Source organism: Dasypus novemcinctus, chromosome 4 (genome assembly GCF_030445035.2).
Source record: "Dasypus novemcinctus isolate mDasNov1 chromosome 4, mDasNov1.1.hap2, whole genome shotgun sequence".
NCBI classification, from domain to species: Eukaryota; Metazoa; Chordata; class Mammalia; order Cingulata; family Dasypodidae; genus Dasypus; species Dasypus novemcinctus.
In genome coordinates, this window is record NC_080676.1 from 76,372,933 (window position 1) to 77,381,767 (window position 1,008,835).

A 1,008,835-nucleotide genomic window follows, 5' to 3' on the forward strand; every position below is an offset into this window, starting at 1 on the left:
ATAGAAAAGGCAATTACCAAATTTATTTGGAAGGGAAAGGGCACCTGAAGAGCCAAAACCATCCTAAAAAAGATGAGTGATATGGGAGGATTCTCTGCCTGACCTTGAAACATATTACAAAGCTACAGTGGTCAAAACAGCATGGTATTGTCATAAAGATCAGACAATGATTGGTGGAATAGAATTGAGAGTCCAGAAATAGACTCTCACCACTATAACCAATTGGTTTTTGACAAACCTACTAAGTTCACAACACTGGAACAAAACAGTCTCTTCAACAAATGGTGCCCTAGGAACTGGATATCCATAACCAAAAGAAAAGAGGACCCCTATCTCACTCCCTTTGAAAGAATCAGCTCAAAATGGATTGAAGACCTAAACACAAAAGCCAAGACCATAAAACTACTAAAAGGAAAGTAGGGAATCATCTTCAGGATCTTGTGGTTGGAGGTGACTTCTTGGACCTTACACCCAAAGCATGAGCAACAAACTTAAAAATAGATAAATGGGACCTCCTCCAAAATTAAACACTTTTGCACCTCAAAGGACTTTGTCAAAAGGGTGATAAGGCAGCTGACTCAAAATATTTGGAAATTGCATATCTGATAAGGGTTTAAAACTCATGATATATGAAGAGATGCTACAACTCAACAATAAAAAGAAAAACAACCTGATTGAAAAATGGGCAAAAGACTTGAATTGACATTTGGCCAAAGAAGAAACACAAATGGCAAAAACAAACAAACAAACAAACAAAAAACAACATGATAAAATGTTCAGCATCTCTAGTGATTAGGGAAATGCAAATCAAAGCTACAATGGGATATCATTTCAAACCTATTAAATTGGCCACTGTTAGAAAGATGGAAAACTACAAGTGTTGGAGAGGATGTTGAGAGATAGAAATACTTATTCACTGCAGGTGGGAATGTAGAATTGCATCGCTACTGTGGGGGACTGTTTGGCAATTCCTAAGGAAGTTGAATATAGATTTGCCATGTGACCAGGTATACACCCAGAAGAACTGAAAGCAGTGACACAGACATCTGAACACCGATGTTCATAGAAGCATTATTCACAACTGTCAGAAGATGGAAACAACCCAGGTGTCCATCAGCTGATGAATAGATAAACAAACTGGTATATACATATGATGGAATATTATGCAGCTGTAAGAAGAAATGAAGTCATGAAACATAAGAAAACGTGGATGAACCTGGAGGAAAATATAAGACAGAAACAGGCGGCGGACTTGGCCCAGTGGTTAGGGTGTCCGTCTACCACATGGGAGGTCTGCAGTTCAAACCCCGGGCCTCCTTGACTCGTGTGGAGCTGGCCCATGCGCAGTGCTGATGCGCGCAAGGAGTGCCGTGCCATGCAGGGTGTCCCCGCGTAGGGGACCCCCACACGCAAGGAGTGCACCCTGTAAGGAGAGCTGCCCAGCGCGAAAGAAAAGTGCAGCCTGCCCAGGAATGGTGCCACACACACGGAGAATTGACACAAGATGATGCAACAAAAAGATACACAGATTCCCGTGCCGCTGACAACAACAGAAGCAGACAAAGAAGACGCAGCAAAACAGACACAGAGAACAGTCAACTGGGGGTGGTGGTGGGGAGAGAAATAAATAAAATAAATCTTTAATAAATAAATAAATAAATAAATCTTAAAAAAAAAAAGACAGAAACAAAAGGACAAATATTTTGTGACTTTGCTATTATGAACTAAGTATATTATGTAATCATGGAGTTAATAACTAGAATATAGGTCACCAGAAAATAGAATGAGGTTAGAGAATTGGAAGTCGAGGGTTAATCTGTACAGAAATAGTAAAAAGGTTGTTCCTAAATTATTCATTTACTATAGTAAATAAATAGAAATGGTGAAAACACATCAAAGTGTTTGTAACTATCAGTTCTAATATATGGATATGACAGTGGTTGAAAGGGAAAGTCTAAGTTCCTGTATATTACTAGAAGAAAAGCTAAAAAGATGTAACCATGGGACTATATAACAGAGTGAAACCTTATGTGAGATGTAAGTAGAGGGTAATATTGTATATCAGACCGTTTTTCTTTGAAACTGAACAAATATAGGTTAATGTTACAAGATGTTAATATTAGGCAAAAATACAACCAAAGCAAAATATGGACAGTAGCACATAGTAATCTATTAATAATCTTCCATTAATGGTAAAAAAAGAAATATATTAAGTGGAAGAAACTAGACAAAAGGAAGTACATATTGTTTGACTCATTTATAGAAAATATAAATACAAATAAACTAGAAAAACAGAAACAGAAGAACAGCTATGTATGGCAGGGGAAACAGACAAATTAATAGGTGATTATATTAAGGGGTAGAGATTTTTGTTTTTTTATTATTATTATTGGTATAATGAAAATGTGCTAATAATGATTGAAGTGATGAATGCACAACTATGTGATTATACTAAATACCACTGATTGTACACTTTGGATGGATTGTATGCTTTATTAATATGTATCAATAAAATTTATTTTTTTTTAAATGCTGAATGAAGGACTGATAGAAAAAATCAGTTGGCATATAGGGGTGGGTTTATTTCTGGATTCAATTCTATTCCATTGGTTTTTGTGTCTGCCTTTATAACAGTACCACATTGTTTTGATTACTGTAGCTTTGTAGTAAATTTTGAGATCATCGAGTGTGGGACGTCTAAAATTCTTCTATTGCAGTCTTGATTTGGCACCTGTGATTCCATAAGAATTTGAGGATCAGTTTTTCCATTTATACAAAAAAAGGCAACTGGGATTTTGATAGGTATTGTGTTCAAACTGTAGATAGCTATTGTTAATATTGAAATCTTAATAATAAATATTCTTATCCATGAACATGGAATGTTTTGACATTTATTTAGATTTTCTTTTGCTTCTTTCAACAAAATGTTTTATAGTTTTCAGTGTACAACTTCTCTTTCATTAAGTATTTCTAGAAATTTTATTCTTTTTTGAGCTATTGTGAATGGGATATTTTAAATGTCCATTTCAGAATATTTTTGATTTTTAAAATAACACTACTGATTTTTGCATGTTAATCTTGTAACCTGCAAATTTGCTGAATTCATTTATTAGTTCTAATAATGAATTGTGAATTCTTTGGGATTTTCTATATAAAGATTACAGTATCTGTAAATAGAGATAGGTTAATTTCCTCCTTTTCTATTTGAATGCCTTTTATTTCTTTTTCTTGCCTGATTGTTCTGCCAGTGATTTCCAGTACAATATTGTATAACAGTGGTGAAAATGTGCATCCTTGTCTTGTTCCTGATCTCAGGGGAAGTCTGTGGATTTTTCATATATGCCCTTTATCATGTTGAGGGATGTACCTTCTATTCCTATTTTCCTGAGTATTTTTATCATTAAAAAAAGTGTTGGATTATATTTGTGACTACCACAGAATTTACATTTAACATCCTAATCTGTAACAATCTCATTTGGCTTGATGCCAATTTAACAGCAATAGCATAAACAAACTATGTTCTTATACCATTCCATCCCCCTGTCTTCATGTAGTTCTTGCCATGTATTACACATTTTGGACAAGATTGTGGGAAGATGTGGGAGGAGGGAGCTCCAGGACTCAGTCCTTCTACCAGAACAACTATTCAACAGGCAGGAACTGTCTGAAACAACTGTACTGAATCCTGAGGCCAGAAGAACACTTTACAGCATCCAGGGAAGAGCAGGAGGAAGAGGCTGATAAATTATGGTAAGGAACAGTAAATTGCTTTCTCCTCATGGGACTGTGGGCACTCATACTCCCCCCTCATGGCAGGCTGCCATGGATTTGAGCTGCTGGCTATCTTGCTGGTGACAGAAAGGGACAAAAAAAAATCCTGTTCCCCATGGCCAGGGGTGGGCATGGACAATCACTGATCACGGCTTTTGATTAATGAATTTGGATTATTTGGGACCCAGCTCTGAAAGTGGCCATTGTTTCAGACTGCCCTGGACAAAGGCAGCAGTGGCCATTGTTTCAATCCATGCCAGACAAAGGTCATGCTGGAGGAGATTTAAAGATGTTATGGCTGTAGGGGACCCTTTGTTGAAGGGCTGCATTTTCTGGGCAAACCAAGAAAGCTCAGCTTTGGGAAGCCATGGAAGAACCTCTTAGTCTCCTTCCTGATCCCCTCCCCAGGGCACTTTGGGGCTGGTCTGTGCCACTTTTTTGAGTCCTTGGCTCTATTTTGGAAGGACTGACTTGGGAAAGTCTTCTCTGGTAATGCCCCTTCTCCCAGAATTTGGCCTCCAGGCAAAGGCAACTTGAGAAAATGAAAGGAATTTAAGAAACTATAGAGGCACAGAGTCTGGGGCAAAGATTTGCCAGTATCAGCACCCAGGAGAGGGAAGTCTGTCTCTTGGCAAACAGAGGGGGCAACCAAATTCCTATAAATAGGGGCACTTCAAAGCAACTAACCAACAAAAGCACAGGACAAGACACAGGTCCAGAAAGACAGGGAAAACCCTGCACACAGCATTTGCCTTGGGTAGACTTTTCTGATAGAAGAGCTGAAGCTCAGGAAATTCTGTCTTATCACCAGCTGGCTACAAAATCAAGAAACATATCTCAGCGAGTAAATGCCAGAAATAACATTTTAAAATATTCAAATGTACAGTGTACAAGAAAAGAGTACAAGACAAACAAAGATACAGGAAATGAAGGCCTGTTCGAAGTAAAAGATAAAAATACAGGAAACATCAATGAAGAAGACCAGAATGTGGACATGCAGAACAAAACCTTTACAAAATTGATGATAAAAATACTCAAGGAGATGAAAGAAAATACAGAGAAAGAGCTCAAGGATATCAGGAAAACAATGAATGAGCAATCTGGGAATCTTAGTTATGAGATAGAAATTTTAAAAAGGAACCAAATTGAACTATTGGAGTTGAACACCACAATAAATGAAAACTGTCCATGAGCGTTTCAAGATCAGTCTGGAGCTGGCAGAAGCAAGCAGTGAACACAAAGAGAAGACACTTGAAAAGAATCAAGCTGAGAAGCAGAAAGAAGAAAGAAGCATAAAAAGTAAAAATAACCCAAAATACCTCTGAACCACCCTCAAGCACACAAATACAGTATATGCTTTAAGGGAGTTCCAGAAGGAGAAGAAAGAGAGAAAGGAGTGGAAAGTATATTCAGATAAGTAATGGAAATCAGAAGGAAGATTAGGGAAATACCTTGAGGCAAATGAAAATGAAAACACAACCTATCAAAATTTATGGGATGCAGTAAAGGTAGTGCTAGAGGGAAATATATAGCTCTAAATGTTTACATTAAAAAAAAAAAGACGACTTCACATGAAAGACCTAACCTCAAAACTAAAATAACTAGAAAAAGAAGGGCAAACTAAACCCAAAATGAGCAGAAGAAAGGAAACAACAAATATTAGAGCCGAGGCAAATTAAATGGAAAATAAAATAAAACAAACAATAATAGAATCATTAAAATCAAAGTTGTTTCTTTAAAAAGATCAATAAAATTGACAAACCTTTAGGTAGACTCACAAAGGAAAAAAGAGAGAAGATTCAAATAACAAAACTCAGAAATGAAAAGGGGGACATTACTACCAACCTCGCTGAAATAAAAAGGACTATAAGAGGATACTATGAACAACTGTATGCCACTAAATTAGATAACCTAGATGAAATGGACAATAAGAAGAAACACACAAACCATCTACAATGCCTCAAGAAGAAACAGAAGATCTCAACAAACCAATGACTAAGAAAGGGATTGAATCAGTAATCAAAAACCTCCCAATAAAGAGAATTTCAGAATCAGATGGTTTCACAAGGGAATTCTACCAAACATTCCAAGAAGACCTAACTCCAATTCTGGTCAAACTCTTCCAAAAAACTGAAGAGACGGGAATGTTCCTTAACTCATTCAATGACGCCAACATTCACTCTCATACCAAAGCCACAAAATTTACCACAAGAAAAGAAAACTACAAACCAATAACTCTTATTAATATAGATGCAACAATCCTCTGTAAAATACTAGCATACCAAATCCAACAGCACATTAAAAGAATTATACATCATGATCCAGTGGGGTTTATACCTGTATGCAAGGTTGGTTCAACTTTAGAAAAATAATCAATGTAATGCACAAAGTTAACATGAAAGAAAAAAATCATATGGTCATCACGATTGATGCAGAATGGGCATTTGACAAAATCCAGCACCACTTCTTTTATATACATATAATAAACTTGAATTATAGAGAAGTTTTAGATCGCATAAAAGTTACATTGCAATTATAGGGGATGCCCATATCCCCCTCCCACATTTTCCCTATTAGTAACACTTACATCATTGTGGTACATTTGTTACACTTGATAAACAAATATTGAAGCATTGTTACTAACCAATATCTATAGTTTGCATTATGGTTTACAGTTTTATAGGGTTTGACAAAATGTATAATGACCCATATCCATCGTTGCAATATGCAGGACAATTCCATTGCCCTGAAAATGCTTTATGTTCCACCTATTCTTTCCTCCCACTCCTCACAGAACTTCTGGTAACCGCTATCTTTATATCAATGTTACAATTTCTCCCATTACAACAATAATAATGTTTACTTTAGTCCATGGTTGCATTCCCCCCTTATATTTGTTCATTCCCCAATCATGAGGATTTTGGGATGGTAATGTCTGCTCTGCTTCAGACTGAGCCAGCACCACTTCTTGACAAAAACACCTAGAACACTAGGAATAGAAAGAAATGTACTCAACATGATAAAGGGGAATTATAAAATTCCCACAACTAACATCCTACTTAATGGTGAAAGGCTGAAAGCTTTCCCTCTAAGATGATTAGCAAGACAAATATGCCCAGTGTCACCACTGTTATTTGGTATTTTACTTGAAGTTCTTGCCACAGCATTAGGCAAAAAAAAGAAATAAAAGACATCTAAATTGACCAGGAAGTTATAAAACTTTCACTATTTGCAGATGACATGATCCTATATAAAGTCCTGAAAAACTACAACAAAATTCCTAGAGCTATTAATAATAAATGAATTCAGCAAAGTGGTGGGTTATATGATCAACACCCAAACATCAGTAGAGTTTATATACACAAGTAATGAATAATTGGAAGAAGTCAAGAAAAAAATTCCATTCACAATAGCAACTGAAAGAATGAAATATCTAGGGATAAATCTAATCAAGGATGTAAAGGATTTGTACACAGAAAACTATAAAACATTGCTACAAGAAATCAAAGCAGACCCAAACAAGTAGAAGGACATTCAGTATTTATGAAGTGGAAGACTGAATATTGTTAAGATACCAATTTATAGGTATAGTGAAATTGCAATCAAAATTCCAACAACCTTCGCTGCAGAAATTGAAAAGCCATTATCAAATTTTTAAGGGAAGGGAAGGTGCCTTGAGTAGCTAAAGCCATCTTGGAAAAGAAGACTGAAGTTGGAGGACTCATATTTCCTGAGCTTAAAACTTATTACAAAGCTGCAGTAATCAAAACACCACACCAAGGAACCAAGAGAGTCTACAACTGCAAGCAGGAGAATCCCATCCATCGGTCATGTAGAATCTAAGCCCCCTCTCAAATTAGAGGTGTAGTGGGCATTGCCATCCCAGGGTCCTCAGGATAGAGGAATAAAATATGGATTAAAGTGGATTTACTGGTATTCTACTATAGAATTATTGTGACTCTAGCAATGGAAGAAATTATATCATTGATGTGGAGACAGTGGCCATGGGAATTGCTGAAGGCAGGGAGAAGGAAAAAGAGGTGTGATATGGGGGCATTTTCAGGACTTGAAGTTGTCTTGAATGATACTGTAGGGACAGATGTAGGACATTCTATATCCTGCCATAACCCACTGAATGGACTGGGAGAGAGTATAAACTACAATGTAAACTATAATCCATGCTGTGTAGAAGTGCTCCAAAATGTATTCATCAAATGCAATGAATGTACCACACTAATGAAAGAAGTTGTTGATGTGGGAGGAGTGGGGGGTGTGGGGAATGGGGAATATGGGAACCTCATATTTTTTAATGCAACATTTTGTGTGATCCATGTATCTTTTAAAAATAAATAAATAATATATTAAAAAAACAAAAACAAAAACAAAATGGTGTTGATGCAAGAACAGGCATATAGACCAATGGAATCAAATTGAGAGCTCAGAAATCAATCCTCACATTTATGACCAACTGACTTTAAAAGGAGACAAAGACCACTTAATTGGGAAAGAACAGTCTCTTCAACATTTGGTGCTGGGAAAACTGGATCTCTTTTTGAAAAGAAAATGAAGGAGTATGCCTACCTCACACTTCATACAAAAATCAACTCAAAATGAGTCAGAGTTCTAAATTTAAATGCCAGAACTATCAAACTCCTAGAAGAAAATATAGAGAAGTGGTTTGGTTTGCTAGAGTGCTTAAAGCAGATACCATGAAATGTTTTGGCTTTAAACCATGGAAACTTACTTGCTTACAGTTGAGGCTCTGAGAATGTCCAAATCAAGGTATCATCAAGACAATGCTTTCTCCTTGAACCCTGGCTGCCAGTGATCCCTGCTCCTCAGTCATATGACAAGACACACTGTGGCATCTACAGCTATCTACCTTCTCTTCTGGGTTTCAGTGATTTCAGCTTCTTGCTTCCATGGCTTTCTCTCTCTCTGTCCAAATTCCATTCTCTTATTAAGGACTCAGGTAAGAGGATTAAGACCCGTCCTGGGCCATGCCTTAACTAACATAACGTCATCAAAAGTTCCTACTTACAATAGGTTTGCACCCACAAGAATGGATTAGCTTTAAGAACATGATTTTCTGGGGTACATACAGTTTTAAACCAGCACAGGAAGCACCTTCACAGACCCTGTGTTAGGCAATGGTTTCTTAGAATTTACAGCCAAAGTACAAACAACAAAAGAAAAAACATATAATAAATAAGACCCCATCAAAATTTAAAAGTTTTGTGCCTGAAAGGACTTTATCATGAAAGTAAAACAACAACCTACACAATGGGAAAAAATATTTGAAAACAGAGCTCCGATGAAGGATTAATATCCAGACTATATCAAGAAATCCTTCAACTTAACAACAAAAAAGACAAACAACCCCACTTAAAAATGGGCAAAAGACTTGAGTTGACCTCTTCCCAAAGAAAATGCTCAAATGGCCAGAAAGTTCATGAAAAGATGCTCAACATCATTAGTCATCAGGGAAATGCAAATCAAAATCACAATGAGATACCATTTCAAACCACTGGAATGGCTGCTATGAAAGAAATGGAAAATTACATGTGTTGGAGAGGATGCAAAGAAATAGGAACACTCAGTCATTGCTGGTGTCAATGTAAAATGGTGCAACTGCTGTGGAAGACAGTCTGACGTTTCCTCAGAAAGCTAAGTTTAGACCTACCATGTGACTTGGCAATCTTGCTACTACTAGGTGTATATCCAAAAGAAATGAAAGCAGGGACTTAAATAAATATTTGCACATCAATCTTCGTAGCGATATTATTCATAATAACCAAAAAATGGAAGAAGCCCAAGGGTCCATCAGCCAACAAAATGATAAACAAAATTTGGTATACAGGCAATGGAATATTTTTCAGCCATGAGTAGGAATGAAGTCCTGATAATGCAAAAATATGGATGAGCCTTGAAGACATCAGATTGAATGAAATCAGCCAGGCGCAAAATGACAAATATGGTATGATCTCACTGATTTGAACTAAATATAATAAGCAAACTCATAGAGTCAGAATCTAGAATATAGGTTACCAAGGGAAGGATGGGGTTTGGAATGGGAAGTTAAGGCTTTAAATGTATAAGCTTCCTATTTGGAATGATGGAAATGTTTTGGTAATGGAGGGTGGTGATGGTAGCACAATATTGTGAACATAATTATGCCACTGAAATATATATCTGAATATTATTAAAAGGGGACATGTTAGATTATATATATAGTAACAATAAATTTTTTAAAAAATCCATGGAATTGCTTTACACAAACAGTGTACCCTAAGTTAAAATATGGGCTATGGTTAATAGCACAATTATAAAATTGTGCTATCATCAGTTGTAACAAATATTCTACACCAATGTAAAGTATTGGTAGTGGGGTGGTGTATGGGAATCCTGTTATTTATGCAAGATTGTTCCATAAACCCATAACTTCCCTAATGAAAAAAAGGAAAAAAGTTGCATGTAACTAATATCAAAGAGGAAAATGGTGACATCACTAATGACTTTGAAAAATAAGGAGATTATAAGCATATACTGTGAACAATTGTAACAAACCACTATTCTGATTTCTTTTTTAAAAAAAAAGATTTATTTATTTCTCTCCCCTTCGCCCACTGTCTGCTCTCTTGTGTCCATTTGCTGCATGTTGTTCTGTGTCTGCTTGCATTCTCGGGGGCACTGGGAATATGTGTCTCTTTTTGTTGTGTCATCTTGCGTCAGCTCTCCATGTGTGTGGCGCCACTTCTGGGTGGGCTGCCCTTTTTGCACATTGCAGCTCTCTTTGTGGGGTGCACTCCTTGTGTGTGGGGCTCCCCTACGTAGGGGATACCCCTGCATGGTATGGCACTCCTTGCGTGTGGCAGCGCTGCGCATAGGCCAGCTCACCACAGGGGCCAGGAGGCCCTGAGTTTGAACCCTGTTGCTCCTATATGGTAGGTGGATGCTTTATCAGTTGAGCCACATCCACTTCCCATATTCTGCTTTCTGTCTCTATGAATTTGCTTATTCTAAGTATTTCATATAAGAGAAATCATACACTATTTCTCCTTTTGTGTTTGGCTTATTTCATGTGACATGATATTTTCAAGGTTCATCCATGTTGTAGTATGTACCAGCACTTCAATTATTTTTACAGCTGAATAATATTCCATTATGTGAATAAACCACATTTTGTTTATCCTTTCATCTGTTGACGGGCATTTGGTTTGCCTCTAACTTTTGCTTGGTCCCTTTTAAAAATTTTGATTATCTTTTTGTTGTTAAGTTGTGTGAGTTTTTTATATATTCTGGATATTAAACCCTTATCAGATATGTGGTATCTGGATATTTTCTCCTTATAGGGCTATCTGTTTACTTTTTTTAAATGGTGTCCTTGGATGCATAATAGTTTTTTAATATTTTGATGAAGTCCATTTCATTTAATTTTCTTTTGTTGCTTGTGGTTTTGGTGTAAAATCTAAAAATCCATTGCCTTCTGATGATATTTCCTTATATTTTCTTGTATGAGTTTTATAATCAGAGCTCTTAATATTTAGGTCATTGATCTATTTTGAATGAATGGATTTCCAGTTGTCCTGGGACCATTTGTTGAAGATCCTATTCATTCCTCATTGAATGGACTTGGCTCCCTTTAGGTATGTGGATTTATCTCTGGACTCTCAAGTCCATTCAGTTCATCTACCTTTTTCCTTATGCCAATACCACACTTTCAATTACTTTACTTTCTAGGAAGTTGTTTTTTTACCATTTTATAAGTTTTTTTTTTTTTATTCTGCACATTTATAAAAGTAACACCTCTGCCTACCAAAAAGATTTCACCCAGTCACCACATATTTCAAAGTATTAACACTGAGGTATAAACTTAAAGTAAGGCCAGGTAGGATCAGTCATACTGAGGCCTGTAATGGAGGAGCCAAGGTGTCTCCTTTCTGGAGGTACTGATCCAGAAAGTGTGTGTTCTCTGTTTTAACTTGGAGAAAGAATGTAGCCAGAGGTCAGCCAGCAGGATTTTATTCTTGCTTTAGCTACGTTTTTCAGTGCCTTGTTGAAAATGTAAACTATCCATTTTAAGGCCTGTTCATCATTAAAGTGAGAACCATGAATAGTTTCCCACTATGTACATCCTGGTTTCCTCAGGAGAGGACATTTCTATAGGCAACCTAGGAAAATTATAAAAACCACGATTTTATCTATTACACAGTTTTTTTTGCAATACCTTTTAGCTAGAACATTTTCTTTGAAACAATGCAAATTTATCGGTAAAAACTGACTTTAAAAAATTGCCTACAAGAAACCAATTTGACTAAATAATAGATTCAAACAGATATGGAAGCCAGTGGGCATTTTCACAAAGTGCCAAAAAAGCTAGTCCTTTGAGATGATACCAGTTTTGTTCTGTTTTGTTTCCTGAGAGGGGACTGCTTCACTGCTGGCCTGGAAAAGAAAAGTGAGTGCTTTTGGGATGGGTGTGCTCTTCCCTGCCCCTTCTAGATGGTGGCTGGAGTATCCTTCCTCATTGTGCAGAAGGCTGAGGAACTTGTATCCCAATCTTCAAAACAAGACTGGTAGCGTGAGGACATGGGCACTCTAAAGCAATAAGTGACTTGGTCATAGCAAAAACTTGAATTTGTAGTTAACTGGTGTTTGGGCACATTTCTCATGGGGGACTTTAGATGGATCTCAAGTGCTGCTACTCTGCAAGTGGTCCTTTAAAGTGTGTCAGTGTAGGACAGCTACAGAAAAACTGAAGGAAGGGAGGGGTGAAATAGTGGAGGTTATAGTAGAAAAGAAGTAATGAATTTATTTTAAGATGGAAGCCCTTCCTGAAAGAATTCAGGTGCTTTAGTTCTGCCTAACCCTGTCTGTATTTTGCTTGAAATTTAACTTAAGTACCAAATGCAAACAATTACCATATCTCTGGGGAGTGGGGTCGGGAGGGGGGTGTGGGGAGACCTTAACAGCCATTCCCTTCCCTCAGTGATGTGATGAAAACAGTGAATTACTGAACTGGAGGTTCAGGAGCGATCTTAAATGGGCTAAAACACTCAGTGATAATGCACTACCTCTTGCTCTCAGCATGTAGTAAAATTTGAAATCAGATAGTAGGAATCCTCCAACTTTGTTCTTCTTTTTCAAGATTATTTTGGCTATTCGCGACTCCTTGCAATTCCATGTGAATTTGAGGATCAGCTTCTCCATTTCTACAAGGTAGGCGGCTGGCATTTTGATAGGGATTCACTGTTTTGATAGACACATCAAAGAGAAACCCAGTTAATTTTAATGTCTATACTGTGTTTTTCCAGTGCGTGTTCCCCTTTTGTCCTGTATCCAGCCGTCTTTCGGAGAAAAACAAAAACGAGCAAAAAAAAAACACCCTGAGCGTTGCCCGGCCCGGCGTGCGAGGCGGAGTTGGGGGCGGTGCAGCGAAAGGGGAGGCGGTGGGCTTTTGACAATCAGATCCGCGGGGAGCCGCGGCTCCGACTCCCTGGGGAAGAGCGCGCGGGTGGGCGTGGCGCGGCGGGGCCGCGGGCCCATTCCGCGAGCGCTATGCAAACGACATGCAAATCAGCGCGTGCTGGTTTGGAGGCGGCGGATTCGGGAGCGCCGCGCTCACTCGCTCGCACGCTCCTAAGTTTGTTCTTCGTTCTCTCACTTGTTCGTTCTCTCGCCGGGTGGCTCATCCCCACCCCGCCCCGGACGCGTCTCGCAGGCGCTTAGCGTCGCGGGGCCCGCCGCGGCCGAGCCCGCGCGAATCCCGCGCTGCGCGCCTGGGCCGGTGCGCCCCAGCCGAGCGCCGGTGCCGCGGCTCCCGGGCCGCCTTCGCTGCGCGGGTGAGTGAGGCCGCCCCACGCTTTTGTCCTGGCGCGGCCCCTCCGAGGGGTGGGGGTAGGGGCCCGGATCCTCGGAACTGGGCGACCCCAAGTCCAGTCCCCCAGGTCCCCTGCTGGAGAGGTGCAGCGAAGAGTTGGGGGCCGTAAAAGGATGACCCCACTGACGCCAGACAGCCCGGGTTCTCTTTTGGGGAAAGTGAGGCGCTTTGGGACAGTGATGCAGTTGTTTCTATAGGTCATGCAAAGAGGGTGCCTTTGATTTGAGAGGTGCGAATCGCCGCTAACCACCGAAGAAGAGCAGCGGGCTCTTCTAACCCCCAACCCCTTGCTTTAAAACTCAGTAATGGCCCTTCTCTCCTGCCAGCCTCGGCGGCGGGGTGGAGGAGCCGCTGAGAAAGCCCTTTCAGCCCAGATGTAAGTCCCATAAGGTAGGGCAGTGAGGTGGCCGCGGGGTGCCGGGGCTTGGCCGTCCAGGCAAAATCGAGTTGTCGCGCTTTGCAGCCTTTCTTTTCTCTTTGCTCCTCACTTAAGCCTCTCCCTTCGCTCTGCCTACTCCGCTTCAACTGAAGTTCCATTGCTCAGGGACCCTGTTCCCAGATCGTTGGTCCTGGAAAGTTTGCGATAAACTACTTTCCAGGAGATGTTGTTAGCTGCCAATAGTTGAGGTGGAACCACTAAAATCCTTCGAGACTGAAAGAGCTGAATTTTTAGGAGTGATATTGCAGACTCTAAGAAGAACTGAAAGGGAGAGGTTTTCTAGGAGCTTTGAGGAGAAAGAGAAAGATCTAGCATCCTTGGGGCCTCCAAGGGGAGGGTAAAATTAGCTGTTGTGATTTGGGGTGCTGGGGTGGGGTGAGGGGAAATCTGGGCGGTAAACACGGTGCTAGGCCTCAGGTCACTGCTTTTCACCATCCTTCTTCTTCCCCAGTGCAAAGAGCAGAGTACGGGCTTCTGGAGCCTGCCTAAAGCTGCATCCCCCTTCCAACTGGGATGTCCTTAGAAATCTTTCTTGCCCAAATGCACACTTTATCAAAAAATTCTTTCCAATGGGAGACTTGGGAGAACCATCTGGGGAAGTCCCTCTACTCCCCAAAGCAGCCGGTATCCACCATGAAAACATCTGGGGACATGTAGATAGATGACTTTGGTAACCTTATTGGGTTCCTAAAAGGCATTTAGGGTTAGAGTAGAATTTTTTCCCCCCCTCATGTTCCCTCTTCCCCTCTACTATTCCTTTTCTTTTCTTAAATTCTTGAACACCTTCCCTTTTGTGATCTCTTTCTTAGTCTCTTTCTCTGTCCTGCACTCTGGGACCACTGTACCCTGCGCCAGTGTGGAAAGTTCCCTCCTGGTGCCCAGAATGAGATTGTACTTTTGTCTCCCACCCTTCATTTGCTGATGATATGAAAAGAATGCTGGTCCTCACATACCACTAGACTTGATCTTGGAGAACCAACCCCACAGTGGTGCAAGATTTGTGCTGGTTCATCTTGCCTCTTTTGATTTCTTTTGTGCAACAGCTGGCTAGCTGAGGAGGGGGTAGCTGGGACCTTGGAGTCATTTTTCCTTGTCAGAGGCTTGCTGACCCCCTCAGCAGGAGGCTGTTTCCCCAGTTCCCCAGGAGTCAAGCTTTTTTGGGGAGCACTGCACAGAGCAGAAGAGGCCCTTGGGAGCCTTGGTCTAATTGATGAGGTCAGATGGACCCACCTACCTCCTGGGACTTTGTAGATAGATGGGTGCAGAGCAGGGGGCTGGGAGTCTGTTGGGAAGTCTTCTTGTGGCCCCGGTGGTGCGGAGGGAGAACGGCCCTGTGCAGTGCCAAAGGTGAGAGAGGCGTAGGGGAGGACACCTAGGGCCTAGACTCTAGCTGGGGAGGTCTTAGCCAGCATTGGAGAAATAGACTGTGAATGTTCTGGGGTCACCTTGTATTTAATTTCTATAAGAATGATCCCTTGCTTCCTCCTCCTCCCCACTCCCCCGCCCCCAAATAAGATGAGTCTAGAGCTAGTGGCTTATTGGCTCTTTGCCTTTTATGAGGTTCAGGAGGTAGGGATTTGAGAATACAGCTTCATTTTGGTAGGAGTTCAGAGAGCTGTGTACATGTGGAGTCTTATTTAATATCTTTCTGAGGACAGCACTTCTTGGAATTCTGGAAATATACACCAATGCCACTTGGAAGTGCAACTGCCCCTCCCCCATTTCAAAACAAGACATACAGGTTGGGGAATTGTTAATTCTTAAAAGGTTTCCTGTTATCCTGTCCTATCCTTTCTTTAAAATGTAGGGAAATTTAGAGAGCAACCTCTAAAAAGCAATCTTTCTTAACAGAGAACATTGTTCTTGCCCACCTTGAGCACTGATCAACAGAGGGTATACCTAGAGGATATGAACTTGGACCATTTGCATGGAAGAAGTAGAAATGGACACTGGTTCAACTGGGGGTCTGTTGGGTGGCATCCAACAGTAATCCAGCATGCAGACATAGCAGCTCTCACTGTGATGGGCTCCCATGCCATGTGACTTCTGCTCCCTTCCTTTCACTCCCCCGGCTTCTTGCCCCAAAGAACAGAGAGGTGAGTGTGTGAAGCAGGGGTCTGGTGTGTGAGTCACTCACCTCTCCCACCTGGGACATTTACAGATGAATTTGTCTATTGAATTTTGGCTTCAGATGTTTCTCTTTGTTTGAAGCCAACAGGTTGAACAAATTCATTTCTCCTTACAAACTCAAGGTGGGTGGATCTTCCTGTTTGTCACTACAGGCCAGCAGGTATGTCCTCTCTGCCTTGTTGCATATGCACCTGGTGCGACAGAGCTGCAGCCCTTGGAAACTGGCCATACAGCCAGCCCAATGCATCTGGGGCAGGAGGAAGTCCACAAGAATTGCTCCCTGTTTTAGCTTATCGAGGTGGCAGTAAGGCTGGATTTCTGGACGTTCACACCACTGTCTTTTCATGGCCTTCCTGTTCCCCCTGGTGCGGGAGGGTGATTGCTGACAATGGCATCCCACTTGAGAGCTGTGGGGATTTTTGTGACCATCTAGCTTCTCACACTTCCCATCCCCCTAGTCAGTACTTCTGTGCCCCGTTCTTCCCTCCTCCCTCCCCTGGGTTCTGAGTGCAGAGCTACTGGAGGCAAAAGAAAAGGGATGAGGAGAGGATTTCTTTTTCATTCAGATCTGCTTCATGATTTTTTTTTTCCTGGCTCTGGGCCCCCAGATCTGGGTCTAATTTGTTAATCCAGGACCTAATGTGTTATTTTTCATAAGCTTTGGAACCAAATACCTATAATTTGGGGCTTTCATAGTTGATGATGTTACCTTTCTTGTTTTCAATAATTGAGGATTTCTAGGAGTAGCTCTCCTTCAAATTTATGTCGAGGAAGCACAAGGATAGAATGTGGTCTTTGCTATCAAACTTAGGTTTATTTCATCCTGTTTACTATTTGGCTGGGTATTCTGGACATGGTATTTAACTTCTGTGAGCTGGCCTCAGTTTCCTCATCTGAAATGAGGGAAGTTGTGATATTAAATGAATATATGAATATAAATAGTAGAAACAAACACAGAGTAAATTTTAATATACATATCTTTTGGTGTTCTTTATGTCTCTATGTAATCATCTGTAAATCAGCCAACAGTCATTAATTATGTCACCTACTCATCTTCTGTTTCTGTGGAGGATTATAAAACAAAGGTAATATACTCAAGAGTCTTTTGGTCTATATAGGGGAACAACTAATGCCTATGAAGTAACTAGAAAACAGTGACAACACATAATTTCCAAGTTCCGTGGTACAGACTCAGTTAAGGGAATTAAGGGTGGCAAGAAGTTCAGGGCTGAACTGATCAGGGAAAACCCAAAGAGGAGGAGGAGAAGGGAGAGTGGGTGTGAGCAGGCCCCGGAAGGGTGGGTCGGTATTTACTGGAGACGGGGAGGCTGGGAACACTCGGCTGTAGCGTCTGAAGATTCTTTGGTCTCTGTTGTTAGAACCTGGTGCAATCCCTTTGACCTTGCAGTGAGCATTCAACCATGCAGGTCTGCTTATCCTCTGTGGTTTATTTTGGGGGCAGTTTTCATTATGGGATTGTTTTCCGTCATCTACCCAGCATATTAATGAAATAAATTTGTTTTACCTTTATACTGGATAAAAAATAAAGAGCTAAACATTTTTGTGGTGATGAATGCACAACTTTGTGATTATACTAAAAGCCATTGATAATATACTTTGGGTAGATTGTATGGCATGTGAATATATCTCAATGACAGTGCTTTCAAAAGTAATGAGAAGCAAATCTATGGCCAGAGTGAAAGTCCATTCCCATAGAAGGCTTTTGGGTTTTCCAGGGCTTTGTGTTTTTCCTCGTGTCTCAATTATTGTAGCTTATTTCCAAGACGTTGACTTGCAGGGTGTTCGGGCTGGAGGAGACCAAGACCACTTGCCCCTGCATTGTACTGAGGAGGAAGCCTTGACCAAGGAATCAGGTGATTTGGTGGTGGAGCCAGAAATCAGCTAGAGTTCTTATTACCCTGTCCTAGGGGAGGATGGTGATGGGAGTGGGAAGGCAAACTGCCTGCCCTATGCCAGAGGCATGGATGCAAATTTATTATATCATTTGCTCTGCCTTTTTTTCAGGGTCCTTGAAGGCTGTCCTCTTTAGTCTGAGGGTATCCTGGGGAGTGGGGATGAGTTTTCCTGACTTTACCTAGCTGGATTTAGTGATCACTGCCATCTGTCTGCTTGCAGGATCCATGGGTTCCCAGTATCTGCCTGCACAGACCTTACCATCTTAACATCCCAGCCCTCTCCCCCTTACCCAAACTCAACACCTATGGCTGACTCTGCATTCTGGGTCTGCCTTGGCTCTGGAATGCACTATCTTTCCCAGGAATTTTCATACTTTCGAACAGTTCCAGACTTAGCCCTTCTCCACTGACCCTGGCAGGAATGGTGTTTTCCTTCACTAGGACTGGAAGAGATGGAGTGTCTTCCTAGAATGTGTGAAAAACCTGGAAGAGACCCAAAGTTTGGAGTCAAGCTCCAGCACAGTCCCCTACTATGTGCTTTCACCTCTCCAGGTCATTGCCTGCTCATCTGTAAATGAGATGGATCCCTTCTCTGCTCACCTGACGAGGCTGTGGGCAGATGACCAAGTACTCTTTAATCTCTACTCACCAAACAGTTGTAACGGGTTGTGCCCCACTGGGTTGTGAGCTGCTTGAGGTCAAAGTTCTGGTTCATCTTGATGTCCTGACAGCATCTGACATACCATCAGTGCTGAGTATATCTGGGTTGAAGGACTGGCTCAGTGAGTGAATCTCAACCAAAGATTCTTAGGTATTTGCCACTTGTGTCCCATGAACCTCAAGTAGCTGAATGCTCTGGGTCTCCCTGTGTGCATCTGCAGATACCATTTTCTCTTTAAAGAACAAGCCCTTCCCGGCTAACTTCTGTTTAATCTTTGAATCATCAACTCCAGGGTCTCTTTGGAAATCCTTCCCCCTCTTTTTTTTAGATTTATTTATTTTAAAAATTTATTTCTCTCTCCTTCCCCACCCCCAGTTATCTGCTCTCTGTGTCCATTCGTTGTGCGATCTTCTGTGACCCCTTCCATCCTTATCAGCGGCACTGGGAATCTGTGTCTCTTTTCGTTGCATCATCTTGCTGCATCAGCTCTCCCTCTGTGCGGCGCCATTCTTGGACAGGCTGCACTTTCTTTCACGCTGGGCGGCTCTTCTTATGGGGTGCACTCATTGTGTGTGTGGCTCCCCTACGTGGGGACACCCCTGCGTGGCCTGGCACTCCTTGCGTGCATCAGCACTGCACATGGGCCAGCTCCACGCGGGTCAAGGAGGATGGGGTTTGAACCGCGGACCTCCCATGTTGTAGATGGATGCCTTATCCATTGGGCCAAGTCTGCTTCCCTCCCTTCCCTTTTTTTTGAGGGCTTAATGACCCTCTTCCCCCACTTCCACCTAGCCCCATAGTGTTCTTCGCTGCCTGTGCCCCATAAGGCAAATAGTCGTTGTATTGAAATCGTCGCACCAAACCACCAGAGACATTGCCCTCCCCTCAGTATCCCCTGAGATTGTATAATATACAATGTCTTGTTTATTATAGATGTGCAGCTATTGTTCTGAGTGAATATGCAGTTGAATGGATGAATGCTGTCAGCGACCAGCAGGACTAGGGGTGAGGCCTTTTCCTGCACAAGGTCTAGGTGAGGGGAGAGCTCATGAGCTGGGAGTAAAGGAGGTCTACAAAGGACATCTCTATATAAGAGGACTCGGTGAGAAAATAGCAGACTGGAATGGTACATGAGGTGGAATAAGTGAAGAGGGATGAGAAAGAGGGAGACCTGAGCTGCGCTATACCTGAACTGGGTCAGAATTGACAATGAAGTATAGAAATGTAGAAAAAAGGGTTTACCTACATGTGCCTCAGACACAGTAGCTGAATTCCTGCAAAATTGAGTGCAAACTGAATTATTAAGAAGTGTGGTACTGTCAGCTAATATTTTGGATATTGTGTTTAATTTTGATCTTTAGTCAACTACAGCCCCAAATAAAACAACTTTCTTCTTCATAGCCATAATGATATTTCTGCTTTTCTATGCTAATTAAACCAAGGCTTAAGTGCATTGGGATTCAAGACCTTTAGAGAAACTCTGATGAATCTTTTCGTGGCATAAATAATCACATCCCAATTTATCTGTTTTTTAGAAATTGAACTGCCATTTTTTTTTAAAGGGCAGTGTTCCTGGAGATAAAATTGCTAAGTACTGAAAGCAAGCTGTCCTGAAAGTCTGGAACCTCAGATCAGGGACTTCTGCTCACTTTAGGGTCTTGTTCTTAAAGTGTCACAGATGGAAGAGCCAGACGATGGTCGGATCATTCAGCTATATGGTAAGAATGTGCACTGGGGATCCTGAGAGGATTAAGTTGGAGTTACTGTCCTCAGGGGGGTTCATGGGCCAGTGAAGGGTGAACCCACGGACAGTTCTGATACAGGGTGGTGGATGCTATGGTAGAAGCTTGCACAGGGTGCCTGATAAAATGACTCATGGTTTGGGAAATTGCATTATGAGAAGGCCAAGCGTATAAATTCTTCCATTTGGGGTGGGATGAGAAGAAGAATGGTGTGGCTGAAGGATTGTCTTTCTCAGGGCAGCCTAGACATTGACACAGCCCATCTCAGGTGCCAGGATATGGGAAGGGGTATGTAGGAAGCATGCTCTCCCTTCTCTAGATAGTTGTGAACAGAGCGGGCAAAGTACCCTTTGCCTTCTGGGAATTATCTGGTCTCTATCAACTCTTCTGGGGTCTGGCTATAGATGATGTTGTTAGTTAGAAACTATTAACTGGCAATGATCATTGTCTCCTTGATAGATGTGTGCACACACCCGAGACTTGAAAGATGCTGGCCTGACTGAGTTGCATCAGGGTGGAGTATCTGGCTCCAGTTTCATGCCCTGCTGGGTTATCATAACCCAGACAAGATATCAGACTTTCATGGGCTGTAGTATTTCTTCCCTGGGAGTCAGCAACAGTTGAAGAGACTAAGGGATACTCAGAGTACAGCACTATTTACCCCTTCTGAGTCCCTTGAGCAGCTTATAGAGGAAGGCTGGGTGGGACTCAGACCCCTTTGACCAAGCATGGTTCAAATGCCTGTCTGTGTGGCTCATTTGTTCCTGTGAATTCAGATCACCCCATCCATTCAGGAGAGGCCCCTCTCTCACCTACATGGTTTCTCATACAGGGCTCTGCACGCAGGGCCACCTTGCTCTCTCCTTCCCTAGGTGTCAGGAGGGCACAGAGTGGCCCATATTCCCTGGCCTTCAAGGTCAAAGCAAGGTAGACACTTGAAAAAGTATTCAGGGCAGTAATTGTATCATTAAGCTTGAGTGATAGTTTTTGAAGAGCCAGACTTGATGGTAGGGGTTTTGCACAGTGTCTGGAGGCCTGTATTCCAAGGAGCACTTGGTCCAACCCCTGCCATGCCCCCACCTCTTTCTCACAGAAGGAGAACCTGAGGCCCTCAGTCACTGACATGGTTTACTCTGTGAGTGTGCATTTTATGTATTTGTTTCTAGGGTAGTACTGCCAGTGGCACCCTAAAGGATAAGTATATAAAATGTATCATCACTGAATTTTACATTTGAATGAATCCTTAAAAATTATCAGATGAAAACTTCCTAAATCCTCCACTTTTTATTAAAATCTATTTAAGAAAGCATGTTCAACAATAAGCTTAATAAACACACACAAGGGAAAAACAGAAACAGTCCATATTCTTGTTCTTTCTTTTCTCTCTCTGGTTTTTGTTTGTTCATGTTTTTATCATGAAAAGTATCTTGGACAGCCTGTGTTTCCCTCCCAGCATAGTGAACATACCATGGATTCAAATATTGGGTCATATCCCATTCTTTGAGTGTACCAGGGTTTAATAAGCTCCTTACTGTCAATTGGATACATTTAGAATAGCCAAGCTGTGATTATTTATAAATAAGTAAATAAGTAAATAAATGTCTTTATATACAACTCAGATAAATGATTACAAATGGAATTTCTGGATCAGAGTATATGATCATTTTTATGACTTGATGTAGGGCCATAGTGCCAAATTGCCCTCTAGGAAGGTTTTGCCAATGTTTCCTTTCACTAGTAGGATATGAGATTGCTATTACATATTAAATGTTTTAAAGACAACAAAACTGAAGCTTTGCGAGGTCTTGTGACTCATCTAATAACATATAGTTCAGTGGTCCTCACCTGGGGGCCCCACTGCCTATGCCACTCAGGGCCGTGTGGTAGTGTCTGAGATGCAGGAGGGGAATTATTGCTGGCATCCAGTAGGTAGAGCCAGGGATGCCACCAAACATCCTGCAATGCACAGACCAGCCCCAACAACAAAGAACTGCCTGACCCAAAATATCAGTAGGGCAATAGTTGAGCAATTCTGCTCAAATGTGTATCAAACCCATGTCTGTCTGACTCTGAAGTTCATGCTCTTATTCTCAATGTTATTCTACTACATGAAAGAACTTGGGTCCGTATATCATTACCAAATGGAATATCATAACTTTTAAAAGCTTTGCCAGTTTGATAGGTGAAAAGTGAATCTTATTATTTTTTAAATTTACGTTTAATTGTTTATGGTAAGGTTAAACATTTTTTGAATATTCACTGAACAGTTACATTTCTTTTATGAATTGCCTATAACTTTATCAGAGGTCTCTAACCTCAACCTCAGCTTCTCTTCCTCCTTCGAACTTTTGTAGCAATTAGTCCCTACAGAATTATTTTGATAGTGACAAGTTACATATTATGTAATGTTTTTAACTTGTGTTTAATTTTTTTCATTCAAAAATTTTGTTTCTGTGATCAAATTGAAAACTTCAAGAGAGGGACATGCATGCCTCTATTTCCTCATTGCAGAGGTTTCAGGACCTGCTGATAACAAAATTCCTTTGTGACCAGTTTGAAAAATAATCTATGCCTCTCCAGTGCCTGTTCCATACTACCTGGAATTTCCATTTACACAAAGTTCCCCAAGTGATTTTTAAAAAAAATTGTTTTCTTAGAGAAGCTGTGGATTTACAGAACAATCATGCATAAAATACAGGATTCCAATATACTACCCTACCACCAGCATCTTGCACTGGTGTGGAATATTTGTTACAATTGATGATAGTGCTTTTAAAAATAATTGTACTATTTTTAACAGAAATTACCTTTGTTACAATTGATGAAAGATTATTGAAATAGCACTACTAATTATCATCTGTAGTTTATATTAGGTGTATTTTCCCACTTACCTCCCTATTTTTAATACCTTGTATTTTTGTTGTACATTTGTTATATTTCATGAAAGAATATTCTAATACTTGAACTATTAACTACATTCAGTTATCTACAGTAGGGTTCATTGTGTTGTACAGTCCTATGCTTTATCTTTTAATTTTTATTATAGTAACATATATAATGTAAAGTTTCTGCTTTTAACCACATTCACCGATATAATTCAGGGCTGTTAATTACACTAACAATAATGTGCTACCACCATCACCATCCATTTCCAAACCTTCAAAATCAACCTAAATAGAAGTTCTGTTCAAATTAAACACCAACTCCCATTCTCTAACCCCACAGGTATCCTCTGGTAACCTATATTCTAGACTCTATGAGTTTGCTTATTATAATTAACACATCAGTGAGAGCATACAATATTTGTCTTATTGTGTCTGGCTTATTTGGCTCAACATAATGTCCATGTTGTTGCATGCATCAGGACATCATTCCTTTTTACAGGTGAATAATATTCCATTGTATGTATATAACATATTATTTATCCATTCATCAGTTGATGGACACTTGGATTGCTTTCATCTTTTGGCACTTGTGAATAATGCCACTATTAACAGCAGTATGCAAATATCTATTTGAGTGCCTGTTTTCAATTCTTCTGGGTATAAACTTAATAATGGGCTTGCCAGATCAAATGATAATTCTATACTTTGCTTCTGGAGGAACTGCCAAACTGTCTCCCACAACAGCTGCACCATTTTACGTTCCTATCACTAATGAATGACTGTTCCTATTTCTCCACACCTCTTCAAACACTTGTAGCTTTTTTTTTAATAGTAGCCATTCTAGTGGGTGTGAAATGACATCTCATTGTGGGTTTGATTTGCATTTCCCTAATAGCTTGTGATGTCAAACATCTTTTCATATATTTTTTAGCCATTAGTATATCCTCTTTGAAGAAATGCCTATACAAGTCTTTTGCTTATTTTTTAATTGGGTTTTTATTTTTGCGTTGTATGATTCCTTCTTTTTTTAAAAAAAGATTTATTTATTTATTTCTCTCCCCTTCCCCCCCAGTTGTCTGCTCTCTCTGTCCATTCGCTGTGCATTCCTCTGTGACTGCTTCCACCCTTATCAGTGGCTCGGGAATCTGTGTTTCTTTTTGTTGCATCATCTTGTTGTGTCAGCTATCCATGTGTGCGGCGCCATTCTTGGGCAGGTTGCACTTTCTTTCGCGTTGGGCAGCTCTCCTTACGGGGTGCACTCCTTGCGCGTGGGGCTCCCCTACGTGAGGGGGACACCCCTGCATGGCAGGGCGCTCCTTGCACGCATCAGCACTGCGCATGGGTCAGCTCCACATGGGTCAAGGAGGCCCGGGATTTGAACTGCAGACCTCCCATGTGGTAGACGGACGCCCTAACCACTGGGCCAAGTCCACTGCCTTGATTCGGTTTTGGTAATTTGTGTGGTTCTGGGATTTTATCTGTTTCATCTAGGTTATTGTATTAGTAAGCATTCTCCAAAAAAACAACCAACAAGGTATATTAAGAGATTTATTATAGGAATGGTTCATGTCACCATGGGGATTGGCAAATCTGAATTCCCTAGAGCACGCTGCAAGCTGGAAACTCCGATGAAGGTGAAGTTGTAGTCCCCAGGAGAAGCTGGCCGACTGAAGAAGAGGCAGAAATTCTTATTAGTTTCTGAAACCATAAGTTCTGCTTTAGATGTCCAACTTATTGGATGAGGAGACTCCCCTAATTGCTAATGGCTATTGCCTTTGTTGATTGTAGAAGCAATCAATTGACAGTATAACCTAGCCAAGTTGACACATGAAATTAACTATCACAGTTATCTGATTTTTTGGTGTACATTTTTCAGCGTATTCTCTGGTAATCCTTTTCATTTCTGTGGGATCAGTATTCTTTGGTAATGCTTTGCATTTCTGTGGGATCCTTAATAATGTCCCCCCTTTCATTTCTGATTTAGTTATTTGTGTCCTCCACCCTTTTTTTCTTTGTCAGTCTACCTAGTTTCTAGTTCCTTCATCTGTGAGGTTAGGTTACTACTTTGAGATCTTTTTTTTCATATGCATATTTAGAGCTATAAATTTCCCTCTGAACACTGACCTTTGCTACATCTTGTAAGTTTTGGTATGTTGTCCTTTCATTTTCATTTGCCTCAAGATAGTTCTTAATTTCCCTTGTGATTTCTTTGGCCTATTTGTTAAGAATGTACTTTTTAATTTCCACATATTTGTAAATTCTCCAGCTCCCCCTCTGCTATCCATTTCTAGTTTCATTCCGTTGTGGATGGAGAAAATATTTTGTGTGATCTCATCCTTTTTAAATGTATTGAGACTTGTTTTTTTGTGACATAACTTATGGTCTTTCTAGTGAGTGAGCTGTGTGCACTTGAGAAGGATGTTGTTATTCAGTGAAGTGTTCTATATATGTCTGTTATGGCTTGTTATATTATTGTTCAATTTCTCTATTTCCTTATTGTTTTTCAGTCTAGATGTTCTACCCATTATTGAAAGTGGTGTGTTGAAATCTCCTACAATTACTGTAGAACCATTTATTTTCCCCTTCAGATCTGTCAGTGTTTGCGTCATACATTTCGGGGCTTCATTGTTAGGTACATATATGTTCATAATTGTTAAAAATACTACTGATGACCTTTTTTAAAAAATCAGTATATGGTGTCTTTCTTTGTCCCTTGTAACAGTTTTTTACTTAAAGTCTATTTTATTTGATATTAGAATAACCACTCCCTAGAGCAGGAAGAGGAAGGGGAGGAGAAAAGAGAGGAGAAAGAGAAGAAGGGGAAAAGGAGGAAGAGGAAGAAGAAAAATGAAAGAAAGCACTTTTGTCAGTCTTTGCAGATTGTCTCTGTGTAAGTGCTCTCTTTTGGAGCTTAGCCAGACTTCAAATGAAGCTGTTCAAATGAAGAACAGCTCAAGGTAAAAGCATAAGGTCCTCTCTTGTCATTTCTGAGAATGCTTCTTGTCCTGAGCATGAGCCTATGATCTTATGAATTATTTCGTTTTCAGGAATACTCTAAATGCCCTTATAACCTAAGGAAATATGCAGTCTTTGTCCTCTGTCTGGACGTGCTATTGTATATTTTGAAACCAGTAATCCTTTGCACAGTGTTTTAGTTGCCCCATGAGCTACTTTGGAGTCCTGAGCAAGTTCTGGGATTGGTCAGAGAAACATGAGCATCCTGGTTCAGTCTTTTCAGGCTGCCACCAGATGTATTGGTACAGACATCCATTCACCCCAATATTTTAATTGTTACTTTGCTTCCTCCAGAGCCAGGACCAGGGACTCATTACTACAAGTGTGGGCTGTCTCTGCACGGAGCTGGAGAGGATATGGGGGAAGGGCCAACAAAGGTGCCATGGGATTTTCCTACTGTTTTTTAGTTGCCTTTTTCTTGACTCAAATCTTGCCCAGTTTCTGTAACCTTTTAACTATTTTCCAGAGCTCTGAGAAAGATGGTTCTGCCAGTTTTGTTTGTTCAAAAATTTGGTTGGAGATGGACCCCTGGGACATGTCATTTTGCCATCTTGGTGACCTCACTCCTCCCCTAGTGATTTTTGTATTGTCAAATTTGGGAATCAATCTTTGTTTTTTCTCTTTAAATTTTTATTGTGGGTTACATATATGTAACACAATTTTTCATTTTAACCATTTCTAAGTGTACAATTCAGTGGTATTAATTCCATTTACCTGGTTGTTTTTTGACTATGCAATTTTTTCTTTGATTTGTGTATTTGGAAATATTCTTCAAAATGAACAGAAAACAACTAAGTCCAGAAGTAGAGGAAAAAATAAAATGGTAAAAAATGAAATTACCATATGTACTTTGTTCCAAGATTTTAGGTTGTAAGGTTTAAACTACTTTATAGCTTTTCAGGCAAAAAAAATTTCCTACACTATATACAATTTAAGAAAATTTTCCAAATTTGAATATGCCTTTATTCCTAAAACTCCATATCACTTTCTTCATTATTACCACAATCAAAATATAAAGATTCTATTGAACTTTGTGTGTCTCAGTGTTAAACATGGTTTCAAGACAAAATACTATTTTCATAATCTGCGCTCATGAATTTTTTTTAAAGGGAAAGATTTCTTCATTATATGTTTCAGTGTTATTTGTTTGTTTGTTTGTTTGTTTGTTTGTTTGTTTGTGGAGGTACTGGGGCCTGGGATTGAAATTGGGACCTTGTATGTGGGAAACTTATGCTCAACCACTGAGCTACACTGGCTCCCCTGTGCTTGAATTTTGACTGTTGTCCCATCTTTGCATTCCTGCTATAAATTCTTGGATAAATACTGGTTCATGATGTATAGTTTTAAAAAATACCTGTCTGGTTTTGATTTTATAATATTTTATTTGGACTTTTGCATCTGTGGTCATAAGTGAGATTGAACTGCTTATTGTCTTCGCTTTCCTTGGGCAATTTTATATGTGTCCCAAATTTTGACACCTTTTGTACCTTTAGGATTGACAGAATAGTTTTGAGGAATATTAAAGTAAAGTATTGACACACAAACTTATACTTTTAGATCTTCTATAAGGTAATAATTTTGCTAAAATTTAAATATCTTCGGGAAGTTAGCTGGAAGCTTTGAAAAATGTTTAGTGCCCAATTCAAAAATTGGGTTATAATTTACATATCAGATAAAGTTCACCCAATTCAGTGTACAGTTCTGAATTTTGATAAATACATGTAGTCTCCTGTAAGCACCACCACAATTAATATTTAGATCAGTTCCATCACCCCAAAAATTGCCTTGTGCACTTTTATAGTCAACTCTTTCACTCCCTTCAGATCTTGCCAACCACTGATCTGTGTTTCTGTCCCTGTGGTTTTGCTTTTTCCAAAATGTCATAGAAAGGGAATCATATGGTATATAGTGTTTCTAGTCTGCATTTGTGATTCACCTCGTTACTGGGTAGATTGTAGGTCATTTCTTTTTGTTGTTGAATAGTATTTTATTGTATGGAAGGACCACAATGTGTTTATCTCTGTATTTACCTGTTGAAGGATATTTAGATTCTTTCTGATTTGAGGTGATAATGATTAAATTGACTATAAATATTTGTGTACAGATTTTTCTATGAACGTAGATTTTCATTTCACTTTAGGTAAATACCAGTATCTAGGAGTGGGATTGCTGGGTTGTATGGTTGTTTTCCAAAATGACTGTGTCATTTTGCATCCCCACAGCAATTTATGAGGCTTATAGTTTTTACATCCTTGCTAGTACTTCATATTGTGAGTTATTTTTTTATTTAGACATTCTAAAAGTGTAGTTCTTTCATATTGTGACTAATTTGCCTGTCCCTAATGATGTTGACATCTCTGTGTTTATTTGGCATCAGTATATCTTCTTTGCTGAAGGATCTGTTTTAATCACTTTCCAGTTTGTTTTATTGGATTGTTGGCTTTTCTTTCTTGTGACTGAGTTTTTTTTTTAAGGATTTATTTTTAAAAATTTATTTCTCCCTACCCCCTCATTTTTTTCACTTGCTACGTCTGCTCATCTTCCTTGTTTCTTTAGGAGGCATCAGGACCTGAACCTAGGACCTCTGATGTGGGAGGGAGGCACCTAATCGCTTGAGCAACCTCTGTTCCCTGCTTCGTTCTGTCTCTCATTTATGTTTTTCTTCTTGTGTTTTTTTTTTTAAGATTTATTTTATTTCTGTCCCCTTCCCCCCTGTTGTCTGCTCTCTGTCCATTCGATGTGTGTCCTTCTGCTTCTGCTTGCATTATCAGGTGGTACTGGGAAACTGTCTCTTTTTTGTTGCATCATCTTGTTGCGTCAGCTGTCTGTGTGTGTGGCGCTCCTCCTGGGTGGGCTGCACTTTTTTCATGCAGGGCGGCTCTCCTTGTGGTGCGCACTCCTTGCACATGGGGCTCCCCTATGCAGCAGCTCCCCTGTGTGGCACAGCACTCCTTGCGCGTGGCAGCACTGCGCATGGGCCAGCTTACCACACAGGTCAGGAGGCCCTGGGTTTGAACCCTGGACCCTCCATATGGTGAGTGTATGCTCTTATCAGTTGAGCCATGTCTGCTTCCCTCTTCTTGTGTTTCTTGTTGCATCCTCTTATTTTGTCAGCTTGCCATGCCTGCCTATCACTCCAGCTCTCTGTCTTCTTTACAAGACACCAGTAACTGAACCACAGACCTCCCATGTGGTAGGCGGGAGCACTATTGCTTGGGCCACATCTGCATCCCTGTAACTGAGGTTTTTTTTTTTTTCATTTAAATTTTTAAAAATTGTATTATCTTTTTAAAAAAGATACATGGATCACATAAAATGTTACATTAAAAAATGTAAGAGGTTCCCATATACCCCACTCTCCACACCCCTCACTCCTCCCACATCAAGGACTTCCTTCATTAGTATGGTACATTTGTTGCACTTGAGTACATTTTGGAGCATTGCTACACAGCATGGATTACAGTTTATGTTGTAGTTTATACTCTCTCCCAGTCCATTCAGTGGGTTATGGCAGGATATATAGTGTCCTGCATTTGTCCCTGCAATATCATTCAGGACAACTCCAAGTCCTGAAAATGCCCCAATTATCATGACTCTTTTTCCCTTTCCCTGCCTTCAGCAACTCCTGTGGCCACTTTCTCCACATTAATGATATAATATCTTCCATTGCTAGAGTCACAATATTTCTATAGTAAAATACCAGTAAGTCCAGTCAATTCCATATTTTATTCCTCCATCCTGAAGACCCTGGGGTGGTGATGTGTGACTGACTTTGGAAAGTTCTTTTTATATTCTAGATGTAAGTCCTTTATCAGATACATGTTCAGCAAAAATTTTCTTGCTCTCTGTGGCTTTTGTTTTCATTCTCCTAACAGGGTCTATTTTTGCAGAACACAACTATTTTTTTAAATCAATTTTATTGAAACCTATTCATAAAATATATACTCCTAAACAGTGGCAGTTGGTATAATCAGAACTGTGCATTCATCACTTCCATCAATATTAGAGCATTTTCATTACTCTGAAAAAAAAAACAAGAAGAAAAACCAACAACAAGAACAAAAGAAACAAAAAGCCTAACCCCTAGGAGTCACCTCTCAATCACTGTATCCTCCTACTGATCTATTTCTGTCTTATAATTTATTTATTTGTATTTACATTTTGTATAGATGGAGTCTAACAATATGCAGTGCTTTTGTCTAGTTTCTTTCACTTCGAATACTTCCTTTTTTTTTTTTTTACCATTTGTGAAAGTTATTAATATATTACTATACACTACTGTCCATAGTTTGCTTTGGTTGTGTTTTTGCCTAAATATCACCCTGATATTAACATCTTGTAACATTAACATGCATTCGTTCTGTTTCAGAGAAAAACATTCTTATATATCACTATTAACCATACTCATTTTTCACAAGAGGATTTGCTATGCTGTACCATCCCATGTTTCATTTTTAGCTTTCCTTCTAGGGATATATGCAACTTTATATTTTCCCTTTCAACCACTATCATACCTATATATTAGTGCTGCTAATTATAAACACTATGATCTGCTTTCACCATTTCTATTCATTTACAAACAACCTTTTTACCCATTCTGAACATTCTCTAACCTCATTCTGTTTTCTGGCGATTTATATTCTAGCTATTAACTCCATGAGTTTACTTATTATATTCAGTTCATAATAGTGAAATCATACAATGTTTGTTTGTTTGTGTCTGGCTTGCTTCATTCAAAATCATGGCCTCCAGGTTCATCCTATTGTCGTATATTTCATGACTAGATTTCTTACAACTGAATAATATTCTGTCATGTCTATATATCACAATTTGTTTATCCATTCATTAGTTGATGGACAGCTGGGTTGTTTCCGTCTTTTGGCAGTTGTGAATAATGCCTCTTTGAACATCGGTGTGCAAATGTCTGTTCGTGTCCCTGCTCTCAGTTCTTCTGGGTATATACTTAGTGGTGATACTGCCAGGTCACATGGCAGATCTATATCTAACTTCTTTAGGAACTGCCAAACAGACTTTCACAGCAGTGCAGAGCAGAAATTTAAAAAATTTTTGAATGGCATACTTTAAATGGCGTAGTTTATTGTACATAAATGATTAAATTGCAAACATAGCAATGTTTGAGCATGAGTAACATTTTGTTTCCCTACATCCTTATCAATATTTGGTATGATTAGACATATTAGTTTTTGCTAACTTGGTTGTGTAATGGTGCCTTGTTCTTATCAGAATTTTCCTTTTCAGTCATGTTACTGGGTATCTTTTCTGAAATTGTTGGCCATTCAGTTTTCCTTTCTGGGCACTGCCAGTGAACTCCTTTGTCTGATTTGATCTGTTCCCTTGACTGCAGTCCGGGTGTCTGTCCTAGACAGTGCTGGTGCAGTGTTAGTTAGCAACGTACAGTGTTAGAGCATTCTGAACATCAGTTCTTCTAGAAGCAGCAACACGAGCCTCACAAATATCTTCTCTCCATCTGAGGCTCATCTTTACATTTTGTTGGTGGTTTTCTTTGTTTTGTTTACAGAATTTTTAAAAATAAATTAATGTTATTGATACTTATTAATAAAGCATTCAATCCATCCAAAGTGTACAATCAGTGGTATTTGGTGTAATCATATAGTTGTGCATTCATCACTTGGATCATTTTAAGAGCATTTTCATTATTTCAGTAATAATACTAGTAAACAAAAAATAGAAAAATAAACAAAAAGATTCATCACTTCTCTATCTCTAAGAAATTTTAAATTTTGATAAAGCCTAGTTTATCAATTTTAAAAAATATATTATGTCTTTTAAGGCAACATTATGAAGATTTTCTCCAATGCTTTTTTTTTTTTTTTTTGACACATTTTATAGTTGTAGGTTTTACATGTAGATCTCCATTTTGGATTGATTTTTTTACTTGGTGCAAGGTTTAGATAGAGGTTCTGTCTTCCATATGAATGTCTAAATGTTCTATCACCATAAAAGAATATTCTTCTCCTATTGAATTGCTTTTGTAGCTGTCTCAGAAATTGAGTTTGTATATGTGGTTCTTTTTCTGACTATCCATTCTGTTCCATTGATTTATGTGTTTATCCTTTAACCAATATACACTGCCTTGATTACTGTAGCTTTATAGTAAGTTTTGAAATCAGGTAATGTAAGTCCTTCAACTTAGTTCTTCTTTTTCAAAATTGTTTTGGCTATTTTAGGTCTTTTGCATAGCCATATACAATTTAAATTCAATTTGATTTCTACGTAAAATCCTGTAAGGAGTCTGGTGTTGTGTTATATCTATATTCTCACCAAATTGATCTGTTTGGTAAGAATTGACATCTTCATAATTGTGGGGCTTCCAATACATGAATAAGTAATATCTTTCCATTTTTTTAGATCTTCTTTGATTACTTCATCAAAATTTGGAGTTTAGCATATAAATATTGACATATCTTGTTAGATTTATAACTGTGTTTCATGTTTTGCCTACAGTTTTAAATGGTACTTTTGTTAATTCTGTTTCCTAATTGTTCATTGCTAGTGTATATAAATACAATTGATTGTTGTTATTTTAATGGATTTTTAAAAAGTAAATCAGAAATAAAGTGTGGCAAAATATGTACCTACAGAATTTGGAAATCTAATGTAATTAATATGTAATTGTTTGTAGTTAACCAACAAATAAAATATGTAATTTAAACAAATTAGGAGGTTGGGATAAAGAGCCAATTTTCAGCCCTCATCTGCCTCTTAATTATTATTATTATTATTATTTTTAAAGATTTATTTATTTATTTAATTTCCCCCCCTCCCATGGTTATCTGTTCTTGGTGTCTATTTGCTGCGTCTTGTTTCTTTGTCCGCTTCTGTTGTCGTCAGCGGCACGGGAAATGTGGGCGGCGCCATTCCTGGGCAGGCTGCTCCCTCTTTTCACGCTGGGCGGCTTTCCTCACGGGCGCACTCCTTGCGCGTGGGGCTCCCCCACGCGGGGGACACCCTTGCGTGGCACGGCACTCCTTGCGCGCATCAGCACTGCGCATGGGCCAGCTCCACACGGGTCAAGGAGGCCCGGGGTTTGAACCGCGGACCTCCCATGTGGTAGACAAACGCCCTAACCACTGGGCCAAAGTCCGTTTCCCTCTTAATTATTTCCCTGAAGTTTTCGTAAGTTGATTTTTATATATTGAGCCTATATCTTGTGACCTTTCTAAACTTACTCGTTAATTCTAGTAGCTTTTTTATTTTTGCAGATTCTTTGTGATTTTCTCTATACGTAATCATCTTCTGTGAATAAAAGAAATTTTATTTCTTCCTATCTAATTTGCTTGACTTTTATTTATTCTGTGCTGGTTAGGATCTTCATTATGATTTAAACAGGAGTGGTGAAAATGATGTCTTTGCCTTATTTCCATTATTGGTGGGGGTGGGGGGAAAGCATTCAGTCTGATACCATTATGTGTGATGTTAGCCATACGTTTTTTTGTAGATGCCCTTTATCAGGTTCTTTTCTAATAATCTCCAGGGTTCATCTTTTCTGGTAATTGGGTTGGGAGAGGGAACATGGAAGAATAATATCGGTTATCCTACATATAGGCATTTATTATGAGAACTTTAATAAAAGCCTGTGGCACATTCTTCTGGAGAGCCCTGAGAGTTCTAACTTGGACTCGGATGGGTAAACTGAGGCACAGAAGTCATTCTGGGGACAGTTTTCTGCACAGGAGGCAGTGCCTTGGTCTCCTAACCCTGGTTCATGATGGCCAGGGACTCTAACGCTCATCTGCCTACCAACCAGATCTATAGATCAGAGCGGAGGGAGAGTTGGACTTGCTGCAGTTTTATGGGTGAAAGGGTTCTCTCCCAATAGTTTAGAGCAAAATTATTTTGTAAAGAGCCAGGTAATAAATATTTTCAACTTTTCATGCCATATGTGTATCTATCACAAAACTCAATTCTGCCATTATAGTGTGAAAGCAGCTATAGATAATATGCAAATGAATGGTTGACAATGGTGTTTCAATAAAACTTTATTTACAAAAACAGACAGCAGACTGGACTTAGCCCATTGGCCATAGTTTGCCAAACACTAATATAGTCTCCTAATATAATGAATTATATTGATTGAGTTTTGAGTGTTGAACTGGCCTGGGATAAACCATTCCTGGGATAAACTCTCCAGAGCATCTGGTCTGTGTCTGACCCTACCTTTGATTTTTAGCTGTGTTATCACAGAACTGTATGAATGTCTCAGTTGTAGGGCCAAAATGACACCACTGCTTACTCTCATCCAGCATATAGTAGATGGGTAGTAAGCATTTGTGACAGGGTGGAAACACCTGTGCATGTCAGTGGTGCATTTTCTGAAGTTCCCTTTATGGGTCTTCTGAGGAACTCAGAGAAAATGGGTATTTGTGTGGAGGAATTTGTCTCAAGTGCTGCAGGCCTAGGCTGATCTTTCATTTCAGAGTCTATTTTAGAAAAATGACTCAAGTTTGGTCTGTGGGGCACTGCTTTCTAATTAGTCTCTCTTTTTCCTGAGGGTTGTGGTTGGGACCGTGGCTTCAGGGCTCAGGAACTTGGGCATCCAGTTGCCAGCCCCAGAGCTGTTGTTCTAAAAGGGCTTGAGTGACCCCTTTCCAAGTCCATGGTCCTCTTTTACAGAACAGTGTGCCCGTTTGTGGGAGGGCACATTGCTGGAGAGGCATACCTGTCTGGCTCCTGAATGCATGTCTGCGGTGTTGACCAGATAGTGCCATGGTGATACGGTGCATTAAATTGGTTTTGTAAAGATAGATTGCAGAATCCACCTCAGCCATGTCTCCTCCTTGATTGGGAGAACAGGATGTGTGGATGATAAGAAGAGAACTGGGTTTGAGTCTAGCTCAAATGTTTTTAGATGGGTAAAATTGGGTAATCTGTTTAATTCTGCTGACCTTTAATTCACTCATTTATAAAATGGAAATGCTCACAACCTCCCAACATTTTTGTGAGGGTTACATTAAACCCCCACTCTCTCTCCTGGGCTGAGGGAGGTGAGGGGAGGCTTGGAAGTATACAAAGGAGGAAATAGTGGGAAAGAATCTATACAAAAATGCAAAAAAAAAAAAAAAAAAAAAATTGGAACCATGATGGGAAAATCCGTTAGATGACTAGGATGTGGGGAAAGGGTACTGGTCACTCCCCCTCTCGTCAGATATTTCTGGACTACACGGAAGGTCCGGGTGATTCGGAAGCTGAGTCTCTGATTTTACTCTCGTGTAATGAGGGCTCTCTGTCAGGTCTGGGTGATGCTTTGGATTGTTTGGTCCTCTTGGCTTTCATCATTCAGCCCAGTTCACTGGGATGGGAAGGGGGTTATGGGGTTGTACCAGACACTGCTTATTGGAACCAATTGCATAGTTGCCTGGGATTTGATGGTGCTATATCCCTAGGACCTGGTCACAGTAATAACCTTCCTTTGTATGTATTGACAGAACACGTTTTTACTGTCCTTACAACCACCCAGTGAGAGAGGGTGAGGAGAAGACATCTCTGACTGCTTTCAGGATGCCTCCAAGTCGTTGCACATTCTTGCCAAGGTTCCAGACCCCTGAGTACAGTTGTTGGGGGACAATGCCCCTCCCTTTTCAGCGAGTTCAGGCCACTGCTGCTTCCAGGCCTTCCCAGCCCAAGATCTCACTGCCCTTTGGAGGCATCTTAACCAGGTTTTTTTCTAGAGAGCTCATAAAACTTATTGAGGATCGTAAGTGGATAAAGTTCCAATTATGTCACTCTGAGATAACCTTATGTTATTGTACTTTAAAACAACATTAGGGCACAGATCTGCTTGTAATGCTCCTGGTTAAAACCAATGTTAATCCCTACCGCATGAGAGATAAAATGCTAAATATTCAACTTGCCATGCAAAGTAGGCTACAGTTAGACTCCTGCTATATATATACTCACAGTTATCATTTGAGTGGCTGTAAATACTTTTCATTTGGATAATGTTTATAGTTTACTAAATGTTTTCACACATTTTGCATTGTAATCTTGTCAACCCAATGATCTTGTTTTTGTTCCTATTTGATAGTTCCATACCTTAAAAAGAACTTTGCTCAAGGTCAATGGTAACAATAAAGCCAAGACTCAGATTAAGCAGAAGGCATATAACAGAGACCACTTGGTACTTCTTAGCCATGTGACCTTGAGCATGTTTCTTTATCATCAAAACATGGCTAATGCAGCTATATCATGAGGTTTTCATGAGGGTTAAACAAAATAATCCAGGCAGAGTCCTGATACATAGTAAATTCTCAGAAAACATTTACTATTATTATGATACTATATATTTTAGTTAGGCCAGTAAAAAGAATTTATTGGTAAATGGGGGAAAGAATAGAGCTTGCTGAGAAATGGGAAAGAAAGAGAGCCATGACACTATATTTTAACTGTTCTGCAATTAATGCTTCTACTTTTTATTCCACCTTTATGAGTAACATCGCTATAATTGTCTTGGACCAATGGTTTATTTTTTTCTCTTGTGTCATTTCCTTGGATTATCTTCCAAGAACAGCATTACCAAGTTGAATCGTATGCTCCTTTTAGTTTTATTTATTGCCAAACAGCTCTTTAGTGGGATGATTCCCATCTAACAGGCCACAATCAGACTCAGGAGAGTGATCCATCCCTCTTGGGTGGTATTTCCCTGTGGCCCCTCAGCACATCAGAAGGCCCATCTGTCATTTTTAATGAGCGTAATAACCATCCTCAGAAAAGACCAACAGAGCCTAGGCCAGTTGGAACCAAACCTTATAAAATAGACTGTGCCTTCATCAAGACAGGAACCAGTCTGGTCAGTAAACTGTGCTAATACCACTAAAAATGGCTGGCCTCTCCCCTCACTTTCCACAGGGCTCTGGGGAAGGTCTTTGCTTGTGCAGGTTAGGTAGATATGAGGGAATGGTGTGGGGGGGACACAAGTTATTTTTGAGATCTGGAGCTGCGATTGCAGAGAAGATTATGTGGGGCATAGTGACATCGCACCGTCCCCATAGGAGGGACTTGAAAGAAAAAAAAAGGAAAATATCCATTTTCTGTATGACAGACTACGTTGTGGAGGGAAAGCTAATGGAGATGTTATGGATAGTGGCAGACCACTGGTGGAAATGCCGGACAATTGCCTGGGGCCAGTGCCGCTTCTATTCTTAGATTCCCTGTCCTACCCAGCGGTGAGGAGAGGTCACAGAACTGTGTCTGGTGGTAGATGGAGGATCAGGTGCATATGGATCCTCAGAATTTCTGGCTGGGCTAGTACAGCCAGGGAGAAAAAGCTTAGTTTCAGAGAGAAAGTGTTTTAGGAGCCAGTGGAGTGTGGTAGAAAGAGCCCAGGACTGGGCAAACATGCAGATCTCAGGTATAGCTTGAAGACGCTGGCCTCAGTTGCCCAGTGAAAAATGAGAGGATGGAACTACATTCTTCTGAAGTGCCTTCCTGCTTTGGCATTACATAATTCTTACTGGAGAGTTGATGATGAACAGAAGCACCAAGCTCCTTGACTCTATGAGTAGTGGTGAGGTCTGTCTGGGTTTAGGGATATAAGCCGCTGACCAGGGGAGAGTGCTGCGGAAGGGAGAGCCAGAACAGGGCCTGGCATCTTCCATGTAGGCCTTTCCAACAGGAATTTATTAGAATCTTCTCTGTGAGGCCTTTCCTCGCCACCCTTTCTAAAATTTCAACCCTGCCTAATATTTCATGTCCCTGTTCCCAGCTTTATTTTTTCTTGTTATTCTTAATTCTTACCCAAGATAGTTTGTATTTTACTTATTTGTCTCACTTATTGTCCCTTTTCCCCTTAGACAGTAATCCTTCAAGGACAGGGATTTTTGTCTAGTTTGTTTGACATACCATATCTCCCAATATTAAGACAGTGTCTGGCTAGGCACTCAATACATATTTTGTTGAATGTTGAATAAATGAAAGTGTTGTAAACTTGATAAATGGGGTAATGATTTTTTTTTTTAAAGATTTTTTTATTTATTTACTTAATCCCCCCCTCCGTTGTCTCTTCTCTGTGTCTATTTTGCTGCGTCTTGTTGTCTTGTTTCTTTGTCCGCTTCTGTTGTCGTCAGCGGCAAGGGAAGTGTGGGCGGCGCCATTCCTGGGCAGGCTGCACTTTTCTTTTCGCGCTGGGCGGCTCTCCTTACGGGCGCACTCCTTGTGCGTGGGGCTCCCCTACGCCGGGGACACCGCTGCGTAGCACGGCACTCCTTGCGCTCATCAGCACTGCGCATGGGTCAGCTCCACATGGGTCAAGGAAGCCCAGGGTTTGAACCACGGACCTCCCATGTGGTAGACGGATGCCCTAACCACTGGGCCAAGTCCGTTTCCCGGGGTAATGATTTTTAAGGGATGTGCCAGTTATAATCTTTGAGCAGTCTCACTCTTCTGTCGGCTCCAGTCATCCCAGCCTATGCTGCCCAGAGTCTCACCAGAAGTAGCACTGTTTCTGTAGGGATTGTTCCATTTGTCTGTTGCTGGTAAAAAAAAACACTCCCAAACTTAGTGGCATAAAACAGCAATCACTTTATTATGTTCAGGAGTTCTGAAGATGAGGAATTTGAATAAGACATGGTTGGTATAGCTTGTCAAGACCAAATGGCTGTGGCAACTAATGACTGGGAGTTGGAATCATTTGGAGGCTTCTTCACTTAACAATTTGGCACCTCAACTGAGATGACTGAAAGACTGGGCTCAGCTGGGACTCTCAGCCTGAGTGCCTGCATGTGGCCTTTCCATATGGCTTGGGCTTCCTTCCAGCACGGTGGCCGTGTTTTGAGAGAAAGTTGTCCCAAGATGGAGCATGTGGAGAGCTAGTGTTATATGACAGCGAGGTGGAAGCTGTAAGGCCTCAGAAATCAGTGTCACTTTTGCCATATTTTATTGGTCAAAGCAGTCAAGAGCCTCTCCAGATTCCAGATTCAAGGGGGAGGGGACATAAGGAATCCACTCCCCTCTCCCCCAACAACACTGCCACTTCCATGTAAGGACTGTCAAAGATTTGGGGGCTATGTTTTAAAAGTGCCACAGGGATCCTACCAGTTCTTACGAGCCTCAATCTGGAGTGAACCTTGAGTCAAATCCCTGGTGTTGTCACCTTCATTCAGATCAGGATTTACTGTCTGTTATGACAGTTCTTTTACCTCACTCTTTCACTAAATATCAGGGTAAGGTCCTGCTGTTTACATCTCTTGTAGCACCTAACAGATCATCTGGCACAAAATGAATACTTAGCAAGTGAGGAAGTGAGTGAATGAAGGACTTAACATGAACTGTGAAAAGAAATAAAATAGAGTTGCTATGGCTAAGGGATTTAAAATGGAGTTAGGAGGTCATTCTGGAGGTTACTCTTATGCAACTCTCAGCCAGAAAGTTCACAAACTGCCGAAGTATGCATTGCCTCAAGCAACAGTGTTCCTCAAACCCTAAAGTCGAGCAACTACATAAACAAGCCACAAGATAAGGAACTCTGTAAAGTGTCTGACCTGAAAGACTTTTGGAATGCAGAATATCCACCAATCACAATTTATGTAATCTTTTTCTTTTTCTTTATAAACTCTTGCCTTGAAGAACGGAGAAGATACATGATTTGCCTTGGAACTTGAATCTTTGCTCCTCAATTTGCAAACTAAGACCGCAAATAAACACTGTTGTTGTCTTGTAGCTGTTATTTCTCTCTTGACAGAACAAGGGGAATAAGTGCTTTCTGTGGTTAGCATAGCACTGCTGAGGATCTGTAGTAGGCCTTGAAATGCCTGTCTTTCAAAGCAAAAGTTTTCTGACCAGCTCCTGTTCATATGCTGAACTGCTAAAACCTGTGGATTGGCCTCTGACCACCCAGGAATAGATTCCTGTGGAGGAGACATGGGTCTGATGATAGAAAGGTGTGTGGTGTATTAGAGAATAAACAGTACTTTAGTTTGACTGCAGCAAAGAATTTCTGTACTTCTGTAGGTTGTACAGTGGTACAATAAAAATGCAAAGGCTTTTGAATGTTAATAGTTAATGGAGTCATCAAATATTGTTGAGCAACAGGGTGAACATAATAAGAGCTATGAACTAGGAAGTGTAATTCAGGATGCATTGGAGTGGGGGACATATTAGCAGTTGGGAGGCCAGTGGATCTGAAGTCCAAATGGAGATCAGACCCTCAGTTAGGCCTAGATTAGGATGGAGATGGCAGGAGAGCCAGTAAAAGGAGGGATGTGAGTGATTGTAAAGTTAGCAAGTCCTGAAGACAATGTAACTCGTGACAAAAAGAGAAAGTGAAAGATGACACAACAGTCCTATATTGTCTGTACTATTTTTCCATTAAAAAAAATAGGTACTATTTTTTCCATAAATTTATTATGAAAAGTTTCAGATATGCATAAAAATTGAAACAAATATATAGTGAATATCTATACGCCTACCATCAGATTCTAAAATTAACATTCTTCTTTATTTGTTTTATTACATACCTATCCCCCATCATAAATCATCCTATCCTGTATGTGTGATGCATTTCAAAGTAAGTTGCAGGGAAGCGGACTTGGCCCAATGGATAGGGTGTCCGCCTACCACATGGGAAGTCTGCGGTTCAAACCCTGGGCCTCCTTTACCCATGTGTAGCTGACCCATGCGCAGTGCTGATGCACACTAGAGTTCTGTGCCATGCAGGGGTGTCCCCTGCGTAGGGGAGCCCCACATGCAAGGAGTGTGCCCTGTAAGGACAGCTGCCCAGCGTGAAAGAAAGTTCAGCCTGCCCAAGAATGGCGCTGCATGCATGGAGAGCTGACACAACAAGATGACGCAACAACAAAAAAAGAAACACAGATTCCCAGTGCCGCTGATAAGGATAGAGGCGGTCACAGAAGAACACACAGCGAATGGACACAGAGAGCAGACAACTGGGGGGGAAGGGGAGAGAAATAAATAAAAAATAAATTTTTAAAGAAACAACGAAAACAAAGTAAGTTGTAGGCATTAGTGCATTTCCCCCTAAATACTTAAGCATGTGTATCATTAACTAGAGTCCAATATTAGTTTATATTATTTTTCTTTTGAGGTAAAAATGTATATACAGTGAAATGCACAAATCTTAAATTTACTATTGGATGACTTTTAAAAGTAAACCCCTGTGCAAGCTAAGTTCCTTTCGAAATTTGGATATTACCAGCATCCCAGAAAGTTCCTTCAAATTACTTCCCAGACAATCTCTGTCCCCACTCTCTAGAAGCAATCATTATTCTGATTTATTAAATCATAGATTCATTTTGCCCTTTTTAAAAACTTCATGTAAATGGAATTATGCATTATGTACTCTTCTGTTCTTAAAGTTTCTTTGGTTTTTGGGATTCATCCATGCTGTTGCATTTATCAGCAGTTCCTTTTTATTGCTGAATAGTATTCCATTGAATATATACACCTCAGTTTATTTACTCATTCATCTCTTGATGGGCCCTGAGCCGTTTTCAGTTTTAGGCTATTATGAATAAATCTACTACAAACATTCTTGTACAGGTCTTTTTCTGTGAACATATGTTTTCATTTTTCCAGGAGTTGAAATTGTTGGGTCAAAGGATAGGTAAATGTTTAGTTTAATAAGAAACTGCCAAAGTGTTTATACCTTTTAACACTTTCGCAAACAATGTATGAGAGTTCTAATTGTTCTGCATCCTTGTCTTAATTTGATATTGTCAGTCTTTTAAATTTTAGCCATTCTGATGGATATGTAGTAGTATCTCATTATGATTGTAATTTGCATTTCCCCGACTCACTTTTCAGTGTGTTTTTGGTCATTTGAGAAGTCTGTGGTATATCTGAGTGGGCATATAGGGGAGAAGGTAGAAAAAGACAAGAAGAACTTGGAAGAATTTGTAAGGAGGGGGAGAGCTAAGAGTAGGGAAAGGGAGGTTGATGGGGGTCCTCAAGGGGATGTTATCAAGCCCAGCCTTTACTCTACCTTTTGAGTTTAGTCAGGGAATTGGTACTCTGTCAAATGCACCTTGGTCCAGAAGAGCCCATGACAGGGGCAAGATCCAGTTAGTCTAGGACTTTTGAGTCTAGATGGCAAGGGTGACAGGAGCAGGAGTCACAGCCCCAGAGAAGGTAAACAGATTAATAGGATCAGGGAGACAGCAAGCATCGTTCACAAAGTGCCTACTCTGTATCCAGCAAGCCCGGTTTCACGTCTTAATCTGGCCCTGCAGTTTACTAACTGCGTAATCTCAAACAAGTTACTTCATTTCTGTGCCTCATTTTTCTCATCTGGAAAATGGTGATAACAACAAACTCATTGATTTAAATTCAGTGGATTTAAGGGACTTCATATCTGACACATACTAAGCTTGCCGTAAATGGCATGTTCATGATTTTTTATTAAGATTCGGCATTAAAGACTGGTTAGGGCCTAGAATTGAGTATGCCCTCAAGGAAACTTGCTGAATGGACACATAAATTCCAGAGACAAAATTTTTCAGCTTAGATTGTACAACTTGGCATTTATGTAATAGATAGCCAGAAAGTTAGAGTAAAAAACCTAGGATCATGAAAGAGCTTGTCTCTAAACACGCAGGGTGCACAAGAGACAGCCCAGTTATCTAGCAGTGAACCAACAGGGCCTTAAATACCTTGTTGGCAAGGACACTGACTATAGGCCCAGATTCTGGATGGGTTCTGGAGTTGTAGAATGAGTAGGGAGGATGGTAATTTGTTCAAGAAGAGTAGAGAGCTCCCCAATAGTGAGTAAGAGAATGCCTCTGCCTATGGAAGGGATGGCATCTTGTAGTGTGTTGTTGCCCAGATGAATCACAGAACCCCTTATCTATCTCCAGTTTTGTTGACTCCAGTTTTGGTGACTATGTCCTAAAAGATCTGGCTGCATTTTAAGGAAAAAGCAATAGCAGTTTAAATGGAGTTTGTATGATTAATTTTTTTTTCATTTTTAAACTTATTTTCATTTTTAAACTTATCTTTCAAACTTATAAAAACAATACATAACCCCATAAAGAGAACTTCAACAGACCTCTACCCTCTAGATACCCAAATTCACCAATTTTAACGTTTTGCCACTTTTGCTGTATCAGTCTCTCTCTCTCTCTCCCCTTTTCTGTCTCTCAATCCTATTTTTTGAACAACTGAGTGTAGGTTATATATACTATGCTCCATGAACACTTAATACTGTCATGTATATTTCCTAAGAGCAGGGATATTCACTTATGTAACCAACTTTAGGGCAGTTATCAAATTCAAGTAGTATAACTTTGGTATAAAACTTACACTTTAAATCCCATTTTTTTCTTTTGTCCCAATAATGTCCTTTTGAGCTTTTCTCCTCTCTTGATAGATTCCATCCAGGATCATGAATTGTATTTAATTGTCATTGTCTCTTTAGTTGTTCTTTCTTTTTCCTTTTTTTTTAAATTATGGGAGCATGAATACAACATAAACTTTCCCATCTCAACTACTCCCAAGTATACCATTCAGTGGGATTAATTACATTCACAGAATTGTGGTAATTTCATCTCCATCCATTACCAGAACTTTCCCATCACTCTGAACAGAAACCATTTGCACATTATGCATCAAGTCTACGTTCCCCCTCCCCCATGCCCCTGGTAACCAGTACTCTTCTTTCTGTCTATAAATTTGCACAATCTAGCTATTTCATGTAAGTGGAATCATACAATATCACCCAATATCAGTTGGGTGTCTAATTTATTTCACCCAACTTGATGACTTCAAGGTTCATCTGTATTTTCACTGTATCAGAACTTCATTCCTCTTTATGATGGAATAATATTCTGTTGTACGTATGTACCACATTTTGTTTTTCCATTGATCTGCTAATGAGGACCTGGGTTGGTTCCACTAAATTACTCAACCTTTCCCATCTCCCCAAACGGCAACCCTATGCATTTTTTTTAAACAAATCAGTTTTATTGATGCAATTCTTCCAAAATGTATGATCAGTGGTATTTGGCATAATCACAGTTGTGCATTCATCACCTCAGTCATCATTAGAGCATTTTCATCATTTCAATAATAATAATAAACAGCAAACAAAGAAACAAGAAAATTCATCACCTCTCCGTCTCTCTATGCCTCCCCTGCTCTACATAGCTGCTATTTTTGGCTATTCTTGCACAATTATTCATTAAGCAGTTTTATTGAGATATATTCATATACCATATGATCTACCCGAAGTGTATTATCAGTGGCTTTTAGTATAATCACAATGTTGTGCATTCATCACCATGAAAAATTCTAGAATAATTTCATTATTCCAAAAGAAAAAACTCCACACCCCTTAGCAGTCCTTCCCCATCCCTACATGACCAGTAATCTAACTTAATCTTTATAAATTGATTTATATTTATATTTTATATAAATGGAATCATATAATATGTAGTACTTTGTGTCAGGTTTCTTTCACTTAGCATAATGAGGGTTTTTTTTTGTCTGATATTAACATCTTCTAGTATTAACATACATTTGTTCAATTTCAAAGAAAAACAATCTTATACATACAATTTTAACCATATTCAAATTATTTCACATGTGGTTTTGTTATGCTATACAGTTCCACATTAGTGTTTTTTAACTTTCCTTTTAATGATAATACATGACCTTAGACTTGCCCTTTATACCCCTTTCATAACCCACATAATACTGCTAGTTACAAACATTTTCTATTCATTTCCAAAGATTAACAAATCCTTTTTACCAATTCTGTACAAGTTAACCCTCAACTTTCCGTTCTCTAACTTTGTTCTGTTTTCTGATAACCCATATTCAAGTTATTAACTCGATGTATTTACACAATATATTTAGTTCATAGTAGGACAGTCTTATAGTATTATTTTGTGTCTGGTCTGCTTCACTCAAAATAACGTCCTCCAGGTTCATCCATGTTGTCATATGTTTTATGACTTCATTTCTTCTTACAGCTGCATAATATTCCATCATGTGACTGCACCACAGTTTGTTTATCCATTCATCGGTTGATGGAAACCTGGCAGTCTTGTATAACACCGCTATGAACATCGGTGTGCAGATGTCTGTTCGTGTCACTGCTTTCAGTTTTTCTGGGTATATACCCAGTAGTGGAAATGCCGGGTTATGTGACAAGTCTATGTTTGGCTTCTTTAGGAACTGCCAAACAGTCCTTCACACTGGCTGTACCATTCTACCGTCCTACCAACAGTGAATATGTGTTCCTATCTCTCCACATCCTCTCCAACACTTGTAGTTCTCTGTCTTTTTAGTAGTGGCCATTTTAATAGGTGTGAAATGGTATCTATTGCAATTTTGATTTGCATTTCCCTAATTGCTAGTGATGTTGAACATTTTTTCATGTGTTTTATTGCCATTTCTATTTCTTTTTCAGACTAATGTTTACTCAAGTCTTTTGCCCATTTTTTAAACAGGTCATTGCTCTTTTTATTGTCGAGTTGTAGTATCTCTTTATATATAATGGGTATAAAACTCTTATCAAATATGTGATTTCCAAATATTTTCTCCCATTGAGTTGGCTGCCTTTTCGCCCTTTTGACAAAGTCCTTTGACGTACAAATGTGTTTAATTTTGGTGAGGTCCCATTTATCTATTTTTTTCTTTTATTGCTCATGCTTTGGGTATAAGGTCCAAGAAACCATTACGTACCACAGGGCATTTAAGATATTGCCCTATATTTTCTTCTAGTAGTTTTATGGTCCTGGCTTTTTTATTTAGGTCTTTGATCCATTTTGAGTTGATTCTTGATAGAGAGTGAGATAGGGGGTCCTCTTTCATTCTTTTGGTTACCAATATCCAATTCTCCTAGCACCGTTTATTGAAGAGACTGTTCTGTCCCATTAACATGGCTTTGGTATTTTTTTTGAAAACCAGTTGGTCATAGAAGTGAGGATTTATTTCTGGACTCTCAATTCTATTCTACCGACTGATGCATCTATCTTTATGCCAATATCATCCTATTTTGACCACTGTAGCTTTGTAATATGTTTCAGGGTCATGCAGTTAAATTCCTCCCATGTCACTCTTTAGAATGCTTTTGGCTATTCTGGTGCATTTTCCTTCCAAATGAATTTGGTAATTGCCTTTTCTATTTCTGTAAAATAGGCTGCTGGAATTTTTTTTTTTTTTTGAGGTACCTGTGCTGGAGATTGAACCCAGGACCTTGTATGTGGGAAGCTGGCACTCAATGAGTTGAGCCACATCCACTCCCCACCTGCTGAATTTCCTCTCCTTTGAGATGTCTCCTTTCTGTTTGCTCATTGTTTTTGCTTGTTGTCTCCTTGTTTCTTCTTTAGGAGGCACCAGAATCCAAACTTGGGACCTCCCATGTGGGAGGCAGGCACCCAATAGCTTGAGCCATATCCACTTCCTACTCATTTTTGTTTTTGCTTGCTGTCTACTTGTTGTTTGCTCATTGTCTGCTTATTGTTTTGTTCATTGTCTGCTTGTTTTTAAAAATTTCCTCATTGTCTGCTCATTGTTTTTGCTAGATGTCTGCTCATTGTTTGTTTGTCTTCTTTAGGAGGCAGCAGGAGCCAAACCGGGATCTCCCATGTGGGAGGCAGACACCCAAAACCTGAGCCACATCAGCTCCTCAGCTGCTGGAATTTTGATTGGTATTACATTGACTCTATAAAATAGTTTGAGTAGAGTTGATATCTTCACAATATTTTGTCTTTCAGTACATGAACATGGAATGTCCCTCCATATGTGTAAAGTCTTTCTTGATTTCTTTTAGCATTGTTTTGTAGTTTTCTGCATATAGGTCCTGTACGTCTTTGGTTAAATTGATTCCTAGGTATTTGAGTCTTTTTGTTGCTATTATAAGTGAAATTTTCCCCCTGATTTCCAACTCAAATTTTCTAATACTAGTGTAGAGGAACCTTACTGATTTTTGCGTGTTGATCTTGTATCCTGCCATTTTGCTGAACTCATTTATTAGCTCAGGTAGCTTTCTGGTGGACATTTAAGGATGTTCTAAATATAGGATCATGTCATCTGCAAATAGTGAGAGTTTTACTTCCTCTTTTCCTATTTGGATGCCTGCAATTTTTTTTTCTTGTCTAATTGCCCTAGCTAGAACTTCTAGTACAATGTTGAATAACAATGGTGACAGTGGACATCCTTGTCTTGTACCCGATCTTAGAGGGAACGCTTTCAACCTTTCCCCATTGAGTACAATGTTGGCTGTGGGTTTTTCATATGTCTTTTAACATTTTGAGGAATATTCCTTCTGTTCCTATCTTTTGAAGTTATTTTTTGTTTTTTTTTTTTACATTAAAAAATTACTGAAGTATATCACTCATACATAAACATACATAAACAATAAGTATGTAGTAATAGTTGTGAACTTATAAAACAAACATATATAACATCATACAGGACTTTCAAACCTCACCCTACCACCAATACCTTGCATTGTTGTTAAACATTTTTAACTAATGATTAAAGAGCATTGTCAAAATATTACTACTAACCAAAGTATTTTCCCCCAACCCACCCTATTATTATCTGTATATCATTTATATATGAACGTACATAAACAATAAGTGTATAGTAAAAGTTGTGAATTTAAAAAACAAACATACATAACATCATATAGAGTCCCATACATTAGCCCTCCACCAACACCTTGCATTGTCATGGGATGTTTGTTACAAATTATGAAAGAATATTGTCAAAATCTTACTACTAATTATAGTCCTTATCTTACATTTGGTGTATTTTTCTCCCAAACCACCCTATTATTATTTTTTAAGTATATTTTTATGACAGAAGCTGTAAACTTATAAAATAATCATGCACATGTGCAGAATTCCCAAACAACACCCCTCTATCAACACAACACATTGTGGTGGAACATTTGTTACAGATAAGATAATATCATCTGATTGTTACCACATCCATAGTGTACATTTGGCACACATTTTCCATACTGCCCCATTATCAACACAGTACATCTTTGGCATAGATGCAAGAATATTGTATTATTACTGCTAACCACAGTCCATAGGTCACTCTAATTGTATTTTTTTCATGCTTCTCCATATTTCCACCACCCTGCAATAGTGATATACATTTGCTGTAGCTCACAAAGGACACTCTTGCATCTGTATCATCAACCAAAATTTTCATCCACCTCTTGGTTTACCATGCTATTCAGTTTCCTAGATTATTCTCTAGCATTCTGTCAGTTTGCATTTACATACCTAGACTACCATTTTCAGCCACATTCTCATTTATGAACTAGCTGTTGCTCATTATCTGTTGCCATCCATCCTATACATTTCCACACTTTTACAGTAAAGGTCATTAAAACTTCTGTATACATTAAACATTGGTAGTACGTCTCAGTCCTCCTCTTATCTTTAAGAATCCACCACCTACCACCAGGTCTTGAAGATATTTTCCTACAATTTCGTGTAGAAGTTTTATGGTTCTTGGTTTTATTTTTAGGTTTTTGATCCATTTTGAGTTCATTTTTGGATAAGGTATGAGATAGGAGTCCTCTTTCCTTCTTTTGGGTATGGATATCTAGTTCTTTCAGCACCATTTTTGAATGGACTGTTCTGCCTGAGCTGGGCAGGTTTGACAGGAGGCTAGTCAAAAATCACTTGACCATACATGTGAGGGTCTGTTTCTGAACCATCAGTTGGGTTCCTTTGGTCTATGTGTCTGTCTTTATGCCAGTACCGTGCTGTTTTTACCACTATAGCTAGGTAATATGATTTAAAGTCTGGAGATGAGAGTTCCCCCTCCCTTTCTAAATATTTCTGGCTATTCAGGACCCTGACCCTAACAAATAAATTTGATAATTGTGTTTTCAATAAAAAAAATGCTGGCGGAATTTTTATCAGGATTGCATTGAATCTGTATATCAATTTGAAAGAACTGACATCGTAATGATATTTAATCTTCTAATCTGTGAGCATGGAATGTTCTTCCAGTTATTTAGGCCTTTTTTTTTTTTTAAGATTTATTTTTTATTTTACTTCTCTCCCCTTCCCCCACCCCAACCCCAGTTGTCTGTTCTCTGTGTCTACTTGCTGCGTGTTCTTTTTTTTGTCTGCTTCTTTGTTGTCAGCAGCACAGGAATCTGTGTTTCTTTTTGTTGTGTCATTTTGCTGCGTCAGCTCTCCATGCGTGCGGCACCATTCCTGGGCAGGCTGCACTTTCTTTCACGCTGGGCAGCTCTCCTTCTGGGGTGCACTCTTTGCACGTGGGCTCCCCTATGTGGGGGGCAGCCCTGCTTGGCATGGCACTCCTTGTGCGCATCAGCACTGCACGTGGGCCAACTCTACACGGGTCAAGGAGGCCCAGGGTTTGAACTGGGGGCCTCCCATGTAGTAGGTGGATGCCCTATCCACTGGGCCAAGTCCGCTTCCCTATTTAGGCCTTTTTTGATTTCTTTTAACATTGAGTTGCAGCTTTCTGAATACAAGTGTTTTACATTGTTGGTTAAGTTTATTCCTGACTATTTGAATTTTATCAGTCATATTCTAATTTCACCACTCTTTCTAATACACCCTTTAGTATTTCTTGAAAATCCAGCCTCTTGGTTAGAAATTCTCTCAGTTTCTGTTTATCTGTGAATATTCTGAGCTTGCCCCCATTTTTGAAAGACAATCTTGTCAGATGTAAGATTCTTGGTTGGAAGTTTTTCGCTTGTAGTATCTTAAATATATCATACCACTGTCTTCTTGCCTCCATGGTTTCTGATGAGAAAACAGCACTTAATCTTATTGGATATCCCTTATATGTTATGCTTTGCTTTTCTCTTGCTGTTCTCAGAATTCTCTCTTTGTCTTTGGCATTTGACTTTCTGATTAGTAAGTGTCTCAGAGTTGTTCTATTTGGATTTATTCAGATGGGAGTATGTTGTGCTTCTTTGACATGGATATCTATGTCCTACAATAGGGTTGGGAAATTTTCTACCATTATTTCTTCAGATATTCCTTCTGTCCCTTTTCCCTTCTCTTCTCCTTCTGGGACACCCGTGACATGTATGTTTGCATGTCTTTTGCTGTCATTTAGTTCCCTAAGACCTTGTTCACTTTTTTCCATTCTTTTCTTCATCTGTTCTTTTGTATGTTCACTTTCAGAGGCCATTTCTTCAAGCTCACCAATCCTTTCTTCTGCCTCCTCAAATCTGCTATTATATGATTCCAATGTTTTTAAAATTTCATTTATTGGACCTTTCATTCCCATAAGATCTGCTGTTTTTCTGTGTATGCTTTCAAATTCTTCTTTGTTCTTATCCAGTGTCTTCTTAATATCCTTAATCTCTTTAGCCATCTCATTGAATTTATTAAGGAGATTTGTTTGGACATCTATAATTAGTTGTCTCAACTCCTTTATGTCATTTTTGAAAGATAGTCCTGCTTTGTATAAGATTCTTGGTTGGAAGTTTTTCTCTTGTAGTATCTTAACTATATCATACCACTGTCTTCTTGGGTTCATAGTTTCTGGTGAGAAATTGGCATTTAATCTTATTGGGTATCCCTTATATGTTATGCATTGCTTCCTCTTGCTATTCTCAGAATTCTTTGTCTTTGGCATTTGACATTCTGACGAGTGTGTGTCTCAGATTTGGTCTATTTGGATTTTTTTCTGATAGGAATACATTGTGCTTCTTGGACATGGCTTATTATGTCCTTCAATAGGGTTGGGAAATTTTCTACCATTATTTCTTCAAATATTCCTTCTGTCCCTTTTCCCTTCTCTTCTCCTTCTGGGACACCCATGACACATATTTAGTTCCCTGAGATCTTGTTCAATTTTTTCCATTCTTTTCTTCACCTGTTCTTTTGTATGTTCACTTTCAGAGGCCATTTCTTCAAACTCACCAATCCTTTCTTCTGCCTTCTCAAATATGCTATTATATGATTCCAATGTTTTTTTTAATTTCATTTATTTTGTCTTCCATTCCCATAAAATCTGCTATTTTTGTATGTGTACTTTCAACTTGTTTGTGCTCATCCAATGTCTTTTTAATCATCTCATTGAATTTATTAAGGAGATTTGTTTGAACATCTATTATTAGTTGTCTCAACTCCTTTATGTCATCTGGAGTCTTATCTTGTTCCTTTAACTGGACCATAGTTTCCTTTTCTTGGTGTGGATTGTCATTTTTTTTGGTGTCTTGGCATCTGGCTTACTAGAGTATTTATTCTGGGTGCAGGTTTTCTCTTTATTTTAGGGCTTCGTGCCCTTTCTCCCTTCCTGGTTGTGCAGTAGGAGCCAAGAATATATTTGGTGGTATAAGCTGTGGAGGCTCATGTAGGTAGAGCGGCAGAGACATTCAGCCTGGCTGTGTTGCGTGTGACTAGATGAGCACACTCTCTAGTCCACACGCTTTTGGGCACACCCAAAAGATGGTGCACCGGCACTGAGCCAAATGTCTCCAGCCCCACCTCAGCCTCCTCCTGTAAGCCCTCCACCTACCAGCTATGCCCCATAAGCCAAACCACTATATAAATGCTGTAACTTCCTGAATAAAGCAGACGTGCGTCATGAACCCGTCTCCAGAGTGAGTGTATCTCCATCGTCCTTACCCCAGCGAGCCTCCTTCATTCAACAGGCTCAAGCTGCCTTCATTGCCCCAGGGACCGATGAAGCTCCTCCCAACTTTTTCCTTTGCCAGGGGTAGTACAGAGTCACAGCTCTGTGGAATAATCCAAGTCATACAGGTCTAGACTGTAGTTGTCCAGAGAGACTGATGAAGCTTCATGCCTCTTTCTTCCCTGCTGGAGTGGGGATGGAGGTGCAGGTGTGGGCAGCAGTCTATGCAGTATGGGTCCAAGATGACCACAGTTGCCCCGTAGACTTCTGGTTATTCAGTCTGTGCCACTCAAATGTACCTGCTGTTACCTGGATAGGCTGGTCCAGGGCCCACCAGCCTCTTCCCTGTCAGAGGTGGGACTGAGGGCTGCAGGCTGATCTGGGTGAAAGAAACCAGTTTCTCCCCTTACTGTGATTTTGGTCAGCCAGGCTTCCTCTCATGCTGGGGGCAGAGTAAAAATGGTGGCTACCAGCCTCTTTCTGACTTGGGCAGGTTCAAACTTTAGCTGTTCTTAGGGTTGTAGTAATCATTAGCTGAAATCGGTGGCCAACCATCTCTTCCTTCTCTGCTTATGGAAAATGGAGCATCAAATTCCAGCCACAGAATAGCTCCTGGGGTGCTTACATTGCCAAAGTAGGATAATCACCAGCTAGTAATTTCCTGGAGAGGCTGCCACAGGTATCCCCAGCTTCCTTCCTGCCAGAAGTGGACTGGGGCTTATGGTAGAGCTGCAATCTGATCTGTATGGAAAGAAGCTGGCCCCACCAGCATTGGGATTTTCAGTCCGCTTCGCTTCCCCTTGTGCCAGGCACAGGCACATGGCAGCTACTGGCCTCTTTCTGACTTGGACAGGTTCAAACTTTAGCTGTTCTTAGGATTATACTTTCGCCCACTGAATTTACTCAGTTACTGAAGTTGGTGCCTAACTGCCTCTTCCTCCCCCATTTTGAGGAAGTGGAGCTTTCAATTCCAGCCACAGAACAGCTCCTGAGGTGGCTTGTGTCCCCAGTGGAGGATGGGCACTGGTCTCTGTGGTGTGGAGTGCTCTACTTATGAATTTTCTCTGCAGATGGGCAGATGTTTCTTCCTTCCATTCCTTCAAGGATGTTGCAGGATGCTCTTCTGGTCTCCTGGAGCCCTCAAAAGGTGCTTCAACTAGCTCCAGATAGCTCTGGGTGTTTACTTACTGCCCTGTAGCAGGAGCTGACTCTAGGAGCTCCTTACTACACCGCCATCTTGCTCATTGTCCTTTTGAAATGTTTTTATCAGGAAAGGATGCTGGGTTTTATTGAATGCCTTTTCTGCATTGATTGAGATGATCATGTACTTTTTTTCCTTCAATTTGTTAATGTGGTGTATTACATTTATTGATTTTCTTATGCTGAACCAGCCTTCCATACCAGGAATAAATCCCACTTGTTCATGATGTATAAGTCTTTTGATATGCTGTTGGATTCTATTTGCAAATATTTTCTTGAGAATTTTTGTGTCTGTGTTCATTAGAGAGATTGGTCTGTAATTTTCTTTCCTTGTAGTGTCTTTCACTGGCTTTGGTATTAGGGTGATGTTGGCTTCATAAAATGTGTTGGGTAACTTTCCTTCTTCTTTAATTTTTTAGAAGTGTTTAAACAGGATTGGTGTTAATTATTTTTTAAATGTTTGATAGAATTCACCTGGGAAGCCATCCAGTCCTGGACTTTTCTTTGTTGGGAGGTTTTTGATGACTGATTCATCCTCTTTGCTTGTGATTGGTTTGTTAAGTTGTTGTATTTCCAGTAGCATAACCCTATGCTCTTGATGCATTAACTTCCCATTTTCCCTACTCATCTCTCCTGGCAACTTGACCTCTAATTTCTGTCTCTATGATCTTGCATATTCTCTGGCATTTTCCTTGTATTACCACGGGGCTTAAATTTAACATTTTAAATCTATAACAATCTCATTTGCTTTGATAGAAACTTCACTTTAATACTACACACAAACTATGTTCCTATACACATTTGTCCTGCCACCTTTATGTAGTTCTTATCATAAATTGCATGTTAAACCATTTTGAGTCCCAAACCACTGATTTATCATTCCATTTATGACTTTGTCTGTTTAGATCCTATAGGAAGTAAAAAGTGAAATTACAAACTGAAAATACAATAGTACTGGTATTTATATTTACCCATGTCATTACCCTCACCAGAGAGCTTTATTTCTTTATGAAACTTCAAACTATCATCTATTGTCCCTTCCCCTCAATCTGCAGAACTCATTTTAGTATCTCTTATAGGACCAGTGACTAACTCCCTCAGTTTTGGCTTATCTGGGAATGTTTTAATTGCTCCCTCATTTTTTAAGGACAGTTTTGCTAGAAATAGAATTCTTGGTTGGTAGTTTTTTCTCTCAGTGCTTTAAATGTCTCACCTTACTGCTTTCTTGCCTCCTGGTTTCTGATGAGAAATTAGCACTTTATCTTATTATGTGGCATATTGTATGTGGCATATTACTCCTGTCTTCCCACTTTCAGAAATCTTCTCTTTTGGCATTAAACAATTTGATTATAATATGCTGTGATGTGGGTCTCTTTGAGTTTATACTGCTTGGGGTTTGTTGAGCATCTTTGATGTGTATATTCATGACTTTCACTAAATTTGGGAAGTTTTCACCCATTATTTCTTTGAATATTCTCTCTGACCCTTTCTCTCTTTCTTCTCCTTCTGGAACTCCCACAATGTGTGTGTTGTTATGCTTGATAGTGTCCCATAGCCTCTTCAGGCTCTCTTCACTTTTCTTCATTCTTTATTTTTTCTGCTCCACAGACTGATTTCCGTGGTCGTATCTTTCAATCTTTGATTCTTTCTTCTGCCCACTCCTACCACTGTGAACACCTGTAGGAAATTTTTTATTTCTCTTGCTGTGATCTTCAGTTCTGTATGGTTGAATAATATTTTGAGCCCAGGCCACTCCACATATGAACAGTAAGTAAAATCAATTAAGTATTTGCTAAGTGCCAGCTGAGTATTAGACTGCTTGGTTAAGGCACTGCTTCTGCCCTCTAGGAACTTACAGTGTAGTTAGGAAAATGACACTCACACACACAAGGAGATATATGGTAAATGCCACATATTAATGGCCAAGAGCATGAAATAAGACAGCATGGACAGACATATGAATAAATGCTTTCTGCACAGGTTGTCAAACCATTGTCTAAACCTTCTGGCTCTTCAGCATTTCCTCCAACTCCACCACCTTTTCCCATCCAGTAATAACAACAACTAGCAATTGAGTGTTTACTGTGAGCATGGCATTATTATAAGCACTTTAAATGGATTAATTCATTTGCTTTTTTCTTTTTTTCCCCCATGTTACTGGGACTGAGGATGGAACACGGGAATATGTGGGAAGCTAGCACTCAACCACATAGCCACCTTGGCTCCCACTCATTTGCTTTAATGATGAACCTGTGAGATGAGCTCTGTTAGTATCCCTGTATTTCAGATGAGAAAATAGAGGAACAGAGACACTAGGAGACTTAACATATGGTCACATAGATGGTAAGTGATGGTGTCAGGGTGTGAGCCCTGCAGTCTTGCTCTAGAGTCTACCTTATTATAATGCCTCTCTTGAAAATGAATTGCTGGCTAGTATTTTATAGAGCTCCTCTTTCAAATACAGAGCAAGAAGGAAAACTACTGACATTTCTTTTATAACATTAACATGCAATCATACAGAGTCCAACCAGTTTTTAACTAAATATGGCCTCCTGCACATTTTGGCCTGGCACTAGTTCAGCTAAAGTATCCTTAATTTAAGAAGAGGAGGCAGCAAGATTGAACTCCTGTGTTTATTGACCAGTTTAGACTGTTTTGGGGCATAGCTCTGAGGATTGCAGTATACTGAGAGAATATTTTAACAATTCATGGCAAGATGACAGCATATTGGGCTCAGATACAAGAATTAGTCTTAGACAGGACTTTTTTCAGTGCCATGAATTTGTCCAGCTGAAATTCTTTTCCATCCTCTTCAAGCTTCTGAAGTCAAGAGTTTTGCATTTTATTGGGAAATCTGCATTTCATTGTATAGCTCGAACACTATGTCCTTGGCTCAGTGATTCTCCAGAGAAGCTGGGTATTTTTTATTGCATGCTCCGGGTATTGTAAGGGTTTGAATACCAGCAAGTGTGTCATGCGTGAGAGGCTAGAGACATAACGATGCCCTGATCAAAGAGTGTGAGTGGCTAATTGTCCACTCCGGTATAACCAAGGCCTTGTCCATGAGAGTGTGAGAAAGAACTATAAGTCAAAATAAGGGAGCTGTGCCAGCTGCTTGGCAGTGGAGCTTCTGTCATGCCTCTGGTCTGAAGCCCTGTGCTGGACCTGCAGGGGATGAGAGCTAGTATGCCATCTAAGGTGGGATGCAGTGTTGGAGGAGGATATTTTAATCCACATACTGGTCATCACCCAAATGAGTGATGTCCTTCAAAATAGACCTTTTTGGAGAGTATGTATTTATTCTGGCAATGATACTATTGTTCAAAATGTTTTTGGAATTGGGTTTTATAGTTGTGTTTAAGGCTAAGTACAGTTCTTCTTCCTTCTTTCTGAGAGTTTTGCTTTTTATTAAATGCATCTGAAAATATTGAAAACCTCATTACTTACAAATGTATACATGTATATACATTTATTGTTTCAACTACCTAGGGAAAATTACTGGTAATGTGGTGCCCATAGCTTACTAAAATCAGATATCAGACATTTAAACTTTTTGTCAGTTCAATGAGTAATATTATCTTGTTGTTAATTTAATTTATACTTACCTGTAATGAGGTTGGATATGTTTCATTATTTTTTGGCTGTTTGTGAATTGTCTGTTCCTTTTCTTGGCTCATTTTTATATTAAATTATTGTCTTTTTTCCCTTGATTTATAGAAGTTTTTGTGTGATAGTGATATTTGGACAGTCTTTTTAATATTTTGTGTTCTGACATAGCTTCATCTTTTGAACATGGATTAGACTTTTATAAATGGATGACATAATATAGCAGAGTCAGGTTCAATTTACTTTAATGTAATTTTAGTAACCACATGTTTGGAAGAGTTTATGTCTGTCATGAACTTGGAATCTGATATAATCAGGAATAAACTGTGTTGAGAGGGATGTGGCTCCTGACCTCAGAGAGCACATGAATTCTCTTTTATCTAATGTGATTAGGACAAATAATTCGTTGACTCATTGAAAATGTTGATGAAAACTTGATGCAGACATTCTTTAACATTTTAACTTAAAACATATAGCATTAAACATTTAGTTACCAAACTTTCATTTGTAGGACCAAGGCCTATTCTTTGCCTGTGGACTCTCTGATGAGAATCTACAATGTCTTTTTTGGATGTACGTGTCCATACAGCATTTTCTACAATTTCCAGTTTGAATCTCTTCAGTGTGGAATGGAACAGACATTTTCAGAGCAATCAGAATGCAGAACCTGTGGTGGTTTGAAACTGCATGTACCCCAGAAAAGTATGCCCTTAAAGCTAATCCATTCCTGAGGGTGTACAGTTCTTGTAAGTAGGACCTTTTGATTAGGTTGCTTCAGTTAAGGCACAGCGCAAGGTGGGTCTTAATACTCTTATTGGAGTCCTTTATAAAGGGGTGAATATGGAGAGAGAGAAAGCCACAGAAGCAAGAAGCTGAAAGCAACAAAATCTGGAAGAGAAAGGAGAGACCAAAGGATGCTGCCATGTGCCTTGCTTGCCATGTAACAGAAGAGTCCAGGATTGTCGGCAGCTGGTCTTCAGGAAGAAACTATCGTCTTGGTGATGCCTTGATTTGGACATTTTCATGACTTCAAAACTGTAAGCTTGTAAGCTAATAAATTCCTATAGTTTAAGCCAATACATTTTATGGTATCTGCTTCTGGCAGCTTAGCAAGCTAAAATAGAACTTTTCAAGATTTTTATGATTTCTCTTCAAGTTTTTACATTGTCTTACCCATACCTAATTCAACAGAAATATTTTTAGCAATTTATCTTTATCATTTAACTTTTCATAGAAATAACTCTTTTATATAATGTAATCACTTTATATAATATTTAAATTATATGCAAATTTAGTATGTAATTTCAGTCGTAAATACAATTGACATAAATAGTTTGGGGAACAAGCCAGCTGACTCTTGGTGAGCATGCAGTTTACCTGGTGGGGGCAGAAGCGTGAAGGCAAACTAGAGGACTAGAGAATAACCTACTAGCCTTAAGCATTCAGGAAAATGAGAGATAGCGATGATTCAGTGTTTTGTACAGAGGCAATGGAGTGTTGGTTAAAAGGGTGATTCTCATAAGTGGAGGTTAGTTAAAAGGACTTCTACTCTAGCTGACATTTATTGAGTGCTATGTGCCAAGTGTGCTAAATGCTTTACGTGAACTGTTTCCATTTAATACTAGAACATCCTGTTATTTGTAGGTACTATTATCTCTACTTTATAGATGTGAAAACAAAGAGAGAGAGGTTTTATAATTTATCCAAAATCACGTAGCTACTAAATGACAGAGCCAAGATTTAAAACCAAGCATGTTAATATAAGGCTGTACTCTAAATCACTGCATAAATAACATCATAGTGAAAACCTGAAAGGTGCATATAAAATCTGTGTGTGTGAAGGAAGCTGACTTGGCCCAATGGATGGGGCATCCTCCTACCACATAGGAGGTCTGTGGTTCAAGCCCAGGGCCTCCTTGACCCGTGTGGAGTTGGCCCATGCGCAGTGCTGGTGCGCGCAGGGAGTGCCATGCCACGTGGGGGTGTCCCCACACCCCGTTGGGAGAGCCGCCCAGCACGAAAGAGGGTGTGGCCTGCCCAGGAATGGTGCTGCCTACGTGGGGGGGCTGACGCAGCAAGACGACGCAGCAGGGGGAGACACGGATTCCTGGTGCCGCTCATAAGGATAGGAACGGTCACAGAGGAAAGCACAGCGGGTGGACGCAGAGAGCGGACAACTGGGTGGTGGGGAAGGGGAAAGAAATAAAAAAATAAATCTTGAAAAAAAAATCTGTGTGTGTAAATAGATGATTAGTTATAGGGATTTGGGGAGTTCGTTTATAGCAGGTCAGCATCACATTTTGAGTTTTGTTAAGAGAGACATATTCTTTTCCTTTTCTATACATTGTTGTCCAAGGGATGTTTTTTTCAGTTTGAGGAGATAGAAGGGTTCTTGGTACATAGTAGGTGGTCATTATATATTAATTTAATCTGAGTCTGGATTCCCCAAGAAGAATTTCCAATAATTATGTTAGTGTGCCTATCAGAAGGGGATGGAATTAGAGATTGCATTGGTTTCGTGTGAAGGCTTGCATCAAATATCAGTAGGTTTTGGGGGAGGCAGACCTGAGCTTCCATGTAAAGAAAGGTCATACAAATTAGACAAGGCAGGAACCTAAGCCTCAGCTAAATATCACTTATTAATCCACTACTGTCAGGTCTGGAATCTATTTTGCTTTCTGGGGACCCAGATGGGCAATATTCAGCTCTCAAGGAAATTGAAGAAGTGAATGAGATATACAAGAAAGCTTCTGTGAGTTTCATGAATAAATTAGGGCACTCTGGGAGAACCTAACTTAAGGCAAGTTACACAAACAGAAGGTAAGGATGTTTCCTGAGGTCCAGTAGGAAATGCTGTTCCAGGTAGGTGCAGATGAGGACAATGAGTTTAGGGAAAGGCTACATCACATCATTCTAGAGGATTTATACCTTATCCTGAAGACTATTGTGAACCCTGGAAAGACTTTTCACAGAGAAGTGACATGACCAGACTAACCATTTTAGAAAGATCCCTTATTTAAGACAGAGAAATGACCTGTGGGGCACAGATTGCCAATGGGCAAAATTAAAGGGAAGGAGGATAATTAAGTTGTTGGAGTAATTCAGGTGAAAAAATGAGGCCTTGATAAAAAAAAAAAGAGTTGTGCAGGTAAAAGTTATAGAGGTAAGGAGGTAAGATGATAAGTAAAGCTATCCTGGGTTTGAGCAACAAGAGAACTGGATTTAGGTGAGGAGGTCAGAGTTCCATTTCTGCTGCTAATTTGCCATTGTCTCAACCTCTCTGGCCCTTATTAGAAAAGTGGGAATAATACCCCCTGTCCAGCCTACCTTCTAGGATCAAATGAGGTCATGTATATATAAGCATTAAAGGAATGCTGTTTGAAACCAGCTTGGCTGGAAGAAAGGATTCAGTATGGGGTGGCAAGAAACATTTTGGTGGTATGAGGCCCATGGCCATCTCAGACTGTTCAGGGAATTACCTAAGAGACAAAAGGAGTGGGTGAAAGGTTAGAGTCCACATTTCTGGGGAGCCAGCTCCAATTCTCCTTTCGTTTAGTACTTTGAGGCCTCTCCCACTCTGGAGATCGCTCAGTTCTCCAAGTTCCACTCTATACACTTTTCTGCCTATTATACCATCTTTAGGGCCAAAGCCAATACCACAGGAGCTGGGCACCAATGCAAGTGACAAAAATAAGCCTGACCAGCAGATAGATCCCCAGAGTCTCAGAACAGTAAGAAGAAAACTGCCTTGAACAGTGAAAAAGTTTTGGAATCAAATACCAGTGGGAACCAAAAGGTTCTTGGTCCCTCTCTATGTCTTATGCCTGAAGGTGAGCATCATTGGTTCATAGATCCCAGAAGCACGAATGGCAGATTTGAAGTGGAGGGGAGGAATGAACATATACAGGCTGGGGTGACAGGCCCAGCTTAGGCAGTTTTAGGCTGGCCTTGCCCTGGGGTTTCTTTATACCCAAGAACAGGCATTCTCAGATTGAAAAAAATGAAAACTATGTATTTTGGATTCATATCTGAATTCAAGGTCCAGTCTTTGTGGCTTAACTTCTGAGCCTATTTCCTCTATTTACTAAATGTAACATTGCCTATGTTGTATGACTGGCTGCGGTAAAGATAAAATGGGTGTGATGATGAATACACAACACTGTGATTATAGTAAAAGCCATTGATTGTACATTTTGGATAGATTGTATGGTATGTGAATAAATCTCAATAAAACTGCTCTAAAAAATAAAGTGGATATGTTAAATGTATAGTCATGCACATAGAAGGCCCCCATTCAATAGGCGCTGTTATTATCATTATTGCATTATTATTACTATTATTATTATTGTAGGTGTTCAATAAATATTTGAATGGGTAGTACAGCTAACTGAAAAACTCACTGTTAGGGTAGATGGGCAGAAGGCAAAAACAAATAAGCACCCATATAAAATACCCCCCTGATGTCTGGCTCTGATATTGGTACGCCTCATCTGAGATGAATTCTCAGAAGATCCCAGTGGATACACAAATGAGAGAGTAATAGTTGTATGTTACAGAGGAAAATGCCCCAATTCAAAACCAGCTTTCTCCCTCTGTGATTGTAGGCAAGGAAGAGTTCCTTTCCAAGTCAGAGAGAAAGAGCTATTTCAAGGTTGTAGGGTCACCATTTATTGGTTCAAAATTAATTATGTTCCTTATTTGTATGGTAACTGAGTAAGGACTATATTACAAACACTTGAGACTCAGATGCCCAAGCCTTAAATGTACCAAGTTCTGTTCTGTATAGAATGTACTTGCAATTTTGAATATAACACATCATTTTCCATTTAGCTACACTGCCCATTCATATTCTTATTGAGCAACTACTTGTTATCACCAGATTTTATCCCTGCTTTTGTCCCTCAGTTCAGATGGACTACAGAATGAAGAAACATGACCTCAATGAGGCAACCAGACGTTTATTTAATTACGGCTCAGTGTTACAGCTTGAGTGTTAGCCTGGCTGGGGCGAGGATGGAAACGCCCTCAGTGTTACAACTCAAGCCTGGCCGCTGGGACCCTAGAAGTGCACCACAGCTCAGTGTCACAGCTCGGTTGACTGCAGCAAAGATGGAAGTGCACCCAGGGCTCTGGGGCTGCGCTAGCTTTAGGTTCACTGTGCAGCCACCCTGGGGGTGGAGCTTTAAGTTGCAATGCTCTAATTGGTTTGTCATCAGATTCCTCAGGGGAGCATTGGCTAGGGTTTGGAAGCTAGATTAGCACTTAATGTTAATAGGGTGTGCTGACTGGGAGGTGTCAGATTGGCTGATTATTAATTAGGGCAAGGGCTTGGACATCTTTATCCTATTGGTTGGCTCTTCCTCTGCTTGGGGTTGCAGTTTGGTCGACAGCCCGCTCCCTCACTGTTGGTAACAGTATGTCCTGGTGGCCTTCTTATGCATGTTTTCGCTCTTTTTTTTTTTAAAGATTTATTTATTTATTTCTCTCTCCCCCACCTCCCACCTCAGTCTGTTCTCTGTGTCTATTTGCTGCGTCTTGTTTCTTTGTCCGCTTCTGTTGTCAGCAGCACGGGAATCTGTGTCTCTTTTCTTGTTGCGTCATCTTGTTATGTCAGCTCTCTGTGTGAGCGGCGCCATTCTTGGGCAGGCTGCACTTTCTTTAGCGCTGGGTGGCTCTCCTTACGGGGCGCACTCCTTGTGCGTGGGCTCCCCTATGTGGGGGACACCCCTGCGTGGCAGGGCACTCCTTGCGCGCATCAGCACTGCTCATGGGCCAGGTGCACATGGGTCAAGGAGGCCTGGGGTTTGAACCGCGGACCTCCCATGTGGTAGGTGGACGCCCTAACCATTGGGCCAAGTCCGCCGCCCTGTTTTCTCTTTTCATCCACTCTTTCTGTCTGAAACTTTACTCTTAAATGAATTTCAAGGATTATATTTTACATTTGTGCTAAAATCCTAGATTGTTTGATCAGTAAATAGCTTTGTAAAAAGAGAGGGATCCAAATCTCCAGGATGGATGGTAGTGGCAGAGGAGAGGATTAGGGTTGATTTGCCCTGATTGCCATGCTTATGTTTTGGAGGAAGAGGCTTTAGTGAAGTGAGGATGCTTCTCTGGCTCCAGAGAGAAATGGTTGAGAGAATCATTGAAAGCTTACATTCACTTTTGAAACACTTGTCCTTTTTTCCCTTTAAACTTTTAATTTCAAACTTGGAAAATAACACAAACCCCATACAAAGAACTCCAACATTACCCCTCCCTCAAATACCCAGATCCACCAATTTTTAAATTTTGCCATTTCATTCTATCTGTCCATCCTTCTGTGCATCCATCCATTCATCCATCCATCTGTTCATCCATCCTCATCTGCCTATTTATCTGATGAACATTTTGAAAGTAGGCTATTTGCATCATGCTCCTTGAACACTTAATACTTCCATGTACATTTCCGAAGACAAAAGGTATCCACCCCAAACAGAAACCCTGCGCCCATTATGCATTAACTCTCCTTTCTTCCTCCTCCCCTGCCCTGGTAACCTATACTCTCTTTTTCTATGAGTTTCCATACAGGTATACCTCAGAGATTTTTCAGGTTTGTTTCCAGGCCATCACAATAAATGAATATTGCAATAAGGCGAGGCTCATGAATTTTTTGGTGTCCCAGTGCATATCAAAGTTATGTTTATACTACACTATACTCTATTAAGTGTGAAATACCACTATGTCTACAAAAACAATGTACATACCATAATTTAAACATATTTTTTAGTAAAAAATGCTAGCCATCATCTGAGCCTTAAGCAAGTGATAATCTTTTGGTTGGTGGAAGGCCTTGCCTTGATATTAATGACTGCTGACTGATCATAATGGTGATTGCTGAAAGTTGGGTGGCTATAGCAGTTTCTTAAAATAAGACAATATTGCCTCTACTGATTGATTTTTCCTTTCACTAAACATTTCTCTGTAGCATGCAATGTGTTTGAGAGCGTTTTCCCCACATTAGAACTTTCATAATTGAAGTCTATCTTCTCAAACCCTTGCCAACTAAGTTTATCAGCTAAGTTTATGTAATGTTCCAAATCCTTTGTTGTCATTTCAACAATGTTCACAGCATCCTCACCAGGTGTACATTCTCTCTCAAGAGAGTACTTTCTTTGCTCATCCATCAGAAGCAATTCCTCATCCATTCATGTTTTATCATGAGATTGCAGCAATTCAGTCACATCTTCAGTGTCCATTTCTAATTCTAGTTCTCTTGGTATTTCCACCACATCTGCAGTTATTTCCTCCATCTTGAATCCCTTGAAGTCATCCACGAGGGCTAGAATCAGCTTCTTCCAAACTCCTGTTAATGTTGATATTTTGACCTCCTCCCATGAATCAAAAATATTCTTAAGGGCATCCAGAATGGTGAATCCTTTCCAGAAGGTTTTCAGTTTACTTGCCCAGATCTGTCAGAGAAATCACTAGCTATGGCAGCTATAATCTTGCAAAATGTATTTCTTAGATAATAAGACTTGAAAGTCAAAATGACTCCTCTTCTATGGGTTACAGAATGGATGTTGTGTTAGCAGGCACAAAAACAACGTTCCTCTTGTTGTACATCTCCATTAGAGCTCTTGGGTGACCAGATGCATTGGCAATGAGTAGTCATATTTTGAAAGGAATCTTTTTTTCTTAGCAGTAGCTCTCAACATTGGGCTTAAAATATTCAGTAAGACACATTGTAAACAGATGTGTTGTCATTTGTAAATGTTCCATTTTTAAAGCACCGGCTGAACTGATTTAGCATAATTCTTAATGGCCTTAGGATTTTCAGAATAGTAAATGAGCCTTGACTTCAACTTAAAGTCGCCAGCTGCATTAGCCCTTAACAAGAAAGCCGTCCTGTCCTTTGAAGCTTTAAAGCCAGGCATTGACTTTTCCTCTCTAACTATGAAAATCCTAGATGGCATCTTCTTTCAATAGAAGGCTATTTCATCTACATTGAACACCTGTTGTTATAGCCTCCTTCATCAATGATCTTAGCTAGATCATCTGTATTACATACTGAAGCTTCTACATCAGCATATGTGCTTTATCTTGCACTTTTATATTATATTAAGGAAAGATGGCTTCTTTCCTTAAACCTCATAAATGAACCTCTCCTCTCTTCAAACTTTTCTGCTGCAGCTTCCTCACCTCTTTCAGCCTTCATTGAAGAGATTTAGGGCCTTGCTCTGGATTATATTTTGGCTTAAAGGAAGGGAATGTTGTGACTGGTTCGATCTTCTAAACAGACCAGGGAAACTTTCTCCATGTAAACAATAAGGCTGTTTCACTTTTCTATAATGTATATGTTTAATGGAGTAGCACTTTAAATTTCCTTCAAGAACTGCTCCTTTGCGTTCACAGCTTGGCTGTTTGGTGCAAAAGGCCTAGCTTTAAGCTTTTCTCAACTTTCCAAACACTTTCCTCACTAAATTTAATCACGTTTAGATTTTGATTTAAAATGTGAAACATACAGTTCTTCCTTTTATTGAACACTTAAAGGCCATTGTAAGGTTTAATTGGCCTAAGTTCAATATTGTTGTGTCTCAGGAAATAGGGAGGCCTGAGGGCAGGGAGAGAGAAGGTGGGTTGTTGGATATCAGTTAGAACGGGCAACTTTTATCAATGAAGTTTGCCATTTTATATGGGCATGGTTTGTGGTGCTCCCAATCAAATAGTAACAGCAAAGATCACTAATCACAGATTACTATAACAGATGTAATAATAATCAAAAAGTTTACAATACTACCAAAATATTACCAAAATGTGACCCAGACATGAAGTGAGCACATGCTGTTTAAAAAATGGCCCTGATAGACTTGTGTGATGCAGGATTGCCACAAACTTTCATTTGTAAAAAATGCAGTATCTGTGACACACATTAAAGTGAAATGCAATAATATGAAATATGCCTGTATTCTATTTTCATATAATTGGAATCAAACACCATCTGTCCCTCTGTGTCTGAATGATTTAGTTCAACATGCCTTCAAGTTTCATGCATGTAGTGACATGTACCACAGCTCCATACGCTTTTAGTGCTGAATAATATTCCATTGTATGTATAAGCTACATTTTCTTTATCCTTTCATCTGCTGATGGGCCTTTGGACTCCTTTCACCTTTTGGATACTGTGAATAATGTTACTATGAACATTGGTATACAAATGTCTGTTTGTATTCCTTGTTTTCTATTCTTTTACATGTGTATCTAGAAGTAGGATTGCCAGGTCATATGGTAGTTGTATAAGTTTAACATTTTGAGGAACCACCAAAATGTTTTCCACAGTGACTTCACCATTTTATGTTACCACCAAAAATGTAGGAGAATTCTTATGTCTCCACATCCTTACCAGCACTTGCTATTTTCTGTTTTTATTATAACAGCCTTTTGAGTGGATGTGATGTGGTATCTCATTGTGGTAGGGATTTGTATTTCCCTAATGGCTAATGTTATTGAGTATCATTCATGTGCTTATTGGCCATTTGTGTATTTTCTTTGGAGAAATGTCTATTCAGGTCCTTTGCCCATTTTTGTAATGAACCATTTAGAATCCCTTCTCATTTTTTTTCTGTGCATATTTTTCCATTATTTTCTTTGCGGTTATCATGGGGCTTACATTTAACATCCTAAATCTGTAACCATCTCCTTTGATATTATATCAACTTAACTTCAATAGCATACACACACTATGTTACTTAACCTCTACACTTATATGGAGTTCTTGTCACAAATTATGTATCTATACATTATGAATTCCAAGCCATTGATTTATCATTACTTTTTATGCAATTGCATTTTTTATCCTGTAGGAAGTAAAAAGTAGAGTTACAAACCAAAAATGCAAGATAATACTAACATTTATATTTACCCATTTCATTACTTTTACTTTAGATCTTTATTTCTTCATGCTACTTTTGTCTGTTTTCCACTGTCCTTTCCTTTCAACCTAAAGAAATCACTTTAGTATTTCTTATAGGCTGGTTTAGTTGAGATGGACTCCCTCATCTTTTGTTTTTCTTGGAATGTCTTAATCACTCCCTTATTTTTTCAAAGGCAGTTTTGTCAGGTATAGAATGCTTGGTTGACAATTTTTTGCTTTCATCACATTAAGTATGCCATCCCACTGCCTTTTTGCCACTATAATTTCCTGTGAGATATTGGCATTTAGTCTTGTTGAGGCTCTCTTGTCTTGACACAGTGCTTCTCTTTTGCAGCTTTCAGCATTCTCTTTATCTTCGACAGTTGATGGTTGATTAAAATATGCCGTGATGCTGGTCTGTTTGGATTTCTTCTGTCTGGAGTTCATTGAGCATCTCAGGTGTTTATCTTCATGTCTTTGGTTAAATTTGGGGAGTTTTCAGCCATTATTTCTTTAACTATGCTTTCTTCCCCTTTCTCTCTTTTCCTTCTGGAATGCCCACAATGCATATATTGGTACACTTGATGGTGTCCCACAGGTCTCTCAGACTCCGTTCACTTTTCTTCATTCTTTCCTCTTTCTGCTCCTCAGACTGAATAATTTCAATTGCCTTATTTTCAAGTTCACTGATTCTCTCTTCTGTTAGCACCAGTCTACTGTTGATCCCCTGCAGGGGATTTCTTATTTCTGTTACTGTGGTCTTGAGCTCTGTCTCATTCCTTTCATGATTTCTATCTCTTTAATGACATTCAATTTGTGCTCATCTATAATTTTTCTGATTTCCTTTTGTTCTTTGTCCAAGTTTCCTTTAGCTCTTTGGTATATTTAGGCAATTTTTAAAAAGTCTTTGTCTCATATTTTCAAGTTCTGTCTTTTCTTGTTGATGATTTTTAATTCTTTATTCTGTTTCTTTGCATGAGCCATCATTTCCTATTACTTTGTATGTTTTGTAAATTTTTGTTGAAACCTAGGTATTTTGGTATTTTACTGCATTCGCTCTGAAATTTAGACACTGAAGCATCTGTTCTTTATGCTTATATTGAGCTACTTTTATGGCACAGCTTTCCTTGAATGCAAGGAGTTAACAAAACAAGAAAAACAGAGAAATAGAAAAAGCTATATCTTTGTCAGTTTGGGCAGATTGGCCTATGTGAGTGCTCTCTTTTAGAGTTTAATGGTGATAACAGTAAGTTAGAAAATAGCCCAAGGCAAAAGCATAGGGTTCTCCCCTGTCTTTTCTGCACATGCATCTTGTCCTGGGGATGCACATGTGGCCCTGGGAATTCCCCTGCTTACTCAGATTTGAATTTCCCCTTTTACCCAGGGAACAATGTTTTTTCATAGTCCTGGGCACTGCACTGTTTGTCTCATATCCAGCAAACCTTTGCTCCAGGTATCAGTGATTTGAATGTTCTTCCACAGCATTCTATAAAAGAGCTTTGTGAGCTGTCTCTTCCTGCAAGATAACTTCTGGGATGATGAGAGTTCTGGTTCAGTCCTTCAGGCTGCCACTGCACAGATTGCCAGAGATATACATGCTCCCAGGATGTACATAAGTGTTACTCTATTCTTTTCAGAACTGGGACCAGGGATCCCCACTGGGAGTGCAAGCTACTGCATACAGAGCCAGTGAAGGGTCGGGGAGGTGCCAGCCAGGGTGCAACAAGATTTTCCTACCTTTTTAATGTTGCCTTTTTCTTGACTGAGCACATTACCTGTTACTGCAACCCTGTAGCTGTTTTCCTGAGCTTTGAGAATGATGGTTTGTAGCAGTTTGATATAATTGATGAATCCCAAAAAGAAATATTGGATTGTGCTTGTAATCTGATCTGTACCTGGGCATGATTGAGTTATGATTAGGGCGTTTAGTCCCCACCCCTTGGTGGGTGGGGACTCACAGATAAAAAGCATGGCAAAGAACAGAGTTGAGGGCTTTTAATGTTGAAGTTTTGATATTGGAGTTTGATGCTGAAGACTTAAACTGGAACCCCAAGAAGTCAGCCCACAGAGGAAAGAGAAGCCAACCCCAGGAAGGAGGGAACCTTGAAGTCAGAGTAAAGCAAGCCCCAGGAACGTAGGAACCCAGGAAGCCTGAACCCTTGCAGATGTCAGCAGCCATCTTGCTCCAAATAGACTTTGGTGAGGAAAGTAACTTATGCTTCTGGTCTGGTATCTATCTGTAAGCTCCTACCTCAAATAAATACCCTTTATAAAAACCAACCGATTTCTGGTACTTTGTATCAGCACCCCTTTGGCTGACTAATACATGGCTCCACAAGCTTTTATTTGTTACTTAAATTTTCTCTGGGGATCAGAGCCCTGGACTGACTCATTTTGCCAGGCTGATGATATATGGTATGACTTTTGAGGCTAGTTCAGACAGAGCCTCAGTTTTTTTTTTAACTTTTTATTTTGAAATATCCTCAAACTTACAGAACAGTTGCAAAAATAATACAAAATCAATATGTAGAACTCCAATATACCCCCTACCTAGATACCCAGGTTTACCAATTTTTAACATTTTGCCACATTAGTTATATCATTTCATCTTCTATATCTACCTACCTACCTACCTATCTACCTATTCTCTATCACTATCATATATCACTGTCATCTATCTAATTTCTAAACATTTAGAAAAGATTATGTACATCATGTTCCTTGAATACTTAATACTTCCATAGATATTTATGGAGTAATCTCATTAAGTACAGTTATAAAGTTGAAGAAATTTAACATTGATATAAAGCATATAGTCTATAATTCCATTTTATAAATTGTCCTAGTAATGTCTTCTTGGGAATTTCGGCCTCCATTCTTAGATCCAGTCCAAGATTATTTATTACATTTTGCACTTAATTTTCAGTATTTCCTTAGTCTCTAGCTCTCTTTTCAATTGTGGAAATATATATACAACGTAAAATTTTCTATTTCCATCACTCCCAAACATACAGTTCAGTGGGATTAATCACATTCACAATGTTATGCTACCTTCACCACCATCCATTAATAAAACATTGCTGTCATCTCAAACAGAAACCCTGCACCTATTATGCCTTAGCTCTCATTTTTCCCCTCGCTTTCCCCACCCCACTTCTGGTAATCTGTGCTCTGCTTTCTGTTTTTATGAATTTACATATTCTTGTTATTTCATGTAAGTGGAATCATGCAATATCTGTTCTTTGTGTTCGGCTTACTTCACTCAATATTATGTCTTCATAGTATTGCTTATTTCAGCAAGTATCAGAACTTTATTCTTTTTTATGGCTGAATAATATTCCATTCATGGACATTTGGGTCACTTCCATCTTTTGACTGTTGTGAATAACACTGCTTTGAATATTGGTGTGCAAATACCTGTTTGAATTCTTCCTTTCAATTCTTTTGGGTAAATACCTAGAAGTGGGATTGCTGGGTCGTATGATGGTTTTATATTTAACTTTTTGGGAAACTATGCAGACTTCAGTTTTCGTAATGATTCTGTTTCTACATAACAGTAAATTTTTTCAGCGTATGGTAGCTTTCTCTCCGTTTTTCCTCCCTCTTTAAGCTGTTTCCTTGATATTTTCCTAGCTAACACCTGCTGTCTATTCCAAAGCCAATGTCATGTTTTTCAGGGTTTGTTGTGGCAGCACAGCACTTTTGGAACTAATTTCTGTATTAGTTAGCTTTTGCTGCATAAAAAGCATCCCAGGGGGAATTGTGGGAACATGGTGATACATTAGGCAGAAAAGGTGCAGCTCTCACAAAACAACAGAGAAACAGCGAAAGGCTGCCTTGGGACCTGCTTTCGAGGTCAAGAGACCAGGAATTTGAGGGACAGAGAGACAAACCTGAAGCCAAAACAACAAACTGTGAGTTACTTCCCTACCCTCAAGGTATTCATTGGGGGTAAAACCCCCTGCCCATTACAGCTGACTGAAAGAGGAGTAAAAGTCTTCCTCCCTGCCAACTGTTAAAAGAGAAAAGAGAGGGAGGTTGGGGGGAATTCAGTGAATTCAGCCAGCAGAGCCCGCTCTGAATTTCAGCTTTGGCCAGACAAAAACAAAAGAAAACAGAGGGATACATCTTCACAGACAGGTGCACCAACGAGTGCCATCTGCTGACCAGTCTGGAAAACACATGTACAGAAACTGCTTTTAGAGCTCTCTGGGAGAAAGTCTGTGACCCATTCATGAGTCCCTGGCACGATTCTGGTAACTTAAGCTGGATAATTTTAAATACTTAGCATAGGTGGAACTAAATATCAAAGAGCTGTGAAAAACTAATAACAATAGTAAGAGAGAGAAATTGGCCATCACAGTAAATTCACCAATATATCAGATGCCTAGACATCAGCAAAAATTACAAGCTATAGGAGAAAACAGGATGAGATAGCCCAGCCAAAGAAGAAACCAAATATCCTGAAGAGAGTCAAGATTTGAGGCAATTAATCATTGATAATCACACAGCTCTCTTAAATCATTTTAAAGAATGGAAAGAAAATATAACTAAAGAGGTAAAGGATATCAAGAAAACATTGGGGGACACAGATATGGCTCAACCAACTGGGCTCCTTTTTACCATATAGGAGGTCCAGGGTTCAATGCCCAGGGCCTCCTGCGTGGGGGCGAGCTGGCCCATGTGGTGAGCTGGCCTATATGGAGTGCTGGCCCATGATGGAATGCCACCCCATGCAGGAGTGCTCCTCTGCGTGGGAATGCCACCCATTGTGAAAAAGCCACCCTGTACAGGAGTGCTGGCTGACACAGAGAGGTGGCACAGCAAGATGATGCAACAAGAGACACAGACGAGAGAAAATTAGAAGACGTAGCAGAACAGTGAGTTGAGGTGGTGCAAGAGAGTAATCGCCTCTCTCCCACTCTGGAAAGTCTTGGGCTCGATTCCTGGAGCTGCCTAATGAGAATACAAGCAGACACAGAAGAATACACAGTGAGTGGACACAGAGAGCAGAATGCGGGGGGAATAGGGGTGGAGGGAGAAATAAATAAAATAAATCTTTTTTAAAAATTAAAAAAAATTAAACAAAAAAAGAAAACATTGGGTGAGCATAAAGAACAATTTGAAAGTCTGCAAGGAAAAGTAACTGACCTTTTGGGAGTGAAGGACATGAGGAATGAGATGAAAAATACATTAGAGACCCATAAGAGCAGATTTGAAAGTGCTTGAAGACAGACTTAGTGATTTTGAAGACAGAATATCTGAACTAGAAAAAACAGGAGAACAGAAAGAGAAGAGAATGGAAAAAAAGGAACAGAGTCTCAAGGAATTGAATGACAATGCAAAACGCAAAAATAAATGCATTATTGGTATCCCAGAAGAAGAGGAGACTGGAAAAGGGTCAGAAAGAATATTTGAGGAAATAATAACTGAAAACTTCCTGACTTTTATGAAAGACATAAATACCAATATCCAAGAAGGACAACGCACCCCAAACAGAATAAACACAAACAGACCTACCCTGAGACACTATTCAGAATGACAAATATCAGAGATGAAGACAAGATTTTGAAAGTGGCAAGAGAAAAGCAGGGAAGCGGACTTGGCCCAATGGTTAGGGCATCCGCCTACCACATGGGAGGTCTGTGATTCAAACCCCCCAGGCCTCCATGTGGAGCTGGCCCATGCACAGTGCTGATATGCTCAAGGAGTGCCGTGCCACTAAGGGGTGTCCCCCACGTAGGGGAACCCCACGCGCAAGGAGTGAGCCCCGTAAGGAGAGCCGCCCAGCGCGAAAGAAAGTGCAGCCTGCCCAGGAATGGTACCGCACACACAGAAAGCTGACACAACAAGATGATGAAACAAAAAGAAACACAGATTCCCATGCTGCTGACAACAACAGAAGTGGACAAAGAACACACAGCAAATAGACACAGGGATCAGACAACTGGGGCGGTGGGGAGAAGGGGAGAGAAATAAATAAATAAATCTTTAAAAAAAAAGGTATTCTAAAGGGAGTGCTGCAGCATGAAAGTAAAAACAAGGGCAAGAGACTTGGAGAAGAGTATAGAAATGAAGAATATTAGAAAGGGTAAAAAGATAAACCATAGTATGATATGACAACAAAAACCCAAAGGTCAAAATGGATGAAGAAAGTAATGCTGTTATAGTCATAACATTGAATGTTAATGGCTTGAACTCCCCAATCAAAAGACACAGACTGATAAGGTAGGTTAAAAAATATGAGCCATCTGTATGTTGTCTACAAGAGCCTCACCTCAGATGTAAGGACACAGCCAGGTTAAAAGTAAAGGCTTGGAAAAAAGATATTCCATGCAAATAGTGACCAAATAAGAGCTGGAGTAGTGATACTAATATCAGACAAAATAGATTTTAAATGCAAAACTGTTATAAGGGATGAAAAAGGTAATTATATATTAATAAAAGGGGCAATTCACTGAGAAGAAATAACTGTCCTAAACATTTATGCATGTAACCTGAATGCCCCCAGATACATGAGGCACACACTGGCAAAGCTGAAGGGAGAAATAGATGTCTCTACAATAATATTTGGAGACTTTAATGTACCATTCTCAGTATTGGATAGAACATCTAGACAGAGAATAAAGAAAGAAACAGATAAATGATAAATGAACTAGACGGCTATAGAGCATTACAACCCAAAACAGCAGGATATATGTTCTTTTCAAGTGCTCGTGGATCTTTCTCCAAGATAGACCATATGTTGGGTCACAAGACAAGTCTCAATAAATTTATTTTATTTTTTTTAAAGATTTATTTTTATTTATTTAATTCCCCTCCCCTCCCCCGGTTGTCTGTTTTCTGTGTCTTTTTGCTGCGTCTTGTTTCTTGTTTCTTTGTCCGCTTCTGTTGTCGTCAGCAGCACGGAAAGTGTGGGCGGCGCCATTCCTGGGCAGGCTGCTCCCTCCTTCGCGCTGGGCGGCTCTCTTTATGGGTGCACTCCTTGCGCGTGGGGCTCCCCTATGCGGGGGACACCCTGCGTGGCGCGGCACTCCTTGCGTGCATCAGCACTGCGCATGGGCCAGCTCCACACGGGTCAAGGAGGCCCGGGGCTTGAACCGCGGACCTCCCATGTGGTAGACGGACGCCCTAACCACTGGGCCAAAGTCCGTTTCCCTCAATAAATTTAAAACAATTGAAATTATACAAAATACTTTCTCTGATCATAATGGAATGAAGCTGAAAATCAATAATGGAAAGAAAAAGAGAAAAGTCATAAAAACGGAGATTATACAACACACTCTTAATCAGTGGGTTAAAGAATGAATTGCAAGAGAATTCAGCAAATATTTTGAGACAAATGAAAATGAGTACACTGCATATCAAAACCTATGGGACATGGCAAAGACAGTGCTGACAGGGAAATTTATAACCCTCAATGCTTACATTAAAAAAGAAGAAAGAGCCAGAATTGATGATCTGACTGCATTCCTGGAAGAACTTCTAGAAAAAGAACAGCAAACTAATCCCAAGCCAAGCTGAAGGAAAGAAATAGTAAAGATCAGAGCAGAAATAAATGAAATACAGAACAAAAAAACCAAGAGAGAATCAACAAAACCAAAGTTGTTTCTTTGAGAAGATCAACAAACTCAACAAATCCTTAACTAGACTGATAAAGAAAAAAAGAGAGAAGACACAGATAAATAAAATCAGAAATGAGAGGACGGGGACATTACCACTGACCCCATAGAAATAAGAAAGATTATAAGAGGATACTATGAACAACTGTATGCCAAAACCTAGAAAAGTAGACAAGATGGGCAAATTCCTGGAAACATATGAACAACCTACATTGATTGTAGAAGAGATAGAAGACCTCAACAAACCAATCACAAATGAAGAGTTTGGAACGGTCATCAAAAACATCCCAAAGATGAAAAGCCTGGGACCAGATGGCTTCTCAGGTGAATTCTACCAATCGTTCAAAGATGAACCAATACCAATCTTGCTTAAGCTCTTTTAAAAAATTGAACAAGAAAGAATGTTACCAAACTCATTCTATGAAGCCAAAATCACCCTTATACCAAAACTAGATAAAGATCCTATGAAAAAAGAAAATTACCGACCAATATCTCTTAATGAATATAGATGTAAAATTCTCAACAAAATGCTTGCAACAGAATCCAAAAGCACATTTAAAGAATTATACACCATGATCAAGTGGGCTTTATCCCAGATATGCAAGGATGGTTCAACACAAGAAAATCAATTAGTATAATAAACCACATTGATAAATTGAAGAAGAAAAATCACATCATCCTCTCAATTGATGCAGAAAAGGCATTTGACAAATGCACACTTCCTTGTTAAAAACACTCCAAAGATAGGAATAGAAGGAAGCTTTCTCAATATGGTGAAGTGCATATATGAAAAACGTACAGCTAGCATTGTACTCAATGGTGAAAGATTGAAAGCTTTCCCACTAAGATCAGGAACATGACAAGGATGCCTACTGTTACCATTATTATTCAATATTGTGCTAGAAATTCTAGGTAGAGCAATTAGACTAATCAAAGAAATAAAAGGCACCCAAATAGGAAAGAAAGAAGTAAAACTTTCACTATTTGCAGATGACATGATCCTATATCTAGAAAATTCTGAAAAACCCACAACAAAACTACTTGAATTAATAGATGAGTTCAGCAAAGTGGTGGGATACAAGATTAATAAACAAAAATCAATAGCATTTCTATACACCACTGATGTGCAATCTGGGGAGAAAATCAGAAAAAAAATTCCATTTATAATAGTGACTGAAACAATCAAATATTTAGGAATAAACTTATCAAAGGATATAAATATATATAAACTGCGAAACATTGTTAAAAGAAATTGAAGAAGACTCAAATAAATGGAAGGACATTCCATGTGCATGGATTGGAAGACTAAATATAGTTAAGATGTCAATTCTACCCAAACTGATTTACAGATTCAATGCAATCACAATAAAAATCCCAACAGCCTTTTTTGCAGAAATCAAAAAGCCAATAGTCAATTTATTTGGAAGGGTAAGTGTCCCTGAATGGCAAAAAAAAAAAACACAAAAAACTTAAAATAGAAGAAAGAAGTGGGAGGGCTCTCACTTCCTGACTTTAAAACATATTACTTAGCTACAGTGATAAAAACAGCATGGTACTGGCCCAAGGACAGACTGATTGACCAATGGAACCAAATTGAGAACTCAGAAATTGACCCTCACATATAAAGTCAAGTGATTTTTGACAAGGCAGTCAAGCCCTCCCAGCTGGGCAAAAACAGTCTATTCAACAAATAGTGCTGGGAGAACTGGATAACCATATCCAAAAGAAAGAAAGAAGACCCCTATCTCATACATTATACAAAAAAATAACTCAAAATGGATCAAGGACTTAAATATAAAAACAACAACCATAGAAAATGTAGGAAAACATCTTCAAGATTTTGTGATTTCTTAAACCTTACACCCAAAGCATGAGCAACAAAAGAAGAAATAGAAGGGACCTCCTCAAAATTGAACACTTTTGCACCTCAAAGTGCTTTGTCAAAAGGGTGAAAAGACATCTGACTCAATAGGAGAAATTATTTGGCAATCACATATCTGATAAGGGTTTAATATCCATGATATATAAGGAGTTCATACAACTCAACAATAAAAAGACAAAGTATCTGGTTAAAAGATAGGCAAAAGACTTGAAAAGAAAACACATGGAAAAATGTTCAACATCACTAGTGATTAGGGAAATGCAAATTAAAACTACAATGCTATACCATTTCACACTATTAGACTGGCCACTATTAAAAAGTCAGAAAACTGTAAATGTTGGAGAGGATGTGGAGAGGTAGGAACGCTTATTCACTGTTAGTGGGAATGTAGAATGTTACAGCCACTGTGGAGGACTGTTTGGCAGTTCCTAGTTAGTTGAAAGTGGACTTGCCGTGGACCCAGCAATACCATTGCTAGGCATATACCCAGAGGAACTGAGAGCAGGGAAGTGAACAGATACCTACACACTGGTGTTCATAGCAGCATTATTCATGGTAGCCAAAAGTTGGAAACAACTCAGATGTCCATCAACTTATGAATGGGTAAACAAATTGTGGAGTAAACACACAATGGAATATTATGCGGCGGTAAGAAGAAAGGAAGCTGTGAAACATATGACAACGTGGAAGAACCTGGAGGACGTTATGTTGAGTGAAGTTAGCCAGACACAAAAGAACAAATGCTGTATGATTGCCCTATTATGAACTAAATATATTTATATATTATGTGAAATATAAATATATGAAATATGAATATGGGTAGAATTACATATGTAAGACCTTTTTTCTTTGAATCTCAACAAATGTAAGTCAATAGTACAAAACATTAATATCAGACAAAAACACACATTATAATACGTGAAGGAGACCAGACCAGAGTACTACATATTGTATAACTCCATTTATATAAAATGTAGCTATAAATCAATTTATAAAGATGAAAGGAAATTAGTGGTTATGTAGGTCTGAGGAAGGAATGCTAAGTCTTTCTCTTGGAGTAGTAAAATTGTTCTAAAATTTTTGAGATGAAGAATATACAACATGGTGATTATATTCAAAGTGTTTGATTAAACACTTTGAATATAATAGCCAGAAACAGCAGCTGTGTACAGTGGGGGAAGCATAGAGGGATTAAAAGGTGAGGAATTGGGGGTGGCAGACTTGGCTTAGTGGTTAGGGCCTCTGCCTACCACATGGGAGGTCCGTGGTCCAAACCCTGGGCCTCCTTGATCCCTGTGGAGCTGGCCCACGCACAGTGCTGATGTGCGCAAGGAGTGCTCTGCCACTCAGGGGTGTCCCCTGCGTAGGGGAACCCCATGCGCAAGGAGTGCACTCCGTAAGGAGAGCCACCCAGCGCGAAAGAAAGTGCAGCCTGCCCAGGAATGGCGCCGCCCACACGGAGAACTGACACCACAAGATGACGCAACAGAAAGAGACACAGATTCCTGTGCCGCTGACAATAACAGAAGCGGACAAAGAAGATGCAGCAAATAGACACAGAGAACAGACAAACGGGGTGGGGGGAGAAATAAATAAATAAATCTTTAAAAAAAAAAAGGTGAGGGATTTTCTTGTTTGTTTGTTTTATATTTATTATTATTATTGTAATAATGAAAATGCTCTAATAATGATTGAAGTGATGAACACAGAACTATGTAGTTATGGCAAATACCATTAATTGTACACTCTGGATGAATTGTATGTTTTTAAATTTGCATTAATAAAATTGATTTGTTATTAAAAAAAAAAGCATCCCAAAATTTAGTGGCTTAAAGCACAGCCTTGTTTATATCACACTTCTGTGGTTTGGCTAGGTGTTTTTTCCAGTCTGGGCCAACACAGCTTTTATCTTAATAGATACAAAGTAGATACTATTCTCTGAGGGAAATTTATGGGCTAAAATACATTTACTGAAAAGTTTAAAATATGGAAAATAAGTTGCATATTGTATTATTTAAAATTGTAATTGGTTTGTGTGTATTATAAAAGGTAATCTAAATGATCGTGGCTTAAATGAACTGGAGTTTGAACATTTGTCATGTAACAAGAAACTTAGAGGTTGGAAGCCCAGAGCAGATGCGGGGGCTCTTCTGACTTTCCATTCATCTAATCTTAGCTTTGTTAAGTATGCTTACTGCCTTATGGTTGCAAGATGGCTGCTTCATCTCCACCCTTGAATCCATATTTGAAGCATGATGGAGAAAAAGGACATGTTATGAAAGAAGTATGTACCAGCTGAGTCGGCTCCCTTTAAAGAGTTTTACTGGAAGTCCTACCCACTAACTACCACTTACATGTCATTGGTAAGAAATGTGTTATATGGTAGTACCTAGTTGCAAGGGAGCCTGAGAAATACAGCTGTTGGTTTTTTTAGCTTGGCACATTGTCTTCCCACATCAAATAGGGATTTTGTTAGTAAAGATCAAAGAATAAATATTACATAGGCAACTAGTACTGTTTTCTTCAAATGGCTGTGTCAAGAAGTTAGAAAAAGAGCAAAGAAACATTTAAGTAGAAAGAAGGAAAAAAAAAGATAGGAACACAAATTTAATGAAATAGAAAATTATTTGGAGGATCAAAAAAAAAAAAAAGTAATAAAATAGACTAATCCCTAGTAAGATTTTTTTCAAAATAAAAGGTACAAATAGTATTTTGAATAAAAAGGGGAAAGCAATTATAAACGTGAAGAGATAAGAATTATAAAACTATACTCTGAAAATGTTTATGCTAAAATTTGGATTGAGAAAAGACATGGATAATTTTCTAGGCAAATAAAATTTTCATAACTACTTTAAAAGAAACTCCAATGAAACAACAGCCATTAAAGACCTTGAACTGATAATTGAAAGCCTTCCTCCCCCCAAACACCAGGCTTAGACAGTTTACATGAGATTTTATTCAGCTTCCAAAAAGTAGATAATGCTAAATTGTACAAACTGTTTAAGAGAATAGGAAATGAGGAAAAGCCATCTAACTTACAATGATAGTATAACCTTAGTCCCAAAGTCAGATAATGAGAATACAAGAAAAGAATATTATAGAGCAATCTCATTTATAACATAGATGCTTGGTGACCATGTAGGGTTTATGAAAGAAATGTAAGGATTACGCCACATCAGAAAACATATTAATATAATAAACCATATTATCAGGATTAATAATCCATGTAATCTGTTAGATACAGAAAAAAACTATTTATCAGAATTCAGTACTCCATGATTGAAGCAAACTAAGAATAGAAGAAAACTTCCATAACTTGAAAAAGAGCATCTATCACAATAAGACAGCAAAAAGTATCCTTAATGATGAGACTCTCAGCTCCCTTTCCATAGTCATGAAGGGAAGTATTCCCTTCTCACCATTTATATTAAAATTTTTATAGGAGTTCCTGTAATAAGACAAGAAAAAGATAATGGAAAGAAAAAAAAGTCTTTATTTGCATGCAATATGCTTTTTTTGAGGTTTTTAAAATGGAAAATATACAGTAAGAACTTGTCAAGGTCACTAGACACAAAATCAATATATCAAAATTATATTTACCAGTAATAACCCATTAAAAAAATAAATAGATAAAGGAACCATTTTCAATAGTAGCAGAAACCTAAAGATTTTCCTAACCGAAAAATGTGCAAAAACACCTTTAGATAAAATTACAAATAATTATTGAAGGGAGAAAAAAGGGAGCCTTAGTAAATGGAGAAGTAGACTGTGTTCATGAACTGGGAGACCTAATATCAGATTCCAGTTCTCCCCAAATTAATTTATAAATTAAATCCACTTCCAAGTATTGATGAGTATGCTGGAAGGAATGTAAGTTAGTACAACAGCTTTTGGAGACAATTTGGTTACACCTTTTTTCCCTGGAAATTCTAGTCTTTGATGAAGAATCTTGTGTGCATAATAAGGAGAAAATTTAATGGTCCATCAGTAGGAAAATGAGTAATTGTGTTACTGGATTTTATTTAGGTTCTTGGCTATGCTGTAGAAATGAATTTCAAGAGCATGCTGCGGGCGGCAGACTTGGCCCAGTGGATAGGACATACCACATGGAAGGTCCGTGGTTCAAACCCCGGGCCTCCTTGACCCGTGTGGAGCTGGCCCATGCGCAGTGCTGATGCGCACAAGGAGTGCCCTGCCAAGCAGGGGTGTCCCCTGTGTAGGGGAGCCCCACGTGCAAGGAGTGCGCCCTGTAAGGAGAGCGAAAGAAAGTGCAGCCTTCCCAGGAATGGTGCTGCACACACAGAATGCTGACACAACAAGATGACGCAACAAAAAGAAACACAGATTCCTGTGCCGCTGACAACAACAGAAGTGGACAAAGAAGACGCAGCAAATAGACACAGAGAACAGAAACCGGGGTGGGGGAGGAAGGGGAGAGAAAAAAAAAATCTTTTTTTTTTTAAAAAAAAGAACACGCTGGGTGAGTTAGGCCAGTAATTTATTCAGGTAGGGAGGGAAGAGAAATGGGAGAAAATAACAGGGTAGGGGGCCCAGGTAGAGAGGAAGGGGCTGAAAAGGGATAAAGAGGGCTGATTTACAGACTGTAGTTCCCCATTATAGATTATAAATGCCTAGGTTTCACTTGTGTGGCCACGTGGCAGAGGAATAATAGTGAGATTGGCACGCAGAGGGCAGGAAAGGGTCCAGAGGCAAGAGAGCAGGGCATGCACAGGCCTCATGGTCTGCTTTATAAACTATTACTTATTCCACCCCTTTGCTAATGGCAGGGGAGGGGTTCCAGCTGTTTGCTATTTTGATTGATCACCCCACCTATCAATCCCCCAATGAGGACCCAATGATAAAGTCCTCGGGGAACATCTGGGTCTTTTTCTTGCTACAGAAGAAGTCTTTGTTCTGGATAGCAGGATCTTGGGGGTGAGGGCCTTCCAGCAGCCATCTTGGGGGTTATTGATGTGCAGGTTCCAGATCCATCTTACTTATCTTACTAGCCTGTGTCAATAGTGGTGTACTAATAGAGTGGCTATTCTACATACTGCAGAATAGTAAAAGGAACTATAGCTATATTTCTTAACCGGGATCAGTCTCAAAAAGTGTTGCATGAAAAAAGCAAGATTCAGAAGGACGTAAAAGGAATAGTGTTTACATAAGTTTGAAAACTTGGGAAACAGTACTATACAGTGTTTATGCTTATATGTTTTTTTATGTAGCCATTCCGGATGATGAATAATTAGTTTATGATGTTGGTTATCTCTAGGGAGGAAGGAATGGGCATGGAATGGAAGAGAAGGTTCACAAAGAGCCTCAGGTGTTTCTGTTGTTCTTTATATTACATTTCTGTTTTGTCTGTTTAGTAGAAATCTTTCACCATTAAAAGGTCTTTTATACTAAATGCATTTAGGTATCCTGGATTGGATCCTGGAACAGAAAAAGGACATTAGAAATTGATAAAATGGTGAAATCCAAATAAGGTTTGGAGTTTAGTTAATAGTTATACATCAATGTTGGTTTCTTAGCTTTGATCGACATACTATGGTAATTTGAAATGTTAACATTAGGGAAAACTGGATGAGGAATATACAGGAATTTTATGTATCATCTTTGCAACTTTTTCATAAATCTAAAATTATTCCAAAATAAGACATTTGTTTTTAAAAATGGGGGAGAGTGTGTGTTATTTTTTACAATGGGTCTTGAGGTATTTGCCTGACCTCTGTCCCTGTGGTTGATTCACTCCTGGTAAGTCATGACTAAGGAAAACCCCTATGAAGACACGGAGAATAATTCCCCAGAGCTGACTGCCACTTTTCGAAGATCTGGCATTAGGAATGATGTGATACGTGGAACAAGGCAGAATCACTAGTTTGGAAGAGGCTGACAGCCTCTTCAGGGGTGGGTATCAGGCCTGCCAGAGTTACAAGCACCTCAGATTCTTCCTCTCCAGAAAAGAAAATGGCTCCCTACTCTCACCCTTTACCTTCATTCTGCTGTCTCATCCCAGCTGTGGGACTCACTCATGTCCACTAGCCTTCCTGCGAGGCCTCTCTAAAAATAGTTCCTTGTTTGTCTGTCTTTAGTAGGTGTGATAGAGTCTCTTGTGACTGAAGGTGACTCCTCAGGGCTTGATTGATATGATGTGGATTAAAGCCAACTGCAAATCACTATATGAATGTGATTATTGGTTGAGCACAGAGTATAAACTTAAGTGGTTTGTGGGGGCAAGATTGGAGGGTGCCTTTTGAGAGAGTTCTCCGAAGAGAATATGAGATTAGTTGCGGTTCAGTGACTTCCTTTGTTGCTAACTCAAAAAGCATATTTGAAGGGATAAACCTCCTCACTTAGAGCAGAGCATCCCAGCCTTGTTGTCATAGTGACCGCTCAAACAGAGGCTTAAAAACCCAAACACCAGGTCAGAGGGATTCCTTTGCAGCCCAGCTATTGTGTGCAAAGGAGGGGAGGGGCAGGGAGTTTGAATAACTCTTCTTGTCTCTTGCTGTGGGGCTTTTGCTTTGGTTTTCTCCTTGGACTGATGTGACTTTTGGAAAGGGATACCTCCCTCCCTGGTCTTCTTAAAACCTGTGTTGGATTCTGGAGACTTCGCTCTCCTTCAAACTCTTTTCTTCCGTGGGTATACTTGCTATTCTGATACATAATAAAGTTCTCTGTAAAACCATTCATATTGACCCTGTCTGTGGAATCTGAATCCATTTGCAGTAAGAGACATACTCTCCACCTTGTCCTGCTCCCTATCTCAGATCGCCCCAGGCCTAGCTGTTCCTTCCTGCCCGTTAGGGAAAGTAGAAAAGTGCCTTACAATCGCGATAAGCTATGTGATGTGGTTACTTGGTGACTTGACTTGTCTGCCTGGTCACTTGGCTTGTCTGACCTTTCAAAACTGAACTCAATTTGCCAGGACATATTGAGACCTCCTTGTTCCTTCTTATATGACTGACGTCATGGCTTCTAGTACTTTTGGCATCTATCTGTCCTTCTGCATCTTTTTTTGATTAGCTGATTTCTAGGCTTTGCCTGGCTTTGACTCTTGGCCTATTGAGACTTCAGCCCCTGAATTGCTGGTGGGAGAGGGGCCAGGAGATGTCTAGATTCTGTTACTCCTCCTGGTCTCAGGTCCCTGACTCTTATTCCACTTCCACAAGAGTATCTCAATTCCACATCCTAAGTCCTATCAGATCTTCTTTCTTCAGCGTAAGAGTCCGTATGTCCTACCTTGCTAGTGCCAACATGGTGTCTGGTTCAGAAGTGCCCTTACCTTAGGAGCTGCCAAATCTGAATTAAATATGGTCCTACCTTAAAGTGCTTGCAGTCTAGTGATAGGGGTGAATTAGAATGTAAGTTCCTCATTCTGTTTTGTTTTATTCATTAATGTAGCTCCTACACTTAGAACAGTGACTGGTAATGAGGTGTTTAATAAAAATGTATTGAATAAACAAATGAATGAACACAATGTCCAAAGAGAGTAGTAACAATGAATAGGGAGTTTTAGAGGGATGAGATATTGGCAGAAGACACCAATAGACAAAGTTGATCTTTTCTGTTGATATTGACTATATAATGTGGATTCTTTGGAATTTGTTGAAACTTGCATTTTGTCCCCTTGCAGGCCAATTTTTGAAAATATTTCATATGTGCTTGGAAAGAATATGTGTATTCTCTAATTATTGTGTGGAAGGTTCTGTATGTGTGTGTCAGATCAAGATTTGTTCATCTTGGGAACTTTCTTACAAATAATTGTGTAATTGAATTAAATTGTTTAAAACTGACCTTCTGAGCTGTTATATTGGGGATGCTGAAACTGGACCTTCTGTTCCTTAAACCAATGCTGGAGATAGTGATGTGGGCTATGGGTGGAGAGCTCTTTGTCTCTTCAGAAATAACTAAGTTGTTTGACTTGTGGGTGTAGAACGGTGGGGGGCTGCAGTCCTGCCCTTGGGGACTGGCAGCGGCTCCAGTCCCAAGAAATGTTTAACAATGCAGGGGCTATAAACTTTAAGTATTTAAAGGAAATGCAAAAACCAAATGTGCTAAAGGCTTATCTAAAATGTCTAGAGTCCATGCTAAAAGCTTACCTAAGATGTAGAAGATATATGCTAATTGAAGCCTATTAAAAACTGAAACAAAGAAACCATTTAGCCTTTCCTTTCTGTATAAAAGACGTTTGAAAATCTTGTTCAGGGCTCGGGATTCAAACTGAAAGCTCCCAAGTCCAGCCGGCCGTCAATAAACCATTTTTCCTTCTCAAAATCATTGCTGAGTCCTGGCCTCTCTATACTCAAATAATTGAACTTCTCTTAAATTCCACAACAATAGCTTTCAATTCTTTATCTTACTCCTCTTATCATTATATAGTGATTCTCTTTCCTGAATAATTCCTTTAAAGCCTACTTTGTCTGATATTAGTCTAGCTAGTCCAGCTCTCTTATGGTTAGTTTTTACCTAGCAGTGTATTTTCCCATTCATTTCCTTCAACCCATTTACATCTATGTGTTTCAGTGTCATTTTGTAAAAAAGATCATATACATAGATATACACACAAATATGTAGATGATAGATTATATATATATATTTCATATTGTGTATGTGCCAGATTATTCACACACACACATATACACATATATATTCACACCGCCTTTTAACTGGTGAATTTGGTTCATTTATATTTATTGTAACTTTTTTCTCATATAGTTGGACTTGGAGTCACATCATTGTGTAGGGATGGAGAAATTGTTGGTGGCCATCATGGGAGACAATGATAAATGTCAGTTCTTCTTTCCAGTCCCTTTCTGATGTCTCTACATAGTGGATATTTGAATGATTTATGTGGATTTTGTCTGATTAGCTACTTCAGTGCAAATGCTGTGTTCTCCAAATGACATTCTCAGTCCTCTTAACCTCTAGGAGGTTAAGTGAGTGGTGCATAAAAGAACTGGACTGATTGCAGGGAGTTGAAGAGGGAGTAGGTGGAAAGGAAATTGTGGCAAGAGGTGTTGATGACTCATTGAAACCTTTGAGTGGGAAGGAAGGCTAGAAATAGGGTGGTAACTGGAAAGAGCAGTAGGTCTAAATATGGGTCTTTTTCAAGAGAGGATGTTCTGGAAGCAGAGAGAAATAAACTGGTAGAAAGTGGGTGGTTGAAGGTACTAATGGGGCAAAGACTATCACTTATTGATCCCTTTAGGGTGGGTAGCAGGGAGTGAAACAGAGATACAGGAAAATGTTTTACATGAGGTACTATAGAAATAAACATCTCTTCTAAAGTATCAGTGTAAACTGCAGAAAGATAAATCATATGAGTTTTAGAATGCAGATGAGTCTCATATCCCTTACTGAACCCTGGCTCTTAGTAAATACTAGTCAAGTCAATTGATTTTCTTTTCCTACTCTCTCAGTATTGGAAAGAATTTTCAATGCCATCCAATCCATATTCCCATGTAAGGTGGGAGACACCCTACAATAATCCTTGAAAGATAGTTGTCTACGTTTTTTGAATACTTGCAATTTTAAGAATCTCACCACCTCAAATGGAAAGCGGCTCTTTTTGCCCTGAAATCTGGTGAAGCTGTTCTTTTCCTTCCTTCATCCTTTTCCTCCTCCTCTGGAAAAAAAAAGATATATTTCATTTCTTTATCTCCCCTCCTCATTGTTTGCACTTCCTGTCTTCTCTCTGTGTGCGTTTGATGTGTGCTCTCTGTATCTGCTTGTCTTCTCTTTAGGAGGCAGTGGGAACTGAACCTAGGACCTCCCGTGTGGAAGAGAGGTGTTCAATGACATGAGCCACCTCAGCTCCCTGCTTTGTTGTGTCTCACGTTGTCTTTCCTCTTTGTGTCTCTTTTGTTGCGTCATCTTGTTGTGTCAGCTTGCCACACCTGTCCGCCACACCAGCTCACCTTCTCCAGGAGGCACTGGGAACCCAACCTGGGAGCTCCCATGTGCTAGGCAGAAGCCTGATTGCTTGGATTGATTTTTTTTTTTTTTTTTTGATTGAACCCAGGACCTCATATATGGGAAGCAGGCACTCAATCACTGAGCTACGTCCACTCCCCAGTGAGAGTTTGTTTTTTCATTTGTTTGTTTTCAGGGGAATCAAACCCAGGACCTTGTACATAGGAAACAGGTGCTCAACCACTTGAGCTACATCTCCTCCCTTACATGGATTGATTTTTCACGTGTTGAATCAGCCTTGCATTTCCAGGATAAATCCAGGATAATTTTCTTTTTTTTATTGATGAATTTGATTTGTTCATATTTTGTTAAGGATTTTCATGTTTATGTTCAGGAGGAATTTTGGTTGATAATTTTCTTTCCTTTTAATGTCTTTATCTATTTTTCATTTCAAGTAATGTTAGCCTCATAAAATTTCTGTAATAGATAAAGGACTAGTCAGGTAACCTCTTTCTTCTTGAGAGAGTTTTGGAAGTGTTTAGTTACCATCAGGGCTGCTGATGAAAGTACCAGAAATGTGTTGGCTTTTACAAAGGTTATTTATTTGGGCTAAGAGCTTACAGTTCCAAGGCTATGAAAAGTCCAACTCAAGGTGCCATAAGAGGTGCTTTCTAACCCAAGTTAGCTACTGTTGATCCCAGTGTTTTGCCACATGATAAAGCAATATGGTCACTGATCTCTGCTGAGGTTTCAGTCTTCCTTTCTGAGATCACCATTTCATCTTGAGCTGCTTTGTGGGCCCAGCCTCTTGGAGCTTTGTGCTTAAGCAATCCTTTAGTCCTCTCTCTTACATAATAGGATCAAACATGGTGGCTTCCTTTTTCTATGTCTATCTGAGTGAATGAGTTTCTGCTTATATCAGACCCAGCAAGGGAGCAGGGACTCAACCTGAGTCATGCCTCACTGATGTAGTACAATCAAAAGCCATAAAGCAACCTTATTAAGTAATCTAATCAAAGTCCCCTCAGCTGAACTTAATGCAATCAAAGGGTATCACACCCAGAGGAATAGATTACTTTACAAACATAATATTTCTCTTTTTGGGATTCATAAAATAATTTCAAACCGCCACAGGTAGTTTGTGTCTTTCAAGGAAGTTGGCCATTTCATCTTATTTGTCAAATTTATGGGCATAAAATTGTTCATAATGTTTACCTATTATCTTTTTAAAATTTTATTTTATTTTAATTTATTTCTCTCTCCTTCCCTGCGGCCCCCCCCCCAGTTGTCTGCTCTCTGCGTCCATTTGCTGTGTGTTCTTCTGTGTCCGCCTGTATTCTTGTCAGGCACCCGGAATCCTTGTCTCTTTTTGTTGCGTCATCTTGCTGCGTCAGCTCTCTGTGTGTGCGGTGCCATTCCTGGGCAGGCTGCACTTTTTTTGCCCTGGGCGGCTCTCCTTACAGGCACACTCCTTGCCCATGGGGCTCCCCTACGTGGGGGACACCCCTGTGTGGCATAGCACTCCTTGTGTGCATCAGCACTGCATGTGGGCCAGCTCCACACCGGTCAGGAGGCCCTTGGTTTGAACCTTGAACCCCCCGTGTAGTAGGCGAGCGCCCTATCGGGCCAAATTCTCTTCCCTACTTGTTATCTTTTTAATGTCTATAGGATCTCTAGCAATGTCCCCTGTTCCATTTCTGATATTTATAATTTGTGTCTTCTCTCTTTTTTTCCTGATTATTTTGGCTGGAAGCTTATCAATTTTATTGCTCTTTTCTTTTTTTTATTTTTTAATTTATTTCTTTCCCCTTCCCACTCCCCTCCCCCCAGTTGTCTGCTCTCTGTGTCCATTCACTGTGTGTTCTTCTGTGACTGCTTCTATCCTTATCAGCGGCACCAGGATTCTGTGTTTCTTTTATTTTTTTAAAGATTTATTTATTTATTTATTTCTCTCCCCTTCCTCCCCACCCCCCCGCCCCAGTTGTCTGTTCTCTGTGTCTATTTTGCTGCATCTTGTTTCTTTGTCTGCTTCAGTTGTTGTCAGTGGCATGGGAGTCTGTGTCTCTTTTTGTTGCGTCATTTCGCTGTGTTAGCTCTCCGTGTGCATGGCGCCATTCTTGGGCAGGCTGCACTTTCTTTCATGCTGGGTGCTGCGGCTCTCCTTACGGGGCGCACTCCTTGTGCATGGGGCTCCCCTACACGAGGGACACCCCTGCGTGGCACGGCACTCCTTGCGCGCATCAGCACTACGTATGGGCCAGCTCCACACGGGTCAAGGAGGCCTGGGGTTTGAACTGCGGACCCCCATGTGGTAGATGGATGCCCTAACCACTAGGCCAAGTCCGTTTCCCCTGTGTTTCTTTTTGTTGTGTCATCTTGTTATGTCAGCTCTCTGTGTGTGTGGCACCATTCTTGGACAGGCTGCACTTTCTTTCATGCTGGGCGGCTCTCCTTATGGGATGCACTCCTTGTGCGTGGGCTTCCCTATGTGGGGGACACCCCTGCGTGGCAGGGCGCTCCTTGCGCACATCAGCACTGCACATGGGCCAGCTCCACATGGGTCAAGGAGCCCAGGGTTTGAGCCATGGACCTCCCAGGTGGTAGGTGGATGCCCTATCCATTGGACCAAGTCCACTTCCTTTATTGCTTTTTTCATTGAACAAAGTTTTTGGGTTCACTCATTTCTTTCTTTTCTTCCTTCTCCTTTTGCTTTTGTTGACTTCTGCTCTTTATTATTTTCTTCCTTTTGAGTGAATTGGATTTAATTGGCTCTTTCTTCTAGTTTCCTAAAGTGGAAGCTTAGATAATTGATTTGAGACTTTTCTTCTTTTATAATATAAAGATTTAATACTATAAATTTTCTTCTAAGCACTGCTATACCTGAATATCTCCCAAATTTGATACATGCTATCTTAGTTTCATGGCTGCTATGATAAATACCAAACAATGGGTTGGCTTAATAACAGGAATTTACTGGCTCATGGTTTCAGAGGCTAGAAGGCTTGCTTCCTCCTGCGGTCAGTAGCATTCTAATTGGCCAGCAATTTTGGGTTCCTTGGCTTTCTCATCACTTGGTGATGTCCTCTCATTTTTCATCTGAGTTCTGTTGACTTCTGGTTTCCTTTGACTTCTAGCTTCTGACTCGTCCCTGTGGTTTCTCTCCCATATCCAATTTTCTTTGTTTATAAGGACTTCAGCAGTATTGGATTAAGGTTTACCTTTACTGATATTGGGCACTCCTTTACTAATGATGATGTCTTCAACATTCCTATTTACAAATAAGTTCATACCCACAAGGACCCAGGGTTAGGACCTGAGCATGCCTTTTGTGGAAGATGTGCTTCAATCCCCCAAACGTAGTATTTTCATATTCACTCAATTTGAAATATTTTCTAATATCCCTTGTGACTTACTCTTGTGATTTGAGGGTTAATTCAAAGTATGTCATTCAGTTTTCAAATATGAGAGAGATTTTTTTCCTGTATCTGTTACTCACTTCTAGCTTAATCTTATTATAATCAGAAAACATCTCTGTATGATTTCACTAATTTTAGTTGATTCAGGTTTTCTTAGTGGTTCAGAATATGGTCTGTCTTGTTGAATGTTTCATGAGCACTTGAATATATATTCTGCCCTTGGATGGCGTGTCAATTCAGTCAAGTTGGTTATTATTTTCTGTATACTTGTTCTATCAGTTACTTGTTTTATCAATTCTATCAATTACTGATAGGGAAGAATATTGAAGTCTCCAACTCTAATTGTGGATTTATCTGTTTTTCCTTTAAGTTTTAAGAATTTTAGAATAATGTGTTTTGAGCTCTGTTGTTAGATGCATAAATATTAAGGAGTATTATGCTTTTTTGGTTATTTGAACCTTTCATCATTATTAATTTATTCTCTTTATCCCTGCTAATATTTGCTTTTCTGAAGTATGCTTTGCCTGATATTAATATAGAAACTTTGGCTTTCTTTTGATTAATATTTGCATGTTATCTCTTTTCCCATCCTTTTATTGTTAACCTATCTTTCTTTTTTTTTTAAGATTTATTTATGTTTATTTCTCTCCCCTTTTCCCCCCGCCCCAGTTGTCTGTTCTCTGTGTCTATTTGCTGTGTGTTCTTTGTCCGCTTCTGTTGTTCTCAGTGGCATGGGAATCTGTGTTTCTTTTTGTTGTGTCATCTTGTTGTGTCAGCTCTCCGTGTGTGTGGCGCCATTCCTGGGCAGGCTGCACTTTCTTTCACACTGGGCAGCTCTCCTTATGGGGTGCACTCCTTGTGCGTGGGGCTCCCTAGCGTGGGGATACCACTGCGTGGCACCGCACTCCTTGTGCGCGTCAGCACCGCGCATGGGCCAGCTCAACCTATCTTTCTTTATGTTTAAGGTAGACCTTTTGTAAACAACATATAATTGGATCTTATTTTATCCAACCTGATAACCTCTGTCTTTTAATTGGTATGTTTAGACCATTTAAATTTAATGTAATTAATTAAATTATTGGATTAAAATCTACCATGTAGATTTTATTTTTTTTTTTGCTTAGGTCTTCTTTAATTTTTTTAAAAAAATAGATTTTATTTATTTATTTTTAAAAGATACATAAATCATACAAAATGTTACATTGAAAAATATAAGAGGATCCCATATACTGCCGCCTCCCACCGCCCCACCCTCCTCCCACATCACCAAACTCTTCGGTGTGGCACATTCATTGCATTGGATGAATACATTTTTGAGCACTGCTACATGGCATGAATTATAGTTTACATTGTAGGTTACACTCTCTCCCAGTCCATTCATTGGCTTATGGCAGGATATATAATGTCCTGCATCTGTCCCTGCAATATCATTCAGGACAACTCCACGTCCTGAAAATACCCCCATATCATACCTCTTCTTCCCTCTCCCTGCCCTCAGTAACTCCTGTGACTACTGTCTCCACATCAGTGAAACAGTTTCTTCCATTGCTAGAGTCACAATAATTCTATAGTAGAATTTCAGTAAGTCCACTCTAAACCATATTTTATCCCTCTATCCTGAGGACCCTAGGATAGCAATGTCCACTCTGCCTCTTAACTCGAGAGGGGGCTTAGATCCCACATGACCAATGGATGGAATTCTCCTGCTTGCAGTTGTTCACTCTCTCAGTTCCCTGGTGTGGTGATTGACCATCCCCCCCTCCCTGTTAGCTGACCTGGGTAAGGCCAATGAATCAGAGAGATGTTCTTTGGGTATTTGACAAAGTGGGTAGCGTTTCACAGGACAACTGAGGGTGCTGAGTTCCCCTTCTGGGGAACTCTGTCACATTCCCCAATGGAGTAGCAACAATCCCCCAAGTACAAGGGCAAAGACCAGTGAAGAAAGATGGTCCAATGATGGGCCCTTGATACTGATGATGCTTATGAGCCTGTGTGCTTGAAATTTCAACTAGGCCTAGAGCTGAAGGGTGCCTAAGAGTTACCTCCTGAGAGCCTCCTCCATGCTCAAATGTGGCCCCTCTCTAAGCCAAACTCAGCATGTAAATGCATTACCTTCTCCCCAGTGTGGGACATGACTACTGGGGATGAGCCTCCCTGGTGCCAAGGGATTACTACCAAGCACCAGCTGGTAATGCAACTAGAAAAAGACCTTGAATAAAAGGGGGAAATGGTAAAGACAAATGAGTTTATATGGCTAAGAGACTTCCAAATGACCTGGGAGGTCATCAGAGGGGTCGCGCTTTTACACTTCTCAGCAGAATATCAGAGACAGTGAAAGTAGATACAACTCCAAGTAGTGGTGCTCCTGAGGGCTATGGGGACACCCAGGTGTTATGGTCATGACAGATGGCTCTGGAGTTCAGTGCCTTGCCAGTGGGCCTTACTTTGGAATTTGTGGTCCTGAGTGTGTTGGAGTTTAAGTCAGATGCGACCTCTCTACACATGCCTCTTCTGTCACTTTTACTGAACCTGTGGTTGGCACTGGGGTTGGTGTATGCTCAGGAGACTTGAATCTCTGGACTGACTAGTGCCAGCTGGGCCCTGAGCCTCAGCAGAGATATATATAGATTGTTGTTTCATCTTTTCTTTCTTCCTTTTATTCTCTTTCTCTGCCTGATATTTAAAAAAAATATTTATTTATTTATTCCCCCCCCCCCGCAACCCATCGTCTGTTCTCTGTGTCCATTCACTGTGCATTCTTCTGTGTCTGCTTGTCCTCTCTTTAGGTAGCACCAGGAACTGATCCTGGGACCTTCTGGAATGGGAGAGAGGTGCTCAATCTCCTGCACCACCTTAGCTCCCTGGTCTGTGGAATCTCCTGTTCTCTCTCCTCTGTGTCTCTCCCTGTTGTGTTATCCTGCTATGCCAGCTCTCTGCTTACGCCAGCCTACCACATGGACCAGCACTTCTGCATGGCTATCACTCCACTCAGGTCAGCTTACTGCTTGGGCCAGCACTCAGTGTGGGCCAGCTTGCCGCTTGAGACAGCTCACTGCACTAGCCGGCCTGCCCTCACCAAAAGGCCCCAGGAATCAAACCCTGGAGCTCCCATATATCATATACAGGAGCCCCGTGGCTTAAGCCACATTCGCTTCCCTCTGCCTGATTTTCATTGAGAATTTTTATTCTTTTTATCTCCACTCTTGGTTTATTATTTTCAGTTCTTTAAAAAAAATGTTTAATGTTTTCCCTGGTGTTTCCAACATACATCTTTAATTACAGTCGACCGTCAAATCATATTATACCAATTCGTGTACAGTATAAAAACCGTAGAAAATTTACTCCAAGTTCTTACTTCCCATTCTTTGTACTGTTATTGTCGTACATTTTTTCTCTTATGTATCCTATAAATGTATAGCACATTACAACTCTTTTTGCTTTAACAGTCAACTATCTCTGAGAGCAATTAAAAATAAGAAGATAAGTCTTTTGTATTTACCTTTGTTTTAACCATTTCTGGACATCTTCCTTTCTTTGTTTTAGATCTAATTTTCTATCCGGTATATCCCTTCTGCTTGAAGAACTTCCTTCCTTCCTTCCTTCCTTCCTTCCTTCCTTCCTTCCTTCCTTCCTTCCTTCCTTCCTTCCTTCCTTCCTTCCTTCCTTCCTTCCTTCCTCCCTCCCTCCCTCCCTCCCTCCCTCCCTCCCTCCCTCCCTTCCTTCCTTCCTCCCTCCCTCCCTCCCTCCCTTCCTCCCTTCCTCCCTCCCTCCCTCCCTTCCTTCCTCCCTTTCTCCCTCCCTCTCCACATCTATATCAAGGGTAGGGGGCTTAGATTCCACATGGATGCTGGATGCAATTCTCCTGCTTTCATTTGTAGGCACTCTTGGCTCCCTGGTGTGGTGGTTGACCTTCTTCACCCCCATGTTAGCTGGCTGTGGTAAGTCCAATAAACTAGAGGGTATGAGTTGCAAGTCTGTTGAGGCCCAGGGCCTGGCTATCACATGGTCAGTCCAGAGATTCAGGTCCCCTAAGTATACATTAAACCCCAGCACCAACTACAGTTCTGGTAAAAGTAACAGGAGAGGCTTGTGGACAAAGATCACATCTGAGTCCAGCTCTATCACAAAGAAACACAAACTCCAAAGTAGGGCCAACTGACATGGCACTGAACTCCATCTGCCATGACCATAGAACCTGTGGGTCTCTGTAGCCCTCAGAAGAACCAATACCTGGGGTTGCATCTACTTTTATCTGTCTCTGGGACTGTGCTCAGGTGTGCATAAGGGCAACCCCTCTGATAACCTCCTAGTGAAGAACTTCTTTTAACAACTCTTGTAATGTAAATCTCTTAGCTTTTTGTTTATTTTTAAATGTCTTTGTTACTCCTTATTTTTGAGAAATATTTTCATGGGTGTAAGATTTGAGGTAGACTATTTTTTCTTTAAATACTTTTGAGATGTCATTCTTTTGTCTTCAGATTTGTGTTATTTTATGAATTAGAGAAGTGTACTTTAATTTATTCTTTTGTTCCTTGCATATAATGTGTTTCCCCTTTCCCTCTCACTGCCTTCAAGATGTTCTCTATTTTTGGCTTTCAGCAGATTGAATATGATGTATCTAGATGTGCTTGATTGTTTTTGTTTGCTTTGTATTCCTTTTTTTTTTTAAGATTTATTTTTATTTATTTAAATAAATGAATAACTTTGTTTTGCACTTGCTGTCTGCTTTGTGTCCATTTGTAGTGTGCTCTCTGTATCTGCTCGTATTCTCTTTAGGAAGCGTCAGGAACCAAACCTGGGACCACCCATGTGGGAGAGAAACATTCAATCACTTGAACTCTGCTTTGTTGTGTCTCTCAGTGTCTTTCCTCTTTGTTTTTCCTCATTGTGTCATCTTGTTGTGTCAGCTCACCTCACCTGCCTGATGCACCAGCTCGCTGTCTTGGTGGTCTTCTCCAAGAGGTACCAGGAATTGAACCTGGGACCTTCCATGTGGTAGGTGGGAGCTCAATCACTTGAGCCACATCCACTTCCCTGTTTTGTATTTCTCCTACTTGGGATTCCCTGAGATTCTTGGATCTAAGATTTGAGGTTACTCAATATTTTTGGAAATTTCTTATCCATTATTTTTTTTAGATTTTCCTTCTGACCCATTCTCTCTTTCTTCTCTTCCTGGGATTCCCTTAACTCTTATATGCTTTATTCTTTTTTACTTTTTTCACTTTTTTTTTGGGGTGTCTCAGTTTGGTTAATTTCTGTTAACCTGCCTTCAAGATCACTGATTTTATCCTCAGTTGTGTTGAATCTACTGATAAGCCTGATTGAGGTGATGACTGCACAATTCTGTTAATATGCTGAAAACTGTTGAATTATATAGTATGTGAATTACGTCTTAATAAAAACCTTCATGCTTTAGGTTCAAGGACTATGTGTATAAAATCTGTCAGGAGTCAGGGAGGGAAAAGATATCTTACCGATGATGCTGAAGAACATAATGAAAAGTAATTCTGAAAAAAATATTAGTAAAATGAAAGCTGTTGGGGGGGTAGAGATTATATATATTATTTTATTCTATCTTATATATTTTATCCTAAGTGGCAGAAACTGACTTGAGTGTTCTTAGCCAGTTCATGTCTTTATTCTTTTATGTGTTTTATCTTATAGGTAAAATATATTTTATGATTGTTAGTTTTACAGGTATAAAGTTCCATGTCAGCTCATTGATTTGAATTCTCTCCAATGTTCAAGCCCTTTCTACTGAGTGTCCTAGGATGACTTGGCTCACTGGCTGCTTGTGTTATCTGGTAATGTTCCTATTGGATTTTAATGATCTGGCTGAAAGTTTCCATAGTACCTCTTTCTGTTATAAAAGGACAAGCAAATGAGGTCTGTGGAGATTTCTCCAGAGTGAGAATTTTAGGACTGCTTCCCTGCAGGGAGTTACTAACAAATCCATAAGAATCACAGGATGACTTAGCAGATCCTCCTTCTCTGCTGCTGGGGAATTGTATGTTTCTAAATACTCAGATGGCTTCTAGATATTTCTTGATGTTTCTAATATGGAGTAATCTCTAGCATATATTAAGTGAAAGAAGCAAGGTATAGAACAATATATATAATGAGCTATCATTTGTATTTAAAAGGTAGGGATGAAAATATATAGGTATTACAGCATATTAATAGAAGACACTGAAGACATGGCTAAATCTGAGGAAAGGAGGTTGGAGTTAGGTACCTGGGGGACAGGGGTGGTGAAAGATCTTTCACTACATACCCTTTTGTATCTTTTGAATTTTGAGCCATACATTGGCTCTGTATGTTTGTAGAACCATGTATTGCCTATTCAAAGAGAAATACAAGTTTAATTTAAAACAAAATATTTCTAGGATGGTGTTTTAGTTTCCTGGCTGCTAAAACAAATACCATGCAATGAGTTGGCTTAACAACAGTGATTTACTGGCTCGCAGTTTCAGAGGCTTAGAAGGCTTGCTTCCTTCCTGGATTGGTATCTTCTAGCTGGCCAGCTATCATTGAGGTTCTTTGCCTTTTCCATCACATGGCAATGAACATGGCAGGGCCTTCTCCTTTCTCTTTGGGATTCCAAGGACTTTTAGCTGCTCCTGGTGGCTTCTCTTTCTATGTCCAATTTCCTTTGCTTATAAGGCCTTTAGCCACATTGAATTAGACTCACCCTCATTCAGTTTGGGCACACTTTAGCTAATAATATCAAAGTAAAGGAAACCCTGCTAGGGTCTCTGGGTTTTTGCCCAGAACAGAGGAATTGGAGTCCTCATGGGAGATGGTCATGAGAGAAAGCAGGTTTATTAACATCAGTGGAAGGACAGGAGACTGGGGTGTCTAAAATCTTCTTTGCCTGAACTAGGGGAGCAGGAGTTTTTGTGGATTCAAACAGGGGTAAGTAGAATGGTAACCATCGTAATGGCTATACACAAGGGGGGGCCTAGTTCTGAAATAACCATAAACAAAGGTAAGTTCAGTCTGAATTACCATCACAATAGTAAGCATACACAAGGGAGAGGCTAAGTCTAGTATACCCATAAACAGGGATGAGACCTGTGTAGAATGACCAGCACAATAGCAGGTCTAGGATAAAATCTGTCAGTTTCAGCAATTTCAGATATTAACCTTTGCTATTTTATAATATAAAGGCATATGTATAATGATTTTGTAATCATAATTATTTGTTAGTGTTTAACTCTTGGTTACAGTTTCAGACTTCATTTTCACTTCAAAACAAACTGGACACTTTCATTTAGCAACTACAACTATTTTAATGTTTGGTTAAGGACGACAGGACTGCCTCAGTCAAGACCCTAGTGTTTGCAGAAACCAAAGTGGGGCTGGATTTAAATTGCTGTTTTTCAAAAGGTCCTATTTAGAAATCAGTCCATGCCCACAGACTAGGGGTTGGGACCTAACATGTCTTTTGTGGGAACATAATTTAATCCCCAGTGGATGGTTAATCAAACTTGAGACTTAGATTGTCTCCTGATAATTTACTTACTCATTGTCTCCACTTCTCATCATTTAGGTCTTCCCTCTTCAGACCTTCTATACCTGATCATTTACCTTGGAAAGACATGTTGAAACAACCCCTTCCCTCTGAGTCTAATAGAAACTCTACACAAGGATAAGGCAGCATTTCTACACTATCCCTTGTGACTGATTGCCATATTGGACCCCGAAAGTTTTAGATCAGTGGTTCTCAAATTTGAGCAAGCATCAGAGTCACCTGGAAGACTCGTTAATACATAATCTGTACCCTACCCCCAGAATTTCCGATTCTCCAGGTCTGGGGTAGAGGTTTTGTTCTGGCAAGTTCCTAGGTGATGCTAGTTGGGGACCACACTCTGCAAATGACTTCTCTAGACTAAAATTGTTTCTCCTGGGATGTGTTGGTGTGCACTGTGGCATTCCAGCTGTGTCCTCGTTTAGGCAGACATGTTAAGATGAAAACCAGGAAAGGTATGTCCTTTTCCATGGGTGTACCTATAGCCTACCATTGTCTAGCTCTCTGTCTGGCTAAAAAATACCAGGGAGGCTCCCTCTTCCTCTTAAGACAATATGCACTTTACCACCAGCAGGGCTGATAGATCAGAAGCCTGGTATCTCCCTGCAGACATTCTTTTTTTTTTTTTTATTAGTTTTTTTTTTTTAATTATTTATTTTTTTTTAAAGTTACATTCAAAAAATATGAGGTCCCATTCAACCCCCCCCGCCCCCACCCCCCACCCCCCCCACAGCAACACTCTCTCTCATCATCGTGACACATCCATTGCACCTGGTAAGTACATCTCTGAGCATCACTGCACCCCTAGTCAATGGTCCACATCATAGCCCACACTCTCCCATGTTCCATCCAGTGGGCCCTGGGGGAATCTACAATGTCCCGTAATTGTCCGTAAAGCACCACCCAGGACATCTCCTCGTCCCGAAAACGCCTCCACATCTCATCTCTTCCTCCCATTCCCCAAACCCAGCTGCCACCATGGCTACCCTTCCCACACCCATTCCACATTTTCTCTGTGGACATTGGATTGGTTGTGTCCATTGCACATGTATGTCAAGAGGGGGCTTAGATTCCACATGGATACTGGATGCACTCCTCCTGCTTTCAGTTGTAGACACTCTAGGCTCCATGGTGTGGTGGTTGACCTTCTTCAACTCGATGTTAGCTGAGTGGGGTAAGTCCAATAAATCAAAGTGTAGGAGCTGAAGTCTGTTGAGGTTCTGGGCCTGGGTGTCATATTATCAGTCCAGAGATTCAGAACCCCTAAATATATCTAAAACCCCAGCACCAACTACAATTCCATTAAAGTAGCATGCAAGTCTTGTGAAAAGAGATCCCCTCTGAGTCCAATTCCATCACTCAGAAACACCAGCTCCAAAGAAGGGCCATCTGCCATGGCAGTGAACCCCATCTGCCATGACCATAGGACCCGTGGGTCTCTTTATTGAGGTCACTGCTGTCAGCTCCCTGTGAATACTTAACATAAGAGCAGGCATTGAAAAGCCATGCTAATTACTGATTCCCTTCCAGGGTTTCTCAGCAGAGGCACTATTAGCATTTTGGGTGAGAAATTGTGCTTAATGTAAGATGTGCATTATCTTTGCTGTCTTCCCCATTCCTCAGCCACTAGGACAATGCATAATGTCTCCAGCCACACATCTCTAGTCCACCTTCTCCCCCAGTCAGGACGGGTATGATGAGGGCAGCACAGCTTTCTATGGAGAACCGCTATTACTTGTATCAAGCTATTAGACCCCTACCCAAACCACATTACCTTAGCTCACTGCAAAAATCCCAAGTCATGTTTTAATAGCACCCGGGCTTTTATCAAAAATTAATATTTAAAGAGAAACAAATGGTGAATATTTCCCTCTGAAACACTATGGATTGGAATTGTCCATCATGATGTTTGGTCCCCGCTCTGTAAAGAGGCCTTTTGGAGATCAGTGCTAATGGGTCCATTTCCTGACAAGCATTTGCTTCCTCATCCAACAAGAAGAATTATGTGACCCATTTTGTTTCCTTTTACTGCCATAATGTCAGGGAGTTCAGAGGCAGATGTAATGCATGATAGGGCTCCAAAATTGGCTTTGAAAACCATTTTGAATGTATTAACCAGCTTTTTATGTAGTTTTATTTATTTTTTAAATCAGTAGCTTTATTTTTTTGTTTTCTTTTGGGTGACTTCAGGTCCTTTCGGAAGTAGGTGGAATATAAAGCATCCATGGTGCAGGTTGACTTACGAAATTATAGCCAGGAGTGGACTAATCAGCTGGGCAGAGTACCCAGAGACCTAGTGTGGGCACAGGACAGGGGCTGGGCCTGTGAGTGTAGGAGGAGTGGGCTGTGAAAAGGCTCGTCTTGCTGGCATAAAGGGGAGGGGTGGCTGGTGAGGATGTGGTGCCAGGTGTGTACAAGCTGGAACTGGAGTCACAGTCAAGAAACTAAGACAGGTGGATACCTGTCGCCATGAGCCCTCACAAGGGTGGAGAACCCCTGAGGAGAGTGGCAGCAGGTGGTGCTGATCTTGCTTGGTAGAGGGACATCTTGCTGGGACCTGGACTGGCTTAGCCTGCAGGAGATGCCGAAACCACTACTAACAGAAACGTCTGTCCTGCTTTGCGTGGTCCTGCGGGCAAGGGGATTCCCAGTCATGGAGCGGTGGGGTGCAGATGGGGCTGGCCTTCTGGAATCAGCTTTTTGCTGAAGTCTTCTGTCCAGGTGGAAGGATGATAAGGGGTGGGGAATTCCATCTCAACCCACCCATTTCTGAGGGCCTTGTCCCTCTCATTTCCTCTTCAAGGTGTGCCTCAGCTTCTGATGTGAAGCTGGAGGGAAGCACATCCTGAACTTGGGGTTTCTACCCTCTAGGTCTCCTGTGTGATTTAGTCAGGGATCCTAAAGGAACTTTCTGTCTCAGGCACTTGCTAACATTCCATTGTAGGACCTTGATGTCCTTTGGGTTTATAAACTATCCTTTACAAATTATAGCTCTTCTGGAAGGGTAGCATATAAAGAATTCAGAGATCAGTCATTTGTACCTTGAGAAAATGGGTTTATTACTTCAAACAGATACTCATTTCCCTCTGAAGAAGTGAGTGGGATTTGCCACCCAAAGGGAGCAAAAGTTTTTGAAGGGAGGAGAAGGGGTAACTTCTGGAGCCTGGGCAGGCTAAATGAGTAGACCCCGTGGGCTGCCTTGGTGCCATTCTGGGGAAGGAAGGAATGCAAGCTTGGCTCCAGGGACAGTGAGGGTGCAACGTGGGTGTTTTCTCCCTGTCCAGTCAGTCCCTCTTTCCCCTGGCTGTCACTGAAGCCAGGCCCAATTGTTCAGCTCCCTCCAGAGGGGCCCATAGCCCCCTGCCTGCACCACTCTTACCTGCCGAGAGGTGGCTCTCCTGGCCTTCTGTCACCCCCTCCAGACCCTGTAATGTATGTAACCTTAGCACCACCTCAGTATCTCCATGGTTCTCTGGTGTCTGTCCTCTGTGGAGGAGGAAGGCACCTCGTTCTTGTTCTTCTTGTAACTATTGTTCCTAAACTCTAAACCTCTAACTTCTCCCCCCCTTACCCCGCCCCCCACCTCAGTAATAAAAACAACCTATCGTCTTCTTTGGGATGTTTTCACACAGACTGTCCTATGAGTGACATAGTCTTCCCAGCTGCTCCCACATCCCTTTTGCTTATCTGTCTCTTATTTGGCTTTCCTGTTCTCTTTTCCACCCAGGTGCCATCTAGGTGACTCCTGAATCAGCTGCCTCTGCTGCAGTTCAGAACAACTTCAGGAATTTCTCAGTTGAAGGCTCCTGACCCCCAGCAAAGCAGATCTCAGGACGTCTTTTATTGTCCTCCCAGCCCAGTTGCCACAACAAACAGTGAAGGAGTCATTGGTGAGTGGGCAGAGTTTAAATTATTGCTGTTGACTGTTCCTCTTCAGCCCACCCTGAAGAGGTGCCAGAGAGGGGAACTGTTTTCCTGGGCAACTGGGAGAGACTGGTGCCCCCAAGGTGAGATGACACCTGGCCAGGTGCCCAGGCAGGTGGGGGTGAAGGCAACATGCTTTGGCATTATCTCTTGACCTTGGCTTAGCTGGTCAATTCTAAAACTGGCTAAGTTGGTGGGAACAGTCACTGGAGCCAGCCAGGAAACAAGATTGGTGAAGTACCTGCTAGGTGCCCTGGCCTCTACTAGAAGCTGTTCCTGCCTCTAAACCGTGGTACTCCAGCCTTCCAAACTGGCTGAAAACTTCCTCCTCTTGCTGCCCCAGGAGGCTCTTCTGATGAATTCCATTTGGTTTTGAGCTCTCTTTTTACTCCATTGTTCCTTAGCAAGCAAGCATCATTGGTGCTGGAGCACAGGTAGAATTCTGTGTTATTGGTCCTGTAACAGTAGCTAGTTCCATGGTCCAAGCTCTCCCAGGTCCTAACTAAGCCTTTTATTGGCACTGCTTCACAGAGATGCTCATCTTCATTTCTTCAGTGAGAAGTCTGTGTAATAATATATAGCGAGTCTATTTAAAAAGATGGTGCCTTCTTTGGACGGCTATACAATGGTAAATATTCTCAATAATATTTCAAAAAATGGGGATAACCTTTTGATCTTCTGGAATTTCATATGTGTAATTGGGAGTGGATGGATAGCATTCCATTGCTTTTTGTGGCTTTAGCTAGTGAGGATGATGGTTTCCCTCCTCCATCCCTGCCCTTCCCCTTAGCGTCTCACAGTATAGTACTGCAAGGGTCCTTGGTCAGTGTCAGCCACTCTGACTGCAAAGGAGCCGAATAGGGCCAGGCCCAATTCTAATGAAGCAAAGAAAATGGGAAGGAGGGAGAAAAAAGGGGGAATTAGTAAAAGGAGGCATGGCCCGTGATTGTTTTAAAATAATACTGGGGGAGTGGATGTAACTCAAGTGGTTGAGCTCCTGCTTCCCTCATATGAGGTCCTGGGTTCGATCTCTGGTACCTCCTAAAAAAAAAAAAAGAAAAAGATACTGATTTCCCCCACCCCCCGTGTTTGCAAACCTGCTTTGAACTATGGTGCCATTATTGAAGTGAGAGAAAAGCTTCTTAGACTTCTTTGAAAGACAAAATTAAGTGTGTAGGTTCTGCTGTCTTGTTAGGACAATAAATCCTGTAACTTGAAAGGAATTTTTAAAAAGTGTCTATGAGGTTGGATTCTAAAGTGAATAATGAGGGAAAAAAGCAGTGTCCTAATGTCTGCTTGTTGCTTATTATTGCCTGAAAGAAAATTCAGAACCTGAAGCTTTGTAGAATTTGAGGACGGCTGGATCAAAGTAAATGCTACGTATATAAGAATATGGCTCCCTTTAAAGGCAAAGCCTTAAGGCTTTTTGACAGTGTGAAGCAGCAGTGGTAGAAGATGAAAGGATGGAAAAATTAACACATGTCCCTTTATTTTAAAGGCAACTTTGCCTTAGCTGAATTCTGGATGGAGGTGAAGCCTCTACTGATGAGTGAACTATGCAAGAAGCCCTTTCTGTTTCATCACCAACTTTATGCTTGGATAGGGAAATTTGCAGTGAGGAGAAGAGGAGAGTAAAACTTCTGCTCTAAAACCTAGAGCTGGATGGGGCTGCAGAAATCATCTAGTACTCCTTTCCCTGCATTGACGAGGAAACAGGGCTGAATGAACAAAGTGACTCATTCATAGATACACAGCTAGTCAGTGCAAAGGCAGTCTGGAATTCAGTGTCCTCTTTGAATCCCTTGAAGTTTATGCTAATGGGCAACTCACACATGATGCGGAAACTGTTATCAACACACAGACATTCCTTAATTGCCTTCTCAGAAGAGCAAGTAATCTTTACTCCTCTCAATAAATTTTTTCAGAGATGCCTATGGAAAAAGTCTTACTGGAATTTCATGACCTTTGTGAAGATGTTCATTCTGCTTTTGTTAAAATAACTTTGAGCAATATATTGTGATATTATATCACATCACAGAATCTTTACCTGTGCCTGATTATTATGCTTCTCTTTCTAATGAAAACATATGTATTTTAGAGAGCTTTATGTTGCTCTCTGCTTTGTAATTAAATACAGGGTGTGATCATATTTCTTTAAAAGTTGGGCATTAGGACCTTGGTCAATATTGTTACCATCCCTTATACCATTGTTTTTATGAGAAATTTGGTTGGCTTCCAAGAAAATAATGTAACCCATGTCAGTGTGGTTAACATTAATCTGTCTAATCCATCACATATGTCATTCATTCATTAGAATTTTCATTCTAATAAGAGGAAGAGAATAATATCTGGCAGTAATTTTAAAGTGCAATGAAGAAAAGTAGAGCAGGGTAAGGGGATGGAGAGGTTAGAGTGGAGGGTAATTTTATGTAGCACTGTCAGGGTAGTCAAGGAAGGCCTCTCTGTGGAGGTGGTATGTGAGTAGAGAACAGAAAAATAAAGTGAGGGAGTGAGTCTTGAGATGATCTGGAGGAAGAACTCTTATTCGAGGCAGAGGGACTGGCAATTGCAAAGGTCCTGAGGCAGGAGTGAACTTGATGTGGTTGGAGAAAGAGCAAGCAGGGTAGGAAGGGCTAGAGTGGATGGATGAGGCAGAGTGTGAAAGGAGGTGAGTTTGGAGATATGATCAGATAGAGGGTTTAACTAATGGGAATCCCGGTGGATTGGAAGTGGAGTGTGAGAGGGTGGAGTGACTCTGAGGCTTGAAATTTGAAGAGGATGGTGGAGCTGTTGGTCTGAATGGGAACTGCTTCAGGAGGAGGATGCTTGGTGGGAGAAAATCCAGAGTTCTTGTTGAGGTGGAGATGTTCACTAGATAGTAGGATTTAAGATTCTGCAGGTCAGTAGAGAAGTTGGGACCCGCAGTATGTTTGGGAATCATCAGTCTCTAGGTGGTATGTAAAATGTCAGGACTGGGTTTGATAAACCTCAGAAGTCACTACTCTAATCATTTAGAATCCAGGAATTGGAAGTAGGAGAAATAAGCAGCGTGCAGCTCCCCAGAAACCAGGAGAAGAAAGTCTTTCAAGAAGATGGAAGGTGATCAAATGTGTCATTGCTGCTGAGAGGTATTTATTAAGCTGATAAAAATGGCCTCTTGGTGATTTCCTGGTTTCTTATGTGCTCATGGACTCTGACTTCCCCCATTAGAATGAAAACTCCTTAAGGCCAGGGGTGATTTCACTGTTATTCTGCATGCACTTGGGACTGCAAGCTGTGACTCCTCTCATTGAAAGAGCTGTGCTGTGTGGAGGTGTGGTGTGGAGGCTCAGCCTGAGGTGACCATTCTGTGTAGGAGGTATTTTGGAGTTGTCTGTCACTGGGGCTGTGGGCGGCCAGGGGACAGTGCTGATGAGGAAAAGGCAGGACTAGTTCCATTCTCAGCAGACAAGGTTGGTGATGTCAGCTCTGAGTCTAAGGAGTTTGGTGGCAAAGGAACAGACAGATGGAAAAGCAGGATGGAAACACAGAAGTGTCAGCCCCTTAAGTGTGGTCGTGTGGCTCCAACCTGAGGAAGAGGGGCCCCTGAGAGGTTATGCTGAGCTATATAAATGTCCACTGATGCAGCAGTGGGATTCTCCACCTTCCTTCTCTGAAAAATGTATTGTTACCCCTGATGGAGCTGAGGAAGGATAGAGGAGTCCCTTCAGCTTCCCTTGGCGGTACCATACTCGGAACCACCATTTTAGGTCCCTACAAAGAACAGAGAGTTGCAATGGGACCTGTATCTGGAGAGGAATTCTAGGGGCAGTACTCTAGGGTCAGTTATGGGCTCTTCCTTTGAACAGGTTTCACTGGTCTATATCTGTGTGAGGGTAACCCAAGACAGAGAGGCTAGCTATGTCCGACTGGGGCAGTGTCTAGCAGAACCCTTACAGGGTGGTACAAATTGGGAGTTAATCGGTGTAGGAAGAGAGAGAGGTTTTCTGGCAATTGGGAGACTGGGATAAGATCTGGCTCCTCTCCTGTCTCTTACGTGGACATAGAGAAACCAGGGGGTCCATTGTATCAAAGTATAGGACTCCTGCTTGGGGGCACTTGGGAGAGCTTTGAAGAGAAGTGGAGTCCTCTCGGGGAAGGCAGGGCCAGAAGCTGAGAGCCCTTTACAAGCACAGAAGAGACCCTGCGTGTGGGGACAGGACACATTTCTGGTCCTACAGAGTTTGAGGCCAACAATCCACCCTGGAATTATCCTCGGAACCTAATTTATTAAACTTGTCCAGATGATTACTGATCACGGGACCTGATAAGGTCCAAGCTTACTGCTAAAATTATATTAAGATAAAAGCTGCTTTTATCCATTTGATATCCATTAAAAGCATTACAGATTAATTATTTTTCAAAAGAAAGAAAACTGTGCCGCAGGTCTGCTAGTAACTTATGACCAGATGTTGAGTGGGATTCCCTGTCATGCACGAAAATATTGTAAAAATTCTTTAGACACCAAAATCTAAAAATCAAACCCACAATATTGAAAAGGTAAATAAGACCAAAGATTTGTAATTGAAGAGATTTTTTCGGCTTATTTATTTTATTTATTTATTGAAAGAATCATAAGTTGTTACTTAACACCAGATGCTGAGTTCTAAATATATTAAATTTTATAGCGGTAGAGGAAGTAATTGTAAAATGCAAGAAAGTGCCCAGGGGAGAAAACGATGAAAATCACTGGTAGCATAGCTGAATAGTTGATAAGTTTGTCAAGCTCATGAATCTTTGATCTAAAGATGGTAGCGGTGGCAGGAACAGATGCAGAGGCAGAGGTGAAGACCATGTCCCAGCTAGTTCCATGGTGTCTGAGGAAGATTTAGAGGCACTGACAACTTCCACATCCACCAGCCTCCCATGAGGCTGTTGGGGGTCCGTTGAAATTGTTTTGGGTATTTCATAACATTGTCCCTGTGTTCTCTTCTCCTTGAAGAAAAAGAGAAAGTTTATGATTCTGGAGCACGTGCAAGGCAGTATTTGCACACACCACCTGCCCCATTCATACAGCTTCATTCTCATTACAATCTGCATTGCCCTAGGTTCCAGCTTTGGTGGTTCTAGGCCAGGTTCCCCAGAAGGAAGGACCCTTCTGCCTAACTGTACTCTCTGGTGTTTTGCTGACCCCTAAGGCCTTCAGCTGTGTCATATCCTCATGTGATGCATCCCCACCTCTGGAGGTGGGGATCAGTATGAGAGGTCTGCTCAGTGCTGTTGGTGAGGGGTGAGGAGGGAGCAGAAGAGCCCTCATTTAATTCAGTTCAGTTCTTATATCTTAGGATATGGTAGAAACTGCACTTCTCTTGCCCACAGATTGAATGTAGGTATAAACTTGCCACAAGTTTTGTACTACGGAAACCTGGTTTCTAATATTATGGATTGGAATATAGATTTAGAAGAAGTACTTGTACCTGGTCTGATTGGAGTGGTGTGTTGGCGGGGAGGTGAGACAATGGCATGTGTATCTAAGAGAAGGGAACTTGAAAGAGGACCTTCAAATTAAAATGATGCCCCCACCCCCAGTGCAAAAAAGTAAGCTTTAGAAAGACCTCAGATGACTGGAACTTTGGATTAAAATCAAGATTATAAAAAACAACATGAATAAATATAAAACCCTTCACTTACCCTTTATTTAGCATTTTTTAAAACTCAGGTAAACATGGCAGGATGCAATGGAGTTGATAGTTTGAGATAAAGACTGGAGGTTGGTTGTTTCCTACAGGTTATTGTTAATAACTATAAAGGGCCTGAGATTTTACCTACTTGCCAGTTAAATTAGACTACCACAATTGCATGGATGCTGGGACAATACACAAGGCTCCTGGGTTGAGACAAAGGACTTTATGGTTCATAACAATAGCAGTAGCCAGAGTCTCTTGCACTGGTTTTCTGAGCCAGGATGATGCAAAGAGGTCTGGATGACAGCTGCACATGCAGCAGACAGCGTTACAGGAGAGAAACCCTGAGCTTTTATATGGCTGTCCTTTGCACTGTAGGGAGCACTGTCTCTCTCTTCCAAGGCCATTTGCTATTCAAGTTTTAATTGAATAGCTGATTACTCTTCAAAATAGGCTGGAACAAAGGCAATCAGTGTCTCTGTTCGCAAGACAGACAGAAATGGAAGCAAGTCATGAAAAATTGCCTTCCAACAATTGCTTTACTAGAAAGAAAACGGGAGCTAATGTTCATTACAGCCTTGTTATGCACCAAGCACTGACCTAGACGCTTCTCATTCCTTACCTCATCAAAGCTTCAAAACAACCTTGATCAGAAGTGGTATTATTGTTGTTTTCTTAGTATTAGTAAGGAAACTAAACATTAAGTGACTTGCCTGAGGTCAGCTGGTGAATAGTGGAATTGGTATATCCAGCTGGACGATTTGTGTATGAATTTTGTACCTTTTATATGCCAAGCACTGTGCTAAGAAATATGGATGTTTATCATGTGCTAGGCACAGTTCTAAGAATTCTCCGTGAATTGACTTATTTTATTCTCACACCTAAGGTTATCTCCATTTTGCTGCTAAGGAAACTGAAGCACAGTGAGTGATAGAACTGGGACTCAGACCTGTGCATATAACCACTGAGCTCCTATGTTCTCTCTTCAGTCCTCAGGGCCACACCAAGAAGGTCATGGTCAAACTAAGAAGTGCCCAGAGGATGTGGAAGAGTTTTTGAAACCAGACCAAGTAGTATTAGTTGAAGGAGCTGGGTGTGTCTAGTCTGCAGAAGAATAAAGGATAAATGATGACTGTCTTCAAACACTTGTAGAGGAGAAGCATTTACTCTATGTGACTCCAGGAGGCAGAATTAAGTCCAGCTAGGGGGAAGCATAGCTGGCTCATCAAAAAGAATTTCCTGAGTAATACAATGTCCCATGGTAGAATGGGCTGCTTGTGGGGCTAAGAAGTTTCCTTGCAGGATTTTCTAGGTGATTACCTTACAAAGATACCCTGGTTGAGATTTGTCAAGGGCCCCACTCTATGGTCCTCTGTTTATGCTCTCTGAAGGAACTGGGAAATAGAAGAGGATGGCTCTAGACCTTTCCTAAGATAGCAGACCCTGTTTAATGCAGGGACTTGAACTCCTTCCCCATGCCATCCCTTCCTCTCCTCTTTCTGAGCTTCGGACCCTTTGAGAATTCTGTACTCTCAGACATACACAAAGAAGTTTCCTGCATGTGTGAGGAGGATGGCTGAAATCTGGAGAAACTGGGCCTGCCCTAAGGGGTCTAAAGGAGTTAGTCCAACTGTGTTACTGCCAGCTCCAGGCATTCCCAGGCCTGTCTGTCTCACAGAGAGACACAGCCGGATCTTGGTTAAGTCTGGCCTCTAAAAACAGGCTGTGATTCTGTCCTTGCTGCCAAGTCCGTATTCACCAGCCTTACCGTTCGGCCATGCCCTGTGGATCCTCCACACACATGTCAGGCTCACTGTCACCCACTTTGGGACAGAACAGGAATCCTCTGCTGGGTGGGAGGTTGGATTGGAAGATCCCTATAGTTTCTCTCTTTCTTTTTTACTAGTGACTTTGTGGGTTTACAAAACAATCATGCACAAAATACAGGATTCCAATATACCACTCTATTATTAACACCTTAAGTTAATGTGGTACATTTGTTACAATTGATGACTGCAGAATTTTTAAAATAGTAGCAGGAGAATTTAGTGTAAAGTGAAAGTACACACTCAGGACAGGAGTGTGTGCATACTTGAACGAGGTGCACAAGTTGTGCCTGCTGGGCTGGGGGTGCTGTTTTATGAAGGCTTCCCCCTCCATATAAATTAGGACTTGTAAATCTCAGCTTTCTCATTAATCTGCCTTATGGAAAAGAGGGATTGGAAACAACTTTTCACTGGCTTCGTATTCCTCAGAGTGGGAACTGTCAGGAAAGGGGTCCACGAAGCTTGTGGTGGTCAGGTGATGGGTGGGCCTTTTGTCATCTGGTGTCTTCCTGCATTGGGTCTTGGGCCCTAGCCTTGGACAGGTGATTTCCCCTGCAGTTAGGTATTATCTGATGGTAATTTTCCATTGGTTGTCGTCCTTTGCTCCTTTCCCTACCTCATTCTCCCCTCATAGGAGTCCATCCCTCTTTCGTAAGGGGGACAACACATTTTTATAATTGTACTATTAACTATTGTCCATAGTTTAACTTAGGGTTCACTGTGTTAAACAGTTCCATAAATTTTTTTTTAAATTATCCTAATCACATATATACAACCTAAGATTTCCTTTTAACCACATTAATTATGTTCACAATCTTATGCTACCATTACCACCACCCATTATTAGAACTTCCATCTTCCCAAATAGAAACTCTGTACACTTTAAGCCTTAACTCTGTATTCCTTATCCCTATGCTGTTCTCTGGTAACCTGTATTCTAGATTCTGACTCTATGAGTTTGCTTATTATAATTAGTTCATATTAGTGAGATTGTGCAATATTTTTCTTTTTGTGTCTGGCTTATTTCACTCAACATAATATCTTCAGCATTCCTCCTTGTTGTCGAATATATCAGGACTTCATTCCTTTTTCAGTCTGAATAATATTCCATTGTGTGTCTATACTACATTTTGTTTATCCATTCATCAGTTGATGGACACTTGGGTTGCTTCCATCTTTGGGCAACTGTGAATAATACCACTATAAACAGCAGTGTGCAAGTATCTGTTTGAGTCTCTGCTTTCATTTGTTTTGGGTATATGCCCAGAAGTGGAATTGACAGGGCATAGATAGGGTAATTAGCAATGAATAAATGTCCCCATTTTTCTGCATCCTCACCAGCACTTATGGTTTTCCATTTTTTTATTAGTCACCATTATAGTGGGTATGAAATGTGGTATCTTGTAGTTTCATTTGCATTTCCCTAATGATTAATGTTGGCGAGTGTCTTTTCATGTGCTTTTGGTCATTTGTATATGCTTTTTGGGGAAATATCTATTCAAGTGTTTTGCTCATTTTTAAATTGGGTTGTTTGTCTTTTGTCGTTAAGTTGAAGGATTTTTTAATATATTCTGGATATTAAACCCTTATTGTATATGTAGTTTCCAAATATTTTCTCCCATTGTGTAAGTTGTCAATTTACTTTTATGATAAAATCTTCCAAGGGGGTCACATTTACCTGTTTTTATTTTGTTCCACGTGCTTTGGGTGAAAATTCTAAGAAACCATTGCTTGACACAAGGTCCTGAAGATGTTTCCCTACATTTTCTTCTAGGAGTTTTATAATTTTGACTCTTCTATTTATATCTTTGAGCCATTTTGAGTTAAATTTTATATGGTGTGAGGTAGGGAGTCCACCTTCATTCTTTTGCAAATGGAGATCCAGTTTTCCCAGCATCATTTTGTTAAAAAGACTTTTCATTCCCAATTGAGAGGTCTTTCCCCCTTGTCAAAAATCAGTTAGCTATAAATGTGAAGTTGATTTCCAAACTCTTAATTCAATTCCATTGGTCTATACGTACGTCCTTGTGCCAGTACCACACTGTTTTGATTATTGTGGCTTTGTGAAAAGTTTTAAGATTGGGAACTATGAGTCCTCAACCTTCTTTCTTCTTTTTCAAAATGGCTTTGGTTATTTGGGGGCCCTAGCCCTTCCATATAAATTTGATGATTGGCTTTTCCATTTCTGCAAAGAAGGTTATTGAAATTTTTATTGAAATTGGGTTGAATCTGTAAATCATTTTTGGTAGAATTGACAGCTTAACAATATTTAGTCTTCTAATCCATGAACATAGAATGTCCTTCCATTTTTTTAGGTTTTCATTGATTTATTTTAGCAACGTTTCATCGTTTTCTATAAAATAAGTCTTTTGCATCTTTGTTAGATTTTTTTCTAGATATTTAATTCTTTTAGTTGCTTTGTGAAGGGAATTTTTTTTCTTGATTTCTTCTTCTGATTGTTTATTGCTAGTATAGAGAAACACTACTGATTTTGGGGTATTGATCTTGTACTCCACCACTATGCTTAATTCATTTATTAGCCGTAGGAGCTTTGGTGTGGATTTTTCAGGATTTTCTGTATATAGCATCATGTCATCTGCAAATGGGGAAAGTTTTACTTTTTCATTTCCAATTTGGATGCTTTCTTCTCCCTCCCTTCCTCCCTCCCTTCCTCCTTTCCTTCCTCCCTCTTTTCCTCCCTACCTCCCTTTCTTCCTTCCTTTCTTTCTCCTCTCTCTCCCTCTCTCTCTGTCTTTCCCTCTCCCTCTCTTTCCCCCTCCCTTCCCCACTTCCACCTTTCCCTGCTCTCACCTTTCCTTCCTCCCTCCCTCCCTTCCCTGGCTAGAACTTCTGGTACAACGTTGTATAACGGTGATGACCATGGACATCCTTGTCTTGTTGCTGCTGATCTTTCAGACTTTCACCATTTATTATGATATTAACAGTGGGTTTTTCATATATGCCCTTTATCATGTTAAGGAAATTTCCTCCTATTCTTAGTTTCTAAGTGTTTTCTATCAAGAAGGGGTACTGGATTTTGTCAAATGCCTTTTTTGGCATTAATTGAGATGATCATGTGGTTTTCCCCCCTTCATTCTGTTATTGTGGTGTATTATAGTGATTGATTTTCGTATGTTGAACCACCCTTGAATACCTGGGATAAACCAATCCATTAACTCTTAACTGTATCTTTGGTTCTGTGATTCACTTTTACCTTGTCAAGTATCCCAAGTTTTAAAAAGCAAATGGGTATTAATACTTAAGGATGGCTAAAACAGGAAATTTTAAATTATATGTATGTTACCACAATAAAATCTTTTTAAAACGTCAGAATAGGTAGTTGAGTCCCTGCTGCTCTGCAGTGACCTGGCTGTTGGCCCCCTGGTAACTCCCTGGTCTTAGATAGTTCCGCCTCTGAGCTGAGCAGGTGTGGTCCAGAGGCAGAGGCCCAGGAGGGAAGCTAAGCAGGCAGGGAAAACAATGTGGGAGAAACGGTCAGGAATAGCAGTGATGGTAACTGGTTTAATGGCATCTCTTCCACTCAACCAGAAACTTCCTCTGTTGTAAACTAAAGACTCCCCAAATATGGTCTCAATTAGCCTGTGTGTATCTTTAAAAGAATTACATTTTCATCAAAGGGATTTAGAATTGATGTTTAGCCCAGTGTAAAAGACATGGTCAGGATCTGATCCTGAAGTAATGTGTTTGCTATCTCAGATGTCAAGAGTAACTAAAAATATCTTTATAACTCTGAAAATTCTTTGCTTTATTGGACCCATCTCCTTTTTCTCTTATCCTTCCCCCAGAAAGTGAGAGAGCAAAGAAGTGAGCCAAAAATCTTTAATTATCCAGTCTGCTGACATTATTTTATCTGCACCACTGATATTAAATCTCTGCAGCATTCCATTTAAATCACAGTGCTAAGAGCAACCTCCATAAACTTGGGCCTCTGTCCTCCTCTTAACTGAGGCCAATGTTTTGTTTTCCACCCTACCCCTACCCACAAAAACTTCTTAAATTCCAAAACTCTTTATGACACTAGAAATTATCTGCCTGTGGAACACCAATACTTTAGGAAGGTCCCTGAACAGTATGTGTTTTATCCCTTAATTCTGTTCCCTCCAACTCATCTTGTCCATTTGCAGTTGAGCTTGCACCTGTACCCATCATTTGAGAAACTTGGATTCTGCAGGAGCATTTTCCCATATTTCCATCACGGGCATCAGCAGAGAAGAAAGAGAAAGTCTGGCTTTTTTTTTTTTTCCCCTTTATGTGCAAAAGAAGTTTTTTTTCCTGTTATTTCCAGACTCTTCTGGCTGGTCAAACATTTCTTCAGTATCAGTTTAGTTCTCTGGGCCGTGGACCTTTTCACCTAGTTTAATGTTGTTACAGTCATCTAACAGCTGGTTTATTTAGCACCCAGTTGATATTATTATCACTGCTACAAACAGGTCATATCTACTGAGAGATCCCTGTGTGCCAAGCACTGTGCAGAGGGTTTCAAGCCTCAACCTCTTGAGGCAAGTATTATACTCTTACCATCCTCCCCATTTTCCAAGTGACTAAGAGAGATTAAAGAACTTGCTGACCACCCCACAACAGAGCTAGGATTGAAAACTGGGCCGTGTGGCGCCAGAGCTGGCTGCTTTCAACCAACTCTCCATATTGCTTGTAGTTTCCTCTGCTGTGCACACAACAAATGTCCCCGCTAATCCTCGTAACAGGACCTCCCAGGCGGTGTTGATGCTTATAAAGCTGTGCTCGCAATAAATGTCTACTGAGAACTGACTGTGTGTGGGACACTCTGCAATGGGAGATACAAAGATGTACAAACCTGACTCCTTCCCATAAGGCACTATAGCTGGGGAGACAAATCCTTAACAGTCAGAACATAACTTGGCTGTGCAGGGGCTGTCTTGTATTGTTTGTTCACTGTCATGTCTCCAGGGACTAGAAGAGCATCTGGCAAGTGGTTACTCTCAGTAAATATGTGATGAATGAACAACCAATTAAACACAGTTTTCAACGTTTTTTAAAATGAAGGAACACATTAAAAAAAAAGTGTGCAGAACATAATCTGAGATTAAAGGGCAGTCTTTTAAATTATGTATAGGTAGCTGTAGCAAGATGTCCCACATTGCCTTCATTTTTCTTATTTTATCATGGGTTAGTGGGAACGTTGTCATGGAACAGTGCTTGTGAATCTGTGTCATTGGCAGGGCTCTAACTGCCTATACTTCATGCTAGAAAAGGCTTAGAAAACAAGGGGACTTTTTCTGAGTAGGATTCAGCTGGGTTGAAAAGACTGAGGGGGCACTCCTGAGCTGCTCCCACTGGCAGGATTATATTGAAGAGGGTAGAAGGCCTCATGTGTTTGATTGATAGTAATAGCTGTTTTGAACTTCATGACTCCTTGAACTCTAGATCCTTTCCAGTCTTGCTCAATACTTGTCTCACTCACCAGGACTTGCCTACCTTGGTTGTATGTCTAAGAGCATATCCCTTCAAATTTCTGGACCTGGTTCTTGCCTGAGCCCCACCAGATCAAGGTGATCAAACTCAACTGGGGCTGAGGAAGGAGGGCAAAATATTTGGGGAGCCATTAGTTAGAACTAATAGGTTGACAGAAATCAAAAGGTACCAGAGTCAAGAGACATAAAAAATTTAAATATGTTGACTCAGTAATCAGAATTCTAGAAGTATACTTTGGAGGAAAAATCTAGAATAAAGGAAAAGTTACAGACATGAAACTTTGACTTGCAATGCTGCTTGATTTGGTGAAATTGGAAGCTACCTAAATGGTAAATATCAGGGGCATGTTACAAGAAAATTATGGTTCATTCCCTGATGGAACATTATACAGTCATTAAAAATGAGAATTAGAGTTCTGTAACCAGGAAATTGTGGAGAAAAGCATGAAGCACAAAGGCAATGAGAACATGTGTGTGTGCATGTATGTGTATATGAAACTGTGTTTTTAAAAAGTGCATTTATAGAAAAAAGAAAACACATGCAAAAATGATAGTATCTATATTAGGAAAAAAAGTCATTCATGATTCCACTCACAACCACATTTTCAGAAAATATTATTGTATTTGTTTATGAACAATAACAGAGGAGGACATTCATATCAGAGGATGGAACAAAGGGAATGGGGGATGGAGTTCAATGTTCATGCAAATAGCCAGCAGGCAAGATATTGTCTAGAAAAGGAATGACAAATACAATATGCCCAAATATAACCTAGTGTGTGCAATAGTGTAAACAGTTTCCAGGACTGAGAGCATGTGAAATGTGACCAGAATAGGGTAAAGTTGGTCAGAGAAAACATCTTTGAACTGTCATTTTGTATAGACTTATGGAGACTGGGGAAGTAGGTTGGGGTCTACATCCACCAATCCCTTTTCCTTCTCAAAAGAATCCTGGGTTGGACAATCTGTTATATGATCATTGTAATCATTGAAAAGGAGGGTGGAGGATGTTCTAGGTTGGTGACACTTGCTTCGCTGGCTGTCTCTAGTACCTGAGAGTTGGAGAATTAAGACTGCTGATGCTGAGGTGGGCCCCGCTTGATAGAGAATTGGCCCAGGTGTAGCATAAGAATGTGGCCCTGCTTCCTGATTAATTGTAGGGTAGAAAGGTGGTTATTCCTAGGCTGCTGCAGCCTGTGGGTAAAATTGGGCTCTAAAATGGTGGTTAAAAACCTAAAGTTTGTAGGAGATATATTTAACTCTGACCCAGGAGGTCTTTTTCCCTTTGCAACCTTCCTCGCCTTTCCCACACATCTAGTACATGGCCCATTAGAATTTCCAAAAAGAAATAAGGCTGAATAAGAGCAAAAAGTAAATAATTTGTCAGCAGAGATTTACCCTATTTGCATACCTTGAAGCAGTTCTCCCTGGAGAAGATCTTGATTTTTAATTGAAAATCCCAGGTTGTGGCTGGTACAGAAATTACCTCAAATGGTTGAAGATAACTGTAAGCAGATAGGAGCTTGGCCTGGGTAAGCTCTGTTTACTTCTTGTCTACCCTCTGTTCTGTTTTCTCTACTGGCTGGTTTGTTGGGAACCCAGCGCTACTGAGTGCCAAGTTGACAGTCAATAATTCTGTCTGGGAGCGAAGCTTGCAAATCAAACAGGATTGGGCTGAAGAAGGCCCCTCCCCTGTGCCGACAGGCAGAAAGGTGTGACCCTGAGCGCCTCAGTTGCATCGCGGAAGGCCTCAGAGAGGTGGCAAAGCACCTTTCTTTGTGTGGTTTCTCTGAGTTTCAGCTCAGGGGTGCTAACATCCATGTTAAAGTCAAACAGATGCAACTCCTGACCTAAGTTAGAAGCTCACTGTTCTCATGAACAGATAGATAAATACTGCAGGGATTGCTGAAATAAGGAGTTATCTAGATTTTTTATAGGTATTTTGTTCTGTTGTTTGAGAGGCTCAGTAGCAAGTAGTGAGACAATCTTTCTTAGACTTTTCTGGACTTAACCAAGAAGTTACTTTTTTTTTTTTAGTGTACAAGTTTTCTGGGGACATACGTTTTCTTTTTCTTTTTTTTTTCATTAAATCACTTTTATTTTATTTTTATTTTTTTAAAGTAATTAATTTTTAATGTTACATTAAAAAAAAGATGAGGTCCCCATATACCCCCCACCCCCCTCACCCCACTCCTCCCATAACCACAACCTCCTCCATCATCATGGGACATTCATTGCACTTGGTGAATACATCTCTGAGCACTGCTGCACCTCATGGTCAGTGGTCCACATTACAGTTTACACTCTCCCCCAGTCCACCCAGTGGGCCATGGAAGGACATAAAATGTCCAGTAACTGTCCCTGCAGTACTACCCAGGACACCTCCAAGTCCTGAAAATGCCCCACATCACATCTCTTCTTCCCATTCCCACCTTCAGCAGCTACCATGGCCACTTTCTCCATCTCAGTGCTACATTTACTTTCATTACTAATCACAGTAGTTCTAGAATAGACTATCAGTAAGTCCGCTCTAATCTATACTCTATTCCTCCATTCTGTGGACCCTGGGATGGTTATGTCCACTCCACCTCTGTATTGAGAGGGTGCTTTGATTTCACTTGGATGATGGATGCAATCCTCCTGCTTGCAGTTGCAGGCACTCTTAGCTCCCTCGTGTGGTGGTTGACCTTCTTCACCTCCCTGTTAGCTGGCTGGGGTAAGTCCAATAAACCAGAGGGTAGGAGTTGCAAGTGTGTTGAGGCTCAGGGCCTGGCTATCACATGGAGAGTCCAGAGATTCAGGTCCCCTGAGTATACACTAAACCCCAGCGCTAACCACAGGTCCGGTAAAAGTGACAGGAGAGGCTTGTGAACAGAGATCACATCTGAATCCAACTCCATCATACTCAGGACCACAAACTCCAAAGTAGGGCCAACTGACATGGCACTGAAGTCCATCTGCCATGACCATAGAACCCATGGGTCTCTGTAGCCCTCAGAAGAACCAATACCTGGGGTTGTATCTACTTTATCTGTCTCTGGGCCTCTGCTGAGGTGTGCATAAGGGCAACCCCTCTGATAACCTCCTGGTTCTTTTTTGGAGACTCATGGCCATATAAATTCATTTGTCCTTTCCATTTCCCCCTTTTATTCAGGGTCAAAAAGCATTTTTAATTCCTGATAGTACATGTAGGCTGAGATATTCTGCTGGTCTGAAGAAGTTACTTTCTGTCACCTGGATACTATTTTAAATTCCTAGCTAAGAGAGAAGAGGGAAAACACTGCATAAATTGAGAGAGCTCTGCTTTGGAGGCCAGATTATAGAGGTGACAGAAACCTACAAAGATCAATTGAGAAAGGAAAACCTGATGCCATACCACAGCTTCTTCAATTGTCTGGCTGGGAAACCTGATGCGTTTTTTGGGTTTTTTTTCCCATTTAAAAACAATTTATTGAAGTATGTCATCCATACACGAACATACATAAACCATAAGTGTATAGCAAAAGTGAATTTACAAAACAAACATGCATAACGTCATATAGAGCACCCCACCACAAATACCTTGCATTGTTGTGAAACCTTTGTTTCACAAACTATGAAATAGCATCATCAAAATATAACTACTTAACATATTTACATTTGGTTTGTTTTTCCCCCAGTCCACCCTATTATTTATTTTTTGTCATAACCATATAATTAAACTGTATAATGAATGGCATTTGGTATAATCACTGAGTTGTGCATTCATCACTTCATTCAATATTAGAGCATTTTCATTACTCAAAAAAAAAAATGAAATACCATTGTCATACCCATATATTAGTGCAACTAATTATAAATCCTAGGTGTGCTTTCACCATTTTTATTCATTTCCAAACATTTATAAACAACTTTTTACCAATTCTGCACAGATAAAACCTCAACCATTCTCTAGCCTCATTTTATTCTCTGGTGACTTATATTCTTGCTTTTAACTCCATGACTTTGCTCATTATATTTAGTTCATAATAGTGAAGTCATACAATATTTTCCCCTCTGTATATGGGTTGCTTCACTCAACATAATATCCTCCAGGTTCATCCATATTGTTAGATGCTTCACGACTTCATTTCTTCTACAGCTGAATAATACTCCATCTTGTGTATATACCACAGTTTCTTTATCCATTCATCAGTTGATGGATACCTGGGTTGTTTCCATCTTTTGGCAGTTGTGAATAATGCTGGTCTGATCATCAGTGTGCAGATGTCTCTTCATGTCACTACTCTCAGTTTTTCTTTTGGGTATATACCTAGCAGCCATATTACCAGGTCATATGGTAGAGCTATATCTAACTTACATAGGAACCACCAAACAGACTTCCACAGTAGCTGTATTTATTCTACATTCCCACCAGAAGTGAATACGCATTCCTATCTCTCCACATTCTCTCCAGTACCTGTCGTTTTCTGTTTGTTATTAGTGGCCATTCTAGTAGGTGTGAAATGGTATCTCATTGTAGTTTTGATTTGCATTTCCCTAATAGCCAGTGATGTTGAACATGTTTTCATGTGTTTTTTCACCATTTGTATTTCTTCTTTAGAAAAATAGATATTAAAATAGGGCTTTTGACCAGTTTTTAATTGGATCATTTGTCTTATTGTTGCGTTGTAAGATCTTTTTATATATCATGGATATTAGAGCCTTGTTGGATGTGTGATTTCCAAATATTTTCTCCCATTGAGTAGGCTGCCTTTTACCTTCTTTGCAAAGTCCTTTAAGGTATAGAAGAGCTTAATTTTGAAGAAGTTAATTATTTTTTCTCTTGTTGCTCATGCTTTGGGTGTTAGCTTTAAGAGATCCCACCTACCACAAGTCTTGTAGATGTTTCCCTACTTTATCTTCTAGGAGTTTTATGGTCCTGGCTTTTATGTTTAATGTTTTGATCCATTTTGTGTCCATTCTTGTATAGGGAGTGAGATAGGGGTCCTCTTTCATTCTTTGGTTATGGATATCCAGTTCTCCCAGCACCATTTGTTGAAGGGACTGTTTTGTCCCAGAAAAGTGGACTTGGTAGGCTTATATAAAATCAGTTAACCATAGAGATGATTAGACAAATTGACCATTTGTCTAATTTAGACAAATTGACCAGTAATCAGTTTGTCTATCTTTATGCCAATTCCATGCTGTTTTAACTGCTATAACTTTATAATACACTTCAAGGTCAGGAAGTGTGAGTTCTCTGACTTCACTCTTTTTTCTTTTAAAGGAGGTTTTTGGCTTTTCTGGACCCCTTTCCTCTCAAATAAATTTGGTAATAGACTTTTCTATGTCTATAAAGTAGGCTGTTGGGATTTTGATTGGTATTGCATTAAATCTATAAATCAATTTGAGTAGAATTGACATCTTCATGAGATTAGTCTTCCAATCTATGAACACAGAATGTCCTTCCATTTATTTAGGTCTTCTTTGATTTCTTTTAGCAGTGTTTTGCAGTTTTCTGAATACAGAGCCTTTATATTCCTGGTTAAATTAATTCCTAGATATTTAGTCTTTTTGTTGTTATTGTAAATGGAATTTTTTCCTTGATTTCCTCCTCAGCTTGCTTATTACTAGTGTATAGAAAAACAATATTGATTTTTGTGTGTTGATCTTCTATCTTGCCACTTTGTTGAACTATTTTATTAGCTCTAATAGCTTTGTTGTAGATATTTTGGGGTTTTCTAAATATAGAATCATGTCAGCTGTGAATAGTGGTAGTTTTACTTACTCTTTTCCAATTTAGATGCCTTTTATATATATGTATATTTTTCTTGCCTAATTGCTCTAGCTAGAATTTCTAGCACAATGTTGAATAACAGCAGTGACAGTGGGCATCCTTTTCTTGTTCATTTTCTTAGGGGAAAGCTTTCAAACTCTTCCCATTGAATCCAATACTGTCTGTAAGATTTTCATATGTGCTCTTTATTATGTTGAGGAACTTTCCTTCTATAATTATCTTTTGAAGTGTTTTTGTCAGATGCCTTTTCTGCATCAGTCAAGATGATCATGTGTTTTTTTCCTTTCAGTTTGTTAATGTGGTGTATTATGTTACTTGATTTTCTTATGTTGAACCAACCTTGCATACCAGGAATAAAACCCACTTAATTGAGATAGTTTTTTTATATGCTGTTGGATTCAATTTACAAATATTTTGTTGAGAATCTTCAAATCTATGTTCATTAGAGAGATTAGTCTGAAATTTTCTTTTCTTGTAGTATCTTTATCTGGCTTTGCTATAGGGTGATGTTGGCTTCATAAAATGTAGTGGTTAATTTTCCCTCCTCTTCAATTTTTTGGAAGAGTTTGAACAGGACTGGTATTAATTCTTCTCAAAATGTTTGGTAGAATTCAGCTGTGAAGGCACTTGGTCCTGGACTTTTCTTTGATGGGAGATTTTGATGACTGATTCAACCTCTTTACTTGTGATTCACTCATTGAGTTTCTGTATTTCTTATAGAGTCAGTGTAAGTTTTTTGTGCATTTCCAGAAATTTGTCCATTTCATCAGGTTTTCTCATTTGTGGCATGCTCTTTCTCATAATATCCTCTTATGATCCTTTGTATTTCTCTGGGGCCAGTCATAATATCCCCTTTTTCATTCCTGATTTTATTTATTTGCATCTTCTTTTTTTCTTTGTTGGTTTTGCTTAGGGTTTGTCAATTTTAATGATTTTCTCAAAGAGCTGACTTTTGGTTTTGTTGATTTTCTCTATTTTGTTGTTATTGTACTCAATTTCACTTATTTCTACTCTAATCTTTGTTATTTCTTTCTTTCTGCTTGCTTTGGAGTTGGTTTGCTGTTCTTTTTTTAGTTACTCCAGGTGTTCACTTGGGTCTTTGATTTTAACTCTTTTTTCTTTTTAAAAATAAGCATTTAGAGCTATAAATGACTGCCTTCCCTGTATCTCATAAGTATTGATAAGTTGTGTTCTCATTTTCATTTGTCTTTATATATATACTAATTTCTCTTGCAATTTCTTCTTTGACCCACTGATTGTTTAGGAGTGTGTTGTTTAGCCTCCATATATTTGCAAAATTTTCCCTTTCCTGCCTGTTACTGATTTCCAGCTTCATTCCATTATGATCAGAGAACATGCATTGTATAATTTCCATCTTCTTAAATTTATTGAGAGCTGTGTTGTGGCCAACATGTGGTCTATCCTGGGGAAAGATCCGCAAGCACTTGAGAAGAATCTATAACCTATTGATTTGTGGTGCAATGTTCTGTGTATGTCTGTATTAGTCAGCCAAAGGGGTGCTGATGCAAAATACCAGAAATCTGCTGAGCATTATAAAGAGTATTTATTTGGGGTAGGAACTTACAATTACCAAGCTATAAAGCATAAATTACTTCCCTCACCGAAGTCTATTTCCACATATTGGAACAAGATGGCTGCTGATGTCTGTGAGGGTTCAGGCTTCCTGGGTTCCTCTGGGCTCGGATCCTCTGTTTCCTCCACAAGGTAAGTTGTAGACTATGAGCCTCTCTAGCTTTGCCTCTCACCACAAGGTCAGCTATAGACTATCAGGCAAATGGCTCTGTCTCTTTCCTGAGGCTCCAGCTTAAGACTTCAGCATCAAACTCATCAAAACTTCAACAACAGAAACCCTCATCTCTGTTCTTTGCCATGCCTTTTATCTGTGAGTCCCCCTCACCAAGGGGTGGGAACTCAATGCCCTAATCATAATTCAATCATGCCCAGGTACAGATCAGATTACAAACATAATCCAATATCTATTTTTGGAATTCATAATCATATCAAATTGCTACAATGTCTTTGAGATCCAGCTCATTTATCATATTGTTCAAGTTCTGTTTCCTTGTTGATTTTCTGTGTAGTTGTTTTATCTACTGATGTAAGTGGCATGTTGAAATCTCCAACTATTATTATAGGGATGTCTATTTCTCCTTTCAATTTGTCAGAATTTGCCTCATGAAATTGAGTTTGGTGCACAGATATCTATGACTTACTCATTCCTGGTGGATTGTTCTTTTTAAAAAATGTATTATATAATGGCCTTCTGTATCTCTTATTGCTTTTTTTGCATTTACAGTCTGTTTTTTCTGACACCAGTATAGCTACCCTTGCTCACTTTTGGTTACTGTATGCATGAAATATCTTTTTCCAAATTTTCACCTTCAGTCTTTTTGCATCCTAGGGTCTAAGGTGAGTCTCCTGCAGACAGTATATAGATGGTTCATGTTTTCTTATCCATTCTATCAGCCTGTGTCTTTTGACTGGGGAGTTTAGTCCATTAACATTCATGTTATTACTATATCCTAAAAAATAAAAATAAAAAATTACTGTAAAGGCATTACTTATTTCAGCCATTTTATTGTTTGGCTTTCATATGTCATACCTTATTTTGTCCATCTTTTTAACCTTTTTGGTCAGCCTTGCTGATAGTCTACACATCTACATTCTGCTCCATGCCTCTCTTTTCTTTTCTGGCTGCAGAACTCCCTTTAGTATTTCCTGCAGAGCTGGATTCTTGTTTATGAATTCTCTTAGTTTCTCTTTATCTGTGAATATTTTAAACTCACCATCATATTTGAAGGTAAGTTTTGCTGCATAAAGAATGTTTGGTTGGCAATTTTTCTCTTTCGGTATCTTAATTATATCATAATAATATAATGCCTTATTAAGGCCTTATTGCCTCCATGGTTTCTGAAGAGAAGTCTGCGCTAAGTCTTATTGGACATCCCTTGTATGTGATATTTGGCTTTTCCTTTGCTGTTTTCAGAATTTTCACTTTATCTTTGGTATTTGACAGAATATTTTGTGTCTTGGTATAAGGCTATTTGGATTTATTCTAACTGGAGTACATTGTGCTTCCTGAACATGTCTCATGTCTTTAATGAGAGTTGGGAAATTTTCGAACATTATTTCCTTAAATGCTCTTTCTGCCCCTTTTCTGTTCTTGTCTCCTTCTGGAACTCCCATAACATGTATGTTGGTGTGCTTCATGTTATCATTTAACTCTCTGAGCCCCTGTCAATTTTTTCCATTTTTTTATCTCTCTGTACTTCTCTGTTTTCAATTTCAATTGTCCTTCCCTCTACATCACTGATTCTTTCTTCCATGATTTCAAAACTGCTATTGTGTGCCTCTATTGTATTTTTTTAATAAATACAAAGTCTTTTTATTTTTAAAAGATTTATTTATTTATTTCTCTCCCCTTCCCCCCCACCCCGGTTGTCTGTTTTCTGTGTCTATTTGCTGTGTCTTCTTTGTCCGCTTCTGTTTTGTCAGCAGCATGGGAATCTGTGTTTCTTTTTGTTGGGTCATCTTGTTGTGGCAGCTCTCCGTGTGTGCAGCACCATTCCTGGGCAGGCTGCACTTTCTTTCGTGCTGGGCGGCTCTCCTTACGGTGCGCACTCCTTGCGTGTGGGGCTCCCCTACATGGGGGACACCCCTGCATGGCAGGGCACTCCTTGCGCGCATCAGCACTGCGCATGGGCCAGCTCCACACGGGTCACGGAGTCCTGGCGTTTGAACCGCGGATCTCCCAAGTGGTAGATGGACGCCCTAATCACTGGGCCAAGTCCGCTGCCTCTATTGTATTTTTAATCTCACTTACTGTGTCTTTTATTCCCATATACTCTGCTATTTTTCTATCCAAGAGTTCCAGTTTTTCTGTGTGCTCACCTCATGTCTTCTTGATGGCGTTCATTTCTTTACCTTGTTTTCCTTCAGCTCCGTGATTTGATTTAGGAGATTTGTATGAACCTCATTGATTACCTGTTTGAAGTCCTGTGTCTTGTCTTGAGCTTTGATTTGTTTCTTCGCCTGAGTCATATTTTCCTTTTTCTTTGTAAGCCTTGTAATTTTTTGCTGATGGCTAGGCATCTGAGTCTTTACATATATATATAAAATACTTTTTTTTTTTCAAAGATACTTAGATTACACAAATGTTACATAAAAAATATGGGGAATTCCCATATGCCCTGCTCCCTACCCCTCCCATATTTTTCCATATTAACAACATTCTTCATTAGTGTGGTACATTTGTTACAATTGGTGAACACATTTTGGAGTATTGCCACTAAGCATGGATTATAGTTTATATTGTAGTTTACTCTCTCTCCTACACAATTTTGTAAGTTATAACAAGATATATAATGGCCTGTATCTGTCATTGCAGTGTCATTCAGGACAATACCCAAGTCCCAAAAATACCCCCATATTACACCTATTTTTCCCTCTCCCTGCCCTCAGAACCTCCAGTGGCCACTGCCTCCACATTAATGACAACAGTTCTTCCATTGCTAGAATAAGTCTATACTTATTATAGACACAATTAGTCTATAGTAGAATACCAGTAAGTCTAGTCCATTGTTCATCCCCCCAATCCTCAAGATTCTGGGATGGTGATGCCCACTCCGCCTCTAATTGAGAGCAGGCTTTAGATCCCATGGGGCAGATGGATGGGACTATCTTGCTTGCAGTTACAGACTCTCTCTGTTCCTTGGGATGGTCATTGTCTATCATCATCTCCTTATTAGTTGTCCTGGGTGAGGCCAATGAACTGGAGAGTAGGTGTTGCAACTCTGTTGAGATTCAGGGCCCAACTGACACATGGACAGCCCAAAGATTTAAATCTCTTGGACATATACCCATCAAATCTGGTGCTAACTGTAGTTTCAAATAGAAGTGGCAGAAGAACCATGTGTAGGGAAACCACAACTGAGTCCAAGTCTGTCACACTGGGGAGCATAAATTCCAAAGTAGGGCCCACTGGCAAGGCACCAAACTCCTGTAGGCATCTAATTCTGATGTTGAGTTTACTCTGAAATTCAGTTTCTCTCTCTTGCCTAGGGATTTACTGTTAAGCTGCTGTGTGTTACCACTGTTCCTTGACTCTTGGTTCAAACTGTTCTAGATATTTAGGATTGCCCCTGTTTAACTGCTAAATCAGGCTAAGGGCCCAGTAATGGGGTGCAGGCCAGTTTCCAAGGGCTTTGGAGAGGTTGAAAGTAAAGACACCTGCTTGCCTATTTTTTTCCCTTTTCATGCACTTTTCTGCTCTGGCCAGCAGATGGCACTCATTGACAGACCTCTCTCCTCAGACCCCAAGTGCTAGGGGAGAATGCATTCAGTATAACTCCTAGGGTGGGTGGGCAGTGCAGAAGCAGTGTCCTCAGAGCTGGCCAAGCCTCATAAACAAGCTTTTTCAAAAGCTTTTCTCCACCCATGGCCTGCCCTCCCTCCCTCTGCCTCATTAGCAAACATCCTGGAGCAGTAGGGAGGGTGTTTGAGAAGGAAAATTATCTTTTAGCTTTCAGTGCAAACAATGTCACTGCCCCACCCAGCCTAGAAGTGTGAGACCTCTCCAATGCAGCAGACCATGTTCACTGACCCAAATATGAATTTTCTGTAGGCTGTATCCCTCCTGCTCCCCTTTCTTGATGAAGAAGACCCCTGCAACCCCTTTGTCTGCAGTCACTGCCACCCATAGCTGCTGTAGTCCACAGACTGCTGTTTGCTCTGTAGGTGGGGGTTGGACACCCACTGCTACTTTCGCAGCTCTCCTCACAAGATTTTTCAGCCAGCTGAGACTCCTTTCCTTTACCTCTCTCTCTTCCAGGTGGTGTCTTGCCTTACCCTGGTGTCCTGAGCCCCAGAGTAGCCCTCCAAATAGTCTCTGCCTATTCTCTGGCTATTTTTTCTGGGAAAGAAGTGATCCCTCTGCCTCTCCAATCTTCCATCTTCCAAAACCTCCAAAACCTGACCTTTTAATAGGGGAGAAAATACTACCATGAAGGCTTAAAGTGTAGCTGGTATAAACAATATGTTTCCTTTTTATTTCTTCAAGATTTATCTCTACACTCCCCCTGCCCCCTTTGTCTGCTCGCTGTGTCCACTCGCTGTGTCTTCTTCTGGTCCGCTTGCATTCTTGTCATGCAGCACCAGGAAACTATGTTGCTTTTTTGTTGTTGCTGTCATTGTGTCATCTTGCAGTGTCAGCTTTCTGTGTGTACAGCGCCGGGCTGCGCTTTTTTCGTGTGGGGCGGCTCTCCTTGCGGGGCGGCTCTCCTTGCGGGGCTCACTCCTTGTGAGTAGGGCACCCCTACACGGGGGACACCCCTGTGTGGCACAGCACTCCTTGTGAGCGGCAGCACTGTGCATGGGCCAGCTCACCACACAGGTCAGGAGGCCCTGGGGATTGGACCCTGGATACTCTATATAGTAGTCGGATGCTCTATCAGTTGAGTCACAACTGCTTCCCAGAAATGTTTCTGATGACCTTTCCCTCATTTAGTTTTAGCCATACGACAGAGATCAGGTGCTAATGTTAGCAAAGTAGTTTTTCTCTTGGACCCAGAAACAGAGAGTGACAAGTTCATTAAGAAGAAAAAAACAAATCCTGACTAAGAGATGTTAGGGGGAGCAGGGGTGGCCATGAGATCCCTTCAGTCTCGTGTTCTGAATCCCCCATCCCATCAGAGTGTGGAGTCTGCAAAGTCCCAGGAGACTACTTTCTCTAAGAAAAGTCCTGTATTGGGTAATGATGAAAACCAAAATGAGATTAAAAACTGATTGTTCACATTGAAGATAACATTGTTACATTCTATGTAACGATTAGAAATAGAAGTTAGTCATTAGTGCATTGCCAATTATATATATATTCTTTATTTGAGAGGTTTTGGGTTTACTGAACAATTAGACATGAAATACAGGATTCCCTTACACCACGCTACCCCCAACATCTTGCACTGATATGGAAAATTTGTTAAAATTGATGATAGCACATTTTTATAGTTGTATTATTAAAGTCCATAGTTTAACTTAAGGTTCACTGTGTAGTGTCGTTCCATGGATTTTTTAAAAAACTTTTATTCTGTTAACATATATACAATCTGACATTTCCCTTTTTAAATCATATTCAGATATATATTTCAATGCTATTAATAACATCACAATGTTATCATTACCAACACATTTCTATCATTCCAAATAGGAACCCTGTACATTTTATAATCTTTACTTCCCATTTCCTTTCCTCACCACGTTGGCTGGTAAACTATATTCTAGGTGCTGACTTTGCTTATTGTAATTGTTTCAAATCATTGAGATCATACTAATAAAATAATTTTTCTTTTGTGTCTGGCTTATTTCACTCATCATAATGTCTTCAAGTTGTCTCCATGTTGTCACATGTATCAGGGCTTCACTCTTTTCATGGCTGAGTAATAGTCCATTGTAGGTATATACCAAATTTTGTTTATCCATTTGTTGGTTCATGGACACTTGGTTACTTTCATCTTTTTGTTATTGTAAATTATGCCATTATGAACACTGGTATGCAAATATCTATTTAAGTCCTTGCTTTTAATTCTTTTGAGTATTTTGGTAATTGGATTGCCAAGTCATATGGTAGTTCTAAACATAGCTTTCTGAGGAGCCACCAAACTGTCTTCCACAGTAAATTGCACCATTTGCCCTTGCCACCAGCAGTGAATGAGTGTTCCTATTTCTCCAACACTTGTAATTTTCCTTTTCTTTAATAGAAGCCATTCTAATGGGTGTGAAATGGTATCTCATTGTGGGTTGTTTTTTTAACAAATCATTTTTACTGATACATATTAATAAAGCATACAGTGTTGTTGCATGCATCAGTATGTCAATATGTCATTCCTTTTTACAGATGAATAATATTCCGTTGTATGTATATACTACACATTATTTATCTATTCATTGGTTGATAGACACTTGGCTTGCTTCCATTTGGCAATTGTGATTTAATACCGCTATGAACATCGATGTGCAAATATCTTTTCAAGTCCTTGCTTTCAATTCTTCTGGATATATACCTAGTAGTTGGATTGCCCAGTCAAATGGTGGTTCTATATGCTTTGATTCCTGAGAAGATGCCAAACTGTCTTCCACAGCGGCTGCGCCATTTTATATTCCCAGCAACAAGGAATGAGTGTTCCTATTTTCCATATCCTCTCCAGCACTTATTGTTTTCGACTCTTTTTTAATAGTAGCCATTCTAGTGGTTGTGAAATGATATCTTATTGTGGTTTTGATTTGCATTTCCATGATGGCTAATGACGCTGAGCATCTTTTCATGTGCTTTCTGGCCACTTGTATACCTTCTTTGGGAGAGGTCAATTCAAGGCTTTTGCCCATTTTAAAATTGGATTGTTTGTCTTTTTGTTGTTATATTGAAGAATTTCTTTACATATTCTAGATGTTAATCCTTTGTCAGTTATGTGGTTTCAAATATTTTCTCCCATCGTGTATGTTATTGTTTTTACTTTCATGATAAAGCCTTTTTTAGGAAGTGCTGGGGATTAAAATCAGGACTTTATACTTGGGAAGCAGGTGCTCAACCACTGAGCTACATCTGCTCCCCAATGACAGGTGGTTTTTCATTTGTTTTTTAAGATTTATTTTTATTTATTTCTCCCCCTCTGCCCTTGTTCCCCGCATTGTCCACTGTCTCTGTCCGTTTGCTGTGTGTTCTTCTGTGTCTGCTTGTATTCTCATTAGGCGGCTTCAGGAACCAATCCTGGTACCTTCTGCATTTTTAGGAGGTATCAGAAATCTAACCTGGGATCTTATACATGGAAAGCAGGCACTCAATCACTTGAGTTATATCAATTTCCTGATAAAGTCCTTTGAGGCACAAAAGTGTTTAATTTTGATGTTGCTTTAGGTTTGGGTGTAAAGTCTGAGAAACCATTGCCTAACACAGGGTCCCTAAGGTGCTTCCAGTGTGGTTTGGAACTGTAATTACCCCAGAAAACCATGTTCTTAAAGCTAATTCATTCCTGAGGTTGCAAACCTATTTTTGATGATGTTACTTCAGTTAAGACATGGTCCAGAGTGGGTCTTAATTCTCTTACTGGAGTCCTCTGTAAGAGAAAGCAATTCAGGCAGAGAGAGAAACTCATGGAAACAAGAAGCTGAAATCACTGAAACCCAGAAGAGAAGGGAGACAACAGCAGGTGCCGCCGTGTGTCTTGTTGCATAACTGAGGAGCAGGGATCACTGGCAGCCAGGCTTCAAGGAGAAAGCATTGTCCTGATGGTGCCTAGATTGATATTCTCAGAACTTCAGCTGTAAGCTAATAAATTGCTGTTATTTAAAGCCAACTCATTTCATAGTATCTGCTTCAAGCACTCTAGCAAACTTAAACACTTCCTTAAGTTTTCTTCCAGGAGTTGTATGGTTCTGGCTCTTATATTTAGGTCTTTGACCCATTTTGGGTTGAGTTTAATATAATGTATGAAGTAGGGGTCCTCAGTTTTTTTTTGCAATGAAGATCCCATTTTGCCAGCACAATTTGTTGAAGACACTGTTCTTTTTCCAATTGAGTGGTCTTTGTCCCCTTTCAAAATCCATTGTCTGTAAATGTGAAGGTTGATTTCTGAGCTCTTAATTCTACTCCATTGGTCTGTATGTCTGTCCTTGTACTAGTATCATTCTGTTTTGATTGCTGTAACTTTGTAATAAGTTTTAAGATCAGGTAGTGTAAGTCCTCCAACTTTATTATTATTTTTTCAGGATAGCTTTAGCTATTCGGGCCCCCTTTCCCCTCCATTTAAATTTGATGATTGGCTTTTCCATTTCTCCAAAGAAGGTTGTTGGAATTCTGATTGGGATTGCATTGAATCTATAAATTGCTTTGGGTAGTGTTGACATCTTGATGATATTTAGTCTTCCAATTCATGAGCATGTTTGTCCTCCCATGTGTTTGGGTCTTTAATTTCTTTTACCAATATTTTGTAGTTTTCTGTGTACAAGTCCTTTGCCTCCTTGGTTAGATCTTTTCCATAGATATTTGATTCTTTTAGTTGCTATTGTGGATGAAAAATTTTTCTCGATTTATTCTTCTGACTGTTCATTGCTAGTGTGTAGAAACTCTACAAATTTTTGGGTGTTGATCTTGTATCGCACCACTTTGAAGAATTCATTTTTTAGCTCTAGAACTTTATTGTGGAATTTTCAGGATTTTCTGTACATAGGATCATGTCATCTGCAAATAGCAAAAGTTTTACTTTTTCCTTTCCAATCTGAATGCCTTTTCTTCCTTTTTTTTTTACCTAATTGCTCTTGTAAGAATTTCTGGTACAATGTTGAATAACAGTGGTGACAGCGGGCATCCTTGCCTTGTTCCCGATGTTAGAAAGAAAGCTTTCAGTCTTTCACCATTGATTTTGGTATGGGTTTTTCATATATGCCCTTTATTATGTTGAACAAGTTTCCTTCTATTCTTAGTGTTCTCATTGTTTTTTATCAAGACAGGATGCTAGGTTTTGTCAAATGCCTTTTCTGTATCAATTGAGATCATCCTATGTTGTTTTTTTCCCCTCATTCTGTTAATGTGATTTATTACATTATTTGATATTCTTATGTTGAACACCCTTTCATTCTAGGGACAAATCTCACTTGATCATGGTATATAATTCTTTAAATGTTCTGTTGGATTTGGCTTCCAGTATTTAGTTGAGGATTTTTGCATGTATATCCATAAGAAATAATGGTATGTAGTTTTCTCTGTCTTTGGTATGAGGGGGATGTTGGTCTCAGAAAATGAGTTAGGGAGTCTTCCCCCCTCTTCAATTTTTTGGAAGAGTTTGTGCAGAATTGGAGTTAAGTCTTCTTGGAATGTTTTGTAGAATTCCTCTGTGAAGCCATGTGGTCCTGGGCTTTTCTTAGTTGGGTTTTTAAAAAAATCATTACTGATTCAACTCGTTATTACTAATTGGTTTGTTGAGGTCTTCTATTTCTTTTTGAGTCAAAATAGTCATTATGTTATCTAGTTTATTGGCATACGGTTTTTCCTAGTATCCTCTTATAGAACTTTTTATTTCAGCATGGTCAATAGTAATGTCCTGACTTCCAGGAAGATGTTGGACTAGAAAGACACGGGACCCTCTACTCTCCCAGAAAAGTAGTTAGAGGATAGGCAGAAATGGCCTGGAAAAAAAATCTTCTAGGTTTAGTACACCAGGGGAAGACAGGACACCGCCTAGAAGAGAGAGGGACAAAGGAAAATAACCGTGAGTGACGGCAAAACCCTGAGTTAAAACGGCAGCTGCTACTGTCAGCAACTTCCCCCACAGTATAGACACTTTTGAATTCTCAGGTGTAGGACCACTGGCTACAGACAAGGGGGGCTCCAGGGATCCACTTCCTCAGGAAAGGAAAGAGACAGGGACACAGACTAAGACTGACTCAGCTTTTGACCCACTTATTTGGTCTGCTGTATTTGGTCTGCTGTGTCCCACACCGGGTAGGGCTGTGCCATTGTTTGTCCTGGGAGCCAACTCAAGACTAAAGAGACCCAGGACTAAAGGGATCCAATCCTCTCAGCACCCTCTCCCCCGCTTTCCTTCCCCGGATGAGGGAGGGGGTTTCCTTTCCAGGATGAGGGAGGGGGTTGTCAGCAAAGGTTGGAGAACGGTCTCTGAGAAAGTTTCAATTACACCGCAACCTCCAGGCAGGAAGCTCTATCACATTGATCCTGTCCGTGTTGAAACACACACTCTGCCCAGGCATTGACTTGAGGGCTGCCAAGGAGCACCATCTGCTGGCAGACCAAGGAAGTGCACATGAGGAAATTAAAAGTAAATAAGTAAGAGGCTTTTTCTGGTCTTTACAGTCTCCCTCCTGAAGCCCTAGGAAGTGGATCTGCTACCCATTATTGGGTCCAGAGCCCAGTTTTGAGCAACTAACAGGAACAATCCTAGAAACCCAGAACAGGTTGAACCTAGAATCAAAGAGCAACAGTAACACACAGCTTCCCACCACTAAATCCTTACAAAAGAGAGAGGAATCGAGGATCTGAATAAACTCACCATCCTAATCACATTCTAGACATCAGCAAAAAATTATGAGCCATACTAAGAAAATGGAGGACATGAACCGAGAAAAGGAATATATCGAAGCCCCAGAAGAGATGCAGGATTTGAGATAACTAATCAAAGAGATGCATACAAATTTCCAAAATCAAATAAATGAGTTGAAAGACAATATGGTTAAAGAGATGAACAACATTAAGAAAATATTGAGTGATCACAAAGAAGAATTTGAAATCCTAATAAAAAAGTAACAGAGCTCATGAGAATGTGAAATGTCAAAGAGAAAATTCTGACAGCAGCAAGGGAGAAGCAAACTATCACATACAAGGGATGCCCAGTAAGACTTAGCATGGATTTCTCATCAGAAACCATGGAGGCAAGAAGACCGTGGTATGATACAATTAGGATACTAAAAGAGAAAATCTGCCACCTGAGAATTCTTATCCAGCAAAATCATCCTTCAAATATGAAGGCAAGTATAAAATATTCACAAACAGAAACTGAGAGTTTGTATAAAAGAATCCACCTTTGCAGGAAATAGTAAAAAACAGCCTTAGAGCCTGAAAGAAAAGAAAGGAGAGAGAGACTTGGAGGAGAGTATAGAAGAAAAAAATAGTAGAAAGGATAGCCAAAAGAGTAAAAAGACAGATGAAAATAAGACATGACATATGAAAACCAAAGAATAAAACGGTAGAAGTAAATAATGCATTTGCAGTAATGCCATTGAATGTGAATGGATTAAACTCCCCAATCAAAAGATACAGGCTGACAGAATGGATAAGAAAACATGAGCCATTCATATGCTGCTTAAAAGAGATTCATCTTAGAACCAGGGATGCAAACTTGCTGAAAGTGAAAGGTTGGAAAAAGATACTCCATGCAAATAGTAATCAAAAAAGAGCAGGGGTATGGGAAACAGACTTGGCCCAGTAGTTAGGGCGTCTGTCTACCACATGGGAGGTCCGTGGTTCAAACCCCGGGCCTCCTTGACCCGTGTGGAGCTGGCCCATGCGTAGTGCTGATGCGCGCAAGGAGTGCCCTGCCACGCAGGGGTGTCCCCCGCGTAGGGGAGCCCCACACGCAAGGAGTGCGCTCCGTAAGGAGAGCCGCCCAGCGTGAAAGAAAGTGCAGCCTGCCCAGGAATGGCGCCACCCACACTTCCCCTGCCGCTGACGACAACAGAAGCGGACAAAGAAACAAGACACAGCAAATAGACACCGAGAACAGACTACAGGGGGAGGGAGATTAAATAAATAAATAAATCTTAAAAAAAAAAAAAAAGAGCAAGGGTAGTTGTACTAATATCAGACAAAATAGACATTATTTTTATTTTTATTTTTTTAAGATTTATTTTTTATTTATTTCTCTCCCCTTTCCCTCCCCCACATTGCCTGCTCTCTGTGTCCATTTGCTGTGTGTTCTTTGTCTGCTCGCATTCTTATCAGCCTCACCAGGAATCTGTGTCTCTTTTTGTTGCATCATCTTCCTGCGTCAGCTCTCCATGTGTGCGGTGCCACTCCCCAGCAGGCTTTGTTTTTTTCGTGCAGGGCGGCTCTCCTTATGGGGCACACTCCTTGCGTGTGGGGCTCCCCTATGTGGGAGACACCCCTGCATGGCAGGGCATTCCTTGTGTGCATCAGCACTGCGCATGGGCCAGCTCACCACACGGGTCAGGAGGCCCTGGGTTTGAACCCTGGACCTCCCATGTGGTAGGCGGATGCTCTATCAGTTGAGCCAAATCTGCTTCCCAAAACAGACTTTAAATGCAAAATGTTATAAGACGGAAGTCCATTATATATTAATAAAAGGGAAAATCCACCAGGAAGATATAAATATCTATGTACCTAACCAGGGTGTCCCAAAATAAATGAGACAAACTCTGGCAAAACTGAAGAGAGAAACAGAAATCTCTACAATAATCGTTGGAGACTTCAACATACCACTCACATCATTAGATAGAAGACCTGTTTTCAACAAGGAAACAGAGAACTTGAATACGACCAACTAATTAGAACTAAGAGACATGTACAGAATTTGCATCAAAACTCAGCAGGTTACACATTCTTCTCAAGTGCCCATGCATCTTTCTCCAGGCTCGATCACATGTTAGGGCACAATGTAACTCTCAATAAATATAAAAAGGTTGAAATTATAGAAAGTACCTTTTTAGAACCTGATGGAATGAAACTGGAAATCAGTATTAGATGAGAAAGGGGAAAATTTGCAAATGTGTGGAGGCTAAATAACATACTTCTAAATAATCAGTGGGTCAAAAAAGAAATTGCAAGTGAAATCAGTAAATATATTTAGGCAAATGAAAATGAGAACACAAGTTATCAATATTTACAGCGAAGACAGTTTTGAGAGGGAAATTTACAGCCCTAAATGCCTATATTAGAAAAGAAGAAAAGCTAAATTCAAAGATTTAACTGAACAACTAGAGAAACTAGAAAAAGAACAGCAAACCAATCCCAAAGCAGGCAGAAGGAAAGAAATAATAAAGATTAGAGTAGAAATAAATGAAATTAAGAACAAAAGAACAATAGAGAGAATAAACAATATCCAAAGCTGGTTCTTTGAGAAGATCAATAAAATTGACAAACCCCTAGCTAGACTAACAAAGGAAAAAAAGAGAGAGAAGATGTAAATAAATACAACCAGAAATAAAAGGGTGACACCACAGAAATAAAAAGTGTCATAAGAGGTTATTATGAGAAACTGTATGCCAGCAAACTAGGCAACATATTAATAGATGAAATGGACAAATTCGTAGAAATGCACAAACAACCTACACTGATGTGACAAGAAATACAAGAACTTAACAAACAAATCATATTTAAAGAGACTGAATCAGTCATAAAAAATATCCCAAAGAAGTAAAATCCAGGACTGAATGGCTTCACAGGTGAATTCTACCAAGCATTTTGAAAAGAATTAACACCAGTCCTGTTCAAACTCTTCCAAAAAATTGAAGAGGAGGGAAAATTAACCAATATATTTTATGAAGCCAACATCACCCTAAAACCAAAGCCAGATAAAGACACTACAAGAAATAAAAAATTACAGGCCAATCTCTCTAATGCGCATAGATGCAAAAATTCTTAAGAAAATACTTGGGAATAGAATCCAACAGCATATCAAAAGACTTATACATCATGACGAAGTAGGATTTATTTATTCCTGGTATGGTAGGCTGCAACCTAAGAAAATCAATTAACATAATATACTACATTAATAAATTGAAGGAAAAAACCACATGATCATCTCAATTGATGCAGAAAAGGCATTTGACAAAATCCAGCATTGTTTCTTGATAAAAACATTTTGAAAGATAGGAATAAAAGGAAAATTCTCAATATGGTAAAAGGGATATATGAAAAGCCCACAGCCAACATTATACTCAATGGGGAAAGCATGAAAGCTTTCCCTCTAATTTCAGGAACAAGACAAGGATGCCCACTGTCACCATTGTTATTCAACATTGTGCCAGAAGTTCTAGCTAGAGCAATTAGACAAGGAAAAAAGACATCCAAATTGGAAAAGAAGTAGTAAAACTCTCAGTATTGGCAGATGACATGATCCTATATTTAGAAAATTCTTAAATGTCTAGGCAATATGTGAGGTGCCTGGTAATCTACCTACATTTGTACATGTGCATCATTTTGAGGCACTTGTGCTTTTCTTTCCTGTTGAATTTATGACACAGCACGGCTATTTCCCTATGCAAAGAACAGCCTTACAACAGATTTCTTGCATTGATTTGTATGAAACAAAGAACTTTTGTCTTTCTCAAATGCTTGAAATTACCTTTGCAACTTGTCATGTAGATTTAATTATAAACACAAATAGTGGTTTGGGATATGTAAGGTCTTCCTTCCTTAATGATCATAAAGTAGGTCATTGCTTTGTGTTTGCTGAATACAGGGTTAGCCTAGGACTTACTTCTGGTTCATTTTGTTTTTATTCTGCATTTCCTATTTTTGTCTCTAGAATTTTTACCACAGACAATGGTTTCCTTTGTGTAGTAGAAACTACTATTTGTAGGAACTATCAGGTCAAAATGCTTTTTTTCTCCTTATTTGTATTTTTTGGGGGTTTTCCTCTTTAAAATATGTACCTCTCTTTTATTTTAGATTAAAAAAATTTTTTATTATTAAATATTTATTTATTTATCTCTCCCCTCCCCCACCCTGCCCCGGTTGTCTATTCTCTGTGTCTATTTGCTGCGTTGTCTTCTTTGTCTGCTTCTGTTGTTGTCAGCGGCACTGGAATCTGTGTTTCTTTTTTCGTTGCATCATCTTGTGTCAGCTCTCCGTGGGGGCGGAGCCATTCTTGGGCAGGCTGCACTCTCTTTTGCACTGGGTGGCTCTCCTTATGGGGCGCACTCCTTTTGTGTGGGGCTCCCCTACGCAGGGGACACCCCTGCATGGCACGACAATCCTTGCATGCATCAGCACTGTGCATGGGCCAGCTCCACATGGGTCAAGGAGGCCCGGGGTTTGAACCGCGGACCTCCCATATGGTAGACGGATGCCCTAACCACTGGGCCAAGTCTACTTCCCAAGATTTATTTTTATGTATTTCTCTCCTCTTCCACCCCTCCCCCCCAGTTGTCTGCTCCCTGTGTCTATTTGCTATGTGTTCTGTGTCCGCTTGTTTTCTTGTCAACGGCACTGGAAATCTGTGTCTCTTTTTGTTGCGTCATCTTGCTGCATCAGCTCTGTGTGTGTGTGGTGCCACTCCTGGGCAGGCTGCACTTTTTTTTGCATTGGGCAGCTCTCCTTACGGGGTTCACTCCTTGCACGTGGGGCATCCCCCACATGGCATGGCACTCATTGCATGCATCAGCACTGTGCATGGGCCAGCTTACCACATAGGTTAGGAGGCCCTGGGTTTGCACCCTGGACCTCCCATGTGGTAGACAGATGCTCTCTCAGTTGAGCCAGATCTGCTTCCCACTTCTGACTTCTTTAACCCATTGGTTGCTTAAGAGTATGTGGTTTAGTGTCTACATATTTGTGAATTTTCTATTTCTTTCTCTTTTATTTATTTCCAGCTCATTCCATTGTGGTCAAAGAATATACATTGTATGATTTCATTATTTTTTAATTTTTGAGACTTGTTCTGTGACCCAATGTATGGTTTATCCTTGGAATGATCCATGTGCAGTTGGAAAGATTGTGTATTCTGTTTTCATTGTGTGAAGGGTTCTATATATGTCTGTTAGTTCTAGTTGATTTAGAGTATCACTCAAGCCCCGTACTTCCTTACTGACCTTCTGACTAGATGTTCTATCCATTGTTGAAAGTGGTATATTAAATTCTCCTACTATGAATATAGAACTATCAGTTTCTCCCTTTAAATCCGTCAGTATTTGTTTCCTATATTTTCGGGCTTAGCTATTAGGCACATTATATATAAATAATTTTTGGAGTTACCGGGGATGGGGATTGAACTTGGAACTTTGTATGGGAGAAGCCAGTGCTCAACCACTGAGCTACATGAGCTCCCTAGGCACACATATTTTTATAATTGTTATATCTTCCTGTTGAATTATCCTCTTTATCAGTGTATAATGACTCTATCCCTTGTAACTGTTTTTAACTTAAAGTCTATTTTAGCTGATATTTATATAGCCACCCCAGCTCTCTTTTGGTTATTACTTGCATGGTATTTATATATTTCCATCCTTTTACCCTCAGCCTACTTGTATCTTTGAGTTCAAGGTGAGTCTCTTGCAGATAGCATGTAGTTGGGTCATGCATTTTATCCATTATGCCAATGTCTTCCTTTTGATTGGAGAGTTAATCCTGTTACCATGGGGTTAACATTAATATTCTATTATATATAACAATCATGTTTGGTTTGATCCCAACTGAACTTCCATAGCATGCATATATGCTTTTCCTATATCCCTCTGTCCCCCACCACTTTTTGTCCTTATCTTTGTACATTTTATGTTCAAAAACATATATTTTCATTACTTTTTATGCATTTGCATTTTAGCACTTGTAGGAAGTAAGAAGTAGAGTTACATACCAAATAATACAATACAATAATACTGGCATTTATAATTACCCAAATGGTTACCTTTAGTGCAGGTCTTTCTTTATGCGACTTTGAATTGCTGTCTTTTGTCTTTTCCTTTCAGTCTGAAGAACTCCCTTTAGCATTGCTTATAGGGCAGGTCTAGTGGTGATGAACTCACTTAGCTCCTATTTATCTGAGAATGTTGTAATTTCTTCCTCATTTTTGAAAGACAGTCTTCCCATATATAAAATTCTTGGGTGACAGTGGTCTTCTTTCAGCACTTTATGTACTCTAACCCACTTCCTTCTTGCCTCCAGGGTTGCTGATGAGAAATCAGCACTCAGTCTATTTGGGGACTCCTTTTTATATAACATGTTGCTTTTCTCTTGCAGCTTTCAGAACTCTTTCCTTGTCCTTTGCATTTGATAGTCTGATTGATATATGATGAAGTGTATTTTTCTTCATATTTACCCTGTTTGGTGTTTTCTGAGTTTCATGGATGTTTATGTTCACATCTTTTGCTAAGTTTGGGAAGTTCTCTGTCATTATTTATTTGAATATTCTTTTCTCTCCTTCTGGGACTCCCATAAAGCATATATTGGAGTGCTTGATGGTGTCCCAGAATGGTCTTAGGTTATTTTCACTTTTTATGCTTCTTTCTTCTTTCTACTTCTCAGCCTGACTCATTTCATGTGTCTTCTCTTTGTGTTCACTGATTCTTGTTTCTGCCAGCTCCAGTCTGCAGGCATTTTTCATTTCAGCTTTTGTGGTCTTCAACTCCAGTAGTTCTATTTGGTTCTTTTTTTAAAATTTCTTTCCCTTAGTCGCTCATATTCCTCATTCATTGTTTTCCAGCTATCCTTTAGTTCTTTCTTTGTATTTTCCTTCATCTCTTTGAGCATTTTTAACATCATTTTTAAAAGGCTTTATTTAGTATGTCCACATTCTTGCCTTCTTCATTGTTGTTTTTCTGTATTTTTATCCTCTTCCTTTGGACAAGCCCTCATATTCTATATTTTTGTTTGTCTTGTCCTTTTTTGTTGCACATGTACATTTTAATATTTAAAAATATTAATCTGGGATTTATTCCCTGAGATATGTTTCTTGGTTTTATAACCAGGTGGTATAAGACAGAGATTTACTTGAACTTCAGTCCTCCTATCAGGAACATCGACCCAAGTCAAATGCAGTGTGCAGGGTTTTGCCTGTCTTTCTGTGTCTTTTGCTTGTCAGTTGTTTTGGAGTTCCTCTGTTTATAGAAGTTGGTTGTCCTCTCTGTTTTTCAGGAGACAGACCTGCCTCTCTTGGGTGTTTGAAGCTGGCAGGACTTCTATAATTTTTTATACTCCTTTCATTGTCTCAAACTATTTTTGCCTGAGGGCAAATCCTGGGAAGAGGGGCACCCCAGAGAGAACTTTCCCAAGTCAGTTTATCCCAGTCAAAACAGGCCAGGGACCCATGAAGGGGTGCAGACCAGCCCCACAGTGCCTTGTGGAGGGGATCAGGAAGGGTGCCAGGAGCTTCTCCAGTGGCTCCCAAAGACCTTTCCTGGCCTGCTGAGACAATGCAGCTCCTTGCAGCCCGGTAGAAGTGCTGCATCTTTAAATCTCCACTGCCTTTGCCCCTGTCCAGGACATGACAACACAATGACTGCTGCTGCCTTTGTCCAGGGAGGGTTGAAACGATAGCTGCTCTCAGAACCAGGCCCCCCAGGATCCAAATTCATTATTCCAAAGCCAAGGTCAGAGATTGGCTGTGCCCACCCCTGGTCTTAGGGAAGATGGTTTTTATGTCCCTTTCTGTCACCACTGACTGGACCCCACCACAGCCTGACACAATAGGAGTAGGGAGCGGGCATCAGTAGCTGCTGCATGGAGAGAGCAAGGTCCTGATCTTCACCATAGTTCATCAGCCTCTTCTGCCTGCTCTTCCCTGGATGTTATACAGTGTTCTTCTGGCCTCCACAGTTTCAAAATAATTGTTTCAAACAGTTCCTCTTTGTTTAATATTTGTTTTGGTGGAAAGACTGAGTCCTGTAGCTCCCTATTCCACCAACTTCCCCAGAACTCAAATAAGACAGATTTTTATAGGTCTATGGTATGGATAAGTGCAGAGTACTCCTGTTGTGGCCTAATCATTTACATTGCGAGAGGCCTAGCTTTTTGGCTGTTGTGGCCACCAAAATTGCCTATAAGATGCAGTGTGGTAAACTATGTACTTCTCTTCAGAGTCCTATACCAATCTTGTTACCTTGGGGGAGAGAGTGAATTTAACACCAAGTAAATGTTGAGGCCACATTCTTGCTCTAGGCTAAAGGTAAGAAACTACACTTTTTTGTTGACTAATGTCCAGGGCAGGAGTTGAGGAGTGGTGGCATTCAGGGGTGGTAGAACGTAAAGAGTTAAGCTTTTTAATTTCCCGTCCCACTTTCCTGGCCCCCAGGGCTCTATTTTTCTGGGCTTTTCTCTCTCTTGTTAATCCGGCCTCCCCAACAGTATTCTAAGCTCCCTGAAATCCAGCCCCAAGCCCATGTCCTCAATATCTGTCCCCTGATTGGGTGCGAGCCCAGCCCAGTTAGTGCTTGCTGGTAGCTAATTGGCTTCCCTATCCTCCCAGCAGCAGCCTGTGCTCTCCTCTTCAGCTTTTCCTTCATGTGGAAGTGACACGCTGTTTCTGAGAGAGGGTTGGGAGGGAACATGTGCTTTTGTCTCCCCACTGAGAACACTTCTGAGCAGAGGCTCCTCTGGTTCCTGTCCATGCTTTGTGCTCTCAGTTGGTCATTCTCTTTTCTCCATGCCTTCCCCAGTTTCCCAGGGATCACTGTTTTCTTCCTCAACAACCCCACTTAAGAATATGTTGTGGCGGGGAGAAGAGAAGCTTCAGTGCAGTCTGAGGAGGAAAAGGTAGATATGGTTGGTGGAAAACGAGACTGTTAAATAAGTATGTGTCAATCTCTGTTATTTACCATGTTGCAGATGGTAATAATTGTATGTTCTCAGCAACATAACTGATTCCCCTGAGGCACTGAGATGCTGAAACCAGAGAGAGGCAGACAGGTGCCCAAGGGCCTCAACCTGCAGCCAAGTGTGTGGGTTTTCAGAGCAGTGAGTCAAAAACAGCCAAGGAACTGTCTGGGTGCACAGCCAGCCTTGCCACAGGCATCATCATTCTGGTGCTCAAGGAGTTTCATCTGCTTACTCAAAGGAGCAGGAAAGGGAAGACAAGAGGTGGCAACCTGCCAGCCTCCAGCTAGTGCCCTGGGTTCCTGCCCTGGGTGTGTGTCTAGAAGAGATACACGTAGCATCCGTAGTCAGCAGCTCTGCTGTGACCCGAGGTCAGGATTAGAGCACCAGACAAAGGCAGTGTGAACTTCGAGCAGTCAGAACCTTATCTGGAGAAGAGACTCCGTTACATGCAGACCAGCTCAGGGGTTGCTGTCACAGTTTGGATGGGAATGGAAGGGCTGAGCCAAGGAGGGAGTCAGGCAGCAAGGCAAGCATGAGCCCCCTTCTCCGTCCTGAAGTCTGCCTCTTCCCTGGTGGGCTGAGAATGCCTGAGGTCCAGGGGCATCCCCAAAGGCAAAGTGAGGAGGGCTGGCCCTTCCAAGACTGCTCCCTGAGTCTCAGCCTTCTCTGACTTCTCCAAGTCCCGCCTCTTCACTTCTAACACTGTGATTCCTCTCTCCCAACATGTAAATCCCCATGGGAGCCAGCACTGAATAGGGCGACTGCTTGCTGTAAACCACCATCTAGCCTGGCTTGATAGGTGTTTTGAGTATTTGAAGAGTGATTGAAGGCAATAGTCATTTCCTTGTTTTGTATTTAATCTGTCCTCTCACAGCTCCACAGTTGTTCCACTTGGGTTGTAGAGGTGGTAGTTATTCCACTGAACTGTTAGAAATGAAGCAGATGGCTGAGGTCCTGGGCCAGTCCAAGCCTAAGACTGGGGCCCAGAGAATCCCCAGAGTCAGCAGACACCAGCTCCAGCCTTAAGGACACCCCATCCATCCGTAATGCCAAAGGGGTCTGCAGGCCACAGATTGAACTTTACATCCAGAGTGGCTGCTTCAACTGGGAAGGAAAAACAGGCCAGGAGGTGAGGACAAACGGGAGCAAATGGAGAGCATCTGTGGAGTGAGGTCTAGAAGTGAAGCGTGTGTCCTCACCCTCCCTGCTGCATGAGTCTCATCATGTGGTGATGATTCAGTGTCCACCACTCTGTATTAACCTCTCCCCTTATTTATCTTATGGTCGGCATTGTCAGTGCTCAGAAGACAGACAGTGGTGGGTGTGTGGACAGACTATGTGCTCAGATCCTTAGGTCAGGATTCTTCCTATGCTGGGAACACAAACCTGGTAAACAAATGGCTTGATTGGCCCAGGTGATCAGTGAGGGAGCCACTCATCATGCAAACCATTCAAGATGGTCAGGAGGAAGTTGCATCTTCTCTGCATGTTTTTGTCCAGTTGTGGAGTGGGTATTTTAGACAACATTGGGGATCTGCAAGAAGACTTCTATAGATGCGAACTGAGGGATTAACAAACTTCTGGAATTTCCTTGCAGAGGGTGTGTGCATGTTTGTGGCTTTTGGCTACTGTGTGTATGTTCTGCTTCCTGGTATACCATGCTTAGCTAATCACTAGCAGACTGACAGGCTGCTCTCCGAACCAGAAGCAAATGGTCATTGTCACGTTTGCTTAGCATGCTCCCCCACTCACTGGTGAGAGCTTAGTAAAGCTAGTCTGGGCTGCCATCTGGGGAACAAAGAGTAAGTGCTCCTGTGGGTGCTCAAACTCACAGAGAGGCTGAAAGGACGTGTACAGAAGATTATTAATATTATGTCTGGATATTAGAGATCTTCTAACTCCAGAGAGGTTAGGACACTTCCCTAGGGCCCCACTGTTGTCAGATGCTGTCCCTGAAAAGCAGTGACCCTGGCCTTAAGCCAGTGTCTTCTCTTTGGCCTTGGTTTTCTCATCTATACAAGAAGAAGGTTAGTGAAGGTCCCTTTAACTTCTGTGGCCATGTGTAACCTAGTGGCAGGGGCAGAAAAGACACCAGGACCCTGAACTCTGTCCCACTCTAAGCTCTTGTGGCATTTCTAAGTGTGACATTGTCATTAAGACTTTAAAAGTAGGAGTCGGAGACTTGGGTTTAGATCCAGCTGATAATAAGTAGCTGCTACTTATTAGCTTTGATACCTTGAGAATATTCCTTAACTTCTGAGTCTTTTATTTATATTTATTTTTTTCTTTTATTATTTTTTTTCTTCTTTATTTTCTTTTAAATGTTATATTAAAAAAATATGAGGTTCCCATATACTCCCACCCCCCTCACTCCACTGCTCCCGCATCAGCAACCTCTTCCATCATCATGGCACATTCACCGCACCTGGTGAATACATTCTGGAGCACTGCTGCACCACATGGGCAGTGGTCTACATCGTAGTCTACACTCTCCCCCAGTCCACCCAGTGGGCCATGGCAGGACACACAATGTCCAGCATCCGTCCCTGCAGCACCACCCAAAATAATACCTATCTTATTGAAAATTAAAAAGAACTTAATGTAAAACTTTCAAGACAGCATCTATACACCCCCCCATAAGCATTCAATAATTGGGTTATTATTGTAAGTAACAATAAATATTGTAGTGTACAGTTAGTCCACTTGTCTGGCCTTGAGTTTCCTGCATGTAAAATGGAAGGCTGGTTTGGACTAGTGCTACTCAGACTGTGCCACCTCAGAGGGCAGTAGGAAAAGAGCATCTATGTGGGGAGTAAGGGCTTAGAGTATAGCTGAAAGCAGTTTGCAGAAAGCAGAAGCATTTCTTTGAAGTCCTTTGTTTATTTTTAAAATCTGCTTTAAATGTCCATCCAATAATATGACTATATTGGTATATACAAATACCACCCCCACCCCCCCAATCTTTGAGTAAAGTTGATATTTCAGGTTTGGGTGGCCTCCCAGGTTTGGGTATCTCCAAAGGGCACACAGCTGCACCTCTCTGGGGACTGGATAGTTTCTAAGGTCCCCCAGCTCTGACATTCTGAATTCCTAGGGTAAAGGCTCCTTCACCAAGGACCTGAAGCGGGCTTGGTTCCCAAGAATGCTGAAGGGTCCTGAGAGAGGCAGGCTACCCTTTGCTCCTGCCCTTAGTGGGACTGGGCAGCACTGGGTGGGGGGTGGAGAGAGCAGAAGAGGGAAAGGATGTAGCCCCTGCATGGGAAGAAGGCTCCGGGAGGAGCAGGGCTGTGTTTCAACCTGACTTTTTGGACCTTGGGCTGATCAGCCTGGTGGGTTTGGGTTGGCAACCCTCCACTGTCCCTAGGTAAATTCCAGGAGACAATAAGCCATTGTTTCTCATCCTCAGCTGGAGGCTGTCCTGGGGAGGAGCCCTCCCGTCATGGGAGGGTGGGTGAGGGCAAGGGGTGAACTGTGTGTGGCAATAACGCTTGTCACACTTTGCCAAGAAATCCTCCTGGGAGTTCTAATGCAATACCCATGGCTGAAGTTCTGGGCTTGGCCCAGCCAGTGGTAGGAGAGTTGAGGGGATCTGTGAGAAGAGCAGTAAGCTTTTGGGGAAAAGCACAGAGATTTTTGGCCTGTTAAAGGGAAGAGAGAGTAAACTCTCTTGTGCCAGCATCTCTGTGCATGGGGAGAGGCATATCTACAGATGCCACCCCTGTAGTCTTCAGGCAGAGATTAGCCAAGTCTCTCCCTCGAGCCTGAGGAACTGAAATGAGCTCATCCATTGGTTCAAGACAGATATATATAAGGGGCTATGCCTCGGAAAGTTATTGACTTATATTTGTCAAATTTATACCTCCAGAAATCATTGCATTAAAGTCTAAGGGAATATCACCAAATTGTACTGGAAATTCCCATTGAAAATGGTATTTGTTATAATAAGATTTAAAATACCTTGAAAAATCCTTTCTGAGCATGTTATCAAACCGTGCCTAGGATTTGGAGTTCAGAAGTACTGGATTCTAGGTTCTGCTTTCTTAGCTATGTGACCTTGTCTTTGAACCTTTGCTTTTCCATCAAGAAAATGGGGCTAATAATATATCTCAGAGGGATGTTGTGGAGTTGAAGTGCGATCTTGTTAAGTAAAGTGTTTGGTAAGTTAAGTCAGTAGCTAGGTGTTAAATTTTAAGGGAACCCCCTTTTTGGTAGTATTAGCTAAAATAACAGAGTTTAAACTCCATTGTTTTATCTAGGTCCTTGTTTTAGTTTTCCTGGGCTGCTTAAAGCAAATGACAATGAAATGGTTCAGTTTAAACAAAGGGAATTTATTCACTTATGGTTAGTCTGGGAAAATGTCCAAATTAAGCCATCGTTGAGATGATACATTTTTTCTAAAGACCCACTGCTGGCAAGCCTTGGCTCCTCTGCTACATGGCAGCAAGGCACATGGCGGCCTCTTTTGGTCTCTCCCTTCTCTTCTGGGTTTCATTACTTTCAGCTTCTTGCTCCTGGGGCTTCTCATCTCTATATATTCGTGACTTTCTCTTTCTTTCTTTCTCTCTGTATTCATTCCATTTATAAAGGACTCCAGTTAGAGGATTAAAACCTATCCTGAATGAGGGGGTCACCCTTGACTGAAGTAGTTACATCAAAAAATCCTATTTACAATGGGTTTAGACTCATAGCAATGGATTAATTTTTTTTAATTTTTAATTTTGAGGTACTGGGGACTGGGGATTGACCCTGGGACCTCGTATGTAGGAAATTGGCACTCGACTACTGAGCCACATTGGTTTTTCTGTCTGTTTTGCTTGTTACTCATTTTTGTTTTTTCAGGAAACACTGGTAACTAAACCTGGGACCTCCCATGTGGGAGGTCGGAGCTCAACTGCTTGAGCCACATCTGCTCCTGGATTAAATTTAGGAATGTTTTTTCTGGGGTGCATAGAGCTTCAAACACACTACAGCCCTCCACAATCTAGTCTAATCAATTTAATGACTGCATTTCGCAAGACTTCTCTTGACCCATCCCTTTACCAGGTGAATTTTCTTGCTCTTATGAACATGTACTACCATCCCTCCATCCCTACCCCAAGCTCAGCTTGGAGCTTGGAGGTGTGTATGGTATTGCTGCTTAGATTGTCATAGTTCATTCTCTGTGCCTTACAAACTTCAGAGATTTTTGCATCCATCTTTAAGGATACACTGGGTCCCAATTTCCTTATCTGTAAAATAGGATTGTTGGACTAGATAATTTAAGTTCCCTTTTGGCTTATTCTTCATTATAATTGACTATTATCAAATAGTTACCATTTGTTGAGTGCTTGCTATGGGCTAGATATTGTTAGAAATTACTCTACATGTTATGTTTAAATGTATTGAGTATTTTGAGTACCTACTTTATGTTAGATACTTGAAGTTGGCTCTAATCTCCCTGCAAACCTATAGATCAAGAATTTAAATTCCCATTTACAGATGGGGAAATTGAGGCTTAGAAAGATTAAGTGAACCACCCAAACTCTTTCACCTACTAAGTGGCAGAGGCAGGATTTAAGTCCAGGTGTGATAAAGCCCGTAATTTGATCACAACACTGAAGTTCACTGCCTTCTTGTCACCTCCCAGTGTACCCTTGGGTTGTAAGTTTTTTGTTACTAGCCTGGGACTTTTGGTTACCCCAACTGTTTATGACACAGTTCTGGGCTTAACCACAGAGTAAGAATTGGTCATCCTCTAGCTGCAAACTTGGAAATTGGATGGGCAAATCCCACCTGGATCTAGTTCTTCCCCTCCTCTGGTGTTGGACACAGTCATACTTGGCTCCCTTTTCACTCCCTTCTGTGTGTACCTGCCCTCTTCTCTCAGTGCTAACCAGGGGAGGAAAGAAAATTAGAAATTAGTAACACTGTTTGCCAGCCCTTTGGCTTCCTGCCAAAAGAGGCAGATTGTGTGGATGGGACTAATTAGGAAACAACTGTAAACTCACATCTCACATCTCTTGGAGCCTGTTGGAGTTGATGATGGCTTGTGCCTGCTTTTCCTTTGCTCTTTCTCATTGGGGAGCATTTGGAAAAGAGGTATCCAGACCTCTGAGTAAGAGAAGCTCAAGTTAACCACAGCCATGCTAGACAGAGCGAGATGGGCGATGGCAACTGCCTTGAGCCCCAGCAGTTCCAGCAAGAGCTTGGGATGGCTTGTTGCTGGTGAGACTTCAAACACAGCCTTCATTCTTAGTGTTCCATTCTCTGCAGCCCTCCTGTCAGCAGCGCTGCTTCTCCCTTCCCTTCACCTTGGAAGAAACTGTTCCAGATCAATGCCTGAGGCTCTCACATGGAGAGACAGGGACTCCCACAGAAATGCCCTTGGGTTCTCTCCTCGATCAGCCAAGCGTTAGTCCAGCCACAGAGCTGGTGTTTTCCCAGGAGTAACAGGTCACAGGACACTAGCATCTCCCCTAAACCATGTGGAGAAGAGCAGCCAGACCTGGGTGAGTTCTGCGCACAGTTCATTTGGATCTGTGCACTCAGAATCCAAGGGCCCTCCCATTGCATTGTTCTCCAGGTCTCGGCCTGCAGATCATCCCCACAGAGCCAACTCCCTGCAGGAAGCAGAGGGGCTGTGTGTGTTTCAGGCAGACTAAGAAAGAAGGAATGGGTCAGGGGAGCTGGGCTAGAGAAGTGGTGCAGAGCCTCCTCCCGAAAGGGGTATGATCACAATCATGAGACACACTTCCTTCTTGGGGCTTCTTCCCATTGGAGAGGAGGGAAGGGTCAGGATAAACTCGCAGCACACATGGATGATGCTTTTGACTCCCTCTCCTTCCCCTCTCTTGGTCTCCCTCCGTCCTCTGACACTGCATACCAACAGTATGCCCATATTGCTGTTGAGTGTCCAAACCCACCCACTGTCTCTTCCATCCCCACCCAACTTCCTGACCATGATTCCAGTTTCAGAATAACTCACATTACTAAATGTTGGCTGACCCGGAAGGATGATGGTGACAGTAGATGAAGTGGTAGGAAGAAAAGAAATATATTCCTTTTACTTTAGGTGCTAATTACATTCCCCAATCTCCTGTCCCATTAATTCTTCTGGTAATATTTGCCACTCTGCTAAGGGATTAAGTGAGTCAACTTAAGTATAGTATATTCTCATTATTTATAGTAGTTGTGTTCTATAAAGTCGCTATGAACACTGAATTAGTGAACTCCTATGTGAAATACAAGCGTACGTTCCTGCAGGCCTCTGGCCACAACATTTTTGTCAACCAGTCAATACATAACCTTGTTTTATGTATTCTATTTTAAGGCATCTTTTTAAAATCTATTGTTAATTCATCAATTCTGAGCTCATGGCCAACAGCACTTTAACTCATGCCTCAACAAAGCCTCTGTAAGGCACATCACAGCCTTCTTATTTATTTATTTATTTATTTTTATCACAGCCTTCTTGAGCTTAGGAACATTACTCAGCACTTTAGCATATGTTTGGGGCCATTAAAAATAGTGAAATCACCAACAAAAAGCCAAAAATGTGGAAAATGTGGCACTAAACATAATGCAAAAAGGACATTTGTTTACAGTGTGAGAACTGAAGCAAGAAGTCAGAGCACTGCCTTGTTCAACCTCAGCTGGGAATGTGCATGCTGGGCAATGCAAATTTTTTAACTGCTCTGCATCTGTCCATGAATGACCACGAAAGAGCCACAAGTATTGATTTGAGGGTTACAAATAAATTTTAGCGAGTAGGCACATTTTTAAATATGGAACCCACAAATAATGAGGATGGAATGTACTTAGTCCAATGCCTGACACACAGTAAATACTCTGGAGACGGTAGCTATTATAGTTCTCTTTCTTCTCTTTCATTCCCCTTGGGATTTTCTGCAGTGCTTCTAATGCCAACCCCTCTCTTGACAGGCCTCACCTAATCAGAGAGCTTAACCTGGGAGCTGACCACAGGGCTGATGGCTGGGCCACCTGCATAGGCAAGCACGTCCTGCACTGGCCCAGCCTTCATGGCCTGTGCTGGTGTCTCACAGGTGTGCCTTGAGCATCATGTGCACCTGCCTGACTCGCCTGCCAGGCACTGTGGGCCTAGAACAGAAGTCTTTTTTTCTTGTAGGGAGGATTTGCCTTCTCTCCCATGTCCTGCAGAATCTTGGCCCTGTTCTGGGCTGGCCCCCCCTGCTGGAACCTGTCCCATCTGCTCACATGCCCTGTGGGGAACTGGTGGTAATTCTAGAGAAACAGGTGCCCTAGGGTAAAAAGGGTCCAGACAGCCATTAGGCCGTGTAGACAGAGGACCAGAGAAGGGAAGTGACTTTCTCAAGGCCACACAGCTGGCTAGAAGTGAAGCCATAGTGAGCTCCAGATTCATGGTTCTATTCCATTTCATCTTCTGGAGCTGCCTGCCTCCCTCCCTGGTCAAGGCTGCTTTTATCTTCTGTGCTTCTGACAAAAAACTTAAAATAACATCAACAGTAAGAGCAGCAGCAGCACCCGCCATGCACTGAGCACCTGCTCTGAGCCCTGGCCTGGGACGGGCTGCTTGTCTTGCGTGTTGCTGACCCACCTGACAACCCTGCATAGTAGGTTGGGATTGGTACTGCTCCGTTTTACAGATGAGTAAACTAAGATGTTCAGAGAGTGTCTCCTAACAGTCCAGCCATAGAGAGCGCTGTGTGGGACGTGGAGCCATCGTTCGGGAGATGGGGGGCTTGAGCCCTGCTCCTGATCCAGGGTTGATTCCTGAACTCTGGCTGACTAGGGGTGGTGGGGCCGCCCCCACCTGAGTGCTCTCAATGCTCATCTCATGGGGTTTAAAAAAAATCAGATATAATGTCTCACTTTAGCAGAATGGAAGGAGGGGGCATGGCATATGAGAAAGGAATGGAAGTGATGGCAGTTGGGTAAACACACTTGAGACCTCAAAACTCACTTCTGTAAGGGTGATACCTGATTTTGAAATGAGTGAACTTTAGGATTGTTGCTAGATTGTTCACTTTGTTAATTTAGTTATAATCAGAGTTTCTGGTTCTGGCTTTGATTTCTTTTTGCATATGATTTTTGTTGCTGAAGACTTCTCTCAGCCTGTTCTCATTAAATCCCAAATTAAGCAAGAATCCCAGCAGGAAGAGAGCAGCTCCAGGAGACCAGGCCTCTCTGGTTTACACCGTGTGTGCGGTTGGGTGTGCTTATTTGATTGGATCTGTGTGTGTGTGTTGTGTCCCCTTTTAAGAGAATTTAAAAATAGCTTTCTGCCAAAGTTGTGGGCACTCAGGGTGGTGTGCTGCTGAGCAGACATCCTCTTCCCGTCCGTGGTCTGCTGCTCTGCTGATGTGGCCTGGCTGACGTGGGCAGCTCTTCTCCCTGCAGAATCCCAGCTTCTCCTTTAATGTGTTTTCTAAGAGGAAAGGCCTAGGAAGCCATGGGGATGGAGAGGCTGACTGGTAGCTCAGGAATAAGAGCAGGCTGGCTTTGTGGGAAACCAGGGACTGGAATCCTAACTGCGCAGGGATGCTGGAAGGAAACCCGTTAAGTGTACCAAGGGCAGGATATGATTATACCCAATTCACAGACAGGGAAGACCGAGAAGCAAAGAGTAGAAAGGATGCGCTTGAGTTACATGCCATGTGTCTGGCATCTGTGTGTCTGGAGCTAAATACCTATAGACCTAGAGGGGTAGGTTTTTCATCATTGTGACCTATTCATCTGCTCTTTTCCTGTGTCCTCTCATGACATTTACAAGATTCTCCATACAACAAAACAAAATGACTTTATAGTTTGGAAATGACATTTTATCTTTTTTTAAACCAAAAACAGAAAGTCCTATTCATTCATCCATTCATCTGTTCCATAAGTATTTATGGAGAACTTATTATGTGCTTACCAATATTCTAGACATTGGGGATACAGCAGTGAGCAACACACACGGGACCTTGGACCTGGTGGGGCTTACCTTCCGTCAGAGTAACCAGTGTTAGCAAATAACCACACAAGTACCTGGCTGCCAAATATGATATGTACTATAAGGGATTTGATGAGGACTCCTAACATGGGATCTGGCCTTGGTTCAGTGGACCAGGCATCTTTGTTCATTGTTTCCAATCAGCCATATTGTACTTGGGCAATTGATTTGTTTTTATTTTTAAATCTAAGTATGGGAATTCATTTTTTCTTTTTCCTTTTTAACTTCCTGTCAAGCTCTGGTCCATTTTACTGATCTTTCAAGCGTGTATTTATTCCCCACTCACCTACCTACCACACAGGTGTCATCCAGCTGCTCTGTTTGCTTAGTGTCTCCCACAGACTTGATAGGTGCACATTCCATGTTTTTACCCAAATCATTATCCTTGGTTCTGTCCAATTCAAAATGACCTTCCAGTCCTTTTACCCTGACCTTTTACCCACCAGAGGTCCCTGCCTAAGAAAACTTAGATCTGGGTTCACCGCCATTCCTCAGTAGTGAGCAGCATGTTTTCTTGGATTCATTTATTCCTGTATCCAGCCAAAAAAGTACTTGAATATCTACCATGTGCAAGATCTTCCAGAGTTGGGGGTATAGAGTCAGTGTTGGTCAAGGAATTAACTGATTTAAAGGTGTTCTCTTCATTAATTATCTGTCTTGGGCTTCAAATCTCCCTGATCCACATTTGTTGTTCAACTATTCTCTCTAGGAAGAAGGATGGGCTCAAATTAGGGGTTTGGTTCACCCCCTTCCCCACCTATCCTTTAAAGCCACATGCCCAACACTCCGATAGAACCGTTTTTTCCCAGCTCCTTTCAGGGGACCCATGAAGTTCAAAGTTTTTTTATAAGATGTTTGCCATTTTTGCTCATTCTCAGGTATACAGTGGAGTTTTCCAGCAGCCACAAATACTGTGGTAGAATGCAGAAGCAGATAGGAAAATGCAGGATCTATTAAGTCAGGCATTAAAGAAATTTGCACAAAATGTAAAACAAGTCTTACTAAACTTGTTCTGTTTTGGAAAATATAGTTGTTTTTCTTTTAAAAATGTTATTTGTATTAATATGTAGTATTAGTATTTCTCAGTTTTAATTTCTAACACAGTAAGTATCAATAGCTATAAGCCAGAAACAAAGTATCTGTGGGATTTCAGTAATTTTTAGGAGAATAAAGGGGTCCTGAGACCAAAAATTTGAGAACTGCTGAGCTAGAGGGAAAGAAGCGTCACCTAGGTGTTGTGACAATACCAGTTACTAGAGAATCAGACAGGACCCAGTGAAAATACTTAAATTCATGTCATTCCTAGTTCAGATGTTCAGTTTGTCCCAGGGTGTGAGTTGCATAGGATGAGAGATTCCCTTGGCACTATGGAAGTGCCTCTGTCCTCTCAAGGAGAGAGCCTGGGCTGGGCACCAGCTTGCCACCACATTTTAGAGGTGCTCCCCAAGCAGAGTTCCTGAAGCCCTCCATGGGTTAGGACCAGCGCTGCAAGCTCTTGGGCATGGCACTAGCACAGCCTGTCGACCCTGATTCAATGTCAGTCCAACACCTTAAGAGAATTGCAGCCTGGGAGTTCTTCATCTGTCTGCTGTGTGGGATTGCCTCCTGTTATAGAGATCTATAAACAGAGTTTCAGCTTCAGGAGGAAGGAACTGGGTCTCAGGAGGCAAATTTCCTATGAGCCTTGGGTGGTAACCCCACGCCAGATGTGCCAAGGGCTTGGAATGATGTCCCAGAACAGATGTGGAGTTTGGGATGTGCCCAGTCCCTCCAAAGACTCAGCTCCTTTTGCTCCACACTCAGATTAGAATCTGCTGCTGCAAACAAGTAAAAACCTGTGTGCTTCCACCCCTGGTTCCTCCGGAACTCCATTGAGAGCCTTTGCAGCCAGCAGCCAGAGGTTTCAAAGGTCACCCCAGCTGGGCGGATTAGAACAACAGATCTTCTGGACCGGGTGAAGTTGGCGGCTCACAGTGGAAGGCAAGTTGCAACATCTGTGAGCAGAGTCAGAACAAAAGCCCTTAATTTTTTCAGTCTGGCCCCAGGCTCTGTGGCGTTCCCTGCTCTCCCTCCCCAGCTCCCGTTCACTCTTAATTCTCCAGACGGACCTGGGGCAGAAATCTCTTCGGTCCAGTGGTGAAGGTGGCTGCCTGCGACGTCCTGACTCATGGGAGAGCTGACGGGGGAGAGGCCACGGTAAGGCGGCTCTGGTCACTGGTCTGCGGCCCTGGCCCACTGGGACCTGCCCCACTGGTTTGCTCAGGTGGGTCACGGCAGATCAGCGGGGCAGACCAAGGGGCACGACCAAGGAGCCGCTCACTCTGGGATTAGGAGCGATTGGGGAATTTGTCAGGATTTGAGTGCACTGCAGAGAGGATTAAGGTGGGGAGGGCGGGAGCTGTCAGTGCCTGAGGGATTTGCACCTGGTGACTTGCTGTGCTCTGATATGTGCCGTGGGGTGAGCTGAAGGCAGGCTGCCAGGCTGGCAGTGCAGAGCTGCTGGCAAGCCCTTCCCCATAGGAGGCTTAGGAACGGCATTTCCAGGATGCCCTGCAGACGGATAAACTGCTTAAAGAAAACTGATACTCTAAAACGTGTACACTTTGGGTAGAAAAAGGGACTGCTGGTTTAAAATGCTTTGGATCAAATGAAAGTTAAATTGCCTCAGTGCTGCTCTGAATGACTAAAAATGTTACTTGTGAAAACTTCACTTCGAGGTGAGCTTTGGCCCAAGCATTTTTTCGTGGGGACTTCCAGCTGTCAGACTCTTGGTCTTTTTAACTCCCTCCCTTTTTTCCTCCTTTTCTCTATCCTTTGAGCTGCATTTAACTGGTATTGAATGAAACTCCCTAGCTGGCTGTGTTCTATTCCAGTCACTGAACACTGCTCTGCTGATAGAGAAATTATTGCAGAAATCACCCAGCCTCTCTGGTTTTCTAGAACGGAATGTGGTCACCAGATTTTGGGAGCAATTATCAGGGAATTAGGATGGTTCCACTTGATTTATTTTATTAGTGTTATTATTTTTGATAGAGCATTCAAAATATTTCAGTAACCATTAGTGGCGGTGTGGAAGGAATCTGTTTATGCTGATGATGGCAGTGGGCGGGATGATGGGCTGAGGGTGAGTGGAGCTGTTTGGTGTGACTGGCCAGCTTGGGGCTGGACTCTGGTCCTGCCCACGTGATGGGGGAGTAACTCTCCCTCCCAGACCACATCGCAGGACCTAGGTGTTTCCTCGCTGTGTTGACTTGATTGTTTCTTTTCTAACCTGCAGCCAGACTCTTCTTAGGGATGGATGACTCCTGCCTTCTATGTTCTTGGGGGAGAGCATATTTCTTTTGATGATAAGCATACAGGGCCCTTAGGAGATTTACATGAACCTCAGAAGATCTTGGGTCAAGGGCATTTATAGAAAAGGCTCTAAGCCTGATGCCACCACTCATTGTTTCCAACTCCCCTGAAAGCAGATGTGGAAAAGTGTCTGGTGTCTTCCAAAGGTGGGACCTGAGAGGACAAGGGGGAGGCACAACCCCTACCAGCCTTCATCAGTGCAATCCCCCAGGCCTCTGCCTAGTGTATATCCCTTTACTGGAGATGGCAAGAAATTCTTAGTCTGGGCTGTGGGGGCCTCCAGGAAGCTGGCAGAGCATGACCTTGGAATCAGACCTTGGTTTGTTTTCTACCTCTTAGCTATGTGTCTTGGACAAGTGTAGTTGGCTTTCTGAGTCTCGGTTTCTTCATTTGTCATTGGGGCATAATCAGACCCACCTTGGAACTGAATGATATTGAATGAGTGCAATGTCGGGCATCATCTTGCATACTAAATGGCTCTGCTAGAACAGGTGTGGCACTGTTGAGGGAAGCTGCCAGGGGCCTCAGGACCTCCTTTCCCCACCTTCTCACAAAAGTCAGCTGTCTGCCTCCTACTGCTGTAATCTGACAACCCCATGCAGATATTTGCTCTGAAGAGCTGGCTTGGGCTAATTACTGTCCTTGGTGGAAAGGGTATGTGCCCTGCTGGGTGGGGAAACCGGGTTCCCTTTGGGGCCTGGATGATGTTGACAGCTACCATATATTGAATGCCTTTTTGTGTCAGGTGCTCTGTATGTGCTTTACATACATCCTGATATAAATCCTCCCCTTGACCCTGTGAGGTTGATATTATCATTCCCATTTTACAGAAAAGGAAATGGAGGCCAAGAGTTATAATAACTTACATAAGGTCATAGAGCTGGAAAATGGCAGTGCCCCTGGATTTGTGGCAGGATCACAAAGGTCTGGTTCTCATAATACCTGTCCCACTGCCACCCCAGCCCAGGACCTGGCTGCACAGAGTTTATCAGTCATCTCCATGGCAGTGGAGGAAGGCAGAGGGAACAGTGTTCCCTGGGGTGTAGCTCTGCACGATGTAAGAACCCATTCCTTCCCCACTGCCATGCTACTGTACTCAACACACACATGCACATGCGTCCAATTGTTTGTTGTGATATCTCTGCTATTACATGGTAGATATCCAATAAACATTTTAATTGAGTGAGTGAATATATACTGATGCTTTCTGTTAAAATTCTATCATGAAAGTTGTAAGTCATTAAATTCATATCATTATTTCCTTTGTAAACATAAACTGATAAAGCAACCTGATATTCAACTGTATTTAACTAGTTTTCACTGTTGGATATTTAACTGGATTTTTTTGTTTAATGTTTTCAGCTTTTGATGCAATAAACAGTGTGATTAGCATTCTTATTTTGGGCTGCATCTTGATAGGAAAGCCCTATAATAATTTGTAAGTGTAGAATTAACGGGGAAAAGAGATGGCATTTTTTAAGATTATTTTACCAAATCGCTTCTGGAAGATTGCACCAGTTTATGTCCCCACCAGGAGGGGATGCGCATGCCTGTTTCACTGTAGTCACCAGCATTGTATATTACCTTTTTTTTTTAAAAAAAGTCAATTTAATTAGCTAAAAAGAATAGGATCTTGTTTTTAATTTGCACTTTTGGATTGTTATTGAGGCTAAGAAATTTTCATTTCTTTATTGGTCATTTGTCTTCCTCTGTGACCTGTCCAAGGCATATCTTCTGCCCATTTATCTGATGTCCACTTTTCCCTTAAATGTAAAATATCCTAGTCCTTTCATTTATCCCAGATTATCAGTCATCTTTTAATATTGTTTATGGCATGTTTTGACATACAAGAAATCTTAATGTACGTGTGTGTGGTAGCACCTCTTGACTTCTTCCGTTGTTACCCCAACCTCAAACCCCATTCCCATTAACTGACAACTAAAAGAGGCGAGAGGGCGTGATGGTTAGGACTAGGGGCTGTGACTCAGACTGCCTGGGTCCAAGGGCCACTTATGTCCTTTACCAAATGCATGACCTTGGGCAACTTTATTAATCTCCCTGGGCCTCAGGTTTCTAATCCATAAAATGAGGATAATGAGATTATCTGTCTGATAATGTCCTTGTGAAGAGGAAATGAGCTGTGTGTACTGTGCTTACAACAATTCCTGGCAGATAGTTTGTGCTACATAGTGTTTGTTTGTTTTTTGTTACATTACTGCCCTGAGCCTGGGAGTGCTGACCTTTGAGAAGGAGTCTCTTTCAAAAATCAGCACCTTATCAGTGAAAGAGAAATCTGGGCTTTCCAAGCAGCAGGTGTGCCCTGTAGCAAACAACCTAGGTCTTTGCTGCTTTGTCATTCTTCTTAAGATGTATCCCTATTTTATATTTGTTAGACTTTATTAAATTTAAACAAACTAATTATGTGTCCTGAACGCCACTCTTCGTTTGTGCCAGCTTCCCTGACTCACAAGCATGGGACTTCAGAGTATAGACAGATACCCAAAGAAAGGAAACAGAAAAACAAAGACTAGGGATACAGCTGTTTTTCAATTCAGTAGATGTTTGTCGCAGGTGCCAGGCAATACCTGGATGACCAGGATTTCATGGTAAGACATTATCACGACCTGGAGCAGTCTCAGCCTGATAGGGCTCCCACCTGGACTTGGAACCTGGAGCAAGTATACTTGGAATGTATTCCAGGCAGTGGCAGCTGGTGTCCAGCGGGACTGGAGCAGGGTCCTGTCCTGTGCCCTGGCTGGGGTCTCATCACCCAGCTTCCCTTGTCCAGCCTGCTGGCTCTCCAGCGCTTTCCTATGGATTTTGTGAGACCCTTTCTCTCCCACTACTCCTCCCCTATCTTTCCAACAGATCCTTTCTTCACTTAAGAGAATGAGAGTCAGTTTCTTTTGTTTGCAACCAAAGAACCCTGACTGGTACCTGTAATAACTCCACTTCTTGAATCAATCCTAAGGAAATAACCAGGAATGCAGATATAGATTTAAGCAGATATGTTCATCACAGAGATTATTACCATAAAAGGGATTTAGAAACCATTCAAATGACCAGAAGAGGGAGATAGTTATATAAGCTGTAATACATCCATATAATGGAATGTTTAAAAACCAAATATCTTAAAGGTAACCCCCTCCTTATTTTAAGAAAAATCCTGGGAAAAAATGGAAAACATCTGTTTATAAAGTATGCTTGCAGGAAGTGGATTTGGCTCAACTGATAGAGCATCCACCTACCACATGGGAGGTCCAGGGTTCAAACCCAGGGTCTCCTGGCCCATGTGGTTAGCTGGCCCACGTGCAGTGCTGATGTGTGCAAGGAGTGCCCTGCCACGCAGGGATGTCTCCTGTGTAGGGGAGCCCCACGTGCAATGAGTGCGCCCCATAAGGAGAGCTGCCCTGCACAAGGAAAGCAGAACCTGCCCAGGAGTGGCGCCGCACACGCGGAGAGCTGACGCAGCAAGATGACGCAATAAAAAGAGAGTTTCTCATTGCCGCTGACAAGAATCCAAGTGGACACAGAAGAACACACAGCGAATGGACACAGAGAGCAGACAATGGGGTGGGGGGAGAGAAATAAATAAAAATCTTTAAAAAATTAAAATTAAAAAAATAAAGTATGCTTGCAACCATGTAAAATACTGTATCTTTCTTTATTCATAGAAAAAAATGGGAGGGAGATGCACTAACTTGAAAATATCCATAATTCTGGTGTCGCAGAATTATGAATATTTTCACATTTTCCTTCAGACTCTTTCGCAGACCAAAAGTTCTGGAACCTGATAAATCTGGTTCCATCCCCACTTCTGCTATTCACTAGCTGTGTGTTAGGCAAATTATCCTACTTCTGAACTTAGCTTCCTCATTTGCAAATATGATTATACTTACTTGATGGAGTTATTCTGAGGATTAGAACAAATGGGATACTCAAGTGAGTGAAACAGAGAAGGTACTCTAAATGATAATTTATTATATTTTCCGGGTTTTACAATGAAATATTTAAAGTTGCAAAAAAATTAAACTTTTTAAAAGAATATCATTGACATGGGTAATCATCTAATACTTCTCATGCCAGGTCCTTTGTTCCAGCTAGCCTTGGCAGCCCCTTCGACATCTTGTCTAGTTCCAACTTGGCCTCAGACCAGGAGCCCAAGGAGTTCCTGCCAGTGATGCACCATTCTTTGAACCTCAGTTATAAATGGAGGTGTTAGCTTAGACAATCTTAAAACACCTCCCCTTTCTGACATTCTGTGACCTTTGAGTCTTTTTCACAATCTAGTTTCCAGAGGTAGGATGCCTTCCCTAATCTTGCTTCCTTCCCTTCATCAAATCACAAATTTTTTCATCTTCACCACACTCGGGGTCCTGATCATCTTAATCCCAAACTAGTTTCCTTTCTTGGAGTATGTCCTGTTGTTTTTAGTTTGTGACCTCTCACAGTTTAGAGAAAATCTGCTTTTACTTTCTACACAAATGTCTCATTCAGGATATCACTTCTGCTGGGTCAGTGAATATTCAGTACTGATTATAGACCAATTGTAAAAGCTCTAAAAGCCATCCATTTTCTCTGTTCTTATCTCCACCTGCCTTTTCTTAGAGGGAAAGATGGGAAATTCTCCTTGGGGTTTGAGGAGTTGAGGGTTTGGCTCTTGTCTATGGAAGGCACAGAGCCTCTCATTCCTGGAGAGAAACTCCAGGGGGACCCTGACCTAATTGGGGACCCACTCCATGGGAACAACACTGAGGCTCCAACCAGCAGTGCCAAAAATGGTAGATGCCTGAAAGGACAGTGTTGTACTTTGCCTGAACTGACCTGGTCCTCTTTCTTCCTGTTTTGCAGGCCATGGGGGATGTGAAGCTGGTTGCTTCAACACATGTCTCCAAAACCTCCCTCACTGTGGATCACTCGAGAATTGGCTCCATGCCCCTGATGGAGGCCCCTGCTTTTATTTTGCCGCCTCGGAATCTGTGCATCAAAGAAGGAGACACTGCCAAGTTTGAAGGAAGGGTAAGAAGTGTGGTTGGATGTGAGGGGAGGGAGGAGCAGGAGTCATGGTTCCTTCTGGAGCCTTTTTCTCAGCAGGCTGGGTTGCTAGGAGGCCTGGTTTTCTTTTACATCCACATATAAAGTGAATGTATGCCAATTTGTCCTGTCTCTTGTTTCTGGTGGGCACTGGCCCTGTTGGGAAACTCAAGGGTGGGGAAGAACATTGGAAGTTGACCTTCTAAAATCCTTTGCTGTTAAGTAGATTGTGTTCTGGGTATGTGCTGCCTGATTATGAGGAAGTCGGAGTCCTGGTAGAAGGAAGAGAGCAGCTTGGGTTTAATATGTGCTCTTGAATTTGGACAATTGAGAAATGACTGTAATTTTTCTCTTTCTTTTTCCCTAGAAGGAGTGTTTATCCTTTATGTATATAATCAGTGCATCCAGAGTAATGGAATGGGAGATAGGACCCTTTATTTCAGTTCCGTCACTTTTTCCTAAAGAATATTGGCTTCTTGTCCTTACTGGGCCTCCATTTCTTTTTCTGAAAAATGGACATGATTAATTCCTTGTCCATCTTGTACTAGAAAAGAGAAGAATGGGGTATTAAAGAATAGCTATAAGGATATCTAATATTATGCCCAATTAGAGAGACTTTCATTAAACTGCTGGTTTAGGCCAGAAAGTCAAACCACAACTTGACATGGAAGTCTGTAAGGTTTGCAAGTAATATTTGTCCTGGGACTAATCATGGGTATCTACCTGAGGAAATCCATTAGAAGCTAAAGGGGTTTGATCTGAGCATTGGCAAAAGACAACTGAAGTGATAAAGGATTCCTAATGACACTATGAATCTATAGTTTTAAGAGTGGGTCACTAGAAGCTTGTAGGTCAAGGGATCAGTCTTCCTAGATGACACATGGCCTTACCATATGGGTTTGCCAATGACTGACTTGAAAATGGCCCAGGACTGCTCTGGATTGTGTACTATGCTGTGGCTGATAGACCAGACATAATAGTCTTTGTCATATCTTTCACTTGAAGAAAGTTGTAAGAGAACGTTGGTGATATTCCTGAGGGATATATTTCTTCTCTCTGGGCACCACCAGGATGAGGGTTCTATTCTTTTGCCCCAACTGTGGTCCTCTATCCTCTCATGCCACAGCTGGCATGAAAGAATAGAGAGTAAGAATCCCTTGGGAGTCAGAAATGGCTGAGATGGCTACAAAAAGAAATGAAGTTCTGATATATGCTACAGCATGCATGAACCTTGAAACCATTATGCTAAATGAAGGAAGCCAAACACAAGAAGCCACATATTGTATGAGTCTATTAATGTGAAATGTCCAGAATAGGCGAATCTACAGAGACAGAAAGTAGACTTGTGGTTACCAAGGGCTGAGGGGAAGGAGGATAGGGAATGGCTGCTGATAAGTGTGGACTTTCCTTTAGGGATGATGGAAATGCTCTGGAAGTAGATAGTGGTAGTGGTTATACAACTTTGTATGTATACTTTGTTTGTTTGTTTGCTTGTTTATTTATTTATTTTCTCTCCCCTTCCCCTGCCCCATTGTCTGCTCTCTGTGTCCGTTCGCTGTGTGCTTTTCTGTGTCTGCTTGCAATCTTGTCAGTAGCACAGGGAATCTATGTCTCCTTTTGTTGCATCATCTTGCTGTGTCAGCTCTCCATGTATGCAGTGCCACTCCTGGGCAGGCTGCACTTTTATCATGCAGGGCCGCTCTCCTTGCAGGGCACACTCCTTGCGTGTGGGGCTCCCCTATGTGGGGAACACCCCTCCATGGCATGGTACTCCTTGTGCACATCAGCATTGCGTGTGGGCCAGTTCACCACACAGGTCAGGAGGCCCTGGGTTTGAACCTTGGACCTCCCATGTGGTAGGCAGATGCCAAATCTGCTTCCCAATGAATATACTTTAATAAAACACTGAAGTATATATTTTAAAATAATAAATAAAAAAATAAACAAAAGAAATGGCTTAGACAGCAAAACTAATCTTATCTCTATATCCACTCCCCAACCCTAATCCTCCTGAAAGATGAACTCCTTCCTCAAATTCAGATAGACTTGGAGAGGAAAAGATGGCTTAACTTCCTTATAGCATGATGATGCCTTTGCTTCCTGAGCTGCTCAAGCAAATACCATGCAGTGGGTTGGTCTAAACAATGGAAATTTATTAGCTCACAGTTTTGAGTCTGGGAAAAAGTCCAAATCATAGTGACATCCGGCAAGACTTTCTTCCCAAAGACTGGTGTTCTGGGGCTGGCTGTTGGTGATCTTTGGTCCTGGGCAACTCTGTAACATGGTGTATTAGTCAGGGTTCTCTCGGGAAACAGAATCAAGCAGGGATATCCGTCAATAGTAAGAGATTTATCAGAGTCTCTCATGCAGCCATGGGGATGCGCAAGTCCAGGTTCTGTAGGCAGGCCACAACCAGGGGCTGCAATGAAAGTCTAATAAGATTCTTGACGAATTCTGAAAGATGCTGGCTGTCCAAAGATGAGCTGGGAAATTCTCTCTCAATGCTGGAATCAATTCCCTTTTTAAGGGATTCAACTGATTGGGTTAAGATGATGGTAATCTCCCTGATTGATGTAATTATAACGAGCTATCTATGTTTTACCACTGCAATAAAGTCAACCGTGACTAAAGTTCATAAATGCCCTTGCATTACAGTTAGCCCAGTGCTTGCTTGACCAAACAACTGGGCACAATTACCTGGCCAAGCTGATACAATAACCTTACCATCACACATAGCAGTGCATATGGTGGCCTCTTCTGGCCTCTCCCTTCTTTTCCGAATTCCATTGAATTTCAGCTTCTTGCTTCCTATGGCTTTTGTTCTCTGTGTCTGAATTTCATTCTGCTTATAAGGGACTCCAGTAATAGGATTAACACGCATCCTGATTGAGGTTGGCCATACCTTAACTGAAGTAGCCTCTTGGAAAGGTCCTGCTTACAAGGGTTCACACTCACAGGAATGGATTAAGTTTAAGAACATGTTTTTCTGGGGTGCATACAGCTCCAAACCACCATACTTCTTTTCTTGACTTTGGAGGTCATGAAGGAAACATGCCTTTGAGTTATTTGATTTGTACCCTCATGACACAGGGATGGGTAGAAAGAGCACTGACCCAGGAGTCAGCTCATTGCAGTTCTCTTTCTTGATCAGTTATTCCCTGGTTGGCAATTCATATCCTCAGCAAAGGTAAGAAGTCCTTATCTGGAAAAAAGCAATTAACTTTTTCTCTATTTCTGGCCTACAAAGATGTAAGAAGAAAATGAGTTAGTAGGTGGTACTTCATAAAGTAAAAAAAAGTATTGCAATGTGGTATTCTGTTTTGTGTTGTTTTAATGGTGCCAGGACTGGAGAATGAGCCTGGAACCTCATATGTGGGAAGCCAGCACTCAACCACTGAGCCACACTAGCTCTTCTGAGTTGTTTTTTTGTTTGTTTGTTTGCTTGTTCTTTGTTTTTTTTTAAGATTTATTTAGTTAGTTAGTTTTACCCTTCCCCTCCTCCCGCCCTGCTGTTTTTGCTGTCTGTGTTGTCTTCTCTTCTCATTTTCTCTCTGCAAGGATTCATCAGGATTCAATCCTGGAGACCTGTGACGGGGAGAGAGGTTTACTGTCTATTGCGCCACCTCAGTTCCTGGTTTCTGCTGCGCTTTACCTTGACTCTCCCCTTGTCTCTCTTTTGTTGTATCATCATCTTGCTGTATGACTCACTTGTACAGGCCCTGGCTCACCACGCAGGCACTCATGCAGGCCCTGGCTCACCACGTGGGCACTTGTGCTCACCGCTTCAGCATTCATGCGGACACAGGCTCGCCATGCAGGCATGCTTTCTCTTCTTCTTTTTCACCAGGAGGCCCCAGGAATCGAACCCAGGTCCTCCCATATGGTAGGTGGAAGCTCTATCACTTGAGCCACATCTGCTTCCCATGCTTGTTTTAGTTTTTAGGATGTACCGGGAACCAAACCCAGGACCTCCCATGTGAGAAGTAGTTGCTCAATGTCTTGAGCCACATCTGCTTCCTGCAGTATTCTTATAGTATAGCATTCTCTGTGAAAATTTTATTTTGCTTATATTGATGAAATAGTTGAATTTGTATATTTCATGTGGAATATATATCAAAATGAATGAAATCTTTGAAAATTAGCCTGCAGTGTTACTTTACCACTTACTGCATGACTGAAATTAACCCAGAACGGTGTCTTGACAGCATTCTGGCATATAGTGAATACAGAAGGAAGAATTATTCCAAGGATGTTGAGAGGGAGTGTCTAGCTCCATCTTGAGAACTTGCAGAGAGACACTTGGAGGCAAGGCTGTAAAAAAAAAAAAAGTGCTCTGAAAAGTAGTATGCTGCAAATTGTGTATTATTACTTCAGCAAAGAACTTAAGAGAGAAGTTTTGCATCAGGGAAGGACCACCCCAAATGATTCCAGAATGAGGAAGCTGGTTGTTTTGGGATCACAAAATGAAGCTGAACAGGGCGTCATCACAACCTGGTGTCCCTCCAAGAGGTGAGAAGAAAGTGGTGCTGACCTGGAGTGACATGGCCTTTGAGCATCAGTTGCCAGTAGTCATAAAACACTGAGCTCCCCATGGGGTCACCCACTGAGAACAGTCAGTGGTGCTCTGCCTCTAACACATCTTAATTGTCACTGCAGCAGCCACTTGACCCTGCCTGCAGCTGATGCCTCCCTCCAGGCCTTGGAACAAATCCTGTTCCTAGATGTCCCTTCTGTCCCAAATCAGTCCTGCTGTCGGTTTCAGTCCTGACCTCAGGACCTCAGCTCTCCAGTAACCAGGCTCCTGCAGAATTTCTTTATGAGCGAGTAACTTTAAAATTAAGCCTTCAGGCTACTTCTCAGGCCCAGGCTGGCCCCCATCTTGGGAAGGGTCCTTTTCTTCCTTGCTGCAGCCCTGGGAGCTCTGCCTGCTTTCCTCCCTGCCTCTCTTTAAAGCTGCTTCCCCCGTTGGAGCCCAAGCCTGGGTGTGGAGGGTACAAACGCTTTCCACCTCTTTTGAAGAGGGGCACAGAGCCCCCCCTTCACTGTAGGGAAACACAGCGGAGAAGGCAGAGACGAGGAAGTTATAAAGGTAACACCTACCTTCTGAGCTGGTGTGTGAATGGGCCACACTTGTGCTTTCTGTTTCTATTCCTGAAGAAAAAGGTGAAACTATCTTCCACCCCCCATTTCCTTTTTTTTTTTTTTTTTTAAGTATTGGGGTCTGGGAATTGAACCCCAGACCTTGAATGTGGGAAGCCAGCACTCAACCACTGAGCCACATCAGCTCTCCCGAGTTGGTTTTTATGTTTGCTTGTTTTTTTGTTTTTAGGAGGCACCAGGGACCGAACCTGGGACCTCCCATGTGGGAAGCAGGCACTCAACCACATGAGCCGCATCTGCTCCCCCATTTCCTTAAATATGCTTATTTTAGGCAAAGAACAATGAACACCTTCCTCCAGTAAAGCCCATATTTCTGTCAAGGAGACCGGGTGACATTAAGGTGGGACTGTAGGTGCCCCCTTGTGGTTCATTTGTTTTTCTGAGAAGCTACAAACTATGAAACATTCATTTCTGTGGGTCTTGGTCCCTCATATCCATCTGAGCTTTTCCATTTTGTGGCAGATACTTGGGACAGCCACCACATTATCATTACCAATCCCCTTTGTCTTTGCACTTTTCTGCTCCAGGGGCTGCTGTCAAGTCTTCCTTCGCAGCTAAGTGTAGCCCAGTGACACGGCCCAGCTGAAGTCTGCTGCGGAGCTTCTGAGAAAACCCTTGCTATTCTGATTAAAAAATTAAAGCATTACTGGTACTCTCATATCCCACCCTCACCACCTTCCTGCTTTGAATGCAGATGTGATGCCTTGTGCTTGGGCAGCCATATTAAAAGCATGAGGTAACAGCTCGGCACACTTAAGAATTGGTGGGGCATGATCCTGCAGTGGAAGAACTTAAAGGCCAACAACTGAAATAAAATTTTAAGGTTTAAAGAATTTCTCAGACAGGATTTTTGGATGTGGTTATTCTCCCAGGAAATTTTACACAAAGTATCCCTACCTGATAAATGCTTAATGAGATACATATGGAGATGTTGTCTCCTTGAAAGATGGGAATAAATAGGGGAGGCCACATAATACAAAGAAGACCTAATAAATCCTTTCAGACCCCTAGCAAATCCACCGAGTGATGGGGGTACCTTATTCTGAGTTGAATGTGTCCCTGCAGTTAAAGTGTTTTGAAAGTTTCTCTCCTTCCTGACTATGGATATTTGACTTGAACCCATAAGGCCTAGGGTTTATGAGAGGACATCAACCGTATGGGGTTGAATCCTGAGTTCATTTCATTATTTATTTGATCGTTGTCTACTGATTAGGCGAAAGCTACCCCCACCCCTTAGTTTGGTTCTGCCAGCCCAAACCTTGAGGAGATTATATTTTCAGAAATTAGTAAAACCTTGGCTCTCGATCTCATTGAGACCACCTTTAGACCCAGGCAACCCGAGAGCTCCTGCCCTGAGCCCACACTCTGGAAACCCCTGTTCCTTTTTCCATCTGTCCCTTGCCACAGAACACAACGTCTGTCTGCCCAAGGGATATTCGTATGGAACCAGGCTCCCCCAGTATTCTGGGTATGTAGGACCCTGGAATTCTCTACCTAATTTCCTGAGCCCACTTGCGAGGCCTGTGCAGGCCTCCTCCCGTGAGAGATGCTGCTAGGCCTGAAGGGGTCGCCAAGGGGCAGCTGTTGGCTCGTTGGGATGGGGAGGTGGTGGCACTTGGGTCTGGGGCTCTGTTTTCCATCCATATTCACAAGAGGATCCCTACAGTGCAGCATGAAACTAGGTAGGAAGAGAAGCCAGCAAGACGGCGCTACCTGAGGGGCAGCTCATGACCCCCATTTAGCTTGACTCCCCAGATGTTAGGGTTCTCTCGAAACTCCTCTATCTGCTCTGTTGGCCACGCGGCCACTGAGGCGCCAAGGGGCTGCATCACTCACCACGGAGTCATGTGTGAATGGAGAGAAATGGTGGGAAAAATACTGAAATTACTGGAGATTTTATTCCCTCTGTCCTGGAATTCATTCTTATCAGAAAAGGCAAATATGGTGATAGGCCCTGACCCTGCTGCAAATCAGATGAGCTGATATTTTAGTACCTGTGCAGTTTTGGGTCTTTTGTGGACCTCAGAAAATTATATTCTTAAGCTAACCCATTCCTGTGCAGATAAACCTATTTTTTTTTTTTTAAAGATTTATTTATTTATTTAATTCCCCCCCCTCCCCTGGTTGTCTGTTCTTGGTGTCTATTTGCTGCGTCTTGTTTCTTTGTCTGCTTTTGTTTCTTTGTCCGCTTCTGTTGTCGTCAGCGGCACGGGAAGTGTGGGCGATGCCATTCCTGGGCAGGCTGCTCTTTCTTTTCACGCTGGGCGGCTCTCCTCACGGGCGCACTCCTTGCGTGTGGGGCTCCCCCACGCGGGGGACACCCTTGCGTGGCACGGCACTCCTTGCGCGCATCAGCACTGCGCATGGCCAGCTCCACACGGGTCAAGGAGGCCCAGGGTTTGAACCGCGGACCTCCCATATGGTAGACGGACGCCCTAACCACTGGGCCAAAGTCCGTTTCCCAGATAAACCTATTTTTGGTGAGACCTTTTGATTAGATCACCTCCGTCAAGGCCCTTTGATTAGATTGCAGGGCTCAGGGTGGGTCCTGATCCTTTTATTGGAGTCTTATATAGATGGAGGAAAAAGGAGAGGAGAAGCTGCGGTTTTTACCCTGCCATGTGAGAGAGAACTCCAGGATCACCTACAGCTGTAGAAAGGTAGAGAAACCCTGAGAAGCTGAGAGAAAGGCCAGAAACTGGGATCAGTGGAGCAGCCTGAAGAGGAAGAGATGAGGCCCAGGGAGAGACCAGCCATATGCTTGATTGCCCACCTCTGAGCTCAGGGAGAAAGTAAGCCTAGAGGGGAAGGCAGAGTCTGGCCACCATTTGCCTTGCCACATGGTAGGGGTCCAGGATCTGCCAGTAGCTGACTTTTGGTTAGACAGCATCTTTGATGATGCTTTCATCTGGACATTTCCACAGGCTTGGAACTGTAAGCTTTTACCCTAATAAATTCCCATTGTAAGAGCCAGCCCATTTCTGATATTTTTGCATTGGCAGCCTTTAGCAAACTAAAACAGTGCCTCTTAAGAAGTAGAAGCTCAACGAGGTTTCAGAGCAGACTGTGGGTCTCTGTTTATTGAAGTGTGCTCCACACTAAAGGGCTAACCCTGGCCTTATTAAGGTATTCAAAATTTAGGCTGTGGAGGGTGGAGGAAGGGAACATGAGAAGACATGGCACATGACAGCATGAATAATCCAATTTTCACTGAAATTTATCCTCCCATTAACTTCTTCCCATTCCACTTCTAATTCAGAAGTGGTCAACCATTGCGTTTAGCATTTTGAGAAATTTGAAGGAAGTGTCTGGCCTGCTTTCTGTCCTCAGGAGTCCTAATGGTGCAGTTCTGGAGAAAAGCATGTGCATATAAAGCAGCAGATTATGACAGTGTATAGTTAGATGCTTGAATTATTTCAATAAATAATGTGTACAAAAGGAATGTAGAGATTGAGTTTCGCAGTGGCTTGAAAACTGGTTTCTTGCTTCCTGACTTCTGTCCCTCCAGTTCGTCCTTCCATTTGTCATAGAGGAAGAACCTGGGGTTCAGAGTGGTTGCAGAACTTGCCCTGGTTACTCCAGTGTAAGTGATGGAGCCCGTGCTTTGGCCTCCAAATCTTGTGTTCCTTGCTTTGTGTGATGCCACCCCTTTTACATGTCTCCTCTGATTCCTTGAACTCACTGATAGTTTCTTATTCCTCTTTGTGCCCAGCCAGCCCCATTATACGTGTTCAATAAATGTTTGGTTCTCCTGAGGAGAAGCCAGATGGCAGGGTCTGAGACCCTGGAATTCTTGCCAGTCAGGTCTGTCATGATTTGGTCCCATGCTTCTGGTCTAGCCTTTTCTCCCTTCTCCCATCTATACTCCCTGCCTGGCCTCTCAGAGTCTTCACTGTTTCAGCCACCTCCCCTTCATTCCTGCTTCCTGCTGCCTTCTTTTCCGCAGGCTCTGCATTTGTCCAGAAAGGACTTGCTTCTTCTCTCCAAGTTAAATCTTATCTAGACTCAAGGCCATATTTAAATTCTCTCTCCTTCAAGCTACCTTCCTTAAATCATTTTATAGGTTGTAGAATATTAGCAATAATCACATGAAATCATTCATGAATAGTAGCACAGGAAAGAGTCGTAGGCTTTGGTCTTTTTAAAATATATTATTCATTAAACATTTCTGCATATAACTTTATTATGAAAAATTATTTAAATGTTAAGCTATTTTTAAAACAAAAATTCAAACCAAGTGGAAAGTTCCTTGCCTTGACCCACACTTCTACTCTCCAGAAGTAACCACTTCTGGAGAATTTTCTCTGCAAATATAAGCACATATCTCCATATGCTTTTTTAAATACACAAATGGACCCAAGTATATAAGATGATTTGCAACTCTCTTTTCTTCCTTAACATCTTTTGGCACTTTTTGGTCACATTTGCTCATAGATCTATGGCTTACATACAATCTTGAACTTTCTAACCTTCAATTGTTCCCTACTGGGAACTCTAATAATACTTACATATATGACTCATTTCTGCTTTTTATCAATTTACAATTTTAATTGTGTATTGTTTTCTGATTCCTCAATGAGAGTAAGTTGTTCAGGATCTAGAACTGTATGTCCACAACTATAGCCAGTTGCCACATAATGGCTATTTAAATTAATTAAAATAATTAAATTAAACTTACAGTTCCTCAGTTGCACCAGTCACATTTTAAGTGGTTGGTAGCCACAAATAGCTAGTAGCTACTGTGTTAGTGCAAATTATAGAACATTTCCATCATCTCAGAAAGTTCTGTTTGCCAGTCTAGAACACACTTGTACTTAATTCACTTCCTGTATACCAATGACGCACAGCAAGAAGATGTATCAAAAATAGTTGTTCCATTTACAATTGAGGTAAGGCATTAAATTCTTGAGAGTTTAAGACATAGTATTTGTTCAAAGAGAAATGTAATTGCTTAATGTAACAATTATATCCTCCCATTTTTGTCAGAGAATAGGAGTCTTGGTATCCCAGCAAGCTTGAATGTGTTCTCTAAATTTCCTCAGCTGTTTGTTCTAGGTGGCTCAGAAATTCTCATGGCAGAGGGGCTGGTGCTGGGATGCCTTTGTATCCCAGAGTTGCTGAAGTATTCAAAGGAAAAGCAGCAGAATGGGAAATAACAGGACAAGTATTACTGAGACTTTACATTTGTCAGCAATTATTGGTCACTTCTGGCTCAAAATGGCAGACTGAACAGATTTATTAACCTCCCTTCCCTCTAAATATTCCATTGAAATTGAATATTCCATTGAATATAAAGAGATTTGAAAGAGAACGAATTCAGAGCTGCACTGAAAACAGGCAAGAGGACATTAATGGACCAGAGATTTTCTTGGGATTGCATTGAAGGTTATATCAGCTCTACCCACCAGAACAGATAAGGAGTATGGCTTCAGCAGAAGTGAAAGCCACATGTTTGAGGCTGACATATTTCTAGAGTAGTGGATATTGGTTGGTATCACAGAAGAAAGTCTTTTTTACTTTGCCGTGGGTGGAAATGTGTCAGGGACACACTGACTACCTGCTCCAAGCCCAAACCCTAAGTGAAGTCTGCCAGGAGATGTGCCCAAGGGGTGGAATCCCACTTCAGCTACCTGCATTTGGAAATTAGTGCTTCAGTCATAGATTACAAACAGTTAATTCATGGCCACCAGAATTTTGAAGGAAAGAAAAAAAAAGTATATATATTACTATATATTATATTGTACATCCTATATTAAATTATGTTATGTATTATATTATTATATATGTAATATTGCTATCATGGAAACTTTTTTGTTTTTCAAATCAACCCATAGACAAAGCTCTAAAGTGTTCATTACAGTTCCAAAACAGAAAGTAAATTCTGTAAGCTTTGGCAAACCAAAAATAATGGAATGGTGAATGGTAAGATAGAAGTAAGAAAAAAGAGGAGGAGAAAGATACATTGGACACTAATGTCTCATCTCACAAACTGGGAAGGGAAGAGATACCATCTAAAAGGAATGGGTGAAATAACAGAGGTTTAAGTGTATTACTTAAAACCCTATGACAGAGGTAAAAAATTGTCACCTCATGGGCCACATTTGGTACACAGTACTTTAGTTTTTGGCCAGCAGTATCTTTTTTTTTAAATGAGCTAAGATTTACAGATTGAACACTCATACATACTATTCATTTTTTTCCTTAGTGTTTTTTTTTTTAATTTTTATTGTCTATTTTTTTTAAAGGTAAATAGATCACAGAAAACGTTGTGTTAAAAAACATAAGAGGGAAGTGAGCATGGCTCAACTGATAGAGTGCCTGCCTACCATATGGAGGGTCCAGGGTTCGATATCCAGGGCCTCCTGGCCCGTATGATGAGCTGACCCATGCACAGTGCTGTTGCACCCAATGAGTGCCATGTCATGCAGGGGCGCCCCCGCCTAGGGGTGCCCCATGTGCAAGGAGTGTGCCCCACAAGGAGAACCACCCCGCATGATAAAAGCACAGCCTGCCCAGGAGTGGTACCTCACACATGGAGAGCTGACACAGCAAGATGACACAACAAAAAAGAGGCAGTTTCGCAGTGCCACCTGACAATGCAAGCGGACGCAGAAGAACACACAGCAAATAGACACAAAGAGCAGACAGTGTTGGGGCAGGGGAGAGAAATAAATAAAAATAAATCTTTTAAAAAAAAACATAAGAGGTTCCCATATACCCCACTGCCCACCCTACCCCCGCTGGTCCCACACCAACATCCCCTCTCATCAGTGAGGCACATTCATTGCATTCAGTGAATATACCCTGGAGCACTGCCACACAGCATGGACCATAATTTAGATTGTAGTTCACACTCTCCCCCAGTCCATCCAGTGAGTTATGGCAGGATAAACAATGTCCTGTACTGCCCCTGCAATATTGTTCAGGATAACTCCAAATCCCAAAAGTGCCCCATATCACACCTCATCCTCCCTCTCCCTGTCCTCAGCTGCTCCCATTGCCACCGTCTCCACATTAATGATACAATTTCTTCCATTGCTAAAGTCACAATAATTCTATAGTAGAATACCAGCAAGTCCACTCCAATCCATATTATATTCCTCCATGGGATGGCAATGTCTACTCCACCTCTAAATCTAGAGGGGGCTTAGATCCCACATGGCTGATGAATTACAATTCATTTTAAAGGTAAAAATATCTGGCCACACTTCCACATGGCAGCTCTTGGTCAGTGGATGCTACCTTTGTCATCTGAGCATGTCTTTTCTGGGTGACCGTAGTCCCCACCATTCCCGGTCATTTTCCCAACACTGACAAGTGCCTTTTGCCAGTTACATCACTGGTTTTTCCCTAGTCATGTCTGTATTAATAGTGGGAAAGCAGAAGATAGGCTGGGAGGGCCTCGTGACATTTCTGCCCTGGCTTGCTTTCTGTATTGGTGTTTTCTGCTCAGTCTCTGAAGCATTTGAGTTTGTGTTCTTGCCATAAAGGTGTCCAATAGAAGATTTAAAAATCAAAATAGGATTGGAGAGGGGGAGGCCATGTAAATTAATTAAATTCCTTGTCATTCATAGTAAGAATCCAGTAATTGCCGTCTAAATTCTTAAATTAAGGAATAGACACCGACGTTATTATCTAGAATTATGGAGTTAATGACTGGAAGAAAAGAAAAATGATTTCAAGGATTGTACCTGGAAAAGTGATAATATTGAAGGGAAGGTAGGAAGGGTAGAAAGAAAATAAAACTTTTGCCACTTTCTATACTCTCAACTTTAACCTTGTACTTTATGCACATTCTTATTGTCTGAATGATTTTTTTTAACAGTCGATAGAAATTACTAATGTAATTTTTAAAATTACAATGAAGATGGCTGTTAAAAAAGGCTTGGTATTGCTCTCTGAGTTCAAAGTTCAGATTCTATTTGGTAAATGGTCAAAGATGACTATGCAGTTTATATTTAAAGAAACATAGACAAGTCTGGCCACGGAAATTATATAGCACGTCACCAAAATAAATTATGCAGTATTTCAAGCAATTAAACAAATGGGAGTTAAAATACTTTCATGTACCAGAAAAGCTAGCAAAATAAAAGAGCAAGAACCCACTGTTGGGGCTGTAAAATAGGTGAGGTTTTCCTTTCCTGGGAGCACTGATTGTTGGTTCAACCTTCCTGGCAGAGTGTTACAGGGGCAATAAAACTGAATATGCTTTGTCCAGAATTTTGCTTTGACACTATAACTTAACCCTTAAGGGAGAAGAGAAAAAGTAGTTAGTACAAAATATTCAGAGCACTGTTTATAACAAAAAAGGAACTAGTTTGTGCTCAAAGAGAGATAATTAAACAAACACATCAATATGGCAGATATTACATAATCACATATTTGTCATTTTTGTAGCTATATCCATAAATGGAAATGTGTGTGAATAATATGAACTGGAAAGAAAAGTAGAACAAAGGCACTGTGTAATCTGATCAGAGCCACATAAAAGCATGTACATGTTCACTACCTAAAATTAGAACAGGATTTTAAATAATGTAAATAAAAATTTTTTTGTTGTTATAAATTCTTTAAGTGGCTATATTTTTAAAATCTTGCTGTGTTAGTTGACCTTTCAGGAAGAGAAGGCTGGAGCTATCTAGGAACATTCCTCTCTCCACTAATAAGGCCTGTAGGCACCTCTGTTTTAATATCGTTCCAATTATCTTGACTGTCTGCCTGGGAATGGAAACAAAGTTGTATGACAAAATGAACACTAGAGATGGAGAGAACAGATCAGGATTATTTTATTCTGATTGTATACTCAAGGTGGCCAGAGGAACAAAGGTATGAAACACTGTGTTCTGTGTTAATCAGAAGGGTCTACGTAGGCTTGAGAGATTTTGCTGAGGCGTGGTTCATTTTTTCTCATGGAAAACAATTTCTGCAATATCAAGTTTTCATGGAATGTGACCATATTTGTATGTACTGAAGAATGGCTAAGGATAAAATTAAAGCTGATATTTGAAGGAGGGGAGAATTAGAAAATGTTTCAGTTGTGCTAATCTTTACATGTCTATTTGTAAGGCCATTTGTCTAAACAAGGGGTTTTACCTGTATTTTTTTTTCCTTTTGGAGGTACCAGGGATTGAACCTGGGACCTCATACATGGGAATCAGGCACTCAACCACTGAGCTACATCCGCTCCCCTGTATGAGTTGGTTTTTTCATTTGTTTGTTTTTAGGAGGTATTAGGAATTGAACCCAGTACCTTATACATGGGAGGCAGGTGCTCAACCTCTTGAGCTACATCCACTCCCTGTTTACCTGGTTTTGTTTTTGGTCAGAGAATACTTTTAACTTAAGCATGACCTCATGAAGTGCAGAACCCAAGACATTATGCAACTTCCTTCACATTTTAAATCACACTGCTTTCTTAAAAATTGGCCAACATCAGTCACGTTTCCTCATGCTCTGGACAATGGAGATACAAAGAAAAAGAAAACAGGATTCTCTTCCTCAGTCTTCTTGCAACTAATGAATTATCAACTTTGGTAATGGAAAATTAAACTTTTCCTCCTCTATAAAGTCTTTCGCAGCCATTCCACCACATTGTGTTCTTTTCCATTGCCACATTCTAGAGTTATATTCTGCACTCTACAATTTAGCACTTAATTAGATGATTAACAATGTGTTGTGGAAAGAACACTGGACTGGGGTTCTAGTTCCTACCAAACTAGCCTTAAAACTTTCAACAAACCACTAACCTCCCTGAGTCTCAGATTCCTTCTTATGAAATAAAGATTTAGATGATCTTTAAGGCCCCTTTGAGATCTGAAATTATTATTTATATATTGTAACATGTGTTCTTTATTTCACATGTCTTCTTTTAAAAAAAATGCACCTTGGTGCCAATTCATGGTAGCTGCTCAGTAAATAGGACTATTTGTTCTGACTGTGAATTTTTTCAATATTAATCTCTTACATCATTAACGTAATGTTCTGCTTTTATTAAGGTAGATTTTGAGTGTTTGGGATTGATTCATTCAACTAATGTTTATTGAGCACTTTACCATGAGCCATGTACTGTGTTAGTTGCTTAGAACTGAAAGTCTTTAAGGAGATCTGGACTAACATTTTTGAGGGCTTTTGTCTTTGGAATCTATAAATCAGGTTGGGAGTTAGACCAATAATCCTGACAGTCATTCCCATCTTTAACTTTTTACAATTTTTTTCAGTGCTGGTTATGTCTTGGTTTAAGGGTTTCCTTTGTATTTTTCTCTGATCATGTCTTATTTTTAATAATATATCATACATTTGTGTGGTATTTTATAGTGTGCAAAGCCTTTTTTGTTTGTTAGGGGATAAAAAGTGCTTGCTAACCATTCTTCCATCTCTAAGCATTTGGGGAAAGACATATAGTATTAAATGACAATTAAATGTATGAGTAGAGTCTTGGGGATTCGTAGCACAATACTCCCAGTAAAGCTAGATTGAAGAATGAGACAAGGCTTCTAGCCACCTTGTCTGAATTAAATTTCCCATCCAGTTTTGGGTAGAGGAGCTGGGCTGGCCTTTGAGTGTTCTCAGCCACTCCTCCCTGACCCCTTCCAGGCGTCATGTACTTTGAGGTTCTCCCCAGCATGGGGCTTGGAGTACATTTCTGCCCAGAAGTCTTCTTGGTTCTGAGTCCAATCTCCTTGCCCGGCATGCGGTGTTCTCCACAGTGCAGGGTCGGTGCACTGCTTCCCAGGTCCATGCTGACTTCAAAATGAAGTTCTGGTGGTTCTATCAGCAGGTCGTGGGCTTCTCTGCCTCTTACTGGCACTCAGATCTCCTCTGAGTGCTACCCTGGCTCATCCAAAGGCCACCTCTACCCCTGAGCCCTTCCTGCTTCTCCTTGCCATTTGTGGTCTCTTCTGAATCACCTTGAGGCTTCTTGTACTGTCTTTGACTTTAAGTTCTGGTTATTTATGTGCTTGTCACTAGAATGAGAGCCTCTTAAAGCCTGTTTCTAACTCATCTTTGTGTTCTCCCTAGCATATAGGATGGTGCCCTGCTCATGATTAGGTATTCAGTCAGACTCGTTTAGATTGTAGTTGAACAAGGATGGATTTATACACCGGAGCACAGCAGTCAGCCTTGTGATGCTAAATGCTGCCCCTTGCAAACTCCTTTGCTTGGCAGTTTATTGGCTCTTGTAAGGAGCTGGCTTCTCTTAGGCTAGATCTCCTGACGCTGGAAGGAGGGCTAGGCTTGTGGTCCGGTGCCTGGGTCTTTGCCTCTCACAAGCTCTGACCCCTGGCTTCAGTTTCCTCATCTATAAAATGAGAATGTAGGACCAGATGACTCTAAGGTCCCTTCCAGCTCCATTCCATTATTCCACAAAAACAAAATTTAAACAAGATTTTGGAATAGGAATTTAGTTGTTTTATTACATATAGTTTGTTTACCAGTTAACATTCCCTGCTACAGAAAAGTTGTGACACTGAAGAAGGCTGACTTGAATGAGTAGTTTATAGGTTGCTTCAGTTCAGCAAGCATTAGCTATATGCTGGATGTTTTACTACTCCAGAGATAAAGATGCAGAGGTGACCAAGACACTGTCCCCATGTTCAAGAGTCACATCCTCAATTGCTGAGTCTATAAATCCGTGCCTCCCCATACCCATTACACACACACACACCCTGAGCTCTCAGATACTGTTAGGGCAGGTAGGAAGTAAGCTCTGTTGCCTGCCGCTTACAAGTTCTGATGCCTGTAAGTTTAAGCGCTGCCCTCCACCTCTGATCAGGAAAGCTCTGGAATGGGGCGGGGTGGGGGGGTGGCGTGATGATGACTAGACCCCTGTGTTCTGACAGAGCCAGCTCAGTGATGCTGCTGATGAGAGGTAGTCCCAAAGAAATTTTTCTCATTTAGTGACACCCTGAGACTCTGAGCAACTCCTCTAAGAGATGCAGGTGCCCCCAACTCAGAAAAATGCAGTGGGGTTTAGGGCAGGCTAGGCAGTGGGCTCAGGGGTTGGGGAAGCTGTTGAGTGCTGCAGCTGAGGGAGCAGACGCAGACTCCCAGGCCAGGGAGGGAAGGGTTGTCTATGAAGGACGAAGGACTTGGCTCAACCCTGCCCCCAAACTCTGGGGAGCCTGACAGGGGAGTGAAAAATGAGCCTGGAAGAGTTGGAGCCAGGAAGGCAAGGAAAATAAAATCAACTCTGGATTCTGATTTAAAAGGCCTTAGTCTGAGAGGAGCCAGGCACCTGAGCATATTTTCCACAGCCTGTCATCCTGGGCTTGCATCATCTGTGAGCAGTGAGGGCAAGTTGAGAGCATGGGGACGGGTTCCCTGGGCTAGCGTTCCACCCAGCCCCACCCAAAATCCCAAGCAGGTAGCTTAGGACACCCCGCACTCTGTTGGACTGGAGGAGGGCAGACCTGCTACATCTAAGTCCATATAGAAGAGGGGAGAGACAGGCTTTTGGAAGTGACAAACTTAATGACCTTGTACCAGTCAATTCTACTGGGGTGGAGGGTGAGCAATCAGCAAAGGGCAAAGGAAAAATATGGGTAGTAGATTCTAAACCTGGGGTAAAAATAGCATACAGAAATGAGTACTGCACAGTCTTGTATAGTTGCTGGGAATGGGCCACAAATTTGACTCTGAGCTTCCTAGAAATCATGATTATTTTGTCATTATGAAATAAACCCATTTGCTCAGGAGGTGCAATCGCAGGACATACTAGTAGGAACTCTACAAAATTGTACATTGTGGATATGTACACATTTACTTGTGTAAAAATAAGGGAACCTGTTTGCTTTTTGAAGTCAGTAAGAGATGCTATTTGGGCAGAAGGGTGAAGGACCCTGGCTCTGGACTCGCTCTGAGCTCTGCAGTCCTCTCTTCCCTGGGCTTGGTTCACTACCACTACCATGGCTTGCCCGTCCTTATTCCTAAACCGGCTCTGCCCCTCCTGGCAGCTCTTCGCGTCATCTCCCGTGTGGCCTTGGAGAACTCTTGGTTCTACTTTGGTCCATGTTCCCTGAACCTCTCCCTGCCCTGTTCCAGAGGCGTGGCCTCTCTAAAGTTTCAGGAGTGGAATGGTGGGGCGTGGGGGTGGAATCTAGCTGTGGCAGAATGAGGGCAAATGCCTCTGGGAGGCCTGGCTCACCTTGACCTCTTCAGGGAGCCTGTGCTTGTAAACATGTACTTGCTAGCACTTGAATGATCATAAACGGCAGTGCAGGGAACCAACAGCTTCTGTGCTGTGGGGCTCTTGGAAGAGTAGAAAGGTCACAGGTTTTGCAGTCAGGAGATCTGGGTTTGAATTTCTTCTGCTATGTTCTTTAGGCTCCATAGGTGAGAAGGGAATAATAATTTCTACTTCCCAGGGTTATTGGGAAGGTTGATAGAATAGCAGATGTATACCAGCACAAAGTAGTTGCCTAAAAAATGTAGGCATTATAACAGCAGTATGATCAAGATCACTGACCTTTCTCTAGCACCACTGGCAAAATTTTACTTTAAGAATGTTTTAAAATAAAAATACCATTTTCTATTTAAGAAAACTTAAACAAAAGTAGAAAGAAAGTATAAAACACCCATGGTTCTACCTCTGCTACACAGTCATTATTATAATTTTTCCTGTATTTCTTTTCTAAGCTGACTTTTCTTTTGTTTTAAGCATAGGGATAACTGTAGTATTTATTGGGGCAGGGTGGCTTGGTGGAGAATCACAGGCTTGGAGTCAGACTTGATATTGAATTCAGTCTCACCCTTTTCTAGCTGTGACCTTGGATAATTTCTCAAGTTACTTTTTATAGTCGTTTCCCTATATATAAAATGGGGTAACACTACCCATATTATGGCATTATTGAAGTGAAATGTCTTTGTTAAATACATAATGTAACAAGTGCTCAGTAATTTTTAGCCATAATTAAAATTGTACATGTTGTTTTTTATCCTGCTTTTTTCACTTAACATATTAGTCACTTTTCAAATCATTCTGTTAACATAATTTTTTTTTTTTAAAGATTTATTTATTTAATCCCGCCCCCCCCCCCCCGGTTGTCTGTTCTCTGTGTCCACCTGCTGCGTCTTGTTTCTTTGTCCGCTTCTGTTGTCGTCAGCGGCACGGGAAGGTTGGGTGGCGCCATTCCTGGGCAGGCTGCACTTTCTTTCACGCTTGGCAGCTCTCCTTACGGGGTACACTCCTTGCGTGTGGGGCTCCCCTACGTGGGGGACACCCCTGCGTGGCAGGGCACTCCTTGCGCGCATCAGCACTGTGCATAGGCCAGCTCCACACGGGTCAAGGAGGCCCGGGGTTTGAACTGTGGACCTCCCATGTGGTAGACGGACGCCCTAACCACTGGGCCAAGTCCGTTTCCCTAACATAATTTTAATGTTCCATTAAACTTGTTATGCTACCGTTTGCTGAACCATTCCTCTGTTGGTGGTTATTTAGGGGGTTTCCAATATTTCCTTTTATGAATTAAATTATGGTGAACATCTTTATAGATAAAACTTTTTTATTCTATATTTTAGTGTTATTTTCTTGAGATTCATTAATTTGTAGTTAAAGGACTAATGGGCCAAAGGATTTGGGCATTTTTAGGTTTACGTGCTTTCCAGAAGGCTAATCTCACCTTGCACTGCCGTCGGTGAGGGATGAAACATAGCACCAATTTTCATGGCTCATCTGCTCCCTGATCTGTGAGATTCAAACCTCATTCATCCATTAGAAGCCCCACTCACCACCAGCCTCTTCCTGCTCATGGCTGGATACCAGAACCTGGTCCTGTGTTTTATGCCTCATAGGACCTACCCCAATATTCATTGAACACTTATTTTGGAGTCAGGCAGGGCCACTCCCGTAGGAAACCCCCTCTACTGAGGAGACATTATCCCCTTTAAAGGCTTCTAGTTCATGCCCCAGTGAGGACAAACTGACAAATAAGGATGTGATTCAAAAAGAAAGCTTGAAATTAATGAATAAGTGGGCCAGGGCCCAATGTGTGGAGGAGAAAAGATAAATAGATGAACAAAGATTTTCCTGAGCAGTTCATACTTGGCCCTGTGTGGCTGGAGGAATCTCCAAGCTTGAAAATGTGAGCTCCATCCTGTTCCTAATGGTCAGTTCAAAGTCAGTGTACCTCTAGGAAGAATACGATTCTCCCTGGACCCAAAGCTCTCCTTGCTCTGTGCTTTTCCCTTTGGTTTTCATTTATTAATCACCTGCTCTATCAGGCTTTGTTAAGCACGTGGGGCTACCTGTGCTTTCTGCCTAGGGGGTGAAGAGATCTGACCCTAAGACTGCTGGCTCCTTGTCTTCCCTGCCATGATGGCATACCTAACTACATGTCTCAGGCTCCAGCTGGACCTGCTGTCTTCTTGCCTCTTCCCTCGTACCTGCCTGGCACCCCCAGGTCCTGCTGCTCCGTTTCTAGTGCCGGGACGAGGAAGCCAGTACTGGGAGTCAGCAGGCTGGAGGGCTGATGCACACTGAGGTCTAGTGAAGGGTCCCAGCCTGGAGAGCAGTTTGGTGGGTACAAGGAAGAGCTCAGTGAATGGTAGCATATCAAGTTTAATGGAACATTAAAATTATGTTGACAGTGATTTGAAAAATGACTAATATGTTAGGTGACAAAAGCAGGATAAAGAACAACAAGCACAATTTTAATTACAGCTCAAAATTACTGAGCACTTGTTATATTACATGTGTAACAAAGACATTCCACTTCAGCAATTTTACAGATAAGAAAACAATTTAGAGAATAACTAGGGAAAGTATCCAAGGTAACAGCTAGTAAAGGATGAAACTGACTTCAGTATCAGGTCTGACTCCAAGCCTGTGATTCTCCACCAAGCTACTCTGCCCCAATAAATACTACAGTTATCCCTGTGCTGAAAACAAAAGTAAAGCCAGCTTAGAAAAGAAATACAGGAAAGCGCTAATGCCACCTGATTCAGGTGACAAAATACCTGTGTACGTGTACATTTTCACTGAATTTGTATTTGTTTTATAAGATTTACCATATTGAATCTGTCTCTGTATCTCTCTTAGTAGAGTGGGCACTCTGCTAGTCCTCACTTGTCTCTATCTCAATGTTTTGCATAGTAGCTGGAAAGGAATGAACAAACACAGTAGTCAGTGAACAACATCCTGAGCTTTATGGTCAATGTATAAAACCCTATAAAATGTGCAAATACAGATTTAGGCAAGAAGTATTCAGAAGACCTCATGGAGAGGGCAGGATTCATTCCTGGCTTTTCTAGAGTCCCTAATTTATTCATTTACAAAATAAGGCCTGGTACTAATGGTGCTGTCAAAGAATACCCCCTGAGGATACTGGTGAAATATTTTCCAAAAGATTAGGTGGACTTTGGATGGCTTTTTAAAAAAATTTCTCCCCACATCTCTGTTGTTTGCACTTGCTGTGTCTGTTCGTCTTCCTCGTTTCTTTAGGAGGCACCAGGAACTCAACCTGGGACTGCTGATGTGGGAAGGAGGTGCCTAATCACTTGAACCACCCCCACTCCCTGCTCTTGTGTGTCTCTCATTATGTTTTTCCTCCCCTTGTCTCTTGTTGTATCATCGAGTTGTGTCAGCTCACCACACCTGCCTGTCATGCCAGCTTGCTGCCTTCTATTAGGAGGCACCAGGAACCTCTGCTCCCTGCTTTGCTGTATCTCTCATTATGTTTTTTCCTCCTCGTGTCTCTTGTTGCATCATCTTGTTGTGTCAACTTGCCACACCTGTCCCCCATGCCAGCTGACTGTTTTCTTTTGGAGGCACTGGGAATGGAACCAGGGACCTCCCTTGTGGTAGGCAGGAGCTCAATCACTTGAGCCACATCTGCTTCCCTGGGTGGCTTTTTGATAACTGGAGCTTTCTTGCCCATGATCCTATTTCATTCCCCAAAAGGTGGTGGGCATAATGGAAAGAGCATGAATCTGGGGACCTTGTACAAATTACTTAATGTCTTTGAACTTCATTTTTCTTACCTATAAAATTAGCATAGTAATGTGGACCTTACAGGCAATGGGGAGGATTCAGTGAAATATGTACACAATGTGGCTTGTACATAGGGAAGGGTAATTCGGCCTCTTCACCTTCTATTGTGGGAGGTGGAGTGGTAATTGCCTTGGGAGGCCTGTATTGTGGTCTCTAGTGACCCTGAAAAAGTGTGGCAACCCCCGCCTGACCTGCTGATAGGTTGCTTAGGAGGGGAGCTGAGAAGTGACAGGAGAAAGGTTTCATGTACAGTTCATGAGTTAAGAGAATATTACTTAATTGTGGGTTTGATGGAAAACATTATGTGAGGTTGGTTCAGATCTTTCCAGAGTTCTGCCAGCAACCGCAGAAGTGGAGCCTTATTGAAAACAGCTGGGGAGAAGGTTGGCACCCAGCCTCTTTTTGCTTTTCCATGCCCTGGAGCTGTCTTGCTCTGTGGACAGAGCTCAGCCTCCAGACTCTTCCAAGGCCCTTGCCAGCCTTAACTGGGGATGAGCTGTGGCTCTGCCCAGCTTCAGACTTCAAGGTTGAAACCAGTTAAACCTGAGAGAGAATTTGGCCAGGCCTACCACTTGGCATTTCTTTCAGAGTTTGGAGTTAACCGCTGCCTTGAGTCCTTGCAGGATGAACTAATGTGAGGTTCTCAGGGTAGGGAGTATGTGGGCCGCCCGCTGGTACAGGATAGATGGTCTACACTGTCCTTTGAAGTCCTCTCAGCCATCTTGCTGGACACCAGTTAGGGGCTGAGGACACCATCTGTGTTCAAAGCTCTGAAACTCTCCAGGATAGCATAGAGCACAGCACTCAGATGTACCCATTCCGAAGCCTCACACCCCTCTGCTACAAACGACTGTCATTGAGAATGTTGGCCTCTCTTGCTACAGCTGAAGCCCATTTGGCCATCCTCCAGTTGGTCAGCAGCCGTGCTGATTTCAGCCCAATTTCCTTAAAGATAGGTATGGAATGCCAATGTCTCAGTCTTCATTTCTGAGGAAACTTGTAGTCGCAGGCATTTTCTTTTCTTGTTTACTCTCATAAACATGTGCTGCTGCTAAGTTTGCATACTTTAAATTTCAGTAAGTTAAATCAAGTTTAAAAAATTTTTTTAAACTGTTGCTGAAAGTAAAATATATTCCTTATTAAAAAAAAATTGGAAATAATCCTACCACCTAGACACCCAGAGATAACAGCTATTTTCACTTTGGTAGAGTTTCTTTTAATTCCCTTTTTTCTATTATAACAGGAGGAAACTACAAATATATGGTTATTAAATATGTTATCATAATATATTAATATAGCTATATTTTGTAAGTTAGCTTTTTATTTAATGTTTAATGAACATTTTCTCATATCCTTTAAAATTTTTCCAGATTATCCTTTTTAATGTTATATAGTTTTTTATCTTATTGGTGTACCACAATTATTTTAAATGGATGATGTTTCCGAGATTTATGTTGTTTCTGATATTTTGATCTTTTAAATAACCAAAAACAGGCTTACATCCATCATCATGGACATCTTTGATCATTCCTAGGACAAATATTTTAAAAATTAGAATTATTGAAACTTTTCAAGATTTTGACAGCTTTTTCCAAATTGTAAACATATCAATTTACCCTCACATCAGCAAAGCTTAAAAATGTAGTTTTCCCACACTCTCATAAACGCTAGTATCCCTTTACTTATTGACAGATTTTTATGAAAGATAGCACATTTTAATTTACATTTGCTTGGTCACTTATTAATTTTTTTAGGAGGTACCAGGCATTAAATCCAGGACCTCGCACATGTGAAGCAGGTGCTCAACAACTGAGCTACATCTGCTCCCTGATCACTTTTTAAATTAAACAAATTTTTATATCTTTGGCTGCTGTCATATTTGGAATCTCTAAGAGTATATCTGCATTTTTTTTTTTTTACTTTTAGCATTTTAGACAAAATGGACATTTCTTTGTATAGTGTGAGGTAGGAACCCTAAATATTATTTTTTTGAAATTATTGCATCACTAATTTAATAATCCACTCTTTTCCCATTGATTTGAGGTCCACCTTTATCATGTACTAATGTGTTATGTATTATGGGTTCATTTTAGGATTTTCTGGACTTTTTCATTGATCAATATGTATATCCTTATATCAGAACCCAAGTGGTTTTAATTGTTGTCATTTTAAAAAACGTTTTTATACCTAACAGTAAAATCTCATTGGTAACTTCTAATTCACAAAGTATTTCCCTTTATTCAAGACTTCTCAGATGTTGTTTACAAAGTTTTGAAACTCATTTTATAGTGTCTTTTCTTAAATTTATTCCTAGGTGGAGTGTGTGTGTGTGTGTGCGTGTGTGTGTAGCCCTTTGCTAGTCAGTAATAGTTGCTAGATGGAAAAAAAAAACATTTAATTTCTGAGTAGTTATTTTATAACTGGCTAAAGCCATTATCAGATATATATGCATAGCTTTAATGCTTTTGTTATTGAAGAAAAAAATACTTTAACAAACCAAACATTCAACTCACAATATCAAAAGAACAGAACAAACCTAAGGAAAGCAGAAACAAGAAATTTATATTAAAGTAGAAGCCAAATGCAGAAAAACAATTCAAATAAATCAGTTTATGGGTTGGTCTTAGAAATAGGAAATAGGCAAACCTAACTAGACCAAGCAAAGAAAAATAGACCCAAAGAAAATTTTAAAATGGGACTCTACCACTCTGATCTGGAGTTGACAAAAATGAGATTGTTGTGTTCAACTCCAATAATACATTTCAAGATATTGAAAAAAAGTAGGTGTTTTTCTAAGAGAAGAGGAACTGCCAAAATTGACTAAAAAAGAAATTGAAAACCTGAAAAGTCTAATAGAAGAAACTGGAAAACTTGAAGAAATACTTCACGTAAACATGCTGGATCCAAATAGTTTTGTGGGTGAGTTCTTTAAACCCTAATGGAACAGGGGATTCCAAGCTATGTATTTGTAACACAAAGGTTATTTATATTATAAATAGAATGTTTCTTTCATGTTCTTTCTCACCTATATGTATTCAGTTCTATCAAATTCTTAGAAAACCAGAATTAGCATTGGAAGGCATCTTAGAAAGTGTGAAGGCCTCCTTTAATATCATCCCCACCAAAAGGCCCTCCAGCCTCCTTACCAACACTTTTAGGGATGGGGATTTTGCCATGTTACACTTGGTCTGCTTGATAGTTAGGGCATTGGCATTCTTCTTTATATGAGCCTAAACCTGCCTCCCTAGATTTTTTTACCCACTCATCTCTGTTCTGTATTCTGGAGGTACATAGCATGTAGACTTTTTAATATAAGAGCTCTTTATATATTTGGAAACAGATATGTCCACCTTTTGGTGTGTTTCATTCCAGACTAAATTTGCCTACTTCCATCAACTAATCTGCCTGTTCCTTCACTAAATGTCTGCTGAGCACCTGCAGGGTGCAGATCATGAGTCCCTTTGTCAATGTCTTGATAACATGGACACCTACCTGGAAGCATTCTGTCCTTGATGGTCACATGGAATGGACCACCCTCTCCTTGTGTGAACATTGTGCTTCTGTTAATACAGCCTGAGATTGAGTGATTTGTAGAGGACTCATACCCAGCTCCTTTTTCATGTGAGCTGCCCTCATCTCCTTTTGGCCAGTTGATTTAGAACCTTCATGTAAAACTTGTTCCCTCCCAATTTCTTTTTATATGGACCCATATTCTTTTGGAATATTGGTTATGTCATCCCGTTATGATGCCAACTCTAATGCAGTCTTCACTCAAGGGACTTACCAGTGAGAACCTGTCTTTCATTTGAAGATACTAATTGATCACCTACCATGTGCCAGGCATTGTGCTAGGAGTTGGTGATTCATTGGTTCTTTCCACAGCTGTTATCATCTAGTGCTACAAGACAGACAAGAGTTACTTTTCTGCAGTGACACCTGAACTGGAATCCAAAGATTGGACAGGAGAGACACCAGCCAGCCAGCCATTCCACTCCACCTGGGTATTTAACGGTCCTGCTGGGCATCGAGGATACTTAAAAATAGCCGTAATGTCTGGTCCCCCTCCTGAGTAACGCACAGTCTTGTGGGAGGTTGTGCCAGATGTGCCTGGACAGTACAGGTACTGTCATCTCAGATTACTGATTTTAAAATATCTGATTTAAAATACTCTCATTTTTCCAGTAAAGCTATCCAAATACCCTTGGAGTTTCAATATTTTGATGTTGAGACTTTTATAACACCAACTCCTTCTTGCACCTGGAAGCAGCCCATAAATCTCTCGTCAGATAATGTGTCCTGATTTTTTATGGAAAATATAGTTGCTGTGCTTGCTGTAGGGCAGTAAGAAATATGGAAGCTGATGTAATGGTGATTAGTTGCCCCAGATTTTCTGGGACGGGCCTAATTTTAAGCAGTCTGCATTGTGTTGAGATTAATGGGGGCTGATTTTAAAATGTGGTCACTTTAGATAATAGTGTGAATGCTGGAAGTTGGAGGAGGGAAAGATCAGATGGGACTGGGATAAGTGGGAAGATTCCGTAGAGGGGGAGCGGTCATGAGGAGTGGGCAGAGATGAGGATGGTAAGCTTGGGCAGGACCTTACTTCCCATAGACTTGCACATTTCTAGGGCATCTATCCTGTCCCCTAACTAGATGTATGATAAATGTTTTAAAAAAGGACAGAAGTAGGAGGATAAATGGCACATCCTATAGAAAGATAGAAATATATCTAAAATTATCCTCTTTTGCCAGCAGAGAGAGAACTGAGAATTGATTTTACTGGCATTTAGTCCTGACTTTAGAACAGGGGTTCTTAACCTTTTTTGTTCCATGGACCCCTTTGCCAGTCAGGTGAAAACTACGGACCCCTTATTAAGCCCACACTATACTGTGTATTATTTAATATATATATCATACCCACACCAACACATCCCCACAAGAATAATGTTTTTTTAAATTTCAGTTCAAGCTCACAGACCCCTTGTTAAGAACCCCTGCTTTAGAATATATTTTTTTGGCCTTATAAATAAATACTACCTACTTGGAGATAGAGTTCTGTGCCTGGTACACAATCGCCAGATATGTTTGGACAAGTAGGCAGCGATGAGCTGAACTCTGGATGGTTTAGGGGTCTCCGCCTTCGAGAAGGGCTGGGTGAGTCGGAATTGCCCTTGTTCCATGGGTCTTCTCCTCAGGTGACCCAGCTTAGAGTTCTGATTCTACCGTCACCTGTATTCATGGCTTGCAAGTCTACTCTGGTGGTAGACCCTGCCAGGAGCAGCAAAGTCAGTTCAGAAGAAGTGAAGGGCCAAGCTAGCATTGTGTTTTTTCCACTTCTCCCTGTCCAGTTAAAGAGAGGGGAAAATACCAGCGTTGGAATGGGACCTGGCCCTGGACCTAGCTATAAAGCTCTTAAAGCAGAAAACCGCTTTGAAATGGCCCTGCACTGACACTTGCCAGCTGATGCGGATGAAGGGCTCCTGGGCCCTAAGCATGCCCCGTCCTTTTGGGCTGCAGACTGGCTGGCTCCCCTTGGCTTCTGGGGCGAGATCCCCTCGACCTGCTCAGGCTGCCCTGGGTACCACAGTCAGAAAAATGGCTATGTGAAGAGTTACTGCAGAGTGGGGCATTTTTACCAGAATCCCCATAGTCTAGTGGCTCCTTGAGAAGGTGAGCCTTGTGGTTAGAAGAAATCTACACTTTTCCATGCTTAAGTGGACTCTGTAGGGACATAAGTTTACAGATCCTCTTAGCACCAACCTGAAGCTGACCCTTATTTAATGACCACTTTCTCAGGAATCACTAGGGCCCTGGACAGCCTACTTCCCAGAAGGTATCCCATGGTCACCATTCTGCCTTATAAGCTGCTTCTGGCTGCCACTTTCTGGAATCTTCCTTGGGACTGACATCCACCCGTTCTCACCTCTTCCCCACCTCCTCAGACCTGGAGATGGCTGAATAGCAGCAGAAACGCTTAGTTCGTCAAAGGCCTTAGCGTCACCTGGTCCCTGCCTGCACATCCACTCAAGTTTTAGCATTTGGTCTGGCAGCACCTCAGCTTCTCTGAGCTGGGTGGTCCGAGCAGTTAATATCCAGAGGCAGAGTACTGCCTACAGGCTCCTTAATAGCCATTAGTAATGAGGGATTTTTTTTTTGCAGTGACATTGTTTAATTTCTTGCAGTTCTCTGTCACTAGAAAAGGAGCACAGATGTGGGTAGATGTCCAGATATTTTAGGAGATGAGGAGAAGGTCTCTTTGGGCCCTGAAGCTCCCAAAACAGCAAACCCTCAATCTTCCTTCTAGCAGTCTGGGAAATGGGCTGGTTTGTAATCCCCCCTACCATTCAGAGGTTGGTCAGGCCAACACAGACTCCACCGACCCTGCAGCTCTGGGATGAGGAGGTGTCCTAGCCGTCTTAGCCAGGGACCCTGCCCACTGTTTGTGGAGCTCTGATTCTCTGGATGAAGATACTCAGTGCCAGCTCAGCCAGCCCCCAGCCCCCACAGGTCTGAAGATCACATAGTTGAAAAGGACGTTGGCAGGACGGGGGAAAGGAAAATTTCAGTTTTGTTTTGTACTAAATAACTGGGCAGCTTTTCCCTCTGTTTTTCCAGATGCTCCTTCAGAAAAGAGGTTTTCAGTGGCTTGCACTGGAAAGTCTAAATCTGTTTTAAATGTGCTTTTTGAACTAGCAATCAAATCCCCTTGGTGTTCTCTGCCCCCAGCACGCCACCAGCAAGCACTGAGAACGTCCTCGTCCTCGTGTACAAGCTTGCTTACAATGTGACCTAATCTGAGGGTCTTGGCATTTGTTTCTTCTCTCTTTTCTGTGTTGCCCCAGGCACTGCCCTAAAAATTCCTGAACAATGGCTTGTGAGAGGAATGCGTGGAACTAAATTGGCAAGAGCAATAAATCTGGCAGAAGTGGCTGAGAAGTATTGCTCGGGTTAAACTGGAACTTTGTGTGGCAAGAGATTTGGAGAAATAGAGGGAACTTCAGTGCTCTCCCAGCTTGCTCTTGCCCGGCCCTAACCTGGACTCTTCCTTGGTGCATGGAGCATCCTCACCATGTGCGCATTCCAACTTGGGGTCCCTGAAGGGCCTCCCTAAAGTCAGCAGAGCTTTTGAGAGCCATCGCTAACCTTGTACAGATTTGAGTGGCTGGTGCTTACAAACCCCAGCTTCCAGCCCAGCCCTCTCAGTGACCCCTGCCCCAAATCTTTTGGGGGCACAGATGCTGTCCTGAGAGGTGAAGGGAGGATTCCTGCTCAACTCAAGCAACACCTCTGTGAAGAGCCCTCCCCACCACTACTGTACCTCCTCTGTACTCCTGCAGTACTCGACATACGCCTCTTACAGCACTACCTGAACGTGCTACTGTGATTGTGTGCCTCTGTCATCTCCACTAGTCTGTGAGCCACTCCCAGGTGGAGAGCATGCTGCCTTCATCTTTGCATCCTTATTTCTTGCCCTGGAAAGAAGGCTATGTGGCAGGAGTATGTTGCACAATGATGACAGAAGAGGTGAAGTTAGAGAGAAATAGGCAAGCGTCACGTCACAGAGGACCTTGTGAGGTACCATAATTGGATTTTATTCCCAGTGCAATGAGAAGCCATTGGAAACGTTTCAAATTGGGAAGTAACTCTGGTCTGGTTTACATTTTTAAACTAAACTTTTTATTTGGGGTCACACAGAAGTTGCATGATTGGATTTTTTATGTCTGTAATTTTATTAAAGTTAGAGGCTTTGTGGGTTTGAAGCAAGCTAGTAAGATAGGGAATTAATGGACAGATCTGGAACCTGGCAGAGTCCACATGGACATCAGTAACCCCCAAGACGGCTGCCGGGAGACCCCCACCCCAGGATTCTGCCATCCAGAACGAAGACTTCTGGAAGCAAGGAAAAGCCCCGGGCTTTATCGTTGGGTCCTCCCTGGGGGATTGATGAGTGGGGTAGTCAATTAAAATAGCAAACAGCCGAAACCCCTCCCTGCCATTAGCAAAGGGGTAGAATAAGTAATAGTTTATAAAGCAGACTGCGAGGCCTGAGCGCGTTCCCGCCCCGGTCTCTTGCCTTGGGACCCATTCCTGCCCTCTCTGCGCTGCTCTCACCATTTTTCCTTTGCCACGTGACCACGCAAGTAAAACCTGGGCATTTATATCCTATAATGGGGAATTGTAGTCTGTAAATCAGCCCTCTTTATCCCTGTTCATCCCCTTCCTCTCTACCTGGGACCCCTGATCTATTAGTTTCTCCCATTTCTCTTCCCTCCCTACCTGAATAAATTACTGACCTAACTCTCCCAGTGTGCTCTTGAAATTCATTTCTGCAGCGTAGCCAAGAACCTAAACAAAATCCGGGTAACATACTTACAGAAAAATCATGCATAAACTACAGAGTTCCCATATACCACTCTATTATTAACACTTTGCATTAGTATGGTAATTTTCTTGCAGTTCATGAGAAAACATTAATTATAGTCCATCATTTAAATTAGAGTTCACTACTTAGGTTATAGAGTTCTATAATTTTGTTGATATTTAAGTTTTCTATTCTGATAACATATATACAACCTAAAATTTCTCCTTTTTACCACTTTCAAATATATAATTCCATGTGTTAATGTTGTGCTACAGTCATTACCTTCCATTACCAAAGCTTTTACATTGACCCAAATGGAAACTCTTTACAATTTAAGCATTAACTCCCCATTCTCTACTACTACCCAGGCCTCTGTTAACCTAGATTCTAGTTTCTGACTCCATGAATTTGCTTATTCTAATTATTTCATATCAGCAAGGTCATACAATATTTGTCCTTTTGTGACTGGCTTATTTCACTCAATATGATGCCTTCCACGTTAATCCATGTTGTCACAAGTATCAGGATTTCATTCCTTTTTAGGGCTGAATAATATTCCATGGTATGTATTTGCCACATTTTATTTATCCATTCAGCAGATGATGAACAATCGGGTTGTTTACATCCTTTGCCAATTGTGAATAATGTCACTATGAGCATTAGTATGCAAATATCTCTACAAGTCCCAGCTTTCAATTCTTTTGGATAATTACCTAGTAGAAGGATTTCTGGGTCAGATAGTAATTCTATACTTAACTTTCTGAGGAACTACCAAACTGTCTTCCATAGTGGCTGCACCATTTTATATTTACACCAAAAATGAATGAATGTCTATTTCTTTATATCCTCCCTGTTTTTTTAGTATTAACTGTAGCAGTTCGGTATTATTTATGAATTCCAAAAATAGATACTGTATTACATTTGTAAACTGGTCTGTTCCTCTGGGCATGCTCCCCTTTGATTGTATTTAGTTCAGAGGTTTTACTTTTACTTGATTAAATTATGATTAGGGCTTTGATTGGGCCACATCAGTAGGATGTTGAGTCCCCGCCCCCTTGGTGGGCAGGGACTCACAGAGAAAACGACATGGCAGAGCAGTTAGTTGAGGTTTTTGGATGCTGGAACCCCAAGAAGTAAACACACAGAACACAGAGGGATAGAGATGACTCCATAGACATGGCAGAAGCCCCAGGAAGAGAGAGAGCCTGAGAGTCTACAGCTGACCTTGTGGAAAGAACAGAGGAGCTGAGCCCAAGAGGAACAAGCCCCAGGAGAGAGACAGACTTACCCAGCCTACAACTGATATGGGAAGAAGCTGGGACATCAGAGAATTAAGAGGAAGAGGAAGGCTAGACCCTTGTAGACATCAGCAGCCATCTTGCTCCAACATGTGGCAAAAGATTTTGGTGAGGGAAGTAACTTATGCTTTATGGCCTGGTACCTGTAAGCTTCTACTCCAAATAAATACCCTTTATAACAGCCAACAGATTTCTGATACTTTGCATTAGCACCCCTTTGGCTGACTAATAACAGTAACCGTTCTAGTGGGTGTGAAATGTTATCTCATTATGGTTTTGATTTTCATTTCCTTAATAGCTAATGATATTGAGCATCTTTTCATGTGTTTTGGGCCATTTTGTATATCTTCTTTGGAGAAATATCTTTTCAAGTCTTTTGCTCATATTTTAATTGAAGTGCTAGTCATTTTATTGTTGAATTGTAGAATTTCTTTATATATTCTGGATATTAAATCCTTATCAGATATGTTGTTTTCAAATATTTCCTCCCATTGCATATACCACCAAGGGGTGGTGACTCAGTGTCCCATTGACTTGGCTAGTCAAAGCCCTTGTCATTATTTAATCAGGTAAAAGTCAAACCTCTGAATTCAATACAATCTAAGGGTGTCATTAGCCCAGAAGAACAGACCAGTTTGCAAACATAGTCAGTATTGTATTTTTGTGTGTGTGAATTCTCTATTTTGTTCCATTGACCCATGTGTATATCCCTCCACAAATACCACACAGTTTTAATTGGTGTAGCTATATAATAAGTCTTGAATTTGGATAGACTGATTCTTTCATTTTATTTTTATTTTTCAAAATTGTTTTTGTAGCTCTAGTTCCTTTAACTTTTCATATAAATTTAGATTAATCTTGTATATCTCTACAATATCTGGCTAGGCTTTTGATAGTGGTTGTGTTAAACCTGTATATCAATTTGTAGATAGTTGATATCTTTAGTATGCTGAGTCCTTCAATCCATGAACACAGTATGTCTCTTCATCTATGTAGATCTTCTTTGATTTCTTTCACCAGTATTTTGTAGTTTTCAGGATACAAGTCCTGTACAGGATTTTTTAGATTGAAACCTATGCATTTCATTTTTTTTTAATCGTTATAAATGGAATTTTAATTTTGATGTCCACATATTCAGTACTTGTATATAGAAATACAATTAATTTTTATGTTTATCTTATTACTGCAAACTTGCTGAACTCACTTATTCTTTCTAGGAGTTTGGGGTAGGTTCCTTAGGATTTTTTACATAGACAAACATGTCATCTGCAAATAGGGAGTTTTATTTACTTTACTTGCCTTACTATACTGACTATAACTTCTAACACAGTGTTGAATAAGAGGGGTAAAAGTGAATATCCTTGCTTTATTCCCAATCTTAGGGGAAAAGAATTCAATTTTCATCAAGTATAATGTTAGCTATAGATTTTTTTATGGTTGCTATTTATCATGTTGAGAGGTTCCCCTCTATTTCTATATTTGTGAGGGTTTTTATCATGAATGTATGTTGAATTTTGCTTAATGCTGTTTTTGCATCACTTACTACAACCATGTGATTTTTCTTCTTTAATTTCTTAATATGGTAGATTACACTGATTGATTTTCAAATATTGATTCTGCTTTGCATCTCTGGAATAAACCCCACTTAGTCATAATGTATAATTCTTTTTATATATTGCCTAATTCTATTTGCTAATATTCTGTTAATATTTTTATGTCTTTATTCATTAGGAAGTTGGTCAGTAGTTCTATTTTTTTATACTATCTGTGGTTTGGTATTAGGGTATTACCAAGTTCATAAAATGAATTGGAAGATATTCCCTCCTATTTTCTGGAAGATATTTATAGAATTGATATTAATTCTTCCTTAAACCTTTGGTACAATTCACCAGTGTAACCCATCTGAGTCTGAGGATTTCTTTTATAGGAGTTTTTATTCTCCCTGCCCCCCCCCCAAGATGTCTCCCCTATCTGTCTGCTCACTGCTACATTGTGTCTGCTCATTGTCTGGTTGGCTTCTTTAGGAGGCACCAGGAACTGAACCTGGGACATCCCATGTGGGAGGCAGGTGCCCAAATGCTTGAGCCACATCTACTTCCTGCTCATTATGTCTGCTTGTTGCATCAACTTGTTGTGCCAGCTCATTGAGTTAGCTCATTTCATCTGCTCGTCTTCTTCAGGAGACACCAGGAACTGAAATGGAACCTCTCATATGGGAGGCAGACACCCAACTGCTTAAGCCACATCCGTTCCCCTATAGGACTTTTAAATTATTTGTTCAATTCATTTAATAGTTGTAAGGCTATTAAAATTATTTGTTTTATATTGGTTAAGTTGTGGTGGTTTGTGGTTTTTTTCAAGGATTTGGCCCATTTCAACTCTTAACAAATTTATATGTGGAGTAATATACCCTTTTAATACTTTTGATGTCTGCAGAGTCTGTAGTGATATCTTGTTTCATTCCTGATTTTGATAATTTGTGTTTCTCTCTTATTTCTTTGTCAGTCTTGCTAGAGATTTCTCAATTTTATTGATCGTTTTAAAGAACCAACTCTTTATTCATTTATTTTCTCTATCACTTTTCTGTTTTCAGTTTTATTGATTTCTGTTCTGATCTTTATTATTCCCTTCCTTTTATTTGCTTTGGGTTTACTTGTTCTTTTTTTTTTCCCTAAGTTTTTAAAATAGCAACTTAGATGATTAATTTTAGGAATTTATTTTTTTCTAATGTGTTCATTTAGTGCTATAAGTTTCCCTCTGAGCACTGCATTAGCCGTGTCCCAAAAATTTTGATTTGTTATATTTTTGTTTTCCCATTGTCCCATGAATTATTTACAAGTGTGTTATTATTTTTTTCCAAGAGTTTAGAGATATCCCTGTTATCTTTCTATTATTGATTTCTAGTTTTATTCCATTGTAGTTGGAAAATACACTCTGTATGATTTCAATTATTTTAAATTTCTGGAGGTTTGTTTTAGGCCTTAGGATATGGATCTCTATCTGTTTCATGGGCACTTGAAAAGAACGTGTAGTCTTGTGTTTGCCATTTTATTTCTTTTTTTTTCTTTTTTTTTTTATGGTATTTGTTTATTTTCTTTTTCTTGTCTTTCTGTGGGTTTCTTGAAAAAATTTTAGAATGCCATTTTTATTTATCTATCTTGTTTCTTAGTGTATCTTTTTGTATAGTTTTTTTAGTGTGTGCTCTAGATATTATATATATAATGTAGCACAGTCCACTGATGTGATCATTTTACCAGTTTGAGTGAAGTGTAGAAAATTTACCTCCCTTTATTCTCCCTCATTTTACAATATAATTATCTTAAGTATTTCCTCTACATCCATTTAAAACTACATCAGACAGTGTATAAAATTCTGGGTTCACAGATCTTTTCTTTCAGCACATGAAACATGTGCCACTTCCTTCCATCCTTCATGGTTTCTGATGAAAAATGTGCTGTCATTTGAACTATTCTTTCCCCTCCAGGTAAGGTGTCATTTCTCTTGCTGCTTTCAAAAATTTTTTCTTTGTTTTTAGTGTCCAGAAGTTTGACTATGCTATGTCTTGGTATAGATTTCTTTGTATTTATTCTGTTGTGGGATTCACTCAGCGTTTTAAATCTGTAAGTTTATGTCTTTTAACAATTTGAGAAGTTTTTAACAGTTACATCTATAAGGTTTTTTTGTTTTGATGTACCAAGGTGGGGCCAGGGATTGAACCTGGGACTTGTATGTGTGAAGCCAGTGCTCAACCACTGAGCCACATCAGCTCCCATGAGTTGGCTTTTTCATTTTTGTTTGCTTGTTGTTGTGTTTGTTTTTGTTTTTAGGAGACACCATGGACTGAACTCAGGACCTCCCACGTAGGAAACAGGCACTCAACAGCTTGAGCCAGATCTGCTTCCCTAACAATTATAATTTTGAATATTTTTTCATCCCTGCCTTCTTTCTCCTATCCTTCCAGGATTCTGATGACATGAATACTAGATATTTTGTTATAGTCCCACAACCCCTTAGGCAGGTAATTAATTAATTAGATTATTTTTCTCTCTATTTTTCAGATTGGGTAAATTCTTCCAGCTCACTGATTTTTCTCCTCTATTCTATTGTTGAGCTCACCCACTGAGTTTTTTATTCTGATTATTGTATTTTTCCACTCTAAAATTTCCATTTGGTATTCTATTTCTTTGCCCAGATTTTCTATTTTTTTATTAGTTTCAAGTGTGTCCATAATGCTTGCTGAAGCATTTTTATGATGACTGCTTTAAATGCTTTAAAATCTTTGTCAGATAATTCTAACATCTCTATCATCTTGGTGTTGGTATCTATTTGATTGTCCTATTTCATTCAGTTTGAGATCTTCCTGATTCTCAGTATGATGAATGATTTTCAGTTGAAATACGGACATTTGGGATATTAGGTTGTGAGACTCTGAATCTTATTTAAACCATCTGATTTAGTTGGCTGTCTCTGACACTGCTCCAGCAGGGAAAAAGGAGTCACTACCTCTTACTAGCAGGTAGGGATAGAAGTCCAGTTTCGCTTCTCAGCCTCTGCTTACACCTGAGGAGGAGGATGCTCTGTTAGTTACTGCTGCATGTGGGTTGGGATTTTGACTCCCCACCAGGCCTCTACTGATAATTTCCTGGCTGGGAACTGTAAGAATACCTAATTATTACTCCTTATGTTGTCTCCAGTGACATCATGTGGGCTTAATACTGCTGGGCAGTGGTGAAAGTCTTGACTCTCTGCTAGGCCTCCTTTGATACCACCACAGTACAGAAGAAAGGATTCCTCATTACTGCCCAGGGGTGTTGAAAGTCTGACTCTCCATGTGGTCTCCATTGACAACATGGGGTGGGGGACCCTTGTCACAACCCAGTGGAGATGAAAGCCCCCGCTCAGCCAGTGTGGGTGAGAGGAATAAGGAGCTAGGACATCTCTATAGTCTGACAAAGGTGGAAGACTAGGCTCCCCACTGAGCTTTTGCTGGCACAATTGGAGTAGGGACACAGATTTTCCCATGGTGTTTAACTGGAGTAGAGCAGTCATTGTCTAAAAGTTTTCTGTTTTGCTAGACTTACTCCTTTTCTGGTCTTTTGGCTAGAGAGAGTAGATTTTTGTTGCAGTTTTTTTTGTCTGTTTGATTTTTGTCTGCACCCATTGGCATTTCTGGATTGCTGGCTTCTTCAGCAACAGCCTGCGCGATATGAGTCAAAAAGAAAACCCAGCGCCCCTAGCCAAACTGCTTTTTTCTCTCTACCTTTCAGAGTCTTCATACATTTGTTTTATATATAACATCCAGGGTTTTTAACTGTGCTTAGTGGGAGGAATAGGGAAAAGTACATCTATTCTATCTTCCCAGAAGCAAAAGTCTTATTTACATTTGAAAGATATCATGCTGCCTGCAGATGATAGTAGGTTAATAGGCTGTTTCAGTGCATGAGGTGTGGAAGGTAGGGCTTGGACTAAAGTGGTAGGAGTGAAGGAGATTCACAGTGTGTTTTGGAGGTAAGGTTACATTACTTATTGGTGGAGTAAATGTGGGGGGTGCAGGGAGAAAGGAAATAAGAAAGGAAAGCACTTGGATTATTCTTGCACATTCTGGTTCTTTGTCTGAGAAATCCCAGAGGAATTTGTTGCTCCTTTGAAGTCTTTCTTAACTCTCCCATGCATAGACAGATGTGCATTCTAAGAGGGAAGGTTGAAGGTGGCATTATGAGGAAGAGCCTCTAGTAGGCTGGATGACTTAATTTCTTAGAGGCTTCACTCACAGTGCCTAGAATACAATAGGAGTTTGAAAAATGTTAGTATATATTAGGATAGAGTGGAAAGAAATAGGCTTAGAAGTTTCAATTTCATTTTACAATTACTCTCAGTTTTGTAACTGGGAGCAGGTTACTTTATAGCTCTTTGAACTTCAGCCTGCTCCATTGTAAGACATACCTTATGGGGCTGTTATAAAAATGAAAGCCAGATAGAGTAGTAAAGAATCTGGTCCATAATTAGCAGACATAGTAATTGAATGAGTATGACAAAGAGAGATCCTAAGGAAAATTTTTAGGATCTGGAGAAAGCTGGGAGGCTGGAAATCCTACTATCTGGCCTCTTCTGCTCTGAGCATATGTATAAAGTAACTCTTCTTGGGAAGCCTTGTGTCCTTTGCCTTTTTTCTTTTTTTTAAAGATTTATTTATTTTTTTATTTTATTTATTTCTCTCCCCTTCCCTGTCCCCGCCCCCAGTTGTCTGCTCTCTGTGTCCATTCGCTGTGTGATCTTCTGTGTCTGCTTGTGTCAGTGGCACCCGGAATCTGTGTCTTGTTTTTGTTGCATCATCTTGCTGCGTCAGCTCTCCATGTGTGGGATGCCATTCCTGGGCAGGCTGCACTTTTTTTCACTCTGGGCGGCTCTCCTTACAGGGCACACTCCTTGTGCAGGGGCTCCCCTACGCCGGGGACACCCCTGTGTGGCAGGGCACTCCTTGCACGCATCAGCACTGTGCGTGGGCCAGCTCCACACAGGTCAGGAGGCCCAGGGTTTGAACCTTGGACCTCCTATGTGGTAGGCGGACACCCTATCTGTTGGCCAAATCCACTTTCCTCCTTTGCCTTTAGGGTGACAGAGCATGTTTTCTTTGGGCAATTATAGGAACTTCTGAGCTGAAAATCTTCATGGTCATCACACAGGGTATCACCATATTCTCCTGGATATGTTTATATGTTTGAAGGTTTACAATGAAGTTTTCAAGATGATATTTATAATTAATTTTTATGTGATTATATGCAATAAGGAACCTTAGGGAGGTTCATAGGGGATATTTATAAATAAATAGATGTATGGATGGCTGGTAAGATAGATAGATAGATAGATAGATAGATAGATAGATAGATAGATAGATGGATAGATACCTGCTTCTAAAAGATTGGGAGTCATTTCTTTAACTTAAAGAAGCAAAGCTACCATTCAGGGTAGCCCAAGTTAGAGTCCTCTGTAGACTGGGGACCAATGACTTTTATGTCCTATTTTTATCAACCTGTTTTTTATCACATTCTTGCTTGAGTTACCTTTGACTCTCCTTTGCCCAGGGAATGCAACTAAAACTCCTAAGTCAGGGAGACAAGCCCTGTACAGTAAGACCCCTGCCTAATAAGACCCCTGCCTGCTGTTCCAGCCTCATGTGTGGCCACACTCACCCCCGTGACACTCTGAGCTCCAGCCTCATTAAACTGCTCTCTAGCCTCTATGTGTTTGTATATACTGGTCCCACTGTCCAGGAAACACAGAAGAAGCATATCCTCTCCTTTGATATCATTTCTAACTTTCTCAGGCAGATCTTCCCTTCCTTCCAAAGAATCAGTGTCATTTCTCTCCTTTGGTTGGTATTGCTTATCGTTTGTGACCTTCTTCTCCGCTGAGGTCTCTGTTGAACATCTAGGTATGGGGTCTCGGCACCTCAGGGAATGACCCTCCCTGGACTATGTTAATGGATGCTCTCACTTCTCTGCCCAGACCGTGGGCCCCAGGACAGAGGCTTTGTCAGATTCCTCTTAGTATCTCACACAGCTTCAGCCCAGAAGTGCTGTTAGTGAAAAGAGCAAAGGCTGGGAGGTTTCTGCATGTTAACAATAAGCAAAAAATGCTTAGTTTATAGATTATACAAGGGAGGGAATGAAAGAGTTTTCCAAACATTTATTAATCCAAAATAATTTCTGTTTATATTTGGAATTTATTCAAAGGCCGATCATTTTGTCTTATGATGTGCCATAGACCCCACATCATATTCAAGTGTGACAATTTTCCCCAAACATACAACTTGTAAAAATGAAGTTTTCTGTTCCATGCAGCTTCATCAGTTTCTTAAAGTTCTAGAGCAATGTACTGAAAAGCCCAAGATGTTAATGTGCATGCTCCTTCATTTACTCTATCACTTAAAAAATTGTTATGTTGATTTTTTCCACACCCACAGTCCAATACCATTCTGTTTCATTCTCCCTCTGCCCCACCATGCTCTCCTGTTAAATAGGATCCTCATCTTTATGGCCATGGCTCTGGCTGTCCCTGTACATTTCTGTACAGCTCTAGGCATTGCTGGAACTTAAAGAATTTACTTTTCCAATGAGCTGCAAATTTTCCAGTTGTGTAGCAGTGTTTATTTCTAAAAAGTATATATAAATAACTTCCAATTAAGTATGCAGTTACCACACACATTTAACCACCCTCCCTAAATACCTTAAATTGAGTTTGTTTAAAAAGAAAAGAAAACTTTTAAACATGTAAGAACAGAAAGAACAGAGAGAATAGCAGATGAGAGATGGATGGGGGACCAGATGACCTAGGTTTTGGCCTTCTTTGTTTGCTATGCCCGGAGTTAGGGGAGTGAGCAGTAAGAAGTAAGCCTGTTTGTGCCAGAAATTCCTGAAAAGGCCAAGGAATTGGAAGCATCAAGTACTTTGAAAGCCTGTGCTGTGGAGTGAAGCAGAAAACTGGAGGATTAATTAAAAGTACGATAAAGAGCAACTACGCCCCCAGATCTCCTTTCATTGTCCATGTGACTAGGCCACTACTTCTCGCTCAAATCCACAGAACACTGAAAATCACTCTGTGGAGAGACTGAGCCTGACACACTCTCAACTCCTGGGCTCCAGGCACAACTGAAAACTGAAGCAAAGCATTGCACTCTAAAGGGAGAGTGGGTTAAGTGAAGATCAGCAAGTTGAAATACCGCCTTCCCTCACTCTACTTCCTAATGCTGGTAGCCAGACTTAATTACTGTGCCCCTCCCCCACCCCATTACAACCACCACAAAGCAGGAAATTGGAAGATTCTTCTTTGTGGAAAATGATTACCTCAAGAGAAAAAAATCTACAGATATTGATGGTTTGGGTCCTTACCCAACCGTTCTACTATGAGGACCAAGTTGACAGGCCCCACATGTGTGCACAGAGCTTTTTTTTTTTTTTTGGTAACACTGTTGTTGTATTTAGTATTACAGAATTATACACTTTGAATGGTTCAAATGATTTTTATGTTATGTATGTTTTACCATAATAATAGAAAAAAATAAATTTTAACAAAAGAATTTAAGTATTTTGGTTCCCAGGGTGCTTTACTATCCTTGCTGGTTCCCTTCACCTTTTTTTTTCTCCTTTTCTTTTTTTAAAAGATACTTAGATTACATAATTGTTACAGGGAATATATAGGGGATTCTCATATGCCCCACCCCTCACACATCCCACATTTTCTCACATTAGCAACATCTTTCACTAGTGTGATATATTCATTTCACTTGATAAACACATTTTGGAGCATGGCCACTAAGCTTGGATTATAGTTTACATTGTAGTTTTCACTCTCTCCCACTCAATTCTATAGGTTATGGAAAGATATATAATGGCCTGTATCTGTCATTGTAATGTCATTCAGGATGATTCCCAAGTCCTAAAAATGCCCCATATTACACCTGTTTCTCCCTCTCCCTATGTTCAGAACCTCCAGTGGCCACTGCCTCCATATCAATGATACAATTTCTTCCATTGCTAGAACCACAATAAGTCTATAGTAGAATACAAGTAAATCTATTTTAGTCCATAGTTCATTACCCAATCCTGATGATTCTGGGATGGTGATGCCCACTCCACCTTAATTGAGGGGATTCTTCAATCCCATATGGCCTATAGATGGGACTTTCTTACTCTCAGTTCCTTGCTTTGTTGGTTATCCGTCATCTCCTCCTTGTGAGTGAGTCCAATTAACTGGAGAGTAGGTGTTGGAACTCCACTGAGATTCAGGACCCAGCTAGAACATGGACAGATTTAAGTCTTTTGGACGTAGACCTACCAACTTTAGTAATAATTATAAGTTCAAATAGAAGGACAGAAGAGCCATTTGTAGGGAAACCACAACTGAGTCCAATTCTGTCACACTAGGGAGCATAAATTCCAAAGTAGGGCCTATTTGCAGAGTACCAGACTCCTAAACTATCTGCCCTGACTGTAGTATCTGGATATCTCTGGAGCCCCACTATTTGGGTAGTATCTACTTTCACTATCAATGAGATCCGGCTGAGATATGCATAAGTGTTACCAATGGAATGACCTCCTGACTCACTTTGAAGTCTCTTAGCCATATAAACTCACTTGCCTTTACCTTGTCTGCCTTTTGGTCAAGACCTTTTTTTTTTTCCGCAGTTGCATTGTTTGTTGGTACTTGGTACCAGAGAGGCTCATCCCAGGAGTCATGCCCCCTGCTGCAGGGGTGGAAAATTATTGCATTTATATGCTGAGTTTGGTTTAGAGGGAGGCCACATTTGAGCAACAAGGAGGCTCCCAGGAGGTAACTCTTAGGCACCCTACAATGCTAGGCTAAATTTCTATTTCAAGAGCAAAGTCTCATAATCATAGTCATCAATATCAAGGGCCCATCAGTGGATCATCCTCCTTCACTAGTCATTGCCCCTGTACTTGGGCATTGCTGTTCCATTAGAGAATGTAGCAGAGCTCCCCAGGATGGGGAATCTGGTCATCTTTTGGTTATTGTGTGAATCTCCACCCACACAGAGCTTTTTATTTCCTAAATCATATTCATGAAAAATCAGGCAAGAGGATGTGGCTTAAGCAAATGGACTCTCCTGTCTTCCATATGGGGGGTCCTGAGTTCAGTTCCCAGGGCCTCCCGGTGAAGGTGAGCTGGCTTGCGAGCTGATGCAATAAGATGATGCAACAAAAAAGAGACACAGAGGAAAGACTATGAGAGACACAACAAACCAGGGAACTGAGGTGGCTTAAGCAATTGAGTGCCTGTCTCCCATGTCAGAAGGTCCCAAAATTGGTTCTTGGTGCCTCCTAAAGAGAAGATGAGAAGAGAAGACAAGCAGGCATAGAAGAACGCACAGCAAATGGACACAGAGGTACACAGCAAGCGCAAGTGGCAAGGGAGGGGGCGAATAAATAAATAAATAAATATTAAGCCTCTACTATGAAAAAGACATAAAGAACCAGAAGTAGAAGCAGAGACTGCAGAGAACAGAAAACTTTGAAGAAAATTTCTCTCTACTCAGAGATGTTACAACCATTAAACAAGAAGAGGAGGCTATTCAAAACAATTTTGAAAAACTGTAAAAGAAAGTTTTTTCTTAAGTTAAAGCTAGCCAAAATAGTAAATTCAATAGACTAGTTGGAAGATGAAGTCAAGGAAATCCCCCAGAAAGAACAAAAAGCCAGAAGGGGAGAAATAAATGAGAAAAGAAAAGAAATGCAGAGGGTCAGTCTAGAAGGTCTAATATCTATCATATAGGACTTCTGTGAAGAGAAGAATGCAGAGAAAACAGTGCAGAGAGAATTATCAAAGTGCAAAATTTCCTCAAAACTGAAGGACATGCATTTCCAGTATTGAAAAGACCCACCAAGCGTTCAACACAATGAACAAAGACCCACATCAAGCCCAATCATTATGAAACTTTAGGCTATCAAAGATAAAGAGAAGATTTTAATGCTTGAAAGAAAAACACACACAAAATGGATCACCAGATAGAAGACCAAGAGTCAGTATGGCACTGGACTTCTCAACAGTTTTGGCTGCCAGAAGCATTACATTCAAATGCCATAAAGCAATACCCCCAAAATTCTGAGAAAAATTATATCTACCTAGAGTTCTGTTCCCTGCCATACTATCAGTTCAGCATAAAATTTCAGGGTAAAATATTGATAGTCTTGGAAATGACAGGTCTCAAAAATTTAACCTTTTATGCATTCATTCTTAGGAAATCACTGGAGGTCATGTTCTAACAAAACGATGGCATACACCAAGAAGCTTTCAAGAGTATGCTGAAGGGCTATCCCAGACCACTGTGTGTCAAGCCAAGAAAGCAGCCAGTTTAGATTGGAGGAGGAGGACAGACTGTTCCTGGAAGGACATCTCCTAAGAAGAAAAAATCAACTGATATATTAATTATCTGATGCATTTAATCATAGCTGAGAAGAATTTATAGTTCTCTTGAGAAGTTGGGATCCATAAAACACTCAGCAAGCCAAAAGTAAGGCAGTTTTTAACTCCAGGAGAAATAAAAAGATGGTGAAAAAATGTAATTCTAATATACCATGTGGCTTGGCAGTGAGCATAGTTAAAATGCAGTTAACGTTGTACATTGACATAACCAAAAATTGTGAGGTAATTATTGGGGAACAGGGGAAAGGTTTATTTGAGGGGAGATTTGAGACCTAAATACTTATATTCCAGAGAGAGGATAAGAGATAATGTCTAAAATTGAAAAGAATAAAATAGCAGTTGTGTAAGATTGTTGTTTAGAAATATGAAAGAAAATGCCAGAAGAAACGTTTAAAAGAGTTGAAGATGATTTTCTTGAATAAAGTGGTGATTGGGCATGGAGACGGATGGAGCAGAAGCCAGATCTTTTTTGTTATGACATAATATCAATTGACATTTTAACCACATTCATTTATTTTTTTTGTTGAGAATAAAAGCATTTTAAGAAAGCATGTTTGGTCATTTTTTAAGCCTGGTGGACAGTCGTCCACTAACATTGCATGAGGAACAACTTTGGATTCCTTCTCTGATATGATTCTCTATGCAGTTCAGGATGCCTTTGGGTGGCTGGGGACACAGGGTGGATATTCTGCCCTAAAATGACATCTTCATATGACTTCTTTCTGCTATTTATGCCAAGTGTTTGCAGACAGGTTCACGGAGATGCTCTCTTGGCAGTATTGATGCAGGTGGTATGAAAGCTCTGCTTGCAAAGCCCCACCTGGTCAACCCCTTCCCTTCCCGTCGACCACCTGGGAGCATCCAAGCAGAATGCAGTCTTTGTTCCCCAGAATTCACAGAAGTCTTGATTGACGTGCTTGTGGAGCAGGTGTTGGAGCAGAGAGGCCACCTGGAGAGACGAAAAATTCTAAATTTAAGCCAAGAAGACCAAAGCAAGATGTTCTTGTGTTGTTGGGACCCTCCAGGTCACTTTTGCCCTCTTGTATTCTCGGAGAGTCCTTATACGACAAACCCTTCCTCCTACCTTCTCTAGCTAGTTCTGCTACTTGAGGGATAAGGACAAGTTGCTGAATGGTCTTTGTGTTGTTTGGGGAGCAGCCTTCAGTTTCAGCCCTGCTGCCAGTGATTTATGTCTCTGCAGGTCTAACCATAACAGGCCAGAAACTCCAGATTTATTACCCTAAATTTATTTCCTTCCCAACACTCACCCATACCCCTTGAAATTCCAGGACTGCATTAGTCAATGAAGCAGAAATCATGGGGATGTTCTCTCTCTCAATGTTGTACGTGGTATTACAGGAGTTGAAAAATGGTGCAGACAAAACTGCAGACCTTTTTTTTTAATGTATTGCGTAATATTATATAAAAACAGTAATCATTTTCCAAATGGGATTTTTAGCTCTTTAAATAAAAATAATAAGCCAATTCAGTCAGAGCAGAAGGTGTTCTCAAAGTGCTAGGTTTTTACCTGATTAATAATGCTGTGCCCTTTGCAGTTGTCCATAAGAATGTGAGTTGTGTAAGATGAGGCACACCAAGCCCATAAGTTCCTAGGTGTTGCTATTTCAAAGGGCAAAATATAGTTCGACACTGTTAAAAAAGCTGGGAGCTAAATGACTTCTAGGGCACCTAATTATAAAGAATTATTGACTTTGAAGAAAATAAGAGAGGGAGTTTCCAATTCTCACATCTATTAATGTGGTACAGTACATGCATTATTTCATTAGATTGTAAACTCATCCATGGAAGCAGATGCTAGAATCATTCCCTTTGGAATGAAATTCAAATGAGATTCCATTCAGTGTGCAAACTGAGAGCCATATAGGCCAAGTAACTTGCCCAAGCTCAGGCAGCTGGTGATTGGTGCAGTCAGTCTCCATGATTAAATCAGTCTGACTTCAGAGGCCAAACACCTTCCTGAATTAATCAGGACTCTTGTTAGCAAGTATGAGAAACCAACTCCAGGTAGGTTAAGTAAAGGAGATGTATTATCTCATATAACTGAGTGGATCAAGCGTACTCCACAACTCAGTCAGGCCATGTCTCTTTGTCTTCTCTCCTTCACTGTGTGTGAGATCTTACTTTCCTTCAGATGGTTTCCTCCTCTTGGGTGAAGGGAAGAAAATAGGGAGTGGGGATGGTAGAGGATAACTGAAGACAGCTTCAGACTTCCATCCTCCCAGCTCTGGATCCCTATGAAAAGAAATGGCCTCTGTCTCCTAATATTCAAAGATAAAATTGCAGGGAAAAGCTCTTGGCTGGCTTGGATCTTATGCCCATTTTGTAGAACAAGCACTTTGGCCTGTAGGCAGCTCACTGATGGGCCCCACCAGGAGCATATGTAATGGGTGGAGGGGGAGTGAGCAGTTCCCCCAAAGGATTATAGGCTGATTATCCCAGAAACTCAGGAGATCCTGAGTAAATCAAAACAAAAAACTATTTGTTAAACCTCTACACATTAATATTTATTAGTATTTTATTAATATTACTCATTTTAATATATATATGAGAGTATATCTCAACTTGTTAGCAGTAACTGGAGAACCACCATAGGAGAGTGATCAGCCTCACCAGCTAAGGACAGTGTCCTTGGAAACTCATCATGTGTGAGCATGAAACTAGAACCCCAAAGCTCTGTGTTAAGTTGGTTCCAGGAAGACTGGAAACAAGAAATTTGGAGGAACAAGGAAAGCATCAGTGTGTGAGAGTTCTAAATTTCACTTAGAATTCTATATCTTGGACTATTTCAAAGAGTTTTAGGTGTTTGTATCTTTAAAAGGGAATTAGTAAGTTGTTTGTGTTAATAAGCTTGGTTTAGATAAAAGGAACAAGATCTTTTTGGGGGTGGGTGGGTGGGGAGGCTGTTTTCAAAAGGGCTTGAGATGCAACCCAGTGCTGCCAGGATATAACCTCCATAGTGCTCTCTGGTGGGAGAAACGAAAAATCCTCAGACTTGCAGATATGAGGAGAGGTGGGGGGTCTCTAAGCCTTGGACCAAAAGAAAAGAAAACATGCCATGAGAAATGAGAGAGATTTATTTATTATAGATAAAGACTTCAAGTAACTGTCACTGCAGACCCATGTGGCATTTGCTCTGGGCAATCAGAGGAGTAGGTGGCTGCATTTTCTACTTTCTGATTTTATTTTTCACCTAAGTGCTTCTGTCATCACTGTTTCACAGGCTGGATTGGGCAGGGGAGAGGGGGCATCCAGCAGCTTAAGCCTCTCATTAATTGCTGTTTTAGTTGGTATGCTCTCTTCCTGATGCTTTCTGTAGTTCAGTTAAGGCTTTTAACTGTTGGCAACAGAATTATTCAGTGCCTTAATGAAGTGCCTGCCTGTCTGTGAGGCTGTGTGCCAGTTGCTGACACAGACAGATGCAGGCTCCTAATCTTGGTCATGCCACAGGGCTCGCCCTTCACTCTTCACCCTCATTATCTACCCATGACATAAGTTTTATATAAATATTTTGCGGTCTAATTTGGTTTGGGTGTTAATGTTTTAATTCTCTTTTCTTTACATCCATGTCCATTAACTCTCTGTGTAAGCCTGTTATACTTGGAGGATTCTTTTTTTCAAATGAATTCCTTAATGCTATTGGTTTTATTTCCTATTATTGTACAGTTTTTAATCACTGGCTCTGTTATTGCCATTTATAATAGGAGAATTTTGTTTATAGTAAAAGAAACTGCCTGTTAACAGGTTAATTACATTTCAGAGTAGTGTGTTACAGATTGGCAGGCAATTATGAGTATGAAGACGATGGCGTTGGAGAGTGGAGGAGGTGTCCATCTGAGAGGTTTTCTTACTGTCCCATCTTCCAGGTTCAGCCTCTCCGGCATTGATTCAGTTACTCAACAAGATTCAAATAAATACTAATTGGCAACCCCTTGAGGCTTTTCTCCCCACCCTAAAGATTTCTCTGCCCACTGCTCACATCTTCCTCCTGTAACTTTCCAACTCTCTTGTTGGTCTCTCTCCATGCCGACTTGGCAAAGCCTCAGTTCCATCTCTGCTCAGACCTGGCTCCTGCTCAGGCCACTGGGCGGACTTGCAGTGCTCACACAGGGATAGCACCCTGGGACAAAAGACATGCAAGAGATGGTCAAAAATTACAAAATCCCCCCTTTCTTCTACTCACCAAGCTAGCAGGAGGAAATGTGTCCCATGGGGCAGAGAACTGCCACTCCTCTGGGCTCACCCTGCAGTAACCTGCTCTGGGAGATTCAGAATCAATTGAAAGCCCTTCATCACAAGTTAGAGAAAAATCAAGAGATTTAGGGCCCTTAAGAATTGCCACTTTTTTTGTCATGAAGTAAATCTCAAGATGGCACCAGTTTCTGAAAAAAGCCCCTCAGGTGAGACAAGGCCTCCCTGCAGTCCAGCTTTTTCCTCATCCATCCAAGAAATACAATATGAGCCCTCAGTCCCTTTAAAGGGCTTTTGAGGCTATAAAGGTTTTAAGGACATTTTGTGGGACTGGAATACAGTTTTACTCTTTTAAATTATTATGAGGGTTATGGTTACTATATCTTTATTTTTATGAAAAGTTATTGGTTATGCCCTTGATTTATTTGATACTGGGCTTTTGTTCAAGAACACAGTCTCCAATTAAGTGTGGTTACTGTGGCAAAAATATGATCCTCCTTAGAGTGACTTTCTTTGGACCCATTTCCAAAAACTTGGGACTGCCTGTTTCATGTTCATGAGCATTTCTTCTTGTGGTCACTTGGTTTTTACATTTGGAGGATTAGAGGGTACTAAGGCTGTGGGTTGGACCCAGAGGAGAAAGAAGGGGAGAGAGAGGAAAGAATTTTCCCTAAGTGGGTCACCATTAGAACCAAACTGTTTCAGAGATGGAAGGAACCTTAGATATCAAGAGCCATTTTCTCAAGAAAGGAATTAAAACCTAGAGAGGTTTGGAAGCCCCCTGCTCTCAGCCGTCTTCTCTGTATCATTGTTCTCCTGGGAGTGTCTTGGGCACATGCATGGCACCAGTCCTGACCCATTGTGAATCTGAGGGAACAGCCAAGACTTGCATACAGAATGGTCATATCTTTTGTGAATCTTTTGACCTTTTCTAAAAGTGTGGAGCAGATGTTGCTTTAACCCAGAGGAGAGTTAGTGTATATCAGAGATAGCCATTTATTGATGCTTTGATTGCGACGGCATTTGTCTCCTTGAAAATATGAACTTACAATGAAACAATCACTAAATTTGGAGGCCAAAATTGTAGTCCTAGATCTGCCACATGAGATCACCGGCAAATCATCCACTTCTCTAGGCCACTTTTCCCATCTTAGAATGCGCTTCATAATGCAATTGGCTTTGTGGGCTGTCACAGATTCCCCACCCAGATCCCCTTCACCAGGCCCGTACGCCCACTCCCGAGCTGCTCTGAGTGTTGGCTGCTAAGGGTTTACAAAATCCCTGTCTCATTGTGTTGGGAGAAGCAAGTAAGATTCGACATATGAAGCCCCTTTGAAAACTAAAATGACAGTAGATTGTACTGGGGTCTTGATGAATATCCTCCTTGCCAAAATCCGAAGTGTGTCTTCTTGGCTGAAGGTCATTGAGGCACCCAGGGAGGGCAGGGCTGTTGCATTGCATCCTAAGGATGTCTTCCTTCCTCACCCAGAAGCCCAGTATAATGGGCACACGGTTAAAAATGGATTTATCTGAAGTTGAGTAATTTTTAGGCAATTTTAGGTAGTGGCTAATCAAGTTTTTCCCATAGTGGGAGGACAAGAATTGAAGTTGCAATCATTCAGACCTTGGAACTGAGCAAGGTCACTGAAATTCCTGCTTTGCCTCAGATGGAAGGTGTTATAAATATATATACCATTTGCAAACTGCAGCTTTCTAAGTGATGCCAATTTCATTATATTTTTTAATCCCTGGATATTTTAACAGTGCGCTTCCCAGGGTCTTCAGAGGTGAATATAGGGAGTGAGTATGTGTGCATATAGAAAATGAGGGGAAAGACAGAGAGGGCTCCCTGTCCCTGAGATCTGGAACATTTGCAATGTCCCCAGTTAATCATTGATGCCTCAGGGCCTGTAGGGCCACCAGGTTCCGCCTGCTGCAGGGGGCCAGAATGCCTGCTGATGGAATGCTAAGGACGCCTTTGGTGCAGTTAATGATTTATCTCCTCCTGATTGCAGTACTCTGCTCTCCCTTTCTCTGAGCTGACAGAGGGGCCTGTGCTCTTCTTCTGAAGGTTAGGCTGGTGCTGTCGAATGGGATGAAGGAGAAGATAATGATGGTTTGCAAATTCACTTTATGGCCAGACTCCCAAGGGATTTTTTTCTGTAGGAAAAGATTTCCTTAGTTGTTTTGTGAAAATGAAAAAAATAATGCTTTATCAGGGTGACTACTGACAAATATTCCTTTGCATGCACCTTCGTGCCAAGATAGGGCCACAAGATGACGTGATTTTATGTGGGTACATGGCGTTTGTCACATTTGAACTTGCATTATATTTATTTAGATAGCTCTTTTATTTCCACTGCAAGATTTAAGTGCCTTGTGAGCCTCAACAAATTACAGGCATACAGGCGTTTTTGCTGCGCTTTGCTTTATTGCACTTCACACATGTTGCCTTTTTAACAAACTGAAGCTTTGTGGCCACTCTGCCGGCTCCGTTTTTCCAGTAGTATGTGCTCACTTCGTTCTTTGTGTCGTGTTTTAGTAATTCTCACAGTATTTTAAAATGTTCATTATTATTATTTGTGATCTGTGCTCTTTGATGTTGCTGTTGTTTGGGGGTGCCACAAACCACGAACGTCATCGATAAATGTCTGTGCTCTGACTGCTCCAATGACTGGCCTGCCCCCTGTCTCTCTCCCTGGCCTCAGGTCTCCCTATTAGCTGAAACAACAATATTGAAAAAATTAATAACCCTGCAATGGTCTCTAAGTGTTCAAGTGAAAGGAAGGTACTGGGAATTGAACATGGAACCTCAAGTGAAAGGAAGGGTCCTACATCTCTTACTTTAAATCAAAAGCTAGAAATGATTAAGCTTTGTGGGGAAAGCATGTTGAAAGCTGAAATAGGCCAAAAGCTAGATTCTTGAAGGAAATTGAAAGTGCTATTCCAGTCAACACATGAATGATTAGAAAGTAAAACAGCCTTATTGCTGATATGAAGAAAGTTTTAGTGGAAGATCAAACCAGCCAAAGCCTAATCCAGAGCAAGGTCCTAATTCTCTTCACTTCTATGAAGGCTGGGAGAGATAAGGAAGCTACAGATTGAAAGTTTGAAGTTAGCAGAGGTTGGTTCATGAAATTTAAGGAAAAAAGCAATTTCTATAACTAAAGTACAAGGTGAAACAGCAAGTGCTGATGTAGAAGCTGCAGCAAATTATCAGAAGATCAAACTAAGGCGGCGGACTTGGCACAGTGATTAGGGCGTCTGTCTACCACATGGGAGGTCCCCGGTTCAAACCCCGGGCCTCCTTGACCAGTGTGGAGCTGGTCCATGCGCAGTGCTGATGCGTGCAAGGAGTGCCCTGCCAGGCACGGGTGTCCCCTATGTAGGGGAGCCCCACGCGCAAGGAGTGCATCCATAAGGAGATCCGCCCAGCGCAAATGAAAGTGCAGCCTGCCCAGGAATGGTGTCGCACACACAGAGAGCTGACACAACAAGATGATGCAACAAAAAGAAACACAGATTCCTGTGCCACTGACAACAACAGAAGCAGACAAAGAAGACGCAGCAAATAGATGCAGAGAACAGACAACCGGGGTGGGGGGTGGGGGAGAGAAATCAGTCAATCTTAAAAAAAAAAAAAGAAGATCTAGCTAAGATCATTGATGAAAGTGGCTACATTAAACAACACAATTTCAAAGTAGATGAAACAGCCTTCAGTTGGAAGAAGAGGCCATCTAAGTCCTTCAAAGCTAGAGAGAAATCAATGCCTGGTCTCAAAGCTTCAAAGGACAGCCTGACTTTCTTCTTAGGGGCTAAAGTAGCTGGTGACTTTAAGTTGAAACTAATGCTCATTTACCATCCTGAAAATCCTAGGGCCCTTAACATTATGCTATTCTATCTGTGCTTTATAAGTGGAACAAAACCTGGGTGCCAGAACATGTTTTCAACATGGTTTGCTAAATATTGTAAGCCCATTGTTGAGACCTACTGCTCAGAGAAAAGGATTCCTTTCAGAATATTACTACTCACCTAGTCACCTAAGAGCTCTGATGGAGATGTATGAGATTAATTTTATTTTTGTGCCTGGTAACACAGCATCCATTCTGCAACCCATGGAACAAGGAGTCATTTAAGAAATACATTTTGCAAGACTATAGCTACCATAGATAGTGATTCTTCTGATGGATCTGGTCAAAGTAAGCTGAAAATCTGGAAAGGACTCACCATTCTGGATACCCTTAAAATATTTGTGATTCATGGGAGGAGTTCAAAATTCAAGGAGTTTAGAAGTTGATTCCAACCTTCATGGATGACTTTGAGGGGTTCAAGACTTCAGTGGAGAAAGTAACTGCAGATGTGGGGGAAACAGCAAGAGAACTAGAATCAGAAATTGAACCTGAGGTGTGACTGAATTGCTCTAATCTCATGATAAAATTTGAACTGATGAGGAATTACTTTTTATGGATGAGCAAAGGAAGTGGTTTCTTGAGATGGAATATACCCTGGTAAAGAGGCTGTGAACATTGTTGAAATAACAACAAAGGATTTAGAATTATAAGCTTCGTTGAAGGGGAGCTGATGTGGCTCAGTGGTTCAACACCAGGCTTCTCACTTATGAAGTCCTGGGTTCAATCCCTGGCCCCAGTACTTAAAAAAAAAAAAAAAACTGTAAGCATAAACTTGGTTGATAAAGCAGTGGCAGGGTTTGAGAGGAATGACTCCAATTTTGAAAGAAGTTCTACTATGGGTAAAATGCTGTCAAACAGCATTGCATGCTACAGAGAAGTCTTTTGTGAAAGGAAGAGTCAACTTCATTGTTGTCCTATTTTTTAAAATTTCCACAGCCACCCCAGCTTTCAGCAACCACCACCCTGATGAGTAAGCAGTCATCAACATGTCGGCAAGACCCTCCACCAGCAAAAAGAGTATGACTCAGTGAAAGCTCAGATGATAGTTAGCATTTTTTAGCACACCAGGGTGAGCTTAGTTTTAGAATAACCTTAAACAAGGGTAAGGCCAGTCTAGAATTACCAACACAATAGTAAGCATATACGCAGGTGCGGCGGCTTGCTCGGTCGGTAGAGGTGGGGTCTGGCTGCGGACGAGGGGTCGGTCCAGCTCTGGACGAGGGGTCGGTCCCGCTTGGGACGAGGGGTCGGTCCCACTTGGGACGAGGGGTCGGTCCGGCAGCAGACGAGGGATCGGTCTCACAAGCGGTTGCGCGGTTCGGCTGACGGGGGTCGCCCGGTGAAGCCGGCGACGAAGGGGTCGCCCGGAGAAGCAGGCGACGAAGGGGTCGCCCGGAGAAGCAGGCGACGAACTGGGGACAAGGGAGGCCAGGCCCTTGTCGGGGGCTCTCAGGACTGGAGGGCGCACGGCAGAAGAACTACCGCGGAGACAAGGTAAACACGCAAGTCCACTTTACTGAGGGAGAGGCAACAGTTTTATAGGGGCTGGGGAAGGCTGATTGGTCGAAGCCACGCCCTGTTCTGATTGGTTGCCGGCGAAAGGTCAGTGGGCGGTACTGGACGGGGGAGGGGTGGTGGTTAGGGATTGGCTGTCGCTGTTGCTGGGGGAAGGGGCAGGGTTTAGGGATTGGTGGCTGCTGTTGCTGGGGTGGAGGGCAGACTTGAGTTTCCCGCCCACGCCTGGCTATTGCTGCTGTCGGGGGAAGGGAAAAGGGCGGGCTGGATTTTTCCGCCCAGGCCTGGCTGTTGCTGCTGTCGGGGGAGGGGAAAAGGGCGGGCTGGATTTTTCTGCCCACACCTGGCTATTGCTGCTGTCGGGGGAGGGGAAAAGGGCAGACTGAAATTTTCTGCCCTGCGCCTGCGCAGGGAGAAGAAGAAGAAGGGTGCTGCCCCACAGGCATCGGGTGGCGCCATCCGGGAGGAGGGGCGGCCGCGGAAGCATGGCTGCCGAGAAGGGGAGACCCGAGGGCACTCTGCGCCCATGCCGAGCTCCCTTCAGGGGTGGCGGTGAGTCCGACCAGCCACCCTATTATGGGGGCAGCGGCTTGGCCTGCCGCGGCTGCTCCCCCGCCAGGCCAGCAAACCACACTTCAGCCCGAGGGGTGACCGCACGCAGGTGAGGCTAAGTCTAGGGTAACCATAAACAAGGATGAGACCAGGTTAGAATGACCATCACGGCAACAGGTCTACACAAGGGTGAGGTTAAGTCTAGAGTAACCATGAACTGGGATGAGACCACTCTAGCTAGCTTCAGTAATTTCAAGTATTAATTTTGGCTATTGGTAGTAGAAAAAGTATGTGTATAATGACTTAGTAATAATAATTATTTGTTAATTCTTTGTTATTTAAAGATTTCTTTTTTTTCCCCCTTTCCCCTCCTCCCACCCTGCGATTTTTGCTGTCCGTCTCATCTTCTCTTCTCATTTTCTCTCCTCTAAGATTCACCAGGATTCGATTCCTCTGATGGGGAGAGAGCTTCCCTGTCAATTGTGCCACCTCAGTTCCTGGTTTCTGCTGCACTTCACCTTGACTCTCCCCTTGTCTCTCTTTTGATGCATCATCATCTTGCTGCGTGACTCACTTACACAGGGCACTGGTTCACCACATTGGCACGTGCGTGGGTAGTCGTGTAGGCACTGGCTTATCACACGGTCACTCGTGGGCACTGGCTTGCCGCCCCGGCACACTTTCTCTTCTTCTGTTTTCACCGGGAGGCCCCAGGGATCGAACCCAGGTCCTCCCATATGGTAGGCGGAAGCTCTATCACTTGAGCCACATCCACTTCCCTATTTGTTAATTCTTAACCCCCAGTTACACAGATGTGTCATTTACAGAAGGAAAAGAGGAGAGATCCACCATCATACCACTACATGGGTTTTATGTTATAATAGTTGTGGGACTTTCTATTCTGGTCTGTGCATTGATGAGTGAGATTGAGTCCTGCTCCTTAGAGGATGAGTATTTTCTGTGGGGCCTGCTGAGTTTCAGTTGTTTGAGAGCCCATCCTCTGAAAAGAGGGAACTTTCTCTGAAATTCAAAGTGAACTCTTTTGTTTTACTTTATCTCTGCATTTTCCCCTTTTAGACAATAACTTTTCTCTTAAAGAGTTGCTGTCAGGCTCAATGACTCAAGTACTTAGAAAAGTGCTTAACATTTTGTATCATCAAATGTTAACCACCCTTATTAGAGAAAAGCAGAGTAGTCTAGAGCAGTGCTGCCCAACAGAAATACCATGAGAGCCAAGTATGTCATTTTAAATTTTCTAGTAAGCACATTATAAAAGTAAAACAACAACAGCAAAACACAAACAGGTGAAACTGATTTTAATAATATATTGCATTTAATCCTAAATATCAAAATATTCTTTTCAATGTGTAATCACTATTTTTAAATTATTGAGGTATTTCACATTCCTGTTTTCATGCTGAGTCTTTGAAACTCACGGTGTAAATTACACGGTGTAAATTAGAGCCCAACTCAGTACAACTAGTCACATATCAAGTGCTCAGTTCCCACATGTGGGCAGTGGCTACCATATTGAACAGCACAGATCTGGAACCCTGCCATGCAGTGTGAGTTCCAGGGACCAGCAGTATCAGCATCATCGGCAAGCTTGTCTGAACTGCAGAATCTCAGGCCTCACTTCTTGTGGGTCACAATCTGCATTTTAACGAGATCCCCACGTGATTTGTTTGTGTGAGAAGCACTGGTCTAGAACATGCTCGGTCTCCACCCCCTGAGATTCTGATTTTATTTGACCTGGGCACTAGTGTTTTGTTTTTGTTTTTTGTTATTATTTAAGCTCCCCTGGTGATTCTAATGTGCAACCAGGCCTGTCACTTGTATAATGGGCCCTGGATCCAGGATGCCTGCTCTGCCACTTTGTTCCTGAGAGACCTTGAGGAATTTACTAAAATGCTCTGTGCTTCAATCTCTTCATCTGTAAATGGAGACAAAAGTACTATCTGCTTCGATGGTTGTTACGAGGATTAAATGAGTTAACACATGTAAAGCACCTAGAACAATACTTGGTACACAGTATGTAATTATAAAATATTAACTCGTACCCTTTCTTCTTTCTCTTTAAGGTCCGAGGTTACCCTGAGTCCCAAGTTACGTGGCACAGAAATGGGCAACCCATCACCAGCGGGAGCCGCTTCCTGCTGGACTGCAGTATCCGGGGGAATTTCAGCCTTGTGATTCATGCTGTCCGTGAGGAGGACAAAGGAAAGTATACCTGTGAAGCTGCCAATGGTAGTGGTACCTGCCAGGTGACAGTGGAGTTAACAGTAGAAGGTGAGTACCCAGAGGCTAGAACCCCGATGAGAGATAAGCTGGCCATTTCCCTAAGTCCTCCTATCCCTTTTGGTCTTCTTTTGGGAGATGGAAGAACCTACAAGAAGAAGCATCCTCATCCCTAAACTCAGGACCTTCCAGTCTAATGGGAGAGATGTGGTCCCTGCAAACCAGAAAGATACCCAGGAGGAAGTGCTTGTCCTGTTCAAACATCCTGTGGCTTCCCCTCACACTTAGCTGACACCAGTCTTCTTGTCATGGTCTCACAAAGCCTGCTGCTTGGCTCTCCAGACCTGTCTCCTGACAGACTGTCTGCTCTCCCTCCTCACTGCACTGTAGGCACTGGAGCCTTCCACTCTTCCTTGAGCAAGGCCCCCACCCTTCTCGTTGCCTCTAACAGAAGGGCTCTTCTGCCAGCTCTTCACCTGACTCAGCCCCCACTTCCTTCAGGTCTCTGCCTCTTTAGAGAAGCCTTTTCTGACCATCACCCCTGATTTTTTCATCACTCTGATTTTTTCTTCCTAAGACTTATCACCATTTTACATTATATTTTCTCCACCACCCCCTGCCTCACCACTAAATGAGGCTCTTGGAGAAGAGAAACCTTGTTTGTCTTTTGGCATTGTTGAATTGCCAGCATCTAGGAAAATCCCTGTCAGGTGGTATATACTGAAATATTTGGGAAATGAATGAGCAATATTTATCATCATCATCACCACCATAATCATTATCATCATTATAAAGTAACACATGCCTATTATAAAATAAAATCCAAAAACTCAAGAAGATATACAGGAAGTAAACACACTTATGTGTTAACACCTGTTACTTGTCATTTTTGTGTTTTTCCCCCTCTCTATTTAAAAACTCCTGTTTGCTTTAAAACATTTGGCCATAAGTAAAACTATTTCTTTTCCTGCTAGTTTGTCCCCTGGCCTGCAGAAGCCTCCCCACCGGTTCAGACCACTGGCTTGTGCTTAAAGATTTTGATTTCTGAAAGGACATGGAGGGTTGTCTGTCCCTCAGAAGTGGGGCAAGGTTCTTTCAAACCTTCCAGGCCTTTCTGAAACAGGGTGTCAGGTTCACTTTCTCCTCTCTTCAAGAGTGTCCTCCTAGCCTGGTTTTCCAGGGGGACACTGTATGGGTGGGGGATTGAGGTAGCCAGAGAAAGATTGAGATGGGCATAACATGTACCTGGGTCAACGGCCACTCCTAGCCCCAAGTTTCCCTCCATCTGTGGAAGGGCAGACAGGCTGTGTCCCAGAGCAGAGTATGCATAGTTTGGATACTTTCTCCAAATTCTTTAGCCCAGTGGCTCACTCGTTTTAATGACCTTCAAGTGCCTGTGGGCTAGAGCATTCCATGTGGAAAGTGGTTGCTGGTCAGCCTCAGGACAGAACTCATACCTGCCATTCTGGTGCCATACTTTCCCCTACATTAGCCCTTTGTTAGTACCCAAACTTTTATTGAGTCCCACAAATAAAAATCTCTCCATTCCCTTCTCTGATTTTCTGTTTGGTGCAGGGGAAGCGGAATGAACACTGAATTAATGAGTCAGGGGCCCAGGGTTCGGGTTCCAACTTTTGTCAACAAGATGTTGTAACTTTAAATCCCTGGATTTCAATTTCTGCAGAATAAAGGGTTTGAAGTCACTGGCCTCCACAGCCTGGGATGGAGGGGGTGAGAGAGTACAGGGGAGGAATGTAAAACCCAGATCATCTGAAAGCCTTTATTTCAGTTCCCATTTTTCTGGAAGTTAGTTCTGATGTCTACCAAGCAGAAAAAACTTTAGTAGGTCATGATACATGGGCAGGGGAAAGAAAGAAGACAAGAGAGCTATAGAGGAATGAGACCCATCATTTCAGTTGCAGGAGACTAAGGCCCAGACCCTTTAATATGTTTTCCCTTCCAAACTAGGAGCTAAAGGTTGGCTTGAAGGCTGCGGTCTGTTTAAATGTAGGTGGGCCCTGAATACATTCTTCTTCTGCATCGCAGGCCAGTTTCAGCCAGTCTGTGATTTGGGAACACCTCATAGACCATAGACTTGGAAGGATCCCTCTGCTCCCATCCTTTCTATCATGGATAAGTTAGTGACTGTGCCAGGCTAGCCCAAACTTTTAGACAAAGGGAATCTAGCAGCCTACCTGGCTTCTTCCCAACTCTGTGTTCTATGTTTTTTCAAGAGCAGAAGTCCTAGAATTAAGAGTATAATAGTATCTGTGGAGTCTTTTAACTCCCTAGTGGTCAAGTTTAAGAGGCAGTATTGTACAATGGAAAGAAAGCCAAATGGTCTTGGACTGAAGTTTGGTTCTACTAATTTCTAAATGTAGAAATTAACCTTTCTGGGCCTTGTTTCCATTTCTGAAACTGGACCTAATGGCTACCCCACAGGGTGGTGTAAAGATAAGCACAGCACTGGCGAATAATAGACACCCAATAAATGGTAGCCTTGTAAGTATTTGAACCTTAGAACTACCCACAGAGGGAAAGGGGTGATAATAATCCTATGTGGAGAGGAGAGGAGAAAGCTTCCTCATCTGACTTCCAAATATGCAGTTTCCCATGACAACAAGCATCTTAACAACAGAGTCATGCAGCTATTCAGAGCAGAAAGGGATCTTAGGCAATGGGAAGCAACCCTGGTCTGAGCCCCTGGAAAGACAGCTCTGAAGTCAGCTCTGATACCCACTTCCAGAGAGCTGGTCACTGAGGCTTGGTACAGAGCAAGGAAGAAAGATTGTATCTGCTCCCAGGGAGCTTTCTCTTAATGAAGGAGCCACAGGCTTGTTTTCTAGCACAGCAGTGCTGAGTAAAGATATAATGCATGCCACATATGTAATCTCCAATGTTCAGGGAGCCACATAATAACACAGATGAAATCAATTTTAATACAATATTTTCTTTAACCCAGTATGTCCAAAATTGTCATTTCAGCATCTCATCAAGATAAAAATTATTAGTGAGCTATTTTATCTTCTTCAACATCTGGGGTATATTTTACACCTACCACACATCTCAATTCAGCCTAGTCATATACATCTGCTCAGTCACCACCTGTACTTAATGGCTACCGTATTGGACAGCACAGCTCTAGCAGCTACCATCTGAATGAGGAAAAACAAGGCTTACCCAGAATCAGAAGAGAACCCCCCATGTATGAACAAGGTAGTGAGGAGTACTGGACAGTTATATCCACCTTGGGGTGAGGTGGAGTGAAGGGTGGTGCTCACACCAAGCAGGATGGTGTGAATTGGAGAAGGCCTTTTATGTTTCAGGGACCAGGGAATCACTTAAGTTACTTCAAGAAATAGAGTGTTAATTTTTTTTTGTTTTAAGATTTATTTTATTTATTCCTCCCCACCCCCTCATTGTTTGCACTTCACTGTGTCTTTAGGAGACACCAGGAACTGAACCCAGGACCTCCGATGTGGGAGGGAGGCACCTAATCGCTTGAGCCACCTCCGTTCCTTGCTTAGTTGTGTCTCTCATTGTTTTTCTTCTTGTGTCTCTTGTTGCATCATCTTGTTGCACCTGCCTGTCATGTCAGCTCACTCTCTTGTTTGTTTTCTTTAGGAGGCACCTGAACCTCTGCTCCCTGCTTTGTCATATCTCTCATTTTGTTTTTCTTCTTGTGTCTCTTGTTGCATCGTCTTGTTTTGTCAGCTTGACATGCCTGCCCATCATGCCAGCTCACTGTCTTCTTTAGGAGACATCAGGAACTGAACCGCGGACCTCCCATGTAGTAGGCAGGAGCTCAGTCGCTTCAGCCACATCCGCTTCCCTAGAGCGTTAATTTTGAGAACATTAGCTCAGGAGCCCAGGGAAAGCCAAACTGGCAGGACTTACTATGGATTTTGCTCACCTTATGGGGTTGCTTAGTGCAAATGCATGTATACACAGATCACCTAGGGAATCTTGTTAAAATGCAGCGGCTCTGGAGGGGGGTCTATAGTTCTAACTAGCTCCCAGGTGATGCCCATGCCATTAGTCCACAGACCACACTTTGAGTTGATTAAATTACACACCTGAGGTATTTAGCCTAGCACAGTGATTCTCACCTTGAGTGTGCATCAGAATCACCTGGAGGACTTGTGAAACCTCAAGTTGCTAGGCCTTTGGCCCCAGAGTTTTCTGTTGCAGAGTTCCAGGGTAGTACCCAAGAATTTTCATTTCTAACAAGTTTCCTGGTGATGCTAATACTGCTGGTCAGGGAACCAATTTTCTTCATGAACCAATGGTCTAGTCCTTGTACCTAAGTGCTCAATGAAAGTTAGCCTTGATTGTAATATTCTACTTCCTTTTCAACTGTCTATTGGGAATATCAGCATAGTAACACTGAGTTGCTATAAAGTTAGCAGTGGGTACCTGGCAAAGACTGGAAAGGTAAAATAGGACCATGCAAGCACAAGTTGTGAGATAGTAGCAACAAAGCCAAGAAAAGATGTATGGAAAGCCAGGTATTACATGATCATAGATAACTGACATTTAGCCCTTAGTCCATGTCACCAGCAAGACTTGTATTGGTCATCTTCAGTACAGATGCCACCACTAGTCCAGTCTGCAGTGGGACCAGGTGGGGTAATAAACATAACATGGCCACCAAATGGCTACCTGTTTTGCAGGCCCATGGTCACAGCAGATGCTGTTAGGGTGACCATTTGTTCCAGGTAAGGCCTGTTATGTCAGTGTAATTATAAATAGAGCCTCCTTTTGTTTTCAAGAGTCTGAGTTTGAATAGTAAATTACATGGGTAACTTAGCCGTGATTGACATGTCTAGTGCACTGGGCAGTGGGTAAACCTTTAGAGGTGATATGGAAATTAAAGGGTTATTCTAGGGGGGACAGGAGTAGAAAGAACAATGGTTTCAGAGTAAGTGGGTAAAGTTTATTTTTATCTCTGAAAAATAAATTCCAAGCTATTAATCACTCAGCATAAGAATGCAATGAACAATTTCTTAATAACAGCTCATTTGCTGGGAAATAGATTTGGTCAGGGACTACCACCCCTTGTGGAGTTTCCTTTGAAATAAATGACTAGGCAAGACAAAAACCTGGTTCCCACTCCTCTCCTCTCCTTTCTGATTCTAGCCTAGGCCATCCACTTGCCTCTCTATTAGGCACAAATTTCTTCTCCTCTGTCTCCATTCTTGTGGGGTTCTTTTCCCAACTTCCTCCCTTGTAGGTGATAGGTTCTGAGGCTACCCACTTTTGTATTTCCCTGTTAAATAGCAAAAACTGGTCCCCTCAGCCTAGACTGTCTTCCTGAGTGAGCAGCGGATCCCTCCATCCATCATTCATTTCTCTACTCCATTTCTATTCTGCCAGGCACTGTTTGAGGGTCTGGAGGTAGAGCAAAAATGAGCCAGACAAGATCCTACCCTCGTGGAGTTTACTTTCTACTGGAAGGGAGAGACTATAAATAAGTAACAAACATAACCTTTCTTGTAGAATTAAGTGCTAGGAAGAAAAACAAAGCAATGTAAGGAAACTGAGTGATTCTGTATTCATCCAGGTTCTCCAGAGAAACAATCTCTTAATAAATATTAAGAGATTTTTGTAATAGGAATTGTCTCATGCTACTATGGAAACCGGCAAGTCCAAATTCTGTAGTACAGGTCACAAGTTGGAAACTCGACAAAGATAATGATGAATTCCCCAGCAGAAGCTGGCAGTCCGAAGTAGAAAAGGAAATTCTTCTCTCTGGCTGCTGAACTCCTCAGTTATCTTTTAAGGCCTCCAGTTGACTGGATGAGGAGATTCCTCTCCTAGCTGAAGGCAGTCTCCTTTGTTGATTGTCGATGTAATCAGCCACAGAGGCAGTCAACCGACTCATGATTTAGACCCGTCTAGGATATAACCTCACAGTAACAATCAGGCCTGTGCTTGCTTGACCAATCAACTGGACACCATAATGTAGCTAAGGTGGCACATGAAATTAACCATCACAGACTCTTGAGATCAGGGAAAGCCTGAGGATAATATTTATGCATCCATCTGAAGAACTGTCCAGAATTGTGAGATAGAAATGAGCAACAAGCCATGTGAGCATCTGAATGAAAAACATCCTAGTAGAGGTAACAGTAAGTATAGAGACCTTGCATGATTATCTATTGCTATGTTAAATATTACTCCAAAGCTTAGTGGCTTAAAACAAGAAACATTTATAATGTTCATAGTTCCTATGGGTTAGGAATTTGGGAGCAGCGTAGTTGGGCAAGTAAGGGCTGCAGTCATCTTGACTACTTGTTTGGGGCTGGGAGATTAGCTTCCAGGATGGCTCAGTCATATAGCTGGCAGGAGCTGCTGTTCTTGATGGGAAGTCTCCGTTTCTCTACACATGGCCTCTCCACAGGCTGCTTACGTGTCCTCACCACATGGTGGCTAGCTTCCCCTGGAGCAGGCATTCTCAGGGGCAAAAAAATCTTAAATAGTACAATGGTTTGTGCCCCACATTCAATGGGAGGGGCATTAGGTTATACTTTTTGAAGGGTGATTTATGGACATTTTGTTTCCCCAGTGCATATAGTTTATTTGGAAGGGATTCTAGGAAACTCTGGGGTAAGGAAGTGAGAAAGAGAAGGGCCAAAGCCAATAAAGGAGATGTTACCAAGCACGCTACTGCTGTGGGCAACTGGAGCCAGTCCAGCTGGGGAACCCTGGGAGACAGCATAGAAAATGCACCGCAGAGTTATCGCAGCTGAGGAGCGAGGGAGCTGGGTGCTTTCCTACCGTTTCCCCATCTGTCATTCGCTGAAGTCTTTTTCCTGAAGCATTAACCTCCATTGCTCCACACGTGGTCTGAGGCTGCTCCTGGGACCAGAAATAAAGCCCCCAAAGAGTTTCAGGTTTCTTGTGGTCATACTTTGAAACCACCACAGGCCTTAAGGTAGAAATAAGGAACAGCAAGAAAGTTGGTGGGGCTGGAAAAGAGTGAGGGCAAGGGGGAGTTGAGATACGTTTGGAGAGGTAGGCAGAGGCAGGATCACAGATGGCTTTTAGACTGTGGCAATAGGAAGTCATTGGAAGATATTAAGGAGGACAGTGACATCATTTGATTTATGCAAATAACCTGACTGAATGGAGAGGCTAGGCATCGGTCTCCAGTCCTTAAACATCCATTTCCTGAAAACTGAGAAACAGTTGTTTCCATGTAGAAAACATTTCCCAGATCCACAGGAGAGGGAGCAATGTGCTGGGTCTTTTAAAGGCACATTTATCTATAATATGATAGAAAGTAGTTCGCCTCTGCCTTCAACTCCGCCTCAGTTTTATGGCATTGGTTTCATTGCCCCAGAAAGATCTGAATTTTCCTCTGCCTTCCCTCTGCTGCACCCCTGGCCCAGCAGAGTGCCAAGAGGTCTTTGCTTTGCCTTTTAGTCTCCCCTATTCAAAACCAGACCTGGGCTCGAGCAGCCCTGCACAGCTCTCCACTTCCAAATGGTCAGCATCTAGCCCATCTTCTCTGTAAGCACACCACCCCCTACCCCCAGCCACCCACTCAGTATTGTTGCTTCTGCTCTGTACACCCCCATGAAACCAGCAGCTGTAAAAACCATGGCTCCTGGACTATGTTAGAGAGAGAGGGCTCAGCCAGCATGAGGTCTAGAACATGACAACAGAGGGGGGCGTGGCTCTGTGTCAGTGGATTAGGAAGAGCTGCCCTGGGAAGCGGACTTGGCCCAGTGGTTAGGATGTCCGTCTACCACAGGGGAGGTCCACGGTTCAAACCCTGGGCCTCCTTGACCCACGTGGAGCTGTCCCATGCACAGTGCTGATGCGTGCAAGGAGTGCAGTGCCACGCAGGGGTGTCCCCTGTGTAGGGGAGCCCCACGCACAAGGAGTGTGCCCCGTAAGGAGAGCTGCCCAGCATGAAAGAAAGTTCAGCCTGCCCAGGAATGGCGCTGCACACATGGAGAGCTGATGCAACAAGATGATGCAACAAAAAGAAACACAAATTCCCCTGCTGCTGACAACAACAGAAGCGGACAAAGAAGAACACACAGCAAATAGACACAGAGAGCAGACAACTGGGGCAGTGGGGTGGGGAGGAGAAATAAATAAATTAATTAATTAATTTTTAAAAAGAAAAGAAGAGCTGCCCTAGTAACTGTCCAGTCCAGCTCTGCAGGTACCACCAACGCCAACATCCTGGGGTGATGTGAGTTCAGAGGAAATGCTCCTTTGCCATCTTCTCTGCCACTACCCTTTCTCAGGGGCAGAGTTCTCCAATTCCTTTTACCTTTACATTAGAATGAATTGATATGTGCATTTTAAGTCCATGTCTGTTTGTAGTGGCCGAATTTTTTAATGATTCCATTCCTCCAGAATGTCTGTCATGGTTCTCCATTTGTGTTTTACTTCATTTATTTCTTTTTTACTATCTCCCTTTATCTAACTTTCCTATCGTTCTTAAAGGCTTTAGTGGTTGCTGTTGGGTCAGAGGGGAGGAGGAGGGAGGAATGGGTGGAACACAGGGCTTTGGGGGCATTGGAATTGTTCTGCATGATCTTACAGTGACGGATACAGGCCATTATACGTTTTGTCAGAACCTATGAAAGTAGATGGTGCAAAATGTAAGCCCTAATGTAAACAGTTTACCATGATTAGTAGCAATGCTTTGATATTTGTTCATCAATTGTAACTAATGTACTACACTCGTGTAGAATGTTATTGGTAGGGGAGGTATGGTGTGGTGGTATATGGGAATCCCTATATGACTTCTCTGTAACCTAAAGCTTCTTAGAAAATAAAGTAAAAAAAAAAAAAAAGACCTACAATTATATTTCCCATGTATGCCCTTTGTAAAATCTTTTCAGTCTATAAAATTCCCTTATGATCCTTCTTTTTTAAATGGTGGCACATGCCCTATTTTTTTTGCCGGAAAGAAACTTAAAATGTTCAGAATTTTTGTCCTTTTCTGTTTCATCAAAGTTAATGATATAAATGTTGTAGAGATGAAAGTTTTTATTTTTGCTCCACTAGTCTCTGATGTGAAATACTTGTGTATCAAGACTACTTTGGCAGACACCTCACGTGTTTGTGTATACGGAAGGGTTAGATGACAAATTACTCGGTCTATTCTATTCTTAAAGGATGACTTCAAAATTTCCTTTACCTTGACTCCCTTCCTCTCTTTTTATTTTCACTTTCCACTTTGCCTTTGCATCTCTTTTTGCTCCCAAATACACAGCAATACTCCTTGCTGACTCATCTTTGGTTCTTACCTTTGATGCTGCCTTTAACTCCATCTTGTATTACCCCACCTCCTTTTTCCATCTCCACCCCTGGCCCTTTATGGATTTGTGCTTTGCCCAGTTGTTCATAGTTCTAGCCTCTTCTTCATTCAACAAATTTTCTTGATTGTGCTAACATTGTACAGGGGTTATAAAGAGCAAGAAGATTTAGTCATTGCCCTCAAGAGACTAACTTTCTCAACCTCATTATTCATTATTATTTTGCAAATAAGATTCAACATCAGGGAATTTTTATTATATTATGTTCTGACTCTGTATGGTATTGTGTGTGAGACAAAATGCTTTGTCAGATCCTTTTTGCAAGAAGCTGATTAGTCAGATAAGACATAGGCATATTGAAAACTAAGTAAATGCACAACTCCAGTCATAAGGCAGCATGTGTTTACTCACCAAATAATGGGTACATAGGCTCTCTAAGGTCAGGGGAGAGTGTGACCTCTGGAGGCTGGAAAGGAAGGTCTCCTCTTAGGGAAAAGGGACTTGGGCTCACCCTGGAAAAATAATTATGATTTAGACAGATTGTGATTCAGGCGATGGAGGTGTGAGAGAGGTAGAAAGAGTTACGGCCTCGGGTGTGGTGGGAGTGAGGGTTGAGCTCAGGGCCAGGGAGTAAACTGTAGAAGCAGAGGGTGGTGGGAAATAAAGCCGAAAGGACAGATTGGGAGGAGACTGCAGAAGGGCTGGAACATGAGCTGGGCAGTTTTTAGAGTCGTACCCATTTCCCGTGCATGAGTGGACTGGATTCGACTCACTAATCATTCTTTTCCATTTAGCTCTCATAATTGAACTGCTCCCCTTAGCCACAGCTAAAGGTACATGTGTTGTGGGTACCTTTGCCTCACAGATTTTTTTTATTTTATGTTTATTTTTCTGAACATATAGGTTTATTGCAGGTATTCTGATTAGTTTTTTCATAAGTTTCACTAGTTTATGATAAACCATAATTTTCATGGTCCCCAACAAAAACGTTTTACTTATTAGTGCAATTAATTTCTCCAGATCCATGCTTAAAAGAGCCTTCCCATGTACTATGCTTGCTCATTGATTGGCTTCTGATCTGGCACCTCTACTGATGACCGCAGCCAAATAACTGACAATACATCAGACCAGGTGGGGGAAGGGGGCGTTTCAAACTGATTACAGTTTTCTTTATTTTCTTTCTGATAAATCAATGTAAAATCCATCTTCATGACTTTAGTACTAAAGGGGAATACCTGCTCCTTGGCTTAGTTTTTGGAATCACAATGAAAAGTAGCTCTCGAGAAGGGCGTTAGGATGCCTGGCCTCTAAAAGAAGACTGTAAAGGAAGTAGACTAATTTTTTTCTCTTCAGACTAACTACATTTCTCTTTAGAGCACTTGTTTAAGACAGTTGAGAGGTCATACTCAGCAATTTATTAAACTACACCCTCCTCCAAAAAATAACTTTATGTTACTACCTTATCCATGGATTTACCAGAAAATGGCTTGTTTTCTCAGAAGTATATATTTTATTTCAAACCTCGGAGGAAAAACTGATTCTTTAGTGTTTTAATTTCCTAGACCCCCCAAGAGAACTCCTGAAATGTCTACTTGGCACCCTGGGATTACTTCCTTAGCCTCTGTAGATGGATGTACTTGCCATTGCGTATCACAGCATAAGAATAATATACATGAGTATGTGAGCACACCAGCAAGTGTGGACTAAAGCAGTGAACTCCAAAGCTCTGTGCATAGGTAAAGTCTATAGAATGAACAGCTTGTGTAAGACGAGCCCACCGTGTACAGAGTGACAGGAAGCTCACGACAAAGAGGCCCATTAACATTTATGGTTAAGACTTTGGTTGCCCTCCCATGAAGGCACAGCTGACAACCCATGTCTCCTTGAGAAGGAGGGCTGCCAGGCTACCCTAGTCATCCTCAACCACAACCAGATGCAGATATGCCATCTACTAGGTAATTCTCCTTTGTCCACATCAGTCTGTCCCCACTGCCATCCTGGTCCTGGCTGCCATCATCTCTCACCTGTTGCACAAGTTCCTAACTGGTCTCCCTGCTTCCACTCTTACCCTACTCTAATCCCCACATTGCTGTTTTAGATACTTTTAAAAAATCCAAGCTGAATTTTATTACCCCCTGATTAAAATCCTCCAGTGGTTTACTGTTTCCTTTAAATGAAAACTCAAAAGCCTCAACAAGGCCCTGCCTGTGTGAACTGGCTTTTTTAAAATACACCAATTTACTTTTATTACACCAATATAAATGCTATATAGCTTGTTACACTGTGATGTAATTTTAGGAGTTAACAGTGTGCAACAAACTAGAATTTTTAGGAATACAAATAATTTATTATAAAATTGGGAACTTTATATATAAATATGCATAAAAATAGATGAAAAACTAATAAGGTAGAAATATTAGCATCATTAAACTTTATCCTATGATTGTATGTAGTTACTATTATATAATTTTCCTGTTAATTTTCTGTTTTAAATCAAAGGAAAAAATAATTTATATAAAGAATACATCATAATAAGTTTAATCTTTCTTTTTGATTGATACTGAGGTAGGTTCCAGTTCCCAATTCCAACCTTCACACAATGAAAAAAAACACACTTTTTATGAATGTACATTGTGACTCTGTGAATCCAGAAGAGAAAAATACTATGTTCTTAAAATAATCTATTCCTGTGGGTGTGGGGCCCTTTTGATTGGGCTATGTCAGTGAGCCATGACTCAAATTGGGTCTCCGCCCTTTTACTGGAGCTTTATAAAAAGGCGACACAACAAGAGACCCACAGGGAAAGGAAGTTGCTATATTGATCCTGCCATTTGAGAAAGAACGCTACAGGAAAGCAGAGAAGCCCCATAGGCTGATAGAGCTCCCATAAACTGGAATCAGCAGAGCACAGAGGCATGGAAAGAGGGCTGGGCCCATAGAGCAGCTCAAGGCTGAGGAGACTGGCAGAGCCTTATGCCTGATAGCCCAAAGCTGAACTTGGGAAGAGAGTGGAGCAGCTGAGACTGAGAGAGGAGGCCCAGAGACAAGTCCTCTGCCTGTTGACCCATAGCTGGGCTTTGGGGGATGGTGAGCCCAGAGGGGAAGATAGGGACTTTGGTAGATATCAGCCACCATTGCTTCACCACATGGCAGGACCCCAGGATCACCAGTAAGTGACTCTGCTGAGAAAGCATCTCTGCTAATTTCTTTTTGTTGTTGTTGTTATGTATTTTTTAAATTCATTTTTAAAAAAATATTACATTCAAAAAATATGAGGTCCCCATGCACCCCCCACCACCACCACTTCTGCTAATTTCTTGATTTGAACATTTCATGGCCTCAGAACTAAGATTTTACCCTACATAAAATTCCAATTTTAAAAGCCAGCCCATTTCTGGTATTTCAACTCAGCATCCCTTTGGCAAACTAGACACACACCATCAGGAAATATTGTATGTCCTCCTTTTCCACACATCAACCTCATTTCAAGTTTGACTTTCTTCCTAGCCAGAAGGAAAAGACATGCAGGTAGACCTTTTCTCCTACCATGAATTCATTTTCAATTCATAGGTAGTCCAGATTGCTGAGGAGGTGTTTATTATGGAGGAGAGGTTATATTTGTCTTGAAAATGCTTTTGTTTATGAAGGACTCAGCACATGCATCCACTGCCTGGTGCCTATAGTGCCTCCAAAGGCAGTGTGCTGTTCAAACAATCATGTACTCAAGGGAGTGAATAGAGAAGGTAAGCACTGACTACAGGCAGAATAAAAATCTGCATTTGAGTTTCCCAGTGGTTCATCCTTCTTTGTGTGTTAGTCTTCCCTCAGAATGAGGTATCTTCCATGTTCATCATCCTTTAAATTCCACTCATTCTGCGTCAAAGGAAAGGAGGCCTGGGCTAGGGTGATGAGAGTGACATCTTACTCCTCTTGAAGCTGAGGCCCAGTGGAACTTCTCAGTATATGGAGCAGGCACTGAAAATCTTCCTTGCTGAAGCATGCTTGAGAAAAGAGTATGCCTTTTACTGTAAATCTGTGGGTGGAAGATACTGATTCTAGATGACGCTGATGCCATTGGGCAAATAAAAGAGATTGCGCTTCAGCTCCCTGTGCCAGATGCTACTGCAGTCTCTATCTGTGGGTACTGGATGTCCCAATGTCTCCTCAGGATGTTCCCATTCTGCAATCAGAGCTTGGCATCATTCATCCCACCATTGCATAAAGTTTCATTTTGTTGACCTAGATCTTTCCATTGATTTTTTTTTTTTGCTTTTTTTTTAAATTATTTATTTATTTTTAAAAATTACATTAAAAAAATATGAGGTCCCATTCAACCCCACCGCCCCCACCCCCCACTCCCCCCACAGCAACACTCTCTCCCATCAGCATTGATTTTTTTTTGAAGATTTATTTTATTTATTTCTCTCCCCTTCCCCCGCCCCACAGCCCAGTTGTCTGTTCTCTGTGTCTATTTGCTGTGTCTTCTTTGTCCGCGGCATGGGAATCTGTGTTTCTTTTTGCTGCGTCATCTTGTTGTGTCATTTCTCCGTGTGTACAGCGCCATTCCTGGGCAGCTGCACTTTCTTTCACGCTAGGTGGCTCTCCTTACGGAGCGCACTCCTTATGTGTGGGGCTCCCCTACGCGGGGGAAACGCCTGCGTGGCAGGGCACTCCTTGCACGCATCAGCACTGTGCATGGGCCAGCTCCACACGGGTCAAGGAGGCCTGGGGTTTGAACCGCGGACCTCCCATGTGGTAGACGGACGCCCTAACCACTGGGCCAAGTCCACCGCCTCCATTGATTTTTATTACTAAGTTTACACAACATGTAATTCTATGACTGTAGTACCCCAGGGAAATATGTTCATTGGGATCCTGATATTTTTCTTGGTATTGGGGCCAGAAAGGAGACTGAGTATCTAAGAACCCCTTCCTGGAGGCAGTACTGCTGGCAAGTGATTTATTAGTGTCAGTGGTGAGGGACAGTTCTCTCTTGCCTGCACAGTCTGCATGGTCTGGACCATCATGACCCTTGGTGCCTGTCTCACACAATCCCAAAGGAATTCCAAGGAGTATAAGAGGTGTAGAATAGAAGGTGAGAATTTGGGTTGATGCTGAAAGAACTTGAGGGAGAAAAATTATGTGACTTGCTTGGGACAGTAGAATGGTCATTTAGATCAGTTCTTTTGTCAGATTTGAGGCATCTACCAAGGAATTCACAGGTTCCTGCTGCTTTGCCTTTGGTTCTGAGCTCTTGGATTGTGAAACCATGTCTGAATTCTTGAGTCCAGAATGCCTGTTTCTTTAACCAGTTCTTTCCTAGTAGCAATACCAGGGAATGGGTTCTTCTTGAGACTAGAACTAAACCACTGATATGAGATCTTGTCATATGCATCCAATTTCTTCTGTGTTCTGCTCCTAAGTATTCTGAATTCTAGACTTGGAATGCCAATTTCTTCGGCTAGCTGTTCTCTGGAAGATATAACAGGGTAAGGTCTCCACTTAAACCATGCTTTGAGGGTATCCTTTTGACACTGGTTCAAAATAGTCCTCCTTCGTGGGGCTTCTCTTTGTAGGGTGTATGGGGCTCTTGGCTGCTGTTTTAATTTTCAACTTCAAGTATGGCCTTTCCTGGCTCTTTTTTTAGTCCTCCAGGCTCTCCCTTGCCTGCTGAATTCCAGTCACACAGACCTTTCAACTCTTCCAAGAAGCCAAACTCTTTCTCACCCAGAGCCTTGGCATATGCCACTTCTCTTCCTGGAATGCTCACATCCCTTTTGTCCATAAATCCTGCTTGTCTTTTGGCCTCAACTTTTCTTCCCTTAGGCAGCCCTCCCTCACCATCCTTAGGTTAGGAAAGTTCCCAAAGCACTCAGTTCTTCACAGTTTTTTATATACTTGTGTTTAAATTATTAGTATTTTTTAGTGTTTTCCTCCCGCTAGACTGTAAGCTCTATGAAGGCACAGATGTGTCTCTTTTACCAGCAAGTGAGTCTCCAGTACCTAGGAGCCTTTTGCAGGGCCTGCCCATCAGGGTCACTTGGTCTGGCCCATGGTGGGAGCTCAGGAAATACTTGTTGACTGCCCGACCAGCCCCTGTGTGACTCTTTTTCGGACCCCATCTTTACTAAAATACTTATTCAGGAATTAGTCTGAGCTTTAGATTGATGTGTACAATTAAAGCTAGAATAAAATCTGCATCTTAGAAGAAAGGCAAAGTGCTTTAAAGAAGAGAGAAGAGAGTGCTAATTGAAGAATTTCTGCAAAAACATTTTTATTGACCAATTTCAGTGACCTTTGGTTTCTACTTTTTTTTTAACTCTCCCTTTCTTAAATATCAAGTTTAATATTTAACCAGAAGCCATGATACTGGGAATTTTCCCCAAAGTTTCCTTAAGCCAGTGGCTCTAAATGGAGATAGTACTGCCCTCGGGGGGTGGGGGGGGGCCTTGGGAAATTTGTGGAAGTTCTTTTCGTTGCTGGCCGTTAGTGGGCAAGGACTAGAGGTGCTGGATGTCCTGCACTGCTCAAGACAGTACTGCATTCATAATGAGAATTTTTCCCCATTCCTTACAACTGCTGAATGTCCTGCTGAAAGAGATACACCACAAATTTAAATTGGTGACTCATTAGTCTTCAATAATATGAAGAGAGATTTTCAAGAAGTTATGAGAAAAGCCCAATAATTCAAGAAATGACCAGTATGCAGAAGGAAGCTTAACAGGAAAGAAGTTATAGCTTCAAAATTATTGAAACATTTACTCTGAGCATTTTTTCCCCTACTAAATGAAACAGCGTTTCTAACAGAAATGAAGTTGAAAATATGGTAACTGCAGTACTGCCCTGAAACTATGGATCAGAGAAGACTTGAGACTTAACAGATTTAGAACCAAATACTGTTAAATTAGCAGAGGTACAGGAAATGTAGGCATCTCACTGAATTTTATTGCCATCTTCTGTACCTTTTAAAACTTTGGACTATAGGGATGAGAAATTTAAATTGTAAAAAAATTACACATTGAAGTTATTTGTTTTGGGGTTGCTGCTGTGTTTTCATTCTAACACACAGCTTATCTGTTGCCTCTTCTTTCTCTACTTCAGTGGTCTGTAACTTGTCTTACTATGTTCTTTTCTTTTAATGTTATTTTCTTCTTTCTCTCACATATAATATGCCTGCTCCATTATTTATTCTAGCACTAATTTCTATCCTGGTATCTTATCTGTGTGCTTTAATTTTCCTATACCACTTGTACAGTATGGTTTTTGATCATTCACTTACAAATCCAATCATATAAGTCAATGTCAGCACCTATTTCGTATGTCATCTAACATGCCTTAGCATTTACATATTGAAATAGCCATGCCTGAACATTTATATATTGAAATAAACATTATAATAATTAGCTTTCTTTTTGTTTCTCCTTATATTATAGGGAGGGTTTTATATTTAATTTCCTTTTGAAATTTTACATCTGAGTTATTAGCAGTGGATTTTGATTCAGGATGGCAAAGGAAGCAGTGCTAAATATCTGTAATAAAAAGTAGGCATTTGTTCTGATGCAGTGGAGAAACGCTATCCTAAGCCATCCTTAAAATCCACTTTGAAATTGGCTACAAGTAGGGTGACTGCTCCCCAGTTTGCCTAAATTAGTCCTGGCGTAATTTTTGATTGGGTCTCTTTCAAGAGTCCCTGTCTAGATGATAAATTACATCACCACATAACTCCAGAAGCATTTCACCTCCTTAAACCTTGATCACATTATTCACTTTCTGAGAAGTCTTCTCTGTCTCCATTCAGTCTTTCTGTGTCCTTTAAGGAAAGGTGCTAAGTCTCTTTTTTAGCCCCTCCACCATTGAACTTTTCACTCCTAAAATCTGCTAGCACTCTCTTCCACTCGTCCTTGATTAGTTTAACATGACTGTTTAAAATGCTTTCAGTATCTTGGCGTTTTCTTTTCCTCACCAACTTGATCCTGCCTTCACCAGTTCTCCTAACTTACTCTTCCATTTTTGGCATTTCTTCCTTAATCCCCTTTCCATTTTGCCTTACTGTTTTGCCAGATTTTCATACTTTCACAAAATTAGTTTTGCCTTATCTGACAATTTGCAACCTTAGATTTTTTCCAAAAATAGATCCTGTTAGTCATTTTAGCCCAAATTCCTTTTATGTTTTGATGTAAATTCTCTGGTGTTAACTCCCATTAAAATAAGCATTCCTCAATCCCATTTTAGCTGACTGCTTTATGTGTCACCTTTGATTCATACCATAAACTGATCTTGCCCTGACATGGAAGTACATCCAAACAGCATTCTTTTGCTGTTCTTTGGGGGAAAGGCAATATTTTTGCTTTTATTTTATTTTTAAGGAATAAAGGAATTTCAGCCTTTGGGTTATGAAGTTTAGCTCCCAAGAGTTTTGAAGATGTTCAGTCTTATTTTTATCAAATCTTTACTCCAAGGTGAATTAGTGTGAGCGATACAGCAGCACTGATAAGCACATTGGATAGTACATAGATATTTTTAGGCAAGAGTGTTAGTGATTAGATATGTGGATAATGCTGTCACTCAGAGCATGTGGTCATCATTCAGAGGCCCAATTCACCCATTTGGTGGTCAGAATCTTTCTTCTCTTCTTTCTCCCTTTCATTCCCCCCCCCTCATTTTTTATTTTTGCTTCCAGAAGTAGATGTGTTTTGTTTTGTCTTGACCATTGCACAAGTAATCTTTTATATTTACAGATTTTAGAAAATACAGCTAAATAAAATTACAGTCCCACCACTCAAAAACAATCACTATTAAACCTTTTGATATATTTTCTTTGCCTTTTCCTTATGTTTGGGTATTTTATTTTTACCTAATTGTGATCCCACTGAGTAAAGAATTTTGTGTGCTCCTCTTTTTTTCCCTATAAAGTTCATTTATTTAACATTTTAGTACTTGGGTGCTGCTCTGGCTTCCTCTGGTGAGTGAATAAGGAGACATAGTGGTGATTTGAGTTTGGGGGTCATTAGCATATAGGTGGAATTTAAAGCTGTGGAACTGCTAAGACCACCTTGGGGAGAGTAGATTGAGCTGCGGAGAGGGTCTGGGATTCAGCCGTAGGGCACTCCAGCCTGCAAAGGTGAGCCTAGGAGGAGGTGGAGAAAGCCTGGCAGTCTGGTAGGAAGAAAAGCAGTCAAGCCTATAGGAGAAGGTGCTGGGCGGTGGAGGAAGGGAGCCCCTTTTGTCAATGCTACTGAGCATGAGTGAGGTGAGGACCGAGGATTTACCATTGGATTTGACAAGGTGGAGGTCAAATGGAGTTTAGTGGAGTGGTGAGGCTCTTAGCCCAGTATTTCTGCATGTTTCAGGTATTCTTAAACATCATTTCATGGCAGCATAAGATGTTTAATTGTACATTTTACTTAATCATTTATTGACTTCCTACTGTGTGAAATTTACCCAGTTTTTGCTATTACAAATAGACCAAAGTGAACAGCTTTGTAAACTTTCTTTTCTATTTTTAGCATCATTTCCTTTGCATGGAGTCACAGAAAGGGAAGCATCTTAAGAGCTTCTGATTCTTACTTGCTCACATACTTTCCAAAAGGACTGAAGGGTTGGCACTTCCTCCAGCAGCGTCTACGAGGCGCCAGCATCTTGCCCATAAATGTCAGTTGGGTCCTTCCAGAACAGGTCTTTCTTTCTCTCAGTTTATAAGTGCTTTTAACCATGGACAAAGAATTGGATGACAAGAACGGAGCCCACATCATGGAATGAAAATATGCACAGCTTACTAAATACTTATGTTAGACAGAAATGCATGTACAATTATTGCCAGTCAGACAGAGCCGCAGCTTAAATTTAATGCTGGTGTTATTACTAATCCCTTTTCACTAGGTTCTAGTGAAACCTTAAACAACCAGAGATAGAGGAGGAAAACAGCTCAGCTGTGACCCTCCTCCTCCTCTGTTCCTGTGTTCCTATGCATTTGTGTAGATGTGATCTTTGCTTGGAATTGAAGGAAGTTTGCCTTTTTTCAGTAAACACCCTGCAAATCCCCCCGTAACAGCTGCCTGCTAAAAGCAGGAAACGAATTCTACCCTTCTCTTTGCATGTCTTAGGAGGGATTTCATTAACATTTCCAGCTTGTGACCAAAAGTGAAGGACTTCCAAGCCTCCTCCCCTTCGCCATTCCTCAGAAAAACTACTACTTCATAGTTATTTCCCGGTCACATTATGAATTGCCCCTTCCCAGCTGCAGCAGCTGGATGAAAGGAGCTGACCCCAGCTGCCTTGCTGGGTTTGCTGCTTAACTGCTTCCTGCCCAGAGGGAAACACCTCACCCAGGACTGGGAGCACCCAGTGTGGCAGCACTGCCCATTCCAGGTGAGGGGATACCACCACTGTGGCTCATCTCCAGTCTTCATGTCCGGCTCCATCTCAACCTATTGCTCTTTGCTGGAAGAATTGGAAGGATGGAGTCATGATTGTGTCAAATGTGCATAGACATGGTAAGATGAGCACATACCTCTCCCTCTCGCCCTTCTGGAAAAGTCCTGAATTGCCACATATAATCCCCAAAGTGGGATTGAATGACTGTGATATATACCAGCTTTACAGAGTGATTGAATATTCTAGAACCAGGCAGACCTGGGTACATTCCTGATTCCCACATTGTTACTAGCTCTGTGACCGTGCATACGTAGCTTAATATCTCAGAATCTCGTTTTTCTCATCTGTTTAAAAATAAAAGGATAATGTAGTATCAGCCTTGTCAAATTATTGCAATAAATTAATGTAAAGTATTTACTGTAGTGCCTGACCTCGTACATGTTCAGTGTATTAGTCAGCTAATGGGGTGCTGATGCAAAGTACCAGAAATCTGTTGGCTTTTACAAAGGGTATTTATTTGGAGTAAAAGCTTAGAGTTATGAGGCCCAAAGGAGTCCAACTCAAAGTTGATTTTTCTCACCAAAGTCTGTTGCCACGTGTTGAAGCAAGATGGTGGGTAATGTCTGCGATGGTTCAGCCTTCCTCTTTCCTCGTAAGGCTCTGTGGGCTCAGTTTCTTCTAATCTCAGCTGTAGGCTGGCATAGGGCTCAGCTGCTCTGTTCTTTTAAGCTGCACATTATCAGGCCAATGGCTCATCTCTCTTACCAGACCTCTGCCATGTGTATGGAGCTGTCTCTCTTCCTCTTCTGTGTCTTTTTCTTTGTCTTTTTCTGTTTCTCCTTGATTGAGTGTTCATTTATATAGCTCACAAAGGGGGCAGGGACCCAAACTCAGATACACTCTACCTACATGGTCAAATCAGAGCCCTAATCTTAACATAATCAAAGACATGTCAGCCAAATCTAATACAGTCAAAGGTATCACACCCAGAGGAACAGACCAGTTTACAAACATAATCTCTCTTTTTGGAATTCATAAAGAATCTCAAACTGCCACACGCAGTGAGGGTTAGTTTTTACCAACATTATCCCACCCCGCGCCTGTTGTTGAATCTTCCTAACTTTTATTGTTTCAAGTTGGTGGCTCAGACCTGATTCCTTAGCCTCTTTCTGTTTGTTTTATACTTTCAGGGGGATCTATGAAGAAACATGGTCATTCTGTTTTTTCAAAAACCTTGGGGTAAGTGCTGGGTGTTCAAGCCAGGTTAAGGGCTGAACTTTTCCTGATGACTACTTGACCAGGATAGATCGGGAGTAAGTCTTCATGGGCATCCCAGGATATGGTTACCAAAGGGTAGGAGCCTATTGGGGTATGATATGTTGCTCACACAGACCCTGTTGACCTAGACAGCCTCTGGGGGTAGCCCCTTTGACTGGCCCAGCTTCTAAATGCTGAGAAGGTGGAAGATATGGCCATAGTCACCAGGAAACTCTAACAATCAAGGCAATAGTCAGACTTGAAAGAGACAATCAATATGTGACACTTCTTGAAGAGTAAACTTATATTAGTAATGGTAAGTAACATAGATGCTGTAATAAGCAAGCCTCCACATCTCAATGGCAAAACACAGTGACAGTTTCTTTCTTTCTTAGATAAGTTTCAATTCATATATTCCAGGTGGGGAATCTTCTACAATATCTTTCCATGACTCATGCTCCTTCCACATTGTGGCTCTATCATCCCTTAGGGCCTTAGAGTCTCTACTGGATCTTCTACATATAGACAACAGAATGGGCCAGAGAGACAGTCAGGAGAATATCAGAGGAGGTTTTTATGGACCAGGACTGGAAGTGGCATACATCATTTCTGCTCACAGTCTTTTGGGCCAGAACTCAGGCTTGGCCAAAGTGCAGTAGAATTCAGACATACCTAACTACAAGGAAGGGTGGTAAATAAAGTCTAGTTGCATACACAGGAGGTAGCAGAAGCAGATTTTGGTGCCATATATTTTTTTCCAGAGAGGGGCATTAAAAATGTGTTGGGGGCATAGGGGTGGGAATGCTACCCTTTGTGGATTTCTGACCCCAACTTAGATGACTTGGGTGGGGTCAGGGAGAAGGATTTGAATTGGTGCCTTGTTTGGGGCTGGATTCTCTATGTGGTGATTTCTTTCCAGTGACAGGTTTACAGCACCCACGGTGGAGACCCGTCCTAGTATCTGGGGAGAGTGCCCACCAAAGTTTGCTACCAAGCTCGGCCGAGTGGTGGTCAAAGAAGGACAGATGGGACGATTCTCCTGCAAGATCACTGGCCGGCCCCAACCACAAGTCACTTGGCTCAAGGTGAGGTCACTGTTGGCCCTGACTCTGGCCCAGGCCTGGGGACCCTGAAAATTCAGGGTTAGGCCCTTGGACTAGTGGGAGTCTGTCTTTCTAATTAGTTTCTTCTGTTTCAACCATAGGTGGTTCTTGAGGGTTCTCTGTATGTTTGGTGACAGTGCTTGTTCTTGTCCCTGTTTGCACACTCTCCTTCTGTAACTAACTGCAGCATGTTCATAATCCTCACACTCACAAAATAGCAGAAAACTTCCGAGTCAAGACAGACCTGGCAATCTCAAGAATGGAATTTGAAGTCATGGGATTTGGTTTTAAGCCACAGCTCCCTAGTTCACTAAGCATGTAATATTGACCAAGTATATGATCTTTTAGGACTCTGGTTTCCTTATCTGTGAGGATAATACAACCTGCCTCAAAATATTGTTGCAAGACTCCAGGTGGATGTTCAGTGATGAGCAATGTGAAGGCAGACAGGGGAAGGTGGTGGTGAAAGGGAAAGTAGAGGCGGCAGGGATGGAGTAGAAGTTAAACATGGCAGTGAGGAGCCTTACAGAACTACCAAAGTCAAGGCAGGGAGATAAGGTTTTTCAAAGATGGACCTCCCAGATTAAAAAAAAAAAATCATGACAGGACACCTTTTACCTACTTTCTTATTCTCCTAAACTGATCCTGGGAAAAGAATAAAAGAAAGAAGAAGGCAAAAGAAAACTAAAGTAAGGGATATAGGATTTCTTACCTCAAAGTAGTTTAAGATCAGTATCCATGCATCTGCTCTAAGCTGAACTGAATACCACACCACATATGTAGACCTCAAAGCAGGGTCCTTGCATTGTCCAAAGACTGCTCTCTGATCATGTTGACAGTGCCCCAGAGTAGAGGACTCTGCTCTCCATGCCCTGTGGCTCTCCTACTCAGGGTTGGTGGGTGGTAGGAAAGAACAGTGCCAAAAGGTGAGCAGATTTCTGTGACCAAATTACCCTACTATCATCCACAGGGAAATGTTCCACTGCAGCCAAGTGCCCGTGTGTCTATGTCTGAGAAGAACGGGATGCAAATTCTAGAAATTCATGAAGTCAACCAAGATGATGTGGGAGTATACACATGCTTGGCAGCAAATGGGTCAGGGAAGGTCTCCATGTCTGCTGAGCTTTCCATCCAAGGTATCACCTGGTGGGAGGGGGAGTGCAGAATGCATCCTTCCCTGATGTCTTCCTCCTAGAATAAGCTGCTTGTTCATTATGTATCTGAGTGTGTACATGTAGGCACACTTACACACCCTCTTGTTCCCCAGAAGCAGAGTCTTTCACCAGAAAAAAGGGTAATGGGCAGGCAGCACAGATGTGGCTGCAGAGGAAGATGCAGTGAGTCACCTCCCCTGTGTCCCCACACTCTACCCCTTCAGTTCTTCTTGCTTGGACTCCTTTTTTCATATATCTAGTTGCTAATGGAAAAATGAACATTGCTAATGTCTTGCCATCACCCCAAATTTTATCTATCTAAAACTTAATTCATCATCCACTCTCTCTTTCAAATCAGATGTTCTCTCAACCTAACCCCTTCTATGCCAGGATCCCTATTTTCCTGCATGGAACGTTTCCCAGGCTGGACATTGCAGCATCACTTTTGACCTTGCCTCTTCCTTGCTTTAGTCATCAATCCCTTCAGGTCTTCCTCTGAAATCTCTCTGAATTTGTCTCCTCCTTTCCATCCTCTGGGTACTTCCAACTCCAGCCTGGGGAAGTTGAAGGAAATGATAAGGAAGGGGCTTTTTTTTTTTTTTTAAAGATTTATTTATTTATTTATCCCACCCTCCACCCCCCGCAGTTGTCTGCTCTCTGTGTCCATTCACTGTGTGTTCTTCTGTGACCGCTTCTACCCTTATCAGTGGCACTGGGAATCTGTGTTTGTTTTTTGTTGCGTCATCTTGTGTCAGCTCTCTGCGTGCAGCACCATTCTTGCGTAGGCTGCACTTTCTTTCGCGCTGGACGGCTCTCCTTACAGGGTGCACTCCTTGCGTGTGGGGCTCCCCTATTCGGGGGACACCCCTGCGTGACACAGCACTCCTTGCGCGCATCAGCACTGCACGTGGGCCAGCTCCACACGGGTCAAGGAGGCCCAGGATTTGAACCACGGACCTCCCATGTGGTAGGCGGAGGCCCTATCCATTGAGCCAAGTCCACTTCCCAGGGAAGGGGCTTGACGACACTTCACTGGAGGAGGAACCTTGAGTCAAGTGGGATTTGGGGGATCAGGAAAATAAGGTGACCTCTCTTTCCTCCTCCTTTGTTACCCTCTGTCCTTCCATGATCTTTCTTTTCCCTGTCTACTTCCTTTCTGAGAAACTATTCCTCCTTGCTCTCTTTACTCTTTCTTTATCAGCCTGAGTGTTTTCTACAACCCATAGAAAAAAATTTATTATATATTCCAGCCCAGCACATGCATATGTATATAGGTATATTTGACTGAAGCAAGTTTCGTGAAATGATACTTACTCTGACTATACACTTGTATTTTCTGTTCCATTCTAAACCATTTTTTTAAAAATCCTGGTCCTGACTGAAGAGTTTGACTTTATTACCAACAGCTGGATTAGGACATCCTGTTAGGTATCTAGAGCAGGTATAATTGCTCTAACATTATTCCATTCTGAAGTACTTAATGACAAAATGATACATTGTCTTAGGTTTACTTTAAATACTCCAGGGGGGCAGAAAACCCAAAGGAATAGATAAGACTGGCAGATTGTTGGTATTGCCTTAATCTATTTCCAAGATAAATCTTTTTAACATAATGTGGTAAGAGAAAATATATTGTATGTTTTTTTCTTTGAAGACCTGAATAAAATTATGCTTTCCTTGTTTAAGGCCAAGTATATGTCAAAAATAACCACTCTGGGGTGGGGACGGTTATTCGAAACCAAGTGTAAATTAAAGGTGTTTGGGTTTTGAAATATTCAATAAATGTTTATTTTTGTGTCCTTTGATTGGTGTGTGTTTCCTCTTGTGAGTTAATAACCAGGAAAGGTCCCATGGCCTCAGGATATCATAGCAAAGGCCACTGTTGAAGGGCACACATCGGCCAGGAAGGGCGGCCCCTGAAGTGTTGGCAGGGCCCCCCAGAGCCAGGATGAGTTTCTCAGATTAACCTAAGAAGTTCGGGATCAGGGAAGCAGAAATCAGTGAGGCAGGGTGGGACCTTATATGATGGGGAAATGCTCGGGAAGGGAAACTAATAAATTGAAGGGGCTGTTGTTTCATCATTTTCTTCTCTTGGTGTATAAAATGTTCCACTAACAGTCTTTGTCTTCCTTCCTCTTTCTCCAGGTTTGGACAATGCCAATAGGTATGTCTAGGCTTTGCTATTATTATGTTTTCCATCTTGAAATACTCTCAAGGAAAGAGAGATTGTTTCCCAGAAAAACCCTGAATTTCAAAGTCCTGATATAGGAACTGACTCTTCTGGGAACTTGGTTTTATTCTCCTATTGTAATATTCCATACAGGTTCCCTAGCATGGTTGCTATCAGTACTGAGACTCTTGGACACATTTCAGTGTCGTCGTCTTTCTTAGTATCCGCTCGGTATCTTCACCGGCGAGCTGCCCTTAGGAAGGCCCTCTGCTCTATAAAGGGCGCCTTCCACATTCCAGGCCATAATTCATTAAATCATTCAAGAGCTGTTCATGAGGAGCTTCCTTTTCTGTGTGGGGGCTCGGTGCTAGATGTGGGGTAATGAGGAGTGAGCAGTCTAGTATAGAGAAGGGCTTTAAATGGAGTCATGTGGATACATAATTACAAATTGTGATATATGTTATGGGGGAAAAATAACAGAGAGGTGCTAATTTAGAGTAATGTGTCAGGGAAGCCCTTTTGGAAAACTTGGTATTTGAACTCAAACTATAAAAAGTAATGTTAACTAGGTGAAGAAAAGCTCAGGGAGAAAGTGTTCCCGAGGGAATCGTATGTACCAAAGCACCGAGACAAGATGTAGCACTATACCTATGTGGCTGCAGCCTGGCTTGTGTCGGAGACAGTGTCTTGTGAGATTTGAGGGACAGGCCAAATCATTAGGAAAATGCAAATCAAACACAATGATACACTGCTTCACCCCCACCAGGAAGGCTATTATTAAAAAAAAAAAGTTTTGCTGAGGATGTGGAGAAACTGGAACTCTCATGCAGTGCTGGTAGGAATGTAAAATAGTACACATGCTACAGAAAACCGTTCGGTAGTTCCTCAAAAAGTTAAATACAGAATTGCGATGTCACGCAACAGTTGTGCTTCTAAGTATATATCCAAAAGACTTGAAAACAGTGACTCAAACAGATGCTTGTATGCCAATATTGTATCATCATTCACAATTGTCAAAAGTTGATAACAACCCAAGCATCCATCGACTGATGAATGGATAAACAAATGCTATCTACATGCAATGGAATATTCTTCAGCCTTAAAAAAAGAACAGAGCTCTGACACATGCTACCACATGGATGAACCTTGAAAACATTATGCTGGTTGAAATAAACCAGACCCAAAAGGACAATTACATGATTCCATTTATATGAAATATCTAGAATAAGCAATTTATGGAGATAGGAAGTAGATTAGAGATTGTCAGAAGCTGAGGGCTGAGGGAAGGAGGAATGGGAAATCATTGCTTAGTGGGTGCAGTTTCTCTTTGGGATGAAAAAGTTTTGGTAGTAGATGGTGGTGTTGGTAGCACAACATAATGTATATATGTTACTGCAAAATAAAAATCAAAACAGAATAGGTAGATAGATGGATAGATAGATCAAAAGAAACAATTTACCACATATGAATTAAAGCACTAATAGGGTTTATTGAAACAGAAACTGCTCGAGCAGGGAGATCTCAAACCAGGGGAAATTGGAGGGAGATTCTCAATAGCCATTTGTTCATAGCCATTTGTAAAGGCACTTAGAGGACTTCCAAGCAGGAAATCACAATGATTGATTGACGTTATTACACATTATTACACAGTGGGGAATAATGTGTGTTGGTTAGTACGATATACTTAGCCATTTTGTGATAGGCTATCTTTTCTAGATTAGAAACTGGTTTTATTACTAAGTATCTAAGTGGAGCTCAAATTGCAGTTTTATTAGGTCTTGGAAGGGCTCATCTCTGTGATCAATTGTTTTGTCTTTTGGAAAGTCCCTGTCATTTCTCAGAAAGGGAATGACACCCAGGAATGCTCTGTGCAGGCTGCCATTTTATTTTATTTAACATAGATGGATGGAAGGGAAGGAGCGGGGAGGAGATAGGCCAGCTCATATGAGGCCATCCTGCCACCCTCGTAGGCTTGTCTTGAGAAACTCAATTGTATTTTCAATGTATTGGAAAAGCTGCTGGAGGATCTTTAAGCTTGAAAAGACATAATTCAATCAATTTATGTTTTTAAAAGATTGGCTTTGGTTGCTGTGTGGAAAACAGAGTAGAGAGGGGCAGAGTGGACAAGGAACAACAAATTAGGTGGTTTGAACAAGGATGGCACTCAACGGAGATGAGGAAAAAGGCAATTTAAGAAATGTAGATAAAACAGGGCTCTCGATTAGGGGTGGGGATGTTGTCAAGGATGGCTGGCTTGGGAAACTGAGAAAACTGCAAAAGAAAGACTCCTGCTCTTACTTTCTCTTTATTTGTGGACTTGAGAATCCCTGGACTCTGCCTTGTAGTGAGAGGTGTTTGTGAGTAATCAGACAATCATTCTGTTCCCCTCTCTCCTTACCTGCTGCCCTCCCTTGTCTCCCCACCACCACCACACAGGCCATTTGTGAGAGGAACAAAGGCTGCCAATTCAGACATCAGGAGGGAGGTGACCAATGGAATCGTGAAGGGGCTGAAGCTGGACAGCCGGGAGACAGCAGCTGAAAGTAAGAGAAATGACCCCCCAGCTTGGGCCACAAACAGCCAGCCGCAATCGCTGAGGGAACCCAAGCTGGAGCCATTCGGGGACGCCCCCAGAAAGGCCCTGAGGACACCAGCGCTTCAGAAGACGTCCAGCACTGTCACCCTGCAGGCCGCAAAAGCCCAGCCAGAACCAAGAACACCAGTCTCGGGGGCCCTCTCTCCCCCTGGAGAGGAGAGGAAGAGGCCACCTGCTCCCCATACAGCCACTTTCCCCTCAAGGCAGCCTGGCCTCCAAAGCCAAGAAGTGGTGAGCAAGGTTGCTGCCAGGAAAAGCCCTGTGGAGAGCTGGAGGGATTCAACATTCCCCAAATTTGAAAGCAAGCCCCAAAGCCAGGAAGTCAGTGAGGATCAAGCGATCAAGTTCAGATGTGAGGGTGAGTAAACCTACTAGCTAAGGTCACTGGGCCCCAAAATTTAGCCCGTTGGTGATCACTTCCTTCCATTCAGCATACAGCTTGTTCCAAGTCTCCTATATTCACCCATCTTCTTAGACTAGGCCCCAGAGGAAGCTACCAAACAAGAGTCTTCCCCTGGAAGGACTAGTAATCTCCCTTATTCTGGAAAACACTAGACAGTGGCCCATTGTCCTTTGCTGAAAAACACATGGGCCCTGTGCCCTAATTGTTAATTACCCTAAAGGGAAAAAACCATCATCATCATCATCATTATCATCATCAAACAAGCAGTAGGGACTCTTCTTCTCTTTCCTCCCCTCTCCGTGTTTTGGCTGACCAAGAGACCTTCTCACCAAAGACCCTGCCTATTTCATGATGGTCACTCTTGTGAAGAGGAGAGTCAGGCAGACTCAGAGTGGGAGGGCAGCTTCATACCACACTGGGTTCCTCCTTCTTGTCAGGTGCTCTCTGCCTCACAAACACACTGTGCTCTTGGGGGGATCTCACATCCTTTACCTGGCCCTGTAGTTTCAGGGGTCCCAAAGCCTGAAGTGGCCTGGTTCCTGGATGGTGTCCCTGTGAGGAGACGAGAAGGCGCCATTGAGGTTTATGAAGATGCCACATCCCATTACCTCTGCCTGCTTAGCGCCCGCACGAAGGATAGTGGCAACTACAGCTGCACAGCTTCCAATATCCGAGGCCAGGCATCTTGCAACTGGACCCTCCTAGTGAAAAGTAAGTACACGCTCCAGGGCACCCTGATTCTCTGAGGGAGGACCATTCTAGGGGGTTGGCACACTACAGATGTACAGCCCTATAAAAACATCCCCACCTGCACACCAAGGCCAAGTCCACTGCTCTAGGCTAGTGATTCTGAATGAGAAGTTTACCTCAGAATCACCTCAAAATAAGCCCCATACCCCACCCAGCTGAGAGCTACCTTTTTGAGGTTACCCAGCTGTCGTAGTGCTGTGACTCACTTTTTGGAATCACAGAGAACCAAGTATTCACTAAATATACAGTGCTAAGAGTAATTTGAGATGATGTGGGATCCCACAACTTTATGTTTATTGTACTATCTGTTTATAAAAATAATGCATGTTCATTGTAGGAAATTTAGGCAATATAAAATGACTCAAATATTTTTTTTGCTTTTTATTGTTTTTTTACCCCGAATCATCATTTGCTTATGTAACATAAGCATCACAATTTGCTCATGTAATATAAGCATCTTTATTATTTAATATTCTTTGAAAGTATGACTTTTAATGCCCATATACTTGTATATGGGCACAATGTACCTAATACAGGCATGCTTCTATTGTTGAACATCTAGATTGTTTCCATTTTTCACTATTATAACAAAACTATGATAAATATCCTTGTATCCATCTATCTTTCTATAAAATTTCCTTCTCATTTTAAATTCTATTTATGGACCCTAGGCCCTAGTCATACTGTTGAGGAATATATTAAACAGTACCATGCAGACCATTGGAAACTCTATGGGATAGAGGATCTTTACCTATTTTTTTTTTTCAACAAATAAATTGCAAGCAAAAGGGGAAGAGGGGCAACCTATAGGAAGCTTAGATTAAAAGGTATATGAGAGATATCAGCAATCTTAATATATGGATCTAGTTTTGATCCTGATTGAAACTTGGAAAATTTTATGAGACCATCAGGAAAATTTGAACATTGTCAAGGTATTTGATGTAAAATGTGATGGTTGTCTTGTGGTTATGTTTTTCAGAGATAGAGACTGAAAATTATAGGCATTCTTATATTTTCTCCAGAATAATTCAAGTGAGGATATAAATGAAATGAGATTAATTGTTACAGGGGAGAGATAGGTACATGGGTGTTTATAATGCTGCTTTCTCTACTTTTGTATATGTTTGAAATTTTCCAAAATACACATTCCTGAAAAAAAAAAAGAAATCACTTAGTGGTTCTTCCATCCAGTAGAATGCCATACAGTCAAGAAAACAAATGTGGCAGATTTATAGAATCTAATGCTGACCCATGTCCAAAATAATTAGTAAAGGAAAATTAAGTGAAGATCTGTGTATATCACATGCTAACTATTTATGTAAAAGGAAAAAAGAAATCTACGTGTATTCAAACACGTAGGAAACTGGTGTGTGCATAAAGCATTTGCCTCTTGGAAAGGAAACTGGTGGTCCATAGGAGGGAGTGGGAAGAATACTTTTCATTTTGTTCAGTGATTCTCTCCTTTATTGAGATTTTTACTATATTCATGAATTCCTTTGTAAGGAATAGTAACCAATCCCTTTGGAGGTGAGAGTGACAGTAGGCAGGGTTCACAGGTATAGGTGTTTGAGTCTCATCATCCAAGGCCAGGGTCTGGGCAGGGGGCAGACTGATGGCATCATAGCCACTGAAGATTAGTGACATACCCAGAGAGCCTATACTTCCCTCATCTGTGACTTTATCTTAAGTCTTGTAGAAAACTACTTTAAGCCTGTTTGCATCTTGGGTTAATTCATCCCAGGTTGACTGTCTTGTTTTGTTTTTTTATTGCAGCTTTATTGAGATAAAATTCATATAACATAAAATTCACCCTTTTAAAGTGTACAGTTGACTTTTAGTGTATTCACAGACTTGTGCAACACAATATTATCTAATTTTAGAACATTTTCATCACCCTAATTCCCATACCCATTAGTAATCATTCCCTATCTCTCCATCCCCTCAGCTCCTGGCAACTACTAATTTCCTTTCTGTCTTTAAGGATTTGCCCATTTGGACATTTCATATAAATGGGATCATACAATATGTGACTTCCTTCAGTAGATCTATTTTTCCATTGAGCTGTATATGTATTCTCCCATTAATCTATATGTCTATTTGTATGCCAGTACACACTGATTTGATTATGGTAGCATTGTAGTAAGTTTTGAAATCAGGAAGGGTAAATTCTCCAACTTTTATCTTTTTTCTTTTTTTAAGATGGTTGTGGCTATTCTGAATCATTTGAATTGCCTTGTTTATTTTTTGTCTAGTTGTTCTATCCATTATTGAAAGTGGGGTGTTGAAATCTCCAAATATTATTATTATTATTATTTTAAATATGGAACGCTTCATGAATTTGTGTATCATCCTTGCTCAGGGGCCATGCTAATCTTCTCTGTATCATTCATTCCAATTTTAGTATATGTGCTGCCGAAGCGAGCACTCTCCAACTATTATTGTTGAACTATTTCTCCCTTCAAATCTGTCAGTTTTTACTTCTCTTATTAGGTGCATATTGTCTATAATTTTTTATATCTTCTTGATGACAATTCAGAAAGGCAGTCCCTTTTTTCATTACGTAATACCCTTCCTTGTCTTTCATAACAATATTTGTCTTAAAGCCTATTTTGTCTGGTATTAATATAGCCACTCCTGTTCTCTTCTGGCTACTGTTTGCATGTATTATCTTTTTCCATCCTTTGGCTTTCAGCCTTTGTGTGCATGTGTGTGTTTAGGTCTTAAAGTCTCTTATCAACAGCATATGGTTGAATTGTGATTTGTTATTGTTGTTTTAAATCCCTTCTGCCAATCTCAGCCTTTTAATTGGAAAGTTTAATCTTTCTACATTAATATAATTGTTGATTAAAAGGGATTTTTTCTGCCATTTTGCTATTTGTTTTCAATATGTCTTATGTTTTTTATTCCTCAGTTCCTCTATTTCTCTCTCAATTTGTGTTAGATGGATATTTTGTAGTGTACCAGTTTGATACCCTTCTTGTTTTTTTAACTCTGTATTTTAAAATTTATTTTCTTAATTGCTGCCCTGGGGATTACAAATAACAACTTAAAACAATCTAATTCAAATTAATACCAATTTAACTTCCATAGTATGTAAAATTTTTGTTCCAATATAGCTCTGTTCTTTTTGCTTCTTTTTGCTATTACTGGCATACAAATGGCATCTTTTTTTTTAACACTATTTTTTTTTTAATTTCTCCACCCCCACCCCCACCCCCGCTCTGTGTTCTTCTGTGACTGCTTCTATCCTTATCAGTGGCACAGGAATCTGTGTTTCTTTTTGTTGCATCATCTTGTTATGTCAGCTCTCTGTGTGTGCGGTGCCATTCTTAGGCAGGCTGCACTTCCTTTCGTGCTGGGCAGCTCTCCTTAGGGCGCACTCCTTGCACGTGGGGCTCCCCTATGCGGAGGACACCCCTGCATGGCAGGGCACTTCTTGCACATGTCAGCACTGCACATGGGCCAGCTCCACACGGGTCAAGGAGGTCCGGGGTTTGAATCGCAGACCTCCCATATAGTAGGCGGAGGCCCTATCCATTAGGCAAGTCCGCTTCCCCAAATGGCATCTTTTTTTTTTTTTTTAAAGATTTATTTTTATTTATTTAATTCCCCTCCCCTCCCCTGGTTGTCTGTTTTCTGTCTTTTTGCTGCGTCTTGTTTCTTTGTCCGCTTCTGTTGTCGTCAGCGGCACGGGAAGTGTGGGCGGCGCCATTCCTGGGCAGGCTGCTCCCTCCTTCGCGCTGGGCGGCTCTCCTTATGGGTGCACTCCTTGTGCGTGGGGCTCCCCTACACGGGGGACACCCCCACATGGCACGGCACTCCTTGCGCGCATCAGCACTGCGCACTGGCCAGCTCCACACGGGTCAAGGAGGCCCGGGGCTTGAACCGGGGACCTCCCATGTGGTAGACGGACGCCCTAACCACTGGGCCAAAGTCCGTTTCCCCCAAATGGCATCTTTATACATTATAAATTCATTGACAAGTTTTATAATTGTTGCTTTATGCAGTTGTCTTAATTTAAGATAATATAATTTAACTTACATTAATTTTAATTAACTTAGATTAATTTATATGAACTTAAAACAATCTAGTATAGATTAATACCAGTTTAATATCAATAAGATACACAAACTTTCCTCCAATATACTGGGTTGCCTCCTTGCTTCTTTTTGTCATTATTGGCATAAAAATAAAATTTTTATACATATAAGCCCATCAGCATGGTTTTATAATTATTGCTTCATGCAGTTGTCTTTGAAATCAGATAGAAGACAAAAGTTACAATCAAAAATACATTTATACTGTCTTTTATATTTACCTATGTGGTTACCTTTACCTGGTACTCTTTATTTCTTCCTGTAGATTTAGACTACTGTCTCGAGTGCTGGCCTTTCAGCCTGAAGGACTCTCTTTAGTATTTCTTGTAGGGCAGGTCTACTGGCAACGTGTTCTCTGTTCTTGTTTATCTGGGAATGTCTTAATTTCTCCTTAGTTTTTGAAAGGTAGATTGGCTGGTTATAGAATTCTTCACTGACAGTTTTTTTTTTCTTTCTTTCAGCACTTTGAATATGTCATTCCACTGCCTTCCATCCCCCATGGTTTCTGATGAGAAGTGACCTGTTAATTTTACTGAGGATTGTTCATGATGAGTCACTTCACTCTTGTTTTCAAGATTCTCTCTTTGTTTCTGCTTGCAAAAGTTTGATTATGCTGTATCTAGGTGTGGATCTCTTTGATTTTATTCTACTTGGAGTTCAGTGAGCTTCTTGAATGTACAGATTAATGATTTTCATCAAACTTGGGAAGTTTTGAGACATTATTTCTTCAAATATTCTTTATACCACTTTTTCCTTCTCTTCTCCTTCTGGGACTCACTATGCATATGCTAGTACATTAATTGTGTCCCATGTCTCTGAGGCTCTGTACATTTTTCTTTATTCCTTATTCTTTTTCTTCCTCAGATGGGATCATCTCAACTGACCTATCTTCAAATTTGTTATTCTTTTAACTGTTAAAATTTGCTCTTGCACTCCTCTAATGAATATTTCATTTCAGTTATTGTACTTTTCAACTCTAGAAATTCTATTTTGTTCATTCTTACAATTTCTGGCTCTTTATTGCTATTCTGTATTTGATTAGATATTGTTCTCATTCGTTCCTTTCATTCTTAAGGCATTTTTATAATAGCTGTTTAAAGCTTTGTCTAGTAAGTCCAATCTCTAGGTCTCCAGGTTCCTTAGAAACAACTTCTAGTGGTTGCATTTTTGCTTATGCATGGACCATACTTTGCCGTTTCTTTGCATATCCCAATTTTTTGTTGAAAACTGGACATTTTAAATATAATGTGGCAGCCCTGGAGATCAAATTTCCTTCTTCCCCAGGGCTTGTTGTTGCTATTTGCTCTTGGTGGTGATCATTGATGTTTGTTTGTTTATTTAGTGACTTCCCTGGACTAATTCTATAAGTCTGTATTATTTGTCATGTTTAGCTATTGAAGTCTCTGCTCAACTAGCATGGTGATTAGCTAATGAGTGGATAGTGATTTCCTTAAATGTCTTAAACTAAGTCTTGTAGCCTTTACCAAGAAGTTCTGTGTGTGTGTTAGTGTACATCTTCAATGTTGTAGCAGGCAGTTTACAGCTCTGCCTTAGCCTTCCCTTCTTCCTTGCACAGAACCTCAGTGTCAGCCAGAGGTGAGAAATTAGAGCTTTCTTGGGTCTTTCTGGGCATGTACATAACCCTATCCTGGCCTTCTAAATTCCCAGGAATATGTCAGACCTTTTCAAAGCCCCTATAGACATTTCATTGCCGTTTTTTCTTTTAAGTTTTTTGTCAGCCTCTTGTAAGCCCCAACTGGTATTGTTGCCTCAGGAAGCTTTGATGCTAAACTATGGCCACTGGTTGTCTTTGACAAACACTCTAGGAATGAGTTGTTCACACAGAACAAGCTCTGAGTCAGATCAAATAAAGACATCCCTGAGAATGTAGCTATTCAGGGAATTGCCAGATAGGTCAAATAGTGACAGTTCTCTGAAGAGGGAACTTTTGAGACACTCCAAATCTTTTCTACCTCTCTAGTAGTTACTAAGCTGTTGGTTTTCCTAACGACCATAGTTGTGAGCTTTTTGGTATTCAAGGCTGCCACAGAGCTGAGGAGACAGAGATGGGATTGAGTCAAAATACCACAAAGCTTGCCACTGTTACCAAGATTCAGCAGCTTTTCTTGGAGGAGTGCTCCTGGGGATATTACAAGCCTTTGGTTAATTTTCTGAATTCTGAAAAAGTTGATTTTGACAGGTTTTTCTTTTTCAGTGTTATTGTTGCTTTTATGGAGGAATGGATTTTCTTAAGTCTTTATGCCACCATTCCAGAAATACTTCTCAGCCCCCTGTCTCCTTGAAGCTAGCTATTCGAAACCTTCTCCAGCCTCCATAAAACCCCACTTCACTTGTGGAAGTTGACTTCACCAAGACACAAGTCACCTGATGAGAGTTTTGTTTTGTTTTTTTAACTTGTTATTTTGAAATAATTTCAAATACAGGATAGTTTCAAAAATAATACAAAACCCATATAGAGAACACCAACATACCCCAACCACATACCAACATTTTACCATGTTTGGTGTACCATTCTGTCTAGCTAGCTATCTAACTAGCATCTACCATTCATCTATCTATCTGGTGAGGGTTCTTTTGACTTCTTCTGCAACTACCTCTTTCTCCTTTTTCTTCTGTTACTGAAAAAAACCTGCCTGTCTTCCTTACTAAGACTTCTCTTTCCATTCCTTCCAGTTTCCTCTAGGATCTTATCTAATAATAATTTGTTCTCCCACCATTTTTTCAATCTCTCCTCCTCTGCTTAATCTTGAAACTCCTTTCTTCCCCCTACAAGCACATTCTGGTCTTCCCTATGTTTAAAAAGGAAAGAAAATCTTCCTTTCTGCTTGACTGCTCCTCTAGTGACCACTTTATCACTCTACTCTCTTTCACCACCAAACTTGCTAATGTAGTCACAGCTTCATTTAATAATAATAGCTAACACTCATGAGGATATTCTGTGTACCAGGCTTTGCACAAAGTGCCTCACTTGCATTATTTCATTTAGTTATCCCAACAACCTTATGAGATAATACAGTTACACTGATTTTCCAAATGAGAATATTGACCTGTAGTGAGGTTAAGTGACTTGCCCAAGGTCACAGGCTTGGTAAAAGGTAGCACTGTATTTCTTTCCTAAGTTAGTCTGGCACAAAATCCCATATGCTTTTCAATGACTCCAAAGGTATTTCTCTAATGAAGGATTTAGATGCTGGCTGATGGCAAGGGTGGAGATGTGCCTCTCAGAGGCTCTCTGCATACTTTGTCCATCCCTTCCTCCATGCCAGACCTGTTCAGATGCACCATCATGCTGACTTGTAGCTGCTCCTGCTGCCTACACTCTTCCATTTAGGAGCTCTGGTCTAGAGGAGAAAGCATAGATACAGAGTCAAAGAGAGCTGTGTATAACGCCTGGCTTCACCACGGGACTTGACTGTGGGAGATTATTAACTTCATCTGTGAAATGAGATAAAGCTAGCAACCTCATAGCATTGTCACAATCACATCTATAAAAGCACCTGGCACATAGTAGGACCTCCAATACTGTTGGTTTCCTTGTTCCTAAGTCATTGCACTATAAAATGGCTTTTCTCCTCATCAGTATATTGAATAGCTTCTCTTGAAAAGCACCAGTGATGTATCTTCTGATCACCAAACCCAATTATCTTTTCTCAGATATCAGCCACCTTGACATTTCTGCAGCATGTTTTGTTGGTTATAGACGTGATTATTCCTGTTGATCTTAATTAGGGTCACCAAACTACAAACTGTTTCCCAATTCAGCAATGTAGAATTCTTTTTGAAAATTCAGCTCTGTGGTTTGCATCTTGAGTGTGCATTAGAATCACAAAGGGAACATGTTAAATGCATATTCCTAGGCCTCCTGAGGTTCTGAACCGTTGGTTTAGGATGGGTCTCAAACTACATATTAGTCTTTCTCATTTAATTCAACCCCGGGACTGGAAAAAGAAATTATAATAATTTAAAAATTGAAATGCCCTCGCCATTGGGCATGTGGTCTCTACAAGTAAAAATATATTCACCAAGACTGGGTAATCTCTGATGCAACACATTAAAGAAGATGAGATGGTAAAAAAGTAGAGTAGGAACAACAAAGGTAGGAAGAAGCAGCTCTCAGGATGCTCTAGGATAGCAAAATTTAAGACAAGAGGTTCTTGAATCACGGAGGAGGGAATGTAGACCCAGGTTCTGATTTCCCCAAGGCCTAGGGGTAGTTTGTGACGATGGAAAAGCTCTTGCCAATTCCTATGGCTCTGGCTCCTGGTCTATACACTGGTAGTGCTACCTGCTTCTCTGAATAGGAAAATAGGACAGGACAAGGACAGGCCACCAGGCACCCAGGACAGGAGGAGCCTGTCTGGGAGTCTGGGAGCAGCTGAGGCCAGTCACCGGAGGAGATAAGCTGTGATGCTGAGATGGCCTGTCTGCTCTTTGCCCTCTCAGAGTTGGCCAGGATGGAGGTGGCCCCCTCATTCTCCCGGGGCCTGAAGGACTGTACCATCATCGAGGGCCAGGACTTTGTGCTGCAGTGCTCGGTGCAGGGCACCCCGATGCCCCGAATCACTTGGCTGCTCAACCGTGAGTTTCCCCTGCTCCCGTCCCCTAGGCCTTTTGGTCCTTTCTGCATTCTCCTGTGGCTTCCCCACTTACCACTGTGCATATTTATGCCTCCATCATCCCAGTGGCTTAAGAAAGAAGCGCAGGGCACAGAGCACAAGGACTGGGAGTCTGCTATGGAACACTGGACAGCTTATGACTGTTAAGTCTTGAGTTCCTCATCTGTAAAACAGAAGTAATACCAGCCACCTGGCAGGGTGGTGGCTGTGAAAATTAAATTAGATCATTTATTTTTAAAAAACAGTTAATGAGGTACCTGGCTTATAGGTGCACAATCAATTTAATTCCTTTTCCAGTGATCAGATTCTTGGTAGGACCTTAATAAATATTTGTTGAGTCAACAAATGAATAAATAAACTAATTAATGAAACACACCAGAAGTTGCTCAAGAGACCTCACTTTTATTTAGTGGCAGGTGGTTTGGGGGTTTATAGACCAGTAATTTTTTTTCACTTTTCTCATTTATCCTGTTAATATGGTGAATTACACTGATTGATTTTTAAATTAAGGTTTAATATTCATGAAAAATTCACACTTTTTAGTATATGTTCTGAATTTTAACAAATGCTTACAGTAAAAAAAAAAAACACTACTACGTTCAAGATTTAAAAAAAAAAAATTGCTAATTCCAAAATTTCCCTTGTTTCCCAATACCCTTGCCTGGTTTTTATCAGAGTTATGCTGTCTCATAAAATAAGTTGAGGAGTCCATTAATTCTTTTTAATTCTATAGCCCTGTAAAGGCATGCCAACATCTTTTTGTCAAGAAAGTCCTTTAAAGAAATGAATGACTATTTATTATCAGCCTTCCCCTTTTAAAAGGCCTTTTTAATGCCAAGAATGTAGGAGAACTCTAATTTAAGAATTGAGAACAGTCCATTAAATTGATGAAACTGAGCAGGGACTGCTTTAGGAAACCACAGGGAAGATGAAAGAGCCAAGAGTCAGGAGACAGGGGACACGGCCCTGTGTGGTCAGGTGATCTTGACACCCACTGGGCGTCGGCGTCCTTATAGGTGCAGAGGTGGGCTGGGACCAAAGGTTCAGGGGCTCAGACAGCTCTCGGGTCTCTGATAGAACAGGCTCCTTGGGGGCCAGCAGCGCCCTTCACCTCTCCAGCCAATATTCCCCAGTCTTTTTTGTGTCATTGACCGTTGTCTCTGACCCTTCTTGTTGGTTAGGGTTTGCCCAGGCTTGGCAGAAATTCTCTGTAGCCCATGAGAGGACATGCCAGCCAGGCTTCCCACATGTAGTCTTCTTGAGTGCGTAAGTGAGAACGGAGGTCTCTCTTCACTCGCACTCCACACCTAAAGACAGGCCCCCTGGCAGCCCTGGGGACTGACTGCAAGGAGGCAGCTGCCTTGTGGCCCTAACAGAATACAGACAGTAGGGGTGAATAAGATTCGTTTCTGCCTGACTCAGAGTCTAGGCCAGGAGTCAGCAAACATTTTCTAAAAAAGACCAGATAGTAAATGCTTTTGGCTTCTTGGGCCATACTGTCTCTGTAGCTACTACTCTACTCTGCTGTTCTAGTGCACAGCAGTCGTAGACAATACATAATGGGTCAGCCTGTCTTTGTTCCAATAAATCGTTAAAAAAAACAATAAACTGTCCTTAGCTTGCAGGCTGTTCAAAAACAGGCAGCCGTTCAGCTATGACCCTTGAACTGTGGTTTGCTGACCCCTGGGTTACTACTCAGGATGTGGAAATCAACCTCACCTCCCTCTTCTTGGTGAATCTTGGCATTTTCACACTCTTCCCACTAGAGGGCACTCAAGTTCAAGTTGGGCATCCTGGGCTGCCAACTCTGGTATGACCCAACCTTACAGTTGGGAGGGTTTGATTTTTCCCAATTCTGAAGTACCCTCAGCCAACGACTTCTTTCTGGGCTATTATTCTCCCCCATGTTTGTGGAGCTGAAACAAATTTTGCGGCAGTCAGAGGAGAGCTCTCAAACAGGTCTTGGGTGCATGTTTTAATAGCAGAGGCAGGTGGAGTGGTCATGGAAAATACTGGTATGCTCAGTGAAGAGAAGTTTGGCGGATGCCATTGTCATAAAAAATAAAAACAAAGAGCAGCCTTCAGCCCTCTCAGTGGCAGGATCCTGGCCCCACGGCGTGCTTGATGGTCTCTTGCCCAAACTATCACGAAGACATTAAGTGTTGCTATGTACAGAAGAAAATATTGCGTTATAGGGAGAGGATTTCTTCCTGTTCTCTTTCTCACCCTGCTACCCCCACTCCTACTTTTATGAAGTGCAAATGGAGGCCCTAGGACCAGGCAAGGGAAGAAACTGACAGTTGCTTCCTATGTGGTGAATGGACACATTCCTGCTTTAAGGCCAGAATCTTCAGTACTGAGGGGTTTTTCCCCTGGAAATGAAAGCTAACGTCCTAGAATGACAAAGTCCCAGGAACAAACAGCCTGAAGGAAGCCACCGTAGTTCATGGTGTGCACTCCTGTCTAAGCGCAGGACTTTCTGTGACCTGAAAGTTGGAAGGACTCTGGGAAGAAGGGGTCAGCGTCATTTCTAGTTGTCTATATTTATCTTGTCTCTGAATCTTAAAGGGCACCTAATTGCACAAAAGAAATGCACCTAAAGCAGCATTTAGGCTAGAGATGCAGGCTGCTTTCTAATAAATATCTGTGATGGTTAGTGGAATCTGTTTCTAGAGACATCTGAAGGGAGCAGGAGCCTCATTTCAGCCTGGGCAAGGTCTGTTCTGCTTGAAGGCTGGGCTGTCTTTCCAGGCCCAGAATTCTGTGAGATTGAAGATGTGGATTTGGTGACTATTTGCTAAACACAGAATGCCCAGAACTGTGCCCCCTTTCCTCTGGACTCTCTCCCCAGTCCTTCCAGCCCCAGTCGTGCTCCTTCACCCCTCACAATTTCTCCCTGCCCCTCATATCGCTAGCACCTGCCTCTTCCTCCCACCCACAAGCCTGAAAGTGCTAAGATGGGGCCTGACACATCACCGGTGCTCTCAGTAGATGGGCGAGGGCGTGGCGATCATCAGCGTCAGGGCAGCAGCAGCCCTGCTGAGGACAGCGCTCACATCCCTGCCTCTGGGTGCTCCTTGGGCTGAGCTCTCCTGTGTTTCCATCCACAGAGCAACCCATCCAGTACGCTCACTCCACCTGCCAGGGCGGCGTGGCCGAGCTCCACATCCAGGATGCCCTGCCGGAGGATGAGGGCACCTACACCTGCCTGGCCGTGAATGCCTTGGGGCAGGCGTCCTGCAGTGCCCGGGTCACTGTCCACGGTAGGAGTCTTGGGGAGCCTTCTTAAAGCACCTTTCCTGTAGACATGTCTGCTTTGGAGGGGGGGCAGGTAGAGGAGATGGTCCCCAGGAGTTCACAGTGACAAGGGTCTGCCTTGGGAGGTGGACCTGCAAAGACCACCCCGCTCGCACACTCCCTTACCCCACCTTGACTGGGGGAAGACGCAGAGGGAGGCGAGAACGTCCTTGGCTCAGGAAGTTCTGAGTCTGGTATGAAGAAGAACTCACCAAAGGACGAGTTCGGAGGAGTACCCACGTGTCCCCATAGGGCTTAGGAGTACTAACAAGTAGCCCTGTGAGTGCAGAGCACCCTCAGTAACAGAACGTGGGGATCGGGCCTTCCGGAGGGTCACAGGCTATGTCCCCCTTCCTCAGCCCCCCTGCAACACACACGTCCTCTGGACTTGTTGTTATACCTCCCCAGCCCAGTGTCCCAGTAACCCGATGACCATGGTCATCCATTCCTCAGGTCCAAGCACTTAATCCTAGGCCATCTCAGAGGAGCCACAGGGCCCATGACTGATGTCTGGGCTGTGGTGTTGACAGGCTTGGTGACAGGTCCCATGAAGGGCTTCTGGGGCCTGCTTTCAGGCAAGCCTAACTTTCCACCTCACCCTGGGCCCGGGCCACTGGCTGTTTCTCCAGCCTGGCTCTGTCCCCCCAGCTCCTTGCGTGACGGGATCCTGGTCTGCTTGGACCGGGTGGGGTGTGTTCTGTTTCCCCCAGCAGACTAGCAGGAGCCCTCGTCTTCTCTTTCTTTGTTTCCCAGTGCTCAGGGGTCCAGGAGAGAGTCCCCCCCTGCAATGTGAGCAGCTCCCTTCCTTGGGAGGCTGCAGGAGATAGTGTCATTGAAAAGGGAAGGAAACAAACACTTGCTGGTTACTGTGTTAAACACTTTCTCCTGACCTGTATTATTTCATTTGAACCTCATCAGCCCTGGGGGTAGTGCTGTCCTCAGTTTTTCACGGGAGTTGTCTAGCGGTCTCAAGAGGCTAATGTAACATGCCTCCATGCTCTAAACAAGGACGTGAAGCTGGCCTTTCCCACCTAGATTCTTGTGACTTTGAAGCGGGTGAACATTCCAGTGCCCCGCATTTATTTCAGAGTGTGCACGAATCCCTGGCCCAAAGAGGGAGGCTGGTCACTGTGGGCTGAGTAGTGTCAATCCCTTAGGGATAAAGGAACTGGCGCAGATTAAGACGTGGCTCTGCAAAGCTCTCCTCTGGGAGTGGCCATGCTCCCTCAACCCCCCCCCCCCCAGTTTCTCTGAAGTGCCTGGGTGTGGAGTGTCATCCACGAGTCGGTCCACCCCTTCCTTCCAGGAAGCCCTCCACTCAGGCTGGAGCCTCTCTGTGGCCTCTGGGAGTCTGCCAGCCGGCATTCCAGGTCACACACTTACCATAGAGCTCACCTCATAGTTCTAATTACATGGCTTTTTGAGGGACCTCAGGAAATTGTGATAATGAGATTTATGAGGAAAAGAGAACAGATCTGAACCGTGTCTCCTGGGGGCAGGGGAGCGGCCTTCACCTTCCCCCACCACATCCCTCCCGGGAAGTTCTTGGTGGTCAGCTTGACCTTCTCCAAAGTCCAGTAGTGAGCAGAGGGCTTCAGAATGGTCGATGGGCCCTGTGCCTCAGCTTTCTGTTTGCTGAACTTCTCCCTTGTTAGTTTCAGCTAACAGCCCGGCTGAGCCACTATCTATCCCCAGCTGCCTGTGTTTAGATGGGATTAGAGCAGGCATTCCTAACCCTTTTTGCTCCATGGACCCTTTGTAGTCAGGTGAAAACCGTGGACCTCTAAGTCCAAACTATACTGTGTATTATTTAATAAGTATATCACACCCGCACCAACACATCCCCACAAGAATAATGTTTTTTTGAATTTAAATTCAAGCTCACGGACCCCTTGTTAAGAGCCCCTGGATTAGAGAAACCCAGCTGAGCTTATAGTCCTGCTGGAGGTGGGGGTCTCCGGGGCCCTTCTGCTTGCCCTTGGGGCTGTGGAAGGGGTGGGGCTGGCACGATCCCCTGCACAAGCATGCTTTTAAGCAGAAACAGAGAGGCCCTAGACAAGCACTCTGCCAGGGTGTTTGGATTTGTTTTAAGAACAGCACAGCATGAGTGAGAACCCGCTCCCGGTATGGGGGATTTACTGGCCTGTGAAGCCAGACAGAGGCTCAGATACCATAAATGGTGAACGAGGCAGAGAGATGCAGCTACTTGCTCAGGCCCAGCAGCCTTGGACTGTTTTCTCCAGAGGATTGGGGGCAGGGTGAGCCTGGCACAGCAACACCTCCGGTGTAGCATCCCAGGCACCTGGGAGGCTTGAGTCTGTTTCCGCACCATCCTCAGTGGTGGAGTTTTTCTTACTTTACTGGCAGTTCCTCTGGCTCCTGGTCCCCTGGGGGGTAGGGAGATGATTGCAGCCACAAAAGCAGAAGCATTTGTTCCCTACTGTGCCAACCTTCTGTTCCCACCTCTCCCCGAGCTGCCCAGGCCCAGCCTTTCACTTCCCTTAAGTATGGCTTCGGGCCATATTGGGGGCATGGGCTGTAGCGCCAGTCTGCCAGGGAAAATATCCTAGTTCCACTGCCCGACAGCACTGCAACCTGGGCCCGTTTCTAGACCTCACCTCTTCTGTACAATGGGTACTGATCACTATTTGCCACCCAGGACATGAGGGTGTAATGAGTTAATATACATAATATGCCTAGAACGTAGGAAGTGCTCAGCAAGTGTGCACTATTGTTATAATGATGTCCAACAGAGCCAGGACCTTTACATGAGATAAAATAGTGAAAATACCAAGACTGATGAGTGGTTTTTACTAAAAGATCGCGTTTATGACAGTGGAGATGTTTTTGTTTTGTTTTGTTTTGTTTTGGTCAGGGGAAAAGAGAACCAGAGATGGGAGGTGCTGGGCAGATACCTAAAGACATAGTCTCTTGCATGGCATTCCATGGTCTCTGGCCACAAGAGGGCGCTATATTGCAATGCATCTCCCAGTTATCTGACTTCCCCAGAGGAGCCGTTTTGGGGGGCCACTCTGCTCTAGGCAAGCTTAATCTGAGAGTCACTAGATAGTTTACTGAGGCCAGATGTGAGGACTCTTTCTCACCTCTAGCTTTTTGCCAAGGTTTTGCAATCATCCAGAAATTGCTGGCCTGGCCCTAAGGCATGTCTGCAGCCACTCTTTCCTGCTTTCTCTGCCTCCCCTCCTCCATAACTCTCTCCCTGCAAAAAACCCTGGCTAATGCCCACAGATGGCACTTCCTCTGGGAAGGCTTCCCTAAGCACCCCAGAATGAATTCTCTTAACACCCTTATGACTGCACTTATTTAGCAACAAATCTTCATTGACCCATTGAGCTTTGTGCTAGGAGTTGTTGTAGAGCAACTAGGATGGACAAGGGCGCTGCCCTCATAGTGCTTCCCTTCTGATGGGGAGACAGACAGTAATCAACACCTGGCTTCATTTCAAATAATGATCAGTGCTATTAAAAGAAAAAATATGAAGAAAAAAAAAAAGGAAAGCAGGGTATGAGAATAGCGAATGATGAAAGGGATAGTTTTTCAGTTGAGTGGTGAAGGAAGGCCTCTCTGAGGAGGTGATCTTTGAGCAGAGTCTTAAATGAACTGGAGAAAAGAATGTCCCAGGCAGACAGAACAGAAAGTGCAAAGGCCCTGAGTCAGAAACAAGGTTGGCCTCGTCAAGATGGCCTGTGCAGCTAGAGTAAGTGGGCAGATGGCAGGAGTGGTAGACTATGAGTTCAGAGAGGGAGGCAGGGGTAGATAGTGTGGCACCTCCAGGAGTATGGAGGAAGCACTTTATTCTATCTGAAATTTTTCTCTAATTGCTGGTTTAATTGTCTTCCCCTGCTAGAATGTAAGCTCCCTGCAGGCAGGGGCCATGTTCACTTTTGCTTTTGGACAGGACCTTCCAAATAAGCATGTATTCAGGTGAGTGAATGAAAGAACAAACTGGAGTATTCCCAGAAATGCAGGAGGAGGCATTTTCTTGACTGTGTAATTGCCTGGGGCCTCAGTGGTCATTGGAGTGTGCAAGAGATTTGCAAATTAACTCAGTAGTCCTTCAGCAAACATTCCTTCTCTTCCTCTCCCAAACTGGAAATGGGGATGAGGTGGATCCCAACTATAAATAGTTAACCAGGCAATGAAAGTCTTCCCTTCTGACCCAGGATAGAGCCTAAAGGATGATTAATCCAAATTCCTGTAGAGCCTAGGAATATCTGAAATAGAGTAAATATTTCACTAAATCTGGAGCGAGTCTTTGATGGGGGGGGCTTCTTTGGGCTAGACTATTTTGAATTTGTCCCCCACCTCCCCCACACACAGTGTCTTGGTCAAGGCTAAAATTCTATTAATAACCTGCTGATTGTGCCCATTTTGACATAGTTTCTCAGCCTAATAGTTTGTTTACTTTACTGAAGGCCTGCTGGGCTTATTAGAGGCAATGAAATTCATAAAATGTGGGTAAGTTGAAAAAAGACTTAACCTCTAGAATAAAAAATTAAATCTAATAAGCATATTTATCAGAGTATTTGTTTTGATGAGGAGCCCTAATGAAGATAGCAGACATTGGTAAAGTCAGCCATTTGGTTAATAATTAAAGCATCATTAGAGGTACATTTTCAAATGACTAACCTCTGTTAGGCAGCTTTGAGCAGTGACAGCCTCCCACCTCTGGAGAAGATCATTTTAATTGGAAGATACTGGCTGTTTCCTCCTCTCTTCCCAAGTTATGCTCAGATACTTGGATATTACATAATTTATCCAGATGGTTTAAAGCATGAATCCTGCCCTCCATGAGCTTAAAAGCAGTGAGAAAAATTTCAGTACTTATGTTGGCTAAAGAGAAATTTATTGAAGGAATGAATAAACATCAGTTTTAATTTGTCTTTATTTTATTTTATTTTTAAGGGACTTTAGTCTACCCAAAACATCTGTCCAAAAGTCTTTTAACTTCCAAGAAGGCAGGCAATTAATTAAACGTTAAATTCACTTATAACCAACATTTTCATTTTATGTAGGTTGAATACACAGAACTGGATTTGTGTACCATGTTTTTCCTTTGTTGTTGCAGAGGGACCTCTGATTATATATGTTTGCATTTGTGTCTGTAACATAGAGTTTTAACCTCATTTTACTAATTGAACAATTATTGCATTTTATAACTGTCTACTTCTATAACCCATTGTAGGTCATATCTTCCATTTACTTGCTTTAGAGTCCTTGGTCAAGAATGCCATCCAGAATTATAGCTTTGTGTTCCTGGCAAAAATGTGATCCATGTTAGGACAGTGTGGTGGAGAGAGTGGTTTCCAGGCACTCATCGGGAGGGAACATTGGGGTGGTTTGGATGCTATACCTTTCAGTTTGGAGTTTGATTATAACTTCTAAGACAGCAAGAAGGCCAAGGTTACAATGATCCCTGCTCTACCAACCCTATCATTATTGGTCATAGATCTTTTTTGGGGATGTCATGCATCACTGTTTCCTTTTTTTTTCTGGCACCCTTCTCTTCCCATTTGCTTCTTAGGTTCTAGACAAGTTACTCGGGGAAAGGAGGGCCAAAAGAGAGCAAGGCCATGGGAGGAAGAGACTTTTTTTATGCCACAAGAAGCAGCAGTTTTGCTGACTCTCCAAGGAGGCTCTATCTGGTTAGGAGACAGACTTGGAAGGAAATTCAAATGCCTCCCTGAGAATTTACGGCTTGTATAAATGACCTGTGTTTCACTTCAGCTGGGTGGAAGTAACCCTCCTTTGTCCTCTTGAGTTTAAAATCCTGGAATTTAGGAAAAGGAGGAAGGTGCTCCATGATCTCTGGACCATGATGGATTTTGAGCATCAAATAAAGGAAGAGGGGAGGATTGTGTTTCCATAACTCCCATTCAGTTGATGATTTATTGAATTTCCATAGTATAACAGGGTTTGGAGTGAATAGTAGTTTGCAAAGTAATAACTAAGGAAAATAGTTCATGTTCAAAGCTTTAAAAAGAATCTTCAGCAGATCCAAGATAAAGGAAAGCATTTTCCCTCCCCACTAGCTATTCATTTTCAAAGAATATGTGTGTAGAAGAGATGCCAGGAGACTGGGGGCAGTGAGGAAGTAGGAGAGGGCTATTCCACATCCATTTTCATTCGGTGACACTTGTCATCTCATAAGCCACTGACAGAGAGAGACTGAGTCTTTGAGAGTGGGACTTAATAAACGGCCGTGACAGCAATAGGCAATATCTTCTCTGGAGGGCAGCGCCCCTGGGAGCCCCTCAATTGTCCGTGCGGTGGCTGCCAATGTTCTGTTCCTGTCTTACGTTTCTGTCTCATCTGTCTAAATACATTAAATAACATTGCACAGATTTTCATTTTAATCTGAACAAGTTTCCTATGAGCTAGAAGCCTGCAGAAAGCCATTTTCAAGGAAAACATTTGTCCTCATAGTCAATGTGTAAAAAGATGCATATAATGCCTATTAGAATCCATAAACTCACGGTGTCAGAAAGCAGCAAGTTGGCTAGTAAAAGTTGGCAAGTGAAGAAAACACTTCTAAGAAAAAATTCAGAACTGAGGTTGTTTTCCCTGCTCAACTCATAGCAAAAGTAGGGCTTTAAAGAAAAGAACAAACTTTTGGGAGAATTATTGTAGTGTGGAGGGAGACACTTAAATCATAGCCATTATTGTATAAGGATTAGTGAGAAAGGTAACAAATTGCACCTATTGGGTAGGTATTTAAATCTTTCTCTAAATAAGAGTTTTTCCAAATATAACACTGGATTAGTATCATTTAGCACTAGTGTTTTTAAACTAAAAGTACTTGCAGTTGTGTTTTAAATAAGGAACATTTTTTGATAGAAAAAATCTAATTGGTTAGAAAAGCTAGTTTATTTTATTTACTTCTCGTAACAACTCTGTTTCACACTTTCCAATTGATTCCACTTTACAGATGAGGAAAACTGATGCTCCAAGAGGTTAAGGTTAATTTAGTTAAGTTAGTTGCCCATGTATCCCCACTAATAAGCATGAGGACTGCTCCTCCAACTGCTTTAGCCCCTGTGCTTTCTACTCTGTTACCTGGGACCCCGATAATCTGTTGGCGCTTTTGCTTCACCAGAGCAAGGATGTCACGTTTAGGTTTATGACTAGGAACGGTCTTCAAAAAAAGCTTCTGAAGAGGTAAAAGGATAGCAGAAATGTCCAGGCAGGAAAAGCTGAGGGTCAACAGGGTGGAAAGAGATCTCTTGTTCTCTCTCTCTCTCTCTACCCCCTCCCTCCCTTTCTGCCTCTCTCCTTCCCTTTCTCTTCTCTCTTCTCTCCATTCTTCCTTTTCTCCTTCCTTCCCTTTCTCGTGTCCTACTAACAGCTTTAGTCTGTATGGCATCATTTTTACTTGTCAGTAAGTTGCTTTAATCTTAGTGTCTTGTCTTCCTCATTGGAGGGCAGACCTGATCCTTTCCCTTTCTCTCAAATGGAACAGTGCCCCCAGTAGACAGTCAGTCGGCGTGAACACCTGAGTGAGTGAATGGAGAGTCCATTGGCCAATACCAGGTACCAGAGCGACAGATCCTGTGGCTGAAACAGCCACTTTAACTCTTTAATCCTAGGCCAGTAAATCAGTCCTTTCTGGATTCCAGAAGGTGGACCCTTCCTGGGCCTGGGCTCAACAGAGCAGCAGGAAATCCAGCTGTGGGGAAAACTCGGGGTCTCTGTAGTCTGGCTGCACTTCAGCTGGGTAGCAGATCTGTCACTGGATCCCAGTGAGCCCTCCCTTGCAGTTTGTGTGCCATGGCCTGTCTGTTCTCGAGACAGGGAGGCTTGGGCTCCCTGAGGCAGCATTGCCAAAGGGGCCTCACCCCTCGGGTCCTCCTGCCCCAGCCTTAAGCCAGGCCTGTGCCAGATGAGAGCTAAGGGACCACCCAAAGCAAATTTCTAGGGTAAATGGTGACCCTGGCATGAACACAAACAATAACAGAAAGCCCCCGACAGATTTTGGGTGGCCAGTCTTTCTTCTCCAATTCAGCCCAGTGTAGGGAAAATGCAAAGACAGGCGCCAGCAGGCGGCAGCCTCATCTTTGGTGGCCTTTTCAGCCCCAGGATCTCAGGTCAGGCCAGCTTCCTTCTCGAGCCTCAACTTCCTCAGCTGTAAAATGGGACAGAATCTTTCCACTACTTTAGAGGATAGCAAGGAGAGCACTCAGTGAGCTGTGAAAATGCTTTCTAATCGAAGTGCTGAGTGTTGTAAGATTTGTTATAATTTTATCTCAATGGCACCTGTTAATTCCCTTTCAGATCTCTGCTTGAATAGATTTGAGTCTCGTGGTTTGGGGAATTTCCTCACTGAATTTGTCCAACCAAGAAAGTCACTTGGAATAGGGCAAAAATAATAATAATAATAATAAAGTATTTTTTTATGCTTACTCTGTGCCAGATATTTTGGGGGCTATTTTACATGTTAGTTCTTTTAATCATGTAAGAACTCTGCAGAGGGTAAGTATTACCACCAGTTTAGAGGAGAGAACACAGTCAGAGGCTTAGGTTAAGGAACTCACTTCAGATCCACTCAGCTCGTGACAGATCACAGCGAGAGCCATGAGCTAAGAAAGCCAGTTTCTATCTTTCTCTTCTTATTTTACCGCGGACCATACAACAGTGAGCATAAACTGATACGTAGTCTATAGGCCACAGATGACCCAGACTGATTGGTATGGCTTTGCAGTGTAGTGATATGCAAACACACACACACTGCCCTTTTTACCTGGCTCAACTCCACTCTGCTTCAGTTTTCCTCTGTTGTCAAAAGTCCAGGATGTGGGTCAGCAGATCACACACTTGTCCTCATGGAGAGTTCACTGTGGGCACCATTGGAGAAGGCTGGGTCCCTGTGAAGCAAATGCTCCATGGTAAATGAAGATAATATTAATAGCATATGGGCAAACTGGGTCAGGGTATATGGGAATTCTTTGTATTATTTTTGTACTTTTTCTATAAATCTAACATTATTTCTATATAAAAATATATTAAGAGACTGGTCTATGTAATTCATCCTGGACGCATCATGAAAAGGCCTGGGTCCAAGCCCAGGTATGACTGTAATTGGCTCTGTCGCCTTGGACAAGGCACTCTGCCTTTTTGAGGCCTGGTCTCTCTATCAGTAAAGCAGAGGAGTGGGATTGGGGCAGGGGTTGCAGGATTCTAGTAGGGCTGCCTTAAAGGAAGCCAATTGCCCAGAAACTTGAGATCCTTGCTGGCTCCTTGATCCCAGTGTGAGTGTGTTTGTAGGGAGGGTTGTTGGCTTTCTCACCCAGTGAAGACCAGGGCTGGGTTTAACTGGGGGTGACTCAGTTATTCACCGTCATTCAAGTCCCACGTGATTCACCCTGCACCCTCTGGGGAGAGCTGATACAACCAGGACCTCTGGCCCCAGCTGGTCTGAGAATGCGTTCATTCTGGACATTTACTCCCTGTCATTTCCTTCTCCCCTCCATTCTTGCTGCAAGGTTTGGGGGAAGAAAGGACAGGGTCGGAGGTAATGGATAACAACTGGAACTAAATCCCTACCACCACAGGGGCCAGGTCCCTAAATGCCGTTATTCTCTCTCGCCTCTCTCCTAGAGGGGGTGCAATGAAAATTTGTTTTGCAATCTATTTTGAGATGTATCCCATGATATTTTTAAGCAACACATTTGTATTCCTAGCAGTTTTTGCCTCAAATCATATAAAAATGAGTCTGCCGTTCTTCGGTGAGAGAACAGTCTCTATTTGTTGCTGATAAACTTACTAAGTAATTAAGCCCGAGTTGGCGGTTGTGGCCACCTCATGCAAATGTCATTGACAATGAATACTTTCACCTAGTATTTTCACATATTATTTCCTTAAGACTCCCCCAAATCTTGTGATGATACTATTATTACCCACATTTGACAGCTGAGGCAGTTGAGCTTCAGAGAGAGGCCATGGCTTGCAAGGCCGGGCTCCTGCCTCCGGGGGTAGATTTCCAATCTGTTTCTCGACTCCACAGCCACAGGCAGACACACAGACTTGCAGGGAATCAGGGAGCTGTGCTGTGGGGGTTCCCAGGCCACCCTCTCAGAAATGCTTCTGAGCTGCAGGCAGAGGGAGGTGCGTGTATGATTTTAGGTCCCAAAGCCCCAGGCAAGGAAACAGGAGCAGTGGGAATAACTGAGAGAGGGTTGGGGACAAAGAAAAGGAGGCCGCTGGCTTGAGAGAGGACTGAGAGCTTTTCATGTTCCTGCAGCTCCTAGGAATAAGAGCCACATTTGCACCGAGCTCTGTAAAGCTTGGGGCTCAGCTGAGGTAGCAGAGAGGCAAGAACAGGGAGTTCTCTAGAGACGCAAAAACATTTTGTCCTCAGTCTTCTCAGTCTGTGCAAGACAGGAAATTCCTCAACTCTCTCGAGGCCGCCAGCTTTCCTGATGGCTGCGGCCCCGTCGGGGAAACGAGAGCTGGCCTACCCTACTGTCCCCCAAGCCCACCCTGGGCCCTTCTGGCAAGGCCTCCTGGCTGCCCTCCTCCAAAGGCTGTGAGGCCTGAGCGGGAGAGGGGGTTCTGTGGCGGGCAGGGAGCAGCAGAGTCCTGGGGTTTCAGGCTCCTGGTCAGGCACCAAGGGAGTTTCCCTTCCTTGACTGCTCACATGCTCCTGCTCCATGCCCCTCAGACTGCACCTGCTTCCAGGGAAATCTCCCTCCAGATTCCTGGACCCTCCCAACCTCTCCCCATCCACATTTCCAGAGGCTCGGCTCAGAGAACTTTGCAGTGGGCCATAGTTTGTTTCCAGTGACAGCAAATAAAAGCTCAGTGGCAAATTTGGAGTTAGGCCTTCTCAGGTATATAGAAGCACCCTGGAAATAGCCTCCAGGGGTTCAGACTGACTAGTTTTGTCCCAAACTTAGAGTTTCAGTCTCCGTTTATTCTTTTGCATTCCCCAACCCTCACCCCCGCCAAAACCAACATCAACGACAAACAAAACACAAAAAAATGGAAAGGGAATCATTGGAAGTAACGAAGGTGAACAGTCAGAGAGTGGGCATCTGTGTCTACTCATCCTGCCCCAGGGCTGAGCAGGTTGTCTGATTTCCTGTGTGTGCAATATGACAACCCACTCAACTACTTTGCTCCTGTGAAAGGTTCAGTGTCCAGCTGGAGGGGGGTTCCAAGCATACTGGAAAGCCTGTTTGTTAATCCAGCCCCATCCTGGACTGAACCAGAGTGAATGGGCCAGCCCTGTGTTCAGAGAGTTGTTGTAGTTTTTGTCCTTGATTAGCTAACTGCTTTCTCTCTCTCTCTAAAAGAGAATTTTTTTCCAGTTTTTATTGTTGTAGTACTAGTAAACAATAAACTGTACATATTTAAAGTATTTAATTTGATAAGTTTTTATATATATATACACCCAGAAAACTTTCAGATATCTCCATCACCCCAAATATTTCCTCATGCCTCTTTGCAATCCAACCCCCAAACCATGTCTCCAGACAACCACCAATCTGCTTTCTGTCACTATACTTTGCAGTTTCTAAAGTTTTGCATAAGTGGAATCATCCAGTATGTACGCTTTCTTTGTCTGGCTTCTTTATTCAGCATAACTAGTGTGAGATTTATCCACGTTGTAGCATGTGGCAATAGTTTATTCTTTTTTTGTTGTTGCTGGGTAGTATTCCATTGTGTGACAATTTGTATCACAATTTGTTTATCCATTCACCTGTTGGTGGACATTTCGGTTGTTTCCTGTTTGGAGCTAGTATGAATAAGCTGCTGTGAGTCTTTATGTATATGTGGTTTCATTTCTCAAGAAACTGCCAAGTCCTTTTCAAAGGCACCATGTTACTTTCCCACCAGTAGTGCATGTGAATTCCGGTTGCCCCACATCCTCATCAACACTGACACTTGGGATTGTCAGCTTTTTGAATTTTAGCCTCTCTAGTGTATGTAGTGTCTGGCTTTCTTGAGGTGCTTAAAATCTTATAAGAGAGCAATGGAGCTCGAAGCTGTCATAGGAAAGAATGAGGAGGTGCTTCAGTTCTGTTTTATGAAAGGCACAGAGGTAGAATATTAGACAGAAAAGCAAGATGCCAATCATTGTTTTTTTCATTTTTATCATTTATTTAATTACTGTTTCACTTCCTTCAAAGAATAAAAGAATATATATATTTGTTTGTATATGTCATATACATAGACCATCTCTGGCAAGGTGAATAAGAAACTGAAAATTGGCTGCCCCTGGGAAGAGCCGCTGATAGATGGGCTACATGGATGGAAGGGAGACTCTTCGGCACTTTGAGATTTTGTGCCATGTGCTGTGTTTCTTATTCAAAAAAGTAAATAAATTTTAAGGGGAAAAAATCTCATAAGATGCCAAGTATCAGCTTCTCCTCAAAGTTCTCCTGAGGAAACAGAGCCTGAACTGGGCCTAGCTCTACAGAGGTCTTGTTGCACATTTCCTGCTATTAGGCACAGCCAGGCCAAGCACCTCTTGTTCCTGATGATTTCCCAGGCCTCCAAAACTCTTTATGTCTTAGCAGTCAGCTTTCCAGGGGAAGCTGAACCTCAACACTGGCTGGCACCAAGTAGTCATTTAGTCTATGTTTGTTGAATGAGTGAATAAATACTCAACCCACATCCTGTCGTCTACCACACAGAAAAGAAGAGTGACCAGAAGAGTGCATACCTTCTGCCTGTGGCTGCCAGCAAGCCTGTTGCACCCACCTTCCTGCAAGGCCTCTCTGATCACAAAGTCATGGATGGAAGCCAGGTCACCATGACAGTCCAGGTGTCAGGTGTGTCTCTGCATCTCTCTCCTCAGATTCTAGGTGGAATGGTCATGTTTGTATTATGGCCATTGCTCCCCCAGGACCACAGGTCATTAACCCACCAGAAAATTGACATGAGACTATTGCAATGGACCCAAAGAAGTGGAGGCCTCTTGACTTCTCTTTTTTACCTCCTCTGGGTAGGATCCTCTGGATTCAAGACTAAGGGATCCAGAAAGAGAAGGTGGCCATTTCTAGAGGAGAGAGGGATTAATTTTAAAATGGTATGACCAATGTAGCTGGTTGGTGTTTGAAGACTGGTACAAAGTCATGTTATATGAGAACTTCCTGACTCTCAGAAGACATTCTCAGAATATTTAGATAGATATTCTCTACCTAAATTTTAAGGTGAAAAAATAAAGCAGAGGTCCTTCTAGAACAGAGGCAGGGGTCACAAGAACCTGTGGTTAGCATCACAGTCTGAGATATCACAGGCCTTGCAAGAAGTGAGGAAGAGAAGCCCAGGGAAGCTCCTGGCATGGAGATCTCGTGGCTGGGAGCATCTGTAGTTTACCATTAATTGAATACATTTTCCTTAGCCACTGATCAATTCCTCTGACAGCCTGAAGGTCACCTGCCTGGTTTTTGGTTCCTCTCGAGCTGTAGAAGCAATAAAGAGGAGCCACAAGGAACCCACAGGCTGTCCCGTTTAGCAATCGATCCTTGGATGAACCCCCTGCTCCTGCAGGCAGGAGGCAGCCCCATGCAGTCCCAGACAGTGGGCTGGCCTCCCCATCCTCCTCCACAGCCTGTGAAGGAAACAATGCAGCTACCATGCTGCTCGCAGAGCCCTGGAGTGGAAAGATGTTGGAGATGCTCCAGCCTCCAGCATGTTCTGTCTAAAGCATCCAAGACCGAGGGCCCAAACCTGGTGCCTCGTGGGCTCCCTCGGAGCCCATTGCAGGGGCCTGTTGCCTTGTCCTGACTTCTCTCCATGTGGCTCCTCTGCAAGCAGAGCAGAATGCTCAGCTCTGACCACAGAGGGACTCCTCACAGGTGGCCATTGTTTTATACCCCAGCAAATTCCTAAAAACTGCCTAAGAGAGAGAATGGTAAAAACTGAAAATGCTATCCTCCCTGAGCAGCATTTAGAAATCCTGGGTAGCTGATGCCCATCTTTACCTGGGATGACATTTCTGTGGAAACGAAATAGTAACTCACCTTTCTTTTTAGTGAAAATTGGCACAGGAATGGCTGAGGTTAACATTGCATGGGCGTGAGTGTACTCTGTGAGGCAGTGCAGAGCAGAGCAGAAGATACTTTGTTTGAGTCCAGTCCTCCAGTTACTGCTTAGTATCACCAAGCATCAGGAATTCTAATTTTAAAAACCATTCTTCACGGGTCTTCTTTTTCACCTCTGAAACCATATTTTTCACTTCTGGATTCTTTCTCGTTTCTCCAAGTCTGTTGTAAAATAATAATTATAACTAACATTTATTGAAAGTTTTCTTTGTGCCAGGTGCTATCTACTTTAAGATGCTAGTCTAGTGGGTTGCTAAGGGAGGTTGTATTAACTCATTTCATCTCTAACAAACCCATGGCATGGATACTGTTAGAATCCCTATCTTACAGATGGGGAAACTGAAATGCAGAGAGCTGAGTAAAGTATTGGTCCAGTATTACAGTATGATTAAGTGCAGAGTTGCCACATGGCCCAGGGAAATACCTCCCTACCAGTCCCCCTGTCCTTTTACACCCACCCTCCTCCGGCCCAGGGAATCCGCCTCCGGAGGTCATCTGGCTTCACAACGGCAATGAGATCCAGGAGTCCGAGGACTTCCACTTTGAACAGAGAGGCACTCGGCACAGCCTTTGTATCCAGGAGGTGTTTCCGGAGGACATGGGCACGTACACCTGCGAGGCCTGGAACAGTGCGGGGGAGGCCCGCACGCAAGCTGTGCTCACTGTGCAAGGTGAGGCTGACAGCGATGGGGCAGGACAGGACGGGGGAGCGTGGGGAGGGGAGAGCGTGGGGAGGGGAGGGAGAGGGAGGAGGTTGGGGGAGGGAGGCGGGGGAGGGGGCTGTCAGGCCTGTCTGAGGTGAGGAAACCACTGGAGCCTGCTTCATTCCCACTGCGGTCCCTCTGCCCGTAGGTCCCATTCCAGCCCCAGAGGCCAGCCTCCCACCCTCCATCCCAAACTCTGGCTGAGTGAGGCTGCCCTTCCCTGCCTGTCTCTGCTGCCTCTAGGTTACTGATGACAAGCAGCGTGGAGTGCTGAGAGAAATCTTGTAATACTTGCAAGACCTTGGCAATAATAGCATTCTGCATTGAATTATGGGCTTGTTAGGCTCCTTGCCTTCAGAGAATTTATATTTAAAAGGAAAGACAAGTTAAATACATATAAAACCGGCAACAATTCTTTTTTTATGTATATATTTTTATTTATTTTTAAAAGATACTTAGATTACATAAAATGTTACATTAAAAAAATATAAGGAATCCCATATGCCCCACTCCCTACATCTCCCACCCTTCCCCGCATTAACAACTTCTTTCATTAGTGTGGTACATTTACTGCAATCAGTGAACACATTTTGGAACATTGCCACTAAGCACGGATTATAGTTTACATTGTAGTTTACACTCTCTCCCACTCAATTCTGTAGGTTATGGCAGGATATATAATGACCCGTATCTGTCATTGCAGTGTCACTCAGGACAATTCCAAGTCCTGATAATGCCCCCATATTATACCTCTTTGTCCCTCTCCCTGACTTCAGCACCTCCCAGGGCCAATGTCTCCATGTCAGTGATATAATTTCTTCCATTGCTAGAATCACAGTAAGTATATTGTAGAATACCAGTAAGTCTACTCTAGTCCATATTTTATTCCCCAGTCCTGAGGATTCTGGGATGGTGATACCCACTCCACCTCTAATTAATAGGGGGATTCGATCCCATATGGCTGAGGGATGGGACTCCCTTGTTTGCAGTTGTAGACTCTCTCGGTTTCTTGGTATGGTGGTTGTCCATCCTCACCTCCTTGTTAGTTGTCCTAGGAGAGTCCAGTGGACTGGAGAGTAGGTATTGCAACTCTGTTGTGGCTCAGGTCCCAGCTGGCGCATGGACAGCTCAGAGATTCAAGCCTCTTGGACATACACCTACCAACTCCAGCACCAACTATAGGTTCAAATAAAAGGGACAGGAGAGGCATGTGTAGAGAGGTCATATCTGAGTCCAACTCTGTCATACTTGGGAGCACAAACTCCAAAGTAGGGCCCACTGACAAAGCACCAACCTCTGGAACTCTGCCATGATTGTAGGACCTGGGTGTCTCCAGAGCCTTCAGGAGCCCCACTATTTGGAGTAGTATCTACCTTGATAGTCTATGAGATCCTGCGAAGATGTGCATAAGCAACAACTCTTAATCATACACATCTGATGCAGATCTTTAGAGCCAAGCCCAGTGCCCCTTGTACCATCGGGGCTACCTCTCCTTTCCTTAGATATAGAAATCCACATTAATATTACCCTCACATTAATATTACCCAAGACAGACTTGAATGAGAAGGATGTGCTGTATTTGTGTGCCCAACAGAAGTGATTTCTGGACAAGCTGTTATTTGGGCAGCCTACTCTTCCACCCTTCACCACCATGGAGTGTTGAGAGGATGCTGTCTACTGAATGGCCTCCCTCTCTAATGCTACCCTTTGCCAATTTCCAGAGCCTCAGGATGGCACCCAGCCCTGGTTCATCAGCAAGCCTCGCTCAGTGACAGCCACTCTGGGCCAGAGCGTCCTCATCTCTTGTGCCATTGCTGGAGACCCCTTTCCCACTGTGCACTGGCTCCGGAATGGCAGAGCCCTCTCCAAAGACACGGACCACTTTGAGGTGCTGCAGAACGAGGACGTGTTCACCCTGGTTCTAAAGAATGTGCAGCCCCGGCATGCTGGCCAGTATGAGATCCTGCTCAAGTGAGTCTGCATGCCCTGCCAACCTCCTGTAAGCCCTGCCTCCCAGCTCTCTGCTCCCCGAACCTGGGAAGCCAGAAGCAACACAGACTAATGCACGGCTTGGGCCTCAGAGCAAAGGAATTCAATTCTGTTGCTGCTAGCGAATTTTAGGGTTTTTTTTTCCTACTTTAATTCAGCATACATTCATTGACAACCTTTCCTTCTGAGCTCAGTTCCCCCAGAGTCCTCTGTCTTATTTCATTTTAGGTTTTGTTCCCTCGTTATTTGGTGTATGGAGAATATGGAGGAGGGAGAAATAAATTAAAACTGGAAAAGCAGGAGGCTAGAGGGCATGTATTAGTTATCTGCTGCTACATAAAAAATTAACTCTAAAACATAGCTTAAAACAACAAACATTGATTGTCTCATAGTTTCTGTAGGTCAGGAATTTGGAAGAAAGGCCCTGGTGATTTTGGCTGAGAGACTTACCTGAGGTTGCAGTCAAGATTTCAGCAGGGATTGCAGTCCCCTTAGGGCTTGGCTGGGGCTGGTGGATCCACTTCCGAGATGACTCAATCACATGGCTGTTGGTAGGAGGTCTCAGATCCTTGCCACATGGACCTTAAGTGTTCTCATGCATGACAGCTGGCTTTCCCCAGAAAGAGTGGTCCAAAGGAGAGAACAACTTAGAACCTTCAATGTCTTTTATGAGCAACCCTTGGAAATCACATACCGTCATTTCTGCCATTCTTTAGAAGTGAGTCACTAAGTATAGCTCAAATTCAGGGGAGGGCAGTTAAGCTCTGCTTCTTGAAGAGAAGGGTATGGAAGAATGTGTAAACACTTTAAAACCACCTCAGGGTAATTAACTATCCCCATTCCTTTTTCTCTCACCTTTTTAAGGTCTTGCTAGATTACATGAGAAGAAGGTAAGCTCCATGAAGGTACACTGCTATATTCCCAGTGCCTAGAACAGTGCCTGGTCCACAGTAAGCATTTGGTAGACTTTTTAAAATGACCATGATCCAGAAATGTTCTTCCATCCTTTAAAAAATGCTCTAACTCTTCAAATTCTCTGCTGACCTGGGTAGATGAAGACATGACGCCTGCCCTGGGTCCCAGGCATTCAAGAAGAGCACTTGTCTGTAGGCTGACCCTGCAGATGGCAGGTTGTGACACATCCTGAGGCTGGTTAGACCTGCCCTTGCTCAGTTGCCTGATCATTTTGCAGAGGCTAGTTCTCCTGAACTTTATCCCTCCCCTGTCTTCCCAAGACTCTGAGATACAGAAGGGCTCTGTAGCCTTGTGCCATGATGGAGCTTTGTTCCTGCAATAATTGCAAATGCCAGTAGGCACCCTACCCACTTGGGTCCTTACTGGGCATGTACTTTATTCTTGTATCAGTTAGCTTTTTCTACATAACAAACCACTCCAACATTTAGTGGCTTTAAAAAAATAGCCATTTATTATTTCTTGGGGTCTACAGGTTCTGCTAGACAGTTCTGCTGATCTGGGCAGGGCTCAACAGATCTTGGCTGAGCTCAAAAATACATCTGTGGTCAGCTGATGGGATGGCTGTGGGTTGGCTAGCCATCATGTTACCATCAGTGGTATGCTCAGAATGTATCAACTACTTTGCCTTATGCCTGAACCAGTTATTATCAGGAAGACAAATCCCCTCCAAAATAAGGCAGAAAATATATACTCACCTTCATAGCCTTGTACAAATAATGGAGGTTATTGTCTGTGAAAATACTTGCTTGTCTGTATAGACAGAGTAGTACTTTGAGACCATACTCACGCTAATCAAGACAGACATCCTAGAGGAGCTTTTAGTGGAGTTTTGAGGAAAAAAGAAAGGCTGTGGCTTGACAAATGAGAAAAGGTGTGCCAGTTGAGGCACTGGAGGATAGGCTGCGTCGAAAGGGGGTAGGGTGGGGCAAAAACAGAACAAAGGGCTGTGGGCAGTGTGCCAGAGTGGAGGCTTGCACTGGAGGTCAGCAGGCAGTCTCTGTGGCCAGCTTGGCTACTCATAAAACATACTCTGTCCCAGCTGGAATGGGCTTCAGAAGTTCTGTGGTCTCCTCCTCATTTAATAATGGGGAAAACAAGGTCTCAGGGTCAGGGACTTGCGACCAACCACCCAAAAGCTAGTAGCAAAGCCCAGGTTAAAACCCTCGTCTTTTTACTTAAATCAGATGCCCTTCCATTCCTTGCGGCGAATCTCAGGTACCCTGGGAACTTGGGGAACCTGGGAAGCCACACTGGATTCTTCAGTCAAGCAGCCAGCGCTGGCCTCTTTTTCCTCCAAAAAGTCCAGCCTGTTCATTCCTTTGGGAGGCTCTTGCCCTGTCCTTTCTTTTGTCCCCAGCTGAGAAGGAGCAATTCAGTGGAGGTTCTTCTGGGAAAGCTATGCCAGGCCTACCAAGGACCTTGTTTCCCTCTAGCTTTTCTCGTCCTAATAGAAATCAGACCGAGGCCCAAGGAGGATGATTGGATGGTGGGGAAATAGCCATGGTTAGGAAAAGGGAAGTAGGTCCTGTCTGTTTCTGCTAAATTTGTGGGGTAGGTATGGGTGGGTAGTTTTTCCTCCCTCCATTAGCTCTTGTCTCCTGTATCCAAAGGAGGGATGTCAAAAAGTCAGCTTCAAATTCCAGCTAAAATATTTGAAAAATAGATACTGGTTAGGAAATTTGTTCTCTAAACTAATTTTGCATATAAAATTCTTTCCAGAATTGGCTGATTCAATATGGAATGGGGTCCAAGGATTTGTAATGGAAGAGTGGGCTTCTTATTCAGGTCTTGGGAAGCTGGGACAAAGAGAGCTCTGTTAGGTGGTAAAAGGTATACGCTTATAGTGTGACAGCCCCGTATCCTCTGTGGCACTCTGGGGGATTTAAGGGGACTCAGCTTCAGCCTCAGGCTTGATTTTGTATTAATAACTGGGTGAATGCAGATGCCAAAGTCGTCCCCAGGTTAGGTTATCCTGGCAGTAGGTCGCAGGTGGGAGGCCTTTCTGACCTTTGTAGGCTCCAGAGGAACCTATAATAAACCTTTAAGGCCTGTGGGAGAGTTCATTTAATGGCTGTAGAAATGGTTGCCTCCTGGTAACCCCCCCCAAAAATGATCCACTTAATGAGCCTATGTACCCCAAGTTCTCTATCTTTCTTCTGCCCTCTCATATTCTTCAGGGATTCATCGGGTGAGGTTTGTGGGTAGGTTGAACAGGGCGTCTTGAGGGGATTTTCTGAGTTTGTGCTTCTTTCCTTGAGGGCAGGTAATGAAAAACAGAAGCCCTTACCTGCTTCCACCAAGAGGAGATAGAGCATCTTCCAGCTCAGGGGACATGGCTCCCACATTTAAAGCCTCCGAGGGGTTGCCTGGGTAACGCAGTGCCACCTGGGCAGTTTCTGCTCCTGATTTTTGCATCTGGGCTGTGCTCTACTTGTGACTGGAGGAAACTCAGCTGAGGAGATGTCGAAAAGGGCTACTGGGAAAACACAGCCCTTGGGCCTCCTGTCCTCCTGCCCCACACCATCCCCAGGCACCACACGATACGGTGTTTGAGAAGAAAAGTGGGTAAAGAATGGCCTGGCAGAAGTGGGGTGCCGGGGTCTGAGCCTCAGCCCTGTGGATATTCGACAAATTGACCTAAGCCCCATAAACCTTTGTGAGTTCTCACAGTGCTCTGAGAATCTCTCCAGCCTTTCCAGGGCCTGACCCTTAGGAAGGTCTTAACTGATGTCTGCTGAGCAAAGGAACACCCTGGGCCCAAAAGTCCCCAGGCATAGGTTCCCTGAACCTTGAACCTGTGCCCTCGGAAAGCCTGAGCCTTGAGTAGGAAGAGAGCTCAGGCCAGGAAGGCATCTGCTTGGCATCACCTGGGGCAGTCAGAGGGCACTGGGGAGAGGGACAAAGGAGGGGGACCCCGTCATGTGAAAGGAGGGCTGGAGCACAGCAGAGATCAACCTCTCCTTGCTTCAAGTGGGCCCCAGGGCCCAGGGGTGAGCAGCAACCCCCAAACCCCTGAGACTTATTTGCCACACCATGAGCAGCTGCCTCTATCTGCCCCGGAGTTGGCCCAACACTGGGAGCGAGGCCGGGCAAAATGAAGTAGGTACCCACATGGGTTCAACATCTGTGAACACATGCTCAGATGCCTGTCCATGTGGGTATGATTTATACATGTGAAAATGTTCTGACACGTGGATGTGCAGGCCCAGGGGCCTGCCCCACGCGTGTGTATGCATGCATGTCTGGTACATATATATATACATAGCACACAGAAACTCACATCGTATCCCAGAATAGATTTGTACTGATGAGCACAGGATAATGCGGTAGAAAAAGCGCAGGACTTGGATTCTCCTGGACCCAGGTCCCAACCCGTTTCCCTACTCCTTATAGCTGGATGAGCTTAGGCAAATAACCCTTATGAGCCTCATTTTTCTTACACATAAAAATGATGCTGATCCCTACTTCACAGAGTTGTTAGATGATTAAAAGGCATGCGTCAGGTAAAGAACCTGCCACGGAACTTGGCGCTTCTGAGGTTGGATCTGAGTTATGTGTTGACCCCTGCAGTGCTAGCAAGAGGGCCACACCCAGGAACCTGGAGAGTCCCAGGGCTGAGTCACAGAAACTCCTGAGCCTCTTTTCCTTGTCTTTAAAATGGACTTCGTAATCGCTATAAGCCCCTGGGAATAAGAAAGTCATTAGGAACGAAAGTCATGAAAACTGGGGGATGCTGTTAAAAAGCAGAGCCGGTGGCTCTCAGAGGCTCCCCCACCCGCACCCCCGCTGGCTGGAGCTCAGAAACGCCACGAGAGGGCGGCATCCAGCCTCCTCCCCCGCTCTGGCCTCGCACCCCAGGGAGATGGAACAGTTTTAACAAGGGGGTGCACGGGCGTGGAGAATCTGGGGCCTTCCTTGCCCGAAGGAAGAAGAAAAAAGTTCACCCATGTAGGAAGACACTTATTAGGTTTTTGTAATACAAAAAGTTCTGATCTGAGCCCATCAGCAGATGGATGGGGCTGGCGGGGCAGGGGGCATCATTCCATGAGCAGAAGAGGAATCGGAGTTGGGGGAACATCGTGAGGAGGAGGAAGTCACCTCTTCTGTGTTAAGGGAGCGGGAAGGCCGACTCAAGGTAATCGGACAGGTGCACAGGAGCCTCGCTTTCCAGCCTGAGCCGCTCCATTACCGACCCCACAAGTTTAGGCTTTCTTCTTCTTTTCTATGTATTTGTTTGTGTGTTTATTTGTTTCTTGCATAATATGCTGTATAATACAATATAAATATAATACTATATGATAAAGTGATTAAAATTATAAAATACAATATTATACAATATTTAAAAAGGATAAAACAGTCTTATTTTTAGGTTCCTCTCTGAACTATTGTCCAGAACAGTCTGGGTTTTTTAATAAACAAGAGCTAGGAGAACAGAGTGACTAAAGGAGAAAAGAGGGTCGTGCCCTAACTGAGTCTGGGAAGGCATTCCAGGGACCTCCAGCTCCCCTGGCAGCCCGCCGGCCGGGGCCAGGCGCATGTTTGCCTTGCCCTCCACGCAGCCCTGGGCTGAGCAAGGGGGACCTCTTGACCGGTACTCATCACTTGAATTCTTCAGGAACCGGGTTGGTGAATGCAGCTGCCAGGTGTCACTGATGCTGCAGAACAGCCCTGTCAGAGCCCCTCCGCGGTGAGTGTCCCCAGGGGTTGCCCCGTAGGCCCCAGCCCCACTCCCCCGCCTCCACCCTGTGCCAGCCACACTTCTTCCTCCAGGCCCAGCAAACCCAGCTCAGCAGCCCAGATTGTTTGTATCCTCCAGCTGAGGCTGCCAGAGCCAAGAGGGAGAGATTGGAAGGGGAACGAGGGAGGGAGAGTGGGGGCGGGGGGGGGGGGGGTGCATTTTTTTTTTTTTTTTTGCACACACCCTTATAAGGCTACTGAAGTCATTACCGATGTAATAAACCAACTAAACAAGTGAGCTCCTCTCACCAATGTTCCCTTCTATAAACACAGCCTGGCCGGCCCCCACCTCCTCTTCCCCCTCCTCTCTACCCTCCCACCCTCAGGGATTTGCTCTCCCCTGACTTTTCTTTCTTAACCGGCCCCTTTTCCTCCTGCTACTTTCCTTTTTCCCTTTCACTGGTTGCAGGGGGAGGGAGCCTGCCAGCTGCGGGGGCCTCTCTGGCAGAGGAGTTGGCGTGGATGGTGGCGGTGGTGACCACTATGGGACCCTGAGGCCCAGCTGGCCAGCGAGAGGGCAAGGCTGGCCCGAGGAGGAAGACGGTGAGGACGTGCGTGGGGTGCTGAAGAGGCGCGTGGAGACGCGGCAGCACACTGAGGAGGCGATTCGCCAGCAAGAGGTGGGGCAGTTGGACTTCCGTGATCTCCTGGGGAAGAAGGTGAGTACCAAGACCCTGTCAGAAGACGACCTGAAGGAGATCCCGGCTGAGCAGATGGATTTCCGCGCCAACCTACAACGGCAAGTGAAGCCAAAGACTGTGTCCGAGGAAGAGAGGAAGGTGCACAGCCCCCAGCAGGTTGACTTCCGTTCTGTGCTGGCTAAGAAGGGGACTCCCAAGACCCCGGTGCCTGAGAAAGTGTCACCTCCAAAACCTGCTACCCCAGATTTTCGTTCAGTGCTGGGCAGCAAGAAGAAATTCCCAGCAGAGAATGATAGCAACAGTGCTGAAGCCTTGAATGCCAAGGCAGTGGAAAGCCCCAAGCCCTTGGGCAATGCCAAGCCTGCCGAGACTTTGAAGCCCATGGGCAACGCCAACCCTGCCGAGACCCTGAAACCTGTGGGCAATGCCAAGCCTGCCGAGACCCTGAAACCTGTGGGCAATGCCAAGCCTGCCGAGACTTTGAAGCCCATGGGCAACGCCAAGCCTGCTGAGACCCTGAAACCTGTGGGCACTGCCAAGCCTGCCGAGACCCTGAAACCTGTGGGCACTGCCAAGCCTGCCGAGACCCTCAAACCTGTGGGCAGTGCCAAGCCTGCCGAGACCCTGAAACCTGTGGGCAGTGCCAAGCCTGCCGAGACCCTCAAACCTGTGGGCAGTGCCAAGCCTGCCGAGACCCTGAAACCTGTGGGCAACGCCAAGCCTGCCGAGACCCTGAAACCTGTGGGCAGTGCCAAGCCTGCCGAGACCCTGAAACCTGTGGGCAACGCCAAGCCTGCCGAGACCCTGAAACCTGTGGGCAACGCCAAGCCTGCCGAGACCCTGAAACCTGTGGGCAACGCCAAGCCTGCCGAGACCCTGAAACCTGTGGGCAACGCCAAGCCTGCCGAGACCCTGAAACCTGTGGGCAACGCCAAGCCTGCCGAGACCCTGAAACCTGTGGGCAACGCCAAGCCTGCCGAGACCCTGAAACCTGTGGGCAACGCCAAGCCTGCCGAGACCCTGAAACCTGTGGGCAGTGCCAAGCCTGCCGAGACCCTGAAACCTGTGGGCAGTGCCAAGCCTGCCGAGACCCTGAAACCTGTGGGCAACGCCAAGCCTGCTGAGACCTTGAAGCCCATGGGCAACACCAGGCCTGCTGAGACCCTGACACCCCTAGGAAATGCCAAGCCTGCCGAGACCCTGAAACCAGCTGGGAAAGAAGAAATGAAGGAGGTTAAAAATGACGTGAACTGCAAGAAGGTTCATGCAGGGGCCACAGATAATGAAAAAAGATCAGAGAGCCAAGGGACAGCCCCAACCTTCAAGGAGAAGCTACAAGATGTCCATGTGGCAGAGGGTGAGAAGCTGCTGCTCCAGTGCCAGGTGTCCTCTGATCCCCCAGCCACCATCAGCTGGACGCTGAATGGAAAGACGCTCAAGACCACCAAGTTCATCATCCTCCATCAAGAAGGTAAATGAGGGTGGGGGTCGGGGAAGAAGGGACCTCTCTACTAGGGCCACTGTCAGCTCATGGAGCCTTGGTCTTGTTGATGGCTGCTTGTAGTCCATAGGAGGAATGCCTGGCCTCTGTTTCTGCCTCCCCCGCCCCCACTCACAGGAGAGGTGCCCCTCTCAGGGGCCTTGGGCACAGGCCCCATTACTGTTGGGTGGAGGAAGGAATCTGGTCCTTGTGGCACATGTCCATGTGTCGGCATCTGTCTAGCAGAGCCCCCTGATGACACTACCACCTGTCGCTGCTCAGAGTAGACCTGGGCCTGCTCTTGCCTTATAGCTCTGGCATGGGAAGTGCACTGTTTGCAAGCTTGGAAATTAGTTGACCTTGAAGCTGGAGCCAACTAGGGACTCTGTGCAAAGAGCTGCTTATTTTAGGTTTGGGGAAGGGTGGGCAGTGATGGGATGGCCTGGGGCTGTGATTTGGAGTCAACTGCAAATTAAATCTTGGTAACATGTGGGGTTTAAAGGGACCTATGGGGGAAGTAAAAAACTCAAAACAGCCCCTACCGCACACCATCATAGGCAGACAGAGCTGCTCGTTTCCTAATTTGGATGAGACTTTGTTTGCTGGTATTTCACATTCTTGGGTGGTGGGAAGGGGGGAGGGCTCTAGATCCTGCCACCTGTGGCCTTTTGTAGGGCCTGGAGTTCTCACATAGGCCAGTTTATACGTGGGGAAGAGATGAGAGTGAGAAGGGTATTTTTCCTGGACCCTCAATTTGGTCTGAAGTGTTTTTGGAAGTCCCCAGCCTGGGTGAGAGCTCCAAGTCTGGCAGACACTCAACATCCCACTCTGGTGGCCAGCAGAGGGATAGATAGCCAGGCTCAAGCAGGGTCCTGCCTGAACTTGGGCTGATACTGGTGGCTCTGGACAAGGAATGACATTTCACTCTTGGGGTAGAGGCCAGCCACAGCACAGGCCAGAGTGGACAGGTCCTGGTCAAATCCAAATCAGCTGAAATGGCAGAAACTCTTCACCCCTGTACATGCTTTCTTCCCATCCTGTGATTGCACCCCTGTCCACTCTCTCCCTCACCCCTTATGCTTCCTTCCTTCCTCCTAAAAATGGGAACGAAGCACTTGGAGACAACACTTCCCTTTCAGCTCAAATGAAGTTGCTCTCTTCACTCCACATCTCAGACAGCAGATCTTGGAACAGCTGAACATTTTGAATCTAAATGCTGAAGGAATGAAGGGGAAGTTGGCCAGGAGCGAGAAAAATGCTTTCTTTTTTGCTCATGTGTTGGCACAGTAACTTTTTCATGTGGTTGTCCCCAGATTAGCCGGTCCTGCAGAAGTCCTCTCATCCATCCCCTCAGCTTCCCTGAGGCCCACACAGATGGGCACAGGGAATTACCCTGTGGGATGAGACATCTGGGAGAGTAAATACAACAGCCTCCTCGGGCAGCCCTTGTGGGCCTCCCCCAGTTGGAAAGCCCTTGGTAAAACAGATCCAAAGCCTTATGTGAAATTACCTGTGGTGATCTCTCTGGGCTCGACGATGGGTGGGCAGACCCTGTCCTTGGGACATGTGCATTCATGCAGTCCTGTATGATGTGAGGTCAGGGAAACTGAGGTTCAGACAGCAGGAGGGCAATGCCCAAGGCCTGCAGCTGCTTTGGAACCATGGGGGCTCAAACCCAGAGCCGCCAGCAGCCACAATCCACACAACCAAGCAGTGTGAGCCAGAGCCCAGCCCTGGTCAGAAGAATGTACCCGGGATGGAGATGCTGGCTGCTGATGCCCAGGGGCCGTGGCTCACTGGGTGTTACAGGGCCCAGCCATTCCAGCATCACCTCCCACAAAAGCCATTCCAAAGGGCCAAAGCAGGGGAAGAGGAAATAGTTACAAGAAAGGCCATCATAAGGAAAGGATAAAGAGAGATTGGGGTTTAGGGGTAGGAGATTACAGAGACAGCACCAAATCCTACCTTAAAAAATATTCTAAGTACTTTTCATCTCATTTAAAAGGTAAAAAATAACTGGTATTTGATGAGAACTATATGGCAGACACTGTCCTAGGCATCTTACATTTTTCACTCATTTAATCTTCACAACTACTACAATGATCCTTCACAGAGAAGTTAATTGCCTTGCCCAAGCTTGCACTGCTAGTGAGTAACAGACCTGGAATTTGAAGGCAGGTGGTGAGGCTGGACCACTTTGCTGTATTTGCTCTATTACCTTAATTCTCCTTAGGATGTCAGACTACTGTGCCAGCTGAAAACCTTTAATATGCTCACAGAAAGCATTGTCTATCAGAGAAAAATGCTGATGACTATTTATTCATCATCACTGTTAACAGCTGTCAAAAGGTTGGAGGCCTGGTGATACCAGCTGGGCTCTAAGTTTCTGGTATTTTCATTGCATTGGAGGAGGCAGACCTTGAAATAGGCTTATCCATTCTTGCTACACTTAAGGAAGAGTGCCTTGTCTCAAAATATCAGCCACGCTTTCTGTCCATCATCCCTTCTCTATAGCTCTACTGTCCAAACCTTCAAGAGCACTGTGTTCAAACTGAGCCCCATCTTAAGGACCTCTTGATACTTCAGCAAGTCCCACTACAGGGTATAAGGTAGAGCATTCTGCGACACAAGAGTGTATCTTCTGTCAATAGATTTGGAAAGAGAGGACACATGCTCACAGTGATAAAACTCTATAAGCCAAGTATCAAGACTGCTGCTGGGAGGAGAGGAAGAAGGAGCTGCATACTGGGACCATAAGAAGAGGTGGTGGTGAAAGAGCTCATCCCTGACCTGAGCCTTGTAGGCAGGAAGGAAGAGGTAGAGTATGGGCTTTCTACGAAGGCCTGCTCATACCATTTCTGGGACATGGGAAGAGGCCAGCTGAGTTTGAGAGGAAGGCCTAGCCCCAATTTCATCCTGTACCAGGCTAAGAAGCTCAATTCTCAAAGCAATAAGGAGCCAGGTTAGAGTGAGCTGTTTTGGAATGAGAAGTAAAGTACACAAAGCTAGATATTAGTGTTTTCATTGACTCCAGAGAAAGGTGGTGAGGCCTGGACTAACGAGACAGCTTTGAATATAGAAAGGAAATGACCAGTTCAAGAAGCAAGGATAGAATTAATAGACCCTGATCCCTGGCTTGGAACAAGGATGAGGAAGTAGGTAATGAAGAGGAGGGAGTGAAGACCAGTGAGTATCAGTGTCTGGGTGACTGGGGCCTGAGTCACACCAACAAGGTGGTTTGAGGTGGTTTATAGACGATAAAGGGATTGCCTCCACGAGCCTTCCCATCCCTAGCCCTCCACTGGGCATCTTCCCCAGCCTCTGGGTGAACTAGCTCCCTGACTTGGAACCCTTTTTGCTCCACTGCTGACATCTAAGATCAAGATGCACTTCCACCAGGATGCCTTCCTAGGCCATTTTCACCAGCTTTGACCCTGAGAAACTCTTATGCTTGTCTCCCTGCACATCAACATGTATATCTCTCTGTGTACCTACCCTGCTGCCACTGGAGTCTCTGTTTATAGGTTTTGGGGGAGAGGGCACTTATCTGATGTATGTAGGTTGAGTAGGGCCCATAATAAGCAGGTTTCCCCCAAAACAGGACTCTATCCACCCCCAGTTAGTGCTAAGGAGCGGTTACGGTTGGATTGCAGTCATTGGCATTGACTGTAATTCTTGGAGGGACAGACACACATGTGGAGACACCGCTCCTCTTTCTGCATCCCCCAGAGCTGCAGAGGGATGGCGTTCAGCAGAGGCAGGCACCTGGCCCTCACAGGCCTGTAGCGTGGGCCTCGCAGGCCCTTTCTGGACCCAACAGAGCTCTTCAAACCTTGCAGAGAGCGGGGAGGGGCGCTCTGTAGTGCTAGGCTTCTGTCATCCTGAGAAGTGCTTTTATCTTTATGCTATGTTTCCTGTCTCCAAGTCAGGCTCCTTCCCCTGGCAAAACATTTCTCACAGCCTAATTATGTTGTGGTCAACTGATGATTCATTTTTAATTCCCTTCAGTGTGGAATCTTATGAAAGCTTTTTCAATACCTGCATCAGTTCATCCTACAAAGCAGGAGGATTTATGCAGCACCCCCTATATGTGAGGGCATTATTCTAGCCCTTCCCTTTATTCGTTTGCTTAATTTCCTTGAAGAACTCTGGCAAAATAGGGATGCTTTTTTCCCTTTTAGAAAAGTTTTGTTTTCTTTTTTTTTTTTTTAAAGATTATTTATTTCTCTCCCCTCCCCCACACCCCCTACCCCGGTTGTCTGTTCTCTGTGTCTATTTGCTGAATGTGGGAGACACCGTTCTTAGGCAGGCTGCACTTTCTTTCATGCTGGGCGGCTCTCCTTACGGAGAGCACTCCTTGCGTGCGTGGGGTTCGCCTACGCAGGGGACACCTCTGCGTGGCAGGGCACTCCTTGCGCGCATCAGCACTGCGCATGGGCCAGCTCGCCAGCTCCACATGAGTAAAGGAGGCCCAGGGTTTGAACCGCGGACCTCCCATGTGGTAGGTGGACGCCCTAACCACTGGGCCAAGTCCGTTTCCCAGAAAAGTTTTCTTTTTCACCATTAGGTTACAATTGATTAAGTGTTCAAGATTTTTACTTGCATGGATTCTCCCAGCTCACCTGCCACAGATAGGGGCCTTTGTCATTCTCAGAATGGCAAATGTTGTTTTCCTGTGACTGCATTCTAGGCTTAAGAAAAACATTGACAATAGAAACAGTCACTGCCCTCAGACAGCTAGTGTGGGGCTTGGATTTCCGAAACGGCCTTATGAGAGGGATTTCGAGGAAGGTAAGCTGAGACCACCTCGGTACGTAGAAGAGGACCAACTAAGGCTGAGGCAGGGGGCAGATTTAGGGGCCACATGGAGAGAAATTGCCCCGTGGCTCTGGCCCTGCCAGGAGGGCCGGCTCAAGAAGGCTCTGCTGAGGAGGGCAGCCCCAAGGCGGAACCTGCCGGGCCTAAGACCGCTTCTACCTCCCACCACCATTCACGTCATCCACATCCCCTCCTCCCTGCTCCCCATGCTCAGGAAAGAAGAAAGGGAGACCTCGGAGCCTTTCCTCCATGACTGGGGGGGGCAGGAGGGGGGAGCCTCGCAGCAAGAGTTCCAGCTGAGCCACCGGATCCCTGGTTCTGTTGTGACCTTCCCATCCCCCATCACCTCCCTCTCAACATTCCCTACCAGGCTGAGGCTTCTCAAAAAAAGTCTGGGAAACAGTTTTTCTTCTGGAGGTCAGGACTGAACTGTCCCACAGGAAATGCCAGATTCTTCATCTGGGGTAGCTGGGCCTCCGCCTGCCTGGCGGCCCCTCCCCCAGCCTATGCTTGTGGCCGGGGTCCAGGCTTTGGGAACCCTGGAAAAGCTGCCTGCTTGGATGCTTTCCCTTTGATGGGGGCGTGGAGACGTGGGCGGGGCAAGGGGATGGTGGGATGGGGTGGTAGGTGGAAGGGAGGGGCTGGAGCAGAGGGTTGGGGTGGGAGGGGTGGGAGAGCAAGGGAATGTGAGGAGAGCTTTGGTCTAAACGCTCTCTTCCCTAGGAACCTTGTTACTGTCTTTGCAGTTTTTGTCACTCTGGTGTAAGGCAGAAGGCAGCTGGGGGATTGAAACTGAAAAGAAATAAAGGATTTGGACAGGATGTTTGTTGGGAGTGGGATATTTTCTCCCAAAGCCTTAGCTCCACACTGAGCAAGATCTGGAAAATGGGGTTTTTTCCCCAAAGCTTTGAGTTTCGGTGTCAGAGATCACCTCATCATCTTCCTACCCTCCCAGATGAATGGAAATTTCTTTCTCTGGAAGACAGTTATTCTCATTCCCCTATTTCTGGGCCTCACAGTTCTCTGTCATGACGGGCTTCCTAAAAAGCCAACCTAAATCCTTTCAGTGACAGTTTCTCTCTCCTCACCACAGTGGGAAGAGATCCTGACCATTGCCCTCTCCCATGGGAGAACACAGGGAGGCTTTTCCTGAGGCGCGGGGTCTGTGTAAGGGGCTCTGAAGAAGTAGAAGGGGCTGGGGTCCAGATCAGCCCTCCTGCCCCCATGTGGCTTGTAGGACTAAGGTCTCCCTCTTTAAAATAGTACTGAGAAGTAAAGAGAAATATTACACATTTGCTCTCTCTTCCAGCCTTAAAGAGGTTCTCTGGGCAGAAGTGATGTCATCCTCCCTCTTTCTTAATATCCCTTACTTGTTGGTTAGTCTGTGCATCCGTCTAGGGGGAGGGCATGGCAGTGTGTGTGTGTGCTTTCAGGATCAGAAGGCCTTTCGGGAAGTGGTGCCTGTCGGCTCCTTTTCTGGTCATCCTGCCACCTGCATGCACCATGGTGGACAAGCTCTGCCCTCCCAGTACCAAGGGCTTGTGAGGGTGGGGTAGGGGTGACCAAAGCCAGTGGCTCCCGGCAGCAGTCGTACATGGCTCTGGCTCTGTCTAGATGCTCTCCTCCTTGTGTTGTGGCTGCTGCCCTGACAATGGGTCAGCTTTGGGCAGGATGCCATGGTGTTGCCTTGTTTGTATATCTGAAGGCAGGAACTAGGAGAATCCTGAACTCCTGCCTGGCCTAGCAGACACAATCCTCAGCGGCCCTCTCCCCACACCCTCCAAGGAGGGCCTCCAGAGGAAAAGTAGCCAGCCCCGGGATTAGAGAGCTGGGTGGGCAAGGACCAGGCTCCATATTCCTGTGTGTGCCCAGCCTGACCCTCCTCCCAACCAGGCCAGAAAAGGTGTGTTGGCAGCAAGGGTAGGCCCAGATGATCTTCCCTCCCGAGGTGACCAGGAGACCCCGCACTGAAGGGAGGCAGCCCCAAAGTGCTTGTTGCCAGCCCAGTGCCCTTGATTGACCATAATTCTTTAGCTTAGACACCATTCCTGAAAAACCACCTCTGTGTCCCAGGCTACATATCACTTTCCTCCTGACCAGTCTTCCCAAAGTCCGGGTCTCCCCACTACACTAGGGTTCTTGCCCTCCCCTGCCCAACTCTAGGCTCAGAACTCCCTTTTCCAAGACACACTCCCAGAATCATGGCTGTAGGCTGGCAGAGCCCCTCACCTGCCATGGCTCCTTCCACAGGTCTGTAAACCTGTGCCTCACTCTCCTTTGGTGGCATCCCTGCATTTAGGTCCTGCATCCATTTGCTCCTTTCATGGTATTGGATTCTCTTAAAGGCAGAAGTTATTTCTCTCCCTTCTTTGCCTTTCCAGTGTGTCCCCGTAAGAGGAATTGGAAGGGGGGGGCAGAGTATCAGGAGGGAGTATATTTACTAGTCAATTATTTGGGGTGCAGGTTATCAGCAGAAAGTGCTCTGAGTTTGGAAAGGGAAGGAAAGGGGCCAATACCCTCGGAGCTCTGACTTCTGGATCACCAGAGGCTGCCCGTGTGAAAAACACTCGCCTGCCGTGCTCCAGATGCCCAGGCTGGCATTGGGTGCCCACACCTGGCCCACTCAACAATTCTTGTTTTTCCTCCCCAGGCTCACTCTGCTCTGTCTCTATCGAGAAGGCACTGCCCGAGGACAGAGGCATATACAAGTGTGTGGCCAAGAATGGCGCCGGCCAGGCTGAGTGCTCCTGCCAGGTCACCGTGGACGGTAGGTTGTGCCCGACACTTGCCACCGCACAAACTCAGGGCCCCATGTCACAGCCTTGCCCTGCCCACCATACCTGAGAAGAACTGCCTCCAAGACTGCCACCCTACCACAGCATTCCTTTTGTGGGTAGCAAGCTATCTTATACAAAAGCAAGATGGGAAGGAAGCTGGTAGCTGGACTTGGCCGCTTCTCCGTGGCCCTTCCTGCCTCCCTCTCCCCACTGGAAGGAGGAACTGGTCACCTTATCGTGCTCCCTGCCCCAGTCCTGATCCCCACATGCAGAACCTTGTTGAGCATGAAACCAGGGAAACCAGGCCATGGGCAGGAGAAGAAAAGACACACCCACAGGAAAATGACTAAAAAGTGTTTTACAAGCTGCAACAAACAAGTGTCAGTGCTGGCAGGACCAATCCAGCTGGGGTGCTGGGAGGACCGGTGAGGAGCAGGGAGCACAGCGGGGTCCAGGTGGGAGACTTCCTCAGGGAGGTAAGTTGGGGCTGTGTCTGGGTAGAGGGGCAGAGCCTATACCAAAAGAAAAAATGTTGTATATAACAACATAGCCGAGGGAGGAGAGTCACGTGGGACATGGGGCAGGCCTGCCAGGACTGAGTGGGGGTTTCCTATTAGGAAGTGGCCAAGAGCAACCCGGAGGAATTTGGATTTGTCCTAGAGAAACGCAGGTATATCTGCAACTTCTTTCTCTCCACTGGGCAGAGTTTAGAGTTATAGAAACCAGAGGTCAAGTGAGCCTTGAGTTGATTTAGACTAATACCCGCATTTTACAGATGAGAGGGCCAAGCCATCCAGAGAGGAAAGGTCCATCCTACCTTAGGTTCTTAGGCCCATTTAGGGCAGAGCCAGGCCAGAACCCTGTCCCTGGATTTTCTTTTTATTTCCGCACTTGCCTGGAACTGTCAAAAAATGTTGTTTTGGGAAAACAGTTTCTTGCCCTTGAAATGCCTGGTTAACAGCCATGAGTGATGTGCTTGAAAAACCAGCATCCAAATAAGGCAGCACTAAGACCAGCCTTGTTGTCCTCTGACTACTGAATTAGGATCTGTGTTCTAATATCCTCACCTGTTTCACTGCCTTTCTAAGAGATGTAGACCCTTTGTCTCTCTTCTGAATTTTATAATCTGGTTTCCCAATCGATCACAAAACAAAGATTGTAATACATCATGAATGAGAGAAAAGAAATTCTTAAAAAAAAAAATGCAACGGCAATGCATACTAAATTCTTAATTGCTAACTGTAAGACTGAAATAGCATTATGTTGTGTACATCTCCCTGGAGTTCTGTGAATGTATTTGTCACCGAGGCTCTGAGTCTAAGAAAGTAGATTTGATGGGTCAAAGTTTATGGTCAGTTCGGACGCTTGAGACACATTGGGCTGCTGCTGTGTTGAGTGTCCACTCACCTGGGCTGTCACCACCACCACTGTCAGAGTGCTTCTGCTTCTTACTATACAGGTACTGTGGTTTAAAAAAAAAAGCGTGTTCCCAGGAACTTGACCCCCTAAGCCTGTTTCTAACAGCCCCAGTGCTTGTTTGGCCCCCCTGCTCATTTGGGACCCAAGCTGACTCCAACCACCAGCTATAAGGAGCCCAGACTGCTAATGAGGTTATCTGCTTTTGGAACCCTAGGCAGGAGAGCAATCCGTTCTCCTTATCTGCAAATTTTCAGCACCTTTTCTAGAAAGAGCAAATGGTTTATTTTTAAAGCCAAACTTTTGTTTTCAAAATGAAATTTTCTTTTCCTCCGCAGAATACATGTGGGGATTTTTTTTTTTTAAGGTTTGGGGAATTCTTTCTGCAACTTAAAAGGCTTTGTTTGCCCAGATGGTCTCCTTCTAGAAGATTCCCTTGCTCTCCGCGCTAATCTTAATGACCATCATTATTTATCTCTACTGCTTTGAGAGGGGTCTAGGCAGGGTTTAAGCCTCAAGCTGCAAATTAGGAGCTTGGTCTTGGGAGAAGAGATGGAAAAATGGGAAACCAGCTGAGATCACAGAACTGACTTGGTCAACTACTTTTTGGTTTTGTGTGGTTTTTTTCCCCAAAGGAAAAAAGGGTAGTGCACCCCACCACCCCCATTCTTTCCCCAGTTGCTGCCTGTGGAGCTATGTTAGTATCCTGCATAGTGGGTGGCTTCTTGTCCCATTAGCTTTATTTTTCCATCCAGGCAAATAGAAAAGAACTCATAGTCTTAACTGTTCTCCAGTCACCTTTCAGCACTTTTACTTCCTGTGTGCCACCCCAGCTGAATACATTCCCTGCCTTTATTCTTTTAGTGCTCTCTTAACTCTCTCAGCTCTCCCCACTCTCCAAGGTAATAATATTTCACTTAGAGATCCCAAGGGGTCTGGACACCCTTTGAAATTATAGGCAAAATTGTGTATGTGGAGTAGAGCATTTAATTTGATTAAATTTGGTTTTTAATCAAATTCTCAGAAGGACTCATGAATCAAATATTTTGAAGAAATATTTGCCCTAAGGGGTACCGGTAACAGAATTTCCAAGTCCAGTTGTGTGGGGTCTCTCCATCCCTGACCTCTGGGAGGACCAGTCCTGCATCTCTCCCAGGGAGCAGTCCCACCCCTGATAGTCGTTCACTATTTGCCTGCACCAAACACTATTAAGACCATTGTTGTGCACTGAATTATATACTTGAAAGTGATTAAAATGGGGAATATTATGTTATATATATGTTACCACAATAAAAAATTTTTTTTAAAAGAAGAAAGAAACTTGCACCTTGTAGAAAAAAAAAAAGACAATACATCTATGGCCAGCAAAATGATATATTTCAAGACCTCATAAATATGACTTTGGTTCATTGGCAGTTCTGTATCCTTTTAGTAGGCTACTGTTCCCTTCTAGTAGTAAAGGTAAAGGGAGGTAGCCTTTATTCTGCAGCAAATCTGCCTGTTTTAATCATGCTGTTGGGTCTCTTTCCTGAGAAAAAGGGTGCTTTTGCATACTTTTTTTTGTACTGCTTTCCAAGCTTGACAGAAGGCAGCCGTCAATTTGCACCACATGGAAGGGAACCAAAGCCTTGAATGGGTAAGAGCTTGCTAGAAAATCACACAGGAGGAGAAAGAACTGACCTTCAGTGCCTGCCATGGCCAGAGACTTAGGCATTTTGCATTTTTAGTTTCTACAACAATTGGGCAGGGTCTCTTTCTCAATGAGAAAATAAGAGTTCAGCGAGAGCCACTAGCCTTCCCAGACCACACAGGCAGTAGGTGGTAGATCCAGTGTTTGAGCCCAAATACCTCTGATTCCAAAGCCCATGACCTTCTGCTACTCTGCACAGTGCATTACAATGTGAATCACCATGTCAGGATTTGAACCCAGGCGGGCCTGGTCCAGAAGCCTGCATCCATCCCATGACCCACACTGCCTTCCTGCATAGTGAATTACCAAGGTTCTCCTAGAGATCCGAATTTCCCTTGTTAATAGCTTTCCCTGCTGGGAAGTCCTTCTGTGCATCTGCCCTTAGTGACCCATTTCCTTTCAGACCTAAGTGAGGGATGAGAAAGCAAGGGCCCTCTTAGAAACAAATTCCTAAAAGAGGAGTCAGAAGAGACCTTAGCCTCCTCCCTAGCTCGCCCAGCCCTTCCCAGTGCAGGTCTCCCTTCCCCAACCTCCCTGGCCAAGAGTGCCTGGCCTCAGCTTGAGCACTGCCAGCTACCAGTGAGATCAAGGGCTTCGTGACCATGCAGGGTCATGTGTGTTTATGGTAAGAGGACGCTCCAGTGGGCATCCATTCCACTCAACAAATATTTGAGTTCCTGTTCTGTGCCAGGCACTGTTCTAGGGGCTGGAGTTAGAAGCAGTCAACAAAACAGAAAGTTCCTTCCTGTTCTCAAGGGTCCTATGTACTAGTGGGGTAGAGACAATAATACAGATGAAAAGATCTGTCACAGAATCTCAAGTAATGCTACGTGCTGTGAAGAAAGTACAGCAGGGCAAAGGGGGAGAGGATGCTGTGTATAGAGAGGTTGTTGTAGGTCTCTGTAAGGAAGAGATCTTTGAAGAAACTTGAAGGAGGTAAGGTTAGGGCACCCCAAAAGTAAGAGGGAAGCAGTAACAGCAAGAACAAGGTGCTGAGATGAGACCATGACTGAGGTATTCCAGGAGGAGTTAGGGGGCCAGGGGCAGAGCAGTAGGAGAGGAGATTGAAGAGGACCAAGGACCAGGTCTGTGAGGCCATCCAAGTAGAAGCCAGACTTCATTCTAAGTGGGATGGGAGAGCACTGCAGTTGGGAGCCAATTACATGTTTAAAGGGTGGTGACTAGATAGAGGATGGGTAAGAGGGAGAGCAGAGGGAGGGACCAGTCCGATGTGGCTACGATGACAGCTTAGGTAAGAGAAAATGCTGGTTTAGACTCTGGAGTGATACAAGAGATGGGGCATGATCAAATACATGACATATTTTGATGATAGAGGTGATAGGACTTTCTGATTAATTGAGAGAAGGGTAAGTCACAGGTGACTCAGTTTTCACGGGGAGCATAGACCATAGACTGGAATCAGAATGAAGGGCCGGGCAACAATCAAGACTTTTGTGCCTCTGATGTTTAAGATGCCCATTAGACACTGACCCTGGCATGTCACATAGGTGTTTGGATGAATCTGGAGTCGACCAGGGAGGTCAGGGCTGGAGGTAGGGCATGGGGGGTCATCTGCGTATCGAGGCCATCTAATGCCCCGGGACTGGATGAGATCCCTAGGCATGGATGTGGATGAAGATGGGAAGGTGGAGGGGGGTGGAAGAAGACTGAGAAGGATTGGATTGGCCAGTGAGATGAGAAGAAATCCAAGAGAGGGGGTGTCCCAGAATCCAAATGATGAGAATTTCAAGAAGAAAGAAATTATCTGATCAATGCATCCTCTGCTGCTGCTGGATAGAGTAAGATGGACTTGAGCATTGGCCACTGGATTTGGCAATACAGAGGTCATTGCTGGCCTTGAGGAGACAGTTTTATGGGAGCAATAGTCCCAAAAGCCTGCTTTGAGACATACAGAGTCTGAGTTGCTTGCTCAGGGTCATCCAGCTGATAACTAGCTGGTGGGGGCTCAGACCCAAACCTGGGCTCCGGTCCATGGTCATGATGGCCACCAGGCAGTTCTGGTTGTCGCTGAGCTGATTTTGACCTGCCCTCCCTCTGCTGGCCTCAGTTGTGGCCTCAGGAACTCATAAGCCTGTTACTGCTTTCACATTTATTCTTTTTTTTTTAAATTATTTTTTACAAGTGGTTTTATTCACACCACATTTGTTCTTTGCATTGTTACAGGCAGTTAACGTGCATGAGGTTGAACTAAATAAAATTGCCATTTTTGTATGTCACAAATACTTGCATATGGGCAAATGTCTATGGTTCAACCTGATACAAGCGTATGAGCATAGTGCAAGGCACATGATACGTACCCAGTAAATGTCAGCTATTAGTTTCCATCTCATTCACTCCTTCTTAATGCTTCTACTGAGGTGGTGTTATTCCCATTTTCCTAGTGGGGAAAGTCAGGCTCAGAAAAATTCAGAAACTTGCCCAAGGATTCATAGTCACTAAATAGATCCAGAAAGTAGCTTGAGGTTCCTGACTTGAAATCTCTATATTATGCTAGCATGTTGAGAAAGTGACAAGCAAAGAGGAATGGGTCATCCCAGGAGAGGCTGAAGTGCAGCCTCCCTGCCCTCACATGGGGCTCCTGGAAACTGGGGCCCCATCCCAGCAGTCTCCAAAGACCTCATTCCCTCCGCCTAGGGTAAGAACCCAGGGAACCAAACAACCTCTTGGGGGAGACAAAAAAAAAAAAAACACAACTCTGCCCTGGAGGAATTGAGTGCAGAAAGCCCAGGAGTGGAAGGGGAGATGCACTGCCCATATAAGGATAAGTTTTCCTCCCGGTGTGGAGGCCCCCCACTTCCCCACACCTCCGTCTTCCTCCCCCACAACCAGGCCAGCAAAGGACTCGAGCCCTGGGGCCCAGATCTAGAAATGGAGCTCAATTTCATTGCAAAATGATTAAAATAGACAGAAAATAAAAGCTGCTCTTGAATTTTTTTGCTGCTATTATTTTTATCCCCTGGGCAGCCGTGTGAGCACAAAGCTGGTTTTGATTAAACGGGTGATCATCCCAGCCCACTCTTGCCGTGGTTCTCACGGAGGTCTCGCGCAGTCTTCCTGGCTGGACCACGTGGCACTGGCACTTGAGGGGGGCAGGCTCTAGGGGGAGGAGGGGCTCAGGCCCTCCCCTGTGGGGCTCCCAGTCTGGGGGTGTACCTCCTTTGAAAGGGAAACCTGAGCCCCTTTCTCAGGGTCAGATGGAGAGATAAGATGCATGGAACATCTCAAAACCAGGCTCCAGAGCATCACGGCAGTAGACTTGCAGATGCAGTGAAAACCAGCACCCAAGCGCCGGGAACATTCGGATAGGAGCTGGTCACAGAGGTGGAGAATTTTAAACCAGGTTCAGAAAGGGGCAAGGGCATGTGGTTAACAGGGGGGATGAACTAAGAGATGTCTCCTTTCTCTCCCTTGAGCCTCAAAATGTTGTGAGCTAGAAAAAAATGTGTCAGTCCCTTTGTGCAGATGTGGAAACAGAGACACAGGGCAGTTTAAATCATTTGCCCAAGTTTCAAAGATTGCTGATGACAAAGCCAAAATTAGAACCCTTGTCTCTGGTGGTGCTTAGCCCAGTACAATCCCATGAGGAAAGAAGAAATCTCTGTCCCTGCCTCCCTTCTCTCAGGAGCCCAGAGAAACTGGGCCTCTCATCCTTTTCTTGCTTGTGCCTCAGTGTACACATCAGCACAACAACCTTGATCCTCCTTTTTCAACTCTTTCCTCTTATACTCCAGAACTCCCCAGGAGAAAGGTGGTAAAGAGAATGCTAAAGCCAAGAAACTCAGAATGGTGTGTAATGCTTACCTTCCACTTCCCCTTCCTTAAAAATGGAGAAAATAACTCTTTTTTTAAAATTTCCTGTTTTTCTTTTAATTAGAAAAGTTATAGGTTCTCAGAAAATTCATGCATAAAATACAGAGTTGCCATATACCACCCTATTATTACCGCCCTGCACCGGTGTAGTACATTGCTACCATTCATGAAAGGACACTTTTATCCCTGCACCAGTAACCATAGTCCGTCAGTTACAATAGGGCCCACTGTTTGTGCTGCACAGTCCTACGGGTTTTTTGGGTTTGTTTGGTTTTTTTTTCAGTTTTTATTTTTTTATTTTTATTCTAGGAACATATATACAACCTAAAATTCCCTCTTTTAATCATATTCAAATACATAATTCAGCACTGTTAATTCTGTTCACAATGTTGATGGCACACTTTTTTAAAACTGTCATTGGTGACTGTCAGAACTGCTGGTCTTGAAGAAAGGGAAGAGGGGGCAGGACCAGTTGGGTTCTAGACTCACCGCAGTTTATAAACTAGGTTTATAGCATGCAAATGTACCCAGATATCAAGGGGGAGCACTGACAGGTTTTTCTGTTTCATGGAATAGTCCCTAATGGTCCCTGAGACCCTCCCTGTGCCACCCACCCATATACACAGAGCTTGAGGAGAGAGAGTAGGAATTTTCAACCCTGCCCTGACTGTACAATACAGTCATCTGTGGAGCTTCTAGAACCTATTGACACCCAGGCACCAGCCCAGACCAATTAAATCCGGATCTGTATGGTGAGGTTCCTAGGCACGGGTGCTTCTAGTGTGCAGCCAAGGTTGAGAACCACAGAGCTTGGCAAATAAATACACACTGAGGATTTTCCGCAGTAAGAATGGCCATTATCCCTGGAGAAAATGCCCATTGTGAGAGAGCAGAGTCGTCTGCCTCTCATAGTCTGTGCTCCTCCCTGGGAGCCTAGTGCTCTGGGGGCGCGGCCCTCTGAGAGCCAGGACCCGGGCTCAGCATTGTCAGCTGTAGATGGTGGGATCGCTGACTCGCCATCTGGGGCTCCTTTGCTCTTGAGGAAGGTGGCTGGAAAAGGATTACAGGTACTGGAGGAGTGGGCAAGGGGCTGGGTTGTCAAGTGCAGCTTAAAAGTCTTCTGCAGCTTGGTTCCTTCGCTCCCTCCCCTGTCATATACTGCTGGGAAGTTCTGCTTAAATACACACTTAATCGTTCATGCAGTTACAAGGGTATGGCTTTTGGAGGTCTTCATGGTGGGGCGGGGGGCACTCATAGCACAGCCCTGGATGCTCTTAACAGGACCCCTGTCTGCTTCTGACTTGCCCTGAGTGGTGCCTGCCCGGGGTCTCTGGCCCTGGATTACCTGGGTGAGGAAGAGTGGGCAGGCATCAGGCTAGGGAGGAAGCCTGACTGACATTTAGGCCTCAGAAGCAGTGGTGTGTGGAGGAATTTATAGGGGCAGATGCACATCCTGTAGCAGGGCTTGGGAGGACGGACACCTCACATGAAAGGAGAAATACATCCGCAAGGGTGCTCTGCGGGTCCATGTGCTGGGGAGGTGTGTGTCCCCAGTGCCCCCATTCTGTGCTGCCCATGCCCACCCCAGAGCCCCAGGCATCTGTCTTGGCTGCCAGCACATCCCTTCTGGGAGGCGGGGACAGTGAGATGCCCTTCCTCCCCAGCTAAGCCACAGGAATGTGGCTGAAGCCTCAGCTGGAAAGTCCCCCCCTTCCTCCCTCTGAGCTTCCTCTCTTCAGGAGCAGGAAAAGGATGGACAGGAAGGGGGGGTCCAAGGGGGAGGCTCCCTCCTAGTACTATCCCCAAAGAATGTTCCTAGGGGGAGGAAAGCCAGTGAAAACTTTGGAGCCCAGTGATAGCAGTTCAGCCAGCTCCTTATCCAAGTGCCCAGGCCATTTCCCCACAACTTCCTAAAGTCTGTCTCCTCAGGCAGGGCCCAGTGAGGCCTTTTCCACCATTCCACCCAGAATGAGGCAGGGACATTTCCTACTGCCCTGATAAGGGAGGGTTTCCTTTGGCCTCACACGCATATCTTTCCATTAACCTGAAAGAGGAAAGTGGGTTGGGGCCCGAGGGCTTGTGCACTCACACCAGGTCTGCTTTGGGGAAGGAGAACAGAAGCCCCCCGAGGTGGGGCCAAGGCTCAGTCTCATGAGGGTGCCGTGTTCTGATCGGGATGGAGGTCGGCCTGGTGGTGCCCATCTCAGGACATCTGAGAGGTCAGAGGCCGCAAGCCCCCTCCAGATGGGGACCCCAAGTGCAGGAACCCTGTTTGCTCCTTCTCTGGACACAAGGCCTCTCACTACACAGCTGGCTTTTGGAAATCCAGAATGTTTATCCTGAACTGTCAAGGCCAATGAGGAAAAAAGATATGGGAGGGGGGAGCAGAGGGGACGATTCTGCCCCAGCTCTGCCATCTATCCTAAGTGATGCTGTTTCTGGGACAAGTACCTGCTGCAGAGGGAAAGCTCTAACTAACTCCCAGGATAGCCTGTCCCTCCCTCTTGCCAGGGTGACTGTGCCCTCACCCTGATTTACAAGACCCAGTGAGCAGACTGTCCTTCTTTGGTGCACTTGTGGATGCCGGTGCCATGGCCACAGGCTCCATTCTGCTCAGTGGTCACTGAGGGGCAGGAGGATGGAGACAGACTTAAACCTTTATTGAGATGGGATTTGACTGAGGCGCCCCCTCTGTTTCTTTCGTCGGACAGCTGCTGATGATACTTGTTGCTACCTGTTTTGTTCCAGATGCTCCCGCCAATGAGAATGCCAAGGCCCCGGAGATGAAATCCCGTCGGCCCAAGACCACTCTTACCCCTGTGCTAGGAACTGAGAGTAAGTTATCTTTCTGTTTTACCATGCAAAGGCAGGGTAAGGAACCCGAGGACTGAGGGAGGGGTGGCATCAGAGGTCCCACTTCCTGGTCACTCGTCTTGACTTAGTTCCCTTGCTCGCTCTGCTGCTCCAAAGTATTCCGTGAGCTCCTGGTGACTGAGTCAGTGGTCTTTGCCTGCATCTCCCCTCCTTCTCTTCTCTCTTCAACGTCAACGTAGCCTGGGTAGGGCTGCACGCTTCTCCTGTCTGTCTCCGACCCGTTTCCACCTTTAGCCTCACTCAGCCTTTTCACGTCTCACTAAGACTCCTGTGAGAGCTTCTCCTCATTTCTCCATTCCCCAGGTAGACCTTTCTGAATTGTAGCTCTGATCCCATCACTCCTGGATGAAAATACCCAGTGGTCCCCAGGCCTACCAAATCCCACACAGACTCCTCCCCTGCACCTGAGTGAACGGCTCACACCTTACTGCCCTGGACACACCTCCCATGCAGGTGCACATGTCCAGTGCGTGGCCTGCCCTTGGCCTCTCTTACTGAGCTCTACCCCCAACACCTTTCTTCCTCCTTTATACTCCAGCCCAGCAGAGCTCCTCACACACACTGCACCGTCCCCTGTGCGCCTTTCTTCAGGCCTTGGCTGCAGTGCCTCTTCCGTGGAATACCTCCCCATCACCTTCTACCTGGCAAAAGCCCACCTCATCCCTGAGGTCATCTCTGACTCACTGAAGTCTCTCTCTCCCCCTGTGAACTCCCATGACACTAGGCACCCCCTTCTGCCATTGGCGGTCTTCCTTCCAAGTGTCATGATTGCGTGCCTGCAGCTTATCCTCCCTCGGCCATCGGAAGGTGCCTGTGGGCCTAGACTAGGCTTTCAGAATGGGTGGCAGAGCCTGGCTCATAGATGCCCTTCTTAGTCTCTTGGAATCACATTGCGATTGTGGTATAAATAGCCAGGACAGAAAGGGGCTTCTCTTGTGACTTAGACAGCTTTTGGATCCCTGTTTCCCCCTTGGGCTGACTTACCCATTTAGCACAGGGCCTACTGTCCATAATACTTTTTAGGGGTTCACAAAAATGTTTGAATTTCTCTTAAAATGAAAAGAAAAAAGTGAAATTTGAGGTCAAAAGAATTTTTTAAAATTAACTTATATTAATAGTAATATATTCATCTTTATATCAATGCAATCATAAAATACCATTTTTGATATTTTTTTATGGAGGAAGAGGCCCATGAAGGCAAAAGTACCTAGAGCCCACAGAAGGCTCAGTGCAGCCCTGGCTTCCCCTACTGACTGGTCTTACTTTTGTTAGCAGACCTTTGCTTTGAAAGCCCCCATTTTAACAGGGGGTGTAGAGGTGCTTAAATATCCCCAATACTTTCTATGTTTTAAAAAATGACAGTCTCTTAATAGAGAAAAGTAATTGATCCAGCTAACTGATTAATTCAAAGGCAACTTCTCTTTTCCATTGCAAAGCATTGCTTTGCCACATCCTTTTTTTTTCTTTCTTTCTTCTTCTTTTCTTTTCTTTCAGTCACTTATTTACCTTCCTAGTGATGAATTTGGGTTCCTTGAACATATACCAGCCAGGCTGTTGGGGAGACTCACCCTTCAGCATTTCAGGGCAGCCAAATTAGAATCGAAGTTTCTCATGGATGATTAACCAAAGTAGAGAGCCTCAGATCATCAGGAGTGGATGTTTAATAAGTTAGTGGCAACACATAAACCATTCTTTAAAAAACCTAGTAAGAACAGGTTAACCCTTTATTTTTCAAAAGGATGATTTGGGTCCATGCTGTATGAGCTGTGGGAGAATATGAGTAGAAAGGATGGAGGGATCACAGAAGAGCGCAGGGATTGTGACTCAGGGTCTGACATGGTGGTTCATCTCTCCTGGGGGCAGAAGCAGGAGGCACGGTGGTTGAAATGAGAGGGGTTAGCAGCCTCCTGTCCTGGGCTCTGGCATATCCTGAGGGAAATGAGATGGGGTCAGCTCCTATGAAGGAGAAAGCAAGCTGGAGAAAATGAGCAGGCATGAGGCTGCACCTCAGAGCAATTAAATCAGAATATCTGGGGTTAGGGTATAAGCTTCAGCATTTGTTTAAGCTCCCCAGGCCATTCCAGTGTGCAGTCCAGGTGGAAGGCAGCTGTTGGAGAGGGAAGCCGGGTGCTTCCTGCAGGCCTGGTTTGAAAAGTGGAAGGGGTCTCTACTGCTTCTGTCAGTGTGGAACTGCTTTCAAGGTCCCTCTTATGCCAGGGTCCTCAGAGTCTCTCAGCCACCCTTCACCACTCTCTAGGGAGGGAGCAATATACTAAAAATGTGGAGGCTAGAAGCCTCCCTGAAGAGGGAACGGGGATGGGGGCTCAGTGCACATCACTGCTTAGATGGGGAGAGGCAGGACTAGCAGAAAGTGCTTCATCTCATTAGAAAACAAATTCACAACTGGATTAAGTCCCAGTAGTTCTGCCGATGGGGAATTTCACTCTGCTTTTATCTGCACAGAGAGCGCCATGTTGGCTTTGCAGATATCTTAACCCCAAAAGAATGGGAATGTGTTCTTTCCATTACAGTAACATCCACTGTGTAGCCCTTTGCTTGCCCATCCACCAAACCCCGCACCACCCCCAATCTGTTACCCTCTGGGCTGCTGAAAGCATTAGCAGGGTGATTGTGGTGGCCCTTCCACCTGCTTGTACATGTGTGCGCATGTCCTTCAGAAACCTGCAGAGCTCCCTGGGTGCCTAGAAGTCTCCATAGAGCTTCCTTCTTGATAGGTTCCTGAGAGGATGGTTGCCCAGATATAAGAAACGAATGGGACATTTTAGGTCTACACCCCCAGTTCTTTTCTCACTTTGGAGGATAGTTTTTTAATATTTTATTAATTGCACAAGTTATACATGAGTGCATTTTTGTTTAAACAATTTAAACAGTATAGAAATACACCAAGTACAAAGTGGAAGTCCTCCTTCATCTACCCCTAGTTCACTCACCTCCCCAAATAGATTGACAATTACTTTTTGCTGTGTATTTACATATATATATGCATATGCAGACACGTTGGTTAGATTTCTTTTTTTTGCCTAGAAATGGAATCAGGCCATCTATGTATCTGTGCAACTTGCCTTTTCTCTTAGTAAGGCCGCCCAGTCCCTGAGTGCTCTGGCTGTGTCTGTGTGTTCATTTATGTCAAGGGCTGACAAGGACCTAATCTAACCAGGAAATCTATCTTCCCTGCCAGTGACCAAGGGAAGGCCAAGTGATTTTCTTGTCGGATCAGATCATGGCTAGATCCCTCTCTGTGCACCCTCCTCTCCCTGGCTAGGACACCCAGTCGTGTCAGAGGGGTGTCGGGTGCACATGCACAGTGCTGTGAGAAAGCCCTGACCAGGGAGTAGGAAAAGCCAGATCGCCCCACCCCACCACGTGAAGTAGGATGAGAAGAAACAGACAAATATGCAAGTGCTGGAGGGGGGATGGGCAGTTTGGGATGATTTCGGCATGAGAGAAACTCTGGACCAGGTTAGGAAGGAGGTGGGGAACGTGGTGTGGTGGGAGAAAAATGCTACCATTGAGGGCAGGGGTTGGGAGGACCAACTGCATAAGTGCTCGGATGAATGCGGTGACGGCTTCTGGCTCCCGGGGCAGCTGCTAGGCACGTGAAACAAGACGCAACAGGCATCACGTGAGGTGCTCAGGCTCTGTCACTTCAGGCAAGTCTCACACAGCCTTGCTTCAAGGAGTTGTTCCTCCCATGTTACAGATGAGCACAACTGAGCCTTAGAGAACTAAATTTTCCTGCCCGGGGTCTCACAGCTAGTAAAGTGTGGAGCTGTGCGTCCAACCCTGATTTATTCCTGCCGCCGTAACACCGCTGCTTCATCTTACAAAGCACAGCTTAGGTGGCTTCCCACCTCCCCCGATGCCACTGTAGGGACAGCAGGAGGAGGTAAGGACTGGCTGACCACACCCGCAGGGCTCTGACTGCCATTAGAGCTGGGGGGAGAAGAGGCAGGCAGCCGGCGTCTTCCCCAGACCTTGAGACTGTCAGGGCCATTGCCACATGCCTCTCCATGGGAACTTTTTTCGATAATTTGATTTTTATATCATTTCACATTTACAGAAAAGTTGTAAGAAGAGGACAAGGAACTCTTGTATACCCTTTATATGTGTGTATATATGCCACTTAAGAATAAATTGGAGATGTTATGCCCTTTACCTCTGATATCTCATTCTGTATCTCCTAAGAACATAACTATAGTGTAATTATTAAAATCAGGACATTTAACATTGAGCCAATAATATTATCTAATCTACAGTCCATATTCGATGTTTGTCAGTTGTCCCAATAATGCCCTTTATTGTACCTCTAGATACCGATTTACTATGACCAGTTCTGGGCAATGCTCAGGTACGAGGCATGGCAAGGAAGCCCTGGACCAGAAACTAGGAGTCCAAAGCCTTGCTTCTGCCACTAACTAAATATGTGGCTTCGGTCAAAGCCCTTTGTCACTGTAGACCTTAGCTTCCTCATCTTTCAAGTGGCCTCTTTCAGCCCTAACATCATATCATTCAATGGGAGGCTTTTGAGTGATCCAGTTCAGGTGAGGCTGCCTGACTCTCCTTCACCTCATCTGTTGTGTGAAGGGGTCTGAAGCAGCGGCAGGCGTGCTTTAGTTTACATAGAAGGGTTCTTAAGACCAAGGACTGGGGTTGGGGTGTTTCACCTGGAAGGGATCCCAATGGTGGGAAGTTCTTGAGGACTCGGTGTGAGGGAAGCCTCAGTGGGGCTTAAGAAATGTTTTTGGAAAACAGAGATGAGGCAGCACCAGTTGGAGACCAGCCTCAGGGATTCCTTCTCTGCATCTGTATTGCTGATGGTCTTCTAGAAGAGAGCTATAGGAGCATCCGTCTGGGGGCTTTTACAGCTTGAGGGCAGGAACCAGGTCCCCTCCATCTCTGAAACTTCAGAGCCCAGCCAAGAGCCTGGCCTCTAAGTAGATATATAATAAATATTTGATTTTTCAAATCAATTTAAGAGTTCCATGCTTTAACGGTCCCTGTCTCCACCACGGTTCTGTGATTTGGGGATGATGCTGGTGAAACATCCCTTTGTATTCCATGCCTGGCCTTGGCTTGAGCTTCGTCTCTGATGTTGGTAGCTTTGGCTTCAGTTGCCACAATGGACCATCCATTGTAGATTACAGTGCTTCTAGATATCTTTCCCTTGGCTTTCCTACATGTCTTTTTCTGAAACCAAAAGTCATGTCCATTTGAAAGCATCCTTGCGTATCAAGAGCGGTGTCCAGTTTTCATGAAGGGTTTCACCAGTGTCACATTTTTCTTTTAAACATCTTCTCCAGGTCATAGATAATGTTAAATACTGATAGGGTTCAAGGGACTGGAGGAAAATGCTGAAGGGCTCAGGATGTGGCAGTGAAAGACGTGGGGCCCTGGGAGAGAGGCTGGGCTATTTCCATGAATGTCTCTGAAAGTTAGCACCAACTCCCAAGTACTCCCAACCAAAGTGTCTGTCGATGGGGAGTGATAGTGCCACCCCTCTCCACTACATCTGAGACCCCATGACCTCACCCACTGGGCTGCCAGTTCCAGCTCCTTCCCCAGCCCTCCCTGTGTCTCACATACCCAGTTAAATGGCAGGATGACACCAATCCAGAAGTGCCAGAACTGCTGACCTGGCCATGCTGGGCTGCCTCTTTCAACAACCATCCGACATTCTGGGTGCTGCAGGTTTAGGGATGGGTGTTTGCAATAACAAGAGGAGCAGTGTTCACCTGGTATCTTTTTATGTGACAGCCTTTGCTATGAGGAGGTTGTAGAACTTTGTCCAGAGATGTTAATTCTGGAAGAATGACCAATATTGCTCCACAAGTCTGTAGATCACATTAGAAAGGGCTGGACCAAAACGTGTATGCCCGGAGGAGGGGGCCAAATCCCCCAGGGCCTAGAACCTGTCCCAGTGAGGAGCAGTCAGATTCACTCTTCCATCTTCAGGACTCCTGCTGCCCTCCCTCTGCTCTGTTACAGCTTATGGGGTAGGTGCTCGCTGCACACCTAACCGAGCCTGAGCCCCCACCAGGAGCCTTTGGTAGAGGCTGATTTTAGAAACTGGGAAGGGTTTGATGTCTATTTTAAGTTATCTACCTAAAAAGGGAAATGTCCCCAGACAGTCCAAGACCCAGGGACCTCCATATACCAGAGCCCGTTAACACTAGTTCTCCAGTTCTCCCTTTGCTTTCCATGATCTCAGGCCCCTTTGACTCTGTGAGACCCGCCTTCAGGCTCTGTAAACATCTTCCTAATGTTTTCTCCATTCTCTTTGCCCTGCTGATTTACAGGTGTCGGGGGAAAGAGGCACTCATGTGCCTTCAGATGGAGAAGTCTGGAAACCTCTGCAGAGTACTGACTTCCTCCCTCCAAGGGCAGAAAGAACGTTTTCCAGGCCATTACTGAGGCTAAGGCTCAGACAGGCAGAGGGAGAAGCAAAAATGGGCCCCCCAGGCAATTAGGGGACTGGCCTCCTCAGTGTCCCAGGACTCTTCCAGACGTGACTTTTAGATTCTTGATGTTGTAATGGGCTGCTTCACTTCTTCCTGCATCAGTCTCCTATCTTAGAGAAGAAGGCTTGGCTTGGCTTTGGGAGGTGACAGAACAAGGAGGAGTCTCCTTTTATCTGGAAACTTGCACAAGGATTCAAGTCCCAGGGCTATATCTCTCAGCATCAGAACCTGGACATGGCGTGGAGTGTTCCTTGAGAATTCCCATGGTAACAGAGATCCTTAGGGGTTCCACTAGTTTCTTTAATGGCCATTTATCAGGCATCTGCTGGTACTGTGCTTGGCACTAGGGATATAGAAGATAAATGAGGTGAACCCTATTCCTGTCCTCTGGGAACTTACCATGGTGTGTGTGTCAGGGATAGAGGTTTTAATATTGCAGTGCTTCGTGATGAATGCTGTGATAGAACCAATGAGCAGGGGCAGGAAACCCAGGCTGGCAGTAGTGATGCAGGTGCTGAGACCTGCCTGAAGAATGTGCAAGAGTCAATCATGGAAAGAGGGACCAGCATATGCAAAGAGCTGAAGCAAGAGTCTGTAGAGCAGGAACAGAAAAACATTCAATGTGTAGTATAGAGCAGAGCTACCCTAAATGTAGTCCCTGGACCCATAGCATCAGAATTACCTAGAAGTGCAAGAAGTAGTATTTTTAGCAAGTTTTCCAGATGATGTGAAAATTTGAGAACAACTGATACTGATTATTAGGAGCATTGATGGGGATGTTCCCTAAAAGCATCAAGAAAGAGGGCTGGAGGTGAAAGCTGGGGACAAGTCAGTGAGGCTTTGGACTTGATCCTGAGTGGCAGTGGCAGCTGTTAGAGAGGTTTAAGCAGTGGAGTGACATCAGATTTGCATTTGAGGAAATGGATGGATGTATTAGAGGTGAGGATGGCAGAGGCTTGGAGGTGGTACAATTTGGACCAGAATGGTGATGGTGAGGATGTGGAAAAGTAGGAGACTCGGGAAATAAATAAACAAATCTTTTAAAAAAATGAAAAGAAAAGTAGCAGACTGAGGAGGTGTTTAGTAGATGGAATTAAGAGATGTTAGTGACTGCTCGTGGGCAGGATGGTGGCTTAGGAGAAACAAGGGTGAGGAACAGGTTTGGGGAAAGATCCAGGGTTTGGTTTTGCACACAGTGGGCTTTGCAGTACCTGTTTGCTGTCTCCAAGGGAGATGAATCAAGATGTTGATTATACAGGTGCGAGCTCAGGAAAGAGGTTTGGGCTTGAGGGTAATTTGAGGGGGAGCAAAGAGAGGGATAAACAGAGGGACTGTAAGAGCAGCAGTAAACAAATTTCCATAGGGGTGCAAGAGGGCTTGGAGCAGTGCTTTGCCAGGAGGGGTGTAACCCCGTGGCTGACTGCCTGGGGTTGGTGACTGAGTTCCTCCTCAGAGGAGCAAGTAGAGGCAGGATGTTCCGCCCCCTTTGCCTGACCCTGTCACAGGATTTGCAAAGCTAGTTGGATTTTTTTTTTTTTCTTTTTAATTTCTAGACTATTCTTTTCTGACAGTGGCTGATGCTGAAAGTCTGGGGTATTGGATAAAGGGATGAGAGAGAAAAGGCTGGCAGGAATAAACATAATAAGAAGGGTAAACCCATAGGAGAGGAAATTAGTGACCCAGGAAGAGTTTGGGCGTTGGGATCAGAATTAAGGTGCAGTATGAGAGACCTCATGCAGGTATAGAGCTGACCTGATGAACAGTGTGCCATACAAAATAGTTGAAGGAAATTACAAGTAAGTCCTCTGGGGATCTGTTAGTTTGGGAAAGAGGTATGAATGGGGAGGAGGGTGATATTAGAGCAGGCATGATACGCTGCTATACTTCCTTTACAACTTTGCTGAATTCTTTACAACAGATTTATTTATTCCTCTCACATATTTAATTGACGAGATTGAAACTCCAAGAGATTAAATAACATGCTTTATGTCACATAGCTTAGTGAGTGACAGGGCAGTATATTTGACCCCTAGTCCAGTTCTAGAGCCTTTGCAGTTATGCAAAAGGACAGAGAAAGATTTCAAAGACTGGATTTGGGATAGAGCAGAAAGCATCAGCTGGAGTCAAGCAGAAACGGAAAAAGCAGCCTTGTTCTGAGAGTCAGGAGCCGTAGGTCCTATTTCTAGCTCAACCACATCTGGCTTTTTGAACCCTATGAGTCGCCTGCCTGTTATGTGAACCCATCTCCTTTTTCATAGAATGGAAACAATGCAAGGCACCCTGCTTGTGTTTGGTTGGTGTAAGAGCCAAATGAGAAAAAGGATGACACCAGGTTTCAGAATCAAATGAACCTGCTTTACCAGGAAAACAATTACGGAAAGCCCAGAGCACAATTAATGGATTTCAGCAGATGGTCATATAAAATATGTATGGAATAGGATATGGAATCTTGTTAACATTTAAAATTGTTTCCACTGATAGAAGCTAAACCAATTTCAAATTCTAACCAGTTCAAACAGCAGAAGTTCCACCGACAGAACAAACTCACAAAAAATGTGGCCTTCAATCCTATTTAACTGTAGCACAGAAAGATAGATGTTCGTTCGGGCGCTCTTCTCTAACCACGTCGGTTCACCCAGAGCTGCCAAGTATGGCTCCTGCTCCCTACCCCAGCCACTGGCAGGCCCACTCCCGGCCCCCGGGTGCCCGTCCACAGCCCTCCACACAGCACAGCTGGCTTTGCCTCTCCAGAGGCATCAGATCCTGGTACTGGCAGAAGCCCTTTCTTCTTCCCTGTGGACCTCTCTCCTCCAGTGGCGCCCTCCCCCTTCAGTCAGAGTCCGTACAGTCTGGGCTCTGTGGACCTGCCAGCCATCAGCTCAGGCCTCTCTCCTCCCAGGGGATTCACCTTGCTGTGCCCACCTTTCCCTCTGCATCCCCAGGCTCTCCCTCTCCTCTAAGTCCCAACCTTCTGCTTTCAAACCTGCACTCTTCTCTCTTACCTTGGAATAATCCTTAGCTTGACAGGTGCTCTTCTGTCACCATGTTTCTCTTTGTCTTTTAACCTCTAGAATCTTAATTGAGTTGATTCCCCACCTGCTTCCTTGAGAATTTCCTCTGCAGTGACTTCAGACCCGCCGTTCCATTGAGCCTGCCCTCTCAAACCTCTTCCACACCTGCAGTCCATTCCCCAGTGCTCATCTTCCTCCCCGCAGAGTGGCAGGTGCAGTCCTTCTTCTCCCTCTCTGGGTCCTTCCCTCCTTCCCTTCCTCTCCCCCCTCCCAGCTCTTCACAGTGGGCATTGCCTGGGATCAGACCTTGTCCCCTTCTCATCTTTCATCGCATTCCTTTCCCCAAAGAACTGACCCATCCTCATAGTTCGCACGATAATTCCATGTTTGATTCTGATATCCTGTACTCACAGCCCCCTCCCTACCCCCAGCCTCTCTCTCTGAAATTTTCAATCTGGGCTTCTAGGCTACATACAGATTAAATTCCTTCATCTACCAAATCCACATGACCAAACCAGGATCCCATCTTTTACTCCCTGATTCCATATTCATATGAGTGTTCAGTATTCAGTACGATTTGCCCCACTTTCCTAAGCAAGCAATCTCAAAGTAATCTTTGCTACCTCCCTTTTGTTCAGCCCCCTAAATCCTTTTAACTGTTCTTCTGATGTGTACCTTCCTTTCTGCTGCCTTTATCAAGGCTAGGCCTTGATCAGTGCCTTCCAAGATGATTGCCTCCTAGATGAATGTTCTTGCCCACTAAGAGTTGGGAGGCCCCATAGAGGTCCTCTAGCCCAGTCTGACTGCTGTTTGTGGGGACTCCCTGCTCCCTCAGGACAAAGGCCTAACTCTCAAACTTGGCACCATAGACCAGTGCTGTCCTGTACAGCTTTCTGTGATGATAGCAGTGTTGTATATGTGCACTGTCCAGTATGCTAGCCACTAACTTTGTGCAATTTTCGAGCACTTGAAACGTGACTAGTGCAACTGAGGACCTGAATTTCTAATTTTATTCCATTTTAAGTAGTCACACTTTCTTTACTCCACTGCTCTCTGATACCAGGCCTATGCTTTGGCCAGCCTCATCTCTACCAACCATCTGATTCTCAACTCTCAGCCACTGTCTGTTCTGACCTAAGGGCTTTTCTCCCTCCTCCCGTCCATTCCAGGTCTTCTCTAGTCTTAAGGTCCATCCCATGTATTTTAGTTTCTAAACTGCTAAAACAAATACCATACCATGAGTTTGCTTAAACAATGGGAATTTATTGGCTCATGGTTTTGAGCCTAAAAAGAAGGCCAAAATCAAGGCCTCAGCAAGATGATGCTTTCTTCCTGAGATTGTGGCTGTGGATGATTTTTGGTCCTTGGCTTTTCTGCCGCATGGCAATACATGTGGTGGCCTCTCTTGGCTTCTCTCTCCACCTGAATTTCACTCTATCTATAAAGGATTCCAGTCATCCAGTTTAAAGTTTAACCTGATTCAATTGGGCCACACCTTAACTGAAGCAGCAACTTGAAGAGCTATATTTTCAATGGATCCAAACCCACTGAAATGTGGACTAAGACCAAGAGCACATCCAAACTGGGGTGCACAATTCAATCTACCACTCTACGCTTTGTCTCTTAGCCTTTACTGACCATCTCCTCAACCCATAGGGTTCTCTCTGTCTCCTTCATTTGAACAACCACATCGTGTTGGGTGGATAGCACATCTTTCTCTGTTTTAAAAAAACTTTTTAACTTTAAGTTTGAAATAATTCAGATTTATAGAAAAGTTGCAAAATAGTACAAATAAATTATTATATACCCTTCACCCAGATGCACCAAGTATTAATATTTTACATTTGCTTTATTGTATATTCTCTCCCCTCTTCCTTTCTCCCTCTCTGTATGTAATACATATGCATTATTTTTGTGTTTGTGAGCAGTTTGAAAAAAAGTTGCAAACATGATGCCACTCTACCCCTAAATATGTCAGTGGTATTTCTTAAAAACAAGGACTATCTCTCATAAACCTTAGTTTGGTGATCAAAATTGGGAAAGTAACACTGATACTATACTACTATTTAATGTGTAGATCTCATGCAAGTTTTGCTGGTTATCCCATAAATGTCCTTTATGGAAAAAAACAAAAAGTTTTTTCTGAAAACTACACATGTTGACATTTAAGCCCTCAAGAACAAGCCCTGAGTACTGTGTTTCTTTAATTTCCCCCTCAGTACCCAGTTTAGTTTTGTGTACTGATTCACATTTGGCTGGCCCATAAGAGGCCCTCAGTAAATGTTTGTGGGATGGATGGATGGATCAAAGGGGCTTGCAGCCAGGGTGAACTTGGTAGAAGCAGGACTGCCCCTGAGCTCAAACATGTAACTTGTGATATCTCTGTGATCTCGGGGTGCTTCTGGAAGGGGAGTTCCTCTTCACAACAGTCCTCTTGAGGCATTTTTGTGGGAAGCAGTACACTTCCCATTCTACACATTGATAACTGATGATCCAAAACCTTAGCTAACTTGCCTGTGCAAGGCACAGTGCTGCTTCTCTGTAATCTGCAGGCATGAAACTGTGTGGACAAATAATTGAGTTAATTATTCATTCATTCCTTCAGTAGACAGTTACTAAGTACCAGGCATATTGGGGCATACAGCAGTGAATACCAAAAAAGTCCTTATTCTCAAAAAGCTTACATTTTAAGGGGAGGATCAAGCAGTAAATAAACAGGTAAATATGAAGTTTGTCAGAGGGTGAAAAGTGCCATAGAAAAAAATGAAGAGGGATAAGGGTGGTAGGGAGTGTTGGGGTGGCGATTTGCTATTTGGTATAGGTGGTTAGGGAAGATCTGATTGGTTAGGTGACTTTTTCCCCCACCTTTTTTCATTAAGGCATAATTTATATATAAATTATATGCAGAACATTCACCCTTTTTAGTACACTGTTCTATGAGTCTTAACAAATGTATGCAGGCATGTAACTACCAGCACAATGAATATATGCATCCATTGCCTCAAAACAATTCAATACCTGTTTTTAGTCAACCCCTCTACCTTCCTTACTTCTGGCAACCATTCATCTGTTCTCTGTCCCTATAGTTTTACCTTTTCCAGAAATGTCATATAAATGGAATGATATGGTATATAACCACTTGAGCCTGACTTCTCTTGGCATACTGCATTCAGAATTCATCCATGTTGTCGTTTCTTTTTATTTTTGAGTAGTATTCCACTGTGTGGATGTACTACAGTTTGCTCATCCATTTGCCATTTGAGGGGCATTTGGGGAACTTGCAGTTTGGGGCAGTTATAAATAAAACCTCTACGAACTTTCTCATACAGGTGTCTGTATGATCATAGATTTTTATTTCATTTGGGTAAATAGGTTGGGTGACTTCTGAGCAAAGACCTGAAAGAAATAAGAAAAGAAGCCAAAAAGATGGCTGAGGATATTTTTACATATTCACCATATTATAATTTTCCAAATGAATAGATTTGTGCTGCAAAACTTCCCTATTTGGGTTACTTTTCTCCTTTGACTTTTTTTGGAGAATGTGGGGAGTGGATGGAATGAAACCACAGGATCATTCATTCATTTATTCATTCATTCAATAAGCATTAAAAAATGAAAGCAACCAGTCCACAGTCTGTGACTAAAGGAAGCCTGAGACCCTTAGATCCACACCAAAGGTTAATTTTAGTTGATTTATCTGACATGATTTCCTTTCTGAGTTATCCAAAAGTTAGGGTAAGAGAATAATGAGTTTAGCCTTATCATCTTTGAATGAGGCTGTGGGGGGTTAAGCATTTTTGAGTTTTCATCTCATTGGAGGCTCCAGGGACACCTCTAGAGAAGTCCTTTTAACTGATAGCTGGTCATGAAGTTGTCTGTAGGAGATTTCCAGAAGGACATATTGGAATAGAGCCTCTCCCCAGATGAGGGGGCACAGTGGGCAAGACATGCCCAAAGCATTTGGATTCAGGAGCTTTGTGAAAAAACAGAACTGACAGCAAATATCTTACAACTTTTTTATTTCAGGTGACGCAACTGTAAAAAAGAAACCTGCCCCCAAGACACCTCCGAAGGCAGGTAATTGGTCACAGCAACATTTGGGGACGGCGAGTTACTTGCCATGAGGCTTTTTTCTTTGCCCTGCTAGACTGACCACCTGGGTATGTGTCTCGAGGAGACCACCACCCCCTCTCCCTGATTCAAGCTCTGGATTATTCAGGCCAAATGTGCCCACCGTCCCCTATGTGCATCCATACAGCTTGGCCCCTCCACCCCCACCCTCTTCCACGACTTCTCTTTTCCTCTGCCTTTCCCCACGTAAAGAGCAGCATACAGTACCAGCTGCTTTTCCGTTCCTTCTCCAGAAGTCTGCTGAACCCTGCATCCTTCTGTCTGCCCCTTATTTATATGATCCACCTTGTACTCTTCTTGTTATGTCCTTGTATGGGACCGTTTTCCGTTGAAAGACATTTAAAGATGCGAACTGTATTCAGTTCCAGGCCTATTAGCCAGGATTACTTGGAGGTTAGATGGCAAGACCCTGGCTGCTTAATTAATATCGAAATTATGACATAAATTTAAAAAATAGGGGTGAGGTGCAAATGCCAGAACAACCAATAAATGAAAAGGATGCCATGTAAACTGTACAGTCACTTCTGAGGGAATCTGAATAAAGCAGCGCCCAAACCTAGTAAGCCCATCAGCTCATATGTTTTGGGAGTGGTGATTTCCGCCCTTGATCTTACCTGGAAAGTCCCGGAAGTCCAGAGAGGAGCCAACAGATGAACTCTGACACTGGTGTCTAATGAGATCAGAATGTCGAGGCTCTGTCTTCCTCTCTTGCTTTCCTGTTTGTTCTCTGTCAGCTATGCCCCCTCAGATCATCCAGTTCCCAGAGGACCAAAAGGTGCGTGCTGGAGAGTCTGTGGAGCTTTTTGGTAAAGTGGCAGGCACCCAGCCCATCACCTGTACCTGGATGAAGTTCCGAAAGCAGGTTAGTAACAGAAGAGGATGACTGAGAACAACCCACATGACCGAGAGGGATGAGAAATGCTGTAATGGAGACAGCTAAGTCTAGAGACCTTCTTCTTTGCAGGGGCCTTAGAAATGGGAGAGTCCCTCACCCATCCCTCACTCACTCACCACATATGAGCTCTTACTAACCTTTTCTTCTGATCTACAAATAATACCTGCTTTTAGACAATTATATAACAGAAAGAAGTGTGACAGAGAATATAGAAACCACCCATGGTCCCCATCTGATTTTGATTTTTCAGTCGAGAAACTTAGTCAGGAAAAGCAAGCCAAGGAACCTAAGATGACCTCTCAGACTCTGTGAAGTCTCTGTGATTCTGTGCCAGTCCCCTGAATGCCATCTGTGATATCAACTTAAACTTACCATGTATTGAGGGAACAAATGTGAATCTATCTGTTTAGATTTTTAAATTTTTAAATTACATGCAAAATAGAATTTCAGCATACTGACCCAGAAGTCTCCCCTTTATAATAATGTTCTGTGAGGAAATGTTTGAATTTCCAAACAACCAGCTTTTAAAGGAACTTGGGGGCCCAGCCATTCTAGGCCTGTGTTGGTCATACGTGCCCATTTGCATCATCAGTAGAGGCTCCAGCGTAGTAGGGCTCTACAGAAGGTGTAAAGATTTCTTCCCAGGCCTCTGTAGTTCGAGTTCCAGATCATTCACATTGTCACCATGGCTAGCCATGGGACGCTAGTTCCAGGAAGGAAGAGAGTCTTGTTTTTAGAAGGTGGAGAAGAGAAGCTGACCTTTGGCATCACAAAACCTGTTTTGCCCTGAGCAATGTCTGGGCTACTGTGGTCTGAAGTAAGGTGGAATCTCCTTCCTTTTCAGAGGCATTGGGTCTGTCCAGCAGAGCTTTCTGTAGTGATGGATTGTTCCATATCTGCTGCCCAATATGGTCAGCAAGTCATATGTGATTATAGAGCCCTTGAAAAATGGCTAGTGCAGCTGATGAACTGAATGTTTCATTTTAATTAGTTGAAATTTTTATCGCAGCTTTATTGAGATATAATTCATATACCATAAAATTCACTCTTTTAAAATGTACAAGTCAGTGGATTTTAGTAGATTCTCAAAGTTGTGCCACCATCACCACTATCTAATTCCAGAACATTTTCATCACCCCTAAAAGAGCCATATACCCTTTAGCAGTCACTCCCATTCCTTGCTCCCCCCAGCCCCTGGCAACCACTAATCTACTTTCTGTCTCTATGGATTTGCCTATTCTGGACAATCATACAAATAGAATTATCCAATATGTAGCCTTTTGTGTCTAGCTTTTTTTTACTTAACATCATGATTTTAACCTTATTGCCCAGATTTTATCTATGTTGTAGCATGTGCTTCATTCCTTTTAATCCCAAATCATATACCATTGTATATTGCATTTTGTTTATCCATTCATCAGTTTATGGGCATTTAAGTTGTTTCTACTTAATTAATTGAAATTTAAATAGTTAGTGGCTGCCCTGTTGGACAACACAAAAGAAATTAGAATCTGCTGGGGCAGACTTTGTAAGTGATTTTGCTTAGATGCGTTCTCCTGCAGTCCCATTCCAGAGCGATGATGGCAGGCAGGGATGCTCCTGGACTGTGTGAGTGCGCGCTGAGGAGCAGCAGTGCTGAGATGGTTCAACTGCCCGGACCTGGACAGGGAGACTAGCTCTGGATGCAGGAGAGGAGGGGCCTTCGTGGGGGAGCTCAAGGCCAAGCCACACAGCTTGTCCAGCCGCCTCCCTGAGGGAGTAGGGAATGGGGGTAGGCCATCCCCTTCCTGGAGCCTCCAGTGCCTGTCCCACCCTCTGTCCCCAGATCCAGGAGAGCGAGCACATCAAGGTGGAGAACAGCGAGAATGGCAGCAAGCTCACCATCCTTGCTGCGCGCCAGGAACACTGCGGCTGCTACACACTGCTGGTGGAGAACAAGCTGGGCAGCAGGCAGGCCCAGGTCAACCTCACTGTCGTCGGTGAGTCTGGGCACCAGGTGCCATGGAGGCTGGGGTTGACCATCAGGCAGGAAGCAAAAACCTCAGGACCTTATCACCAGGGGTCTTTCCCCTTTTTGGAATACCTCTTCTCTCTGCTCAAGCCTCCTGTTCTCCCAGTTTCCCCCTCCCTCTCTCTGTTCTGGTCCTTCATTCTCATCTAGAATTCCAGACCCTGGACACCCCACCCTCACCCAAGCATTTCTCTCTTCCAATGAATCCCCTTCTGGTTTTGCTCTCTAGCCATTGGAGATCCTGAGATCTACTCAGTCCCTCTCCTGCCAGCACCTCCAACCTCCTCTCCCTCTTATACATCACCTTCTCCAACAGACTCACTCTCATTTCATGTCCTCACCTTGAATCTATACTACCTTCTGACTTCACTGCTCTTGTTCTGATGTTTCAGGCATTACAGGAAGAAGATCATATCAATCTGTAGACTCATTGCTAGACCAGTGACCTCCAGGCTCAGCTAAGGCATCAGTCCTGGTCAGAGATCCTTTTCCTTGAGGTTACTGTCTTCTCCCATTCTCAGCAGTGGCTACTCCCTGGGGTCCCTCCCCTTGTGTGCTTTGGCATCTGGTTTCTCTAAGAAATGTGAGGCATCAGGCAGGAACTTGCTCAACTTCTTGGCCACACACCTACAAGTGTCCCTGTATCTGTCCCCACCCTGACTTCTCCCCTTAAGTATGGCCCACCTTTCTCCAGCCTGAGGCTGTTCCCTTCTGAGCTTGGAATCCCAGGCTCTTAGAGGCTTCCCCACCCCTTCCTTCTCACCAGCTCCTTCCTAAAATATCCAGTTAGGTTCCTAACTGTTCTCCTGCTGTTGGTCGGGCTCAGCTCTGGTTAATCTCCCACACAGCAGGTGCTCAGGGCAGCAAAGGAACAAGGAGACAAAGGAACCGAGAAGGGGATAGTCGCCCTTGTCCATGTATATTTACAGGCCTTCACATGTGTGAGCCCATGGAAACCTCTGTCCTTGTGTTTATTGACACATGCATGAGACCTGAGTGGGTTTTCCATTTGTCCTTGGCTTTACTTTTGTGACAATTCAAAAAAGAGGCCCATCCGGACAGAGGGATTAGAAAGGGTGTACCCCCAGTGTCACACCAGGCTTCCTGACTTAGCCTTGGGCAAGAGGGAGGGGCCGAACAGCTCCGCTGTGCCCCTTCACGAAGCACGCGAAGCACAGCCTCTGTGTGGCTGTCCTAACCTCCACTTCCTGCCTTGCTAGACAGTCCCATGTTGTTCCTGATAACGCACACGTGAGTAAACAAAGCAATAGGATCTGAAAGTAACAGGGACTCATGGCTACAGTGGTTAGAAGTCTCCCCGAGATGTCGCTTGTGGGGTATCTGCCATGAAACTGAAAGTCGGAATAGGTGACTTTAAGGTCCCTTGGAGCCCTGGCATTCTATGAATACCTAACTTTGTTCCCAAGGAAATTTCCTTCTCCATCTTCATCTCTTATCTTCACCTGAGAGCTAAGAGGAACAGGACTGATTCTTCCAGCCTTACAAAGGGGAAACCAAGGCCCAATATAGGCAAAGGAGCACAGTGCATCAGGGCCAGGTGGGAACTAGCTCTCACACTCCCACATGCCTGCCTTCTAGATGCCACTAATGGGAGCAAGGGGGGCATAAAGTAGGTGCAGAATGTCCCAGAAGGTGAAGGAATTCTCTGGCTGGAAAATTCATCTTGAGAGTGACATCCAGGCCTTTTAGGGAGCCACCCACATGCCCGGGAGTTGGCATCCCCTCTTCCTCACATAGAGCCTTGGGGAACCCTGCAGCATCTTCCTCCAGCCCCTTAGCAGTTGGGAAGAGGAGTCCTTGTCTAACCCAGATGAGGAACTGGGAAGATAGGACAATAAAGGCCGAAGCGAAGCAGAGGTGGGAAGACAAGCGAGGAGGCCAGTGAGAGGTGCCAAAGCCAGCTTCCAAAAGAGACCGCCGGTGCTGGCCACAGCCTAACTCCTTGGACAGTGCGCTGCACGCACACACCATGCAAGGACTGTCCACGAGGCACAGGGGAACCGGGAGAGGGACTTGGAAGCAGAGCCATGCTTCAGCGTCCCCTTTCCCCCTCCTCCCCACGTCCTTGTGGCTCTCCTGTCCGCTAGCCTGCTCTCTCACTCTGCCCCTCTCCACGGCCTTTGCTTTTTATCCTGTGTTCTGTTTCATCTGTTTCTCGGTGTCTGTCATTCTGTCCCATTTCCCTTCTCTCTCTCTGGCCCCTTTTTTTCAGTTTACTGAGGTCAGGAGTTTTAGACCTGGGAAGGCCTAAAGGGGTGGTGGAGTAGGATTCTTATCTATAAAAGAGAAGAGAGAATCTTCTGTCCCTGTCTTTCTCTTTGGTAACTCCCAGTGTGTGTTTCAATAATTTCTCCGAGGACTCAGGGACATTTGTGGGGCTCAGGGGGAAGATGCTCATGAGCCCATTTGCCTGTGCATTGGAACCCACACTTGGAGTATTTGGCCCCACACCCCATCCTATCAGCAAACCCCAGTTGCCAGTTTCCCTGGGTGTTCACCGCAGCTGCCCTGCGTGGGTCGCATGGCGGTCAGCTCCTCTGAACTGCTCTTCTGCAGCCGGTTCCCCTGCTCCCACTCGGGCGGACTCCCGCGTGGGGCCACACATCCCCTCCCCCTCCACCCCGCTCAGGCTGCAGTTCTGGCCTTTTATGGTTTAGTTTCTTATTCTCCACAGCCAGTGCTGACAGGGCCATTGGCGTGGCTGCCCGCCAGCTGGCAGGAGCAGCATGTTAAATGCCGTCCCGGGAGGGGAATGGAATGGAGGGGGGCGGGACTTTCTGTCTGCCTCCCTCTCCCTCTCGTAGAGCTAAGAATAGAATTGCTCAATAAAATGAAGACTCACATTGATGGACGCCCACAGCGGCATTCATTCAGAGCCCATGAATTTAGAATCAGTCCAAAGTAAACCTGAATTAAGCTCCGTTTTACCTGTGCATCTCCTGAGACATCTGTGTATTATCTGATCAAGGTTTATTAAGTAGATGTAAAATATAACTGAGATTAAACAGGAATTGTTTCGAGAACTTTAGAAGCATCCATCTGCACACCAGCCGGGTGAATAGAGCTTCTACTTGTTAGCAGTCGGTGTCTCTTACTGTAGGCGCCTTAAAGTAACACCTCTTTCTTTTCAGATAGTCTGTGACTCCTGTTCTTCAATATTTTAAAAATGGTAATTAAAACTACCCTCTTCCGCAGTTTAAAATGGTGAGGTTTAACTCTTTTGGAGTCTTTTTTTCTATTTTAAAAGGCGCGCAGCTTCTTTCTGCTCTGTGTCCCTGGTCTGTTGCCTGGGGGCAGGGGTGGGAGGAGTGGTCCGGGCCCCAGGGCAGCCCAGCCCCACAGATGAATTCTTTGATGTAATTCACACAGGGTGAGAAAAACAAGTCTCTTTCCCTGTCTTTAAAGGAGAAAACAAAGTAGAAAAAACCCCAAATTCCCAATACTGAGTATGGAACTTGCTTGATTTTTAAGGACAGAAGATTTCCCCTCACCTAATGCTCAGCTCAGGCTTAATTAAGATGCATTGCGTTCCTTTTTTGTTTTTTTAGGAGGCACCGGGAATGATTGAACCCGGGACCTCAAATGTGGGAAGCAGGTGCTAAACCACTGAGCTACGCCAGCTCCCCAAGATGCATTCTTGATCCTATTCTGCTTGATAGGCTGGAAAATAAAACAACCTGGAGCTGGGACCTAGAGAGTTTTGGGAATCTCTTTTTGGCTTTGCCACTGACTAGCTGCTTTTTCTTGGTAAGCAAAATGCCTTGGCCTCACTGCCTTTATTTCCTTCTCAGGCCAGGATGGGCCTGATCAAGGTAAGTGACCGCTGGGGGCCCTGCCAGCCCCCTGCCGTTCTTTGGGAATGCGCGCCTCCGAGGTGCAAGTAAAGGGACATCCAGGTGGGGACAGTTGTGGCCACAGATCACCTTCAAACACGCAGGCACAATAGACCGCTGGAGGATGGTTCTTTTGTCCAGAGCAGTAGAGGCAAGAAACTCTTATTTTCCCAGCAGTGAAAACATTTGCTGAACAGAAAATCCTGGAGCTGATGCCATCAGAGACCCTTTTCTTAGACTTGGTGTTTCCCATTCTGTTGGTCAAGCCCCCAGGGAGCCATGGGAGAATTCCAAGGAAGCGTGGCGCTCTGGGCAGAGCCAGCCTCTCCTTTGCCAGGCTCTGTCTGGTGTCTCCCTCCCAGGCTGAGATGTCTGTGTATTTAGCAAGGAGGGCAGGCTCATGGGAGCTTCTGTTGTGACAGGTCCCTTTAGTGGGTTGTCCTCCCTGGCTAGTTCTGCTTCTGTGTGAGTCTCCCTAGGTTAGAAAGACTAGAAAGCATCTGGGGAGTGAGGCGTCGGGGGCAGAGGGGAGGGGGGCGGGGAAGAGGCTGCCAGTCATGATATCAGAGAGAGGGAGAGACCCTTGGGTCTTTTCTGAACTCTTTTTAATTTAATATCAAGTTCCTTGAAAACATTGAAGTTGCTCTTGAAATTGAAGTCCCCCTCCTCAAATCAGGCAGCTTCTCTTATACTGTAGGCTAGCCCTTAGGTTAAACGCCAGTTCCTTTCTCTCATTCAGCCAAGAGACATCTATAAAAAGGGTCGGGCACAAAGAGTACCTCTTCTGCAATACCCATTTCTCAGAGTTTTTCTTCTTCTTCAGAAAGGAAAAATCAGTCAGTGGCATACAGTTGTATTAGTTGTTATAAACTTAAATGACTCTAAACTTGTCCAATCAGATGTTTTCCAGGCAGTTTTCTTTCAGAGAAGCAGTGATCTGTCTTCTATCCCTGTTCAGCCTTTTTTATTTCCTTAGCTGGGTCTTGAGAGGACTTGAACCACTTGCTTCTAAGAGTAATAAACTTCTTGGCCAACACCAGAAATGTTTCTAAAAAGACCAATATATCTTTCAGAACAAACAGTTTTTCTAAGAGAACATATTAAACAACCAGTGAAAGTGGCTCCACCGCAGGAGGTCTCCAGAGTGACTGCTGAGGCTGGAAGTGGCTCTGTCACAATCCCCAGAATCATTTCCAGGGCCAGGGCCAGGCTGGAGTTGGGAGGGATAGACAGTTTCCAGGCAGTGCCTTCTTGGCTGGAAACTAGGAGTTGGCGGGGGAGGGGGGTAAGAATGAACATACGTATTGATATCTATCATTCCTTCATATTTATATGTATTCATAATATCACTCATTCCGATTTGTATATTCATATACCATTTATTCGTATTTTTATATATTCATATACACAGAAGGGTTTTTTTCTTCCCTATTTACACAGGATCATTTGCAGGAATTCTCTTTGGCCTTCCAGCCTTGCTGTGGGGTGAGCGAGTGGGTGGCCAAATAATTTACCTGTGTTTGCTTACTTGCCTTGCAAAAACCCTAGGAAGTAGGTACATATTAGCACTATTTTCCAAATGAGAAAGACACACAAACTGGCTTTGGAAGTCAAGGACTTCACTACCCGGCTTTCAAGTGGTTTTTACTGCTAGTTTGTGGGGCTCCATAACCTCAAACTGCCTTGGGGGGATGAAGGCTTACCACATATAGATGTCTGTAACCAACCACCACCTGTGGAAACTAGGTCTGAAAAGTAAAAGAATTTTGTTCAGATAAACAACTAACAAAATCAGCAAAACTCGAGACTCATTAAAGTTTTGGCTAGTGTGCTCGGATGTGATATTGATGGTGTCACTGCTTCTTGGCCCTGGCCGTGTGAATGGGAGCGTGTCTGCAGCACATTGGCAGCCCCTGCTCTAGGGATGGCTGTGATTTGCTATTGTGGCTAGCTTTTGAAATTCTTTATCTCATTTTATACCAGTCCTATGAGGGTAAAGAGGTAGGAATTTTTTTTTTTTTTTACATTTTAGAAAGGTAGACATGAAGTCCTACAATAATGTCAGTAATGGGTAATCAAGCCAACCACTGTTTGAAAAATTCTTACAACAATGCTGTGATCCAAGTGCTGTTATTATCCACGTTTTACAGATGAGGAAACTGAGGCACAGAGCGTTAATAGCTACAAAGCCATCATCAAACCTGCATCTGTCTGACTTCAGAACCCAAATGCGGGGCTGTGCTACCTCTCAGAGGGCAGGTGTTCCCCACATCCCAGAGAAAGTGGGAGCAGAGCCCAGGTTAGGTCCCAGGTCACTGGCCTGAGGCCTACAGAACACACACACACACATACACACATACACACTGAACTTCCTCTTGAAACATGTTTGTGATGGGAACCAGGCAAGCTTCCTAAATCTGTTTACTCTGAGAAATATCCTTAAGTCTGGAAAACTAGCCAAAAAAGAGCTTTTTGAGCAAGCAGGTATGTATGAAGGTTTTCTGCATAGGGTGGGTTTGTGCATAGGTGTGATTGTGTTGTGTGGATAAGGGAAAGAGAACCAGGGCAGAGGACATCGACTTGGGTTATCTAGACTTCCTCTCCTCTACCCCACAATGAGCTAATTAAAAAAAAACAAAACCTTCCCCTGCACTTCTGAAGAGTTTAGATGATGATATGCTTCTGTATCCCTAGATAAGCCAGATCCCCCAGCTGGCACACCTTGCGCCTCTGATATTCGAAGCTCCTCACTGATCCTGTCCTGGTACGGCTCTTCTTACGACGGGGGCAGCGCCGTACAGTCCTACAGCGTCGAGATCTGGGACTCAGTGGACAAGATGTGGAAGGAACTCGCCACGTGCCGCAGCACCTCTTACAATGTCCAGGACCTGCTGTCGGACCGCGAGTATAAATTCCGTGTGCGTGCCATCAACGTGTATGGAACCAGTGAGCCAAGCCAGGAGTCCGAACTCACAACAGTGGGAGAGAAACCCGAGGGTAGGCTGCCTTCATTTCATCGCTGGCTTGCAATGTGCATGATTTACCTTTTGTATGCAGAAACCAGTACTGGGAAGGATACAGAGGAACTGAGAAGACAGTTTAATGATGACTGTCTGGCAGGGTATTTTAGGGTCTGGCTTTCTAAGATAGTGATGCTGATTCATAGTTTAAAAGATGAAAAAGTGACCTTTCAAAAAAACATTGAACCAGCACTTTTGGTACCTGCCTGGTAACGGTGATCTCTCATCCTTCCCTCCCACCTCCTCCCGCCTCTTACACTCATATTTCCGTGACTACTCGAGGTGTCAGCTTCTTGGGACACAAAGCTGGGTAAAGACAAGGTGCTTAACATCCAACTAGGAGTGACTAATGTTGCCACTGAGGTTAAGATAGGCTTCCTAGAGGAAGTGCCTAGAGGCACTTAAGCCGAGGCTTGGAAGGAAGGCATAGGATTTCACGAGACAGGGACCATAAGGAAAGGGTTCCACACAGAAGGAGGCCCATGAGCCAATATACAGCGTTATGGACATGCAGGGCAAATGCAGACAAAAAAGATGAGGACTCGGACAGGAGCTTTGGATTCAGCCTTTGGTTAGCTGTCATCTTCCCTGTGGTTTCCACGGTTAAGGAACATGTGGGAGAAGGGGGGGGCAAGTAGATAGACATATATTTCAGGAAACTTCATATGAAGACAAGAAAAAGGGTTCTGTGAAATTAAGATGATGGGAAGGCTGGGGGCAAGGAGGAAGATGGAGGGCTAGGGAGGGAAAGTTGCTTGGGGAGGGGGGAGATCGCTTTCCGTGTAAGGTAGAGAGACTAAAGTATAAAGTGGCCAGAGGAAGCACCCTCCCGGAAATCACCACATAGCCAGAGGCGCCAAGCGTATGGAAACTGTCATGACAACCTTATAAACCTCTTCATTGTTGTTGTTTTATTACTTACATTTTTATTTTGATAACATATACATGACACAAAATTTCCCATTTTAACCATTTTCAAGTGCACATTTCAAAGGTATTAATTATATTCACAGTGCTCTGCTGCCATCACCACTGTGCATTACCAATGCTTTCTCATCCTTCCAAATAGAAACTCTGTCCCCACTAAGCAGCAGCTCCTCGCTCTCCCTTCCCCTAAGCCCCCTGGTAATTTCTAATCTACTTTCAGTCGCACTGATAATCCTCTTTAATTTTATAAAATAGACTTTAAAACTTCACTTTCAAGTTAAAAGAGGGCTGCAAAAAGAAAGTTAGTTGACTGCCAATGGTAAACAGACCGAGTTTGTAATTTTGCCCAAGCGACCCTGTCCGGAGCACCCTTTCCCCAGGGAGCCCTAGAAATACCTGTGGAGCAGTCTTCCTCGAGGTCCTGGAGGTGTGGGTCGGCGCCTCTGCAGCTTTCACAGGGTGCCCACCAACCAGCTGCTCAGAAATGTCTGATGGTGGAAACTGAGCAACAAAACCACTATCCCCTGTCCTTTGAGCCCCTTCATTCCCCACCGCCACCCCATCCAACGTCCCTCTGACACAGACACAGGAGGGAGCAGGCAGGTTAGAGCAGGGTGCCGCAAGGGGCAACCAATTTTCTGTCCGTGTTTGTGTTGGCTATTGTTCTGTTAAGGAAGAGGACTCCCCACCTCTTGGAAAACTGACAGGAAAAAGGATAACATTGCCGTGAGAAGATATTCATTAGCTGGACAGGAAAGCTTCCAAACCTGGGGTATGGTGTGACCCGGGAGAAACTGATTTAATCCCTGATTAGCTCCACACAGCAGCACCCAGAGGCCACGGTTGCTGCTGGTCAAAGCTCCCAGGAGGACCAGGCCAGCAGCTCCCACCCAGGGCTGTAGGGAGAGTCTGGATGGAGGAGGAGTCATTCGGGCCCGCTGGGCTCTGGCCGGGGTCCTCTCCCTTCTTCCCTGTGGCCACCTGAACCCCTTCTGTGGTCCTCAGACTTCCTGCCTCTCTGGATGCCCCTCCCCAGCAGGGAGTAGCCAAAGGAAATGTTGAAATTGCCCAGAATCCAGAGGAGGGGTCCAGCCACCCAGGGTTTGCAGACAGGAAGCTGCTCCCGACCCCCAGTCCAGCTGGACTATCCAAGTGGGGAGGGGCTGAACCGTTGGCAAGGACTGGGGGACAGACCTGCACTCAGACCTCGCTCTGCCTTCGTTTCGCTCACCCTGGTGTCCTGACCCCCCTCCACCTTCTCAGGCAGGGCAGTAGGCTCTGGGGAGACAGTGGAGGACAAGGCACAGGGTTCCCCATCCAGCCCCGAGGCCTGCTTATGCCAGAGCCACCCCTAAGACTCCGTTCCCTAACCTGACAGCTCCCCTCCCTATCTTCCAAAAATGAAATCAACATAAGCCGCCCCCTGATACCACCAGCTCTCCTCCCATCCCAGCCAGGCCTTGAACATTAATCTGAAATCTTGACTCCCACCCTAATACTGCTCTCTTAAATTACTCCATGATTGCTCCTAATCCTGATTTAATCTATTGTTTGTAGATAAGAGCTGTGATTGAGCTTCTTGCAGATTTGAGGCTTCTTTGCAGAACCTGAAGGTCTAGATCAGAGACCTCACCCTGGGCCAGGCCACAGCAGCACACCCCCTCCCGGCCTCAAGGGGCTGTCTCCGGGGCTGGGGCGCCCTCTAGTGACCATTGGGAGTGCAGCAGTCTTCTGCCACTGAGGGACAGTTCTCTGTGCAAAGGGTCCCGAGCGCTCAGCTGGTCCTCTAGGAGAATGAATTTCTTACCAGTTTGCAAAACTGTTTCAGAAGAATCTTCCAAGTGGTTCTTCCACTCAACTCTTGGATCTTATAGTTCTTTCTGAAGAGAAGTTTTCTTTTTAAAAAAAATGTTTAGTTGAACAGTCTCTCATTCTGCAATTTTTGGCACCTTTCTCAGTGGAAAGATGAGGACGAGGTGGTCACCTTTCTCCTTATTACAACCCTTTTTGTTCCAGGAGCTTGGCTGATTGAACTGTGGTCCTTCCCCCATTTCTGTCTTTCTCCTCCCCTAGTGGTCTTTATCCCCTTCAAATAGAATGGCAGGCAGAATAGACAAGAAGGAAATGGAAGATGGGAAATATTTCAGCCCTGAGTCTTGAACAGAATTTCACACAGGAAATGTGGTGGAACAGCAAGCTGGAGGGAGGGCTTTGAATCCCCCAAGAACGATCTCGGTCCCCACAGTCAGGGAATCAGGAATACGTTCTGCCTCTTAATTGCCAAGGAGGGAGATAGGAAGGTAAGGGATGCGTGTGTTGTTCGTAAGAGGCAAGAAAGCCAGCCCCACACTTGTCTGACATGTCGGAGCGTTGGAGAGGCCAGTTCTAGAACTGGACACCCTCTTCAAGGCTCGCTGGAAAACGCCCCCCAGTGCCAGGGCATTGGCAAGCACTTCCTGGGCTCACAGTACTGCTGCTGCTCAGACCACTTCAGTGCTCATTCCATACCAGGAAAATATGACATGAGAACAAAAAAAGAAGGGATGCTTCTACAGGCCAGGCCCACAGTTTCAGAAAGGGGCACCCCAGATCAGGACAACAGGGCCTCCCTGGCAGTAAATGTGGTCATTATTTTGTCTCTAAGACCTAGTCCAGTGACACGTTCACCAGGTGTTCAATTAACGAGTTCTTGCTTCCCTTAAACCCTGTTTGGAATATCATTTTTTAACTAACCCATTTATTGAGCCTATTTATTGTGATTATGGTACCTTTACATATGAGTTCTCCCTACTTACAGCCTCTTATGTGAGGTATAACAATCCCTTTCAAGCACTATATGATTCCCTCAAGTTAGTGTTCATGAGCTAATGAAAAGCCTGTAACCCTCATCTTACCCTTGGCAATTGTGTGCCTTTTTTCCCATCGTGTCTGCTTTAGACTTCTTTCCCAACTGAAGAGGCCTAATCCTTTCTGATTGTCTTAGCATGGCAGCCCTTCCTTTGGTGGCCCTCCATGCCTCCCCAGCCCCATTCCAGCTGTCCAACTGTGAACAGCCAGAGATCCCATAGCAGATGAACCCGTGCTCTGTCAAGGATAGAGTGATAGCACCGTGTGTGGCCAACGCACATTGTCCTTGATGAGATTCCATTGGCCAGAGCTGTAAGTTGAGGAACTGCCTACATGTCTCCAGGGTCCCCTCTTGGGTCTTAACTAGATACCTTTGGGCTTATCACCCTGAAGGGGCATTATGACTGAATTCTCTCTGACCACACGACTCCATTCCTGTATCCCAACCTTAAGTGAGCTCTCCCTCAAGTACATCCTTGTCATCTATAAATTTGACAATGTCACTCTTCACTCTCAAATACGTGCCTTAGAAAAAGTCGATCAGTTAGACTCCATAGCAGCTGTGTCTGTGAAACCCCACCACTGTACTTCATCTGAACTCAAACCCAGAGTTCCTATCTCATCCTCTTTTATTTTTACATGAAAGTTTCCTTTCTGTGATGAACTATTATTCCTAATCCCATTCATGTTTGGTTTTTTAAAATATGTATTATAGAACTCCTACCAATAGAGTTTTGAGAAGTCTAAACAAATCATAGCATAGCCTGTCTTTGCTCCTGGTCACAAATTCATTTATCCTGCAAAACTCTTGTTCAGCAAGGGATACTATAAAGGAACCGTGTTACTTTTTCTCTGATTGTTTGCTTTGGTGTTTGGTAATTTTTCTTCCTTCAGCCTACTAGACAGGCTCCTGTCTACAGTTCCAAGCTGTACTTTTCCCCCAACGCATGCCTCCATTACAAACCTTCAGCCTGCAAACCTCGCCAAAGCACTGCAAAGCTCAGCTCATCCACACAGCCCCTCCCTGCTGGACAGTGAGAGAACAGCCTCACTGCCCCATCCACTCTGACCTTCCCCCACAGGAGACTCATCCACAAGCGGTTCCCTTATTGTCCTCAAGTCTTGCTCTGCTGGGAGCTTCAGCAAATCGCACTCTTTCCCCAGGTCTTACACACACATACACACACACACACACACACACACTCACTCATACTTTTAAATCTTTTTCTTCCCTCTATGATTTCTTTCACGTCTTTGTTCTCTTTCCTTAGGAAATCTTCCTTCATTCCTTCTGTGAGCCAGAACACAGCCCAGATCATGGCTGAGGAAAACAAAGCACATTACAAATTACTGCATGTAGAGCTAGTCAGGGACCCTAGAAATCATACGGTACAACTCCTTCCTTTTACAGAAGAGGAAACCAAGGCTCGGGAATGGGAAAGGCACTTACTTAGCCAAGGTCAAGACACTATAGTGGCCCTTTTGTCTGGGGACAAACCTACATGGAAGCACAGGCAAGCCTGGCATCTGCGGCGGCTGCACTCCACTTCCACCCTATTCATTCCGTCACAGCCACGTGAGCAGTCATGTGGAGGGGTACATGCTCACACCCCGTTTCTTGCTCTGCCTTATAAACCTCCATTGGTTTCATTTGTGTAACTTCTTCCACCTCCTCATTGTGTTCCATCATTTCCTTTAAGACCTAACTCAAGGGCTACTTCTTCTAACAGTAATCCTTCTTGTCCCTCCCTGCCATCCCATGCCACCTTCCCCATTGTGGGTTCAGTTTGTACTATGGTATCATGTGCTTGATGATATAACCCTTTGTAAATGATAGTCTACAAGTATATATGTACATATTTTGCCTCTCCAACTGAATTATAAGCTATAGAAAGGAAGGAAAGATCATGCCTTCTACATATTTTATATAGCTGGAAGATACTTGGTATAGAATTACATAAAAATTGTTCAGTAAATACATAAATAGATTTGACACTAGAAGCAATTGTAAGTTGCTAACTTTTAATCAAGAACAGATAGGATGGTCACAATTGTATTTAAGTTCTTCTGAAAGGCAGAGGGACAAGTGGAGATGTGACGAAGGCTCTTTCTAGAGGACCACGAGATTAGAGAGGAAGGCACGGAGGTGACACCCAGTAGCGGGGTGGAGGTGGGTGGGTCGGGAAGGCCAGTCCTGGGCAGTGTGGGCTCACCACCCCTGGGAAGGCCTCAGCCTGGCAAGCCTCCACCATGTTTGCTGTCAGCCGGCCTTCAGCACTAATCATCTGTGTCCCCTCTGCCCCTCTTTGTCTCTCCCAGAGCCAAAGGACGAAGTGGAGGTGTCAGATGATGGTGAGTGCTAGCGCGTGTTCTGGGGTCAGGCTGTTGGGTTGGAGCGGGGTGGGTGAGGGGATCGGAAGGCTTATGCGCACCCCACCCCTTACCTCCCAGATGAGAAGGAGCCCGAGGTGGATTACCGGACAGTGGCAGTCAACACGGAACAGAAAGTGTCTGACTTCTACGACATCGAGGAGAGATTAGGATCGTAAGTGGAGAGGGAAGCCGCCCTCAGGCCTCTGGGGCGAAGGCGGTGCATGTCCCACAGATAAAAGCAATGCCTTGTCCTCTCTGTTACTGGGCTCTGCTCCTCCCAGACTGAGATTCCTGCAGAATCAGAAGGGACCGACCCCTGTCAGCACCCATGGGGTCTTCAGGGGTTGCTCACCAGGGGGTCTCTCAGGGGTTGCTCCCACAGTTCTGGCACTGCCTTAACTCTCTGGACGCCTTGGGCAAGTCCTTCTCTTTTCAGGGGCTCTGTTCTGCACACAGAACTGAAATGAGATGCCTGGATGGAATTATTTTTAGGAACCACCCCCCCACTTTTTTCTTTTTTCAAGATTTATTTATTTCTCTCCCCTTCCCTCCCAACCCCGCCCCACCCCCCCAGCCCCGGTTGTCTGTTCTCTGTGTCTATTTGCTACGTCTTCTTTGTCCGCTTCTGTTGTTGTCAGCGGCACGGGAATCTGTGTTTCTTCTTGTTGCGTCATCTTGTTGTGTCAGCTCTCCGTGTGTGCAGCGCCATTGCCGGGCAGGCTGCACTTTCTTTCGTGCTGGGCAGCTCTCCTTATGGGGCGCACTCCTTGTGCGTGGGGCTCCCCTACGCGGGGGACACCCCTGCGTGGCAGGGCACTCCTTGCACACATCAGCACTGTGCATGGGCCAGCTCCACACGGGTCAAGGAGGTTTGAAGCGTGGACCTCCCATGTGGTAGACGGACGCCCTATCCACTGGGCCAAGTCCACTCCCCACACCCTCATTTGACCCACTGAAACAGTGCTTCCTTCCCCTAGCCTTGTGCGTAGCCCAGTCATCACAGTCCATGTAGGCGCGTGGCCGGGTCTCTTCACCTTGAGTCATCTCTGGGTCACGGAGGACCCCAATGAGCTCAGCCCCTAACACTGAGCCCACGGCACAGCCAAGCCGCTCCCTTCAGCAGTACCCAGCTCTGCCCTTGTCCCACAAACTCTGCCCCAAGAGGAGGAGTGTGGGAGGTAGAAGTCAAAGGAATGGGGCTCAGCTTTTCTTTTCAGTTTCTGTGAGATAAAGAGTGCTGTAAACTCCATGGCAATGCTGTAAATCCCTCTCCAGAGTCACAGGGCGGCGTCACCACTCCCTCTCCCAGCAGTGGGGAGCAGGGTCCTTCCTACAGCTGAATTCAGGGGTCAGTGCCAGAGAGCAGAGAGGAGCGAAGGCGGCTGCCCAGCCCTGGATTTGGGGAGGATTACATTACCTCAGTCTGACTTTACAGGTCTCCCTGTAGGGAAAGGAAAAGAAGTCTGTCAGCCGGGAGTGAGGCCTCAGCCCAGGGAGAAGATGACAGTCCCTGAAAGAGCAGCAAGACAGACTGTCTGGGGGGAGATGCTGGCAGGCACAGGCTAGGTGACAGTGATAGAGCAGGCTTCTCGAGGTTAGAAATGGGTTTTGTGTATCCAGAGTAGAAGGCTGCTAACTTTTCCTTAAAGGGCCAGATGGAAAATATTTTATTTAGGCTTTTGTGGACCTTGTGGTCTGTGTTGCAAGGTCTGTGTCGACTCTGCCATTGTAGCACAAAAGCAATATATAAACAAAAGGGCATGGCTGCGTTCTGAGAACGCTTTATTTATCAGCAGGGGGTGTGCGAATTTGGCCCACAGGCCATAGTATGCGGGTCCCAATCTAGTAGAAAGCTGGCCTAAATCTGGCTTTTCTCTCCTCCCCCTTTTGTTTGCAGTGGGAAATTCGGACAGGTGTTTCGACTTGTAGAAAAGAAAACTGGAAAAATCTGGGCAGGGAAATTCTTCAAGGCATATTCAGCAAAAGAGAAAGAGAACATTCGGCAGGAGATCAGCATCATGAACTGCCTCCACCACCCCAAGCTGGTCCAGTGTGTGGACGCCTTTGAAGAAAAGGCCAACATTGTCATGGTCCTGGAGATGTGAGTGGCCCCGCTGCTGAGCAGCCCAGGCACTGGGGGCCTGGGAGCCCCACAGGCATGTTGCCCCCCACCACCATCCCTGCCCCAGAGATGAAGAGCACTGCGGCAGGGGTGTGAGATTCAAGACACTTACCAGCCCGTGGGACCCAGCCCTGGCCAATTTGTACAGAAGGTCTGTGTGTGGCACTGGTGCTGATCCACCAAACACACCCCCTCTGTGCAGTCCTGTGCTTGTCTCCAAGCGAACTGCTCTGAGGACCCCTGCGCCTCCCCCATTCACCCTCCCCATGAAAGGGCAAAAATACAGGCTCCCTGGTTTCATTCAGAGGCATTCTGACCTGTAGATGGCTTTAGAGTAGAAGGAGAGGGACCTGCAGCTGCCTGACTTCCCTGTGACAAAAAAGGGGAGCCTGCGACCTAGGTTGGAAACCCTTGCTTCCAGCCTGTTGCTGAGCTTCTGCATGCCCAGTTCCACCCTTTCTGGTCACCTTCAAACTTCTCACTCACCAAAGAGTAACACCTTCTCTGCCAGTACAAAAGCAAGAGAGTGGAGCAGAGAACCTCTAGCCAGAAGCTTTCCTGGAATCCACTGCTTTCCAGTCTTCCACCTCCTCTCACACTAGCTCACTTTTAGGGTCTATAAACCCAGCTCCCTCTCCAGAGTCTGTTTCCTTTCCTCTTTTAATAATATTAATTTTTTAAAAATAGATAATTCACGTTAAATATATCTATGTGAAAACACACAGTGAAAAGTCTCCTTCCCACTCCTGTCTCCCATCTACCACCACTACCAATAACCATTTTTATTGGTTTGTCTGTATCCTTTCAAAGTTTCTTTAGGAAAATACAAGAGAGGTACTATATGTATTCTTATCTCCCCACATTTTAACACTAAAGGTCACTTATTGCACTCACACTATCCTATTCTTTGCTTTTTCCATTCAACAATTTATCTTGGAGATAGTCCCATGTCAGTAAGTAGTGAGCTTCCTGGTTCTTATAGCTCCATAGTATTTCAATGTATGGATATTCACAATTTATTTAATTCAAACTTTTAGAAAGTTTGGTGGTTTCCAGTCTTTTGGTTTTCCAAACAAGCATTGTTTGTAACCTTGCACATATCATTTCACTTACGCCTGTGATATCTGTAGGATAAATTCCCAGAAGTGTGGGAATGCTGGATCATAGGGTATGTGTGTTTGAAATTTCTAAAGATACTGTAAAATTGCCTTCAGTATCTCTAAATTGCTCTTCCTGAGCTTTGGATATTTCAGTCCTTTGGAGAGGTCTCTATCAACGTGTTGGGGTGCTTTCCCATGAAAGGTGAGCCACCAGTGAGACATTCCCAAGCTTTGGGTATGAATGGAATTTTAGCCTTTCTCTCTCCTTATTCCATCAACATTTTGGTATATTTCCTTCCAGTAAATATTCCTTAGGAGAGACAATAGTGTTTAAGAGTGCATACTTCAGTCAGATGAATCTCACTTCAAACCCCAGTTCTGCCTCTTCCTTGTTATGTGACCTTGAATAAGTTACCTGACTGCTCCAATCCTTAGTTTTATTATCCATAAAAAGAGTCTATTAAAACTATCTCATGAATGCTGTAGGGATTGAATGGAATGATGCATTTAAGGCACAGTGCCCTATGCTGGGTAGCTGTTTATTGCATGATGCATTGAGTTTTTCTCTATAATATTCTTTTTCCTACTTAAAATTACTCTGTGATCCTTTTCTGGCTGGAAGTATTTTAACATCTGACTTGGTATTGTGGAAGAAATCCTAGCTGGTATTCAGGAAACCAGAATCAAGTTCTGCTTTCAAGCTACAGTTTCTTATTTGTTAAATCCTACTAGTGAGAAGAGATATTTGGATTAAAAGAATCAATCTTAAGGCTCCTTTTGGCTCTAAAATTCTACAAAGAAATCCAACCAAAGAAAATGGACATGCAAATAAAATCTTCATTTGTCTCTTAGAATCTGTTTTCAGCTCTGAATTCAAACTTTCCTCTCCACATCCAGGAAATATTTAGCCCAGGTACATGGCCTCACTCATTACACCCTCACAATAGCCCCGGGGACTATATCTTTCCAGGTTTATTCTAGAATGGGCTTCTGAGTCCAGGCAGTGTGGGCATGTGAGGACATGTGCAGAAATGTCTTATCTTTAGAATTCAAACCTGGAGCAATTTCCTGAGAGGATGCAGAGAGGGGCCAGGAGGCCACCAAGCCTGGGTGAGGCTGGGCAGCAGCAGTGTGGGCAGAATACCATACTTAGCTTGGAATCAGGAGCTGGCAAGCCTGATGGAAAATGTAGGGAGAAAACGTAAGAAGGCTCCGCTGGCCTGGCTTTCATCCCTCCACGCAGGCCTCCTCCGAGGACAGGAGGAAATCTTACATGCACAGATGCCAGAGGAGAGGATTCAGCTGTTTGCTGGGGTAAGAAGCTGCCCCTTGATAGGAACTCAACCAAAGAAGGGGGCAACTTCATTCTTGATCTATAGATCTCTCCCCACTGAAACATCCTAAGATTTGGCCAGAGAGGGGAAAGAGATTTTCAGCAAAACCATTTGCTCTTCTTCTTGTTAGATGGGGAAAGGGAAGAGAAGTTCAATTCCTGGTGATGTAAAAACTGAAAGTGTATTCCAGGGTCCCAGCCTTCAGTTCAGCTGCCCCTCATACAGTGAGAAATGGGAATTAATGCATGTCCTTTCTGGCCTCTGATTACTGGACAAGTCCCCATCATCATAGCAGCATTGCTCTGGGATAGGGGTTCCTTCAGGCCGTTGGCCTGGAACCTGGCCTTGTCCTTTTAGGGGTGCTTGGAGCAATTGGTGACAGGATCCTGAGCACAGAAGTGGATGCATAGTTCAGGCTGGGTTATCCAGGGCCGGTCTCACCTCTATGGTGCTGTTGGTAAAATTTATCGCAGCAAGTTCAGCTGGATGCCGTGAGGCAAGGAGTTAGAGGGTCTGGGTATAGCGCCATTCCTTCTGGCTCCAAATGAGGGCTAGCCCATGTCTAGAACTTTGGGGATAAATTGATCCCTTGGAATTTGGTCACCTTGATGGTGGTAGGAATTCACTCCCTCATTCAGTATTATCAGCCCTGTCTTGGCCCATGGCATGATCCCATCTCTGTGGGTGATGACTTCTTTTCATCAAATCAAAACTTGCCACCCATAGCCTTGAACATTTTGAAAAGAAACCTACAGAACTATTAATCCTGTTTGAGTAACCCTTTCCATCTTAGCAAATGGGCCTTAGAAACAGTTTTAAAAATATATTTAATAGGCATAGTAAACATAATTAAATAGGTTTGAATCTATTTGGTATATGTTACCTCTAGAAATGAAGCAGTTATCACCACCATGGCTCAGATTTCTATCATTCTTCACCTCAGGCGTTCCCAAGGGCACTGCAAATGACAGTTGATTGCTTTTTCTGAATATTTTAAATTTAAAAGCAAACATTTTGGGACACCTGGTCTATGCCAGATATTGCCAGATGCTAGGAAGTGCCTAGGGATGAGCAAGACCTTGTCTAGACATCATCACGAACAACTTTAAGAGAGGCAGACCAGATACAAAACATACAGAGATGAGGCCGTGCAAGCCCAGGCAGGGAGGGACCATTTCCTGTGGAGAAGTCAGGAGGGATTTCTCAGAGGCTGTGAATTCCAGCTGGCATCCCAGGAGTGTCCTTTGAATAAGCCAGTATTTCCCAAATTTGTCTGATTATACGAATGACTTGAGGAACTTATGAAAAATATGGATCCCCAGATCCCTCCAAACACTTTTTTTTAATCTTCGGTATCTATTTTTCCAACCGAGGTTGCAAGTGGTTCTTTTTAAAAATTCATGATGAGCATGATTAGCACTGCTGAGCACTTCTTGTGGGCCAGGCGCTCTTCTAAGTGCCTCTGTCTTCACAGCAACCCTATGAGGTACTGCTGTTTTTTATTCACATCTTACAGATGAGGAAATTGAGGCTCAAAGATGTTAAGCATTGGCTGAGACTTAAAAATGTAGTTTATAACAGAGTTTGACTTGGAGCCTTGGTGGATAAAAATAGAAATAGAAATGGAGGGTTTGAGGCCAGTAGCACCACCTGCTGGTCATCCGGGGACATCCTTCTTGGGTTGATTCTAAAGCGTTCATTCCAGCCTTCCTCAGCAGCCACTGGCACAGGCTGACCTTTCACAGTTCAGCCCTCCCTGAAGCAAAGTGTTTGTGGTGCTCATGGAGGCAGAGGAGGCTGCCGTATGCTGGGCCCCGTGGCGCTTCCCAGTCCGCATCTTCCTCGGGTCAGTGAGAAGACCCACCTGGCCCACCCAAGGTTGTCAAACAATAATTAATATGTATTGAACACCTACTGTGCACCAGGCGTAAGGCTTAACATAAGTTCCTTCATTCCTAACAACTCTATGAGGTATGGACAAAGAAACTTGGGCTCAAGAGGGTTAAGTAACTTGCCCAGTGAGGCAGAGGCAGATTCAAACTCAGTTCTTTTCCCTCTTGGTGACTCACCTAAGGAGAGGGAAGGTCCTTATAAGAGGACAAACCCAGAATAAAGGCACCCAGCCTTGTTCAGCTGGAGGGCCCACCTGCCTTTGCCGTAAAGAGAGCCTACTGTCTAGATGCTGCAAAAGTGACCAAGATGCTGCAAACTTTCTGAGCAGTGAACAAGGAAAGGTGGGTGGAGAGCTGGGGCAGGCAAGCAGAGAGGGCCCATGTGCCATGTGCTCAGGCAGCTGGGCTGGACATTTGCACTGAAGGTCCATACGATGGCCGCCTGAGACCCCAGGGCAGTCCTTAGCAGATGATGCCAAGCCGTGCCCCAGAGGCACAGGGCTGATTGGACATAGCCCGGACCCAAAGTCTATCCAGGTAGAAGGGATCGACCCCACACTCCCAGGGTGACAAGGAAAGGGTTGAGGTAAGACATGCTAGTGATGACTGCAAGAAGTAAAGCTGTTTACTGTCTAGCCAAGAAGCAAACAAATCTCCTAACTGTAGGTGTAAGAGTTTACAGACATCTAATTTTAGAAAATTTGCTGAGACTCCTTTTTATTAAAAATATTTTTCTGTTCCTAGATATGCAAAACAAATGCTTATGGGTGCGGGATCTTAAACTTCAGTTTCCTGTAGCTAAAAGACATGGCTAGAGTACAAGAATGTTCTCTTATGCCTCTCCAGCCGTTTGAGGGAAGGAATTACCCTTTTGACTGAGGAGATGGTGTCTGGATCTTTCAGTTCATGCTCACCTCTGAAAATGCCCCAGCCTAGACAGTATTTCTGCAAATCCCCCAGCAGCTTAGTAGGTGCAGGGTAGGGTCCCCCAAGCAGGAAACCAGGAGGCCCTGGCCCTTCTCCTGATGGAGGACTGGGACCAGCCTAACCGGGCAGTGACCTGGGACTCAGGAAGCACAGAGTGCCGGTCACCCCCCGCCCTGGACTTCCCTGCCAGTGCCCCTCTAGCCCCGCCTGCCCCTGGCCAGAGCCCCTGTCAGACCCATCCAGTGGTCTGACCTCCCCTGTGCTCTTCCCACTTCCTTGTGTTTCCCAGGGTGTCAGGGGGTGAGCTGTTCGAGCGCATCATTGACGAGGACTTTGAGCTGACGGAGCGTGAGTGCATCCAGTACATGAAGCAGATCTCAGAGGGCGTGGAGTACATCCACAAGCAGGGCATCGTCCACCTGGACCTCAAGCCCGAGAACATCATGTGTGTCAACAAGACAGGCACCAGGATCAAGCTCATTGACTTTGGTCTGGCCAGAAGGCTGGGTAAGGCTGGCCTCCCTCTCCTGCCGTCACCAGCACGTGAATCCACACGCTGGGTGTTACAGGGAACGTAGCTTATTGGGGGTAAAATCAGAAGCCACGGAGACGGCTCTGATTCCGATTCCGCATCTACCGCTTGCTGGCTGTGTGACTGGGGGCTAATTACTAACCCCTCAGCCTCAAACTCCTTAGCTGCAAAAGGAGGATTATCGTAGCACCCACCTCATCGAGTTGTTAGGGCGACGGGGGGTGTCAATCACATCACAGCCCTGGGCCCCCTCTCCCCTGGGATGGGCATCCTGCCTGCCTCTTCATGTGCTGAGGATACTGAGTAGGAAAATCCCTGTATTGTAGGCAGCCTGATCCACGGAACTTAGTAACCAGTCCATGAATGTTAGAAGCTATTAAGAGTGAGTCACAGCCCGCACCACAGAGAACTCATGGGAGACACACACACACACACACACAATTGTCCTTTAGGGGGCAGATGCTTGAACGGCCTCTTCCTCCCTGCCCCACTCAGGAGGAGAGTCCGGCTCGCCCATGTCACTGGTACATTTACCTACACACTTATTTCATGAGGAGGCCAAACGTCTCTGTGTCATTATCCAAACGGAGAGCTCGTGCAGACTGAGCCCCGGTCTGTCCTCCCTGGGTGGGGGCCCGCTTTCTGTGAGCTGGCTCCATGGTGTACAATTCAGTGTGCTGGCAATTGATCCCTCTCCATCCTGATTACAGAGAATGCAGGATCTCTGAAGGTTCTCTTTGGCACCCCTGAGTTTGTGGCTCCTGAAGTGATCAACTATGAGCCCATTGGCTATGCCACGGACATGTGGAGCATCGGGGTCATCTGCTATATTCTGTGAGTCCAGGGCTGCATGAGGGTGGGGAAGAGGGTCTCAGTGAGTCCCGCAGGAGGTGCCTGAGAATGGGCCACCCCTTGACATTGTGAGAGGGTGACTCCAGCCCACTCGAGCCTGCTTTACACATCTGTAGAGGCATTTAGCTCCATGCACCAAAATCTCCATTCTGGGTCCCACATTGTCCAGTGCTTTACAGCCTGGGACCTTTGGTCATGAGAGTGGGAAATGTGGCTGCAGCATGTAAATTACCACCACCACTACCCCAGATGAGTGCTTATATGTATGACTCCTAGGCATCTCCTTAAATTGCAGATTCTGACTTGGAAGGTCTGAGGACCTGAGAGTCCACATTTCTAACAAGTTCCAGGTTGCCCAGGGTACATTTAGGTGCTTGGACCAAGGAAACTCACTTGGCTGCCTGAGCAGAGTGACAGGTTTCTCAGGTTATAGGGCTTTCAGTGCTGTAATAGAGATAGCCCCAGGCAAACCAGGATCCTTGGTCTCCTTGCTGGTCACGGCAGTGACAAGAACACTCAATAAATTTTTACAGTGTACACAGCCCTGTATCCTACACCCCAGATAGAGAAACCAGTTCCTACCAGGGTTCCAGAAGCCCTCACGGTGCCCCTCCCTGTCACAAACCTCCAGGGAGCCCCAGCCTTGTGTCTGATGCCATGGGTTCTTTTGCTTGTTCTTGAATTTCATATCAAAAAGTGTCTGACTTCTGTACATTGTCTATGAGTTTGAGCATATAATGTTTAGTTATAGATTGCTCATTCTCAGTACTAGATTGTATTTCATTGTATGGATATAACCCAGGGTATTTAGCCATTCTATGGTGATGGGCTTTCAAATAGTTTCCAGTTTGAGGTATTACAAATATGCTGGTACATGTCTTTTGGTGAACGTATTTATCATCTCTGTTGAATATATAATATAGAATTAGAATTACTAGGTCATAAGAGCATTCTATATATATATATATATATTTTGCTAATAAGTAGAAAAATGTTTATTAATTGGACAAAACTGGAAACCTGATAGATAAAAAATAAAATTTCAAATTTTGTTAACGGTTTTTATTTCCCAAAAAAATCTGGGATTAGATTATTTAAATTTTTTGTTTATCACATAACATTTACATAGCATAAATTTGCCATTTTAACCAATTTTTAAGTGTACAATTCAGTGGTGTCAATTATATTTACAATGCTATGATTCTATCACCATCATCCATTTCCAAAATGTTTTCTTCACCCCAAACAGAAACTCTGTACCCATTAAGCAATAACTCTCCATTTCTCTACCCCCAGGCCCTGGTAACCTCTTCTGCTTTGTCTCTGTGAAATTGTTTATTCTGGATATTTCATATAAGAAGAGCACTTTATTTTAAAATGAAAATTCTTTTAGGTGGAAAAACATAGTAATATATTGCATTACTTACAAGATTACTTTGAAAACTAAAACCAAGAAATAGCGAATACTATTTAAATGGAGAAAAAGCAATTCTAACAAATGGGGCACCAGCCTGAAGGTGTATGATGGGGAGTGCCAAGATGGAGGAGAGGTAATGTGTGAGAGGAGACAGGCCAGGGCCGTGCGGCCACACAGGGTGGCCCGTCAGCAGCCTGAGGGCTCCCCAGCGGCCTGGCTCCTGGACCCACACTGGGGCACTTGGCCCTCGGGGACTTTCTCGGACCAGCTCTGCCAGTGGGGGCTGAGATCTGGGAATTCCCCTCCCCAGCTGGGGCTCTTGGCAGAGCATGTGGTGCTAAAACCAAAAGTTAGCCAACAGATTACTTCCTCTAGTCCCTGCTCCACAAACTTCAGGAGCCGCCGCTGGAAGCAACCCAGAGGGGCTCTCTCTTGGGAGCTTGGTTGTCGTCTGACATCCCTGTCAGGACCACCTTCCTCCTCGTATCACACAGCTTCCTTTCTGAGGCCCATGAGGGATGGAGGGCCCGGGGAGTGGGGGAGGGAGGGATGGTAACACATGCACTGCCTGAACAACGAGCTCTGTCACCATGGAGGGTCTGAAACTCCTTCGCCCCAACCCAGTGGGAGAGATCTGGGCAGTTCCGGTCCTGGCTCCAGAGACACTGGTTTTCCCAGCAGGGTGATGGAGTAGGTGGGGTTGTGGGGCCCCCTACCCTCTTGTCCCTTATTCTGAAGGGAGTATTCGATTCTGTGACGCTCCTGGAGACTCGTCTGAGCTTAGCATACCACTGGGGTTTTTACTGACCCGGTTTCTGTCAGGAGGAGAGAAGACAGGACAGGGAACTCCAGGCCATACCTCAGTGTGGAACAAATGATGACCCACATCTCATTTTCCAAGACTTTCTGCCTCTCCTGTCTCCCTCTTACCCATTTTCTAAGGACTTGGTGTTCCCTTACTCCCTGTGGGGGGCCACACTTCATCCCTCCTCCAAAATTCCTCTCCCACCCTTCCCCCAAACCAAAGTACAGAAGCAGTTACTGTTCCACATTCTCTTCTTCCCTTCTGTCTTCCTGGCTGGGCTCAGGGACACAGGCTTCCCATTTAAATTTATGTGTTGAGCCCCTGCCATGCTGCAGCAATCTGGGGCCACCCCTACCCCAGATCTGACTGCTGGGGCCAGCAGCCCGGCCAGCTGGAGGGGCAGTCCCGGAGCGCCAGAGCACCGGGGCGCCAGGAGCCTCTTCCTTCCCCAGTCAGTATTGTCCCTGTCCTCTCTGCTGCTCTCCAATTCCAGCTCCTGCCACCTCCAGGGTCCCTGTTCCGCACCAGCCAGCCACCAACTGCATATTTTGCTCCCGAGGGAGTAGGGCTGAGGTTACGTGACTAAACTCTAGGCCTCTTCTCCAGCCACTGCACAAAACGACAGACCTGTGGGTCTCCCCGCTGGCCTTCCTAGGCTGTTGAAGTTATGCTTGCAGCTATGTAGCCCCCTCAGCTGGCCACTCATGCAGCACATTACGTGACAGTGCAGAATGTGGTCCAAGAGCCATTTCTGCACCCTTCTCTCACCTCACAGTTCTGGCCTGAGAGAGGTCTTGCAGCAGGGTAGGATTAAGAAATTAGGATGCTCTGTACTCATGACATTTCTGGTTTCAACAGCAGGCTGCTATTTGACTGCTCAAAATGAACATGAAGTCTGGGTGTACTTGTCAACTCTATATAAGACAATGTTGAATGAAGGAAAAGTAGAGCCTCCAAGAATATCGCACACCAACTACAATTTTGACACACCAGATAAATCCATTGATAAAAATAGGTAGGACTAGGAGAAGAGGAAATAGTTGTGTTTGTAATACTGTGGTTACTGTGTTTATTGATTGGTTAATTATTTAAAAATAATGACTTTCTTTTGTAAAAGCGATTAAAAAAATCCTTATGCAAATGCTAATTTTTAGAAAGTACTAAGAAGACAGTAAAAAAAAAAAATCATGTGAGATCCCACCACCCAGAAACAGCATCACTGAACTGTGAACGCTCTCCTCACCATCACATGTGGCACATCTTCCGTGTTTCATTTTAGAGTCGTGCTCTTTAATAAGGCGAATGCTGAGAGGGCTTGCACAGGCGACCAGCCAGCCAGAAGGCAGAGAGGATTTCAGACACGGGGCTGCCACAAAGGCAGCACGCCAGGGGCCAAAGGCGAGGAGGCAATCCCTGAGTGTGAGACCTATCTTTGCAGGATTACAGCTCCTAATTAGGAAAGGAGGTTTGCAAAAGGCGACCTTTCAGCATTCCAGAGCAGGATTGTTTGCCATTCCTGCCATCTTTTGCAGTGCTGCAGGACTTTCCTCCTCTGTGTTAAATGGAAAATGTAAAGACAAAAGGAAGCAGGAGTCCAGCTGCTTCTCGGTGGGGCTTGCAAAAGAGACCACACAGGAGTGCAGAGTCCCCAAAAGCTGGGAGGCCCCTAAGAACTCTAGCCCAGGACACTTGGTGTATAACAAGGGAAACTGAGACCCAGAGAGGGGAAGCAGTATATAACAACTCAGACTTGGGAACTGGTGGGCTTCTCCCTTCCTTCATTGTGACATGACTGAGAATGAGTATCTCCATGCCTTCTTAAAACATAAATCAGTGGGGAAGGTATACCTCAGTGGTTGAGCATCTGTTTGTACAAGGTCCCGGGTTCAAGTCTCAGTATCTCTTAAACAATAATAATAATAAATAAATAAACTTAATGCCCAGTTAAAAAAAAAAACAAAACATAAATCAGTGTCAGTGTCTTGCTTTAAGAAAATGCCACACACAAAAAAAATCTATTATTCGAAACCTCAAATAGGCTGATTAGTGTAAAATAATTCACTTTGCAAAAGTTTTCTTCTCTTTATGAATGGTTTCACCAAAGGGTACCTTCCAATGGCAAGCTTTGCCCATGATATCTAAAGCGGGTTTTGCTTTACAAACTCGGTGCTAAGCACAGATGTATTTCATAAACGGAGGCCCCTTGAATGCCAAAACAGCTGCAGAAGGGTTTGCGTTACTGTTTATGATGATGGAGTCATACGGACTCTGGGGGAAGAGATGTTAGTAAAGCCTTAACTTGGGAGGTTGACAGCACGAGGGCCCTGGATCCGTCTTGTGGGGTTCAGAGGTGGGGGTCAGGGCAGAAACACAGTTTGGGGGGCCCAATGCAAAATAAAACGGCAGAGCAGCTTGTTCAAAACTCATCAAGAATTTCTGCCGAAGCAGGGGAAGCAGAGCGTGGAACCTTGCGCGGGCCCTTCCGAGGGAGGGGTCCCGCGTGAAGCTCAGGGCCCCCGGGCGCTCAGAGGGCTGGTCTGAAGGTGAGGCGCAGAGAGGGGAGACGCGAGGCCAGCAAGCGCCAAATCTGCCCTATTGGCTTTGAGATGCAAAAGAACAGTACCTTCTGAATTTTGTTCGGCTTAATTAAGAGGCTGGCGAAATGAGTCATTCCTGAGCTCACAGAGTGAAAAGGCAGGAGAGGTGATGCAGAAAAGCCACGTCACTCTGGCCGGGGTGGGGGGTGGGGGGGCCAGCTGCTCACCGTGCGCCAGGCCTTGTGCTGGGGCTCTTCACTACAACGGGCTGATCTTCACAGAAATGTTAGTCTAAACCGTGGTTAGGGGGCAGCTGTAGAGACACACACGTGGGTTCAGATCTCACTTGCTGTGAATCCTTAGGCCATTTACCCCTACTCTGTGCCTCAGTTTCCTCATCTGCAAAAGGAAGTTATGAGAGTTACCTGTGTTATAGGGTAATGCTGAGAGTAAATGAGTTAACCTATTTTAGCTCTTTACTCAGTGCCTGGCACATAGTAAACGTTTGATAAACATTTGCTGCCATGTAGATAATTATGATGATGATGATGGTGATGATGACCACCCTGTAGCTAAGCAGTAGGTTCCCCATTTTACTGAGGAGGAAACTGACACAGCGATGAGGTGAATTGCCCAAGGTCACCAGGGAATGAAAAGACGTGGTTCTGCTCCTTCCTCTAAGGGAAGCTTTTTAGTTTGGCCTAAATACCTCAGGTGCACTGAACTCATGATAGATAGCTAAACACACATTGCTGAATCAAAATCCTCCATTTGGCACCCACTGGCTGAGCATCACCTACGGCCCTTTTTTTTGGTGCCAAAGATGTTTGAGGATAAGAGCTGGAAGGGAGAGGGGACAGAAGGGTGCAGCGGCAATTCCTATAGCAAGTGATCAGTCCACGGTAAGGGGCAGGAGCCCAGGAGGAAGGCCTCACTCCACTTGGGGACTTGGAGAAGACTCTCGGGGTGGGGGCAGCATTCTAGCCTGGGCTTTAGTGGCAGAACAGAAGACCAGGATGGATGCGGCTTATCAGCCCTGTTGTGCAAAAGTCCCAAAATTCCATCCACTTCAACCTCAGGCAGGTGTCAAGAGGCAGGTAATACCCCAAAGAACAGTGAGTGACTGTGAAGAGCCTCTGGGGAGCCACGCCCTTTTGCCTTTCCAAGGATAGGAGAAAGGTGGGTGTGAGGGCCCCATGGCTGAGTTTGGGGCTGCGGAAGCTCACGGCCTCCCTTTGGCCTCAGTACTCCCCGGTGGGGATGGAGAGGCAGCCCCTCCCCTTAGTGCCAACCCTCCCTCATTCACTGCTGCTCTCCTCCTCTTATCTCCCCAGGGTCAGTGGACTCTCGCCTTTCATGGGTGACAACGATAACGAAACCTTAGCCAACGTTACCTCAGCCACCTGGGACTTCGACGATGAGGCATTCGATGAGATCTCTGATGATGCCAAGGATTTTATCAGCAATTTGCTGAAGAAGGATATGAAGTAATGAGTTGAGATTTCAGTCTTTTTGACTTCCCTGCTCCTGGATTGGTGTGGGGAGGCAGGAAGGTCCTTTGCCTGTTGGAGCTTCCCTCTCAGCCACCACCTTGGCTCCAGGCCAGTGCTGGTGTTCCTGAGAGGGGAGAATGGGTATCTTGAGGGACCCAGTCCAAGTGTGTGTGGAGGGGCTGGGGTGGGGTTCTCCTAGGCCTCTGCTCCCTGGTGCTAGACCTTGTACCAGTCTATAGAAGAGCCAACCCCTGACTTGAAAAGCCACATTTGACCGAGCTGCGTGGAGAGGCAGCTGGTTGAAATCATGACCACCCCTTTTATTTTATGCGTACGATTTGGCCTGTAGGAAGCCCTACCGAAACCCCGGCCCCTCTTCAGGAACCTGGGGGGGCTGCAGGGGGAGTACACTTTCAACAACCAAGAGCAGATGACAGAGGCTGCCTTAGAAACTACTCGAGGGTCATGACCATTCCCCAGGTTATGGGGATGCTTGTTCCACATCTAAATTACTTAACAACTACCTGCCTGAATATATCCACCTGCCTTCTAGCACTGACCAGGGTTACGGTGTGATCCCAGCTCCCTCTGGCCCCAGCACAAGCCCAGCCCCCCATGACAGTGCAGGCTGCAGGGCTGCCTACCTCTGCCGGTGGGGCTGCCTGGAGCACAGAGTGCGGATGAATAAAGAAACCTGTGGTGAGCAGGGGGAGGCGGGTGCCTGCCAGGTGTATCGGGGCCTGAAGGTCTGTGAAAGGACATGTATACAAGGCCTTGGCAAGACTTCCAGTGAAAGAATGGGACTGAGAGGAGAGCAGAGAATGTGAGATTTGAGGTGGGCTTTGGGTGTGACTAAACAGAATTAATTGGCAAGGATTCTCTGGGTGAGGAAAGCCAGCTAAACTAAAACAAGAAGGTGAGAGGGGCTATGGGGGGCACAGGGAGAGCTGACCTGACCCCCAGGCAGGGCAGTGGCCGGTCAGACAGCTGGCCTGTTGGGCCCTTCACCCACTCTGTAATTACATGACCAGATTAGGCAGATCGTGGGCCCCGAGGCCCCGGGAGCTAGGAGTCAAGTGGGAGAAGTTGGAAAGTTTGTCAGAGAAGGGTGGTATTGAAATAGGTGGTCCCCAGAGGAAGAGGAGGAGGAGGGGTAGCTCAGACTCCAGGGCTGGGCAGGAGGCGCCGCGTTCAGCCACGTGACTCTGCAGCCATGTCTGCTGGGCCCAAAGACCCCACTGAGGCTGCTGGCCAGCTCGCTTGCCCCTCTTGAGAATGGTGTTTGGGACTGGAGAACACAGCTGCTAAAGTAACGGTGTTGGAGGGTCTCTAAGATGGTTCTCTGTGGTTTTCCAGTTACGCATCCAACCTCTCAGTCTTTTTAACCATCTCAGAGCCAGACTCCCCACAGGCTGCATTCCATACTCCTTAACAGTGAAGTCTTTCGGTGTTTTCTCTGTCAGGTTTTTTTTAAGAGAAGTTGTGGGTTTACAGAAAAATAATGCATAAAATACATGGTTCCCATATATGACTGTATTATTAACACTTTGCATTAGTGTGGTACATTTGTTACAATTGGTGAGAGCACATTTTTATCATTGTACTATTAACTAGTTTACATTAGGGTTTACTGTTTGTGTTATACAGTCGCATGGATTTTTAAAAAATTTTTCTTCTAGTAACATATATACAACCTACAATTTCCCCTTTTAACTACATTCAAATATATAATTCAGTGCTGTTCATTTCATTCAGTGTTGTGCTACCATCACCACCATCCATTACCAAAACTTTTCCATCATCTCAAATAGAAATTTAATCTGTCATCATCTTGATATCAGAAGTAGGAATAACAAAAAGGAGAGAAATGTCTTAGGATATCTAGATTGCTTTCCAATGTGAGGGATCCCCCAAAGTGCCTCAGAGAAATGGAATCTTCCCTCCTAATTACTCTGGCCCAAGGATGGCTTTTGTTCACTGGGGATTTGGTAATCAAGGTATTGTATATCTGACCCTGAGGTAATTCAATAATAGACTGTGTTAGTCCCTAAAATAGGCTCATCAAAGAACTGATCTTATTCAAATAGCTAAAACACTAGATTTTCATAAACCCTTATACATAGCCTTTCTTCAATCAGAAATCTTCATCTATCAATACTTTTTGAAATGTTTTTCTATTACTAAATTAACACATCTAAATGTAAATTTGAAGAACATAAGAGAATTAAAATCATCCATTATTCCTTTCTCTTAAGTATCACTACATTTTGTTATACTTACTTCTTCCCAGCCATTTTTCTATGTATCTGATTCAGAAATAATTCTGGATTCCCAGAGTTCTCAGAAAGATGAAATGAATTTCAGTGTAGCTCTAGGGTATAATACTTCATAGATTATATGTAAGATATACCTCTTTAAGTCATAACAGGAAAACCTGTACTCACACACTAAGACATAAAGGTTCAGTGATTTGCTGATGTTTTGGCCCAGTGCATCACTCTCCCCTCTTCCAATCCCCACCCCTCTGTGACCCGCTGAATGAACCCACTCTGAATGCGGCGCCAGCGGTTCCCAGACATGTCTTTCCCCCAGCACTTGCCCTTCCGAGACCCCAAGGGCAGGTCATGGGATTCTGGTTACTTCCTTAGAGGTTAGGCCTCCTTAACACTGGCCTGTGCTGTGTCTAGTCAGTACAACCCAGACCGAAAGGGGGAAAAGGCCAGGGACCCTGGCCATGGTGGACGAACTGGGAACAGGAAGCCCTGGGGTCTGCCCTGTGGACCTCGAGCAGGTCCCCTCCCATTTCTGATCTGACCAGTAGTCTCTCAGATCCCCTCCTGCTCAGAAATCCTCTGATCTGTACCTCCATCAGGAACCGCCTGGACTGCACCCAGTGCCTGCAGCATCCATGGCTGATGAAAGATACCAAGAACATGGAAGCCAAGAAGCTCTCCAAGGACCGAATGAAGAAGTACATGGCAAGAAGGAAATGGCAGGTAATTTGGAGGTCATTCCCAACTAGGATGTTGTCCCTCATATGTGCTTTGCTCATTCCCAACTTGGTCTGGACTCACTCCAGAAAAATTTGTTCCTGAAATAATCTGGGACCGCCTTAGACAGCTGATTCAGGTACAGTGTTCTACTCAGTCCACTTACCGGCCCAAGCATTGCTCAGAGGAAATCGGTCTTGTGGCTATAACTGTCTCTCCGATGCTGTCCAGTTCTATTCTAGAGGGACCAGTTAGTGCCGTTCATGCAGCTTGGCCCTCACCCAAGTTAGGCCACTGATATTTCGTGTCATGGCTAAGAATGAGCAACATCACCTTTAGGTCTGTTTGGCAACCCTGGAGCATGTGTCTCCTTAAAGGTAGTGTCAGGGTCATACATTTCATTGAAATGAATGAGGAGGGCACATGATCTAAAGAGAGAGACATGGTCCCAACCCTCTAAGGAAGTTGTTTGCTACCAGCTGCACATCCTTGAACTTAACTTTGCCATGGCTTGATTTTCTCATCTGTAAAGTAGAGATAATAGTGCTACTAACGTCACAGCATTGTTGTGAGAATTAAATGAGATCAAATTTATATGGCCCTTATCACAATGCCTGGTACTTAGTATTCAAAAAATGATAATTGTAGCTAATATGTATTGAGAGCTGACCATGTGTCAGGGATGATTCAAAGCACTTTCCATGCATTAAATCTTGTAATTCTATGAGGCAGGTACTATTATGATCCCCACTTTACAGACAAAACTGTAAGAGAAAGTTTAAGAAGCTCCCCTAGGATCTCATAGCTAATAAATAGGAAAGACAGGGTTCAACCCCAGAGCCTGGCGCCGAAGCACACAGTCTTAAAAATGCAGAAATGCCTCTGATAACAAGAAGGATAAAGTTATCATCCAGAATTACAGAGTGATTATCATAATCATCATCATCATGTATTTTATTATTTTTGTTATCATTATTACTATTATAAAATGCCTGGGCTACTGGGGGGTACATGGTTCCAATACACAAAGAATGTATAGTGTAATGGGGCAGTGAAGCAAAGAGACATAAAAGGACATAGCACACACCAAGAATTATAAACTATCGGTATAGCTCTCCATACCATATATGTGAGTGCAGAGAGGAGAATGGAGCCTTTCGCAATGAGACTTGGATGTGGTTATGAGGAAATGCTCCTGGGGTGGGATTTTTTACATCGAGCATGGAACACGGGCTAGAGAAGAGGGGATAGTGGCACCAATGCAGAAGGCCCAGAAGTGGGAAGTGCACCTGTCTGCTGGGCGCCAGAGGAGCAGCATTTTTTAGCTGGAGAGTCAGGGGACCTGGGGGCATTTAGACCTGCCTCTTTGGAAGAAAGAAAGGAGGTTGCTGTTTTAGGGACAACTGGGACACTGGTTATTTGCCACACACAGAGTGACTATACTGATATGCCCTCCAAAGGAAGAGCTTCACCGAAGGGTTGAGTTAGGCAGTAAAGGCAAATGAGGGATCACAGGTGTGTGTGCTCCAGGAACTACCTGCCCAGCTGAAGGAACTCTTCTACAGTGGGAGGCAGCTTTGGTTCCCACCCTGAAGGTTAGGTGAGCCCCAGCCTCCCTCGGTGCAAGGTGAGATTTGGAGTACCTGTGCTGCTTACCCTCTAGTGCTATTTAGGGTCCAGTGAAATCGGAGTAGCCAATACCCTTTAAAAAAAGACAAAAGGGACCCACAAAATCAACAGCTGGCTTTATTAATGATCCTGTGGCCAGTTCTCAAAGAAATGCTATTTCTGGAGAGGACAGAGTGGCTGGTGGCAGGATGGGGCAGTCCACAGAACAGAGTCCAGTTGGATTTTGCTTGGATGAGGCTCTGGGATAAGCGGCAGCCTTATTACCTCAGACTTCACAGGAGCATCGGAACATCACAGCTGGACCGAAGCCAGGATGACACCTAAACCCAAGGATAGGCTCAGAGAAGAATAAGGGAACAGAGAGGGAAACAAAAGGAATTTCTCAGCCAGACTCATCAGGAAACCATAATTTGTGCTATTTAACCACTTAAAGTATTTTATTATTTACAGTGTTATTAGCTATTGGGTTTTCTGGAAGTGGGAAGAAAATGAAATAGGTGGAACCTTAATTTCACTTTTTAATCTAGAAGGCAGCATTTGGAAATAATTTTTCCATGAAAACAGTAGTCAAGTTTCATAAGATGGCTTACAATAGTAGCCCACAAAATCCCATTTAATGCAGAATGTAGCTGGAGCATAATTTCACAGGTAATAGTTGAGTTGCATCTAACCATCTTGTGTTATATTGTTCTCTCAGGAAAATATTTTTCACATTTGAGCTCCAGGCTCCAGGACCTTCGCTCCCTGTCCTCAGTAGCCACAGCTCCTCTGGAATAGGGAGCTCCCGCTTGGGCAGTTGAGGTTCTGTGTGGTAGGACCTGGTGGAGGGGAAGCAGAATAGACTGGGGTGGGATGCGGGGGAGGGAGAAGGGCAGGGCAGGCACAGCTGGCCCAGTAACTCCCTGCAGGTGCATGAGAGAAGGGACCTCCCTCGTGTTCTGGTGTGGTTTCTACAAAAGGCCCGAGGACGAAAGCAGTGACATGGGAACAGAACCCTACATACAAGGCTGTGTTTGATGATTAATCATATTCCTGATTGTAGAATGAAGTTATTCTGAAAGAGGACATGGTTTTCATTTATATTAAAATAATTTTTTAAAAGATAATGGTGGTGAGGCGTGGAGGTGGGGAAGCCGAGCAGGGTGACAGGGCTTCTGTGGGCAAAGAGGGAAGCAAAGGCCTGGGAGTCAGAGTCCTGTTGGCAGCTGTTTTCTGCGATCCACAAAGACTCCAGCAGTGTGGACCAAAGGCCCACAGGGAAGAAAGCATTTGATTCAGTAGAGCGCAAAGTATTCTTGGCATCACACATGGATATCATGCACTTCTCAGGGAAGATTGTAGTCTCAGGACTGCCAGGGACTATCCCGATTTTAGCACCAGAATACCAATGTCCTGGGAAGCGCCTCAGTCCCAGACAAAGTGGGATGGTTGGTCGTTGTCCACACTGGCCCTCAGACAGGAGGGCTACTGCGGAGCTACCGCCCACCTGGAACTCAGGAAGCAAGCCCACAAACAAGAAAGAGGCGTTCTCAAAATAAGGACAGAAATGAAAGAATCGAAACATTGCCTGCTTTGGTGTCCACAATTTCCCCAGGTCTTGGTCAGTAAAGCAGCAACCCATTTTTGACTCAAAAGGCAATGAAACTGGAAGATTAGGACACACAGATATGTTTCTTTATCCAGTTCTGAAAAATAGATTCCTTGCGAAAGTTTTGTTTTTTATAACTGAGTTTCCAAATATTATTTTAGAGATTTTTCTTATTAAACACTTCTGATACTTGTCCCTATTTTGGAGATTTTTTTTTAAAGGAGGTACCAGGGATTGCATGCAGGACCTCACACATGTGAAGCAGACACCCAGCCACTGAGCTATACCCGCCCTGCTATTTTGAAGATTATGTGCTGAATACCTCCATTTGATGGAAAATTCCTTCCTTAAGTGTGGCCTATTTGTTGATATGTATTTGCTGCCTCTTTCACTTGTCTCATTCTAGTAAATTCATATTAGTAATTTGGGGAAGAAATAAAATTAAGAAGGGAAAAAACATCATCTCTCTGTACCATGTAAGTGAAGACACAGTCCTGGTGAGTTACAATCCCGTTGTCTGGAATTAGGGAGCCCATGGGCTCAAAAGAGATTTGTGTGTGTGAATCATAGGACTGTGGAAGACCAGAAGTGCAGGGAGATTTCATAGTCCAGTTATCTCATCATAGAGCCAAAGACAGAAGCTCCAAGATGGAACTGACTTGCACAAGGTCACACAGCAGTTGGTGGTTAGAGAGCTAACCTGTCCTCTTTGGAAATAAACCCTCTGACTTTAGAGACTCTGGAACCAGGGCAAGCCAATCTACATGATAAAGAAAATAAAGAGCTGAGAAGGACAGATCCTGAGAGTCTGACTGATTAGGAAGTGGTCTAATCTGCCATTGACTCCCACAGGGAAGAGCTGAGTCTCTCCGCCCTCCAGCTAGCACAGGGATCAGCGCTGTCACAGGAACAGCCTTTCCCAGAAGAGCAGGGAGCATTGCCAAGTGGGCTGCAGGCTGCAGGGCCGTTTTTTACAGGGCCACAGTGCCTCTGCCCCGTGATTAAGTTGGTAGGCCGTCATCTCTCACCTTCCTCCCCTCCTGGTCTCCTTCACAGTTGGGCTTCCTGGGTTCTGTTCAGAGTGACCCCATTTTCCCAGGGACCCAAATTCCCCACGCAGCAGAAGGCTAAAAGCATACCCATTCCATGCAGTGATGTGTGCAAGAAGGCAGAGCAAGATGGAATGTCTATGCAAAGTACATGAAAATGATCTGTAACAAGGAGGGCAGGTGACATAACAGAAAAGTGGTTATGGTAGCAGCAGGTCTCCTCTTAAACAATGCATGTGTGCGCACATAAATTTATGCATGCACATATGCAAACATGCTCACAATTTGGGGCTAGGAGCCTTTTCCGTGTGATTCCTTAGCACCCTGAAGTTCTTTACTCTAGAAATAGTTTTTGTACCAAAGCATACCAGCTTTCCAAATAGTCCAAAATTGTGAGACTTTATGGAGTATGTGAAGTTAATGCAGGAGGAAAGTAGCTTTGCCAGTACAGTTTGAGGGCCAATGAGTGAAGCCATTTACTTACGAAGAGACTGTTTCCTTCTCTCTCAGAAGGGAGCAAGCAGCCAGACTGTGGTGACATTTGCTTTCTGTATGCACAGCATCTGGATACCTATAAAAGCTGTTTCTGGGTGCCAGGGGTGGGAAGGCTCGGTTATGCCTTTTTTTCGTATCTTAATCATTCTCAGGGACCTTAAAAAAAGAGATAGGAAACAGACACAGCTGTGCATTATTGGGAATTTCTTGACCCAAATCCTATGCCTTTCACAATGCAAAGAAATTACATCTCAAGCTCTGGCATCCTTTTCAGCAGAAATTCTGTCCTGTCCCACGGTACCTAGTCTCAAAAAAAACAAAGTGCCATTGCTTTTTATTTTCCTCAGGTGCTACTAATGTCTGAGGGTACACCAGGGAAGAACACCCTTCCAGAACTTCACTGCACAGTCAGAGGCTTGTGCTGGGGCCAACCAGAAAGTTTCCCAAAATCTCTTAAGTATCTAAATCATAAACAGAATTAAATGGGATCTTGGAAATCATCTTGTCCAACTCCCTCCTTAAACAGAGAAGGAAACCGAATCCTCAAGAGGTGAAGTGACTTGCCCAAGGTCAATAGACTTTTTGCACTGGGACCTGTGGGACGGTAGTAACTGTTCTTTTGAACAGTTAAAATCACATCACTAGCATTGTTTTATGAGAAACAGCTCCACTGGGTCCAGTCAGCAATAAGTCTTTGGAGCTGTCTCAGCCTGCAGTTGCTTTATATAAACTATCCCTTTTATGGGAGTTGAAGCACAGTATGAAAAGAGTTTTTGTCTCATGTTGACCTTGTTTAGTCACATTAACGCACACATCAGTTCCAGGGCCCCATTCCATTCTCTGAACATCTTCGGACACGCTGATAGTGCGGAGCAGAGCAAGGCTGGGCTCACTCTGTACCACCTCGGGGCTCGGAAGGCCCTCGTTTCAAGGAGCAGGGCTGGTTCTCCTGAGCTGGGCATTCTCCCTTCTGAAACCAGGGATACCTCCCGAGTCCAGCCCAGTGTCTCTTTTCCAGAAAACAGGCAATGCTGTGAGAGCCATTGGAAGACTATCCTCTATGGCAATGATCTCAGGGCTCAGTGGCAGGAAATCGTCATCAGGGTCACCAACCAGCCCGCTCAATGCAGAAAAGCTAGAATCTGAAGGTAAGGAGCTCCAGGAGGTGGGAAAGAAAGGGTTGGGGGATGGGGTAGGGCTTTTTGCTTTTTTTAATATAATCTACAATGATAAATCCAGAGGTACATTTAGGCTGCTCTGACACTAGATCTAAAAAATATTTTTTTAGTTAACCTAGGCTTCACTATTCTCAGAGGGAAAGTTATTTGTCTCGTTGAACTAGAAGACCTAAATTTTCCTTTTCCCTGATTTTATATAAGATTAACAAAGGCTTAAAGTTTCCTTTTTTCTTTACAAAAGTAATACTTGTATATTGATAAGCCAAACTATAATTAAAAAACACATAGTTGGGTAGTTTTACTTTAATATCCTTCCTTTTTTCTGGTCTTTTTTTTTTTTTTATCAACTCATATAATCCATATTCTCTGACATTTGTCATGCTCTGGGTAGATGATGAGCGCAACACTCTCCTGGAGACCAGTAGGCTTAGTTACTTGCCCAGTGTTTGAGATCCTGCCCCATCCACCTGACCAGGGAAGGCCTCGGCCTCTTCTGCTTCAGGTACACTCAGAGCCTGGCACTTATCTTCTCTGAGGTGCCTCACATGGGTGGAGAGTCCCCTTTTTGCCTAGTACTTTCCATAACCACAGGTGAGAAGTCTTTTGTGCACAGAAGCCGGGAGATTGGCGGGGCTGACTGGCAGGCTGCGCTGGAGCTTCCTTAGGGCTGGGGACAAAATCCACAGCCCCCAGGCCTGGTCTCTTCGGATCCACACCTGCCATGCCCCAGATGACCCAGAAATAACCCAAAGGCAAGGGAGAGGGTACTGAAACCCTGCAGGGTTACAGCTTCCCCCGGGACCAATCCCATCCTGGTGTGCAGTAATCCATCATGAAGGCGGTAGAAGCGGCGGAGAATAAAATTCTGGGCAAGTTGAAAATGACTGTAGGACCTGCTCCTCCCATTTAAGGAGCAGACTGAAGTGCCTGCTGCAGAACGAGGGCAAAAGGATACAGAAATCAGGAAAGCTGGCATGGCTCTGCCCCCTCAACTGAATCCTGCAGCAGCATGAAGTGCAGCCAAAAAAACTTTTTAAAGATTATTTCCTTTTTTAATGTGTCAGCATAAGGGAAGGGGGGAGGCTAAACACTTCCCCAGTTTGGGCACAGTTTTCTCTTCTGCCAGAAAGCATTTGGCAGCAGGCCAAAAATGGGGGACAGGCTTGCTTCTGACATAGTTCTCTAATTTGCTAAATTACAGCAACTTTTTAAAAGATCAGCTGTTTCAAATTAGGGGTGAAGAAAGAATGAGGAATGAGAAATGACCTGTTGTCCTCTTCCCTGTCTTCTAGAAGATGTCTCCCAAGCTTTCCTTGAGGCTGTTGCTGAGGAGAAGCCCCATGTAAAACCCTTTTTCTCTAAGACCATTCGTGATTTAGAAGTTGTGGAGGGAAGTGCTGCTAGATTTGACTGCAAGATTGAAGGTGAGTTGTAGCTCTTCTCCCCTTTACCACAAATGGGCAATGGCTAGAGGGTAAGTCAACTACCGTGTGCGCCCTGCGCAAAATGTCAGTTCTGTACAGCCTGGAAGCAGTTAGAAACAGGCAGGCAGTGAGGAAAGCTGGGTCAGGAGGAGTTGGTGCTAACGTGCACTCCCTCACCCCAATCCCGCCTCCTGAAGGCTCCGTGGCTTACACAGGGACACACTGGATATTTCACCCACTTACACTAGACCTAACTGGCCATGGGATATGTTTAATGAAGTGAGCTTTGAAAGCCTCTGGCAAGCTTGGGAATGGCCCACAAGAGGCTCTCAGAGGAAGGCTGGCACCAAGGGCAGCGGGTGTGAAGTCTGCTAGCTCAGCTCCTCTCCAGCGGGCTGAGGGACCTTGAGTAGTGGGCTGCCCATTCTGAACCTCACATATAAAAAGATGTCCAAAGCACGGAGTTGCTGTGAATTCTGTGAGGTAACAGTTTGTGGAAAGGAGACACCTTTGCTGTGTATTAAAGATGTTAAAAGAATAAAGGGGAAAGCTCTGAGATGGGTGAGCAGGAAGAGAGAGCATGCAATGTGATTTCAAACAGTGAATAGACTGAAATCTAAGCTCTGGGGCAAAGCACTCAGTTGGCAGCCTCCTCCCCTCACCTCTCTTCTGTGCCAGGAATAATATAGCCTTAGAATCACAGAATCACGGGGGGCCTTAAGGGCTCTTAATGTGGCACCTGAGAAACTAGCAGTGTTGGTGACACACAGCGTCTTTGTTTCCAGAGACGGCAAATTCTAAAGTGTAGATAGGCCTCTGTTTTAAGTCTGTGACTATCTTGTACCAACTGGAGTAAAGGATTCGCTCCCATTTTGTCTGACCAAATAAAGCACAGAAGTTTAAGCAACTTTCCCAAGGCAACCTAGCACAGCACAGCAACGTAGGACATAGCATGTCTCCCACTTCTTAGGAATCTCCAGCAATGTGACTATATAATGCCTCTTGGGGGAAAATAATCCAAAGTTAGGGATGTAAAAACATTTGTCTTTATATTATCAAAATACCTTGAAAAGGCTTTACCTACCATAATCACTCTCTTTTTTCATTCAAGAACAACAAAAAAATGGGCATGCTATCTTTGATGATGTGGAACTTCTCATATTTGGGATTCTGCTAACTGCTTTGAGCCACTGCTTCTAACGCTCACTATCACCATTTTCTTGGGGTTCTGAAGTTGTTTCCTTTCTCTTTTTTATTATAACATAGTGATTATCATCTTTGTTCTTTTCTCTTTGGTATTAGTTCCTTGCTTAGACTTTTGACTAGAGTTCTGATAGGAAATTAAGACATATGGATGCTATTTTGATAAAAATTCTACTTGGAAAAAAATGTTAAAATTCTTAAGTACTAATTTCTAATGTATTATTTTTATTCTGAGAGGGGCTACAATTCTTTTCCGTAAAAATATTTTCCTGAAATGTAAGAGCAAGTCAATTGGAATGTATTACATATTTTAAAATGTATATTGTATTTATGTATGTATTTCATAAATTTTTAATGCTGATCATTGCAGAAACATGACTAGTGCATAAAGTGAGGCTAATCAACATGGTCAATTTGCAGTAATCTACAGGGAGATTATTTGCTTTGGAGCAGCCTAAGACAAATACTGCTTTCTTTTTCTTAGCAGTATTATCAGCTCTTCTGACTTATGCTTTGTGTAAGGCTTTATTGAGGTATAATTTACATAACATGAAATTCACCCATTTTAAGTGTACAATTAAATTATTTTTAGTAAATCTACAGTGTTGAGCAACCATCACTACAATCCAATTTTAGAACATTGTCATCAACCCATAAAGATCCTTTGTGCCCATTTGCTCTGACTCTTATTTTTAGCTTAAATTTATTGTTAAATTAAACCTTTATATGAGATTTTTAAAGACTGTATTTTCATCTAACAAGACATTTAGCCCTGGGTGTATAGTTGGAGTTGGGGCAGTATTTCAGATAGTACTCTTTCTCTGTCAAAAGGTGGGATGAAGGGTATGTCTTCCAAGGGTGGGAAATGGGAAAACTATGAAATATTCTTATTTCAGGATTTAAATTTTAGTACTTACAATTCATGCCCATATTTGAATGTAGTTATAAAAATGGATACTAAAAGCAAACATCATATTTTTTTTCCTTTTCCTCCTTAATCAATAGAGGTAGCTTAGGAGTTGCTTGCATGAATTGATAAATTTTGAATAACAATTTCCATGTTATTTATTTATTTGAATAAAAATCTCTCCCTGTGATGCAGGATACCCAGACCCCGAGGTGGTCTGGTTCAAAGATGACCAGTCCATCAGGGAGTCCCGCCACTTCCAGATAGACTACGACGAGGATGGGAACTGCTCTTTAATTATTAGCGATGTTTGCGGCGATGACGACGCCAAGTATACCTGCAAGGCTGTCAACAGTCTTGGAGAAGCCACCTGCACAGCAGAGCTCATTGTGGAGACCATGGAGGAAGGAGAAGGGGAAGGGGAAGAGGAAGAAGAGGAAGAATGAAACAAAGCCAGAGAGAAGTGATTTCTAAGTCATATTGAGAAGACTATTTCTCTAAAGCAAAAAAAAAAAAACAAAAAACAAAAAAACCCAAGATATTAAAAGCACCTAGTATGATAGATTATCTAGTTAGGCCATTTGTGGATTGGTAATTCAGCAAGTTGATACCTAGCAGCAGCGTTATCCATGGGCATTAATCTGAGTTAGCTGGCACCTTAAGATACACTTAATGCAGCTAGAGTTCCTTTAGGGAAATCATCTAGTAACTTGTCTGACCAATTGGTTTTGTAGAGAAAATAACCAAAAGAAATAGGTATCCGGGCAAAGTCCTAAATTCTCCAATAGAAAGCAACTCATGAAATATAAGGCCGTAATGAGGGCCTTGGGCCCTGCAACCCCAGCCCAGCCCACAGGGTCCCTGGAGATGCAAGCCTGTGACTCCAGAGAACTGGTTCTTCTCCAGTCCCTCATAACTTCATTCTGAAAGCAGTTGAGCCATTTTAACTTAAGGCACATTTTATTCCAAAGTACACTGCAGAAGTTTGAATGTTTCACTCCTCTCCCCCATTCCACCTGCCAGTTTTCCTAGATCTCAACTTGCCATTTAAGCACTAAGGACATGACACTTTTCAGATTCTGAAGACAGGTTTCTACTTATGGCTGGCTCTGGCTTCTTTAGGAAAACAGATTCTCCTTTCTTCCAAAATCAGTAAAAAAAAAAAAATCTAAGTTTATTCCCTCTTTAAACATGTCTAGCAACTTCAGACATTTATGTAAGAATGCGTGAAAAAAAAAAAAAGTCCTTCCTAATGTGCTTTTCTTCTTAAACTCTAGGACTCATGTTTGTGCTGTTAAAAGATCAGCTCTGGGGGGTAAATATTTTTGTTTGAATGTATGAAAAAAACCAGTTTGCTGAAAAGTTAGTCTTATTTATTGGCCACTATAAAACAGATTTCAACTGATGAAGAGCTGTAGACCTCCACATACTATGGAATCTTCTTCAAGATTCTAAACACTCTCCAAAGAACTCTACTTACCTTATGGGTTCCACAATATTTTTCTTTTTGAATGTGCATCAATCAAGCCTTGCCCCAACCTTGAAGTATATTCTTAGACCTGATAAATGCACTCAGACTTGCAGCTTTAGGATTTTTTTTACTTTCTTTCACTGCATTAGCACTTAAACTTTTTCTTTATAAAACTTTTTGAAGGTCATAAGCAAAGGCCATAAACTGGTATGCCTAATATATTTCTTTTGTGCGTGCGTGTGTGTGTGTGGGTGTAACATTCCAAATACTCATTTTCTGTTCCACTGTTTGTAAAGTACAGCAATTTAATATTTCAAGGGACTTTTTAATAGTTCCTTAAGAACCAATTTTGAATTACTTCAGTGCAATCCTACACAGTATCAATATTAGAACTTTGATATTACTTAGTCTTATGTTATTTTCTAACCTATTTTTAATCTGCTTTTTGCTGCTAGTTTCAAATTGCCAGTATTTTTCCTTTTTGTTGGTTTTTTTTTTTTTTGCTTTTTAAAGTTACAATATTTTCCATAATAGCCACAGTATTGCCACAGTTTATTATAAGAAAGGGTTTTTAATTTGATTTAGAGCATTCAAAGCTTTTTTCATCACTCTATTGTGTTTAGGTCATAATCTTTGTGTGCGTGTATGTTGTGTGTGTGTGTGCATGTGTGGTGTATATGTGTGTTTACAAGTTTTGAATACTTTCTTGAAATTGTCTTAATATTCTCCCAGTTTATTATGCCATCAGAATGGTAAATGAGAACACTACAACTGTAGTTAACTCACAATTTTTAAATAAAGGATACCACAGTGCATGCTGTTTGTTTAATCTTTGCAGGTTTCTCTTTCTTTCCATACCACCAGTTGTAGAGTACCCAGATAAGATCTTGGAAGCTAAAAACAAACATTGTACTGCATAAAAGTAAAGAATTGACTTATGTGGTTTTGGTTTACAAACAAATAGAATGATTTCTGTAGTTCTGTTTAAACTAGGTAGCCTAATTTATACATTTAGTTCAAATTTCTATCACACATCAATTTAGTACAATTCCTTTTTAGAAGGATATCTATAGTATCAGGTTCTCACATTGCTAAAATCTGTATGACACGCTTTTAGCATGTGACAGAATCATCATCTTCATTATGAAAATTATTTACCAGGGATTTGTTTGAATTGGTGACTTTGGTGCAATCAGTTACTAACAACCAAGAGCCATCTTTCCACGTTTTGATATCTAAGGATTTGTTATCAAGAAACCATCACCCCTGCATTATGGGAAGTCTGTTATCAAATATAAGATGGTAAGCCCCCCATTTCTCAAGATGTTAAAATATTATTGTAGATATTCCAGAAAGAATTCAAGACATATAAAATGTTGGATTAGATGATTCTGTGATTCCAAAGTGAAGTCCAGAAAAATCTGCCCAGTCAATAAATATTTCAGGTTTTTTTTCCTTTTTTTTTAGCAACTACAATCCACAAATGTTCCTAATGAGGAATTATTTTTAAAGAAAATAACCATTTTTATTCTTTGCTAATAATGTACCATATATATTCTGCACCAGGAAAATAACAAAAAACCATTTTCTTCTATTCCATTTTCATTCCAAACATATAAAAAAAATCCATTGATTGCTCCTTTGTATTAAAATATATTTCTATGTGTAAAAAAGACATGCTAACTGGTTGTCAGTAATAACTATATCAAAACTGTCTTATTTTAATCAAAATGTTTTTTGAGTTTTACTCTGCTTCACATCTCACTTGCTTTTAATAAATCTATGCTAATGAGTATCAAGAAGTGATGGATAATTGAATTCTAAAGAAGCTCAGTTCTCCACTTTTCAAAGATAATATAGTCATTCTACTTTATCTCTTGAAAAGTCTTTCTCTGTATTTTTAAAGGGTGGCTCATGTCTGTGGCCCATCATTACTGAGGCACTCTGCCTTCTGGTGCAGGTTTAGTTGCATTCCTGGCTCCCAGGTTAGATGGGGCCATTTAACTGGTTCTGGCCTGTGAGTTGTAAACACAAATAATGTGCATCTCCTCGGGCCATAGCACTTAAGTACTGGTACAAGATTCTCCATAATGACTGGCAACAACTGATCCACCTGAATCTCCAGCCAACCCAAAATGGGTACAAAGAAAAGCAAGAAATAATCCTTTGTTTTTATACAACTCCAAGGTTTTCGGTTTGGGGTTTTTAGGGTTTGTTTTATTTGTTTGTTTTTTGTGACTGTAACATAACCTACCCTGATAAAGGGTGTCACCATATTCTACATCTTTGTTATCCAATATGGTGGCCACTAGCCACAAGTAGTTATTTAAACTTAAATTAATTCTAATATAAAACCTCAGTTGCAGTAGCCACATTTCAAATGCTCAGTAGTCACATATGACTGACAATGGCTATTGTATTGGACAGCACAAATGTAGAATACCTCCAGAAAATTGCAGAAAGTCCTATTGAACAACACTCTTCTAGATGGACTAGGAGGAAAAAGAAGCCCAAACTGTTACCTTAACTATGCACATCACTTTCCAATGTTGTGAAATTAAAAACCAAAAGCTAGTATGGAATTACTTTAGAGAGTATGGTCTATAGTTTAAGTAATTGTGCTGGGTAGTATAGATGCAATATTCAGGTTATTGTTCTTTATTCATTATTTATATTCACATATATTTTGCACTTTTTACTTTTTTTAAATTTTTCACTTTTTAAAGCAAAAGGACCAGTTGTGCTTCTCACAACAAAATCTAAATAAATGTGCAATTCACAAGCAACCACCAGATTAGTCATGGTACGTGACAACCAGTTATTCCAAATTCTCCATTGTTCTTGGAATTTGGAGCTACCCTAGGAAGAGAACCTCCAATGGGGACATATAAGATGGAATGCAGAGGAGACAGATGGCTGCCAGGGACCCATGAGGAAGAGGGAAAGGCCACCCTGAAAGCTACCACTGTTTCAATTTCAGTGACTTTTATCTTAACTCCCTTCCTATTGGAATTGGAAAAGCCCAGGGGATCTGTGGCGCTTGGAGACACATTAAATTTCTAATTGATTGATTGAAATTTTAGCCTATGGCCCTTGCCCATGTCCCAAATGCCCTTTCAAGAAGAGCTGCTTACCAGAATCCACAGCCCCAACGTTGACCCCATTGAGGCCTCGAATAAATTTTCACAAGATATCGTTTGACGCTCTTGGATTAGATTTCTTCTAGTTGGAGATAATTAAATAAGACGGATGTTACAAATTAATCTAAACCAATTTGGTCATCCTCATTTATTAGCTCTTGGGCGGCAGACATCAGTAGCCTCCAATAGTTCAGAGAAAGGTTGATCTATAGGGCTTCTCCACACCTTTCTTCAGATGGTATGTTTCAGTGAAAGTCTCAGACCAGTTCTGCCCCTTCAGGCATTTATTAGCAAGCAGTCATCTACCCTATCCTGTAAGCTCTATGAAGTGGCACATTTGTTCCTCCCACAAGCACCTTACACGTTCACTCAAGGCAGATACTGCAGTATACTAGGGTGGGGTCTACCTGACCTGGCTACTCAGCCACATGAAGTCAGATACAGGACCACCTCTTAATAGAACTGTGTAGCTTGCATCTCTGTTTCATCATCTATAAAATGAAGATAATAGTTCCTCCCTAACAGGTTGTTTTAAAGATTAAATGAGATCATACACAATACTTGTCCCTGTAAGTAAGCCTCTTTTTATGGCACTCGGAGATGCTAGGGTGAATCAGAAACAGTCCCTTGAAGGTGCAGACACAAAACAAATAAGTGAAAAAGTTATATAGTATTTGTTTAGTTTGCTAAAGGGGCTGCCAAAGCAAAGTACCAGAAATGTGTTGGCTTTTATAAATGGTTTTATTTGGGGCAAAAGCTTACAGTTCCAAGACTGTGACAAGTCCAACTCAGGAACTATAAGAGGTGCTTTCTCACCCAAAGTCAGCTGCCGCGTGTTGAAGCAGGATGGCAGACCATCTCTGCCTTCCGCTCCAATCTGTACCACCTCCCAGAGCTCAGCTGTGAGCAACAAGGCCTACGGTTTGTCTGACTGGGCCTCCTCTCTCAGGCTGGGCTGCTCTGCTTTCTTCCCAATTTCAGCTGAAAGCTATCAGGCATATGGCTCATCTCCCCCTGGGCCTCAGCTCTTGGAGCCTCTCCTTTCTCTCATGACAGGATAAAAAATGGCAGAGCTCTCTTTTCCTGTGTGTCTCTTTTTTTCTCAGACCCAGCAAGAGGACAGAGACTCAACCTGAGTCATGCGTCTCTAAGGTAGTCCAATTGAAAAGGCCTTACACCCACATGAATAGGCCAGCCCACGAACATTCTCTTTTTTGGGGGTTCATAAAATAACTTCACACTACCAGACTCCACCCTCTGAATCCCAAAAAGACATGTACCTTCCATATGCAAAATACATTCATTATATCACAATATTTCAAAAGCCTTAAACCATTTCAGTAGGAATGCTAAGTACAAAATCACATAAAAATCAGTTATAGGCATGCAATTTGTCTTGGGTCAAAAGCCGCTCTGGCTGTAGACCTGTGAAACTTACAAAACAAACTATCTATTTCCAATATACAAAGGGGAGACAGACATTAGATAAACATTCGCATTACCATAAGGAGAAACTGGAGGGAATAGAGGCATCACAGGTCCCAGACAGTTCCAAAAACCTGCAGGGCATATTCCATTAGATTTCAGGTCTAAGAGTCATCTATAGAACAATGGTTTCTTCTCCTCGGGGCCTCACGGGGGCCCACCCCTTCCACAGGCTTGCCCAACAGCCATTTTCTCTGTTCCACACATCTGGGTGGCAGCCCAGCGCTAGACCTCCCCCTCTGAGAACATTGGGATTAGGGCCATATGTTCCCCAATATTTGGGGGCAGTCTCAACCCCCTTAGTACAGTGGGATGGCAGCACTCTCTCCAATTTTTGAGTAATGCACTCCATCCTCTCTGTAACCTGGGGTGGCTGAAGCCTCCCTGAACAATGAGCAGGAAGGTCAACCCTCTTCAACTGCTGGGGCAAACCCACTCTTTCTGCACATATGGGCAGGGTCCCTCTCATGGCTCAAGGAAATGTCTTAATTCCAGACCTCATCTTTTCCATGTTTTTCTTCTTGAAGCTATTCTTCAATCTCTTCCCTCCCACAGAGTGGTGTTGTTCATACAGATTTCACCAAAAGCTTGTTGGTTTAGCATGCAGGAAACAAGTCCAAGTCATCAGACAGTAAGACTTTCCACAAATATTTCCTGGATAACTGCATTTGCAATCTTGATTCACAAATTCCAAGCTTAGGTAAGTCCTCACCTGGGCACTGTCCTCTGGGGGCTTGTTTTCCAGAAGTCATCAGTCTCCAGTTTCTTTGTGCCTAGTTATCTAGTCCTCATCTCATCTCTTTCCTCTTGCATTTTGTTGTAAGCTGCAAGGAGAAGCAAAGCCACATTTTCCATATGTAATTTGGAAATTTCCTCAGCTAAATGTCCAAGCTCGCCATTTTCAAATTCTGCCTTCCATCTAGCATCGAGTCATATCCCTAGTTAGGAGTGAGAACAGACGAGGGTCTAGAATCCAGGAGGTCCATCTGAACAAGGCAACAGTACTTATGGTCAAAGTACAGAAAAGTGCCTGATCCTGGAGAGGCTTTGCTAGCTCTAGCAGTTTAATGAGTGGTTTCCTTAACAGTGAAGGGAGTGGGGGGAGCCCTGAAAACTACAATCATTTTAATTTCAGTAACTTTGGTCATAACTCCTTTAGCACTGGAATTGGAAATGTCCATTAAACATAGACAAAAGCCAACAGGTGTGAAAGAACAGTGGCTACAGCAAAATCAGGGTATAGTAAGCAAGTACTGCAGTTATGCAATGACAAGGAAGGGAACTTAAAAATTAGTGGCTTGACCTAGAAGCTGAATACCAAAAGACAATGGCTTAAAATAAAGCTCCAAAGAGTAGTGAAGTTGAAGGACTGCTCAGTTGAGATTCTGTATTTTCAAACCCATGATTTTTACTTGGTTGTTGGGTGGACTTAGTCATTTTAAACCCAAGCTAAATTGACTGTATCATCGTAATAACTGGTAAGGCTTTTATGGCATTAATTACTCCCTGTAGTTAGTGCAGTTAGTCCACAAAACATGTGAGGTAGGCACTGTCAGGTACTGTTCTCATTTTGTTAATGAGAAAATTGAGGCACAGAGAAGCCCAGATGGTTGAAAGTGGTTGCCAGCCAGGGTTGTGGGAGAAAGGTCCAAGCAAGTGGCTAAGCTGAGATGGACATTCAGTTCCCGAGTCTGTTAAAACAGAAACTTCTGAGAATTTCAAGAGTTTGTGCCCCAAATATCCAGTTTGTCCAGTGTTTATGCCCAGAAATATCTTCATGTATAGCAAAGATTATTTATAAATGAAAAACTATGTCTCACATTGGTATGTGGTGGCTGCTAGGTAGACTAAGGAAAAAGAAATTCCATTAAAGAAGCCAGGAGGTAAACTACAATGTAAACTATAATCCATGCAGTGCAGCAGTGCTCCAAAATGTATTCACCAAATGCAATGAATGTGCCACGATGATGAAAGAGGTTGTTGATGTGGGAGGAGGGGGCCGTGCGGTTGGGGTGTATGGGAACCTCTTATGTTTTTTAATGTAACATTTTTTGTGATCTATGTATCTTTAAAAAGAAAAGACAATATAAAAAATTTGTAATTGTTTTAAATTTAAAAAATTAAAAAAAAAAAAAAAAAGAAGAAGCCACGAGGGAGTGATGGGGAAAGATCTCAGGTTTTATTTTCTAAAATCTAATTTTAATATTTATCATAATAATACATGAATATAGTTTAAAAAACCAAATAATTGTAAATTTTAACAAAATTCCTGTCCACCCTGGCAAACACTTCCAACAGTTTTAACTGTTTCTTCTGGTATTTACATTCAAAATATGCATATATAGCTATTTCTTGAGTCATCAAATAGACATTCTTTATTATTATTAACTATTTTGCTAGTTAAGAATTTTAGCTCCATACACCACCCTCTTTTCCCCTCAATTTCTCAGTGTAGTTTTATCATTAAGTCTGTGTCCCCTGTTTGAATATGGTGATGGCTGAGGAAGTCACAGTCACAAATGCAGCAGCCGTCTCCCAGTACCTCACCTACCCCTTGCCTCCTTTTCTATTATTTCAGTCTGTTTCCATTCCATGCCAGGGGAGAGACGTTAGGTCTAATGAAAAGGCTTGACCGGACCTTAAACCCAGACACTGGGAACAAGCATCCCCAGGTGCTTTTCAGGGCAGGAAACTCAGTGACACAGCTCCGCCCACTGGGGCAGATAAATACCCTCCCCAGGCAACACAAACCTCCCCTCCAGAGCAAAGTGGAGCAGGCAGAGTTGCCCTCCACTGACCCTGACCCTGACGACCCTGGGATCTCTTCCCCTGCTCTTTTGGACCCCCTGGGCTGTGTAAATGTTAATAATAAACCAGTCATTTGCTGAAAGTTTCTGTTGAGCCTGAGCCAGTGTTCCCACCACGCACCACACAGCAACTCATTCCACAGTGATTATACAAATAGTGATTTCTGCTGAGCCAAATAGCAAACCTGGATTACATTTCTTTTCCATCTTATTGTTTTTCCTGGGGTTCCTCACAGTCTTACTATTTCATTGGTTCCATTTTCTTGGAATCTATGACCATCTTTCCATATGCTGTAGTAGCTGGGTAAAATGCCTTTTGATAGACTTTTCCACAGGGTCAAATATCTATTGGTCTCAGGATTTTCCTGGAAACATCCACCCCAGAGCCGTCCATCACCCTGACCCGATCTGAACTGGAAGCTCCGTAGGCCTCCAACACAATCTCATGCTTGGACTTCTTGGCATTTTTCCTAGGACATACTCAAATTGGATCATTTGAGGAGCTTTCAATAAAGGGACTATTTCCAAAGGGGTGGGCAGTATGTAGGCAAACCACAAGATAATGCAATTCCCCAGGACTGCTAATAGCAGGGCCTTCTCCACAGGAAAAGAGTTTGAGCTACCTTCACCTTTCTCCCTCCAATCTCCTGCCAATGCTCCCACTGGCCAAACCCACCAGACTACAGAGCAAAAGAGAAAAGTGGAGGTGGGTTTGGAAGGCAAATGGAAAATACCCAGCAAGTCACACTATTTTTGTTTCCTCCTTTTGGTGAAATACCCCTTATCCTCCAGCAGTTTCCTGAAAAAAGGAAATGGCAGGTTAATGATAGGAGAACTTGCATATCAGAAAATGTCTTTATTTTACTTTCATACTTGATTAATAGTTTGAGAGTGTAGATAATACTGGATATTTATTTTCCCTCAGAATTCTGAAGGTATTGATCCACTGGTGTTCTGGTATCCAAACTCAATATTGAGAATCCAATGCCGTTTTTTTTTTTTGCGGTGCCAGGGGCTGGGGATTGAACCAAGCACCTCATATGTGGGAAGCCAGTGCTCAAACACTGAGCCACACTGGCTTCCCTAAGTTGGTTTTTTTCATTCATTTTGCTTTTTATTTGTTTTTGTTTTTCAGGAGGCACTGGAAAATGAACATGGGACCTCCCATGTGGGAGGTGGGTGCTCAACCACTTGAGCCACATCTGCTCTCCCAATGTCTCTTTTAAAAAAAGATTTATTTTATGCATTTATTTCTCCCCTCCCCATCATTGTTTGGGCTCACTTTCTGCTCTGTGTCTGTTCATTGTGTGCTCTCTGTGTCCACTCATTTTCTTTCTTTATGAGGCACCAGGAACTGAACTGGGGACCTCCCATGTGGGAAGGAGGCACCTAATCGCTTTAGCCACTTCCACTCCCTGCTTGTTGTGCCCCTCGTGTTTCCTCATGTCATCTTGTCATATCAGCTAGCTGTCTTGCTTATCTTCTCTAGGAGGCACAAGGAACTGAACCTGGGACCGCCCATGCAGTAGGCGGGTGCCCAACTGCTTGAGCCACATCTGCTTCCCCAATGCCATTTTGATTCCTATTTTTTTTTTTTTGCATGTTATCCATTTTTCTCTCTGATCTCTTCAGAGTCTGCTTTCTGTATTGCTCATGAATTGATTAGAAATTTAATAGACTCTATAAATCAAATATTTAAAAACAGATAAACTTTTTAAAAGTTTAATTAGTTGTCCATGAATCCAAATCATTTAGACTTTTGGTAATGTGCCCTCTTAATGAGTATTTATATTCATTTATTTATAGCATAAGCTTATGGAACTAATCTCCATTTCATACAACTTGCCCAAATAAATCATAGTTTCCATTCTCTCTATAAAATAAATTAACTGATGCCCACACACTTCTGTTCCCATAACTGAATTGTACATTTACCAAAAGTCAGCTGAATTTGTTCCTAAACTTGTTTATGCCATTTGTACTTGTTATTGTAATTACATAATTTAATTATGTTACAGAAACCAACAAAAATTGAGTGCTAAAGGGAGGGGTAGTTGTTTATTTGAAAACTACATCGAGCCTACTAGTCATGCATGGCAGATTGAATACCTGCATTTATCACCTGTCTCTCAAAACATCACTAAAATGACAGTAAAGAAACAAAAGACATAAACCCTCAGGGGCAAAGAATGAGAGAGGAAAGAAGGCAGGCTGTTGAAAAATTTTGGGTGAATTGCTAATTTTAAGTTTCAGTTTCACTCTGCAAGTTTCTGTAGGGGTGAAATTCTCAAAAAAGCAAGCTGATTCATAGCAAAGAACTGGGCAAAAGTTGGGGAATTAGCCTCCCCCATCTCCTACTAAAGTACATGTGGCCAGGTGACCATACCTCCACCAGCCCTGGCAGAAAGGAGATCTTTTAATATTGTCTAGCGAGGCCATAGACTGGTAAAAATAGGCACAACTGAGTGAGAGGGCGGAGGGAGACAACTCACAGAGAACACACTGGCTCCTAAACCTTAAAACTCTGGCTCCTCCACTGCTGGGCTCCCAGAATCCTGACGGCCATGCAGAGTTGGCAACGAACTCAGAGCAGAGTCCAGGGCAAAGTGAAAATGTGGGGCCCTTTGTTTAAAATTTAGGAATTCCAAGACAGCAACAACAGGTTTGAAACCAAGCTTGAGGTCCTTTGAAGTGGAGGGCCCTGTGCAGTTGCTCAGGCTGCACATCAGGAAGCCCTGCTGAAGGCTATTCCTGCACAGGCAGGAGACTGGGCAGCTTTTCTGGGGAAATTAGACAGCCCAGAGGAACGGCCTACACATATCGTCACATGGGGATTCTCAATAACACAAACCAGTTCTCTTCAAATTGTCAGTTTACTTTATACCTTTCATACCAATTTTCATGCCAGAAAAAAAAAAAGATTACTCAGAGACCACTCATTCTTTATTTAATATTTTACCTATTAATATTGCAAATGAAAATCCAGTCCTTCCCAAAACTTTTAAATTCAATTTCCAAATCAAATTTGGTAGGTTTATAAATATATTTTTAAAATTTTTTAAGATTTAAAAATAAATTTATTTCTCTCCCCCTCCCTCCCCCCTCCCCGCCCCCCCCCCCATTGTCTGCTCTCTGTGTCCATTTGCTTTGTGTTCTTCTGTGTTCATTTGCATTCTTGTGTCATCTTGCTGCATCAGCTCTCTGTATGTGCGGCACCACTCCTGGGCAGGCTGTGCTTTTCTCGCATGGGGCAGCTCTTCTTGCGGGGGCGCAGTCCTTCTGTGTGGGGCTGCCCTATGTGGGGGACATCCCTGCATGGCAGGGCACTCCTTGTGCGTATCAGCACTACACATGGGCCATCTCACCACACGGGTCGGGAAGCCCTGGGTTTGAACCCTGGGTCCCCTATATGGTAGGCAGATGCTCTGTCAGTTGAGCCAAATCCACTTCCCACATATAAAATTTTAATACACTTTTAAGGGGGCTTTTACCATCTAGTTAATTAATTCCCATAAACATTTTGAAGCTGTATTCATAAATTTAGTGAACACATTTCATTTTCATTTTAAGTTCTTCAGTGGTCTTAACAAACCTTATGAAGAAAAGCCCTTAGGAAATATCTTCTCAATAAAATAAGTCGCATAAGTACAATAAATTCAATTTATCAATACAGTGGAACTTAATTCTATTAAATGATGTAGTACTGTTTACAAATATAGAAAGAGTTAAACTCTGAAACCCAAATCTAAAGCAATGACATTAAATCTGTTACTAAACTTATTGACAAAAAGTTGTTCATATATTCCCTTATTAAACTTTTTAAAAAAGACTTATTATTTCTACAACCCCCCCCCCCCCTTGTTTGCACTTGATGTCTGTTTCCTGTGTCTGTCTGTTGTGTGTCTCTCTGTCTGCTTGTCTTCTTTTTAGGAGGCACCGGGAACCGAACCTGGGACCTCCCATGTGGGAGGGAGGCGCCCAATTGCTTGAGTCACCTTTGTTCCCTGCTTGTTATGTCTTTTGTTGTGTTTTCCACATTGTGTCTCCTCGCTTTGTCATCTTGTTGCATCAGTTCACCGTGTCACTCACTGCCTTGCTAGTCTTCTTTAAGAGGCATTAGGAACCAAACCTGGGACCTCCTATGTGGTAGGTGGGTGCCCAACTGCTTAAGCCACATCCACTTTCCTCCTATTAAACTTTAAAAAATTTTATTGTAAGGGAGATCCAAGATGGCAGAGTAGAATGTGGCAGAGTGCACCTGGCCTCCAGAAGCAGTTGGAAGACAGGCAGACTTGTTGGCAGAGGGGAAGCTCTGGGGAGAACAGCACTTGTGGCCTGTGAGGGTGGCCTAGCTGGGCACAAAGGAAAAGCAGAGGGTGGTACTTGATTCTGGAGACCAGGGGCGTATGGTTCACTATCAAGGAAAGAGTGTTATGGAGAAATTGAGAGAGGCCTCCCCAGAGAACTGGCCCATGCCCCCTTCATGGGTCCATGGCCTGGTTTTGATCAGTTAAACATGGGCAATCCTAAAGAATTAGAATAAGCTGAAAGAGCAATAAAACCCAAGAAGAGAGAAACGGACCATCAGAGTAAACTCATCAAGATAATCAGATGCCTAGAAACCAGCAAAAATTACAAGCCACATTAAAAAAGAGGAAGATATGGCCCAAAGAAGGAAACTAATATGTCAGAAAAGACTCAAAATGTGGAACTAATCAAAGATGTCCATATAAAATTCCTAAACCAATTCAAGGAGGTGAGGGAAGAGATAAAGGATATTAGGAAGACACCAGGTGAACATACAGAAGAAACTGAAAATATACATAGAAAAACAATGCAGCTTATGGTAATGAAAGGCACAATAGAAGAGATTAAAAATACACTAGAATCACACAACAGCAGAATTGAATAGGCAGAGCAAAGAATTAGTGAATTAGAAGAAAGGATATCTGAAATCACACAGATGGAAGAACAGATACAGGAAAAAAAATGGAAAAGTTTGAGTAGGGTCTCAGGGAATTGAATGACAGCATGATGTGCACAAACGTATGTGTTATGGGTGTTCCAGAGGGAGAAGAGAAGGAAAAGGGGGCAGGAGTGTTTGAGGAAATAATGTCAAAAATTTCCCAACTTTTATGAGGGCACAGTGTACTAAAAACAGAATAAATCCTATAAGAAATACTCTAAGACACATACTAATCAAACTACGTAATCTCAAAGATAGAGAATTCTGAAAGCAGCAAGAAAAAAGTGATCCATCACATATAAGGGATGTTTGATAAGAGTAAGTGCTGGGAAATGGATGTGGCTCAACCAATTGGGCCCCCATCTACCATACAGGAGGTCTAGGGTTCAATGCCCAGGGCCACCTGATGAAGGCAAGCTGGCCCACATGGCAAGCTGCCCACACAGAGTGCCAGCCCATGCTGGAATGTCACCCTGCATAGGAGTGTCCCCCTGCGTGGCAATGCCATCCAGTCTGGGAGAGCCACCCCACACAGGAGTGCAGGCCAACACAGAGAACTGGCACAGAAAGATGATGCAACAAGAGACACAGAGGAGAGAAAATAAGAAGACAGAGCAGAACAGGGAGTTGAGGTGGCACAAGAGAATAATCGCCACTCTCCCACTATGGAAGGTCCCAGGATCAGTTCCTGGGGCCACCTAATGAAAATACAAGCAGACACAGAAGAACACACAGTGAATGGACACAGAGAGCAGACAATGAGGGGAACAGGGGGGAGCAAGGGGAGAAATAAACAAAAAATAAATCTTTAAAAAAGAAAAAGAGAGGCAGCGGACTTGGCCCAGTGGTTAGGGCATCCGTCTACCACATGGGAGGTCTGCGGTTCAAACCCCGGGCCTCCTTGACCCGTGTGGAGCTGTCCCATGCACAGTGCTGATGCACACAAGGAGTGCCCTGCCACGCAGGGGTGTCCCCCACGTAGGGGAGCCCCATGTGCAAGGAGTGCGCCCTGTAAGGAGAGCCACCCAGCGCGAAAGAAAGTGCAGCCTGCCCAGGAATGGCGTCGCCCACACGGAGAGCTGACACAACAAGATGATGCAACAAAAAGAAACACAGATTCCCGTGTGGCTGACAACAACAGAAGCATACAGAGAAGACGCAGCAAATAGACACAGAGAACAGACAACTGGGATGGAGGGTGGGGAAAGGGGAGAGAAATAAATAAATCTTTTAAAAAAACTTATTAAAAAAAAGAGTAAGTGCTGATTTCTCAATCAGAAGTCATGGATGCAAGAAGGCAGTAGTATGACATATTTAAAGTACTAAAAGAGAAAAACCGTCAGCCAGGAATTCTGTATCTGGCAAACTGTCCTTCAAAAATAAGAGAGAGATTTAAATATTCACAGATAAATAGCAACTGAGAGAATTCTTCAACAAGAGGCCCACCTAAAAGAAATACTAAATAGCATTCTGCAGGATGAAAGGAAAAGAGAGGTGAGAGAGATTTGGAGGAGAGTGTAGAAAAGAAGATTATTTGTAAGGTAATTAAAAGGGTAAAAATATAGAAACAAAAATAAAATATTACATTTGAAAACCTAAGGAAAAAACGGTTGAAGTAAATACTGCCTATGCAGTAGTAACATTGAATGTTAATGCATTAAACTTCCCAATTAAGAGACACAGATTGGCAGAATGGATAAAAAATATGATCCATCTGTATGCTATCTACAAGAGTTTCAATTTAGACACAAGGACACAAATAGGCTGAAAGTGAATGGTTGGAAAATGATATTCCATGAAAATAGTAACCAAAAAAGAGCTGAAGTAGATATAGTAATATCAGACAAAATAGACTTTAAATGCAAAACAGTTATAAGAGACAAAGAAAGACAATATATATTAATATTAATAAAAGAGGCAATCTATCAAGAAGAAAGAACAATCACAAATATTTATGCACCTAACCAGGATGCCCCAAAACTGAGGGGCAAAACTGAGGGGAGCAGAGCAGTTGTAGCTCAGTGGTTGAGTGCCTGTTTTGCATGTACAAGGTCTCTGGTTCAATCCCTGGTAACTCAAAAAAAAAAAAAAAAAGAAACTGAGGGGAGAAGTAGACATCTTTACCATAACAGCAAGAAACTCTAATACGCCACTCTCAGCAATAGACAGAACTTCTAGACAGAGGATCAGTAAAGAAACAGAGATCTTGAATAATACAATAAATGAACTATACCTAACAGACATATATAGAACACTGCACCCCAGAACAGCAGGATATACATTCTTCTCAAATGCTCATGGATCATGCTCCAGGATAGACCATATGTTAAGTCAAAGAACAAGTCTCAATGAATTTAGAAAGGTTGAAATTATACATAGCACTTTCTCTGACTACAGTGGAATGAAGCTGGAAATCAATAAAAGGAAGAAAACTGGAAAATTCACAAATATATGGAAGCTAAGCAAAACACTTCTAAACAATCACTGGGTCAAAGAAGAAATTGCAAGAGAAATCAATAAATATCTTGAGGCAAATGAAAACGAAAACACAACATATCAAAATACATGGGATGCAGTGAAGGCAATACTGAGAGGGAAATTTATAGCCCTAAATGCCTACATTAAAAAAGAAGAAAGAGCTGAAATAAAAAACCAAACTACACACATAACTACACACTTACACAGCAAACTAAACAGAAAGCAAGAAGAAGGAAAGAAATAGCAAAGATTAGAGCAGAAATAAATGAAATTGAGCTTAAAAAAATAACCAGGGAAGCAGACTTGGCCCAGTGGATAGAGTGTCCATCTACCACATGGGAGGTCTGTGGTTCAGACCCCGGGCCTCCTTGACTTGTGTGCAGCTGGGCCCACGTGCAGTGCTGATGCGCGCAAGGAGTGTCATGCCACGTAGGGGTGTCCCCCGCGTAGGGGAGTCCCACGCACAAGGAGTGCACCCGGTAAGGAGAGCCACCCAGCGCAAAAGAAGTGCAGCTTGCCCAGGAATGGCGCCGCACACACGGAGAGCTGGAACAGCAAGATGACATAACAACAAAGAGACACAGATTCCCATACCACTGATAACAACAGAAGAATATGCAGCAAATGAACCCCAGGCCTCCTTGACCCATGTGGAGCTGGCCCACGCGCAGTGCTGATGCATAGCACGGCAAGGAGTGCCGTGCTATGCAGGAGTGCCCCTGTATAGGGGAGCCCCACATCCAGCGTGAAATAACGTGCAGCCTGCCCAAGAATTGGGTCACACTCACGGAGCCACCCAGCACAAAAGAAGTTCCGCCTGCCCAGCGATGGCGCCGCACACAAGGAGAGCTGACACAGCAAGATGACACAACAAAAAGAGACACAGATTTCCATGCCGCTGACAACAACAGAAGCAGACAAAAAGAACACACAGCAAATGGACACAGAGAACAGACAACTGGGATGGGGGGGGAAGGGGAGAAAAATAAATAAAAATAAATCTTAAAAAAACAACAACAACAAATTAACAAAACCAAATTCTGGTTCTTTGAGAAAACAATTAAAATTTATGAACCCTTAGCTAGACTAACAGAGGGAAAAAGCAAGAAGCAGCAAATAAATAAAATCAGAAATGAGAGAGGGGACAGCACTACTGACCCTACACAAATAAACAGAATCATAAGGAGATATTATGAACAACTATATGCCACTAAATTACACAACTTAGATGAAATGGATAAATTTCTAGAAACACATGAGAAACCTACACTGATGCTAGAAAAAATAGAAGACCTTAATAGATCAATCACAAGTAAAGAGATTGAATGTGTCATCAAAAACCTTCCCATAGGGAAGCAGACATGGCTCAACTGATAGAGCATCCACCTACCATATGGAGGGCCCAGGGTTCTATACCCAGGGCCTGCTGACCTATATGGTGAGCTGGCCACATGCAGTGCTGTTGCACGCAAGGGGTGCCATGGCATTCAGGGGCTCCCCTGCATAGGGGAGCCACACAGCAAGATGACGCAACAAAAAAGAGTCATAGTTTCCCAGTGCCACCTGATAATACAAGTGGAGACAGAAGAACACACAGTGAATGGACACAGAGAGCAGACAACAGGGGGAAAGGGGAGAGAAATAAATAAATAAATCTTAAAAGAACACAAAAACCTCCCAACAAAGAAAATCCCAGGGCCAGATGTTTCACAGGTAAATTCTACCAAGTATCCCAAATAAAACTAATACCAATCCTGCTCAAGCTCTTCAAAAATATTGAAGAGTAGGGAAAATTACCTAATTCATTCTATGAAGCCAACATCACTCTAATACCTAAGCCAGATAAATATTCTACATGAAAAGAAAATTACAGACCAATTTCTCTAAGGAATTTAGATGCAAAACTCCTCAACAGAATACCGGCAAATAGAATCCAATAAAACATTAAATGAATTATATACCAAGATCAAGTGGATTTTATCCCAGGTATGCAAAATCAATTAGCGTAACACACCACAGTAACAATCAAAGGAGAAAAATCACATGATCATCTCTATCAATGCAGATAAGGCATTCAACAAAATCCAGAATACTTCCTTGATAAAAACACTTCAAAAGATAAGAATAGAAGGAAACTTCCTGAACATGATAAAGAGCATATATGAAAAACTCACAGCTAACATCATACTCAATTGTGAAAGACTGAAAGCTTTCCCTCTAAGCTCCAGAACAATACAAAGATGCCCACTGTCACCACTCTTATTCTTATTGTGTTAGAAGTTCTAGCCAGAGCAGTTAGGCAAGAAAAAGAAATACAACACATCCAAATTGTAAAGGAAGAAGTAGAACTTTCACTATTTGCTGATGATATGATCCTATATATAAAAAGTCCCATAAAATCTACAACAAAGCTACTACAGCTAATAAACAAGTTCAGCCAAGGAGCAGAATATAAGATTAACATGAAAAAATCAGTAGCATTTCTATATACTAGTAACGAGCAAGCTGAGGAGGAAATCAAGAAAAAAAATTCCATCAACAATAGCAACTAAAAGAAGCAAATATCTAGGAATAAATTTAACTAAGGGTGTAAATGACTTATACATAGAAACTACACAACATTGCTAAAAGAAAGCAAAGCAGACCTACATAAACGGAAGGACATTCTGTGTTCATAGATTGGAATACTAAATATTATTAAGATATCAATTCTACCCAAATTGATTCAATGCAGGTTCAATGCAATTCTAATAAAATTTCATCAGCCTATTCTGCAGAAATGGAAAAATGAATTGCCATATTTATTGGAAGGGGCCCAAATAGCCAAAAACATCTTGAAAAAGAAGAACCAAGTTGGAAGACTCACACTACCTGACTTTAAGGCATATTACAAAGCTATACAGTAGTCAAAACATCTTGGTACTGTACAAGGATAGACATGTTGATCAATAGAATCATATTCAGAGTTCAGAAATAGACCCACACATCTATGGCCAACTGATATTTAACAAAATTGCCAAGTCCACTCAACTGGGATAGAAAAGTCGCTTCAACAAATGGTGCTCGAAGAACTGTATATCCATATCCGAAAGAATGAAAGAGAACCCGTATCTCACACCCTATATAAAATTCAACTCAAAATAGATCAAAGACATAAATATAAGAACCAGGAAAAACTCCGAGAAGAAAATGTAGGGAAGTATCTTTGAGATCTTGTGGTAGGCAACGTTTCATGAATTTTACACCCAAAGCAAGAATGACAAAAAGAAAAACAGATAAATGAGACCTCCTCAAAATTAAAAACATTTGTGCTTCAAAGGAGTTTGTCAAGAAAGTGAAAAAGTAACCTATTCAATGGGAGAAATATTTGGAAACCATATATTCAATAAGGGTCTAATATCCAGCACATATGAAGTGATCCTACAACTCAACAATGAAAAGACAAACAATCCAATTTAAAAAATGGGCAAAAGATTTGAAGACATTTTTTTCCAAAGAGGAAATACAAATGGCTAAAAAGCAATAAAGATGCTCAACATCACTGGCTATTGAAGAAACGCAAATCAAAACCACAAAGAGGTGAGCAGATGTGGCTCAAGCAGTTGCACTCCTGCCTCCCACACAGGAGGTCCCAGGTTTGGTTCATAGTGCCTTCTGAAAAAACAAAAACGAAAAACAAGCAAAACGAGCAAAAAACCAACTCAGGGAATCCAATATGGCTCAGTGATTGAGCACCGGCTTCCCACATACAAGGTCCCAGGTTCATTTCCCAGTCCTGGGTACCAAAAAACAAACAAACAAATAAACATAAAACCACACACACAGTGAGATTTCATTCCACACCTTTCATTTCACACCTACTAGAAGAAAAAAAAAGTAAACTATAAGTGTTGAGAGGATGTGGAGAAATATGAACAACTCATTCACTGCTGGTAGAAATGTAGAATTGGGCAGCCACTGTGGAAGACTGTGGCAGTTCTTCAGAAATCTAAATATAGAATTGCCATTTGATTGGGCAATCCTGCTACTATGTTTATTGGGAAATGCACCCAAAGCAAAATATGGGCTATAGTTAACAGTAATATTTTAACATTCTTGTATTAATTGTAACAAAGGTACCACACCAATGCTAAGTGTCAGTAATAGAGGGTATGGGAACGTTGCATATTAGAAAAATGTTTCATGTCACAGAAACAACCAAATTTCCCTGTAAGTTATATTGTTGTACACAGCCAGGTGTTGAGACAGCTAGGGCCTTTTAAACAGCTTGAACATTATATTGATACATACTTCTATGGGATATATATGTATCCTTGTTTCCATAGGTATGTTTTCTGGATAGATAGAGGCCCACACAGTCTGAGCTAACAAAATATTAAATTTCCCTCCTGGGGAAGTCCTGCTACTTTCTCAAATAAGATGGCCACAAGCTCTAGAATATATAAACCTTGCCTAAAAAAGGAAAACAGGCTAATAAGCCAGCCCCTCAATCTTAATGATGGCATTTCTGAACTTTATTCCTGTAATAATGAAACTAAGCCTATTACAACTAAGGTCTAAGAGTTGCCTCCTGAAAACCTAGTTGTTACTCAAATCTGGCCTCTCTCCAAGTCAAACTCTGTAAATAAACTATTACCTTTCCCCTGACATGGGACATGACTCCCAGGGATGAGCTTTACTGGAACCAAGGGATTATTACCCAAGCATTAATCAACAATACATTTGAAGAAAGACCTTGATCATAAGGGGTTAATATTAAATAAAATAGCATTTATTGCTAAGACATTTCAAAGTAAGTAAGGAGGTCATTCTGGATGTAATGCTTATGGACGTCTCAGCCAGACTTCACAAACTGCTACAGTAAATAAAGCCACAAACAAAAGTACTCCTGAGGGCCCTAAGGCCATCAGGACACCATAGCAAGCCACGCGGCCACACAAAATCAATGCCTCCTATATCTGGGAATATATGAAAAGCTATTTACTCAATATAACACAGTTGCACTCACTTGTAGGTCACCTAATTGTGATTCTTCTACTACTTTTATTTTAAACTATAATTTCTAAGATACTTGTGAAGTATACTTCTCAGGGAATTTAAGCCCTTGGATTCATTCTATGCTGGTTGAGCTCTGAAACCTAGAGGATATGCAGCCAACTCCTACTCTCCAGTTCTTTGGACATGTCCTGGAAAACTAACAAAACAATGAAAATGGACTAGCACCATCCCAAAAGTGAGGAGTATCTTCCACTGCAAGCAAAACAATCCATTCCTGTGTCCCATCACGACTATGTCCCTCCTCAGCCTGAAGTAGTCAGAGTGCACATTGTCCCATATCCCTCAGGTTTGAGAGATGAATAATAATAAGAGGGGAGTGAAACCACTGTCCAAAGCAGGGGGGAAAAGGCAATTTTCTGACATGGGGATTTATCAAGTAGGCCCTTATACCTAAAACAACTGAACACCGTAACAGACATTGTTGGGTTTATCTGAAATGAAGTTAAGAAAAGTAGAATATATCTTATATTTAACACAGAATAAAAGAGACTATAAAATGATTCTCTTCTCTTTTTGTAGTATACTGCTGGAAATGAGTTTAGTAATGTAGTTCATTTATTTTTTTTTTAAAGATTTATTTTATTTCTTTCTCTCCCCTTGTCCCCCACCCCTCACCCCAGTTGTCTGTTCTCTGTGTCCATTTGCTGTGTGTTCTTCTTTTTGTCTGTTTCTGTTGTTGTCAGCAGCACAGGAATCTGTGTTTCTTTTCGTTGTGTCATCTTGTTGTTGTCAGCTCTGTGTGTGTGTGGTGCCATTCTTGGGCAGGCTGCACTTTCTTTCGTGCTGGGCGGCTTTTCTTATGGGGCACACTCCTTGCACATGGGGCTCCCCTATGCGGGGGGCACCCCTGCGTGACAGGGCACTCCTTGCACACATCAGCTGCGCATGGGCCAGCTCCACATGGGTCAAGGAGGCCTGGGGTTTGAATCGTGGACCTCCCATGTGGTAGACAGACGCCCTATCCACTGGGCCAAGTCTGCTTCCCGGTAATGTAGTTTAAATGTGTTAAAATGCATTAGAATTTTGTTTTAACTACTAGGTGTTTAAAAGCTGGATGCCATCTGTGCCTCTCTTCTGACCACTGAGTGGTAGGCCTTAGTTCTTAGCCAGTATTTTAATTCCAAGGTCTGGAGATTGTCTCCTGTATCCTACTATCTCTCACATCCCTGTCTGAACGCACATCTTTTCTGTTTTCCTTTCCATCATCTAAACTCAGTCAACCTGTGAATCAGTAGAGAAATTATAATACAAAGAGTATGGCTTCTAATCAAGTAAATAGGTTTAAACCCTGGCTGTGCCACTTTCTAAATTTATCCTTCGTCAAGAGGGTCTCTCTGGGGTTCAGCTTCCTCATCTGTAAAATGGGGATAAAATCTGTTGTTGTAAGGATTAGAGATAATATAGTGTAGATTACCTAGAATAGCATTTGGTAACCGCAGATATTCAACTATGCTGTTATTTAAACTACTATTATTATAATTACCCTTCTCCAGGTAGATCTATTTCATTGTGTCTCATGACAATTTCCCCTACCCATTTCTAACATTTTTCGCTTATTGGCTGTAAAAACCAACAGACTACCCTCTTGCTTTTTTTCTTCTGCATTTAACCTCATCTAAGCCACTCAAAATTTCAAAGTTGGTGCTACCCTCAGCTTAGGTGAGATATTTTCTCCTAGCGCAAATGTTATAGGAACTAGTGGCTGGTATCCAGCTTATTCCATTACATTTTCTGGTTGCAGCTTCCTTAAGGCTTCAGAACAATAAATGACAATACAATAACTTAAAAGTACAATATAAATAATTCTTAAGGGGGTAAAGAAGGAAATTAATCTATAAATGGTATCTAAAAGATCCATCCATTGTAACCACTTCATGCTCCAAATCAGCTGGAGTGACTATCTCAGAAGATAGGATTAGTAAGAGTAGGGAATCTTTTTCTATCAAGGGCCATGAAATAGAGAGAACAGACTAATTTAAGGCTATATAAGGAAGAGAACCATTAGAGAAATTATCTTACCTACTTAAAAAATAGATTTAGTAAAATTAGTAAAAAGTAACCTCAAGAATAATGTCCAAGCATCAGCAAGTCCTGTAGACTCTACCTGTATAATACATCCCAAGACTGACTCATCATTGTTTCCACAGCTTAGTCCTAGTCCTGAATGGCAGAATCTGCTTCCACTCTTTCCCTTCTCTGAATTCATCCTCTACAGAGCAGCAAGACTGCTTAATTTTTAAAATTTAGATTATGGTTTAGGTTGATGGAAAAGTTTCATTAATGAACAGTGATGATGGTAGCACAATATTGTGAACGTAAATAACCTCACTGAATTACATATTTGAATGTGGCTAAAAGAGGAAATTTTAGGTTGTATATATACTACTAGAATAAAAAATTTTTTTAAACCATGGACTGTACAATACAAACAGTAATTGTAAACAAGGGACTTATTTAATAGTACAACTTTCATGAATTGCAACAAATATCTATACTAATAACAAAGTGTTAAATAGGATGGTGTGCGGGAACTCTATGTTATGTGTGATTTTCTGTAAATCTACAACTTCTCTAATGAAAAATAAATAAATCGTATTGTAATAGTAGGCCCCAACCTGGTTCAAGATGGTAAAGTGAACCTAAAATCAAGTGAATTGGTTAAAATCTCAATTCTGGTCCTTCATGGTCAGAGCAGTCTATCCATAGAATTATGAAACATGAGTCCTGCCCTTTGCTGGAGTTTAACTGGGGGAGACTTGTCATGAAAAGCACTTAATGAAATAATTCTATAATTTTTTGTGAATGATGAATGCATAACATTATGATTATACTAAAAGCCATTGATATTCACTTTAGCTAGATCGTAGGGTACATGACCATATCTCAACAAAACTGCTTAATAAATACATAATTGTGCAAGAATAGCCAGAAATAGCAGCTATGTACAGCAGAGGAAACAGAGAAATTGAGAGGTGAAAAGTTTTCTTGTATGTCTCTGTTTGTTTATTATTATGATGATGATGGAAATAATTAAAGTGCTCTAATAATGATTGAAGTGATGAATGCACAACTGTATGATTATACCACATACCACTGATTGTATACTTTGGATGAATTGTATGCTTCATTATTATTATTTTTTGCATTTTTTTGAAGATACATAAAAAAATGTTACATTCAAAAAATATAAGAGGTTCCCATATACCTCCCCACCCCACCCCACTCCTCCCATATCAACAACCTCTTTCATCATTGTGGCACATTCATTGCATTTGGTGAATACATTTTGGAGCACTGCTGCACCACATGGGCAATAGTTTACATTGTAGTTTACATTCTCCCCCAGTACATTCAGTGGGTTATGGTAGGATATATAATGTCCAGCATCTGTCCCTGCAATATCATTTAGGACAACTCCAAATCCTGAAAATACCCCCACATCACATCTCTTCTTCCCTCTCTCTGCCCTCAGCAACTACTGTGGCCACTTTCTCCACATCAATAATACAATTTTTTCCATTACTAGTCACAATAGTTCCATAGTAGACTATCAGTAAGTCCACTCTAATCCATGTTTTTTTTTAAGATTTATTTTTTATGTATTTCTCTCCCCTTCCCCTCCACCCAGTTGTCTGCTCTCTGTGTCCATTCACTGTGTGTTCTTCTTGTGTCTGTTTCTATCCTTATCAGAGGCACCCGGAATGTGTTTCTTTTTGTTGCATCATCTTGTTGTGTCAGCTCTCCGTGTGTGTGGCGCCATTCCTGGGCAGGCTGCACTTTTATTGCAGCTCTCTTTACAGGGTGCACTCCTTGCACATGGGGCTCCCCTATGCAGGGGATACCCCTGCATGGCAGGGCACTCCTTGTGCACATCAGCACAGTGTGTGGGCCAGCTCATCACATGGGTCAGGAGGCCCTGGGCTTGAACCTTGGACCTACCATGTGGTAGGAGGATACCCTATCTGTTGGGCCAAATCTGCTTTCCTCTACTCCATTTTTATTCCTCCATCCTGTGGACCCTGGGATGGGGATGTCCACTCCACCTCTGTATCGAGAGGGGGCTTAGATTCCACATGGATGATGGATGCAATTCTCCTGCTTGCAGTAGTAGGCATTCTCAGTTCCCTGGTGTGGTGTATGCTTTATTAATATGTATCAATAAAATTGGTTTTTAAAAAAAAAATGGCATAGTGAGATGCTTTAGGGCTCTGACCTCCCCTCCCCCACAGAAGGTTTGATTAACCAGCGAGAACGGACAGAAATATCTTTCCCAAATCTCCAGAAAACAGTTAAAGGACTATAGAAAAAGGGTAAGTGCCAAATCAAGAAAAAACGCTACTTAAAAGCAATAGGATCTCAAAGCACCCTTGTTGGCCTCTCCTCAATCCCTCACTGGCTCGGGGAGCTGGCCTGGCTCCCAGTATGGAAGCTTGGTCCTGGTTCCAGAGGAGGAAGAGTACCCCTTGTGCATATACTGGGAGATTATATGGCTGGTCCAATCTTTCTGATGATGGCCTCAAGGACACGCCTTCTCAGAACTTGACCTGCATGTACAAGATGGCTCGTGGAACACTGAGGGAGAGAAGTCAAGTCATACTACTCCAGGCAAGGAATTGCAGGCATACAGTGCTGCGCCCAGGGCCAGGAGGAAACTGGTTCCTAGGGGAGAGGGGAAATTTGTATCTCATAAACAAGGGAATTCATAGGGCCACAGTCATGCCTAAAACAACATGCATGTGCAGAAAGGAGCAGGGTGGCCCCTATGTTTGGGCCTGGAGCTATATACTCTAAACACTTTGTATGGATGAGCCCTGAAGGAAAGCACCTGCACAGGTCAATCTGCAAAGACAAGGAAAACTGTTTTTTCTTTTTTTCCTTTTTTCCCTCCCTTAGCTCCTGGCATTCAAGAAAAGCTCTGTCATAACACTAGCTTAAAGAAGAAGAAATCCTGTCATCTTTACCTTAGTTTCTCTGTATGTAATGTGTTTTTCTCTTGATCATTGGCTTTTAGCAATTCGATTATATGTTTTGGTGCAGTTTTCTATGCTTAGGTTTTGTTGAGCTTCATGGATATATTTCTCATAAAATTGGAAAAATTTGTTGACCATAATTTCTTAAAGTATTTTTTCTTTCTTGTCCCCCATCTTCTCTTTTGGGGACTGCAATTACACGTCAGGCTGCTTAAAGGTACTCCACTCTTCACAGCTGTTCTTTATTATCATTATTTTTTCTCTGTGCTTTGTTTTGAATCATTTCCTTTGCTATGTCTTCAAATTCACTAGTTTTTCTTCTGCAACGTCCAATCTTTCATTAATTCCATGCAGTGTATGTTTAGTCTCCAACATTGTACTTTTCATCTATAAAAATTCTATTTGGACCTTTTTTATATCTTGCATATCCTCTCTTACATTTTTAAACATAGGGCATGCAATTTCAAGAAATGTTTTAAAGTCCTTGTCTGCTAATTCAGACAACTGTGCCAGTTCTAGTTTGGTTTCAATTGGCTGACTTTTCTACTCATTATGGGTTGTATTTTCCTGTTTCGTTTCATGGGTAGTAATGTTTGATTCAACACCAAACAGACATTGTGTATTTTACCAGTTGGGGACTAGATATTTTTGTATTCCTACAAATGTTTTTGAGGGTTGTCCTGAACACAGTTAAGTTAGTTGTAAACAGTTCGCTTTTAAGATTTTTAAAGACCAACGCAGTGCCAGTGTAAGACTAATTAGTTCCCCATTATTCAGGCAAGATTCTTCTGAGTATTCTCTCCAATGCCTTGCGAGTCATGGTATTTTCCAGTCCTGTGTGAATATGGGGCATGGCTTCCTGCAGTTCTTTAGGGTAGATTCTTCACATGCACGTGCTGATCATTACTTAGATGAATAGTAATGGGGGACCCTCTGTAGATCTTGAGTTCTTTGGGTAGCCTTTTCTTCTCCAGTACCCTATGGTGCAAACGCTGGCCTCCTGGATCTCTCTGCTTCATCTCCTCAACTGAGGTGGTCTCCCAGGCACCATCCTGAGTCCCCTTCCTGGGCAGAATCCTAGAAACACTCTCAAGGCTTATGCTATGGCAACCATATAGTGCTCACCTTTCCCCCCATCTCTCAGGAATATACTTTCCTGATTGATAACCAGTGTCTCTAAAGCTATTGTTTCATGTATTATGTCTGTTTTTTGGTTGTTTCAAGTAGCAGGGAAATCATGTCCTCTTACTCCACCTTTGGAAAAAGTGGAAGTCAAAATCCTACCTAACAAAGTATTAATTTTCTGGGTCAGTGGCTCTCAAAGTGTGTTTTGGGAACTCCTGCAGGGAGGGGGGGGGCTGGGTGGTCCCTAAAACCCTCTCATGGAAACCATGAGATCAATACTGTTTTAATAATAATTACTTGTTATTTGCCTTTTTCAGTCTCTTTTCTCACAAACATACAGTGGATGATGTCATCATGCTAAAGACTTGTATATTCTTGAAATTCTTAGTTGTGCATCGAATTTTGTGCCTTAAAACATGTTCTTAATCTGCTTTCCTGTGGTTGTGAACCCATGTATTTATTAAACAGGGCTTTTTTAAAAAAGATTTATTTATTTCTCCCCCCATTCCCCAATTGTCTGCTCTCTGTGTCCACTTGCTGTGTGTTCTTCTGTGTCTGCTTGTATTGTCATTAGGCAGCTCTGGGAACCGATCCTGGGACCTTCCAGAGTGGGAGAGAGGCAATTACTCTCTTGTGCCACCTCAGCTCCCCTGTTCTATTACGTCTTATTTTCTCTCCTCTGTGTCTCTTGTTGCATCATCTTGCTGAGCCAACTCTCTGTGTTGGCCAGGACTCCTGTGTGGGGTGGCTTTCCTATGCTGGGCAGCCTTCCCATGCAGGGCAGCACTCCTGCATGGGGCTGCATTCCCACATGGGTTGGCACTCTGCGTGGGCCAGCCTGCCACATGGGCCAGCTTCCCCTCACCAGGAGGCCCTGGGAATCGAACCCTGGACCTCCTATATGGTAGACAGAGGCCCATTTCCCCTTAAATAGGGCCTTTTGAAGATATTATTATTAGTTAAGGTGTGGCCAATTGAATCAGTGTGGGTCTTAATCCATATTACAGAGGTCTTATAAATTGAGGAAAGCCACAGGGAGGATCCAGAAGCCAGAAGTGAGCAGAAACCAGAAGAAAAGACCCAAGGAGAGAGAGAGAAAGGAGAAATCACCATGTGATGGGAGGCAGAGATGCAAGCCAAGGAATCCAAAGGAGTGTGGCAAGCCAGAACCAGAATGCTAAACTTTGGGGGAAAAGGAATGGTCTTGCCAATGTCTTGAATTTGGACCTCCAGCCTCTGAAACTGTATGCCAATAAATGCTTATTCAGGAAGCGGACTTGGCCCAGTGGATAGGGCGTCCATCTACCACATGGGAGGTCCGCGGTTCAAACCCCGGGCTTCCTTGACCCATGACATACTCTGGGAGGGTTCTGTCACTGGCCATGAAGATGGTAGATGGTGGTAGGGTCACTCCCCACCTTCCTAAATTGAAGATAGCCAGGCCTATCTTCACAACTGCATGCCTCCCCCATTCCCAATCAAAGACAGAGAAACTGGTAAAGAGAGAATGGTACACTGCAAGACAGAAGGGAGAGAACCAGGCTGCCTTTCAGTACAGTGACTCTATGCCCAATCTCTTGTCCCCAAGTGAAAACGTGGCCCACGTCATTCCATAAAACTTAATTATTTTACTCTTTCTTCTTCCTGTTGAGAGGCAGAGGCCAGCTATGCATATTTCTAGGATTCCCTGTGATACGTGTTTTTCATTTTTGGCCATCCACACACTATATTTGGGAAGAATCCCAACATAGAGGCTCATGTGTACACAAACAGTCCCTTTCCCAGTTCTCTTGCATCTAGAATTTGGCATGTAATCTTCCAATCCTACCTAAGACATTGATTCTGTAGAAACACAAAGAAGCAAATGGCAGTTTAGAATTTTTCCAGGAGTGGCAGAGAAAGTAATCGCAGCAGCATTCAATGTCAAGTGGCAGCCGTGCCAATAGCAGAAGCTGTTGAATACTAACCAGATTCTTCCTGTACATTTATTTGAGCTCTATTTCTGGCTGCCCAATTTCCCATGGCTCTTATCCATGTATCTACCCTCTTTCTTTAGCTTTACCATCAATTTTGTGAGCTTTCCAATGTCCTTCCAATAAATTTCTTTTCTAAGTTAACCAGAGTTGGTCTCCATTGCTTAGGAACCTAATTAGTACACACCCCTTTTATGCACAAATTGCATCTTCCAATACGACCTAAAGATGGGGTGAGGGATTTTCCCCCTTTCAACTGCTCTGATGTCAGATGCCTGCTTCTAGTCCAGATATATCCACTCTCCTTCTTTTATGATATATGTTTCTTTGCTTTTTCGCTTTACAGTCTTACCAGATATGTATGCAGTCCTAGCAGGAGTCAGGGCAATGAGAGTCATGTGGTACAATACATGACTATTGTTCAAAAAGGCTTTGACTCAGCAGGTTTCATTAAAAAGAGGTGCTGGTGGTGCTGGCTCAACATCTATATTATATGCAAATTAACTACAATAGTTTCCAAGATGATCATCCTGATGCAGACTGTCCTATTTCCTGTTATCAGAATTCCTATTTACATTTAACTTCTTTTATTATATAACATTTATGTATATTTAATATATAAAGTATGTGTTAGTTAAGGCATAAAATGAAATAAACTTTTATGAACCCCCACCTCTAACAGTGAAGCTACCTGTGTGCTTTTCTTGTACGTTATACCTTTACCTTTCCTTGTGTTTATCATTCCTTTTATTTAACACATTTACTGTGAATATACATGCAAAAAAGTGCTCAAAATATACATCTTAATGGAATATCACAAAGGAAAAGCCTATAAAACCACCATCCAGGTCAAGAAATAGAACATTTCCATTACTCCCAGAACCACCCCTACCGCCACTCCAATCTTCCTCACTCTCCTTTATTTGTCCCTCCCTTTCCTTTAGGAAGAGAGTGTTTATATTTTTACCACTTGTGTATGTATCCCTAAACAAACTGTTTGGTTTGCCCTGTGTTTGAACTTTAGATGAATGAATCATTCTGTATTTATATATTTAATTTTTAAAATTTGAAATAATTTCAAATTTACAGGACAATTGCAAAAATAATACAGTGCCGAAACAGAGAACTCCAATATACTGCCTACCAAAATACCCAGATTTACCAACTTAACATTTTGCCATATTTGTTCTATCTATCTATCTATCTAGCTGTCTTCTAAATTGAGAGTAGATTGCCTACATCATACTCCTTGAACATATAATACTTCCGTGTACATTCCCTAAGAATAAGAATATTCACTTCTGTAACCTCATGAGGTACGGTCATCAAGTTCAAGAAATTTGACATTCAAGGAAGCAGATGTGGCTCACATGATTGAGTTCCTGCCTACCACATGGGAGGTCCTAGGTTCAGTTCCCAGTGCCTCCTGGAGAAGACAAGCAAGACAATTAGCTGGCATGATGGGCTGGCATGGCAAGCTGATGCAACGAGAGACACGAAGAGGAAACACAATGAGAGAGACAACAAAGGAGGGAGCAGAGATGGCTCAAGAGATTGAGTGCCTCCCTTCCAGGTTCAGTTCTCAGTGCTTCCTAAAGAGAAGACAAGCAGACACAGAGAGCACACAGCAAATAGACACAGAGAGCAGACAGCGAGCACGAACAATGAGGGGAGAGGAGAATAAAATAAATCTGAAAAAAAAAGAAATTTGACATTCATATAAAGCATATAGCCTATATTCCATTTTTTTTTGTAATTGCATAATTGTCTCAATAATGCCTTTTTGGGCATTTTCTCCATTATTATATCTAGTCCAGGATCATGTAGTGCATTTCATTGTCATTGTCTCTTTAGTCCCTTTTTTTCAAATTGCAGAAACATATTGTGATAGGTTGAAGCTAAATGGACTCCAGAAAATTATGTTCTTAAAGTTAAGCCATTCCTGTGGGTATAAATTTATGGGAAGTAGGGCCTTTAGATTAGGTTATGTCATTTGAGGCATGGCCCAGGGTGGGTCTAAATCCTCTTACTGGAGTACTTTATAAGAGAATAAAATTCAAAGGAAGAGAGAGAGAAAGCCACAGAAGCAAGAAGCTGAAACCAATGAAACCCAGAAGAGAAGGGAGAGACCAGCACATACCGCCAGGTGTCTTGTCATATGACAGAGGAGTCCAGGATCACCAGCAGCCGTCTTTGGGGTAAAAGATTGCCTGATTTTGCTTTTTTTTTTTTTAGAGATTTATTTTATTTCTTTCTCTCCCCTTCCTGCTCCCCTCCCCCACATTGTCTGCTCTCTGTGTCCATTGGCTGTATGTTCTGTGTCCACTTGCATTCTTGTCATGCGATACCAGGAAGATGTGTTGCTCTTTTTGTTGCATCATCTTGCTGCGTAAGCCCTCCATGCATGCAACACCACTCCTGGGTGGGCTGTGCTTTCTTCGTGCGGGGTGGTTTTCCTTGCGGGGTGCACTCCTTGCACGTGGTGCATCCTTACGTGGGAGATACCCCTGCGTGGCACAGCACTCCTTGCCTGCAGCAGCACTGCACATGGGCCAGCTCACCACATGGGTCAGGAGGTCCTGGGTACTGAAACCTGGACCGGCTATATGGTAGGCAGACGCTCTGTCAGTTGAACCACAACTGCTTCCCAATATTGCTTTGATTTAGACATTTTCATGGCCTCAGAACTTTAAGTCCCCATTGTACAAGTCAACTCATTTCTGGTATATTGCTTTCAGCAGCTCAGCAGACTAAATCACATATATACAACATAAAATTTCCCATCTCAACCTCTTCCAAGCATGTATTTCAGCTGGATTAACTGCATTCACAGTACTGTGCTACACTGACCACCATCCATTGCCAAAACTTTTCTATCACCCCAAAAAGAAACTCTGCACCCATTATGCATTAACTCCCCATTTCCCTTCCCCTTTCCCCCCATAACCCATACTCTATTTTCTGTCTCTATGAATTTGTATATTCTAATTATTTCATTTCTGAGGACTCAATCATACAGTATCTGTCCTTTTGTGACTGGCTTATATCACTCAACATGAAGCCTTCAAGGTTCATCCATATAGCATGTTCATCCATATTCACTTTTTATGACTGAATAACATGCCATTGCATGGATTTACCACATTTGATTTATCTGTTGATGGAAATTTGGGTTGATTCCATCTTTGGCAATTGTGAATAAGGCCGTGATAAACACTGGCATACAAATGTCTGTCTGAGTTCCTCCTTTCAATTCTTTTGGATTGAATTTTTACCTAGGAGTGGAATTACCAGGTCACATGATAATTCTGTTTAACTTTTTAAAGAACTACCAAATTGTTTTCCACAGTGGTGCACCATTTCACCTTATCACCAAAAATATACAAGGGTCCCTATTTCTCCACAGCTTCTGGCTCTCCTTTGATTTCTGTTTGCATGGAATATATTTTCCACCCTTTTACTTTCATCCTCTCTGTGTCTTTATACTTAAAGTGAATCTCTTGTAGGCAGCATAATAGGGGAGTTAAATCCATTGATGTTTGAGGTAATAACTAAGAAAGGAAGGATTTACTTCTGGCATTTAGCTATTTGTTTTCTCTATGTCTTGTATGTTTTTTCCTCCCTCAGTTACTCCATTACTGTCCTTTTTTATAGCTAGTTGTCTTTTCACAGTGTACCATTTTGATTCCCTTCTTTCCTTTTCTCTATTTTTAGTTATTTTCTTAGTGGTTACCTTTCCAAATACAATGAACATCTTAAACTAATAATAACTTAGTTTGAGTAGCATCAATCTAGTTTCAGTAGTATACAAACTCTCTGTTCCTATATATCTCTGTCCCTCTCCCTTCATATTGTTATAGTCTCAGATCACATCTTTTTTTTTCCCAGAGCTGGCTTATTTATTTATTATTGTCTTTTTAAAAAAAAGATAAATAGATCACACAAAATGTTACATTAAAAAATACAAGAGGTTCCCATATACCCCACTCCCCACCTCATCCACTCCTCCCACATCAACATCCCCTTTCATCAGTAAAGCACGTTTTGCATTGGTGAATACACCCTGGAGCACTGCCACACTGCTGGACCATAGTTTACATTATAGTTCACACTCTCCCCCAGTGGGTTATGGCAGGATATACAATGTCCTGCATCTGTCCCTGCGATATCATTCAGGACAACTCCAAATCCCAAAAATTCCCCATATCACACCTCTTCCTCCCTCTCCCTGCCCTCAGCGACTCCCATGGGCACTGTCTCTACATCACTGATATGATTAGTTCCACTGCGAGAGTCACAACAGTTCTGTAGTAGAATACCAGCAAGTCCACTCCAATCCATATTATATTCTTCCATCATGTGGACCCAGGGATGGCAATGCCCACTTCACCTCTAAATTGAGAAGGGGCTTAGATCTCACATGGCTGATGAATAGTATTCTCCTGCTTGCAGCTGTAGATACTCTTAGTTCCCTGGTGTGGTGGTTGACTATCTTCCCTGTTAGCTGACCTGGGTTAATCCAATGAACTGGAGGGTGGGTGTTGCAACTCGCTGAGGCTCAGGGCCCACATGGCACAAGGGCAGTCCAGGGATTCAAGTCACCTCAGCATTCACAAACCCCAGTGCTAACCACAGGTTCAGTAAAAGTGACAGACGAGGTATGTGGAGAGGTCACCATCTGAGTCCAACTCTATCACATTCAGGAACACAAATTCCAAAGTAGGGCCCAGTGGCAAGGCACTAAAGTCCAGAGCCATCTGTCATGATCATAGAACCTGTGTGTCTCCATAGCCCTCAGGAGCACCAGTACCTGGGGTTGTATCAACTTTGGTTGTCTCTGTGATCCTGCTGAGATGTGCATAAGCACAACCCCTCTGATGACCTCCTGGCTCATTTTGAAGTCTCTTAGTCATATAAACTCATTTGTCTTTACCATTTCTCCCTTTTATTCAAGGTCTTTTTCTAGTTGTATCACCAGCTGGTGATGGTAGTAATCCCTTGGTGCCAGGCAGGTTTATCCCTGGGAGTCATGTCCCACATTGGGGGAAATGTAGTGCATTTACATGCTGAGTTTGGCTTAGAGAGTGGCCACATTTGAGCAACATGGAGGCTCTCAGGAGGTAACTCTTAGGTACCTTGAAGCTCTAGGCCTAGCTGAAATTTCAAGCACACAGGCTCATAAGCATAGTCATCAGTATCATAATAATTTAGAAAAACTAAAATAAAGTAAAAAATAAATTGGGGTATTAAAAAAAGAAAAATATCATAAAACTTTGTTTTTTACATTTTGCCTTTCATCTCAGTAATAGGTGTTGCCCTGCATGTGCGGTGGCAAGGCAATCTCCCCCCTTACTTCCTCAGTGTCTACAACCTTTTTTTTTTTTTAATTTTCTCTTCTGAAAAGTTTTAGACCACAGTAAAGTCACATACAATATAGGGGACTCCCATATACCCGACATCAAACTCTTTTCCCACTTCCCCAGCAATGATCTTTTTACATGTGGATCTTATCTTTGCTGTGGCTGATGTACAGATATTGAAACATAGCTACGAACCATGGTTCCATTATGGCTTACATTATGGTTTATATTTTAGACTGTACACTTTTCTACATTTTTGGCTACATTATAGTTTACATTTTAGACCATACACTTTCATAAATTTCATTTTTGGTAAAATTTAACATGACTTATATCCATCGTTGCACAATCTTGTGGAACACTTCCATTGCCCCCCAGTTACCCCACTTCCATCTATTCTATTCCTCTCTCCCCCTCCCCTCAGGGCCCACAGTGACAACCAACCTTCACTGCCTGAAGGCCAAGATTCATAGATTCTTACAACAATGCTGAGGGCTTGACACTCTAGTCTGTCCTCCCCCATTGGGAACCACCCATGCCCTTAAGAGACACCCTCTCCTCTGTTTGAGAATATCAGTCTGCCCCAGGATTGGGGTACAACACTTTCCTGCTCATTGTATGTGTCTCCATTCACTGATTATAACACAATATGACAAGATGAGCACTCACATACTCCCTAAAAGACTGCCCAGGTGAACCCTGTACCAGATGCCCCCCCCCCAAACACCTTAAACAAGTAACCCTACTTTATTATATTATCTAAAGAGCTTTCTCAACATTATAGTTTTAACCATGTACCTGACAATCTCCCATGTTCACCCGCTCACCCCAAACCTGCGCCCCAATTTCATGGACAATCTGACCCATCCTCCCAACCCTCAAGCCTGCAAAGCCCCACCCAATAGTATCCCTATGTCCCCATCTTATCCCTTCACTGCACAACTACTTACCTCCACTTTATCATAGATTTTGCCCATGTAGGTATCAGCTCACAACCTTCCTCTCCCCCGCTATTTCCTGTAAGCCTACCTTCCAGTATCTAGCTCTCTGAGACAGTTTGATTTGCTTAATTCATGACTTCAGAGAGTCATGTAGTAATTTTCCTTCAATGCCTGACTTGCTTTACTCAACGTAAGGTCCTCAAGAGTCATCCATGCTATTCCGTGTGTTCTGTATTCCTTCTTACAGCTGAGCAGTATTTCATTGTGTGTATATATCACATTTTGTTTATCCATTCATCTGTTGATGTGCATTTGGGTTGATTTCAACATCTGGCAATAGTGAATAATGCTGCTTTGAACATTGGTATGAATATATCAGTTTGTGTCCTTGTTTTCAGTTCTTCTGGGTATATACCCTGCAGTGAAATTGCTGGTCACATGGCAAATCTATAGCTAGTTTTTTTAGGAACTGCGAAACTGTCTTCCAGAATGGCCAGATCCTTTTAAATTCCCATCAGCAGTGGGGCCAGATCCTTTTAAATTCCCATCAGCAGTGGATGAGGGTTCCCATTTCTCCGCATCTTCTCCAACACTTGTAATCTTGTTTTTTTTTTTAAATAACTGCCAGTCTAATGGGTGTAAGATGGTATCTCATTGTAGTTTTGCTTTGCATTTCTTTAATAGCTAGTGAGCATCTTTTCATGTGCTTTTTAGCCACTTGTATTTCTTCTTTGGAGAAGGATCTGTTCAAATCTCTTCCCTATTTTTTGAATGGGTTGTCTTTTTATTTTCGAGATAGAGGATTTCTTTATATATGTTGGATATTAGGCTCCTATCAAATATATGGTTACCAAATATTTTCTCCTATTGTGTAGGCTGTCTTTTCACTTTCTTGATAAACTCCTTTGAGGTGCAAAAGGTTTTAATTTTGAGGAGGTCCCATTTATCTATTTTTTCTTTCACTGCTCGTGGTTTGGGTGTGAACTTCATGAATCTATATCCTATTACAAGGTCCTGTAGAAGCTTTCCTACATTGTTTTCCAAGGTCTTTATGGTCTTGGCCCTTACGTTTAGATTTTTGACCCATCTTGAATTGATTTTTGTATAAGGTGTGTGTAACAGTTTGATATGGCTATAAATTCCAAAAATAGATATTGAATTATGTTTGTAATCTGATCTGTACCTGGGCAAGATTGCGTTATGATTAGGGCTTTGATTGGGCCACATCATTAGGGCATTGAGTCCCCGCCTCTTGGTGTATGGGGACTCACAGATACAAGGCATAGCAAAGGACAGAGTTGAGGGCTTTTAAAGTTGGAGTTTTGATGTTGGAGTTTGATGGTGAAGCTAGAGCCCCGGGGAGATAGACAGAGCCATTCGCCTGATAGTGTACAGCTGACCTTGTGGAGGAAACAGAGGCACTGAGCCCAGAGAAATCCAGGAAGCCTGAACCCTTGCAAACATCAGCAGCCACCTGGCTCCAACACATGAAAATAGACTTTGGTGAAGGAAGTAACTTATGCTTTATGGCCTGGTATGTGTAAGCTCCTACCCCAAATAAATACCCTGTATAAAAAACAACCAATTTCTGGTATTTTGCATTAGCACCCCTTTGACTGACTAATACAATGTGAGATGGTAATCCTCTCTCATTCTTTTGCATATGGATATCCAGTTCTTCAAGCACCATTTGTTGAAGAGGCCATTCTCTCCCAGTTGAATGGGCTTTGTGACCTTATCAAATATCAGATGACTGTATATGTGAGGGTCTATATCCAAACTCTCAATTCGGTTCCATTAGTCAATGTGTCTATTCTTGTGCCAATACCATGCTGTTTTGACCACTATAGCTTTGTACTATATTTTAAAGTCAGGTAGTGTGATTCCTCCAATTTCATTTTTCTTTTTGAGTATGTCTTTGGCTATTCAGGGCCTCTTTCCCTTCCAAATAAATTCATAGTTAGTTTTTCCAGTTCAGTAAAAAATGCTGTGTTGACTGTTACTGTGATTAAATCTGTAGATCAGTTTCAGTAGGATAGACATCTTAATGATATTTAGTCTTCCTATTCATGAACAAGGAATATTCTTCCCTTTATTTAAGTGTTGTATAGTTTTCTGTGTATAAGTCTTTTACATCTTTAGATAACTTTATTCCTAGGTATTCAATTTTTTTATTTACTATTTTAAATTTTTAAAAAAATTTTGTCCTCAGATTGCTCATTATTGGAGTACAGAAATTCTACTGATGTTTGCACATTGATCTTATAACCTGCAACTTTACTGAACTCATTTATAAGTTCTAGAAGCTTTGTTGTAGATTTCTCAGGGCTTTCTATGTACAGGATCATGTCATCTGCAAATAATGAAGTTTTGACTTCTTCCTTTTCAATTTGGATACCTTTTCTATCTGTTTCTTGTCTCAGTGCTCGAGCAAGTACTCCTAGCACGATGTTAAATAGGAACGGTGACAGTGGGCATCCTTGTCTCATTTCTGATCTTAGAGGGAAGGATTTTAGGATTTCACCATTGTAAATTATATTAGCTATGGGTTTTTCATATATACCCTTGATTGTGTTCAGAAAGTTTCCTTCTATTCCTATCCTTTGCAGTGTTTTTATCAGGAAAGTGTGGTATATTTTGTTAAATGCTTTTTCTGCACCTAGATATGATATGATTTTTTTCTTTCAATCTGTTTATGCGGTGTATCACATTGATTGATTTTATATGTTGAAACATCCTTGCATACCAGGGAAGAAACCCACTTGGTCACATTTTTTGTTGAGGATTTTGGCATCTAGATTCATTAGAGAGATTGGTCTCTAATTTTCCTTTCTTCTGTTGTCTTTGTTTGGCTTTGGTATTAAGGTAATGTTGGCATCATAGAATGAGTTATGCAATGTTCCTTTTATTTTGATTTTTTGGAAGAGTTTAAGCATGACTGGTGTTAGTTCTTCTTTCCAGAATGTTTGGTAGAGTTCACCTGTGAATTCATCTGGCCCAGGGCTCTTCTTAGTTGGGAGGTTTTTAATGACTGCTTCTTTCTTTACTTGTGATTGGTTTGTTGAGATCATCAATTTCTCCTTTTGTCAATGTAGGCTGCTTATGTGCTTCTAGGAATTTGTCTTATTCCTCTAAATTGTTCTTCTTGTTGGCATATACTTTTTCAAAGTATCCTCATATGATAGTCTTTATTTCTGTGGGGCCATTTCTTATTTTGTGTATTTGCATCTCTTCTTTTTTTCTTTTTTCTTTGTTAGTCTAGCTAAGGGTTTGTCAATTTTTTTAAAAGATTTATTTATTTATTTTATTCCCCCCCTTCCCCTACCCCTACCCCTGCCCTGCTGTTTTTGCTGTCTGTGCCCGTTTGCTGTAAGATCTTCTGTATCTATTTCTGTTTTTGGTCTTCTCTTCCATTTTTTTCTCCTCTAGGATTCAATGGGATTCGATCCTGGGGACCTCTGATGTGGAGAGAGATTCTCTGTTAGCTGCACCATCTCAGTTCCTGCTTTCTGTTGTGCTTCACCTTGACTCACCCCTTCATCTTTCTTTGGCTTCATCATCATCTTGCTGTGTGACTCATGTGCTTGGGTACTGGCTCACCACGTGGGCAGTGGCTCACCATGCAGGCACTCTCGCTGTGTGTACACTCAGATCACCATGTGGGCACTGGCTTGCCACACGGGCACTGGCTCGCCACACAGGCACACTTTCTCTTTTTCTTTTTCACCAGGAGGCCCCAGGGATCAAACCGGGTCCCCCCATATGGTAGGCAGAAGCTCTATTACTTGAGCTACATCTGTTTCCTGGATTTGTCAATTTTATTGATCTTCTCAAAGAACCACCTCTTTGTTTTGTTTATTTTTTCTAGTGCTTTCTTATTTTTTATTTCATTTAATTCTGTGCTCATCTTCGTTATTTCTTTCTTTCTTCATCCTTTGGGGTTAGTTTGTTGTGTTTTGTTTTTTTTTTCTAATTCCTCCAAGTGTGCAGTTAGGTCTTTGAGTTTAGCTCTTTCTTTTTTGATGTATGAATTTATTGCTATCAATTTCCCTCGGTATAGCTTTTGCTGCATTCCATAAATTTTGATATGTTGTGTTGTCATTTTTATCAGTTTTAAGGTACTTACTGATTTCTTTTGAGATTTCCTCCTTGACCCACTGTTTGTCTAAGAAGTTGCTTAACTTCCATATCTTGGTGCCTAATCTGGGTCTCTGGCCTTTGCAGATTTCCAGCTTCATTTCACTGTGGTCAGAGAAATTACTTTGTATGATTTCAAGCTTTCTGAATTCATTGAGACTTTCTCTGTGGCCTAGCATGTAGTCTATCTTGGAGAATGATCCATGTGAACTTGAGAAGAATGTATATCCTGCTGTATTTTAGTGTAGTGTTCTGTATATGTCTATTAGGTCCAGATCCTCTAATTTATCATTCAAAGTCTTTGTTCCTTTATTGATTCTCTGTTGAGATGTTCTGTCTAATGGTGACAATGGTGTATTAAAGTCCCCCACTATAATTGTAGAGGCATCTATTCCTCCACTTAGTTTTTCCAGTGTTTGCCTCATGTATTTTGAGGCCCCTTGATTAGGTGCATAAATGTTTATGATTGTTCTTTCTTCTTGAAAGAGTACCCCTTTTACTAATATAAGTGTCCATCTTTGTCTCTCAAAATAGTTTTGCATTTAAAGTCTATTCTGTCCAATATTAGTATAGCTACTCCTGCCCTTTTTTGGTTATTATTTGCTTGTAAGATTGCTTTCCAGCCCTTCACTTTAAACCTCCTTGAATCCCTGGGTCTAAGGTGGGTTTCTTGTAGACAGCATATAGATGGATCATATTTCCTTATCCATTCTGCCAATCCATGTCTCTTGACAGATGAGTTTAATCCCTTAACATTCAGTGTTATTACTCTCAAGGAATTACTTACATTAGCCTATTTTCTTTGGATTTGCATATGTCATATGTTGTTTTTATTTCTCTTTTTGTCTTTTTGGTTGTTCTTACACTGTCCTCTAACTCTGCCTCTTTTGTTTTTTTCTTTCCTCCTGAAGAACTCCTTTTAGTATTTCTTGAAGGGCAGGTTTTTATTGGCATACTCTCTTAGTTTCTGTTTCTCTGTGAATATTTTGAACTCTCCATCATTTTTGAATGCCAGCTTTGCTGGATAGAGTAGTTTTGACTGGAAATTTTTTCTTTTAGTAGCTTGACTATGTCATACCACTGCCTTCTTGCCTCCACGGTTTCAGATGGGAAATCAGCACTTAATTTATTGAGATTCCCTTGTATGGGATGGTTCTCTTTTCTCTTGCTGCCTTCAGTATTTTCTCTCTGTCTTGAGTATTGGACAATTTGACAAGTATATGTCTTGGGGTAGGCCTGTTGGGATTTATACTATTTGGGGTGCACTGTGCTTCCTGGACATGTACATCCATCTCCTTCAAAAGGTTTGGGAAGTTTTCAGCCATTATTTCCTCTAACACCCCTTCTGTCCCCTTTCCCTTCTCTTCTCCTTCTTGGATGCCTATAATGCATAAGTTTTGTACATTTTGTGTTTTCATTCAAATCCCTAAGTCCCTGTTGGATATTTTATATCTTTTTATCTATCAATTCTACAATCTGATTTCAGATGTACTGTCTTCCACATCACTAATTCTTTCCTCTGTTTCTTCAGATCTACTGTAATTTGCTGAATGTGTTTTTGATTTCTTGAATGGTGCCATTCATCACCATCATATCCATTATTTTTGTGTATGTTGACAATTTCTTCAGTATGCTCTCCAAGTGTTTTCTTAATATCCTTAATCTCTTCTTTCACTTCATTAAGTTGGTTCATGATATTTGATTGGAGAGCTTTGATTAGTTGTTCGATGTTCTGCCCTTCTTCCTGGTTTTTGTTTGTTGGACTGGGTCATGTCTTCCTGATTATTGGTTTGGTTTGTACTTTTTTGTTGCTGTCTGGTCATCGTTTTATCTTGGTGGGTTCGTTCAGTTGATTAGCCTCCCACTGTAGTCTCAGGGTTTTTTAGGTGCTGTTTGTGTGTGTGTGTTAATTTTTCTCTTTGACACCTTGTTCTTATTCTTTTACTTTGTTGTTGTCTAAGTTACCTTGAGGGAAAAGATTAGGGCCAGGGAAAGCAAAAGAGGTAAGAAAAGAAAAATTATAATAGTAGTATTGGTAGTAAATGTTAGCAGAAGAACCGTATAAGACCTAGGAGAATAAATATTAAACTCACGTAAGCACTGTATAGTTATAGGAATAAGAAGGTGGAATAACTACAATGAAATGGGAAACTGATTATGGAGAAGAATGTAGTATGAATTAAAAGGCTAGCATGATCAGGAGAGAGGGAAAGAGAAAAGAAAGGACATTAAGATAAAGCATTAATAAAAGAAAGAAAACAAAATCGAAGTGTTAGAAATAAAAAGCCAGAAAAATTGGGGGCTAAACAAAGAGAGGAAATGTAAGAGCAACAATAGAAGATGGAATGTAGAAAGATGTAGGAAGGAAAAGAGATAGTGTCAGTAGCCAAATTCAGTACACACAGAAAAGAGGAGGTTGAGGATGAGGAAGCACAGCAATCAATAAACAAGTCCCAGCACCTAATTAAAAAAAGGAAAAGTAAGAAAGAAAAAAAAGGGTGGGGGATAAAGAGGAAGGGGAAAGACAAGATAACAAGAAAACAAACAAACAAATAAAAAAACAAGCCCTCAAGCAAGGAGTCAACCAAACAATAAAAAAAAAAAACAGACTTCCCTCTTAAGCTCTTATTTAGGGAAAATAAGAGACCCAAGGGAAGCTAATACAAGGACATTATCTATGTTTTACCTGTCTCAAGGTATCAGCTAACATCCCAATGGGTCACTTTTCTAAGAGGAGCTAGGAACTGAACCAGAAACCATGCACATTCAAGACTATAATTCCTCCACTGAGCCAAATCCTTCTTCAGGGTCAACCTGCTCCTCAAAAAAACTCCCCTTCCAGGGGCAGGATAGACTATTTGCAATTTAATAAACTGATTAGGAATCTGCACACTTCCCCCTTTCTCCCTTCCTCACTTCCCTCTCTCAGCAGGAAGCCCATGTGAGAGCATCCCTCTGAAATTCAAATGGGACCCTGATGAATGAAATCACCTCAGAAAATAATGTCTCAGTCACTTTGAAAGACAGTAGCCACACCTTGCCAGGAATCCTAAATATGCTCTTAGAAGCCTACCAAGCACTTCCTACTGTCCCCCTCCCTTAGGTGTGTCACACAGGATTAGTTAATTGCCTGGCTCCACCTTCTTCTTGACAGAGGTTAGGTAAATCGGACTGCCTCCATAGATTCACCTCTCCCCTCTTCCTCGTTTCTCCTCAAGCCAGCTGGTATGCTCCTCAAAGCTCAAAAAGGGGGGTCCAGACAATTGAACCCATACTCATAGGACCCCTCTCCACCCTTCACCAGACCCTCTCACCCTCAGAGTTTTTTTCCTCCAGCTGTGACACCAGGGAGGTTCAGGGAAAGCCATGCTTCTTGCCCTGGAGGATGGGCAGAAACCTGTGGTTTTACCTTGAGCTATCATTCTTTTTGTGGCACTCTCTCCAAATCAATGTCCAGCAGCCTCCTGCTTTGTGGGTTCCCAAAACAGCTCAAAAAGGATTTTGTCCCCACTCAGCCATTTTTTTATAGGAGTGATGATATGGGTGCTCTTATTCTTATGCCATCTTCAGATTACATCTTTATATGTTGCATTTAAAGTATGTTACAGGGAAGTGGACTTGGCCCAATGGATAGGGCACTTGCCTACCACATGGGAGGTCTGCGGTTCAACTCCTGGGCCTCCTTGACGTGTGTGGAGCTGACCCACGTGCAGTGCTGATGCACGCAAATAGTGCTGTGCCACGCAGGGGTGCCCCCAGCTTAGGGGAGCCCCACACACAAGGAGTGCGTGCACCCCATAAGGAGAGCCGCCCAGCACGAAAGAGAAGTGCAGCCTCCTGCCTAAGAATGGCACCTCACACACGGACTGCTGACACAACAAGATGATGCAACAAAAAGAAACACACATTCCTGGTGCCGCTGATAAGGATAGAAGCGGTCACAGAAGAACACACAGCAAATGGATACAGAGAGCAGACAACTGGGTTGGGGGGGGTGGAAAGGGGAGAGAAATAAAGAAAAAAGAAATCTTTAAAAAATAAACACATAAAGTATGTTACATATTTGTCTGTTAAGTCATATTGTGGGGAGAAGAAATTACAAACCAAAAGTATAATTATATTAGATTTTATATTTACCTATGTAGTTACCCTTTAGCAATGTTCTTTGTTTTTTCTTATAGCTTTAAGTTATTGTCTAGTGTCCTATTTCATGCCAAAAAATGCTCTTTCTTATAGGGTAGGTTATCTGGTAATGAACTCTTCTGGCTCTTGTTTGTCTATAAATGTCTTCATTTCTCCTTCACTTTGAAAGATAATTTTGTTGGATATAAAATTCTTTGTTGGCAGTTTTTTCCTTTAAGGATGTTAAATATGTCATTTCTTCAGACTTCCATGATTTCTCATGAGAAATTCACTGTTAATCTTATTGGAGATGTTTATATGTGACCAATCACTTCTTTCTTTTGTGTCTGGCTTATATCACTCAACACATCCTACTTTCATATTCTCTCCTTGTCTTTGGATTTTGACAATTTTGTTATAATGTTTCTTGGTGTAGATCTCTTAAGAGTCTATCCTGCTTGGAGTTTGTTGCGATTCCTGTATATGCATATTCCCATCTTCCATCAGATTGGGGAATTTTCTGGCCATTATTTCTTAAGGCATTTTTTCTGCTCCTTCTCTCTTTTGTCCTCCAGAACTCTAATGATATATGTGCTGGTATGCTTGATAGAGTCCCACAGGTTCCTCAGACTCTGTTCATTTTTCTTCATTATTTTTTCTTTGTACTCCTCACATTGTATAATTTCAACTGTCTTGCTTTCAAGTTTGCTGATCCTTTCTTCTGCTTATTGAAATCTGTTGTTTAGTCTGTCTAATGAGTTTTTTCAGTTCAATTTCTTTTTTTTTAAGATTTATTTCTCTCCCCTGCTGCTCCCCCCCCCCCCGCCCAGTTGTCTGCTCTCTGTGTCCATTCGCTGTGTGTTCTTCTGTGACCGCTTCTATCCTTATCAGTGGCACCCGGAATCTGTGTTTCTTTTTGTTGTGTCATCTTGTTGTGTCAACTCTCCATGTGTGTGGCGCCATTCTTGGGCAGGCTGCACTTTCTTTTGGGCTGGGCGGCTCTCCTTATGGGGCGCACTCCTTGCGCATGGGGCTCCCCTATGTGGGGGACACCCCTGTGTGGCATGGCACTCCTTGCACTCATCAGCACTGCATATGGGTCAGCTCCACACAGGTCAAGGAGGCCCGGGGTTTGAACCGCGGACCTTCCATGTGGTAGGCAGATGCCATTTCCATTGGGCCAAGTCTGCTTCCCTCAGTTCAATTTCTGCAGCTCCAAAATTTGTTTAGTACCTTTTTATATTTTCTCTTTATTTTGTTCAGACAATGTATTTCTAATATCCTTTAGATCTTTGTATGTTGATTCCTTTAGCTCATTGAACATATTCAAAATGGTTGATTTAAAGTCTTTAACTAATAGTTCTAAGATATGAGACTCTGAAGGGTTGGTCTTTGGCAAATCCTTTTTTTTTTTTTTCCTGTGAATGAGCCACACTTTACTCTTTCTTCATGTGTTTTGCAAATTTTTTGTTGAGAACTGGACATCTGAGTATTATGGTGCTGTAACTCTGGAAACCTAGTTCTCCCACTCTCAGGAATTGCTAGGTTTTGTTGTGATCATTGTTAAGAGATGGAGTTGTGCACTTTGTGACTTTTCCAAAGTATTTTTGCTCCCATGTGAAGAATGGAAAGACACAAGAGATGTACACCAAAAAAAGGTACTTTTTAAGACCTTTGACTTCTTTTGCCTGAGGGGGTTTGGAACAATGGCTGTCCTCAGAGCTGGCCCCCCAGTGATCAGAAGTAGCTGATCAAAAGCAGGGATCTACAATTAAACCACACATATCCAGATTTTGGAAGAGTAGGCCTTTATAGCCCTCCCAGGAGTCAGTTTGCTGCACAGCTAACCTGGGCTGTAGTCTCCACTGCTGCCTATTATGCAGTTGGGGAATAGGAGATAATAGCTGTTACACAGGGGATGAAATTCATGCATATTTATTGCAATTTACTAGACTTTTTCTCCAGCTCTTCCCTTGATGCTGCACTAAGTTCCAAGACTCCAGAGTTGACTCAGACATTTCCTGCCAGTTGAACAGTTGTTTTGATGGAGGGCTGGATTCTTGGAGCTTCCTACTCTGCCATATCCCCACAACCCTCCTCCCTCATTTTTTTTTTTATTGACTTTGTAATAATATTACATTAAAAATATATATATGAGGTCCCATTCAACCCCACCCCCCCACCCCACCTCTCCCCCCCCCAGCAACACTCGTTCCCATCATCATGACACATTCATTGCATTTGGTAAGTACATCTTTGGGCACCTCTGCACCTCATGGTCAGTGGTCCACATCATGGCCCATACTCTCCCCCATTCCATCCAGTGGGCCCTGTGAGGATTTACAATGTCCGGTGATTGCCCCTGAAGCACCATCCAGGGCAGCTCCATGTCCCAAAGACGCCTCCACCTCTCATCTCTTCCTGTATTTCCCCATACCCATCAGCCACCCTGTCCACTTTTCCCAATCCAATGCCACCTCTTCTATGTGGACATTGGATTGGTTGTGTCCATTGCACCTCTATGTCAAGAGGAGGCTCAGATTCCACATGGATGCTGGATGCAATCCTCCCACTTTCAGTTGTAATCACTCTAGGCTCCATGGTGTGGTGGTTGTCTTTCTTCAACTCCATCTTAGCTGAGTGTGGTAAGTCCAATAAATCAGATTGTAGGTGCTGGAGTCTGTTGAGGCTCAGGACCTGGCTATCACATTGTCAGTCTGCGGTCACCCCTCGGGCTGAAGCGTGGTTTGCTGGCCTGGCAGGGGAGCGGCCGCGGTAGGCCAAGTCGCTGCCCCCATAATAGGGTGGCTGGTCGGACTCACCGCCACCCCTGAAGGAAGCTCGGCATGGGCGCAGAGTGCCCTCGGGTCTTCCCTTCTCGGCAGCCATGCTTCCGCGGCCGCCCCTCCTCCCGGATGGCGCCACACGATGCCTTGTGGGGCGGCACCCTTCTTCTTCTCCCTGCGCAGGCGCAGGGCGGAAAATTCCAGTCTGCCCTTTTCCCCTCCCCCGACAGCAGCAACAGCCAGGCGTGGGCGGAAAAATCCAGTCTGCCCTTTTCCCCTCCCCCGACAGCAGCAACAGCCAGGCGTGGGCGGAAAAATCCAGTCTGCCCTTTTCCCCTCCCCCGACAGCAGCAACAGCCAGGCGTGGGCGGGAAACTCAAGTCTGCCCTCCACCCCAGCAACAGCAGCCACCAATCCCTAAACCCTGCCCCTTCCCCCAGCAACAGCGACAGCCAATCCCTAACCACCACCCCTCCCCCGTCCGGTACCGCCCACTGACCTTTTGCCGGCAACCAATCAGAACAGGGCGTGGCTTCGACCAATCAGCCTTCCCCAGCCCCTATAAAACTGTTGCCTCTCCCTCAGTAAAGTGGACTTGCGTGTTTACCTTGTCTCCGCGGTAGTTCTTCTGCCGTGCGCCCTCCAGTCCTGAGAGCCCCCAACAAGGGCCTGGCCTCCCTTGTCCCCAGTTCGTCGCCTGCTTCTCCGGGCGACCCCTTCGTCGCTGGCTTCTCCGGGCGACCCCTTCGTCGCCGGCTTCGCCGGGCGACCCCGTCAGCCGAACCGCGCAACCCCTGTGAGACCGATCTCTCGTCTGCTGCCGGACCGACCCCTCGTCCCAAGTGGGACCGACCCCTCGTCCCGAGCGGGACCGACCCCTCGTCTGCAGCCAGACCCCACCTCTACCGACCGAGCAAGCCGCCGCATCAGTCCAGAGATTCAAATCCCCTAAATATATCTTAAACTCCAACACTAACTGCACCTCCAGCACATTATCCTCCCTCATTTTTAAAAGACACTTTGCCAGATATAGAATTCTTTGCTGACAGTTTTTTTGCTTTTAGCACTTTAAATAAATATGTCATTCTACTGGTTTCATGCTTCCATGGTACTTGATGAGAAAGTACCCACTGAGGCTCCCTTATATGGGACACGTTCCGTCTTTTGCAACTTTCAAAATTTTCTCTTTGACATTTGACGGTTTGATTATAATATGAAGTAGTGTAGGTCTATATGAGTTTACCCTGTGTAGTTCATTGAGTGCTTGGATATGTATATTTGTGTTTTCTGTTAATTTGGGGGAATTTTCAGCATTACTTCTTTCACAATTCTCTGTGCTTCTTTCTCTCCTTTATTTCCTTCTGGGATTCCCATAATGTATATTTTGTTATGCCTGATGGTGTCTCACAGGTTCCTCAGGCTCTCTTCACTTTTTTTTCCTTCTTTCTTCCTTTTGCTTCTAAGGCTAGGATGATTGCAATGTTCTTATCTTCAGGTTCACTGATTCTTTCTTCTTCCATTTCCAATCTGCTCTTGAACCCCTCTAGGGAATTTTTAATTTTCTGTTACTGTGGTCTATTATACTGTGTGGTTCCTTTTCATAATTTCCTTCTTTCTATTGATATTGTTTGTGTCAATCTATTGTTTTCTTTATTTCCTTTAGTTCTTTGTCTATGTTTTCACTTAGCTCTTTGAACATACTTAGGACTATTTTTTTGAAGTCTTTGTCTAGTATATCCTGGTCTGGTCCCCTTATTATTGGTTTCCAATGCTTTAATCTTTGTTTGGGCTATTACTTCCTGTTTCTCTGTGTGTTTGGTAGTCTTTTGTTGAAACCTGAATAATTTGGTATTTTACTCTATTATTGTTGGAATTTAGATTCTGAGCTACCTGTTCCTTAAGTTTATATTCGGCTAGTGTTTTGTTTTTTTTTTAAGATTTATTTATTTATTTCTCTCCCCTTCCCTCCCACCCCAGTTGTCTGTTCTCTGTGTCTATGCGCTGCATGTTCTTCTTTGTCTGCTTCTGTTGTTGCCAGTGGCACGGGAATCTGTGTTTCTTTTTGTTGCATCATTTTGTTGTGTCAGCTCTCCGTGTGTGTGGTGCCATTCTTGGGCAGGCTGAACTTTCTTTCACGCTGGGTGGCTCTCCCTACGGGGCATACTCCTTGCACGTGGGGCTCCCCTATGCAGGGACACCCCTGCATGGCACAGCACTCCTTGTGCACATCAGCACTGAGCGTGGGCCAGCTGCACACGGGTCAAGGAGGCCCGAGGTTTGAATCACGGACCTTCCATGTGGTAGATAGACGCCCTAACCACTGGGCCAAGTCCGCTTCCCTCAGCTAGTGTTATGACAGAGCTTCTCTTGAATACCAGGAACATTTTTTAACCAGGAACACTTTTAAATAGACTTTTTCTTGGTTTAGCAATTAACCTGAATCAAGAAAAAGTCTATTTAATGTTTTAAACATTAATGTAGTCCTTTAATATTTTCTGGAACCTTGACAAAGAGATTTGTGCCAGTCCTTGCCACTTGCTCAAAGCTCTTGTGGCAAGATGGAGGCCTGAGTGGTCTCATTCTGCATCTTGATTGGGGTGGCACCCTCATATGCTTTATGCCTGAATAATATTCCATTTAATGGATATACCAAAATTTGTTCATCCACTCATCCATTAATGGGTATTTGCATTGCTTCCACTTTTGGCTATTGTGAATAGTGCTTCTATGAACATTCATGTATAAGTTTTTGTTTGAAAAATCTGTTTTCAATTCTTTTGGATATATACCTAGAAGTGGAATTTCTGGGTCATATGGTAGCTCCGTGTTTAACTTTTTGAGGAAGTGCCTAACCATTTTCTATGGCAGCTGCACCATTTTATATTCCCACCAGAAAGCACACGTGTTCCAATTTCTCTGCATCTTTGTCAAAACTTACGATTTTCCATTTTAAAAATAAGAGCAATTATACACAACTGCAAGCAAGAGAGTTCTATCTGTCAGCCATATGGGATTGAAGTCCCCTCTCAATTAGAGGTGGAGTGGGTTTCACCATTCCAGAATCCTCAGGATTGGGGAATAAAATATGGACTAGAATGGACTTTCTGGTATTCTAGTATAGACCTATTGTGATTCTAGCAATAGAAGAAATTATGTTATTGATGTGGAAACAGTGGCCACTGCAGTTGCTAAAGGCAGGGAGAGGGAAAAAGTGGTGTAATATGGGGGCATTTTTAGGACTTGGAACTGTCCTGAATGACACTGCAAAGATAGATACAGGCCATTATATATCCTGCCATAACATTGAGTGGGAGAGAGTGTAAACTACAATGTAAACTATAATCCATGCTGTGTAGCAATGCTCTAAAATGTGTTCATCAATTACAAAGAATGTACCACACTAATGAAAGAAGTTGTTAATGTGGGGAAAGTGGGAGGTGTGGGGAGTGGGGCATAGGGGAATTCCTTATATTTTTTTAATGTAACATTTTATGTAATCTAAGTATCTTTTAAAAATAAACATATATTTCTTTAAAAAGAGCAATTATAGTGGGTATGAAGTGATATCTTTTTATAATTTTTGTAAAATGTTTATTCTCTTAAACCCAATGCATTCACAAAATGCTAACACTTTAAATATCATTTCCACCAACTGCATTATCTAAGTCACCTAAAGTAACCACTTTTGTCATAGATTTAATCAATGGTTATTAATATCTCTTTCTTAAAAGGACCTAAACTCATTGTGGTTTTGATTGGCATTTCCCTAATGACTAATGATGTTGAGCATCATTTTATGTGCTGATTGGCCACATTTCTTCTTTGAGAAATGTCTATGCAAGTAATGTGCCTATTTTTTTAATTGGGTAGTTTATCTTCTTGTTGTTGGAATTGTTAGAGTTCATTATGCATTATGCATATTAGACCCTTTTCAGATATATGATTTGCAAGTACTTTCTCCCATTCTGTGGGATTAAATCAATTTGTTGTCATCGTTGTTGTTCTTACAGACTTACTCATGGTGGCTTGTCTCCCTGGGTTATTGGTAATTTTCTTTTATTGTGAGTTTATATTTTATTGAACTTAGTCAATGGAAACATTTGTCAACATCTACATTTGGGAGACTTTCTTCCAGAAGGATTTATATTTATCGCTACTAAAACCCTGGTGACACCTGGACCACTTAAATGCCCTTTAAGGATCCTGGAGGATCAGTTTTCTCAACCTTAGGGTCCAAGCTTAATCTCCCAAAGCAATCCTGGCTTTTGCTTTTACCAAGTGTTCTTCATTCTAGGTTCACCTTGCTATTTTCAACATCACGGCCACAAGCCCTCTCTCTCCTTCCCACCCCCACTCTGGAGATATTCCTTGTTTTGTTGCAAGTTCAGTAACGTTTTAAAAATATTTGTCATTTTTCCAGGCTTTTTATTGGTAATGGTATGTGGTAGGATGAATGATGTCAACCCCTACCCAGGGTGAACATGTCTAATCCCTGAAACCTGCATATGTGTTACTTAGATGTCAAAAGCAACGCTTCAGTTGTGATTAAATTAAGGATCTTGCGATGGAGAGATTATTCTGGATTATCTGGGTGTACCCAAGGGTGGCCATAGCTAATCCTGAAAAATGCATATATTTTACTTAGATGGCAAAAGGGACTTTTCAGTTGTGATTAAATTAAGGATCTTGAGTTGGGGAGATTATCCTGGATTATCTGGGTGCACCAAATGTAAACTCAAGGGTCCATATAAGGGAGAGGCTAGAGAATCAAACTCAGAGAAGCAATGTGACAATGGAGGTAATGATTAGTGATGTGGTCAGAAGCCAAAGAATGCCAGCAGCCTCTAGAAGCTGGAAGAGATGAAGAGACAGGAAGATTCTTCCCTAAAAACTTCAGAAGGAACTCACCTTGCTGACACCTTGATTTTAGCCCTGTGTAATGGGCTAAAGAGTGTCCTCCCAAGATACTCAAGTCCTAAACTCTGGTACTGCAAATGTGACCTTATTTGGAAATAGGGTCTTTGCACATGTGATCAAGTTAAGATGAAGTCATAATGAATTAGGATGGGCCTTAAATTCAATGACTGATGGCTGTATAAGAGAAAGGGGGGAATTTTTTAAAAATTAATTTAAATTTTTAAAAAAAGAGAGAAAGGAGAAGGAGATTTGGATACACAGACACACAGGGAAGAAGGCTACATGATGACAGAGGCAGAGATTAGAGTGATATGTCTTCAAGCCAAGGAAAACCAATGGATGACTGGGAGCCACCAGAAGCTAGGAAGAAGCAAGGAAGGATTCTTTCCTAGAGTCTTCAGAGGGAGGACAGCTCTGCTGATCCCTTGATTTTGAACTTCCCCAGAAGTGTGAGAGAATAAATTTCTGTTGCTTATGCTACCAGGCTGGTTGTAATTTGTTACTGCTGCCCTAGGACACTATAACACCCTGAAAGACTCATTCAGACTTCTAACCTCCAGAGCTATAAGAAGATAAATTTGTGTTGTTTTAAGTCACTAAATTTATGGTAATTTATTATAGCAGCAATAGGAAACTAATACATGGAAGTTGACTTTTTCTCTTCAGATAATACTTTCAACTTCTCTTTAGGAAATTTTCCTAAACTTCTGTTTAGGAAATTCATTATCATGTCTTGGTTCACAGTTAAAATTCGCCGGCCTAGCACTCAAGGCCCTATTGTTTATATAAACTCATTTTTATCTCTCCATCCCAGTTGACCTTCTGTAGACACATGGCTGTTTGATTATATTTCTTACCTTTTGTTATTTCCTCTCCCTATAATGAATTTCTAACTTTTCATAATATATCCATTACTTTCTTTATGAGTATGTTCAAGACACTTCTTTGAGATGCTTTCCCTGATTTATCTACCCTCGCACCAACAACTGCTATGTATTACGCAGATATTATGTTTACTTAGATCTCTCTAACCTGTTTAATGTCCTCAGTTGCTCTCTGAATGTAGCTATTCCCTAAATATGAGGTTGTAAGCTGCTTGGAGGTAGTAATATGTATGGTAAAAATATGTTGTTTTTACCTGCTGGGCATCCATCCTGATTCTGGCAACAAACCCCTTCTTTCCTCTTGAGGAACTACATCTCAGTCAAACTTAATTCATACAGTTTGAATGAAGCCATCCCTTACCCCACTATGGGACTACGACAAAGACCTGGTCAATCAGCATATTCTACCCCGTTGGTCATAATCATTGGGTCAGTGATGGCATGTAACTCAAGTCGAACTAATGAATTTCCAGGACTTTTTGTTGAACAATCAGGAAAGAGACACTGTTTTGTTCTGGGACTGCTGGATTATGCAAAAGGAATATATCGACTCATTTGTTGGGAAGAATAATGAGATAATTCGCAAAATTGAAGAAAAAGCATCAGAGGCCAGGCTTCAGAGACAAAAACCAAGACTCAATATAACGTAGACATATACACAATAATATCTATTTGGCATCTATCAACAATTTCTCTCCACATGGAATGAAAGATGGTTGCCAGAAGCCTCAAGTTCACATCCTCTTATCTTTAATAATTCTAGCAAAAAGATAAATACTGTCTCCCAGCATCCATATATGAATTTGATGGAAAGACCCTTAGAGCTCTGCTTGTGTTGCCATAGCCATAACTATTGAAATAATTACTTTTCCTAGAGAAACAATGATTGATCTAAACTATGTCATGTTGCCAGGTGGTATGTCAGGCATTGCGAGGGAAAACACAAATGTAAACAAAAACAACTCAAACAAAACACCACCACCAAAATATCCCTGTTCCTGCCCTTATAAAACTTGTAGTCTTTGAGTGAAAGAAAGCATAGACAGAAATATAAAATTACCGTGGTATGTGTCACTAGAAAAAGTACATGGTGCTAGACCACAGGAAGGAGAATGATTCATTCCAGAAGTTCAAGGAAACCTCCTTTGAGAAAGTGATGGCAGAATTTAGATCAGAATTTGGAAGGTAGTAATGAAGGTTGTCTCAGGCAGAGGGAATAACATGTGAAAAGTCCTTGTGGCTGGGAAGTGGACTTGGACCAATGGATAGGGTGTCTGCCTACCACATGGGAGGTCCAGGGTTCAAACCCTGGGTCTCCTTGACCCGTGTGGAGCTGGCCCATGCACAGTGCTGATGCGTGCAAGGAGTACCCTGCCACACAGGGGTGTCCCCTGTGTAGGGGAGCCCCACGCGCAAGGAGTGTGCCCCATAAGGAGAGCCGCCCAAAGTGAAAGAAAGTGCAGCCTGCCCAAGAATGGCGCCGCACGCACGGAGAGCTGACACAACAAAGATGATGCAACAAAAAGAAACACAAATTCCCAGTGCCGCTGATAAGGATAGAAGCGGTTACAGAAGAACACACAGAGAATGGACACACAGAGCAGACAACTGGGTGGCGGAAGGGGAGAGAAATAAATAAAATAAATAAATCTTAAAAAAAATAAAGTCCTTGTGGCAGAAAAGAGCATTGCTCACAGAAAGAGTGGTGATAATGCCAGTATGGGTAGGGAGAGCATGGTGTGAAGTAAGGATGAAAGGCAGGCATGGGCTATACCGTGCAGATTAATGCAGACCACATTAAATATTTTGCACTTTATCTTAAATGCAATTAAAAGTAATTTAAATGTGTTAAGAGGGTGCTGTGGGGGAAAGAGAAGAGGCATGTAAAAATTTGTATTTGGAAAAGGATACTCTAACTGTACTGTAGAGAACCTATTTTTTTTTTTAAGATTTATTTATTTATTTAATTCCCCCCCTCCCCCGGTTGTCTGTTCTCTGTCTCTATTTGCTGCCTCTTGATACTCTAACTGTACTGTAGAGAACCTATTTTTTTTTTTTTTTAAGATTTATTTATTTAATTCCCCCCCTTCCCCAGTTGTCTGTTTTGTGTCTCTATTTGCTGCCTCTTGTTTCTTTGTCCCCTTCTGTTGTCGTCAGCGGCAATGGAAGTGTGGGCGGCAGCATTCCTGGGCAGGCTGCACTTTCTTTCGCACTGGGCGGCTCTCCTTACCGGTGCACTCCTTGCGCGTGGGGCTCCCCTACACGGGGGACACCCCTGGGCCAGCTCCACACGGGTCAAGGAGGCCCCGGGTTTGAACCGCGGACCTCCCATACGGTAGATGGACGCCCTAACCACTGGGCCAGGTCCGTTTTCAAGGAGGCCCCGGGTTTGAACCGCGGACCTCCCATACGGTAGACGGACGCCCTAACCACTGGGCCAGGTCCGTTTCCCATGTAGAGAACCTATTGAACTTGGGCCTAAGTGACTATAAGAAGGTACATGGAGTTTTCCACTGATTTCCAATATACAGCGCTTTAGGCATTCCTCCTACTTTCCCATTAAGTAGGTGACAGTAGGAAAAATGAAAGAAAGAAGCTTTTAGATAATTGTTTGCTATACAGTTCCGTCACTACCACCCCGGCTCCCATTTTCTGTTATTCAGGCACACCAACTTGATCTCTAAGGAGGTCGGGAAAATAAGGCAATAGGATCTCTGCACAATCTGTAAGGCAATAAATGACAAGATCCCGACAACTGTTTAGTTCCCACATCTTCACTTAATTCCTGGATGTCACGTGGCTTTAAACACCATGTATACCGTGATGACTCTCAGGGTGTCCCTAGCCCACACTTCGTCCCTCAACCTCAGAGCCTACATCTAATTGTCTACTCAACCTCTCTACTCGGACATCTAATAAGGATTTCAAACTCCACATATAAACAAATTCCTAATTTCCACCTTGAAAATTGCTTCTTCTACAACTCAATTCCTCCAAGCGGCTCACAATGTCTTTTACCTCACACTCCACATCTAGCATATCTATATATCTTATGGGCTCTCCTTTCAAAATATGTCCAAAATTCGTTTCTCACCCCCTCAATCACTACCACTGCGGCCCAATCCACTACCATTATTGCTTGATTACTGTAATAATTTCCTAACTGATTTCACTCTTCATCAACTAATAATTATTTTCCTGACTTCCTCCACATTCTAATATAAACTGGTTTTGCTGTTGTGTATTAAAATATTAATGATCTTGAATCTCAAAAAAATATTGTAAGCACATTGACCATAAGAATGCCAACAAATTGAGAAAAACATGTTTTTGTATTTAACAAGTGATAACAGACATTGATGTGAGAATATTATATGGAATGGCCTGATGCCAGCTAGAGGGGCCCTCTCTATAAAGCCCAGTGCTGATCCCGCTTTGTACAACATCTGGGTAAGGGCAGACACGGGATCGCCCTGACTCCTGGCTCAATGCAGGTGCTGTTCTGCGAGATTCTCCCCGAGAGGCACTCCAACCAGACAGTGCTTCCCGCCATCAGTTTTGGAAACTCGGCAGAACTGCAGACCTGGCAGGCATACCCTTAAAGAGAAACCTCATTATGGATACACCCGCTTTCTTTCTGCCCTCAGGCGAAGAGGGTCTTTGGGATCCTCCACCTTTCCTCTTCCTCTCCTCTTCCTCTTCCTCTTCTTCCTCCCTCCCTTCCTTCCTTCCCCTCCACCTTTAAATGTATTATGTATTGCGCATTGGTTTTAGGACACCTTGCAATAAAACAAGCAAATAAATTGCATTGAGCATTCAGAATAGAGTCGTGTGGGATCTGCTTTCTAGTGCTAAATTTACATTCGACGTCTGTTTCTGTTTGTTACAACGACATTTACAGGCAGATAACAAGTACGGTCTTACTTTTAGTGCTGTGAACTACGGTGCAACTCTGTAGACGCTCCATAAATACTTGTTGGAATGAATAAGTAAATATTTTACACCATCACATTTTCAGTAATTCATTTAAGGCAATGTTTGGGTATGTACACATTGACGGCGGGGGGGAGGGGGGGGAGGGGAGCGGTCTGTAAATTAAGAAAATCCTAGAAGTGATAAAGAATAGAAAGTAGGGCCAGCTGGATGAAGCAGATTCCACAGGCTGTTCGAGTTTCCCTCAGGAGACGAGTTTTCTATTTAGCCATTGTGGGTCTATAGCTTCGCACCACACCCTTAGCCAACCGCCCACTCACCTCCTCCTAGTCCTGCCCTCTGGACGCTGGCGCCCGCAGGGCTTGAACACCTGATTATCGTCGCAAACCCTTACTGATGACGTTCGACCCTAAACCGCTCGGGCGCCTTTAATAGGCTAGTAAAAGGTAGGGGGAGGGACAATTCTCAGTTGATCTTTTCCACAGTACTAGTAATTTAGAGACAAAAGGCTGGGAAGAAACCCTCGGAGACTGAACTCTCAATTTGGTTACCGGTTAAGGAGAAGAGCGCACCATGCAAAAAAGCTGGCCCCTGCTGGCCTCTGGGATTGATGGGGAGTGAAGCCGGCGTTAATTGCCCTGGTCCAAAATGGCAGGTTACTAGGCGTGCGTGCATAAAGGGGAAAAATAGGGCCATTGGGAGAAGTCAAGGTGGGAAGAGAGAATGAAGCATAATTGGTTTGATTCAACAAGGAGGTTAGGGAAGTGGGGAAATAGCCAGGGACAATGGAAGCATCCAGATATCTGTAGTCCAGACGGCAAGGTGGCTTAAAGGGACGTTGACCTAATCCAAGATGGCGCCTGAGGCTATTACCGGGAGGGCAAAACAGGCGGTCATTACCCTAATCCAAGATGGTACCAGCGATTGCGACAAACCGAGGAACGAGGAACGCCAGCAGCGTCTTTGCCCTTATCCAAGATGGCGACCGCCGTGGGCGCGGTCCCTGGCCCCGCCCCGCAGCCTCTGCTCCGCCTCCTCTGCTCCTCTCTCTCTACTGCTTTGCACTGCCGAGTCCGGGTCCGTGGTGCTCGCGCAGGTTGAGAGGGCCCTGGACACTTGACATGGCGGCAGTGGGGACGACTGCTGCGATGAAAGGAAATGGAGGTGGCGGTGGCCGAGCCGGGGCCGGCGAAGCCAGCGGCACGCGAAAGAAGAAGGGTTCAGGGCCTCTGGCCACGGCGTACCTGGTCATCTACAATGTAGTGATGACGGCGGGGTGAGGCTGGGGCTCGGGGTCCGGGAAAGCGGGGATTGAACCTGGCCGGGGAGGGGGCTCTGCGGCCGGCCGAGCTGTCGGGTCTGCCACGTGCAGTGAAGTCCGAGCGGGCAGAGTCTGCGATTCATCTCCTGGGCGGCAGGAGAACCTGGAGCTGAATCCGCCCCGGGGCTTGCACGCGAACTCCCACCTGGTGCCGGGCGCGGAGCCAAGTTCTGAACCACCGGAGAGCAGGGTTCCGAGCGGTGCGAGGAAGGCTGTCCGGGCGCTGGCCGGGGAGGGCGGGTGGGCTGACCACAGGTCCGGGTCTGAGGGGCGGCGTGCTGGAAGATCTTCCAGCGCAGAGAGGGAGAGCCCAGGCGGCAAGTCCCGAAGGGTAAACTTCCCCCCCGCCCAGGGAAATGGAGGGAGCGTGGCTGCAGAGTGTCCATTTATTTAGACGGCTGTTTTCAAAACCAGGTTGAGTTTTAATCTGAAAGGTAATGGAAAAGCCCTCAAAGTTTTTAACCCGTGACGTGAGCAGAGCCATGCTTTAGAGGAGTTGAGTCTTTTTAGGATGGATTGGGAGTGGAATTACTGGAGTGAAGAGGAATAGATCCTCGAAACAGATTTTACTCCTCCTTTTTCACCCTCATTTCAGTTCATCTATTCTAAGTAATGGGTTTTTAGTTCTAGTTTTGACACTTAACTATCTGTGTGACCTTAGATAAATCACTTACTTTACCTGGGCCTCCATTTTTTCATGTGTAAAACTGAAGAGTTGGGCTAGGTGATCTTCCAGGGTTCCCTCAGCTCTCCAATGTTTTGATCTGTCGTTTTAGTAAGAAGCATTATGTGTTTTTTAATTATTCATTTATATATAAAAAAAATTCCCTAACAGTTTATTATGAACATATTCAAACACACAGAAAAGTTGGAACTGTATAATGAACTTCCAGTTTTATTTCTTTTTAAAAGAGGTAATACATTGGCAGGGTGCAAAACTCAAAATATATACAAGAGCATAAGTGAAAATCTTCCCTCTCACTCTTCCCTTCCACCCAGATCCCCTCCCTGGCCTAGGCTAATTTTGTGTATACTTCAGGTACTGATATAAGCAAATATGGGCATACATTCTCCCCCCACCTTTTTTTTTTACACAGATGATAATGTCATATATTTACAATTTAGTGCTTTACTTTTTTCTCTAGAAAATATATATCTTGGGAAGGTCATAGACTTGCTGTTAGTATTAAGAAACAGTAGGTATTGAAACCTAGGTTCAAAGAAATTATAATTGCTTGACTTGTTTAAGGTTAGAACTTCTTAGTAGCAGATCTGGATCTAGAATTTAATTCTCTTGACACGTAGACCAATCAAGAAATAATACAGATCTTCGTTTTCTTTAGCATGTAAATGGTCACTACAATGATTTTTAAAAGAACATTCAGGAATCTGTGTGTGTATTTGTGTTTATATATGAAATTCTTTTTGTTTTAGCAAGAGGGTTGTTGAGAGCATTGGACTGGAAAGGGGTTTTAAGGTACATTGGGCAAGATGGAAGAAAGTGTTTATTTCTGGACCTGTTTTTTCTAGGTTGCTAATGCTGGACCAGTTTTATCAAGGAATCCATTTCTTTTACTTTTGAAACATATGTGATATTTTTTAGAAATTATGTAGATCACATATTGCATTGCCTAGTTGAGAATGTACACGTACATAAATCTATTAATTTCAATGTCTGTTAGTTTCATCGTGGAGCTCAACAAATGGAGCTTCTTGCAGAGCCTAAGAAATCTATTTTTGAGGCAGTAAAGGAGAGATGTAACCTTCAGATCTCTACTCCTAAATGCTTCATTTTGTATTTTGCGTTGATCTATTTTTCTTTTCTGGGTTGATTTTGGGAAATTCAGATTAAAAAAAATATATTCTTATTTCATTTGCAGTTTTAAAATAATAGATTTTAAGGTATGGGTATATTCGAGTGAAATGAGTGTAACAGTTTAAAACATTTTCTCCCCACCCTGTTATTGTTAAAGACCCCTTAACCACACAGGGCAATATAAAATTTCAACAGGTTTTTCCCTTATCATAGTCTTTCTGGCACCTAATTTAGCTAATGTAGGACCATTTCAGCTTATTCCCTTCATTTTGGCCTTGTTCTGTACAAAAAGCAGAGCTCTAGATGGGTTAGATGCTTTTGTAGAATAGTCAATTTTTTTTTTTAGGTGGTGCTGGGGATTGAACCCAGGATCTCGTACCTGCAAAGCAGGTGCTCAACCACTGAGCTTCCCCTGCTTCTGCAGAGCAGTCTGAGTGGGATGCTGTTGGTGGTACATTTCTGTGTATTACAGCTGGGTTTTCAAGAGATACAGTCGATAAATCCAGTATACTGATTCTTGACATTACCTTAAGTAATATCTGTTGTTACGTCGTTTTATTGCTTCAAACTTATTTTGCTTATTTTGGATTACACTTTTTTCTTTTTTTCCTTAGGTGGCTTGTTATAGCTGTTGGTCTGGTCAGAGCATACCTGACTAAGGGTAGCTATCATAGCCTTTACTATTCAATTGAAAAGCCTTTGAAATTCTTCCAAACTGGAGCCTTACTGGAGGTAGGTCTTGAGATTTGATCTTACTGATTTCTGTTGTTATAAAGTAAAAGACATGTTACATAGTTAAATTGATGCAACCATGTCTCTGTTGGATTTGTTTTAAATTCTGAAATTTTACCCTAGGACATATTAAAATGTTGATGCTAGATTATCTTCTCAAAGTTCTGGATAAGACAAAATCTCATTTTACTTGTATAACCTAGAATATCATTTATATTTATCTTTAATTGGAATAAAATGAAGCAATTTTATATTAGGATTAAAGTGCCATCCTAAGGAAGTATAAACAAACTCAGATACTTTCAGGGGCCAGGCATATAGTGGAAGCATTGAAGTTAATGGGTTTAGGCTATCAGGAATGATAGACAAAAAAACAGAGTCTGCCTAAAGACATTACAATTAAAAAAAGTTTTTTTTACAAAAGTTTTATTAATTTTCCTTTATTAAGGGTAATGCATATCCAGTTCTGCCTCCTGGGGTAAATATATGTTAGGATTTTTGGGTTGCAGGTGACAAATATCGAACTCAAACTATTTTAAGCAAAAAAGGAATTTAATGGCTTCTGTAGTTGGTAAAAATATAGGGTTAACTTACTGAAACTGTAGAATCTAGAATGAAAAGCAAGGATTTGACATTGCCATACTCTGTCCATCTCTCATCTGCTTATCTATATTTCTCTTTGATTACTGGCCTTAGCCTCTTCTATGGCAAACCGTTTTCTCCACGTAGTGGGAAACAGGGAGGGAGTTTCTTTTTCTCGGCATTTGGGTCCCAGTTCTAGGGAAGGAGTCTGGTTGACCTTGCTTAGACCAATCACTCTTGTCAGTGATAGGAGATTCTTGATTGGCCAGGTCTAGGTAAGTGGGGAAAGAGTGAATGGGGATAGCTCTGGGCACACAAAATCATTAGGGTGAAAAAACCTTCAGGCTGTATGAATGTCTGGTATTCAGTTACATTTCACTTAGCCTCCACAGCAGGCCCATCATGACATTTATTCGTGGGTGACAGTTTTTAAAACCTGAGCTATGGAATGATATTACAGGTAAAACCGTTGACCTCCGTAAAATGATATGTGCTTCCTCTACCTCCCATCCTCACTTTTGAAAGGTGAAATTTGTAGGGTTTTTGTTTGTTTGTTTGTTTGTTTTTCTCTCTTAGAAAGTAAAGGGATTTCAATTGCCCATACTTTCACACTTTAGATAGGTGGTATGATGAAATGACCTTCCATCTGGGAGGACCCTTTTTGTAAGTATGTTAGTTTTGGGGGGCATGTCATATAACTCTTGTCTGCCTCATTTTCTCATTTGTGAAATGATGAGGTTAAATTAGATAGCTAAGGTATCTTCTTGCTGTAACATTTTGAGCCTGAAAAATGTTTAACAAATCCTAGGGTAGGTCAATCTTAGCGTGAATTTTATTTTATTTTTTAAAGGGGACAGTGATAAATACATAGCCCTTTGTTGATTAGAGCTTTGGCCAACAGAATTCTCTCAAGCTACAGAAAGGCAAGCTTGAGGTCAAGACCACCAGAAACTACCCCAGTGCTTGAGTTGTACCTGGTTGGAATGCTTAGGTCAGTTAGAGGGGATTATACCTCTGTAGACTTCGTAATAGTGGAAGTATAAGATTTTTAAAAATTTAAATATATCTTGGGGAAAGTAGTGATATTAAGTAGTATGACACAAAATCCACTTAGGAACCAAATCTTAGGACTTTGAAGGATTAGCCCATTTATCCCTATAGAATTTTTTTTTAAGGATTTATTTAGTTTATTTGTTTCACCTATTCCCTTGTTTGCATTTGCTTTGTCTATTTGTTGTGTGCTGGTCTTCTTTTTAGTAGGCACTGGAAACCAAACTCAGGACCTCCCACGTGGGAGGGAGGTACTAATTGCTTGAGCCACCTCTGCTCCCTGCTTTGTTCCTTATTTTGTTTTCTCCCTTATGTTTCTTGTTGCATGGGCTCGCCACGACTGCCTGTCATGTCAGCTTGCTGTCTTGCTGATCTTCTTTAGGAGGCATGGGAACCGAACCCAGGACCTCCCATGTGGTAGGCAGGATTTCAGTCACTTGAGCCATATCCGCTTCCCTCCTTATGGAATTTTTAAAAAAATTTCTCTCTCCTTCCCCTCATCCCCCACAAGCTGTCTGCTCTCTGTGTCCATTCACTGTGTATTCTTCTGTGACTGCTTCTATCCTTATCAGCGGCACCGGGAATCTGTGTCTCTTTTTGTTGCGTCATCTTGCTGTGTCGGCTCTCCGTGTGTGTGGCACCATTCTTGGACAGGCTGCACTTTCTTTCGCGCTGGGCGGCTCTCCTGATGGGGCGCACTCCTTGCGCGTGGGGCTCCCCTACGCGGGGACACCCCTGTGTGGCACGGCACTCCTCGCATGCATCAGCACTGTGCATGGGCCAGCTGCACACGGGTTGAGGAGGCCTGGGGTTTGAACCGTGGACCTCCCATGTGGTAGGCAGATGCCCTATCCATTGGGCCAAGTCCACTTGCCCGTATAGAATTTTAAAGCAAGTATTTTGGATTTTTGGTTTTATTAGGTGACAAATCCTGGAATTGATTTTGGGAAAAGAACTGTGCATAATCCAGTGAAGACTCCTAGAAATATGCAGTCAGTTAACATTGCAGATGTCATTGATGGAAGTAGATGCCTCAGACTGGGGCGATAGAGCAAGCTTATCCAAATTGCATTTTCCTGAGTAGTCTGGTTAAAAAATGTTTCATTGCCTACTCAACCTACATTAAATAATAATTGCACATGCATGGCATTGTTTAATTACAGATGACAGTTATCCTTATGGGAATTATTAGTGCTTTACAATATATCCTGTTTATAGGAAGAGAAAATGAGTCCAGGGAAATCAGCTACTCATTTATATCTCTGTATGCTGAATGATTTTCTTTAGTAGGTTCTACAGGAACTTGCTTAGAAAGGAAATAGGAATTACTTATTTGCAAGAAACTTCAAATCCTTTTAGGAAAATAAACACTTTGCTTCTTAAGAGACTTAAAGCATTTGCCAAGCAAGTACAAATGGGTATATTGTAGTGTGATACAAAAATACAGCTTAGTTTCTGAGGAAAATTTTTTTGCAAAATGGGATGCAAAGATATGTTAAGTTGATGTTACAATGGTATACCTTTTTTAATACCATGGACCCAAATTCTAATTTTCTTCTACATCCTCATCCAAGAATGTCTTAAGTATTTTATTTAAGAGATGATTTTCCAAATGATTCCAAAGGTAATAATTAAAGTAAATATGTGTTTGAGCACTGTAAAGGATCCTTTGGAGGTTGAGCCCTTACTAATAAGGATTTAAACTCTTATTTAAAAGTAGATGATTTGAACTCTTGACTGCAGGTAACCAAAACCTCCATAATTGAACAATAAGGGGGGTTTATTATAAGCATACAGGGTATCCTTATGCTAAGGTCCAAGATAGATGCAGTTTAGTTTTAGAAATGTGCTAGAAATGGCCTGGACTCAGGAACTGGAACACTGTAGAGAACCCCGGCTGTTCTTGCTCTTTCTCTTATTTCTGCTATTACCTCTCACTGAATTTGATTTGTTCTTCTCTTATAGTTCAGCGTTCTCATTTTCTTAGTATACGTGATAGATAATGGCCACAGCCAAAAGCTCCTGAAATTGTAGCTCCTGGAATGAAGAGACCAGCTAATTAGAAAGAGAATCTTAGCCCCAATTCCACATCCCCAGTGAAGGGATAATTTGTCCAGCCTGAATCAGGTGCTTTCTCCTGGACCAATCACCAGGAATGCTCACCTCTGGACCAATTACCTGTGGACAGGGCAAGACCACCTGTAACCATGTTGAAGGGTTGGAGGGAAGAAGCACTTTCTAGAAAAAGGGATGCTAGGTGGAAAGCCCAAGAACTGTCTACCAAAGTACTCAACACAGTACATACAGTGAAGGTTATAATGTGTTTGTAATTTATAGATTGACAAAAAGTAAAATGCTGATAGTGTTGTAGGCCAAGAGATAAGTGTGTGAATAAATCTATTGTGCCTTGAGTTGAGCATAGATAACATTTTTAAAATGCCATTCATGGGTAAATAAAATGTGGTCTATCCATATAGTGGAATATTATCCAGCCGTAAAAAGGGAGTGAAAGTCTGATATATGCTACAACATGAATGAACCTTGAAAACATTATGCTAAGTGAAAAAAACCAATCACGAAGACCACATAAATAAAAAATAAATCTTAAAAAAAAAGACCGCATATTGTATGATTCCATTTATATGAAATATCCAGAACAGGCAAATCCACAGAGACAGAAAGTTGGTTAGTGGTCCCCATGGGCTGGGGAGATGGGGGGAGTGGGGAGTGACTGTGATGGGTATAGGGTTTCTGTTTGAGGTGATGAAAATATTCTGGACTTAGATATTGTTAATGGTTGCACAGTCTTGTGAGCATACCACAAACCACTGAATTGCATCCTTTAAATTGGTGAATTTTATGGTCTATAAATTATGTTTCAGTAAAAATGCCATTCATCTATAACGAGCTATGGTGTGAGCTTTCTTCTTACTTCATTTTTTTTTTCTCCCAACCCCCTTGTTGTTTTTCACCTGCCATGCCTGTTTGTCTTTCTTGTTTCTTTAGGAGGCACCGGGAGCCAAACCCGGGTCCTCTGATGTAGGAGGGAGGTGCCTAATCACTTGAACTACCTCTGCTCCCTACTTCATTCTTTTTTGGACCTATGATATTCATTGATAACTATAGACTATCTTTCCACCAAGGATTAAAAATTAGTAGATTGATGTTACATTATGGCAGTCTAAAGTAGTTTCTGAGGTTATTTGGATTTCTAAATATCTTTAGTTAACTAATTATATCAAGGGTATTTTCAAATACTGTATAATTAAGAACATGATTGTGTGATTGTCTATGATGATTCATATGGGTTAAGAATGACTCTGCAAAGTCTTTAACTGTTGAGACTAATATAGACAGTCTTCAACATATGTACAACCAGTTATATATATATCATTTACCTACCACTGTTTTTCTGGGAATGCCTAAAGGACCTCAGGAACCCCCTTTCCCTCCCATTCTTTGCAGTGATGGAAGTGTTTCAAATCTGTGCTGCCTAATACCTGGCCTCATTTCTGACTAAAATGTGTTGATCTGGGGTTGAGCCTGAAATGGCATGACTGATTCTGGACAAGAGGTGAAGGAGAGAGATAGCCTTCTAATGTCTTCTAACGCTCACAACCACTTTTTTTTTTTTTTTTTTTTTTTTTTAGAGGCTAGTGGTTTATTGCAAAATCAAAATTCAGAGTTGCAAATTTGCTACATTCATTCAAAATAAATAATTTGAAATACAGATTTTAGCATAGTTATGTGAAAATCAAATGGATTGAACCTGCATATTTCTTTTTTTTTTTTTTTTTAATTTTTTTATTTTTTATTGACTTTGTAATAATATTACATTAAAAATATATATGTGAGGTCCCATTCAACCCCACCCCCCCACCCCCCCCCTCCCCCCCCCCCCAACAACACTCGTTCCCATCATCATGACACATCCATTGGATTTGGTAAGTACATCTTTGGGCACCTCTGCACCTCATATACATTGGTTCACATCATGGCCCATACTCTCCTCTATTCCATCAAGTAGGCCCTGTGAGGATTTACAATGTCCGGTGATTACCTCTGAAGCACCATCCAGGGCAGCTCCATGTCCCGAAGACGCCTCCACCTCTCATCTCTTCCTGCCTTTCCCCATACCCTTTGTCCATTATGTCCACTTTTCCCAATCCAATGCCACCTCTTCTATGTGGACACTGGATTGGTTGTGTCCATTGCACCTTTATGTCAAGAGGAGGCTCAGATTCCACCTGGATGCTGGATGCAATCCTCCCATTTTCAGTTGTAATCAGTCTAGGCTCCATGGTGTGGTGGTTGTCCTTCTTCACCTCCATCTTAGCTGAGTGTGGTAAGTCCAATAAATCAGATTGTAGGTGCTGGAGTCTGTTGAGGCTCAGGATCTGGCTATCACATTGTCAGTCCAGAGATTCAAATCCCCTAAATATATCTTAAACCCCAACATTAACTGCACCTCCAGCACATTAGCATGAAAGTCTTATGAAGGGAGATCCCATCTGAGTCCAGATTCATCACACATAAACACCATTTCCAAAGAGGGGCCATCTGCCCTGGTAGTTAACCCCATCGGCCATGACCATAACTCCCATGGGTCTCTTTAGCCCTCAAAGGAACCAATATCTGGGGGTTGTATCTGCTTTATCTGTCTCTCTGACTCTGCTCAGTTGTGCATGAGGGCAAACCTTCTGCCAGCCTCCAGACTCTTTTTTAGAAACTCGTAGCCATATAAACTCATTTCTCCTTTCCATTTCCCCCTTACTTTAGGTCAAACAGCATTTTAAAGTCATGGTATTTTATGTAGACATGGATATTCTGCTGATCCGCATTGAACCTTCCGTATAAGGTCATTTTCCAGTTGCATCATCAGTTGGTAGTTGATAGTGGTCCCTCGTTGCCAGGGAGGCTCATCCCCGGGTGTCATGTCCCACGCTGGGGGGAAGGCATTGCATTTACATGCTGAGTTTGGCTTCGAGACTGGCCACATTTGAGTAACATGAAGGCTGACAGAAGGAAATTCCCAGGCACAAAGTTGCTCTAGGCCTTGTTCTTATTTTGGGTTTATCAGCTCACAAGCATAGTCATTAGTATCAGGGGCTCACTGTTGAACCCTCACTCCCTCCCGGTCCCCACCACTGTACCTGGGAGACTGTCGCTGCTCCCCTAGGGACCACGACAGAGCACCACTGGCCAGGAACCCAGTACCCCCCCTACTGTGGTTTTTAATTGCACAACCACTTTTTAAGCCCACCTCTGTATTCTGGTCTAACTTGTCAGGCGAGATCTCAACGCTCTCAGATCTTTTAATAAGATATTCAAGAAACTGATTAGCAAATTTTTAAGACAATATAGAGTCCTTAAGAAAAAATCCTTCCAATCTTGTCTCCCCGCCAGTTTTTCTGTCTTTAGAGGCTCAACTGGATGATTTTCTCCATTCAGAATGGATATTAGATGGTTAGGTTCTATTAATACAGTACTGTGCTTCACACACATAATGTGTACATTCGCGAACTACTCTGAGGATGTAACCAACATCTGCAATATTTTTCCTCCCTGTGGAAACATGCTGATTTCCCAAGAATAATCTTAAAAAGGAGCTTTTGGAACACAAACTATATGCACATCTTAGACTGCCTGTATATTAAGGTCTTGTTTTGAGTAAGCAGACCTCCAAAAGAGGCTTCTGAAAAAGCTAGCAGAGCAAGTCATAGTGAAGATATCTATCACAAACAGAAACCAGAACAAACCCCAGAAAAATCAGCTTCAAAAACAATGTGGAAACCAGAGGAAAAATAGAACTTAGGTATAGTTAATAAGTGTCACAACATCAGAAGGGAACAGGGAGCCGTAGGAAACAGGAACCCACCCACACAGGCCCCACACTGCTTGACAACTTGAGAAAATAGAAGCAAATTGATATGATATTCCAAGAAGTAAGATAGCTAATGACTGCAAAAAGGAAAGGGCAGCAAGTTGAAAAAAAAAACAACAACAAAACAACTAAAAATACAGCAGGAGGGAGGCCACAGTACAGAGAAACAGTGGTACTGACTCTGTCACAGTGTGGTGTGTTGGTGAAGGGGTGTTGTGTGGGAAATTCTACACATATGCATGACTGTTTTGTAAGTTCACAACCTCTGTAATAAAAATCTATTTAAAAAAATAGGGTGGGTTGGGGAAAAATATATTAAATGCAAGATATGGACTAAAGTTAGTAGTAATATTTTGATGATGCTCTTGCATAGTTTGTAACAAACGTATAACAAAAATTCGAGGTGTTGGTGGAGGGGTGATGTATGGGACCCCTGTATGATGTTATGCGTGTTGATTTTGTAAGTTCACAACCTTTACTATATACTTATTGCTTATGTATGTTCATGTATGACTGATGTACTTTAATAAAAAATATATTTTTAAAAAAGAAGAAGAAAAGTCAAGAATTCCCAGTCATAGTCCCAGAGCAGAAGCCAGTGGGAAATTCTCTGAGTTCGCCATTTGTGATGTAAAAGGAACATTACAAAAGATATAGTCCCAGGCATCAGAGACAGCTCAGTGGACTTCGTAAATGAAAGAATGATTATCTGAACATCAGAAAAACAAAATACATAGGAAAGTAGTGAAACTCCCCAGGCTAATATTAATGCAGTGGCACCAATGTACCTAAAAAGCACATTGAGAGTATAAATCTGTGAAAAAGTAAAGCTACCAGAAGAAATAGAAAAGGTTGGAAGTATAACATGTAAATAATCAAGGGAAAGAATTATGGAAAACTCCTGAACTAAAAGGCAATCTCAGTATGTTTATTGAGAGTATTATATGAATTTCCACACAGGACCTATTTCCCAAGAAAAGAAAAATTGTTCCTTTTCTGGGCACCTCTTTGTTAAACTGCTAAACTTAAAGCAAAGATAAGCAATTTGCAGCAAAAACCAGGTGATTTTAAAATGTAATAGTAAAACAACCTGGGACTTTAGATGTTGAAAAAGGAAAAAAAATTACGTGAAACTAGAAGAGAGAGCATCAGATTCCTAGATACCAGACGGTGCAATTTCCTATAGGTGGAGAGATTTTGAAAACTCCTACAAAAAAAAAAAGGAACTCGAAAGAATCTTGTTAAGAGCCTTAACTGTTATATAAATGAATTAACTAGTTCTTTAGACCAGTGCTGTCTAATAGAACTTTCTGTAATGATGGAAATGTTTTAAATCTATGTCCAGTATTGTAGCCACTAATTACATGTAGCTATTAAGCACTTGAAATGTGCCTGGTAGGACTGAGAAACTGAATTTTTAAATTTTATTTACTCTATTTAAATATAAATAGAGACATGTGGCTAGTGGCTATAGCATTGAACAGCACAGCTTTAGACCATGATACAGATTGCAAGGTATCTAAATGTCCAAATGGAATTTCATGAGATATTCCAGATTTTTCAGAAAAAGGTATGGAAGGATGCATATCCAACTGTTACTAGTAATTACTTCTGTGGAAGGGAATTTTATAGGGGTAGGGAGTGATGAAAGGGAATTTCCACTTTTTACACTATATACTTTAATATGCATTCACTTCTTGTTTATTAAAAAATAATAAACAAGGGGGAAAAGCTATAAAAGGAAAATGAGGAAAATAAACAAGTTTTTTTTAAAAAAAGGAAGAAGTATGGGCAGCTTAGTCTATCTTTTGATTTAACATGAAATACAAAGTTTAACATCTGTAGAGAGCCTGTTAAATTTAAATTTTTTAAAAAAATTTTTGTATGATTTATGTATCTTTAAAAAAAAGATAATAAAAAAAGAAAAAATATAGGAGCAATTGCAATAAACCTATAGAGTGATAGAGTATGACATAAATGCATCGTTTCTATTATTTATACAAATGGACTGATTACCTTTATCAAAATAAGGTATAGTGGTTACTGGTTTTAAAAAAATAAATTCCAATAATCTATTGCTTACATAAGACTGACCTGAGTTTACTAAAGGACAAATAAGCTTACAAGAAAAACATGACTGCCTGGTCATAGCATAAGATAGCATAACTCAATTTCAGAGCAGAAGCTAAAGAGAAACTTTTTTTTTTAATTTATTTTTTATTCTTAATTCCTTTTTTTTTCATTTTTTAAACATTGAATTATATCATTCATACATGAACATACATAAACAATAAGTATATGGTGAAGGTTGTGAACTTACAAAATAAACATGCATAACATCATACAGGAGTCCCATACATCACCCTCCACCAACACCTTGCATTGTTGTGATACATTTGTTACAAACTATGCAAGAGCATCTTCAAAATATTACTACTAGGGAAGTGGACGTGGCCCAATGGATAGGGCCTCCGCCCACCACATGGGAGTCCATGGTTCAATACCCGGGCCTCCTTGACCCATGTGGAGCTGGCCCACGCGCAGTGCTGATGCACGCAAGGAGTGCCCTGCCACGCAGGAGTGTCCCCCGCGTAGGGGAGCCCCACGCACAAGGAGTGCACCCGTAAGGAGAGCCGCCCAGCGGGAAAGAAAGTGCAGCCTGCCCAAGAGTGGCGCCATACACACGGAGAGCTGATACAACAAGATGACACAACAAAACAAAACACAGATTCCTGGTGCTGCTGATAAGGATAGAAGCGGTCACAGAAGAATATACAGCGAATGGACACAGAGAGCAGACAACTGGAGGGGGTGGGCGGGGAAGGAGAGAGAAATAAATTAAAAAATAAATAAATCTTTAAAAATATATATATATTACTACTAACTATAGTCCATAGCTTACATTTGGTCTATTTTTCCCCCAACCCGTCCTATTTTTTTTTAAACGAATGATTTTATTAGTGTATATTAATAAAGCATGCAGTTTATCCAAACTGTAAATCAGTGGTATTTGATATCATAGTTGTGTGTTCATCACTTCAGTTATTATTATACATTTTCATTATTTCAGTAAATAATAAATGAAAAACAGACAAACAAGAAAATTCCTCCCTTCTCAATCTTTCTGTTTCCCCTGCTGTACATAGCTGCTATTTCTGGCTATTCTTGCATAATTGTTTATTTGTTTATTAAGCAGTTTTATTCAGATATATCCACATACCATATGATCTATCCAAAGTGTATAACCAATGGCTTTTTTTTTTAGCTGTTAAAAAGACTTTTATTGTAAAATTGTAAAATAAATTAAAAAATAGATTGAAAGAAACTACAAATTTTAAAAGCAAGAGCAAGGCAAGGTTAGGTTTAACTTTCTTATAATAGTATAGCAACAAACATTTATAAATGTAAATAATAATTCTAATATTAATTATAACAATTCTAATTTTTATATTACAGCTCTATTAGACATAATCTCTAAGAATGAAATAAATTATTGGTTTAGTTATTTAATTTCCATTTAGGCCATAATTGTTTCTGGATAATCAAATTACTATTTGTAAACTCTTTACATCTTATTGGATTGAATTACAGCTCATAATAATATGCCAACTCATAATTTTATGAGATAGAAAAATTCAAAATCTTTTCAACAGTAGTCATGCTCAGTCATTATTGATCCAGATGGATCATTTTAATTAATGAGTATGCAAAAGAAAGGGTTAAAGAAAATTGAAGTATTCAAAAAATTCTCTCTTCTCCAGACCTCCTCAATTAAAAGCCAGTGTTTATTTTGTATGAAGAAACTTATTGAGAATACTGATCACAGGAACAATTGCTAGTTGCACTGAGTAATTATTGTTCATATACTATAATATTGTTTTACATTTATCTGGTCTCCTTCAGCTCTTTTTGGGTTACTGTTTACATGGAATATCTTTTTCCAACCTTTCACTTTTAACCTGATTGTGTCCTTACGTCTGAGATTGGTCTCTCGCAGACAACATATAGACGGCTCATATTTTTTATCCATTCTATCAGTCTGTGTCTTTGGATTGGTGAGTTCAATCCATTTACATTCAGTGTTGTTACTGTAAAGGCATTTCAAAACTTTTGGAGTCACAGTTTATAAGGGAGGAACATGGGCGACATATTGGTAAAGTTAGTTGATGAATGATTATCTGAACATCAGAAAGACAAAATATATAGAAAAGCTGGCAAAAATGCTATACTAGAAATAAAAATAGAATTGTGTGTACAGAGTGGTACAGTATACGTAAAAGAACACTGGAGACCAGAAATTTGTGTTTTAAGACTTAGTTTTGCCATTGATTAGCTCTTTGGCATTGGTCTTAACGCCTTTGGGCCTCAATTCATTATCTGCCGTGAATATTCTAGATTAGATGACCTTAAGTTTTTTGCCAGTTTTAAGTTCTGTGAGAATTCAAAATTTCACTATCAGAATATGAAAATTAGACATATAAGAATTAATAAACTATAGGGCTGAATGTAGCAATTTCTCCCCATGGCAATGGGAACACGTATCCCATAACTGCCCCTCCTTTGTATATTGGAAGCAGGTGACTTGTTTTCAATTTCACATGTCCACAGCCTGAAGAGAACTGTGCCCCAGGACAGACCACACCTATACCTCATTTAGATGAGACCCTGTGCTTAATATTGTTACTGAAATAATTTAAGGCTTTTGAAATATTGTGATGGAATGAATGTATCCTGAACAGTTCCGAAATCCTGCAAGACATGCCCCATTAGGTCTCAAGGTCTAAGAGTCATCTATAGAATGATGCTTTGTCCTCGAGACCTGATGGGGTGGCAGCCCCACCCTTTGCAAGTGCTTACTCAGTGGCCGTGTTCTCTGCTCCCCCTCATCAAGCATCTGGTTGCCAAACTCCAGGCCCCAATCTCTGATAACACTGGGGTGATAGCCAGATTCTCTCCAGTCCCGGGGGTGCAGGCTCAATTCCCTCAGAACAGTGGGGTGGAGGTAGAATCTCCCCAGTGCCCAGCGAATGTGCTCCACCCTCTCTGAAGATGGGAGTGGCAGCACTCTTCCTGAATAAGGCACAGAAGGCCCACCCTTTTCGAGTTCCGGAACCACCCTTTCCACACACGTGGGTGGGCTCACTCCTGGCCGAGAAGTCCAGACCTCCGCTTCCATGGTTCTGCCTTTGAAGTCATGTTTCCTTAATCTGTCTCTTTTCTGTCCCTTTTTGTCCAGACCGGCAGTGGTTCCATTCATACAGACCTGGCAAAAGCCTGTCAGTTTCACATGTGGCACACAGGGGTCCCAACCATCAGAGAGTAAGACTTTCTGCACTTCATACAATGCTTCCCAGATAACTGCCTTTCCAGTCCTGACTTGCAGCCAAACAGCTGTGACTAGTTCCATGTTCAGTTAAGCCCTCACGTGGGGCACTGTTCTTTGGGGACTTATTTTATGGAAGCTCAGAATTTTCCAAACCATCAATTTCTGGTTTCTTTATGCCCAGGAGCTCAGTTCTCAGTTAATTCCTTTATTCTTGAATTTTATTATAAGTTGTGAGGAGAAACCGGGCTGCACATTCCACATTTAGTTTGGAAATCTCCTCAGCTAAATATCCAATGTCATCACTTTCAAATTCTGCCTTCCATCCAACATCAGAAGACATTTTTGCCATGTTCTCTGCAACTTTAAGACAAGGGTCACCTGTCTCCCTCTTTACAATGGCACATTCATCGTTACTATCTAAGGCCTCATCAGAAGTACCTTTAGCATCTGTATTTCTACCAACAATCTCTTCAGAACAATCTAGGCCATTTCTGTCTAGAAACTCATAGTTCTTCCTGCATAGACAATAAGTTGTTTCCACATTTTTGGTGTTTGCAATAGGGGCACCCCACTTTCCTATTTCAGTTTGCTAGGCTGCTGAAATGCAATAAACCACAAATGGGATGGCTTTTACAATGGGAATTTATCAGTTTATAAATTTACAGTACAGAGGCCATGAAAATGTCCAAATCAAGGCACCATCAAGGTGATGCTTTCTCCCCGGAGACTGGCTGCGCATGATCCTGGGCTCCTCTGTCATATCGCAAGACACCTGACAGTGTCTGCTGGTCTTCCTTCTCTCCCGGGTTTTGTTACTTCAGCTTCTGGCTTTCTCTCTCAGCTTCTCTGTGTTTCTCTCCATATTCATCTGTTTATAAAGAACTCCAGTAAGAGGACCAGGACCCACCCTGGGTCAGGCCTTACTAACGTAACCTAATTAAAAGGTCCTCCTACAATCGGTCCACACCCACAGGAGTGGACCAGCTTTAAGAATGTGATTTTCTGGGGTACAGTCTCAAACTGCCATAGGTTTGTATTATTTTTGTAACTATCCTGTAAGTTGGAAAGTATTTAAAAATGAAAAGTTAAAAAGAACTTTAGCAGATAAGCATAAAGAAGAAAATGCTTATCTGCCCTAATTTCACCACCTAAAGATAACTACTATTAACATTTTGGTATTTATCCTTTAAGGCTGCCTATTATGTACATAGGTGGTTGTTCTTTTTTTCTCCTTTTTAAAAAAAATTGTGGTAAAGTATAAAGAACATGAAATTAGTCATTTTAACTCTTTTTAAGAGTACAGTGCGGTGGCATTAATCACATTGACAATGCTGTGCAAAAATTTCCAAAATTTTTCATCACCCCAAACAGAAAGTCTATACCCATTAAGCAATTACTCCCCATTTGTCTCTCCCTGCTGCCCTCATAACCTCTAGTCTACTTTCTCTCACCATGACTCTTATTCATATAAGTGGAATCATACAGTATTTGTCCTTTTGTGTCCTATTTCCCTTAGCCTAATGCTTCCTAGGTTCATCCATATTATAACATGTATCAGAACTTCATTCCTTTTAATGGCTGGATAATATTGCATTGTATGTATTTACCACATTTTGTATTGGTACATTTTAGGCAAAAATGGAATCATATATACACTTAGTATGATAATTTCCAAAACTAATCAAATTCTGGTGGATATAACTCAATTTACTTATGGTCCCCTGTACAATAAAGTGAGCATAGTAGATGCATCCCTGTGTTGCTGCTAAGCTCAGCTGTTTTTAATCCTCTAGAAGATTTCCTAGTTCTCAAGCTGCATGATCTAGGGAGTGCATACCTGACTCAAACTGGGCCAGTCAGAATTTTTTCTCCTAAGAATTTGTAATTTTGAACTGAAAGACAGAGACTGGGACTCACTATAGCTAAATCACATTAAGTCCATGAACTACAGCTGAACTCCCCAAAGTTGCTTGGGTTCTTACTCCTCTCGGAATTTGTTAACTTCTTCTTTGGGCTTTGTTGTTGTTTACCTTGGATTAAAAATGAAACTCAACACATTTTTTGGTAACTTTTAAAAATAATTTTCTTAGCAAAATAAAAATATAGAAAAATTCCTTAGTGTAAATATTAGAAACTTTTTCAAAAAAGATGTTTCCAAGTGACCTTTTGTACAAAACACATTCAATATTTTTAAAATAGAATAAATTTATGGCCAGTAGGTAGAAATGTAAAGGACTCAAGAGGAGAAAGAAGTTTATGACGCATTTTCCAAAGGAGGCTTTTTTTATGTTGTCATTAAGCCCTTCAATTTTTTTCCAATGAGGTATGATTATTCTAGACCAGTGATTCTCAGTGCATCTCATTATCAGCGGTACCACCCCTCAGAGTGTGTTTTGGAAGTTGTGAAGGTGTTTTGATCTCCACAATGATAGCTGGTGTTACTGGCTAGATGTCCTGCGATGTGTGACAGTACCACTCAATGAAGATTTGTTCTGTATTCCCTGTGACTTTTATATATCTCCCCAGGCTAATTCCTGTACAAATGTATATAAGTCCATAGTTTTATAGTACATATTAATACTGAAAAATTTTCTTGAGAACTTCAACAAAAAACTTATTCAGTTAGAAGTTTAGAGTACTCGTTTTCTTTTGCTTCATATCAGAATGCTATGCATTTAGCAGCTTAAAACAGCACTCATTTATTAACTCACAGTTTGATAGGTTAGAAGCTCCACTTGCCTGGGCTCTGCTCAGGGTCTCACAAAACCAAAATCAAGGTGTCACTTGGACTGAACTCTTCTGGAAGTTCTAGGGAAGAATCTTCTTTGAAACTCATTCAGGTTATTGGCAGAATCCCAGCTCCTTGTGGTTGTAGGTTTGAGATCTACTTTTCCTTGCTTCCTGTCAGCTAGAGGTCACTCCTAGCTCCTAGAAGCCATTCTCCTAGGTGCTATCCCTCCTTCTTTGAAGCCAGCAATGGCATTTAATTAGTTTTTCTAATTTCTCGGATTTTTCCTTCTGCCAACAGTCAGAGAAAACTCTGCTTTTAAAGGGCTCACCTGGTTGGGTCAAGCCTACTATATAATTTCCCTATCTTAAAACCTGTTGATTTGGGATGTAATTACACCTACAAAATCCCTACACAGCAGTACCTAGAAAAGTATTTGAATAACCAAGAAACAGAAAGGTTGGCAGGGACCATCTTTAGAATTCTGCCTAGCACAGTTGGCATTAAGATGATAATGAAATAAAGACACTGTCTCAGAGTAATTGAATGACATATTCACTGTGCACATTCTGTTCTGTTAACGTATCTAGATTTTCCAGCTTGCATATTTAATTGAAAAAGATTTCAGTGCAGTTGTGTGTGGTTCCTGCAAAAGCAAATGAAACTGACTGAAAATATGTTTAAGAAGTGGTTTGAAATTCCTGTTCAGACTTCAACTGTTATTAAGTCAGTGGAGACACAGGAAATGCAGGAATTTCATTGAATTTCTTTAATATGGGCTATTTTAAAATTCCATATTATTGTCTTTGTGTTTGTAATGATAAACTTGGAAGTTGAAATTTTACTTTGGGATAGCTGTAGTTTTTTCAGTTTTAGGATGTTAGGTCTCGTAGGGTTGAGAAGCGTTCATTGCAAAGTAAACAAGATAGTCCTTAAGTGTTTCATATCCTTTCTTACAGTGTCCTTTGCTTAATTAATAAGCAGGTTAAATGTCTTGGTGCATACATAGAATAGATTCTCTGTTGAAGCACTGTCATCTGTCTTCTTATCTCAGAGGATGTTCATGTCTTTCATTCCTCATTTTTATCAAGATACACCTTTTTGTTTTTCTCAACTTTGTAGCAAGAGCTTCAGCTTATCATGCAATACTCATACATTTGAGATTCCTAGTTTTGTTTTGTTTTGAAAAAGATTCCAAGATTTTCAGTATGGTCATCTTTTTTTTCTTTTTAAGATTATTTATTTATTTTAATTTATCCCCTCCCCCACCTCACCCCAGATGGTTCTCTCATCTGTCTGCTCATTGTTTGCTTGCCTTCTCCAGGAGGGACCAGGAGCCGAACGCAGGACCTCCCATATGGGAGGCAAGTGACCAATGACCTGAGCTGCATCTGTTCCCCACGGGCTACATTGTCTTCTGGCTTGTAGCCTCTGCCCATTTAGACGTCTGCTCGTGGCAGTGGGGTGTGTCTTCTAACTCGTTGCAGCGGAGTTTGGCATCTAACTTGTTGCAGTGGGTGTGGGCAACTGCTCGTCTTCTTTAGGAGGCACTGGGACCCAAAACCAGGACCTCCCATGTGGTAGGCAGGTGCCCAACTGGTTGAGCCACATCTGCTTCCCAGTGTGGTAATCTTTTTTTTCCAGAAAATTTACCCATTTTATTGATGTATTATAATTGCTCAACATTTTACCACATTTTGTAGAAAATACAAGCTACTTTATAAAATCAAAGACAAACATTGAATCCAAAGATAAACTATGTTTTATAAAATGGGCTCTTTTCCCATAGAATTAGTATTGAAATTTAAATATCTATTTCTTTTGTTAAAATTATTATTTTACATACTCCCTAAGTACATCTGCATTACAAACATAACTCAGTAATTCTTAGAAACTATCTCTTTCTTAGAGGCTTGTTGTAAGAGGAAGTGCATACCTAGAAAAGAGAGAAAAAAGTTTAAATTGCACACAATAACTAGCACATCAAATACATTAATAATGGAGAAATTCCATTGCAATATCAAGGATTCAAAGTGGAAATATGAATGTTACATATAATGTACATACAATATACTGCTACATGTAGTGAGATTATTTTTCAAGCTGATTCAAACAATACATTATATAAAGTTTAGCAACAAACAACCATGTAGACATGCTACACTACCCATCAGTTTAAAAAAAAATTCAAAGTAGGAAGCAGGCTTGGGCCATTCCTGTCACTGAGAGGCAATTTCTTTTCCTATCCTAAAGCAAACCATCCCAACCAGTGGATTTTTGCATAATAATGCGGAATCAAACACACCTAACAGTGCTTGCCTGGCCTAGGGCAGTCAAATTTAGCCCCTCTATCGAGGATGATGATGGGTAAGCAATCAATCACAAAAGCAGGCTCAGAAAGGCCAGAACTGTTTGAAGTGGAGTTTTTGTTCCCAGGGTTGGACTTTCAGCTGGAGCACTGACAGTGGTGTTTCTTCCTGGGAGCTAGTAAAAACTCTGAGTGATTAAGTGTCCTGATGAGCCAAGAACAGCTGTATTTAACCCTTCCCCACTTCCTCTCTCTCACTCTGAAGGGAAGCTGGAAGTGCAAGTTCTGAGAGAGGGCTTAAAGCCTTCAGCGGGTCTGAGGTCAGGCTTGGTGGCCCTGGTCAGCTGCTCACTAATTCACCTGGCTGCCCCCATCCTGTCCTGGCTGGCAGTGTTAAGCCCAAGGGACAGGACCTAAAGCCACACTGAGCACACACACACTCAGGTGGATTTTCACCTTGGTATATAAAGTCAATTTGCATACAAACACTGAAAATCTCAAATTCTTAAAGCCACACACTGCTAGTAGTGTGATTAAGATAACATAAGCTCGTGATACTGTCTTTTCCTGTAGAATTAAGACTCCTATTTTAAGTGGTATCTACTTAATGAACTAGAGGGAGGGCTTTTACCTCCCTGCATCTTACTTCTGACTAAAACGACACACCTTGTCCCTTGTAGAGGAAAGATAAAGAACAAAAGTGTTTCCGTTAGAAACCAGGCCTGCATTTGAACAAGAAAATCAGAACGTGCTTGGCAAAAAGGAGACACAAAGATCACACACATAGACCATAACACTAGTGACAAAAACTATACACAGTGCTTGGCTGCTATGATCAATATAGTGCTGCAAACACAGCACAGTATAATGACCAAAAAGTACAGAAAACTCCAACATCCGCGTGTTCCTGGTAGGCTGTAATGACCACCTGCCCCATCTGGGAAGCCCTTACTTCCTACAATGAAGAAACACCAAATGCCTTGACAGCTCCTCCGTGTTTGACCTGGTACAGAGATTGCTGACCAGGCTCCATGAAATCTCCCGTCTCCATCCTGCACCTCCTTGATGCCATCTCTACACAGAACCAGCCCTAGAATTATCCCTCAAATATATCATTTTCAATTCAGATGGAACATGTCTGCATCTTAGGGTTAACCTTCTTCCCCAAAGTCCTTTATGGGTCGGAATGTTCCATCCCCTCTACTTGACTCAGATCCGTGAAGGAACTGAGTGTACAAGGACAACTTCACAGCTTGAAGGGCCCCAAGAATATACAAGTTGTTAAAAAGAAACTTCAAAAGCCCCAATGACTCAACAGGCTTTGGTTTCTTCGTAATATTCATCACCTAATATGTAACTATCTGTGAGTTCCCTGTCACCAGCAGCATCACAAGCTCCTCATAGCATGGGGACATGGTAAGCAATACAACAGGCTCTTTGGTATAAGCATATCACTTACATGTTTTCTCAACAAGCAAATACTTTTCTAGGAATGTCAACTATTTGTAGGAAAGCCTATCACACAGGAAAAGAAAAAGAATCTTATTCTAAAAGTGATTGCACCTACTAAAAAAAAGAAAAGAAAAAAAAAGTGTACTATCAGCTTGACTCCTCTCACCTGCTTCCTGAACTCTCACAGAAGCAAGGTAGCAATATACAGTGAGAGAGTCACATGGGGGCTCTGGGAGAACTCAGCTGAGATTCCAAAATGGAAAGGGGTAGAGGCAGTAGTAAAGGAGGAAAGCTGCTGTTTGTATTTTTCAGTGTCAGCAGGGAAACTGAGAAGAATACATTTACACAACACAGCTGCTAATCCTGTTCTGATAAATCCCAGTGAATTTATGGTCCTCGGGGCTTGCGGGTCCATCCTAAGGCAAGCTTACTGTAAACTCTAGTCTACTACATTATCATATAAGGCACTACAATAAGGGAAGGAGGGAGAAAGTGAAAGAAGAGACACACAGTGAACAACTCCTCACCAGACACACCTGTGCAAAACAATTCCAAGGGTCTCCTCTGCTTGCAGGCAGTGTCCTTGCTCATTCAGCACTACAGTAATATGCTCTGATATAAATGCAATTAGTTCACATACATTCCAACAAGTATCAGTTCATTTTCGTTTAAATACAATGGAGACATCAATTCCATCTCTGGGGTAATGCTAGAGGATCAGATACACACTAAATACACAATTCAAGTGTAATCACTATACATTTTGATTACAAATAGCATTTTGGGTTAGCAGGAAAAATTGCTTGTTATGTTTTTCTAATCAATATGTACATATTTAATTATGCAGAATATTAAAACACCACCATTACAAAACTTCTAAAGTATTTTTAAATTCAGTAATAAATGTTTAAAATGTTTTTTGCAATTCCTACGTGCACTTATTGTATAAGTTCTTAATAAGAGAGCATTCAGTTTGCTGCTGGCATACAAAGGAAGCTACTTTAAAGTATAAAAGCTATACACAACAATGTTCTTGTCTGGTTTCAGATTCTTTAGCTTTCTCCCCCAAATAAATCACATAAAACAGTAGGGAGAGATGAGGTAAAAAGAGAGAGATGTGTATTATTGAAAATTTATACTAATCTTTAAGTATATCAATGCCAATATCTCACAGTACAATGAGATTTTGCATATAATAAAACTGATGACAACCATGCAACAATCACCACCTTAATTTAATGGCTTTTCCAATAATAAAATTTAAGCTGAGTCAGGAAAAGAAGGACTTTGAAAAAATAATTTAAAAAGAATGCTTGGTGCTTTCACAGCACGTATGAACTCTCATACTAAGTCACCAGCAAATGGTGAGCTGCCTTTTTAAAAATTTCTCTCCCCTTCCCCTCAGTTGTCTGTTCTCTGTGTCCATTTGCTGCGAGTTCTTCTTTGTCCGCTTCAGTTGTCAGCGGCACGGGAATCTGTGTTTCTTTTTGTTGCGTCATCTTATTGTGTCAGCTCTCCGTGTGTGCGGCACCATTCCTGGGCAGGCTGCACTTTCTTTCGCGCTGGGCGGCTCTCCTTACAGGGCGCACTCCTTGCACGTGGGGCTCCCCTACGCGGGGGACACCTCTGCGTGGCAGGGCACTCCTTGCACGTATCAGCACTGCACGGGTCAAGGAGGCCCCGGGTTTGAACCGTGGACCTCCCATGTGGTAGGAAGATGCCCTATCCATTGGGCCAAGTTTGCTTCCTGGTGAGCTGCCTTTTTAACACAGCTTTGTAACTAACACAGAAGCCACTGACAGAATCCCAATAGTAGCACAAAGTTATGTGTAACCAGCTTTACAGAAAAAACGATTGCCCATTAAGTATAATGAGACATAAAAACAAAACTAAAACATTCTACATTTAAATGTTCCATAAACAAAATTAAATTTTGAAGAGAAATTCCTAATGGTACAGTATATACTTGTGAAAGCTGCTTATAAAATAAAATAGGCAAATAAGTCTCAGCTTTTAAACAAACAAAAAATAATGTTTTCTTCTCTCTCTTGTTACCAGACTTCAAATCCTTCACTTAGCATCTTTCTCTGACCAGCAATTACTGTAAAATAAAGTTAAATAAAAGGGGCTTCACTTATTTTTAAAAGCATGTATAGAAAGTCAGAGAGACAAAATATTTTTCAAGGGGTGACCTCCGAATGATCTCTTGCTTGAAGATGGGCATTTGAACTTTTCCAAGTACCAAAAATGCTGTCACAAAAATAAAGAATTAAAAAATAGGGCAGACTTTGGGAGACTATGACAATGCAGTCAACACTGAGACAGGTTCCCCAAGAAATACCTTCTTCAGTGGGTCCCTGCAGAACAAGTTGCTGACTAAAGAACTTCAAGAGAGGGTAAGGGAGGAGCTCGTCATAGCCCATTATTAATTCAAGGCCGGGAACGGGTAGCCATGACCCCTCCCTCATGTTCACCAACTACACGTAGGAATACTAGTTTATCTTGGTGGAACTCAGCGGGTAATCTTTACCAACGAATTTGTGTGGTTTGTTTTTTCAGTCTCACTCCTCCCAAATAGTGCAATAATAGTTTTTGAACACAGTCTTATCAGATATGTTTTAGGTAAGCTAAATTTTGTCAAGTTCTGGCCTTTGTTCATATAAAGTACAGTGAAGTACAATAACATGATCGAGAAAGCAGAGGAATACAAATGAAACCTAGGTTTTTAATCCTGGCTGATACTTATCACCTGGAACAGGTTATGCAGCTTCTTTGAGTCTTGGTTTCCTCATCAGCAAGTAGAGATATCTGCCCTGCTTATGTGCCAGGGTTATAGATAGCATCAAACAATCTTGTGACTGCTAGAGAAATACTGTAAATTCTAAAATGCACTCTAATAGTTGTTAGGTCCTATTATCCAGAAAAGCTTTGGTGTTTATATGAATCTTGTAGGTGGCTTCAAATTACCTTTTTTTTTTTTTTTACCACCACCACCAGCAGCAGCATTAAAGCAATGCTATATAAAGGACAAATTATAAGAGAATTTAGAAGAACCTAATTGGCCAGTGGGATGGCTATTGAGACCTCCCATTGGAGCGGAGATGGCAATCTCTCTCAAAGCACTGGAAATAAGAATAGGAAGGACTGATGCCAGAAGCACTGACAGGACTTAGAAACCAGTTGGACTGGGAGATGAGGGGGACGAAAGAACTCGAACTGGAGAGACTGGGAGATTGGTGATCAAGAGGCATAGCAAGTGTGAAGGAAGGAGAGAGGGGTATGCTTCCTGTCGAGGACTGCCAGGTTTGATCTGCTACAGGTACATCTAGATCGAGATGTTCAAAGGCAGTTTGGAATGTGGGCCTGGAGCTCAAGAAGATCTAGGGTTAGAGATTAGATTGGGGAAAAACTGCTATAATGAGATCATAGAATGAGACAAGATGGAGACCAAGGGTGGAGCTTTATGGAATGAATGTCTTAATTGAAGGGACTGCTGGGCAAGAGGAACCAACAAAGGCTCTTCTGAGTCCCTGTTGCTCCATCTGTGGCAGTTCTGTTCTGTACAATATGGAGCATGGGAGATGCTGTACACTTTTTGCTCTTTACGTTTTTGTATATGGGATTTCTATTTTTTATGCATGGTTGTTCTGTCACCAAAACTTCTCTAAATAAAAAAAAAAAAAAAACGAGGTCTTTGACACCTGAGAAACTACTAGATGAGATTTAGACTTCAAAATACTTCCACAGACACACAAACTAAAACTGAGCAAACAAATAAAACAAGAATTGACATTTTGTGAAATAGCCTGTAGCTAGTTTTAAAAATGGAAATGTTAGATTTTCAGAGTCAATGCTGCTGGCACACACTAATCTAGCCCCGCTGAAAGGCTAGTTTATATGGAATAAACTATAATGTTATTTAATTTATCCTTACTAATTTTCCTCTTTCCTCTTTTTTCCTTTAGATTTTACATTGTGCAATAGGTAAGTATGGATTTTTTTCCTCCTATGTACAGTGGATTCTGCTTTTTTAAAAAATTATAGATGAAAGGCTTGACTTATTGAATATAGAAAAAACAAAACATTTAATCATTATATGTAAAATTGCTCAAATTGGAATGACTCTTGGTTTTTAAGCTAATAGGTAATATTTAGATATTAGTGCTGGACATTTTAGTTTATTAAACATCACAGCCATTTTGCTCTGTCAATTTAAACAGACCTCTCTCACCTTCTTTTTATAAGGGTAGAAGAGAAACACTAACGTACTTGTGAAAATGTGACTTGGGGGTCTGGTGCTGGGCTCTGTTGAAACCCCTCTGATCCCTTAACTGTTATATTCTCTTTCCTCATCTTTATATGAGGGTAATGCATATCTCTTCTACCTCGCAGGTGAATATTTAAAATATGTGATTAGAAAAGTTATAAAGGGTTATACAAATGTGAGGGATTTCTGCTATAAGCAAATACATTATTTTTTTCTTTTGGTCAAAGGTTATCAAATTCTGCTCAGAATTGAGATAATCTTCTAGTCTGGGGTGGCCTCACCCTTCTACTAAAATAAAAAGCAATTCTGGGAAGTTTATAGTCTCTATGAAACAGCTGATAGGGGTGGTTGTGCATTCTAGGCTTGTCTCAAAGGGAGGGTTTGAAGTTGATTCTCATTCAGAAGCACCCAAAGTCTAAAAACTGTGCCTCTAAACCATTATGGACCTGGGCGGCTCTCCTTACGGGGTGCACTCCTTGCGCGTGGGGCTCCCCTACGCGGGGGACACCTCTGTATGGCACGGCACTCCTTGCACGCATCAGCACTGCGCGTGGGCCAGCTCCACACGGGTCAAGGAGGCCTGGGGTTTGAACCGCAGACCTCCCATGTGGTAGGCAGACGCCCTATCCACTGCGCCAAGTCCACTTCCCACAACTTGGTCTTTTAGAAACTTATTTTAGAATCTTGAGGTGATCTTTAGCTTCCATGCTGTTGATTTGGAGTATGGACCTCAGTCAGACTTGGGTTACTTACTAGTTGTGTGGCTTCTAGGAAGTAATTCATCTCAACTTTTGTTTTCCGCTGTTTCTTCATCAACAAAAGGGTGATAAAAATACCTACCTCATAGGGTTATTGTGAAAATTTAATGGAACAGTACATGAAGAACACTTAGCACAGGGCCTGGAGCATGGTGATGTTGAATAATTGCCCAATAAAATGGTAGCTGTTATTATTACCTAAAGCAATGTAATGTTGTAGAAGTTTAAAAGTTTTATTCTGTCTTTTAATGTAATATTCAATATTTAGATTTATATAAATGTAATTCTTTCATCAATCGATTTTCCTTAAATTACAATTTCTGTTAAATAGGTGCTTCAGAGCCTTTTATTCTTAGCATAGCTGGACTTGTGACCATGCAACTTGGCAAAAAAATGACCTCCTGAGATAATAAACTGAAATTCCCTGGGAGGAGCTCCTTTCTGTGAGGAAGTCAGCCTTTCGTCCTTTCTTGTGAATTCCGGTGCCCTAACCTTTTCCAAGTAGGTCTTCTTTCGTAAGAAGGATTCTCAAATGCTATGCAGCCCTCAGCCTAACATTTATAGTGCTTTATATTTATGTACTGTTTTACTAGAGATGAAAATTTAAAAACGAAAGACTGCAAAGAAGAGTTGTCATTTCTTCATGTGGTACAGTTTGGGTTGAAAGAAGAATTACCTTTTTTTTCTGTGTTATCTTCAAGATAAGAGAGGCCTGTGGGCTCCAGGTGGTTCAGCTGACTGCTGTGGTGTGGTTGCTCCCTTAGTTGTAAATTAGAGGTAGAGGGACTGGAGCTGAGGATACTCCTGGTAAGATGCGACATTGTGCTTTGGTGAATGTTCATATCTGAAATTATATAGTGAATATAAATAACTTTGGAACTTTTCTTTTGGTTGAAAACGGTAGACCAGATGTCTGAATAGAAGCAGTCATGGCCAGAGGAGGATGTCTACAGCTGAGCATTAGCAGTTTGATTTTATCAACAGACAAGGGCAAAAGACCTTTGGCATAGATATCCTGGATTTGTGGATCCAAGTATTTGCTGTCCTTGCCAGCTTGTACTCTTCTCAAACTGCTTAAATAATTTTATTTTTAAAAAGTGAATTTCAAGAAATTCACCATCACCTTAGTATTGGTTGGTAGCATATGTCTCCAGACTGATTTTATTTGGTCAGAAAAGGTACCAGGGAAGAAGTGGAGCCCCATCTCCTTCTGTAAAAAATATTTGCCCTCCTGCCAATTGGAGTTAACAAAATCTTATCGTAAACTGCATCATGGTCCCAATGTTCTACATACACACACTTTGAGAGGATCAGATCTTTATCAGTTATTTACAATGCAGTGTTGTAAGGGAACTACCATTACTTACTTTTGATATCAGGCATAGAAACTTAAAAGCTTTAGCAGAAGACAATTCAAAAAGGAGAGCATTCTTGAGGGAAAAGGTTAATTCCTCCAAATTTCTCTTACCTGGAATTCTGCTTTGAAAATTCCCCCCCCCCCCCCCCCGCCCCATGCCCAGCCTCCAGGGCTATGACTGGGCACAAAAACAAAATTGCTTGCTTTGAACAAAAATTGCTTGCTTTGGTTCCACTGAACTGAATTGACCTTTTTTTTTTTTAAAGGTACCAAGGCTTGGGATTGAACCCCAGACCTTGTATGTGGGAAGCTAGCGCCCAACTACCAAGCCACATCGGCTTCCTTGAGTTGGTTTTTTCATTTGCTTGCTTGTTGTTTTTTGTTTTTGTTTTTAGGAGGCACTGGGGACCAAACCCAGGACCTCCCATGTGGGAAGCAGGTGCTCAACCTCTTGAGCCACATCCACTCCCTATTAGTTGACATTTTAAAGGGAAACTTTACCAAATAGTACGGAAAAACAAAAAAGGAATAATTTCCGAAAATGTGAGTAGTATAAAAATAGATTCCCAAGTACAAGCTTCTGATACTAAGGTGAACTCCCTTTTAGTTACTGAGAGCTGGCGCAGCTTTACAGGTGCCTTGTCGGCTCTCTTTCCACCCAATTCTTAATGCGCTCATCCTTAAGGACCCCCTTCCTCAAGCCAGTTTTGGTCCCCTCATATACAAGAGTAAACAGGTCTAATTCAGACTCAAACATTGCTTTCTACCCAGGGGCGTGTTTGCTGGTGGTGAGGGGGGGCAGTGAAGAGCCCCTGAGGTGTTAGAAATGAACATAACTCTTCCAGGCAGCCCAGCTGCCAAAGTCAGCCTTCACCTCGTTTGCAAAAACCGTGGTTTCCAGCATCTTGACACCAAAGCTCTGTATCAACAGCAGTTCGGAAACCATAATTTTTCCCAAATCAGTTAAGTCCTTCAGGAAAGCCTAGCGTAGCCTCCCTCTGCCTTGGCTCTTATTCTTTCTGTTGCCTCCTGACTGATTTCGCTTCCTCCCCTCCAGCTAGAGAAAGAAGAGGAAGGAAAGATATTTTAGCACCTGCATCTTCTGATCCTGAAACCCAAAGTTTCAGCCCCTCTTCTCTTAGTAAACCTTGCTTGTCCACACCTCCATAATTTTGTATATGCAGTTTCCTTTGCCTGGAACACCACCTCCATTGTTCCCTGCGCAGTGTGAATGTACTGAGATGAAGGGAAGGAAGAGAAAAACAGTATGCTCATTAGGGACGCCAATTACCTGGTCAGGAACAGAGCTCATGCACACTACCTGGCACCTAACAGGTAAGAGTTGCAGCTCTTACACTAATTATTACTGGGCAAAAAGAATCCCTGAGGGTTTCTGGAAGCCACCTTGTCCCAGTTGAAGTTCAGAAGGGACAACCATGCAGAGAACCACCTAGATCAGGGACTTTTACCCTCTGCTGCTCTTGCAGGAACAGGTAGGGGTTTGGTGGAAATCAGTTATTGAGATATTTAAAACATCTTCTCTATAAGATAAACTTTAGTTTGCTGTACTGTCAATCAAGAACCCTGCTGAGGCAAATCTTTTTGGAAACACTACTAGTTGTGTGACAGTTCAGCAGAGGGAGGCCCCTGGGCCACAGTTTTCACAGCTGAAAAAACTCCGGTGTTGGACCAGGTACTAGATAATCTCTAACATTCCTTATAGCTGGATGTTCTAAACGTTATGGAACTATGAAACTGTGACTATAATATTCTTCAGAGAAGAATGTCAATTATCTGATTAATAATATAATATCCTAGATGTCTTAATGTGCTTGTGTGTATTAAGTACAGTAGATGTAATGCATTTTTCCTTCTCAGTGCATTTTGAAAGCCACATTAGAAAGCAGAATTGGATGAGGGAGATATATATGTAGGAACACATGCAGTTTTTCCGTAGCATACATTTACCCATGATTATCACTAGGTGGCACCCTTGTATTATAATAAGAATTTCTCTTGGCATTTACATTGACTGGAGGTCTTCTGTTAAAAATAGTGATGAATCAGTAGCTGAAACTGAAGAGTGAGCAAATTAACCAGAGAACAGAGAAATGGAGGTTTTCTATCGCTGTCTGATGATTTGATCATTAATATTTGATGTGAAAAGCTCGAACTTCCTCTGAAAGAGAAAGTTGCTCTGAAAGAGATTATCTTATAAATATTTCATAGTTATAAGGTACAAGGTGTCTTTAAAATTACTGAGCTTAATTTGATTAATTAAAAAGGATGCTATATTTCAGAAATTCTCTGGTAAGATGGTATGTAAATGTCTGAAGTTATTTAACCTTCCATGTACATTCTTAGCTACAAAAGCAAGATTACTCCAATGAAACTGGAAACACCATCCAGTGACCAAGTTGAGTAAGTTACATTGAACCAAAAAATAAAAGTTTGAATCATCTTTTGGCCAAATAATAATTTGATTTATGATTCTGTGATAGGGGTTGAAGGGCTAAAAACTGTTAACATAACAGAGAGAGCAAGATAGCTTAGGAATATTTGTATGTCAGTGATCTGTGTTCTTCTATAGTTATATAATAACTTTTCTGGCAGAGGTTATTTCTCTTCATTTATGGTGAACATGATTCCACTAATTTAAAAAAACAAAATTCCTATCTTCATGTTCTTTCACTTAGCAGCATACATTTAAGATTCACCCCTGCCTTTGTGTGGCTTGATAGCTCATTCCTTTTTATTTCTGATATGGTTTCACTTAAGTTGGTTTATCTATTCACCTATTGTTTCTCCATCCACAAGATATCTTGGTTGCTTCCAGTTTTGGGCAATTGTGAATAAAACTGCTGTAAAATATTTGTATGTTAGTTTTTGTTTAGACCCCCAAAATTAGTTTGCATTCTCAAATAATTTGGATAAATAGCTAGAAATGAAGATCTCTGGTGCTAAAATGCAAACACATAGAAAGTAATGATAAATCTATGGTTTGAGACAAACAATATTCTAAGATATAATTGGTAACAAGTATGAAAAAAGTGGGGGAGGGCAGAGAGATATAGGAAAATTGTATAGTTATAATTTTTTTTGTTAAAGATTTATGTTATTTATTTCTCCCTAACCCCTCATTTGCTGTGCCTGTTCATTGTGTGTTTGTCTTCCCAAACCTGGGACTTTCCATATTGGGGGGAGGCACCTAATCATTTTAGCCACCTCTTCTCCCTGCTTTGTCATGTCTTTCATTATGTTTTCCTCCTTGGTTCTCTCGTTGCATCATCTCATTGTATCAGCTAACCACGGCAGCCCGTCGTGTCAGCTCGCTGTCTTGCTCGTCTTCTTTAGGAGATACCGGAAACCAAACCCAGGACCTCACATGTGGTAGGCGGGAGCTCAATCACTTGGGCCACATCCACTACCCCATTTTTGATATTGAAGTCAGATTGCTATCAAACCAAATATGATTTTTATATATTTAGGATGTTAAATTTTAACCCCATGGTAACCACAAGGAAAATAGATAAAAACCATATCCAGAAAGAAATGAGAAGACTCTCAACATGGTACAACACAACAAAGCAAATAAATATAAAAGTAAGCATAAACAAAAGAACTGAAGGATGAAAAATGTCTACGACTTCCAAAGACTAAATAGCAAAATGGCAGAAGTGATGTAATAGTGACAATGTAACTGGATTAAATTCTCCATTCAACAGGCAGAGATTGACAGGACGGATTTAAAAAGCATGACCTGATTATATCCTGTTTGCAAGAGACTCATTTTATTTTATTTTATTTATTTTTTTTAATTTTTTTATTTTTTATTGACTTTGTAATAATATTACATTAAAAATATATATGTGAGGTCCCATTCAACCCCACCCCCCCACCCCTCCTCTCCCCCCCCCCAACAACACTCGTTCCCATCATCATGACACATCCATTGGATTTGGTAAGTACATCTTTGGGCACCTCTGCACCTCATATACATTGGTTCACATCATGGCCCATACTCTCCTCCATTCCATCAAGTGGGCCCTGTGAGGACTCACAATGTCCGGTGATTACCTCCGAAGCACCATCCAGGGCAGCTCCATGTCCCAAAGACGCCTCCACCTCCCATCTCCTCCTGCCCTTCCCCATACCCTTTGTCCATTATGTCCACTTTTCCCAATCCAACGCCACCTCCTCTATGTGGACACTGGATTGGTTGTGTCCATTGCACCTCTATGTCAAGAGGAGGGTCAGATTCCACCTGGATGCTGGATGCAATCCTCCCATTTTCAGTTGTAATCAGTCTAGGCTCCATGGTGTGATGGTTGTCCTTCTTCAACTCCATCTTAGCTGAGTGTGGTAAGTCCAATAAATCAGATTGTAGGTGCTGGAGTCTGTTGAGGCTCAGGATCTGGCTATCACATTGTCAGTCCAGAGATTCAAATCCCCTAAATATATCTTAAACCCCAACATTAACTGCACCTCCAGCACATTAGCATGAAAGTCTTATGAAGGGAGATCCCATCTGAGTCCAGATTCATCACACATAAACACCATTTCCAAAGAGGGGCCATCTGCCCTGGTAGTTAACCCCATCGGCCATGACCATAACTCCCATGGGTCTCTTTAGCCCTCAAAGGAACCAATATCTGGGGGTTGTATCTGCTTTATCTGTCTCTCTGACTCTGCTCAGTTGTGCTTGAGGGCAAACCTTCTGCCAGCCTCCAGACTCTTTTTTAGAAACTCGTAGCCATATAAACTCATTTCTCCTTTCCATTTCCCCCTTACTTTAGGTCAAACAGCATTTTAAAGTCATGGTATTTTATGTAGACATGGATATTCTGCTGATCCGCATTGAACCTTCCGCATAAGGTCATTTTCCAGTTGCATCATCAGTTGGTAGTTGATAGTGGTCCCTCGTTGCCAGGGAGGCTCATCCCCGGGTGTCATGTCCCGCGCTGGGGGGAAGGCACTGCATCTACATGCCGAGTTCGGCCTCGAGACTGGCCACATTTGAGCAACATGAAGGCTGACAGAAGGAAACTCCCAGGCACAAAGCCGCTCTAGGCCTTGCTCTTATCCTGGGTTTATCAGCTCACAAGCACAGTCATTAGCATCTGGGGCTCACTGTTGAACCCTCACTCCCTCCCGGTCCCCACCACTGCACCTGGGAGACTGTCGCCGCTCCCCCAGGGACCACGACAGAGCACCACCGGCCAGGAACCCAGCACCCCCCCCACTGTGGCCTTCAATTGCTGCCACTATGAGCACATCCAAACATCACCATGCACCCTGGACACATGTTCTGCACAGCTCCCTGTCAGTCATACATCACCTGTCATTGGTATCCCACACCAGCATCCCTCCATTGCCATTGTTGAAACACTCTGTGATCCAGAACTCCCCGAAATTTGAAGCCCAATATAATGTCATGGTCCCTTACTAGGGAATGGCATATAGCGATGAGTTTAAAGGATAGATAAAGAACTTGGATAAAGTTAGATAAAGAACTTAGATAAAGAATGTTGACTTGAAAAAATTCCACATCCTATTTTTTTCTTCCCCCCCCCCCCCTAATTATTCAGCTTTTCTTCACAGGAGTCCTAGACCACAGCAATGTATATATATAATATACAGCACTCCCACACATCCACCAGAAAACCTTTTCCCTTCCACAGTGATACTCTTACGCCCTATTCATATCATATTTACTTAAAGTGATGTACAGAGTCTGAGACATTAGCTTTCTAACAAGGTGACATCTGTGCTTACATTATGGTGCATACTTTAGGATACACAGTTCTTTACATTTTTAGTTATCCTATGTTTTACATTATGGTTTACATTATCAGTCTGTCATCTCCTATATGTTATGGTGTAATATTACATGTTTTATATCCATCCTTGTGTACTCTCAAGAAACTCCTCTCTTACCCCCCATTTACTTTGGTTCCACACATTTAACGTCCATTTTCCCTTCCACCTTGGTGCCCTCAGTGATAGCCAACCTCCGTTTCCTGAGGAGCCACTTCCAGAGATAGATGGAATAGTGTTCAGGGCCTAACTTGCTCAACTGCCCCAATGCCCTGGGAGCCACCCTTTCTCTCGAGGGATACAGTTCCCTCTATTGGATGGCATTAGTCCTTCCCAGGATGTGGGTCCACCCCCACTCTCACTACTTGGGTTTCTACCCCATGGTGTCACCCACTCTGGCAGAATGAGCATTTAGACATTCCCCAGGAGCCCGTCCTGCATCAGACCCTCCCCTCCGAGCATTCTAAACAGGTAACCCTCTTTATTATATTTTGATATGATTTTCTCGGCATTTTACTCTCCACCAACACCTGATCCTCTCCTGGTTCGTATGCTACCCCTCCCTCCCCCCACTTTTGGGCAACGTTACCCATCCGTCCCTCCCCAGCCACCCTCAAACCCGCAAAGCCCCAAGCAAAGGCAACCCCTTACCCCCCTTTTATCTCTTCTTTGTGTTCATACTTACCACCATCTCGTCTTAAATTCCACCCCTGCAGACATCGGCTCATATCCTTCCTCCACCCTCCGATTTCCTGCAAGCCTATCGTTCAGTCTCTTGCTATCTAGGGCAGCTTGTTTATTTCATATCATTGAGGTCATGTAGTATTTGTCCTTCAATGTCTGGGTTGCTTCACTCAACATAAGGTTCTCAAGATTCATCCATGTTATCACATGTGTTTGTAGTGTGTTTGTTCTTACAGCCGAGTAGTATTCCATTGTGTGTATATACCACATTTTATTGATCCACTCGTCTGTTGATGGGCATTTGGGTTGATTCCAACTTTTGGGAATAGTGAACAATGCTGCTATGAACATTGGTGTACATATATTGGTTTGTGTTCTTGTTTTCAGTTCTGCTGGGTATATTCCCAGCAGTGGTATTGCTGGGTCATATGGCAAATCTATGGCTAGTTTTTTGAGAAACCGCCATACTGTTCTCCAGAATGGTTGGATCCTTCTGCATTCCCACCAGCAGTGGATGAGTGTTCCCCTTCCTTCACATCCTCTCCAGCACTTGTATTCTTCTGTTTTTTTCATAGCTGCCAATCTTATGGGTGTAAGATGGTATCTCATTGTGGTTTTGATTTGCATTTCCCTGATAGCTAGAGATTTGGAACATTTTTTCATGTGCTTTCTTGCCATTTGTATTTCTTCTTCGGAGAAGTGTCTGTTTAAGTCTTTTTCCCATTTTTTAAATGGGTTGTTTATCTTTTTATTTTCAAGATATAGGAGTTCTTTATATATGCAAGTTATAAGTTTCTTATCAGTTATATGATTGCCAAATATTTTCTCCCACTGTGTGGGCTCCCTTTTTACTTTCTTGATAAACTCCTTTGAGGTGCAGAAGGCTTTAATTTTGAGGAAGTCCCATTTATCTATTAGTTCTTTTGCTGCTCGTGCTTTTGGTGAGATATTCATAAATCCATTACCTATTACAAGGTCCTGTAGATGTTTCCCTACACTGCTTTCTAAGGTTTTTATGGTCTTGGCTCTTATATTTAGGTCTTTGATCCATCTTGAGTTAATCTTTGTATAAGGTGTGAGATGGTAATCCTCTTTCATTCTTCTACATATGGCTATCCAGTTCTCCAGACCCCATTTGTTGAATAGGCCACTCTCTCCCAGTTGAGAGGGTTTGGTGGCTTTATCGAATATTATGTGGTTGTATATGTGAGGTTCTATATCAGAGCTTTCAATTCGATTCCATTGGAAGAGACTCATTTTAAATTCAAAGACGTAAGTAGGGTGAAAGTGAAAGGATGGAAAAGAATATAGCATGCAAGTAGAAACTAAAAGAGAGCTGAGGTAGCTATATGAATATAGATAAAATAAACTTTAGGTCAAAAACAGTTACAAGGGACAAAGATAGTCATATATACTGATTAAGGGATCAATTCAACAAGAAGATGTAACAGTTATAAATACATATGCAGAGTCCAAAAATATATGAAGCAACTATATGAAAGGAAAAATTGAAATTTCTACTTTAATAGCAGAAGACTTTAATACACCACTTTCGATAATGGATAGAATATCTAGACAAAAGACAATCAGGAAATACAAGATTTGAACAATACTCTAAATCAAATAGACCTAACCAGACATATATACAACTTCACCCAACAATAGAATATACATTCTTCTCAAGTGTGCATGGATCATTCTCCAGAATAGACCACATCTTACATCACAAAACAAGTCTCAATAAATTTAAAAAATATTGGAAACCATACAGTGTATCTTCTCTGACCACAGTGGAAAGAAGCTAGAAACAAATAACAGATGGAAAATTCACAAATATGTGGAAATTAATGTACTCTTAACAAATGAATTAAAGTGGAACTCACAAGGGAAATTAGGAAATATCTTGAAGTGAATGAAATTGAAAATAAAACATACTAAAACATATGGGATGCAGTAAAGGCAGTGCTGAGAGAGGAATGTATGGTTCTAAATGCTCACCTGACAAAAAGATTTCAAATCAGAGACCTTACCTCAAAACTGGAAGAACTGGAAAAAGAAGAGCAAACTAAACCCAAAGTGACCAGAAGGAAGGAAATAACAAAGATTACAGAGGGGATAAATGACATCTAGAATTGAAAAAACAGTAGAATCAACAAAACAAAAAGTTGAAAAGATCGATAAAATTGACAAATCTTGAGCTAGACTAATGAAGAGAAAAAGAGAGAGAAAGCAAAAACTAAAATTAAAAAGGGAAAGGGGGGCATTACTACCGACCCTGCTGAAATTGAAAAGACTGTAAGAGGATATTATGAACAACTGTACACCAACAAATTAGATAGCCTCAATGAAGTAGATGATTTCCTAGGACCACACAAACTACCTACACTGACTCAAGAAGAAATAAATCTCAACAAACCATAGCTATTAAAAAGATTGAATCAGTAATCAAACTTCCCCCTACAAAGAAAAGCCTAAGAGTATATCACTTTATAGGGGATTTTTACCAAATATTCCAAGAAGAATTAATACCAATCCTGCTCAGACTCCCCAAAAAAGAGGAGGGAACACTTCCTAATTCATTCTACAAAGCCATCATCACTCATACCAAAGCCAGATAAAGATACCACAAGAAAAGAAAATTACAGACCAATATCTCTTATGAATATAGACACAGAAATCCTCAACAAAATGCTGGCAAACCAAATCCAAAAGCACTTTAAAAAGGATTATAATGTGCAGTGCTGATGCACACAAGGAGTGCCATGCCTGCAGGGATGTCCCCCGGGTAGGGGAGCCCCACTCAAAACGAGTGCACCCTGTAAGGAGAGCCGCCCAGCGCGAAAGAAAGTGCAGCCTGCCCAAGAATGGTGCCACACACACGGAGAGCTGACACACAAGATGAAGCAACAAAAAGAAACACAGATTCCCATGCTGCTGACAACAACAGAAGTGGACAAAGAAGAACATGCAGCAAATGGACATAGAGAGCAGACGGGGGCAGGGGGCTAGGGGAGAGAAATAAAAAAATCTTTAAAAAAATAAAAAGGATGCCATGATCAAGTGGAATTTATTCAGGTATACAAAAGTTGTTCAACATAAGAAAATTAATGTAATATACCACATTAACAGATGAAGGGGGAAACGTGATCATGTCCGTTAATGCAGCAAAGGCATTTGACAATATCCAGTATCCCTTCTTGATAAAGTTTCTTAGAAAACTAGGAATAGAAGGAAACATCTTCAACATGATAAAGGGCATGTATGAAAAAACTCACAGCTAACATCCTACTTAATGGTGAAAGACCGAAAGCTTCCCTCTAAGATCAGGAATGAGGCAAGGATGCCCACTGTCACCACTGTTATTCAACATTGTACTGGAAGATCTAGCCAGAGACATTAGGCAGAAAAAGAAATAAAAGGCATCCAAATTGGAAAGGAAGAAGTAAAGCTTTCCCTATTTGTGGATGATATTATTCTATATATAGAAAATCCTGAAAAGTCCACACCAAAGTTCCTAGAGCTAGTAAATGAATTTAGCAGTGCCAGGATACAGGATCAACCCCTTAAAAATCAATAGTGTTTCTCAATTTAACAGCCATTCTGAATACAGATTAATAAGTGTTCTAAAACAGGTGTACTATATTTGCTCAATGTTTATTGTTATGCATGACTTGATAAGGAAACTAAATGTGAAAGCCTCTCTATATTTTTGGGTGCTCTAAGTACTGCTATGTCACTTTTGCTGAACCATGAAAATGGCTATTTCAGTACTGTTTAAATATTTCCAAAATATATTTTCCCATTATTTTCTTTATGTCATTTATAAACATGGCCCTGTTTTTATATATGTAAACTTTTTAATAATAACTTTCATTAATCCTAAAAAAAAAAAAAATCAATAGTGTTTATGTATACTAGCAATGAATAATTAGAAGAAGAAATCAAGAAAACAAATTCCATTTACAACAGCAACTAAAAGAATCAAATAGCTAGGAATAAATCTACCCAAGTATGTAAAGGACTTGTATGCAGAAAACTGCAAAACATTGCTAAAAGAAATCAAAGACCTAAATGAATGGAAGGACATCCCACAGTCCTAGATTGGAAGACTAGATATCATTCAGATATCAGTTCTGTTACTGTCCAAGTGGGTTTGTTTGCCTCATATGCACAGAAGCCAATACTGAGTCACTAGGATTTCAAGAAAAGAAAGAGTTTATTGTATAGTGGACCTGCAAGTCTCTGATCAGTCTCCCCAAGCAAAATAGGGTCTGGGGTTTTATACCATGCGGGGAAAGCAGTCGTAAGTGAGTGGCTAAGGAATGGGGTGAGATGATGTGAACCAATCTGATTTGTGGAAAGCCAGCTAAGGGGTGTGATTAAGCATGGGGCAAGCTAATATGGGCTAATCTAGTTTGGGAAAGGCAGGGTTAAATAGAGCATGTTCTCAGCAGACAACAGGGGGAAGGAGCAAAATAAATAAAATAAATCTTTAAACAGAAAAATAGAGCATGTTCTGTTTTAAGTCATGCTTGGTCTTAAAATGGAGGCTTAGCATGCTCAGTGACTTGAACCCTTCAGAACTGGCCTTACATGCTGCAAAGGGAAAGGAAGCAGTGATTTATCTTGTGGTGCAGCAAACCTCTTATGAATAAACACAGGGAGGCAAGCATTTGAACGAAAGGCAGGAAAAACTTGTAGAAACTTCTGCAAACCACTAAGGGAGGGCCAACTCTGAAAAGTGGACTGGTAAGCAGTGGATTCACTTCCACCCAAAACGATTTACAGATTCAATATAATCCCAGTAAAAATTCCAACAGCCTACTTTGCAGAAATGGAAAAGCCAATCATCAAATTTATATAGAAGGGTAAGGGACTCTGAATAGCAAAGCCATCCTGAAAAAGAACAAAGTTGGAGAACTCACATTTCCCAGTCTTAAAACTTATTACAAGCCACACTAATCAAGACAGCATGATCCTGGCATAAGGACAAACAGACCATGGAATCACACCGAAGGCTCAGAAATCAACCTCACATTTATTGCCAACTGATTTTTCACAACAGGGCAAAGACCACTCAAATGGGAAAGAATAGTTTGTTCAACAAATGATGCTGAGAAAACTGGATCTCTATTTGCAAAAAAATGAGGGTGGATCCCTACCTATGTACCTTGTACAAAATCAATTCAAAACAGATCAAAGATGTAAATATGAAAGCCCAAAGCTATAAAATACCTAGAAGAAAATGTAGGGAAGCATCTTCAGGACCTTGTGTTAGGCAGTGGTTTCTCAGACTTTATACCCAAAGGATAAGCAACAAAAGATGACTTTACCCTACTTGCATGCTAATAAATTAGCCTGTTACTGATTCATGGATTCTTGCAGAAGACACCAGACTCTTGGGTCAGAGACAAAGGACTCTACTCCTTGTGGCTAAAACTATGCAGAGCTTCATATTCATTTGTATCAGTTCCTCATGGACCCCTAGATGGATGCCTACACACCCTGTGGATTGTGTTACAGGAGAGGAATACTGAGCACGAGACTCAAATCTGAGCTTGCCTTTACAGAAAATGGAAGCAAGTTTGTTCTTTGTCAGAGGACAGACATTACCTCTAACTCAAGGTTGCTCACTAAAAACACAACTCTAAAAAATTTTCAGTAGCTAACATATTTTGATCCTCTTTGACTGTTTTCTTCTGATAGTAATTCTGTGTAATTATAAATTGCTTTCATCTATTCATTTCATGAACATGGCTGCAAATTCAGATTGTTTTACGGGATTCCTAGTTTAAGAACATTATCTGCCCACGTAGCCAAGTGTAGTCTCTTTGAAGGGGTCAGTGGAAGAGAAATTGTATGTCCTCTATGTTAGCTCTTTTGTGCTATAGGTTTCTAAATTTCCTCCTGCCTCTTTTTTTCCCTTCACCATCCAGTCACCAGAGGGCACTTCTCCCTTCCTTTTTATCCTTTCTCAGAATCAGTGCCTTCTTAAGATGGCCCATCTAGACCCACAGACTAAGTCCCTTCTCTGTAGTTAGTACTCGGCTTCACAAAATCTCTTTTCTAGCGGTTTTGTAGTTAGCTAGATTTGATCTTTCTGGGGCTGATTTTAGCTTAGATTTAGGCCCTCTGCTCCTCTCATCTCTCTTCTATACCATTTTCCCAAACTCTCCTTCCTTTCCTCAGAGGTTTACAGTTGGAGCTCAAGAGATACCTCTGCTGGAATTTTGTGTTTATTTTTCTACATGTAGTTAATTTGAGCCCATAGTTTCTGTCATTTCATCATGCTGAGCGTGTAGGTTTTGTATAGTTTTGTCTGTTATTGTTGATCTGCATAGATTTTTGGAGGATGCATAATATTCAGTTGTGTAAATGTATGCTGTTTAACCTGCCCCCTCTTTGTTGAATATGTAGGCAGTTTTAAAAGTCGGGAGTTTTAGAACTCCTAAGTTCTGAAAAGTGTCACTATACCTGTGGCTAAATCTTTTCACATCTGTGATTAGCTTCTGTGGATAAATTCCTAGAAATAGATCAAAGGTAATATCAAATTTTAAGGATTTTACTAAATGTATATTGCCCAGTATTCCTCCAGAAAGCCTACAAGCATTTATTGAGTGTCCACTGGATGACACACACTATTCTAAGCACGGAAGATAGGAAAATCAACAAGACCCAGTCCTTGCTCTCAAGCCAAAGAAGGGCATGAAGCATGACATAGAGACAATGTGACAAATGTGTCAAAAGGATAAATTCAAAGAGCTGTTGGAGCACAGATCAGGAGGCAGCAGTGCTTCTTGGAACCCTTGTCCATTGCAAACAAACTCACCTCCATCCTCACACAATATTTCCTCCTGGAAACCTCCTGTCCCTGAGGACAGTCTCCCTGGGTGACCTCACCTTACCTTCCCTGTTCTGTGATTCCCATAAACTCATGATCTGGACCACATCTCTTTCCTAAGTTTTGGTCTCAGCTGACCAGTTGGATAACTCCACTTGGTTGCCCTGCAAACACCACAAACTCAATATGTTCAAAGCTTAAATCATCATTTTACCCCATCACATTCGTTCTTTCTCCTATTCTCTGGATCTGTTAGTGGCACTAGCAGTTTCTACCCAGCTATCTAATTCACAGACCTGGGGGTTGACCCTGACTCCTCTCTTTCCTTGCCTTTTTCATCTTTTGCCTTCTGCTTCTTTCTCTGCCTCGTACTCTTTTGTACCTCATGTCCTACTCTGAAATTCCTGTATTCTTTTTCTTCCTTCTTGCCTTTCTTCTTTCCTTTTTCTCTTCCCTCTCCATTTTTGTTCATTTTTTTCCCCCTTTCTCCTTTTTCACTTCTTCCCCCATTTGTTCCCTCTGCATTCCCTCTTCTCAGGCTCTCCTTAGTTCTCACTGCACCGGTACCAGTTCTGGTCACGCCCTGCTCTGCCTTCCGGGAATTTGAGTTTGGACAGGACAACTTGAGGCCAGCATACCATTTTTAAAGCCTGGGGTGACAGGGTGATCAAAGTGTCAAATTCTTCTGACTGGAGACCAACTTACTGTTTTCTTTTCTACATCAAGAGGTGGGCCAGTGTTTGTCTTCTGGGTTCACAAACAACAGCTCTGGGTGCCTTAAAGGCCACGAACAGTTATAACTTTGGTGCAGGAAACACCTCCCCCAGAAAGCCTCAAATCTGATAAAGAGACTTGAATGATCAGGAGTTAAGGTTTTAAAGGAATATCTATCAGTGAATATCAGCTAATCTTGTTTTTAATGGTGACTCTTTTTCACAGCCTTCTGGAGATTTGGTTCATCTTTAGCTTTTATCACAGTTGGAACCTCAAGAAGCATGACATTCCAGGAGGCAGTCGACTTGAGTAAAGAGTGCTGTGAACTCCTAAGTTCTGTTAATGACAGCTGCTCAGAAAGGAATGAAGGGTCTATAAATAAGGGCAGATTAGCACCTTGAATAAACTCTTAGGAATCAAAGAGACAGCTTGTTCTTAAAGATAGAGTTTTGAAACTAGACTATATCATTTCTTTATTGATTTATAAGAGGCAAAGGGTAAATGATTTAAGGCAGGTATCATCTTTTAACCTTTATAGATTCCTGGTTTAATTTTTGACAGTATGTCTGTAGGGTAGAATTTTATAAATTCAATTTTTTTTAAGGGATATAAGGAACATGTTGTTCTGCCCTTCTGCAGTAATCAAAGTGGTTATTATTTACAGGGAATGAACAAATACAAAAAAAAAACCATTAATTACACAACTTATAGCTTACCTAAATATGGTTTTTATATAGAAAGTATGATTCTGAGCAAAGGTTTGGTATTAGTCACCTAATGATACATTAAAAATTACTCCACAACTTAGGCTTGAAACAACAAACATTTATTATCTCACAGTTTCTGTGGGCCAGGAATTTGGGAGAAGCTTAGCTGGGCTTTTCGGGCTCAGTGTCTCACAGTTGCAGTCAAAATGTTGACTGGGGTTGCAGTCATCTGAGGGCTTGACTGGAACCATTGGGACTGCTTCTAAGATGACTCGCATGGCTGTTAGCAAGGAGGACTCAGTTTCTCACCACGAGGGCCTCTCCAGAGGGCTGCTTGATTGTCCCTCAGGATGCAGCAGCTGGCTTCACGCAGAGCAAGTGATCCAAGAGAGAGAGGGCAGCAGGAAGCTGCAGTGCCTTTTATGATCTGGCCTGCAGTGCCACATACCATTGCTTCTGTTGTTTTCTGTTGCTAGAAGCAAGTCACTAAGAGTCTTTACCTCTTCAAGGGAGTGGCATCAAAGAATTTGTCAACATATATTAAAACCGCCACAGGTTTATTTTGCCTGATTTTCTGTTATTGTTGTTGGAGGCACTGTGGCTTAGTTAAGAGCCTAGCTCTGAACCAGGTAGCCTGGGTTTGAATTCTAGTTTTCCGCTTGGTCATTGTGTGGTTTAGCATGAGTTACTTACCTTCCCTCTACCTCAGTTCCCTCATCTATGCAATGGGGAAAACAATAGCACCTACCTCATAGGAGTATGTGAGAAGTAAATAACTTGTAAAGGATGTAGAACCACACCTGATACAAAGAATGCTCTCAATAAATGTTAACTTTTAGTAGTAGTATGTTGTAGTTAGAGCAACAGTATTGTCTAATTTATTTCTCCCTTTGTTTCAGTATATCCTAAAGTAATGGTTTGCTTAAATATGCCACCCACATCAGTTTCTAGAAATCTTGAACAGTCCTTTTGGATTATTGTAAAGTGGAGATACGGTGGTAATAAAGTGATCTGGCGACTCTCAGTACAGATTCTACCTTCGTTGCAGTAATATGTAAGAGATTTTTGCTTCACAGTGACAGACACTCTGTAAGGCAAGTGTATCCCTCTCCACTCTGAGACTCTACCCTGGAAAGGGCTTTCTTGTCAAATTTATAGGAGTCTACTCTCAGACCTGCGATCTGTGTTCATTATTCTTAGGTTCACCTTCATATTTAGCCCAGAAATACTTATTAAAGTGCTTTGTAGTTTAAAACAAAGTGATTCGTCATTGTATTTTATTTACTGTGAGGAATCAATGAAATAAATATTTCTTAGCTCTCTGGAGTTTATCCTTTCATGGAACATTTTCATGTTAGGTTTTGTCTGCAGTTAATTGGCTGAAATGGTTAGAGTATGGTGTTTACCAGTGGTAAGTTTTTCCTTAAAGTAACCTGTGTTGGCGGGAAGGGAAAGATCACAATTCCAATCCTTTTAAAGGAAAATGATTTATTAAAGGGCATCAACTTTTTATAATAGTTAAATACATTCGCTAAATACTGCATTTATATCTGCTAGATCCTGACCTGACATTGAGTTGCCATATTCTTGGCTTTTGAGAGATGTTTTTAAAAGATGTTCATTAATCCCACATGTCAAAATTGCAAAAGAAAGCAGATTTTTTTTTTTTTACATAAAGCACTAGTGATATTTTCTTGAGACCTAAACTCTGGAAATTGTAAAAGGAAGAATATATAAGTAGAATTGCATTTGACTGCATATGCCAGAATTCTGACTAATGACTTTAACCAAATAGGGTTTTATTTTTCCTGTACAATAAGATGTCTGTCTCTCTGCTCTGCCATCCTTAGTTTGTGACTAAGGTCTTTGTGCTTGTGGCCCCATACTGGTAAGATGGCTTATATGTGTTTACCTGTTCACTTTCCAGGCAGAAAGTAGCTGCACAAGCAAGACTTTCCCAGAAGCTCTGTATATTTTTCTTTGGTCAGAACTGTGCCACATCTCCTCCTCCAGCTACAGGGGCTTCCTAGCAGGGCACATTGCTACCCCAGCTGAAATCAGTGTTCTTTTAGCAAGGAACAAGAGGCAGAATGCATAGGGGATAAGCAGCTAGTAGGGTGTGCCACAAGGGTTTTGGCTGGTTGATAAGTACTGGGCCAGTAGGACCTTCCGTAAGTCCATGCCCTTGGCAACAGAATGTAATAGTACTTGATGTGAATAACCTGTATAGTTTTAAAATTGAAAGTGAGAAGAAAAAACGGATTGGTTTACCCATAGGTAGTATACATGGTCAGATCATAAATCTTTTATTTCCCTCCTCCCATAGCAAAGACCTCCTTAGAATAGGAGACACTTGAATAAATAAGCTCTTCCAAAAGCTGCTTTCAATTTAGATTTATGGTTTTATATGATTTGGGGGGGGGGGGCTAAAAAGATTGTAAATCATTTGTGTGAAGTGATTGTATATTATATTTTGATTGGCATTTTACCCGTTTTTAACAGAATTTGTAGTATGGGTAGCTATTAAATCAAATTGTGACCATGTATTTTTTTTTAATGTGAAAAGACTAATTTCTGATTATAAAAGTAACACTTATTTTGTAAAAAAAAATTTTTCACCTAAAATAGACATAAAGACAAAAGTAAAAATCACCCTTAATCTCATTATCCAGAAATAATTATTATTACCATTTTGATATTTCTATGCATGTAAAATATTTATATTTTAAGATAATGTTTTTAGGTATTTAGGTAATATATTTTAGAATTATTCATGAACATAATTCAACATGAATACATATATTAGCTAACTCTATTTCAACCTTTAAAAAGTGAATAAAAGTTAAATATTTGATTTTCATCATTGAATACATATTTGAAAAATTTGAAAGCATTTCTGAAAAAGTTTGACATTAATAAATTCTTGTTGGTTTTATCTTGCAGCAAGAAATAAAAAGCTTTTGCTCCAGGCCCAGGATTTCCTTTTTCTTCCCTTAGGCCATCTATTTATTTGGGGGATCATTACCAAAATATTATCAGTATGATAGCAGATGATTAATATGAAAATAGAAATTTTTTGACAGTGACCATTTAAAGTTCTGTGTAGGTTGGGTCTTTTTGTACCTGAACATTCATTTGCCTATCATTTTCAAGCTGCAGATATATTCCACCTCTCTAGTTAAATTTAGCTGTGGAATTGTTAGGTTCGAGTTTATAATTGCTCTTTCTCTACTCTTCACTTTTTCAGCCTCTGCAGTACTTTGACAAGCTTCACTCCTCCCGCAGGCAGTGTTTTCAGTGTGTGTCTTTTATGAGCTGTCAACAGGCTCTTTCCATGTTCTCCTGTCCTCCTCCTCCTCAGTGAATGCCACTACTGCCACCACCCCCCTATTAGCACAGGAATGGGGAAATAGAGCTGGGCAAAGTCATTTGTGTTTGTAACATCTACTGTAAGAACAGCCTTCAATGGACCTTTTTTTTTTTGGTCCTTCTTAGATCCCTTGGTTACTGTAAGAATCAGATGAGCCCCAGAGACCATTCTTGGTGCTCAAGGTCCAAAATAGCTAGGCCTGTAAGGAAGGGCAACAGAGTGAAAGTACTGTGTTTTCTATTTAAATGCCACTTTAACATTATTTATCGAACAAATAACACTGTAAATATAACAGAATTCTTTTTTTTTTAAGATTTGTTTTTTATTTATTTCTCTCTTCCCCACTCCCCAACCCCAGTTGTCTGCTCTCTCTGTCCATTTGCTGTGTATTCTTCTATGTCTGCTTGTATTCTTATCAGCAGCACCCGGAATCTGTGTCTCTTTTTGTTGTGTCATCTTGTTGCGCCAGCTCTCCATGTGTGCCATGCCATTCCTGGGCAGGCTGCACTTTTTTCACGCTGGGCAGCCCTCCTAACGGGGCACACTCCTTGCACGTGGGGCTCCCCTATGCGGGGGACACCCCGGCGTGGCACAGCCCTCCTTGCGCACATCAGCACTGTGCGTGGGCCAGTTCATCACACGGGTCAGGAGGCCCTAGGTTTGAACCTTGGACTTCCCATGTGGTAGGTGGACGCCCTATCCATTGGGCCAAATCTGCTTCCTGAATTCATTTTAATAAAGAAAAAAAAATGCCCTTAATTCTGCAGTTATGGTCAACTTTCACTTCTCTGTTACCTTCCAGGCTTGGTTTGTGTGCATATGCAGTTATAACCAGAATGGCTATCATTTGACTGCTGAGTTTTTTCTTTAATAATCTCTTTTTTCCATTTTGTTACATAGTCTTCATAGTGATACTTAAACGAGTTTATTTTTTGAATAGGTAATTCATTCACATGGTGCAATATTCCAAAGATATAAAAAGGAAAAGACTTACAGTGAAAAGTAAGTCTCTCTTCCTACCCAGTCTCCCAGCCACCCACTTCCTTTCCCCAGAGACAATAGCTTTTACCAATTTCTTGTGACATGATATCTTTTTTTCCTTTTCTTCTTCTTCTTCTTTTTTTTTTTTAACTCTATTCTTTCCGTTTATTTACTAGTTTTTAGAATCATCTGTCGGTTTCCCAGAATCCTCCAAAGAAAACCAATTAAGGGTTTTTTTAATCATTCTGAATTCATGGATTTTAACATATTCTGTGTGATTCAGTCTATCATAAGTATTCTTTTTAATGCTCAAGTTGACCCATCTTTGACCAATGGGAACATCTTCAGGTTGTCTCTTGAGGCCTTTTGACAGCACCCAGTGGTGTTTGAGAAGTTCCTTGCTTTCTGGTGTGACAGAATGCTTCAGACTCATCTTGGGCTTACTGACACTTTTAAATTACGGTAAATGTCTCATTGAATTAGATGTATCATTATGTTTTTCTTATTCGAGAATGTTTAGATTGTTTCTACTTTTTAAGTATTATAATTTTTCAAGCAACATCTTTGTTGATTTTTAGTCTTATTTGTATTTCTTTGCTAATTGTGAAATTGAATATAACTTCATATATTTATCAATTGTATCCATTTTTATGTGTATTTTCAATTTATGCCATTTGCTCTTGCATATTAGGGTTTTGATTTTTTAAAAGACAAAAACAATTTTTATGTGTTCTTTATATATTATTGATGTATATTTTGCCTTATTTGTTGCAAACAGTTTACATTGTAAACATTGATGGCAAATATTTTAGTTTTATTTTACTTATACATAGACCAATAACTATCTTAGAGAGTAACCACCAAATTTAAGCATAAATATTAATTTGTTTTATTCAGCTATCTATCTAAGCTTAGCAAGTCACTTCACCTGTCATGGATATCACTTTCCTCATTTATCAAGTAACTTGATTTCTTAGATCCTTTCCAGCTCTGACACCCAAGATTTTCTTAGCTAGAAATCACCACATTTAAATAACCCTTGCAGTTCCTTGCTTTCTTAAATAAAGAATCTTTCCCATAGATACCTTTTTACAATCTTCTGGTCAAGTGATTCCCCATAAAGTTAAATTTCATTTCGTTTAGTCTTCCTTCTCCTCCTACATGGTCAGGTAGAACTCAAGATAGAGTACTGTCCACTAAAGTGTATTTCCTGGCTTGTTTATGTGAAATCCTGTGTTTTTGTTTTTGTTTTTTAATCAAAAGGGAATAATTCTATTCTCTCAACCATATAGTTAAGCTCTTGCATTATTTCAAGTAAATGACTCTGGAATTGGGTTTAACCTTTTGAAAAAGCTTTGCATAGAAGAATTTTCAGAAGTATATTGAGATGAAGTTTAATAAAATTTTAAGAAAGGAACTAATAAAATGGTTTTACTTTAGTACTTATAAAATTGTTAACATAAGTTAGCAAAAAGTGACTATAATAGTAGTATTTATCAATTTTATTTGGCCCTGACAGTTTTATTGCATCCTTTTTTTCTTTGTTTTTTAAAGAAAAGCTTATGATGTAATCTTGCTGGTGAAATATATATGAACCATACATTTTTCAAGACTATAATTAACAGTAGGTTCTGAAACCCCTGGAATTCTGATAGAAAATAAAAATTAATTGGATGGCAGTTTGCTCTTGAAATATGAACTAGAGGCTTTCCATGACTTATAATTGACTCATTGAGTCCCCCTAGAAAATGGCTTTCAATGTTTTTGCATTTTTACCTTTTTTCAACAACTGGCACACTTTAGTGTTATATGCAGAAAGATTAGAAATGTGTCATTTACTTCATGAATATATTTTGCTCCCATTCAGAGGTTAGATTCTCAGTAACTTCATTCTTGAAGAGATTCCAAAAGTTAAAAAATAAGTGAAAGCCTCTGAATATTTGATAAAGCCCTCAAGAAGCTTATGACCTTCAGACGCCCCTGGGTACTGTTTTGAAATCAATTTATTATTACTTTTTACAAATAAAAATCTAAATTAAGAGTAAGCTGCTAGTGGCAGAAACTGTATGAAAAAAATATCTAATAAACTAGAAAGTACAACAGTAAAAGTTACTTAGTATATGGGAACATGGCTCAGAAAACTGAGTGTTCGTTCATGGAAACTGTGAATTAAAAACTGGATGTTTTTTCTCATTGCATTGGTGGTTAAAGAAAGAAGATCAGAGCCAAGTTTGTGGTCCTCTCCAAACAAGTACACAGGCCTTCTCCACATTAATTTAAATATTAATTTGTCCCATGACCTCAAGTTATTTTTCTTATCCTTATTTTCTCTAAGCCCAACTTCCTACCTTATATTTTTATCATGTAGTGTAATGCTTCACTAGCCTTTCTTCCCAAGTTTTCCTGTAAGTGGAGTATAATTTCACCCCAGAGGCTTTGAGAGTAAATGCAAAATAGCCTGCCATAAATGTATAACAGTTGTGAAGTCTCCTTTTTTTTATCTTCTCCACATTATAACTGTGTGTTTTAATATAAAAATTTAATTTCCCCCCAAATTCCCGGGAAAATCAATAGATGCACAATGTATATTCTGTGTACTATGTATATTGCCTAAAGCAGCATTGCTTAAAGCAGGGTTAGATTCTTAAGTCAGCATATAAAGCAAAAGTAGCATTTACCTAAAAATTTCCAGGAGCATACCTTAAATTGCTCACAAAACACAATACAGGGAAGCAGATGTGGCTCAACTGATAGAGTGTCCGCCTACCATATAGGAGGTCCAGGGCTCGAACCCAGGGCCTCCTGGCCTGTGTGTAAGCTGGCTCATGTGCAGCGCTGCTGTGCGTAAGGAGTGCCGTGCCACACAGGGGTGTCCCCCGTGTAGGGGAGCCCCACACGCAAGGAGTGCGCCCTACAAAGGGCCACCCCGTGCAAAAAAAGTGCAGCCTGCCCGGAAGTGGCGCTACACACACGGAGAGCTGAGGCAGCAAGATGACGCAACAAAAAGAGACACAGATTCCTGGTGCCACCAAGAATGCAAGCGGACGCAGAACACACAACGAATGGACAGAGAGAGCAGACAACAGGGGGGAAGGGGAGAGAAATATATAAAATAAATCTTAAAAAAACCCACACACAATGCACTTTAATATTAACTCTCAGTAAGTCCATCATAGCCACTATTTTCCTCCATTGTTGGAACAGTTCACTGTTCCTTCATTTGAATGCCACGTGAAATAGTTAGCTTGTATTTAGGAATCATATTGTATGGAAATTATATTATCTTTGAACAGCCGAATAACAGTCAACATGGTGAGAGGCCAGGGCATCTGGGACCACTCCTCACTCTAGTGCACACATTTGCACAGTGAAATGCTGAGCAGAGTTCCCACACGTAGTTTTCTATCTTATTTTCTTTTTGGCTGACTTCTTAACAGCTGAATTTAAGTAAGTTGACTTTAGTAGGATGTCGTTGGATTGGACCCTATTGCACATCTTTGGGGCATCATGCCCAGTTTGAGAAGCACCTTTGTATTTTGTATGTAGTTGTATGTCACCCAAACACATTTGTGCCTAAAATAGGGCATGTGTATACACATGCATACATACATACCTTTTTTTTTTTTTTTTTTTTTTGAGGTACTGGGAGGATCGAATACGGCACCTCCTCTTTGGGAAGTTGGCACTCAACCACACTGAGCTATATGGTCTCCCCCAAGTTGGTTTGTTTGTTTTCTTTTGTTGTTTTAGGAGGTACCGAGGAGTGAACCTGAGACCTCTTATGTGGGAAGCAGGCACTGAACAACTTGAGCTATATCCTCTCCCCACATATTTTTCTAAGAAGGCAGGAATATGTGTAATGAACTTAATGAAGTTTGCCATCTAGGTAGTTTGGGTTTTGTTTTGTCTTGTCACTTCAAGTGGTAAGATTTAATTTAACTGTATATTTCTTCCAATGCTAGGCAAATGAAATATCACTGTATTCGATTTATTGTGTTTCTCTCATTATCTCCATTTCAGTTTCGTTAAAATAAGCACGAATGTACTCAGTAACGCCTGTCTTTTAGTACACAAAAAATTCAATGCCCCTTTACATTTTAGTACATATTTTAGGAATGCCAACCTCAAATAAATTCATAATTATAGAGCTTATCATGTGTATGATAATTTTGCTATCGATTTCAGTCTAAGATACAAATTTCTTTTCTCAGAGCTCAATAATATAAGTGTGGTCATGTGGAATATATTGAAAATTTCTGTGCCACAATCCCAAGAAGCCTGGCCAGTTTCTCTGTTATGGGGAAAGAGAAAAGAGAACTGTCCTCTGTCAGTCATTGCCTTAAAAGAAGGGAGCCATTTTTTCCCTTGAGCCCCATAGTGTCTCCCATCTTTTCTTCCTCTGTCTCCTGCTTGTACTCCCACCCTTCTCTTCATTTTCCCAGGAAAATTTTGTTTCCCTGAGATTAACTTGTATTCTAAGAGAAAGTATTTAAGAAAATTCCTGTTTAAGATTGGAAATGCTTCAGTTTCAGAATTAAATTTTTGCTTTTGCCCAATGTTTAATATCTTAAGAATAATGAATTTGTTAATTTTGATATTTTAACTTATGTTCTTTATAAGGAGCTAAAGCAATGTGGAAAAAATATGAATAGGAAAGCTTAGACATGATTCCAAATTCTCTTAAAACTAAACTTCATTAAGATTAAACAATTTCAAAGAGCTTTTTCTTCAAATATATATTAATAAAAGGAAAAAGAGGTAGATGGATGAATAGAAATAGTTTCTATTCTATATGCTATATAATTAAAATGTAGACTTTATCAAAAATAAATAAAACTTTTCACAGCAAGAAAAATGATTTATTAAAAGATCTAAGAAAAGATGAAAAATTTTGATTGAAATTATGTCTAGCTATATTTCAATCTTAGGCAATATTTCTTAATTCTATAAAATGTGAAGACATTAGTTTTGTCACACTTCTTACCATCCCCCTTTCCGTGATGCCCCTTTTCTAATTACGTTATTGATTTTTGTGGTGTATCAGTATTTACATTATGTCTAATAATTGTGTAGTTTTAGTGTTATACTTCAATAGAGTCCATGCCTACTATGAGCCCTTTACTCTGGCTTCTCCATTCCCGAGTTCTTCGTTGTGATTTACCTCATTTGGGTGAATGTTTGACAGAAAGTAGTGTGCTTGGGAAGGTTGCATAAGCCTTGTTTTGAATCTTTTCATATATGGGAATGTCTACCTTTTGCCATTACACTAGAATGACATCTTGATTGGGTATAATATTCTAGAATATATTTTCTTTTCCTCAGACTTTATAGTGTAGCATCATTGCCTTTTTTTTTTTTTCTTTTTTTTTTGAGGTGTGGGTGCCAGGGTTTGTACCTGGGATCTCATATGTGGGAAGCCAGTGCTCAAGCATTAAGTCATATCAGCTCCTGTGTCATTGTCTTTTTTTTTTTAAGATTTTTAAAAATTTACTTTTTTTCCCCCTCCGTACCTTGTTTGATGAAGGCACCAGGAACTGAACCAGGACCTCTCATGTGGAAGGGAATTGCCCAATCATTTGAGCCATCTATGCTCCCTGCTTTTTTGTGTCTCTCATTGTGTTTTCCTTCTTGTGTCTCTTCATTGTATCATCTTATTGTGTCAGCTTACCATATCAGCTCACTGTCTTGTTAGTCTTCTTTAGGAGGCACCAGGAACTGAACTCAGAACCACCCAACTGCTTGAGCCACATCCACTTCCCATCATCTTTTGATATGTGATGTGGCTGTGGAGATGTCTGAAGCCAGGCTGATTTTCTTACCACTTTATAAATAACTTGCTTGTTTATCTGGATTGGTGAAGTATTCTTTTTGAAACCAAGAATTTTTTCGGGTTTAGTCATTCACTATCAGTTGTCTTTGTTTTCTGGAACACAAAGTATTCTTTCAGTGTGCTGCTTTAGTTCTTCCATTGCAGGAACATTTCTTGGAGTATAGCCTTAAATAGTTTTTCTGTTTCACATATTGAATTCTTTTCTTGGGAGATAACAAATTTACTTATGTTGGATTGTCTTTGTCTTCCATAATTATCATATGCCTTCCAGTTGTTTTAATCTTCGACTTTCCCCAGTAGATGCAATGTGTGCTTCATTTCTATCTCTTTCTTTTTCTTGTATTATGTATGGTTGCCATACCTTTTCGTTTTGCTAAAGTTTGAGCAGCCCTATCCAGCCATTTTATTTTATTTCTCTCCCTGGCTCTGTTTCCACACTATTTTGGATTTGATTGTTTTTCCTTCTGAGCTACCTTTTAAGGATTGGGGGTTTCCTATTTTATATACTTGTCTATACCCTGAGGGAATGGAGGTGGAGCTCAAAAGAATGCATCCATATTAACAGCCTCAATGTGTACAGCCTCAATATTTAAAACAATGTATTTATGTATTGATATAGAAAGAGCGTCAGGATATTTTTAAAGGGAAAAATTAGGGTACAAAACAATATATAAAATGCTGCCATTATGTAAACAATCCAAACAAAGAATATGTGTAAATATACCTTTATACATTCATATATATATTTGCTTTTATTTTTTTTAAAGATTTTTAAAAATTTATTTCTCTCCCCTCCCCCCCTCCACCCCAGTTGTCTGCTCCCTGTGTCCATTCACTGTGTGTTCTGTTTCTATCCTTATCAGCGGCACCAGGAATCTGTTTCTTTTTGTTGCGTCATCTTGTTGTGTCAGCTCTCCGTGTGTGCGGCGCCATTCTTGGGCAGGCTGCACTTTCTTTCGCACTGGACGGCTCTCCTTACAGGGCACACTCCTTGCGTGTGGGGCTCCCCTACACAGGGGACACCCCTGCGTGGCAGGGCACTCCTTGCACACATCAGCACTGCGCATGGGCCAGCTCCACATGGGTCAAGGAGGCCCGGGGTTCGAACCGCGGACCTCCCATGTGGTGGGCGGATGCCCCATCCATTAGGCCAAGTCTGCTTCCCCATATTTACTTTCATATGTCTAACGTATCTATCTAGAATGATAGACAAGGAACTAATAGTTGTCTGTGGTAAAGGAACGTGGATGGTAGTAGGATGGAATTGGGATATAGCTTTTTATCTTTTTGAATTTTTACATTTTCAGTTATTTAAAAATATGTGGCTTCTGCTTTCTCTTCTGAGATTTGTTTAAATGCCCCATACCAAAATCCCTTAACCCTGTAGGAAGTGTTTCCATTCCCATTGAGAGCTTTGTACCAGTCCTCCAAATCAGTGTGGAGCCTGAAAAGCTTAGCATAGGTGACTCCCAGTTAAGTCACTTCTGCCACTTACCTGTCACTCTTTAGCCTCCATTCTATCACATTCTAGGCACCAATTTGTGTTCCACACCACATTTGGGCTTGTTAGTTAAAATTCTCAGGATTTTGGTAACTCACCAATATTATTTTTGGTGGGGAAAGGGACAGGGTAGGAGATGTGCTTTAATAGTTTTTCCTGCCTAACCCTTTTAAAAATATGTGACATTATGTTGTACCCCATTTCTTTTTGGTTGATGCTGGTGATTTTTTCTGTTACTGTTTTTTTTGTGTTTTTTTAAAGATTAATTTGTTTATTTATTTATTTCTCTCCCCTTCCTCCCCCCACCCCGGTTGTCTGTTCTCTGTGTCTATTTGCTCTTTGCTGTGTCTTCTTTGTCTGCTTCTGTTGTTGTCAGCGGCACGGAAATCTGTGTTTCTTTTTGTTGCGTCATCTTGTTGTGTCACCTCTCCGTGTGTGCGGTGCCATTCCTGGGCAGGCTTGGTTCTGTTCATTTGGTATCTGACTAGAAAGATTTTGCAATCTGGTTTCATTTGTTGTCATTTAGTTTAATTCCTACCACCAACTTTGTATCTCCTGCCTGCTCTGGTCTCCATTATCCATGTATTCCTTGATGGCTGGCACCTGCCCTGGCCTGTGGCTCTGACTCCACCTCGACACCGCTCCCCTCTACTGCTGACCTTGCCTGGCCTCTCCACTGCTGGTCTTGGTCATGTTTGCCAAGCTCCCGCTCTCGCTGCGCCTGCCCACCTGAGGCTACACTGGGCAGGGAGGATTTCTAGTGCTCCCCAGTTTTGCAGGGATCAGCCGTATTGGGAGTCCTCAGAGCACCCTGGTTCTGGGGAAGCAAACAACTGACTGCCAGATCCCCCCTGTACAGCTTTTGCTTAACAGACACACACGGCTGTGCCTCGTATATCTGCCAGGGTTTTTTTGCTTTAAAACTCAATGGCCTTTCAACATAAGTTCCCACAATTATTTCTCAAGTTATGACTTTGCCTTGCCAAAGACATGCACTGCTGACAGAGAACTTTCTGAAGCTAAAATGTGATCATGCCTTTCCCATTTACAAAATTTTCATGGCCTCTCTTCTTCAGGAAGACGTCCTGAAATAACAGCTATCCCCAAACAAATCAATTACAGCCATAAGCCACAATCAGGAGGACAGGGCATTGTTCTATTCACCTGGCACTGTATGGTATGCCATAAAAATTGCTCAATAAATTAACAAATAATAGATGCCAAAGATCTTTTTTAAATGAATTGATCTAGTGATTGCTTACTGATAAAATTGCAGAATCTCATTGTCATCTGAAAACCACCAATTTAATCTGCCTTCTGGAAAGTTTTAACATGATGTGCGTTTTGTTCAGTTAAGGGGTAGTGGCATGATAAATGCCAACACAGTGGAATTGACTTAATGACGTTTGGAAAAGAAAAAAGGTCCAGTTTGTCTTACCTATCTTTACTCCTCATTCCATATGGATTTGTGGTAACTTATATACAAAATATAATAATGTAGTGCACTTCAGATTTGCCTTAAAGCTTTCTGACTACCAAATTGAAAAGGGAGACTGAATTATATTATTCTTATCATTGGAGAGGTGCAAACATTTCTGAACATTAAATTCTAAAACAAATTTCCCACCTGCAGCGTTATGTAAGGGGCATTCAGTGATAGGGAGGGCGTTATACTATATACCATTCCTACAGGAAAAAAAGGTAATAATTTTGTAATGTGAATCTTAGGAAATTCACCTGTTGATAACGGTAAACTACCTAATTGATGCCAGCGCTGTTCAGAGCAGAGATAATCTGGCGCATCTGTGTGGCTTCTATTGTTGTCTGGCTTGAATCTCTGGGTAGGCAGAGCTCTGGCCTGCAGACGGTCTGGCTTATTTAAGGGGCCCTTCTTCCCACTGGCCTTTTGACGGGTTCAGTAGAGCAGGCGGTTTGAGATTGTGCTGTCAGGCCAGGGGCTGAAGCGCTTTGTGCTCTGATTGGTTGAGGTAGGTGGGTATGCTGAATGACTAGGATTTTAGAAACCCTCATCTAGGAGCACTTTTAGTTAAGTGAGAAGCTGGTGTGAGTGATATCATTTAGGGGAAATTAAGGGCCCCACTAATTAGGTTGCCTGGTGGGGGACTGCAAGAGCGCCTGCAGGCAAGGCCTGAAACACCTCTGCATCTGCAGTCAAATTTAGAAAGCGTTGCTCAGCTTTAATTCACTAAATTAAGATTTAAATTTACTCCTGAGAGATGTAGAGCAAACAGTCTTGTATATTGCTGGTAGGAGTGTAAATTGATACAAATTTTTTAGGAAGTAAGTTGGCAGTATATTTCAGGAGCTTTAAAACATTCAGACCATTTGACCTAGTAGTTCCACTTCTGGGAAACTGCCCCAAGGAAATAATCTCTTTTAAAAAGAAGTTTAAACCTCTAATAATTGAAGTGTTATTTACAATATTTTCATTTATAGTATTAAAAGATGGAAACCGGAAAAACAGATATGATATAGCCTATTCAGATGTTATGACTCAAGTTAAAATGTTTGGAAGAATATAGGAAAAGATTTTAAAATGTTAAAGGAGAAAAGCAGGAAACAAAGAGTATCAACAATAGAAATTGAACTGTGGTTATAAATATATGCTTACAAAAGACTGAGAGAGGCGGCGGACTTGACCCAGTGGTTAGGGCGTCCATCTACCACATGGGAGGTCCACGGTTCAAACCCCGGGCCTCCTTGACCCGTGTGGAGCTGGCCCATGCGCAGTGCTGATGCGCGCAAGGAGTGCCCTGCCACGCAGGGGTGTCCCCGTGTAGGGGAGCCCCATGTGCAAGGAGTGCGCCCCGTAAGGAGAGCCGCCCAACACGAAAGAAAGTCCAGCCTGCCTAAGAATGGTGCCGTCCACATGGAGAGCTGACACATAAGATGATGCAACAAAAAAAACCACAGATTCCCGTGCCGCTGACAACAACAGAAGTGGACAAAGAAGACACAGCAAATAGACACAGAGAACAGAGAACCAGGGTGGGGGGGGAGGGAGATAAATAAATAAGTAAGTAAGTAAATAAATAAATAAATCTATCTCTAAAAAAAAAAAAAGACTGAGAGAAATATACCAAAATAGTAAACAATTGTTTTTGGATACTAATGATTGTTTTTAATAAAAACAATCTGATAATTTTTGTTTAGCATTTTTGAAAGGAAGACAAATATATACATACTCATATTCCCTAGAAGTAGATACTTTATAGTAGAGAAGGGATAATTAATAAACCTGTGTTCAGCTGAATTGAAGTAATCCCTCACACCTTCCAAATCCCTCTGTTCAATGTCACACTTACTAAACATTCTTATCTTGATACCCAAAAATGTATGCCTAGATGTGGGTCTCCAACTCAGCCATTCAGTTGGTAGATTATGCCTTGATTATAAATTAATAAATAGACATTTTGGTTTACTCACTAGTTGTCTTTGGGTTTGGTTAGTATGAGTCCGTCTCCCAGAGCCTGCTTATTTGGTTACCAGGATAAAATCAGATCTGAACTTGCAAATCCAGACCCTAGACTTCTTAGTCCCCAGTAAAATAAAGCAGCAACCCCAGAGCACTGCTCAAAACAGTAGTCTAGCCTGTTGCTTCTGTAGCAACAGGAGAAAGAGCAAAAATGAAGGGGAAAATCATATTTTCATGTGATGAGCTAGTCTTTGAGTTAAAAAAAAAATAAAGCTAGAAAATAGTGGTGGTCTTTCCTTAAGTGGTAAATACTTTACTCATTTAGGAAAGCTTTTGGTTCTCAGTTCTCCCCCTTTTTTGTTTTTAATTTTTCATATTTAAGGTGTAATCTGTTTAACTATATTCACTAAATATTTAACTAAATAGCTCCTTTAGCAATATTGCATATTATATATTCATACATTAATTTTTTAAATAACTTTACTGATATAATTCACCTGTCATACAATTTGCCCAATTAAAGTATACAGTTTAGGGAAACAGATGTGGGTCAAGCAGTTGGGCACCTGCCTACCACATGGGAGTGCCTGGGTTCGGTTTCCAGTGCCTCCTAAAGGAGATCAGCAAAACAGTGAGCTGATGTGATGGGCTGGCACAGCGAACTGATGTAATAAGATGAAGCAACGAAGAGATACAACAAGCAATGAGTGAAGGTGGCGCAAGCCATGGGCGCCTCCCAGGTTAGTTTACCAGTGCCTCCTAAAAAAAAAACAGACAAGCACACAACGAACAGACACAGAGAACAGACAACAAGTATAAACAATGGGGGAGGGAATAAATAAATCTTTTTCAAAAAGTGTACAGTTTAATATTTCTTAGTATATTTGGTATATTTACAGAGCTGTGCAAACATCACCACAGTCAATTTTAGAATAAACATTTCATTACCCCAAAAAAGAACCTTTTGCCCATTAGCAATTTTTTTTCCTTTCCCAAATCTCCCAGCCCCATGTAACCACTAATCTACTTTCTATCTCTATAGATTTCTTACTCAGGACATTTCATAAAAATGGGATCATACGACATGTTGTCTTTTGTTAGACATGTTGTCTTTTGTTACTTCATTCCTTTTTATTGTCAGATAACATCCCTTTGTTTAAGTAAACCAAATGTTATCTCTCCATTCATCATCTTGATTGTTTCCAGCCTTTTGACTATTGTGAATACTGCTGTGAACATTCTTGTGCAAGTTTTTGTGTGGACATGTTTTCGTTTCTCTTGTAAGGGTATACCCAGGAGTGGAATTGCTAGTTTCATGTTAACTCTACATTTAATCTTTTGAGGAGCTGCCAAGTGGTTGTACCATTTTAATACCAGCAGCAGTGTACGAGGATTCCAATTTCTCCACATCCTCGCCAACACTTGTATTACCTGTCTTTTTTATTATACCCATCCTGGTGGATATGAAGTGGTAGCTCATTGTGGCTTTTAAATTCTTTCCCTAATAAATAATGATATTGAACATCTTATTATTATTCAATTGTAAGAGTTCTTTATATATTTTGGATACAAGTCCCTTATCATATATATGATTTGCAAAAATTTTCTCACATCTTTGGGTTGTTTTTTCACTTTCTTGATGGTATCCTTTGAAGCACAAAAGTTTTAAATTTTGTGGAATTTCAGTTTATCTCTTTTTTCTTTTGTTGTTTGTGCTTCAGGTATCATATCTAAGAAACCATTGCTTAATCCAAAGACACAAAAATTTATGTCTTTGTATCCTCCTAAGAATACTTTTAAGTTTTTGATCCATTTTGAGTTAATTTTCATATGTGATATGAGATCATTCAACTTCATTCTTTTACATATGACTTTCTCATTGTCCTAGCACCATTTGTTGAAAACACTATTTTTTTCTCATTGATTTATCCTGGTGCCCTTGTCAAAAATCATGTGACCCAACTTCATTTGCTGGCAGGAGAAACAGTAATAAAGGCAGAAAGAAATGGTAGGGGGCTATTGGTGTTGATACCCATAATTATATGCTTCTCAATTTTATTTAATAGTAGCTCCTTGCTGGTGTAAAGTTACAAAGAGAAAATGATGTTTACAGATAGTGCTTTTTGCTGGATTTAAGATGGGTTAAAGGAGGCAAGAATTCTAGCCAATGATGGTAGACAGGGATTGTCATTGTAGAAACAGAGAAAGGGATAGGCCAAAGAAATGTAAACTTAGCAGAAGTTGGTGATTATCTAAAATAATTAAGGATGATTCTAGTGTTATAATTGGAGGACATTGGGAGAGTAATTGTATCAGTGCTTACAATGAACAAGGTGAAAAGAAATGTTTATAAAGATAATAAACTTCAATGTTGCTGTGCTTGTTGACCAAATCTTCAAGTGGATAGTAAAAGATAATTTAATCATTAGACAGTGTATAAAATTTGATACCCAGGAACTGCCAACATTGATTAGGCACAAATATGGCTGATTGCCCATCCAATGTCTAATTATAAAGGTTAGGTGATGATTTTGTTTTCTCTATCTTTTTGATAAAGTATAGAAAATATTGCTCTACATTTTATGGTTTTTGCCATTGCCATTAATGATATTGTTTCAAGGGGAAGAAAAGTTTTTAGTAACTGCATTGAAAAAGTTCATCTGTATAACAGTAAAGGTAAGTTGCAGTTGCTTGAGGTATTTTTGGCACTAAATATTTAAATTTGGATGTTTAGGAAACTTTTTAAGTGTTGAAATACAGTACAGTTCATCTATTTATGCATCCTAAAATATCTTTCAGGAATTGTTCCATCTTCTGTTGTCCTGACTTCTTTCCAGGTGATGTCAAGGGTTTTTCTAATATGGGCAGTAACACATAGCGTCAAAGAGGTAAGTGTATATGTTAAATAAAATAGTATCAGCACTAGCAAACACTAGTCAACTTTTCTTTTTCACATGTATGTAATGGTTAAAGATGAAACTCCAGGTCATATCAATATAACCTAAATAAAGTTTATATTCACTGTAGGAGTTAGATCGTTAGTGGGAAACATACCCCAAATGCGTATCATTGTAAAAGACTGATTAAATGATAATGTCCCACAATCTTAGTTCCCATGGATGTTTGTATGGCATGGATGTGCTCTGCAACTCAGTTACATTTTCTGGTGTGTATGTTATTTGTCCCCAGCACACTAGACTCTGGCCATCTGTATCCTTGTAATGGAACCATATTGGCTGGGGAGTAGGGATCACTGATTTATTCCAAGATAAGTCTGATCTCTGTAGGACTGGAGAAGCCAATTTGTTTCTGCCAAACCCACCAGGTCTAATGGAATTCCCAAATGTGCTGTCTAGTGGTTCTGGGAGATGACTGCTCTGCCAGGGCCTTAGATACCCAGGCAGGCCCAGGGATAAACCATTCACTGGTGGTAGAAGTCCACCATTGCCATGGACCTAGTTGGTAACTTAGCTTTCATTTTCCAGTACGTGGGTTTTTTTCCCCTTCCATATGTTTTTTGCTTCTTTGAAGTTAGCTGTTTCTTGCTTATGTGACCTTGAGATAATCTGTAGCCACAACTAGGAGGCATTTTTCAGTTTTCTTATCCCAGTGACCTATCACCAGCATTACTGGATTTTTTGGGGCTCAAGAAATGTGCTTATTCATTAACATTATTCTGGTGTTTTCTTTGTCCTCTCTTCTAAAATCCCTGTCAAAACATTTTGTTTTCAGGATTTATTTTGACAGTTTCAACTAATGAGGGTTTTTTTTAAACCTTTTTATTGACGTATAATGTACATACTGAAAAAATGCACATAGTTAATGAGTTTTTAGCCAAAGTTGATTAAGCTAAGTTGTTATTTTTGATATGGTCATATGGAACCACAGGCTTTTTTCATCTTTATTATTATTTTTTAGGTCTCTTATCCCTTGAAACTGTCTAAACTTTTTATGCAGAATATAAAGCAATTGCATGCTTTTTTCCTTAGAATGATCACATTTCTTTAAAAAACAAAACAAAACTGCAAATCGATTGACAAAAATAGGCAAATAAATCCTAATATATTGGCCTTTGTTCTCATACTGGATTGTTTATCAAATTCTAACACTGAAGTGTTTATTTAGAATACCATGTCACCTGTCCATATGTTCAGAAGTCCTATCTACAGATCATTTTATTTTTTAAACTATATTTCTTCCTCCCATACTTTATTGTATACACTTTTCATTTCAGCCAACAACTAGTTTTATCTTGTAGCAGTCTCAAGTGACCTAAAAATTATGCTTACTAGTAATTCATTTACATTCTTAAGTAGGCAATTATGTGCTTTCAATAATAAAATGCTAGGTACATGAAGACAAAGTATGTCAACAATGGAGCATTTAATCACTTTGCTCATATAGTCAGATATTTAATTGTCCAGGTGCTAATGCTCCAGCTAATGGATTATTCATGGCCCTTGCTTCTCCTTCCCTCTTCTGCTTCAGGGATTATTCCTCTGCTTATTAGCAGGGCTGCTAAAGGGGGTAGACAGGCAAATAAAAGCTGCTTAAAATTCAAATCAAGGCCCCAGTCAAGATGGCGGAGTGATACACTTCAGGCGCTATTCCCTGACAGAAGCTTTAAACAACCAGCAAGAACTGACAGAAGCACTTTTCCCAAAGCTCCAAATAAGGATGAAAGCCAAATCAAGAAAAGGCCACTTAAAAATGGTAGGAACTCGTGGCACCTTGGCTGGCCTCTCCCTCACTCGTCACCAGTTTGTTGTGGAGCTGGCCTGCACTCCCTTTGCAGATTTCTGGTCTGGTTCCAGAGTGGCCCTCATGCAGCTGCTGGGAACACATATGTCTGGCCTAATCTCTTTGGTGGTGGCGTGAAGGACTCACCATCCCAGAATTTGCCCTGTGTGTAGAAGGTGGGCTCACCAAGCTCTCCCACAGAACACTGTGGGTGACGGGAAGTGGATGTGGCTCAAGCTGTTGGGTGCCTGCCTACTACATGGGAGGTCCAGGTTCAGTTCCCAGTGCCTTCTGAAGAAGATGAAGAAGACAGCAAGCTTTGGAAGTGGACATGGCTCAACTGATAGAGCGCCCATCTACTACATCAAAGGTCCAGATTTCAGTCCCCAGGGCCTCCTGACCCATGTGGTAAGCTGGCCCACATACAGTGCTGCAGCACACAAGGAGTGCCCTGCATGCAGGGGCGCCCTGTGCCCCATGCACAAGTAGTGCGCCCCATAGGAGAGCTGCCCCGCATGAAAAAAAGCGCAGCCTGCCCAGGAATGGCGCCGCACACACAGAAAGATGACACAACAACAACAACAAAAAAAGAGTAACAGTTTCCCAGTGCCACTGGATAATGCAAGTGGAGGCAGAAGGACACACAGCAAATGGACACAGGGAGCAGACAACAGGGGAGAGGGGAGAGAAATAGGTAAAATAAATCTTAAAAAAAAAAAAAAGACAGCAAGATGATATAACAGCTGGTGTGGCAAACTGATGCAACGAAGAGACCCAACAAGCAAGGAGGGGATGTGGCTCAAGCAGTTGGGCACCTCCCTCCCACGAGAAGTCCCAGGTTCAGATCCTGGTGCCTCCTAAAGAAAAGAAGACAAGGAGGCACAAGAAGCACACAACAAGCACACAGAGAGCAGATAGCAAGCACAAACAGGCAGGGAAGAAAAAAAAATCTTTTTTAAAAAAAGAACACTGTGGGAGAACAGTCAAAAGTTGTGCTCATGGAGTGGATGTAGCTCAGTGGTTCAGTGCACACTTCACATTTACAAGATCCCAGTTTCAAACCCCAGTACCAGGTTGTGCTACCTGGGGGCAAGGGATTATTAGCTGAAGGACATCCAGTCCAATGCCCAGCACTGAGGAAATGGCTTCTAGGAAAGAGGTGACATTTGTATCCATGTAAATAGGATATGCCACATGCATATTCCCCAGTCAAAACACATGTGTGGAAAGGCCCCTACATTTTGGCCTGGAGCTGTTCTCATATAATCCATTGACTGGGTAAGCCTGAAGGAGAGCGCTTGCAGAGGTCAACCTGCGGAGACTGAGAAAGGTATTTTCTTCCTTTCCTCATTTTTTTGTTGTTATTAGCTCTTGACATTCAAGGAAAGCTCTGTTATAACACTGGCTGCATACAAGGTTAAGGAATAGGTGCTGCAGAGTCTAAATTTCTGCAGTAACACTCAAAATATCCAGGTTTCAATAAAAGGTTTCAAAACATACAAAGAAACAGGAAGCAATGGCCCAGAAAAAGGAGATTAAAGCGTTAAAAACCATCAACAAGGAGAACCAGACCTGACACATACAAGACAAAGACTTTTAAAAAGTGGTCTTAAATGTGCTCCAAGAGCTATAGGAAAACATCATCAAAGAACTAAAGAAAATCAGGAAAATAACAGAATATTAATAGAGAAACGGAAATTACGGAAAGGAACCAACAGGTGGCCACAGTAACTGAAATTAAAAACTCCTTAGAGGGTTTCAACAGTAGATTGGAGTTGGTAGAAGAAACAATCTTTGAACTTGAAGATAAGAAGACTGAAATAATTCATTCTGAGGAGCAGAAAGAATGAAGAAAAGGAAACAAAGCGTGAGGGCCTTTGGAACACCATCAAACATACAGATAGTTGTATTGTGGGAGATCCAAAAGGAGAAGAAAGAAAGGAGCAGAGAGAACATTCAAGGGAATAATGACTGAACACTTCCCAAGTTTAATGAAAGACATGAATATACACATCCAAGATGCTTAATGAACTCCAAATGGTATAAACCCAAATAGACCCATGCTATAGCATATTTTTATTGTATTTTTTTTGAAGATACATAGATCACAAAAAATGTTACATTAAAAAACATAAAAGGTTCCCATATACCCCCTCCCACTCACCCCCACTCCTCCTACATCAACAACCTCTTTCATCATTATGGCACATTCATTGCGTTTGGTGAATACATTTTGGAGCACTGCTGCACCACATGGATAATAGTTTACATTGTAGTTTACACTCTTCCCAAGTACATTCAGTGGGTTATGACAGCATATATAATGTCCAGCATCTGTCCCTGCAATATCATATAGGGCAACTCCAAGTCCCAAAAGTGCCCCCACATTACATCTCTTCTCTCTCGCTGCCCTCAGCAACTATTGTGGCCACTTTCTCCAGAGCAATGCTACAGTTTCTTCCATTACTAGTCTCAATAGTTCTATAATAGAATACCAATAATTCCACTCTAATCCATATTTTATTCCTCCATCCTGTGGACCCTGGGATGGTGATGTCCACTCCACCTCTATATTGAATGGGGGCTTAAATCCCACATGGTTGATGGATGTGATTCTCCTGCTTGGAGTTGTAGTCACTCTCGGTTCCCTGGTGTAGTGGTTGACCATCTTCACTGCCCTGTTAGCTGACCTGGGTAAGTCCAACGAACAGTTGAGTAGGAGTTGCAACTCTGCTGAGGCTCATGGCCCAGCTGACACATGTCCAGTCCAACCCCAGTGCCAACCACAGGTTCAGAAAAAGTTACAGAAGAGGCATGTGTAGAAAGGTCACATCTGAGTCCAATTCCATCACACTCAGGGACACAAATTCCAAAGTAGGATCCACTGACAAGACACTGAACTCCAGAGCCATCTGCCATGACTGTAGAACCTGTGTGTCTCCATAGCCCTCAGGAGCACCAATACCTGGGGTTGTATCTACTTGGGCTGTCTCTGGGATCCTTCTGAGGCACGTGTAAGCGCAACCCCTCTGATGGCCTCCCAACTCTTTTTTTGAAGACTCTTAGCCATAAAACTCATTTGTCTGTACCATTACCCCCTTTTATTCAAGGTCTTTTTCTAGTTGTATCACCAGTTAGTGATAGGTTGTAATCCCTCAGCACCAGGGAGGCTTATCCCCAGGAGTCATGTCCCAAGCTGGGGGGAAGGTAATGCCGAGTTTGGCTTAGAGAGTGGCCACATTTGAGCAACATGGAGGTTTTCACGAGAACTCTTAGGCACCCTGCAGCTCTAGGCCTAGTTTACATTTCAGGCACACAAACTCAAGAGCATAGACATCAGTATCAAGGGCCCATCATTAGACCATCCTCCTTCCCTGGTCTTTGCCCTTGCACTTGGGGGATTATTGCTGTTCCATTGGCAAAAGAGCTCCCTGACTAGGAACTCAGCACTCCCTCAGTTGTCGTTTGTAACTGTAACTACTACGAAAATACCCAACAAATATGTGAACTTCTTTATATACCCTATTTACATGCCCTGGAGAACTCCCTTCCAACCATGTGTCCCCCTTCAATAACACCCCACACCAGTGTTCCTCCCCTGCCATAGTTGAACCCCTCTGTGGTCCAAAACTTCTTCAAAAATGAAGCCTAATATATTGCCAAACTCCATTAGTAGGAAAACGAAATAGTAATGGTAAGTTTAAAGATTAGAAATGGAATGCATAATAGTATGAAAAAACTAAAATAAAGTAAAAATAAATCGGGATATTAAAAAATGAAAAATATCATAAAACATTGTTTTTGATGTTTTGCATTTCATCACTGTAATAGGTGTTGCCCTGTATGTAACAGTGGCAAGGCAATCTCTTTCATTCCTTCCTCAGTGCCTTCATCTTTTTTTTATTTTTTATTGTCTCCAAAAAAGTTTTAGGTCACAATAAAGGCACATATACAATATAGGGGACTCCCATATATCCATCATCAAACCCTTTTCCCCTTCCCTAGCAATGATCTTTTTACATGTTCATGTTATAGTTGCTATAGCTGATGTACAGATATTGGAACATAGGTACCAAACATGATTCTTTTTGGTTTACATTATGGTTTATATTTTAGACAGTATAATTTTCTAAATTTTTAGTTACATTGTGGTTTACATTTTAGCCTATAGACTTTTATACATTTTTGGTGTAATTTAACATGTCCTAAATCCATCATTGCACGATCTTGTGGAACACTTCCATTGCTCCCCAGTTACCCTGCTTCCATCTATTCTATTCCTCTCTTCCCCTCCTCTCAGTGCCCACAGTGACAACCAAGCTTCACTGCTTGAAGGGCCAGATTCATGGGTACTTGCAGCAATGCTCAAGTCTTGATACTAGACTGCCCTACCCCATTGGGAGTCACCAATTCTCTCAAGAGACACAAGTCCCTATGTTTGAGAACATCAGGTCTCCCCAGGATGGGGGGTACACCTTCCCACACATTGTGTGGGTCTCCATCCAATGATGTATCACACTATGACAAGATGAGCACTCACACACTCCCTAGAAGCCTGCCCATGTGCCAGATACCCCCCATTAAGCATCATAAACAGGTAACCCTTCCTTATTCTATTTTCTAAAGTGTTTTCTCAACATTATAGTTTCAACCACATACCTGACAATCTCCCATGTTCATCTGCTCCCCCCAACTCTCCCCAGTTCCTTAGGCCATCTGACCCATCCCTCCAACCCTAGCCCCCCTCAAGCCTGCAAAGCCCCACCCAGTAGTATCCGTATGCCCCTGTCTTATCCCTTCCCTGTACAGCTATTTATCTCTACTTTATCATTATAATTAGACCACCAAATGCAGAGATAAAGAGAATTCTGAAAGCCACAAGAGAGAAGCGATGTGTCGTGTACAAGGTAGCCTCAATAAAATTTAGCACTGATTTCTTATTGGAAACTATGGAGGCAGAAAGGCAATGGGATGATATTTAAATTGCTGAGAGCAAAAAATTGCCAACCAAGGACTCTATGTGCAGCAAAACTGTCTTTCAAAAATGAGGAAGAGATTAAGGTATTCTCAGATAAACAAAAACTGAGGGAGTTGGTCACCGTTAGACTGGCCCTAAAAGAGATGCTAAAGAGAGTTCTGCAGATTGAAAGCATAGGACTATAGACAGTAGACTGAAATTACATGAAGAAATAAAGATCTCTGGTGAGGGTAACAACTAGGGTAAATAAAGAGACAGTGACAGTTAAATGTTAATACGATGGGATCTAGCAAGGGAGGAGAAAAGGCTCAAAAGGACATTATTTAACTACCTTTAAGGTGGTTACGTAAGTGCATATCCTTGTTCTTAGGAAATATACATGGCAGTAATAAGTGTTCAAGGAGCACAATTATATAACATACACTCTAGTGTTCAGAAGATGAATTAATAAATAGATAGCACTCAGATAATAGTCAAAAGATAGACTGAGAAAAATGGATGGATGGCTATCTAGAATGATATGGCAAATATGGAAAAATGTTAAAATTTAGTTGATCTGGGGGTTGGGGTATGTTGGAGTTCTCTGAATGAGATTTGTTTTATTTTTGTAGCTGTCCCTTAATTTTGAACATATTTCAAAATAAAAAGTTTTTTTTTTAATTTTGTTTTGTTTGTTTTGTTTTGTTTTAATTCAGATCAAGCAATTTTGTTGGCCAAATTGCTCTTAGGAATATTTGCCAGAGTTCCTGGGCAGATCATTAAAGTTGGTTGGCTTAAAAAGCTATTACAGGGAAACGGACTTGGCCCAGTGGTTAGGGCATCCGTCTACCACATGGGAGGTCCGCGGTTCAAACCCTGGGCCTCCTTGACCCGTGTGGAGCTGGCCCATGCACAGTGCTGATGCATGCAAGGAGTGCCCTGCCACGCAGGGGTGTCCCTCGCATAGGGGAGCCCCATGTGCAAGGAGTGCATCCCGTAAGGAGAGCCGCCCAGTGCGAAAGAAAGTGCAGCCTGCCCAGGAATGGCGCCGCCCACACTTCCGGTGCTGCTGACGACAACAGAAGCGGACAAAGAAACAAGACGCAGCAAATAGACACAGAGAACAGACAACCGGGGGAGGGGGGGAATTAAATAAATAAAGAAATCTTAAAAAAAAAAAAGCTATTACAGTCATCCCTGAGTACTCAACTGCTTTGAAACTCATTAAAATTTGGTACTTGACGCATTTTGACACAAAAATTTTGTCCCTGTGCTCTCATCATTTATTTGGTACTTGATGTGCAGGCTAGAACTTATTGGTGTCAGTTGCCTCGTGACTTGCTATCCTTTCCAGCCAAAACAAAGGGTTGTGCATTAGTCACATGGTAGTTCTTGCCTTGTGTACATCCAATTGTGGTCTTATCCTAGATTCTGTGGTCATTTTCTGTATTTTTGCAGTTTTTTCCCTCCTCATGGGTCCTAAGGAAATGAGCAGTGATAGCGCTGAGCAGAAGAGAAAATTACTTTGCACCACCATTGAGCAAAAAAAAAAAAGAAATAATAGGTAATATGAGAGTGATATTCACATTACTGATCTTGCTAGGGAATACAGTATGCCTAGAACAACAGTCTCCACCATCATTAAGAATAAAGAACCCATAAAAAAAGGCTGATATTGCGAAAGGAGTTAAAGCAGTAACAAAGCAGTGTTCCCAAACACTCAAGTTGAAAACCTGTTTTTAATTTGGATAAACGAGAAGCAGTTAGCAGGCGACAGTGTATCGGAAGCCATGATATATGAAAAAAGCAAAAGTGTTGCATGCCAATCTTTTGAAAAACAAACGAACCAAGTGATGAGAGTGTTCAAGTTTTTAAGGCCAGCCACGGCTGGTTTGATCATTTTAAATTGGGCCGACATCCATAGTGTTGTGAGGCATGGCAAGGCAGCGATGCTAATAAAAAGGCTACTGGTGAATTTATCAGTAAATCTCAGGAATACATAGAGGCTGAGGGTTTTATTCCCCACCAAGTTTTTAACTGTGACAAGACCAGAGTTTTTCAGGAAAAAATGCCAAGTAGAACCTACTTCACAAAGAGAAGAAGGCATTACCAAGCCTGACTTTGTGGCCAAAGACTGTGACTCGGAGAGACTTTGAAGGGTTCAAGGCTGACCCTAAGCCTGCAGGTTCAGAAGATACAGTTGTGCCGGATATTGTATCTTAGGGCCAATCCATGGGTCTGGAGGTTGATGCTGCTAATGTTGAGGAGTTATTGGAGGGATGTCATGAAGAGGTCAGCACTGAGGAGCTGCAGGAACCACAGAAGGAGCAACAACAAGAGGTGGCTGAAGAGATTTCTTCACGTGAGGAGGAGATAAGGGAGGATGCTCCCAGTTCCTTGGTAAAAGAAATGTATGCAAAATGGGCAGAAGATCAAAACTTTGTGGAGAGGGAAGTGGACTTGGCCCACTGGTTAGGGCGTCCGTCTTCTACCACATGGGAGGTCCACGGTTCAAACCCCGTGCCTCCTTGACCCGTGTGGAGCTGGCCCATGCACAGTGCTGATGCATGCAAGGAGTGCGGTGCCACACAGAGGTGTCCCCGCACTGGGGAGCTCCACGTGCAAGGAGAGCCGCCCAGCGTGAAAGAAAGTGCAGCCTGTCCAGGAATGGCGCCGCACACACAGAGAGCTGACACAACAAGATGCCGCAACAAAAAGAAACACAGATTCGTGTGCTGCTGACAACAACAGAAGTGGACAAAGAACATGCAGCAAATAGACACAGAGAACAGACAACTGGGGGGGGGGGAGAAGGGGAGAGAAATAAATAAATAAATCTTAAAAAAAAACCAACTGTGGAGAAGTACCGTCTCGACAAAGCTCTGACAAGTAGATATGTGAATTTATTGAGTGACCAATTTCTCACACAGGAATTCTGAAAAGAAGCAAAAGCAGTCCTCATTGGATAAGTTTTTAGTAAAGGTGACAAAGAGTGTTTCAGGACCTGTGGTGCAAGTTGAAAAAAAAGCAGAAAAGAGAATAAACACCTGAAGTGCAAGTGCCTGATGTTCTACTGGGAGGGACTTTCCTTCCAAGCAGCACTCAATGTGACCTCTCCTCCTCATCACTGTCCTCCCACCATCCCATTAGGCCATGGACTCTTCTCAGCATAGGCAAAGTGAAGTTTTTATTTTATTTTATCTAAGTATTTATTAATTTTTAGGTTTATTTTTCATGTGAAGTAATGATATACAACCCTATCTGTTTACATATTGCCTTAAAAATGTGCATTGTCTTTGGATTGGAAACGCATTAAATTTATTTACATTATCTGTTATGGCAAAAATTTGTTTGGTGCTTGTCATTAGATTTGCATATTCAGAATTGTTTCTTTACAACTAAACTAACCCAAATTTCTGCTGTCATTTTCTTAAGAATGTAGTATAGGGGAAGCGGACTTGGCCTAGTGGTTGGGGCGTCCGTCTACCACATGGGAGGTCCGCGGTTCAAACCCCAGGCCTCCTTGACCTGTGTGGAGCTGGCCCATGCACAGTGCTGATACATGCAAGGAGTGCCGTGCCACACAGGGGTGTCCCCCACATAGGGGAGCCCCACGCACAAGGAGTACACACCATGAGGAGAGCCGCCCAGCGCGAAAGAAAGTGCAGCCTACCTAAGAATGGCGTCGCCCACGTGGAGAGCTTACACACAAGATGATGCAACAAAAAGAAACACAGATTCCTATGCTGCTGACAACAACAGAAGTGGACAAAGAAGAAGACACAGCAAATAGAAACAGAGAATAGACAACCGGGGTGGGGGTGGGGGGAAGGGAACAGAAATAAATAAATAAATCTTTGAAAAAAAAAGAATGTAGTATGATTTTTTCATCTTTCTCTCGCCTCTTTACCACTTTTTACATAAAATGTTGTATACCCTATTAATTAGTTCACTTTCTCCTTTCTCACTTAAATAGGGTTCAATGTTTCTGCTGTTCCCAGGTCACAATTTTCCTCCCCATTCCTCTTTTTCTTTGAACAGAACTCCTTATTAATTTTTTTGTTTATAGCAGTAGATTCCCTCTTTACCCATACTTCATGTCTTTGACAGCTGACCTGAAAAGCCTGTTGCTGTGACGTTTCAGTGGCCAATCTGCTGTTGGTCACCTATTCTTCAGCCACTTCTCTTGGCCAAATGTTATTTTTCCTGCCTTTGAGGTTCACGTAGCTATAACTAGCTATATTCAGTTTGTTCTGTACAACATTATACGTGACTGCTCTACTAAAATTCCATTCTTCTAGCTCCTGAGGCATCTTAAAAAATATATTATCCTTATATCCAACACTGCTTATTTTATTTTTTAACTGTATTTCAGCTTCAAAAAATAAAATAACAAAAGGCAGCTTAACAAATTATGGAAGCCAACACTGCTCATTTTAATGGCAGGAGCCATCTAACTAATGCATAAGGAAATTGCCTTCAGAAAGAACTATAATAAAATACATCTCATTTTCTCACAGTAATGTTCAAATTCTTTTCATTCTACTGTACTTTTATTTCTCAGTTTCTTTTTGCATCATATTCTCCTCTAAAGTTGACAACAAGAATTCTCTACTTCATAACATTATTTGGATTTGAACTCTATCTCCACCCTCTTTGGACTGCCCATCTTTTCTGTGCTCATTCCCCTTTGTTTTTCTGGAATTGTACATGCTGAACTGAGATATGTCCTGTATACTTTTTTAAGAGGCCCTAAAGGACACCCATCCTTACTTGTTATTTTAATTCTCTGCCCCATGAAATGCTAGTCACAAATATCATTGTGCACATTGTGGAACTAAAAAGTGGTAATATCATCTTTTATGACTTGTGAGGATCTACCCAGCAGCTCTCCTGATACATTTAGTGGCAGGATATTAAAGAAAAATTTTTTTCTGTATGCTGAAAAGTTTTTTCTTGACCTGACATAGCAAATAACCTTTCAACCTTTTTCCTTTTAAAGGATCATGTATATAAGCAAAGAAAAACTTTTGAGACTTCCCTACCACCACAACCACACCCAAAAAAAGATCGATCTTGGGAGTACAGGAGACAATCAGTAATTCTAGATGAACTGTTTCCTTTTGGAGGTTTCCCACCAATCCCCCAGACCTGAACTGGCTCCTTCCCCATCCCTTAACCAGGTTGGTCCTGTGCCCACCACATCTAGCCTTTATGGGCATTTGCTCCCTTCATCCATTTGGATCTGTGTCTTTGTCTCCTTATTGAACTGAGAGAAGATGGATGTTTTTCAAAATGAGCTTCACTGGAAAATGCCATATTCCCTTCCTCAACCCGAAGCCCCTTCAGAAACAGACAAGTTTATAGGGCACATATTCTTCCTTGTTCAAAAGTAGCAGGCCACTGTTAATTTTCCTGACTCAGCCCTCTCTGAAGAAGCCACCCAAATCATCTCCTGAGTTCCTAATGTAAGGGAGTAGAAGTCCCAGGTCACGTCCATGGCGGGCAGTTGAGGAAGAAATACCTCGGCTCTCATTGTGATTTTTTTAGTCCACTGTCATTGAACCGCCACACTCTACTAAGGGTAATTTGCATGAAATACCTTCTGAGTTTTCTCTCCTACTCACCCTTCGCCACCATTTGTGAAAGGGATGTTTCCCACATTCCTCTGGAATGTTCTGCATTCTCCTGATCTCACCAGTCAGCTGTTTCCCACCTTCCTGGAATGTGGCTGTGCTTTGTGACACTTTACCATTCTTGCCCCCCAAGTTATCAGCTAGAGTTTTTATATAATTCTTATAATCAGTATTTAAGAAAGTTAGTAGCCTCCAGCTTCTTACCATTGATTTTTGCTTGTTTGATGCTCTGTATTTTATAGAGAGCTTTATTAATATATATTATGATCATTTCCTCTTGACAACCATCCCTTGAGGTAGGTCATAGCGTCTGTTTAAAGTTGAGAAAGTAGAAGCTAGAGAAAAGTAAAGTGATTGTCACACACCCATTAAGTGGCAAAGTTGTGAATGAACTTTGAGCCCAAGCTCTTCCCACTGCATCAGAGCTGCTTTCTTCTCACTCGTGAAAATGTGGTTTTGTTGTGCTGATCATGCTCCTTCTCCCACATGGAATTGAAAACCCTACCCAGACCCAGAAGCACTTTTCCTCTTCAACAGTTCCATCGTGCCACTTACATGTTGAGATATGGTTCTTCTGTCAAATCATTTATACACCAAATGTATATACCAGCTGTGGCTCTGAGTGTTTGTTTGCAGCTTGCTTCTCTGTTGTTGTTTTCTATTCATTTTGCTCTGTGATAAACCCTTCCAATAAACTGGCCTTGAAGGCTCCAAGACTGTTTTTCAGACTGGGGTTTATAGACTATTTGGATCAGAATATGCATATTCCAGGTTTCAACCTACACTTGATATAGAATCTCAGAGTGGGGCCAGAGAATCTCCATTTTTATTAAACGCCTTGGATAATTTTATTAATTCTAAGGTTTGTGAGATACTCTAAGATGTCTGTATGTAGTACTCGTAATTTTTGTTTGGCCTTTTCCTCTCTTGATTTTACTTAACATTTTCATCTACTTGTTTCACTTGAAGCCTAACCAAATCTCAGCATGTCTTTCCCAAGTCCAAGAGCCACTGTTTTACTCTTGAAGAATTAAAGCCTTAGAATTCTCTTGAGCTACTCAGTAGTAGACTTTTGCTAGCAGCCCCTCTTCCTTTTCTTCTGGTGCCTTCTCCAAACTCCAGATTCTTTTTTTGAGATAAGGCTTGTGTCCATGTGAAAGAAAACATGAGGATCCTACCTTTAAGGAAGAGAAAGATATGAAATCACTTCATTGAAGAAGCAAAACCTTTGCTTGCTTGCTTGCTTGCTTGCTTTTAAGTGGAAGGCATAGGGTATCTAGCTGCTTTGCATTGGGATGGGGTTGCTGCAAGGGCTCTTTAGTGGACATGTGCTTCATATTGCCCGGCTAAAGCCCACCAGAGAGATTGCTTATCTACCCTTAGGGCACAGATTTTTTGTGAGGATTAAGTGAGAAGAATATATGAAAACAGGGTGACGGTTTTTAGAAATCAAGTTCTTCCCATGGAATGGACTGGGAAAGAGTGTAAAATACAATGTAAACTATAATCCATGCTGCGTAGCAGTGCTCCAAAATGTTTTCATCAAATGCAATGAATGTACCATACTGATGAAAGAAGTTGTTGATGTGGGAAAAATGGGGGGTGTGAGTAGTGGGGTATATGGTAATCTCCTATATTTTTTAATGTAATATTTTGTGTGATCTATGTATCTTTTAAAAATAAGTTTAAAAAATATTAAGGGAAACGGACTTTGGCCCAGTGGTTAGGGCGTCCATCTACCACATGGGAGGTCCGCGGTTCAAACCCCAGGCCTCCTTGACCCGTGTGGAGCTGGCCGTGCGCAACGCTGATGCGCGCAAGGAGTGCCGTGCCACGCAAGGGTGTCCCCCATGTGGGGGAGCCCCACGCGCAAGGAGTGCGCCCGTGAGGAAAGCCGCCCAGCGGGAAAAGAAAGAGCAGCCTGCCCAGGAATGGCGCCGCCCACACTTCCCGTGCCGCTGACGACAACAGAAGTGGACAAAGAAACAAGACGCAGCAAATAGACACCAAGAACAGACAACCAGGGGAGGGGGGGGAATTAAATAAATAAATAAATCTTTTTTTTTTTAAATTAAAATTAAAAATAAATCAAGGTTCCTAGCATGTAATTTTTTGTTGAGCTGCTCTTAAAATCCCTTATAAAACAGGTGATTGCGAAAAGAGTGCTGCTTCCTTCAGTGATGCAACTTGATTTTCTTTTTTCTCTTTAACTCTTCTTTTTCATTCATGTGGAGAACGAAATTCTTAATAAACTATTTTAATTCCCACAATTCTGTTCCAGTCTTGGTTGCATTCCAGAGTTTTCTTCTCTTCTGTGCCTCCAGCAGTGTCCACAGTGTGCTCGTTCTCTCTCCGCCTCCTCTTGAGGCTGCTTCTCTTGTTAGCTCATTTCCTGTGTCTGCACACGTTCCTGTCTGAAGGCCGCGTTGTAGTCCTGCCAGCAGGCACCGCCCATGCATGTGACACCTCTGTGAGGTAGGAAGGGCAAGTTCTTACCCCTTCATGCAGATGATCCCCTAGGCAAAGTCCACTGAGAAACATTCGTTAACATTTGGCTCCCTCAGGTACTGAATGTCTAAATTTTTCTACCCAATTCTATTACCTTACCTTTTATCTTAAATATTCCTTTAGGTAGATTTACATCACCCTAACTTTTAAAATTAACAAGTGCACCTCCTAAATGTAGAAAAAGTTCATTATTTGATTGTTAACCAGATACTGTCAAACTTTAGACAGCTCCTGGACAAATGCAGCAGTACTTAAAAATGCCATTTCCCATGTTTGTTAATTATGGGCATTTAAAGACTATGTTACTTATCCCAGAGCTAGATGGCTCATTTTGCCATTACCTGTATTTAGCATAGGTGATTTTGGCAAAATCAAAATGTCTCTTTTCTTAATGTTTTTCTGCCTCTCTCTTTCCAACGTTTTCTTGTACTGTGGCTAAAAATTTTATTTCAAAATATTGAAAACTATTTGGCCTCTTTTTAGCTTCATCATAAGTTCGCTTCTGACATCCCATGTTGCACCTTTCTCCTGTTACCTTTTCTAGCCATTGAAAAACTTCCCTCGAGTTTATTGTTCAAAATAAGATATCCTCTGATGATGTGGTTCTTTGATAATTAAGTCAGATGTGTAAAAAGAAAAACAAAACAGTAAGACTCTTTCCAAAATCATACAAGCCAACATCACTACCACTTTATATAGATCATTGCCCTTCCTTGTCAATTAATAGTTGAATAAGTTTCAAGCTCAGCAAAATCAGGAAACTGGTTTCAACTTTACTTATATGTCATAAGATCAGCTTGAATTACAAAATAAGATAAGAAATAAAGCTCTGTGTCAGAATTTTGCTGGCAAGTGGTAATGTCAGTGGAGAATTAATGAGTAAGTGAATTCTGACATTCAAACTTGTTTTCATCCATAGTTTCAAATGTTTATTTTTAGCCCCCAAAAAGTTACTTTTTGGTACTATATAGTGATGGAAAAATGGGCTTCCTTTGTATATTTCCTCTATCCTAGCATTATCCAATAGAACTTTCTCAGATGATGAATATTTTCTGTATCTGTGCTGTTAAATATAGTAACTACTTGCCACATGTGACTATTGAATAAAATGTGTTTAGCGTGACAAAAGAACTGAATTTTCATTTTATTTTAAATAGCCACCGATGATTAGATATTACCATATTTGACAGTGCATCTCCAAATACTCATTGTAACATGATTTACCATTCTCTTGATTTCTGTCAATTAGGTTTTCACATGTTTTATCTCATAGGTGTGTGTGCCTGACTGTATGATTTTTTAAAAAAGAAACAGTCAGTGAAAATTTATAAGGTATACTTGCTATGCTGTGTGCTTTAAATCGGGATTTTTTTAGTACTCCAAATGATTATTATAAAAATCCTAATTGCAGTATGGCAAACAGTGTGACAGTGTTCTACATACCCGTTGCAGAGATAACGGCTGATTAGGTGGTGAGGCAAGAGGCCATATGGACCCTCACTTTTCAGAGACCTGTGACTTGGCTTCTGCAGTGGGCTCGCCACAGCATGTCCCGGGTTCACTCCTGTTGGAAAGCTCTTCACATGCCTTTTTTCTCCTATTTAACTTGTTAAAAGATGCCATGGGAGTACCTTCAGCATTGTTATCCCAATGAGCTTAAAGATTCTCATTTCACACTGTAAAAGTGAAGTGATTGCCATGCATCATGAGCATTGCTAAAATCCTTCATCAAAGCCAAGAAAAGTTAAAAAACATTACCTAACAACTGCTTTTAAGCCAGTTTGTGCCGCAGTATAGTTGAGTGGCATTTTTTTGAGCACTGCTTAATATTCATTTGAAAACTTTTAAGATGTGGGAGGAGGAACTATCTTTCTTAAATAACTTGCTCCTCTGCCAGAATAGTCCTATGTAGTTTTTCCAGTTTAACTTTACTTTGAGGTACGAGCATGGATTATGAGATACTTTCATTAAAAGATATAAAGTTAAGAATACCAGTACATTCAACCTCCTGACCGTTGTCCTGCACGGTGAACACAGTCAGGTAACTGGTCTCATTGGAAGTCTTTAAAGACTACAGGGGAACCTGAAGAAGCCATCCCATTTTCCTGCTTCTGTGAAATAATGTGAAGTATACTTCATTTTCTTCAGGGAAGAGGGTTCAATAACCTTTTTCACTTACTTACATCAAGAGCCCTGTAGTCAGGAAGCTCTCTCTACAAGCTGTAATGCAAAGTTGTCTGCATTTTCCAGAGAGGACCCTTTGCAAGTCTGAAATGAAAACCCTCGTGCACTTCTGGAATTTGTAAGACATGAGTCGATGTACGTGTGTGGAAGTGTGTGTGTGCATGCCAAGGGTACCTTTGCATTTTAGGGGTCGGGGTGGGGAACTAATTACTAGACTTGATGCATTAAAGAGTTTTAAATTTTTTCTTTTTTTTCCAAATTGCCACAAGAAATGTTTGTTTTTAACAGGACGAGTTTTTTGCATCTTGCCATATCTTGCTCTGGCTTATTACCAGAATAACAAAAAGCTCAAAAATTGTGTCTCTTTTTGGCCTTTTGCATTGGTGCTATCTTATATTGTCAGGTCAGGTTTCAGAACTGTCCTGTCATTGCCTCAAAGAAAAGTGTGTTCAGAGCCTCAAATGTAAAAACAAATCAGACTTTTTATAACACTTTATTAGTTTATAAAACCTCAGCATTTTCAAATAGGTTGCAGTTCATTTGTGTTGCACTTTGCCATCTAAAGATGTTTATACATACTGGCAGTGGAGGGCTGTCCCACAAGTGGCTTTTTAAATAAAGAAAAACGATGACTGGAGGGTATGTGTACCTTCTAACAAGAGCAGCTGGTACTCACCTCAGCTACAGATTGCCACTCTGAATTTTTAAAGACAAGACAAAAATATAGATTTTTATGTGAAATCTCCCAATTTTTGAAATTGGCACAAATATTTTAAAGCACTGAACAAACCCCAACATAACACTTGTAGACCTGGTACATAGCCCTCCATTTTGATATTTTTGCTCTAGGAAATGGTATTCATAGTCTTTATTTGTATTTTCTATCTTGTTTAACAGTTTTGCAGTTATTACACTGTCACAGAGCAAATGGAACCATTTAGATTGCCAGTTTCATGTTCTGTTGACAGTTGAGTCACATTTCTAACAATGATAAATCTTCTCCTCTCTGGAATGTTGGGTGGGCACATTGGACATTGAATTTTGAGGCAGACTGTGAGGTGCATAGGCCCTAGCTCTTCCCTTGGGGCCACAGTAACCCACTGCAGGGAAACTTTTGTCTGGGCTATCATCGCCTGTAGCTAAAGGACTGTTACTTCATAGGATATTTAGTTTGAATTAGATAGACATGGCCAAGGTTGGCACTAAGTATGACTCCATTCTTATGTGATCACCATGCTTGCATTGGGATGAAGGTAATAAATGCACGAAAGCTTTTCAGTTAATAATATGCTCTTGGGGGTGAATGAATCAAACAGGACTAAGCAAGAATATTGGGAAAGGCTAGCAGCTGGTGAGAGCCTTAGACACCCAAAGTTAACAGAAGGATATTAACTGTCAAGTCGGAGAGATGGCATCTAGTATTGCACTGAAACAATAGACAACAAAAAACAAAATAACAGTAGCATTTTCTTGGTAATTAAACCTAAGCAGCAGCCACCAGGTTGTATTCTCATTGAGTCCTAGCAATGACTAGCATGGATAGTAGGAACTCAACAAATAATTGTTCAATCATTTTCCTTTCATGGAATAATAATAACTGTTATTATTAAGTGGCTAACACTTTGCTAAGCACTTACCTCAAATGTCTTTCTAATCTTACAACAACGATGCAAAAGCAAATATTATCTGCTGTTTAAATATAAGGGAGCAGAGGCTCAGGAAGCATAAGTAACTTGCCCCAGGATTTACAGCCAGAAATTCTGGAGCTCTGTTTGATTCCAGAGTTGCACCTGATTGGAGAAGAAGCTGGATGTAGAGAGGGTCATTGAGATACCTTCATGTTTTCCAGAAAATTGGCAGATCATATAGTTCACATGGTAACTATTAAAGTTGCACAAACAGGAACATTTTAGTGTTCGGTTCTGCATGTCTGCCTTGGGCATAAACAGTTCACTATGCATTGCTTATTGACTGCATGCTTATACATTTTTTTTCTCATAGCATGTTCAAAAAAGTTGATTTCAGGGCCAAGGATTGTTTTGGTAGGCCATAACATTTAGCAAGACTATCATCCACATCAAAAAGTAATCCTTAGTTATTGTGACATAATGGGAAGAATTTTTAGCCAGTATCTTTTGTCACTGTAGGTCAAAGTGTATATATATATATATATATATATATATATATATGAGGTACACATTTTCTCTCCTTTAAAGGGGAAAAATACTAAAATTTCTTTATAATTTAACTCAGATTTTCCACAAGAAAGGAATATTGTTTACAGGTACCACATTATGAATTGTTTTTATAAATACTAGATCATAAAGAGTACTTTATAAATGAAATTGTCAAGTGAAAAGGCTGATACTAATGCAAACTTGTTTTTTTTAACCATCATGTGTCAATATTTATTACATCTCAATTTATTTCTTATCAAGGGTGAAATTCCTTTTAAATAGATAACAAAATGAGTTACATTTTTGTTCAGGAAAGGTTAATAATGTTAGCAAAAGAACCGGATTGTCATCAGAATTGCCCTTGGCTGATGTCACCACTCAGGCTCCAGCACTGTAGCCTTCAGCCCTGCTCTCATTGGGCGCTGCCCCAACCCCCAAAAATTGTTCCAGCCAAACTGAGAACATGCAGGCTCAGACTGGAGATGGGTTGTCATTTATTTGTGTATTTATTCACTCTTTCTCATTCAACAAATGTTTATACAGTATCTTCCGTGCTCCAGGTCTTGAACTAAGCACTAGGATACAAGGGAAGAGGAGACATATGGTTGCTTCCCTCACAGGGCTTCCAGTCTAGGATGGGAGCTGGCTCAAGCAGGCAGCATGCACTATACAGTGGGATAATTGGTAAGGCAGAGGAAGGACAGGGTGCTGCGACCAGTTGTCAGCCGCAGTGGCCCCTGTTGAGGGGCTGTGCTGGCTGTTCCAGTCCCCCAGGCCCAGTTGTTTGCCCTCATGGAGTGGTCTTGAGTATTCAGTGAGCTAAGACATAACACTTAGTGGTGTGTGGCACTTACGTGATCAATAAATGTTGCCATAATGTAACCTAATCTTTTCCAAAAATTTTAATGACAAATTTCTATGCAACAATTTTGAATACTTTTCTATGCCCCGAGGTTTATAACAGATATAATTGACTTTTCACATATAAATGAGTATGTTCTTTATACTTATTAAAATCGTTTCACAGTTAACTGATGAAAATATACACATAATTACTTTGATCATACTTAAGGAATAATTAGCCCTGCTAATGGGAGCTATCATTATTTTAATCATCATTATTATTCTAATCGGAAGCATTTGTTAAGGATTTACTTTTGCTTGTTCAAGGCAAGTTTATAGACCTGATCCCTGCCCATAGGGTATTTTGAATCTAAGACTAAGTCTGAGTGATAATGCTGATACAAATGAAGGGTCAACATTAAATCTATTATTCCTTCTCAAGTTACCATGTATTATTATGCCCTTCTTGATAAGTTGTGTTGTATGTCCTTTTATGGTCATGTAGCCTGCCTCTTCCAGCAGATTCTGAGGCATCATACCAAAAACAATGTGTTTGGAAACCAGATGATAGTTCTTATTTGCTTCTGATGGTCCCTAGGGTGGCTGCTTAGTACTTAAGTGAATGACTTTTTTTTTCCCCAATCATATTTTTAAAATAATTTCAAACTTAGAAACAGGTTGCCAGAATAGTACAAAGAACTTCCCATATCTCCTCACTCTTTCTATATCTGCATTTATATACCCATTATCATTGGTTTTTTTCTGAACCTTGAGAACAAGCTGCATATGATGTCCTATCACCCCTGAATACTCGAGTGTTTGTTTTGGACACACTCCTACATCCCTTGCAAATCAGGAAATCAACATTGATAGAGCTCTATCCAATCCACAGACTCCATTCACATTTTGCTGACTAGCCAGACAATGTCTTTTTTGAATGATAAATGTTTAAGTCAGTATCTTCTTTGCTCCAGGTATTGTGCTAAGCACGAGGATACAGGGCAAGGGAGAAGCATAGTTGCTGTGATATTCCTGCCACATATGTGCAACTTTTGGTTGTTGGATCTCTTCACATTCCTTCAGTCTGAAAGAGCTCCTCATTCTTTCCCTGTCTTTCATGTTTTTAATGGTTTTAAAGAGGAGAGAGGCCTTACATTTGGTAGGGTGATCCTGAGCCTAGAATCCATCCATTGTTTCCTCATAACCAATTCAAGACATGCATTCTTGGCAGGAATACTACAAAAATGTGTCGTGCTCTTCTCCATACATCACACACATCAGGAGGCAAAGTCATGTCTACCTGTTTCACCACTGGTGACGTTAACCTTGCTCACCTGATCTTGGTGCCTGCCAGGCTTCTCCACCTTAAATTCATCATTTTCCCCCTTTGTAATTGATTAGAATTTTGTGGGGACAGCTCTCTCATGTATCAACCACCTCTATGATGGTTACTGTATGGTGCTTCTCCATTTTCATCATTTCTTTTGCATGTATTACTTGGCTTTATACTCTAAAGAATGGCTTTCTTTTATCTCCATTTATTCATTTATTTGTGTGCATGTGTCTTTTGTTCTTTTTTAAATTATTTTTTCATTTATTTATTTTATTTATAACAGTTTGGAACCATGAATTCCTGTTTTATTCAGTGAATTATAATCTATTATTAGTTACTTTGATGCTAAAATTGTCTGTGATTTGACCAGTGGGAGACCCTTCTCCTGGTCCTTTTAGCCTGGCACAAAATATTACCAGATTCATCTTGTACTTCCTCTGCCCCAGCCCTGGAATCAGCCTTTTTGCCAAGAAACCCTGGTTCCTTTAAGTGGAGGATGGTATTTAGGAACCAAGATCTTGATGCTTGAGGTTCTCATTGCTATTGGAATGTTATTGCTTCTAGGCCCTCTCAGTGGAAAAAGCTCAAAATTACACACAGAGATAGATATATACTTTAGATGTATATGTGTGTACATTTGTGTATGTATATGTGTATATATAAAATCTTGAGTTCTTAACAGTTCCTCCAACTGCAATCCACCACCTTGGTGTTCTTTTTAGCCTTCTCCCTTCCATCTTTGTAAATACCTTCTTTGGCAGTGAGAAACCCTTTTTTCTTAGTGTACTGAATTTTTACTTAGTGAGTTTACTTATTTACTCCATGTAACTGATCTCTCAACCACACTGGCCCCCTTTTTTTTCTTTTTCTTTTTTTAATTAAAGTTAATAGATCCCATAGAATGTTACATTAAAAAAAAAAATGAGGTTCCTATGTAACCCGTACCCCACCCCCCCAACCCCATCATTTTTGTAAACTGTTTTTTTAAAAATATTTACATCACAAAAAAGGTTACATTATAAAAAACGTAAGAGGTTCCCATATACCCCCCATTCCCCCACCCCACACTGGCCCTCTTTTCTACCTGCAGCCATGTGCCTCCCCTCATCGCCGCTGTCCTCAACTGTCAGGCCTCTGGCTCATGCCTGTGTGTAACCTCCCAGCTTTCCCTCACTTCTCCATGTGCTTAGCTTCCAGGCCCACTGGCCCCTGCCTGCATTTGGCTTCCCAACCCCTTCACCGCCTCAAGTTCTCAGCTTCCATGCTGACTCCTCCACATGCACTTTGGTGAATGTGAGTACATGCCCAAAGACAAGTGTGGGATGATGTAGATGATTTCTTTTCTGGAAGACCAAAGACTTGCCTAGGATAGGGTATCCTGTTCTTTTCTCTCATTTTCTTTTTTTAATTTTTGTGCTTATGAGTTTGTTTTTATTTTGAAGTAAAACCAAATTTTGTATTTTTAATTTCTATATAGCAAAGAGAAACAGACTTGGAGATCTGACAATAAGTTAAATCCAGGAAGTAAAACAGGGATAAAACAAAAAAGAAATGAAGGTATTAGCGAAACAAGGCTCAGGGAAGATTCACATTAACTTTCAGGAGTCTGTTAGGGTTTGTTTCAAGTTCCTATGGTGGATTCTGTCTTGGAGCAGTTAAATCACAACTGGAAGTTGGACATATTTAAAGATACCTCTGGACACCAGTGTACTGTCATTTTTCTTACTTTATTCAGTCCTATTCAGAGCTCCTCTTCTGCTCAGTCCCTGTGGTGGTCCAGATCTCATTCTGTGTTCCCTTTTCAGAGGTGGGCCACAGATTTTGGAGAATCAGTGGTTTTCTTGACACTAGAAAACTATAGTTAGCTGAATATACTCACTGGTGATCACATTTACCTTCCTTGTTCTCCAGGCTTTTGTCTGTGGGTTCCTTACAAGTTTGCTTGTTCTCACAGGAGAGGTGTTCTCCCCATAAAATGGGAGTGAGGTATGAAAGGCCTCACCTGATCCCCAGCAAGAAGACTAGTCAGAAGGTTACAGGGTTTAGGAGCACAGACTTGGATTCAAACTGGCTAAGCCTCACTTTCCTCATCTGTACTCAGGGGATTCAATGAGATAATATATAATAAAAACTCAGTACTATTAGGTATAATTATTTTGATTGCTATTGTCATAATTATTAGAGACTACTGAGATTTTAAGATAACGTAACATGAAAAACCTGCCTGTCCATATTCTTATGGGGTGCTTCCTTTTCCATAGTGCCTGTTAGTTATAGACACCCCTGAACTTTCCCTGCCCCCCACCCAGCATCGGTCAAAGGAAGGCTGAAGAATGACTCTTGGTAGGGGTAAAAAGGTCATAGGAAGGGAAAGTTGGGAGGCAAATGGATCTAATACTTGGGTTAGCCAACTACAGACTGTGGGCCAAATCCATCCTACAATATGTAATGGTTTTATATTTTGAAGGGGTTTTAAAAAACCACAAAGACGAATATGTGACAGAGGCCATATGTGGTGCAAAGCCTAAAATATTTACTCTAGCCCTTTACACAAAACATTTCCAACCCTTGGTCTAGAACATACACTTCTCAGTTTTTCCAAGAACAGAGTCAAGTTCTAGCCACTTAGATTTTATCAAAATCTCTGACTAACAAAAGTAGTAGTAAAAGAAAAGAATGTTTGCCAAAAGACATGATCGGGCGATTCCTTTGAAATAACCAGAGTAGTAAGCAGCAGGTTTCAGAATGCTAAGAAGAATAGGGTTTCTACAATAGCGATATTCTTATATGGCACCATCTGTTTTTCTTTGAATGTAATAAAAATGACAGCTTTTCATGTACTGGTACTCCCTGAGCCTTTTAAAGTCAAACATATGATGCTATTTGTGTGTAAAGGTTTTTCTCTTGTACCCAGTTTGTTTCTCCAGCTTGAATTTCTATGTAAACTCCCTTGGCTAAATTACACAAGCCACCTACACCCAACCACCTCCTCCTGTACTGGGCAAAGGGAAATTTCCTAACAGGAAGGTCTGCCCTGTGCCCACGTTCTCGTTTGTGTCCGTTATTGTGAATATGCAACTTGTAAACATGGCTTTAAGACATTCTTGGCAACCCATTCTAAACCTGCCCTTTTTTTCCCCCTCTTTTCCTTTCGAAACTTTGATGAAACCCCACTATCTCCCTTTGCCCTGAATGCTTTTTTCCTTAAAAGGCAATAATATGAATTTAAAGTAAACTGCTTAATTCTCTTTTTTTTGCAACTGCACAGAGGCATAATTTATATACCATAAAATTCGCCCATTTTAAGTGTACAATTCAATGATTTTTTGTAAATCTACCAAGTTGTACAATCATCACCCTAATTCCATTTTAGAACATTTCCATCACCACAGAGAGATCCCTCATGGTCTTTTATAGTTAATTCCCATTCCCACCCCTAGTCCCAGGCAACCACCTATGTTCCTCACTCTTATTTTCAAAAAAGAGAATGAAAAATACAAGGTATTGTCCAAGTTAAGGGACACTGATTCCATGCATCCCTTGTGGATTAGGATTCTCCAATGAAACAGAATGAACAGGAGAGATGGGGGGATGGGGGGGTATAATAAATAAAGAGCTTTGTTATAAGGCATTCGTTCACAAGACCACGGGGGCTGGCAAATTCAAACTCCATAGGGCAGGCTTTAAGCTGGAAATTGATACAAAGGTGATTAGTCCAGATTCCCCAGGGGAAGCTGGCTGGCTAGAAATTCTGGCAAGAGCCAGTGCTAACATTGAAGCAGAAATTATTCTAATCTTTGAAATCCTCAGTGCTGGCTTTTCAGAATGCCAGCTGATTGGATGAAATGACCACCCGTGTTGCTGAGGGCAATCTCCTTTGTTGGTTGTAGATGTAATCAACTGATTTTAGACGTGACCAACTAATTAAAGCTACAAATCCCAGTTATGAAATACCTTCACAGTAACAAGCAGGCCAGTGCTAGACCAAACAACTGGACACCATAACCTAACCAGGTGGATATGAAAATTACCATCATACCTTATGTTCAAGACCTATTGCAGGGGCCCAGGAAGCCAAATGAGGTGAGACATGGTCCTTTGAAAACCTTACTGTCAAGTTGGGAGTAAATAGCCAGAGAACTGTTCCCAGTCTACACACTTAGCAATAGGTAAGGAAAGGAGTTCTCCCTCTCCTGCTTTCTTTTATAAAGGAAAATTATTTTTAAGAAGTACTATTAAAGTCTACCTGCCAGTTCCATGCCTTTTCCATGTACAGGTCATATATGTGTACACCTTTCCAAAAAACGGCAGATGGAAGCCATTATCAGCCATTGTCTAACTCAGCAGTCTGTCCTTTGTAGGAATTCTCTTGGCAGTCTCAGGTTGCTATGTCCAGTTCCCAAAAGCACACAGCTTCATGAGGTAGTCTGTTTTATTAGTCAGCTGCTTGTACATAGGTTTTTCATGTTTTGAGCCAGGCATTTTACTATTAGTTTTTCTCGTTAGCATCATGCCTCTTCCACATGGTGTCTTTTACACATTTTAAAGGCGTTTACTTGACTTTCCTTTCCCCAGGTATGCTCTGGTAGTTCACTTCAGGGGTTCCTATAACACGTTCTGATCCCTAGGTGGGTTCTGATCTGTTCAGAATGTAGTAATCACACTGAGAATGAATGTGGCTGTTCTGTTTTTTGTGGGCTTTGTTTTGAACAGCCACCTCATGCCCTGTTGGCTTGCAGTTTCTATGAAAACTCCAGATCTTTGTTCATAAGCCCAGTCTTCTTCATTCTGAACCAGAGTCATTTTGTTGTTGCTAAATTGTATATAATTTTACATTCAGCCCTGAGAAATTTGTTCTTACTGGTTTTAACTCATTATATTTGCTCTTTTTATGTTATTGGCTAATGATCTGCAAATCAGGTAAGAGTAATCTTTGTCTTTATCTGAGTCCCCTCTTCATAATAATGTTGTACTTCCAATGGATCTGTTGATATCATTTGCTCAAAGTGGTCACTCCTCACAACCCCTAAGACCTATGATTCGATCTTTACAGCTAGACTGGTGGAGCAGACTGCTTTCACATTTACCTTAAGTCTGAGTTTGTTATAGTTCTTTTGGTTAAGGTCTTACTAGGGGGTGGAGATGGTGGTGGTAGGAGGCTGCTAATCAGTAACCTCTAGACGGGTCAAAGTGGGAGGTTTGGGGCTTTCTGTTTGTTGTGGGTTTTTTTACCTATTTGGAGGCCACAGGGACTACCCAGAAACTAATACCAGGCACCAAAAAGAAGGAAACCAAGTCTTAGAGTGGCCAAATTAGGATTGAATTAATTTAATTTGTCCCACAGATATTTAATGAGATCTTACTTGTGAAAAGCACAAAGTGCTTTTGGAAATCAAAAGATAAATAAAAACATGCTCCCTGCTTTCAGGATGATTATAAAATATTAGAGGAACTCCCTATTAAAAAGTTCCAGAGAACTTTAGGCAAGGCTTCAATCCATAACTGTAAAAACAACTCTCTTTAAGATGAGGAGAATTACAAAATACATCAGAAAGCAAAGCCTAGTCTGATATTATATTTTAGTATAGATGGGTTTTAAGGAAGAATTTTGGAACACACTGAAAAATCTCAACATGAACGCTCTAGAGGTGGTCAGCTTTTGCTTTACTTTGGCTAATATAAGAACACCAGGAAAACAGAAAGTACTCCTGTTCTTGACAGTATAAAAATCTCATTATTTTTAGAGAATAGTAACTATGCATTTATGAAATTCTTTGTCAGAGCAATTTAGTTAATAGGTATGTAAATGACTACTTATTTCACTGTGTAGGTGGATAACTCCATGTACACTTTCTGAGGAAGAATGTAAGTGCTAGAAACTATTAACATTGCAAATGGAAAAGAGCAAAAGTTAAGGTTATGAAGCCATACCTTTGTTGTATTTATGTGTTAGAGAAGATCCGTCTTGTAGCCAAGATTTGTTGAGTTTACTGAGTGGAATTTCTTTTTTACACTCAAGTCTTGCATTGCCCTTTTTGTATATCAGAAAACTAAAGTGAATTAAGGTATAAAGTTGTAAGTTTATTGTTTTTGCAGCATAAATACAGCTTCAGAGGAGGCCGGGAATTCAAAGCTCTTCAGGCTCTAGCTGACCTCCTGCGGTCAGCATGGAAGCTTGGATAATGCTGAGGCATTAAACCAGACCTCATCGGGAAAAGTGGGAGTGTATAAATGGACCCTACCTAGGTGGTCCCTTGCTCTTCCCCCACTTGAATGCATCCTACCTAGTGAATTGTCTTCGTGTTCAATTGTATAATATTTTAATCATTGTATTCCCCTTCTTTGAAATTTCCTCAGATTCCCTATTGTCATGCAAATCAAATTAAAATGCTTGATAATGAATTCCAAGCCTTCCACCTAGTTGCCCTCCCACCTGTCTTACCTGGCTTTGCTGACTCCCACTGACATCAGTTCACGTCCTCAACATCAGGCTAGCAAAGGCTCATGCAGAAACTGACTCGTGTATTTGTTTCTTCCTGTGGGCTAAAGCTCATTTAATTCCCCTTCCCTGCTTCTCTCGCTCATCAGTAATCTGTGTTCTATGCCTAAAAGTCAGTTCTCCGGTTCTTGCACCATCTGCCTGCCATGACCAGAGCCAGGCCACTTGCACCTATCTCTTGGCACTGCTGTGTTGTCATAGACATGTGTTCCTTTATTTGGAAAGACTGTCTGTGCCGTCCTGTGGCCAGAGGCACAGAGGATGGGAACCAGTGAGTGGGTTGGCTTTTTCAACTCCCCAGCTCTGCTACGGGCCCTGTGTTCTGAGTGCTTCTTTGTTGGTGGTGGTTGCCTTTCTTTTAAATAGCATTTTAAACTTTTTTTTTATGTTTGCTTTTGCTTTTGTTTTTCTTTTCCTTTAGGTACAGAGTGAAGACAGTGTTCTCCTATTTGTTATTGCTTGGACAATCACAGAAATTATCCGTTACTCCTTTTATACGTTCAGTTTATTAAACCATCTGCCTTATCTCATCAAATGGGCCAGGTAAAAAAGTACATGGAATGAGACAAGATTTTGTCCTTTATTTCTTACCTAAATATTGCCTCCAAGTTACTAAAAATAAAGTTGTATGAGACAGGATTTGGGTAGAAATATGGTCTGAAATATACCAACTTTGATTAATGGAAAACCTTTTTAAATTTTTTTTTAACTTAAACTATTTTTTGTTGAAATTGATTATTTCCAGTGAAATTAGTCAATAGAGATTTGTTGTCCATATCAAATTTTGCTGATTAGCTGCTGCCATTCTGATGTTTTTATGGATCAAGTCCAATTTTGGTCTCAATTTTGCCAAGAAGCTCCCAATTTTTAGTTATTAATAGTAACAAATGTTACTTGGCAGTTTTAGATTGGTATTCTTTTGCTTCGATTATTTTTACTGGTAATATTCATTATGGATTGGGTAAAAGGCTGATAGTTCATCTGTTTCTCTTAACTGATCCATGAAACAGTTGACGGTGGTTTTGAGTTGGGGACAGCTATTGTGGCAAAGGGGAGTGACAAAGCAGAAGGATCAGAATCATCCCTGGGGCCCAGTTGCCTCATTTCATTGAAGGAAAACATTGATTCCTAGGGAATTTATTAGTTCAGTGATTAAATTAGGAATATAAATCAATTATTTCCAGCTTTTCGAGTATAAGAACTTTATTTTTATTTTTTAAAAACACTTTTATTAGGGAAAGGGAAGAATGGGAAACATATAGCAGTTACTAATCAAATATAAATCCTGCTAGGCAGGCATAGTGAAAGCTGTCAGCCCTGATTATAGGGGAAGTTTGTCCTCTGAATCCTGACTTGACCATTGGGAGAGATTATATTGTCCATTGTTCTCCATAGTCTGTGGAGGAGTCTTCCTTTTCCACTATCCTCCTTACCACAGCTAAAATTGGCAATGAGGAATAAATATTTCCTCTTTTCATCTTCACAGATTTCTCAGCACAACCAACCAAAGGCTTTTTAAAATTTGAGCTCATAGTTTGACAACGCTTTACCTCTAAAATGCCTTCTAGTTAGTTCCATGCAGTAGTAATCACTCTCTAATTCTTTTTGAGGTAGTAACTGAATTCTTTTTGAAACAGAGAACTTCTTTTTAACATGAAAAAAAATTTTATGGTGCTTCCCATTTGTGATAAATGTAATTGTAATTTTTTTTTTTAGTTGAAAGAGTACATAATGACCAAAATCTCATGAATTTTTAAAATGTTTTTTAAATTAGCATATGTTTCATTTGTTTTGCGGAGTTGTTTATTTAATCAGGCCAAATTTTGAGGCTGCCTGAACACATTTGTTTTATTTTAGAACATTCAGAAACATATTCCAGCTCTAGGCCTTTTACAAAAATTGGCTGGTAAAGCCTGAATTTTAACTGTATACAGAAAAATTTATAAACAATATAGGTTTCTTAAAAAAAAACAGTACTGCTTAGAAGGGTGGGAGTGCATCTTTCTAATAATGCTGGCTTTGAGCTTTAGTAATTAATATTTTGTTTTGTTTTAGGTACACACTTTTCATTGTACTGTACCCAATGGGAGTGTCAGGAGAATTGCTCACAATATATGCCGCTTTGCCCTTTGTAAGACAAGCTGGCCTGTATTCTATCAGTTTACCTAACAGATACAATTTCTCCTTTGACTATTATGCATTCCTAATTCTGATCATGATCTCTTACATTCCAAGTAAGTAAACAGTTATGCTTATATTTCTTTATATCTAATAATTTGGCTCTACAATGAATAGAATTAAATGTCTCCAATTCATTTGCACCAGATCCAAGTAAATGTAAAAAATTATTTTGGGGAACCTTTGGTTTTTATTGAATGGCAGTAATTTAGTAAAGATGAACCCTTCTCAATAGAGTTGCAAACATGCATCCCTTCTCAGTATGTGTGTTTGAGATGGTGATTATCAGGATAGGTTGACTATATATTAGGGGACAGTACTGAGTGCAAAATAAAGCAAAACAAAACAATATTAAAGACTACCTTGATTTTATTTTTCTGTCTTTTTAGAACTGCATAGTATGGTATTTGAAAACATAGTAAAAAGACTTTTTGCATTATTATGTCCAAATATATGGTTACTTTATTTATAAGGGATTGGTAATTTATTGGAAACACATAGAAACAAAATAAAAATAGTTTTTTTGTGTGTGTTTCTCATTTTCTTGTTTGGAAATGAGTACTAAAAACCATCTGAATGGGACATAGTGTTCTCTTCAGGATGGTTTCCAGCTATTTCAGTAGTACCACTAAAGGTTTAAATGTATGGATAATCAAATGTGCCTCACAGCATACTCAGTAACAGAGAGAAAAAGACACGTTTGATGCTTCTGTGAAGTGAATCCTATTTGCCGAGGAGAGGAATTTAGTCGTCCTTTCGTATTGTGATGTTCAGTTGCAAATCCTATGATTGATCCAAAGGAATCTTGTTATACCCAAGGACAAATAATGTTAATGTTTCTTCTCATTTAGCTTTTTCCATGGCTATTGTAAAATTCTGAATCTTATCTTGGTCTATAAAGGATTCTATATTCTCCTCAATGCAAGATTAAATTCAGGCAGGGCCAGATTTTTCTTCAGCCCACAGCAGTAACCCAGTGAATCATCCTAACAATCATAAGCAGCATGTTTATATCGCTCTGTGGAAAACTGCATTTCATGCATTGTGAAAAAAAAACTACATCCAGATTTCATGTGAATATTTATCTTGGAGAAATTCTTGGACACAATATTGCTTCATGATTCATTTTCTACTCTTTGTTAATTATCAAGTCCTCTTTAGTGATAGAACACGGTGGCTAAAGGCATCGCTTCAGATTTAAAAGGTAGCTGGTTTTCAAACAAAAGAAAAATATGAAAGAGTCTGAAATTTTAAGTATTAAAAATTACCTTAAGGAAGTGACTGTGGCTCAATCAGTTGGGCTCCTGTCTACCATATGGGAAGCCCTGGGTTCACATCCCGCGGCCTCCTTGTGAAGGCAGGCTTGTCCTCACACTGCAGAGAGCCACTGACCCGCACCCGTGGAGAGCCGCCGGCCGGCAAGCACCATGGAGAGACAGCTCAGCAAAGTTACGCAACAAAGAGAGACAAGCAACAACTCAGAAGAGTGCGCAGCGATCAGACACAGAAAGCAGACAGCAAAACTAGCCGCAAGGCAGGGGGTGGAAATAAATAAAAATAAATACAGACACAGAAGAATGCACAGCAAATGGACAGAGAGCAGACGGCACACAAAAAGCCACAAGCCGGGGGGAGGATAAAAAAAATTAACATAGTTTTCTCTAATTTTGTTCCCCTTAGAGTTTTATTTTCCAGTCTCTAGAACAGTTCCTAGTTGTGGATATGCTACACCCCGAGTCCCACATATTTATCCCATTGGGTGCCATGGGATTTATTTAAATTCAGCTTAGTCTTTAGAATGAATAGGGGATATACGCATTTTGGATAACTGGGAAACAAGCAGGGCAGGTATCATGAAATCAAAGAAATAGCAGGGTGCTGCCACCTTGACAGAAATCTGGGAACCCTACCGCAGTTTCAACAAGACTTCCAGTGTGTCTCAGAGGAGGCACTTCATTCCAGGAATGGCTCTCCAAGAAACCTCAGTCTGCCTGTACCTCCTAGTCTTTCATTGTGCCCTTTTGGCCAACTAGTGGCAAGGCTTTGGCTCTGCCTGCTGACCTCTTGAAATAGAAAGGGACCAGGTCAAGCACAGGCAGCCTTCCCGAGATGACAGAGTTCCCAAAGGAAAAGAAACCTAATTCTGTGAGATTTTCCTTCTTGGCTTTAATCATGATAGGAAGAACAGAGAGGCAAGAGGAAACACAGGCCTCAGGGACAGCTGTATTTCCAGAGTAGGGCAGGCCTCTCCCAATAGAAATCTGTTTTCTTTACCTTGATTCTTCCCACTGTCTTCCACTTTCCCCTACTTTGGATGGAACGATTGCGTAACAGTGACAGGATTTGCATTTTTCATTTACCTGTGCATGTATAACATGCATTTTCAGCAAGGAGATATTACTCCTGAATGGGTGAAAATTAGGAGAGGGTGTGAGAAAAAGGTTTAGAAACACTGGTGTAGAGTGAGGATACCAAGAAGCTGGGAACTCTCCAAGTGTGAGTCACCTCGTGTGATTTTTAGAGGGCCTGAGAAGGAAACTGGCCCCAACCAGAGCCTTTCCATTTGCCCTCAGGCTGGAATCGTCCTCTCCCTAGAGGGGCAGAGAGTCCCATAGGGACTGGCAGCCTGCCAAAAAGAAGAAAGGCCAGTGGCACCCACTGCCTCTCCCCGGCACACACACAAGCCATACATGCAGACCCAGCAAAAACCTCCATTTTGTGTGTCCTAGGAAAGCAGAGGAGAGAATTCTCAGTAGCCCATTGGCAGGTTGACATTTTCTTAATGTTTTTCCTCAGCGCAGTCTAACGTAGTTAAATGCACCCAGGATTGTTTCAGCCCTTTAAATTGGGTTCAGTCCAAACACATGGATAATTCAGGCAGAGACTGTCCTGACAGTGTCACCCAAGCCCTGCCCAAGAGGTCGCTGCTAGAGCTGTGGAGAGCCCCCAGCCCAAATGTCTCCATCAGCCCCACCCTACCCCCTCACACACATTCCTTTCCCTTTGACGCTGAGAAACCTCTGGGGAGGTAAAGGAATGAAAGGGCCATTCACCCCCATTTCTGGCACCCAACCATTCTGGCAGCCAGCTGGCCCCTGCCTGTGGGGGTGAAGGAGTGCTCAGCCATTGTCTTGCTTTAGCTGCCGCTGTGGGCCTAATGGGTGGCTTCTAGGTCTCTAACTTCCTTCAGCACCTCAGAAATAGCCGTGAGGCTGTAGCCACCCAGTGCGGTGTGCTGTAATCAAAGGTGCAACCAGGGCAAATGTCCTCAGTGGACTTGGTTCACGAAATTTCCTTTTACTAAAGTAAAGCCATAGAAATTTGACTGGCCCCACATTTTTAAATGATTACAATTAGCATTCCGTATGGTTTAATTATATCTTTACCTCCAGTTTTTAGATTATAAAGCTTGTCAAATTGTCTGGCTTTCGAACCAAAATAGTTCTCTCACTATTGAATTATATTCATAAACTGGGCCTTTCCTGTGAATAACTTCCTGCCTCGAAATAGCACGTGGAGTGGATGGCGGCAGCGTTCGGCACCAGGTCCTCCTCTGCAGTTTATCAGAATTATGTGCACACGCCCACTGATGTCTAAATAATTTAGAAGGATCATTTGAAATTTGGCCAACTTGGAGCCAATTTAAAAAGGAAGAAACTGTTAGAGGAGAGCTGGCGGTAGTAGAAACTACCTCCCCCAAATAGAGGCTACTGTCTAAAAACAGAGGTTAGAGCTGTTGGGAAAGGGAGGGAGGGAAGGGTATTGTACCCAAAGACCATCTCACCTGGAGATCTTGACGTGGTTATTGAACCCCAGGCTACAGTAACCTTTTAAAAGCCAGCTGTGGACATTGCCAGCGGGTCTGAGTGGGACAGCTTTCATAGCTTACAGGATAGTCTTGTTTCCCTGGCCCCATATACTAAGCGTCAGTAACCACATTTCCAAATATAGGGAGGCAGTTCCACCCTGTTCGTTTGAAAACCATTACTTTTTAAAAGTGTTCTGTGAAATGAAATGACCAAGAACAGAATTATCATTGCCTAAGATATAGGCTGACTTTTTCATAAGGACTTTTTCCACCTGTAAACCCAGGTTAGCTGTGTTCCACCCACATGTCACTAGCACTCGTTCCCCTCCACCATCCTCCCATTCAAGCACTTTTGGGAGAAGTCCCAAGTGACAGAGCAGTTGGTGCAGTGAGGGGAAGGGAGTCCCAAACCGAGCGCCAGGAGCCTGGAACCTGGTCCTGACTGCCCACGATTTGCCGTGAGACCCCAGGCAAGTCACTTCCCTTCTCTGGAGCTCCAGGTCCTCCTCTGTGAAACTGGGTTAGTCAGGAAGAGGAGCTCCATCGCTGGAATTCTTCACCCAGTTATCAGAGGATAAATGCGGAGCTAATGGGTGTCACACTGACGGTAGTGCCTGTCCTTCCTCTCCACAATGCCCTTACCCCTCAGCTGAAGCAGGGAAAGAGAAGTCGCTGTTTTTCTGGTTAATTCGTTTATGCCGAGGAGAGGCAGATGGCTCTGTCTTGAAGGCTCCTCTCCTTCCCCCAAGTCCGTTTTGTTATCTTCCTTGGTTGCTGAATGAGAAATTAGTGAGAGTCCGAGTGCTTTGAATTTAATATGCAATTTTAAATTCTCTCTTTAACCACTTCTTTCTTTTCTTTCCAGTTTTCCCCCAGTTATATTTCCATATGATATACCAAAGAAGAAAGGTCCTTTCTCATACAGAAGAACACAAGAAGTTTGAATAGCTCCTGCTTCCCCAATCCCCAGAAAACTCTTCAGTGATCAAAAAATGCTGCAGACTTTTTGATTTCCCAACACATTTCATAGAAAATAAGTAAGAACTATTTTTAAGATATTAAAAAATAAAACAAAAACCATAATCCAGTTTCACATGGGCCTGGGATTTTATTTAAAAAACAAAAACTGTTACATAAAACATCCTGGCCAGTCTGTTTCAGCATGCTCTTTCAACCAGAAAATCCCATTATTTATGATGGCTATAGAAAGGGATTTGGCATTTTAGATCCTCCTGTTTCCTTTCAGTATCTGATAAATAAAGACCTGTAACACTAAATGCCCAAGAGTTACGGTCTAAGTAATGAAGTTATACCAACTGAATACCCAGCTCACAGTAAGTTATGTTTCAGTCTGCAGTGTGTTTAGCATTCCCTTTTTAAACTTGACTGCATGCTGGAAACTATTTGTATTTTCGAAGTGGCAAACTTTGTTCTCCGGAATGCTCTGAAGTTTCGACTGGGATCTGTCCCCTCATATCTAGTGAATGAATTATAAACTGTATATGCCTGTGAAGCTTTGGGGTAGTGCCCGTAAGCAGAAAACAGCTAGAACCCTTTTGTTTGTTCTCAGTTGAATCGTTACTGCCTGCCACTAAGAAATGTGCTTGAACTTAATGTGTGCATTGTAAAGAACCTACTTATCTGGGGTGCAGCCTCAATTATACTTTAATAAAATGACAGTTCTCAGCAAGACAAAGATTGATAGCTTCTAAATGACAAGTACCTTTCACAGTACCATTCTCAAAACACCTCTGAGTAATGTATTTGCCAATAGCTGGTCTCATTTATAGACCCGAAACCAATCTAATCACACAGGTGTAGGGAATTTGCTATTGAAAGCACATGGCAGGTACTGCTTTAGAAATTTAGTTCAGAAAAAACATTCAGGAATAATTTTATACACCATTGTTATTCTTATGTTTTTATTTGGATATTTTAATTTTTATCCTATTTTAATTCCCACCAAGTTGTAAGTCCTGAAGCAGTGAATTGTTCAAGCTGGACAGTCATGAGTTAAAAGCAGTATCATCCATGCATGTGCCAGCAGCCAAGAAATATTTTGGTCATATGTATGTTGTCTAATTAACATTATTAATGCTATTACTTCATACCATTTAATTGCTTAACTGTACACTTAAAACTGTTCTAGGAAAGGTTGGGTGACAATGTAAAAACAAGTTTAGATATGTTCTTTGTGGAGCCTTGTTTCAGGGATTTTGTGGGGTGGGTTGATCTTTAAAACTTTAAATGCCTGTCTTACTGAGTAGTTATCATTTAAAAATATAATTACTAAATCAGAAGACTGTCACAATGGAAAAATATTTTAAATGCTTATTTCATAGAAGCTTGAAAATTAAGACAAAAATAAGAAGAAAAAGGCAACCTGAAATGTTATGCAGGCAGGTGTGCAATAAATTATTTTTTAATTGAACATTAAAATTCTACTTCTTAAGTTCAGCACCCTTAACTTGGGTATGTTGAGATTAGAATCTGTTCTTGAACTTGAAAGACAAAACATATGGGAAAGCTCATTTTTCATGCTTTTTCTCTATTTTCAGTCTCTCAAAAGATATTTCCCCTGTAAAATAGAATCAGTTTGGGTTATATCAGTCTTATTACTTTATTTGGTTAAAAATTTTTCCAATTGTATTTGGGAGAGTTGTAGAGAAAGGAATGAAAAATGCAGGATTATTAAAACTGGGGGTTTATTCAGTTCTCTATTATAATCTGTCACTATTTATGAAAAAATATCTGTTGTAAACAGTGACACTGCATCAGATTGAACTTTGGCAACGAGAACACAGCAAACCCAACTCCCTTTTCAAAGGGTCTCAACCTCACTGTGTATTTTGAACAACATGTAAAATACTGAGGGCAGATAAGTAAGGCATTAGAGGGCATTGTGTCCTTCAGTAACCTCACTAAATAACTGGTTTCTTTATACCTAACTTGAATTCACTTCTCCTTTGAAGTGGTGGTGTTCTTTTATAAATTGAGAACATCCAACCCCACCAAATGTCACATCTTCTCATAAAGTGCGAATGAGGAATGTGGTCTTTGGGTGGGTGTTTTTTTCAGACTTAGCAGTTTCGTTTCAGGGCATAGTCAAAGGCTCTGTCTTCACGGCTACCCACTTGATTGTGTGTTTCAGATCCCCCCACCCCAGCCCCTGGCAGGGCTTTGACAGAGAAAAGTCTTTGAGGTATGCAGTAGTGCTTTGTAGACAGAAGCTGCAAATCTGCATCTTGCTGTGTTCCTTTGCTAAGGTTGGGATCCTTCATTTAACATGTACCGACCACTATCAAAGGCACCGTCAGAGTTAGTCAGGGAACAAAGCACCATCTCCCAGATGAAAAAGTCCCTCTGGAGCAAATTTCCAATAGGGAAAAGTTTAGAAGATGTAAAATTAAAGAGGCATAGGAAGAGATCGTGCCCTCATTTTTCACTTGTTCTTGAGTTATTCATTTATAATAAAAGGTTGGCATTGAAGTGGTCCAACCTGCAAATTATTTTCAAATCTGAGTTTCAGAGAAAACACCAAATTCAGTACATAAGCTCCTTTGAAATTTAGGTTAAAAAAAAAAAATTATATGACCGTATATATAGTCATTTTTGTATTTTTTCTATGTTGTGAAAAAATCAAAATTGTAATTTTATAAGTCTTTGATTCACTAAAATTATATAATTTAAATGTATTTTTTGTATATTTAGAAATAAGGAATTCAAAGACTATGCTTTACACTTTCTATGCATGCATTTGGAAGCTATTTTTACCTGATAATGTTAATGTAGTAGTAAGTTGTATTCATAAAATACTGATCTGTGTTGCATTTTAAAATAAATAAACTGGTGTGTGCTCTGCCTGGACTTGAAATACTGACCAATGAGTCTAATGATTTTCCACATTAAATCGGCCTGAAGGTGGCATGCAGGACTATAGAAGGGTACAAGTTCTGTTATGGATTCTGGCTCTTTCTGCCACCGTTTTTTAAGTCTATATTTTGCTATTCATAATGGTTCTGCACTTATAGGAAAAATAGAAGGCTTTTTCATATTCATTCATGGGATGCTACTTTTCATATTTCCTTTTATGATTAAATGTATGAGCAATAAGTAATAGTGCCACAAAATCTTTTATTTGCAAGGTACTTTAAGCCTTATATAAGCTTTGATTTCTCATTTTTCTTGTGAAAAAAGTAGAAGGCATTGTACAGCAAACAGATACATTACAAGGTTTCCAAAGAGTCAGTCATCTTGCCAGTCATACTTCAAGCTTACCAACCAAGCCAGTGTCCAGGCTCGCTGCAAAGGGACAAGAGGGGATCCTCATGTCACTGAGCAAGACATCCAAGAAATGAGTAAGGAACAGGTTGAGGACCTTTGTATTTCAGTGAAGATGTTTGGCTTTTGTTCTAAGTCTGACTTTTCTAAGTTGAAAGGGAAGAAACTGTTGCCCAGCAATGTCCTTCTTACATTAAAATAAGACATAGTGAAGTTTAACTACCTCATTCTGAAAATGCCCCCAAATATAGAACAATCCTAGGAACTGCTTTACTTACTCTCATGTTCTCAGGAAGAAGTAGCGGAAAGGATTTAGGATAGTCTTCAACTGGGCCTCTTCTGACCTTTTGGCTCTAGACTCCTAATTTCCTCACCTCAGAATAAAAGTGCTGATGCTGCCCATGTGCTGAGAACTTTCTAGTTATTTCTCTGAATGATCTCTTGGGCCTCCAGCAGTAACATCCGGCCCCCACCCCACCTTCCCCTGCCTGAGTCTACGGGGTCTTTCTAGAGTTAACGGACACACTTGTCCAAGAGTGTAGCCCTCTTTTCTTTCCAAATGTTGTCTGATCGTGGCTTCGAAGTTACCAGGCCAGTAGTTAGAATTGTCTCACTCCTCATATCGTCCCCTCCATTGCAGAGATACGCTTTTCATTTATGAAATGGGAAAGAAAATAATTTTAATGGAAACTGAGGAACAGATGGTAAAGTTAGAAATAAAATAGAAGAGGCTACACAGAAAATACAACCTTTACAATCTTAGGGTGGTAATAGGAAACTGGGGCTTTCTAATTTGTCATTGTCATATCTTGTGGCAATTATGTGTATTATGTTAACATAACTCCTAGCCTGGAGGAGTTACTGTTGTTATAATTAAGAGGCCTACTGTTATGCACAGCAATCCAAAAGTACTTCTGTTTGTTTTCTTCCCTTTATTTATTTTAAAGATTTATTTATTATTTATTTCTCTCCCCTTCCCCCCACCCCCAGCTCTCTGTGTCCATTTGCTGTATGTTCTTCTCTGTCCACTTCTATTCTTGTTAGCAGCACCAGGAATCTGTGTTTCTTTTTGTTGCATCATCTTGCTGCATCAGTTCTCCATGTGTGCGGCACCATTCCTGAGCAGGCTGGACTTTCTTTTTTGCACTGGGCGGCTCTCCTTACGGGGCGCACTCCTTGCGCGTGGGGCTCCCCTACGCGGGGGACACCCCTGCATGGCAGGGCACTCCTTGTGCACATCAGCACTGCTCATGGGCCAGCTCCACATGGGTCAAGCAGGTCCTGGGTTTGAACCACGGGCCTCCCATGTGGTAGGTGGATGCTCTATCCGTTGAGCCAAGTCCACTTCCCTCTCTCCCCTTTAAAAAGAATGAAAACTATTTCTCATATTATTAAAAAATTTTAAAAATTAAAAAAAAAACAACCTCACAAATAACCCGGCTTGACATACAAATTAGTGGTAAATAAACTGTTTTAAGCAACTATTACCAAAAATAGCTATACTGAGTAGCATTCCCCTGCCAACAACAGAACTAGAGGTAGGAGAGAGCACTGTGTGGTTTTTTGACCAAAAATTTCTCATAAACATCTGAGAATATTTGATCTTTATTTTTTTCATATTGAGAGAGATACCAAGAGATACTTGCCCCTAGTGTTGTAAGGGCAAGTCTCATTACCAAGACTATTCTTTTTCCTATGAAAGGCAGTTTATCCTAAAACCCACATTTGATTAGCAAAAATTAGTGTGAGAGGCTATGTACTTAAGTGCCTCTAACCCATTTCATAAGCCTTTTATATTAGGAAATTGTGTTTTCTGCTCTCTAATTTCAATGTGTAGACTCATTGCTACGGCAGCACTTTGGGGTCTATCTTTGGCCTTCAGTGGATACAATCCAGATGCTGCACTTAGTTACAAAAGCCCAGGAACGCCATTTCCGCCTCCGTGTTGTCGTAGCCGGTCTTGCCCACTAGGGGGCAGCACCTCACAAGCGATCCGGGGCTCTGGGAGTAAAAGGAATTTGAGAAACAGCTTCAGCTCAAGGGCACGAAAGGGGCAGAAAGGATAATGAAAATTAATTGAGGCTTTTTATTGTCCATACCACGCAAACGCAGGCAGATTTTAAAGACTATTCCAGAAGGGTAGAGGAAATAACACCTTTTTTAGAGCAAAGAAACCAGCGTGCGGGGGTGCTTTGAGGCTCGACCGTCTCTGCTCTGCCCGCTGCAGAGCCTCCCCCATCACGACGCTGCAGGTTCCTGGGCTTTGAGAGAATCTGCCTGAGAACTTTTGGGGCTGGGTCATAAAGCAGGTGGGAGCACTCCCACTTAATGGAAAGCCTGTTGTTAAGATTTGAAATGTTCAGGGAGGTCAGGTCCCACTCTTATTCGGTCTGTGGATATTTTTAGAGGGTGGCCTGGGCCATGAGAAAATAAATGTCAGGCCACCTTATAAGGTTGTGTCTGGACCAGAGAGTTCTTGTCTGCAGCACGTTCAGTACACCCTGGGTTTCAGTTAACTGGATTCTTGGACTGTGGTTTTTCTCTCAGATTCAAAACGCTTCTATTCATGCCACAGATTATTCTTACTCTAACAAGCTTAAAATCTTCCTCAAGAGACAGCTGTTTAAATGACACCAATTTGGGGCCTATCAAATAGATAACAGAAGAGATCTGTAAAGTGGATCATGTCCATCTACAACCACAGCTGGTTTATTGTGCTTGAACTGATGGTTCTGTGGTTTGTTTGTTTAATTCAGCGTGCGTTAAAGTGAAATCCATAGGATGTTAGTTCAGAGTGATGCTGGGGATGTTAGGGAGGAATCTGTGTTTAAAAGATTAAAAGAAAATTGAAGTTTCCTATCCTGTTACTTTTCAGATCTTTTAGTGTGTGAATGCAGTTTGTGAATCTCTAAGAGGGTGATGCTAGTGCAGTATTTTCTAGACCTATGTTTGACCTTTTTAGTGCAAACGTTTTCAGTGGCAAGGCTCCTCAAACCCACTCTGTAAAACACAAATCTGTAGATGACATCTTTCTCCATCAAGATTGCTAATTTATGGGGTGTGGGCAGAAAAAAGATGGAGAGATGGGGGATAGCCTAGGAGTTGGGGAGATTTTCCTTGTTTTCTATCCTCTCTTGTTTCTAAGGCTTTTTTTTTTTTTAATATACCACAGTTATCAAATATGTAAGTTAATTATTAGGTAGAGAACCCAGGTGTCAACGGCCTCTGGTGGAGTCTACCATGTGTTACTTTCTAAGTAGAACCTTTAGGGTAATTACTGGTGCTTCTGAACTCATCTGTCTGAAAAGACTAGGCTGGGATCAGCAGCTGCTATGGTTGTATGGACTTCTAACCGACTGCCCCTTCCCTTGCCCGACCCCCAGGTTTCTGAGCACAGCCTCAAGTGCTCTGTCAGAGCCTGTCCTCAGATTGTGGTGTCAGGAGAGGCTGTCTTCCACGTGTCACCCACATTCCCGATTGTTGGCAGATGTGGCTGCCATGTCCTGGTGTGCCCCATTATCTGACAAGTCTTAAAGAGTCTGTTTTGTTTTGAGTTGCATCCTCCCCAGGTCAGTTTTTTTCCACCAAATAAACTAAAAATTTGCCTATACTGAACTCATCCTTTTCCTCCCGTTACGATGTAAGGGGTAGCCCACCCCCTACTCCAGATTTTTCCATCTTCCCCCCTCCTCAGGGACCTCACTCTTATTAACCTGATCCTCTCCATCTCTGTACTTCCACTTTACCAGCTCTTTCCCGTGGTACGTCCTCATGTTAGCCTTGACCTTATGCTATGCCTTCCTCTAGCTTCCACCCCCTCTCCTCCTAGTCTCTGGAAGAGTTCACTACCAGCACTTCTTTCTTTCTTTACCTTCCACTCTCTTATCACTACAGCCTGGCTCTTCCTATCATGCCACAGGGACTGCTCTAGTTAAGATTACTAATGAAAGTGAAATCCAGTGTACACTTTTTAGTCCTTGTCTTATGGTTGAAACTGGGGCACAAACTTGCTGGATGTTGGGATTAATATGATTTTGGGGTAGGCTGGAGAACCCAGCAATACTCAGTGCTGGCCCCTCCATGCATTTCCCCTCCATGCGTTTCTAAGGAAGGCATATGGAAAGAAACAATGACAAACAAGCACACAAAAAATGTTATGGTTAACTATTGTTTGAGCCCCAGGGTAGAGTTCTGGTAAGCTGGTAAGAGTCCTGGTAAGCTGCTTCCTAAACTGGTGAAAGATAGTGGCTTAGACTAAAGGAAATTGTGAAGCCTGCTCACTCCATCGCCACCCTACCCCATCCTTCTCCATCCCAGATCTTACCATTGTGGTAGGGAGAAAAGCTGACTCAACATGCCACTAGCTCCAGGGAAGATGGAGAGTGTGTGCCACCATGCCTGGCACCAAACTGGCCTAGGCTGTGGCTAGGACGGACAAGAAAGAATCCAAGGAGAAAGAGAAGAGACCTGGCCCTGCTTCCCACTTCGGGCTGCAGGAGTAGAGGAGAGAGGAGAACCACACCCATGAACGTGGACCTCCCAATGCCCATGACTCCTCACACTGGCACTAGCAAATGTAGCTCAATCAGAATCTCAGAGCATTAAGATCAGCCTTCCTCTTCCTTGGGGAGGAGCACAAATGTGTTAGGGGAGAAAGAAGAGGGACCTGGAATCCTTCCCAGGAAGCCAATATCTTTCCTTCCCATCAGTATTCAACCCTCAGCCAGCCATCTCTCTTAAGATGATCTTATCTGGGTAGCCAGCTCTTCTGGTTTTCTCCTACTTCCTCAGCCAGTCCTTTTCCATCTCCTCCACCTAACCCCCAACTCGGAGGTTCTCGTACTTGATTGTGCATTAAGAATCGCCAGTGGTGTTTGTTAAAAGCCAGCTACCTGGCTCTACCCCAGGCCTACTGAATCCACATTTTTAGACAGGCCCCAAGGATGATTCTGATGCAGGAACTTTTGGAGCAGTTTTGAAGAATATTGTTTTTAAGGGCTCCTGCTCCCAAGAGTTCTGTTCTAGTTCCTCTTTTCACCTCAAACCAGTGGCCCCTGAGTAGTGGTCCTCAGAGCAGATCTGGCCCACATCATATTGCTTTTAAATTGAATCAGTTGCCAACACTATAAAATTAAAAGATATTGATAACCACCTAAGAAAAATCAGAAGTTGAGGCAGCAGGAGTCCACATCCCCACATGTCAGTCATCAGCCATGTGACTAGAGTGCTGGGAAGGGACTGACCCAGGCCCCAATGCTGCCTGTGCAGAGACTCCAGTTCACCCCCTGTCCTTGCCCAGTCATCCTCTGCAGGCTCCTGAAGCAGGAGGTGGAGGGGAAGTCAGACTACCAAAGCTTCTGGTAGTTATCTCCATGCCGATGACACCATGGCACCAAGTGTCTATCTTAAGCCTGCTTAGTTTTTCTGAGCTCTCTACTGGACATCTCCACTTGAATATCTCATAAACTCCCTGGCCTCAACCTCTCAAAATGAAACTAATCATCGTTCCCCCCTGCTCCTGCAAAAATCTCTTCCTCTTCCTCCTCCTCTTCAGACTTTCCCACCTTGTGAATGACACTCCCATCCACCAGTTGCTCAAGCCAGGAACCAAATGGGTGTCATCCTTCCACTTCCACTCCTGCACCAGCCTTCCAATATATTTATAAATAATCAACAGTTTTAAAAACTTTTTATTTGGAAAATTTGTATATGTAATAATAATGCAAGTGGAGATGAAATGTAATGAATGCCAAAGTACCCATCACTCAGCTTCACCAGTTAACAGCAGAGCATGATTGTGATGGTCCTGTCTTCTAAGCTGCTGATTCTCTCTTCTGCCCATTCAAATCTGCTGTTGTATGCCTCTTGTATATATTTTTTTCATCTCTACTCTTGTGATTATGCTTCATCCACATAATTTCTGTTATATTTCTTTTTATATTTTCAAATACTTCTTTATGCTCACACACTGTCTTCTTAATATCTTATCTCTTTATCCATATTTTTCTTCATCTCCTTGAATTGATTTAGAAGATTTTTTTTTTAAACTTCTTTAAGTTAATTGTTCCAAATTCCGTGTCTCCTCTGAAGTTCTGATTGTTTCTTTGACTGGGTCATATTTTCCTGTTTCTTAGTATGGTTTGTAATTTGTTGCTGATGTTTAGGCATCTGATTATCTTGATGAGTTCACTCTGAAGGTCAGTGTCTCTCTCTTGCATAGGATTTTATTGTTGATTGGCTTTGGGTTAAGGTTCTTCTTTGACCCTTGATCCAACTTATTCTAGACCTTTAGAATAGTTTGTTTAACTCATTAGATTTTCTCTGCTCTTCTTCATCTGATTCTTGTCCTGGATACGCAGTACAATTTTTAAGACTGTACTTTTTGTGCAATTGTTTCACCTCCAGGAGAAAGCTTCCTTTTCTCTCTCACTTCTCTGGGAATCTGGATCTATTCTGTTTGGGGTTTTTTGCAGAGTTTTTTCCCAAGCTTCTGTGATTTGTTTAAATTCTGTCCCTCACACAATGCCCCGTTTTCCTTACATCTTTCAGTTCTGGAACCCTCCTGTTTTACAGCAGTTCCGTTTAACCCCTCTCCCCACCTTTTTTTCTCTGTGAGGTTTTTCTGCCGCTGATTTCTTATCCCACCCTAGAGAGCCAGATGGGGTCGATCCAGAAAAGCCCGTTGTGTGTTTAGGTGGTTCCACCAACAAAATCTAGACTTAGTGAGTGTACCACTTGTCGGCCGCAGTCCTACCGTGGTCTCTCTTCCCGGCCCCCCCAGGGGGGGGACCTGTGTGCAGCACTCCTCAGCGCTTGTGTTCCACCCTGTGCCTCTGCAGGCTTGGGTCCCTGGGCCCTGGGTGTGCGTGACTTTCTAACTCAGCCACCATGAGTGGTCTGTGTTCCTGGTGGGAGGGACCCAGGCCACTGCCTCTGAGCAGCAACCACGCTGCACAGAACCAAGTGACAGAGAAATGGACCCGTGGGTCCAGGATGGAAACTTCCTACCTGAATTTTCTTCAGTTCAGCATTTGTAGAGTCTTTCTGCAATCTCTACCATCCTCCAAGGTTCTGAGCAAGTGGGATTTGTTCTTTTAGTCACAGAATCCCCGGGGAGGTTTTTTCTGGGGATGTGTCATGTCACCATGTGGATGATGTCACTCCTTTCTGTCTTTTCGGGGCCTGCACCTTGTGCTCACCCTGGGCTTGTGCTTGCTGGAGGCCTTAGGAATTTCCCTTTATGGGAACCTGAATGTCCCCTCTGCTCCCTGCAAACTGGACTTTCCCCCCTCTGTTGTGCTCTCTTGTATCTTAAAGCCACTAATCCTTTGCTCCAGGTCACTTTGATTTAGTAGTTTCTTACACTGCTTTAACAGTCCACAAGCTGCTGCTGCCTGCCGGGCAAGTTCTACTGAGGGGCAGGGCCTGGTGAGCCAGGATGACTTTCCTGGTTCAGTCTTTCAGACGGCCACCCCATCGATTGCCACCAACATACAGAGACCCCTGTTTGCATAGGAGTTACTCTGCTCCTTCAAGGATAGGGCCAGAGGCCACAATGGGAGTGCAGGCTGGCTCCGCCCTGCGCAGGGGAGGGGGTCCGGAAGGGTCTGCAAGGATGCCATGAGCTTCTCCTACCACTTTTTTTTCCTTCCCTCCTCCTTCCCCTGCCCTGCTGTTTTTGGTGTCTGTGTCCACTTGCTGTGTGATCTTCTGTCTCTATTTCTCTTTTTGCCTTCTCTACTCATCTTTCTCCTCTAAGATTCCCCTGAATTCGATCCTGAGGACCTCTGATGTAGAGAGAGGTTCTCCGTCAATTGCGCCACCTCAGTTCCTGGTCTCTGCTGCCCTTCACCTTAACTCTCCCCTTCATCTATCTTTTGTTGAGTCATCATGTTGCTGCATGATTCACTTGTGCAGGCACTGGCTCGCCACGCAGGCACTGGTGTAGGCATTTGGCTTGCCATGCAGGCACTCTGCTCACCACACAGGCTTTCGGCTGACCACATGGGCACCCACGTGGGCCCTCAGCTCACCACGCAGGGACTCAGCTCACTGCATGGACACTTGGCTCGCCACGTGGGCACTTGTGGCCACTCAGCTCACCACATGGGCTCCCACGTGGGCACTTGGCTCACTGCATGGGCACTTGGCTCACGCACGGGCACTGGCTCACTGTGCAGGCACACTTTCTCTTCTTTTTCATCAGGAGGCCCCAGGGATCAACCCTGGTCCTCCCATATGGTAGGTGGAGGCCTTATCACTTGAGCCACATCCGCTTCCCTCCTACCACTTTTAAAGCTGTGTTTTCTTGACTCACCACTCGCCCAGTTACTGCAACCCTTTATCTGTTTACCAGGTTTTGAGGACAATGGCTCTGCCAGTTTTGCTAGTTGTTAAAAGATTCTGTGGGAGAACAGCACCCTGGAACTCTGTGCCATCTTGGTGGACTGGCCAGAATAACTTTTTAAAATGCAAATATTTCATGTCATTACCTGTCTGGAAGTTGTCAGTAACTCTCTATTGCTCTCGGGATACAGTCTGGACCCCTGAGCAGGCCCCCAATGACATTTTGCAACCTGTCCCCATGTGTGCAGACCCGTCAGGTCCTCTGAGGCACTTGTCTCTCACCACTTGGCCTTGGCCGCATTCCCTCTGCCTGGGAGACTCCTTCCCTTTCCACCTGGCTGGTCCTCTTCTTCCTCCAGGTGGGGCTGTGGTCTTGCCTCCAGGAAGTGCTCTGAGGTCCTAGGACTGCTCTGGGCTCTTCCTGGCTGCTCCCACATTGCTGAGTGGCCAGATGAAACACAGGAAGCTGTTAACTTGAATTACAGATAAACTGCAAATAAACTTGCAACTCCTACCCTCTGGTTTATGGGACTTACCCCACTCAGCTAACATGGAGGTGAAGAAGGTCATCCACCACACCAGGGAGCCAAGAGTGCCTACAACTGAAAGCAGAATTGCATCCAGCATCCATGTGGAATCTAAGCCCCCTCTTGAAATAGATGTGGAGTGGACACAACCATTCTAGGGTCCACAGGATGGAGGAATAGAGTATGCATTAGAGTGGACTTACTGATATTCTATTCATGAACTATTGTGATTAGTAATCAAAGAAAATGTGGCATTGGTGTGGAGAAAGTGGCCATGGTGGCTGCTGGGGGTAGGGAGTGGGAGGAAGAGATGAGATGTGGGGGCTTTTTCCGGACTTGGAGTTGTCCTGGGTGGTGCTGCAGGGACAGTTATCGGACATTGTATGTCCTCCCATGGCCCACTGGGTGGACTGTGGAAGAGTGTGGGCTATGATGTGGACCATTGACCATGAGGTGCTCAGAGATGTATTCACCAAGTGCAATGAATGTCTCATGATGATGGAGGAGATTGTTGTTATGGGGGGAGGAGTGAGGTGAGGGGCCTGGGGGTATATGGGGACCTCATATTTTTTGAATGTGACATTAAAAAATCAAATAAAGACAAAAAAATAAAAATAAATATTTTAGTATAGTATACCCCAGGCAATATTTTTATTTCCTGACTCGTGACAGTGCCCACATTTCCCCCTCAGAGCCTCTGTGGCCTTCTGTCCACCTGCTGACCTGTCTAGACTGTAGGCTCCACGAGGTCCGGGGCTACTCCAGGCTTGTTCATCACTGCATTCTCGGGGCCGAGCATTCCACTGGGGTCTGGGAGACAGGGAGGACACTTCTCAACAAGTAATTCAATGGGATAGTTTTAGGTACTGAAGAAAATTAGAAAGGCAAAGCATTAGCAAGAGCCTGGGGCCAGGTTCTTAGCAAGTTTGGTCAGGCAAGACCTCTGATGAGGACCTGCAAGACTTGAACCAGATCCGCAAACCCCAACGCCCACTGTCTTTTCCCGCCATCCTGCCTCCCTTGTCCCTGGAGCACAGGGACGTTGGTGGCGGGTAGGGGCAGAGGGACATTTGGACGAATCCCATGTGGCTTCTCAGCTCAGGCAGCCTCTCAAAGGTTGTAGACACTACGATTAGTCCTCCCTGAACCCTTGGGGACCCTTCAATCGGGCCTCGTAAGAAGCACAGTGGGTGCAATGGATCCATCACCACCTCCTGGGCAGCCTCGGGGCCCCTCTGCCTGGGTTCCAGGCCGCAGCACCTCTGCCTGGTGCCTGGGTCCTGGCAGGAGCAGGAGGAGCTGAGCTAAAGCAAAGCTTTCCCCTGGCCTTAGCTTCTTCCTCCTGCGTTTGTCATTAGCAAAGCTGCTGACAGCTGGGAGTCTGGTGACAAGGAACCCTCGCAGGCCTGCAGGCTGATGACCGGGAGCAGCCAAGGCCAGGGCTGGGCCCAGCTAGGCTCAGCAGACCAGGGAGCACAGAGGTGTGTGCCACATGCCACGGGCATCTCGGACACCGTCTAATGGCTGTGTTACTTTCGATCATCTCTGCTCTTCTCCCCAACATTGGGACAGCTAATCAAGCCCAGCTCTCCCTGAAAGCTCCCCTGCGCCTCAAAGCAGGCACTGACCCCACCAGCTAGTGGCGCGGGTGGCTTCACTTCATGTCCTATGTAAGGAGGAGATAAGCAGCCCTACCTGCTCCATGGAAGACTCTCACTGGCCCCCACTCAGCCCCATGCCTCCCCAAACCTCCAGCCCACACCACACAAAGAGCCATGACAAGGGGCCTCAGGTTGGCATCATCCCCTCCAGGCCGGTGTCCAAACAGGGGAAGGGATGCAGCTACCCCACAGCCTTGCAGGGCACTTCCAGGTGTGCCAGGTGGCTTTATACTCCTCCAGGAACCGGAGCTTCCTACAAGGCAGAGCCTCGGCTCTGCGCACTGTGACTGTGGGACTGGACGTTCAAGGGGGCTGTGGAATCGGGGAGACCCTCCCAGCCCTGGGCAGGAGCCATGGATGCTGGCCCGACGTGGAAGCTTGGACACAATCAGGTGCCTGCACCAGGCAGCCCCGGGGGTGCTGAGGGTGACAACGAGAGAGAAGGCTGCCGTGGGAGTCGAGTGCCCCCTCGAGAGCCCTGTGGTCACACGTCTCACCCGAGGCCTGGGCAGCTTCCCCAGAGCCCTGCAGGTATGTACTCAGGAGCCCCATCTTCCTGCAGTCTGCGAAGCACAGCCAGGGACGCTGCCTGCAAATGTGGAATCCAAGGGCTTGCCCAGCCTCCTGTCAGGAATCTCAATTCAGAGTCAGGCAGCTGTTTGCTTGCCGGGTATATTTAGAAAAGTCAGGCTCCGCTTGCTCCCTGTTCTCTTATAAAGTGTGAACTGCACCCATCACATGAAAATGTGATTCACTTCCCAGCAACTAGGCTGAGCTGCTTCCCACCCGCCTCCAAGCAACCTCCCTCTCTGTCCCAAGCGGCGCTCCGCACCCATTTCCCATGCATGGTATCTCCGTGACAGCGGAGAGCTGTCCCTTTTGCATTATTTGGTTGCCATGCATTGGTCTTATCCTCTTTCCTTTCTTTTGGAAACCTGGACACTTTCTTCTTCATTTCTCAATTTCTTCCTCAGTGATCACCCCTTCCTCCAACACAGACGCACACACGCACACACACACACACACACACACACACTCTTGTTCCCATGGTCTTTAGGAGCCTAAAGACCCCTGAAGAAGCTCAGGGACCCTGCAAAGGTTGCACCTATGCAGCCTAAAAGTTGAACATGGCCTTTTTTTTTTTCCTTCTAAAATTATATTTTAAATTGTTTTGCTTACCAACATTTAAAAATTAAGAGTGCTCACGTTAACTTCCTTGGAAAATAAACCGGGACCCTTGGCAACACTGGGCCACCCTGGCCTCCCGGCACATGGGCGGGCTGAGCAGAGGCCTTCAGTCCCCGTGGGGGGCGGGTTCCCGAGGTACCTCCCAGGCCTGTGCCTCAGGAGAGTTTCCTGCCTGGGCCCTGGAGGTGTTTGGATTCCCAACCCCACCTGCCCAGGGTCTTCCGTGATAACAGGTGCGTCATAGACGTTTATACTCGGTATGTGGGGATGTGGAGGGCGAGCCTTCTCCGCCTTGAATTTCTCATTCTCTGCTTTCCTGAGGGCTTCTGAGTTTCTTTTGCCTCCTTTTTCCTCTCACATTCCTCTCTAGTGCCCTATATTATTGCCTTGCACAGTTCTATTTTTGCCCCAAACCAACCTTCCCAACCCCTGCCTCGTCCTGTGCCTTGGAGCCAGGCCCCAGTTTGATCCCGCTTCACTCTCTGCCTGTCCCCTTTCCTGAGCCTTTTTATTAGAGAGGGACAGCGCACTGCCGAGTGTGCAGGGGTGCTAGGAGGATTGCCCAGGAAGTGCTCAGCCCGTCGGTGGCCTGGAGTTCGTTTCAGCAGACGGCAGAGCAGAGGCTGTGGCCCCCTCTCCTGGCGCTGCAGGAGCCCCAGCACTTGCGGGAAGGCCGAGTGGGCTGTGGTCACAGGAAACATGGCATGGACACACGCTGCTTCCCAGAGGGGGCTGTGCCTCTGACCTCTGACAGCAAGAACTCCCTTAAGTGATGAGCCTTACTCGGGTCGATGGTCACTGGCCAAGGCCAGGCTGGGCTCCAGCCCGGGAAGCCAGGCCAGTGGGAAGGGCGAGAGCCGAGCGCCGTGCTTTCCTTTCCACACCACCAAGGCCTGGTGCCCACCCAGTCCAGGGCCGCGGGCACGTTGTCCCCAGGTCCTGTGGCTAGAGCCCACTAGGGCGTCTGAATGAAGCCAGCCGTGAGTCCTGGTTGCCCTGCACCCCCAGGACCATGGCTGACATAACCCCCTCGCCTCTCACCAGAGGGCTGGCACGGTGGACGAGCCCTGGACAGGGCGTCGGGAGTCGTGCCCTCATGTCACACTCTCCCTCCCGGCGCCTTTCTGGGTCCCAGTTTGCTCCTCTAAGCAATGAAGGGGTGTACTCTAGGCCTCTTAGGCAAACCCGGACCCTGACGTCCTGTGATTTTGCTGAGAGGAGGAATTTTATGTTTGAGAGGTGCAGGTGTGATTTGAGAGTGCTTGTGTGACAGCAAACCCTCAGGAGCAGGAGCAAAGCCAACAGTATAGAAGGAAAGGTATACTGAGGCTTAGGGTGACAGGAAGAGGCTGGAGCGAAAGCAACCGGACCCACGCTAGGGCCCCGGGGTGCCCCTGGGGGACTGGTGTCTCCCCAGGGTGTCATCTGCCCTCTGGCAGCATCACCCCAGATGAGGTTTGGATGGAAGGAAGAAGGACCCAGGAACATGGGAACCTTCCTAAGCCAAGGTACCCTTCCCCTGCGGTGTCCTAGGACTGATAGAAACAGAGGTCCACGGCCAGGGGGAAATAAAGGACCATATCCCAGGAAGCGGACTTGGCCCAGTGGTTAGGGCGTCCGTCCACCACATGGGAGGTCTGCGGTTCAAACCCTGGGCCCCCTTGACCCGTGTGGAGCTGGCCCATGTGCAGTGCTGATGCGCGCAAGGAGTGCCATGCCATGCAGGGGTGTCCCCCGCGTAGGGGAGCCCCACGCGCAAGGAGTGCACCCCGTAAGGAGAGCCGCCCAGCGCGAAAGAAAGGTCAGCCTGCCCAGGAATGGTGCCGCACACACGGAGAGCTGACGCAGCAAGATGATGCAACAAAAAGACACAGATTCCCATGCCGCTGACAACAGAAGCGGACAAAGAAGACGCAGCAAATAGACACAGAACAGACAATGGGGACAGGGGGGAAGGGGAGAGAAATAAATTAATAAATAAATCTTAAAAAAAAAAAAAAGAACCACATCCCATCAGAACTCGGGAAGCTGGGCTGGACCTACCCAGGGCTGAGGTCTGCCGGGTCCCTTGCTCCTGCCTCCCCCAGCCTAAACTTGCATCTTACCACTGGCAAGAGAGGGCCTGAGGCAAGAGAGCCAGATGCCTCTGAGGATCCCTGCAGAATGAAAGGGAAGTGAGTCCTGGAGAATGAAGGTTAGGACTTCTCGCCCCAAGGGCAAGGCTCTGGCCAGCTCACAAGCTCCCCGCAGCGTGGAAGGGTCGAGGAGAGCCCCTCACCCTTGTGCATGAGCCTCAGGCAGCGGGAACCCCATGAAGAGCGCATGCTGTTTAGCACTAACCATGTGCCAAGCACTGGTCATACGATTTTGACGTATGTTAACTCACGTAATTCTCCCAACGATTCTGCCAAGTCAATACTGTTAGACTCCCATTTTACAGATGAGAAACTGAGGCACAGAGAGGTGAAGTAACCGGCCCAAAAAGGACGACTGAGTTCCAGGACCTGCACTCTTGGTGATTACACTGATTCTATTGCTTTTTCTTGAACTGCAAGGCCATGCTGAGCACCCCGCCCTTTCTTGCCATCTCGAATCATCTCCAGCTGCCGCCCGGCCTGGCCTGCCAAGCTGGTTACTCAATGAGTACCACGTGGCCGCCCAGCCCTAACCATGCCAGCAACAGGCAAGTGCCTGGAGGCAGGACAGCACCCAGAACCCCTCCCGTTTGTTTTCTAGTCCATCTCTTGATCCCATAGAGAAATTAAGGTGCCCATGAGGAAATTCTCTTCTTTGTTGTAACAGAGGAAAATAAAACAGACCCATTCAAATGTGCACACAACAACAAAGCGCCCAAGTCTCTCTTCCCCGTTGTTGTCATGCTGCTCCGTCTGAGCCTAAAGGCGTTCGCTCAAGTGCCTGATGTGGTTCCTTCCACAGCTACAGCCTGGTCACCTTCCCTTGGAGCTGGCAGCCTTCTTCATGCTCCCCACGAGGTCACAAAAAGAGCATTCTCAGAACCAGACACAACGGAGCCATGTGGCTTTCCTGCTTGGACCCCAGCACAAACTTAGCAGTTGCCCTGGGAGGGGGAGGCATGCCCGTCCGGAGCTGGTAGATGGAAAACAGAAACCAGGAAAAGAGGAAATCTGTGTGGCTTCTGCCTTGCCAGGTGTCTGCCAAGCCTCAGCTCTAAGCCAGGAGCAGGGCTGTTCACAGCTGGGTGGGAGTAATTCCCATGGACAGGGTCTCGAGCCTGGCACGTCCCAGTTATTAATAGCTCCCGAGCCCTTGGAGCCCTCTTCCAAACCTCAGCCTTGGGGCTCCCCAGCCCTGGTCGCTGCTTGCTTCTCCTCTGTTGCTGTAGTACCTGCCTTCCCCGTGAGAGGCAAACCAGCCCCCCGGCCCCCCTGAGAACCAGGACAAGGAGAGAAAACCCAGTGGCGTCCACAGGCCCTCCCCGCCTGTCCAACACCCCCTCCCCTGTAAGTCTGAGGGGCAGGAGCAGGCTGGCCTTGGAGGTCTGGGCAGCCTGCACTGATGCCTACAGGGAGCGTTCTTTCTTCCCAACAGGGAAAAAGACCAGGTTTGCTGCTGGCCAGGAGAGCACCCAGACGCCTCCCCAAAGCAGGAGCCCAGTGTCTCCACTGTGGGGGCTCCCTTGACCTGTGGGTCTCATGCCAGCGGACAGGCGGTCCCTTGGTGGCCTGGGCATTTGCCGGTGGGGACAGCAAGTGGAGCTCAAAAGCGGAGGCAGGGCAAGTCCGGGACCAGGTTCCCTGGGTCAGCTGACTGCCAGCCAGTGACGGGGGGTGGGGTGCCTTACCCTGTCTTGGCGTAGATCTGAAGGACCTCTGGGGGAGCTGGAAGAGAGGAGAAGGGGGGATGACTCACAGGGGCCCCAGCCAGTGGTTCTCCGGAGTGGAGCTTGCTACTGCTGCAGATCTCCAGGCCCCGCCCACAGGGAGCCTGACCCAGCAGGTCCCCAGAAGGGCTCCATGCACCCTGCTGATTCCGAAACAGATGGACTGTATTTGGAGAAATGCTTCGAAGCTAGAGCCGCCTGTCCCCAGCAGGGCTGAACGCAGGTGCTCCTTTGTAATGGACAAGTTTCTATGCGTCTGATCCCAGTTCAGGAGAAGCAGAAGCAAATTTCAAAGGTGGGCAGCCCATGATTTGTACCGCCGCTCCCCTCCGCCCCCGGCCAAATCTTCGCTAGCCTTCTGAAGCGCTTCTGCTTTTCAGTCTTTATCTTCAGTTCAAAAGAGGCAAATATCCTGTAGCTGTCAGTCACTTGTACTTGATGTAAATTTGTTTCTCTACTGTTGCCTCATTATGGATAGTTTGTCTCCCTTGCAATCTAAATTTTTCATATTGTGTCAGATTACCTTTAAAAAGTGACCATGGCTCTACTAGTTTTAAAACCTAGTCTGACTTCCCATTGGCTTGACAATAAAATCCGGATTCCTTAGTTTGGGTCAAATAAGTCCTTTGTGACCTGACCCCAGTGGCCTTTCAGGCCTTACCTCCCACCATTCCTTCCAGGAACTCTTTTGCAGGTTCTTTTTGCTGCCTGTCCCAACAACCACTTCTCCCCACTCCTCAGTGAGGAACTCTCAGTCTTTTTTCAGAATGGTAAAGAACCCAGCTAAAACCTTACCTATCCCAGCCTCCTCTGCAGGCGAAACTAAGTCCTATTTCCAGGAAGTTTCAGTAGAAGAGAAGAGGTGGGTCCTTCTTCCCTTTCTCCACCCTGCTGCCTGGAACAGAGATGTGATGGCCGGAGCTCTACCAGATATCTTGGTAGATCCAAGAGGATGAGGTCACTCCTTAGGGATGCCAGGGAAGAAAGGTGCAGCGGCTGGCACTCGATAGCTTCATTAAACATCCATTCCATCCATTCAAATTTCTTTGCCATGACAGAGTAGAACCTTGCATGTTTAAACCATTGTTGGTTTCTACATGTGGCCTAACCTGACCTCAATCCATGTATACCCTTTTGTCCCCACTCTTCCCTCTGCATGGTGTGTCTTCTTTTCTGCATCAGAGAGACAGTGCAGTACAGAGATGGGGCTGCGGCCTCTTAAGACAGAGCGTCAGGATTCGAATGTCAGCGTTACCATTGGTCAGCCATGTGACTGGAAAAGCAGCAACCTCTCCATTGCCTGTCTTTCCCCTATGAAGTGAGGACCAACAGGGTTGTGAGGCTGACATGCATGAGCACTTAGAACAGTGCCTGGCACATGTAAGTGCTCAATAAACGTTAGCCACTGTCCTTTTCTACCTGCCAAATTCCTCTTCCTGCAAGAATCAATTCAATGAAATGTCCTCTGAGCTGTGTCCCCAACCCCTTCCCCCTCTCCAAAACAACAAGCAGTTCCCGGCATGTCTGCTTCCACAAACTTTGCAGGGATTCACCTTCTGCATTATTTCAGGACACCGTAATGAGCTGCTTAGAGGTTGGCTTCCACTGACAGCCCATTGGCTCCTTTAGAACAAGGAATGGATCTTAGTCATCTCTTTTTAAAAATAACTCTTCTCGAGTCATACAAAAAATCTTGATCTTGAGCAATAATGTGTGTAGAGCCATCATAGAGCAAAAACACTGCATCATCATCAAAAGTTTCCCAGTTTTCTTCTGACACTTTAACGGGTCTCATCCACCTTTGCTATCCAGCCTGCGATACAGAGTGTGCCGCATGGGGAGAAGGCACAAATATTAGCTGATCAATCGAGGGAGGAGGAGACCTGAAGGTTGAGGCAGAGATAAAGAGGCCTTTGAATGTACTGTCCAGAGACTCCCTTCTTGTTGGGAAGATAAGTGGGTCCTGGGGGTGATGTGGGGAGGCCCTGAGGCATAGGCACAACTGAGGCACAACAGGGGAATGCCAGCAACTGAGTGGGATTGAGCAGTACCTGGCCTTATGGTGAACGCTCAGTCTGCATCCAAACATCGTGGAGAACCAGCAAGACTAAGCGAGCAACGCTGTGACCCTCGGCGTGGCTGTGTAAAAGGCACATCAGCTAACTTGGGTTTCGTGGACAGTTTACTATTTATGACTAATTACCAAGCAGCAAAACAGCAGTTATGTGTGTAATTACGTGGTAGATTAATTTTGTCATTAGCTTTACTTAATTATACTGCTAAACGGTTTTTGTGTGCTAAGTCTCCACTACTCAAAAAACGAAAACAAAACAGAACATCTCAAGGTCCATGGCTCATCTCTGGTTTCTCAGTTGGAGAAGGTAGGCTCTGGTCCATCCTCTTCAGGGACAGCCGTCCCCTCACCAGAGTCTTCCCAGTGGCTGTTGTTGTGGAAAACCATTTTGTCCTGATCCCTTGCTCTGTCGGGCACCAGGCCGAGTGTCTCATAAGCCGTCCCTAGCAGAGCAACCCTGCCACCAGCCATTTACTAGCCGCTCTCCGCCCAGGCACCTCTAGGAGTAGCTTCCCGTGGGGGCAGGTCCCTTCACTCACCTGGGCTGGGAGAGGCGTGGTCTGACTCGGGAGCTGGGGGATGGCTGGAAAGACCTCTGCATTCACCGCAATGGGGTCCATCCAGCCCCTACCCCACCACCCTGCCCACTCCACCTGCCCTACCATCTGTTGTTCTTTCGCTGTCTCTCCTGTCCCTGATTTCTATGGTGACAAGCACCATGGAAATGCTGATGGACTCCTCGGGTTCCAGGCAGAAAGGGGATTTGGGAGGAGAAAGGGTGTCACAGATGGAAAAATCCCTGACCCACAGAGAGAACCCCTGCTGGGCCCCCTCACCCAGTCATCCAGGGAGTCCAGTCCAGCCTTCTCTGAGTGCATTCTCACCATGGAAGTTCTTTCTGTTGTCTAGCCTCCACCTTGCCTTGGTCTCACTCCTCAGTGAGGGAAATTGCAATGGATTTCCTTTGCGAAAGCCCCTTAGGAGATCTGGAGATCTTGATCTATTCCCACTCCACCTCCACCACCCCCACACTTTCGGTCCCTTCAACAACACTACGTGTGACTCACGTTTAGCAAGCACGTCCTGTGGCCACTCTGCATGCAGGAACTTTTCATTCCTGTCTCTTTGTCCTTCCCTGTCAGGTAGGTGCTGTCTTTCCCATCTCTGTTCTGCAGATAAAGAGAATGAGGCACCGACAGGTTGAGGAACTTGCCCAAAAACGCAGATAGTAAGTCACAGAACAGGATTCTTTTTAAATTATTTGTTTTCAAGGAGTACTGGGGATTGAACCCAGGACTTTGTACATGCGAAGCAGGCACTCAACCACTGAGCTGCGCCCACTCCAGAACCAGGATTCAAAAACAGCTTTTCTGACTCCAGAGCGCAGGCTCTTAACTTCTATACTACAGCACCTCCTCTATCATCATTCATTCACTCAACAGATACTGGGTGAGCATCTTTTTGAAGACAGACCCTGTGCTGAGGGCTAGGGATGGACTGAGGAAGGGGCTCTTGTGGCGCTCACGGTCCAAGCCCCTCTGGCACATCACGTAAGCTTTGTTCTCCTGGGACTTGGGAAGGCCTGGCTGGGGCGAGGGCGGGGTGGGGTGGGGAGAGTAGGGCCGGCTCCGTCCCCAGCTGAAGAGGCCTCTTGTGTGGGATGACCAGCACCTGCCTGCCCCGGAGCGGGGAACCACGGGCCAGGTGCGGTACTGGGCTGGCTCGGCCTCGCGTGGCTCTGCCACACCCTGAGCGGGACCATCCCCCAGCTCTCCGCCCACTGGGTGGGCCTTCCCCCTGCCAGGAGCCAGCCTTCCCCCACGCCCTTCCCTGCGGCTCCTCGCACCAGACGGCTTCGTCTAGAAGAGGGGCTGCACACCCGACCTCCCGCCTTGCGGGACCTCACTAGTTGACCGGCCAGGGAAAGGGAGCTAGAGATATGGGGGCTGGGGCTGGACATGCGCCAAGCAGCCCCACTCCCCTCCTTGCCGTGGAAGCCCAGAGCCCACGAGGCCTGAGGCTGGAGCAGGGCTGGGCTGGTGAGCCAGCGGGAGGGAAGGAATGCTGCCCCCTCCCTCGGGGAACTGCCCGAGGAGGCCAGGCCGAGTGGCTTCTGGGAGGCCTCAGCTCCGCAGACCCGGCGGGGGCCCCTGGGGAGCGGACCAGAGGGCAAGAGTGGGCTGGACACCCGCCCAGCTCCCCGAGAGGACTTAGTGCAGGAAAGGACTATGCTTCCTTGAGCCTCTATGAGCATTCGGCCTTTTATATACCAGAAGATTCTGGTTTTAGGCGGCTGATAAGGAAACTGAAGCAGTTCAGTCTCTTTTTGAAGTTACACAGGAAGCAAATGACAGTTCTGTCTACTAGGGCTCACTCCAAAGTCATCAACGCCCACCGCGTAGCCTTCTTTAGAAGCCAGGGCCATACTCTTTTCTCATATTCTAAGGGAAGAAAATAAAGGCATGAAGGACCTACTATGTGCCACACTCACCATTCAGCAGCACTCCACACAACCAAGGCCACCTCTCCCCACCCTTCCTTACCATGTGTCCTTGGAGCACACAGGATCCAGAAGGTAGTGGGTGGGTGCCAGCTCATGATTCTCTCTAGATCCCACTCTCTCAGCCCCCCCCCCCACCCGACAGACCCCCCCCCCCCCATGTAGGGGACTGCCCTGCTCTTCCAGCAGTTCTTCCCTAACCAGCGTCTGAGGGCGGCAGGGGCGTCCAGCTGCCCTCCCAGCCAGGACAGGGGCCACCCTGGCTCTTGCAGGGGGGTGTCCCGCGTGGCGCGACAGGGAGCTCATCACCCAACAAGCCAGCGCTCCTCCAGGGTGTTGTGGGCGGCAGCTTGGGCACCACTAACACTGACTCAGGACTTCTGGGTGGGGACCAGGAACCGCAGTGCAAGAAGAGCCCAGGGGCCCTCTGTGCTCTCGCAGCCCTGACCTGGAGGACAGCCCACCACGGTGAGGCCTCCAAGGGCGCGAGCTCATTAACAACGGACTCGGAAACGCACTGAAGCCCCATGGCCAGTGCGAGTGTCAGCGGGGAAGGCCGCCCTGAAGCCCCCCTGGCATCTTCCTCCAGCAGACGGGGGTCTGCGCTTTGAAGGGCTCCCCCCACACCTGGCCGTTCTCACCTCTCCTTCGGGTTTCCTCTCAAACACCGCTTCTCAGGGAGGCCCACCCCAGTGCCCACCTGCAATTGCTCCTGCTGCTCTGTGTGTCTCCTTCAGAGCACTAGAACAGGTGTCCTTAAATGAGCATGGGTTTTTTTTTTAACTTTTTAATTGGCAATAATTTCAAACTTACCATCAGTTGCAAAAAGAATTCAAAACCCATACAGAGAACGCCAGCATACCCTCAGCCCACCAACTCTTAACATTTTGCCAAGCTTGCCACATCATTCTGGCTATTGATGACTAAGGGATTTTAGTTCAGGGTCTGTGTCTCTCTAGAAAATAAACTCCTAGAGGGCAGGGTTCTTGCTTCGTTCATAGCCAGAATCCCAGCACGCACTCAGTGTTTGGTGGATAGCAGACTCTCCCTGAGTATTTGTTGAATGCATAACTCAAGTTGGAACGCTGGGAGGAGTAAGCTAAGGTAGAAGGAAAAAATGTTAAAAATAGAGTGGGCTTTGTAGTTCCCAGGGCCTTTCCCCATTCAGGAATTGCACGGCCCCAGTTGGAATTTCACAGGGCGGTGGAATCCTCCAGCACGGTCATCTCATCCACAACCGCCCCATTCTGGGTTTGACAGTTTCTCCCCTGTATCCGACGTCTTCTCTGCAAAGAAGAGTTCTGTGCTTTGCAAAGATCTCTGCAAATTTTTCAGCTTTCCTTATGAGTTACTCATGGCAGTAATTTATTCTCTTTGATGTTAGGGACGTTCTTCTCTGACTCTATCTCCTATATTTATTACAATCTTTTTTTTTTAAAGATTTTATTTTATTTATTTCTCTCCCCTTCTTCCCCATTGTCTGCTCTCTGTGTTCATTCACTGTGTGTTCTTCTGCATCCCCTTGCGTTATCTGGCGGCACTGGGAAACGGCGTCTCTTTTTTGTTGTGTCAACTTGCTGCGTCAGCTCTCCGTGTGGGGCGCCACTCGGCTGCGCTTTCTTCACGTGGGGCAGCTCTCCTTGCGGGGCGCACTCCTTGAGCATGGGGCACCCCTACGTGGGGGCGCCTCTGCATGGCAGGGCACTCCTTGTACGCGGCAACACTGTGCATGGGCCAGCTTGCAAAACTGGTCGGAAGGCCCTGGGGATCGAACCTGAACCCTCCATATGGTAGACGGACGCTTTATCAGTTGAGCCACGTCCACTTCCCTCTTACACCATTTTTAATCCCAATTTCCTCTCCTCTTGAATACAGACTCTAATAATATCAAAACTAGAGATGATCTAAGAAAATGGTTCTCAAGGTTTTTTTCTTTCTGTAAGCAGGAGAATCCTTTTTCCAAAACTTTCACACTCTAAATACTAAGATGTGAGGCAGACACAAAGGGAGTCGCTCTGATTGATGGATGGGGAGGGAGCCCTTCCAGGGTACCCCAGGCGCTCCAAGGAACCCAATTTGAAAACCACCGATCAGGTCTAAGCCTGATACTTGGTGGATGAAAAAACCTAGAGAAAAGGAGTAACTTGGCCTAGCCAGGCCCACAACCCATCTTCCCCGTCCAATGTTGTCAGACCTCAGTCAAAATGGCAAAGTTTGGGATGGTCTACTTTTTTATATGTTCCAGTGTTGCTGGGAAGTAATGTGTTTTTTGTTTTCTCCTTAATGATATTTGGTACTTTCAATGTGCCAAAAAACTCGACAAAAAGTTGGCAAAGGAAATAATACAAACATGTTTCGCAAATCTCCAAATCTTTGAGCGAAGATGGTCATCACATTTTCCCAAACATTTCCAGATAGGGCTGGGCGTAAGGCCCATCTTTTTTGTGTTATTTACTTGTTTATTTACTTTGGAGTGCATTTTGAGCGCAAATCACGCAATTGCAAGAAAGATCCGAGTGAAGCGAGAAATGGCCGGGCATCATCCATGCTGGGACTCATTAAGCCTGCGGCCCCAGGGATCGGGGATTTTCACGGGCCGATTTCCTCCTTGGGATTGTTAACATAATCCCTGATTGGAGCGTTGAGGACCCTGTCAGCTGCCAGCTCAGTGGGGCTGCTTTGGCCCTCAGTGGGAGCACATTCCCAAAGACCAGGGGCAAGGCCAGGCCTCTTGTAGCGTTTCCCATGAAGCTCCCGCTCCACGCCACACCCCCACGCTGACCTCCCCTGGAGCTGCCTCCAGGCCCCTGAGCAGGGGGCTCGGGAGGGGCTACACTGTCACGGCCCTTCCTGGGGGCTCATTTTCCACATGCCATCCTGAGAACATTAGTCGATATAGTCAGACCGCAGAGGCCACTGATGACGCGCCTACTATGTGCCCGGCACTGTGCTAGTTCGCCTCATCCTGACAACAAGGAACGACAATATTGTTATCTCCATTCGGCAAAGGAGAAACACTAGTTTTCAGAGGAGCTTGGGCCAGGGCCAGATCCTCTTTCATTTAATACTTACCTGCATTATTTCGTCTGCTGTTAGCGAGGCCAACCCTTACTGAGTGCACGCTATGCTCTAAGGGATTAAGTGTCTGTGCTCGTTTAATCTTGACAACAACCTTAGGAAATTGGATATTATTAATATGATCATCCCCTCTTTGGGTATGAGAAAACTGAGGCGCAGAATGGTTAAGAAACTTGCCCAAGGCTACTCAGCTATCAGCCTCATCATCAGTCCAGGGCAGGCTCAACTCAGCTCACGCACTGACTGGGTTTCTCCTGGGATGCAGGCAGCAGGATAGTGGAGGGTGCAGAGCACGAACTTTGGAATCAGATATACACAGGTCAAATTCCAGCACTATCACTGTCAAGCTGTGGGAGCAGGGGCAAGAGGGCTAGCCATCTATTGCTATGTAACAAGCTGCCCGAGAATTTGGTGGCTTAAAACAACAAATATTTATCATCTCAGTTTCTATGGACCCAGGATCAGAAAATAGCTTAGCTGAGTGGTTCTGGCTCCAGGTTTCTTATGATGCTGTAGTCAGATTATCAGCTGAGGCTGCAGTCGTGTCCCGGCCCAAATTGGGGTGGGGGTGGGGTCTGCTTCCAAGCACATTTACGGGCCCTCTGCACAGGCCTGCCTCCTGATCCACAGGGAGGAAGAGGAGAGCCTTCCAGGTAGAGCCACCCGCCTTTTCTTTTTTTTCCCAAAGGTCCTTAGATTACATAAATGTTACAGAGACGCCACTGTCTCTTTATAATCCAACCTCACAGGTGACATCCCATCACTTCTGCCATATTCTGTTCATGAGAAGCAAACCGGGATGTCCATCCACACTCACAGGGCTTACACCAGAGCGTGAAGACAAGGAGTGGGGGTCATCGAGCCATTTCGGAGGCTGCCTCCTCCAGGAACTCACTTAAACTTCTGAGCCTCATTTCCCTCATTTTAAAATGGGAATCATAATAGTACCTACCTCAAAGTATTGTTTTAAGGCCTCAGTGAGGCAATGCCTATGGAGAGATAAGAACAGTGCCCAGCAAACAGTGGGTATGCAATAAATGCTAGATGCTATCATTCCCAGGCCTGTGAGCTCCTTGAGGGCAGGGACGGCATCTACCTTATCACATCTGCCCCTTCACGGCCCACCTAGGTCAGTACCTGACACCTCCTTTCACGCCACTGATGCCAGGCACTGATAACGTCAGGGCAAGTACGGGGAAAATTGAAGTTTCTATTATGAAAACAATGGAAAATAGCAGGTGTTGGTGAGGATGTAGAGAAATCGGAATCCTTGTACATGGCTGGTGGGTATGTACAATAGTGCAGCCTCTTTCGAAAATAGTCTGGTGGTTCCTCAAAAAGGTTAAACATAGAACTTCTATGAGACCTGAGAAGTCCACTCCCAGGTATATACACCAAAGAATTGAAACCAAGTGTTCAAATAGATGCTTGCACACCAACATTCATAGCAGCAGTAGTCACAAGAGCCAAAAGCGGAACCAACCCAAGTGTTTATTAGCAGACGAATAGAAAAACAAAATGTGGTACATACGTGCAATAGAATATCATTCTGTCGTAGAAAGGAATGAAGTTCTCATACGTGTGACAAGATATTGTGTTGAGTGAAATAAGTTAGACACACAGGGACTGCTAGTGTATGATTCCACTCACATGAAATAGCTAGAACGTTCAAATTGGTAGAGACAGAAAGTAAAGCCCTGGTTTCCAGGAGCGGGGTGGGTGCATAATATAGAATGTGTATGTGGTTTCTGTTTGGGGTGATGGGGAAACTCTGGTCATGGGTGGGGGTAGGGTGCCACAGCACTGTGAATGTGATTAATCCCTCTGAATGGTGTGTTTGGGGGTGGTTGAGGTGGGAAATTTTATGTTTCTACAATTTAAAAAAAGAGAGAATGACTAAAGAGACAAAGACAAAAGGAAACATGACTCTGGACTGTATCTAAAAATTAAGACCCAAAAGGACATTACTGGGACATATGAAAAATTTGGAATAGAGCCTATATGCTTTATATCAATGTTAAATTTCTTGAACCTGATAAATATACTAAAGGTGGTTATGTAAGTAAATATCCTTGTTTTTTGGAAATATACATAAAAGTATCAAGTGTTCAAGGAGTACGATATATACAATCTATGCTCAAACATTCAGAAGGTAGAGATAGATAGATAGATAGATAGATAGATAGATAGATAGATAGATAGATAGATAGATAGATGGATAGATAGATAGATGGATAGATAGATAGATGGATAGAGATAGAGACAGAATATATGGCAAATGTAGCAAAATGTTAAAAGTTGGTGGATCTGGGATGGGGGTATGCTGGAGTTCTCTGTATGGGTTTTGTATTATTTTTACAACTGTCCTGTAAGTTTGAAATTCAAAATAAAAAGCTTAATTTAAAAATAAAATTTAAAAGAATAATACATGGCACAACATGGATGAACCTTGGCATCATTGCATTGAGTGAAATAAGCCAGACACAAAAGAGCAAGTATTTTGTGATTCCACTTGTATGAAATATCTGGAATAAGCAAATTCATAGAGACAGAAATAGATGAGAGGTTACCAGGCCTGGGGGAGGGGGAATGGGGAGCCATTGCTTAATGGATGCAGAGTTTCATTTTTTAATTTAAAAAATTTTTATTTTAAAGATTTATTAGAATGGGTATAGAGTTTCTATTTTGGGTGGTGAGGGCAGCACAACATTGCACACACAATTCATGCCACTGAGTGGTATCCTTAAAAGTAATTAAAGTGACAAATTTTATGTTATGTATATGTCACCACGAATTTTAAAAAATTAAGATTTCAGAAAAGAAGAAGAATGAGGCCGTTCCTTCCCTCAGAGAGCATACGGAGCGTGCATCTGCAACTCCAGGCTCTCCCCAGGCCTGCGGGAGGGGCCCCTCCAAACCGGCCGGGATGCCAGGGCTGCGAGGCTGCAGGGGCCCTGACTTCTGCTGCCCCTGTGCCTCCTCTGCCCGGAGGAGAGAGGGCAAGTTGCCCAGGGGGCTGGTCGTGGGGCAAGTGCTCCAGCCCTGCCCCCATGGACGCTGGCTCAGCAGTTCCCTCAAGCACTGCCCAGACCAAGCCCGGGAGAGGCTGGCCGAGGACAAGGGGGAGAAGTTCCAGAATGCTCAACTACCTGCATGTGGCCACTTAATTGTCAGTGGCTCCCGAGGCTTGTCATCAAGGAACAACGTGTTGCCCTCTAGGGTGCTTGGTGAAGGTGGTAGCTCTCAGGAGGCCAGGTGGATAGGGAGCCAGGTCCTTGGCAGAGGACCACACGCCCGGCCAGGCCGAAGGGCAGCAAAAGAGAGCAAGGCCCGCGGAAAGCACAGAGCTGCGCTGGAGCGGCCCAGGCTGCAGAATATCCCAGATCTGGGTTTGGTCCACGACTCAATAGCTTGCCTGCTGGGTGACTTTGGACAGAGCGTTTAACCTCGCTTCCTCTCTGGCGCTTCGTCCATGAAATGGGGTATCTGTCCCACCTCCTGGCACAGAGGTTCTAAGAATGAGCAGCGTGAACATGCAGGGCCTGTCATCAGTAGAGGCTCAGTAAATGGAGCCGTCGTTACTATCAGCCTGGAGCAGGTGGGCGGGAGGGTGCTTGGAGAGAAGGAAAGCAGTCTGCTTTGTTTTGTAAATGTTAGGGAGCAGGCATACAGACTGAAAGGCGCACAGCAAGTGGAGGTGCACCCGGCGAACGCACACGTGTAGCCGCCTCAGACCCAGGCACAGACCGGGACCAGTGCCCCAGAAGACCCCTCGAGTTCCCTCCCAGAGCTGGGCGGTGGAGTCGGGCGGGCATCAGGAGGGAGCCTGGGACCGGGGCTGCTCCTGCCGAGGCCTCGGGGTGGAAGCCTGGCTGGTAAGACTCTCCAGGCTGCAGACCGGCCCCTGGCCTTGTGGCAGCGTCAGCAGAGGGGACAGAGGGACGGGATGGCTCCTGAGACGCTGTCAGCAGACGCGGCCCGGCTGGTAGGATGAGCAGAGGGACCCGAGACACAGCCATGGACCTCTCCATGTGGGAAGCACCTCAGTCATCTTCCGCCTTAGAGACGTCTTCTCACTCACTCGCTTTCCCCCCCTCTTTTAACAGTTTATAATGGAAAATTTCAAACAGACACAAAGGGAGAGAGAACAGTACAAAGAGACCCATCATCCGGTTACAACAATCAACTCATTAGCCCAGTGAGTTTTAGCTCTTTTTAGCCTGTGATACTCTGTTCAAATAAAACCTTATGGGCAAGCAGATTTGGCCCAACAGATAGGGCGTCCGCCTACCACCTGGGAGGTCCAGGGTTCAAACCCAGGGCCTCCTGACCCATGTGGAGCTGCCATGCAGGGGTGTCCCCCGCATAGGTGAGCCCCATGCGCAAGGAGTGCGCCCTGCATGGAGCACCGCCCTGTGTGAAAAAAGCGCAGCCTGCCCAGGAGTGGCACCGTACACGGCGAGAGCTGACGGCAACAAGATGACGCACAAAAAAGAGACACAATTTCCCAGTGCTGCCAGATAATGCAAGCAGACACAGAAGAACACACAGCGAATGGACACAGAGAGCAGACAATTGGCGGGGGAGAGAAATAAAAAAAATTAATTGATTGAAAAAAACATGAAAAACCTTATGAATGTGTAGCCCGATGAGATCATGACATATTAGCTTGTGTTTTTCTCCCTGTCCCTTTCTTCATTCAAGCAGACTTTAGAGGGATAACTCACAATATCTAGGAGAACTACAGGGTTCGCCAAGGAAGTAAATGAGGGGACAGGACTCACTGGTAGAAACTGAATGAAGGCTTTGGAGAAACACCAAGGGAGAAGGTTCTCCCAGGTCAGAGGGTGAGCTGGTGAGAAGGGCCTGTGGGATGAGGCAGAGAAAGGCAGATGGCTGGGGCATTCAGCCACCTCCAAAGGACACCCGTGCCCCAGGAAGGGCACAGCACCGCCAGAGTGCAGTGGGACCTGCCTGCAGGGATGGGGCACTACCTAAGAGGAGGAGACCCCAAGAATATTTGGGGTAAACATTTCATCCAGCTTCTAGGAATAGGGACTGGGAATCAGAAATTCATTAAAAAATTTAGAAAATACAGGAATCGATATTTTCTGCACCGACCAAGTTTGTCCACTGAGCATTATACCCATCAAACATGAAACAGGTAAAGCAAGACTGTTCTGGTCGAGATCACCCCCAGTCCTGGCTCTCCCCCACCTCCTCCAGCATCCCAAAGGCACTTGGCAGGTGAGGAGCAGAGCAGGCCTAGAGCCAGGGCTCCTGGCTTCCGCAGCACACGCTCCTGGTGGCCTCCTCGAGAGCTCCCGGGGCGGCTGACGCTGGGTGCTTGGTCCTTACCGGGGCGCTGTGGAGCAGTGTCTCACTGCACACCCAACAAGCTTCTTCCGCACCTGTCCGGAGCGGGCCTGGAGTTCATTCCCGGGGCCTTGGAAGAACAAGGACCAGCGGCACAGCTGGAAGTCAAAGCCAGAAGGAGCCCCTACCGCATCCCTGAGGGTGGGCCCGGGAAGGACAAAGTGGGCCTGTAGAACAGGGGCTGTGAGGCCCTGGGAGGAGGTGGTGAGGAGCCTGCCCCGGAGGAGCTCCCAGTTTCCTTCGACAGACAAGTGGACATAGGAACCCGCCAGTTCACGGTGGTGAGAGCTGCCAGACCTGTGTTCAAGAAAGAGGAAGCCCAGCGGGGAGCGAGCAGCCCTTTCCAAAAGGGCCTCTGAGCTGAGGTTTTATTTAATTTTAAAATATTTTGCCATATTTGCTTTTATCTTTCTCCTTGTCTCTCTATATTTGTGATCATTTGAAGTTGCTTGTACCCCAGAAAAACATGTTCTTCAACCTGATCCATTCCTGTGGGATGAACCCATTGTAAGGAGAAACTTTTGGTAAGTTTACTTCAGTTAAGCCGGGGCTCACCTCAGTCAGTATGGATCTTAATCCTATTACTAGAGTTCTTTATAAACGGAATGAAATTCAGACAGAGAGAGAGAGAGAGAGAAAACCACAGGAAGCAAGAAGCTGAGAGAAAGCCAGAGGGAGAAGCCAGAAATGGAAAATCAGGGAAATGGATGTGGCTCAGGTGGGAAGGGGAGGTGACTCAGGGAAGTGGATGTGGCTCAGGGAACTGGGCTCCTGCCTACCACATGGGAGGTCGCTGTTTAGGATCCCATTGCCTCCTAAAGAAGACAACGAGCTGGTGTGACGGGTAGGCGTGGCAAGCTGACACAACAAGAGACACAAGAAGATAAAACATGAGAGACACAACAAAGCAGGGAGTAGAGATTTCCAATGCCTCCTATAGAAGATGGCAGGCTGACACGATGGGCAGGCACAGCAAGTTACACAACAGGATGATGCAACATGAGACGAGGGGAGAAAAAACATAATGAAAGACACAACAAAGCAGGAAGCAGAGGTGGCTCAAGTAATTAGGTACCTCCCTTCCACATTGAAGGTCCCGGGTTCACCTCTCAGTACCTCCTAAAGAAACAGGCAAGGTGAATAGACACAGCAAGTAAAAGACAAGGGAGTGGGGAGAAATAGATAAATCAAATCAATCAATCAATAAAAAAGAAAATCATTGGAACCCAGAAGAGAAGGTAGAGACCAGGAGACATTGCCATGTGCCATATGACAAGTTAAGGACCAAGGATTGCCAGCAACTAGCCCCAGAATCCCAGTCTTTAAGGAGATAGCATCACCTTGATGATGCCTTGATTTGGACTGTTTTCCTAACCTCAAAACAGTGAGCAAATAAATTCCCATTGTTTAAGCTGAACTATTTCATGGTATTTGCTTGAGCACCCCAGGAAACTAAAAGAACATTGTATACACTTTTTTGTTGAACTATGTGAAAGTAAATCCAGAGATTCTGACTCTTACCTCTAAATACATTACTTCTGCATGTGTCTCCTAAGAATGGCATTCTCCTCTACAACTGCAATGTCATGATCATGTATATGAAATGCAACATTGATCTACAGACCCTGTGCAGATTTTTGCAATTGTCTGTGCAGTGATTCTTGGAGACCCTGTGACTATCTTGTTCTCCAACAATCTTTCTCTCAGTGGCTCTAGTATCAGCTGATGATCCATGTTTGAATCGATTATTCCACATGTGGTTACAAAATGATGGCTTTCTTATTCTATCATTCCCTCTTATTTATTAGCTTTCCCTTTCTTGGTTTCCCACTTTTGTTTGGTGTCATTAGGACTTATTGATTTTTTTATTCAAAATTTTATAATCCTTACTGTTAACATTATTTATTGCTCAAATTTCCCAAATTTGGCCAGTGGGAACCTCTTTAAACTGGTGTAGGTGTCCTTTTTGTTTTGTTTTGTTTCCCTGTTTTTATTAAGATATAATTTACATTTAGTCAAATTCACTCTTTGGTCTATTTTGAATTTAATTTACTTAATTATAATTATCAAATGTATATAGATACATTTAAAAAAAATAGATTTATTTATTTCTCCCTCTTCCTCGTTGTTTGTGCTCCCTGTCTACTCTCTGTGAATGTTTGTAGTACGCTCTCTGTGTCTGTTCATCATCTTTTTTAGGAAGCACCAGGAATGGAACCTGGGACCTCAGATGTGGGAGGGAGGCATCCAATTACTTGAGCCACATCTACTCCCATAGATACATTTTTAAAGTCATGTTTATTGAAACATAATTTATATACAATAAAATTTACCCTTTTTAGGCAGTTATATAAGTTTTGACAAAAGTACATATTCACATAACCACCACCACAGTCAAGACATAGGAATAATTCCATCATTCAAAAACGTTCCCCTGGGCCCCTTTGTAATCAATATTCTCCCCCATCACAGCCTCTGTTGACCACTTAACTGATTTCTGTGCCTGTAGTTTTCTTTGTTCCAGAATGTGCTGTGAATGGACTCATATAGTTTGTGATCTTTTCCACTGGTTTCCATTCACTTAACATAATGCATTTGAGATTCATCCAGGTTGTTGCATGTATTTGTAGTTTGTTCCTTTTTATTGTTGAGTAGTACTCCATTGCATCAATGTACCACATTTTGCTTATCCATTCACAGTTGATTGACATTTGGATTGTGTCCAGCTCTTGGCAATTTGTGCCCAAAATTGCTATAAACATTGGTGCACAGGTCTTTGTGTGAATGTTTGCTTTCATTCCTTCTGGGAAAATATCTAGGAGTGGGATTGCTGGGTGGTTGTATGGCAAGCATATGCTTAACTTTACAAGGAAATGCCAAACATTTTTTCCAAAGAGGTTGTACTATTTTGCATTACTACCAGCAATTTTTAAGTTCCAATTACTTCACATCCTCACTAGCAATTGATATTTTCAAGGTTTTTTGTTCATCAGTTTCTTTTTAGCCACTCTAATAGATGCACAGTATCCTCTGTACTTTTGACAGATCCCCTTTAATCCTTGAGGGCATTTTTGCTTTCTAGTCCAGTGAGGTATTCCAAGATCTCTTTGTCCTTACCATACCCCAGACCTGGAATAAGCCATTTCTCAAAGGGCCCCTGGTTCCAAGTTGAGCTTTAGTCCAGTTTGACAAGAAGAGGACTTGGAAAGTTATTATGTGTTACATGATGTGTTAGTCAGCCAAAGGGGTGCTGATGCAAAATACCAGAAACTGGTTGGTTTTTATAAAAGGTGTTTATTTGGAGTAGATGCTTACAGATACCAGGCCATAAAGCATAAGTTACTTCCCTCACCAAAGTCTATTTTCATGTGTTGGAGCAAGACAGCTGCTGACATCTGCAAGGGTTCAGGTTTCCTGGGGCTTGCTTCTCTTTTCCTCTGTGAGCTTAATTCCCAGGGCTCCAGCTCGAGGCTTCAGCACCAAACTCCAAAATTAAAACTCCAACGTCAAAACCCTCTAACTCTGTCTTTTGCCATGCCTTTTATCTGCAAGTCCCTATCCACCAAGGGGTGTGGACTCAATGCCTAACTAACTTGATTAAGTAATCAAGTAAAACTCTAAATCCAATATAATCTCATAAACCCAGAGGAAAGGACCAGTTTACAAACATAATCCAGTATCTCTTTTTGGAATTCATCAATAATATCAAACTGCTGCAGATGAGAAAACACTATTTAAAGGGACTTCTATACAGGAAGTAGATTTGATTATTGTACAGATAATTTTCCACATACTCAGGTAATTCCCATATGGCAGAAATGACCCTTTTGACTTTGTCTCCAGATTCTGTTAATAAATTCTACTCTTCCTCAACTAGCCAGAGTGGATTCTGTTCTCTGTTATTAACCTTCACCAATAGAGTTATTGATATCAGGAATGCTGGCAAGCAACAGACTCTCAAGGAAATTGGAGTCTGAGATTGGAAAACTGATCTAGTCAGATTGGAAGGCATGATCCATCTAAGGTTAGAAGACAGTATTCTAGTAGCCCGTATCACATAGTGGCAACACAGTTAACACCTGTAGTTACCTAGAACAAAGGCAAGGCTTTGGTGGACACAGCAGCTGCTAAGATAGTTCACTGGGACAAAAATGAAGAATATAAGGAATGGGGAGTAGCCTGCCTGCTTCAAATTACTCAAGAGTGTGTAAAGAAAGAAACGACAAGTTAGGAGGCTTGTTTTGTTATTTTTTTATTTTTAAAAATACCTTTAGGGAAGCATACGTGACTCAACTGATAGAGCATCCGTCTACCATATAGAGAGTACAGTGTTCGAGACCCAGGGCCTCCTAACCCATGTGGTAAGCTGGCCCATGTGCAGTGCTGATGCACGCAAGGAGTGCCATGCCATGCAGGGGCGTCCCTGCATAGGGGAGCCCCACACACAAGGAGTGTGCCCCGTAAGGAGAGCCGCTCAGTGTGAAAAAAGTGCAGCCCGCCCAGGAGTGGTGCCACACACATGGAGAGCTGATGCAGCAAGATGACACAACAAAAAAGAGATGCAGTTTCCTGGTGCCACCAGATAATTAAGCGGATGCAAAAGAACACACAGCGAATGGACACAGAGAGCAGACAAGGGAGAGGAAGGGGAGAGGAATAAATAAAATAAATCTTTAAAAATAAGTAAATAAATAAAACAATGCCTTTAGTAAGGTATAATTGTCAGATAGTAAACTGCATATGTTTAAAGTGTACAATTTGGTAAGTTTTATTTTTTTTATTTTTTTAAGATTTATTTTATTTATTTATTTCTCTACTCTTCCCCTCGACCCTGGTTGTCTGTTCCCTGTGTCTATTTGCTGCGTCTTCTTCTTGGTCCACTTCTGTTGTCAGCGGCACGGGAATCTATGTTTCTTTTTTGTTGTTGTTGCGTCATCTTGTTGTGTCAGCTTTCTGTGTGGGCGGCGCCATTCTTAGGCAGGCTGCACTTTCTTTCGCACTGGGCAGCTCTCCTTACGGGGTGCACTCCTTGGGCATGGGGTTCCCCTACGCAGGGGACACCCTTGCGTGGCACAGCATGCATCAGCACTGCGCATGGGCCAGCTCCACACGGGTCAAAGAGACCCGGGGTTTGAACCACGGACCTCCCATGTGGTAGGCAGACGCCCTAACCACTAGGCCAAGTCCGCTTCCCTGGAAAGTTTTAATACACATCTGTGAAACTGTCACCACAATCAAGATCATGAATATCCATTAGTTCCCAAAGTGTCCTTGTGTCACTTTGTAATCAATCTCTCCTGTCCCTCCTTGCCCCTATCATTCTCATGCAACCAATAATCTGCTTTTTATAGATTTTTATAGTGCATTTTCAAGGATATTGTATAAATGGAATCACACAGTATGTACCTTTTTTTACCTGACTTCTTTCACGCAGAGTAATTATAATTATTTTGAGATTCATTCATGTTTTTTGCATGTATCAATAGTTTATTCCTTTTTATTGCTGAGTATTCCAGTATATGGATACACCACAATTTTTAACCTCGCTGTTGATGGGCATTTGGGTTGTTTCTAATTTGGGACTATTACAAATAAAAATGCTATAAATATTTGTGCACAAGTCTTTGTATGGACATATGCTTTCATTTTTCTTGAATAAATATCTAGGAAGAAAATAGATGAATTATATGGTGTGGAAGTTTAAAGTTTTATGAAACTGCCAAACTTTTCCAAAGTGGCTTTATCATTTTACATTCCCGCCATCAGCATGTGAGAGTTCCAGTTAGTCCACATTCTTACCAATGCTTGTTATGGTTACTCTTTCATTTCAGCCATTCTAAAATGTGTGTAATAGTATCTCATTGTGATTTTAATTTGCTTTTCCCTAATGACTAATGATATTGAGCCTCTTCTCTTTTCATGTCCTTATTTGCCATGTGTATATCCTCACCCATTTTTGGTGAAGTGTCTATTCATATCTTTGACCCATTTTTATTGGTTTACATTCCCATTATTGAGTTTAGAGAGTTCTTTATAGATGCTAAATATAAACCCTTTATTAGACATGTGATCTGCAAGTAATTTCTCCCAGTCTGTGGCTTGTCTTTACATTCCTTTAACAATTTTTTTAAGTACTATTATTTATTTTATTCGCTGTTATACGATAGGTGAAAAGTATTATCATTCTTAGCAACAATTTTCTTTGAAGAGAAGTTCTTAATTTTGATGAAGTCCAGTTTATTAATTTTCCCCTTTTTTATAAATTGTGCTTTTGGTGTTGTATCTAAGGAATCCTTGCCTAACTCAAGGTCACAAATATTTTTGTCTATATTCTCTTCTAGAAGTTTTACCGTCTTAGGTTTTACAGTTGCATCTATTATTTTTTGTGTATGTATGGTATGAGATTGGGATTGCAAACTTTTTCTTAAAGGGTGAGAGAGTGAATATTTTAGGCTTTGTGGGCCATATGGTCTCAGTTGCAACCTTCAACACTGCCATTATTGTGCAAAAACAGTTCAAGATAATAAATAAATGATTGAGAGCAGCTGTGTTCCAATAAAACTCTATTTACAAATACAGGCAGCAGGCTGCCTTTGTCTCACTGGTCATAGCTCGCTGACCCCTGCTATGAATCCTCAAAACCTCCTGAGTGTCCCTAGACAGCAGAGGTGGCCCCACCTGGCCATAGCTGGCAAGCTGGCCCTGCCCCGCTTAAAGCTCCTTGGTGACCTTGCCTCTCCTAGGTCCCGTGCAAAAGGATGCCACGGTTTCTCACGCCTTACCCCTGCTCCTCCTCATTGCTTCCAGACCTAGAAGTAGACGCATGTTCCTGCGTGGCCCTAGGGGCTAAGAACAAAGTCTGCCTCTGGAAGCGCCGGCTACATGCCAGAATCTCAGATGAACTGTGTTCAAATTCTGCATCCTTCTCTGCCTGCTTCTGCGTGGTGAAAAAAAGTCCAGAAGGCTAGGTCACAATTTGCCCCCACTGCTGTGTGACTTTTATCAAGTCACTCCATTCCCCTCTTCCATTGTCTCCTCATCTGTGAAAAGAAATTTCTCCTGACACGCTCATTGTTATTGAGTGGGTAAGAATCAGACTGAGGTTTCTTCCCCACCTGGTTCACGGTACGAAACAATCCCAACACTGCTGTCTTCTTGAATAGTTTCTAAAGACTGCTTTCTTCTTTCTGTTTTAAAGCACTATACAAATGCAAAGTATTGTTACTATTTTTCTCTTTTTAAGTAATTCTAGAAAGCAGCCCAAGGATTTCACAATCTGTCACTGTCCCTTGGTGCCCCAGCCTGTTGCCAGGGAGAGAGATTATCCAGGCTTGGGGAAGGTCAGCCAGCCCCAGCATGGTCTCCAACACAACTTGGCTTGCCAGCCCCAGCCACACATTCAGAGCCAGTGACACGGAGACCGGGCAGGACCACTCCAAGACCAAACAGAACGGCCATGGAGAGGAGAAACAACACTCGGCACCACTCAAGCTCCCCACGGGCCACTCTAACCACCACCCACGCCGGCAGGAGCACGCAGCTCTCCAGTCAGAGCAGCGGAGCATGCCATGTCTGTCAGAATCCTGAAAGAGGCAACGTCTCTGAGAACAGAGATCCCATCTGCATGGCCCCGGAGGCCCTGCTTTGAGCACGCAGAGATGAAAGAGCAGATCTCACAGGCTCCTTGAGGAGCTGCTACATAGCAGCACAGACGTGAAAATATTTATCACAGCCATCTATAAATATTAATGTATGTAAGAGCTGGAGATCCAGCGATGTAGCTGATTCTATGCTAACCTCGTAAACGAACATCTGGGTTTATTAAGAGCAAGTTTATTAATTCTCTATTATTAAGAATGCCTCCCATTTTACATAAGGGTGAATAATCTGTTAAAGGCTTTCACATCACTGTCTTGATCCTCATATCAAGTCATGAAGGGGAGGTATTTCCTGGCTGGAGACTGCAGATCAGAAAGGTGAAGGGACTTACCTGAGGTCACCCAGCTAGGAAGTGGTAAAAGGAGTATGGAGCCTCTAGGTATTCTGACATCAAGTGCTCTTCCCCGCTCAGTCCTCCTCTACGTTGAGGGGAAGGCTGTGCTTCTCACCAGATGGTAAGCCTTAGAAGGAGTTGAAGCCCGCTGAAGAGCTACCCCAGCCTACCCATGGAGTGACTGCGGCCAGGACGCACTACCCCACAGCGCTCTTCCTGCCCAGCAGCGTTACTCCTGGCTTACGTATCAAACACGTTGAGTAAGCACTGTATTTTTTTTTTTCCTCCGAGAGGATTTACCACAGAAAGCCTTTGAATAGTAATCTCCCCAAGGGCATTTAAAAGAGGGTTCACACTAGTAAAACTGTATTTTACCAGAGTTTGGGATATTTCTCTCTATATTGTGAAGTGCGTTCCATAATCGTAGTCTCGTCCATATGCAGACAGGCGTTGGAGTAAGTTGAGATAGGGAATGGGAGAGGAGAAGGGAGTTGGTCTCTGGCTCTTTCTCTCCCATGATCAACAAAGAGCTTGTGGCCTCCCCGTGTGGGTGTGTGAATGTGTGTATGTGTGTGCACGCATTTGTGGAAGAGGGTGTGTACACGGGGCGGGGAAAGTCAGGCTTACACTACCAAAGCCTACGCTCAACGATGCTGCCTTCCAAGAAGGTTGTCTCTGACTTGCCTAATGAAAAATTAATAGGCACTTACTTGCTGCTGCCTTTAATTGCATTTGCTAGAGAGGAGTGTCTGCCAGCCAGTGTGGCTCCCTGACTGCGTTCCATGCTGGGCCTGTTCTGGGCAAAGCCCATTTGGTTCAGGAGAAAAGGGTGCCATTTTGGCTGGGCAGTTGAAGAGGCAGAAATATCCTGGGTCGAGGGCTGGTGGGATTTTTCTGCAAATGACTTCCCACTCATTAGCATTCGTATGACTGAAGAAGCTGAACCACCCCCACTCAGTAAAGAATGGACCAGAATTCTAAACCTGTGTGCTTGAGGACCCTTGGGGACCGAGAAGAGCTGGAGAGAGGCTACCAATCTTTATATGCACTGAGCCCCAACTGTAGGCAGAATTAACATGTTTCCCCTGCAAATGCAGAACAATTGTGTTAACATGTGTATAAATGTTATTGGGATTAATAGATTAATTCATTTAAATTCATTACTAAATTTATAATAGCTTTTTACCATTAGTTAAAAGGACATCTATACCATGTTGGGGCCCTCGAAATTCTTTTACCATAAAAATAGGCTTTCATACAGGAAAAGACAAGGAACGTACAGCTGGGGAATTGCTTCCCTAACTGTGAGGCAGGGTTACTGGAGGAAGGGGTGTTGGAACTCCGCTTTTTAAGATTTCAAACAGCTTTATTGTGATATAATGTATGTATCATGAAGTTCATCCACTTAAGTGTGTAATTCAATTCTTTTTTTTAGTAGATTTACAGAGTTGTGGAGCCATCACCACAATCTTAGAACATTTTTACCACTGCCAAAAGAAATCATAGCCATTACCATTCCCCCCACATTCCCTTCCCCACACCCACTAGGCAGCCACAAATCTACTTTCTGTCTTTATAGATTTGCCTCTTCTGGACACATCATATAAATAGGACCATACAAAATGTGGCCTTTTGTTACTGAAGGATGTTTTGAGTGCTCAAAACTCGATCTGGTCTCTGTATATCCAACTACTAGGTAGTCTTTAAGGCCCCTTCTCACCCCTCCCACTGGGCTCACTGTATTCTATAGGAATATTTTTCTTCTCATAGTTCACAACCTCCTGTTTGGAGTGTTTAAAAGACCCTCGTCATAAGCAGCCTGGCCCCTCTCCGCTGAAGCTCTTTCTGTGAATCCCTCACCTCTGACTCGTGAGGGTGGCATTTTGAGGGTGCTTCTTGGGCTCCCCTGCCCACTGTGTCCAGCGTGGTTTTCTGCTTGAAGTGGGTAATCAGTTTATGTGCGTTGAAAGAAAAAATGACTCATGGGGATGTTCTCAGACTTTCACAGAAAAAAAAAGATTCAGAAGAAAGCAAAAGAAAGCAAACAAAATCAAGAATAGGAGCAAAGATAAAGCATGGAATGTGAGCATTAGAATCAAAAGGGTTGACCACTGCCAAACAGGTGCTGTCCTCGTGATGTGACTAGAGGGACACCAAAAGGACCTGAGGAGGGCTCCAACCCCCTTCAGGAGCTTTGAACAACCAGCAATAAATGGCAGAAATGGCCTTCTAAAAGCGCCAGAAAACAGTAGAAGGATTGCAGTAACAGGGTGAGTGCCTAATGAAAAAGGCCGCTGCAAAGTGGTAGGATCTCAAGTACACTGACTGTCCTCTCCCCCACAACTTCATCGACTCAATGAAGAGCTGGTGCCTACTCGCATTTCGGATCCCTGGTCCTGTTTCTAGAGGGTGTACAGTAACCCTCATTCATTTACTGGGAGCATGTATATCTGGCCCAATCTGTCTGGTGGTGGCTTGAGGGATTTGCTGCCCCAGACCTTGCCCTGTGTAGAAGGTGGATCATAGACTGTAGGAGAGTAGTCAAGGTGTGCTGACTGGGGCAAGGGATTGTTGGCTGTAGGACATGCAGTGCAGTGCCCGGGGGGACATTTAGAGTTGAGTAAAGGGTTGGGGCATGCCTATGGCCACATGCTCTTTCCCAAGAAAAGAGACATGCACAGAAAGGATCAGGAAGGCCCCTATACTTTGGCCTATAGTTATTCTCCAAACTCATTGAATAGATAAGCCCTGACATACTAACCTGGGTCTATATGCAAAGACTGGTAAAAAGATACATTAATAGAAATAAAAAAATCCCCTAGAGGGGTTAACAGCAGCTTGGAGCTGGCAAAAGAAAGAATCAGTGAACTTGCAGATAAGACAAGTGAAATTATTAAGTATGAGGAGCAGAAACAGGGAAAAAAAAAAGGAAGGAAAGTAAACAGAGCCTGAGGAACTGTGGGTCACCATCAAGCATTCCAATTTATGTATTGTGGGATTCCCAGAAAGAGGAGAAAGAGAAAAAGAGACAGAGAGAATATTCAAAGAAATAATGGTTGAAAACTTCTCAAATTTAACGTAAGACATGAATATACACATCAAAGATGCTCAGTGAACTCCAAGCAGAATACACCCTGTTAAATTAAAAACTTGAACAAAATTTCAAGTTAGATCTCAGAGAATTTTATTGAATCAATTCATGAATTGGGGAGATTCCAATCACTACAAAGTAAAGAAGAATTCCACGGGACAAAGAGAGCAATGGCTTTTATAGATAGAACCAGGGAGTACACTGGGAGGAAATTTTCACTGGTTAATGCAGACTACATTTCCTAATATGGTCAGTTGAGGCAGTGGCTTAGCACTGAGGAAGTTCACTGGCTTAAGAATAAGGAGGTGGCAATAGCTGATTGGCTGATTTAAATTTCATTTACAGCGAATAGAAACTTAGATTTTGGTTCTGCTGACATGACGCTTAGCATGGGCACCTCCATGTTGGGCATATTAGATTTTATTTACCCATCCTCCTCCACCACCACCACCACTGGTTTTTGATACATCCCTTGTCCAGGCTGAGGGCTGAGATAAAAATTTAAGACATTAGCGCCACACTCAGTTACCATCTGCTCACTTGACATGGCTCTTGGAGGGGACTAGCTCTGGTTACAGATGTTGAGGGTGGTCATTTTTATTCCTTTCATACTTCTGTCATTCTGAACGGTCAGTCACCAATTGGTGAGATGGCTGGGTGCAACTATTTAACACTTTTGAGGGGCTACAGCACACCAGGGAGACTATTAGGATTACTATAAGTTGTAAAATGCCCAGTGCTTGGAGGATGCTTCTGAACCAAGGATCCTAGGACCCAAACCAACTGAAATTAAAGAGATCAAAAAATGATCTCAAGGAAGGACTTTACTTATTTGAACCATGTGGCTTTTTTGACTATTTCATATAACTGTATTTTGACTTCCCCCGAAGTGTTCATCCAAGTATAGCAGGTGGTATTGATGACAACATAAACTCCTCCTTGTTCAGCCAGCAAGTAGTCAAGCACAATTCTACTATCTAAAATAACTTTAGCTAAAGAATCTAAAATTTTTGTTGTACAATAATAGCCTTTGCAGTGAATTAACAATTTTTCCTAATGTTATAGTGAAATTTCTAATCATATTTTCATTGGTGTTAATTACTAACTAAGGCAATAAGAGTCTAAGGAAAGAAGCATATTTGGCACCAGTGACACCCCCAGGGAATTTGTGTTTGGCTTGGGAATGTAAATTAAGTGGGGGTAGTTCAGTGTGAAGTTTTGGATGTTACGAATTTCTAAGGGAAAAAGAAGGCATCCGAGTGTGCATTATCCCCTCACTGTCTAGTTATCTATGTAGGGAGTGGGCCAACCGGTAGAGATTTTGTTTCTTCCATAAAGAAAAATCCTGGAGGGATGTTGAGGTCATCTCAGGGACACCTCTGGAAATATGAGTGAGTCATTTGCCATTTTCATTATATCGGAAGTTGTTGCACCTCGCCAGGTTGTTCAGGTGTGTGGGGAAGAAAGGTGAACACCTAATGGCTGTGCAGATCTTTGTTATAGAGTATAAATGAAGGTTTTCCTGATGTTTGTACAAATGTGAGGCAGGGGAAAGTGGCCCCTGTGGTGTGATTCTGACTTGATAGAGAGGAGAAAGATCAAGGACGGGTAGTATTGTAAAGGTGGCATCTGGGACCTGAGAGTGATTAATCAGGGGTAACACAACTGGGTCTCTGGTATCGCATACAGATCATGGTTTGTGACAACAGATTGAACAATCAGTTGGGTTGCCTCCTTTTCCAATGGCCTGGGAAAAAACAATCGAGAGTGTTTTCTTTCCAGGCCGTGGCCAGAAGGAAGAAAGAGACAAAGAAGAAGAGTTTAAACTTTTTTTTGGTGGTAGAATTGTCTAAGCAAGACGGAAAACGTGTGCAAAAGGGGTACGGAAACAATAGAATTGCAACAGTAATTGTAAAGAATAACAGGGTCTTGTTCTGAGATCTTGGGTGGAAGCGGTCCACCTCGTGACCGCCTACTTCTTGTTCTAGTATATTTGTGTTGTAGTACTCCAGTTTGATAACAGGCCCAATTGTTGGAAAGCAGAGCCTTTTTAAGTTGTGAGAGGTGAACCTAGGGTTCAATATCTTTTTGTCTGACTGCAGTGTCAGTTGTTTAGAGTATGAGGTGTGATCCCTTTCAAGCGTGGTTCAAGGGCTATTTTGTGTTGACGTTGCTTCCAGTATACCCAACTGCCAGAAGTTAGGGGGAGTAAGGCGTCTAAGGGAGCTCCGGATCTGGAAATCTGTCCCTCACCTCTTGGAGGTAACCTTTCCAATAAGTTGTCAGAGATTTACAACATTGAGTTATCTCCTGCCGGGGAAGAAGGGGATAAATGCTAAGATGGAGGCCAACTGACAGAGGTCTTCCAGTGGTAATTTCAAATGGAGAAAGTGTACGTTTCCCAAAATATGTGCTTCGAATGGCCAGAAGGGCCAGCAGAAGAACTTCAGGCCAAGGTACCCTGATTTCTTCAGTTAATTTATACAGATGAAGTTTTAACATGCTCTTGGTTCTGTCTGTCTTTTCAGAGGCTTGAGGGTGGTAGGGACACTGATAATGCCAACTTGTTTGTAGAAACTTAGAGCTTTAATGACCTGCCCAGTGAAATAAGTGCCTTGGTTATTAGAAATAATTGAGGAGATTCCCCAGGCAGAGAATATGTTTTCTAAAAGTGTAATGGTTGTAGCATCTGCCTTATGGCAAGAAAAGGCCTCTGTCTATTTAAATGTTTGAGCCTAACTGATAATACGAATTATCTACCTTATCTTGGTGTTTAAAAATATTTAGCTTATTTCTTACTGTGCCAGACATTAACATAAATGCAACCATTGCTTATGGGCAGCCAGGGTATCCTGACCGTCTGTTTTGTTAGACTTTTCACTTCAGCTTGGCGGACCTGCAGGGCATTGAGGGCGGTATTAAAGTTCTGTTTCAGAACTGTAGATAGACTGACAACTGCTCACTCCAGGTCGCGTGTTCCTGGGGAAGTAAGATGATGTGTGAAGGAGTGGAACCCTGTGTTATGGTAGATCAAGGGATTGGGGCTATTATCCCTCTTTTGTCAACCTGAGACCTGGAGTATAAAAGATACTAAATTAACTTTCTGACTGGCATTTAGGGTAGACAATATATGCAAAATCACAGGACTCATTCTAATTTACAGATAGGCAATAAAACCATGCAGTTATCTGCAGTTTATAAAGGGGATGCAAAATACCTCAGACAATGGGAGCAGAGTCTGATAACCCACAGGAGTGTGTTATAGTTTTCCATTGAAATAAAAAATTTCTCTACAATCACCCTTCTTTTGATCAAAGATAACCTCAAAAAGATTATTCTTAATTATAAAATAAGGCTGGTTTCATTAGATTTGGCCTGATTATTTACACAGGTGCAGCAAGAATGGCAATTTACCATGTAGGCTCTTTTAAGTTTGCTTTGCTGGTAGTTTTTATAAGGAAATTCCGATTGGATTCTTAAAAGCCTCTTGAGGCTAGGGAGCCAAGCCAAGAATGTGACACCAGATTTCACCTGCGGCTCAAGAAGTAACTTTCTTGGGCAGCAGATGTAGCCCAGTGGTTGAGCACCTGCTTCCCATATACGAGGTCCCGGGTTCAATTTCTGGTACCTTCTAAAAAAAAGTAACTTTCTTTACTGACCTGTAAGACTGTGAACCCTGGAGCTAGGTACCAAATGCTATTTTCTAGAAGGTTTTGTAAACATTGGCTTCATAAAGTTAACTTTAGATTCTTAATAGTGTCTCGTCAGGGAAGTGGATGTTGCTTAGGTGATAGGGCCTCCGCCTACCATATGGGGAACCCAGGTTCGATTCCTGGGGCCTCCTGGTAAAAAAGAAGAAGAGAAAGCATGCCCGCGCAGCGAGCCAGTGCCCACATGGTGAGCCGAGTGTCTGTACAGAAAGCCGAGTGCCTATGTGGGTGCCCATGCAGTGAGCTGAGTGCTTGTGTGGTGAGCCAAGCGCCCACACGAGTGCCAGTGTGGCGAGCCAAGTGCCTGTGCAGCAAGCTGAGTGCCCGCGCAAGTGAGTCACGCAGCAAGATGATGATGCAACAAAAAAGACCAAGGGGAGAGTCAAGGTAAAGCGCAGCAGGGACCAGGAACTGAGGTGGCACAATTAACAGGGAACCTCTCTCTACATCAGAGGTTCCCAGGATAAAATCCTGGTGAATCTTAGAGGAGAAAGATGAGAAGAGAAGACAAAAAGAGAAATAGATACAAAAGATCACACAGCGAAAGGACACAGACAGCAAAAACAGAGGGAGGGTGAGAGGAAGGGGAAAATAGTGTCTGGTCACATTTAATTAAATGAGCAGTGTTCTTAAAGATGATATACCAGTCAAAGCTTGTGATATATAACCAATATCTCCAATTATGTCCTGTTAACAATATTGACGGTTTCGATTGAACCTATATAAATAATTATTTTGCCATAAAAATAAGAATATTCAATAAGAGTTCCCAAATTCTGGATGGTCCAGGCAGGGAGAAAAAAAAATGAATGTTAATGTTTTTAGATAGCTTAAGGGAATAGAAGGGATTTCTCATATCTAGAAAATAGAACATTAAAATGTCAGCAGTGATCCAAACAAAACTATAACCATTCTTTATCAGTCCATCCAGTCCTAGGTGATTAGTCCTTGTTCTGCTCAACCTTGTGTTAGAAATCTCATGACCCATTGGTTACTTGGATGGAATTATGGAATGCTGATCTTAGTTCAGTAGGATGGTCTCAATTATTTAAACAATGTCATTAGAAGCCTGAGCCCCAGAGTACCTGGCATAGTTCTTTCTGTGAGACAGTTGTTGTCCTTGAAGATGAAGCACTCTGTCCTATAGCTGGTTGCAAGTATTTTTTTTAAGCACTTTTTTTAAAGATTTATTTATTTATTTATTTATTTCCCCTTCCCTGCCGCCTGCCCCAGTTGTCTGCTCTCTTTGTCCATTTGCTGTGTGTTCTTCTGTGTCCGTTTATGTTCTTGTCAGCGGCACCAGGAATCTGTGTCTCTTTTTATTGTGTCATCTTGCTGCATCAGCTCTCCCTGTGTGCAGCGCCACTGCTGGGCAGGCTGCACTTTTTTCATGCTGGGAGGCTCTCCTTATGGGGCACACTCCTTGTGCATGGGGCTCCCCTATGCGAGGGACACCCCTGCATGACACGGCACTCCTTGCGTGCATCAGCACTGCACATGGGCCAGCTCATCACACGGGTCAGGAGGCCCTGGCTTTGAACCCTGGACCTCCCATGCGGTAGGCGGATGTGCTATCCATTGAGCCAAATTTGCTTTGCTAAACACTTTTTAAAAATTAAAGTTAGTAGCTCACATAGAGGATCACATTAAAAAAACATGAGATTCCCATATAACCCACTCCCGACCCCCCACCGCCATCATTTTTGTAAATTGTATTTGTTTGAAGATACATACATCACCAAAAAAGGTTACTTTATAAAAAACATAAGAGGTTCCATATACCCTCCAGCCCCTCACCCCACTCCTCCGACACCAACACCTCTCCCATCACTGTGGCATACTCATCGTACTCAGTGAACACATTTTGGAGCACTGCTGTACCACGTGGATAATAGTTTACCCTGTAGTTCACACTGTCCCCCAGGACATTCAGTGGGTTATGTGAGGATATATAAAGTCCAGCATCTGACCCTGCAATATCATTTAGGACAACTCCAAAATGCCCCCACATCATATCTCTTCTTCCCTCTCCCTGCCCTCAGCAACTACTGTGGCCACGTCAATGATACAATTTCTTCTATTACTAGTCAACATAGTTTTATAGTAAAATATCAGTGTACATTCTAATCCATATTTTATTCCTCCATTCTGTGAACCCTGGGATGGTGATGTCCACTTCACCTCTATATCAAGAGGGGGCTTAGATTCCACATCGCTGATGGATGAGTTCTCCTGCTTGCAGTTGTAGGCACTCTGGGTTTCCTGGTGCGGAGGTCGACCATCTTCACCTCCCTGTCAGCTGACCTGGATAAGTCCAATGAACCAGAGTAGGGTAGGAATTTTGCTGAGGCTCAGGGCCCAGTTGGTACATAGGCAGTCCACAGATTCAAGTCCCTTGAGTATACACCATCCCTAACACCAATCACAGGTTCAGTAAAAGTGACAGAAGAGAGAGAAGCAGACTTGGCTCAGTGGATAGGGTGTCTGCCTACCACATGGGAGGTCCATGGTTCCAACGCCGGGCCTCCTTGACCCGTGTGGAGCTGGTCCATGTGCAGTGCTGATACACGCAAGGAGTGCCATGCCACGCAGGGGTGTCCCCCATGTAGGGGAGCCCCACGCAGAAGGAGTGCGCCCCGTAAGGAGAGCCACCCAGCGCGAAAGAAAGTGCAGCCTGCCTAAGAATGGTGCCGCACACACGGAGAGCTGACACAGCAAGATGATGCAACAAAAAGAAACACAGATTCCCAGTGCCCCTGATAAGGATGGAAGCGGTCACAGAAGAATACACAGCGAATGGACACAGAGAGCAGACAACTGGGGGAGGAAGGGGAAGGGGAGAGAAATAAATAAATAAATAAATCTTTAAAAAAAACACGACAGTGACAGAAAAGGCATGTGTATAAAGGTCACATCTGAGTCCAGCTCCATAACTCTCAGGAGCACAAATTCCAAGGTAGAGCCCATTGACATGGCACAGAATTCAAAATCCATCAATTGCAAGTATTTTTAAGTAAGCATCTGTGTATGACAAAAGACTTAAAACATCCGTTGTTAACTTATATGCTTTCATAAAGGTGTAATGAAAATTTGTTACAAAAAAAATGTAGTTGAGAAGGATATTTGGTTGCTTTTGTGACATGTAACTTTTTTTTTTTTTTAAGAATAACTGAGAAATTATGACCATACTGTTGTCTTTTATCAGGCAGATCAGTATTAGGACATCTCATGGAGGGTGTGGATATTGACAAACCTCTAGGAACTTGACACAATTTCTGAAATGTTTATATTAATTGCATTTTACCCATATAAATTGAACTAACAGTTAGAAAATCCTTTTTAATTTGACAGCACTTTCCATGGAACTTATAACATATCAAATAAACTAAATTATTTCTAGCACCTCTGTTTGTACAAGGTGAAAGAACAAATCCATCATGATTTTCCAGGGGCCTTCTGGAAAATCCCAAAGTTTGAGATCAATAAGATGTTACTTAGTGTTTGATTTTGGGAAAGCAAAATGTCAAAATTTGTTAGGGTTGCACATTTTGTTACATAGGGAAATGGGCTGCTGTGAAATATTTGGTTCCCTATTTAACTTAAGTGACAATAAAAGATTTAAAAAGTAAATAGGAGTTAACATGATTGTAAAACACATACACACACAAGCTTAGTTTTTTTTTTAAGTGAAAAGACTAGTTTTCTAGAACAATAAAGAATGATAAAGTCAATATAAATATGAATAAGGATATTATTCTGATAAGACATAGAATCTTTGCTTTCTAGGCAGGTTATTCTGATGGTTAAGAAAAACTTTTTATAACCTCTGGCTAAGATGAGACCAATAATCCAAGAAAAACTTTGTTATTTTAACAGAAAGAAAACTGAATTCTAGTTTTATGTGAGGATAACTGTCTGATAAGAAAACTCTTAAAAATCTCATAAGCCTAGCAAATCTTAGCCAACTTTGAAGACAAATAAAATTTCTTTCCCATAAACCTTTTACAACTTCTTGTATCTATTCAGGTTTTGTCCTACACATTACTGCTTCTTATCCTGTGACAACCAGTCATTTTACTTCAGGAAAAAAACACTCTCTTTTTTCTTAACAAAGCACGTACTTTATACTTTATATATCAACATACCTTGTTTCCAAAAAGACCTTTGAAACTGTTTTCAGACAAACATCCTACAAAACATACTTATTATTAAAATAAAGTTTGTCATAATAATAACTCAATCTGGTTAAACACAAATTTACATTTTTCATCATATTACCAATTTAATAGATAAAATGCTAGCTTATTTTATCAGTAAACCTGTATATATTTAGGAAGAACATACCCAAGTAAAATAAAATTTTGCCTGTGTATACTTAACATTTTTAATTTAGAAGACATAGCCGCTTTTATTTCACTGACAATATTAGCCTCTTTATCAAAGGCTTACGTGAATTATGTGACCTTGAATCTTAAACATTTGGCTTCAGTTCTATGAATACTTTGTTTTCAATGGGAATATTAGAAGTTTGGTTTCTTTAATTTCCAGTTCTTTAGGAGTATTAGTTTATATATAAACACTTATCTTTTTTTTTTAAGTTGAAGTTTATTAAGTGGTCTTTTTTTTTTCTTCCCCTCCCCTGCCCCCACCCTGCTGTTTTTGCTGTCTTTGTCCATTTGCTGTGTGGTCTTCTGTATCTATTTCTCTCTTTTTTATCTTCTCTTCTCATCTTTATCCTCTAGGATTCATCAGGATTTGATCCTGGGGACCTCTGATGTGGAGAGAGGTTCCCTGTCAATCGCGCCACCTCAGTTCCTGGTCTGTGCTGTGCTTCACCTTGACTCCCGCCTTGGTCTCTTTTGTTGCATCATCATCTTGCTGCGTGACTCACCTGCGTGGCACTGGCTCACCGCACAGGCACTCTGCTTGGTGCACAGGTACTCGGCTCACCACACTGACACAGGCACTCATGCGGGCACTTGGCTCACCACATGAGCACTTGGGTCACCATGTGGGCACTTGTGCGGGCACTCAGTTCACTGCATGGGCACTCGACTCGACATGTGGGCACCCACATGGGCCCTCGGCTCACTGTGCGAGCACTTGTCTCACTATGGGCACTCAGCTCACCACGTGGGCACTTGGCTCACTGCACTGGCACTGGCTCACCATGCAGGCACGCTTTCTCTTCTTTTTCACCAGGAGGCCCCAAGGATCAAATCTGGGTCCTCCCATATGGTAGGCGGAGGCCTTATCACTTGAGCCACATCCGCTTCCCAACACTTATTTATCTTTAAGCCAATTTGAGTAGAGTTCTTTCAAGAAATTTTAGAAGTTAATTTGGTAATATGATGCAGAGGTAGGAAAATATTATACAACAAACGTACAGACAGACACAAATGAGAGCTTTTAGCCTTAGTTTAAAAATGTTCAGCCATGAGTCAGACATAAATACACAGAAACACAGAAAACAGAATTACAAAACTCACTCGTTTATATAAATTAATTTTTTTTAAGATTTATTTATTTATTTAATCCCCCCCCCCCCTTCCCCGGTTGTCTGTTCTCAGTGTCTATTTGCTGCGTCTTGTTTCTTTGTCCCCTTCTGTTTGTCGTCAGCGGCACGGGAAGTGTGGGCGGCGCCGTTCCTGGGCAGGCTGCTCTTTCTTTTGCATTGGGCGGCTCTCCTTACGGGTGCACTCCTTGCGTGTGGGGCTCCCCTATACAGGGGACACCCTTGCGTGGCACGGCACTCCTTGCGCGCATCAGCACTGCACATGGGCCAGCTCCACATGGGTCAAGGAGGCCCAGGGTTTGAACCGCAGACCTCCCATATGGTAGACGGACGCCCTAACCACTGGGCCAAGTCCGTTTCCCTATAAACTATTTTAGAGTCTTGCAATTTTTTTGTAGATTCTGAATACCAATTAAAATAGGTATCCTATGTGGCCTAATTCAGGAGGCTGTTTTTCTTTAAAGTGCGCTTCTAAGATGGGTAATCTTATTCGGCTTAAAAGTTCCCCATAAAGGCCATTGTAATTCTAAGTTATCCTTAGTGTGTTCTGCTATTTAGTTAAATAGGCACAACTCTGGGCTGCATAACTCTTAAACATAAAAGATGATGGGATGCCAGCTGGGAGAGTATCCTCAGAATTTGGGGATCCTGTAGCATACCAGCAGCAAAACTGCTCTGGACTCCACAGTGGAAATGCTGTGAAACCAAAGGGTAAGGACTCAGGTCCCTTGCAAGTGACCTTCCTGCCAAGAATAATTGGCCCATTAACCCCTGGACAGAAACTCAGTGAGACTGGGGAGCTCAAACACAAAAAGAGTGGAGCTCAGACCAGAGAGGAGCTCACTGACTAAAGAGCCAGTGAGGACAGTGAACACGATGGGTTCCAGCAGGCATCACACCTGTTGTTCAGGTTATCTGCACAGTCATCAGCAGTTTCCTTCTGGTCCCTTCATGGTTGCCAAAATAACTGTTAAAATAAAAACTTGAGCAAAATTTGGTTAGGATGTCAGAGGGTTTTATTGAATCAATCCATGAATTGGGGGAGTCCAATCACAGTGTGGAGAGAAATTCCACTGAATGAAGAGAGCAATGGGCTTTTATAGATTGAACAAGGGAGTATATTGGGAGGAAAGTTTCATTGGTTAGTGCAGATGGTTGCTTAGCAATGAGGAAGTTGACTGGCTTAAGAATAGGGAAGTGGTGACAGCTGATTGGCTGATTTAAATTTTGTTATCTGGGTGGGCTGGGCATTTACAGGGAATAGAAACTTACATAGATTTTTATTTTGCTGACATGGGATTTAGCACAGGTATCTCCATGTTGGGCCTACTAGATTTTATTTATCAACCCAAATAGACCCACACATTATAATCAAACTGTCAAATGACAAAGAAAGAATTCTGAAAGCCATTAGAGAGAAGCAATGTGTCACATACAAGAGAGCCTCAATACGATTAACTGCCTATTTCCTATTGGAAACCATAGAGGCCAGAAGGCAGAAGGAAGATATTTAAAGTGCTGAGAGCAAAACACAGCCAACTAAGAGTGTCTGTATCTGGCAAAACCGTCTTTCAAAAATGAGAGAGGAACTAAGACATCCCCAGATAAATAAAAACTGAAAGAGTTTGACACCACAAGAAACGCTAGAGGAATTTCCTAAGGTTGAAAGGAAAGGACACTGGACAATTGACTGAAGTCTCATGAAGATGACAAAGAAGATAATTGCATGAGTAAATATAAATACCAGTACTATTATACTTTTGATTTGTAGCTCTTCTTTTTACTTTTTATATTAATAGTATCTAGAAGAGAAGTGCATAAAATGTAATGGCAAAACAATGGTTTTGGATTTATAATATATAAATATGTAATCTGTGATAAGAACTACATAAAGATGGGGGACGGGGTATAGGGACATAGTTTACATATGCTACTGAAGTTGTTAAATTGATATCATAGCAAACAGGATTATTATAGATTTAGGACAAATTTAAGCCCCATGGTAACCACAAAGAAGGTGTCAGAGAATAAGCAAACTCATAGAGACAGAAAGTAGAGTGCAGATTACTGGGGTAGGGGGCAGAAGCAATGGGGGAAGTAATGCAAAATAAGTGTAGGATCGGGCAGTGGACTTGGCCCAATGGATAGGGCGTCCGCCTACCATGTGGGAGGTCTGAGGTTCAAACCCTGGGCCTCCTTGACCCGTGTGGAGCTGGCCCATGCGCAGTGCTGATGCATGCAAGGAGTGCCCTGCCACGCAGGGGTGTCCCCTGCGTAGAGGAGCCCCATGCACAAGGAATGTGCCCTGTAAGGAGGGCCGCCCAGCGCGAAAAGAAAGTGCAGTCTGATCAAGAATGGTGCTGCACACACGGAGAGCTGACACCAGATGATGCAACAAAAAGAAATGCAGATTCCCGGTGCCGTTGATAAGGATAAAAAGCGGTCACAGAAGAACATGCAGTGAATGGACACAGAGAACAGACAACTGGCGGGGGCGGGGGGTAAGGGGAGAAAAATAAAAATAAATAAATAGACCTGGGTATGCGATCCAAATTGGAACTCATTCTGGGGTCAAAGAGAAGCCCAGGCTAACCCCAAACAGGCCTGCTCATTGGGCCCCTGAGAGCTAACAGGCCGGGGATCATAAGGCTACCGATCAGAACAGCAAATACCATGAAGCGGGAGGAGTACAGGCCTAACCCAGGACCCCCACCCCCCACCCCACGTCTCACTCTGCAACACACCAGCAACCCATGTCAGGACTGTGCACTCTTTTCTGGTTTCTTAATAAACTCTTTACCCTTTTCCTTACCCTATGGTCTGTCTGTTCCAGATTTCCTCGAGGTTCTTGGCTACAAAAAGGAACTTAAGAACATGCCAGTTTAGTTAGGCCAGTTGTTTATTAAGAAAATGAGAGAAGAGAAAGAATATAACAGATTCTGGGTCCCAGGTATACTTGTGGGCTGGTCCGGGCAGAGAGAGGGAAAAAGGGCAAAAAAGAGTAAAAAAGGGCTGATTTACAGGTTGCAAATCCCTATAACAGATTGCAAGTCCCCAGGTGTACTTGCGTGCTGGACCAGGCAGAGCGAGAAATGGTAAAAACGAGGGGAAAAGGGTCACTCCAGCTTCTGCGCTGGCTTTTTAAACCATTAATTATTTCCTCTACTTGCTAATTTTGGGGAGGGGTCCCAGTTTTTTGCTCTTTTGATTGGTTACCCCACCCATCAATTCCCCTGGGGTAGGGGGTTGCCCAATGGCAAGGGCCATGGAGAATATCTGGGGCTCTTCAGAGGTTCTTTCAGCAGTGATCTTATGGGGTCCTTCCCTCAGGGACGGTTCCCAGCTGTGGTTTTCTGCCAGGCCCCAGATTCGTCTTTTTGTTCCCTAAACTAGCCTGCCTCATGTCCTTAAATAAGCCAAGAAACTAGAAACCCAGAACCCAGAGCCTTCCACAAACCGTATTATATGTTCAAGGACTATGATGTACGCAACCTATTCTCAAATAATCAGAAAACAGATGTGTAGAGTGATGGATTATAAAATGATATGCCGAAGGTGTCAAAATGTTAAAATTGGTAGATCTGGGTATCTGGGGGATGGGGGTCTGTTGCAGTTCTCTGTATAGGTTTGTGTTATTTTTGCAACTGTCCTGTAAGTTTGAAATTATTTCAAAATGAAAAGGTAAAAAAAAAAGTGCTTGCTCCAGCGGCACATATACTAAAATTGGAACTTTACAGAGATTAGCATGGCCCCTGCACAAGGATGACACATAAATTCATGAAGCATTTCATATTTTTTAATAAAGAAAAAAACTGTTCAAAAATTTTTGGAAAAAAAGGTCCTGGGCCGCGTAGGGTCTCCCACCTACCTTCAGCAGCAATTGAAAGAACATATTAGTCACTCCTTTAGCTCAAGGCATTAACCACCTCCATTAAAATGCAAATGTCAACACCTGGGAGAGTGGCAGATCGAGCTTTTATCAGCCATTTCTCCCTCAGCTCCAATCTGAGCTCTTGAATATTTCCTGGTCCCTGAAGCCCAGAGCTCAGAGGTTTGGGTGAGGTTGGGGTCTGGAAAAATCTAGGGCGGGGTTCCCCAGATGGCCATTTGCAAATTTTTTGGTTTTCCAAACCGAGGAAGTTTGGGCTCTAGAATACAAGGACTGAAAGCCTTAGTTCCTCTTCAGAGCTCCAGGTGCAGGGGGGCAGAGTAGGGGATGGCTCCCAGGGATTTCAGCCATCTGTGCTTCAGAGGCCAAGACACTGGGCCACAAGGCCCCCATGGATGACGTGCCCTCAAGATGCCTGTCATGGGAAGTGGACTTGGCCCAGTGGTTAGGGCGTCCGCCTACCACACGGGAGGTCAGCGGTTCAAACCCCGGGCCTCCTTGACCCGTGTGGAGCTGGCCCATGCGCAGTGCTGATGCGCGCAAGGAGTGCCCTGCCACGCAGGGGTGTCCCCCATGTAGGGGAGCCCCACGCGCAAGGAGTGCGCCCCATAAGGAGAGCCGCCCAGTGTGAAAGAAAGTGCAGCCTGCCCAGGAATGGTGCCACCCACATGGAGAGCTGACACAACAAGATGAGGCAACAAAAAGAAACACAGATTCCCGGTGCCTCTGATAAGGATAGAAGCAGTCACAGAAGAATACACAGTGAATGGACACAGAGAGCAGACAACTGAGGGGAGGGGAGGAGAGAAATAAATAAAAAATAAATCTTAAAAAAAAAAAGATGCCTGTCGTTCCACCAGAGCTACTCTCTGACTTGGGAGAGTAACAAGTTCTTCGTGTAAAAGGTAGGCCATCTCGTTTGAAGTACAGGACTTGCTCTCAAATGAAAATGTCCAGGGGAGGCTGACACATTTTGTGGAGTCCTTTTTACCTAATTGTAGGAATGGGATGATCTTCAAGATCCTTTCCACCCTTGAGAGAGCCCATGGTCCTTAGAGTTCCTTAACTCTTGATGAATTCATTGCAGGCAGGACTCTCCTGGGCAAGACCGTCCAGTGGACAAAGTTCATCCCTGGTCCCCAATTCCTGACCACCTTTCATTTTGCTCTCCTCTCTCCCACTCCCAGCACCATGCCCTCCTCTCCACAGAATCTCCCATTCTAAGGTTTCTTTCACCTTAGGAGATTCTCAGTGGTCCCAAGTGTTCCCTCCTTATTCTTCCTAACAAATGCCCACTCTTAAACAGCAAAGCATCCATTCTCTTAATGCCCCAACCTTGGCCGGTTAATAGTGGGGAAGCGTGTTGATTAAACTCATTCACGCTGACTTGCTGACGGTTCAAGCATAAGGCATTCAACTTCCAGGGGTATCTGCATCTATTTTTGTCGCTTTATTGAGATTAATTTACATACCATAAAGTTCACCCATTAAGAGTGTGCAATTCGATGTTTTTTTTTTTTATATTTAGAGTTATGCAATCATCACCATAATCTTATTTTAGAACATTTTTATCACCCAAAAAAGAAATCTTGCATGCATTAGCAGTCACTCTCCATTCCTTCTCTTCTTCAGGCCTAGGTAACTATTAATCTTTCTGTCTCTATAAATTTTCTGCATTTATTTTGAAAGAAAATGATTGTCAGCCCAGAGCACTACTATTTAATGGTGGAATTTTAAGCAGTATGGGGTGGGGGAAGATATTTTGGGGTAGGGGAGTATTACCACTACCCACTTCTACAAGCACTAATCTAAAAAGAAGGCAGCGGGAGTGAAGAATAACAAAGTCTTGAAAGGTTACTGAGGCACAAGGGGGAAATGGCTGGTGCTAGGGAAAGGATGACTGCAGGGGTCTCCCAAAGGGCCCCTGTGCTGTGGGGTCTGCAATCACCACCTGTCAAACCAAGTGCTCATTTCCGAGAGGCAGAATTGCACCTCTGAAGCCTGAGATGGTCCTCCGGTCAGTGCCCTATCTGATGATGACATCCTTTTTACACTTGGAGCACTTCCTGGAGATTATCCTGAAAACCTCTGCCTTTGGCTCCTGTGATCCCATCTTTTCCTCTGATTTGAGGATCTCTCCTCTAGTTTATGCAGGGTTGACTCCTGATTCTGCCCCCTCAGCCCTTTTCTTTCTTTTTTTTTTTTAAAGATTTATTTCTTATTTACTTCTCCCTCCCTCCCCCAGTTGTCTGCTCTCTGTGTCTGTTCACTGTGTGTGTTCCTCTGCATCCGCTTGGATTCTTTTCAGTGGCACTGGAAATCTGTGTCTCTTTTTGTTGCATCATCTTGCTGTGTCAGCTCTCCGTGTGTGTGCGACGCCTCTGCTGGGCAGGCTGAGCTTTTTTTTTTTGCGCAGGGCAGCTCTCCTTATGGGGTACACTCCTTGCACGTGGGGCTTCCCTATGCGGGGGACACCCCAGCGTGGCACGGCATTCCTTGCATGCATCAGCACTGTGCGTGGGCCAGCTCATCACGAGTCAGGAGGCCCTGGGTTTGAACCCTGGCCCTCCCATGTGGTAGGCAGATGCCTTATCAGTTGAACCAAATCAGCTTCCCAGCCCTTTTCTTTTCTTTCTCCAAATGCCTTCTCCAATCAATGGTGTCATACCCATTATTATGTCACTTCGGGGGCAAAAGTATCTTTGCTCTGTTATAGCTTTCTAACTGGTCTCCTTGGGCTCCTGGATCTTACTTTTACAACCGAATCTAATAACATTATTGCCAGAGTTTGCCTCTCAAAACATAAGGGACCACAACGCTCCCATCCCCAAATTTAGGGGTTCCTCATTGTCTTTAAACTTAAGTCCAACCCACTTTTGCAGTTTCACCCATCATTGTAAGCCCCCTCCCCACACATCTTAGACTCCATTCTGCTCACTATTCTCCAGATGTACCATTTGTTTATCCAACAAACAACTCTTGTGCACATGCCAGGCTCCAGGCTAAGCACTGGGGCACACGAATGGGTAAGACACCAACTGTGCCCTCAAGTTCAGCAGGCTGAAGAAACAGTTCTGTGAATAAGTCACGATAATATAATGTAACAAATGCCAATATAGAGATAGGCAAGGTGTGCTGGGAGCCTGATAGGAATTTGAACTGCGTGGGGAAAGGGTAATTTAGGCAGAGGCATCAAAAGCAGGTCCGGGTGGCCAGAGGGCAGGATGTACATGAAGAAGTGGTGGACTGTGAAATCTGGCCTGTAGGAAGAGGCTGTTTCTTGGACAGTGTTCAGTGGGGGTGTGACATGATCAGATGGCAGCAGAGTGGAGGACACATTTGAGGGCAAAGAGAGAGGAAGAGGGACAGTTGGCAGTTTTCCAGGCAAGGCAGAAGAGGCTCTGCACAAAGGTTTAAGTAAGAACGTGGAAGAAGAGGAGAGAGATGTAAAAGACAGGGCAGAGGTGGGCAGTTCTTGGGGAACTGGGAAGGAGAGGAGGAGAGGCCACCACTCTAAAATCAGGGAGCTCTAGGGATAGCAATTCCATCAGTGGAGGGAGAACAGAAGGAAGAGGAAGCTTTTCTGGAGATAAGCTTAGCTTAGACAAATTGAATTTTGGTGCTGGTCGGTACCAAGGGGCATCCATGGGGAGATCTCCTGTGGACAAGGCAAATGTAATCTTGGAACTGAGCAGGGAGGCAAAAAAAAAAAATGTGGTTATCGTTTGGCCCAGAAATACTACTTGCAAGAATTTCTCCTAAGGACATAATTAATTATGTGTCCTAAGATTTATCTACAAAAATGCCCATTGTTTATAATGGTAAAAGAGTGGAAACTTTTTATAAACTCAGTGACAGTGAAACATTCCTAATTTGGGATTGGTTAAATAAATTACGCTATATCCATGCACTGGAATTTTATTCAGACAATAAAAAGGATATTGTAGATGAATGCTTATTGACATAGACAAATATCCACAGTATTTTGCTGAGTTGGAAAAAAGCAGGCTATGAAACTCTTTCTGGAGTAACAGTGCCATTTTTTGGTTAAGAAAAAAAATATGATGTTAATAATGGTTCTTTCTAGCTAGTATGATTATGAATGTTTTTCTCCTCCCCCCTTTTAGTTTTTCTACATTCAACATATATGGTTTTTGCTATAAGATGATGCCTATTTTTAAAAAATGAATAAAATTAAAAGGAATCACCTAAGGCAAGCTCAGGGAATGAGAAGAGGGTGAAGAATGGAACCCAATGATCTCAATACCTCAGGCCATCTGACCTCTGCTGGGGAGTGTCCTATGTCCTCAGTTTACCCCCTCACATTTGCTACGAGGCTGCATGGTGGAATGCCAGGAGTAGACACTTTGCAGGTGGCTTCATTCTGTTGCATACTGTGGGCCTCAGGCAAATTTTTTGATTCTCTAAGTCTGTTTTCTCATCTTTCTGTGGGGAGAATAACAGCTTCCTTAAAACGGTTATGTAACAATAAAATAACATCTAGAGGCATATAATAATGGTAAAGATTAGTCCATCCTCTCTCCCTTGCTTTTTACTCACCCTTCCCTACTAGGTCCAGATTTGACCTCCACAGTCATTTTCAGCCCTCACACTAGGAATTAATGAGTCCTCTCTGACCACCCAAAGTGCTCTGTTGGGGTCTCTGTTGAAAACGGACTGCATTTTGCTCTGAACTGGAGCTAGTGGCTAGCTGGTTTCCTTCTGCTGACTGTAAGCTCCTGGAGGGCAGGGACCAGAGTTTGGTGCAGTTTGGTCATCTATCTCCCTGGCACAGAGCCACTGTGCTTTGCACATAGGGTTTACTCCATGAATGTTTGTTGACTAAATTCATGTTGCTTTTTATGACTTAGCTAATATGGATTACTCGAAGGCTGGATTACTTAAGGGTTAGCATATTCAGATCTCTTGGAATTTTTCTCTTCCCAAACTGTGACCAAGGCAAGATTTATCTTCCTTTTCCCAAAGAGAGGGGGGATGGGGGAGGGGCTCACTCAGACCTCTAGGCTCCTTGTCTGCAGCTCTGGGGAGAGGGCTGATGAAGAAGGAGAAAGTGGTGGCTGCTTCTCCCTTCACTGGGTGGACCCTTGGTCCCTCCACTCCTCCCAGGATTTGGACTACAGAACCTCTGCAGAACAGTTTAGGGACAAGAGGAGTTGAGCAGAATCATTCCAGAGGCCCAAGTTCTCTTTGCACCGCAGTCAAGTCCTTCTCCCTATTCCTTCCTCTGTCACTGGTGCTGTGCAGGAGTATCTATCTCATCTCTTGCCTCCTGTGCCCCCAGCCGGGGCTCTACCTGGCTCTGGTGCGCGTGCTTTCCCCTCATAGCTTGCTAGGTAGGGAAGGTAGCCTAAAGACTTTTGGGCAGCTATTCAGGAGACCCCTGTGACTTACAATAAGTTGATTAAGCTCTCGGAGCCTCAGTTTCTGCATCTCTAAACTGGGAATAAGCATACCGGCCTTGTCCCTTGTCCCATCACAGGGTCATTGAAGGGATCACGGGAGATGGAACGTACGAACGGGCAAAGGGTTCTCTGAAAACGCCCGTGCTGTCTGTGGGACTCTATCGCCCTTCTGCGAATACATCTCCCTGGGGATGTAAGTACCCACAAATGTTCTTACCCGCCCCGCCCCGCCCGCATCTGCCTCACCCACAGCATCTCCATCTTTCCCGTCACTGTCTTCTTGCGCCTCAGAGATGCTCAGTCTCTCTCTCTCCCCCCATCATTTCCGGGTCTGGCTCCACGGCCCCTCTGCCCCCTTCAGGGACTCTGGTCTCTGGTAGCCAGCGGCTGTAGCTGCGCGGGCGCCCCCCGCCCCGCGCGCCCTCCGTGGGCACGGCCGCGCGGCCCGAGAATGGCCCAATAAGAGCGCCGGACCCAAGTCTGACAGCTCAGGAAGCGGCCAATAGAGCAGGGCCGGAGGAGGGGGGCGCAGTGCCGGGGCTGAAGTTGGGTTGAATAGGGGGAGGGGGATTAAGGGGATACAAAAGAGGGGAGCTAGGACCGGGGCACAGGAATCCAAGCGGAGGGTACTTGGCACGCGCGCCGCCCAGGTCCACTCTGGGCGCCAGGGAGGGAGGGGGCGCGGCGAGTAATTTAGGTGAGGAAGGGGAGCTGGGCCCCCCGCGATCCCCTTCGGCCCCCCGGGCGCCTCCTCGGGCTGAGCCTGAGGATGCCGGAGAGGCGCCGAGGCGGGGGCCGCGGCCCGGCCTGGGTCGGAGGCGGCCGCGCGCTGCTCTGAGCAGAGGCCGGAGCGGGGCGGGGGGCGGGGAGGCGGCGGGAGGAGGGGATGCGGAGGGCGCTCCGGCGGCGAGCCGGCCAGGAGGGAGGAGCGGTGCGAGCGGCCAGAGCGGCGCAGAGCCCCGGGCGTGCATGGCGCGTCTGCAGCGCGGCTCTCCCGGGCCCTCCCGGAGCGTTCCCCGGGCACGGCGGGTCTGCGGCGGGCGCCTCTCGGCTGGCTGCTTCTGAGCCCCGGCGCTCCATCTCTGGATGCCGTGCTTCCCGGGAGAAGCCCGCCTGCATTCGGGCAGAACGGCAGCGGCGCTGCGCCGGATTCTGCTCTCCGCCTAGTCTGTCCGCGCCCGGCCCGGGTGGGCCCACAGCCCGCGCGACCGCCCTCCCGGCCCGCGGGTCCAGGCCAACCCCGCTCGGTTTGGGGGGAGAAGGGAGGCGAGAGGGGAAGGGCCGCGCCGCAGGAGTTGGTCCTTCCCCCCGCCCCCTGCGCGGACGCGCTGAAGCCTCGGCTCGGCTTTCGCTGGGGCCACGCTCCCATTCTCGCAGCGGGAGGTGGGGGATGCGCGCGACGGCCCCCCCCGGGCTCCAGGACCCTCCCCTCAGGGCTCGGGAGCTATTGCTCCGCCCGCCGCCCCCTCCCCCGTCCTCTCCACCCCCCATCCCACCTCCCCACCCCTCGCAAGAAAATAATGCTGGCGGGCGCCCGCACCTCCCAGTCCCTTCCAGTCCGCCGTGAGGAAAGGGGACCCGCTCTGTCTCCGCGTCGCGACCCCCGCCGAGCCGCCGCTTCGCTCCCTCAGTCGCTGAGCTCCGCTTAGGCGGAATCTGTGAGCGTCGAGTTCCGGCACTGGCAGCCCCTGCGAGGCGCCTCCCGCAAGGACACCTCTCCGTCCCGCCTCGTCCGCACCTCCGACCCTTGTCGAGCTCGACGCGAGCCGGGAGTCCGGACGTCCCTGTGCGCGCGGCGCGGCAGCCGGAGCAGTCACCAGTGGCCCAACTGGGAGCCAACTCCATCTCTAACCTGGGACTCCTGACGCGGATTCTCAGCTACTTCTCACCTCCAGGCAGTGCCTGCCTCCCCGCTCGCTCTCTGCCGCCCAGCTGCGCCGCTCAGGACGGGGGTGCCACGATGCCCCGCTGCTGCGCAGGGCCCCGGGCCGCCCCCGACGTGTGACCCCAGCCTGGTCCCCCTGCTCGGCCGTCCGCCCTCCCCTTGGAGACCCCCGGCGCGGCCTCTGGGGGAGGAGGAAGAAGACGAGGCCGAGGGGGGGATGTCCCGCTCCAAAGGCGTGAGCCCCCCGGGCTACGCGGCGCAGACGGCGGCGGCGCCGGCTTCCCGGGGAGGCCCCGAACACCGCTCGGCGTGGGGAGAAGGCGATTCCCGCGCCAATGGCTATCCCCATCCCCCTGGGGGTTCGGCCCGTGGCTCCACCAAGAAACCCGGAGGGGCCGTGACCCCCCAACAGCAGCGCCTGGCCAGCCGCTGGCGCGACGACGACGATCCCCCGCTGAGCGGCGACGACCCCCTGGCCGGGGGCTTCGGCTTCGGCTTCAGCTTCCGCTCCAAGTCCGCCTGGCAGGAGCGCGGCGGCGATGATTGCGGTCGCGGCAGCCGCCGGCAGCGGCGGGGCGCGGCGGGCGGGGGCAGCACCCGGGCGCCCCCTGCGGGAGGCGGCGGAGGTTCCGCAGCGGCCGCGGCCGCCGCGGGCGGCACGGAGGTGCGCCCCCGCTCGGTGGAGCTGGGCCTGGAGGAACGGCGGGGCAAGGGCCGCGCAGCCGACGAGCTGGAGGCCGGCGCCGTCGAGGGTGGCGAGGGTCCCGGGGACGGCGGCAGCTCGGCGGGCTCGGGCGCGGGGCCGGGCGCGGCGCTGTCGCTGGGCGCCTGCTGCCTGGCGCTGCTGCAGATATTCCGCTCCAAGAAGTTCCCGTCGGACAAGCTGGAGCGGCTGTACCAGCGCTACTTCTTCCGCCTGAACCAGAGCAGCCTCACCATGCTCATGGCCGTGCTGGTGCTCGTGTGCCTCGTCATGCTGGCCTTCCACGCGGTGGGCCCTCCGCCCCAGCTGCCCTACCTGGCCGTGCTGGCGGCCGCCATGGGCGTGATCCTCGTCATGGCCGTCCTCTGCAACCGTGCCGCCTTCCACCAGGACCACATGGGCCTGGCCTGCTACGCGCTCATCGCCGTCGTGCTGGCCGTCCAGGTGGTGGGACTGCTGCTGCCCCAGCCGCGCAGCGCCTCGGAGGGCATCTGGTGGACCGTGTTCTTCATCTACACCATCTACACGCTGCTGCCGGTGCGCATGCGGGCGGCTGTGCTCAGCGGGGTACTCCTGTCTGCCCTCCACCTGGCTATCGCCCTGCACACCAACGCCCGGGACCAGTTCCTGCTCAAGCAGGTAGGGGCTGCGCGGCCACAGGGATTCGATTGTGGGGCGGGCTGGCCATAGTCTGATTCCAAAGAGGGGGGTTCCACCCTCACCCTTTAAAGTGGTGCAAAGAGCCAGAGACATGACTCGGCCCTATAGACTCTGTCAGCTGTATGGTGTCTTCCAGCTTCTTAAGCCCTCTGAGCCCTGGTTTCAGTTACAAAAATGGTGTCCTTGTATTATATGTAATGTTTCATGACCCCGTAGAAGATACACCCTAAACCGTAGCCCTTACCGTGGAGATGCGAGAGAGAGAAGGGACAGTTAGGGGAGAAAATTATATGGAGACTTTTTCATCCTTTCCCACTTTTGTGTTTGGGTATAGAGGGCCCCAGAGGAAAGTGGCTGGACCCTCTAGAAGCTACCCCCACCTGAGACCTAACAGCTTGTTTCCTCCGAACCCTGGGTACAGCATTGGAGAGGGGAGATCCTGGGTGCCCCTTGCCCAGTCTTAAGGAGAAATGGAAAGGCTGCCACCTGTGGAAGGCTGCTGCCTGGGTTTGGGAGCTGGAGATTGTCTTGAACTTGAAGGAGGACTGTCAAGTTTGTTTCCTTTACAAAAGTGCCCCAAGTCAGAAAGAGGCAAAGTGGGAAGGAGCCTCTGAGTTGTGAGGGGCTGGGATGTCCTGGCCTGAGCAGGAGCCTCGTGTTGAACTTCACAGACCCTTCATGTGGGTATTCCTGGCCATTGCTTGTGATGAGAGGGTTTTAACCCCTGCTGGGACATATGGGCAAATGTAGAACCCTGGGCTCCTGTCTGCTTAACCAGACAGTGGCTCCACGGGTGGTCTCTGGGAGAAGGGGTGCTGCCATCCTGACCTCAGGAGAGACAAGCCCCTCTGACATCCACACCTTTAGTGGTCCTTGCCTGGGGTTCCGTTGTCCTAAGCCATTGACCGCTGCTGAGCCTGCTTGTTTTCATGCTGCTGGACCACTGCTGTGAGTCTCTTGAGCCTGGACCCCACTGGACGCCTCCCACCCCTTTCCTGGCTCCCGAGCCCTCCAGCATACCTCCATATGCCATGGTCATTGCCTTCCCCCTTCTCCCCCACTTCTGATGCCTTTCCTCAGACTTTGATTGTATGGAGCAACACATCTTTTTTGAGGCGCTCTCCTGGGTCCTGGGGGGGCTTCTGGGTGCTGCACTCTCCATGGGAAATAGCCTGGGCACAGGCTTCAGGGCTGGGACTCTAGTGGAGGCTGCTTTAGGGTGTTCTGTGACTGCAGGGGTTGGGGGGCATGCAACCTCTTCGGGCCCCCATTCCTTTTCTACGGTGTGAGAGGGTTGTCTCCATCTGTTCTGGCCTCTTGCTCTTCAGTACGGTTAACAATAGACTTGGAGCCACAGAGGGCAGCACTTATTTATTGTCCATTGGTTTTGCCCCCCATCCAGTGTGATGCAGGAATACTGAGGTATGTGCTTTTTTCCTCCTCCTCCTCTTCCTCTTCCTCCATGCTTTCTCCCTTGGCCAGCACAGGGCAGAGTACTTGGTAGGGATTTAAATCCTTGACAGTTTGGTTGGGGTCCAGTGAATGGGGTAGACCAGGTTGTTGGTGCGAAGTTTTAACTTTTTCTGATCTGGGATCTGAAAAAAAAAATTTAGAGAAAAAAAATACTTGGAGATCCACTTTGTACTTGAGAGAGAAACATAATGAGAGGTGGTGATTTTAAAAGTTACTACTATTGTGAGTGCTTCTATTGGGTCCACCTCTTTTGTCCTGAGGACCTGTGCTCTCAGATGGCTGTAGTACTTTTGGGGATTATTCCTGGCTTGGGTGGGAGGCAGATTGCCTAGGAGGGTAGATGCCTTGTTCTTGTCTCTGGGAAATGGGTGGCAGAAAGTGGCTTCACACACTGGGGCTGTGGGAATTTCTCTCGATGGTGCCCTGGGCACACAGTAGGTCCTCAGCAAACCTGCATTGGCCTGTTTTCCCACTTCTCCTGCAAGGCTGGTTCCCTCCTCCCACGTCCCAGGTGTTCAACATCTATCTGCACCTGCGTGTTTTATTCTCCCCAATCCCTCTTATGTTTGAGGGACTGCTCTTTGCTCCAGTGAAGAGGAGGAACATTCGGTTTCATAACCAATGCCTCCTGATGGTTTTTGCTCAAAAGAGCCCCAAAAGGTGGAGCAGTCCTTCTTTGTGGGGTGATATTTGCTCCCTTTCTCCCTCGCATGCACTCTTTCTCTCCCCCCTTTCTCATTCACTGCTCGCTTTCTCTCTGCCTGCTCTTATCCTTTCTTACTTCCTTTCTCCTCCCCCTCCTCCAGTCCCTGTTGCTCTCTGCCCACCTTCTCTCTGTCTCCCCACTTACTCTGCTTTCCCATCTCTTGGTCTCCATCTGCGGCCCCTGAGCCTCTCCTTCTGTGCTCTTGTCTCACAGGCGTCTCCTTGCTGGGTACAGTAGGAGCGTCACAGGGTTGTTTTTTCTCTTTCTTTGCCTGTTAGAAGTCCCTCTGCTACACCCATACCATAAATAACGCCAGAGCATCTGCCAAACACATTCCTCACTGGTGTTAATAGGCTGCGATGATGCCGGAGCCTGTTGCCATGGCAACTTCATTTTTGTTTGACTGTATCCCACTCTGCTACATAAAGCCTCTGCACGCATTCAGACACAAACATGCATGCACACACAACTATTATGTGTGCTTAGCTATTAAGAATTATTTTGGAGGCGACATCTTTGGGTCCTGTGGGGATGGGGTGGTCATTTGGCCAAGGAGAGCATCTTCATTGGCAGTGGTGTCCCTCTAGGAGGTGATAATGCACAGAAGAGGTCTTTGAAAAAGTAGAGTCCTGCCCACATTGGGGTATTATTATTACAAGCCACGTTAAACCTGCCTGATGTGGCTTCTGAGGAGAGGATTCTGCCCCGCATGGGTCCCCGTGAGCGCGGGAGGGTTAGAGGCCGTTACCCCCTCACCACCACCCTCTTTCTTTGGCCCCTTCTTCCCTTCCTCCAGCCCTGTTGTAGGAACTTAGTGATTTTCTGCATTTCTCCCTTTGTGCCTCTTTGAACTGCAACTGTTACCAGTTGTTCCAGAAATCAGAGAGGCACAGGCGCCGCCGAGTGGGTGATGTTCTGTGGCCGTGGGTGAGCACGTGTGCGTCTAGTGAGGCGGCTGGCGGTGGGGGAGGGGATGTGGACCAGGAATTGACTGCCGTGGCTGCCCAGGGGTGTGTGTGTGTGCATCTATCCATCAGTCATGTCTTTGTGTCTGCCCAGGCCAGCAGGGTTGATGGGGGTGCGCTGGGGGAAGCCTTTGTATTGACTTTGAAAGGAGATCAGTGCGGCTCTGGCCTCTTTATTCTTGGCTGGTGGTTGGCCTCCCCGTGGCGGTTTGTCTTGCTGATTCTGGCCCCTGGTCACTCTTCTGACCTTGACCTCTGGCTTTGGCAGGGGTGTACTTTAGATGCACACAACCCCCCCCCCCCCTCCCTTTCTGTAGTGAGTCCCGGGCTAGACTTGAGCGGTCAGCGACCCTGACCCCATGGAGTCCCACCCTTCCCTTTTAGGAATCTTCCCGAAAGTTCAACATTCCTGGAGGTCCAGTGGACCTGGTGAAGGGCCACCTGCTCTCTCTCTAGCACTTGGCCCCGAGGCCTCTGGTGGTCACTGGCTGCCCAGGTTCATTGCTGGCAGTCGCCACCTTGTTGCTTGCCAGGGTATGTGAAGGAATGTATGATTCCACCACTTTAGCCATGTATCAGCTGCCACCAATTACTTCCTCCATCTCCTACATTTCAGGACAGGAGAAAGCTGGCTGCAGTGACCTCCAGCAGGCTGGCCTGGGAGCTGGGCTTTGAGTTTGGAGCTGAGGAGGGTCTGCTTGCCTTGCCTGGAGGCTAATGTATTTGCCAGTTAGGCATGCCAATTGTTTTCAATGCTGTGAATGTTGCCTCCTCCTCTAGATCGCTGGGGAGGGGGTTGCTTAGGGGAGCAGAAGTGGCCAGGGGTGGGGTCAGTTGGGCAGAGCTTCTGGAAGAGGGATCATCTTCTAAGCCTGGAGTGGTTGCCTTCGTCCCCACGGGAAGGACTTGAGGCCTGGCGGGGAGTTGGCTGAGGAGTGGAGCGCACTGCTGCTGTGTTTGTAGGGATGCTGGCTGTTAATAACTCAATCTCAGCTTTGATCTGGAGCAAGAGCACGAGATCTGTGTGCCGTGGAACACAGAACAGTGTGTTCATGTTTGTCTGTAAAGAGGATGCAGACAATGTGTTAAACCCCATCCCTGGAGACTTGCCCACCCTCACAGTTTTAAAAATTAGTGAAAAAGGCCTGGAGATGAGCCTCCCTGTGCAAGCAGGCCTGAGTCCTGAATCTCTTTTCAGAGCAAGAGGGTGCAAAGGAGCCCTCGGCATGCTGGCAGGAGAAATGGGGGTGTGGTCCATGCTTAGGTAGGACCTCCCCTTTTCCTGAGGGGTGCGAACGGAGCTGCCACCTCCGTCTCAGCAAGGATGGGGGTGGGTCTCTGAGATCGTGCTCGTCTCTCAGCAGGTGACTTCTGGTCCATGGCTGCCTGATCAGCAGCTAGGTTAACTTTATCTTGTGATGGGTCCAGTTCATGGCCATTTACTTGCCAGGAGAAAAGTCTGTGCTGGGAATGGAAAACAGTTTGCTCTATGAGCACTGACATGATTGTGCCCATAAATCCTTTGGTACAGTCATGTTAGTTATGTGTTGGTATATCCCTTTCTCATCCATGCTAATCAGTTGGGGGTATATAGTTAATGGAAGGTAGAATCAGGACCCACTTTCTCTCCCAAACACAAAACCTAATGGGGATAATTGGAAAGTCCTATTAAAAATAAAAATTAAAAATTAAAAAAAAAAATTCTACAACAATGTCAAAATGCACAGCAGGGGACACCTCTCTTTACAACATGGAGAACAAAATCTGGGGGTTTGTAGTTAATAAACTGTGAGTTTAATGTGAGCCTATATTTTGGGGTGGCTATTAGAAAAGGCTAACTGATTCATGGTTAAGTTAATAGGCATATCCAGTTCATAGGAAACTTGAGCCCCATCTGAAATCCTGTTTGATTCTAGAATTCAGAGGAGAGTAACGAGGCTGGTAAGGGGATTAGAAACCCCTTCCGAAAGAACAGTTGCAAGAATGCGGGATGTTTAAATGAGAGAAGAGCATACTGGAGCAAGGTGAAAAATAACGACAATCTAATGAGATGAGCAAGGCATTGTTGCTGGATTCCTGAGGTTAAGGTATTAGAGGAGGGACCAAACTTGTTTTTGTTTCCTCTCAAAGGTAGAGTTGGGACAAATGGGTGAAAAAATGAACAAATAGATTTCAACTCCAGGTAGGAGCTAGCATTCCAATTATTGGAGTTGTAGCAGTCCAACCAGTGCCTCTTGGGGTAGTGAGCGTTCTGTCAGCAGAGGGTTCAAGCAAGACTGGATGGCCATCTGCCAGGCTTGTTACTGAGGAAATCATCTGCTTGGTGGAAGTCTGGGTGTTTCACTAGTACAATGATTCGCAACCTTGGCTTATTGTAATCAGGGGAGTTTTGAAAAATGTAGGCCCGCAGGACCCCCTGGAGGTTCTGCTTCCAAAGGTCTATGGTGGGGCCCAGGAATGGATCCAATTTTTTTTTTTTTTAGGAGATACCAGGGATTGAACCTGGGACCTTGTACTTGGGAAGCGGGCACTCCACCACTGAGCTACACCTGCTCCCTTGGATCCTATTTTTCAAACAGCTTGGGTCAGAATTTAAAAGCTCTAGTTTTTTATAACACAAAATTTCTTATTTTAACCACTTTCATGTATACAAGTCAGTGATACTACTTACATTCTCATTACTGTGCTACCATCACCACCATCCATTAACAAAGCTTTTTCACCACCTTAAACAGAAACCCTGTACCCACAATCCCCAGGTGATCCTGACGACCACCTTTTAAGTTTGGGACATTGCCAGTTGCTCAGGCCACGCTCAGCCCTGGTATTCTGTGGATCGGTGTCTTGCACCACGTGGCCGCCTCCTAAAGTCCACTTGGGTGTCCTCTCATCATGCCCACCTCAGTCTCTATTCAAAAGAAGCAGAATTGCTGTTACATGCAGACCCTTTAGGAGGCATCCAGGTGGAGCTGGTGGGTGTGTAACTGATGCAAGGATGCAGATATGGAAGGTGACTGGGTGATGGTGGTGGCAGTGGTGGTGGCAGTGGTGGCAGTGAAACAGGGATGCCCCAGCCCTGGGCTCACATTCTCCTCTTGCCCCTCCTCCAACCAGTTCCATCCTCCCCCTCCCCTTCCAGTCTGTGACTTAACCTTGGGGACAAATGGGTAGAAAGATGGGCTGGGGTTTGAGTCCTGGTTTATTCATTAAGTTGTTTGGTATATGGGTATGAAAAACGCTAAGGCTGCCCCAGGTGCAGAGCAGATAGTACAGAATGTAGAGAATGTGGTGGTCAGGCGTTGGAGGAATGAGGCAGCAGCAGGGAGGGTGGGAAAGGAATTAGGGGATGGTTTGAAGGAGAGGGAATTGGGCTCAAGGAAAGGAAGAGGAATTTGGAGATGTGAGTATGTGGAGGGAAGGACTAGGAGGAGGGGGCAGGGACGCTCTCTAGGAACAATGGAATGTAGTCACAAGAAAAGGATTGTAGACAAACAAACACAAGGAGACAGTGGTGGCTTTATGCTTGAGGTCAGCCTCATGTGTCAGCGTGAAATCGTAGTAGCTCCATCCCCTTCCCCCCTCACTACCTCTTGCTTTGGAAGCATTTTGAGCTTTTGCCTCTTGATCTCACACTTGCAAGGTCCCCTCGCCCCTCCCCTTGGGGGGCTCCTGGGCTTTATCACACGTCACAGCTCACTATTGCCTTTATTGGCCTTTGGAAACAGTCCTGAGGGACCTGGTACATAGTAGGTGTTCTGCAAGCTTTGAATGAATGAATGGGTGGGTGGGTGTCTGCTTGCAGACTCTGGGCTGTGCCGAAGTGCTAGACCAACACCTCCACAGAAGCAGCTACGCAGCTCAGCTTGGAAGCCTATTTTGGTGGGATGAAATCCTAAACTCTGAGCAGGGCTTCCAAAATCCTCCTTGCTGCAGTTTAAGCATGTGCCTTCTTAGAAACAGAGTTGTTGCCTGGCACTGCTGATACTATATCACTTTTAAAGATTTGAAAACCATTATTAAGACATTCTTTCAGGCTTCTCCTTATTCATTCAGACAGCAGTCACTTATTAGGTGCCTACTCTGTACCAGGTTCTATGCTAGCACATTGGGGGTGCAAAAATGACTCAGATTGTGTCCTGGCTCCCTCAACTGCGTTAGCCCAGACTCTCCTACAAAAATGTGCCCCTTGGAGGGATGTTTCACGTGCGCCTAAACGATTGTGTCAAATAAGATTAGGAAATACTGCGTCAAACAAAATTCTTTACTCTAGGACTTCAGAGCTTTTAATATGTTAATGTGCATTGAAATTTGCCAAGAGGGTGATATTGTATGAAGCATTTATCAAATGTATTTGACCCCAGGACCATTTTCTCAAGGAATGTAATGGCATGGATTGGGGGATGAGCCGGAATTAATGTTTGGTGGAACACTTTAGGAAGTGCTCCTTCAGGCCCATGCTATGGGCAGGACTGGTCTTTTCTCTCCTAAGACCCCGTTGAACTTGCTGTGACCACACGGTCCAGTGCAGAGACCTGGGCAATGACAGAAGGTCTATCAGGGCTGGACGGAACCTTGAAGTCCCTCAGGGTCCAGCGGCCCCCTGCCTCTAAAAGGATTCTAGACAGGGGCATTGTCTGGGGTTTTGCTCCCCCCGGAAGGAGCTTGTCTGGCTGCATTGACTGACTGGCTGGCTGTTTGAAGGTCTCATTCTCCATCTGGGTCAGAAATTTCCTGATAAGATAAATTTATGGGACTGGAAGGGACCAGAGAGATGCCTCCTGTATCTAGCATCAATTTTCTTTTAGGGATTTTCTGTTGTCATGAAACATTGGAGCAGGTTGTGCTTCTGCATAATGACCTTTGGTGGACCTAGGGTCCATTGGATGTCTTTGCAGAACATTTGCTTTATTCCAAATCACCCTTCTTCCCCAAATGTTTGCTTCTTTCCTTCCCATCATCACTCTCCAAAAGAAGGAAGCTCATAAAGAGTATTATCAGTGAGTATATGTTGAGTCTTTTCTACATGCCAGGAACTGCCCTAATCCCTTACTTTCATGACCTCATTAATCTTGGTATCAACCCTATGAGGAAGGCATTTTATCTCTATTACATTGCTGCAGAAACTGGGATGAGAAAAGGTAAAAGTAAGCTCCCCAAGGTCATAGCTAGTGAATACAGCAGACAGTTCAGCATCCTGCCCAGATTTTCTGCGTGTGTGCCTGTCTGCTCATGTCAGCCCAGCCTCCAACTGCTGGCACCCAAGGGCTCTCTTGGCAATCGGATCCTTTGGACCTACTTGAGGGGCAGGCCAAAAGTGCTGAGAAGTTGCTACCCCTCAGAGCAGCTCTTAATGCATGATTGTCAGGAGCTGGTGGATAAATATCCCAGCTCCCTTGCCCCCTGGGGGGAATATAACTGTGTTCTACACTGTCTCCCAGAGTGAGTTCCCCAGCAGGATTAAGCTCTGGTTGCCTGGTATGGGAACAGGCTTGATAAACTCTCCCCCGCACCCCTGCCTTTTTTGGCTTTCTTTCCTTTCTAACCTCACTTCTCCACTCCCCTATTAGTGTTTCCTGGGATCACCTCCCAAATAAACTACTTGTACTCGAATCCTTTTCTTGGTGTATATTTAGGGGAATCCAAACTGAGAATGGAAAGCTGGGATTCTAACCCAGCTTTGATCTGAACACTGGGCAGGAGGAGCTGCCGCTTACTGGGGGACAAAAATACACCAAGTACAGAACCGCTGGACAGATAGACTTAGAGCCCTAACCCTGCTCTGGTTTCCTTACTTCTGTTTGATAACATGGTCACCCCTAGTGGATGCCAAACTAGAGGAATAAGGTGAATTTTTACTTCTTAAAAATGTGGGGCTTTCTGTCCCCTTTCTTCTTTGTACTCTGTCCTGACTTCAGATCTTTAAGCTTCTGTTGCAAAATGGTAACAGAACTTAGGAACTTAGAAAAAGAAGGTTCTCTTAGGATAAGGAACAAGGACCCTTGATTTGGGGCATTTTTGCTGTAATGCAGGTCTGAAAAAAATTAAAGGGCCTGCCAGCCTCTTGGTGAAGCTGTGACATCGCTTGGTCAGTGGAGGACTCAGTAATTAGTCAAATTACTGCTTCTACTGGTATCCGTAGGGAGCTCATCCTCTAAGGCAGTGCCCTCTCAGCGTTTCTCTAGTTTTAATACTACTTACTTTCTCTGATGGAACTTTCCCAGACCACCATGAGCAAGCATCTAAAACAGTTTAGTGTAATTCAGCACTCTCTTATTGAGCTCCTGCTGTGGGTAAGTCCTGTGAACTGTGGCGGGGGACAAGTACCCAAAAGAATGAGACATGGTCCTTGCCAGAGAGGTGTCTCCCACATATTAGTGGAAGCTGTAGACGTAGGTCCCTGTGGGAGTCCTCGTGGCATTATCTTGAGGGTCTGTCATCTCTGAGTGATATTTAGGTATGTGGTGGGCGGGTCTGAGGAGAGGGGGAGACTGGACGTTTTCTATTCTGGCTGCCCATTTATATTCATTTATATTCACCTCTCTTGGGATGAGCTTGGGCATCCCCAGGTGGTGCTGATGTATGTCCAGGGTGAGACCTGGACTAGAAAGGGACTCAAATACCAGCCTGGAAAACAGCTGGTATTTGCATTTGATTAGCATTTTGCAGATGACAGTGGACTTTTCCATGGGTCATCTCCTTTGCTTGTCACAGCAGGAGTGAAGAGCTTATGGGAAAGTCACTGGCTTTGGAACCTGGAGGCCCGTGCTTGTAGGATCATGGTCAGGTTTTCCTAACTTCTCTCAGGCAATTTCCTCACCTCTAAACTAAGGCTAATAGATTCTGGTCTGACTGTATCTGTTAACCCAAACAAGGTAATGTAAGAAAGTGTTACAGCCTTAGGGTGCTGGTATTGTTCTGAAGAGGAGGCCACAGTGCTTCTGAGAGGGCAGGTGACCTCGTTCAGTCACACAGCCACTTGGCTTGGGGCCTGCTCTCTGAACTGGAGTCTCCAACTCCAAATCCATTGCTCTGTTCACATTTGTGCCCAGCACTGGGTCCTCCCCACGTGGTGCCTTCCGAAGCTGTGGCAGGCACAGCTGCTCTCAAGGAGTTGTTTTGGTTTGCTTTTGGCATGCGTAGTTTTTATTCGTGATGGCCTTGCTGCTATCATGGGGCCTGAGTCACAGGGGCATTAAAATGAGTTTTCATTTCCTGAGCCTGCAATGATGCTGTGAGGGAAGGTGGCGCTGACGTGTTCAGGGGGTGCCTGGGATCACATGTTTACCCAGGAGAGCCCCTGAGCAGTTGTATGGACGAGTGAGTGAGAGCTGAGAGCAGACCCCAGAAGGAGTCGTGAGTGACCTGGGGCGAGGCTGCCTGGTACCCAGGAGGGAGGAGCTGCGGGTCGCCATCAAGGTCACCTCGTGGTGTCCAGTCCTGGGGTCTGACTTGGGTCTCTGCAGAGTAGCATCCGGTAGTTATGCAGTTTTGTGCCCACTGGGGCCTTTCTAGGGGTGCATTTAAAGCCCAGCTCCCCAGAACTACCAACACACTAACAAGCATTCCAAACGTTCTTCAGCTCCTCAAATCCACTTCTGTCAACCGTTGCTCTCCTCAAGAAAATGAAAGGAAAATGAAACTCATGCCCAAAGGCCATTTTTTTGCTAAGTGGATTTTTGAGATTTGATTTTCACATTTTCTTTTAGGTATGGGAAGGCTATTTATCTGTGCACGTAACATGCCCTAGTTCCCAGTTGTCCTCTGGCCAAGTCCCTTTTACAGTAAGCAATCACTGCATTGTTTAGGAGAGGTCGTCCCTCCCCCTGGCAGGCTGTGGCCACCTAGGAATTGTCCTGGTCCTGACATCTTAGCGGAGGAGAGGCGCTGGAGCAGAATCCCGCGGGTGACCAGTTGGCTCGCGTCCCTCTCGGGTCCCTGCCTTTGCAGTGCCTGAAGCTGTGAGTCTAAATTAAAAGTATCCCCTTCATTTTTTCTGTAGTATTTAGATAGGTTTGTCATCTTATCATCGTGGTTTCTTTAATTATCTGTCTTTCCACTTGACTGTCGGCTCTCTAAGGGCAGGGGCCTTTCTATTTTGTTTCTTGGCACAGGGAAGATACCCAGATACTTGCCAAATGATATGGACTTTCAGGCTCCTACTTGCCCAGCACTGTGAGAAGGCGGCAGAGGTCTAGTTCCCATTCTCAGGTTCCCCAAGGAGTTCTGTCATCTGCCAGAGAACTGTCCCTCATGGACTGTTCTCCCACCCAGGCAAGGGTGAGCATCCTTCACGTCAGGGGGCCCAGAGAGCCCAAGCTCTGGCCGTGTGTCTGGGGTCCTGGCCTTAGGAAACACCAGCTCTCGTCTTTACCCTTGGATCCCCTGCTGGTCCCTCGGTTGATGCCAGGAAAAGGCCCTGTCTCACCCACTTGCCTCTCCCTCCCGTCCTTTGCCCCCTCGCTTCTTCCCATCTTTCTCCTGGCGTCTTCTTCCTGCCCCCTGTCACTCCCCACACTCCTCTCTTTCCAGCTGGAAGAAGAGGGAAGGATCTCAAAGGACCAGGAGGTGAGTTCAGGTGGCTCCCCCTTTAAGAAATGAACTGTAAGGACAACAAATATGAGTGTGGCCAACTGCACAGATTCCAAAACTCCAGAACGGATTCCTCATTCTTTTCAAAGCAATTCCATCAAGTGGCAGTCCCTGCAGTGCGTTAGGTGCTTCTGTGTGGATTATTGCCGTGTATTACAGCGTGTCCACCTGGTGTGCACCTCAGAGGCCCAGGGCTGAGACTTCACCGTTCTGTCTGGGTTCACCTCAAGCACCCCATCAGCCTAAGAGGTGGGAAGTGAAGGCACGTCCTAGGAGTTTTTACAGAATATTGATGACTGGGCCCAGGCTGGGTGGGTCTGGGAATCATCTCCCGATAATTCTAATGTGCCCCAGGGTCAGCTCCTCCTCTCATCAGCAGAAGGGATCATGTGAACGAAGCTGCTGAGTCTGATTTATGGCGATATTGAAAGGCAAGTTGGTTCTATCTAAAGGGTTTATTGTGGTGATTCAATAAAAAGTGATAGCCACTAAAAATTATCGCGGGCGCTAATAGGGGAAGAGAACTCCATTGGTGATTGGTGTATAAAAATCTCATCAGGCAAGGCTGTGACTTGGTATATTTATGTTGCTCTTATCACCAGCAATTAGCCCCAAATGTGGCTCGATAAATGGCTTAGCACAGTGCGTTAACTGTAGGAATATCTTAGGAAATGCCTGCTACACCATGTGCTAGACTGAGCCGTCTTAGCAGAACAGCCAGTCTCACCCAATATTCCCAGCGGCCTGTTAGCTCCAAACAAATAGCTATTGATCAGTGTTAACTCTTCCCTTCTCTCTTTTTCCTGTGATACTTCACTTTTGAATGGGGGAAATTGTACAAAAGTGTCTTTACCTTAGCAGTCTTCATTAGTCTTTTTGATTTTTTCTCTGCTAGAATGTAAAACAGAACAGTGTCTGTAGCAGATGCTCAATAAATATTTGTTGATATATTTGCTCAAAGTTATATTGCAGATAAATAGCAGTGTTAGTCCAGCAATATTACTTTTCCTTTAACTTTACAGGTCCTGAGAAAAGCAAGGGATTATAGTTTGTGACTCTTCATTGGCATTTATTTTTATTGGCATGTTTGTCAGAGACTAAGAAGAGTAAAGAAAAGTGATATGCAGGGTGATGAAGAGATAGGGCTTGTGCTCTTCCTTCTATTCCACTTTAGCTTTCTTTATCTTGGGATTTGGGCAAGAAAAATGAGGATCCTGTGCAGCCCCTGTGCTCTGGGATGACTGGGAGAAGCCAATAAAACTGGGTTCTGTCTTGAGGACCAAAAAGACTTATGGGGCTGGGGACTAGGAAACTTCCCTATCCAGGACACAGATGCTGTCGGGCTAAATCCTCCACAAATGGACACATGTGGATTATGATGTGGTTTTCGTTTGGAAAGGAGTGCTATAGGGAGAGTTAATTTTGGATTTGCTTTACATTTATTTTTAAAGTGGAATATTTCTCCAGCATTGGTGACAATGGCCTAGAAAAGCCAGTTAGTCACCGTCTGACATCTTCCTGGGGTAGGGTGGTGCTGCCCCTGCTTCTTGCCCACCTGATATCTTTGGGGTCGATTTGATTGAAATCCTCTCCCTCAAGGCCTCTGGGTATGATTTCACTGGCATACAAGTGCATAGGAAACTTGTTTGGGTCTGAAGAGGCACCACCCTCTGCTTGGATGTATCTGGGGAGATGGTGGGAGCATGTATGTGTGTGTGTGTGTAAGGAACAGCCCCTGCACCCTGGAAGGGCACCCTTTGCTCTTTTTGGAGGACGTGATGGACTCTGGGTGAGGCCATTCCCTGCCGCGTCCTGGCCTGTAAGATTGTGTCCATCCTGCATCCCCTCAGTCCTTGTCTTTACTTTTGCTCCCTATCTTCTCTTAGAAGTGAAAGGCAAATCACCCTAAGTCTGGGCCTTAAAGAACAGCCTGACTTCTCTTAACAACCTGGTCCTCTCTGGGTTCCTTTGAGGAGCGGCAAGAGGGCCCCTGTTTCCCATGGGTAGACGCTGGTGGGCTCTGTGCTGGGGGTGGGTAGGAGAAAGGAGGAGGCCCTGGGTGGGAGGGTGTATGGGTGGCCTTACACGCACATTGTGCTCAGTGGAGGTGACAGAAGGGCTGAGGCTGGCCCTGCTGCGATGTGTGGGGCATTCACTCATTGCCCGGCCGAGCTGCCAGCTTGGAGCCTCCCTCTGGCTCTCCCCACCCCAAGCTGTAATTAGTCTAATAGGGACGATTGGGGGGGTTCTGCTGGGAGCAGGGACGTGGCCGTGGCAGGCAGCTGGGAGGACCAGTTGCAGTGGGAGCAGGTGTGGGGCGGGGGCATCCTCTTCCCCAGCAGAGCCCGGCGGCGGAGCCCTGGGTGTTCCAGAAGCAAAGCACGCCCGGATGGAATCAGCTACGTTGATGGCTGGTGGGCGGCTTTCTCCCACTTGCTCTCGCCCACTCATCCTGCCCTCCCTCTCCCTCCCCCACACCTCTCGGGAATGAGTCATCAGGTGGCCTCAGAGGAAGGTGCCTCTCCCTGCCTTTAATTAATTTGGAATCGTCTATGTTCATGTGACCTCCCACATCTCCAGGCCCCAGGAGTAAAGAAGTCAGCTGGGAAGCTACCCAACTGGCTGGGGGGCACGTGTGGGGAGGCCCTGAGCTGAGGAAACTGTCTACCCCTTCTGCTCCAAGGAGAGGAGGGCTTGCCAATCTCCCCGCCAGTAGGCTGGGGAGGGGCTGGGTGCAGGCACTCACTGGGGAGGGTGTCTGGGTCCCCTCTGCTTTTGGAGGTGTCCTGCAGCCTGTGAGGTGTGGGGAGAACCGCGGCATCTAGAGGCCTTTGGAACAGCATCTGTTTCTTTTCCATACAGTAGCCCTTGCCACTGCCATGATGAGTCCCTGGGTTCTGGGCATGGAGAGAGAAGCGGAGGCTTCATCCTACCCTCAGGAAATACCCGCTGCCTTCTGGAGATGGCTCAGCCTGCAGATAGGACAATATTCCCTGCTGGGCACAGTGCTGACCACTTAGTAACTTATTTGACCCTCAGAATTTCCTATTAGTTGGGTTTTGTCTTTTTAGAATTTTTTTTTCATAAGAGCTTTTTTTTTTTGGATAAGAAAATTGAGGACCAGGGAAGCTAAGTGACTTGATTAAGATCACACAGTTGGACAGTAGTACTCCAATGCTCTTACTCTTAACAAGCACTCACAAAGCTCCCAAACTTGTGTGTGCAAGAATACCCAGGATATTGATTTAAAAATTCGGGCCCCTTGTCTAGAGAGATCCAGAGCCCAGGAATCTGCACATTTAACAGACACCCCATGCAATTTGAGGCAGGTACCCCAGGGACACAGCTCCAACCTATATTGCCCTTACTGAATGGGGAAAGGATTGAGGACCCCGACAGAGCAGTCCATGTTGTCGGGTTAACCCACAGAGAGGGGCCTAACACGGTTTCTGTGTGACCTTCCCCAGAAGGCAAGCCTGGGTGCTGGTGAGACCAAGGATGGAGGGGCGTTCTGCTGAGCTGGTGCTGGTGATTCTTGGAGCAGAGCTGTGCAGGGCTCGAGGAGGTTTTTAGAGGAAGCAAGGGAGAGAGGAGTTGGAGAGGTGGGTGCTAGGAAATAGCTGGTAGCAGAACATCTGTCAGCAGCCAGCGGGAGGAGGCAGATGGCAGGCTTTTCAGGTGACTGCCTGGGATAAGGGCTGTATGCTGGTGGTGGACCACAGGCACAGCTGCCCGGGCCTTCTCCCCTCCCCAGTTTCCTCGTCAGTCTGACAAAGTGCAAAGGATTTCTAAAGGTCCTCCCAGGGTGAACTTTCAAGGCTGTGCTGGGGCCGAATGGGAGGCTTGCATGGAGAATGCTGTGGGGGTAAAAATACTACAAACCTGGGGGATGGAGAGTTGCACAGCCAGGCAGTGCACGCTTCCTAGATACTTCTTTCTGGCCTTAACCTCAGCCTTGGGTCCCCTGTCCATCTGTCCTTGCTATCAGTGTCCCTCCTCCTCTTTGAACTCAGTGCATCCCAAAACGAAATTCATCATTGTCCCTAAACCGACCTTTAATTTTGTCAGTGTCAGTTCTCTTAGCCTAGGAACCAAACTTTGGTGTTAAATGTTCATTGGACTGAATTAGTTAACAAATATCTACCATGTGTCAAGCATGGGAAAGCCAAGATGAATTAGCCTTAAATTCTGCCTCTTCTGTGCCAGGCCCTGTTCTAAGTGCTTTACTTACATATTAACTCATCAAATCCTCCCTACAGCCTTACGAGGTAAGCAAGGTTGTTACAGTCCCCCATTTGCGGGTGAGGACCCCGAGCCGCGGGAGTTTAAGTAACTTGTCCAAGCTCACACAGTGAGCCCTGGCAGCCTGGCTCTGAAGTCTGGCCTCCGACTTCTACATGTTGCTGCCTCCCAAGTTCAGCGGAGAGACGGGCACATGCACTCACTGGGCACAGCATGAGCTGTGCGGTTTTAGCAGCAGGGACAAGTATTCTGGCTGTGCCAGGGCAGGAACGGTTTATCTTGCCTGGCTTCAGGAGGAGGCCACAGGAGGCTTCCCAGAGGGTGTGTTCTTTTGCACTAGTTTACTGGCTGAGTAGGGGTTTCGGTGGACAGAGATGAGGGGTAGGGCACTCCTGGCGCAGGGACCAGCAGGAGCCGGAGGCATTGAGATGAGAGAATACACCGGGGGCTGGGAGAGAAGGAAGAAGTGTTGCGGCAAAGGCGAGGCTGTTTAGTGGGTGGGTTTCTCTATCAAGGCCTTTGAATTGTTGTAGGAGACAGTGGGAGCTATAGAAGGCTTTTGTGCCAGAGTGTGAGTGGACATGGTCCCTTCTGTATTTAAAAAGGTGAAGCTTGTGCTGCTGTGTGGAACTGGTTGGGAGAGGGTGAGCCTGGAGTTGAGGGATGAGAGTGGGCGCTGCTACCCCCGGGAGGCAGGGGAGAGCCCAGTGTGGGCACTGGAGGGTCAGGGCCGCAGGCTGATGGGAGGATAGCAGGGAACACCTGCGCGTCTAACCTATCCTCTTCCTGCCCTTGTGCCCCCACCCAGGAGGCCATAACTTAGGGGGCTGGGGACAGATCCCAGGGGTCCTCCTCCTTACCTTTTCTTAGCCTTTAAATATTCCATTTTGGCCTCTTCTTCTCAAGTTCCCAGGACTGTCTTCCTTCAGGTGTTAAGCACCCAAATTCCCAGATGGTCCCCCCCCTGGAACCCAGGAGCCCCCACCCTAGCTGGCCACCGCCTCAAGTCCTCATCCCTTCTGGGGCTGCCCTGGCCACCAGCAGAGCTCCCAGCACTTCCGGAGGCCCCAGGTGCCAAACCCCAGGACACGTATCATGTCCATTGTCCTATTCCCATGCCTCCAGGGTTCAAATCCCAGCTCTGCCACATCCCAGCTGTGTCACCTGGGCAAGTTCCTTGCCCTTTCTGAGCCTTATTGTTCCCTCTGTAAAATGGGGGATAATGCTGAATGTTACTTAGGGTCGTGCTGCACATGGAATGTGATGATGTATGCAAAACTCTCAGCATAGTGACTGCCAAATAAAAAGCCCTCAGGAAATGGCCTTGTGGTCTGTCCCAGCTGAATATAGTTTGTAGTCTTAAATTCCTACGCATTATAGGAGAGTTTAGTACTTTTAGCATGTAGGATTTTTCTTGCACTGCCTCTCTTTGGATGGCATTAAACAAGGTTGAAGAAAATTTCCTCGCTCTAGAAAAGAAGGGTACGTGGGAGAAGGGCTGGGTTCTGGGTCATGGTTTTTTACCCAATCCTGCCCCTGCCCCTGCCCCTGTATCTGGCTTGCCATCTAGAAGGACCTGCTGGGCATAGTGTGATCGTGCGGTTTTAGCAGTAGGGACCAAATGTAAGGGAGCTTCGCTTCCTCCGGAGCCTGTCCAGTCCCAGCCTGCCAGCTGGGCTGGGGGGGCATGAGTGGGGAGTGGGCCGAGCCAGGCCCCCTGAACTTGGGGGTGGCTGCAGCTGAGGGAGGCTGCAGTGGGGTCAGGCCTGTGACCAGCAGCCTCTCCAAAGACCAGTCTAGAGAGGCTGGGAAAGAAACTGAGCACGTTTTTAACAGGGATGGAGCCACTGGGGGAGGAGAAGGGCCACACATCTGCTCCTCCCAGATGTGCTTCATTCCATAACTTCATTAAACATGTACACAGACAGCAAAAGACCAAAAAAACCACCCACTGCCCCCAGCGGCCTCAGGGCAAAGAAAGCTCCGGGCCTGTGAACACGTTTCGTGTCAGGCTCCTGGAGAAGTCAGACGAGATGCCCAAAGGCCAGTGCCAATCAGGACGGTGGGTCCAGCCCCCCCACCCCAAGCTGGCGTCCGGGTAGGGCATAGGAGGCATGAGATTGTGATGGTGATGTCCAGAACATTCTCCCATTGCTGGTTGGATCTTTGGAGCTGGACATAGAGTTAGCCAGTTGGGTGGATGGTTGGAGGTGGCCTGCCAGCTTCCTGCTCATTTATAACTTCGAGTGCCCCAGACCAGGCCCCTTCTCTTTTGCCCTAACACTGAGAAAGGGGCACCCCCCATGCCTGGGCTGCACTCAGGATGCCCAGGGGTGGGGGGCATCTATGCCAGCATCAGAAACCACTGCCTACCCTGACCCTGGCTGGGACAGGCAGACTCGAAATGGACCTTTTTTTCTTTTTGGCTAAATTAACATTTGGCATTTCAGGGTGCTGGCCCGACGCCCAGCCGCTCTGGCCTTCTGCCTTTCAGCTCCTTTGAGGCTATTTTTGCCATTCACTTATTTATTAACTATTATTGCTCCCCAGGACAGATGGGCTCACACATACACACTCTCATGCCTTCATACCCTCCAAAGCCAGAGTCCATTGGAAAAGCCAGCCTACACCTGCCAGGCTGAACACGGGTGGAGAAGGGGCACTTGACCAGAGGATGGGTGCCCTGCTCTGTTGCACGGAGGAGGTAGGGCTGCCTGTGCTCGGCATTCCCAGAAATGCCTCCCAGCCCCAGGGCCTCGCTGTTCCCATCCTCACTTCAGGGGTGTTCAGCCCTGGAAAGGGCTCTCACGCGAGAGGAGTGGGGCTCCTACCTGGACCCTCTGCCCAGAGAAATCTGCAGGCAGGCCTGGGAGAATATGACACGGAGCCTGCTTCTTTGCCCAGCTCTCTCAGTCTTCCAGAGAAGGGGAACTTGGCTTTTGCCCTCACAGTGGGGCAAACCCTGGACATTCTGCCCCTGAGATGGACAGTCCTCGGTCCACCACCTGAGAGACAAGCCTGCAGGACGGGGGCCGCTGGAGACTGCCCCCGCCCACCATCCGATCCCTCTGGTGTCAGCGCGTTGGCCGGCACAGCCCTGCGAGCCCCCGCTGGGTGCAGGGCACCTGTGGAGCGCAGGGGAGGGTGCTCCATCACTTGGTGCGCTAATCCGCACGCGTGTGGCCAGCCCATCTGCTAGGGCCTGGCTCGGCTGTATTCCCGGCTACAGCCAGTGTGGAACCTGAGGGAGAGCAGAATGAAAGCAGGGCCCTTCCTGCCTTGGGCTGCCTCCCTGGGCCCTGCTTGCCTGTCTGAGAAGGGAAACCGCGCTGCCTGCTCACCTTCGAGGCTGTGCGTGGGTGAGGAGAGCAGGTGCGGGGCACAGGCTGCCCGCCGTGGTGACCAGGCCCCAGTACTGAGGCAGCCCTTATCCTCTCCCACTCACCTGGCTGGTTCCTCCCTTCCCTTCTTCTAAGGGATGTGCCATCTGCTTTCCTGTTCCCCAAGAGTCCTTCTTCTCTGCCTCAGGGATTCACTGCACTCTTGGGACTGGATACTTAGTGTAGAAGGGCTGCCCAATGCCTGCCTCTGCCCTGCGGGGCCTTTCTGCCTTGGGGCTGGTAGAATCCAGTGTGAGCCCATCTCAGAAGAGCCCTAGGGAGCTCCCTGAGGGCCGGGCTGTGTCTCCTCCATTAGACTAGGCGCTCCTGAGGGCAAGGACTTGTCTCCCCCATCAGCCTGGCAGTTCCCTGAGGGTAGGAGCTAAGTCTGTTCACACCGTTTTGGGAACTCTTGGAGAGCATCAGGCTGGGGGCTTCCTAAGGCTGGGACCCCTGCCCACCTTCTCTCCCCTGAGGACCCAGTCTCTAGCCATGGGCTCAGGAGGTCCTGTGGGCAGAGGGAGAAACTTGCCACCTCCCTGCTGGAATGACAGGACCGAAAATATCCCCTTAGTGGCCTCCTTCCATCTCCCCTTCTCCCCAGTGGGAGGTGGTGGGGCAGGGGTGGGTTTTTATAGCTGGGGTCAGGATTTCACAAGCCTGAGAGCCAGTTGAGCACACAGTGCCTGTGCCAAGCTCAGGCGTGAGCTGGAGAAAGAGGCTGGATGTGGGTGGGTAGTTGGAGGGCTGGGCTGGGCCTCTTGGTGGGCTCAGAAATAGGGCCAGACTTTCTCTGCCTTCTCGCTGTGCTTCTTCGTCTGACTCCTGGTCACTGGCCTGTGCCCTCACCGTCAGCTGCAGGGAAGGATCATCTGCTTTTGGACTCCTTGTCCGTGAAGTCAGCCCTGCTCCTCCCCAGAAGGGCCAGGAGGGAAGCCCTCTCAGCTCTGTGTGGCCCGATGATGGCCATACAAGAGGCTCTGGGCTCTTATCTGCCTTGACGTATATGTGTATTTCTCCCTACTTGAGAAAGGACTGTGTCTTGGTAATTTTTATTCTTGCCCCCACCCCCTGACACGGCCACTGTTGGACTGTTCTGAAGCACCGTGGCTTCTGAGGGCTCCAGGCAGCATCAGGGAGACGCGATGGGAAGGGACCAAACCTGTGGTCTGGGAGGAGGCAAGCCCGTACAGCTGGGTGTTCTGGTGGGGACTGGGGAGGGGGATTTGCAGCCCCCCGGTCACGAGTGGAGCTCACTGGCCTTCACTCTGGAAGTCTTGACTTGGTAGGGGCTGTGTTGGTCAATGGCAGGTGCTTGGGCTTTGCAGTCGGGCAGATCTGGGTTTGGAACCAGCTCCTCTACCTACTGGTGCGTGACCTTGACAGGTGAACAAGTTGTCTGACCCTCAGTTTCCCCTTCTGAGCCCTGGAGCTGTTAATACTCACTCCACAGGGCTTTTGTGAGAATCCCGTGTACTCATCTGTGTTAAACACCCAGACCTTCCTGCCTGCTCACGGGAATTCCAGGGACAGGGCGAGGGGGCCCAGGAAGTAAGTGGCAAGTCAGTCGACTAAATGTCCAGCTCCTCTGGCCTCTGTCCCCACCCTTATTTTTCTGTGGCACAGTATATTTTAATTTGAGTCAGCTTTAACCACCCAACCAAATCTAGATGCAGCTCTGGTGCCACTTTCTTGAGAAGAGAGAGAAAGTACGGCGTGTTCGGGGCTGGGCAGAACCCTCCGAGGGGGCCCCTTGCCGCTCGGGAGGAGGCTGGCAATCCCAGTGCCTGCACAGTTTTCTGCCTCCCAGTAAAGACTGCATTATTATGAGCTAATGTCTGTGCTGTCCCCGGAGTGGCTAGGGAAGAAACAGAGTAATATGATTACTCCAACAGTAATAATAAAAACAACAATACCAATAAGCGCACACAATTATGGAGGAGGCCATGACTTGAGGGCTGGCTGCGGGCCAGGAATGTGGTTAGCTCACCAGAGATGGCAGTGGGCTTGGAACACAGCAGGTTCCAAGCTTTTCATCCTCAATTCTCTGCCTCACTATCTCCTCCCATTAAATAAGAAGTCATCAGGACAAATCTGTGTCTCCTGCACTCCAGCACAGCTGCTGGGTTTGATACAGTGCAGTCTTGTCCCCATCTGGGGACTGATGGGGAGTTCCCGGAAAGAGAGGCCGTGGGCTCCATCTGCCCCCAGCCTGCCCGTTTTCCCCCCGTCCCTCTTCTGGGTGGTGACTTGAGCAGGGGTGCAAGGGCACTTGCCTTGCAAGAGCTCTTCCTGGCTCAGTCTGCTAGCCAGGGTAGACTGCATGAGGGGCTAGGTAGCAGAGCGAGATGTCTGTGCGGCCCAGGACCGGCCCAGGTGCTAACATCCTGCGATGCGATTAGCATAGTGCAGTGGCTTAAGAGCCTCTTAGGTTCGAATCTTGGATTTGCCATCTGCAAACTGCAACCTTGGGTAGGTTACCTAACCTCTCTGTGCCTCATCTAGAAGTAGAGCTAATAAGAGTAACCTACCTCAGGGTTGTGATGTGTACTTATAATAGTGTGTGGCCCTGCAAGAGTTAGCTCTATTTCACAGAACAATAGCCGTATTTACAGCGATTCCCACCATAGAGGTCTGGTGGGGTATGGCCCGCTGTCTCTCACTGCCACCCCGAGCGCCCTGCCGACACATCTCCAGGGGAGAAGAGCGGGGTGGGACTGGGTGTGGCAGAGGTCTGGGGCCTGCCGTCTGGCTTCAGCTGGCCTCGAGCCTCTGGCATCTGTCCACGATGGTCCAGGCTCTTGGCCGTGCAGGTCAGTGTGTCTGGGGTCATTTGTAGAGCCTGGCTGCAAAGAGCCCGCCCCCACCAGGCACTGGGCCCCCTCCCCTCCCGCCCTGCCCACCTTCCCCTCTCCTCTGTTTCTGGGAGAACTGCCCACCTCAACCCTGCTCCAGGCAGGTAGAAATGGAGAAGGGCGATGCTAAGTCCCTGGAGGGCAAGGCGGACTGGGGCTTGGCCTGACCACCCCTGCGTGTTGGAGCCTTGACTGTGATCTCTACATGGGAAATGGTCTTCTGGCCAGGATGTGTGTGTGTGCGTGCATGTGTGTGTGTGATTGTGTTTAGAGATGTCCCTCATTAGACCGCTGCGGGCCTCGTGACTGTGACTCACAAATTTACAGTCATGCTGCACTGGACAGAGGAGACCTGCCCTGGGTGGGTGATGCCAGCCTGACAAAGCCCTCTCCAGTGCACCTTGGCAGCCCACCCTGCCTTCTCCCTCCTCAGAACAGGTTGTTCAGGTTCGTTTGGGGGAAGAAAAATGTTTTGAGTACTCTGTATGCATGATGTGGGGGTACAGCAATGAGGACGGTGCAGGCCATGGGTGGAGCTTTTCTAAGAAAAGTATACAAATGATTTTTTTTTTTTAATTGAGGTACCGGGGCTGGGAATTGAACCCTGGACCTTGCGTGTGGGAAGCTGGCGCTCAACCCCGAAGCCACATCAGCTCGCCTGAGTTGACTCCCTCGTTGGTTTGCTTGTTGTTTGTTTGTTTGTTTTTTTAAGATTTATTTTTTTTATTTATTTAATTCCCCTCCCCTCCCCTTCCCCGGTTGTCTGTTTTCTGTGTCTTTTTGCTGCGTCTTGTTTCTCTGTCCGCTTCTGTTGTCGTCAGCGGCACGGGAAGTGTGGGTGGTGCCATTCCTCGGCAGGCTGCTCCCTCCTTCCCGCTGGGCGGCTCTCCTTATGGGTGCACTCCTTGCATGTGGGGCTCCCCTATGCGGGGGACACCCTGCGTGGCAGGGCACTCCTTGCGCGCATCAGCACTGCGCACGGGCCAGCTCCACACGGGTCAAGGAGGCCCGGGGCTTGAACCGCGGACCCCCATGTGGTAGACGGACGCCCTAACCACTGGGCCAAGTCCGTTTCCCTTTTTGTTTGTTTTTAGGAGGACTGGAGGACAGAACCCAGCACCTCCCATGTGGGAAGGAGGTGCTCAAATGCTCGCGCTACCTTTGCTCCCACAAATGACTCTTAATACAAAGTAGAATAACGAGGAGCATGGAATGGAGAGCAAGGTGAGGGTTGGCAGGGAGAGGGAATCTAAAGAAGGAGGTGCTGACTGGCATCAGGGATGTCTAGGGCGAGGGGAGAAATCAGGGGAGGCTTCATGCAGGAGGTGGCATTCGACAGGCTGTCAAGCGCTGGCATTGTTGGTGGGTAGGGATTGGGAGGCTGGAGCACACAGGGTGTGTCTGGGCACACTGAGTTGCCACTGGGGCTGGCAAGAGATGAGCCTGGAAATGTAACACATCGTGGCTGGCCTCAAATGCTGGTGTGAGGAGTGTCTATGTAATTTAGACTGCAAAGGGGATCCATTGAGGTTTGTGGGCAAGAGTGCATGATGCAGGCTGTGCTTTAGAAGGGTTGGTCGGGCAGGGAGAGGTTGTGGGATGGCGAGCATGCAGCAGGGAGCTCTGGGAAGAGGCTGATGCCGGTTTGGCTGAGTGGGGTGAGGTCTGAGACAGGGCGGGGGGTGCAGGGGGAGTGGGAAGGAAAGAGTGAAGAGAGGTATTTCTCCTGTTAAACTGACAGGATTTGGCAAGTGAGGAGGAGGAGGCATCAAAGATGAGCCAGAAGGATGGAATAGTGTTGCCATTCTAAGAAGAGTGGGTGGAGGTGCCTCCCTGGCCTGTGGGGGCCAGTGCGGGGGGGGGGACCCATGTGCTGTCTGACTGTGCACTTGGGGTCAGAAGAGGACAAGTGGCATGCAGGGGCTCTTGGGGCTTACCACGGGGTGGTGGGAGCATGGACCAGGTGATGAGGTGGGACCTTTGGGTGAACATTGCCACTGGCCTTTCCAGGAATAAGTGACCGGCATGGGTCTCGGTCTCGGCTCCTGGGGCATTGGGCAGCCTGTGGCTCAGGCCTGGACGGCTCTTTACCACCTCTGGGACTCCACACAGACCAGCAGACAGGCACAGCGGCCAGGGCTTCCCAGGGAAACGAGCCTACTCTGACGCCTGCGAGTGGCTATTTCTTTGCCTACAGAGAGCCGGAGGATCCCCCAGTCTATATTTTCCTCCAGCACATTTCAGGTATCTCCAGCCATCTTATCCTGCAAGTCCTCACTTGTATTGTTTTCCGAATTTCTCTTCATAGAATTCTAGAATGTCAGAACTGGAACGAACTCCAGCTTATCGTCTCCAACCGTCTGATTTTCAGTGGGACAAATGGGAGCCCAGGGAGGTGAGGTGAGCCGCCCCCAAGGCCACACAGCTGGACCATGTGGGATTTGGGCCCATCTCCTGATGTGGGATATTGGCTTCTCTCCTGTGCCACAGCCTACATTTGAAAATGTCTTTCCTCTTCAAAGTCAGGAGCTATGTGTCCTACTCCAGACTCCAGCAAATTGGACATTTAATAACGATTTGTCCTCTGCATGAAAGAAGGATAATACCTTGAACATGTAAATGTTTGTCCAATCGGAGAGTTGTGGGAAGAGTGGAGCCTAAGGAAATGGCCCTCCCTGGGGCCTGGCTGCCCAGGGCTGTGAGGGGAAGAGGGCTCAGGCTGGCCGGCCCACTCAGGGGCGACTGTTTCCCTCACTGTCCTGTCGGGGAACCGGGGATGGGAAACGAGGAGGAGAGGGCAGGAGTCTCTCATCTCTTCCCTGCAAGAGCAGACCTCCTGTGGCCTTTCCATTGCCTTCTGCCTGGATCAGGAGGGGTGGGAGGAGGCCGCCCCTTGAGGCGATCTAGGAAATAAGGGGTGCTTGAGCCAGGCAGATGAGCGTCCTGGGTCAATGCAGGTGGAACTGCAGTGTTCCTCTGCATTTAAGCTCTCTGGGGGAGAGGGTTTGCAAATGAGAGCAGCGTGCTTTCATCGCCCTCAGAGTCAGGGGGCCCAGTCTGTGGGCGTGAAAGGTCTGTGGTAAGAGTTTGCTCAGAATCTCAAGGTCTCTTTAAATAAAAATCTCAAGGTCTCTGCTGTACACATTTCTGTGAGAGACTTGCCATGTTCTAATATTTACCTCAGGTGAGAGGGCAGAGTCTGGATGTCTCTCATGCCCGAGAGCTTCCTCTCCTCCTTCCCAGTCAAATCAGGGACCGGGGCAGGTCATCTAAGCCGTCCTCTGCCAGACAGCCTGGTGTCCTTCCCAACTCAGCTAGGACAAAGTTTTCTGGTCATGAAAGTGCTCTAGAGGAGATTCTTGCCCTTAACTGCGATGGGAGACGAGTCTGGAAGTAAACCCAGAGGAATGAAGTCTCGGAAGGAGGGCTGTCGGGGCAGAAGTGACCTGTCTAGCAAGGCGGCAGGCCCTGGGAGGAGAACGTGACGTCTGAGGGACAACTGTGCTTGGCACCTGCACCGTCTCTTCCTCCCTTTCCTCCTGACCCACCCTTGGCACCCCCCACTCCTCCACCACAGCTCCTGGAGGCAGAGTTGGAGGCCCCTGGGTGGGCCTTTCCTCTATGATTTTTTAACATGAAAACATTTAGGGAGAAAGAATATAAACCCCTATAAACCCATCCTTCATATCCAACAGTTGTCATTATTTATTTCATTCATTCTTTTTCGGTGAAGTATTTTAAAGTAATTTTGTCATGTCAAATTACCCCCGAACTTCTCAGAACTTCACTTCAATATGTATTTCTGAAAAAAAAAGTTTTCTTTTGAATTTGATCTCTGCCTCTCTGTGTGGTCACAGGCAGGCCGCATCGCCCTCTCTGTTCAGTTTCCTCTCTGTGGCTAGGGGAACATCTCTTTCCCCATAAGGATGTGGTGTTGGTAAAAATGAAGGAAAAGTTAAAAAGAAAAAATACTGTAGTGAAAAGGTACACCGGATTGAACCCAGAGGCCTGGGTTTTGTAATTAAACCACATTCTCCCTGTTGGAACTCCTCCAAAGGCGACGGAGGTGCTCTAGGATATGCCACCCCCTCTCCCACCCCCTCTCCCTGGTCGCTGGAAAAGTAATCATTTTCTAAGTGGTCCCACAAACGCTGAGGAGAGACTCATCAGTTCCCCCTGGGGCTGCCGTCACCCCTGGGAGGACAGGTGGCCCAGCTCAGAACGAATCTGGGTCATTTTATTTGTGCCATGAAGACCTCCCCAGGGCTTGCCTGGTGAGAAGTGCCCTGGCCTGACCGCAGGCCCATGGACACCTGGAGGGCACAGGCCCCCTGCTAGGTGTGAGGGGGTGGTGGTCTACCCTGGGGCTGTGGGGACAGGTGGGTGTAGGGCTCTGTCTGCTGCTGGTTCCACCCTGTCCCCTAGTCTCCTGCTGAGCAAAAGATAGCTGTATGATTCCATCTCATTCCTCTCTAACAAATGAGTTTCTCTTCTTCCCTTGGCAAGCTAAGTTCATGTTTACAGAAAATATCAAAGTCGAGAATAAACAGTTCCTGTTAGACCTGAGGGCCAGCAGGCTTGTGGGAGAAACTGTAGGTCTCCTCCCTGGTGACCAGGGTGGCTGCAGGCCCTAGGTGAGCTCACCCTACTCTTCTCTTGGGAGGCTTCTGGGGCCACCCCTAGGACCTGGGCACTGTGGGGTATGAGTTGAGGAGGAGGCCAAGGGGTGGAGGAGGGCATGGTGTGGCAGAAGCCCGGGAGCCAGACAGCCCCAAGTTCAAGTCCTGCTTCCAACATTGACTCCCCCGAAAGGCAAGTTGTGACATCAAGCCCCCAGCTCTGAACTGGTGAAACTCAGAAGTGCTGTTTTTTCTCTTTCCATGTCTTTCGGTCTTCAGTCCTGGATATGGGGAGTAATGGGCATAATGTACTTTGGTGCTGTTTCTGAGGCACTTTCCCATACTTTATCTCATTGGAGTGTCGGCAGAGCAGGAATTTTTATTATCCTATTTTGCAGTTTTAAGGGATGAGGCTCAGTGGTGATAAGGGGATCATATCAAGTCACAGAGTCAGGGTAGAGTTGGGGCTCAGGCTTGGATTGATCTAGGGGGTGGAGTGGCTGGAGGCACTGGGAGCGACCAGCTGGGAGCAGAGAAGACTGAAAAGTAGGCGGTACTTCTTTGAAGATTGAGTGTCCTTCAGGATATTCTTCTTTCACCTGGCAAATTTCCATGCCTTTAGCTCACGGAATACCGTCTGGACCACCTTTTAAATTTCTCTCTTTCTTCTTCTTCCCTGAGTTTTGTTTTCTTTGAATCAGAACTGGATGGGGCCTCTGACGTCATCTCCTCTAGCTCTGCTAGACCTAGTAGTGAGGTCAAGTGCATAGAGGTTAAATGACTTGCCCAGAACCACACAATTAGGGGGAAGGGGACAGGGGCAGGATCCTAATCTTTGTTCTGTACAGCCCTGCCCCTTTCTTTGTCTCTGCCTGGTCTCCACTGCTGTACAGTCCATCAGGGACAGGGACTCGAGCTTGTCTTTCACACCAGTCATAGTCTGGCTTAGTAAATGCTCAAATAAAATGGAGGCGGTGAACTGCTTTCTCTGTCCTCACTAAGGAGAAAGAAGTTTGCAGCTTGCGGGACTTAGGGTAGACTGTCAGTGGGGCTAGACACGTCAGCTTCCCATGCCCATGCCCTGCTGCCTTGAGCCTCTGGAGGCAGTAATCACCCGCTCTGGGAGAGCCACACTGGTTTGGGATTTGAGGGGACCCTGTGCCTTTCTGGATCCAGGGTTGACCACTGACCCAGCCTCCCAACCTCAGGTCAGGTTTCTAAGGGGAGGCCTTCCTCAAGCCCATTTTTCCATGGTTCCCTCCGGAAATTCTGCCCAGGAGCAGGCCTCTCCCTCCCTCCTGAGGCGGAGATCAGCGGCCTCCCAGAACTGGCCCCAGCTCCCTTGTGGGCCTGAGCTCATCGCTCAGAGGTCTCATCAGGGATGGGAAGTGCTTCTGCCTGGCTGAGACTGGAGTTCCGTTTTTTAGGGCCACTCAGCGCTTGCCTTCAGAAAGGTCACTACCGTTAAAAAACAGCCTGTTGGTGCTTGGCTTGGTCCATCTGCTTGGCGGCAGGGGCTGCAGCACTTCTCTTGTGAACTTGCAGAGTTGGATTTTAAATTCCCAAGATGAAAATGGGGGAAAAAAGAACGGGGGCCAGGCGGTGTAGAGGGTCTCCTGGGGGAGCATGTATTGTGAGCCTGCGTCTGCTTCTGAGGTGAGGACATCTGCAGGGGCCTTGTTACTTCTTGCAAGTCCAGGTTTAACCAGGAAACGAGGGTGCTGTCGCCGTGCCCAAGGCCAGGCTGAGACCGCCCCCCCCATCCCCCCCACCCCCCCGTGTGCGGCTCTGGGTGCCTGTCCCCGGTGAGCAAGGCGGACCCCAGCCGTCCCGACAGACACGTTCCCATGGATGGGGCCATTGGGGACAGCCACTGAACACTCACAGAACCACGACTGCCCTTTTTGTTTGTTTGTTTTGTTTTTAGCCTGTGGAAAGATCCAGATGTTTCTAGTTCTCCAGATGTTTTTTTGTGGTAAAACTGAACACCAGAGATTGAAAATGAAGGATAAGGGGGAGATGGGTCCCAGAGCCTTCCCTGTAACAGCCAGCCAGTTGATAATTCACTTCCGGTGATGACTCAGATTCCTTCTGCTGGGGACCCCACACTGAGCCCCAGCAACTCTCAAGTACATCCCCTCTCAGCTTTTTGTTTCTCCCTCCTCTCGGAGCTGTCTGCCCCCTGTAACGGCATCTTCGTACACCTTACACTGTCACCCCAGGAACCGTTTCTTGGGGGCCCTGGCCCCTTGGAGAACCGCAGGTATAAGTGGTGCCTGGTCTTTGGGAGGAGACTGTAGTTAGGGTATTTGGCATCCACTGAGTCGGCGGGAGAGGCACAGGGGACAGTCCTGTCGGGTCCTTCCACAGACAGTCTCCTCTTCTGTCTCTCATCCCATCCTGCTTCCTGGTGGGGATGGTGCCCTCCCTAAGGGCAGCCTGGTGGCAGGAATCTGTACTGAGACGACACCCCGGCTGTGCGCAGTTGGGCCCACAGGGTAAGATGCTTTCTCTCCTGCCCATGGTACGCTTTCAGGCAGGAAGTCCTCTCTGGGTTCTAGCCTCATTCCCTCCTGTTGTCTCCTTTTAGCCTCTTCTTTGTGGAGGAAGGTTTTGTGAGTGGGGGCCTCACTGGCATCTTCTGGAGAGGAGAGAGCAGGCATCCTGAGCCCCAGGACGTGGGTTGGTGCCTGGCGCTGTGAGACTCTGCTGGCCTGTTCAGGGGAGAGAGCTCTAAAAGGTGGTTCCTCCTGCGGGAGCATCGGGGTGAGCAGCTCTGTTTGGGTGGATTTGGTCACTGGGGCTGCAGCCTGTGGGGACAGGAACTGGGCCGCGTGGGGGGAAGGTGACAGCCTCTGTTGTGCAGTCAACATGGGCAGAAAGCCCCGCCTGGGCCTGCTCACCTGTATTGACATGTCAGCCCAGCTGTCCCCAGAGGTTAAGCTGTCCTGGGGTGTGTGTGCCTGAGCCTGGAGGCTTTGGTCCCAGGGCCGTGCGGGCCACTGGGGTGTGAGCTCAGGAGCAGCGGGTCTTGGTCCTCTCTGCTTTGCCTTTAGGGTCTGGCCGAGCCCTGGGAGGGCCGAGCTGGTACTGCTGGGCCCAGGACTTTGTATGAGCCGTGGCTTGAAGCGTGTCTCTTGACGGGGGTCTCGCAGCCTGTGTCTGGGGGACAGGGTAAGGGGAGGAGACAGGCCCAGGGGCCCAGCCAAGCCTAGGCCTTAGGATTTGACCCCGCCGGCCTGTGCCGGGTCCTGGTCTGGTGCCTCAGGAGGTTTCTGTCTTTGGACGCGTGAACATGGCCCGTCCCCCGGGCCCGCACCAGGGCCCTTTCCGTGATCACCTGGCTCTGTGGGCAGTGAGAGTGAGCGTCGGCAGCTGCCACTTGTTCTCTGCTAATCTGAGGCTCTCGTGTCTCTTCTGAGTCTGAAAGGATTCCATTCGATTTCCCAAACATCTGCTTTTCTCTTAGACCTGTGCAGCCCTCTGTGAGGGTACCCCGTGTGGGTGACAGGCCCACTGCAAAGCAGGCACTTATGTGTGACTCTTGGCACCAGGAGGCCCAGGCAGAAGGCTCTGGAAGTGGGGGGTGGGGAGCGGGGGCCCTCGCAGGGCGAGGAAGAGGGGCTTCTGACAGACCAACAGGAGAAGGTCCTGGAGGGGGTGGGGGGGACATATTTGGTGGAGCTGGTGGTTTGGACTTGAACGGGGACCCAGAATGACTGGTGCTAAGGAATTTGGGCTCTGTCCAACAGGGGAGAATCAACCATGAACGGTGTCCGAATAAGGGATGGACTTGATGATTCTAGAATATAGCTTTCGTTACCGAGTGAACGACACAAACTTGACAGATTATGTTGTTTTAATCTACACTGCAACCCTCTAAGGCAGGAGTTCTTAACCTTTTTTGTTCCATGGACCCCTTTGCTAAGCAGGTGAAAACCACAGACCCTTACTCAGTCCACACTATGCTGTGTGGTATTTAGTAAATATATCACACCCGCACCAACACGTCCCCACAAGAATGGTGTTTTACTGAATTTCAGTGCAATCTGACGGACTCCTTTAAAGAAGCCCTGCGCTGAGGAGAAACCCGGGTCTCAAGGTCGGCCTGCTGGGAGGAGGTGGAGGTGGGATTCTGTGTGAGGTGTAGCCCTGGAGTTTCGGGGCAAGCGCCTCCCCGTGCCTCCCCAGGCAGGCTGTTTGCCTGGTTGGTGGGGGTGGCCCCAGCCTGCTCCCTCGAGGAGGGGTATGGCAGGAGCGCATCCTGGGGCGGCCTGGAGGGAGTCTTTGTGAGATGTTTCCTGCAGAGTTCAAGAAAGGAAACTCCCCATCCCTCTGAGCGGTGTTCCAGCCTGCTGATCTCTTCCTCCCTCCTCTTCCCTGCCCGGGAGGGGGCCTGGGGATGGATGGGGCCTCCTGCCGGGCGGAGAGGATCCCGGTGCTGGGCTGCGGGGGGAGCGAGGGAGCTCCCGTGGCCCGTCTCTGAGCTGGGGGGCAGGGAGCCAGGCCTTTGGGGCTCCTGCCTCCAGGGAGCACAGGGCTGTGGAGAAAGCCGGGCAGCGCTGCAGACAGGTTTATTATGGCTTTTCCCGCCCCACGTGTTTGCTTTCCCAGGCCTTTGGGCTGGTGGAGAGAGGGTGATGGATTAGCCCCTCTGATTACTGGGAACTTGCTCCCCTCGTCCGGGGGTGAGGAGAGGGCCCGGGCCACCAGCGGGAGGGTCCTGGGGCAGCCTTCTTTCTCTTCTGGCTGGGCCTCTGTTACGGAAGCAGGTGCCAAAGGAACAGGAGGCAGCGGGAGCCGGAACACAAACATCTGGGGGCTTGCAGTACCCGTCCCCTCCAGTTTCTAATGGGGGAAGCCGGGGGTGGGGCCCAAGAATTTCCATTTCTGGCCAGTTCCCAGATTATGCCGCTGCTGCTGTTCTGGAGCTCTCCCTTTGAGGACCATTGTGCTGAAGGATCAAAGGAGAATTTATGCTGCCCGTTTCCTTGCCCTGTCTTGCCGTTTGGACAGGACTGTCACCCGCTCTGCCCGTGAAAATCTTATCCCACCTTCCTGCCCTGGCACAAGGACACCTTCCTCTGTGGCCACACTGAGAACCTGCCCCTGCCGGTCACCTGTGCACTTTTTCACATTCTACCTTGTTCTGTAGCCCTCAGTGGCATACCCCTGAGGCCTGGGATCTGCAGCTCACCAGTCCCCAGGGCCCTCGGGGTGCCTGGCACAGCCGCTGGCACACAGACACACCCGGGGCTGAGTGGGTCTGGTTAAAGCTCATTGTCCAGATGTGAGGGGGCTTCACATAGCCCTCCCAGGCTGGGGAGGGGCAGATCCAGATCTAAAACCTGGCTTCTTGGACTGCGAATCCAGTGCTGTGCATGTACACTGTTTTAAAGGAAAACTTCCATAAGCTTAAACACTAACTAGTCTGTAGTCTTTCCTATACTTATATCCACAGAGATACTTTTTATTTAGGCAGCTGTAGTCTGCCTAGTTGGTGTTTTGTGTCTGCTTTTTTTTTTTTTAATTTCATCATACTGTTTTGTTTTATTTTTTACCGTAAATATTTTGTATACTAATTTTTTAACCGAGTATACAAAGGAGTGCCTTTTATATGATGGCTATGTATTATCTTACAACAACACTGAAGATAAGTATAATGACTGTTTCCCTGCATAGAGCATCCCAGGGAGGCAATGTTCCGTAGTTTGTTTGATGTTTCCCAAGCATCGTAAACTGAATTGGTGTTCGGATTTTTCACTGTGGGTCCAGAGCTCTTAGTACTATCCCAGGCTACCCTTGTATTCCTTTTCATGTGTCCACTGTATGCTTTGTGTAATTGATGGATTAGCCAATTCTCCCTCTTTTTTTAAATTTGAAATTCACGTAACATAAAACAAACCATTTGAAGTATTCAATTCAGTGGAATTTAGCACCTTCACAATGTCGTACAGTCATCACCTCTATCTAGTTCCAAAACATTTTCTTTGCTACCCAAGAAAATCTTGGACCCATTAAGCAGTCACTCTCCATTCCCCCATTCTTCCAGCCCTCGGCACCCACTCTGTTTTTTTGTCTCTGTGGATTTACTTATTCTGGATATTTCATATAAGTGGAATCATGTAATATCTGGCCTTTTGTGTCTGGCTTCTTTCACTTAGCAAAACACTTTGGAGGTTCATCCACATTTTAGCCTGTATCAGCACTTTATTCCTTTTTATGGCTCTATAATATTCCATGGTATGTATGTGCTGCATTTAATTTATCTAAGACCTTTTTCTTTGTGTGTGTGTGTGTCTGGAGAAATTCAAAGTGCTAATGTTGGGTGCTAAAATTGGGGTTAATGTTTGAGAAGAAAAGAGGTATGGGGGGTTTAATAGACCAGAGGGGAAGCCTGAGTGGAAATGGGGAGCAGAGTGGAAGAATTGGGCAGATCGAGCTGATGGTCAGGTTGGGACCTAATCCGTAGCCGTAAGGGGTCCTGGTGGTCAGGGAAGGGTGAAGCCTGGCAAGGAGGGGCAGCTGAAGGGGTGTCACGTCCCCCAAACAGAGGAGCCACCGGGTCAGGAAATTTGTGGTGGCCAAATTCCAAGGATGTCCCCAGGTGTGGGTGTGGATGTCTTCAAACTGAGGGATTTTGATCCAAAATCAAGGGATGACCCTGGTTCTCGGATGGAGAAGGCCTGGATTTCCAGAGAAACGGGAGCCATGGCTCTGGCCTGGCCTGCAGGGTGGTGGCGGGTGGCTAAGGAGGCCGGCGTGCCCTGGAGAGGAGCTGGCATGGGGTGGGCATGGAAAGGGCCCAGGCACTTTCTGGACACTTCAAAGAGCCTCAGAAGGAGCCCGCTGGGCGGAGCCACGGGAGTGTGAACTCGCTCATCCCAGGTCCCCCAAGTGTCCTTGTCTCTCATTGCTACAGGACTAGTGCTCTTTAAATCAATTGTTTGAGCCATTTTGAGTGACCATGGGAGAAATGGAAGGCAATAACCCTGAATCCCAAGAGCATAATTTCAGGAGGGGAAAAAAACCCAAACCTTTCGTCTTCACCTCCTCCAACCCAAATGAAAACGCCCCTTTACTGGTAGATGGCAGCAGAAAATTATCTTTGTAACTGACCGGGACGCCCTGCCTGTGGGGAATGCCAAGGGCCTTGGTTTTTTTTTTCAATAATAAATTTTATTTTTAGAGCATTTTAGTTTTACAGAAAAATTACACAGAAAGTACAGAGCGTTCCCATATTACTCTCTTGTGTAGTCTTCCCCCCCTCCCCATACAGTTGCCTCTGTTGTTAACATCTTGCATTAGTGTGATACATTCAACGAGCCAATGTACCGATGCATTATTTGTAACTAACTTCCATAGTTTATATTGGGGTTCACGCTTGGTGTGTGCAGTTCTGTGGGTTTTGACAAATGCATAATGTCATATATCCACCATTACAGTATCATACAGAATAGTTTCGTGCCCTAAAAATGCCCTGTGTGCCACCCCTTCCCCCCCCGCCACCCTATCTCCAACCTGTCTTTGGGGGGAAAGCATGACCTCAGTGGTGCCATGTTTTTGTCATGGCACCCACGACGCTCTTCTCGCTTCCCCCTTCCTTTCCTGCCTCCCGCAGCTCTCTCAGGTCCTGAAGGAGAAACAGAGTTGGAGTCCGTCTTCTCTGCCTGGATGGACTCTGGGTTTGGAAGTATTTACATTTCAAGAAGGGGAAGGACTCTGAAGATGGAGACACTGGCTCTGAGACTTGCCTCTCCATCTCCATCAGCTCAGGTCTGGCACTCAGGCCGCCCGAGCTGCTGAGAGGGGAGTGTCCGCGGGGGGGAGGGGGGGCGGGGGCTGAGGGCCGGAGTATCTTGGCTGGAAGATGAAAGCCCCAGTAGGGAGGGCAGGCCTGGGGCACCTGTGCTTGTCAGCCCACAGGTGGCCTCCGCCTGGCAGCGCTGTTCCCTGGGGCTGCTTTGGCAGAAAAGCAGCGACAGGCCGTATTTCCTAACAGTTCCAGCAGCTCCATTCCTTCTGGCATCTTTGTGCCATCCGAGCACCCCAAAGACAGGGACGATAGGTTTAGATTTCTGTGGTGGACGTAGGAAAACTTCAGGCCCAGAGGAGGCCAGAATTTGGTGCTAAAGCCCCCAAATAAATACATTTACCAGAACCCACTGGCAGATTTCTCCTACAGAGCCTGATTGAAGGTGGGGTCTAGGAAGATGGAAGAACAGAAATCTGTCAGCTGTCTTCCCTTGCAGCTGAGAGGACTCAGGCCTCATGCCCGGTCTCCCAGCCACTCAGCGTGACTCCTCCAGGGGCACCTGTTTTTCCTGCTGGCTGGCTGGTGAGCCTGGCTCTGTGACACACCCGTAGCCCCTGCTGCCTGGAGCCCTTGTCCGATGGGAGTGGAGGCTCCCATTCCTGTCCAGCGCTGCCTCCCCTCCCGGGAGGCCTGTGTGAGTGTTTGTTTGGGCATAGTGCACATTCTTCTCTCTGGAACATAGCTGGAGAGAGGGGGCAAGGCAGAAACCAGCCCCCAGACACAGGCAGGGGACACGGGCCGACTGCCCGCTCCTGGCCCCGTTCTGCTGACCACTCTGCAGTGGGAGGTCTGGGGGCGGTGGTGAGGCAAAGGCCGGAGGTGCCAGGGGGCCTTATGCTTGATGCTCTGACCCGGCCAGCGGTCAGGGGTATCTGATCAAGGCCAGAAAGATTGGAAGGAGGGAACAAGGTCTTCGTTTGGGTGTTGTGTTCTCAGCACTCAGGCAGTGCTCGTTCACCAGCTGTTCTGCATTTAAAACTCCCCTTCCAAAGCCTCCAGGTAGCCTCTCTCTGAGCTGGGCCCAGGAGGGATTGTGACTCAGACAGTGCTGGCTTCTGCTGGTGCTTTATAATTGGCTGTTCTGCCTCATTAAATGGCTCCTGGGTGGGCATATCTTTGTTTTTCCTCACCAGATTCCAAGTTTTTTTTGAGGAGAGAGACTGGGTCTTATTCCTTTCTTGTAAACTAATCAAACACAAAATGTTTGCCGAAGTCAGGAAGACAGACACCTGTAAAAAGCGGGCGATCATCAAAGCCGTCCGTCCGTGGGGAAGGCTGTGGTAGCCTGAAAGAATTCCGCTCTGGCTGGAGGTAGCCGAGAAGACCCCCCAGGGGAGGTGCTCTTCGAGGCCTGAGGGATGGGTAGGGATTCCAGAGACAGATGGGATGGAGGAGAGAACCCGAGGAAGGACAAACAGGACGGAGGGACCCCGGTCCATGCAGGGTTGCTGGTGAGGAGAGGCCCCTGGGGGCCTGAGGCAGCCCGGCTCAGGAGTGGGGAGGCTTTGGGAGCTTTAGAGCAATACTGTTGATTGTCACAGGGCAGTGGTGCGGGGAGGGGACTGGGAAGGAGAGGGCACTTCCTTCAGAGGCTATGACCAAGAACGGATTCCTCACCTCGCCTGGTCGTCAGGAAGCCTGCTTGAGTGTTTGCTGGTAGCAGCCCTGTTAGGCTGCTGCTATTCCCATCCCCATTTTACCAGAGAAGTTGGGCCCGGTCACACAGGCTGTGGGAGGGGAGCCAGGAATCAAACCTAAGTCTTTCTGGCTCTTAATCTTCTGCCCTTAGTGCTACTCAAGGCTTTGCAGGATGGGGAGGCACCGGCTGATAGGGAGATCTTCTGATGTAATTGTCCACCTGTCAGTATTGAGGAACGTTGATGATTTCCTTTTCTCTTTTTTATTGCCAAGCTTCAGTGATATCGTCTATATAAATCCATTCTTCCTGCCCCTTCCCCCCAAACTGTAGGCAAGACTAGAGACACTTCCTGACCTCGTTCCTATGAGCGCTTCTCCTTTCGGATGGAGAGGTTCAGAAGAAACCCTTGCATGATAAGGCACCCCTTTTCCATCCAACATCCTGCCAGCGTTGTCAGCCACACACCCACTGGCTCGCCATCAGTCCAGTGCTGTCAGGCAGCCAGATTCGAACCCAAGAATAGTAACTGAGTTAGAGCCACGCTGGGCAGCCCCAGCATTCCATCTCTGGGCCTGACCTGAGGGGAGTGCTTGGAGAGTGGAGGGTAGTCCTCTGTGCCATCTACCTTAAAAGGTTCTGCCTGTGGCCCAGGCATCCCTCACGTCCCTTGATAACCATCGTCGTCGTTCTGCTCTTTCTTAATTTATCTGAACCCTCCCCGAGCCTGTTTTATTCTCAGCTGATCTCAGCACTTAGGGACAAGAGGGCCATGGGTTCCCATCCAGCTTGGCAGAGTTCCCTTTTTTGTCCCAACCGTGCCTCCCTTGAGCTCTTGGACACCCGGGCCTGGTCTTTGAGGAGCTGGTGGACAAGCCTGCTTCCTGCAGAGCCCGATGCCCACGGCGCGCTCCCCTCTGCACCTGTTCTAACCCGGCCAGGCCTGGTCTGAGGTTTGGCCTGGACACCATGAGAAGCCCTCCCTGAGAGTGGCCAGGTTTTCTAGGTGGGTTTTATAACAGCTGTGTGTCACAGGAGGGGCCTTGGAGGGCAAGAGGAAAGAAGTTAGAAAGTTCGGGAAAGAGTTGTTCCTGCCGTGAAGAATGCTGACCAGGGAAGGAGGTCATAACTCAGGGCGATCCCAGCTTCTCTTCCCCATTCTGCAAGAAATTGTTTTGGGATTTTTCTCCCATTTGTTCAAAAGTGTACAAAACTTCCCCTGGGCCAAGCAGTTTAATAGCCACATGGGTAGATGCCTCCCCTTTGTATGACCTGCCCCCGCCTCAATGCCAGTGCCTGAATAGCGCCGGGGAGCACAGGTTGAAAATCAGATGTTCTAGGATCTTGGTTTGCCAGGGCTGCTAAGACAAATACCACACCATGGTTTGGCTTAAAGAATGGAAATCTTTTGTCTTGTGGCTTGGGAGGCTTGAAGTCCCAAATCAAGGTCTCGACAGACCACGTTTTCACGCGGAGCCTGTGGCATTCTGGTGCTGGCTTGCCACGGTCTTCGGGCTTCCTTGGCTTGGGTCTCGGCCCCTGCCCCTGGTGGTCTGTCTCCGTGGTCTCCTCTCATGGCTCTCTCTGACCGCATCCTGATTTCCTCAGGCACACCATTTAGGCTCGCCCTGATTCATTTTGGGCTTATCTAAATAGGGTTTTGGAGTCTACACCTTACCTAATAATAACATCTTCAAAGGTCCTAGTGACAAGTGGGTTCACACCCACAGGAATGCAGATTAAGGCATGACTGTGTCTTTTGTGGGGGCATGATTCAATCCCCAACAGGTGGTCAGACACATGCTCGTTTTTCATCCCGAGTGCCTATAGCCACCAAACGGGTCTTTCCCCCACTTTACTATTTCTTCTTTTTTTTTTTAAATGGAAGGAATAGAAGGAATGGTCATTCTGCCCTTGGATATGAGCTGGAAGCCCCTACGGTTTCCTTTTTTCCCTGAGGTGGAGTCCTCCTGTGATGTGTTTCCCTGACCAACTCAGCTGTGGGCCTGAGCTCAGCAGCCAAGACTCACTCTCTGCCTGTCGGACCCTCCAGACCTGGGAGAGCCAGGAATGCTCTTGGAAAATGTTGCATCCAATACCCTCATTTTACATATTTTCCAAATTTATGCACATTTGGAAACTAAGAAAAGAAGAAAAACAAGCACCCATAGCCCCATCTCTTTAAAAAGTTACTATTTGCATAATGGGAAATTGCCTTGTGAACATACCTATGTGTGTGCTCCCATAGGGGTGAAAAATTTCCTTTGAAAATAATTAACTACAATTATACTGTAACCAGCCCCTTAATGTCCTACTTTTTTTCACATAGCCCGAAGCACATTCTCTATGTGGATGCTCTGTTTTTTTTTTAATAACTGTGTAATAGATCATTAAGTGGATTTATCGTATCATAGTTTAACTGTTCTCCTATTATTAGACATTAGTTCATTTCCAGTTTTTTTTAGTATTTTAAATAGTGCTGAGATGAAGGTCTTTAAATATAAGCTTTTCCCTTATTTAGGATTATTTCCTTAAGATTCTCAGAAATGGAATTACTGGGCCAAAGAGTTTGAACATTTCTAAGGCTCTTGACACATATTGCCAAATTGCTGTACAAAAGGATCGAGCTAGTTCACATTCCCACGAGCAGGGTGAGCCCGGAGGAGCTGCATTTCGAGCATTCAGCTTCTTATATGACAGATGAGGAAACTGAGGTCCATAGATATGAAGGGAGTGATCCCAGGGCAGAAAGTTACTTGGGAGCAGAGGTGATTCTGGAATTCAGGTCCACAGACTCTCACTTTATACATAAAATGTGCACACCAGTTAATTTACCTAAAGTAATCTAAACTAGCACTGTCCAGTAGGAATATTAATATAAGGCAAGCCACATGTGTAATTTAAATTTTTTCTAGTAGCCACATTTTAAAAAGTAAAAAGAAGCAGGTGAAATTAATTTTAGCAATGTATTTTATTTCACTGAACGTATCTAAAATATTACCATTTAACCATGTAACCAATATAAAAATTATTAACAAGCTAGTTTAGATCTTTTTTTCATACCAAGTCTTTGAATTCCAGTGAATATTTTATACTTACAAAAACAGCACATCTTAATTCAGACTAGCCACATTTCAAGCGCTCAATAGCCATGTGCATCTAGTGGCCACTATATTGGACAGTACAGATATAGCACATTGCCAGCCCTGCAGAAAATTCTACTGCATGGTGCAGCTCTAGAGTGTCACCCATCAGCTTGCCTTGGAAGCTATGACTGTGGTATTGAAAAGTGAGTGTGGGGGTGAAGTGGGCGTGGAGAGAAAGTGCCCCAGGGCCTTGTCAGTGGGGAATCCCAACGGAGAATCTATGGTGCTAGTCCCTAAGGAGCGCCTAGTCTGATGGGGGAAGCTATATGGTGTGTTCTTCTGGGAGCTCCTAGTCTAATGGGGGAGTCATGCAGTCTAATGAAGGAGAATGTTTTTCCCCTAAGTAACTTGTCACAAAGTTGGAAATTTGGAACCCATAAGCAGCTGGCATTTATGGCTTTACTGATCCATGTTGTGGCAGATGAAAGTCGTTACAGTGACAGACTGGGGCATGGTTTGTCAAAGGTGGTGAATGTCTTTATACAGGCCAAGGTCATTGCAGAGGGCCAGGAGCAGAGGAAACGTGGCGGGCACAAGAACACTGGGACAGAAGAGACAGCGTGGCTGGGATGGCGAGGACCTGGGGTTGAGGTTGGTGCGCGCAGGGGTGTACATACCATAAACGGCTAGGTTTGATCTGATAAGCTGGAGCAAGCTATTTTAGGCACTTGAGCTGAGGAGTGATTGGATAAAAATGGTATTTGAGAAAGATTATCCTGGTGGTGGTGACTTCACGCTGGCTGGTTGGGAGGGGGGGGGAGACACTCCCCTGGAATCCGGGCCCGTGAGGGCCTGTGGGGTGCGGTGATAGTGCAAGACGAGGCATTGCTCCTATTGGATCCTTACGACGTCACTGGGCGCCTCCCAGCGTCCCTGTGTCTGTCTCAGCTGGGTGGTCCCAGAGGCAGCCCCCTGGGCCGTGATTGCCATGTGTGCACCTTGCTCAAGATGGGACTCCCACCAGCCTCTCCTGATCGCCCTGCACTGGGGAGTGTGGGTGCCCATGCAGGGGTGAGGGGGAGGGCCCTTGGTTCGAGAAGGAAGGGGGTTTTGTTGGAAGTCACTTGGGGGCCTCCTTGCTGGTGAGACCCGCTCTTCAGGTGTGGGGAGAGTTGGTTGCCATGGCGATGGACACCTGTTGCCTGTGCCTCCAGGAGGAGGATACAGATGGCTGCTTTGGTGCTGCGGAGCCAGGGGCCTGGGGGCATTCCAGCCTAGGGGGTGTCTGAACCCCAAGACATCGCTTTGTCGGTTGCAGCCAGCTGGGCTTTGGGAAGGAGGATTAACTCTTAAAATTTCCTTCTTTTTCTTCTCCTCATCCCACTTCTTCACTCTCTTCAGCTGCTTTTCTGTGCTTTGTCTCCCCCACATGGTCCGTTTCAGGGTCGGTTTTATCCTTCTAGTTTTCTCACTTGTCCTTTCAGAGGTTAAGGGATATCATTTAACTAAGTCCAGCTTTCCCTCATCTCTCTTCCCTTCTTGTCTGAAGAAGTCCGCTTGACTTTACATCAGAGGGGGAGAAATGGCTGAGAGTGGGGTAGAAGATCTCCTCACAGGACAGAAGTGATTTAAGCTAGACACTAGGAAGAACTCCCAGACCACTCAGATTGTACTGCAATGGATGAGTAAATCATTCCTTTTCCCGACAGGCTTTGAGCAGAGGGCAGACTCTTGTGTGGAGAAACTGGAGAGAAGAGGGGTAGTGATCCCAGTTATTTCTGTGCCTCACCCTCCGCTGCGCCATCACCAAGAGTAAGGAAAAAGTCAATTAGGCAAGGCACTGGAGGAAATTGTTGGCAGGGCCCCCTCGCCTTCCACCTAGTTCCACCCATTTACAGGAACAGGGACAGATTTGGCCCTTCTACTCATGGAGGGTTTGTGGGGGACAAAATTAGCATCAAATCCTTATTGGGCAAGGGGGAGTTCCTTCCCGGTTGGACTCTGTTCTTCCTTTCCCAATTCTGGGGGAGCACACTGTTCCTAAGCTTCCCCAAAGTCCCGGGAAGGGTGAGGCCCGTGTGTGAGGCGCAGGAACGCGCGGTCCCTGACCCGCTGTGCTGCGGACCTGCGATTTCATGCGGGTCGGATGTCAAGGACTGTCTCCACACACACGGAGGGAAGGAGGAGCTCAGAGAGAGAAGCCAAGCTGGGAGAGGAGGGGCGGGACCTGTGACCCAGGGCTGAGGGGACAGCAGGGGGCAGATACAGGCCGGCGGTGTGAGGGCCTGTGGCGCGTTTGAGGAAGGGATTGGAGCATGGGTATACAGCAGGAGCTAAGCCGAGGTGGGGGCTCCAGTGGAGTCCGGTTGGGGGCGCCTCGAACACCCGGGGTTCAGATTGATTCCTTCGGGGTGCTCGTTTGTCAGCGGGCTGCTGCGGGGCTGAGGTTCTCCTCGGGAAGCTGGCACCCCCTGAAGGACTTGGCCTCTGCGTGGGGAGAATTCCGTTTACTTGAGAGTTGGGGACCCTCTGCACACTCACAAGTGGGGAGGGGCTAAAGGGCCGTTTTCTCTCAGAAAAATGAAGTTTGTGTAGTAACACCTCTTCTTTCCTGAACCTTTGGGGGAATAGGTTATTCTGTGTAGCCTGCTTTTCTGGATAATTAAGAATTTATGTATTTAGGTGCTAGCATTTTATTATTATAACTACTTGTGATGGAAGACTTCTTAAAATATATGCTTTGTCCACCTACTTAAATAGGCACTGATATAATACAGCCTTTTTGTGGTGTCTTTGGCCATTGTTGTGAAAGTGCTGTAACCCAGGACAGACCTGGTGAGGTTCAGAGAGACATTTGCTTCTACACTGATTAGCCTCAACCTCTGGGTTTTTGGATAACTTAGGCATACTTTAAAAAATCACTTTCCGCCTTCTTCCTTGTTGATAGACTGTCACTTGTCACTTCTCAGTGTTGTCACTGTGCCTGCCCAAGCAGCTCTTCTCCCACCCCACCCCACCCACCCTACCCCCTGCTTCTCTCTTGCTGTTTCTAAACTGCACAAGCTTGCGGACGAGATTATTAGAATTGTGTGGAAACTAAACGTAATAGGTACTTAGTGAGAACCTGAGAGATATTATCACTTATGAGTAAAGTTCGTGAATGTCAGTGCATAGTCTAAGTGACATCCATTTTCCCCCCCAGATGCCTTTTTTGGCTCTTTCCTGGTTCTCAGCTGTGCTGTAGCTTCATAAGGTGCTACGTAAATACTCATATTTTTATTCATTAAAAAACAATGAAATCCCTGGAAGGGAACATGAGAAACATGAAACAGTTGATGTGTTAAGATGGTAGGATTGGAGGCAATAATATCCTTTATTAGTTCTGATTTTGGTTGAGGAAAAGCATTTTTAAAATCAAATTGAGCTTAAATTAGTTAAGGGAAATAAAAAAATGTAACTTAGAAAAGCAAATGGAAAAATGTCAGTATCTTCAAATTACCCATCCAGTTAAACCTTTGTGTTCTTGGCTGTGCATAGTCCCTGGAGGGAGGCTGGGAAGGCCGAGGCCAGGGCCTCCCAGGTGGGAAGGGGGCTGGGTCGGGCCCTTTGAGGGTGGCCTTGGCATTGTAAATGAGGGTCTCAGCACTGATTCTGCCAGCACCAGGAGGGGCTTCTCTCCCAGGGAGCAGGGGGAGGACTGACAAAATGAACAGCTACTTGTGCTTTCACCGTTTTGAGACTTGGAATGTTTTCTCATCACTCACGTTATCCAGGGCGTCCTCCAGCTTCCAGCCTTTGTCTGGCCTGCTGGTCATGTAGTCAGCGCTTAGGGCGCACATGGTGCTGTGCACCTGTTATCTCGTTCTCAGGCACTACCACACCCCTAGGGGTTAAGGTCCTCGTTTTGCAGCTGAGGAAATGCGAGAAGCGAATAATGTGCCCAAGGCCACGGAGCTCCATGCCCAGGGCTGTCTCACTCCCCAGCTAGTTTTGCATTAGTTTTGCATTACCCGGGAGAGACTGTGCCAGTGCTGGGGGTGGGGGTGGGGGGAGGCTTGGAGGAGGGTTTGTGAGGAGGGAGGGGGGGGTCTGTGGGTGCAGGTGGTGGGAACAGGAGTTTCCGTGCCCGATTGCTCAGCTGTTTGCCTTGTCTATGGTCTGATTTGGGGTACTGAAGGTTTTGAATCTTCTAGTGTGTGCCATTTTCTAAGCCCATTGCATTTAGAGCACATGTCGCTTGAGCTTCTTGGGGTGGGGTTGACCTGTGATCCTGGGGTGCTTGAAGCCCCTCTCCTCAAGAAAAATGGGTCCATGCTATCTTTTGGGGAAAGGGAAAAGGGATCGGGGAGAGGGGGCAGTGTTAGGGTCTTCAGTGAAGCCTGGGGGTGATAGTGTGTTGTGTTAGTGCTTGTGTGTGTGTGTGTGTGATGTACCGGGAGAGAAAGTGAGAGTGTGCAGAGGAGGAAGTCACATCGTCCTCTGCTTGGGGGTCAGGAGACATGGATTCAGGCTTTGCCACTACCGGCTCTCTGGGCTCTGGGCCCCAGGGATGAACAGCCTACGGAAACCTCAAGGATCACTTCCTACCTAAATATACCTGCAGGCACCAGCCCATCTAAACTCTAACTCAGCTTTCTTTACTAGAACATGAGCAGGTTTGAGCTCACATAGGATTCCATCCAAGGTTTCTTTGGGGAATAAAAACCTTTATTGTGTTCCTAGTTCTTTTTCCCTCATCATAAAGGCCATATATATATATATATGTCTATAGAGGAGAAAATAAAACTCACCCTAAATTCTACTACATTTTGACCTTTCCTTCTAATCATGTAAATACAACATTAGTATGATATAAGATATACTGTTTTGTTAAACTTGCTTCCTTCACTTCTGCTGCTATAGTAGTGAATTTTTCTTAATTACGTAAAGTAAATTAAGACAAATGTTGTAGATGTGAGGAGGAGGCACTCCGCCTGGAGCAGGCAGCTGTGTCAGCCACTGCGTTTCTGTGGAGGCCTCTGGACACTGGGCCCTGACCTGCCCCCGGAGTCCTGCTCCAGCAGGGAAGCCTCGCCAGGCACCAGGATGCCACGGCGGTGACTGAAGGGCCCCTGGGGTCCACGATGACACTGCTGGGCAGGGATGGGGCCGAAGTCCCGCTGTGGGGTGAGGCTCTCTGTCGGGAAGCTGGAACAGAGGGCGGGCAGGGCTGGTGGCAGGGCGCCTGGCCACCTCAGCTTTGACCTGTCGCCTGCAATGGGACAGTGCCCCCTGGAGTTGTGCCACACCGAGGTTGGCCCAGAGCCCGTGGGATGGCCTGTGTCACCACTCTGACTTCCTCGACCCCCGGGCCCTGTAAAGGGCTAAGCACATTTCACGGGTGAGCTTATTTTGGTCCTATTTCCATCCCGTGGCATTTGGGCCCTGGGAAGGGATGGTGGCGGGGGCCGGGCTGCATCAGGGGGACCAGAGGCTGCCTGGGAAGTGTGGGTGCTGCTCAGCCTCCTCAGCTGGGTGGGGCCTGTCCCGGGAGAAGCGCGTCCTCATTGTCTACCCTCAGTCCCCAGCGCCAGGGTCTCTCCCTGGGAGGGAAGACATGTTGTAATTTATTGCCTCTCTTTCCCAAGAGATGCCCTTTCACTTTATTTTATCCAGGCTGTGCTTGCCGTCCCCACATGGCCCCCAAGGACATCTGGAAGTGTTTAGACAGTCTGTGGTCATCAGGCGGGCGGCCCAGGGACTGACTGGGAAAAGTGGCCCGGCAGCCTCGAGGATGGCACATGCTTAGAAATTCTCAGAATGAAGCTTACTCATTTTTCTCATCCCAGATGCACACATTTGCTTCTTTTCCACCCCTCGGCACTCCACATCCTTCAGGCTTTGGGAACCCCACTCTGTTTGGGCTGAGCCTTGGGTGCAGGTGTTCTGGGCGGCCCCCGAACCCTTGGAGGAGCAGATGGAAAGTGTGCTGGCCCCTGCCCGGGCCTGGATCGGCGCGGTTTGCTTGTGGTGCTTCCTTCTGGCTTCCCAAAGTCAGCCTTGGGCTCCTGGTTCCAGTGGAGAGGACAACTGTGAAATGCCCACCTCAGGCCCCATTCAGTTTCTGTTTGTAGCATATAGTTGAACATATGTTCTCTTCTCAGATGGAGATTTTGGGGGACAGACCACCGAGATAAATTCTCAGGGGTGCAAGCCTTGGCCTGCAGACCTGAGTGGGTGGCGAGGAGAGAAGGGGAAGGAGCAAATTGGTTCCAAGGATGACTGGGTGGCGCAGCCCCAGGACGCGTTTCCGTGACCCGGGCTCTCCGGGGAGTTGTGATTCACCCATATCTGCTTGAGTCCAAGCCCAGCCCTCTTTCCTTACTCTACATGTCTTGCAAACCCCTAAAGCAACTTTTTGTCCTCTTTTGGGTCTCTGAGGAAAGCTGTTAACCCTCCTTGCAGGGAAACGCACAGCTGTGCACACACAGAGAAAGCCACCTGGGACCCGGCTCCTGAACACCTACCTGCGCTGGAGCCTGCTCCACACAGAGAAGCCGGCCCTCCCCAGGTGTCTGGAGGGAGTCAGCCTGCTGTGTGGTGGGGGGAATTTGGGGCAAGACAAGAGACTGACCACGGAGGGGGTGATCTGCCACCATCTCCGGTTCAGGACACCAGCTCCTTCTTTCCCCCTTCTCCCACAAACAGCAGAGCAAGTCACGTTTGCCTGTGAGCTGAGTCTGCTGGGGAAGAGGGATAGGGGACAGACCCTTGTGCTCTGAGCTCCTGGCTCTAAGGGTCTGTCCAGCTTCTGGGCCTGAGAATGAGTCTGGAGTCTTGATGACCCAGGGATTGCTGGCTGTTCTCATCCGTCACCCCAGGGACATCTGCTCCCCCGGCTCCCCCAGCCCCATACGAGACTGCATCCCAGGCCCCTCCTGCGGCTCTGCCCTGTTCCACCACCCCCTTGCCCCTCTTGGGAAGAGGAAGGATGTGGGTCGTCGACAGCCCCTGACAACACCGGGCGCCCCGCAGGCTCAGCACGCTGCTTTTCTCAGGTGGGCCCAGAAGGCCTGTTTGGACACCCGTGGACTTTCCGTTAATGCCTGGTCATACTTGCGCCACTCTGGATTCATCCTGTGTGAGCCACGTGTAAGGGAGCACTTAGTTCTAGGAGGGTTGATTGGCCAGCGAGGGGGAGAGTGACAGGTTTTCCTAACCTCGGGGTTAGAGTCCCTCTCACGGCTGGCCGCTTGCCTCTCTGCCGGGGCGTCACCAGGGCAGAAGAAACAGAGGTGGCCTCTGCTGGATGAGGGCTTCCCGGCCGGGACGTGCCGTGAGCGAGTGGCTGCGTGTGCGGGTGTGCGTGGTGTGTGTGCGTGGCAGAGGGCGCACTGTCTTTTGTGAGGACTCCCTATGTACAAGTGGATACTATGGGTATTGGCAGAAAGGGATTCAGAGGTTTCGGGGGGTGGTATAGGACTCAGGGCATCTTGAAGCTGCATTCCTAAATCTTCTGAACCAGCTCCTCTCCTGATCCAAAATTCCATGGGTCACTTGGAAGGATCTTCTAATGAAGTTCCCTGTTTTATTTGTCGCCTCCTTCTAAGAGTGGCCAGCCTGAGCCCTCACCAGTGTTCTCTCCAGCCCCGGGTCGTGTGTCACCACCAGACTCGTGGTTTTTGCCAGTGAACTCTCCGCCTCACGAGGACCCCTCGACCGCTGGCCCCTGGGTCTCAGCTGGCCTGCTCACCGCTCCTCCCGGCCTCTCAGGGTCAGCAAAGCTCCTGCTCCCTCCCCGGCACGGCCTCCGCACCCTTCAGGTGCCTCCCTCCTGGCATTCAGCCTCCCTGCTCGGGTGATGGATGTGCACAGATTCTCCAGCTGAAAACACATCCTTGATCTCTCCCAGCCTCCATCTCCCATCTTCTCTCTCCTTTCTCCACAGCCCTTTTGACAGGGCAGCTCTCAGCTCGTGTGGCTCCCTGCCCCTTGGAATCCCACCTCCTTGCTGATGACAGGACCCCCGGCTGCCACACGGGTCGCCCCTCCTCAGCCGTCAGTCCTCTGTCCCCGTTCACGCTGCCACCCCCCCGCCCCCACCTGGGGCTCCGCGCTCTGGCTGTGCGCGCTCTGGCTGTGCCCGCTCTGTGCACTCCTTCCTCCTGAGCACTGAGGTTTGTCCCCAGGGCTCTTTTCTTCTGGCTGCTCTGTCCACCTCTGGGACTGGGTTTCCCGTCCCGCCATCTGTTGCTCTCACCTGATTTGATTTGTCTTTCTCCACCTAGACTGGGTACATCTCAAGATCCAAGACAGGCCTTACTTATTGCTGATTTCTCCAGCCCTAGCAGAGTGCCTGGCCCATCACTGGCCTCAGTACTTGTTTGTCTTATTAATGTTAAATGAAAATAAACTCTCCTTAGCATCTGCTAATTGGCCTTTCCAGAAGAGGTTACTGTTTCCCTTGGTTTGAATGTGTCTCCCTCTTCAAGTACCCCATGTTTGTCTGTGACTGGGCTGGACCCAGATGAATGTCTTCTGCAAGAGGTGGTTGGACTTGCTTATTTTCATGACTCTCCCCTCGTGTTTGTACACTGGTTTACCTCCAGCCTCCTGCAGTGCCGGTCACATCCTGAACGATTGATTCATACTCCCAGATTGATTGATTTGGCTGAATTGAATCCCCCTCCACCCTGGCTTGCTCCCCTACCTCCAATATTTTCCAAAAATATAGAAGAATCTGACTCTAGGCTCATTTAAATGATAACATAATATCATAGGGCTCAAACATCACCAAGAGAGTAAATGTACTGGAAGAAAATCACCTAATGCATTTTGAAGCCTGATACCAGTGATTTTAGATTTTCCTGGGATAGCTCATAACCCACAAGCATGAATAACTAAATCTGTGCCTATGTGTATACGTGTGTGTATTTCTCTATCCTGTCAATTTTATATTAATCATACTCTTGTGGGGTCTTATACTTCTAACATTGATTATAGGACATAGCCTCGAACCTAGTTGATATTTAATCAGTTTTTGTTGAATGAATGAATGAATGAGCACATGAATAAATGAGTAGACTAGAGCCTGAAGAAGTCCCTGTTTCTCTTGTTGAAGGTGTAGTTTCTCACGGACCCCCGTGCGCTGTGCTGGGTGGTGGTCTGGCCGTCTGCAGCCCCTGCCCTGGAGTGGCCTGCTCCTGCTGAGGGCTGCTTCTAAATGACAGGCTTACGACCTCTGGTCACTTGTGTTGAGAAGACACAGCTGTGCTACTTCTAGGAGAAGCCACAGGCACGGGGTGGAGGTGGGGGGCTGGTGGGGAGAAGGGTTCTACAGTTTGGAAATAAAGGAGGCTGGTCAGGGGGTTTCCTGCAGTCCTTGGAACTGCCCAAGGAGGGTGGGGTGCCCCCCATTGGGTGCCATGTTTGGGCCCTGGGCTCAGGAGCCCTGAGGGTATAGTCAGAGTGTAGTGACCACCAAACCCAGGACGCCCTTTAGGGTGAGAGGGGAGGGGTCACTATTAATAATTGCTCCAGGGCAGCAGGCATAACCTGGACTCCGGCCGACCTGAACGTGTGGTCTCCTAGGCGGAAGGCAGGCCTGCTCCGGGGGACTCCTCGTGGTGGAGCGCAGAAGCGTGAAGCACAGCCTTGTGTGAAGTCGAAACACCGCGGGGCTGGGAGCTGGGATCCCTGAGGTCTCTAAAATCCTGTGGGGTCATGGGCAAGACTCTGGGTCTAGGGCTCCTGGCAGACGTGGCTGCAGGTCGGCCCTGAAGGACGGCGGCCCCTGCTGAGGGTGAGGGAGCCGGGCTCAGCCTCTGGGCCGCGGGATGGGGAAGGGGGAGGTGTCGGGCTGAGCCACCGAGCCCCAGGCAGCACCCTCTGCCCCAGGCCTACCCCCAGTCCGGCCACTCTGGGTTCGCCTCACCCTCTCCTGGCCCCTGAGTTCCGAGGAGGGCTGGGTCTTCTGAAAATTTTACTGTACGGCCCACTGGGCTCCCTGGCCCTGCTCATCTCTCTGACGGTCCCGCCTGCCTCCATCACTTAAAACACTGTACACTCAGGCCAGTGTCCAAGCTTCTCTGAGCTTCTGAGTCCTCATCAGAGAATGGGGAGAAGAATACCTACCTGGAGGACTGTGTAGGGATTAGAGAGAGGAGGATAGTAGTGATGATGATTCTCTGTTAGCCACAAAAAAGTCACTTTGTGGAGAGGGAGGTAAGAGAAACAGAAAATGGGGTAATATTGACTAGCTAAGACTATCTAATTTAATCCCCACAACAACTCTTGAATAGGGATGTGGTTATTATTCCCCATTTTACAGATGAGAAACCAAGGCACAGAGAGGTTGACTTGCCCAAAGTCACACAGCAAGTAAGTGGTAGAGTGGTACTTGGACTCCAGCTTTTCCAGCCAGCTTGGGGATGGCAGGAACCCTGCGTGTGGGTCCTGTGAGCTGGAGGGAGCAGGGATATGCATGTAAAACATTGGCAGGTCCCCTCTCCACCCTGCACACACCTCTGTCCCACCAGCTAGAGCTCCAGAAAGGGGAGTTTGGTTTCCGGCACTGAGATTGCATGTCTGACTGGGGCTAAGTGAGGTTATTTATAAAAGGTTTTAATAAAATAAGCATTTTGGCTCTATTGACATTCCCTCCCTCTCCTTTCACCACCCCCCCATCCCTGCTTCTCTCTCTCCCCCTCTCTCTCTCACACACACACACTCTCTCACAGAGATTATAGCATTGGTCCTGTGTGTGTGTCTCTGCAGTGGACATTTTTTGCCCCTAGAAGGATGTGCACCAGCTCTCGAGTGGAGGGGGTAATTCTGGCTCCAGGCTGACCTCTGCAGGAAGGGCAGCTTGCTCCGATCAGGCCATCCAGAGCAGTGCCCCTGCTTGCTGATGGGGTTTCTTGCTTGTTTGTTTATTTACTGGGAGTGGGGTGGAGTGCCGAGTGGAAGGAGAGGGGGGCTGTGTTCAGATTATTCAGAGACATCTGCTGTTTGCAGTAACTTGCCAGCCAGGCAGAGCTGCTGGGTGGCTTGCTTTGCAGTGTTCCCTGTAAATATTATGACTTGGAGGACCAGGGAGGGGGCCTGGCAACTTCAAGGAGACTGCAGGGCGGATCCTTCTTTTGGGCTTGCCTCCCCGAAGTCCTGTGGTCCCCTCCTTCCTGCAGGGCTGTGGGTCATAGGAGAAGGGGCTGTTCAAGGCAGAGCAAGGACTGTGGGCGGGGAGGGTACTCGTCGCCTTCTCTGCACCTCAAATGAGAAAATCTGGGTTTGAGAGGTTGAACTTCAGAGTGAGGGAGGGCTGGGAGAGAAGAGGTGCCCTGAGGCCGTAGGGACAGTTCCTATGGATTAATGCAGAGAGGGTAAAGAAGGAATAATTTCTCAGGCCAGTGAATTTTAGATGGCCCAGTGGTCCTCTGGAAACTCCTGGGATCAGAGAAGGACCAGGCTGGAAAGGGCAATGTATTATGGACAAGCATTAAGTGGACATACCTGGCCTCGAATCCCACCGCTGGCACTTATCTGCTTGTAACCTAGGGCAAGTCTCCCAACATCTCTGAGCCCAAGGTGATGTATACAAAGGGTACAGCTGGTGGTGGAGCGCAATATGCAGCAGGTGTTTTTAAGGGCTCCTAAGGCCATTTAAATCAAGCAGCCAGGCCATGGGTGGGTCACGCTTGATCCAGCCCAGGCAGAAGAGGCAGCCTTCGGAGATTGAGTCATTGCAGTTTCCCTGGACTGGAAGGTTTGTCCTTAAGTCTAACCAAATTTCTTCATAATATGTACTGTTGAGCTGTCCTGTTCTGTTCTCAGAGGAGCCAGCTGGTCCCATCTGCAGTTGTAAGCGAAAGGCTGTTTTCTTTATTAAATCTCCCGCAGGGTTCTTTGCTCGGGGCCTGGCGACCTCAGGCTCTCTGACCAGGGACTCTTAAGGGTCACGTGCTGGTAAACATTTGGTGGGGTTCAGAGCTGCAGGGAGTGAGGAGCAGCTCTTTGGAGCACATTCACAGACTCACACAACCCCTCCCCACTTACAGGGCAGGAAAGCCACTCCGCAAGGCCAGCGGGGGGATGGGCGTGTGTGCCTGTGTGCGTGTGCGTGTGCGTGCACGCGGGGGCACCTATCCTTCCATGTATGCATTTTCTTTTCCTTCTGAACTGCCTCAGAGTTTAAACTTCTTGGGCTGAGGTGTGCAAGGGACTTTGCATAGGGAGCTGCCGCTGCTGCTCTGGAGCCTAAAATTAGCCCAGTGGGCGGGCACTTTTCCCTCTGGCGTTCCTCTCCTGAAGAGCTTGTCCATCTCGGGGAAGGTGGGAGCAGGAGCTCAGCCCCAGCCTGGGGGAGGGTCGAGCTGTGGGGAACATCCCCCGACTTCCCAGGAGACAGCGAGAATCCCTCTCGGCCTTGACAATCGAGCCGTAAATGGAGCAGCCCGCGACCTTGTCCCACTTCAGCTCCCCTGAAACGGCGAGGTGGCAGTGGCCGGGGCAGGCTGCCGCGGGGGCAACGGCTCCCTTCCGTCTGCCCAGGCTTGACTTCACTAGAATCTGAGTCCTGGGGGCAGGGTTCCCCAAATGCCTCACCCCAGGATGGCTTTTCCCTTTGAGTTCACACCTATTCCAAAAGCCTTATCTGCCCCACGAGGGATTGGACTCCCGCGGCCTGGACTGCAGACTCGTGTGTGCGTGTGTGCGCGTGTGCAGAGGATGCACGTGGGGGATATGTGTGTGAGGTCCACGACTGAGTGTCTTCTACAGTCAGTGGTATTAGGGCTTCCAGTGAACCTGGACTGCCCTCCCCCAGCCAGGGCAGGGCAGGACTCACCGGGCTTGGTGGCCAGTGATCACCTGTTGGGAGCACTGGACCCTGGGTGGGCGTGGAGGTGGATGTGGAGGAGGCCGAGGGTGGCTGACGAAGAAGAAATGGAAGAGCAGGGGCCTGAGTGGATTCCCTGTTGAGTCTTCCACCCCCATGCGATAAAGTACAGTCCTGCTTGGGGACAGAGGGATAGCTGAAGTGATTTTAGAGGATTTTTCTGACATTAGAGGGATGTCTGGTCCTTTGTTTAGGGAAGCATATCTGGGGTGAGAAATTCCCACGCAGAGGAAACAGCCAGGGCAAGGGCCCTGGGGTGGGAAGAGCAAGGATGAACAAGGAGTGGAGGTCAGCAAAGTAAAGGAGGGGCACAGGTCGCAAAGGGCCCTGGGGACCACTGTCAGGTCTTGGGCCTTTTGCTCTGAGACGAGGCCACTGCCTGGTTTTGAGAAGAACCACGTTTTGAAAGAATCCTCTGGTTGCTGAGTTGAAACAGAAGTGTGAGAGCAGCTGGAAGGCTAGTTCATCACCAGGTGAGAGGCGGCCTGAGGCAGGGTCACTGCCGTGGAGCCTGGCCCTGGTGATGGCTCTCGGAAGGGATTCGGGTAACCTGAGCAGCCACCAGGAGACCTGTGGGCGAGCTGACAAAATTTATGGGGCCCAGTGCAAAATGAAATTGGTGGGGGGGGGTAACTCTTGTTAAAAAATTAAGAATGCCTGGATGGCCACCGCAGGGCGGAGGTAAGCCTGGGGCCCTTGGGCACGGGCCGAGTGAAGCTGCCCCGCGGCTTGGGCTTCCGGCCTCTCCCAGGTCAGCGAGCAGCACCAGGAGGTAAAGGAGGCACCTACGGCACAAATTTAAGGTGACATGGCTCTCAGGGTCGTGCAGGTGTAGGGTTGGCACCTGCCAATAACCCTATTCCCAGGCACATCTTTGGGGAAAAGTCCTCTGGAATTGGCTTTTGTGAGAAAGAGGTAGATCAGCTTCCTTTTCCCCAGAACGTGGCTCAGGCCACAGGTTGAGTCTCCCTGGAGAACAGAGACAGTGGGCACGACGTGTTGGCCTTGTGACTGAAGCAGATGCTACCCCTCCTCCTTGCCCCCTCCCCACTGCAGATAATCTGGCACACAACAACCAAGACCTCCCAGCTCTGAATAAAGGGAACTGAGAAAACCTTCAGCATTTACTAGAAGAGGACAGCTGCTGCTTTCCAATAGCAGAAGAGCAGAATTATGGTATTAAACTTAAGTCTACAATTGCAAACAAGAGAGTCCCATCCATCAGCCTTACGAGATCAAGGCCCCTCTCAATTAGAGGTGGAGTGGGCATCACCATCCCAGAATCCTCAGGATTGGGGAATAAAATATGAACTAGAGTGGATTTTCTGGTATTCTTCTATAGGCTTACCATGATTCTAGCAATGGAAGAAATTATATCATTGACGTGGAGACAGTGGCCACTGGGGGTGCTGAAGGAAGGGAGAGGGAAAAAAAGGTGTGGTATGGGGGCATTTATGGGAATTTCAGTTGTCTTGAATGACATTGCAACGACAGCTACAAGCATTATATATCCTGCCATAACCTACAGAATTGAATGAGAGAGTGTAAACTACAGTGTAAACTATAATCCATGCTTAGTGGCAATGCTCCAGATGTGTTCATCAGTTGCAATGAATGTACCACACAAATGTAGGATGTTCTTAATGTGGAGAAGGGTGAGAAGTATGGGGAGTGGGGCGTACGGTAATCCTTTATATTTTTTGGTGTAACATTTTGAGTAATCTAAGTGTCTTTAAAAAAAATAAAAAATATATTAAAAAAAAACAAAGCAAAACATATTATTGTCTAGAATCTTCACAAGCACTTTAGGGGAAAGTACTATTTTTTGTTTTTCAAAGATTTATTCATTTATTTATTTATTTTTCTCTCCCTGCCCCCCCCACCCCCAGTTGTCTGCTTTCTGTGTCCATTCACTGTGTGTTCTTCTGTGTTTGCTTGCATTCTTGTCACTGGCACCGGGAATCTGTATCTCTTTTCGTTACGTCATCTTGTTGTGTCAGCTGTCCGTGTGTGCGGCACCATTCCTGGGCAGGCTGCACTTTCTTTTGCTCTGGGCGGCTCTCCTTATGGGGCACACTTCTCGCACGTGGGCCTTCCCTGCACAGGGGACACCCCTGTGTGGCATGGCACTCCTTGCACGCATCAGCACTGCGTGTGGGCCAGCTCACCACATGGGTCAGGAGACCCTGGGTCTGAACCCTGGACCTCCCATGTGGTAGGCGGATGCTCTATCCATTGAGCCAAATCTGCTTCCTGGAAAGTGCTATTATTATTCCACATGCTACAGATGCGGAAACTGGAACTCAGATTAAGAGACTTGCCCAAAGTCACAGTATGAAGTGGAGAGACTAGGAATCGAGCTGAGGTTTGCTGTTTCCTCAGCGTGAGCTCCTCTTCTCCTCCCTCTCCTGGACAAAGGCCAGATCATGGCCTGCACACGGTCCCCCCGCACCTCCCCCCTCAGATGTCCATCTCGTCCATTTCTTTCTCAAGCAGTAATAATGCTGCTAACGGTACTTATCGTGCACTGGGGAATACATATTTACCTTATCGATATTAACCCGTGCCATCCTAAAGGGATAATCCCATTCCACAGAAGAGTCGACCAGAGCCCCGGGCAGGTGCTTGGCCTGAGCCGCGTGACCTGCCATGGCTGGAGTGGAAGCACCGTGGAGAGGGTGCCAGGCACCCTCCTGTGCGCGTCCTGTGGGGGAAGGACGGGATCTGAGAAGGGTCAGTGATGGTGACCATAGCCCTGGCATGATGGGGGTGTGCCTACCCAATTTTAGAGGGTGACCCTGCCGGGGACTGCAAGAGGGAAAGCCAGTCATGCCTGTGCTGAGAGGGTCAGGCAGTGGGTGGTTCTGGAAGGCCTGGTTTAGGGGAGTAAATGAGGCTGGCAAAGCCCCTTCTCTCTGCACCCGCCTCCTAGGAGGCCAAGGAAACCCCCACACTCCAGCCACTCAGAGCTCACCTTTGCTTGCCAGGGCCAGAGTCCACTTGAAGGCAGAGGTCGGTGTAGCCCGTTGCCAAGGCTGCCCCCCCGTAAAAGCCTGTGCTTGGGAACCACGTGGACAGCGTCGCTCACTGTGAGTGGGTTTTTGGGTTTTTTGTTTTTGTTTTGCTTATTTTTCCCCTAGGAGATCAGAATGTGTTCAGACTGGACTCACTGTTTCTAAGAAGACAGGCGGGGGGAGGGAAGCGCTCTTCCGTTGTTGGAAGGGGAAAGTTCAGACCCACACATGTCTAGTTATGTCCTTTGGATTTTGAAGGACCTGGATTTGAACTTCTGACCCTGCCTTTGTTGTTTTATCTTTGTATCCTTGGGCTGAGTTGGCTTCTCCCTTGAGCCTCAGTTTCTTCTTCTGCAAAAATGAGGATAATCTACCTATATCCTGAGGGCTGAGTTGATGGAGAAATCCCACGGTGTGCATTTGAAAAGAAAGAAAAATGCAACTCCAGAGACCTTTTTAGGCTGGAATCGCTGTTGGGATAGTCTGTTCAGAAGTGGTGCGAGAACTGGGGGTACCAGTTGGGTTTCTCAACTTTACAGTTGCCTAGCCTCTCCTCTTTTGATATCTTTCTTACTCTCCTACTCTTTCCCCATGTCTCTGAGCCCCCGTACGGCATCCCCACCCTCACCCACACGCAGTTCCCACGCTCTGTGCTGTCACAGAAGCCTCTCCTGACAGCTCCCATTGTCTCTCTCACCCACTAGCTCTTCCACACCTTCTCTGCCCCCTCCCCATCCGCCCCTTCCCCATGGCTTTTCTAGGTTCTCTGAAAGTTCTTGCAAACCCACCTGCTGTGCGGGCACGAGGTCTCTCGCCCACTGCCCTGTCTCTTCCTTTCTCACCTCATGAGACTCCCCATCCCCAGAGCAAAGAGACTCAGAGCAGAGGGAAGTGCCTCTGAAGTCCTCCATAATGGGAGCTGAGGGGCGGTCATGGCCCCAGGGCAGGCCAAAGTTGGTCCAAGGCTCAGCCTCCTGGTGGCTCAGGAATCCCCATCTTCCCCCACTTCCCCACTCTGGGGTCCTCTATCCCAGCCACCCCTTATACCAGCCTCACCGTCAGCGTCTTACCCTCTGCCAGCAAAAAAGCAGGCATGGATGGGTAAGTGTCCACCAGTGGCCCAATGGCCCTGTGGCCCTGGGCTGGAGACTGTCCAGGCAGAAACCTGTACGTGAGTGGGTGAGTGAGTGCCAGCCCCACAACTGGCATTAGTAAACATTTGAACCTGATTCTGTGTCCACGTACGATGGTACAGCAATCAGTACCTGAAGAATTCACTTAGCTTGGAGAATTTCAGTCTGAGTACCCAAAGCTGGGGTTAGGACACTCTGAAAATAAGACTGTGGGGCAGGGGTTTGAGAAAGTGGGCCTCTTTTGCAGTGTCAGATCACAGCCAAAGAGAAGGAACTGCCTTTGACCTGTGGTTGACTTTCTCTATTTATAATACTTGATGTCACTTGCATCTGAATGTCATTTCTCACTCTCTTCTTTAATCCTCACACTAACTGCAGGGTGCTAGGGAGGAGTTAGTGCTAAGAATCTCCATTTTATCTTTGGGGGAAACAAAGGCATGAAGACATTTGGTCACTCAGAGGCGGAGCCAGGACCAGAGCCCTGGGTTAATTCCTAGTGTCAGGACTTCTCTGCCCATTAGGGAAGTGGGGCTTCCCTGGCATAGTGTCAAGGTCCCCTCCTGCAGGATGGGACCAGCTGGAGCCTGCAAGGAGCACAATGAGGATGGTTAAAGCCTCAGGTCATGGTCTCTGTCATCACCTCTCACCCTCCCTTCTTCTCAAATGCCACAGCTGTCAAGAAGACAACTTGCTGATCTCTAGGAGAGGCTGGATTTTCTCAGGGTTCTCAGCTCTGGGAAACTTGGGTTCCTAGTCAGTGTGTTATCTCAGGGTCAGGGGCTTTGTCCTCCCAGCGGGGAGATGGGGCCTGCTTGCCAGTGTGGGCTTCGGGTCAGTTCAGGACTCTGGTTAGAAGTAGCGCTAATTAGGAGCAGCTTGACCCGGTTGAAGAGGATGTGTTCTTTCCATGGGCACTTGGGAAGACTGTGTTCCCAGGCCTTCCTCACTGTTAACTGGGGGCCATATGACTGAATTTTAGACAGTGGAATGTGGGCGAAAGCAATGTAAACCACGACGTGCACCGTTTCCAAGCCTGGCCCATAAAATACATCCTGTGTGTTCTTCCAGTCTTCTCTTCTCCCCTTTCGCTGTGACCCCAGTGGCCACGTGGTCCAGAATTAAACTTATTTTGAATTAAATCATTAAGGTTCCAGGCTTTATTTGTTACCACAGCATAGCCTAGCTGGTTCTGTCCAATAGAGTAGCACGTTAGAACCAAAGGGCCTGATGTAGAACCTGCTGCCCTGCTACAGTGCGATCGGAGATACTTGGCCTGTTTCCTCATCTGAAAAAGTGGAGCATTAAGCCCTGCCAGGGTCTGGAATTTGATGAGGCTGTGGAATTGAGAGTTGAATGAGCAGGTGGTGCTCCTTCTAGGTACACTGGAGAGGGAACAGTTCCTGGGCTCAGGGTGAAGAGGGACGGAAAGTCCCTTTTATACCTGAGCTGTTTCTTAGCTTTGTTCTGAAGTAGAATTCATTGCTGTAGTTTTGGGAAATGCCTAGAAGCTCATAACTGGCTTGATTCTATTCACTCATTCATTGATTTATCCATCCATCCATCCATCCATGCAATATTTCTTGAGTGCTTATTAAATGCTAGACACTGCTAGGTACTGATGATTCAGTGGTGAGCAGCACAGGCCCTGCCCTATGGAGCTCACAGTTCAGTAGGAAAGATGGATACTGATGAGAAATCACATTGGTCACTGTAAAATTCCAGCTATACACAGCACTTTTTTTGAAAGGGAAGGAGATATGGGGCTTTTTGACTGTTATGGGGCAAGTCACTTTGGGAGATCAGGAAAGACTTTCAAGAGGAATTGAATATTTGGCTGCAATCTAAATGAAGCGTAGGAAGTAACTAGGCAAAGAGGGGCATGGAGGAGTAGTATTCCTGAGCGAGACTAGCACATGCAAAAGCCCCATGGCAGGACGCAGTAGGAATTGAATACACGGGTAGTGATAGCAAGATCTGGGGGGCTTGATGATTGAAGAAGGAGTAGGAGCCCATGTAGCTTAGTGAAGAAGATTGGGTTTTATTCCAAGAGACTTGGAAGTTTTTTTCCTCCAATAACTTTATTCTTTACAAAATATATAAATAAATAAAAACAATTCAACTTCTAAGAAGAAGGTATTGCTATCACTGTTATAAGTAACTGAAATGCATTATTTTCCTGTGCCCTAATCTTCCAATTCCAATTTAAAAGAGACTTGGAAGTTATCAAAGTTTGAAGTGGGAGGGGAAGTATAGTTTACATGATCAGATGCGTGTTTTGAAAAGATCATTTTGTCTGTCGTGTAGAGCTCCAGTTCTTGTCAGCTCTGCTCTTGTCAGCTGGAGGTGGACAGGTGTGTGTGTTTGTGTGTGAACATGCACATGATTTTTTTTAGAAGGGAAAGAAAAACACTTTCACTATTGAATAAGCATCAAACCAGAATGTGATGCATCACAGGCAACCACTATGAGATTGCCAAGACATAAAGAAAGCTAGCCCTTCTTTTATGTAGCTGCTGAGGGGTTACAACCTGTCAAGTACATATGCTCAAGCTAGTTCTTGTATCTTTATTTTATTTTTTATTTTTATTGTGGTAACATATTTACAACCAAAACTTCCTATTTTCATCACTTTCAAGTGTACATTTCAGTGGTATTAATGACATTCACAATATGTTTTTTTAAAGATTTATTTATTTATTTCTCTCCCCTCCCCCTCCACCCTGGTTGTCTGTTCTCTGTGTCTATTTGCTGCGTCTTCTTTGTCTGCTTCTGTTGTTGTCAGCGGCACGGGAATCTGTGTTTCTTTTTTTGTTGCATCATCTTGCTGTGTCTGCTCTCCGTGTGTGGCGGCACCATCCTGGGCAGGCTGCACTTTCTTTTGCGCTGGGCGGCTCTCCTTACGGGGCGCACTCCTTGTGCGTAGGGCTCCCCTATGTGGGGGACACCCCTGTGTGGCAGGGCATTCCTTGCGTGCATTAGCACTGCGCATGGGCCAGCTCCACACGGGTCAAGGAGGCCCGGGGTTTGAACTGCAGACCTCCCATGTGGTAGACGGACGCTGTAATCACTGGGCCAAGTCTGCCGTCAACATTCACAATATTGAACTACCGTCACCACCATCCTTTACCAAAACTTTCCCATCATGCCAAATGGAAACCCTGTACCCATTAACATGCATGTGATTTTAGAGAGGCCCCGGCTTGAAGTTTCCCTCTTCTTGCCAGGGCACGCCTCCCTGCTGGTCTGCTTCTGCATAAATCAAAAGCACTCCATGCTTGAAAGATCAGTGGATGAAACTTCCCCAGAGGAGGACGGGAGCTCACCAGATGCAAAAACTGGTTTTGGGAAGACTACTAGTGGAGAAAGGAATGATGGTCTAAAATTAGATTTTAAAAGAATATTTCAATGAAATGTGTTCTTCATGCCCCTTCTTTGATAAGGATTCCCATTTCTTCCCTCCTGCCTGCCCAGATCTTTGTTTTCCAGCTTGACTCTCCTTCTGGCCCCCTGATCCTCTTAGCTTACCCACCCCCCTGGGCTCCCACTTACAGGCTGAGGGTTGAGAGATTCACTGTTATTTATTTTAGGCCTCACTGGGATGCACATCACAGGTGAGATGGAGGCTGAGGGATTTCCACTTAGCAGATTATGTCCTGAGACCTGGGGAAGGGGAGGGGTCTCCTGCCAATGAGACTTTTCTCTAGAATATAGATCCCCTCTCACAGCCTGAGCTGAGAGAGACCCTGGGCCTCGGGCAGAAATAATTTACCATCTGTAGAAGAGATTCTCATTTCTCTTACCCAAGTCCCAAGGTCCAGAGCCTGTCCCTGCACCCCTTTGCTTAACCATGACCACCTCAGCTACACTCTTGGCATGATCTGCTCTTCGGTCCTGTGGTTCCCAAAGCTGAGGGCCACCTTAGTGGTGGTCCTGCTGAAACAAGAGCCAAGCAGACCTTGAGTCTTCCCTGTGCCCTTCTGCAGACCCTTGCCCTAGAGAGCAGGCAGATTGAGGACTTCTAAGGCTGCTGCACACATTCTGCTCAATGTCCATGAAATACTTGACTTTAGGGTTTAAAGCCATGCACACCATCACTATCACCGTAATTACTCCAGCCGCATCCCCACAGGCCCTCATGGAGGCCCAGCCGTGGGACTCTGTCCTCGACTTCCTCATAGCGAGTGCCTGAAAATAGCCAGACAGACACGCAGATTTGGACAGAAGGTGTTCTGCTTCCTGCGTCACTCTTCCCAAGCTTCCATCCCTCCACCTGCAGTGCGAGTGCCCAGCCCAACATCCCCGGATTCCAGCACATTGTCCACCTTCAGCCGACACTGAAGAATGCAGTCAGCTCTCAGAATGACCATCCTGCTGGAGGCCTCTTGTCCCTCTGACCCTCATGCATTCTTGGGGCAGACTCTTAGCTGTAGACATTCTTTCTCAAGAAAGCAAGATGGTGCCTGCTGACCTTGGGTTGTAAATATCTCTCATTCTCAAACCACTCTGAGAAGGGGGGCCAAAGGGCCCTGTCCCAGATGGGTGGCTGAGCCCAGAGACGGGGTGGGTTGGGCTGCTGGGGTGGTGCCTTGACAACCATTGAGGCCCAGAAGTCTTCAGGAAGGACACTGCTGAGATCCCTCTTGGCTGGAGTTACTGGCAGCAGGTCCTGGGAAAACTCAGCGCCTGGTTTATCTCCGTTTGTCGTCCACTGAGGAAAAATGAAAGTGTGCTTCCTTCTCCGAGTCAGAGCTGTTTATATCTGCAGGATCTTGACACACGTGTGCATGCTTTCACACACACAGACTTGAAAATAAATAAGTGCCTCATTTTGGACTCCTTGGCAGGAACAGACAGTAACCAGATCCTGTCCATTTCCCCTCAGAACAAACGTGCTGCCCTTGAGAAGGAATTGGTGGTAGGGGGTGGAGGTGCCATCAGAGGCTGGACTGGTGAAGATGCTGAGAGAGGGTGGGAGGTTTCATTCCTCTGGAGTGTTATTCATGAGGACTAGGGGACAGCTGGTTAGGTCAGAGGGGCTGCAGTTGAAGTTTAGGTTAGACAGGAGAAGTCCTTAACAAGCAACGATGTGAGTGTTCATTGTATGGACAATTCTCAACTCTTAAATCTGAATTCATCTGCCCCATAAGTGTCCCTGGGCCAGGGCTGGGTCAGCTCCACATCTTGTTTCTGTTTCCCCCGTAGCCCCATCATCATCTCCGTAATGTGACCATGTTCTTGGCCTGCTGGCCCAGCTGCCTGACAGATGCTGTGGCTCCTCTTCTCTGCCCTCTCCATCTCTCTTTGCAACTGTAGACAAATTGTTCTTCCTTCATGGGGGGCAGAGTAGCGCAGAGGTTAAGAGCTTGGATGTAAGAGTCACCTAACTCTGTGTCCCGGTCCCAGCTCCATTTCCTAGTTGTTTGGCCTTGAGCCAGTTACTTAACTTTTCTGTGCCTCACTTTCCTCATCTGTAGAATGGGAATTCTAACTGCACTCACTTCTGTGAGCAACATGAAGATTAAGGAAGATTATACCTGTGTGCCATAAGCACTCAGTTTATAGTAGCTGCTATTGAATAGTCACTTCCATCATGGAACTCCTCCCCTCATCAACCTGCAGTGGCTCTTGACTGTTTGTGAGCCCAAGCCCAGCACCTTGGCTGGCAGGCAGTGGTCCACCATCTGGACCACTTGATTGATTCAGCAGGGCAAGTGCCATGCCCTGTCACTCTCTGATCCTGCTGTGACAGCCTCCTATGGCACCCGCCATGCCGTGATTTGCATGGGTTATTGCTTTCAACTGAAAATGTCCCCTCTCCATCCAAACCCTATTTAGTTTCCAGCCCAGAACTCACCCCCTTCCCTGAAGCCTGTCTTGACCTACAGATGCGGTTGCAGTCTGAATCCAGCCATCTCACCCTTAACCACATCTCCTGGTTTTTTCTTCTGTGTCCTCTACCTTAACTCTGAGTGCCTTGAAGGCAGGGTCATGTCTTGAATGCCTCTAACATGTGCTGCCACGCTGGCCACATATTGACTTGATTCTCCTTTTTTTTTTTTTTTTAAAGATTTATTTATTTTTTATTTATTTAATTCCCCTCCCCTCCCCCGGTTGTCTGTTTTCTGTGTCTTTTTGCTGCGTCTTGTTTCTTTGTCTGCTTCTGTTGTCGTCAGCGGCACGGGAAGTGTGGGCAGCGGCACAGGAAGTGTGGGCGGCGCCATTCCTCGGCAGGCTGCTCCCTCCTTCGCGCTGGGCGGCTGTCCTTATGGGTGCACTCCTTGCGCGTGGGGCTCCCCTACGCGGGGGACACCCCTGTGTGGCAGGGCACTCCTTGCGCGCATCAGCACTGCACATGGGCCAGCTCCACATGGGTCAAGGAGGCCCGGGGCTTGAACCGGAGACCTCCCATGTGGTAGACGGACGCCCTAACCACTGGGCCAAACTCCGTTTCCCAACTTGATTCTCTTAACATAGAGAGTTGGGAATTGAATGTACATGGTCAGCCGAAGCTTCTCCCTCAAATAGAGGGAAGCCCTACCTTGATTGTATCATAACAGAAGGGTCAGAAGAGGTGTGCTGAGGTTGCTAAGTGGGGTAGAAATGGGATGGGAACTCCAGCCCAGGGCCTGTGTTCCCTCAGGCCTGATCCTTTGCTACCTGAGGGACTCCTGGCCTCTTGGCCAAATTCCAGAGCTTAGCAAGTATTGGTGATGAAAGCCGGAGCAGGTTTGTTTTGACAAGAGCAATTTAGTTTAAGTGACTTGCGCTAGCACTGGAGGTGCTCACAGTGGGTCCTGCTCACTCCTCTGTCAAGGACCTTTGCCCTAACTCCCATTTCTGTGCAGTGGGATGGGGTGGTAAGAACTTGTCCCTTCCTCAATGCTCGTCCTGCTGTGGCTCGTAGGTTCTGAGAGTGTTCTCAACCCTGTGAGTGTCAATCCAGGCCTCTCTTACTACCTGCATGAGGCAGGGAAACCTGTGGCATGGATATTACCAAACCACAGATGCTTTCTAAATGCATTGGATGGCTTGCAATGTGCCAGATCATTTGTGGCAGACTTCCTCCCTTAATTATTTTTGGCTCATGCTGAGGTCAGATCAGTCTGGATTCCTTCTGTACATAGCAGCTGTCCGGAGGTGGCCATGGTTAGGATGGACCAGTCTTTGGATCATTCTTTGATGTGTTTGTGCCTGTTTTCCTACTCACCAAACATTTCTTCAGTCCCTGCTGCGTACTTGGCACAGTGTGAGGTGCTAGGAGTGCTGTGAGAGGTGGCTCTCTGTTCAGAGATCTGCCTGGCTGACCCTGGGGGAGTGATTTGCTGTGGACCATGTTGTATGAACAGGCAAGAACTAGCAGCCGAGTGGTGCATTGCCCAAATTTCACAACATCTCTGCCCTTGCCTCTGCTGATCAGGGTTCCAGTTGTCCGAGTTCAAGGGTGGCTTTGCCAGGCTCTGCTTTCTATTGTAGCTGTGGCTGTCTTTAAGAAAACCCAATTGGCAAACATTCAAATACACCAAAGCTAATTTATTAGGGGAGTCTTTGCTTTGGGGAGGGAATAACTGCCATACAAAGGACGCACCCTAGGATTTCTTCCTCTGGCAGCAACCTTGGTGCAGACTTGAGTCACAGCAGACTTCTCAGGAATTGTTGGGTTGTTGGTCATGAGCCCAGTTGGGTTTGCCTGTACTTGATGCCTACCATGAGGCACGGGCATTTGTGGCTTTGATGGTGGGGAGGTGGGCACACTGCTGCTTTCCTCTCATGGCCCTCACACTCATCCCAGCTCTGGAGGCTTCTCCCCTCACAGGGAGAGCCCCTGGGGTGGCACAGCTTTGTCCCCAGCTCTTGCCCACTTCCTCCACACTGGGGTACACCATGCCCCGAGGCCCCCAATGGACTCCAGCCTGGGTGCAGTCATGGGTCACTCCCCTGGGAGGTACAATATTGGTAAAGTACTGATGGTGTGGGTAGGCACTTGACAAATGCTGGTGTTTTTAGCCTCTCCTACTCCTCCTGTGGGCCCTGGGAAGAGACTGATTGGGGCTTCCACTTTCCTGCTTTCGCTATTTCCAAATCCAGATAGGCAGTGGAAGAATAGGTGTTCTTCCAACATTTTATATGTGCCCTATTTAGTCTATCAACTTACACAGTCCTTGAGAAGCAGGTAGCGTCATCCCTATTTTATAAAAGAATTGGAGACCTATTAAGATTTAGTTACTCAGTCAACACTACTCATCTAATCACTAAGTAATTTTGCTGGGACCTGAACTCAGACCTTCTGACACCATGGCCCTTGTTCTTTCTCCCATGCCAAGCTTCATGTCCTTGAAAGAATGCAGAGCCCAGCCCATTCCTTCTTTCTTGTGGTCCTCTGTTCCCCAACATGCAGAGTAGGGCCACTTAATTTCCTCCTTCTGCCCTTGAGAATCCAGCTGCTCCGTCTGCTTTGTCTCTGGTATCATTTCTGGGTTCAGTCCCAGCTCTGGTCAGGCCTACTGCCTCAGAAATCTTCAGCTGTTCCTGGACTGGATCCCCCGTTTTCACACCTCCTCCATCCTGCCTTCCCTCATCTTTACAGGCTCTGCAGGCTGTGACTTCTCCCTTCTGCACTGCAGTGTGTGATGGGGTAAGAGGAGGCGGGATGGGATGAGGGCTGCTGTTTGTATGTTCAGATCTAGAAACATATGCTGTTTGCAGGTATGTCAGTTAGTGTAAAGGTTAAGCTGCTGTGACAAAGAGGTACCAAAATACAGTGGCTGGAAGGAAATGAGAGTTCATTTCTCTCTCATGAAATAGTCCCAATGTGGATGGGTCCAGGTTGGAAGGTGGCTCAGTCCTATGATATTGCTTCACCACCTCCTAAGGACATTATTTTCTTCTGTAGAGTCAAGGCTGGGCTTTGGGTCTATCCATGTTCCAGCCCAGAAGAAAGTGAGAACGGGTGCTAGTTAAGAAGTAGGGCACAGGGTTTGACTTGGAATGGGAAATGATATGGAAGTTGCATGTCACTGCCCCTTATACCCTTTGATCTGAACATAGCCACGGGACCACATTTTGCTGGGCAGCCACATACTCAGGCACTGCCCATTACTTTAGAAGAATGGGAGAATCAACTTAGGTGGATGACTAACAGTCTCTGCCATAGCCTTTTCAAAATAGTTTTTGTTTTTTAATAAAATGTTAGTGAGCTGCTCTAAAGTGGAATGAGAGAGGCAGTGGTATGGTAATCTACAGTGGGAGACTAAAGCTCAGAGTATTGGGTGGGGCGTGCAGGGAGGGAGGGTCAGTCTACAGGTGAACCTGTGCCCTAAGTACTCTTTCCACTGGGTGCTTTTTATAGACTTTGAGCAGTAATGGCTGAGTGTAATGGTGCCCTGAGGGGGTGGGCTGCACCAGGGCCAAGTCTCCATTAGCCCTAGGCAAGAAGGCTCAGTGTTCTAACTCCTCAAACCCAAAATGGGGCGGTCGATGCTGCTTAGACAAGATGCACGTGGTGGTGCCATCGCTGGCCACCTCTCCTCTCTCACGAGCAGCACGGTGGGCAGTCAGTGGAGACCCGGGCTGACTCTCTGGGCTTTCTCTTTGGGAGGCTGAGTCATATCACAGAGAAGCTTGCAGAGTCCCAGGTGTCAGCACCCTCAGGGAGCCATCCCATTCTCCCATTTTACATAATAAGAGACCTCAGGGGACCTAGAGAGGCTGTGGGACTTGCTTAGGTGGCCTAGCGAGTGAGGAGCAGGGCTGGCACTCAGTGCTCCAGGTCCTTCCCACGAGCCTGATTTCCTCGTTACCACCCTTCTCAGGCTCAGCCTCCGAGGACTTCCCAGTGATGTGCTCAAGTCCTGCCACTAGTAAGTGACTACCTAGCTACAGCCCAGGCCTCCCAGTTCCCAGACCTACAGCGCCGTGCACCCCGGCCCAGGGTCACGCCTCCCTGATTCAAAGAAATGCTCTCCAAACCCCGTGTGGGCACGGCAGTTAGGACTGCATTCACGTGCCCACCTTTCCTGGTTTAATCTGTTTCATTTCATTCTCACGTGGTCCTGGGCAATAGGAATCCTGCAAACCCCACTCTGGCCTTCCATGCCCAGAAGCTCTACGACTGTCTCCTGCTGTGATCTGGAAGGTATGAGGCCTAGAAAGTGCCCTGCAGCCCTCAACTTCCTCTTTATCCATTGATGCACTTAAGCATCTGTTGGTTGGGCTCTGTGCCAGCTGCTGCCCTGGATGATGGGTTACAGTGGTGACCAACAGGAGGCATGGCCCAGCCCTGTGGAATTATCTATCAAATTCTCACCCCTGCAAACCCCTAATGGCACAGCTCTTCCCAGCCTGTATTGCTTTACTCCTATATCTGTGTCTTGCAGCTGGTACCATTAGCTCCATTTTAGAGATGAGGGCGTTGAGATTCAGGAAGGTTAAGTGACCTGTGCAGAGTCACAAGGCTGGAGCCTGGGCCCCCTGACTCCTGGCATAGCTCTCCTTCCCTTGTACTGCCCTGCTTCTCTCTCTTAAGCACCTTTTGGGGCCTCAGAACACCCACTGAGGTGCCTGGCAGGTCTGGCACCTTGTCTTGAGCAGCCCAAGGGTCCCCCTTCCTCCTGGGCTGTGAGGTGATGGGTCATCACAGGGCAGCCGGTGCCATGCTGGATGGTGCCCAGACCTGCCAGCCAGCCAGACGTGGCCCCGATGAGTTCTGTGCTCAGTCTGAGGTGAGGTAGAAAGGCTTGGTGGCAGTTTCACTTTTTCTTTCAGTTTTTTTTCCTTCCCAATTTATTCTACCTAAAATGGGCTTTGGAGGTGAGGAATGGAGGGAGGGAGGAGCTGTGGGTGGGTGGAGGCTAGGGGGTGGGGGCGGCATGAACGAAGCTGCGCTTCCCCTGTGCAGGTGGGAGCCGGCACGCAGGTTTAGGTGGGGTACTCTTCCCCTCCTCCCTGGCTCTGATTCCCACTTTTTGTCAGCCCATTCCATCCACCTACACAGCCCAACATCATCCTCAGCTGTCACCACCGCTCACACCGAACAATGGAAGCTTGTCTGCCTTTCCTGGAAGGGGGAGGAGGAAGCCGAGGGTGGGAGAATTTGCGGGTGGGGTGGGGTGGATGATTGTTCTCCAAGATGAGATTTTTGGAGGAGGGAAACTTTATGGCACTCGGCTTATAAATAAACTTCGAGCCCGCAAAACTTTTTGCCAGGCCACGAAGTGAACTCTTCTTTACCCCAGAGGTCAGAGAACTGCCTGAGAAGCAGTTTGTGGGAGGGCGAAGCCACCGCCCGGCTCCTCCGGAAAGACCTTCCAGGGTGCTCCCACCAGCCCACCTCCTTCACCCCAGACCCTTCTGTCCAACTCGTGCTCTCGGTTAGTGTGGGAATTTATCTGCTTTTCTTCTCTGCTTTGCAAGTGTGTCGCGGGGCCTGGCAGAGGTTCTGAGGGCTCCTGGGGCTTCCCCCAGATCCGGAATGGGTCTGACGGGGGAGTTCTGTGTGACTTCCAGGTGAGACAGGCTCTCCTAAAGGTGCATTTTATAATCTGAGAATTGCACCCCAGAGCATCTCAGGAGTGAAGACACAGAATAGTTAAAATCGGGGGTTTCCCAGAAAATTGTTCTGGAATGCTCACAACAGTTGTCCTGCCCGAGCAGCCAGACACTCAGGCCTGGCCTCTCCACGCACTGTCCAAAGATCCTGAGTCACCCGCACTCAGCGACGCCCCACCACCCCTTATGATGTACCCCAGCAGTTTGGATGTCTCTGCTGATTCTCTCATAGGTCATCGGTGGGGCCCCCTGACGACTCCTGAATCATCCGTAGCTTCTCAGCCTTGTCCCCAGCACCTGCTGGCCCTCCTCCTCTTCTGTGAATTTCTCCCTTCCAGTTAGTTTTCATGACAACTTTGTTCCTCATATTTTGCTCACCCTGAATCTGGCTCCTCCCTGGACTTCTCTGCATGGATTATGAGCCACAGCCCTCCCCTCCTCACTCTCCGTCACACATGATCAAATATTCCATGTCTTCCGACTGCCCTGCTCCCCGTTCAGCCTGGCCAGGGGCCTCTCAGACCTGTGATCCTTCTCATCTGTGCCATTTCTTCACCTTCTTGGTCTCTCTATCTCCAGCATCATCCTCTTTGCTCTTTCCTATGCACAGCTGCCAGATTGATCTTCCTGAATTTCAGCTCTGATCACATTTCCCTGTTAAAAGCCTGTAGCAGAAGAAGTTTGTAATAACAGGGGAACATGCTGATGTTATAATAGTAAGTGAAAAAAGCAGGATACCAAGTTATGTAAACAGTAAGATCACAGCTTCATGTAATAAAAAAAAAATTGAATAGATTTTTTTAAAAACACAAGAAAAAAATAAACAGAAATGTTGATTTTTTTCTTTTCTATGATTTGGAAATATTCTATACCAAATGCCTATTTCTTTTATGATTTGAAAAATGATTTTTTTTTATTTTTGGAAATATAGCTATCTAGGGCTTATAAATCTGTAAATTTGTAGAAAAATTCTTTACCGTGACATTGAAACTCTATGATTTAGCCATGAACTCCATTTTATCTCTGGCCAGTCCTCCATTTGCTTGCTCTGCAAATATGGGCATTGACTACCTGGTGTTTTCTGTGCAACCTTGCACTCTTCTGCCTCTGTCTTCTTATTCATGTGATTTCCTCCACTGTGATACTGGCTGCTGATATCCTGCCCTCATAGCAAGTTTCATCTCCATAGCACTTCTCCAGTAAGCCTTCCTAGTTCCCGCTACCCAGGCATGTTTTCTTTTTCTGGTTTGAATCTTTTTCCCACTTGACTTATTCTGCCTGGTATTGTAATCATTTGAATACTTGTTTCATCTCTCCTTTAAAAGGAGAAAGAAGTTCCTTCACCTTGTTATTCCTTAAAGAGCTATTTATTTTTTACATTTTTTCCCTCTTTTAAAAATAATACATATGATTAAAAAGTTGGAAAATATTATATGGTCTGGAGATAAAAGTGAAAAAATGCTTATAATCCCACCACCTTGAAATCGTCCACCACTATTAACATATACATTTTTTTTTTAAAGATTTATTTATTTATTTAATTCCCCCCCCTCCCCTGGTTGTCTGTTCTTGGTGTCTATTTGCTGCGTCTTGTTTCTTTGTCCGCTTCTGTTGTCGTCAGCGGCACGGGAAGTGTGGGCGGCGCCATTCCTGGACGGGCTGCACTTACTTTTCACGCTGGGCGGCTTTCCTCACGGGTGCACTCCTTGCGCGTGGGGCTCCCCCACGCGGGGGACACCCTTGCGTGGCGCGGCACTCCTTGCGCGCATCAGCACTGCGCATGGGCCAGCTCCACACGGGTCAAGGAGGCCCGGGGTTTGAACCGCGGACCTCCCATGTGGTAGACGGACGCCCTAACCACTGGACCAAAGTCCGTTTCCTACATTTTAATTTGGGTTCATACCAGATATGCAATTCTGTACTCTCTTTTTTCCCCACCTGACATTATATTTTGAAATTTTTCCCATGTTAAAATTCCTTCAAATAAAGCCTCTAAAAGACTTCAAGATAGTCCAGGGGATCAAAGCACCAAAATTTAACTATTCTCTAATTGTTCAACATTTAAATGTTCTTATTTTTAAACTTTATTATTTTTTTAAAAAAGATTTATTTATTTATTTATTTCTCTCCCCTTCCCCACCTCCACCCGGGTTGTCTGTTCTCTGTGTCTATTGGCTGCGTCTTCTTTGTCCGCTTCTGTTGTTGTCAGCGGCACAGGAATCTGTGTTTCTTTTCGTTGCATCATCTTGTTGTGTCAGCTCTCCGTGTGTTCAGCACCATTCCTGGGCAGGCTGCACTTTCTTTCGCGCTGGGCGGCTCTCCTTATGGGGCGCGCTCCTTGCGTGTGGGGCTCCCCTACACTGGGTACACCCCTGTGTGGCAGGGCACTCCTTGTGCACATCAGCACTGCGCATAGACCAGCTCCACACGGGTCAAGAAGGCCTGGGGTTTGAACCACGGACCTCCCATGTGGCAGACGGATACCCTAACCACTGGGCCAAGTCTGCTGCCCTATTTTTAAACTTTATGAATATCCTTAGGTATAAATCCTGTCCAAGCTACCAAGGTTTCTCTAGCAAAGATTCCCAGGGTGGGTGGGGTGAGGTGGGGAGGGGGGAATTACCGTGTCAAGCATTTTTTTGGCTCTTCGCACAACCAGGAAGGCTGTACCAATTCACATCCCTATTGATAGTGTAGGCGGATGCCTGTTCATTGCATTTTTGCCAACATTATTATCATGAAAAAAAAAAGAGCTTTGCTCATTTAAAAGGCAAAATATTGTTTCTGTTTGTATTTCTTTGCCTACTGGTGAGGTTTCCGTTTTTTCAAATCACATGGTTTGTTAGTCATTTGTATTTTTATGTTTTTTGAGTAGCTGTTCATCTTCATTACCGGATTTTCCATTGAATTCTACCTGTTTCTTGTGAATTTACAAGAATGCTTTATGTATTAAGGGTATTATCATCTGTGCCATGTTTTTTGTCTGTTTTTTTTTTTCAAACTGAGTGTGTGTGGGATTAGTTTGATGTTAGAGGTGGGGAAGCCAGGGGGGTGTGTGGCGTTTCCAGCACTCTGTGCATATGCTGACTCCACCGTTAGACCCCGGGAGGGAAGGGGTCAGCCAGGCAGCAGCGTTGCGGTTCCACTGGCACCCAGCACACTGCCTGGCAGTAGGCGCTCAATCAGTGTTTGTTGAATGAATGAATAACTAAGGGCATGTCCTGTTCAAGTCAGTGCTATTATGTGAAAGCCGTTGCCTCTCTGAATGCATACACCAGGTCTGGCGGCTTCCTAAGAATAAGTAATCATAATGAAAATAAGGTGCGCAGTGTGGCCAATTCTCTCTAGAAGCCCAACTGTTCAGGTTATGGAACAAATTTTCTCACTTGTGGTTGTTACCCTTTGCTTTATAAATTTAAGGAAATCAAAACCATAGTGAGATGCTATTTCACACCCACTAGGTCAGCTGTCATATAAAAAGGATGGACAGTAGTAAGTGTTGGCCAGGATGTGGAAAATTTGGAGCCCTCATACACTGCTGGAAGGGATGTAAAACGGTGCAGCTGCTGTGGGAAACAAACTGGCAGTTCCTCAAAATGTTAAACAGAGTCACCTTATCACCCAGCAGTTCCACTCCTAGGAATATACCCAAGAGAACTGAAAACACATGTTTATACAGTAACTTGTACATGACTGTTCATAGCAGCATTATTCGTAATGGCCAAAAAGTGGAAATAACCCAAATGTCCATCAGCTGGTAAATGGATAAACAAAATACATTGTATCCATACTGTGGCATGCTATTTGACCATAAAAAAGAACAAAGTACTGATACATGCTGCAACATGGATGGGCCTTGAAAACATAATGCTGAGTGAAAGAAGCCAGACAGAAAAGACCACATTGTGTGGTTCCATATCTATGACATATCCAGAACAGGTAAATTCATAGAGACAGAAAGCACATTAGTGGTTGCCAGGGAATGGGGGTAGGGTGGAAATGGGGGGCAATTGCTACTAGGTATGGGAGTTTGCTTTTGGGGTGGTGAAAATATTTTGGACTGAAATAGTGATGATGGTTACACAACCTTGTAAATACGCTAAAAACCACTGAATTGTATGCTTTAAAAAGGTAAGTTTTATGGTATGTGAATCATAGCAATAAAAATTTAAGGGAAGCTATACTAGATTAAGGCTTAGCCTTGTGCCACAGGTGGTAGGTCTTTCTTATCCAGATGACAAGTACATGTAGGAGCATGTGTGGGAGGGAGTGCCCCCAAAGGACATTCCTTGTGCCTAGCAGTGGCTGGAAGTAGGTCTGTAATCAGCAGCACTTTATATGACCAGGATCTATGAAAAAAGGCCTGGGGCACCCAAGACAAGGGGAGGGAAATTTGAGTGTTTGTTTATTAAACAGAATAAAACAAGACTGGTCTTAAATTAAGTTGGGATAAATAGCAGCTTAGTACTGTAGAATAGGAAGAGCTCAGAACTCAGGGTGAGAAGCTTCTGATCAGCTCTGCCATTGTCTTGCTGTGTAACCATGGGTAGGGCTCTTATCGTGAACTTCAGAATCCCCCTCTGCAAAGGGGGCCTGGCTCACTTATCTTATAGGGATGTGATAAAGAGGACATGTGAAAGTGGTGTTTCTGGATTGTTTTGTTTGTCCCTGCTTTTTGCTGCCTGTGTCCATTTGCTGTGGGATCTTCTGTGTCTGTTTCTTTTTTTTTTTTTTTTTTGTCTTCTCTTGTTTTGTCCTCTAGACGTCACTGGGATTTGATCCTGGGGCTCTCCAGGAGAGGTTCCCTGTTGCCTGTGCCACCTCAGTTCCTGGTTTCTGCTGCATCTTGCCTTGTCTCCCCTGCATCTCTCTCTCTCTGTCACGTCGCTCACAGAGCAGGCACACCTTTTTTAGGAGGCTCGGGGGTTGAAGCCTAGTCATTTGGGTCACGTCCACTTCCCCTGAAAGTGTTTTGAAGACTGTAGATTTCTGTACTAAATCTTCTTAGATTTTTTTCTTTCTTCAGATTTTAGTCTATTTTGTCTTTTCTAAAAATTTGTTAAGCGATGGTAATGATTGATTTGTTCATATTTTATGCTGTGATTTTAATAACATTAAATTTATTAAATAAAAATTACACTCTTAGAACCATATTGTATATGGTGTTTTCCAGAGATAACAAATAGCTGACATGACTGAGACAAATGTGTTTTTCAGGGGAAGTATGTGACAAGACTGGGAACCTGGTCTATGATGACTTGTATGGCCTTAAATGCCAGCACAGGACTTTGAACTTTGTCTTACTGTAATGGGGAGTCATGGTGGGATTTTTTTGTTTTTAAAGATTTATTTTATTTATTTATTTCTCCCTCCCCCCTTGTTGTTTGCACTTGCTGTGTCTGTTCATCTTCTGTGTTTCTGTAGGAGGCCCCAGGAACCAAACCCAGAACTCCAATGTAGGAGGGAGGTGCCTAATTGCTTGAGCCACCTCCGCTCCTTGCTTTGCTGTGTCACTCACATTGTTCTTCTTGTGTCTCTCGTTGTGTCATCTTGTTGCATCCGTTCACTGCACCAACTCGCTATCTTCTTTAGGAGGCACTGGGAACTGAACAAGGGACCTCCCATGTGGTAGGCAGGAGCCCAATTGCTTGAGTCACATACACTTCACCATGATGGTTTTTTGAGCAAGAGTGTGTCATGATGTAAAGGGTATTATGTGAGGATCTCTGGTGGCCTTGTGCACAGAGGATGGAGGCCCTTTAGGAAGCATCCTAATTGGTTGGGTAATTCCAGAGCAAGGGAGATTGATAAGCCCAGAGCAGTTAGATCTTAGCTGGAATGGACAGGACCCTGGTGGGACTGAAGAAAGCAGAGAGGTGGGCTAGGGCACCTCTATGAATGAAGACTTCATCAGATTGGGGGTGGTTGAGATAGTAACATTTATGTTTTATATATTTTCCCGCAATTAAAAATAACAAAACGTAACTAAAAAGAGTGATAATTAAATGCAATATGTAATTTTGGACAGGATCTAACAAGGGAGGAGAAAAAGTTCAAAAGGACATTATTAGGGAGAGGACATGGCCATGTGATGCAAGGCAGGCATACAGGCCAAGGAACCCCAAGAATCACCAGCAGCCAGCACTGAATGCTACTGACAGTGAGAGAAAGCACCGACTTGCTGATTGATGCTTTGATGCTGGACTTTTCCTAGCATCAAAAACATTCATGCCTTAGGACAAGTGATAGCTGAAGCTGTGGCACTTATCAAAAACATTCCTGCTTTAAGACAAGTGATACCTGGAGCTATGGCACTTATCTTGCAAGCATGAAGGAAACGCCAGGAGAACTGCAGAAATAAAGTCCCAGAAATTTCCCCATTAGCTGTTTAACATACCCTGGAACTGCCTATACTCAAATTTCTTATTTTTCTTAAAAACTCATGATCTGTAAGTGTATACCCAAATTCCCTTAAGGTTTTTACTACTGTAGAATTCCAATTTTCATATCTGCTTCAAGTTTTCATGTATTTTACCATTAAATAAATATACTTAATATTCTTTCACAATTAACTTCTCTTTGTAAATAAAAATATAAAGAAATAGAGGGGCTTCCAGTAGACCAAGATGGCAGTGTAAGAAGCTGCAGGTGCCATTCCCCAAAGAATCTTTGAACAACTAGCAAAAAGTGACAGAGCCATCTTCCTCAAAACTCTGGAAAATAAAGGGTTGCAGTAACTGAGTGAGTGCTGAATCAAGGAAACACTGATTTTAAATTGGTAAGTAAAGCTGATGACGCCATTGCTGGCTCCTCTCCCATCCCCTCCTCCTGCACAGTGTGGAGCCAGCCTATGCTTCCATTTTGGGTCCCTGGCCCTGTTCCAGGGAGAGCAAAGTAACCCTTATGCACTTACTGGGGTGTCTGTTTGTCAGCGCCAATCTGTGGGATGGCATCCTACAAGACTGAACCAGGAAATTCATCTCTAGCTCCCCCACTGAGAACTCTCCCTGCAGGCAGAAGCAGCTTGTCAATAACTAAAGCAGTGTAACAAACATACAAGTCAAAGTGGCTAGGGGCAAAAAGACAATAGAGCACCCTGGATGGGGAGAAAGTCTATTTCATAGAGAGGAGAGGGGGCTTTCAAGTTCCTGAAAACAGGGGAATTCCAAAGGCCATGATTAAGCAAACGTCCAGGACAAGACACAGGCTCAGAAAAGATGGGCAGGACCCTGTATTTCACATTCACCCTGGGTTGATCTTCTTCATAGAAGAGCTAAACACTGAAGGACAGCACCAACCAATATGGAGTCAATTTGCAAAGACAGTGAAAGGACTTTTTTTGTATTGGTTGTTTGTTTTTACTACTTTGTGGCACTCAGGGAAATCTCTGTCACAACACTAGCTGGATACAGACTTAAGGAACAGACAGTTCATGGACTAAATCCCAGAATTAGCTTACTAAAATATTAATATGTACAATAACAACAAAAAATTATAAGACAAAGAAATAGGAAATGATGTCCCATCCAAAGAACCAAGATAAATATCTAGAAACCCATCAATGAGAAAGATCAAATTTTAGACCTGTTAGACAAAGACTTTTTTCCTTTTTTAAATTGAAGTATATCATTCGTACATGAACATACATAAACAGTAAGTGTATAGTAAAGATTGTGAACTTACAAAATAAACATACATAACATCACGCAGGGGTCTCACATAATGCCTCCACCAAATCTTTGCATTGTTGTGAAATATTTGTTACAAACTATATAAGAGCATCATCAGACAAAGACTTTTTAAAAATGATCTTCAGTATCCTCGAGGAGATAAAGGAAAACACAGGGAATGAACTAAAGGATATTAGGAAAGTGATGAATAAACAATATGAGAATCTTGATAATGAGATAGAAATTTTAAGGAGGAACCAAAGAGAAATACTGGAATTGAAGACCATAATAATTGAGTTGAAAAATTCCATAGAGGGTTTCAACAGCAGATTGGAGCTGGCAGAAGAAAGAATCAGTGAAATTGAAGGCAAGACTATTGAATTGATTCAGGCTGAGAAGCAGAAAGAAAAAAGAATGTAAAAAAGTAGCACAATCAATAATACCAATATGTGCATAATGGGACTCTGTGACAGTCTGAAGCTGGGTGGACCCCAGAAGATTATGTTCTTAGAATGAATCCATTTCTGTGGGTGCGAACCTATTGTAGTTGGGAGCTTTTGATTAAATCACTCAATTTTGGGGCTTTGATTAGATTACTTCAGTAAGGTGTGACCCAGGATGGGTCTTAATCCTCTTATTGGAGTCCTTTATAAATGAGATGGATAGAGAGAGACAGAGCAGAGAGAAAAGACTCAGGAGCTCAGGAAGGAACCCGCAGAAACCATAGAGAAAATCATAAAAGCCCGAAGCTGACATCAGTGGAATCTGGGAGAGAGAAAGAAAGCCACAGGAGTTGAAAGAAAGCCAGGGAAAGCCAGAAGCTAAAAAGCAACAACAGCTGTAGTTGAAGGAAGACACAGTGTCCGCTGCCATTGTGTTCCACCATGTGGCAGGTTACTAGCAGCCCTGTCTTCGGGGAGAGAGCTTTGCCTGATGCCTTGATTTGAACATGTTTCTCAGCCATGGAACTGTGAAGTTCTAAGTTAATAAATCCCAATTGTAAAAGCCAACCCATTTCTGGTATATTGCCTTGGCAGCCTTTAGCAAAGTCAAGCTGGATTTGGTACCAGGAGAGTGGGGTGCTGTGATTGTAAATACCAAAAATGTTGGAATGGTTTTATAAATGGGTAAGGTGAAGATTTGGGAAGAATTGTGAGATGGTTGATAGAAAAGGCCTAGATTGCTTTGAAGCTGCTGTTGGTAGAAGTATGGACAGTAAGGGTACTTTCGGTGAAGGCTTAGAAGTGGTGAATGTGTCAAGCACTCTCAGCATTTTTTTAAATTCATTTTTTAAAAATATTACATTCAAAAAATATGAGGTCCCATTCAACCCCACCGCCCCCACCCCACCACTCTGCCCACAGCAACACTCTCTCCCATCATCATGACACATCCATTGCATTTGGTAAGTACATCTCTGGGCATTGCTGCACCTCATGGTCAATGGTCCACATCATAGCCCATACTCTCCCACGTTCCATCTAGTGGGCCCTGGGGGGATCTACAATGTCCCGTAATTGTCCGTGAAGCACCACCCAGGACAACTCCAAGTCCCGAAAATGCCTCCACATCTCATCTCTTCCTCCCATTCCCTGCATCCAGCAGCCACCATGGCCACTTTTCCCACACCAATGCCACATTTTCTCTGTGGACCTTGGATTGATTGTGTCCATTGCACATCTATGTCAAGAGGGGGCTTAGATTCCACATGGATACTGCATGCAATCCTCCTTCAGCATTGTTTTTTGACAGCATGTGCTCACTTCATTTCTCTGGGTCTCATTTTGGTGATTTTCACAATATTTCAAAATTTTTCATTATTATTGTATCTACTATGGCGATCTGTGATCTTTGATGTTACTATCGTAATTGTTTTGGGCTGCCACAAACAGCACCTATGTAAGATGGTGAACTTAATGAGAAATGTGTGTATTGACTCTCCACTGACTGGCCATTCTCCCAATTCTCTCCCTCTCTTTGGGATTCCCTATTTCCTGAGACACAACAATATTATAATTAGACCAATAGTGCTACAATGACCTCTTTAAATGTTCAAGAGAAAGGAGGAGTAGCACTTTTCTCACTTTAAATCAAAAGCTAGAAAAGATTAAGCTTAGTGAGGAAAGCATGCTGAAAGCCAAGATGGATGTATTAGTCAGCCAAAGGGGTGCTGATGCAAAATACCCGAAGTCTGTTGGCTTTTATAAAGGGTATTTATTTTGGGGTAGGAGCTTACAGGTACCAGGCCATAAAGCATAGGTTACTTCCTTCGCCAAAATCTATTTCCACGTGTTGGAACAAGATGGCTGCTAACATCTGTCAGGGTTCAGGCTTCCTGGGTTCCTCTCTTCCCAGGTCTTACTTCTCTCCAGGCTCAGGGTTCCTCTTTTCCCAGGGCTTGCTTCATTCTGGGCTCAGAGTTCCTCTCTTCCTGGGGCTTGCTTCTCCTTCCTCTGTGTGCTGACTTCCCAGGGCTCCAGCTTAAGACTTCAGTATCAAACTCTAACATCAAAACTCCAACATTAAAAACCTCCAATTCTGTCCTTTGCCATGCCTTTTATCTGTGAGTCCACACCCACCAAGGGGCAGGGACTCAACACCCTACTGACGTGGCCCAATCAAAGCCCTAATCCTAACTTAATCATGCCCAGGTACAGACCAGTTTACAAACATAATCCACTATCTATTTTTGGAATTCATAACTATATCAAACCGCTACAATGGACTAAATGCTAGGGGGCCTTTTGTGCCAAATGGCTAGCCAAATTGTGAGTACAAAGGGAAATTTCTTGAAGAAAATTAAAAGTGCTATTCCAGTGAACACGTGAATAATAAGAATATGAAACTGTCTTATTGCTGACTTGGAGGAAGTTTTAGCAGTCAGGATAGAAGATCAAACCATTCACAGCATTCCCTTAAGCCAAGGCCTAAATCAGAGCAAGGCCCTAACTGTCTTCAATTCTTTGAAGACTGAGAGAGATGAGGAAGCTGCAGAAGAAAAGTTTGACACTAGCAAAGGTTTGTTTGTGAAGTTTAAGGAAAGCAGCCACCTCTATAACATAAATGTGCAAGGTGAAGCAGCAAGTGCTGATGTTGAGGCTGCAGCAAATTATCCAGAAGATCTAGCTAAGATCATCGATCAAGGCACTACACTGAACAATAGACTTTCAATATAGATGAAACAGCCTTCTACTGGAAGAAGATGCCATCTAGGACTTCCATAGCTAGAGCAGAGAAGTCAATGTCTGGCTTCCAAGCTTTAAAGGACAGCTGACTCTCTTGTTAGGGGCTAATGCAGCTGGTGACTTTAAGTTGAAGTCAGTGCTCACTTACAATTCAGAAAGCCCTAGGGCCTTTAAGAATTATGCTAAATCTCCTCTACCTATGCTCTATAAATGGGACAACAAAACCTGGATGACAGCACATCTCTTTACAACATGGTTTATTGAATATTTTAAGCCCACTGTTGAGATCTACTGCTCAGAAAAAAGGTTCCTTTCAAAATATTACTGCTCATTGACAATGTACCTGGTCACTCAAGAGCTCTGATGAGAGATATACTGCTGCGATCAGCTCACAATAGGTTGGCTCAAAGGGAAGGCAATCCAAAACTTTACAAAATAATGGACAGAGAGAAAGACACGAGAGGAGATAAAGAAGGGACCAGGGGAGTCACAGCTTCTAGAACTGAGAACCTCGACCCTAGTTTCCACCTTGTATTTATTGGAAACTACCAAACCCCTGTTTGCTATTAGAACTGCAACATCATCTATAATAGGAAACAACTACAACATTTAACAACTGCAACATCTGCAATTGAACAGGTGTAATATTTACAATAAGGACTAGATAAGCCAGTTTCCAACATTTCCCCCTTTTTAGTTTTTGCAAAGTCTACACAAATGACATTTCACTGATTAACAAGGCTTCCTGCATGATATTTTCATTTTTAGGTTTGAACAATACTCATTAAATTTAAAAAATTTTTTTAAATGAAATTTTTAAAAATTTATTAAAAAAATTTTTTTTTCAATATATTCAGTGCAGGATTGTTCAAACTTAAAACAAGAGATTTACATCAAGGTACATTTGTATATCACTTATAGTTCATCAAATCACTTAAGTACACAATATGTTTCATTATTAAAGTTCTGATTAGTATTCAAGCATTTTATGCATAATCCATAACTGCAACAACAAACAATTAAACTTCCAACTAGGGGGCTTTTAATGAATAGACTTTCATTTTTCATGGGCTTAAAATTCCCAACCAACAAGGCTATATAGGCCAGTACTGGATATTAGTGCTGGCCACATCCAATTCACAGGCTAAGTCATTACAAACTCCATTAATATGAGAAGACATTATATTTATCAATTATAGCAGAGAGTATAGTATTGTCTTACCCAACCAAACAACATTTAATAATTTGATTATTAATTAGAGTAGCAGGGACCCTACAGCTTGTCGCAATTGTTTGCCTGTTCCAGGCCCTTCAAATACCATTATCTCTGATGTTTCTTAGTAGAGTCACTGCCACAGGTTTCTTCTATGCAGCCAGATTCATCGCCCTCAGGCCAAGGTAGAAAGCCTTGAAGAACTGCAAAAATCCATTGCTGACCTTTTCACACAGTTTTTGTTCTTTCTATATTCAATTCAGGCTTGTTTTACTTTTACAAAACACATTATCTTACTGAATATTATCAATACTTTTACAACTTACTATATGCATACTAGTTCTGTCCTGCATATCTCATATTAACCATTTTATTTTAAGACAAAATACACCTTAAATTTCAGTTAGCATTCCCACAAACCTTTTACCTTTTTCAATATTCACTTAAACTTTTACATCTTTCATTTTATCCTGCCTTTCTTCTCTCTTTTTTCTTTCTTTCTCCCCTTTTCTTTTCCCCTTTCTCTTTTTTCCTTCCTTTCTCTCCCTTCTTTGTTTTACTTCCTCTCTCTCCTTTCTTTTTTCCTTCCTTTCTCTTCTTTCTTTCTTTTTTCCTTCCTTTCTCTCTCTCCTTTTTCTTTTTTCCTTCCTTTCACTTTCTCTTCTTTCCTTTTTCCTTCCTTTCTCTCTTCTTTCTTTTTCCCTTCCTTTCTCTCTTCTTTCTATTTTTTCCTTTCCCTCTCTCCTTTCTTTTTTCCTTCCTCTCCTCTTTCTGTTTCCTTCCTTTCTCTCTCTTCTTTCTCTTTCTTGTTTCCTTCCTTTCTCTCTCTTCTTTCCTTGTCTTTTTTCCTTCCTTTTTTCCTTCCTTTCTCTCTCTTCTTTCTCTCCTTTTTTCTTCCTTTTTCTCTTCTTTCTCTTTCTTTTTCGCTTCCTTTCTCTCTCTTCTTTCTTTTTCCTTCCTTTCTCTCTTTTTTCCTTCCTTTTTCTCTTTCTGTCTCTCTTTTTTCCTTTTTCTTTTACTTCTTTTTTGATCACACACACTGAAACAATTACAACACACACTGACATTGAACAAACACAAAATCAGTTCCAAATCTATTAGTCTAGAATTTCTTCATTGCTTCCTTTTATATAATTCAACATTTCTTTTCCAGTTTTCCTTCTCTCAATTTCTTTCTTAATCTCTTTCTGTCCCCAATCCATACTTGCTTTATGATGAACAAGTTCTGTAGTTTAGATACTTTGATGTAAAGCCATTCTAGTCTTCAGAATGAGACCCAGCCTTGCAGTTTCCAGTGTCTATCTCTCCATCTGCATGATCGGAGGTTCTGTGTTCCACAGGAACTTTTGTCATCTCTTGGTGTTCATGCTATGGCTTTATCCAACAAGCTGGTACCCACACAGGACATTCTCTGTCTCCTGGGGAAATACAAGCAAACCCTCGAGGACTTCGAAGGCTTTCCAAACCGCTCAGGGCTCTGCACCATTACAACCATTTTAATTTCACTCAAGGCGATCCTTCTTCCCTTCCAGTCCCTGATCTGCACCAGTTGCTATGAGCCTTCTTCCATTCACGCCCCACATTGGGCGCCAGTTGCTGCGATCAGCTCACGATCGATGGCTCAAAGGGAAGGCAATCCAAAACTTTACAAAATAATGGACAGAGAGACACAAGAGAGGAGATAAAGAAGGGACCAGGGGACTCACAACTTCTGGAACTGAGAGCCTTGACCCCAGTTTCCACCTCATATTTATTGGAAACTACCAAGCAGCTTCTTGCTAATTAGAACTGCAACATCATCTATAATAGGGAACAACTGCAACATCTAACAACTGCAACATCTACAATTGAACAGGTGTAACATTTACAATAAGGAATAGATATGCCAGTTTCCAACAATATACAATGAGATGAATGTTGTTTTCATGCTTGATAACACAACACCCAATCTGCAGCTCATGGATCAAGCAGTCATTTCAACTTTCAAGCCTTATTTAAGAAATATGTTTTGTAAGGCTGTTGCTGCCATAGACTAATGAGTCTGGGCAAAGTAAATTGAAAAACTTCTTGGAAGGATTCACCATTCTAGATGCCATTAAGAACATTCGTGATTCATGGGAGGAGGTCAAAATATCAAACTTAACAGGGTTTTACAAGAAGTTGGTTCCAACTCTCATGGATGACTTTGAGGGTTTCAAGGCTTCAGTGGAGGAAGTAACTGCAGATGTGTAGAAATAACAAGAGAACTAGAATTAGAAGTGGTACCTAAAGGTGTGATTGAATTGCTGTGATCTCATGATAAAACTTGGATGCCTGAAAGGCTGCTTCTCGTGGATGAGCAAAAAGAGTGGTTTCTTGGAAGGAATCTACTCCTGGTGAAGATGCTGTGAGCACTGTTGAAATGACAACAAAGTATTTGAACTATTATATAAACTTAGTTGATAAAGCAGGATTTGAGAGGATTGACTCTAATTTTGAAAGAAGTTCTACTGTGGGTAAAATGCTGTCAAACAGCATTGAATGCTATAGAGAAATCTTTTGTGAAAGGAAGAGTCAATTGATGTGGAAAAATAAGGTGTTGTCTTTTTTTAAAGAAATTGTCATAGCCACCCCAGCCTTCATCAACCACCACCTTGATCAGTCAGCAGTTATCAACATTGAGGCAAAAAGATTATAACTACCTGAAGGCTCAGATGATGGTTAGAATTTTTTAGCAATAAAATATTTGTTAATTAAGGTATATATATTGTTTTTTTTTTAAAAGACATAATGCTGTTGCATACTTAATACCTACAGTATAGCATGAACATACCTTTTATATGCCCTGGAAAACCAAAATATTCGTGACTCATTTTATTGCCCCATTTGCCTTATTGCCATATTCACTTTATTGTGGTGGTCTGGAACTGAACCTGCAACATCTCTGAATTATGCCTGTAATTATAATTATATTGTTTCATTAGTTGTAACAAAGGTACCACACTAACACAAAATGTTAATAGGGATAACTGTGTGTGTGTATGGGGGGGGTGTATGCTCTTTTTGTAAACTTATAACTTCTCTATTTTTTGTGTGCTCTTTCTGTAAACTTGTAACTTCTCCAATTAAGTATGTTTAAAAAGAGGACATTATTGGAACATGTGAAAATTTATTGAACTTGATAACTGCAGTTAAGATGGTTAAATAAGTGAATATCCTTTTTCTTAGAAAATGTAAATGGCAATATTAAGTTTCCAAGCAGCATGTTATATACAAGCTACACTCAAACGTTCAGAAAATGGATTGATAAATAGATGGATAGATAATAGATGGATTGATAGGTAGATGGGTAGAGATTCAGTAAACGTGGCAAAATGTTAAAATAGTTGGATCTGGGTATCTGGGGGAATAGGGGTATGCTGGAGTTCTCTCTATGGGTTTGCTTTATTTTTGTAACTGTCCTGTATGTTTTAAAGTAATTAGAAATAAAAGTTTAAAAAAATAGAGTCTGAAGAGACTTAAAAAAATTTAAAACTAAATAAATTCCCTATAAGGCAACTTTGGTCACAGAAAAAACCACACAGCAATCTTTATCTTTGTAAGGGAAAAAAATTTAGAGGTGTCGCTATGATTTTAAAAAAAGGTTAAAATATGTAATGTTTTTAAAACACCATTAAGCACCTAATGGAGCATTGTGCAGCATTCAAGGAACTGTGCAGATATGCCTTCTAAGTATGTAATTCAGGATTAATTTTCCTTGGTTGAGTTTGTTTTCTATCTTAATGGGATTCTACTGAGGTCTCCTGAGCTTCCCACCATGGCCATGGAGGACAAACGAAATCCATCACACAGGGAAGAAACTCTTGTCAGCTCCTTTTACTTCAACTGTTTAGTGACTTTTGTGTGTTTGCAAACAGAAAAAGGATCAGAACCCGGAAGCGTCCTCGTGTGCCTGAGGGCAGGAGCTGGGGACAGGTCTGCTGGCAGGAGAGATACCCCCCTTACCTATCACGCAGAGTAGGAGGGAGCTGCTCATCAGCCCCTGGACCCCTCCTGCGGTGGGCGGATTTGGAAAACCATATCCCAGCTCTTTGGCTTCTGCTTTATTGAGGAGATTTCAGGCTTTGATGTGACGAGAAAATGCAGAGGTGTCTGTTCCTTTCTTGGCATGAGCCACTGTGAGTGGAGGATCTGGAAGAGAGAGTAGGGTGGATTGGGAGCTGGGTGACCCCTTAGCGTGGGGTGGGAGGCCCAGCCAGGGTTTGTCAGAATTGGGGGAGGGCGTATATGTATAGTTCAAAAAGACTTCTAGTCAGGTTTTCAGATAAAATAAGGACTTCCCAGTTAAAATTTGAATTTCAGATATACTTGTGTAAGTGTAGCCCAAGTGTTACATGAGACATACTTATATTAAATAGTTATGCACTGTTCATCTGAAATTCAAATTTAAGGGCGTTCCCATCACACACACATGTACAGACATGAACCGTGAACCACACTGCCGTTTAGGCTAAAGGCACACACTGACTGTAACAGAAAGCAAGCAAAACAGGAAATTTTGCAGGGGTCTCCCGTCTCCCCAGTCCCTGGCCCCCAATTCATTGCCTTCTATTTCAGACCTGTTCATTCCTCCTTCCCCTTTGCCCCAAGCCGTTCCCAGGATTTGGGAGCAGCACACATTGCAGTGGGCCCACGGATCCCCCTGAGAGCTCAGAGAGGAGAGGCAGTGTTTAAACCAGCTGTGGATTACTTTCAGTCTCCAGCTAAGGAGACGCCAGGCACAAAACTGGGCAATGTAACTTCACAGGCGTGGCCCACAGCAAAGCGCAGCCTGCAGACAGCTGGAGATTGAGTTTCAGAAGTGCTGGGCTGTAGGAAATGCGGAAGACGTTGTAAATATTCATAGGCATCTCCCCTGGGTTTTGACTTTGAAAATAGAATCCCAAACATTCCCTCTGTAGCAGGTTTCTCCAGGTGTGGTCCTAGGACCACCTGGTTCTGGCCATCTGGACCGGAACCCCTTGCAGGGCTTGTTTTAAAAGCAGACACTGAGATTCCTCCCTGGGCTGAGGCTTGCTACACTGTTGGGACTCCCTTGTACTTCCCTTGGTGCTTTGTGGGGGAGTGTCAGCCTCCCCGTTTCTCTCGCTCTCTAAGGGAAAACCAACAAACCCTTAATTAGGTCCTATTGACCTTGCTGTTTTGAAGTCTCACCGTTGAGGGCTACCTGTTATTATTTACTGATTAAGTCCTACACATCAGGAAAGGGTTTGTCCGTTGACTGTGTCTGCCTCTGTGGGGGCATATGAAGGGGCTCCACATTCCCTCCACGTTTTTAGCCGAGAGAGAGTGGGTCAGCATTCAGACAAAGCATCCTTGTGCCTGAGGTGTGAGGTCATTCTCAAACCACCGGCTCCTTCCCAGGAGGCTGTCAGTGGAAACCGGTCAGGTTTTCCTGATGCTCACTCAGTTCTGCACAGGGGCCTTAGCATCTCTATTTACTCCCGGGCACAGGCTCCTGTGTTTTTTGGCCTATGGGCTGTGAGCATGAGAATATGTGTGTGCGTGAGTGTATGAGAGAGAGACTGGCAAATTAATCTCTGACTTTTTCACTCTCAGGTCCAATTTGCTGAAATCCCCCCTCTCAACAGCCTTGCTCTCAAACTCAGCACCCTCTTCCGGGTCACGGGGTTTTGTTTTTTAGTGAATGAGAGAGATGAGCACGGAGGCGTAATAAGCCTCGTAAAGCCATTTGGACTCCTATTGGGTTACTACTGCGTGGTCTTACCTGGATTTGCACCAAATGTTACTATTGGCCTTCTGGCTGCAGGAGGAATCAGATTACAGTGGGAGAGGCCAAAGGATTAGTGGAGAGCAGCTGCCAGCAGCAGTTGATAATTACCTTGGAGGTCATGTCTCAAAATAGCCTCTGGCCTCCGAGGGGTAAGGCGGTCCTTTACCTGTCCAGCTAGCCCCTCACATTCTCTCTCCTAGTCCTTCCTGCACCTTCCTCTTGTTCTTTTTACATACAGTAAAATTTACCCTTTTTAGTGTACCTTTTGACAATTGCATATATATGTATAAACTCCAGCACAATCAAGATATGAGCAACAACCGAAAAATTGAGACCCCATCCATTAGCAACCACCGATCTGTTTCCTGTCCCTGTGGGTGGCCTGTTTTGCACAGGGCTCCAGTGCACGTGAGAGCCATCTGCGTAGTTGTGTATATCGCTAGTTTGTTCCTTTTTTTTCCTTAAGCCGAGTAGTATTCCACCATGTGATTATACTACCAGTTGAAGGATATTTGGGTTGTTTCCAGTTTGGGGTGGTTATGAACAAAATTACCATAAACATTCACGTACAGGTTTTTGTGTGAAAGTAAATTTTTCAGTGCATTTCTTTTTAACACCTCGGAGTGAGGTTACTGGGTCATAAAGCAAGTATACATTTTACTATATAAGAAGTTGCTAGGCTGTTTCACAGAGTTGCTGGCTGTATCATTTTCTTTCCTACTAGCAAGGTATGAGAGTGCCAGTTGCTTCACATTCTTACTAGTACTAGATGTGTTCTCAGTGCCTTTTCTTTTTTTCAAAATTTGAATTTAAGCCATTTTAATAGGTATATAGTAGTATCTCTTTTCTTTTGAATTTGCATTTCCCTGGTGGCTAACAATATTGAGCATCTTTCTATGTGCTACTTTGTCATCCTATATCTTTTTTATAAAATGTTCAAATCTTTTGCTCCTTTGAAAATTGGGTTGTTTTTCTTATAATTGAGTTTTGAGAGTTCTTTATGTATCCTGTGTGTAAGTCTTTTATCAGACATGTATGTGATTTGCAAATAATTCTTTCTGGTCTGTGTCTGGGCATTTCATTATCTTACCTGTGTCTTTCGAAGAACAGATGTTCTTAATATTAATGAAATCCAATTTATCATTTTTTTTTCTTTTATGAATCATGCTTTTGGTGTTGTATCTAAGAAATTTTTTGCCTAACTCAAAGTCCTATGTCTGAAAGTTTTGTGATTTTAGGCTTTCCATGTAGGCCTCTTAACCATTTTGAGTTCGTTTTTGTATATTTTGGAAAATTCATTGTTAGCATATGGATATCCAATTGTTTTAGCATCATTGTTGAAAAAGATTATCTTTTCTCTGTTAAATTACCTTTATACGTTTGTCAATAATTAAGCCATGATATATGATATGCAAATATTTTCTCCATTCTATGTGTTGTCTCTTCACTTTCTTTTTTTTATTTTAAAGATTTATTTATTTATTTATTTCTCTCCCCTCCCACCCCTCCCCAGCCCTGGTTGTCTGTTCTCTGTGTCTATTTGCTGCATCTTCTTCTTTGTCCGCCTCTGTTGTTGTCAGTGGCATGGGAATCTGTGTTTCTTTTTGTTGTGTCATCTTGTTGTGTCAGCTCTCTGTGTGGGCGGCGCCATTTTTAGGCAGGCTGCACTTTCTTTCACGCTGGGCGGCTCTCCTTATGGGGTGCACTCCTTGAGCATGGGGCTCCCCTACGTGGGGACACCCCTGCATAGCACAGCACTCCTTGTGTGCATCAGCACTGCTCATGGGCCAGCTGTACATGGGTCAAGGAGGCCGGGGTTTGAACTGCGGACCTTCCATGTGGTAGACAGACGCCCTAACCACTGGGCCAAGTCTGCTTCCCTTTCTCTTCACTTTCTTGCTGGTATCCTCTGAAGCACAAAAGTTTTCAATTTTGATTAAGCCCAATTTATCTATTTTTTCTTTTGTCATTTGTGCTTTTGATAGCATATTTTAAAAACCATTGGCTAAAATCACGAAATCATGAAATCATGAAAATTTACTCCTGTGTTTTCTTCTAAGAGTTTTATAGCTTCAGCTTTTACATTTAGGTCTCTCACCATTTTAAGTTAATTCTCATATATGGTGTGAAGCAGTGTGAGGGTCCAACTTCATTCGCAGCACCATTTGTAGAAAAGACTATTTTTTCCCCATTGAATTGTCTTGGTACTCTTTTCAAAACTCAACTGACCATAATCATAAGAATTTATTTCTGGGTTCTCACTTCTTTTCCACTGAGCTATATTTCCATCCTTATGCTAGTACTATGTTGTCTTAATTCTCAAACTTGGATGGTGTGACGATTCCAACTTGGTTCTTCTTTTTCAAAATTGTTTTGGATATTAGGGTTGTTTGCCTTTCCATGTAAAGTTTAGATTCAGCTTGTGAATTTCCACAAAAAAGAAAATGCTGGTTGGCTTTTGATTGCAATCATGTTGCATCTATAAATCAGACTGTGAGAGAATTGACATCGTAACAGTATTGAGTTTTCCAGTGCATGAAATGGTATCTCTCTCCATTTTTTAAGTCTTTGATTTCTTTCATCAGTGTTTTGTAGTTTGCAGTGAACAGGTCTTGCACATTTTTTTTTAAGATTTATTTTTTATTTATATCTCTCCCCTTCCCTGCCCTCCCCCCAGTTGTCTGCTCTCTGTGTCCACTCACTGTGTGTTTTTCTGTAGGAATTTGTGTCTCTTTTTATTGTGTCATCTTGCTGCGTCAGCTGTCCCTGAGTGCGGCGCCATTCTTGGACAGGCTGCACTTTCTTTCGCGCTGGGCGGCTCTCCTTACGGGGCGCACTCCTTGCACGTGGAGCTCCCCTACGCGGGGGCACCCCTGCATGGTGCGGCACTCCTTGCACGCACCAGCACTGTGCGTGGGCCAGCTCATCACACGGGTCAGGAGGCCCTGGGTGTGAACCTTGGACCTCCCATGTGGTAGATGGACACCCTATCCGTTGGGCCAAATGTGCTTCCCTTTTGCACATATTTTGTTATATTTGTACTTAAATATTTATTGGATTTTAGTGCAGTTCTAAATGGTACTTTTAAAATTTTCACTTCGAATTGTTCATTGCTAGTATATAGAAATACAGTTGCTTTTTGTATTTTGATCTTGCATCCTTTAACTTTCCTAAACTCATGCATTATTTCTGGTAGCTGCTTTGTAGATTTTTTAGGATTTTTTACATTGATAATCATCTGCAAATAAAGACAGTTCTATTCCTTTCTTTCCCACCTGTATGCTATTTATTTCTTTCTCTTGTCTTATTACATTTTCTTAAGACCTTCAGTTCTGTGTTGAATAGGAGTGATGAGAGGGGACAGACAACACTCGGTCTTTTACCATTAAGTATGATGTTAGTTGTAGATTTTTTTGCATCTGCAGCTAACATCATACTTTTGTGTCTCCATTGATCAGATTGAGGCACTCCCATTCCATTCCTAATTTGCTGAAAATTTCTTTTTTAAATCATGAATAGATGTTGAATTTTGTCATGCTTTTCCATTATCTACAGAAATTACCATATGTTGGGGTTTTTTTCTTTTTTTGGTCTATTAATATGGTGAAATATATTGACTGATTTTCAAAATTGAACCAGCTTTCCATTCCTGAGATAAATCAATTTGGTCATATTGTAATATCATGATGGATCATCCTGTGTGAGGCTAGCTTTTCATCTTTTCTTCCCCATTTTCTCCTGTCTCACTCAAAATTTTATCTTTTGGCACCTTCCTCTCCTTCCAAATAGATCTCCTCTAACTAGAACATCAAAATTCGTTGTAGCCTATGTCTTTGTCGCACGTCCTCATCTCTCCTCTCCTTAGCCCTCTCTCAGCAGTCTCTAGTGACTTCCTGGAGGCTTCCTCTCAGGGTCTCTCTGTGTATCCACTGCACTAGTTAATACTGCAAGCCACAGTGTGTTTCCTCTTGGAGTTTCTCCTCCCTGGTCTCTGGGCTCTTCCTTCCAAATCACTCTGCCTGCCCAGCCCCCAGCCTCCTCTAAGTCTTTGGTATCTCATACGTTGGGCTTCTGTGGCAGCTCCTGACCCATCTCCCACTCCCCGTACTTTTTTTTTCTAATCTACTTTTAAAAACTTTATTTTTATTTTTATTTTTAAAATTTCTCCCCCCCCCCCCCCCGCCGCCCCCCAGTTTTCTGCTCTGTGTCCGTTTGCTGTGTGTTCTTCTGTGATGGCTCCTATCCTTATCAGCGGCACCGGGAATCTGAGTTTCTTTTTGTTGTGTCATTTTGCTGCGTCAGCTCTCCGTGTGTGCGGCGCCATTCCTGGGCAGGCAGCACTTTCTTTTGTGCTGGGCGGCTCTCCTTACAGGGCGCACTCCTTGCACGTGGGGCTTTCCTACTCGGGGACACCCCTGCGTGGCAGGGCACTCCTTGTGCGCATCAGCACTGCGCGTGGGCCAGCTGCACACGGGTCAAGGAGGCCCGGGGTTTGAAGGACGCCCTAACCACTGGGCCAAGTCCAATTCCCACTCCCTGTACTTTTGTCCCTTGACGACTCTTCCCTGAGCCGTGTGCTCATCCTGCTCCTCTTTGGTTCAGGGTCTTCAGTGGTTCCTGTTGTCCAAGGACTGAGCCTGGCCTTCTCAGCCTGACATTCAGACAGCTCTTCCATCTGGCTTCTGCCTACCTTTCCAGCTACACGTTCTTTCTGTACACTGTAGAATCGAAAAGCCTGGGTTATTTATTTAAGGACCCAGAGTGGGCTGGGGACACGGGCCTCCCGCTGGGTAAACCTCCTTGGCATCTCTCTCCAGGAATGCCCTTTCCCATGCCTCCTGCCTGGCCCGACTTTCTCCTAGTCAGAGGCCCAGCATACCCTGGGTCTGCTGAAGGGTCTCCTCTCATCACGCCAGCACTACTCCCCTACCCCACCTCACGGTCTCTAACCTTCGCCTGGTATGAATCAATGACTTGCTCGTGCTGATTCTCCTCTCTGTGTCTTATCTCCTCGACTGAATTGTACGTTTCTGTAGAGCAGGTCTTCTTTCCTTGTTATAAATAGCTGGGTTTTTCTGTGCCAAATGTTTACAGTTTCTAAATATTATGAAGTGGTAATAATAGGCTTCTGGGGTGGGTGAGGTGGGGTGGGAGGCTGTAGGAGTCTCCAGGAGGAGCTGGCCCAGTGGGCGGAACTGGTCATCTGAACTTGCCCTTTCCCTGCAGGCACATCAGGAGGCATCTGTGAGGTGTCTCTGGCATATGAGGGGGGCTCAGAGCACCTTCAGTCAGGAAACTGGAATTCCCTGTGCAGCCAAGGAGAGAATGGGATTTTGAAATGGGAAGAGAGAGCAAATCTCTTTCTGTTCCTTGAATGGGGCAGACAATGGTGGAGGAAGTAACTAGGAAAAGGTGGTGCCCACATCCAGCCTGGGATCCACATGACCTCCAGGCCTAGGTGCTGGCCGAGGACCCCTGGCCAAGGTCAGGGCCACCAGAAAGCTGGGCTGGGAAAAGGCTTCAGGTGGAGTGAATTTGACTCAAGGACAGAACTTGTAGGTTCCAGAGACAGAGGTCCGTAGAGAAGGGTATGTGCGCCACGTGCCAGGGCACTGCTAGGTGGCTCAAGTCCCAGGGCAAGGTTCTTTGGGATCCAGGTGGGCAAATGCCTTCCTCAGGAGGCCCACAAGAGAAGGTTCAAGGCTGACCTGGGCACCCTTTCTGGAGTTGGGACTAAGAATTAAATTTTTGGAGGGAGTGCTTGAAGTGCAGCTTGAAGCCCCCGCAGCTCGGAAGGGCAGGGCCTGGATCAGATCCCCAGGAGCTGTACCTGGCATTGACCATCAGGTCCCTAGGATCGGAAAAGTGCTATGTAAAATCGCTTTTGTGGGATGTTTTCCCTCAGTTTTTCAGTAAATATTCCTTTTGATGGAATGACACCCTGGTCTCTGCTCATGTGAACTGCAGTGGTATTTTTCTTTCTTTTTTTCTTTTTTTAAAAGATTTATTTTATTTATTTATTTCCCCTTCCACCCCCCGCCCCAGTTGTCTGTTCTCTGTGTCCATTTGCTGCATGTTCTTCTTTGTCTGCTTCTGTTGTCAGGGGCATGGGAATCTGTGTTTCTTTTTGCTGCGTAATCTTGCTGAATCAGCTCTCTGTGTGTGCAGCGCCATTCCTGGGCAGGATGGACTTTCTTTCGCACTGGGCGGCTCTCCTTACAGGGCACGCTCCTTGCGTATGGGGCTCCCCTATGCGGGGGACACCCCTGCATGGCATGGCACTCCTTGCGCGCATCAGCACTACGCATGGGCCAGCTCCACACGGGTCAAGGAGGCCTGGGGTTTGAACCGTGGACCTCCCATGTGGTAGATGGACGCTCTAACTACTGGGCCAAGTCCGCTTCCTGTGCAGTGGTATTTTCCAACCCACAGAAGGTCAGGGTGGTCAGGGGGAGAGACAGTGGATGCTCTCCAGCTGGCATGGTGGGGGAAGAGTGGAAACCCAGAGGAAGAGTGGAGAGGAGCTCAGCTGTGGTCACTGATCTCTATTGGCCAGGGACTTCCTTCTTTCATTCTCAGTAGCGGTACTTTCTGACGGGTAGCCAGCAAGAACTTGATTCATCGGTGCTGTTCTCTGGGGAATCATAAGCTACGGCATCTCTCTGGAAGGCCAGCCCTTTGTCAATGCTGGACTGTATTACACCTTCAAAAAGTGGAATCCCTGCTCTCAGGGAACTTCTTGCACTTCCCCTGCTGCCCCCAGCACGCATGCAGGTGGGTCCCACATCATCAGTACGCGGAGCCTTTCACTCCGTGGTCCTCATGGACATGTTCCATATGATTATTCAGGGACTCGGTGTCCTTCGGGGCCACACCGAGCCAGCCAGCCTTTGTGCTTTGATAGTCATCAACCTCGGCTCTGCCTGGAAGTCTGCTGTGTGGGCGGCAGTTTGCTGGCAGCTAGGGGTGTGTTTGCTAAGCAGGGGTTGGGGGTGCCAGACTTGGGGGCCAGTGACTGGTAGCCACTCCATTGCCCTGAGCTCCGTGTGCTCGTCTCTCTCTCTGCAGCTTGTCTCCAACGTCCTTATTTTCTCCTGCACCAACATCGTGGGCGTCTGCACCCACTACCCAGCTGAGGTCTCCCAGAGACAGGCCTTCCAGGAGACCCGGGAGTGCATCCAGGCTCGGCTCCACTCGCAGCGGGAGAACCAGCAGCAGGTGAGCGACGCTCTCTCCTGGCCGGGCCTAGCGCTGGGGAGAGGAGCAGAGAGCCCCCCGCCCCGCCCCTGCCCTGCCCAGGGCGCTGCCTCCTCCTCCTCCCCCTGCTGTGCTTTCTCCAGCTGCCCAGCCCCACCTCCTGGGGAATGTTTCCCCTGGAGGGAGCCCAGCATTCCTGGCTCTGTGGGAATCCTCTCCGAGGGACTCTGGAGAGGGAGCTCGGCCCCTTCCCTGGTCCCTGGCCTCCCCACAGCATCCCTGGGGTTTGCTAACATTCCTGCAGCCAGGCCCTGGGAGGCTGGAAGGTGAAGGAGCTGGCTTCCCCTCCCTCCCAGGGCCCACCTTCCCCAGAGGGGCTGGTGAGTCGCAGGCTCGAGGCCTCAGAATCCCAGCTGGGGAATCAAGGTGCTCCCTCGGGAGGGTGAGGGAGAAAGAGGAGGCAGCGTCTGCGCTCTCCCTCCGCAGAGCTCTGGGGTTTGGTAGATTCAGAGAAAGATGGACGTCCAGTCTCGTCCTCGACCTCGGGCCCTGAGAGCTCCGGCGCCAGGGGAGGCAGTGGGTGTTGGCTCAGCTCACAGACCCTGGCCGGGGCTTCCCCAGAGAGCCGCAGGGAAAGGGGGCCCTGCCCAAGCCTGCTGCTCTTGGGCAGGGGTGGCGCTGGGTGGGACTGAGGGCTTCTCCCTGCCTGTCTGACCAACGTCCTTGTGGGGAGCTGGTTTGGGCATTCTGGCCTGGGTCACCCCGTCTCCTCTCCGGGAGGTCCTGGTAACCCTGAGATGGAGTGGAGTTGCACAGCTACCGAGAGGAGGGCTGGAGGGGGCTGTGGTGAGCCTGGGGAAGAGAGGAAAGTGGTCCGCAGGGTGGCAGGCTCTCCTGGACGCGTGATAACCGTGACTCCTGTGAGAGAAGCTTACCCCAAACCAGAGGGCCCCCCCACATGTTAGGGTCTGTCAGGGCATTAAGACCCCTCAAGCCTCCACCAACATCCTGGGGTCCTCCTATGGTAGCGAACACTGCAGCGGCCCGATCACAGATGCGCAGGTGGGAGGACGGAAGGGTGGACGGGATGGCGCCCTGGGGCTGGCGAGGAGTGCTGCGCAGCCTGCCTAAGTGCAGGGCAGGTGTCCGGCGGTGCGAGGGCATCGCTGGCTCGGTCAGCGAGCATCCCAGGAGCTGTGAGATGCCAGACAGCGGAGCAAGAGGGACAGCTCTGAAAGCCTCTCAGGCCTCTCCCGGAGTCACTGCTGGTTTCCGGCGTCCCTTCCAGCACTGCCTCTGCATGGCCGGGGGGCTTGCCAGGTTCTCCAGTTGAGAAAACTTGGCTTTCTCCATTTGCTTTTTGACCCTATCTGGGCTCCTGGTCCGGCTGCTGGAGTGAAAGTCCTGCTCGCCTGGTATCCTGAAGGCCCTCCGGCTGGTTTTTCTCACGAAGCTTACCTCACCTCTGATACATCACCTCTGGCTCACCCCTTAGCCCCCAAATTCCTCCAAAGCCCACTATCCCCACAGCTCCTGAGATCAGGGTAGCTTCCTTCCCCCTCCATTTTCGGGAGCATCCCTCTCACTTCAGGAGCCTCTCTGAGCCTCGTCTCTTCTTTGTAATTGGCATTTCACAGTCCATCCCAGTTTACTTGCTCTGTCCCTCCCCAGGCTGCACATTCCACCAAACCCAAAGAGATCTGGGGGAGAAGGTACTTTTACCACCCGGTTTTCGGGGCTGAGGTACCGAGGAGGGAAGTGGAGGGAAGTCTGCCTTCCGGAGACAGGCTCTCCTCACCCGCCTGGAGCTGGCAATTCTGGTGTCCTCTTCCTGCCTCTGCAGAAAGAGCAGCTCTTGGGATCTCTGGTGAAGCCTCCCACTGATGAGGGGACAGAGACTTGCTCTCCCTGCTGCCCCCTGCCTGCTCTTCCTGGCCCTCGGTCCCAGAAGTAGTCAAGGATGTGAGAAGGCCCCTCATGCACTCAACAGCACGTAGCACACTTTCTCCCAGTCGTCCTATATTGTCACACAATTGTCCTCTAGTTCATGTTTCTATCACTGTAGCTATTTACTGAGAGTTCAGTAAATAAGATATGGCCATCCAGGGTCGTGTTTACTGATGCCTGGGGGCACCAGACGGACGCACGGAGAACATCCAACACTGATTTACCCGTGTTTCCTGATTACACAGCTCTGGGCTGTGGAACTGAACAAGCCCCAGCTCCCGTGCTCCAAGGAGGCTGCTCACTGCACACAGTACAGGGAGACACAATTAACAGGCCACTGAAATAGAGGTGACCGCAGTACAGGGAGACACAGTTAACAGGCCACTGAAATAGAGGTGACCAGGGACTCTGCCAGAGGCCTGGGGTACGAGGGAGCTCTGGTAGCCAGAGCCGGGACCCCCGCCTGGAAAAGATCCCCAGAGGAGATGGGGGAAACCAAAGGTGTGTGGGAAGCCATGTGTCAAGACGTCACACTGCCCCGCAAGGCTCTCGTGTATGCAAAGGCAGGAGAAGCTGCTGGAATTGGGAAGACTTCCCATAGTTCACTCTATGTGGAGTAGAGTGGAGACGGCCATTCGGGGGCTGCTGGGAGAGGCGTGTGGAGGGGTACGGAGGGCCGGGGGCAGGCAGGGCCGATCCTGGGGACTTCGGGAGACCTGGAAGGGCTTTAGCAGGCAGCAGTGGAGCCAGGGGGGTTAGAAAGGTCGCCCCGCTTGCTTGCGGTGTGGAAAGTGGATCAGAGGCAGCCAGCCTGGAGCCAAGATTCGGAGGCTGTCCTAGTCTCCAGGCAGGTCCTGAAGGTGGCCTGGACCTATGAGAGGCAGTGGGAGAGAGAGAGAGATGGGTGGATGTGAGAAGCCCCCTAGACCAGCCTGTGGGGCCTGCGGGAGGCCCCCTGGAGAAGGAGCCCTGCAGATGACAGAGGCTGGGGCGGTGGGAGGGGGCTCCGGCGACAGCAGAACACAGCCAGGCCCAGGTGGGTATGAGCATGCCAGAGGGGCTAGCCGGAGCTAGGACATGGGGTGCACTGGCAAACAAGAAAGAGTGGATTCAGGGGACCCGGGAGAACCCACATTTTGCTGCAGTTGGCGGGACCCAGGGAGCCTGTGGGATGACATGGCAAAGCCGTTTACTGCAGAGGCTGGGGCGGAACGAGCAGCACAGAGGGTAAAGGGGGGCTGCCTGGCAGGAACCCCAGAGTCAGAGGTGCGCATGGGGAGTGGAGGTGGGCGCGGAGCAGAAAGGACAGATCCGAAAGCTGGTTTGAGATCCGCAGGACCTCGTCAGTGTCAGACAGAGCCTGGGGCTGAGGGAAAGGACCGAGGCTTGAAGGAGAGGTTCTGAAAAGCAGAGGCAGGTGACCTGGGCAAGGGCTTGACCTTGGTGATCACCAGGATGAGTGTTGAGGGCAGAGGCAGAGAACCTAGAGAATGAGAACGGGGGCAGAGTAGTGTGGTTTGGGTGCGATGTCAAGTTGGTGGCAAGACCTCCTGGGGTGTAACGGGAGGTTCAAGAGACCAGGCAGGAGGTGACAGTGGAAGGCTTGGGGGTGGGTTTGCTTCCAGAGGGCAAGAGTGAGCCGATGGAGGACGGAGTGGTGGGGACGGCCCCTTTTGGGGCCAGCAGTGGGTGAGGAACCAGAAAAGGAGGCGAGGAGGCAGGAACAGAATCTCTGTGCCCCGCCTGGGGGGCGGCCCAGTGCGGAGCGGAGGACCAGGAGGGCGGAGGTGAGCGGAGCGGCGTGCTGGGCCGCAGAGCCGGCCGTGGAGGGGGGTGGAGGTGGCGAGGAGAGCCCAGGAGGGGGGCCGCGTCCAGGCCCCAGAAGGGCGCAGGCACGGCCTCCACGGTGGGCCCTGCCCCCTCCCCTCGGTTCTCTCCCACCTCCCCTTCGGCCTGTTGTAACAAATTCTCCCAGTTCCCTGGTTGGCTTGCGTACCCCCTCTCCTGGGCTGCTGCCCCTGCGTGGGATCGGAGCACCCTCCTGCCCAGGACGCCACGAAGCCTGCTCTGACCACTCTGTTCCTCCCCGAGCCTAGGCTGGTCCCGTCCCTTGCCCGTGGCGCCCGTCCCTGCCGTGAGACCGGGCGCTTTGTGGGGAGGGAGCATGTCTGTCTCATTCACGGTTGTAGCCCCTGGCACCCGGCATGGTGCCTGGAACATAGTAGGTGCTCAGTCAATACTTGATGACTGACTGACCGAGTCCCATTTAACACCCTCAGCAGCCCCATCCCTTCTCACAGAGGAGGAAATGGGCTAGGGAAGCTGAGCCATTGGCTGAGGTCAGAGGCTCCAGTGACGCCCGGGCTTCTAACCTTGGTGCTTGTTACTCACGGGCTCACCAGGACTCCTTTTCCCCGTGTGGCATGGCTGCAAGCGAGGCTGCGGGACCCGGGGTGTCCCGGGGACGCGGCCAGGTGGCCCTGGGGCACGGCCGCAGCTACCCCAGCACAGGGGCCCAGCCCACGTGCCTCACCAGAGCCTGCGAGGTTTTCCGGGCCCCGCAGGTGGGGGCACAGGTGCAGGGGCGGCGAGGGGACTGCTGGGCAGATGGAGGAGCCCTGACAAAAGCGTCTGCTTCTCCCCCCAGGAGCGGCTCTTGCTGTCTGTCCTTCCTCGTCACGTTGCCATGGAGATGAAAGCAGACATCAATGCCAAGCAGGAGGATATGATGTTCCATAAGATTTACATCCAGAAACATGATAATGTGAGGTAGGGGCAAGCATGGTGGGGCGAGGGCAGGGTGTGCGGACTGAGCATCCCACCCCCTCCCCGTAAGTGGGCACGGCCCAGCTGGGTGGTCCAGCGGCCTTGGAATACGTGTTGCCTCAAGCCCCCACCCCTCCAGGTCAGGGGAGTGGACTCCCATTGGGTCCTGTTTAACTTTCCTTGGGGTGGGGGAAGATGGCAGGGAGAGGGAATGGAAGGAAGGATGAGAAAGGAGGAGGCAACGCCACGGGCTGTTGTCTAACAAGAGAGTCAGAAAAGCACAGGCTTGGGACTCACATGTCGCCGTCACCATCAGTCCTCGTCACTCCTGCACTGGGCATTGCCCACATTATCACTAGTCCACCTGACAGCCCTCAAGGTAGGTATCTTCCTTAGCACCCCCAGTTTATAGCTCAAAGTCGGAGCGGTCAGTCCGTGGCCCAAGGTCACCCGGCCAAGAGCAGCAGAGCTGGTGCACCCGATTCTGCCCGCGCCAAAGCCCACACTCCTTTTAGTACACATTGCCACCCTCCCTAGACAGAAGCTGCTGTCGGCAGGGCCATGCAAACAGATGTAGATTAATAGAGTGCAAAATCTGCTTATGTGTTCCGGGGGGCCACGAAGCGAGGCGGCGGTCTCCCTCCAGCATAGCTTCCCGGAGAGCCTGCTAGTCCTCCCAGGGGCACAGAGAAGGAGCCGCTGTGTTTGTCCTTGACAGAGTTACTCTCTCCCTGGGCAAGTTTTCCCAAGACCCGTGAGCTCTCTAAGGTGGGTGTAAAGGGAGCCTTTTAGGACACTTGGGCTGGAAAGGAAGTAATGTACATGAGGGTGTTCTCTAAAGCTGCAGTTATACACACACACGTTCAAGGGAGGCTGTTGGCTCCAGCGGGCAGAGTAGTGTATTCTGGGATCCAAGACTGTCGACTCTGCCTTTGTGCCCTCCTCCCAGCCCCCAAGCAGGGACGCTAAGCCTTCTGGGTGACACATCCCTTTGGGTGTCATCAGAAAAACGTACCTGCACAGCACATGTGCCCTGAATTTCGGGGGTATCCCAGCTCCCCTGCACACCTGGCTCCATGGTCAGCCAAGGTGGGAGGCCGGAGCCGTGTGGCCTGCAGCCAGCAGCAGCCTCGGTCTCCCTGGAAGAAGATTGCTCCCGGTAGAATCTCTGCCCCCAGGACCGTACGGAAGCGGGGGCCGAGCTCAGAGGGGGCGTGGGGTCTGTGGCTTTGCTTCCGGGCCTGACCCTGAGGTAGCTCTGTCCGTGTCCTCTTCTCTTCCTCACTCATGCCTCTGTCCTCACTTGGTGGAATAACCACTAATGAGAATCGGTAATGCTCATGCAGAGCTCGTTTTAACCCAGGCACCGTGCTGAGGGCTTTCATCTAGGTATTTGTTGAACCCTCACAACATGCCTAAGAGGTTGGTACTAGTATTATCTCTGTCTTACAGATGAGGAAACTGAGGCACAGAGATTAAGTAGCTTGTCCAAGATCCCATGGCTGCTTAAGTGGGAGAACTGCCCCCAGACTTCTTGATAACAGAATTTTGAGGAAGAAATTGTTTCGGTTTTGTTGAGGCCTCTGTAGGGGAGACTTAGAAGGGCTTAGAGGTAAGACTCAGGAAAGGGAGGAGAGGGGTTTGACCTCCAGCCTGTGTGTCCTTGTGGCCGAGCAGCCACCAAGGGCCTCTCCTTCCTGACTGCAACCCCTCAGCTCTGGCGTCTCCGCATCAGAACGTGGGAAGAAAGAGCCTTCCCTCATCGCACACGTTCAGGAGGGAAGTGGAGGTCTGCCGAGTGGTCTCCACACACAGGACCCCTGAGCGCCCCCTGAGCTCTTGCTCCTTCATCACCAGCTCTCCGACCCTGACGTTGTCCCACGAAGAGCGTGGGCAAAACCTTTCCTTGATTGTTCTTAGCACGGCAGAGCTTTCAGCAGATTTCACTCAACTCTAAAGGAGAACACAAAGGAAATCCAGCAGATTCCCTGCTCCGGAACAGCTCAGCCTCCGGGGCAGGCTCTCCTGGCGGGTGCAGTGCTGGGACACCCGGCCCCCTCTGCGTCTCCGTGCCGTGCCTTGCCCACATACCTTCTCCTCTCCGCTATGGAGGGGTGCTGTCTTACTTCCTGTTAAGCAGTTCTGCCTCCTGCGGACCCCCAGCCCTAAGGGGGTTTGATCAGAGGGGCTGACTCAGGCCTCTTCCCCAGTGCACATCCCAGGAATGACCCACCCCAGTGGAGGCGGTGACCTGGGGTTGATAGAAGCACAGTGCTGTCCCCAGAGTGGCTCGAGCACCCACGTGGCAAGAGTCAGGCTCCACCACGGTGGGGGAGTTCCTGTTCTAGGATGTTCTCAGAATCAGTGACAGCACTCACAAGAGATGTGAAAAGAGAGAGGGGCCAAGACGGAATGATTTTCATGGGGACTCTGAAATCACGTGATTTCCCACTCTGAAATCACGAGGGTAGTGGTGGAGAACAGCCACCAGTGGTCACACCCAAATATCCTGCTGGGGCCCCTTTCCCTGCTCTGTTAGTGGCACTGGGCACAGCTGCTGATGGAAACAGATTGTCTGTCCTGGTCTCCGTTTTGGGGTTGAACCATTGACTAGGGTAGGTGGGTGTGGCAGCAGTTGTAGAAACACATTTCGGGGTGTGGCTTATGGAGAACCAGTGGGCTACAGTTAGTCCTGGGCTCTGGGATTTGGCATACCTGCATATAGTCCCAGCTCTGTCGTTACCTGGCTATGTGACCCATGTAGGTTAGAGGCACTGAGCCACTTGGAACCTCAGTTTCTTCATCTGCGTAATAGGATAGGAGGAGTACGTACTTACTAAGGTTGTAAAAAGTAAATAGAATAATGTGGGGAAAGTACTTAGCACAATGTCTGGCACATAACAAGTGTTCAGTAATTGGGAGCTGCTATGATGGTTGTTACTGTTATTATTATTATCACACCCATATGGACAACAAAAGGCCTGGGGAGTCTCTAGCTGGAGAATGGAAGGGTGATGAGTCACATACATCAATTCTCTGCAGAGTTGTAATATTTAGAGAAGGTGATGACATGCTGTTCTCTAACCCCACTGAGAGCAAGGCCACAAGAAAAATAAATCAACTTCCCTGTGTGTCAGATTGGGCCTGGATCTGAGGAAGGAGAAGAGTCTGATGGGGTGGGGGTGGGGTTTGGCCTGGGCAGGGAGGGTGACAGACAGCGCCCACCACTGTCTAGGGGGCCTCGTTCTCCTCTGACCCCTAGGAGGGTATAGAAATAATGCCAGGGGCACCAGCCAGTGACTGGTGGAGGAGCCTGTCAGGTCTTTAGATGCTCAGCACCCAGCTGGCTATGAGCCAAGGCAGGTCAGAAGCCAGGGGACCCCCAGAGACCCCTAAGCCTTCTCCTGGGTGGTAGGAGGTGACGGAGATGTTCCCAGCCCTCTGGCAGGACAGATGGACTGCTCTGAGCCGGGGTCCATCCCAGGATGGCAGGCCTGCCACTCAAGGGTCCTCCTGCCCCACCCCAGATGCAGGCCCCCCCCCCCACCAGCCGGCAGTGCCAACCCTGAGAAGGGGGCTGTGATGTCCCCACTCCCAGGACATGGGCCTCCGGGGCGTGCCAGCAGGGGCTGCTCTGGGGTGGGGTGGGGTCTCCTGGGGCCCTGCTTCAGGAGGATGGGGCCAGTCAGCCTCGAAGGGGGCAGCCAGAGAGACAACCGGGGAGGGCACTGCCGCGGTCCCCGCCATCCCAGGGAAGGGGCGGACACGGACAGGCCCCAGGCTCGCCGGGTCACTCTTGCCAGGAGGTCGGCCACCGTGGCAAGGAGCCAGAGGCGTGTCCACGCTGAGCAGACTGGTGCACGGCCAGCTCTGCCCCTGTGGCTGTGAGCACACCCCCTAACCTGAGCCTCAGCTTCCTCCTCCACAAATTGGGAAGAGTGATGTCCAATGGTCAACTAACATTTTACCTCCCTGCGGCTTAGAGAAAGGCAGGGACTGCACTGTGGATAAAGACCCGCACCCTCTGACATCACGAACCCACCTGCTTTTAGGGAGGACACACGCGGAGCAACTGGTTAATTAGTAAATGCCAAATTTTCCTGTGCTTGTCTCCCACGGGGCCTTTTGCGAGAGGAGCAGTGATCCAGGTAAAGCTGGACTTTGCATTGGAGCAGGGTGTAAAAGTTAAACAACTTCTCACTCAATTATTTTATTACAGTTGTGATAAGAGGCACAAAGTCTCTCACGGGAGCCCTGCCTGGCCCCAGGCACTCCTGGCTGGGCTGCTGGAGGTTAGGCGAGGCTTAGCCCGTGCGAAGCCCCCAGCTCGGCGCCAGCTCCGGGGAGGTGCCTGCACACTGACTGCATCCTGAGGGGGTGGGGCAGGCTACTGGGCAGGAGTCAAGGTCAGGTCATCTAAGCCCCAGGGGTTTCCCAGCCAGTCTCTGCCTCCGTAGGGTCCTCCTACTACAGGAGGGTGGCCCCATGCCCGATTGGCCTGTCGCCAGCCTGGAGCACCGTAGATTTTAAAGGCTATAGGCTATGAAGCGCACAAAAGATCAGTCCAGACTCTGTTCTCTGTGTGAAAAGAGAGAAGGCTGCATCCTCCAGGGGGCACTGGGACTCAGCCAAAGAGAGGAAGGGCATCCCTCTGCGGGCTCTCTGTGTCCACCGGACCCCAGGGCTGCGGCTGGAGTGGACGGGTGGTTCTTGGTTCAGAGCCCCATTCCCAGAGGCCCAGGACCGCTGGAGGGCTGGAGCCAGGGCCCTGGCCGTGGGGCTGCTGACCCTAGTGTGGGAATGAGGTCACCAGCCCCTTTCCCTCCCGGGCAGGGCTGGGCCTGGGTTAGGGGGAAGAGTGAGGGGAGGGGAGAGGGACACCCTGGTCTCATCCTTTCCTTCTTCCCAGTCTCCCCAACGTCTCTCCTGTCCCCCTTTTTAAGGTTGCCTCCTCTCCTGCCTCCTTCAAGGACTTGGCCGGGCTCCCCAGGTCGCTGTGGCGGCTGGTTCAGCCACAGCGTGGCTCTGAATGACAATGACCATGCCACCCCCGCAGTGCTCAGAAGCGGCTGGGTGGACTGTGCACCCTGGGGCAGAGGGTGGGAAATGTTGCCTCCAGGTCCCTACCTGTCTGTGTCCCCCCCCCCCCCCAAAGGGCATTAAACTACTTGTGGTCCTATCCCAAACCTAATATTGGTGAGAAAAGTATCCTGAACGTTAAGCCCATACCAACTGCTTTTATGTTATTATTGTATTCATACCACCAACTTTTATTGAGCTCCTACTCTTTGCCAGGCTTATTGAGAAACAAATGGAAAAAACCTTCCTTTCTCCTTCAGGAGCATCCAGCCCCCCCAGCGATAGGAGGGCTGAGACCAGCCTGAGGAGGGTGCTCCGGGGCGCCCGGCTTGAGGGCCCACTGGGGGAGCTACTGGGTTTGGGTCTTGACAAAAACAGCTGAGCTCATCCTGGGGTGCAGAATGGGGGCTGGTGGGGGACGGAGCCAGCAGCCAGCCAGGACTTGCTATTTTAGCTCTCTGGACTCAAAATGGTGGGCACTGGGGGTAGACCAGAAGGGCAAGGGCGGGGAAGGCCCTGCCTGGTCGAAGGTATCAGGTTCTGTTTTATGAAACAACAACTGCAATCAGGAATGGACCCAATAAAATCATCTGATGATTCCTGATTCTGATAAAAATTCCAACATGAAAAGCATTATTCCAGACTGGGATAAGTCAAGGAAGACGTGAAAATGGAAGGGCTAGAATCAGGTCTTAAAATATGAGTATGATTTTTTTTTTAATAGTTCGTTTTTGTCTTTTTTTGTTTTTTCTTGTTTTGTTTTTGTCTTGTTTTTCTTTTTGTCTTGTTTTGTTTTTTCAAGGAGGTACCACAGATTGAACCCAGGACCTTGTACTTGGCAGGCCTCAAACCACTGGGCTATACCCACTCCTCTACGATTTGTTTTTGACCCTTTAAAAACAAACATTTTTATTATACAAATAATGTATGTTCTTTATAGACAAATTGGAAAATAACAGCAGTATAGAAAAGAAAATTAAAAAGCACCCTTTTTCTCACCACCCAGAGGTCAAGAACCACTGTTAGAGGTGATTCCTCTTCCTTCGCGAGTCTTTGTGACTTTGTGAGCAAGGTAGCTGCAGGTATCCCATCGTGTGGATGCCGGGGGCGGGATTTGGATAGGCAGAGCGAAGAGGCGGGGCTTGGGTGGGCAGATGAGGCTGCAGGAGATCCTGAAGCCTGGCAAAGGGCATTCTGGAACATTCCTTGACCCCAGCACCCCCTTTACCCAGTCCTGAGGGTCAAGCCTTCATAGGGCCTCTCCTCTTAGACTGCCTTTTTGGAAGGAAGGGGGCCCTTCTTTCTCTGTCTCTGTGGGAATGGAAAGGGCACAGCCCACCCAGGGGAGAGTCCCCCTTTGGTGAAACCTGCCAGGCACCCAGTGCGTCTGGTGCCCTGCCCCCCTTTTCTTCCCATACTTATGCCCTCAGCTATTCTCTGGCTGCTCCTAGTTCATATGCCTTTCTCTAATCTTTTCCTACCACCCCCTGGAAAACACCCAGCCCTCTGATGCCTGTTCTCAGCCGGGTCTCAGGAAGACCACAGCCTCACCGTGCTAACTCACCTATGAGTGTGAGTGACTCACTGCTCCTCCTTTACCTCACAAGGGCATGAACCCAAACGACTCCCCTGCTTGTAACTGGAGCAAATGGAAGACACCCTGCAGGGGCAGCCCTCTTGGTCAAGGAGAGGCAGCGGGCCTGGCCGAGCCAGAGGCCCAGCCACCTTGGCTCCCGAGGCTGGGGCCTGCACCTCCTGGCCCTGCTCCTATGGCCCGGGAGCTCCTCTGGGCCCAGCATCCTGGGAGGTGGGCTCCCTTCCCGCCCCCACCCTGAGACCTCAGCTTGCCCAGGCCCTTGCCTCTCCTGGGTCTCACCCCTCCAGATGGTTTGCATCTTGGTGACATTTCTTTCTTTTTAATTTTTTTTTTAATTAGAGAAGTTGTATGTTTACAGAAAAATCATGCATAAAATACTGAGTTCCCATATTTGGTGGCATTTCTTGAGTTCAGTCTCTGTGCCAGAACCTACCACAGCTGTGGACACAGAGCAGGAGCTCCAGCAGTGGGGGCTGGGTGGGGGGATGCCGGGGGTCCAAGGAGGAGGTGGTCGGCACTGCTGTCCTGCCTGAACCACCAAGAGCACTGCAAGATGCTGCCCGCTGCGGCTCCTTCAGCGTGGGTCTACTCACAAGAGCAGGGCCAGATGCCGGCAACTTCTTAATGCTGCAGGACCTGTGGTGGGCAAGAGGACATTTGCTTAACCGAAAAGGCGTGTGGGTAAAGCTGAGCTGAAGTTGCATGGGGAGGTTATACTGGGATGAAGTACCTCCCTCTTACCTCTGGAACAGAAGGCAAGTGAAGGTGATTGATGGTGGCAGGCAGCTGGGGAGGAGAGCGCAGCTAGAACAGCCCCACCCCGGCTTCTGAGTGCCTGCTGTGAGGGCCTGGCAGCTGCCGAGATGAGCTCTCAGGTGCCAGCTCATCGATGAGTTAGCCTTGGGTTGTCAGGTGGCCTTCAGAATCCCCTAGGAGCACACCAGAGGCTCCTGGCCAGCAGAACAGATGACCTGGGTGAACCTTGTAAATTAGAGCAGCTTCCTGCAGTGACCGTCACTAAGCAGAATCCTCCTCCAAAGCAGCAGAGAAATGTGACTTTGCCTCTGACAAGAAGGCAGGGGAATGTGGAGGCAGCGGCATTTGTGTAAGTGGATGGAAGGGGCTGCGTCGGAGCTCGCAGTGGAACTTCAGAGCCCCCATCAGAGCTTGGAAGCCCTGTTTTGCATCTCCTTGGCTGGCTGGCTCGGCCACAGCACCCTCCCCAAGTCCTGAGAGCCTGGAGTGAGGGTCAGGGCTCCTGAGCCGCCTGGAGGCTCATGAAATGCCTGTGCTGTTCCCCACGCCTGGTGCAGAGCCAGGAAGCTGCCCCCGCCGCAGTAACCCCTTGTCCACCCCGAGACCCTGAACGCTGCCGTTGCCGTTGCTGAGAGGCGCATCAGCTGGGCCGGGCCTTGACGACGTGCTTGGGGCCCTGCCCCAGAGGCCTTGTGGGGTAGAAGGAAGAGCTGGTAACTTGACGTTCCTGGCCCTGCTCTGTGTCCACTGTGTGTTCACCTACTGTGAGCCCAATGACGTGCCTCTTCCACTCAGCACACACGCATTAGGCACTATGTATTGGTCATTGTGCTGGGGGGGTCGGGGGGAGGCTGGACAGCAGGGGGCAAAGTACACCTGGCCTGCCTTCATTCATTCAATCACTTTTTCGCAAATTTACTGAGTGCCAGCCAGACCGGGCTGCGATGTAGTGGTGAATTAAATAGACAAAAATCCCTCTGTCAAGGACTTTACATTCCAATAGGAGAAACAGGCAGGAACATGATGCATAATAATAATGATAGTAAATTAAATGGTAGAAAGTGCAATGAAGGGGACTATAGCAGGGAAGGGAGACAGGTGAATGGAAGGGGTTGCAAAAAGGTGGTTGAGGAAGCTCATTGAAAAGGTGACATTTCAACTAGTACAGTGGTTCTCAACCCTGGCTGCATGTTAGAATCACTTGGAAAGCTGGGAAGAAAACAAAACAGAACAAAAGCAAATCAATAGCAGGGCCCGGGAAGCGGATTTGGCTCACCTGATAGAGCATCTGCCTACCACATGGGAGGTCCAGGGTTCAAACCCAGGGCCTCCTGACCTGTGTGGATCTGGCCTACTCGCAGTGCTGATAAGCACAAGGAGTGTGCCTCGCAGGGGTGTCCCTGCGGAGGGGAGCCCCATGCATAAAAAGTGAAATCTTAAAAAAAAAAAAAAGAAAAGCAGGGGCCCCATCCTAGACCAATTCAATCAGAATCCCCGGGGTGGGGCTCTGGGACTACGTTAAATGAAAGCTCCCCAGGTGATTTAACACAGGCACCCCTGCTAAGACCTACCATTCTGGTGTGATAGGAGCTACATTAGAGAAAAACAACGCTCTCTAAGCCCCAGGGTGGCCGACTGTGGGCAAGGAGAAACGCTCGCAGACCTACCCATCTCATAGGATGCAGAAGGGCCTCCGCCCCGCAGAGGCCGGCTCCCACACGCGGGGCCAGGGATGCCCGTCAGGGCAAGGGGTCAGCGCTCAGCAACACAAGCTCTGCACCCCAAACCTCTGACCGCACCCATCTCCTTGTGTTCCTGGGGGCGGCCCGTGCTCCTCTTGTCTCCTCTGCTTGGTGCTGGGAGTTGTTCTACCCCGTGGCAGTCTCAGCCTCCGCCAGGTTAGGGAACGTTCTGCCTCCTTCCTGTTGGTCTCCAGCCGCCTCCTCTGACGTGGGGTGGAAGAGCCGCTGGGCAAGGTACCTGTCAGCTTTGCTTTGGAAATGCTGATAGTAGCCAGGAGTTCATGCCCTGAAGCCGTGCCTTGACTCTCTTGCAGCTGACTCCGTCCTGACTTCATTTGGTTTTGATTTCCTGAGAGTTAAAGAATTCCCAGAACTACCTAACCGATGCTTTGAACAGCCAGGGGGAACCCTTCCCCTCCTTCCTGAGTGGAGGGGGGCAGCCAGCCACCTGCGAGGCGGAGAAGGAAGGGGCCAGGCTGGGGCCTGCACTGATGTCACGTGAGGGAGCCGGCTCTGCAGCTGGGGGGTCCCAGCTCCCCCAACAGGCTCCCGTCACACCCCGGGATGCCGAACACCCACATAGCACCCCTCTGTGCGAGGGCGGAAGCCTGTCTGCCATGCCAGACAGCAGCTTCAACGCTCCAATTCCGCGCTCCCTTCCATCCTGAGCCCACGCCTCCCCGCCCCCTGCCCACTCTGGAGCAGTTTGTCTGCTGCCCAGTCCCGGCCTTACAGGTTGTGTTTGACTCTGTCCCTCTCCCGCTCCTGTACATCCTCTCCCCACTGGTTTTGTCTCTCGTGCTTGTCTCCCCATTTCTCCCACTCTTTGGCATCCTCCTGCCGTTGCCTTTGCTGACCCAGCTGGGGTCAGAGTGGCTGGAGACGCCCGGATGCAGGGCCGCAGCACCGGGCTCTGGACCTGGGGGGGAGCAGCCCGGCTGAAGCCGAGGGGCGCGCGCCCTGGTGGCTCAGCCCGTTTGCCCTTCTCCCCATGGTGTGCCTTGGATAAGCTGGTGAGCAGCTGCCGGAGTGTCTGCTCTGTGTGAAGCCCTGGATGCCCCTGCTGAAGGGGCCGCTGCAGCCCAGCGTGCACCCACAGTGCCCTTGCGCCTCCCTCTGCCCCACAGAGAATGCAGACACTGAATTATGCTTCGATTCATTTAAGATGACTGAAGGGCCAGCAGAGCATAATGTCTGTAGGTTCAAATCCTGGGCTATCAGGGAGTGGATGGAGCTCAACCTTTGAGCTCCTGCTTCCCATGTAGAGGTACAGGGTTCAATTTCTGGTACTTCCTTAAAAAAACAACAAATTTTGGGATGTAGGGCCAAGTGGCCTGTGTGGCCTTGGGCAAGTGGTGCAACATTTCTGTGCCTCAGTTTCCCCACCTATAAAATGAGGATTCTAACCTCATTGGATGGTTGTGGGGTATACATGATTTTAATGCATGTTGATGAGCCTAGATCAGTGCCTGGCACAAGTTTTAAAATAAAGTACAATATGGTCAGTTCTACATCCTTAATTTTAAAAATGAGATTGTCATTCTCAAGCCCAGGAGTCTCCGAGGTATAGCGGACAGAGCACACAGCCTTAGAGGAACACCCCCGTCATGCTGCTTGAGGACTCGGTGAAACCACTGATGGGAGGCTGCCGCTGGGTGCCTGGCCCCTGGAGAGTCTCTGCCTGTGACAGTTATTATAGTTTTGTGCCCATTTTATGGAAAAAAAAAAAATTCTAGGGACCTGGGTACAATCTGGCCCTGGAACCTTACCTCTGGTAGTCTGTTATGAAAGACAAGGAAGATGTTTTCAACATAGACAGCCTGAGCCACAGAAACGGCTAGAGAGCCATGCCCCATAGCGAAGGGGCGGCTGGTGCCTCTGAAGGAGCCGCCAGCAGGGCAGGGAGCTGTGAGTCAGGCCAGGCTCCTGGGCTCAACGCCGGCGCGCTCGTGTCTCCCTTTCTGCCCTCCCCGAGCCGCTGTTAGTCCATCCCTCCTGGAGACCCTCGGATGAAGGGCTTGGGGTCACGTGCAGCAGGGACCAGGCCTGAGGCCTGTGAGCCGCAGTCCTTGCCTGTGCTTTCCAGAGCAGACGACCCAAAGGCCCAGCCCAGCCCTCCGGGGGCTGCGCCCGGTCAAACGGGCTGCGCAAGGGCAGTTCTGAGAACGGGGAGCTGGGCTCTGGTGCCAGTGGCCCGAGCTCATGGTGGCCCCAGGCAGACGCGCCCCAGGCCTCTGCCCCTTCCGCCGCCTTTTTGCCTGGGGCAGAAGTGAGGTGCAGTCAGCACAGGAAGGTGTCCCAGCCAGCAGGGACGGGCTGGCATCCTTGGCACTGCCGCAAGGGCCTTTGTCCCCTACCCAAAAGCCTCTCGAGGCCCGAGGCGCCCCAGGCTGGCCCTCCGCGGCGTCACCCCATTGTCCTCCCTCGCTTACGGGGTCTCTCCCCCACCTGCGTCCCCAGCATCCTGTTTGCCGACATCGAGGGCTTCACCAGCCTGGCGTCCCAGTGCACGGCCCAGGAGCTGGTCATGACCCTCAACGAGCTCTTCGCCCGCTTCGACAAGCTGGCTGCGGTGAGTCCCCCTGCCCCGGGTCCCCGAGGGCCCCAGCCCGCACAGAGGGTGGCCTGGCCTTGGTGGGCGCGGTGACCTGGACCCGCCGAGGCCCTGGGACAGCTCCGTGCTGGGTGTGGCCTGCGGGCGGGGCCCGCCGCCAGGTGAGTGAAGGGCCGTGGTCCACATGGCCGTGCCGGCCTCAGCCGCACGCAGCTGGAGGCACTTTCTGAACGTCTGTCCTCAGGGAGCGCACGAGGAGCCGTCCCTGCCCGCTCCTGGGGGGAAAGGATGCTGCCCAAACCCCAGAGCCAGTTCCATTTGGCTGGGGGAGAATTAGGCGCCCCAGAGCCCCTGTCCCCACGAGGCTGTCCCCACGAGGGATAGGAGTGAGTCTGAATGCCCAGCTGGCCTGCAGGCCGCCATGTGCTGCCCACGGGGGTTTCCAGGAAGAGAGCGCTTCAGCTTTCAGAGAAATTGGAAGCCGTGCCCCCAGCAGGGAGTGGTGAGCCGTGCTTCCATCGACTGGGTCCCCATTTACCCTCGTGCATCCTTTCCCAGCTTTTGCGGCTTTGGGTAGTGCTCTGCACCGTGGCTGAGTCATGGTAAGGAAGGGGCCGCTTATTGTGATGCCCACCAAGTGGTGACGGCAGACTGGACCGCGGCTGGGAGCCGGTGCGGGCTCCGCGGCCTCAGGTGGCGGCTCACACCTGCACCCCGCTGACTGCTCTTGGCCCTGGCCTTGAAGGAGGCGAAGGGAGCACGCTCGGTACCTGGACGTTGGACGGGCCTCAGATGAGAGTCCAGGACACACGGACCCTCGAGTCCCAGGGCCCCGGCTTCGTGAAGTACTTTCAGGGAGTAGCTTCAGTGATTCAAAACCAGTGAATAAGTGCAGCCCCTCTCCGCCCCCGTTCTGGGTGGAGCGTGGCCCCCGGCGTGACCCTGCTGTGCCTGTTCCTCAGCAGCAGCCAGGGCAGGAGCTGCAGGCCTGCGGGTCTTGGCATCCATGCGCTTGCTGCTTTCATGAGACTCACGAAAATCTCAGGCAGGCCTAACGCTGAGGGCCTATGTAAGCTTGTGGTCGAAGCCCCTTTCTGCTTCAGTTTTTTGGTGAAAAAGGAAGACAATTGTTCCTAGAAGCTTAGGCCAAGATTCAGACTCTACTCCAGGGGCTGGGTTGGGGCTGGGGGGAGCCCCCCATGAGCTGACAGGTCTGCCCCCCTTGTCGAGCCACAGTGGGCCAAGTGGATTCCTGCGGGGGCTCACTGGCAGGGAGTCCCGAGCTCAGGAGGCTGGAAGGCCTGCTCCTCTGCCCCACTCCGTCCCGCCCCCGCGCCTCCGAGGAGCCTGTCCCTGGGCTGGGGTCCCACATAGTTCTGGCTCAGAGTTCATGCTCGCCGCCCTAAAAGGCGAGCTGTGCCATGCAGGGGTGAATCTCTTTGCTTCCCTCCCACTCCTCTTTACTACTATTTTTAATTTTTAAAATTAACTTGTTTTCTAGGAGAATCACTGTTTACGCATTAAGATCCTGGGGGATTGTTATTACTGCGTGTCTGGGCTGCCGGAAGCGAGGGCCGACCACGCCCACTGCTGCGTGGAGATGGGCATGGACATGATCGAGGCCATCTCGTAAGTGCCCGCCTCCAGGTGGACTGTCCGGCAGCCCCAGGAGCCGGCCGGCCGGCTGCCTGCCTGCCTGGGAGGGGCCCAGGAAGGCAGGGGAATGGGGGGCCAAGTTCAAGGTCTGACGTGCACCTCCAGGCTTTGTGCCCTCTACCCAGACCAGCCTGGGAAGCTTTTCCCAGGGGAATGTATCCCATAGGAAGGGCGGGCTCTGCAGGCCCAAGGTCCTCAGGGTGATGACGGGTCCCCTCACCAGGAGAGGAGGAGGAGCTGGCATTCGTGACATGTGCTGTGTGCTCTGCCGCGCAAGGGCCTTGTACTTCCAGGAAAATGTAGAACCCACTAGCTCCATTTCTACGCGAATGGGAAAAGTTGGCGCGAGAGGGGTTAAACAGCTTGCAGGATATTACTGCTGGGTGGGTGGATTCAAATGCAGGTGCTCCCGCTTCAGGAGGCTAGCTCCCTTTGTGGAAGCAATCACAGAAAGACTCTTTTGGCCGGTTCTTGGTCACGGCTGGTCATGAAAGGAGACTGGGTCACTGGGAAACCTGGACCATCCAAACGTACATGGGAGCTGGCCAGAGATTGCCTCCAGATCAGAAACTTGGGATTTTAGAACTGGCCTGGTCACGGGGCACAGAAGCCACCCAGGGCAAGTCAGAGGTCAGAGCGGCTGGCAAGGGAGTTGGCCAAGTCCATTCTGCTTGACCCAGTTCCTTTTGACAGCCTTCGCTGAGTGCCCACTGCCCTCCTGGGGTGGACAGTCGGTCCCTTATCCCAGAAGCTTAGTCTGTTATGGGAGAGAGGCTGGTAGGCCCATAGCTCTCGTACAAGGCATGTCATGTGACCCCCCAGGGGAGAGAAGCCCAGTTGTGGGAGGGCCCAGGAGGAGGCAGCTGGTCCCCCCTGAGGGGTTAGGAGAGGTGGCCCTGGAGCTCAGTCAAAAAGGTAGAGTGAGATCATCAACCAAGCAAGTTGGAGGCGTTCGGGGCGGAAGGAGCAGCTCCAGTAAAGGTATTTGTCGAGCTGATCCCTACACAAAAGAAATGATGGATGAGGCAAATCTTCCCTGAGCTGTCAGTCTCTCGGTGGTGGGTGGGGCAGAGAGCGGGGGTCCTGCCCTCTGGGCCAAGTCAGGGTGCCAGAGTGGGGGACACAGGGTCCAGGTCCCTAAAATGTGTAAATATTCATGCCCCCCAGAATACCTGCATCCTCTTTCCCAGGCCTGGGCAGGTTCCCAAGAGTCCCAGACACACACCTGGAGATGTGTAACTCCCTCCCCGGCCCCCTCCCACCCCACCCTCAGTGTGAGAGGTTATAAGCAAGTATATCGGGGGTCTGGCCACATCTTCTGGGGTTCCCTAGGAGTTGCTGTACAAGTGGTGGGGCATGGACCCCTGCACCTGCCTGGGCACCCCTTCTTTCTTGAGCAGGACATACGTCCTCTCTTGAAACTCAGCATTCCTGCTAATGCCAAGGAAGCAGCAATAAGGATAAATCCAAGAAGCAGATAATCCAAAGGTCATTTCTGTCTGACCCCCAAGAGCATTACGGGGTGTAGAGTGGCTGTAACTTCCCTATGTGGTTCACATCTACACTAAAGTGCATTTGCGTTTTCTGAGCATGGTGTAATTGACCAGAGGCTGTCCTGGCCAGAGGCACCCTAGCGGAGGGAGGTGGCCCTGGGTTTAGTGTGCAGGCGTCTCGCCACCTTGTGGCCAAGCTAGGAAATGGCGCTCCTCGGCTTCCAGGACAGAGCACCTGCCGCCTCGGCGCCCGCCCCAGCCCTGTGCTGGCAACAGCCACTGTCAGGTAGAACAGTCTCAGACTCCGTACCTGTGCTGGATGGGAAAGAAACGCCTCTTTGACCCCTGCCCCTCTCGATGCCGCCTCCTCCCCAGCTTCCCCACTCTGTGCCGGGCCGCTGACCCTCTCCCAGCCTCACCCCTGCTCCATCCCCAGGTTGGTCCGGGAGGTGACGGGGGTGAACGTGAACATGCGCGTGGGAATTCACAGCGGGCGAGTACACTGCGGTGTCCTTGGTCTCAGGAAGTGGCAGTTCGACGTCTGGTCTAACGACGTCACGCTGGCCAACCACATGGAGGCTGGAGGCAAGGCGGGGTGAGTGAGCCCAGCCTCCGGGCCGGGGAGGGCGCAGCCCACACGGGGCTTCCACTCGACCCCCCAAGGGTGACCGTCCGAAGAGGTGGGGGCTGCGTGGGGAGAGGGGCGGGCGGGCACCTGGGGCTGCGGGGCTGGCAGAGACCAGGGAGAAGTTCTTCTCTTTGACCAGTTACTTGGACCACACCCTGGGCAAGGTGGGGGCTGGGAGGCCAGATTGTGGGGGGCATGTTCTCATCTTGTGGGGAGCCTTCGGCCAGGGGCAGGAGATACTTACGTTAAAAATGGTGGCTTATGGGATGCAGCGGGTAGAGCTCTGGAGGAGCCACTGATCATTTCTGGGGTGGCCAGAACACAAAGGAGGCGGTGGACTGTGAGCTGGCCCAGATGATGGGGTGGGATTTTGGATAGAGGGGGATGGTGACGGTGGGGAAGGGGTAGGGTTGCTGGGCTGAGGGGACACAGCAAGGCAAGGCACAGATGGGGGAAACACTGTTCCCAAGGCACAGAAGCAGAGCCAATGGCCTTCAGGGACCTGGGGAGGAACAGGGCCTGCGTTAAGAACCCACACGCCAGCCGGGGACTTTGGACTCAATCCTGAAGGCAGGGGGGCCACTGCTGGCTTCTGAGCAGGAGTCAGTAGGCTGCCAAGAGTATCAGCTGGAGGCCCCATGTCCTAGCTAAGGGGGGCAGGGTGTTAGCTATGAGATGGTGTGGCCGAAGGGGGTGAGCAGGAAAGGGCCCTACTCATATTTGAGGGTTATCAGTTGCGATTGAGGTTGGTGCTCATATTTGAGCCAGCACTGGGGGCCCTGGGGTTTGAGTTGAGATGGAGTCCAGGATTGGAGTTTGCATCTCCCTGGGGGCTGGAGATCTGAATTCCCGTTATCTGCCCTCCCCGCCTTTTTCCAACCCAACCTGTAGACGCATCCACATCACCAAGGCCACACTCAACTACCTGAACGGCGACTACGAGGTGGAGCCGGGCTGTGGGGGCGAGCGCAATGCCTACCTCAAGGAGCACAGTATCGAGACCTTCCTCATCCTGCGCTGCACCCAGAAGCGGGTCCGTGGGGATGGCGCTGAGGGGCTCCATGCTCTGGGAGAGAGAAGCATTTCCTTGGCCCACTGCCCCTTCTCCTCTTCTTCCACTTTCCTGCAGTGAAGTCATGAACTCCCTATGCCGTTGTGCTTCCTGCACCTCGGGATGGCCGGAGAATTAGAGCAGCCTGGCAAAGGCTGGTGGCAGAGGGCAAACACTGTCATTTTGCTTATGTTGCAAAACTGCCCAGGGCTTCCCTGCAAATAAATTAGCAACAGTTTATCAGAAGGCCTCAAGATGGCAATGAAGCATTAAGGAAATCTGTATAGACCAAATACGTTCTCTCCATCTCTTCCCTTCTCTTTGCCTTTTACTAGGTTGATATTTGTCCTTATTTAACTCTCTGTTTTGTAGATCAGTGTATATCTTGGGATGTTCCTGTATGTCTTTGTTTCTGGAGCTTTTTTCTTTCCCCCTTTCTAGTCTCTTTCTTCTTCTTTTTGTCTCAGCCCAAACTTGCCAAAATATAAAGTAGAATTATTAGCAGACTTTAGTGTTCTATTTTTAATACTGTCGTGTTCCATGTTTTTAATTTTTAAAGCAAATGAAGAGAACATTTTCTATTTCTCCCTAGATTAAAATGCCTTTCGCTTAGGAATATTTCAGCTGAATTTATCTGTTGGTCAGTGCCCTTTGATGGAGAGAAGCTTCCCAGTTCCTTTCCTAAGAAGTTGGACTAAAGACAAGATTAAGTTCTGAGAAAAGTTCAGAGAAACTCTTGGGTGGTAGCAGTAATGCTTTTAAGCAAGAGAGGCAGGGCCCCCTGTGCCGGAGGGGCCTGGGCCCTGACCGTAGGGGCCTGGTGAGGGCGCAGGGAGACTCAAGCCACTCTGGGGAGTGCCCCAAGTGCCTCAGTTGGCACATCTTGCCCGGGTACTTGTTTTCCGGCTGGCGCTAATGGACCGAGGGCGCCAGCCCTGTGCCCGCCCCGCTGCCTGCCTCCGTCTTCTTCCCACCTCCCTGCCCCTGCCCAGGTGGAGACGCACCCTCCACCCCAGGGTCGCTGGGCCTCGGCTTGCTCAACCTGGCAGGTGGTGCAGGAAGGACGGAAGGAGGCACCTCACAGCGCCCACGGAGGGGCGCTGGTGTCCTCCCCTGCGGGGAGGGGCTTCCGCCCTGGTGCTGGGTGAGGGGTGGGAGCAGGCCCACCGCCACCTTCAGAGTCTCTCCAACCCTCACATCTTGCTCCATGTGAATGGATGGACAGACAGACAGAGAGATGCCGGAGTGTGTGCTGGCACATGTGCAGGTGGCTGAGTCTCTGTGTATTTGAACAATGTGTTTCAGCCCTTGAACCTTGTGATTTAAAGGACCCAGACCTCTACCCTCCCTGCTTGAACTTGCCTGTTTTGGAAGAGTTGAGTGGAGATGGTAATCTCCTGTCTCCTCTTCTTCCACCAACCACCTGCACCCCTTCAGGTCAAGGCTCTGCCCACCCCTGAGGCCGTAGGAGGAACCTGCCCTGCCTCAGGCTTGAGCTCCCAGGGTTGAGCTCTCCCCCTCCCCCACCCCCTCAGGGAGAGAAAGCACAGAGAAAGGGCAGCCTTTGGGATGGAGGGGGTGGGGGGGAGAGGACATAAGCATTGGTTTTGAGAAGATCTAGGACAGAATCTTTTTTTTTTTTAAAGATTTATTTATTTATTTAATTCCCCCCCTCCCCTGGTTGTCTGTTCTCTGTGTCTATTTGCTGCGTCTTGTTTCTTTGTCCGCTTCTGTTGTCGTCAGCAGCACGGGAAGTGTGTGCGGCACCATTCCTCGGCAGGCTGCACTTTCTTTCGCGCTGGGCGGCTCTCCTTACAGGGCACACTCCTTGCGCGTGGGGCTCCCCCACGCGGGGGACACCCCTGCGTGGCAGGGCACTCCTTGTGCGCATCAGCAGTGCGCATGGGCCAGCTCCACACGGGTCAAGGAGGCCCGGGGTTTGAACCGCGGACCTCCCGTGTGGTAGACGGACGCCCTAACCACTGGGCCAAGTCCGTTTCCCTAGGACAGAAACTTGTGATCCGTTGTAGGGAGAATTCCATGCCAGTGACATGTTTCCAAGCCCCTGACTTTCTCACAAAACCAGCTCTCATCTACCACTCCCACCTGGGCCAGCCAGGGCTGCAGTTGGGGAGTTTGAGGATGTAGGGTCTTGCAAGGTTGGGGTGGGTGGGCTTTCTAGGATCCTGGCAGAACTCCGCTCCAGGGCTGTGGGGAGAAGGGAGGGGCCACTGTCTTAGTCCCTTGCCTCATTCTTGGGAGGATGAGTAGCTCCCCACTTGGGCTCCTCGATGGACCGCTCCCACAGGCTGATGCTTCTCTGTTGCTCTCCCAGAAAGAAGAGAAGGCCATGATTGCCAAGATGAATCGCCAGAGAACCAACTCCATCGGGCACAACCCGCCGCACTGGGGGGCCGAGCGCCCCTTCTACAACCACCTGGGTGGCAACCAGGTCTCCAAGGAGATGAAGCGGATGGTGAGCTGCTGGGGGTGGGGTGAGGGTGGGCGGATTCCATAGTGACAGGGCTGGACTAGGTCCTTCCTGCTGCCCTAGGAAATGTGAAGATCCACGGGGAAAGCCTGGAAGGGGGCCTTGGCCCCACTTTGCTCCAGGAGCCAGAGCTCCTGCCTTGTGGCTCCTTCAGTGAGCCCCCATCTCTTGGCCTAATTTGGCGTAAGAACTGAGCAGGGAGGCCCCTTCCTGCCTCCCTCTCGGCAGCGCCTGCTGGCGTAGGCTAGAAGCAGCCCGTCCGGCGGGGTTCTGGGTCCAGCCAGAGCGGTCTCCTGGCAGTGTCCAGTGAGGCCCTTGGGAATCGGGTGGGCACCAGCTTGCCAGAGGCCCTTCCAGCCCTACTGTGCGTCTGGGCAGTTGAACCCTTGCCCTTCGGCTTGGCTGCCCAGGAACCATGCTGTTTGGAGGTGCCGAATGAGGGTCCCTTTGTCCTCTGTGCTGAGCGCCACCCCCAATCCCAGCCTTCTGGTGGGAGAATGCAGGCTGAATGTGGGCAGCCCATGGCAGGGGGGGGTTCGCCCCCCCTCAGGGGACCCTGCCTGCTCAGGGACAGGCACCCCCAGCCGCTGCAGCAACACAGGGACTGGCTAACTCAGGGTGGGCTGCCTGGGTTGCCACGTGGAAACTAGACATGACAGAAGGTGAGTTCAGGAGTGGGGAGAAGAGAAGCGGGATGGAGACGTCAGGCTGCAGTCGCAGTCTTTTCCTTAGCTCTGGGAGCTTGTCCTCTGCGTGTCAGGCACGCGCCTCGGTCCAAGGGCAGCTGTGGTTCCTCCAGGTGGGGGCCCACCCACCCGGAGGGAGGGCGAGGAGGGAAGGTCCAGGGAGGGGCACGGAGCCACTCTGTCCCCAAAGAGCCATGGTAGGGATAGATGCAGGCACTAGGACCCCAAACTTTGGGTTCCGTGGATCCATGTACCTTTAAGGTACAGCAGGAGGGATTAGAGATAGACTCCATGGGACAAGAGTCAGGGGCCTGGAGGAGAGGACAGGCTGGGGACCCAGGCACTCTGCTCCTCGCTAACTAAGAACAGATGACAAAGGTTTAAGGAAAAATGTACAGGAGCAAAAAATAAAATTAAGGCCGTCATTTAAAAATCTGACAGCAGAGAAGCAGCTCCCGGGAGGCCAGTGTCAGGAGGGAGCAGTCAGGGAATCCTGGCCTTCCACCAAGGCTTTGAACTTGGGCGTCCGCAGGCCTGGTCAGTGTCTGCAACGCGTTCCAGCTGCCACTCCCCCTCCCGCGAGGGCCCTCCCCCAGCAGAGAGCAGTGGGCAGACCCTCCCGTTCTCACCCCCTTAATGACGAAGAGGCTGCATGCGTCCACCTCAGCAGGGAGGAGAAGAGGGAGAAGGGGAAGAGGGAGGCGCTCCTCAGGGGGAAGGCGCCAGAGAAGGGGAACAGAAGGGCAGGAAGATGGGACCGCGGGTGAGGAGATGGAGGGACGAGGGGACAAAGGAGAGTGAGGAAGGGATGAGGGAGGAGAGGGAGGCAGAGGGGTGGAAAGGAAGAGGAGACACAAGGAGGAAAAGTGGGAAGGTGTCTGGTCATAATCACTTGACTTAAAATCCTGGGGAAGTTGTTTTCCGCCCCCCCCCCCCCCCCCCAGTAATTTTGGGTGTGAGCTGAAGCTTCAGCTATTTCACAGTCTCCACAGAGGCAGCTGGGACTATCGGCGCTGGCCTGGCAGAAATGTTCATCATGGGTAGGACCAGGCGCCTGGAAGAATGAGCCAGAAGGGCTGTAAATGGGGAAAGGACAGGCCGTGGGGGAACGGAGCTGTCGGGAAGGGAGCGTCTGTGGCTGTGAGCTGGGTGGTGCTAATATGCTAATTGCTTGCCTAATGCTTGCTGGTGGAAGGGGAAGCGGCGGGGTCCAGGAGAACCTGTGCAGCAGCCTGTGGGGGGAGAGCACCCCCTCCTGGCTGGACAAGGTATCGCTGGAGGGACCCCAGTGTCCAGGCAGAATCTCTGGTCTGGGAGCAGGTTTGTGAAGGAAGTCCAAGCAAGCGCTGCCTTCCACTGGGGGCGACCCAGCCCCACCGGCACAGAGTGTGCACATCTGAACCTCAAGGGACAGCAGGCTCATGCCCAGTGTGGGCCAGCCCAAAGGGCCACGGCCTCTGCTTTCACTTTAGTTCCCAGAGGGAGGAACCGAACCAAAGAGAAGCCCCTGAGCTGGGCTGCTCCCCGGGAACCCTCTGATGGTCCTCTGGGCTGTCTGGGAGCGCTTCTGTGACTCGACCCGTGGCCCTAGAGCGGGTAACCAGGTGGTGGGGCCGAGCTCTCGATGCAGGCTGCTGGCCCGTGTTCTTAACTACCCTCCCGCTGTGGTTTATGGACCAAAGTGTTTTCTGGGCTGTTGGCAATTCACGTTCTCAGCCTGATGCTGAGCACTGTGTGGGGAGAGTGGCCTCTGCTCTAGGCTCAGCCCGGGAGGGAGACATGGGCCCCCAAGACCAGCAGCAGATACTCAAAGAACTGAAAAGACGTCAAGTACGTTCTGGAGCTGTAGCCATCAGCGTGTGTCCAACAGAACTTGCTGGTCCTCAAGTCCAGACTAAAACTGTTGCTGGTTCACACGATGGAATCAAGTCCTGCCGAGAGCCGTGACCGTCCAGGCGCTCTGCTGCCCGGCCATGCCTGTGCTCCTGCGGACCCCGGGCACCCCCGCCCGGGCCCGTCCCCTGGAGGGAGCCCTGCTTGGTGTGCAGTCCAGCCACAGGCCCCCTGGTGGGGACAGGCAGGGACCCGGGACCAGAGGGGGAGACGCCAGCTCCTCAGCCGAGGGCTGGGATGGTGAAGCGGGATGGGTCTCGCCACCTGGAGGGAGGGCCTGGCAGTTCTCAGAGGACGAGGAGCAGAGGAGCTTGCCAGGGCAGGCGCCGTCCAGCGTGGGCTGGCAGGGCCCTGGTGGGGCAGCCTGGGAGCCCCTCCCCGCAGGGAGCAGAGCAGAGAGTGGCCTGCTTGGCGCCACGTGGACTCTGCCTCCGCTTCAGTGCCTGGCAGCGCTGGCTCGCGGGGACCAGCTTAAGTCCCACTTTTGTGTTTTTAAACCATGGCCTCAGTGGGCATGGAAAGAGGTCAGTTTATCTGCGTTTTGGTTCGGCCAGCATTTGCTGAACTCCCCATTTGTCCAGCAAGATGCTGCTCCACGCTGGGCCACAGAGGGGAGGGCTCTTCCTCCCCGTCTTTGCCGGGCAACCTGAGCCTTCCCTGAAATTGCACTTCCTGGGGCTGCTTGTTGGTCGCCTCCTCCACTGCCACCCCAGATTTTGCCCCATTCCCATTTTAGGGAACCGTCCATCCTGCCAGAACTCACACTGGCCATAATCTACACATCTATCCTTTCCTGGACTTTGTAAATGAACTCTAAATAAGGCTTTGACTTCCCCAAACAGCTCTCACCTCTCCCTGTGTAAATGAACAACAGAATAGTTGTCAGCCCATGGCAGGCGGGTTCCTCACTTCCTGAGTGCCCAACTCCTCTGGCCTTAGAATACATCTGTTCCCAGATACCAGAAAAGCTGGTGCATGCAACTGGAGGTTTACTTTTTTAAAGTGAGAAACTGACCTCGCATAGGTTTGGTGTGTACACAGTGTGTGTGTGTGTGTGTGTGTGTGTGTGTGTGTGTGTGGTGGGGGCTTGCGCAGCTCAGTGACTTCTCTTATTCCCATCTGCGTGAGCGGCAGGGTTGTGAGAGGCCCTTCCGACCGCAGAGTGCAGGGAGAGGAGAGGCTTGGGGAAGGTGGAAGCAGAGGGTGTGGGGCCAGGAGGCGCTTGGACACGGGTTTTGCCAGGAGTTGGAATGAACTCATGGTCCATCTCCAGCATCCAGCACTGAGCCTGTCCCGTAGGAAGAACCCAGCATGGCTTGTCAAAGGAAGGAAGGAGGGAAGGAAAGACTGCCGAGCCTCCCTCTGTCCAGGCTCCTTGCTGAACTAGACAGAGAAAATGAGCTGCAGCTTCCTGTGGCAGCCATCTCCCAGGGCCTCTGGGGTCTAAGTTCTCTCCTCATACTCCCCCCTCTCTCTGTCTCTTTTAGGGCTTTGAAGATCCCAAGGACAAGTGAGTAATGACATAAACTTTATTTCTGCCCTCTCAATCTGGGGGATAGCTCCAGGTCTACCTTATGACTCGGTTTCCCCACACTCCCTGGGAAGTGATCCCACACGGTCCTGGCTGGGAGTGAGTGGAGCCCACTGTAGCTGATAGATGGTCAGGCAGAGCCCCAGGGCTGCCTGTTTCATCCCACACACACATACACACTACACACGTGCACATGTGCACATCACATGCTTGTGCACACAGACACGTGCCTCCCCCTGGAGAGTACAGCCCTTGCACGTCCCTCACCAGCGCCCCAGAGAATGCCCTCCTCTTCTTCTCCTATTGCCAGTTCTCAGGGACTTTGAGAAATTCCCCTCAAGGTCTGGACTTCTCCCCTAAGAAATAGGGGTTTTAAACTGAGCACCCGAAGATCGTGAAATCTGTCCCCTGAGAGTCCCCTGAGCCAGGCTGAAGCAGCCCGGTGGGTCACAGTCTCTGCAGCAGGAGCCTCGCCTTCTAGGCTCAGCCTCCCTTCCAGGGGAATATAGAGGTGATTCCGCTGGAGGATAAAGAGCAGAGACTGCTAACCCGTAAGGAAAGCAGCAAAACCCTCTGATCACGTACCAAGACCAGGCCGGTGTGACGCTCCCAACAGAACCAGAGAGCCTTCTTGTCCCCGAGGCCCCGCAGCCCGCGGGCGTGACGCTCGGCGGTTTGAGCTGTGGCTCCTGTCCCAGCTGGCCGAGAGCCCCAGCTTCCCCCGTTAGCAGGACGCTCTCGGCGGCGGCCGGGCCCCCTGGCGGCGCCCCCTGGTGGTCAGCCCGCCTGTGCTCCTGCTCCCAGGAACGCACAGGAGAGCGCCAACCCCGAGGACGAAGTGGACGAGTTCCTGGGCCGCGCCATCGACGCCAGGAGCATCGACAGGCTGCGGTCTGAGCACGTCCGCAAGTTCCTCTTGACCTTCAGGGAGCCCGACTTAGAGAAGAAGGTAAAGGGCCCCCGGGGGACCCGGACAGGCTGGGGGCAGGGCAACAGGACCCCCGCCCCTCCGTGTCCAACTGTCCAGGGAGCCCCTTCTGTCACCTCAGTGTCCCCAGCACGTATTTCAGGTTCTGAAATCTATGTCGGGTTCGGAAGGCTCCGTGACCCAGGAGATAGGGGCTCAGGAGACTTCCTCTGTTGGAAGAGATAATGTTGTAATTATTTAACCTTTCTGTGCCTCAGTTTCCTTATCTGGAAAACAAGGATATTTAATATGCCTACCTCATAGAGTTACGGTAAGGATTAAATGAGTTAATATATGTAAAATACATAGAACCGAATCTGCCACATAGCTTGTGTTCAATAAGCGTTAGTTGCTATTCTACTTCTATTGTTACTATTGTTGTTATTATTATGAAAAATGTCTATCCAATTTGTTTTCAGAACCTCCCAGTTCTGAAAGTTAGAGTTGGAAGGGGCAGTCAATATTTTTTGTCCCATCCCTTTGCACTGTGAAATGAGAAAATTTCTAAAGCTCAGAGTGGTTAGGTGATTTGCTCTAGGCCGCCCAGCAAAAGAGTGACTGAGCTAGACTGGCCCCCTGGTCTGGCAGTTCTCTTCCCACCACGTCGCAGTCCTCCCCTGCGTTAGGTTAAAAATGGGCTCACTTGACCTGAGGTCAGCATTAAACGAGGCCGACCTATCGAGGAGGGTAAAGCCACGGAAAGGACAGCAGTTGCGCCGACCAGCGGTTCATGGAGCTGACTTACGCACTGTCCCTGTGGGGGGACTCGCTGGGGCTGACCTCCGCTGGCGCAGCCGGTTGCTGCCACGGGGTGGGGCTGGGGCTGAGAGCTGAGACCCTGGGTCTTGTCCGGGTTATTCCACTAAGGAGCTCAGTCACTTTGCACATGTCATGTCGCCTCTCCGAGCCCCAGCTCACTCATTTCTACAGTAGAAAGGACAAGAGTCCTGGGCCTGCCGGTGCTGCTGGGAGGACGAGCCACAGTGCTCGTAGACCCTCGCACCTTTCCCAGACTGTGGCGGGTGCGCAGGAGGTTGTAGCCGGTCATTCTACTTTAGTCTGACAGTGGCCTGACCCGCAGGTGGCTCCTGATCCGACTCATCAAAGCCCCCCCCTGCCCCCCCACAGCACCACCTTAGGGTGATTCGGATTGCTCCTTCCTGGTCTCCCGCTGCCCCTCGGGCCTTACCTGTCCTGAGAGCTGAGAGCGCACTGCACCCGTGACCTGCCCCGAGCGGCTGCCCGGGGTGTGCGGGGCAGAACCAGCTGGAGCAGGCCCTGCCCGGCGCCTCCGCCCCTCACCCCGCCCTCCCCTCTCAGTACTCCAAGCAGGTGGATGACCGATTCGGTGCCTACGTGGCGTGTGCCTCGCTCGTCTTCCTCTTCATCTGCTTCGTCCAGGTCACCATCATGCCCCAGTAAGTACCCCCGTCCCTCCCGGACGCCCTCCTCTGCCTCGCAGGCTCCCGGGGGTGCGCGGGGGTGGGGGTTCAGAAGGGCAGGGAGAGAGGTTTCCAGGCGCGTCCTCTCCTCAGTGCGTCTGGGAAGCCAGGGGGCTGGTGTCTCTGGGACGGAGGCGATGTGCCCATTCCAGGGTGGGAAACTTCTCCCCAGGCACTGCCGTTCAGCTGCACAGGAGACTCCTTTTCATCACTCTATCATCTCATCTCCCGTTTTAACCCAAACGTTGTTGCCCAGGTGAATCGCCCAACTTACTCACCAGGCTTGTGGATTCCGAGTGACTTTTGGTTCTTGCAAAAAACGTCTTCAAAAGATAGAGATTGTCCACTACTCTGAATATCTCAAAGACTGTATTTCAGGTTCTGAAGGCTTTTCTCAAAGGGGCACCCCCGAGGACTGGCTGGGTCCCCGAGAGAGGCCTCGCAGAGGCAGTGGCTTCAGAACCGCAGGGTTTGTTAGCGTCATTCACGTTAGAGTCACACCTTGGAGAGATAACTGTCATATGTAGGTAATATATATTTAATATCATTTTTATTGCAGAATATTTCAAAGCATTCAGAAAAATAATATGATTAGTATAATCAACACCAGTATACCCATTGCCTAGATATATAGTTAATATTTTCAATATTTGCTTCATCTATTTTTGTGTGTGTGGAATAAAAAGACTATTTACTTTTTTTAAGTTTATTTCTGAGTTGCAATGATTATTCCCCCTTCCCCACGTTTTTAGAATTTCCTGTGTTCCCCCATTCAATCTTGGCTGCCACAACCAGACAAGACAGAAAGTGCAAGGACCTTCTTTTTCTTGCATCTATAGTGGAAACATAGCAGCAGACATTAACTGCTTCATCTGTTTGGTTTTTTTTTTAATTTTTAAAGTAAATTTTAGACACTAGGTTATTCCATCCCTACAAACTTGAATATATACACCTATTTAAGGACATTTTCTCCTTAACCAGAAAACCTTATCTACCCAACAAAATCAACACCAATTCCCTACTACCCAGTCCACCTTCAGATTTCCACAATTGTCCCCAAAATGTCTTTTACTTATAGTTTGTTCATAGCTAGGATCTACCCAAGATCCACTGGTTGCATTTGGTAATGTCTTACAAGTCTTTCTTTTTTTTTTTTTTTTTTGACTTCCAAGTCTTTTTTTTTTTAAATTATTTATTTATTTATTTTTTAAATTACATTATGAAAAATATGAGGTCGCATTCAACCCCACCGCCCCCGCCCCCCACTCCCCCCACAGCAACACTCTCTCCCATCATCATGACACATCCATTGCACCTGATAAGTTCATCTCTGAGCATCACTGCACCCCATAGTCAATGGTCCACATCATAGCCCAGACTCTCTCACGTTCCATCCAGTGGGCCCTGGGGGGATCTATAATGTCCCGTAATTGTCCGTGAAGCACTATCCAGGACAACTCCACGTCCCGAAAATGCCTCCACATCTCATCTCTTCCTCCCGTTCCCCACACCCAGCAGCCACCATGGCTACCGTTCCCACACCCATTCCACATTTTCTCTGTGGACATTGGATTGGTTGTGTCCATTGCACATCTATGTCAAGTGAGGGCTTAGATTCCATATGGGTACTGGATGCACTCCTCCCGCTTCCAGTTGTAGACACTCTAGGCTCCATGTTGTGGTGGTTGACCTTCTTCAACTCCATGTTAGCTGAGTGGAGTAAGTCCAATAAATCAAAGTGTAGGAGCTGAAGTCTGTTGAGGCTCTGGGCCTGGGTGTCATATTATCAGTCCAGAGATTCAAATCCCCTACATATATCTTAAACCCAGCACCGACTACAATTCCAATAAAGTAGCATGCAAGTCTTGTGAAAAGAGATCCCCTCTGAGTCCAATTCCATCACGCAGAAACACCAGCTCCAAAGAAGGGCTATCTGTCATGGCAATGAACCCCTTCTGCCATGACCATAGAACCCGTGGGTCTCTTTATCCCTCAAAAGAACCAATACCTGGGGTTGTATCTACCTTATCTGTCTCTTAGACTCTGTTCAGTTGTACATAGGGGTATTCCTTCTGACAACCTCCAGACTCTTTTTTAGAGACTCACAGCCTTATAATCTCATTTCTCCTTTCCTAGAAAATGACAAGTCTTTCTTAATCTAGAAGAGTTTCCTTACCCCCACCCCAAGACTTTAAATTTGAAATAAATTTAGATTTACAGAAAAGTTACAAAAGTAGTACAGAGAGTTCCCATGCATCCTTCATCTATCTTTTGCTCACATGAGCCACTTACATGACCATAGTACAATTATCAAAACTAGGAAATTACATGGCAGCAATACCAGGGACTGATCGAGAGACTTGACTCAGTTTCTCCTTTATGTGCCTTCTTCTTTTCCAGGAGCCAGTCCAGGACCCTACACTGTTACATCTCCTTAGCCCCCTCCATCAGTGGCAGTTCCTCAGCCTTAACTTGACCTTGGTACTTTTGAAAAGTACTAGTCATTTATTTGTAAAGTGTCTCAGTTTGGGTTTGTCTGGTGTTTTCTCTTGATTAGATTGAGGTTATGCATGTTTGACAAGAATCCCACAGCAGTGATGTGCTGTCCTCCTTGGTACCCCGTATCAGGAGGAGCACGGTGTCTGTGTGACGTATTGCTCAACACCTTTTACTTTGAATGGCATTTATTTTTGAAGAGCTGCCCCTTCCACTTGAATCTGCTGTGTCTCTGTCATGATACCACAGGTGAAAACAAGACCCCTGGTTACTCGCTGGTGCTCACTGCCCCTTGCACCGAGGTAGCGCGGGGCTGGTGGGAATGGGGACCCTTCTGGCATAGAACCCCATTTTTCTGAATCAAAGTGGAGCCTAAATCAGCAAGCTAACTTTACGCACATTGCAGCCACTGTGCCCGTCGCTTCGGTGCATACCCCTGCCCCCCCACCCTGCGGCTCGGGGTGGGTTGTGTTCTCCCTGTTACCTGCTCTGCCTCCAGTGTCTCACTCTCTCTGGCCACAGCTCGGAGTTGCCAAGGCATCGACAAAGGTCATTCTGTAGTCTTCTCCTCTCTAGGGAAGCCTTACAAGCTACTTTAAAAGTGTTTCTTTCCCTCTGAAAAGAATTCTTTCTCCTTTCTGTTTAAGTCAGCCAAGTGCTGACTTCTGGGGAAGCGCAGAACAAAGCAGCTGTGTGAACGCTCCCTGGAGCAGTTCACCTCCCTTTTCAAGTCCTCCGTTTGCCTGTAACCTGCCAACAGTGTGGGGCATCTCTGGCCTCTCTTCCTCCCTGGAAAGAGAGAAGGAATCCCTGTGGCCTCCTGCTGGATGGTGGGGTTCACTGGACCCCGCCAGCCCCGTCCTCAGCAGGGCCGGCTGGAAGTTGGAGACTGGAAGTCACTCGCAGCTCTTTTGTCGGCGATTCCTGTCACTTGTGGTCTACCTCTTGAGAGGGAGGGGCAGGGGAGAGCCTCACATGTTTCTTGTTGAACTGGTTAAGAATGGGGGAGCAGAATCTGAGCAGGACTTACTGTGGGGGGGCCTGGCAGTGGAAGGGGACAGAGTTCAGGGACCGCGCCCCTCTCAGAGGAGAGAATGACCACTGAGCAGCGGACAAATGTTTTTCTCTAAGTGATGGCCACTTATGAAGTTGATTTTCAGCCTTCATGATTATTTATCAAGCCATGAGTGGAAGAAATTACCAGGTGCTTTTTAAAAAAATGGGTCCTTCCAAGTCAAATGAAGCCAGGCTGAAGGTAGCTAAGAAATAGGAAAAATTTCAACCGGGTGCCACTGGCTCTCTTCAGCTCCCTGCCGGCTCCTGCTAGGAAGGTGACAGGAAAGTGGGAAGGGCAGGGATGAGGAGGGGGCTTCTTGCATGGCCCTGACGGCCTCGTGAGCCCATCTCGACTCAGGGACTAGGAAAGATGGGCAGTGGGTTCAGGGGACCCAGCAACCGGAGCTTCCTCCTCCAGGGCTCTCAGAGCCCCAGGCCTGCGGGAGGGAACACCTGGGGGTCCTCAGAGCCTGTGGCCTGCCCCGGGGCGCTGCGGCCCCTCTGCCTCTGCCGCCTGCCCCTGTGCTCAGCCTCGTCTCTCCTTGCAGCTCCGTGTTTATGTTGAGTCTCTACCTGACCTGCTCCCTGCTGCTGGCCATGGTGGTGTTTGTGTCCGTGATCTACTCCTGCGTGAAGGTGAGTCCAGCTCTGCCCCGAGGCAGGGCTCCCTGAGGGACCGCTGAGGCAGAGGGGAGCCTGGCTCTGTGCCAGGAGTCGCCTGCCAGGCGGTCTGGTCTCTTCAGAGCCCACGTCAGGCCCCACCCCCAGCCTGCTCCCCCCGGGGCACAGCCTCGCTCCCCCGTCCCACAGCTTTCAAAGCTCACCGCAGCTGCAACCGCCTCGTAAGGGTGCTTTTGCTGAACCCCCAGAGGAATCTAAGTTATGAATGGAGGCAAAGATATTGTTTTAGTGGTGTTGTTTCAGGCATTTAATTCGCTGGTTCAAATCTGAATCCAAGCTACACGTCGCCTACACTTTTTCAATAGAACCTGGACTTTGCTGTTAGCTGCTCTGGTAAACCCGGGCTGTGCTGGTTCCGTTTGGGTTGCGCGCCTGACTCGGGGGGCGGCCGGGCCCAGCCCCGCCTGCGCCTGCCTGCGCTGGCCATTTTGAGTCGGTCTACTTCAGCCAGGCTAGGGAAATCTTTTCCCCATCGGTCAAGGTGGTTTAGGGTAAATCATTCCTGCCTCGTGGTGTATTATGGAAACTTCCTATTTCGTTATCAATGTCAAATTCCATGAGCTTGTTCTGAATTCCTTCACCTAGCCCAGCAATTTTCGTGCTTTCTTGGAGCAGGCCTCTGCTTCCCCAGGGGGAGGTGGAGGGAAGGCCACCTCCCTGTCCCCCGCGCTGCAGTTACCACTGGCCCCCCACCCTTCACCAGGGGAGCCGCCGCCTCCCCAGGGACGTGGGCGCTCAGGGGACAGTGCCTAGAAAACAGGCTGGAACCAGGATCCGGGCCAGGAGCCCACACGCTGAACAGACTCCAGCAGGATCCTCGGTCCTTGCTGTGTCCTTCCCTCCTAACTACTTGTCAGATAAAAAAAAAATCTGGACTTGGTAAGGAGAGACGATTCAAAAAGAGGACAGCGGCAGTGGGGAGAGCGCTGTGACCGCAGGCCCACAGGCACGGCGAGAGCTAGGCAGCAAGCACGGTACTTTTGTAGAGAAGAACCGGCTGCAGGGAAGGGGGGTGGAAGGCCGTGTGATCAGGAGTGGGTCTGAGCCTGTTCTGTGTGGAAGCACCCTGTTTTCTCAGGAGGCACCCTTAAAGCTCGGTGGCCTGGAGGAAGGAGAGAAGCTTAACAAGCATTTTGTTCCGGGTGCTTGGTGGGGACGAGCAGTCCAGCTCATCCTTTAGGAGGCAAAGAACGGAAACGTGCCTGAGCTTGCCGCAGGGGAACACGGGGCGTCCGTGCATCCTGCCTGCCTTAGCAGGAGAGACAGGCGCAGCACACCGTTTTCCAGAATACAGAAGGTGGGGGGATTTCTTAACTGTTGCTTTCCAGGATCACAGAGTTCAGGTAAAAATGTAACAGTCCCACTCTGATAAACCATGTTCTCAGCATTTACCTGCCTTCTAAAAAGTAGAACCCAACCTGTAAAGTTGTTGGTAGTGTGGATTCATCCTCCATTTCGTTTTTCTTCCTTCCTCTTTCATGTGGTGGATTAGACTGCTTGCACATTAGGACGTGAACTGGGCAGCTCTGTCTTTCAGCTTCTGTGCAACAGGGAATATCAACCCATGCTTCCCCCTAATGCTGGACGTTGCCTTGTCCCTGGGCACGGGCCCCTGAGCACCGTCACACACTGACCGAAGACAGATTGACTGGAAGTTTATTTTATCATCTTTTTTGGTATTGACATGGACTGACTAATTTTCAGTGTCATTCTTTTTCCCCTTCGAGAAGACTTGCCCTTTGCCAGAACTCAGAAGTTTTTCATCTTAGTCCCACAATTTCACAGAAATCCCGGTTACGGGTTGACCAGTCATTCCACAATTACCCCAAGGTGCAGGCTCTGCTGATCCAAATCCAGGAGGGTCCGTCAGGCACAATTCATTTTATTTGCTTTTCCATCTTCCCTCACATTATTCACATTTCAACCTTTTGTCAGACAAAAGCTTGAAGAAGGCGGCCGGACGTGGAGGGTGAAGCCCCGGGCTCCTCTCCGCCGGGCGCAGGGTCCCCCGGCCCTGTCTGTCCCCTGCTGGAAGGCTTTCCGCTTCTTCCCTGCCGGGCGTTCCCGCTGCCTCCTACTTGGGTCCGTATCATCTTGCCGGGCCAGGGTGGTCCAGCTCGCACACGCCCCCGGGGTTCTCGGAGCGGCGACCTGCTGCCCTGTCTTCTCGTTGTGAAGCTCTGGCCTCCTTCTCGGGCGCTCAGCTGCCTTCCCCAGCCCCAGCCGGCTCTCGGGTGCCCTGAGTGACCGTCCCCGAGTGCTTCCTTCTGGCGCCCTGTCCGTGCGATGCTGTCTTTAAGGACAGTCTGTACATCTGCACACATCACTGTCCTTCCCTTGGTGCCTTTGATGACTTGGGCCTCCAGAACCGCGCTGCTAAGAGAAAAACGCTTAAATCCTTCTCATCGTTAACCCTTTGTCCGTGGACTCAGAACTTCTTGGGCTGGAAGGGACTGGGCAGTGAGCAGCCACGCTGCCCGCCTGGGGCTCGAATGCCCTTGTGGTGACCCTGCCGTGGCGGGCCAGCCCGAGCCTGGTCACCTCTGGGGACAGCGAGCTCGTGTCTCCTGAGCGCAGCCCCTTACGTCTCACGCCAGCTCCAACAGTCCCGTCAGCCTCCTTGTGGCTTCTGCCCACCATGCTGTGCAGCGGCCAGGCCTACCCCTGCCAGTGCCACCACCCCGTGGGTAGGTGGGTCCCCCCTTTATTACGAGCCTTGGAACTGCCTCCTTGTCCTATGCTCCGACACAGGGTCCCCTGCCTGTATTGTGGCTCTGGCCAAGCACTCCTTCCCGGCAGTTTGGGACTTGGCTACAGAGAGGCCCATGGGAGGACTCAACCCATAGCAGGGATCTGTGAGTGTCTGTGGTCCTGGCGTCTGTGGTCAGAACCTCCCAGGCCCTGTCTGCCCCATGCAGCCCCCAAGAGTCTCCTCTCCCCTCCACCAGCCTGGAGGTAGCTACAGCCCCCCAGGCTGGATGTCCTGTCCACGGCTCTGTCCTGACTCTGGGTCCACGATTTCCACAGCAGGGTCTTACTGAGCCACCAGCACTTCTCATCTTTCTCAGCCTGTGTGGCTTTAAGATTCCCACCCTCGTGTTTCCACCGACACGCCCTGCTCTTAGGGCAGGGATGTGTTGTTGCCATGCACACGTTTTCTTGGGGGGTGGAATTCCAGGAGGCATATCGTAGGTTCCTGCCGTGGCTGGTGAGTCAGCCATCGAGGCTCCAGGTCCCAGCTGTACCGCTTTTAGCTGTGGTTCTTCAATCCTCTGAGACTCTAGGGTGGCTTTTATTACACTCACTCTGTAGAGAAGGAGCCTCTGGGGCCCAGAGAGTTTAGGAAACTCTCTCTAGGTCCCAGAGCTAGGAGGTGGTAGAGCTGGGATCGAGTCCCTGGACAGCTCTGATTCCAGGGCCCAAGGCACTTCTGCTCCAGGACTCCGCCTTGGTTAGTATGTCCGGCTGGCTCTCAGAAGGCCGGGGGATGAGGGCAGAGGTGGCGAGCTGGCACAGCTGGGGCTGCCCCCTGCCTTGCTTGTTTGGCCTCTGAGGTTCTCTCTTATCGCTTTCTCTTTTTTCTCTTTTTTTTGTCTGAAGTAGGGGCTATTGCTTCTCTTATTAGCTCCTTGTCAAAGAGGCTGTTTTCTTCAACTTTTTACCTCAGATTTCATCACCTTCTTTCATCTCTGCCATACCCTGCACCCACGTCACAGACAGGGAACCAGGGCCCCAGGAGGGTCATTGATTTGCCCAGAGACACCCTGAGAGGCCAGGAGCTAAACCGATCCTCATTCTGTCAGGGTTTATTATGTCCCCACTCCCTTTTTTCACCTTGAGTGGGCTTGAATTAATCAGACTAGGAGTGTAGTAGACTGGCTCTAAGTATATTTTTTAAAAAATCATTTATTTTTTTGCACTCTGATGGTGAGCAGCACTGAGCAGTTGGTTTGCATGGACACAATTCTGCCATCGAAATGCTCTTTAAGAGCTGATGGCAGCTGTGGTGCAGCCCCTCGAGGTGGCTCTACCCTGGGAAATAATTTTTAAAAATCTGCCATGGGCTTAATAAAGTTGGGGTTCAGGGCTGACATGGAGACACACTTTCTGATTACAAGAGATGAGATATTCCATAGACTAATACCAGGAAAGGATGTCAAATCTCTTGGAGGCTTCAAAATAGCAGCAATTCCTAGGTTCCTGCTAAGAATTTGAAGTAAAGAGCAGGTCCTTTCGAAGGTGTCAAGGCAAGTTGGCTTGTAGCAAGCCAGCACTTGAGAGTTAATCATTCATTAGATGTTAAAACTACATTCCAAGTTGGTTTTGTTTTTCCAGATTGCTTGCAGCACTTCTCCTGATCACTAGGTGATTCCCATATGGATCAGGAACTCCATGGCAATATCTTGTTGCTTAATCACCTTTTATAAAGAAGGCTTTAGCATCCACTGATAACCTGTGCCTAAATCATTACAATGGTGGGAAGCGTTCTTGGCCCAGCAGTTAGGGCATCCGTCTACCACACGGGAGGTCCACGGTTCAAACCCCGGGCCCCCTTGACCCGTGTGGAGCTGGCGCATGCGCAGTGCTAATACGCGCAAGGAGTGCCCTGCCACGCAGGGGTGCCCCCCGCATAGGGGAGCCCCACGTGCAAGGAGTGCACCCCGTAAGGAGAGCCGCCCAGAGCGAAAGAACGTGCAGCCTGCCCAAGAATGGCACTGCACACACGGAGAGCTGACACAACAAGATGACGCAACTAAAAGAAACACAGATTCCCATGCCGCTGACAACAACAGAAGCAGACGAAGAACATGCAGCAAATAGACACAGAGAACAGACAACTGGGGGTGGGGGGAGGGAAGAAGGAAAAAAAATCATTACATTGGTGTTTGCCAAATGATGACAGGAGCCCTTCCCTTGGTGGCTCAGGGTAACCAGATTTTAGAACATGGGGGAAATGGAATGGCAAAATTTTAAACAACTGAAGATTAGAAACCATCTGTCAGACCATCTCAGAGTAAGATCCTTTTGCTAGTGCCAAAACACAGTCACCAAGCTGTGAAACCAAAAATTCCTGTAGTGTGCAAAAAGGACTTTTCATTATTGGCAATAGGGCTTTTAAAAATGCAAATATCAGCTAACTTGTAACAGCTTACAAAGCACTTTAAAATGCGTCTTAAGTCTTCATAGCTACCCTGTGAGATAGATATTACCCTATTTATAGACAAGGAAACAAAACCATGGCTCAGGGCAGCGAATGACTTCCCCACGACCACCCTGCTAGTAAGAGGTTGACCAGGATTTCTAAATAAGAGCTTTATTGAGGTGCAATTCACATATCCTGACATTTACCTTTATAAAGGCTGTAATTCTGTAGCTTTCAGTATATGCACAAAGTTGTGCAGCCATCACCACTATCTCATTCTAGAACATCATCCCTAAAAGAAATCCCATACCCATTAGCAGCACCCCCAATTTCTCCTCTCCCTTCAGTCCCTGGCAACCACTCATCTTCTTTCTGTCTCTATGGATTTTCTGTTCTGGAGCTTTCATGGAAATGGAATCGTACACTCTGTAACCATTTCTGTCCAGCTTCTTTCACTGAGCATAATGTTTTCAAGATTCATTGTGTTGTAGCATGTATCAGCACTGCTTTAGCGTTTTATGGCTGAATGATATTCCATTGTACCACATTTTGTTTATCCATTATCAGTTAATGAACATATGGGTAGTTTCCACTTTTAGGCTATTATGAACAATGTAGCTTTTTGTTTGTGTGTGAGGCCATATGTTTTCATTTCTCTTAGGTTTATACCTAGGAGTGGATTTGATAGGTCTTATGCTAACTGACATTTTAAAGAACTATTCTCCAAAGCAGCTGCTCCATTTTATACTCTGACCCGCAAGGTAGGAGGGTTCCAGTTTCTCCACATCTTTAATAACACATCTTATCTATCATTTTGATTATAACCATCCTACTGGATGTGAAGTGGTATTTCACTGTGGTTTTGATTTGCATTTCCCTGATGATTAATGATGTTGAGCACATTTACACATGCTTATTGGCCATTTGTATATTTTCTTTGGAGAAATGTCTGTTCAGATCCTTTGCCCATTTTTAAATTGGTTTGTTGCACTTTTTATTGTTGAGCTGGGAAATTCTTTATTCTGTTAAACCCTTCTTAAATATAGGATTTGCAAATATTTTCTCCCATTCTTGTAGGTTGGCTTTTCACTTTCTTGGTAGTGTCCTTTGAAGCACTAGAGTTTTAAATTTTGATGAAGTCCCATTTATCTATTTTTACTTTGTTGCTTTTGCTTTTGGTATCATAACTAAGAAACCATTACCTAATCCAAGGTCACAAAAATTTATTCTATATTTTCTTCCAAGAGGTTTAGCTCTTACATTTAGGTCTCTGATCCATTTTGAATTAACTTGTGCATATGGTGTGAGGAAGGGATCCAATTTCATTCTTTCACATGTGACTATCCAGTTTTTCCAACACCATTTGTTGGAAAGACGACTCTCTCCCTATTGAATTGTCTCTGAACCCTGGTCAAAAATCAATTGATCATAAATGTAAGGGTATATTTCTTGACTCTCACTTCTATTCCATTGATACATGTGTATTGAGCAAGATTTTAACCTAGCTTATGCTTTCCAAATCACAGGTATCAATGGAATGTATCAACTTCTCTAAATCCACCACTTGAGAAGTTGTTGGTCAGTATGTCCTTTATTAGGCCACAGGGAGCAGTTTGCTGGAAGGGTGGAGGAGGGCTTAGGGTGGGAACGGTGGACTGCTTCTATACACATGCCCAGCCCAAAGCCCAAGACCGAGGGGAGAGGGGCACCATTATCTGGTGTCAAGAACTGTGAAGGGTCTGAGATTTTACTTTACCCAGCTGACAAGCCAATATGGTGGTTTGTTTCTGCTTCCTGGATGTGAGCGTAAGACAAGAGATTGCTGGGTTAGAGACAAGACTATCACGCACAGCAGAGCAGGGAGCACAGGCTTCAGCATATTTGCGTTGTCCTCTTTGCTCCTAACACAGACCCCTGTGGACAACATAATGGGCCTGAATGGCTGCTGCGCCTGCGGTGGGCTTGTCTTGTGACTGAGGGACACTGGACTGAAGTCCCAGCACTTTCTGAGCAGAAAACCTTGCAGCACACAAGCCAGCAGTTATACAGGGGCCATGCTGTGTCCCCTGGATTTTCTTAGTTGTCTAGGTGACCAGCTGCAGAAGCACTCAGTATTAGGAAATGGATAAGCCTTGCGGTCTGGCACAGTCATCAGGAATGTGCAGGGATTCTCATAGCCCAGGAAGGACTGCCTCTCCCAACACTTGACTTGCAGGAGAGGATAGCATTGGAGAGGAAACCTTTGCCTGCTTCACCTACCATAAAACGCAGGGCTGCCTCAAGGGCCCAGTGAGCCCTATAAGCAGGATGGCCTTCAGAGAGGGCATGTGACTTGCTCAGAGGCACACAGCAAAAGCTAAGCCAAGAACTAGAGTCAGGAGAACCCTGATTCTAGTGCTCTTTCTACCACCCTTCTCTGCCCTGGGGAGTTTCTATAGGACATTGGGCATATTGTCAGCAGGGAGGCCCCAGCAAAAGGTGTTGAGGCAAGCAGCAGTAGGACCCTTATCCATTGCTTTGCTTCTCTTTGTCCTTCAACTTATTTTTTAGCCTAGGTTGCTTGGGAGATAAGGAGGACATGGATGAAAAGCAGATGTGGCTTGAGTGATTAGGGCCTTTGCCTACCATATGGGAGGGCCTGGGTTCAATCCCTGGGGCCTCCTGGTGAAGAAGAAGAAGAGGAAGTGTGCCTGTGTGACGAGCCAGTGCCAGCGTGGTGAGCCCAGTGCCCTCATGGGTGCCTGTGCAGTGAGCTGAGCGCCCACACGGTGAGCTTAGTGCCTGTGTGGTGAGCCGAGTGCCCACACAAGTGTCCATGTGGCAAGTCAAGCCAGTGCCCACGTGGCGAGCCGAGTGCCCATGCGGTGAGCCAGTGCCCGTGCTAGCAAGTCATGCAGCAAGATGATGACGCAACAAAAAGAGAGATGAAGGGGAGAGTCAAGGTGAAGCGCAGCAGAGACCAGGAACTGAGGTGATGAAGTGGACAGGGAACCTCTCTCCACATCAGAGGTCCCCAGGATCGAATCCCGGTGAATCCTAGAGGAGAAAGATGAGAAGAGAAGATAAAAAGAAGGGAAAAAAAAAAAAAGACAATACAGCAGGGTGGGGAGAGGAAGAAAATTTAAAAAGAGAGGAGGACATGGTCAACAAGGCCAGCTGCATCAGATTTGGTGACAGAAATGGGACTTCAAGTCCTGCTCATTTAATTAACAAGGCTGCATTGGATTTTTGAGTGGCTATATGGTTTGTCTAGATAAGGGAAGTACAGGAAGGACTGGGCAAGGGAAGTGGCAGAAGTCCATGGAGCTTCCTGCTGGGGGAGAAAAAGCGGCTCCCTCAAGGCCCCTGTGCAGGGCGCCCCTGCCTCCCGCTTGCACACGGCCTGCCCCCTTCTCACGTGCCCGTCCCTTCCTCAGGACACTGGATCCGCTTTGCCTCCTCACACCCACACCTCCCACTTCTTCCAAGAAGCCCTCCTAGCCACCCCGGGAAAGGCTCGGGCCCCTCCACGTCTCCTCTACCGCCACCCGCCACCCCCTCCTTGATTGTCACTCCGAGCTCTTTTCTCTCAGGCATGGAAGGCCGGCGGCAGGTAAATGTGCGTCTTCATCCGCTTCCCTGTTGGGCTGGCGGCAGCCTCCTTCTGTCCTGCCGCCTCTGTCGCCTGGGAGGGCCCAGGCCCGGCAGGCGCGGTCGTGCTGTGGCCGCAGGCGCCGTCGCGCCGGGCTGGGGGCGCCACGCGCCAGGGCCGGGGGCAGGGCGGCCCCCGCCTCCCGCGCTCACGCCGCGCCCTCCGTCTTCCCGAGGCAGCTCTTCCCGGCGCCGCTGCAGACGCTGTCCAGGAAGATCGTGCGGTCCAAGCTGCACAGCACCCTGGTCGGGGTGTTCACCATCACCCTCGTGTTCCTGGCGGCCTTCGTCAACATGGTGGGTGGCCCCGCCGGCCCGCGCGCCCCCGGTCCCCGCGCGCCCCCGCGCGCCCCCGCCTCCCCGCGCGCCCCCGCCGAGCCAGGGCCTGGCGGGCACGCGCCGCCCGCACGAGCGCTTCCTCCCCGACCCGGCGTCCCCTCCCCTGGATCAGTTTACCTCCTGGGCGGCTCGCGCGGGATTTTAGTTTCTTGCTCGCAAGGCGGGGATGGGCCCGGAAGAGCGGCGGGGACGTGCGGGAGCGGGGCCAGGAGCGCGGGCGGGACCGCGCTGTCCTTCCACCCGCCTCGACGACCAGCCCGGCTCAGCCTCTTCCGGGGCGCCCTGTGGGCCTGGGCCGCTGCGGCCCCCCCCCGGGCCTGACCCTGTCTCCATCCCACCCCCCACCCCGCCTCCGCCCCCAGTTCATGTGCAACTCCAAGGACCTGTCGGGCTGCCTGGCGGAGGAGCACAACATCAGCGCGGGCCAGGTCAACGCGTGCCACGTGGCGGAGTCGGCCTTCAACTACAGCCTGGGCCAGGAGCAGGGCTTCTGCCGCAGCCCCTGGCCCAACTGCAACTTCCCCGAGGTACACGGGCCCTCCCGCCGCCCTGGGCTCGCCGCCCGCCCTGCCCGCGCTGCCCAGACTGAGCCGGGCCCGCGAGCTCACGGCCTCCCACAGCCCTGCCTTCCTCAGCCTCTGTCGTGGGCCGGTGCAAGACACTGTGGGAAACCGCTGCCCGAGGCCCAGCCTCCTCAGCTTTGCATAACAGCAACAATATTATTTATGGCTGATGTGTACATAATGCTTACTGAGTGCCGGGCACCGTGCTAAGCGCTTTCTGTATATTTACTCCTCCTCACAACATCCCTGTGACATTGGTGCTATTATCTCCTTTTTGCAGATGAAGAAACAGAGAGGTTAAGTAACTTGCCCAAGGTCACCCAGCCAGGAAGCAGTACTCCCCGATAGTCTGGCTCCAGTGTTCATGCTTTAACCTGAGTGCGAAGCTGTTTGGGGGCCCTCAGCTTCTGCAGGAGCAGCTGACCCCGGCTCAGGAGAGCCTGCTGGACTGTTTGGTCCAGAAAGCAGGGAGGGGAACAAAGGGTTTCTAGTTCCACATCAAGACTACCATGAAGTCCACCTGTTTAAAGGGAACAGTTCAGTCGTAAATACAGATGTGCACGGCCGTTGCCTAATCTAATCTGATAGCACATTATAGAAAGAAATCTTGTACCTGCAGCTTTGAGTTTAAAAAGTATTCAGAGGAGACGGTTATTAAGCACCTGTGGGTGCCAGGCGCCCTTTCTCTCTGCCGCCTCTCCTCAGGGCGTCTGCTCTGTGCTGCGGGCTCCCCCTGCCCCCGGCCACCAGCTCCTGGTGTCCCAGGGCTCGTGTGAAGCCTCGAGGAGGATGGCAGTTTCTGGGTACACGTGCACTTTTCTGGGGAGCACCCATGTTTGCCTCCAATTCCCAACGGGCCCGTGATCTCTCGGTCCAGGGCTCAGAACTGCAGCTGAGGAGGGACCATCGTGGCTGTCACATGTCCCACGCTCGCCCTCCCCCAGGGTCCCCGGCCCTGCTCTTCCTCTCCTCGGGGCATCCTGCCCGCAGGCAGGCCTGTTCGCAGACCCCCGCCCCTGCCCCGCAGGCTCTTCCTGCTCACACGCCGCCGAGACCCTCCTGCCTGCTGCATGCTCAGGAGCAGAGGGTAGGTCTGGTCTTGCGCGTGCCGCTGGGATCGCGCCACAGGAGAGTCTGAGGAGTGGGAGCAGTGGGGGCAGGCCCCCTGTCTGGCTGCTCATTTCTGGAGATGGTTGGTCCCAGCCTCGGGCCCTCGCCAGCCCTGCCAGCCCCAGGCTCTCGGGCTGACCCGGCCGCACGTGTGCTCTTCCTGCTTCGGCAACTCCAGACCCTGAGTGCCTTGGGGACCCCCCTCTGAGCCTTGGCCTCCTGGCTCTCTGGGCCCAGTCCAAGCCTCTGAGGGCTTGGAAAGCAGAGCGTCCCTCCCCCGGGACTCTCCCGCTGGCAGCCACCGGCCCGCAGCCCAGGGCAGGGAAGAGAATAGTAAGCATCCCAAGATCTGACTTGGAAATAATATGTGGTAAACTTAAAAGAAAGAACACAACAGCAGATGGTGACGTATCTAAGGTTAGTGTTGGGATGGCGGAGCGAATGGGACCTTTCACATCACCTGGTCTGACCCCTCAGTGAAGGGAGCCGAAGGTAAATAGCCGGGGGCCACCGGCCCTTTCCTGATACCTTCAGGCCAGGTAGGTTTTGGACATCAGAGTTTTTCAGGTTTTGAACGGTTACCTCCCATCCCCATAGAGTCCTGAGCAGCACCTGGTATAAATAGTATTTCTGGAGCAAAACATATGAATAGCCACAGGCAAAATCAAGATGATAATTAGCCTCCCGCCCATTAGGTCAGGTTTTGGAGCTTGCAATTTCACCGTTGCAGATCAGGGCGTGGGGGCCCGTGCTGCCCACGGGTGCTGAGGGTGCCAGGCCTGTGCCAAGCGGCCCTGTCTCATGCCGTCGTCACCACGCGCCCAGGAGATAGGGGCTGTGGCCCCCATTTTGAATATGGGGAAGCCGAGGCTTAGAGCAGTTGAGCAGATGGTGCGTGTCCACAGCCAGTCAGCCGTGGATCGGGCACGAAACCCTGAGGACCTGAGCCCGGGGCCCGGCGCCAACCACCGGGAGGCACCACCATTACTGGCCAGACCCGTTCCGGAGCCCCATCTCCTGGGCGCCGGCCGGGCCTCTTCACGTTACGGGACACCTGCTGGCACGGTGCCCCAGCAGGAAGGTGGCGGAGCCCCCAGGCGAGGCCCGGCGGGCTGACGCGGCCCTGTCTCCACAGTACTTCACCTACAGCGTGCTGCTCAGCCTGCTGGCCTGCTCCGTGTTCCTGCAGATCAGCTGCATCGGGAAGCTGGCGCTCATGCTGGCCATCGAGCTCATCTACGTGCTCGTCGTGGAGGTGCCCGGCGTCACGCTCTTCGATAACGCCGACCTGCTGGTCACCGCCAACGCCATGTACGCGGCCCCTCCCAAAGCGCGCCCCTCCTGGGGGCTGGGGTTGTTGCGGGGACACTGGAAGAGGGGGCGGCTGTGGGCCCTGAGGCTGCAGGGACCTGCCAAGGGAGTGTCTTGTTCCTCCCCAGCTCGAGGCAGTGCCCTGCCCTGACCTCCCTGAGAAGGCGGGACGGGGTGGCTGCAGGGCAGGAGGGACTCAGAAGGGGGGCCCGATTTCCTACTCACTCCACCTCCAAGGGCCGCAGCGAAATGCTCTTCTCTTGCCCGGGGCACCCTCTGATGGGCTGTTGGCTCCTAATTCCAGCTGCCTGGAGCAGCTCAGGCCCAGAGGAGGTCAAGGTTCAACTGGGTGGGTGGCACGGCCTGTGGGAGGATAGGGACAGCCTTTCTTGCTTTAGGAGCTCCGCGTCCTGCCGCCAGCCAGGCATTGCCACATATACGCTAGTCCTTTCCATCCTCACAGCAACCCAGCGAAGCAGGCAGGCCACCTTCCCGTTGGGTGGTTTGCGCACTGCACAAAGCTCCAGGCCCCGGTGGTGAGGGGCGCTGGCAGGCGTGGTTCTGCCTGGTGAGGGGCTCCTTTCCCCCCACAGAGAGGCGGGCAGGCTCCCCACGAGCCTGCGTCTGCTAGGCCAGCAGCCTCCCCGAGAGCAGGGAGCGTCTGTCTCCACCTAACCCAAGAAAGAGTCTGAGAGAGAGGGCAGTCGCCGGCAGGGAGGCGGTGGGTGTGGGGCTTGCACCCGGGCTGCAGGGCCCCGGGGCGCGGCCCGTCACCTAGTGCTGGACATCCATCTCCCAGGAGGGCAGCTCTGTGAGGGGAGGGATCTCTGGCTTGAGTCAAACAATTTGAATCTCAGCCTTGAATACACATTTGGCCTTTCTTCCTAAATGTCATATTTTCCCTTAGTAAAATGGGAATAGTAACGTCCACAGGAGTAAAATGTACATAATGTATGTAAAGTGCCTACCACACACAATAGATAGTGCAAAAAAAATGTGTGTGACAGGCCTATGAACCCCAAGAACAGAAAAGAAAATGAAAAGGTAAGGAAGGATCTAAGTTAGCCTCAGGGAAGAACTTTCTGGCTTGTGTATGGGGCTGTGGGCAGACCTTTGGGAGCGACTGTACCATTGGAAACAGCGCAGGCTGCCGTCCAGTGGGGGTCAGGGAGAGGAGGGCTCCAGGACCCTCTCCCCACGCAGTGGGTCCGGAGTAGCGAATTTCTCTCCTCTTTCTTTCCTGTGCCTCCACCTGCAGCCTCTTCTCTCCTACTGCCGAAGCTGGCGGCAGACACTGGAGGTCATTCCTTGAGTGACCAGCACTGTCCAGTACATGTATAATGCAAACCAAACATAAAATTTTAATTTTAAATTAATTTTACATTTTTTAGTATCTATATCAAAACATAAAAAGAAATAGGTATACCTAGTTTAATATTTTTATTTACCCAACATACTCAAACTATTATTCTAACACAGCAATCAATAAAGAATTATTGCCAAGGTATTGTACATTCTTTCCCCCACTGATTCTCTGAAATCTGGTGTGCACTTTATACGCCCAGCCCGCCTCGGCGGGTAAGCACACTTCACGGGCTCAGGGGCCCCGTGTGGCCAGGGCTTCCGTCCCGGACAGCACCGTTCTTGTGTTTCTCCCGCCTTTGGGTGGGAGACGTGGGCAGGCCTCCTCCCTCGTGGGTGGGCCCATAGTGGGGGCCGGGCCAGGGGCACCAGGGTCCCGGGTCAGAGCTAGGTGAGGCGTGGGCGTGGTGAGCAGGGGCTGGCAGCTTTCTGTGAGCCTCCCGTGCGTCAGTGAAAGCAGCTGAAAGTGTCCCTAGATTCAGGGGTGCAGGGGGCAGGGAGGGTGGAGCAAGAGAGTGAGCGGTCAGGAGAGCAGGGCGTGGGGGCAGGAGAGCAGGGCGTGGGGGCAGGAGAGCAGGGTGTGGGGGCAGGAGAGCAGGGTGTGGGGGGCAGGAGAGCAGGGTATGGGGGCAGGAGAGCAGGGTGTGGGGGACAGGAGAGAAGGGTGTGGGGGGCAGGAGAGCAGGGTGTGGGGGCAGGAGAGCAGGGCTTGGGGGAGGAGAGCTGGGTGTGGGGGGCAAGAGAACAGGGTGTGGGGGCAGGAGAGCAGAGTCTTAGGGTACAGGAGAGCTGGCTGTGGGGGGACAGGAGAGCTGGCTGTGGGGGGACAGGAGAGCGGGGTGTAGGGGGCAGGAGAGCTGGGTGTGGGGGCAGGAGAACAGGGTGTGGGGGGGCAGGAGAGGTGGGCATAGGGGTACAGGAGAGCAGGGTGTAAGGCAGGAGAGCAGGGCTTGGGGGCAGGGGAGCAGGGTGTGGGGGGCCTGGAGAGCAGGATGTGGGTGGATGGGAGAGCAGGCTCTGGGGGTACAGGAGAGCGGGGTGTAGAGGGACGGAAGAGCAGGCCATGGGGGGCAGGAGGGCAGGGCGGGGGCAGTGATGGCTTGGCGACCACCTCCTGCACTAGACTGGCCCTGACCAGCCTTCCCCAACTTCTGTTCACAGAGATTTCACCAACAACGGGACCTCCCAGTGGTGAGTTGGTGCTTTTTCCACCTGCTCTAGCCAGGGCGGGGCAGAGAGGGCCGCCCTGTGCCCAGGTGGGGAGGGGGCCTTCCGGGCAAGGTGGGGGAGGAGGCTGGTGCCCCCCCAGGGCACCAAGCAGGCACACAACCCGCTTTTCTTCCATCATCGCCACACCCCAAGATCTACAGGCGCAGCGGCCAGGACCCCCGGACCCCAGGTCACTCCACAGGCCTCATTTAGCTATGGCTCTTGCCGGGGGCATGTACGAGGCCCCAGATACACACAACAGGACCCGGTGCCCCATTTCCCTCTGCAGGAGAGGCCGGGGGGGCTTGGGGGAGAGACCAAACGAGAGGCCTGCGGGGCCCTAGGGTTTAGTGCTGAGGGAGGGCCACTGCCAGGGCAGGGGTTACTGCGGCATTGAGGTTTGGAGCTCTTTGCTGGGACAGGGTGGGGGCTTCAGAATGACTGCTTTTATTAAGATTCGATAGCAGTAATGCCAAAGAAATATCATTAGACAACAGCCACTATTTTCGGGGTATGTACTGTTCCAGCTGCCGTGCTGAGCATCTTGTATATAGTATCTTTAATCCTCCCCTCGATCTTGAAATGTGGGGGTTGTCCTGTTTTGTAGATGAGGAAGCTAAGGTTCAGAGAGGTTAAAGGGCTTGCCCAAGGTTGCCCAGCAACAGGGTTGGTATGGCCTGCCTGGCTTCCCTGCCTCGGTCTTGTCCACTGAGAAAGACCTGGGGGCATACAGGCTACCTTCTTCATCCCCTGATGTGGCCCTTGGGGAGTTCCTGTGTGATCGGAATCGTAGGCATCAGGAGAGTCGTGGCCTCCTGCGTTGCTGGTGTGGGCAGGGATTGATATGGGGCTGCTGGCTGGGAGGGCTTCCCGGAGGAGGCATGCTTCACAGAGTGAGCATTGGAACCTGACACGAGCCTCCTCCCTGCAGCCCTCAGCACGCAACCAAGGTGGCGCTGAAGGTGGTGACACCCATCATCATCTCCGTCTTTGTGCTGGCCCTGTACCTGCACGCCCAGCAGGTGGAGTCCACCGCCCGCCTCGACTTCCTCTGGAAACTGCAGGTGGGTGGCCCCGGGTTGGGGGCTGGCCGGGGGAGTCACCGGCTTCTCTGCTCGCTTATCTGCCTGTGCTGGGCCAGGCATGTGTCCCTGCACCCCAATGCCCTGCTCTGGTATCGCCCCATCCGAGGGGTGCCCGTGTCCCAGTGAGTCTGCTCCCCACTCTCTTGGGGCCAAGAGGCAAAACCTCAGAGCTTATTCCAGACAAACCCACCCCTGACGTGCTGGGACTTGGCTGGGCCCGGGGGGTATACTTTTTTTTTCCTATTTATTTTTTTATTAGAGAACTTACAGGTTTACAAAAAATTCGTGCAGAAAATAGAGTTCCAAAATAGCCCTCCTCTCACGTGCACAGGTTTTCCTAAATTCTTAGCACTTTGCATTAGTGTGGTACTTTGTTACAGTTGCTGAAACTACATTATAATTACACAAATAATTATAGTCCATAATTTATATTAGGATTCAATGTTTCTCCCGTATAGTCCTATGTTGTTTTTTTTTATTATTTTTTATTTTAGTAACATGTATACAACATAACAATTCCCTTTTAAACCACATTCGAATATATAATTCAGGGCTCTTAATTACGTTCACAATGTTGTGCTACCATCACCACTATCACCAAAATTTTTCCATCTTCCCCAATAGAAACTGTACCAATTGAACATTAGTTTCCCATTCCCTACTCCTATTTATCCATTAATCGGTTAATGGACACTTGGATTGCTTCCACCTTTTGGCTTTTCTGAATAATGCTGCTATGGACATCAGTGTGTAAATATCTGAGTCCCTGCTTTCAATTCAGTTGAGGATAACCTAGAAGTGAGATTGCCGGGTCATATGGTAATTCTCTAACTTTCTGAGGAACTGCTAAACCGTCTTCCACAGCAGCTACATCATTGTACATGCCCTCCAACAATGAATGAGAGTTCCTGTTTCTCCATATCTTCTCCAACGCTTGTGTTTTCCTTTTTTTTTTTTTTAAATAGCTATTTCTACCAATTTGTGGTTTCGATTTACATTTCCCTAATGGCTAAGTATGTTGAGTATCTTTTCATTTGCTATTGACTATGTATATATCTTCTTTGGAGAAAATCTATTAAAATCTTTTGCCCATTTAAAAAATGGGTTGTCTTCTTGTTTTTGACTTGTAGAAATTCTTTATATATTCTGAATATTAAACCCTAATCAGATATGTGATTTGCAAGTGTTTTCTCCCATTCTGAGAATATCTTTTCACTTTTTTGATAGTATCCTTTGAAGTACTAAAGTTTTAAATCTTGATGAAATCCAGTTTATCTTTTTTATTATTGTTTGGTCGCTGGTGCTTTTGGTATAAAGCCAAAAAAACCATTGCCTAACACATGGTCCCGAATGTGCTTCCCTAAGAATTTTATAGTTTTGCTTGTTACATTTAAGTCTGTGATCCATTTTCAGTTAATTTTTTTTTAACATGGTTTGAGGTAGGGACCACCTTCATTATGATACATATAGGTTACAATTTTCCCAGCACCATTTGTTGAAGGAACTGTTCTTTCCCCAATGAATGGACTTGGCATTCTTGTAAAAAATCAATTGGCAACAGATGTGAAGATTTCTGAGCTCTCAATTCAATTCCATTGGTCTATAGGTCTGTCCAGTGCCATGCTGGTTTTGTTTTGTTTTGTTTTGTTTTTAAAGGAGGTACTGAGGATTAAACCTGGGACCTTGCATATAAGAAGCAGATGCTCAGCCACTGAGCTACACCCACTTCATGCCATGCTGTTTTGATTTTTTTTTTCTTTTTTAAAATTTTATCCAGGCTGTTTTTTTTTTTGAGTTATTTTTTATTTATTTCTCTACCCTTTCCCCCCGTTATTGTGTGTTCTTCTGTGTCCACTTGTATTCTTGGTGGCACCAGGAACCTGTGTCTCTTTTTGGTTGCATCATCTTGCTGCGTTAGCTCTCCGTGTGTGCGGTGCCGCTCCCGGGCAGACTGCACTTTCCTTGCGCTGGGCGGCTCAATGCGGGGCATACTCCTTGCATGTGGGGCTCCTCTACACGGGGTACACCCCTGCGTGCACAGCATTCCTTGCATGCGGCAGCGCTATGCATGGGCCAGCTCACCGCACGGACTAGGAGGCCCTGGGTTTGAACCCTGGACCTCCCCATATGTAGGCGGACGCTCTATCAGTCGAGCCATGTCCATTTCCCCCATGCTGTTTTGATGACTGCAGTTTTGTAATAAGTTTTTAAATTGGGAAGTGTAGATTCCTCCAATTCTGTTTCTCCTTTTCAAGATGGTTTGTCTACTTGGGCTCCCCTTAAGGAGGTGGACTCTTAAGTGAACGCTGACTGGGTACTTATTGTACTTATTGTGTGTGTCAACAGGCAGGGAGAGGGAAGAGGAGTGGACAGGCCAGGCTAGAGGGCTGAGGAGGTAGGCGCGGGCGAGGGCGGGAGCATGGCCGGAGGTGAGTAGAGGAGGGGCTGACAGCCACAGCGCTGTGAAGGCCGTGGTTGGAGCCTGGCATGGGTGGACGGAGCTGGCATCACAGGCTTCCAGACAGGCAAGAGGAGCAGGGCGTGGTCCACCAAGGAGCACGGACCATTGAAGACTGTCGACAGGCAGCCCCGCCAGGCGGCCGTGCTTCGGCCCGGCGAGAGGTGGGCAGGGCGGAGGCAGGGGCCGAGGGTGCCTTCCTGTGCGGGCAGCTCTGACCGGCGCTGGGTGGTGCTGATGGAGGCTGAGATCCAGCCAGCTCTGCTTGCCAGGCTGTGTCCCGCCCTGATTGTGCCCATCGGTGCCAGCAGTGCCTCGTTACCTGCTGGGCCACCTCAGAAGGCCCAGGAGAGGGTGCCCAAGGGCATGTGCAGGAAAACCCGACCTGCCCCTGCCCGTCTCATTCCAGCCCAGCCCGTGGTGGAGCGTGGCCAACCCTGGCCTCTGCCTCTGTCCAGGTCGCTTCTGCAGCTCATCAGCAACTTGCTCAAACGTCCTCCATCTGGAACTTCGTTTTTATTTATTTATTTATTTAAAAGGAACTTTAGATTACATAAATGTTACATTAAAAATATAGGGGATTCCCATATGCCCCACCCCCTCCCCTCCCACACTTTCCCACATTAACAACATCCTCCATTAGTGGGGTGCATTTGTTACCATTGATGAACACGTATTGAAGCATTGCTACTCACTGAGGATTATAGTTAACATTAGAGTTTACATTCTGTCCTGCACAGTTTTGCAAGTTATGACAAAATGTATAATGGCCTGTATCCATCATTGCAACATCATATAGGACAATTCCAGTGTCCCACAGATGCCCCCATATTACACCTATTGTTTGCTCGCCCTCCCCTCAGAGCCTCCGGTGGCCACTGCCTTTATAGCAATGATGCAGGTCCTTCCACTGCTAGACTAACAATACGTCTATAGTAGAATAATAGTAAGTCTGCTTTAGTCCACTGTTCACTCCCCAGTCCTGAGGACTGGGGGGTGGTGATGCCCACTCTGCCTCTAACTGAGATGGGGCTTAGATCCCAGGGACAGATGGATGGACCTATCCTGCTTGCAGCTGCAGACTCTGTTCCTCGGGAGGGCGTTGTCCATCATCTCATTAACTTGGAAGTTTAGGTCTCGGGGCTGAGGCAGAGGCCTGGGCTCTGCGCTGAGTGAAGGTGGAGCCCTGGGCTCTGCCTCATGTCTGGGCTGCCCTGGGGCTGGGGAACGAGGGAGGTGGTCCCATGCCTTTCCTGCAGCATGCCCCGCACCTCTGGGCTGGGGGCTCCGGGGGATGTCCGGTGGGTCTGCACTGTTTCTTCTCTCAAGCAGGCTCAGCTTCTTGAAGAGCTGCCTCCCAGCCCCTCGTCTCTCTCACATCCCTTCTTTGCCTCTTCTTTTCAGAGGTTCCTAGGACATTCCAGTTCTCTATTCAAGGCTAGCCAAGCTCTGCTGGGCTGGAGCCAATGTCCCTCCACTTTCCTGCTCACACACCCTGACGGCCACCTCTGGGGACACCCATGAAGCCCCACCCACCCAGGGCTGAGGAGAGCAGCCCTGCAAGCTACCCACAGAGCCCACGTCTGGTTCCCCCACCCTACCCAGCAGGCAGCTGCTTTCTGTTGGCTCCGGCCAGGGTCCTGCCTCCCTTATTTGAAGGTGAAGACCTGGGCAGCCACATGCAGGGCGAGGGGGAGGCCCCAGAGCCGGAGCCCCGGGCTGGCAGCCCTGAAACAGCTCTGCAGCAGGATAGGACGGGCCCTGCAGAGAGGCACAAGTTCTTCCCACTGCTGTGGCAATCCAGGGCTTCACGTTAGGAGAAACTCTGCCCCTTCTCAGCTGCTGGCTCCCCTTCGCGCTCAGCCCAAGAGGCGGGCACAGTGCCCCTCGGCGGCCCAGCGTGGCTGATTCCCACGTGATTACCTTTCCTCCCTGGCCCACCTCCTATTTTTATCTTCTTCTTTTTTGGGTAAGCATTTAAGAAAATAATTAAAAACCTACAGAAAAGTTACAAGGACAGTATAAAGAACTCCAACCGTCCCTTCACCCGGATTCCTCAACTTTTAACATTTTCTGCATTTGCTCCGCTGCCCTCTATCTTTCCATATATAGTGTTGACATGATGCCCCACTACCCCTAACTACTCCAATATTTACCTTCCAAAACCAAGGACACTCTTGCAGTCAGGGTTCTCCAGAGAAACAGAACCAACAGGATAGATAGATAGATAGATAAATGAGATTAATTTGAAGGAATTGGCTTTATATAATCATGGGTTTGGGGGCCCGAGATCTGTCGGGCAGGATTGAAATTCTGGTAACAGTGATATTGCAGTTTTGAGACTGAGATTCACAGGGGATGCTGGCAGGCTGGAGGGAAGAAAAAAAAACATTTTTGGAAAATAGAGAGGCTGAGGATCTGAGCCTTCCCGCCCCACCAGGGCCACACCTGGGAGCAGCTGGCCCTGTGGGCCGCTGCCGGGCGCGGCTTGGGGCAGTCTGGCGGGGATGCGGCCCCTCCCTGCTCCCCGCATCCTGCTGCTCCCTCTCCCACTTCCTCCCTGCCGGACACGTCCCACTCCAGCCTCCTGCCACACCTGTTCAGAGCTACCAGCAGGGAGCCTTATTTATTGGGATGGGGATGGTCAAAGCTTCAAAACTCAAAGGAGCAAAGGTTGCCTGGGCTGAAGGGCCAGGGCAGGAAGAGAGTGCAGGCAAACGGGGCCCACATGGCATCTGAGCGTGGGAGGGGAAAGCAGGGGCTCCTTTAGCGTCCAGGGGCTTCTTTGGGCAAGACCCCAGTCCTCCCAGCCACGATTCCAGCAGGAAGGACAGCTGTGGATGGTGCCACCAAGGGGCCTCCATCTCAGGGCCAGGACTCGGCCTCTGAGTCTCAGGGTCCCTGAGCTTTCTGCCCTGCGGGCTTTCCCTCCTGTGCCGACCCCAGTCCTATAGCCTTGGGGTGTGTACCCCAGCTCCTGCCCCGTGGCAGACACCACCTGCAGGAGGAGCTGGGAACACAGCCCTGCTTGGCAGGCCCTGGAGGCCGTTTGGAGATTCTAACTGCAGCCAAATAGGAAGGCCTCTACATTCACTAGAAGATTCCCAAGCAGGCGGGCTGGCTCTTTCAAACAGCCCTGCTAATGACCTTTTTACCTGCTCTACCTGAACGTGGCCCCCTGGGGGGCTAGCCAGGGCGAGGGAGGCGGCCAGCGGACTCCGCCTCGACATCCCGCGGGCTGTGAGCACTTTGGCCAGATGATGCCACGCTGCCCCTCAGTGGCGTGACTCTCTCTGCTTCAGCTCTTATTGCCCCACTGGCTTTTGGGCCCTTCAGACTAAAGGGTGGTTGACACCTACACCACAGACTCCTTCCAAACTGCGGGAGAACCAAAGTCAGCCGTGAAAAGTCAAAGTCTGGGGCCTCCTTGCGGGCACCTGCCCCTCCTGGGCCTGCCTGCTGCATCTGGCTCTGGAGCAAGTCTGCACTGTGGGAGCCAGGGAGACTTGCCAGGGCTTTGAGCTGTTTTCCCTGTGGGTCCGTTAGCCAAGGTTACCCTTAGTGGGCTGCTTTTCTGACTGCATTTCCTGATATTAGGAGACAAATGAAAGGCTGAGGAGCGCTTGGGCAACTGGAGGGCTGTTTTGGGTGCGGTGTTTGGAACACCTCTTTAACCTACTGCCTAGTTCTAGCTCAGACAGATCCTTTGTGGGGCCTCCTGTGTGGGGCCTGTTTCTGCTCAGGGATTCCCTCCTCCAGGATCAACACTCATATGCATCACTTTCCAAGAGGTGGGCAGAGGGAGCATTAGATATTTACAAACATCTTTCTTTTCCAACGTCCAAGTCATAGAGGCTGTCTAGTACAGAAGTCCCTCGGGAAGCCTGAACCGTAGAGTGAGGACAGAAAGCTGGGCCCTTGCTCAAGTCTTGGGCGCCTGTGGCCAGTTGGTGAGTCAGGCTGTCTTTTTCTGAAACACGCCGTCCTTCTGCGTCCTTGTTCGCCTCCTCCTTCTGACCTGGTCCTGCTCTCCTCCTCCCTCTGACCTGGTCCTCTGACCCTCAGGCCACGGAGGAGAAGGAGGAGATGGAGGAGCTGCAGGCCTACAACCGGAGGCTGCTGCACAACATCCTGCCCAAGGACGTGGCCGCCCACTTTCTGGCGCGCGAGCGGCGCAATGATGAGCTCTACTACCAGTCCTGCGAGTGTGTGGCCGTCATGTTCGCCTCCATCGCCAACTTCTCTGAGTTCTACGTGGAGCTGGAGGCCAACAACGAGGGCGTTGAGTGCCTGCGGCTGCTCAACGAGATCATTGCTGACTTCGATGAGGTGTGGGCTCGGGGCAGGCTGTGCTCCCAGGAGGGGCGGCACACCTGGTGGTCTCTGGTGGTCCACATGGGGACCCCAGTGGCAGTAGTTCTAGGCTGGCCCTGCCCCAGGCCTTGTGATGGGCTGTGAATTACCTCTCCTGTCATCATGTTACAGATGGGGAAACTGAGGCCCAGAGTGATGAAGCCTCTTGCCTAAGGTCTCAGCCAGGAAGTGCCAGGCCGGGATGTCAGCCTAGGCTGTTTGAATAGGCCCATCACCACCATTCCTCTCATGCCTGCTAGGGCTGGACAGGACCCCAGGGCCTGGGAAAACATCTTCGGGCTTTCAGAGAGTCAAAGAAAACAGGTGTTCCCAGACTAAGGGAGGAGGCAGGACAAAGCTGCAAGGCCCTGGGCAGCAGAGGCAGAAACAAAGCCTTTTCTTCCTTTATTTATCAAATCCTTGTTGAGTGCCTGGCGTGTGCCACGCAGAGGGGGTGCTTTGCTGACTGGAGCAGCTCAGCTCTGGGCACTCCCTAAGGAATCAGAGAAGCAAACCTGCTAGTGAGCGTGAGAAGGGCAGCCGCAGCGGGAATGTGAGGCCCAGGGCACGGGGTTGTGGAGCAGAGGGCCCATGGAGCTGAGACCGGGCAGGGTGGGAAACAGTCTGCGAGCCCCCGGGGCAGTGGGGAGACTGGGGTTGGCCAAAGTAAGTCTGGGCAGGCTTCCAGCAGGTCAGGGGAGAAGTTGTCCCTCTGCAGTTTCCCTGGATGGGACGGAACATGAGCCAGTGGGGGAGACAGTTGTCAGACCTGTTGGGCTCAAGGGACACAGAGGCGATGAGTGGCCAGAGCCGGGCCCTGGCACATGGAGAGGGGCCTGCAACTGCCATTCCCTAACCACCCTCAGTCCCTCCCCAGGGACCTCGGTGCCCTAGCCTCGGATGTGACCCAAGTGTGGCCTCCTTCTGTCCAGATCATCAGCGAGGATCGGTTCAGGCAGCTGGAGAAGATCAAGACCATTGGCAGCACCTACATGGCTGCCTCGGGCCTCAACGACTCCACCTACGACAAGGTGGGCAAGACCCACATCAAGGCCCTGGCTGACTTTGCCATGAAGCTGATGGACCAGATGAAGTACATCAACGAGCACTCCTTCAACAACTTCCAGATGAAGATTGGTGAGTGGCCCCGGGAGATGGCCATTCCAGGCCGGCGGCACAAGGCGGCACAAGGCGGCACAAGGCGGCCCAGGGGCAGCAGAGGCTGGCCTTGTAGTGCCTCCCCTTGCCCAGATTTTGGTGGCAGTACCAATCACTCCTGCCAGGGTCCTCCTGGAGATGCCACCTCTGCACATGTGCACGCCAGTGGCACAGGCAGGATGCCCTTGTTCTGAGTTCCAGCCTTGCCCCCTAGTTGGGGAAGCCTAGTTCGAACTTTGGCTGTACCTGCCCCAGAGGCTCATGGTGCCAAGGGCGCAGGGCCTCCAGTGGCTGCCACATGGGGCACAATGGCAGCACGTTTACTGCAAGTAATGTGGACCTAATAGTATTTTATTTACAAGTGTTCCAAGTTCATTCAGTGAAAATAAAAAGCAGTAAGATTAAATACCTGATAGACTTTTAACACCAAACTTAGAAACATGTTACAATAATCTGTAAATTCATAAAAACTTGGAGGATATAATCTACAAAATTGTTAGCAAAATAAAATGAAATATTTCTTTTAAAAACTCAACATTAAGAGAAAATAATCATGTAAAAATGACAATGAAATGTTTGAACTTTTTAAAAGCTATTGTCATCTCAGAATACAAAACAGGCCAGTGGAGTTATTGTTGGGTTCCAAGGGGTTTCTTTGTGGGAGAGAGCAAAATCCACCGGTCTTTAGCCAGCAACATCTTCTAATCAAAGCAGGGACAGAGATGGTGAGGGTGTGGTTATGCCAGCTGCACATACCTACTCTGGACTTTTCTTTTGTCACATGCCGGTGGCCTTGTTTGATGGCTTTGAGGGAGCTTTACACTTCCCTGGTGTCCGGAGGCACTGGCCGGGCCGCTGCAGGGCGGGGCTCTGCCAGCCTCAGCTTCACGGACAGGAGGGATACTGAGCAGTTTCAGGACAGTCAGGATCGTACTCCACTTGTTCAGAAAATCTTTGAGCCAGACAATTTTTAAAAATTAATTTTGCAGTTTTATTACCCCAACTTTAATTTTCAACAAGTTGCAAGTCTTTAGACGAGTAGAAAGAAGAGTACAATGGAAACCCAATATCTATGTAAAAGCGCAAGGAGAGAGATGGCGAGCCTGTGCGGGCAGCGGTGGCTTCCCGGAACTAGGACACTATGGCACTTCTGCCCCAGCACGAAGGCCCAGAGCGCAGGATTACTTGGAGAGGGAAGAGATGGAGCAAGATTTGCTTCACCATGCTGTGCACACAAAGTGATTTCAGAATTACAATTCAGAATCTGTTGTTCTGTAACGTTCAAGGAATTTTGGAGTTCTTTTTGTCCATAGAATATGTCTTACCAAGGATGTAAGTCTTACAGAGTGTGAATTATTTTTGCAATAGGAAATTTGCTTTGTCTAGTGTGTTTTTCTTCCTCTTGAGGATTATGGAAGTGAAGAATGCTTTCTGAAGGAGCAGACCTTCGTTCTATTCAAAATTTTATTCATTTAATGGGTATTTCTCAAGCCATTCGTGATTCCGATTTCAAATTTTTTTAAAAAGTGACAGTAATTCACCAATTAAAAATACTGGTATTTCAGTTCTCAAAATTAGCACATTAAACTGACGTATTGAATTACTAAAAACCAGTGTTGTAATCAGGGTTCTCCAGAGGCATTTCCTTCTGGCCTGAGTGTCAGGAATCGTGCTTTCCCTGAAGGAGCTGGCTGGTTTTATCCTGTGGGCACACTGCTTTTGGATTTTCCCTGCACTGGCTGCCAGAAAGTCCAGACTAGCACCCATGGGGTCTGCGTTTGCTAATGTGCAGCCTGAGTTGTATATTAACTCCATACTTGGCTTCATGTAGTGTTGCCATTGTTAACCTCCTTTCAATGCATCTTTCTCACCTACTGTTGATTTGTATTTTTCTCCAGGTATGCATTCTTGTAAGCTCTGTTGACTGGGGTTTGAGTGAGAGAATGTATCAAAAGTAGATAAGAGCTGGGGTAGGCAGGCAGCACGGAGCCTTGTCTGGAAGAATGTCTTCAGTGGACTTGGCTTCTAGAAATGGTCAAAATCCATTGAGACCTCAGTCTGGTTAGTGGTATGGACAGTCCTTCCTGGTGATAAAATGGTATGTGGCTTACCAGGTCCAAAGGGAAGGGAAGATGCTGGAGGACTGGGGATGTTGCTGACTGTGCGAGTGGCCCAAGGGGCCTATTTTGGGGCTTCTACTGTTTGTAGCCCTACCTCTCACATGCAAGAGAAGTTAAGCAACAGTGAGGCTTCACAAAGGCCAGCGTGAGGTAGCTTATGTAATAGGGGGGGGCACCCGGGGCTTGGGACGGGGCCGAGAACGTTGGCTTGCGCCAGATGCTTAGGGTAGGAGTTAACCAGGAATGAAGACACTTGAGGTGGGAGCAGCGGCTCAGCCAAGGCTCAGAGGCAGGATTCGTCAGTGTTTCTTTGGACAGGCAAGAGCAGAAGCGCAAGGAGAGAGATGGCGAGCCTGTGCAGCAGCGGTGGCGTGGCTTCCCAGAACTTGGACACTATAGCACTTATGCCCTAGCACAAAGACCCAGAGCACAGGATTACTTGGAGAGGGAAGAGACGGAGCAGGGAGGTGGGCTAGGAGCTAGGCTCTAAGAATGAGAATGGTGGGCTGCTGGAAGAAACAGGAGCGAGGATGTGAGAGATGGCGAGTTCTTGTGTATTGAGTCTGAAGTGATGGTGAAAACTTAAAATTCCACTGAGAGGCAAACTGCCACCAAGAAAAGACTACTGGATTATACAAGAGGTCACAGAAAACCTTGGAGAAGGCCATTTTGGTTAAGTCACAGGGGATGGACTTGCAGGAGCTGAACTTAACTGGGTGGCAAGGACGCAGGGGCAGTGGATGTTTGAAAAAGTTCCTGTTGTTTGGAATCAGCAAGCATTTGATAGGAGAGGCTTGGAGGACCCTGAGTGTGCCCAGGCCAAGAGTCCAAGGAAGGCCCTCCAGTGTGTCGAGGGGGGCGGTGACAGTGACAGCGAGCAAGGCAGGCATTGGTCTGGACCCTGATGATGTGGCTGACTTCTGTCCCTTGCAGGGCTCAATATCGGCCCAGTGGTGGCCGGGGTGATCGGGGCTCGCAAGCCCCAGTACGACATCTGGGGCAACACGGTGAACGTGGCCAGCCGCATGGACAGCACCGGCGTGCCCGACCGCATCCAGGTGAGTGCAGGAGCGCCCGCCGCCGCCTCCAGGGCCCACAGGTCTTCAGGGCAGGCCACTGCGCGTCCAGTCAGACGTTCTGCAGCCAAAGAGTGGTGGCCAGCAGGTCCTGATAACCTGGGAGCTCGAAGCGCACCACTGCATGCCAGGCCCTCAGGCCCTTGCACAGACCCCCAGCCCTGTGCACAGCCCTCTCCTAGGCACGAGGAGGAATGTGGGGGTGGGGGGCAGGCCTGGTTGCCAATGTCAACCCGGGAGGGCTAACAGGGAGCCTGTCTCTCAACCCAGGCACACAGAGCGGACACGACACCCACGGGAGGAGCAGGATCTTAACCAAATGGAGCCCACAGTACTCAAGGGCCAGTTGAGGAGAGGCTGTTTTCCAGGAGAACCAGACGAGGCCACTGGTCCCTGGGATGGTGCCTCTATAGTCCTTGTAGCTGTGGGGCCAGCCGGAGACCCAGGCATTTTTCCCTCTCTTCATCCTTTGTGGCTGGTGCTTGTGGGTCCCAGGCTTTTCTTTGTTTTTCTCAGGCCCCCCCTTGATTCTCTTTGCTCTGGTCTGATGGAGAGACCCTGGACTGGGCTCTGGTTCTGGGCTCCCCCCACACCCCTACTTTGCTGTGAGGCTGTGGGAAGGACACTTTGCTTCCTGGCCTCAGATGTCCCCACAGGCCAATGCGCTATTTTTAAGACTCTCTTTGACCACACTGACACTGTTTAAATGTCCCCAACTTCTCTCAGCCTTGAGGGAGTGCTAAGCAAAGGGGGTTGACCCCGAGAGTGGCTCTGGCCAGATCAGTCCGGCCTGGCTGGCTTTGGGTGCTGTCTGAGGTGCTTGGTCAAAGGACCTTTCTCACCTCCATCCCTGTGCCAAGAGGAGACAGGACAGCCCGGTGGGCACTGGGGGTCCTGAGGAAAGATGGGGGAGAGAGAGGGTGTGTTTAGAACTTCTCACCCCACTCATGAAGACAGCCTCAGACAGGAATGAGGGACTCTGTCAGCAACCACCACAGAAACCCAGCACCTCACATTCACACAGGGTTTGACCGTTCACAAAACCTAGTTAATATCAAAGCACAGTCACCTCTCAGCAGCCCACCAGCAATTCCTGTCGGCTTCTCAGCAGCCCACCAGCAATTCCTGTCGGCTTCTTCCCTGGCCCCCAAGGGGCCTGCCTGCACAGGACACGCCCCAGCTGAGTCATGGAGGTGGCTGGGGCAGGGGAGCTCTAACTCTACTCAGAAATGCTCCTTGGAGTATCTTGTGAGGCCTTTTTCTGGACTGCTTCTCCCCCCACCATGCAGTAGTAGCAGACTGTTAATGAAGCCACCAAGGACTGAAACAGAGACAGGCAACCTAACCGGAACTGAATCCAGCCTCTGCCATTTATTAGTTGCATAACCTCAGGCAAGTGTGTTAGGTTTCTGAGCCTGAGGATAATAATAGTACTTACCCCCATAGAAAGGTTAAAGGAGATGAGCAGCGATTCTCAAACCTACCTATGGTGAAAATCAAGTTTTAAAAAATATTTCTGATCTGCCATGGACTGATACTTTTGTGAAAGCCACTGAGTAAGTCTCTGAGCACACATTCTCAGTCCTGTACCTGCCTCATCAGGGACTGGTAACACAGCCTATAGACTGCTGTCGGCGGAGCACACTTCAGAAGCACTGGCATAGAGAGGCGGTGCTAACAGCCATCAGCATCCTCATTGCTAACGGTGCTTCCATGGAAGGGTCAGTCCCCAGAGCCCCCACGGTGAAGGAGCTGCCCACCCGCGTCTATGCCAGGCACTGGGCGGCCACAGGCCGGCTCTGCCCTGACAGCAGGTTCCTGGCTCAGGTCACCTACAGGCTCTCCTCTCCTTTGCCTCCTCAGGTCACCACAGACATGTACCAGGTGCTGGCCGCCAACACGTACCAGCTGGAGTGCCGGGGTGTGGTCAAGGTCAAGGGCAAAGGCGAGATGATGACATACTTCCTCAATGGGGGGCCCCCGCTCAGTTAGCAGCTGCCGGCCAATGATGCCAGGCAGCCTGGCCTCCCAGCAATGGAAACAGCTTCTTAGTGTGCCAGGTGGCCAGGTGGGAAGCTTGTGCTCTGGCCCACGTGACTGCACTGCTGAGAGTTTCCGCTTTGACTCCAGAAGCAGATTCTGCCTTGGCTGGTGGGCAGCGGCCTCCGTCATGGGCCCCAGGGTGCCGGCATCCTGCAAGCACCAAGCTGACCAAAGATGTTTCCCTCTGTAGAAGACTGACAGACTCGATCGGAAGCTCGAGTTTTCTAATGGGTGCTGCTGCGCGGGTGGAGAGTGGCTGCTGGAGCACTTGTCAGCGTGTAGCAGCCCGGCACACCACGGCAGGCGGAGGGGGAGCTCGCGGCCTCAGATGGGTGGGCACCACTCTGGTCTGGGGGAACCTAGGGGCTCGAAGGCCTCTGCTTTTCTGGGGGAGCCTTTAAAATTCAGACAGAGGCCACGACCCATGCGCCACGGAGGGGTTGGGGGCAGGAGGGCTGTCTTTGGAAGGACTGTAGCCTTCGTCGCCGTTCCCCTCCCAGACCTTCACACACAGTGTCCCTTTGAGAGAAGCAGAACTAATTGCAAGGGGGAGGCAAGAGGACTCCAAACAAGGAGTGGTGGTTCTGAGAAAAAAGAAAATATTTATTAAATAAAACAAAAAAAGTTTTCTGTGCCCTTCTTTAGACTATGCTAGTTGTATGCGTGTAAGAGACACACAGCAAATGAGGAACACGTGAGCAGGGTGCCGTGGGGAGGGGAGGGCGGGGCGCCCCACTTGTCTCTTTTGTATTTTTTATTTTGTATTATTGAAAACCTTGGAGATCGAACAAATATACCAAATTCTATATTTTGTAAATTCTCTATATTAGAAAGCAGCTGTGCACAGCGGGCGTTTGTGCTCATTTGTCCTGTATGTATGTTGGTACAGGTGAGTGTGTGTGTGCGTACGCTGTGGAATTGCTCTCATGCAGGATGCCTGTTTTCCTCATTTCAGATTTGGCAGTTTTTGGTTCTCCAGGTACAGCCAGAGCAGTGGGTGTGTCCTGTTGCATTACCACATATTCAGTGTAAGTAGGATGTAGGCCACATTACCCCATCTCTCTCACATACTCAAACACATAACTTTCCCTAAGTAAAATGCAATTGAAACGATAAGAAAAAAACAAAAAACCTCTTTCCCATCCCAGGCCAGGTTAGAAACAGGCACGTGGGCCCCACCTGGTCGCCTTGCCACCTCCCGCTCCCTGAGGTGGCAGATTTTTGCTGCCTGGAGAGAGCCGGTGCCCCCCTCCCCGGGGCCCTCCGCTGGGCGTGTGGGGGTCTGTGAGGAAGCCTGGTCCTGCCTGGCCTCCTCGGCTGGCTGAGATGCAGGCGGCTCTCTCCAGAAATGATCCTCGGCCTGGAGGCAAGGTGCAGCCCTCAGGTTCAAGGACGGGGCAATGGCCTTGCCCTCCACCTGCAAGTCAGGACGGGAACAAGCGGAGCCCTGCTTAGGTGTCCTCGCGGCCAAGCTAGTAGAAATTTTGTTTTGTCTAGTTTTTGTTTTGGGGTGAGGGGCAGTTAAATATACCATGAAAAAGAATTCCACTTTTTATAGCCTATGAGGGAGGCATTTGGAGGGTAATATTCTAACTCTGAGGTATAGTCAAACAAAATCCTTAGGACCTGCAACCAGATCTTTTCATTGCTTCTCAGGGCAGAATTACTCTCACCTCCAACAGAGCTTAAAGGAGGTGAGGTGGCAGCTATGTGCCAGCTGCTGAAACGTCACTCTGATGCCCCCTCTCACTGGGAACCACCCCCTCCCCCTGCTCCCCACACACCAACTTCCATCCAGAGTTGACCGCAGCTCTGAAAAGAAAGCATAGGAACCTAAAACTGCCAAGCCTGAGCGTGTCCCGTGCTTTCACTGCCCTGAGTTCCGCGTTGCCCCTCTTGGCGTTGTTGCAAGGGGCTGGTATTCCCCCCCAGTGTTGCTCGCCAGCCTCTGCCCCTCCATCTTGCCGCCAGTGGTGTTGAGTTTTTGTTTTGCTTCCAACCTGACTAGAGTGTGTGCCGAGTTCACCCCGCATTCCCCTTGTTGGCCACGGCCCCCTGGCCTCGTGGGGCCAGCCCTCCTCATGCCAGCAATGTCTGTTGACAACTTGTGTGCAGTGCTAGCTCTTTGTTCCCTCGAAGGGGTGTGCACTCTTTTTATTCCTGCTCTTGCAAACACGGATACGATTATGATTTCCCATGGAAATTGAAAAGTCTATTTAAGTAATTTAACTATTAAACACTTTCACTGGTAATGTGTCCTGGTTTGATTTGTGGCTAGGAGCAGGGGGCCTGGTACTGGTCCTCTTCCAGAGAACAGTGTTCTTGACCTTTGGTGGGGTGCTGCGGGAGGGAGCCGCAGAGCGCGGGGAAGCCTGAGTGGGGGAGCAGTACACGGCCCTACCACACGGGGGCGCGGTTCCTTCTGTGCTTTCTGCAGTGAGAGGCTTTTTAATCTTTTAAAAATGAGAATGTTTGAGGCCCTGGGACACATGTTTTCCATCCAGGCATGCTATGTTTGTGGCCATCACAGTTGCTTTGCCAAAGATTTAGACCAAGTTCATTCCCAGCACAATGACAATATGGTTGATTGGGATTTTGTCTGATTTCTCAGGTGAGAATTCTGCAACCATTGAGTCCATTCCAGGGACAATAGCTCGCTAACCAAGGTCTTCCTGCTACACTAGTATTCGGAGCTAAACCCCTGCAGGTCAATGTGAATCTGACAAGTGCTTAGTATGTGCAAGGCACCATGCTGCAAGGGAGCAGGCACGAATCAGCCCCTGTTGTGGAAGGACTCAGGAATGGGCAAGAGAGGGGCAGGTCTCTTTGAGGGGGGTTGGTAGTTTGTGAAAGACACCTGAAGATTCTGATTGATCACACAACTCCTGTGCCCCTCTCTTAAAACCTGGTCTAGTAGAAGAGACAGCCAACAAGATGCAATAAAATCTCTATTTTTATTTTTTTATTAAGTTTATTCAGAAACGAGAAAAGTGTACACAACCCGAGACACACTGCAGGTGTGCTGCAGGGTGAGTTGTGTGCACAGGGCCCCAGGTTGGGCCTTTTAAGACTTTCACTCCCCCTGCCCATAGTGTCGGGGAGGGGCCCCAGCTGTCTGCTGTTCAGGTTGGTGGCTTTACAATCCGCCTGTCAGCTCTTGGGCCCCACGTGGAGGCCTTTTGTTTGAAGGGATCCGGGGCTTCCCCTTGACCTGGAAAGGTTCCAAACAGGATCTCGTGGCCAGGCTCTCACAAGATCTTTGCAGCTTTGTTCTGCAGTAGCAGTCTTCCCCTCAGGTTCCTGGTGGGGTCCTGCAGCCATGATTTCTGTGGGCCATGCTCTCTGCCGGGTCTCAGCAGCCTTCTCTCTATCGCTATACTAACCCTGTCTGTGGCCACGTGCTGACGCAGGATGGTGGGCGATGTCCGTGAGGGTCAGCCTTCCTCTTCCCTCTTAAGGCTCTGTGGGTCCACCTACTTCTGATCTCAGCTGTAGGCTGGCATAGGGCTTGTCTCTCTCCCCGGAGCTCGTTTCTTTCTGGGCTCAGCTGCTCTGGTCTCGTCACAAGGTCAGCTGTAAACTATCAGGCTCGTCTCTCTTCCTGGGGCCTCTGCTGTGTCTAATGAGCTGTCTCCCTCTGTTTTTCTTCTCTGTGTTGCAATAAGATCTTTAGGCTGCAAACAGTGGAAGCCGTCATGAGCAAACAGGATGGGCTTATTGGAAAGATAAATGTGTATCTCACAGAATCCAAGCAGATGGCCATCCAGACCTGGGTAGGAATGGACATTTCCAGGCACCATATTATGGGATTTTCCTTCTGGAACTGTGGTTTCCAGATGTGAGCAATCAGAGTCACTAAAGAACTAAAAATAAATACAGGTTCTCAGGTTCCAATTCCAGAGACTGGTTCAGCAGGGCTGGGACTAAAAAGTTTTCCAGATGATACTGATTTGACCAGCTCTTTTGGGAACCACCGCGGTAGAGTGCCACCATTTACAAACCTCCCCTGCTCCGCCCCGCCCACCTGTCTCTCAGGTACAGATCCTCAAGAGACACTGATAGGTCCATCCACCTCTGACTCAACCACCTGAGGCTGCGCCCAGGTCACATGGAGGAAGTCTGGTTGCTAAGGGCCTCGTCCTCTTCAGGCTTGGAAGAAAAGCGAATCTGTGTTTCTAAGACATTCCAGAATTCCAGCAGGAGAGGGAGAAGGTATAACAGCAGACAGGAGAGCAAGGAAGGGGCACAAGTTCTGGAGCTGCCTAGCAGGAGCTGGGAGGAGGGGTGCTGGGCTAGAAGAGCAGGTGGGAATCCAACCATGAAGGGCTCAGGAATGTGCTTTGGTGCTTGGAATTTATTGTGCAGGCAGGAGCTCGCTATGGAAAGATTTTATGGAAGGCAGATGTGACAAGCAGTACAAAACAAATCAGGAATGATGTGCAACTTCTCCAATAGTCTGGGTGAGAGACTAAGAGCATGAATTCTGCTGGAAGTGTAGAGCTGGGGAACAGGGGAGAGAGACAAGTGATTCTTCATCAGTTACAGGCACAGATAAAGAAAAGGCAAACCCTAGGACAACTCAATGTCTAGCCTGAAACCAAGAGCATGAATGTCTTTTGCCCACAGAGAAGTAGGAGAGAGGAGGGGTACCTTGGGTTTAGTTTTAGACATTAAGTCAGATGTTGTGGGATATCTGGTGTATGTGGGGGGTGCAGGGGCTGTAAAGTAGACAGCTAGAAAAACGGGTCTGTGACTTGGGACAGATTAGTGAAGTTTTATTAAACTACACGTAACAAAAACAAAAGTGACTTAAGATTTCAACTTTACCCTCTCGCATCTACACTACACACACACACAAGCTCTGAGGCAGGCAGTCTTCTGCTAGCAGCAGCTCACCAATCACCTGGGATCCACCAGCCTTATGGGCTGCCTCAGGACCCAAGCTAGCTTCTCATGCTCCAGCCTTCAATCCACATTATAGCCAGCAGGTAAAAGGAAGGTGCAATGACAAGTTCATTTCCTCCTGTTAAGAACACATCCTGGAGACTGCATATGATACTTCCACTATGTCTCATGGCCAACACTTAGTTAAATGGCCACACCTAATTGCAAGGGCAGCTGGACAATGTGTTCAGCTGAAACAGAATTCTTATAGCTAAAGAAAAAGAGGAGAATGGTTTTCAGGGGCCAGTTAGCTAGTCTTTGCCATAGCTGCAGAAAGAAATTCAGAAGTCTTCTGTGATAAGATGGTAGATAAAACCAGAGGGAAAAAATGTGAGTACTCAGAAAGAATAAAGAGAGAAGAGGGATGAGATTGGCAGCCTGGGCAAAACAGAAAGAGAAGCTGGTAAAGGACATTCAGGGAAGCGAATGTGGCTCAAGCAGTTGGGCGCCTGCCTATCACACGGGAGGTCCCGGGTTTGGTTCTTGATGCCTCCTAAAGAAGATGTGCAGGACAGTGAGCTAATGTGATGGGCTGGTGCAGTGAGCTGATGCAACAAGATAATGCAATGAATAGACACAACAATGACATGCAATGAGAGACACAACAAGCAGGGAGCAGAGGTGGCTCAAGCATTTGAGCACCTCCCTTCCTTTTGGGAGGTCCCAGGCTCAGTTCCTGGTGCCTCATAAAAAGAAGATGAGCACACAACAAACAGACAGAGAGCAGACAGTGCAAACAACAAGGGATGGGGAGTGGGGAGAGAAATAAAAGTAAATCTTAAAAAAAAAAAAAAAAAGGAGATTCAGGAATAGCTGGAGAGATAAGAGGACAGAGCTGGAGAATTCAGGAGAATTTAAAGGAAGTACTTAAAATGCTGTTGTGATCATGTTGGATGAAGCCCGAACTCACTGAGGTGGCAGTTGGGAGGATACCAGTGAATTCAGCAAGAATCAGGTCACTGGACTGAGTACAGGAGACCGAGGAATGAAGAGGCAAGGTGTGGAGGGAAAGAGAGATTGAGGCTGGGACTGGGAAAGGCTCAGGGTCAAGGGAAGGATGTTTTAAAACAGGTGAGCTGAGCATATTTATATGCCAAGGGAAGAAAAGTTGAAACAAAGGGGAGAGCACAGATAAATGAAAGGATCCAAGGAGGTGGGAGGGGATGGGCCCAAACCAGAGGTGAACTGAGATTTGCCCTGGATAGCGAGATGACAGCTACCTTTTATTGAGCACTCTCTGCACTCCAGACCTTGAGATAAGCATTGTACAGACATATTGTCCATAATCCTCCCAGCCGCCTTTTCACAGATGATACAACTGAGGCACACAGAGGTAGAGCTATTTGCTTAAGGCCACACAGCTGGTCACTGGCAGAGTGACCTGAAGACACTGGCCTGTCTTCTCTGAAAGCCTGTGCAGGTCTGGTACCCTGCTTCCCCTAAGAGGAAGGGGAAGGTTGCAGGGGCAGCAGGGGTCCCTCCTTCAGCAGTCCCTGCCTGCCGCACCCATTCAATGCAGACTTTACTTATGTTTGGGTTCAGGAAATAAAACCAGAGGGCTCAAGGTATTGGCAGTGGTGTGAGGCATGAGAGCCCGTACGATGTTATCCATGTTGATTTTCAGGAATGGCCATATGGGGTCACAGATATGGCAGGCTTCCTGCTCCAAAGACAATGGGTGCCATCAGGGCTCCAAATGTGCATAATGCAAGATGTACTTTCATACAGCTGAGAGTCTGAGAAATTCTCAGGCTGGTGGATACATTAGTTAGAAAGGGAGACCAAATGGTCAGGAAGGTGAAACTGGAGGGGCTGACTGGCCTAAGAGGGAACCTCAACTCCTGAAGAACTCCCACCCTGCTGTGGCTAGCAGGGACTAGGCACTCAAGCAGGCACAAGAAACCACACACACACACACACACACACACATACACACACGGCATGTCAGGGCACCAAAGGAAGGGAGCTTACAAGAAACCACACACACACACACACACACACACACGGCACGTCAGGGCACCAAAGGAAGGGAGCTTACAAGAAACCACACACACACACACACACACACACACGGCACGTCAGGGCACCAAAGGAAGGGAGCTTACAAGAAACCACACACACACACACACACACACACACACACACACACACACGGCATGTCAGGGCACCAAAGGAAGGGAGCTTACAAGAAACCACACACACACACACACACACACACACACACGGCATGTCAGGGCACCAAAGGAAGGGAGCTTACAAGAAACCACACACACACACACACACACACACACACACACACACGGCATGTCAGGGCACCAAAGGAAGGGAGCTCAAAGCTTCATAAGCCCTCCCTTCCCCATCTTCACTGAGCTAATCCCAGAGAACATATTTGTTTCACCCTTATAGGGTTATAGTGTTTTCCAAAAACATACCTATACCTAGAATACTATGAGGAAATCTTTTTTTATAAAATATGCCACTGACATGTGGCATGAGTTTAAACACCACTTCAATGCCCACTGACAACATCACTAAAATCAAACTTCAGCCAACATGGTGATGATTTGACTGCAGTATGGCAACAAATTAGAAGGCACAGTGAATCTTGGTGTACCTGGGAAGCTGAAGCTAAATATTCACCAGGTACCTATGTTACTTTAAGACTGTCAAAGTTATAAATACATTTGCAGAACGTTTTCAAAAGTTATCACTTCAGTGGCATATAGTTAAATGATGCTCAGAGTTGTGGTTTTCCATGATAAAATATGGGTGTTTCTATAACGCTGCAATCTGGCTAGGGGTTGCTAATCCCAGAAAATGAGATTCTCAGAGCCGGAAGAAAGAAGCTGAGCCCATGTCATTGCATGGCAGGAGGCATTCTTGGGCATTGGGATACAGTGTTCGAAAGTGGTAGGGAGCACTGTTCCCTCAACAAAAAGAGCTACAATGGCAGCTTTTGAAGTTTTCTAAATCAACACAGCTCTACACTGATGAGAACAAGTGTGGGACAGTCCCTCTTCAGAAGGAAGGGAACTGGTCAGGCTGTGCCCCGTGGTCCATGCTGGGCTCCACCAGAGAGCCGAGCATGCCTTAGCACAGGGCAGGCAGGAGGGCTGGCATGACAGATGGCTGTAGGGGCGAGGGGAGAGGCTGAAGCACCCCAGAAAATACCACCCTCCATCTGGATGAACTTCATGGTGTGTAAAGAGCCTCCACATACATTGTCACCTTGTGGGGAGGAGAAAGGACTGTTGCATCTTCCAAGCAAGTTCTGGCCCTCAGGGACAAGAACTCCAGCACCTGACCATGCTCTTCTGTGCCGTCTGTCATCGGGTTGGGGACAGATGATCTTGGCAGGAACAGAGAGCTTTCCACTCAAGGTTGACAATAGATGAAACAAGATCCAATTCTATAGTATGCTTTTCTTTTCCTTTTGGATTTTTAAAAAGTCCTCTGGTGCTTTTTCCTCTCTGTCTTGAGATGAAAAATAAGATATTTATGGACCTCTTGCCCTTCTTTCCTTCCCACCTGTAAGGTCACCACTTTACAAGGCAGACCCAAGAACAAAACGGACTGAGGGCATCCAGATTGCTGGTCTCTGAGGTTGCTTCCTCCTCTGGCAGTCTCTGATTCTAACTCTCTATCCAACCTTCAAACCAGTCAGAAACAGTCCTTGCTGCGTCCTCTTGCAGACACCAAACAGCAGCAGCCGCCATGCCGGGCAGCCAGGCCAGGAGGCCTTTCCCATCAAGGTCCCTGATCCATGGAGAGGGGTGAGGAGGGGAGATCAGTTCTGGTTCACAGAGCAAGCAGAGGTCCAGAAAGACAAAGGAAAGGGAGGAACCATAAAGAGAAGGAAAAGGATTCGTCTAGGGTTGAGGGTCAAGTAGGCAGGCATCCTGTCGCCACTGGACTTCCAGCCACAAACCTCACCTGCCCATCAGTTTCCAGAGAGAAGAGCTGAGCCAGCCCCTCACTTGGTGAGAGCAAATTCACCCCTAAGGTCTCTTTCATATTACTACTCTATTAGGTCCATGAATTTAAAGACTTTTCACTGGAATCCATTATGGGGCTTCTTCATTATTTTTTCGCTCAGCCAATTTCTAACTTTTCCTTGCCTGGAATCTTTACTTTGTCAGCATCTTTGATTATCCTTAGTCTAGTTTTTCAATTTGCCACCCCACTTTGACTACTGTATTGGCACTCCCCTCTTGGTTCACACGGGTTGTCCTTTTTAAGCCTTGTGTGCATTTGTGTATTTTAGGAGTGCCTCTCGCACCCCCAGGATCTATAAAGTATTGCAGGTTGACAGCTGGCACCTGCCTACCCCCACCCATTGCCTTCCCATTTGATAACACAGACCACGTGTGAACACACTCACATACACACACTTATGGTGCCTCTGGCAGACACTAGTGCTGGGCCCTTCCAGAGAGGTGGGCACTAGAGCAGCTGCTACCCAAGAGCACCCAACAGATCAGAGTATAATGTCGAAAGTGAAGTGCAATGGGTTCAAATGCTAGTGCCGCCCTGGACAAGGGGAGGCTCCCCCAGGTGCCTTCCTCGTTCAACAGTGCTCCAGTCTCTGGAGAGCACAGCCGACCACTTCCAAGGAGTGTCATAGTGGACAACAGAATCCTGTTTGCTTTCTTCAGAAGGATTTTGTTAAGATTTTATAACATTCAGTATGTAAAGCAACTGCTATACAGCAGGTATTTGGTAAGTGTGAGCCCCCTCAATTCCCTTCTCCTCTCTTTGAATGCACCCCACCCCCTCTGTGCATGGCTCAGAAATCCACACACAAGGGACCACTGGTGCAGGGACCCACCTGGCAGATATTTCAACAGGATCATCACTTAACTGGTGATTTCTGAAAAGTTATGTGTAATAATTAATTATATTTGGGAGCAGATGCAATTTAAAAGACTCTTATTACCTTTAAAATACTAGTAACACCAAGAAAGACAACATGGTAGCAAACACTTTTGTAGCACTTACTGTATGCCAAGCTCCACTCTATGTGCTTTACATATATTGACTCATTTAATCCTCACAACACTTTGTCAGAAGGGACTATTATTTTCTCTATTTTACCTATGAGGAAATTGAGGCAAAGAGGTTAGATGATTTGCCTGAGGTCACAGTGCTAGTAGAAGGGAGATGCAAGGAGTCTGGCTCCAGATCCAAACTCTTGATCACTATTCTATACTGCAAGGAGTTACCTCCTATTTTTTGTTTAATGTTTTCAGACAGAGGGAGCAGTTAAAGCAGAATGCTAATGAAACTTCAAATCAAAGAACCAACCCATTCTGGCCTTCAGCTAAGAAAGTAAATATGTAACACATGCATCACTAATGAACCTACAACATTCTATATACAGAATCCATTAATTCATGAGTTAGTTTTACTTTAAATAAGAAAATGCATACCTCCTTGCCCTAACATCTAAGACACACACTTAAGGTTCACAGTACCTCTTGCAGCTACCTGTCCTATGCCACATTTATAAATGTAGGAGTTTTAGGAAACTATTTTATTCAGCCTAGGACATCTACACTTCAGGAGTTAGCACTGACCCAATCTCTTATTAAGGGAATAATGTGTACGTTATTTGAATATATATCCAATATATATGTCAGGATAGGTCCAAGTTATTTAGCTTACTTATTATTACATGGTGGTTAATGGCATGGGCACTGCGTCAGAGATCTGGATTTGAATCCTGATGCCTTCATTTGGGGTAGCTTAACTTTGAGCCTTGGGTGCTTCAATGATAAAACAGAAAGCTTTCTGGGAGGGTGACATGCTGTTGAATAGTATACATAGTCATTTCCCCCTCATGTCTGTTTCATCTCTGCTCACAGATGCTACAACAGCCCGGCTGTTTCCAGTAATATACATACACACACCAATTAAGAACTTGCTTTCCTAGAGGCACTGCAGCACAGAAGAGGAAGCACCAACTTTTGAATCATTTAAACCTGAATCCCAAGTTTGAACCCCATATCCACCACTTATTAGTGTGATACCATACAAAGGACAAGTTCCATGATTTCTTGGTGTTTTTTCCCTCCACTGAAAACAAGAGAGGGCCCCCCTCACAGCTATCACAGGATTAACTATGTAAGAGGACCGAGTGCTGGCCCACAAAAGGTGCTCGACAGCATTATTATATCATTAGTCTGAGGCACTGGAGGAATTCAAAGTGCAAGTGTAAAATACTGTCTTTTTCACCTTTAGGCAAGGTCCTTGACAATTCAGCCACAAAGAAAAGCATTGGCACAAAGTAGGCAAGTAACCAAGGCAGAGCTGGGAAGGGGCCGCCAGAACCAAATGACAAATGTAATGTGTGAATCCTGTTTCCTATTGCCAGATGGAGCCTGAAAGTGCTTTCTGCTGGGTGACACTTGTATCACGGCGCTGTGGGACGCAGGAGAAAAGTGCAAATGTGAACCGTGGGTGAGGATGGCTGAAAATGCCATTTGTTGCTATGGAAACTTGGGGAACTATTGTTCAATCAAGGGTATTGATTTTAGGAACTCTGAGAACTAAGCCTGTTGTCTCCTTGAATTTCCAAAGCCTCCAATTGTGCTGAGACTGTGTATTATACACCAGCACTGCCAATGCTGAGGAAAGATGCGTGGAGGTCAGCACCACTCACTGTTGATAGGCAAAGAGGATACAAACCACATGGCTTCCAACCATGCAGTGTTTTGATGTTAATTGTGATTTTGTCTGCTAAATAAACTAGAAAGCTTGGCCACTCAAGGAAGAGATGTTACAAGTGTGGTTAGCCACAGACAACATTTCTCTTAGAAAAACTCAACACTCAAACAGGAGGCTGCAATCTGCCAGCATTCAACAGCAGCAGCAGAAAATTGATGACATGCGCAGACGTCTCTAATACTAATAAATAATACCAGAAGTTAGATTCTCAGCTGACAGGGCCCTTATACACAAACTCATTCATAATCCTTGGGAGGTGAAGGGTCTCTTTCATTAACTTTCAGCCAGGATCTACTAAAGAAAATGTAAACCAAAAATCGGGTTTGATTTTACCACAGCATTTTTTGGTAAAAGACTCCATTTCCTCTGAAATAACAAAGCAGAGAAATGCAAAGAAGCCTTGACTAGACAAAGAATGGACCCTGAGGAATGACCTGTACTTTGTGGTAAGGACAGTTGTCCAATTTGGTCTGTGTGGTGACTGCTTTCAAAGCAGTTCTTTTATTCCACACTCCACTATAGCTGTAACTTTATACTGTTTATTAGGACTGCAAGAGGTATATGGGGGGTAATACAAATGAAAAGGGGAGGGAACAGGATTGGGCCGGGAAAACCTTCAGACCTTAATGTAACTGACACCTTTCCTAAGGTGAAAATAGCCACAGCCTGCTGACCACAGCTGAGGGTTCTCTTTATTTTTTTTATTATTTTATTATCCCTTCTCCTTTCTGTGGCTTTTTGTGTGCTGTCTGCTCTCTGTGTCCATTCGCTGTATGTTCTTCTGTGTCTGTATTTATTTATTTCTCCTCCCTGCCTTGCGGCTTGCTTACTGTCTGCTCTCTCTGTCCATTCGCTGTGGGCTCTTTGGTGTTGTCGCTTGTCTCCCTTCTTTTTTGGTTGCATCACCTTGCTGAGTCGGCTCTCCAAGGCATCTGCGGGCTGGGCGGCGCTCTGCAGCATGAGGGCGAGCCTGCCTTCACAAGGAGGCCCCAGGATGTGAAGAGGGCCTCCCACGTGGTAGACGGGGGCCCAACTGATTGAGCCACAGCTGCTTCCCTGAGGGTTCTCTTTAAATATCACAACGATTGTCCAAGTGGTGGAGGTGGAGGCAGTGGCTGAAGCCCAACATGCCCCCGGGGTGTAGGAGGTGGCCCATATCTCTGCTTGGGTATTAGAGGGCCTCCTATAAGGTAATGCATGTAGGGTGACCCAGGGAAAGGAGGGGGCCCTTTTGCAGCCATGTTAACTAACCACTCCGTGGAAGGTTCTGCATGTCAGGTCTCAGTGCCATAACCCTCTTGTGATTTATTTTGGTTTACTTCCAATCAAGTCCTTATTGTTTACATCCTGATCTCTCATTATACAGGGTAGCTCATGTACTCTAAAGGATGTCACCCAGCATTTCATTCCTCTCTTCAAAGGTTTTCATGTTTGAATTTGTCAGACAATATTACTGTGCCTCTTCATTTCTTGTAGACATTTGTTTTAGTTTGTTAAAGGCAGCCAAGGCAATATATCAGAAATGGGTTAGCTTTTACAATGGGGATTTATTAACTTATGAGCTTATAGTTCTCAGGCTGAGAATATGTCCAATTCAAGGCCTGTCAGGTGATGCTCTTCTCCCCAAATATTGGTCGTAGGTGATCCTGGACTCCTCTCACATGGCAGGGCACACGGCAGGGCACTTGGTGGCATCTGCCAGCTTCTGCCTTCTTCTCTGGGCTCTGGACTCCATTGCTTTCAGCTTCTGGCTTCTTCCAGCTTTCTTTCTGCTCCTCTGCCTTTCTTCTCTCCAGTGTTCCATTGATTTCAGCTTCTGGAGGTTTCTATCTCTGCAGCTTATTTTCTCTGTTTATTCGTCCCATTTATAAAGGACTCCAGTAAGAGGACTAAGACTCACCCTGGCTGGGAAGCAGATTTGGCTCAATGGATAGAACATCTGCCTATCACATGGGAGGTCCAGAGTTCAAACACAGGGCCTCCTGACCCATGTGGTGAGCTGGCCCACGTGCAGTGCTGATGAGTGCAAGGAAACCCTGCCATACAGGGGTGTGTCCCCTGCATAGGAGAGCCCCATGCTCAAGGAGTGCGCCCCATAAGGAGAGCCGCCACATGTGAAAAAAAAGTGCAGCCTGCCCAGAAGTGGCGCCGCATACATGGAGAGCTGACGCAGCAAGATGACGCAACAAAAAGAGATACAGATTCCTGGTACCGCTGACAAGAATACAAGCAGACACAGAAGAACACACAGTGAATGGACATAGAGAGCAGACAACGGGGGTGGGGGGGTAGGGAAGAGATAGAAATAAAAAATAAATCTTTAAAAAAAAAAAAAAGACCCAACCCTGGGTCACGTCTTACTAAAGTGATCTCAACAAAAGGAAGTTCCCACCTACAATAGATTTATACCCACAGGAATGGATTAGTTCTAAGGCCATGATCTTCTGGGGTACATACAGTCTCAGACTACCACAACATTCCTTTGAGCAATTGCTCTATATATCTATCTTCAATCTGTCCAACATCAGAGGGGCACACCTAAGAGAGGGCAGGGCAGGGTGGACAGGGTCTGGGATGTGGATAGGGACCAGGGTGTGTGGCCAAAAACAAAGTTGTGGTGTGTGTGAAAGGAGGGGGTGGATGCTCTTGGGTTCACAGAAGGGGGTGGTGGGTGGGAGGGTGGGATAGGATGTTAGGGGAAAGATTGTGGGGAATAGGGAGGGATGGAAGTGGGTGGACCATGCTGGAGAGAGATCTATAGCTCTTTTTTTTTTCTCTCCCCTTCCGCCCCTCCCCGCCCCCCCCCCCAGTTGTCTGCTCTCTGTGTCCATTCGCTGTGTGTTCTTCTGTGACCTCTTCTATCCTTATCAGTGGCACTGGGAATCTGTGCTTCTTTTTGTTGCATTGTCTTGTTGTGTCAGCTCTCCGTGTGTGCGGTGCCATTCCTGGGCAGGTTGCACTTTCTTTCGCACTGGGCGGCTCTCCTTATGGGGCACACTCCTTGCACGTGGGGCTCCCCTACACGGGGACATCCCTGTGTGGCATGGCACTCGTGTGCACATCAGCGCTGCGCATGGGCCAGCTCCATACGGGTCAAGAAGGCCCGGGGTTTGAACCTCGGACCTTCCATGTGGTAGGCGGACGCCCTATCCATTGGGCCAAGTCCGCTTCCCAGCTTACTTTTAAAGTGAACAAAAAGTCCGTTAATATAGGAACATGAAGAAAGGTAAAGAAACAGACATGCACACACATGCATCACTTTGTCGTGTTCCTTGGAAATCCAATAACTCAGAGTAGGTCTTTGAGTTTCTTAGTAATCCTTTTAGAATTATGGCCAAATAAGTGGCTTTTGGGGACAGGGGGGAACCTAACCTTAGAATGAGGCACTTCTGTGACACAGAGGATAAGGGTTACATGACAAATTTCTGGTCTCCATAGAACCTTGACAAATCAGGAATCTAATGGGATTTGAGACAGGATATACCAGAAATGGACTATGCGTTTCTCCAGACTAGGTTCCACTGTGAAAAGTACCATATTTAAAGAAAAATAAATGTGCTAATTATATGTTATAAAACTCCATATTTGGGTAAAGATTCTTTATGTCTGAAAGCATTTGTTTCAAAACGGTATAAAAGCTTAAACCAGATACTTGTTTTTAGCTTAGGATAAGGATTCTTCCTATGGGAACAAATTTTCTATTAACCACAAAAACCAAAACCACTCTGAAATGGAAACCTTTGAACGTTGGCACAAATTAAAAATCCAAAGCACAATCATAATATGCAAATGTGTTGGGAGTTTTGTTCACTCATAGAACACTAAGTGAGAACATTTTTTTCTGTTGCCAGAATTCATCAGGAAAAAGTCTCCCTAAGGGAGAAACACTTCCTTTCATTTTCATTGATCTTGTTTTTCTCCCCTTGCTGTTCATATTTTATTACATCATTGTATAAGTCGTCTTGGTATGTTGCTTCAAATTCTTTTGTATAAATACAGACAAATACAGAAAAAGCAAGCAAATAGTTGCAATTATAAATAAAAGTATTAGTAAAATATGAAAGCAGAAAAAGGGGATTTCTTCATCTATGGATAAGGTAATATAACTTCTCTTAAGACATTCACCAGAGCATACCCTAATGAAAAAGCAGTATTTCAGAATTACCTAAAGATAAAACACACCTCAATTTGACAGCAGCAGGCCTGTACTCACTGATTATAGAAAGCTGAATTCCTTGATTTTACAAGAACAGACACATTTCCTGAATGTGATCTTAGTCACCTTCATTATTTTCCACTCTGTGCTCAGCTGTGCAACCTTGAATAAATCATTAACATCTATACCTTGGTTTCCTCCTCCATAACAAGAGGGCAAATACTGCTTTCCCTACACTGAAAAATCATTTTGATGAGGGAAATGCAGACTTGCTCTTAGAAGAAGAAGTGCATATGAAATGCAAGATAAAAATATCATACAAATTAGAAGTCTAAGTGGTTCTTTCTCAAAAATCTAAAGACTTCTTTACATCCATGGCAAAAATTTCTCTTTCCAAATTCAAAGTTTTTTTGGCAACAAGATAATAGAGGCAGGAAAGCTATACAAACACTCAGAGATGAGGACAGCAAGTAAAAAATAAAAGCATTTCTATATATAAAACATTATTTACAGGGGAGCAGGTGTAGCTCAGTTAGCTGAGTGCCGGCTTTCCATGTACAAGGTCCCAGGTTCATTCCCCAGTACCTCCTAAAAAAACAACACACAAACACAAACATTATTTACACCTGTTTTCATTTTTCACATTAAGATGTAAACATCCCCTTATTCAAAACAGCTGGTGAAAAAAAAAAACAAAAGCAAAAATTAAGACTTTAAAAATAGCTGGTGAGGAATTTTTAAGTGTTCCTGAAACACCAAATATAACTTATCAGTTCAAAGATAAGGAGGTAGCCACTGAGCCAAAGTGGTAGGAGAGCCAAAATATATCAATATATATATCAAAGTCACAATTAAACAAAATGTTCCAACTTCCTAGTTAACTATTTTCAAGAAAACTTTTTTTGTTTTAACCATTAGTTTAGAAAACCTTTCCAAACGGAACTACTACACTTTCCTGGCTCTGTAATTACATAATTCAATGTTATTTTGATGATTTAGGATCATGTGATGCCTTCAGGTATCTCTCACAGTATACATAATTTCTATATAGTCTTGTTAGAGACAGAAATTGAGGTGAATTGGAATTTCTTGTCTTAAATAAAACCCTATCATAAGCTTATTGTTTTTCTTTTGCCTCATTCTTCTAAAAGGAAACTGCTACAAAATGGTTCTAGGTAAGCAATATTTTACAATTCTAGTCATACCCAACATATATTGGTCCAGGCAAAGAAGGACGTTCATTGACACTTCCCCCTCGGAATTATTTCTTCTATTTAAGAAATAAAGCCCAGTAATATGAATTCCACTGAATGAATCTACTGTTCTTTCTGGACAATATCAAATTTCAGTACTTTACAAATACCTTGTTTAGAACCTTTTCTTTAAAAAATAAAAGAAAATCACTCATGAACATGACTTCTAAACTCAAGCTAGAGAGTAGATTTTACTAATAGAATCACACTCTGCTCCTATATTATTAATTCATAACTGCCTGAGCAATATGTATAATGTTATCAAAAAGTAAGTAAGTTCTCTCAGATAGTAGGTGCTAAATTCCTCAAAGCCATAAAATTTATTAAGAGTTGCTGGGAGAAAGATCGATTACTGATTCTTTTAATACAGTCCAGTGTTTCCATAGCACAGGAACCACACCAGTGGTGGTACACAAGATGATTTTAAGTGGTACACAGCATGAAATTAAATAATGCTGAATCATAGTGAGAAGGTCATTCCCTTTACAATTTTCTTCCTGATTATGCCACAGAGAAAGCCTTATTTTGGTGCTGGGTACTACCTCTCTCTCACTGCAACAAAGAGAAGGCCCCATAGTTTAGGGCATTGACAGGCATTAGTATTTAGTGAGAATTTAACAATGATGTTTTATTTTATTTTTATTTTGTGGTTAAACTTTTATTTATGGCAAACTGATACTTTTCACTTGGAATAGAGATTAATTTCTTTTAAAAATACTTTAAAATTTAAAAGACAAATATTAAGTAAATAATAGTATATGTAGTACTCGAGTGATTTAAGTGTAGGGAACAAGGGCTGTAATCTAATGAATCAGTTTTTAAAAGGACTTTCAAAAGAAACTACAAAAGTGATCTAGAAAAAAATATATACATCACTGGCTTTTCAATACTTATGATGTTCCAAAAATGAGCTCATCAGATGAGCTCCTCAGGTGACCTTCAGAGTTAAGATTCACACAAAAATATAAAAAGAAAAAAACAATTCCGCACCATCAGAGACCACATAAACTCACGGTACCGTAAGTGTACAAATAATCTAACAGTTAACAAGTCATTTGTTTTAAATATAAACTTTCCAATTTACTGCAGCATCTCTTTATTTGGTCTATACTAATGCCTCACAAAGGCAAACCCATGTTGTAGAGTTCCTGCTTGGTCTTCAGAGTAAGTGCCATATATAATTTGAAATTGAACTCTTCAGCAAAAGATCAGGACTGCTGGCCAAGTCTTCCAATGATGTCTGATTGTTCTTCCACTGTTATGGCCCTGCAGAGAGATGTCTTCTCCCCCTCCTCCTCTGAATAATGTCAGGGCCAACATTCTTCTGAGAGATGTTTGCCTGGCAGATCTTGCATGTCCACAAGTATGTCATACTGATTTAAAACAAAAAGGAAAACTGGAGAGAAAGAAAGCAGAGCTTCTCATTTGTGGTGAACAGTTTCTTCATCACAGTGGCAGTTAAGACAGGCTCCCTTCTTTTTTCCCCGAAGCCGAGGTAAAATGTCTGAAGGTTGGTATCAGACGTCATAATCAGGAGCCTTGCCCTGGGCTTGCCTTAGCCAGATCTGTAGTGTAACAAATGCTCCCACAGTCACGTGAAAGAAAAGTTGCCAGAGATTGCGCAGTTCATAGAGATACATGTTGCATAGACAGATTAAGCCAAAAGTCAAAAAAGATTTGACATTCCGCCAATTGGTGTAGTAGACAAGTAAATAACACTGTTCAAAATATAAAAATGAAAGATGATTAGGGTTATAGGAAAAGAAATAAATACTTCTAGTATAAAATCGTAATAGTTGAGAGAGTAAAACATGAAAGTAGAATAAGGGGACTTTTCATCTACGGGTAATATAACACCTCTAAGACTGTCAACTATAATAGCTCCACAGCTTGAAAGAGAAATCCATTTTGACTTTTATGTTACTCATTTTTCAAAAGCAAAAGCATTTTATATCACATTTAAGAAGAAGGTACAATTGGATTACTCCCTTGTATTCAAGCTGGCCAGATTTACCAAGATGAAAGGCAGCTGAGAAGCTTTCGAGGATCCGAGGGGGTTCCATCTCTTATTCTCAATCCAGAAAATTATAAAAAGCTCACATTAGCTATTCAGAAAAATGGGTTCTTTATAATCTGAGTATTAATGAAATCAACAAATATTTACTGATGTCCCAATGAGTGCAAGGAACTATGCTAGATACAGGATCTGAGTGAACATGTGAGTGAGAATTCATTCAACAACTATTGAGGGACTGATGCAAGTCAGGCATTGTTCTACACTTGTGATTGAAAGACAAAGTCATTGTTTGCATGGATCTCACATTCTAGTAGGGGAAGAATTTTAACATATTTTCATATATAATACTAAACAGATATGCCTTGACAAAGACAAAAGATAAAGCAGAAAAAGGGGACAGAGACTGACAGTGAGTACTATTTTGGAAGAGATAGGAAAGAGGTCTCTCCCACCTGACATTTACCCTTTCCTGCTTTATTTTTTTATATAACATACTATAAACATACTTTTAAAATAAGCTTATTTTGTTTGTCATCTATATCTTTCCAATAAAATCCAAGCTTCATGATTGGGGAGATTTTCGACTATTTTGTTCACTCATTTATTTACTGGCCCCTAAAAAATGTCAATGTGAAAGACAAAAACAAACCAGAAAAACAAAAATGCCAGGAAACTATATGCAGCAGTTTGATATAGTTATGAATTCCAAAAATAGATAATGGATGTTTGTAAACTGGTCTGTACCTGGGCATGATTAAATTATGATTAGGGCTTTGACTGGGCCACATCAGTAAGGTTTTGAGTCCCCACCCCTTGGTGGGTAGGGACTCCCAAGATAAAAGGCATGGCAAAGGTCAGAGTTGGGGGGTTTTGTTTTATTTTATTTGTTTAATTTTTATTTTTCTATAATTGTTTTTTATTTTAATGATACATAGATCACAAAAAAAGTTTACATTACAAAATACAAGAGGTTCTCTTATATCCCACCCCCAGAGTTGGAGTTTGATGCTGAAATCTTAAGCGGGAACTCCGGGAAGGAAGCACACAGAGGAAAGAGAAGCAAGCCCTGGGAAGAGAGGAACCCTGAGCCCGGAGAGAAGGAAGACCCAGGAAGAGAGGAACCCAGGAAGCCTGAACCCTCACAGATGCTGACAGCCATCTTGCTCCAACACGTGAAAAGAGACTTTGGCGAGGGAAATAACTTATGCTTTATCTGTAAAGCCCTTTATCTGTAAGCTCCTACCCCAAATAAATACCCTTTATAAAAACCAACCAATTTCTGGTATTTGGCATCAGCACCCCTTTGGCTGACTAATACACACTGTATTATAGAAGAAAAGATATAAAACAACCAAATGCACTGCATGATCCTGGATTGAATTCAGGATGGGGTAAGGGGGGCAAGGAAGTAACAGCTATAAAGAATACTGTGGAGAGCACAGAAGTCATCTGAATATGGATCCTATATTAGATAGCACTAGATAAATTTCTTTGGTGTAATAATGCTATTGCAGCTATATAGAAGAATGTCTTTGTTCTTAGGAGATACACGCTGAAATATGTAAAGGTGGAAATAACAGATGTCTGCAACTTACTTTAAAAGCAACTTTATAGTGACATCTGCAAAGATGGATTAGATGAACTTTTCCTTATTCCTTTTGCTAAGCACAACTGAAAACCTTGGACATTATATATAAAATAATCATAGGAAAATTCTGAAAGGTAAAGAGAAGAAGGCAGACAGACTAGGGACCTTTGGACTTGAAGAATGACACAGTGGTGACTTCCCTATTTTGTGTTGTTTTTAATTCATATATCCCAGACTTGGAGCTGAAGAAGTTGGTAAATGGAAAATGCTGACAGGGTACAGATATTTTTTTAAAAAGGACTCCAATAAAAGATTAGTCTCTGTAACCAAAGGACTGGGAAAGGGGCAATTTAGCAAGATAGAAATTTTTTGGACAATAACTACTCTATTATTGCCAAACAACACAGAAAAAACTGGCTCCACCTCCACCAGCAAAGGCTGATCGGAGAGCCTAAAATTCCACCCACCATGGACTGTGATGAGCTGTCCCAATTCCTATGCTATGGTGGTTTCAGAGATGGCCAAGCAGGGGGCCAGGACTTTCATTCCCACTGTATTAAGGTAACAACCCTCACCCCTCCCACCCTGGTGTCAGCAGAGACCAAATGGGAATCCTGGACATTTACCTTCACCCAGCAGTAAGGCAGTGATTAGTCAGCATAAAAAGAAGGAATAACATTTTTCAAGTGCTGAAAGAGAAGATGTGTCAACATAGAATTTTATATCTGAAAAAATATCCTTTAGGAATGAAGGATAAATCAAGACATTCACAGAAGAAAGAAGACTAAGAGATTTGTTGCTAGTAGATATAGCCTAAAAGAATGGCTAAATAGTTACCCAACAGAAAGAAAACAAGGAACTATGGAATACTCAGAAGGAAGAAAAAACACAGTAAACAAAAATATCAGTAAATATAATAAGCATTCCTTCTCTTGTGTTTTCTAATATGTTTGATGGTTGAAGCAAAAATTATAACACTGTCTTATGAGGTTTCTATGTATTTAGAGCAAATATTTAAGGTAACTATAAATGGGGGAAGGTAAAAGAATAGAAAGGCAATGTTTATGCTTTCCTCAAAATGATGGTACCAGAAGACTGTGATAAATTATGTGTGTATAAGTATATATAAGATAATACCCACAGCAACCACTGACTAAAAGAACTATATAAAGACACTCAAAATCACAATAGACAAATCAAAATGGATCCAGAAGAAGGCAGGAAAAATAGAAAACAAAAAAATAAAATGGCAGACTCCAGCCCTAAAATATTAGTAACTATAGTAGATGTATATAGTCTAAATATACCAATTAAAAGACAGAGATTGGCTGAGTGGATTAAAAAAATATGAACCAACTGTATGCTATTTGCCAGAAATGCACTTCAAATGATATAGGTATGGGAAATAAGCAGAGCTCTGAAGTAAAGGAAAACGTTGTCAATTGCATTTTAAAGTATTGGGAACAGCTGGTTATAAGCCAATGACTAAAAAGAATGAAATTCTTGTGCAAAATTACATAGTCACAGTGCAGATTAATTAGAAATATTCTTCAAAGAGATCTTTTAAATATATTCTTTTACAGTTAAACTTATTTTGTAAGTGAATGAAAATTGTAAGTAATATTAGTGAGTTGTAAGTTTCTGTGTCTACCTCTCTATGTCTATTTGTTCAGTGCATATTTTCATACGTTGGGACTATAATATCAAATTAACAAATGAAAATTCTTAAAAGAACTCTATTCAAATTGTTAAAAATTAAATATGTGTTCATATCCATGTAAATGAATATCCCTGGAGCCCAAATCAGAGAAACTAATCAGGATGAAAAGGTCATATAGAAATCTGAATATAGAAATTATTGGGAGAGGAAAAAAAGTTCTTCCTAAGCTACCTGAATTACCCAGCTCCCCAGGACGTCCTTCTTTTTGCAAGAGCTATGGGAAAAGGGCAACTTGTGACACAATAGGGAAATGTAAGCTTAATTTAAAACTCTGTCTACTAGACCTGGGAAATAAGAATCATAGTTTATCCTGTAATTCCCCAATTTAAACCTTTTAACAGTCTTAAAATGAGAGTAATTAATAATCCAATTCCAAATTTCAGCAAGTAAAGGAAAAGTCCTTGAAAGCTATGGAAAGCTCTTTTCTAAATTATGATTAAAACAAATTAAACAATTATAATTATTTCAGACCCTGGCAGTCAGAATGCTTTTAAAGTAATCCACAGTTTTAGAATGTTATTAAAGAAAAGAGATTTTAGCCTCCTGTGGAGGAGGGAAAAATAACATTTTTGCAGAAATTATAATGGTTTCAATTAGCTTGGGTGTAATCTCCCTAGGTTTATATGATACTAACAAAATACATTAACATTATATGTATTAAGTCTTTAAGATGATGAAAGTTGTTAAGTTTCTGTTTAATGAAATTAAGTTAAAGAGGGAAATATAGATCTGTCCTAAAGTGAAATAACTAGTTTTCACAGCATAGACAAATAAATTTCAATGGTTGCTAACTGTAATTTAATAAGCTTATTTAAATGTAAAAGTAATTTACAATTAATTATAAGATGTTTGTTAAATCATTGTTTAAACTGAGGCATTTCAATGGCTAATTCCAGGAAGCCATTATTAACTAGAAAACTAAACTGATATTGATAAAAGTCACTTCATAAAAGGGAAACTGGTCGAGGCCACCTCAATCTGCATATTAAAGTGGTAAGAGAAAGATAATCTTGATACTATTGGGAATCTTAGATTTTCATAAAATAATGGAGAAAATAGTTTTTCCTTTACTGTTAAAGGAAAATATCTATTAATGTAATCATGGTAAAGGGAGAAATAAAAAGTAAAGTACTAAAGTAGTTAAGTTCATTTTATGTTATGCATTGCGTTGGAAGTATTTAGGAAGTATACAAAATTTAAGAGAAAAACTTCAGTATTGTCAAACCCTCTTGTGCATTCAAACCAGGCCTTCAGTACCCTGCATGGTGCCTCTCCATTTGAGTTATTGGCTAGGTTGGTCACTGACCCCTAAAATAATATAAGTATCTACAACATCTCTGGACATGCTTCTGAAGTGGATGGAAAGTACATTGCTGTTTTGGACTCCTATGGCTTGATATGGCAAGCTTTACAATGGACACTGCCTCTAGACTGGCTCTGTTTCATAGTGCTGGAGAGCACTATGCGCTAGGCTGATGCAATACTGGAGCCACTCTCTAGGATCAATGGTGCTGCTGCATGCTGGCTGTGTGAAGGACATACCAAGTGCAGCAATAATTACCAGAGTAATGTGAGCAGAACTTAAATACAACTGGCACTATGGCCTGCTCCCATGGAGGGACAACATGTATGGTATTGCAAACCTGGAGATTAAATCTATTAACTGCAGCTCAAGGAGGAATTTGTGCATTAACTAGTAGCAAGTGCTATACCTATATACTTGATAAATATGATCTCTTTTCTATTCTAGATCACATACAAAGGAATACTGAACATGTTAAAAGTCTTGGTAAACTTTATTCATTTTTTAAGTAGTTAATGAACATGCCTATAAGATAAAAGAATGGCTCTCTTAACTACTGTCTTTAGTTTGCTTGTCTTATTGTAGCCTATACAACAAGTTTATAGGCTTGTGAGTTTATGTCTAAGGCAGTGTCTCTCATACCTCTACTAGCTATCCTAGGCATAACCAATGCCAAGAGAACTGGAGTTAGCAGTTTATACCAAGCCCAGCAAGTCTACCTCAATCTCTTGTAGAGTTAACCAACAGCACAGAAGAAACTAGCCATGCCTTAGAAGCACTTAGCCAGCAATTAGACTCCCTTGCTACTGTGATGCTGCAAAATTACAGAGCCCTAAACATGCTAACACTGGCACAGGGAGGAACCTGTCTGTTTCTCAAGGAAGAATGCTGTTTTGTTTTGTTTTTTGTAAATCATTCTGGACTAGTCCAAGACAGCATTCGAAACCTGCAAGATGAAGCCCACCAACTTCAAGAGGATGCAGCTTCTGGAGGCACCTGTCCTTTCTCACTCTCGTGATCCAGTATGTCATGGCTGGCCCCCTTTTTGGGTTCACTTTACCACCATCTTCTTTATCCTCTAAGTGGGACCACGTATCTTCAAAATTCTACCTCAGTTTATTTCTTCCAGAATTGACACCTTCCTGAACAATGTATTAGTCATGCTGGGATTTCACCCAGTTCCAACCATGGTGCTGGACCAGCCTTCCCTCAACCTCAATAGAATAGCCAGAGAATTTCACACCCTATAAGGCAAGGATTACTCCCCCTAACCAGAAGGAAGCAGCTACAGAAGAAAGACCTTTGCCCTTTCAGCTTCCCCTTAAGAATAAGGGTGTAAACTCCCTGAAGGGGGAATACAGGCAGATTAGTATAGGGGGGAAAAGGGAAGACAAGTCACAGCTAGGACCCGACAGAGAACATGGCTTTGAGACCCCACCTGGAAACACTGAGGGAAGGCTGCTACTAAGAACAAGCCTGGGGAAGTGGAAGTGGCTCCAGTGATAGAGCTTCTGCTTCCTATCTGGGAGGACCTGGGTTTGATCCCTAGGGCCTCTTGGTGAAGAAGAAGAAGAGAAAGTGTGCCTGTGTGGTGAGCCAGTGCCCTCATGAGTGCCCACCTGATGAGCCAGTGCCCATGCACGTGAGTCACACAGCAAGACGATGATGCAGTAACAACAACAACAAAAAGAACAAAGCTGGAAAGACCCTGCTAAGACCCCACCCACAAGGTCCTTTTTGAACTCTTTCTGGGGTCAAGGAAGAGCCCAAGATAACTCCAAATGGGCCTCCCTACCTTGGTCCTGGATAACTCTAAACAAAAGGCCGCCTCATTGGTCCCCTGAGAGCTATCAGGTGGAGATGGTAAGGCAACCAATCAGAACAGTGAACAGCTGGGGCCCCTCCCCAACAACAGAAAAGGGGAGGAGGAAAGGCTTTTTTTTTAAAGGTCTAACTAGGGGCCCATGTGCACATCTCACCCTGTAGCACACCTGCACCCATGTCTGGGGTTTTGTTCATTTATGCTTTTCTTGTTTCTTAATAAACTCTTTAGGTCCTTGCTTACCTTAAAAAAAAAACACACAAATGATACAGGCAAGTTGAAAGCAAGAGGATGGAAAAATATATATCATGCATACATTAATCAAAAGAAGGCAGGAATAACTATATTAATATTAAAGAAAGTAGACTTTAGCACAAAGAAAATTACCAGGCACAGAGAGGGGCATTATGTAATGATAAATTCAGCAATCCTCCAAAAAGCCATCCAAAATGTATGTGCACTAAATAATGAGATGCAAAATATGTGAAACAAAAACTGAAAGGAGAAAGGACAGAACTGAAAGGAGAAAAAGACAAATCCACAATTAGAGTTTTAAACTTCAACCTCTTTCTCTCAACAATAATAGAATAACTACACTTAAAAAAGAAGAACTCAACACCACCATCAAACAACAGGATCTAAACAACATTTCTAGATCACTCATCCAACAACAGCAGAAAACATCTTTTTTTCAAGTTCCCATGGAAGGTATACTAAGATAAACCATACTTTGGGCCATAAAACAAACCTCAACAAACTGAAAAGAACTAAGATCTATAGATTGAGTTTTCTCAACTCAATCTAGGAATTGATAACAGAAATGATAACAGAAAAATCTCTAAACACTTGGAAATTAAACACACTTGTAAAATAATCCATAGGTCAAAGAAAAAGTCTCAAGGGCAATAAAAAATACATTGAAGTAAATAAATATGAAAATACAACACATCAAAATTTGTGGGAAAGCGCTAAAGAAACAGGGAGATGGAAATTTACAGCACTATGTATATGTTACAAAAGAGGAAATTTTCACATTAGTAATCTAAGTTGCCACCTCAAGTATCCCAATAAAGAAGAGTAAAATAAACCCTAAGCAAGCAAGAGGAAGGAAATAATAAAGCAGAGCAGATATCAGTGACACTGAAAACGGAAAAACAAAAAAGTAAAATCAATGAAACAAAGAACTGGTTCTTTGAAAAAAAATCAATGAAATTGAAAAGAATGACAAAGAAAAAGAGGCAGAAAAATACAAGAAATGAAACAGTAATATCACTATAGACTCTACAGATTCCACAAGGATAATAAGGGAATACTATGAATAGCACGCATGTGAACTTAAATGAAAAGAATCACTTCCTCAAAAAACATGAACTACCATGACTCACACAATATGAAAAAGATAATCTGAATAGCCCTTGTGATGGTTAAGTTCAGGTGTTAACTTCACTGGGTTATGTCTTCCATTGTTTGGTCAAGCAAGTACTAATCTGATTGTGACTGTGATATTTCATGGATTTAAATCATCAGTTAATTGATTGAATCTATGACTGATTACATCTACAACCATTTATGGAGACTGCCTTCAATAATGAGAGAAGTCTCATTCAATCAACTGAAAGCCTTACAAGAAGTGAAAATTTCAGCAGTCACAAGGGAGAATTTCCATCTTTATTTCAGACAGACAGCTTCTCTTGGGGAATTCATGAAAAACCTTCAGCAGAGTTCCCAGCTGGCAGCCTGCCCTACAGAATTTGGACTTGCATAGGCAATTGCACGAGCCAAGTCTTATTTAAAAAGTCTTATAATATTGACATAATACACACACACACAGGTGTATGTTTGTGTGTGTGTATTGTTGGTTCTGTTTCCTTAGAGAAACTTGACTAATATATCCTTAAAACTATTAAGAAAATTGACTTTGTAATTTAAAAATTTCCAAAAAAGAAATTACCAGGCCCAGATGGTTTCAATGCAGAATTCTATCAAATGTTTATAAAGAAAATTAACACCAATTCTAAACTATCTATTCCAGAAAGGAAGGAACACTTCCCAATTCATTTTATGAAGTCAAAATTACCCTATCAAAACCAGACAAAGATAGTACAAAATAAGAAATATCCTTCTTGAATACAGATGCAAAAATTCTTATCAAATATTAGCAAAGTGAATTCAGTAATGTATAAAAAGAACTAAACACCATGATCAAGCAGAGTTTATTTCAGGAATGCAAGATTGTTTCCTTACTGGAAAACCAATCAGTATAACCCACCTACTAACAGCTAAAGAAGAAAAATCCACATGATCATATTAACTGATGTAGAAAAGGTAAATTCAACACCCATTTAAAAATTTATTGCTAGAGTACCAGTAAGTAATGATACTGCAGGACAGATGCAGGACACTATATATCCCACCATAACCCACTGAAAGGACTGGGAGAAAGTGTAAACTACAACATAAACTATAATCCATGCTGTGTAGCAATGCTCCAAAATGTACTCATCAATGACAATGAATACACCACACTAATGAAAGAAGTTGTTGATGTGTGAAGAGTGGGGGTGTGGGGAGTGGGGTATATGGGAACCTCATATTTTTTAATGTAACATTTTGTATGGTCCCTGTATCTTCAAAAAAAAAGATAATAAAAAATAAATACACCAAATAAAAAATAAAACATTTATAATAAAAACTCTGAGAAAAATAAGAATAGAAGGGAAATTCCTCAACTTGATAAAAAGCATGTACAAAAATTTCATATCTAACATCACACTTAATTGGTGAAGGACCCAATTCTTTCCTCTAGACTCAGTAAGAAAGCAAGGATATCCTGTTTCATGACTCTTACCCAGTATAGTGCGAGAAAATGAAATAAAGGTATACAGAGAGGAAAGGAAAAATTAAGACTGCCTCTATTTGCAGAACATCATTGTCTACTAAATTCCCCAGGAATATACAAAAAAAAAACTATTAAAAATAATAATAAGTGAGTTCAGCAATGTCCAGAATATAAGATAAACATACAAAAATCCACTGTATTTCTGAATGTGTGGACACTGAAAGTAAAAATACAGTACCACCTACAATCGATTGAAAAAAAGAAAAAGGAACTGCCAAATTGTTTACCACAGCAGCTGCACTATTTTATATCTCCACCAACAATGAAGAAGTATTTCTATTTCTCCACATCCTCTCTTAACACTATTTTCCCTTTTTAGTGCATGTGAAATAGTATCTCGTAAATTTGAATACCATTTCCTTAATAAATAATGATGTTGAAAATCTTTTCATGTGCTTTTTGGCATTCTGTATATCTTACTTGGAGAAACGTCTACTCAAGTCTTTTGCCCATATTTCAACTGGGTTGTGTTTTTGTTGAGTTGTATTTCTTTATATATTCTGGATATTAAACCCTTATTGGAGGAAACGGACTTTGGCCCAGTGGTTAGGGCGTCCGTCTACCATATGGGAGGTCCGCGGTTCAAACCCCGGGCCTCCTCGACCCGTGTGGAGCTGGCAATGCGCAGTGCTGATGCGCGCAAGGAGTGCCGTGCCACGCAAGGGTGTCCCCCGCGTGGGGGAGCCCCCACGCGCAAGGAGTGCGCCCGTGAGGAAAGCCGCCCAGCGTGAAAAAGAAAGTGCAGCCTGCCCAGGAATGGCGCCGCCCACACTTCCCGTGCCGCTGACGACAACAGAAGCGGACAAAGAAACAAAAGCAGACAAAGAAACAAGACGCAACAAATAGACACCAAGAACAGACAACCAGGGGAGGGGGGGAAATTAAATAAATAAATAAATCTTTAAAAAAAAAACAAAAAAACCCTTATTGGTTAAGTGGTTGCCAAATATTTTCTCCTTTTCCATAGGTTGACTTTTTACTTTCATGATGAAGTCCTTTGATACACAAAAGTTTTACATTTGGTGGAAGTCTCATTGATCTATTTTCTCCTTTCTTGTTTGTGCTTTGGGTATAAAGTTTAAGAAACTGTTGCCTAACATACAGTCCTGAAGATGCTTCCCTACATTTTCTTCTAGGAGTATTATAGTTTTGGCATGCTTTGAGTTATTATTTGTATATGGTCTGGTAGGAGTCCACCATCACTCTTTTGCATGCAGACATCCAGTTTACTAACAGCACCATTTGTTCGAGACTATTCTTTCCCAGTTGAGTAAACTTGACACCCTTGACAAAAATTGTCCATAGAAGTGAAGGTTTATTTCTGAACTCTCAATTCAATTGCATTGGTCCATACATCTGTCCTTGTGCCAGTACCATGCTGTTGTGATTTCTGCAGCTTTGTAATAAGTTTTAAAACGGGAAGTATGAGTCTTCCAACTTTGTTCTTTTTCAAGACAGTTTTGGCTATTAAGGGCTCCTTACCCTTCCATATAAAGTTGATTGGCTATTCTTTTTCTGCAAAGAAGGATGTTGGATTTTTTACTGGGAATGCACTGAATCTGTAAATTGCTTTGTGAGAAACGAATCTTAACAGTATTTGATCTTTTAATCCTTAACATGGACTGTCCTTCCATTTGAGTCTTTGATTTCTCTTAGCAATGTTTTGTAGTTTTCTGTGTATAAGTCCTTTACACCCTTGGTTAAATTTATTCGTAGATATATGTTTCTTTTAGTTGCTATTTGTAAATGGAATTTTTCTTGATTTCCTTTTCAGACTGTTCATTACTAGTGTATAGAAACACTATTGTTTTTTTTGTGTTGATCATGTACTCCACCACTTTGCTAGCTCCACTAGCTTTCTTGTGGATTTTTCAGGATTTCCTATACATATGGAATCATATTGTCTGCAAGTAGGGAAAGGAAAAAAAAAAAGACATAGGGGAGATTTTGCTATGGTAAAAATTTCCAGTAAAATACTGAGCAACAGTTGTGACAGTGGGCTTATTTCTGATCTTAAAGAGAAAGCTTTCACCATTATGATGTCAGCTGTGGGTTTTTCATATATACAGTTTATCATACTGAGGAAGTTTTCTTCTATTCCTAGTTTTCTAAATGTTTTTAACCAAGAAGGGGTGCTGGACTTTGTCAAATGCCTTTTCTGAATCAATTGCAATGATCATGTTTTTCTCCCTTCATTCTAGTAATGTGGTGTATAATGTTAGTTGATTTTCTTACATTTGAACCATCCTTGCATGTCTGGTTTAAGTCTCACTTGTTCATGCTGTGTAATTTTTTACTATGCTCTTGTATTTGCTAGTATTTTGTTGAGATATTTTGTGTTTATATTCGTAAGTGATATTGGTCTGTACTTTTCTTTTCTTGTGGTGCCTTTACCTGGCTTTAGTATGAGGGTGATTTTGACTTCATAGAATGAGTTAGGTAGTATTTCCTTCTATTCAATTTTTTGGAAGAGTTTGAGCAGGATTGGAGTTAATTCTTCTTGGCATGTTTGGTGAAGTTCAGCAGTAAAGCCATCTGTCCTGGACTTTTCTTTGTTGGGAGGTTTTGATTACTGACTCAATCTCTTATTTCTCATCTGTTGAGATCTTCTGTTTCTTCTTGAGTAGGATGTTTGTGTTTTTCTAAGAATTTGTCCATTTCATCTAGGTTATCTAGTTGGTTGGCATACAGTTGTTCATAGTAACATCTTACATTCCTTTTCATTTTTATGTCAGTAGTGATGCCCATCCTTTCCTTTCTGATTTTAGTTATTTGCATACTTTCTCTTTTTTTCCTTTGTCATTTAGCTAAAGTTTTGTCAATTTTATTGATGTTTTCAAAGAACCAAGTTTTGGTTTTGGTGATTCTATTTTTTTTTAATTCTCTATTTATCTCCACTCTAATATTTGTCATTTTCTTCCTTCTGCTGGCTTTGGGTTTACTTTCTCTTTTTTTTTTCTTCTCTGGATCTTCCAGTTGTGAGGTTAGATGTCTTTCTTCTTTTAAAAATATAAGCATTTAGAGCTATAAATTTCCTTCTCAGAATTACCTTTGCTGCACACCATAAGTTTCAGAATATTGTATTTTCATTTTCATTTGCCTCAAGATATTTCCTAGTTTCCCTTTGATTTCCTCTTTGACCCACTGGTTAAGCATGCACTGCTAATTTCTACATATTTGTGAGTTTTCCAGTTTTCCCTTTGTTACTGATACAGATTCATTCCATTGTAATATGAGAAGACAGGATGAATGATTTCAAAATATTTGAATTTATGGAGACTTGTTCTGTGATGTAACATATGGCCTATCCTGGAGAATGACCCATGTGCATTCAAGAAGAATGACTACTTTTCTGTTGTTGGGCTAAGTGTTCTATATATATAATATATGTTAGGCCTAGAGGTTTATAATATCATTCAAGACTCCTTTTTCCTTCTTAATATTCTGTCTAGATGTCCTATCTATTATTGAAAATGGTGTACTAAAGTGTCCGACTTATTAATGTAGAATCACTTATTACTCCTTTCAATTATGCCAATATTTGCTTCATATACTTTGGGGCTCTGCTGGTAGGTGCAAATATATTTATAATTGTTATGTGTTCTTGTTGGTTTTACCCCTTTATCAGTATAAATAGTGACTACTTCTTTGTCCCTCGTAACAGTTTTTTACTTAAAAAGTCTATGTTATCTGATATTAGCAAAGCTACTCCAGTTCTCTTTTGATTCATATTTGCATGGTATATATTTTCCCCACCCTTTCACTTTCAACCTAATCATGTTTCTGAATTGAAGGTGATTATCTTGTAACAGTATATAGCTGGGTCACGCATTTTTATCCAATCTGCCAATTTCTGCTTTTTGACTGGAGAGTTGAATCCATTTACATTTAATGTAATTACTTTTTATATTACAGAAGTTGTGAGCTTACTAAACAATCATGCATAATGTGCACAATTCCCATATATCACCCCTCCATCAATACTCCATTTATAAATATATATATTTATTTAAAGATTTATTTTTATTTATTTCTCTCCCCTCCCCCCCATTGTCTGCTGTGTCCATTTGCTATGTGTTCTTCTGCATCTGCTTTTCAGGTGGCACTGGGAAACCGCATCTCTTTTTTGTTATTTCACCTTGCTGCATCAGCTCTGTGTGTGCAGCGCCACTCCTGGGTGGGCTGCGCTTTTTGACATGTGGGGCAGCTCTCCTTGCAGGGCGCACTCCTTGCATGTAGGGGCCCCCTACATGGATGTGCCCCTGTGTGGCATGGCACTCCTTGAGCGTGACAGCACTGCACATGGGCCAGCTTACTACACAGGTCAGGAGGCCCTGGGGATCAAACCCTGGACCCTCCATATGGTAGACAGACACTATCAGTTGAGCCATGTCCACTTCCCACTCCAATTATTTTTAAAGTCACTAGTGACAATGCAGTACTTTCTTCTGACATTTTGCTATTTGGTCTTTGTAAGTCTTATAACTTTCTTGTCTTTCAATTCATCCATTAATGCTTACTTTATATTTATTTGATTTTTTGTACTATACCATTATGAGTCCCTTCTCATTTCTTTTGTTACATATTTTTCATATATTTTCTTTGTGGTTACCAAAGAAAATATATTTAGCAATTCAACAATCACAATCTATTTGATAACTATTAACTTTAATAGCCTATAGATAACACTGTTCCTAACTCCTCCATCTCCCCATCTTTTTGTTGTCACAAATTATATTTTCATATGCTGTACATCCAGAACCATAGATTCAGCATTACTTTTAAGCATCTGCACTTGATAACTTGTAAGAAACAAAAAATGGAATTACATACCAACAAATAAAAACAAGCATATTGACAAATATAATTACCCACATTGTTACCTTTACCAGAGATTTTTAATTTCTTTATGCTACTTTGAACCACTGTCTAGTGTTCTTTTTTTTCTGTCTGAAGAACCACCTTTAGCACTGCTTGTAGAGCACGTCTAGTGGCAATGACTTCACTTAGTTTTTGTTTATCTAGAAATGTCTAATCTCTCCTTCAGTTTTTTGAAAGACAGCCTTGCTGGGTATAAAATTCTTGGTTGGCAATTGTTTTTTTTTCAGCACTTTAAATATTTTGCTACACTGCTTACTTGTCTGCATAGTTTCTGATGAGAAATCAACACTTAATCTTTATTGGAATTCCCTTGCACATAACATGTTGATTTTTCTGTTGCAGCTTTCAGGACTCTCTCCTTGTCCTTGGCTTTCAACAGTTCAACTATCACGCATCTGGGCATGGTCTCTCTTAATTAATCCTGTTTGCCAGTTGCTGGGCTTTTTGAATGTCATATATTTTGTTAAATTTGGGAAGTTTTCTGCCGTTATTTTTTTGAATATTCCTTTCTCCCTTTTCTTTCTTCTCTTCTTCTGGGACTTCCACAATGAGTATATAAGTAGGCTTGATGGTGTCCCAAAGGCCTCTTAGGCTTTGTTCCCTTTTTTTTCAATCTCTTTAAATTTGTTTCTCAGACTGAATCATTTCAATTGTCTTGTCTTTGATTTCACTGATCCTTTCTTCTGTTAGCTCCAATCTGCTATTGAAATCTTCTAAGTAATTTTCATTTCGTTATTGTGGTCTTCAACTCTATTATTAAAATTTCTGTCTCTTATTTAGATTTTCCTATTGTTCATACATTGTTTTCATGATATCCTTTATTCTTTGTTTCCCTTTATCTCCTTGAGCATATTGAGGATTGTTTTCCTAAAGTCTTTGCCCAGTATGTCCAAAGTCTGATCTTCTTTATTAATGGTTTCTAGATTGTTATCTAGAAAATCTAGATAAAGTGAATGGGCCATCACTTTCTTTTTCTTTATCTGTCTTGTATCTTTTGTTGCACACTGTAAATTTTAATATTTTTAAGTGTCAACTCTGGGATTGAGTCCCTGAATTGCCTGTTCTTTAAGTTCATATCCAGCTAGTGATATGACAAGAGATTTCCTTGAGCGCTACAACCTTATAAAAACAAACAAACCAAAGCATAAAACACCTTTCAAAGTCTTTGCAAATTGGCTCTGCCTTGGCTGGTGCTCTCCTTCAGAGTGTTGTCCCCTTATTAAGACCCTGCGAAGTGCAGGGTACTCTCTATCTTTTCTGAGCCTGCATCTTGGGCTTGTAATTGTGCAGAGTCTTAGGAATCCCCACTTTTATAGTAATTCAAATGCCCCCTCTACTCTCTAGGAAGTAGATTTTCTCCCCTTTCCAGGTGCTGTACTGTATGAATTAAATAGTCACTCTTTGTCCCAGGGTACTTTGCCTTGCTTCTCATACTTCTTTAACTGTTAACTGTCAGCAAGTTGTTTCTGCTTACAGAGCAAGTTCTGGGAGGGCGAGACAGAGACAATCTTCCTGGCTCATCTTTCAGGCTGCCATCCAATGGACAGGCACACACATACAGGCACCTCAGTATGCATTTAGGGGTTACTCTGCTCTCTCTGGAACTGGGCCAGGGTTCCACATTGGGAGTATAGGCTGGCTCCACACTGTGCCAAGGAGAGTATAGGGGAAGGACCAGGTAGAGCGCCACAATCTTCTAAAGTTTTATTTTTAAATTTTTAAAATTTTAATTATTTTTAATCCTAAAGTTTTAAAAAGTTGCATTTTCTTGATTGATCAACATAAAACCTTTGAAATTTCAGGAAAAAGCATAATAGAAAATCTTCAGGACTTGGGATAGGCAAAGATTTCTGGGACTTGACACCCAAAGCATGATCCATAAAAGAAAAAATTGATAAACTAGACTCACAAAATTAATATTTTTGCTCTGTGAAATACCCTGTTAAGAGACTAGAGAGAAAAACTACAGAATGGGAGAAAATACTTGCAAACTACGTATACAACAAGAACTAGTATCTAGAATATATAAATATCTCTCAAAACTCAATAGTAAAACACAATTCAACCAGAAAGTTGGCAAAAGACTTGAACAGACATTTTACTAAAGAAGATATAGAGATGGCAAATAAACATATAAAAAGATGTTCAATTTCATTATCCAATAGGGAAGTATAAATTAAAACCACAATGAGATCACCACACACACCTGTAACAAACAATGGCTACAATAAAAAATCATGACAACACCAAATGTTGGCATGGAGAGAGAATAACTGGAGAACTGACACATTGCTGGTTGGAATGTAAAATGGTACCATCACCCTGGAAAACAGTGGAGCACTTTCTTAAAAAAAAAAAACTAAACATTTAACTACCATATGACCTCGCAACTACATTCCTGGGCATTTATCTCAGAGAAATGGAGACTTATATTCTCATAAAACTTACATGAGTCTTTACAACAGTTTTATCTGTAATAGTCCCAAACTGAAAAACAACTTAGATGTTCTTCATCAGGTGACTGATAAACAAAGTGTAGTACTCCAAGCATGGAATACTACTCAGTAATTAAAAAGAACTATTGATACATGCAACTACCTTGATGAATCTGCAGAGAATTACACAAAGTTTAAGGAAAAAAGTCAATCCCAAAGTTACATACTTTAAAAAAAAAGAAGCTATATCCTTTATGTTTCCATTTATATAACATTCTTGACATGTCAAAATTATAGAAATGGAGACCATATAACGGTAGTGAGGGAGTGGCAGTGGAAGGAAATGGATGTGGCTATAAAAGAACAATATGAGTGATCCTATTAGTTTGGAAATGTTCTGTATCTTGACTGTTTAATATCAATATCCTAATTTTGATATTTATTATAGTTTTGCAAGATGGTATGATTGAGAAAAACTAGGTAAAGGGTATACAGGATCTCTACATATTTCTTACAACTGCATATGAATCTACAATTATTTCAAAATAAAAAAGTTTAATAAGGAAAACTTTAAGCACAAATATTTGTCTTCAACTTTATTAAACAGCTATTATACCCACACTACACACACAAAGAGAGAGAGAGAGAGAGAGAGACAATGCAAGTGTTGCAAAATGTTAATTGATGACTGTAGGTATATTAGTCTTTCAGCTTTTCTGTAGGTTTGAAAGTTTCAAAATAAAATATTGAGGGGAAAAATAACAGTGTATTTTCTTCCCTGATCCTTCACTTTCCTATTTGAAATATTCCATATCAAAGATTACTCTATTTGGCTGACCTCTGCGATAAACTATATAGTAGTTGCCTTTGATATCTTATATAAAAGGGTTTAAAAAATATCCTGACAAATAGCAATGATCATATTATATCATAAAATATAATCATTTTTTCCCTGTGGAAAAAACAGTATAATTATTACTCTGCTCAGCATACTTGGAATGCATGCAGTTTCATGCTTGTCAAGATGAAACAAGTTGTTTTTTGCTTTAAAAAAAAAAAAAAACCAAAACATGAATCTGTTTACTTTCCTCAAGTGATAGAACACCCGAGGGACCATGTTTCACCACAAGGCAACTCTTAGAACTACTTTAGACTATTCTAGGAAATGTAACAGAGGCATGCCAATTTATAGCTCAGTCCCAAGAGCACTAGCTCTGGAGTCACAGAGACCCAGGTTCAAGTCACTGGCTAGCTGTAAGAACTCTCTAAGCCTTTAGCCTTAGTGAAAAATGGTAGTGGTAATAGGATTAGTATGGGATTTTTGTGAAGATTTAAAGGATACAATGAATGTAAAAGTTTAGCACAAGGAGCTCAAAACGTTTTCCTATTATTATCAAGCATTTAAAATGACTCCATTATGACAAAGCAGATAGAAGTTATATTTTTATGAGAATAACTGATGAAACTATTTTAAAGTTAATATTCACCTCACATCATTTTGTAAATGAGATTATGCATAGGACTGTTACAAACTAATAATTTTTATCATAATAAAATTATACACTCATTAGCATTTGGCTTAGAGACAGCATGATATAGTGGAAAGAACACAATATTTAACATCAGAAAACTCAGTTAAGTCCTGACTCTACCACTTATCTCAGAATAGTAGTGAAACTGCTTCAGCTTTTGCATTTTTGAAAAACAGGATAATATGCTCTATTCAACAGCAATGCAGGGATTAAAGTAGAAAATTTATACAGGAATACATTATAAAAGAAAAACACAATGAGACATTAATAATAATAAATTCAAGTTTTTACATTTCCTGCATGAAATATGTAATTAAATCTGTCAAATTTGACAGAAAAACAACTTCTGAAGATAATATAAATGACTAAGAAAAAGGAGGGGACATTTTATAAAATGAAACCACTGAAACTAAAATTTCCAGTATGCCTTTACATAAAAGTTAGATGCATACATTAAAAACATTTCCCCAAAGGCTTCTATTGACTTTTAGGTTGCCTTATATTTGCAGTTATGAATTCTTCAACACATTCTCTATGCAAGCTAGAGGAATGTGTCATTTATAAAAGTTAGGTCAAAGGGCCTTACTTTTACAAAGAAATTCTTGAGTTTCGATAGTTGGCATAGTTACCCATCCTTACTTACAAGTATATCTCCTCCGGCCTTGGAAATGTACCAGTGTATGTGATGCAGGCACAGAACTTTCTACTTCCTTAAGTCTCCTATCTAATCTGTCTTCAAGTCCTACTGAGTCTTCCTTCTCAGTGTTCACTTTTCCTTTTCCTCTTGCCATCACCATAGTTTAAGCTCTCATTATCTTCTGCCTGAAGTAATGGGATCACCTTCCTACTAATATTCTTGCTTCCAGTGTCTCCACTCAAATTCCATTCTATTCATCACTGCTAACAAAAATTCCCTAAAATCCTGCTTTTACGGTGTCACTCCCTATTCAAAGACTATTCAAAATACAAAATCCTCAGCCTGGAGTACAAGCAGAGCCTGGAAGCTGAAAGCAGGTACCAGAAAATCTTGAATAGCCTTTACTGTCCTAGGCAGATGATATGCTACCACTGAAGCCCCAACACAGAAAGAACGTTAACATTAAGTGCACTGGATTCTATATCCACTCAAAATGGAGACACAGGTCAGAGAGTCAACAGAGGCTCAAATTAAAAGAGAAGCCAACAAAACCCATTAGTTCTCAATCTCTCTATGCTTTCCCTGCCATACATAGCTAATAGCTACTACTTGTTTTTTGTTTATTATTACTATTGGAATAAGGAAAGTGTTCTAAGAATGACTGAAGTGATGAATGCACAAATACATGATTACACCAAGTACTATCGACTGAACATTTTGGATGGATTTATGCTTTAATATGTATTTATAAAATTGATTTGTTAAAAAAAAAGAGGCAAAGAACTCAGACATTATTTTTACTTATTTAAAATATATAAGTTTTTTAAATTATGAGAATTGATACCTGAAACAAATTAATGGGAAAATGTTTCTAAAAAGTAGGAAAGAACTTACCTGGTAAAGGCAGGCTGCCGTTCCAAGGAAAAATGCAATGATGTAATTAAAATCCTCACCATCACTCTGTGAAAACAAAGTAAAAGATTCCTTTTTTTTCTGGTGGAAGCCCATTTCCATAGATAACATATTAGGATACAATACTGACAATGTTTATGCACAATTATGATTTTCAAAGTGGTATATAAAAATTCTCATGAGTTCTGAAATGGAAACATAAAATATATCATAAGAACCAAGGAGTATGAGGCAGAAGAAGGCTACAAGTTTCATCTGTGTCTGGCTTCTCACATCAGCTTCATTTCACCTAAGAGAAGAAGAAAACCAAAGGGAAAAAGTCCCCATAAAAGATAAAAAAGCCTCTTTCCTCCTTACTAAAGACACCATATAAAAATGCACACCACTCCAGAGGCTTATAAAGTTACTCCCACTCACTAGGGTCACTGCTTGAGTCAAACAAAAATGGGGAAATTTTACTATCTAGTGAGCACATCACTGAATTGTTTAGTAAAGTAATTTGGCATTATTAAAAACAAAACAAAACTGTGAAAACCACAAAGCTACTGTCCACTAGAGTGTGCTAAATCCCAACAAGAAAAATCTGAACTAAACCAGTCATATGTGCCATGCTAGACAAACAGCCACCCAGAGAAAAAACAGGAATAGAGCATGCACAGAATATTTCTTTTAAAAGAAAACAATGGAGAAATGTAATAATAGATTTTATCCATCCCTTCCCCCCTCCCTCCACCCTGCTGGGGTTTTTTGTTTTCTGTGCCCATTCACTGTGTAACCTTCTGTGACTGTTTCTTTGTATCTTCTCTTCTTGTTTTCTCCTTTAGGCTTTACTGGGATTTGATACCAGGGACCTCTGATGTGGGAGAAAGTTCCCTGTTGCTTGTATCACTTCAGTTCCTGGTTTCTGTCACATCTTGCCTTGACTCTCCCCTGCGTCTCTCTTTTTGTTGCATCATCTTCTTGCTGCGTGCTCGCCACAGGCCTGGCTCGCCTTTTACCAGAAGGCCCCAGAGATTGAACCCAGATCCTCCCATATGGTAGACGAAGCCCAATTGCTTGAGCCACATCTGCTTACCTATCCATCCCTTTATAGTTTCTCTTAAATATTTACAGTTTAATCAACTTCTTTCAATATTTTTATGAAGTAGAACATTACAGTCCACCTTTCTTCCAAGCAGGAGCATTAAATGTAGTCCTTTTCTTTTTTTCCTCTCTTTTCCCTACTCCGCCCCCCCTTGTTTTTGCTGTCTATGTCCATTCGCTATGTGATCTTCTGTATCTCCCTTTTGTCTTCTCTTCTTGTCTTTCTCCTTTAGGATTTACCGGGATTTGATCCTGGGGACCTCTGATATGGAGAGAGGTTCCCTGTCAACTGCGCCACCTCAGTTCCTGGTCCCTGCTGCACTTCACCTTGACTCTCCCCTTTATTTCTCTTTTGTTGCATCATTATCTTGCTGTGTGACTCACTTAGGTGGGCACTGGCTCACCACATGGGCACTTGGCTTGCCATGCAGGCACTGGCTCACACACGGGGCACTCATATGGGACTGGCTAGCCATGTGAGCACTCAGTTTGCCACGTGAGCCCTTGCAAGGGCACTCAGCTCACTGCGCAGGCACTGGCTCATCTCACCATGCAGACACTCACGTGGGCACTCAGCTTGGCATATGGGCACTCACATGGACACTCGACTCACCACAGGGGCACTCAGTTTGTCGCATGGGCACCCACATGGGCACTTGGCTCGCCATGTGGGTATGCTTTCTCTCCTTCTTTTTCACCAGAAGGCCCCAGGGATTGAACCTGGGTCCTCCCATATGGTAGGCAGAGGCCTTATCACTTGAGCCACATCCACTTCCCTAGCCCTTTTCTTTAGAAAAAATGTTTTCATATAATGAAAATTTCCACAAGACAGATGTGTCTCTCATGACCATGTCTTCAAGAAATAGTATAACAAGAAATTTCACTTTAGAACTGTTAGGCAACAGAACACACTGGAAGGCAGAGGGAGAGTTGCTTATCCTAGTGAAAAGGTTTTAAAATAGGAGCCATTAATCTGTGTGGGATGCTTAGGCCAGTTCTACAGCAGAGGTAAGGAAGGTCAACATGGAATCTTTCCACTTCAATAATTCTGAGACTTTAAGTTCTGCTTGGTTGTTTTTTCTTCAGCTTTTTTTTTTTGTATTTTGAAATAATTTCAAACTTTTGGGACAGCTAGAAAAATAAGACAAACTCAATTCAGAAGAACTCCAAAATATTTGCACCCTCCCCCAGATATCCAGCTCTACAATTTTAACACATTTATACACTGAGTCCCAAACCACTGATTTATCACATTTGCCTTTTAGATTTTGCCAGAAGTAAAAAGTGACATTACAAATAAAAAAACGCCATGGCATTGGTATTTATATTTACCCACTTTATTATCTTATCAGAGATCTTTATTTCTTCATATAGTTTCAATTAATTGTCTAGTGTCCTTTCCTTTCAAACTGTAGAACTCTCTTTAGCATTTTTTACAGGGCTAGTGGTGACAAAATCCCTCAGCTTTTCTTTATCTAGGAATGTCTTAATCCCTCCTCATTTTTGAAAGACAGTTTTGCCAGGTACAGAATTCTTGGTTGGCAATTTTTGCTTTCAGCACTTTAAATTTCTTTCCACTGCTTTCTTGCCTCCATGGTTTCCATGAGAAATCAGTACTTAATCTTATGCAGGCTTCCCTGTATGTGACACATTGCTTCTCACTTGCAGTTTTCAGAATTCTCTCTTTATCTCTGGCATTCAACAGTTTAATCATAATATGGTGTGGTGTGAAACTATTTGGATTTATCCTGTTTGGAAGTCACTAAGCATCTTGGATGTGTATATTCACGAATTTCATTACATTTAGGAAGTATTCAGCCATTGTTTCTTTGAATATTCTCTGCCCCTCTCTTCTCCTTCTGGAACTCCAACAATGCATATATTGGTATGCTTAACAGTATTCCACAGGTTCCTTAGCTGATGTTCACTATTCATTCTTCCATCTTTCTCCTACTCATATCGAATGATTTCAATTGTCTTATCTTTAAGCTCACTGACTTTCTTCTGCCAGATCCAATCTTCTTTTGAATCCCTCTAGGGAATTTTTAATTTCTGTTAAGGTGGTAGAAAGTTCTGCTTGGTTCCTTTTAATAATTTCCATCTCTCTACTGATATTATCTTTGTATTTATCTATTCTTTTCCTGATTTCCTTTAGTTCTTTGTCCATGTTTTCCTTTAGCTCTTGGAGCATATTTAGAACCATTTTTTTAAAGCTTTTGTGTAGAATATTCCAGGTCTAATCCTCCTCATTGATAGTTTCTAATGCTTAATTTTCACCTTTGCTTGGGGGCATTGCTTTTGTTTCTTTGTATGTTTTGTAATCTTTATTGAAACCCAGATATTTTTATATTTTAGGGTGTTATTGCTGGAATTTAGACTCTGAGGCCTCTATTCCTTAAGCTTCTATCCAGCTAGTGCTATAACCAGATCTTTAATGCCAGAAGCTAACAACAAAGAAAAAGGTAAAAAGAAAACACCTTTGCCAATCTTTGCAGACTGACGTATGCCAGTGCTCTCCTTAAGAGCTTATCCATACAATGAGCTTGAAAAATAGCTCAAGGCCAAAGCATAGGGGCCTACCTAAGCCTTTTTGCACATAGGTCTTATTTTGGGCATGTGTGTATGGCTTGAGGAATTCCTGTATTTATGGAGATAGGAAATGTCACCTCTTCCCTAGGAAGCACTTTCCTCGTAGTCCCAGGGCACTGCAATATATGTCCTACAGCCAGCAATCCTTTGTTCCAGGCAGCATGATTTGACTACTTTACCACAGCTTCTGCAGGAGAGCTCTGTGAGTTGCCTTCTATATGCAGGGCAGGTTTTGGGGCAGCAAGTACCTCTGGCCACCACCAGACAAACTCAGCCAGACATACATGCTACCAGTATGTATATGAGAGTTACTCTGCTCCCTCTGGAACCAGGGCCAGGGATCCACTCTGGAAGTACAGGCTAGCTCTGCACTGAGCTAGAGTAAGGCTGAGGGAGGCGCCAGCCAGGGTGCCAGAAGATTCTCCTACTTTTAAGTTATATTTTTCTTGATTCAGCACTTGCCCTGTTACTGCAGTCCTTAAACTGTTTTCTAAAGCTTTAAATTGATGTTTCACCAGTTCTTGTTAGTTGTTCCTAGACCTTTATTTTTTAAATGATCTTTCTTCTGATTATAAAAGTTATGTGTGTGTATATGTATGTGTGTGTGCATGTATATATATATGGAATCATAGTTTTATATACTGCTTTTTAGTGATTCAATTATATCATAAACACTTTCCCAATATAGTAAATACGCCTTAACCATACAATCTGTAATAATTATATAACCTTTCATTGTGGGGATATACCATAATTTAATTATTGTCATACAACTGGATATTATTTTTTCCCTAAATTTATACTATCATTTTATAGCTCTATTATTTGCCTTTGAAACACCTAAAACATATTTATGGAGTCAGAAATAGTCACTTTTTAATCCTAGGTGAAAAAAAGGGACACAAATTAAAACTGGATATGATACATTTATAGAATATAAAGAGAAAATTGGGGGATGATTTTTACTTTCTTCTTCATATAACCCCCCAATTCTTTGACAAACTAGCACTGAGTCACAAAAATATGATTTCTTTTTAAAGAAAGGAAATACTTCATCTTGGTATAGATATCCCACTAAACAAAATTTTAAAACTTCCATTGAGCTTTAAGAGGTACATAACATTAAAAGATAATAACATGTTTATGGGAAATAAAGAATCCCAGGTATAAAGCAAGTTGATTACTTCTGCTTTATAGTAGTCCCATTAAAAACAATCTTAGAATCAGAATCTTAGAATATCAGTGCTGAAGCGGTCTTTAAGTTCATGACATTTAAAACCTTTACCTCGCAGATTACAAGGAAAATGAGATCCAGAAATGAACACTAATTCATGCAATGTCACAAAGTTAGTTAATGGCAGATGGCATCCAGCACTGGACTTCCAGTCCAGCATTTCTACAGCTATATAAGAACACTCATTTTTTTCCTACTTCGCCTCATGCAAGTTATTTCAAGGTTGGGATCAGCCTAATTAATATCATTGTTTCACGAGAGATCCTTAAAGGAACACAGGCAATATAAACCCAATGTGATAAAAGCTTATGCATTCATGAGGTGTCAATTCACAAGAAACTTAATAACATCTCTAAACTCAGAACAAAGTTAGAAATGAGTGAAAATAATCTAATTTACACATTACTATGAACACCAAATCAAGTTTATCAACAACAAAAAAAATTCACCCATCCTAAATCTCTCCAGCCTGAACTCAGATACCAAAGAAAAACTTCAGAGCTACATATTTTAATAAATCCCTATCACCCTAAGAGGCAGGTATTAATCTAGAAGAAACAAACTTGTGCTGAATCTTCTAACAAACTTAACAATATACAGGAATTCTGATTCATATGGCTTTCTCAAATTTAAATGTGCCTCAGGCACAAAGTTACATGCTATAAGATAAATGTGGCCATCATTTTTAGTATTAAAAAATAGTCAGAATTCATGACCTTATAAAAAGTTAACTTTAAATTAATATCTATATATTGCTCACACTCAGGAAATGCACTACGTATTTTCAGCGAGATCTAAAAAATATGATCCCAATATAAAATATAAATCCTTTGCTCTTAAATCTAATACAAAAGAAATGTTGAGACCACTTAATCTGGGAACTGACTTTCCACTTCCTCTATCACCACCATATCTGAATAACTCTTAATTCCAAGATAAAGGTTAAATCCTGGGATTTGTACCAAAGTCTAAATAGAAGACCTTAAAAAGATCTTCTTTTACTGGCCAAAAATCAAAAGTCATTCTAGAAATCATTCTTAGCACAAAGTACAACAATCAGCTGGAGAGAAGTCTAAGAGTATGTCTTAAATGCAATGCCTTTACTGAGAACAAAAGCATCTTTTTAATTAATTAACCCCCCCACCCGTGCCCGCCGCTTGCTTGCTGTCTGCTCTCTGTGCCCATCTACTGTGCATTCTTCTGTGTCTGCTTGTCTCCCTTTGTTGCATCATCTTGCTGTGCCATTTCTCTACGAGCGTGGGCCATCAGCTCTCTGCAGGCACGGGCCAGCCTGCCTTCACAAGGAGGCCCTGGGAAGCGAACTCAGGGCATCCTATATGGTAGATGGAAGCCCAATCTGTTGAGCCACATCTGCTTCCCCAGAAGTATCTTTTATCCAATAGAACTCATAAATAATAGTAAGATAGACTCTAATGAAGGAAAAAAGTAAAAGGGAGAGACCTAGGTCATCAAGTTTGAGTATATTTTCTTCAGGTTATATATGTTCTCGTTGAAAATACTCTAGCTTGTACCCCTGTACTTACTCTGCCTAAACTCAAATTAAGTTTATTACTGTGCCCATTTGCATTTTTGCAATTCATTTTCTTCTTTTGTTTGCCTATTGTCCATGTCCCATATTTTAGAACATGGGATCCTTACAAAGGCAGATACTTCCAATGCTGCATAGTACTGCCTCACTTATCTTAATAGCAAGACCATGGAAAATATTACCAAGTATTGATATGGGCTGTGTGAGTAGTCAAACTTGCCTGGGTTCCGGAAAGCCATTTAAGTGATACAGACTGAGTGTGTATTCAAGCTTACCTAGTTTCCTAAAAGCCCCTAGATCCCAAGAAACTGAAACCTAATACAACAAAGAAAGCCTTTTCTCGCCAAAACTGCTCCAGGCCCTGCCCAGGTGTCTCTTGTATTAAGGCAACCTGAAAATCCTGCTCAGGGCTGTTTTTGGACATAAGTCCGCTGGGCCTGGCTGGCTGCTAATAAACCTTCCTTCTCAGAAGAGTCTTGCATCCTGGTCTTCATTACTGTGGTCACCGAATCCTCTCAATTGACACAACAGTATCAGGCACTTACTAACATGTTTCTCTATAAGTAGATATAAAATACCTAATAACCAGAGCAATGAAAATCTCTACTTTTGGTCCGGTGGCTTTCCAAAGGCAGTGATTCTCTTTTCGGTGAGAGGATAAGAATTTGCTGGAAAGTGTTTTAAATCTTTTTTTTTTAAGATTTATTTTTTATTTATTTCTCTCCCCTTTCCCCCTTCCCCAGTTGTCTGCTCTCTACGTCCATTCGCTGTGTGTTCTTCTGTGTCCGCCTGTATTCTTGTCACGGACAAGGTGGCACCGGGAATCTGTCTTTTTGTTGCGTCATCTTGCTGCATCAGCTCTCTGTGTGTGCAGTGCCACTCCTGGGCAGGCTGCACTTTCTTCACGCGGGGCGGTTCTCGTTACGGGCGTACTCCTTGCGCGTGGGGCTCCCCTACGCGGGGGACACTTGTGTGGCACAGCACTCCTTGCACGCATCAGCACTGCACATTGGCCAGCTCACCACACAGGTCAGGAGGCCCTGGGTTTGAACCCTGGACCTCCCATGTGGAAGGAGATGCTCTATCCATTGAGCCAAATCCACTTCCCTCTTTTAAATCTTTTAAAACTACCATGGACTACATTTCCAAAAACTTTCCCCTTTGGTGCTTTCTTGCTTCTCTCTCTGAGGATCACTGTTGTGGGAACCTCAACTATTGATGAATGTATTTGGAATATATCAGCTTGGTTATGAATGAACGAAGGTTGAAAATTAATGCTAAGGGAACAACATAGCTAGGTACAACCCTGTTTTCCAATTAGCTAAGAATCCCATATGGACTAATTTAAAAATCCCTGAATTAGGCAAGAAAAAAAGTTGTTGGAATAAATTTAGCCTAGGACAACAATGAAAAAGAAAGGATTCTGTATAAACCATCAAAAGCCTATATCTTCAAAGACACAAGCATCCAGAGTTCTCAAATCATAAATGACCTACTAATAAAAAGACCACACTAAACTTTTGCTACCCATAATTTACCCATGACTCTTTCACACCCCATTACCATAGTTCTGAAGAACTACTTAAAACAAATAAACACAAAAACATTGACGCTTCTAGGGAAATTGTGGATTATAAGGTAGGAAGAAGCTATAAAAACTGAAGGAATATGTTTATGCTCTCCCGAACCTCCTTCCTCCCCACCACCAAAACAATATTTACTCTGCCTAAAATTTTTATTACATGAAAATCTACGAATTAAGGTAACAAAAGCTGTCTTTTTTTCCCACTTATATAACAGGAGATAATATTTATTTTCACTGTTTAAAATTTGAATAACTAATAAACTCATAAGGTTCAAAAAGTCAAAACAACGTATAAAAGTTATAATATGAAGAATCTCATTCTCACACCATTTCCCATCTGCCCATTTCCCATCACATTTATTAGTTTATCTTTTCAGAGATTCTCTGCAAATTTCTGCAAATTAAAACAGACCATTATTCACTCAGGCCATCCTTGGGAGTGTGGGTAGTTGAGGCTGAGATGGCAGGGACTGGTAGGTACATGGTCACAAGACCTGGTCTGTTCATCTCTCACTGGCTTTCTCCACATGGCCATTATTTTGAAAGGGCACAAAAATTTATATCTGACCCTGAAACACAAAACGGAAATCCCAAACCTGGGCTCCATCCTGGCTGAGGCTTTGATCTCCCCACCTGGCTTGTCTGAAGGGGAAGGCTAAGTCCTTCCATGGAAAGAGAAGGTCTGGTCCACCGGTTCCTACAAGGGGGCTAGGGGCAATAGGCGGTACCTGAGATGCTACTAATTATAACAATACCTAAGTAACGAATACCAAAGCCAAGAGTAAGAACATTCCCCCTTTCCAATTCTCCTTCAACTTTTTATTAAGGAGAAAGTTTCTGTTGAATGCCGGTGCTTTGTGTTTGCTTTTAAAAAAGTATTAACATACTTAATTTTTTTAGAGCAGTTTTAGGTTTACAGAAAATTGAACAGGTAAGAAGTATTCCCATATATCCTCTTCCTCTTCTGTCAAAGATTCTCATTTTTGTATTAGTATGGTACATTACAATTGATTAAAAAATTGGTATATATAATTATATAATATAAATGAATGTCAATCATTCATTGTTGGTATATAGGAAAGTGACTGACTTTTATGAATTAACTTTGTGTCCTGTAGTCTTGCTATAATTGCTTATAAGTCCAGGAGGGTTTTCTTTGTTGTCAATTCTTTGGGATTTTCTATATAGACAATCATGACATCTGTGAATAAATTTTATTTCTTCCTTCCTAATCTACTTCTCATTTCTTTTTCTTGTCATATTGCTTTAGCCAGGACTTCCAGTATGATGTCAAGTAGGAGTGGTGATGGAGACATCCTTACCTTGTTCACAATCTTGGGAAGAAAGCATCTAGCTTTTACCATTAAGTATGACATTGACTATAGGTTTTATGTAGGTACTCTTTATCAAGCAGAGAAAATTCTCTATTCCTAGTTTGCTGAGAGTTTTTATCATGAATGGTGTTGGATTTTGTCAATTGCTTTTCAATTGATATAAACAATATGATTTTTTTCTTCAGATTGATGATGTGATGAATTATATTAATTGATTTTCAAATGTTGAACCAGACTTGCATACACAAAATAAACCCCACTTGGTAGTGGCATATAATTTTTTATTATACATTGCTGGATTCCATACGGTAATTTTTTTTTAAGATTTATTTCCCCCCCTCCCACCCTGCTGTTTCTGCTATGTTGTCTTATCTTCTCATTTTCTCTCCTCAAGGATTCACTGGGATTTGATCCTAGAGACCTCTGATGCGGAGAGAGGTTCTCTATCAATTGTGCCACCTCAGTTCCTGGTTTCTGCCATGCTTCACCTTGACTCTCCCCTGGTCTCTCTTTTGATGCATCATCATCTTGCTGCATGACTCACTTGCGTGGGGTACTGGCTCACCATGCAGGCACTCATATGGGCACTGGCTCATCACAGGCACTCACACAGGCACTGGCTTGCTGTGTGGACACGCCTTCTCTTCTTTTTCACCAGGGGGGCCCAGGAATCGAACCCGGGTCTTCCCATATGGTAGGTGGAAGTCTATCACTTGAGCCATATCCACTTCCCAATACGGTATTATTTTTGTTGAGGATTTACATCTATTTTCATGAATGATATTCATCTGTAAAGTGGTCTTTAAAAAATGCAACAGGCTAGGATATCTCAGAGCTATCATTCAATTACATATTAGTGATAATTAGTTTAATCAGATCACTGTTCTTCTGAAACCTAAAATTATATCCACTGCAATGAGGCAAAGATCTTACTGATCGGAGGGAGAACATGGAATACTAGGAAATAAGACAGATTTTAGTTAAGTGGTAGTTCAAAATCATGAAAAACATTAACTTAAATTACTTTCCTTAGTTTTTTTTTTAAGATACATTTTATTTATTTCTCTCCCCTTCCTCCCTGTTGTCTGCTGTGTGTTCTTCTGCATCTGCTTGAATTGTCAGGTGGCACCGGGAAACTGCATCTATTTTTTGTTGCATCATCTTGCTGTGTCAGCTCTCCGTGTGTACAGTGCCACTCCTGGGCAGGCTGCACTTTTTTCATGCAGGACAGCTCTCCTTGCGGGGCACCTCCTTGTGCGAAGAGCATCCCTACGTGGGGGCGCCCCTGCCTCGCACAGCACTTCTTGCGTGTGGCAGCACTGTGCATGGGCCAGCTCACCACATGGGTCAGAAGGCCCTGGGTATTGAACCCTGGACTCTCCATATGGTAGGCAGATGCCCTATCAGTTGAGCCATGTCCTTTTCCCTCCTTAGGTTTGAAGGAGTGAATCAAAGGAGGGAGAAGGAAAGTATCAGACCAAGAAGAAGAGGGACAGAATATCTGAGTACCTGAGAATAATCAAGCATACATATTGTTCTTTAAACAGATTTTGTTAGATATAATAGCCTTGTCTGAATTTTAACCCAAAGATAATGTGGTCTAAGTTCCAAGTTCTATAATTTACATACTGTCTTCTGAGCCAGGGATGGTATGGTTCTGTGGTATAAAAACTTTTTTTTGTCTAGGCCTGCTCCTTTTTTTTTTTCTAGTTTCAAGCAACCAGAGAATTTTACTAACCTCATGTGCCACTTTCACAATTTTTTGGCAACTCTAAATACTAATTATGTGATTACTTAGGTAATTAATTTTATTAAATTGAATCTTTATTAAAATTAATTTTACATTAGCCAAATTCTTAAAATTTTTAATTATTAGCCATTCTATTCAAGTCTTTTGCCATTTTAAAATTGGGTTCTCTTTTTATTGTTAAGCTGTAGGATTTCTCTATTTATTCTGGATATTAAACCCTTATCAGATATGAGTTTCCAACTATTTTCCTCCACTGAGTAGGATGTCTTTTCACTTTCATGATAAAGTCCTCTGATGTACAAAAGTTCTGAATTTTGATGAGGTCTTATGTATCTATTTTTTCTTTTGTTGCTTATGTGTTGGGTATAAAGTCTAAGAAACCACTACTTAACACAAGATCCTAAAGATGCCTTCCTACGTTTTCTTCTAGGAGGTTTGATAGTCCTAGTTCTTATATTTAGGTCTTTGATTCATTTTGAGTTAATTTTTGAAATACGTAGTTCTTAAAATTCAAAATGTTCACTCTCATATCACCTAAAATCATGTTGTGTAGCCAGTGGTAAATGTGTTTCATACATTGAAAAATACTCATCAAATCCACCATTCTCTTTCACTTTACAAGCAATAGAACTGAGGATCAAAAAGTAAGGTGACCTATCCAAGATCACAGATGTAAGCAGTAGCTGAACTAAGGCCAGCACCTCCCTTTGTTTCATATACACACAAGAAATAAACTCTTTAAACCCCTACACTACTGTTCTTTCCACTATATCCAAAAAAAGAAAATAAGAGTATCTTATTCACTATCTATTTAAGCAGTAGTCTCCAAATTGCCTTTGTTTCTTTTTGACAGGCTGTCTAACTGGCTCAAAATTGAACTTTCTGCTGGAATGAAGCCTAGTAGAATGGTACCTTCTGAGTGTTCCCAATCTACCAGCAAATTTAAAACAAATATAAAGTGTAGTGGATGGGTTTTCACAAATGGGAAAGAGCAAGGTATTTTGAGTCTAATGCTGACTAAAAAAAAAAAAAAGAATTGATTCATAATGTTGAAGTATCAAGAGTCTTTCAGAGAAAGTAAGTATGAATAAGGAAAAGGGAATCTGTACAGTCTGAAATGAACTAGACTTTAAGAAAGGAAGTTTCCAATGAAATTCATTAAGAGAAAAAGTATGTTCTGAAGGCTACAGTCTCCGAAAAAAAAAAACATGCTTAAGAAGGACAGTAAAAAAATACACTAGAAAACAAAATAGTTGGCAATATCTGAAGGAATCAGGGATGGCACAGGTATCTCAGGTTTTAAAGGGCTACCAACTAAAAAGGGAAAGGAACAGATAATTAAGTAGGATGACAGAGAAGTGGGACAAAAACATTGTTCATGGAGGTCCTCTTCATTATTCCACTCCTTTCTGTCTACTTTTATCTTTCTAGGCCTACCTTCTCCACAAAATCTTTTCATATGTTGTTCACACTAACCCCTCCTCTTCTGAACTCTGTGTACTTGGCAAGTATTCATGGATTTCTTTTTCTTCCCAATTCAAATGTAAGCTCTGAGACTGCAGGGCCCATGTCACATGTCTTGATGTCCCCAGAGTACCTACAAGCAATGGCCTACTGCTTTGGAGATGTTAAATACGTGTTAAGTCAAAGAAGCCAACTAGATATCAGTGTGGGATAAGGATTGATATAAAGAACAAATGATTTAAGAATGCACTGTAGGGAAACGGACTTTGGCCCAGTGGTTAGGGCGTCCGTCTACCATATGGGAGGTCCGCGGTTCAAACCCCGGGCCTCCTTGACCCGTGTGGAGCTGGCCATGCGCAGTGCTGATGCGCGCAAGGAGTGCCCTGCCACGCAAGGGTGTCCCCCGCGTGGGGGAGCCCCACGCGCAAGGAGTGCGCCTGTGAGGAAAGCCGCCCAGCGTAAAAAGAAAGAGCAGCCTGCCCAGGAATGGCGCCGCCCACACTTCCCGTGCCGCTGACGACAACAGAAGTGGACAAAGAAACAAGACGCAGCAAATAGACACCAAGAACAGACAACCAGGGGAGGGGGGGGAATTAAATAAATAAATAAATCTTTAAAAAAAAAAAAAAAAAAGAATGCACTGTAAGTTGTACTAATATCTCATCCAATTCAAAATAGTTGTATAACAAATTAAATCAATAGATACAGTCACCTGAATTTGCAAAAATGGCACAATACCTGCAGGAGACTTTCTATGGCATGAAAGCCTCGAATTAAATTCAGAGCTCCACATAAAAGACTAAGAATAAATGCCACAATCCCTGAGAGAGTTGTTGGTTCCAGTCGCTGGTGAGCTGAAAAATTAGAAATGATAGAAATGAACACCAAATATCTCATGTATCGAAACTTATGTAACACAAAGATTTACTGCTCTATTTAAATGGGTCAAATACAAATTAATTTTCGTCAAATTATTTTAACAATATATCTAAGTAATTAAATACTTAACAAACATTTCATAACGTAACAGTTCTTTTCCCTAAACTCAAATTAAATTATTTGCTTTTTCTACACATTTTTAACAAAGGCACCTAACTTATATTTGGGATATGTAGTGCTAAAAACTGCTCAGTCTGGCAGTAAATCATATAGGCAAAAACCTTACTGCTTAAATATATTTACTACTTGCAACTAGTTGCAATATTTGCAAAAGTAACTTTCCTTGGAAACTCACTGCATAATTCTTACTTTTTCTGAAAATGCTCAGAAAACATATTAAAGACATAGTTAGCTTGCTTTTAAGAAAAGCTCTCCCTTTTTTGGGCTCTGGGGCTATATCCATCAAAGTTCAAACATAATCACCAATCTGAATTCAACAATGGAATCTTATAGCTATGGAGTTATTGGTCCTCTGAAGCCTACTTGAAGGTAAAATGATAAAATGCTAGTTGAAATAGTGACCACGTTGCATTTATACATTCCCTTATCTTTTGAGGCTTCAGCAGCAAGACATTCAGTTATTAAATCTTCCTTTAATCATCAACTTGCTTTTAATATATTGAATTAACAATGAGCCTAATGAAAACACAAAACTAAATACAAAATCATCTTGGCCTCAAAAGGGAGAGAGAAAAAAAAGAACAATAGAACCACATTTTAGATCATTTTGTTGAAATCAATGAAGTGTAAAAGTGCCAAGAATGAAGTTAATGAGGCAGAATATTAATATAAGGAAGGGCTTAAATCTTACCTACTTATATTCAACCTTTACAGAAGAATAGCTTCCTTAAACAGCTCATAAAGAAAAAAAAACCCACAGATCACAAAAAAAGTATTTATTTCTTAGGCTCAGCAAAAAATGCTAATATTCAGAAAAAGGTAGTATTTTCTTAGCTATTACCTGGTCTCTTAATCAATATCCTCAAGATTTTAATATGAAAATAGAAAATTGTCATTATAAAGTAATGATACTAAGTTACTAAGTTCTTATATCAGTAAAGAACAAATTGTACAATTTAAATATCTACCCAAATTGGTCTACCAATAAATTACATTTTACCTTCTCTCTCCCTCTCTCTTAGTGAGTAAGGGAGAACTGGCCTCTAAATGAAAAGAAAGAAGAAATCCTTAATATGGACCTTGAACATAAAACCACCTGACAAGTGAATAGATTACATAAATCACACCTCTAAAATATATAAAACTAGTTCACCTTATTAAAAACCCCAAATATCCTGCATTCTAACTAAAAACCTTAGCTTTTTATGTTTAAGTAAGGTATTAGCATTCTTCACTGGAAAAATTATTACCATTTTAATGTGATGATGAATATCTATTTAAGAAATGAATATTTTTTTCCTTTGTGTGTGTGTGTGTGTGTATAGGAAGGTATTTTGTCTGTTAGTATTTTTTTCTTTTCCTTTTTTGCCCTCTCGTTTTTTGTTTTTTTTTTTCTTTCTTTCTTTCTTTCTTCTTGTTCTTAGTCTGGCACACTGAAGAGTGGGAGACTTACATTTCAGAGAGATCACAATGTATACTCGTAATTTCCAGTTCGCAACAAAAAATTACAAAACACACAAGACAGGAAAGTATGGTTCATTTATATGACAAGAAGAATTTGAGGGAGCAGAATGTGGCTCAAGTGGTTGAGCGCCTGTTACCCACAGGGGAGGTCCCAGGTTCAGTCCCCAGTGTCTTCTAAAAAACAAAAACACAAACAAGAAAACAAATGGAAAAACCAGCTCAAGGGAGCTGATGTAGCTCAGTGGTTGAGTACCAGCTTCCCACGTGTGAGAACCAGGGTTCAATCCCCAGCCCAGTACCTCAAAAAAACAAAACAAAACACACACACACATACATATATATATATATATATTTATATATAAAGAATTTGAGGGGAAATATTCCAGAGGAAGTATTATCTTTGGAATTACAACCAAAGATCTCAGAAAAACTCTCATAAATAGAATCAGTGATATAAAGGAAAGCATGAACAAAAAAATTAAAGAAAATCAAGAAAACAATATAGGAATAAAATGAGAATTTCAATAATGAGAAAGAAATTATAAAGAAGAACCAGTGGGGAAGCGGACTTGGCCCAGTGGTTAGGGCATCTGTCTACCACATGGGAGGTCCACAGTTCAAATCCAGGGCCTCCCTGACCTGTGCGCAGCTGGCCCATGCGCAGTGCTGATACGCACAAGGACTGCCATGCCATGCAGGGGTGGCCCCCGCATAGGGGAGCCCCATGTGCAAGGAGTGCACCCCATAAGGAGAGCCACCCAGCGCAAAAGAAAATGCAGCCTGCCTAAGGATGGCGCCACCCACATGGAGAGCTGACACAGCAAGATGATGCAACAAAAAGAAACACAGATTCCCATGCTGCTGACAACAACAGAAGCGGACAAAGAAGACGACACAGCAAATAGACACTGAGAACAGACAACCGGACCAGGGCAGGGGGAGGGGGTGGGCGAGGGGAGAGAAATAAATAAATAAATCTTTAAAAAAAAAAAAAGAAGAACAACCAGGGAAGCAGACTTGGCCCAATGGATAGGGCGTCCACCTACTATAGGGGAGGTCCATGATTCAAACCCCGGGCCTCCTTGACCCATGTGCAGCTGGCCCTTGCACAGTGCTGATGCTCACAAGGAATGCTGTGCCACACAGGGGTGTACCCCGCATAGGGGAGCCCCATACACAAGGAGTGTGCCCTGTAAGGAGAGCCACCCAGTGCAAAAGAAAGTGCAGCCTGCCCAAGAATGGCATGGAGAGCTGATACAACAAGATGATGCAGCAAAAAGAAACAGATTCCCAGTGCTGCTGATAAGGATGAAGCGGTCACAGAAGAACACAGCGAATGGACTTAGAGAGAAGACAACTGGGGGGGGAGGGGAGAGAAATAAATAAACTAAATAAATAAAATTTTAAAAAAAAGAAGAACCAAATGGAAACTATGGAATTAAGGGGTTCAAGAGCAGTTTGGAGGAGGCAGAAGAAAAGATCAGGAACTCAAAGACAAAACAACTGAAACTGTCCAGGTTGAGGAGCAGAAGAAAATGGAATTTAAAATAAAAGGAAGTCTGAGGAACCTGTAGAACACTGACGGTTTGAATTTAGTGACTCCAAAAAAAAAGATTATGTTTTTGAACTAATCTAATTCCTATGGGTGTGAGACCCTTTGGCTGCATTAGATTCAGTTAAGGAACCTTGATTAGATCACTTGATTCGATCACTTGTGATAGGACTACATCAGTAAGGCATGACTCAGTTTGGTTCTCTGCCCTCTCACTGGAGCCTTATATAAACAAACACAAAGAGAAGAGATACACAAAAAAGGAGGCTCTGACATTTTGATCCTGCCATATGAGAAAAGATGCAAGGGTTCCTAGCAGTCAAAACTGAGGCATGAAGCCCCCAAGAGGTTGGGTCCAAGGTGCAGCTCAAGACTGAAGAGAGGGAAACGGACTTTGGCCCAGTGGTTAGGGCGTCCGTCTACCACATGGGAGGTCCGTGGTTCAAGCCCTGGGCCTCCTTGACCCATGTGGAGCTGGCCCATGCGCAGTGCTGATGCGCGCAAGGAATGCCGTGCCACACAGGGGTGTCCCCCGCGTGGGGCAAGGAGTGCACCCATAAGGAGAGCCGCCCAGCGCGAAGGAGGGAGCAGCCTGCCGAGGAATGGCGCCACCCACACTTCCTGTGCCACTGACGACAACAGAAGCGGACAAAGAAACAAAAAGACGCAGCAAAAAGACACAGAAAAACAGACAACGAGGGGAGGGGAATTAAATAAATAAAAATAAATCTTTAAAAAAAAAAAAAAAAAGACTGAAGAGATGAGTCATATGCCTGAATGTCCACAGCTGGGATCTGGGAGAAAGTAGAGCTGCAAGGCTGAGAGAGGAAGCCCAGAAAGAAACAAGCCATACTGCCTGATTGCCAACAGCTGAACTCCAAGAGATGGTAGATTCTGGAGGGAAAGACAGGGACCTCAGTAGAGATCAGCTGCCATCTTGCCTTACCACATGACAGGATGCCAAGATCACCACTAACTGGTTTTGTTGAGACAGCATCCCTGATGGTGTCATGATTTGGACATTTTTCACAGACTTAGACCGATAAGCTTTTACCCCTAATAAATTTCCTTTTATAAAAGCCAACTCATTTCTGGTATTTTTCATCAGCTGCCTTTGGCAAATTAAGACAAACACCTTCAAGTATACCAATATACCTTTCTTAGGAGTCTCCAAGAAAAGAAAGAGATAAAAGGCCAGAAAAAATATTTGTAGAAATTATGGCAGAAAACTTCCCAAATCTGATGAAACATGAATATACAAATCCAAAATGCCAAACACACACAAAGCAGGATGAACCCAAACAAATCTATACTGAGATACATTATGATAGAACTTTCCAATGCCAAGGACAAAGACAATCTTAAAAAGTGCTAGAGAGAAGGTACGTGTCACATATAAGGGATCCTTAATAAGATTAACATCCAATTTCTCGAAGAAACCATGGAGGCCAAAAGGCAGTGGGAGGACACATTTAAAGTGTTAAAAAGAGAGGAAAAAAAAAAATCCTACTAACTGTAAATAATATACAAAGCAAAGTTGTCCTTCAAAAATGAGGGAGAATATATTTCCAGACAAACAAAAAATGAGGGAGTTCATTATCACTATACCTGCTTATTAACAGGAAATACTAAAGGGAGTCTTCCATGTTGAAAGAAAAGGACACTGAAAATATCTTGATTCTGGATGAAAAAATAAGGATCTTCAATATAAGTAAAAATATGGGTAAACATAATATGCCTGTACCATTTTTTCATTTGTAATGCTATCTTATAAGGCTGAAAATGCAAATGCATAACAAGCAAGAATAAATATTTAGTGTGCAAATATATAAAGACATGAAGACATGTGACATGAAGAACATAAAATCAAAAGGCAGAGATTGGCAGAATTGAAAAAGAAACATGATCCACCTACATGCTGTTTACAAGAGACTCATTTTAGATCTACAGGTACAAACAGGTTGAAAGTGAAAGTATGGAAAAAGATTCCATGCAAATAATAATCAAAAGAGAGGGAATGGCTATATTAATAATATACAAAATACATTTGGTCAAAAAACTGTTACAAGACACAAAGAGGAACATTATACATCACTAAAAGGGTAAACTCAACAAGAAGATTTAACAATTATAAACATATATGCACTTAACAGCAGAAAGTCAAAATATATGAAGTGAATTCACTGTCTTGATAACTATAGCTTAGCAGAACATTTTGAAATAGGCAAATATTAGTCCTCCAACTTTTTCCTTCTTTTTCAATTGTTTTAGCTATTCTCATGACTTGAAATTCCATATGAATCTTAGGATCAGCTTGTCAATCTCTGCAAAAACAAGAAAGAAAAATGGCTAAGATTTTGATAGGGATTATGCTTGCAAACTTCCTTAGCCTTCACTTCTTACTTGTGTAGAGCTGTAAGATCAGTCAAAGCTGAAGGCTTAGGGCCTTCTGAGATTTTTCCTCGGCATACACACAGCCTTACATATGCATAGTGGCCTCCTAGAGTTGCAGGAACAAAGAAATTTTCAAAGCCCCCTATGGACATCTCATTCACCTGCTTTTCCTTTAAGCTTTTTGTTCAGCTCTTGTTTCCTCCAACAGTTACGGCCATGTCCAGCAGCAGCAATGCTAAACAACTGCCACTAACTGTTTCCAACAAACTACCCAATGAAAAAGTTGCTTGTAATGAGCAAGCTCTGAGTCATGTCAAATAAAGACAAGTGTTGGAAGTGGCAATTTCCAGGGAACTGCTAGACAGGTCAAATAGTGACAATTCCCTGGGACTGGAGCTTTGGGGGGGCTCCAGAACTGTTTTACCCATTCCAGTGGTCACTAGGCTCCTGGCTTTCATGGCCTCATGCTGCAAGGCTCTAGGTTTCAAGGATACAACAGAGCTAAGGACAGTTAATGGGAAAAAGGCATGTTAAAATACCAAAATACTCACTATTCTGACCAAGATTCATTTATTTCAAATAAACATCCCTTAGATAGTTACAAGTCTTTGCTTTATTTCCACAGTTCTGAAAAGGTTGATTCTGACAAATTTTGGCCACTGTATTTACTGTTTATATAGAGGAGTGGCTTTTTGTGCTCTTTATTCTGCCATTCCTGCTGATGTCAAATAATAACCTTAATGAGAGTATGTTAGCTTGATTATTCAAAATGCATACGAACAAAGCTTTCCTGATACATTCTGGAATTGATATGAAGGCAAGATGTACAAGTGATGTAGAATTATCTGATATCTGTTTGTAAGCAGTTTCATTCTCCAAAAGTATCAGAATTACTTCCTGATAATATCACCTTTTAAAAATAGCTAATGAGAATAAAGGAAAGAGATGTTCTGGCAGACATTTTGACTAAAAAGAAGAACTGGTGGATGATGTGCAATAAATAATACCTTAAGGAAAAATATGTCTTAGCTATCTTAGAGTTCATTATAACAAACTAAAAAGAATCTAGACACCAAGATTCATGTAAAAGATATATATAAGCAAATGTATAGTTAGGAAAAGAGATATGACCAATTACAAGAGGTAGACTCCAAGGCAGAATTTAAAGAAACAAATAGGGTCATATGAGAACCCTTCTGATGAACTCAAAATTTAAAAAAAACAGAGAAACGTATAAGCAACAATGAAATTAAAAAGGGGTCAAGAAAATCAGACATTTGTACACTAATGTTCATAACAGCATTAGTCACAACAGCAAAAAAGGTGGAAGCAACCCAAGTATCCATCAACAGATGAGTGGATAAACAAAATATGATATACACATATAAGGAAAAATTATACAGACCATATGAAGGAATGAAGTTCTGATATATGCATAACATGCATGAAACTAAAAAACATACTACATGAAAAAGCCAGACACAATAGGATAAATATTGTACAATTCCACTTACATGAAATATCAAGAATAGGCAAATTCATAGACTACAGGTTATTACAGGAGAGGACTGTGTGAAGGTGGCAGAATAGGAAGCTCGAGAATTCAGTCCTTCCACCAAAACAACTATTAAACAGGCCTGAAATGTCTGAAACAACTATTTGAAACTCCAGAGGCCAGTATAACACTGTATAGGATGCAGGAAAGAGTGGGAGAAAAAGGCTGGTAAATTACAGTAAAGACCAGTAAATTGCAGATAGTTTGGGGTAAAGTCGATTGGTATCAAACCAAATGAATGTTATATATTTAGGATGCTAAATTTTAACCCCATGGTAACCATAAGGAAAACATATGAAAAATATATCCAGATAGAAATGAGAAGGCATGCAATATGGTAAACACAAAAAAATCAAATCAATAAAAAATTAGGCATTAATGGAAAAATTCAGGGCCAAAAGGTATAAGATTTACAAAAGTTAAATAGGAAAATGGCAGAAGAAAGTCCTGCATTGTCAATGATGACTTTCAATGTAAATGGATTAATCTCTCCAGTCAATAGAGAGATTGAAAGAATGCCTAAAAAAGCATGACCCAACTATGTGATGTCTGCAAGAGACTCAACTTAAATTCAAAAATACAAGTAGGTTGGAAGTGAAAGGATGGAAAAATATATATAGCATGCAAGTAGTAACCAAAAGGGAGCTGGGACTAACTACTAAGATCAGATAAAATAAACATTAAGTTATAAACAGTTAGGAGGGACAAAGTTAGTCATTATATACTGATAACAGGGTCAATTTAACAAGAGAATGTAACAATTATAAATATACATGCAGTTAACAAATACATGAAACAAACACTGAGAGATTTGAAGGGAGAAATTGACAGTTCTACAGTAATAGTAGACTTCAATACATCACTTTCAACAATGGGTAGATTATTTAGTCAGAAAATCAATAAGGAGGGAAGCAGATATGGCTCAACTGATAGAGCATCCACCTACCATATGGGAGGTCTAGGGTTCAAACACAGGGCAAAAAGCACAGCCCGCCAAGGAGTGGCATTGCACACATGGAGAGCTGACAAGCAAGATAACACAACAAAGAGACACAGATTTCCATGCCTCCTGACGAGAATGCAAGTGGATACAGAGGAACACACAGCAAATGGACACAAGAGAACACACAATGGGGGGGCGGGAATAAATAAATAAAAATAAATCTTAAAAAAAAAAAAGATCAATAAGGAAATACAAGACTTGAATGATACTCTAAACCAAATAGACCTAACAGGCATATATAAAACACTTCAACCAACAACAAAATACACTTTCTTCTTGAGTGCACATGGATCATTCTCCAGGAAAGACCATTTGAAAGGTCACAAAACAAGTCTCAACATACTCAAAAATTTTGAAATCACACAATGCATATTCTCTGACCACAATGGAATGAAGCTAGAAATCAGTGAGAGAAAAATTGAAAATTCACAAATATGTGGAAATCAGCAATTCACTCTAAACAACCAGTAGGTTAAGGAAGAAATAAAAAAGGGAAATTAGGAAATATAGTGAGGTGACTGAAAATGAAAACACAATGTACCAAAACTTATGGTACGTAGCAGAGGCAATGCTGAGAGGGAAATTTAAAACTTAAAAAGTAGAAGGACCTCAAAATAAAGAGCTAATGTCAAAACTGTAAGAACTACAAAAAAAAAAAAAAAAGAGGACTCTAAAACCAAAGTAAGCAGAAGGAAGAAAATAACAAAGATTAGAGCAGAGATAAATGAATGCAGAAAAAAAGAATCAATAAAACTATTATAAAACATGGTTCTTTGAAAAGATCAATAGAACTGACAAGATTTTAGCTAGACTGACAAAGGAAAAAGAGAGGATATAAACAAGGAAAATCAGAAATAAAAACAGGGTCACGGCTGCTGACTTTGACTACTGATTGGTAGACTTGGCTGGCTAAGAGATAACCCTGGGATCAGCTGGGGTGTGAACCAGCCCAAGTCAGAAAGAGGCCAGCAGCTGCCATTCTGACTCCACCCCCAGCCTTAGGGGAACCGGGGCTGACTGAAACTCTCAGTGTCGGCAGGAACCACTTTCTTTCACATAGATCAGCCTGCAGGCCTAGCCTAGACTTCAGCCCCGTCTCTGGCGGAGAGGAGACTGAGGATCCCTGCACCAACCTATACAGGCAACTGTAGGTAACTTTGGCTGGCACAGACTGAAAATCAGAAGACTACCAGGGCAACTGTGGTCGTCTTGGACCTGTACTGCATAGATTGCTGCCCACGCCTGCAGCTCCATCCCTGTCCCAGGCAGGAAAGAAAGGGATATGAAGCTTCATCAGTGTCTCTGGGCAACTACAGTCTAGGCCTACACTTGGATTATTCCATACAGCTGTGACTCTGTCCCTACCCCAGCCAAAGGAGAAAGTTGGAAGAAGCTTCACTGGTCCCTGGCACAATGAGGGCAGCCTGAGCCTCCACAGCTTACAGCACCAACTATATTCTTGGCTCCTACTGCACAACCAGCAAGGGAGAAAGGGCAGGAAGCCCTAAATTAAAGATAAAAACTGAACTTAGAATAAATACTCTAGTAAGTCAGATGTGAAGACACAAAAAAAACAAAAACAAAAAAAAAACAATCTACACCAAGAAACAGGAAGCTATGGTCCAGTTAAAGGAACAAGATAAGCCTCCAGATGACATAAAGGAGTTGAGACAACTAATTATAGATGTCCAAACAAATCTCCTTAATAAATTCAATGACATGGCCAAAGAGATTAAGGATATTAAGAAGACACTGGATGAGAACAAAGAAGAATTTGAAAGCATACACAGAAAAACAGCAGATCTTATGGGAATGAGAGGTGCAATAAATGAAATTAAAAAAACATTGGAATCATATAATAGCAGATTTGAGAAGGCAGAAGAAAGGACTGGTGAGCTTGAAGAAATGGCCTCTGAAAGTGAACATACAAAAGAACAGATGAAGAAAAGAATGGAAAAAATTGAACCGGGGAACTAAATGACAGCAAAGGCATGCAAACATACATGTCATGGGTGTCCCAGAGGGAGAAGAGAAGGGAAAAGGGGCAGAAGGAATATTTGAAGAAATAATGGTAGAAAATTTCCCAACCCTATTGAAGGACATAGTAGGCCATGTCCAAGAAGCACAATGTATTCCTATCAGAAAAAATCCAAATAGATCAACTCTGAGACGCATACTCATCAGAATGTCAAATGCCAAAGACAAAGACAGAATTCTGAGAGCAGCAAGAGAAAAGCAATGCAAACATATAAAGGATATCCAATAAGATTAAGTGCTGATTTCACACCAGAAACCACGGAGGTGAGAAGACAGTGGTCTGATATATTTAAGATACTACAAGAGAAAAACTTTCAGCCAAAAATCTTATATCCAGCAAGACTGTCTTTCAAAAATGAGGGCAAAATTAGAATATTCACAGATAAACAGAAACAGAATTTCTAAGCAAGAGACCAGATTTTCAGGAAAACTAAAGGGTGTGCTAGAGCCTGAATAGAAAAGACAGGAGAGAGGGACCTGGAAGAGAGTCTAGAAATGAAGATTATGTCAATAAAAGTAACTAAAAGTGTCAAAAGAGTGGTGAAAATAAAATATGACAGATAAAACTCAGTCAGGAATAAACTTAACCAATGATGTAAAGCACTCATATTCAGAAAACTGCAACTCAATGTTAAAACAAACCAAAAAAGCCCTGGAAAAATATTCCATGCTCATGGATTGGAAGACTAAATATCATCAAGATGTCAATTCTACTCAAATTGATACACAGATTTAATGCAATCCCGATAAAAATTCCACCAGCATTAAAGAAAAAATTGAAAACACGAGCATTACATTTATTTGGAAGGGTAAGGAGTCCTGAATAGCTGGAAACATTATAAAAAGGAAAAGTAAACCCTCATCTCCAGACATTAAATCATAATATCTACATATAGTAGTAAAAACAGCATGGTACTGGCCTGAAGACAGACACAATAAACCAATGGACCCAAATTTATGGTTCAGAAACAGACCCTTACAGGTATGGTCAAGTGATTTTTGACTAGCCTGTCAAACTCACACAGCTCCAGCAGAACTATCCATTCAACAAAAGGTGCTGAAAGAATTGGACATCCATAGCTGAAAGAAGGAAAGAGGACCCCTGTCTCACACCTTATCCAAAAATTAACTTAAAATGGACCAAAAACCTAAAAATAAAAGCAAGAACCATAAAACTTCTGGAAGAAATTGTAGGAAAATATGTTAAGGACCTGGTGGTAGATGGTGGATTCTTAAAGAAGAGGAGGACTGAGATGGACTACTGATGTTTAATGTACATAAAAGTTTTAATTAGCCTTACTGTAAAAGTGTGGAAATGTATAGAGTGGATAATAACACATAGTGAGTAACAGCTAGTTTATAAATGGGGATATGACTGAAAATGGTAGTCCAGTTACGTAAATGCCAATTGACAGAATGATAGAGAATAATGTAGGAACTGGATAGCACAGTAAACCAAGAGGTGGATGAGAACTGTGGTTGATGGTACAGATGCAAGTGTGTCCTTTGTTAGCTAGAACAAATATGTATCACTATTGCAGGGTGTTGGGAATGTGGAGAAGCATGGGAAAAATAGAGCTGGAGTGACCTATGGACTGTGGTTAATAGTAATAACATAATATTCTTGCATCTATGTGAAAGATGTACTGTGTTGGTACTGAGGCAGTATGGAAAATGTGAGCCAAATGTACACTATGGACGTGGTAACAATCAGATGATATTATTTTATCTGTAGCAAATGACACACCACATTGTGGTGTGTTGATGGAGGGGTGTTGTTTGGGAATTCTGCACATGTGCATGATTGTTTTATAAGTTCACAACTTCTGTCATAAAAAAAGATATTTAAAAAATATATAATAGGGTGGGTTGGGGAAAACACACCAAATGTAAAGTAAGGACTATTAGTAGTAAGATTTTGACAATATTCTTTCATAATTTGTATGATTATGAATGTCTCATGATAATGCAAGGTGTTGGTGGATGGCTGATGTATGGGACCCCTGTATGATATTATGCATGTTTGCTTTGTAAGTTCACAACTTTTACTATACACTTAATTATTTATGTATGTTCATATATAAATGATATAAAGATAATAATAGGATTGGTTAGGGGAAAAATACTTTGTTTAGCAGTAATAATTTAACAATGCTATAATTATTAGTTAAAAAGGATTAAAAACAATGCAAGTTACTGGTGGTAGGGTGAGCTATTATAAATGTTTGTTTGATGATACATATATTTGTTTTGTTAAGTTCACAACTATTATACACTTACTGTTTATGTATGTTTATGTATCAGTGATATATTTCAATAAATGAAAAAAAAATGAGAAAAACAAAACAAAACAGGGTCATCATTACTGACCCTGCTGAAAATAAAAAGGATGTAAGAGGATACTATGAACAACTGTATGCCAATAAATTAAATAACCTAGATGAATGGGCATATTCTTAAAAACACAAAACTACCTATACCGACTCACAAAGAAATAGAATATCTCAACAAACCAATCACTAGTAAAGAGATTGAATCAGTAATCAAAGACCTCCCAACAAAGAAAAGTCCAGGACTAGACTGCTTCACAGGGGAATTTTATCAAACATTCCAAGAAGACAACTCCAATTCTGCTCTTATTCACAAACTGAAGAGAACAGACAACTCCCTATTCATTCCACGAGGCCGTCATCACCCTCATACTAAAGCCAGATAAAGATAGCACTAGATCAGATATCTAGGAGTAAGTCTAATCAAGGGTATGAAGGACTTGTATACAGAACCCTACAAACCTAAAAGATATCAAAGAAGACCTAAATAAATGGAAGGACATTCCGTGTTCATGGACTGGAAGACTAAATATTTTTAAGATGTCAATCCTATCCACAGTGATTTACAGACTCAATGTGATCTCAATCAAAATTCCACACAAATGCAAGTTATTACTAATAGGGTGGACCATGAGAATCCTGCATTTTATGAACGATTGTTCTATAAACCCACGACTTCTCTAATAAAGAAAAAAAGTTGATTACAGGTTACTAGGGGTTAGGGGAAGAAGAATGGTGAGTTATTTTTGAATGGGCATAGTTTCTGTTTGGCCTGATGAAAAAGTTTTGGTAATGGATGGTGGTGATAGTAGCACATCATTATGAATGTCATTAATGCCATGGCATTGTACACTTAAAAATGGTTAAAATAACAAATTTTATGTTTTTAATATATGTGTGCTACCACAATAAAATTTTTTAAAAGGCTGAGGAATCAACTTACTCAAAGACTAGCTAAAATTCAGCATAAACCAAATCTTGGGCTATTTGCTAATAATAGTTGAAGTGAATGTCACTGCCATATTCTAAGCAAAAGAATTATTAAAAAAAAAAAAGTTTGACTGATTGCTTAGGGAAGATGATGTATCAATAGATGACCAAAAAATAGACAAAATTCTCAACTGCCTTAACTTTTATTTTTTCACCTTATTCAGTAAGGAAAGAATTCTCAAAATATGATGGTAAGAATATCATAAAACATGAAGTACATACAGCATAAGTATAACAATGGTAAGGAGTTATTTTAAGCAAATTAATATTTTACTTAAAATTTCCCCCAATCACATCCCAAAGTGCTGTAAAAAGCTTGCAAATAGGGAAGTGGACTTGGCCCAATGGATAGGGCATTCGCCTACCACATGGGAGGGCCGCAGTTCAAACCCTGGGCCTCAATGACCCGTGTGGAGCTGGCCCATGTGCAGTGCTGATGCGCTCAAGGAGTGCTCTGCCATACAGGGGTGTCCCCCGCATAGAGGAGCCCCACACGCAAGGAGTGCGCCCCGTAAGGAGAGCTGCCCAGCGCGAAAGAAAGTGCAGCCTGCCCAAGAATGGCGCCGCACACACAGAGAGCTGACACAACAAGATGACTCAACAAAAAGAAACACAGATTCCCGGTGCCATTGATAAGGACAGAAGCAGTCACAGAAGAACACACAGCGAATGGACAGAGAGCAGACAACTGGGGGGGAGGGGACAGAGAGAAATAAATAAAAAATAAATCTTTAAAAAAAAAAAAGCTTGCAAAAAGGGAAGTAGGTGCAGCTCAGTGGTGAGTGCCTGCTTCCCATGTATGAGGTCCCAGGTTCAATCCCTGGTACCTCTAAAAAAATTATTTTAAAAAACCCACAAAAACATGCAAATATAGCTGCAGTACCACCAGTAGCATACTTTGGAAAAATTCTGTAGAACTGAAGTACTAGAAGCCTGTACCAGAAGGGAAAAAATAACAAGTATGGAGATGGGAAGACAGAATTGTGGACACTACTGACTGGTAAATTTGATAACAATCTACAGTAATAGCCTAAATAAAAATTATACCGTAGATATCTTAGCTTGTAAGCACCTACAACAGAAGAGTCACTAGCAGTTTCGCTGAAATTTACAAGAGTTAGGTCATGGTAAACTAGGCTCTTCTCTATTTTAACAGGACTAAAGAAGTGTCCATAAACATACTACAGTTTAGTTTCAGCAAAATATTTCACATAATTTTTAGGATTTTATGAATAGATTTTAAGCATTGTGGATTAATTCAGTAATTTTCCAAAATGTCAGACTATTAGGTTGATATCTTGTATCCTTTGCTTAAATGTTTTATATCAAATTATCTTTTACCCACAGGGACTTTTGGGATAGGCCAGGAACAAAAAGACTTGTCCTTCAAAGGTCAAGAATGTAGTACCCTGAGATAGAGTGGATCTGGCAAATGAAATGTTAGCAATATTTAAGAAACTGTCTGGCAATTGTATTTCCTAGAATATGGGCATTTTTTGGTAATATTAAAATGGGACTACCAAGAGCCTAAGTCAGCTACAAGAAAAGTTAGTTGGGAGCAATTCTGGGCATGCACATATACTTGTAATCAGAAAGGTAGCTTAATACCATTGTACTAATTTTAATCTTTCCCTTCAAAACACTCTGGTATCATTTACCTTGTGAAGACTGAGACAATTTGGTAATGCTTCAAAAGTTTTGCACAATATTTTTGGCAATATGATTTTTAAAATGTAGACATAATAATAAACTTAGGATTCATAGCTAGCTTAATAAGCATACTCAGGAGAGTTATGTGCATTTTAAAAAAATCTCTAGCTAGTGAATGGGACTTGTCAGGTGATAGGTACAGAAAAATAATTTGTTGAATGGAAGTGTCAAACTGGAAGAATTTCTGTAGTTGGATGCTTTATGAGTCTTCCTTTAATCTAGTTCTCGTTAGTGTTTTAATAAGTGCCTAAAGAAAGAAAAAAGAAAAAAAACAAAAAACCATGCTTATCAAATTTGTAGAAGGCCCAAAGTTGAGAGAACAAGCTAATATAAACAAGGACAACCTGAAAATTAAAAATTACTTTAACAGGCTGAAAGAGAAGCCAAAATGAACAAGAGGAACTTTAACAGACAGAGATTAAGTTCTACACTTAGGTTCAAACAGATGAACCTAAATGTAAGTAGAAGCTCTGCCTTGAGATTACTCTATTTTATATTAATCAATCCAAATATGAAGTACTGTGTTCAATTCTCAGTATCACATTTGAAGAACAGTAACAGACTAGAGCATTTCCAGAAGAAGCTTCTAGGATAGTGAGGGCTTCAAAATGCCACAGAGGGAAGCAGACTTGGCCCAATGGATAGGGCATCTGCCTACTACATGGGAGGTCCCCAGTTGAAACCCCGGGCCTCCTTAACCCATGTGGAGCTGGCCCATGTGCAGTGCTGATGCGTGCAAGGAGTGCCGTGCCACCCAGGGGTGTCCCCCGTGTAGGGGAGCCCCACGCGCAAGGAGTGAGCCCCGTAAGGAGAGCTGCCCAGTGTGAAAGAAAGTGCAGCCTGCCCAAGAATGGCACCACACACAAGGAGACCTGACACAACAAGATGACGCAACAAAAAGAAACACAGATTCCTAGTGCTGCTGATAAAGATAGAAGCGGTCACAGAAGAGCACAGAGCAGACAACTGGGAGGGGGGAAGGGAGAGAAATTTTTAAAAAAATCTTTAAAAAAATGCCATAGGAAAAAAAGCTTAGGGAAATAAGTATTTTATATGAAGTAAATCAGATTAAAAGAGATGGAAAGGACACTGTTGCTGACTTCAAAATTCTCAAGTGCTATTAGGGAGGGAGGGAGAGGTCACATAGGTGGGCACTCAAATAGGTGGGCATTTAGGGAAGAAAACTTTTTAAGCTCAATATATAAAGAAGAATTTTTAAACAAACATATCCAACAATGACATATACTACCTTTTAAAATAATGAGGTTTCTGTTTTTAAGCAGAAGTTTTCAAACTATCACAACTATAGAGGATGGCATTTGAGAAGGGAGGTTTGAGTAGATGAACATGAATATTTTCTGTGACAGTCAAGAACCCTGACCTTGAATATAGTCATTTTGACATAATGGAAAGTATTTTACACGCCTGTAAACATACATTACAAAGAAACAATTACTCATTTCTAGAACATTTTTTACAAAGAAATCTTCTTAAATATTTTCCCAGTAAAGGGATCTTCTGAGATTTGTATTTGAAAGTATCTTCCTGATTAGTAACATATCTGGTAGCTTACTTTCTAAACCATGGGGAGACAGACTACTTTGAACTTTTATATTCTCTCATGTACTTGCTTTAAAATATTAGAATAAAGTAAGTCATTTTCAAGAGTTCTTCAATTCTTACAAAATAATGATTTAAAAAATAAAATAGGGAAGTGGCTGTGGTTCAAACAGTTGGGCTCCCATCTACCATATGGGAGGCCCTGGGTTCACATCCTGGGGCCTCCTTGTGAAGGCAGGCTCGCCCATATATTGTGGAGAGCCGCCAGCCCAGGCGCCATGGAGTGCCACCGGCCCACAAGCTCCACGGAGAACCAACTCAGCGAGGTGATGCAACAAAAAGGGAGACAAGTGAAAACACAAGAGAAGTACACAACGAATGGACACAGAGAGCAGACAAGCCAGCTGTGGGGGCAAGGGGGAGGGGGCCGGGGGGATAAATAGAAATATATACAGACACAGAAGAATGCACAGCGAATGGACACAGATACAGAGACCAGACAGCAAGCAAGCCACAAGGAGGGGATAAAAAAAATAAACTTAAAAAAATAAATAAAAATAAATTGAGATCCAGAACTCACCAGAAGAAATCTTACCAGCACCTTTATAGTCAACAGAAAATGCAGATGTGACTCCATTGGCCAACCCCAGTTCACACATGGAAATTTGATAAGGGGGTCTCAGCTTAATTTCCATTTGCATGTCAGACAGATTTATCTTTGTTGAAAGAGACCTGGGATTATTATATCGCTGCTTGGTCCTCTGAATGAAGTTATCTTTATAAAATAAAATAAAAATGTTCTTGCAGTCATTTGTTAATTAAGTCATTTGAGAGTGTGATGCTTATGCAACAGTAAATTTTACAAGTAAACAGTTTAATTTGATATTCAAAACTATTCAATTTGTCATGGAATATTCTAACAATATTTGAGTTTAATAGCTAATATATCATAGAGTTATCAGTTTTATACTCTAGAAATAATTGTAAATAAACTAAGAGTTTACCACTACAAGAGTATATGTCTTCTATTTTATCCACTTCAAAGAACTACAGAAACAAACAATGGCTTTCTTTAACTTTAAGTCAGTATTTTTTTTATAGAGATCCCTTTCTCATGAAATATTAGGCCAGTAGTTCTCAGTTGTAATAACTTAAGTACACGGTGAGTTGCATGTTTTTATAAATGTTTTCTTTTTTATTGCTTATACCAATAGAACACAGGTTTTAAAGAAATAATGAAATCAATAAAATATAGTTCTAAATATCTTTTATTTTTACCATGCTATTTTTACTATTTGCCACATGGTTTCCTTTTTTTTTTTTCCCTTCTACACAGGGAGTTGAGCAAACTACTGCCAACAGGCAAACTTCAGCCTGCTGCTTGTTTTTGTAAATAAAGTTTTATTGGAACATAACCATGCTCATTTATTTATGTATTGCCTTTGGCTGCCTTTAAGCTACTACAGCAGGACTGAGTAGTTGCAACAGAGACCATATGGCCCTTAAAACTTAAAATATATACTGTCTGGTCCTTTACAGAAAATGTTTGCCAACCTGTTCTACATTAAGCTGACTATATAAGATTACATAAACACAAAACTCTGAATGTCTGACTTACAAATTATAAAACTGCCTTCCAGGATTCATTCTTTAGGCCAATAACCACAACCCCCTTCATGACTCAAACACGTTTTTTTAAAATAAGCATCTTAATTAGGTAAGAAGTTGACATAATTTATAGATCGTTTACCAAATTAATTTATCAAAAGCAAGGCAGTAGGAGAATTTTTCTGAGTTTTTCCCTGCCCCTCACCCTTATCCACCCTCCCTCCCAAATATTTAATGAAAAGCTGCTTATGACTGAATGGAGACAAGATAATGAAAAGGAAAAAAATCAAGTCCTTACCAAATTCAATGAAACAGTATGGTCTGACAGCAGTATTTGTCTTCATCATATTGTAAGTAGTAATGAACTCCTTCTGAAGCTCATCCAGGAAAGAGAAGGCCAGAACATTGGGGTAATTTTCAGTGCATAACATCATGTAGCTCACTCCAAGAGAGCTAATAAAACTACAGCATAAAAAACATTCGTTTTAAAATTTCAAATGAAATTAAGGTAATTCATTGGTTCACAAGATACTATACACCATAAATTGTCTCTACAGTGGTAATGAAAATATTAATATATATGCTAGCTAAAATTTTAAAGTAACCAAGATGTAACACTAAGTTATATATATTTTAAGTTATGGTTGAAAAAAAAGTAGAAAAAAATTGAATGTACTTACAAAAGGAAACACATTACGGTTCTAACACTTGGGTTATTTATTACTTAGTATAGAGAGCGGGAAAAAGAATATACAAATATGTAAGGGTTACAGATAGATTAAAGTTTAATCCTTTAACCCAGCAGAACTTAATCCTGTTTGAGTCATGAACCTTTTGGAAAGCCTGATGAAAATTATGGAAACTCTCCCCAGAAAGATGTCCATACAACACAAAACTGTACATAATTTCAGGATGGTTATTGACCTCTTTAAGTCATCCACTATATTAGTCAGACAAAGGGGTGCTGATGCAAAATACCAGAAATTGGTTGGTTGTTTTTGTTTTTTATCTCTCCCCTTCCCTGCCCACCCCCTCAGTTGTCTGCTCTCTGTTCATTTTGCTGTGTGTTCTTCTGTGTCTGCTTGTATTCTTGTCAGCGGCACCAAGAATCTTTGCCTCTTTTTGTTGCATCCTCTTACTGCATCAGCTCTCCATGTGTGCAGTGCCACTCCTGGGCAGGCTGCACTTTTTTCGCGCTGGGCAGCTCTCCTTATAGGGCGCACTCCTTACACGTGGGGCTCCCCTACGCGGGGGACACCCCTGCGTGGCACAGCACTCCTTGCGTGCATCAGCACTGCACATGGGCCAGCTCCACATGGGTCAGGAGGCCCTGGGTTTGAACCCCGGACCTCCCATGTGGTAGGCGGACATCCTATCAGGTGAGCCAAATCTGCTTCACGGTTGGTTTTTATAAGGGTATTTATTTGGGGTAGGAGCTTACAGATACCAGGCCATAAAGCATGAATTACTTCTCTCACCAACGACTATTTGGAGGAAGATAGCTGCCCATGTCTGCGAGACTTCAAGCTTCCTGGGTTCCTACATTCCTGGGGCTTGCTTTTCTCTGGGTTCAAGGTTCCTTTCTTCCTGGGGCTGGCTTATCTTTCTTCTGCGTGCTTACCTCCCAGGGCTCTAGTTTAAGTCTTCAGCATCAAACTCCAACATCAGGAAACCCTCAACTCTGTTCTTTGCCATGCCCCTTGGTGGGTGGGGACTCAACACCCTAATCATAACTCAATCACCCCAGGTACAGATCAGATTATAAGCATAATCCAATATCTATTTTTGGAATTCATAACCATATCAAACTGCTACATCCACTGACCCCAACGTTAAATCCTCCAGCTCACGTAATAATGACAACCTACTGAAATAAAGGAATTTGGTAGAAATAACAAATAAAATAATATGAAATAAAAGGGGGAGAGGAAGGATTCTTGCTTACAGCCAATTGCTGACGGCCAAATGGTAAATGTGGAGGTAGTGCAAGAATTGGAAAAATCAGCAGTTTGTAACTATCATACTAAAGGCTGAATGAGACAAGGACAAGCAATGGATGCTAAATCTGGGGGAAATTTTTTAAAAGAAGCAGGATATTTGCATGGTTTTAAAATGCCTTCCTACAGACTGCTTATAAATTGTGAGGAAAAAATATTAATTATACAGCAGAAACTAGACAACAACTTGATTAGGTCCTCCAACATCACTAAAGAGGGACAGTTTGCCTCCAGACATTTTATCCTGAGAAAGACATATCACCTATGTAGTATTCCAGTCAAGAATGCATAACCTGAATCTAAACATGAAGAAACATCAGAATGAGGAACATTCTATTTTTTTTTAAAGAAAGGGTGGGTAGCTATATTATTTTAAAATCTTAATGTTAAAAAGAGAAAGACTAGAAAAGTTTCAGATCAAAGGAAGCTAATGAGACATGACAAGTAAATGCAATACCTGATCCTAGACTGGATTCTATACCAGGGAGGGAAAATAAATGCTACAGAGGACATTTCTAGAACAACTGGCAAAAATGGAAAACAGATGGTAAATTAGATGAAAGTATGGTATTAATAACAAAAATTTACTAATGCTGATAACTATATTGTAGTTAAATAAAAGAACAGTCCTAATCTTAGAAACATACCTGGAAATAGGAACAAAGGGGCAGGATATTTTTAAGTTACCCTTAAATAGTTCAAGAAAAAAAAAGATAAAATGATAAAGCAAATGGGGTAAAATGCCAACCAAAAGTGAATCTGGGAACAGGAATTGTTGTTTCTTCTCTTATTCGTGCAGCTTTTCTGCAAGTTTGAAATTATTTCTAAATAACAAGTAAAAACTTAAAAACAAATTTACGGGAAATGGACATGGCCCAGTGGTTAGGGTGTCCGTCTACCACATGGGAGGTCTGCGGTTCAAACCCCGGGCCTCCTTGACCCGTGTGGAGCTGGCCCATGTGCAGTGCTGATGCGCGCAAGGAGTGCTGTGCCTCGCAAGGGTGTCCCCTGCGTAGGGGAGCCCCACGTGCAAGGAGTGCGCCCCGTAAGGAGAGCTGCCCAGCGTCAAATAAAGTGCAGCCTGCCCAGGAATGGCGCCGCCCACACTTCCCGTGGTGCTGATGACAACAGAAGCGGACAGAAGAAACAAGACCCAGCAAATAGACACAGAGAACGAACAACCAGGGGAGGGGGGCGGAATTAAATAAATAAATAAATCTTTAAAAAAAAAAAAAAAGTACTACTTTAAGGCTTCTGGATTTTAGTAAAATCTTTAAATTAACCATTTTCTAATAAACTTTTAAAACTTCCTAGAATATTGTCTCTACTCCCCTATAATAAGCAGAGCAAGGAACACAAATGAATCCTTTTTAATGAATCACTTAAACATCCTTTTACAGTACTGTCAAATAGCTGGTCTGGATCAGGGGTGGCAAACATAGAGCATAAAGGCTGTATACTGTGAGGCAGTTGTGGCTCAACTGAGAGAGTCCATTTATCAAATGGAGGGTCCGGGGTTCGAACCAAGGGCCTCCTGATCCATGTACTGAGCTGGCCCACACACAGTGCTGCTGCATGCAAGGAGTACTGTGCAACACAGGGGTGTCCCCTGCGTAGGGTGCACCACATGCAAGGAGTGGGCCCCACAAGGAGAGCTGCCCCACACGAAAAAAGCACAGCCCATCCAGGAGTGGCACCACACACATGCAGAGCTGATGCAGCAAGATGACATAACAAAAAAGTGACACAGTTTCTTGGTGCCACATGACAAGAATGCAAGCAGACACAGAATACACAGTGAACGGACACAGAGAGCAGACAACGGGGGAGAAGGGGAGAGAAAGAAAATAAATATTTTTTTAAAAAAAGAGGCTGTATACTTACTCCTGTGCCAGGCACTGCTAATCTATCAGTAACAATATTTCCTGCCACAAACTGCCCCATTTTAGAGTCTTTTTTTTCCTTCTAATAATGAAGAAGTAGAACTAATTATTTTAAATTTTTAGAATAATATATTCACATAATTCAAATTCAAAAGAATGAAAGGGTATAATATAGTGTCTTATCCCTACCTTGCCCACATATATCCAATTCTCCTTCCATCAAACAAACCCTGTTATTTATTTCTTATGAATTCTTCCAGAGTCTATGCATATGCAAATATATATGTATATGTAAATCCTTTTTAAGAGATCATCACAGGCAGTCAAATAATTTGGGGCTGGCACCTATTCATCATCTATTATTAATGGTGTGGGATATGCTACTAGTGAAATTGTGCTGATCCTATACTTCTGGAGTAACCTGAAATTCCTTTCCAAGGTTCCACTAATACACAGTCATGTGGCCCAATGTTTTTCGAACTGCAAGTCATGACCTATTAGTAGGTCATAAAATTAGTTTAGTGGTTTACAACATTTTCTAAAAAACTGAAATAGAATATAACAGAAAATGTTGGAGGTATATATTGTTTCATAAAACTTTTGTTTTAGTTTCCTATATGTATATATATATATCTGTTCACAAAGTGAAACATATCTCATTATGAGTCAGTCAAAAAGTTTCATATATATATATAATGCATTTTCTGCAAAATAACTAAATCAAAGGCCAAAGTATGTTTTTCCCAAGTAATATTCTCTTTCCAAAAAAATCATCACTGTCAATACCAAAATTCTTGGACATGTCACCAGCATTCAAATATACCCCCACAATCTGGTGATTGGTTCTCATACCCTTGAAAATCCTGACTGGCTAGGAGTCATATCATTATCCTCCAAATGAAGTTTTTGGACCACATTTTTTTGTATTACGGTAGGGTTTGACTATATTTTCACATTAATAATAGCGTGAACCACAGACACCTACATGACAGTTTATCCGAAATGGTTTATCTTGCTTGCACTAAATTGAACTAGAGAACTGTATGTGAAGTAAAGCAAACCCTATGTTTTTAAGGTCATGTTAGAATTTTCAGGGAATTTACCCAAAGTCTGTATTTTACTAGAATTCCATGACAACCTGTGAAAAAGCTACAGTGTTCTACATACTATGACTTTTTATGAAGTGTATCTAGCCTTTTCATATTGTATGTCTTTAAAATGCAAAGCCATTTTTCCCAATGTGCATACAGCTCAGTCAATTTACCTTTGTTATTAAAAGACTTGCATAAGATGGGGGTGCAACTATTGATTAAAGTATACTTATTATTATTCTAGTAATGGAAAAACCTGCAATATTGATATAAAGACAGTGGTCACCAGAGGTTCTGAGGGGAAGGAGAGGGAACAATAGGTATAACACGGGGCATTTTTGAGACATTGGAATCATTCTGCATTATATTATAATAACGGATACCAGTCAACAAGCATTTTGTTAAAACCTATAAAACTGTGCAGTGCAAAGTGTAAAACTTAATGTAAACTACAGACCATGGTTAAGCAATGCTTCAATACTGTGTTCATCAATTGTAACAAATGTACGACACTGATGAAAGATGTGGTTAAAGGGGGAAAGTGTGGGAGCGGAGGGCTGGGGTATATGGGAATTCCCTATATTTTCAATGTAACATTCATGTAATCTAAAGCTTCTTTAAAAATAAAATAAAAATTATTTTTTAAAAAGATTTGTTTTTCCAACGATCACCAAAAAAGATTTAAAGCCTCCTATCATTTCACTGAGAACTACTTACATGAAATAGTATTTAGTAACATTAAATACTACAGATATGCTGGTTTGTACACAATTTATCAGTGCCCACTAGGTTCATTTAGCTCACATTTTATAGACAAGCTAGTAGTTGTCTTTCTGCCCTGAGGAGAAAAAGAAAGAGCAGTAATATGGTAACAACAATACTACAGTTTAATAACCATGAGCTGAGTGCTTTAAATATTTCATTTAACTTCATTCTCACAATAAAGGGGCACTACTATCTCCATATTACAGATGAAGGAACAGAGGTCAGAGAGGCATAGTAACTTACCGAAGTCCACAAAGCATTAAGATACACAGCTGGGATAAACTAAACTCTGATTCCAAAGTCCATATACTTTCCACAACACAACACCAACTACCATATGATATAGATAAAACCAATTATGTTCTACTTTGCCAACATTTATCCACTCTTTCCAAGTCAAAAATTATCTCTATTTTTTCCCTAATTTTGAAACTTAAGGATTTTGGAATTTGTATCACTGGCATATTCTGGAAGCCGTGCCAACTTCCCTACTTCATCTAGTACACTATCTTCTTCGCTCTCTGCATTCCAGCCACACTAGCCTTGCTTCTGATCCACAAGGATGCCAAATCATTCCCAGTTCTTCCACACCCAATCTGAGAAGTTTCACAAATTCTGTCTTCCCCATTTGCAATATTCCCAACCCCACCTCCAACATGGTTAACTCATATACAATCTTCAGTTCTGAGATTTAAAGTTGCTCCCAGAGCACACGATCTAAACTGACCTCCACCCCCATGCTGGTATCATAGTAGCTGTCATTTTTCTGCCTGTAAATTAACCCAAATTGTAACTATATAGTTATGTTTGTGATGTCTCTTTCACTAGTATATATGGTCTAAGAAGGCAGGGATGACTTCTGTATTTTCACATTGTATTTTTAGCACTTAGAATACTTACTGTCTAGCAACAATAGGTGCTCAATAAATTAGTGGATAAATGAGTGCAAGGATGGCATCCTTCATTGACTCATTTTTGTACACTAATTTGTTGAATATATCATACACAGATAATTGAACAGGCAATAGCTCCACAAAGCAGCAGCTCAATAAAACTTGACTAAATGACAGAACAGAGTACAACTTTACCTGCTCTTCCAGTCAATCCCCCAGAAGATTTGAGGGTTGAGGTCAGTGAGCCTTCAACATGCCCCTGCTTTAAAGTGAGGAATGTTCTCAGGAATCATGTAGAATTACTCATCTCTGCAGATGAGTATCCCCAGATAACAGTCATGTATGCACTACCTCTGTTGTATTCATTATGATACTCACCACTGCTCCCCCCTCCCCAAAAAAACCCACTTTCTTCTACCTTGAGCACTATCTCTAAAACTTGCCATACTTTTCCTCCTTATTTATTCTAATTTCCTTTCTTTTTAATTTCCCTTTCATTTCAGGGCCTTGGTGCCAATAGGATTTGGTCTTTATAGATACTGCCCATCAATAAAAGCATCCCTTCCTTCTGGCTAAGGAACATACCATGTCTTTACATCTTTGGTGCCCCTTCCTGGCACACATACTAGGAACTTCTTTAGGATCAAGTAGTACCCTGGACAGGGAAAGCTGGAAGAAGTCCAAACCCAAGATAAGGGGGGAAGGTTACAAAGCTATACCACAACTTATCCCTAAAGTCCAACATAATGAATAAGTGGATTTAGACAATAAACTTACATTAGCTAATTTTATTTACAAAGTATCAAAGAAATTTTACACATCACCAATTAAACATTGACATTACTAGGAGAATTCCCAGCCTGCTGCACTGAACTAAATAATTAGAGAAAGCAACGATCTTACCCCTCAGCTGATAACAGAGCACCTACCTAGCACTCTACCTATAGGCAATGATCAAAGACAAGGTCTCTGCCTACCAGGACTTTGCAATCCAGTACGGGGAATGCACTTGAAACAACGATAACCCAAACTGCATTTTGTAGGATGCTAAATGACAAGTTTATTTAGCAAACTATAAACTGAGGATACAATAATAATTAACATTTATGTTATATATAATATATAATGTTCCCTCCACAATTATAACACTATACACAGAAAATCTGCTTATCCTCTGTAGACACATATGCCTAGTGAATAGCTTACTTTGGTGCAGTAGGGACAAGTCATCTCTAATTTATGGCTAAAATTGCTAAGTATATGAAAAATACTTTTTTCAAAAGAGAACTTTTCACACTAGACTACAAATCGCTAAAATAAAGTGTTTAAACTTTGAAATGCAAGTAAAAAATAAAATACAAATAAAAATAAATTATAAAAGCAGCTGCGGGGGAACAACCAGCAAGATAGCAGTGGTATAAGGAGCTCCTAGAATCAGCTCCTGCTACAGGGCAGTTAGTAATCACCCAGAGCTATCTGGAGCAGCTGAAGCATCTGTTTAGGGGCTCTAGGAGATCAGAAGAATATCTTGCAACAACCGTGAAGTAATGGAAGAAGAAGACTGCCCATCTGCAGAGAAGATTTGCAAGTAGAGCGCTCCATACCACGGAGGCCAGTGCCCATCCTCCACTGAAGGCAGAAGTCACCTCGAGAGCTGTTCCGCAGCTGGAATTGGAAGCTCACTTTCCAAAAACAGGGAAGAAGAAACGGTTGGGCACCAACTTCAGCTACTGATGAGTAAATTTGGCAGGCTAAAGTATAATCCTAAGAACAGTTAAAAGTTTGAACCTAAGTCACACCTGGCACTAACCCACACCTGGCACGAGGGAAAGTAGGGCAGACTGAAAATCACAGTGCTGGTAGGGACCGGCTTCTTTCCATCCAGATCAGATTGCAGCTCTAATCTGATCCTCAGCCCCACCTCCGGCAGGGAGGAAGTTGGGGATACCTGCACCAGCCTCTCTGGGAAAATACTAGCCAAGCCGCAGAGGCCAGTGATTATCCTACTTTGGCAGCGCAAGCCATCCCAGGAGCTATTCTGTGGCTGGAATTTGAAGCTTCATTTCCCAAAAACAGGGAAGGAAGAGAGGGTTGGCCACCAATTTCAGCTACTGATTAATAAATTTGGCTAAAGTATAACCCTAATAACAGCTAAAGTATGAACCTGTCCAGGTCGGAAAGAGGCCGGTAGCCGCCATTTTGACTCTGCTCCCTGCATGAAGGGAAGCGGGGCTGACCAAAAATCAATGACAGTAGGAACTGGTTTTTTTCACCCAGATTGGCCTGCAGCCCTAGCCTAGGCTTCAGCCCTACCTCTGGCAGGGAGGAGGCTAGCGCGCCCTGTCCCAGTCTATGAGGTAACTGCAGGTACCTTTGGCTGGCACAGACTGAATAATCAGAAGTCTATAGGGGCAACTGCGGTCATCTTGAACCCACACTGCATAGATATTTGCCCACACCTGCAGCTCCATCCCCACCCCAGGCAGGGAGATAGGGGCATGAAGTTTCATCAGTCTCTCTGGGCAACTAATCTAGGCCTGTGCAACTTGGCTTATTCCACACAGCTGTAACTATGTCCCTACTCTTTCATCAAAGGAGAAAGGTGGGAGAAGCGTCATCGGTCCCTTGGGCATCAAGGGCAGCTGAAGTCTCTACAACTTATAGCACCAACTGCATCTTTGGCTCCAACTTCACAACCAGCAAAGGAGAAAGGGCCAGAAGCCCTAAACTAAAGAGAAAAACCGCACCCAGAATAAATACTCTAGTAAGCCAGGTGCCAAGACACCAACAAAAAATTACAGTGCCCACCAAGAAACAGGAAGATACGGTCCAGTTAAAGGAACAAAGTAAGCCTCCAGATGACATAAAGGAGTTGAGACAACTAATTATAGATGTCCAAACAATTCTCCTTAATAAATTCAATGAGATGGCTAAAGAGATTAAGGATATTAAGAAGACACTGGATGAGAACAAAGAAGAATTTGAAAGCATATACAGAAAAACAGCAGATCTTATGGGAATGAAAGGTACAATAAATGAAATTTAAAAAAACATTGGGGTGGCGGACTTGGCCCAGTGGTTAGGGCATCTGTCTACTACATGGGAGGTCCACAGTTCAAACCCTGGGCCTCCTTGACCCGTGGGGAGCTGGCCCATGTGCAGTGCTGATGCGTGCAAGGGGTGCCATGCCACACAGGGGTCTCCCCCGCGAGGGAAGCCCCACACGCAAGGAGTACGCCCAGTAAGGAGAGCCGCCCAGTGCAAAAGAAAGTGCAGCCTGCCCAGTAATGGTGCTGCACACACAGAGAACTGACACACAAGATGACGCAACAAAAAGAAACACAGATTCCTGTGCTGCTGACAACAACAGAAGCGGACAAAGAAGACACAGCAAATAGACACAGAGAACAGACCACTGGGGTTGGGAGGGGGGGTGAGAAGGGGAGAGAAATAAATAAATCTTTAAAAAAAAAACCATAAACATTGGAATCATATAATAGCAGACTTGAGAAGGAAGAAAGGATTGGTGAACTTGAAGAAATGGCCTCTGAAGGTGAACATACAAAAGAATAGATGAAGAAGAAAAGAATGGAAAAAATTGAACAAGATCTCAGCGAACTAAATGACAGCAAAAGACATGCAAACTTACATGTCATGGATGTCCCAGAAGGAGAAGAGAAGGGAAAAGAGGCAGAAAGAATATTTGAAGAAATAATGGTAGAAAATTTCCCAACCCTATTGAAGGATATAATAAGCCATGTCCAAGAAGCACAATGTATTCCTATCAGAAAAAATTCAAACAAACCAACTCTGAGACACACACTCATCAGAATGTCAAATGCCAAAGACAAAGAATTCTGAGAACAACAAGAGAAAGCAATGCATAACATATAAGGGATACCTAATAAGATTAAATGCTGATTTCTCACTGGAAACTATGAACGCAAGAAGACAGTGGTATGATATATTTAAGATACTACAAGAGAAAAACTTCCAACCAAGAATCTTACACAAAGCAGGACTGTCTTTCAAAAATGAGGGTGAGTTTAGAATATTCACAGATAAACAGAAACTGAAAGAATTTCTAACCAAGAGACCAGATTTTCAGGAAATTCTCAAGGGTGTGCTAGAGCCTATAAAGAAAAGACAGGAGAGGCCTCAAAGAGGAGTCTAGAAATGAAGATTATATCAATAATAGTAACTGAAAGTGTGAAAATAAAATATGACAAATAAAACTCAAATAAGAATAAACTTAACCAACAATGTAAAGCACTTATATTCAGAAAACAGCAACTCAATGTTAAAAGAAATTTAAAAAGGCCTAAATAACTGGAAGAACATTCCATACTCACAGATTAGAAGAATAAATATCACTAAGGTGTCAATTCTATTCAAATTGATATACAGATTCAATGCAATTCTGATAAAAATTCCACCAGCATTTTTTTTTTAATTGAAAACACGATTATCAAATTTACTTGGAAGGGTAAGGGGTCCTGAATAGCCAGAAACATCTTAAAAAGGAAACGCAAACTCTCATCTCTAGACTTTAAATTATATTTCTTAGTTACAGTGGTAAAAACGGCATGGTATTAGCATAAAGACAGACACATAGACCAATGGAAACAAACTGATGGTTCAGAAATAGACCCTCACATGTATGGTCAAGTGATTTTTGACTAGCCTGTCAAACTCACACAGCTCAGGCAGAACAGTTCATTCAACAAATGGTGCTGAAAGAACTAGATATCCATAGCTAAAAGAAGGAAAGAGGATCCCTATCTCACACCTTATCCAAAAATTAACTCAAAATGAATCAAAAGCCTAAAAATAAAAGCAAGAGCCATAAAGCTTCTAGAAGAGATTGTAGGAAATAATCTTTAAGACCTGGTGGTAGGTGGTGGATTCTTAAAGGATATAAGAGGAGGACTGAGATGGACTACTGGGAAACAGACTTGGCCCAGTGGTTAGGGCGTCCGTCTACCACATGGGAGGACCGCGGTTCAAACCCCGGGCCTCCTGGACCCGTGTGGAGCTGGCCCATGAGCAGTGCTGATGCGCGCAAGGAGTGCCGTGCCATGCAGGGGTGTTCCCCGTGTAGGGGAGCCCCACATGCAAGGAGTGCGCCCCGTAAGGAGAGCCGCCCAGCACGAAAGAAAGTGCAGCCTGCCCAGGAATGGCGCCGCCCACACTTCCCATGCCGCTGACGACAACAGAAGCAGACAAAGAAACAAGACGCAGCAAATAGACACAGAGAACAGACAACTGGGGGAGGGGGGGAATTAAATAAATGAATAAATCTTTAAAAAAAAAAAAATAGACTGCTGGTGTTTAATGGCAACAAGCATGTGACAAGCTGGTGTGGTGAGCTGACACAACAAGAGACACAAGGAGGAAAATGCAATGAGAGACAAAATGTACAACTATGATTTTAGATGTCAAAACCAACTGCAAGGAAGCGGATGTGGCTCAAGCGATTGAGCACCCATCTACCACATGGGAGGTCCCAGGTTTGGTTCCCAGTGCCTCCTAAAGGCGATGAGCAAGACAGGGAGCTGATGTGACAAGCTGGCATGGTGAGTTGACACAAGAGATACAATGAGGAAAACATAATGAGAGATACAAGAAAGCAGGGAGCAGAGGTAGTTCAAGTGATTAGGCACCTCCCTCCCACATGGGAGGTCCTGGGTTCAGTTCTCAGTGCCTCCTAAAAGGAAGACAAGCACACAATGAACAGAGAATGAGCGCTAACAAGGAGGTGGGAAGAAATAAATAAGTAAAATAAATCTAAAAAAAACCACCAACTGCAGAAATTTTTTAAAGAAAAGTTCATTTTTTATTTATTAAATAGATTAATTATATTCCTTTTCTTCCAAAATACAAAAGATAGAGTAAATGATATAATCAAAGACAGTAAGATAGGATAATATGGTGGTGGCCAATTAATACACATTGCTTCTTACTACTGCATCTGAAGCCTGGCACTTGACAATGCCATTCTTGCTTCTTGTTTTCCAATCCATTATTTCTTTGTCAATTATCTTTTTTCATTTTTTAGTTGAATGTCTTCTTTCTTTCAACTAGGCACTGTAAATCTGAGGTAGTGATGCTTCTGCTTCAGCAGGGTCATACCCGTTATATATGGGTGTTGCAAAGCGTCATCTACAGATATTCGCTTGTTGGGATCTATCACTAACATTTTTTATAACAAATCTCTGGTTTGACCTGTTTTTATTTTACCACATTCAGACTCTGATGGGAATATCTATTCTGGAAAGAGTTCTTCAAATTTGGTTCCTGGATACTTTGGTCTGTTCTCTACATAACTCCTCATAGTTGACTAGAGTTTCTTCATGAAATCTGCTGATGGTATTCCTAGTTGCACGATAACTCTATTCCATTGATCAATACAGCCAGTGCCTTGGAATATCAAATAACCTTTCACCATTTCTCCCATGATGCAACCCACTGACCAGATATCAATGTTCTCTTTGGACCCCATCCCCAGGAGAGCTCTTGGGGCTTGGTAACATTGCACCACCACGTAGGTAGGGGATCATCATAAAGTTAATGTAGGCTGTCCAGGCCAGGCCAAATTCGAGGATCTTAAGGGTGAATTCTCACTTGACTACAATGTTGCTAGGTTTCAAATCCCTATGAATTATACCTGCTGAAAGCAGATGTTTAATACAACAAAACATCTAGTAAACATAGTAGGACATTCTATCATGGTACAACTCCATATGGATAACCTGACCTAAGTTAGCATCCATTAATTCCATAACCAAATACACATCTTGAAATTCTTCTAGAGTTTTTTGTAAACACATTTAACATTATTTAAATGTGTAAACACATTTAACACATTATTTTTATGATTGACACATTTTAAGAAGACAAGTTCAAGATACACTCTGCATGAGTTTGTTCCTCAAAAGGACGACTTAGTTTCTTTACTGGAACATTTATCCCAAGAACTGTATCAAAAGCAGGATAAACAATTCCCTGAGATCCAGAACCAATTGGTTTTAACTGCTGGTAAAATTTTAGAACAGTGAAAGTTTAATCTGCGCCTTGCATGCTGTAAAACTATCACATTTACCATCACTCATGAAATACAGTGCCAGATGATATTCTGAAGAGTGGGTACAGCCATCAAATTCCTCACTCCCCTGCTGCTGCAGGCACAGAGGGTAGGCCAGCTGATCAGAAACTCTGCACACTGGCTATTCATGGTTCTCCTGTTCCTGGGCATGGCTGCCACCCTGGCCTGCCCCACACCACCACCGCACCCCCCCCCCCACCGCACCCCCCCCCACCACTGGGGCACTTCAACTTTTCCAGTCCTGTTCCCTTCTCCCCAACAGCAAAATTTTAAGGTTTCAGATGACTCAATTTAATTTTCATATGGTTCATAATTATGGTTTTAGTCATTGTTGTTTCTTAAGTAATGACATAGATGCACTCATTAAATATACATGCAGTTTAAGGAAAGTATCCTTCAAATTACAAAGCAGATGACTTCCTTAAAATCTTATATAGAGAATTTGTACTATCACTATGGAATGTTAAAAGAATGACAAAATGGGATCTATATCCCCATCATCTCCTTCCCCCAGCCCCCTAACAAACAACAAAAAAACTGAGTTGAAAACTTTTGGAGAAAACGAAGATTCAACTCCATGGCACATTGACATACTCCCAAAACTCTCATTTAGCAGCTACTATGATATGCACAATGCTAAAATGTACAAGGCACAAGTCATACTTCCATGGAATGTACCCCATTATCCAGACTGAAGTATTCAGCTTCTGCAATCTGATAGTTTATCATTTTCCCAATTCACAGGAGAAAAAAAATTAAGGCAATTTTCTCCATTTTAAATATTTCTCCCTTAATTTTTTCTCAAAACTTGGATATCTTCTTCTGCCTATTTAACTATTATCTAATGTGAGGTACCATCTGGTCTAGCACAGAACTGCATACTTAGCTATTTTGTTTTGGGTTATCAGTGGTCTTCCGCAAAGAGTACTTTGATTTCTATACAAGTCTGGAAACCACAATGCTGAATGATGGAGAATCAAAAACAGTATAAACCAGGGCAGATTAATTTCCTCAATGAGTTACTAATCATCTAGTTATAGAGAGAGGATATAGAAATAAAAATTAAGTAAAAAATACAAAATTTTACTAAATGATGAAAAAGGCTGTCAAGCAAGTTCTACATGCAGCATGAAGAGATAAATCATTAGTGAAATAAAATGTAATGGGAAAGGTGGTGATTAGAAAGAAGCCGGAGGAAGTGGACTTGGCCCAATGGATAGGGCATCTCCCTACCACATGGGAGGTCCACGGTTCAAACCCCAGGCCTCCTTGACCCATGTGGAGCTGGCCCATGCGCAATGCTGATGCGCGCAAAGAGTGCTGTGCCACACAGGGGTGTCCCCCGCGCAAGGAGTGCGCCCTGTAAGGAGAGCCGCCCAGCGCAAAAGAAAGTGCAGCCTGCCCAGGAATGGAGCCGCACACACGGAGAGCTGACACAACAAAATGATGCAACAACAACAACAAAAAGAAACACAGATTCCCAGTGCTGCTGATAAGGATAGAAGTGGTCACAGAAGAATACACAGCGAATGGACACAGAGAGCAGACAACTGGGGGCGGGGGAGAGAAATAAATAAAAAATCAATCTTTAATTTAAAAAAAAAAAAGAAAGAAAGAAAGAAGCCAAAAGTGGATTAGGCTCACCTGATAGGGTGTCCGCCCACCACATGGGAGGTCCAGGGTTCAAACCCAGGGCCTCCTGACCTATGTGGAGCTGGCCGATGCGCAGTTCTGATGCACACAAGGAATGCCATGCCACACAGGGGTGTCTCCCGCATATGGGAGCCCCGCGCGCAAAGAGTGCACTCCATAAGGAGAGCCGCCCAGCACAAAAAAAAAGTGCAGGCTGCCCAGGAGTGGCACCACACACACACAGAGCTGACGCAGCAAGATGACGCAACAAAAAAGAGATGAAGTGTCCCAGTCCGCTGACAAGAATACAAGTGGACACAGAAGAACACACTGCGAATGGACACAGAGAACAAACAACTGGCGGGGGTGGGGGGAAGGGAAGAGAAATAAATAAAAATAAATCTTTAAAAAAAAAAAAGAAGCCAGACAAGCTGGGCTTTAAAGGTAAAACAGCACTTAAAAGAAGCAAAGAGAAGGGCTGCCAGGTGCTCATTTCAGGCTGTTAAAATGTTGCTACTGGGAAGCGGACATGGCTCAAATGATAGAGCATCCACCTACCATACAGGAGGTCCAGGGTTTGGTACGCAGGGCCTCCTGGCCTGTGTGGTGAGCTGGCCCACATGCAGTGCTGCTGTGTGCAAGGAGTGTCCTGCCACGCAGGGGTGCCCCACACATAGGGGTGCCCCACCCATAAGGAGTGTGCCCCCCAAGGAAAGCTGCCCCACCTGAAAAACGCAGCCCACCCAGAAGTGGTGCTGCATACATGGAGAGCTGACGCAGCAAGATGATGCAACAGAAAGACAGAATTCCTGGCGCTGCCTGACAAGAATGCAAGCGCACACAGAAAAACACACAGTGAATGGACACAGAGAGCAGACAACAGGGCAGGGGGAGAGAAATAAAAAAAATAAACCTTAAAAAAAATAATGTTGTATGGGGTTGAATGGGACCTCACATATATATTTTTAATGTAATATTATTACAAAGTCAATTAAAAAAAAAATTAAAAAAAAAAAATAATAATGTTGCTACTGCAGATCTCTGAGTTTCATCTGGTAATCTGGTACTGGTTAGAAAAAGAGGTGCCACATGAGAACTTAAATCAAGTAACACACCTAAATTCCCATTTTATATATTTCAGTCTCAATTCATTGTCATATAGCACAAAAACCTCAATAAAATTGAAACCAACTAACGACACATCTTATTAATGATAAAAAAATATATATATGAAACCCAGGTTCTTGCTAGCAACTAAAACTAAAAATTCTCTTTGATCAATCCCTTTTTGAAAGTTTGGCTACAAAAATAACATACCCAAAGGTTTTTCTATGCATGGTTCTGAAGAACATATGGTCAACGTATTCCTTTAGACATATTCTAAATTGTATTCACGGATAAGACCACACTAGATCGCTGCTGATTCATCTCACTACTAAACTCGCTGATAAAAATGCTTTTCGCATCACACCAGTTATTTAAGTTCATTATTATGGCTGCTGGAAGAACACAACCCAAATGCTGTTCATCCCTTTTTAAGTACATCAGGTCTCAGTAACATAAATAACAATGTTTTTATTGGTGGATGCTGTGACTCCTGTAACATCCTATTTTTCTTCTTTCCTTTGGCCATAAGCTCAGAGCAAAATTTGTAGCTCTCGTCTAACAAATCAATGAACTATGCAGTTTGCATATCTAGAAGAAATGTTACCTGGATTTATTATCCCCCTGTCTCTATTTTCTTTCACCTGATCCTCTTACATGTACTCTTGAATTACTTTTATTTTTTTGGTAAATTGTCTCAAATCCTTTGTGGAATAAAATGGAGTATAAATAAAGAATACAAAATCTAGAATATACAATTAATGATTAAACAGAATGGGGTGTTAAAATTTTGCTATATTCTACTTTACTTAAAAAAAAAATAAGGCATAGGAACAAAAATTCCTTTACAAAAAAGTTTTACTTTTTTTTTTTTTTTAAGTCCAGGATTCCTCCAAGAATTAATATATATAAAAGACAACTGCCTATAACTTTGACATCTGTCTATAGCATGGCACAATAACAACTGAAACCCACAATAATGACCCAGGGCACTAAAATATCCTGAATATTAAATATTAAAATACTCTGGATCTTTTCTCCAAAAAATAGAAGTAGGCTAAGATGCCGTTTTAGATATATTTTAATTATAACAACAACAACATTTTCTGGTTAAAATTTACGGAAAACCCAATTAAAGACAGCATCCCATTATCTTACCAAGACTCAGGTAACCCAAGTAATTGTAGACATTCTCTAACATCTTTTCTGGACCTTCCTCTAAACTCAGTGGCATTTCTACACTTAGAATTTCAACCACTTCTGTGTCAATGATTTCAAAATCTCTATTGCATCCCTACTTAGAAGCCTTATCATAACTTCAAGTAAAATGTTCAAAATGAAGCTTCACTGCCTTCCCCTTTTTCCCCATCGCCCATAAACAACCCTTTCATAAGACCTCATTTCTGACAATGATACTATCATACTGTCCAACTCTAAGGCTTCAAATCATCTTTGCCCATTTCTTCTCTTCATCTCTGATATTTTATCTCATCAGGCTTGACCATTTCTTTTTTGAAATGGCTTTCTGATTAGCATTTCTTCCTTCATTCACACTTTTATTTCCCTAGTTCAGACCCTAATCATAAATGCCCTAAATACTAAGACAGCTTACAAGCCATCTGTTTCATCTCTCTCTCCTCATCAGATTTTCCATTTCATCCTATAATCCACTATGTTGGCACTGTTTTTATCATGTTATTTACCTCTAACCTGCAGTAGCAGCTTCCTATAACTTATTATATCAAAGGTGTTATCAACCTGACTTTCAGGATAATCTAGGATGTGACTTCAGTACTAATTATCACACATTTCCCATATCTATCCCTAAATCACCATCTACTATACAAGGCTAAACAAATTAAAATACCTACCATACTAGGTCACATTCTTTGCTTATTCTGCCTCTCCTCCCTACACCTGGAAGGCCCTTCTTCCAGCCTCAGCCAAACCTAACAAATTCTTAAGAACACTGACTCAGGTCTCATGTCAAAGAAGTCTTCTGCTTATTATATCCCATAAGGACCTTGTTCTTATCTGCTTTCCTACTACATTTGCAATCAGTATCAAATGGCTCATGTTTCATGGGTATGCTCCTCAAGGTGGTCCCTTCCAATCCTATGCTTTCAATTGCAAACTATAAGCTGACTTCCAAATCTAAATATACATGCCTGTCCTCTTCACTAAATTTCAGACTCATACATCCAAGTGTTACTTGACAGTTATATTTGGGTATCTAACAGGCATCTTAGACTTAATGAGTTCAAACAGAACTCTTGATTTTTACCACCAAAACACTTTTCCTCCAGTGTGACTCATTTCAGCTCCATTATCCATTCAGTTCCTCAGGCCAAAAATCTACAAGTTATTGTTGATTCTTCTCTTTCCCTTATCTTCTACTTTAACCAATGATGAAAAATTTGTTGGTGCTACTCCCAAAATATAGCCCAAATCCAACCACTTCTCAACAATGTCAACCTGTTCAAGTTACAAGTATCGGAATCTACCTAAAGTTTTCTAAGAATCTCCTAACTGATCTTTATGCTTCCACTCCTTCTCCCTTACAGCTCATTCTTCACAGAGCATTCAGGACAATCTATTTAAAGCCAAAATCAGATCACATAACTCTCCAGTTTAAAACTCTCCAGTGGCTTCCTATTACATTAGACTCAATCCAAATTCCTTATCACAGCCTATGAAGACCTACATAACTTGCTCCATCCTTACCTTCCTGACCTCACCCTCTGCTACTCTATTAGTTGTCCATAATGTTTCATCAACAGTGGATTTCTTTCTATCCCTTGATCTTTATCGAAGGGCTTCTACCTGGTTGTTTATCCATAACATTCTTCATATAACTGCCTCTTTCTCATTTTTCAGGTCTCTGCCCAAATGTCACTCTCTCAGAGATGCTCTTGACCATCATAGTTAAAGTCACCCACTACTCCATTGTCCAGTTTTATTTTCTTAGACAACAGTGATGAGTGTTTTCTTCTCCCACTAGAATGCAAGCTTCTTTAAGTTCCTTGAGGGCAGATATGATGTAAGATTTTATTTTTATTTTTTGAGGTACCAGGGCCAGGGATCGAACCCAGAATCTCACATGTGGGAAGCTGACATTCAATCACTGAGCCAAATTAGCTTCCTCATGTAAGATTTTAAAAAACTTTCCACTGCAGTTGCCTACTACAAACATGGGCATGTAAGAAAACCAATAAATACCCAATGACTAACCAATAAAAAGGAATACCTATAATCTGTGAAACTATAACATTTTTGAATGCCAGGTATAAATGCAGAGAAACTACAAAAACAGTTGTGACATGATTACTATTTGGCATAAATTCAGAATCACATAAATAAGGTTTCCTAATCTAATCAAACACTAATTTATATTACAACTATTTAAAATTCATTAAAATGACAATCACCAGACAAGTAATTCTAATGGAGCAAACTGTCTTACTTAATGTTATAATGTCCAGTTTTCAGTGTACATCTATCAGGAAGCTGAGCAAGTTTCCTTGAGAGCAATTTAAAATACTTTCTGCACTCCTGCACTCTTGTGTTTTGTTCATAATCAGTAGAAGCAGAAAGTGGTAGTCCATCTCTGACACGAACGACTGAGGCAGATAAAATCACGGACATTTCAACCCCTCGAGAAGACCTAAAACAAAATGAACAATTGAAGTCAGATAAAAATTACAGCCAAAGCTGTTAAACATGTGTAAAAATGTTCAACTCACTAGCAAGCAAAGAAAACTAAATCAATGCCATATACTATGCTTCACCAAACAAATAAGCTTTTTAAAAAATACTCGCTTCTGCCTGGCATTCTTATAAGTAACAGTGAAGATAAAAGCCGGTATAAACACCATACTTGAGATAACTTGTCAATATTCAACAAGAGGTTTTTTTTTTTAATTATTTATTTATATATATATTTTTAATTACATTATGAAAAATATGAGGTCCCATTCAACCCCACCGCCCCCGCCCCCCACTCCCCCCACAGCAACACTCTCTCCCATCATCATGACACATCCATTGCACCTGGTAAGTTCATCTCTGAGCATCACTGCACCCCATAGTCAATGGTCCACATCATAGCCCAGACTCTCTCACGTTCCATCCAGTGGGCCCTGGGGGGATCTATAATGTCCCGTAATTGTCCGTGAAGCACTATCCAGGACAACTCCACGTCCCAAAAACGCCTCCATATCTCATCTCTTCCTCCCGTTCCCCACACCCAGCAGCCACCATGGCTACCGTTCCCGCACCCATTCCACATTTTCTCTGTGGACATTGGATTGGTTGTGTCCATTGCACATCTATGTCAAGTGAAGGCTTAGATTCCATATGGGTACTGGATGCACTCCTCCCGCTTCCAGTTGTAGACACTCTAGGCTCCATGTTGTGGTGGTTGACCTTCTTCAACTCCATGTTAGCTGAGTAGAGTAAGTCCAATAAATCAAAGTGTAGAAGCTGAAGTCTGTTGAGGCTCTGGGCCTGGGTGTCATATTATCAGTCCAGAGATTCAAATCCCCTATATATATCTCAAACCCAGCACCGACTACAATTCCAATAAAGTAGCATGCAAGTCTTGTGAAAAGAGATCCTCTCTGAGTTCAATTCCATCACGCAGAAACACCAGCTCCAAAGAAGGGCTATCTGTCATGGCAATGAACCCCTTCTGCCATGACCATAGAACCCGTGGGTCTCTTTATCCCTCAAAAGAACCAATACCTGGGGTTGTATCTACCTTATCTGTCTCTTAGACTCTGTTCAGTTGTACATAGGGGTATTCCTTCTGACAACCTCCAGACTCTTTTTTAGAGACTCACAGCCTTATAATCTCATTTCTCCTTTCCATTTCCCCCTTACATTAGGTCAAACAGCTTCCCGAAGTCATGTCATTATATGTAGACAGTCAACAAGAGTTTTAAAAACTATAAATCCTTTAATCCTATAAATTTAAATAATATAATTCTACCCTCAGGAAAATAATGTCTTAGACAACATTTAAAACACAAAGACTTCTTTTTTTTTTCAGGAATTACTAAAACCAACCTAAATATACAAGCATAGGGGGATGGTTAAGTAAACTATGGTATGCCCCTATGGGGGAGGAAAAAAAAAAGTTATGTTTGTGGAAAAAGGTTTAATAATGTGGTAAAATGATGAAATGTTAGGTAGAAAATGGCAGGATAAAAACTGCAAATCTTATATTCCCTAAATATAAAGCTAAGGAAAGAAAGAGGGTTAAGTGGGAAATAGATACTAGAAAGAGAGATGTCAAAATTAGGATAATGCTTATCTCTAGGGAAAAGTGTTATGAGTAATTATCTTTTTATAATTTTCTAAATGTTCACAATACTCCACATGTTAAAATCAATCCTAAAGCCAAAGGAATACCATTTTTAAATTTGTTCTCAATCTTTTTATCAGAAAGCAAGTGATGATGGTACCTTTATTTAGATCTGGTCAAAAAAAGATAAATGGATTTCACAGGCCTAGGTCTGAAAGAAATCAGGTAAACAGTCAAGCTTTGGTTTTCAATCTTAAGCGTGCAAAAAAATTGACAGAAGTATGATTAGAAATGCAGATTTCGGGACCTACCTACCCCTCACCCCCAAATTCTGATTCACTGACTATGGCGTGAGGCTAAAGAACCTTCAATTTTAGCAAATTTTCCAGATGACTATAATGCTTATTGTCTAAGGACCATACTTTGAAAAATACTGAATTAAACCACATCCAGTCTGAAATTAAGTGATAACTATTCCCTCAGCAAAACTATCAGAGTTCAATGCCTTCAACTTGTTCTCTCTCCCTAGCAGAAGGGAACCTGTGAAAATTTAAAAGTTTCACAAAACTCCATAGGCTTTTTTTCAAAGATATAGTATCTCAGAGATCAAATTAATCCATATCTATCTGGCTAGTCATTTGGGCTAAGTCAATATTATTCCATTCCAAAAATGAAAAACTAAGTTAGTAATATATAAAAAATACCACAGAAAACCAGCCGGAGCCAAGTATGGGAATCAGAAGACTACCAATCATGATGGTAACTGATCTGACAATAAAAATTAAACCAAACAATGAAGCTAATGCATTAAATTTACTCCTCCTTTTTCCTCTTTTCATGAGAAAATAGGAAAAATAGCTAGTTATAAATAGGTCATTACTTTTCTTTTTTTTTTGAGGTACCAGGACTGGGGATTGAACCCTGGATTTCACATGTGGGAGGTCAGCACTCAACTACAGAGCAACATCAGCTTTCCCAAACTGGCTTATTTGTTTGTTTTGCTGGTTGTTTGTCTTTTTTCAGGAGGCACCAGTAACCAAACCTGGGACCTACCATGTGGGAGGCAGGAGCTCAATCACTTGAGTCATATCTGCTCCCAGGTCATTCATTACTTTTTAACATTTTTCTACTCCACTTGTTTAAAAGAAAGAAAAAAAGCAGTAAATTAAATTAGATTTTACCACAGTGAAACCTTAAAACTAAAATTCCATTGTGACATACCCAAATCAGCATTACTTTCCCATTCATTTAGTAGTAGCAAAAGAAAGCTGGGATCCACCAAGGAATTATATCTACACTATAATGCCCTTTAAAATAACTTAACATGTTTTATTTAATTGTTAAGCTATAATTAGACTATTTAGCCTAAATATAAAAATAGTAGCAAATGTCTTACTTTATACCCTTAAACATTTGTTATTTAAATTTACATTAATGTCTTTCTAGAAGTACAATGCAGCACAATAACCACAGGGCAGAGTTGTGACTTGCAGGCTCCAAATGTCCATATTTTTAGTATTTAAAATTAGGTTGCTTTCTTTATGCTTGACCTTTCTAGGATCCTAACAGAAACATTATGAATAGTCTTTATTAATAGGGTACCGACTTTGATGTAATTGTCAAAATTACTCTTTTCCTTTAATGACTTGGAGGACAGAAAAATATGATTCATACTTCCTAAAACAATTACTGAGAAAATAATTCTAACTTTAAGATCTATTTGTTTAACAAACATTTAGTGAGTACCTGCTATATGCCAGGAACTATGCCAGACATTAGAAATCATTGTTCCTACCATAAAGAAGCATCAGTTCAAAAATCAAGAGAAATTAAAATGAAAAGAGCAAATACAATGCAAACTATGTTGCCCACCATTTTACTAAATGTAAAACTATAGTTTGACAAAACTGTATTTCAGGCTTATAACCAAAAGCAGAATGCAGCAGTCTTATTTCTTGCCAAAATTCTTAAAATGGCTGTCAGAGGATTGTTTCTATTTATCAGCAGACAAAATTTTTTGAGGAGCAAAAGTTAAATCTCTTTCTTCCAGACTAATGTGATCTAGCATCCCAATCAGTTGAAGTTAAGGAAGCAAAAGAAACTTGTCTGAATGTCCAATCAACAATGCCAGGCTAAGCTAATTTGCAGAGAGACCTCAATCACCAAAGGATAAGCAGCCCTCTCTTCTTCCAGCTCCATAACCAGGCTCCCCACCCCAACCTTATCTACCTTTTACTCTAGATTCTTAACGTAATTTCTTTAGAAAAACTCCAAACTTATCTGGACAGTACTCGTAGAAAAAATATCTGTCCACATAAAAGCCAAGACAAGGTTAGGGTACCCTTAGATTCTAAGTGAGGTCCTGGTAGGGAAAAACAAGGAAGAGCCAGTGGAACAGTCAGTAGTTAGTTACAGCATGAGAAGATTCGGGAGCAGTGGTAGTTTTTATCTTATCAGGGCCACAGATAAATTTCTAGGTCAATGGTCCATTTTTCCTCATCTGTAACACAGAAGGAATATTACATATGCCTTTAGACAGCAGGAGAAAAAACTCACAGTGAATCTGAGAAGCAGCCTGTGTTTACTTTCCCTTACGGCAGGGGTTCTTTAACCAGGGGTTCGTGAACTTGAATTGAAATTCAAAAGAACATTATTCTTGTGGGGATGAGTGGGTGCAGGTATAATATATTTATTAAATAATACACAGTATAGTGTGGACTTAGTAAGGGGTCTGTGGTTTTCACGTGACTGGCAAAAGGGTCTGTGGAACAAAAAAGGTTAAGAACCCCTGCCCCATGGCAATTACTAGAGGAAAAAGCCAAAATTAGAATCTAAGTAGGTCTGGTTAAACTTTTACATACAGGCTGAGGAAAATAAATTCCCAGATGCCAAACTACTATAGCAGTGGTTAGCAACCTTTCAGAGGCAAGATAACAAGATACTGATCCCTATTTTTCAGGACCTTGTAAGGGTAATGACTATTGGTGGGATAGGCCTGTGGTACCAGAAAGGCAATAACAAACATTTAGAAGAAAACTTAGGGAAATAGCTTTAGGACCTTCTATTATATTAGGCAATGGATTCTTAAACTTTACACCAAAAATACAAACAATGAAAGAAAAAAATAGATCAATGGGACTTCCTCAAAATTTAAAACTTTCGTGCAAAGGACATTATCAAGAAAGTGAAAAGATAACCAACGAAATGGGAAAAAATATTAATATTTGGAAACTGTATATCTGATAAAGGTTTAATATCCATAATATTTATAAAGATCTCCTACAATTCAACAACAAAAAGACAAACCAATTTTTAAAAATGGGCAAAGGCCTTGAATAGCTATTTCTCCAAAAAAGAGATACAAATGGCAGATAGGCACATGTAAAGATATTCAACATCATTAGCCATTAAAGATGCAAATCAAAACCATAATGTGATGCCACTTCACACCCACTAGAACGGTAATATAAAAAAATTAAAAATAAATTGAAAAAAAAAAAAAAGAGAGGCGGCGGACTTGGCCCAGTGGTTGGGGCCTCCGTCTACCAAATGGGAGGTCTGCAGTTCGGACCCCGGGCCTCCTTAACCCGTGTGGAGCTGGCCCATGCATGGTGCTGATGCGCGCAGGGAGTGCCATGCCACGTAGGGGTGTCCCCCGCGTGAGGAGAGCCGCCCACCGCAGGGGAAGGTTCAGCCTGCCCGGAAGTGGTGCTGCATACATGGAGAGCTGACACATCAAGATAATGCAACAAAAGGAGGCACGGATTCCCGTGCCACTGACGGGGGGGGGGTGGACAAAGAAGATGCAAATGGACACAGAGAGCAGACAGCGGGGGGGGGGGGGGGGGGGGGGAGAGAAATAAATAAATAAATAACTCTTAAAAAGAGAGAGAGAGAAAATAACAAGTATTAGCATGGATACAAAGAAATGGGAATGCATTCACTGCTGATGGGAATATAAAATGGTGCTGTCACTGTGGAAAACAGTTTGGCAATTCCTCAAAAGTTAAACTCAGAATTACAATATGACCAGGCAGTTCCACTTGTAGGTACACACCCAAAAGAATTTAAAGCAGGCGTCTCGAACAGGTATTTGTACACCAATGTTTATCACAGCATTATTCACATAGCCAAATGGTCGGAGCAACCCAAGTGTCACTCCATGGATAGATGGATAAACAAAGTATGGTATGTACCTACAATGGAATATGACTCAGTCTTCAAAAGAAATGAAATTCTGATACACACTAGGATAAATCTTGAAGATCAGGTTGAGATTTGTTTAAGCCAGACACAAAAGGGCAGATACCGTATGATTTTACTTACATAAAATAATTAAGATATGCAAATTCATAGGACAGACAGTAGATTAAAAATTAGTAGGGGCTTGGAGGGGGAAATGGGGAGTAAATGTTTAATGGATACAGAACTTCTGTTTGGGGAAAAGTTTCAGTAATGTATGGTGGTGATGGTAACACAACACTGATTGTAATTAATACCACTGAATTGTATGCTTCAAGATGGTTAAAATGGGAAATGTTATGTTGTACATATGTTCCCACACACACACACAAAACACAACATTTAAATAGATTTTACAGCAAGATGGTGTCATAAAAACCTCTTTTAAGATAAAAACATTTCATTCTGGGGTCAATCGCTCATACTCTTTTAGTTCATCATTTCTGAAATTTCAGCCATTCAAGTACCATGTTCAGAATTCTTATCATATGTGTCCCACCTGTACTATTATTTTCCTAATATAGGTCTTTCAACTGGACTTACTTTTTGCCTAGCCTTAGCAATAATATCTGTGAAATAAGCTTTAAGGTATTAGGTTTTTTCCCTAATAGAAGCAAAAATAAATAATTATTAATTTTTTGTTTCTTTGCAAATGTGTATATGAAAACATTTTTAAGAACTATTTTTTCAAATGTTCATCAGTTTATCACTCCAATTATCTTGCACAACTGATGACCAAAGTTTGGGAACACTACCTTACTACCTTAGTACATATTATCTTAGTAAGAGTTCTAATTGAGATCTGTGGAAATGGGAAAGAGTTATTTGGAAAGAAAGCTATACTAATTGTGATGCACAAAGTGGGGGAAGCTTGAGTGAAAAAGGGGAAAGGACTTATACACAGCCAGATATTAGCAGGAGGGCACGTGGGAGACAGTACATGAAGAGGGGAAAGGGGAAGGGTACCAAGGACAACCAGAATTTATTCTGCAGCTTTGCCTGAGCCTCCTACTTCCCTAACAGCCTTTGCACTCTTATTATGGATGCTTGCACTGCAGAATATGTTGTATAAGATCTTTGGTTCCAGAACAGATTAGCTCCACATCTAGGAACTGGGCCCCCAATATATGCTCAAATGCATCAATCCCAAACATTTATGTAGTACCTCATATTTCATAAACAGTGAAGTAAGTATAACCTCCCTTTTACAGATAAGGAAACTTGAAGTGCACTCCCTCAATGTCACACTGCTAATATACGGCTCTGGTACTTAAATCTACATCACTGTACTACACTGGTCTCCCAAAACCTACAGTGATAGAATCTAGTGATACAGAAACTATATAGGCCATCCATCAGCCATATGGGACTGAAGCCCCCCTCTCAACTAGAGGTGGAGTGGACATCACCATCCCAGAATCCTCAGTATTGGGGAATGAACTATGGACTAGAGTGGACTTACTGATATTGTACTATATAGTCTTATTTTAGTTTTAGCAATGGAAGAACTTGTATCATTGCTGTGGAGGCAGTGGACACTAAAGGTTCTGAGGCCAGGGAGAGGGAAAACAGGTGTAATATGGGGGCATTTTTGGGACTTGGAATTGTCCTGAATGACAATGCAACACCAGACACAGGTCATTATACATCTTGCCATAAACTACAGAATTGTGGGCCAGAGACCATAAACTACAACATAAACTATAATCCATGCTTGGTGGCAATGCTCCAAAATGTGTTCATCAATTGAATGTACCTCACTAATAATGATGTTGTTAATACGGGTAAATGTGGGTGGTGTGGGGAGCAGGGTATATGAGAATACCCTACATTTTTAATTTAACATTTATGAAATCTAAATTAAAAATTAAAAAAAAAAGAAAAGAAACTATATAGGGAAGCAGATGTGGCTCAAGCAGTTACATGCCCACCTATCACACGGGAGGTCCTGGGTTCAGTTCCCCATGCTTCCTAGAGAAGACAAGCAAAACAGTGAGCTGACAAGATGGGCTGGTGTAGCAAAATGACACGAGATGACGCAACAAAGAGACACAGGAAAAATAAGAGCCACAACAAGTGGGGAGCAGAGGTGGTTCAAGCCATTGGGCACCTCCCTACCACATGGGAGGTCAGCTCATTTTGAAATAATAACAAAATGACTTACATTTTCCTTAGGAGGCAGTAAGTGTGGTGATTAAAAGAATGGACTCTGAAGCCAGATTGTCTGGGTTCAAATCCTGGCCCCACCATGAACTAGCTTTGTAACATCGGGCAAGCTAACGTGCCTTTCTATATCTCAATTTTCTAACCTGTAAATTGTGGCTATTACTAGTATCTATCTCAAAGGGTTATTTTAAAGACTAAACTTAAAGTATCTGAAACACTGTCTTGCAGTCTATAAGTGCTATATTAAGTATTTGATATTCTCATTTTTCTATTTTCCTCTGTGGAACAGGCACTAACACAAATTACTTCATTTAACCCTTTCAATAACATGTAAAGCAGATATTATTAGTTCCATTTTACCAATGAGAAAATTCAAGCCTGGAGAGGTTAAGTGATTTGTCAAATCACTAAACTAGTAAGTGACAGAGTAGGGACTAAGTAGGGATTAAAAGTAACTTAATCACCTCATAAGACACTGCCTCTCAACATATCCAAGCTTCTTACTCAGATACATAGAGGACAGCCACCCCTTTGACAGGACTGGGCTTCTTTCACACACCAACATATACTTAGATTTTTAAAACATCAGTCATACACCAAAAAAAAGGCACTAAACTGATGTGATGGTTCTCACTGTACGTAAGGCCCAGATGGTCCATTAACTTAGGGAATGGTCACCAAGCGTCAGATTCAACTACTGAGCTACAACCTTCATATATCAGAAATGGTAGGTACTTTTCAAGGAACCACCCAATTCCTTACAATCTCAGCACATAAACGAGAAAAATGGAATATAATTCACAGATTTTTAAGAAGTGGCTGTTCCACCTGTCAGCAAGAATCCAAACAACCTCCCATCTGGTGGTAAAGTCAGCCCTGGGCTGGCTTTACCTTGGCTGTATAGGCACAGGAGGGTTCTCAATCTTTCCACCTATGCCAGATGGATGATCCAGGAAATTAAAGAATAGGAGGAAAATCTAAAGCTGTTTTCACTGGCAGAGATTCAAGCCGACTCGGCCTTCTCTTTCGGAGCCCTCCTCCACCTGTTGAGCCAAGTGCTCAGGTCATCCTTATGTCACATCTTCCTAAAGTGCCCATAACATGGCCTCCTGGCTCAACTCCAGAGGTTTCCGTGAGCCAACGCGGGCAAATCTCTGGGCTCGATGTTCATTCGAACCCCACAAAACACAAAGGAAGCCACAGGTTCAAATGCCACGTGGCCTAGAGAAATAAGAAATACCACTTCAAGCCCTCTCCGGTCACCTGAACAGCCTAGATGGATCTCCCTGATTCTGACAACTGAGCTCCAAAGGAATTCCCTCCACCCGTGGGCAGCCTACAGCCATAACCCCCCCCGCCCCAGACACTCTCCCGGGCTGCCCCATACCCGGGTAGGTCAGCCGAGAGGCAACCGCCAACCGCGGCCCCAAAGACCCCTCAAGCTGAAGAGGACGACGGGGTCCCCTCTTGCCCGCCCCTCAAGAGCTACGCGGCTCCAACACCACCCTGCTCCTGCCTCCACGGCGCAGGCTCAGTTCCCGAAGTAGGTCTGTTGTCCCCAGGGCGAGGGCCGAGGTCGCGGCGGGAGGCCGGGAAAGCGAGAAAAGCGGCCGGCCCCAGGTCCGAGCAGCCCTGCGAAGTGAGAGAACAGGTGTAGAGGGGCTAGGCTGTACCTGTGGAGCCAGGACCCGCCGCTCCGAGTGACGCGTCCCGCAGTGCATTGTGGGGACGGGGAGTGGCTTTTCCAAGCGGTCGCACCGCGTCCAACGTGTCAAGCTCCGCCCCGGACCCTAGACCATCCCAGACCAATCAGGTTCTGTGGGAAGGACGCATTGACCCGTCCCCACCCGGGCCGCGTTATCCCGCCCCCTTCAGGAGAGACTGTCCCTCTCAAGCCCGTGAGTCAGGAGATGGTATCTTTGCTGCCCACCAGAAATATGGATAGTCTCCTCTGCCTGACGCCCTGATTTTGCAGGCAACTGGTCTGTCACAGGCGGCCCTACAGCAAACCCTTCTGCCCCGTGAAAAAAAGCAGGAGAATGGATATGCCCACACTGGGTGGGCAGGTAAAGAGCTCCTACCCATCAACCACCATACACAAGGAGCCTTACTGAGGCAGAGAAGTGCTACACGCTGACTCTACAGCACCTTCCAGTCTCAGCATCAGTCATGCAGGTATTCACCCGAGCATCTACCTAATGTGCCAAGCACAGTATTAGGTACTGGATTACAGGAGTAAAACGTTACACACGGTGAAATTTGGGTGCAACGATATATTAATTTTGAATTGTCAAAGAAGAGGTCTCTGAAGAAGTGCCTTTTTAGCTCCACACATATGAAAGAGTCTTAAAGAATGTTCTGGGGAAAGGCGACGGTGTGAGGTGACGTGGACATGAAAGAATTTGATGTGTTCTGGGAACACAAAGGAAGACAGTGTGGCCAAATGTTAAGAGAAAAGAGAGGATGAGATAAGTAAGACAGGAGCGGGAAACGGACTTGGCCCAGTGGTTAGGGGGTCCCTCTACCACATGAGAGGTCCATGGTTCAAACCCCGGGCCTCCTTGACCCGTGTGCAGCTGGCCCACGTGCAGTGTTGATGCGCGCAAGGAGTGCCCTGCCACACAGGGGTGTCCCCCGCGTAGGGGAGCCCCAGGCGCAAGGAGTTCTCCCCTTAAGGAGAGCTGCCCAGCGCAAAAGAAAGTGCAGCCTGCCCAGGAATGGCGCCGCCCACACTTCCCGTGCTGCTGACGACAACAGAAGCGGACAAAGAAACAAGACGCAGCAAATAGACACAGAGAGCAGACAACGGAGGTGGGGGGGATGAAATAAAATAAATAAACCTTTAAAAAAAAAGAAAAAAGTAAGGCAGGAGCCAGATCATGAAGGGTTTTATTGGCCACGTTATAGATTTCAGACTTTCTTTTGAAATATATCCTAAGGTAAGTGGGAACTAATAATGAGTGTTAAGTGTGATCTGATTTATAGACCTAAAAGCTTACTCAGGCTGTTTATGGGAAATAGATTGGAAGAGGGCAAGAGGAGTTGCTAGGATACCCATTTGGAGGCAGTTGTATTAGTCAAGGCCAGAGAGGATGGTGGCTTGAACTAGGGTAATGGTAGTAGAGACAGTGAGGTAGATAACGTCAAGATATGTATAAATTGGAGGTGGAATCCAAGGGACTTAATTAACAGATTGGTTTGTCAGAAACGGTGAAGAAAAGAAGATTATTAAGGATGACTCCTGAGTTTCTTCTTAAGTATCAAGATGGATTTAGAAGCCATTTACTGATTCAGGGAATATGGAAGGAGGAGCAAATGGTTTCCGTTGTGTTAAATTTGAGATGTTTATAAATGGAAATTGCAAATAGATTTGGATATGTAAGTCTGCAGTTCAGAAGAAAGGTCTGGACTAATTATATAAATGTGGTGGTTTTGGGAGTGTAGATAAAATATCTAAAGCCATAGGAGGGAATCTAAGGAAAGAATGTAGAGGGCCTAGGAAAGAGGGCCTCAGTAGAAAAAGTGAATGAAGATGGCAAACTAAACACATGCTTCTTCCATAACCAAAGACCTAAAAACAACAAATAATACTGCACAGGTGGGACCTGCTTTGGTGGTGCTCCCCGCCCACGGGTGGTGAATACAGGGTGGGGAGAGAGCCCCAGAGCAATTATCAGGATGATTTCTTGAGATATTCCAGTAGGAGTCAGTTGGTTTAGTCTCTCTCCCTCCACCATTTTTGTACAAGCAAAGGCAGTCAGAGGTGTCTGCCCCCAGGGAAGAAAAGTGAATGAGGTTACTGGGGCTAAAAGGCAGGGAAGCATTCCAGGTTAGTCTAAATAAAGGTTGATTTATTTGAACAAAGAAAAGTAGTAATGAATTGGAACTAAACTCCAAGAGGATCTTCACATATAAGATGGCAGGAAAGACAGTAAAATAAAAGCATGCTAAGGTTCTCATCTTGTTTTAGGAAGAATATAGATAGGTTAAATCTAGACTGTGTTTGAGAAATTTAATCTTAATTATACATATTAAAATTGTAAGAGCAAGGTACAACACCTTGAAAAACTGGTGAGCAGTGTCTTCTTAAGCTGAACACATGCTTACCCTTTAACCCAGCATTCTACTCCTTGGAATACACTCAACAGAACTGCATTCATATGTTCACCAAAAGACATATGTATGAGAATGTTTACAGGCATGCTATTAATAATCATCTCAAACTAAAAACAACCCAAATATATTAGTCTGCCAAAGGGGTGCTGATGCAAAGCACCAAAAATCTGTTGGCTTATATAAAGGGTATTTATTTGGGATAGAAGCTTACAACTACAAGGCCCTAAAGAGTCCAACTCAAGGTTACTTTCTCACCAAAGTCAGTTGCCACATGTTGAAGCAGGATGGTTACTGATCTCTGCCTGTTCTCTCCTTCCTGGACTTCCGCTTCCTCTTGAGGCTCCGTGGGCCCAGCTTCTTCCCGATCTCAGCTGTAGGCTGCCAAAGAGCTTATCTCTCAGGGCTTCTTTTTTTTTTTTTTTTTTAAGGTTTTTAAAAATTTCTTTATTTTTCCCCCTTCCCCTCCTCCCACCCTGCTGTTTTTGCTGTCTGTGTTGTCTTCTCTTTTAATTTTCTCTCCTCCAGGATTTGATCCTGGAGACCTCTGATGGGGAGAAAGGTTCTCTCAGGGCTTCTTATATCAGTCTCGACTCTCCTCCCAAGGTTAGCTACAAACTATCAGGTGAATGGTTCATCTCTCTTCCCAGGGCCCCAGGATCAAAAATGACAGAGTTCTCTCTCTTGCCATTTGTCTTCTTTTTTTTTTTTTTTTTTAATTTTTTTATTTTTTATTGACTTTGTAATAATATTACATTAAAAATATATATGTGAGGTCCCATTCAACCCCACCCCCCCACCCCCCCTCTCCCCCCCCCCCCAACAACACTCGTTCCCATCATCATGACACATCCATTGGATTTGGTAAGTACATCTTTGGGCACCTCTGCACCTCATATACATTGGTTCACATCATGGCCCATACTCTCCTCTATTCCATCATGTAGGCCCTGTGAGGATTTACAATGTCCGGTGATTACCTCTGAAGCACCATCCAGGGCAGCTCCATGTCCCGCCATTTGTCTTCTTGAGTATCCATTTTTATCAGCCCATCAAGGGGGCGGGTACTCAACCTGAGCTGAGTTACTGACATACCCCAATCAGAAATCCTGAATTGATTTTATCAAGTAAACTTAATCAGAGGCACCTCGCTGAATTTAATACAATCAAAGGGTATCACACCCAGAGGAATAGATTAGTTTACAACATAGTCTTTCTCTTTTTGGGATTCACAAAAATAATTTGAAACTGTCACACCAAATGTCCATCAACCATAAATTGGATAAATTTTAGAATTTTCATATATTGGAATACTATACATAAAAGAGAATGAACAGTCTACAACTACATACGAAACATGGATTAATCCTCGTAATCATAATGTTGAAGAAAGAAAAAACATACAAAAGGGTGCATACTTTATGATTCCACCCAAATAATGTTCAAAAACAGGCAAAACTAATGTATGGTGATAGAAGTTAGTATATTGGTTACCCTTAGGGGGTATTAATGTTTGGAAGGGGATGCTAGGGGGTTTCTGGAGTTCTAATAGTGTTCTTCTTGATCTGAGTGCTGGTTACATCAGTGAGTAATTAATGGAAATTCATCAAGCTATGCACTTAAAATTTATGCACCTTTTCAGTATATATTGTATTATTCAATTGCAAATTCACATTTAAAAAATATTAAAGGTGATCCAGCCTGCTGCATTCAGCTCACAATAGGTTGGCTCAAAGGGAAGGCAACACAGAAATAAAAGTAAAGACACAAGAGGGGAGACAAACCTGGGATCAGGGGACTCACAGCTTCTGGAACAGAGAGCCTCAACCCTAGCTGTCCTATGGCATTTATTGGGAAATACCAAGCAGCTGTTTGCTATCAGAACTGCAACATCATCTACAATAATAGGAAACAACTGCAACATCTAACTGCTACGTTTAACAGGTGTAACATTTACAATAAGAAACAAGCCAGTTTCCCACAATTCCAGCCATGAATGAATAACTGGTACCAGACAAACCTTCCTACTACAAACAATAGAAAACTGCACCAAATCTATGAAACAAGTTTTCAGGTATTATTCAACAGGCATGGTAAGACTGTGATTCTGGAAATATAGAAAACAAACTAAGTAAGTGCAAAGGTTGCCCCAGATTTCCTCCTGGAGGTATTTACTAGACCTACAGACAGGATAGAAGGAAGTACAGAGTGCAGTGCTCTTGCTGAGGAGACAGAAACTGAAATTCAGAGAGACTGGGGCAACTGAAATTTTCTTGGTAAAATACCACAAAAGAGGGGGATTTACAGAGAAAGAGCTCCGGAAATATGTGAAATGGTCCCCTTGAATCTTTGGCTTAGACACAGGGCTAGATTCCATGAGGCTAGTTAAAGAACACCTACTGGGGAAAAAACAAATACTGGGGAGCTGTGAGCTAAGCAACTACTAAAATTGAAGAGATTTTTGAAACATTCAAATTCTGACCAATTAGAGTTGAGAAACCTTATTGAATACTGAGATATTTGGTAGAGAAGTCCCAAAAGGCCATGCTCTAGAAATCAGGCTAAACTAGCCATAGAATAAAGACTCTTCTAGACCCGCCCACACAAAGCTGAAAAAGCTGATATGAAAATAAACTAACTGCTTGATTGAATGAAACTTAAGCATCTTTAAGACAATAAAATCTAGGCACTCAACCATGTAACATCCATAATATCCCGCATCCAATAAAGATTACTATACATGTGAATGGGTAGGAAAAGAGTAACCATAAACAGAAGAAAAGTCAGTGAATAGAAATAGACCCAGAAATGACAGAGATGATGAAATTAGCAGATAAGGACTTTTAAAGAACTCTTATAAATATGGTAAGAAATTTAAAGGAAAATATGAATATGGAAACTATTTAAAAACTATTAAAAAGGACCAAATTGACCTTCTAGAGCAGAAAATATATATATATAACATCTGAAATAAATTCCCTGGAGAGGCTTAACAGCAGCTTAGACATTGCGGAAGAAACAATCAATGAATCGGGAAACAGTGCAAAAAAACCCAAATTCACACTGAAGCACAGAGAGAAAGTGTTGAAAAAATGAATAGAGTCTTAGAGACCTATGGGACAATATTAAGTTATTTAACATGTGTAATCAGAGTTCCAGAAGGAGAGGGGAACATATAAAAATTATTTGAAGAAAAAATGACCAAAGGTTTTCTAAATTTAATGAAAAATATAAACCCACAGATTCAGAAAACTAAACAAACTCCAAACAGGGTAACACAAAGAAAACCACAAGACACATTATATTTGAACTGCTGGAAACCAATAATAAATATTTTAAAACAACCAGATAAAAAGCCCCACTACATACAGAGAACAAAAATAAGAATAATTACTGATTTTATATCAGAAAGAATGCAAGTTAGAAGATAATGGAATTGCATCTTCAAAGTGCTGAAAGAAAAAATTGTTGACATAGACTTCTATATCCAGCAAAAGTATTCTTAAAAATAAAAATGAAGGTATATGTCATTAGAAGGGAAGCTAAAGGATGAAACAAGGGCTATATAGCATAGTGAACCCTGTAGTAGGTAATAAGTGTGGTTAATAATATAAATATACCTGAGCCTGCCGGAGCCTGTTCGCGTAGACTGACCAGAGTCCGTGAATTCTGCACTCCGGGACCCTCCGGACTGCCCCGACCCAAGCTTTCTACCTTTTGAAAACACTGCGAGTAATGTCTCTGCATCAGTTTTTACTAGAGCCAATCACCTGTCTTGCTTGGAACAGGGATCGTACATAGATTGCCCTTAGCCCCAATAACCACGAAGTCCACATCTACAAGAAGAACGGGAGCCAGTGGGTAAAAGCGCATGAACTCAAGGAGCACAATGGACACATCACAGGTATTGACTGGGCTCCCAAGAGTGATCGCATTGTCACTTGCGGGGCAGATCGCAATGCTTATGTCTGGAGTCAGAAAGATGGTATCTGGAAGCTGACCCTGGTGAACCTGAGAATTAATCGCGCAGCCGCTTTTGTGAAGTGGTTCCCTCTAGAGAAGTGGAGCACGACTCATTTCTGTTTGTTACTTCAAGTCTGAAAATGACTGGTGGGTAAGCAAGCACATTAAAAATCTTATTTGTTCCATGGTCCTCAGCTTGGATTGGCATCCCAACAATGTTTTGCTGGCAGCAGGATCCTGTGATTTCAAATGCAGAGTGTTCTCTGCCTACATTAAAGAAGTGGATGAAAAGTCAGCCAGTACACCGTGGGGCAGCAAAATGCCTTTTGGCCAGCTGATGTCAGAATTTGGTGGCAGTGGCACCGGTGGTTGGGTCCATGGGGTCAGCTTCTCTGCCAGTGGGAGCTGCCTGGCCTGGATCAGCCATGACAGCACTGTGTCTGTTGCTGATGCCTCAAAAAGTGTGCAGGTTTCAGCTCTGAAAACAGAGTTCCTGCCACTCCTAAGTGTATCATTTACCTCCGAGAATAGTGTCGTAGCTGCTGGCCACGACTGCTGCCCAATGCTCTTTAATTACGATTGTGGCTGCTTGACCTTCGTCTCCAAACTAGACCTTCCAAAACAGAGCATCCAGTGCAACATGTAGGCTATGGAATGCTTCCACAACATGGACAAGAGGGCCACAACCGAGGACCACAATACAACCTTGGAGACACTGCACCAGAATAGCATCACTCAAGTGTCGATTTATGAGGTGGACAAGCAAGACTGTCGCAAATTTTGCACTACTGGTATTGATGGAGCCATGACAATTTGGGATTTCAAGACTTTAGAGTCTTCCATCCAGGGTCCTCGAATAATGTGAAGCTGAGTGAACCTCCGGGATCTAGCATGACAAACTGCGACTGACCACAGCTCTGCCATTTGCATGATGGGAAGGAAAGCCAGCCTCCAGGAAACACGGAGCACATAGTGTGCAGATATTGTTTGTGTGGTTTTGTCTGAATATAATTGGTGAACGTGTTGTTTTTTTTAAAGCAGCAGTATTTTTTTTTCTGTTTCATTCCATTCTTGACCAAAGCTTTTCTTTAAGTAGTTTATTATGGAAAATTATCACCCTAACTTAAAAGAAAGGGTGGGGAGGTATGTAAGTTCTCTGCTAGAAAATTAAATAAAAATACCAAATGTGAAAAAAATATATATAAATATAAAAATGTTCTTCAATGAATCAGAACAGATATACATTAATATTATAAGATGTTAATAATAGGGTGGTATCTGGGCAAAAATGCACCTAAAGCAAACTATGGACTGTAATGAATAGTAATATATTAAAATTTTCATCAATTATGAAAATGAGAATTATCCTAAATGACAGACACCACACACAAAGCACTGTATATTGTTTGACTCTATTTATATAAATTGTAAATATAAATAAATTTATAGGGATAGAATTAAATTAGTGGATATGTACTGCAGGGGAAGAATAGAGGGACTGGGAGATTGACTGCTAAGGGGTAGGGAGTTTTTCTTTTTGGAGTGATGAAAATGCTCTAATATTGATTGCAGTGATGAATGCACAACTCTGTGATTATACCAAAAGCCCTTGAATGTACACTTTATTTTATTTTTAATTTATTTTATTTATTTCTCTCCCCTTCCCCCCTTGTAGTCTGCAGTGTCCATTCACTGTGTGTTCTTCTGCATCTGCTTGCATTGTCAGGCAGCACTGGGAAACTGCATCTCTTTTTAGTTGCATCATCTTGCTGTGTCAGCTCTCCGTGTGTGCAGTGCCAGTCCTGGGTGGGCGGCCCTTTTTTCACGTGGGGCAGATCTCCTTGCAGGGTGCACTCCTTGAGTGTGGAGCTCCCCTATGCAGGGGCACCCCTACGTGACACGGCCTTCCTTGTGTACAGCAGCATTGCACGAGGGCCAGCTCACCACATGGGTCAGAAGGCCCTGGATATCGAACCCTGGACTCTCCATATGGCAGACAGATGCTCTATCAATTGAGCCACAACCACTTCCCAAGAGTGTACACGTTAGATGGATTGTATGGCATATACCTCAATAAAATTGCTTTTAAAAATAAAGGTGACATAAAGATATTTTCAGACAAACAAAAGATGAGAGAATTAATTGCTAGATACCTGAAAGATATGAAACATTAAAGAAAGTGCTTCAGATGAAAGGAAAATTATCCCAGATGGAAACTTGGATTCACACAAAAGGAACAAAGAATACCAGAAATGGTAAATAGGTGAGTACACAGAGAAACATTTTTCTCTTTAGTTTTTCTTTAAAATATAATTGGCTTTTTATAACAAATTTAGATAGCAAATAGTAAAACATGATAATCTCAAAATGAAGGGGGAATGAATATAAATTGTTAAAGTCTCATACATAAAGTGCTTTAGTATTATTTTAAGATAGATTGTGATAAATTACAGATAAATATTATAAGCTGAATGACTAAAGAGGTATCCAAAAACTGATCAACCAATAGAGGAATTAAAATAGAAGACTATATTAAAAGAAAGATGAATTAGCTATATTAATATCAAACTGAATTTCAGAATAAGGAATATTATCAAGGTTAAGGAGGGTGCTTCATAATGATACAGGAGTCTTTTCAACAAGAAGATAGAATAGTCCTAGGTAATTTTGCACCTAATAACAAAGCTTTAAAGTACATGGAACACATGTGGTGAGCTGACCCATGGCACAGTGCTGCCACGCAAAGAGTGCTGTGCCATGTAGGAGTATCCCCGGATAGGGGTGCCCCATGCACAAGGAATGTGCCCTGCAAGGAGAGCTGCCCTGATTAAAAAAACGCAGCCTACCCAGGAGCGGCACTGCACACATGGAGAGCTGACGCAGCAAGATGACACAACAAAAAAGAAAAGCAGTTTCCTAGTGCCGCCTGACAGTGCAAGCGGACGCAGAAGAACACACAGCAAATGGACACAGAGCAGATGGCGGGGGTCGGGGGGGGGGGGGGGACGGGGGGGAGAGAAAAATAAAATAAATCTTTAAAAAAAATACAAAAAACACACAAAATGCACGGAACAAAAATTCGTAGAACTGAAAGGAGAAACAGACAAATACACATATATAGTTGGGGATTTTAATACTCCTCTTTCAGTAGGTGATAGAACAAGTAGTCAGAAAAATAAGGATGTAGAAGACATGAACAATACTATCAATGCACTTGATATAACTGACATTGCAGAACATGCCACCAAACAATAGTGGGATACACATTCTTCTCACCTGGAATATTCCCTAAGATAGACCATATTCTGGGCTATACAATAAATTTTTAAAGACATCTGATGGAGCAAAAGAAACCAGACACTAAAAAATACATTCTGTATGATTGCATTTATATGAAGTTTTAGAAAAAGGCAAAATGAATCTATGATTTATAACATCAGAATAGTGGTTGATTCTAAAGAGTGGAGGCATTTTGGGAAGGAATATGGAAGAACTTTCCAGGATGTTTGTAATGTCCAAATCTTGAGAGGGGCTTGGGTTACACAGGTGCATGATTTTATCTTAAGTCATCGATGGTACACTTAAGATTTGTGCCTTTCATTATATGTAAATTTTACCTTAAAAAACTGCTTGTAAATATTGAACTCTAATTAGTAATTCCAAAACTATTTTCTGTGTTTGCTAAGCTTGAGAAAATGAGTCAGTACATTGAGGATAATGGGACTCAGATTTTTTATGCCAGAGAAGGGAATTAAAAATAAGGGAGTTACTTAGATTATACTCTGAGGTGTGGAATTGAAATTGGAGTTATCTATTTTTAATAGATAAATCTATAATGCATGAAGGAATAAAAAATTGTGTGCGTGCACGCACACGCGCACACGTGTGTGTATGTGTATGTCGGATAGCTCTGTCCATTGAGAGGGCCTAGAAACAATGACACACAAGTAACAGCACACCTAGTATCAACAAGATCTTAGTTTATAAGTGCCATGTCTACTAAAAGAAACCAAGGATCTTTAAAGAAGAGATTGATCTCAGGACTGGGCACAGAAAGGACAATACAAGCCTGGACCATTTTATTGTGTCAGAAAGCAAGGAAATGGAAAAGAATGACAAGGATATATAAAAAAGGACACAGGAACCAGCTTAAAGGAACTGCCACTCATCAAATCTGGGACAGTATGAGCATCAAACTGAACAATGATTACAGTGTTTTCAAACCTATTGAATGGAATAAGAATAATGAATCAAACAAATAATATATAAGTCCATACTGATATAAATTTAAGTACTAGATATAAGATAAATGAGAGATAGATTAGACAGACAGATGGTGGAAAGCTTTTTCTTATAGTAAAACGTCAAGTAATAAATACAGAAGGAACTATGAAGTTGGAAAATCATCCATGGATGCCAGCATTAGTAGATAAAAGGTAATGAGGAGGGAAGCAGATGTAGCTCAAGTGGTTGAGCACCAGCTTCCCATATATGAAGTCCTGGTTTTGTTCCCTAGCACCTCCTGAAAAAAGAAGTTGATGAGAAAAAGGGTATTTATATATTCTCAAAATATCTCCCTATGTCACCTATTTTTTTTAAAGATTTATTTATTTTATTTCTCTCCCCTTCCCCACCCCCCCAGTTGTCTGTTCTCTGAGTCTATTTGCTGCATGTTCTTCTCTGTCTGCTTCTGTTATTGTCAGTGGCACAGGAATCTGTGTTTCTTCTTGTTGCGTCATCTTGTTGTGTCAGCTCTCCATGTGCACAGCAGCATTTCTGGGCAGGCTGAACTTTTCTTTTGCGCTGGGCGGCTCTCCTTACAGGGTGCACTCCTTGAGCGTGGGGCTCCCCTACGCAGGGGGCACCCCTGCGTGGCCCGGCACTCCTTGCACGCATCAGCACTGCACGTGGGCCAGCTCCACACAGGTCAAGGAGGCCCGGGGTTTGAACTGCAGACCTCCCATGTGGTAGACGGATGCCCTAACCACTGGGCCAAGTCCACTTCCCCCTATGTCACTTATTAACTACAAAGGGAAAAGTAGTGACTTTACAGTGGAGAAACCTGTCCTTAATCAAGTGGCCAATGTTAATGTCACCAATTCTGGAACAAATAAGCCTTATATGCTTCCTAATATGAGGCACTGAGAAGGATACTGCCACAAATTGGGTTCTCTGGAAGCAGACACTAAGACAGAGTTTGAGATGCAAGAAGTTGATGAGGGATTAACGCCTGTGTATTGAAATAGGACAGAAGCAGGACTGGGTGGAGGAAGAGGTTGAACTGCAAATATAGGCCTTGCCTAACCCAGTGGGGAGTGAATATTGCCCATCAGAGTATCCCACAGGGCCCAAATGACCAGGCCTTGATATCCCCACCTTGTTCAGTCATCAAATCCAGGCTGCCCTGGGAAGAGCATGACTGTAGATGAGGCAGTACTCTGCCTCTGATGCAGTTTCAAAGGGTCTGCACTCCGTGAAGCTGGGCAGCAAGTCCTTCATTGAAAGGGGATTGAGGGAGCTTAACTCCATATCTACCACAGTCAACTCCTCGCATTGCTTGACTCTACTTCTCTAGGACTTTTTTAAAAAGATTTATTTATTTATTTATTTCTCTCCCCTTCTCCCCCACCCCGGTTGTCTGCTCTCTGTGTCTATTTGCTGCGTCTTCTTTGTCCGCTTCTGTTGTGAGTGGCACGGGAATCTGTGTTTCTTTTTGTTGCATCATCTTGTTGTGTCAGCTCTCCGTGTGTGCAGCACCATTCCTGGCAGGCTGCACTTTCTTTCACGCTGGGCAGCTCTCCTTATCGGGCGCTCTCCTTGCACGTGGGGCTCCGCTATGCGGGGGACACCCCTGCGTGGCAGGGCACTCCTTGCGCACATCAGCACTGCGCATGGGCCAGCTCCACATGGGTCAAGAAGGCCCGGGGTTTGAACCGCAGACCTCCCATGTGGTAGACGGATGCCCTAACCACTGGGCCAAGTCCGCTGCCTCTCTAGGATTTTTTTTTTTTTTATTGACTTTGTAATAATATTACATTAAAAATATATATGTGAGGTCCCATTCAACCCCACCCCCCCACCCCACCTCTCCCCCCCCCCACCTCTCCCCCCCCCCCCCCAGCAACACTCGTTCCCATCATCATGACACATCCATTGGATTTGGTAAGTACATCTTTGGGCACCTCTGCACCTCATAGTCAATGGTCCACATCATGGCCCATACTCTCCTCCATTCCATCCAGTGGGCCCTGTGCCTCTCTAGGATTTTTGTGGGCCTCTCTTCTTCAGGGGAAATTTAGAGAAGGAAGGGTAGTAAGATGGCCTTCAGCTGATACAGTTGGTCTGAGGATTACAATTGATAATCATTATCTTCCTCCTCCACTATCCATTTGAGATGTCCCTCAATTTCACTTATCTTACCTAGGGCATGACACAGACTCTCATTCCCAAGGGAACTGAGCCCCTGGTCATTATGCCTCTCTCAAGCCAGGGACAGTCACAATTGGGCAAGGGAGTATCATGAGGCTCCTCTGTGGGCCATCTCCACACATACTCCTCCCTGACCCCATTGTTTAAAAGCTTCCCAACCTCCTAGTGAGCAGTTACCCCTTCCAAGTCCATGACTCCACTTGATGCCTTCTGCTTGCTGGATATAAGGAGCCTAAAATGTTCAGGCAGGAGCCATAGTTTATATGCCAATGGGACTTTTGCTCTGTCCCCTGGCAATGTTAGGAGACCAGGAACTCTAATCCTGCAGAACAAGTTTTGGAGACAAGATATACGAAATCCTCCAGTAGGTCATTGAGAATGATGGTAAAAGGTGCCACTTTGCTTCTACCTTTTGGTACTCAGATTCATGTGTTGAACCTCTTAGGGATACAACGACTCATGACATTTTTGTGGGGAAATTGCCTTCAGCCTCTCAGCCATCTATCTTTATTTCTTTTGCTAGAACAAGCTGAGCAGTAATTTTGTCAGCTGACCCTAAGAAGGCCATATTCTAGTAATCATTTCCATAGTTCTTTGCAGTCAGGCCCCTTAGCTGCTACTCTGATTTTGCCAGTCATAATAATCATAGACTCCTGGCCTCTGATGCTTAAGCACTGCACCTGGCTGCTATTTGTACAGGGGACCATGTTACCAAGGAGTCAACGTCTGAACCAGCCTCTCCTGCCATCGGCCATGGCTTACAGAAAGAGCCACCTTTGAATCTTTTAAGGATGCCCCTCTCATCACCATCTCATTCCTCTTGACATTCCCATGAAGATAATCATCTGGCAGATCTTCCAGTTATACATAGTGTAACCACTCCAACATGCCTACTTCCATGGTTTTTTGTTTTTAAGTTTTTTTGTGGGAACATATATACAACACAGAATTTCCCATTCTAACCATTTTCATGTGTACAATTCAGGGATAGCACGTTCACCATATTGTGTTACCATTACCACCATTTCTTACCAAAACTTTTTCTTTAGCCCAAACAGAAACTCTGTAACCATTAAGCAATAACATCCCATTCTCCCTGCCCAGCCCCAGGTAAGCTCTAATCTACTTTCTGTCTCTATGAATTTTCTTATTCTACTTATTTCATATTAATGAAATCATGCAATAGTTGTCCTTTTGTTTCCGGCTTATTACTCAAAATGGTATCTTCAGGGTTAATCCATGTTGTTTCATGGATCAGAACTTCATTCTTTTTTATAGCTGAATAATATTCCATTGTTATAGTCACACTCTTTCCTGTCCGATTTTCATGTTCTGGCTTCTAGATTAAACATCCTCAGAATCAAGTCACACACACATTCCCCTGGCTCCTTCTGGTATATGCCGACTTGATTTTGAAGCTTCTTTGTTATGTAGGGCCTTTCCTTCTTTATAAAGCCCAGCACGTCCTCAGCTGGGTTATGCCATGACTTAACCTTCGTTATAGACCTGGTGGCCCAAGAGGGGAAGTGAGGGCAGTGGCATATGTTACCTTGTGGGGGGGTCGGGGGGAGACTACAGTCACATCTGAATGTTTAGAGGAGTCTGGGTGGATGGGGGCACATGTCAAAATATTCAGAGTCATCTACCCATATGACCCCTTCCCATGTGTCCTGTTTCCCAACTAATATTTCCCAATCATGACCCCAAACTTGCATAACAGACCTGCCTGGATTGGCTCCTAACCTGATCTTTCTCGTACTTCACACTAGAGGAGACTGGAGTTTTTAATCCTTCTCCTTCTCCCCACCCCTCCATCTTTCTTTCATGCAACCAAAGTGGCCCTCTAGCCTTCTTCATACCTGGTTTTCAATTGCCTGTTATGCATCCTTAGCTGTTTATTATATTTTTACAGAGTCTCAATATGTCAGCTATACCCATCTGTGGTGGTTTGAAGCTGTTTGTACCCAAAAAACACGTTCTTAAATTTAATCCATTCCTGTGGGTGTGAACTTATTGTAAGTAGGACTTTTTGATGAGATTACTTCAGTTAAGATGTGGCCCAGCCCAATCATGATGGGTCTTTTTTTTCGATTTTATTTTTCATTTCTCTCCCCTTCCCCCTGCCCCAGTTGTCTGTCCTCTGTGTCCATTAGCCGCATGTTCTTCTTTTTGTTCGCTTCTGTTGTTGTCAGTGGCATGGGAATCTGTGTTTCTTTTTGTTGTTGTAGCATCATCTTGCTGCATGAGCTCTCCCTGTGTGCGGTGCCACTCCTGGGCAGCCTGAACTTTCGAGCTGGTGGCTCTCCTTACGGGGAGCACTCCTGCGCGTGCGGCTCCCCTATGCGGGGGACACCCCTTTGTGGCACAGCACTCCATGCACGCATCAGCACTGCTCATGGGCCTGGGGTCAAGGAGGCCCAGGGTTTGAACTGCAGACCTCCCATGTGGTAGACAGATGCTCTATCCACAGGGCCAAGTCTGCTTCCCCTTCATGATGGGTCTTAATCCTATAATTGGAGTCCTTTATAAGCAAAATTAAATTCAGACAGAAAGAAAGACACAGATGGAGCAGCCAGAAGCTGAGCATTGACATAACCCAGAAGAGAAGGGAGAGACCAGGAGATGCCAACCAGTGACTTGCCATGGGACAAACTAAGGACCAAGAATCACCTGCAGTGAACCCCAGAATGCCACAGTTTTCAGGGAGAAAGCATCACATTGATGATGTCTTATGTGGACTTTCTTTTAGCCTCAAAACCATAAGCTAATAAATTCCCATTCTTTAAGTTGACCCATTTCATGGTATTTGCTTGAGCGACCAAGGAAACGAAAACATCATTCAATCCATTGTCCTCATAAGCTACTCTGTTCTCTATACATATTAAATGCCTGATACATTATACCGCTAGTATATTCCCTTCCATCAGTACACCCTCCCAATTTACCACTGCTGAAAGTTTTAGCAATTGGACCACCACAATGGGCTAGGGACTGTCCTTACACCACTTACCATAAGCCAAGTAGTGAATGATTCAACTCCAAACACACATATTTTCTCACATCACCCCATTTCTGGTAGCATCATAGCTTGGAAGTAGACACTAAGACAGAGTTTGGGGTGCAAAACTAGGGACCAACACCTGTAGAAGGAAGGGGAAGAAAACAGTATTAGTCAAAGGCAGAAGTAGAACTGTGATACAGGCCTAACAAAGCATTGGCCAGTTCAGCTTCAAGGATTTGCCCATTAGAGTGCCCCGAGTCAGGCCAGATTGGCCAGGTTTTTATATCCCTTCCTCACAGTCACTGTATTAGGACATCCCCTAGACAAGTCTGCCACTGAAGGAGGTGGCTTCCTGAAGCTGAGGCAGACCCTTCCAGTGCTGTCAGTTAGACTGCCTGCAATCATGGTCCCTGCAGATGGGCTGCAAGTCCTTCCTGGATGGGACATCTGGGCAGGGAATCTGTGTCTACCACAGACACGCATCATTTCTTTGAAATTCTTGCAAAAAGTGTAAAACACAAAGAGAATCTTGTAGAAACATCAGATAGACCCAAATTAAAGGATGTTCTTCAAAATAATGGCCTGTACTCTTCAAACATGCCAATGCCAAGAGAGACAAAGAAAGAACGAGGATATTTTCCAGATTAAAGGAGAGTAAATAGACATGACAACTAAATGAAATATATGATCCTGAATTAGATCCTGACCTGGGGAGAAGAAATGACCATAAAAGACATTATTTAGACAATTGATGAAACTTGAATATAATATAAAGTGGAATAGATAGTAGTAGTATATTAATTCTAAATTTTCTGATTTTTGTTAATTTTATTTAATATTAATTTAAATTTTAAAATCAAAGCAATGTAGAATTTTAAAATATTGTTTATATGTTAAATGATAATACTTTGGAAATATTGAGTTAAATATATTATAAATAATTCTACCTATTTCATTTTACTTTTTTAAAGTGGCTACTATAAAATTTAAGATTACATATGTGGCTTGCATTCTATTTCTATTGGAAGCACTATTTTAAACCATTACTTTTTCATCATAGGAGGGAAGATTATTTCTAGCACTCTCACCATCCCATATACATATATATAATTTTTTAACCTTCTTGACTTGGAGCTTGCACTATTGGTATGTGAATCAGTTCTGTGGAAGGCCCCTGTGCTGCCTAAAGAAAAAACAAGCAAACACAAAAGAACGCACAGTGAATGGACACAGAGAGCGGACAATGTGTGTGTGTGTGTGTGGGGGGTGTAAATAAATTAAAAAACAAAAACAAAAAACCCTGCAATGAGGAATAGATAAATGGGATGGACTGTGAAGTCATCTGTGTGCAGCCAGCCAGCAGAGGGAGCCCCTTACATCTCAAGTCTCCAGCTGGACCAGGTAGGAGTAGGAGGTGTAGATTTTTATTTGGGTGGGAATGTGCCCAGGTCTTGGACCCCAGCACTGCAGAACCAGGAGTAAAGAGCTAGGGCTGGAAGGGCTGCAAAGGCTAGGGGTAGGATGAGGAGCAGGAATTTCCCAGCACTGCATAATTGCATCAGTAGCTTGCCACCGTGGCATTTCTTTGTCACTACGATTACACATCAACGCTATCCTCATCACCTAGGTGTCACATTTACATGATGTTATTTTCCTGTTAGTTTAACACTGTCTTTGACAGCCATTTTTCTAAACTACAAAGAGGAAGAAAAGTTTCTCGTCTGTATCTTAGAAATTCTGAAACATTTCCTCTACTCTGCAAATTCTTGTCTTGGTTTACCATCCAAACTGTGTTTTAATTAACTCTTCACATGTTCAACAAATATTTTATGCCCTCTGTATACTGAGCACCAAAGATACAATAGTTAATATGATATGGTTCCCTCCTATAAGGTGTCCTCAATCAGGATGGGGAGAGAGACATGCAGAAAGACAATGACAGCCCAATGAGATAAGGGTCCAAAGAATTAGGACAAAAGGCTGGCAAAAAACATGGAAAGCATTTTACAAAATGAGGTGATGTTTGAGGATATTATAGGAACAATAAAGGCTTCTCAGGTAGGATATTATAGGAACAATAAAGGAGGGGATGGAATCTGTATTTGGTCTCCTATCACTTCATTATGGGAAATGAAGCCAATTTCCAAAGAATTGATATGCCAAGTTACGAAGTTTGACTTTTATCCTGCAGGCAATGGGAAGGCCCTGAAGGAGTGAAAGCAAAGGAATAACAAGATCAGATTGGTGTTTTAAAAACCAGCACATTCTGTAAATGTAAAAAAATCAACTATCAAACAACTATAAGATAACATTATTAATGTCATTGACAGCACTAAATTGTATTCAAATGTGGTTAAAAAGGGAAATTTTAGGTTTTATATATGTTACTAGAATTAAATTTTTTTAAAAAAGCACATAGGATTGTACAACACAGTGAACCCTATTGTAAATGATGGACAATTTAATAGCACAATTATAAAAATGTTCTTTCGTGACTTTTTAAAATAAAAGAACAGAAATGTGGATCTGACTTTAGGGTAAAGAAGGATTTCTACATATAAGAGCAATGAAGAAACCAACGAAGAAAAATAGATCAGTGGACCAGATTAAATAAAAGTATAAAATCTAAAACATCTGTACATGGAAAAGAAATCATAACTGAAATTAAAAGTCAGACAACTAACCGAAGGAAACATATCCCACGTATGACAAAGCATGCCAATTAATCAATGAAAGGAACACTCTCTTTACAAAATAGGCAAGGGACCTGAACAGACAATTCACTAAAGAACTATAAGTGGAAAGAAACATTTAAATGATAATTAAAAGGGAAAAAGTTAATTATCCTGCCTTTCTGAATGCAGTGGGATCTGTATTTCAGAGCAAACAAGTTACCCCAGTTGATGATGGAAGGCTCTTCTTTATAGAATAATAGGAAATAAATAGAATAAATAGAAGGAATGATAGGATTAGATAATCATCATTTTTCAACCATGAATGCAAACATTAATTTAGGCAGAAATTAACTATTGGTGGTAAAGTCATTAGATTGATGGACAGAGAAAGGACATTCTTATCAAGCCAAAGTACACTGCACAGATAACTTTCTAGTCCCAAAAGAGAAAAACCAATATACAATGACAGGAGCAGGCTGCCATCAGCAGAATCGAGGGTTCAGGCTTAGCATCACTAATGCTCCATCAATAAGATGTCCTGCGTCAGTCTCCTGATGTGATCCAATAAGAAGTACACAATAGCACGTAGGATGTATTCTTTCCAAACAGGTTTAACTTGAATTTTTCATGCCTTTAGAGCTAGCTCCCCATTTACACAATATACAGGGAATAGATGATCAAGGTGGATGGTACCACAAAGAAGGAAAAGACATAACCTCACATCCTGAAAAATGAAACATTCTGCAGACAACAAGCCCAGTCTTTTCCTAAGTCAGTGCATGGGGGAAAAAAAAGAACTGTAGATTAAAAGAATCTTAAGAGACATAACAACCAGGTGCAATGCATGGTCTTGAGTTGGATTTCATTTTGGACAAAACAGAAAAGACATTTTTATTTTTATTTTTTTTGAATATATGGCAACTCTTTATTTTTAGCATGATTTTTCTTTCTTTTTTTTTTTTTTTTTTTAAGATTTTATTTATTTATTTCTCCCCCCTCCCTCCATGGTCTGTTTTCTGTGTCCATTCGCTGTGTGTTCTTCTGTGCCTGTTGTCTTCTCATTAGGCAGCTCCAGGAACCAATCCTGGGACCTTCTGGAGTGGGAGAGAGGCAATCATTCTCTTGCACCACCTTAGCTCCCTGGTCTGCTGCGTCTCTTATTATCTCTCCTTTATGTCTCTTTTTGTTGCAGCATCAGAAAAGACATTTTTAGATGATTGGTGCAATTTCACCATGAAATAGGTGTTAGATTATATTAAGAAATTATTATTAATTTTTTGTTGACTATGATAATGTTATGTTGGCTATGGAAGGAAATGCGAAATAATGCAAATGATGCACAGTGAAATAAAATATTTAAAAAATTTTTACAATTACACTAGCAATTAAATAAATAAAAATTAAAGAAGAGATAAAAATGTTTACTTGCAAAATAAGTAAAGGTTTCTTTTTATAATTTATTTAAATAAAAGATGAAGCCACAACAAATAAAATTTTTTTTAAAAAAGTGAAGCCACTGGCCAGGGAACAATGCTTCGTTCACTCTGATCCCTTTCCTTAAGAGTGCAAATTAATTTAGCCTTTCCAGGAGCCAATTTGACAATATGTTGCCAAAGTCTTTAAAATATTCCTGGCCAGTATTGGACTCCTACTTTCTCTTCTAGAAATTTATCCTGAAGAAATAATCAGAGATATAATGAAATATATGCATATATAAATATATAATTTATAATAGCAAAAAAATAGAAACTACTTAAATGTTCAGTATTAAATAACAGGTGGTACATTCATATATGGTATATTCTGTACCTACTCAAATTCAAAAAGTGGTTAATAACTTGAGGAAATGCTCACAAGAAAATAAGTGAAAACTCAGCATACAATATTATATCTATATTTTTAAGAATTTATAAAAAAAGACCTGAAGACAATTCAACAAAATACTAACAGTTTATCTCTAGAGATGAGATTGATGTTGTGTTCATTTTCTTTGATAGATTTTTTTTTCTTATTTGCAATTTTTCTCCAATAAATATATACTATTTAGGGAAACAATATAAAAATAAGAGCTTGTTATTTAAAATGGCACACAAGTTTAAACTATCTTAACAACAAAAGTAATTCAAATTTTAATAAAAATTGTAATGTAGAAGTATATATAGTAAGAAAAAGAAAAAGCCATCCTTTAACTTCTTTTTGCAGTCTTCTTCTTACAAGTTTTGTGTGTATCCTTGCATACACAACTTTTTCTTTACAAATGACCTTGTATTTTCCATATTGTTCTCCAATTTGTTTTAATGACATGAAGATATTTTTTGGACAGTCACCACTTCCTATTCCATCTGCCGGTATATGTGGACTTACTTCATTCTCTTTAATCCTGGCAAGTGGAAATAGGGATGTGCCTATTGCATCATTTTCTCTTAATGGAGGCTTAACATCCCTTTTTGTGCTGTTACCTATATTGCTGTTGTAAACCCTGCCATAGGTATATCTTTGTGTAGTGTATTTGAGTAGGAAGGATTCCTTGGAGTGGAATTTTGTGATCAAAAGGCTTGCAGTTTTAACATTTTTAGGGCTGGTACCAGATTGATCTCAAAATTCTTATACGATCTTATACACTCACCAATCCTATGCACGTTTCCCCACCCTCACCGAAACTGGACTTACACCAGACTGCTTAAATTTTTACCAGTTTGAAAAGTGAAAAAGTTATCTTATTGTTTTGCTTGCAATTTTTATATTATTGGTGAAGTTGGTAACTTAAAATATGATTATTGACCAACTGCGATTCATCTTTGCAAATTACCTATTTCTCCGTCCCTTTGCCTAACCAACATATGAGTTCTATTAATATGGAACCGTATATTTAAAATGGCTTCTTCCTTCAAATATAACACATTTTTGTTAATTAATGAAAAACTGTTTCAGGCTTAACAAGGATCCCTCTTCTTAGACTTAGTTTTGAATATCTGCCTGTTTGGATTTGAAAAAATCTTTTTGATGTTTCCCTCTTTTTAAAACAGAATCTCATGTTATACATTGCAAATAGTTATATTATCATAATTTTTCAGGTAGGGAATCAGAGCACGAAGTGCTGTGCTTAGTTAGATTCACAGAATGATTCTGTGGCAGACAAGCATCTAAAATCCATTGCTCCATCTTATTTTTTAATTATGTGCTGCACACTTTCCTCTTTCAATTCACTCCACACCACAGCTTCATTTACTAGAATAAAGAGCCAGTTAGTATTCATAGGTTTTATTCAAACACATAAATATGTAAGTTCATGAAAGAGTGAAATGATCGCACATCAGCTATAAATTATTTCTTGTACCTGTTTACAAATAATGCCTTAATTACCATATACTTCTTGGCCATAGGGAAAATTATTTAGAAATAATTTCCCTTCAACTGAAATTCACTAAGAAATATGTTTTAGTACAATAGTGCTTGCACAGAGAGAGAAACCTCAATGTGACATTGCTGTTGTAGTTTAAGGAAAAAAAGTAACCTAAGCTGAAAGGAAAGGACTTTAAACTTTTATTACAAGAGAGAGTTTTAGGCAAAAGAAATTTCTCCAAATCCAAAATAGGATTTCCCTAACTGCTATAAATATATCCGTCATTTCTTACCGCCCCCATATGACAGTGACCTTGTAAGATAGAGTGAAGAGAAAAGCCTATTTCCCAGAACCATGTGGTAGAGCAGTATCTCCTCTTCACAGTTTTCTGTGGACTAGGAAGTGTTGTTATTAACAGTGATAAAAAAGATGTTTTAAACAATAACTCCTGCCATTTGTTTATTTTCTGCTAATTACTTCACATTCATCTCAGTTCATATTTCTAGCAACCCTATGCCTTAAATATGATTATTACTATTTTACAAGACTAAAGCCCAGAAAACTTGGCCAAGGTCACACAGCTAGTAAATATAAGAGCCAGGATTTGAAGCCAGGTCTGCTGACTCATACATAGATTCTTTTCACTGTAATGCTTTGCTGCAGCTTACATTTAGAGTTCTGTCATGGTGAAGGTAGACTCAGGGTACCTTGTGTGTCTTGAGGATCCAGCCACATTCAGGTCTGCTGCTCAGCTTCACAAGCTCAGAAAGCTGATGTTATGGGTTAATTCATCCAGGAACAGAGTTAAGCACTGGGCCATGAGTATCCTGGAAGAGAGATGATCTAGTCGGATGCAAGGGGGAATCTGGGTAGAGATGATATCTTCAAGTCTGTGGATGGGGAGTCAAAGACCAGGGAAGCCACAGAGATGGGGAGGCATAGCACACACAATGAGATGTCCAGTCCGTGCCCAAGATCAGAGTGGTCTAATAGAAACAACATAATGGAGTGGTCAAGGTTCTCAGATAGTCAGACAAATGGTGAGTATGACTCCTTAGGAACTGAAGAGGCAGAAAAGAAAGGTCCGGCAGAGCTTTGACTTCTCTCACTTGGGAAGAAAGCATCCTGGGCAAATCTGGAGGCTTGCTATGAGATAAGGGCAAACTGCACCTAGGGATGCAGGAACAGAAGGCAGGCATACCTCCCTGAGGCAGACTGACTGACCCACCTAAATAATCATATTAGAGGCTAAATTGTAAATTAATTTGCCTGCCCCACCCAACTTAACCTTTCAGTTTAAATTTGAGGCTCACATCTCTGGAGGGATCAGTCCTACTAATTGCATGACCCATCCCCGCTTACCTATAGCTGATTCAATCAGGAATGGACATCTGATCAAGGGAGCCTATTTATTGGCTGCCAGCAGCCAATAAGATTCTTTCAGAATCTCTCCCACCAGCTAAAACACTAGCAGCCACCCACTGTAGCCCCTCTCCCTCCTTGGGCAGTGATAGATAACTACTACTAAATTCTTTTTTTACATCTGTATGAGTTGGGCTGCTACTTTTAACTGCTCATGGAAAAGAGCACTTGAAATCACAAAATGGGATATGTTAGAAAAATTCCCTTCCCTTGTGTAGTAAATCTCATTAGATTCCATTTTAGAGAGTCACTTTCCTGACCTTGTCTTCAGATTCCAGCTTAGCTCAGTATTTCAAATAGTGGGAATATATAAATTAACAAGGATATTACTTGTCATACTTTAACACAAGCAATAATAAGTACTGATTTTAGACCTATATACTTTGGTGCAATCACAAATCTCCATAACCTCTATCTACATACAAATGTCATTGATACCTGCAACTGCCAGAAAGGAGAGGCTAATCTGAAAACTTTATTGGCTGTAATTTGCTTGAAGATGGTGAACTGAATCACAAATCAAGCTAAAGATGTGCTTTAATATCCTTTGTTAGTATACAAAATTGTTGGAAAGGTGTAGAGGATGAGTCAAGGTTAAAGTGTCAGCTCACTTTGTCAATTATACATATTCTACATTTTCCTCATTTCAGGCAACCAGTAACTCTTTTGGAGGGAAGACTGAAGAGTAGATATGCACAGTAGTTATTAAAATTGTATTGTGAAGCTTGTACCAAATGACAAGGATATTATTTACACTACAAGAATGCCCATGTCTTAAAAAAATAAAATTAGTGATAAGTAAATTATATTTTGTGTGATCTATGTATCTTTTTTAAAAAAGTCTATTTCATCTGATATAAGTTCAAAAAAAAGTAAATGATAGCAAACTTCATATATTTAAAAATGAAAAAGAATACTTGTAAATAATTCATGGGTTAAAGGAAAAATTACAACAGAAATGACTTCCCTTAAAAGTGCACAATAGGGCCAGTTGAGCTGTCAATTTCAGCAGAGTTGCAGCACCTGCTCTCCAGTTTATTGGACTCACCCAGGACATCTAACAAGGAAATAATGATGGACAACGCCCATCCCAAGGAACAGAGAGTGTCTACAACTGCAAGCAAGATAGCTCCATCCATCTGTCCCTTGGGATCTAAGAAGCAGAGTGGGCATCACCATTCCCAAATCCTCAAGATGGGGAAATGAACAATGGACTAAAGTAGACTTATTGTTATTCTACCTTAAACTTATTATTATTCTAGTAATGGAAGAACTCTTATCACTGATGTAAAGGCAGTGGCCCCCAGAGGTTCTGAGGGATGGAGAGGGAAGAATAGGTATAATATGGGGGTATTTTCAGGACATTGGATTTGTTCTGCATGACATTGCAGTGACAGATACAGGCCATTGTATATTTTGCCATAACTTAAAAAATTGTGTGGGACAGAATGTAAATTATAATGAAAACTGTAGTCCATGGTTAGTAGCAATTCTTCAAATGGGTTCATCAATTGTAACAAATGTACTATAATAATGAAGGATGTTGCTAATGTGGGAAAAGTGTGGGAGGGGGTCATATGGGAATTCCTTATATTTTTTATGTAACATTTATATAATCTAAAACTTACTTAAAAATAAAAAAATTAATTATAAAGAAATTAAACTAAAAGTCACTATTCCTCTCTTTAAAGGAGGAAGCTTTTTAATATGTATTTTTAAAAAGCACCGCACAATAATGAAAACACGACATACTAAAACTTGAATAATGCAGTCAAATAGAACTAGAAGAGGGAAGTGGATATGGATCAAGTGATAGGGCTTCCGCCTACCATATGGGAGGACCCAGGTTCGATCTTTGGGGCCTCCTGGTGAAAAAGAAGAAGAGAAAGCATGCCTGCACTGTGAGCCAGTGCCAGTGTGGTGAACCAGTACCTGTGCAATAAGCCAGAACCCACATGGCAAGCTGAGTGCCTGTGTAGCAAGAGTGCCCACATGGTGAACTGGTGCCGGCTCAAGTGAATCACGCAGCAAGATGATGATGCAACAAAAGAGAGACAAAGGGGAGAGTCAAGGTGAAGCATAGCAGAAACTAGGAACTGAGGTGGAGCAATTGACAGGGAACCTCTCTCCACATCAGAGGTCCTGAGGATTGAATCTTGGTGAATCCTAGAGGAGAAAAAATGAGAAGACCAAAAAAAAAGAGGGAGAGAAATAGACACAGAATATCACACAGCAATGGATACAGACAGCAAAAACAGCAGGGCGGGGTGGGTGGGTAGGAAGGGAGAAATAAATAAATCTTTTAAAAAAACCAAATAGAACTAGAAGAAATAAGCCTACATTAGAAAACAAGAAAAATGGTAAGCAAATGAGTGAAGTATTCAAGAAGTTAGAAAAAAAAGTAATAGAATGAACCCTAAAATATAGAAGAAAATATGAAAATGAAAGCAGAAATTAATGAAAATAAAAAACAAGCAATAGAATGGTCAAGAGAATCAAAACAGATTCTTTGAAGGCTAATAAAGAGTTCAAACCTCTAGCAACCATGATGAAAGGGGTTAAAAAAAAGTAAAAGAAAACAAAAATGAGTAATATTAGTATGGATAGGGTGATATAATAATAAATCCAGTAGAGATTTCCAAATTTATTGGAGAATAATATAAATGACTATCATGCCAATAATTCTGAAAACTTTAGTTGAATTGGAAAACTTTTCAGAAAAATATAAATTATCAAAATTTTCTAGGGAAGCAGATGTGGCTCAACTGATAGAGCATCTGCCTACCACATGGGAGGTCCAGGCTTCAAACCCAGGGCCTCCTGGCCCATGTGGTGTGCTGACCCACATGTAGCGCTGCCATGTAAAAGGAGCGCCTTGTCATGCAGGGGTGTCCCCTGCATAGGGAGCCCCAAGCACAAGGAGTGTACCCCATGCGAAAAAGGCGCAGTCCACTCAGGAGTGGTGCCACACACATAGAGCTGACCCAGCAAGATGACGCAACAAAAAGAGACACAGTATGGGCCATGATGTGGACCATTGTCTATGAGGTGCAGAGGTGCCCAAAGATGTACTTACCAAATCCAATGGATGTGTCATGATGATGGGAACGAGTGTTGTTGGGGGGGGGAGAGGGGGGGGTGGGGTTGAATGGGACCTCACATATATATTTTTAATGTAATATTACAAAGTCAATAAAAAAAAAATAATTGCAAAGAGAATGAAGCCAAAAATAACATTGGTTGATTAAAGAAATATAATTAATAGATTGAAGATGTTAAAAAAAAAAAAGAGACACAGATTCCCAGTGCTGCCAAGAATGCAAGCGGACACAGAAGAATACACAGCAAATGAACACAGAGGGCAGACAATAGGGGCGGGGTAGGGGAAGTGAGGGAAAGGAGGGGAAGGGAGAGAAATAAATAAATAAATCTTTAAAAAAATTTTTTCTAGAGACGTTATAGCAGACCTTGATAGACTAATAATTAATAAAGAAATCACATCAATAATTTTTAAATTCTCACCAAAGAGCATTAGGCTTAGATTTTTTAAACAAAAATTTATTGTGAATAATCTTAGACTTACAGAAAAGTTGCAAAAATAATATAGAGAGTTTCTGCCTAACCTTCACCCAGCTTCCCCTAATTTAACAATTTACATAACTATAGTATGATTATCAAAATCAGGAGATTAACATTGGTACAATAAATTTAAAACTATACACTTTATAGAATTTTAATTGTTTCCCCGTAATGACCTTTCTCAGTTTTGGGATCCAGTCCAGGTTCCCACATTGCATTTGCTTATAATGTCTTCTTATTCTTCTCCAATCTGTGACAGTTCCTTGGTCTTTTCTCATTTTTTGTGGCCCTGATACTTTTGAAAAGCCCTGGTAAGATATTTTGTAAAACGATCCTCAGTTTGGGTTTATCTGGTGTTTTCTTATGATTAGGTTGTGATTATGGGTCTTTGGCAAGACTATATTCCAGTGAAAGTTTGAGAAGAAATAGGATATCTGCATGGTCTCAAAGTATCTCCTTCAAGATATTCATGAGTCTAAAGGGAAGATTACTAACTTTATACTGTAGAAACCCAGTAGACATCACTTTAACTAGGTGATCACCAGTAGTAAGAAATATCAACATCAGGTAACCCTTCTTGCCCCTTGCCTTTTTTTTTTTTTCTGGCATGAAACTACTGTAAAAAGTGCCTTGTTCTTTCCCCAATTTGTTTTCTGTAGGAGCCCATTCATTCTGTGCCAGAAACTGGGAGGTCTTACTCACCAGCGTCTCTGTTCTGTTAAATATCAGGTTGGCTCTTTCCTCTGGCTTGGGAGGTGCCCAGTTCTACCTGTTCTCCTTGCTCTCCTGTTTTGGGTCTACTAGAGCCCTCTCTCTCTTCCGTTGGGGCTGAATGCTTGTCCTGGCTTGACACCGGGGCCAGACGCTCAGGGACCAGTGTTCCTTCTGTCCCAAGCTGCTCCCTTTGGCTTCCAGCACCTGAGAAGCTGCTGTGTCCCCACTGGGCACACTTGATTTGGGCCTAGGAGACCTGAGAAGCCCAGGTGTGTGAGGCAAGGGTAGTTCAGTAGAACAGGCTTCACACTGGTTCTGTGACTTTATTTGCAATTTGAGCTTCAAATCACCAGCAAGCTGTTCTGGACAGTATGACAAACAACAAACCTTGTGGTGGGAGGTATTCCTGGGCTACTGGAGCCTTGAGTCTAACATAGAGTCCACTGTACTTTTGGGAGTTTTTCAGCTCACTGGATCTAGGGATGTCTCCTGATTATAGTTGAGGATGTCTCCTGATTACAGCTTAGGAGCTCAACCTATGACTCTTTTCCTGGATTGTTTGATCCTTGAAGAAATTCCTAAATCCATCTCTCACATCCTTTTCCTAATATGGAAACCTAAGCTTAGAGGAGCAGCCCCCTTCTTTGATGAGGCTGAAATAGGCAAGCTTGAGGGGTCAATACCTGAGACCATTGGGACAGTAGAAGCTAATCAACAGGGATTATTTGGACATGAACTTTGAGGGACAATATTCAGTAGGATTGGAATTGAACCAGATTGAGTCAGGATTAAGGTGGGGGATAGTGGGGTGGTGTAGAGAGGGTGGGTGGTGGCTAATGACAGGTAAATGAACCAGTGCTATTGAAGAGGTGGGTGGGGTAAGTTTGGAGAGGGGTCCATGTCCTCAGAGAGGACAGGGTCAGGTAACAGAGTAGGGTATAGAAACAGAAAGCAAGATCTAGTTGGGGAAGAGGAATTAGTTTCTGAATGGGCTCCCAGGGGAGAGAAGAAAAGGCAAGTGATGGAATTGAAAGACCCGCCATTAAGAATGTGGGACCCAGTGGCAAGAAGTGATCTGGTGGCAGAGAGGTGGCCAGTAGTAAGGGCGAAAGGAAAGTAAGAGTGTGGTCAGTTCCCGTGGCAAAAGGGGCTCTGGTGACAGGGAGATGGCCAGCATTTAGTGGGAGGGAAAAAAAGGAGGAAGTTGGGGAAAGATGGTTATCTAGTGGCAGAAAGGACCCTGGTGGCAAAAATGCAAAAGCTGGTGGTTGGGTGAAAAAAAACAATGCATGGAACATAAAATAAGCCCAATGGCACGGAGGATTTTGGAGGCAGAGAGAAGCTAGTGATGGGTTCATTACTACTTCATTAGTAGAAGATGGAAAAGGTTAGCGAGGATGAGGATTCGATGGTGGCAGAGGGGCCAGTGATGGGAGTAAACAGAGTGTGACGTTTGGGTACAACCCGAGGAAGAGAGGTAAGGAGCGTGAAGAAGTGGGAGCCCAGATGGGTGCGCCGCCAAGACGTTGATGATAGGCCGGTGTTAGGGAGGCTTACTTCAAGGGGCTGCTAACTGGTCTTCCGGAGGGTGTGGTGAGAGGCCCGACGCCAGAGTTAGAGATGCCACGGTCAGAGGAACTGTGTAAGCCAAAGGGAACCAGAGGGAGCATCGTCTTGCACAGGCTCCCGGCAGAGCCCCTGGCCAGCTCCGGCTGTGGCATACACGCACACCTCCCAGGGGGTCCTGAGTGCTTTCCCAGGGGCTGCCCAGAGGACCAGGCAGTGCTGCAGGCAACGAGCTCCTGAGGCACCTGATCTCTTGGCTCCTACGGTAAACTCTAGGTAAATTCCCTCATGCGCACATGAGAGAACATGTCCAAGGTTGATCATGTCAACATTGCTTACAATAGCAAGAATAAAACGTTCATCATACCCTAAAACATGGGACAGTGAAATTTGAATAAATTCGACAGAACTACACATATTAACAAGAAAAAGCCTAAAAATATTAAATTTTAAATTAAGTTACAGAAGTATACTGAGAGTATGACATCATTTGTGTAAAAGTTTTAATTCGCACAACAATACTATTACTTTGGATACATAGGTAAGTAGTGAAAGCATAAAGACTTACATGGGAATGGTAAACATGAAATGCAGGATAACGGTGCTCTTGGGAGTGGAAAAAGGGAGGAGAATAGGTCATGGGGGAGCCTTCAGTTGTATCTGTAAGCTGAGGAGAAGATAAGGTGATTTCTTTATATTATTTCCATGTCTTTTCATGTATCTGAAAAAAAAATTAATTTTAAAAGAAAAAATGGAAGAGATGTAGTTTGCTGTATTATGCTCTCTATGTCTCTGAACTCTAAAGTTTTATTTTTCAAAATAATAAAAAGACCATATTTCAATATAAACACTACAGGCATAACTTCTCATCTTTGTCATCTGTATTTTACTACTTAAATGAATTGAAGAGAAGAGGGATGAAGTAGTGGTATTTCAAAAGTAGTGAACCAAGTCCTCCTCTGCTGAGAGCCAGGACTTGAAATAAATTAGGTCTGGTATACTATGGAGTCTTAATTGGATTTAATTATTTATGAGCCAAGTGTCATAAGGGCCCAGGATCCTTAAAAGAAAATCACATTTCAAAGGGCATTGAAAAGCATATAAATGTAATAAAGTTGCATAGTCTATTCATCAGCATGTTACCTTAAAGTTCTGTGAAGGAAGTGGCCTATTTAGCATTCTAGAAACTAGTTCAGACTTTTGCATTAGACTTTGTACAATGTCATTGAACATTCATGGAGCAGGAACAAAGATTACACTCACACACACACAATACACAAACCACAACATATATTTCATAAGTATAAATGCATATCTGGGGACATATATCAAGTTCATTGGTGGATGACTATCTGGGGGAGGGAATATGAATGGGTGAAAATAAAATAAAAATAAAATGAAACAAGAGAGAAGCTTTGTATGAACAGATGATAAATTTGCTGTGAACTGAAGAGTATAATTAACCAAACTCTCAGCACTTGGAGTTAAAAAAAAAAAAAGACCTGGTCCCTTGAATTTAGTAAATAATTAGTAAATAATTAGTAAATATTTTTAAAAAGTGACAATTTGTAAATGCTATGAACTTCTGGATTCTTAGAGGAAGAAACAGTACAAGAATCTGTCATCTCATGAGTTTGTTTACTCTAATACATTTGTAATCTGGTTATAAAACAAATATTTTCCAAAAGCAGGAAAGGACTATCATAATGAGTACAGTAGAAGGTATTTCATAGAGCATACTATTTTCCTTTTTTTTTTTAATTTGAGGAGTGAGTTAACAAAACAATAATGCATACCATACAGGATTCCCATACATCACCCCACACCAACACTGATGTGGGCTATGGGTGGGAGGGTCTTTGTCTCTTCAGAGATAACCTAAGCTGTTTGTCTTGTGGGTGTAGAACAGTAAAAGGCTGCAGTCCTGCCCTTAGTGACAATGGCAACAACTCCAGTCCCAGGAAACAGTTTAAGAATGCAAGGTCTATAAACTTTAAGTATTTAGGGGAAATGCAAACCAAATATATTAAAAGCTTATCTAGAATGTCTGGAGTCCATGCTAAAAGCTTACCTAAGATGTGGAAGACAGATATGCTAATTCAAGCCTATTGAGAACTGAAACAAAGGGACCATTTGGCCTTTCCTCTCTGTATAAAAGACATTTGAAAATCTTGTTCCGGGCTCGGGATTCAAACAGAAAGCTCCCGAGTCCGGCAGGCCGTAAATAAACCATTTTTCCTTCTCAAAATCATTCCTGAGTCCTGGCCTCTCTATACGCAAATAATTGAACCTCTCTCAAATTCTACAACAACACCTTACATTATTGTGACACATTTGTTACAAATGATGAAAGACCATCATCATAATATTACCGCTATCTATAGTTGTGATGATTAGGTTAATGTGTCAACTCAGGCAGATATTGGTGCCCACTTGTCTGGTCAAGTGGCATTGGGCTAATTGTAATAATACAAAGGCATTTCCTGGACTTCAATCATCAGTGAGTTGATTGCATAGAAGGCTGATTAATCTAAAATCAACAAAGGAATTGCCATCAGCAATGAATGATGTCTCATCCAATCAGTTGAAGGCCTTGAAAGAGGAAGTGATTTCAGCATTCAGAGAGATAACCCCATCTCTACTTCAGATAGTCAGCATCTCCTGGAATCATCAAAATTATTGAAGAATGGTTGTTCTTCAATACTTTTGGTGATTCCAATGTATGGTAAAGGTACATGATGCATTCATCATTCCATTTATTCTTCCTAGGCACTTGGGAAGACTACATCTCCCAGCCTTCTTTGAAGTTAGGTTGAGGGGTCTACAACTGGTTTATATTCAGTGAAATATTGGTAGAAACCACATAAGCCACTTTCAGTTTGGTCCTTAAAATGTCCTGTGTGAGCCTCCAGCTCACTCTTCCATTGGAAGTTCATGTGTTCTAGATGAAGGAGGAAAAATACCTGAGTCTCACCTTGGAGGAGAGCTGCTGAGAGAGCAGTATGAGACACTGACTTCCCAAGGTCCACAGGATGGAGGAATAGAGTATGGATTAGAGTGGACTTACTGATATTCTATTCATGAACTATTGTGATTTGTAATTGAAGAAAATGTGGCATTGGTGTGGAGAAAGTGGCCATGGTGGCTGCTGGGGGTAGGGAGTGGGAGGAAGAGATGTGATGTGGGGGCATTTTTGGGACTTGGAGTTGTCCTGGGTGGTGCTGTGGGGACAGTTACCGGACATTGTATGTCCTCCCATGGCCCACAGGGTGGACTGTGGGAGAGTGTGGGCTATGGTGTGGACCATTGACCATGAGGTACAGCGGTGCTCAGAGATGTATTCACCAAGTGCAATGAATGTCTCATGATGATGGAGGAGATTGTTGTTATGGGGGAAGGAGTGGGGTGAGGGGGGTGGGGGGTATATGGGGACCTCATATTTTTTTAATATAACATTAAAAAAATAAAGAAAAAAACTACAAAGAAAGATATCAGAAACAAAAAAAATAATTTTAAAGTTTGAAATTATAAAATATAAAATTAAAAATAAAAAAATTATTGAAGAAATAAAAAATGTCTATGCTCTGTTGATGCTTGTGGCAATAGACAAGCATGTAAATACAAAATGTAAACAACTGAAACAACTAATCCTGATTTTCAAATCGATCTCAACAGCAAGTCAAATTGTAAAAAGAACAAAAATCTGGCATCTTTTATTTTTCCTAATTATGTAAAAAACTCAGTAAAATTGTTTGTAGAGTTTATGATGCTCCTGATGGGAGACATTGGATGGTGATAAATAAGCCTCATATTTCAGTAAGGTCCATTACTCCGTTTCTCTCAAAGTCTAGTTTTTTAACCCAAAGCAATTCCATTAAGTTAAAAAAAACTCTAAATTCAATACAGTTCCAAACGATGACATCTGTTATGAACTCCGGGTAACACCAAAAAAAATCAAAATCATTTGTCTTTCTAGTATCCCAAAGTAATCACTATGAATTTATTATTGTAGTTCCTTCAAGCCTTATTTTTACCTCTTTGGGTCAAAATAGAGGTGTCATTCTTTTTCTTTAAGCTGCTTTGTTGAAATATAACTCATAGTCCATATAATTCACCCATTTAAAGTGTTAAAATTCATTGATTTTTAATATATTCAAAGGGCTGTGCAAATAATTTTAACATAGTTGTGAAACTAACAATCTAATGTTAGAACATTTTTATCACACCCAAAAGCTGTTCTGTACACTGCGGTGGACTTGGCCCAGTGGTTAGGGCATCCGTCTACTACATGGGAGGTCCGCAATTCAAACCCCGGGCCTCCTTGACCCGTGTGGAGCTGGCCCATGGGCAGTGCTGATGCGCAAGGAGTGCGGTGCCACGCAGGGGTGTCCCCCGCATAGGGGAGCCCCACGCACAAGGAGTGTGCCCCGTAGGGAGAGCCTCCCAGCACGAAAGAAAGTGCAGCCTGCCCAGGAATGGTGCCACACACACGGAGAGCTGACACAAGATGACGCAACAAAGAGACACAGATTCCCGTGCCACTGACAACAACAAGCAGACAAAGAAGACGCAGCAAATAGACACAGAGAACAGACAACTGGGGTGGGGGTAGGAGGGGGAAGGGGAGAGAAATTAAATAAATAAACAAAATCTTAAAAAAAAAAAAAAGATGTTCTGTACCCATTAACAGTCACTACCCATTCCCCCAAACCCCTAGCTCCCAGCCCTGAGCAATCACTAATTTACTTTCTACCTCTAGAGAAATTTCTCTTGAAATTTCTGTCACTACAAAATATTTGCCTATTCTGGATATTTCATTTAAATAAAATCATACAGTATGTGGGATTTTTGACCATCTTCTTTCACTTATAATGTTCTCAAGTTCATCCATATTGTAGCATGTATCTGAATGTCATTGCTTTTTACGGCCAAATAATATTCCATTTATGCATATACAACATTTTGTACATCCATTAATCAATTGATGGCTATTTGGCTTATTTCCACTTTTTTGACTAATATGAACAATGTTGCTATGACCATTCGTGGACACATTTTTGTGTGGATATATGCTCCATTTCTCCTGGGAATGGAATCACTGGGTAATATGGATACTATGTTTAAACATTTGAGGAACTACCAAACTTTTCAAAAGTGGCAGCAACATTTTATGATCCCACTGGCAATGTATGAGGGTTCCAATTTCTCCATATCCTTGCCAAAACTAGTTATTGTCTGTCTTTTTTATTAATATTTTAGCCATCCTACTGAATGTGAAGTCACATCTCATGATTTTAATTTGTATTTCCCTAATGATGAAGATGTTGGGCGTCTTTCATGTACTTATTGGCCATTTGTACATCTTCTTTAGAGAAATGTCTATTTAAATCCTTTGTCCAGTTTTAAATTGGGTTGTCTTGGGAAGTGGACTTGGCCCAACAGATAGGGCGTCTACCTACCACATGGGAGGTCTGCAGTTCAAACCTTGACCCGTGTGGAGCTGGCCCACGCGCAGTGCTGATGCGCACAAGGAGTGCCGTGCCACGCAGGCGTGTCCTCCGCATAGGGGAGCCCCACGCGCAAGGAGTGCGCCCTGTAAGAAGAGCCGCTCAGCGCTAAAGAAAGTGCAGCCTGCCCAGGAATAGCGCCACACACACAGAGAACTGACGCAGCAAGTTGATGCAACAAAAAGAGACACAGATTCCTGGTGCCACTGACAAGAATAGAAGCGGACACAGAAGAGCACGCAGTGAATGGACACAGGGAACAGACAACTGCGGCGGGGTGGTGCAGGGCAGGGCAGAAGGGAAGAGAAATAAATAAAAATAAGCCTTAAAAAAAAATAAATTCGATTGTCTTTTATTATTGAGTTGTAAGTGTTCTTTATGCATTCTGGATACAAATCCCTTATCAGCTATATGATTTACAATTATTTTCTCCCAATCTTTGGGCTGTCTTTTCACTTTCTTGATGGCGTCCTTTGAAGCATGAACGTTTCAAATTTTGGCAAAATCTAATTTATCTATATTTTCTTTTGTTGCTTGTGCTTTTCGTGTCATATCTCAGAAGTTCAAGCCTTATTTTTTGTTTTTAATTGTGATATTAATTTTTTTTTTAAGATTTATTTATTTATTTATTTCTCTCCCATTCCCCACCCCCTACCCCGGTTGTCTGTTCTCTGTGTCTATTTGCTGTGTCTTTGTCCACTTCTGTTGTTGTCAGCGGCACAGGAATCTGTGTTTCTTTTTTGCTGCGTCATCTTGTTGTGTCATTTCTCCATGTGGGTGGTGCCATTCTTAGGTAGGCTGCTCTTTTTTGGCACTGGGCTCAAGCCTTATTTTTAATACAAATAGTTTTAAAACAAATCAGAATCATATTAGATAAAACAGTTTGTATCTAACTTTCTTTCACTTTACATTTTACCATGAGCATTTTCACCTATAATTTTTTTAACAAATCAATTTTATTGATACATATTAATACAATCCATCCAAAGTGTACAATCAATGGTATTTGGCATAATCACATAGTTGTGCATTCATCACTTCAATCATTATTGGAGCATTTTCATTATTTCAATAATAATAATAAACAAAAAACAGACAACCAACCAACCAACCAAAAGAATTCACCACCTCTCAATCTCTATATGCTTCTCCTGCTATACATAACTGTTATTTCTGGCTATTTTTGCATGTTTATTTACTACTTAAAAGCAGTTTTATTGAGATATATTCACATACCATACAATCTATCCAAAGTGTATAATCAATGGCTTTTAGTATAATCACAGTGTTGTGCATTCATCACCACATAAAAAATTTGGAACAGTTTCATTACTCCAAAAAGAAAAACTCCACACCTTTTAATAAGTCACCTCTCAATTCCTCTATCTTTCCCCAGCCCTACATAACCACTAATCTAATTTCATTTTTGTAAATTGCTCTATATTTACAAATTATATAAATGGAACTATACAATATATAGTACTTTGTGTCCTGTTTATTTCACTTAGCATAATGTGTTTTTTTTTTTGTTTCATACTAACATCTTGTAATATAACATACATTTGTTCAGTTTCAAAGAAAAACAGTCATATTGGCAATATTACCCTTATTCATATTTCACATGAGTTTTTATTATGCTATGCAGTTCCATGTTACAGTTTTTAGCTTTCCTTTTAGTAATTTACATGACCTTAGACTTTCCCTTTCAACTACTGTCATACCCGTATAATAGCACTATTACAAACATTATGTGTGCTTTAATATTCAAAGATTAACACACATTCTTTTTACCAGTTCTGTACTATTAACCCTCAGCTTTCTATTCTCTACCCTCATTGTATTTTCTGGTGACCCATATTCAAATTATTAACTCCATACATTTACCCAATACATTTAATTCATAATAGAGCAATTATAAACTATATGTCATTTTGCATCTGGCTTGCTTCACTCAACATAACGTCCTCCAGGTTCTTCCATGTTGTCATATGCTTCATGATTTCATTTCTTCTTACAGCTGCATGATATTCCATCATGTGTATACACCACAGTTTGTTTATCCATTCATCAGTTGATGGACATCTGGGTTGTTTCCATCTTTTGGCAATCATGAATATTGCCACCAGGAACATCAGTATGCAGATGTCTGCTTGTTTCACTGCTCTCAGTTCTGGTTATATACCCAGTAGTAATATTGCAGGGTCACATGGCAAATTTATATTCAACTTCTTTAGAGACCGCCCAACAGTCCTCCACAGTGGCTGTACCATTCTACCTTCCACCAACAGTGAATAAGTGTTTTTATCTTCCCACATACTCTCCAACACTTGCAGTTTTCTGTCTTTTTAATAGTGGCCATTCTAATAGGTGCAAAATGATATCTCATTGTAGCTTTGATATGCATTTCCCTAATCGCTAGTGATTTTCACCTTTAATCTATCCACATTTTTTTCCATAAAATTTTACTTTAAGGTTATGCTGTTGAGTTTAACCAAGTCTTCACAAGTTTAGTAGGATTGGAGAAAATCTGGAAAAAATGCAAAAAAGAAAAAAACCTCAGCAAATCCTCAATTCAAAAATTTAATAACATTTCCACTTTAGAAGTAATAACAACACTACAAAAATTAAAAAGTAGAGAAAAGGAACAAAAGTACCCATATTCTCATCACTCTAAGAGCCCCATTATCATTATCTTAATGTATTTTCTACTGGTACTTTTTCTTTTTTAGCATATCTTTGAAGAATTGCAATCATACTCTATACACAAATTTGCATTCTGCTGTTAAGATTTAACCCACTATAGAATTCTTCCATGTTTCTACCTAATTTTCATAACTATATTTTTTACCAGTTACAGAATCTATCAAGCGAATGTACCTTAATTTACATAACTATTCTTTTATTAAATATTTGGCTGGGTTTTTTTTTTCACTACCAGAAACCCCTCCTTTTTTTCATTTATAAGTAACGCATAGATGAATATTTTCTTGCTTAGAGCTGTTTCCATTTTGGGGATTACTTCTGTAGGATACCTTCTTAGAAATTGAATTGCTAAGTCAAAAGTTATAACATTTTTTGTGCTTCTAAATACATATTGCTGGATTGTTTTCTAAAACGTTTGAATCCCTTTAAAATGCTGTTGGTGATGATTGATAATGATACTCTGGGTATCATCATTTAAAAATATATTGCTAATTTAAGTAAAATGAAAATTGCTCCTTGTTTTAATTTGCATTTCATTCCTTTGCCATTTAGGTTAAACATCCCTTCACAGATGGGATTTTCTAGTTTTATTTCCTTTACAATTAACTATTGATGTGTGGAACACAGACCTATCATGTATTAAATGTATATATAGCCCTATTGCTCATCTATAGCTCAGAGGTTTCACTACTCTGAAGTTTTAATTCAATGGGAAACTTATGTGTACAACTTGTTATAGAGATACAAAGTGCAGTAAATTTCTTATGAACCTGCTGAATCAGTGTCTGTAAATAATGAGAAGAAGGCACGTGGAGTGAGAAGAGAGTTTAGTAAAAAAAAATTCATTTAGTTAAGGCGTTATGATGTCTCGATATTGCTCATGTTAAAATTTTATAACCAAGTTCCCATCATTTGGCAGACATCCTTTAATATGTAATTACATTAAAATATAGCCTATTATTTTAATTATCTCTAATTAAAAGTACTTTCACATGTCAAAAGGTATTTTAGTGAAAAGGAACTTTGAATTCCTTCCATTTTATAATATAGTCTCTATTTCTCTCTTTAAAGTAATTTTATATGTCGGCAAAAAGAGAGTTCCTTTAGATAAGCCATGAATTTTAAAACTAACCCTCATTTTCATTTTATTGTGCTACAAAAATAAATGTTAAAGGATTTGACTATGGAGTTTTATATTTTGCCTTCACTAAATACTTTTCTTTGATTATTCACACACTGCTTTTAATGAATATTAACTACTTCTATTTGGCATTCTATTTCATAGTGAGAAGGTGGAGTCGTCATGCCCTAATTATCATTATTATTCCATTACCTAGGTAGTCATCAGGGACCACAAGAATGTGTCCTGTTATTTGCAGGTATGTCAATCATCACACCTGGAATCAATACACAATTATTTTGAGTCTCAAATAACCCAATTCAGATACCTCTCTTGAAAAACTGGAGTTAAAAAGGTGTTTGGGGAAATTTCAGAATTTATTATTTCTTTACTGCTTGTAAAAGCAGTCCATTGGAAGTATATAAAAACTGGTATCCATTTCTTTACCACTCGACTTTGGAATTTTTTCTCCACTTACATTCTCATAAATTTATTATCTTAGGACTTTCTTATGGAGCTCTGAGGGTAGGCACTTAACTTGAGTCAAAATAAATGAAAGCCCAATTCGCTTAATTTGGAGGCCTTTCTCTACTCTGTTTCATCTCCTCTGTTACTACCATCATTCCTCCCAGTATTTGCTTCCTTCTTCCTCTCCCTTTCCCTGTTTCATCTTTTTTTTTTTAAAGATTTATTTTTATTTACTTCTCTCCCCTTCCCCTGCCCCCCCCACCAAGTTGTCTGTTCTCTGTGTCCATTTTGCTTCGTGTTCTTTGTCCGCTTCTGTTGTCGTCAGCGGCACAGGAATCTGTGTCTCTTTGTTGTTGCGTCATCTTGTTGTGTCAGCTCTCCGTGTGGGCAGCACCATTCCTGGGCAGGCTGCACTTTCTTTCACGCTGGGTGGCAATCCTTATGGGGTGCACTCCTTGCGCGTGGGGCTTCCCTACGTGGGGGACACCCCTGCGTGGCAGGGCACTCCTTGCACATCAGCACTGCGCATGGGCCAGCTCCACACGGGTCAAGGAGGCCCGGGGTTTGAACCGTGGACCTCCCATGTGGTAGACGGATGCCCTAACCACTGGGCCAAGTCTGCTTCCCTCACTGTTTCATCTTAATCTCATCAAGTCCCCTTATTCCCTTCTTGGTGTCTTTCTTTTTGTCTTCCTTGCCCTCTCTTTGAATACTACTAGTTATCTAGCCACATCTCTAGTTTAAGGGGGCCTCATTATTCTTATTTCCCATTCTTTTTTCCATGGTAAAATGTCATTTTTATTTTTACGGATTATCAGAATAATTCATGTCAATTATTAAAACTGTGGAAAGTACTAAAAAAATAGGAAGAAAATGAAGAACAGATGTTATTCCAACACCCAGAGATAACTACTATTAATTTATTGCTATATTTCTTCATCTTTAAAAAATTTTTTTAAACAAATCAGGATCATATTAGTTAGGACATTTTGTATCTAGTGATTTTTACCTCAGATTTCAACATAGGCATTTTCATATCTGTTTTATCTAAAATTTAAATATATCACTAAAAGAAATTGGGACTATCTAGGAAGACGGGATGAAGAAAATGAAAATAACTCATAATTTAGTCATCCAGAGATAATCACTCTTAATATTTGATATATCTACTTATGGTCTTTTTTCCTAAGCAATATTTTAATTTTTTTAAACAAAAACCTAGACCATACTCTACATTCATTTTCTAAAATATGAAATCTTTGTGTGAACATTTTCTGCATTTATTCAACAGTCAGTAAGCACTTACTATGTTCTTGGTGTTGGGACAAAATGGCAAACAAGACCGAATAATTCTGTGCCTTCATAGAACTTATATTCTAGTTAAGAAGAAAGATAACAAACACACAAAAACAGATATAGCATCCTGAGGTATAAATGCTGTGGAGAACAAGAAAATGTGGTAAGGAGATAGAGACCAAAAAAAAGATGCCTGTTACTTTGCGCAGCATGGTCAGGGAAGAGCTCCCTGAAATGATATTTAAGCAGACCCCTAAATAAATTTTTTTTTAAAATTCTGTATTATTTTTCTAGATTTTGTATTATTTGTGTATATTTCAGCTTTTTAAGTGCCTCAACTTATGATTTCTTTTCTCATTCTAAATAAATACTGGCTTTTGTTTGTAGTGTTGTATTCTTTTCCTTTAAAAGTACTCTTAAAGTTTATAAGCTCTCGGTCCTCACAGATAACATATCTCCTCTTAGCAGTCCTCTCTGGGGGGAAGCCTCGGAGCTGTAACTCTTCAGGGCACAGGGCACGGAGACCTGTTACGGAGGAAGAAGGAGGAATGGTATTGGATAGCAGTCCTTTGACTCTGCCATGTCAAGGGGTATTCTCTGACTCAGCAGATCAGAAACCCAACGTGGCAGTGGAAAAGCCCAGAAGCAGATTCACATCCCAGAACTCTGGGCAGGTTTAGGATTTGGATGCTCCAGTACATCTGAAAATAAGGCTATAATAGGAGGACGGGTTGAATAGACACAGAACAAAAAGATAAGTCCCCAGATTCTGGCTGCCATTCCACCCTGGCAGATAGCACTTGGTTCACCCACACTCATTCTGTGAGCTATCACTATCAGCAATTTACCTTCTCCAGACTTCTCTCTCTCTCTCTTTTTCCATACAGCAAAGACTTCTGAAAACGAAATATCTGCTTGCATTCAGATAGACTCCTCTATGCTTTCACATGATAACTTATTTCTTGATTTGAAGAGTTTTGAAACCCAGACCAATTTCTTTCCATGTGGCAGAAAGAGAAAGGATCGAAAGCAGTTAGGAGATAAGAGGAATTAAAGTCTGGGCCCTGCCAAGGCCTGAGCATCCTGTTAGAGGAGACGTTTGTTTGGCAGACTCCCAGCCTTGATGCCAGGCTGAATACCCAGTAACACGGAAGCATTTAAAGCAGTGTGTGATGCATGTGCTGTCCACTTTGTGGTCCAGACAAATAGAGTGGTGGTTTCTTGTTGCCTTTAAGTCTAAGAGCCAAGATATTTGTAGCTGTATGGGTCTTGCATTGCAGTGATAATGTGGACAGATTTATATAAATAACTTCCTATTGTGTGGTTTTTAGAAACAACTTTCAGGAGACTAAAATTTAGGTAGCAATAGATCTTAAGCAACTTAATTACTAAATCGTAATGAAAAAGTTCCAAAGTTTTAGAGAATGGTGCTGTTGGAAAAACTTCTTTCCTTTGACTTTTTTTAAGATTTATTTTCCCCATCTCCCGCCCTGCTGTTTTTTTCCTGTCTGTGTCCATTTGCTTTGTGATCTTCTGTACCTATTTCTCTTTTTATCTTCTCTTCTCATCTTTCTCTTCTAGGATTCAGAGGGTTTCCATCCGGGGGACCTCTGATGTGGAGAGAGCTTCCCCGTCAATTGCACCACCTCAGTTCCTGGTCTCTGCTGCATTTGACCTTGACTCTCCCCTTCATCTCTCTTTTGTTGCATCATCATCTTGCTGCGTGACTCACTTGTGCGGGCACTGGCTCACCACTCAGGCACTCGAGGGGGCACTTGGCTCACCACATGGGCACTGGCTCCCCACATAGATACTGGCTCACGCGTAGACATGCTTTCTCTTCTTTTTCACCAGGAGGTCCCAGGGATTGAACCTGTGTCCTCTCATATGGTAGCTGGAGGCCTTATCACTTAAGCCACATCCACTTCCCTCCTTTGATTTTTTTCTAAGTTTTTTTCCATCCCTTCTTCCATATAGGTAAGTAAGCTCACTATTATGTACTGGAGAAGCCTGCAAGCTCTCAAACCACCCATCTCAACTCTGGCTCCATCTTAGAACAACCTGGAGAGCTTTTGAAAATCCCAATGCCAGGACCCAATTCTGGCATTTGTTTTGGGGTGGGGCCCTAGCCCTGACAGTTTTTAAAGCGCCCCAAGTGGTTTAAATGTGCAGCTGAGATGAAGAATGCTTGCACCTGGGGAAAGACTTGGGAGAATTTGTTCATCTGTTCCTTTTCTGGAGAGTGAAGTGGCAGAAAATACATCCATGATTGCAGGGAGCCCAGGCCCTGGGGTTTCCAGTTTCCAGGGACAAGATGGTGGTGTTCAATGGACGATACTGTGAAAGGCTCAGGGCTTCAGAGAGGAGGGCACCTGGGACCCTTGGGCATTGCTCTCAGCTCAGACTGTGAAAGATGACAGTTGCAGAAAGAATGCCCTCCAAGCCAAAATAGTCAGAGGAGGAGATATGGCCCAAGAGGATGAGGAAGTCTTCAGAAATGTACTTTTTGACTTTGCAATCAGAAGTGTTCTCAGTGAAAACAGGAAAGGAGGACATACATTTAAAACAAGCCAGTGAATGGCTCTGGGACATGAGCTCAGACCAGAAAGCACACAGAAAGGGAAGGGCAGGTATTGAGACCTTTAAGGAGAGTTCCTGGAAAGCCCAGCTGACTGAGCTTTGCAACACAAAGCTAAGGACAACAAAAGGGCTGTTTTAATTAAGTCCAGAGTGCGCGATTCAAGAAAGATCTGGCCTCACTGCTGTGAGCCGGCTACGTAATGTTGACAGATGAGAGAAGAAAGTGAAACTTTGTGACTTGTATTTCTGCTTACTCTGTCAAAGAGAACAATCATTGTACTGATAAGGATAGACTAATTTTTGGTTAGAAGGAACTTAAATCCAAGAGAGAAAGTTTAACTGAAAAAATATGCAAAAAACAGCCAGGAAATTTCTAAAAGCAAAGGTGAGTATATTTAAAATTGGAGTAGACAGAACAGTGAAAGAGAGCAGAACATAAAGGAACCAAAACATATTTTGAAATTTGAGATATGTAGAAAATAGCATTTCAGTGGTAAATTTTTCAAAATGGTGTTGAGGCACTGCCATTTTGAAAAAAAGAAAAAAGCTGGATTCCGATCTTATTCTTTAAATCAAAATAAAATTTTTTTTGTCTTTATTTTTTTGTTACATTCAAAAAATTTGAGGTCCCCATATACCCCCCCCCCAGTCCTCCCATAACAACAACCTCCTCCATCATCATGGGACATTCATTGCACTTGGTGAGTACATCTCTGAGCACTGCTGCACCACATGGTCAATGGTCCACATTATAGTTTACACTCTCCCCCAGTCCACCCAGTGGGCCATGGGAGGACATACAATGTCCGGTAACTGTCCCTGCAGTACCACCCAGGACAACTTCAAGTCCCGAAAATGCCCCCACATCATATCTCTTCTTCCCACTCCCTACCCTCAGCAGCTACCATGGTCACTTTCTCCATATCACTGCTACATATTCTTCGATTACTAATCACAGTAGTTCATGAATAGACTATCAGTAAGTCCACTCTAATCCATACTCTATTCCTCCATCCTGTGGACCTTAGAATGGTTATGTCCACTCCACATCTATATCAAGAAGTGGCTTAGATTCCACATGGATGATGGATGCAATCCTCCTGCTTTCAGTTGTAGGCACTCTTGGCTCCCTGGTGTGGTGGTTGACCTTCTTCACCTCCATGTTAGATGAGTGGGGTAAGTCCAATAAACCAGAGTGTAGGAGTTGCAAGTCTGTTGAGGCTCAGGGCCTGGTTATCACATAGACAGTCCAGAGATTCAGGTCCCCTGGGTATACACTAAACCCCAGCACCAACCACAGATCCGGTAAAAGTAACAGGAGAGGCTTGTGGACAAAGATCACATCTGAGTCCAGCTCCATCACACAGAAACACAAACTCCAAAGTAGGGCCAACTGAGATGGCACTGAACTCCATCTGCCATGACCATAGAACCTGTGGGTCTCTGTAGCCCTCAGGAGAACCAATACCTGAGGTTGTATCTACTTTATCTGTCTCTGGGACTCTGTTGAGGTGTGTGTAAGGGCGACCCCTCTAATAACCCCCTGGCTCTTTTTTGGAGACTCATAGCCATATAAACTCATTTGTCCTTTCCATCTCCCCCTTTTATTCAGATCAAAAAGTATTTTTAACTCCTGATATTATATGTAGGCTGAGATATTCTGCTGGTCTAAATCAAAATAAATTTGAAATGTATGTAAAAGTATCAGGAAAAATACAGCTACATTTATATATAATCTTGGAGTAGAATAGAATTGCTGTGTATGCACACACATCCATACACACAAAAAGCATACCACATATTTGTAAATCGAAGAAAAAGACTTGGAAGGTATACAGCAAACATGACAACACTTATTTAGTTATTTCTGGGGCATGGAATTCGAGGGCAATAACGTGAGTCCGTTTCTTTCTCTTGCTACACAAACATGCGTAAGCATGCACACATAGATAAACTAAGTTAATATCTCAATATATTTTTATATATGATATATTTAATATATTTAGGTATTGGTTAAGTATTAGTTGATGTTTTTACAAAGAAATGTATAGAATAAAAGTAAATTTCTTTTTGTAGGAGAGCACTTGCTAGCTTTAAATTTCAAGTCTATTGACCTAGACAAGTATCACACCAGAGTCCTGAAGGAATGTGAGACATAGCTAAATCACAGTCAAGGAAAGGGAAGACTTTATTGAGAAGACATTATTCTGCTTGGAAAGGAAGCAATAATCCCTAGGAGGAAGCACCACTAATTAAAAGTCTTGTCAATCATGGAAAAGAAGATGGAACCCTAAACAGCTCAGAGGCTGGTGTTTTCATCCATCTGCCGCTTGCCACATTTATGACCTTGGACAAATTACATAGTCTCTCTGAGCCTCAGCCTCCTCATCTCAATATCATGGAGTTGTGGCAATTAAATGAAATGAGGTTTAAAATACTTCCAGACTGTAAAGGTCTGTGCACAGGTAAAAGATTATTATTCTTTCACAGGGTTATTAAATTGATTAATCAGATAGAAGTAGTAGACATCGTAGGATTGACAGAACGGTGGAATGGCCTTTTGAAGACTCAATTATGGCACCAACTAGGTGGCAACACCTTGCAGGGCTGGGGCAATGTTCTCCAGGAGGCTGTGTATGCCCTAAATCAGCGTCCACTCTATGGTGCTCTTTCTCCCATAACCAGGATCCATGGGCCCAGGAATCAAGGGGTGGAAATGGGAGCGGCACCACTATTACCCCTGGTGACCCACTAGGAAAATTTTTGCTTCCTGTCCCTGCAACCTCAAACTCTGGTGGCCTACAGGTTTTAATACCAGAAGGAAGAGAGCTGTCACCAGGGAAAACAACAATGATTCCATTGAACTGGACTTTAATACTGTCACCTGGCCACCTTGGTCTCCTCTTACCTCTGAATCAACAGTCGAAGAAGGGAATTACTGTACAGGCTGGGGTGATTGATCCTGACTATCAAGGGGAAATAGGACTGCATCTACATAATGGGGTAAAGAAGAACTTGCCTGGAATACAGGAGATCCTCTAGGGCATCTCCTAGTACTGCGATGTCCTGTGATTAAAGTCAATGGGAAATTGCAACAACCCAATTGAAGCAGAACTAATAATGGCCCAGAATCTTCAGGAATGAAAGTGTGGGTCACCCCACTCCTGTACCAAGCTGTATTAGTCAGGGTTCTCTAGGGAAACAGAATCAACAGAGATATCTGTCAATAGTATGTGATTTTATGAGTTTCTCATGTGACTGTCGGGAAGCACAAGTCCAGGTTCCGCAGGCAGGTTGCATCCAGGCACTCTGATGAAAGTTCTTGATGAGTTCTGGGAGACGTTGACTGTTCAAAGATGAACTGGGAAATTCTCACTCAATGCTGGAATCACTTCCCTTTTTAAGGCATTCAACTGATTGGATAAAGCGTCACTCATTGCTCATGGCAATCTCCCTGATTGATATCATTGTAATCAGCTATCTATGATTTACTACTGCAGTAAAGTCAATGGTGACTAAAGTCCATAAATGCCCTTTTATTAGTTAGCCCAGTACTTGCTTGATCAAACAACTGGGCACAATTACCTGGCTGGGTTGACACATTAGCCTAACCATCACATCATCGTATATTTAGATTTCAACAAAACACTTGACAATATCTTTCATTCTGTCTTTAAGTAAAGGTTGAAAAAATATGAGTTAGATGTTGGAACAATTAAGTGGATTAAGAACTTGCTGAATGACTGTGCCTGGGGATGCTGAGCTAATGGATTGATGGGGAAATTTTTATTGGCTTGCCACAGGATTCGACGCTAAACTTTTTTCAACAGTTTTATTCTTATCGAATTTGCAAGTGATGTAACGTTAAGGATAGAAAACATGTCAGAGACAGAAACAGAATCTACAACATCCTTGCAGGCTAAAATAAAGATGAATTTTCTTTGATCCAGAAAGCCACTTCTGAAAATGTGTAAAATAACACAACAGAGATATCCATCTCAGCATTATTGATGGTAGGAAATAACTATAAATAACCTCTAAACATATATATGTCATAATACATATTTGTAAGAAAATAATTATATGTACATAGAATGAAATGCTGTATAGCAGTGTTTCTCAACTGGTAGTGATTTTGATTCCCAGGGAACAACTGGCAAAGTCTGGAGATATTTTTGGTTGTCACAACTTGAAGGGGGGTGGGGGGAGTTTGCTATTGGCATCTAATAGGTAGGGGATGGGGATGCAACAACATAGAGTCTAGCCCCCTACATCAAAGAATTATCTGACCCAAAAATGTCAATTATTGCCAGGTTAAGAAATCCTGAAAAATCATGTTGAAGAGAAATATCCAATTATACAGGAAAATGTTCACAATATTCTGTAAAATTTTAAAAAAGTGTTTCATTTGTGTGTGTGAAAAAAATTGCAAGACTATACACTAATATATGCAATAGTTATGGATAAGCAGCAGGATGACGAGTGAGTTAAATTTTCTTATGCATTTTTGAAGTTCCTTGCAACATATCTACTACCTTGAGAATCAGCAAAGAAAAATATGCATTGTAAAACTACCATCAAGATTGGTCTTCTTAGTGAAAGTGTGAAAAGGTTTGGGTGGTTTTTGTTGACAGAGAACCTGTGGTCATAGACAAGATTAACATCAGGAGTGAAGGATTTCAGTCCTCTCTTCTCTGTGCTGACCATTTCTCACTGGACTCGTGCACAGGGCTGAGCAGCACATTTTTTCAGACATGGAGAAATTGCTTATTTACATCGTACCTATTTGTGCAGAAAAAAAAAAGTGGGATTTTTCCTCTATGAATTGATTTGGTAGAAATGCTCTAATAGATTGAAAGTTGTCTTAGATGAGGCTGGAATGATGCTGTCTCTTTAGGTAAATGCCCAATCTTTCACACTTGCCCCTCCTGCCTTCCCTTTGTCTCTTTCTCTACATCTCTGTGAGTATGTGTCCGTGGGTTTCACTTGACTCATTTGAGAGTTTTGATATACAAGTTTAATGCAATTCCTATTAAAATCCCAGCAAGGAGTTTTTTAGATTAGAGAAGATTATTCTAAAATTTTATATGAAAAGGCAAAGAAACAAGAATAGCAGAAAACAATTTTGAAAAGAAAAAATGAAGTCAGAGGAGTCAGTCTACCTGATTTCAAGACCTATTACATATCCACAGGAATCAAGACTGTGTGGTATTGGCAGAAGGGTAGAAACATAGATCAATGGAACAGAATAGAAAACCGAGACATGGATCACACAGATATGCACAACTGAGTTTTGTGTTGTTGTTGTTGTTGCTTTTAATAAATAAATAAACATATAAATAAATAACTTATTTCTTCCCACCCCCTTGATGTTTTGCACTTGCTGTGTCTGTTTGTCTTCTTTAGGAAGCCCCAGGAGATGAACCTGGGACCTCTGATGTGGGAGGGAGGAGCCTAATCACTTGAGCCACCTCCACTCCCTGCTTTGTTGTATCTCTTGTTATGTTTTTTTTAATTCTTGTGTCTCTTTTTGAGTCATCTTGTTTCAGTTTGCCACAACTGCCCATTGCACCAGCTCGCTGTCTTTTTTAGGATGCACTGGGAACTGAACCAGGGACCTCCCATGTGATAGATGAACCTGGGACCTCTGATGTGGGAGGGAGGAGCCGAATCGCTTGAGCCACATTCGCTTCCCCCAAATGGTTTTTGACATTGGTGCAAAAACAATTCAGTGGAGGAAAAACAGATTTTGAACAAATGGTGCTGGGACAATCGGTCATCTCTAGGCAAAAATATACACATACACACACAAAACCCCAAAACAACCTAAAGGTCATACCTTATACAAAAATTAACTGAAAGTTGGTCATAGATTTAAAGTAAAACTATGAAACTTTCAGAAGAAAATGGAGAAATCTTTAGGATCAGGGCTTGCTGATGAGTTCTTAGACATGACACCGAAGTCACATTCCATGAAAGAAAAAAAGTGACAAATTGAACTTTATCAAAAAAAAAAAACAAAAAAAAAAAACTTTTGCTCTGTGAATTACCCTGTTAAGATGTAGAAAAGATAAGCTTTAGACTGGGAGAAAAAATTTGCAAACCACATATCAAACAAAGGACCAGTATTTAGAATATAAAATGAACTCTCAAAACCTGAAAGTAGGATATTTGAGCCAGAACAATTAGGCAAGAAAAGAAATAAATAAAATTTCTTCCTTTCCAAATTAGAAAGGAAGAAATAAAAATCTCTCTAATTTCAGATGAGATAATCCTATATATAGAAAATCCTGAAGAAAACACAATAAATCTATAAGACCTAATAAATGCAAAGCGGTGGTGTACAACATCAACATGCAAAAATCAGTAGTGTTTCTAAACCCTAGAAATGAACAATTTGAAGAGGAAATCAAGGAAAAATTCCATATATGATACCATTAAAAGAATTAAATATCTAAGAATAAATTTAACCAAGAACATGAAGGACTTGTACACTGAAAATTATAAAACATTGCTGAAAGAAATTAAAAGACCTAAATAAATGAAGGACATTTTGTGCTCATGGTTTGGGAGACTACATATCACTGTCAGTTCTGCCCAAAACAATGCATAGATTCAATGCAATCTCAATCAAATTTCCAACAACTTTATTTGCAGAAACGGAAAAGTTAATCAAAATTTTAAGAAAGGGTAAGGGGTTCCTAATAGCCAAAAACCATCTTGAAAAAGAAGACTGAAGCTGGAGGACTCATGCTTCCCAATTTTAAATCTTATTACAAAGCTACAGTGATCAAAACAGGATGGTACTGCCACAAGGACAGTATATGGACCAAAGGAATCAAATCTGAGAGTTAAAAACAAGCTCTTATATCTATGGTCATCTTAACGTAGTTCTTGTCACAAATTACATGTTTATATATGATGAGTCCAAAACCACTGATTTCTCATTATATTTTATGCATTTGTCTTTTGGATCCTGTAGGAAGTAAAAAGTGGAGTTACAAACTAAAAATACAACAATACATTTATATTTACCCCTCTCATTACCTTCTTGGAGATCTTATTTCCTCATGCAACTTTGATCTATTGTCCGTTGTTCTTTCCTTTCAACCTTTAGAACTCCCTTTAATATCTTTTGTAGAGCTGGTCTAGTGGTGATGAACTTCCTCAGCTTTTGTTTATCTGGGAATGTCTTACTCTCTACCTCATTTTTGAAAGACAGTTTTGCCAAATGTAGAATTCTTGGATGGCAGGTTTTTTTTCTTTCAGCACTTTATATACTGTAATCTCACTGCATAGTTTCTGATGCGATATTGGCACCTAACCTGACAGAAGCTCTCTTGTACATGAAATGTTACTTCACTTTTGTGGCTTTCAGAATTCTTTATCTTTGGCATTAAATAGTTTGATTATAATATGACATTATGGTCTATTTGGGTTTATTCTGTTTGGAGTTTGTTGAGCATCTTGTATTCAAGTCTTTTGTTATATTTGGGAAGTTTTAGCCATTATTTATTTGTACACTATCTCTGTCCCTTTCTCTTTTTTCTCCTTCTGGACCTTCCAAAATGCATAATTTGGTGTGCTCAATGGTGTCCCAAGGTTCTGCAGGCTCTGTTCACTTTTTACATTCATTCCTTCTTCTGCTCCTCAGACTGGATGATTTTACTTACTTTACCTTCATGTTCATGGATTCTCTTTTCTGCCAGCTCTAATCTGCTGTTGAACCCCTCTAGGCAATTTTTAATTTCTGTTACTGTGGTCTTTAGCTTTGTTTGGTACCTTTTCATATTTTCCATCTCTCTACTGATACTCTCTTTGTGTTCACCTATAATTTTCTTATTTTCCTTTAAATCTTTGTCTGTGTTTTCATTCTAGCTTTTGAGTACATTTGAAACCATTTTTTAAAAGTCTTTGTCTGGTATATCCCAGCTGTGATCCTCCTCACTGATGTTTCTAATGCTTTAATTTTAATTTTCTCTTTTGTCTGGGCTGTTATGTTTCTTTGTATGTTTTATGACTTTTTTTTTAACCTGGACATTTTGGTATTTTAATGTGTTATCACTGAAATTTAGACTCTAATTTGTCTGTTCCTTAAGCTTTTATCCAACTAATGTTATGACAGAGATTACTTTGAATACCAGGAGGTGAAAGGGAGAAAGAAAGAAAGAGAGAGAGAGAGAGGGGGAGGGAGGGAAGAAGGAAGGAAGGGAAAAAGGAACAAAAGGAGAGGAAAGGAAAAAGGAACCCCCCCTCACCTTTCTCAATCTTTACAGATTGACTTAGGCAAGGGCTTTCCTTCAGAGTTTATCCATACAATGGGTTTGGAGAATAGCTTGAAACCAATGCATAGGGCCTGCTGTGATACTTTTTGCACATGTCTTTGTCTTGGACATGTACAAGTAGCCCTGAGAATCCCCCTTTTTACCTGGTTTCAAATGTCCCCTCTTCCCTAGCAAACAGTTTCCTCACTGTCTGGGTACTGTACTGTATGTTCTATAGCCAGAATCCCCTACCCCAGACAACCACTAGGCTGCTCTTGCATAGCGTTCTGTGGGAGAGCTTGGTGAGCTCTGCACATAGGGCAAGTTCTGGGACAGTGAGTCCCTTCAGATGCTACCAGACAGATTGAGATAGACATACATGCTCCAAGTATATGCATGAGTGTTACTCTGGTCCTTCCAGAACCAGCACCAAGAATCCACATTGGGTCTGTGCCGAGCCAGAGAGGGTGTGAGAGGGGCCAGCCAGGGCATCAGAAGAACCTACTGCTTTCTAAAAAGTAGCCTTTTTCTTGATTCGGCACTTGCCCTGTTACTTTAGTTCTTTAACTGTTTTCTGGAGCTTTGAGAAAGATGTCTCTGCCAGTTCAAAGATTCTGTGGGAGGGCTGGAGCCCTGAAGCATCTCACTCTGTAATCTCGATCTAGGCTTATGGACTGTTGATTTTTTTTTTTTTTAAGACTTATATCTCTCCCCTCTCCCCCCTCAGTTGTGTGCTCTCTATGCCATTAGCTGTGAGTTCTTCTTTGTCCACTTCTGTTGTTGTCAGTGGCACGGGCATCTGTGTTTCTTTGTGTTGTGTCATCTTGTTGTGTCAGCTCTCCGTGTGTGCGGTGCCATTCCTGGGCAGGCTGCACTTTCTTTTGCGCTGGGTGGCTCTCCTCACAGGGCGCACTCCTTGTGTGTGGGGCTCCCCTATGTGGGGGACACCCCTGAGTGGCATGGCACTCCTTGCGCGCATAAGCACTGCGCATGGGCCAGCTCCACACGGGTCAAGGAGGCCCGGGGTTTGAACCGCGGACCTCCCATGTGGTAGGCGATGCCCTAACCACTGAGCCAAGTCTGCTTCCCTGGACTATTGATTTTTGACGAAAGTGCAAGTCCACTCAATGGGGAAAGAATAATCCATTTCCAAATGGTGGTGGGAAAACTAGATACCCGTATGGAAAAAGAATGAAGATGGATATGCTACTTCACACCACATACAAAAATTAGCTCAAAATGGATCAAAGACCTAAATATAAAAACCAAAACTGTAAAAACCAAAACCGTAAAAATGCTAGAAGGAAACATAGGGAAGCATCTTCAAGACTTTGTGTTAGTCAATGGTTTCTTAGGTTTTACACCCAAAGCACAAGCAATGAAAGAAAAAACAGATAAATAGGACTTCACCAAAATTAAAAAGTGTGCATTAAATAATTTCATCATGAAATTAAAAAGACAAACTACAGAATGGGAGAAAATATATGGAAACAACATACCTGGTAAGAGTTTAATATCCAGAAATATAAAGAAATCCTACAACTCAACAATAAAAAGACAAACAACATAATTTAAAAATGGGCAAAAGACTTAAGAAGACATTTCTCCAGAAAAGATATACAAATGGCCAAATGGCACATGAAAAATGCTTAGCATCATTAACCATTAGGGAAAGGCAAATCGAAACCACAGTGAGATACTATTTTATACCCATTAGAATGGCAAGTATTTTAAAAAAAAGAACATAACAAAAAAGTGTTGGAGAGGATGTAGAGAAATAGGAATACTTGTTTGTTGTTGTGGGAATGAAGCCACTGTGGAAAATTCTAGAGGTTCCTCAGAAAGTTAAATATAGAATTAGGTATATCCCCAAAAGAATTGAAAGCAGGGACTCAAATAGATATTTGCACACCAAAGTTCATAGTGGCATTATTCACAATTGCCAAAAGATGGAAGCAACCCACATTATCCACTCATATTGGTATATACATACCAACAGAATATAAATAATGTGGTATATTATTCAGCTGCAAAGAGGAATGAAGTTCTGATACATGTGACAACACAGATGAACCTTGAAGACATCATGTTGAGTTAAATGAACCAGACACAAAAGGATAGATATTGTACGATCTCACTGATATAAATAATTAGAAGAAGCAAATTTATAGCCAGAACCTAAAATACAGGTTACCAGGGGCTGGGTGGGGGTAGGGAATGCTTAATTGGTACAAAGCTTCTCTTTGGGAGATGGAAATGTTTTGGTAACGAATGGTAGTGATGTTAGTACAGCATTGTGAACATAAGTAACACCACTGAGTTAATATTTGAATGTGGTTAAAAGGAGAAATTTTAGGTTGTATATATGTTACTAGAATTAAAAAACAAACAGATCTCCACAACACAGTGAACCCTAATGTAAACTATGGACTATAATTACATAATTACAATAATATTGTTTCATCAATGGTAGTACAAAACATTATTAGGAAAACTGTGTGTGAAGTGAGGGTTTATGGGAACTTTGTATTTTCCGAACTTTTCTGTAAACCTACAACTTCTCTAACTAAAAAAAAAACCACTTTAACAGTAAAAAAATCCAGTTAGAAAATGGACAAAATTTATGAACAGATAGTTCATTGATGAGGATGTACAGATGTTAAATAAGCACATGAAAAATCACCAACTGTATTATTCAGGGTTCTCCAGGGATACAGAACTGACAGGAGACATGTATCATTATATATATCTGGCATATATATCATTATTTATATAAATAAATAAATATTATTAGATATATGTCAATTGTATGTTTATTATAGGATTTGGCCCACATGATTGTGGGGATGGGCGAATCTAAATTCCATAGGGCAGGCTGCAAGCTGATAACGCTGATGAAGTTTTTGTTGCATTCTCCAGGAAAGCTGGCTGGCTGAAGTAGAGAAGGAAAGTCTCTTTTCTGACTGCAGAAATCATCAGGTCTCCTTTTAAAGCCATCACGTGATTGGATGAGACCTCTCTCATCGTTGAAGACAATCTCAGTTGATTGTGGATGTCATCAGTCACAGATGCAATCAACTCATGGATGATTAAAATCCACGAAATACCCCACAATAAGATCAGGCTAGTGTTTGCTTGAACAAACAACTGGACATCATAACCTAGCCAAGTTAAAGATCACACTAAACACTGGGAAATGCAAATTAAGACGATGGTGAGGTATCATGATATACCTACTAGAAGAGCTGAAGTAAATAATAACAGTGATAATACCAAATGCTGGTAAGCATGTGGAGAAACTGGATCCTTCACACACTGCTGGTGGGAATGTAGAATGTTACAGCTTGTCTGGAAAACAATCTGGCAGTTTCTTAAAAGCTAAACACACACTCACTATAAGACCCAGCAATTGTACTCCTGGACATTTATCCCTGAGAAATGAAAATTTATACCTACGTGGAAACCCTGTACAGAAATGTTCACAGCAGCTTTATTTGTAATAGTCAAAACCTGGAAACAAGCAAATGACCCTCTTTAGGTAAATGGTTCAAAAAAGGTGGTACATCCATACCATGGAATACAACTTAGCAAAAAGAAACCAACTATTGATATACGCAACAACTTCAGTGGATCTCAAGGACATTATGAGAACAGACTACCTCAGGTTACATATTATTTGATTTCATTTATGAAATATTCTCAAAATGACAAGATAATAGCAATGGATAACACAATAGTAGTTGTCAGGGCTTAGGGATGGTGGTCAAGTGTGGGAGTGGGAGGGACCTTTATAAAAGTGTAGCACGAGAAAGATCTTTGTGGTGGTGAACAGTTGTCTTGATTGTGGTGGGGTTACACAAACTCACACATGTGATAAAATGGTACACACACATTTATTCCTCAGCTGCAGTAGCCACATTTCAAGTGAGCAGTAGCCAAATGTGGCTGCTAGCTATTACACTGGACAGCAGTGGCCTAAAATAAAGGGCTTGGGGGATTCACAAATATTCGGCGGTATCATAAAAGTAATTGAATGGTTTCCACATGTGGCCTAAGGATATCAGTTTCATTATTTTAGCCCTAACCTAATAAAATAAGGGTAAACAGTAAAGCACACAGGTGTGGAGCTCAGTAATAACCAGTCATTCCCACGTAGGAGCTCCTGAGACCGGGACTGGCACCTATTTATCTCATTCATGTGCATGTTGGATGCGTCATGTTAACCCCTCCGAGCCAGAAGCTTCTTTGATACATGAGAGGGTCTGGTGCTTTCCAGCCGAGATTGCACATCTTCTTATGCTGAAGTGGAGCAAACCGTTTCTGAACCCAGAAGAATTTCCCTCCCATGCCTGGCACAGAGCAAGGGGAAAGATGAGAAGTGTTGGGGAGCAGCTTTGAAGGCTGCATTTAGGTGTTGATGGAGAATCACTGGTGGGCAAAGGCACGGGCAATGCAGAGTAGGCTGACAGCTGAAGGCTGACCAGTAGGCAATGGGACAAGGAAGCAGTTCTAAAATACAGAAGCAGGGAAACGGACTTTGGCCCAGTGGTTAGGGCGTCCATCTACCATATGGGAGGTCCGCGGTTCAAACCCCGGGCCTCCTTGACCCGTGTGGAGCTGGCCCATGTGCAGTGCTGATGCGCGCAAGGAGTGCCGTGCCACACAGGGGTGTCCCCCGCGTGGGGGAGCCCCACGCGCAAGGAGTGCGCCCGTGAGGAAAGCCGCCCAGCGTGAAAAGAAAGAGCAGCCTGCCCAGGAATGGCGCCGCCCACACTTCCCGTGCCGCTGACGACAACAGAAGCGGACAAAGAAACAAGACGCAGCAAATAGACACCAAGAACAGACAACCAGGGGAGCGGGGGGAATTAAATAAATAAATAAATCTTTAAAATAAAAATTAAAAAAATAAAATACAGAAGCAGGGCCCAAAGGAGAGAATGAGAGGTGAACATTACACCCAAACCACCAGAAATGAAGACTAAAAATCAGTTCCCTCCTAACTCACCTACTTCCCGCAGACAAATTGGCCTACACAGGCAGGATCCAGGGGAACAGAGGGGGTTAGAGCAGGCCCTTCAGGCAGGTTGCACCCGTCAGCGGACCCCCGATGAACCAAGAGGGGGAACTAAAGAGCAGCCACAGCACTGGCTCCATCTTCACAGAACTCCAGAACTGGGGTGTGGGAGAGAAAGGGGTGGAAGTGGAGGAAGGGAGCTCTGTCTGCAGAGGCTGCTGCGAGTTGGGATGAAGTTGCTTGTGCCATGCCCAAAGTCACGGCCAAGCATAACACATCCTGACAAATGCCCTGTAATCACCCAGTCCTACAAAAAAAGAGAGGTGAAGGGGATGCCTTTTCCTGATGTTTTCCAAGTCCTCACACAGAAGCCAGGTCAAGAAAATGTGACCTTTGTAGCTGGGCACTGGATAGAAAGAAAGCCCTCCTGTGCCTTGGAGGCGGGCATGTTAACTCAGGAAGTTGTCTTCTTTTGGTGCAGGGGAAAAAGAAAAAAAAAGACACAGCCTATATTTTCCTCCCAAAATACTCCAGAAAACCCTCAAGAGAACACATATACATGCACACACAGCTCTCTCACGTCCTGTGCACCAATGCGTACCCAACACCCTTGTGCCAGGATTAAACTTTATATATGACACTATATGGTACGCAACAGGAGCTCTGCAAATGTTTGTTTAAATGATGCTGAAGTGTCTTCATTATTTTCTTTCATACCCATTACCCAGTGAATGGAAGTGGGTGCTTAGGGGAAAAGGAAAAAGGCTAAACTGGCACGGTGGGGGTTGGGAGAAGTGGGAAGTTAGAAAACTGCAAGAACTAGGGCTCTCAGAACCTCTTTTTCCATTTAACGGAGCTGCCGTGTGGCAGCATCAGGGTAAACACAGCCACAAGGAATGCAGAGGCTCTGCAGCTCTGATCTTCCTCTCGATGGTCCATGGGCAGGAAGGACTCGAGTTAGGCAGGAGGGGGCCAGGTCCAGGGGAGGAGGGCTGTTCTTCAGGCCAACACCCCAACAGGGTCACCGAAGAGCACTCCCAGCACCTCAGCCAAGGTCACCCCCACCCCCAGAACCAAACCCGGAGGAAGCAGCCAGCGCGCGGCTGTTCCATCCACCTGGACAAACGCCACCGAGCAGACGCGGGGCAGGGCCGGCGGGGGCCCTGGCCACGGTGCTGCCTTGTTAATCAGGCAGAGAGGCAGGAAGCAGGGAAGTCTGCCCCAAAGAACGGGTCAGGAAAGGGAGCCAGAGCTGAGGGAGGGGCCGGAGCAGGCCAGGGCCTGGGAGTGGCATCCGTCTGCAGAGAACGTGGGGTGAAGGTCTGGGGGTACTGTGGTGGTGGTGGTGTCAGGGAGCTGGTTACCCCTAACATCTGCACACGAGGATACGGCACCGTGTCCCCCACGCCGTCCCTGCAGCTCGAGTGCAGAGCAAGCAGCCCCTCCCCGTCCACCCTGGACGCCCCACGGAGCCCGTGCTTGGTCACTGCCCTCCGTGCTGACATGGTGACTCAGTTTAAAGAGGAAAGGGAGAGGGAGCAAGCCAGTGACAGAGAGACAGGGAGACAGAGGCAGGAGAGGGAGAAAAGAAGAGAAAAGCCAGAAATAGAGAATCTGAGAGAGAAATACATAAATGGCTTCTGGAAAGCACATCAAATTTGAAATCACAAGGATCTAGAACTAAGGCTCGGTTACCATTTGCTTTCCCAGCATCACATTTTCCTGATCATCTTAATGATTTACTCTCAGAATCTTACTGTGTTTCAGTTTCTGACAGGATATTTGTGGCCCCACTGCCCTGTTCTGCTCTCAAATGACCGCAAGGGCGGCCAGCACGCCACGGCCCACGCCCTTGACCCACAGCCTCAGGAGTCTCTGAGAAGGCGGCACTGCAGCGTGGCTCTCCCCCCTCCACAGAGAATGAGGAATGTGGGGAGCACAGGCCAAGGTGGGGGGGCTAATACCCCCTTGGTCAGTGAAAATCAGTGAAAATAACTGATACCGCCAAACAATCGGCTTAATTTTATTTCAAAATTGTACAAAATGGCGCCATAAGCGGCTATAAAAAACATTGTCTTCAGAATCTATGGAAATTCAGAAATAAGAACAAATCAGGTATCATTCACAGTGTAATGGAAAAACTTCCTCTGAGGCAGAAACTACAATTCTTCCTTCTTTCTCCCCAGCCTTTCGAGATCTCCTTCCCGGAGGGTTCGGATAAAATCGGTAAAGCCCAATTCCTGAAGGGAAGGGGAAGAGAGAGAAAAAGAGAAAGGAACGTTAGCTCCTGATCAGGCTCTGAACCCCTTCCCCTTTTCCTGATTCTCTACTGTGGACTTCTCTGGACAAACAGAAGTGGGCGTAACAGTGAGGACAGACTGCCCACGGGGGCAGGGTATCATGCCAAGGCCAGCCCGGAGAAGCAGGCAAGGAACCTCTCCACAGAACACACCCCAATTCTGGGACAGGGCTCCGGGACAACCCCTTGCGACTCTCTTGCCTGCAGTGTCCAGATTCAGTCAGGCCCACAGCCCTTGTCCTCTCAGCTCTGCGTCTTGTGGCGGACAGGTCAGCTGACTCGTGTGGTTGTGGGGAAGCCTCTCGGTGCTAATCCTCCTCAGGGCTGCTTCCCTCCCAACCAGCTGACAAATGAATAGCGCAGGGCAGGTGCCTTTCCCCAACTTACTGTCCGGTCGCTGTCATACTTTTCTAGAAACTTCCCATACTGATAGTAGTGGAAGGTGGGGTAGGCCGTGATGGCCTCCTGCTGACACAGGTCCTGGTTCCTGTCTTTGACGCAGTCAACCGCAGCACAGGCAATCTATGGGACAGAAGAGAGGGAGGTCAGCACAGCAGGCCTGGGACCCCTCTGCACACAGACTGCACTTCTGGCCCAGCAACCCCAGGCCATGTGCTTTGTTTTCTCCCCAGTGGCAAGGATGAGCTGCACCAAAGCAGCCCAGCCCACAGCTCCCTTGGGCCTGAAGGCACCTGTTTTCAACTTCAAGGTAGATGGGTCAGGTTAGGGGACTCTGCTTGGAGCACCATCAGAGCACTCTGCAAAACCAAGAGTATCATGACCATAAAGGGAATTATGGCTTCAAAGCATGTGTCAAGATCATAGATTGTGCAATGCTTTCAGCGAGGCACTATGGGATTCATTCAATTATCAACAACTAATTCCTGACTGACCGCTCGGGGAGACAGAGTGGTACCAAGTTGAGAATAATAGCTCTGAAGTCAAGTTCCTCAAGTTCAAAGCTTGGCTTGGCCACATATTAAGACTTAGGGAAAATTACCTAGATTTTTGGTGCCTCAATTTCCTCTTCTGTAAACTGGAGATATTAACACTACCTAGATTAACAGGATATTGTGAACACTAAGTAAGAGAATTCAGGTTAAGCAAATCAGCACAGGCCTGGCAAGTAGTCAGTAAAGGTCAGCTGCTATTAAAGTCACTCCTCTTAGCCCATATACGAGCTCTCCCTGCTAGAAGCCAAGTCAGATAAACAGTTCCAAGACAGTGTGAAACGAGGTATGATGGAGGTGGTCCAGGGTACCAAGAGAACCCAGGGCAGCGGAGAGAACTAAGTTCCAGCCAGGGGAGCATATTCCAGAAAATGGTCAGTCTGACGGAAGCAATCAGTTTTCTGCCAGAAAGAGGTTCCCAAATTGGCCGTTGGCCTCTTCTTGTCTACCCAACAACTTCCCATGTACTGTGGAGCTTTTCCTTCTTATTCAGTATTCTTTCAAAATAAAAGCATATAAAGCTGAAAAGGGGAACTTTTTCCCTATTGAAGGTCACAGACCCGGGAAAGAGGGAAAGGGGTCAACTATAGCAGAAAAAAAGGGACAGATTCTGAGGGATTTTTTAAAAAAAATTTATCTTCCCTCCTTTCCTTCTCCCTGCCCTGCTGTTTTTGCTGTCTGTTTTGTCTTCTCATTTTCTCTTCTCTAGGATTCACTGGGATTCGATCCCAGAGACCTCTGATGGGGAGAGAGGTTCCCTGTCAACTGCGCCACCTCAGTTCTTGGTTTCTGCTGTGCTTCTCCTTGACTCTCCCCTTGTCTCTCTTTTTTATTTTTTATTTTATTTATTTATTTTTATTTCTCTCCCCTTCCCTGCTCCCCCTTCCGCCCCCACCCCCCATCTGCTCTCGTGTCATTCGCTGTGTATTCTTCTGTGTCCACTTGCATTCTTGTCAGCGGCACTGGGAATCTGTGTCTCTTTTTGTTGTGCCATCTTGCTGCATCAGCTCTTCATGCGTGCAGCACCGCTCCCGGGCAGGCTGCACTTTTTTCATGCGGGGCCGCTCTCCTTATGGGGTGTACTCCTTGCACGTGGGGCTCCCCTACGGGGGCCATGGCACTCCCTGTATGCACCAGCACTGCGCGTGGCCAGCTCATCACACCGGTCAGGAGGCCCTGGGTTTGAACCCTGGGCCTCCTATATGGTAGGCGGACGCCCTATCCATTGGGCCAAATCCGCTTCCCTTGTCTCTCTTTTTGATGCGCCATCATCTTGCTGCGTGACTCACTTGCACGGGGCACTGGTTCACCATGTGGGCACTTGCTCAGGCGCTGGCTTGCTGCGTGGGCACACTTACTCTTCTTTTTCACCAGGAGGCCCAGGTCCTCCCAAACGGTAGGCGGAAGCTCTATCACTTGAGCCACATCTGCTTCCCCTGAGGGATTCTGACAGATTCTTACTGCAGCCCTACTATGTGACAAGCCTGTTCCAGGTGCTAGGCATACAATGGTGAACGTGACCAAGTCCAGTCACCAAGCAATTGATGTCCTGAGGGAAGGCAGTTAAAGCAAACAAGATCATGTTGGAATGTGAGGAGCCTGAGGAAGAAATTAAAGAGGGTGATTCCAGAAGACAATAACCAGAGGGCACTGACCCTGACACCTGAATGTGGAGAAGGAGGCCGCCTGCCACAGAGGACTGGGGACTTGGACCTGAGAGGAAGGAGCCTGGTGCCCCTCACTAAGGAATCCAGACAGAAATCTTATGCACCTTGAAATTTAAAATTGCTGCATGGCCATGATTAACACAGTTCTTTGGCTGCTTGTGACTCATATTTGAACAGAAGCCCCTTCCAGGTGGCAGAGTGCTGCAGACCAACAAAAACCATGCTTACCGACTGCTTACCCCCACCCCAGCTGTGTGGGGTTGCTATTCCATGAGCTGCACAACGGGCAGTCAGAGCCAAGAGCTAGCCACGGCTGCCCCCGTGCTGGTGGGCCATGCTTCTCCTCCTTCAACCCCACCCTCCCGCTCCCTTCTGCCTCTGCAGTTACATAATGCTGTGTAGTAAGGCTTTTTAGAGCAGAGTTTGCAAACTGGCTGCCCACCATCCATATCTGGCCCAGTCCTGTCCTGTTTGGCCCATAAAGAATTAAAAAAATTGAATTTGCTGCCAACATAGAAAACAAAGCCAGATTTTATATACACATCTAGCTTTCCAGCTTCTCTTTAAAAGTCGGAAGATTTGCGGGCACTGCCCTGCTTTCTCACAGGCAGCGACTGGCTAGGGCAGAGGGGCAGTGGGTGCCTTGAGGCAGGCTGAACTTGCCATTCCCCAAGCATCTCTCAGAGCCCAATTCACTCGGGCCGCCCCCCAGCTCGCCCTCTCAAGCACTTTTTGCATTATTTAGAAACAGAATAGCTGCTCCTCTGGCCGTCCACAGGGTTCCATTTCTCACGGCAGGTGCTGGGGTCCCGGCCCAGGGGACCCCTGCCTCCACACACTGGGCAGCTAAGCACCCCCTGCATCCAACATGCCAAAGTGTTTGATGAGCATTGCTCTGGGCTGTTGCTCTCCCTGTATCTACTTTAAATTATGAATTTAATTTGTACACATGCCCTGCAGCTGTTGGAAACACAGTATGTGGTTTTATAAATCTAGTAAATTGAAATGTATACTTATTCTGAATCACCCAAACTAGCTGCCAACGGCATACTGAGAACGCTACTTATAGCTGCAAAGGCTAATCCATGTTCAGTTTTTATAGGAAAAGAGGAAATAAGTTGCATCCCTCCTAAAAGGAAGCTGGCTTAGAGTCTTTGGAAACAAGGCAGCCCATAAACATCTTCTCATCCATCCCAATTTCACCCTAACACCAGCCCCCGTGACACCTGCTCAAGAGGTGCGCTGACTCAGCATAGAATGTAGACCTATAACTTCCAGATCTGTTCTATGGCAGTCACCATGAATTCCTGGGGCACACGCCCTGCTCATGGCCCCTCGGTCCAGCATCTGCCACCAGCACCTGCCTCTCTTGGCCTGAGGGCTTCCTCCCGGCCAGCAGGAGCTGGAAGGCAAGGTCCCAGGGACTGGCCCTCAGCCATGATGGATGGGAGTCAGAGGATAAGGACCCCAGTGTCGATCTTCAGACGCGACAACTCTGTGGCACATTCCCTGGTGAGGCCTCCAGCAGGATGCCGTACCCCTGGGCTTCCTTGCCCGCAGGGAGCTTTCAGTCCGGATGGGCAGATAATCTGGTAAACTCAGAGGGGCTATGCAACATGGTCAGAGCCACACCGGAGGAGGTGTGGGCCAAGCACAGTGGCGGCCTCACTGCCAAGATGCCCTTCACACCCGCCTGTGCTGTGTGCTGGCCCCACCCACTGGGCTGAGAACATGGTGACAGGCAGGGAGAGACACGCCCCTCCTGGCCAGCCCTCGGCCCTGCCTGTCCCTGCCGTCCACCGTGAATCCTGGTCCTCCACGACCCCTTCAGTAACACCATCCATTCCAACACTGATGGTTTGCAGCCTTTTCTACTCCAGAGTGTCAACAGATAAAGTCCCCCATAAGCTCCCGGGAGGGAGTGCAGGCTCCCCAGCTAAAATATGAGCTGTCTCACACAGCTTTATTGATTCGGTAAAATAAATCTCTGCAGGAGCTAATATTGACTTTGGCTATGAAAATGGAAGTGAACAACCAACTGCATATTGATTGGGGAAGGAACAGAGACTGGCTTCTAGGTGGGAAAAAATAAAATTCCAGCTAAGAGGTGGCAGCAGGGGCTGTCACAAAGAAGTGGGAGTCAGAAGACCCAGTTCTGGCTGTCAATAACCTCCCAGGAACCCGAGCAAGGGACACAATCTCCTCTCTGGACCTCGACCCCTCTTGTATAGAGAGAGCTGAACGGGCTAGCAATTCCCAAACACCAGCCTGGAGCCAGCACAAGTGCCAGTTCTTAAAAGTCCCAAATTCCCAAACCACCCCCAAGCTGTGGATCTGATAGTTCTAAGGTGGCACCCAGAAGTCACAGCACCATGCCAGGGGCACAGAGTGGACACCAGCAACTTTAGCCCCTCAGGCCGGAGAGACTGGGATGGACGGGGATGCCCCTGCTTTTCCTGCTGCTACTGACTGCCACCTCCAGAAACCGCAGGACTGCCAGCTGTGTGCGTGGACAGAGAAGTCAGGGAGCGTGCTCCTGGAAACAAGCGAGGAGGCTCCCTGGCTTGGAATAAGAAGCTGGAGGAAGGGACAGAGGGAATAAGGGAGAAGGAGGGAGGGGGAGAGAACGAGCCCAGGAGGAGACGAGCAACACCACTGGCCCAAGTTAAGGTGATTAACCAAAGGCACAGGAGTTCTATAGGAAGGGTGGCCTTGCTCTATCTTGGGATGGCGAGCCTGGCCTCATCAGTGCCAAGTGGGGCTGACCACTCTGGGGCTTCCCCAACACCAGGCTCCCGGCATGGGTGGACGAAAAAGCCTGGGCTCTGTGCCCCCGAGTGATGCCCTTGGGACCCCCTCACTGACCCCCAGGGCTGCAGAGACCTAAGCACCCAGAAGGGCAGGGAGACACGCGTGCCTGCCCAGGGCCTGGGTGAGGGGATGGAGGTGACATGCAGTGTCTGCCCTTCCAGGCCGTCTGCGGGACAAAGACCCCCTCCAAACCAATGCCCAGACAGTGAAGAAGCCGTGGGGGCCGGGAGCCTGCTGTGCTGCCCGTGCTGGAGCTCCCCGAGTGGGGCACCATCATCCCGTGCATGCAGGGCCTGAGTGGCAGAGGGGAGGGACGGGAGGAGATGGGAGGTGCGAAGGTCCTTATTGCCAACACCCTCTCCTTGCAGCCCAGATGGTAAATGTTTCTGGCCCTGGTAGTCTCTCCTGGAGGGGGTGAGGTGTGCCTCAAGAGCACAGCCGGGGCTTGTGGGTGCATCTGGAGAAGGTCCCGGGAGCTGGTCTAAGTGGGAAGCCGGCCCCTAGTTTGCCCCCACTCTCCACCCATGTGCCTGTCCCCCCAACCTTGCTTCTTCCGCTGTCGGCCCCGTACAGTTCTCAGAATGCCGCCTGTGCCTCTCCGTCCATGCTCATTCAAGGTCATCCCAGCAACTGGCTCCCTGCCTCTACCAGGCCAGGAGGTACCTGCAGGCCTGACCTCCCTTTGGCTCTAATTCAAGCCTGGTTGCCAAGCCCGCCCCTAGCAGAAAACCAAGCATCTTTAGTGATCATTTCTCTCTGCTCACTGGTGCTAACCACCTCTGCCTCTCCCTGCCTCGGCCGAACACCGGATCTTGCCACCCCAGCTGCTTGGTCTGTATCAGGCCTATTGTCTAGGACTTGCCTGGTTGGCTGCCGCGTGCTGCTTCCCTCCAACCTGTGCTGACCCGGCTGGAGGAGATTCCACCCAGTCCTCATGCTGCACATGACCTTGGGTCTGGGTGTGGGTGATGAGCATCCCCACAGACCTGGCTGTTTCGGGGACCCCTGAAGTGAGCAGTTCCTACCACTGAGGCCCAGACTGGGAAGGACCTTGGTGACTGGCACCCCAACTTTACAGAGGAGGGAAAGGAGGCCTGGGAGTTACCACGGCCGAGCCGCTCTCCGCGGTCAGTTTGGGAGCAGTCAAGCCGCCCCTCCCCGGGTTCAGGGTTCTCTTCTCTGCCCTCCCTCCTGGTAGCAGCCCCTGCTGCCCTGGCAGCCGGCAGCCGCCCGTCCCCTGCTCTAATCCACTCTGCAGCTCTAGCTTGTTAATTTTATGCTTCATCAGTTGGCAGCTGCAGGAGCCTTTCGCTTCGGCAGGATGAGGCTTCGCTGGCACAGCACCATACTCCTCCACGGTGGCTCCTCCAGTTGACTTTTGTTGGATTTTTTTATTTGTCTTTTTAATTATGTAAGTAATGCATGACTACAATCCTACTGTAAAAAGGTTTAAGCACTAGATAAATAAAACAGATGAGTCTTTTTACCATTCCCTGTCCTCCAACTAACTGCTGTAATGGTTCAGTGTATCCCTTTTAGTTGATTTTGCAGGAAAAAAACTCAGCCTGCTCTGTCTTGTCGCATGAATAGAACGCCCTGGTTCCGAGGGAATCCTCTGGTCTCTGGGGAAATGTACCCACTTGGGGAAGGGGCGTGAATGGGGTGGAGGAAGTGGTGGCAGGGCAAAGCAGGCAGTGGGGCGGGGGGCACCTCACCTTCCGGTCGTCCTTGAAGACATCGGCAGCGGCAGTGAAGTCTGGAATGACCTTCTTACAGTGTGGGCACCCTGCGTGAGAGGCACAGAGAACGCACTTGATCGAATGCCGCTCACCTGGGGGTCGGGTGCGAGGGGCCAGGAGCACTTCCTGGACCTTTGCGGGAGCCTCTCTCCACCCGGCCAGTGCAGCTCCTATAATTCGCACCTCCTCCTGCCCCCAGGCCAGGGCCCCCACACCAGCCTGGCCCCCTCAAACCACCCCTGGGTCTGGTCTGTCGGGTGAGGGCCGATAGTCCACTCCTGCCCTGAGGCGCCCCCATTATACGCCCAAGCCCAGGAGGCCAGGGTGGGGAGGGTGGGGGTGCCTCCCAGCCTGCGAGAGCCTGCACAAGCCAACAGAAGGGAGCTCTGGGCTAGAAAGGAGGGTCCCTGCCAGGATTTCCTGTGCTTGTAACAAACCTCCTTCTCTTGCCCAGGTGACAATGGCAAATCCTCCATGTAATGATTTAGAGTTATGGGCCCCAGAAAAAACATGTTCTTAATCTTAATCCACTCCTGTGGGTGTGACCCCGTGCAAATAGGACCTTTGGAGGATGTTATTTTTATTTAAGGTGTGATTGACTGAATCAGGATGGGTCTTAGACTGAATCAGGATGGGTCTTAATCTGTTCATTGGAGGTCTTATAGTGAAGGCATGAGAACCCATGGGGTGCGGCCAGGAGCTGGAAGTCACTGGAACCAGAGAGAGAGAGAAGACACGGCCATGTGCACTGCCACAGGACAGAAAAGCCAAGGAGCCCCAAAGATTGCCAGCCAGCCAGGAGACACCAACCCGGGAAGGAAGGAAGCCTTCTGGTTTCCGAAACCCTCGGCCAATAAATTCCTGTTGTTCAGTCAACCCACTGTGTGGTATTTGTTTTAGCAGCCAGGAAACTAAGATACTCCATTTCATATCTGAGAGAAAGTGGGACTGGAAGGTGGAGGCCAGGGGCGACCACTCTCCCTGAGCCCTGCTGCTCAGGCTTTGCTGCTAATTTCCACATCCCTTGCAAGCACCCACCCCAGACTGCCAGCAGCTACCAGGCCCCATGTCCTCATGCTGTCCTCCGTCCTCTGCTCGACCGTCAACCCAAACCTTGAATCAAGGAACTGGATCCAAGGAGATCAGGCTAAGGTGAAGACGAGCTTGCAGGGAATCACCAGACAGTCCCCAAGTCCCCTGATGCTTCTGAGGGCCTGGGCCCCCTGACCACTGTCAGAGTGGACAGGGTGTGACAGCTGTGCAGCCTGCCCCCGGCCACTTGGTGTCTTGTTCTGTGCATTACCCCGAGCCCCTCTCCGGCACTGACCAATGCATTTCAGACACAGGCCTGAGACCTGCTTTCGGGCCACTTTCTAAACTTCCTGCCACCAGGAGCCGGAAAAGACATACGCTGAGGAGGAGCCTGGGACACTGCAGGTTGCTCTGGCCCAGACACCCTCCCTTTCCTGGCCCCTCCTAGCCCTCAGCATTAGCAGGTCAACACCCCTGTCCACCTTCCCTACAACCACTCCCCAGATACTGCTGAACAGACCTGCCGGGAGAAGAGGCAGTTTTGAGGGGATTTCCCTGACTGTGGTAATTAAGTCCCATAAAAACATGGATGGGAGAAGCCAAATGCCCCTGTGGACACCTGGCTGCAGCCCACAACCTCCTGGCACACAGCCGGGCACAGGCCTTCCCCAGGGGCGCTGGGGGAGTGTGACAGGGATGCCATTGGTGGGAAACAGAAACGCCTTTACTCATCTGTTTTCTCTCTTTTTAAAATAAGATAATAACGACGGGCATTTCAAAGGTTTTGTGAAACAAAATTAGGGCTAAGCTCTAACTTCAATCTGAATGTAGCACTTGAGTGGGTTCCTGAGACAGGCAGGACCCCCATATGGCCTGGCTGGCGAGTGGCCTGCTGGCCAAGAGCAGGTGGGGGGAGAGGGGCCGAAAGGGATTTCCCCAACCTCTGAGGCAGACGGAGAAGACAGCAGGGCTGGTGATGGGATTCAGAGGACTTCCCTTTGTTCTATACCAGAGCTAAATGAGACAAACAGCTAGGGTGTCCTAACTCATCACCGATGTTGGATATTTTTTATTAGATTTTTTTATTTCTCTGTTTTTTTGATAATTTTTTAATTGCCTAAAATGTCAATTACAAGTAACACCTCGCTAATTCAACCTGAGGAAAGAATTGCTCAAATTCATGAAAATTTAATACTATAAAGGAATATTATATAATTTTCAAAGAAAGCAAACCGCAGTCTACTGGTTAACGAGTTGGTCGAAGACCATCCTGTGGGCAGCACCTAACGAGCGAATGGTATATGGATGTCCACTAGGAGATGAAGCTACTACCTCCCCCAACATCTGATTTCACTATTACTTTTTCCTTTCAACCTCTCTGCTCATTTCAAAGTATAAAGGTAACCATCAGCCTAAGTGCACATTCCTGCTACCATCATTTAAAATGATCAGACCTCGATTAATGGCCTCTGTTGCATCTAATTTTCTCATTATCCGAAAGAAAGAGCACAGCAAATGAGCAATGGAGGGAAGGCTGTCTGAGAAAGCGCATGAAGATGTTCCCAAGAGGTGTCAGGAGGGCTAGCAGAGGCATGATGCTTTAATTTGGACTCTTAAAAAAAAAGGCACCATTTCTGTGTAGCAGCAAACCCAAGAAGCCTCCCAGAGTGCGGAAGGAGGAACAAAGACTAAAGGTAGGTAAAAAAATTCCAGCCAAGGTGGCCTGCAAAGGGCAGACCATTTGCAGGGCAAAGGGAGGCACCCAATAGGAGGGGGCAGGAATTGGCAGGAGGATCTGTGTAGACATGGGAGGCTGGGTGGTGGGATGCGGGGTGGGGAGGTGGGGTGCAGCAGGGGGAGGGTGAGATGTGGGGGCAGGAGGGATACAGGGGGAGGTGGGATGTGGGGGGTAGGAGGGATATGAGGGGAGGTAAGATGTGGGGGGCAGGAGGGATACAGGGGGAGGTGGGATGTGGAGGGCAGGAGGGATATAGGGGGAGGTGGGATGTGGGGGGCAGGAGGGATATGAGGGGAAGTGGGATGTGGGGGGCAGGAGGGATATGAGGGGAGGCGGGTTGTGGGGGGCAGGAGGGATATGAGGGGAGGCGGGTTGTGGGCAGGAGGGATATGAGGGGAGGCGGGCTGTGGGGGTTAAGAGGGATGAGAGATGGGAGACAGATGTGGGGAAGAAGTGGGATGTAGGGGAGGGGAAAGGTGAGATGCAGGGACAGGAGGGGTGTGGGAGAGGTGAGCTGTGGGGCGGGAGGAGGCAAAATGCAGGGGGTGGGTAAGGTGGGATGTGGGCGGACCCTTTTGCTTTTTACCTTATACCTTTATCAGGTGTTTGATTTTACTTTTCTGAAGCGTTTAGGTTCTATTAAGTTTATATTATTTTAATCATTGAAAATTTTAAAAAGATTTGATTGTCCTTGGATAGCTTCTCTCCTATCTCCTTTTAATTACTTGGTAAAGATTATTTCCTCAGGAGTCCTGAGGCAGGAGTGGGAGACAGCAAAATTCAGTGATGGAGACAGGAGACTTTAGGGACCAAGTCCTTTGCCGGAAATTGAGTGGCTCAGTGACACTGCCTTGAAAGGATTACATTTAGAATTATTTCTTGTCAGAGTAGACTGTGAATCTCCTGAGGTCTGGCAAGGACTGTGTCTCCTTCTCTAGTATGCTTTGGCCCAGGACACCACCCAACACAGAGTGGTTATTTGAGGAAGGAAGGAAGAAAGGGAAGGAGGAAGGGAGGGAGGGAGGGAGGGAGGGGGGAGGAAGAGGGAGGAGGGGGAGTGGGAAGACGGGAGGTCATGAGGTCATCAGCACCCCAGCAAGGTAGATGCTCCCATGCCAGATTCCCTGGGAATTTAGGAACATGACAGGCCTGAAGGGAAATGAAGGCTACTGAGTCAGGAACGAGCTGGAGAATGGCTGAGGGAATGCCATGCTGTCGTCTAGAGGCCTGGGGGAGAGAAAGGGGCATCTGTGGGGAAAAACATTTAGTCTGAACTTTGTGGTGGACCAGTGGCTGGTCAAGGACTCCTAGTTCTACGAACAGGGTCTCACTTGCTGCTGAGAAAACTGTTCCTCTTTGGATCATGTCCATGACCCAGGCAGGAGAAGGGCAGGGTCACTAATTTGCTGCGAGGCCTTGGGCCAGTCATGCTTTCTCTGTTCCCCTGCTGTCCAGAAGGAAGGTGCTGACTTCTCAAAACCCACTCAGTCCTGCAGGGATACCGGAAGGACAGATGAGGGCAGTGAGAGCCCTGAGAAACAGAACAAGCACCACTCAGAGAAGAAAAGGCAAAGGAGCAGAGGGACAGGGAGCCTGCAGCAGTAAGACGAAGGTGTCGGCTGTGAGCTGCCCACCAGCAGTCCGCCCCAGACCCCAGACCGGAGGGCAGGGAAGAGGCAGCCCAGATCACCACCACCTGAAAAGTGGGGGCAGGAGGGGAGCAAATGGGAGGCTGTCTACAAAGAGGCTGGAGGAGCGGTGTGTGAGCAGACTGAGCTGCCGGGTTCCTTTCATTCCCCTCTCTCCATTCAGCTGAGCTGTAACCTGGGGTGAGAGGGCAGGGTCGCAGGAGAGGGGACGTTCTCAGACCCTCTCCTTTTGAGGTTCAGTTAACAACTTCAAGATGGGGGGCTGCCAACACCAATGCTCACATGCCTGTCCCTTCCTCCACGTAAGCTTTGAGCATCATCACGGGAGAGAACGTGACCGTGGCTCCACCACAGAGTCAAACCCATAAACCCAGAAGACTTCAGAGGGGAGGTCAGGGTGGGGACACTCAGGAAGATAGTGGAAGGAGGCACAGAGAGGCCGGCTAAAGGCCCAGCTCCTAGGTTCCAAGGATGTTGAGCTGAAGTCGATGCTGGGGGAGAGGGAGGAAGCCAGCGGGTGGGAAGGAGGTGGCTGGCGAGAGGCGGCAGGACAGAAGGGCCCAGAACAGAAGGGCGCATGAAAAGGCAGGTCCTTGCCACAGAGCAGGACTTAGGACTGACATGACAAAGGCTTCCCCAAACTGAGGGACAACCTGATGGGGCCAAGAAAAGGAGGCTCTGGCATTTAAAGGGCTTCTCATTCCCAGCCGGAAGTGAGGTGGGCGCAAGCTGGCTCACAGCAGCAGGACCAAAGAACCCGCGGGCTCTCTGTGGACCCCAGCGGATCTTCTCCCGTCAGCTCTTCCCTCACCCTAGATGAGCAAGCTGGCTACTTACAGGGGGCGTAGAACATGACCAAGGCGTGCTTCTTCTTCTTCAGCGTCTCCCGGAAGGAGTCGCCCCCCAGATGCAGCACGCTGCTCTGCTGCTCCTCCCAGGTGGGCTCTGGGGGTGGGGGTGCCTCGGGGCTGCAGGAAGCCAGGGGTGGAGGGGAGGCAGCCGTGAGGAAAGGACCAGAGAGGCTCGTGGTCAGGCAAGTGCCTCCAACCCGCACGTCCCACCCGCTCGGGGACCACGCGTGGAGGCACTTTGCATCCTTTCCAAAACTTCATTTTAAAACCTCGGTTTAAACAGGAACACACCTGGACCTTCAGTAAAGCTGTTCTGATTTCCTTGCAGGAGACTCTCAAGGAGCCATTTGGGGAAGAAGTGGCAGACCTGGGCCATTTCAGGGCAGGGCAGCCTCCCCAGGCATGGGCCGCCACCCCCATCATCTCCTTCTTGCCAAAGGCAGGCGCCTTCCACCTGGGCTCCCCTCCTCTCCCTCCTGGCTCCCGATCCCTAGAACCTTCCACCATCTTATGCTCCTGAGCCTTTGTTCTGGTGGAGAGAACACGGACCAACGAGGGAGGGGGCCTGGATCCAAAGCCAGGCTACTTCCTCCCTGTGGGACCTCAGGTAAATTTCTAAACCCAGTTTCTTTTCTGTTGAATGAGGATGACACCTACATCCTGGGATCTTCCTAAAGATCAGAAGCAGTATATGTGAAGTAACTAACATTGACTGAGGGCTGTACAGTCTTTTAAAACTGGCAGGCACTCAATAAATGTTGAAAATATGTCAGTCTCTTCCTATCTACTGGTTCCCTCCAGGCTGCCTCACAACTCTAGATCTCCAGGGTCATTTAAAAGCCTCTGCTTGCCCTTGCTGCCCCCGACAACTCAACTACTTGCTTCCCCTTTTCTGAGAAGTGTCTCTGGGGAGGGGTCAGCACCCAGCGCTGTCCCACCTCCCCTTGCAAGCCCTGCTTAGCTCCTGCGCCACATGGCTTCTTACTGCCGAGCCCAGGGTCCTTCCTGGACCCCTTCCTACTCAGCAGTAGCACCCCCAAACATTGTGGCCATTTAGAATCCCTCTCTGAACCCCTATGGGATCCCCACTTCTGCCCCCACCTCTCCCAACAGCTCTCTTCTTCCAGATCGATCTCTGAGCCTCTGCAGTTCTCAAAAGACCCCTCACTCACGTGCAAGGCTTCAGGAATTGTTGGGGTGAGGGTGATTCTAGCCCTCACCTCTCCTCCAGCCCCGATTTCAGGTGTTTTTCAGGTATCTCCACCTGGAGGTCCCAATAGATTTCCTCCCCCAACCTCTCTATTTGGCCCTCCCAGCCACCTGGTGCTCTTCCCTTTTCTTTGTCCCATCCTGTCTGTCCCCCACCCTGTCACTTGTCATTAAGCCCTGGCTCCATGGCTGACCTCGCCCCCTGAGCTTCTGCTCTCCCATCTCTGAATCCTGCACCCTTAGGCCTGCTGGGGTGTGTCTCAGTCACCCACAGCTTGCCCACTAGTGCACATGCCTGGAGACACCTTCAGCCTCACCTGATTCCACCTGCTCACCTGCTTCCAGGTAGCAAGCCTCAATTCTCCACCTGAGAGCCATCTGCTGTGAAGCTCCACCAGGGAAAGCTGAAGGATCCCATTTACCCCTGGACAAGGTGTTTAACTTTTCCAACCCTAACTTTCCCCATGAATGAAATGGGAATATAAACTCTGGCCTTAAATTTATATTTTACCCAGTGCAGAAATAAGGAAATATCTGAATAGTCAAGTTAGGTGAGTGTCCACATGCATCTGTGTCTGCGTGTGTGTGAGGGAGGCCTGGTGGGGGAATGGCAGGCAAGAGAAACGCTGCTCAACTCTGTCCTGATAACTTTTGCTACTCAAGCATGGCTCCGGCTTCCTCCACTTCACAGGGCTTCTGTGCCACGGGCCCAGTTACCCTCCTAATAGGAGGGAAAGAATGCTGAGAACTGCAAAGTTCCAAAGCCCTTCAGTGAGCATGAGCGTCTGGGTCAATAATCACAGGGCTACTAAAGTTCTCTGGACCTTGACAGGGCTTTCGAAATCCTTTTCAACTCCAAACAACAGCAGCCTGCACTGCGGACACCGCGGAAGGCCACTGGCAAGTGAGTCCAGCCCTGGGTGTGCAGAGCGGCCGTTTCCTTCATTTGTTCAAAGGGGAGGAATGAAATGCAGATGATGCGCCTGGGGCTAAGGAGAGTAAGAAAAGGGATCTTCTGGACAAAAGGCCTCCATGGCTTACTGCAGCTTATGAAACCCCACCCAAGACTTTCGTGATGGATGGATGAGGAAATATCATCAGCACAGCAGAGAGGGCCTTCGGACCTGGGAAGTCAAATTCATCTTGGCTGCTGTGGGGCTGAGCCAAGGACAGGCCCATGACGCTCACTGCACCACCGCCCCGGGCAGTCACCGCCGGCAGACAGTCAGGACTCAAGGAGGCCTGCGCTCTCCAGACCATAAAACTTACTTCCGTATCCACTCAACAATATTCTTCTCTGTTGTGAGTACAGGCACTTCAAATTTCTCTCCGTTCTTAAAATACTTCAGTGTGGGAAACTTGGAGATGTGGAATCTCTCTGCCAGGGCCTTGTTGACAGTGGCATCGACAGCTGCAAGGACACCAGAGCTCTGGGAAAAGGCCAACCATGCATCACAGCCTCAGACACGGTGCTGGCAAAACAGGTGCCCAGACGCCACCCCAAATCTGCCCTGGGCCTGCTGGGACTCAGCGGAGGGTGGCTGCTCCTGCGGCCCACGAGTGCTATTGCAAGAAGGAACACTGGCATACCGTCACTCATTTACGAGCTGAGATGCGGCTTTTAAAGCAGCCCCACTGGCCACATGGGGTAGAGGACAATACACGGGAAGGACGGTGGCCTGACCCAGCAGCCAGGGTCCCAGAGAAAAGGGGGAGCCCCCTGGGGCTTAATTCCTGAGCCAGGACCAGGCAGAGGCGTAGCCCCTGGCCAGGTATGAAAGCATGGTCCTGTGGCCCTTCTGCCCATCTCCACCCCTGGTAGGGGCTGCACCCGTCTGACCAAGGTGTGTCTACTCTGGGACACAGAAGCACCACAGACCCCCTGAAGCTGGGAGAGCTGCTGCAGGGCTTGCAGGGAAAGTCAATTTAATGATTCCACATGTGCTTGATTATTTAAAAGACAAGGGAAGGGAAGGGGGTAAAGAAAGGACGCTCACCTCCGCTTCTCCATGGAGAACCTCCGCGGCATTCTCAAACTCAGGCTTCATTTTCTTACAATGTCCACACCCTGCGGGGAGAAATCAAGAGAACCATTCCCGTGGCATGGAGGCTCTGGTCACAGTCCCCTGCCGCCCCTCTGTGAAAGAGCTTGGCCCTATTCTCGGACAGCAGGGGCAGCTGGGAGAAAAGAAAGAATGAGCATTAGCTCCAAGAGAAGAAATCTGTTGCCTAACCCACTGGGGGTAGGGGTGGCTGGGAGGGGGGGCAAAAAGCAAAAATGGAATAATGTACATAAGCAATACTGGCAACAGGCAGTACACACAGCCCCTGTGTACCGGGCACCGTTCTAAGACGGGGTCCTCACAACAGCCCTATAAGGGAGGAAGCAACACTACCCCCATTTTACAGATGAGAAAACTGAGGCATAAAGTAGGTGGGTGACTTGCCCAAGGCTACATACACAGCCACGGTCAGAAAGCTGGGATGAAACCCTAAGCAATCTGGCTGGAGGCCATGGCCTTGGGCTGCCTGTGCTTCCCAGCACCATGCTATCACTACCACTGCCTCCTCTGGGATAGAAAGGAGTCTGGGGCCTGGAACTAGGAAAAGAATTCACAGACGCAAAATCGTGGGAAAAAACTGAGTTCTAATTGTTCCCACATTGGAGGGGGTGTAATGTAATCGGCACAAGGATCTGACTTGTCATTTCCAAACTAACGACACTTCCTACGGATAAATACTGTTTTCCTTTTTCATACAACCACGTCACTACAGTAAGATGTCACAAATAATAAAAACTTGGTAAATTAAAAAAGAAAAGCACTGTGTATGGATGACATAAAGGGATTTGTACACTGTTTTCATTTGGATGGTATTTTCTGCCTTCTGGTGCTCTGGGGGCTGGCTGTGAAGTGAGAAGGTCCAGAATGGCTCAGGTGGGAGTCGCCTCTAAAGGTGACCCTAGCTGAGCGGCTACCACAATGCACCAGGCTAAGGGGATGACAGGGACGTGATTCAGCTTCTTGGGGGAGCGTGAGGTTGCGTGGGAGTAGCGTTTTCCCTGTAAGCCTGAGAACACCTCAGTTCTACTATTGATTGTTAGAAAAAAGAAAGAAAAGAGGAAAGGAAGGCAGTCAACACTAGCATTACCAGAGGAGACCTCCCACGCGCCAGCACCATCTGAGCCACAGGAGCGCTTCCCGGCCCCGCCTGAGCTCTGGGCTGGGAGCTAGGTTCTGTCTCCTCCAAGATCCCTCCTGCAGAGCTCAGCTCCAGGTGGCACCGAGACGACCACGTCTCATCCTGAATCTCTCCATTCCATCCTCACCTGTACCTCCCAGGGTCAAGGGCCCGACAGCTGCTACCCTGCCACTTATTGGTAACAGACATGGCCAAACACACACCAACCAGGAATCTACCTGATGACAGAGCTCGCAGGCCAGTGCAGTCAAGTCCCTCTGCACAAGCACCCCAGGGAGTCACGAGACACCCACACTGACCAATCCCACCCAGGGACTGGTTACAAGTCTTAGCCGCGCAGTGAAGTGTTGGTTTTCCTAAAAAGGACCCAAGGAAGAGGGGTGCCTCTAACCCTAACTCAGGGGCTCCCCAATGCCGAAAGGGCAGGCAGAGGAGAACCTGCAGAGCATACAGGCTCCTGGGAAAACCCGTCAGACAGGCTGCAGCTCCCCTGCAAGGCGGCGCGCCCTGCTCCTGATGGGTTATGACACAAGGTGTCAAGCCCTGTGCTCTTCCAGCCTGGAGATGGAGGTGCACGGCCTTTGGTCCAGCGAGGAAGACACTGCACACGTGATGCCTCTGAGATAACCCAGAGGCAGCACCTCCCGGGGAGCTGGGGCTCCTTCCTGGCACCCTCCTGCACGCTGCACCTGCATCCCAGCACCCCAAGTACCAGACTGTGAACTCCTTCAGGGCAGGGACTGGGGAGTTCTTTTACCTTGTCCCCTCCATGAAGCAAACAGGACTGCCATTTCATAGATGCACAATATCTATTGGTTGGCAATGAAAAGAAGAGAACTATGATATAATTACTAGGAAACGACTTGGGGGACTAGAGTTTGAGAAGATGTCCTGGCGGAGGCAAGTGAAGCACATGTGCAGGGCAAGTTCATAAGAGAGAGGGGACAGAGGGCACAGCAAAGGTTGAGGGCAGCCCCGGGCATGAGGACCATCCCTGGCCCCACTCGGCAATGCGGAATATTGCTGCCAAAGACAGAGGAAGGCGTGCTGCCCCCAGCGGGAGTCCCTCAAGGTTTATCTGGACCCACTGCGCTTCAGGGCTGCTCCCAGGCTGGGAGGGGGCAGCCTGGCTCTGCCCAGCCCTCTCCACAGCAGGGGTTAACCCTCCCCAGGGGCAGACCTCTTTGAGATCATGATCAAAGTGGTAAACCATCCATCCAGAAAAGTGCACGCAGCATTACACACCACTTCAGGGAGTTCACGTCTGACTAGAGCCCACTCAGGGACCCCTATGAACCCACTGCAAGGACACTGGAATCACCGATATTTTGAAATATAAGGACATTTTCCAGAAATGAACATTTAGCCCCATCACAACCCTTTGAGTACTTTCTAAACAATAAGGATACAAGAGGGTTTTTTGTTGGTTCTGGTAAGTTGTTTGAAATTGAAAATGTATTTTCCCCACAGAAACAATCTTATCCACAGCTTGTTTACAGATTCCCAGGAACGACCACAAAAGCCTACTCAACAGAATGCCTGAAGTACCAGAGCAGGGAGCGCAGCTCCGTGAGACGCCTGTGGCCTGCGCCACAGCTCAGCGCACGAGGAGGCAGCTCCCACCTGGCAGAGGCAGCAGAAGCAGGAGGGAGGAGAGTCCCCTGCGGGGACAGGGAGAGCCGCGCTCTGCCAGCTCAGGGCGGGATTCTGGACCTTTGTGGGATACTGACACTCAAGGATTTAAAGAAAGTGGCTTCTCCTCTCCTTCTCCAACACTGATGCAGATACACCCCAGGTTTTATGTGTAACTTTGGAAGGATCCCAGATCCCCTGAAATGGTTCGCAGACCCCAGTAAAGAGGCCAAGGCAGAGAAGGCCTGACTCCAAGCCCATCACCTTCCTGGGCGGCAGGGGTGGAACAAGGCACGCTGTCCCCACAGTGTCCGCGTCCGGCAACCTTCCGTGCCCACCCACATGCCACGAGTAAATGCCATCATTCTGGGGAAGGTTCTGCTGACTCCTTAGTTACTAACAGGCTGACTGCCCCTGACCGGCCTGGCGTGAGGAGGCCACCCTCCATGAAGAGACTTCAAAAAAAGGGTGTTCAGAGGCACTCTTGCCGGTGGTGGGCCCGTCGCCTGAGTTCAGCCTGCCTGGGGAGGAGTGAGTGGGCCCTGAGAGCCTCTTTACCCACTGCCCTGAGACAGGCCCGCTCAGCCCAGCAGCACACTCTGGCTTGACTGCGAAAGTGGAGAGACAGGAAGGAGATGCTGCCCTGACCCAACCCCACGACGTGGTCCGAATGGTCTAAGGGACTGTGTGGCGGACGTGGAAGGGGCTGGAACATAAGCCAGGAAAATGCCCAGTTCTGTAGCTTGCACCTGTGCTCTCTCCTGTACTTCTAGCCTCATCTCCCAGGACTCTCCAGGCTAAGAACAGTGCTCGAGATCAGCACTGGGCTTTCACACACTTTATCTCAGCATCCCCACAAGACAGGCACGGCAGAGCTCAGTAGGTCCATTTGACAGAACCAAAAACTATGGCTCTGAGAGATGAAGTGACACACCCAGGGTCTGGCCCCAAGGCCATTCTTAATGAAGCAATGAATTAGGACGTGGGCATCTGTGCTGTAGCTCCTGCCGCTGTGTCCACATGAATCCACCTCTTCCCTCACGTCTTCTGTCCACCAGCACCCACCCTCCCCTTCACAGCCTCCCTGCCCTGATCCGCAAGGCCTCTTCTTGTGGGGTGCTCATCCCCTGCCGAGCCATCACCAGGTTCCAGCCCCTGCTTTCAGTCTCCCCAGCTGGCTGCAGTTCCCACTGGATGATCTATTTTCCCTCTAATCACAAAATCCTTCTTATTCACATATTTCTACGGCCTTGTGATTGTTATATTGCTGTCCTCTGATATTTAGGAGCAGTGAGGGTGATCTTTGCAGAACATAAATCAGATGAAATTCCCTTGCTTAAAACTTTCCAATGGCTTCTCATCACAGGTAAAGTCCAAGCTGTGGACCCCGGCCGCCAATCCACACAATCTGACCTCAACTCAGATCTCAGCCCTTCCTTTCCTCCACCCTGCAGCCTTTCTGTTCTTTCACAACAAACTCATTTTCACCTCGGGGCCCTTGTGCATGCTCTTCCCCGACATCACTGCGTGGCTCAAATTTCACTTCTACAGAGACCTTCCCTGACCAGGGGTCCCATAGGAGCTGCACTTCATCTTGCTCTCTTCCAATATCCTATTTAGTTTATTTCTTGATTGTACTCAAAGTAGCTGAAGTAATCTGTGTACTTGTTCCTGGTCTTTCCCCACAACTGGACTGTAAGTTCCACGCAGGCAGGACTCGAGCTATCTGTCTTGTTCGCCACCATATCCCTGGCTCCCAGGATGCCCCCTTTTCCCCCACATACCTTCTGAATTAACTTTGTAGCTGCATTGTTCAGGCTAGCACCTGTGCACACAAGGTTAACCAGCCTAAATTCTTACAGACAAGGATGTTGCCTGGCAGACAAATAGTTGCTGATTTGACTGAACACCTCTAGTTAGTTTAACTGGTAGCCAAGCGGCCACTGTGCACAGAACCCTCTCCCCACTACTTTGCAAAACATGTTCAGGAATACCCAACATCTCATTCCTCCAGCTCTAAAACTTCCCATATGCATGTTAGGATTCTCTAGGTATCGTTAAGTTTTTGAGTCTAGCATCAGTTCCTGCTGCCCTGTAAACAAAAGGCCAAGCAATAAACTTTTGGAAACAGAGTTTATGACAATCAGACCAGTCTCTCCAGAGGAGGAGAAAGGTCTGGCTGAGAGGACGTCCCCTTCTCTGGCAGCTGACTGCTCTGGGGAGCCATGGGTGGTAGGTGGCACCTGCCTTGACCCCCAGCCCACCATCCTGGGCCTGGCCCTGAGGATGCCCCGGCTGCACGGGCTGTAGGACAGCCAGGGAGGAGGGTTATATGCAGGAGCAGGACTCCGGCTCACAGCGTTTTAGTGTCCTGATTGTGATTTGATAGGCCATTAAGTTTTATCGCCAAACTTCCTCGTCGGGGTTTTGTCTTCTGTGTAAGTGCACTTACGCTGACTTTCATGACCTGGCACAGAGACTGAGCACCAACTCCTCCGATGCACTCTTCTCTGGCTGTGGGAAGGTTGGCCTCCTATTGACCCGAAGCCCTCAGATGCTTCCAGATTCCATTAAATTCATTACACTTAGGATTTTATTACAGACTGGCTATAGGGGCTTCCCTGGATCCTGGAGCCAGGATTTTCCAGGGGTTCAGATTAATCTGTAGCACTCCCTGGAAGCTGCGGGGTGGTGCCAGGGCCTCTGGAGGAGCCTGTTTTTTTTCCCATCCATATTCCTGCTGCCTTGCCTGGGACTTGGCTTGGGGCATGAGAGGGGTGGGGTGGGGGTCGATTCTGCCATTGCCAGAGGCATGGGTGTTTTAACATTTGTGAAGGGGCCCCCAGAGACCTCAGGGCACTTTCAAGGTTTTCAAGCTGTATACACACCAACGCTGGCAAGCAGACATTCACACGGGGGCAAAACGCCATCCCTCTCAGGGCCTTCCTCTCGCACAAAGAGAGATTTCCCCCCTTTACATTAGTGTCAAATGCATATAACAAGCTTTTGGAATATTCCTTCCAGGCTTCTATCCTGAGGAAAAAACCTGACATGTGGACAAATGTTTACACCTAAAAATGTTCTCTGTAGCATGACATAATGGAGAAATATAGTAAACAACAGAAACCTTCAACATTATGGGCTGATAACATAATTTACGGTGTCATCATACAATGGAATATTATGTGGCCATCAGAAGCATTGACAAAGCATTTTTAAAAACATAAGAAGATACAAGATGTTAAAGGAAAAATATAAAGGAAAAATGTACAGAAAAAAAGACTCAAAGCAATAAAATTAAATCCCTTCCTCTACCTGGCACAACAAACACATGAAAACTCCAGGATGAAGAGAAGAACTAAATGAAGACACAACGATATTATAAGAGAATACAGGGGACCATTTTTATACCCTAGCGGTGGGGTGTCCTCAGTATCCCATGAATCCCAGCAGTCAGAACGGGAAGAGGCAGTCTTGACAGACGGCCCAGTACCAGGGCGCGGCTCTAAGACTCCTCCACTTTTTTGGCAAGTTTCTTCACCTCTTGGTGCCTCCCTTTCTTTATCTGTAAAAGGGGCTAATCATGATATCTATTTCACAGGATTTGTTGTGAAGATTAAATGAGTTAATATATGGAAAGCACTTGGAACACCACCAGATACACATTAAGTGTTCAGTAAATATTACAACTATTATTTGACTACCAAGAAATATAAAGCTTTTATACAATGAAAGGTACTGTGAACAAAGTTAACGCAAGCAACAGACGAGAGAACATCTGGAACAGAGAAAACAGATGAAGGTGAATAGCCATAAGACACAGAGTTGAGGAAAATACAGACAACACAGCAGAAAAATGGGCAAAGGACATGAACAGGTGATTCATAGAAGAAATCCAAAGGGCTGACTATCATAGGAAAAGATGTTCAACTTCACTAGAGGCCAGATAGCTACAGACAAGTGACCCTTTGGGCCCATGGAGCTGAAATGGAAAAGGCTGACAACACGCAGGGGTGGCGAGGCTGCAGGTGCTGTTGCACAGGGCCAGCGGTGGGACTGTGCTCGGAAAGCCCTTGGAGGGCACCCTGCCAGCAGCTATCAAAGGGCAAGCACCAAGGCCCGGCGACTTCATGATTAGGAACTAATCATAGATGTGGAGACATGTTCCCAAATACGTATGTTTCCAGACATTCACTGCATTGTTTGAATAGTGAAAAACTGGAAACAAATGTCTACCGTTTGTTGTTTGAGGTTTAAAAGTTATGATGTAACTAAAGTATAAAATTCAACTGTTGAAACAGATTGAGGTAGATTTTTATGCCAACATGCACACGTAACTAAAAACATTTTTTAAGACTTACTGGTAAATGGAAAAAAGCAAATCACAGAAAAATGGGAGGAAACGATCCCATTTATCAAAAAAAAAAAAAAAAAAAAAAAGACACCACAAACAGGTAGAAGCACAGAGCAGGAGAAGCTCTTAGCAGTGACTAACTCTGGAAAGGGGAACCGGGTGGGGAGTGGGGGTCTCCCTCTCTTTGCTCTTTATCTACGTATTCCTTGAAATTCTTAAAAAGTCAATAAACCAGAATATTGCTAATCTTGTTCTTAAATTACCTGTGCAATTAAAAAATAAATGATCACACAAAGGAGTTTTATGGTGTGATCGTTACACAAATCTACACATGTCAAAAACCAGTCACTTTTACTGCGTTTTAATTTAATGAATTTCAAAATATGAGGAAAAAAATAAAAGAAAAACTGACTAGCAAGAAAAACGCCAAAAAAGTGAAAAGTGGTTGTCGCCTCTGGATAATGGGATTATGGGTAGTTTTTTTCTGGATCATTTCTATTTCCCTGTACCTTCTAGATTTCCACGAATATCATATACTTTGAGAATACAATGAAAATCATAAAAAGCTTTAAAAGAAAGAAAAAAAGAAAAAAGAAAAGGAAAAAAGACCAATGCAGAAAATGTGGAGTCTGAAAGGGACCTGGCCCAGAATCCAGGGAGGTGACTCCGTCCCCGGCACCGTGGCTGCCAACACCCTCATACTGGCAAGCCTGGGAACGGGGTGGGGGTGGCGAGGGCAGAGTGCTGTAGCTCCTGCAAGACCCAGTAGTAGCACTGAAGAAGGAAAGCAGGTGGTGCTCTGGCTTCCCAGTAGGTGTCTTGCTGGGCTCCCCCAAAGCAGGTGGTGCTCTGGCTTCCCAGCAGGCGTCTTGCTAGGCTCCCCCCTGCCCTCAGCACCTGCCTGGGTGGAGAAGGACCCAGCAGGGAGATGACTACAACCCAGCAGGGAGATCACTCAGACACCCCTCCCTGGCTCCCTGGCCCCCCACCTCTCCCCCTCTCAGCACCTCCAGGCGAGTGCTGCTTACTCAGGCGGTGACATGTCCTGTGTCCTTTCCCTGCCTCACGCAGCTCTGTGGACGGGGAGGAGGTAGGCTGACGGTATTGCAGCAAAACGGTGAAATGCACGGCCTGCCTGTTCTCATACAGACCACCACCAAAGAAACGAAAGGTGCCATGGCCCGGCAGCAGCCAGCGTCCTGCCGACAGGCCCTCAGTGGTCTCTGTCCGTCCATGGGGTTGGAAAGAGGCAGCCTCCAATCCTCGCCAGGCCCCATGGAGGGCCGCTGACAAAGGGGAGGCCCAGGCGGGAGAGAGGCTGCCTGTGTGCCATGCAGGGCGGCGAGCGCGGCCCTCTCTGAGGCCTGTCTCTCTCAGGCTGTCCTCCCTCTGAGGCGGCCCAGCTCCCAGGGGACAGGACTGGTGAGGCAGCCCTGCCTGTGACCCTCAGCCCCCTCCTGCTCGGGGTGTGACCTGGGCCCGGGGCGTGTGAAAGGCCGAGTGCGTGCCGGGCTCCAGGGCGAAGGAGGCGCCAGGAGTAGAGGCTACAGGGAACCTCGGCCTCTAATGGACTCCGGCTGGGAGGGAGGGGGAGGAAGACCATGAGGCCTTGGGAGAGTCTGAGGTGGGAGTGAGGTGGCAACAAAGCCAGAGAGAGGGCGAAGAAGCAGGAGCCGATGGTGGCCTAGGCTCAGCTACTCCCCAGGCGTGTGGCGGTACACGAGCAGGGCACAGCTGCCTTCCCCTCAAGGGCGCAGGCACGCAGCTCTAGCCGCTGCGTAAAAGCTCCAGGCAGAGAACCAAGGGACACCCACCTGGGGCAGGCACAGGTATGGGGGAAGCTAAAGGCCCCTTCTCTTCCTGGCCTTTTAAACAAGGCCCAGGAAAGAAACATGGACAGAACCAGTGTTATGTGAATGAAAGTAACAATGCAAAGAAACACCTCAGTTCTCTCTGGGAGTCAGTATCATGAATAAATTACATTTTCTTCTCTCTACTTTCCTGTATTATCCTTTTATAAAATGTGCATGCATTACTTTTATAATTAGCAAAAAGTCATAAAAATATATTGAGCTTTTTAGTTTGTGCCCCAACTATTTCAATCTTTGGGATCTTTTAAAATCTTAATGCAGGGAAACGGACTTGGCCCAGTGGATAGGGCGTCCGTCTACCACATGGGAGGTCGGCGGTTCAAACCCTGGGCCTCCTTGACCCGTGTGGAGCTAGCCCATGTGCAGTGCTGATGTGCGCAAGGAGTGCCCTGCCACGCAGGGGTGTCCCCCGCGTAGGGGAGCCCCACGCGCAAGGAGTGCGCCCGTAAGGAGAGCCGCCCAGCACGAAAGAAAGTGCAGCCTGCCCAGGAATGGCGCAGCCCACACTTTCCGTGCCACTGACCACAACAGAAGCGGACAAAGAAACAAGACGCAGCAAAGAGACACAGAGAACAGACAACTGGGGGGGGGGGATTAAATAAATTAAAAACAAATAAATAAATAAAATCTTAATGCAGTTCATCCAGTATTTTAGCTAGCTATTCTTTCTCCAGCTCTGACACTTGCAAGTTTGAGAGTATGCCTTGCTTTTTGTAGCTGATTAAAGTTGTTGATTAAAAACATACACCCTTTGAAGAGAACTGGGCTAGATTCAGAGTCACAAAGCACCACTGGGATGCTCTCCCTCAGAGTCGATTCTTCTGGACAGTGCTTCCCTTCGCAGCCAGGAAAACATCAACTCACCCCGTCAAGTGTCTTCATGAAAGACAGACATGGTACCTCATCAATCTAGTAATCCTATCCTAAGACACAAACCAAGCTCATCTGTCAATCCTTCCTGTAGAATCTATGTTCTACTCTCTTGACAGATTCCTAAGAGATCCTTTAGAGATCCCTAAGATCACGAGGTCTCCAAAGTGATGTTTCAAAACCTGTTCCATGTTTGGCTTGGGTCAGCCCACTGCAATGCTGTGATTTTCATAATTTGCCTCTTCTGCCTTTGAGAAACCTGGACAGCCCTGCTGGTCTCTTGGCTCATGACATTTGTCCTTTCCTGTAGGGGTCCTGGTTTCCTGACCACATCTGTGGGTTCTCTGGAGCCCTCTGACATGAGACACGAAGCCAGGCAGCTAAAGGCTCTCTGACTGCACTCAGCTGAGCTGTGTGGGCTCCGAACTCCCGTTAAACCATGCGTATTCCACAGTCCCCAGGCTAACGACCTGGAGAAAGAGCGTGTAGGGAGATTATTTAATGCACAGCCATTCTCATCTGACAGGAACTGTAACGGGCAGTTCATCAGGAAGCTTAACCTCCTGCTTTTGTCCTGATCCCGCTCACTCTGCCAGTCAAGTAGAAATAAACCCACAGAGCTGCTTACACACACAGGGTCACATATGGTTGCAGCAGAGGGTGGGGGTGGGAGAGGGAGGTGGCCGGTGAACACGCAGCATCTCCAACAGGCAGGTGCCCACGAGGAGGAGCCTCAGGTGTTTCCAGCTGCTATGCCTGAAATCAGACACCCCGACAGGGCGCTACAGAGAGCAGGCTGGGGTTTAGTAATATTTGTTAGTAACAATGATTAATAGGAAAAACAAAAGCTGCCATCTGATTTCTAGTTCTCATTCTCTAATTTAGCCCTGGAACAACTTTATTTGTTCATTCTCCTATTCATTAAGCAGTTCCTCTATACCCAATAGGTGATGTGGGGGGACAGGAAGATGAACGAGAATTTCTGAATCAGGGAGGGATGAGGATGCATTATAAGGGGGAGAGGATGGGAGACCCTGGAGCCAGGCTCCTGTCCCCCAGACCCTGCAAGCACCAGCTGCCACCATGGATTGCTTATAACCTAAGACTGCAAAAAAGAATACAGGGAAAAATTTTGCAACCAGGGTTCTTAAAAAGAACGGAGTTATAAACAATTATTAAACAATTCTGATCTATCTGGCTAACTTATGGGATTCATCCAAGGGGACACACATATACATACTCTTCATACTGTGATGTTTAAAACACAGAGCGCTGCTCAAACCACTCTGCTCTTCCAGGAGCCAGCCAGGCTCTCACCGCAAACTGGAAGGACAGACATGGGTGTGTGTGTGGGGTGAACCTGTTTCTTCAATAGGGAACTGAAAACAGCCACTGTCTGCCTTTCCTGCTGGGATAGGGAAGCAGGCAGGATGATATCAGCTCTAAATGCAGCGTAATAACTTCCTCTAGGAACTGCGTCCACCAGCAACTGAGACTGGCCGGGAGGGCCTATTTTAGCAAGGGAGCCAGCCACAGTGTTGCCTGGCTGTGCGAAACGTGCTGACCCTGGGGGCTGCTAAGAGGGTGCAGACAACCAAAGAGTGTGTGCCCCTCGTCAGGGCTGCCCCCTGCCCAGTCCCATCTCCCCACTTCCAGACCTCCTCCAGAGCGTCTAGCTCCAGGACACTCAGACCTATCCTCGATGTGGCAATCATCTTCCTGGGGTATCAGTCTAGACCCCAGTCCCTATTCCTAAGCCCTATGGTGTCTAAGAGACAAATCCAAACTCCTCCTGGGGTGCAGTTTTTCAGGGATGCTCTCATTAAAGCCCTGGCAGAGCTGGGGGATGAATATGCTCCTAAGACCCTTTATGCACTGCCCTTTAGCAGGAGGGTCCCATGAGGCTGCAATATTGGAACCTTAATGGATTTGCCTGTTTTCTAGAAATTCAGAAGGAGAGGGGCCATGGGGATACTTTTCCTTTGGAGTCCTTGAAGAATTTCGACCTTGTAAGGAAGAAAGAGTCAGGGAAATCCACGATAATGGCATCTTTATGAACAATTCAGGAGTGGCCAAATGCATGGGGTCCTGCAGGGAGGGAGAGAGGGCAAGAGACAGGGGCCAGGCCTGACTCTGTTCCTGCCCAGATCCTCAGGCTTGGTGAAGTCTGCAAACCACCGGGCTGGTGACACGGGACTCGTGGCGCAGTGAGCAGTCCACGTCGCTTCTCTGTGGGACAGGTCCCTCACCTGCAAGTGGGGCTAATGATACTCACTTTGCAGCACTGGGAGGTAAGATGAAAGAGATGACCCCAGAGGAGGTCACTCTGTAAGCCCAGGGTGACACACCACTGCTGGCGGTGAGGACACCTGTGATTCGGGGGATCGACAATGCATTCTCTTCATTGAATATGTCTATGTGGACCAGACTAACTAGCTCAGGTACCGTGGCCTTGCGATTATGACAGTGATCCATATAGCAGTCATTTCTTGCATTTTTCCTCCTGTATAATCTCTCACCCACCATCAGTGGGCCAAAGAGTTGGCAAAGAAGATATGCGAAGGAAGCAGAGGAGAGAGGGCAGAGCCCCCCACCTTCCCCCCACCCAGGCTGGGCCAGGGACAGCCTCTCTTCACATGTGGGTGGGGTGGTCCTTTCCCAGGAGATGGTCCTAGGACGCTCGGCCCCAGACTGCACACCCTGCGGCTCTCCCCCAGGCCCGAAGTTTTCTCACTCCTCCCTCAAGGAGCGGCCTTCTCACTCCTAGAAACCAACTACAGTCCATTTCCCATTCTCCATGGAAATGGTGAGTGCACTGCCCAGAAAAATCCTCAGACACAGGTCTTCCAGCATCACTGCAAACACACTTTCCAGCAGAGTTCCTTGATCCACTGTGGTCACGACAGGGAGAACAAAGAGAAGGTGTTTTGCTGCTGGGAGACCAGACCGGAGGCTCTGGGCCTGGCTCCACTGTGCCCTCTCAGCTGGGGTCTTGTCTCCCCACTGATAATATGAGGGTGATTAGCATTCGAGGGACCGTCTAAGGGCCCTTCCAGTCCTAATCCCTCCAGCTGGTGGAGGAAGCCAGCTCAGACCGCCCAGGGGTGGAGCCTCATGGAGCCGGGAGGGACATATGCAGCCTAACCAGGACTTCTGTGCCGCTGTGCCGGCCAGGCCACGTGCCCGGAGGCAGGGACCTTGCCTGTCAGGCTCACTGCAGAGTCCCCAGGCTCAGCACGGCGGGCGCCGGGGCGCAGGGGGCGTTCAGCGAGGGAGGGCTCGGCGCGCCCGGCCTACTCTGAAAGAGGGAAGGATGTGAAAGGGGAGGAACAGAGTTCCACTCACATGGGGCGTGGAACATGACGAGGACAGAGGAGTGTTCCTTCACAAACTGGTCAAAGTCTTCATCGGTCAGGTGATAAACGAAGCCGCCCTCATCTGCCCAGGGAGTCTCGGGGACCTGGGGCTGTGGCGGCTGTGGACTGGAAGACCAAAAACAGGCAGAGCTGAGAGGAAGCCCCCGGGCCCGGGCAGCCCTTACCAAGTCCAGCCCCCCAGCTCTGCACGCCCACTCCGGGGGCTCGGCCTTCACCAGCCAGAAGCTCCCCCGGTGCAGGACTTGGGGGGTGAGCGGCATGGCCCTGCACACCTCCGCCTTCCGCTCAGAACCCCAGGGAAAAGTTTGGCTGCTACCCTTCCAGCTACATAGCTCTCTAGGCAGCTCAAGAAACCTCACTTCCTCCCAGGAATTTGAGGGTTTGTTAGCTTTCTTGTGCTATTTCAAACTTTCAGCAAACTGGCAAGAATAAATAGCAACAGCAAAGGAATGACCTTTGGAAAAGCTCACTGCTGTGTTTAGTATGGCCCAGGGGGCAGGGGAGGGGTGGGGGGGCATGGGGGTGAGGAGGGGGAGAGGGGCCGGGTGTCTGAAGGTGAGCGGCTCTGGGCGAGAGGAGGGAGTGGAGCCGTGGGAGGGAAGCTGGCCACACGAGCCAGCGGTGCAGGGGCATGTGCCCAGCAGGAAAGGAAGGCCACAATGCACGATCCCGGGGCTGAGTGAAACAAGGCTGGGGTGCCCTAACTAGGCCAGCATCCCCAGCAGGTCACATGAATCCTTCCTCCAGGCAGGAACAAACTTATCTAGCCCTTCCAGAGGCAGAGTGATGAAGGGCCTGGCTTGGAAGTTAGTGCCCATCCCACTTGCTAGCTGCAAAGCCTTGGGCCTGCTACCTGACCTCTCCTGAGCCAGTTTCCACAAGGCAGAGCCAGGTCCTAACCGCCACCTCACTAGGTAGGACGGGGGAAGGCTCCCAGGTGCCCTCTCCTGTTTCACAGCTCAGAGCAAGCTGGCTGCTGACAGAAACTCCCTGCTGCTTTGCTGCCACAAGCACTTTTGCCAGAGCACCTTAATTGAAGCTTTGCAAAAAAACCCTCTAGGATGACAAATGTGAAAAAGACAATCATTGTTTCCTGCCTTGGAGAGCCTACAGCAGAACAAATGGGAAGGTTACAGCATCAAAGGAATCAGTGCGGCCAGCTCAGTGCAATCTGTCACCCCGCCCCCTTTCCTAGAAGCCTGGGTGGGCACCCCCCTTGGAAACCCTCTCTGTGGCTACACCCCGCTGGGCTGGGCTCTGCCTGGGCTCTCCCTGAGCTGGCTACGAGGCCACCTGCACAGAGCTGGGTGTCCACAGGAAATGAATGGCGGCAGGCAGTGGACAACCACTCTCATCTGTGCTCATCAGTTAGACGGGGCTGGCTGGTAGGTAAGGTCAACCTCAAAATGAACCCACCAGCCAGATGATGGCCCCAGACCAACACCAGGACACCTAGGCTCCTGCACTGGGGCTGAAAACACCTGCCTCCTCCTCTCCACCTCCCCACCCGACTCATTCCACTCCATGAAATTTTTACAAAAAGCCTGCACACATACAAGATGATATATAGTCAGAGGTATTCACTGCAGATTGTTTGTCACAGAGAAACGATAGAAAACAACCCAGTCTCCACCAGTGGGGACAGGTTAGGTAAACTGCGGTAAAGCCACACAACGGAGGGCATTGCAGCTGGAAAGAAAAAAGAAAAACAAGGAAGCCCTCTGTGCACTGATACAGAAAGATCTCCTGTGTACATTCCTGGAGATGTACAGAACACTGTATTTTGCTAACTTTTGCATAAGAAAAAGAAGAGATAAAAATATTTATTCGTATTTGCTTGTATCTGCATAAAAATACTTTAAAGAACATATAAGCAACTACTAAAATTTTTTTACCCTCAGGGCGGAGGGGGAGGAAATAGGTAGGAGCATCAACCTATACTTCCATGTATCTTTCAAAAAATGTTTGAATTATGTGACTATAATCAGCAACAGCAAAAACATAGGATGGATGAGATACTGTAGCTTAGCAGCTATGAAAGAGCCTGAGAAACTTCTAGTCAAACATGGAGAATGCACATTCCTCCAAAACTACTAAAATAACAGTACAGGAATTATTAAAAAAAAAAAAGGTACAAACCCACAGAAGCAAAGAGAACAGGAGAAAAGGCAACAGCAGAAGAGAGAAAAGGAGGTCAGCACAATTTTAGATGCTGGAAACCCAACTTAGCAAAGCAGAGGGCAGAAACCTGAGGTGCTAGGAGTGGAGCATGGGGAAGGGACTCAAGAACCACACTGAGGTGCAAAACCCCAGGGCTGAGTGAGGGTGCAGCAGGGCTGACAGTAGGAGCCCCTGGCTTGAGCGGTTGGCCCCTCAGGTTCCTGGCCCTCCCTCTGGATCCAGGTGGCCAGCCCTCTCCCACCCCACAGAACACAGAGGTTGACTTTATGGAGAGGACAGCAGAGCCAGGGATAGTGGTAACAGAGGGAATGAGGGGAAGTCTGAGGCCAGAACACCCATTACTGAATTACAGCTTTTATAGTCTATTTCTCCACTGGACAGTGAGTGCCTTGAAGATGGTGACTGTCTTTTTATCTCTGTACTTTCTGCACCTAACACATAAAAGACACCCAATAATTGTGTGAATAAATGAGCGAAGGAGAGAAAATGGTAAAAGGAACAGGAAGTGTTTAATATGGAGAGGAGGGGACTTAGGAAAACACAATAGTCTCCAAATATTTCAGATGGCAGCAGTAAAAGAAATCAGACTTTTTCTCAATGAACCAACACCAACTCATGGAGGCTCCAGGGAAACACGTTTCAGGTGAATATAAGCACGGACATTCTATCTACAGCAGGTGGGAGGGAGAGATGGAAACTGGGAGTCAGAAGACCCGGATGTGAGTCCTATTACCTCCACTTGCCAGCTCAGGGAGTGTAAGCAACCGACTTGACTTAAAATATTTACAAGACCGTGTATTTGCAGTCCTTTCTCTATCTACCTGTCAGATATACCTTCAAAGAAAAAGGAGTGAGGTACTGTGTAAACTTCTAAAGTACTACCCAAATATTCCCAGACATCATTCATAAGCTAAACCTAAAGTACATCCAACAAGAATGGGTAATCTCAAAACGAGTGCAGTCCTTATTACCTAAAGTGTTCACGCTAGACTGCTAGCAACTTCCACAGAGACAATGTAAACACTGAAAGGGGAATTGCTGGGGATAGATTTGAGGACTTCTTAACCTTTTTTGTTCCATGGACCCCTTTGCCAGTGAGATGAAATGACTACTACTGTAAAATTTATTCATTACATTCATAAGTGAAGGAAATGTTAGATTTCAGTTAGAGGTCAGAGAAAATAAAGATAATAAGTTGATTTTTTTCAATTCAAGCACACAGACCCCATGAAATCTTTCCACAGACCCCTGGTTGAGAGAGAGCAGTTTTCCCAGACTCTCCGGGACTGTGAGGCTCACACAAATCAGATGATTTATCAGAAGGAGGTGTGTGTGCCATTGATGAGAAGATGCAACTCTAAGCATTAGGAGCCAAGAAAACGCTGTCCTTGTTTTCAGTTTCCTTTGGTTGCTATAAAAATATACAGGCACAAAGAGCCAGAAATGGTGGCTGGGCCAAAATGGATTTCCACTTAAGCACCACTGTGACCAGCCTAGCTCAACTCAGCAGCACAGCACCTGCAGGGAGTGAACGAGAAACCACGCCTGTTCCCCCGCCACAGCGTTGGGAGCACGGGAGGGCGTGACCTGGGGCGAGAGGAAGCTCACCACACCATGAGCGCACTGTGCAGGTGACCAGGGACTCCCGGTGCCACCTCCCTGGGCCTCAGGGTCACGCACTGGAGGGCAGGGACTGGGTTCCTCTCTGGGGGCTTCGGGATTTTGAAAGTCATCCAGAGAATCAGCTGTGCCAGATTCCCCTCATCCTCATTTATCTGGCTGCGGGCAGTGAAGGGCTGGCAGAGAGGCCCGGGGGAGCGCGAAAGGTGGGGTCCCTGCCACTCCCCAGGATTTGAGAGAAAACTGGTAAAGATCAAAACATCTGGTACAGGGAAAACCCCCACAGAGTTAGACAGATGTGGGGAGGAGAGACTTGGAAGGAAACTCACGAAAATATCACAATGTTATCTTTGGGTAGTGGGGGGCTTTCCTTTGGGTTTAACTATATTTTCAGTTTCCTATTGTGAACATATCTTACTTGAATATCTTTAAAATAAGAAAAGATTTTAAAAAACACTTAAACCATCTGGTAGAGCAGGGACCTCACTAGTGCTTGCTGGGGCATGAGATTAGCAGTTGACTGTAGGCCGCGCCCTGCCCAGCCCCTGCCTGAGAGGGGGCTGTCGTCATACCTTCAAAGCAGCCACCTCCACGTGTGTGCCCCCCATTCGGAGGGACCACGGGTGGTGGGCGGCTGGAAGAGGGGCTACCCCAGAGACCCAGATGCTCCCACCCCTTCTCCCAGGAGGTGAAGACGAAGGATGAACCAGAGACAGCTAACAAGGTAAGGAAAGGGAGCCAAGTGGGGGTGGGGAGTAGCGAGGGATGGGCCCAGGGCAGAAATCTGGAGCAGCCCTGCGGTTTGGACAGGCCAGAGCAGCATGAGGTGGGGAGCTGGGGACAGGGGGAGGCAGGACAGGGCGCAGACCCCAGTGGGGAGATAATAACCGGTCTCAGAAACTCCACTGATGTGCACCCCTTGTTGGGTTAGCAAGCAATTCTGAATGCTTCTTTTAAAAACCAAACCTTATCCTTTCAAAAAGATATGAGGGTGTTTTGAAACCAGAAAAGGTTGGAGAAGGGGGAGGGGAGCAGACAGATTTTATGCTCTGGTGACAAATGAGATTGCTATTTGTTGAAACCTTTTCCCAAAGTAGGGTGGTGCTTGGTGAGAGGAGAGAACAGGCTTATTATCAAATGAAAGAGGGAAGTGGGGAAGTGAGGCCCCGTTAAGACAATGAGTACAGGATAATAGGAGCTGCCTTCTCAGGCAGGGGCTGGGAATGATGTAATAGATGGAGACAGAGATGAGAAAGGCTTCAGAGGAATAAATGAGGCAAACAGGGTGTTAGCACTTGTGTTTTATCTCCTGGATCCTCCTGGGAGTAGAGAGAACAGAAGACTAAGATTTTCAACCATAACAAGTCTAATGGTTTCTTTTGCACAACATTCACCCTTCTTTTCCATGCTGAAAATCCATATTTGCAAGGGTCATAGACATGAGACTAATTCCTTAGCCCTGGGGTTTGCATATTGTGCCCCCAAGGTAATGATGTCAATAAATACCCATCACACAGGGGCTGGACGTGGGGGGACAGGCAGGGGGCTCAGACCAGAACTCAGAGGAGGCTGAATTCAGTCTTGGGGTGCCATGTGGGGAGTGGGGCCGATCCTGCCCTGCTACTGTCCACTGTCTGACCTTGGGCACGCTTCCCATCACCCTGTGCCTTCGCTAACTCATCTGCAACACCGTCCTTACAGGGCTGTTATGAGGATTAAATGAGGATCCACACGAAGTACTTAGAACCGTGTCTACCGCCACCACGGAAACCCCCCAAGACGTGCGCCATTATTTTCTAGGAAGTGCCAAACTGACCACAGTGCGAGTGAGCCAGGACGGCCCGGCCTGGGAGGGCTTTCGGGAGGTGTCTGGTGAGCTCCTGGTTAGAGCACCGGAGGTTCTGACAGGGGGAGGGGAGCAGGCAGGACTAGCAGCTGGAGGGGGGTCCAGGGGTCTGGCAGGGTGGGGTTCCCAGGGGTAGGCGGTGATATTGGGGGAGGGCAGGCTTTGGCTATATAAATTCTTAATAAGACTCTAATCTCAGGCTCCTCACATCATACAACAGGATCACCAGTTGCAGTGAGGATCAAATCCAGTGAAGCAGGGTCGGTGGGGAGTATGTGGTCAACAGTTAGGCACTCTGCAAATCTAAGGCAGGAGAATAGTTCTTCGTAGCCTCACAGCACCTAACGCAGTTAGTTCTGTGTTTAGAATAAGCCTTAAACTGGCAATACTGATTTCCAGAGAGACCTGCAGTAGAACCCCTCTTATACCTGCCACCCTGGATGAGAAATGAGAGAAGGAAAAATATAAACTATTTGAAATCTGGGAAGTTTTTTTTAAAGCCTCTGACTCTTCCAGAAGAGCTCACAGGCCTAGGTGGCCCCTCTTCCCAACCCCAAGCCCCAGGGAAAGGGAGGGGAGACAGCCTTCCCCCTCCCCCAAGTCAACACACCAGTCAGAGTCCAGTCACCACAGGCCAGAGTCACACAAATCCTGGCGTTTCCTGCTGACCTAGACTCTACCCAAAAGCAGCTGTGCGGCAGCTCCATGAGCACCTCCCGCCTCTTCCACTCCCCCACCCCAACCAGAGTCCTGTCCCCCTCCCCGCAACCCAGGGGCCGCCCCGGGCCCCAGCGGAGGCTCTGCCTCTGGGGGTGCCCTTGGGTCCCCAAGCACACGCCAACTTACTTCTTTAGCCACTCCACAATGTCCTCGGCTGTGGCTGCGTAGTTGTCGTACTGGAACAGAAACTTTCCTTTCCTTTGAGACAGGGAGAGATAGAGCGGGCTCAGCCAAGACGACAAATGCCCTTGGGAAGGAAACAGGTTTCAGCGGGGAGCAGGGGACTTACTCGAAATAGCAGATGGTGGGGTAGCCACGCACACTGTACTCTGTCCTGATGTTCTCAAAATCAGACGGGTAGATGTTCATCCCCGCCAGCACCTGGGGGAAGGGGAGAACGGACAGGTCACGAGCTGCCTGTCCAGCTGTCGCCGCTCACAGGAATAGGTACACCAGACAGGGCCTTCTGCCGGACAGACTGACGTGGTTCAGGCAGCTGGAGAACGAGGCAGGCTGAGCTAGTCGGCTTCTAAGTACCCAAGACCTCCAGGAAAAGCCCACCACTGGGCCTGAGTGCTGCCCTCCACACAGGCGGCCCCTTCCGCCGGCCCTGCAGCAAAGCCATCCCAGAGGGAAAACACAGTTCTGACAGCTGATGAGGAAACTAAACGTGGCCTTGCCGCCAAGTTCAAACAGGTCTTCACGTGGGGCTGCTGCCACCCACGTACATACACAGTACACCTTTCCTCTGCCCGTCAGCTCGGGCTGAACTCCTCCTAAGCCACAGAAATAAGGGGTCCTCGGGCATTTTCCTGGTCTGCCCTCTGTCTGTCCACATAGGCTGGATGTACAACACTTTCCAACGTCAGGGCACCGACGTGGCCAGGAGACCATGGTGGTTCTCCAGGACGAGGCGTCGCCAGCACCTGCCCAGCCGTGCTCCCTCCAGCACCTTCTCTTTCCTCCTGTTTGACACCATCCCCCACAGCCCGGGGTGACTATAACCTCAGAAGTCTGAATGTGTTCTGGTCCCAGAAGTCCACATGTCGAACACTCCTGAACTGCGGAGGAGAATTTTAGTACCTGTGTTTCCGGGGACAAGGCTAAGGAGTGAAAACACCCTAGGACCAGAGTATCCCCGAACTCCTCTTCTCCTGAAGCAGGTACCTTCTTCCCTAGAGCTGGGTCAGGCACCAGGAAAGAGAATTTTGTTCTCACCAGAGAAAGTCAATATAATGGCCAGGTGCAGGAAGGCTTCTGCAAACCAAGGTGGCACGGAAGAAAGGGGGAAGGCAGTTCAACGAGCCACTAGCAGTTATGGAAGCAGAAAGAACCCTGGGAAGCTGAATCTTACTGAATGTACTTAAGGATGTACAGGAAGAGAAAAAGGGAAATAGTGGGTTAGTGGACACTGAACTTGATCTCAGAAGTGGCTTCCAACTACAAGTTGTGTGACCTTGGGCAGGTCACTCACCCTCACAGAGGCTCCTTGTTTGGAAGATGGGAGTATCACAGGGCTCTCAGAGAACTGAATGAGACAACCCGTGTCAGAGCTTTCTACACAAAACTGGTGCTAATACTCCTCAAAGCTCCTTGCTTCCCACCAAATTCTCTAGGTGAAGGGAGCCACCAGTGCCTCTGGTCCCTCCAACCCTAGAAGCATCTAAACAGGTCTTTTCAACTGTTTCAAGTACCTAGCATAATGCCTCACATACAGCAAGCATACAATAAATGCTTGTTACATCACTGTTATTTTTCCCAGCCCATTTTGGAATGCTGCAAGGAACACATGGAGAATACGAAATAAGAAATAGAACTTATTAGAAGCCATAGATCCCTCTGAAAGCTGTTTTGTTCATTTCCCCAGACTGATTCCGCAGCCCGTTGCAGGAATATTTGTCTGTTTTCAAGTTCTTTTTTTATTTTATGTCTAATTGATCTCCTAATGTCAGCAGGCATTCACCACAAGATTAAACTTCCAAATCTTCCTCTTTCATTACATCACTTTCCTGCACAAAACCTTTCAATTCCACTGAACACCGGCTAATGTCTAACGCCATGCATACTCGATGCCCATCTGGCCCTGTTGCATTTTTGTATCCTTCTTTTCTACAGAACCCTTCACTGTATACCTCCTGGGGTTTGGAGTTTGATTCACCCCCGGAAGGAGATAATCTGAGGTTTCTGTAAGGGAGGAGAGGGACAGTCTGCCTCCCACAGCACCTTGCCCCACACGGCAGAAGGCGTGGGATCGGCCATGGGGATGCCAGTGGAGAAATCCTGCCGCCCCACCCAGTAGACATGTTTCCCCTCTCTGTGCCAGTTTCCTCTTCTGCAACTACTGCATGGGGATATTGTGAAGATGCCACAAGAAAATACATGTATCAATAATCTCGAAATATAGAAGCTATTTTTGTTAATACAACTATTCTGCTCACATTACGTGACCCTGACTCTGCGCTTTCCTGTTCCCTGGCTTGAGACGCCCCAGTGGGTTACCCGTGAAGATGCATCCATCCTAAGAGGTAAAATCAATTCTACCCCCTGGGCAGCCTTTCCAAACCACTCTTACTTGTGGTGAGCTCTGCATTCTCACTTTCCATAGCACTTTTGTATCACACTGGAGGCAATTATTAGTTAATGAAACAAATATTTTAACAAGTATGTACAAACACTTCTCAGAGTTTGTGAAGCTGAATGAGGCAAAGCAACTGGTCTCAACTGGAGATGAGGCCACTGCACCACCCGCCTACCCACGTGCACCGGGCCATTGGGCCAGCACAACACACTCTTGGGGTCAGCCCTGTGGCCTGGAATGCCCGCGGAAGCTTCCACAAAGCAGGTAGCGTGTGAGTGAGCACTCAAAGGAGGGTGAGATTTCAACAGACATTCCAGGAAGAGAAAACAGAGGTCAAAAAAACAGGATGTGGCCCAAGAAATGGGGAACATTTCTGTTCAAATGGACTGTAGAAGGGAGTAGTAAGAAAGGAGGCGGGTGAGTTAGCTGGGGCCACTCCGGGAAGGACTTTAAGTGCCCCCTAAGAAACAAGGACTTTGGGAAGGAGGTGATGGAGATACCAAAGATTCTGAGTGGGAGCAAACCTGCCCCAGCCGACTCTTTGAAGTATAAAGGACAGGCTGTTGGGGGAGGTCATGGGTCAGGGACCAGAGTGCTGGGCAGGGAGAGGGCAAGGAACGTGATGGGGAGCTGGGTGGCAGTGCCCCGAGAGATGGACACGGTGGTGGAGGGGCCAGGGCACTCAGGAAGGGTCCTGAAGGAAAGCTCGACTGCCAGATGGGAAGATGCTGAATGCCCTTTTAGACATCCTGCATTTGGGACAGAGGGAGCCAAATCGGCCTGTGACATCCAGCAGGTACTCTGCCACCCGGGACTGGAGTGTACAGGAAGGACAGGCTATACAGTTACACTTTGTTGAAGCTATGGACATAAATCACTGACCACAGCAAACCAAGGAAAGCCCAGTGCCTGGTCCTTGCTCCAATGTGTTAAAAGGAAGGTGGAGAGCAGAACCCGGGGGCCAGCCACGTGAGCCTGCATGGTGCTCTGTGGCTTACAGAGTGATTTCCACACGCTGGTCCATCCGCTCTTTGCAGTGGGACAGCACTGGTTTTGTTACCCACATTTTATAGGTGGGGAAACTGAGGCTCCAAGGCTAAGGAGCCGGCCCAAGATCGCCTAGCTTGTTAGCAAGAGTCAGCACCAGGCCCTGATCTGTACAAATCTCTCCCATCAAATGATCCATTTCACCATCTTTACACCAAGACTTGCGCACCAAGGCCAAGGTTAACAAAAGACAGGCAGAGCGCAAAGGCTCAGTGTGGACGTCAATGACTGGTGAGGCCGGAAAGAGGAGGCAGACACAGACAGGGAGCAGTGTGACACCCACTGAGGATGTCAGCAGGAGTAGACTGGGGCAGACACCGATGACTCACCAAACGTCAGTGACAGCAAAGAGGCAGCCCTGATTTTGGAAAATGGCAAACACTGCGTGTCTCTCACCTGGCCTGGCTTCTTTCTCAATGACATCCTAAATTTGGACACCTCCCAAGAAATCTTTAGAGGAGGAGGATTTCTGGCCCTGGTCACAGACATGGCTAGCCAAAAGGGTTAAAAAGCGACAGAGATGAAGGAGTGAGGGGAAGCACTGGCCCAGCTGGATTCTAGCAGGGGACTGAGAGGGTGGGAGGGGAGAGGTTTTGATTTCTGGGGAAGAGCAAAGCCTACCCGAGTCTCATCTCTGCTCTGCAGGCGCCCGCCCCTGCGGCCCTGTGCTTGGTTTCTGGGGAGCTGCAGCTGCACAGGAGACCTGGCCTCTAGAGGCCTCCGGGAGGCAGATGGGGCCCCTCGTGGCCAGGCTCCTTCCTTCTTCATGTAACTGGGAAAAGGTCAGAATTTCTCGAAAGGGGAAAACAGAGCCAAACAAACCCTAAGCAAGAAAATGCAAAGGTCAAGAAAGAGCTGAATTCACACAACACAGGTGCCTCGTGCACCTATAAGGAACATCTCGGCATGAGGCCAGGCTCTCCAGGGACACGGACCGTTCCACGACCTTGTCTGTAATGTTGTCTTGGGACCTGGGAAGGGCAGTTTTGTATGTCTAGCCCTGGGCTCGAGGCAGGAGAGGCAGTCCTCTTAACCCACAGCCTCTTCAGGCAGACCCAGGAAAGAGCCTGGTGTAAGCCTGGGGTCTGGGGAAAAGGTCGCCATCCCCTAGATGCCTGTCCCACCTCGTCTCTGTCCTTATTAACAAATGCTTCGAATTCCTTTAAAAACAAGGGACAGCTCATTCCTTCATTTGCCAGCAGGTACTGGGTACCTACTATAAGCTTGCAAGGAAGAAACAGAGATGAACTAAATACAGCTTCCACGCTCAAGCAACTCGCATTTCAGTGAGAAAACCATATCATAATTAGCATCGAGTGGTGAGCACAGTGAGCTGGAACAAAATAGCGATGGGCGACCCGGCTGTGTGTGACAAGAACAAGCTCTGTGGGAGTGGGGGGGCGGCCTGTGGGAACACTGCGCTTGGCAGGTGGACGCGGCACTGGCTGACAGTCATCCGTAAGCAGCCCACGGCTGGCTGCAAAGCCTTCTCTGCTCTGATGGGGCCAGTAAAGGTAGTTCGTGATCTTATCTGGGGCTGGACCTGTTTGCCTTCCCTTCTACCACCGAGTATGGAAGTTGAGCCTGGAAGTTTGAGAAGCATAAGCAGGCACAGGGAGGGAGAACGCTGCGGGTAATTAAGTCTTTTCTCCAGGCTAAATAATCTTAAAATGTGATATGTATGGAGGTCCCAAAAAATGTGACCTGAAACTTCCCCAGAGTGATGCTGCATGTGTGCCTCGAGGCCAAACGTCTCCAGGCAAGTTTCTAAAAATTCATTAGTGAGAAACAAGCAGGACCTTGCTCTCTCCCGAGAATGAGGTCAAAGAGAAAGCATTTGTTCTCCGCAACCCAACCTTGCTGCTGGGCTAGCAGGGCAGTCCCCAGGCCCAAGTGCTGCCATCGATACTGTTTAAGTTGAATTTGAACTAATAACTAACTTAATTTGATCCATAAACATCAAGAAACAGCTTCCAGACCTCAGAACTTCCACAATGGGCCTTGAGTCAGCCCGATCAAGACAGTGCCTCCAGATAACCTTTCATTAAAGTCGTCTGGATTTTTCCACACTCCCTGGAGGAGCTAGCAGCTGTTTCTTGTGTCCCCCATACACACGCGCAAATGCACACACACACACAACCTCTGCTACTCAGGGGCAAGTGTAAAAATGGCCGGACACACAGCATAGAAGGAAAAAGCCTGTCAGGGTGGGGGACCGCGGGGGAACGAGGACCACGCAGTGGCTGGCCCCTCGGCCCTGGACGGCCGCCCCTCCTCCTCCCTGCACTCTCCTCCTCACTTCCTACCCCTCTGCTCGAGCCCTTGGAGGTCCCTCTTCCGCCTCCTGTCCCCTATGGGTGGGCACCTCTCCGCTCTCCTTCAGAGGATGCCTGCGTTCTCAGTCGTCCAGCTCGCCCCCAGGACTTGCCTCCTTCTGCTCCGTTCCCACCATTCTTCCCGACCCACGGGAAGCCCAGGACTCCAGGAAGCCCGCAGGCCACTGTCCTCGTGAGCCTTTGAGCTTGTAGTCTGCGCTGATGTCACCACGCTCTTTTCTTTGACAACGGGTTCCCGAGTACTTGTTCTTCCACTTTGGAGCCTAAGCCCCAAGATTCTGGACCCTTCATGTTCTGCTCTTGGCCCCTGGCCCCAAGGCAAACTTTGGTGTGTGTCTTGCTGGCTTCCTGACTATTTCATCACTGGCCTTTGGCATGTACCAAAGTCCCCTGTTCCCAGCAACCCCGTGGAGCTCCCAACACCCACAGAAAGCAGGTCTCTGAGTCCTATGCAAAACGTTGTTTGAAAAACGGGCAGTGGGGTATGGCCACATCATTCTTTTAAATCCTGCCAAAACCTCAGGTGAGAGAGAGAAGGCAGGCGCCACCCGCCCTTCCCGGCCTGCGGCGTCTCACTTACGAAGTGGCCTCGGAGCTCGGTGGCGGCCTTCTGGAAATGTGGCATGATCCTCTTGCACACGCTGCACCCTGGTCACAGGCAGGAGAAAAACCGAACGCGTTACCAGTGATCTCGGGCCTCTGTTCGCTGCCCTTCCTTCCTGGCCTGTCCCTGACAAGCTTGTACCCAGCCTCAGGAAGCCCAGGACTGTCCCAGAGCCCAGGGAACATAAAAGGAGCACGAGGCAAAGGGACAGAGCTTGGTCTGGATGGCATCCAGCAGGACACAACGCCCAGCAGTCGCTCAATAAAACGTTCGCCGGAATAAACAAACACTAAACGACCGGAGAAGAGCAAAGCAGTGAGTAATTTAGTGCTGCTCCTGAGTTCAGTGGAAACTGGGGGAACCAGAAAAGGGGTCAGGAAAGCCACCCTCTTCCTGACATGCACGGAGAACACGGCTAAAAGCCTCTCCTCCCTGCCCAGCCAGAGGCTGCAGATTAACCTGAGCCAAATGCCACAGAAGAAAAATGTGCGACCACAAATGCAATGACTTCCTGGTTTTCAGGCCACTGCTGTCTTTCACTAGCAGGGACAGTCAAGCAGTAAGGGCGGGGGGCAGGCCAAGAGTGAAAGGGGCTGGTGTGGCCACGTGCTCACCGTCACCTGGCCCGCTGGGTGGCCTGGGACAGGTGGCCTCCTCTCTCCGGGCTCACTCTCTTCTGGCAAAGGATAGGGCTGGACGCTGGAGGATTCTGGACATCTTTGACTCAATACTCTCTGGGTTTTGTGGCCTAAAGCAGTCAAGCTCCTCGCTGGGAGACGTGACGCCTCCCAGCCATGGGCACTCAGGGGCAAGACAGCCAGACCCCAAACATCTACTACTTCACTGCTGTAAACCCACCTCTTCCCTGAAACCAGAGCAGGGCACATTTCAGAGACACGAGAACAGTCTCCTCAGACTAAGGAATTTTAACGTGCCAGGCTGTGACCCTTTCTGACTACAGCTCTGCTGCAGAACAGGCTTGGAGACATGTCCAAAGGCCACATAAATCACGTGTCAGTCAGGTTGCTGGGTCTCAGTGGCAGAGGGGACAGGGCCATGTGGCAGGGGATTGGCAAGTGCCGATTCACGTTTAGCTGGCAGACAGTGAGCAGAGTAACGCGAATGACAGAGGAGCTCAAGGAGGTCAGAGTTCCTTCCAGCCCACCTGCAGCTCGCCTGCTCAAGTCAGTAGACTTGGTGTGGATGCACAATACTCTGCCATGAAACTCCAAAAATGCCGCCGGCCCCCACCCCAACACTCCTGCCTGGCAGATGGACACACGTGTGCATCTTGTCTATTACGTCTGGGCTGACGTTCAGGTTGGGGAAGCTGCCCACAGCGCGGTCCCACGGCACCTGTCCTCAGAAGACCAGCTGCGCCTCATTTCAGTAGCTGTCATGCCAGCACGCCACCACAAGCAGCATGAAGAAAGGAGAGGATGCTTGCAGGGGGAAGCCGTTCCCACTGCGGGGACTCACAGGGGAGGGGAAGGATGCAGGGACGAGAGCACCAAGCTCCTCTGCTGGGTGCCTGTTCACCGGGGAGCAGTGACAGACACCAGGGCAGACACCACGCAGCAGAGGCAGGAGGAGGCTGCCCGGTGCAGAGGGAAGGCCCAGCCCTGCAGCCCCCTTGACCACCGTGGGCTGTGTGGCCCTGCGCAGGCGACTGAGGTGTCCCCATCTGTGAAGTGGACACAGCATGTCCTGCAAGGCTAAGACCCAGAGACCACACTCAGGGACCACAGCTGAGTGCCAGAGAGAGGTCTCGCTCAGCGCAGGGCCTGAGAGCTCGCCTGCCGGTCAGTGGCGGAGGAAGGGACGGGATGCTACCGGCAGACAGAGGGACGGGACACCATTCCACTGCCCAGGAGAGGAAAAGGGGTGCCTGTAGCCCCTCATCTACTCTTCGCCTCCTCCTCCTAAGCAGAAGTGGCTGGCGCTACGGTAGGAGCCTGATGCCCGCCGGGCTGCATTCACCCAGCAGGGGCCGGCTGTTACCTGTCTCCAAGCCCGGCCTGCAGCCTGCAGCAGCCTCATTCCCCCAGCCCCCTGCAAAGGTTACATCAGCCGGTGCCCCTGGGGTGGGTGCAGAGGTGACGGAGGAGTACAGGAAGTGAGAGGCTAAGCCACAGTTTCCAAGTTAACTGTACCAAAGACCGTGCTGATGCTGTGATCCCCACATGAGTTTATCTTTCCCCTGGGTCAGATGGGAGGCTGGGGAAGAGGGAAGGCCAATTATCACCCTCAACCCCAGAAAGTCAGAGCAGTCAGCCCTTTCATCTTCTCATTAACTGACTCACAAATTTTCGAAGAATCTGCGATTGCTCCTGGGGACCCAGATTCCCTTTCACAGTTAAAGGCTCCCACTGCCTTTGGGTTCATTCACCCCAAACGTGATCAGAATTCCCAGTGAGGGAATTGCTGTATATCCCAGTAAGACGCTGAATCACAATAGCATGAAGGCTTGATTGGATTAGTGTACTAAAAACTAACTTTGTTGCATTAAAAAACGAGAGTCCTGAGTTATCTGTGCTTAGGAGACCATCCAATCCAACTTCTCCACTGAAAGTCTGAATTTAATCACTCTGAGTTTTCTCCTCCCCAAGCACTGACATGCTCTGTGACATGTACAAGGTACCTGACTTCTCCTCGCCCAGCTTCTTATAGAAAGATAATAACCAGGCTCACCTCCCGGCTGCCACAGGCAGGAAGAGTGCGCCGCCAGCCGGCAAGGGAGAGCGGGTGGGGAAGGGCACACATATTCAGGGGCAAACCGCGAGTGAACCAAGCTCTCCTTTACAAAAATTAACTAGTGTCGTGATGCCGACACGACCCTGCTTTGTGTTGCGTCCTATACACCGTTACACATTTTCATTGAACAATGAGTATGTAGTGAAGGTCCAAAGATCAAACAAAAGGAGGCTGAGGCAATTCTCAGCTGGGACAGACTGGTGGCTAATTGTATGTGTCACCTTAGATAGGTGATGGTGTCCCGCTGTTCGGTCAACGCTGGCCGAGGTGTTACTGTGGAAGTACTGCATAGTTGGGATTAGCATCTACAGGCAGTTACCTTCAAGTGAAGGAGACGGCCCTCAGCAACGCGGCTGTGGCCTCACCTACCCACTGGAGAGTTTAACAGTAAGAACTGGGGGTTCCAGAGGTCAGAAGAATTGCTGCCTCAAGACTTCAATCCTCACTGTAATTTCCGGCCTGCCACCTGCCCTATGGAACTTGGATTTGCCAATGCCCACAAAGGCATGAGCCAATTCCTTACGATACATAATATATATAATAAAGCATTCTGGTGGTTCTGTTTCTCAGGAGAACCCTGGCTGAAAGAGGCAATTAATAAACTCCCTCGGAGGTGGAACAAAAAGGGGTGAAATCAATTAATGAACATTAATGAAGAGAATGTTCAGGGTTAAAGAGCAGACTGTTCTGGGGCAGAGCTGGACCTCACAGGAAGCGGGAAACCAGGGCCTCCTCCCGAGCCTGGCGCAGCCCTGGGCCAGCAGGCTGCCTGGGGAGGAGGCCAGGGACCCGGCAATCAGAGCCCGGCTGGGGAGAAGCTGTCAGGGGGAACAAACTACAGAGCCGAGTCACAACCCCAGAGAGACACCTGGCCGGGGGCACGCAGTTGCCAGGGCGAGGGGGGCAGGCCTTTGCTTAAAGAACTTCTCAGGAAGGAGGAGTCAAGGCAGGCCTTCGAAAGCAAACAGACCGCCAGCGCCGCGGCGCGGGTGCCCGCCTGTGCGGTGCTTGGGCACACCCATCCCAGCGCACAGCTCCTCTGGCTGGCCTTTAGGCAGACACAGGCCTCGGCTTCCTGAAGGGCTTAGGCAGTCACAGAGTCACAGCTCCCCGGGCTGAGGCAGAAGGCAGAGGAGCCCAGGACAGCAAGCAGCTGGGGCTTCAAGGACCATGCTGTTTCTGTCGCAGCTGTGCCATTCTGCCACTGTAGCTAGAAAGCAGCCGTGGCTGATGTGCACACACATGGGCACTGTTTCAGTAATTTATTTACAAACTGGCCCACAGGCCAGTTTGCTGACCCTAAATTAAGAGGGTTATGAAGGAATGGGAATAACCAACACCTAGAAAAGAAAATATCAAAAGGCACTACCTGTGGTAGAGTAACCACTAGAGTGGGCGGCAAGTAGTAAGGGTAAGTATTGTTTTATGCGACTTTTGCTTCAGCTCATTTACACACGGTGTATGCATACTTCCAGTACTAGGTTGCAATGTAAGGTACCTTCAGTGCAGTGAGTGGTAGTCAAAAAGTTTGAAAGTACTTTTTTTTACAGATGGAGGTCTGGAGAGGTGAAGGACAGGTCAAGGTCGTTGGCAGCAGAGCTGGAATTGGAACCCAGGCCTTTCAGGCATCATCTCGACGCCTCTGCTGCTCACGGCCTCCTGCCTCACACCAGCTGAGCCCAGATGCTGGGGTCCCCTGGCTCCCTGGTCCTGACGCCCTCAGCCCCCCTGTGTGGCTCTAGCACAGAGATGGAGGGGCCCAGAGTCTGGGGGAGCTGCTGCCCAAGAAGTGGGTCAGGCTCCGGAGGACGAGCAGTGACCGCGACCCGGGGCTGCGGAAGAGCGGCGGCCCCGCCGAGAGCACCCCAGCACCCAAGACAGGGATCCACACCAAGCAGGGCACACATGAAGCAGAGGGGTGGCCCGGGAAGGCGGGCTCACTGGGGCGCAGACCCGCGTTGCCGGTGGAGCAATCTCAGGGTGCAGCAGGGCAGAAGGATGTGCGTTCTAGAGAAGAAAAAGCAGTGGGTGGGGAGGAGCCCGAGGACAAGGCGAAGACCAAGAAAAAAAGGGTCAACAAGAGAGATGGGGCAACCAAAGGGATTCAGCTTTATAAGGAAGAGGGTTGGGGCGAGTTCCCAGGCAGCTCCCCCTTCCTAACCACCAGCCCTTTTCCCTCCCCAAATAAAAGACTGAACAACGAACTCTGCCCCAAAAGATAAAGTTCACTCACAGGGAGCATAAAACATCATCAGGAGAGGCTTCTCTTCCTTCTTCAGAAGCCGTCGGAAATCCTAAGGCAAAAAAAGAGGATACAGGCAGGTCACATACAGCACAAAGACCACAGAAGTGGGCTGGGCGGGGGAGAGCGCTTCAGAAACCACACAGGTGCGATCTGGGGGTTGGGAGATGCAGCCAGAGCCGGAGCGTCAGGAGCTGGAAGAACAGCCCATTCTAGATCACCCTTGCACATTATGGATGGGGAAACAGAGGCCCTGAGGGCAAACGTCTTACTGAAGGCCACCTGGGAGGATGAGATGGCCAGGGCCAGATCACTGCTTCTACCTTCAGCTCCACCTGAATGATGAAGCCATCGTGAAATATGTGTGTCCCACACGGCTGTTCAATGGGCTGCTCCTTCTTCATGTGACCTATGCAGTGATTTTGTTGGAGTGATGGTGGCTGTTATAACATCTGCCTAACTTGGCTTGGTGGGAACTGGGCTCCTGGAGGACCTGCTTATCGTGGTAACACAGCATTAACCTGTACCTGCTAACCTCCTCCACCTGGCTCCAGTCCCATCCCGTCAATGTCACTGGGGATCCACTGTGCACACAGAATGAGGCATGCTCCCCCCTTGAGGAGGTTACAAGCTACATGGAATCGTCTGTATCTGTAAAATGCTTAGAACAGCACCTGGAGCCTTATATTGGCAATTATATGTTAAATAAATACAATAAATGTGAAAAGACAAAACAGTCACAACAGTGCTAATGCCAAGACTTAAAGCGGGATGGGAGACTTTTCTTCTAATGAGAGCCAGTGATGTATGGGAAAAAACAAATTTATCAAGGACTGCAGTGACACACCATGATAGAGCATATTTTGATTAAAATAAGCTTCTCTGGCCAGTTTCCACAGAAGGAAATGTGAGGTTTTCCTCTTGCAAAAGAGGAAAATACGAGAAAATTTCAAAATGCAGCTTTTTGGCAGCAGCAAGTCATTAAGTAAATAAATGATGGTATGTCCTGTATAATGGAATACTGTCATATCATTAAAAACAATGGAAAGGAATATTTAATGTCACAATAAGATGTGCATGTTATATTAAGTTGAAAGGAAAAGCCAGTTACAAAACAGGATATAAAATGTAATGACATTTTTGTGACTATAATAATATTTATGTATGCATTACACTGAAAGCCTGGAAGGCTACCAAAAAAATCAGTAGTTGCTATCTCTTAATGGGAAGGTAAAGAACAATTTTTATTTTTCCTTTTATGCTTGAGCTGTTTTCTAATTTTTCAACAATAAAGATATATTACTTATAACTTTTCAGTTAAAGAAAAAACAGATTACAAATATTTGGTAGGAAGTTAAAAACATTTCAAAATAAGTTCTGAAAACAATGATTCTCATTTACATAACTAGAGGGTTAAGGTGCTCATTTTAATACAGAGTTGGTAACCAAGCTCTTTGGTTCTGACTAGGGGTGAGAGGAGTAAATACTTTTTAAATATTTTTCTCAGATCCCTGGAGATGAAACCTGACATAAGATCTGAGAAGAAAAAGCTTTTCTGAGCCAATAGCAAATTGGTTTCATACCCTCAGTAACAGAAACACTACATTCAAAGATGCTTAATTACTTCCAATAAATGTAGAATGCTATATAAATATGAGTCAGCAATTCAAGCTTGAATTTGGAACTTTTAGTTATTTCATGTGGGTAGAAAAGCACCTTCTACATGAGAAAATATTGCAAAAGGTAACGAGGATTATCTGCAGGTGTGAAACATTTTTGCATATATTCCTACAGTCACAGAAGAACTACCTGAGGAGTTTCAGGGCATGGATGTTTGGGGTGAGGGGAGGGCAGGCAAGTTCTTTCCAGGAAGGCAAGAAACATTCATGGTCATAAAACCTACTGAGGAAGAACACCACGAGCAACTGCTCGAGTGGCTGTTTTTGCACAGCGACGGGCACTGTACCATCACCTCCCGGCATGTGCCCCTCTTCCTGTGGCCCCACCAGGCTTCTTTAAAAAGACCTTGTCTTCTAGCTCATGAGACTGGTGCTTTCTCTCCAGTTGCCCAGCCCTTAAAGTTGGAATCACCACAATCCCATATGGCTGGCCCAGGATGACCACGTGTCATTGCTCTTCCAGAAAATACCAAGGACATGATTTTCTTTTGATCTAACCAGCACTAAGAGGCCACCAAAGAGTATGGCTTCATGAGCCATTTGCAATGTCAGAGAAGCTCCTGCCCGCCCCTTACGTGGAGGAACAAATAAGCAAATCGGGCACACACAGTGAGCACAATTCAACCAGACGCACCTACAGGCCAGGGGGCAGGCCGAGGAAGAGGGGATCAGGGTTGTCGGGCAGCTTTTGTTTAAGACGGGGAGAACTTGTGAAGACTGTGATAACGCTGAACTATCTCTCCACCCCACCTCCAACCCCTGCCAAGTTGGAACTTGAAGCTTAAGAGACTAAATAACGTGATCGAAGTTACACAGCGACTCAGTCGTAGGGGCCTGACCCAAGTCTCCGGAACTCCAATCCAACTCTCTCAGATGATTCTGTCACTTAAAGGAAAAAACAAATTGCTAAGCCAATGCCAACACTATCTGGATTATATAAGAAGGATCTTTAAATCTGTATTCTTGGAAGGAGAGCCTAAATCTGTCAAAATACATTAGCACGAGGAGGTGAGGAATGAAGAGCGTTCCTGAGGCACTATCAGCTGTGACCTCCTGTCAGACACAGGCAGGAGATGGGGGGGAGGATAAAATCTCAGGGCGCTGGCCTAGTTCCCTTGGAGGAAAGCACAAATGGTCCCAGAACACTTCTATTTCTCAGTTCCTTGGGTCCTCTCCTCAGGGGGGAGCTCCCAGTTTCCAAGAGAACCAACAGAAAATCACCTTTTCACTGTCAATGTGGACGACATCTTTGGCTCCAGGATCTTCCTCCCATAGTGGCGGCCCTTTTGGATCCTTCAGAAAGGCCACCATGGACTGAGGAAAAGAAGAGAGAAGAGAAAACGCATTTTAGCCAGCAAAGGAGGGAGGAGGGAGAATCAGGAACCTGCCTGGGGTTTGCTGGCTTGGAGACCAGGTGCCGGCAGGGGACAGCATGGGCGTCCATGCGGGGGGGAGGGGGTGCCGTGACATCACTGCCAAGTGTCCCAGAAAGGCACCGCCACCACCCACATCAGGCTGTTTCGATCACATGACACCTCGCACACTCCGGCCGGCCCTGCGTCTGCATGGTCGCAAAGAGGAAAGTTGAGACCACTGATCGGCTTACTCAAACCAGAGACGTGTTTCTGCTCCTACTACAACTCAGCCGTTCCAGGAAGCCTCTCTAATCAATTGGAGTAAAGGAGCCCAGTCGTCAAATCAGAAACTCCCACATTCGCGTGGCCACTAAAACTGTCAATCCCATCAACTGATGGTCATAGCTACTTATCATCTGCTTGCTATTTCGTGATTTAAATTGGAGTGGACTTGACTCCGATCCTCCTCTGCCTGTGTGAATCCCTGGGCTAGGGCCCGAAGACCCCGGCAAGGGCTCGCATCTACGTTGCCTGCTTGCTGCTGTGCTTCTCCCCCTGAGGGTCCCGCTCCAGGCCACCAGGGCTGGAGACCTGACAAGACCTTCAGGCTAAAGGGCTTAACTAGTCATTGTGATGTGGACACTTGACTGAGATCTCCACTCCTAGGGAAGATACAAATGGGGCAGGGGAAAGGGGGTACTGTCCCTCCCCTCTCCACCCAGACCTCACTGGTCCAGCCAGAAGTGGCATTCCCTTCCCTCTTAGACGGTCACTCTGGGGAACGGTGCTTGAAGTCTGCGAGAACCAGAAACCCTGGAGCAAGTTGTAAATGGAGCCCCCAATTTGATCGAGCAAGATTCTGTTACTTCTGTCAACCCTGAGCAAGCTCCAGTGACAGAGGATGAAGGCTAGGGATGATCCTATGTGTGTTGGGGGACAGAGGGTGAGAAAGGAAAACACCCTTTTCACACGGTCACACACTTAGCCCATCCCCTGGTCACACACTGAGAAGGCCCAGGTGAGCCACTCCTTTCTGAAGCCTCCTACTTGCAAAGAGCTACTGAGGGAAAATGGGAGGCAGCCGAGACTGTGTAGGAGTTCATTCAGGTAATGCTCCCTGTCTGTCCAAAGACAACGCCTCCTGGCAAAAGAAAAAGGCTGTTCCTGCCAAGACAGAAGGCAGATCTGCCCTTCCTAGTCCCTTGTCAGAGCTTCACTGTGGCAGAATAAGCCAAAATGGCACTGGGAGGGCTTCCCTGAACCCACACTCACCCACACCACGTGAAAAAGATGTGTCTAGGTGCCTGCCTGCCGTTCCAGAAAGACCTCATGCAGGGCACAGGGCGCACGATGGAGCTTGGGAGTCGGGAAACCCGATTCACGTGAAAACATGGACTTTAATGTGTGCACACACAGTGACTCTAGCGGAAGGGTCCAGGACTTTCTATAGGTTCTCAGTGGGATCAGGAGCCCCAAATAGGTTAAGGCTTCCTGCTTTGGAGGGGCTCCTACTGCCACACCATACCAGCTGTGCCGCGCCTGCCTCAGTGTTAAAAAACAAAGATGAATGCAAATGGAAAAGGAAAGAAATGGCCTCTTTCAATTTAACAATCGAAACAGTCATGCTAATAATCATTTGCTTTTCAGGTGGGGATTATTCTTGTTTAACTGGAGAGAACGCTCCATCGCACAGGTTCTCTCCAACTTGGTCCACCAAGACGGTGGATGGCAAAGTCTGCAGGGAGGAGTGCTGGAAGCCTGCCCCCAGCCCTCCTGTGCCGGTGATCTGAATCCCAGGGAACTGGCCTGACACTGCGTCCCAGCGTTCAGGGCGTCTTCGTGGCTGGGGAACCACACACACAGCTCCGGGCCCCTGGGAGAAGGCCACGCAAGGGTCATCTGAATTTAGGCTTCCAAACACCTCTGGTCTTTACTCCTCACGTAAGGACTCTGGTGGATGGACTGCTGAGAAGCAAAAGGCCGCTCCCATAGAAAGCTCCTCTCTCTCTTCCTACTCTTTGCGAATGCGGTGGGGGGTAGGGAGCTGTAAGAAGCCCTCCTTTCCCTGCCTCTGGGCTCTTCAGGAGCCACGTCACAGTCCCTGCTACCGAGACCCTGCCCAGCTGTGCGGGGACAGCAGCAGCAGCCACAGAATTCCAACAGCCAGGTGTGAACCCTGCCAGGGGTCCCTCCCTTGCGCTGCAGGTAGGGCCCCAGGGAAACCCTGGACGAAAGCTAAGCAGGGGCCAAGGAGGGTTCTGGTCTTGGGCGCGCAGGTGAAAAGGCAGACGCCCGCAGGCGAACGCTGGGCCACTCTCCCCTGCCCTGGAGAATTCCTGGGACTGCTGCAGTCCCTGGCGGCCCTGGGGACAGAGGACGTCCTCTCTCCACCACGTGCCCTCACTACTGAAACTGAGGCTTGGGCTCTGTACAAGGCTCGGCCACTTCTCCCGCTTGTTGAGGGAGAAATCACAGGAGGAATGGGAAGGCAGACACTGTACACCTGGTCTCTGTAAGGAGTGGGACAAGGCCAGGACTCTGCCTCCCCACCTAAGCGCAGACCAGCTGAGAGAAGAAGAGGCCCCTTGCGACTTTCCTGCTAAGTCCTGTAGAGTTGCTACTCACTGCTCCATGGTCCAGGACAGGCTCCTACAGGGGCGGGGCGCAATACAAACGGAACACTGCCTCCCCAAACACCCAGGCCCCTATTTCCACCACGGCAGGAACACTTGCCCCATTGCACCCAGCTAAGTCTTGCTCCTGGGGAGTGCGTGTGCTCCTGAAGACTTCAGGTGATGTCTTAACACGGGGGGTTAGGCAAATCTAGTTGGCATAATTTTCTAAGTGTTGAAATGGGTGTTAAGGAGATGAGTCATCAGGCCAAGTCTGTGCATAAGGTAAAAGCTGTAGCAAACTAAAAAAGAACTAGTGTTAGTGGATAAACAAGAAATGGCCTGGGGATATGGGGGAGAGAGACGAGGGAGATGGACAGAGAGAGAGAGAGAGGGAGGCACGGGCAGCTGCACACAGATGGACAAGACGAAAAAGAATGGGAGGAGAAGCAGAAGGAGAAAGAGAGGCAGAGACAGGCATGCAGGGTCCAAGCCAGTCTAAGAAGCAGGTGACTTAGAGAAAGTGAGTTCGGCACGTGCTAGGACCAGAATATATGTACAGTCATGGCCCAGCCAGCGCAGGGGATGGTGCCTGGACCTAAAGTAGAAGGGGACACCTGCGTTGAAGGAGGACAGCTGCAGTGCAGCAGCTGTGATGACATGTTGGCACCTGCACATCACAGCATCTCCATATTTATTTTTCATTTGTGCTTTTCCATCTACTTTGAAATTGGATTTGTAGCAGGGAACATCTCAGTGACATGCACATCTCATCTGGAACAAGTTACCTTGGACCCAAAGTGCCACCCTGCCTGTGTCCTGTACTCTGCTAACCTGGGAACATAAAATCCCTTCTAGGCCTGTGGGGCCTGCAGGAGACTGAGAGTGCCAGGACACTACCCCAGAGATGAAGGGAGGACTCGGAAGCCACAGCAAAAGGAGAGGCGTGGCGTCTCATGCCACACCAGACAAGTGCTGAAAAATCCACCAACTTATCTATAAGGCTGGGTCATTCCCATGTCAACAGGTACAAATTTTTTTTTCAGATATTCTCCTGGCATATGCTCAAGAGGTAAAAAAAAAAATCCCCTAGGTCATTCGGAAGAGCTATTTGTGCAATCCGCCCTCCCTTCTCTCAGAAAGAACCTGGCAGGCTTTTGACGTCCATTCAGACTCCACCTCTGCTGAGAATGAGGGAAGAAAATTTACCTTAAATGTCACAGCTCGGTTATATTCAGTATGAAATGCACCATCCCTGTCAAATGAGGAGAAAAGGGTGTTAACATTAAGAATGGCTGTGAAAATACATACCTTTGGTTTCCTGCAGCATCTTAATAAGATTTAGCTTTTGAACACAGTTCAAGATTTTTTTTTTAAAGAATTGTGAAAACAAACAAAATCCTTCTGAAATAAAACTAATCTAAAAATCCCTGTTCATGCGAATGCCAATGGAAGCTTTCAGCACTTACTTGAAATTGGAAACACCCAGGTGCACTTACTGGTAATGGAATAAGTCGACCTTTTTGTCCTTTGGGCTCAGGTCAACTTTCATCTTCTTGCACAATTTTCTACTGTCTGGGTCACTGAAAGACAAGGATGTTGGGAACCATTTGTTTCCTGAAGTCCTCACAAAAGTACTGACAGAGCAAAAGCTTCTGGTGACCTAAGAAATAAACGAGGTAACTTGGAATTCTCAATAGAAAGGGCGTAAGGACCGAAACAAGGTGGGCGCTCAGAGAACTGGAAGAGAGAGAACAACCAGCAAGATACGGGCTGATGGCAAAGGACAGGGACAAGCAGGCAGGAGGGGATGTGCTACCACATGTAAGGGTCAACTCAGATCCAAACAAAGGAAGGGCCCGGAAGCCTAGGAGTAGACAGTTCATTCTAAAAAGAAACATGAACTAGTCATCATCAGGCCAGTGTACAGTTCCTGACCCTGGCTGCTCATTAGAATCACTTGGGGACATTTTTAAAAAGTAATGATTGCTGGGCCCTCCCCAGATAAAAATTATAGCAGCATGTCTGCAGGGGTAGGGCCCAAACAGGATTTTTTGTTTTTAAAGCTCCAATGTGCACCATATGCCACCTGCCATATACCATCTGGCCAGGATAAGAGGAAAATATTCTACGATATTGAAGAAGTTATGAAATGTGCCTAGATACTGATGAAAGCTGAAAAGAGAAGGGGGAAGGGCCTCCCTTGGCTTCTGGGGTATTCCACTCTCGTAGTTCTCCTAATAAGGAGCCAGTGTCCAGAGCCATTCACAGTTCACAGAGCCCTCATCATGCACCATCTCATCTAATCTTGGTGTCCTTCCTGTTAGGCCACTGGTTCTCAAGATGAGGCCCGAGGACCAGCAGCACCAGCACCTTTCCAGGAATCTGTGAGACCCGCAAACTCTCGGCCCCCTGAATCAGACAGTCTGGTGGCAGAGCTGAGCTATCCCGTTTTAACAAGTCTTCCGGGTGAGGCTGACGCATGCAGTTTGAGAACTGCAGTGTCCTGCACTGGCCCTGCCTCCTCCGCGCATTCTTGGATGTGCGTCCTCCCCCAGTGCCCCACGCACTGACCTCTCAGAGACCTGGCCTGGCCTGCAGCTTCCCCGGCCCTCACTGCACGGTCAGCTCTGCCCAACGAGCAGCACGAGGCAGTCAGCTCCGTCCACCCCGGCTGCTCTGGGGCCATCCCAGAGAAGGCATCATGGCCGTCCAACACCCACTGACCACAGGTGACTCAGGGGAAACGTCTTCCTGCCAGGTATGACAGTCACCTGGGGAGGGACCTTCATCTCCCACCTGTTTTCCTAGCTCACAGCCATCCGCTTCACACAGCTGTGCACCAGCCCCACAACAGATGGACTAATTAAACCATTCAGCTCAATTCTAAAAGCAACACTTAGTAAATGGACAATCAAAATAGTAGAACCTTGTTTTAAATGTAAATACACAATTTGCAGTTCAATAAGCGTGCCTCACTAGAGGCATGATGGGGGGGGGGTCTGCGAGGTGGAGTGTCAGGCATTCCCCTGTCCCCACTTCAACCCACGCCACTCGGGCTCTTCCCTCGTGTTTAGCCCTAGCTGTCTCAGTCACCTCTGCAGCAGCTGCGGCTTCCGGGTCAGTGCCTCGCCACCGCTGGGGACTCGCAAGGCGTGATGAATGCATCATCGGCTCTTCCCCAAGGCAATGAGTGCGTTTTAAAATAGAGAGAGCCCAGGCAGTGCGGGGAAAGCCTGGGGGGGGGGGGGGGGATGAGGGGCAGAATCATCTACCAGAAGAGCTCCTGAAAGGGCATCCCATGGCTGCTGGAGGCTGGGAACTTTCTTACCCCGACCACCCTCTGGGGATGCCGCACACTCCTCCACGGACAGCAGCATTACAGTTTGGGCCTGCCCCATCCCTCAGGGCTCTGTGGTGAAGCCAGCTGACAGGTGGTGGGTTTGTGTGAGAACTGTCGGAGGTGCCCTTTCCTGCCTGAGTTGATTCCCTGGGAGGGAGGGCTCGACTAGGGATGTTTACAGCCCTTCACTTGGCACTCTGTTTGTCCCCCGTTTGGCTGTGCCTGACTGTTTCTGTGAGCATCTACTGTCCACCCAAGTGCGGCAAGTAGCCACCAGGGCAGGGACCTCCCCAAGGGCCCGCTCGGTGACGCTTGTGCTTGCCCTACGGCCACGACACCCAGGCTGCGAGTCCACAAACCAGACGGGAGAAGCCCCAGCCCAGCCCTTTTCCAAGGAGCCTGGCTGCGGGCCTCTTCCTGTGACTTTCCCAAGCAGAGGCAGGAGTGACAGGGCTCAGACTCATTCAAACCCCAGGCCTTGCCAGCTCTGCCAGGACCCCCTCCAGGGGAAAATCATGCTGTGGCAGCCTTAGATCCCCCGGGAGCCCAGGCCAGGCCCTGGACCACTGCTTCAGCCAAGCAACCTGGCACAGAGGCTCTCCCGCCTGTCCAGCCCAGCCGGCAGCCCAGGGCCCTCGTCCCGGTGACACTCATTGCTTCTGTCTCCGACACAAGATTCCTTCTTCCAGACTCTGGACAGCCCTCCTCCTTATGGGGAATGACACTGAGGATTGTCTTCTCCACCCCAGACACACACAATCCCCACAATCACAGAGGGGTGCGCAGGGAGAGGTCCGAGCACACTTCCAACAGAGACCCCAGCGCCTCAGGCCCCCACCTCCACGACTCCCACCCTCCCTTCCTTCCGCTCTCTCCACAGCACCTGTCGCCATCTGACCAACTTGTCCACGGTCCCCCACACCAGAGATGTTTACTCCACGAAGGAGAGGACCTCTTGTTCAGAGCTACTGCCCCCGAGTTACAACAGTCGCTGGCACACAGTAGGCCTCTAGAAATGACCTGACTCAATGGGCGAACGAATGGAGTGAATTACAAATTGAATCACACTGGGCTGTTGCCGCTGGGATAAGGCGCTGCACCTTTGGCTCTGGGATTTGTCAACCTAGCACCAGGAATCCTTCCAGGGGTCACTTCCTGACCACATTCTCTCAAATCTGCCCCCTTGGTCCTCTGATTCCTGTCTCCGAGTGTAGAACCGTGTGTGCACACACACACGTGCATGTGCTCTAATGTGCAGTGCAGACACTGAGAGTCACGAGTTCAAGAAAGATCTGGGTTTAGAGATGAAGTATGATGAATTGATCTGGCCAGGGGACGAAGGAACCAGGGGGGATGAAGATCACTGTCAGGGACCAGGGTGAATGACCTGGCAGCGCTACGGCCCCCACCCACTCCTCCTCTTGTCCCTGTCCTGTGGGAACTGGCCATTGATTGAGGGCCCCACTGAGGAGGCTGGAGCCTGGCCTCCTTGGACCATCCATTCACCTCCTGGTCCAGGGAGAGAGGCATCGGGCCACCTATCTGCTACATCTTATCCCTGCCCATCTCCTTTCTTGGCTGTCTTCTACCCAGAGTGTGGAAGGAAATATTGTGGAGGTCCCTCCATCTTCCTCCCACCCGTGCCCAGGAGGCACACATGCATGGGCGTTTTAGTTTGCGTTGCTGTGGGGTGACTGGCTGCTAGACTGGAGGTGCTGCTGTAGGTGTGAGGTGCTGCATTTACTGGATCTTTGGGGCAGTAACGAGCATCCAAGGGACTGGTAGCATATTTTCCTGGGAGCCTAGGCAGGGGAGGCAAGTCGTTTTTCACTAGCCACAGCCTAAGTACCAGTCCCTCCCTGGAGGAGGCTCAACAGCCAGCTGGGAGGACGGCTTCCAGACTGGCTCTGTCGCCAGCCAGTCCTGGGGCCCTTGGCACAGCCCTTGGTTTCCCAAGCTGCAGAATGCAGTTGTTTGCATGAGCTGAACAGTTTTCTGATTCACCCACAGGGGCAAGTATCACCAAAGCATCAGGGCAGTCTACCTTCTATCCTACCAGATGAAGCAGAGGTCAGAACCCAGGACAGAAGATGGAGACACAGAAACATGCAGTCATCTCTCCCCTCGCCTCCCACCAAATCCTCACCAGCCACAGTCTGCATTCCTACGTCCTGGCAGACCAGGGTCAGCCTTCTCACCACAGGACAGAAAGAACATGACGTGCAACGGCAGGACGCGAAGCCTCCAGCCTGTCTTGGCCACTAGCGGGGTGGCCTTGGTCAAACGTGGCCCATTGGTCAGGGAAGGGGATAAATCCTTCTCCCATATGCCAGGTCTAACATGGCCCTGTGGTGGGTAGAAAGAGGCAAGGTAGGAATTAAGCCCACTTGAGAAGCACAAGGAAAATGAGGAGCAAGCAGGGAGAGAGCAAGAAAGCCTGGCCGAGAGACAGCAGGGTGCCCAATCCTATGGTATGAACGAATGTGGCTGGAGGGTGCAAGCAGGAGACAACCAGAGAACAGCTGGGGAAGAGTTCAACCCTAAACGTGGACGGGCCAGGGGCCCTGCAGCGCTCTCTGAAGGAGGAGTGATCTACAGCGGGATCCTCCCCAGCTTGGCTGCTCGCCATGGTACCAACCTCAAGAAGAAAAAGGATCATGAATGGACTAGGAGCTAGCAAGAGTGGCGGGAGAAAGGGAGAAGAGCGTGCCTGCTCCTCCTCGGATGCGATGCGGAAGGTGCCTCGTCCCCACCGCGCTGCCCAGCCCAGGGGCTCTAAGGTCCTGTTTCTCAGCTGGGACACGTGGCCCCAACAAGGACATGGCCACATGCCAGAAGGTACCTGAAGCCACGAGGACAGACGTGGAACTTCTTCCACGAGCATGATAAACATGCTTACATTCAAGGAAATAATTTGTGAGAGGGCAAATGTAAATAACTTTGAGAGAGAGAGAAAAAAAGTAGGACTTCAAAACAGGTTATACCTGCCCTGGCAGGCTCAAATCTTGGATCTGGGAAACCAGTACTACTCCAAGGGAAATAAAGCTGATGGAAGAAAGAGAGCAGAGAAAAGAAAGAGAGTGTGGTTAGGTAATGACCTTCAACTCTCAGGAAAATAAAGCAGTGGGCAGCTGATAGGGTCCTCTGGCCCCAGTGAGAGCCACCTCGGGAATTAGCAATCCGGGCGCTGCTCGTGCCTGCTGGCTCCAACTCAGCTTCCCAGAGAGCCACACCCCAGGCCAAGGCTGGGCCCCGATGCCAGGCCGGCAGGGTGTGCGGAGAATGCTAACTCCCTCACACACAACCCACTCAACAGCCAGGCAACCACCACCAGACAACCCGAGCATGGCTGGCGAGGTCTGAGCCAGGAGGGGGTGAGGCAGAAGGAGAGCTGACGAGTCCCTGGGCTGCAGCCAGACCCCAGAGGCACCTCGCAGCCACAAGCCACTGGCGGGGACCAGGGAGAAAACCCGAAAGGGATCAGGGCGTGCTTGCATGGCTGGGGCGGGGAGGAAAGAGCCAGAAGAGAGCAAAAAGAAGGGAAAGAAACATCCCCATCCAAAAGAGAGGAGAAAAGAAACCGAAAGAATGGGGTAAGCGGGGATCCAGAGGAGGAAAGAGGCAAGAGCAACCTAGCAAGGGGAGAGAAAAAAGGGGCTAGAGGAGAGAACCTCAGAGTGGCGGGAGCAAAGCCACAGGCAGCAGCCAGGGCGAAAGGCCCCTCAAAGACAAGAATAGGCACTGCACCGCGTTCTTACACACACCAAGCCTGGCAGCTTCTGGCGTTTCCTGAGCCAGGCTATTTAGGAATGAGAATGATCTGGAAGATTCTATACTCCACATTTCACAGAAGATAAATCTGAAGCTGAGCGAGGCAATGACTTGCCAAGGGCTCCATAGCTGCTTGATGTCAGAGCCGGGTTCAAAGCCAGAACTCCTAACTTGCAGTCCTACCAATTCCACCGCAGCCCAGACTTCTTTGAGAGCCAGAGCAAAACACTTGCGTGCGAGGGCTGATTCCCAGGCCCAAAACCTTCTTTAGGGGCCTCCTCACAAGAACCAAAGAATTCTGGTCCAGTAAGGAGCTTCTCCCCCATCAGCCTCTTCTTGGAGAGCCCTGAACCAATCCTGCCCAAGTGAAAAATAACAATAGTAAAATGATATCTTATATTTAAATCATGTTTTTAATTCTATAAAGAACTTTCATGTACCTAATCCTTACTACTACCCTGGAAAAAAAGCAGAATATGTATTTTTGCCCCATTTTACAGAAGAGGAAATAGCCTCAGGTTAACCAACTCGTCCAAGGTCTCACAGCTAGTCATAAGCGCAGATGACCTCCAACCCAAAGCCTCTTCCTGAGCCCAAAGCTCCTTCTGTTCTCCCACAGCACTTCCAGAGACACCACATCCCACACCATCCTCTTCTCTTGCCCCACAACACTCCCCGCTCCCTCTACCTCCCCATTAAAGGGAAAAGCAGAGTGGCCTTTTCACTTCTGACCTTCCCAGTGTCTCCACCCCCAAGGCCTGATGCCCCTATTTTAGCCTCCAGCCCTTCGAGGGCAGGGCAGGAGGCAGAGCTGGGAAGAAAGAACCTCAGCAGGGTCCATTCTGGGGAAGCGCTGGTGACCATCTGCTATTCAACAGCAGCGGGGATAAAAGAGAGCAGACACAGGCTCTGTCCCACCTCCTCACACCACTGCAGACAGCACGAGAGCGCTGAGCGCAATTCAGCCCATCCCTGGGAGGGTCTCATTCATAGGCTCGGTAAACCCAGACAGAATGCATTTAGGACAACAGCAGGAGCTGTCATCACAAGGCCCTGGGAGTTAGCCTTCTGGCTTCCCCTCAAGATTTCCAGGGCAAGTTTAGAAGGACAGAAGCAGGGGCGGGAGAAGGCGAGCAGGAAGGCAGGACTTTGGCGGGGAGGGGACTCCTTGTCCAACAGGGTCCGTGAGCACTGCCAGCCGTGGTGGCCTGCGAGGACCAGAGCCCCGAGTTCTGTCCCTTGGGAACAATGAGCTGCACCCTGCCTCTAAATTTTTTTCTTAAACATTTCCTATTTTGAACTAATTTCACACTTACTAGAAAGATGCAAAAATAATACGTTAACTCACATAGAGAACCCCAACATAACCTCACCCCCTGCCGGATACCCAGTTCTATCTACCAAGTTCAATATTTTGCCACATTTGCCATCTCACTCTATTTTCTAAACATCTGAGAGTAGGTTACATATGCTGTATTCATCAAACTCCTTGAACGTGTAATACTTCCATGTACTTTTCCTAAGAATGAGGATATTCACTTAAGTAACCACCTTAAGTAGTTATCAAGTTCAAGAAACTTAGCATTGATATAAAACATACATCTATATTCCAATTTTTCCTATGTCCCAATAATATCCTTTTACGCCTTTTCTCTTCTATTATTAGATCCAGTCCAGGACCATGTCCTGCATTTATCATTCACTGTCTTTTTAGTTGCTCTTTTTTTCCCCCTCAAATTCTGGGAGCATATATACAACATAAACTTTCCCACCTCAACTACTTCCAAGCACCAAGCATGTGGGATTTATCACATTCACAGTGTTGTGCTGCCCCCGCCACCAGCCATTACCAGAACTTTTCTATCACCCCAAACAGGAACCCCACACCTTTAGGGCCTCCTCACAAGTTACGCATTAACTCCCCATTCCTCCCCGCCCCCGCCCCTGGTAACCTGTACTCTACTTTCTGTCACTTTGAGTTGACATATTCTAGCTATTTCATTTAAGTGGAATCATACATCATCCGTCCTTTGTGTCTGCCTTATTTCACTCAACGTGATGCCTACAAGGTTCATCCATGTAGTTGCATGTTTCAGAACTTCATTCCTTTTTATGGCTGAGCGATACTCCATTGTATGCGTATACCACATTTTGTTTATCCATTCATCTGCCGATGGACATCTGGGTTGCTTCTACCTTTTGGCTTTTGTGAATAATGCTGTGATAAACACCGGTATAGAAATATCTGTCTGAGTTCTGTCCTTTCAATTCTTTTGGCACACTATGCCTCTAATTTGAAACCCAGACCTAGATATTCCTGCTTCCAACAAAACCCATTATCATTTCAGCTTATCCTACCTCTTAGAGGAACACATTCAGTACACTGAGTCGTGACTATATGGAACAGCTTATCCTTTTGTCTTAAGCTTACCGTTTCTAAGTAAAGCTCTAAGGTACACACCCTAGATCTGAGCACATTGTAATTCACAGGATTTATTCCACTGGTGCTTCTATTGACTCCAGCTATCATTTCTCCAAGCTTTAGTCCTGCATTCCCATTTCCATACACACTAACCCTGACCCCATTTAATTCAGCCATCCTGCTCTGGATGTTCTCCAGCATATCCAAGGACCAGAGCAGGACAGACCTCCACTGCCAGCCAAGGGTAGGCAGGGACTTTGGTCTTCAGCCCACGGCTCCAGCTGACCTAGAAGTGCAGGGGGGACCCGCGCCTTACAGAGCATGCACAGGGAAAGCCAAGTGCACTTTGAAAAAGAGGTACTCTGAAGTCTTTTCCCCAAATTTGAACCTCACCTCCTCTGTGAAACTCTTCTCACCTCTCCAGGCAGAATTAGCTGTCTCCCCCTCTGTGCACAGAGCCTGTGTGTGCAGCACTTTCCACCAGGCACTGTAGTCATGGGGCTGCATGTCTGCCCCAGCTTGCACAGAGCTCCTGAGGACACGGGTATTCATCTTTGGAACCTCAAGGCACATAGTAAAAGTCAGTGAATGTCTGCTGAATGGACCAGGTGGATGGAGCAGCTAAATAAAGCTCTCTGTCCACTTCTACCCACCAATAAGCCTCACAAGAACTTCCTACAATAAGGCTCCATTAACTTGGCGGATCTTGATTCACCTCAGGAGTCTGTCCCCTCTAAAAGCCTTTGTCACTTTGCCAGTTACAGCCTGGTATAAATGGGAGACAAAAATACATGGAAGACGAGGATGCTTTTAAACAAACTATAAACTAGTATTAATAGCTCAGATCATATCGGCCACCTCGTTAGCAGTCCTTTCCTTTAAGTTAGTGTTTGAATGAAATCTGTAAGAGTGAACACACACAAACACATGCATGTCCCCATAGCACACAGGGTAACAACAGGACTTGCTACTCAGGCAAGAACTGCCACACTGAACACTAAAAGGAATTTTATGGAACAGGAAGTACTGCTTTCCCAAGCAGCGCCCATCTCTTTCCCACACTGACAGAGGAAGAGTACAATACTGCACCCCCCTTTCCCCGGCTCCTTCCAAACCCGCGTTCCCAATAAACCCCAAGTCTGGGTGAGATGGGGGCATAGTGACTCTGGAAATACCTCCTGACCTCCACTCTAAGAAGCCTATGGTCCCCGGTGTAAGACATTCCTAGTCAGAAGGACATGCAAGGGCTGGTATTGGCCAAGGGCAGCACAGTGCCTTGCATATAGTAGGTGCTTCATACATGTTTAAAGAATAAATCTTGTCTCAGCTACCTTTTCTTCCTATGTTCACTCACTATCTGTCTTGCCTGTGTTTAGGCCAAACTGGGAGCCAATTACTTGAGAAGAGGTGTGTGTGCGTTTGTATATATATCCTCCCTGTACAGATCCCAGCAGCAAAGCACTGCATACGGAGAGTTGTTGCAATTATTCCTAACAACTGAAAGGAGAGGGAAGTTAAGTATGCTCTGGATTCAAACTCCCAAACTCAAGAAATCGAGGGAATTCCATCAACAGCCTCTGTCTTAGGTTTGCCAGGCCTGCTATAACAAGTACCACAGACTGGCTGGCTTACACAGTTTTGGAATCCAGCAGTCCAATCAAGGATCGTGCTTTCTCCCAAGCCTGCGGCATCTTGGCAGTGGCTTGCAGACAATCCAAAACTCAATCTCGGCCCCCACCACTCAACCATTTGTCTCCTTCTGTCTCCTTCTGCTACTGTGTCCAATCTCCTCTGCTTCTAAGGACTCCAGTCATATTGGATTAAGGCCCACCATGTTTGATCTCACCTTGAAGCCACCCTCGAAGATCCTGTTTACTAACGGGTTCGCATCCACAGGACCAAGCTTAGGACTTGAACATGTCTCTGTGGGGGGCGTGGCTCCAGCCATCACACCCTCCTCCCCACCCTAAGAAGTGGCCCTCCTCACGATGGATTCCCTCCTACAGGCTGGGCGTTATTCTGCTTCCGTAACACCAACAAGGCAATCTCTGGGAGGAAGGAGGTCAGCAGGAGCAGGAGTCCACGGTGTGAGGACAGGTGGGGGTGGCGGGGCACAGGTCGAAGGAGGGACCTGGAAGGCCATGGAGGAGGCTAAACCATCTGTGCGGGACGGACGCTTCCAACATCAAGGCCACAGGTCAGGTCCATCGGCCAATCCCACCACCCGGGGGCAGCAGAGACATCTGGTGGTGATGGTTTGGGCTGGGGGCTCCTGCTCCAACCTTCCCTCAGCCCACCGGTGACCCTGAGGAACCACCCGCCTCTCTGGGCCTCAAGCCCCCCTCGATAAAACAAGGAGGGACATCTCTGCCACCCCCTCCCCTGGGAGGGCACATGTCAGTGGAGTGTGCAAGCCCTATGGAAGGAAGGCGGGCTGGAGAGAGAGGGGGGAGGAGTCAGAGTCTCTCCCTTTCCCCGTTCCAGAGGAGACCTCGCCATTCTGTCGGGGGATCTTTCTGAAGCGATGCCTCCTTCACATCCTCTCTCCCCCAGGGTATCACCAGGGACAGTTCCCTTTCCCACCTCCCAGACCACCAAACCGTCCCCTGCCCCCCGGCCACCGTGGCCCCCGCGCCCAGGACATACCCACAGTCCACCCAGCAGATGGTGCCTTGTCCTTTCACCGCCTGGGCCACCGAGGACAATAACCTGAGATGATTTTCAGCTGCTGCCTCTGGAAAAAAAAGAAGAAATTACATGTACGTGCCCGAGGGTACGCAGGGCCACCCCTGCCATCTTCCCTCAGGTGCAAGGAAGTGTGGGGACCAACGGGGAGGGGGCATGGAGAAGTCTGGGGTTCCATTAAAACCCCTGAAAGCCGCAGCACTGGGGTCTGTGCCTGTGAGCAGAGCCCAGGCTCCACAGCCCCGAGCCCACCCACCATCCCTAGGCTCCCTGCCACACAGACACAGAACGGCCCGGTCGCAGCCCCTGTCAGCCGCACCTCAAGCCTTCCTCTTCCAAGAATCTCTCAGCCGGATCTTCACCTGCCAGGAGAATCTCTGACTCATTATCCTCCTGGAACAAATTTTGAAAATTCTATACCCGAACGACTACCAGTCTGTAACTAAACTAGGAGACAATTTTGCCAATTCCATGCCCGTCTGTGCCGGCTCCCCTCCTGGGAGCCGACAAGGGCAGGGACGAGATCCTTATTCTCCTCGTGCATCAGACGCTGACCTAGGAGCTGAGGACAGCCTTGTTATACGTGATGCCATGCGTGAAGGACCAGTGATGAGCGTACCCAGTCCATAGTTCATAGCCCACTTTCCCGGAAGCCACGGGGGGAAGAGCAGACCTGGCGGCACCTCTGGGAGTCAGCTCCAGGAAGGTGGGCGATGCGCTGGGGCAGGACGGAGTGAACAAGAAAGGATGGGCTTTTCATTGGCCCAGGGGTCCGGGCACAGCATCCTGGTACTGGCACAGGAGGCCAGGTCTTTGGAGAGAGAGCCTCCTGTGGCCGAGACTGACATATGGGCAGCCTGCCACGGCCCACTCGTGGAACAGCTGTGGCCAGTGCTTGATACCCAAGCCCAGCAGGCTCCTGGCTCACCTTCCCCCACTGTGGTACCTGTGAGCGCACTTGAAAGGCCTGCCAGCCAGACATTGTTGGAAAGAAGGAGCTGCTGCCTTCCCTGCCAAAAAAACCACACGATCCATGCCAAAGCCAAACAGAAATGATTTTTGAGTTATTTGCCACTGACTCCTCTTTCGGTGCAGATAGTGGATAGCTGTTTGTGTATACGAAGCATGCCAAGCCTTTCAGGGAAGCGAGCAACACACATGGCTCAGGAGACGTGCAGGGAGCTGCGGAAGGAGGCACTTCTGGGCAACCTCCGCCGGGGCAACAGGAGTGGAGGACCAATGGAGGCACCAGAGCCGACGCAGGGGAGAGGCGAAAGCAAAGTAGAGCACTAGGAGGTACCCCATTCCAGCCCTTCAGGCCACAGGAAGGAAGGCACTGCTTGGAAGGATGGGAGGGAGGGAAGAAAATCCAGCTCCTGCCCTGCCAACGCCCACCAACGGCCACGAGTCCCAAGCGGCAGACACGGGCCAGGAGGCAGGAAGGGGAAATAATCACCTGCCAGGGGCCCAGATATCCACAGCAGGAAGGAGCAAGACAGGGGAGGTACTGGCAGCTTCCCTGTCTCCAGGAAACGAGACAGTGGTTGGCGAGGGGAGAAGAGAGCACAAGAGGCCTGCAGACCCTGCCGCCCGCTCAGAGCTGCCCCTACCTGCAAGCCCCGACCAAGAGTCCCAGCCTTTTCACTCTCCAACTTACCATAATGACTTCCTGACCTCCGTCCCATATCAAAGCCCTTCTGTCGCTGCAGAATTAATATATTTCTTCCTATCACCCCTGCCCCTACCTCTCCAGCAGCAGAAGCAAGAGACCGAAACAGCACAGGGGGCCAGCTCTACCATCCATTGGCTGATAGACCTCAAATGAGTTGGTTATTCTCTCCTAGCTTTGATTTCCTCATTTGTAAACTGGATGTTATCTGACAATCTGCACTACATATTAGCAACTGAGCAAATGAGGCCACATCATAAAAGGATCTTATATACATAACAGCACCTACCCCAAGAAGGACTTAAAAGGCTCCTTCACTGACAACCACCCAGCTCCAGAAGGATCCAAGGGGTCAAGCCACATTTACTTGGTGCCCTATACCCTGGGCCTCAGAAGGAACTCTGCTTCTCCCTTGCCTTAGTTTCCCTTCCATTCCCGACAGCACAGAGAGGCTAGTCACCTGCTGGGCTCCCAAAAACAAACTCAGTGAGTGTGTGCCAAACCCTCAAAAGGGGAAGGAGCGGCAAAGAAGCAACGTGCCAGGGATGCTTAGAGGATTCAGGCTTTGGTGTGGGGGGTGGGAGGACACACACATCTAAAAAATCCATCAGTCCAAGTGCCAATGAGTGTCAAGGATGAGCTGCCAGGAGAGCCATGCCCAGAACTAGTCCAGCCACTGGCTGCTGCTTCTCCAGGGGCACAGGAAACTTGGCATCCTTAGGAGCAGCAAAAAACACTTAACGGCTGGAATAACACCAAATGAATCAGACGTTTACCCTTCCCCAAAATCACTGCCAAAAGCTGAGCAAACCACCCTCCAACCACCATTCCCTCGTCAGCCTCAAGGTCAGAAGAGAGGCAGGCTGCTGCTTTGACCCTCAACGAAACTGCCAGCCCTCAGCTCGGAGCCTACTCCAAATTCAGTCTTGGGTTCTGACCCCAGAGCAGGACAGATGGGGCCAGGGCTGCCTGCCTGGGGGTGGCCCTCAAGCCTGGGGCCAGTTCTGCTAGCGACAGGCTGGCCAAGGAATTCATCAGCAGTGCTGGCGAAACCTGCACCACTTGGCTGTGCGCCAGGCGCTACGGGGAAGGAGAAGGGAGGTGCAAGGCCCACCCTCCAAGGGAGCCAGGCCATCCGTCCTCGGAGTCCCCCAGTGGGTCTGTGGCTGTCCTTCACACACAACCTCTTCCTTGCCTGGGCTGGGGCTCCGGGGGCTTCTCCCAAGAAATACTGATGGAAAGGAACTGAACCGACCTCCCAAGGGCTCAAAAGCAGCAGAACTAATGCCCCCAGGTGCCTCTGCCCGAGTTCCGAGGACAGCTGACAAGCCTGAAGCCCCTCGGACCCTCCTGAGTGGTTTCTCATTGTGGGTCTCCTGCCTCCCATCTCTGCCCCTGCCCCGTCCCTCCCGGATCCACTGACCCCCGATGACCCGCCCCAGCCAGGGGCACTCACCAGATTTGGAATAAAGCACCAGCACATTATTTCGAGTCCTGAGAAGTTTTTTCAAGTCCTTATGGTCAGAGATTCTCTCGAGGGGCGGGGACACCTTCACAGAGGACAGCCACGTCGGCAGGACCACCTGGAGATTAAGAGGCCGAGCGATGAGTCCCAGCTCCCCAGGCCCAGCGAGAACCGATGCCCACGGATGTGCTGACCAGAGCACATTTTACTTCGCGGGGACAAAGGCAAACCAACGTTTTTTGTGACCCTACACCGACCTCCCCATCCCATTCCTCCTCCAGGGCACGTTCCAGCCCGCTCCTCGTCTCCAACCTGCCCCTTCTCCCCATGCACTCTTTTTTTCCTTTTTTCCTTTTCCGTGCACTTTTAAATGCTGTGTGGACTGGGTATGCATTCAACTGAATGGCTGGATGTGTCACCTATTGCATTGAGAGCTCCGTGGGAGTTGAAGGACTATATTTATTCTGCGCCTTACCCCATGCCTGTGAATAAGCTCCCTCATGCAGAAGCACCAGGGCACAAAAACCACAGAGAAATAAGATCACCTCTTAATGTTTAGGATGGGAACAGATGTTGAGGGGTTTTCAACTTCCCCCACTCGGGTAAGTGATCTCAGGGGCCAAGCTGACAAGAAGCGAGCCAGTTCTCACCAGAGAACCTGGAAAACCTTGGGAATTCTGCAGGACGAGGGGCACAGCTGAAGGCAGAGGGTGGTTGAAAGTCACACAACAGATTCCCTCCCTCGGCCCGGGCAGCTGGGCGAATGCAGCCACCAAGAGGGTCCCTCCCTGGAGAGACTGAGTAAGAAAAGCTCTGCTGGGAGACACGAGGCAGAGGGTGGGAGTGTGGCCCTTACAGGAAACAAAGGGATTAAGGGACAATCCACCAAGTGACCACTGAGGTCACCCATCTCCCCAAGCCCTGCCCCACCCCACGCTTAGCATCCCCCTCCCTTTCCCAGATGCTGCCTGTCAGTCTTACCCCCCCAGGCAAGGGATTAGAGAATTGTTTCCTGGGAAACTGAAAAACACAAGAAAAGCAACATAAAGACAATGTGATTGTGAGACCCTCCAACGGCAGCTGAGTTCCCCTCAAAAACCTCCCAGTAAGGAAGCACCCTCCACCCCCTCCCCACACACAGATTCCAGCCCCCATGCTAGTGCCTTGCTCTTCAACACAGACAGATAACCAAGGCTCACCAGAGCTCTAAGGGAAGCACTCAACACTAAAGACAGCGACCAGAACAAACCAATGGAAAGAGAAAATAAAGAGAACAGAAGACAATGACAAAAACTGTAATTATTATTCTCACAGAAATAAAACTGTGCCTCCACAAAATAAGAATAGGATATTCTAAGAATGAAACAAAGAGAATCAGCATAAACTCTTGGAAAGTAAAATGATCACAGAAATTTTAAAAATTTAATAGGATTAGAAATGATGTTAGGGGAAGCAGATGTGGCTCAATTATAAGGCCTCCCTCCACCTACCATATGGGAGGACCCAGGTTTGATCCCTGGGGCCTCCTGGTGAAAAAGCAGCAGAAAAAGCATGCCTGCATGGTGAGCCAGTGCCTGCGTGGTGAGCTGAGTGCCCATGCAAGTGCCCACATGGTGAGCCAAGTGCCCACATGAGTGACCGTGTGGTGAGCCAATGCCAGCACAAGTGAGTCACGCAGCAAGATGATGACACAACAAAAAAGAGAGACCAAGCGGAGAGTCAAAGTGAAGTGCAGCAGAGACCAGGAACTGAGGTGGTGCAACTGACAGGGAACCTCTCTCCACATGAGAAGTCCCCAAGATCAAATCCCGGGAAGCGGACTCGGCCCAACGGATAGGGCATCTGCCTACCACATGGGAGGTCCGCGGTTCAAATCCCGGGCTTCCTCGACCCGTTGGAGCTGGCCCATGCGCAGTGCTGACGTGCAAAGAATGCCGGGCTACACAGGGGTGTCCCCCGTGTAGGGGAGCCCCACATGCAAGGAGTGCACCCCATAAGGAGAGCCGCCCAGCGCAAAAGAAAGTGCAGCCTGCCCAAGAATGGCTCCACACACACGGAAAGCTGACACAGCAAGATGATGCAAAAACAACAACAAAAAGAAACATGGATTCCCAGTGCCGCTGATAAGGATAGAAGCAGTCACAGAAGAACACACAGCGAATGGGACACAGAGAGCAGACAACTGGGGAAGGGGAAAGGGGAGAGAAATAAATAAAAAATAAATCTTTAAAAAGAAAAGATCAAATCCCTCTGAATCCCAGAGGAGATGAGAAGACAAAAAGAGAAATAGATACAGAAGATCACACAGCTAATGGACAGCAAAAACAGTGGGCGGGGGGCGGGGGGATAAATCTTAAAGAAAAAGAAATGATGTTGGAAAAGAAAAAAAGAAAAGGATAAGAAAATTAAGAGAAGGGATTCATTAAATGCAAAAGCCAAATTAAAGGAATTCTTGGAAAAGAAGAGAGGAAAAGAAATTTTAAAGAAATAATTCAAGAGAATGTACCAGAACTGAAGGATGTAAGTTTTCAAGTTGAAAGGGCCCAGCATCATGAATTTAAAAAGACCCTCACTAACATGCATCACTGAAAACTTTCAGAACACTGTGACAAAGAGATCTTTGAAGTTTCAAAAGGGAAAAACACCACATCCAAAGGATGAGGAGTCAGAACTGGCATCAGACTTCTAATCAGCAACACCAGAAGACCACAAAGTTTTGTCTTTACAGCTCTCAAGGAACATGATTTCCCACTGGAACTTCAGAACCAGCCAAACTACCCATCAATTGTGGGAAAAAATTTACTCAGATGAAATAAAGATTTCAGACGTGCAAAATTTACCATCAACGCACCCTTTCTCAGGAAGCTACTGGAACTCATGCACTATCAAAATAAGGAAGCAAATTAAAAATAACAAAGACACGGAACCCAGGAGAAAAAGGATCCAGAAGGGGAGAACGGCCAGGATTACCATGTTGATGGTAAGGGAAAGTTCCAGAATAACAAGCAGTCAGCAGTTCACAAAACAACCAGCTCAGAGTAGAGCGAGGACTGAGGGTACAGAGGAATAAGGCCAATAAAGAGAGGCAACTGTGGATGATCTGATACACTTGATCATATGGAGAGGAGGTTTACTTTCTGCCAGAGAAACTAATTGACCTGCCCAAAGTTACAGCAGCGGGGCCAGGATTCAAACCCCATTCTCTCTAACTCGGCTCCATGCCCTCTCAGTCCTCTGCCTCTTTGTAGCCAGAGGTTGCAAGTTGAGTCTGAGCTCTGCCGCTCAACAGCTAAGATGCCCAGGCTCCGGTGACTCACCTTTCGGAGGCCTGGTGCCTCACATCTGGTAAGGAGAGGATAATACCTCCCTCACGGGACTGCTGAGAGGATGAAGCAGGACAACTTACCGATGCTTTAGAAACCGTAAAGCACTCCACTGTACCAGTTACCATAACACACAATGTGAAGAAGAGTTTTATTTCCATCTCATCAGAGTAGAAGACAGACTCATACCATATTCTAGTGTTTCTAAATATAACCTGCCATGTTGGAACACAAAGGTTCCTTCTCCCCAGGGTAAAACCAATCTCGGAGGAGGAGTCGGAATTATTTCTCCTTCACTCCACCCTGCCAGAGGGCTGCCAGCCAGAGCTGTGCCCAATGCTGAGAGGCCCGAGGCCCTTAGGCAGCCCACCTTGGGATTGCAACAAAAACTTCGTTTGGCTTTTTATTACATGCTATTCCACAGCTTCCGGGAAATAAATGGACTTCGGATTGTAAGGGCCATAGCTCAATGCACATGATTGGGGGTGGGGGGGAAGGAATGTTTGAAAAACATTGGCAGGCTGCACTGTTTTTAATCCCCAGATAATCTAAACAGTCAAGAAAAACAACTGCCCCTGCCCAGGGCCTCAGGACTCTGACCTGGAGCCCAGCCTCTCCTGAGACTCCTGGAACTGGGGAGAAGGAAAGGGAAGGCAGGGAGGGAGCGCTAGCTAGCCCAGTGCCCACCTCCCTGGCAGTGCAACCTGCAGCTCAACCACAGCAGCAGAGAGTGTCTCTGTGGAGAAACCACAGGAGCCCGAGTCTCGTGGCGTAACCACAGGTTCCCTCCAATCAAAGCCAGTCAATCCCTCAGGTCAACTAGCCAAGGTCCACCCTTAGATTAAACAAAACCACTTTCCGGCCAGCCACCAAAGCCTCTGACCCAACTGGAACCACACAGTTAAGATCTTACACTCAACCAGAAATACACTCAGACGGACTCTGAAAATCATCGGCCAGCCTGAGGCTGGGGCTTCAACCAGGGTCTCGGCAAAGCCAGCGGGCTCAGAGCCCTTTATGGAAGGCCTGTCTCCTCCCCTCTGTCCCCAGCCCCCACCAAGAGCTCTGAGGGCAGAGTCTCGAGCACAGTGCCTGGGCCGTGGGAAGCGTCAGTAAATATTTGTCCAACATAACAAAGGTGACGTGTTACCACACTCGTGACCTTTGCAGAAGTCACCCCCTATGTTACGAGGTGCGTCCGTGGCAGCTCCTGGGAGCCTGGGAGTACGGAGGCCAGATGGCCCCGCATTGCAGGGAGGGTCTGGGTGGAACATGGGAGAAGTATGAAGGGGCCAGACCAGGGGGTCCCTGGAAGCGAGTGGGAGTCATTGTGGACCAGTTAGCAGGGGAGTGAAAAGAGGAAGGTGGTATTTTAGAGGCTAATCAGGCCACGACCCTAGATTGGGCAGCAGCCAGCGAGGCTGGAGGTGGAGGCACCAGCTGGGTGGCTGACGAGTGGAGAGCAATGGGTCAATCCAAGAGCCTCTGCGGGAAAAAACAGCAGAACCCAATGGCTACTCAAAAAAGAAAGAGAGAAAAACCCAACATGCCTGGGTTGGGAGACCAGAACAACAGTCCAAAAATGGAGGAACTGAGAAGCAGCGGAGGCCTTCCTCTCATTTTTGAGGACTGTGACAATAAGCTCAGGGTTTGGACATGTGGACGGTAAGGCTTCCAAATGAAGGCATCCTCCAGGTCGGAGAACGAAGCCAGGAGGCTAAACGAAGTCTCCCGGGGCAGGGGTTCAGAGGAAGGACAGGGCTGGGCACAGCGCTTCTGCTGGGAACACCCGAGAGAAGGCGGGAGGACCCCAAGGAAGGTCGGAACGGAGCGGGGAGTGCTGAGTCAACACAGAGCAGGGACAGAAGCTTGGAAAGAAAAGCAGGTGATCAATAGGCTGGGCAAGTACCAGAGGCTGTGGCCAAGCCCCCGGGGACATCTGAGAGCATTTCAGTGGCGCAGTGGAGGCTGGAAGCAGGCTGCCAGAGGACAGTCGAGGGGGGTGGGGAAAGCCAGGCGCAGGCCTGAGGAGCAGGGAGGGAGAAAAGGAGTGGCCACAGGGTCAGGAGAAGGAGTTCCGGTGTGCAGAGGTTCATGCGCAGCAGAGAAGCAGGATGTGCCTTAGAGAAGCAGGATGTGAAGATCTGGAGGAGAGAGTGGGGAATACCGGGTTAGCCAGGTCCTGGGGATCAGGAGAGATGGTGTCCAAAGAGCCAGGCTACTAGGCTCAGCATCCCCGAGAAGGGGAAGGATGAGAGGCCCCTTGGGTCACCTTAGCGACCAGCCACGGGGACAGCCAAGGGGGACCCCCTTTCCTCCCCTTAAGCCCCAAGGGACTTTCCTCCAGCCACTGAACGTTCCCCTTCCTCCCCACCTTGGTCTGTTTCAACCTTCTCAGGTGTGCTCCACTCCTTTCCGTAAGGTGCTGCTCCAGTGAGCCTGGGAGCGCCTGGCCAAGAGCCTTCCGGAGGCCTTCCTAAGTCACAACCCACAAACCCTGAGCATAGCGATCACCACCACCACGTTAAGGATGCACAAACTATCTGCTCCTCCGTCAAGCCCTCAGGGGAAAGGGCAGTATTTTAGAAGAGCTTCCAGCCAAGGTTCCCAGCCAGCCATGGTATTTGTTCCTGGGCTTGGCAGGCTCCTTAAATTCTACCACTGAAGTAGAGGAGGGACAAAAAAAACCCAAAACCCCTTTGTTCAGCGGGCAAAGTCCTTCTGACCTCAATGACAACTTTCTTTCTGCTCACCAGCTTTAGCAGTGCTTGCACCAGGGCTGAGCGCCCCGTTGTCTAGGCTGAACCCATAAAACCGGCTCTTAGAGCAGCTCAGAACGCTGCTGAAGAGGGCAACACCCCCCTTTTCTGAGGACGAGAGGTCCACAAAGCTGGGTCTTCCTGCTTATGTCAGAAAGCACCCCCCCCCCATCAAAGCCCCAGCTCCTGGCCACCAACCCCAGAGCACAGGCCCTCTCCAGAGCCCAGCACCACCCAAGGTGACTCCACCCTCCCCTAGACACGCCCACCTGGGGGAGGTGTGCAGTGGGGTGAGGCAGATGGGCCTCTCCTCCCCTTCCAGATGCCCGGCAGTGCCCAGTGGGGACTGGAGTCCACCCACATCAGGGCTGCCAGATAAACAGCCATCTAACGCCACCTCATCTCTTCTCTTTGCAGGTTTCGGTTTAGGGGTCAGATGACCTGGGGTCAAATCCAGGCACCACCACCCTTGGCAAGATGACCCCAAGCAAGAGTGTCATTTCCCCACCTGTAAAGTGTAGAGGGTGCTGGGAACACCTCCCGTGCAGGGTTGGCTGAGGATAAGCGAGGGGGGTGGTGATAGACGTAAGGAAGCTAGCATAATTTTTGCACAGACGCACATAATAATTGTAATTATCTTCATTAGTATTATCAGGCAAATTACAAGCAGAGCAAGGACAACAGTAAAATGGGACCAGCTCTTCCTCTCTAAGGATCTATCTGCAATCAAGCAAAGCGGCGAGTCCAGACAGGAAGGTGCATACACGTACACAGGCTCAGCATTGTATAACCTGGAGTAATCACCCATCTGTACAGCAACCCGGGCCAAGAGGTCACACAACACATTGAGAATGTTCTTTCCCTAGGTGAACACCCATTAACTCATTTGCTCCCCATTACAACCCAACATATGGGTAACTAGCCTCATCCTACAGATGAAGAAACTGAGGCTCAGAGAGATTAAATTATTTACCCAAGGTCACACAGTAAGCTACCCCAAGTAGCAGAGCCAGGACTGGAATGCAGGTTTCCTGATACCTGGCCACAGGTCTGCTTCCCTAGACTGCTGAAAGCAATGGGACAACCCAAGCAGAAAAGGAGCAGGGCGAGGAGGAGCCCAAATCTCCCAGAAGCCCCTGGCAAGGACGGCTCGGCAGGGGTTGACACTACCCCTGCTGCCTCCTGCCAGCCTGGGGCACCCTGGTGTGGTCTGCCAGGGTTCTGAGGGCCTAGGGCCAGACACATGAAGAAATGAGCCCAGATTCTAAATGCCGCAACCAACCCAGGTCTGTTCTCAATCAGAGACTCTGTACATGAGTCTACTCCTTCTGACCTCGCTCTGCCTCGCCTCCCCTCTCCTGCCCGCTAACACATGGCACACACGAACTCCTCTCTTCTCACTTACTGCACTTAATGAGGGTGGTACCTACCCACCATCACCAGCACACTAGAGAGAGAGAGAGGCCTACAATTCTGGGAAGCAGAGAACAGTCCTTGCCGCTTTACACCCCAGCTTAATAAACACTCCCCCACTGCTGGGGCCAGAGCCAGCATCCTCACCTTTTCTATAACCGTGAGCCACCAGTCCTGATGGACTTACTATTCAATGCAGATCATCAAGCCAGGGATACTCAATTATGTAAAAGCGACTTGCTAAAGAGGAGGCTTTGAGGACAGAAGTTGAACATTTAGGAAAAAGGATGGAGGTACGGGATTCAACCTTTTTTGCTCCACCACCTGAAAAGAAGATACCCTTCTTATGTTGGGAGCTGTGAAGAAACCCATTTTAGTTTAACTCACATTTTGCCCAAAGAACATGGAGGAAAAGAGACCCGGGAAAAGAGACCCAAAGGAGGGTCTGGATCCAAGGTCAGAGAAATCGAGATGGTTGAGAAGATAGAGTGGACGGTTTGGGGGAAAGAACACTGTACTTGGAGTCAGAAACCCGAGTTTTGTCCTGGCTCTGATATTTACTGGCTCTGTGACCTTGGGCAAGTCATCTCTTCTTCTCTAAATGTCAGTTTCCTCTTTTGTAAAATGAAGGGGCTGAAAGTGATTTCCAAAGTCCTTTCCAATTGTGACGTTGGGTAACTCTATTCTCATGAACATTATTAGAGACGTAATGAGGTAATGATTACCAGCAATGTAATAATATTTTGTAAAGAAATTGCCAAATTTCCCCGGGCCCACTGTCACCCACAATAAAGACCACTGCTCTCAGGCTTCCTTGTAACAAATGTGGCTGTGTGACTAAATCCCAGCCCCTGGAATGTAAGTGGATGTGTTCTGTGGCAACTTAGAGGAACTGTCCGAACAGACATCTGGCATGAGCCTTCTTAGTCCTCTCCTCCTTTCTGCCAGCTGGAATTTGGGCAAGATGGCTGGAATTCAAGTAGCCACCTCGGGACAATGAGGAGGAATCACCTGCTAAAGATGACAAGTAACAGGATAGAAGAACCCAAGTCTCTGGCATCATAGATCAATATACTGGCCCCGGAACATCCTGTTCCAAGCTTCTATCTGAGTTAAATAAATCATCTTTTTAAGGCACTATCATTCTGGATTTTCAAGCACACATACAAATGGACCTTGAGTATCTGCTGAAACAAAAGCTTTAACTATAAGAAATATTAACAATACCATGGCTAGCTGGCTCTGGTTTGGATATTTGAAAAGTTTCTAAGGTACTGAAACCATCTCTGGTGGCTTACAGCTTTCTATTCCAGAAAAACATGTTCTTAAACTTAATCCATTCCTGTGGGTGTGAACCCTTGTAAACAGGACATTTTGATGAGATTACTTCAGTTAAGGCATGGCCCAAAGAATCCAAATGGGCCCTAATCTTATTACTGGAGGCCTTATAGAAAAAGGCCTCAGAGAAAGACAGGGAGCACCAGAAGCTGGACGTCAACCAAACCCAGAAGAGAAGGGAGAAGCCCGGAGAAGCCGCATGTACACTGCCATGTGCAGAAAAGCAAGGGCCAAGGACTGCCAGCGGCCAGCCCCAGAAGGCCACAGTGTTCTGGGAGAAAGCATCACCTTGATGACACCTTGATTTTGGACTTCTAGCCTCAAAAACCATAAGCCAACAAATTCCCATTGTTTAAGCCAACCCATTGCATGGTATTTGTTTTAGTAGCCAGGAAACTAAAACATCATTCGTTTTACTTTAGATAAATTGTTTATAAGGGAGTAGACAGAGATGTCAAGGGGTTGATCTACTCTTTGTTCCTCCCAGTTACCCCAGTTTTCACTGTATCTTTTCCTATCTTCGTCACCTGGTGATAGCTACTCACAGACGACAGAAAAAATCTGCTAGCAGCTCTCCAGTTTCCCTACAACCTCAGCCCTTTTCTAGTAAGGGACCCACTGCATGAGACAAGCGGCCAGGACCTCCTGGCAGTTACATAACATCTGAGTTGGGCTAGTTGGTTTTCCCGACATAAGAATCCTTCTTTCAACAGCCCTCACACTCCATGGTAGTCTCTGGGTAAAGCCCTCCAGAACCCAGTACTCAAAATCTCCTGAGGCTGTTCAAGGCAGTGGGACTCAGAAGGCTGTGGGAACGAAATGTGCTGATATATAGTAGTCCTTGTCCCCTTGCCTACCCACTTCATCCTGGATCCCCTCCAGTCATTGGAAAGGTGAACTTCTCCCCACCTTTCTGTCCGCCTGTCACATCCCCTTAGGAGTCTCTCGGTGAAAGAGCCCAGTTCTTGCAGAGCCTCAAATCCTCAGCATCCTGAGCTGTCTTCCCTAGACTCAGCTCTGCACAGTGATTCTCAGAGCTTATCCCAATATTTGGGAGTGGAGGTGTTATAGCTTGAAAATAGTCACATGTACCACTATACTTTTTTTTTTTTTTAAATACCTATGCTTTCATAATTCAAAATACAGGAAATTAATCTCAACACAAATCTCAACTGGTGGGCCGCAAATTAAAAACAAACAAGAGAAGGCTGAGAAACACCATTAGTAAATCTCTTAAAATATGGGGCCCAATTCTCGTAAACTGCTGGCAAAAAGACTAAATGAGTACCATTCTTTTGGGAAAGCTATTTGGCACAATTTATCAAGTATCTTAACAGTATTTATGCTCTTTGACTTGGTAATTCCAATTTTGGGAATCTGTCCTGAGGAAATTACCAGAGGTTCTGACACAAGATGTGACTCACACTGTTCTACTCACATGAGTCAAAAACTGTCAACATCCTCCAAGTCCAAGAGCAGGGGAATGGTTACACAAATTAGAGCAAGCCACTCAATAGAATAAGAGCCGTTTGAGCAATGTTTTTAAAGACGGTGTATCCATAAATACTTATGTTTAATGTTAACTTTTGAAAAAATAGAATTCAAAATATACATGGTGTGAGAACTAAAAGCAAACAGAATTAGCCCTAGAAAAAGAATGGGAAAAAATGCACTGAAGTCAGGCTTTGTCCTCGGATAATTTTTACTTCTCCCCTCTCTCTCTATTTCTTGAACTTGCCATAATAAGCATGTCCTATTTAAATATTTAATGGAAAAAGTTACCATTATTTGGCCACCACCTTGGAAATAATTAATAGTCTCAAGGTATCTCCCATAAGAAAATACTAACTTTACAGTGAAGATACCTGGCATACCCCACCTTAACTAAGGGACTGAAGTTAACATCAAATCGACATCAGGTGCCTGCTGATGTAATTCTTTGAAAATGTCAAGGTCCCCAAAAGATATTTCCTTGTGTCTGTTCCAGATTAAAGGAGACTAAAGAGACTTAACAAATAAATATAACTGATGATTCTGGACCGGATTCTGACTTTGATCGTTGTACTGTGACGATGTGAGAGAATGTCTATGCATTTTGGGAAATACTGAAGCAATAAAGGAGCATCACATTGTAAACTTCAGATATATATATATAGAGAGAGAATATAATAGTACAAATGTGATAAAATGTTACTATTTGTGGAATCTAGGTAAAAGGGCATATGGGAATTCTTAGTACTCTCCTTGAAACTTTTCTGTAAGTCAGAAATTATTAATATTTCAAAGTAAGAAATTAGGGGAGAAAATTAGAAAAAAAAAAGAGAGAAATGCCCAGAACACAGCCAAATAATGTCCTCACCTTTTTCATGGGCCTTCTGACACGTTCTGCCATCTAGGAAGCACTAGGGGCACTTAGAATAGTGCCCTTCCTAACTTCTAGCTGGACTATCTGCTCAGCCCAAGTGATACTGCATAATTTTTAATAGGAACTATCATATGGAATTGGCAAAGTACCTAGTAAATGCTTGTAGAATGACTTTGATGAGAGTGGTAGGGAAGTAGATTTGGCTCAACAGATAGGGTGTCTGCCAACCGTATGGGAGGTCCAGGGTTCAAACTCCGGGCCTCCTGACCCGTGTGATGAGCTGGCCCATGTACAGAGCTGATGTGCGCAAGAAGTGCCGTGCCATGCAGGGGTGTCCCCCGCGTAGGGGAGCCCCAAACACAAGGAGTGTGCCCCGTAAGGAGAGCCGCCCAGCGGGAAAAAAAGTGCAGCCTGCCAGGAGTAGCACCGCACACACGGAGAGCTGATGCAGCAAGATGATGCAACAAAAGGAAACAGATTCCCGGTGCCACTGACAAGAATACAAGCAGGCACAAAAGAACACACAGCAAATGCACAAAGAGAGCAGACAACTGGGGGGAGGGGCAGGGCAGGGAAGGGAGAGAAATAAATAAAAAATAAATGTTTAAAAAAAAGAGAGAGTGGTATATACCAAAAAACAGCATTTTAAATATGGGTAATTCATGACCCTTAAAAGGGCATATTTTTATGGCTAAACACCACTCTTCACAAAAGTGTATAAAAGTAGGTTATTTTATTATATTCATTTTACAGATAAGGAAACTGAAGCTAAGAGGCGTTAGGAACTTGCTCAAGGTCACACAGCAAGTAAGAGAGCTGAGACTCGAACCCAAATCTGCAGATTCCAACACCTTAGTTGGAGCAAAAAGAAGTGACATTCCTAGAGCCACACTCTATTTTACTGCTTACTGTAAAAGGCCAGCTCCATTTCTTAACTTTTGCTTCCTTTAAAAACCACACCGTACCTTTGGGGCTACCCAGGACAGTTCTTCCCCATCCCCTTCCTCCCCACCCCTATTCCCCACAGCACAAACGTGCCTGTCAAAAGGCACAATCCAGGGCAGGACAACTAATCCCAGAGCTTATAAAAACAGGTTTTCTCATCCTGAAACTGCAATTGCAGTGCCTTTAACCAGGACTTAAATCCCTGAAGCTTTTAATGTTTGGAAAATCTCTTCTAGGGCCAAGAGGGCTTTGGGTTACTGCCAACCTGATGTGCCAGGCCTGTTAACGAGGAAGAGCCAGTAAAAACAGTGGAGCAGGCAGCGGGCAGCAAGCATCCAACCAGGAAGAGCAGGTGAACTCCCATTCCAGAAATCCAGCTTGCCTCAAAGCTCAGTTAATGGATAAGCAAATAAGAATCCAAGCACACGGGACCCATGGCGTACATCCGGGCTTCTGCACACATCATCTCATTCAATCCTCTAAACTTTAGAGTCTAAACTAGTGTCTTTCACCCTTCAGGTCTCAACCCAAGAGCCGAGTCATAAAATTATTTTAGGGGGTTGCCACCAGCATTGTTTTTTGAAATGAAAAATCAGTGCACATCACAGGTAGCAAGACTAAGTAGCCAGTGAAACATTTCTTATCTCGTACATTTGTGTCTATATGGACTGGTTGTAACCTGCAGTGTACAATTGCTCTTATGCAAGTTGTAGGAAAAACATTTGAAAAACTGCTATAAACAGTCTGTGTGGGAGGCAGTCCATTCCCCACTTTGGAGATGCAAAAACTGGGCTCAGAGAAGTGAAGGGACTGGCCTAAGGTCAATATGTAAGCAGCAGAGCCAGGACTCAGACCAGGATCTTCTGAGCACAGACTCCGCACCCTTCCCTTCACCCAGGCCACGGGAGCGGTTCCCATGGCTACCCTTCCAGCTCTTGCCCATTCCCTTAGCTCTACCCAGGACGAAACCTGGGAGGCCTGCAAGTCTGTTTGCCCTTTCAATCCAGCTACTAATCATGCACAAACCAAAAAGAGCTGCTATGATGTTACTCATTTTTTCTCTGCTATCTGCATGTCCACAATTCCCTAAATCCCTTCAGAGAAAAGCAAACACAACTGTGCTCAGGCCACGCCATGCCACACAGCAAATGGTGGGAGAGCTGAATCCTGACATGAAGTGGCTAAATTCGAGACCAAATTAACATTAAGGTTAATGTCCCACAATGACCTTCCTGGTTTATCTTCTCTACCTGACAGAAATCATTGTATTTTATCTAACTTTATGGAGTGTGGGTCTTCACGGATAATTAACAAAGTTATATTCCCTACAGCACCAGATAACCCTTAGGTGGTCTTGTTGGACAATGCTCTAGCATGACATTAAAAGGTCACAAAATTGAAGTGGATGTGGCTCAAGTGACTGGGCTTCCATCTGCCACATGGGAGGACCCGGGTTCGATCCCCAGGGCCTCCTGCCCACCTGGCAAGCCAGGCCCGTGCAGCAAGCAACATAACAAGATGATGACACAACAAGAGAGAGGTGCAGCAGAGAGTCAATGCGAGATGCAACAGAAACCAGGAACCCAGGTGGTGCAAGTGACAGGGAACCTCTCTCCCACATCAGAAGTCCTATGCCTAGAGGAGAAAACGAGAAGACGAAAAGAAACAGACACAGAAGATCACAGAGCAAATGGACACAGACAACCAAAAACAGTGGAGTGGGGAGGGGGAGGAAAAAATAAAAGCTCTAATGGCTTGGATTTTTTTTTAAAGTCACAAAATCATCTTTTATTTCCAAATTTGGGATAAGTTTTCTTTACACTGGGGTTTATCAACTTGGATGGGGGAAAAATGCCATCTTTATTTTCACTAACCTCTAACTCAAATTTCGCCTTTCCTTTATTATGAATGTATTTATAAATATACAAATGCTTTCTACATTTATCAACATGGGTAACAAACCAGTCTTACTGGCAGTATCTGTGACTGTCACCAAGAGATATCACATTTTATTTTCACATTACAACTGGTACAGATAGCTTGAAACACTGTTGATGTGCATCACTGCCTAAAATTACAGACGTTATCAAACCTGTCACTAGATGTTCTTGTTTGATTAATTTAAAAAGGAGCAAAGATACTGTTTTATCACCAATTTGTGGTTATAATATTGATAACTGTATTTCAGTATAACTGGTTCCCTTTGTAATTCTATGTTTTTTATACGTTTAAAAACATTATTCTAAGGAAGGGTCCACAGGTCCTCAGAGAAGCCTTTCCTGGACTCCCGAGTTAGACAACACTCTAGTATGCTCAAGGGTTAGGGACCCTTGTTACCCATTCCCCTACTGCTTTGCACTTTCTCTTTACAGCACTGTGTCTGGCTCATAAAAGATTCTGAAGAAGTATCTGTTGAATGAATGAACATCTGGGATATGTGTAGGAGGCTGCTGCTGGTCCTTGTTCCTTTGAAATAGGGCACATGTGGAATGCTCAGCAGAGGACCCAGTGAGAGGAGACCCCTTGCAGAGAACAAACCTGCTTGCGCCTCAGGACCCTGCCCTACTGGGCCCAATGACCCAGCTTTCCAGCCAGTCCCACGTCTGGGCTCAGTCTGCTTGGTCCCCTTTATGTTTAGCCCCCGCTTAGGGCCCCAACCTGGATCTTCTTCAATATCTCCCATATTAAGGAGTAAAGGATCTGCTCAAGAATGAAAGAAATCGTTTCTCACCAAGGGGCGGGGAGAGCGTGTGACTCTTCAGGGGGAATGACTACCCCAGCCCTGCATCCCAGTTGGCTGTAATGAGCTGCCCACTCTCTGGAGCTGGACACAGATCCCCTACCATACCACCTGGGCACAGGACACATCTAAAACTGGGGCCTCGATATGAAAAGAAGCAAAAAGGCTACTCTAACCCTACACTCCTTCCAAGTATACTCAATCCCCCACTGCCTGACTGCAAAGCCAATTGTTTAGGACATGGTATGGGGAAGAGAACCTGCTGCACACAAGGTGGTCAGAGCAGAGAATCAACGACAGCTACTCAGGGAGGGCGATGCGAGAGGTGGGTGGGGTAAGGTCAGGGTGGGCCTAGCTGGCTGCCCCTCCTCCTGTGCCCAGGCCATCAGGAAACTAAAGAGCAAGTTTCACGGACACCCTGGGAAAATGACGGTGCCATTTCAGAAAATAGCACCTGACAACTTGGCTGCTTAAGCAGTCAGGAGAGCCACTGAGAACCAGCGCTGCGCGTGCCAATCTCTCTCCCCCCTTGCCGCCTACCCCCACCCCACCGTGTCTGATGGTGAACTTCTTCCCACCCACGGTCTATGCACCCTCTCTCTGGGGCTAACGGTATTTGACCAGCTTACCTCACCCAGTTAGCATGGGAGGGTGATGTGAAACATGTGCAAATGCTCTGCGAACTCTAAAGCCCTCTACAAATGTGTTAGATTTGTTATAATTCTCATCCGTCAACCAAGTGGGTGGCCAGGGGCTCCTGTCCGTGCTGCAGGATGGGCCAGGTCAGCATTGCTGCTCCTTCCCTCTCCCACTGGGGCCCAAGACAGTCGGTGTGGAAAAAAAAAAAAAAAAGAGGGGGGCTGGCTGGAATAAAACATAAAAATAAGCCATCCAAAGGCCAGGGAACGTAAGAAGTCAGGCAGTCCTTCCACCCTGTCTGCTGCACTGTCACTTAGCCTCAAACACCTACCACAGCCACCAAGTAAGACATGAGAGCCTCTCAGAGCAAAACCACAAGGCTGGGGCGAAGCTCTCCAGGGACGCGGTGCGGTTTGGCGTCTCCACGCTCATGAAAGGATCTGCTTTCACAAGAAAGGGGCGAGGAACGCAGTGCGGGTTTACCTCAGCCTCGTGCACCCCCACCCGGTGGCTCTGCAGGGTGCGGGCAGGGAGGAGCCAGGAGGGAGTCCAGAGCGCAGCTCCAGGGAACCTGGACGGGGAGAACCCCAGCAGCCCGAGGGCGCCCCCACCCTGCATCCTTCACGCTCTCTCTAACACACACGCCCCTCTGGTCCTTCACAGCCCACTACCTCCTCTTCCCCCTTACCTCCTAAGTCAGTAATCTGCAGTGATTACTGTGGCTCCCATGTATTGGGCACTCCGTGTTCCAAGCACTGAACAGGGTGCTCTATCTGTATTATTTCCCAGCCTCTCCACTCTGCAAGATGGATATTAGCACATTCATAAACAAGACAACTGAGGCGGAGCCCAGCTAAGCGTCCAGCTGACTAAAAGCTCCTGTTCTTTCCACTACTTCACATTCAACTTTATCTTGTAGTGAGCAGAAAGCAAAAGGATGAAAGTGTTGTTTTGGGAAAATTAATCCAGTCTCACCCCTCCAGCCCAATCCTCCCCTGCGCCTGACTCATCCTACCATCAAGAGGGCAGCTTTCGGCATGTCTCTCCACAACCTACAGAATCAAGTCCCGGTGACGGCTTCGCCAGGCTCTTAACGTCCTCTATAACCCACTTTTCCAGTCTTAGGTGACTCCATTCCCAGACTCAAATCCTCCCATCCAGCCTGGCCTCTTGCTGCTTGTTTCCACATTTCTATCTTGGAAAGTTTCCTTGCCCTCCCTGCAGCATTATTCCTTCAACCAAACACAGACGGGGGCTGACTTCATGCCATTCACTGGGCTAGTGCTGGGGAAGCCACGTGGCCGAGCGGGGACCAGGGACTCTGCCAGCTCCTGCCTCACTCCTCCCGGGGCCCTGCCCTCTCACTCCCTGTCCTTAGGCCACAGCACTCCGTGTTTGCCGCGTACACGGCACTCTGCCATACGCTTCAACTCGTGCTCCGGTTTGTTTCAAAAACTTCCTCCATGCTGTGTTTATTTCTGTGGGAAAGTGCACTCCAGGTTCCGAGCAGCATTATAAATAGCAATTAGGTCCCCAGGCCAGTTCACAAAAGCTTATTAAATATGTAACAGTCCCAGAGAAGTATAGAAGCTAAATACACATACACCAGAAGCTCTGCACGAGAGACCCGGACGCCGTGCGCCCCTGCTGTCCCACCAGAGACCTGTGGCTCAAGTCACTGGGTGGCTGGAGGTCCAGCCCCCATCATCAGGGCAGAGGCTCCAACACTGGCTTAGGAGAGAAGCAGGTGGGAGATGGAAGCTCCAAGCTTCTACTGCCCTGCTGGGACGGAGGACAGAGGCCGAGCAGGAAGAAAGCTGATGTATAATTCAGGAGGCCTGGCGCTAATCCCAGCTCTGCCCTTACTAACTGGGGGGCCTTGAGCAAGTCCCTTCCCTCCTGGAACCTCACTTTTTTCTTCTAAAATGAGAGGGTTGATTCAATCGGTAGTCCTCAGACTTTTTACTCTCACAGATTAGCAAAATTAATTCTTTAAATGTTTATTTTATCAATAAGGACTTAAAACACACACATGCACAAAGTACTATCACTGACATTTTTCATCTTTCAAAAGGACCCCCGTCCCAAATAGGGACATCATGTCAGACAAATGGACAAATTCTTAAACTGAAAATATTTGGATTCATAAATAAACAAAAGCCCTTCCCCGTTCTTATTTTCCCGATCTGTCTGCAGACCAGTGAAAACTTCACCACGGCCCCGCTCCAGCCCTTGGCCTGACGTGTGAAAGCCTTAAGGTTGTACCATCTAGCGTCCTCTCCAGACTGGACGTAGACTACATGAGAACCAGCACGGACGTCCCCAGGGAAGGGTCAGCGGCAAGGACGAGCACGGTGGGACAGCAGGACTGCACAGGCCCTGAGGACAGAGGCACCATCAAGGAAGCTCTTAGAACAGTCCAAGCACTGACTGTGACTCTTTCCACCCCACTATTCTTTCAGAAGGCCAAGGGCCCTCAAAGGATCCTTTTTAAAAGCAGTGTAACTTTTCTGATCATGAACTAATACATGCTCATTGTAGAATACTTAGAAAACACAGAAAAGCATAAATGAAGAAGCAAGCAAGTCATCCACAGTACCCTTCCAAAATAATCACTGTTCACTGGTAACACTTTGATGTGGATACGCTATTTCTTCTTACACATTTGTACATACCTCAGCTACCTTGGGAATCAGTGTGGTATCCTACTTTCCCCCTAATTACCACACTCGCACATTTTTCCATGCCCTTATATATTCTTCATCAACATCCTAATGCAAATGCCTTAAGAATAAATGTAGCAATAGAAATATTCTTTATACACATCGCTTTCCATGGTATGGCCAGAGCCAAAAGTCATCTAACCACACCTCTGTTGCTGAGCATTCAAGCCATGTATTATTGTAAAAAATATGGTAGGTAATTCTTCATGGGTCCTGTTGACCCACAAGCCTCTTTGTGCCCCCAGCCCTTGGCACTCAGCTTCTCAATCAAAAGCCAGGGCCCAAAATGCCACGCTCTGAGTTACCCCTGGCTCTAAGACACTCTAGCATGCCCTGCCCAAGGGTGACCCCTACTGTCTATACCCCCTCCCCATCTCCACTCCATAACCCCCCTCTTGTACCCTGTGCCAGCCCAACACTTGTGATGCTTCCACGCCCCGAGGACCCTCCCCTCAGTTCTAGGAGGATGACTCCAGCCCCTACATGCTCTGTCACACTGTTTAGTTACCCCAGGAAGCCATGCCACATGCCTTCCAGGCCACCCCCGTACCCCCACATGCCTTTGTCTGTATTCTGCGCCCAGCCTGCCAGGCCCTGGAGGAAATAAATGTACCCAGTTGCTGTTCTCTAAAAGAGATAGATGGGTAGATGGGTAGATGAATAGATAGATAAATAAAGGTGGGTGGATAGATATAGATAGATAAAGTAAATAAATAAAGGTGGGTGTGCATCCCTGCACCCAAATCTCTGTATACTCCTTTATCCATCTTTATACTCCTCGGGTCACAGACCAGTGCTGTGTACATATCAGCCCTCAATAAATATTGAGTGAACAAGGAAACCCAATCTATGCGTAGGGACTTGGGAAGCCCTTATCAGATGGGCACAGCGATTACATTTACAGAGGTGCAACCCAGCATCCAGCAACCACGCACCACTGACCTGCAGGCCCTCTCCTCCTCCTGCCTACCCACTAAGACAACTCCGGGGCTTGGGGAAGGGAGGGGAGAATATGTAAATCCCTTGCTTGGGACTCCCAAGTTCTAGTGCTCTAGGCTACCATGGAGGGCACCTGCAGACCCTAACTGCCTGGCTAACTCTCACCTCCCTCAGACTCCACTCAACCCACCACCTCAGGAAAGTCATCACTGACCCTCCCTCTAAATTAACTTATGGCTCCCCTTCAGTGGAGGCTCCCAGCACTCAAGGGATTAGCACTGGCTGTGCTGTCACTCTTTGCTCACAGGACTGACTCCCCAACCCAGAGCTCCACCAGAGGTGCAGGGACAATGTGTTTTTGCTCCGCACTGAAGATCCAGTCCAGCATCAAACAATGCAGTTGATAAATATTTACTAAATGAAACTTCTTTCAGGTCAGATTCCCAAGCCCTTTGTTTCCCAGTAGGGAAGTGGGGGAGGGAAGAGGAGAACCAAGGAGGAGGATCCCCTCAAACTGCCCAAGTGCAGACCTGGCGGAGGTGGAGCTGGAGATGGCCCCTGTGCAGTGCGCAGCTCTGCCCAGCCAAGACCAGCCAAGACCACCTGGCTCCGGGGATTGGATATGCACCCACACACGGGACAGACATTGCCCCATTCCAACCTGGTTCTCTCCCAGAGGGAGAATGGTCAGATCCTAGGGGGCAGGGATCAAGACTCCCTTCCCCATTCACTCCAGACAGCTAGAAAATACCAGGCAGCCCCTCACAGGTGATCGCAAAAGTTCAGGACATTAGGAGATGGAAGTGTTTAAAGCAATTCAATCCACACTCAACTTTTTGTCCTCACATTTGCACAGCATCCTTGCCATACCCAAACAAACAAACACACAAACAAACAAAAAATAGAAATCTGGGTTGGGGAGGGTGCTAGCAGCAGCAAGTTCCCTGGAACTTCAAGAAAAAAGGAGCCACAATGATTCTAAAATAAGGGAGACCAGAAATTATCCTAGAGATGAAGAAGCCACACCCATGCAACCACACACCCACAGCAACACCAAGGAGGGGTCTCGGCCTAGGTGAGCACACCCATTCCAAACTCTTCCAGGCGCCCCCTGGAAGCCCACCCCTCCCAGCACCCTGGCCCAACCCTCCTCCACTCTTACATGATTTTGCGGTTTACAGTTTCTCCCTCCGATTTTTCTAGCAACTCTCGTGATAAGCCTGTAGGGTGGTTATGTTTTCCATCCCGATTTCATAAATGAGAAGACTTAGTCATACCCATTAAATGACCCCTCACCTCCATCCCCACTCGCCGGATCATACAGCTAGGAAGTGTCTGAGCCCCAAGCCGGGTCTAGCAGAATTCCTACCCTATCCAGCCCACTGAGCTTGGCCTGCGAGTGGGGGCCACGGTGGTGACCCCAGACGCCCGGGGTCGAAACCCAGAACAAGAGAGACCTAAAATAAGCTTTCTGGCAGCGCAGGTGGAAAGCACCTTCTCCCCATCCCCCCAAGCCCGCACTCACACAGGTGCAAAGCCGGGAGTCTGGGGGCAGGGCGCACCCCAGAGTCTGCCCGCGTCGCGGCCGGGCCCGCGGTGGTCCCGCGGCCGGCGTTCCCGCAAAGTTGTGCCCCTGGCGCGAGCGCCCAGCGTCCAGGCTCTCTCCGGCCCTTCCGCCCAGAGACGCTCCGCAAGGAGGGTGTGGGGCTGCCCGGTTGCCTCCTCCGCACCCACAAGGTCCCGGCCTGTCTGGCACACACGGCCGCACCCCGCTGCCCCAAAGCATCCCTCCAAGCGCCCCAAGGAGAGCCGGCAGCAGGGAGCGCGATCCCGCACGCGGGGCGCACGTGCCCCCCCATCCCCGCCCTGGCCGCGACCCCCACCCCCCCAGCCTCACCCAGATCAGCAGCAGCAGCGGCCTCGCCAGCCCGGCCCGCGCCATCCCAGCGCCGCTGCCCGCCGCCGGCTCCCGCTCCGCTCCGCTCGGGTTCCCGAGCCCGCCCGCTCCGCCGCGTCCAACCTCTTCTCTGCCACTTCGCAGCCGCTCCCCGCCTCCGAGTTCCCGGTGCCACGTCTGCCAGAGCATGCGCACAGGCTGGGGACGAGGCCCGGGAGAAGGGCTCGCTGGGGGTTGTAGTCTAAAGCAAGGCAGAGTTCGGGCGAGGGCGGGAAATCCCCTCTCCCGTGGCTTTGGCCGCAAAGCCGTAAATGAGCGTGGGTGGAGTGCGAAAAGGCGAGGTCAGGATGTAAGGGATGGCAATTAATTTTGGGGGCTTGCTCTGTTTCTGGAGCTTTAGAAACGATATCTCATTTCCTTCACAACAGCTCACAGACTTTTATTTTCCCCACTTCGAAGATAAGGAGGCAGCCTAGAAACCTTGAGTAATTTGACCCAGATCACACAGCCTGTAAATGGCAGAGTCAGAATTGGAAACTTCATCCCTGCCTCTCAGGATCTCGCTTACCTTTTCTTTTTTCACTCAGCAAAACTTTATTGAATCCATTCCATGTGCTAAAACATTCACGCATACAATCTGTTACTCACGCAACAGATGTTTATTTGAACACGTACTAAGTCCTAAGGCTCAAGATATACAGTAGAGAAGTCGGAGGGTGATGGAGTCCTCTAGATTCTTGGCTATGTTACATAAAGGAATTTAAGAACATGCCGGTTTAATTAGGACCGTAGTTTATTGAAAAATGGGAGAAAAGAACAGAATTATGCACATAAAGTGTCAATGCGGGCTCCTCTAGGCAGAGAGAGCATTTTGAGCTTGTGGGGATATCTTTATTAAGCTAGTATTTATTGCTCCCTTTCTTAATGTTGAGGGAGGGGCGCCAGCTGTTTACTGTTCTGATCAGTTACCCAGCCTGTTAATTCCCAGGGGGGCCAATGGTGAGGCACGTGGGAGGTACTCAGGGCTTTTCCTTGACCTGGATCTGGATCTCAGTCCAATCTCGTTCCAAATGGAGTTCTCACTCCAAGTGGGGTTCTCGTGGCCAAAGTCTTGCAGGGTCCTTCCAGCCCCCTTCCTGGTGACAATCTCTCCCTCAGGGGGTTTCCAGGCCATGTGTTTCGTGTCCCTGTTCTTCTGCCAGGTCTTAGACTCCTCCCTTTTCCTCAACTCACCTGCTTCATTCGGGATGTGGACAAGAGAGGCATATAGTCTGGAGTTGGTAGCTTGGAGTTGAAGGATCCTTGCTTGTTGTTTGGGAGTTCAAAGCTCAAAATTTGGAAGTCATCCTTGACTCCTCAACAGTCCCTTCCAACACATCACTACGTCCTACCTCCCAAATATTTCTTTACCTCCAAAATACCTCTCTTTGGCAAACTCCTGAGTCTAAGCCACTCACCCAGGCAGGGGCAACAGTCTCCTAAAAAGTTTGTCTGCTTCTTGCCAATCCTACTGCCTACAATCCATTTTTTAATGTCAGTTGCATTGTGCTTGTCATGTCCCCAAAACCCACCAATGGCTCTGCATTGCCCTTAAAATGAAATCGAAACTCCTCGCCATGACCTTCAAGTTGTGTGTGGTCTGGTCCTTGGTCTTTTAAACCTCATTTCCTGCCCACCTCCGCCCACCCACCCCAGAGCTCCACTGAGCTCCAGTTAACCAGACCATCGTGTCCTGCAGTTCCCACCCTACAAACTGCTCCTGCTTCAAGGCCTGTACTCTTCCTACTCTCTCTACCACAACACGCTTTCCCTAGCCCTTTGCCTGACTACCGTCTTCTCTTCCTTCAGGGCTCTCCTATATGTCCCACCGCAGAGAGATCCCTCAGAGGGGAATCCTACCCTCTCCACCGCCAAGTCCTTTATTCTCTAGTTTGGGTTCTGTTTATTCCTTGACCAGCACTTACCACAATCTGCCTTAACTTACTTACTTGTGTTGATTGTCTGTGGCCTCAATTTGAATGTAAGGCTCCTATCTGTCTTGTGCACCACCTAACTTCCAGAGTACGGTAGATGTAATCATGTACCCCAACAAAAGACACCATCCTGTTCTGCGTTTTTAAGTAGGACCTTTTGGAGATATTATTAGTTCAAGGGTGGCCAGATTGGATCAGGGTGGCTCTTAATTTGCATTACTGGAAGCTATATAAAGAGAGGAAATCTACACACAGTCAGGGAGACACAGGAGGAGATCAAGGGCAGCACCGTGTAACAGACAGAGACAGAGATGCAATCCAGGAATACAAAGATTGTGGCAACAGAATGCTACCTGTGCCTTGATTTGGGACTTCTAGTTGCTAAAACTGTAAGCCAATAAGTTCTTATTATTTCAGCCAACTCATTTTGTGATATTGTCATAGCAGCTCTGGCAAACTAAGACAGAGTCTAGCACAGGACCTGAGCTGCAGATTGTACTTAGTGTTCATTTTGATTGAATGACTGAATGACCGAATGAGATAATGTGTTGGCGAATTTCAGAAACTGCTGAAGCAGGTTGATGATAGAGTTTCCTCTGCAGGCTCTGAAGAGAACAATCCAAGCTCAAACTTGTGATCTACATGTGAGAAAGTGGGACTTTCACCTCTCCTCGGTGGGTCTCTGTTTCTCATCTATAAAATGGATTGGCAGGTGAGGATGTAGAGCAGATGGTACTTGTACACTGCTGATGGGAGTGTCAATTGGTTCAACCACTTTGGGTAAATGGACAAGTGCAAAATATGTACAAGAATGTTTATAGCACCTTTATTCTTAGTAGCCAAAACTGGAAACAACCTAAATGTCCTTTAACAGAAGAATAGATACATAAGTGATAGCATATTCTGAAATAAAAAAGATCTTTTGATGCACACAATATGAATAGATCTCAAAACTATTCTGTTGATCAAAAATAGCCAGACACAAAAGAGTACATTCCATTTTTCTGAAGTTCAAGAACAAGTAAAAGTGATTTGTAGTGATAGAAGAAAACTAGGGGTTACCTCTGGGAGGTGGGAGAGAAGAAGAGATTGATCAGAAAAAAGTATGAGTGAACCTTCTGTGTATTAGAAATGTCTTACACCTTGATTAAGTGATGCTTACATGACAGTCTACACAGGCAAAAATTAATGTATTCATTGAGCCATATTAATTAAACTGTAGGCATAAGATTTTATACACTTCACTGGATATAAATCATATGTCAATTTTTTTGAAAGTCCAAAAAATTAAGCGTAGGGTGAATCAGGGAATGTTCAAGATTCCTTGTAATATCTATCTTCTCACTCCAAGACTGACTAGAAGCTTCTGGGCCCAGGGGAGGGCAGAACGCAGCAGAAATGTAACCGCCAAAAGGGAAAAGAGGCCAGGAGAGGAAGGAAGGAAGGAATGAAGCCACGGCAATGTGCGCCAGGGAACTAGAGGGCAAGGAACTGAGAGGGAAAAATAAAAATTGCCAAGAAAACAGGCCATTTCATTCTGCAATTGGAATGAGCAGAAAATGAGATTTATGTCCCTTCTGGGAATGTTTAACAATTCTAAGCTTCACTCTCCTTGAAATATTAGGAGGCTAGCATAGGGCAAGTGCTGTCCCTCCACCATTACTGCCCTCAGTGAGAGCCATCCATTTTCCAGCAGCAGCCCTGTGGGGCCGCGGCGGAGAAACTTCTTGTCCTGCAGTTGACTGTGAATGGTGGCTCCACCTTATACTTGTCTAACCAGTTCTCATCATCTCAGCTGTAACGAGGACTACCACAACCACCTTTTGTTGACATTCAGGCAGGATGAGAACTGGCCCAGGAAAAAAAAAAAAAATAGAAGGAAGGCTGAGGGAAAGAAGCCAGACACGCGACAGTATATTCTATGTGATTCCATTTCTATAAGGTACAAAAAGAGGCAGAAGTCATCTGTTTTGTTAAAAGTCAGGGTGGTGGGTACTCTCGGTTGAGAGGGGGGATGTAGTCTCTGGAAGGGGTGTTTTGAGACCCTGGTAAGTTTTGGTTTCTGAAATGAGTGCAGGATACGTGGGCATGTTCCCTTTGTGAAAATTCACCACGCCCATTCACGGTTTGTGCATCTTTCTGTGTGTATATTTTAATAAGTTTACAATTACCAAAAGAGGAGGAATGAGAAGGAGGATAAGTCTGCTCTAAGAAGGGAAGGTGAAAGGAGAGAGTATCCCCAAGAAAGACAGCTGGGAATCGCTAGTAACCCCTATGCCTGGACGAGTAGCTAACCCCACCCAAGAGGGTGGGGCCTGGGCACTAGTGCCCACAGCACCCAGGAGTCTTTGCCTGGGCTCACCCAGTCTGCTGGAGGGTGTGCCCCACCCTCAGCCCTCTTGCTTGGCTAATACTTACTCAACTTGGGCACTCCCTCTTCCAAAAGCCTCTTTTCACATTCATCTCTCACCAAGGCTCCCACCAGTCCAGGGCTAAGTGCCCCTATCTATATAAAACAGGGTCCCTGAGACGATGGACTGTGATCTTAGAAAGGTGTGGGTTTGAGCTCTGGCTCTACCACTTCCTAGATGTATAATCTTGGGAAGTTATATGATGTGAGTTTCCCCTTCTGTAAAACGGGGATAATAATAGCACTTCCCTCACATAGCCGTGTTGAGGACCAAATGAGATGATATTTGCAAAACACCTAGCTAGCATTTGTACTGGATAAATATTATGATTTTTCAGTGTCCAGTTTTTCGACCACCTTGATTGTGATGGTTAATTAAATGTGTCAACTAGGTTGGGTTATAGTGTCCAGTTGTTCCGCTCGTTTGTTAATGTGAGATGGGATTTGCACCTGTAATGAGTTAATTGCATCTATGATCAATGAAGGATATTGCCCTCAGCAATGTGGGGCATTTCCTCATCCAATCAGTTGGAGTCTTAAAAGCTCCAGAATTTGGGAAGCATCCGTGACTCAATCAGTTGGGCTCCCATCTACCATATGCGAGGTCCTAGGTTCGCGTCCCAGGGCCTCCTTGTGAAGGCAAGCTGCCCGTGTGCTGTGGAGAGCTGACGCAGCAAGATGATGCAACAAAGGGAGACAAGCAGACGCAGAAAAAACAAGCAGCGAATGGACACAGAGAACACACAGCTAAAAACAAGCTGCAAGGAAGGGGGAGGAATAAATAAATAAATAAATAAATAAATCTTTAAAAAAGAAAAAAAGCTCCAGGATTTCACAGGTCAGAAAGAAGAGGAATTGCAACCCAACTTCAACATTGGTTCTTGCCAGAATTTTCAACCAAAAAGTCAGTTTCCCTAGGGCAGGAGTTCTTGACCTTTTTTATTCCACTGATCCCTTTGCCCGTTAGCAGAAATGAATACTACTGTAATTTATTTATTGCATACATTCATAAGTGAAGGAAATGCTAGATTTCAGTTAGAGTCAGAAAAAATAAGGATAAGTTGATTTTTTCAATTCAGGCTCACAGACCCCCTGAAATCTTTCCATGGACCCTTGGGGGTGTACGACCCCTGGTTAAGAACCCCTGCCCCAGGGAATTCAGACTAAGGATTTCAGCATCGCATCTATTCGGAGTTTCCTGTTTGCAGCCCATCCTATAAAGCGTGGACTTGCTAGTCCCTGCAGTCACTTGAGCCAATTCCTTATAATAAATCTCATGTATGGATGTATCACCCTTTGGGTCTGTTTCTCTTGAGAACCCTGACTAATGTCATAACTTAACCCTCGATACACACACACACACACATACACACACACGTCAACTATGAACTTCTAAGAACACAGAGTTGCATCTTGTTTATGTTATATCCCCCAGTGGTCAAGCCAGTGCCTGGCACATAGTAGGAGATCAATAAAATTTTGAACTGAAGCAGAAAGGTTTGACAATACAGACAAGGAAAACTTCTCACCATTAATATGACAAACAGCAGAACAGGCTGCTGTAGAACATATTTAAAACCTAAAAAGAATCCTCATGCTGTCCTTCCCCAAAGAAGGTTATAGGGTAGACAGCTTCAGGGTTTCTCTGTCAGCTCCTTTTTCCTATGGCCAGCCTGGAAAGAGCGTGCTTGGTTATTGAATAATAATTAGTAATTCATTATTGAGCATTGATTGGACATTCATCATAGACCCATTTGTAGGGCCTCCCTCTGACATGTCATTAAGAAAATATCACATTAAAAAGCCCATCTCTCCCTTCCAGCATTGACCCTTATCTTTTCTGATTTTTTCACCTTCTTTCTACTCAACTGTCCTGGCTCCAGCTAGAAGCTGCTTAAATCTGTGGACAAAGCCTGGTCCCTTCCCTCCAGCCATCAGGGCCACCCCTTGGCCTGCTGTTAGACCAAAGACCCACCCCGTGAGCCTAGGGCTCCTCACTGCCCAGTCAAGTCCCCTGGCCTGTGCTTTTGGGGCTCTTTAGGAGCCAGGACCCTGGGTGAGACCACAGGACCCTGAATTAGTGCATGCCAACCTCTTCATTCTTGTCAAAACATCTCCACGAGAGCTACATCCTTAACATCTCTGTATTTTTTTCATTTTTTCTACTTTTATCAGATCTTAGCTCTCTAACTAGTTTTACCTACAGGGCCCCAGGCTCTACTCTATTAAAAAAAATCATTGTCTTGTAAAACCAAATCCAGAGTTGACCTTAAAAGACACCATTGACTTCCCTAATAACACCAAATTACTTAAGACTTCAGGTTGATCTTTAAACCAACTTTCAGAATTTAGGATGCCCTCATCTTCTCTACCTTAAGGGGACAATCTTCTGCAAATAGTTACATTTAAATAACTCAAACCTCATTCCACATAGGATGGGAAACTCAGCCCCTTATATCTCTGAGGAACTTTAGGGAGTCTCAGAAATGGATGTCATTTCTAGCTTCCATATCTTGCTTCCATGGAAACATATGAATCTCACTGACCCTTGGTTTTCTTTTCTTAAAAAACATTTATTTATTTACACACACACACACACACACACACCATTGTTTTGTGCTTGCTGCCTGCTTTCTGTGTCCCTTCTTCTGTGTCTGCTTGTCTTCTCCTTAGGTGGCACCAGGATCTGATCCTGGGACCTTCCAGAGTGGGAGAGAGATGCTCAGACTCTTGCACCACGTCAGCCCCCTGGTCTTCTGCATCTCTTATTGTCTCCCCTTTGTGTCTCTTTTTGTTGCATCATCTTGCTGTGCCAACTTTTCCTCGCCAGCCAGCACTACATGAGGGCCTGCAGTCCTGCACAGACCAGCACACTGAGCTGGTCAGCACGCCATGTGGGTCAGCGCTCCACACAGGTGAGCACTCTGCATGGGCCAGATCTCTGCTCAGGCCTGCTCACCACACAGGCCAGCTTGCCTTCAACAGGATGCCCTGGAAATTGAACCCTGGACCTCCTATATGGTAGTTGGGAGCCCAGTCACTTGAGACACATCTGCTTGCTGGCGCTTAGTATTCTCTCCACCCTATGCTGACACAAACGGCATACAGCCCCCTTTCCTTTGATTCTCCAAGGCAAGCACAAACCCAAGGGTATAACAGAATTTTACTGAAGTTTAAGAGATTAGAGAGGAGAGTTACATTTCTACACAATTACCAGCTGACACAACAAATGGAAATGACTTATATAAGATACGAAATGTCCTTGTTCTTAAAAGTCCCATGGTGTTCCCATCCCAAGGAATTCCTCACTGGCTGTGTCTTCTGCATAGACCCTCTAGCCTTCTTCCATACTCTGTATCATCGCTCTCTCTGGGGCCTTACTGTGATGGGCTTTGCTTTGTGGTTTGTGTGTGTGTAGGATTGCAACTATATTGGGAACTGAGTTCCTGATGCATATGATAGAAACCACAAAGGACATATCACAGCCAGGATGTGGGCACAGGGATCCATTCAACTGCTTAGCCTACCACTTCATTTTTGGAGCAAGTGCTACAAACGTGCACGTAATGTCTACAAGAGGGGCACCCATGTCTGGGCAGCAGTGTGTCCATCCCTAATCAGGCTGTTGCTTGGTGTGAACGTGACTGAGTAGCTGGCTATCAACTTCCTGTCCATTTTTCAAATCTCATTCTCCAACTTTCCTGTGATGGCTTTAGTTGTAAAATAATACCCACAATCTCTTTCCAACTCCTCCCTTCAAGAGTTGTAGCTTAATTCTCTTCCCTATGAGGGCAGACTAGACTTAGCTACTCATCGCTAATGAACAGAACACGGTGGAAATGAGGGTGTATGGCTTGTGAGACTAGGTCATAAAAAGGCCTGCAGCTTCCTCCTCAGGCACTCTCTAGGACTGCTCACACTGCGGGAAGCCAGATACCACGTCATTAGGACACTCAGCCTTTTGGAGAAACCATATGCGAACCAGTGGCCAACAGCCAATCAAGTATGGAGGTTTCCTGGCAACATCCAAGTGAGTGGACCAACTTGGAAGCAGATCCTCCAGCCGGAGTGAAACCTCAGATCCCAACATCTTGTCTACAACCCCATGAGACCCAAACCAGATCCACCAAGGTAAGCTGCTCCCAAATTCCTGAGCTACAGAACTCAGAGATAACAAATGTTTGTTGTTTTTAGCCTCCAAGTTTTGGGATAATTTGCTATGTAGCATAAATAAACTAATATACTCCCCCCAGATTCTGTGAGCCACCAAAAAGTCTTCCAGGAAATTCCTTTTCTTCTTGAGATACCCAGAGTTACTTTCTGTTGTTTATAGCCAAAAACCCTGACTGCTCACTGGTACCATTCCTCACATCTTTTCCCTCTACTCATCCTCTTTGGCTGCCCCCACCTCCACCCTCAATTCACCTTCCCCTTTATCAGGTAGGGCAATTCAGTTTTCTCATGGCTTCACTGACATATCCAGGTTATGTCCTGGAGGCTTCACCTTTTTCATTCAATCAGGCTATCTAGGTATTTCCCTAATTCATTCTCACCACTCCCTGAGAAGGCAAAAGAAGCTCTAGACTGCTGTGGCATTAAATTCCTTATAACCCCTCCTCACTAAGGTCTTGCCTTTTATCTTCTGCCCTAATCATTGACTCATGGCTCCCTTGAAGGTTTCCCATGATCTTTTCCTCATCAAGTTAAATTGCTTTGTCTCATTTTCCTGACAAGTATCCTTTCTTGGCTGGTCTGCAGTTTGTTTTTTTTTTTGTTTTTTTTGTTTTTTTTTTTTTTTTAATTTTTTTATTTTTTATTGACTTTGTAATAATATTACATTAAAAATATATATGTGAGGTCCCATTCAACCCCACCCCCCCACCCCCCCTCTCCCCCCCCCCCCAACAACACTCGTTCCCATCATCATGACACATCCATTGGATTTGGTAAGTACATCTTTGGGCACCTCTGCACCTCATATACATTGGTTCACATCATGGCCCATACTCTCCTCTATTCCATCATGTAGGCCCTGTGAGGATTTACAATGTCCAGTGATTACCTCTGAAGCACCATCCAGGGCAGCTCCATGTCCCGAAGATGCCTCCACCTCTCATCTCTTCCTGCCTTTCCCCATACCCTTTGTCCATTATGTCCACTTTTCCCAATCCAATGCCACCTCTTCTATGTGGACACTGGATTGGTTGTGTCCATTGCACCTTTATGTCAAGAGGAGGCTCAGATTCCACCTGGATGCTGGATGCAATCCTCCCATTTTCAGTTGTAATCACTCTAGGCTCCATGGTGTGGTGGTTGTCCTTCTTCACCTCCATCTTAGCTGAGTGTGGTAAGTCCAATAAATCAGATTGTAGGTGCTGGAGTCTGTTGAGGCTCAGGATCTGGCTATCACATTGTCAGTCCAGAGATTCAAATCCCCTAAATATATCTTAAACCCCAACATTAACTGCACCTCCAGCACATTAGCATGAAAGTCTTATGAAGGGAGATCCCATCTGAGTCCAGATTCATCACACATAAACACCATTTCCAAAGAGGGGCCATCTGCCCTGGTAGTTAACCCCATCGGCCATGACCATAACTCCCATGGGTCTCTTTAGCCCTCAAAGGAACCAATATCTGGGGGTTGTATCTGCTTTATCTGTCTCTCTGACTCTGCTCAGTTGTGCATGAGGGCAATCCTTCTGCCAGCCTCCAGACTCTTTTTTAGAAACTCGTAGCCATATAAACTCATTTCTCCTTTCCATTTCCCCCTTACTTTAGGTCAAACAGCATTTTAAAGTCATGGTATTTTATGTAGACATGGATATTCTGCTGACCCGCATTGAACCTTCCGTATAAGGTCATTTTCCAGTTGCATCATCAGTTGGTAGTTGATAGTGGTCCCTCGTTGCCAGGGAGGCTCATCCCCGGGTGTCATGTCCCACGCTGGGGGGAAGGCATTGCATTTACATGCTGAGTTTGGCTTCGAGACTGGCCACATTTGAGTAACATGAAGGCTGACAGAAGGAAATTCCCAGGCACAAAGTTGCTCTAGGCCTTGTTATTATTTTGGGTTTATCAGCTCACAAGCATAGTCATTAGTATCAGGGGCTCACTGTTGAACCCTCACTCCCTCCCGGTCCCCACCACTGTACCTGGGAGACTGTCGCTGCTCCCCTAGGGACCACGACAGAGCACCACTGGCCGGGAACCCAGTACCCCCCCTACTGTGGTTTTTAATTGTTGCCACTATGAGTATATCCAAACATTACCATTCTGCAGTTTTGAACACTGTTCATGCTCCACTTCTAGAAAACGGTCTCCTTTGATTTCCTCTACGCTGCACACACTGTTTCTGTCCTACTTCTTTGACTGCTCCATCTCTATTCTACGGGTTATTTGTTCTTTCACTTCCTAAATAAGGGGCACCTCACCTCTTCTTCCTCTCCCTGGGCTGCCTTGGTCCCTTCCAATTGCTCTAGGTCTTGGCTGACACTTCTGACATCAGGCCATGTTTCTTTCCGTTCAGTTCTCTAATTAGCTCTGTTGCTGGTACCTGAGCTCAATGTCAGCATGTCAGAGCCTGCTCATCTTCTTGCCTGGCTTCCCACCTTCTATTTGTGGTATCATCCTTCCTTCTGGAAACCAGGCTCAAATTCCCAGCCATCTTTGACAGCCCATTCTCCTTTTACTCCCACATCTCCTCAGTTACCAAGTCCTATCAAGTCCTTTCCTTCCATGCTCCCAGCCCCTCTCTGGGCACTCAGACCCTTCCTTCCCTTTCATATTGACCTCTGTGGGAAACTATTATCACACCTGCTTCCATCCATGCTCCCCTAACTTGTCTCTGCTATATCCAGACTCCAGAGCAAGATTCCTAAAGAATAGTCTCCATCCTATTTACTGCCTTGCTTGAAAACCTTCAATTATGTTCAACAGTTATTGGGTTCCTACTGGGTGTGTATTATTTACAATTCTTAGCTTGCAACCTTCTGAAACCAACTTGTGCCAGTTTAAACTGAAAATGGGGGGAATTTATTACAAGGATACAGGGAGGTCTCATACAACACAAGGGCAGGTATGCCACCAGGCCTGAGAACTGGAAAATCCTTAGGACTCCACGATGGCCTCTCTCTCCATCCCCTCTTTGCTCTTGTCTGCATCTGCCTCATCCCACCATCTGCAGACCCCAGCTTCCTCTAGTACTCAGCCTCTTGCAGAAGAAGCCTGCCTCATCAGAGCCAAAGTTCATTTTTATCCCCACCACTCAAGAGACCACCCCTAAATGGGAATGGAGTTTTGCAGTGCCATTTCCCATCAGAAATCTTCTGGTTGTAAATTATGGAAACCAAAAAAAAAAAAAAAAAACTAGCTTAGACAGAAGCATCATTTATCGGCTCTTATAAACAAGCTTTGGGAAGGGCAGACCTCCTGGACAGAGGGTAACAGGGACTGGCTGTCACCCAAACTTTCCATCTCTCATCTTTCTTTAATGCAAACTTGCTCCTTCCACATGTTAAAGGACATGGCCACTGATGGAGCTTGTTTTAATTTGCTAAGGCTGCTGATGCAAAATACCAGAAATGAGTTGGCTTTTATAAAGGGAATTTTTTTAGGGTAAAAACTTACAGTTCCGCAGCTGTGAAAATGTCCAAATCAAGGCATCATCAGAGATGTTTTCTCACCAAAGGTTGGCTGCTTGATCCTGGACTTCTGCCATGTGGCAGGGCAAAATGGTGACTCTCCATCTGGGTCTCTGCCTTCTCTTCCAGGCGGCTTTCTCCCTGAGCCATCAAGAACATGGCAGGGCTCTTCTCATCAGCTTTGAGCTGCTTTGTGGACCTCTTTCTGTGCCTCTGTGCTCTGTTGATTCCAGCCTCTCTAGTTCTCTCTCACATGGCAGGGTAAAATGGCAGCCGTCTTTTTCTTTGTGTTTCTCCTTCTAGTTCTCTGCTTATATAAGACCCCAGCAAGAGGACAGAGACCCAACCTGAGTCATGCCTCAATGATGTAGCCCAATCAAAGTTCCTAAAGCAATCTAATCAAGTGATCTAATCATAAGTCCCTTAATGCAATCAAAGGGCCCCATATCCGCAGGAATGGAGACATGATCTTTTCTGGAATTCACAAAACTTTAAACTGTTGCAGTGCTTTGTTATATTTTGCTGCCTGAGAAGGTCTGCCCTTCTTCTCCAAATTCTAATTTTTAAAATCCTTAGAGGGAGCCAATGTGGCTCAGTGGTTATGCACTGGCTTCCCACATATGAGGTCCCGGGTTTAATTCCCCAACCCAACACCTCAAAAAAAATTATTTTTAAATAAATAAAAATGAAAATCCTTGGGAAGCAGACTTGGCCCAGTGGTTAGGGCATCCATCTACCACATGGGAGGTCCACAGTTCAAACCCTGGGCCTCCTTGACCTGTGTGGAGCTGGCCCATATGTAGTGCTGATGCACACAAAGAGTGCCATGCGGGGTGGCCCCCTCATAGGGGAGCCCCACACTCAAGGAGTGCGCCCCATAAGGAGAGCTGCCCAGCACGAAAGAAAGTGCAGCCTGTCTAGGAATGGCACCACCCACACAGAGAGCTGACATAACAAGATGACACAACAAAAAGAGATAGATTCCCGTGCCACTGACAAAAGAAGTGGACCAAAGAAAAAGACACAGCAAAAAGACACAGAGAACAGACAACCAGGGTGGGAGGGAGGGGGGAAGGGGAGAGAAATAAATAAACAAATAAATAAATCTTAAAAAAAAAATTAAAATCCTTAGAGTGGACTTGAGTTGATCCAGTTTGGGTCATGTTCCACCCCTTGTGTCTAGGTGGGTGGGATACTAGACAAGGATAATAAATATAACAGACCATGGAACCAGACTGCCTTGGCTTAAATCCTGGCTCTGTTGCTTATTAGCTGTGTGAACTTTGGCACTTAACCTCTCGATGCCTCAGGAGAGGAGGGCGTAGGGCTGTGGTAGGGTTACTTCAGACGTGCAAGCGCGTGCTCCCGAGAAATCCAAGGCTCCTCTTAATCATAGCGGGTCGGTATAAGCCCCCGACATGGAAGGAGAAAGCCATCCAGCGATTCTCCCAGACCGCCGTGGATCGTATGAGGTAGCCAAGGCTCAGGTAGCAGCAATGTTGCACGAGAGAAGTCCCAAGGTGAGAAGAGAGGAGGGCGTAGGGCTGTGGTAGGATTACTTCAGACGTGCAAGCGCACACTCCCGAGAAATCCAAGGCTCCTCTTAATCATAGCGTGTCGGTATAAGCCCCCGACATGGAAGGAGAAAGCCATCCAGCGATTCTCCCAGACCGCCGTGGATCATATGAGGTAGCCAAGGCTCAGGTAGCAGCAATGTTGCACGAGAGAAGCCCCAAGGTGAGAAGAGAGGAGGGCGTAGGGCTGTGGTAGGATTACTTCAGACGTGCAAGTGCGCGCTCCCGAGAAATCCAAGGCTCCTCTTAATCATAGCGGGTCGGTATAAGCCCCCGACATGGAAGGAGAAAGCCATCCAGCGATTCTCCCAGACCGCCGTGGATCGTATGAGGTAGCCAAGGCTCAGGTAGCAGCAATGTTGCATGAGAGAAGTCCCAAGGTGAGAAGAGAGGAGGGGGGGGAGCCGCCAGGTTATGGAGTGAGGCTGTGGTGGGGTTGCCTTGCCCCACGTTGGGCGCCAGCTGCGACGGTTTGCTCGGTCGGTAGAGGTGGGGTCTGGCTGCGGACGAGGGGTCGGTCCAGCTCTGGACGAGGGGTCGGTCCGGCAGCAGACGAGGGATCGGTCTCACAAGGGGTTGCGCGGTTCGGCTGACGGGGTCGCCCGGCGAAGCCGGCGACGAAGGGGTCGCCCGGAGAAGCAGGCAACGAACTGGGGACAAGGGAGGCCAGGCCCTTGTCGGGGGCTCTCAGGACTGGAGGGCGCACGGCAGAAGAACTACCGCCGAGACAAGGTAAACACGCAAGTCCACTTTACTGAGGGAGAGGCAACAGTTTTATAGGGGCTGGGGAAGGCTGATTGGTCGAAGCCACGCCCTGTTCTGATTGGTTGCCGGCGAAAGGTCAGTGGGCGGTACTGGACGGGGGAGGGGTGGTGGTTAGGGATTGGCTGTCGCTGTTGCTGGGGGAAGGGGCAGGGTTTAGGGATTGGTGGCTGCTGTTGCTGGGGTGGAGGGCAGACTTGAGTTTCCCGCCCACGCCTGGCTATTGCTGCTGTCGGGGGAAGGGAAAAGGGCGGGCTGGATTTTTCCGCCCACACCTGGCTGTTGCTGCTGTCGGGGGAGGGGAAAAGGGCGGGCTGGATTTCTCCGCCCACGCCTAGCTGTTGCTGCTGTCGGGGGAGGGGAAAAGGGCAGACTGGAATTTTCTGCCCTGCGCCTGCGCAGGGAGAAGGAAGAAGAAGGGTGCCGCCCCACAAGGCATCAGGTGGCGCCATCTGGGAGGAGGGGTGGCCGCGGAAGCATGGCTGCCGAGAAGGGGAGACCCGAGGGCACTCTGCGCCCATGCCGAGCTTCCTTCAGGGGTGGCGGTGGGCCCGACCAACCACCCTATTATGGGGGCAGCGGAATTAGGCCTACCGCAGCCGCTCCCCTGCCAGGCCAGCAAACCACACTTCAGCCCGAGGGGTGACCGCACCTCAGTTTCTTCATCTGTAAAATAGGGATAATATAAGACCTCTTAACTCATAGAGTTATTGTAAAGATGAAATATAGACCAATACGTCCATGAAAAGATGCTCAACATAATTGGTCATAAGGGAAATGCAAATCCCAACCAGAATGTGGTACCACTTCACACCCACTAAGAGAACTATAATCAAAAAGGTGGACAATATTAAGTGTTAGCAAGAATGTGGAGGAATTGGAATCCTCATACACTCCTGGTGGGGATGTAAAATGGTTCAGTCACTTTGGAAAACAGTTTGGCAATTCCTCAAAAAGTCAAATGTAGAGTTAACATAGACCAAGTAATTCTTCTTCTAGGTACACTCAAGAGAATTGAAACATACATGCATATAATTTGTCCATTAATGTTCATAGCATCATTTTTCATAATAGCCAAAAAGTGGAAAAAATCCAAATGTGCATCAAATGGCAAAAGGATAAACAAGAGATAGTATATCACTACAATAGAATATTATTAGTCATAAAAAGGAATAAAGTACTAATACATGCTACACACCAATGAACCTTGAAAAGTTATGTTAAGCAAAAGAAGGTCACATAAATACTCAAAAGGCTAACTATTTCAGGTATACCTCAGAAATATTGTGAGATTGGTTCCAGAACATCAGAATAAAGTGAATATTGCACATTTTTGGTCTCCCAGTGCATATAAAAGTTATGTTTATATTCTGCTGTAGTCTATTAATTGTAAAATAGCATTGTGTCTAAAAAAACAATGTCTATATCTTAATTAAAAATACCTTATTGCTGAAAAATGCTATCTATCATCTAAGCGTTCAGGGAGTCCAAATCTTTTAGTTGGTGGAGGCTCTTTCTTTGATGTTGATAGCTGTTGACGTGATCGGGGTGGTGGTTGCTGAAGGCTGAGGTTGTTGTGGCAATTCTTATAATAAGACAACACTGGAGTTTGACACATTTGATTGATTCTTCCTTTCACGAAAAATTTCTCTGTAGCATGCAATGCTGTTTGATAGCATTTTACCCACAGTAGAACTTCTTTTAAAACAGGAGTAAATTCTCTCAAACCCTATTGCTGCTTTATTAGTTAAGTTTATGTAATGTTCTAAATTACATAAACTTATGTAATGTTTAAATTACATAAAACTTATGTAATGTTTTATGTAAATTACATAAAATTATGTAATGTTCTAAATCCTTTGTTGTAATTTCAACAATATTCGCAACAATCTTCACCAGGAGTAGATTCCATCTCAAAGAATCCACTTTCTGTGATTATCCATAAGAAGAAATTCCTCATCTGTTTAAGTTTTGTCACAGGATTGCAGCAATTCAGTCTCATCTTCAGGCTCCACTTTTAATTCTAGTTCTCTTGTTATTTCTACACATCTGCAATTACTTCCTCCACTGAAGACTTGAACTCCTGAAAGCCATCAATGAGAGTTGGAAACCAACTTCTTCCAAACTCCTGTTAATGTTGTTATTTTGACCTCATCTCATGAATCATGAAATGGTCTTAATGGCATTTAGAATGGTGAATCCTTTCCAGAAGATGTTCAATTTACTTTGCCTGAGTCCATCAGTGGAATCACTACCTATGGCAGCTACAGCCTTACAAGATGTATTTCTTAAATCATAATATTTGAGAGTTGAAATGACTGCTTGATCCATGGGCTGCAGAATGGATGCTTTGTTAACAGGCATGAAAACACCATTCATCTCATTGTATGTCTTCATCAGAGTTCTTGGGTGACCAGGTGCATTTTCAATGAGCAGTAATGTTTTGAAAGGAATCTTTTTCTGAGCAGTAGGTCTCAACACTTGACTTAAAATATTCAGCAGACCTGTTGTAACAGATGCATTGGCAGCCAGGCTTTGTTGTTCCATTGATAGAGAACTGGTCGAGTAGATTTAGCATAATTCTTAAGGGTCCTAGGATTTCCAGAATGGTAAATGAGCATTGGCGTCAACTTAAAGTCACCAGCTGCATTAGCTCCTAACAAAAGAATCAGCCTGTCCTTTGAAACAAGATATTGACTTCTCCTCTCTAGCTATGGAAGTCCTGGATGACATCTTCTTCCAATAGACAGTTGTTTTGACTACACTGAAAATCTGTTGTTTAGCGTAGCCACCTCTATCAATTACCTTAGCTAGATCTTCTGGTTAACTCGCTGCAGCTTCTACATCAGCACTTGCTGCTTCACTTTGTACCTGTGTATGCTATGGAGATGTCATCTTTCCTTAAACCTAATGAATCAACCTCTGCTAGCTTCAAACTTGTCTTCTTTACCTCCCTCAGCCTTCCTAGAGTTGAAGAGAGTTAAGGACTTCTCTGGATTAGGCTTTGACTTAAGGGAATGTTGTGACTGGTTTGCTCTTTTACCTAGACACTAAAACTTTCTCCATATTGGGAATAAAGCGATTTCACTTTATTATCATTCACGTGTTCAGCATTTCTAATTTTCTTTACCAACTTTTCCTTTGCATTCACAACTTGACTGTTTGGGGCAAGAAGTCTAGCTTTTGGCTCACCTTCCTCACTAAGCTTAAATCATTTCTAGCTTATGATTTATTAAAGTGAGAGATATGTGACTCTTGCTTTTAGTTGAACACTTAGAGGCCATTGTAGGGTTATTAATTGGCCTAATTTTGATATTATTGTGTCTCTTGGGAATAGGGAGGCCCAAGGAGAGGAAGGGAGACAGGGGAATGGCCAGTCGGTGAAGCAGTCAGAACACACAAAACATTTATCAATTGAGTTTGCTGTCTTATATGAGTGCAGTTCATGGTGCCCAAAACTATTACAATAGTAATATTAAGATTGCATATCACCATAACAGATAGAATAATGATGAAAAAGTTTGAAATACTGAAAGAATTATGAACATGTGACAGAGAGACATGAAGTGAGCACATGCTGTTGGGAAAATGGCACCTGTAGACTTGCTCAGTGCCGAGCTGCCACAAACCTTCCATTTGTAAAAAAAGAAACCAAAAAACAAGCAATATCTGCATAGTGCAATAAAATGAGGTATGCCTGTATATGATTGCGTTTATGTGGAATGTCCAGAATAGGAAAGCCCATAGAGACAGAAAGTAGACTAGTGGTTGCCAAGGTCTGGGAAAAAGGGGGAAAGAAGAAATAACTGCTAACATAGTTTTTTATTTTATTTTAGGGGTGAAAAAATGTTTTGAAATTAGATAGTGGTGATCAGTGCACAACTTTGTGAATATACTAAAAACCACTGCAATGTACACTTTAAGCAATGTATTTTATGGTACATGAATTAGATGTCAATTTTAAAAATGGAAAAAGATATTAAATGTAAAGTGTTTAGAACAATGCCTGGTACAAAAAAAACCTCTCTAAGTATTAGCAATGATGATTCTGATGATAATGAAAAAGGAGGAGGAGGAGGAGATAATAAGGAAAAGCGGAGGTGTGGTAGAGGAGTAAAACTTTCTTGAGCTACATGCTTGAGAGGGGAGGAGAAGTTTACCAAAAACTGGGGATGCAGCAGCACTGTCCAGATCAACAGCAGATGTCCTCTTCATTTCTACTTCCCAGGGCAAAATACTGTGATTGGGCCAGCTTGGGTCAGTCCAAACAACAATGGCTTGGGGGTGGCAGTGGGGGTGGGTCACACTGCACAGAAGAATTGCTGGAGACAGTGGGCATCTTTCAGAGAAAGGGCTGGGAATTCAGCTCACCTGCTGGGTAAACATTTCAGACATCGTCCATTCCAATGTGCAAAATACCGGTCACTCTCTGGGAGGTTGGTGGAGATGAACGAGAAGATGCTTATACTTCAGTGAGAGTGAATGTGGCCCGGGAAAGCACTAACAAAAGAGTAGGTGCCATGGAACAAGCACTCCAGTGTAACTGTAGACACAATTTGGGAGGACAAGAGACAATTCAAAAGTTCCATATGGTGATGTGGATGGCTCAAAGAGTCTGTCTGCATCCCTGGACTGCTATGACAAATACTGTACAGTGGGTTGGCTTAAGCAAGAGGAATTTTTACTGTCACTTGGCTTTGGAGGCTAGACTTCCAACATCAAGGTGCTGGCAGGTCTCTCTCCTGGAGTCCGTAGTGTTCCTGGAAATCCTCTGTCGTGTCATGGTCCTTCTCTCTTTGTGTCTGTTCCTCTGATTTCCACTGACTTCTGACTTCTCTTGACTGACCATGTTCAAATTTCCTTTGCTTATAAGGACTCTAGTTACATGGGTTAAGCCCTGCCCTGATTCAGTTTGGCCTCATTGAAATAGGATTTTCAAAGATCCCATTTACCAATGAGTCCAACCTCAACTTATTCCAAGGTCCTATTTACGAATGGGTTCACAGCCACAGGACCGGGAGTCTTTTGTGGGGGACATGATTTAATCCTCAACAGAGCCTTTCTGGAGGAGTGGTGGTTGGGTTGTTCTCAGAGAGGAGAGTAGAATTTCGATGGGCAAAGAAGACAGAGGGGTGGGAGGGGAAGAAGAGGACTCCGTGGTCAGAGGATGGTAAGGAAATAATCGAGTGTGTCCAGGTAGCCAAATGAAAATAATAAGTGATAGCAAACACTCACTGAGTGCTAACTGGGTGCCAGGCACTCTGGTATGCATTGGGGGTACATAAGCTCTGCTGCCTTCACCAGGACCTCCGTATATGACCAGCACTCCTGTTTTACAGCTGAGGTCACGTGGCCAGGACCGGCCAGAGCCCAGGGTCTCGGTGCTTAACCACTACTCTTAGCACCTCCCCCATGAAGGTTGCTAGCTCCAAGGGGGAAAGGCTTTGCTAAGGAAACTGGGATTTATTTTGTAGGTAACAAGAAGCCACTGAAGAACTGTAGGCGGAAGAAGACCAGCTGGGGCCTTTATTTCAGATGACAACTCGGTGGCAGCGTGGAGGATGCTGTGGAGATTCCAGGGGAGTGAACACCACTCGGTGGGGAATGAGAAGAATTAACCAGCCATCCTTCCCTATAAGACAGTGCCAGGAGCCCCGGGGACCATTTGCTAGTTCGTTCTTTTTAATTTAATTTTTATTGAAGCATAACAGGCATATGAACAAGTGCTTGAATCATCAGTGTCGCTTGATAGACTCTTCACTGGATGAGCACACCTCTGTGAACCTCTCAGGGTCATGCTTTACATAACGAACCAACCCAGTCCTTCCTTACCTGACCCACCTCTGAAACCACCCCTCTAACTACCCCAGCCCTTCTCTGGAAAATCTACCCTTTCTCTTGGAGAAGTGTGTGTGTCCTTGCAGAGTGGTATGGGCAGTGGCAGAGGGCAGACCCTGAGTCAGACTGCCTGATTGCTTGGCTTCCCGTACCGGTGGCATGGCCTCCAGCAAATTCCTTTGCCTCTGTAAGGCTCTATGTCTTCATCTGTAAAATGGAGTTAATAATGGCTAGTTTCCACTTGAGAAGCTGTTTAATAAAAAGGTAAAATACGGAATAAATATGAACCATCACCATCTTTGGTATCCAGTCCACTTGCTTTGATAAACATTTCTTAAGGCATTTTTATGCCTTGCAGGAGGTAAGTACTGAAGTTAAGAAGATACACCCCACCTCTACCCTCTCCAAGCAATCATGATTTAGTGGGGAGAGGTGGAGAGGGTGTCACAAACGACCTGTGACAGTGGTGTTTTATGGAGCGCTGAGGGAGTTGAGGTGTTTACAGTATCTTCCTTCTCCCCTTGCAAGGGTGCGTCACCTGGGGAGTCAGGCACTGACTAAGGTGATGGGTGGTTAATCCTTTACTGCCGAGAGTCTGTGACTGGGGTTGGGCTGGGAACTGGGTCTCTCTGCTGCCTCAAGTGCTATCAGGTAAGCTTCGTACCTCATGCTGCATTTTCACTTATTAATGATTATACTTCCTCCCCTTCCCACACATGCCTATGGCCAGTTGACCCTCAGACTGTGAGAGAGGAGGACCATGTTGGCCGTACCTCAGCCACTGCCCTAGTGGAAAGCAAGCTAGCCAGATGCTTCGGGAGCTGGGTCCTTGGGGCACCCTCTGATGCCTTCCCAGGGCTCCAGTGTGCAGGAGCCAAGGGACAGGAGACACATGGCAAATGCAAATCAGTGTTTTCCTAGACATCTTGACTGACTGGCATACTGCTCCCCTGGGATTTGTTTCTGAAGTATGGAATCGTAAAAGGATGTTAGGATCAAGAAGGGTTGGAAGTCAGAAGCTCTGGACGCTAGTCCACTTCTTACGGATTATGTGCTCTTGCTATTTGTTTACTTCTTTGACCTTCCATGGTTGTTTTTGTTTGTTTGTTTGTCAATAAAACAAGGATCATAATTCTTACCCAATTCATCTCAAAAGAGACAGTGATAGCACTTTTAAAACTGTGACATGCCATAAGGAATGTATGAGTTTATTCTTGCCATCTTTGTCTCTCTCCATTATTCCAACTCTTGTTTAAAAAAAACCGTATAATATTTTAAACTAAATTATAAAAGTAATATATGCTTGAGGCATACACTACAAGCAGTAAAGAAGGGTCTAAGGTGAATAATTAAAGTCTACTTCACCCTCCTCTCCCCCAAGCCTCCAATCCTACTCTCCTCCACTTACTACTCTTCCTCATTTCTTAAGTCTCTTCTCAGATACCTCCTGTGCACGTGCAAGAGAATAGGCATGTAATAGTGTTCTTTTTACTCAAATCAAAACCTACTGTGTGTCTTCTGCACCTGGCTATTTTCATTCAGTATTTTGAGATCTTAATGGATGGATGACACTCCCTGATGTGAATGTTCTGTGATGTGTCCATCAAGCCCCTCAGTTTGTCCCTGACACTGCCTCCTCTTTCATGTCATAGTCGTAGGAGTCCTGAGCCCCACAGTCAGAGCCTATGGGAGCTGTGTTTAGCTGGCACATTCGGCTACAGGCTGGGAGGAGCAGCCAGAGACACATTGGCACCAGTGGTCTGAGGCCTCCTGGGGCACGGGAAGTTGAGCAGGAAGCAAGTCTGGAGACATCAAGATCTTTGTCTCCATTGACCTTCATGCTGAGCATCGCCTCCCTGCTTATCTCTGGGCCCATGCAGGGAGGCACCAGACAGGGGTGCACAACTGGCTGCCCACTGGAACCCCCTGGGAGGCTTTTACAATCTCAGAGCCAGGCCTCACCCTATGCCATTTCACCAGAACCCTGGGCCAGCCCTGGGTAGCAGTAGTTTGATAAGTGTTCTGGGTGGTTCTAATGTGCCTGGAGATAATAATGGAATGACAGGCATAAGGGGCTTTATATTCCAACTCTCTTTTCAACCCTGAGAAAGAGATACGACCAGGCCACAGCATATAACCCAGCATGCATTTACTCATCATGTGTACATGACATAAGTGACTCTTATTTGTTCTTTGCTGCATTTTTATTTGGTTACCTTTTTGACTCTTGTTCAAAATTGTTTGTGTAAATTGATAGAAGCTTTTAGCAGGCAATTTGATAGTATGTATCAAGAGCCCTAATGCTATTCAGAATCACTGGCCTAGTTATTCTACATTTGGAAGCTATCCTAAAGAAATAACATAAATATGGGGGAGAAGCTACATGCATAAGATGTTCATTGCAGCATTATTTACATTAATAGAAAACTGGAGAAACTTAAATGCTCAATAATATAAGAATGGGTAAGTAAACTGTAGTATATTTATATTGTAGAATATTAAGTCATCATTAAAACTATGGCTATGAATATAAGGTGGTAACATGAACAATGTGTTATAAAGTTAAATGAACAGGCAAGAAACAAGATTTTATGGATGCACTATGGTCATGACATGCAGAGGAAACTAAATGTAAAGGAAAAATTTAGAAAAGAACAAAATACTAGCATAGATTATATTAGGATGATGAGACTAATTTTTTTTTCCTACTTCCAAGATTTTTATAGTTAGATGGAAACAATATATTAAAAAATAAAGGGAAGCAGATGTGGCTCAACTGATCAGGCTCCTGTCTCCCATGTGGGAGGCCCTGGGTTCATGTCCCGAGGCCTCCTTGTGAGTGCAAGCTGGCCCTTGCCTGCAGAGAGCTGGTGCAGCAAGATGACGCAGCAAAGGGAGACAAGCAGACACAGAAGAACACGCAGCAAATGGACACAGAGAGCAGACAGCAACCAAGCAGCGGGGGTGGGGGTGGGGGGTGGGGGTGGTGAATGAATGAAAAATAAATCTTTAAAAATAAATAAATAAATATAATAAAAATATATCTAGCTAAAAAACGAGATTGGGGCACACTAAGGTTCAGGTCCCTGCACACATGCTAAGGTCTTCACACAACACCCAGCCCCTCGGGCAGCCTACAAACAGCCTGGTTGCAACGGATCAGAAGCCAGAGGACCTGACTTTTAGTTCCTGCCCCAGTTTCACAGATTGGCCTTGAATGCATGATTTCTCCTTTCAGAACCTCAGTTTCCTTATCTGTAGCATAAGTGGGTTCTAATAGGGGGATGCTCAAGAACCTTCCAGTTCTGAAAGGTGATGATCTTGATATTGCTGATGAAGATGATCCTAATAAACCCCAAGTGTCTTCAGATTCATGGAATGGGAAACTGAGAGGCAGAAAACTAGCTCCCCTAAAATATGTGCAGGCAAGCTGCCTCTGCTCCTTGTTTCTACATTCAGAGTCGCTTCCCCTGGTCAGTATTTAAACCCTGAAAAGCAGAACTAAATAAATGTAAGGCAAAGCACACACCTCTGCTCAATATTTGGTCATTTCTCTCCACATCACTCACACACAGTCCTGATGCCTTGTAAATATAGTCATCTGAAATATGCAGGAGAGAGCTGGGAGCCAAACAGGAAATCCTGCTCCACCCCCACCCCTGACTTTTCATTTTGATAAAGTGGTTTTCCTCAACAGGCGGAAGACCTGGAGTCATAAATCAGTGACAACACAGCTCCTTGGGGTCTGCACAGCCTCGGCTGGGGAGAGGTGGCTCTCTCGAATGATGTGATGCACCAGCCTGGGGCTAGAGAATAACAGGGAGAAAGATCTGGGGTTGTTAAAAGCAGAACCATTTTGATGTGAAGGAAAATTGAAACCCCAGGGTTTAAAGAGAGCAATAAAGGTGATGATGGGAAATGTGAGGGCCACAGCTACGCAGCGATGCCTTGCTCATCAGGCGGGAGGGAATGCGCCCTTGGTGTAAGTCCATTTTCCACGTGACTTCTGAAGTTTAACTGCTGAAGTGTCAGCGCTGACCTTTAACCCCATAAGATGCTCCTCTACCTTCTTACGTGGAATACATGGGACATACTTTAGGCTTTTGTTGATAATGGGAGAGAGGGACTGAGGGTGGGATCACCATACATTTATTTGGGTGATTATTTGCAAGCAGCCCTTTATTTCCCACTGGACTGTAAGCTACATGGACCCAGCCCCTAGGACATGCCTGGCCCAGAGTCGGCACTCAAGACATAATTGCTGAATGAGTGAGTGAGAACCCCCAATCCACAATACACTGTATTACGAAGTAGCAGAAAATGATTCTTGCTAGACTAGGTAAGAATGGAGATCTATCAGATGGACTTCGTGGATCCCAGTGTGGGCAATGGACTGGCACCAGGTGCTGGAGCTCGGTGGGGGCCCAGGAAGTGCTCCTTCTCCCAACCCCTGCTTATCTTTGGGCTCCTCCTCCCTTCTTCTCTCTCATCGATGACCATGATTTCTGCTCTGCAGAGCAATTGCTTGTTTCTCAGTTTCAGGAGAGAGATTGGCCCTTCTTTCTTGTTTATTTCAGTCCCCAAGCTTCCTGAGATAGGATTCCAGTAGGTCTGGTTCAGTCTGTGAATAGCTCAGAACCAATCAACTCTGTCCAAGAAGCAAGGGTGAGAGCCCCGGAAACCTTGTAGCTGGAGTGGAGGAAAGGGGGATGGTCCCCAGATAAAGTGGGTGCTGATCCAACAAAATGGGCACCCATTACATTCACATCATCCCCTTTCATCTTCATGGTAACTGTATAAGGCAGGTGGGCCTGTATCCCCAGTTGGTTCGTGGAACAGGTAGGAGAGAAAAAGGAATTTCCCATAGTCGCACAACTAGTGATTGGTGGAGATGGAGGCAGGAGAGGAAGGAGATGGGTGGCACTGAAGCCTGGGAGAGAGCCTCCCTGCCACGCAGCCTCCAGGGAGCCTCTCAGACCCGGGCCATCACGCTCATCTGCAGTGACTGCAGCAGACAGGGCGGCCCAAGAGGCCGAATGAGGTCTGACCCCAGGAGACGCCCTGCAAATTGCACTCTCAGAAAAGCTCCCAGACGGCTTGTTTTTTGGCTGCTTCTTCTCATAAAGTTAGGTGAAGGCTGTGTCCTACCTGCCCTTATGAGCAAAGTACAGTGGTTACCTTTCTGGAAAATTAATTAACAAAGCAAAGGCCAGAGCTACCTTCTCCCAGCTTTCACTTGATCTTCCAGAATAGCTTTTTCTCCTTCTCTGCTGCTGTCAGTGTCTTCGAATTCTTAGCAGTAGTGGAAACAGGACCAGCTATTTCTGCACCTCCACCACCATGAACTAGAGTCCTTCCCACTGTGCCTGCACATTTGGGAGGTTTGTGTTTGGGCATGAAGGAAGATTATCCCTTGCCATTTTAAGAATTTAGGCAGGAGTATTTTGGCACTAGTTTATCTCATCAACATCCTCATCCTCATCCTCATCACTTTATACTTTTCTGCAAATATGCTATTGGTCACGATTTCCTCAAGTTCTTTTTAATGTTTGCCTTTCAAACAGATTTTCAGGCATAAGCAATATGAGAGCTATATCTTTAATATTGTCACAAGGCTAGAAAATCCTCCATAGTGTCTACATGATAGGGCAGCTTGCACATGACATTTATTTTGTAATAATACTTCATATTCTGAATATCCCCCCAGTCCATAGGTCATATTAGAGGAGTAATATGGGGTGGGAGGGGGAGTATGGGGGGACAGGAAAATGGCAAAAGTATTATCAGACTGTAACCTCAGAGAGCAATTTATAATTTTCTAGCAATAGGACTGCTTTACTTACCTAAGGAGTCTATAGTTCTCAAATAATAATTCATGAAAAGTTCAAAAGGATTCATCAGTTGGGAAAAAAATTTTTTTGTCATCCAAGCATTAATTTTCATTCTGAGAATAGCTAGTGCCATATATTTGAAAGATCTACTCAGAGAAAATTTATAAAAAGATTATAAACTCCCAGAGGGAGGGGGCTTTCAAATAACAGAAAATAATTCAAAATGGCTGAAATAATAAAGAGATTTATTATTGATTTGTATAACTAGAAAGTCAGAGGTAAGGCAGTTTCAGGGTTGGCCAATTTATCAGCTCAACAACATAATTAAGGGACCAAGTTCTTTCCATCTTTCCTTTCGGCCATCCTCAATACACTAGCTAGCTTTCCTCACAATCACAAAACAGTTGCACTATCCAGGCATTGTCTTCTCACCCATCACCATTCAGAGGCAGAAAAGGGACAATTTCTTCCTTGTGCCTTTGTTTAAGACTAAGAAACCTCTCTTGGGACTTGATACCCAGCAAATGTCTACTAATATCCCCTTTGACAGAATTCAGTTACATGTCTTTCTCAAAGCCAATCATTAACAAAATAAATAAATAGAATTATTTTGAAAGGCTGAGTTGGCCCATTGTGGCTGGGGCTGGGTGAATCATCCCCCAAAATACATGGCTGCCTAACACCTGAATATGTGTATATTCTATAAGCAAGTAGTAATAGAAGGCATGGCTATTGGGTAAGGCACCAACAATATCTGCAGAGTTCAGTATGTGTTCCTTGATTTTAACCCCAGGATATTTGATTCACTGACACCTACTGGGATAGACAATAAGCCTCACATAACAAACTAATTTCAACAATAATATCAAACTTTCAAGTATGAAACAGATGGTATTCAGAAAAGAGTTCCTTGAAAAAGCCACAGTATATTGGTCTACAGCATCATGCTTGGTATAATCTTCAATTCTGTGTCTCATTTTGAGATGCCAAAGCAGCCCTTCAGAAAATACATGATTCCATCAACCACTCTTGCTTGTTCAAATCCATTTGCCTTTTCAATTAGCACTGGACCAGAGAAAGGATGACTGTATGATATTTGAAATAAAAATATTATCCATAACTACCTAGAACTCTGCTCTATCTATCCATCTATCTATCCATCCATCTATCTATCACCTGTTGCCTTTTATAGCTGCCCACGTCCCATAAAACCTGAGATGTGCTCTGTGACATTTCCATTAGAGGAACTTGGGAATCCCTCTCACAGGATGACACTTGTCATACCTCCAGCTCTGTTCTGTCACCTATGTTTTCCCTCCAGTTTGACACTTAAGCTCTTTCCCTTGCAAGCAGCACACCTGACAATGGCTAATTTATGTGAAAAGGGAAGGGATTTGAAGCACATGGAGTAGCCACAGAATCAAGGGAAGTTGCAGGGATCCAGATACAAGAACCAATCACCATCTTTTCAGAGGGCTGATGTTGCCAAGACAAATTAACTCCAGCATGCCAGTCCTGCCTTTCAAGATTCAATAGCCTGGACAGAAAGTCCAGTGGGCTTAGCTTGGGTACATGCCCATTTTCTTGGTCAAGGAGGGGAAATCAGAGTGCTATTACCAGAGAGGTGCTGGATGCTGGGAGGGAGCATACAGCCGGCCACAGCAACAGCGAGTACAGCCTGAAAGCAAAACATGATTAGTATATTGAACAAGCAGGACCCCTGGGATGTAATAATAAAACAACTTTTTTCCCCTGCTTCCCATGTTTCTTTAAACCTTTTTAGTGGGTGGAAATCTATCCTCTGACCGTGAATGTAAACTTGTAAACTCCACTCACTTCTAAAAACTCAAATAGCCTACAATCACTTAAAGATGCAAACACAATCTTAAATTCAGTAATAGAATGTCCAGCCCCATCACTTTAATCTTCTTTCAAAGACAAGCCTTCTCCCGCATTCCCCTAACTGGGATCAATTGCAAGCAAGCGGTCTGCCTTTGGGAATGAGAGTCATCAGCTTATTTTCTCTTTTTTTCTCACTAGCTGCTGCTTCTCATCCCTCCGTGGTCACAGCAGGGGAGGAAGGAGCAGGAAGAAGGAGAAGAAAGTTTCTATTTAACTGGTACTGTCATAAAACGGCCTTGGGCTCTCAGAGCACAGCAGATATTTAAAGCTGACTCTTTCTCTCGGGGGCACTTTCCTGTGTGTTTTCCTGAGACGCCCCTGCTGTCTCTCTTACTGCAGCTCTCCTGCTCCCAAGCAGCCCACCAGCCCACTTCTCTTGCCCTCTAGTTTTCAAGGGGTGGAGACAGACATGAGTCTCCTGCGGGTCCTTCCCAACGGCAGGGGTCACATATTTCACTTTCTGAGAGGTCCTGTCAAATCCCCCTTCACTAAGCTTGAGTTGAGGGCTGGGCGTCCCCATTCCACTCCTGATAGGGCAGGAATCTGACTCTTGGCACAACCCTCTCCAAAGAAATCCTCTTAAAAGAATCCTCTCAAAAGAATCCTCTCCTCCCACGTTGAACATCCTCTCAATTCTTCCTTAGAATGTGAAGTCCAAGAATTGTAAATTTTTTTTAATTGCCACTTTTGTAATATTTCAGTGGTATTTCGCTTTCATTTGCACTTCTTTAATTACTAATGAGGGCATGCATTTTCAAATGCTGGGTGCATGTTTCTAATAATAGAAATAATAAACAGCCATAGAGCTGACCATGCACCGGATACTTTCCTTATGCAAACTCATTTAATCCTCACATGGACCCTGTGTACTTGGTACTATTAGTATTCCCACTTGGCAGATGAGATCCAGAAGGATAGTTAACGTGCCCAAGGTCACGCAGCTAGTGGGTCTGGCTCCAGAGCCCTCCTGCCTGCCTTTTCCACCATTTCCTGCTCTCTTTATTCTACTTTGACGGACCTATCTTCTATTTTCTATCCTTATCCCTCTTCTTGTATTCTTCATTTCTCAGAAGCATTTTTTTAAAAGATTTATTTTTTATTTCTCCCCCCTCTACCTCCCTCCCCCCCCACCCCGTGTCTGCTCTCTGTATGTTCTTCTGTGGCCGCTTGTATTCTTGTTGGCGGCACTGGGAATCTGTGTTTCTTCTTGTTGTGTCATCTTGCTGCATCAGCTCTCCGTGTGTGCGGCGCCACTCCTGGGTGGGCTGCGCTTTTTTCACGCTGGGTGGCTCTCCTTATGGGGTGCACTGCTTGCATGTGGGGCTCCCCTATGCTGGGGACACCCCTGCATGGCACGGCACTCCTTGCGTGCATAAGCATTGCACATGGGCCTGCTCACCACAGGGGTCAGGAGGCCCTGGGTTTGAATGCAGGACCTTCCATGTGGTAAGTGGATGCACTATCAGTTGAGCCAAATCCACTACCCTTTCAAGAGCATTTTGACCTTACCAGCTGTTGTCAATCTATGCGGTTCAATTCAACACCCATCACAAGCATTTAACATATGCATTTAGCATACTGCATTAGGGGCTGAGAGACAAATAAAACCTGGCCTCACCCTCAGGGAAAAAACATCCTTTCGGAAAATTACGCATTGCACATGGACAGCATGTGAGGGTTTCCCTAGCCTCCTCGCAAATCTCCCCATCACAATTCTTGGTCTCAGAGAGCTTAAGGGACTTGTCTAAGGTCACACAACTAAACACTGGACGAGAGAAGAGAATATAAGGTTTTCTGGCATACAAATCACCCAATCACAGTGTCAGCTCCTCAGAGCTTCATGTTCAGGGACAATTATTTTGCAATTAGAAATCTCTTTCATCTCCATTTTGGTACTATGAGCAAAGCTGAAAGCTCCTGGAAGGATGCTGTCTGGTTACTTGAGGTGTTGCTATAACAACCGCAACAATAAAATCAGAATAGGAGGTACGAATTTCACAGTGGGAGACTCAGGTTTGCAAACATGTAACTTCATTTACCTGTAACTCAAGTTAATTTCTGATCCCAATCCCATCTTCTGCTTGATGTGAGAAATGTATTCTAGTCACCTTCAAATAAACTCAATAAAATTCAGTATGCCTTAGCTATTTTAATTTAAAACGTAGTCAATTCAGGATGATTTCCCCCTGCCCCACTTGGGACGATATTGCACCCCTAGAGGAAGAGAAGATTCGGCAAGTGCTCCCTGACAGTGGGGTCCTGGGCAGATGGTGGCGTCTGAGTCTGCCTGTGGGTTCTGCAGGCCTCCTGCTGGGCTTCGACAAGTGTCCTGTCAGATGCTCCCCTAAAGGGAGCCTGCACCGGCGTGGTACTGGGGATCTCTGCAGCAGAGCCACACCACCCCGTCAGATGCTCTGTGGGGACTGCTCCCACCATACTCCTCAGATGCACGTCCCCTC

At 44.5% G+C, this 1,008,835-nt stretch overlaps 5 protein-coding genes, 2 long non-coding RNA genes, 2 other non-coding genes and 2 pseudogenes across 14 annotated transcripts; 5 read left to right on the top strand and 6 right to left on the bottom strand.

Annotated features, from left to right (window-relative positions):
* The first annotated feature begins 13,315 nt into the window (after nt 1-13,315).
* MYLK (myosin light chain kinase) lies at nt 13,316-357,770 on the top strand. 3 transcript variants are annotated; one of them, XM_023590948.3, is made up of 33 exons: nt 13,316-13,613; nt 100,821-100,983; nt 158,987-159,154; nt 215,185-215,392; nt 236,190-236,238; nt 237,176-237,341; nt 238,330-238,495; nt 240,659-240,677; nt 243,120-243,637; nt 244,187-244,393; nt 252,994-253,128; nt 256,277-256,429; nt 269,120-269,257; nt 271,006-271,203; nt 272,958-273,207; nt 278,816-278,887; nt 279,347-281,049; nt 288,527-288,643; nt 298,339-298,425; nt 311,981-312,031; nt 312,820-312,947; nt 314,806-314,959; nt 321,540-321,842; nt 327,959-327,991; nt 328,091-328,184; nt 329,910-330,113; nt 335,677-335,894; nt 336,630-336,753; nt 342,865-343,017; nt 345,896-346,019; nt 351,793-351,922; nt 353,245-353,376; nt 355,682-357,770. In XM_023590948.3, exons 3-33 carry the CDS (start codon nt 158,990-158,992, stop codon nt 355,930-355,932), a joined length of 6,450 nt encoding a protein of 2,149 aa, XP_023446716.2. In that variant the 5' UTR covers nt 13,316-13,613; nt 100,821-100,983; nt 158,987-158,989; the 3' UTR covers nt 355,933-357,770. The 3 variants fall into 3 exon arrangements, with proteins under 3 accessions (XP_023446716.2, XP_023446717.2, XP_012383475.2); XM_023590949.3 differs by having other exon boundaries at nt 353,248-353,376; XM_012528021.4 differs by lacking the exons at nt 13,316-13,613; nt 100,821-100,983 and adding an exon at nt 152,753-152,977.
* Nucleotides 246,747-246,857, bottom strand: LOC111765934 (U6 spliceosomal RNA). The gene has a single exon (XR_002798133.1). It is a non-coding gene; the product is annotated as a U6 spliceosomal RNA (small nuclear RNA).
* On the bottom strand, nt 253,277-273,917 carry LOC105746820 (uncharacterized). Its single transcript, XR_002798119.3, has 4 exons — nt 273,676-273,917; nt 270,452-270,694; nt 265,222-265,345; nt 253,277-253,371 (listed from the first exon to the last, which is right to left on the bottom strand). It is a non-coding gene; the product is annotated as an uncharacterized lncRNA (long non-coding RNA).
* On the bottom strand, nt 347,738-412,533 carry LOC131278242 (uncharacterized). Of its 2 annotated transcripts, XR_009185541.1 has the most exons (4): nt 412,360-412,533; nt 362,295-362,406; nt 350,764-350,930; nt 347,738-347,962 (listed from the first exon to the last, which is right to left on the bottom strand). It is a non-coding gene; the product is annotated as an uncharacterized lncRNA (long non-coding RNA). The 2 variants fall into 2 exon arrangements; XR_009185540.1 differs by having other exon boundaries at nt 347,738-350,930.
* HACD2 (3-hydroxyacyl-CoA dehydratase 2) lies at nt 412,507-512,238 on the top strand. Its single transcript, XM_058295679.1, has 7 exons — nt 412,507-413,315; nt 415,791-415,908; nt 439,204-439,222; nt 474,301-474,389; nt 502,800-502,921; nt 504,434-504,612; nt 509,230-512,238. The coding sequence occupies exons 1-7, from the start codon at nt 412,951-412,953 to the stop codon at nt 509,310-509,312; spliced, it is 975 nt and encodes a 324-aa protein (XP_058151662.1). The 5' UTR covers nt 412,507-412,950; the 3' UTR covers nt 509,313-512,238.
* A 53,021-nt stretch (nt 512,239-565,259) lies between these two features.
* LOC111765933 (U6 spliceosomal RNA) lies at nt 565,260-565,363 on the top strand. Its single transcript, XR_002798132.2, has one exon. It is a non-coding gene; the product is annotated as a U6 spliceosomal RNA (small nuclear RNA).
* A 7,497-nt stretch (nt 565,364-572,860) lies between these two features.
* Nucleotides 572,861-732,820, top strand: ADCY5 (adenylate cyclase 5). Of its 2 annotated transcripts, none has more exons than XM_058295680.2 (21): nt 572,861-574,105; nt 666,968-667,117; nt 671,691-671,812; nt 683,444-683,555; nt 685,039-685,166; nt 687,123-687,281; nt 688,206-688,347; nt 690,701-690,841; nt 694,923-694,945; nt 695,771-695,915; nt 697,254-697,351; nt 701,476-701,563; nt 710,562-710,678; nt 711,083-711,247; nt 713,529-713,704; nt 716,228-716,257; nt 717,207-717,339; nt 723,884-724,147; nt 725,104-725,308; nt 728,383-728,507; nt 730,389-732,820. In XM_058295680.2, exons 1-21 carry the CDS (start codon nt 572,981-572,983, stop codon nt 730,515-730,517), a joined length of 3,777 nt encoding a protein of 1,258 aa, XP_058151663.1. In that variant the 5' UTR covers nt 572,861-572,980; the 3' UTR covers nt 730,518-732,820. The 2 variants fall into 2 exon arrangements, with proteins under 2 accessions (XP_058151663.1, XP_058151664.1); XM_058295681.2 differs by having other exon boundaries at nt 687,210-687,281.
* A 13,330-nt stretch (nt 732,821-746,150) lies between these two features.
* SEC22A (SEC22 homolog A, vesicle trafficking protein) lies at nt 746,151-831,218 on the bottom strand. The gene is made up of 7 exons (XM_004465793.5): nt 831,100-831,218; nt 821,177-821,377; nt 801,542-801,705; nt 800,216-800,410; nt 782,720-782,835; nt 769,376-769,441; nt 746,151-749,365 (listed from the first exon to the last, which is right to left on the bottom strand). The coding sequence occupies exons 2-7, from the start codon at nt 821,356-821,358 to the stop codon at nt 749,165-749,167; spliced, it is 924 nt and encodes a 307-aa protein (XP_004465850.1). The 5' UTR covers nt 821,359-821,377; nt 831,100-831,218; the 3' UTR covers nt 746,151-749,164.
* LOC139438885 (mitogen-activated protein kinase 9 pseudogene) lies at nt 814,095-815,126 on the bottom strand (annotated as a pseudogene).
* Nucleotides 831,219-837,164: 5,946 nt separating the features above from the next.
* Nucleotides 837,165-838,539, top strand: LOC101441787 (actin-related protein 2/3 complex subunit 1A pseudogene; annotated as a pseudogene).
* Nucleotides 838,540-889,190: 50,651 nt separating this feature from the next.
* Nucleotides 889,191-978,594, bottom strand: PDIA5 (protein disulfide isomerase family A member 5). 2 transcript variants are annotated; one of them, XM_004465791.3, is made up of 17 exons: nt 978,444-978,594; nt 957,354-957,480; nt 954,190-954,277; nt 943,507-943,590; nt 943,217-943,262; nt 939,262-939,354; nt 936,353-936,413; nt 931,342-931,409; nt 925,090-925,181; nt 924,927-924,998; nt 918,402-918,538; nt 905,126-905,196; nt 904,398-904,558; nt 901,906-902,036; nt 896,626-896,696; nt 889,870-890,004; nt 889,191-889,423 (listed from the first exon to the last, which is right to left on the bottom strand). In XM_004465791.3, exons 1-17 carry the CDS (start codon nt 978,486-978,488, stop codon nt 889,343-889,345), a joined length of 1,563 nt encoding a protein of 520 aa, XP_004465848.1. In that variant the 5' UTR covers nt 978,489-978,594; the 3' UTR covers nt 889,191-889,342. The 2 variants fall into 2 exon arrangements, with proteins under 2 accessions (XP_004465848.1, XP_071070841.1); XM_071214740.1 differs by lacking the exon at nt 978,444-978,594 and adding an exon at nt 973,900-973,938.
* Between the last annotated feature and the right edge of the window lie 30,241 nt (nt 978,595-1,008,835).

Excerpts from the sequence above, each read along its gene's own strand:
- MYLK (XM_023590948.3), top strand. The coding sequence starts at position 158,990 with ATGGGGGATGTGAAGCTGGTTGCTTCAACACATGTCTCCAAAACCTCC. Across the intron at positions 243,638-244,186 it reads GATCAAGTTCAGATGTGAGG|TTTCAGGGGTCCCAAAGCCT; the intron begins GTGAGTAAACCT and ends CTGGCCCTGTAG. Across the intron at positions 335,895-336,629 it reads TGGTCTGGCCAGAAGGCTGG|AGAATGCAGGATCTCTGAAG; the intron begins GTAAGGCTGGCC and ends TCCTGATTACAG.
- HACD2 (XM_058295679.1), top strand. The coding sequence starts at position 412,951 with ATGGTACCAGCGATTGCGACAAACCGAGGAACGAGGAACGCCAGCAGC. Across the intron at positions 413,316-415,790 it reads AATGTAGTGATGACGGCGGG|GTGGCTTGTTATAGCTGTTG; the intron begins GTGAGGCTGGGG and ends TTTTTTCCTTAG. Across the intron at positions 502,922-504,433 it reads TATCTCATCAAATGGGCCAG|GTACACACTTTTCATTGTAC; the intron begins GTAAAAAAGTAC and ends GTTTTGTTTTAG.
- ADCY5 (XM_058295680.2), top strand. The coding sequence starts at position 572,981 with ATGTCCCGCTCCAAAGGCGTGAGCCCCCCGGGCTACGCGGCGCAGACG. Across the intron at positions 695,916-697,253 it reads AGCCCGACTTAGAGAAGAAG|TACTCCAAGCAGGTGGATGA; the intron begins GTAAAGGGCCCC and ends CTCCCCTCTCAG. Across the intron at positions 710,679-711,082 it reads TGGCGGCCTTCGTCAACATG|TTCATGTGCAACTCCAAGGA; the intron begins GTGGGTGGCCCC and ends CTCCGCCCCCAG.
- SEC22A (XM_004465793.5), bottom strand. The coding sequence starts at position 821,358 with ATGTCCGTGATTTTATCTGCCTCAGTCGTTCGTGTCAGAGATGGACTA. Across the intron at positions 801,706-821,176 it reads ACTGGACATTATAACATTAA|TTTTATTAGCTCTCTTGGAG; the intron begins GTAAGACAGTTT and ends TTTATGCTGTAG. Across the intron at positions 769,442-782,719 it reads CCATAGAAAGTCTCCTGCAG|AGTGATGGTGAGGATTTTAA; the intron begins GTATTGTGCCAT and ends TTGTTTTCACAG.
- PDIA5 (XM_004465791.3), bottom strand. The coding sequence starts at position 978,488 with ATGGCGCGGGCCGGGCTGGCGAGGCCGCTGCTGCTGCTGATCTGG. Across the intron at positions 943,263-943,506 it reads GTCGACTTATTCCATTACCA|GGATGGTGCATTTCATACTG; the intron begins GTAAGTGCACCT and ends CTCATTTGACAG. Across the intron at positions 889,424-889,869 it reads AGTATGACAGCGACCGGACA|GAATTGGGCTTTACCGATTT; the intron begins GTAAGTTGGGGA and ends CCTTCCCTTCAG.